We start from the raw sequence: 980,949 nt of genomic DNA on the forward strand, positions 1-980,949 counted from the left end.
ACTGATTAGAAAGGCGAAAACCACACACTATGAGACTAAGATCAACGAAGCTGGTAACTCCACGAAGGAGTTATTTCTGCTTTACAAAACTCTCTCTAGTGGAAAATCCGTCACTGTCCCTGATGACTGTTCACCTGAGTCTTGTGACAGAATCGCAGATTTCTTTGCCGAGAAAATATCTAGAATTTACTCGGCTTTCCCAACTCAACCCACGAATGGGATAGAGTTTGTGGAAAAACCCAGGGACAGGGGAAACTCACCCACCCTTACCAACTTTGTTACCCCACCCACAGAAACTCTCCTAAAAATCTGCCGTTCTGTAAAATCAGGTTCCCCACGGGATCCCACCACTCCCAAACGCCTAAAAGACAGCCTGGGGGCCTTGGAGCCCTACATTAGGCATCTACTGGACGTGTCTTTTATGACAAAGACTGTGCCTAAAGAATGGAAAAAAGCGGTGGTCCTTCCTCTTAGAAAAAAACCTACCATCAGCTTTGATAAATTAGACAACTTGCGGCCCATCTCTCTTTTACCATATCTGGCCAAGGTAGCAGAAAAAACGGTCAATCTCCAACTAATGGATTTCATAGACAAAACTGCCTTACTCCACGACACACAATTTGGCTTCCGCCCCCGCCATTCTACGGAATCGGCATTATTGACGGCTGTGGAATCCCTACGGCAGGGGGTGGATGAAGGTCACACTATGGCCCTTATCCTATTGGACCTGAGTGCGGCATTCGACACTGTAGCTCACTCCATCTTGCTACAGTGTCTGAATGATGGAGGTATAACTGGAGCCGCACTCCAATGGATCCAATCCTTCCTAACGGGGAGAAGTTTCCAGGTCCGCCAAGGGGACCACTATTCCCGAGACATAGAATTGGGTCAGGGCGTTCCTCAGGGTTCGTCCCTGAGCCCAACTCTTTTCAATCTCTATGTCTCCTCAGTGGCTCCAATTGTAGTGGGACACGGACTACAAATTGTTACCTATGCCGACGACACTCAGCTGGTTGTCTCCCTCTCGCGTGCACCCGGTCTTGCTATGGACAGTTTCAGGGCTTGCATGCAAGATCTTGCAACCTGGATGTCCACTAATTGCCTGAAATTAAATGGCAACAAGACTGAGGTGCTCGTGGTGGGAGGCAGTCCATCTGTCTGGACGTCGGCATGGTGGCCACCATGCCTAGGCGAGGCCCCTACACCTCGGAAAGAAGTCAGAAATCTCGGGGTCTGGCTAGATACTGATCTGTCTTTCGGACCACAGATCAACAGGGTGACGGGCATGTGCTTCAGCATTTTAAAAACTCTGCGGAAAGTCCTAATTCTCCTCCCCACGGCCGCCCGCAGAACGCTGGTGCATGCTCTAGTCACCTCACGCTTGGACTTTGGCAACCTACTCTACTTGGGAGCTACCTATAAAGCGATTAATCGACTTCAGGTGCTACAGAATGCTGCAGCTCGCCTCATTTTAAACCTCCCAAAAAGATCGAACTCCAAGGCCGCCCTCCAGTCACTCCATTGGCTGCCAGTGAGGAGCAGAGCTGAATTTAAGTCCCTCTGTACCTGCCACCGTATCCTCGCTAAAAAGGCGCCAGCACCACTCCAGAACCTTATTACAAGGTATGCACCAACTCGTGCACTGCGCTCCTCGCATGGAGGCTTACTTAAGGTCCCTAGGGTGAAAAAGGCCCGTATGGGAGGAAGTTCCTTCCGATACCTGGCGGCAAAAAGCTGGAATAATTTGCCTCTTAATCTCCGTCTGGACCCCTCCGAATCTAGTTTCCGGAGGAAATTAAAAACTTACCTCTTTTCAAAATAAGTGGGCTCCTCCCCCACTTCTCTCTCTGAGTGCTTCAGTTCAGCGCGGGGACACGCATTTTGCGTAACCAGGCGCTCTATAAATGCCCCTTAATAATAAACAGCAAGGAACTCTTCAACATCGTCAGAGAGCTCTCCAACCCCAACGCCGGAACCAACGACATCACCCCATCGCAAGACCTCTGCAACTCCCTCGCCTCCTACTTCCACAACAAGATCGCTGACATACACAACAGCTTCAGAACACAACCAACGCTCCCCACGACCAAACCAACGCCCCCCACCACCACCCTCAATGCCTGGACACCGATCAACCTCGAAGACACCATCAGCACGATGAACTCCATCCACTCCGGTTCCCCAACCGACCCCTGCCCTCACCACATCTTCAACAAGGCCGACGCTGTCATCGCACCCCACCCGCGGGACATCATCAACACCTCCCTCAACACCGCCACCTTCCCTGAGAGCTGGAAGCACGCCGAACTCAGCGCTCTACTAAAGAAACCAACGGCGGACCCCACCGAACTCAAGAACTACCGCCCCATCTCGCTCCTCCCGTTTCCAGCCAAAGTCATCGAGAAGACCATCAACAAGCAACTGGCAGCCTTCCTCGAGACGACTGGTTCCCTCGACCCTTCCCAGTCAGGCTTCCGGGCCAACCACAGCACCGAGACCGCCCTCATCGCTGCCACAGACGACATCCGAACCCTGCTGGACAACGGAGAAACAGCGGCCCTCATCCTCCTGGACCTCTCCGCGGCATTCGACACTGTCTGCCACCGCACCCTAGTGCAGCGCCTCAGCAACGTCGGGATCAAGGAGAAGGCACTGGAATGGATCATCTCCTTCCTCACCGGAAGGACACAGAGAGTCCGCCTGCCCCCGTTCAGATCAGAAGCCACGGAAGTCACCTGCGGCGTCCCTCAGGGCTCCTCGCTCAGCCCCACCCTCTTCAATGTCTACATGAGCCCCCTTGCGGCCATCGCACGCCAACACAACCTGAACATCATCTCCTACGCCGATGACACCCAGCTGATCCTCTCCCTGACCAACGACCCCGCCACCGCCAGAGCCAACCTACACGAAGGGATGAAAAACGTGGCCGAGTGGATGACGACCAGCCGCCTGAAACTGAACACAGACAAGACGGAAGTCCTCATCCTGGGCTCCTCACCCTCCGCCTGGGACGACTCCTGGTGGCCCCCTGCCCTGGGCAACGCACCCAAACCGACAGACCACGCACGCAACCTGGGCTTCATCCTGGACTCCTCCCTCTCCATGACCAGACAAGTCAACGCCGTCTCCTCGTCCTGTTTCAACATCCTGCGCATGCTACGTAAGATCTTCCGGTGGATCCCCACCGAGACCAGGAAAACAGTCACCCAGGCCCTCGTCACCAGTCGACTGGACTACGGCAACGCCCTCTACGCCGGTACCACCGCCAAGCTCCAGAAGAGACTCCAGCGGATCCAGAACGCCTCGGCGAGACTCATCCTCGACGTCCCCAGACGAACTCACATCTCCAGACACCTGAGAGACCTGCACTGGCTCCCGATCAACAAAAGAATCACCTTCCGGCTCCTCACCCACGCACACAAAGCCCTACACAACCAAGGCCCGACCTACCTCAACAGCCGCCTCAACTTCTACGCTCCCAAACGCCACCTCCGCTCGACCAGTCTCGCCCTCGCAGCCGTCCCCCGCATCCACAGAGCGACAACAGGAGGTAGATCCTTCTCCCACCTGGCCGCCAAGACTTGGAACGCCCTCCCCACCGAACTACGCCTGACCCAAGACCACCTCTCCTTCAGGAAGAAGCTCAAGACCTGGTTGTTCGAGCAGTAGCGGACCCCCCCCCCCCCCCCCTAGCGCCTTGAGACCCTCCGGGTGAGTAGTGCGCTTTATAAATGCCTTTGATTGATTGATTGATTTCCATGACCTGGCTGCAGAGAAACCTCACAGGGTGGAGACAGGTTTGTGAGAGGCCAAGAACAGCCCTATTAAGGTGTCACTGACAACTCCTCCCATCACTCTAGCTCAGGAAGGTCCCTCATGATATACAAGGCACACCTCAGCTCCCTTTGTGTGACTGTCTAGAGTGAATGCACAAGAGCCCAGCTGTCACCCAAATTCAGACGTGGATTTTACAGGCAGGCAGAGGCAGTGAATGATTAAGCAAGAAAATGCCCACTTTCTAAAAGTGGCATTTTCTTTTTTTTATTTTTATTATTTTTATTTCCACGGAGGTTCAGGTGGCAGCAACAATTACATTCGTAAACATACATTATACAGTACATGTTACAGTTTGAATTTATATATTTGATGTACTTACAAAAAATAACAGATAATACTGAGCTCATCCCCCATCAATGTGCTTTGAATTCATATGTTTAAGGTAATTACAAAAGATAACAAATAACGTTGTACTTATCCCACCTCAAGATAATTTGTGAGAGCACCCCAAATTAACAATCCTATTCATTTCTTTCTAACCCCCTTCAAAGCATACAAGCTCCATTCTAATTCATAGATATTATACAGCTTAGCTCTCCAAAATTCAAATGTCGGAGCCTCTGATGATAACCATTCCGTTGCAATACATAAACGTGCTATATTCATTGCAAGAAACAAAAAATATTTGTGCTCATTTGATATAGAATGGTCTGTTCCTAATAACATAAGTGTAGAGGTGATCTTATAAGGGCATTGCAACACCATTCCCATGAATACTTCGATGCTATTTAAAAAATGCGACAACTTAATACAATAGAAAAAAATATGCGCCATATCAGCATCCGGATCCCCACAGCGAAAACATTTCCCGTCAAATTTATCGCCCCAAGTAGCCATCCGTTTAGGAGTATAATATTACCTAAAAACCGTCTTATAAACTTGGGATTTTAAATTTGCAGCCAGACATAGTTCCTTAGCGAGGCATAAAGTTTCTTGAATATCCACATGAGGCTCTCCTAACTGATCTTGCCAGTAAAGATTATATTTTAAAATGTCATCCTGTTTGAACTCCATCAAAATCAGATATAGTGATCCAATCCTTTTTTGGAGGCGAATTCCCTCTATTAATATATTAGATGAAACCTTGACCTGATTTTTTAAACAAAAGTCTCGGATTTGGAGATACTTGAAAAACAGAGAGTGGGGCAGCTGATATTTGTCTTCTAGTTTTGCATATGTAACAAATGTAGCATTGGCATCATATAAATCACCAATTTTGCATATCCCTTTACTAGATAAGCACTTTGCCATATTGTCCCAAAAAATAGAAGGGAGTATTTTATCAGCCCCAAAAGGGGTATAATATGTAATTTTACCCAAATTTATCAACTTTCTGACTTTTCTCCATACTTTAAAAGCTGAGATTGATACCTTGAAGCAGGTGTGCTTGTAGTAGTTACCCTCTAGCTCCTTTACTAAACATCCTTTTGCATGTTCTCCTAATAACAAAAAAAAAATCGAGGGGGCTTCCAGTTCAACCACCGGAGGCTCGCCTGTCAACATAAACCTCATTCTTTGTAAAAAACAAACATAATAGTAATTTAAAAAATCAGGTAAACCGCGTCCCCCTCTTTCTTCAGGTAACGTCAGCCATTTCATAGCTCGTCGAGTTTTACCCGGGGTCCAAAAAAATTTCCCACACAAAAACTGAAGTTGCTGTATATATTTAAATGGAAATTCCAGTGGGACGCTCCGAAATAAATATAAAATCTTAGCCAGAATATTCATCTTGATAATTTTCCCTCTTCCTATTATGGATAATTGCAGTCGACTCCATCTCTCTAGTAGTTGTTTAACTTGAGATATAATCTCTTTCCAATTACTGTCAACTATCTCTTGCATTTGAGTTTTAATTATAATGCCTAAATATGTAACTTCATTTGTTACCCGATAATCATTAAATTGAATGTTCTTTGTACATAAGATTTGAGTTTTTGCTGAATTTAATTTGTATCCTGACATGGATCCAAAATCTCTAGCTAATAGTTCGATTTCCCCTATTGCTTCTCCTGGATCAGTTGTTGCTATTGCGATATCGTCCGCGTATGCAAAGACTGAATATGGAATACCTTTAACTAAAAAAGGCTTAATATAAGGTGAATTGTGTAAACTAATAATAAAAGGATTAATAAATAAAGCAAAAAGCAAAGGGGAGCAAGGGCACCCTTGCCGTGTCCCTCTCGTGATATTAATCTTTTCAGATTTTAAACCCATTACAGCAATTCTAGCATTAGGGGCCTCATGTAGGTAGCCAAATACCGGTCGGTAACGGCCGAAATTCGGTAAAAAACCCGTTACCGACCGGTATTTAGATAGTTGAGATGTAGGAGGCCAAAAACCCATATTCGGTAAATATGAATCGGTAAATACCGATTCAAATTTACCGACTTCAAAAATACCGCTTCAAATTTACCGAATACATATTTTCCGAATCGGTAAATATGAAGTGGTAAATATGAAGTGGTAATACGGAAAAATGATATGTATGTAAATTCGGTAATTAAGAAATCCTTCAAAATCGGTAAATAAGAGTCGGTAATTAACACTGATAGAAAGCAGGTGGTAATTTTCAACAGTGCATTTAAGAAATCCCAAAATGCAACAGCATGGACAACATGGCCGCTCTGTATGTCATTGCAAGTCGGCTACGTCTACAGGCTGCAGGACTGAGGATATGGAGACGGGAGGAACGCAACTACAGACAGCGCATCACACTCTTCCAACTGACTGATGCAGAGATACATGAAAGGTACAGGCTACACCCCAAGACCATCATGGACCTGATAAGGGACCTGCACCCACTCCTGGACCAGCCAACAAGAAGGGCGCATGCCATACCACCACATGTGCAGGTGCTCTGCAGCCTACACCTACTTGCATCTGGCAGTTACCAGGGGGTGATAGCTGCGGTGGGCGGTGTATCCCAGAGTTGCCTGTCCCGTTTCTTCAGGAAGTTCCTGGATGCCATGATGCAGAGAATGCACCACTACATCAGCTGAACTGCAGAAAACTAAAACTGACTTTTATCACATGGCACAGTTCCCCCATGTCATTGGCTGTATAGATGGCACACACATCCCAATCTGCCCACCAGCTGCCACTGAGCACATCTACAGAAACAGAAAGTCCACCCACTCCATCAATGTGCAGGTAATCTGCGATGCAGGGAACATCATCACTGATATCGTTGCCAAATTCCCTGGGAGCACCCATGACTCCTACATCTTCCAGAACAGTGGGATCTACACACGACTGCTTGCGGGAGAATTTGGAGAAGGATACCTGCTAGGTAAGTAACAGTGACGCTACATAGTACTCAGTGCAAATCATAGTGTATTGAGGCATGTGACTGATGTCTCCCTTTTACTCACCTAGGGGACAGTGCATATGCCGTGCGGTCATTCATCCTTACTCCCTACCTACACCCATCAACCCAGAGTGAGAGACGATATAATGTGGCACACAAATCTACTCGCAATGTGGTGGAGCGCACGTTTGGACTACTGAAGAGCAGGTTTCGCTGCCTCCATAAGAGTGGAGGTGCACGCCAGTACACACCCATCCTCTGCTGCAAGATTATTGCCACTTGTGCAATGCTGCACAACCTTGCCACAAAGAGAGGCACAGAGGTCGAAATTACATATATTGAGGACAATGATGATGAGTCTGCACATGCAGAGGCCAACGCAGCAGGAGTACAAACAGCAACAGATGGTAGAGTGAGACGGGCAGAGATCACATCCAACTATTTCTGAATGAGTAAGGGGACACAGCCTGTAGTTGGATGCCATAACGTAGTTTAATCAGGCAGCACTACGCCACAACACAAAGGAAATTGTATTCCAACAACAATGAAAAATAAAATTTTGTGAGTTAAGGGTTACTTCACCCAAATGTGTCATTGTTTCGCATGACGCATTAATGTTTGCGCCCACGCGCAGCAGTGCGGGATGGAATTGAGGGGGCGTCCTCACTGGCTGGGGTACCAGTGGCACCACGTTGACGCCTGTTGCTCCGACGAGTGTCTGGGACAGGGGGGGTTATGCTGCTCCTGCTGGTCGTGTCTTCTGTGTCGCCAGCATCCAAAGCGCCAGCTGCTGCAGACTGGCTGGTGAGCAGCACTTCTAGTGCACTTGTGACCCTAACCATCCCCCTGGACACATCTGTGCTGCACTGTGCAAGGCCCTCCTGCATCGCCACAGAGCGCCTGCAGATCAGCGATGTGGCAGTCGCCAGCCGGTTCACTGCCCTCGAGGTCTGATCCTTCCTCTGATGTCCCCTGCGCCATGTGGCCCTGTCCTCATCGAACTTTGAGCACAGCAGCATGATGGATTGGGACATGTCCCGCATGCCCGCTGCCATATCAGCAATGCCCCCTGCCATGGTGGTGATGCCCTTTTCAATGTTTCCAAAGGTGTTGTTGAGGCCACGCATCTGTCGCTGTACGGACACCATTGCCCTTGCCTGGACGCGTTGTATTTTCACCATGGTGCCCTCAAGACCTGACAACACTCCATGGCCCTGCCCAAGGGGAGGTGGACTCTGCGGCCGAGCCCTGCGGCGCCGTCTGCCAACTGTGTGTTCTCCCTCAGACTCGGAAGGCACACTGGCATGGGTTACATCCTGGGGTACAGTGGACGTTTCCGGGCCCCTCGACTCCTCGGATGATGAGTCGGTCACATCCAACCTGGCTGCAGGACGCCTCCTCAACCTGTGCAATGCAGGAGGTGAAGATGGTGGTGAAACCTGCAGGACTGGGGATGCTGGCAGGAGCGGCGATGCTGGCTGGGGTGGTGTAACTGCCTGTGGTGCCGTTCCCTGGGCGGAACTGGTGGTGGCCTTCTCTGTGCTGGGTGTGTGGTGTGCCCTCTCTCCCTTCTCATGGCCAGTTCTGTGCGCAGTAGTGCCTGTGGACAGAAAAGCAACAGCAGCTAAGTGTACCTGAAGCTTTTTCTTGATGACATGACAATACAATTTCTAGACAGTATCTCAATGTCCTCGTATCATGTTTGGCCTTTCAGGGACTACATCTCCCATGATGCATTGCAGGCATGCACTAATACCTGTACTGGAGTGGGATTCTCATGGCACATTTTGGGATTTGGGATAGGGGTAGGGGGGGGCACATTGCTGTGCAAGCGTCTTACCTTGTTTGGAGGTGCCTCTGGCGGAGCTGTCAGCGTCCCCAATCCCCACGATGCTTTCTGGCTCAATCGTTGTCTCCACTAGCTCCTCCAGTTCTGTCAGGGCTGGTGCTCTGTTGCGTCCACCTCCTGTCTGGCTGGCCTCTTTTTTTAATTCTGCCACCTTCCTCTTTGTGATGATGCGGATGTCATACCACCGCTTCTTCAGGACATCGATGTCCCGGGGGGTCACTCCCATGGAATTCACCTGTGCCTGGATTCCAAGCCAGATCTTTCGTTTTTCTGACTCAGGCACTTGCTGTGACAGTTTCCCAAATAGTTTCTGGTGCTGCTTCACGACCTCCTCCACCAGAACTTGCAGCTCCTTTGGGCTGAATTTGAGCTTTCGCTTCCTCTCCCCTCCTTCCCTCTCTGTGTCCTGGCTGGCCATTCTTGCAGTCTCCAGGTCTGAATCTGGCAGTTGCTCTCTTCCTCTCCTCAGCACTCCCAGCCTCTCCAGAGTCTGCTAATTGTGTGCACCTGCCTGGGTGTGGCCACTCCCTGGTTGGGTGGGGTTGAGGTTGCACAGGATTGGCTGCTTGAAGTCATGTGTTTTTGAACTGCCGATTCGGTATTTACTGAATCGGTATTTACCGAATCGGAATATACCACGTCGGTATTTACCGATTCGGAAAATACCGCTTCGGTATTTACCGATTCGGAAAAAACCGCTTCGGTATTTACCGATTCGGTAAATTCCGATTCATGTTTACCGAATTTTACCGATTCGGTAATGTTTACCGATTGTTGACCTACATATAACTTACCGATTCTTAAATACCGATTCGGTAAAATTCGGTATTTAAGAATCGGTAAAAATAATTTACCTACATATGGCCCTAGGTGTCTTATATAAGACCTGAATCATAGTTAAAAAGACGTTACCAAAACCCATCCTTCTCATCACTTCCCATAAGTATACCCATTCCACGCGATCGAAGGCCTTCTCCGCATCAAGCAATATCAATGCTACATCCTTCTTTTCTGCCTCTGCTATATCAAATAAAGTTATAACTCTATTAATATGTGTAACAGTACCTCTTTTTGGGATAAAGCCATGTTGATTTAATGTAACAAGTGGTGTTATAACCTTAGATAAACGATTCGCAATCATTTTAGAATAAAGCTTGCTATCGCAATTAAGCAAAGATATTGGACGGTAAGATCCTGGTAAATCCGGGGGTTTCCCTTTCTTACTGAATACAACTATTGAAGCATCCTTCCATGTGGTTGGAGCGGTACCCCTTTGTGCCATCCTAAAAGTTTCTAACATAACCTGTTTCAAAGGTTCATAAAAACATTTATAAACTTCTCCAGGAATAAGATCCGGTCCGGCTGCCTTACCATTCGGTATACTTCTGACCGCAGCTTCTAGTTCTTCCATGGAGAAAGGACTATCCAAAAATTCAGATTCACAATTATTTAATTGCTTAAACATACCCTCTTCCCATGTCTGATCTAATGTAGAGTTCGGCTGTCGAGTATATAATTTCGTATAAAATTGATGAAATATATCTAATATTTCCCTTGGGCCTGCAATTTAGGGATCAAGCGAGAGGTCGTCTTCATTTTCAATCTTAGAGCTAGGGAGCGACCTATAGATTCTCCATATTCATAAGTGTAGCGTTGGTTTACTAAATATTTTTGAGCAATCTCCTCAGCCCATATCCGAATTATATTCGCTCTACATTGTGCAATTTTGGCCTCAACTTTAGATATTTCCGGTAAATTATCCTTTTTCCCGATTTCTTTAATCAGCTCTTCTTCAGCAACCCTTAAATTATGATATAGCTCCCCCATTTGAGAACGCACTTTTTTTTGATGAAACAAACCGAAACTCAGCGCCTCCCCTCTAAAACAGGCCTTGAATGTGTCCCATACATTTTCAATGCTGGCCGTATCAAGATTAATCTTGAAAAATTCTGTTATCCATTCGATCATATATGTTCTATAATATTCATCAAGACAAAGCTTCCTGTCAAATGAAAAGCTCCTTAAACATCCTTTCTCTTTTGAGATGGGACACTCAATTAAAATTGGGGAGTGATCCGATGAGACTCTAGGAAATATCTGTATCTTTGTCCCGCTATGAATAGCACTAGATGTAAAAAAATAATCCAACCGGACAAATTTTCTATGGGGGGCAGAATAGTACGTATATCCTGGAAGTGTAGGATAATTTTTACTCCAGATATCAACCAGACCATTGTCCCTAACCAAATTATGTAGAGCTTTGAAAACTCGAGGTTTACGCCCCTTATAATTTTCTAAGCCAGCCTCTAACTCTGTAGTGCTTAAATTAATATTCAAATCTCCGCAAATGATTAAAGGGGATCTCCACTTAGCAAGCTCTAAATTTAGTGATTCCAAAACTTCAGCCTCATCTACATTAGACCCATATATTGAACAGATTGTAAACATTCCGCCTCCAACTTTTAATTCTGATATTGCCCATCTCCCCCATTTGTCAGTAAATTTATGACCAACAGTACAAAACCCAGGTCTAGACAGGATCATTACCCCTCTAGTATTGTTAGTCTGTTTGGAGGCAGCGATTAAAATATAACCTAACTCTGCTATGAGTTTCCTTTTATTCCATGCCAGGTGTGTTTCTTGTAAGCAAAGAATATCTGGTTGAATGAAACGGATTTCAGCAGCTATTCTCCCTCTTTTATTACCATTATTGAGCCCAGATACATTAAATGAACAAATTTTAATATTTCGTGACATGATTTACTATCAGGATTCTCAAATCAAACTTAATAATATCTCTATACCAAAACAAAGGTTCCATTACGTCATTGCCAACCAGAATCCCCGTGGTTTTTCTTTGAGTTAACCCCTCACCCCCCAACGCCCTCCACCAGCAATAGAGTAGTTAGGTGTGGCAATAAAAGTAAAACCTTCCGCCATTGATTTACTATTGGGCCGAGTTTGCATATAGATATCTTCCCTGACACGAAAGTTATTGAAGGCCACAAGAAACGGTCTGGGTTTAATGGGATTCTGCCCTTGTCGAGGTTGAATATTAAAAGGATATCTGTGAGCCCGTTCAATCTCTCGCTCCCAGTCCCATTTACTTGAGGCTGGAAACGCCTTCTGAAATAGTTCCACAATAAATTTCCGTGGATCATGCCCTTCCTTGCCTTCGGGTATTTGCATCAGTTTTAAATTATTGCGCCGAGTGCGATTTTCAAAATCGGACATCTTCCATAGTAGATCATCTTTATCACTGCTTAAAGTCTCTGTGACCACTTTCTGTTTAACCAGTTCATCCTCGATATGAGAAACTCTAGTTTCAACCTCGGTAAATCTATCTCCAAAATCAGATTGTGCCTTCACTAACCTTCTTATAGAACCTTGTAATTTACGACAAGAATTCTGAATTTTTTGACTTTCTGATGCTGTTTTATCCATATGGCTCAAAATAGTCTGATATATCATACCAAGGGTAATATCGGCCGGTGTGTCTCCTTGAAACCCGGGTACTCCTTCCATCATGGACGTATCCTCTCCGGCTCTCACTGTAACCGGGCTATCCTCTTCCCCAAATTCGCCAGGTGAAACCGAATCATCATCACATTCACTCTCAGCCTCTATACACATTTGTTTAGAGTATTGTGTAGCCAGGTCTTCACAAGAGGAGGCTGAGTTCTCCAAGACCGAGTAAAAATCCCCGGACTCAATCTCTGTAGATAAGGCAACGGCAGATTTTTCTAAAAGCACAGGAGAGTTTAGCCGACTACTTCCTTCTAATCGGGTATTGGAATGCTCTGGTGGGATACTACATTCCACATCTCCCTTTTCACTCAGGTTGACTACAGGAACAATAGAACTCTGAGGCGCTATTAAAGCGCTACCTGGTTGAAGCACTGATTGAGCAATAGCCACCTTCCCTTTTCGTTTCTGTTCCACAGAGGTGAACAAGGCAGTTATTGTCTGTTTTGCTCTCCCAGTCCTCTCACAAGAGCCCCCAATTCCAGAATTTAACATAGTAACATCATTTAAGTCTTTCTCACCTCCATTAGTAAGCGCTAAAGCAGTAGTAAGCCCCAGCTTCGCTTCATAACCTCGTTGTTGTTTGCGCATATTTTTCAGGGCCATCACTGATTGCACACTTCTCTCTACCCGATCAAGGTCGGTAATCACGCGTTGTTCGCTGCGAAGCCAAGTCGTTGCACCTGTGAAAGTGGCCGCCCACCAGGCTCTGCGGAGCTTCACTAACGCCGTAACTGCCTCCAGCATCGGCGTTTTCAGCATTCAGCGCTCGTTCAGCGTTCGTAAAACTTTTCCTTTTCTTCCTCCTCAAAACCCGAGTTTCCAATCTACAGTCCGTGAAAGGGTAGATTATTTTTTCCAAGATCGTCGTAAGCTCCCGAAAAACACCAAAATCCTTGTATTTAAATCACAGCGGAGCACAGCAGCAGCATCGCGGACCCGTGGAGCAGAGAGAGAGGTCAGCTCACACGTCCAGAGCGGTCAGTCGCGTGGACGCCATCTTGCCTCTAACCCAGCAAAGACTTCCCTAAAAGTGGCATTTTCAAACATGCAATTTAAAACTAACTTCACCAAAAAATGCACTTGTAAATTGTGAGTTCAGAGACCCCAAACTCCCAATCTCTATCTGCTCCCAAGTAGAAATTACACTTAAAAGATATTTCAAGGCAATCCCCAGCTTACCCTATGGGAGAGATAGCCCTTGCAATACTGAAGAACAAAATTAGCTGTATTTCTTAATCAAGACATATAAAACACACCCAGTTTTGCCAAGTACCATGCATCAGGTGTTAGACTAATGCATTTTAGTGTATTGGTCCACATCACCACACTAAAATGCATTAATCATGCATTTTTAGGACGTTTACACCACTGGCGCACTGTGAGGGAGACATGTGAGTGAGATCGCAGTCACTATAGCGGTGGGCTGGGCTAAGCTGGCTTCATTGTAAATAGCTGTGACTCGCCACAGCCATTTCGCGTGGTCTGCAATTCCATCTTGCTCCTAGCAGTGAGTGTAAAGCCAGTCAAGTGAATTGGGGTTGGCGCCTTCCCTGTTCTGCTATTTTTTAGTAACTGACGCCTCCCCACCCACTCCCGGGTAATGCCACTGATACCTTTTGACGGCCGCCTGCAGCATTATATGCAGAGGATTACACTGTTCTTTCTGTCTTGAATTGGCACCCTTCGTCAGAGTGAGGCTGCTGGTGCCTGTCAGGTCGTGCACGTGAACAGACTCTGTCTGACTACTTGCAGGGTCCGGAATCGGCGCAGGCTGCGGCATCCTGATGTGTTTTTTATTTAAATTTCCTGCCAGGAATTGCTGCCACCGGCCGGAGTTTGACTGTCCTCCCTGACCTCGACAGACAGACACTTCAGGGCAGCCCGAGGCAGCAGGATACTCACTGCAGCACAGAGAGACTATGGGCCTGGCTTTCTGTGAAGATTGCTCCAGGCTTTCCTCGAGGTGCAGGGGCCTCCTTTTCCCGATAGTTTATGTTGATTCGACTTCTAAGGTACTGGAATCATTTTTCTTTTAATAATAGAGTCTTGTTTGTTTCGGCTGTTGTGGTGCAGGGGACCGCATGTTGCGTATGCCCCTCGTTTCCCTTTCCTGACGGTGTTTTTAGACAGTTTGCTTTTGCTTTACTTTGTGGAGTACAGAGTCTTGTGTGTTCTATATACCTGTAAGAGGTTGCAGCTAGTGCCAGGCCCGCTTACTTCTGTTTTACTGGTTCCGCCGGCGAGTGAGGGCAAGGCAATCGGCCTTTTTAACTAAAATGATGTGGGGACCGCCTCTCCCCTCAGGTGCTCATTTTTCTCAAATAAAACCACCTTCGGCCGAATTCCTTGTTTATCCAGGAGTTTTCTGGCAACAATTAAAATCATGCCAAGATAACTCTTGTGAATAATGTTCCTGCTGGAGCAAGATCAGGGTTTTATCTCGTGGCAGTTTTCACCCCTCCTGAAGTAACACAGAGGGTTAATATGCATGCTGCAAAGAACGTGTATATGCAGATCACTAAAGTGCATTTTATTTGAGTGGCTCAATGGGTTACTGCTTTTGTCACAGAGATCCTGTTGTTACTTATAGTTTCCAAATTACAATCCTAACTTACAATCCTTATATCACACAATTACTTATGAAGGGCTTGTATTCAAACTGCTGTGTTGTGTTGGTTGGAACATTATTTTTCCCCTCAGACTTTCATTATCCTAATGTTGCTAAATATTTGTTTGGGTAGAAATACGACTGTGGTACGTTTTAAATCCTGAGTTTGTGCTTCTCCGGACCAAGCACTCTTAAAATATACTGCTTACTAGTATGGATGATGTGATTCCTACAACTTGTAGTCCTCACTGTCTTATGTAAAATTTCATATAGACTGATTCACGCACATATGGTTCATTGTCTTTTATAATGTGTGTATGATGTAAAGTGCTCTGAGATCCTACACTGGTGTGAGGAGTTCTATAAAATAGTTCTATAAAATAAATGAAACACATGAAAGAGAGACATTAGTGCCCTTCCTTTTCAGGTGCTTTGCTGCAGTTTCAAGATCCTTCTACAGTTTCTCATTGCTTATATGGGTGTAACTTCTGGTATTTATCTGTTTCCATAGACCTCATTGCTTGATTTTACTCGTGAGAAAGTGTCACTTTTAAGTGTCACACATTGGTCGATGAATGTCACTCATTAGTACATCGAACCTATGAAAATGTCACACATAAGCATTTTCAAACCTTGACAGCTATGCACACAGGTACATGTCCTGCCTTTTAAATACACTGCACCCTGCACAAGGGGCTGTCATGAACCTATCCTAGTGGTGACATACAGGTAGTAAAAGGTAAGGTTTGGGCCTGGCATTTGCCAGGTCGAAATAGCAGTTTAAAACTACACACACAGACACAGCAGGGCCAGGTCTGAGGCATGTTTGCAGGGCTACACATGTGGGTGGCACAATCAGTGTTGCAGGCCCACTAGAAGCATTTGATTTACAGGTCCTAAGCACTTCTGGTGCACTTTACTAGGTAGTACCAGTAATCAAATATGCTAATCATGGACAAACCAATCAGCAATACAATTTAGACAAAGAGCATGTGAACTTTAGCAATAGTTGGCAATGGTAAAGTACTCAGAGTTCTAAAGTCAACAAAAACAGGTCAGAAAAAATAGGAGGAAGAAGGCAAAAGGTTTGGGGGTAACCCTGCAAAAAAGGCCAGGTCCAACAGATCCCACAACTGAGTTAGAAAAATAGAGTAGAAGAACAAAACGACAATAATCCAATTAGTAGAACTGGAGATATTTGTGTGTAAAGATTTTAATGAAAATAGTGCTAAAAGGCGTAAAGCAAAAACTGTGGGTATCTGGTCATGCGGACCAGGCAAAAAAGTCACAAGTTCAGGCCAACTGATATGGAACATGGGCCAACTACAGGGACCTTTATTAGGCAAGCTGAACAAATTACTTTAAATCCTTGTTTGCGGAGCATTGCAAGGATCCATATCAAAGAGGAGTAGTGCAGCCAAAGCAATGTGTCAATTCTGAGAAGTGGTGAGGCTGCGGTGTGAGGTCTGCATCTTCGTCGAAGAACCCATCGGCAAGGGCTTGCGATGCGAAGTCCAGAGTACAGGATGCCCTGAGCAGTTTGGGCAATGCATCGGTTCCGAGGAGCTGAGAGGCTGCAATGCAGAGTCTGGAGTCATCGTCAAGGCTGCCGTCGATGAGGGATGCAAGGGCCTGCTCTGAGGATGTGTCACGCAGAGGCGGTTCTGATGTGGCACATGTTGTGATGGGATGTGGGCCTTTCTGATGGTTCTGATTCACGCAGTAGCAGCCATGCATTGGTTCTGCTTGGGGTTGTGCCACGCTGCAGAGGGATGCATCAGTTCCACTGGATCCACAAAGGCTGGCAGAGCACTTTAGACATACTTCTAAGGGTCCAGGACTGGCAGAGCAACACTTGGCAGGGTAGACTCACAGATGGCAGAGTCCGGGTGCTGGGCCAAGGTTTTTGGAACCTTTTGTCCCTGAGGCTCAAGTCAAGAGGCCAGCTACCTAGCCCCTTGAGTACTCTGGGATTCTGGGTCGAAGCGATGCAGGCTCAGTCCGTCTGACCCAGATAAAAGGGCAACAGGTCAGCACAGTAAGACAGTGGCACAGCAAGGCCGTAGTCCAGAAGAGTGGCAGTCCTTCAGCAGCACAGCAGCCCTTCTTCCTGGTAGAGTATCCACAGGTCCAGAAGTGTACTGAACAGTTGGTGTCTGTGGTCCAATATGAATACCAATATGTATACCCAGTTGTTCTTTTTGAAGCGGGGAAGAAGCTTCTAGGGGTTTCCCTTTGAAGTCTCCAGGCATTCTACCTTACCTGCCCTGGCTTCAGACTAACTACATGGGTATGAAGCCCTTTGTGTGGAGGCATAACACACCCTAATCCTGCCTGGCATTCTGCCAGTGATGGCCCTTCCAGGCACACCTAAGCGCTCTAGTGTGTGCAGCTGAGTAGTAAGAATACTTTACTTTATGGAGCGCAGAGGCTTGTGTGTTCTGTATATTAGTAAGAGGTTGCAGCCAGTGCCAAACATGAACTGGTTACCTGCTCTTATTTAGCAATTACAGCTTAATAAATGTAATAAGGTAACTCTAATGTTAGTCTATTGGAGTTGAAGGCCTTGCTGTAGTGAAAAATGAATTAAAGAGCTTTTCACTACTAGGACATATAAAACTTAAAAGAACATGCCCTCCTTTTAAAATATACTGTACCCTGCCCTCTGGGCTTTTCTAGGGCCTATCAAACGGGTGACTAATATGCATTAAATACCACGGCTTTGATCTGGCAAAAGGTTTATTTTGCCAAGTCGAAATGGCAGTTTAAAACTGAACACACAGGCTATGGTGGCAGGTCTGAAACATATTTACAGGAGTTACTTAAGTGGGTGGCACAATCAGTGCTGCAGGCCCACTAGTTTATCATCAGAAGGTTGCCCCCAAGACCATCAATCTAATAGTATTCATCTAGGAAAAACCAATACCTTGTTTCTCTAATTGGAGAAACAAGGTATTGGTTTTTCCTAGATGAATTCAATTAGATTGATGGTCTTGGGGGTAACCTTTTTTTAAAAACTTTTTATTGTTTTTGTTAGTAACAAAACAGCAAGACACTTGAGTAGACATTTTGTTCGTATCTTTTGACAATACAACATCCCAATTTACACCACGGACAGAAACAACATATCGGTAATGTAGTCCATGGCCGGCATCAACCGTTCCCATTGCCGCCCCAACATCTACTGCATCAATCTGAATCAGAGGTGTCATCATGTGGCGTCGGTGGTGGGTCACATATGCCGCCCCTGAATTTGTTCCATGCCCCCCATACCTTGTCCCACTTGCGGGGGCAACCCCGCCTAATAAACGCTGAGCGCTCAGCAAACATGGCCACGTCCATATCTCTCCCCCATGCAGTCAGTGAAGGCACCTCCCCCACCCCCCACTTTTGGGCTATGTTCCTCTTCGCCGTCATTATCCCCAGCGTGGCCCAGCTTTGGGCCTGGCGACTGAGGTCGTTGGGCTCCCACACATTCAGCAAGCAGCGCTGGGGCTCCGGCACCAACGGGACGCCGCACGCCTGCGACATTGTCCGCATCATCCGCTTCCAGAACTCCTGGATTACAGGACAGTCCCAAATGGTATGATAAAAAGTGCCTTCCTCCCCACAACCACGCAGGCAGAAGGGGTGTGGTGCTCTGCCCATTTTATGTAACAAATGCCTGGTATAGTATGAACGGTGCACAATTCGGAGCTGCACCAGTCGCAGCCTTGATGGTATACCCGCCTCGCGCGGCGAGGCCAACACCTCGCGCCATTCCGGATCGTCAAATTCGCCGATCTCATCAGCCCACTTCTCCCGCAATGGCCCCATGAGGTCCGGCATGTTATTGATAAGCTTGCGGTACGTGAAGGACGTAGCCTTCTTAGGCATATATTCCGTCAGCAACCTGTCCTCCAACGGGGATGCCTCCGGAACCTCCCTGCCGGGAGCCAGTTTTGCGGTCAGGGCATGTTTGATCTGAATGTACTGGAACCATTCCGAGGGAGCCAGGTCATATTGCTGCTGTAAGCGTGCGAACGGGACGACTGTCCCCTTTTGCCACATATCGCCTATCACCGAAATTCCAATGTTGTCCCAACCATCGAAGCCTTTACTATCCCTCAACCGTCCCAATTGCTTTGCATCCCAGAGCGGTGTGAGTTTCGTCAAAACCCCCCGCCACCCCAATTTGGCCTGGGCCGCATGCCAGATAGACACAGTCTGTCGCAGGGGGCCAATCAACGTCGGGGCCAGTCTCCCATCATATAGCGGCGACAGTATGCCCCTCTCGCCCAATATATCTCTATCCGCCTTAAATGCCGGATCCGACTGTGGTGCATGGAGCCATTGATTAATGACCTTCAACTGTGCCGCCCAGTAGTAGAGTTGAATATCTGTGGAAATTTAGCTTGTAACTGAACATTATCTGCGCCATCTTGCCTCTCCCCAGCGCCACGCACAGCGAACGCACGGCCGCCATTTTAGGCACCCCACTCTCTCCCCCGCTCATTGTCGATCGCCAGCGCGTTCCCCTGGCGCTGCAAGCATCCCCCGCGCGCCGACCACCCCCGCTCTCTCATACACGGGCCATAAACCCTCTCCTTCCGCGCGACCCTGCCATGGAATCACACCCCGCGCCTGACCGACATCCCGTACATGGTCATGCATCTCTTTGATAACCCCCTTCCTCTGCGCCCCATTGTCCGAACCGATCCCAGGCCATCACCCAGCCCTGCGGATGCAGTTTATTGACCCTACTGTAAGGGAAACACCCCACATCAAAGGGATTACAGTAGATCAAAGCCCCTACCCCCTGAGACCCGGCCGGTCGCACACACCCCCGGGAATTGGCGGAATGTCCAGCTGTGTGATAACCATCTCCTACTGTGGATGGGGTGGGGACTTCCACTGTAGATATGTGTGGGAACGAGCTCGAAGTGGGGATTCCGAGGATGTTCTTTCATGTTCCAAGACAATCTCAAGAATGTGCCATGTACGATAACCCTGCAATAAAGTCATAAACCTGTGTATAAGAGGCCAGGCCTCAGAGATGCAGTTAGAGCACCTCGTGACGATACCTTGCTGTCTGATCTGATGTGTTCTGCTCCGACGGAATAAAACTTTTGTTTCCTGCCTTCCAGTCTCCGGCGCCTGCCTCTTTATTGGTTTAACAACGAATGGTATAAGAGGCGATTACCGCCGGGCAATACTTGAAGGGTTATCGACTGAAATTGCCGCTACCGTTTAACAATTGGCGTCCCAAGCGTGGGGCCCATCAGCGAGACGTGGATCCAGTGGGAGAGGTCCTGACGACAGAGTGAACGACTGCAACGATCGGGAGAGCTCCTGCCCGATAGACCCTCGTCTGGCAGCCGATCATCCGAACTTCACTGGTTCCGAGCAGACCTCTCTCGAGTGATCTACGGTCCTGACTGGGAACCATCAGGAGTGCCGCGGCAAATACGGAGAGTAGAGGACGATCGGGCGCTGGAGGCGGAAGACGAGAAACTGTCCACGCGGTCCGGGTAAGGTCGTGAAACACGACAAATTGCGAAATAATTGATTGATTGTTTGAAATACTAGTATTGCTCATTGATTGTTCTCTTTGAGATATTCGCTGTCTACAAACGGGGAGGAGTAGAAATACTCTCTCTCTCTCTCCCTTTGCAGATAGTGAAGGGTAGGTAACGCAGACTTTTGTCCCCGTTGTAACCCGTCGTGCCTATCTTTATCTCCCCACTGATTGATTGTCCGAACATTGATTGTTTTGAAGAATAGTGCTCTTTGAGATATTCTCTGTTTGCAAATAACGTAGAATAGAAATATTCTGTCTAGTCTTTGCAAATAGTGAAGGGTAGGTAACGCAGACTTTTGTCCCCGTTGTAACCCGTCGTGCCTATCTTTATCTCCCCATTGATTGATTGATTGATTGTCCGAACACTAGTTGTTCGATATTGGTTCTTTGGAGGTATTCTCTGCTTACAAATAACGAGGAATAGAGATATTCTGTCTAGTCTTTGCAAGCAGTGAAAAGATAGGTAGTGCTGACTTTTGTCCCCGTTGAAACCCGTCATGCCTATCTTCTCCCCACTGATTGGTAGTTGGTTCTGCCCGGACCGCTTATTAGAGGTGAACCATCCGGCTCCTCTGGAAGGCACCCCTAATAAGGACATGTTCACTAAATATGGACTAGTCGCCGTAGCTTATAGCAAGCTATGGCATAAAATATACAAAGGGGGACCCCGAGAGTCAGTGGCCACTGGTAGGATCCTTTTTGACCCTACAAAACTAAAGAAACGCTAGGAAATAGCCCTTTGTGGGATATATGGAACTAGGGGAAGGAACCAAGCTCACGGTCAAGACGGCCACGAGGTAGCCCGGCTCCATCGCTCTCGCTGCCTAAACATGTCTGCCCTACCACCCACCCCGCCCAGTAGACACAACCGGAAGTCTGTTGATACCCACCATCAACGTCACCGAACTTGACTAGGATCACGCGCAATTGGACAATGCCATTTTCCGATTACACTAACTAGATTGCAAATATGTACAACACTCCAACAAAGTAGTATGGTTAAACATTTTAATAACTTATAGGTATAACAACATTCCGACAAAATGAACAGGTTAAAACACGTTTTAAACAACTATTTACATGACAGTCTGCTGCGACCTGCATCCCAAAGCATTTACGTCCACGTGACACCGTCCTCGCCTCTCCTTCCTCGAAGTTGCAACATTGGCCTGTTTTGGGCGGTCCTTTTAGTCGGCTTTGGGCTATAAAAGCCATGCAAAAATCCATTGACATCAGTGGCGGACGACTGTGCGAATAGGCCGGAGGCTACACGAAGCGCCGAAGCTCTGGCAGCGCCAAGGCGGAGTCTGCCACGCTGTGCGGATCTTCCCATTCTCTTCTTCCTTCAATAACGGAGGGTGCCCTGGCGGGGGGAAGCGACGCGGACGGGCCTCCCCCACCTCCCCAGGTGGAGGCTCGCCAGCAGATGAGGGCACCCCAACCGTCTCTTTCACCGACCAGCCGAGTTGCACCCTGCCATTTTACTCGCCGGCCAGCCGAGTTGCGCCCTGCCACTTCATTCGCCGTTCAGCTGAGTTGGCGCCCCTGCACTCGACCGCCGGACGACCACCCAAGCACGGGTTCACCAGGATTGCCACTAGCGCCCGACGCGAGGAGTGGGCCCCCGCAGCCGAGTAATCGGGGACCCACCCTGGTGGCGATACCATCCGAACTGCTGCTGTCGCTGCTACTGGACCCACCCCGGTGGCTGTACCGAAGAGCTGCTGCTGCTGCCTTTGGACTCCGGCGGTCGGTTCTTCGGATCCAGGCCTAGCCCACCGTGAGACGATTCTGGACTCGAAAGCTTGTCTGCTTGGGCGTGGGCCCCACCCTTGACAAAACGCCCCCTCAGCTTTGCAGAGTCTGCGGGAGTCATTGGCACTCGACTCCCGCGGACTTCCGGTAAGGACAAACCGCCGCCATTGTTCTTTGCCCCGGGCGGCAGCCACCTTGCCTCCGCTTGGTGCAGTGAGAAAGACTGATTCAAGGCGTCGGCGGAAGAACCCGCCTGCTGCCCCGCCCCAAGAACGGACCACGGCATTGCTACAAGATCGCGGTGACGCCATGCTGACGCAAGCTGACGCTAACGAAAGTTCTCGAACTACCGAAAGGAATTCTGGTCCAACAGCTAATTCATGGAAAGACTTAGACTGTACACTGGCCCGACCTCGCCCCAAAATGGCGCCGATGTAGGAGAGGCCTACAACTCCTTGTGGCGTTCCAGTCACGTGGCATTTGTGTTAAAAAGAGATATGTATGCGATGTTTCCACACATGATGGTCGGGGGGGGCGGGGAGGGAACCGATTTTATGCTAAAGTAGTGTTGCTCATGATACTCGACGCCTCTCACGCCGTGGCCGGCCTATAGCGGTTGTAGGCCCGTATTTGTATACTGACATTGTTTTAAATAAAGGGCTTCTTAAAAGGAATTACGGAATCAGTGACATGACAAATCATCTAGGTTGGTAAAGGTTTTTTCTTTTGAATAAATGATTGTTACTCCCAAGCAATAGAAAACAGATAATGCAGACCCCATTTGCCTGAATCTTTTTGATTAACGGAATTTGTACCCATCACACCTGTCTTTTTCCAAGAGTTGTCAAACAATGGTCAACTATAGCTTAAGGTATATGCCGAACGCAAGGTATGGTATCTTGCACCATAATACACGACCGATTGAGAAATGCATGTAGGACCAGGGAACCCGAATTTAGGAGATGAATGAAATAGAGCATCTTTGTCTCGGACAAAAAGAATAATAGGTCTGTGGTATTACCCACTCCTGCGGCTAGCCTGGTACGTGGTAAGTAGAACTTTTTCGTGTCTACGCGCGCTAAGGTACTTTGAATACTGCACATCCCCTCCCCTCTTTTTCCCCTCTATAGGTCACGACGAAGTTCCGACTGAAGAATGGAGTGGACATGGACCGCACCGTGTTCAATATCAGGAAAAACATAGAAAAACGTTGTGGGATAGTGCGTAGAGTGCAGACCACCATTGGGAACATGAAAAACTGTATGGTATGATTGTGCGTGTGTGCTACGATTATACGGTATGAATGTGTATGCATTTCATGCTTGGGTCACTTGAAGAGAGCGTCACCGTATGATTGAAGTGCTCGTCCATCGATCAAAGGGAGGAGAGTAAAAGGTCCGACACCCCCCCAAGATAAACTACAAAATACTGAAAATACGCAGCATGCATAGGAAAGAGGACAGGAAAGGAGAGGTCCCCATACTCAACGTAGCCCTGAGTCTCCGTCTTAAGTTTCTGCGCTTGATGCATGTACTGTCACACCCTATCCGGTATTTGTGTGTACGTGATCACCGAATTTATGTCTTTCCCCCGCTTGTGTTTTCTTACATAGAACAGACCCATGCTACTCCATGTTGTGTGTGCACCAAGTGGCCTATTATCGTACACATGTCTCTCTCTCTCGTTTTGTGTCGTACATATGCCAAATAGCCTACTTGATGCACACGTCTCTCTCTTTCTCTCTCTCTCACTCTCGCTCTCGCTCTCGCTCTCTCGCTCTCTCTCTCTCTCTCTCTCTCTCTCTCTCTCTCTCTCTCTCTCTCTCTCTCACTCTCTCTCCCTCCCTCACTAAAGGCTTTCTTGCCCTCTTTCTTTTTGAATAAATTAACGACACATACCTCCTCTGTAAGTGTATAATTGGCCTGAAACACGGTGGTGTTCGAACAAATTGACAGAAACAAAACGACCGTACTTTACCACGTTACTACCTCTCCTTTCTACAAATGTTGAGCTTAATTGGCTGAGAAAGAAAGGACAGGTAAGACGACTGATGTCTCCCAATTTGGCCCTCATCACGGGGACTATATGTCAGTGGTTTTCGTTTTTAGAGCTTTAACAACACCATCTCCACCGCCCAGAATTGCCCCCACCCAATTACCCCGAAATAGAATGTCTAAAGCACCCCGTTCTCCCAAAATAACCCCAGCCCTATACTAGCCGTCTCAGAGTATTTCGAACGAAACAGCTGATGACCTTATTCTCTAAAAAAATACATCGCCTAAACTGATAAGGGTTACCTATTGTCTCCAGCAAGAATAATGTTTAGCTTATGTTCCTCCCCGAAATGGATACTTGTGAACCCATGACAGTAGCACATCGCACTTTTTCATAAACTTAGCAGTCCTCGGAGGAAAATGTGTATTAACAAAACTTGTGTTGAGATGAACGAGTCTCTACCGGAGAAGCCGGTTCGAATTTTTAATAGACCAGAAGGTTGACAGATGTCAGGCTTCCTGCAACGATTTTAGGGCGCAGGAATCGACACCTAGAAGGCCAGACGATGGACAGGGACACCCACAGAAACCTGTACCACAGCAATGATTAATAGATTAGTAACACGCACACTAACATCAGAGTTAATAGACATCAATCATACAGCAACCGATAAAAGCATTTCCGCAACTACTCGGTGGTTGGGAGAGAGGATGAAGTGTGTAAATGTCTTCCCTGCCAACTCTCTAAGATTTTGTTTCTTGTACTCATTTAAAGATAACGTGCTGCCATCGGAAGAGAGGGGTCGGACGTGACGCACAGCCTGGCTGCGGACCATGGAACATCTATGGCATCGACCAAGGGGGAAGCGACGAAGCAAAAAGGGCGTAGGACAAGGCACCATTATCAGGATGATAAGCGATAGAACGAAGGGCTATATCGAGGCCCCCTGCTCACTGACCAGCGTGCCTGAAGTCCCAACCCGTCGGGCCCGATTGATGGGCCCAGTGCTGGAAGATTCTGCTCTCCTTGGTCCGCATTTTGTTCCGATCCCACTCCACCCCCTCTTCCCCCGGCATCCCGAAGCACGCCACACCCTCTCTCTCTCTCTCTCTCTTTTATATGGATTTTGAATTTGACTTAACTACCGAAGAACAAAAAAAAAAAAAAAAAAAGGCGGGTACCCTGTCTCAAAGTACCTATGATGAACTGTGCTAAGGGAACAGGACTGTGATCGGAGAACAGCGAATGGTCACACCCTGCCACGTGAGAAATTGGATTTGAGCTGGACCTTAGCTCCACCGCCGGTGCTCAACAGCGCCAACAAAAGAAGAACAACAATAAGAGCTTACCAGTGATGGCTCTTTATAATAGGACACTGGAAAGAAGAACCCATGTTAAGTTGAAATCCTCTCCCAACCACCTTTTTATATTAACTATCTTCCTATCGAGTTTTCATGATGTTGCATCAGTCACTTCCGACTGTACACTGAGAAGTTAAGAAAATCTAACTTTGTATAATGACATTCATACAACACCAGCCATGCACACGACTATACTGACTATTTTTGATCCAAACGAAGTCTGGGCCTTAAGTAATGTACGAAATATCCCTTGTTTTGCCAGAAACATTTTTACTTTACAGTATCCTATTTGTGCTCAAACAAACTCCCCTCCTCCTATCCCTGGGCCTGACATGCGGCGCAGCTGATGTAATTTTGTATGTACTACCTCCTCGCCTACTTTATCAACTGTATGTAACTATGTACAAATGTGTCAGATTACTCCTGCCTGCCCTAAAAACTCTGTATCTTTAAGGAATGTATGAAAAACATTAACGATATTATAGCTGAAGGGTTAACGAAGGTGTATGTCGGCCAGGCAAGCTGGCGAGATATGTTAAAAGGGAGGACTGTGGAAATTTAGCTTGTAACTGAACATTATCTGCGCCATCTTGCCTCTCCCCAGCGCCACGCACAGCGAACGCACGGCCGCCATTTTAGGCACCCCACTCTCTCCCCCGCTCATTGTCAATCGCCAGCGCGTTCCCCTGGCGCTGCAAGCATCCCCCGCGCGCTGACCACCCCCGCTCTCTCATACACGGGCCATAAACCCTCTCCTTCTGCGCGACCCTGCCATGGAATCACACCCCGCGCCTGACCGACATCCCGTACATGGTCATGCATCTCTTTGATAACCCCCTTCCTCTGCGCCCCATTGTCCGAACCGATCCCAGGCCATCACCCAGCCCTGCGGATGCAGTTTATTGACCCTACTGTAAGGGAAACACCCCACATCAAAGGGATTACAGTAGATCAAAGCCCCTACCCCCTGAGACCTGGCCGGTCGCACACACCCCCGGGAATTGGCGGAATGTCCAGCTGTGTGATAGCCATCTCCTACTGTGGATGGGGTGGGGACTTCCACTGTAGATATGTGTGGGAACGAGCTCGAAGTGGGGATTCCGAGGATGTTCTTTCATGTTCCAAGACAATCTCAAGAATGTGCCATGTACGATAACCCTGCAAAAAAGTCATAAACCTGTGTATAAGAGGCCAGGCCTCAGAGATGCAGTTAGAGCACCTCGTGACGATACCTTGCTGTCTGATCTGATGTGTTCTGCTCCGACGGAATAAAACTTTTGTTTCCTGCCTTCCAGTCTCCGGCGCCTGCCTCTTTATTGGTTTAACATCGAATGGTATAAGAGGCAATTACCGCCGGGCAATACTTGAAGGGTTATCGACTGAAATTGCCGCTACCGTTTAACATATCCGGGAGCGCAATTCCTCCATCATACCACCCACGAACTAATTTAGACTGCGCAATTCGCACCGGCCTGTTGCCCCATAGAAGGCTAGAGACCTGCGCCGCAATCGCACGGAAGTAGGCCGGGGGAACCGGATACGGTGTGTTCTCCAGCACGTATAAGAACCGTGGCAAAGCCATCATTTTGAAGAGCGCTGCTCTCCCCAACAGGGTCAGTGGCAGCGCTCCCCAGTGATGCACGTCCCGCTTGAGGCGGTCCATCGGGGGACACGGATTGCGCCGGAAAAACTCCGTCTGATCCAGCGTGATGTGGACACCCAAGTATTTGAACGATCCGTCCGCCACACGGAGTGGGTACCCCGCCGGCAACTGCGGGGGAGGGCCATGCAGTACGAACAGGACAGACTTTGACCAATTAATCGTGTAACCGGACGCTCTGCCGAAGACTTCACAAATATTAAGTAGTGCTAATATAGAACGTCTAGGGGAGGACAGATACAGCAACACGTCATCCTCGTATAAGGAGACGCGGTCCTCCCAGCCGTCAGACCACCTGAGGCCCCGTATCATGGACTCCCAGCGGATCCAAGCCGCAAGTGGCTCAAGTACCAAGGCAAAGAGCAGTGGCGACAAAGGACAGCCCTGGCGCGTGCCACGCGTCAGGGGGAAGTCCTCCGACATGTGTCCATTGGCCGTGACATGGGCCACTGGGTTAGTGTATAGGAGCCGAACCCAGGCGCAGAATTTGGGTCCAAAGCCCAGATGCAACAATACTGCAAAAAGAAAAGGCCATTCAACCATATCGAACGCCATTCGAGCGTCCAGAGAGAGAAGCACCTCTGGCTCACGCAACCGTTCCGCCCGGGCCAACACCCCGTGCAGTCGCCTCAAGTTATCGGATGTACTTCTGCCGGGCATAAAGCCTGACTGGTCTGGGTACACAATCTCGGACAAGTGCGGCGGCAGTCTGCTGGCCATCAGCTTCTCGAGGATCTTAGCCTCTGCGTTAAGCAGTGAAATGGGACGGTAGGATGTACACTGATCGGCCGGTTTACCTACTTTTGGAATCACCACAATGGTGGCCGTGCGCTGGTCTAATGGGAGCTCGCCCGACCGCAAGCTATGGGCAAACATATTTAGTAAATGTGGGGCAAGCGTCTCGGACAGCCTCTTATAGAGTTCAATCGGTATGCCGTTAGGCCCCAAAGCCTTACCGGGCTGCAACGCGCCAATAGCCGCCTGTATCTCCTCCACCGTGAGTTCAGCTTCCAGGGCCTCCCGCGCTACCGGCGAGAGTGCGGGCATCTTGAGGTCTCTAATGGATGTCAGCGCCTCCTCCACTGTCATAGAGGAAGCGGAAGAGTAGACCCCCCGAAAGTGGCCTGCCAGCGCACACACTATCTCGCGCGGTTCGGACGTCCTTTGCCCCTCATCCGTGGTAAGTTGCGCAATCCACCTATCGCCACTGTCACGCTTATCAAGCCACGCCAGCAACTTTCCAGTTTTATCGCCCAGGTCATAAACTGTGTGCCTCGAAGCTTCCAGGCGCTGTCTGGTGCGTTCCGCAAGGTGTTTCCTATATTTCGTCTGCACCAATCGCAGTTCGTGGGAGGCCGCGGGAGACGGACCTTGGGCCTGGTGGGCCTCCGCCGCTTGAAGCTCAAGCTCCAGTGACTGCAGCTCAGAGAGCTTTCCACGTTTGTACTCCGCAATGGAAGCCATAGCCTGTCCCCTAATGACCGGTTTGTATGCCTCCCAGAGAACAGCAGGGGAATCAACCGAGGCGGCATTTTCTTGGAAGTAAAGGCTCGTCGCCTTCGCTACTGATTTGCGAATAACAGGAAGCCGTAGGCAGTTGGGATGCATCTGGCAGATGCGGCGCCGCATCAAGTGATAGCGGGTGTACTGCAAGAGTATCGGGGAGTGGTCCGATATCCCTCTAGGTCTAATTTCTATACTATCAATATTGTGGAGGCAGCCAGACGACCCCAGGAAGTAGTCTATGCGTGTTAAGCTATTGTGCACCCCAGAGTGATACGTGAATTGCTGCGTCGCCGGGTGGTGCAGCCGCCATAAGTCCGTTAGCCCAAGTGCCTCCGTAAAGCTCTCAAGACGCGAGACTCCCCCGCCCCTCGAACGTGGAGGGCACCGGTCATGGAGGTCATTCATCACGGCATTGAAGTCTCCGCCCATTATCACCTCCCCCTCCGGTAATGCCAGCAGAAACTCGCTGAGCGCCGGGAGCGCCGCGGCATGCAGTGCAGGTGGAATATAAACAGACACTATGTTAAGGAGCCGCCCCTCCCATTGGGTATGGATCGCCGCAAATCGCCCCGACCCATCAGTTTTAACATTATGCACTATTAAGTGGGACTGTCGGCGCACCATTATGCCCACCCCCATGGATCCGGAGGTAAATTCAGAGTGTGCCACCATCTTATAGCCCCATCTATCCAGCGCTCTACTAGCGGTGCCAGTAAGGTGGGTCTCTTGAAGCAAGACCACCGCCGGGGCGCATCTCTCAATACTCTGCAGGACTAGTCCCCGTTTGATCTTGTCTCCAAAGCCCCGCACCTTCCACGTGAGCAGGGAGAGAGGCCGCACCAGGGTCAGATTGGTTTCAGTGCGTTAGATCTGACATTATGGCAGGTAGGACAAAAGGCTGCAAACATTGCGGCGAAACCGGCGTAGGACCTGTGTAGTGCAATGAAGGCGTGCATTGTGTGGTGTAAGTGTCAGTGTCATCAGGAACTCAAACATAACAAAAAAACAGTAAAGCAGTCCCCAACCCCCAAACCCCCTCCCTGCCTCCCTGCCATACGGACCTAGAACTGCCCGCCACTCCAACTCAGCAGAGTGCTCAAACCCCTTAACCCCAAACAGTACTTGCGTGCAAAGGAGCGGGAGGTCCGAGGAAGACCACGACATCCCCTGCCCCAAGGTCCCATAGAGTGTTCGATAAAGTAACATGAAGTAGGCCACTCCGGTGGTAATAGGTCTCTAAGTTCACCAGATATCAGCGTGTCCAGTGAGGCACCGTAGGAGCTCTTATCCGGCGGGTCCCTCCTCTGCCTCCTCCGTCCTCCGGCCCCGACCACCAGGGTCCTCCGATCCCCCCGGCTGTCGTCCCCTCCGGTCCGAGCGCCCAGCACCTTGAACCCGTTGCCATCCCTCAAGCCAGTCATGAGCCTCCTCCGGCGTATCGAAGAATCTCGTTTTCCCATCTGCCACTACCCTCAGCCGCGCCGGGAAGTGCATGGCATAGGGAAGCTCTCGGGCCCTGAGCTTCTTTTTGACGTCCAGGAAGCTCCTCCGCTGCGCCGCCACTGCCGCCGTGTAGTCCGGGAAGAAGGAGACTGTGGAGTTCTGGAGGCGGAGGGGCGGCGCCACCCGCGCTGCCTGGAGAATGGCGTCACTGTCGCGGAAGTTGAACATGCGAGCCAGGACCGGACGAGGGGGCGCACCAACCTTCGGTCGGCCACCAGGTACTCTGTGGGAGCGCTCCACCGAGAAGAAGGCAGAGAGACCCCTGGGCTGCAGCTTGGACTTTATCAGGTCCTCAACATATAAGTCCATGGCAGGATGCCCCTCACTTTCAGGAATCCCCTTGATACGCACGTTGTTGCGCCGGGAGCGGCCCTCCGGGTCGTCCAGCCTGGCCGCCATGCGCTTGTTCTCCGCCTCCAGCTGGGACACTTTTTGTAGGAGATAGCTAGAGTCTTTTGTCAAGGTAGCCGTCACTTGCTCCACATCCGTGACCCTGGCCGACATTTTCTGAAAGTCCGCACGGAGGAGGGACACGTCAGAGGAAATCGCCCCCACGGTGGACTGTACCTGCGTCAGGGCAGCCATAATGTCCTCCAGCGTTACTTTCGGCGTCGCCGGTTCTGCTGCCATCTTCTCGGCGCGTCCGCCGCGGTCCAGCGTGGGGTTAGAATCTTTGTTGTAGGCGAATTTGTCCAGCTTGCTCTGCTGACTCGCCCGGGCCCCCTTCCCACTCATGACTGCCTCGGAAGACTCCGCCAAAGATATTCCTCAACTGTCGCCAGTCAGTTGGCGGGGCAGGGAGCCCCAACCGGGCACCGCCAAGCCGAGGTCAGCGCAGGAGTTGTCCACCTCAGCGGGCCACACCCTCAGGCACAGTACGGGTAGGCAGGCGTAGCACTCACAGCAGTCCAGGGCCCATCACCGATCACCCCCGCAGCCCGCAGCTCACCTCGTCGATCTCAGCAGGAGGAGGGAGCACCGGGGGTCCCCAGCACAGATGTCACGCAGCACCACCAAGCACTCCTCGGTCGTCCCACGATGGGCCAGGGGCAGCACCGGCGACCAGAGCTCCCCGGGGGCACTCCCCGGCCGCCACCTGCCAATCGCCGCCACCGGCACGGGAGGGTCACAACCACCGGGCTCAACCACGAGTCCTCTGCGGGGTTGTCTTCCCCTGGGCCGCCCGGGCCCCGCCTCCTCCCGGCTCCGCCGAAGCACCAGGCAGCTATTGATGATTCAAGCGGGGAGCGATCCGCACGCAAATCCGCTGGGCCCACCGCAAGCTTCCCCGGAGGGCCCGCCAAGCCGGGCCGGATTTTCGTGCGCGGCACCCAGGACACTCCCTCAACTCGAGGTCCCGGCGGCAAACACCGGCACAGGCCGCAAACCCCCCGGGCCGCGCCAAGAACGTTATGGGCTGCGCAGAGACCCGGGGATTGAAGCAGGCGGGGTCGCTTCGTCTCAGGTCCTCGTCCAGGGACCTTGGGGGTAAAGTCGAGCACGGATAGTCTGGCAAATGGAAGGGGAGTCGGAGCTCGGTTAGGCTGCGGCCATCTTGCTTGGCTGCTAGCCACACCCCAACTTGGAGGTAACCTTTTGATGATAAAATATGATTTGATCCCAGCCCCCTAAAGTCCTCAAATGGATCACTCTCCTTAATGATATGCAGGCCCACTGGTAGCATTTAATTTACAGACCCTGGGTACATGTAGTACCATTTTCTTAGGAATTAGGAATTTACAAGTAAATTACATACGCCAATTGGGAATAAGCCAGTTCTACCATGTTTCAAGGAGAGAGCACAAGCACTTTAGCACTGGTAAAAGTGCACAGAGTCCTAAGGCCAGCAAAAGTGAGATCAGCAAAAAATGGAGGAGGAATGGAAAATGTTTTCAATCAATCAATCAATATGAACTTTATTCGGATAAAAACAACGTATCCATAAAAGTACAGCATAAAATAATATACAAAAATGCTAAAAATGCCAGAATATACACAAATTTTAAAAAGGTCCATTAATCAGGGTGCATAGAGTTACGTATATGCATCACTGTTTTCAAAAATGATCCAACGCATAGTTCATCATCAGTAATAGCTAGTACCTTTTCAAAGGCCACTTTATAATCCATAATGTGGCGAGACTTAAAATAGGGGATCAGGAATTTTTTAGTGGGGGCTGAGTAGTAACTACAAAAGAACAGGAAATGAAGTAATGAGTTAAGGTTATGTGTGAAACCAATGGGGAATGACAGCAAGTATTTCATGGTGTCTGTCCTTAACCTAAAGAACAGGCCCCTTTCCCAACAACTGATTGGTTTAAGGAGGTATATAGGCATAGCAGGGGATACATCTATCAGCATGTATCTAGCAACTGAGGTTTTATTACACTCAGTTGATGCTCGTGCTACTTTATAGGAATCATACAAAGTCTTTTCCACTTTTTTAATATTGACAGAATTGAGTTCAAGTGGAGTTGAAAAAAGATGTTCCATGTTTAAGCTACATAGGCTTTTGCAGACCCCTGCTAACCACGGTATGTCCATCCCTTTATCACATTTTAGGCAGTCAGTGATTATTTCCCTAGTCAACTGCGCAGCCGGATTCTTCCAGATTCTTAACCAAAATAGAATAGGACGAGCTTTGATGAAGTCCTCCACATAAGGTAAATTAAGTTCACTGTGGACAGCATATGTTGAGGAAGAAAAAGGTGCTCCTATAATCTTGCGGCAGAATCTATTCTCTTCACGTTGTATGGGTACACTAACCGTATTCCCCCATACCTCCGCCCCATATGTAACTGTTGGTATGCATTGCAGTCTATACATTTTGATAATGGATGATACAACCTCTATATTCTTTGGCTTGGGTAACCTGAGTATGGTGTTAATAGAGTTAATAAACTTTCGTTTGCAATACGCTATGTGATCATTCCATAGACCATTTGATGCAAAAGTCAGACCAAGATATGGAAAGGTACGGGTACTCAATAATTGATTAGAGTTTATTGCTATTGTAAGGTTGGAATATTTCTTAGACCCACACGACATTAAAAAGGATTTTTTAAAATTAGTGCACAGATCCAAAGATGCCATAAACTTTACAAAATCTTGGACCAGGCTGCGTAGGGCTTTAGGGGTGCGCCCCATCAGGACTGCATCGACAGCATATAACAATGCAGGGATTTTGTTACCGCCAATTGTTGGGACGTCTATTGTTGAGATTGTCAATGATTTAGTTAAGCCATTAATATATAAAATGAATAGGAGAGGGGCCAGTACGCAGCCTTGTCTAACCCCTCTGCCTACTTCAATAGCTTTAGAGATCTCACCAGCCATACTAATATGCACCCTGGCTTTTAGGTCTCTGTGCAAGTAAGCTAAGAAAGAAACTAAAGATTCATCCAGCCCGAGATCCGACAAGATTTGCCACAATCGCGATCTGTTTACGAAATCAAAGGCCGAGGTAAGGTCCATAAATGCCAGGTACATAGGGACTTTCTTGGCTACATTGTATTTACCAATGATTAAGTTAAGGTTGAGGCACTGTTCCACAGTGCCAACCTTACTCCTGAATCCCAACTGGCATGGATGGAGCACTTTAGAATCCTCAGCCCATGAACTGATCTTGTTGAACAGTACCCTTCCCAAAATTTTAAGGGTGTTGTCAATCAGCGATATTGGCCTGTAGCAACTCGGATTTGAACGGTCGCCCTTCTTAAAAATTGGGACAATTGTGCTACAGGACCAAGTTTCGGGGATGGATGAATTGGTCAAATTGTTAAAAACATTGGTAAGTAATGGCGCCCAAAATTCAGGATGACTCTTAATGAGGTCGATAGGAAGACCGTCTGGGCCGGGGGCTTTTCCTCCCAGACTTTGGCTAATTGCTTCTTCGACTTCAGAGAGATCAATCAAGATGTTAGCAGTGTATGTGAGCTCCCTGGGTTCGCAAACAATGGGGGCGGCATAGATTTTACTAAAGTGAGCCTCCCAAGCCTCACTGGAAATGTTGCAGCTAATTGGTGTGGATGTGTTTCCCACAAGTTTCATGTCTTTGACAGTTTTCCAGAAGTTTTTACCATTTTTTAGCTCATTAGCGCGCACAAGTTGAGTCCAGTGATCATTAGTGATCTCCTCCTTCCTGCGTGTGGTGGCCTTCTTGTAATTATTTCTCAATGTTGACACAAGAAGACTATCTCTAGGTTTAATTTGGAGAGCCTTTCTTAACGCTCTATTAGCCGCAGAACACTCTGCATCAAACCACCTAGGATCTAGATTTTTATTCTTAAATGGCTTAGACAGTATTTTTCTAATACCGTGGCAGAGCTCAGAAAACGCATGGACTACCTCGCTATTCTTTTCACTATATGTCAGGCATACATTAATTAGGTTATGGTGCGATTTAACCATTGTTTGGAATAATGCATTATTATCGATGCCACGCCACACAAGTCGGAGGTTATCAGTTGATATCATTATATCCCTTGCTCCATGCGTGTATTCATACATTGGACAGCATGTAAAACTTAAAATGGTACTAATGGGATTATGATCACCGTGTATTGTCGGGATTACTTCTGCCTTTAGCACATAATTAGCGAGGGGTGCTGATACAAAGATATAGTCGATGGTAGATGTTGAACCCCGACTTCTGTAGGTTGGTACAGTACATCCATCAATAGTTGCTATTTCCATAATATCTGAAAAATTCTGCGAGGTTAGGTGGTTCATTAGCTGCTCACCTCTCTTACATAACGTGCTTATAGTGTTGGACCGATTATCAGAGTTAATAGTTCTAGGGAGCCTGACATTAAAGTCTCCACCTAGACATATGCCTTTATTTAGAGCGCCATATTCTCTTTCTAACTTTGAAATAAAATCAAACAACTTAGAGAAGTTCATATTGGGAACATTTTTAAAATCATTGTTATAAAAATTGATTATATATAAAGAGGCCCCCCGGGTATAAAGGGATACTTGGAATGTATCGCTGTTTGTGGGCACAACCCTAGTGCGACCACCTGCCTTGATGTTTATCCAAGTAGAAAGGCCACCAACGGGCCTTCCTGCAATAGGAATGGGGGATAGAATGTTAAAACACTCAAAACCCTCCATAGACAGCTCCTGGGTTGCCCAGGTCTCTTGAAACATTACAATGTCCTGACCACTTATTAGCTCCCTCCAATCTCGTAGATTTAACTTGGATGCCAAGCCGGCGATGTTCCAACTCAGAATCTTGAGTGTCGAGTCAGCTGCCGTTATGACCGGGACATCCTGTGAACTAGCCTGAGTATATGTATCAGTCAATGCTGATGATGAAGCATCGCTTAACACTTCCCTTGTTGACAGGGATGGAAGTCAATCTTGACAATCCAGACCTGACAGCGGTGTAAATCTATTGTTAATTGGGATAGTGTTACGCGGGTTGGGAGCGAATGCTTCGAAAGTCGGTTTATAAAAATAGCCTAAGGGTAGTGCCCATATACCAGTGCTATAACTGGCCTCTTCTCTCTGTGGCGATAGAATAGCTTTTGCCACTGATTGTCTGCGAAAATTAATAATTATACAATCCCCTTTAATAGATTTGGGGGATGTTCCAAGCCATCCTACCCGTCTGCCCATAATAATGTTATCAATTAAAGATGGCCTAAACCGCTTATGTTTAGATAACCAGTCAACGCATTTGCAGCGTAATTGCTCCCAAGATTCTTTCTGATCCTGTCTTAGAAAAGGGACGCCAGCCAGAACCACAACGTATGGACAGGCCTCCGGGAGTAAATCAAGTAACTCTTTATTTCCCTCGATGGGGATGCTAGGATTTGAATCAGTGCCTACATTGTACTGACTATTGTGTTGCGTATTAACTAGACCATCACCACGATGTAAGGGGATGGAAGCATTAATAGAAATTTGCGAGTTATTTGATGGATTGGCGATGTTGGTCCCAGTTATACTTTTCAGGGGGATTATGCCCTCTGTAATTCCCGGAATTCCCTTATTGTCTAGACAGGAACGAATTGTATTACATGTCATGCAATCACTAATTCGCAGATTAGTAGTGGGGGGAGCAAGAGTATTTTGGCATTCTGTAGAGATATTAGCAGTGGATTCATTTTGAGCCGAGTTTCTAGTGTTTGCCAAAATAGGTGACTTGTCTACAACAGGGGGAGCAATGTCCATTGATTGAACAATTAACCGTGGATTTGGAACAGACTGAGCAACTGAAGTACATTCTTTCACTACAGCTAGGAGGTTATCAAACAAGGGTTTAACACAATCAGTAATCAAACCAACCAAAATGTTAATGTCAATAGCCCTAGTATGGTTTCCATTGTCCATGGTGATTGGGAGCAAAAAATCAGTCTCAGTCTGAGTTCCGATTGAGTGAGAACAGGGTTTGGGCAATGCGGTATGCATGGTTGGTGGGTCATGCGTTAGAACCTCCACAGATGTTTGATTTGCGGATGAACGAATCCACGAGTTTAAAGTTGTGCGAGTAGAGCATGGGCGTAATGGTTGTTTTCTTTTTACACAAGTGGGCTTCCCGGCTTTCCTTTTACGTTTTGCCCCCAGAGATGGGACATTAGATGATACATGATTTAGTTCTGGCGAGTCCACTGTAGTAATTTCGCATGTCTCTTCGCAAGCCACAGTAGGAACAGGAACGTTAGTATTACTTGTGGTGATATCAATAGTATCAATAGGCAAACCTGAGGATAGAATTGATTTCCCTAAACCAAGGGACAGGCGCCTCTCAGTAAGTTCGATCTCATTACTTACGATACTAACAGCTCTTTCCAGCATGTTCTCAATGCTTGTAGTGGCAGATTTCATAACAGGTGGGATGGTTCGCTTCCCCATTTGTGAAACTGATCAAACTCTCACAAAGGCAGCTACACAAATGTGGTATATTAGAGTCAGTGTATTTAGCTCACCTGGTTGAAGACATGAGGATGGCTGCAATGAAAGAGGGGTGGCCCAGCCCAGTCTCCTCCGGTCGATGACGGGCAAGGACGGGCCCGCCCTTGGCCCGCGCGCGTCCCGCGCTGCGGTGGTGCTGGGGGCCTGAAGTAGGGCCCGGTCGCAGCAAGATGACGTGTGCAGTGCGCGCCGGGCGCTAAGGCCGCTGGGTAGTGTAGTTTTAGCCCGAGCCGTTCCCCTCACGGCGTGGATACAGGCAAAGACCGAGGCAGGGGTGTCAGGGCTTAGTAACCCCCACAGAAGAGCCGTTCCCCTCACGGCTGACTCGGATGGAGCAGAACAGGAACAACCAGGTAAGCGCGCGTCCCGCGCTGCGGTGGTGCTGGGGGCCTGAAGTAGGGCCCGGGCGCTGCAAGATGACGTGTGCAGTGCGCGCCGGGTGCTAAGGCCGCTGGGTAGTGTAGTTTTAGCCCGAGCCGTTCCCCTCACGGCGTGGATACAGGCAAAGACCGAGGCAGGGGTGTCAGGGCTTAGTAACCCCCACAGAAGAGCCGTTCCCCTCACGGCTGACTCGGATGGAGCAGAACAGGAACAACCAGGTAAGCGCGCGTTTTGGGGAAGACTACCCTAAAGCTGACAGGTCTAACACCTTCCTTTGCTGAAAGCTATTGGGAGCACATTCAGACTTCATTTGGTGGGCTTATCGGCCTGCCTGCCAGTGCAGACAAGAATAGCAGGTGCTGCACTTTTCTTGAACAGTGGTTATAATGATCAGACTTGGTATGCGGATGTGAACCATATTTAAAACTAATAAGGCCCTTTCTTTGGTACTAAGATTAATTTAGTCAGTCAAAGAGACAAGGTGGGATTGAAAATATTGATACAAAAAAAGATTTTATAATTTTACAAATATGTTACAATACTATTTGCTAATCACACTTATGGTACATTTCATTGGTACTATATTGTTGTTTTTCATAATATTTACTATTCTTATTGTCGTCCACGTGGATAGGATTTTGATTTTAAAAATAAATCTTTAAACTGTATCCCTGGTTTTCAGTGTTCTTGGGCATGCCTTTCCATGATAAAAAAGAGTTTGAGTTCTGCTAATTATCCCTATGATATATCAGGATTGGCAATTAACTGAAACTCATCTCACTCAAATGTTGCTCAGTGGGCTGCAGGTGTTTGCATTCTAGTTGGCTTTCTGCCTCAGGTTGGCACAGTGACAAAGTCCTTAGTGTCAAGGGTCTAGAAAGCCTATTTCTGGGTGGTGTTCTGAAGAAAATCCAGAAATTGTATCAGCCTGACCTCCCAACACACTCTCTCTTTTGGGAGGAGATTTCTAAACTCTCTGCATGGGAACCTGGTCTGGTCTCTCAGGCCAGATCCCAGTCTGAAAACTCGTATATGCTAACAACTGACAACATCCACGAAACATTCCTGTACATAAATATGTATCAAACAGACACCTACAGTCCCTAAATACTCACCCACCCGTCATTTCCAAGACCATGCAGCCTTGTAAAATGATCTACAGATGAGAATCCAATTTAAATGTGCACATAACTTTAATCGTTACAGCAAATCAATCTGTATAGCACTTTGACAGTTGTAGTAGCCAATCTCCTTTGGGGTCTATTGATTTAGTTGCACACCAGATGCTCCTTTTGGACCTTGTGGTAGACCCGCACCACACACCAGGAATCAATCCTCTATTGGCACTAACAGGTTCTCCAGCAATGCAACAATTTGGAGATATTGGAAATATTCCGATTGCGCTACCTTATATTCCTGCCCTAGCCAAGAGAAAGGGACAACCTCACCCGACTTCCACAAATCGCCTACCTTGGATATACCGATAAGATTCCACCGATTAAAACCCCTCGATCGAATCAACCTACGCAATTGCTCGCTGTACCAGAGTGGTGTAGCCAGCGTAATTTTCCCCTCCCACCCCAAACCTTTGTAAGCTGCCTTCCACCCCTGCACCGCATGTCCCGTTGGGACAGTCAGGGAGGTTTCAATGACAGTACATACAGAGCCCCTTCAAAGCTACCTCCCGGGAGGAGCCATCTGTTGATCTGAAAGGCTGGGTCACTCTGAGGTCTATACGTACATTGGTTAATCGCCGCGAGATGTGATGCCCAGTAGTACTTCCGTATGTCTGGGAGTCCGATGCCACCATTGAACCAACCCAGCGTAAGCCTGAGTGTCACGATACGGGGCGGTTTACCCTCCCACAACAAGTCCCGTATGATATAGTCTATTCCCTTGGGATGTATGTCGTTACAACGCACACTTTTACAACGCATGCAATTACAACGCATTTTTTACAACGCAACATCCACTACAACGCATTCCATTACAACGCAGGACACTACAACGCATTTTTAAAAACTACCTTTACAACGCATTCCATTATATCGCATACTACCTTTACAACGCATACCATTACAACGCATAATATTACATTGCATTTAAGGTAAGTATTGGATAGTATAGGGGTAAAAATTACTAATCTTACTCCAGGGGGTGCAACAGTAGGGCAAGTGTTGGATAGTATAGGGGTAAAAATTACTATTCTAACTCCAGGGGGTGCAACAGTAGGGCAAGTGTTGGATAGTATAGGGGTAAAAATTACTATTCTAACTCCAGGGGGTGCAACAGTAGGGTAAGTGTTGGATAGTATAGGGGTAAAAATTACTATTCTAGCTCCAGGGGGTGCAACAGTAGGGCAAGTGTTGGATAGTATAGGGGTAAAAATTACTATTCTAACTCCAGGGGGTGCAACAGTAGGGCAAGTGTTGGATAGTATAGGGGTAAAAATTACTATTCTAACTCCAGGGGGTGCAACAGTAGGGCAAGTGTTGGATAGTATAGGGGTAAAAATTACTATTCTAACTCCAGGGGGTGCAACAGTAGGGTAAGTGTTGGATAGTATAGGGGTAAAAATTACTATTCTAACTCCAGGGGGTGCAATAGTAGGGTAAGTGTTGGATAGTATAGGGGTAAAAATTACTATTCTAACTCCAGGGGGTGCAACAGTAGGGTAAGTGTTGGATAGTATAGGGGTAAAAATTACTATTCTAACTCCAGGGGGTGCAACAGTAGGGTAAGTGTTGGATAGTGTAGGGGTTTTAATGTAATATTATGCGTTGTAATAGTATGCGTTGTAAAGGTACTATGCGATGTAATGGAATGCGTTGTAAAGGTAGTTTTTAAAAATGCGTTGTAGTGTCCTGCGTTGTAATGGAATGCGTTGTAGTGGATGTTGCGTTGTAAAAAATGCGTTGTAAGTGTAGTGCGTTGTAAAAGTTGCGTTGTAAAGGTTGTATACCATTCCCTTAAAGTACGAGTGTGAAACGGAGTGCGGGGTATTATGGAGAGCATATAGGAACCTGGGAAGGGACATCATTTTGAACAGGGCAGCATGCCCCAAAAGAGAGAGCGAAAGCGATTTCCAGTGTAAGACGGCAGCTTTAAGACGCGTGAGAGGTGGCAGGAGATTGCTATCCAGACACTCATGATTGAAAGTAGAAAAATCATCCAAAGAAGACCTATTTTCAGTATTTTCATTTAAAAATAAATACAGACAGCAAAATAAATATTTTTTTGTCTATATTTATCTGTAAAAATCAGTAAAAACAGAATTCTGGGAGCCCTAATTATAATACACAATGTAAATGCATCCCTTCTTTGTCACTGAGAGCAGTGCTGAGTTCTCTGTGATCATAAATCCATTGTATCCAGAAAATACTAATCTTTTGTGTGATTGTTTTGTTATTACATATACCAAAGAACATTTGGCAGACACACTTCTAGCCTTGGAAAACTCCCAAGTGTATTTGCCATTAAGGGTGAAACTCGTGTTTGTTGTTACGTACCCGGAAAAGCCTTAAAACAACCGAAACCTGTCATAGACCCAATCGATCTCTGTATTGGAAATTCCCTGAGCATTATGAAAGACTTTTAAGAAATTGTATTAAACTATCACCTATGAATGAGTCCCTGATGAAGTCAAATGTAGGGACAAAATACGTGCCTGGACTAACAACTTGCATGTTTACAAATAAAGAGAAGCAAGAATAAAAGAATTGAAGACATCCTTGGCCTGGATGGTCTCCTTTAAGTTAATGATGGACTGAATGTGGACGTTTTTGTGACCACCATCACCCCCAAGAATACAATTTCTGGAGTACAATATACAGCGATTATTGGTTATTGGGAGTGCTTTCCCTTTACTTGTTTTCCTGAAAAACTACTGCAATGCACTTAATTAAAATATTACTATTCTACACCGGCAATATTTTTTCAAATTTACGGAATTGGAGGGTACTTTTTACCACCCAATCGAAATTTTAATTGAGTCTTAATTTAAAGGCCTATTCAGTCTTACGTTTATCAAGCACATCGGTTTACAAAGGTGCGCCCCTTCTCCTGCTATTACGGTAACATTTACGAGTTAACCAAATCCGTTTCCCTTTCCCAAAGTAGATCACAAAAAAACCAATAAGCAAACCGTGTCACTAAATACGGGTGACTGCCAAAATAGGTTCAGAACAATATAAAGGCCATAAACTGTGATAACACCATCCAACGGATGGCACATGGGTGAAAGAGTGGCAAAGACAAGGCCGGATCCTCGCAAAACTCCGCGCGCTATGACCGCACCTTTCACGAGACGGCGACGTGCAAAGCGTGTCAGTGCGTGGCAACCTTAAAGCGAGAATGATGGGGCGGGGCGGGCCGGTGCCGTACTGGTGGGCAGGCGCTGCAGCTCGTCAAATCTTTTAATCTGGGAGGGGCACGTACGCGGTAGGCGTGTTCTGCACGCGGGTGTGTGTTTATGGCTGAGATTAGCAGCGTGGACACAGAGGGTGAGATGTTGGCCTTGTTCTCGAAGGTGTTGTCTTTCCTCTGGCGCCGGGCTGAGGACGGCGCCAAGGCTTCGAACAGTGAGTAACCGAGGGGTGGCTGTAATGAACCAGGGAAAGTACTTGTAATGCTTAGGGGGAGGAACGCATGACAATATTAGGCCATGATGGTGGAAGAGTGGTGACGTAGTACCTTGGTCTGGAGTAGTGCGGTGTGGTATGAATATTTAACATATTGTTGTCATATTATATAATTATATCATTTATTTGGGTTGTGAATGCTGCACAGTGCTGTTGACGTTATCATGCCATATGCACCTGCAATCATTATGTGGTCCGTTTTGTATTGGGTTCTTAGTTTGCACCATGTTATATAGCTGCAAATTTTTCAGATTGCTTATGTGTGATACCTCCGGGTTGCTCGTGTTTCTATGTGTGACATTTTAGTGCTTTTGACACTTCATCATAAGTACACATAAGCAGTTATGAAACAGTGTGTGCAGTTTAACCCCATTTGTGCATTACGAGGCTCTAGAAACAGTTGCAGTGGAATTCAAGGAAGCTGCAGATTAAGTCTTCATGGCCCTGAGACTTCTTAACATGGCCCTGAGACTTCTTAACATGATGCAAGCTCTACATCAAGCCCTTGGAGATCTTAAACAGGATACCACAGCAAGGCAAAAGTTCAGTCCCTTCCACTGCCAGCAGTCAGAAGCAGCAGCTACGGGTCCACCCAGCAACACACAGCAAAGGAGGCAGCACACCTCCTGGCAGTTCTTCGTCTTGTTAAGGTCCTCTTAGTCCGGAAGTAATCCAAAGTTCTGGGGATTTAGGTCTAATACTTGTACCCCTTTTCCCCTTTGAAGTCTTTGTTCAGAAAGTCTCTCTTGTTCAGTAAAACCAGTTCTATCCTCCCTGGTCCAGCTTCACTACAGGGGGTAGAGACAGCATTGTGGAGAGCAACCACAATCTATTTTGGTGATAGTGATAACTGCTCCCACCACTCTAGCCCAGGATTGCCCATCCGCATATGCAGGGCACACCTCAGCTCCCTTTGTGTGGGTATCTGGCGTGAATGCAAAAACAACTTGTCAGTCTAAAACCAGACAATGAATCCACAAGCAGGCCGAGGCACACAGGATGGTTAAACAAGAAAGTGCCCACTTTATAAAAATTTGTGTACTGGAGGGTTGTGCCCTATCACTACCAGCCAGAATAGGCCCCTTCAATATGATTATATAACATAAGAATCTGGCTGCAACAGTTTGGAAAAGCTTTGTTTTGAAAGACCCAAGTAAAATTAATTCATTACCTTGGTCTGTGTATTTATTTCACATATAATTGTACAATTATTCACACATGCATTTATTATGATTGAAACTATGTCCTACAGGACAATTGTCCTCTTTTTCAATGAAGACCGTTGAAAACCACAAAAATTGTCAACAAATATATTAAAAAAAAACACGTGTAACTGGACATAGAAACATTTATGACATTGTGAAGAAATGAATCAGCACAAACAAATTACAAAACAATAACCTAATAGAAGTATTTTGAACACAATCACATTGATGAAAAACGTATTACACTACCAGTCTGACAAGATTAGAAACCAGAGTCCTCTGTTTTCTAATCTTGTCAGACTGGTAGTGTAATACCGTTTTCATCAATGTGATTGTGTACAAAACACTTCTATTAGGTTGTTATTATTTTGTAATTTGTTTGCGCTGATTCATTTCTTCACAGTGTCATAAATGTTTCTGTGTCTAGTTACACATTTTTATGAAAAAAAATTTTTTTTTTGTCAATTTTTGTGTTTTTCAAACGTCTTCATTGAAAAAGAGGACAATTGTCCTGTAGGACATATTTTCAATAATAACAAATTAATGTGTGAATAATCGTATAATTATATGTGAAATAAATACACAGACCAAGGTAATTAATTAATTTGACTTGAGTCTTTCAAAAGAAGCTTTTCTAAACTGTTGCAGACAGATTCTTATATTATATAATCACTTTATAAAATTGGCATTTTAACACACAATTATAATACTACCTTCACTAAAAGGTGTGCTATCACATTCTGAGTTCAGAGAGCCCAAACTCCAAATCTCTAGCTGTTCTCAATAGAAAGTTACACTTGTAAAATGGTTCAAGACAGCTCCGTTGATAGCCTATGGGAGAGCTAGTCCTTGCAATAGTGAAAAGCAAAATACTTAGTATTTCCCTATCAGGACATGTAAAACACACCAGCACATGTCCTACCTTTCACCTACCCAACTTCCTGCCGATGGGGGTATCATAGGCCTACCTTAAGGGTGCCTTACATGTAGGAAAAGGGAAGATTAGGTCCTAGCAAGTGCACTTGCCAGGTTGACATGGCAGTTAAAAGCTGCATATGCAGACACTGCAATGGCAGGTCTGAGAAACATTTGAAAGGCTACTGGTGTGGGTGGCACCATCAGTATTGCAGGCCCAATAGTAGCATTTGATTTACAGGCCCTGGGCACACACTTTACTAGGGACTTACCAGTAAATCAAATATGCCAATCATAACCATAATATACACTGGGAGCACTTGCACTTTGGCACTGAAAAGCAGTGGGAAAGCGCCCAAACCAACAAAAATGTAATCCAGCAAACAGTCATAAAATACAGGAGATGAGGCAAAAAGAGGGGAAACCACGCCAAGGACGCCAGTTTTAACACATATACATGGGATGTTGGCTAAGAAGCCAGAACTTCTGAAAATGTGTTGCAGGTCAGTTGCCTCATTACACCTTTTGCTCAATGAGGGTGATTGGGATGAGGAGAGTATAGAGCATGTGACATATTTTTGAGTTTTTGGAGAACTGGAGGGATATTAAAGTAAAACACCAGCTTTCAAAGTGGGGTTATGGAAGTTGCTGGTTTGTCATTAGATGTTACAGCTTCTACCACAGACAGTCTGTGTGGCCTGTTATGGAGACTTTTAAAAACTGATTTTTCCATATAGGTACACATAACAATCTGTACTAATCCAAACTGTGGTCTTTTTACACCAACCTCAGGAGCTGGCACAGTAAACACTTTAGGTTGTTTTTGGTTTTGTCACTTATATTGTACAGATTAATTTATTTCAGCATGTGTTTCTGTTGCTTGGACATGATTTATCTTAAATAAATCAAAAGACAAGCGGCATTTGGCAAAATGTGGACAAGCTGGTTTAACGACAGTGACCATCTGAAGAAAGTCTCTCGTACAAAGTTTCGGCAGACAATATATACATTTCGTGAAGTACAATAAATTCTGCTTTCTTGAAAAAGCATCTCATTTGTAAATTGACAAGTTTGGGCATCTGATAAGGTCACAGATGGCTCTCGACCTGGTTGAGAGCTAGTGTGAGCCAGTGTGTATGCGTCCAGATGTCTGTTGTGGTGAGTGCGTGATCACTACTTGTAGTGTGCATGTCGTGTCCTGTTTGGCTGAGAGATCCTATCTACATGTGGCATCTAGCTTTGTGGTTATATTGGTGGAGGCATGTGCTTTGGCCAAACATGTTTTATTGGGGCCAATTTTCTCTGACCTATTTGTGGTGCAACTATCTATCTGTCGGATCGATCAGGGTTTTCCCTAGGTGAACGTTTGTTTCTAGGCTATTTGAGACCCCACCTGTGACCTGTCACTTGATAGGTGTGGGTTGGGGGTCCCAGTACCTGTCTGACCACATATCTAATCAATCAATCAATCAATCAATCAAAACATTTATATAGTGCACTACTCACCCGGAGGATCTCAAGGCGCTGGGGATGGGGGGGTCCGCTACTGTTCGAACAGCCAGGTCTTGAGCTGCTCCCTGAAGGCGAGGTGGTCCTGGGTCAGGCGGAGGTGGATCGGGAGGGAATTCCAAGTCTTGGCGGCCAGGTAGGAGAAGGACCTTCCTCCTGTTGTGGTTCTTCGGATGCGGGGGACGGTGGCGAGGGCGTGGCTGGTCGACCGAAGCTGGCGGATGGGAGTGTAGAAGTTGAGGCGGCTGTTGAGGTATCTTGGGCCTTGGTTGTGTAGGGCTTTGTGAGCGTGGGTGAGGAGACGGAAGGTGATTCTCTTGTTGACCGGGAGCCAGACTCTGGGTTGATGGGGAGATACTACCTTGGGTGAATCCGACAGCAATGGTACAAGTTCATTAGAACATCTGAAAATAATATGGCAGTCATTGATATCATTTTTACCGACGTTCTCAACGTCATGCATACAGTTATCACAGCGTACATCAACATTGTCTTTACTGATTTTGAGATAGTTAATCGTGTCTAGATCATGGTGTACATCTATATTGTCTATACTGGTAACAACATTGTTATGCGAGAATGGATTATGGCATACATTGACATTGTCACTGCCAGTATCGACATAGTTGTGCAGGCATAGATTATGGCGTACATTGCTGTTTTTTTATTTTTAAATGGGTATTGACATTGTTTTGCGGACATAGGTTATGGCATATGTTGACATTGCATTTATTGGTATTGCCGTTGTCGGGCCTGCACTTATCATGGCATTCAGTGACCTCGTATTCATCCATTTAAACATTCCCCCTCTAGTTGAATTTTTAACTACTCTATCCTCCTCCTATGTTATGACTGTTATATTATTCAAGACTGTGTTTGTTACTCTTTCCCTAGCTATGTGCATACTACCTAATGTGAGAACTGCTTTTTTTCAACAGGAAACCCCCACTTGTAGGAAATCACACAACAGAAGTGCAAAAATTGGGATTAATGACATGAATAGTTTTGACACCCATAGGAGATCCATGAAAAGATACTATGCAACCAGTCCTGCTGCGGGATACCTCTCTCCTTCTACAAGTTGGCTTGCAGATGATGCAGTTCTTGGATGGCAAGAGCTAATGTCCCATTGTCCATATAATTTCCGGGGATAAACAGGAAGCACCAATCTTGGCACACACCCCAGCCTCCATCGTGGTCATCAAGTCCAACATGTAGCAATGTTGCATCACCATAAGGCAGATGGCTCTCAGTTCTTCCTTAATAGCGTTTAGTCTGAGCTCAGTATCATTTTTCATCTTCAGCAACTCCCACCTGGTTATTTGTAACCAGTGGGCATTTGCTTTTGTTTGCATGGTGAAGTAGGATATTTACCCGCCTGTGTTTAATTGAGTTTCTGTGAACATTCTAAATTCTTATGGAATGTCCTTGCACAGAGCCCAGCCAAAATATTCAGCAGTTCTTCTCCTTCGAGCCTGATGCAATAGATTTGTTTTCTTCTGTTACGGATGTTGAGACACCTTAGATCTTCTCTTGGGTTGACAAGCGTTGAGGTGTGTATGGTCACCAGGGTGCAGAGGCCGCGCCATTCGGGGACGCGCTGGGTGTTGGCAAGGTCACCGCATTGCCAATATATATCCATCAACGTGGAGGTGCCCCATTCCAGGTCCAGTATGTGCATTATCACACCACAGTTTTTGTTTCTTCCCAACAGTATGGTTCCTTTGCCTCTGAAACACAGAGAGTACAGTGTAAGTTTCCGTTCAATTAGGGGTTTCCCCTTCGCCTACAATCATGTGCACCTATTAATCTCAATATCCCAGATTTCCTGGCATGGAGTGTCTATGCTAGCATTGGGCCCTCTAGTATGGGACTCCTTTCCCCCAGTGTGATCGAGCTGAGCAGCCCTGCACTGGATTTCCATGTCTGAAGTCCACTTGTCATTAAAGAAGATGGCTCCAAAGATGTTGGGGGCCTCCCTGGGACTACAGACGGAGGCGGGAGCGGATGTATTTGTGCACTGGTTATGTGGTCTTGCTACTTCTTGGAAGCTCTTTCCTAGGACGTCCTGGGGCCAAGCAGTGTCCTCCCCTACAGTGCCCCTTCTGCGTATCCTGTCTACCTCGGTTTATATGTTACTATGTTTGGTAAAAAGGTACAGTGTTGTGGGGTTAGTCTCATACTGGGTGATGTTTACTATTGCCCTACGAGGTTCTACTCTATTGGGTTGAATCTTGGCCCTGATCCTACATGGGTACAGATGGACGAGGCATTTTGCTTTTTCAGGGGCTGTTATCTCCTGGGATAAGTAAACCTGTCTGCGCCTACAGCGTGATGTGTTAGTGAACATATGTAGCATGATCTGCTCGTAGTTTCAGTGCCTATGGCGGTCATATGTTGGTACCAGGTGTTGTGTAGGAGTGCGCTGTGTAGTGCTTGAGGAATGCTAGCGTTTGGTTCAGTATAGGTGTACATGAGGTGAAAGAAGTTCACAAGCATGTGTTGCAAGAATGTAGAAGTAGAGTTCATGAGATTAAATGTATGTCAAGCTCCGGAGGGGCTTGAGAGCACCAAAATAGAACATATACTAAACATTTGTAAGGTGTAGGATCGTCTTCGGGAGAGACATCTGTCATCTGGGTGTCCAGAGGTGTCTTGCCTTGGTGCAGTACCAAAAATGTCCCTTAAAAAGTGGTTGCAAAAGTCAATTTGTAGTCTGTGTTACTTGAGCGATTGGCCTTATGAAAGTCCTTCTCTAAGCTTTGATCGAAGGGATGGCGGACCCTGGCAGTGATGGGGCACTTTCCTCTCGATCGCAGATCTGTAGGATAAGAGCTGTGCGTTGTAGGGTAGTTTGGAAAAAAATACATCATTAGGCAGTTGTTTGGAAAATTCCTGTGTTAACATTTTACGGATACACTCAATGGTTGTATTGTGAATTAATATTTTCCTAGAGGGGTGCTGGAAGTAGGTGGTACGATTTGTGGGGAATAGTGAAATTTAAACTGTTTCGGGGGGGGGGGGGGGGGGTACTAGGATTTTAGGCAAATGGTATGTTTTAAACTGTTTTAATGTGGTTTGTAATTTGGGTTCCCCCTTCTCCTTGCTAGGGCCCTGCAGAGAAATGGCTGGCTTGTGTTTGTCTACTGCGCTTTTCAATGAGAGTTGGGGGGTCTCCTTGTGGACTTTAGTGTGCTCGATCTTATTTGGGTAACGCTGAAAGACTAATTTTTCCTATGCACTAGGATCGTCTGAATTTGATTTACTTGGAGTTTTGAGGACCGCGTTTGCCCACTGCCTGTTTGAGGAATCCGGTTCCCGATGCCAGAGCATTCTTCTTGTTTTGGAAATGAAGGAAGGCCTCCACTTAATGGTAAACCCTGAGGCAGGCAAGACTTTAAAAATCTGCCCAAAGTTGGATTTGGGTGATCTGTCCTGGGTCCATGTATTTATACACCAGCTGGGGGCCTGCCCTGCTCCCTCATCAGACTGTCCTCCCACCGGGGATGTGGTCAGCCAACCCCGCTAGGGGTGACGAACAGTAGTAGGAGCCCCGGCCCCCTGTGGGAATGCAGATGGCGAACTCTGGTGTGAATTCCCGGTAGCAAAGAACAAGGTGGACAGACCCACTAATGAATCCACATACCAGGATGACTCGGTGTTATACACTGGAACATGGAGAAACCAATAGGTTTGTAAGAAGAACCCTCACCCACTAACCTAGTTGGTGGCATGCTTCATCATTGGGTTCCCGGCTGGGCTGCCGCGTGCAACCTAGCTGTGCTGCGACACCTGAATTACAGAGCAGCGGGTTTGGTTTTTGGGTGTGATGGGTACTTGAAGTGGTGATTTAAAAAATGTCTCTGGATACCCCACTGATAGTGTTTATTCCCGGTGTCCTAGGATACAGTTAAAAACCGAGCGGGGATATTGTGAAGATGAAAATTGGTCTTCGTTATCCCCATTAGCTGGTCGACATGTTTCAGCCTCGACTGAAATAATGAGTCTTTCTTCAGGACCATAGAGAAGTGAAATGTGATGTGGCAAAAGAGAATGCGGCCACCTGAATTTTTCAGCACACTCACTAAGGTGTGCTTTGCATGCAGTGGTGTAGCCGTGCTTATGGACCCCACCGTCTGGTAAAAATCTGGAAGACAAAGCACAACATAAAGGACATACAAAACATTTATAGAAACATCATTGTGACTGTCGCTTGGTAGTTACCTTATCCGGTTTATGGTTTTCTGCTTGTGACTATATTCAAGTGCAATCAGTGAGTCAGACTCAGGATTCATTAAAAACATCATTCACACATGGACATGCAACATACACATGGTTTATGCAGATTCATGCATAGTGATTAGTGCAGGCATACATGTCTCATAGTGAATGATTGAACACATGCTGGCTTTGACCCATGATTTGTGGTTGATGTTTAAGTCATAGATTGCTGTCTATTTCTCCCGTTACTCTGAATGATGTAATGGCAATAAGCGGTAGAAAAGACCTAGGATTACTGGTCGGGAAAGAGTTTTGCCTAATGACGTGTTGATACGTAATTGATACATGTGTGATAAATGCACACTACATATCGTAAGCAGAAAAATGGCAAGAGGTGGAGTGATGTCTTGCACCAGCTATGTGAATTAAGTAGCTGTTTTGAATCCCGGAGGGGACGGCCTCCTGTAGTCACACACTGTGGAGAAAAATGCAGCACATAAGACATCAAGTGAGGACAGAGCCCAAAAGAAAATGGGCTGTGTGTGGCTTGACCCGGCCCGCGTACAGAGAAGAGAGTTACTTTGTCAAGGCTATCCGCCCGCCTTCGTTACCTATTCTGGTCCTGACGGGTTCCCGATGGTGACTGAAGGCGGCGGCTCCCATGCTTAAACGATTTCCGGCAGTGGCCGGGGGCGTTCCTGCGTGTGATGATGTGGCCACGTAATGTGTGATGCGTGACGTCTGATGACGTTGGCTATGCTCATGTGAAACACTAGAGCGTTGACTTGCTTCTCTAGTTCAAAAAGTGGAAGTGATATTTGGTCTAACACACGTGTATATTTATTTACTGCTTGTTTGGGCTTCAAATTCCCAGTATCCATAGTGTTTTATGGCCCACACACCTGTTGCGGATGGAGGTAAGTAAATGTCCCTGCGCAGTGGTGTGAGGGAGATACATCCTGTTGGGGGCAACTTGGTACTATGTGTTCGTGGTTTGCAATTGTGTAAAGGCGTTGCCTCCCCAGACAGTTACCCCTCCCCTCCCTGATGTGGCTGTGGCCCGGTGTTTGTTGGGCTTGGCTCCCTGCCTGCTGCGGTGACTGTTGCCATGTGCTCGGCCAGCTGCCCAGTCCCTGCTGTGGCGGGGTACCGATTGCCTGATTTCTCTGTGGCTGGAAGCTGCAACAATGTTGCTCAGGGCTTGATTTTATCTCTGGGGTTACTTTTGCTCTTAAAACAGCTTGAATTTGCACTGACTCGACGTGTGGTATGCTTTTTAAAGTACCAATGTTACATTGCTTGAATTTGCACTGACCCGACGTATTTTATGTTTTTTAAATACCAACGTTCCATTGCTTGAATCTGCACTGATTGACGTACTTTATGCTTTTAAAATACCTACAATTCCTGCTAAACTGACTGTGTTGGAGCGCTCTAGGCTCCCCAGCTGCTTCCTGGTTACACCCATCAGGGGCGGCCATCACGGTGGGCGAGGGGAGAAGCCCAGGGTGCTCCCGGACATTTATGCTGGTCGCAGCGCGGGAATGCAGTGGATGCGCGCAGCGTGCTCGCCGAAGGGGCGCCAAATGCAAGCCCGTTGGCGCCCATCCGCAGACAGGGGCCAGTTATTATGCCCAATCCCTTATATATTCTTCTAAGGGACTAAGACAGCTTTATACGGTCAAATATTCACTTGACCCTGCTGTCGGTACCAGATTAAGTCAAAATGCGATTTTCATGCCACAAGTGTCTTTTCCTGACGTCAGCCATTTTATGCACTACCCCTCACAGCCACAGAGATATGATAGTCATAGGCGCTCAATACTATCTATCTTTTACTTAAACACTCGCTCCCTAGTCAAACATAAGCTTGACATAATTCTCCTTCTGGTTTCAGAGAAACCGGACATCCTTGTATTAACGGAAACATGGCTTTCTCATGAATCCTCCCCTGACATTCTGGCTGCACTACCAAATAACTACTACATTCTCCAAATGAACCCCCCCCCCCGGTAAAATAGGTGGTGGAGTGGCGGCTATCATTAGCCAGGACCTTAAATTCACAGCTCTTACCCCACTCTGTCTCCCCTCGGTCTAGAATGTTGTAACTAAGCTGTAGTCAAATTTAGCCCCTCTTATTTGTGTACTACTCTACAGGCTCCCGCAGCATATGCCCCTGTTCCATCATGCCTTTGGCGAACAAGTCGCCAACCTAGTAACTAATCACGCCAAAATGTTGCTAATAGGGGACTTCAACTACTGGTCAAATGACACATGAGGTGGGCCCCACTCTGCTGAACTAACCGACTTACTCACCAATCTGAACTTTACTCAGCAGATATCTTCAGCCACACATATCAAAGGGCACATACTGGATCAAGTATGGCCCCTTAACTTGGTCATGTCCGCACCCTCGATCCTACCTTGCATATGGTCGGATCACCATTTAATAAAATTCTCAATAATGAAGGCTACAACAGCCAAAACTCCTCTGCGTGAAGGTGGTTTGGCCAGGAAATGGAATACTATCGATAGAAATGAATTCCATGGCACACTGGCCAACACAGCCCCAATAGTTGAATTTGACACCAATCTTACCGAGAAATCTATCTCAGACTTGTTATTAGCAGCTAGCAATACACAAGCCCCACTGAAGAAAATAAAACTGGCCCGGCGCTTTGATGCAAAGAGATGGTTCTCCACTGAACTAAAATTACGAAAACTGGCTCTTCGCCAACTAGAAAGGAAGTGGAGATTGAACTACTCATCTGAGGGAAAACAAACCTATCTGGCTGCTATTAGAGAATACAAAAAAGCCATATTAATGGCTAAAGCTCCTCACGTCTCTTCCAGTATTATGTCCTCTAACAACAGATCCAAGGAAATCTTTGCAATTGTAAAAGAACTGTCCAATTCAGACAGAATCCTAATAAAACCCACACCCACTCAAGCTCTCTGTGATTCCTTGAATAACTTCATCATAGAAAAGATTTCTACTATCAAAGCCAGTATTCCTTCTCACACACCCTCCCATGAGATATCTCCTCCCATGCCGAGTAACAGGGCTCGACCGCTTGCATTTGCGAGTCAGATTAATTCAGGACGAGCTATTTTTAGGTCCTCCTCGCCCTTCCTGGCGAGTAGGAATACAAACTGACACTTGACCTCTGCCTCTGAAAACAGGGGAAATGTGACAAGATAGCAAGATTTAAAGGCATCTTTATTGCTCACAAAGTAATTGAGCAATAAAAATGCTTTTAAATCTTGTTAACATGTCATATTTGCTCAACTTTCAAATTAGAGGTCAAGTGCATTTCAGTTGGGTCGAGGAGACTTTGTAGGTTACTAGACCTGCAGGTCTAGTGCATTTTTTAATGATTTTTCGAGCCCTGGGTAACCCCTGTTCTCTCAAGCACTTCCCGGACATTAGTACTGAGGCTTTCCAGGACCTACTGTCTAAAGTAAAATCAGCATCTCCCATGGACTGCTGTCCACCTCATGTCCTAAAGGAGGCCATCACCACTCTCCCGTGGCCTGCCCTTTCCATTCTCAATGAGTCCTTATCGCAGGGTTGTGTCCCTAAGGCTTTCAAAGAGGCAACTGTGGTTCCCCTCTTAAAGAAACCAGGGGCTGATCCCCAGACCTTGTCAAATTATCGTCCAAATTCCCTGCTACCCTACCTGGTTAAAGTTCTGGAGGCCCATGTGGCTTAATGCCTGTCTAATTTTGTAGAACAATCTAACTATCTGGACTCGCATCAAGCTGGGTTCCGCCCTGCTCATTCTACCGAGAAGGTAATACTTGCGATATTAGATTCTCTGCGAGAGAAGGCAGACCAGGGCTCCCCCCAGGCCATTGTGCTGCTGGATCTATGCGGCCTTTGACACGGTCGACCATGGTATTTTGGTGGACTGTTTCAGAGAGGCAGGCATTCAGGACTCAGCCCTTAGTTGGATTATCTCCTTCCTAGAAAATCGCTCCCAGTCAGTTCGCATACCAGTTCATGGCAACAAATTATAAACGTCTTGTGGGGTCCCGCAGGGCTCCTCACTATCCCCCCCCCCATCTGTTTAATCTTTACCTCCTCCCTCTGATTCGGTCCCTCAAGGAGAAGAAAGTTGTCACGTTTAATTACGCCAATGACTTGCAACTGATATTTAGCATCGACAACTCAACACAGTCAGCCTCAGATTTTCAGTCTACCATGCTGCACATCCGTCACTGGATGGACTGTAATCATCTAAATTTTAACCCAGGCAAGACCGAACTTGTGTTGACGGGGGCAGCCACAACCCCTGGGGCCCTCATTTTTGGCCAACAGAACTAGGACCCGCCCCACCCCCTCACCTTCTGCAAAAAGTCATGGCGTCACAATAAACGATGACCTGTCGATTTAAAAACCCCAGTTGGCTCTGTGATCTCTACCTGCTTCTTCCAATTACGGAAGATCAGAAAGCTAAGCAGACTACTGACACAAGTGGTGAGATCTATGATTATATGATCATGTCTCACTTAGACTATGCAAACTCAGCCTATCTTGGGATGCCTTTATTCTTAACCAAACGGCTACAGCTGGTGCAGAATCAAGAGGCCAGATTGATTCACCAGCAACCAAGGTGGCAACATATCACCCCATTTCTGAGGGAGCTGCACTGGCTTCCCATCCCCCAGCGCTGTGCTTTTAAAGTAGGCTGCCTGGTTTTTAAATCTCTCCATGGACGAGGCCCAAAATTCCTCGATAGCCTTATCCAAAGGTACACCCCCTCACGGAACCTACGCTTAGCTCACCTCCAACTCTTGGCTATTCCCGCTTTCAAGCTGGAGCGACAAGGGGGATGTAGGTTCGCTGCCCTTGCTCCCAGACTCTGGAATTCCTTTCCCCTGGAAATTAGATCATGCACTGACTTATTGAGATTCAGGAAATCCCTCAAGACATGGTTGTTTACGCAAGCTTATGAATAAACCTCCCCCGGGGTTTGGCAAGTCCTAGAAATAGCTCCATGAAACCAATTGGTGTACGTGCACTCTATAAGTTAATTATAACATAACATAACATTGATTTTTGTGAATGGGTATTCTGTGTGGGCTGTCCTGGGATCATGTCTTTTTGATCGTTTGTGTGGTACTTTTTTAGACTGCACTGGTTAGCCAATGCGGCCCATCCTGTGACAATAATGGCATTCTATGAGGCTGGTCTGGACCCAGGCTCCCTGACCACAGCCACTAGGACTGGGCAGATACCCTGTGAAGTCCACAAGCAGAGTTCCCCTTGAGACGGGTGCTACTCAAGGGCGGTCTCTTCCGGTAACAGTGTAGTATGTGGAAATACAAAATAGGTCGCACACTGCTCGTCATACCAGCAAATAGCCCCATAGAACTCTGGATAATGTAGTGGCAGCGGTGAGTACGCCTATGCCACGAGTATGTCACTATTATGCCATCCCTGGACACGTGTTTCGAGGTAATTGCCTCTCGTCAGCAGGGAGCAGGTAAGTATGTGGGGTGCCGAATAGACTGCCAAAATATCAAAGGTATAGTACCTCTCACGGCGCGCAGGTGCGGAACCAAGGCTCGTCAGCCCAAGTCGCTCGAGAGAGCTTAAATGCAAATACAAAATAGGTTGCACACTGCTCGTCATACCAGCAAATAGCCCCATAGAACTCTGGATAATGTAGTGGCAGCGGTGAGTACGCCTATGCCACGAGTATGTCACTATTATGCCATCCCTGGACACGTGTTTCGAGGTAATTGCCTCTCGTCAGCAGGGAGCAGGTAAGTATGTGGGGTGCCGAATAGACTGCCAAAGTATCAAAGGTATAGTACCTCTCACGGCGTGCAGGTGCGGAACCAAGGCTCGTCAGCCCAAGTCGCTCGAGAGAGCTTAAATGCAAATACAAAATAGGTCGCACACTGCTCGTCATACCAGCAAATAGCCCCATAGAACTCTGGATAATGTAGTGGCAGCGGTGAGTACGCCTATGCCACGAGTATGTCACTATTATGCCATCCCTGGACACGTGTTTCGAGGTAATTGCCTCTCGTCAGCAGGGAGCAGGTAAGTATGTGGGGTGCCGAATAGACTGCCAAAATATCAAAGGTATAGTACCTCTCACGGCGCGCAGGTGCGGAACCAAGGCTCGTCAGCCCAAGTCGCTCGAGAGAGCTTAAATGCAAATACAAAATAGGTCGCACACTGCAGGTCATACCAGCAAATAGCCCCATAGAACTCTGGATAATGTAGTGGCAGCGGTGAGTACGCCTATGCCACGAGTATGTCACTATTATGCCATCCCTGGACACGTGTTTCGAGGTAATTGCCTCTCGTCAGCAGGGAGCAGGTAAGTATGTGGGGTGCCGAATAGACTGCCAAAATATCAAAGGTATAGTACCTCTCACGGCACGCAGGTGCGGAACCAAGGCTCGTCAGCCCAAGTCGCTCGAGAGAGCTTAAATGCAAATACAAAATAGGTCGCACACTGCTCGTCATACCAGCAAATAGCCCCATAGAACTCTGGATAATGTAGTGGCAGCGGTGAGTACGCCTATGCCACGAGTATGTCACTATTATGCCATCCCTGGACACGTGTTTCGAGGTAATTGCCTCTCGTCAGCAGGGAGCAGGTAAGTATGTGGGGTGCCGAATAGACTGCCAAAATATCAAAGGTATAGTACCTCTCACGGCGCGCAGGTGCGGAACCAAGGCTCGTCAGCCCAAGTCGCTCGAGAGAGCTTAAATGCAAATACAAAATAGGTCGCACACTGCTCGTCATACCAGCAAATAGCCCCATAGAACTCTGGATAATGTAGTGGCAGCGGTGAGTACGCCTATGCCACGAGTATGTCACTATTATGCCATCCCTGGACACGTGTTTCGAGGTAATTGCCTCTCGTCAGCAGGGAGCAGGTAAGTATGTGGGGTGCCGAATAGATTGCCAAAATATCAAAGGTATAGTACCTCTCAGAGGCAATTACCTCGAAACACGTGTCCAGGGATGGCATTATTTTTTACACTCGTGGCATAGGCGTACTCACCGCTGCCACTACATTATCCAGAGTCCTATGGGGCTATTTGCTAGTATGACGAGCAGTGTGCGACCTACTCCGTATTTGTATTTAAAGCTCTTTCGAGCGACTTTGGGCTGACGAGCCTGGGTTCCGCACCTGCGCGCCGTGAGAGGTACTATACCTTTAATATTTTTGGCAGTCTACTTGGCACCCCACATACTTACCTGCTCCCTGCTGACGAGAGGCAATTACCTCGAAACACGTGTCCAGGGATGGCATTATTTTTTACACTCGTGGCATAGGCGTACTCACCGCTGCCACTACATTATCCAGAGTCCTATGGGGCTATTTGCTAGTATGACGAGCAGTGTGCGACCTACTCCGTATTTGTATTTAAAGCTCTTTCGAGCGACTTTGGGCTGACAAGCCTGGATTCCGCACCTGCGCGCCGTGAGAGGTACTATACCTTTAATATTTTTGGCAGTCTACTTGGCACCCCACATACTTACCTGCTCCCTGCTGACAAGAAGCAATTACCTCGAAACACGTGTCCAGGGATGGCATTATTTTTTACACTCGTGGCATAGGCGTACTCACCGCTGCCACTACATTATCCAGAGTCCTATGGGGCTATTTGCTAGTATGACGAGCAGTGTGCGACCTACTCCGTATTAGTGTAGTATGTGGGCCTGTATTTCCCTCCAAGGTTTGGTGTCTAGCCCTGCTACACCATCTAATCCAGTCTGGCTGTCAATGAGTAGTCCCCTCTTGAGGATTTTGTTGAAGAATGCAACCTGGGGACCCGTGTTGGTCCAGGGCCCTCCTTTCTCATACCCCCATCTCTCCCTCATTCTGTCTAGGAATTCAGTCACCTTCTCTCCAGGCCTCAGGCTCTCTGCCATTAATCCTCCTACCTCTGGGCGGTCTGGGAATAGCTCCCTCATGGCCATCCAGATCTGGTGTCTGAATGAGTTAAATGTAGCCCTTCATGCTCGGTGTTGATTAGCCTGACTGTGGGGATGCAGGCTTGGGAGAACACTGAGTCGGTCTGCTCCCGATGAGGGTGCTGAGCAGACTTTTGATGCCACCTATGGCTAAGTTTATACCCGCAGTGTTCTTTTCAAAGCATGAAATCCATTTTCCTGCCCGTCTATCAATGGGGGCAGTTAGTACCTGATCCCGTTGTCCATCTGTGCCCAAGGAATGTAGATGTTTCCTGCTGCACCCTTCTGCAGTAGGGGACAAATCCTTGCTCAGGGCGGCACTGCTGGTTTCTCCCCGACAGCGCTCCCATCATCCCAGGCATTCCTGCATATAGGGGTGGTTCCAGTTCGGTTCCCCCGTAACGAATGCAGTCCTCCTCAATTGCCGTCTCCTTGGGTTAGAGGGATCCCTCCTCCGGCCATGGACGATTATACTGGTGACCCTTCCTTTCGGTCTAGCAGGCCACTAGATGACAAATATGTCTCACGGAGGCCTCGCCTTCTTCTCTGGCTACTATCTCTCTAGAAGTTGGTCTGCCTGAACGGCGCTTTCAGACGTAGCGGTGGATGTTTTCGTCGTCGCTCTCCTCATGTATGCGTAAAGGTGCCTTGCTGCTCCTTCTGTGTCTCACTTGTGTTCCTGTCAGGTTTTTCTGTCTACCTATTTCCTGGTCAGCCTCTTTTCTACGCCGATCTCCAGGTAATGTCTGTTAGGGGTCTTCCTCCTGCCTTATCCCTGGGCTCATATATATGTGGGGCCAATCTCTATGTTCGGCCCAAAGCCTAGGTCCCGTTCCTTCTGAGGAGGTAGTTGGTCTCTTTGCACAAACACAATTGCACATTATAATTTCATACATAATTTGGTGTCCTTGCAGCATGGCCGAGTGCTAGCACCTTGGTACATTTACAGCAGCTACATGTGGCTCTCCATCAGTTCTTCTTACAATCCCAACACAATCGTCCCAACAAGTTGCATGACTCTTATGACCTGGAATGTCCAAAGAATGAGTACAGTGAAGTACAGGTTCAATTTATACTACTTTTTTAGATTCAGAAGAGTTCGTATTGCATTAATTCAGGAGTCCCACTTAATGGCGATAGAATGGTCACTCGCACAGAAGAAATTTAATAGGTCAGTGTTTCTATAACCCTTTCTTCTTCTGTGCAAGGGTTTTGCCTAATTCAGTGAGTCCTGGAGTTCAAGTGGATTTCTACTGATGTGGACAAAGAGGGGAGGAATGTCCTAGTGGGTGTCTTAGTTGATGACACAGCAATAGCATTCGGTAACAATAATTCCTCCAATATTGATCTTCTACTGTTACTTTTCTATGCAATTTAACCACAATTTTAGCAAAGTGGGCAAATTCACCTCATATTTTGGGTGATGACTTAAAGTATGTGTGGTATGTGCATATGGATTGGTCCCACCCCCGCTTCCTCACTCCTTAATGATTGAAAATGCCATTGCCTACCAAAACGGGAACTTCACTAGACCCTAGCCAGTGTTTGGTGCACAAGGAATCGAGACAGTAAAGAATTCCCATTTTATTGTCCTTCCCATTACCTGTATGTCGGGTTAAATTACACTCTTTTATCTAACACTTTGAAGTGGTGGGCCATGCTGGACAATAATGTAAAACTGTATCCAATCATTTTTTTGTTTACATTTCTTTATTCACTTTTTTTTTAATTATTGCAAGTGCAGTGTCCACAATTATACTGTTGCAGGATATACAGTAAGTTTCATGCTTCTGTCATTGTTTTGCACAAAGGTAAGAAAGTGAAAATAAGACTTGACGGTTGAGATACATCACTTATATTAGGTCGGATTCACCGTTCCAATACAATCACAGCTAGGACAATTCACTTTAGTCTTAATTGGAAATCTCAAATAGGTACACTTTCTCTTAAGCATACAGATTTCTTTAAAAAACTTACTCTAGGCTTATGTGGCCAATGGTTTCTAGATTTGAACAATGCATTGCTACCATAAAAGAGAACTTATTACAGCAAACCAACACATATAGGTCGTTCCATACCATAACAACTGTTATGTCATATTATTGTCCGGCCCCATCCCCTTTACCCCTTCTCTGCGGAATACCCTGCATTTAAGTTTGTGTTCATCTACGCCCCTGGGTTGCCCTTACGCACATCTCTTACATGATGCCCCTTCTCAGCAGTTTGTACAGGTTCGAGAATGGATACCATTTAAGTGTCTGCATCTCCTCCGACCTCATCTCGCCTTTGTGTGCTATTTTTCCTTTGCGTCTTGGACTGTTTTGTGGGTTTCTGCCAATATCGTGTTTATGTTTTGTAAAGCGCATGGCTACCCAAAGACTTCCCCTGGCTGGTGAGTACTGTGATGAGAGTAGGGCCTCTGGTACATTAACGGGGGGAAACAGCCATGTCTTAAGTTTCTTCCTGAAGGAAAGTTCATTTTCCAGTGCTCTGAGACTGGGTGGAAGATCGTTCCACAACTTCGGTACTACGTGTGCAAACGATCTTCCTCCCCATCTCATCCTTTTTACCCTGGTTGTACTGCGGAAATGAAGATGTGAGGATCTCGGGTGTCTAGTTGGAACATAAGTGGTTACCAACTCTCTGATCTTTACTGGGCCCTTGTTATTTATGGCCCATGGACCATACAGAGGGATTTAAACTTAATTGTTGCCTCAATTGGGAGACAATCCAGCTGTTTGAGGGGTTCTCTTGCGGAGACATAACTAGTAACCTTTAGAAGGAGCCTTGCTGCTGCATTTTGCACAGTCTGAAGTCTCTTTATTACGTATTTGGTTGCCCCCACATAAAGTGAGGTGCCATAATCCAGATGGTAAACTATGAGGGATTGAATGACCATTTTCCTTAGAGGCTCTGGGATCAATACCAGTACCTTCCTGAGCATTCAGAGTAAAGAGAAACATGGCAGACAGTTTATTTTCTTGCTGGTCCATTGCTAGCAAATTGTTCAACCAGATTCCCAACATTTTTATCACTGGTTTGGGAACAGCGGTGGGCGGGGGAAGCATGTCAAGAGGCCAGCTGATCAGAGGTCGGTCTATGGCCTGGTTTCCAAGGATCATTAATTCTGTCTTCTCATCATTCAGCTTTAAGCGCCAGCTTGACATCCAACGGGACAGTTTATCCAAACAGGGTGCCAAATGTTTATATCCTGGATTAGGGCCTTCTGTAAGAGAAACAACCAGCTGGGTGTGATCCGCATAGGAGACAGCTGACAGGTTAAAGTCCTGCACTAAGGTGGTACGCTGGCGCACATATATATTGAACAATGTGGGGCTGAGGGACGATCTCTGAGGGACACCACAAATCGTTTGAAAGCTGTCAGAGAGGCAGTCTATTTGTTCACGACTTGGTAGGATCTGTTTTCCATATGCAAAGTGAGACAATCTAATGCTTTGCCCTAAATTCCCACCTCATAAAGGCTATCTCTTAGGATCTTGTGATCCACTGTGTCGAAAGCCGCACTTAAATCCAGTAGTAGGATGGCGGCTGAGCCTCCGTTAAGCAGTATAGCTTTGAGCTCCTGTGTGACCACCTGAAGTACTGCTTCTGTTCTATGGTGGGTATGGAAGCCCATCTGGGTTGGATGAAGAATGTTGTTATTTTCCAGAAAGTTTGCTAATGTCCGATTGACCTCTTTCTCTAGTACTTTTCCTAAAAAAGGAAGTTATGAGATGGGTCGTAGATTGGCAAGGATTTCTGGATCTAGCTGAGTTTTTTTTCAATAGTGGCCTAATTACTGCATGCTTCCATTGCTTAGGGACCAAGCCTGCCTCTAGTGAGAAATTAAGAAGCTCCATAAGTGACGGTAATATGTTATGTTATGTTAATGACATTTATAGAGCGCGACAAATACCCGGAGGTGTCCTGGCGCTGTCTAGATCAACCTGAATATTACTGAGCCAGTGAGGAGTGGAAAGGGTGCTTACTCATTGAGAAAGAGCCACGTCTTTAGTTCCTTCCGAAAAGACCAGAGATCCGTCATGGTCCCGAGATAGAGAGGCAGATCGTTCCATGCCTTTGCCGCACCGTAGACAAAGCTTTTGCCCCCCCATCGGGCTTTCTTTATACATGGCACCCGGGCCAGCTTAGCTTCTTTCGACCGCAAGGTTCTTTCCGGGACGTACCATTGTAGTCTGAGCTTTAAGAATTCTGGGCCCAAGCCATGCAGTGCCTTGAAAGCCAAGGACAACGCCTTGAAACGTACTCGGCTTTTGACTGGAAGCCAATGTAGAGCTTTTCTTTCCATTGTAACTGACGAAAATCTTGAGGAGCCTGTGAGCAGTCTGACTGCCGCATTCTGCAGGATCTGCAGTTTATTCAACTCTCTTTGTTGTGCGTTTAGGTAGAGTCCATTCCAATAATCCAATCTGGCCATAACCAGAGCCCTGACCACCGTTTGCCTACTTTCCCAGGGCAGCAAGGGTAGCACTTTCCTCAGCATTCTGATGACATACATAGTTTTTGAAGTTACAGCCTTCACTTGAAGCTCTAATGTCAGTCTGTCATCGAGTATTATGCCTAGGTATGACCTCTGCCACTTTGGATAAGGTATGTGGGGGAGTGGGATCTAACGGAGAGCCGGATTTGGTTGCTTTTATAAGATTATGGATTGTCTCTTTGTCAAGCGTAGGGAATTTTGCTAGAATTGAAGGCAGTGGCAGATCCCTGCCCTTGGTTACCTCCCCTAGTGCCGGTTCGGGATTGATCTGCAATTGATCATAAATATTGGTCACTTTTTTGTGGAAGAAGGATGCTATATCGGTGCATCTTTCGTTTGTGGCTTGGGAAACAGTGTTACTATCAACAGGAGTGGATAGGGTTTTAACCACTCTAAATAGTTCTTTTGGGGAGTTGAAAGCCGGAGTGATTTTTTTTTTCCTCACTTTCTTTATTTCGTTGTGATAGGATCTGATTGAAGCTTTATATTTTAATTTAAGTGCCAGGTCAAATACTTTCTCCGGTTTCTTTCTAATTTCTTGCAATGTTTTTTTATTGCAAAGAGGTCGTCATTGTACCATGGGGCTTGTTTTGTATGTGTTTTAGGTCTGGAGTTAGTTTCGGGAATGCATGCATCTAGTGACTGGGTGATCCAATTTTCCCATTGCTGATAATTCTCTTCTAGATTACTTAGAACACATATTGCAAGTATGGCTACATTGCAGTTTTAGGAATGACCCATAAAAGGGTAAATACAAGACAGATAGCAGACAGTTGTTACAGGGTGAACATTTGATACATAACATCCATGCTGCCTGGAGTAATAAACATGCTATTAAGGTTACAATGGCTGCTGAATCACAGCTGTCACATGCTACCATCCTCGCCCCGTCACATTTAAGAGTGTATCAGGCCGGTGTGGAAGTGTCATCGTTGTATCGTGATTTCCGCAGGTAAGAATGAAATGGTTGCCTTACGTCAAGGGGCCTAGAAGTGGGTGGCTGTAACTGTGCATAAGTGTCACTATTAGTATTGCAATATGTCATACTGCGCAGCCAAGACTGAACTGTGGGGGTGCGTGTACTACCCCAATTAATGGCCACTTCTCGTTTGGCAAGGAGCAGTGCAATGGCGACAAATAGCTGTTTGGATTTGAGGAGGTCGTGAGTGTACCCGAGCAGTATCCCATGATTTTGGGGCATGCCCACGTAATGTGTGCAAAGTCCGCATCCGGGGAGCAGCACCTCAGGCAAAAATGTCATTGGGATGCGTCTATCTTATGTAATGTACTGGGCGTCTTATAGATCCCTCCAGAGAAATTTGAAGTGTAGCAACTTATGACAATGGTTAGGGGAGACCCGGCGTGTTTGTGTGCAGCACCTGCCCCATTGTGCATCTGTAATAGGATGCCCAAGATCCCGCTCCCAGGCCGCTCGCACCCCAGCACCCCGAGATGGCAGCAAGGCCACCGCAGCCCTATACATTCTGACCACGAGGTGCGTGCCGTCCCCTGCTTTAATAATGCCCATCAACAACGGAAACTCAGGAGGTTCTAAGGGGTAGCTGAAAATGTCAGCTCGCAGAGCTCCTTGCAGTCTCTGCAGGATGAAGTGGTCCATGACTGTTGCCCCACGAAAGTGGGGGTCCTCTGTACGAGAGAAGACATGCCCCTCGGGGAATAGATCTCTGAATGTCACCAAATGGAACTTAGCTAGCGTACACTTGACACACGCCTCTTGCAAAATGGGAATCCAGCTATTTCCCGCAAGCGGGATTTCGAATGAGTACAATATACATGCCCCAGTTATCTTTGATAGTTTGTGCCATGCCCAACTAGTTGTAGAAAGTGTTTGTATATCGCGTACATCCCGCAGGAACCCTAATGGGGGCAGGGTATTGAGGGGTGCCGGGAGCGCCAAATCGGCCTCTGCTCTGAAGTAAGGAATACTTCTGTCTGCATGGTACCAGTGCCTAGCTAAGCTTGTCTGTGCCACCAGGTAGTAAACACAAAAGTTCGGTAGCCCAAACCCCCCCTCTCTCATATGTCCGGATTAGTGTGTCCCAGCTGACGCGAGTAGGTTTACCACCCCAAACCAGTCGTATCAACAATGTTCAAAGGGCTGTGAAAAAGCTGTTCTATAGCGGAATAGGAATGTTATGAAATAGGTATAAAAATTGGGGGAGGACAACCATTTTAACGATGGCTATTCATCCCGCCATGGACAGGCGCAGTGTCAGCCACCGTTCTATGTTACGTCCCAGCTTTTCCTTTACCGGGCCATAGTTTAGCTGGAGGATACGATCTTCTCCCTGTGTATATGAATCCTTAAATACTTGACGGATTCCTCACACCCCTTCACTGGAAACTCTGCGTGCTTAGCACATGGCGCCTCCGTCAACTGGAACACCTCAGACTTCTCCCAGTTGATACATAAGACCGAGAGGGTGCCGTATCTTGTCACCTCCCTCAGAAGCGGCACCCTGTTAACATCAGGGTGCCTTACGTATAATATAATATCATCCGCTTATAATGTGAGGAGCAGGGGCCCAGTGTTAAACTGTAGGCCCCGGTGACTATGCCTCTCCTGCAGATGACGCACCAGCAGGTCCAGTGCCAACACAAACAGCAAAGGGGAGAGCGGACATCCCTGCCGCGTACCCTGCGTCAGTTGGAATTCGGAAGTCAATATGATGTTTAGGCGTATGCGTGCCTTGGGTTGCGTATACAATAATTTGATGACCGCCAAGAACCGATCAGGCACTCCCAGGCAACCCAGCACAGCGTAGATAAAAGGCCACTTGAGAGAATCAAAAGCTTTTTTGGCGTCGAGTAGCACAGTTGCTGCTGAAACTGACGGCAATATTCTATGTAGGGTGGCGAACAACGTACGGAGATTGAGCACTGTGGACTTATGGGGGATAAACCCTGATTGGGCGGGCGAGATCAGGTTCTCTACTATTAGGGCTAGCCTGGTCACCTATTTTTTAGCTAAAATCTTATCAAAATGTAAAAGTGACAGCGGTCTATAGGAACCAACCGCAAAGCAACTGATCTTTACAGGGTTTCGGCAATAGGTTGATGACCACCTCTCTTAGAGTGGGCCGGAGCTCTCCCGCCTCTACTGCTTCTCGATACACATCTATAAGATATGGTGCAAGAGTATTTTTGTATTTCTTATAGAAGCAACCTGAAAATCCATCCAACCCCGGCGCCTTGAAGCCATCCAGAGCGTTGATGGCGTCAATAACTTCGTCGACCAAAAATGTCTCTGCCAGGAATTCTTGGTGTGCTTTTTCCATCCAAACCATGGATACCTCATCTAAGTAGTCACTGTATGCCAGTGGGCGTTCCGGGGATCTGGAGGTGTACAGTTCCATATAGTAAGTGAGCACCTGTCTAAGGATTCGCACATTACCAGTTATATGTGACTCTTCGCATCCTGCCAGCTCAGATATATATGTCGATCTACTGGTGTGCTGCATTAGTTTAGCGAGGGTCCTTCCCGGCTGTTCCCCCTCCCCATAGCACCTAGCAGTTGTGTATTTACCGAGATAGTGTGCCTCGCACTCAGCTGCTTCTTGAAACTCCTCTAGGACGGTTGAGCGGTGCCGCAAACTAGGGGGGGCTCAGGGGTTGCGCAACCAACTGATTAAGGTCTGTCAGCTATGCCTCTACACGTGTGCTAGTATACCTCAAATCCCGAAGCACACCTGGTCTTTTTGATATGCGAATTCCCCTGGTTTATGCCTTAAACACCTCCCAGAGCGAGGCCTTGGATGACACTGTGCCCACATTCAAGGTGAAATATTCACTGATCGCTGCGCTTAATTCAGACGCAAATACCGTGTCCCTCAGAGCCATGGCAGGAAATCGCCATGGGCGTTCTACCCCCCCCCCCCCCCTCCCTGCACATGGAACCCTAAGTTGTAGCACTACTGGAGAATGGTCCAACAGTGTGTGTGGGAAATATGTCACATCGCTGATCCATAGCGCTACCTCTGCTGAGGGACACCAGTAATTCAACCGGGTCCAGGTATTGTGAGGTGCTGAGTAGTGTGTGCATCCACCCTGGCCAGGATTCTGATACCTCCAGGCGTCCACCAGTCCATGACCATCAAGCATATCCAGAAGCACCCTCCTGGAACTTGGCTTGGTGTCGGCAGTTGACGCTGTACTGTCGCGTGCCGGCTCAATCAGCAAATTAAAATCCCCACCCAGGCAAAATTGATCTGACCCCATACGCTCAAGATGTGTATGAATGGAGTTGAAGAAGACTATTTTGTGGGTTTTTTCCAATATCGGGTCCCAACATTGCGCTGTGGGATATTTACACAAGCCAGCTATCTCCTCCCTATGTAGTGCAGTGCTTTCTGCCTGAGCCCATACCACAAGTGAGCTCTTCCAATTTTTGAAGGCGGGGGTCACCTAGCTTTCCAACGTTTAGTGATTAGGCTTTTGGCAACTATTAGTCCTAAATCTATGAATCTTGAGGTAGCTTTATGTTTCTTAGATCTGGGGAATACTCTCAGTATGCATTCTTCCCATGTGTGTAGTTGAGGTTGATCGGTGAACTGTATCCAATCATAACCCCATGCTGGTTTGTATGCACTTGGATAAAACCCAGCCCTCTGTACCATTGTGAAAGTTGCAATCCACAATGCTAGACGATCCAGCCTCAAGGAGTTCCATTGAAGAAGGTATTAGTACTTAATTTGAAACAAATGAGGGTGCTGTTATCTCTCCCTTACCGAGTGAGATGCATTTAAAATTGTCAGGAGGGAGAAATGCATACAAACTACAGGGGGGCCTGAAAAACGTTTACTTGAATTAGATGAGCTGAAGACTTCAAGTCCATGATACGCGGTGAGAAACAGACAATGCCTCCTTAGTTGAGACTAGTCAAAAGCATGTATTCAGATTCAAAATAATTAGGTATCTGGATTACAAAGCTTCGGTAACTAGGTCCCCCTCAGAAGCAGACAGAATAGGAACACTGCTAACTCGCCTCACCAGACAAGAACAGATGTTTGCCTGGATCACTGCTCTACATTCCTCTCTGAGGACAATAGTCTATACACAAAATGAAATCCTAAATATTACACTGGAATGTGTACGTGTACCACAATAACAGATGGTGCCTACGTGGCTATATCTGGATTCTTGTAGAGCCTGAGATTACCAATTGTTGCTCCTGAGCATAGAGTAGCAGTGGAAGAACTGATCTCGGTTCAAGAAATTTGCTGAGCACGTTGAGAACTGTCACTGTGAAACACTGGGCTTGGGTGAATTATCTATAAAATTATATAACTCCTGTGCATCACAACTTGACCCACACTACCTGAACTCTATAACAAGTCTGCTGAAATTAGTAGGTTACCTCCTCACTTAGGGATGACCTCATTGTCTCCTTGTCCCAGCCAGGTACAGACCCACACACAGTCATCCTGCAGGCCTGTATCCATACTAAATGATCACTACTCAGTACGATTCTGGTGGTGAGACTGCTTCTAGGCCGGGGCCTCCAGGACTTGATCTATCCTGACCAAAATGGATTTACTTCTGTCAGAAGCACCTCCCTTAACGTTCGACAAGACCAAATGCAGCTTGCTTGGTGTTGTAAGATGAAAAGGCCTTTGAAACCCTTATGTGGAAATAGGGTTGGTGATGTGGCTAGGTCTGAACTTGGCCCTATAATGCTCAGTTAGATTAAACTATTGTTTATTGACTCAACAGCTAGTGGTAGGATTGGAAGGTCATATAGCTGAATCATCAGAGGTGCTTTTTGTCGCTTCTCTTATTTGCCCTACCTGTAGAGCCACTAGCTTCTAAACTTTGACTGACGGGTGGCAACCTGAGTTTCCCTCTGGCTGATACAATACATCTCATTTTATTATATGAAGACAACATTATCATATACTTAAAGGATGCCTGTGAGGACATTTCTCCAATATTACAGAGCCAGAATTACTCTATTCTGGCATCATTCTCAGGTGTTAATTGGTCTAACGGTTCCCATTACCCCCGCTTGTCCAGGACTCACTATGAAGATGGGGAAATTAAACAATTAATTGGAACCCAAAACATTCCGCTATTTGGAAATCGACATATATCATTCTAATCCGGATTTTTCAGATGGTAATTCAACTAAATTGATTGGCTCCAAAATAGTCTTTTGGAAATCGCCACCTTTACTCACAATTGGCAGAATTGCCCTAGCCAAAATGATCATGCTTCCCTGGTTGCTATATAGCTTCTCAAACATGCCTTTAAAAATTCCCAGGAAAAATCTTTTGTTCTCCATACAGGATTTTGCGTGACTTAATTTGCAATGTTGGTAGACATAAAGAGTTCTCTATACAAAAGGAACCGGGAGCTATTTAAGCAGGTCCTGCACACGTACTCCCAAACCTAAACTGGTATATCTGACTGGTGTGCAGTTCTTATCTGTGGGTGGGAGTGTTCAGGTCAGTGAAGAAGTGCCCTCCCACACCCGAAAGATGTCATGCTTCATCATTGGGCCTGCTTCTCGTCGGGCTGGCGCTGCAGTGCCCGACGGGCACCCGCAAAGGCGCTCTTTAGGGAAGATATTATTTTGATGAAGCCTGTGCATTTGGGTGTGTGGACTAGGTAGTAAAGTGAGTGTAGAGTGGTGTTTTAAAATAGGTCTAGGGCAACCCTATTGCCTAAATTTCATTGCTATGGTGCACTACCCTATTAAAAGCAGGATACATTGGTCATAAAGGGCATGTGTTTTGCAGGGGTGTGGAATTTATTAAAATATCTACTTGTCCATGGGGCAGGTTGCTTCATAAATCTACTTGTCCTGTAACAAAATCCACTTGTCCCTTTGGTGTCATGTTGTGCGGCGACAAATTATGGCAGCAATCTCATTATATAGCCTCTCTGATTATGCCAGGGCTCATACCATAGTAGTGTTTGAATACTAGCAATCCCTTTATGTTTCTACGTTTCCGCAGATCTACATACTGGGACTGAAGGTAGCTGTAACAATAGTTCCAGGGTTGTAATGTCCCTTTGAGTCTGTGCAAACCTACTTACTTGCATGTTTTAAGAGTTTTTCAACAACTTGTCTCTAATCTTTTCCAATACTGAGAAATTTTGGAAATTTACGCCTGACAATGGCAGACGTAAACCTTCTTCCAGAGTTGGGGAAAAAAGTGGTTGGAGGGAAAATACACTTGCAAACACTCAGGTTTTCGCATGAGAAAATCTACACATGCATATTTGCTCATGCTAAAATGCAGTTCACAAATATTTTTTGGGAGTACTATTTCTTTCCCTACTGCTGTAAATTCTTGTGAATTCAGGAAAGCCAGATAGCTGCCCTTAATGAAAGGACATATACCAAGGGTCCACTTTTGAGACCTTCTTTAAATAATTGGGCCCCTAATTTGGTCTGGCGTCAACCATGACATTTTGTGTTTATTAAAAATCTCTCTCTCTGTATCGGCTGGCTTCACGGTGAGTGACAGAATTCTGCTCTTTCACAAGGAGCATATCGGCACACAAAGAAGTTTTGTTCAGTGCCAGTAACTAATGTGGCAGTGTGTGCTTTTTTGAGACCAAAAACAATTTTTGATTTTGCCAATGCTTGTTGTAATGGTGAGGGTCCGGCAGCTCTCACATCAAAAAGGATTTACAAAAACCTAGCAGAAACAAGTCACACATTGCCAAAACTAAAAAGCTGACCACCATTTCAGCCCTACTGGCTTTGCCAATGCTTGTTTATTTTTATGTTTCCTAAAATCTTATTGAAACTGGTTACACTGATTTTCTAATATGAATATTTTGGGGAAATACTAGCATGAATCAACACATTTTACTAAATGATGCTGCAAAGAAATGGTACCTGAAATTTTACAGTAGTTTAGCAAAAAAAAAAGTTTCCTACTTCATTGTTTAGGTACATTTTATATTGAAAGCAAAGAATCATTAATCTTGCTTTCAAGCTTCTGCAAATATTTTCATCTAATCCGAGAGCATTCTGGGAGCATTATGCATAGCCTCATATTGCTAAACTTTGAAACCGTGTGTACACATACTGGAACCACTGTCAGTAGTGCAGTCAGAACCTACATTTACTGAGAGCGCTCACCCTAATAATAAAGGCTTTCAATTAATGAACCACAAATACAAGTTTGAACAGCATTAATATATGCACACAAATATTAACTTAACTGCAGGCAGTACCCTTCCCTGATCCTTAATGTGGTACTGCAAACTGGCAGCCAAAGGGTGTGTGCTGCAGGGGGTTGGGCCTGCTTGTCCCAAGGACAAAATGCACATTAAAACTTGTTGCCCTGGACCCCAAACAATATGTCCTGGGCGTCGGGCTATAGGAATTCCACATCCCTGGTTTTGTGAAAGGTCAACATGTTTCTTGCCTGTAGTAGCCCCTAACAGGTCTTGTGGCAATTCGTCAGGACCAAACATTATTAGAGACAGTATCTCAACTCTTAACACTACCACAATGCAGGTTGTGAAAATGGCGAGATATAGTAGTTGTGAAGATGATGAATGAAGAGGGTATGCAGTTCCTGAGGGGGTCAAGAGACTCGGAGAGAAAGATACAAGTAGGTGCCATGTACAGACAAGGTAGTCCTACAGAGAAGGGAGGGAGGGGGAACCCTCCCTTCGGAACTAGGGTCCTCACACACCCAGCCAGCTAGGTGTCATGCTTCATCATTTGGGCCTGATCCTCGTCTGGTCGCTGCTGCAATACCCGACGGGCACTCAATGATGGGCTCTTTGGCAGAGGTCTTTTGTTCCTTGCCGCATGGTGCAGTGAGGGTGAGGGGCCTAGCAGGTGTAGATGTGGTGCGGTGGTGAAAAAATGTGATAATAACAGGTCGGGTAGTCCTAAGAGTAATTTAATTCTGGTAGGCTAACCGCCTGGTTAAAAATACGGAGTGGCGAATATCTGAGAACAATGTGTCAAGATAACTACGCTCTACGCTCTACTCTCAAGGAGTCGACCTGTTTCTTGCCTTTAAATGTCTGAAAGATCAATGGCCATTCTTCAGGACCATATAAAATTAACTATCTACACGGGGTGGTGAGGTGGGCAACCTACTTCCCACGATGTGAACCTGTAGGTAAAGTACCCACAGATGTTGAGTACAACCTAGATGCTCTAATAGCCTCGCCTCACCAGTATCTAGCGGGACATATGACCCCGAATTAAAGTGTCCAACACTCTTGTGGATGTGAGATGACAGACCTACCCATCACCGCCGGAACCGAGTGGAACAGAGCACGTCGTTTCTTACAACGGAAGGCGGCGTGGCAACCAGCTGTGTTTCTACCCCAGCTCTGGTTCCCTTCAATGTGCGGGAGCGTGCTCTGTTGAAAAGCACCCGTCATCCTAGACCTACTAATTGAGGGGCCACAGAACTCTAGGTGTATCGGACCTGGTGTTCACATGCAAAGCTGGTAACTACTGTATCTCGCCATTTTCAGGACCAGCATTGCGGTAGTGTTAGAGTTGTGATACTTTCTCTAATAACTTTTGGTCCTGACAAATTGCAACAACACCCATTGGGGGCTACTACAGGCAAGAAACATGTCGACCTTTTACACCACACATGCCCTTTAGGACCATTCCAGTTAGGGCTTCCTGCTTTTAGTTAGGTTAATGCACCCTAGGAATACAATTTAGGCAATAGGGTTTCCCTAGACCTATTTTAAGACACCACTCTGCACTCACTTCACTACCTAGTCCACCTAATGGCTTATTCAAAAAAAGATCTCCCCTAAAGAGCCCCTTTGCGGGTGCCCGTTGGGCATTGCAGCGCAGGCCCGGCGAGGAGCAGGGCCAATGATGAAGCATGACATCCTTTGGGGTGTGTGAGGGCACTTCTTCACAGACCACAACACTCCCACTCACACTTAGGATCTGCACACCAGTCAGATATACCTAGACGTAAAGAGTGTCATTAGTCAAGCTAAAGCTTCCGACTGACCAGGGAGGCCTAGGAGCTCCTGATTTTGAACACTCCTATATAGAGGTTAAACTTCATTGGCCTTCTTGTTGCTCGTCTGACCAATAGGTGGCTGAGGTGGGACTTGCACTCAGGTTTCTCATTCTCAACAAAACGAAAGTAGAAAAACTGTTCCTTCCTAGAGCATCTCCTTAAAAAAAGAACTCCCTAGTTTGCTACGCATTGCTATACACGTGTTTTCAAATCACTGGCAGGGCTTGAAAATCAGGTCTAGTAACTTACAAAATCTCCTCGACCTAACTGTAATGCACGTGAATGTGACAAGTTAACAAGATTTAAAGGCATTTTTATTGCTCTTTCACTTTGTGAGCAGTAAAGATGCCTTTAAATCTTGCTATCTTGTCACATTTGCTGTGCTTTCAGAGACAGAGGTCAAAAGTCAGTTTGTCTTCCTACTGAGTAGGACTTAAAAATAGCTTGCCCTAATTAAATCTGGCCCGCAAATGTGAGTGGATTTTTGGAGTCTTGACCGGCCGTCTAATCTAGTGTGGTCCGGTTATTCCTCTACAAAACATATCAAATTTTACAAAAAGACCTTTCGAAGTACTCTTTGGATGGAGCTTTGGGAGGACACGGTCCTCCATTCAGATCTTTAATGGAGCAATATGGTTTGCATATTTATTAGCCCGGTCCTGACCTACAGCAAGCAGACCCAGAAAATGAAAAACATGCTTTAGTTCAAGCACTCTCTGTTAAGGGAACTTGGAAAAAGCTCATAACTTGGCTTAGCAAAGCCATACAGTCTCATGAGTGGGGTCCCCCGACTGGCTTTAAGGAAGGTTGGAAGTTTTAGTGGAGCAAGATCCTAGTATAGTCTCACAAGACATCACGTAATGTTCTGGCCAAGGCGCTACATAATATCTCCCCAACTGCTTCTTACTGCCTCAGAAGTCATGGAGCTACGGCAAGAATAAGGTACATGTTCTGAGATTTCCCCCATATGGGTGCCTGCTGGAGGGAGGTGTGTTAAGTTTCCTCAACTGTCCCTGTCTATAGTAACTTGTGCAGCTTTTGGGGGTGAAGCTAGCCAAGCCTGGAGCTGGCCGCTCTGTAAGCGAGCTCCTCCGGCCGTGTCCAAATCCTGTAATTATCCTGCATGCATAACCTGACAATCGTCCCCAAATTATAAATACCTGCACCGGAGGATGTCGGGGACCTGTGGACTCGATCTCTGCTGGCCCACTCCACGCTGTGAGGGGAAAAAGCTGTTACGATCTCTGAGCTGAGGCGCGGCCTGTGGAGTGTGGATGCCTGTGCCCTGGCTGGTCCTCTACGCAAGCCCTCTGGTGGTGACGAGAGGGCACTGCGGGCACGGTCGAGACACTGTATGGATACGTCTGGCTGGGTCTGCTGCAGCCTCTGTCGATTTGCCTTGCCCTTTGCTGCTCACCGCCCTCTCGTATACTACAGAGGAGTGGGGGAGAAGAACGCGTGGCTGGGATGACATTGCTGTTGTGTGTGGTGGGCGAGCCTGGGCGTAAATCCTGTGCTGAGCGCACCCCCAATGACAGGGCTGCTCCACTGCCTGTAGACGCCGTTCCATCCTGCCCTGCTCCTGATGGTCCCGGGTACTGCGGGGTGAGGAAAGCAGTATGGTGGATGCCAGCTGGAGCCACTACCGCAGGTGAGGGGGACGCCGAGGACGGCCTTGCGGCGCTGCATGTGTCATTGAAGTTGAGCTGCTTTTGGGATATAGGGGCAGAAAACGCCTGTGCCCGCGACGATCTGCCTGCGGTCGGCTAACTCTGCATGGGAAGACACCGCATCTCATGTACACTACAGAGAGCAGGAGACTGTAGTCCCTCCATTGGATTTACCTATGCTGGATGTTCTGTCTCTGTGCCTGAGGTTGCTGCTGGCAAGGCCCGAGATTTATGCACTGACACACGAGGCTCAAGCTGTGCATGGACCATACGCCTCATGGACCATGACATGAGAAGCGTGCTACCGGCTTGAGCGAGAACGAGGGCCCCTCCTTGGCGATTTGCGCCCTGCGATCGGTGTCTCTCTGCGGGTGGACCTGCGAGGAATAGGAGCCTGGGGGTCTGGCTGGGTGGGCCACGGCGGCGCTTCGTCATCACCAGCTGATGCGCCCATGAGTTGACTCACTGCGTAATCCTACAAAAGCACAGCCCGGGAGGGCGGTGACGCCGGTTGCAGAGACTGGGCTCCTACCGTGCCGTAGCTGGTGATCCCTGCTACTCATGAGAACTGCAGACTCTATGTTCAAGATTCCCTAAGGCAGGTATTGGTGCGCTGTGAATACGTGTGGTAGGACTACCTGGGCTGAGACAGTGTGAAACGCATTTACCACGTCTGTTTACTCCCCATCTCCACTAGCTGCAAGTGAAGACAATTGACCCCCGCGAGGCGGAATTTAGACAACAACTATAGCACAACCCGCTGCTCAGAACATGGGGAAACCAGACCGAAACCAGCCCAAACTGCATTTCGAGCAGTAGAAGAAGACAGTCCAGAATCCCATGGAAGACCTACCTGGCAGCCAGGCCAATACGTCAGCAGCGGGCCCTGATGCGACTGTAGATTTCCATTCCATGTTCACGACGATCCAATCAACACTGTCAAATATTGATGGGAAAATAGACTCCTTAACCTACCGTGTGGACCGCAGGTCTGAACGTCTAGATAAACATACGGAAAGGATTGACATGGCAGAACGTCGCATTTCAGATGCGGAAGATGCACAGCACCAAATGGAGACAAAACAGGTGAAAATTGATAAGACTCTGACGGCACTAGTGGTGAAGGCGGAAGATTTGGAAGCGAGATCACGCCGAAATAATTTGCGTTTCATGGGTGTAGCAGAATCAACAAATACAGGACACATGGAACGCTATATTGAGACTCTTCTGACCACGCTTCTTGGCAGGGACACATTCTCGGATGTGTTCATAGTGGAAAGGGCGCACAGATCTCTAGCACCACCACCACCTCCACCAGGGTTGAGGCCGCGACCTATAATTGCGAGACTTTAGAATTATAGAGACCGCGATGCAGCATTCCGCAAGGCCCGAGAACTGGGTAGTCTAAACCACAACGAGATGGATATTTCCATCTACCTGGATTTTTCCTCGCAAGTTCAGGAGGCACAGAAGAAATTCCTGGAAGTCAAAATGAAACTGCGCGAGAACAATATTCCCTACGCGATGATCTACCCGGCTCTTTTGAGAATAACAGACGGCGGCAAGGGTAAGGTCTTCCATGAGCCCAAAGAGGTGCTGAATTATCTGCAAATAAAAAACTCACAACCTACACGTTGGAAATCTCCCAGAGACGCACAGGAAGAACAAGGAAGTACCTGTGATGTTGAATAAAGCTCAGCCTCCTCTGCGCTACTTGTGATGTTGAGGCGGTGTTCATGGGCTACTCCACGCACTGCTATGTGGACTCAGATAAGTACTGGACATGACAACTTGGGTTTAATAACTATTATGTAAAAAAGGGGGCAATACTGTACACTTGCATAGCGCAGGTGCATGGGTCATAGCTATGATATGCATCCTACAGCCCAGGTTGATAGCCCCTTGATGTTATTAGGTTATGTAGAATATATAATCCTTTTTTCCTAATCTCATAGGATTGGACGGACGACCTCTCATGTGACGCAGTCACCGGGGCTCTCGGCTGGTAGCTTACGCCACCTTGTGTACACCACAGCCTTATTTATTTTCGTTTATGAATGGTAAGGGGTGGGGGTCATCGTTATCAGTTTCTTGGAAATGTCTTCGCTATAATTGGGATGGCGAAGTGGGAAGGGAGAGGTAGCGGCAGAAAGTTTTAGAAATATGGTCAGAGCAGAGAAGTTTGTTGATGTGTACATTCTGATATACGTATCTTCACAACATTACCTTGCAACTGCAGCCACACTCACAGGGGATGGATAGCAGATCTCAGGCCACGAGAAAGCTGGCGTTTATGACATAGAATGTAAGAGGGCTAAAAAATCCACAGAAGTTTAGTTAAGTCTTTGCATACTTTGACCGGCATAGAATAGACGTCGCCTGTCTTCAGGAGACCAACCTCACTAGCGCCACAGAGTGCAGAATTGGAAACAGATGGGCCACATATAGACTAGCATCTCCCTACTCTACTTATGCCAGGGGCGTATTGCTTCCCATTAAACGTGGTGTACCATTTACGCTGCTCCATTTGCTTAAAGATGATCACGGGAGGTATGTTATTGCACAGGGTGACTTTGGAGGCACAATCATAACTATAGTCACTGCATATGGACAGAACATAGACGACCCCTCCTTTTTTGCAGATATATGGGCCAAGCTGCGCACACTTCCACCGTCAGCAACGCTATGGGGAGGAGATTTTAATACTTGTATTGATCCCCATATGGATAGGTCCACGTGTAATGAAAGGTATGGGAAGCAATTACGAAGATACTCAAGGAGGGCATGGACCACCATTGTGGTCCTCTCAGAGGTTGGGCTCACTTTGCTTCCAAGTGGGGTTCGACAGATGGGACACTATTGGTATCACTACTCTGGGGGATTTGGTCAGCAAGGGGAAACTTCTCACCTTTTGGGACCTACAACAGAAATATGCTCTTGCACAGGGTGAGGTCTTCTGCTATTTACAGATCCGACATGCTATTCTTACACAAGATCTAGACCTTCCTTCCCTGCCAGACTCCTCCCCCCTAGAGGACAGACTGCTTTCTGAGCCACTCCTGATGAAAGGCATCTCCTGCACATATCGTAAACTATGCAATAATTTGCCTGACTCCTTCCAGACTCTACGAGAACATTGGCAATCTGACGTAGGATTATTGGACGATAAAGATTGGCAGACCGCGCTGATGTCCCCCAAGGAGACGGTGATAAACCATCGCTTCCGCTGATACAGTTAAAAATACTTCATAGATCCTATATGTCCGGAGTCCTCCAGGCCAGAATTGGTAGGCGTCCAGATGTATTGTGCCTGAGGGGATGCGGCCAAACTGGTACCTTTTATCACATCATATGGGACTTTCCACATATACGCCCATGTGGGAAAGGGCAAATAAAAAAATGACTGACACACTAGGCAAACGCATTTCATTGTCGTCGCGGTTAGGGCTCTTGAACATATGGGAGGCCACAGATTTGACAGACATAGAGCAGCAATGGGTAGCACTGGGATAATTGCTAGTGAAACGGGCTATTGCGATGCACTGGGGATGCAGCACGAGGCCATTGACAATCGGGTGGGTGGCAGAAATAGACATGTGCATGATCGCAGAGAAAGAGGTCTATAAACTAAGAGGCTGCCCCAAGAAATGGGACAAGAAGTGGGGAGGGTGGAACGCTTTTAGAGGTGAAATTTGTAGTTCTCCGACAGAAGATATGGCAATGGAAAGAACTCGGCTCGCTGACCCTTTGACTGGTTGACGCCTATTCCATAATAGCACCAATTGTTTGTATTATGTGATCCTTGAATGACACTGTGATATTATATTGATGACTCTGCGCTTCTTTAATTTAATAAAAATTGTTATACATTTTAAAAAAAAAAAAAGAAGAGCATGGACGACTATGCTATGATAGATATATGGCGATTACGTCATCCTCACCACCGGAAGGATACCTGCATCTCTACTACTCACAATACGTGGTCAAGATTTCTGGATAGCCACTGCGGATGTAAGCACGTGGACCACTGCCATAACACACATGCCCAAAACCCTTTCAGATCATGCACCAGTCCGGTTGGAACTCGTCATCCCCACCCACACCCTGCGACAGCATACATGGCGCTTGCAACCCAGCATGATGCAGGACCAAGTATTTAAAGCTGAATTACGACGGGCTATTACTTACTACTTTGAGCACAATGCAGACTCACTGGATAGCGCCAAGGTGCTATGGGAGGCTTTTAAGGTAACGATTCTGCATTGGCACACATGCAGGTATACTCAAAAATATCCAACGACAGCTTTCCGTGGTTGAGACGGATATTACCCAATTAGAGTCCGCATACACAAACACCCTAGATCCCAAACTCCTGACTGACATTAGGGGAAATTGTATACTTACCACAAGTTTGCGGAGAGTGAACTTAAATATATCTCCCGTAAGTACACGGCACATGTTTATGGCGAGGGAGGTAGGCCAGGACGAATGATTTCCAGTAAGATACGCACTATGCACACCACGTCTTACATAACTCAGATAGTGGACACACAGGACATGCCTAAATACGACACCCCCTCTATTATACACTGCTTTTCAGACTATTATGCTCGTCTGTACACTGCGGGGACAACCACATCTACCACTAAGATAAGCCAATACCTTGATGACATAGCCCTGGTGTGGCTGTCTGATGCACATAGAGAATACTTTAGTCACCACATAACAGAAGATGAGCTGCGAGAAGCTATAAATTTCCTCCCAAATAATAAAGCGCCGGCCATGGATGGATTGCCTGGGGAATTTTACAAGAAATACAAAGACCTATTGATTCCTCACCTGGCGGCCATGTATGCGGAGGCATATGAAGATGGCATGTTGCGTCCTTCATTGTGCGAGGCATTATTAATCCCTCTCCGTAAACCTGATAAAGACCTGGTTAAATTCGAGTCATATCGCCCTCTCTCATTAACCCCTTGAGTGCCCCGCCCTTTCCACGCCCTGTGCCGGGCGTTTCATTAGCGGGCGGGGCTCATGACGAGATAGTCTCGTCATGGGCACAGCGCAACCGCGGCCCATGACGAGACCATCTCGTCATGGGCACTCAAGGGGTTAAACAACATGGACGCCAAAATACTAGCCAAAATCATCGCCCTTAGACTAAAGCCACTGATGCAGAAGCTGGTTTTGTCAGATAAAGCAGGTTTTATCCCATCACGTTCCACGACACAAAATTTAAGGACCATATTTGCTATGTTCCACCACTTGAACCCAGAACTACCGGCTGCTGCGGCTTTGCTAGACGCAGCGAAGTCGTTAGACCCCGTGGAATGGCCATACATGTTCAACGTCTTGCAACGTATGGGATTTCCAGAGCCGTTTTTAAGATGGATAACATTATTATATACAGAACCATGTGCATTGCTCAGAATAAATGGCAATACATCTGAACCCATTAACATACATCGAGGGAAGAGACAGGGATGCCCGCTATCACCACTTATATTCACGTTGGGCACTAGAGCCACTGGCGTGTAAGATAAGACAAAGACACGCAGATACAGCACTACAATTCCAATTACACCCTGTTAGTATTTCGCTTTACGCGGATGATATGGTCCTATACACCAGATACCCGGACACTAACTTAAATAAACTAATCCGAGAATATATTAGGTTTGAATATTTTTCTGGCCTCAGCATTAATTGGGGAAAATCAGGGTCATCCCGCTCACCCCGGCGACGACTAAGCCAATACTTGACTATCCGCCGCAGTGACAGACGGAACCAGTCAAATACTTAGGTGTCTGGATACATAGAGATCCAGAGCTAGTGCTACGTGAAAACTATGACAAAGCAATAACCAAGTTAGAAGATCAAATAGATACATGGACCCGGCTACCCCTGTCACTCGCTGATAGAATCGCGCTACAGAAAATGGTGGTACTGCCAAGGTTTATTTATGAATATACCTATATGGATTCCACAGGCACTCTGCACCAAACTACGCACGGCTATGCTTCGGCTGACATGGGTGGGAAAACGCGCATGGGTAGGGTGGAAGGAACTGACGAAACCCTACATTCAAGGGGCTTTGAAGCACCAGACCTCCAACTATACTATTACTGCGCACAGGCGTAACAAGCCCACTATTGGCTACATCCGCACGGGCACATACCACATATAGCAGTAGAATACGAGAGTATGCACCCAACTCCCCTTCTTACCCTTATATCGTCACCTAGACAGTATGCCCCGAACTCGGAGATACACCCAGCGGTCTGCACCTCGAGAACACACACTAGCGAAACGTGCGAACAAACTCCCAAGGTATGCACCGACGCTGCCTCTGAGTCACCACACACAACTTACGGTAAAACAGGAACGCAAAATGATACATGTGCTGCATGAGATGGGACTATGGGGAATGTCTTCCCGAATGGAAAGTGCATATCACAGGATGACGCAGCCCTAAATACACATCATACCCCTTTAAAAATATTTGCATACTTGAGACTGCGGTCAAAGCTTTGTACCCCTCGTTCCCGGACAAACCACTGACCCATAATGCACTACAGGTCCTATTGACATCCACTACGCGGCAATGCTTAGTTACAAAACTTTACATTACGGCTCAGCGCAAACAATTCCACGCCCTGGATAGACCCCTCACTCGATGGGAAGCAACGTTGGGTGTAGTCCTTACCAAAGAAGATTGGGACTATAGTTGCATGCAGTTGCAATTGCTTACGTCAAATTGCAACCTGTTAATTATACATTTCAAGTTTATACATCAGGTATATTATTCAGCTATGAAGCTGCATGAATACGGATTAAGAGCTGATGACCGATGTCACAGGTGTACCGCTCCCAATGCAGACGTTTTGCACATGGCCTGGGCATGCAAAACTCCAACCTTACTGGCTGGAAGTAACCAACACTGTCACTTATATACTGTCTGAACCGATTCCTAATGTGTCCTTGGTATGCATTTTGGGCATTTATAAGATCAGGTTGGCACGTAGAAGCAAATTCTTGTAGGTGGCTCTCAGGGGCGGCTGGTGACATTTGAAAGTGGTAGGGCGTAAAAGTTCGGGAACAGTGACCGGTAGCGAGCAAGCTCGACTGTCATAATGGGGGTCTGAGGGGATTATCCCCCTGCAAAAAAATGAAAAAAGCTTTGGCAAATGGTGCATTTTAAAGCATATATGAGCAAGCAAGAAGGTTAATAAGACAATTTTGAAAGTATAGTTCTGACATCAGTAAAGAGGTTTCATATATAGCTGCTTATTCAGTATAGCCCGTGCCTACTTTTGATCACAATACAATCCTGCAGTGACCGGTTATAGAAAAGTGTGTGTGGAAGCATTGGGAATGCTTTTTTGTGCAGTGCACACTGTCTGTTATGTTTGTGGGACGGTGGTTCTTCTTATAAGGTTGCTGGGTGACCCAATTCTAGCGCCTTGAAACCAGTGGAGCGCTGTGAAAATCATGCTTTTACTGATAGTGTTCTCAGCCCGGTTTAATCACCTCGTTAGCAAATCATAGGGGCCCATGTTATTCTATAAACAGCGAGTGGCGAGAGTGCCTTTCAGTCACACTGCAGAGCTCAGTCTGCACCCATTGGCCTGGCCTCTTCAACACACATCATTGCGGAACAGCAATCGTCCAGGACAGCTTCTGAACAATGTGCCAACAGACTAGTGCCAATCTTATTTAACAAGGCACAGCCTCTCTCTGGCTGTCTCTCTTGCCCTCTACACTCTCTCTCTGCCCTTATCTCTTTCCTCTCTCCCTCTCGTGCCCTCTACAATCTCTCTCGCTCTCTTTCTCTCTCTGTCTCTAATCTCTATCCCCAACTCTCCCAGTCTGTCTACCTCTCTCCTGCCCTGTACTCTCTCTCTCTTCTGTATTTCTCTCTCTCTCAATGTTTTTCCCTGGCTCCCTCACTCCTGCCCTTTAGTCTCTCCCCCACCTCTCTCTCTTTCTTTCAATCATTCACCCTCCTCACTCTGCTGCCTCACACACACAAGCATATAAGCGTGCTCTCCCTTCCATTTTGTCGCAGTCCATCCCACATTCACTGCCTCTAGCTGGTGAGCCCGTCCCTTCCTGCCCTTTGGGGTAGGCCTCTCTGTAAACAAATTCCCGCTGCTGGGTTGCAGCAGTGGGGTGCAAACACAGTTATTTACTTACACATCTTGTGCACCACTGAACCCTCGTGCTGCTGCTGCTTGAGACGGGCCCACGTTTCCTGATGGTGTTCAGATCCCAAAAGCCCTGGGTGCACTTAGAACCCAACCCATATACAATGTACACCCACGCACGGCGCACCGCCCAGTTACAGGTCACACATCAGATGGCTCACGCGTTTATACAAACATGAACATGATTCAATTAAGTATCATTTAGTGAAGCTATGCGCACACTCCTTTATTTAAAAAAAATATGTAGCACAATAAATTGAGTAAACGTAACTGTAATAATAAAACCTACCTTTAATGTGCAGGATGATTTGGGGGGGTTGCCTAAAGGTGCGTTTTAGCTGCACTGGCTCCTGTTTGAATTTGCAAGGTCCGGACCGTTACTCCCTGATCTGTGGTAGCTCCTGTGGCAGAGCAGCTCAGGCCGGCCCTTCAGTACGAGGCTGGCAGGACCGAGAGCTTGGAAGGCCTGGGCAGTAATCCAAAATGCTCAGTTCAGGGGGAACCAACTAGCGTGCTGTGTGTTCTGGGCCATTGATTTCGTAAAATCTGCTGCTTCGTTCTTTTCTTCGATTCCTAACACACGTAAAAGATCAGTACACGCTGCTGCGACGTGGTTGTTCATTCAGTAGGCCCCGCCCCAGCCTGCCAATCAAAGTGAGCAGCAGCAGTGTCGGAGGCCAGTGACACGCCCAGCCTTTCGCTCTCTCCATAGACCTACCCCGCACCTTGCCATTTACTTTAATGGCACTGCTCCAGACACGCCCTGGGCCATTGCGAAGACCGCCCAAATGGGTTTCTGCATCTCGCAATGAACAATCACCACTCCCATCACTATTGACGTCATATTTCACGCTTATGCTTGCAGGTCGAGCAAGACTTCGCCCTGGCCCCTGACAAAGTGCAGGATCGTACGGGCACAGGCCATTCATTCGGACCCTCACCCGGCCCTCAGAAAAACGGAGAAACAAATACAATTAAATGCAAACTAAAATTTTATTTTAAGATGCCCAACAGTGTTATTTATTTTTCATCCTCTTCTTCTTTCTCCTAAAAGTTGGGAGGGCGACGCCCATTTCGACCATTAATACCAGCCGCCACTGGTGGCTCTCCTGCCGGCTAAGAGACGAATAGCAATGAAATGGGCCAGCAAGCAGGTACTGAATTGTAAAGATTGGATTATAGATATGATGTATTGTAAGGAACAGTTGGAAACATATGCGGAGGAACTACCACAGGCCTCTCGTCCACGAGATTTTTGGGATCCGCTGGTACAATACCTCCGCTCCACACAGGCAGAGGTCTGATTGTGTACATTAATGAGTGCACCTTCATTGTACAATACACGCTGCCACACCTCATTAAGCTTTGTTAGCTGAGGACTATGTGGTTCTGATGTACTGAATGCCATAATCTGTTTTTACTTTTTACATGATGCATGATGTAATAAGATAATCCTCTGATGTGGTAATGTAAACTAACGGACAACGAAGGTAATGCACTATGTACATGTTAACATGATGATCATGCAATGTACAGTAATTTAAACTTATGTTGACCTATAATGTGAACACAGTACTCTTTGACCAAGAAAATCAAATAAATAAATAAAACTTGTGCCACTTTAAGTACTGTCTCTTTGGACTTCTGAAATGTCAGGTAAAAAAAATGAAATCTGAGTCTGTTTATTGACCTCATCCCTTTTGTTAGCCAAAAGAGCTCTAGGCTAATGACCCAGGAGACTTGTGTGTGTGTGTGTGTTTTATGTTGCTGGTGGTCTGCTGCCCTCCCTGCAACAGCTGCCCCCCCCCCCCCCCCACAACATCAAAAAATGATTGGTGGATCCCCTGCCCCTTCTAGGGGCACCCCAAGCTCTAAAAAAGTACAATTAAAAAGCCCCTGCATAGCATTATTTATTTTATTTTATTTTGTTACATTTTTAAAACCTTTTCTGTGGGTGATTAGGAGCCCAACTGGGGCACCCACACATTTTCTATATTGGGGGCTGAAGGGAGAGGCCCCTGTGCCCCCTGCTGGATCCTAACCAGAGGCTATACTAGTGGGAGCTGGCAATTTATTTTGTAAATGGGTGGCCCAGTGCCCATCCGGGGCACCCACCATGGAGGCGTCATTGGGGGGCACGGAGCGGGTGGCAGCCCCAACCAGATCCCCAGCCAGCACCGACTGTGGTGTTGGCGGCAGCTGGGACCAGGGCTGGAGCAAAGATGGGTTTTCTGCGGGGTTGGGATCCCTTGGACACTGATTAGATATAGGACTAGGTCCATGGGGCTGATCTAAGGCTAGGGCGGGGGAGTGTGGGCTGCGCTCCCCATCCTCCCTCTAATTTGGAAATGCCCAAGGAATTGCGTACTTGGGGCCCCACTTCCCCATTGCCTTTGGGTTCCCGAGGTCTGAAATCAGCTCAAGGATGGGAGCCCATGCCCCTCTCTCCTTCTGAAAAATGCACCAGGCCTTGAGGTTTGGCGTCCCTACCCTGCCCTCTTACATTGTTTTTTAAAAACGTTTTCAAGACAGGGGGCTAAATCTCGTAGTCATGTAATGGCCGCTGCAGCATTTCTTTTTATGTTAAACCCAGCCAATCAGAGCGCTCGCTCTGAAATCAACCCTCCCACCCCCACCAACCAAAAGGCTTTGATTTGTTCGATTTTAGTCCAACGGTCTAGATATACAAAGTTGTTAAACCTTAATTTCGCAAAAACTACCAAACAGATTCACACCAAATCACAGCAAACACTCTTTCTGGACCAAGATATACCTTTCTGCCTAATGTGTTGTAATTCCGTTCATCCGTATTCGCTGTATTGCTGTTCAATTTTCTTATTGAAAAATAAATGGGGATTTTAAGTTTTGAGACCCCTTTTAAACATTCACCCCAAAACTTTCCAGAAAGGAGCTAAGGTGGATGAACTTTTTTATGAAAACTTTGGCTCCTTTTGACTAATCTTCACAAACGTTATCAGCAAACCCAAAAATCAATTTCCTAACGTCACAAAGTCCTACTTAGATCTACAGAGTAGCGACCGCCACTCAGTAATATATATTTAAATATAATATATTTAAATGTAGATTGGTTTTTAATAAACAAAAATGTATTATTGTTGATTTAAAAATGACATAGTACCTTAGTTAGAAGAAAATTTATTTTTGCTCATATTAGTAAAACCAGCCCTGGTTTGTTTCACTTTGCCAGAGATTGTTGGTACAAGGACTTTTGAGAAGCCATTTGAGCTACATACATACTGTTTACAGGGGCAAACAAAATGTAGACATTGTTCTTTATAGTGAAGGTCATAGCATCAAGAGACACCCAGAACAACTCCGGTTTTCCTTCATCATGTCTTTGTTTTCAAAAATATTGTAGAAATGTCAGATCTAAACCATTTTCAGAGGATTGTCCAGGATATCAGATAATTTCCTTGATGTTGGCTTATTATGATTTCTTAAAAGGCATAGAGAAATTCTATGCGATTGGAGAAATTGTGACATGTTTTTGTCTTCATTGAGAGATGTTTTAAAAGTCAAACACGTTTGAAGATTGACTCTTTTGATCAACTACAAATCTGATGAGCTACCCTAAATTATCATTAAGATTGTGAGGACTAGGAGAATTCATCAAGGAGGTTATCTGGCTTATCAGTTTGCGTTTGCCTGTGAAAGCACTTACTATTTAATTATATTACTGTATCAACAACTAATAGCTGCTTATGTTGCCCTGTTACTCAAAGTTTATTCTTCAGAGTTGAACCTACATATACAGTTATAGGTATCAAAGCACTCACATGTGCGTGTATGTCTTACTCATTTTGAAGGCGAATTTCTCTCTTTACAGAGAGTCCCGGAGCAAAATACATATCTGGAGTAGTGACACGATACTGCAATGATTATGGAATGATTGATGACCAGATCTATTTCACTGCTGACGTTGTGTTGAGCAGTCTCACTTTGTGTGTTGGACAGAAAGTTCATGCTCTTGTCGAGGAAGATCCAAAATCGGGTGGATGGAAGGCAGTTCGGGTAGGTGTTCCAAAGCAAATTTAAGGGTGGAGATAAATGTTATTTTTTATACATATATGGGGTAAATAGAACTGTTTACCTGGCACCTCGGTGAAGTATGTTATTTCTTATGGATCTCTGCTTTACTAGAGGACACAGATGCAGCAAGATTGTCGGAATGCCCAGAGGATGAGAATTTTTATCTGCACAGCATTCGAAGACGGTAGTGGAAAAGAAGTTGTAAACATGGCAAGAGTGAACAACATTGGGATGTTAATGTCACACTGGTCCTGTGCAAGTGAGCTTGCATGCTTAGTAATCTTCCCAGTCCAGTTATGATGCTGCATCCCCAAACTTCCTGGAAATTCATAACTGTTTTTAAATTTGATCATGCATATTTGCCTCTGATTTGAAGAAAGCGGTATTTCTTGGTGCCAGTGTAAATAGCTCTGTGTTAATGGTTTGAAGAGAGACTTGCCTGGGGTTCTAATTTGTGTTTATTGTTTCATGACTTGCAAATGCCGTGCCCAATGTACTTACATTGATTGTTGCTGCATTGGAAGATGCCTTCTCTGAATTTAATTGGTGCTGCAGTGAATTTACTCTTTGTGAAAATGGCTGCAGGGCTGCTGGTGCTGTGGACAGTTTTGAGGGATCATGTAAATTGAATGTTCTGTGTATTAGTGATTTGTGCTGGTCCAAGTGTTCTCGATAGTTAAGGCACATAGCAGTCAGGCTTAACTTTAAGAAACGAAGGGCCAGATGTACGACCCTTCCAATTTGTGAGTTGCAAATGGCATAATTTTGCGACTCGCAAAATGGAATTTACAACAGTGTCACAGACACTGTTTGCGATTTCCAACTGAGTCACAAACAACCTGCTTCATTAATATTAATATTATGAGACAGGTCGCAATTTGCGACTCCATTGGGAATGCCAGCACTCGCAGGGATGGTGGCCTGCTAGGCTCAGCAGACCACCATGTCTGTGACTGCTTTTTAAATAAAGCAGTTTTCTTTTTCTTTTTTTATGCAGCTCGTTTTTCTTAAAGGAAAACCGGCTGCATTTAAAAAATAAAAATTAAACGTTTGTTTCATTTTATAAGAGTAGGCATCGGTCCGTGGGACCCCTGCCTGCTCTTAAAAAAATATTTTTTCTGCCAGTCACAGAGGGGAAGGGGTCCCCTTCCGGTTTGCGAGTGGCTTACCACCTTATTGAAATGGCTGGTAAACTGCGAGTGTTTTGTGACCGCAATTGTAGTCGCAAACCAATCTTACATCCCCCTGCGACTCGCTATTAGGAAGGGACACCCTTGGCTTGCCCCTTCCTAATAGCGAGTCGCAAACCCTATTTTGCAAGTCGGTAATAGGTTACAGACTCGCAAAATAGGGTTTGTACATAGTGCAGATTACCAGTTTGCGACTGCAAAAAACAGTTGGACATCTGGCCCTTTGTAAAGCATTTAGAAGTAAACAGTTAAAAAGTAAAAGACCTGACACAATAAACATCCTTCTCCACTCTATAAAATAGAGAAGACTGTAATAAGCAAAATAACAAAATTCCAAGAAGGGTTACCTGAGAGATAAAATTTGTCATATATTCAAGTGAAAAAGCTCCAAGATAAAGTAAACCGCCAATGTAAGTCAGTGGTCATGGTAGACTGGAAACAAAATGCTATTTTTAGGCCAACCAAGATGGAGCCCGGGTCAGATAACCCACGTGGATTGTGCAAGGTGAAAGTCTGTAAGTCAAAAAGTTCACAAACGTCCCACTTCAGAAGGGGATTTTCTTGAACATAACCATGATTTTCTTTTTTTTAAAGTCCAACTACAAAGAAAAATCCTCTCCGCTCACGTTGCCACTGAAACTAGCTGCTGACGTGGAACCAAAGGTTGGATACCTGAAGCAGTTTGTTCCCCCTGACGATCTGGAGCTTTGGAGAATTCTTGTAGAATTCTTGTAGAATAGAGAGTAGTTTTTTATTTCTGAGGTGCAGGTAGCTCTGAGCAGGACTAGTTTGAATCCAATCAGATGCAGTGGAACTGCCAATTAGGAAATGTTTCCAGAACCTCCCACTGAAGCTCCAAAGGACAAGTTTTCAACCTTTCTTCTGGTGCCAAGAAAACCATAGGAGTACACTTCCAAGGCCACCAGGACCTCAGGGGGAATGTACATAGATACTTTTTAGGGCATCGTCAACAGCAAGGTCCAGTCCAGGTCCAGTTGCTACTGGTCAGCTAGGCACTTAAGGGAAAAGGCCTCTTGTGGCTCTGTAGCTACATAAGAGGTCAGCCAACTGACCCTTGGAGTCCACTTCTTTGGCCTGGGTACAAGTGGTATGATTTCCAGCACTGCAGGTCTCCTCAGAGTTTGAAACAACTTCACCATTGAGTTGGGCTTTTATTAAATATTACAGACAATTATTTTTCTAGCTGGTCCCAAACTTGACATGGCACGTTTATTATTTTAATGTCTTCTCTAGTTTTCTCATAAGACTGCTAGGGCCTTCCACAGTTAAGTAGCTTTTGGGTTCTTATCACTAGGGACATGCTGACAGTAAATTACTGTGTGTCCCATTTTTAAATACATTCATTTTGGGCTACTAGGCTCACACAGGGGTGACTTATTAATGTTTAAAAACAAGGTTTTTAACCTATTAAAAGTGTTATTTTTATAGGTTGTGCTGCACGTTTCAACTGTAGCAACCAGGCTGCAATGGGAGGCATGAAGCTTTGTTTTTCTTGTCACACTAGTGGATGGCACAATAGGTACTTGCAGTCCACAAGTGACATTTTACCTTTCTATGTCTTAGGTGTCTTTTGTGCATAATTTACTATGGCCTTATAAGAACGTTAAGTAGGCCAATCATGGCTAATCCAATTTCTACATGTTTTAGTGGTCCGAGCACAATACACTGTGACCTGTAGGGTAAAAAAAAAAACAGCAAAAAATGGGGTCACCACCTCAAAAGGGCATTTTCTCAAACCCTTTACCCCCATAAACTTGTAAAGTGTAAACATAATGTGCCTCTGGTCCTTGTTGATGTGTAGTGGTGGGTTTCAGTGCAGGCACATTCTGTGCTATACATAAAGTGTGCCTCATTACTCAAGCTAATGTGAATTATAATGAATGTAAATACAGTTAACTCCATAATTGTCACATGTCTTTCAAAGACGTGTACAAGCCTGTGTGTACTTCCATCACAAACAAGTGCATCAAGACTGATATTTACAGTATATATTCCCATCATTTGCTGGTCTTGCTTATGTATTACTTACCTCAAATGTATCTTTTTTTAATAACCTACAACTATAAAAGCATAAGAATCGCATTCCACCTTTTTCATACGTTCAAACTTTACCAGTGTTTTACAGAAGTAGACTTACTGGCTTTGTCAATTTATTTTTCCAAATGATCCTTTTCCCCTTAAATCCAGTAAAGGTCTGCAGCTTTGGGAATAACAGAGGCATCTTTATCTTAGGTGGAAAAGGCCCACGACAAATGGGAAGAGGATGGCAGCAATTCGGAAATTCCAAATGTTTGGGATCAGAATATGAAGGTTATGATTGGCAATGTTACCACCTGCACGAAGCTTGGTGGCTATATTAATCAAACAACGAGTTTCTCAATGAGTGACGTGTGTGAAGGTAATTTGTGGCTTAAATCAAGCTTTCTTGTGGTTTTGAATGTTGATCACTTCCATGATGTTGGTGAAATTTCGTAGCACTGGAGCTCAACTAAAAGTTAATCCACTCGTATGCCACATAATTCATGGGTAATTTGTTGCCAACTTCCTTGTATTATTAAAAACAGCTATTCACGCTAATATATAGAAATACAGTTTATATTCCTGCAACATTCTCTGTGGAATGGATGTGATCCTTAATAATAATTTCTCCAGTATGAATATCACTCAAATTAAGCAGACCTTCACTGGACCTGCGAGGTGGTAGAATCAGTTTTTTGACTGGAAATGATTTGTCAATATGTTTGCTCTGAAATGTAGTCCTATTGGGACTGACAGTGGAATAATATCGAAGAGAAGACCTAGACAAAGTAGAAAGCAAGATTTTCAGATAATTCTAATACCTCAAGTATTAAAAATGCAAACCTGTCTAGGGTTTAGATTACACTAATTCTGGTCGGTCTTTTTCACCTGGTGCTAAATGCTACAGAGAAGGGTTCTTGCCCTTTTCATACTGTCTTTTTTTTAAAGCGGGGGGGTGGGGGGGGGGGGGGGGATCCAGGGTAATCACAACGGTGAATGATGAGGAGTGTGGAATACCACCAATAAGTACATTCCAGAACAGCTCAAATGAAAGGCACAATGCACACATCAAAATACAACAACATAGTACATGTGCACATTATCAAGCAGAAGTCAACAAATTGTATCGGCCTCTTCATTGGCCGAATCACAGGATATCGGCCATAGCAGTCACAGGAGTCAAACTGGCCCTATTTTTGTTTTTGCATAAGTTTTAAAGTGTAGCCAAATCCTTTCAAACATCTTATCATTTAGTAATGCAGTCAGGCATTCTGTGGCATAAATGTGCCACATGTTAGTCCACTAGAGGGCAAGGCTTTCGTGAGGCGTGCTGCCAAAAGGGAAAAGGTACGCAGTCAGCCCCTAGGTATTGTGTAGGGGTAGACTGAGTTTTCCCCCGCCTCGCCCAAAAGTAGCACTAGAGGATCCAGTGGAAAGATCACTGAGCAAATATGATGGATCTGCTGGAGCACCTCACTCCACTGCCAACACATCTGAATGTAAGTGCCTTGCTTCCCGCAGCCCCCTCCAGCAAAGAAGCCCCTGCCATCGCATGTATTCGTACTGGAGTGAAGTTTTGTCCTGTTTTATGTATGCACATAATGGGTTCTAATGACAAAAGCTAAAACGCCAATAGGTAAGATTTCTGCATACAGTTCGTTATTTGTAGACTGAGCACCGGTCCTTTTTTCGAATTAACGACCGAAAATGTACATCGCCTAATTTGAAAGAAGTCACAATTTAGCATAAAAATAAGAAATCTTATACCGATATATGGATGTACAATTCTTTCCAGATTATAAACTAAATATTTGTACCTGGTTTAATTAGACTTTGGGGTTAAAGAGCCCACTTGCTAAGGTATAGGAGCATGATGTCTGACTGGACCAGTAGACTAGTGAGTTTTCATTCCCACCTGCGCAGAGAGAGCCCGGTGGAGTGAAGTTTGCAACTCTATGTAAGCCCTGCCTTAAGGTTTGTGGATTAAAGAGTGCAATGCTTCTGGCAGGGAAGCTTGTAGATGATGGGGGTAATGGGTTGGAATTCGGGGTGAACAGGGTGAGCTGCAACTCGGAGGAGACCCTGGCAATCTTTGCAGCTGGATGGATCAGGGTGCTACGTGTGAATAAACATAAAGTCATGCAAGAACAGTAAGTATGGCAAGGGGCAATACTCTTTCCAGATGCAGCCCTATATTGATATATAGAACGAAGGACCACATTTTCTACCTCCTTTTGCTTCAGATGTTGAGACCGGATGCCGTCTTGTCTGCTTTCTGATCAGTTTTCGAGCCTCTTGCAAAGTTTCACTTCTAAATTGATACCTAGACTTAAGCAGAAGAAAATCTACTCCTGCTCCAAAGCAGAAGGTTGATGTTTACTGGAAACCACTACTAAACATTTCAAGCTGACACCTGTCACTTTTCATCGGACAGCCTCACTTCCTGATCCAATAAAATGTGAATTTTGCGAGTTTGTCTTTAAGAAGACCAGCCTTTGTCACTAGCTGTACAAGCTACATCTTATAACCGCCACCAAAAGAATTGTTAGATTACCTAGGGTGACCAGATCTTGAAAAACAAAAACCGGGACATTCCACCAACATAGAAGGAGGACTACAATTTTGTGTCAGGGACACAAAATGACTTAATTGACAGCGCTCACTAACAAAGAAAACACGGACATTCAGGCAAAAAGGGCAGTTAAGTGCAAGAACACTTCTCTACATTGCTTACTGTAGGGGGTTGCTAATTAATTTGCTTTGGTATACATATGGAAACTTGCTTTGCTCTATGTTAAATCGGCCTTCTGTGAAAACTAGGACGTAAACATTTGTTCAAGCTTACTACTGTGCCAGGGAGTTCCTTACAGTGTGCATTTGAAGTGAATGTTGGCCTAGTCCTGAGGCCATAGTGCACGTGTTGACGACATCTGTGGTAAACACAAACAGTTGCTTACTTAATGGACTGGGGTCCTTGCTCTTTATCATGCAGCTCAGCCAAGCACAACTCGAGCTCTGGTGCCATCCAGATGTGGCGCATTGATGGGCATACATGGACCATGATCTTCAAACATAGACTCTGTTTCGTGTACCTGCATAATCAAAATTGCAGCATTTTGCATGTAAGAGCCCAGTATGTTTATCACCTAGGCTCATAAAATATAGATGGAAATCACAAGCCTTACTGTAAATAGTCCTGGTAAGGTGGACCTATTTGGTAAAAATATAATAACTTTGTTTACATGCACCGTGTTAAAGAAATACATATTCATAGGTAATTGAAATGAGTTTCTGTTTCAACAACATGCTTAATTTTCTTTATGTTCAATTTGTTACAGGATACGTGCCTTATAAGGGGGATTGGGTCCAAGCAGAATATTTTATAAACCCTACAAACTGGAGCAGTGAGGCATGCTCTGTGAAGCCACTGAGGTACAAGAAAGTTGACAAGGTATCTTTTATCACTCACGCTTGATCCTACGGCTCCAAGCGCCTCATAATAGTAAAAGTTAATGAATACATTCCTACATGATTCCATTGCATTTTTCCATAGCAGTGGTCTCCTTTCTATAGTGAGGGCTGCTTCTGATCATTGAGTATCAGAATGTGCTACTAAAGGCAATGCAACTCGTACATTTTACCCAGAAAACCTCCACACCCAGCAGTATTATTGACTTTAAGCAAGGATAATTTCCATTGAGGCAAACACTTTGGTTAGAACACTGTTCATAGAAACACTGAGCTGGATTTGGGTTGTCACTGTATTTTGTAACATTTCAATTAATGACTGTCATGGAAATAATAATTCTAATACAGCTCAAATGGAGGAATGTTTTTTGAGAATTTAAACTAGATATTTGCAACACTTTTCACACAATTTGTCAACATGAATATCAAGCAGATCCAGCAAAAATAATTCTAGACTTGTTACCTCCAACGTCCCATTCTGAATGCCCTTTTCTCTGCTAGGGAGCCATGGGCCTTGATGCGTACAACAAAAATGAGCCCCTCTTCCCTGTGGTTGGGTAGAGAACAATGGCCATAATTGGGCATGCAGTGAGTCCTTGCACCTGCTGCACTATTAATACCTAAGTCCTTTGTGAGAGTAGCGCACCATCCTGACATACTCTTCCACAGGGATCCCTGTATTCATGTGTCCCAGAGCTCATTGGTACAGTATAAAATCTTGCAAAGGTTGATACAGATAAGAAAGCCTATCTGCAAAGCCTTAGAACGGGTGCTGGTATATCTTGTTTCTGCTAATTTATCAACCACCTGGAGTTTTCTGGTTCAGTTTGTTATGCGGGCCAAATTTCACCTTCAGCGGCACTTTTACCTTCTGTTCTATCTCAAAAGTCCATTGAAGAGGCAGTACGGCGGCGAGACTGCCACATGTCGGTGGATGTGAGTATGAACATGATGTATATGAATGTGAAATGTGTGTGAGAGAGCTAGAGCATGTGTTGTAGTGTACTTATGCACAGGACACACCTATAAGCATATGTAGCACCGTTGCATTAAAAATAGTTTTTTTTAATGAGAGAAATATAGTTAGGTGTTGAACATTTCTAATAAAGGTAACTCTTTATTTTCATTTTCTCCCGTTGCGCATTTAAAAATGACACCTTGCTCCCAGCGCCCGGTAGACACCCTGTCATTAACATAAAATTAAACACTCTCCCATATTATTTTTGTTTATTTTGTAAACTATCTCCATGAAGCTGCAGAGGCATGCGCTGGTGCGAAGAATTGACCCTCCATATATCAAAGCCTCACCCTGGGTCACAAAGAGGAGTCCGCCACCTTTTGTTTTATGAGCTATGAACGTCGCAAAGCCACGGTCCTCAGTGCTGCTTTAGCCTGAAGCAGGAATGACACATCCTTGCCAGTAAAGCTGCAACTCCACATGCTACTGCAGGCATGGGCGAGTTACCAGTAGCTCACAATCACTGGGTTGGAGATACCTGTCTTTAGTATGAGCTTTGATGCACTGGAATTATAAATAGACTGCTCTGTTGAAGATTTAGGACATTGTTGATTGTTTATTTCATCCCTTATTTTGTTTTCATGAGACTTTCTTTTTCTAATTTGAACTTCTGCCTTGATTGTTTTCCTGATATTTGATATTTTCGGCCTGTTGAGGAAAAATCCACAAATGCTGTAAAACTAGTAAACTGTGCAATTCAATCTGTACGTAGTAGATGCTGCACTATTTCGATCCAAATGTAAACTATATAGTTATGGTGGAAGACATGTGCTTATCTCCTTTCATTGATGGCATCAGTAAATCAGTGTTTCTTCCATATCTATTACTTGCTCATTTGAAGCCTGATGACATGTAAGGGAGATTGCTTTTTAGGAATCCCACTGGTAGTCCTCTTTGGAAGCCCAGTGGAAATGAAACAGCCAGACTATGTCAACTCTTTAATATCTTACATATTTACCTCCCTTCTGACTTCACTTTTGAGTGCTTTATTTTTTCAAGACAAGTTTAGTCACAAGCTGCTCCCTTTGTAAAAATCCACTACTCTCAGAAAAACTACAGAATCCCTAACGCTTAAGTGGTACCCATTTCTCTCCATCATCACTTCCTAACATCAACCTGAAAGGTTATTGGTCCTCTACACGACCATACCGCTAGAGTGTACTCAATTTGCTAGATCATATCTCATTCTGTATGTAGATTTTTGTAGTTCCTGCAAAATCCAAAAACATTTCCTGGAGAAATTTGTATCTCTATCATAGTGCACGATGTAGACACAAGAAAAGCTTTCCTGAACAACAAAGAGCCGGTGGTTTTATTTTTAAACATGGGTCTCGTGTAATCAGTTTAGACAAAAAAAAGCAAGCAGGATTTTGTAGTGGTATTAGTACCATAGACCAGGCCTTCAGATTTATGACGATTTATTGGAAAACGGTCGACCTCTAGAAGGCCCACCTCTACATGGTCTTTGTGGACCTAGAATCTGCATTTGATCTGGTCCCCAGGAAAAAACTATGGTTGGTGCTACAACAGAATGGGGTCCCTGCCAAGCTATTGAATGTTATAGTGAGACCACCTATGCACAGGTCAGATGCAGCTCCCATGGAGAGCTAACAAATCGAATATCACCTTCCAAAGGGGTCCGTCAAGGTTGTGTCCTTACCCCAGCTTTATTCTCCTTATATCTCAATGATGTTGTGTCCCATCTGGAAAATCTTGACCGCGATGCACCAAGGATTGCAGTGAAGAAAAGCCCCCTGCTATTGTTTGCGGACAAGACATTGCTGGTTTCTAAGACTCCAATAGGCCTACAGATGCTGATAGATAGTTTTGCTGACTTTTGTTCAGAAAGAGGGTTGATTATAATTTACTCAAAAATTAAATTCCTGACCATTAATTCACACAAGACATTTAGAGGTACTATTACGTTACAGGGCACATATCTTGAAAGAGTCCTAGAAAACGACTACTTAAGCATAGGTTTTACCCATAATATGCTCTTGTCCCCCCCCCAGGTGAAGAAAAGTAGTATGAATTATCATATATCTGGGATGGGAAACAGCCTTTACCACGAAGCATTTTCTACGCGTTAGGTTTACCACGGTACACTTACCTCGTAAACGTCTGCACAACGCGTATTGCTTCAACGACGTCTTTAGCACGCAAGCAACGTCATCACGGAAAAACGTCTTCCTGGTCGGAAAAAAAAATCGTCAGTCCTTCGTTAGTGTCGGCGAAGAACTAAGAAAAAGGGAAAAAGAAGAAGAAACGAAAAAGCGCGGTAAAGGCAAGATTGAGGTAAGGGCAATGCGAAGAAAAAACATTCCGTTGTAACGCATGCGTGGTAAAGGCATGCGTTGCAACGGAATGCGTAGTAACGACATGTATTCATCTGGGATACAGAGACTGTATTGGGCGTCTAAAACCAGGTCGATCCTACCTGCTCTGAAAGTTTATAATGTGAAGGCGGAAGGCAATGCCCTTATTGGGACAGACCTGTGGGGTTATTAAGATCTATCTATTCTCGGAAAAGTCGAAAACAACTTTTTAAGATCTTTGAGCTTCTAAAGAGCAGGCCCCTGTTGCCCCTATGTTGGGATCTGGGTGTAAAACAATTTATTCACAAAGCACAGTTAATACCAGTCGCATTTTGGAGAAATGGCCCTGCGGAACTCTGGACTGACCACGATTGTCCCCTGCTCCCTTCTAAGGTAGCACTCAAAGAAGCTTTTTGGGCTCATAAATAGGAAATTGAGATGAGCAATAGTAGATAAGGAGCTTTAACTGTTGCCTTTTTTTTTTTTTTTTGGAAATATTTTTATTAAGTTTACAAACAAAAGAGAAAGTAAACACCACTCATTCAGTGCAAGGCTTAGCATACAATAGCTCCAAATGTATCTCAGCAATTCAGCACAGGTATCACAGAGACAATGAGGCAGGCCAAAGGTGTAATACAGTCGTTCCCATCCCCAACCACTGTTAGCGATGGAGTAACTAGTCCTGGTCACTGAGTTCAGATTCTGATGTATCGGGTGGGGGCTCACAGATGTTCCTTCTGTACACATTCCACCCACCCCACACCTGGGACCATTTCTTGGGGCATCCTCTATGTACATATACAGTTTTTTCAGTCACCATTACAAGGTCCATATCTCGGATCCACTGCGCCAGGGTAGGTGCCTGCCCCGATCCCCATCGCTGGGCTATATTACGTTTTGCGAGCATGAGCCCCAACGTCACCCAAAGCTGTGCCACTCTCTTGTGGTCCGTCTGTTCCCAGATATTGAGGAGACAAAGCCGAGGTTCCGGCAGCGTGAGGACTTTGGATACCTGGGAAAGAACATGCAACACCCCTTTCCAATAAAGCGCTATGACAGGGCACTCCCAGAAGGTGTGAAGGAAGGTTCCTTCGAGGCCACAGTTCCTGAGACATAGCGGGGACTCCGCCCGTTGCAATTTGAATAGGAGTGTACGGGTATAGTATGTGCGGTGCAGAATTTTAAGTTGGACCAGCCTTAATTTGGACGATATGCCCACTTCCTTGGGGGATGAGAGCGCGGACTGCCACTCCGTCTCATCGAAGTCTCCAAGTTCTGTCTCCCATTTCCCTTTAAGGATCGAGAAAGGGTCAGGGCGATTATTTATTATTTTCCGGTACGTTAGGGACGTCGCTCTTTGAATCAGATGTTCCGTGAGGAGCCGGTCCTCCAAGGGCGATGACTCCGGGAGCCGAGTCCCATGTGGAATCGCCGTCCGAAGTGCGTGATGGATTTGTAAGTATCGGAAATGTTCGGTGTCTGCCAAGTCGTAATCTGCCTGCAATTGGGCAAAAGTGATCACTTCTCCCCGCTGCCAGAGGTCCCCAACCCTGGAAATACCAATAAGATCCCACTGGTGGAATCCCTTGGTAGTGCGCAGTACCCCAAGCTGTTTCGTGTCCCAGAGCGGCGTTGCCTGGGTAATCCTCCCCGTCCAGCCCATCGTCCGCTGTGCAGCGAACCATATCTGAAGGGTGTGTGCTGCGGGCCCCGCCGGGACGCGACCTCTTTTTGGGTTATAAAGGGCTCCCATCACCCCTCCGGGACCAAGCAGTTGCCTATCCATACGGTATGCAGGGTCATCACCCGGCACATGGATCCACTGATTTATAATCATGAGTTGCGACGCCCAGTAATAGGTTTTAATATCTGGGAGGGCTATACCTCCATCGTACCATCCGCTGGTAAGCTTGTGGAGAGCTATCCGCGGCGCCTTGTCCTCCCAGAGGAGACGAGTGATCTCAGCATTGACAGCCGTGAAATAAGAGGGCGCAACCAGGAAGGGGGTATTTTGTAGCGCATAGAGGAATCTAGGGAGGGCGAGCATCTTAAAGAGCGAAGCCCTTCCCAGCAACTGTTGCCTTTTTAGATCTAAAATCCCATAGCATGTGTGAAACTTTATTAAATTATATTTCGCCCCCACCCGGCCAGGCAACTGTATATCAGATTTAGATATGACACACTCCCTTTGCAGTATTTCTGTGCAAAATGGAAATCTAAGAAAGATACGAGCTTGGCTTTTCCATGATGCCAGTATGCAGATGAGAACCAACATCACTTTTTTCTTTTGCCCTGTGTACGCAAACCTAGGATGTCCTGGATTCTCCCTATCTGCAAACAATTCGGGGATAGGCAATGTCTAGTGGTGCTAAGGCTCTTGCAAGCAGAGACCAAAGAACCAATTGTTTGGGCAGTAGCGAAATATCTCCATTGGAGCTGGGGTATTAGGCAAAGTAGCTAAATCATTCTGAGCCAGTCGTTGGAGATGTACCATAGAGCTATACTTAGATCAAATCAAAGATGGACTGGGGAAGACGAGGATTTTGAGATGTACAAATGCTAAATTATATTTCATGTATAATGAATTGGATAATATAAGAACTGTTTTTAGTCTGGAACAAGAAGGACATGTATGCTATATATCGTCGATCTTTGCATTTTAAAATGATTTTATCTCTGGTGTTTTATGCATACTATTTATTGGTTTCGACCAATCGATTTTTCTACTTTTATGTTTTATGCACCAAATAAAGTTGATTGATTGATGAAAAAAGTAAGTTTCTCACAAAGACACAACTCTGGGCTGTAGTGGATCAACTTCCTCTTGTGTACCTTTAGACTGGAAGAGCTGGTTCATCTAGTTTCTTGAGTCTCCTTCCGTTGACTCCCAAACCCCTAGGAGCCATTATTGAGTTCTAGGTGCTGGCATAGATTAAAGAAAACCTGTGTAGCACATTGTTTTTCCACTAGCAGTCACTATTGTAGAACCCTGCCTGGTTTCTCATGCAACACTGATGGAATTTAACCAGGTCTCCTGAATTTTATTCCAGCTTCAAGAAGGAGTGACAGTTTAATAAATTTATAGCAGTTACATGGGCCCAGAGATTGTGTGTCATAGGTAAAAGGCCTAATTCTCATGGTCTAAAATATTTCGGATTGAATGTAGACATTTAAAGGGGTTGTAATTAGGAGTAAGACCATTTTCTATTATGTTGAGATGGTGAAGTTATTAAGGGTTGTTAATTAATGGTTACACATAATATGGAAACAAATATCTTACACAACATTCACATCTTTCTAGATTAACCAGTTGGGATCCGACCAGGTTTGTTGCAAGCTTGTGTACCCACACCTGTGATAAACAATTGTATCTTCCACTAAACTAGAACATAAAAATAGATGCGATAAAAACTGACCCAGCCTCTCTTCTTCAGAACAAATTGTGTCCTTCACTCAGCCCTAGCATAATTAAGATTCGTTATTAGATGTTTAGGGTGTTGAGCATCAGGTCTCCTGCTATCCCTTGCTTTCTATTTTTGTATGGATCCCATGGTCTATGCGGTACTATAACCTTTACAAATGTACACTTTAAAAGTGAAACATTGCCCCTTCTTAATTTTACCTTACCTAGGTTTTGCGCACATGGCTAAAATGAATATAATTTGTCTCGGAGGGAATAAGGGGTACCCAAACCACAACAAAAGAATTTCTCTTTCCCTTAACTTTTTCCTTGTGAGGTTAAAGCTATTGGTACATTCACCCCTAGGGCCAAACCTGACTTGAGCCACTAAGATCATGTGAATCCTAGCAAGAAAATCAATGAGGTCAGCCTCCACCCCATAGAGACCAGAATGCACCACAAGTTATGCCTGTTGCCACTTGTATTCCTTGCTGAAAGTTCAATTAGGTCCAGTTTCACTCAATGTATAAACAGGAGTCAAATGTTATGATGGCCTTTCAGAGCAGATTCACAATTGCTAGACTCCTCGACACAAAACAATGTCCTGTTATGTTAACTCCACCAGCTGCTTTTCTCTCAAATCCGGATTAATCAATTTCCAGTGTAGCTTCAATACACCGTGCTTAATCTCTTCACCACAGTGGAAGACCTTATTTAAGTGATTGCCTTTAAAATTTATCTGTCATCCTAGGATCAGTGGAATACTATTGCTGTTGAAACAAAACATAACAAAGCGAGTCCTGATGTACTTTGACAAATGTCCAGATACAAACATATCATCAGTAATACTGGCACATCCTCAAGCAGTGTATGTAGGAATGAAGGAATTGGGAAGAACACGAAGCTCTCTAGCATTTTTAAGGCAGTATTTAGCAGCCAGCTCAAGTAGGAACTTGCCTTGTTTGTCAACTCTCAAAAAGAACTTAGAGACATCCAGAGTAACAAATCATTCTCAGGACAAATTAAAATCATTATCACCTGTTGTGGCCTTAACTTCTCCTATTAGAACAACAAAAAAAGAAGTGCCCTCACTTTTTATCACCTATGAGCATTTCAAACAAGCTAGACAGTTTGCCAATTAATAAATCCGGAAGAGATTAAATAAAAATGCAAGGAAAGGCTGAACAGTGGGTAACTCAGTACTTAGAACCCTGATCTTACAGTTCAGGGAGACGGCTACCCACACTGAGGACCGATGCCAGAAGAAGGCATGGGAAATATGTAACCCAGAGCAACTGCTTTGATCCCTTTGTTGTTACACATAGTTGCCATACGCAGATTTAGAATAACTTCCGATCCATGTGACGCATCTTACTTTAACATCATCAAACGGTATTTTTATTCTTCCAAATTTCGACTTGCCACCAGTGCATAGTCTTTTTCTTTATTCGGGGAAAATCTTCTGTCTGATGGGATAAAAGTGGTACACCAGGAAGCACCATAACATAAGGGCATGTATGCTATATATATGATAGTTATGGTGCCTGTAGTGGTAAATGAAGAATCTGTATCAAATAGATATTAGTCAGCTAGTCAAAATTGGGATTAAAACCAAGATGGACAGTGTTCAAAATGAGAGTCGGCGCAGGACTATTTGTTAGCGTAAATAACAAATTAGTAATAGTTGCAGATACAGCTGCCGTGAACGGTATCAAGCCTGTCGCACGTGTAGGAGCAGGTGATGGGTTGTCTGTGTTTCACGGAGCTTAGTTAGCACACTATAAAGAGCCACCTTGCTGTGTTGTAGGGATTCTGCTCAGGAACAGAGCTATGCTTGGGACCATAGAACATCAGTATATAGGGACTGAGTCACCATACCACCTCAGTATCTATGAGTCCGACTCGCTATAGTGTCTCACTTGCCCTCCTAACCTTTCCAGAGAGACAAGTGATTTGGCCCCCCAGAACACAACCCTCTCTACCCTCTCAGGGATCGTTTGTTAAAGGACACATATTTTTGCTCTCTCATTCGTACTTGTCCACAATAAGATAAACAAGCATTTCTAATGCAATAGGTCTCGCATTTGCGATAGTTTAAGCTATTGACATTGTAAATGACAATGCCTTTTATTTATCTATTTGATAATTAACACATAAATAAAAGGCATTTACAATGCCAATAGCTCAAACTCTTGTAAATGCAAGACCTATTTCATTTCAAAGAGGTGGCCGCCATTGTCACGGGCTGCTTGGAAAGTGAAAGCGCGCATTGCACGCTGAATTTTGTAGAAAATCCGGTCGTGCATGCAGTAGGAGAAACTCATTAAAGAATATAGTGCTTACAGACTAAATAAGACATACTGTGTAACAGAAGTAAAAAGGCAAGTCCTCATGGGAGGTTACAAATGAAGACAAGTCGGTACTAAGGAGGGACTAACAAATCTATTAATGAATTAGAAGCCAGCATTTTCAAAGGACAATGACACAAGCCAATGAAAAATATGGGCGGAGAGTGGGCAGAGCTTCAAGTCCATACTTGAATACAGCATTTCTCGTAGAGCAGCACATGCGCTGCCTAGGCTTGACCTAAAAAGAGACACGAAAGAAGGAAGTTTACAATGTTTATTTAAACTATCATGGTCTAAGATGCAATATTTGTGCCACAGTTGAAAAAAATGCATGTCAATAATGCCATCAATATGAGTAATAAACCATATACGATAAAGAGCCCAGTCATGCTATCTGATAAATATGCCTAAACCCTCCCGTTCTGCTGAAGCTAAGTGGTTATTAATTATAGATCTCTGAGTTTAGTGGCGGACCCCGGACCTCACATACATGGGGGGATGTTCTACATCTCAGCTTTCGCAGCACTCTTGTCTCAGGACCTTTGCTATGTGAGTCTGTTTTTTCAGAACCCCCGTCCTCCATCAATGACAAGATATGTGTACTCACAGCTGCATTCTTTTATTATGTCTAGGTGCTGGTGTCTGACCAGAGAGAATAACCAGGGGCAATGTTGTTTGACCTTGCCTAGGCTGTTAAGACTAAATCCCAGGAAAATAACAAAATGCCCAAAAAAGTGCTGATTCTGTGTGAAAATACAATGTGGCACAAAAGCAAGCCTGGTATTTAGTAGCGTGTGCAAAATAAAAGTGGCCTACAATGTGCACAATTAGGCTAACATAGAGGAAAGGACAATGGGCCATACAAGAAACGTACAACAGCAGCAGATCAGTTGCTGATTCAGTGCTTCAATTGACGTCAATATTTATCGAACATTTTGAATGGAGAATGGGAGAAAACAAACTGGTGATGTTTGCATTCAAAGAGTTCAACATGAAAAGAATCCGGTTATGGCTCGGTGAGGTAGATTTGATTCCACAGTCCTGCTTCATGTGGCCCCCATTTGTTAAAAGTGATTTGGGGTGCCTTATAACATGGAATGGAGTTCTATGTGGAGAACCTACGTACCTAGACTTCTGCAGTGACTCCCATACTTTTAACAGGAGAGTAATTTGAGCGAATAACAGGGTAGATTTGGTAAACCCACCTTGCAGCTGGCCTCCTCTACAGCATTTTAGTGCTTCACATTTGGTGGTTTAGTAGGGTAGTATGAGATACCCAGCATACCCGCCAGAGAGAGAACTACATATTTAACAGGATTGGGCGACCATCTGCAGTGATATGGCTGCTGGTACACTGTATTTCAAACTCTACCAGTAAGGGTTGCAGCTCTGATTCAACCTGCCACAAATATTTGGAACTATTACAGTACGCTGCAAGCCCACAAATGAGGAACCGATTTAGCACCACTACCTGAAGGGTGCACAGACACGCGAACAAGGAGGGCCACAAATCAGGCACTTCACGAATGGTCCCTGTGTCTTAGGACGCTTATTTTTTTAACCCCTTTTGGTACAGAAATTTAACCGAATTTAAGGATCTGCACCAAGAGATTATAGGTTTCTTAGCCCTGAAGAAGTCGCTGCTCACAGCAGCAGAACGCAACGAAACACGTTTTAGCTAAGGCTTTGATTACGTTTGACCATGAGAAGAAGAATACATTGTGTTACATGATCAAGCAACAGATCAAGAATGTTCTTATACTATTATTAACTTGTATTGTATGCTCTATAGCTGTGGTACTACTAGTACGGCCCGTGGGCTGACAGCGGCCCGGCAGGCCTTCCTTGGCAGCCCGCTGACCTTGCAGGTAATTTAAATCCAATATTGCCAGTGACAGAAGAGAGTGGAGAGAGAGAGAGCGAGAGAGAGAGAGAGAAAAGAGATAGACTGACTGAAGGAGCGAGAGAGAGACAGAGAGAGAGAGAGACTGACTGAGAGAGACTGACTGAGAGAGACTGACTGAGAGAGACTGACTGAGAGAGACTGACTGAGAGAGACTGACTGAGAGAGAGACTGACAGAGAGAGAGACTGACTGACAGAGAGTCTGACTGAGAGAGAGAGACTGAGAGAGACTGAGAGAGACTGAGAGAGACTGAGAGAGAGAGACAGAGAGAGAGACTGAGGGAGAGAGACTGAGAGAGGGATACAGAGAGAGAGAGACTGAGAGGGAGACTGACAGAGACTGACAGAGACTGACAGTGAGAGAGACTGACAGTGAGAGAGACTGACAGAGAGAGAGAGACTGACTAAGAGAGAGCGAGAGTCTGACAGAGAGAGAGAGACTGACAGAGAGAGAGAGACTGATGGAGAGAGTGACTGAGAGAGACGCAGACTGAGAGAGAGGGCGAGAGAGAGAGAGAGACTGAGAGAGGGAGAGACTAAGAGAGCGAGAGAGAGACTGACAGAGAGAGACTGACCGAGAGAGACTGACCGAGAGAGACTGACAGAGAGACTGACAGAGACTGACAGAGAGAGACAGAGAGAGAGAGAGACAGAGAGAGAGAGAGACAGAGAGAGACAGAGAGAGAGACTGAAAGAGAGACAGAGAGAGACTGACTGACAGAGAGACTGACTGACAGAGAGACTGACTGACAGAGAGACTGACTAAGAGAGGGAGAGACTGACTAAGAGAGGGAGAGACTGACTAAGAGAGGGAGAGACTGACTAAGAGAGGGAGAGACTGACTAAGAGAAGGAGAGACTGACTGAGAGAGAATGACTAAGAGAGAGAGAGAGAGAGTCTGACTGATTGAGAGAGACTGACTCACCGGCAGAGAGTGACTGAGGGAGAGAGAGTCTGAGTGACTGAGGGAGAGAGAGACTTAGTGACTGAGGGAGAGAGAGACTGAATGTCTTACTCGGAGGGAGAGAGACTGAATGACAGACAGAGAGAGACTGAATGACAGTGAGAGAGAGACTGACAGAGAGCCTGACTGAGAGACTGACTGACCGACTGAGAGAGAGACTGACTAACTCCGAGAGAGAGACTGCATGACAGAGAGAGAGACTGAATGACAGAGAGTAAGACTGGCAGAGAGCCTGACTAAGAGAGACACAGACTGACTAACTGACAGGGGGAGAGACTGAATGACTGAGAGAGAGACTGACTGAGAGAGAGAGACTGACTGAGAGAGAGAGACTGACTGAGAGAGAGAGAGACTGACTGAGAGAGAGAGAGACTGACTAAGAGAGAGAGAGAGTCTGACAGAGAGAGAGAGACTGACAGAGAGAGAGAGACTGACAGAGAGAGAGAGACTGACGGAGAGAGATAGACTGATAGAGAGACTGAGGGAGAGACTGACTGAGAGAGACTCAGGCTGACTGAGAGAGAGAGAGACTGACTGAGGGAGAGAGAGACCAAGAGAGAGACTAACTAAGAGGAAGAGACTGAGCGAGAGACTGACAGAGAGACTGACTGACTGAGAGAGTGAGCGAGACTGACTGGGAGAGACTGACTGAGAGAGACTGACTGACTGAGAGAGACTGACTGAGAGAGAGAGACTGACTGAGAGATACTGACTAAGAGAGAGAGAGACTGACTAAGAGAGAGACTGACAGAGAGAGAGAGAGAAAGAATGACTGACAGCGAGAGACTGACTGACTGACTGATTGAGAGAGATTGACTGACACAGAGAGAGAGAGAGAGAGAGAGAGAGAGGGAGAGAGAGAGAGAGAGAGAGACACACGTCATTACTTTGTGAAGTCAGTTCTTTGTGCCAGAGAGAGGAAACAAAAAAAGAATACTGAGGGGAGAAGCAAGGGAAAGAGCATGAGCCATGAGCTAGAAAAGGGCAAAGCGAAATAAAGAGAGAAATATAGGGGAAAGAGCAGGACATGCACTTCCCTGAAGTGGTAAACACATATATCAGCATTTCATGGAAACAACTCATTCAATCAGAGTAAAGCTAAATTCCTCTAGGAGTGGGACAAGCACACAAATAAAGAGAACAGAATAAAAATCAGGATCTGGCAATGCAATAGATAAAAAGCATTGCAATCATGAGCAGGGGGCTGAACCAAAGCCCAATCTCGTTATTATTGAATGCAAAGCTGTGAAAGACTTCTTAAGCCGTCCATAGCGAGCCCACAATAATGATCAGAACAGTCAGCTACACTGATGGTGCCAATGGGTAGTAAATCCAGGGTGTGTGATGGCAGCTTTCTAGCCCCCCCACTGACCCCGCCCCCCACTTACCCCACCCCTACCGATGCAGCTCTCTGCCACAAACCACATTGTAATTTTGGACCCCAACAGAAGGTTTGTGAGTACCCATGCCTTATAGCATGTGTAGGGGATTGTTGTGTTGTCCTTTACAGCATTCGTGCGTATTTCAGTCTAGGACATCATTGTGTAACTACAAGTTGCTGTAGGACGGAAATGACTGCTTGTCTCTGATAAAGGTGTTTTTTCCAGTTGTGACCGGATCAAACGCTTAAATTATTGGCAGCTGCCTGATAAACGTTTACTTGCATTATAGCGTTATAGGTAAATAGGCACACTCTCCAGCCCCTGACTTCACCATCTCGTCTGTGCCCCTGTCCTCTCTGCACTTCTTCCAGTTCCCGCTACAGCCTTCTGTCTGCTGCTACGCAGGACTCCGTTTCAGTCATGGGAAGTCTCCACATTAGTTGCTCCTGACAGTGCTGCAGAGTGGGGTCTAATAGGTTTGCTCCGTTAATGGCATTACTCCCCTGAGTTAAGCCTACTCAGTTCCGAGGGATTCTACATCTCGGGATTTTCATTGGCCCTCAACTAAGACCCTGAAGTATCTTGCTCTTCCGGTGCAGCAGGTTTTGCATCAGCATAAAACTTAATTTCTCACTTCCCTCAAACATGACAGAAGACTGTCTTTTGAGCCTCTTTCGGCCATTGCATCTCTGCTAAAATTCTTGCAAACATACACCGTGCTCCTTACCTGACAGTAACTTATTCTGCGGCTTTATTATGTATAATAAATATATTAGCAAACAACACTTGAAAAACCTTATGGCACAGGTCATAGTAATAGGTATCAATTAGCTGGTTAACGGGTAGTAAGACTGTCATAAAGAGCATAGTTTAAAAAAAGCTATGGGGGGACTCATGACCAAATGTTTCCTTTCTGAAATCAAGAACATTTCTCAAAACCCAGGTATTCTGTCTTCATTAAGGGAATTTCGAAAATCTGTTGCCACAGCAGGCACAACAGAAGTAGCAGATGCCCCATTCAGTTCTTGGTTTTAGCACCTGAAAAAGCAAGCTTGGTTGACCATTGGGCCATTATGCTTCTTATGTTTGAAGCATTATGACAAATCAAAACACAACTGCAAAGATACAAGTGTTGTCTTCTGATTTCTAATACGTTAGTATAAACATCCCACTAGCTTGAGTACCAGGGCTCGTGCAATCGGCAAGCTCAGGCAGGCAAGCTGGCCAGAGGAGTTAAAGGGAGAGGTGGGCTAAAGAGGGAACTTGAAAGTCCTTTAACAAGACTGCAAAACATAATCCAAACACTGCTTATGCATATCCTCTACTGGTCTTACTGCATTGCAAGGGAATAACATGTTCAGTGGAAGAATTTAATTGGCCGACCTGTGATGCAGATGTCCGTTCTGAACGCTGAAGCTAGTCTATATTAAACAAGAGTGCCTTTCACGCTTATAGGTGATGACCAGTCTTAGGATCAGGCGCTTTTATAATATCAAAGAACAAGCATTGGCATAGCCAATAGGTCTCGCCTTTGGGACCTTATAAGTGTTTAGCCATGCAACAGTTGCATAACTAAATACTTATAACGTCCCAAAAGCGAGACCTATTGGCTATGCCAATGCTTGTTATAATTAATGGCAGGCTTACCTTTTGAGACTCATAACCTGAAAGAGGATGTGCTGTCAGTACAGAGCTCCTTAAATTTCTACTGGACGCCAAGTGCTAAGAAAGAACACTTACCTATGTCGAGGAGTGGAGTTGGCAAGAAAGTTTAACTTGGGGTTAAGCATTGGCTCACGGAGAACATCAAAGCGGCCGCAAAAGTGAAAGTGATCGCGATCAAACATCAAAGCGGCCGCTAAAGTGATCGCGATCAAGCGCTGCACGCCCCCGCACACATGCACTGTAGCTGTAGGCTGGCCATGGTAGCACTTTTTTGAGCCCTCACAAAAAGTCTCGCCAGACTAGCGCATGCGCTGGGTCAGGCGAGACCTAAAAACACTCCAGGATCCCATAAAATTGGGAGTTAAGAGGTGGCAGCAAAAAAGGACGGAGTTGTGAGGAGCGGCCTCTGAGAGGGAACTTATACATTATTTAGAAACTCTGCTCCCAATGAAATGAACAAGGACAAACATGATAGTAAAAATGTTCTACCTTACCAAACATGTCACAACCTGACTGTAATTTAAAATATCTTACAAGTTTAAAGGATCTGCTGCAGAGATCGTAGTGTATCCAGCAATTTCTAGAATGCAATAGCATTAAGATAGATATAATGGTTTATGCACTTGCCGGAATCTACCTGGATCCCCTCTGTTCCTGCACAGTACCATGAAAGGATCGGCCACTTACCTAAAGGACTTCAATATGCCCAAAAAGGTCAGCATCCATCTGTGACAGGACCAGTCTCTTACTCTAAAAGCCTACATTTTACCATGAATAATCCTGCCTTCACCCCAACAGCCTGCAGTATACTCTGAAAGAGTCTTCCCTTACCATTTCTAGCACCTGCATCTGACCCTGAAAGACCTTACCGCTTTTCCTAAAAGCCTAAAGTGTTCTATATGTACGTCTAGGGCTAGGTGGAGGCCTAAAGCTCAGTTTAGAGTCAACAGAGCAAATACAGGGCTAATGTCAGAGAAAGACCCGCAAGCAAAGCAAGTGATCCTACAACAGAAGTGTTAAAGCAGGGTACGGGTCAGTGTTTGCAGGCATACACCTTTGTGACTTATTAATTACTCATCCAAGAGTCCAAAATGGTGGATACATGTTCCATGAGGTCTGGGGAGATCCAACCGGCAAAGCTTTTCATGGCAGGTAATTCTGTCCTGGAAAACTGAGGTGATGGCAGTAGCACCAGGATCGGGGTAGCAGTGCCGCCTACACACAGGAGAGCCTCCACTGTGTGAGTAGCAAGCGCTGGCCCTTTTCTTACAGCTAGCCATTTGGTACTTTTAAACAGCTTGATATTAGAGCACTTGTGAGCAAGTAAAGTGTGCTTTTATGCAGTAGATTTACAGCACCAACCACTAATGTCAGAGTAGTTCGGAGTCCCAGAATAAATACCTCCCAGGAAATACTGGGACCAATCAACGCTTCTGAAACTTATTGCAGCACGTTCTGGGTTTCCTTAGATTTCAATGAAACATTGGAAGTGATCAATATGAGCATAAATGATCTTAGTAGATTCAGAGAGGATATGCTTCTCGGGGAGTATTGGAGGCCATCAATCCAGTGCACCTGTCCTGCTCCTCAGGAAAGGCTGGCCACACTCCGTGTAGGAGTTGTGAGAGCGGGTTGGTAAAACCACCCTGCACATTCTTCCATGGAAAATAGTCCACTGAGGAAGCGCTCCCAACTAACATCTGTGAGTAACTTGCAATGTAAACACATGAGCCCCAGCACGGCTGGCATGACTCTTCATCAGTGCACTGAGTACCACTGAACTGGGTGATGGAGTAACGCATGCAGTTTGCAGATCTACATCACTGGTAAAAGCACTATAAAGCAAGTTATCTTTATTACATTCTGTAGGTAGGACCTTAGCATCAAATAATAATTGGATGCTCCATCATCGCATACAATTCCACGCTGCAAGGAACAGAGGCACATGATGGTAACAGGCTAGCAATGAGTGTAATCAATTTTTCTAAGCCATCCTGAGCAAATGGTGCATCCAGAGAAGGCTCTTGCAAAGTATGAATGACAAAACATTTGCTAATCAAATTGTATTCAAAAGCTCTACGTGTGAAATATATACAATCGCTCTCTTGACACTACAGCAGAAAGCAATTGGAAGTACATTTTATATTCAAGTATTGTGAGGCTGTCAGGGTGGGGGCGGGCACTGGCATTTTAGATGGTAGCCGCAGACGCCATGACAGGTGGTTCATTTGCCTACCTACTACAGGCTCTGCTTATTGAGTGAATGTGCGTGTCAACTACTCTTACCACAGAAAGATGAATGACGCGATACGGACATAATATGGAAAAACATGTAAATGTGATTCAACAGAAACAGGAGCAAGGTGTAAAAACAATAATGAAAAATAAATGACCAATAGAGATCACAAAGTGTGAAAATGGCAGTATCTCTTCTCCTTCATCTATAAACTTCATCACAAGTGTCCCTTTAAAATTGTTGCACCAATTAAACATTTGACATTTCTGGCTGTGTACAACAGATTATTTATATATGTCATTATAGGTAATTGATTTTTCTGCAGACAATAACTATGAATGGCCAGCCAGGAGCATTACTCAAATGAACTAATATGTCAATAAAACCTAAAAGTAGAGTGTAATACAAGTAAGCATTGGCTAAGCCAAAGGGTCTCTCGCCTGTATGACCTATTGGTTTTGCCAATGATTTTTGTGGATGCTACACAGCATTGACAACAAGCGCTCGCCAGGTTGCCGCGGCACCCGCACTTTACTTATTACATTAAAAGTAAAGCGCGGGTGCCGCGATTATACCAAAAGTAAAGAAATAGATGGTTTTTCTATTGCTTTACTTTTGGTATAATCGCGGCACCCGCGCTTTACTTTTAACGTTAAAAGTAAAGCGCGGGTGCCGCGATTATACCCAAGGTAAAGGAAAACAAGCATTGGCCACGAAAGTCATCACGATCGCTGTGAAAGCAAAAGCTAGTGCTGCTGGCTGGCCTAGCGCATGGCGGCGATGTAAAGCCATATGGCTGCTTTGCGCGTGTGCACGCCTCGTGCACTGTAGCTCTATGCCAGCGGTAGCACTTTGAAAAGTCCCTTACAAAATGTAAGCGAGACCTAAAAAGGGGTGGCTTAAACAGGCAGTCCCTTACAAAATGTAAGCGAGACCTAAAAAGGGGTGGCTTAAACAGGCATTTTGTCAGGGTGTGACGAATGGTGGGACTTCGAACAAATGTGACTGCTTAGAGACAGGATTTCAGTTTGTTGAGCAGGAAAGATTGTTATAATCATGCGGGTGAGGATTGGTAGAGTGGCAGAGTAGATAAGTAAAAGTGAATTATTTGTGTTTTGGATTTCTAATTTGTGATTGAAGAATGTAATAGTGGGTTTGGAACAGAAGTAGCAATTATAGCTATAGCGATACTAAATCAATAGAGAAGAAAGGCTCTGCCTGTGCCCCCAGTGTCGAGCATAACTAGCAGCAGGGTTGTAGGTCTACCTGGGGGTCTTCTTGCTGCCCATCTTCATGAGAGGAAGAAGGGCTGCAGCGAAACGATGGCATCACTTTTATTAAACGTCCTATACTATTTGAACATGATGTTAAAGCCCATATTACTCCATGACACCCCACAGGCATTGGGAGACACACATCTGTTGGTTAAACTGCCCTTCATCGTCTGTGTTAAAAGCTCTGATGCTCTATCCATGTAATGCCAGTTCAAGCTACTCACCTAGGCATGCAAGGCCCTACCCAACTGTGGACCCGCTTACATCAACCATTGCCTGATTTTTCACCAGACTCCTCTGCTCCGCTCTAGCTCGCCCCTCCCCCCGCATCCATCAAAGCAGTAATGGAGGATGCTCCTTCTTCTACCTCACAGCGAAGACGTGGATCGACCTCCGCCTACATCTTTGAATTTCCCCATTTCTACCGGAATTCCAAAAGTTGCTGAAAACCTGGCTCTTTGGCTGAACCACTGGACGCTGCCAGCGCCTGGATACCCTCATGGGTGACAGGCAGCACTGTATAAATCGACTGAGTGATTGCTTGATTGATATCCATATTAAATAGATGTTTTGTCTAGCTTCACAATTGGATCAGCACGTGACACAAAATGGTGCAGAAGTGAATAACCTTTATGATTCAGAACAAGTGCAGATAGAAAGTATCTGATGTTCACCTTCTGCAGAATGAAGAGGCAGCACTCAGATACTTTGTTTTACTACGGAGAAAATTTGTATTTCCCATAAGATGAAGTCTGGAAACAACAGGATTCCGTGTTAGAAAGGGCAAAGTGTTGAGTCAATGTGTATCATTCACCCCACCACATGAAGCTGTCTGTTCTGAGCATTTCTTCCTTGATGCTCCCTTTAGGATTTTAATTCCGTGTGAAAACTTGTGGCCTTTGAGCAGTCTGACGCAACAGGCAGTTAATGAAATTAAGGAGTGAGAAGAAATTCTATTGAAATTCAGGGGGAAATATAATTAGCGAAAGCTGCAGAAAAGTCATGATTGACTTCTGGTTTTTTGATAGTGTGAATCATTGATGCCTCACTGTGCATTTTTTCATTTCTAACCAAAAGTGGACATGTGAATTGCCGAATTTGGAATTCTACTATTTTTTTATTTATGGCACGGTAACACACACCCGCACGCATTCACACACTACACTTTGCAAAGCAAGCAAAAGATCTATCAGTTATCAAAAGCGTGTAAACTGTAGAAACTAAAAACTCCTACCGGTTTGGAGGATCTGACCAAAGAGGTACTCCTCACAATCTGAGAAAGTTACTACACAAATGCAGTTGGCCACCGCACTTGAAGCTTCCTCTTTCTTCATCGCTTGTGACGGACCCACACAAAGAGTTTGCAAATAAAAAAGGGTCCCATCCTTTTGTGAAGAGCGCATGCTACTGCACTTGCTGTGTTATTAGAATGTTCAGTATAATTTGAGACACTCTTGTATGAAATATCCATTGCCCTCAACCTTAACCAACTGATTAGTGCTGTTTTTGGCCTGCTCATGCGGTTGTTTCATTACATGAAAAATTCCCGTTGATGATATAAGCTGCACAACTGCAGGAACTGGCAGCTCTCGTCTTTAGCAGTAAAGGGCAAATGGAAAATGGAAGATAAACTATTGTAATCCTATTTTTTGATTGTGTTATATGATACTGAGTTTTAATGTAAAATGCCAGTATTGTCTAAACAAAATGTGGAAGTATTACTAATCTAATTGTTTTTTTTGTCAACCATCACCAATGATTTATTTACTGGATTTAAAGGGTAACATTTTATACCATCATTAAACTCTTAAATCCATTGCAACACTTTGCCTAAATATGTCAATGCTCCACAGTTAGTATGAAAGCGCCACCTTGGGAAATATTGGTTTATGCTGTTCACACAATGTATTTAAAATGGTTGGTCGCAAACCAGAAATTCACTGATCTTTGCATATTTGTTATTTTGGTGATCATAGAGTTGCATGTGATCTGCTAACTGCACTCAATCTTCTTTTTTGCACCATAGGTTAAAATTTCAGCGGTCTATGGGAGAACTGGAGTCATAGACGAAAGTATATTTTTCACTCTTGATTCGGTCAGACTTCCTCAAGGGTACTCCCCTAAAAGAACAGATGCAGTCAGTGTTGTGGTGGTGGAGAGTAATCAGTCTTGCTACACCTGGAGAGCCTTATGCATAGCTCCTGTTGACCGGAATGGGTGAGTCAATCAATCAATCAAAGGCTTGTAAATCACGACTACTCACCCGTAAGGGTCTTAAGGTGCTGGACGTGTAAGTGGATGGATTTTAACAGGCCTTAAAACTGCACATCATGACCAGAGCGTTTTTCAACACGAAAACGTATTGTTGTTGGTTTATATGTACTGAGGTAACATCTCATTATTGATCCATTACAGATATGTTTGGGACAAACATTCAAATGAGAATATTGATTACTCGTCATTGATACATAAATATGGTTTGTGTTTCTTTTACAGCCTTCTAATTAATAATAACGTAATTAAGACTTTTTTGACTGAGTGTTTGTTGCTACTCATCTTGAAACTGTGCAGCGGTTTCTACAACCAGGTTTAATTTCCATTTGCTTTTTACATCATTCACACTTACTTGTGTTATGATATGTATGTATTTGTATAGCCAGGTAACTTGACTCGTAATTTCTCTCAATCTATACATTGTGAGTGTTGCAGTGTGTGATTTGATGTTCTGTGTCTCCGGGCCCACTTTGATCTAGCAACGTTTTTGTTATTGCGCCATATAGTAATAACTGCCCAGGAGGGAGGCCTGCTTCCGCGATGTGTGTGAATGATTTCCAGAAGAGTAAGTCTCTGATCATCTCTATATCAGACCTCAACCAAGCCAGCAGGTGCTTACCCATGTAGTAACCACACTGACCCTGAAAGTCTTGACAGTGGTGTTGCTGGTACATATGTATCGGCAAATGTTGTTTTCCTCAGTCAGTGGGTCCAACAACTCAATGCAATACAGAGCAACCTGGGGTGTTCTTTAGAATTTGTTGTGTCTCTTAAGTATGTTGTTCAGGGCACCTTCCTTTCTTTTCAGACAATGTGGTTTCCTGAAGGTGTGCCCATTCCGAAGCCATTGTGCAACCCATTGGAGATGGGCCTCTAAGTAGTAATGTTCAAAATCTGGTGCTTCAGGCCCCCTTTTGTGATCAGGAATCTCTGCTTCTTGAGTGTGACTCCATGCCTACTGACACTCCAAATGAAATACAGCAACAAATCACCATGTTCTCTAAAAATGTACAAGAGATTCATATGGGGAGGTTGACAAAGAAGTATGCAAGGCAGCATTATTTTGCCCTTGATTGATATTGGCAGTGTGTTCGAGACTTCCACTTTGTCTCGCAGTGGTTGTATTGTTTCCCCTGGGTTTCCGGATAGTAGATTCTTGTCTGTAATATATACAAACGAACACCTGAAAATATGGTTTCCCATTTAATTCCTACGTTTTCCAGCAAGGATGGGTTATTGTCCAGGGTTGGGGGAATTGAGCAGATTTTCGTCTTTCTACAGATGACTAAGAGGCCAGAGTGTCAAGTTCTAGTCCTGTTTTACCGTCTTTAAGATATAGCAACAGCTCATCTACTCATAACAAGATCACTTGTGCCATCTGAGAGTCGTCCCTCTTTCCTCTCCTTAGTTCCTACATATATTGTCGAAAAGCTCTATTGTCAATGCAAGTAGCGTTGTAGACAGCCTTGTCTGGTGTCACGGGTCATTGTTAGTGATGGCTAGATATTTTGCCCCTTTTCCCCCTGGCTGGTCTTTCATATAATCGGGCGATCACTTGTAATATTTATTTGCTGAGGCCCATGAACCTGAGCACTACAATCACATATTGACAGCCCAGCACATTTTCTTCACAAATGGCGTTTCCAGCCGTGACCTTTTTCACACATTTGCACGCACAACAATATTGGATCAGTTTCTGTGAAACTAAACTTGTTTTTACATCTAGCTTCCCACAATATTATCACAACGTCCTGAACATCATGTACGAGGTCTCATTTCGCACTGTGACAAATGTCATCACCATCTTCATCCATGGGGCGACAGGGCTGTCTACATATTTATAACATCACTAATCTATGCGTACATCTCAGGGCTGTTTTCTATTATAAAAGACGAGCATCCCAATAGATTAGAGGAGGTACTTCCACTGTCCCTGAGGGTCCTGGCATGCTGAAATATCACAAAGCAGCAGTCCGGTTCGCATAGTAGGATTACGCTAGGTTACTGCCTTGTTTATATCCTACATTTATACATTATTTAGCACCATGGTAGAGCTATATCTACTATTTATGCTTTTGGTCCATGTAATCACGTGTATGTGCTTCTGTCTACTAATCATTGCAACACACGTATTTTATGCAAGAATAACATTGGTTCAATAAATATTTTTGAACACGTCCCACTGTGTGTTCTTTGTATATTTCTCCGAGAATAAGTAAGCACGAGTGACTGCGCGGAAGATTCTGTACTGGTTCCACGATCCCTGAGGGGTCAGGGTTGTCATATTCAGTGTTTGCCAGAAAACCATTTGCTCCCTGGTAGATTGGGGGGAAGGGGGGGGGGGGGGCTTACAGTGGCACTGTGAGGTAGCTTGTCCATAGGCCAACATATCCTGTGGGGATGTCCGGAGTCGGTCTTGACACTAGGCCCGTTGTTTATGTTGTCCAAACAATGCACTGGTCCTGCAAATTGGTTGGAACTACACGACAAGTAGGGATATAGCAAGTGCTTCCCTGGTCGTCTCCGGAAGATATCCCCGTACTTTATACAACCAGCCCTGGGCACACATAAAAAAAGGCACACATAAAAAATAGTAATGCAGTGGTAAAGTATATACACAGTTCAAGTAAATTCGTAAGCAAAAGAAATTAGTCCCGGTCAGTAGAAAGTCAAGTATTCAGATCTGCCGTGAGTATACGGCAGTAAGCTGTATTCCGAGTGTATCCACACTCGGAATACAGCCTACTGCCGTGAGGAATATCCGCGCACACACTTTTAGATCTTCGTGACGAATACACACCAATTACGAACTTCAGAATACTCACAGCAGATCTGAATACTTGACCGTCTTCACTACGGTGCAACAACCAATGAATAGTCAACTATTTTAGGACCTCTACTTGGCCAGCCGGGTTGGAATTATCACCGGCGGAGTGATTACTGATGGCATTATTTCCATGAGGCAGCCCTGAGGAAGTCACGGAATTAATTTCCATTTGCAACGAAACACATGTTGGCTGGTTTCAGTTTTGCTCTAATTACATATGGAATAAAGACAAAGAAACTTTCTACTAACCGGGACTAATTACCTTTGCTTATGAACCCACTTGAACAGTGTATATACTTTACCACTGCATTACTATTTTTTATGTGTGCTCAGGACTTGGTTGTATATGTAACTGTGTAGGTTTCCTCTACACTATTTCTAGGGGTTATAGGGCTTATTCCCTTACCTGGTTGCACCATACACAATATAGCTCATCCACACTAACGTTTACAGAGCAGAGCGCCATACTTCCTGAGTTACTAAAAACCCTCAATTTTCATTATCCCAGTACTTTATACCAAAACCTCCAGAGAACCGAGTATATAAATTAAATATTGTCCTTTGTAAGAGGCAAATAGACTAGCATGACTTGTAGCTTGATCCAGATACTTGCCCACCCTAGAACCTTTCGGAAATGGTGGAATAAATAGGTGACATGACATGATGGAAGGTGCAGGAAAAAGTTTGATCAGGAGTGGTGTAGAAGAAAATTGGGCTTTAATGGAGATGGGAGAGATAATTAGGAGCTCAAATGAAGAGCAAATAAACCAAATGAAGAAAGTGGAGCAATGCGCTAATTAAATGTGTGAGTTTATGCTAAGGGAGACACCTATTGTCACAGGCAAAGCAATTCGCTTCGGTGGCAGAGGAAGAAGTATTGGGGCTTGAGTACAGTAGAACAATCTTGTGGCACGCAGTTTACTATTTGTGTCCGATTCAATTTTACATAGTGAATGCATGTTTGTGCTGTATGTACCACTAAACAAATAAAACTGAATAGTTTGGTTCCTTGGCAGTATGGTGAAGCAAACGGGCACTCAACCAATAATGTTTGCCTCTATCTCTAATAAAGCACCTTCATTACAATCTCATTTTGTTTGTTGTTGCCATGACACTCATGCACTGTTATTTGGTGACTGGAAGGCCTTAGTTTGTGTCAAAGTCTCCTAAAAAATACAGGTTGCAGACCATTTTATGGCCTAATAGAGCAGATTTAAGGTGTTGCTGCTCCATGTAACATTGTACGAGAGATGGAGGACGCCCCCATAAAGGTATAGGAGTGTAGGAAAGATTAGAGAAAAGCAATGGAGATCTGTTTCTCCAAACATTAATGGTACTAAGATTTTAGGCTGGAATATTGCAGGAATATAGTATTACTCCAGGAGACATGAGCTGAGGGAGAGGTCTTTACTGAAGAGTATGTGAGTATGCTCTTCGCTCCACCTTCGATCTCGCTAGGGCGGGCCTATTGTCTTTGTTTAGGGTGATGCTCGATTGTTCCCTAACTCCAATCTCTACAGGGAGTAGGACTTTTCAGGTTTTCAATATCGAATGTGCGTGTACATGGGCCCTATTTACAATCAATTTCTATAATGCTGATTTTTCTGTTAGCAAGAATGCTAACTAATACTCCCTTTTTACCTGTATTAATGATTTGGAAAAAAGATCCTCGTCCAAGGGCAAGGGAGTATAAAGTTGCTCTGTGAAAACAAAAAGGGAAATTAAGATGGACACTTAAAAGAAGCTGCTGCAATTTTCTTTGTTAAAAAACACCCAGACCTTTTGGAATATTGTAAATTCAAATCCACTTTCTAATTCTGTTAAGAGATCCGTGGGTTGTAGCATCAGCACAGAAGAATGGGTAGCTCATATACGGCCCTGTGGACAGTGCCAAGAATTGTGAAGTATCTGAGCGCCCTAATTTTTCAACCAATATTACTTTTTTGGTAGAAGTGACTGAGATAAACGTGGCCCCCGCCTAATAAGGCCGCAGACCTGATTGGATCGCAGTGGATTTGAATAAGGGGAATGTTGATTTTTGGGCAGCGGTTCTAACCAGTTGCTTAAATTCGGCATGTCAGATAGACCTGACTAAGTCCTGGCAGACAGCAATATTAGTTCTGGTTTTTATAAATGGACTACTAGATTGTACAACGGAGCACAGCATCTTGTCTGATTTGCAGTATAGCGTTCGTTCTGGGCTGGCTACCAGTAGAACAATGCCTTAACCTACACCTGGTAATAAGTAAACACAAAGTGGCTAAGTGCAGTTCCCTCCATCTTGCTTTCATGGATTGTTCTTGTGCTTTTGACATTGTGAATAGGTTGTCACTTCGGGAGCTTTTGACATCCAAGGGGCTTGAAGGAGGTCTATGAGAACATAGGAGAATGTACTGATACTTTTAGGCTAAATCGTGGAGTATGGCAAGGCTATGTGTTGGCCCCAATTTTGATTTTAATTTAAATCATTGACCTTGAGACGGGGCGGGGGGGATTTACCAGCAGCTAAAAATAGGAACGTACCTCTTCTTTATTCTGATGCTGCTGCTCATTTAGCTAGAAAATTGAATGGTATTAAGATTTTAATTGATATTTTTGTCAATTTAATGGAGCTTTTTGAGTTCAAAACTAACAAATCCAAAATTTAAATTATGGTTTGTGGGCCAAAGAACATGGAAAAACGATGCCTCTCAATTAAGATAAACAATTTAGAGAGGGCAAATCAATTCCTCGATCTGGTAGTAATTTCTGACCATTGCAATTCCTGGGCCTCTTGCATCTCAAACAGGAGGGTACATTTGATACGAGCAATTGGGTCTATTTTTAGTTTCTCTTCTAAAATGGGAAATAGGCTATTTACCTGCTATTAGAAATTTATAATTGAAAGCGTATCTCTGTTATGACCTATGTTGCTGGATTCTGGATTTATAGTAACTGTAAATGTCTACAAATAGCGGACAATAAGACACTTGGACAAGTGTTTTGTATTCCAGGGAGCAGCTTTCATTTTATAGTCCATCAAGATCTTTTAACGGATTATAATGAGGGTCTTGTCGAACTAGTACCATTGTTATTATGGACCTCTATCTGGGTGAATGACCAGGCTTCCTTAAAAAGATATATAATCAAGGACTGTCTGTCGTGTAATTTAGGTCACAAGATGCCATGCATGGCTGTGTTACATCCAAGCCTCTATCCTCGAATTGGGAAGACCATCTAAGTTTTTGACACCACTTGAGCTAGGAAAAGGAGATAAATATTGGCTCATTTCCATATTCCTGGCTGATCGGGCCAGGATTCTGGAATTGCCGGAGTCTGCAAAATCCTCTTATAGTGATTATGTTCTGGTACAGACAACATTAAGGATTAAGCCTTACCTGCAGTGGGTTACACACACTTTTGGGATAGACTGATTCTCACAAGATTTGTTTTCTGTAAGCTGTAATAGGCCTCTGTCATGGCGTTTTTAACTTTAATGTTAAGGAGGCTGCAATTCAAGAAATGTAGAGCAGCGCTAATTTATTTACATGTATTGAGTAAAGAGGTTTGTTTGAGGTTGGGCTGTTTTTTTTAAATCTGCTATCCGGTATCGTTATTCCTTATTATTATAACTTTATATGCTCATTGTAGTACACAAAAAAAATTGTTTGTGGGTCACAGTATATTGTTATATCTAATTTTTTATCCTTTTGGTTTTAATCTGTTTTATCTTTTGATTGTGTGTGAGTCAAATGTTATGTAATGAATTGTTACTTGTGGTATTTGTATTGTTCTTTTATGAATATTTTTTAATAAAAGACATACAGGTTGCTGATTGGAGACTCTTGGTTAGTTGTCCCTTTGTGTCGCTTCCTCAAGACTTACCAGCACATCCCTCTGACAGGGAAAGCCCCGCTAACAACTAAACTCAGCAGGTCTGGCTCCTTGATTCAACTGCCAGCTTCACACACTCGGTGCTTGTTTCTCAAGCAGTACCTTTAGGCAGGAGATGGAGAAGGGGGTCAGTGGGCGAGATCATACACATAGAAGATACTGGATGAAGTGACACTGCAGTGAGCATCCTATGCCTAACATTCTGTCGCTTTTACTCCAAACTCCTCGCTAAATGATACAGCATGTAGTCTGATTGTAGCATATTCTGCATCCAATTTTACCTAAGGCATTTTTGAGCTAAACATAATTGACTACATGCCAAAATGTATGTCAATTGCATGCTGTTTACCGAGCAGGTGTAGAGTAGAGACCATGGCTGTACTCATAGGATTGCCACTGGAATTTGTTGTTTAAAAACAAAAAACGTTTTGTTAGTCATCGAGGAACGACTGAGTGGCATTTCACTATACAGACGTCCCAACATAGCATTGGAGGCTATGAGGGAAGGGGGGTGGGTTTAAGCCTCTATATTTGACAATGATCCTATCCAAGTACCAAATGCCCCAATGTGTCTTGCGTTAGTGGTGCTGGCTTCTCTCACTCTGTTTTCACATCCAGGTGTCAGTTTCTGTTTTCAGCTATTCTTGAACTACATTACTTAAAATCCGCAACAGCACATGTTTTCCTTAAAAGAACGGGTGCAGTAACATGCTGCAGCAATCACTCACTCTTTTCGTACATAATGGACAGAAAGGCAGAGAGGGTGAAGAGCATAAACTGGCCATGTAGGAGACGAAAATATCGCTGGCTCATGAATGGAGTCTGATGGAACTGGACCTCAAGGCCAAACAGGCAGGGCCCAGCAGTGATAGTGACTGCATTCCCTCAATTTCACATTGAGACAGGAGGGTCCATATTCCTAAAGGTCTGGTGCCTGACTATGTTGTGGGGAACAAAATCAACAAGTGGGTTGAAGCTTATGAAAGGCTTTTGCAGATGCATACGATCCCTGAGTAGAATTGGGGGCAAGCCTCTGGAAGCAAATCCCTAGTAAAGGGAGGTGCACCCTACTGACCATAGATGGAGGGGACAGGATGAGGCATACCCCCATAAAGGGCACCCATGTCAGAAAGTATGGCCTCACCCCTGAGACGTTCAGACAGAGGTTTAGGGACTGCTGTAAGCTGCACCAGCAGTCTTGGGTAGATTGTGTGGACTCCTTTTGCAAGGCACTGGATGGTTGAGTGAAGGGCAGTGAAGTGAAGCATTAAGAGGGGCTGTACAATTTGATTGAGAGAGAGAGCACATGTTCAGTCATTGTTTTGTAGATCTGCGCCAGCACCTTATTGATAGCAAGCTCAGGGAGCTTTCCAAGGAGGCGGACTGCTGGCTCAGCAGCAGGATCCATATCCAGGTCACCACAAGGATGGGCAGGGTCCCCACCAGAAGAAAGTGGGGGGGAACCAACATAAAAAACGGGTGTTCTCTAAAGGTCCCCAAACTAGCTCTAAGGGTTAGGACTCCAATCCCCACCTGAACAGAAGAATAAATGGTTCCCTGATAGTAAATCCTCAGTGAAGGCACCCCCCAACTACTAGGAGCACCAACAAGTTGGGCGATACAAGGGGAACGCCAAGTGTCCCAAGCAAGACCAGCACCCCACCGGTGAGCAGACACCGGGGTTGGTTAGTGTAGTGCTTGTGGAGGAGATTGCCCCAGATAGTGTGTGGATAACGTAGAGGTTACCCAAAAGGTGGTGCAGGTAACTTGCATGCCTGGGAACACAAGGTAATGAAGGCAGTGGGTCACCATCAATGGGCAGAGGCTTCAAGAGACACTGGAGCCAACATGACATCTTTCAGATGTCATCTGGTGACCTCAGAGCAGGTAGTCCCTAAATAATTCCACCAGTTCATTGCAGCAGACAGCAATCAGAGTCACTACCCAGTGGCTCTTGTTCCCTTTACCTGTGTGTGGGGTGGGGTTCTCGGGTTCCTAGAGAGTAGCTTTGAGTCCATCCATGCATGTGGATTGACTGCTTAGCAGTGACTTCAAGCAGACCATCTGTAAGGAGGAGGAGCTCAGGTCTCACTTGTAGATGTTAGGGTTGCCTGAGTTGGTGTGCCACACAGTCCATTGCCACCAGAGAGGGTAATCGGGAGAACCTGGAGCCTGGAAGAATGACTCGGTGCCTGCCAAAAAGAGGAAGGGCAGGGGGTGCGGGAAACCCGCTCCTGAAAATCTCACAATACTGGAGGAATCTGAGCTGAGGGTGATGCCCTGGAACATATAGGGAAGGACTTTGCTGCTCTGGGGAACCTACATGAGCTGACAAACTGGAAGAAGAAATGTGGTCCCACCAGGGAGGAGTTCTGCAAGGTGCAGATGGAGTGCCCTACCCTGAGAAGATTCCTGAGCCTGGTGCAACGCTTGTGTTGGTGGGCCCAAAGTGCTACAGAGCCTTCCTGTTGGAACTGGCTCATGAAAAAGCAGGTCATCTAGGGCAGGACAAGACCTTTGAAAGGCTTGTTACCCACTTTTATGGGCCCGGATGGAGAATTGCCTTAGAGGCTTTCTGCAGGTCACATACTACTTGCCAGGCCAGTGGTAAATTGGTAGGAATGTGCAAGGCTTCCTTGCAGCCATTCCCTTTTGTTGGCACCCTCTTTGAATGGGTGAGCATTGACGTTATGCCTCTGGAACCCAAGACAGCCCTTGTCAACTGGTTCATCCTGGTCTTGGTGGACCAATGTTCCCAGTACCCAGAGGCCATACCTCTGAGATCAGTGACTGTGCCCCCATTGACAAGGGCACTGATGCAAATCTTTATCTGCGTGGGGTTCCTCAAAGAGGTCATATCTGACTGAGGTATCGGCATCATGTTGGCATACATGAACTCCATGTGGAAGGAGTGTGAGGTAACCTATAAGTTCTCTATTTTTGACCACCCCCAAACTAACAGGCTTGTTGAAAGCTTCAAGACCCTCAAAGGCATGATCATGGTCCTTTCAGAGCCCTTAAGACGGAAGAGAAAGGTCCTCCTGCCACGCCTTTTGTTTCCTACAGGAAGGTACCGCAGAAGGGAGTTGACTTCAGCCCCTTTAAGTTTCTGTATGGGCACCATGTGAGAGGTACTCTCAGTCTGATGAAGATGGACCGGGAGCAAGCTCCTAGGAGTGCACCCCAGTATGTGGTGAGCTACACTCTGGCACTCTGTACTCAGATGAAGGGATTCTGAAGGAAAGCCAACATAAACTAGAAGTCAGTCAGGAGGTCATGAAACACTGGTATGACCAGAAGGTCACTCTGGTCGAGTTTCAGTGTGGCCAAAAAGTGTGGGTTTTGAAGCCTATGGAGCCCCTGGCAAGACCGCTAGAGATCCCTATGAGGTAACAGAGTGAGATATCCCAATGAACTGCAAGACTCCAGGAACCTTTTATGTTTAAATGTATTTATTGGCATTTTTCAAAAGTGGAAAACCATACAGACAGAATGCAACAGAAAATACAATCCACATTCGATCTCATATCAAAAAGAAGAATATAATCATAGTAAGATTTGTGAGGGATGGCACAATTACACAGCTAGGAATGAATTACACCATGAAATCGTCTGCCTCTGCAGCCAACCAAAAACATTATCTCCCCCTTCCCGTCCAGTAGTCTCTGTATCACTTTGAGCAAGTCCCAAATCTATGTCTAACTAAACAGTAGGCGATGTGAGATGATCTTTCCAAAGGTCCGATAAACGCAACACTCGTAGGTATTTGGGCTGGGTGATTTAGGTGAATTCTGATGAGAGCAACTTCAGGTATGGGCTCCATGTTTTCTGAAAGGAGTCGTGGTGTTATTCAGTGTAGCTGAAATACGTTCCATCCCCAAGATGTACCATAGCCTATGAAGCCAGCCTATGTGTGTGGGAGAGGTGGCGGTTCCCTAATGAGACAATGTTTTGCAGAGATGCTCCCAGTGCCAACCCCATTTGGCGTCCCCTCGTGCTCTTGAGTGGATATGTGATGGGATTTGGAAGGCCTAAAATGATATAAACAGGGAGCCTCTGAATCTGTGTGTTGAATAACTCCTCTATTTCATCTAGAATTGTAGACCAATAATTAGTCAACAATGGACAGTCCCACAGTATATGTAATAATGTTCCCTCATTGTCACAACCTCGCCAGCAAGTAGGACTCCTACGTGGGTTGCCTCTTTGTAAGCGCACGGGTGTGAGGTACCAATAGGTAGCTATTTTCATGGCTGTTTCTATACTAGCTACATTCCCTCCAGGAACCTTTTGAGGGTTTTGCACGTCAGTCTCCTTAAACCCCACTTCAGGTCTGAGGTAATCATGCTTCTGATCACAGACGATGAAGTAGAGGAAGAGTGTTGACCTCTCCACAACCTCCTTTCTTTCAAGAAGCAGGGTGGGTCAGTGGAGGGTGTCGGCCTCTACCCTGACCCTAGATCAACAGTTGTTGGGGCAGTTTGCCTCACTCTTCTCCCTTACCCCAGGACTCACTACATGGTGTACCTATGATATTGATACAGGAGTCAATATGCCTGTGAAGAGTAAAATCAGAGGCTACCTGTCCAGTTGAGAGAAAGCATAAAGGAGGAAGTCCCTGAAATGCTGGAGTTAGTAGTCATTGAGCACCCAAACAGACTTTGGTCCAGCCCAGTAGTGTTGGTCTCCAAGGCTGCTCCTCCTTGTGCCACCCCAGAACTTGGGTTCCGTGTGGATTACTGTGGGCCCAATGCTGTCACCAGGACAGATGCCCACCTCTCCCCCAAGCTGATGAGCTCATATATCAGTTGGGAGCTGGCAAGTTCCTCCGCATGTTTGACTAAACATCTGGGTTCTGGTTTGCCTTGACTGAGTGGGCCAAAGAGAGGTCCGCCTTCTCTACCCCACAACGACCCTTCCAGTTTCAGTAGTGCCCTTTGGGTTGAAGAAAGTCCCTGCCACCTTCCAGAGGTTGGTCAACCGGGTCCTGGCTGGGTTGGAGAATTTCAGTGCCGCCTATTAGGCATTGCAGTCTTCAGTTCTAGCTGGGAAGACCACCTGCACCCCCTCAAGGAAGTACTCCAGCTTCTGCAGAGGGTAGGACTGACTTTCAAGGCCAGTAATTGCCAGCTAGAGCAGGGTCATTGGTCTACTTGGGTCACCAAGTGGGAGGAGCAAGGTGCAATCCCTAAAAAGGAGGCCAAAATCGAAATCATCTTGGCTTGGAAACCTCCCCAAGACCCAGACAGAAGTGAGAGCCTTCTTAGACCTCACTGGTTATTATAGGCAACTTGTCAAGAGACATGGCATGATTGCTGCACCCTTGACAGAACTGACTTCAAAGAAACAGCCCAGGCAGGTGATCTGGACGGAAAGTGTGCCAGAATGCTTTTGACACCCTGAAAGAGACCATGTGCAGAGCACCCATGCCCAAGGCCCCTGACTTCTCCGAATAATTCATTGTAGAGACAGACACCTCAGAGCATGGCATAGGGGCTGTGCTCTCACAGCTGAATGAAGAGGGCCTGGATCAGTCTGTAGCCTTAAACAGTAGAAGGTTAATTACTCGGTAACAGTGGTGGAGTGCAAAAGAAAGGGAAGCCTTAGCAGTGATCTGTGTACTGAAGAAGTTCAGACCATACCTGTTTGGTACTCTCTTCCGGGTACAAACAGACCACAGACCCTAAGATGGCTAATGCAGTTGAGGAGAAAGAATCCCAAAATGTTGAGGTGGTCCATCTCCCTATAGGGAATGATCTTTACGGTGGAACACCATCCTGGAGCAGGCCACGCCAATACTGATGGTCTCTCCAGGTTTTTCCACCTTAGTGAAGAGAACTCCTTAGGGGTTTGGTAGTTCTCCCCACTTTCTGCTGGGGGGACACATGTTAGACCTGGCATCCTTGGCATGGGTTTCCCCCTACCTTTTTGCCATTAACCCTCCTGTTTGAGGAGTACATTTTTGCTGGCTTTAGGATTATGCACACTTTACATCTGGTAACCATTGCTAAAGTGCTTGTGATCTCTCCTTAAAACATGTGAGAATTATCTTATACTGAATTGGCATATTTAATTTACTTGTAAATTCCTAGTAAAGTGGCACTACCTGTTCCCAGGGCTTGTAAATTAAATGCTACCTAGTGGGCCTGCAGCACTGATTGTGCCACACACTTAAGTAGCACTTTTAAACATGTCTCAGGCTCTGCATTGCAGGCTGTGTGTGCAGTTTTAAACTGCCATTATGAGCTGACAAAATAAACCTTTTGCCAAGCCCAAACCTTTCTTTTAATACATATCTATCACCCCCAGATTAAACCCTGGACTTCCAAGGGGGCAATGCATTTAAAAATAGGACATGTACTCTTAAGTTTTACATGTCCAAGTAGTAAAAAACTCTTACATTTGTGTTTCATTACTGCAAGGCCTACCTCTCTCATAGGATAACTTTGGATTTGCCTTAATACATTTAATAAGCCGTTACCTTCAAATTGGAATAAGTAACTCATTCATTTTGGGGACTTTGGAATTGCAATGAAAGATCCTAACTTGTGGGGAACCTGGATTTTAAATTACAATTTTGAAAATGCCACTTTTAGAAAGTTGCCAATTTCCTACCTTAACCTTTTGGTGGTACCTGCAGCCTGTCTCTTAGTAACATGGCTGGATGTAGTTGACAGTTGAGCTTTGTGTATTCCTGCTAGACAGCCACAAATAATAGAGAGCTTAGGTGTGCCTGGATGGGACATAACTGACAGGATTGGAGGTAGGAACTGAGCATAGCCCCACTTAAACATGAATAGGCTGTGTCACAAACGGCTGCATACCCTTTGTAGTTAGTCTGGAGCCAGGGCAAGGAATGCAGGGCATCTGTGTACTTGAAAGGTAAGCCTCTAGAAGCTTCTCTCAATTCAAAGGCGGAACTGGGTATAAATCATGGACCTCAGATACCAACTCCTCAGTCCACTTCTGGACCTGTGGATGCTCTGCCAGGATGAAGGACTGATGTGCTTCTGAAAGGACTCACTGTGCTGAACTTCTGCTCTGAGGACTGCTGCCCTGCTGTGATGACCTGCCGTCTGAAACCCTTTTGCTTGGATGAGAAGGACTGCACATGCATTTGTTGAACCCAGGACCTCAGAGTGGCTCCAAGGGTTGGTTGGCTTGTATCCTGACTTGAGCCTTAGGGACAGAAGACTCCCACAACCTCAACTCCAGCACCTGCACTTTGCCATCTGTGATTCTAATCTGCCAAGCGGTGCCACCCAGTCCTGGACCCTTGGAAGTTGGTCTTAGATACTCTGTGAGCCTCTGTGGATCCAACTGAACCGACATATTTCTTCTACTGCACAGCACAACCCTGAGCAGAACCGATGTATCGTTGCAGCTGCGGGGATCTTCCCCATCACAAAGAACTGCTTCTAATTGCGTCCTGGTGCTTCATTGGAACCGCTGCTGAGCAACCCATGCCTTGTCAATAGCAACTTTTATGACTATGCCGGACCTCGCCTCGCAGCTCCTTGGAACCAGCGCATCGCCTTGACTGCGCAACGCCTCTTCAACACTTGACTTTGCAGCGCAAGCCCTCATTGACAGGATCCCTGACGATGATGCAGGACCTTGTATCGCAGTTTCGACTCATCTCAGAATTGACACATCGCTTCGGGAGTACGACGCATCTTCGAAGCGGGCCCTCTCAACACACTGCAAACAGGATTTAAGGTATTTTGTTCAGTGGACTCAACTGAATCCCTGTTGCCGGCCCGCGCTCCATCGCAGTCAGCCGGAACCTGTTACTTTGTCACAGTCCGGAAAGACCCAATATCCACAGTTGATGCTTTGTGCTTTTTTGGGCACCATTTTCTCTTAACATCTGCAAATCCCTTGTTCTACTGATTGGATTTTTGTTGTTTTGGTCATGTCTTAGTTATTAAAATTACTCTATTTGTATAATCTGGTGTGGGATCCTTTTTGTGTGGTGTTTTCACCTTTGTACTGTTTGAAGTGTTGCACAAATACTTTACACATTGGCTTTAAGTTAAGCCTGACTGCTTTGTGGCAAGTTCCCAGAGGGTTAAGCACAGGTTAGTTTAAGGTTAGCTTCTGCCTCACCCTGACAAGAATTGTGCTTGCTGCTTGACCAGGCCTCACACCCTAGTCAACCAGCAACCCAATTTCTTACAAATTATATCAGGCCTACTGTATGCTGCCACCATCCTTTTTTTAAACTGATATAGCAAGAAACCGGGGATGTTTAGTAGAGACCTATGTTTACTATTTCCTATGAACATATGTTTATTTTTGTTCCTGTTGGGAAAAACTGGATGAAAATTCACAAAATAATTTGATAAGCAATTGCAGATTTAAAAATAAATAGATATGGAATGGTGACATAAACATCCTGTGTGGATAGCACAGAGCTTAGTGCAGTGGGTGGGGAAAAAACTGTGACAGAGCAAAACTTCTCAAAAGCATGGTTTGGCCCCAGTGGTGTGTGGTGAGCTAGTTCAGGCAGAACAGTCTGGCAACCAATTGTTATTGTAATAAAATGTCAGTATAAAGATCTTCATTTTGCTTGTTGAACCACTTTCAAATAGTCTGTGTTTTAACCCTGATGTGTTTATCCTCTGGCCATTATCATGACAGCACTATAAGTTAAATGCATCTTGGCGTGGTAGTAGTAGTAGGCCCCTCAAAAGGTCCCTATAGGAAAATCAATCCACACCTAAAGTTTGTGAGTTTTGCAAAATTAACTGAAGCTCAAAATACCCGGCAGCATCCGACAACATAGCATCAGTCAGTGTCCTTGGGGTGGATGAGATTAGAGGACTATATGACGCTGCAACTCTGAAGAGATATACTGATGCTGTTTTTTTGCAGTCATGCAGTTAGATTTTGGTGTAGCTCAATGTTAAGAATTACAGTCCTGCAAAGAAAAACTGCTTTTGTACATGTCAAAGCATTTGGTCCTCCATGGGACTTATGCTGCTCTATTCAGGTATCATAATCTCAAAGATAAGTACATCTGCTGACCCTTTGAATCCTGTATTCCTGTGGAGAACTGTTAATTCTGAAGTAGTGTAGTCCTACAGACAAATGCTGGTACATTCCCCTACAAATGGCTTCCCTTCTGTTTCATTGAATTGCACCATTGAAGCTCGGTAGCCCTGCACTGTTGATTGGGGCTTGCTGTACCCAACTCTGCTGTGCTCCATCTACCTTCCAAAAGCACCCATCTACCACTGTGGCCTTACTGCTGCCGTTTCAGGGGTTTTCAAAACCAATCTTTTACTTTGTGCAGCCCCTTTTTAAATCATATCAACCTCTCCCACTACATTCCTGGTCACTGGCGGTCTGTCTTAACCTTAACATTCCTGATATGATGTGCCCTGACAGTCCCATGAGATAGATATTGAGTGTGTGGTCTGGAAGCCTATCCATTGCTGCTCTTTTTCAGTCTAAGCATCCATGATGCAGAATTTCAGCAATCATTTCCTGTTTGGCAACCTTTGCTGCTAGCATGCTAGCAGTGACCTTTGTATGTCCAGTTCATTGGCCTTCTACACTCGTCTTGCACTTCTATTCCCTTGCCTAAATCCCTTTAGATGTGCACTCAAACAAGTGAAAACCCTTAAGTCACCAGTGTCACCAGGCTCCTGGAGTATCATATAAGTGTAAAACAAAGGTAACTACAATTACAAAAATATTTTCAATGAAGAAGGGATTTAAAACAAAAGCAAAATGTAATAACACAAAAAATCAAGGTAAACTTGAAACAGACAGCCACAAAAAGATTTTCAGTGAGGTGTGAAAACATGCTTGGTGGTCAGGCAGCCGTAGTACTTGTAAGTGCATTTAGCAATGTGTGTATCAGACTTAAGTTACATAAATGTGGCACTTATATTACAAATTACTTTAATTTGTATGGGTCCGTCATTATTGTCAATGGCATTTCGATCCACAATTGTTGGATCATTATCAGGGCTCCAGTCAATATGAACCAGAGTAGTTAACTAAAATATATACAATAAAAGTCTTGTATCTGCCACTTTTCCGAAAACTCAAAGCAGTGTTTCCTACTGCCAACCAAACCATGTTACAACATTTTGCCATCTTGAGGGGTCCTAAATGTTAGGCAACAAATTTGAAAACCAGACTGGGTTCATAAGGTGTGTTGTGAGGTTTTTCAGCAACACCGGGTCTAGAATGAAACAATAGTGTTGTGTATAGACTTTTGAATTAGATGTTTTCATTTAAGGCAGACATAGGACTTGAGAGCTAGATAAGTTGAATAAGGACAGAAGAAATAACAGACTATCCTTGATGCAAAGGTATAAATGAATTCCATAAAGTGCTGAATTTAGAGTAATACAAAAGTCAATATCAGAGAATATTTGCAATTAAGCAGACCCAATTAGGAAGGATTAGAAATAGCATTTTCTTCAATAGGAGCAATTTGTGGATTGTAAATTTCATTTTTTTGAATTATGTATAAGAAAAGATAATCACAAAGTATTGCCTGTTGTGAACTTTGGAAACATAGATGGATAGAGGAAAGATGTGGAAATAGGGCACATATGTTTGTGTACTCATTTGTTTGTGTCGTAAATCTTGTGTGGACTCATATTGGACTTAATGTTTATTCCCTAATAAAAATGGATGTGGTAAATGCCTTTTATACTTTCTAAGGCACAAAAATATATTTTTTGCTTATGAATATACAGTGTTTTTAGCTATGTATACAAAATAAACTGTTTACATTTCCACCCCGTTCCATAATTACCAAACCACGCCATCTCTGCCGTAGTAGAAGATTAGGAGGTGTTCTCAGTCTCACTGGGTTGAATCATTGGCCTTGTATGATTTGCTATGTGAAGTTAACTTTCACTTGTGTTGTACTTTTTTCTGCAGTATGTTTGGGATCTGAGCATATTAAAGCATTATGGGACAAGATGACACATAGCTTATGTTTTGTGTCTTCTGCAGCTTATCCTCATCCAGTGAAGAAAGTCCCAGTGATCAGTGCCTGACTATTCTCTTAAGAAATAAGGGAGGGCTGGTGGTTACAAGAATGACTCACTTCGGCCCAGTCAAACAAGGAGAAAATAAGTCTATGACCATTTGGATAGAGTAAGTTTCATTGTGAATTACACACCCATTTTATCATCCTTTTTACTTAAACTTACAATGTTTAATTTATGTACTACCTGCATGATTGTATTTATATTTATTACCCAAATAAAATTGAAACCCATCCCAAGTCTTCTAACACCAAGAGAATACTTTATACTCCAGAGCAAAAGCATCCAGTCCTATGTATGACCACCTGGAGGCAAAGTTCAGACAAAGGTAAGAATTATTCTCTCTAAAACTTGAGGATATCTGCTCTTTCAGCTGTCATTAGAAGCATGACACCCTTTTATTTTTGGTGAAGATGTGGTCATTACGTTTGAGAGTAAGGTTCATATCCAACCACCTTCTTTCTTAGCCTAGCACAATGAGAATGAGTTTCATGGAACATCAAAGCTCAAGTGCATGCAATTCCCTCTCCCTTTGCATTACTTCCCTTTTCCCCACATTGTGAGATCAATGGTGCATACACTATCTGGAGGTGCATCGAACTGCATTCTTTCTTTGTAAATTCCCTTTTTGTGTCACAGACGTTGTCTTTTAAGGATTAATAATCCTATGATGATCTGTGGCTCCACCCACAATTTTTCTGCCAGTGGAAATTAGGTCTAGGATGGTACATGATGTTTAATACCTGCTTTATTTGATTTTCCTTTTTTCAAGGAGAGACTTGTTTTCTTCTGATGGTCCACTACCTCAGACCCTCAAGAGCCACAAATCCTGCTGTCTTTCTCGTCATTCTTTCAGGACTATTTCCGGTAATGATCTTTTTGTGCTTTAGCCTTATATTCTCTCTAATATCTCACAAGAGATACAGTGCAATTCCACTTACCTTTGTAACTTCTTACTGATCCATTACAGCTCATCTGTTATGAGGAAAGGGGTCAAGTACTGTGACACTTACAATGGAAAAGAGAACCCAAGAGAGTGGGCAGTAAAATGCACCACAGAGATCCGTCTCCACTCCTAGGCCCTGAAGTAGAAAGGCTCAGTAGCCCAGTTTTAATTTCTGTCCTCTTTACATTCAATGCTTACATGACTTCTCTTATTTCTTTAATTCACTGTTTCAGTCTGTCATCTATGCCTGTAAGTTTTTTGTGGATAGTCTTCATCGGGGTTAGGCAGCTGGCTGGTTCCAATGAGGGACTCGACAACACTGGAGAATCGTGGCGACATGGGGTGGATCAGAGGTTTGGCTGCATTGATCAGTTGGAGCTAGTCATTGAGTCCAGTGAAGCCATTGATCGGGTGCTGCTCAGTGTCGAGTCGGGTGAGGCCTTCAGTAACTGTTCAGCGTTGAGTCAGTTGAAGCAGTTGTAAAAGTTGTTGATGTTGATTGGATGATGTTCTCCATCGAGTCTGGTGAGACTTTTAGTTAGGCAGGGAGGAGTACACTGAGCAAAGCCAAGGGTCCTGGACCAGGGGGACAGTACTTGGCAGTCAGGACTCACTCCCACAGAGGCCAGCAGAGGGGACCAGGTCACATCAAGTTAGGATTGGTTGGCTGGGAAGCAGGAGAAAGGCCTCTGGAATCTTGTTGTGGCTCTGTAGCTTAAACCAGGAGACAAGCCAGCTGATCCTTGGAGTTACCCCTGGAGTCAAGCCTAGCAGGTCCAATCTTCCTTCGAGCACTTCAGACAGCAGGGCAGTCCTTCTGATTCTTCTCAGGTCCAGGAGTGTTCAGAGAAGAGTTCTGGGGAGGCCAATTTTAAGCCTGGTGCCAGCCCGTGGGTTGGGGGCAATCCATTGTTCACCTTCTAAATCAGTTCTGGGCAATACACAGGACAGTAGGACATAGGCAAAAAGGCCTTTCAGTGTTAGGCAGGAAAGTGGCAACTTTCCGAAATTTTCTTTTCCTTAATAGTTGTAAGAAAATACCCATTGTGCATGGTCCCCACACGCTCCCCACACGCACACTATTGCTAGATTTTATTGCTGGTGGCATCTAGCGCCCAGTGTGTGCTCTTACCTCTAAAAACATAGAAAATGTAGAATTGGCTACCCCAGATTTGTACCTTTTGTACCTAGGGCCTGTAAGCTACATGGCACTAGTTGATTGCAACACTATTGTGCCATCACTAATGTGACCATGATAAACTTCCTTTATTCATTCTTATAAGCAGTGCCACTGGAATTATGCAATTGTGCAGCTGCTGCAATTTTTGCATAATTATTTAACATTTGCCGCACGCATTTGCCATATAATTCATCATTTGCCACATAATCTGCAGATTTTAGCAAAAAAAGTCTTGCTCAAACGGATCAAAAGTTATTAAAAATACAGCAACACGTGTTGCTGCGCAGTGGAAGGTCCTTCGCAATGCTGGAATTGTCACCTTTCTGTTGCTTATTGCTATATTTGGGGGTAAAATTGGTACTAATGAGGTGCAACCAATGTCCAGACAATGTTACCAAGTTTAAAAATGATGAACTAATGAAGTAATACTGTTACAAAATGTGGCCATTATGCTGCAAAATGTGCCCGTTCTTGCTGCATAATGCTCAACTTTGCCACAAAACTTGGCCCTCTCCTGCTGCATAATTCCTGCGGCCCGGCTTATAAGTCGCCCCTAAGGAAGGCCCCAAATGCCCATATAGTAGCCTGGTGCATGGTAGTTAAAAGTAGGACATTCATATTTTATGTTTTACATGTCCTGGCAGTGAAAAACCTCTAAAGTCATTTTCCACAGGGACAAGGCTAGCTCTCCCATAGGAGAGCACTGGGTTATATTATAACACACTATAATGCTTAATTCCCATTCAGGAGGAGCTAGAAAAATTATCAATGACTCGTTTTACTGGTAGATTAAAATACAACATAATTGTAAAGTTGGATATTTTTATTACTATTATGCAAAAGTGGATTATTGTTTGTAGTGTATGCGAGTCCTATTCAAGTGATATTGGCACTATTCCGTACTAGGTCCAGTTAGTTCTCAATAATTTAAACCTGACCTCAATCTTTAGTAGCTGTAGCACAGAGCATAGCAGGTAAGCATAACTTAGGAGAAATGTGTATAGTGTTTATCAGTACCGAATTCAACTGATGGTGGGAGGCGGCTAGAATGGACACAGATGGTCCCAGACGTATTTTATAAATATTTGACGTCTTCATGTGCCAATGAGTTGTTCAAGTGCTGCACCGCAACCTCATCGCCAAAGGAAGTCAACGGCGCCTTTAACATCATCTCAGATAAAATAAGTGAGTTCTTAAGCGCCCTAGCGGGGCCACCTGTTAGTCAATCTCCCAGATGGTTTGATTCCCTCTGCTCTAAGGCAGGTAGGAAGCTGCGGGAGGCACTTAGCAAACGCCCCAGGGACCCTATACAGGTTAGAACTTGCCGTAGGGAATACAAGTTAGAACTTGTAAGACGAAAATCGGCTGGAAATATAGAGGGACCTTATAGACGCAAGCACTCTAAAGGATAGTTCGAGATTTTGGAACAGAATTAATAGTCCTTTTTTAACTTCTGTTGAAGGGAGCGTGGTAGCTGCTAATATAACAGAGGAAGAGTGGGTACGCCATTATGAAGCTATATTCGAGTGCCCTCTGAGATAACCTCCTCACTACCCAGGGTTGCGGTAGACTCGGTTTTGTTTTTTAGCTCCCTTGAGGTCAAAGAAGGTATTGTGGAGTAATGAAGCCCGGGACCAGACGGCATCCAGGCTGACCTTTATAAATCAAACCCAACATTCTGGGCCCCTGTCCTTGCCGCAGTTTTGAATGCGGTGGCAAGGTCCGTTTCCCCAGAGTCTTGGGTAACCGTAGTGCCAGTATTCAAAAAGGGTAACCGTGATAGCACCCATTGCTACAGGCCCATCTCCTTGTTGGATTCGATAGTCAGGTTGGTGGGTCGCGTGCCTTTGGAAAGACTGACAACCTGGACAGAAGAGCATGCCATCTTATCAGACATTCAGTACGGGTTTCGTCCCGGAAGGTCCACCACGGCCCAATGCCTTAGCCTGTCCATGATTGTAAACAAATATACTGTTGCACGCCCCGGTACAATCTATTTAGCATTCATGGATTTGGGTAGATAACAACATTGTTTCTTTCCTAGAAAGCCTTCATCAAGCAACCAAGGCACAGGTCAGATTTTCTCAGGATCTCAGAGTTTCCTGCTTTGTGGACCTGAAGCGAGGTGTAAGGCAGGGTTGCATTTTGGCACCTTTCTTGTTTAATTTATATATTAATCACCTAGATACCGCATTACAAGACATCATGGTTGATTTTCCACAAGTAGGTCGTCGAGGACTCCCAGTTTTGTTATACGCCGATGACGCGGTCCTTATAAGTAGGACCGCCAGGGGGTTAAAATCCCTACTTGACTCCTTTTCCGCTTTTTTCGGATAGGGACCTAGTGATTAATGATTCAAAATCCTTTGTCATGCAGATAGGCACCCGTACAAAAAAGTACCCTCAGTTTAGGGTTGGTACTACAAAGGTCCCCCGCACCAAGGTTTTTTCATATCTGTGAGTAATACGTGATGATCCTCAGAACTGGGACCCATTAAAGCAAAGAAAGAGGGGTGATTTTACACGAGCAAACACCGCCGTTTTTAATTTTGCTACAAAATTAGGTAAAAGACCTATAGCAGCATTGTTACAAATATATCAGGCCAAATGTGTCGCGTTGGCTGCTTATGGAAGTCAAATATGGGGGCACGTGGCTATGGAAGATCTGCAAGTGGCTGAGAACAGGTTCTTGCAGCATTTATTGGGCATCCCAAATGGGACCTCAAACATGGTTGTGCATGAAGAACTGGGGGACCCTTACGTGAGTGACACTTTGGCCTTACGCCCCCTAATTTTCTGGTTGAAAACGTGGCGTAACGAGGATCTGTCGCTGATCCAGAGGATACTGAAAGAGTATATGTTACTGGATCATGCACATCATATATCATGGTTAAGATATATAGGGTCCAGTTTTGATAGACTGGGCAGACCAGATCTATACAGTAATCTGGAAACAGCATCTGAAAGGGATCTGGTTTGTGTCAGGGATTCCTTCAGTAGCCTATTGAAACTAGAGAGGGACGAGCACGAACTGAAGAAACCTAGTGTGCGAAACTTTATAATTCTGAAAGCATCACCAGCCATAGAGCGTTATCTCTTAGGTTCCTTCAGCACATATGACCGTTTTTTGCTGACCAGGTTTCGCCTGGGTTTCTTCTATCTTTTGTTAGCATTCCCCAGGGGTTGCCATAGAGGACAACCTTTATTATCCTGCGGCTGCGACGGTGAGTCTCCGCAGGATTTGCTTTACTTCTTATTCTTTTGCTGTTTGTATGCAAATCCGCGGAGGAAACTAATAGTCCCTGTTTTAAGAAGATTGAATTTTAGGCAGGCACGCCCAGCTCTGATTCATTTACAACTGCTATCTGAAGACTCTGTCTTATTTGTTCTCAATTTTCTTAAATTAGCAGTAAAATACAGGGCATCACATGAGTGGAGGGCAGTATCCTGAAGGGCATTTTATCGACTCGGTCCCCATGCAGTGACATAACAAACAGTCCTTATTTATCTATCGCTAGGTTCATTTTTACCACTGATTTTATTAGTGGTCCGATTTTAATGGATATTCTATTCATGAACTAACCCTCTGCATGTAAGGAATTGTTGTGTGTGTGTGTATATATATACATATATATATATATATATATGTGAACTTTTATGGTTTTACAGCTATAAACCAAAAAAAGTTGTTTCAATGACTGACTGACAGTACCGAATTCAAATTTGACCAGGGCATAAGAGTTCCTCTAAGGACAAGGGGGAGGAAGCCAATGGCGTTCCAGTTTTGCCATAAGTGCAATTCAAAGTTCACATGAATGGACCTTCGCAAAATCTACAACCCTGCGTTTACCTTAGAATCACAAGGAGTTTACCTGTTCATCTTGCCAGGTTTTTAAAAATAAAAACACCATCCTATATAGGAGAGAGCAGCAGTGTATTTATTACAAGATGCAATGTACAGACCCTACAGAGATAATGACAGTTTTTGAACGTCTAGGAGCCACAGACTTTAGGGGCTCCATAGAAAACCTGCACCCAGGACAAAGACCACATCAAAGGTCAACATTCCATAACAAACATCTGTGCATCAAGCCTATGGAGTTAAACCTCAAAGGATTTTTGATTGGAGCATTGAGTCCTGAGAGCATATCCTATAGCCTAAAGGCCCCCACAATTAGCTCCAGCAACTGCCTCTGAGCTTACCTGAGTCTACTCGAAGCCAAAAGGTGCCCTCCTCGCCAGAAGAACCTTGAGCCAAAGGCTCAGAGCCTCGAATCCATGCCATGCCTTCCAGACCTCGATGTGACAATATCTTTAGCATCTAAGTTGGCATCGAAGCTGGTACAAAAGCAAATCTTGACCTGAGCCTCAATGTCCAGCAAAACAGACCTGGCCCTTGATCTTCCAGAGATTCTTGATGTCCGGCAAATTAAGTTTTACGTTCTCCCACCAGTGTGGTAGATTCTGCTTTCCTCCTTGCAACCCCCCATCCAGTTAAAACTTTGCCCACAGATGACCCTACAACCTGCCATGTTGGAGAGTAGCTGAACACTACAAAGTGAAGCTCTGCGTCGTGAGGGGTGACCTTCTAGGCAAGACATTATCCAAGACTGAAAGGTTGGTGCAGTTCCTACCCATGCTAAGGCCTTTGACTGGCTCAACAACCAAGTACTTTAACAAACCGGTCAAGGTCCGGGTTGTAACGTACAGAATTGAGGACAAAAATGTAATCTCCATAGAGGTCATGCCCCACCAGACTTCTTGGTTGTCCACATGGCTCGTAAGAGAGTGTTTACTCAAAGCATGGTGTATGTACTGCCTCCAGATACAGAAAATAGAAAGTTAGATGCTGTTGGAAAATGTGTCACTGTGCAGGAGATAATGCAAAGGCGCATCACCAATTCCTTAGGCCTCATCTCATACCCAATAGGTATTATTGGGAGAAGGTGGAGCAGCCAGTACAACATCTCCCTGAGGCATACCCTAAGCGAGGTAAAGAACTCGACCAAGAAGGCAAAATAATATTGAACTAAAATATTCTCTGTGTTAGATGAAGCCGATACCGCCTCCAGAGAGGTTAGCACTAGAATTCTCCATAAACATGCTTGGCTGCTGGTGTCTGGATTTTGCTTAGAAGTTCAGCACCACCTAATCAGTGTCCTTTTTGACAATGAGCATCTGTTCGGCCGCAGATGGACACAGTGCTCAAAATGATTAGGGAAGACACTTATACTGCCAAAGCCAGGCGCACTCCAATCTCAACCTGCTAAAACGCTTTTTCACCAGAGTTCCTACAGCATCAGCCCTTTCAGGAGCGCTAGCCCCACAGCCCTACTCCCCAGTTAGGTACAGAGTCACTGTGCAAGAAAGTGTTTAAGGTGGCTCTGGAAGGAAAGCCTCTACCTCCAAACAGCAACTTGCCAAGCATCCCCCTGATTACACTGTCCCTATTGGGGGGGTGCGGTGCGTTGGGTTGTTACCGCAGTGGCAGAAAAAAACCTCAAACAAGTGTTTGTCTGTTGTCCAGCAAGGTTATTGCTGGGGGTTTGAGTTTGCAATCACACATATCATCTCACCATCCCACAATCAGTTGCAAACATCAGAGACTACTGCAAAAGGAAGTACAAGCACTTCTCAACAAAGGTGTCTCTGAACCAGTGCACCGCACCGGGAGAGTCAGGGGATGCTTTCCCTGTTCTTCCTCCTCCCAGAAAAGGATGGTACCATGCACTCTATGCTCGACCTCTGGCTACTAAATCGCCCCATCCTGTTGGAACATTTCAAAATGACAACCCTGTAGTAAGTCATCTCTTTGCACTGCACAGATTACATGGCAACCCTTGACCTCAAGGACCCCTACCATTGCTACCTTAAGATTGTGGTAAGTGGTCAACACTACCTATCCAAAGTCCTACCCTTCTAGGTCACAAACCCCCAAGGACCTTTACAAAGTGTCCGGGATTGGTTGAAACACATCTCTCACAGTGCTATTCATGTGTTTGTGTTTGGACATTTGAAAGTCTTTAGCAATGCGTAGCATACTCAGGCAGCCCCATTATTCTTGCACAGGCTTGGGTTCACATTCTGTGTCAAAAAGTCCAGTCTCTGGCCTCAGCAGATTCAGACTTTCTTTAGAGCAGTTTTCAATTCTGTTACAGGCAACGTCGATCCCAATCAAGACAGAGTGACAGCATTCTAAAGGCTGCTATTTTTCAGACCTCAGGCATTGACAATGACCATGAATGATGATGATAACTTTTGAGGATAATGGACTCTTACATCACCATAGAGTTGCACGATCAGCTTCGCACACCCACAATACAGGAGTGTATATCCCAGCAGTGGTCACACGCAATGGGTCAGAGGAAGGGGGGTGTCTAGTGATGGTAGAGCCCAGAGATCAGTGCAGTTTCACCTTGCAGACATTTTCTAGACCCGCAGCCGCAGGGGACCATTACCACAGAACAGACCCTTTCTGGGTGAGAAGCCCATCTGAATGACATGACTGTTCAAAGCATCTGGAATCAAGAAGATCAAAAGTGTCACATCAACTTCCTAGAGCTAACAGCTGTCCCATTTGTCACTCAGAGTATTTTATGAACTCATTCAAAAGAAAACAGTTCTAAAGAGGACAGAAAACATGACAACCATTGCAGTACATTAAAAATCAGGGAGAATTCTCGGTCTCCAATTGACAGCATTAGCCAAGCGATTGGGCACTGAACCATTTGCCGTCAGCTATAGCTTTTAGTGGAGCTTCTGCTGGGACTAGACAGTGACTTTGCCGAAGTGCTAAGGAGGACGCATCAGCAAGTACACAAATAGGAAATTAATCCTTAAGTACTTCAAAGGTACTTTCAGAAATGGGGGGACACCCACAGTGCATTTGTTAGCCACAGAAGAAAGCGCAAAATGCTGAAACTTCACCTCCAAGTTCCCACAATCACAGTTCTTAAGTAATGTGCTGTAGACAAACTGGACCCGGGATTTTGATTCCGCTTTCCCTCCAATACCTCTAATGTTGTTTGTAGTGAGGAAGCTTAGGCAGATATCCTTGAAACTCATTATCATCATGCTGATGTAGGCAAGGCAGCCCTGGTACTCAGACCTCTGTTTTCTCACATAAGACCAGATTTCCTAAATCAACATCAAGGTCTTTTGAGATATCAAAAACTCAAGGAATTGAACCTAGCGATTTAGCACCTGAGGTCCTAGTAATTTGGGTACCTCAACCAAATCAGAAGAGTGCATGTAAATCCAGCGGGCAGTCGCAAACTTACCATGAGGGCCTGATTTGTGGCAAGGTGAAAAGTATTTGTGCTTTACATTCTAAATAGAAAAACTCTTTAAAAACATTGATGCTGGATATCCTATTTTATTTGCTGCACCTATGCAGCACAAACGTCATTCATCTTTGTTCTAAAACCCAGTCTTAATAGCATTCATGGAGGGTTTTAAGAGAGTAATCACTCCAAGAGTAGCATTGGTGTCCATGTGGAACCTCAACATAGACCTCACTCGACTTATAGGATTGCTTTTTTAGCCATTGCATTCTGGTGGAAACTTCTACAGCAGATTATTTAACTTGTGACTATTCCCAAGCATCACAGTGGATCAGGAAACTATAAAGCAGTATTCCTGCACACCAGTAGGTGGCATCGTGTGGCCCTGTGCCAATGTTGTTCATTTCCGGAAGTGGCGAGTGGAGCCATTTATAAGCGCCACCTATGTGCACTGATGTCATTTTCTTGCTGCACCATCACTGTGAATATAAAGCTTCTCCTTGTTCATCACAACCTCTTTTTTTATCAAAAACAAAATACCACACCAAGACGACAGGGTTCAAACTGTGCAGGGACTGTTGCAAACACATTTATGACCCTCATGAAGTGTGTCTTTTGGCGCTTGGGTCGGCACATGATTCCAGGACATGTGATGACTGGCACGGATGAATCTGAAGGCCATACAGGAAAGGACATAAGTGACCATGAGGCAAGACTGGTGTTCCCAAACATGAGACTCCACCATGCCGTTTCTGGCCGAAGTTGAAAGGAAAGGGCTACAACTCCTGAAGATGATCCTGCGGAAGATCATTGTTACGATCGAAGTCTTCGTGGAAGTCCAAGAAAAAACATAAGAAGCCAAAGTGGGAATCCGCCCTATCCTCTACTCTCATACCCCATTGTGGGTGCAAGAGCATCAACATGCCACCCCTCTCTTCTGCTCTCCATCGGAGTTGGTTCTGCTAAAACCCTAGTTTCCAGGTCCATTATGGAGATACCGGTGCGGATGGGTGGCACTTATATGCAGAGCAGCTCGTCACTCCCGGACTGGAATAATGTTGGTGTGGAGCCTACCTTGCATTCAATGCATAGAGCACGTTCTAGATGGAAGAAATGAGCCAAAGTGGCTTTCCTAGGTAACATACCAGTAGCAGACAGATTGAAGGCTGCTACATGGTCAGTGCCACACTTTTCACTAGATATTATAGTGTAGATATCCAAGCCTGCAGAGAGGCTCAGGTGGGGCAAACTGTACTTGGAACTTGAGCCTAGAAATCTGTCTTGTCTCCTCCCTTTCTGGGAAATATACTGCTTTATGGTTTATGTAAAGCATCTAAACTACAGCAGCACATGCTACAAACAGAAAATGTTACTTGCCCTGTAACTATAGGTCTATAACTTAGTGCTAAAGATTCACATACGCCTTCCTGCCTTTGTGGATGAGAGTTAATGCTTTAGATGTTTTCTCACATTATGCATTCATTTGCATTGCACCTGTATGCTTTTACTGCCCTGCTTTGCTTAACAGAATCTGAAATGGAGTTCATGCCCTTGTGCATCACCTAGTGCCCCAAAACTGAAACTAGAAAAACAGCTTCTAACGGCTGTGCCCAAAACTAGATGTCTGGGGTGTAAGGAGCTTATGAATCTATAGCATTACAAGTTACATACCAATATATGGTAAATACCAGTTTTATAATTATTCATGTGATCCATAAAAACACAGGTCTGCAGCTTTTTCATCCCTCATTTGAGTTAAACCATTTTTATTTGTAGTTACACATCAGACCAGTACATGTACATTGTATATCCCCACATTTTTCTTATTAGTAATCTGGCCTAAATGTATCTGCAATAGAACCAATAGCCATTTTATTATAATAGGAACACCTATATATCTTGTCAAACAAGCAATCTCTGTGTGGAGGTAAGCAGGTTAAATCGGAAAGCTAATATACTTGGAAGAACAGCACATCCTCCGCCATCTGACGGACAGTGTGGTCAGGATCTGCGTCTTTGAAGACAAAGAGAAATTAATGAAACTTAGAGAGGAGACAGATCGATTCAGTGGGACCAACATTCAACTATTCCAAGTCTTGTCTGTGATCACATTACTAAAGAGGAAACAGTTCACCGGCTACAGACTTTTTGCAAAAAGAGGGACTAAAGTACAGGTGGATGCACGTTTTCTGCTTCAGCTAAGAGCAAACTAAGGACCTCCAAGTCCTTTCTAACTGGCCTGAAAAATTCTGGATTTGAAGGGGCTGGATTCATGTGTCAGCAGGGGAAGAGACGTTGCATGGTGGACAGCTGGATGAGGTTTAGATACAGTGAGGAATGCAAGAAGACATACGACAACTTCAGAATATCAATAGCATCACTGGGAAACATGAGAAAGCAGTTACAGGTGTCTCTTAAGCTGGCCTAACGAAGCAGGCTGTCGACGGTGCTCCCAGTACCCATGGTTTCCAACACAAGAGACTGACACCTGCAGGCATGGGACACAGTAAGAATGATAATATGGATCTTATCAGAACACTCTCAATGAATAGAGAGAGGTTGTTAATGTGAGGGAGAGGGTAAGGGTGGTTTAAGTTATGTTTTGCATTAGATTGAAGAAAGAACTGTAGGATTTAGCTTTATTGTTATGGGGATGTGGTCACAACGGGAGGAGGTGGGGATGGTCCCTGAGTGTTCGGGACAGCTGCAACCACCCAAAGGTATGTAAGCTATAACAGCAAGGTGGGACAATAGATTTACCACTTACAATGTATGAGAGCTGCATGCTACGACTAATTGTGTAGCCATATCAAAGGTATGTAAGCTATAACAGCAAGATGGGACAATAGAGTTACCACTTACAGTGTATGACAGCTTCATGCTTTGACACATTGGATAGCCATATCACCCAAGTTGCTTGGTTTATTCAGGTAGTACATGTTCAGGAAGCGAACTACCAACCCCTAGATCACAATGCTTCCCAAACCAATACATCTCACGTCAATGAAAAACCATAGTGGTGTGGGCATACTGCTGCACAAAAATCTCACTTCGTAGTAGAAAGAGACAAGAGAGGTACAGAGGGCGGTGGTTAGCCTTACAGCGAACATCTAAACAGTCATCTTTTTCCTTGGCATTCATTTTTGCACTGAACACAGAGCAAGATGCCTTCATTAAAACAGCACTCTGTCCAGTTTAGAATGGTTGAGAGTGCCCCCTTATCAAAGAGGCCTCAACCTGGTGATGGACCTAGAGAAAGACAAGACACAGAACATGTATGGACAAACACGGACTGTGTCAGCTGCAGGTAGAGAGTGGCTTGAGGATCTTGCACTGTCCAAATTGGCAATATAGGCATCTGTCACAAACGGACTTCAGACACTTCTCTTTAGCACAAATGAACTATGCCCACATTGGCAGATTTCTTGTAGATAAACAGTAACTCATTGAGGTGGAAGGGGCCGATCAGAACCCATGGGTGCTCTCTGATCACTGTCTCAAAATATTGTGCGCTGACCTGGAAAGAGGGAGAACACACAAGAGGTGGGAGGCTATGGAAACTAAGCAATGTCCTTCTTAGAAACCAGGTTAACTTGGCAAACATGACTACTGAAAGGCTAATAACACAGGGGAGCTAGAGAAGTGGCCAGTATAGGACACTCTTAAGGCAGTACGTACAGGAGGATGATAACTGAAGTGGCGAGACTGAAATGCATGAAAGAAACACTGGTCAAGGAGCTCAGAATGGACCTTTAAGAGGCACAGTAGGAATACAAGAAAACAGCCATAAAAACTCTAGAATATCATTTTTCGAAAGAGATCAAATGAGACCTCTTGCATTGGATAGGACCCACTATATACTGGCAAAACTAGATCTGAAATACTACAGGAAGTATGACATTGTGCAGATTCCAGGTATGTCCCTGTATCTTGCGTATAAGCACCGATGCTTCAGGATAGGATCCAGTGCTTCTGGAGTGGCGTGAATGTTTTTCTAGTCCTAGCAGAAAAATACATGTCACTAGCCTTAATGAAGTGAGCTGGCTTCCAGCGTAACAAAGATACATATTTTATAGCCTTTCTGTGTGGTGGGCAATACTGTTCATTCAAAAGAGATTTTATCATCTTGTGGTTTCAACCACATTACCAAAGTTCATCAGCTGTAATTTTCTTCCTTAGTTTAATTTTAAACTACTCCTTATTTCTGTCGAGTTAGAAATTGATGCTCCTTTTCAGGGAAAACCTTGAAGCTAAGCATTCTTTAAAAAATCGATTCCCATCTTGCCTTTTGTAAGTTGTTAAACACCTAGTCGTTTTTTTACTGCTGGCCATCTTGTCTTAACTGCTCGTTGCACTGACATACTTTTCCTGCAGTAAATGTGTTTTTAAGAAGTCCAATATAATCTCACACAACAAAAGGTATTTAGTAAGCACGTTGATGCAAGATGAATTTGTTTTAATACTCTCAGACATGGTCTGAACCTCTGACTGATGCAATCACAACAACGACAATAAGGCTATGTGCTTTTAAATTCTGAAATTAGTTTGACAATAAAGATTTAAAGGACACAAAAAATAAAGAATAATAATTTCAAGTATATAACAGAATAATGTACATCCCAGTTTAACTACCAATTAGAATTCTTTGATCTTCAAAATGAACAAATACTTCAAACTTGTTTGTCTTGAAATGAAATTCTAGATATCCATTAAATGTCTAAAATAGAAATTATGTGTAAGTCACCAGTTCTCCCTCAACTGTGAAATGCAATATACGAATATACATAGCTACAAATTTGTTCAAATGACCTGTCTTAGAGGTAATGCAGTTCTCATGATCCTGACCCATGTTGGGATAATTGCATTTGTGACATTAAATCATCATAGCACTGACATTATTGATGATATCCCTGTGAATTTTATATCATTTATTGCAAGTCCTGTATAGTGATACTGTATTTATGGATGTTATTTATTTTACAGTAACTCCACTTCATCTGTGTTTGTAGAAGAATTTGTAAAGATTGTTTTAAGACAGTGGCAGGAAGAAACTATTACTGCCCACTTAAACCACTTCTTTGAAGGCACTCTGAGTGCAGGCCATGCGCCAGTTTTGTTTTACTGAACCATGCAACCAATCTAGCATAGTACATGTCATGCCACTTGGTCTGTCTGTATGGATGAATGCGTTTTAGGTGGTCTGCCTTCATGGGTTCCTCTAAGCCTGTATGCGTTAAATCCTCTTGTCTCTTGGGCTACATGCTTTGGCTGCTGTAGGAGTGTTTGTGTGTGTATCGATCTCTGTAGCTGTAACTATGTTGCTCCGCACATTTTGTACGTATATGTCATCCGTGCCAACGTACGCATGGATCTTGCAGTTCTCATTACCAGCAGCACACAAAAGACTAACTTATTGGCTTTCTCAGTTTTAATTTTTTATTTTGAAAGATTCATCTAAAATTATGTTAATCTCATTTAAAATGTTGGTTTCAGGAACAAAGGCGATGCACCACATAATCTGATATCCTGCAAATTTGCAAATGTGGAAAAAGCAAATCAGTTCAGATTTCAACTCCCACAACAAGATGAGAAACACCCTGCATTACCCTCATCTCATTCCGCCCTACAGAGTAGTGCGAGTTCCTTCGAAGATGATGATGGACAATTTGACGTCTTTGATGATAACGCCCTGCAACGAGGAATGCCAACAAGTGTCCCACTTCTTAGAAGTGCCAACCCGTTTGGCCTATTATCTTCATATGTAACTAGGTGTTCTACCATTTCACCTTTACATCTAGGGCTTGCTTACCCACTTGCGCCCTTACTAGATACACCCCCATTGTCTCCGCAAAGAGAGGATTCTACAGCCCTACAATCCAAAAAATTGCATGACAAATATTCCAAAGCAGAAGTCAGAAGTGTATATATGGGAGATTGTTGTGAAAGAGGAATTAACATGGAAGTGCAACAGAGTCCAGATGTTGGCGGACCAGTAATTATTGTTCCTGGTGGAAAAATGTCAGTTGTGATCACATGTGAAGCAAGGTAAGCATCAATTTGTTGAATAAAAATGCAACCAAAATGTGTTTAAGATTACGTGGCAAGAAGGCTCTGGAGCATAAACACTTGTGCAACTATATTGCTGTTTATTGTTTTATGGACTCAGTCCCCTATCTTTCATCAACAAAAGGTTGATGCTGTCTGCAATGGAAGGGGTGATTCCATGACACTTGATGCTTTGATCTGGTATCTTTGGCACACAGACAATTTAGTGGTTGCAGTTTGTGACTCTTATTAAACTTGTATATCCGTGGATTTGGTGTGTGCTGTTAAGTCCATTCAAGAACAGTGTTTGAGAAAAGCGATACATCCTGTATTATTCTCAAGGCCATGCAGTGAAGTGGGGCCTCCAGCCGTTTAGCCCCGCCCCTCCTCCTACGGTTCAAAGGGACTCCTTTCCAATAAAGGCCAATGAATATTTGTGAGATTTGGGAGTGACTTAGATCCCTTGTCACATTTTGCGGGCGGGAGAGTTACGCCACTGATTCTTCTTATTTACTAACTCAAACTGGTTGGGAAGGTCTAAAGAGTAGAAGTATAATGACTAAAAACACAAGCTTTCAAGCTAGTAAAAAGGGAAGATATCTTCTATTAAGTCTGTCTCCTCAAAGGATGTCAAATGTAGAGTGATTGAAACCTATTTTGTTGGTGAGTGAAAAATGCTAAGCAGTAAGAATAGATAACATTCAGGATATTACATAACACCTGTGTTTTGGATGATTTGAATCTTCCAGTCCTCTAACATGGTTGGTCTAGAGCAGCTTGGAGGTAAAGTATAGAACCCAGAGACGCTAGACGTCCACCTGTTCCCTAACTGATAAAAGGTCCTAGGGAGAAGGAGCACATTGATTTCCTCAGATAAGTGTATTTTGGATACCTCATTGAGCTCTGAGTTCTTGTGAAGAACAGGTCATTCACAGGTAATGCAATAAACTGATCAATCAATTTTAGGCTTCTACATGTTGCTCTCAACTTTTAGGAGACCGGCATGTACCCATATTCTGCATGATAGTGGCTAAGTGTGTGGAGTGCTCAGCAAATAGCCATTCAGCCTCTAATATTGATTTTTTTTATTAGCTGCTTAATGTCCTTTTCAGCCACTTTCTGGAACAGTGGCTCGTCTAAGTGCAAGAGACTGAGACATGCAGAAGATGTGACCAGAAACAACATGCTAGCATTTCAGAGCTAGAGACATGTAAATGAATCAATGTATGATGTATGTGTAGAATAAAAGTGTACAACGCAGCTTAAGGACAGCAGTAGCCATTCTAGGGTTTCAGGATTACTGCTGACTGTGTAAATTAATTTAGTTTAGATTCATTATGTGTGAATTCATCTTCATGGGTTGGGGCTGGTGTCGCAGTGGGCTAATATATGCTTTACAAGGAACTGTTTGACCTAATGGGCAAATATTCACAGCCTGCCATGTCCAATCAGCTTGTCATCCTTCCGAGATCTGTGAAATAACAATCATTCTATAAAATAAGTACTATTGTGGTAGGTAGCAATAAAAGTCTTTTATCAATCAGTAGTGCCACGAAACCACTCTAAATCAAAACATTTTATTTTATTTCATGCCTTGGAACTCCTAGGAGGTCCACACAAAACACAGATATACAAAAGGCACAGACAAATTAAATAAAAAAAGTTCTTCTTAAAACCGTAATGTGCCCTAAAACATCAACAAGTACATTCAATATAAAGGCAAGAAACACTTAAAGTTAAAAACATGAATACAGAACATTTCATTTGTCAGGTTAAGCTATAAATTCATGGCCTCAGAAGTCGTACGAACAGAAAATCTTAAAAAGAGGGGTCTCAGCCACTTACGATGATATAGAAGCTAGGCTGGGCATATGAATACAACATGTTTCAAATCCTGGCTTCCATTTTTACAAAAGTGACAGATGCTTTGCATACCATTTGGATGTTGCAACATTTAACAGAACAATATTTAGGTGCATTAGTGCCCAGGGGTGTCTAACCCCATGGACCATATTCCACGACACGAATGCTGTGATTTATTCAGAGTGAAGGAGTTCATTACTGAATCAAAATGTACTCTATTCTTGTTAGAGACCAGATCCAAACATTAGTGAAGCCTGCTTAATAAAAGCTTTAAGCTGAACCAGCGACATGGATGAGGCCACACTTGTATCAAGATCAAATTGCTCTGATGCACATTCAAAAATTTCTAAAAAATAGAGCTTTGTCTCTTTTCAGTTCAAATCTCTTTAAACATAAGGGGCCTAATTACGGCTCGTCGGATGTGGTCCGACCAGCATCTACTGCTGCAGTCTGACCGACGCATTCCGATGCATGCGGTTGGAGGCAGCAGTCGAAGGAACAGAACAATGCATTTGTCTGTCGGAAGCTCACTATGATCCCTTGAGGATGGCGTTTCCGCCACCGGGATTATGTTGGACTTTCCGACATGGAAAAACTGTCGGAAAGCGTCATTGGGGGCCCCTAGCAGAGCCCCCTTCCCTTTGCGGCCTCCGCATTTGGGCCTGGAGGGCACCTATGATGTCCCCCTACACATTCCTGCACCGTGTGGGTGCCTACTCCACAGTGCAGGGATGTTCACAAACTTCCATTTCTCAATGGGAGCTTGTGCAGCGGGCGGTTTCCGCCCGCTGCACGAGCTCCCATAGATAAATGGAAGTTCCGGACCGAACTATGTGCGGTCGCATTTTAATAAGGTGTTTGGAACCGCCGACCTATGGTTGGGCGGTTCCCTCACCGTAAAGGTGTCGATCGGAGGCAACTCCGACCAACATTATAATGAGGGCCAAGGTGTGGTAGAGAGTTACAATCATTGTTCATGATGCAATGACCCCCTTGCACCATTTCCACCACAGCCTGTACAAATGAGCATTTTAGACCAAATTCTAGTCCTAATGCAGCAGTGGGCACTGAAGTATTGACTGAGAGTAATCTCCTTAGTAATTGACCTTCAGTAATATCTAAAAAAAAAAAACAACACAATTTTGTCACATCAATTATTATAATAGCAATTAGAAGTGAAGGCGGAATTTTGGCCTAATACACCAACAGATGAGAAAAATGCCTCCACCCCATGGCCTTATAGAAAGAGCCGAGCCCCCTCGGCCTGTGATTGTACTTTACAAACACTATTGCGTATGCGCTCTGAGTCATTTAGTGTACTGAACATAATTTTACCTAGGAAGATATGGAATTTAACTATTTCCATTTTTTGTCTACAGTGATACCACAAGTAATTAGAATAGGAGTGCACTCTTTTTCCCCGAGAACATAACAACTTAATTTGTGAGTAGTTAATTTTCAAGATGTGTGCTTCAGTGTGCTGTTGAAGGGCGCCTAGGTGACGATCTAAGCCTTGAGCGAATAAATCAAAGATCACAATGTCATCCACATATAATAGGCAAGTCACTGAGCGACTTCCGATACTGGGAGGAAAACCCACAGATTTAGATAAAAAAAATTAGAATGATCAGCTATATAAATGGAAAAAAGCAGAGGCGCAAGCAGACACACTTGCTTCAAAGTGGTTTTTTGTTAGGATAACTGTAGATAGCCCCCGATCCCCACCAAACACTGTTTGGCAAGAGGTTGAAGAGCGGAGAGCAATTATCAAGGCATTCCAAGATTAGACAGTTTTTTTTACAGGGTTAAACAATCAACTTCATCAAATGTATAGAAAAATCAATAAAGCGGCATAAACAGGGCAACACCTCCTAGTCACATATTTTTCAGTAAAGAGTTGCAAAGCTGCAATGTTGTCTAAAGTGCAGCGCTTTTTTCTGAAACCCGATTGTTCTAATGGAATAATCGTGTTATCCTCATCCCGGGAGTTAAGGTGCTCCAAAAGGCATCTAGTAAAAAGTTTACCCACAGCGTCTACTAGTGTGATTTGTCGATAGGTAATGGGTGAATTTCAATCACCCTTCTTAAATAGAGGAACAATAACACTTCTGGTCCAGGAGAAGGACGCAGATAAGTGGATATTACAATATTTGAAGACTGGAAGAAGAATCCTTGCCCAAAGTCTTATTTCCATTTTTATGACCAAGATTGGGACTTTGTGCATCTCAAGACCATGTTGCCCTGAGCGAAGTCGCGATCCCACTGAAAGAGGGTGGACCATAACTATTCAGCTCATCTAAGAGTCGGTGGGGAGATCAACACAATAGTAAACACCTGGATTGCCCTCCTATAATTTCCTAATAAAATGCCCCATACATCCTCACTAATGGACATGGGGTGGGATTTCACTCTTGTTACACTGCAATCAGCAATGATTCCCCAGAATTTTCACACATTTTTCCTAAATGCAGCTTCAATCAGAACTGTCCACTTACGTTCACAAATTTTGTTTTCTTAAACTCATCTTTAGGTGGTGTCGTCTTTTAAGGTAAAATATTAACCTAGCTCTTTCTTTTGAGAAGGAAGCAAAATGAGTTCTATTCAGTTCATGTATTTCTTTGTTGAAGGAGTGGCCAGCATTGAGATTTGAGAGGGGTTTTGGAGTAACTTTGGGAATCAGTATTACTAAGCAACTTCGTAAATTTACTAAAGTGTTCTTCTAAATCATCTTTCCAAGGGCCAATACGGTTAATTGTCCTTTCCAATAACTCTTTTAAGTTTGCAATCCTAGGAGGGGACCATTGTGTCCTCCCTGCATTCTATTGAACTGAGACTTGGAACCATCAAATCTCCAAGATCCTACTTAAGTCATTTTGCAGTCAACAGAAAATACCAGTGTTCTACGAACGCTAAGCGGGGTATTTATAACTTTAAAATCCGATATGAATTTGCAAGTGGAATAGGAGGCGATCATATAATCAATTATAGAGAGACCCAGTCGGTATTTATCGGTGTACTGGACAAGAAAATTAAAAGCAAATCTACCGTTTAGGATACCACAATCATAAATTAAAAGCAAATCTACCGTTTAGGATACCACAATCATTCTTCCTTAAGACTGACGAGTATATTATCTCTTTTATCTGGTTTTATATTTGGTGGGAAGAGAATTGTGGGCGGAATATGAAGCGCTTCTTTCTTTACATCTGCAAACAGGTTAATAGAGTAGTTCAAGACTTTAGTGTTTAAATCGCCAACTAAGTCAACATGAAGATCTTCCTCCTGGGCCAGAAATTTGCTATAAAGGAGAAAAAAAAAATTAACAGTTTATTAAAGTAAGGGTCTAGGGGAATATACACATTTAACACTAAAATAGAATTGCTCATATTCTCACCCAAAACGGGGGAACATTTTATGACTTGGGAGAGATTAGATGGATCCATGAAGCTACTAAAATTCCATTTGAACTTATTGCTTAACAAAATGGCAATCCCTCCTTTCGCATGTCATTTTCTAGCTGGGACCGCATTATCACTCAATACATAATAGCCGTCGAGAGAGAAGCGAGAGGAACACCAGGAATCCTGGATGCAGAAATATCGACCTTAAAACTATTTATAAATTCAAGCTTCTCCAATATATTTATCAGGCCTGTTGCATTCCATGAATCCACTGTTAAATTATTGTTAGTGAACCAGCCAGCCAACCCCATTAGGAACGCTCATCCTCCATTAGAGAAGGACCAGCTTCAAGCCCCCAACTGCTATGATTAACTACTTCCCTCTCTCCCTCCACTACTGATACCTGTAGGAACTTTAGATTTTCACAGTATAACTTATTTGTAGCCAAATGACATTCTAAGGAAGAATGATTTGAGTTAACAAGAGGTTGGTAGTAATTGTTACCCTCCCAAAAGACGGGAATTACGTCTATCCGTCTAGACTGAAGTGAATCACTGTTCTGCAGAACCAAATGTGCAACTATCTGAGACTGAATCAAAACCCTTGTTTTACTCACTAATAGGGAGCACAATAATAATACAAGGAAAATGTCACTGCTTTGAAGTATCTTTACATTTTCAGTATCTGCAAAACAAGATAATAAATGGGAGCGATTCAAAATCCCATCGTGATCAAATAGAGTTACAAAGTAAATGTAGTTGTGGCTACTGTCGGAGGGTGGGGAGAAGCATTGTGATCCCAATCCCCAATAGAGGTTGTAATATACAATGGCTCATTATAAAAAGGTTCCGCAGCAGGGTTGAGTTTAGCTGACAGAGGGTTCAAAGATTCAGCACTCCATGGAGCTGCCCCATCTACCCCACTCCCCCGGACCCTTGAGACCCTTGCAGGTGAGTAGCTGCACCTTACAAACCCTGATTGACTGACTAATTGAAAGATGGATTGGATGTTGAGACACCTGCCGAAATAATGTCTGCACCTTCTGCCCTGGAAGCGAGGGAGGGCAAAGCTGACTGAGGAATGAGCATTGTTGACAGAGCATTGCTATTTTCATTAACAGGTTTATTTGCTGGAGCCTTCGTCAAGGTGATCGTACTGGCATTTTGAAAATGACGTTTTTTTGGAACCTTTTTTAAAACCTTAATTTTTTTTTTTGTTGTTTTTACTCAGGTGACGCATTGTACTTTTACGTTTTGCTATGGGCTACGTGGACTCTGAGGCTGCATTAAAGGTTGTTTTTCCCAGCTCTTTGAACCTAAAAATTGGGAAAGCATTGGACATCATACAGACAGATTTGTCCACGAAACGGGGAGCTATAAGGTTCAGGGAGCCTGAATTAAAAAGGGTTTTACATAGTGTGGCAGACTTTCCTCACTCTTCTGTGACCTGGTGCCCCCCAGAGTGTTCGCAGTTTGAGGCTTACCTGCTTGGGTACCACAGCTTTTATGCTTTTCTTTCACCTCCAAGGGCTGTAAGGGAGTCTCTTGCCTTCTGTGGACGCCGATATATCTTCTTGCACCTCGCAACCTTCAATTCCAAGCTTTTCCTACTGTCTATGATCAAGCGGCTGGTGACTTCCCTTTCTCATTACTCATTAATTGCGAAGTCAGTTGTAAAGGGGCCTCATCACTCTTATAACCCAACAGAGCTTTTAGAATCCTAGCTAAAGTGTCCTTAATATGGTCACCATTATTTACAGTTTTTTCAAGCAGAACTGGGATGGAGGATAAAATTCTTTGCAGGCATTTGGATCGGGAGATTGCAAGATGAATTCACGAGTGCGTCCGAGTCGAGAGGGTCTGAAGATCCCAAAGCCTGCTGAGGAGAGTCCCAAGGTGGTACTACTATACATCTTCAGCCCTGTAGGCTGTGGTAGGCCGGGGGGAGTTGATGGGGAGTTTTTCTCATTCCAAAAGTGATTTCTCACAACTACTTTTATGTCTGAAAGGGTGAAATCCTCAGCATGATATTTATAATCTTTACTCAGATGGATAGAAACCTCCCCAACCACTGATTTTGTGCTATTTGTATCAATTAGCAGGGGAGGAGGGGTCAATGGGAAAGGATATCTAATGGCTATTAGTTCTGGTTTTCCAGAGGAATTCCCTGGCCCTAGGTTAAGAACTCCGGAGCCAACTGCCTCCTTTTGGAACAAACATTGGGAAATGCTTTAGGTTTCGCCTATGGTATTAGGAATAAGTTAATAGGTGTGAGAGCAGTGTATGATTGCAGGGAGAATGGTGTGAGTGCTCTCTGTGAAGGGTGAGTGGTGCATGAACGAAGGTTGATAAGTGCCTGAGTGCAGGGTGAACGTGCCTGAATACATGGTGATTGATGTGTGATTAGTGCAGAATGAGAATTGTGAGAGTGCACAAGGTGGGAGATGTTACCCTGTACAAGGTAAGTGGAGTGTAAGTATAGGGTGAGCGGTATGTCATTAGTATACGTGCAGGATGAGTGCTTTGAGTTGTGGGTGTGGGTGTAGGATAAGAGGAATGTGAGGGCTGGGTGAGAGGTATGCCAATGGTGTGTGAGTGCAGTCAGCACTGTGAGTGGTGGGTGCTCAGTAGCCTACTGCCAGTGCAATGTCAGGGTGGCTGTGCAGAGTAAATGGTGGGTGAGTGTGCATGGTGAGCAGTGTCTGAGAGTAGGTGAAAGGTTTGTAAGTGTTGTGCAAAGTTACAAATTGAGGCAATGCCATGCTGTGTCCTAATATATGCTGGAGACAGCTGCCTGCAAAGCAAATATCAATAGTGGCACCAAATGCCATTTCTTCAGTTTGATCCCGAGCTGTGCTATGCTTTAGAATTACAACAATCTCTGCCGCCACTGGGTCCACTATCTCTCTGTTGGAAGCCAGCAGCTGTTAAATGCGATCACATATGTTGGCATGCCTATCACGCGCTAACACTTGTTAAGGTAATGACTAAAAGAATGAGGTGTCTGGAACTTTAAGAGGTCACTTCTATTCGGAGAACACAGAGAATAAAAGCAAACATTGCGCACGCAAACAGCAAGCCTCGTCGCCCCAGATGATTAACATCGACAATCCCACCACTTGAAGGCCTAAGGAGCGTCACTTAGCGAGGACCAGTAACATACCTACCTTTCAAAGTCACGAGTACCATGTTGAGTGAAAAAAGGAATGGAATAATTACCTTAAAAGGGAGAAGTAGCCATTGTAACAGAAAATAGGAAATGGGATTAGTCAAATAGCAGGGAGACGGCATTGGACGCTGCTGCGGGACGAGAAAATACTGCAACAAGCGAGCAGTGTGCCACCCTCGGCCTCTAATTGACTTTCAAGGAGACGGATGTCAGTTGGAAATTATTTCAGAACTCTACTTACCAGCCCAATTTATAAGGCTTGACACCTGGATGCAGAGCCAGCGTGGGTATCTAGAGCATTCAGAAGAACCAGTGGCAATGGTTATTTTGTTTTCAGGGTTTTTCACAGTTGTTTTCAGTTAAAAAGACCGGGTCAACAAGCACTTTAGGTACAGATTGCCTTTGCTATGCCATAGTACTCATGAATGACAGGTGAGTGGAAAAAGAATGGACACTAACGTTCAGTAAAAGGAAATATAACCTCCATATCTGCGTACATGCCACGTTTTTACTTTTAATGCAAGGGTTTCACTTCGAAGCGATGCATGAATGTTCTTGAGTGCAGGAGATATCCGCACCATGTGCACAGCTCGTTAGCCAATGTTCAGATGTCACGGCTCCTTGCTTGCCTCTCCACAGTGTGTAGATGTTGAAAAAAAAAAAAACAGAGCCAACAAGCACGCTTAAAATGTGTGCAGCCGGGGGAAATGAATATGTAGACAAGTACAGCACAAGCGCTGTGCAGGGGAGATTAGACAAGCACAGCACAAGCGCTGTGCAGGGGAGATTATGTCACTGCTCCTTACTTGCATTTCCATGGTGTGCAGATCCCCAGGTCTGCATGTGTAAACATTTCAGTGACAAATTTATGAATGAGTAATGCTTTAAATGGCTCGCAGTAATAGTACCTGTTAGAAATGGGATCTCTGGTTGGCTAAGGCTTGCGCCAAAGCCAGGCAGAGACCACCACTCTAGTCAGGGCAAGGAAGTTACACGCCAAAGATAACCCCGGCTCAACCCCTTGGTAGCTTGGCACGAGCAGTCAGGCTTATGCCAGAGGCAATGTGTAAAGCATTTGCGCACGCACGCAGCAACAACATCCCAGGCACACCACAAAAGGAAATCCACTCAAGTTTATATATAATAGCCTTTGTATTATCATAACTGTTAGAAATGGGGGTCTCTAGTTGGCAATGGCTGGCCACTGTCCACGTAGGGACCCTTCTTCCTAAGTCAGAGTAAGCAGATTACACCCTTTGATATAACCCCTGCTCAACCCTGTGGTAACGTAGAACGAGCAGCTAGGCTTATCTCAGAGGCAGTGTGTGAAGCATTTATGACCATACACAGTAACACAGTGAAGAACACTACAAAGGGACGCCACACAAGTAGCTATAAAAAATAAGTATCTTTATATATAGACTTAACACAAGACCAATAACAGTAACAATCCACAAAACTAGAAAATAGGGTTACTCTAAAAGGGCTGCAAAAATAGTTCAAGGTGTGCAAGGAGGAGTTCAGTTCAAGGCAGTGGTCTCTGCGACCCTTTTACTCACGAGATATTTGGATTCTGTAGCAAAGCAATAAAAATGTCGCTAAGGAGTTGTAGCGATGATTTTCCTTATGCTAACCAGCAATGCGTTGAATCCTTGCCGCAAGGGAGGATGATGCGCTGATTTGTGGGCAGGACAAAGCGACAAACTTCTGCATGCTAAGCCGGCGATGCGATAAAATCCTTGCCGCGAAGGGAGGATGATGCGCAGAGCCTGTTGCGTGTGTGATCTTGTTGCGATGAAAGAAAATGGCGCTCCGCTAGGGAGCGACGATGCGATGCGCTGAAAATGGTGAACGCTCGGCGTCCGCTCTGTGATGTCGTGAAGCGATGAACTCGATGCGATGATCTTTGGTTAGCGAGCGCTTTCAGGCCCTCATACTTGCAATGCGATAATCTTCGGGTTAGCGAGCATTTGGCAGCCCGCAGACAGGTGATGTGATGAGCTCCGGTAGCGAGCACTCAGCGGCAGCAGAGCGACGATTTTCCTTACGCTCTTCAGCTGCAGCGGCTTGCTAACAGGCGTTAGCAACGATTTTCAGCGCTCTCTTCTCCACAGTAGAACTAGAGGCCCTGGAACTCCCTGGAGCCTCACCTGCAGATAGAAATCCTCACTGGGAGGAAACAGGAGGCTGGTGGTGGAGTCTGATGTGCCTGAGACTCCAGCAGGAGGCTAGCTCTCTTCTAGCCCTTGGGTGATTGCTGTAGCAAAAATAAAAGTTCCTTCAAAGTCCCTTTCCTCTTCTTCCAAATCCAGTAGTAACCACTGCAGGCCAGTCCAAGAAACAGCACACAAGCACAAGGACAGTCCTTCTCCTGCAGATTCCTTCAGTTACATGGACAGAGGTTCTTCTTGTTGTCCAGGAGCAATACAAATTGTAGGGGTTTGGGCACAGATATTTATACCCCAAAAGTCTTTGTTCTAAAGAGTCACAAGTCACTGAACCCAGCCAAAACCAGTTCTGCCCAGCCCTGGAGTGCTTCGTTTACCAGGCTGCATCCTTCCTTTCAGAAAGAGGGGCTCTGCCATCAGACGCACAGTGGGAGGTGGAGCCAGCATTCACCTTGCCAGGCACAGCCCTATTCAGGTCCAGGAGCTACCCCTCCCCATACTCCAATGCAGATCTCTCTATTCAACCCAGGTCTGACTGAGCCTGCCCTGTCCCTCCAAAACCAGACAGCCAATGCACATAACAGCAGAGCACACTGGAAGGCTTAGGGAAGAAAATACCTACTTTCTAAAAGTGGTATTTTCAAACACAGAATATCAAAATAAACTTCACTAAAAGATGTATTTTCATATTCTGAGCTCGGGCATACTAAATTCGTTTTTCTACCATGTTCTATGGGTCAGTTAGGACTATAGAATGTAATAGCCAAACCTCCCATTCTGGCCTATGGAAACCAGGTAGCCTTACAGTAGTAAAAAATGAAATTGGGTGTAATTCACTACCAGGACATGCTACACACATCAGAGCATGTCCTACCTTATACATACAATGCACCCTACCATAGGGGTGGCTTACATGATGCCAAGGGAAGGTTCAGGGGCTGGGAAGTGGGTGCACTTCACAGCCAAGATGGCAGTTCTAGACTGCTCACAGACACTGCAGTGGCAGTTCTGAGACACACTTTACAAGCTGCTTCTGTGGGTGGCGCAAACCAGCGCTGCGGGCCCACCAGCAGCATTTGGTTTACCAGCCCTGGGCACACACAGGCCACACTACTAGGGACTAACAGGTAAACCAAATAAGCCAATCATGGATATACCAATTCACATGTCATCTTTACACAAGGAACATTCACGCTGTGGCACTGAATGGCAGTGGCACAGCGCCCAGAGCATCTATCACCAGCAAAAAGAGAGGAGACAACAGCGAAAAATGGAAGGGAGACCCACGCCAATGGTGCTGGGTCTCACAATAACACATTGGAATAGTAAGCACATATTATACATGGTGCCACCTGGCACTAGGTCATATTCACAAGGGATTATTTACACATGACAAGGCCACCTGGACCACTGTCAGAACCATCACAAAGTGAACTTAGTAAATGCAGAACATATCATAATCATGGAACACGACCAGTAACTACTGGTAACCACTGTACATAGCATCAGCCTGTAACATAACTACATTATGCACAGCATCACATCAGGCGCGATTTACCTTCTGCGCCAACCTCACCAGCATAAACACCTTATGCAATTCTCTCAGAAGTCTAAACGCATTAGACCCTAACCTCCTAAGTATAACTACATTGGGAAATAAATCTCACTAGCATAAACCATAATATGCAGAACAACCTCATAATCATAACACTACATTTAGAGGTATCAACACAGGTGCATAAATCATTTTACATGAATCACATTTCCTAGCACCCAAAATCACAGTAGGGCCTGGCACCCTATAAACCTAACAATCCCCCTGGCCAACTGGCCATCTCAAAAAGGGACTCAAATGCCCTATGTCCACAAAGTCAGGGCTGCTTCCTAGGCAGCGAAAGTCAAGGGTGCGCACTTTGCGCAGGCCTAAACATAGCAGCTGGCACGAAGTGCTGCGCAGCTGTGTAGGAAAAGATGGGGGTGAAGGAGTGTGTCTCACTCCTGTATTCAACATGTCCCCTAAAACGAAAGACCTAAACGGTGCAGCTGCCCACTACTTGCTGGGCAGCTGAAAGTAGGGAAAATGCGGCCTGGGCTCTCAGTGGCCCTTTAAACAAATGCGCCAAACGTTGGAGCCACCTAGGCTCTACACCTCATGTCCCCTGGAGCACACTGGCTCCTGAAGTAATTATGCGCAAACTAGAGAAAGAACTGCCCCCCAAGCACTGTGGGACGCACTGGCACTTTTAAAATGAAATATGCTCCCAAAGTCAATATGTCCCCAAGCCCCCCCACGGGGACTCTAAGACAAATGGTGGCCAGAAGGGCAAAAAAAGAACTTGCCCCCAGATCGGTGGAGCAACCCGCTGCACGACGGGGCCGCTCAAAGCTAGGCAATGGCACTGTGCTTTCATCAGGCACCAACATCCGCCCACACAAAGCCCCCCAGCCCTTCTCACCTCACCGGGCTGCTCTCCGGGGACTCTACTCGAGTGTGGCGGGATTTCTGGTCTCCCTCTCTGGCTGCAGCAACCCGCGGGACCGGCACCACTCCTCCCGGTCTCCTCGCCTCACTGTTGGCCGGGCAGCAGTGTCACGCTGCATCTCTTCTTCTCTCGCAATGCGGCAGGGGGCAGGCACCGACCATGTGCCCCGGGCCCCCTGCGCCGCCAAATGCACCATCACCACCGCGGGGCTCTCCCTCGCTCTTGGAAGCCCCGCATCACTCCTGACACCGGACTCCGCTCTCGTGGGCTGCTCTTCCGCTTCTGTACGCAGGCCCCGCCCACAACCAGGCGGGCCTCGTGCGGCAGCGGCGATCTCCGTTCTTTGGCGGCAATGAGGGGTAGGCTCCCTCTAAAATAATAACAGGAGGGTGGGGTGGGCACCCGCTCTCTCAATAGAAGCAAAGAAGCGGGGTCGTCACCCGCGCATTAATGTAAATAAAGGTAAAAGCATCAGCGTCACCAAAGCGGGGTGGGCACTGGCAACAGGCAAAAATGCGGGGGATTCCCACGAAGGTGATTGCAGCCCAGTGCTGCGAGGAGAAGGCAGAAGCGTTCCCTCCTGGAATAAATACAGCTCTCCGCAAGAAAATGAAAATAAAGTGCTCCTGAGGTGCTAGGAGGTACAAAGTCACAAAGTCCCAAGAAATAGCAACTGAAGCAAAAGGGTCCCAGTAACAAGGTCCTCACAGATGAAGAGGGCAAAGCAGGGCAGAAGGGTCCCCAAAAAGAAGTCCTCCAGGTATCCAGGGGCCGGGCAGAGCCCAGGGAGGCAAGCCTTCCCCTGGGCCCCAGCAGCAGCACGCCCCTGGTAGTTTCAAGTCCAAGAACATCCTCATGGGGTCACAGCCCCTTCTTTTATACAGCATTTTCCTTTATCCTACAACTGTAGGGCAAGGGGAGAACCAGATACAACTGGTTCAGGAGCACTTTGTTTTGCTCAGCTCCCCTCTCTATTCACAGGACAGGGACATCAGACGCACCACAGGAGGTGGAGCCAGCATTGTGGAGGGAAGGCCCAGCCCTATTCAGGTCCCAGTTGCAACTCCTCCCTCCCATCTACATGCAGATCTCTCCATTCACCACTGGGCAGACTCACCCTGGCTCCTGGAATTCCCCAGCCCTCTCAGCTCCTGTCAATCACAAGCCAGACATGCACTCCACATCAGGCAGGCAGACACACCATACACAGAAAGGCCAACTTCTAGAAGTGGCACTTCTCCACCAGGTCACCATCAATCTGCGCACACCATTGCGCAGCATTTATTCTCACGAGTTTGCACATACTAAATTCGACCCTGCACTCCTCTCACATCAGGAATTACCATGGACACACATATCCCCCATGCATTCCTATGGGAGCGCAAACCAATCTCACCACACGCACTCCGAGAGCGCACACACTTTACACTGGGCCACAGTGCTAAAGTGAGCAGAGGCCAAAAATCACTCTCGATATGTCAGAGCTTAAGGCAAAAAGTTCAGGGGTGAACCTGCCAAAAAGGGCCAAGTCCAACAGTACCCCTTTTCAAAAACTGATTCATCTGCATTGTGATCTTTACTGTAATTAGACCGAGAAGTACAATATGTTATCATAATAAAATAACGTGTCTAATGGGGGGACCAGGCAGGTACTTACATGAGCAGTCCGTAGATTCAGCTCAACATCCCTTGTCTGTTGTTGATTTTTGTTTTTTAACAGGTGATCCCATGACAACCACTTCCATAACTGAAACATATTCTATGAGTCGTAATTTATAAGGCGGCCTAAGATGGGAGCATTGTCGTCACTTCAACCATTCCTACTCTGTTGCATAGCATTCCGAGGGGCTGATTGGTATTGGCGTTCCTTGACGTGATTCAGTCACAGGCATGGCAACTGAAATTTGAGTCGGGATTTGACAATGCTCTCGGCCCGGCTCTGCCAATGTGCAGGCAAAAGTAGACAAGCACAGAGCTGTGCAGAGAAGATGATGTCACTACTTCTTATGATTATGTAAACAAGCCCAGCGTAAGCATAACATTTAAAAAAAAAAAAAGAAAAGTGACCCAAAGGCTGATGGGACACTGATAAGAGAAGCACAGGAGGAACAACACGCGGAACAATACGTAATAGCACAGGAACCAATGAAAAGCAAGGAGGCGGGATGTAAGTCCCTTTTAAGATTTAAATTGAGTACTTTCGATTTCACAAGCACAGCGCAATCTCTGTGCGGGCGAAACCTAAAAAGGAACAGATGTGTTTGAGCTCTTCATTAGGTTGACATGTGCAGCTTTATTTCTAAAAGGTAATGGATTTGGTCTTTTTACATGCCCTCCGATGAATCTGCCTCCCTGAGCAAAGTTCTGAGCTGTCCTATACCTATATCTATCACACCAAGTCAAGTGAGGGACAGGAGGGCTAAGCCAGTTGTGTTATAAAACTTCCAAGGCATATTTTCAAGGCTTTATAATTCTCTGTAACTTGCTTAAAAAGGTTTCCCCTTAAGGCATAGGAAGCAGGTGGACTCCACAAGGCTCCTTTGCAGGAACAAGCTCACCTGCCTAACACCAGCTGCCTCCGCTCACCACAGAGTGGCAAGTGCCTAATGCACTTGATATTCATTACCAAGCGTCGGTCCAGGAGCATCGCAGGTTAAATTGTCAAATTATAAATAGTCCAGCTAAATCCATACGTGAATCAGGAGTCAATCAAAAGCAAAACAAAGGTTCATTACCTTCCAATAGGCTAAAAATATACTAAGTAGACGCAATGTACAAGAGACCCACGAAACCAACACTGCTCGATGAAATGAAGGGAGAGAGACAGTGCACCTAAACGTACCTCCTCTGCCATACTGCCGCCGCATCCACCACAGATGACATGATTCCTTCATGCCTTTCAATTGAATTGAAGAGTGCTCATGTTAGTTGGCAATAGAATAAAATGGGAGCAAGAAAACACGCTCCCAAAAGAATGTCTGTGTACCTTTATTAGCTCCTGCTACTGGTAAGTCCACCCGCCACACATCCTACTCCCCTAGCTCCCCAGGAGAGCCAGACACAGTAGCGGTGAACCAAGCAAGGACCAACCAGGATGGACGGTTAGACGGCGTCACTTGAGCAGCGAAGCTCACATTTCGGCGAGCAGCAGAGTCAAGGAAGAAAAAAAAAACTCCCAAAACTCGGCCTTAGGCACCGTAATTTAAGCTCTCCTCGGTACCAGTAGCGCTGGCTGTAATCGATGCTGCTATTGCAGTGAATTCTTTTTGGTTTCTCAGCAGTCCTCAATAGGTAGGTACAAGGCGGGCGCTACCTCGCCAGGTTTGGAAGAGGAGGATCTCCGCACTATCTCTACAAATAGCCACTTTAGGTGTTGCTGCCCGCCTCAGATACAGCTGTTATGTCATGTAGATGTCTTTAAAAATCATGTTCTAGAGGATGAGCAAACACTATGCCAGTGTTCATACAGATGTTTTCACAAGGGTAAAAAGTGGAACACGCTAAAAAAGTTCTGTGTTTGCTCGGTTTGCTTAGTAAGGAATGATACAAGTATATATTTTTGCACTTTTAAAAGTTAAGATTAGGTTTGAGTAAAAAACTATTTGCTCGATTTCTATTTAAGAAAGCTGTGCAGAGAGTGAAAAATGAATTTCCCATGTTTTTGCACAGTTACACATAAACTAACAAAGTGTATTGCTCAAGAAAGGTGATTTATTAGCAGCAAAGAATACTGGGCAATTATTACACTTTAAAAACACATATTTTCAATTTTATCTGTCAACCAATTAAGACAGAGTAGCTTTACTTTTCCATGTATTAAAAAGGAATTTGACAGTAAGGTGGTTCAAACTATATACTAAGCTTCTCTTAACGGAGTGCTAAACTTTGATGAAGTGAGCTTACTTGTAAGGATTCAAGTGGTGTTGGACCTGGAAATTCCTGCTTCGATGTCATTGTCTCCCTGATGATGCGGACACACAGGTCTACTGTGATACAATAGTCCCCATGTAAGCATGTTTCTGTGACTTCTTGGCTGCATTTGGGTGGTCATAGTCATTTCTCTGCAGAAGCTGACTGCTTGGGGGATCTGTTGTTTTCTACTATGTTTTTCATAACAATTATATATCTAGACTGGGTGTGGTAACAGTGATAGTATATCTCCCAAAACTGGAATTACCTGGGTTTTTCCCATTTGCTCTTTAGTATTTAGTAATGTGGGAGGATTTCCTCCAAAGCCAGGCCATGCCTATGGTACTTTATTTGTTGAAACACCATTTGGCTGGCTTGCGGTGTTAATTAAATTGCCCACCTCCTACAATAGGTTGAATAATTTGGAGTTTAAGATCTGTGAAACTAAAATAGTAATATTTGTGGGATAAAAACAACCGCTTAGAGGGTGCACAGTCTCAAAAGTGATTGACATGTTGAAGCTATATAAATATCTAGCATTGGAGTTGCTTCTGCCTTGTTCTAGAATATGTATATGGCATCTGAAAGGCCAAAGCTTCCTAGACCACTTATGCTGTAGTGTACACGTTTCCCCACCCCAACATTTACGCCTGTCTCGTGAGTGGGACTGCAAAAATGGCCACTGTGATGATGCATGTAAATCTTAGAATTCAAGATCATAACCATCAAAAATGGGGTGTTGAGTGACATCAAAACGACAACAAGAATGAGGTTGGAATTTTCTATGAATTGCCTATTCAGAACCCTGATGTGAAAAATGTCCTTTATACACTTTTTCACCCATCTAAATTGTTGTGTTATGTGTGCTCCCCCCTTCCTACAAAGACATCTATCCCTGCTTTTAACATCTATGCAATGACCAAGGAGTAGTGGAAGGGCCATGCAAAACATGGTCTTCACACTGTCGTACGGCTTGTACCTCACCGGTAAAACTATGCGTTTGCTGGACAACATAAACGCTGGGATTGTGCGAGTCTGATTCCCCGCACCCTCTCAGGAGATGTTGGCCTATAGTTCTGCTAGCTCACAGTGGAACCATTGGTAATCCTAGGAAGGTAAAAAATGGTTTATGCAACCTCAGAACATGACAACCTTGGTAACAGACCTGGAACCCTTTAGCTCAGTCACTCGTGCATACCCAGAGAGTTACACAAGAAATGTAAAAAGAGGCGTTTCAATATTTATTGAACCATTGCAATTCTTGTATAGAAGATATATGCTGCAATGAGTAATAGAGGCAGATGAGTCATCAGCATTACTAGAACAGTGAAAATGATAATCAATTCCACCATCTTGCTAAAGCAGTGTATATGTGCAGGCATGTAAGTACTGTGTATAGTGTACTCCAACTATACAGTCACATATCCATGTTGTAGCACTTCTCAGTGGCTTCTAGTTGAGGAGACCCACCCCTCAATTTATTTTTACCTTTATTTTTCTTATTATTTCACTTCTTCTTTGTAGAAGATTTGGGTGCTTACTGTGAGTTATCCTTTTCAGAATTACTCTTTATTTGTGGTTGACTAGGTTTGGCTCCGAAATGATCTCGACCCATTGGTTTCTACGATAATTTTAGGTAATTCATGCTCCTGTTGTCCTGGAGCCAAATCCCTTAATCGCTGGCTAATTGCCAATGCTGCTGCCTTCCCTTTGATGTTGCTTAAGATAATGGTGGATACTGTGGCAGAATTGCCCTTTAGTTTCATCCCCAAATCTAGGGCAGGTGCTGCCCCATATTCATTCTGAATCTTGTTCAGCACTTTGGGCAGAACAGCTAATGAAGTGGTACCATGAGTTCTGGTATAAATGGCAGGAAAGACTGTACCCCAAGTGGTGCAGTCTTCTACAGCATTCCCATTGGCAAGTATATTTTTCCTGAAGTCTTGTATGGGGAGACACTGCTTCAAGCTGACTTGTTTTTTGTGCAATCCATAACGAAATCTTGTCCCATCTGAAGGGATCGTTGCCCATGACTGCATTCAGTGTTTATGGGCTTATGCACGGTGTAGCAGATTGCAGTTGTGCAGCTTGAGCAGCCCTCAGGATTTATTTTTAATATTCGCATAACCAACTATCAGAGACCTATATATTGTTACTAATTTTTTATATAATCTTCAGAACTGTACTATTGTCAAATTATCGACATTAGGATGTGATGTGTAACAGACTAAGACTGGCCATGTTGCTCCCTCATTGTTCAGGGGACCTAGTCTGTACTCATATTTGGTTTGTGTGTGTGGTAGGACGCCATCAAACCAATTTTTATTTTCTTGGTATTTTCAACTCTTCCTATGCTGTGTAGTTGTTTGGAACTTCAGCTGTTGTATAGTGGTAAAACAGCTTTGTCATGTCGTCTGCTGCTGGGAAAGTAACCTATGAATAGAATCCCTCTATCCTAAATGCTTTGTGAGCCTCAACCATTAAGATTACATCCCCACCCGAGAGTGTAAGACCATGTTGTAGTAATTTTTGAGTGACCACATGTCTTCAGTTTTCAGCAATGTTAAGTTCATTTGTTTCAGACATAATTATGTATGTGATTCAGAGGGGTGGGTAACACAATGGGATAATCATTTGAAAGGTTCAAGCTTGAACATCCTACAGCCAATACATAGGGGTAACCTACCCAGCTGAGGAGGCTTTTTGCCTAACTTCACGGGCGTCTCCAGTTAAGAGGTGACCCATTAAATAGGAACCCAATCTACCAACGTTGGTGGCGCCATGTTGTACGGTTTGTGCCCCACCGTTAAAACTGTGCTTTTCTTGGACAACATAAAAGTTTGGGATGGTGAAAGTCTGATTCCCCGCACCACTTCAGGAGATGTTGGCCTACAGTCCTGCTAGCTCACAGTGCAGCCATAAGTAACCCTAAGAAGGTAACAAACGTATTATGCACCCTCAGGTTGACAACCCTGACTCCCCCAGGAATCATGGTAACAGACTTAGAACCCTTTTGCTCAGTCACGTGTGCATACCCAGAGAGATGCACAAGAAATGTACAAAGAGGTGTTTCAATATTTATTGAACCATTATGATTCTTGTATAGAAGTCATTAGCATTACGAGAACAATGAAAAGTATGAACAGTTCCACCATTGTGCCAAAGCAGTGTATGTATGCCGACATATAAGTACTGTGTATAGTGTACTCCTACTATGCAATCACTAACCTAGTTGCCTAGGGTTGGTGATCTGCTAAATCCCTTACTGGATGATCTAACTCCCTATTACCTGAGGGTAAGTGTATGCAGGTTCCTGTCTCGGTCAGAAGTTGGACATCCCTCCTTGCACAGGGAAAACAGAAGTTAGCTGGGCTGAGATTAACCGGCAAGCAGCAACCTCGTGGAGAGTGCTCCTCTCTTGAAACCCGGAAATGTTTTTGTATTTATAATAAACAGCACCCATACTTCAGTGGTGAAGCCTCAGCCAAGCTGACATTGTTTATCCTCTTGTGATAGCTGTGTCGCCTTACGGACGATCAGCAAACAACAACCTTTGCACAATTTACGTTTAGGCCTTGTGCTAAATTTTAAGGTATTGTGATAGTGTGTCTATGAAGTTGAAATGTAAGCAATATGGTTTCAGAGAAACTAATCCTGAACAGGTTTGCAAGCAAATGTTTGTCAAAAGTCATTGTGTAAGAAAAGAAGGCAACTTAAGAAACGCGTGTATGTAAATGATGGCATTTCTTCTCGGCCCTAACCCAGCTACATGACACTGTATCCTCCCAAAGATTTTTTTAAATGACCTTGCCTCCTCCCACCTACCACCCCCTCCTACATTATACTGCTCATCCCCACGTCAAATCTGAAAACAGTACCTTGCCTTTTGAGAGGTTATTCTCACTAATGGCTTCCAATCGTAGCCTTACGCAATACATTTTTTTTAGAAAATGATCAGGTCCTTTTAACAGATTGGTATGCAGTTGTTTTCTCTTATTTTTTTTAATTAAGTAGCGAATTGTTTTAATCCCGTAGAAGGATGAAGTTTGAAAAAGGCACTTTTCCTTGATCTCTGTAATTTTTCTTATTTTTTCAGATTTTGTAGGGCTTCTTCAGCAGTTTTTCCATGGATGGAAATGTGTAATTATCCATGTAACCCATGGAGTAGGTATATATTTGAGTAAAGGTTTGACTAATATTGTGCTTACTGATGCATGAGGACAAGCCACATTTTATTTACCTGTATTGAATAAGTGGTATTGGGAGCAATTTTCACAAAATACTTTATCTAACATCTATCATCACAAAATTGCAAAGCCACTAATACATGCTGTGAGGTAGCTCTTCATCTGTGTTGTTACACCTGTAACTCTTGTATTGAGAAAGTGCAACCTACCTTTTATATTTTTGATGGTAACTATGTTTCAGGTTACCCTTGTTTTAATGTATTAATTTACATTTGTCACCTTGGTAGGTAGAGATTGCTGGATTTGTGGGTATAAAACAGACACTTGTCATCTTTAGGTCTACAGAAAAACATTTCTAAAGAAATTCACATTCCATGTGCTTCCGGTCAGCCCACATAATGCATTGGTTTCCTTTCTTCTGGCCATGTTAGCCATTGCTTTAAGAAAGTGTAATTACTTGATATTTATCCAAGCAAGGTAAGGTCATGCACTACAATATTTGTCATGTGTTCTGTTTCAAAATTCAAGGCAATATGTTTTAGTGTGCAAAGAACATTAAAAGAAAAACACAAGACACGTCATTTAAAAAAAAAAAAAATAGCACAAGTACTGTAGTGTATTTACATATTTATCCAGATTATGCTTCAAGTAGGCATTTCTTTCTTATGTAGCTTTTGTTAATTGCTATATTTCAGTACCTGTCATCTTTATGTTAGTTTCTTAACCTGGTCACAAGGGCAGTCTTTAATTTCTATGATCTGGGGGCGTGGCCAACCGTCCGGGGAAATGGCCGCTTCTTGAGGCGGCTCCATCCGAGCGCGCCCGTTTTCAGTAGTATCCGCTACAAATTGATCCGGCAGCTGGTGTAGAATCACACTGGCATGCAGCTGACGACCCTGGGGATCTGATGAGGGGATCCCGGTGATTTTTCCTTTGGGATTCACTGAGATATCGCTGACTGTACGATCGGCCTGGGGCGGCGCCGCCATTTTGTCGATGCAACCTGTGAAGTGCGACGACCTGCGGCCTGGATTTGGCGGACCTTTGGAGCTCCGATAATCATACGACGGCACAGGCGGCTGGGGCCTGAAATATCGTGTGCTTTGAGCTGTGGCGCTCAACAAGGGGTGCTGAGAGGGCGTGATATTGGAGCCCGCCGGATTGTCTGCTTCTCGCCGGCTGCGGAAAGCATCACCTGCCCCCATCGGCAGTTCGGGTGAGTGACAGCCCCTGGGTCTCTCGCCTGGCAAGGGGTGGTGTTCGGGCACCAGACATTGTGTGTGCGGCCTCACTTCAGACTGTATACGACCCGGCGCCCCTCTCCGCCCCCCCCCCCCCCCCGAGTGACTTTTCCTTGTGGCTTCCTCTCTGGGCCTCTCGTCCCCCCGGCACTGCGCTGCCTCTCCCTCAGCCTGGGTCCTGCCCTCCGTGGCGGCGGTGCGCTAGCCTTGTGCACCCCCTGGACAACCTTGGAGCCCTGGGACTGCTCGGGCTCTCTTTGTGAGACCGCGGGGCGACGCATTGTGTTGCAGCCGCCTTGGGCCCTTGAATACTGTCGAGGGTGCTGGACCCTCTCTTCGTTGGGAGCTGCGTGGACTTGCTGGGCCTTGCTGGTCTTGAGCCCTGGGAGCAGTGTAGCTGTGGACGCCTCTGCTCTGAATACACTGCAGGGGGTGCCTGGGTGTGCAGCCGGTTCCTTTCTGCGCTTGTGACCCTTGATCTACAGTGTTGTATTGGACCTGGTTTTTCACTCCACGTCAGCGGGGACATGGCGGGGGGTCGCAGTTCGAAAGCAGCGGTGCAGGCCAAATTGACCAGATTTATTTGTGATGGATGGACCAGACACACCCGAGAAGCCGCCGCCAGGTGTGAAAAAGAAAAAACAGACGCTGCAGGACATTATGGAGGCTATTACGACGGTACGCACGTCGTTGGAGTCGCGCATTGATGGACATGTGCTCGATGAACTCACGGCTGAAAGATGTTGAGGTAAAAACGAGCTCCTTGGTTGAGGACACGTCCAACCTGCAAAGCAAGATGGAGGCCATGCAGGCCCACGCCGTGAAATTGGAGGCACAGCTGGATGACTACGAGGGATGCTCCAGGCGCAACAACGTTTGAATGCTTGGGGTGCCAGAGCGGGCTAAGGGGCCATAGGCGGACCGCTTCGTGGAGGAACTGATCACGACCTACTTGAAGCCGGCCGGTCTCTCCAACTTCTTCTCTGTGGAGAGGGCCCATCGCGTGCCGGGCGGCCGACTGAGGCCTGGGGCCCCACCGCGGCCCTTGCTGGCAAGGATCTTCAACTTCCGGGACCGTGACGCTATCCTGCAAAGTGCCCAGTCAGCGGCACAGGTGGCATTTCAGAACAGTTGCATCACCTTCTTCCCAGACTTCACGATCAGAGTGCAGTGCCAGTGGCGCAGTTTTTTGGGATGTGAAAATGATGCTGCGTGAGCAGGAACTGAAATATGCCATGCTCTTCCCGCCAAGCTCAGAGTGGAGTCGGAGGTGGAAGGCTTGGTTTTTCACCACCCCTGAGGAGGCCTGAGACTGGCTCGATTGCTGGCGTACGGCTCGCCCGAAGGGCAGGCGTGTTCGGAGAGCCAAGATGGAGGAGGGCTTGAATCTATCCAGTAGAAGCACCCCGCCTGAGGAGCATGAGGCAGCAACTGGTGGGCCGGAATGACCGGTCTGTATATGGGCTCCTTAGGAGTGGTGGAGTTTCTCCTTTCATCAGGGACTTAACTTAACTTTGCCCTCAACCACCCCCCCCCCCTCCCCCCCTTCCGATGTTATCCACGCTTTTGGCCTGGGCTGGGGCCTCGCTGGGGACTCCCCTGCTCCGGACTTCATCTGATATGTCATTGATCCTTGACTCCTTTGTCCTAAAATGTTTTTTGGGGTGTTTGTCAGTTGCTCCCAGTCGATCTTATTTTGTTAAATGTGTGCACCAGTTGCAAATTGCCAGGACGGGTGCTCGGTTGATGCACGCACCCATAAGTTTGGTAAGGGTGGGCGATAGGCACTCTGCTAGTTTGGGTGGGCGGGAGGTTTTGACACCGCCAAGTAGGGAAGCAGAGAGCTTTGGGACTGGTTTCTTGGGTTGGGGGGCGGGAATGTTTCTATGTGTGTTTTATTTTCTTCGTTCTGTAGGTATGACACGATTGACAGGTCTCATACATGGGCGGTTGCAGCTTTTTCGTCCCTGGTAAACACTTTGGTGAATGGTTCATGGCCCCTGGGACAGTCTTCCTTCGAGGGTCGCTCCTGATGGTTCTCTCCGGTTTTATGTCTTCAATTAGAGAGGTGCAATGTGTAAGTTAATGTCATGGAATGTCAACGGGTTGGGCGACAGAATTAAGAGGGGGGTGTTCTCCAGTTTGTGAAGCATTATGCACCGGATGTGGTGTTACTACAGGAGAAAGCAAAACCAAAGGAAATGATGGACGGAGTGTTGAACATTGCAAACACTCACCCCCAGTCAACTGATCTGGGTTTAATCCATCACCGTTCTTTAGCCCACTCTGCCACCCCAGTTCAGACATAGCCATATGCAAATCAGTCTGACCCTGTGCCTCATGGGAACAGTCCAGCCCGAACTGCCAAGCCATGTCTTCCCTGGACCGGAAACAAGCTTCCTAGGACCGGTTTCTGGCATTTCAGCCGTCTTCAGCCAGGCTTGCTTGAATCCAGTGGCAAAGTGAGCAAGGGACTCGCGTCTGAGCATACCCTGTTTGCAATGTTCAACACTCCGTCCATCATTTCCTTTGGTTTTGCTTTGTTCGCCATAAGTTGGCAGGGTATTCCGGTCCAGGGAGGACATGGCTTGGCAGTTCGGGCTGGACTGTTCCCATGAGGCACAGGGTCAGACTGATTTGCATATAGCCATGTCTGAACTGGGGTGGCAGAGTGGGCTAAAGAACGGTGATGGATTAAACCCAGATCAGTTGACTGGGGGTGAGTGCTTGCAATGTTCAAAACTCCGTCCATCATTTCCTTTGGTTTTTGCTTTGTTCGCCAAAAGTTGGCAGGGTATGCTCAGACGTGAGTCCCTTGCTCACTTTGCCACTGGATTCAAGCAAGCCTGGCTGAAGACGGCTGAAATGCCAGAAACCGGTCCTAGGAAGCTTGTTTCCGGTCCAGGGAGGACATGGCTTGGCAGTTCGGGCTGGACTGTTCCCATGAGGCACAGGGTCAGACTGATTTGCATATAGCCATGTCTGAACTGGGGTGGCAGAGTGGGCTAAAGAACGGTGATGGATTAAACCCAGATCAGTTGACTGGGGGTGAGTGCTTGCAATGTTCAAAACTCCGTCCATCATTTCCTTTGGTTTTTGCTTTGTTCGCCAAAAGTTGGCAGGGTATGCTCAGACGTGAGTCCCTTGCTCACTTTGCCACTGGATTCAAGCAAGCCTGGCTGAAGACGGCTGAAATGCCAGAAACCGGTCCTAGGAAGCTTGTTGCCGGTCCAGGGAGGACATGGCTTGGCAGTTCGGGCTGGACTGTTCCCATGAGGCACAGGGTCAGACTGATTTGCATATAGCCATGTCTGAACTGGGGTGGCAGAGTGGGCTAAAGACCGGTGATGGATTAAACCCAGATCAGTTGACTGGGGGTGAGTGCTTGCAATGTTCAAAACTCCGTCCATCATTTCCTTTGGTTTTTGCTTTGTTCGCCAAAAGTTGGCAGGGTATGCTCAGACGTGAGTCCCTTGCTCACTTTGCCACTGGATTCGAGCAAGCCTGGCTGAAGACGGCTGAAATGCCAGAAACCGGTCCTAGGAAGCTTGTTTCCGGTCCAGGGAGGACATGGCTTGGCAGTTCGGGCTGGACTGTTCCCATGAGGCACAGGGTCAGACTGATTTGCATATAGCCATGTCTGAACTGGGGTGGCAGAGTGGGCTAAAGAACGGTGGTGGATTAAACCCAGATCAGTTGACTGGGGGTGAGTGCTTGCAATGTTCAAAACTCCGTCCATCATTTCCTTTGGTTTTTGCTTTGTTCGCCAAAAGTTGGCAGGGTATGCTCAGACGTGAGTCCCTTGCTCACTTTGCCACTGGATTCAAGCAAGCCTGGCTGAAGACGGCTGAAATGCCAGAAACCGGTCCTAGGAAGCTTGTTTCCGGTCCAGGGAGGACATGGCTTGGCAGTTCGGGCTGGACTGTTCCCATGAGGCACAGGGTCAGACTGATTTGCATATAGCCATGTCTGAACTGGGGTGGCCGAGTGGGCTAAAGAACGGTGATGGATTAAACCCAGATCAGTTGACTGGGGGTGAGTGCTTGCAATGTTCAAAACTCCGTCCATCATTTCCTTTGGTTTTTGTTACTACAGGAGACACACTTGTTAGGCAATGCATGCAAAGCCCTTTCCTGCTGGGGTTTTCATTTGGCGGCCCACTCGGCCTTCGGCTCTGGCTCCCGGGGGGGTGGGCATCCTGGTTCGGAAAATCGTTCCCCCTGACTGTGGCCTCGGTCCGTAATGATGCTCTGGGCAGATTTGTAGCCATCATTTTAACTCCATTGTCTCTGACTCACTTGATAGATGGCCCCAGAGGGACCTGCCGCCCTCTTGCAAGCGAATCCATAGCTTTTTTGACGCAATGGGCCTTGTCGATGTTTAGAGGGGTTTACATCCGACCAATCTCCAATACACATATCTGTCGGGGCCTCACCGTAGCATGTCCCGGATAGATTATGTGCTGACACTCGCTCATCAGCTCCACATAGTCAGGGACAATCAGCACCTAGCCAGGGATATCTCTGATCATTCACCTATCTTATGTCTCTTGGAGGTCGGGGAGCCAACGGTAGGCCGCGTGGCCCCGATCAACTCTTGGTATCTCACAGATCCCTCCGCCAGAGATAAGGTCCTGGCCGAGATGGATCTGTATTTTCAAGACAATGTCGGTTTGGTCGACTCGCCGACGGTGCTATGGGAGGCCTATAAAGTAGTAATACGGAGGTTGTCCTGGCCCATATCGCAGGACAACAGAAGGAAAGAGGGGCCACCATGGTGTGCTTGGAGAGAGAGATCCTTGACCTGGAAAACGCGATATGAATCCACGATTCGGTGGAAGTGCGTCAGAAACTCCGCATATAAGTCAAGGATTCTTCTGACCTGGCCTCAGAGGCCGCTAAGGCGCACTATCGGGTTGCACTCAGTAAGATCTACGATGTGAAAGACAAGGCAGGCAAACTGCTGGCCTGGTTGGACCGTAGAGACAGGGCCCAGCTGGTTCTGGTGGAGCTGGAGACTGACTCTCCGCGCCTTTTCACTATGCCCCAAGACATAGCGGACGTGTTTGGCCAATATTTCCAGCCCCCTTTACACGTCCCGCATGGCACACTCTGAGGAAGACGCCGCTTCTCTCCTCCGTGATATCTCGATGCCGGTCCTTACTGAGGAGGAACGCTCCGACTTGGATCTTGAGATCGGGGTGGAGGAAGTTGAAAAGGCCATCCATGACCTGCGGGGAGGGAAAGCATCGGGTCCTAACGGACTGCCTATGGAGTCGTTCAAGATCACGGCTAACAAGTGCGCGCTCTACCTTGTAGCCATGTTTCGTGACGGTAAATTCAGGGGTATCGTGCCCAAGGATCAGAGGCTCGCAAACATAGTTGTCATCCCCAAAGCGGGCAAACCCGCTAATAAATGTTCTTCATATAGGCCTATCTGCTTGCTCAATTGCGAAGCAAAAATACTGGCGAAGGTCCTTATCACTCGTTCACTGAGGGTCCTCCCGCGCCTGGTCCATCCGGATCAGTCGGGATTTATGCCGGCGAGGGACACCTCCCTCAACTTGCGCAGGCTTCATGGGGTCATGGGCAGGGTAGACACAATTAGAGAAGATGCGGTTGTGGTGTCCCTGGACGCGGCATCTGCTTTTGATACCATTGAGTGGCCCTATTTGTTTGCTGTACTCCTCAAACTGGGGTTTGGGTCGGAGTTCATTGACTGGGTGCGACTTCTCTATTGCCAGCCGCTCGCGCAAGTTGTTGTTAACAACAGGAAGTCCCCCGTTTTCGTTCTTGGTAGAGGCACCCGACACGGCTGTCCTCTATCACCGCTTCTGTTTGCACTGGCCCTGGAGCCCTTGGCAACATGGGTCCATCAGGACCCCGCTATTCGGGGCCTTTGTTGGACACAGGGGTGGGAGGACCGCATTTCCCTGTATGCGGATGACATCCTACTTTATCTGACCTCCCCGGCGGCCTCCCTCAACGTCGTCTTGGACATTTTCTGCGTGTTTGGCAGATTCTCAGGGTACACCATTAATTGGTCTAAGTCTGTGCTCTACGTCCTCTACGGTGACCGGCCCTCGCTTCCCCGGGGCTCCCAGCTAGTTGAAGCGGCTGACGGCTTTAAATATTTGGCAATCTGGGTCTCGAAAGACCTCCATAGATTGTATGACAATAACCTCATTCCGCCGCTGGCGCATTTCAAAGCAGACGTTCTCCATTGGAAGGCACTTCCGCTGACACTCCTGGCGCGTGCAGCCCTCTTCAAAATGATGTCCCTTCCCAGATTTATATACGCGTTACAGAATACGCCACTTCCTAGTCCCCGCAACATATTTTAGAGACCTCGACGGTGTTGTTTGGGATCACTTGTGGGAGGGCAAATCACCACGTTTCACTGTTCATAAACTCACGCTCGGTTGGTTCGACGGGGGGATAGGGCTCCCTGATATTAAAAAATATTATTGGGCTTCACACTTAGCAGCTATTAACCAGTGCACTTATTAGTCGCATGACGACCCAGCCTTCCAGATCGACCGATGACTACTCCCGGGGAGGGGGGGAGGGGGGGACTTCGGTCGGTGGTGCGATCTATGCGCGACCCTTGCGGCCCTGTGTTTGGGATGAGAGGGAAAACTCACGCAAGCCACGCTGTTATGGCACAGCAAACAACGCTGATCCGGTCTAAGGTCTTTGACAAGCGGAACCTCATTGGTATTTCCATAATTGGCGACTTATGGAAGTCTGGAGATGTGGTGCCCCTTTCTCGGCTGCAATGGGAGTACGAACTTGCCCAAACCGAACACTTTCGGTACCTTCAAATTAGGCATGCCCTGCTCGTGGTTCTTCCTAGAGGTAGCAACCTACCTGACTCCTCCCCGCTTAAGGACCGAATACTTGATGGTGACCACCCAGAAAAGGCCATTTCCCTTATTTATAGAAAGCTCATTAATAATATGGCTGACCCTCTGATCAGCCTGCGGGCTAGGTGGGACCACGATGTTGCAGGTTTGGACGACGAGGAATGGCGGACGGCGGTGGCCTCCTCTTGCAAGGTGGCCATCTCCTCCCCGGCTCAGGCTGGTCCAGCCTAAACTGCTCCATAGATCCTATCTGTTGGGACCTCTGCTGGTTCGCATGGGATACATCCCGAATGGTGGCTGTGTGAGGCAATGTGGGCAAGACAGTACTTTTATCCATACCATCTGGGAATGTGCAGTGATCCAAGGGTACTGGGAACCGGTGGTGGGCCGTATGGAGGAGGCACTGGGTCAAGAGATTCACTGTAATATAAAGTTGGCATTGTTGAATATATGGGACCCTACTGACCTGAACTCCAGGGAGCAACTGTGGGTGATGCTTGGGTTCATGATTGCCAAAAGGAACATTGCACGGCTGTGGAGGGCTCTGACTCTGCCGACAATAGTGGACTGGTCCAATGATATAGATCGGTGCATGGTGACTGAGAAATCCCTCTACGAAGCCAGGGGGTGCCCGAACAAGTGGACACATGTCTGGGGTCAGTGGAACACCTATAGAGGGCAGATTTGTGCTCCGCCACGGACTAGAGATAACATCACGGAGGATCTTGATGTTGTTTGACAAGTACGCTGTCTGATTATTGTTCTTTGTGTTCTCAGGGATAATAGAAGCTGTCCATTGTAAGAACCGCCCTGATTACACCTGTGTTATTCATGTAACATGCCATTTTCTTTGAAAAGAACTTTTATAAAAATAAAAAACATTCTGTGATCTTATTCTGTCCCGGCTTCGGAGTTCCCATGGCTATTGTACAAGTACAGTAAAAGCAAGACTGAATTGACCATGCTTGTCATTTGTGGAACCATCTTAAAATGGTGATATTTGTTAAGAATTGCATGAGCAATTGTTGCCCTACACGGATAATGTAACTCTCTAGGAAGATTAAATCATAAGATGTTGCTTTTTAGAAAAAAGTGTTTTCAAATGGTTATTTCACTTATTTTGAGGTCCTGTGGATGTTGCACCAGGAGGGTGTAAGAAAGTGCCCCCTTTTGCATGTTTGCCCCCACTTTTTGCTAAACTGCTGATGTACTTTGACTGAGTGTGCCCTAGCCTGAGACAGGTAGCGGTCTCTCCAAAGCTTCTAGCTGCATCTCTGCTTGGTAATGACCTGGAAACCTCAGCATGGGCTGAGGTAGAACTAAAGACAAATGCAGCAGTAATGGACTCCCCTTAGATTGTGTGTGTAAAGACTAGAGCACAGAGCCAAAAGCAGAGTGAACAAGAAGTGTTGCAGCCTGAAAGAATGGCCCAACCTTCCAAGAGAAAAGGTAAGAATGGGAAACCAGCTTCTGTGTAGCAAAAGCATCAGGGCCCCTCTCCTCAGGGAGAGGACTTGGATCCCCAGAGGGAACTGAGCCTATGGAGCTTGACCCTTACCAGTTTGAACTCTTAGGCCCAGGTAGACCATCTAAGGAAGAGCTGTCCCTCGGACAGCAGTACTGTCCAACTCTTGAAAACCTCAGGCAGCAAGTTGCTGCAAAGGAAAAGGGAGATGTCAGTGGTACCCACAGAGTGTATTGGGAGGAGGGACTACGGTACACTCAGTGCAGAGACACCTGAAGCCACTCGGAGAGTGGTAGTGCCTCAGAAGTGCAGAGAGTTTTTACTAACTTTATCTCATGACATCCCCCTAGCTGGACATCCGGTCCAAACCAAAACCTGGGAAAGGCTAGTAAGCCACTTTTACTGGCCCCAGATGCCTCAGAAAGTAAAGGTGTTTGTCAGCTCTTGTTTCACCTATCAAGCCAGTGGCAAAAAGGGTGGACACCCAAAGACCCCCTTGATTCCACTACCAGTGATTGGGGTTCCCTTTGAAAGGGTAGGTGTGGACATAGTGGGTCCACTTGAACCTCCCACAGCATCAGAAAACAAATTTGTAATAGTGGCAGTGGATCATGCCACTAGGTAGCCTTAGGCAATTCCCCTTAGGACTAAAACAGCTCCTGCAGTAGCCAAGGCCCTCATTGGTGTCTTCACCAGGGGAGGGTTTCCTAAGAAGGTGGTGTCAGACAGAGGGTCAAACTTCATGCCTGCGTACCTAAAACACATGTGGAAAGAGTGTGGAGTGCACTACAAGTTTACTACACCCTATCACCCACTAACCAATGGTGTTGTTGAGAGAAAAACCCAAAAGGAGATGGGATGTCCTCTAACCAAGCTTGCTTTTCGCCTACAGAGAGGTACCTCAGAAGGAAGTAGGGTTTTCCCCTTTGATCTTCTGTTTGGCCATCCTGTTAGGGGACCACTCTGTCTTGTAAAAGAGGGTTGGGAGAAGTTTTTCCATGAATCCAAACAAGACCTTGTGGACAATGTACTTGGCCAAAGGTCCAGAATGGCAGTGTAAATGGACAAAGCTTCCAAAAACCTTGAGTCCAGCCAGGAGCTCCAGAAGCACTGGTATGAATAAAAGGCTGCGCTGATAGAACTTCAACCAGGGCAAATGTGTGGGTGTTGGAGCCAGTGGCACCAAGGGCTCTCCAGGACAAATGGAGTTGCCCTTACTCCATCTTAGAAAAGAAAAGTGAGGTCACCTACTTGGTTGACCTGGGCACAAGTAGTACACCCAAAAGGGTGATCCATGTGAACCACCTTAAGCTTTTCCATGACAGGGATGTGGATTGTTAAATGCATCCAAATATGCTATCTCAAAGCTAAACGCACATTAACTATTCCCCCTAGAGCTCATTTCACACGCAAACTAGGGACTTTTATGGCATTCTTAGGGAACATTCCCCTAGATGACATCTGCAAAGCAGCAACTTGGTCTACACCGCATACTTTCACAAAACACTATTGTGTAGATGTGCAAGCAAAGCAACAAGCTACGGTGGGCCAGGCTGTAGTAAGAACACTTTTTCAAACTACTGCAACAGATACAGGTTGCCACCGCTAGGGAGTAACACTGCTTTATAGTCTATGCTAAAGTATACAATCTACAGCTCATGTGCCTCGAACGGAAAATGGTTCTTACCAGTATGCATCTGTTCTTGGCATGTAGAGCTATAGATTTGTATACGCCCACCCACCTCCCCGGGTACCTTTATCTGTTGCAGTATTATCGTATTTAGATAAATCACACGGACATCCTTTTCTATTCTCTTACTAACTCCATCATTACCCTTTATGGCGAAAAACAATCAGAAGATGAAGTCGATGCCCATGCGTACTATCACCATATGAAGGAGTCGCCTATCCTGTGACTACAAAGACTTCTTCGACAAAAACTAAGTGCAAACATCCGAGCCGAACACCAGATGGCGATCTATGCTGAAGTATACAACTCTATAGCGCTACATGCCAAGAACAGATGCATACTGGTAAGTAGCGTTTTCCTTTCCTCAATGTGACTTTCACCAGTCAATTCTGGGGAACTCAAGCATTTCCTGCCCAGGCATCCTTCCATAATATTTAGCCACATAAGGTGACCCTTACCACCTCCTCATCCACATTTCATATGAGAGTGCCTTTATCCTTCCAGCTCAATGGAAAGGTTCAGCTAACAACTTGTTGTCCTCAAACCTGTACTCCAACAGAGGGCTCAGCACTTGCTAGATGTTAAATTATGTTTCAAATTCTTCATGGAGAGAATTAAAAACATCCACAAATCTTTGTTGCTTTCTAGACCTACAACAATACATAAGCACTTATTCAAGCAAGCCATCTCACTCAGATTAGCCTTGCATTACTGTGTGACACGTCAAGGACAGCAGGCTTTTGAGACATAGAGTTAGAGCACACTATGCCAGGCATATATTGACTGCAACAGCTTTTTTTGCTTCAGTGCTCCTCAAGGACTTTTGCCGAGCTGCGACGTAAGCTTCCATCAATACCTCAACATACTATTACTACCCTGACATCCAGTCAAGATCTGGAAGTTGCAGTTGTCCAAGTTGTGCTAGTTTACCTTTCACTGAACAGCCTCATTGCCATTTCTCATGTTAAGTTTCACTTCTATACTGGTTTGTTAATTGTAATTTAAACATATGATTCGATGAGGAGGTCAGTTCTTGAGAAGAAACTTTTGCTTCGTACTTGCAGTTCTCCAGGGTTGGTACCTGGCCTAGACTAACATGTGATCCACTCTCCTCCCATTTCATGAAGCTACGTTATTATATACTCTTGACAGGTTCCAAAAAGCTGACCTACTGAGGGCTGTTGGAGCTCTGTGTCTTTCTATCTTGTGGGCTGGAGTTTGGGTCAGACAAGGAAGTATATACACTGCAAATAGTGTGTTGCTGTTTACAGTGTGTATATGTGCACTCAATCAATCAATAGGGTTGGTAAAGCTCAGCTACTCACCCGTGAGGGTCTCAAGGTGCTAGGGGTAGGGGGTGGCTCCTTTGGGCAGCGTAGGGACTTGGTGGAGGAGGAGGTTGTGCCAGGCCTTGGCTGCGAGGTAGGAGACAGACTTTCCTCCCGTTCTGGTCTTAAAGATGCATGGAATGGTGGCCAGAGGGTGGTCAGCTGATCGGAGGTGTCTCTTGGGTGCATGGAAGGAGAGTTTAGGTATTAGGTCCGATGTTGTGGAGGGCCTTGTATGCGTGAGTGAGAAGCTTGAAGGTTATCCTTCTTTCGATGGGGAGCAAGTGGAGATCGCGGAGGTGTTGGAGTATGTGGTTGTGACAGGGGATGTCTAGGATCCGTCTGGCTGCAGCGTTCTGGAGTTTAGGTAGTAGTTTCTTGTTGATTCCGGTGTAGAAAGCGTTGCCATAGTCCAGTTTGCTATTGGTGGGGCGTACGTGACAGTTTTTCTGGACGCGGATGGGATCCAACATTTTTCGGAGTATGTGGCGAGTGTTGAAACAGGCCAAGGATAGAGGGTTGATATGGCGTTTCATTGTTAGCGATAAGCCTAGTATGATGCCGAGGTTTCGTGCGTGGTCTGTCTGGGTAGGGGGGTTTCCAAGGGCAGGGAGCCACCAGGTATTGGCCCATGCGGAGGGGATGGAGCCAAGGATGAGGACTTCTGTTTTCTCTGAAATGAGTTTCAGGTAGCTCTTCTTTATCCAGGTGGCGACGGCTTTGATCTCTACTTGGAAGTTGTCTCTGGTGATGTTGGGTTCTTTGGTGAAGGAAAGGATGAGCTGGGTGTCGTCGGCTTAGGAGATGATGTTGAGCCTGTGGTTTCTGACGATGGTTGCAAGGGGGGCTATGTACACTGCTATATAAACATTGGCATACAGTGTTTCCGACTCTTCTATTAGGAAATAACTCAATCTTGTGAATCTATGAAACATCATGTACAGAAAACTGTATTTAAAAGTAAGTAATGTTTTCATATAGCCCACAAGGCTCACAATGATATAGAAGGGATGAATCGGAGCATCAGCTTGGAGAAAATTCCATCCTTCTTCCATGAACATAGAATCTTCTATTCATCCCAGCTAGGGGTCCAGAGGACACTTGCAAGCTATTCCTGCTCTGTATGGATTTGAAAGGAGTATACAATTACAGACTGTCTCAGACCCTCTCCTGTATTGCTCTCCTGGCTGCTTTCTCTCTTGCTCTCTTTTGTGTAGAGGGCCTTGCCAGTTCATGTATATGGTATTGCTGCTCTGTATTGTGCATATGTTTTCCCTGTATTCTTGTAAGACCTTCTGTATTTACTTTGTCACTTGACGCAGTCATGTTCCCGGTTGTGTGTGGCGTAAGTGCCACAGTCCAAAGACTTCTCGCATTCTTCATTTTTCCTTGCAGTGCTTTTTATGAATTTATGCCCCATTACTCACATTGGTTTCCAAGCTACGCAAGCAGTGAATCCTGTGTTCCAAACATTTTATTGCATACTTTAACAGCTCTTGGTTATCGGGTTAAATTATTTGAGATTTAATTTCACATTTCTGGCGGCAAATAGCATGCAATGCATTGTTTTATCACAAGGAAATATTACTTTTATATAAAAAAAAACAGAAACTACTAAAGTACAAAATTTCAACTGAGCTCTGTTGACTTTAATAACATATTTTCACAGAACCGTTAAGTGAGTAAATGTGCTAAATTGTTATTGTTTTATCCTAGGAACCTGGGCTACAACAAGGACCTTCTGCTATTTTGCTTCTCTGATTTCATTATTGGGCGTTTTATTGAAGTGGAAGTTGTGAGTGAAGAGGAATGTTTAATAGCAGCCACTGAGAAATTCAGTTTTCGACACTGTTCACCCGAAAAAGGATCACATTGTGTTCCCAGTAAGGTGGTGGTATCCGCAACCCCTAAAAGGTATGTAAGCTGCATTCGCATATTTTATTACTGAAGTCCAAGCCGATGGGGTTGTGTGCTGATTTGCTACTACAGTCTTGCAACATCTTTAAAATAGAAAATGAATATGCTGCAGTACTTATTCTTCTATAGCTATCCCCCCTATAACAAACTCACATCAGTGGGCTAAAGGAGCAGCTCCAAGCAGCACTAATTAATCGAGCTGCGGTGGTATACAGCGCAGTGGCAGTATACAACATTGATCAACAAATGCATAATGCGTTCATGTGAGGGAGTAAAAAAAGATCAGAACGCCTATGTCAGTAAACAAGCATATAGCAATATATTGCTAAATTTATTAACCCTTTACAAATGTTTGCTTCTTGAAAGTAAATGAAACGTTGTGACATGTAGATTTAATTTTCCACCTCACCCAGAGCTAAAGCTTTGATTATATGTTTATGCAGTACTATGTGCTATACAAAAGAAAACGTCACTATGCATGTTCCGTAATATCCACAATGCTCACTATGTAGCATGTCAGTCTTTTTTTTTAATACATGAGATTATAGCAAAATGTTAGTAAAACAAGAGAAGTTGGCTTTCATCGGTGCCAAATTGGGAAGGGAAGAATATCGAGGTATCCAAAAACAGCCGATTGCATTAGTTTGGGATGACCTACTGGAAGCATTTAAGTCCAAGAGTAGACTTTTAGAAACATGAAGGGCTGTCTTTTTTTTTTTTTTTTTTGAAACCGTTTATTACAAAATTAAAAAAATATACAAAGATGGGCCTACAACCTTCAGGCCGGCCGCTAGCAAGCAAGAGGAGCATGTGATACAAACAATAGCGCGCATGCCGCGGCAAAAGGAAATGCACAGGAGTTAGAAGCGGTGGTAGCCACACCATCCGGGCCCACATAACGGTTTCATTTTAATATAAATAACAACAAAAAAACAAATCCACAAGGCAACCCACAATCGGAAACAGCAGCATGTGCTCCCCTAGCGGGGGGACCCTACCAATCCATAGGAGTATCAAGGGGGGGAAAAAGGTCAAGACTGGGATTAGGTGGACTCAGTGCCCGGAACCGGGGAGATAAACTGGCTAAGGGGACGGGGCCGGTGACGGATCGGGCAATAACGGCGGGGTACAGATTCCCCCGTGGTAGGCGTTCCAGGGGCCCCATACGTTCACCCATGTCCCAGGCTTACCTCTCGCAACATACACCACCTTTTCCCGAAACATGCACCAATCCATGTTATCCTTCCATGCCGAGACAGTCGGCGACCTCTGGGAACTCCACAGTTGAGCAATGTCGCGTATGGCCACCATATATCCCAGAGTCACCCACCGCGTCTGCGGCACCGAGTAGTCGGTTGGCTCCCACACATTCAACAGGCATCTCCTCGCTTCGGGCAGCAGCGACACACGCGTAACCACCCGCAGGACCTCATGCACACCACGCCAGAATCGCTCCACCTCCGGGCATTCCCACAAAATATGGAGAAAGGTCCCCAAAGAACCACACCCACGCTTACACAACCCGTCCACAGCATAGCCCATACGCAGTAGCCTTGGCCCCGTAACATAGACCCTATGGAGTATCTTGAGCTGGACGAAGCGAAGGCGGGCCGGTATGGCCACCTCTTTCGGGGAGGCCACCGCCGATACCCAGTCCTCGTCATCCAGCTCCAATCCATCGGCCACCCATGCCTCACGAAGGTTAGTCAGCAGTCCCGAGCGGTCATTGATAAGTTTTTTATAGATTAATGAAATCGTGCTGTCCGGTACATGTCCATCTAGCACTCTATCCTCCAGAGGGGAATACTCCGGGATGGAGGCAACGTCCGGGAATACGGAGCATAGCGCATGACGGATCTGCATATACCGAAAGTACTCTCTGTCCTGCAACTGGATTCTGTCTGTAGCATCTCGAACGTTTTGAATCCCCCCCTCTTCCAGAGATCACCCACCCTGCTGATGCCTATCATGTCCCACTTTTCAAAGCCCTTCGAGGTCCACAGGGAGCCCAACTGCTCAGATGCGTATAGTGGCGACGCCCGGGTCAAACGATCTTTCCACCCCATCGCCACATTAGCCGCGTGCCACACTCGTACCATGGCACGCGTGGGGCCCGTCAGACGTGCGTCAAGCGAGCTGGAATAAAGCGCTCGGTTATAATCACCACCCGGCAGTAACATCTTATCCATTTCAAAGGCCGGGTTTAGAGCGGGCCCGTACAGGCCGTGATTAATCGCAGCCAGCTGGGAGGCCCAATAATACCGTTAGATATCCGGGAGGGCGATCCCCCCGTCATACCACGGGAGCGTCAGCTTCGCCAGGGCGATACGCGGTCTACCTTCCCAGAACAGTCGGCGCTGCAAACTCTCCACCTCGCGAAAGTAGCGCACCGGGACGACGTCCATTGTGTTCTGCAGAGCGTACAGGAAACACCTCCATTTCCAGATAAAGACCAGCCCCAACACCACCCTCCGCTGCTTCCTCGTCTAAAGGCCTCCCGGCCAACGCCTGCCTTTCACTGAGCCCATCACACCCCAGGCTCTTGCATCCACTTAATAAATCCTACTCGGCTATCTCAGCTTCCACCTGGACTACCCCAGTGACCAGAACACCGCATCCCTTCTGGAGAGCTTCGCCAGAATCGGACTTAAGCAGCTAGGCACTGTTCCGACCCACACAGCCAGACACACACTCGACCCAGTCTTCCCCATCAGCAGCAACATCACCTACAGCCACACCACCCAACTCCCCTGGACCAACCACCACTGCGTGCACTTCGCTTTCGCCACTCCCACTGTTCACCACTGCCTGCACCACCCCTCCCCCCACCCCCCGGTCATAGCTAGAACAAGGCCACCGAAGAACATCTCATTGCTTTCCTTAGCATTACCACACCGCCTTACATCAACAGACACCAACACCTCAGCACACAACCTTCACTGATGGATCTCCTACTGCGCCGACTCTGTCACCCCTCAAGAAGGCACCAGACAAGCAACACTCCAAGATAGCCAGTTGGTTTACTCCCACCCTCCATGAGTCCAGACGCTCCTGCAGACGACTTGAGAAGAGATGGAGGAACAACAAAACCCTGGAAACCCACGCGACCTTCTAAACCGCCATCAGCGCACACCACCTCCTCCTCAAAACCACACAGAAAACGTCCCTCCAAGACAGAATCAACGCCGACGCACACAACAGCAAAGAGCTTTTCGCCTTCGTCAAGGAGTTTCCCAGGCTCAGCAGTGAGACCACAGGCGTCCCACCCTCCCAAGAACTCTGCAACAAACTCTGCACCTTCGTCCACCACAAGATCAGACAAATCTACAACAGCATCTAGAACCCACCACCACGCCCGTCGCCACTTCTGGCAATCACGCCACATCCCAAGAGATCCTCTGGACTCAACTGGACTCAGCTTTTGACAGACAACACACTCAAGACCATGAAGAGCACCCACTCCAGAGCCCCATCGGACCCTTGCCCGTATCACATCTTCCATAGAGCAGCCACCTCCATCACCCCAGAGTTTCGCCGCACCATCAATTGCTTGATCCAAACTGCCACCTTCCCCGATGACTGGAAACATGCAGATATCAACCCCCTGCTAAAGAAGTCATTTGCAGACCCGACAGACCTCAAGAGCTTCAGACCCATCTCCCTCTTACCCTTTCCAGCCAAGGTCATCGAGAAGGCCATCAACGCTCAACTTCATTGAAGAGAATCACGTCCTGGACATCTCTCAACCTAGCTTCATAAGTAACCACAGAACCGAGACCCCTGTCCTCGCCGCTACGAACGACATCCGCTCCATCCTGGAGCGCAGCCAAAATCCTACTGGACCTCTTAGCTGTCTTCGATACCGCCTTTCACTGCACCCTAATAATCACGAGACTCCACAATGCCGGCATCCGCAACAAGGCCCTAGACTAAATCCACTCCTTCCTTACCGGCTGATCAGCTGCGGAGTTCTCCAGGGCTCTTCCCGGAGCCCCATCGTCTTCAACATCTACATGGGCCCCTCGTGACCAGCATCAGAAACCCTGTGCTCAAATCCTTCTCCTACGTAGATGACACCCAGCTGATCCTCTCCTTCACCCACTTCGACCAGAACCAACTTTCACAGCTGGATGAAGGCCGTTTCCACCTGGATGAAAGATAGATACCTCAAGGTCTACTCGGACAACACCCAAGTACTCATCTTGCGACCCCCCCCTCAGTCTGGGATGACTCCTGGTGGCCAGTCGCACTGGCAACCACCCCCTCGGACCACACACGTAACCTCGCCATCATACTGAACTACTCGCTCACAATGAACCGCCAGATCAACGTTGTATCCTCTTCCTGCTTCCACACGCTCCACTTACTTCAAAAGACATTCAGATGGATCCCCGCAGAATCCAGAAAGACGGTCACCTATGCACTCATCACCAGCAAACTCGACTACATGAACGCACTCTACGCCGGCCTCGCCCAAAACAGCTCAGGAAACTACAGAACTGGTCCTCAACATCCCCCTTCGCAGCTACATAACACAACACCCCTGAAAACTCTACTGGCTCCCAGTCAACAAGAGAATCATCTTTAAGCTCCTCACACATGCCTACAAGGCTCTCCACCATGCAGGACCAGCATATCTGAACCACTGCCTCTCATTCCACATACCTGCCAGACAACTTTGCTCAGCCCAACTTGCCCTGGCCACCTTCCCACAGATTCACAAGACCAAATCCGGAGTAAGATCCTTCTCTTACCTCGCCGCCAAGACCTGGAACACCCTGCCCCTCCACTTCAGGCAATCCCTGTCCCAATTCAGGAAGGATCTCAAGATTTGGCTTTTTGGTTGAACCTCCACGCCAGATAGATCAGCAGCCCTCTCGTCCCCCACTACCCCGTCAACACCTTGAGACCCTCACGGGTGAGTAGCCGCTCTGTACAAACTCCTGATTGATTGATTGATTGAATGTAAAATATGTGAGGACATCACAGTGCTCACATAGTGATCATATTTGCAACATATATTTCTTAAGACACTGTACAAAAGCTCAGTGTTTGTGTAAGTTGGTACAATAAGTAAAGGGTGGTTCAGGCGAATCAACAGTCCCTTATATGTTTCTCATCAGTGACAACCAATTGTGAGGGATTGTTGAGGTTTCAGCCCTGATTTATTCATAGGGTCTGTTGAGGATTTAGGGATTCTGGTACTTACTTCCCGTTAGTTTGTCACACTCTGTGATAGATTTAATAGCAGCATGTGATGATTTAGCTAGTGGTTATGCAGACCATGAAATGTGGCATGTGGTGATTATTTAGACCACATTATGTGCACTGCAGGTGTTGGTGGCACAGCAGTCTTCTGTACTGGCACTTTGCACATTTAGAATAAATATTTTTATGATAGATGATTGTAATTGGGCTATAGGTCCTTGGGAATCTTTTCGTATGGGGATTCACATGTCCTGGTTTGGATAAGGTTATCTGCACCCAAGATCTACATAGACACCATACTGTGGTGGTTACTATAAATGTTAACTAAATTGTATATTCCTTATACACAAATTGATTGGGCACATGAAATTTGGGATTCTTGGGTTTCTGTCTCCTACCGTGTGTTAGGCAAATGACTACATCATAAAGAGATCCTTTGAATAAATCAGGGTCAAAACATCAACTATCTCTCCCAATTAGTTGTCACTGATGAGTAAATTATAAGGGACTGTTGAATCTCCTGAACTACCCTTTATGTATTGTAACAACTTACACAACCATTGGGCTTTGTTTTGTACAGTGTCTTAAGAAATATAGGCCAGATGTACGACCCACCAATTTGCATTTGCGACTTGCAAATTGGGATGCAACAGTGTCTGAGACACTGTTTGCGATTCCCAATGTGGTTGCAAATTGCATGCCTCATGTATATTAATGAGCCTGCCACAATTTGCGACCCTATTGGGAATGGCTGGCATTCCCAGAGATGGTGGCTTGCTGGGGTCAGCAGACCACCATTTCTGGGATTGCTTTTAAATAAAGCAGGTTTTTTTTAAATGCTGCTCGTTTTCCTTGAAGGAAAATGGGATGCATTTAAAAAATAAATATTAAACTTTTCAGTTTCATTTTTCTAGGGCAGGCAGTGGTCCCTGGGACCACTGCCTGCCATTAAAAAATATATTTAGAGCCACTCACAAAGGGGAAGGGGTCCTCTAGGGACCCCTTCCTGTTTGCGTGTTATTGCGATTGTTTTCGCTCATATATAGCTTCAGGAATCGCTATTAGGAAGGGACGCCCTTGGAACGCCCCTTCCTAATAGCGAGTCAATAATCTTATTTTGCGAGTCGCACATTAATTTGCGACTAGCAAAATAGGATTATGTTGTAGTCCAAATAATGAGGCAATCGCAAGAAGGTAAGACATAGGACTGTTTATTGCAATCATCCACTCTCCACAAAAGAGAACACCAACATTCTATTGTGAACTCTAAAGGAATCTACCAAGGAGGAGGAGGAGGAAGGGGGGAAAGGAATGTACAATGACAAGACCACACATTTCTTTCAGTCGCAAACGAGTCTAAAACTCATTTGCGCCCACAAAAAACGTTAATACATCTGGCCCTATATGTTGTAATTGTGATCACTGCATCCTCTGCACTTCACATATTTCAAATTAGTTGTACTGTACCGCATATGGATCTATGTAATATATACTTATGGCAGAAACTGAGATTGTTGTTCTTGAGCAGTTGAGCTGAAACACCAATCTCGTCATCAAATGTTATTGTAGATTCCTCTGAGGTATAATAGAGGTTTCCCCATTCAAATGAGTCTCTGCACAAGTTGAGCACTAGACCACCATAGCCCAGCTCACATGTTAGAGTCCCAGTTTATCGGAACAAACTTGTGGGAGAAGATATGGTTTTCCTGTTACTTAATTTACATTGCGGGTACAGATGAGCCTCGACCACCTTAATCTACTGTAGCTGGCCCCCCGGTCATTCTATCACTAATAATTTTTGAAGTGTCTAACAATCATTCAGCAGGATCTAGATGTCTTTTTTTTTTACTGCAGAGCCTGTACAGCCACTACTCTCTCCGCTCAGCCTCTCACCCACCATTAGTTGGCCTGCCATAATTATAACCCATAACTATGTTCTACTTAGACAACGAAACAATTTTTGAATGTCTAGTGGATGCAGCTGTAATTCATTGGTCAAGTGACTAGCCTAAAGGTTAACTAATATTATTTCTCCTGTCTAGAGGAAGTAAACGCACAGTATACATTCTGTAAGTCCGTTTATAAAATTGAAAACAAACATTTTAGACTTATCTGGGAATATGGCTGTGTTCACTGTCAACCTACCTCAGCAATGTGGATATATGAATTTCTGTTCACGATTTATTGAATTATTAACTTTGTTAATTACACTTAAGAAGAATATTTAAATTTGTTATGTTATTTATATTTATACCGTGCACACATACTCCAAGAGTGTCCCGGCGCGAACCTTGAGAGATGGAACGGGCCAGATTAATTAACAAGGAATGTTTTCACGTTTTTTTTTTTAAAAAGAGTGGGGTCCTGAATGCTGCGGCAGTTCTTCTGAATTTCTTTGCCAAAGTTCAATTCATTAACCCTTTCGTCCCACATAAATACTGATCAGGAAGGAATTTATATTATTGGGGTCAAGAGAAAAGCAACTAACACATTTTAAGAAATATTATTACTAGTGGTTATTGTCTTGGGTGCTGTCAGTAACCAGTGCCCTCTTCCACGGTTAACATTGCTATTGTAAGTATATCAGATCCTTGAAATTGTTAGGATGTGTGATTCTTTTTGTTACTAAACCGCTGGTTGGTAAGTAAATCATAACTGCTTTTATGTTTGTAATCAGTTTATATTTTTGCCTGATACAACAAGAGCCTTTCTTGTAGCGCATTGGGGAAATTACTGTTTCTGAGATTGATATTAAAGGAGCACATACATAGTACAATAGTGAATGTTAGTCAGAATGTAAATAATTTATTCTCAGTATCACACTCATTTTAGGAATTGCAGTGAATTTTAAGTTGCTTCCACCAAGTGGAGGTCTCTAAAAGAGGCGTGCCTATGCAATTAAGGAGGGTGACTTAAACATGTAAACTAAATTTATGTGATTCTCATAGTGTACCAAACAAGTGGTATTTTGGTGCCTCTCTGAGCTTTCTGTTATTGCACTCAGTTTTATAACACCATAGACATGCACATAAAACCAGCCAGGGCTAATGGCTTTGTCAGTGGTCATTAGCAGCTTAAGATAAATGAGTAACAACAATGATTTTGTTTTAAATAATTCTATAATTAGTTGAAGCTGTGTTTTAAACATTTCTGAGGCCTGTAGAAGGGGGTAGTGGTCTTCAGCGTGTCTATCACTCCTGTTAGGTTCACTGTATAATAGACATGTACACCCTTTTTCTCTCCACGTCTCCTCCATCTGCGTGTCTTACACCACATCTTTCTTCTTTGGCACCCTGTTTCCACTCTCTCCTGAATGCACTTCCTCCCCTCTCGTTCAGTTCACCATCCCCAGTTCACCATCCCCAAACACACAACACCCACCTATAGGCATTGCATTTTCTTTCACTTACGCCTTGTCAATATATTGACAACTGTGTACCTCCTTCACACCCATTTGCAGAGGATCATGAGTGCAACTGGAATATGAGGCCATTGCTATGTGTTTTCAACAGAGATGCCAAAAATTACATGTCCATGTATTCTGAGCACCATTTTGACCCACTGTGAGAAACTTGAATTGCCTTTGACCTCCCCTCCATAGGTCTCGATCGTGGTCTGTTGTAACTACCTCAAGTCAACTCAGTTCAAAACAAGCGGTATAGAAGAGTAATTCACTACACGATAAAAAAAATTCACAAAAGTAACCTTGAAAAAATAGCTAACACTCTTAGGGAATGTTGGATTAAGTTAAACTTCTAAAATATAAATAGGAGCTAAATCGGTGACATGGATTGATTTAAAAAAAAAATTACATTCATTTTTTAGAAATTGATCAGTGTTATTTGCCAGCGAAGTTAAGGAGATGAATGTAGGGCCCCAAAGGGTCCCGTTTCAGTGTCCGTTTTAAATAACTACCAGGTCTGAGACTTGGAAGGGCCCAGCCAACGTAATACCCTGGCTACTACCATCTGAAAAATGGTGCCCTGGGGATTTGTGACCGAAAACACTTGCCTCTCATGATTTTTTTTAATGGAAATTAGAATGATAGTAAAAAATGAAATAAGGAGGCAGTTTCAGTAAATTTATAAATATCTTCCTCATCATCTCAGAAAGACGTATGCCATTTTAAATGAAACATAAACATCCATCAGCAGATGTGGTGCTACTGTAACTTTGAGTGCCAATGAACAGCTAGAGTGCAGACACAATGAGGGACCATTACAAAAGTTAGGCACAACTGGGCACCATGTTGCTCTAAGAAGGGTGCAGCATTTTATGTGTTTCTTGTGGAACAGGCCACAAGAAACTAATAAACTAAAGGAGTGAATTGAATTGTCATGTTAATGAAAAGATGAATCAATCTTTGCAAACTGATATTGTCTGTAAGAGCTAAAAATTGTAATGAGTGTTCTCCACCGTGGTCAAGCTGCCCCATCCACGTCGATTTCTTCACTTTATACATGCCGGTTAATACCTCCCAAATTTCAAGTTCTGAAGATACAAACATTTTTGATTGACAGTGAATGGTTTATTTGGTCTTTTTGTAATGAATAATACTTTAGTTTTTAGGGAGTTAAGAAGTGGTTTGTGGACAGGCCTTCGCTTTAAAATTGCTTTTTTTCTGAGGGGCTGTCAGAGGCTCCAAATGAGTTAAGCTTTAGACATGTTTTTCTTTTTGCATCTCCAATTCCCTTTTCAGTACATTTTGTGTAAGTCTGGTTGCATTACATACATTTCTTAAGGGCTATAAAATGCAATGATTTTGTATCAACACATTTATAACATATGCTTACTGTCTGTATTCTTTATAAATGATTACACTGAAAGTTAATGAATTCCAACACATTTTTGTTAAAGATGCTTTCTTACAATTTAAATATATAAGGCCAATTTATTGAAAGATAAAACATGTTTTTAGGCCTTCTTTAGCTCTAGAACTCGTAGAGGCAAGTATGAAAACTATTTTATTCTACATGTTAACCATTGTTCACAGGATGAAGGGTTGAAAACAGTTATGTGTTCCAGTAGGTCGCCTACTGCTGGTATATTCCGTGAGATAAAGTTGTAGGATTTGGTAATCTCCATAAGCCAGTGTTACAGACACAATAGTGACATGGGTTGCGACTGCAAATGTGACTTTTCTTCAGCAATGAATCTCCTGAGTAGATATTGACCCGGCTGGAGCTAACAAAAATTCAACATTTTGGTATTGCATAGCTGGCTGATCTTAGCTCTTTGTACTGTGGATTTCATGGGGTACACCCTTAACAGTCAAACTGTTCTGTTGCCTTATTGGGAAAGATATAGTGAAGGTGTGTGAAGTGAATGTACCCTTTTAATATTTATTTGTTTTGTTTTAAAGACCAATTTCCTTATGACAAATGATGATTTGGAATGCTTATTAAGCATAACTTCTTCTGTAATAATGCTTTCACTCGGTATTGAACATGTTGCTAATTTGTAACAATGCTTTGTTTTTACATAGGAATATTAGAAGGCAGCTCCCTAGCTTTATCCCACCATTTACTATTCCTGACCGATTAAAAAAGTGTGTGGAGCAGAAAATGGATATACTTGTTTTTGAGCCTTGTGTAGCAGAGGTAATGCTCTTTGCATATATTTAAGTATGTTTGCCTGAGTTTATGCCTTTTAAGTATTTTGAAGTAATTTACTGTGAATGTATGTCTCTTTTGATCCATGGCTTTACAATTGGTTTTGCTTAACGGACAAAGCTGGTAATGCTACATTTGACTGGGGATTCTTAACACTTGGAAATTATGGGCGGCAGGTGGACTCAAATCACCTCACAATTGTATCTGGCTAATCCCTCACATAGCCTCTGGTGATGCAACCCCTCACTTTCATGTGTTTTTCGCAGACCGATTGGAACCTGCAAAGCTTTCTTTTGTCTAAAGTTTGGTAGCACAATTGTCATTCTTGGTAATTTGTGTGCCTAAAGGTGCATTCTTTCGAACCATTTCTCAAAATTTGAATTTTAAATAATTTATTTAGCTAAAAATGCAATAGCAATATCACACTGAATAAAACCGTGATATAAAATAAAAACACATTTAATTACTACGCTCAATTGCACAGTTTTCATTTATTAAAGAACCTCTAAAGCTGTTCTTTATGCAGCTGATGCGCATTAGAAATGTGGCTACATAACAACACACACATATAAGATCTTGCCAGGAAGCAATTTCTGCCTGTTTATCCCCCAATCATCACCGCTTGCTGCTAGACTCATGAAAAGTATACAATACACAGATGCTAGGGGAAGCTTCAGATAAAAAAATTACTAATTTGATGTCTGGGAGCACCGATTTGACCAGCTTGATGATTCTAATTAGATGCTAGTGAACCACCAACCAGACCAGATTATACCCGATCTATTCTTCCACCTATACGCTGGAACAAAATCTAGTACTAAACACATGTGACTTTCTGGACTAGCTAGGGCCTCGGTCATTTTTTAAGTGAATAGATGTAGAACTAAAGTAGGTGGCCTTCTAGATAAATGACCGTGACATCTATACTGAAACTAAATATAAAACTGGCATTTATATTCATAGTATCCAGCATTCTGTAGGATACGCCATTTCAACATGCAAAGTGTAGCTATTGTATAAAAACGACATGATCAGTGTGCAGTGTTATGATGCTCTGTTATGCAGATTTTTTTAGTTCAAATTAAATAAGTTTTTTCTTGAGCCTTAACTCCATTTTATATACTTTTGTTTTAAGTTGGTGGGTAAATCCCAATTTTATACATAGAACGTTTTAATTTGCACTGTTATTTTATTGATTTGATTGTATCTAATCCCTTTTGAAGTGGTTTTTAATAACTGTGCAATAAAATTAACAGCACACATGATGTCAGCATCTGTAAAGATACATAAACTGGCCTTAGTAAACTCAAGCACATAGCTCTGATTAAGATTATTGCTAGCACAATTCAGAGAACAAAGTCTATTCAGTTGTTATGTGCTGGCTTGTCACAAGGACAAGGATAGACTATTTCAAAGAGAATTCATTCTTAGGGGAAATCTAACATGGTGGTCCACAGCAGAATTAAATCATGTGAGGAGGCTTCTCTCTTAGTAACCTAAGCAAATACTCTTCTAGGACTGATAGACCCACTATCTCTATTTGTGCTAAGAAGTTCTGACTGACAATTTTTAATTCTGTATCATTTGGATGTTCTGACCGTGTGAACAGTGACTGGTGACCAAGCTTCATGTGTAGTTCCCTATGATACTTTATCCAAGAATGTTCAATATGTCATCTAACTAAAGGATGCCCCTCAGTATTGCTTGTATGAGTCTTACTTATGGTAGCACCATACTGCCACTCCTAATAATAAAGGGACTCGTTTTATCTTACATCCTCAAAGTGCATAAGGGCTTGTTCTTGGAGAAGAGAATAGTTTGGTAGTGTTTCTGAGAAACTGATTTTCTTCATTTTGCATACCAAATTAGCATGCTCCCATCATCTTGTGTCATATATGCGGTTAGAATGCTTTCATTACAGCTACAATTGAATACCCTCACCAACTTTGCTAGTAAAAGTGAAAATCACATTATCGGACTTGGCCCTCTCTGCAGGGTGGGGATCATCCCCAAACATTTTGCCCTCACTCTCCTGTTTTCTGAACCTGTTTTTTTTTTTTTTGCTTTTAGGACTCTGTACACTTTACCACTACTACCAGTGCTAAAGTGCTGGTGCTATTATTATTATTATGCTATTATTATGTTATTATAATAATAATAATTCCTATTTGTAGAGCACGAACATATCACACGCTTAAAGTTTTCAAGGTGCTGGGGGACATCTGAGAGATTAAGTGAGCTATCGCCCATAGTCACATGATGCTGCCAGGGATCAAACCGTGAACCCTGTGCTCTGGAGTCGGCTGCTGCACCACACGTCTCTCACGTAAAATTAACTTACACTCAGTTGTCATATTTTACGTACTTGTAAGTCCCTAGTCAAGTGACCTTTTGCCAGGCCTAACCTTTCTTTTAAATACATTTTCACACCCTAGGGTAGGGACTAAACAGCCCATAGGAAAGGGCGCAGTGCATTTAAAAAAGTGGGACGTGTACTCTTAATGTTTACATTGCCTGGTAGTGAAAACCTCTTAAATTTGTTTTTACCTACTGCAAGGCTGACCTCTCCCTTAGGATAATATTGGGTACCCTTATTACATTTAATAAGTGATAACTTTCAATGGGGAGTAAGTAGGAATGTTGAGTTTGGTGTCTAAAGAATTGTAATTTAAAGCCCTGTTTGATGGTCAAGTTGGATTTTAAGTTACAATTCTGAAAATGTCACTTTTTGACAGTTGACATTTTCTTACCCTAACCATTTGGGGCCGACAGCCTTTATCCTGGGTCACATGAGTAGGTGTCCCTAGCAGTTGATCTGAGTATATTGCTCCCAGACAGTAAGACAAAGGGGGAATAGGTGTTGGCAGAATGGGCCATCTCTGATGGGGGAGAAGCTGTCAACTGCCCCATTTGCACATCACAACGCCTCTGCCTGAGCTCACTCAAAAAGAGCTTGACATTAGTCTTTTGTGTCCCTAGACAAGCTCAGGGCAGGGAGGCAGGAAATTCCAAACACCTCTGGGGGTCGAAACCTTCAGAACCTTTGCCTACTTAAAAGCTGGCACCACAGCATAAATATTGGACTCTCAAACCCAAATCTTGAGTACGCTGGACCTGTAGAAGACTTCGAAGGACTGCTAATCTGATGCCTTGCTACTCTGCTGCCTATGTGAGAAGGACTGGACCTGCATCTTGAGCCCAGGACCATCTGAGAGTGACTCCAAGTGCTATTTGGCTGGCCCCCTGATCAGAGCCTTAGTGACAAAAGTCTCCAACCACCTTAAACCTAACACCTGGACTCTGTCCGCTTTGAACCCCGCAAGTGGTGCTACCCAGTCCTGGACCCTTGGAAGTGTGCCTGAAGGTGCTCTGCCATCCCAGCTGTGGTCCCCATCTAAATCAGTGCTGAGCAACACAAAGCCCAGCAAAGCCTCAGCACTCCGCTTCATCAGAACTGATGCAGAGCAATGCAAAACCACGCCAAGCTTTGCCGCACAGCTCTCCAGAACTGCCCTTCAAGGTCTTGCTGCGCAGCTTCATCAGAATCAATCCTGAACAAAGCAAGCAACACCAGGATCGGCAACCAGGATTTAAGGTACTTTTTTCAGTGGGCTTAACTTGGTCTTTGTATCTAGCCCATGCTCAATCGTGGTTGGCCTGAACTTGTGACTTTGTCCCATTCAGTCGCCAGCAGATAATCACAGTTGGTGCTGTGTGCTTTTTAGCACAATTTTTACCTAAAACTCTAAAATTGCATATCTTCGGTTTTTCTTTGTTTTGGCCTCAAATAATCTATTAGCCCCTTAACTGCTGCCCCCTACAGTGCTGATCCCTTTTTTGGCTATTTGGGGTAGTTTGTGCTAAGGGATTCATAACTTTATTCCACATAAGCTATCCATGCCAAGGAGATTCTGAAGGTACCCAGGGTTTGTGGACTTCCCTGGAGGGGACCAAGGAAAATACAGCAACCTTTTTTTTGGGGGGGGGGTTGGGGGGGGGGAATTGGTAAAAAGTGCTGAAGTAGAAAGTGCCTTTTTTTTCTGTGCAAATGGTATCAATGAAGGGTTTCCTGTGCTAAAATCACCAGCATATTAGTGGGACATAGCCTATTTTTCTCATTTTTTGTGCTTTCAATCTCCTTCCAGTCAGTGGTAGAAATTAATGTGAAACCAGTAATGGATCGCGGAAAGCTATACATGTCTGAAAAGTAGACACAATTTTGAATTCAGCAAGGGGTCATTTGTGTAGATCTTTCAAGGTTTTCCTATAGAAAGTAACAGTTGAAATAAAAATATATTGAAAACAAATTGAAAAATACAGCCATTTTTGCCAGCGTTTTCACTTGTTACTTCTAAGTATGACAGAGTATTAAAAGCAATGTACAGTTAAGTCCACTGGACCCTTCTGGATGCGGGGTTTTTCATTGTGTACCGGGTATACAGCAATTCACTTTCTAAAATATAAAGAGTGAAAAATAGATATCAAGGGAAACTATGCATTTCCGAAATTGGAACGACATATGGAGTTTTGAAGCAAAGGTTATTTGCACAACTCCGAATATGTGGGTACCTATACTTGCATGTGAATTAGAGGGCATTTTTGAAAATTACTTCTGTTTTACACATCGTCTTACATTTGGAAGGCAGAAATGTATAGAAAGTCAATTGGTAATAACACTTGTTTTACCATTCTTTGTTCCCCCAAGTCTCCCGATAAAAATAGTGCCTAGTGCCCGCGACAGGAGATAGGCGAAAACGCAACTTGGTCGCATCACATTTTTTCCAGTGACAATTGACCCTTTTTTTGCTCAGCCGGCACGTTGGTGCACCTAGCAAATCTATACATTTTTGAAAACTGGACACTCAGGGAAATCCAGGATGGGCTGATGTCTGTGGCTCTTATCATGTTCTGTTATCCAGAATCCCTTGCAAACTTCAAACTTTGTTTAAAACATTTTACTCACATTTCTGTGATGGAAAGGTCTGGAGTCTATGGGGAGCCACAAATGTCCACCCACCCAGCATTTCCCGAAGTCTCCCGATAAAAATGGTACCTCGCTTGATCCTGATTTTTAAACCTTTTGGAAGTTTGAGCAAGTCTACTCAGTATCCAACAGAGGCACACATTGCAGATGGAGGCTGTTCTAGTGTAGCTCCAAAAGCAGAAGGAGAAATTGACAAATGCATTATTTCTAGATAGGCTTGGACTAATACTCAAGTCAGAATCTTTCATCTTAAAAGTATTGAAAGTGAAGGCAGAATAGAAACGTACGTTTTGATGTAGATGTAGGGGCTGGAACAGTGGCGTAGAAATTTGAATGCTGATGGACTGGAGTAACTGGATGGTGATTTCGCACATAGTAGCAGGACAGGCATACAAAAGACTGATTCATGTGGAGGAATCAGAATTACAGAACTTAACGTCTCTGAGAAGTAAGCCTCAACTTTTGAGCGCGATGAGCAACAATTTCAAGCTTGCTTATATAGCATCTAGCAACAAATATAGACTGTAGAGGGATTGCTTGTGAACAATCAGTACAGTGTTTGTCCCATCTAGAGAATGCCCCGTCTGCCAAGATGATATGATGGACGTTGTGAGAAATTGGGCTGTTGGTTTTCTGGGATGAGCACCCTGGTCAAGCAACAGCCACAGTCCTTGTAAGAAAGAACCACAAAAAGTCTCTAAAGTAACCTGTGCTTAAACCTCTGTTAGCTTGTTACCAGAGCAGTCAGCCTTATATTAGAGGCAATATGTAAAGTATTTATGCAGCACACAAACAGTAATAATGTGAAATCTCTGTAAAGATACGGGGCCCCCTGCTACTAATGTGAAGTTCACCTTGGCAGGGAAATACATACTGTAAAATTCCTTGGGCAACTTCAAACGGTATTTAAATACAACTGATCGAGGTGATTATAAGAGAAGAAAACTGACGCTTTAAATTAGAAAAATACAAATATATATTTTATTAAATAATATCTCTGAATATTGTTCGTTATATGCAATTTCAGGACAGAGAAGTCCCAATTATACAGCTACATACACACTACATTCAACCACCTATCCATACATACATATCATCAAACTGATTGAATTGTTCATAATAACCAATGATTTAAATATTTCTGATATACATTAGATTCATACAAAGGAAAAATACAATTTCCAGTTATGACAACATGATAATAAGATTATTTGATAACACAACAGATGGGCAAAAACACAGATACGAGATGTGGCAAATGTTGATCTCAATAATGTGAAATCTCTACACAAGAAAAATTGCACACCAATTTAGAAAAACCAAGTACATTTTACTAAGGGTATTTGACACCAAAATAACAAACATTCAATCAGTAGAACCAGAGTTATGAATTTTTTAGAGTATTAAAATAGCAACAAGAAGATGAACGCGCCAACCGCAGACATCTATCTAGTCGTGTGAGATCGGGACAAAGTTGAAAGTTATGGCTTACCAGGATGGGGCGTGGTTTGGATACACAAAGTGGATTAGGCCAGTCTCTGCTTACCTTTAGACTTAAAAAAAAGTTTAGAAGAAAAATGTCTGAGGAGGTAAAATCCAGCGGGGCAAAGGAGCCTGCGGTTTCTGAAGAGGAGGCGTTAGCATTGAGGGGCCGCTGGATGAAGTTGTGGTGAAGATTTCTAGGTCCGCACTTAGTTTTTTTTCTTTAGAAGTCGACAATCTGCAGTGGGCTGAAGCTGCTGGCTGTATCCAATGTGGGCTCCACAAGGCTGGGCACCCCTTCTGCAAGGAGTCGCTGAACAGGCTCTGCTGCTGCGGAGGCCGTGCTGAGTCCAACAGAATTTCATTTTATTCCTGTAAGAGTTAAACTTTTTTTTGCTGATGACAGATACCGGTACCCCAATTTTGATGTCTGGCAAAATGTTGTAGCACGATGTATACTGGTTCCAGTCTTTAAAATTAGAGAGAGCTCACAGGTCTATGATCCTCGGTCAAGGGAGTAGCCAGAAAATTAAAATACCCCCACTTTCACCCATACCCTGAGCACCATCGATGAGGGAAGTGAGTCAGCCCTATCCACCCTAGATGAGGTCCCATCATCCCGCCTTTTGTACCTCTACCTCTCCATTCTTTAAGCCTTCAATACATCCATCCATCAATCTTTTCATGCTTGCATCCATCCCTCCTTTCACCCACCCAACTATGTACCATATCATTATTAGTGTTCTATCAGTCGTTCCACTCTCACTTTCAACCATTCATCCATCCTTTTACCTATCCAATCATTATTTTTCATCAATCAATTCACGCTCCTTTTACCGATCCATCCTTTCATCCGTCCATACAAACGTCCATCAATTCATCTACCCATTCATACTGCCTTTCATTGTCCCAGCCACTTTCTTTCAACCACCATGCACATGTTCTTTTACCCTTCCAATCATCCACCCGTTCATTCTTTTGACCCTTCTTTCTTGTAACAGTTACTTCCTTATTCTAATGCCCTTTCTTTCGCTTTTCCTTCCTTCCCGCCCTCTTTCTTTTTCTCTTCATTTGTTTGCAGTGATTAACATTGCATCCCTGACCTCTGTTATCATTTTCTCGCATTCTTGTGCTTTAAGGGCTTTTGTTTGCACAGATCCAGACAGGACAAAGCTCATTAATAACTATTAAGTGTCAGTACCATCCTCTCTTAGGCTGCAGAGGGGGAGGATTCACAACGCCACGATCCTGGGTGGATTCCAGATCTGCAACTCAGCACTATTTACAATCCCAGCATCATCCAAGACTCCAGCAAATTAAAGTAACACTCTGAGTTTCTTTAGCAAACGGGACCCCTCTTTGTGTTGTACAGTGAAGTATTTTCTTCAGCACTTTCTTCAGCTCTTGTGCATCACGCCAATGTGCTGGTTGTTCGGGCTGTGACATACTCTTCACAGAAGGTGGTCTCTGTGTTGGGACTGCTAGGTCTTGTGGCACTGGTGGGGTCCTTCTTCAGCTTGATAGTTTCATGGACCATCAATTACTGCTCCTTTAAATCCCTTATGTTTTTACTCATCACCACTGTTACATTTAGAAGTTGTATGCTGGTAAGATGACATAGGAAGCAAGCAGGTTCCGGTACTTTATTTAGGAACAAGTTACAGGTTTAGGAACCCCACCGGGAGCTATGAGATAACCAGCTCAGCCCCAGCCTTAGACTGAATCTTTAACTGAACGGGGAAGAACACTGATCCTAATATCATGCAGCCAACATGACTCAACATTCCACTTTTTGCTTAGTCAATTATCTAGATGAAGCCTTGTTGGTCCTGTTTAGGAGCTATAAACCCTTCCAAGAACTCTCAGCTAGAGTGTTCTTAATCACTGAATATTCGTTATTCTTTCCCAACCCAGGGGAACACCTAGAGATTAGGGTTGTTTTAGCTCTTTTATCACACCGTTTTCAGCCAGTGGGGCAGTTGACCTCTGACTTCTTCATTTAATAACCAATAGCACAAGGATATATGAACACTGGGTGGTCCCATTGATCAGTATGTGAGGGAGATGATGAACGGTGAGCAAGATTTTTGATTCCTTTAATTGTATCATTTCATTCAGATTGTGTGACCTCCAACCTCTCTATTCCTCACAGCTTTTCATGTTTTTTACGGTTATGTAGCTGGCTGTATTCTTCCTTTATATCAACAATTGCTTCTGGTTTCCATATCACCTGGAAAATAATCCTTCATCTTTTTTACCATTTTGAATGTTTGAGACTTTTTAGAAATTTGATGTTCACAAAGTCCTTTGGTTTTACTTGTAGAGTTGCTATCACCTCAGGAAGATCAAGTTTGCAGGTGGAAAACAACACTTGTGCATAGCTTTAACTAACAAAAACATGCTACATCATTAGTTTATATGTGTAGCATGGGCATGAACAGATCTCTTGAATAGGCGGAACAAGGGACACTGAAAAAGCTTTGAAGTTGAACATGGGCTCACACTTGCCCACTGCTTGGGCTGAATGAGAGTGAATGGAAGGAGATTTCACGGCCATGCCATTGATTCTGCATTAATAAAAAAGCAGAGGCTTCTTTAATCAAACTTCTTACTCCATGACAGCCTATAGATTACTCCTCTAATCAACATTTTCTTTAAAAGGAAGAGTGGATTTATTTTGAGCCCTTATTAATCTGTCAAGTACAGGTTATATGGAGAGGATATGCCTGAATACTTCTCCTAAATATTGATAGAATCGATAGGAAATATGAGCTCTTCAAAAAACTTGCCATGTCAGTGTGAGGTAGAGTGAAGATCGGTGTTCATGTGTGCATCAAAGTCATACTGCTGAGCCTAAAACTCATGCTTTGCTGCAGCTAGGCCTGGCCTCTTATCCCCAGTATCACCAACCACACCATACTACAGGGTTCTGGAGACAAGTGTAAGGCTGTATGGCAACATTAAAGGAATGGAGAAATGTCACATTTACTGCAGGGACAAGGACAGAGCCACGCTAGAGGGGAGAGAGCGCGATGGGAAATACCCAAAAGGTTCTTTAAGTCTCATTGAAAGATCACATTTATGTGCATTTTCTCCCAAAGGAGGAGTCTCAGATGGTGCAGCTACAATCGGAAAATAGAAAAATTGAATGCCGTTAGTGATGGGTTACTGTTTATCTTTGAGTTTTTTTTTAAAAATAATGTCGGTTACCTCTTTGCTTCCTTTTCCTATTGTAAAAAGTAATAAAAGGTTGTACATAAACCAGCTTTGTCTCATGGCCTTGCCAAAAAGTCTGCTGTACCTCATCAGTAACGTTTTTATTATAGTAGTAAGAAAAGTAGTTGTACTCTCTATCTTGTTATGAATGAATTATCATTGGGAGAAATTTAGAGGTGTTTGAACAAAGGAGAATACAAGCCTACTGAAGAGTAAGGGTTTCGTAGGTTACAATAATTTCCACAAACCGTGAAACAAAGTGACTTTTTCAAAATGATTATTTATATGTGTGTCTGGTTTCAGTTCCTGTTTTCTTCAGATAGCTTCTTGGTTTATTTTTCAGACATTGAATGTTGATAATTATAAGAAGACCTTTTCTACTCTGCTGTGGCTTGAGGAGATTCAAGATGAAATTGAGATCAAAGAGTTCAGCATGAGTGGTGTGATCCTGAAAAGAAACGGAAATTTCTTGGTCGTTGAAGTGCCTGGTGTGGCAGAAGGTCGGCCGTCCTTATATCAAGGTTGTTCTTCATTTTATTTTTGTCCTTTCTTGGAATTACACAATGAAAGAATAAGTAGCAGGACTAACTAAAGCTTAGGCGTATGTCTAATAGCCAAAAAAGCATTGACTGTAACTTTAATAGTCTGGATTCTTTTGCCGTTCTTAGATACATGTACTGTGCAATCCTAGTCATTCCTTTAATAAATACTCTTTTTCCACTGCACATCTGGATATGAAACAATTGCTGGAAGATTTCCTAAAGATAACTGCTTGTACCTTTTTGATACACTTTTGGGATTTTAAAATTAATTTGAATAATGTATATAGTGGGGAATGGCAAACATGTTTTTCAGGAGAAAGTTCTTCCAACAATGTTGGGAATTAAATTGCTTACAGTATTAAAATTGCAGAACCATCCAGTCCTTTTAGTTTAACATTTTTGAAGAAAACTGAAAGAGACTCCCCTGCCTAAAGCAGGAGTGATGTTGCTTCTTTTCTCCTCAGAAGAAGAATAAGGTATTTATCATGCAACACTTTTTCCTTCATTTCTTTTTCATTCTGTCTCCTATCCTATTTATCGACCTCCCAGCACAGTGCATTTTCCCCAATCATGTGTACAAAGAGCCCTTGAAGCACTCCACTGGTACACCTGTTAGTGCTATAATATTGGGTATGGGTTAGACTGTGGGTTTTCCCCACTAGTACCCTAAAACTTACCTGAGGCTCTGTTCCCACCTCAACATCATGGCAGTAAGGGACTCGGTACCCCGCTCCAGTTGGTACCTGGGTCAAGGGCAATCTGAGATAGGTTTCCGCTTTTTCCTCAGCAGTTCTATTCCCTCTCTGTCTGTTTCTTTGGCTCACCCCTCCTGTCTATATGATTTGGTTTTCTGCCATTTGTCTCCATTCTTTTTTGTCTGCTCTACTCCTGTCACCTTCTCTTCACTCTTCCTCGAATCTCTTCTCGCCTTTTCAGTCTTCCTCCCTGCTCTTCCATTTTGCCTCTCCGCTACTCCAATGTTCTGTATGCTTCCCTCTTCACTCCTTCAATGCTTTCCTATCCCACCACCTCATGACATCTCCTTTCCTCACCTCCTATATTCTCCATGCTGTCCGCTTTCCACTACTTACTTCTCCACACCTGCAGTGATGTGCACTTTAATTTTCAGTGAAGCAACACTGTAATTCAACTGATATTCAAATCCTGTTACCTAAGCTGACTTTGCAATGTTGGAAACATTGTTCCACTGGAACTATGGTTATTGAGAGCATTCTTAAAATAATGGCATAGGGGATGACTGTCCAGTGTAGCAGAAGAAATGCTTCTGGCAGAACCCATGTGTGCTTCCTGCTGGGCCATTATCTGTAACTAGGCAAAATAGGCAAATATCTTGGTGCCTGCTGTGAAAATACCCCAAAGAAATGTTTTTCTCCTTAGATTTGCACTTAAGCCATGCACAAAATAGATGTATTAAGCCAGAGAGCCTAAGAAACAAATCAAACATAAATATTTAATACATTTGTCATTGTGATTTCAAAGTGATATCATTTTTCTATGTGGATAGTCGCTTACTTTTTTTATTCAGAGACCAATGTAATGCTTTGTTTTGTCTTATGTAGGTGACCGTGTGATATTAAGACATCAGGACTTCTCTGAAACTGTAGTTGAATACGTCTGTTTTGTAAGTGAGGTAAGTAGCTGTTCTTGAAAAGAAATTAATTCCTCAGTGACAGAAGTTGGTATATGTGTTTAAGCAGTTTTGATAGGTTCCCTAACAGTCATTCAGAAGCACTTGCCCACACATACCTTCCTCAGCCTGCTTTGTGATCCAAGGTGGTGTCAGAAATGTGGAATCTAATTTAATTTTGTTGCACTGGAAATTGCAAATTATGCCCTCTGTTCATTCAATAAAAATGTTGCCCATCCCATGTCTTTCCTCTCTGAGGTGTTGCATAGTTCCTAAAAGTACATTGAATCTGCATGTTTGTTGGACAGCATAAACTAAGGGATTGGTGTCCAGAATGTTTCCGGACATCCCCACAGGATATGTCAGCCTATTGACCAGCTAGCTCACAGTGCCACCATAAGCCCCCGAACCTTACCAAGAAGCGAATAGTTTCTGGCAACCATTGAACAGGACAACCATTGACCCGTATGGGGTCGTGGAAACAGTATAGTACTTTTCGCTCAGTCAGTCGCTCTCACTTAGTCTCAAAGAGATACATAGAACAAACGTTGACGTTTTCAATTAGAATTTATTGAACCAGCATAATTTTTTTATAAAACATTTTTGCTGTGACAATAATTATACAGAAGCAAATGTAAAAGTTTACGAGCACCAATAGAGTGAACAGAAGATAGAATTCTACCATGGTGCTAAAAGAGTGTATATATGCGGGCATATAAACATGACAGTAATCAAGCGTACTCCTACTATATGGACCCTGCCTAAGTATACCTAAATGTACCTAGCATGTATGTAGGTGTAAAGCCAAAAATCCCCTAGGAAAGAGCCAACTCCAATACCTGATGGGAGAAAATGAAGGACCCCATCTTGGTCACCCTAGAAGGGATGTCTGACTGCTGCGTGTTGAGGCTTCAGCGTATAGGGACCTCCGTGTCTTTTGTCAGCCTGGAAGCATATCCTCTAGTTACCTAGTGTAGATGCGGTTCTTTTATGCCACAAAGGTAGGCTCAGGGATCCTACAACAATCAATATGTTGTGAGTACGATTATGTAATTAATAATAAAACAGACTATGTTAATCCTGTTATGTACATCATGTGCAGGTTTTTTTTTACCAAGAATCCTCATACATAATAAATTACATGTTAGAGGCATGTGAGCTGTAGAACACATGCTTTGCATACTCCTGCCATCTAGTGTTGGGTCCGGATGTTTGCAAGTTGTTTTTCTTCGAAGAAGTCTTTCCAGTCACAAGGTTAGGTGATTTCTCCTTTCGGTGATAGAGCGCATGGGCATCAACTCTATTATTAGATTGTTTTTTTCCACCATCTGGTTCGGACGTGTATTGCTGTGCTCCGGTACGAAACCAATCTTCGACTACCCCTTTGTGTGCAATCCACTCTACCTGCGTCGGTATTGTTTTGTGCGCATATCCCACGTCTCCGCGTATCGTATCGGTTGAAGAAAATTTCTATTTTGATCGGAAGACTCGTGGAAGGACATTGGGCCTAACCGCGTCGGTCCACCTCGCAGTCGAAGGAACGGACACCATTAAAATGTTGTCATCTGTGCTATGCAAAGTATCTGTGCTCTGACTTGTACTAAGTGTGCAACTTGTGCTTATCTCCGGAGCACAACAAACAGTACTGCGACGCATGCAGATCCTTTCAGTCGAAGAAAACGCTCCATGATCGTCTTGCTCAATGTCATGAAATGCAAAGCCAGAATATCTCATACACGCCGGACATCTTCGGTGAAGGATCCGAGCAAGAAGAATTTGCTGCACAAGGGGCCGAAGAGGAGCAAAAAGAACCTGTATCTATTTCTGAATAGGACTCCGAGATGGAAGACTACATACTGCAAGGTCAACGTCCCAGTAATACCGAACACCCCTTGCCCCGAAATCCAATTCAGACCATACAAAAGGCTTCGGTTCCACTTCCGCCTTCGGGCCATGGTCGGCACCGAGAAGACGTTATTAACGCCCCGCCTCCCGGCTCAGCTTCGAAACACATCGTTAAGCCTTCCGGCTCGGGATCAAGTTGGCCATAATGAGGCACCGAACCAAAACCTTCAGGCTTGAAGCCAAAGACTGCTTTGGCAGCCAAACCCCTCTACACCGAAATGAAAAACGGCTTCGGAACCCAAATCTTCCGTGCCAAAAAGTAATTCCAACCGGCACTGAAGTCCTCAGTGCCGAAACCCAAAAATGCTCCTTCGAAGCTGCAGGGTCTGATTTTGGACGTCCTACCTCCAAAATCGGACCAAAACAAAAGGAACATTACCTTAATCCTGATACAGGACATCTTCTTACAAAATGCCTCAAAAGCACAAACCTGAGTCATACATTATACGATTCCTTTAAAGAGGAAGAATGTCGGCACTCACCCTTCTCCTCCTCCACGTTCCCCTACACATTCACCACCTTCTCCAGCATTAGAACATTTACTTATCACACCAACTAATTCTCCACCACCACAACCTGATGATGATGTTGGAGATACTCATTTACCTGTGGATCCCTGGAAAGGCTACAATACTGATTCATCTACAGACTATGACCCAGACCTTTACCCTGCAAGCCTTGCCCTCCTGACGACAATGTAGGGTATTTAGAATTATTTGCTAGAGCTGCAGAATATCACAGGCACAATTACTCAAAGAATCCCTAGAGGAAGACTCTCCCTATGCTCAAAGGCATGATGACACATGCCGATGGTATATTCAAAGACCGTGTTAGTGCTCATATTCTCACTCCCAGAATAGACAAAAAATATGAGGCTGCTCTGTCTGATCCAGTCTTTATTAAAGGGCAGTTACCACTAGACTCTCTGGTTGTCTCTAATGCCTGTAAATGGGCCAATTCATAAACCTCGGGGGATGCCCCCTCTTCCCCCTTGGACAAGGAGCCAAAATTATTCGACCCCTCTGGTAAACGAGTAGCAACCCAGGCAGCGAAACATTGGCGCATTACCAACACCCAGGCCCTATTAGCCAGGTATGATAGTGCGCATTGGCACAAAGTAGAGCAATTGCTCCAATATCTCCCAGATGAGCACAAAGCTAAAGCTCAGGATTTAGTACAGGAAGGAAAGCTCATCTCCAATTCCTCTATTAGATGTGGTTTAGATGCTGCTGACACCGCAGCTCGAGAGATTAACACTAGTGTGTTACTCAGGAGGCACGCCTGGTTAAGGATTCACTGAGGTAGCTAGATCAGTTGGAGCCGTACAGTCTCCCTCAAATCGTGGCTGCTTTTGTTGCTTCTTCTATCGTGGGGGGTCCAAGACCACATCCTCAAACAATAATGCTGCCTCGTACAAATGCAACAATCAATCTTCCGCCACAAGAGGCTTATTTAGAGGAGGAAACAGAGGGAACAATGGCAAAGGTTGGGGCAAGGGTTCCACACCACGTAATTCCCCTTCCTCTAACAAGCAGTGACTTCCCCCGATGATTTAACACCTGTTGGGGGGAGAATGGCGCCATGGATTTTCGGCCCTGCTGGCAAACCTTTTTGTTTCACTGAAAAAAAACTCTTAAAGCAGGAGTTTGTTTCAGTAAAACAAAATACAAATGGCACAGAGGGACATTCTTTATTTTTTCTGCCCGGGAACACTGCCTCACATGATGATTCTGGGTGGGGAAATCAAGTGATGGTTGCACTGCCCAAAATAGAGTGGTGCGACAGTCACACTGACCTGATGCTCCATGGCAGATAATCCGCATAGCCCCTAGCTTCCATTGGTGGAGTCTGTTGAGCCTCTTTCAACAGAAACCCTGTAGTTCCCCACAGCTAAGTGGGGCAAGGGAACCGTAAGGATGGAGTTCGGAGCCTCTGCCTTCCATTCATCTTCCGACTTCGGATGCACCATCAGGTATTTCTGTGATCTTTGATCACTGTATTGGTTTATATAGGTACCAGCAACTATTAATCACTATTTATTTTTGTATTTTCATTCGATCATTCTGTTTCACGTTCCATTTTGTGCATCTCCTTAATGCTGTTACTCGTGTACCAGAATTGATATCCTAACAATACAAATTATTCTGACCCAAACATGCCTTAACAGTCGCAAAACAGACGTCTAAATTTGGGGTTCTTTATCTGTGGTCCAAAGACCCCTGCAGGTCCGTAACTGTTTCACTAAGTTAAATAATAATAAAATCAGTACACTACATCAATAAATTATATACAAATAAATATCGCAATATGTGAGCATTTGTTTAGTGTATAATTGTTCCTGTAGTTTTGTGTATTGTTTTAAGGATACAATTATAGAAAGTGGTTAGACCGCGGACCCCCATCTTCCAATAATGACTTGTGGGGGTCACCATATTCTAGTAATGATTGAGTGGGGTCAACAGAAGTCAAAAGGTTAAGAACCACTGCTCTAGATAACAAAGCATTCCCCTTCCAGCCCATAGATCACAATTGGGTATGTGTGTGTTTAAGAGAGAGCAAGGGATATCAGTGAAATGTTTTCATTTTTCATGGAGGGCTCAAGTCTGTAAAAAACGTGTGGTCCACCTTAACCTGTGCTGCTTATTTCCTCAGTGTAATGTATGTTACAGTGCTTTCAATTTAATGAGGGTAAGTCGATATAGCGCCGCTAGTCCTAAGGCAGTAAACCTTTTTTTTAGTCTTCACAATATCCAGCAGACAGTTATTGGGTTCTGCACTGGATTCCCCATTCTGTGATCTTAGGAGGATATAATACTACTTTCTCCTTAACTCTGTAATCAATTAACAGTATCAATGCTGTAGCATTCTAGTTAATTTATATAATGAATTATTAATTGAGATGGATGGTAGCTCACTACAAATAATAAAATCACTAACCTGTTGGGTCCAGGCGAAGGTGTCAACAGGATGTCAACCCCTGGTAGTTATGACACCTAAAATAGAGGCTTAACCTGGAGAACATGTGTGTACCAATGCACTTAAAAAGTAAAAAACAAAACACAATAAAGATCCCACTCTAAATTACACAAATGTAATAAATTAAATGACAAAAAACAATGTGAATTAAAAAATATTTTAGAGAAAAAATGCCAAGAAAATATAAAGTGCCTCTAGAAGTACTGCTAGCATGTGACTTGGATCTAGGCACAAATTCAGGCAGACCGCGATGGAGCGTGTGTCGGATACACCAAGCAAACATTTCACGCCAGTGAAGTAGTCTTGTCAGTCAGATACTTTCTGTTCCTTTGCCTGGTCAAGGTTTTGTCACTCGAGCTTAGACCCCTTTTTTTTTTTTACTGCTCTGATACACCAGTTCTCCTTGACTTCTCTGCTGTGTTCATCACCATCTCATCCCCTTCACTTTCAGTGCTTCCACGAAACTGGAATACAAGGTCCCCGCTCTCCAGTGGATCAGCTTCTTCCTCACTAGACTCGCCCAGATCATCAGCCTGGATCCATACTCCTCTTCTGGTTCTAACGTGATCTGTGGAGTCGCTTAATGACCCTCACTCAGCCATATGCTCTTAATTATCTACATTGCACCATTCGCTAACATTGTTCATGCCCTCGGCATCAGTATTGTATTGTATGCTGATGATTCCCAGCTCATCCTCTATTTCTCGAAAAACACCCAGTTGAAATTAACCACCTTCATGTACAAAGTCGCCAACTGGGTAAAAGACCAGCTCTCTGAAGGTCAACTCAGACAAGATGTAGATCAGAGGGTTTCAAAAAGTGGGCCGCGCCCTCCTGGGGAGACATAGCTATGTTTCTAGGGGTAGCGCAAATGACTTTGTAAATACTTCTCAATGAAGATGGCCTGGAAGTGCAACTTTCTTTATTGAGTTTCCAAACTGTCTTTATTTGTATCCAGCCAATAAACGGCATTTAAAACTATGACAACAGTTATTCTAAGTGCTATGGTTGGGGGGGGGGAGGAGTCAAAAACATGGCTAAGTAACTATAAAGAAAAGAAAAACATTTTCTATAAGTATTTTGTTGTTTTTTCACATTCATCCAGCTGCATATAAAATAATGCACATACCGGAAACGAACAATAAATGCAAATTAAACTTATCCTTGTGTCACACAATTGAATCATGCTTGGCACAGTGTGGAATCCGCGACTTGTGTCTTTATAATGCTATGAAGTCTAGACTGTAACACAAAGAACTGTGAATCTGCAAGTCTTTAAAAACTGTATTACACACTGTGTAAGCAAGGCTGCTCGAATTATGCGGTGGGAAGGACACATTTTATAGCAGGGTTGACTAAATTATGTGGTAAAAAATCCACCATATGCTGCTTAATGCAGTACTTTTTTTGATAGCGATACTTAATTATTTTATCAATTTTACACATGCTGACCCTTTGTGGGCTAATGTCTCACCTTATTAATGCCAGATTAACACCCAAATTCTGCAATAATCAACAGAAAGGTGACTTTCAAACTTTGCAATGGGCCTTCCATTGCGCTGCAAAATGTGTTGTTACCTTTTTAGTAGCGTTGGATCTCAAGAGTGTGAGGGGTTCTCAACACCACATTTATCAGGGAGTCGTGTTATTGCTTGATATATTTGCTCTTTTATAAGTCCTACATTTAGTGTGTTTACATTCATTATTCCTAAAATGGCAATCCCAACCCCTGCACTCGATCCAGATCTTTCTGCTCCCCTAAATACTGCCATGCAGTTTTAGACAGGGGCCCGACTTGAAAACATTTTGCTCAGGGAGCTCACAGCAAAAAGGTTTGCAGATCTCTGGTGCAGATGGTACCCTTTAGGAAAGCCACCTTGCTCTGGGTTGCGGCCCACTGGACATCCAAACTAGGACAGACCGTTATTGGCAATCAAATCTACCTGATCAGCCAGATCAACTTGATTGCTTCCTTCTGCTTCCAAAACCTCAGACTTCTCAGAACAATCTTCAGATGGCTTCCGCTAAACACCCAAAGAACTATCAAATAAGCCCTCATCATCAGCAAACTGGAGTATGAGAACACACTGTAGGTAAGTGCCCCTTTTTGCATGGTTGCCCCCCACTTTTTACCTGATGTTGATGCTCTTTGACTAAGTGTGCCCTGACCTATGTTCTTTCTCTAAAACTGTGCCTTTGCATTCCCAGTTGGCACCTCTCTGCCCACATGTAAGTTCTTTGTAAAACGTACCATGGGTACGAAGGGCACTGTGACCAGGAAAGGCCTCTAAGGACTGTAGCACCTATTGTGCCACCCTTAGAGGCCCTGTACCTTAATGTTAGTGATGGAGCAGGTAGAACAAAATGTTGTATACCTCCTCTATTTTGCATGAAAAGACTAACTATATAATCTACTGATTATAATTTTACTAACGGATTGCTGTGTGAAACTAAATCAACCATTTACATACACCAATTACACGTGGGAAATTGCTATTTGCATGGCAAAATAACTCTAATAACTAAAATATGTACGCATATTAATAGTAGTACATGTGGTAATAGATATCGCATGATTTATGTTGCTTATGTGATGTTTGAGTTCCTGTTTGGATCCTAGTGGTGAGTATTATCGCTTTAAATGTCGCTATATGCTAGGAAAATACCAATATATAAAGGGAACTTATTTAAAAAGGACAAACCGATAGTGACTAGAGAGGGACAGTTGCGTCCTCCACCGAAATCACCTGCATCCTTTATGGTTGCGAAATATGGCTATCATACATGTATTTGGTTAGACAATTGGGCAAAGTATACAAAAGATGATGGAGTTTTAGCATTTCCAGAACATGGTTCATTCAATTTAGCGGTATTGAGGAATTTGAGAGAGAGATTGATGAAGCTAGAACCAAGACCTAGACCTACTCAGTTTGAAGCATTGACAGAATGGGAAGATGAGATGTATGACAGAGAACAGCAGCGGAGTGGTGGAAGGTACAGATATATGTTTGATAGACCGTGTGGACAAGAGAATCATGATGATAGAATGAGGAGATGGCGAAGTGCAAATATGACTGATGGTATGTTCCCTATGAGAAGTGCTGAAGAGACTACTAGTAGAAAATATACAGAAAAGAGAAATAATACAGGATCAGAAGGTTATAAGTATGGTGTGCGTGAGTCGGAGGATGATGTTCTTGAGGACATGTTTTATAAAAATCCACCCGTATCAATCAAATTCCACATTATTGACACCAAGTGCCCCAGTAAAAGAATCACAACAGAATATAAAATTTGAATCAATACCACATGAGGTAGGAAGAAATAATCCGTTTAGAGAAACAGAAGATATACAACCTGGTAAAATGGCAAATGAAAATTCAGCTGAATTAGCCAGAACTGCTTTAGAGTTAACTGAAAAGATTAGGGAATTGACTAAAAACATGGAAGCTGTAACTGTTCCTGTTACAATAGGACCTGTAATGCTGATTTTTGATAAACAAAAGGATAGTGAACATTGTCTGACGATTCCTTATAACAGTAATAGAGAAAATGAAATACAAAGAAGCGGTTCAAGAGATAATTCATGGGGACAAGCGGAAGGAATTTCTGAACAAAGTACTCCTAAAAATTTGACAATAAATCAGTCTAGCAAATAGAGCAATAATGACAACAGAATCAGTACCAGGGTCACCAAAAAGCTTAGAACAAACACGAAATGAAATGATTCCTGTAGGTCCTACTTCTGATGAATTAAGTGAATGGTTAAGGAGTTTACAGCAAAAAGCTCTAGTTTTTGTAGCCTGCATCTGCTATTTAAACTCTGCAGATGCAAGCGCGCTCACTTAGGAGAGATTGAGGCTTTGAAATTCCGTGTTACCATTACTAATTGCTGTCAGTTACCTTGCCTGTATTTTCTGTCCACTTATCCGCATTTAATATCTTGAAGGGAACCGATTGTCCCTTACACTGCATTTTGCACATTGCACCCTCTTTCTTTTAAATATTTGGCTTAAAATAATCGTTTTTAAAATAAAGGAACAAATATCTGCTGCTACTGACATTTTATTTGTCTTTTACTGTGCTTAGTTGGGCTCTCTTCTTTAGGCTCTTCTGCGCCGGTTGTCCCTCTTCAGTTTTGCTGAGGACACAGACCTAGCGCCATTTTTGTTAGCGCTCTAGTTTTTGTAGCCTGCATCTGCTATTTAAACTCTGCAGATGCAAGCGCGCAGCGCGCGCGCGCAGCGGGCACGCCGTTGGCGCGGCGGAGGCGCGCCAGAGGCGGGCCCGTCTGCACCCGGCCGGGCCCAGGGGCCAGACCCCTTAGTCTTTCGAAGCTCTACTCGACTGTAGAATTAATGGCACTTGACACAGGGAGTCACACCCTAGAAAGGCACATTTTAAAGAGATTACGTTGGGAAAATCTTCTACGGAAAAACAAGGCAGACCTTTTGTTGGCCTCTACGCGCCCGGGCCACGACATTGTAGTCTCGAATAAATCACCGGGACTAAAAATAATACTCTTCAACACCCGTTCACTCCAGAAACATCATCTGGAAGTTTTTTCCCTCATCCAGGAGAGTGATATAGATGTACTCGCCCTTACGGAGACCTGGCTACATGACTCCTCCATTGCCGATATAATTGCGGCACTGCCTGAGAACTTTGATGCTCTCTTGCATAATAGGACAAGGGATTTAAGAGGAGGAGGGGTGGCCCTCCTCTTCAAAAAACACCTAACGGTAACTAAGGTGTTGGCCGAAAATATCGAGGGCGCAGACTTACTGGGAATTAAGGTTACTTTTAAAAACTTGTGTGTTCTGTTAATGGTAACCTACCGCCCCCCACAGACTTCCCCTAAGTTTATTGACTTTTTTTGGGAAGTCGTTTCAGACTTATGCTCTAGGTATAAACGTTGTCTACTGGTAGGTGATTTCAATTTCCAGTGGGATAAGTCACAAAAAGTGCCCGCTGCCAGCCAGCTAGAAGCGGTATTACAATCCTTTAATCTTGTTCAATTAGTTGATAAACCTACCCATATTAAAGGCCATATTTTAGATCTCGTCTGGACCTCACAGCCACTGGCAGTTTTAACCAGTATTAGCCCCTGTGCATGGTCGGACCATTCAATAGTTAGCTGTTGAGTTCCGATCGAGAGCCCATTCCTTCAGCATCCGCAGGTATGGAAGTGGATACGAGACTGGAAAAAAATAGAGACAGCGCAGTTAATGGCACTCCTCACCTGTTCCACTTCTAACACCACTGGCGGTAGCTTAGATCAAGTCTATGATCTCTTTAAGGCCACCCTTTGTAATGCCTTTGACCAATTGGCGCCAGAGCGGAAGATCAAAGTAAGAGACAGAGGCCAGGGGGCGCCTTGGTTCAATGAAGCGCTTAGAGTGAGTAAGCAGAATCTTCGTCAGGCTGAGAAACGATGGAGAAAAAACTATGATCCTTTTCAACTTGTCTCATATAAAAAGCTATTGACCTCATATAAACAAGCGATCCTCGTAAGGAAGGCGGAGTTTTATGAGAATAGGATTTCAGAGGCTCTTAACATACAGAAGGAAACGTTTAGAATCCTGAAAGAGCTGAGCCAAAAAACGACGCGTATATCCCAAGACGCCCCCAGTGATTGTAACGCATAACCAATTGTTCTTTCTTCGTAAAGTTAAGGACATCCTCTTAGAGATCGAAGAGACTGATCTCGGTCGAAGCTCCCTGATGCCGGTTAGAGTTCAGTCACTCCCAGCTCCGCTGGGTGTTCAACTCACCCATTTCCCTTGTCTTGATGCCCTAGCCTTAAAACATTTGGTAAACAGGGTAAAATCGGGTTCTCCGGCAGACCCTTGCTCCCCGGATATCTTTCGTATGGCTATCACGGGCATGGAGAAACAGACTCGGTCTCCTAAATTCCTCGCTGGAAACGGGTTATGTACCAGCTGACCTAAATGAAGCCAGGGTTACACCTTTGTTGAAAAAGATGGGAGCGTATGTGACTGACCTGAAAAATTACAGGCCGATTTCTCAGCTCCCCTTTGTATCAAAGCTTTTGGAACAAAATGTCCTCAAAACTCTTTCAACATTTTTAGAGGACCATAAGCTGCTCCAGGTCAGACAGGCGGGCTTTAGAGCCCATCACAGCACAGAGCTGGTGATGCTGTCTGTCCTGGATGAGCTGAGAATTGCTGCCGATAGGAAAACTTCGAATGCCCCGATTTTACTTAATCTGTCAGCGGCATTCTATACGGTTAGCCACAAAATTTTACTGACCCGTCTTATGGATGCAGGTATTAAGGGACTAGCATACCAATGGCTGGAGTCCTTTCTGTCGGGGCGTACCCAGCGGGTCCAACTGGGCACACAGATATCAGACAAGGGCTCTCTGACCTGCGGAGTCCCTCAGGGTTCTGCTTTGTCCCCTCCCCTTTTCAATCTATACCTCCAACCACTGGTGGAGAGTCTGGCACACATGGATTGTCAAGTTTTTAACTACGCCGACGATACACAACTTTTGGTACAGCTTGATAACTCTAGACTAGCTCAGGAAAGAGTTCAGAATATATTACGGTTTACCGTAAAGTGGATGTCGGCCAACTCGCTTAAGATCAATCCCGACAAGACAGAGGTCCTGACTGTCCCCCCAAAAAACAGCCCGTGGTGTGAACTTTTTTGGCCACGGGAGCTGGGGTCTGCCCCCTCCCCAGTCCCTGTGGTGAAAAGTTTAGGTATTAAAATAGACTCTGATCTCACCATGGCTAGGCAAGTTACATCAGTTGTGGGGACATGCATTGGCCTCCTGAGGCAATTACGTAAACTTGTGCCCCTCCTGTCTACGACCTCATTGCAGATGATTGTGTCTGCTACCATTATTTTAAGGCTGGATTATGGCAACGCCTTGTACATTGGCCTGCCATTAAACTTGATCAGGAAATTGCAGGTGGTGCAGAATGATGCAGCCCGTCTGATTTTTGTCCTGCCCAGAAGGGCGCATGCCTCTGACCTCCTTACCAAACTGCACTGGCTGCCGATGAAACAAAGAGCCATCTTCAAAGGCCTCTGCATCACTCATAAAGCCCTATACGGCCAGGCACCTGCATACATTAAGGAGCGCTTTCAAATATATACCCCCGAGACGTATTCTGCGGTCCTCTGAGGCGGGTCTTTTAGTCCCCCCTCGGTTTAAACTCACCTCCAAGGGGGGCAGGGCTTATTCGACTCTTCTTCCACATCTCTGGAATAACCTGCCGGAACACCTGCGCAAGGAGCCCGTTCTTTTGAAATTCAGGAAACTTCTTAAAACTGCCCTGTCATTAGAATAACACCTCACTTTTTCTTATGTTATTGCACGGTACTAGGACGCTATCTTCCTCTCCAAAGCGCGAAGAGACCAGTTGGTGAATCTGCGCTATATAAAAGTCCTTTAACATAACATAACATGCTGAACCTAGACCTTTAGATGTGTCTAAATTGAAAATAGTTTTGGAAGAATTAATAGTAGGAACTATTCCAACCGAAAGATTGAAAAACCTATCAGGATGAGGAATTAATGTTTCTATGCAAAAGTATAACGTAGAGAGCAAGAAATTTACATTAAAGATTAGAAGAAGTAGCAAATGAAATGGGTATTGACTTTGAAAAGGTAAAGTCATTACAAAAACCATACAGAGTAGACATTTCTGAAAAAGATATTGAAAATTTGAATACTACAGGACGAACAACTCAGATTAAAGATGTAATTATTTTACTGAGAAAATGGGGCGATGTAGACAAATGGAAAAGTAGATGGTTTCGAAAACAAGACGATGCAACAGACAAAACGTTTGCAGCTTATCCGGTAAGAGAAAAAGAAAAGAAAAGGTAGTAACTGAATGTCCCATGAGAGAGATTCCAGGTGGAGGCTATGTACATGTCCCCTGGACCAGACAAGATACTTTTATCATTCACCAATGACTTTCCTCGCTTGTGCGAGAAGCTGGTTGAATGGTACAGGCAGGTAGACAGGTTTGTAAAATTATCAAAAGTACTATGGATTGATTTGAATAGTTGATTTGACATAATTGTACCAGCAGATCTATGGACAGATTGTAAAATTACAATAGGTTGGCCTACTCAAGAATACCCTTGAGATCCAAAAACAGGTGCCCCTGATCCAGAAGTAATGAGAAAATATGAACAAGTAGTTACCTTTCTGAAAAATAAAGTACCTCCTAAAGAAACTGATTGGTTAAAGATTGATAGAACTCATCAAGAAGCGAAGGAATCTGTACACGCATATTACGAGAGGTTGATACTTGCCTTTAAGCAATATAGTGGGGATGAAAAAAATTTGAGTGAGAAGGATTTGAGTCATTTTGTATATCGATTTGTGTATGGGTTACGACCTGAAGTAAGTGAAATGATTAAACAGCATGCAGTAGATTGGCAAAATAAAAAGATAGATGAAGTACTGAGACATGCTAAATATTTTAGTGATGAAATTGAAGCAAAGCAGCGTAAATTAAAAGAAAAAGCCATGTGGGCTCAAATAAAAATGGCAGAGAGACAGGAAGCTCAATTGATTGAACAAGCAAATGGTACGGGCATGAGACAAAAACCTAACATTGGGAAAGGAAAAGGACAGATTAGTTTAGATGAAGCCAAAAAGAAATGGCCATGTCATAATTGCGGAAGAATAGGGCATTGGAGAACCGAGTGTAAATTTCCCCCAAGTGCTAATGGTGATAATGCATCATTGAATCCACAGGTGCAGAATGAGGTGAGTTGTCAACCGCAGCGACAGCAGCAGGTTGTTGCCCAACAGAATCTGGCGCCAAAACCGCCTTTTCCACAGAGCGTAAATCCTCAGAAATACAGTAATGAGACAGGATTCTACAATGAAGAACAGGTAACAAAGCTGCCGCGCTAGTGTGTTTCGCAGTATAGGCTACAACGCGATGAGAGTGAGTCAGAAGAAAGTTATTGACGGTGCCGAGGGGAGGAAGAGGAGTGCGTACTTGACGCAACTCTAGAAGTAGACCAGACAGGCCCATTTGTGGATGGAAAGGTTAATGACGAAAACATTACTTTCCTAGTAGATACTGGTGCTACTCGTTCAACTGTTAGGTCAGCTGATGTTAAAAATCTTCCTCTCTTGGATGAAACGATCCAAGTAGTTGGAGTATCCAACAGACAGATAAAAACGTATCTCAATGAACCAGTTAAAATTAACATAGGGAAATTTTCTGAAATGCACCGTTTTGTCGTGTGCTATTCAAGCCCTGTAAATTTGTTAGGGAGAGACTTGCTGTGCAAGATGAACTGCACAATATTATGTACTCCGGATGGTGTAGCTTTTGAGACTCCTGATGAGGACGTACTGTATAAAATGACTATAGCTAATATGGAACCTGAGATTACCGAGGCATTTGCTGTATTTGACCCCGAGGAATTGCCTCAAGAATTGAAAAAGACAGTAAAAAAAAGAGGTATGGGATTTCACAGGAGAAGATTTGGGATTAATGAAAAATGTAGATCCTGTAAAAGTTACTGTAAAGGAAGGAGTAAGTTACCCAAATATTCCGCAGTACAAATTGACACCCGAGATAATTGCATGAGTCACTCCTATAATAGAGAGAATGATTGAACAAGGTATTTTGAGGGAAATAATGAGCAGTCCATGTAATTCACCAATTAAGGGTCTGAAAAAGCATAACGGAACTTTTAGAATAGTACAAGACCTGAGAAAAATAAACAAAATCGTTTTATCATGTTGTCCCATTGTACCGAATCCATCTGTGATTTTGTATCAGATTCCTCACGATGCAGAATGGTACAAATTGATTGATTTGTGTCATGCTTTCTTTTCCATTCCATTGCACCCTCACAGCCAACAGATTTTTGCGTTCCGGTTTGGCGAACGTATTTTGGCATGGTGCCGAATCTCACAGGGGTATAGAGAGAGTCCCTCAATATTTAATACGATTTTGAAAAAGTCTTTAGAAGATTTAAAAATGCCTGAGAGTTCAGTACTGGTTCAATATATCGATGACCTGCTTGTGGCATCGAGAACTCGAGAAGCATGTGTAGTGGATACAATTGCATTGTTGAATAATTTAGCAGATGGAGGACTTAAAGTATCCCCATCAAAATTGCAATTCTGTCAGAAAGAAGTACAATATTTGGGCCACAAAATTGAAAAAGGATTAAGAAAAGTAACTGCAGACAGAATCAAGATAATAAAAGGAATGAGAGCACCAATGACTCAAAGAGAAGAGAGAATGTTTCTTGGAATGGTTGGATATTGTCGTCAGTGGATCAGTAACTTTTCCCTGATTGCAAACCTTTGGTACGCTTGACAAGAAGCGATGTAAAAGATCCCATTGAATTAAATAAAGAAGAGTTGAAGGCTTTTAAACAATTGAGAGATTGGGTTGTGTGAAGCACCAGCTCTTGGCATGCGTGACTATGAAAAAGAATTTGAGCTCTATTGCAGCGAAAGAAATGGATGTGCACTTTCTGTGTTAATAAAGAAACAAGGAAAATTGAGGAGACCAATTGCATATTTCTCAGCTATATTAGACCCTGTAGCTGTAGCATTGCCTGGTTGTTAGAAAGCTGTAGCAGCTACTTGTAAGAGTCTGGAACAAAGTGAAGGAATTGTGATGGGATATCATGTGAGAGTGTTTGTACCTCATGATGTGGCAATCCTTTTAACAAGGAGCCGCACTCCGTTCATGACGCATACTCGTCTGACTAAGTATGAAAAAGTCATCTTAGGTGCAACGAATGTGAGCCTTGTGAGATGTCTGAATGTGAATCCTTCAACATTGCTACCTGTTGCTGAGAATGTGGAAGTCGGAGATGATGTGGATCATGACTGTTTGGAAGTGCTTGATTTCTGTACCAAACCACGTCCAAATATAAAAGATGGTTCGAGGCATATGAGCTGCAGATCACACACTGAGGATAAGATCGCCATCTGGTGTTGGGCTCGGATGATTGCAGGTTGTTGTTGTCTTCGGAGAAGCCTTTGGTCACGAGGTTGGTGACTCCTCCCCTGGACAACAGTGCGCATGGGCATCCACTCCATCGGCAGATTGTTTTTTTCCGCCATTGGGTTCGGATGAACTTTTTTCCGCTCCAGCAGAAAACTCCCAGCAATCGATTTAACTCTTTGATTTGTATTCCATCGACGTCGACATCAACTCGGACCGGTTCCGGAAGCGGCTGATGGACAGGACACCCTTCAAAAAATGCCCCCAGTGTGGAGCGAAGTTCCCCCACAGTGACCACCACGAGGTTTGCAACCTCTGCCTGTCGCCGGAACACAACGAGTCCACCTGTCCAGCTTGTTCCGCTTTCCGTTCGAAGAAGACCCTCCGGGACCGAAGAGCTCGACGCCATATTATGGCCAAACCAGCTCCAGAACCGGAAGACATCTTTGCTCAAGATGTTCCCGAAGACGACACCGAAGATCTCGAGATCGTGTCCGAAGCCGACGATTCCGATGACCTCATCACTCCAGGGCAGCGTGTGAGTACCACCCCCCCTGCCCCTGCCCCATCCAAAAAAGCAGTGGTCAAGACTCCGCCAGTTGGGCCCAGTCGCGACCGGAAATCCTCTTCAGAAGCCCCGCCCTCGGGCCCGGCTCCGAAGACATCTAAGCCTGTGGGTGGCTCGGGCTCGAGCAAACCTCACCTAATTGTGCCTTTAACACCCTCGGCACCCAAACACTCATTGTTGGCACCGAAACAGGCTCCAAGACCGAAATCTCCTTCGGCACAGAAACGTTCCTCGGCACCGAAGTCTCCACCGGCACCGAAACGTTCTTCAACATCGATGCCTAAAAGTCCATCGGCACCGAAAACTCATTCGGCACCGAAACATCAATCGGCACCGAAACCTCAGTCGGCCCCGAAAAATCAGTCGGCACCCAAAAATCAGTCGGCACCCAAAAATCAGTCGGCACCGAAAAATCAGTCGGCACCGAAAAATCCATCGGACCCGAAAAAATCATCGGAGCCGAAAACTGCGTCCCCGCCGAAACAAGCTCATAAAGACCCGAAGCGGACGTCACAGACACCACCTTCGGAGCCAGATGATCTTTTTCGACCAGATCCTACTCAGAAGCGGATCTACATCAATCCTAAAACGGGACATGTGACTGCCATCCCATATAAAAAGCGGAAGCTGGACACTACACCTCCCCCAGCTCCCATACGAAAAAAGGACTGTGCTACTTCACCACTTCGTCCTTCCTCTCCTGTTTTACCTCCTAACCCGTCCCCCCCTCCTCCTCCTGCTTCTCCTTTACCTTTACCTTTACCATCTCCCTATCATTCACCTCCTCCACAGGATGATAATGATGACTTAGGGGGAGGGGCGGACCCTGATTTATTTGATGATCCTGCTGACCCAAACGACCCTTTTACGTTCCCAGACCCAGCACCCATGGATGACTGGTCTTATCCTATACCTGACATGCCTGACCCCACTACCTACCCTTCCAAGCCCTCCCCTCCTGATGACCACCTAGGGTACGGCCAACTTATAAATAGGGCAGCAACATTCCACGGCGTTACAATGCACACAGACGCCATTGAAGAGGACTTCCTCCTTGATACCTTTGAGCAGTCACAAAAGACTGTCCACATACTGCCCATGATCAAAGGGGTTATAAAGCATGCTACTGAAGTCTTTAAGGACCCTGTTCGAGCTAGGGTGCTCAACCCACGCATCGAAAAAAAGTACCGACCAGCCCCGCAAGACCCTGCATACATTAAGGCCCAGCTCCCTTTAGACTCCCTAGTCGTATCAAATGCCAGGAAGCGCGCTAACTCTCAGACAACTGGAGAAACGCCTCCCCCAGACAAGGAGTCTAAGCTTTTAGAAGCCTCGGGCAAACGGGTCGCCGCGCAGGCGGCTAACCATTGGCGTATTGCCAATACCCAGGCCCTGTTAGCCAGGTATGATAGAGCGCATTATGACCAACTTGAGGACCTTATGCAGCATCTGCCTGAACCTTTTAAGTCCCAGGCCTCTGACCTCATACAAGAAGGCAAATTAATATCTAATGCCTCCATTAAATGCGCCTTAGATGCAGCAGACACTGCTTCTAGAGCGGTCAATACTGGCGTCTTACTCAGACGACATGCCTGGCTCCGTATTTCCGGTTTTAAACCGGAGGTTCAAACCGCAATTCTTGCTCAACCTTTCAACCAAGAGCAGCTATTTGGCCCTGCAGTGGATACTGCATTAGAAAAAATGAAAAAGGATAATGAAACTGCCAAGTCTATGGGAGCACTGCAGTCTCAACAGAACCGGGGTTCCTTTCGTCGCTCCTTTTATAGAGGAGGCTCCAAAAACACATCAACTGAGACCACGTCCACCTTTAAAAATTCTGGACAAACATCCCCTAACAGAGGTTACTTCCGGGGAGGTTATAGGGGAAACAATAACAAAGGTCGAGGACGCGGCAATAACAACAACACCCGCACCTCACCAGCCACCAAACAGTGACTTGCCACCACTCCCCCCAGACCATTCCACTCCGGTCGGGGGACGACTCCAACAATTCCTGCCTGTCTGGACTTCCATCACCACAGACAGGTGGGTAAGACAAATTATCCAGTCTGGCTACTGCCTCGAACTCATACAATCCCCCCCAAACATACCGCCCAAACAACGTCCAATGTCCTCGCATCATCTCTCTCTCCTCAAACAAGAAGTTCAATCCCTGTTACAAAAACATGCGATAGAACCAGTTCCCCTTCAACATCAGGGAAAAGGGGTATATTCTCTATACTTCCTCATTCCCAAAAAGGACAAAACACTAAGGCCCATACTGGATCTCAGACTACTAAACCAGTATATACATTCGGATCATTTTCACATGACCACTCTCCAACAAGTCCTCCCACTTTTACAACAGGGAGACTTCCTCGCCACATTGGACCTCAAGGACGCATACTTTCACATCCCTATGCATCCCGCTCACAGAAAATATCTACGATTTGTGGTAGATGGGCAACACTATCAATTTACAGTTCTCCCATTCGGAGTAACAACAGCACCCAGAGTGTTCACCAAGTGCCTAGCAGTCGTGGCAGCGCATCTCAGAAGACAACAGATCCATGTCTTCCCCTATCTGGACGATTGGCTCATAAAAGCCAATACATACCAAAAATGCGTTCTCCACACTCATCGCACGATTCAAACTCTCCACGATTTGGGATTCACTATCAACTACCCCAAATCCCACCTACAACCTTCCCACTTACATCAGTATCTAGGAGCAACCATAGATACATCCAAAGCCATTGCCTATCCCAGCACAGCCAGGATAGCCAGTATACAAAATCTCATCTCTCAATTTCAAACTCATCCATCTCTTCCAGCAAGAGTGTTCATGCAGCTCCTAGGCATGATGGCGTCCTGCATCTCCATAGTCCCACACGCACGACTTCAAATGCGTCCCTTACAAGAATGCTTAGCACAACAGTGGAACCAAGCTCACGGACAACTTACCGATCTGGTGTTGGTGGACAGTCGCTCACTTCGATCACTGAAATGGTGGAACACCATCAACCTGTCCAAAGGGAGACCGTTCTTAGAGCCTCTTCCACAAGTTGTGCTAACTACAGACGCATCTCTCACGGGGTGGGGAGCCCACCTCCTTCACCATACCACTCAGGGCAGATGGACCAGTCAACAGAAACTGCTCCACATCAACCACCTGGAACTCTTAGCAGTGTTCCTAGCACTAAAATCCTTTCAAATTCACCTAAAGAACAAAACTGTCCTCATACGCACAGACAACATGACGACAATGTATTATATACAGAAACAGGGAGGGACACACTCTCTCCAACTGTCCCAACTGGCACAGCAAATCTGGAGATGGGCAATTCCCCAAAACATCTACCTGTTAGCAGAACATCTCCCAGGGATCCACAACCAAGTGGCCGACCTCCTAAGTCGCCACACACAACAGATCCACGAATGGGAACTACACCCCAAGGTTCTACTCCCCTTCTTCCAGAAGTGGGGACAACCAGACATAGACCTGTTCGCCACTCCCGAAAACACAAAATGCCCAACCTTCGCCGCCAGGTTTCCACACCCACAGTCGAAGGGCAATGCCCTATGGATGAACTGGTCAGGCAGATTTGCGTACGCCTTTCCGCCTCTCCCACTAGTTCCATTTGTGGTACGCAAACTGAAACAACAGTCACTAACACTAATACTAGTGGCTCCCACTTGGGCACGTCAACCGTGGTTCACCACACTTCTGGAACTATCTTTAGTTCCACATCAAAAGCTACGCCTCTCCCCGGATCTGTTAACCCAGAACCATGGAGAAATCAGACACCCAGATCCTCAAACACTGAACCTAGCGATCTGGCTCCTGAGGTCTTAGAGTTCGGTTACCTCAATCTCCCTCCAGACTGTATGAATATCATAAAAGAAGCCAGACGCCCTACTACTAGAGCGTGTTATGCCGCTAAATGGAAACGATTTGCCATCTACTGCGCTAATAATCACATACATCCATTGGATGCTTCCATCCAAAACATCATTTGCTATCTACTACACTTGCAAAGATGCAATCTAGCGTATTCCTCTATACGATTACACCTAGCAGCCTTGGCAGCCTACTTGCAAAATAGGCAACACCTGTCCCTTTTTAAGGTACCAGCCATCAAAGCGTTTATGGAAGGTCTCAAAAGGATTCTTCCCCCAAGATTGCCACCTGCCCCAGTGTGGAATCTCAATGTGGTCCTAACAAGACTCATGGGCCCCCCATTTGAACCTATGCACAAATGTGAATTGCAATTCCTAACATGGAAGGTAGCCTTCCTTATCGCAATCACTTCCCTGCGCAGAGTAAGTGAAATACAAGCCCTTACACTTGAAGAACCTTTCTTACAACTACACCGTAACAAAGTGGTTCTTAGGACAAACCCTAAATTTCTTCCAAAAGTGATTTCCCCTTTCCACCTTAACCAATCAGTAGAATTACCGGTCTTTTTCCCAAATCCAGACTCGGTAGCTGAAAGGGCCCTACATACCTTAGATGTTAAAAGAGCATTGCTTTATTACATCGACAGAACAAAAACTTTTCGAAAGACAAAACAACTCTTTGTTGCTTTCGCGCCACCACACAAAGGCAACCCAATCTCCAAATCAGGGATAGCCAGGTGGATAGTTAAATGCATCCAAATATGCTACCTCAAGGCTAAACGTACACTCACAGTTCCCCCTAGGGCGCACTCCACGCGTAAAATAGGGGCTTCTATGGCCTTCTTAGGCAATATTCCCTTAGAAGACATTTGCAAGGCAGCCACATGGTCTACCACGCATACCTTCACTAAACACTATTGTGTTGACGTGCAGGCCAAACAACAGGCCTCCGTGGGCCAGGCTGTCCTAAAAACTTTATTTCAAACTGCTGCAACGGATACAGGCGACCACCGCTAAGGGGAGCACTGCTGTATAATCTATCCTCAGTGTGTGATCTGCAGCTCATATGCCTCGAACGGAATATGCTACTTACCAGTATGCATCTGTTCTTGGCATGTAGAGCTGCAGAGTCACACACGCCCGCCCGCCTCCCCGGGACCTGTATCTGTTCCAGCATCCGTCTTACTTAGACATTACACATGGACATCCTTTCTTTCTTTTCTATATACTCCATCTTTTCCCAACATGGCGAAAAACAATCTGCCGATGGAGTGGATGCCCATGCGCACTGTTGTCCAGGGGAGGAGTCACCAACCTCGTGACCAAAGGCTTCTCCGAAGACAACAACAACCTGCAATCATCCGAGCCCAACACCAGATGGCGATCTTATCCTCAGTGTGTGACTCTGCAGCTCTACATGCCAAGAACAGATGCATACTGGTAAGTAGCATATTCCTACCTTTGACAGAAAGGTGCCGAATCTCACAGGGGTATAGAGAGAGTCCCTCAATATTTAATACGATTTTGAAAAAGTCTTTAGAAGATTTAAAAATGCCTGAGAGTTCAGTACTGGTTCAATATATCGATGACCTGCTTGTGGCATCGAGAACTCGAGAAGCATGTGTAGTGGATACAATTGCATTGTTGAATAATTTAGCAGATGGAGGACTTAAAGTATCCCCATCAAAATTGCAATTCTGTCAGAAAGAAGTACAATATTTGGGCCACAAAATTGAAAAAGGATTAAGAAAAGTAACTGCAGACAGAATCAAGATAATAAAAGGAATGAGAGCACCAATGACTCAAAGAGAAGGGAGAATGTTTCTTGGAATGGTTGGATATTGTCGTCAGTGGATCAGTAACTTTTCCCTGATTGCAAACCTTTGGTACGCTTGACAAGAAGCGATGTAAAAGATCCCATTGAATTAAATAAAGAAGAGTTGAAGGCTTTTAAACAATTGAGAGATTGGGTTGTGTGAAGCACCAGCTCTTGGCATGCGTGACTATGAAAAAGAATTTGAGCTCTATTGCAGCGAAAGAAATGGATGTGCACTTTCTGTGTTAATAAAGAAACAAGGAAAATTGAGGAGACCAATTGCATATTTCTCAGCTATATTAGACCCTGTAGCTGTAGCATTGCCTGGTTGTTAGAAAGCTGTAGCAGCTACTTGTAAGAGTCTGGAACAAAGTGAAGGAATTGTGATGGGATATCATGTGAGAGTGTTTGTACCTCATGATGTGGCAATCCTTTTAACAAGGAGCCGCACTCCGTTCATGACGCATACTCGTCTGACTAAGTATGAAAAAGTCATCTTAGGTGCAACGAATGTGAGCCTTGTGAGATGTCTGAATGTGAATCCTTCAACATTGCTACCTGTTGCTGAGAATGTGGAAGTCGGAGATGATGTGGATCATGACTGTTTGGAAGTGCTTGATTTCTGTACCAAACCACGTCCAAATATAAAAGATGTACCTTTGACAGAAAGTGACTATGTGATGTTTGTGGATGGATCATGCTTAAGAACGGATGAGGGAATTCTGAGTGCAGTGTATGCAGTATGTACGGTAAATGTAAATTGATACTTGTATAGCGCACTACTCACCCGCAAGGGTCTCAAGGCGCTTGTACGAATACCGCTGTGGAACTCATCCTGGCTTTCCCTGTGAGGCGTCCACTCCTGCGCACCCCCAAGGTGGAGGCCAGGCATCCTTTAGCGTTGTGGGGGCCGTTGTGGAGATTAAGCAAGCTATTGCCCAGAGTTGCAGAGTGGGACTCCATGATTGGAATAGGCACCGAGGCGAGAATTATCAGGTCCGTGGAATTTTGAGCCCAAGACCCGCCGGGCGGGGAATTGAACCCTGGTCCCGGGCCAGACCTCTGCATCAGGGTCTGCCGCTCTAACCATTGAGCCACACTTCTCCACTGTAGCAGCTGTACTGGAAGAATCTTGTCTGAAAGGAGTAAAATCAGCCCAGGTTGCTGAACTTTTTTGCATTAACGAGAGCATGTAAGTTGGGAAAGAATGTGAGAGTGACTGTGATAACCGATAGTCAATACGGATGCGGTGTAGTGCATGACTTTGGGCAAATTTGGTCCCAAAGAGGGTTTTTGACATCGAGTGGAACTCCTATAAGGAATGCTGAAGTGGCTGGAAAATTGCTTGAGGCGATACAGCTGTCTAAGCAGTTAGCAGTGGTGAAATGTGCTGCGCACACTAAGTCCAATGATTATATTTCAGTGGGCAACCGGTTTGCCAACGACATGGCTCAGTATTGTGCACGTAATCAGAACTCAGTTAATCATGGGAGAGAAAAAGAAATGAATTCATGTCCCTTGTTGTTTACTAACACTGTGAATACATCGGAAGAAGTGAGGCAGTTACAGGAAGAAGAAGGAGATGAGGAAATGAGACAGTGGGTAAAAGCAGGATGTGCAACAGGGGAAACAGATCATGTGTGGGTTTATCGGGATGGAAGACCAGTTATGCCTGATAGCATAGTTTCTACCATGACACGGATGTATCATGGACAAGCACATGTAGGAAGAGATACTATGATCAGACTTTTCAAACAGATATGGTATAATGCAAAATTTAGACTTGTAGCTGAAAGCCTTTGTCAAAGATGCTTTATATGTCAGCAATTCAATCCTGGAAGAAAAACAGTTGTAAGTTCGGGAAGTATAGGACAAGAAGGAGGGCCTTTCACAAGAATGCAGATTGACTTAATTGAAATGCCTCACTGCAACAGGTTGAGGTATGTTCTAGTAATGGTTTGTATGTTCTCTCGATGGGTGGAAGCCTACCCAACAAGAAGGAGTGATGGAATTACAGTAGCCAAGCTGTTATTGAGAGAGTTCATTCCTAGGTTTGGTTTTCCAGTCACGATCGAGTCAGATAGAGGAAAACATTTCCATAATAAAATTATGAAATTAATTTGTGAAGCATTGAATGTACAACAGAAACTACATTGTGCCTATCGCCTAGAGGCTTCTGGTGTGGTGGAACCGGTAAATGGCACCATTAAAAACAGACTAGGGAAAATGTGTTTAGCCACAGGTTTGAAATTGCCTGATGTCTTGCCTCTGGTACTCATGACCATAAGATCTATTCCAGACAGGAATACAGGTTTGAGTCCTCACGAGATAGTGAACGGGACATGTTTTCTAACCAGTCAACAAGATATTGCCTATATCTGATGACTTGGTGTTGGATTATTGCAAGGGGTTGGCTGATTCCGTTCATTCTGTGTTTCATCAGGTTGGATCGGATGCCACCACTATTAAAAAGAAGCAAGCTCATGATCTGAGCCCAGGTGACTGGGTGAGAATAAAAGTGCATAGAAGACAAAACTGTTTGGTCCCACGGTGGGGTAAACCACGTCAGGTGATCCTGACCATGACGACAGCTGTAAAATGTGCAGGAGTGAAGAACTGGATTCATGCTAGTCACACCTTGCGAATTCCAAATCCAGTGGATAACAAGGAAGGAGAATGCTTTGAAGAATCAGATACAAGTTCTGAATCAGATGCTGAAGAAGTAAGAACAAGACAAACTCCTGAAAGGGGGAGTCAGAACCAAGTCCAGCTATTGCACCAGAGAATCTTCCATTGAGAAGAAAATTGCAGATTTCTGACACCAGCTCAGAATCAGACACTGAACCAATACAAGCACACAAGAGTGAAAATAAAAACAGTGAAGTGACTGTCAAAGAAATTCTTTGTAAAGAATTTCCAAATGAAAATTCAAGAGAAATTCCACCTGAAATAACAGAAATAGATGTTAAGGTACCTGATACAGAGAGTGAGGGAAATATTTTTGCGGAAGACCCCCGAGGAGTTGTAGGGAAACCATAGATCCAGGTAGAAGAAGGAACAGTTAATCAGCAGGAAGATTGTGTGGAAGAACCACGAGGAGGGACAGAAGTAGGTAAGAAAAAGCAAGTGGTGGAAAGAAAGACTACTGAAAGTAAGAGTCAAGTTGGAACTGAATCAGAGGACGGTGACGAAGAAATACCAGAAGGTCGAGTCCTGAGGAAAAGAGCATGGAGAACTGAGAGAAATGAAAGGGGAAGTACGTTAAAAAAGCCAGCAAGGGATGCAATTTGGCCAAACAAGATAAAGAGATTGAGATACAGATTGACACAAGTAAATTCATCTAGAGCTGAACAAGTGAATGAAGTGTCTAGCCAAGAGAAATCAAAAGACGTTGAACAGACACCATCAGAAGAAAGCAAGAGAACGAGAAAACCTAAGCAGAAGTATAAGTCACCAGAATGGTCGTATGTGGCACTTCCTGAAGTACGAGAAGAGGCAGACAGCCAAGGAGATCTAGAGGTGACTATACCAGAAGTGGTTGATGAAGACGAAGAATCGGAAATCCTGAGAATTATCTTGTCCGACATCGGGGAAGAGACGGATGTTCAGGAAATTCTGAATCAAGATTGTGAAAGGAAAGTAAAAGACGATCAAATGCCAAACTGAAGAAACAAAAGTGCTCTGAAAGGAGAAACTTGAAATTACTGAAAGACATAAAGCTGAAAAGAACCAAGTAGGTGCTTAGAGCCTTGGATTAGACAAAACTAGTTGTGAAGTAGAAGAGGATAAGTCAAAAGACACTGATCATTTTCCGAAATGGCAAACACAGAAAGTAGAAAATCTAAATGTGTGTTCCTTAGAAGATGGTGCAAAATGTGTTGTTGTTGTACAGGATTACTAATGCTTCTGTGGAGTGTGTTAGCTTTAAAAGTGGTCTCTTTTAAGGTTACATTAGAAACAATAGAAGGTCATAGTGAGAATAAGACTAATGTAGAAAAGATTCAACAGATTTATCCGACTAAAATAGATAGAAATTACTTACATAAAGATAGATCCATTACTGCTTTTTCTAACAATGTTTTTTCAAAATTATTGTATGAATATGTGAAGACAATGGATGTGAGGGATTGTTATGTCTGCATGCAGTTGCCTGCATCAGTGTCTGAGGGAGTGACATACCATCACCTCCCAGTAACATATGGAATAACCTGTAGTGTATTAGCAAGTTTGTTTTACAAAATAGGGAGACTAGAATAAAGTAAAACCTGCTAAAGTATTGGGTGAATTTTTCTTAGAAACTAAAGAATTAACATTAGAGTACATTTTTAGAAATAATCTAACTTGTAGTCTGAGAAGAGAATACTTTCTTAGATATGGTAGAAGAAAGGAGATTAAAAATGTAAAAGAAGGTACCTGAGGGAAAAGAAGAAAAGACAGTTTGGGATGTTGAAAAGGAAAAACATTTGAAAGGAGAAGCTAGTCCAACAATAGCTTTAGATTGGCATCAGAAAGAGAAGTTGTGTATTAGAAGAAATCAGACTGCATATGATAACTATTTTGTAGGCACAATTGATTGCCATGATACTTATAGAATCATGGGTGGATGGGGATTTAAAGGAGGAAATGATCCGGTTTTTCCTGGATTATATTTTATCTGCGGGAACAAAGCTTATTATCGATTACCTGACATTTGTATGGCATATGCTATCTAGGCCTGGTTTTCCCAAAGATATTTCATGTGGTAAGATGAAAAGATGGTGCACATGAGATAGGTAGACAACTAACAAGTAGGAGAAGAGAATATTGGTCAGACATGGTAGGAGACATTTTTGGAGCGTTGATACCAGCAGTTGGAATATCTCTGAATGCACATAAAATTAGAAAATTATCAACAGTAGTGGATCGCGGCGTTTGGGTAGGGTGGGGGAAAACATGGCGGCCAGCTAGGGAGACTGGTCGGGAGTGCTGCGAGGTGGCGTGCTGGACGAGAGTGAATCGAGCGGTGAAACGGCGTTTGGGATAATTCAGAGAGCTTCCAGTATCGTTGTGTAGTGTCCCTGCAACACGGGCTCAAATTTCAGTAAAATCTGAGTAAATTAATCGGCGGTGTATGGCGAACGCTACGGTTGAGGAAAACTCACCTGTGAACCCGGCTGCTACGGAGGCGGGGCTCCCAGAGAAGCCGACGGAGGAGCATTCTACAGCGGCAAGCGGAGTAGCAGGGTCCGGACGCTGGAGTCGCGCTGCTATCGAGCGAGGTAGAGGGAGGCGGGCGGCTTCTAGAATTCAGTTTAGTGCGGGTGGGGCAGTGGGAAGGGGAGCCGCTAGCGAGCAAGGAGTGAAACTTGCCTCCTCTACTGAATTTCAAGCTGATTTATTGCTAGTTAAAGGGACCTCAATTCCCAGTACTTCTTCTAGTAGGAGAGTGGTAAAGGGTGGGGGGCAGACATCTGCCCCAAATTGAAGACAAAATTATCGCAAAAACCAAACAAACATTACGCGCTTAGAAGTGTAGGTCAGGTAGAGGTGGGAGAAGGTGGGGGTACACAATTAGCTAGTAAAATTTCTAGCAGTACGAAAAAACATATCCGGCAAGCTCACAAACCGGGGGCATTAGGAAAGAAAACCACTTTTAACCCTTCCCTAAACGCATATTTCAAACCGGTCCCTAAGACCCTTGTACTCTCGAGAGGCAAGGGTTTAGTAGATTTGGCTGGCGCCGAAAAAATTAAAAGTGAATCAGATTTAGCAGACTCCAAAGGCAGTTTAGACGACTGGGCTGATTACCTGTCTCCTAATAGATATAAGTCCTTGGAGATGGAGGCAGGAAATCAGGTTTTGGGAGAAGATGAAGTTCTGGGTGTCCCAACAGATAGTTTGAGACAGACTAACTCCCTCGTTATGGTTGATAGTTCTGGCCCACAGGATAATTCTTTGAAGATATGTCAGATGAGGCTCATACAGACACTGTTGTTATTGCTTTGTTAAAGAAGCTCGACTTAGACATGCATAGGGGTTTTGAAGAATCTAAGGTTAAACAGGATGGAATCCGGGAGGCAGTCGGCCAGTTGGAAGCTAAATTTGACGAGCTGAACCTGCGTATAGCTTCTCTTGAGACGGAGGTTAAGGTGATTCACGACAAACTTGATGAGAATTGTAAGGAGCTAGCGCAGGTTAAAGTTAGAGAAAAGGCCTATGAGGAGTGTTTGGAAAGATTGGAGAATATGCAGCGAAGAAATAATTTAAAAATTTTGAGGCTTCCAGAAGGAATGGAAGGAGATGATTTAAAGGGCTTTATTGTCCATTTATTAAAAATGGAGTTACAGCTCAAGGAAACGAAGAAGTGATATCGCAGGATATACAGAGGGTACACCGTGACCCTTTTAGATTGAATCCAAACCGCTCGAAACCTAGAAAGATATTGATACATTTTTTGACGTATGGGCTAAAGGAGAAAATTTTAGCGGTTGCGTTAAAGAAGGGTCTTCTAACTGTTGGTGATGTAAGAATTGAGATTAGGTCGGATCTCTTGGTGGTAACTGCGAATAGACAATGGGAGTTGGGTAAGAGGATTGAACCTTTTAGAAAGTTGGGAGCCACGGTGCAGTTAAAATTTCCGGTGTTTCTGAAAGTCATGTGGAACAATAAGATGCATATTTTTAGAGAAGTGGAAGAGGTTGATAGTTTTTTGGAACTTTGTCAGGCCGGAGATCAGTCCGGAGGTTTATAAATATCAACGTCGTTACAGACTATTGATGTAATAAATTGAGGTGACAGATCCAGCACGTCCACCAGATTTGGCACTCGGCGGGCCTAGGATGGGCCTAATGTTATTGGGTGGGTTTTCCCGGGTGTGGCCTCAGGGGTTGGGAGGCAGGAAGTTGGGAGGGTTAGGGTTGGGGTTGGGGGTAGGGGTAGTGGGAGGGTGGCAGGGGGTATTAAACTTTAAAACAGTTCTCATGAGCTACTTTAGCATCTGGGTGGTGGAGATGGCAAATAGGGGTGAGGATGATTACGGGTAAGATAGACCAAATTATTTGGATGTCATGGAATGTAAATGGCCTGAGGGTTAAATCTAGGAGAGATAGGATTATGAGATATTTGAAAGATTCTCCAGCAAATATTATTATTCTTCAAGAGTCTCACTTAACTGAGGTAGAGAGTAAAAAATGTATTGGTGTACTTCGGTGGTTAGACTTTGTGTTTTATACGCCACAGACATTTGTAACAAGGGGTATCTTATTGTTGGTTAGGAAGGGATTAAATTGCCAGATTGAAGAGAAAAAGGCAGATATCAAGGGTAGGTGGTTGACAGTGAATATCAGGATCGCTGGCCTATTATACAATGTTATTGGGTATTGCGGCCCAAATCAAGATGACGTAGGTTCATTGGACGAGTTAGCTAAGGAGATGTTGACTTTTACGGGTTTTGTAGTTTTTGCTGGAGACTTTAATACAGTATTAGACCCTAGGCTAGATCGGTCGGCGAGTAGTAGAGCTCATGTAAATAGTAAAATGGCTTCTAAAGTAAGAGGCTTGATGGAGCAATTTGGTTTGTGTGACGTATGGCGACTGAGGGCAGGTCAGAACGTCGGATATACCTTTTTTAATAAAAAATATCGCCATAAATCTAGAATAGATTATTTCTTATTGGATGCAAGACTATTGGGAAAAGTAAAAAGAAGTATGCATGTTGGAGTACATTTATCTGATCACTCGGCGGTCATTTTAGAGCTTGTGACCGGAATTTGCGAATCGGAGTCAGTATGGAGGTTGGATCGTACAGTCTTATATGATCAGGTGGAAATGCAGTCTCTTCAGCAGGAACTTGAAATCTTTATTGAACAAAATTTGGGTACGGCTAGGCTGGACATTGTTTGGGAAACGACTAAGGCTTTTTTGTGAGGTAGATTAGGTGCTATTGGTGCTAGTAAAAGAAGGAAATATTTCTCTGAGGTTGAAAATTTAGAACAAGAAATTAGACAGGGTGAAGCAGCTATGGCCAACAGGGACAGTTTACAAAAGGATGAGATTATCCAAAAATTGTTGGACCTGAAAGAGAAATTAACTTATGTTGTCAACAATCGGGTAAAAGAGAAATGGGAAGCTAGTAGATTAGCTCATTTTCAATACGGGGAGGGAACAAGTAAACTACTTGCCTGGAAAGCTAGGACAGATAGGATTAGGAATATAATTAAAGAAGTGAAAGTAGAACCATCAGGCGACATAGTTACAGAAACTAAGGATATTGTGGATGCCTTCTTTAATTACTATGTAGAGGTATATAGGGAAGATTTGGTCCCCGATATGAAGGTGATAGATGACTGGTTAAAATTTTTACAACCTTTGACTGACGACTTACAAAACATGTTGGATCAAGAGATTTATCAGGGGGAACTAGATTTGGTTATCAGATTAGCTAAGAAGGGCAAAGCACCTGGCCCAGATGGCCTTCCGGTGGAGGTGTATAAATCTCTATCTGGTAGCTTGTCACCGTTACTTTTAAAGGTATTTAATGGGGTTTTTCTAGGCAATGTAGAGCTTCCTGTCTCTTGGAATTAAGCCAATATTATTGTTATCCCTAAACCTGGGAAATCACCAAGGTATATGGATTCATATAGACCAATTTCACTTTTGAATAGTGATTATAAACTTTATGCAAAGATTTTAGCAGATAGGTTGGCTAAGGTGATCCCCAGAATAGTTCATGAAGATCAAAAGGGGTTCATTAAGGGCAGGTTTCTTAAAGAATTAACTTTTTCCCTAATAACAAGTATTGATGTTGCGATTGATCGAAAGCTTCCTTTGGCGATTGTTGCTTTAGATGCCGCTAAGGCTTTTGATCGTGTTAATTGGACTTTTTTGAAGGCTGTAATTATGCACCTTAGATTGGGGAAAAACTTTAGCCAATCTTTAGTATCTCTCTATCAATCTCCTACTTCAAGAGTATTAGTGAATGGAGTTCTAACCAAAAATATTAAGGTAATGAGGGGAACGAGGCAGGGCTGTCCCCTATCCCCTCTTTTGTTCGACTTATACATTGAACCGTTGGCCTGTAGAATCAGGGAGACAGATGACATTCCTTCTTTTAGATTTCAGGGCTGGACTAGGAAGATCGGTCTCTATGCTGATGATATAGTTATTTTAACATCAGACTTGAACCAAGAATTGCCCATGATAGAAACAATTACAAATAATTTTGGATTGGTTTCAGGTTACCGTTTGAATGCTGATAAAACGGATATTATGTCTTGGAATCTGGCAACAGACTCTATAACTACGAAAAAACAGATTAGATATTTGGGCGTTCAAATAACACAGGATATCTCACAAATTGTAACAATTAACTTGGCTAAAATTAGGAAAGACATTTCTAGTCTAATGAAAGGCTGGAGTCATCTCCCACTTACTATTTTTGGTCGAGTTAATTTGATTAAGATGGCAGTGCTGCCTAAGTTAACTTTCTTGTTTGACTCTATCCCTTTGATGTTTGAGAAAAAGGGGTTGGCAAAGCTGCAAAGTGAGATTGGGTCATTTATTTGGTCTTCTAAGGGGTGTAGGTTATCATGGAAAAAGATAAGGAGAAAACATGTTAAGGGAGGATTGGCAGCTCCGGACTTTCAAATTTATTCCTGGGCTTTTTTGCTTAAAAATTATAGAATCCTCTTGGGAACTCCAGGTAGCTCAGTGACTGGGGAACTACTTTCTATTTTGTTAAGTATTGAGGGGGTCAAACAGGTTGGCTTTATGTACAAATTTTCGGACCCAAAATTCTTCAAAAAAGTAAGATTGAAGGTTTTAAGAGACCTGGCTATGGTTTGGTATCGGGTCAGAAGGGCTACAAAAATTCCTTACTTTAGTGTGAATGCACCAATTTGGGAAACTCCGGGCGCCCCAAGCTGGACAGATGATGCACTGGCAAAGACTTTAAATACAGAAGGACCCCAGAAATGGGGGAGTTATTCGTTGATGGTTACTTGTTGCCATGGTCTGAATGCGATTTATGTTGGGGTTCTAAGTTTTCCAAATTCAAATATCTCCAGATTCAAAGCTGGGCTACTGGGAAAAACCATCTTATTGGACGTCACAATGACTTTGAGGAGAAACTGGCATCGGAAGTTTGCTTTAAAAAAGAAGTGGCAACATGGTACTGGGCTATAATTGAATTGGAAGATGGCCCCTTTCTACTGCCGGAAATTCTCTGGGGAGAGAGCTTGCCGAGGATTGCGACAGAAGATCAATGGCAAGTAACTATGTTGATACTATATAAGTTGGTGAAACCTGTGAATTTGAGAAGAAACCACTTGTTCACTCTCCACAGGGCGTACTGGTCTCCAAAACGTCTGGCAAAATTTAAGGAAGGTGGTAATGTAAGATGCCCTAAATGTAACAGTCTAAATGAGGATGATATCCACATGTTTGTAACATGTCCGGCGATTAAGATCTTCTGGGATGCTGTAAGTAACTGTCTGTCAGTTATTCTCAAGCAAAAGATTGAGGTAAGCCCTGAAAGCATTATTACAGGTAGATTGGATCTACAAGGTAAGGGCTTGGATGACAGCACAAAATTGGTGTTTTATACTATATTGTTGGCCCGCAGGGAAATCTGTAAACTTTGGGTTTCTCCTGACCCCCCTACTGATTTGATGTGGATTAGAGCCATGAGAGACATTGCTAAACTGGACATGGTAGTTCCCCTGAAAAAGAAGCATAGATTTTGGTTGTTATTTTTTGATCATTATGGGTGATGGGTTGGGCGAGGTTTTCTTCAGATTTCGAAGTATTGTAATGATGGAAATCCAGTCCTATGATTAAGTCGCTTTTTATCTTCTGGGGAATTTTGCTTGGAAAGTTTGAGTGAAGATCTTGTATCTTCTCTCCTTTTGCTTTCTGTTTAGCAAGTCTCCTTAATTATAAGATAATTTACACCCTAGGGCGGTACAAAGAAAGAACGGGTGGAAAGTGGCACATGAGGACAATAAAAAAAAAAAAAAAAAACAGTAGTGGATCGCTTGTCAACAAGCACTGCTGGAGGATTTTTATTGGTAAATACCGAAATGGTTGCCATGAGAGCCATGGCAATGCAGTTCAACATTGTTGTACTTACATTCCTGATGAAAGTCAAGATTTAAAGACGTACATAAAGAATATAACTGATTTGCATGAGGAGATTGTTCCACTGGAGTTTGAAGGTATTTGGGAAAAGATTGGGAAAAAGTTTTCTACTATTAAAGGCTTTTTTACTAAAACTAGGTAGTACTTTTATGGGTAAAATACTATTTCCACTAAAATGTGTGATTATTCTAGTATTAATTCTGAGATTAGGATGTCTATGTAGCAAAAGAAGGAAAATACGAAATAACATAAAAAGAAAATGTAAAGAAAAGAGAGAAAGAAAGAAAAGAAAGAATTTGAAGAGGTAGAATTAGAAGAGTGGAAAGAGAATATGTATAAAAAGACAAGAGAAGAAGAGACAGGAGAAACAGTCATGTGGTCTAACAAAATATTAAGAGAACTGAATTCATTTCTATTTACCAAATTTAAAAAAATTTAAGGTAGTGTGGTGATGTTAAAAATCACCAAAGGGGGAATTGACGGAGCAGGTAGAACAACATTTTGTATGCCTCCTCTATTTTGCATAAAAAGACTAACTCTCTAACCTACTGATTATAATTTTACTAACGGATTGCTGTGTGAAACGAAATCAACCATTTACATACACCAATTACACGTGGGAAATTGCTATTTGTATGGCAAAATAACTAATAACTAAAATATGTAAGCATATTAATAGTAGTACATGTGGTAATAGATATGTGATGTTTGCGTTCCTGTTTGGATCCTCATGGTGAGTATTATCGCTTTAAATGTCGCTATATGCTAGGAAATTCTAATATATAAAGGGATTATTGAGGGTTTAACACTAGAATCATAATTTCTTTGTATTATTCTTTTGTGTATGTTTCGCTTAAGTTGACATTTGGGCCTACCTAAAAAATGGCGACCGAAATCGAGTTCAGAAGTGGCCACCGTCTCGTGAGTGCGATGCCTACTGCGCAGACTCGGATAGCTCCGCGAACTTCCTGACAACCCCTGTGCACCATGTCTCCGGTCAAGGATAATATCTTGGTGGGCTGCCAAACTTCAGTCAGTAAAAACTGGTCTAAATGAACAATTGGGACATGCAAGCAAACCTTAAACATTGTTGCATAAGAGCAACTACAGCTATGGAAATGAACCAGCAAAATCCATGGGAACCTCATAGAATAAAAATCGGACGTTTTCCAATCAGCCAATCACAGACTTTCGTCGCCTAAAAATGTTTCAAGTTATCCCGAAATTTATTATAAAAAGAGTAGTAGAATAGGGAGGGGTTTACGGCATTCGGCAGTTTCCTTGACGGCATACCCTCTTTGACCCCACAGATGATGACAGATGCTTGCACGATTTCTGGTTCTTTGGAGATCGTTGGGACTGTAACGTGCTGAGCAAAGAACTTTGGACTTTGAGCTTTGGCCTGCTTTATTTGGACAATTAACGGCTAAATTCGGTTTTGCAGAGCCAAATGAATTAGAGAAAAACCGAGATAGTAAAAATAGGTAAATATAAATGTCCTGCGAGCTGTATTACTTGGCTAAACTTCTAAACTTTGATTAATCATAAATGTCTAAATTATTTGCAAACAATATTTAGATAAACAAATATTTGATTAACAGAAATTATGAGTTTGTGGTTTTTCGATAAAATGAATAAAGGATTCTGAGTCTTAAAATGTGTTTTAGCTGGTTCTAAATCACCATCAACCAATCCAACTAATTGGTCCGTCGACCAAGTGAGTGGAGTGCCTTGATGTTTGGGATTAGGAATCTATAGGTGGTGAATGCTAATGTATATTCTGTAAAATAACTTTTCTTTCCTATAGGTAATAAGGTACCCCCCCCCCCCCCCCCCACATGTCCAGCACTTGAATTATTCATCCCTCCTGTGTGCAGATTCATGAGTAAGAGAAGTGTGAGTGTTGGTGTTATGGGCCCCACCAATAACTGCGTGTGTGAATGAGCTAGTGTGACGATGGGTCTGCAACGCAGGAAGGATAGTTGTGTATATAGATATTTTCCCCTTTTTCTCTGGTCTCTCGCTGGACCATTAGCACCATAGACTAAAATTGGGCCTCAGCACGCTGAACCCGGCTGCCCTAGTGCCGCTGAGGGTGCTCTTTGAGTGCATCCGTGACCCTGTGGGAACCCTTGTTCTAACCACAGAAACTCAACCCCAAAGACTGACTGCTTATGTGCAAACCGATAGCCTCATATTCCTCCATAGGATTGCATTGACTGTTTTCCTCTGAAAAAGTTCTAAGTGTTGAGTTGAGTATGTATGGAAAGCTAAGCAACTGTGTTTTAATTAAAAACGGGTTTACTTACCTTTGTCAAGGAAAGGTCGCAGTGTGATATCTAGGGATATCACACAGTAGAAAAAGTAATCTAAAAAAATACTCTAAAGAGTAATATGAAAAGTAATCACAAAGTAATTACAAATACCTATTGTCTTGAAATATTTTACAAACCTGTAACAAAGTCAATTTTATCCAGCTTGCTTGTTTTGATCAATCTATCTTGAAAAGTACAATTCTACTTACCGGTACCAAGTCCTGCTTGGTTCTAAAAATAAAACACAACTAAAGAAATATTTTTGATACAAACAATTGGTCAGAGTTCGGTGTTTGAGTGTGTGAGATCATTTCTTGCCTGAGTGTGTACAATAAATGCTTAACACTACCCTTTGATAAAGCCTTACTGCTCGCCCACACTACCACAAATGGAGAGTAAGGTATTATCTACTTTTATCTCTGTAAGCCTTTGTGGATCCACTGGACTCTGTGCACACTATACCTTTACTTTGGTATAGTATATACAGAACCAGCTTCCTACACACACTCTGTTGGCTTCACCACACAGCTCACCAAGAGCCTTCATGTCATCCAAAACACTCAACGATCATGCTCAATCGCCCAAAGGCCTCCTCTGGCTCCCAGTTCGCAAATGTGCACTTTTCAAGCTCCTCGTACATGCTTACAAAGTCCTGCACAGTCTAGGCCCTGAATATATGAACAGCTGCATAAGCTTCTACACACAGATCAAAATCCTACGCTCACTGACCTCCTTCTTGCCAATGCTCCCCGCATCCACAGAGCCAGAGCGGGTACCCTTTCTCGTACCCGGCTTCCAAAGCCTGGAACAAACTCTGCCTGCATATAAAAGCAGCCAGCTCAATCCTAGAATTTTGTAAAAGACTCCAAACATGGTTCTTCCAAAAGCCCCCTGGCAGGTTCACACCCTCATCCTCTGGCACCAGGATACCCTACCTGGCGATGTGCACACCATAAAAATAAACATAACAGCAGGCTGTACCTGGGAAGGTCGCACTACATTTGGATAGTCTTATCACGAAAGGTCCACCGAACTGGGTTTCCAGTCACCAAAAATATCCAAGCTGCGCCAACATGTTTTTCTTGCCCAACTTTTCAGAGATTGTTGGAGAAGTCCAGCCAAGGGTCCCAGAACCTCAGGGACAGCTCTTCAGAGTCAGAACTTCCTGCAGCAGAGGTCACCGTCAGTGTCCAGTTCTCCAGAAAAAAATGCCTCTTGTAGGTTTTTGTGTCCCTGTAGCCACACAGGAGGTGAACCAACTGATCCTTGGACTCCACTTCTTTGTCATGGATACAGGTGGATGCAGGTCCAGTCCTTCAGGTCACCTCACAGGTCTCAAACATCAGATGTAGTCCTACTTCTGTTTTTCCACAGGTCCATAAAGTGTTCTGAGGAGCTGGTGGTGAGGTCTATTTTGTACAGTCCAGTAGCCAGTTGGTGGGGTTGACTCCAATGGAGAAAACGTTCCGGGGGACAACCCCACCCTCTTCTCCAGCACAACCTCTGTCTGTAACTGCAGCCTGGCCCAGAATGCACTATGCTAGGAGGAATCTAAGATAGCACAGGCTTTCTGCCCTTAGAGAGAGCTTGTGTGCCAGGCAGGGGTGTGTTCAGGTAAATGAGCAGTCACCTCCTCCTAAGCTACCCCTTGGTGCTTTTGGACCAGCTTTGTCTCCCACTGGGCTGATACCCAGCAGGCTTCCTTAGGCCCAAATAAGAAAGGATTCCCCTTAGGTCTCTTTTATACACTAAATTATGAATGGGTAGGTTCTTTCCCTGCCCCTTTCAAGTTCATGAGGTCCTGCGCTTCCTGAGCAGATCTAAATCACACACTCTACACACTCTACACCCATTCCATCCTGTCTCCAGGCCTATACCATTGTCTCTGCTTTGGGAGCACTGGCAGGACAACAGATTCAAATTACCCTCCAGTAGCTTCAGGCACAAACAAGGTAGCTTTCTAGAAGTTTTTTTCCTACATATTTATTTAAGAGTTAACTTCAGCTTATAATTTGATTTTTTTAAATAACTATTAGAAAGAATGGTTTAACTAATCCTCTTGCTTGTCCCAAACTTGAGGTAGCAGAATTCATAACTTAACCTTTACTCTAGTTTTTTTCATAGGCCAGCCAGAGCCTTCCACAGTGAATATTGCTTTTGGGAGCTTGCCACTATATGGACTTGGCAATATAAAATGTCTACCTGACCTTCTTTTACATACCGCACACCCTACTTGTGGGCTACATGCCCTACAAAGGGGTGAGCTACTAATATTTAAGGCAGTAGTTCCCAAACTGTGTGCACCGGCACCCCAGTGTGCCACCAAACTCCGGCAGGGGTGCCATGGTCACTACAAAACTATCAGTGCTACACCTTTTTCAGAAGTGAAGCTTTACAAATCGTTTCAGTCCCTATAACAGCCACTAGATGCCAGTATGAGCACATACCTCCAGACGTAGGAATAGCAGCTCTAGTTGCATCATTGTGATTGCTGAAGGACAAGTTCTAATTTTCTGTGTTTCCCCTTTTGTAAGCCACCGCATCCAGACAAAAAGCACAGTTTTTCAGAAGCATGGTACCCCTGCCCTACACACTCAAGGTGACTCAGTTTTGTTTTCAATGTTGCACTCTCTCAGCTTTGCCGGAATACTACTGATATTTTACACCAGGACTCTTTTAAAGTAGTGAAACATGTTGGTGTTAACATATTTTTCTACATTCAGTCCTGTGTTTGTAACAGGCAGTATGGTCTCTAAACTGCCATAGTTTATAAGGCTTTCCCCTGTAACAAAGTATGTGACATAATTCTGATTCCAGAATATATGCAGTAGGGATTTACATGTATCCTCTTTCAATATCTGGTGGTGTACAGAAACAAAAAGCTGCCTGGATTGCATTTGCCATTTTAATGTATTCTCTTTACCTTCGCTGTGAACTGATGCTGCATTAGCCATAGTTCAATAAGGTCTCTGCTAGAAGGCTGATAAATGAGCATTACAGTGTTTTCTGTGCAAGAGCAAAGTGCAATTACTCAGTCAGATAAATCAGTGGCTGAAGTGGGCCTATGTTGTGCCACATTCTATGTGTTGTGGTGGTCAGAAGCAAAATGTGAATGACACCAGAGTAGACTTATAATGGACGAACAGGGCTGACAGAAAGCCCCTGAAAATATGTATTGTATATATATATATTTTATTCAAAAACAAAAGGTTGTGGGTAACGCCTAACCTAAAACGTTCCTGGTAGTGACAAAGTGAACAATGCAGATTCTCCTTATCCAGGTGAGGTGTCCAGTGCACCGTCCTATCCAGATTAAAGACCCCCTCTTGATCGAGAACATGGTCTCAAAGCAGAGACTCATCTAGCCATATACTGGTTCTTTTTTTGCAGTTTTATATAGCGCAAATTTGCCCCCTCCACCACCCATAAAAAGGAATGTAGTGGGGAGCCGCAGCCAATGGTCAGTTGGTCAAGGAAGCCGCTAGTCGAAAGTTTGGGAACCACTTTATTTAAATAGTCTTACCACTGTCTTTTAACCGATTTTTATTGCTTTTAGAGAACAAGAAACGGTGCAATATGAGTTAGCCTAAAGTGCAATCAGTAGTTAAACAACTGCAGTACATACATCTAGTTATAATCACACAGTTCTGTCTAAGCATATTAAACATTAGTGTATTGGTTTATGGTCAATTCAGTTCATGCACATTATTCGGACCTAGCAACTCTGAATCCCATTCCCTCCCTCTCACACTCAGCACAATTACAGGAGCATGGTGCTTTGTACTCTGCCCGCTCTGTGGTGAGCCGCCTCTAACATTGACACAATGGAGTCTACCGTTGCGGTCAACTTGTCGTCATTCTCAGTAACTTTCATAGTACATCTGGGTCTTGATCAGAAATTTGGGAACTGTGAGTTGACTCGGTATCAGGCTCTTCTAAGTATTCCGCCAAGGAGTTCCAGGCCCTAGCTTTGTCTGTCATGCTTCGACCCCTCATCACTTCTTGGACCAGTACTGCTCTCTCGTACCCTGCCCACCGAATTAGAGTCTCCTTCAGTTTGTGTGCCTGGGGACTTGTGGAGGTCTTCCATGTTTGTAAGGTCGGTGGACCCCCACCCCAGTAGGCAAACCAGTGAAGAACAGAGCAGTACTCTGTCCAGACCTCATTAATGTAGGCTACCACTTCCTCCCAATAATCATTCAAAGCAGGACAGCTCCATACTATAAAGGACCATTTCGACTCCCTATTCCCCACATCTGGGATGACCCACAGCTTGTGCTCCGTATGTTCGCATAATCTTCCCCGTTGTGAGGTATGCCCTGTGCAAGAAGTAATAATTGATTATTTTAGACCTAGCATTGTGGGATACTGTGTAAATGTGGGCAACAATTGTGATCCACTACTTTTCTGTAACAGGGAGCACCACATCTTACTCCCATTACCACTGTCTCTTTACTGTCAGGATGCATAACATTATAGAATTGGGTTTTACATTTTCCTACCGTGTTTAGTTGTCTCAGGATACCAATTATGCTTCCCTAGTGTCCCCAGGATATCAGGTCAACATTGTTGCTTGTCATGACCGTTCCTACAAAATTCAGTAGTTGTATTTAATGCCTCCTGTTAGAAGTTGGGGTGAGTGCCTTGGTCAAGCAGCAACCATAATTCTTGGGGTAAGGCAAAAGCAAACCCCAAATTAGCCTGTGTAGCTTGGCACAGAGCAATGACTTAAATTCGAAGACATTTGTGAATATTTGTGCGACACTTCAAACAGTAAAACAACAAACATCCAATCAGTAGACCCGGAGTTATGAATTTTTAAAGAATAAACCGTGAAATAGTCTCTAAATCACCGACCACGTCTATCTGGTTGTAACAACCCCGTTGTAACGGCATACGATCTAAAGCATGTGTTGTAAACACGGTTTCCAAAGCCAGTGTCTGTCTCTTATGAGCGTGTTTTTCTGTTCCACTTCACAGACAGTTTATTTCCGTATCCAGTTCTGGCACAGTATGTTACCACACACTGGGCACGTTCACAGGCACTGGGTACCTGCTGGTCCAACTTGCACCACAGCGTTGGCTATGTTTGATTCTGGTGGTATTGTCTACTCTTTACTCTTTGGAGCTAGGAAGTACTTCTGTCCTTGGTCTTCCCTCAATTCTCCAACCTGTCTGGTTCCCTCCTTGTCGGCAGTTGGTTCTGCGCCAGACGAGTTGTTGGTGCACATTGTCTTGGGCCTCACTTTTCACATGCATTTCATAAGCAGGGGCTCTGGTCGCTCCGCTCTTTGCTCCTCAGCTGCTCTTTGTCCTTCATACATCTGTATACCGGTGTATATATATATATATACGTGTGTGTGTGTGTGTACGTGTATATGTATATATATATATATTTTCTTGAACTCCGTAGGCTTTGAGCAGGGTTTGACAGCAACGAAGCACAGACCACAAGATAAACCAGCAAAGATTTATTCGATAGTTCCCTCGACCTTTACAGCCATGACGCGTTTCAGCCCGGAAGGGCCTTGATCACATGACACGCTCTGTCAGGTGATCGGTTAATTTATAGCTTTTTTTTAAAACTCACTCTTTTTTTGTTTTTTTGTATATGCAGTGGTTTCAACAAACTTTATAAGGTGCTTAGCAGTAAAGTGCAAGTGCATGATGAATTCATATTCGCAGGAAAACACAATTTTGTATTTAAAACACATATTGCAGCGCATTGTAATAGACTAGAATTGTTTACATTTAAAACAAATTAAATAAATAATTCAATTATGTTAAAATGACATTTGTTTCTCTCTAGTCAGATAACTTAATTGTAGTTTGCAATGGGAATGGTATCTGCACCTATATTGAATTGCTGTTTATGTTGACACTGGCGAAGTTAAAAATTACCGTATGAATACTAAAACTGCAAACCAACAGCTGAAAAATCCCCTTTGCTTAAAATAACAAGGTTAATCTATTCAAAGATAAAAGCCAAATTATTGATTATTAATTTGCTAAAAAAATTCGCATGTGTAAAAATACATAAATAAAGTGCAAGTACCCGCTTTTCTAAGAGATTCACCATTTCTACTGTATCTAAAAGTGCTAAAAAAAGTTTATCTAAGATACCTATAAAAACTCCTAAAATAACCTCTAAAATCACCCCTATGTGCAGAAAATAGTACCATTAATGGTATCTTGAAAAATATTTGACAGTGAGGGCGGCGGTCGTGTTGTCTAGTAAAATGCCATATATAGATGTTGTTTTGCGTAAATGCCCTATAATCTAGTGTTCTATAGATTGATATCTAATAGACTACTCATGAAAGAAATTATACTATTTACAGGCAAGTATAAAGCTCCTCAGTTGCGTTGAGACCTGTCGGATGTTTTGTGTCTAAATTAAGAATATATTTAGTTTCCAACCGTCTCAATTCTTTTTGCCTGTTTCCCCCTCTTTTGTTGTGTGGGATGGAGTCGATTAAAAAATAGGAAAGGCCTGTCGGATCAGCGTTGTGTATGTCATTGAAGTGCCTAGCCACTGGATATTGTTGGTCCCTGTTTTTGATTGCTCTTGTCACGTTGGCCGGAAAATTCTCTCCTCAGGATGACGCTGAAGATAATGGGGTCCACCTCCCATCCGTCCCCAGTCCGGAGAACGTGTGACACACACGGACTATGGAGACAGGTGGGCGAGGGAAGGAAGGGAAGGAACAGCTGGGAGAGGGATCTGGAACGAAACAAGCACACCGTCAGACACCCGTCAATAGTGACCCACGAGTTGCCTCCCCCCTCCCGCTTTGCAGTGGTTTCTCACCTGTCACCTTCCCACCCGGGGTTTTGAGGGTTCTCTGGCCTGGCCTGCGTGTCGTTCAGTTGAGGTTCGCACTGACGAGTCACCGCAGAGCCAGGGCGGATTCGTGGGATCGAATCCGGAAGGGCAGAGGGACGCGGCCCACTGGGAGCAAAAGCCAGCACTTGAAGGTCAGTGCTTGATGCCCCCCAGAGCGCGTCCTGGATCAGGGTCTCTCCTAAAGGAACGAGGAAATCGCCTCCCTGAAGGCTAAAGGAAAGAACAGGAACGGGCGCTGCTACTCTAAGCCCGGAACTCCAAGGGCCGAGGAGCACCCCAGTTCGCGCTTCCACTCTGGCCCCGGTTCTCCGAGGGCAGAGGAGCGCACCAGTCCGCGCTACAACTCTGTACCCGGAACTCCGTGGGCAGAGGAGCGCGTGGAATGGATGAGGGAAGAAAACAGGAACGTGGAAGCGTCGGGGCTCACCGACGAGGTTTTCACCTTCGCGCTACCACTCTGGACCCGGTATCCTTGGGCAGAGGAGCGCTGATGTAGTGTTTCCTGGAGACTGGATACAAGGACTAGGGCAAGGCCGAGGATGCAGGGCTGGAACGTTGTTTCTGGAACAAGAGTACGAACAGGACTGGCTGGAATCATCGGCACCGCTTGGTGTTTGTTGGCGGTTTTAACCGCTGTCGCGCTCGGCGCCGAACACGTGGGGCGTGTTCTGCCGGGCGTCCTGGGAAACGTAGTTCCCCCACATGGCGGGGATGCGAGCGGTGTACTACCGGTTCTCGCCACCTGACAGCTCTTAAGTGCTGCAGTATTCGCTTGTGTGCTTGCAAGATGCACAGGGGCATTGCAGCACATAAATTGCATATTCAGATTTGCAATTAAGAGCTTTCGTGATTGGTTTTTCTTCATCACAAAAGGGTGTTGTGAAGCTTGTTCGGTTTAGGCCATGTTTACAAGCCTTGCAAACTTTGCATTTGAAGAAGCCCTTTCTTTGAGCTAGCCAAGTACTGGAGTTGGCGCTCGTAGGGTCATTTTGGACTAGAATATCTTTCATAGATGCGGCCCTACTGTATGTAATGGCTGGCTTTCTAGTCAGAGTTGGACCTATGACAGGGTCACTTAAAACCAACGGCCAATTTTTGGTAATCAATTTTCTAATTTCTTTTTCGTGTTTGCTGTATTGGATGATAAATCTAAATGTATCATCCTGTTTTGTCATCAGATGTCTGGCTTCGGGTTCAAGCAGCAATTCCCTGGACTTACTTCTACTTTATATATATATTGCAACCAATCCCGACTTCAATAAAAATCGGACACCGACACAGGAGAATGCTTTCGCTATCCAGCTTGGGTTTATTCTTCTTACGCTTGACGCGTTTCGGCACACCTGCCTTGTTCACGTTATGTACTGTTTTTCTCTACAATGCAGAGTGAGGCTTCTTTTCATTTTAATATTTATTATTATTGTCGTGTTAAAAGATGTTTAACCCCTTTTGGCACACTGTCCTCACACATTCAGTTTTAGTGTTGGCTCTGCTTTGTGGCCCGGAAAGGTTTTCCAGTAGAAAACTGACGTCAGCGCGCTGGGGGGACTTATATTGCTCCACTGACGTCATATTCATGGACGAAGTCAGAGCGGAGCCATGCAATGCCGTCCCCCAGCGCACAGGGGTGCTGCTGAAAAATCTCCGGATCCAGACTGGTGCCTGGGGGATATTCTAAATTAAGGAATCTGCCTAGACTGTGTCTCTACCAGATACATTGTTACCGAAGGTAAGTAACTTGTTCTTCACTACCAGGACATGTAGAACGTAAAAGTACATGTCCTACTTTTTAAATCCAGTGCAACCTGCCCTCTGGGCTTTTCAGAGTCTACCCTAGGGGTGACATATGTATTACAAGCATTTACAATGCAATGGTCTCGGCATTGGTAAAGTTAGAGCTATTGGCATTGCTCATAACATTATTTTTGTTTATCTTTTTGTTTTTAAAACATTTAAAGAAACGGCATTGTCACGAGCAATGCCAATAGCTGTAACTTTAACAATGCCGAGACCGTTGCATTGTAAATGCTTGTTTTCTTACCTTTCAGAAGCATGGAGCGCGATGGCAGGCAGAGAGAGGGTTATGCAAGTGTTCTGCACTCACTGGCCTGGCAGGTTGCTGGCAGTGCATATACCAACCCTCCCCCCTCCCCCACCTGTGTGGCAGCCCAGGCACACACACAGCTGCCCCCAAGTACTTCACAGGTCTTTAAAAGACCATTCGCTTGTTAATGGGGCTTTGTTGATTTTTCACCCCTTCTAGAGTCCCTGCATCGCCACTCTGACTATTGCTGGAAGAATTAGCACGTTACAAAATACCAAGCCCGGTCAGCTAAAACCTCGAGGAATCGGGATTTTGCTTGCAGGAATCGGGAGGCGGGAGACTTGCCTTGAAATCGGTAGTCTCCCGCCTGAATCGGGAGGGTTGGCATGTCTGGGGTAGGGTCTGAGGAGAGCAGAGACGCACACTTACAGAGAGGCCAGGTAGCGCAGCAGAGAGGCCCTGTGTCTGAGCCGGGAGAGCCTGGCACTCAGTGATGGCGCAGACATGGCCTCCGGCTCATGCAAGATCTGAGCTTGCGCCTGGTTGGGGGAGGGGGTCTGCCCCGAAGTGAGGCGCTCTAAGTGGAACACGCAGGCCTCACAAGCACTGAATTCTCCGTGCGACGTGTGTATCGCTCTAATCTTTCCACACTCATTTACTTTGCCATTCTTCTTCCGATTTTTCACCCCTCATGCCTCCCTCCGGTACCTCCACCCCCATCCTCCATGCTCCCACCGGCCACTCCAGCCCGCCCGCCCTCCCTCTGTGGCATGGAGGATGGGGGTGGAGGTGCCGGATTGCATCGGTCACTCTGCACTGGCTTTTGTACGGAGCCCCTGTTTCCCCTGTGGACAAGCCACCCCCATTATAGACCTCTGCAGCCACGCACAATTCATCTATGGCTACAGAAAGCCCAGGCGTCCTTGAAGTACTTGCACAGAAGTGACTCATTCAACTGAAGCAACAACTTTACTGACAGCCCATCCATTGTATTAATGTGAGCTACCTGTAAAAATAACCCCAAGATGGAGTCTATCAATCACAGACTGCTCTTTCGTCATCAGATCACCATTGGCATAAACAGAAAAGGCGCATTTACAGCTACTTTCGTGTGGCACAAATACCGGAGGAAAATGGGCACCAATGCTGGAGATAGTTGCCACCTGTCAGATGGGGTGCACACGTTCCCCATGAGGTTTTGTTACAAGTCGGACAGTTAAAAACACGAGACAGCCTTGACCAGCTACATGTCAAGAGACTTGGCTGGCGAAAAAACACAACACGTTGCATGCAGTCCAGATAATTATGCATCGCATGTTAAACAGTAAATAGACGTTCTTGTTAACTGAAAGCCACAAATAAAGATCTTAAACAGTCACCTGACCAACAGAATGTCCTTTCAATAGCAAACAGAGTGCAGTTACACAGAAAAAAAAACGCATCCCAAATCAATTATATAACGTTTCCAATGGTCTCGGCATTGTTAAAGTTAGAGCTATTGGCATTGCTCATGACATTATTTTTGTTTATGTTTTTGTTTTTAAAACCTTGCCTGGGATTCTGTGTTACGGAGTGGAATTATGTGGAATGGTATTTGTGTTGTGTAGTGGTATGGTGGAGTTTAACTACGTGGTGTGTTGTTGAATTTGATAGGATTATGTGGTATTCTGTGGCGTGAATTGGATGTATGTGTTGTGTATATGTGTTGTTGAGTTGAATTATGTGTGTTGTCGAATTGTGTGGTGTAGAATGGTATAGTGTGGAATGGAAGGGTGTTGCGTGGAACTGTGTGGCGCTGAATGAAATCATGCTGATAGGAGTTATGTGGCATGATGGCTCGGTTGGAAGGAATGCAAGAGAGGCGACAGAGAGAAGGAAAAGCTGGTAAGTATGAGAGTGCATAACATGGGGAAAAGACAGGATGAAGGGGAGAGAAGAACAAGTGCTTCCCTCCAATGAGTAGGATGTAGTGCTGGGTTAATCACTATATTGTTTCAAGCGCTCCTTGTCCCTCCTATGCCCTACCTGGGTGCACCTCGTTTAAAAGACACTTCTTCCATCCTGCCACAGGGCTATTGCCTGATCCCACATTGAGGCAGCAATACTGCCAGGATAGTCTGACCCTAGAGATAGCTACACGCAGCACAGCGCTGCACCAGCTGTTCTCGCTCATACTTCGGTGCTGCCTTCCCTGCTTGGCTATGTAACCTAGGGTTAACTGGGGGTCAGTATGCATAATAATAACCTGGTATTTATAAAGCGTGAACTGATCGCCCCTAAGGGGTGATAGGTGCTGAGGTGGTGAGGAAGAAGATACCAAAGGGAGAGGGAGGAGGATGGAGGGAGGCTGTCGTGAAGTTTCCAGGTCTGCACATCAAGCTTCCTGGTAGTCCAGTTGTCATAAGGCCTGGTTCAGACATAAGTGGTAATATAGGATCCTCTAATTCCTTGTGCGAATACTAAAGCTGAAGTCCATAGGTGGAACTTCCTTCAACACACTGATACTAAGATGAGGATAATGGCCCCAGTTGTAGCACTTCCTGCCCAGAAAGTAGGGTTTTCCACTGTTACCCTATGTTATTGAAGACCCTAGGCCTGCCCTCTGCCACATACACAACATGGTCCCTTCATTCCCTTGTTCACCTACGGCCGCTTGGCCAAGTCGCTCACAAACGGCCATTGAAGGTCCATGAGTGATGGTCGGGGGATGCATACATCCACTCACTGACTGTTGCTGTGGTTATTTCATCCTGGTTCAATCTCCACCGCATGTGGGCCAGCAATGCACAGTGGGAAGTGCACTTAGGTGCCTCAGTTCCTAGGTGCCCCATGCTGTGTTAGGTAAAAGCACAGGTAAACTACCTGGTGTGCCAGCAGTTTTAAGGCAGTAGTGCGACAACAGCAATGCAAAAGGGTAATCTCTCATATTTATCACATGATCATAACTGCTTTGTTCTCCTGATTATAGAGAATCCCTCAAAGTCCCACTCAAAAGATACTGAGATGTCACACATACGTGTAGTAAAAACAAAAAAATGTCCCACATAGGTAAACCGAAAACTTGACAGCTATTTGTGTGCAGGCAGTGCTCCAGTGCTGAGATCCACAGCAGTCTACATTTTACTCTTAGAACCGAATTGCTACTTGTTTTAAGGGATGCTATAATGTAAAAACATTTTTTAATTTCTAATACGGTGTCCTCGTTCTTTCCTATTTTTACAGGGCTAACCTGGGGCATTTTATAAATAATAATAATATTAATAATAAAAGAGAGTTAAGCAAGCATGAGTTTGGCCTTTTTGTGGGCTATTGGCTTTGCCAATGCCTTTTGGTGATGTTCTGCAGCACTGTTTTTTTCCCAACGCTGCGCAGAATCCTCTGATAAATAAATAAATAGTGCACAATGACTGGACCACTTCTGTCAGTCACATCATTCTACTGGAACATGCATGTGTAATGAAGTGTGTGTTTGGGTGAGTCAGAAAGCATGCTTGCTAGTGGAATGGCAGGGGATGGAGTTCGACATTTGGATTGGTAAATAAAACAATTTAAAAATATTTTAGCAAGAAAGCTCATGTAAAAAACAGCAGGATGGAAGGGCAACAGACCAGAGGAGCGAATGGGGGAGCGGGTGGGGCAAGGAGGGAAAAAACAGCAGAAAAGGGAGAGAGCAATACAGGTGCCAGGGTGGCATGCACACCTGGAGAGAAAAATACAGGGTGCGGGGAAGGAGAGCAAAACATGGAGGGCACGGGAGACACACACAAGAGAACGAGCAACATGTAAAAGTGACAGCAACATGGGGGGTGGGGCAGAAGCATATGGGGCAGGAACAACATGAATCACAGGGAAATTAGGGTGAAATGTACGGAAATGTACACATGAGAGGAACACGAAGTGAGAGGGTGGGCATTTGAGGGGAGCACATAGGGAGACAAGGAGAAAGCTGGAAAACACATGCACTCTCAAGCAGTACTTAAAAAAAGAAAAATAAATTGCTCCCTAAAAGTGAGTACGGGATGGATAGAAGGCAGACAATCAGGGAGATGGTAAAGAGACTATTCTCCAGAGGAGGGACATACAGAGGATGGACGAGCTGGGACGTGGAAAGCCACTGAATAAGAAGCAAACAATTGAGAGTGACAATAATGCCAACCAATGGTACCCAATGGCCAAACTGTAGACTCCTGTAAGTCCACCCCTAGACTGTTGATCCATTAAATATTTCTATTATATTTATATTATTATCTTGAGGACACTGATACATTCTTACTAACTAAATTCTATCAGGCATTGTATCTTAATCTACAGAGCGCAGGAGGAACAGCTCATCTGCTGGGAATCATTACAAGCAGCATTGTTAAGCATACTGAGGAATTTCGTATCGTCATGTAAAAATATTGAGTTGCACAACTTTGCTATTTAAGTGCTTGTATTGCAAATGCAATATGTACACCTCTCTCACATATACAGTGACTTGTCTGCGCTGTATAAAAACGCAAATCTTATTGTAAAAAGATTACATTCTCCTTAATGGCAAAGTCTGCTCCTGTTTCATCGCGATGTATCAACAGTTTTGAAACTCTCGGGTAGAGCTGTGAGACAACTGTAGAATGGCGTAAATCGCTCTCAATTAATAAAAACACCCAAGAACGTCAACTTTGCCCAGCAGATAAGCAGCTGCTCAGGCCGGTAAGTACTCAATGTAGTCAAATAATTTGCTCTTAGTGATAGGAAAACAGCATTTTAATTAATTGCACGGTAAAAATGGGTCTGTAGAGGGCGCTCGTGCCTTCCAGAACCTAGTGTGAGGCTGCTCTCTTTAACTTCAAACGCGTCTGAAACGATTTATGTACTGAGGGACATTTAATATTCGGAGGAACGAAATTTTCTGGTATGCAAAGGCGTCTCAGCAGATCTCTCGATTTTCTCAGGTCCATGCGCGCATCTCTCATTCAGAACAGTTTTTTCGGTGCACTCTGGTAATTGCAGTCCTATCATTACATTATAAAATTAAGGCTACAATTGCAGAATGCACAGAGAACGGTCCTGTGGGGCCTGTCAAGGAGAGGAAGACAAATGAGCTCCTGCATATACCCCGGGGTCCGCCTTTCCCAAACAGCACTGGCCCGGTGTGAGCTACGAGAATGTCCCGATCTGGGCTGAGGAGAGGGTTTTAAAGGGTCGGGTGAATACGAACGGTTTAAGTTCCGAGCACGGGAGGCAGCAGAGTTCGGGTGGGTGGGGGAGGGAGGAGCAGGGCAGGAGGTGATCTCACCACAGTGGCTCGGAGGAAAGCGAGACTGCGTGCTGTTGGAGATCAAAGACTCGGAATGTGTTTGCACAAAGCTCACCATCTGTAGAATGGTCCTGTGGGGCCTGTCAAGGAGAGGAAGCCAAATGAGCTCCTGCATATACCCCGGGGTCCGTCTTTCCCAAACAGCACTGGCCCGGTGTGAGCTACGATCTGGGCGTGAGGAGAGGGTTTTAAAGGGTCGGGTGAATACGAACGGTTTTAGTTCCGAGCCCGGGAGGCAGCAGAGTTCGGGTGGGTGGGGGAGGGAGGGAAGAGCAGGGCAGGAGGTGATCTCATCGCAGCGGCTCGGAGGAAAGCGAGACTGCGTGCTGTTGGAGATCAAAGACTCGGAATGTGTTTGCACAAAGCTCACCATCTTTAGAACGGTCCTGTGGGCCTGTCAAGGAGAGGAAGACAAATGACAGAAAGAGAGAGAGAGACAACTGCCTTTCTCCGAGGCGAAGCAGAAATGCCTCGGAGAAACGCAGTGTCGTTTTCGGAATCGGGGGCGTGTTTGTCTTTTCTCTCCTCCAGCCATTGGCTGGAGGAGAGAAGGAGACTTCTTGCAAAAAACACGCCCCCCGATCCGAAAAGGACGGGGCATGATTGGAGTGACGGGACCTCTTCTCCAATGGCTGGCCAGCATTTACTAGGCCAGCCAATGGAGAACAGGGGAGAAGAGGGGCGGGTGCAAGCCCCTCTTCTCAAAGACATTAAATCTCCGGACTTCCGGTCTACCGACCGGATGGTCCCGAGACCTAAAAAATGAAGGTTTGGGCATGGCAAAAAGTTAATTTTGCCAGGTCGAAATGGCAGTTCAAACCAAACACACACACACAGGCTCTGCAGCGGCAGGCCTGAGATGTTTAAGGGGCTTCTTAAGTTGGTTGCACAATCAGTGCTGCAGGCCAACTGTAGTACCACATTACTAGGGACTTGCAAGTATATTAAAAATGCCAGTTAGGTATAAGCCAATATTACCATGTTTTATGGAAAGAGCATAAGCACTGTAGCACTAGTTGGCAGTGGTAAAGTGCGGAGAGTCCTGAAGCCAGCAAAAACGTAGTCAGCAAAAACAGGAGACCTAAAGGCAAAAAGTTAGAGTAAACCACCCCAAGGATGTCAGATTTGACATATCCCAAACAGTTACATAGATCAGTCTTTTATCCTCAAATGATAGTTCAATATCCAGCAACCTTTCTCTGCCCACTTTGGTTAGCCTTCCCATTTAATAAGTAATTAAAGGTCTTATTCACAAATTATGGGAATATTTCCACTTTGTGATGCACAAAGGGAGGGACGGGGAGCTAAGAAAAGGAGGTCCGGTACTTATGCTCCCAAAGTAATACATGTTAATAACTAGAGGGTAACTGTTCCTAAGAGTAAGTGATAGCCCATTAAACAGCATGAAGTATAGGTAAAGGGCCCCAGTAGTGGAGAAAACGCCTATCTTTCTAGTGAGGTACGGTTGGATGCAGGGTACATCTTCCAAATTAGAGAGTTGCCCTCACACACTCATTAAGGTGTCATGCTTCATCATTGGGCGTTGTGCTACTTGTGGGGGTGGCACTGCAGTTCCCCATGGGCCCCGTAAGAGGGCTCTTTGGCGGAGATATTTTCTAGAGGAAGTGCGGGTGTGTGGGGAGTGTGCAGATGAAGTAAAAATAACGTAGCGGTACCATAGGTAGTATTTATTCTTGGGTCCGTCGATATAGTTAAAAACAGGCAAAGTAAGAAACTGTGTGCCCTACTGTCAGTGAGAGGGGTTTGTTCGTTCTTGCAATTTGAGTGAATAGTGATAGGGTTAAGAGGCACGGTCGACATGTTTCATGCCTGTTTGGTCCCTAATGGATCCTATGGCGATTCATCAGGAGAAGTTAAGAATAAAAAAATATAGCACAGGGGTTCGAGAAAAACACACAATACACTCTGTTATGGTAACCTGATTCAGGTAAGTGGTCCAGGCGTATCTGCACCCAATCGATATCTACTAGTCCTACGCATAAATCCAACCTAAAGAAATTGATGAATAAATGTAAATACATACTTAATGAGATTGTCCTAATGGTGCTACGAAGGTACGCAATGTCACAGGTCAAGTGGTATACATTCAACCCGCATGAACATTCCATGCACATTTGCAGCAGGCTCAATGTGTCGTAATATAGCGGTGAAATCTCAGAGGTGAGCAACTGCGACAGTATCCCAATATCCCTTAGTAAATCAGGGTGCGTATATGTATGTATATATATATATATATATTATCTACTGGCGGTCGCCAGTAGATAGTTATAGTTAGAACCGTGTTTCCATAGGAAATCCGCAACATTCTATTTTGAATAACTTTGGCGCCGATTGACGAATCCTCGCGAAATTTTCAAAATAGGTGGGGCGCTCCGCTCTACTCCTGAAAGTCTCGGGGGGATTCGTCAAGCGGGGGCTGAGAAAAAGGGGGGGTCCCAAAACGTTTTTTCCCCATGCATTTTTCCATAGGACCTTTAGTCCAAGCTACAGCCCGAACGGCTGAACAGAATTACTTGAAATTTGGCAGAGAGGTAGTCCTCAGGTCAGGGATGTGCCTTTTGTAGGTCTGGTGTAAATGTGTTCAGTATTTGCTGAGACAATAGCATTTAAATATATATATATATATTCCACAAAGAGGCTCTGTTTTCGGCAATCGGCGCTTTATGACGGTGCGCTGTGGAGACGACTGAGCCCAGCCGTTATTATATTAGCAACAGTATTCCTTTCGGAAGAATTCCACACTCACTCCCGGGTAAATACTAATATTGGACAAATCGACAGAAGGGCCCAGAAACACCAAGCATGGACTTTCAAGTAATAGACAAAGATCCCTTTATAATACTGTTGGAACTAGATCGATCCATAGATGAACCAACGGGAGAATTGAAAACACACTTCTCTCAATTGGAAGAAGGAACTAGTGGGAAGAAGCCAAAGTCGAAATACTACCCACATTTGCCACCTGGCAGCAAAATCGAAACCTTCCATGAGGCTGTCATAAAGGATCTGTATCAACTCCAAAGTAACGGGAAAAAAGAGAAAGAATTTAACATTCAATGAATGTAATGCATTAAAGGTGCTGAAATTGGACGACAATATTGTGCTAAAAATGGCCGAAAAGGGCGTGAACATCATTATTAATAAACCATGAAGAAAAAAGATATTTAACAACAGATTATCCAACTACTGCGACAATCTATTTTCTCCCCAGAATTCATAAACACCACACGAAACCACCAGGGAGACCTATCATCTCCGCGAAGGAGTCACTACTTCGCAGTCAGGAGCCACTCGGGTTAGAGCATACTCACCCGACCCTCAGGATGAGCCTGTGGGAGTGGCTCTGGCTGTGTTTGGGGTCAACCGGGGGGTCGCTTAGGAGGTAAGGGTTTGGGCATCGTCTTGGGCCAGGCTGCAAGGGGTCGTGCTTGCTGGACAGCTGTTAAGAGCAGTATAGGAACTAGGGGAGACTTGTTAATAGGGTCTTGCCCCTAGGTGGAGCTTTAGGATACCCTGAATGTTGTGCTGGGTAGCTTTCTTGTGATTATTGTGCATTTAGGATTAAAGTCGAGCCAGTAGGGCAGCCAACTGCAATTTTTAAGATTTGAAAGTCCAATTTGATTAGGAAACAGAGGTGATTTTAGAAATGGCACCCAAGGTAAAGAGGGGGCAGGTCCCAACTAGGATGGAGGAATGGATGGCAACTATGATGCGCACTATGAGCGACTTGGGTCAGACTGTGGCAGAGCTGCGCAGTAGAGTGGATGGGCAGGAGGAGGATAGGGACAGACCCAGGCATTCTGGGGTGGCACCCAGGGCAGCGTTCCCTCCGGTGCCCCGTAGATCCAAATGGGGAAGTGGGGGGCCGGCCCCTGCAGGGTTACCAACCCCAGCCTTTCCAGTAACCACGGTACCGGTAATCCCAGGGCCTGTAGCCACAGCCCTCCCAGGAACTCCAGTCCCAGAGCCTGTAGTCCCAGCCCAGGTTCTTCAGTTCCAGTACCTGTGGTCCCAGCCGTGTGGGGGGGTGGTAGGGGGAGCAACGCCGGGGGGGCTGTCTCCACCAGCAGGCATGGGAGGCCTAGGGCAGCCTAGTGCACCAGAGGGTCATATGTTAGAGGAGGCCCCGTCCCAGCCAGTGGTCCCCCCCCCCCCCTGCAGTAGCCCTAACTTGGTTCCATGTCAGACCGAATTAGTGGCAAGCTTAGCAGCAGTGCTTCCATGGCTAGCCAAGGCAGGGACGGTGATCCCATCTGGGGGCAGTGGGCCCTGATAGCTGAGGGGGATGCAGTCGAGAGGGCCAGGAGCTTGGTAGCGCAAGTTGAGAGAGCTAAGCCGGTGGGGGAGATGATCATAGCCAGAGAGCGTCTGGAGAGGCAGGATGTAAAAGAACAAATTTGGAAAGTGGAATACGTGAACATGTTTTCTTTGTTGGTGGATAAGGATGAGGAGGCCAAAAAGGGACTGGGGCAACTGGCCTACTAGAAAAAAGATTGAAGAAACTTTAGCTAACTGGATAAAGGCATTTTCAAGCTTTCATGCGGTCATGGTAGAAAAATTCTCAGGGCTGGGTGCCGAGTTGGTGTGCTACCAGAATAGGATCACATGCCCACATGATGAGTATGGGGGAATGTGTTGGAAGGAATATGACAAAGATTTTAGAAGAGCGAAGGCCTCTGACCCAGCACTCACATGGGACCAAATGGATGTAATCTTGTGGTTAAGGCACATGAAAAACCAAAGCCAGGACGTGCCAAAAGGGCAGACCTTTCGGTCAGGGGCACCCCATAGCAGGGGAGGGAGTGGCAAGAAGGGAGCGTGTTGGGATTTCAACAAAAAGACGTGCATTAGGCCCAATGGTTTGTGTAAATTTAGAAATGCCTGCTCTTTCTGTGGCTTATCCTCCCACCCAGAATCTAAATGCTTTAAAAAAAATCAAAGGACAAGGGTGGTAAGAAACAGGAATGAGGGTTCCTTACTTGGTAAAGCACACTCACACATAGACACATTGGCTTTGATACCCTGGTTAAATAAGTATTGCTGCTCAAACGCAGCCCAGATTTTGTTGGAAGGTTTCAGGATTCCTGCTCCTGGGTATTCTGGGATTTCTTACTGCCGCAATCAGCAGTCAGTGAGAGATAACATGTCTGTGGCAAGAGACAAAGTGCTGAAGTAACTGCACTTGGGGAGACTGGCAGGTCCTTTTGATTCGATTCCTGTGGTTGATTTTGTCTGCTCACCACTGGGGGTGGTACCCAAAAAGGACCCAGGGGAGTTCCGCTTGATCCATAACCTATCTGCTCCCAGGGTTCACTGAATGAATGATGCCATTGATGGGGCCCTGTGCTCCGTGAGATACGCATCATTGGATCAGGCATTTGCAATGCTGCAGTCGCTGGGCCCAGGCACTTTGCTAGCAAAATCTGACATAGAATCTGCTTTCTGCTTGCTGCCAGTGCATCCACAGGATTTCCATCTTTTGGGGTTCCAGCAAGAGGGGAAGTTCTCCATGGACAAGTGCATGCCAATGGGGTGCTCGGTCTCTTGCTCATATTTTTAGAAATTCAGCCCCTTTTTGGAGTGGGTTTTCAGGCAGTTCAGCAGGCACCGCTGGGTATTGCACTACTTAGATGACATGTTGTCAGGGGCACCACAGTCACAAGAGTGTGGCAGGGCTCTGGAAGCATTCTGTGTACTCCTGAGGGGCCTTGGGGTCCCCCTGGCACAGGGTAAAACAGTTGGGCCGGCCACACAAATTGAGTTCCGGGACATTGAATTGGATTCCATTGATGGTGTATCACGCTTGCCATTGAGCAACGTAGAAGGTTTTATGCTGGCATTAGCGGACTGGTTGCGCAAAGAAAAAGTCACTTTGCATCAACTACAAAAGGCAGTGGGTATGCTGAACTTTGCTTTAAGAATCATCCTTATGGCCCGCCCCTTTTCACGTTCCATTGCACAGGCAATGTCAGGGCTGGAAGAAAAGCATCACCACACTAGGTTGTCCAGCGAGGTTAAGCAGGATATGCGAATTTGAATGGCATTCAATTGCGCGATAGTGTGGCCTAGCCCAGCCAGGTCCAGTCCTGAGCTTGGCCTCATGACGGCTGCTGCAGGGATTGAGGGGTTTGGAGCCATCCTGGGTTCTCAATGGAAGACACAACATTGGCCCACTTGGTGGATTGACACTGGTGTAACAAATAACCTTTAATTTCTGGAACCTTACCCCATTTTGGTGGCCTTGACCATCTGGCCTCACCAGTTTCGCAAACAGTCTGTGGTCTTCTGGTCAGGCAATATGGCGGTTGTGCAGTGCATCAACCGGCAGTGTGCCAAGTGTAAGATGATGCTTTGTTTGCTTAAAGAAATTGTGCTGCAATGTACGAGATTAAATGTGTTGTTTAGAGCTAGGCATGTCCCGGGAATACTCACTAACGTGGCTGACACATTGTCTCGTTTCAAGGTTTCATAGGTTTTCAGGTCCCATGATCCGGAAGGAGTGGACTGTCCCACACTTTTTCCGGAGCATCTTTTGAAGCTTGGTGCCCCAACCTACCAGTCCTCGTGGCAGCTAGCCTAGCACCCAGGACTAGGCGGGCCTATGAGGGGGCATTCACTGCATACTGTGCATCCCTAGGGCAAGGCTGGGAAGGGACATGGCACGACCCAGCATCCGTTACATAATTCATAAAGGAATTGAGGGACAGGGGGCATTCTGTAGCATGCACAAAGTGCCACATGACTGCAATAGCCTTCTTTGCAAAGATGATGGGGCATAGGGATTCCACAAGCACATTCTTGGTCCACAGGGCTCTGAAGGGGTGGCAACGCTTGCAAGGTGCCCAGCCGGACATTAGACACCTGATTTGAGGGGCTCTCAGCCATCATGGTGGCGTTGGTGAAAGTATGTAGTTCTACCAGTGGGGTCCATTTATTCAGATGTGCTTTTTCCCTCGCCTTCTATGGCGCCGTCAGGGTTGGGGAATTGGTGGCGCGTAGTAAACAGGATTGGCAGGGCGGGATGCAATTTGCCCATGTTCAATTACAGGCAGGTTCAGTATCCTTATCAATCCCCAGATCAAAGATGGATCAAAACAGGAGGCGGGATCATGTTATCTTGCAAAGAGCTCTAAGGAGCTCATGCTGTCTGGTGGGCAATCTGGAGACATATATTGCCTGCAGACCACGGGGCGAAGGGGGGCCATTATTGATCACCAGGACCGGACCCCCCTCACGAGGTTTCAGCTTGGGAGAATTTTGGCATTGGTGCTGGGGGCAGCAGGCCTGAATGCATCCAAATTTGGTGCTCATTCTTTCAGGATTGGGGAAGCCACTGAGGCCACGGCTCGAGGACTGACTGGACATGAGGTTCAAAGAATAGGCCGTTGGTCTTCGGACTGCTACAAGCGATATGTTTCGGTTACATTTACTTTAGGTATCATTGATAATGTTTGGTCTTGTTTCATTTCTCTGCAATTTCCACGTCCTGTCCCGCAGGAGGGGAAAAGGCCGTCGTCTACCGGTCAACTGCTCCTCGCCCACTCCAGGTACCCACCTGGGGGCCGGGCCACAGCAAAGTCTGGATCATAGGCCATTCAGGCCATTCATATCTGAGCAGGTTGAAGCAACATTTTTTCACAGGCAATTTTGCGGACAGGGCGCGCCAGGCGGGTTGTAAGGTGTCAATGCATAGTCAAGGGGGATTGAGGTTGAACCACTTTTAAAAGAGTGTTGGTCCTTTGCTGCTTAGGTCCCCAGCGGCACCCGCTGCGGTAATAATACATCTGGGAGGTAATGATGGTGAAGGCTCTAAACTCTGAAATGGGATGATTGGCCAAGCAGTGCCCACAGGCAGTTTTAGTATGGTCTCACATGATCCAGAGGTTCCAGTGGGGAAGGGGGACTCTGTCTGGGCTTTAAATCACTCCGTAAAAAGGATTAATAACAAGATCGACAAGCTTTTACTAAACTGAATACAATTGCACATGGTTGCATCCGGGGGGAGCGTTTCTTTCTACAGGATGGGGTTCACCTCTCTAAACTGGGTAATGATCTTTTCCTGGCGAATGTGCTAGCCTGGATGGTGGGGGCAACACACAGGGCAAGCCCTTTGTGTCAGCGGCCGATGGGGGGGGGGGGGGGGGGGCCTGTGGCAGTAAGGTCATGAGTGCTAGGTCAAATTTTACATCTCTTAGTAGGCATCCCATTGTTTAACGGGGACGCCTGGGTGGGGGAGGGGGGGTCAGTGGTCCCTCATCACACTCCAGGGGGTGGTTACGGCCGGTAGGCTGAAGGGTGCGGGGGTAGGAAGTTCCGCTTCCTGCAGGCCACTTGAGCCAACCCCTGCAAAGGTGCATGGGCGCCCACGTGGCGCATAACATCAGCCCCTGGGAGGTAGTATGGAAGGGCGTAGGGGGTGCCCGCGGAAAGGAATCTGGTGGGCACACGGGCCTCCTGCGCAAAGTCACTCTGGTATAGGGGAACTGGCAAGTAGTTGGGAACAGTCATGACCTTGCACGTAGGCTCATCCAGGATACACAGAAAACAAATTTTTCATATTCCAGTTTTAGGTTAGGTATGGCTATGTATTAGACTCGTGTTAAGGTTAGCCATAAAATGTGTAAATGTGAGTATTGGAAATGTGACTGAATATGTTTGGGTTTTCTGCATATATGTATACAAAATGAATTTCAAATATGATTTATTAATTTTAATAAAATACGGTCGGGGTTATCCAACCCCTGATCCAAGAGTTGTGTTTGGATATGTTATTATCGATGCCTCGGGGAAGAGAGGGTTTGGGGGTAGGGGTCAACAGATCATCTCATGGGTGGGGACTCGGCAATACCAGGCCATATCACAAGATGAAGAATCTACAGTTAGAGTATCCATTAACAACAGTGGTACTGAATGTAAGTAACTTATTCATCACTCCATTTTCATAAAAAGTGGTCCATTTCCAAAAGTGTTGAAAAGTTTATTTTCTGACTTCGCAGAAAAGCATTTATTCCTCAAAATGTATATTTCAATTCTGCGTCAGTTAACTGCCTGATCTTGGGTATATCTGGTGCTGTGAGATACTTTTTTTTAGCCAGTCTCTTTTTTTCTATTTTGCACTGTGCAAATATGTTGGGTAGTTCATGTTTGTGATGGCATACGTAGACCCCATAATATCACTTAAGTATAGCTGTCCTTTACAGATTCATGAAGAAGAAGTTACGCTAAAAGTGAATCCTGCTTTAGAACAAAACTACAACTTTGAGCCAATGGATGTGGAATTTTGCAATTGTAGGTAAGCGGTAGGCTTAAATCTTGCAAGAATGAGCATTGCCATTTTTTTTTTTAAACACATTTTAGCATTTTTCTTCAGTTACAGTACATAAAAATCGAATATTCAAGTTACTATTATCTGCATAGCAAGATCTCACATATATACACAGTGGCCAAAGAAATTGCATATTGTCTCTTCACAACTTAATCATGTGCCACATTTATAATCTTGACTCATTTGGGATGCGGCATAAGGGCCATCACCCTTGTATGGCATCTCTTTCCGTCCTGCTGTTACAATAGTTGTACTATTTCCCTGAAACGGGTATTTCAAGTAATACACTTTTTGCAAACTCCCCTCCCCTGCTGATGGGCCACTCCAGAATCGTACTAATCTTTGAGCAAAAATGATGTAGCTAAAATCTAGTTTGTAATAAGCTAAAAGCAAAATGTCTGTCCAGGTAAGTGGGTACTTCGTGAAATAAGGGGAAATGGAGAACTAGATAAAGCCTAAGCACAGCAATTCCAATTACCTCGGTCATGAGGTTGGGAGTTCCCATCCAAGCTAATGCAAAGTGGTGGATTGGGGTGGCATGTAAAGGGCCTCATATGACAAGGGTATCGGCTGCTTTAAAAACTTCTAGTAAGAGGTCCCAACTCAAAACAATCGGTTATTTTCTTAGGCCTCTTTTTTCCTCCATTCGGATTGCTACACTTTCAGACAGTCCCGATTTTTCCACCTTTTCCTTCCAACTGAGTAGTGAGGGGGCCACGGGGGATTTCCACCTCCTAGTAATACCATGTAAGTGACATAAAACTCTCCAGGTAAGCCATCTAGTCCCGGAGTTTGTATTATTCGAAAGGCCCTTGATCCCAGTTTTTATTTCCACCAGCGTTATAGGTTCAGCTAGCATTTTTTATTCTCATCCCATACCTGCGGGAGCTCTAGTGTTTCCAGGAATGTGTTAATCTCTAGACAGTCAATCAGTGGTGGGGCCGTGTAGAGCATCCTGTAATGGTCATAAAAGGCTTTATTGATGGCTGTTTGTGTATTGAGGGGGGAGCATTCCGCAGGATTCGTGCCAATAGGGTGCCTGGTCTGTTTGATTCTGCGTGTGTTTTATGAAGGTAAGTGCGCTGATCTAATATACGCAACTGGTCCATTAGTTCCGCATATTTAATGCGGGCCTACTGGAGGTCTGGTTTTATTGTGGGATCTCGGGCAGCTCTGGCTTCCAGTGTGTACAATTTGTCTTCAATGTCCTGCAATTCTCGGTGGACCTGTTGTCTGGCTCCCGAGGAGGTGCTAAGAGCCTTGCCTCTTATCATGACCTTGAATGCCTCCCACTACAGCCCCACCGAAGACGCTGTACCAGCATTTTTGGCAAAATGATTTGTTATGGTAGACGCTAGTGCTTCCTGATATACTCCATCTTCTACGTGGCGGGGGTCTAGTCACCATGTAGGGACCGGGGCTGGAATGCGCCCCCATATGAATGTGATTTCTGATGCACTGTGTTCTGATATTGTTTTTCCCACATAGGCTGTTCAAGTGGTTTGCGTAAGAAGTGACGAACTACATAATATATGATTGATTCGGGTGTGAAGATCATGTGTGGCGGAATAAAATAAGTATTCTCTCATTCCCTTATTGTGGTTACGTCGTATGTCCATCAGGGCCCATCCTCGCGCCCAGGTCTTTAATGTTTTGAAATGGCATATTGATTGGGCCCCGGCCAGAGGTAGGTGGGATCTGTCTAATAGAATATCGATCACCGCATTAAAGTCACCACCAATCACCCAATTAACGTCCGTCCAGTCCACCAACGCTGTGCTAACCCGGGCATAAAAAGGCTCCTTGTCCACATTAGGGGCGTATAAACTTCCCAGCACTATTGATTTACCATCCAGTATACCCTGAATCAATACGTATCGGCCCTCCTTGTCTGTTCGAGTCTCTAGTATTGAAAAAGGTACCCCAGCCCGTAACCAAATGGCCGCTCTCCGGGCAAAGGCAGAATAGGTCGTATTATTCAACTGCCCTCTCCATTTTTTCTGTAGTTTGGTGGCTTCAAGCGCTGTTAGATGTGTCTCTTGTAAGAACACAATATGTGCCTTTCGTCAAATCAATTGAGCATGTACCCTTTGCCGTTTGTGCTAATTCCATTCCCCTAATGTGCCATGTTATGCAGTTATATTGTTGTATCGTACCCGACCTAGCCATTTAAGTGGATAAAGACAGATTAGTTGGTACTGTATTTCTATGAGTTGCAGCCCGTCAGCATCCCTGTCAAACACCCTAATACATGGTCCTACTGTAAAACTTGGTTCAACCAAACTATAAAACAAAACAATACTTGTTAACTCAACTAATTTCAATCTTGCTACTGCATTAGGGGCCGTGGCTGAATATAGCTTTGGGGAGCTTTAAATTCTTCGAAGAGCAACCTCCCAAAGTACTAAAAGAGGGGATGCCAGCCCCCGGCCCTGAGGTCCCCCTGTCTGTGCCCGAGCCAGTGTTCAAGACTCTACGTACATTAGAGAAAAAGCGGACATCCGCTCCAGTTTTTGGATTAATATAGACCCTTTGTCGTGGTTAGTGTTCACAGGGTGTTGGCATGGTAGTCTTAACCTCCGACGGGTGAAACCAAGAGTCTTCTCCTCCATCGGTATTAATATTACTTACGAACTGCATTCCAGTAAGTTTGTTGCAGTAGTGCGAACTTGACCTTGCAGAGTACCCTAGTCGGGTCATTTTAGTGAGGGAGTTCGTTCAACGTGTGTGATGACAGTGAGGAAAACAGCGGTGGGCTGCGGTCCGATTCTGATTGAGCTGCGTCTCCTGTAGATTACTCATCGTCTGTGATTTATCTTGTTTCACAAAAAGTGGCAGCAGAGATAATGGCCCTCCTCTGACCCTCAAGTGCCTGCGTGGGTGTAGGAGTTGCATCCTCCTCACAACTTTTGGGTTTGTAGCATTGTCGCTGCGATGATCGCCGTCTCGGTTGTGATTCCCCTGCCAGCTGGTAAACTGAGTTGATAGGTAAGTCAGGGAAAGTGTGCTCAATCCATTCTGATGCTTCTTCTGGGGTATCAAAAAACTTAATTTTCTGTTCATAGATGATTTTCAATTATGCCGGATATTAGAGAGCGTATTTTAAATGTATTGCTTGCAGATGTTTTTTGTTTTATTTTTAAACGTCTTTATTGTTTTTTTCTTAAATTTCTTTCTTTTGCTTCTACTTACACTGTGCATGACAATAGAGAATAATCAAAAGCAACACATAATTCTGCGTTATACAGCCTCATTAGATCACTATTTAGTTCAACACTGTACATTACAGGAGCGTAATCAGGATATGTCATAGTGCTCACAAGTAAAATCAACAAGCAGTAAACCATCCCACGCTATGATTGCCTGCCACCATTCCCACCCCCATTGTTGCCAGTTCGCAAGTGAAATCACTGGTTCTTGACATTAGCATGAGGTATCCTAAACAGTGCGATGATATACAATATATATGTCGTCTGTAGATGTAATGGAGGTCAATATACAAATGTTTCAATACCCTAACAGAGGGGTTTCGCAAAAGAAAAAGAAGAGAAGAAATGGAAATGTATCAATAAAACATATACTAACTATTAAACATCTACTAACAACCTATTAAAAACAAAGAAAATAAGGGGGGGCTGCCATTATTAAATAAATGTGATAATCTTTGCTGGATTGTATGATGATCGGTGTGTTTCTACCCTTGCAGTGAAGGGGTTCGCCAGGGTGAAGCTCGGATTCGCAAGAATTCTGAGGGGCAGTAGCATGTCAGTGAATAGTCCGGTAGGAAGGGGTGAGGGGGTCTCCATTTCGGGTTACAACTATGTAGCGGCTTCCAACTGTTGGTGATTCCCATCCCCTGATACCGCGTCTCCTGTGACCCAGGGTCACCATTATGCATGTTATGTGTAAACCGCACGAGCATCGTCTTTGTCCCCATTTCCTTCGTTGTTGAAGGCTGAGAGTATAGTGTCCCAATTTTGCGCAATGGAAACTTGCGCCGCCCTGCGGTTTCCACCCTATGCAGCGCTGTGCTCTCCGCCTGAGCCCAGACCGCAAGTGATCTTTTCCAGCTAATAATTTCAGGGGGGTCTGCATGATTCCACCTCTTCGTAATTAAGCGTTTTGCAACTATCAACCCTAAGTCTATAAATCGTGATGTTACTTTGTTTTTCTTGGTCCTTACAGAAATCCCCAATATACAAACCTCCCATGTTGCCGGCAGGGATGTGGCAGTGCAGAGCGCTAGGGATGCGGTGACTTCGCGCCAGTAGCTTCGGAGGGAAGCGCAGGACCATAGCATATGCAGAAGGTCCGTATCCGGACGCCTACAGCGCGGGCATTAAGAAGTAGGTATTTTGTCGGGAGAGAGATACGCTCTGTGTAAGATGTAAGTTTGTATTAATTTGAATTTGGAGCTTCTCGGTATATGAATGGGGCTGGCCAGGACATTGTCCCATTCCTTGCCAGTCTAGGGTTCACCGCGGTCCGCTTCCCAGCGGTCACAGAGTGAGATCATCAGTTTCAGTGTGTGTGTAAGCAAGGCCGTCACCAGCCAATGTACTACATGCGACCCCGCTCCCATAACATGTAAGTACCGTATTAATAAATGCATTGAAGGTTCAGTCATTAGATCTCCACAATGAGTCGATAGGGCTCTTGTTAAAGAGGCATGCAGTAAGAACTGCCCTACTGGTAAGTCAGTGTCGTCTGCCAGAGCCTCGAATGTTAAGAGCACACCATCTACCTAAAGATCACCCAGAGTGTCTACGCCTGCCGTGCGCCAATGTGTGAGGGCCTCTTCAGAAGTGCCCGCCCTCCCTCTTGGTGTCCCTAAAAGTGGTAGTGTCGGGGCATATGGAATAGTCGCGCGGGTGAGATACAAGCTCCTCCTATAACATCTGTACGCTAATCCTAAATGCAGCTGGGACGGACGTGGGGACTTGGCCGTAGGATGAAACAAGTGACAGATTTGGGTATGAGTCCACGGCTGCTGCAGGGTCGCTGTGTCATCTAGATTGTTGCCGCTTAGCCATTTTGTTACCCATTGCAGCTGGGCAGCTATATAATATAGTTCCATGTTGGGAACTGCTAACCCCCCTAACTGGTAGGTGCATGTAGTTTCTAGAACGCGACACGGGGCCTGCCCTTATTCCATATGAAGTCTCGGGACATGCGGAAGATTTTGGTTGGGACATAGATCGGGAGATTCGAGAAGTAATATAGCAGCTTGGGAAGGACTATCATCTTCAGCAGGGTGATACGACTCATAACATTCAATGGAAGTGTTTTCCGAAACTGCACCTGGGCCTGCACCGCTGATATCGCCCTCATTAAGTTGCCTTCTAGAAAATCCTCCGGTGTCCGATAAATAAATAACCCTAGATAGCGGAAGGTGGTGGAATACCACGGGAGTTGTGAGCCATTGATGAGCACGTCTGTTTACTCCATGCGTGCATCAAAGGGGTATACTCTGAGCTTGGCCCAGTTAACCCGTAGACCAAACATCACCTCAAAGGTCTTCAACACGTTCGCAATGGACGTGGGGATGGCATCGATATCACGGACATACAACAATAAATCAACGGCATACAGGGACACAGCATGAGTCCCGTCCCCCAGCGGTATGCCCCATTCCTCACCATTGCCGCGGAGTAGCATCGCCAGCAGTTCCATGGCCAGGGAGAAGAGCAGCGGGGACAGCGGGCAACCCTGACGTGTCCCCGCCTCACTCTGATAGAATCTGCTAGGAGCTTGCCAATACGAACCCGGAAAGTAGGGCGTTGATATAGCAACTGGGCCATACTGAGGTAATGATCTCCGAGCTCATATTTGTTGAGCACTGCCGCCATGTAGGGCCATTCCAAAGAATTAAAGACCTTTTCCAAATCTAGTACCAGGCCACCAGAACGAGGCCATCTATGTAGCGCGTATTGCTGTAACCGGCGGAGATTTAGTGAGGTATTCCTGGTGGGAACGAAACCGTTCTGATCCGGATGCACCAATGTTTTCACTAATGGTGATAGCCTTCTTGCAAGTAGTGATGCAAAGATATTGTAATCCGTATTGAGAAGCGCCAGTGGGCGGTAGGACCCTAGGGATTCAGGACTCTTGTCCGGTTTCAGGAGAGATACTAAAAGAGCCTCATTTTGCGTATCAGTGAGTGCGGACATATCTAGAGCAGTCTCATACACCTTCAGCAACTGCGGTACTAATGTGTACGCATAGGCTTTATAAAATTCAGTCAGTAAACCGTCTGGTCCTGGCGACTTCCCGTTAGATAATGAGAATATGGCATCTCGTATTTCCTCCCCAGAGAGAGGAGCGTTCAAATCTTCTGCCTGCGCACGTGTGGGTTGTGGTACTTCTATCTGTTCTAGGTAGAGCTGTAACTCCAATGGCGTGGCCTGTGTCCCGAGATTTGTATAGACCCTGATAACGAGTCACAAACGTGGCATGGATATCGCGGTGTGTGTATACTGTGTTACCTGATGCCAGACATGATAGGGGATAACGACTCTTCCTGCCGGATGAGCCACGTTAGCAGCTTTCCAACTTTGTCCCCCATGTGGTGCGTCCGTGCCGAGTGTGCCGCATAATTGAGGCATCGCAGTCTTTTCAGCAATCGTGCATGTTCTTCTCTACAGTGATCTAGCTCCCTCTGGGACCCCCCGATCGCTTCTTTCTCCCGATCCGCCAGTTGCCTCTCTAAATCGGTAAGGTCTTTCTCCAGCTGCACTTTGATGCCTGCCTGTGTACCCAAGCAGTGGTCCCTAACTACCACCTTGAGGGCGTCCCACCCCACCAGCAGTGACGATGCGGTGCCCGCGTTATCGTCAAAGTACTGAGCCACGCTCGTAGCCAGGGAGTCCCGAAACAGTGCATCGAGGAGGACGTCTGGCTGAAGTTGCCACATGGGGATTGGCGGTGTCACGGCCCCCCAACCCAACTCTATTATATGCGGATTATGATCCGAGTTCGTCCGTCCCATATAGGATGACCCTAAAATGCTTGCGAGAAGATCATTGGATACCATAAAACTGTCTAGGTGCACATGGAGCCCGTGCGCCCCCAAATAATAAGAATATACCTTGTCATGCGGGTTGTGGTGGCGCCAAGCATCGGATAAGTTCCAATGTGCAGCCCATTGGTTTAGCGCCTTTGCAGCAGTGTGTGTAGTCCCTCCAGTGCCTATGCAGGTGTTGTATTTCTGACTTATGCAAATGGATCTCCTATAACAGTGCTATTTGGACATGATGACGCTTCAGATATGGTATCGGCGTGATGGACTATGGATGCCCCTCACATTCCAGGTCATTATCTTGATAGGTGCCATATCATTTGTAAGCTAGTCATAAATGCGACCTGGGCAACCCCAGCAGTGGGAGAGGAAAGAACAGTATATCTGCGTGTGACCCCAGAGTGCGTCCCCCTGTATACAATATCATCACAACTGTCCCAACTCCATCTGTGAAATGTGACATAATAAGTCAAAACAAAATAGACTTTTCACACAGACTAGTGTGTAGTAGGTAAATGCCCAAACTAAAAAAGAATACCAAAAGGGCGAATGTGCAACAGGCAATCGTCCAAACCATAAGCAAAAGCATCTAACAATCTAAGTCAGTGGGGGTGCGCTGTGCACTACAATCTTAATGTATCTAAGGGAGAAGAGGGTCTCCTCGGGTCTCCCCAGTTACTGACCAATCATGGATTTTTCAACACCGTGCCTACCAGAAAAGGCTTCCAGTCGCTCTCAATAAAACAGCAAAGAAAGACATCAATTAAAATATAACACCAAAAGTGTCTCCGAGGCGCTGTATGTCATATGAGGAATAACACTACGCTAAATAGTGGGGAAACCATTATCATAATTGACGACAGTGAAATAAAACATACAATATTATGTTACCTGCACATCTAATGATGCATGACAATGCACAATATATAACTATATACTTGCGTCTGAGAAATGGATAAGTTCAAATAGCTTAAGACAGCAGTGAGCATCAAACAATGTTATCGGCCGTCTGGGGAGTGACATCCGGCAGTGCATATGAGTCTTGCGTGGTAAGAGGGTCATCTATCAGGTCCTCAGCATCAGCATCGCTGGCCTGATCTTGCTGAGTGGAGACGGACACAGTGTCCTCTATCTGTGTTCCGCTGATACTTGCCACCGCCTGAAGAGCTCCCTGCTGTCCTTGCAGTATCTGGTCCAGATACGGGCTTTTATTTGGAGAGAGTGGTAGGTGCCTCAGCTTCTTTTCCCTAGGACAGCGACGGCGTGACATCTCGCCAGCTGTTTCGTTGCTTGCTAGACCGGGCAGGGGCTTAGCACCTGATGGAGCATACCTGTCAAGCCAATCCTCAGCCTCCTCGGAAGTGTTAAAGAAGTGCGTCTTCTCATTTGCCACAACTCTCAGGTGTGCTGGGAATAATACAGAATATTTTAAGTCGTATTGGCGGATGCGTCTCTTCACTGCCATGTACGAGTATCTCTGTTTTTGCACTTGGATGGTATAGTCAGGAAAGAACATCACTTTCTGATTGTCTACTTGGATATCATGCAATTTCTTGGTTTTCCTTGCAATATTGCGTCCCTGTCCCTATAGTTCCAACAGCCGGATCAGCAGCAGCCTGGGATTGGACCCTGACGGAAGGGGTCTGGCCGGCACCCTGTGCGCCCTCTCCACCACGAAATGCGGGGAGAGGGTTGCTTCCGGTAGGAGATCACGCATCCAAGATTCTGCCTAGGCAACAGGATTCCTTCCCTCCGGCAATCCTACCACTCGCACGTTGTTACGGTGGGCCCACCCTTCCACGTCTTCCGCCCTGTCTTCAAGAAAGTCCACTCTGTTGAGGAGTTGCTGGATATGTTTGTCCGCTTCCGCCACACAAGGTGACATCTCCGCCGTCGCGACCTCAAGCACACCGGTGGGGTCCGCCAGCTTGCGATGATCTGCGTGTAGCAGCGTTAAATCTATGACTGCTTGAGGGAGCGCTAGGGGGCGCCGGACCAACATGGCCGCTTAGTGGTGCGGCTCCGAGTGCCCGGCCCCGTCTTTCGCTGCCTGCTCCGTCCCTAGCTGCCCTGGCCGGGCTCTGACGGGCGCATCGGGGCACGGAATAGTCCCGCGTCCTTGGGGCCAAGTTTGAAGGGATCCGGTCCTCCCCGGGCACCGCCAGACGACATTGAAGCGGGCCCGGGGCGCAAACGCACCTGGAGCAGAGCCTGGAGACTGTGGCTACTTGAGCCCGCGGCGCCCACGAGGTGTCTGGGCCCCGGGCCTCCGGCGGCAAAGAGGGGGACGCTTGGTGGTGGCGATCACGGGGGGCTCTCCCCCCCCCCCCCACCCACCACGAGGCGAGAGCCACCCCCGCCTGGAAGACACAAGCCGGTGAGGGAGTGGAGCTGATTCCCGGGGGCGGCCTGACATCAGGAGATTCCCGGTGATGGCGGCGCCGTGGAGGCGGGCAGCGGGGCCCTTGGGGCGGTGCGGGGGACCTGGAGGTGGTTCCTGGGGGGGGACTGGCGCTCCTTCGCCTACCTTCCCCCCCCCCCCCCCCCTCCGTTGATGCTGCCCTTCCGAGGGTGCTTGTCCCGGCCCGCGAGGGGGCGCTGCGGGGGGTGAGGCTGTCTCCGACTATCGGGCCGCGGCTGGCGGTCAGGAGGCCTGGCTCCATCTCCCCCCCCATCCGTCCACGCCCCGGGGAGCCGCCCTGCAGCGCTTGGACACCAGCTAGGGGCGAGTGGGCACTGAGGCCCCACTGACGACGGCTCTGGCCGTGGGCAGCGGAAGGTGGCGGCGTACCACCCTGGACTCCGACGGGCCGCGGATCGGCGGCGGTCCCTGGGGGTGGCTCGGCTGGCATATCGGGCAGCGCCCCGGGAGGTGATTTGCGGGGCCTGTGCCGGCGGGCTGTCCAGGCGAGTGGAGGCCCCGACTACACGTTCTTTCTCCTGCCATCCAGTTCCCCGGTCTTGGTGGGCTCGCTGAGACCTACTGCGGAGCCCACCGGCGGGTGCGGTTGTCCCCCACTGACTGGGGTGGGGCCACCATGGGCAAGGACAGGGCCTCCAGGCCGACACCTGCGGCCACCCAAACCAGGATTGAACAATTTACGACCTCCGAGAGGGGGACTGGCCCGACCGGAGAGGCGGCATCGGCCCCTGCTACAGATCTGGCCGCCATCTTGCAGGCCGTCAACGCATCCTGCTCCTCCCTGGAGGGTATGGTAGGGGAGGTCAAGGTGGATGTTGCCCTCCTCCGACAGGACTTACGCAATGCTACCACCCGCATCTCTTGAGGCCGAATCGAGAATCTCGACTGCTGAGGATGACATCCGCCAGCAGCAGGATCAAGTACGGGAGCTCACCACCCACTCTAAAGAGCTGCATCGCCGGGCTGAGGATGCAGAAAACTGGGCGCCTGGTTTGTTGTTGAGAGGGCCCACCGCTCCTTGGCTCCTAGGCCTCCAGGGGCACCCCCCCCCCCCCCAGCTCCTTCATCCTAAAAATCCTTAACTTCAGGGACGCAATTCTCCGCGAGGCCAGACGTCCTGAAACTCTTACTTACCAGAATCATAATATCATGATCTTCCCGGATTATACTCGGGAGGTCCAGGAGCTGCGGCGGTCCTACACAGAGGTAAAACAGAAGATGCGGACTCTGGGCCTCCAGTACCAGCTTCAGTTCCCGGCCCGCCTCCGGGTCATCTTTCAACACAAAGCCATATTTTTTGATACGCCTCGAGCAGCTTGGACTTGGCTGACGGAGGAACATCCACTGCATCGATCTGGACAGGGCTCACCGACGATGAGCCGCAGGGGGCAGGCTGTGTCCAGACTGTCCAGACCCCGTCGTAGGAGGCGCACAGTGCCCCGGGGGCGCGTGGGGGGGGGAGGTGGTGGCCACACGCTCCATGGGAAGGCCGCGTCGGGCTTCTGGATCTTCACCTGCCTCCTCGGTCGCTCCTGCCAGTCCCGTTGCTGCTGACCGCCGGGCCGGATCCCCCCTGCGGCTGGGCTCTGCGGCTCCACCTGCTGCTCAAATGGACACCTCGGACCTTTCCCGCAGTCCAGTTATCTGACTCTCTCTTGCTGGAGGTGGTTTGTTGGGGGGGATGGGGAGTGGTCTACCGGGCTGCCAGTGCCAGTATTTGGACTTCCGTGCTCCACTTCAGGGATAGCTCTCGGCCAGGGCAGGGGATTTAGTCATGATCCGGTCTGTTGGGGGTCCACTAAGTGCTCAAGCCCGAGCGTTCTAGCTTGGTAGTTGTTCTTTACATTTAGGGCGACAGATGCTTCCGTTTTCGAAGTATAGGGTGGGGGGTTGGGGTTGTTTTGGGGTTGTTTCCTTCTCCTAGGGAGGATTATGTTGGCTGGAAATCTCCTCCTCATGGTTGTTGTCCTACGGCATCATTGCGGTCCTGACCTGCCCGCTGACCTGCTTTCCCGGTGTCTCTCTCCTTGGGGAGTCCCTGCACCTGCGTCCCCCCTGGATTCGTTGCTAGGGTCGCGCTCTAGGGACACCCCCCTTCCACGTGCACTGGATGCTCCTGCTTGGGGCTATGGCTGACACTACCATTCCTAAGGCTGCCATGCGTATTTTGTCGTGGAATGTCAACGGCCTTTTGGACCGTTTCAAGCGCATGGCAGTCCTTAAATAGGCGCAGCATATGGGGATTTACATCCTTCTCCTGCAGGAGACCCATCTTCTTGGCAATAAATGCCCCCTTCTTGCCCGTTACGGATACGATAGGGTGTGGCACTCGGGCTTTGCTAGGGGTTCCCGGGGAGTGGCTATCCTGCTCAGGCGGATCTTTCCCTTTGTTCCTGCTCAGGTGCATTTCGACTCCCAGGGTACGGCTGTTACAGTTTGTGGTGCTCTCGGGGGCGGCCCCTCACCCTTCTCTCCCTGTATGCGGCACCGTCCCAGTTGCAACATGTCCTCTCATACTCTGCAGACTTGCTTCCAACACTCCCGGTGGGCGCGCTCGTCTTGGGGGGGGGGATTTTAACGCTGTATACACGCCCAGCATGGATGCGACGGGCCCGATCTCCCTTGCCAGAGCTGCCCGCACGAAGCAGCTATCGAGCTGGGCCGAGGCCCAGGGCCTGTGTGATGTATGGATTGTCTGGCACCCGCAAGCCCGCCAATACACCCACACCTCGGCGGCGCACCACTCGCACGCTCGGATTGATTTAATCTTTGTCCCATCTACCGAATGCACGGGGTTCAGGATGCCCGCATTCTTCCTAGGGGCCTCTCGGACCATTCTCCGCTGCTTCTGGCCCTCGGCTCGCCTCCCTTTTCCGCCCGCCCGGTGTGGCGCTTGAATGCTTGGTTCCTTCAAGATAAGGACTTTCGGAAGTCGGTAGGAGCTGAAATTTCTAACTACTACCACCACAATGTGGGCTCTGTCTCTTCCTCGGCCGTCCTCTGGGAGGCTGGGAAGGCAACTATTAGGGGAGCGGCCAAGGGCCTCGCACAGCAACAACGCCGGAGACACCTCCAGCAGCTTACTGAGTGTGAACCGCAAGCCTTGGAGCTCGAGCGCGATCCGGAGGCTTTGAATGATGCCGGGCGGGCGCGGCGACTGGCCTTTCTGCGGGACGAGATTCGCATGCACTCCATGGGGGCGGCGAAAACTCTATGGCGCTCCTCGGTGGCTCGGGTATACGGCTGGGGGGATAGGAATGGTGCTCTTCTCCACCGGCTGGCCACGTACCCCCGGGCAAACAGGATTATCCCTGCCATTGTGGGCCCTACCGGCGAAACCCACACGGTCTCTGTGGCGGTGGCTCAGTCTTTTGCCGATTATTACTCCACGCTGTACCGAGCTCGGGCGCCCAGGATCCCCCTTATGGAGCTGCTGTAGACAGGTGGAGCGGGTCTGAAGTGCTTGGGGCGGGAGGCCGGTGAGACCCTTGACTCGCCCGTTACGGTGCAAGAAATTGACGAAGCCATTAGCCATCTGGCTCCTGGGAAAACCCCGGGTCCGGACGGCTTCCCACAGGAATACTATGCCCACTACTGTGAAACCCTCGCTCCGCAGCTTTTGGGCCTCTATGCAGAGGTGATAGAGAAGGGTTCGTTCCCATCGGAGACGGACACGGCTACGATAGTCGTTCTCCCTAAGACGCAGCCTCCATCGCTGTCCTGCTCGGACTATCGGCCGATATCTCTCATTAATACTGAGGTTAAGATATACGCTACCATCCTGGCGCAACGGTTGCGCCCGCACCTCTCTTCACTGGTCCACCCGGACCAATGTGGATTCATGCCGAACCGAGGGACTCAGCACTGCCTGCGGCGCCTGCATCTCGTCATGGCTCACCGAGGGCGCCTCTCTCCTTACCTAGCTCTGTTGCTGGTCGACTTTGAGAAGGCCTTTGATTCGGTGGGGCGGGTCTACCTTGGAGAGGTACTGGAGAGGATGGGGTTCGGTCCTCAATTTCGCGCCTTGGTCCGGGTCTTGTACGCGGCTCCACGGGCCAGGGTGTTGGTGAATGGGGCTCTATCCCGCCCGTTCCCCATCGGGCGGGGGACGCGTCAGGGTTGCCCGCTCTCGCCCCTCCTCTTTGCCTTGGCAATGGAACCCCTGGCCGTTCTGGTCCGGTCGGACCCTGCTCTTTGTGGGTGGGACTGGCCGGGCATGGCTCCTGATAAAATAGCTCTGTACGCGGATGATGTCCTCCTTTACCTCTCAGATCCAGCTATCTCCGGTCCTATTGTTCGCCGGACTCTTCACCGGTTCGGTCGGGCGTCGGGTCTCCTTCTCAACCCCAGGAAATCGGTCTTGGTTCCGCTGCATCCGTCCAGAGATTGCTTCGACTGGCAGTCCGATATTCCCCTCCGGAGACTTTCTTTTAAGTATTTGGGGATCTGGGTCACCCTTCTGCCGGAGCTCTGCTGGGCTCTCAACGTGGCTCCTGTGGTCAACAAGGCCAGATCAGACCTGGCGAGGTGGCAATCGCTCCCATTGAATCCACTGGGGCGGATTGCCCTCTACAAGATGATGATCCTTCCCAAGTTCCTGTACATGCTGCAGAACACGCCCTGCTCTTTCTCTCGCCCTTGGTTCCGGGACTTGGATAGTATGGCGACCAAGTTTCTCTGGGGTGGCTGTAGGGCCCGTCTGGCCCTGAGCCGGTGCCGGATTCCGTCATATGACGGAGGTCTGAGCATGACCAACCTTTATTTGTATTATCTTGCAACGCGGCTCCTGGTGGTCCATGATTGGTACTCGGGCGGGTGGGACGATCCGGCCTACAGGCTGGAGGTACAGCTGATGGGGTTCCCCTCCATTCAAAATATGCTCTACGGGGCGATGGTTCCTCGGTCGCTCCCGGACGTTGTACGGGCCCCTTTCTTGGCTTGGCGTGCTGCTCTACGACATACCCGGTGGTCGGGTAAATTGACCCGTGTTACACCGCTGTGGCATGGCACTTGGCTGCGGAAGGTCGCGGGTTTGGAAGGGTTTCGAGCGTGGGATCTCCTAGGGATTTCTTGTTTAGGCGATCTGTGGCGGGGGAGTCACATGTGCTCCTTCCAGGAGCTCCGAGAGCGTTTCTCGTTGTGCCCCTCACAGTTTTACAAATATCTCCAGCTGCGTCACGCGATTCAATCTCATGTCCCTCTAGATTCAAGGATCCCGGATCATAGCCCACCCGAAGCTCAGGTGATGATGGGGTTTCTGGGGAAGGGGGGAATCTCCCGTATGTACCGTACCCTGGTCAATAACACCCCAATGGACTGGGATGACATGAATCTGCGCTGGGAGGCCTGGGTGGGACCACTGGACAGAGTTGCGTGGAGGGGCGCCCTTATGGCACCCAGGACGATCACCTCATCGGCCAGGCTGCGGCTCATTCAGCTTTATTACTTGCATACCGCCTATCTGACCCCGGAACGCCTCCACCGTGCGGGTCTTTCTCCAGATGCCTCATGTGCACGTTGTGGGGCAGACCCGGTGGATTTTTTCCACATGGTGTGGACCTGCCCGCGTCTGGGAGCCTACTGGGGCGCGATTGAGACTGAACTAACTGAGACACTGGGGTGGGAGGTCCCCCATGATCCTAAACTGGCCCTGCTGGGGATAACGGACGGTTTGGACGGTTCCCGTAATGAGAAATTTTTCCTAACTACTGCTCTGGTAGTGGCAAAAAGAGATATTGCTGCCGCCAGGAAGCGGACCGACCCACCCAAATGTGCTGCATGGAGAAGGGGGGTGGACTGGTGCGCGACGCAGGAGCGCATGCTGTATTCGGTGCGGGGCTGTCCCAAAAAGTTTAGCAGAATATGGGGGAAGTAGCTAGGGGGTATTATCTAGGGGCGTCGATGCGGGTGGAGGGAGTGAGGTGGTCGGGGAGGGGATGGGAGGTCTTGATATTGAATGTCGATGAACATAGTAGATGTCTTTTTGATGCCAGTTCGTTTGGACGGTTGTACATGTATTTACGTGTGTTCTTTTTCAAAATAAAAATTTGCCTATCAAAAATCTATGACTGCTTTATCTATTTTCCTTTCCAAGGCTGTGCGGGTGTGATTCAAGGTTTCCCCCAATTTTTCCACAGCGGCCAGGACCGCATCTAGTTTACCGGACATGCTGGCTTGTGATTCCACTCCTGCCATCTTACCCATCTTGGCTGTTGTCTGCGGAGGCGGGCCGTTGTGTCAGGCACGTTTATTTTCAGTTGCCTGCCCCGCGACATCGACCTAGGGCTAGTATCTCACTGTCTGACAACCAACTTGGTAGCCGCAATACATGGAGGCCCTTCCACTACGTCCCAGAGGCCATCTCCGGCCGAAACACACCTAGCGGCTACTGCTGTGTCCCCAGGTACGCGCCTCTCCGCAGCTGCCAAAACACAGGCCTCTATTGTATCCAGGCCGTGAGGATACTACTCCACTATGCAGTAGGATCAGCTCTGGGACCAGTCATCTGGGGCTAGATCACAAGTGCTCCTCCAATGCGAGTGCGCCCCCAGGTCTCCCAACCAGGCAGGCGTAGGACAGTAGTGCTATGATTGCCTCTCCACAGATTCCAGGGGCACCGCTACATATGCAATCACCGCAAGCAAGGCTCAATCGCGATCATATGCATCTGCCGCTCTGCACTCCCAAGTCCCCGCCAGTAGAAGTCGCGAAGCCCGGCCACAGGGGACACCACACCAGTGCAAAGTTCAATGGGGCCCCAGAGCCATAGAGATCTTACCTCAAATGGGGGCCTCTAGCGTGGGAGCTCGCCTGGAGGGGTCCAGATAGTCCTTAGCACCAGTCACCAACGCTCATCCGGTTCCAGCCTCAATCAGGGCCTCGCGCTGACCTCCCGCTCTTACCTCTGTCAGATGCGCAGGGGGTTGGATCGTCTATACCAGCAGGGGGGCCGGCGGCGGGGTAGTAAGCATTGGGCGGCAGTCCCCTTAGTAGCGGGGCTGAGGCAGGGCAGAGAGCAGTCACCACAGCTCAGCCGGTGGTAGTTTGCGCAAAGCGCGCCACTGTGTAAGGTGTAACGGGGGAGATCAATCTCTGAATCCACGCGAGTGGCTGTGCCTGCTCAATATTTTCCTCACCAGGCTCCAGGGTAGGCCACCAGTTCCAATGTGGAAGCCCCCATTCAGACACCCCGGTATCCTCAGCGGGGGCCTAGGGTAGCGGCTGCAGTCTGCGGGGTAAGGTAGTGTTCCAGCGGTGCAGTGGTGGTAGATTAGTGCGGCCTGTGTGGGGAGCAGCCAACAGGGTCCACGTGGTAATTGCGCCAGAGTCTGGGACGCGGCGTGCAGGTGGAACAGTCTGTGTGTCTCTGTGACGCAGCCTGGCTCTGATTGTTGCCGGCAGCCTTGGGCTAATCACTTGAGTCTTTGGCTCTGCAGCTGTCTGGCTAGGGTGCACAAAAGGGCTTGGGGCGCTGTGTGTACACAGCAGCGCGGAGCTGCCCTGGTTTCGTGCATCAGCGTCCCTGCCATACAACTGCGCCACTCGGTTTGGCCTTGTGGGCGGAGCTCATCCGCGGGCTTGCGTGGTCCTCGTTCCCAGCTTGCTGCAAGCTCGCTCGGCGTGTCGCAGAGCCGAGAGCCACGGCGCTGCGCATGGTCTTCAATGTGCACAAAAATTCACGACGGAGCTTCAATGGATGCCTGAGTGCTTCGCCACCACCTTGCATCCACCACGGAGTATTGTATGCGGAGAAATGTGGCCAGAACAGGGAGCCCCCGACGGAGCTTTACCCGAGCACGTCTGCCACCATTGCTGGCTTAGCCAGGCCCCCCGTATTGCTTGCAGATGTTGCTTAAGTCCATGATATTGTGCCCTTTGCTTCTGCACTTGGAGTGTGTTCTCCGGGAAAAAGGATATACGTGTATTATCTTTTGTGATTGGTGCTTTTTCCCTTGCCACTTGCAATATCTGTTAACGATCTCGGTAATTGAGCAATCTGGACACGATGGGGTAACCCGGCATGCCCGGTATTTTTCTCCGCGCAGGGATCCTGTGGGCTCTCTCGATGCAGAAAGTATCAGTCAGACGTCCTGGTGGCATGAAGGATTTGAGCCATGTTTCTATGTAGAGTGTCGCATTGTGACCCTCTGAGTTCTCCGGTAAGCCTATTATACACACATTATTTAGACGAGACCGTCCCTCTGCATCATCTACTCATTCTTGTAGAGTTGCAATCTGATGCCGCATCTGTTCCAGTTCGTTTGTTTGTTCCTTTTGCTTCAAGAGTAGTTCTTGATTTACTGCTTTATTGGCCGTCACCTTCTCAGCGAGTCTTTTGTGGTCATCCCTGATTATAGCAACTTCCGTTGTAAGGGCGCCCAGTTGTTCCGTGACTGCCAGGTTTCTTACAGAATGAGGTCCAGTTGTGCCCCCTCCGCGTAGGGGGGAACCACTTCGGTGGTGTGGTAGCCGAGGCAGCGCCGGAATCTTCTGTATCCTGATTCTTGATTCATTTGTGCACTGCATTTTTGTTTTTTCCTTTTCCCCTTTGTTTCTATGATGATGACTGGAGCAGGGTTATCGAATTCGACTTTGTGGGCAAGTTGTCGTCCAGTTAAGCCTAACTGGAAAATCTGGTACTTATTTTATATATACAGCTGGCACTTCACCTCAGTGGGACTCTCTTTTGGCCTCTTCAAGATGTGCATTCTCTGTGCGTTTTACAGGAGCACAAAAGACACTTCGGGAGCGTCGTCCACACCACAGCGGTCCACCACGCAGAAGCGGAGATCGCCCAGACACCAGGGCGCAGGACTCCCCCTCCACACAGCCTCCTGTTTTACACCAGATCTCCTTACCTTAGAGTCTGAGCATGGGCCTCCGCTAACAGTATGAGGGGCCAATAGTCCTGTCCTTGTGCTCCATATATGCCGCTGTCACTCAGCTTCCTCCAGTTTCTGCAGCGCCCAGCGGGGACTCGAGATTTCCAGCTCCATCAGAATCGCCCAAGGGTGTCAAATAGTTCCCTCTGGCCTCAATTGCCTGAATCAACACCATGGTAGTCCCCAGTAAAGCTGTGCATCACTGTGCTTATTAGGCCATAGTGATGAGATGGGAACTGCTCGAGCGAAAACCGGCACCCCAGTGTCTGCTCCAGCCGGTCCGCTGCGGAACCACTTAACTTCAGGTGCTGCGCAGTTAGGTCCGGACTCGGCGCGACATCGGAGGTACAGGGCGCTCCACACCTCTCTACGTGCTTTGGGGTTGCAGATCCACGTCTCGCAAAGGTCCGGACTCGGCGCGACATCGGAGGTACAGGCCGCTCCACACCTCTCTACATGCTTTGGGGTTGCAGATCCACGTCTCGCAATCGCTCCCCGCTGGGGACACGGCAGCTCTGGTGCTCAACCAAGGTTCCTACTTAAGGGCCCCACGGAACCGCGTAGCGGTAGGTGTCCGCGATATCTTCCTAGCCATGGTGCAGCCAGTCCCGGCCCAGCCCTGCTCATCTCGTGTTGTTCTCCCGATGGGTGCTCAATGGGGTAGTAGACATTCCCCATCCCCGTAACCGCCAGGGAGAGAATGCCAGAGTGCTACGGATCCTCTTGCACTCGCGAAGCTGTTTGCTCTCCTCCTTTAGGATCGTACAGGATCGTACAGGAGCTGCCATCTTGCGTAGAGACAAGCCGTTGCATACTTTCCCCATATCACAATCGGACTCCGGCTAGGCATCACTCCTCGGCGTTGTTTGGGTCCCCAGTATCTCCGACACCTTTTCCAGTATTTTTGGGAAGCGGATGTCGCCTTCAGGTGAATGTTAAGGTGCAGACGGAGGACCGAGAGCCGGGAGCCCAGTAGCTACACAACCGCCATGTACGGCGGTTTGCCGCGCCCCCCAAAATATAGTGGGTGGGATAGAAGAGTGAAGGATTTAGACTTTTTTGGGGGGAGGTCATAGCAGTAAGAGGAGGCTTGGGATCAGTAAAAACAGATGTGGAGGGAAGAGTTTAGAAAGGCTTGTTTTTGGGGATCGGTTTAGTAAAAGAGGTGTCAGATAATGCAAGGAGGGGTAGTGTAGGGGAGAGTCTAGAGAGGGTTATTTTGGGGATCATAGTAGTGGTATGGGGTTTGGGATGAATGAGAAAGTGGATGTAGAGAATATATTGATAGAGGTATAGGGTGAGAAATAGGGTAGTGCATTGAAAAGAGTAGTAAAAAGAGGTTTGAGATGAGTCCGAGAGTCGAGGTAGAAGATACATTGAGAGAAGTATAGGGTGAGAAATGGGGTAGTGCATTGTATGCTTTTTATTAGAAAAGTTATACATACATATACCCAAATACATGGAAGGTATATAGATGCATAAAGGAAGTAAGTATATGTAGATTAAATATGCCTTGGGGGTAACTAATCTCCACCTCTACTACCTGGCCACGAGGCTCATCGTAATCCACGACTGGTTCGCCGGCAGCTGGTCCGACCCGGCGTACCGGGTGGAACTCAGGGCAATGGACTTTGTGCAGATCCAAGCGTAGCTGTACGGAAGCCCCGTGCTGCAGGCTCTGCCCCCAATCACTAGGACAGTGCTTATGGCCTGGCGTACAGCCCTCCGACATGTAAGATGGGACCGGAAACTCACCAAACAGACGCCCCTGTGGAGTGGAACCTGGTTGCGAGAGGTTTCATCCCTCCAGGACTTCTGTCGTTGCGATCTCGCCGGGATCTCGTTACTCAGAGACGTCTGGGTGGGGGACCATATCAGATCTTTTGCAGACCTACAACAACGCCATTCCCTCCTTCCCTCCCAATTTTACAGGTACTTACAACTCAGGCATGCACTCCACACACACATTCCGTCTCCCACCTCTCTTCTGGAATTTAGCCCCTCGGAGGCCCAGGTGATGATGGGGAACCTAGGCAAAGGGGGGGTGTCACGGAGTTACCGATCCCTGGTGAACAATGGCCCGTATCCCTTGATCGGCTCCGAGCCCGCTGGGAGGGGTGGTTGGGCCCCCTGGAGGAGGTGGATTGGAGAGACGCCCTTATGCCCACCAAGACCTTGACAACCTCCTCCAAGTTGCGTCTCGTCCAACTCTACTACCTCCATACGGCATACCTTACTCCAGCACGTCTGCACAGCGCCCACATGCGACTCTCCCGGGCTTGCACGTGTTGCACTCACGCTTCCGCAGATTTGTACCACGTGGTTTGGCAGTGTCCTGCTCTGGCGCGGTTCTGGAGAGGGGTGGAGCTTGAGCTCACACGGGCCCTTGGGTGGGAGGTTCGCCACGACCCATTACGCTTGCTCTTGGGGGTGTTTGATGGCCTCTATGGATCCAGGGCCGATAAGCGATTCCTGGGAACGGTGTTGGCGGTGGCGAAGCGGGATATAGCAGTGCTTTGGTCCCAGGCCAAGTCACCTACTGTGAGGAAATGGAGGCGGGGAGTGGACTGGTGTGGGGCCCAGGAGGAGCCCCTCTTCGAGGCCCAGGGATGCCCCGAACTATTTGGCAAGGTATGGGGAAAATGGTTTAACCTATTACCCGCATAAAGGGTTTGAATGTTTTGTGTACTTGTATTTCTGTAAACATATGATGTATTCATCCCACCTGTGCCTGGTGAGTTCCAGCCGGCTTTTCTCGAATGTAATTCATCTCAATAATGTGCTTGATTTGCTACCGATGTATTTTGTTTTGAAAAACACCAATAAATTTGATTATCAAAAAAAATATATGCCTTAGATAAACTCTGGTTTTCAAGTGTTGTGTGTATATATATATATATATATATATATATATATATTCATATATATATATATATATATATATATATATTCATATATATATATATATATATATATATATTCATATATTTATTTTTTTATAAACACTATTATTCTTCATGTTTATACAAAGCAATAACATACATAGGTACAAGTCTATAATACAAATAAATACTTGTATACAGAGGGATATGATGTATATTTCTGTTTACGTATGGTGCTTATGTGAGGAAGAGAAGATGGCGGCCAGACGGTGAGGACCTCTAGGAAGGAGCTCCTGAGGCTGGAGATTACTCAAACAAGATAAAATGCCCGTTTAGCCCCAGATCCCAAATACTTTATCGCGGATCCAGTCTCGAACCATTAGCCCCCACTAAGGAACATATTCAGTGCGAAGACTTACCTCCCAGGATCGTGACTCTGTGAGAGAGATCGAGAGAGGTGCGTCTGCAGTTCGCTTGTCGTCCCCCGCTTCGGTGGTGGATACCACATTTTGAGTTGAGGTAGGACCTGGTGGCTCCGCCGATCGGTGGGAGCCTTGCCGTCTGGAGCTGCCGACTGGGCTTTGTCCTGGAGCCCGGTCGGTCACTGGCCTGAAGGTCTGGACCCCACTACCCCCTCCACCCCCCTCCTCTGAAACACGACGCAACACCCTCGATCAACTCAGTTGGCGTCTCCATCTGCCTCCCCCAGACCGATGGGACTCGGGTAAGGCGTGTTTCTGCTGGCGAGAGGCCACTGCGGGTCTCCCGGTGAAGGACATCATGATCTTAAATTTAGCCAACAAATACCCTGTATTTGAGTGGGTCACAATTCAGAATTGTGCAGAGTTCACCACACCAGGTAATTACTGGGTTCAATAAAGCCCACACCGTTCGTTAATTTTTGGCAGGTAAAATCTGCCAGAATGTAACAAGGTAAACAATATAGTATTTAATGTGACACGTGGACTTTGGTGCCGTAAGCTTAAAAGTCTCCATTATATTCCCAAATAACTATGGATATGTGGTATTTATCACACCCGATAAATTCTGAAACCCGGTTTATTCCGATTTTTTAGGCTCCATAAATAACACCTTCCTTAAGGGGCACTCCTAAACTGGGGGTAATTTTTTTAACATGGCTTTTGGATGATTAGATTATATTGTGTACCACTTATTTGGGGGAGCATGTATACAGAGAGTTTCCATGGTCCATCCGGGAGAGAACAAAGGATTGGACCACATTTCTTCTGGACACACACAGGATAATATCTAGGATTTTACAGAGTGTTCTGAGGGTGGCAATGAAATTGCCCATGTATCCATAGAAAGGGACTTGTCCTTTCACATCCCAAGCCTTTTAATAGAGGAGGAGGGGATGGGTGGATTGTCCAAACATTGGCCAGTCTGTAGGTGGTTGGGGGTTGGGTCAATTTCCCAGAATCATCAGCTCAGTTTTTTCCTGTTCAGTTTTAAGCAGCAGTTCCCCATCCAACTGAATGCTTTTTCAGAGCAGCCTTTTTCAGGGGCGAGGGAGAGAACCAGTTGTGCATCGTCAGCATATGATAATATTAGCATCCAAAACTCCTGAACAATATCTGCCAGTGGGCACATGTACAGATTAAAAAGTGTGAGGCTGAGGGCCGAACCCTGCAGTACACCACACTTCAATGAAGGACGTCAGAGTAGCATGAATTCTCTCAAATTTGGAAAGATCTGTTCTTCAAAGAGGAGGTGAGCCAATTAAAAGTGGAGCTCTTTATTCCGGCTTTACCCATTCTGTACGTAAGTGTCTCATGGTCAACTGTGTTGAACGCTGCATCCAAATGCAGATCAAAGTCTCCAGCCACAATCTGTTTACTACATTAGTAAATCATTTCATCCTACGAGGCACTGTGCATTTCAGATAACTGCATCAATAGGGAAACATTTAATTAGAATGCTGAAGATACCAGATTAACCAAATCAATTTAAAAATGGGAACATAAAAGTGAGCATAATGAGCCATAAGGTTCATGAGCCATTTATGGTACTGCGAGCATTGCCAAAGCCAATAGATCAGACCTCAACCTGCTCACGCATGTAGACACAGGAATGGACACGTTTGCGTGCGTTAGCACATTCAATCCAGACGTATCAGTTTTGACATTGCTTGTGTATGATTGTATGATTGTTCTATATCCATGGTGGCAGGGAATTCTGGCATAGTTAGCCATGAAGCAACACTAATGTTAAAGACATGTAAAATAATAATGTTGGTGTTTTCCTAAATAATTCAGCTCCAGTGTTTCCGTCTGCATTATAATTCCACAAAATTTACCTCTGAATGAATGACCAAAGGCTGGCCCTGGTTTTTCAAGCGCAGAAATAATGCACCTCTCTCCACAAGACAACATACCCTTAGCATGAAGAGAGACAACATAAGGATAACGCTACCCTGGGGAAAAAGAGGCATAGATAGCGAGACAACATTAGGTAAGGTGAGGTCCTCATATCAGTATGACTGAGCACATCACAGGATGTTTACAAGTACTCAATAGACCGGATTTCTTTACCCGAAAGAACAGAACACATTTGAATCCTATCTGTAACTGTCATTTAGCTCACCAAGCCCTGAATGGTGCTTGCCAGGGTGAGGTAAAGGAAGCGCTGCAACTAGCCTCCAACTACCAGAAAATGGCCAGATAACCAAAAGTGGATGAAGCTCCTTTTGCGTGAGACTTTGTTCTAGAACACCAAATGGTGAGTAGTAGTAGGAAAAGGGTGGGAATTCCATAAGGGTATGAACTTGGACTAAAGTGGAGGTAGCCCATCAAACTGCGGTTGCCATGTGTCCTCCTCCATCATTGCTGTCCTTTTAGCAGGTACTGCCTGTCATAACCCAGAGGTGAAACCAGTTACAAATCTCACTGGCTGAGCTCTGCAGCCCCTCCTGCACTGGCCCAATCTCTAATTACTCATCTACAGAGATTTCAGGCTTGGGTATGTGTTTGTGCCACTGCAGCTGCATGCTTAGCAGCTTGGGGAAGGATGTTCTAACTCCCAGTAGTGTAATTCCTTAATGCTTTACTGTAGGCCTGACCCCTGGAGAACTCTGAATCTGAGGCTGATTCCTGACACTTATTTTCAGGACTTAGTGTTTCTCTTTGCATTCATCAACCTTTTCCAATCCATATTATTTCTAATTGGCATTTTGCTCCATCCACAAAATTCTCAAGTACTTCACTTCTTTTTGTATAATATCATGAATAGTTGTCTTTCTAAATATAGTTGGTCGAGGCATATGAGCTGTAGATCATATGCGTTAGCATAGATCGCCATCTGGTGTTGGGTTCGGATATTTGCACTTTCTTTTTCTTCGGAGAAGTCTTTGTAGTCACGAGGTAGGTGACTCCTCCCTATGGGCGTCCGCAGGGGGGGGCAAGGAGGGGCGCTTGCCTCCCTCTGGATCGCAGGTCTGTCCAGTGCAGGCAATACAGGTGGTTAGAATAAACACAACCCATCTTCAAGCGCGGTACAAGGTGACAGTGGCGGCAGACCGGGAGTAGTAGAGGGCAAGCTTTCTATTCCTGGCCAATGAAGAAACATCACTTCCGGTGACATCCGTGCAAGGTCTGTGGTGCAAAGCCCCAGAGGAACCTGTGGGGCGAGGGGCAGGCGCACAGAGAGAGAGAAGGGGAGATTATTGTCGTCTCGAAAGGGAATGTGTTTATGTGTATTGCATAGTGTTCGTGTCTTCGTGATTTGCGTATAATTGTGAGTCAGCGCAAGTGCATCTCTTTGAATGTGTGCATCAATTGCCTTCTCTGTGTGAGCGCGTCTATTATTGTCTTCACTCAGTGTGTCTTTTTGGGTTATGTGAGTGCGCCTCTGCATGTGTGCGCGCGCGCATCTGCGCGTTGTGTGTGCAGGTGATGCCTGACTGCACTTGCATTTGCTCTGTGAGTAGTGTGCTTCTGTGTGTATCTTCTTGGTGTGCGTCTGTATGTGCTGTTATCGTATTCTGAGTGCATGGAATAATACCTGAGAGTCCTTCTACAAGGGCGGGAAGTCTCACCAGAGAACTGTTTCCATAAAATGCAAGGCACCAATTAGTTTCAATAGATTCCCTCCCGTAGACAGGCAGTGCCTTGTTGGCTGTACGTGCCTGTTAAAGACCTATAAGAGAAATAACAACCCTGGCGTAAACTCAGATCCTGCCGCAATGCATTATTTGGAAGAAATGTGCAGTGGCTCTGCGTCTTTTACTCTCACCTGCCACGCCTTGTTCGAGTCTCCACCCTACCTCCCATGCGTTGTGCAGACATTTTATTCTAGCAGATCGGTGTCTCTATCTCTCAGTACACCCTGTTTTGCTGTCTCTCACTCACTTTCTCGCGCTCTCTTTCCCAGTGCCTCTCTCTCTCTCTCTCTCTCTCTCTCTCTCTCTCCAAATCTCACTCTACCATCCTCCCTCTTTCGCTCTTAATTTACCAGTCCACCCATTTCTCCCGATCTCTCTCTTTCCTTTCCCTCTCACTTTATCTCTCACGTTTCCCTATCCCTTGTCTCCTCATATCTCTCTGCCCTCTTTCTGTCTCTCTCACCTTACCCACCCCCTTGTTGTTTCATCCCTCTCTCACCCTCTCTCTCTATCTCTCTTATCTAGTGACGTGGATGATGTGGCCGGGTGGCAACCACAACGCGGGCAGCCGGGCGCCAATATGTTTTTTTGTAACGTTGGCAGTGTTGCCAGATTGGGTTATTTCCCGCACAAATGGGCGACATTTTTCCCATTTGTGCGGGGAAAAGACCCATGTGGCACAAAATGATACAAGTAGTTGCTTTAAGGCACGAGGGGATGCGCCTTACGGTAACTACTTGTGTCATTATTGACAGTCCCCACAGTGGTGTTTGTCTGCAGGGCCGTCAATATTATGAGCGCGAGAAAGCGCTTGCAATGACGGCCCTGCTTGATAAGCGGGAAAACTGCTGCAGATCGTCAAGAGAGAAGGTCTGGGCCTGGCTACTCCCACAGCTTGAAGTAAACATAACCTCGGAACTTTTCTGTCTAGCTCCTCACTTGCTGAAAACCATGACTCCCAAGAACTGGCTTCCCTCTCTTTCCTCTCCTTTGCTTCATTTGTTCACGTTTGAAATGGATCTAAAAAGGAAGTAATACTTTTGCTGGAAATGCCTTTTTCTGACATTTTTCTATTCAAAACTAACTAAAGCAAGACAGAGTAGTCACAAAGTGGCCAGCTTGGTTTTATTCACACCCAAACACATTAGCACCACTTTGCAGACTTTCCCAGTGAAGCACTACTTTCATTTTTTCTCATTTTTGAATAGCATTGTTTTCCTCAGGTGGGGAAGTTCACCATTCCTGGAGGTAAAGCGATATCTTGTTGATGCGTGGTGTAGAAAATGTTTACTGTGAACCTTATCAACTGTTTTCCTTATATAAGTTTATAAAATGTGTACTGTAGCTTTATGTTCATGGATGTGTTCTTTTAAAACCATGCTCCTTTTGTTTTGTAAGGATTTAAGCAATGGACATTGAAACGGGTCCCTTCTGGGCCCTGTAGTCATGTCCATTGCTTTTCAGGCAAAAACCCTCGTTGATTTCTGAATAGTGAGTGCACAAGGGCCATTACTGAAACTATATTGACGTTCTTGCTTTTGGAGTTGGTTTACACCTTTTAGATACAAAATGCTGCTCAAATTAGCAATCAGATTACAACATGTTTTGCTTATTTTTGGTATCCTCAAAGTGTCGGCATGATAGGTTGTTTATTTAATTGGGGAAGATGTCAATTTTTGTTAAAGTACATCTCGGACTGTGTGAAATATTGGTACATTGAGGAATGCTATGTAAGGTGCTTTATTAGGGTTAAGGGTTTTAGTTGGGTATGCAAAACTTGAGAGGAGGCGCATTGTGTGTTTGTGATACAACTCCGCCTATAAGTTGTTTTAGTACCTGTGGTGAGTGTGAAGTGAGCTAGCCCCTATTTCATGAACAGAAATAGGATTGTCGTTTTGCATTGAAGGGGGGGGGGGGCAGGAGGGAGGCAGGCAGTATAGAATGACTTAATTGACAGCTCGTTGTGGTGGCGTATTTGTGGGGTTTCACTATTTTTTGTGTGTGCTTTGGGGGTTATTTCTGAGGAGGGCCTCTTCGGGGAGTTGCAGGTAAAGCCACTTGTGTGGGCTATGTCTCTGGGAGTACTGTGCTGGTATTAAGTACCCCATGCCGCGGCATTGTTATTTTACCTTTTTGGCGGGGGTTGATATTAATGTTGTTTGGAAGAAATAAGTATTGGTATGAGGCTAACCCTTTATGTGGGTCTTTGTTAGGGTGAACTGCAGAGCTTTGATGACATTGTGGTGGTTGGGCACTATCTGCGAATATACATTTTTCGGGGCAGTATCAGTCATATGTATAGGGTGACCAGATGACCCTCACCAGAGCACAGCTTTTCCAGTTTTGACTTGCCACACCAGTGCATTCTGGGAGCTGTAGTCTAGGTTAATTTTATTTCAACCAATTGGTCGAACACTCTAGCTAGTAATGTAAAAGCAAAACCCAGGTCTGGAAAAGTAATTCTCCCCGTAACTTGCAGGCATCTTGTCGCCTTAATTATGTAGCACCAACGGGCAGTGTCTCAGAAAGGAAGAACACTTCCTTGGTGTATTTGAGAGATGCAGTTCTTTTGAAGAAGTGTCTGCAAAGCGCTATGCTTCTGTTGGGATCTGTGTGAGGTGTAGCTATTTTGAAAAATGTTAACTCAAGCTCCATAGGGGCATTGTCGGTGTGAAGTGCAGTTGTTTAGGCAGGAATGGGTGTGGAGACTATACATGTGTATGTATGCAATGGTGCCAACATGGGGTGTGCATCTTTGAAGCCACTTCTCTTGGGCTAGCAACTGGAGAATTATCTCTTTGGGATCAAACTAATTGTCTTGTCATTGAAGGACGAAAAGGAGCAATGAAATCAGCACAGACAAACTTTAAAGTTGAATAAAGTTCATGTTATTATTGAGACAAGAAAAAACTAATAAAAATTCCCCACCCCTTTAGTTTTTAAACTAATAAAATGCTCAATGAAAAACTATTACATCATACCATTACCATCTACTATGCAATAACCTAGCCTGTATTTGACTCTCGGCTATCTCTCTAATCACTCTTCCTAGTTTAATTGGGTTCTATGCCCTGTCCACTTTGCATTGGCATATTGGTCTCCTCTTAGGCCAACCAGACACCTTCTTCACACTGATCTTTTAGTCCCTTCTCAAACTTACCGGTATCAGGCCAGCACTGCCATATCTCAGTGATTCCAGGTTATATTATGTCTGACCCAGACCCTCGAGACAAATTAAGAGGTAGAAAGTTCACTTGACTGGTTACCCCACCCCCTTTTTCATAAAACTAGAAGCAACTGTATTGGTCTATCTCCACCTTTTGATCATCTCTCATCAATCCCCAGCAAGTCTTAATTGATGTGATTTATTGCTTCCGGACCTGCCTCTTTAGCAGATTACGTTTCACCTAAATGTATCTGTTTGCCCTGGGCATTTGTGTCCTAGCTTTAGCAACACCAGAAAGAGCTGGGGCTACCTCATAACCCCCTCCCCCCCATCTACAGTACTTTTTTACTCTCACCACATCACCTTTTTATTAAGTGACCTCAAAACACAGTTTCTTCTCTAGAATGGGCAAGGCCCCTGAACTACGTAAATATGACATTGAGATCGTCCTCCATTTTCTTGCCCCCCTACTCCTAGCTGAATGTAACTCCCAAGTCTGTCAGAACTCCATCCCACCAATCCCATGAACTCCATTCTGTCCATCCTTATTGTTTGCCTTTTGGTCTCTGCCTCTGTTCTAAAGAGGTGTGCATTAGAAGACATGTAGCCCTGCCACTTCTGTGTTCAATGACTTGCAGAGTACACCTAAAACCTACCATTTATCAGTCCCCAGCTTTCCTTGTTTCAGTTTTCCTGTACCTGGCCTTTACTTCTGCACTGAGACCTCCCTCTCTTTCTTTTCCACAGACTCTAAAGAGGACATTTCTCTGTGAGTTTCTGTCCAAGTAGATAGATGGAATCAGTCATGGCTTTGGTGCTTAATGAGTTGCTTCATTAATATTGTTCTAGACAATGTGGCTTAGCGAGGCTGATCCTACTAGCTCTTGAATTTGACACAATCGTCCACTGTATCATCAATGAAAGGTTTGCTGATCTGGATCTCTCTAGAACCACATCAATCTGATTTAGATTTTATTTTCCGGCCATTTTTAGTTTTTTTCCTTCATTTCATTGTAGTTGCCAGGTCATCTGCTGTGGCGCCTCCCAAGATGTTTCTCTCCCCTCCCCCCATGGGTTTCTTTGTTTGACCTCTTTGTCTTATTAGATTTTGTATTTATTTATTTAATACTTGTGCTCAATCATGTTGGAGGATGGTGATGAAGTAAAACATTTTGCCCCCGCCCCCGATAACATTTCATGCTCCTCCCTTTGGTGATAATGCGCATGGGCATCGACTCCATCCCCAGATAGTTTTTTTCCGCCATCTGGTTTGGATGTGTATTGCTGCGCTCCGGTTCGGTATTGTTCTCGAACCTCTTCGACGCACAATCCTTTACCCTCTACTGTATTGTCTTTGATCGCGTTTTCCCATTCGTCGCATATCGTCCAAACTGTGAAACCTTTAATCGGGTACCTCGAGGCGGGCCGTCCGGCCTACCCGTGCCGACCATGCTAGCAGTCGATGGAACGGACTCGGTTCAAGCTATGTCCCGGGTGTCGTGCTAAATTCACATGCACCGACCTGCACGAGGTCTGCAACCTGTGCCTATCCCCGGAACAAGAAGAATCTTCCTGCGAAGCGTGTCGATCATTCCGTTCAAAGAAGACCAGCCGTGATCATCGGGCTCTACTGCACGAGATGCAACATGGCAGCGGCTCCGTACCGCACAAGCCGAAAAAGAAGAACTGGTCTCCGTGTCTGAAGCCGACTCCGACATGGAAGAAGACCTGAACGTCACTCCGGCTCAACGGACCATGAATATAGACCCCCATATTCCCACTCACGCTAAGGGAAAGGCTCCGGTATCCCTCTCGCCCTCGATCGCCTGTCGACACCGTGAAAAAGTTTCAGATGCCCCACCCTCCGGCCCTATGAAACACAAACACAAGCCTTCTGGCTCGGGCCCCAGCCGATAACAGTCCGGTGCCGATCCAACACCTTCGGCACCGAAACAGAAGGACAAACATGGGACTCCTCCCACGTCGTCCGTACCGAGAACGTCTTCGACACCGAAAGCCTTGGAGCCGAAACCCTCTAAGCCAAAAGAGTCAGAATCAAAGTCGTCCAAGCCGAAATCCTCAGAGCCGAAAGGCTCCACACCGAAAAGCTCGGAGCCGACAACCTCCGTACCGAAAAGTTCGGAGCCGAAACATATCGCCCCAAAGGCTACACAGCCTAAAGCGACTAAATCTAAAGAACTAGATCCCAAACATTCGGCACCCAAAGACTCTGAAGGAAAATCTTTAATGCGGAAATCTACCCCAAAGGGACCAGCGACTCCTTCCAAAGAACAACCATCGGAAGACCCACCTTTGGACCCAAAAGAGAAAGAACTCCGTATCGATTCCAACACTGCCCATCTTATGGCTACTCTTCCCAAAAAACGGAAGTTAGACCTCCCGAAAGAGGCCCCTACACCTCCCGAAAGAGGCCCCTACACCTCTAAAGCAAAAAAGAGACATGGGTACCAACCGTTCTCCTCCTTACATACCTCCACCTCCGCCTCCTCCTCCCATCCAAAACATCACACCAGCAAATTCACCTCGTCCAATGTCACCTGACTCACAGGATGACGATTTCGATGTTGGGGATGGGATTGGGGATGATAGTCATCATATCCCGCAAGACCCAGACATACCACAAGACACTGACCCTTGGGATGATTACGATAAGGATCCAGATATACCAAATGACCCTGATCTATATGACCTTCCCCACCTGATGACAACATTGGCTTTGTGCAACTCATCAACAGGGCAACCCAATATCATGGGGTGGAACTACATAGTGACCCTCTAGAAGATGATTTCCTTGTAGAAACGTTCACGCATTCACAGAGAGCTATTAACACCTTACCCATGCTAAAAGGCATGTTAAAACATACTAACGAGGTATTCAAGGATCCAGTTAGAGCCCGAATACTAACACCTTGGGTAGATTAAAAATACAAGGCCGCTCCTTCAGACCCTGTATACATAAAAGGTCAGTTATCAATAGACTCTCTTCTTGTGTCTAATGTCCGAAAGTGAGCTAACTCTCAAACAACTGGGGACACTCCTCCTTCTGATAAGGAATCAAAACTTTTCGATGCCTTGGGCAAAAGGGTAGCTTCCTAAGCCGCCAACTCCTGGCGTATTGCCAATGCTCACGCTCTATTGGCACGTTACGACAGGGCACATTATGACGAACTAGAAAAAAATCTACAACATTTACCAGCAGAACATAAGGCTAAAGGAAACAAACTCATTCAGGAAGGGAAGCTCATCACCATAAAATGCGCTCTCGATGCTGCAGACACAGCTTGGCGTGCTATTAACACTAGCATACTCCTGCATATACACGCATGGCTTCGAATCTCTGGATTCGAACAAGAAGTACAATCCTCCATACTCAATCAGCATTTCGATAAGGACACTCTTTTCGGGCCAGCAGTGGATACTTCATTAGAAAAAATGAAGAAAGATACTGACACTGCAAAATCCATGGGACCCCTACAATTACCATCTAGCAGGGGCTCCTTTCGTCGCTCCTTCTACAGGGGTGGCTCAAAAACAATTTTGTGAGAAAATAGCTATTTTAGAGGAGGTTACAGAGGAAACAAAAACCAGGGCAGAGGAAGGGGCAACTCCACCTGCACTTTCCCTGCCAGCAAACAGTGACTTCCCCCCGTTACCCCTGACCATTCCACTCCTGTCGGGGGCCGTCTCTCACAGTTCCTACGTGTCTGGAAGTCAGTCACCTCAGACAAGTGGGTAATACAAATTATCCAAAATGTTTTTTGCCTGAAACTTACCAGCACTCCACCAACCATCCTTCCAAAACAGCGAGCAATGTCACCAGAACATCTCACCCTGTTAAAACAAGAGGTCCTCTCTCTGTTACACAAACATGCAATAGAACCAGTTCTCTTACACCACCAAAGGACAGGAGTGTACTCCCTATACTTTTTAATTCCCAAAAAGGACGGCTCTCTCAGGCCAATACCAGACCTCAGACAGCTAAACCTTTACATTCAATCAGACCACTTCCACAGGGTCACCCTACAACAAGTGCTCCCATTGCTTCAGCAAGGAGACTTTCTTTCCACTCTAGATTTAAAGGACACCTACTTTCATATTCCCATCTACCCAGCTCACAGGAAATATCTCAGGTTCGTGGTGTATGGACAACACTACTAATTCAAAGTCATTCCATTCGGGGTCACTACAGCACCAAGAGTATTCACCAAATGCCTAGCAGTAGTAGCAGCTCATTTAAGAAGACAACACATTCACGTCTTTTCTTACTTAGACGACTGGCTAATAAAAGCCAAGTCGCAACACAGCTGCCTACACCACATTCACAAAACGCTTTAACTTCTTCATGACTTGGGATTCACTGTAAACCTCGCCAAGTCTCATCTGCAACCCTCCAACATAAAAGAGTATCTAGGAGCTACAATAGACACCCGCAAAGCTCTAGCATACCCCAGCCCAGACAGAATACGCAACATGCAAACACTGATATCACCACGATTTCAAACGCAACACTCACTACCAGCACGAGTGTTTATGCAGTTAATCCGAATGATGGCATTGTGCATTCTAATTGTTCCTTACGCAAGACTCCAAATGCGTCCTCTACAGGAATGCTTAGCACGTCAGTGGAACCAGGCTCAAGGTCAGTTAACCGATCTGGTGTTATTGGATGGCCGCACCCATCGCTCTCTGCAGTGGTGGAACACAGAAAACTTTTCCAAAGGGCGGCCATTCCTGGACCCGGTTCCACAGATAGTACTCACAGCAGATGCATCCCTCATTGGTTGGGGAGCTCATCTTCAACAATATACCATTCAAGGCATATGGACACTTCACAAAAGCAACTCCACATAAACCATCTGGAGCTGCTAGCAATTTTTCTGGCATTGAAAGCTTTTCAACTACACATAGTAGGCAAGGCTGTCCTAGTCCGTACAGACACTACGACAGCAATGTTCTACATACAAAAACAAGGGGGGACACACTTTCTACAGCTCAAAACATATGGAGATGGGCCATACCTCAAAAGATATATCTCCTTGCAGAACATCTCCCAGGAGTAAACAATCAGATTGCAGATCTGCTCAGTCGTCAAAGACAGCAGATCCACGAATGGGAATTACATCCTCAAGTACTTCTCCCATTCTTCCAGCTATGGGGCTACCCAGAAATAGATCTGTTCGCCACCCACCTCAACACAAAATGCCCAAACTTTGCGTCCAGGTATCCACACCCACTGTCCAAAGGCAATGCGCTATGGATTAATTGGTCAGGGAAATGTGCTTACGCTTTTCCACCTCTCCCGCTAATTCCATTAGTGGTTCGAAAACTCAAACAGCATTTCCCTTACAATAATTCTAGTTGCTCCCACATGGGCTCGACAGCCATGGTACACAACCATGTTAGAACTATCAGTAGATCCTCATCAAAAGTTACACTTCTCCCCCAAGCTTCTCACTTAGAACCATGGAGAGATAAGACACCCAGATCCCAGTCAACTCAACCTTGCGATCTGGCACCTGAAATCATAGAGTTTGGCTACCTTAATCTCCCGCCAGACTGCATGGACATCATTAAAGAGGCTAGACGCCCTACCACAAGCTATGCAGTGAAATGGAAACGATTTGTAATTTATTGTAGTAATATTAAAATCAATCTGTTAGATGCTTCTACTCAAAACATAATTTCTCTTACATTTACAACATGCTAACTTAGCATATGCATCTATACGATTACATCTTGCCGCAATAGCGGCTTACCTACAAAATAGACAACACTTGTCTTTGTTTCGGGTAGCCGCTATCACAGCTTTTATGGAAGGACTCAAAAGAATCATTCCTCCTAGGCTTCCACCTTCTTCCTTGTGGACTCTTAACTATGGGGCATATGCATCAACATTAGCATTTGCGATTCCTTATTAGCGAAAAATAAGGAATCGCTAATAAGGAATAGCAAAAGGCTATGCATGTAGGAATCGCTATTCAAATAGCGATTCCTTAACATTCCTTATTACCGAATCGGTAATACCGAATCGGTAATAAGGAATACCTACCCATTCATTCCTAAGGGCTTGGAGGCCCATAGGAATGAATGTAAAGCCATTCTGTATTAGCGATTCGGTATTACCGAATCGCTAATAGCTGGAGCACTTTCAAGGGTGCCAGGGTGTCAAAAGGACACCCTGTTGCACCCCTGAAAATGATATGTGCACATATGTTGCACACACACATGCTCTAAGGGCATGTGTGTGCGCAACATGACACTTTGAAAAATGCACAAAAGTGCATTTTTCAAAGTTTTTGCAAATTACCATGCAGTTCATCTTCATGGTAATTTGCTCCCCTTATTAGCGAAATCGCTAATTTTTTAACTTTGATGCATTGCATTTAAGGAATCTCACTTTGGGATTCCTTAAATGCAATCGCTATTTAAGGAATCGGTATTTAAGGAATCCCTATTTAAAGAATCGCTATTTAAGGATTCCTTAAATACCGATTTCTGCTTTTGGGTTGATGCATTGGGATTGGGTATTTTTTACTTAATACCGGGAGCTAATAAGGAATCGGTATTTTACCGACTGGATTTTGGCTTGATGCATAAGGGTGATAGTCCTTACAAGACTCATGGGGCTGCCATTTAAGCCTTTGCACAAATGCGAACTACAGTTTCTCACTTGGAAAGTGGCCCTTCCTTATAGCCATCACATCTCTTAGAAGAGTTGCTGAGCTCCACGCACTAACAATACAAGAACCATTTTTACAAATTCACAACAATAAAGTGATTCTTAGGACTAACCCAACATTTTTACCCAAAGAAGTTTTGGCCTTTCAACTCAACCAGTCTGTTGACTTACCTGTGTTTTTCCTCAATCAGACTCAGTTGCAGAACGTGCTCTTCACACATTAGATGTAAAAAGAGCGATCTTTTATTATATTGAAAGAACCAAATCTTTTAGGAAAACTAAACAACTCTTCGTTGCCTTTTCCCCACCACTCAAAGGCAATCCCATTTCAAAAGCAGGTATTGCACGTTGGATAGTTAAGTGCATCCAAATATGCTACCTCAAGGCTAAACGCACCTTAACAATTCCACCTAGAGTGCACTCTACACGCAAACTAGGGGCTTCTATGGCATTTTTAGGGAACATACCCTTAGATGACATCTGTAAAGCTGCAACATGTTCTACACCCCACACATTCACAAAACACTATTGTGTAGATATTTTAACAAAACAACAAGCTAGTGTGGGCCAGGCAGTTTTAAGAACACTATTTTAAACCACTACAACAGATTCGATAACTGCTATAAAGTCTATGCTAATGCATATGACATACAGCTCATATGCCTCGAACAGAAAATGCTACTTACCCGGTGTGCATCTGTTATAGGCATATAAAGCTGTAGCTTCATATGCACCCACCCACCTCCCCGGGTACCTTTATCTGTTGCAGTATTATCTTACTTAGATACACTATACATGGACATCTCTTTCTACTCTTATTACCTCCATCATCAACCCTCACGGCAAAACAATTTGGGGATGGAGTCAATGCCCATGCACACTATCACCAAAGGGAGGAGTCACCTACCTCGTGACTACAAAGACTTCTCCGAAGAAAAACAAAGTGCAAACATCCGGGCCCAACACCAGCTGCCGATCTATGCTAACGCATATGAATCTTCAGCTTTATATGCCAAGAACAGATGCATACTGGGTAAGTAGCACTTTCCTTTTCTTATGTTGGCAGCTGTACCAACTAAGACACAACCGTCCCGATGAAGGCCACTTTAATAACTCATACGATGTTGATTTTCATCATATGTTACTAGAATGTTAACACCATCTCCATTAATACGAATAAATAATGCTGCATATGTTGAGTCAAGGCTGTCCTATATTAGTGATTATATTAGTTGCTAGAGACATACACTAAGTACATGACATTGTCATTGTGTGCTTTTCCTGTCAGTACTAATGTGGTTAGGGACATGATGTGCTATTCTTTCTTAGTGCAAACATTTTTAACGCTGGAAGCATACTGCATGTTTACTGCTGCAAAGCTCTGTCAGGAGAGAACCCCATAACATATAACTTAATGACTTACAGTTTAAGAAACATTAAAGGAAATACTTGACTCTGTTAACAACTCTATTGTTTCTTTGCAGGACTACATTCAGGAGATGCCATTTCGCAATAGAACAAGCAGTCCATCTTGGAAAATTGGGTATGATGTTGGGTGCATAAAAAAAGGGTAGTAGAATCAAAAATGTACTTTTGTAACAAGGCCAATTACCTTTTCTTCCTGAGATTCATCTCTAAGGTTGCATGAAGAATTCTATCTGGGTATAGCAAGAAAATCTGTTTTCACCAAAATCCATTTCTATACTGGAGTCAAATTGGACCTTAATATTTTGATGGGGAAAGTATCACTGAATTGTATTAATCCCTCAAGCTCTTTTTTTGATTCCAGAAATTAAGACAGGGCTTCTTTTTGGTGGACTATAAACTGACTCATCTAATTAAATGCTTGAGTTTTTCTGGAGACTCATCTGCTAGCTTCCTGTGTACCTGTCAAATCCAGAGCAGCTTCATGTTAGTTTAGATGTCTAAGAAGTTGTAGTAGTTTGTTCAATCACTTTCTCAAGCAGCTGTTATGGCTGGTTGATAATCTCCAAAGAAGGACCGTCAATGTATATATACTAAAAGGACACTGTGCAGTCATAGTACACTCAGATAGATGTGTTGCATATGCTGCTTTCTCCAGTAGGTGAGTGCTTCTCATTGTATTGTTGTTGCTCCGCTTTCTAATTGTCAATTTTGCACAATCTCTCCTTTGACTCCCCTACCACTTCAGTTTTTCAGTGTGTGTTCCCTGCTGAACATGCACAGGTGCTGGAGAGTTAGCAGGGACTGAGGACTGGTGTTACCACTGCTGATGGGCAGGCTTAGCTCCAACCAGGATAAAATGCTCCTGCTCGACAATGTCCACACAAAGTTCATATGCCTATATCTGTGTGTTTACTTGTATACCCTGTCTTTTCCCTATCCCTCAACATCCTCTTAATTCCTCCCTTGTCTTTGCTTCTTCTCTCAGACAGATTGAGAGCATGCAATCAGGAGTACAGTAGTAGTCTCAAAGTCACCTGAGCAGGAGCTTATTTCACTTCCCAAGTGAGGAAAAGCAAAGTTAGATCTTTCTTCCCTTCCTATGTGACTGTGACATTCATGAGTAGGCTGTCAGTCTTGTGACTGTTGTTGGCTACTTCCCAGATAATGAGAGCCTCAGGGGAAGAAGGGAGGACATTTTTGAGACAGATGCACATTGACAAAGACAAATGTAGCAAAAGGTAAATGTAAATCGAGGAACTAATATCTGCAAATACATACATATAGAGGGGCTGGGTAGATTGTTGCAGATCCAGAGTTGGAAAGAGAAAAGGGATAAAGAGAACTAGACAGTGTTGCAAAGAAATTTAGGTGCTCAGGTTGAAAGAGATGTGATGAAAAAGGGAGAGGCATGACAAAGCAAATGTTCAGTGATGCAGGTATACATAGTTGAGTTGAAACTGATACAAACAGATGGAGAGAGTGCATATAGAGATGGAGAAGGACAGATGAGGAGAAAGAGTTAGCTGGCACTAGTGATAGCAGTATCGGCCGTTGGTTTGGCAGAGAATTATAGCTCCTGTTTCTTGCTAGGCCAATGGCCTGGTTAGTGTTTGGTAGCCATTGCAATGGATTGCTGGTGAGGAAGAGTAGTGGTAATGCTCCCCTGAGGAGCTATTGAGGGGGACAGATCTGTGCCTGCTGTGGAAATAATCTCACAGGAGGTAGAAGCGGCCGTTCGAGCCTCTGGTGCAGTGGAGCAAGTGCAAGGAATGTGCTGTTTTCCCCCCCTACTGCAAGAGAAAGTTGCCTTATTGATGTGGCAGCCTAAATATGAGAAAGTGGGGACGCTGGGTCCAATAGAGGACTACTAAAGAGACTACCCATATCATCTAATATAATCTGAGAGCTGAGTTATCTTGTGAAAAGCTGTTAAATCTGTGAAAATACACCCTAGTAGTGGTAAGGCAAATAAAAAGAAGGGAGCAGGAGAGGAGGTTTTCAAACTAAGGGCCCGATTCAGATTTCGGACGGATGGGTTCCGAACGACGGTCGGAGCCCTTCCGCCTTCATCATAACGTGCCGGACGGATTCCTTTCTGACCGAGCCATTCCGATGGGCTTGGTCGGAAAGGAATCCGACTCGCTGCCCGCCTCTTTACGACTGAGGAAGTAAGATGGCAGTTTTCCACGTCCTTTTCGTGCCGGTGTTTCCGGCATGAAAAGGCAGTCGTAAACTGTCTTTGGGGGGCCCCTCTGTTGATCCCTGCACCCGGTGGCAGGCACCTTGAGGTGCCGTCCACAGGGTGCAGGGATGAACTGCTCCACTCCATTTCACAATGCGGGCGTGCAATCCGTTCGGAATGCATGCTCCCATTGTGAAACATACCAGCGGTCGCATTGTACTTGCAGGGCCGTAACCGACGACAGTAGGTCGGTCGGTCACGGTTCCTGACCGATGTTGGACAGACTCAGGTCCATCCGACATCGGAATCGGACCCTAAGTAGGCACAAGGATTTGCCTCTGCAAGATGCCTGAGACACTTGAGACAAGCAGAAGCACCTCTCACAGCTGACAAAAATATCATATTGAAATTCATTAAAGATTTTAATATAGTAATCAAGGCAAGAACAGAAGACAATGGTTGCTGCTGTAGAAGGTGAATTGTAAAGTCTTATTGGCAGACTAGTGAGTTTTGTGCTGGTGCTGCAAATATCTGAAGCACTTGGAGTTCTGGAGAGGAACTGGGTGGGTGTTGTCTCCTCTCCTCCCTTGTAAAGCTTGTAGAGCTTAGGAAGTATGTAAAGAGCACTGTGGCACTGCAGGAGTCTAGGTTTGAGGGCCTTGTCTAATATTCAGACAGGTGCCAGAACCAGAGTTGAGCACTACAGGGATAGAATGAGTGATTCAGGAACTACTGGAGTAGATGAGGACAGTTAGAGCCCCCTGAATGGCAAGTCTACTGAATCCAAATAAAGGGTCCTCGACCTGGCAGGGCCCACTGCAGGAGGATGATGCCAGTTTTATACGCTCATGAGCTGAGGGAAAAAATCTGATTTTCTTTTTTTGTTGTTGTAGAGTTACTTGTAGGTTGATGTTTCCCGACTGAAATCCTGACACTCTCAAGAACATGCTCTTGTTGATAACGAAGGAACTGTGTGCTTTGGGGCTATAGTCCACTGTCCTGCTAAACTTTGTTTTGGTAAACGTTACATATTTAGTCAGAAAAAGGAAACTATTTTAAGTTCTAAAGATTTGGGTATGTGATTGATCACATTGATTGTGGGTTGTTGGTGAGCGGTCGTTCCTGCTCTTCATCTGAGGTCGCTAGGTATCTGGGATAGAGAGAACTTCGTGAATGCCTTTCTTCTACAGTTTGGATCGGACTGCAGTACTTCTCTCCTTGTTTGATTATTATTTGTGAAAGCATTGTATAGGTAAAGTTAGTGTTCGAGGCATATGAGCTGCAGATCACACACTTAGGATAAGATCGCCATCTGGTGTTGGGCTCGGATGCTTGCAGGTTGTTGTTGTCTTCGGAAGAAGTCTTTTGGTCACGAGATAGGTGACTCCTCCCTTGGACTGCAGTGCGCATGGGCATCCACTCCATCCTCAGATTGTTTTTTTCCGCCATTGGGTTCGGATGAAACTTTTCCACTCCGGTAGAAAACTTCTAAACCAAGCTTTTGGAAGCGAAAAACCTTTATAATTTTCATTGATACACCTTTACTCAACATCGAATTCATCAGGCCGGTTCCGGACGTCAACGCAGGCGATTAAACCTATTCGCGCCGTGAGCCCTGCGGCTCATGGAAAGGACGCCGTTTAAAAAATGCCCCCAATGTGGAGCAAAATTCCCGCACAGTGACCATCACAAGGTCTGCAACCTGTGCCTGTCGCCGGAACACGACGAGTCCAGCTGTCCAGCCTGCGCCGCATTCCGATCCAAGAAGACCATTCGGGATCGGAGAGCTCGACGCCATATCATGGCACACAGACCAGCTCCGGAACCAGAGGACATCTTTGATGAGGGCCCCGATGTCCCGGAAGAAGATTCCGAGGAACTTCACATTATATCAGAAGCAGACGACTCCGACGACCCCATTACTCCGGGGCAACGCGTGAGTACCGATGCCTCTACCCCAACCCCTCCAAAAAAGGCATTGGTCAAGACTTTGCCAGCTGGCCCCAGTCGCGACCGAAAACAACCTTCAGAAGCCCCGCCTTCGGGCTCGGCTCCGAAGAAATACAAGCCTTCAGGTGACTCGGGCCCGAGCAAACATATTATTGTACCCCCAGCACCTTCGGCACCGAAGACACAAGACCTCTCGGCACCGAAGCTGGCTCCGGCACCTTTGGCACCGAAACCATCGAGGCCCGTAGACAAGCCGGCATTGAAAGCTCCCAAGCTTAAAGACTCCATTTCGGCACCGAAACCTTCATCGGCACCGATACCTTCATCGGCACCGAAACCTTCATCGGCACCGAAACCCTCATCGGTACCGACACAACCGGCTAAGGTCTATACTACACCTCCTAAAGACTCTACCGATCATCCAAAACATAGATCGGAACCGAAAAAATCGGCGCCAAAGTCTGTTCCTGAAGACCAAGAACTTTTCCACCCAGATCCAACGCAAAAAAGGATCTATATTAATCCAAAAACTGGACATGTCACTGCTGTGCCATGTAAGAAAAGGAAGCTATGTTCAACACCTTCTCCAGCTCCTGTAAAGAAGAAGGACTCAGCCACTTCACCCATTCCTCCTTCCTCTCCTGTACGACCTCTTACCCCACCCCCCTGCCTCCACCACCATTACCTCCACCATCTCCTTCACATACACCACCCCCACAGGATGATGATGATGACCTTAGGGGGGGGGGGGGAGATCCGGATGATCTTAATGATCCTAATGATCCTTTCACAAATCCGGATATTGTACCATTGGACGACTGGGCTTACCCTCTGCCTGATGTACCTGATCCTACTACATACCCTTCCAAACCCTCACCTCCAGATGACCACCTCGGGTTTGGACAACTAGTACACAGAGCAGCACTTTAACATGGCGTCACCATTTACTCAGAGGCACCCGAGGATGACTTCCTTTTAGACACTTTTGAGCAGTCTCTGAAATCAGTTCAAATTTTACCTATGATTAAAGGGGTCATAAAACACGCCACAGAAGTTTTTAAGGACCCTGTACGGGCCAGGGTACTTAACCCTCAAATTGAGAACAAATATAGAGCTGCCCCAGAAGATCCTTCTTATATTAAAGGACAGCTCCCTCTGGATTCTTTGGTGGTTTCCAACGCAAGGAAGCGGGCTAACTCCCAAACAACAGGAGATACACCGCGCCCAGAGAAAGAATCCAAACTATTAGAAGCCTCGGGCAAAAGAGTAGCAGCACAAGCAGCTAACCATTAGCGTATTGCCGACACACAAGCCCTATTGGCACGCTATGATAGGGCTCACTATGATCAGTTAGAAGAACTCATACAACACCTACCAGACCAACACAAGACCCAGGCAAATGACCTTATACAAGAGGGAAAGCTCATCTCAAATGCCTCAATTAAATGTGCACTTGACGCCGCAGACACAGCCTCTAGAGCAATCAATACAAGTGTACTTCTTAGACGCCATGCATGGCTACGTATTTCAGGCTTTAAGCCAGAAGTACAAAGTACCATACTTAGCCAACCATTTAACCAAGAGCAACTGTTTGGACCAGCAGTAGATACTGCACTTGAAAAAATGAAGAAAGACACCGAGACTGCTAAGTCCATGGGAGCATTGCAGTCTCCACAGCCACGTGGCTCCTTTCGACGCTCCTTCTATAGAGGAGCATCCAAAAATATTGGAGCAGTCACCTCCTCCACGTTCAAAACCTCTACACAAACATCCCCCAATAGAGGATATTTTAGAGGAGGATATAGGGGAAACAACACCAAGGGACGCGGTCGAGGCAATACCAACACTCGTACCTCCCCCGCCACTAAACAGTGACTTTCCTCCACTCCCCCCAGACCATTCCACTCCAGTCGGGGGAAGACTCAAACAGTTCCTACCTGTCTGGAATCCATTACAACAGACAAGTGGGTAAGACAAATTACCCAGTATGGTTACTGCCTGGAACTCACAAATACACCCCCACATATACCACCCAAACAGCGTCCCATATCGCCAGACCATCTTACACTCCTCAAGCAAGAGGTTCTCTCCTTGCTTCAAAAACACACAATAGAGCCAGTTCCCTTCCAACATCAGGGCACAGGGGTATACTCTCTATACTTCCTAATCCACAAGAAGGATGAGACGTTAAGACCCATACTCGACATCGGACTCCTAAATCGGTACATACACTCAGATCATTTTCATATGATCACTCTTCAACAAGTGCTTCCACTATTACAGAAAGGCGATTTCCTTGCCACACTAGATCTCAAGGATGCCTATTTTCACATTCCCATGCATCCTGCTCACAGGAAATATCTAAGATTCCTGGTAGACGGGCAGCACTATCAGTTTACTGTCCTCCCGTTCAGAGTGACAACTGCGCCCAGAGTATTCACCAAATGCCTAGCAGTAGTAGCAGCGCATCTCAGGAGACAACAAATTCATGTCTTCCCATATCTCGACGATTGGCTCATAAAAGCCAATTCATTCAATGCGTTCTACACACTCACCAAACTATTCAACTTTTACAGAAACTTGGGATTCACCATCAACTATCCCAAATCTCAACTACAACCCTCCCACATACATCAATATCTGGGAGCCATCATAAATACCTCCAAGGCCATAGCTTATCCCAGCCCAGCCAGGATAGCCAATATACAAGCTCTCATCTTAAAATTTCAATCCCAACACTCTCTCCCAGCAAAAGTGTTCATGCAACTCATAGGCATGATGGCGTCATGCATCTTCATTGTGCCTTATGCACAACTTCAAATGCGTCCCTTGCAAGAATGTCTAGCACGTCAGTGGAACCAGGCTCACGGACAACTTACGGATCTGGTGTTAGTGGACAGTCGCTCACATCGCTCACTAAAATGGTGGAACACCATAAACCTGTCCAAAGGGCGGCCGTTCTTAGAGCCTCTTCCACAGATAGTGCTGACAACCGACGCATCTCTCACAGGGTGGGGAGCCCATCTCCTAGGACACACCACTCAGGGCAAATGGACCACTCAACAAAAAGTGCTCCATATTAATTACCTGGAACTACTGGCAGTGTTCCTAGCATTGATATCATTCCAATTACATCTAAAGAACAAAACTGTCCTCATCCGGATGGACAACATGACAGCCATGTATTACATACAGAAACAAGGAGGCACATATTCTCTCCAACTGTCCCAGCTCGCACAGAACATTTGGAGATGGGCAATTCCCCAGAACATCTACCTGCTAGCAGAACACCTTCCAGGAGTTCACAATCAGATTTCCGATTTGTTGAGTCGACAAACCCAACAGATCCACGAATGGGAATTACACCCACAAGTCCTACTCCCATTCTTCCAAAAATGGGGCCAACCAGACATAGACCTGTTCGCCACACACGAAAACGCAAAATGCCCAACCTTCGCCGCCAGGTTTCCCCACCCACAGTCGAAGGGCAATGCAATATGGATGAACTGGTCAGGCAGATTTGCGTACGCTTTTCCGCCTCTCCCACTCATTCCATTCGTGGTACGCAAACTCAGGCAACAGTCTCTCAAGCTGATACCAGTAGCTCCCACATGGGCACGTCAACCCTGGTTCACAACACTACTGGAACTCTCTCTAGTTCCACACCAAAGACTGCGCCTCTCCCCGTCCTTATTAACCCAGAACCATGGAGAAATCAGACACCCCGATCCACATCAACTGAACCTAGCGACCTGGCTCCTGAAGTCCTAGAGTTCGGTTACCTCAACCTACCACCAGACTGCATGAATATTATAAAGGAGGCCAGACGGCCTACTACTAGAGCCTGCTACGCTGCAAAATGGAAAAGATTTGCCATTTACTGCACTAAAAATGATATACGCCCACTGGATGCATCCATCCAGAACATCATTTGCTACTTACTACACTTGCAAAGATGTAATTTAGCGTACTCATCCATACGTCTCCACCTAGCAGCATTAGCAGCCTACATACAAAATCGACAACACTTGTCACTATTTAAAGTGCCTGCGATCAAAGCCTTCATGGAAGGTCTTAAAAGGATTATTCCTCCCAGATTACCACCCTCTCCAGTGTGGAATCTAAATATTGTTCTCACTAGGCTGATGGGTCCCCCATTTGAACCTCTGCATAAATGCGAACTACAATTCCTTACATGGAAAGTGGCTTTCCTTATTGCGATCACATCCCTTCGAAGGGTAAGTGAAATCCAGGCTTTAACCATACAAGAACCATTCCTACAACTACATCATAACAAAGTGGTTCTTAGAACAAATCCAAAATTCCTGCCAAAAGTCATTTCTCCATTCCATCTTAACCAATCAGTCGAGCTACCAGTGTTCTTCCCAAATCCGGACTCGGTAGCTGTAAGAGCTCTTCATTCCTTAGATTGGGACCACGCCCCTGTTTCCCGTTTGGAGCTTCCCTGGATCGGATCGTTGTTTGCCGAGTGTTCCCACGAGTTGGTGGAATCCTTTCTGGCGGATTTACTCAGCGTGAATATGCAGAATCGTGAGTGCGCTGCATATTGACTTGAATCTTGTACTTCCTCTGCTCTGAAGAACTTCATTACGTGCTGGTGGGGAGCGTTTCCTCAACTGGCGCCGTGAAGCTTTATTGGGACATTTTTTGTTACATTGACTCTGCCATTAGCGCTGGCTTCGCGCTGAATTATCTTTGAATCTGTAGTGCGAAGAAGCGCTGTAGAGGACTCTTGCCTGTTCTGTTTATGCCGGGAGCGCTGATTTTGGCGCGCTATGCAAATTGCCATTTAATCCCTCAGCGCAGGGACGCGCTGTTCCTCTCTCGGAGTTCCTCACAGCTGACTAGCAGTGTTAGGGATCCTGGTGGTTGCGTTCTGCGTTCCTGGGCACCCACTCACCTCCGTGCCTGCATTTTGTTGTTCTGCTGTCCTGCTGCTCTCCGTCCCCCGCTGCCGCCATTACCAGCTGCGGCCGCTGTGCGGGGACGGACTTCACCTCCCAACATCCTATGCGCCAGGGGAGCAGCTGACGCCGCTTACGCTCCAGGAGGCGCTCAGAAAGAACGGTGCGTCCTCCGCGTCGCGGGACGCGCGCGGGCAGCGCCGGGCTGAGCCCCGGCAGAGGGCGGGCCGTCTGTGGCCGTCCGTGGCAAACCGAGGCAGGGCTTGGCCCAGTCTTCAACGTCCTCGACCTAATTCTAAGGTACTGTGTGTTTTCACGTTTGTTGCAGTGTTACACCCTGCCTAATAGTTGCTCCTTGTATTGGGTACTAGTATCCCACATCAGTGGTGTGTGATTCTGTGGACTCTTACTGTTGGGTATAGCCATTCATACTGTCAATTATGCCAAAATCAACCCCCCTCCGCAAACCAGCTACGCTGGGAGGATCAGTCAGAGGCACCCTGGACACTTTCATCACAAGAGCAGCTTCTGTTCTGGAAAAGGAGATCGCTATAGTTGAACGACGCCTATCGGCCGAGCATTTACATTCTAAAAGATCTTCACTCGGCCCCATTCAGCTAGCTGTTTCACCGGCGCTGGCTATACCTACTTCCAGCCAGACTGCCTGCCCTCTGTCTCCGCTAGCTCATGTAAATAAGACAGTGTCACACTCTTTCTCACAATTAACACTGCCTGCTTCTAATCCTGTTGAAAACCACTCTATGGATTCCACGTCATCGATCCTACAAGCTGCTGGATCCCCTTCCACTACTACTGATGCTAGCTCGCAAAGGATGGGAAGGAAAAGTCATACTACAGGTCCGCCCCCTTTAAAGAAAAGGAAGAAAGGAGGGAAAAAACTCTCCAAAACGAACTGTCCGGGCATTGCTAATTATAATTCGGCGGAGAACACTGCAAACTGTTCTCCGCCAGTTGTCGAACAAACAACAGCCTCGGACCCTCCTAACTTTGTCTTTCCACATGACGACATTATGTGCCGACTTGAGACATTAGTAAAATCACTTCTTCTTCCTCTAATAGAAAGGATGAAGGGGGTGTCGAATCAACTTAGGGTAATTGAGCAGTTGGTTTTGAAAAATGTTGTCCAACCTAAAGATACACTGCCTCAGGTCTTGGTACCATTAAATGGTACTTCTCCCTCTAACTTACTCCCAGCGTTGGATGACAGGCACAGTTGTGCAGAGTATCCCAAAGTTAAAACCTTACACACTCTACCAAAGGTAACTAACCCTATACCTAACCGAAAGTTAATTGATGTTCCTTCCCCTTCCAATAGCTCCCACCCGCCCGCAAACAATCTATCTTCTGGCACCCCTCTGAACAAAACACATGGTGCGAGTTTTGATCACATACACTTACCACCTGAAGCAGCTCCCTATGTAGTTCTGATGACAGGTGTCCCCGTACTAGAGGCAGGAAGGAAAGAGGGTTACTCTGACCTTAAAAATAAGGTCCTACATTGGTTGGGTAAGAACAGACCTTTACCTTACAGTATAAATAGCGAACTACTGAATGTTCGCAGGCTTGGTTGGGTGGGCCCACGGCCTAAGGACATCGAAGGCGACGTAATTGTTGTCAACTTTAGAGACCACAGAGCAACCAAACATATAGTCAATTACTTTCAACCCCAATACCAGAGCGCCATTAGCACCTTCGATTTAACTTATTTTTATCCACAAAGTTTAATTAGGAACCCAACACACTCCAACACTCTTTCTTGGTTAAAGACAGGCCCTCCTGTGTTTAACATACCAACTTTTCTCCTCACTTAGAGGATTAGAGGATGTGGATTGACTTATTCCAGAAGCACATCACCAGCACCCCCCCTGTGGCTTATCAGATGTACAACCAGCCAGGGATTACTGTGCTTTAACTCTGCCCAATGCTGGACTAGTTAGTGGAGGGGGCAACTCTGGTACTATCCAAATACTCTCATGGAACATTGCAGGCCTTAAGAAACATTTGGCTAATACGGTCTGGATTGACTTCGTTAACCAATATGAAATTTGTATGTTCCAGGAGACCTGGAGCTTGGACCCTCTTTACATGTCCGGTTATTCCACTTTCTACATACCGGCAGTGCACCAGGGTGTGGGTCGGCCTTCTGGTGGCCTACATATCTGGATCAAGATTACACTTAACCTGGACATCAAAGTCCATAATGCCAAGTCAGCAGACATCCTCCACTTATCTTTTAAACGGCCTTGGAATGGCTCTAGAATTGATCTTTTTAATGTATATGCGAGGGGAGGCCCCTCTAACAAAAATTCTGCTACTATCTCTACTTTGGAGGATGCCCTGTCAGGTATTCCTCCTCTCTCTAATATAATTCTGGGTGGCGATCTGAACTGTACATACGAACCACTAAGAGACGCAGACCTTCTGGGCCCTAATGAGGATGATACCAAAAACTGTATTCCGCCCTTAAATTTGAGTCCCATCAAAAGATGGACAACAAGAGCTCTATAGATTACTGGCCTTACCCTGGAATACAATCTCCGAGCATTAAACAGAAGAACCCCCTCTGATCCCCATGGGTCTATGACATTTAACAGACTAAATGGGCCGTCGCGCATTGATTATTTCATTGTTGACGTGAAATTCTGGGCCAGTGTGGTTGATATGAAGGTAGTTCAGACGCTAGATAGTGACCACAATCCCCTTTGTGTAATTTTAAAATGGCATATAAGGCCAGAAGTTTTAAATTCGAACTTATCCTCAAAAGCAGTAATTCCCACAAACTGCAATAGAAAGTTGAAATGGCACAAAGTATCATGTCACGTTGATATCTTAGATTCCATAAACAGCCAAGTGGCAACTAAGGCTGCCGAATTTGCTCTCCTTATTAGTACGAAGGTAGAGACACACGGTACAGACTTCAACAATATTTATAAAACCTTTATTGAGGATGTAGGTTCCCATTTCAAAATAAAACCAAAGGCTGGCATAAAGTTTCCAACCAAGAGAGGCAATCCATGGTATACTACCGAATGCAGAACCCGAAGAAAGGCGATCTCTCTTGCCCTCCGCAAAAGAGATTCTGTAGCAGCTAGGTTGGCTAGACAAGCCTACAAAAAATCTATAGTAGAGGCTAAACGGACCTGGGAGGAGGATCATTGGCAAGCGCTAAAGAACGCAGCCTTTTTAAAAGATTCCAGTACCTTCTGGACTCTAATAACTCAACTAACCAGAAGAGACTCTGACCCACTTCCCAACCATATAACCAAGCAGCAGTGGTCTGTGCACTTCTCCAAACTATATTGTAATGAGGTAGAGCTTGACCGCCCTGTGAGTGCCAACTCTGTCCACAACTATACTGCGCTGCAGCCTGAGCCGGCAGATTTTTTTACCCTCACGGAGGTCCAGACCGCTATTAAAAGCATAGCACCTGGGAAGGCAGCAGGTCCGGATGGCCTCCCAGGAGATCTGATCCTTCATAACCCCCTAGTATGGGCAAATCTTATCTTTAACATGATGAACCTCTTGTTATGTGGCCACACAGTCCCAGACTCCTGGAAGGGTGCTGAGGTGGTCACTATCTATAAGAAGGGGGCGAGAGAGGACCCTGCCAACTATAGACCGATAAGTCTAATTGATGTCATCCAAAAGGTGGTTGGCAGGGTCCTTAACTCAGGCTTGGGGACTTGGCTGGAAGAGGGAAACATCCTAACTCACCTACAAGCTGGCTTTAGGAAGAAAGTAGGTACCATGGACCAAGTGTTTAGATTCGTAGCCACTTATTGGAAGACTGTTCTGATTGGTGGGGGATCTTTATACTTGGCCTTCATTGACCTCAAAACCGCATTCGACCTTGTTCCTCGGGTTAAATTGTGGCAGGTCTTACATGAAATGGGGCTACCACGATATCTTCTGGAGTTTATTAAAAGGTTGCATGATGGTACATACGCAAGAATTAGATGGGGATCCGAAGGTCAATTGACTGATCGAATTCCTGTCCAGAGGGGGGTCCGCCAGGGATGTGTGATGGCTCCGACCCTGTTCTCCCTCTTTATTAATGGGGTGGCAGACCATTTGAGGGAGGTCTCAGCGGATGCACCATCCCTGGCGGGGGAAAAAACTCCTACCCTCCTCTTTGCAGATGACACGCTCCTCATGTCCAAAACTCCTATGAGCCTCCAGAAACTGCTTGATAGGTTTGGTGCCTTTTGCGATAATCGTGGTCTTACTGTTAACACCACTAAGACCAAATTGATGGTACTGACTGGAAATAAAAAACATAAAATCAATATCGCACTAAACGGCACCCCGCTCGAGGAGGTTGATGCATTTGACTACTTAGGGGTCAGGATTAATTCCAAAATGAAATGGGACTCCCACATCACTAAGATGTCTTTAAATTTTAAAAGAGTAACAGGAGCAATCTCTAAAGACCACCGTCTATCCTCTACTAAACCTATTAGCCCGGCGCTAGTAGTATACGAGGGTAAGGCATTGTCTGCCGCTTCTTATGGCTCTGAATTATGGGGGTTTGAAAGAGTCATTAGTTTAGTCACAGCAGAACATACATTTTTGAGAGAGCTTGTGGGCCTTCCACTTTCCACCCCTCTTAAACCTTTATTTTACGATTTGGGACGCCATTCTATTAAAGATATCCTTGGGCTTCGCCCTCTACTATTTTGGGTTCGTCTTAGAAGGACCCCGGAACTTAGTAATTACGCCGCGGTCCTTGGCGAACTCATTGCGTTAAACGGTGTTGGTGTAATATCATGGTTAAAAAACCTAAGGGACCTGGTACTCAGCTTGGGGCTAGAAGAAGAATGGCTCTCGCAGAAGCCTCCGCAAAAAGACATCATCAAGAAATTATACTGGGCAAATATAGATGCAGCGGTCTTGAAAAACCCCAAGCTGGGCCCCCTAACTGATACATTTCTGATTTGCAAGCCAACACCAAAGTGGGAACCATTTTTTGACTTTATCTCCTCACCAAGGGATAGAGTTTTGTTTTTTAAAATGAGGCTAGGTACTTTACCACTGAACGCTTTCACAATAGGCTGGAAAAACCATAAAACCCACCACACAACTTGTCCGGGATGCTCTAACCCTACTGAATCATTGGGCCACTTCCTGTTCGCCTGCAAAGCATATAAGACGCCCAGAAAATGTTGGCTGAGCCCAGTTTGTAGAAGTCTGGGAACTAGGCTGTGGCCCTACGTATCCTAACAACGGATACCACATCCTTATTGGTAATTTGTGGGGTGGCTAAATATCTTGGGAAAACATGGCAAATACGAACTAAGCTTATCGAACTAAGTAGCTCTGGGTTGTAATTCTATGCAATTTTCCACTAAATTAAATACCCTCCCTACATTTGATGTGCTCTCCCTTGCTGTGCCTTAGGATGTCTGTTTTTATTTGAGCCCTTTATGTTTCTATTTTTTATGTATTTTTAGCTTTTTTAAGAAAACTATGCATATTTCTATGTCTTTTTATTAATTTTATGGTTCTATGTACGTTGTATTGTATTTACTTTTATGATACATTGTTATCGAATAAAGTATTCAATCAATCAATCAATCATTCCTTAGAAGTTAAAAGAGCCCTGCTGTATTACATTGACAGAACCAAATCTTTCCGCAAAACCAAACAATTGTTTGTTGATTTCTCTCCACCACATAAAGGCAACCCCATTTCCAAATCAGGGATAGCCAGGTGGATAGTTAAATGTATCCAAATATGTTATCAAAAAGCTAAACGCACTCTTAACAGTTCCCCCTAGAGCGCACTCCACACGCAAAATAGGGGCTTCCATGGCATTCTTAGGAAACATTCCCTTAGAAGATATTTGTAAGGCAGCCACACGGTCTACAACACACACCTTCACTAAACATTACTGTGTTGATGTGCAAGCCAAACAACAAGCTTCTGTGGGTCAGGCTGTCCTTAAAACTTTATTCCAAACTGCTGCAACCGATACAGGTGACCACCGCTAGGGGAGACACTGCTGTATAGTCTTTCCTAAGTGTGTGATCTGCAGCTCATATGCCTCAAACGGAATATGCTACTTACCAGTATGCATCTGTTCTTGGCATGTAGAGCTGCAGAGCCACACACGCCCACCCACCTCCCCGGGACCTTCATCTGTTCCAGCATTGTCTTAATTAGACATTACACATGGACATCCTTTCTTTATTCTTACACACTCCATCATTTCCCATCATGGCGAAAAACAATCTGAGGATGGAGTGGATGCCCATGCGCACTGTAGTCCAAGGGAGGAGTCACCTATCTCGTGACCAAAAGACTTCTTCCGAAGACAACAACAACCTGCAAGCAGCCGAACCCAACACCAGATGGCGATCTTATCCTAAGTGTGTGGCTCTGCAGCTCTACATGCCAAGAACAGATGCATACTGGTAGGTAGCATATTCCTTGTTTTTGAGTTGTCATGTTCACCTTAAAAGGATAATCATGCAGGGAACCCGTCCACTGGACAACTGACAGCTAAGTTCCTATCCTTGAAGGAGGAATATTTATTTGAGCCTTTCTTAGACGATATCTACCCACCCCTGGCAAGGAAACAATACATTCAGTTCAGATTGGGTACCCTCCCGCTCCGCGCCTTTTCCAGTAAATGTACGGGCGCGGCCCGGAGTGAGTGCCCAACCTGTAGCTGGGAGGAAGAGTCAGAGCTCCATGTCGTCTTGTGCTGCCCAGCTATAAACCAGCAAGGAAGTCCTTGCTTGTTCCGCTGTGTAAGAATTTAGGGTTCACACACTGTGCAGAAACATTCAGAATTTTAAAATATGATACTTGTAGACCCATTGTATTTGTCGTATCACGTTTTCTGACCTCCATGTGGCGCAGGCGCTGGAAGTTCGTAGACAAGACCAAACAGCAATAAAATCAACTTCACCATTAAAAAACAGAGGTTTCTTAAGGAACCTTAAATTCTTCTACAGTTTTAATTTCTAAAAAGAATTAAAAAAAATAAACACTTAAGCCTGCATGCTTTTAGAAGTATAAGTCACTGCCTGGTTTTATTCTAGCCATAACGTGACACAAGGAATTGACACTGTTTGGCTATTTTCCATTTTTAGACAAAATAATACCATCTGGACCATCACTGTCAATATTCATGGGTTTTTACCAGGGCCTTGCCTTACTAAGCCAGTGCCTCTGTGTTTGTAATTATTCAACCTACACGAACTTAGGAATTATTGTATATAGGTGATGCACCAAGTCACAATTGCTTTTATTGTTCGAACTATAGAGGTGTTGTAACTAGATCCATGTAACCATGGCAACTACTGTATAATTTTAACTGCCACTAATTTTAATGTACTGTTTTTTCTATGCAAGCTTTTATGGTTGTCCGACCGAAATAAAGTTTTTATGATGATGATAATCATCGGATGTTTTTGGTTTTTCTTTACCATTGCAGTTTTTAGATGGTCTTGCTGCCAGTAAAAACAATTTTAACAAAATAATTAAAAGAAGAAGAATAGTCAAGGATGCAAGTCATCTCGACTTGAAGGCTTTGCGTCATTTAACTAAATAAGTATAGACCAAGGTTGTTTTGCAGCTTTTCTCAAAAAGTAGGTTCTATTATAGATTTAACTGTGGATGATGTTCTTAAATGTTATCTGAATGAAGACTGTTTTGTGAGATTTACCCAGGACTTCTGCACATGACTTTTTCAGTATTCATTTAAACACGTAATTCTGTTGGTCTTTTTCTCCGATTTTTTAGATGTAGTGAACCATGTTCTCTATTCCTGAAATGCCTGATGAGATCTTTGGTAATTGATAGGCTTATCTGACTACATTGTGATTAAATTATATATTTGTATATGGGTTTGCTAGAGAGCCAATTATCTCCATATAAATGGTGACAAGCTGATGGATGACAGCCCATTTTAAATTCTGCTATCAGATATTTAACTGCCCATTTCCTGGTAGTCTTAGAGTCCATTCTACAAAATATAAGAATGCAAAAGAAGTACTTTTGTGGTATGAGCAATTAGCAGGAATCTGAAATTCTACAGTGTGAGAAGAGCATTTCATACCTATTATTAACATTGACCGAATCCTGATTGTAGAGCTGATTCTTAAGAAAGTCAAATAGCATTTAAAAACCTTTTCAGATAACACACTGTCATTTGTACCTTCCTCTCAAATTCTCACATTTAACATTGTTACCGTTTTGGCTCTGATCTGTGGTACTATTTTTCAGTGTGAAATGTGTAAACCTAAAAATTGAAAGCACACAATTTGTATGTCTGGTATTTCCCTTCTGATACCAATGAAATTACTTCTTCTTTCTTCCACCAGGGCACAGAGCGAGAGCTACTACCGTGGCCTCGTAGCTGGGTGGTGGTGCAAAGTAAAGAGTGTAAAGAGAATGAATCATAAGACCTAATGAATGAAAATAGATGAAGAAAGAGGGCTATGGAATATAGGGTGATTGATTGAACTTATTGGAAGGTTATGAAGCAAAATGGCACCAGGAAGAAAACATTTCTTCTGAGAAAGTCATCCTTTTTGCCCTGATCACCCCCATTCTTTGGACTGATACTGGTGGTAACTGACTCTGACTGTACCATGGGCTCTGCTAACCAGGACCAGGGCCAGTGCGCTAATTAAAAAGATATATGGTAATTAGGTGTAATTACAATTGGCACTGACAACCTACTTGTAAGTCCCTAGTATATGGTAGGGCATGTAGGTTTAGAGTCCCAGCAGCTTTGAGGCATGTGTGTGCACTGCTGTGTGTTGAATTTATCATAACTAATACAGAAAATAAGTTATAGAACTTTTTTTCTCTGAGCCAAAATCCAGCCTTCTTGCAGTCTCTACTGATTGGCCAGCCCTTAACAGGCTTGGCCAAACTTCTTTGATGAAATGATAAATGGCCTGCACAGAGACAGATATTATCTGATTGGGGGATCTCTGCAGCTGCAGAGAACAGGCCAGGAAGGGGGCTGGGTAAATCAAACTGAGTTTGAAGAGAGCAGGAGAGTAAGGAATGCCGGCCAGGCCGACCCTCTCTTCCTGGACCGCCTAGCCAGATGGCAGCCCTGGGAATTGAATTTGCTGGAGTTCTGGAAAATGAGTGTTAAGGGAAATGAGCCCCAACAGTAGGTTGGTTTAGCCAGCTCTTATTCCTTATTCCCAATGATAGAAATTCTCGATCTTGAATTTGAAAGTACAGTACCTTGTGGGACAAGAATATGCCACATTTTGGAGGAAACTGCCATGCTTTGGGTGACATCCTGTACCCCATTGTTCAGGGGTGCCCCCTGCTTGTCACCCCAGAACATTGGATAAATATTTTAGAGCTGTTTAGCAACTCAGATCTACTGCCTGTAACTACAAGGAGAAGACAGACTGCCCTGCTGGAACCCTGGTCTGCACCGTAAAGGATAGCACTCTGAAGGACTGCTCCAGCTGCACACTTGGGACTGCAGCCCTGAGGAATTTGCCTTGCTTCAAAAAGGACTAAGGAGTGCACTCCCTGAGAGCAACAGGTTAACAGAGCTCACCTGTACCATCTCCCCCAGAAGTCCCCAGCCTGGAGTGCGTCCTGTGGACTGTTAAGGATTTGGCCGGGTGCATTGTGGAACCTGTAGTCCCAACTTCCATGGAGCATCTCGGAGACTCTGGAACCTTGGATTTGTATTGTGGACACTTTGAACCATCAAGAGGAATAAGTTCCAGAAGTTGGAAGAAGTTTGGAGCAACTTTCGGAAAAAAGCTCCATAAGGTGACCAACCCAACATCGAGAGTCAAGCCGACTACCTCACACTACGACCAGGCCTGCGTTTCACATTCATCCCGCTAAAAGCTCCAGAGTTCAAGACTTCCAGGTGTTATCTGTGGGCTCCTGCTGAACCAAGCCAACGCAGCTGCTGCGAATCTGGAGAGGTCCCCTGGACGTCAAGAGAAAATCCTCCAGAAAAGTTTCTAAGTGTGAACGTAAAATTTTGATTGAGGCCTCCCGATTAATGTATACAACCAGTGCTCCACCATGGTCAGCCTCAAACTTTGCCTTTGTCCCGGTCTAGCGCAACCAGATGTCCCAAGTTGGCGCCAAATGTTTTTAAGCACTAAAAAGTATGTATTCTTTAAAAAGTCTTATCTCTAGTTTCCTATATTGGATATTTGTTGTGATTATATAAATTTGTTGTGCATTTTTATTGTGTGTTGTGTCTTACTTATTTAATATATTTGTCTTTTTAAATGCTTTGCACACCTGTCTCCTAAGTTAAGCCTGCCTGGTCGCAGCCACCTACCAAGGGTTGAGACAGGGGGCTAATGAAATGATACCCTGACTGGACCTTATATTGCATGGGTGGCTTTATTGCTAGTGGTAGGTGCATGCTTATCCCTAATAATTATCCGCTTTCCAACAATTCAATTTGTAGACTAGCCTCTGACTTAATTTCTCCAAAATCATGGTGGCAGCAGAAGTAATATCATACGGCGTAAACCTTTGTGATGATGCCACATGATATGAAATCATATGGTCATTCTCTCTAAAGGCATCATAAGCAGTGGCTGCTCCTTTGCTAAGGTCGAGGAGCGTCCCCCTCTGCTGCAAAGCAGTGAAAGAAAGAACAAATACAATGATAATAACTTGATGTTATTATTGTTATTGTTCCTGCTGCACAGCTTTGCAGGGTGAGCGGGCTGCTCTGCTCTCAGAGCAGGGGAGGAATGGTTTGCCCACTACTAAGTGCACATGACTGTTTGGCCTGCCCTCTCAGGCCGGTCAAACAGTCATGCGCACTTCGCATGTTCTTCATGCAGACTGCATTACAGCTTGTGTGGAGAACATGCCCAGGCCCCCATTCCCTGGCTGAGCGCCGATCCACGGCACTCAGACCAATCACAACGCTGCATTGCAGCATTGTGATTGGCTTAGCGGAGGGAGCCTGGCTGCTTCCTGTTGGGCCCTGGAGAGGAGAGACTGAGACGACGTGGGAGTTAATGAACTGTGACTTCTTGACCTTTCCACGGCTTTCAGTGAAAACTCACATTAATCCCAGCAGTAGTTTACACTGAAAGCCTCCCAAGTTTAGTACTTGGAGCTTGAAAAATGCCTTTCTTCCGTCCAGGTAGAAAAACATTTTACCAAAACTGAAAGTTTAGTCTTGTCAGATACTATGTGCTGTTGTCTTGCTGTCTGACCTCGCCTCCTTGCCTTAAAAACCAGTTAACTCACATCAATCTAGATCAAATAGAACACTCATGAATTACTAACTGCTAACCAGTCTGGTCTTCTTCACAGCCTAAGTTAAATGAATTTCTAATGCTAGCCCAGTGAAATGAGTGCGTTCAAGCCTTGCACCTGCACACATAAATGTTGTTTGTATAGTTCAAATAGAGGCTGCTCAGGAATGACGTTTTTGCTCATGACAGTAATTTATTAGTGTTTAGCATATCAGAAACTGCCGTGCTATCAGCGTACCAAATACATTACAGTCTGAAATATAGGGTGAGGTGTAAATAATCAGTTTATGGCTCATTAAAATGCATAGCTTCTCTGGGCTACAATTGGATACTAGTATTTGGAAAACAAATTGTTTAACCGGTAACAAATGGTTTGAGGCATATGAGCTGCAGATTACACACTGTGCATAGATCGCCATCTGGTGTTGGGCCCGGATGTTGCAGTTGTTTTTCTCTTGGAAAGTCTTTGGAAGTCACGAGGTATGTGACTCCTCCTTTGGATCATATTGCGCATGAGCTTCGGTTCCATCCTCAGATTGTTTTTTTCCGCCATCGGGCTCGAATGTGTTCTTTGCGCTCCAGTTCGGAACCGTTCCAGTTTTCCTGTTCGGCGCGCAATCCTCCCCCCTTCAACGATATTGTCTCGATCGCGTTCTCCACACTCGACGCGACTCTCAACAATCTTAAGTCTTCGATTCCGGTCGTCCACAAAGGCCTTCGGGCCTACCTGGGCTCCGGTCCTGGCTGATGGTAAGGACTCCATTTAAGAAGTGTCCTCGATGTGGGACGAAGTTTCCCCACACCGATCTCCATGAGGTGTGCAACCTCTGCCTCTCCCCAGAAGACGAGGCAAGGGACTGTCCAGCTAGCGCCTCCTTCCGATCGAAGAAGACGACCCGGGACCGACGAGCAAGGAGAACTATGGCTCACTCGTCGACTTCGATCCCCGACGATATCGTCGAAGAAGGCGTCGATGTCCCGGAACAACAGCACACCGAAGAAGGCCTCATCAGCGCCTCCGAAGCTGACGACTCCGACGTCGAGGACATTACTCCGGCACAGAGGGGCGTGAGTACAAACGTCGACCTTGACCCTAAACCCCCCTCCACGCCATTGAAAAAGGCTTCGGTCACGCCTTCGCTTTCGGGTCTAGCTATGCACCAAAAGACTGCTTCCCATACCACGCTTCCGGGCACGGTTAAGAAGCCCATCAAGCCTTCAGGCAGCTCGGGCTTTAGCCAGCCTACCCTCGGTGCCGGAAAAACCTCATTGGCACCGACACCGAAAAAGAAAACGCCCCTTTCCTCGTCCGCACCGAGCTTGACACCGAAGCTCTCGGCGCCGAAGACTGGCACCGGCTCTTCAGCACCGATAACACCCTCGGAGCCGAGCAAGAAGCCGAAAAGCCTCGACTCCCAAACCTCGAAGCCGAAAGCCACCTCGGAACCGAGGAAGTCAAAAGACACTGCCAAACCCCACGGTTCGAAACCAAGAACCAGTGGCGAATCGACGCTGAAAAAACCCACGGCTCCGACACCATCGGCACCGAAGGATCTGCCCCTTACAGACAAACTGTTTCGACCCGATCCTTACCAAAAAACCCTCGTAAAAGATCCTAAGACTGGTCATTTGTCGCTTAGCACCAGAAAAAGACCACTGGACAAGCCTGCACCAGCTCCACCACCAAAAAGAATAGACTTTGCCACCTCCCCTTTGAGGATTCCTTCACCTCCTTCTCCTCCTCCTCCTCCTCCTCCTCCTCCTCCTCCTCCTCCTCCTCCTCCTCCTCCTTCTCCTTCTCCTCCCCCACCTCATCATTCTCCTACACCATCTCCAGATGAGGATGATGACATTATCTACGATACAGGAGATGGGGCGGACAACCAACCAACAGGGGACCCTACTCCTACAGGCTCCCCAGACCCATGGGACGACTACAACATCTCAGACGTCCCTAACGTCCTGCAGGACAAGCTTTACCCTTCTAGACCCTCTCCCCCAGAGGACACCATGGGCTTTACCAACTACTCCACAGGGCTGCCCGCTACCACAGATACATTCGACGCTGCACACAGGTCTACCTCAATCCTGCCAATGCTTGAGGGAGTTATTAAGCACACACCAGAGGTTTTTAAAGACCCAGTTAGGGCCAGGGTCATTAACCCACATATTGAGAAAAAATATAAAGCCGCCCCAACAGACCCACCCTATTTTAAGGGCCCCGCACCACTAGACTCCCTGGTAGTCTCCAATGCGAGGAAACGTGCCAATTCCCAGGCATCAGGTGAGGCACCACCGCCAGAAAAGGAGTCTAAACTCCTAGACGCCTCTGGCAAACGGACGGCATCCCAGGCGGCCAACATCTGGCGTATCGCTATTACCTAAGCGCTCCTAGCCAGATATGACAGGGCACATTATGATGAGCTGGAGACAATCATGCAACACCTCCCTGATAAATATAAACATAAGGCCAACAAATTGATTCAAGAGGGCAAAAACATTACAAACACTTCCATTCCTTGTGCCCCCGATGCAGTTGACACCGCCTCCAGGGCAATTAATACCAGCACCCTTCTGCGTAGGCATGCTTGGCTACGCATCTCAGGTTTCAAACCTGAGGTTCAAAGTTCCATCCTCAACCACCCCTTTGATGAGAAACATCTGTTTGGTCCTAATGTCGATATAGCCCTTGAAAAAATGAAGAAGGACACAGACACGGCAAAATCTATGGGAACCTTGCAGTCGCTAGCTCCCATGTGCTCCTTTCGCCGTTCCTCCTTTAGAGGCAACACCAGAGGCTACTCCTCCGACAGCGCCTCCACTTCCTACAAAACCCCTACCCAATGCACCTTCACCAGGGGTTATCAAAGAGGCAGTTAAGAGGTAACAATAGCAGAGGCAAAACTTACACCTCCCGCTCTGCCTCCACCCCCACCCCCACCCAGTGACTTCCCTCCACTTTCCCCAGACTATTCCACCACAGTCGGGGGCAGACTCCACAATTTCCTTCCTGTCTGGGCTACCATCACCTCAGACAGATGGGTACAACAAATAATCCAATCAGGCTACTGTCTTGAGCTAATATCTACCCCCCCAACCATTCCACCCAAACAGCGCCCAATGTCACAGGAAAATTTGTCACGTCTAAAGCAGGAGGTAATCTCCCTCCTACAAAAAGAGGCACTAGAACTAGTTCCTGCCCACCAACAAAACAAGGGAGTTTACTCCCTATATTTTCTCATTCCAAAAAAGGACGGCTCTCTCAGGCCCATTCTGGACCTCAGACCCCTAAACCAATACATACACATGGTCACACTCCAGCAGGTGCTTCCTCTGCTCTTCCAAAACGACTTCCTAACCACCATAGACCTCAAGGACGCCTATTTCCACATTCCCGTTCACACCGCTCACAGGAAGTTTCTCAGATTCGTAGTGGACGGTCACCACTACCAATTCAAAGTACTCCCCTTCGGAGTCACCACAGCCCCAAGAGTGTTTACCAAGTGCCTAGCAGTAGTGACAACACACCCACGTCTTCCCATATCTAGACGACTGACTTATAAAAGCCAGCTCATACAACCATTGTGTACAACACACTCACGCCACGATCCAACTACTTCACAACCTGGGCTTCACAGTAAACTACGCCAAATCCCATCTGCATCCCTCCCACGTACAACAGTACCTCGGTGCCACCATAGACACCTCAAAAGCGTTAACCTACCCCAGCCCTGCCCGGATAGCAAGCATACAAGCTCTTCGCGCCAAATGTCAACCTCACCACTTCCAGCCCGAGTGTTTATGCAACTTATAGGGATGATGGCCTCTTGCATATTCATAGTACCTCATGCAAGACTCCATATGCGTCCTCTCCAAGAGTGCCTAGCACGCCAATGGAACCAGGCTCAAGGTCAGCTAATAGATCTGGTGTTGGTAGACGGTCGTGCCCATCGCTCTCTGCAGTGGTGGACCACCAAAAACCTTTCCAAAGGGCGACCGTTCCTAGAGCCGGTTCCTCAAATAATTCTAACAGCGGACGCATCGCTCTCCGGCTGGGGACCTCATCTACTACATCACACCATGCAGGGCAGATGGACACCTCAACAAAAGTTACTCCACATCAACCATCTGGAGTTAACGGCCATATTTCTAGCCCTGAAAGCCTTTCAAACACACGTCTCAGGCAAGGCTGTCTTAGTCCGCACAGACAACATGACAGCAATGTACTACATCCAAAAACAGGGCGGCACACACACTCTACAGCTCTCTCAGCTAGCACAGACCATATGGAGGTGGGCCATACCTCAAAACATTTTTCTCCTAGCACAACATGTCCCAGGAGTCCAAAACACCATTGCAGATCTGTTTAGCTGTCAAACTCAACAAATCCACGAGTGGGAAACTTCATCCACAAGTTCTTCAACCATTCTTTCAAACGTGGGGGCAACTACAAATAGACCTCTTCGCCACCCACGAAAATGCCAAATGCCCAAGCTTCGCCGCCAGATATCCACACCCATTGTCCAAAGGAAATGCGATATGGATGAACTGGTTAGGCAAATTTGCGTACGCTTTTCCACCTCTCCCACTCATTTCATTAGTAGTGCGCAAACTACAGCAACACTCCATAACTCTCATCCTAGTTGCTCCAACTTGGGCCAGACAACCATGTTACACCACATTGCTGGAACTCTCCGTAGTTCCGCACCAAAAATTACACCTCTCTCCACACCTCTTAACCCAGAACCTTGGAGAGATCAGACACCGGGACCCAGCTCAGCTCAGCTCAACCTTGCGATTTGGCTCCTGAAATCCTAGAATTTGGCTACCTTCAACTTCCCCCTGACTGTATGAACGTCATTAAAGAAGCTAGACGTCCTACCACTAGAGCTTGCTACGCAGCAAGTGGAAACGATTCGTGATTTCTTCTCACAACAATAATATCAATCCCTTGGATGTGTCTATCCAACGCATCATAGGCTACTTACTACACCTACAAAGATGCAACCTAGCCTACACGTCTATTAGACTACACCTTGCTGCCATAGCAGCGTATCTACAAAATAGACAGCATCTATCCCTCTTTAGAGTTCTTGCCATAAAAGCCTTCATGGAAGGCCTCAAAAGAATAATTCCCCCTAGAGTGCCACCCTCACCGGTGTGGAACCTAAACATCATTCTCACAAGACTAATGGGGCCTCCATTCGAACCTCTACATAAATGCGAGCTTCAATTTTTAACATGGAAAAAAGCTTTCCTTGTAGCCATTACTTCCCTCAGAAGGGTCAGTGAGATACAAGCACTCACCATTCAAGAACCTTTTCTGCAAATGCATCATAATAAGGTTTTTCTCCGCACTAATCCAAAATTCCTTCCTAAAGTCATTTCTCCATTTCACCTCAATCAATCTGTGGAACTTGCTGTATTCTTCTCGCAGCCACAAACCATTGCAGAAAGAGCTCTGCACACCCTAGACGTCAAAAGAACTTTACTCTACTACATCGAGAGAACACAACCTTTTCGCAAGATCAAACAATTATTTGTGTCTTTCTCATCACCACACAAAGGCAACCCCATCTCCAAATCTGGGATAGCTAAGTGGATTGTTAAATGCATACAGATTTGCTACCACAAAGCAAAACGAACGCTATCTGTTCCCCCTAAAGCCCACTCTACACGTAAGATAGGGGCTTCCATGGCATTTTTAGGGAACATCCCCTTAGATGATATCGGCAAAGCAGCTACATGGTCTACACCGCACACTTTCACTAAACACTATTGTGTAGATGTGCAAACTAAGCAACAAGCTAGTGTGTGCCAGGCTGTCCTCAAAACACTGTTTCAAACAACTGCAACAGATACTGGTGGTCGCCGCTAAGAGGGGGTACTGCTACACAATCTATGCACAGTGTGTAATCTGCAGCTCATATGCCTCGAACGGAATATGCTACTTACCAGTATGCATCTGTTCTTGGCATGTAGAGCTGCAGATCTACACACGCCCACCCGCCTCCCCGGCTACTTTTATCTGTTCCAGTTTTATCTTATTTAGATACAGCACACATGGACATCTTTCCTGTTTCTTACAAAGCTCCATCATTTCCCTGCTGGCGAAAAACAATCTGAGGATGGAGCCGAAGCCCATGCGCAATATGATCCAAAGGAGGAGTCACATACCTTGTGACTTCCAAAGATTTTCCAAGAGAAAAACAACTGCGCCCAACACCAGATGGCGATCTATGCACAGTGTGTAGATCTGCAGCTCTACATGCCAAGAACAGATGCATACTGGTAAGTAGCATATTCCTTTCTTTGGAAGTTATAGCGATATGAGCAGAAGAGACTTACAGCGTTGCCAGGTGATTATCAGTGCAAGATAGGATCAGAGTTTGAGATTTCTAAGTGAGCAGTAAGTGAGTACTTTAATCATTAAGTATGAAGGAAATTTAAAACTGCTTCAGTGAAAACAGTAGTCTCTTGTCAGTCTACATATTCTAAGTTACAATCTGAATCTGTGGTTTCCTCCAGTATTTCGGGTCTTGAATGACAAAAGCAGAGAAAGAAAATAGAGGGAAGACTAACAGAAAAATGTTAGATCACAAAATCATTATTTCACAGTCAAAAGGAAAACTAAATGTATTGATCTTAGATACACAGGCCATATAGAGGAAAATACATTTTTGAGGAGAGGTCTTCAAAGGTATCACAGTTGTGAAATGTAGGGTGTTGGGAGAATCTAGAGGTACAAGAAAAAAGTGAAGGTTATAAGAAATATACAGATTACTCTATCTTCATATGCAATCGTGTTTTGGAAGGGGTCTTAAATGTGTACTTTTCTAACCATGACAACTTTATAACCGCATAGAACAATATTTTGATGAGTTTTAGCCCTGCTGTATGCATTTATTTATAAAATAATTTATATCTGTTGGTTACAGCAAAGCAGGCACCTTGAAACTTGCCTTTTGCAATGCATATAATAATATCAAATTACTTGTTTTCAGTTTTATTCCCAGATGCTCTTGTTTTACAAACACCACTAGTCCTTGATGGTTGGACTGATCCAAACAGTGCTTCAGATAATCTGATCCTACCCAGCGAGCAAAAAGATAAAGTAAATATATATTTTTTTCTCATGTATAGAGTGCTGTCATGTGACTGTTGCTAGTTCTCACACATAATTCATGCTCAGTAGTGAGCAAACAGAGCTGGTTATGTTTGTCTAATTTTGTGCTAATTATATTATAGGACTTGATTAGATAAAGCAGTGCTTCCCAAACCTTTTAGAACCACAGCCACATTTTTTAAATGGCAAACTTTCGCAACCCACCTACCTTTAACAGTATTGAGGGGGGAAGGGCATTTTCAATGTTATAGAAGACATGCTTTCAAAATGCTGTGAACTACCAAAATCGCATATTTGTTACAGTGGTCTGTGTTTCTGTCTAATGGCTCTAACAGCAATTGCTTGTAAATGTCACAACCTTGGACATGTCCTTTGCCATGTCTTTATTGGACTGAGGCCAAGATATTGATCAGCTCATAGAAGTTGTCCTAGACCTTCATTTCATAAATCAACCAATGATATTATGAGCTATCAGCTCATATGACTTAACATTATTCACAACATAAACGTGCAAACAAACCATAATCTGGGTCACCATGCATTTTATTTTCATGTCAAATGGTGAAATTCAGATGGTATTATCTTGCATTTATCAATTTGATAGAAAAGGTTGCTCCAGAGGCAACGTGCATAGGAAAAAAGGGTGCTCAAATGTGAAATAGTGAGAAAGGAAAATATTCAAAAGGTGGCATGGAAGAATTTAGTATATCGAAATACAATTAGGACTGGTTGTAAATCACCATCCTTATGAGCCTGGCCACAAAAAATAATAATCACAATTATATGGCAATTTCAATTCACATAAACTTCCATTCTAGAGTGGCACGTGGGGAATAAGGTTCAGGGTCCAGGCTTGGTAAAAAAGGGGCGTCGACGTTTCGACCCGTCTTGTGGCCAAAAGGTCGATTAGATCCTCGGCCTTGCGGATCTTCATCAGGACATGGTGGGGCAACCTAGCAACGAGGTATGGGGCCTAGTCACATACCGCTAATTGTGGTCTACTGGTCAGTAGTGAAGGGCTAAAGTCCGTAATTCAATTAATTAATGCGGCCAAGCTTTCAGGCAGAAACTTGTAGACTTATATGTCAGAAAGTTCTGTGAATCAATGTACTCCACTAATATTTAAATGGGTCCGCAACATGGAAAATCCATTTACAACTGGGAAAAACTCTTCAAACGCGTCCGTCTACCGCCAAGTATGACTGCATACTGAGAAGGGCGGTCGGCGCGTGAGCGTTCTAAACCGGGACGTCCCAAGTTTCTGCCTGAACGCTTGGCCGCATTAATTAATTGCATTACGGACTTTAGCCCTTCACTACTGACCAGTAGACCACAATTAGCGGTATGTGACTAGGCCCCATACCTCGTTGCTAGGTTGCCCCACCATGTCCTGATGAAGATCCGCAAGGCCGAGGATCTAATCGACCTTTTGGCCACAAGACGGGTCGAAACGTCGACGCCCCTTTTTTACCAAGCCTGGACCCTGAACCTTATTCCCCACGTGCCACTCTAGAATGGAAGTTTATGTGAATTGAAATTGCCATATAATTGTGATTATTATTTTTTGTGGCCAGGCTCATAAGGATGGTGATTTACAACCAGTCCTAATTGTATTTCGATATACTAAATTCTTCCATGCCACCTTTTGAATATTTTCCTTTCTCACTATTTCACATTTGAGCACCCTTTTTTCCTATGCACGTTGCCTCTGGAGCAACCTTTTCTATCAAATTGATAAATGCAAGATAATACCATCTGAATTTCACCATTTGACATGAAAATAAAATGCATGGTGGCCCAGATTATGGTTTGTTTGCACGTTTATGTTGTGAATAATGCATTGTCATATGAGCTGATAGCTCATAATATCATTGGTTGATTTATGAAATGAAGGTCTAGGACCACTGTTTTTTGTATTAGATTTTACCCAGGTCCCTTGATCATTATTGGGTTACCCCATTTTTGTAACAGCTCATAGAAGTGGCAGATGTGAGCTACACTGGAGGAATTACACTTTTTAGAGAGGGGTGCTGGTATGTGGCATCTGCTCACAAAAATCAAAAGGATTCTGGAAAATCTTGGTGTTGATACCAGTGGTTTTAGCAATTTTGAAAAACTCCTTCAGCAGCAGATTATTGGGTAAGGTCTCAACCATTTTTGTGTAAAAACGAGGCCCATTGTATATCTATCGATTGCAGTTTTATAAAGTGCAAACACTGCCTAAGGGCATTGGAGCGCTTTACATGAGCACTAGATCACATTACATAAGGTTAGATTCATTTTATTTTGAGCACAGGTGATTGTGATTTTTACATTTGCCAATGCCGGCACTTGAAACTGGTTCCCCAGATGCAACAGAGTCTGCAGGTCTGGCAGTTTGGCCATATCTTTATTTCTCAATTTATGTGTCAAATTCTACACAAGTGGAATGGTTGTGCCTGATCACCTAATGGTGAGCGCATTCTCTGTTGAAATGGCTTGTGAAGCAAAATAAAAACACTGGAAGGTTCGCCCGTTGTCTTGACATAGTTCAGGGACATAAATCAGTGCTGCCGGAACAATTTTTAGAGTGGGGATGCTGACATCAGTGTTACATTTCTGAAGTCATGGGGGCGTGTAGCAAATGTATTTATTGAGCTGCAGAGTGGGAAGGGTGTAGAATGTAGCTGACAGTGCATTTTAAAGCACACTTTTGCAAATATATATTACAAAATCATTGTGTGGTAACACACTGTCATCTACAGAGAGTGAATTCACCATTGAATTTGCCACTGTATTTGCACAGACATACAATTTTACTGATAAAACTATATCGCATACAAATGATATGTGTGGAAATCGGGTTGTAGTGCATATCATTTGTGCATCACCAATCTAAAATGTGTCTTGATTTGTTTTGAGCCTATTGAATTATTTGGGCTTGATTTAGAGTTGGGTGGATGAATTACTCTGTCTCAAACATGACGAATATCTCATCTGCCGTATTTCAAGTGCATTATATCTAGTGGCACTTGTATTACGGCGAACGGGTTATCCAGCACATTTGTAATGGAGTAACCTGTTTGCCCAGCTCTAAATCAGGCACTTTATTTCCATCGCTCAGAATGACAGTTTCATTTCTAACTGCTGATCTATTCCAAAAAGCATGTACAGTTAAATTACGGGTATCTATATGTTTGAGTGAATTATAAAAAATGACTACGTGCAGCCTTCCCTTTCACACTTCTGGTACCCGGTAGGCGTTGTCGTACGGCTCCGTGTACATCGTTGGCGTCGTAGTCGCCGAGATGACGTCGCTGGAGCTACTTAGACGCGCGCTGACGTCAATTCTTTCTTTTTCCGCACCAGCAAGTGCAGATCCGGAGAGAGCGGTACCCAGTCATTTTTTTACTAAGTTTTGGGGGACTTTTGCATGCCCTGTGTGGTATTCTTAGTGTTAGTGTGTTCTTAGTAAGCCTAGAATATAGAACTTAGAAGATGGTAAGGTTGCCTACAGATGTTTAGAACACTGAAGGATGAGCAGAGGATATTCAAAGAGGAGAGAAGCTGTTACTCTTGATGCTGTTGGATAAGGTTTCTTCATTTGCTTGTACCTAATAAAACCTCAATGAACTACTTCTGATCTTCGTGTACTTGATGAAGAGGCTACACCTCCACATCCTGTTTAAAGTCCAAGAAACTGGAGCAGTTTGGGAAGAAGAATTTTTCTTCCGCCAGTTCAGTTCAAGTCTCTTGGGCCGTTATTCCCATTCTGTGTGGGATACGGTTGTGCAAGTGCTGCCTCAGTGTCCGGTGGAGGCTCGGACAGTACTCTCCCAAGCTATTGCTGAGGGTAGAGACGCAGCCAAGTTCACGATCCGTTGTGGTCTTGACACTGTTGACTCGCTGGGCAGGGCGATTTCCACGACAGTGGCGCTACGCTGCAACGCCTGCCTGAGAACGACTGGCTTTTCTGGGGATGTCCAGAACACATTGATGGACAAGGCCTTTGATGGCACTCGCCTGTTTGGCGATATGGCGGTTTGCGCGTTGGAGCGTTTTAAGGACTCGCGTTTGCGCGTTGGAGCGTTTTAAGGACTCGCGGGCTACAGCCAAGTCTATAGGCCTTTCGGCCGCACTCCTTCCGTTTCTGCTTTGCACTCCTTCCGCTTCTGCTTTGCGCTCCTTTCGTGGTCAAGGAAGGGGCGCCCAAGCACGTTCGTTTCAGAGCCACAGTCTCAGCGCAGCTGCGGATGTGAGACCTTCAGAGGCGGGTCACGGGTCCAGCGTGCGGGTCAGTCCACCATCCACCCAGCTGCCCCTGCCTCCAAAACTTCCTAGTTCGGTGTTTCAGGCCCACCAGACACCAGTGGGTGGCAGGATTCGGCATCACCTCCACCACTGGCCCACCATCATATCGGACAGGTGGGTTCTGCAAATTGTCTGAAGGGGTTACTCCCTCCCCTTCGAGACAACCCCCCCCCCCCCCCCCTCCCCCCAGCCATTCCACCACAGTATCCCGCATGTCGGGGGATCACTTGGCACCAGCACAAAGTTACGGCCCTCTTGGCCAAGGGGGCCATCGAGCGTGTTCCGATGCCAGAAGTAGGTCGTGGTTGTTACTCCCACTACTACTTGGTTCCAAAGAAGGACAAAGGCCTGTGTCCCATCTTAGACCTTCGGAACGTCAGTCGCTTCCTCTGGAAGGAGAAGCTCAAGATGCTCACACTTGCTCAGGTCTTGTCTGCCCTCGACCAGCAAGACTGGATGGTAGCGGACTTGCAGGATGCGTATTTTCATATCCCCGTCCTGCCAGCCCACCGGTGTTACCTGTGATTTACAATAGGGCAGGAGCATTTTCAGTTCACCATGCTCCCCTTTGGCCTTAGCAGCGCCCCTCGGGTGTTCACCAAAGTGATGCGGTGGTCGCAGCTCATCTGCGCAGATCAGTGGTTTCAGTCTTCCCCCTATCTCGACGACTGGTTGTTGAAGGTCCACCTCCAGACTACGGCCGACCTCCTGCATTTGCTGGGGTTCTCCATCAACGTGCCGAAGTCGCACCTGATTCCCTCTCAGAAGCTCCTCTTCATCAGAGCGGTTCTGGACACGGCGCAGTTTCGGGTTTATCCTCCCGAACAGCGAGTCCGGGACATTCGGGCTATGATTCCGATCTTTCAGCCCTTGTCCTGCGTTTCGGTCAGGATGACCTTGAGGCTGCTGGGCCTCATGGCCTCCTGTATCCTGCTAACCGACCATGCCAGATGGCATATGCGGGCTCTACAGTGGGACCTGAAGTTCCAGTGGGCGCAACATCAGGGGAACCTGTCCGACTATGTCCAGATCTCGGAGGGCACAGCACAACAATTGCAGTGGTGGCTCACGAATCAGCATTGGGTCAGCGGCAGATCCCTCTCCCTTCCCCAGCTGGAGCACACAGTGGTGACGGATGCGTCCCTCCTGGGATGGGATGGCCACATGGGAGAGGCGGAGATCAGAGGCCTCTGTTCTCCGGCGGAGTCCCGGCTCCATATCAACCTTCTGGAGCTTCGGGCGGTCCTTCTTGCACTGAAGGCATTCCTTCCCTCTGTCAAGGGGAGGGTGGTGCAGGTGTTCACAGACAACACCACCGCCATGTGGTATTGCAACAAACAAGGCGGGTGGGGTCGTGGACACTATGTCAGGAGGCTCTGCGCCTCTGGACATGGCTGGAACGTCAAGGCATTTCCTTGACGGTTCAACACCTGGCGGGTTCTTTGAACTCCAGGGCGGACGAACTCAGCCGCCGGTGCCTGATGGATCACGAATGGCGTCTTCACTCAAAGGTGGCGCAAGGTCTCTTTCAACAGTAGGGAGAGCCTTGGTTAGATCTATTCGCCACCGAAGAGAACGCGCAATGTCATCACTTCTGCGCGTAGGAGTTTCCAAGGCGGCACTCGCTCGGAGACGCTTTTCGGCACAAGTGGAGCTGCGGTCTATTGTAAGCGCTTCCACCTATACCACTTCTACCCAGAGTGCTGAAGAAAATCAGTCGCGAGTGGGTCCAAGTCATTCTTGTGGCCCCAGACTGGGCTCGAAGAGTTTGGTATCCCGAGCTACTCAGTATGAGCATGGATTCCCCGATCCGACTGCCTCTTCAAGAGGATCTTCTGTCGCAGCAACAGGGGACGGTCCTCCACCCGAACCAGTCCAGCCTCCACATACATGCATGGAGATTTAGCAGCAACAGTTGATTCCGTTTGGCTTGCCTCCTGAAGTCTGTGATGTCATTCTAGCAGCCAGGCGTCCCTCCACTAAATCGGTGTACGCCTACAGGTGGAACAAATTTGTGGCATGGTGCACAGCAAAGGCTGTGGATCCCCTTTCTGTCCCTCTTTCAGAGGTCCTTTTGTTCCTTCTTTCTCAGGCCCAGCAGGGCTCTGCTCTGGGCACTATTAAGGGCTACCTTTCTGCAATTTCAGCTTTTCTCAGGCTTCCTGATCAGCCCTCTCTTTTCAAGTCCCCTGTTGTTAATAGATTTCTCAAAGGCATTACTCACCTTTTCCCTCCTATTCCGTTTGTGATGCCGCAGTGGGACTTAAATCTGGTTCTTACTTTTCTGATGTGCGCTTCTTTTGAGCCGCTTCACAACTGTCCTCTTCGTTTATTAACTTTGAAGACTGCTTTCCTGGTTGCCATCACCTCCGCTAGGTGCGTGAGTGAGCTCCAGGCTCTTTCCTGTAAGCCTCCTTTTCGGTCGGTTCACCCGGAAAAGGTTGTGCTTCGCACTCGTCCTTCCTTCTTGCCAAAGGTTGTCACTGCCTTCCACATTGGGCAAACTATCACCTTGCCCACTTTCTTTCTGTCTCCACACCCTTCCGGAGAGGAATAGAGGCTCCACCGTCTGGACCCAAAACGTGCGCTTTCATTTTATTTGAATCACACACAACAGTTCCGGGTGGATGACCAGCTCTTTTTTGGCTATGTAGGCACCAAGAAAGGCGCTGGGTCATCTTGTGTATCAAAGCCTGTTATTCTCGGCGGGGTTGCGTGCCCATTCTACCAGGGCGACTGCAGCTACTACTGCATAGGGACGTGGTGTTCCCCTGCAAGACATCTGTCAAGCAGCCACGTGGGCCTCGCTGCACACTTTTACTAAGTAATATTGCCTTGACAGTCAAGTCCGGAGAGACTGCTTCCTTGGGCGTTCTGTTCTCCGTGACTTTCTGGTGTGATCTTGGTTCGCAGACCCCCCATCGGGGTTGGTATTTGCTGGGGTATCTATTCTAAGGTAAGGAATCCATCACTAACGTTTTTCTTTCAGATGCACAAGTTACTTGTGTAACGATATATCTGTAAGAGACATTAGTTAGTGATAGATTTGTTAACGCCCCACCCATCCTCTCCGTTCTGCGAACTGATTTCTAGGGTTAAGGTCATCCCTTTCAGGGCCCTAGTTTCAATGCACCAGTGGTCAGTATCTTGCATGGATCTGCGTTCCTGGCATGGAAAGTCGTGTACAGAACTGAAGTCAGCGCGCGTGGGCGCATCTAAGTAGCTCCAGTGACGTCATCTCGGTGACTACGACGCCAACGACATACACGGAGCCGTACGATGACGCCTACCGACATGCAGGGGTACTGCTGACGAAATCTTTCCGGATCCAGTCTGACGCCTGCGGATATTCTAAGGTAAGGAATCTATCACTAACTAATGTCTCTTACAAATATATCGTTACAGAAGTAAGTAACTTGTGCTTTAACTTAGCTACAAGTCCCCTAGTATATGGTACAAAAGCATGTAAGTTGAATGTCACTAGTGGACTGGAGCACATATTATGCCACCCCTAAAGTGATAATGAAAACCATGTCTCTAGGCCTGCTCGTACATCCTGGATTGTCTATTTTAAAACTGCCAATTCGACCTGGAAAAATAAACCCTTTGCCAGGTCTAAACCTTCCTTTTAAATATTATTAAGTCACTCCCTAAATGAGTCTAAAAAAGGGTACATGGTATTTAAAAAGTAGAACGTGTATTTTGTGTTTTACATGATTTGGGAGGGAGAAGCCTTCAGAGTCAGTTTTCACTGTAGCAAGGTTGGTTGTCCCGTAGGAAAGCACTGGGTTACATTATAACACCTTGTAATGCTTCACTTCAGTTTGGTAGTAATTAGATAAAACCTTAGAATCCAACTTAAAAGCCAAGTCAGATTTTGTATTACTGTTTTGAAAATTACACTTTTAGAAAGTTGTCATTTTCCTGCCTCAGCCTGATATGCTATTCTGCCAGTGTTTAGTGTCACCTAGGAGCTGAACGGTTCCTTGTTTAGGTTTGATGAGGCTCCAGGAGCTAAGTGGAGTTGACCTTGGCCTGACAGGATGGCCATTTGAGCTGTGCCCAGGAAATTATTTAATTTCAGAGGATGTTTACCCCTTTACAGGCAGATGTAGCTCATATCTGGGCCGTCCCCTCTGTTGTCCTGCTAGCCAGCCAGGCATCAATCCCAGTGGGAGAAGAGCTGCCCCCGGACTGATTTTGAGTTGCCATAAGGGTAAGTTTGCTCATTTGCCTGGCCACACCTCTAGGTTGGGCACAGGAGCTGTGCATAGGGGAAGAACTATTCTGTCATGTGGGTTGCTATGTTGGTTTTAGGTAGAGTGGGGTCACTGTGGGATATTTTACAGTAAAATGCAGTGCACAGGAACTGCTGCAAAAGTGGGTAGGGTCACTCCTGGGAACTTTTACTCCCTTGGTTTGGGAGTGGCCAGTAGTTTCCCCAACCACAGGCTGCCTCTGGGCATAAATGTTACACCTCCATTATGCTCCTTAGCACACAGCTGAATCTGTGGATGGTACTGCTATTGTGACCTGTGAAGAGAACCCTAAGGGCTGGACCTGCCCCCACTTGTACCTAGGACTTAGAAGTGGACACTAAGGCTTAGTTGGCTGATCTCCTGTGAAGCTACAGGGACACAAAAGCTGCAAGAAGACCACTTTCCTGGAAGAGCCTAGCTGAGCAGTTCCAACAGGACCTGCTGTGGACCCTGCTGGTGACTTCTGTTGGAGTGAGTCTAGGATGACTGTGACGAGCCTGCCAATCCACCCAGAGTGCATGGCTGGTGGATCTGACTTTGCCGTAGCTCTTCGCTACATTCTCGCTCGATGTCCGAATCCTCTGAAGCCTCTTCGGCTCCACTCTCTAGCCTCCTTGATGCCTCCGTTGGCAAGGACCCAATCGATGCCTGTTAGAACTGGGGTCTCCAGTTGGTCAGAGCCTGCACCCTAGTCCAAGTAGGGACCACCGATTCCGACCAGGTATCTTGGCGCGAGGTAGGTAGGCACGCCCGAGGCTATGTGTGAAGTAGTTGTGCAGCACACTTCCACTCTGACACAGTAAAGCACACACAATAAGCAGACACCACTCCCGTTTCCTTTATAAGAACAAGTATCTTTATCTACTTCTGGACAGGGTTGGAAACGCAAAGTTCTCGAAGGATGCAAGTAAACAGTTTTTTATATACTCAGGTCAATACCGGCAACAATGCTCATTCAGCTATTCAGTACAGGTAACAATGCTCATTCAGATATGCAAAACAGGTAACAATGCTCATTCAGATATGCAAAACAGGTAAAAATGCTCATTCCCGAAGAGGGGGGTATTGCCTAGACGGTTACTACTCGTGCCTGGCTATGTTGATAAGGTCCTCAGGCCCCAGGAGCCCCTGGGGCCGTCTCCGCGGTGAATCTTAACAGTGAAGGTCTGGGGCAAACAACGACAGCCTCTGCACATAGGGGATCAAGTACAGTTCCTCCGTCGGGCGGGTTTCTACCCCCTGGGGCCAGAAGATGTGGAGTTAATTGGCCCCAAAACTCACTCGGCAGGCGCGCGGTCACGGGGCTGCCATTCCACACATTCCTCAGTCCCTGGCAGCCCCGCTTCTAACAAGGGGAAAGCCTCCCGCCTGGGATGTTACCTGGCGCTGGGGGGGCCGAAGCTCCTCCGGACTCTCTCTCCTGGGCGAAGGTGGCTGCCCCCGCCCTGCGGCCAACTCAGAATCTGCGTCTCCCTCGGCCTTCACGGTCTCGGCGCGGCCCTCCCCGTGGGACGATGACGTCAGCGGGGGCGCGCCTCAGTGGAGACCCGGTTACCAAGAGACGCTTCCCGGGAGCACCAATCCCAGCGCGGCGCTTGCCTGACACCTCTGGGGATTCTTCGCGGCCCCCCCCCCCCCCTCCTCCCGGTTGCAGTGGTGAGTTTGGGGCGGTACAGCACATCTCCCTCACCACGCTTCGCTCCCACAGCGAAGTGGCCGCGGCGATAATCTTGGCCACAGTGCTTCTCTCCCACACAGCGCAGGGGATCACTTGCAGGTTTTGGGCAACACAGCGCTTCAGTGACGCAGCGCTTGGGATCACTTGCAGGATTTGGGCTACACAGCGCTTCACAGTACCTCAAGGGTCCCCAGGCAGCAGCGGCGCTCTCTGGTACACACTACTTGACTGGTCATGTTACAGGAGCATGGGTTTTGGTAGTCCTTAAGGAGATTTGCACTTCCCCACGCAGGGGGCTATTCACAGGAGAGGAAGTTGTTGTGGAGACACACAGAAGATGGGGACCCCAGTTCCCCTCACGCAGGTCAAGGTTAGCAGGCAGGTAGGGTAACTCGGCTAACGTGGGGCAGCAGCTCCTGGGATCAGTCAGCCTCAGTAGAGTAGCTCTCCCCCTAGCTCAGCAGCCTTCACTCCAGCGGAGAGTCCCCGGGTCCAGTAGTGTAACTAACTTATCAGGTTCCCTCCTTTTCTTTTATACCCCTAGGTCAAGTGACCCTCAAAAAAGGCAGCAATCTCTGCCGGCAACCTGGAGGGGTTGGAAGGTTCTAGAAGAATCTGGGGACTCTGTGGTGTCTGTCTATGGTGACAAGAGGCGGGACGGTCAAGGTTACAGTAGCATTAAGTCCCAGCCTTATCCCATCTACTAGTGCGCTATATATGACAGTGGCCTCTCTGCAGTAGCAGGGGCCTGTGGCAACCATGTTGTTAGGAGAGAGCACCTGCACCTCAGCACTGTTCAGCAGCGGTAAGGCGCCCAGAGACCTATGTCCAACAAAAATGGCGGTCAAAAATGAGGCAAAAAGGTAAAAAATGTAGGCGAAGACCACCCTAGGGCTGACAGGTCTAACACGCGTCCCCCACCAGCCGAAAGTGGGGAGAGCTACCCAACCTCTAGGGAGTTCTTGTCACTAAGGCGGAAGAACCTAGACAGACCATCAGCGTTGGATTGGTCTACTGCAGGTCGGTGATCCATCCTGAAGTCCATACCCTGGAGGGAAATGGACCACCTCAACAATCTAGGGTTCTCGCCCCTCATTTGCATGAGCCAACGAAGGGGCCGGTGGTCGGTCTGAATCAGGAAGTGAGAGCCAAGGAGGTATGGCCTCAGCTTCTTCAAGGCCCAGACCACCGCAAAAGCTTCTCGCTCGATAGTACTCCACCGTTGTTCCCATGGGAGTAGCCTCCTGGATATGAAGGCCACGGGCTGGTCTAGGCCCTCCTCGTTGAGTTGCGAGAGTACTGACCCAATGCCATGTTCCGAGGGGTCCATTTGAACAATAAATTCCTTACTGAAGTCCGGAGCCCTGAGCACCGGAGCAGTGCACACAAATTGCTTGAGGGAATCGAACGCTTTCTGGCAAGCGTCGGTCCAAATCACTTTCCTCGGTTGTTTTTTGGAAGTTAGTTCATTCAAGGGGGCCACAATGGTGCCATAGCCCTTGACAAATCGGCGGTAGTAACCTCTGAGGCCCAGTAAAGCCCTGACCTCTGTCTGGGTTTTGGGGGTCTCCCAGGCTAGGATGGTCTCGATCTTGGCCTGGAGGGGCTACACCTTACCCCCGCCCACCAGGTGCCCCAGTTAGACGACAGATTCCTGACCGATCTGGTGGTCAGGCCGGCCCGCTGCAGGGCCTGAAGCACCTCCCGGAGATGCCCCAGATGGTCTTCCCAGCTGCTGCTGACCAGCGATCGCGCTAGTCACCGGCACGTAGGCAAACCCTTGGATCGACAAGCTGCCTTCCTACAACAAGGACGCCCAGATCCCTCTCATCGGCGCCGTCTCTCCTTACCAACTCTGCCCCAATTTCCGCAGTTTGGTTACTATCCTGTACTGATCGAAGCCCAAGCGAACGGAAACCTCCGGGATTTCAACGACCCATTATTCTTCAAGTACCGTAGTTGGTTACCATATCGAACTCCTCGAAGCCATTCCACCCGGGATCCTCCGGTTCTTCTACGTTCAACCCTTCACGGCCAGCCCCTTGCAACGCGGGGCAGTGCGCTCTCAGGCTTGTCATTTAATTTAGTCCTGATGATGATCTATATATCCCTTAAATAGATCGAAACGTTGTCAACACAGCATGCATGTTAAACACATTAGTTAAAAATTGTGCATGACTGTTTACCGTCTAAAAAGCTTGCCCCTTTACTTTCTATCGGCGTTAAGCTTGTTTGTTTAGCCTGAAAAATGTCTGTAAAATTGTGATTATCCTTAATTGTTTTGTTTGTTGAAGGACACAGGACTGTGTCCCACTCTAATTTGTTGGCTGTATATTCTATTCATTACATATATTATTAAATCTATATGTTCGGCTAGACATTTCATATTAATATAGAGCCGATTCTGGTCTAGATTTATTGTTCATACACTGAATTGATTTTGAAGCACAAATTGTTTTTTGAAATAGTAAGCACCCTAGGTCCTTCTCACCTTACGGGTTCCCCCTTGTTCATAATTAATATATGCTGAAGAATGCTATGTCGTCAAGGTAGGCAGCGGAGAAGGTCTCTAGGCCACAGAGCACCTGGTTTACCAAGCGCTGAAAGGTGGCAGGAGCATTTTTCAATCCAAAGGGCATCACTTTAAACTGGAACTGGCCCTCTGGGGTGGAGAAAGCAGTCTTCTCCTTGGCTCCGTCCGTCTGGGTGATCTGCCAGTATCCTGACGTGAGGTCAAAGGTACTTAAGTATCGGGCGGCCCCCAGCGGTCGATGAGTTCATCTACCCTGGGGATGGGATGAGCATCCGTCTTGGTCACGGAGTTAAGTCCTCAATAGTCCACACAGAACCGAAGCTCAGGTGTGGTGCCCAGTGGGGCCGCTTTGGGTACCAAAACCACCGGGCTGCCCCAGAGGCTGCTGGAAGGCTCGATCACTCCTAGGTCCAGCATCTTAGTGACCTTGCGCTGGATGCTGGCCTTCACCTTATCCGACAGCCTATAAGACTTGGTCTTGACAGGGAGGCTTTCCCCTGTGTCCACATCATGGGTACACAGATGGGTAATCCCAGGGCTGAGGGAGAACAAGGAAGAGTACTGCTCCAATACCTGGCGGTAGTCTCCCTCACAGCGCTTCACTCCCACAGCGATTATCTTGGCCACAGCGCTTCTCTCCCACACAGCACAGGGGATCATTTGCAGGTTTTGGGCTACACAGCACTTCACTGACACAGCGCTTGGGATCACTTGCAGGATTTGGGCTACACAGTGCTTCACAGTACCTCAAGGGTCCCCAGGCAGCAGCCGCACTCTCCGGTACACAGCGCTTGATAGGTCAGGTTACAGGAGCATGGGTTTTGAAAGTCCTTAAGGAGATTTGCACTTCCCCACGCAGGGGGCTATTCACAGGAGAGGAAGTTGTTGTGGAGACACACAGAAGATGGGGACCCCAGTTCCCCTCACGCAGGTCAAGGTCAGCAGGCAGGTAGGGTAACTCAGCTAACGTGGGGCAGCAGCTCCTGGGATCAGTCAGCCTCAGTAGAGTAGCTCTCCCCCTAGCTCAGCAGCCTTCCCTCCAGTGGGGAGTCCCCGGGTCCAGTAGTGTAACTAACTCATCAGGTTCCCTCCTTTTCTTTTATACCCCTAGGTCAGGTGACCCTACAAAAAGGCGGTAAGCTCTGGCGGCAACCTGGGGAGGGTTGGAAGGTTCTAGAAGAATCTGGGGACTCTATGGTGTCTGTCTATGGTGACAAGAGGCGGGACGGACAAGGTTACAGTAGCATTAAGTTTCAGCATTATCCCAGCTACTAGTGCGCAGATAGGACAGTGGCCTCACCGCAGTAGCAAGGGCCTGTGGCAACCATGTTGTTAGGAGAGAGCACCTGCACCTCTGCACTGTTCAGCAGTGGTAAGGTGCCCAGAGTCCTATGTCCAACATAAATGGCGGTCAAAAACGAGGCAAAAAGGGAAAGAAATGTAGGGGAAGACCACCCTAGGGCTGACAGGTCTAACAATGCCGAAAACCTCTAGGGAGTGAAACTTGTGATTCCTCCTGCCTTTGTCGGCGACCACTTACTTACTGTGTTTGCTGTTCTCTTAAAGGCTTAGACGTTTTTTCAGCTGTGTATTTCTCCACAAACAATCACGTAATTTCTGTAAAGATCACACCCAAATTTTTAACAGTGGGCACCGGCATTGGTTTATTACCACAAGTATAAGGCCACCAGCAACTGGACCAGTTAGCATCATCTATCCCAAAGACCATGATCCCAGTTTTCTCCCCATTCATCTTGAGCCAATTGTCTTTCATCCATTTACTGACTTCTGACATGCACCTCCTAAATCTGTTTGTCACCTCTTTCCAATCATTGTCAATAGCTACCATAATCTGGGTGTCATCTGCATAGGAGATCACCTGAAACCCGAACGAGTGCAGACCCTTGTGAAACCCCGCAGGGGAGCTGAAAGGGGTTAGCTCTAAAAATCCCCCCAGTGTTCTATCTCTCAGGAAGGATTCCAGTAGCTTCAAAGCTGAGTCCCTTAGCCCTGCTTAACTTAACCTTTGCACCAGTATAGAAGGAGAGATGGTATCAAAGGCAGCGGATAGGTCTAATAATACTAACATCCCTCCCTTATCCACCTGCATCTGAATGGAATCAGTGGTTGGTATAAGTGCAGATTCAGTACTATGATTCTTCCTAAAGCCATTCTGTGAAGGGGTCTAAGAGATCGTGTCTCGAAAATTACTGGGCTAATTCTTGGTTCAGGTGTTTCTCCAAGATCTTAACCGGAGCAGGGAACAACGAAATAGGACATGTATTTCTGAGGTCACTTGAATCCCCGTTTAACTTCTTTTTCAGAGGAATAACTACTTCCTCCTTCCACTCCTAAGCGCATTCCCCTGATTCCAAAATTAGGGTGCATACCTCTCCGCTCTCTTCCCCGAAGGTACTTTCAAAAAGGCCGCCACTGTCACAATTCCCCGTCATCAATCTCAATCAATCAATCAAAGACATTTATAAAGTGCACTACTCACCCGGAGGGTCTCAAGGCGCATGGGGGGGGGGGAGGGGTGCCGCTACTGCTCGAACAGCCAGGTCTTGAGCTTCTTCCTGAAGGAGAGGTGGTCTTGGGTCAGGCGCAGGTCGGTCGGGAGGGAGTTCCAGGTCTTGGCGGCCAGGTAGGAGAAGGACCTTCCTCCTGTTGTCGCTCTTCGGATGCGGGGGACGGCGGCGAGGGCATGGCTGGTTGATCGGAGATGGCGTTTGGGAGCGTAGAAGTTGAGGCGGTTGTTGAGGTAGCTCGGACCTTGGTCATGTAGGGCTTTGTGTGCGTGGGTGAGGAGACGGAAGGTGATTCTCTTGTTGACGGGGAGCCAGTGCAGGTCTCTCAGATGTCCGGAGATGTGGCTGCATCGGGAGATGTCGATGATGATGTGGCTGAGGCGTTCTGGATCCGCTGGAGTCTCTTCTGGAGCTTGGCGGTGGTTCCGGCGTAGAGGGCGTTGCCGTAGTCCAGACGGCTGGTGACGAGGGCCTGGGTGACCGTCTTCCTGGTCTCGGTGGGGATCCACCGGAAGATCTTCCGTAGCATGCGCAGGATGTTGAAGCACGACGAGGAGACGGCGTTGACTTGTCTGGTCATGGAGAGGGAGGAGTCCAGGATGAAGCCTAGGTTGCGTGCGTGGTCTGTCGGTTTGGTTGCGGTGCCCAGGGCGGGTGGCCACCAGGAGTCGTCCCAGGCGGAGGGCGAGGAGCCCAGGATGAGGACTTCCGTCTTGTCAGAGTTCAGTTTCAGGCGGCTGGTCGTCATCCACTCGGCTACGTCTTTCATCCCTTCGTGAAGGTTGGCTCTGGCGGCGGCTGGGTCGTTGGTCAGGGAGAGGATCAGCTGGGTGTCGTCAGCGTAGGAGATGATGTTGAGGTTGTGTTGGCGTGCGATATCCGCGATGGGGGCTCATGTAGACGTTGAAGAGGGTGGGGCTGAGCGAGGATCCTTGAGGGACGCCGCAGATGACTTCGGTGGCCTCTGACTTGTACGGTGGTAGGCGGACTCTCTGTGTTCTTCCGTCGAGGAAGGAGATGATCCATTCCAGTGCCTTCTCCTGGACTCCGACGTTGCTGAGGCGCTGCACTAGGGTGCGGTGGCAGACAGTGTCGAATGCCGCGGAGAGGTCTAGGAGGATGAGGGCCGCTGTTTCTCCGTTGTCCAGCAGGGCTCGGATGTCATCGGTGGCAGCGATGAGGGCGGTCTCGGTGCTGTGGTTGGCTCGGAAGCCAGACTGTGAGGGGTCGAGGGATCCATTCGTCTCGAGGAAGGCGGCCAGCTGTTTGTTGACGGTCTTCTCGATGACTTTGGCTGGAAACGAGAGGAGCGAGATGGGGCGGTAATTCTTGAGTTCGGTGGGGTCCGATGTTGGTTTCTTTAGTAGAGCGCTGAGTTCGGCGTGCTTCCAGCTCTCAGGGAAGGTGGCGGTGTCGAAGGAGGTGTTGATGACGTCCCGCAGGTGGGGTGCGATGACAGCGTCGGCCTTGTTGAAGACGTGGTGAGGGCAGGGGTCGGTCGGAGATCCGGAGTGGATAGAGTTCATAGTGCGGATGGTGTCTTCTGTGTTGATCGGGGTCCAGGTGCTGAGGGTGGTGGTGGGAGGCGTTGGTGCGGTCGTGGGGAGCGTTGTGTGTGTGCTGAAGCTGTTGTGTATGTCAGCGATCTTGTTGTGGAAGTAGGAGGCGAGGGAGTTGCAGAGGTCTTGCGATGGGGTGATGTCGTTGTTTCCGGCGCTGGGGTTGGAGAGCTCTTTCACGATGTTGAAGAGTTCCTTGCAGTTGTGTGCGTTGTTGTCCAGCCGGTCCTTGAATGCTGTTTTCTTGGTGGCGTGGATCAGTTGATGGTGCTTCCGGGTGGCGAGCTTGAGGGTGGTCATGTTGTCCGGTGTTGGCTCCCTTCTCCAGGCTTTCTCGAGGGCTCGGCAGTTCTTCTTGGAGCTCTTGAGTTCGTTGGTGAACCATGGGGCCTTCTTGCTGCCGGGTCTGCTGGGCGGGGTCCTCAGTGGGGCGAGTTCGTCCGCGCAGTTGTTGATCCACTTCGTGAGGTTGTCGGCGGCCTGGCTGGGGTTCGCTGAGCTGGCGGGAGGGTGCTGGCTCAGGGAAGCGGCGAGCTGGTCGGCTGTGATCTTGTTCCAGCTTCTTCGAGCGACCTGTTACTGGTGGTGGTGGGTCGTGTTCTTTTTGAAGCTGAAGTGGACGCAGCTGTGGTCCGTCCAGTGGAGTCCAGTGGCGTGGCTGAAGGCGATGTCTTTGCTGGATGAGAAGACGGCGTCGAGTGTGTGTCCGGCGAGGTGGGTGGGGGTGGACACCAGCTGCTTGAGTCCGAGGTTGGCGAGGTTGTCAAGCAGGGTGGTGGTGTTGCGGTCGTTGTTGTTCTCCAGGTGGAAGTTTAGGTCCCCGAGGAGGATGTAGTCAGCGGAGGGGAGGGCGTGCGGGCTGATGAAGTCTGCGATGTCTTCGCTGAATGGTGTGCGTGGTCCCGGTGGTCGGTAGATCAGGGTGCCTCTGAGGGTGGTCTTGGGGTCGGTGTGGATCTGGAAGTGAAGGTGTTCGGCGGTTGTCAGGGTGTCGTCAGTGTTGGTCGTGATGCGGATGGTGTTCCTGTGGATGATGGCGATGCCTCTTCCTCTGGTCTGGTTGGCGCGGTCCCTCCGGATGATCTTGTATCCCTCTGGGATGGCGATGGCGATGTCGGGCGCTGAGGAGGCGTTCATCCAGGTTTCCGTGAGGAAGGCAACGTCAGGAGATGTGGTGTCGAGGAGGTTCCAGAGTTGGACGGCGTGTCTGTGGGTGGAGCGGGTGTTGAGCAGGATGCACTTGAGGTGGTTGCTGCTGGTGTTCGGCTTGGCGGGTGCTGGGCAGGTCCGGATGCAGGTGAACTTGCAGGTGTGGCAGCTGAAGGGTCCGTGGGTGCGTCTCGGGGTGGCTCGGTAGCATCCCGGGATTCGGCCGGTGTTGAGTGCGTTGAGGGAGGCGGCGTCGTAGGGAGGGCGGGCGTCTGCGGGGGCCAGGGGTCTTGCGCTGGGCACGGTCCAGGCGCGGACGGGCGCAGACGGGCTTACCTTTGGCGCACCTTCGGCGCTCATTCGGTGCTCCCGCTGCGCGCGTCCGCTGCGCGGTCGCTGAGGGGGCGTCATAAGTGAGGAGCCTGGGAGGGCGGGTCAGCTGGGTGGCGGGGTCGGCGAATGGGATGGAGGTGGGCGGGGCCGCAGGGAGTCAGCGGCGGGAGCTCTGGGCGGCGGCCTCAGCCCGGGGGCAGGCGAGGCGGCAGGAGGGGAGATCCAGGCGGCCCAGCGGCGGCTGGGTCGCTCTAGTGCTGGAGGAGGTCGCGGGAGGCGTGGGAGGCGGGAGGGGTGATCTGGGCGGCCCAGCGGCGGCTGGGTCGCAGAGGGTGCTGGCAGGCGAGCGGGCTACTGGAACTGGCAAGCAGCTGGAGCAGCGGCTGGCAGGAGGGGTGACCTGGCCTTGACAAAGGCGCAGTGGTCTCTCCTGGCTCTTCCCCCGCTGGCCCCTTAAGTGAGGAGCCTGGGAGGGCGGGTCAGCTGGGTGGCGGGGTCGGCGAATGGGATGGAGGTGGGCGGGGCCGCAGGGAGTCAGCGGCGGGAGCTCTGGGCGGCGGCCTCAGCCCGGGGGCAGGCGAGACAGGCGAGGCGGCAGGAGGGGAGATCCAGGCGGCCCAGCGGCGGCTGGGTCGCTCTAGTGCTGGAGGAGGTCGCGGGAGGCGTAGGAGGCGGGAGGGGTGATCCGGGCGGCCCAGCGGCGGCTGGGTCGCAGAGGGTGCTGGCAGGCGAGCGGGCTACTGGAACTGGCAAGCAGCTGGAGCAGCGGCTGGCAGGAGGGGTGACCTGGCCTTGACAAAGGCGCAGTGGTCACTCCTGGCTCTTCCCCCGCTGGCCCCTTAAGTGAGGAGCCTGGGAGGTCGGGTCAGCTGGGTGGCGGGTCATCTGGAAGACTCACTCACTTATCTCTTGGGTCTCAAGTCGGAATCACCTACTGATGCATGTCCTGCTAAACTAATACAAGCACTAGCAGCCCCCTTAAACGCGCCAGTCAATGAGGTTCTCGACTCCTCATTGGTAGCGGGTGTCATGCCTTTGGTCTGGAAGCAGGCGAAAATCTTGTCTCTCCTGAAGAAACATACCGAAGACCCCAACAATCCAACTAACTATAGACCAATTTCCCTTCTCCCTCCTTTTGCCAAGGTAGTAGAAAAACATGTTAACAGGGTACTTATGGAGTACATTGAGGAACATAATCTCCTACGCCCCACGCATTCCGGGTTTAGGGCTAACTACAGCACTGAATCTGCCCTCCGCTTTAAGTCCCACCCTATTAAATTTGTACATGTCACCACTAGCATCATTAGCAGAGGCACATGGCACAAATATTGTCTTTTATGCTGATGATACGCAGCTAATGTTTTCATGCAGGAAAGGGGAGGATTTTAATGGGGATGCAATTAGATCCTGCCTCACCAATGTTTTTAAATGGCTGAAGCAGAATCAGCATAAGTGCATTTCCGACAAAACCGAGATAATATTTTTCGGTCAACCTGTGGAGAACAATTGGGTTCAGAGGTGGACTTCAGAGCTCTCCTCTCCCAGCACAATTGATAGTGAAAAACTTGGGCATCAACATTGACAACAAGCTCTCGATGCGGACCCAAGTTCAAGCCCTAGTAGAAACCTGTTTTGGAGTACTACGGATGCTTAAGAAATTTCTGCCACTTCTCCCCCAGGAGGACAGTGGTTGAGGCTCTGATCACGTCCAGACTGGACTATCCTAATGCCCTCTTTCTGGGTTTGCCGAACTACCTGTTACAGCGTCACCAGGTAGTGCAAAATGCAGCAGCAAGAGCAATTCTTAAAATTAAACCCAGATCACATATGACCCCCCTTCTGAAGGCCTTACATTGGCTCCCAGTTAGGGAACAAATAAAATTTAAGGCTCTGGTTATTTTTTTTAAAGCCTTCCATGGAACAGGCGCCACCTATCTTAGAAAGAGAGCCCGCGGATATGTGCCCACCAGGACACTTAGATCGTCCAACGCCAACCTGGCTTGCATTACCAAAGCTCGTCTGGCACGCAGAGGCGGCAGGTCTTTTGGCTTTTTGGGAGCCCACATCTGGAATAAACTGCCGGCAGCTCTGATATCTTTAACAGTGCTCTCCCACTTTAAAAAACTGCTGAAAACTTGGCTATTTAAAAACTAAGCCGCGTATGGTATGCACTTGTAATTGCCAGCACGGGGACACTCCGGAAGGAGTAGCTGTGCGCTATGCAAATACAGGTCATTCATTCATTCATTCCTTCTCCCAGGCCTTTGCCATTAAATCCAGAGCCAGCTGCAAAATTCTGGTTGGACAAAGGTTGTTTGTGGAACCTGAGATTGACCCAAGTAATAAACTCTTGATTTTAGCTGTCCGAAACGGGGAGAAACTAGGTAGTCCTCTGTAGATGGCTTTCCATCTCTCGATTCAGACGATCACCCAGGTCATCCTCATTATTGTCCTCCAGAATAATCAAACAGTTCCTCAAAGGCTTATTCCGGGTTTTCCCTCGAGTCAGACTTCCTCCTCCATCTTGACATCTGAACACGGTGCTATCTCAGCTCATGAAGGCCCCATTCAATCCTTTTCACAGAGCGGATTTGGGTACCTATCCTGAATAGTTGCTCTGCTTTTCTCCCTGACTTCTGCCAGACGGGTCAGTGATATCTAAGCCCTCACTATTCAAGAACCCTACCTACAATTTAGAGTTGACTGGGTAATACTTCGTACAAACCTAAAGTTCATGCCCAAAGTCCCTTCAGACTTTCATCTCAATGAGCCTCCGATGTTAAAGACCTTCTTTCCAAACCCTTCAACAGCGGCTGAAAGGACTCTTTCTCTTTTCTTTGGACATCAAGAAATGCATCAAGTTGTACATAGATAAGACGAAGAGCTTATGTAAATCTAACCAGTTATTAGTGACTTACAGCACACTACGGAAAGGGCAACACCTTTCCAAACAAAGCATAGCTAGATGGATATCTGCTGCAATTCATTTCTGTCACCAAGCAGAAGGAAACCCATTACAGACTTCTGTGCATGCTCATTCTACAAGAACTATATCAATCTCATTGGCAGTGTTTGCTGGTGTGCCACTCCAGGACATTTGCAGAGCAGCTACCTGGAAGAAAAGGCATGCCTTTACGCAACACTACTGTCTGGACTCGACTCAAGTGGATGTTGCAGTAGGCCAAGCAGTTTTAAGGCATCTTTTCTGGTAAAGGTGAGCTACCTCTTTCTTCCCACCATCCTCCTCCTCATTCCTCACATTGCCTAAAATATAATGTTTTTTCTCTCTTAACGTCATACTAAAATGTTTTCATGGGTTTAACCACATCTTATGAGATATGTACATAGTTATGTCTTGGCTTATACTGTCTCTGGGTATATTTTCTAAATGTGCTATATCTCTATAGAATTGTATTTTTTAACAAGTCACTGTAGAATGAGCCTCACTACTGCTTTATACCTGGATTTAAGCATGTGAATCTATGAAAATTCCAATACTGGAGTAAGAAAATAGCTTACTTACCTGTAGCTGTAGTTATCCAGTATTGGAATTTTTGATGGATTCACATGTGACCCACCCTCCTCCCCTTTCTGTGCAATAAGTGGTTCTCCTGCACTTGTGCTATGGAAAGTATGAGGGACTGGAACTTCTCTCAGGAGTTTTCTAGAGGGCAAAGCAGACTGATTGGCTGAAATCTAAGTTTGGCCTCTTTTTAAATAGTCTACGATAGGTTGCAGAATTGAAGGGCCTAGGGCTTTTATGATCTATCTTTAACTTTGCATCGCTATTGTATGGTACCAGGGACACGCATCCCGACGGCAAGGAATGATTCAAGCATGTGAGTCTATGAAAGATTCTAATACTGGAGAACTATAGTTACAGGTAAGTAACTTATTTTTATGTTCAGTTTTTTGACATTCATAGTGATACATTATGTTCTTCAAGCCTTGCGATGGCGCTGATTGTTTGCCGACGTAGGTTATGCTGTTTATGGCTTCGTATTCAGTTATCCCTTGTTGTATTTTTCTGCGGTGGGCCGGAGCTCTGCCCCTGTTTGTGCATAATACCCATTGCCCTGTGTTTCATACTCCATCTCTTAGGGACTTTCCCCCTAACTTGGGGGAAGTTTCAGTTGCAATATATTGATTCTCTTATTTCCACTCCTCCTTCTCCATCCTGCCTCTTTTTTTCACTCTGAGCCATGTGTCCGCAGCATCATAATCCTTGCTTTGCCATTCCTCACGCCACATACGCAATATTCACCTTCCACCCAGATGACTGATCAACATACCTCACTACTCAAAGTTGTTTCCCTTAACACTGAAGACTGTAACCACCCAGTGAAGTGAAGAAAAGTCTTTGACTACTGCCACTCTCTCAAGGGCGATCTGGTTTTCCTCTAGGAAACCATGGCTGACTAAAAGGTAGCACTTCCAATGCGATCAGGATGGGTCTCTGACCTAGTCTTCTAGTTTATAAGAAGAACGGATTAATTACCTTGATCTCTAAGACCCATGGTCTCTCAGTCATAACGTCTGAGCAGGATGATAATGGCAGATGGTTGGTTAAGGAGCTTGTAAGCGGTACAACAGAAATATATGCAGTAAAAAATGTATGCCCCTACCCTGGACGACCATGCAATTCTGGAATAATTGATCCGCAAAACCTTCTCTTCTCCTTCCCAAAGCTCAAATCGTCCTGGGAGGTGACTTCAATCTTCCAATGGAAATCGTATTAGATAGACACTATGCCTTTAGGTACAGAGTTCCCAAGGCTCATAAAGCGGAGAGGAGTTGGCCTATCGGCTAGGGTGAATCTGGGGAACTGGGTTCTAGTCTCAGCAATGACGCTGAGCATCCTGTGATTCTGGGCAAATCACTTAATCTCCCTGTGCCTACAAAAAATTAATGTGTCCTTATGTAAAGCAACTAGTGCTCGTGTAGAGCGCTCTGATACCCGATACCTTCGTGTCAAGTTCTCGCTATATAAAACTCAGTTAAAAAAAAGCAATGCAATCTTTCTGTAAAACGCACCACCTATCCGACATCTGTAGAATGCATAAACCTACAGGGAAGGACTTCAGCGTTTTCTCGACACCACACAACACTTTCAAAAATACATGGATGGTGGTGCACAGCAAAAGTTGAAGTCCATTATATACAAGTTCAAGTTATCTGTAATCCAGAGCATCTTTATTTTTCATTGATGATAGCAAAAGACCGCCAACGTGTTTTGTTCACAACAGATGAACTTCATCAGGGCAAGTAGAATTGCGCATCTGTCAAGTATGGTATCCGGTTTCTTATTTCCATCTGTTACGAATCCGATCCCTCAATTGCGCAAGAAGTGTGGTAAGCGTGGCAGGCGTTAAAGGAGCTGATCAGTGCATGACATGTAGAAAGGTGTCACCGATAAAGACATAATGGTGGTCCCTGGCCAAATTATTCATATGAGAAGGAGATATGAGGTTGTAATACAATTGAGGGATCGGGTTTGTAACTAATAGAAATAAGAAACCGGATATTGTATATGAATGGACTTTGCCTTTTGCTGTGCACCACCCTTAATATATTTTTTATCCTGTTTGACCCTCTGGTCACACCCTGGGAGCAGCAGGTGTTTTGGCTTGGTGCACTCAGTATAATTACACTTTTGGATAGATAGGGATAAGGGGAAGGTGCGCTATCCTGGGTGGCTCGCTTCTCTATTTTGTGTGAGATACCACACAACACTTTCTCGAGAATCGACTATATTCTGGTCGACTACTCCCTCATCCATGACATACATTGAGCACATCAGAATTTCAGACCATGCTGCCATCTCGATCGCTCTTATGAATACTACCCATCCAATCTAAAGGTTGCACTGGCATGAACACTAAGGTTCTTGACGATTACAGCACTGTGTGCGATTTACATAAATCAGAGGCCCTATTTGTACAAGAAAACAAAGCTACTGTCTCTTCTCCGATTACACTCTGGGACACACTGAAGTGGTATTTCAGAGGTCATGTCAAAAGCCATATGTAAAAGAAAAGCAAAACTATAAAAGCCTACCTGGACAAACAACTACTGAAATCAAACTCAAAGAATTGCTATATAGACAATCAAAAGAGCAACTAGTCATGGCCGCTGTCAGACGCCTCAAAAATGAATATAACTCCATTATTCGTAAACGTGCTCACGTATGGGTGCACACCATGGTATGCAAGATATTTTTCATTTGAACAAGGCCGGCATATCCCTAGCTCCATACCTGAAGTACAAAAGTAACTCCTCTCTAATCCAGAACATCCCAATGCAATCAACTATTGATTACATCATTGAGGTCTTTCAAAAATTATATTCTGAATTTTAAACCCAGAACAACAACATACCCAGTGAGGACTGCTTTAACTTTCTCTGAAACCTCCAAATCAGATCGATCTCTCCCCACAATCAACTAATTCTGTCGACCAATCAATTGAAATTATATTTTGTATGCAATAAAATCTATACCTACTGGTAAAGCCAAGGCCCGGATAGGCTACCAGTCAATTTTGATAAAACCTTTGCCCCCACGATTATAGACCCCTTGTAGTCTGCCCCAAGCCACTTCGCCTCTGCCGGAAAAGTTTCGGGCACCGCTTCTGAGGCTAATATTGTGGTCATCCCCAAGGAAGGGAAAGATCACTCTGACCCTGAAAAGTTTAGACCCATCTCGATTATAAATATTAAGCCAAAAGTCTATGCTAAAATCCTCCCAACCGACTCACTCCCCTGATAACCAGAATGATCCATCTCACTCAGACTTGATTTATCAAAGGCTGATTAGCCTGCTTATTCTGCCATGTAATTGAGAAGTTATCCAACCTGCTCTCCCCTCCATCAGCTGCTATAGCTCTCTCTGGTGCAGAGAAAACCTTTACGGTTTTTTGGCTGTAGCTTGAAGCCGCCTAATCGAGTTATAGCCTAAGTGACTCCTTTATCAAAATGACCATGGGATTGTTCTCCAAACCGACAGATAAACATACAATCAACTGTACGCTGTCTGAACCCTTTGCCCTCAAACAGGATACTCGCCAAGGTTTCTCTCTATCCCCCTAACTATTTCTATCTACCCCCTCCTGTTACGAATAAACGAACCCAGAGAAATTTCGGTATACTATTCGGGCAAGTGTCCTCCAAAACAGCTGCATATGCCGATGACATATTAATCTTAACTGAATTCCCGACAAAGCATTTCCAGCGCTCCTAAACATTATTGACCAATTCTCCCACTTCTCCAGATAAGTGTTAAAGAAAAAAACTGAAGTCTTGCCTTGAAATATTCATTGCAACCCTGCCTGTGTCTTTAACTCCAACTTCCAAAGGAAATCTAAATTCATTAAATATCTGGGCATTTGGTTTTGCAATGATCTTGCAGAATCAGTTGCTCATAACAAGTCAAACACGATTGAAACAATTAGTGACTTACTGTCCACATGGATCCCTAAACAGTTTTCTTGTTGGGGAAGACTAGAAACAGTCAAAATAATGGTATCCCCAATGATCAACTTCTTAATGAGCATGCTTCCTGTTTGACTGTACCAGAACATCTTTTACAAAGTTGATAAACTCATCACCAAATTCCTTTGGAACAAGCAAAATTTTAGAATTCGCTTTATACTAAATAATTACTTTATTGCAAATAAAGTGCCAGGAATCACACAAATATCCAAAAATGGAAAAAAGAGAAGCAAAGAGACAAGAACAACTATTGTCGATGTTTGAAAAGGGAAACCAACAAAAGGAAACAGACAAATCTCAGACATCAGGAAAGACAGACACAAAAAGTAAAATTCGACAGTGGGAGAAATTAAGCAAAAAGGAAATCAACAAATCCTGGGAAATAATATCACTTCGTAAATATTTGGAAGTACAAAGAGTCCCAAGATGTCTAAGGATTTTATTAATGCCCAGCCACCAAGACGCAACCAACGACTTACTACAAGAATGGGGCGAACACACCCTTAACTGATCGTTGGGACTAATCAACATATTGGTGAAACATGGCGAAATAGCCTTACAAAAAATAAAGGAACAATTACAGGAATTGGAAAAGGAACTTGAATCTGCAAAACTGAACCCTGAAATGCTCAAATTTAAAGAGGATTTGGAAGGCCAGATAGATAAACACGAGGACATTGTACGCAAACGCAAACATAACAAATTTGTGCGAGACACTATCGATTATGCTGAGGGTAGAATTTTTACCTTCGCAAGGAAATTTGATCCCTTCCAACAACCGGGATGGGCAAGCAACTTAACGGCCACATCCAGTAGCTTTTCCTCTCTGGCATCAACAGACCCAAGTGGAGGCGAATCGGAAACCCCCATGGACAGCACCAAACAAGTTTTTTTAGGGGATATACGCCGCGTTTTACAGCAGCGACAATGGGAACAAAATCAGTCGGCGCAAAGACAACCCCGCGGTCGGGGCAGAGGAAGACAATGGTACCAAAGAAAAAGAACCGATGGGGTCGAAGAAACAAGCAGCGAGACAGAACAAACTGGTATCAAAACCAGGAGCATGAGACAGAGGAAAGACAAATGATGGACGAATTACAAGTGGTTAATCTGTCCAAACATGAACTATCCTCAGCAGAAATCTCACTTCTTAAACGTGGTATCAATTATTGTCCTGTACAGAAAATGGATTTAGCTCAAATGAGAATAGACTTCTATTTGTACATCAGAAAGATTAAATTGGCGAAATTCTTTCTGGAAAACCAAAATAAATCCAAACAATCAAAGTCCTTGGAACAACCAACGTCATCACTACTGGCCAAAGAAAGCAGTGACTTCCTCACATTACTTAATCTGAATGCAGAACAAGGGGAGGATATATCTTTAGAAACAGCATGCCCACAACTGGGAGCAGGTTTAAGCAAAAAGCGTCCGAAATCAAAATTCTACCCACAACTACCGCCCGGCAATAAAATCGACCTCTTTCAGGAAGCAGTTGTCCATGACCTCTACAAAATGAAAAAGATCCAATACAAAGACAACCTTACAAAACATGAAAGAGAAGCACTTGAGAAACTAGCCAAAGATCAAGACTTGGAAATCAAGATGGCCGACAAAGGTGGCAACATCGTGATATGGGATAAAACCCTTTACATCACTGAGGCCATGAGACAATTGTTGGACACGACTTATGAAAAACTACAGACAAATCCCACAGCAACTTTCAAATTGGACATGGATAAAAAACTAAGAACATGGTCTGCACAAAACCTGATTAATGAGGAGGAAAGCAAGTACCTCAAGGTTGATTTCCCTAAACTGGCAACAATGTATTTTCTCCCGAAAATTCACAAACATCGAACAAATCCACCGGGGAGACCTATCTTATCAGCCAAAGGTTCCTTATTAGAACCTATCTCAAACTACATTGATTTCTTTCTGATCCCATACGTAACCAAATTACGTTCATACATAAAGGACACCACAGATCTGTTAAGAATCCTCGGAACAATCAAATGGCAAAGCACATATCATCTAATTACAATGGATGTAGTTGGCCTGTACACCAACATTGACAACACATTGGGCTTGAATGCCATCAGTTTCTTCCTACAAGACAGAAATATACACTACAAACATCACAACGACATGCTGTTGGACATGATCAAAACATGCCTAACATGTAACATCTTTTTGTTCGGTGAGGACCTTTTCCGACAAAAGAATGGGGCGGCCATGGGTTTTTCATTTAGCCCCAGCTACGCCTGCTTAACAATGGGCTGGTGGGAGGAAACAGTCGCATGGAACAACCTGAATGAGAAATATACCAATCATATAGTGAGCTGGACTCGCTTCATTGATGATCTATTCATTATTTGGAATGGAAAGACTGATGAATTTGAGGATTATTTCTCTATACTCAACAACAGCACAAAGGGATTGAAATTTACCTATACAATCAGCAAAGAAAAAACGACTTTCCTAGATACTGAAATTTATGTGAAAAATGATCATCTGGAAACAACACTTCATCGCAAGATAACAGCAACCAATGCGACTTTGGAAGCAACAAGCTTCCATCGACCCGCCCTAATATCAAGCATACCGTATGGTGAATTCTTACGTTTAAGAAGAATTTGTAGTGAAGAATCTGAGTGGAAAAAACACAGCGCTGGGACAATTCAAAGATTCAAAGCCAGGAAATACAATACAAAAATCGTTAATCGATGCTGGTCTAAAGCCAACAAAACCGCCAGAAATGAATGCCTTAAACAAAAAGATCTGGAACAACCATCTGATACAGACCCCATCCGATTAATCATGGATTTCTCCTTGGAATCAAGGGAAGTAGCCAAGATCATACAAAAAAATTGGAAAATCTTACAAATGGATGGCACAATTGGTGAAAAAATGGGATCCAAAGCTACAATAACATTTCGTAGAGCAACCAATTTGAAGGATCGACTTATACACAGTCATTTACAAATTAAACAACCAAAGGAAACTTGGCTCAAAACCAAAGGATTTATCAAATGCCACAACTGCAAGGTATGTCAAATTGCACAGCCCATCTCAGAAATTTCAATGGCCAGTGGGAAAGTCTGGCACATACGAAACTTAATATCTTGTAAAAGTCAATACACCATCTACATCATTGAATGTCCATGCAAGTTAAAATATGTGGGGAGCACCATATGCAAACTAAAAAAGAGAATATTAGAACATGTTCGCGCAACCAAAAACAGAGACAAAAACAACGCAGTGGCAAAACACATGGACATGCATCACAATGGCAATTGGAAACTGTTGAAATTTCATGGGATAGAATCCATCCCTACCTTGACACGCGGTGGCAACAGAGAGAAAATGCTACGCCAACGGGAATCACGCCATATCCTGAATTTCAGGACTTTGGCACCAAATGGATTGAACCAGTCGGAAGAACTTTACATACATATCTAATTATCAAACCGCACAAAAATATAGCATTTGAAAAGAAAATGAATACCCACTGCTCACCCTGTGAAACTAAGTGAGACACTCCACTGGAGGAGACTAAACGGGCGACAAATATGACACTCAAACACTTGGGAATAATCATTTATTGTAAATAACTATGGTGTTGCAGGTTTACAGGAACTAATATAGTTCGTACCATGGACACATGTGAAAGTCGACCTGATAATGTTGATTTGTCTTTTATTATCCTATCCCGCTTTGAAAGAGTTTAATTTTACACTGTTTCAATGTTTCTTTATACTTCATGGAAATAATTGTTTACATACATAAAGTTATCGGACTACAACTCCCATAAATCAATGGAGTGAGTCCTGATGGGAACAGGAAATGAGGTAACCAGCATTTCCTTGAAAGTTTTTTTCTTTATTTAAAAACCAATCATGTGATATGTTACAATCGACCGTGACCAAGGTATTGTGAGAATACCGAAACGCGTTGGTTTGGAGACCTGTGTGTCTGGCACGATTGCTGATGGAATACTAAAATAAAACTTCTACAAACTGAGTAAACTGGAGTGCGACCCTGATTTCTCCCACGGAGAAGATTTTTGGCATATACTAGCGGCTCAGGTTCGAACCGCGAGGATCACGCACCTTTATGCAGCGCCGCCCATCCGGTTTTCGAACCACTTCTGAGAAATATATAATATATATATATATATATATATATATATATATATATATATATATATATATATATATATATATATATATATTCAAGTTCCCAATTGCCCAAGCATAGGATGCACTCGTCCAACAGCAATAATATCAGGCTGCAGCACAATCGCAAACTCAGTGTTCAATCAATAATGCCTGACGCGTTTCAGACTTCCATCGTCCTTGTTCACAGGCAGAGTTCTCGCTAAAAAATGAAGCCAAACCACTGATTAGTAACACCTCTGTATTTATTGCCCCAGTGGGCCTCCTGATAAAGCACTATGCATTCTGGGATCGGTGGTTCAAAAATCGTTTCACAGTTCATAGTAAATACTGCTTACAATTCAAAATATCCAGTGCGATGCCTCTCACATATTTGAAATAATCCAGCCATTAGTGGGCTAACACTGAACTGTTGTTTGCGTGCAAATTCAATCTTACGCCATGCTGCCGGTCCGGAAAGAGCCTCGTACTCACAAGGCAGCCGGCCCGCTGTTCAATCAAGCGATGGTGCAACCTCACGGCTGGACTGCCGTGTATAAATTCAAGTTCCCAATTGCCCAAGCATAGGATGCACTTGTCCAACAGCAATAATATCAGGCTGCAGCACAAACGCAAACTCAGTGTTCAATCAATAATGCCTGACGCGTTTCAGACTTCCATCGTCCTTGTTCACAGGCTGAGTTCTCGCTAAAAAATGAAGCCAAACCACTGATTAGTAACACCTCTGTATTTATTGCCCCAGTGGGCCTCCTGATAAAGCACTATGCATTCTGGGATCGGTGGTTCAAAAATAGTTTCACAGTTCATAGTAAATACTGCTTACAATTCAAAATATCCAGTGCGATGCCTCTCACATATTTGAAATAATCCAGTCATTAGTGGGCTAACACTGAACTGTTGTTTGCGTGCAAATTCAATCTTACGCCATGCTGCCGGTCCGGAAAGAGCCTCGTACTCACAAGGCAGCCGGCCCGCTGTTCAAGCAAGCGATGGTGCAACCTCACGGCTGGACTGCCGTGTATAAATTCAAGTTCCCAATTGCCCAAGCATAGGATGCACTCGTCCAACAGCAATAATATCAGGCTGCAGCACAAACGCAAACTCAGTGTTCAATCAATTATGCCTGACGCGTTTCAGACTTCCATCGTCCTTATTCACAGGCAGAGTTCTCGCTAAAAAATGAAGCCAAACCACTGATTAGTAACACCTCTGTATTTATTGCCCCAGTGGGCCTCCTGATAAAGCACTATGCATTCCGGGTTCGGTGGTTCAAAAATAGTAATCAGTATTTACTATGAACTGTGAAACGATTTTTGAACCACCGATCCCAGAATGCATAGTGCTTTATCAGGAGGCCCACTGGGGCAATAAATACAGAGGTGTTACTAATCAGTGGTTTGGCTTCATTTTTTAGCGAGAACTCTGCCTGTGAACAAGGACGATGGAAGTCTGAAACGCGTCAGGCATTATTGATTGAACACTGAGTTTGCGTTTGTGCTGCAGCCTGATATTATTGCTGTTGGACGAGTGCATCCTATGCTTGGGCAATTGTGAACTTGAAAATATATATATATATAAATAAATATATATATATATATATATATATAGATATATATAGATAGATATAGATATATATATATATATATATATCAAAACCAGAACGTCCTTCCCCTTCTTGAAAGGATGTCAGCCCACACAGGTAAGTGAAAGTTCCTCCTTTTATTGCAGTGCAAAAACGATCGGCATGATGCATTTCAGCCTAATAGCCTTCCTCAGATGCCTTCCATTGAATAATGATTCACTGTTCACTTTTTAAAGCGCCTCACTCCGATTGGTAGAGACACTCCCACATGATTACAGGGGCGGGTATTCAAACCAATGTCCGAACCTCCACAGCTGCAGCACCACTTGCGTAAGTACTTGCCCCAGTGGGCGGTGTCCGCAGCTACACCACTGAATCCTGGATCTTGTAGTGAAAAGAACGAAACTTTCATTCCTTTATCCAGCCGCAAGTCACCACAGCGAGCCCAGACATCCATCGCTGCAGTGAGCATGAACGTAGCCACGCAGTCATGGCCCAGCAGTTCCTGGCTTTTCAACTCCCTGCGGTGTGTGGCGGTTCGGCGTTTCCCAAGCGCCTTGAGATTTTCCACACGTTTGCCACTGACCGCCGAACTCTTATGGACTGGGGCTTAAAAGAGCTTGTGGCTAGCTCCTAACACCAAAACCAGAACGTCCTTCCCCTTCTTGAAAGGATGTCAGCCCACACAGGTAAGTGAAAGTTCCTCCTTTTATTGCAGTGCAAAAACGATCGGCATGATGCATTTCAGCCTAATAGCCTTCCTCAGATGCCTTCCATTGAATAATGATTCACTGTTCACTTTTTAAAGCGCCTCACTCCGATTGGTAGAGACACTCCCACATGATTACAGGGGCGGGTATTCAAACCAATGTCCGAACCTCCACAGCTGCAGCACCACTTGCGTAAGTACTTGCCCCAGTGGGCGGTGTCCGCAGCTACACCACTGAATCCTGGATCTTGTAGTGAAAAGAACAAAACTTTCATTCCTTTATCCAGCCGCAAGTCACCACAGCGAGCCCAGACATCCATCGCTGCAGTGAGCATGAACGTAGCCCCAGTGGGCCTCCTGATAAAGCACTATGCATTCCGGGTTCGGTGGTTCAAAAATAGTAAGCAGTATTTACTATGAACTGTGAAACGATTTTTGAACCACCGATCCCAGAATGCATAGTGCTTTATCAGGAGGCCCACTGGGGCAATAAATACAGAGGTGTTACTAATCAGTGGTTTGGCTTCATTTTTTAGCGAGAACTCTGCCTGTGAACAAGGACGATGGAAGTCTGAAACGCGTCAGGCATTATTGATTGAACACTGAGTTGGCGTTTGTGCTGCAGCCTGATATTATTGCTGTTGGACGAGTGCATCCTATGCTTGGGCAATTGTGAACTTGAAAATATATATATATATATATATATATATATATATATATATATATATATATATATATATATATATATATATATATATATATATATATATATATATATATATATATATATATATATATATATTTTTTTTTTTCAAACTTCATTCAGCTCCTCCTGGGAAATCCGCCCATAGTCTGGTGGCGCACGGGGCCGGTAGAGCCACAGCCGGCACAAGTGTAAATCCAATATTCCAAAGTAAAGCGCGCTCTCAGTTTAGGGTATAATAGCGATCTTTTATTCAAACGTTACGCGTTTCGAGAGTAAACTCTCTTGCTCACACGTCGAATGCCAGTGACCCTGTGCATTACATAGAGTTCGAAAGCTCAACATAGAAAACAGACTTGTAGTGAGGTACTATTTCAAGGTACACATGGTCGCCATCTTTGAACATGTCATATTTCATACATACAACTATTCAGTTCCGTTAATACCAACAGATATTATTGTCACATCAAATGGTACATACACATATAATGCCAAGTGGTGTTTCTTTTCTTTTCAGTTAGTACAGTTCAAATTCACTGCAACAACATAGAATTTGGTTCGTGCACCTTCTAGTACGCATATAATTGTTTCTTAATGCGCGTCATGGCAGGAAATTGTCATTCTTTAATTGCAACTACGCCAAGTGGCGTGTAGTAAGGTGAATAGTGCGCAGTAACCGCGTTAATTATAGTGGATTATTTCTAATGTCCTATTATGGCGGCTTATGCTATTGTTATCGCTCTAATGGCTAGGTGTTTAGCGCCGTGTAGCGTGCAATGATTGAATTGTGTGGCGCGCACTAATATCCTTGCTCGTACTAGTAATTGTTGGACGTCCTGTTAAGGCATAATAATAATTGCTGGCGCTCTAGTGGCTAAATAAAAGGGGCATGGTACTAATAAGTGAGAAGCAATCGAACAGTGAAACATTATAGTGACGAAATAAATGTGAAAGTCCTTATCTAGTTTCTTCTTCGGTGCTCTCCCTGGAGTATTGAAGAAAAGGGTAGGTGGCCCGTGAATGTGCTCGTGCTGCTGTGATGGGCCCCTTCCTTTCTTCCTGCATAGAAAGAGAAAAAATCAATTAAAATACAATAGAACACAAGTGTTCTCAGTTATAAAAGCAAAGCATAATTGCATACGTAGGTACATTTACTCATCATGAATTATAACACAAGCAATCAAAGCCAATCTACATTTATTCTTCCATCAGGTGAGTCGCCATCTCCTCATCCTGATTATGTCCCTTAGGCTGCCTAGTTTCGAGCTCTAAGATCCATTTTGATTCCTTCCTCCTAAGGGCAAGCTCCCTGTTACCCCCTCTTTGTCTGGCAGGTATCTGTTCAATGACAAAATATTTGAGCAATCTGCTGGACGTCCAACAATTACTAGTACGAGCAAGGATATTAGTGCGCGCCACACAATTCAATCATTGCACGCTACACGGCGCTAAACACCTAGCCATTAGAGCGATAACAATAGCATAAGCCGCCATAATAGGACATTAGAAATAATCCACTATAATTAACGCGGTTACTGCGCACTATTCACCTTACTACACGCCACTTGGCGTAGTTGCAATTAAAGAATGACAATTTCCTGCCATGACGCGCATTAAGAAACAATTATATGCGTACTAGAAGGTGCACGAACCAAATTCTATGTTGTTGCAGTGAATTTGAACTGTACTAACTGAAAAGAAAAGAAACACCACTTGGCATTATATGTGTATGTACCATTTGATGTGACAATAATATCTGTTGGTATTAACGGAACTGAATAGTTGTATGTATGAAATATGACATGTTCAAAGATGGCGACCATGTGTACCTTGAAATAGTACCTCACTACAAGTCTGTTTTCTATGTTGAGCTTTCGAACTCTATGTAATGCACAGGGTCACTGGCATTCGACGTGTGAGCAAGAGAGTTTACTCTCGAAACGCGTAACGTTTGAATAAAAGATCGCTATTATACCCTAAACTGAGAGCGCGCTTTACTTTGGAATATTGGATTTATATATATATATATATATATATTCACTGAAAAAACCATAGGTTTCACACACGTTATAGTTAGGAATTAGCATTTAAAAAACCTTGCAAATTCACTGAAAAAACCATAGGTTTCACACATGTTATAGTTAGCGGAAATTTTACTGATAAAAAACCAATGAAATTCCCCCGTTATAGTTAGTGCAGGCAACTATAACTCACGCGACCGCAATCCTCTGCTGATGCTAATACTGTATTTAGACACTTATTTGCCCATGTCTTCTTCCATACATTTTTAGCTATACATATATTACAAATATTTTTTTTTCATAAAGACACATATGTCATCAGCAGAAGATTGCGGTCGCGTGAGTTATAGTTGCCTGCACTAACTATAACGGGGGAATTTCATTGGTTTTTTTATCAGTAAAATTTCCGCTAACTATAACATGTGTGAAACCTATGGCTTTTTCAGTGAATTTGCAAGGTTTTTTAAATGCTAATTCCTAACTATAACGTGTGTGAAACCTATGGTTTTTTCAGTGAATTTGTACGGTTTTTTAAATGCTAAGTTACTTTACGCCATTCGTGGCGTGCGCGCCCACTTAACGCAGTTCGTTCCGCTTCGCGCACCGCGCGCCCACTTTATGCAGTTAGTGCCGTGCACGCACGGTGGGCACGCGGTGCGCTACGCGCACCGCGTGCCCACGTTACGCTAGATGGGCCATGTACGCACGATGCGCTTCGCGCACCGTGCGCACATGGAGGACATATGATGCACTTCGTTTTGAAAGGTAATATTTTAATTTTTCGTAATTTTTATAAGCCATGCACAAATGGTGCCCTTCAGGCACCATTTGCTCACCGGGTTGGACAGAGTGTGGATAATTTTTTTTTTTTTTTAAATATTATAGTTTTTCTCTTCTCTTATAAGTCATGCACAATTGGTGACCTTCGGACACCAATTGCACACGGGGTGGGGAGAGTGTGGATAATTTTTTTTTTTTATATAATTTTTTACCGTACGCGTACGGTAAGCGTAATCGGCGAAATTAGCAAAAAAAAAAAAATTCCATTTTTGGCCTTGGGGGATCTTTGGGGACCCCCCCACCTTGGCTATGTGTGTGGGAGCTGTCTAAACAGCCCCTTTACATGTTTTTTTGCTTTGTATTTTCGTCATCACGCTCAGTGCGAGAGAGAAAATGGCGTCCGCCGCTTCCTGGTTTCGGCCGATTCGAATGTTTACTAAGATCTAAGAGCCAATCAGAATCGCGCTCGCGCACGCCACCATACGCGTACGGTAAGCGTACCGTAAGCGCACCGTAAGCTGGCTCAGATATATATATTGATTTAAAGGCTATTTTCTCAGAATCTACTGAACAGATTTACACCAAACCTACAAAAGGCACTTCCTTGACCTGAGGACTACCTCTCTGCCAAATTTCAAGTAATTCTGTTCAGCCGTTCGGGCTGTAGCCCTGTCTAAAGGTCCTATGGAAAAATGCATGGGAAAAACGCGTTTTGGGACCCCCCTTTTATCTCAGCCCCCGCTTGACGAATCCCCCCGAGACTTTCAGGGTAGGAGCGGAGCGTAGCGCCCCACCTATTTTGAAAAATTCGCGAGGATTCGTCGACCGGCGCCAAAGTTATTCAAAATAGAATGTTGCGGATTTCCTATGGAAACGTGGTCCTAACTATAACTACCTACTGGCGACCGCCAGTAGGTAATATATATATATATATATATATATATATATATTCACTGAAAAAACCATAGGTTTCAGGGGCGTTCATCATCCAATTAGACACTTGTATACCCATTTATTCTTCCATCGACCTTGAGATATACATATATAAATCATATTTAATTTACAGAAAAACACACATTCACTGGATGATGTCATCAGTGATGTCATCAGTGATATCATTTGAGATGTCATCAGTGATGTCATGAGTGATGTTACTGACCATGTCATGAGTGATGTAATATGTGACTTCATCAGCAGTGCATTGCGGGCACGCGAGTTAGTTAGCTGAACTAACTATAACGGGGGAATTTTAATGGTTTTGTACGAGTGAAATGCCCAGCTAACTATAAGGCCCCTGAAACCTATGGTTTTTTCAGGCCATTTCAAAGGTTTTTTAAATGCTAATTCCTAACTATAACGTGCCTGAAACCTATGGTGTTTTCAGTGAATTTCAAAGGTTTTTTAAATGCTAATTTGTAACTATGCCTACAGAGATAGGACATGTGAAGAAAGAAGAAAAAACGCACAGAAAGACAAAAAAGAAATGCAGAAAGAAGCAACAGAAGTCCTCAAAGACGAAGAAAAGTGCAGGAGAAGGAAAACGTGCAGAAAGAACAAACAGAAGAGCAGAAAGAAGCCTTGTTGCAAAATCATCCTGTACCCTCTACTTTTTCAGATGGATACTGGTGGTAACTGAGTCTGACTAACCAGTCCTAGAGCAAAACACACAAGATGATGAACGGAATGTTGCACATTGGCAAAACATTCACCCCCAGTAACAGATCTGGGTTTAATCCATCGTTATTTTGCTCACCACGCCACCCCAGTTCAGACATGGCCATATGCAAATCAGTCTTGACCGTGTGCCTCATGGGAACAGTCCAGCCCGAACTGCCAAGCCATGTCTTCCCTGGACCAGAATCAAGCATCCTAGGACCGGTTTCGGGGTTTCACCCCTCTTCAGCCAGGATAGCTTGACTGCAGGGGCGTAGTGAGCACGGGACCCACGTCTGGGCATACCCTTCCTACATAGGGCGAACAGCAAAACACACAAGATGATGGACGGAATGTTGCACATTGGCAAAACATTCACCCCCAGTAACAGATCTGGGTTTAATCCATCGTTATTTTGCTCACCACGCCACCCCAGTTCAGACATGGCCATATGCAAATCAGTCTTGACTCTGTGCCTCATGGGAACAGTCCAGCCCGAACTGCCAAGCCATGTCTTCCCTGGACCGGAAACAAGCATCCTAGGACCGGTTTCGGGGTTTCACCCCTCTTCAGCCAGGATAGCTTGACTGCAGTGGCGTAATGAGCACGGGACCCATGTCTGGGCATACCCTTCCCACATAGGGCGAACAGCAAAACACCAGTCCTAGAGACAGTGCTATGTTAAAAGACACTTAGAATACAGTGAAAACACCTACATACAGTAGGGAACACTATGCGTTGGTGGTCCCCCTGTGATTAGCATGACCTCCTCTGTAAGCCCCTTAATTTGGGAGATTAATTCTCCTTGAATCCTGTGGGTCCCTAGGGTCCCACTAGCCCACTAGGTATATCCAGTAAGCGCCACAGAGCTGCGTTGCAGAGAGGTGTAAAAAGGTGCACGGCCTAGTCCACCTCTCTGCAACGCAGAGCAGTGGCGCTTACTGGAAGCACCTGGTGGGCTAGTTGGCCCCGAGGGGCCCTCAGGATTGAAGGGGAATTATTTCCCCTACTTAAAATGCGCCACAGGGCGTGTTTGCACACGTCACCTCAGGCCCTGTCCCCTCCCTTCCCCACTGTGTAAACACGCCCTGTGGCCGTTTTAATTTGGGAGATTAAGTCCCCTTGAATCCTGAGTGGCCCTAGGGTCCAACTAGCCCACTAGGTACCTCCAGTAAGCACCACATAGCTGCGTTGCAGAGAGGTGTAAAAAGGGGCACGGCCTAGACCACCTCTCTGCAACGCAGCGCAGTGGTGCTGACTGGAAGCAGGTGGTGGGCTAGTTAGCCCCCTGGTGCCCTCAGGATTGAAGGGGAATTATTTCCCCAACTTAAAACGCGCCACAGGGCGTGTTTGCACACGTCACCTCAGGCCCCGTCCCCTTCCTTACCCACTGTGTAAACACGTCCTGTGGCCGTTTTAAATTGGGAGATTAAGTCTCCTTGAATCCTGAGGGTCCCTAAGGGCAAATTAGCCCACTAGGTACGTCTAGTAAGCGCCATTGCAGAGAGGTGTAAAAAGGGGCACGGCCTGCACCACCTCTCTGCAACGCAGCGCAGTGGCGCTTAGTGGAAGCACCTGGTGGGCTAGTTGGCCCCCAGGGTTCCTCAGGATTGAGGAGGAATTAATTCTCCAACTTAAAACACGCCACAGTGCGTGTTTGCAGACAAATCACCTCAGACCATGCCCCCTTCCTTCACCATTGTGCAATCGCGCCCCATGACGAGTTGTAAGTTGGGGAATTAATTATCTTTCAATACTGAGGGTCCCTGAGAGGCAACTAGCCCCACAGGTATCTCCAGTATGCGCCAGAGAGCTGCGTTGCAGAGAGGTGTTCAGAGGCCACGCCCCTTTTTACAACACTCTGTGTTCCTTATTGGAGGTACCTGGTGGGCTCCCCAGGGACCCTCAGGATTGAAGAGGAATTAATTCCTCAACTTTAAACGCGCCACAGGGCGTGTTCGCACACATGGCACCTCAGGCCCCGCCCCCTCCCTTCACCACTGTGCAAACGCGCCCCGTGGCGCATTTTAAGTTGGGGGATTAACTCCCCTTGAATCCTGAGCGTCCCTGGGGTGCAACTAGCCCACCAGCTACCTCCATTAAACGCCACAGAGCTGCGTTGCAGAGAGGTGTAAAAAGGTGCGTGGCCTCAGAACTCCTCTCTGCAACGCAACCCTCTGGCGCATACTGGAAGGTCCTGGTGGGCTAGTTGGCCCCCATGGACCCCAAGTATTCAAGGGGAATTCGTTCCCCATCTGCAAACGCACCTGGGGGCGCGTTTGCAGAGTGCTGCAAGGAGGGGGCATGGCCTCCGGCACGATGCCGGTCTTTTATTTGATTATTTTTTAAGAAGGGGGCTGTGTGGCCCCCCCCTTCCTTTTCTAATTTATTGGTCCTGGGGACCCCATCCCCCAGGGCCTGCCCCCTAATTTTTTTTTTAAATAAAAAAAAAATGGAAGGGGGCCGCATGGCCCCCCTCCTGAGGCCTTAATCAGCCCTGGGGATCCCATCCCCCGGGGCCGGCCTTTGTTTTTTTATTTTTACTTTTTTATTAAAATTTTGGGGAGAGGGCCCACTAATAGCCACGGGGACCCCATCCCCCGGGGCTAGCCCTCTCCGTTGGGGACCGTGGAGGGGTCCCTAATCCCCCCACGGTCCCGCTGGCTCCCCGCCTCCTGCGGGAGCCCGCATTGCTTTTCAACACGGGGAGCTGCTAAGATGCAGCTCCCCCGTGTGGAAAAGCAATCGTCTTTGGTTTTTGGAAGAGAGCAGGTTTCCTGCTCTCTCTTCCAAAAACCAAAGCAATTTGCTATGACAAGGCGGGAGCTGCGAGGCTGCCACCCTGCCATAGCAAACTACAGTGTCCACAGTGTCCCGGGGGTGGGCACCCCGGGACACTGCAGGGATGGAGGTCCCCAGGGCCATGACAAGGCTCCAGGAGGTACAAAGCCCCGGGGGTGGTGGTCCCCGGGGGGGTCCTTAATGGACCCCCAAATTTAAATACTTAGTGCCCCGGGGAGGTGGCGGTCTCCGGGGCGTGTGTGGGGGGCTCAAGGCCCCCCCACACAAGAATATTTATTTTTTTTAAAAGCCCCGGGGGCTGGCGGTCCCCGGGGCAGCGGGGGGCCGTGAGCCCCCTGCTACTTAATTAAAGCCCCGGGTGGTGGCGGTCCCCGGGGCTTGGATGCCCCCCCCACGTTAAAAATGAAAGCCCTGGGGGGTGGCGGTCCCCGGGGCTGCGGGGGGGTGTGTGCACCCCGCAAATATTTGAGCAAAGCCCCGGGGAGGTGGCGGTCCCCGGGGCAGTGTGGGGGGATTGGGGCCCCCCCACACTTTTTTTTTCTCTGCCCCCGGGACCTGGCTCACCCGGGGGCTAAAGAATAACGAAGCGCGGGAGGCCGCGCTTCATTTTTTTTTTATTTTGGCCGAAATTCGCGCTGGGTGCGCGAATCTCGTATTTTTAATTTTAAATGGTTTTTTGGGCCCTGGGGGTCCTTATGGGAACCCCTGAGCAGGCCTTTTCTTGTTTTTCGTGTTTTTTTTCTCTTTTCTTGTGCCTCGGTTCTACCGAGGCACAAGATGGCTGCCAACACTTCCTGGTTTGGAGTGTTGACAGCCAGTTAGCATAAATCTCGTGCTCGGGAGGATGCTAGATATATATGTGTTTTTACTTTTGAATTTCTCAGCAGCTACTGAACGGATTTACACCATTTAACAAAAAGGGTTCTTTCTGAACCAAGAACTACGTCTTTGCCAAATTTGGTTTAATTCCGTTCAGCAGTTCGGGCTGTAGCCGTGTCTAAAGTTTCCTATGGGAAATTGCATGGGGAAAACACGTTTTGGGACTCCCCCTTTTTTCTTGGCCCCCGCTTGACGAATCACTCCGAAACTTTCAGGATCGGAGCGGACCGGAGCGTCCCCCGCAGTTTTGAAAATTTCGCGAAGATTCGTCAATCGGCGCTAAAGTTAGTGGCAATAGAATGTTGCGAATTTCCTATGGAAAATAGGTCCTAACTATAACTATCTACTGGCGACTATATATATATATATATATATATATATATATATATATATATATATATATTCCAATCACATGACAAAAGTAACCCTGCTACTTCACAAAGCATATGGGAAATTCTTGCAAACCTTTAACACTTGCAGGGCCCCCTTACACAGCCATAAGATTTTTACTATACCTCAAGTTGGACATACCACCAACAGCTCACACGGTTCCCTGCCCCTAACCCCTCTACCTACCTATCTACTTTCTTCCTTTAGCGATATTGGTTGTGTTTTCCTATGTCATTCATGCCCTTGGTTAGAGAGCACACCAATGGTTTTAATGTTTACTTTTGAAATAATGTCAAGCTCATTTGCTGTTCACAGCATTCTTCTTGTACCAAAACTTTATCTCAACTTCCTTACGCAACGATTCCAGTAAGTGATCCCTTGACGTCACCTCCATACTTTTTTTTGTGTTTCTATGGATGTGTGCCTTGAGCCTCCCACACCTCCATGTATTGAATATTTGTGTTATTATGATATTCAGGACCCAAAAAAAAATTGAACAAAAAAAAGAATTTAGTAAATGAAACAATGTAGCGAAATGTTTCCCTGTGGAAGCAGCCAGCCTTGCTATAGTGAAAATAGCTTTTGGGGATATTGTACTGTAAGGACATGTTCAACATTAATGTGTGAATGTCTTACTTTTAAATATCATGCATCCTCCCTTTATTTATATATATATTTTTTCATCTGTTTATTGAAGATTTTTAATTGTGTATACATGAATACAAAGCAATATAACAACGTTGATAGCACTGTACAGAGCCAGTAAGTAGTCATAAAGTACAAAAAAGAAATTTACAAACATAGCGGCATGATCACACCATAAGCCTAGACAACAACAATAATATCTTACAGCATATCCCGTCAGCCATAGTATCTGCTCCCTCCATCAGAAAAACTGTACGATCACCTCATGGTGTATTATAACTGCAACTCTGCACCGTGCAACAAATTACATAATCACATTTCGTATGGCTTCACTCCGCTATATCACATAAATCTGAGCTTAAAATCAAACATTTTTATGAAAACACCAAACATGGAAAAACTATCGGGGAATGGGAAGGGAACAGGAGCCTCGGCAAGGGAAGGAGGGAAAGTCAAAGTCCCCGGCGACGGAAAATGAAATCTGATCAGCTGCCCCATGGGTGCACAGTTAAACTGCTGGGAGAAATGATCATCAAGTAGAAGGGACAGAGGTCCTAGTCCACATATCAATATACCGTGCAGGATAGGGGCCAGCTCGGTCAACCTCGCTAATCACCAGGAAGGGAAACATTGGATGGAACATCCGGCTCCAACAACCCCTGTAGCGCACACAGCATAGCACTCCATTCAGTGAAGATGGGAAATTTGCGCAAACCCAGCATATCATCCCTTATCAAGGAGACCACTTCAGCCTTTACCCAATTGCAGCATGGAGAGAAACTATGCTTTCGTCTGAAGAGTCCTCCGACTTCCACCTACGCGTAATCAATCTCTTGGCCACAATAAAGCCCAAGTCAAGGAACCTGGTGGATGCTTTGGTTTTTTTTCCTAGAGAACACGCCAGTGATACACGTCTCCCATGTCTTCGGTACCTCCCTACCAGTACAGGTGGCTGAAGCTTCCGGTACCCCCTCCCAATAAGTCTGCAGAGCGGGACAGGACCAGAGCATGTGTAAAATATCTGCATTCACTGTCTTAAAGCGCGGACAGCACTTATCCTGTCTATGAAAGTATTGATTGAGTTTATCCGGTGCAAGATAAGCCCTGTGAACAACATAAAATGTAATTAATCTAAAGCGGGCGTTTCTAGGAAATTACTTGGGGCTTCCTAGGACCATGGAGCATTCTTTCTTTGACTAGGGCCTCCCTCGATCTGCCTCTCACTTACCACGTAACAATGTTAAATAAGCTAAAGAATGTTCCCTGATCGCTTCTGCAAACCATTTCACCAAGTGGCGGCCTGGGCTCATACCATGAACGTATTGCACTAGGAGATAAGTCGGAGGTTCTACGTTATATCTCCTCACCAATGTCTCATCGTAGCTGTCCAGGATGCATGACTTAGAAATTGACCCGGGGGGCACACCCTCTTCGTTCATGATATCAAGAAATGGCCGCAACGTTCCTTCTCCATATAAATCTTCTATGGTGGTAACACCAGCTTCTACCCAAGGAGCGAGGTTCGCACTTCGAACCCATCCTCGCGCAATCGGTATACCTAACATTGGCATACCAGGTGCGTATGGTATGACTCGTCTTGTAAGACGAAGTGCCCTGCGGAAACACTTCAACGCTGTCGATATCAGTAAAGGGAGAGGTTCATTCAATTTATTGCAGGGATGGAATAGACAGAGGATCCTATCTGTAGAAAACAGAGGGTCATGCTCTGTCCGATAAATGCAATTCCTCCACCCATTTCGCTACCCATAGGATTTGAGACGCCAGGTAATAATGTTCCAAGTTGGGCAGAGCCAACCCCCCTCTTGAGCAAGGTACATCTTTGACAATGCCACCCAGCACCGCAAATTGTTCCAAATAAATTCACGAATGATCCTTTCCCAGGATCCAAAAAAGGACATGGGTAGGTAGAGCGGTAACGTAGCAAAATAGTAAAGGAGACGTGGCAGAATAACCATTTTAATTAACTCCACCCTACCCATGACCGAAAGGTTCAGCGACTTCAGGAATTCAATTTGAGACTTAAGCGCTGTAACCCCCCTCGTAATATTACCATCCATAAGATCTTGTGTGTTATGATAGATACGTACACCTAGATATCTAATTGCCACTGCACAACCGCTCCATTCACCATCCAGCCCGGGTCGCCCATAGTAGGATTGAAAGGGTATAAACCAGATTTACCCCAATGCCCCCGAGCCCACATAATGAAGCAAAATGTTTCAACGAAGCGGGGATGACTTGCGGAATCACCAGGATGTCCTGCACATACAGCAAGATGTCATCAGCATAAAGCAAAATGGCATGTATGCCATCTCCTCGGTGTATCCCCCAGTCCATTGCTGAGGTGTGTAGGGCCATCGCCAGTGGCTCAATCACCATATCAAAAATCAAGGGAGAAAGGGGACATCCCTGGCGAGTCAACCGTTCTATCAGAATGGGCTCGAAGAAAAGAGATCCCAACCGTAGCCGAACCATAGGAGCCCCATACAACAGCCTAATAAGACTTAAAATGTAGGGTCCAAATCCATATCGATGGAGCACAGCAAACAGGAAGGACCATTCAACCGTGTCGAAGGCCTTCTCCAAGTCCAGCACGACACACCCAGCCGTTGGCCAGTCCGTGGTAGCACAGCTCATCACCCTGAACAGTCGCTGTATGTTAAGCGATGTGCTACGAGCTGGCACAAACCCATTCTAGTCTTGGTGGACCAGTTGCGGAACAAGCGGTGACAGTCTGTTAGCTAGGATGCCCGCTAATATCCTATAGTCCCCATTTAGGAGCGCCAAGGGACGATATTTCTCTACAGAAGTAGGATCCCTACCGGGTTTGGGAAGCATAGTCAACGTAGCCCCTGTCATCGAGGCAGGGAGTGCCAGAGATTCAAGCGCATTCCGTGTATACTTTGAGCAGTTGGGGGCTCAGGGGGGTCTGCATATGTTTTATAAAATTAGTGAGGAAAACCATCGGGACTTGGAACCTTTGCAGAAGGCAAAGCCCTCATCGTACCTCGTACCTCATAAGCGTTAGCAGGAGCATCTAAATCCATTCGCTGTTCTGATGATTGGACCGGAAACAGGAGTCCCCCTAGGAATTGTTGAATCGCTTCTTCCGAGGCCTGTGGACCAGCTTTATACAGTGTCGTGAAGTGTGTTGACAGCTCACTATGAATTTCTGGCTGTGTAAACCTGAGAGCTCCACCTGAAGAACAAAGAGCCATAATCTGTCTACCCTGTTGCTCTTGTTTGATCAACCAAGCAAGAAGAGGCCCAGAGCGATCTGCTTTGGTATGTACTGACGCTGAGTGCGCTGCGAAGTTAAGGCAACGCTGTCTTTCAAGAATCTCCGCATGTGTCTTCCGGGCTTCTGCTAGGTCGGCCAGACTCCCAGAATCTCCCACAGCCTACGATTCCAACGGCAACAAGCTCCTTTCCACCTTAAGCAGAGCTGAAGCTACCTGTTGTCGCAACCCACGGCCTAGTTCCAGGCACTTCTCTCTCAGGGTGACTTTCATAGCCGCCCACTCCACTAGCGCAGAGGAGGCAGCCCCTGCATTAAGTACAAAGTAGTCCCCTATCGCGTCACCAATCCCCTCCCAAAACACTGGGTCTTCTAGCATGGCCGGTTGTAATCTCCATGTAGGGATACCCGGAACCCCGCCCTCCGAGGCCAACACCACACAGTGGGAATTGTGGTCGAAACATAGGGAAGGAGGCAGGGGGACCCAAAGAACCTATCCAGTCTAACATGTAAGTTGTGGGGAGACAAGAAAAAGGAATATATCCTCTCCCCCGGGTGATGGTGTCGGTGACTCCAAACGTCAACCAGACCCCAACCCCGCACCCAGCCATTCAATGCCACAGAATTGGTCATGGCAGCCGTGGACCCATGGGGAGCATCTAGCAGTCCCTGCATCTAAGACACTATTAAAATCCCCACCTAACAACCACAGGATCTTCCACCACCTCCCCAAAACAAGTGATGGCTGATCAAGGAATTGGCCCTGGTCCACATTCGGTGCATACACATTTCCCAGCAGTACAGGACATCCATTCAATTTACCCTTCACCAACAGATATCTAGCGCCCTTATCTGTAAAAGCCTCATCCACACCGAAGGGTGTTCCAGGGCGTATCCAAATAAGGATCCCTCTTGCAAACAGGGAGAAATCTGTGGCATATATTTTACCTCTCCACCAGCGCTGTAAGCGGGTAATCTCTAATGCATTTTGGTGTGTCTCTTGCAGTAGCGCTATATGCACATTGTGATTCTTTAAATAGGAATATACTGCATATATGCTGGAAGACGTGCGGAGACCCCGGACATTCCCGGTAAGTATCATGTGACCCAAGGCAGTGCCAAGAAAAGCTTACAACAATGGACACAACCCACTGTCCCAAAATTCACTATGTGACAATCTGACATGTACAACGCCATTTTCATTTCCCCCCCACTGAACTCCTACAGTAAAAGGGAGATGGGAAATACCAACTAGGGAAGGAACAAACCACATAAGGGCAACCCCCAGAACATCAGGGAGTTGTCCAAGCATAGCAGACCGCTATCTAGCCGCCTGCCCTACCGACTCTGACAGGTTAGGGAGAACAGAGGGTTGTGAAACCATGCAGGGTACACTCTCAAAGTCCCCACCCAAAAACAACTGATAAGCATTGCCAAATCGCAAACCCAAGAAAATTTAAGAATGTCAACACCCCCAGGAACCATTGGACCAATCTCACCTTGTTTTATGCACACACCTAGATCCCGGGAACATCAGGTGCCCCCCACATTAAGGCAAACAACAATACCCAACAACGTATATTCAGAACAACCAGTTTCATACAATACCATCTGCCGTTTGAGGTGTAACGTCCGGCATTCTCATGGACACCTTATCTGAAGAGTCCCCTACTGAGGTGCCCCCATCCCCCGAAGAATGATAGGAAGTGTCCACTCTATCTTCTTGTGGTACTGCTTCAGCCATCTTCTCTGCGATGCGGACCACTTCCTGCCGCTCCCTACGGATTTGTTCTGGGCCCGGCACCGCGGCTGAGCCTGGGAATCTCCGTCTCAACCGCCGTCTCCAAACTCCTTTACCACCAGCTTTCCCAGTCCATGCCGTAGCAGCTGTGCCCACGGGCCTTAGACCAGAGTACCGACCCGCCGTTTGCAGCCAGTCCCAAACATCCTGCGGTGTGTCATAGAACCTAGTCTTTTTGTCCGAAACAACACAGAGCCTGGCCGGGAACATCAGCGAATAGGAGAGATTGAGCTGCCAGAGCTGACGTTTCACAGGTAAGAAAGATCCCTGCTGGCGCTGAACTTTCATAGTATAGTCCGGAAAGAACAACACCTTGGCATTTTCGTATTGAATATCATCCAATTTCCTGGTCTCTCGGAGGATCACATCCCGATCTCTGAAATGCAGGAGCTTGAAAATAAGTAGACGTGCTCTGTCACCGGGGGCTGGTTTTCTACCTGGAACACGATCTGCCCGCTCGATAGTGAAGAATGGAGAAAATTCATTGGTTGGCAGGATGGTTTTAAGCCAGGTTTCCTGGAAGGTGACTGGGTCGTGGCCCTCCAAGCCTTCCGGCATTCCAATTAACCGAACATTGTTCCGCCGGGAGCGACCCTCAGCATCTTCAATGCGATCCTCAAGGTACCGTATCTGGACTTAGTGGGCATTCTGCTGCTTATCTTGAAATTCGGTAGCAGGCTTCAGTTCAGCATTTTCCTGCTCCACGGCAACAACTCGATCCTTCAGGTTCCGGTGGTCCGCATGTAGCAAATTGAGGTCCAGGGCCACTTTGTCCAGTTTGGCTTCCATGTAAGCACTAGTGCACTCAGTGGACTGCAGAATGCCATCCAGGCGATCATCAGGGGCCGGCTGCTCTCCCGTCAGTTGCGGTGAGTCTGCATCAAGGGTCCCCGCTGCCTGTGAGGAGGCCCTCGACCCTGCCCCCCAGTATGTCCCATCGTCTCATACACTCCCAAGACGAGTCCACCAAACTACCAGGATGTCTCACCGGATCACTCCACAGCGACACTAAACCCCACACCAGTCCACGCTTTCAGGGACTATAGGCGGCAATCACTTGTCAGTCCCTCGCCGGTCGTTCCTCCTGAGTGCTGCCAGGGGGTTACTGTCCGCTTACCCCGACAATATCAGGTCACCGGGGCTGCACACTGCCTTGCCAAGCAGCAGTGTGATGCCACTGTCTCTTTTTGCTGAGTGTTTCTGTTAGAATGCGTCGCACCTGAGTCACTATCAACAGGCACACATACGCCGTGCTTCCTCCTCTAAACTTGATTCAGGCAACACTACCATATGGGGTGTCGCAAATCCATTCACCCATCTCGCATCTGCTGTCCAAATGCAGGCCGCAGATTCAGTGAGACTAAAGATCACTCCTTCCTTTATGTAATGTAGCGCAGTCTTACCAGGCCTCCCCTCAGTTGATCGCACGGGTGGACAATAGTTGTAAACCACAGTCACTGGGGGACTGGCACGTAGGATATCCTCTGTTATTATATTGTCCGGGTGCCTGTGATCATCTCTATACTTTCACCTACGGTGAGCAGGAAGCCACGTACATTACTTTCAGTGCACACCCGAAGTGCGCATTTTGCACTATTGCGCCCAGAATAGGCTCCTCGCTGCCCCCCTGATCAGGAACCATCCACCAGATACGTTGTCCTGCGGGGGTCTCTCATATGCAAATGAGCAAAGTTTGTGGCCGCATCCAGCTGTCTCGACCAGACAATCACAACCGCAGCTCGTCCAACATTTTATGACGAGCCGCTGAATTCCACCACAGCCCCCGAGTGTAATGGCCAGTCCACCCGGAGTCTGACATGCCACGGGACCACCACGTCCTCGCGTTGCCCTGTAGGTTCTTTCAGCGCGGACCAAACACGTACCGTTGTCTGGGTTCAGAATGGCAAGCCCGATCAGGAGCTTTGCATCCGGCCGTTCGAGGCTGTAGAATCAGCGCTGCGTGCCCGCTACTCAAGGCAATCCAGATATCTCGCCCACCGGACCTTGCAGCGACGTCCACGGTCCTCTGAGGGGGGTGTCACTGGAGTTTCACTCGTTGTTTTTGCCCGCTGGTATATGGCGATGCAGGAGAAGTATGACGAATTATGGGGACATACGATGGAGCGTCTCTAAGATGCTTCTGCCATGCTGTCCCTGCTGGCCACGCCCCCTCCCTTTATGGCAATAAGGCCTAGTCAGTGTTGACTCATTAGTATTTAAAAAGAAGGTGTAGGTCTGTCAAAAGTGGTTATTTTGACAGCTCGAATTGGCAGTTTAAAACTGCCACGGGCAGGGTACCTGTGTGCAGCTTCCAGGCTACACACAATGGTAGTCTCTCTGTGTACAGCTTGCACATGTGTGCAGATGTGTCTGTGTGTAATCAACCCAGTGCCCCTTACGGTAGCAGTGTTGCAGTGGTCTTATCTTAAGAGACGGACACTGGCGGTAAACATGTGTAGTCCAATTACCATGAAATTGCCATGAGCTAGACTCAAGTAGTGAGACTCACTATGGTAAAGGTCCATAAACTGTGATCAAAAGCAAAATATCTTAGCAGACTAGATGGCAGAACCCATTTGCAACAATTAGTATTTTTAAAATGTATCAGTCCGTGTTCAGACCTGTCCTTTATAATACCCTTCATATTTATTAGCTCGATATTATGGAGTGCTGCTTTTTTAAGTGTTCACATGAAGCCAATCTGGAAGACTCACATTTCTTGGAGAGGTTGCCATATCATTGTAATTGTAAGAAAAAGTCAATGATAAATGGGGACCAGGAGCATTGACCATCCAGTGGTCATGATTAGGTCGAGGCTTTGCTTGGTTGCAGGTTCTCGTAATTCACAATCATGTGAATGTAGTAATCTCATGTTAATCAGTGTGCATTTTATGGTGCGTCTCCCATTTCTTTCCAAGGTTAATTGTGCAATCAAAATAAGTTAATTCTCAACTGAGATTGTGCCTTTCTCACTTATGTTGTACTCCTTCCCCTAAAACCCTTGGAAATAATTTGAAAAGGTTCTAGCATTGAAAACTTAACAACCCCATCATTGAAGGCCAGGAACCCAAGGCCACAAAGAAAGTGACATCTTTCCTCCAAGAGGCCGGATAATATATAGACTATCTAAGACCCCACAGGCCTTCTTTATTCATGGAAGTGGTTGCACGGACTACTGTGACATCCATGATTATGAGCACAAAAAGGCTGCCTCAATGAAATAGTAATATTGCAGCACATGAATGTAGCACTGTGATTTGTGTATTAATTTTGATCTCCAAGTAAGTCTTACAGTTCCCAACCACGGTTAAAAATGTGCTATACTTATGAGATAAGGACACTTTCAGAATGGAGAAAATTGATTTGGCACTAGTGCACTTTTAGCGCACCTGTAGCAGTAGTAGTAGTATTTTCTGTTCCCTGGCTTGTAAATGCACTTTATAGTAACCCATAACGAAGAGAACCTCAATGCCAAAGGCACGTTGCTTATCGCATCACATTGTAAAATTATTGTTTTGCTCAAAATCTGTTTATTGATTTTACAGAACAAATTAGGTGCCATTGCATAGAATAGGTAACATTATATAGTCTTCAGACCCATTGACATAACAGTGCATGCATGCAAAATTGACCTGTCCACTGAAATGGTGGACCGAGGCAATATAAACTTAGGAGGACAAGTCGGGCCTGTCAGAGAGCTGTGTCGGGGCTTGAGGGTCTCTCAGGCATGGTAGACATTGAACAAAGGGAGAATGAACAGGGAGAGGAATAGGAACCTGGGAGGGGGAGGAGGAGAGGAGGGCAAGGGGGAAGAGCGAGGGAGAGGGATCCAGCGGTCCCCATTAAGGTCTTCATGGTGTGAAATTGTGCCTGGTACGAGGGAGAGAGAATGCAGTTTGTGAGGTGAAGGATTGCTGAGGGTGCTCTGTCAGAGTCGTTTAGCAAGGAGGGAGCGCTTCACGTCTAGTTATCAAAAAGGTGGAGGGCTCGCAACCTGGAGGGCTGGAAGCAAGAGAACTCCAAGCGGGATAGATAGTGGAGAAGGGGCGACCAAAGTCGCTGAAATCTCTTGTTATTGTGTGCGAGCTTGTGCGTCATCTGCTCCTGCGCAATGGTGTGCCAGAGCTGTGTGAACCAGGATTCTGTGGGGGGAGGGGGGTGGGTAACTGGGAGCGCAAGGAGCGTGCTAGGTACCAGTCAGCGTGAATGATTGCGGTCAGTGATGTAGGGCAAGCGCCTAATATGATTGTGTGGTAGTCGTCTGAAATTGGATATCCCAAGGTGCCCTTGATGTGGCTCCGGATCTCCTTCCAGAAGATCTTCAGGGTAGGGCATACCCACTATATGTGGCGAAAGTCACCTCATGGGGCCCCAAATAGCCAACAGGAGGTGGTAACCGCTAGACGCATGGCATGTAGACGGGAGGGAGTGTAATACCATTGAAACATGACCTTGCAGGCTGCCTCCTGCTGGGGAATGCTTCTGTGTATGCACGGAATGTCGTGCCAAACTTGCTCCCACTGTTTCTGGGTGATGTTGGGCGTGTCGTCCGAGGACCACTTCCATTGGTAAGGGTGGCAGGGGAGGGTGCAAGATTGTTGCAAGACTTGAATATGTTTGATACCAATCCCTGAGAGCCCGCATAGTTTCAGACAGGTGGAAGTCCTATTTTCATTGTTCAAAGGGCTAAACAGTCAGGCCTTGAAAGAGGTCATGTAGTATCCGACGTTCTCCCGGGGAAGAGCGGGGGAGAAGTCGGGATTGCGTGCTATGGGAGTATGCGGCGATGGGAATGTGGTGAATCCGCACCTTACAGCAAATTTGTCCCAGAACTCCAACATGGTGTGTGTCGGAGTGGCGTCGTAAGTGCTGCGTGGACGGGAGTATTAAGTCAACCAGGTGAGGTCCCAAAGTGGTCGGCAGGCGACTGCCCTGTCCATGTGCAGCCAATGTTTTTCACTTTCTTTCACCACCCATTCAGAAATGAAGCAAAGGTGCACTGGCCAGTAATAGTCTAAGAGGTTGGGGCGCGCCAACCCCCCACGGTTGCAAGGGAGAGTTAGGAGTGCTGCAGATATGCGAGGGTGTTTTCCCCTCCAGATGAAGGAGAGGAGGTCGGCATGCAGTTTGGTGATGTCTTCGGCGGGGATGGGTTTGGGGAGCGACTGGAATAAGTAGAGAAGTCTGGGGAAAATATTCATCGTCACCACGTTGAGGCGGCCAGCCAGGATATATGGAGAGGCCTCCACCAGCAGAGGTCTTCTTGAATCTCTTTCTGGAGGCGCGTCCAGTTCACCCGCATCCAGGAGGAAAGGGAGTCTGTGATGGTGATGCCTAGGTACTGTATGAAGTGTGAGGCCCAATGGAAGGGGAAAAGCCCCTGAAGGTGCAGAAGACACTGTGGCAGGAGATAAAGGCTGAGCGCCTGCGGCTTTACTAAGTTAATTTTGTATCCGGAGACACTGTGGCAGCGTGTGGTCGGCTGGCTGTGGGGTCGGTCTGTTCCGGAGGTTTTGGACTTGAGCGGAAGGTGGTGACTTTGTCCCACGCGCGGCCTCCGGCGATCCAGGCAATCTTCACGCAACGGTCGCCTGCTCTGGCTGATTCCTCCTTCCTGGACCTCGTGTGCGGCGCAGGCCCTGGGGCAGTACTGGGAAAGGTGATCTTCCATGACGATGACTGTGTTGGTGTTCCGAAACGTCCTCCCCACATGTGTGTGTCCCTTCCTGGTCTTCTTTGGACGCTCCTCTTCCTTGTAACCTTGGACATTATAATGGGTCGATGGGTATGCATTGGTGGATTCGCAAAGAGTGGCCAAGGATAAGGCTGATCCTTCAGAGGTTGTCATTTAATAGAGCGGGCGGGCTTGGGGGTTGTGTGCTTTCACGATGTAACTAATAGTGTAGTCGGTGAATAATGCTCCCCATTTCTCTTAGATATGGCCGAACTTTTGCTGTTTACTGTTTGCGTTGGGGAGGAAGATATTGTGCGGGAGGGAGAAGCCGGGGGCATGGTTGAAGGCCCTCCTCCAGTTTATTATTACTCTCTCCCCTTTTCTGTTAGGGGGGGTTTCCTCTCTTTCCCCTTTTTCTCTGTTTCTTCTATATTTCGGGTCTGGTTCTGGGGCGACAGGCACGCTGCGGGGGGGGGGGGGCCGTAGTCATCTGCAGAGGTGCAGGGTGGGGGGTTGGGGGAGGGGCTTCTATAGTCCTTTACTTTGTTTCTATGGCCTTCTTTTTCTTCTCTTATTCTTCTTTGTCTTTCTTTTCTGGGGTCAGTGCGGTAGGTTTCCTTCGTGGCCAATCATTGTTTTTCATTTGTGCCCCATTTCCGTGGGGTTTTATGGGTCCTAGGGCAGGAGACTGCAGGCGCAAACGGCTCGTGATATCCCTCCACATCCTGAACCTCCTGTTTCAGCGCCATTGACTTGATAGATTGCTATTTATTGTTGAGGTTCACTATTCTGCCTGCCATTTTTCGCTGCTGAGAACTTGATTGGCACCTGATCCTTCTATCCTTTATTGTAAAATGAAAACCTTTTATATCCTGGTTTCCCTCTTGGGCTGTTCAGTGGATAAGAGAATACTAGCATGGAGAATCTGCTTCCCGAGGTGCTGCATGTGATTAGAATCTGCTTGCTGTTACTTTCACTGCTTAGCGGCCGGCCCCGAGGGTTGTAGGCCCATACTTGTCTTTATTTGCAATGTCAATAAAGGTTTTTCAAAAAAATAAATAATAATTTTGTATCCGGAGACGCGTTCGTAGGTTTGTAGGATCCGGACGACTGCCGGAAGGGAGGTGTCTGGCTCCGTGAGCGCCATGAGGAGGCCGTCAGCATAGAGCAGGACCTTGTCTTCCTGGCCAGCAAAAGGTATGCCCCTGATGTCAGCCGAGCATTGGAGGTGGATTGCCAGGGGCTTAACCACCAAGGCGAAGAGGAGAGGGGAGATTGAGCAGCGCTGGCGGGTGCCGCGAAACAGCCGGAAGGAGTTGGTGGTTGTGCCGTTAACACGGACGGAGGAAGTGGGCTCCGTGTAGGAGGCCATGATCTTACTGATCATGACTGGGTCGAGCCCTATTTTCAGGAGAACTGCCTTCAGGAAGGCCCAGCTCACCCTGTCAAAGGCCTTCTCTGCGTCTAAGGATAGGAGGAGAGCGGGGATGGAATGGCGTTGTGCCTTTTCGACCAGGTGGGCCAAGCAGCGAAGGTTGTCAGGGCCTTGTCTGTGATTTATAAACCCCACTTGATCCGGCTTTATTAGCCCCGGAAGAAGGTTCTCTAGTCGATTAGCCAGCATCTTGGCATAGAGCTTCACGTCTGTATTTAGGAGGGCCATCGGGCGATAAGAGGAGCACAAGGTGGCGTCCTTGCCTGACTTTGTAATCAGGACTATTTCAGAATTGGACATGGTAGGTGTGAGGCTGGTGGTGGAGCTAAGGGAGTTAAAAACCGTGAGCAGGGGGCCTTGAAACTGCGGTAAGAAAGTTGCGTAAAAGGACAGTGGGAGATCGTCAGGACCGGGGATTTCCCCTTATGGAGCTCCTGGAGTGCCCTGCGGAGTTCGGCGGCCGAGAAAGTCTCCTCCAGGTCAAGTGTGTAGGTAGGATCCAGAGAGGGCCAGGGACAGTTCTGGAGATAATTATCAATCTCTGCAGGATCTTTTCCCTCAGAGGCACAGAGAGTTCGGTAATAGTCCTGGAAGGCTTCCCGTTTGTCCACTTCTCGGATCGCCCAGGCAAAGTCTGCTTTCTAAAGCTTGGCCTTGTGGGAGCGCATGCGCTGGTTACGCAGTCTGCGTGCCAGGAGAGAGCCCACCTTGTCGCCCCCCTTGTAGTATTTTTGTTTAAGGGCAAACCGAGAGCACTCTACTTTGTTGACCTTTAGGGCCCTAAGCTGCCCCCTCAGGATAGCAAGTTGACGCTTAGTTCTTAGAGTGGGGTATTATTTGTCAGTGCGCTTAAGGGCGACAATATCTACTGTGACAGTGGTTTCGAGGATGCGAGCCTCTCGTGCCCTAACTATAGAGATGGAGGTCAGCGTGCTGCATATGGTGGCTTTGTAGCCATCCTATAGGACGTGGAGGCAGACATCGGACGAAGTGTTAAGCTGGAAATGATCTGGGATGGCGACCTGCAATGCAGGCCTGTCGACGGGGTCCCGCAGGAGTTTGGGGAGAGGGGGGGGGGGGGTGACACCAGCATGGGGTCACGCAGTGTCAGGCCGTTCGGGGAGTCCATGTGAGCTCGATGTGGGCATGGTCCAAAATGGAGATGTCCGCTATGTGTGCATAGGTGAGAGCAGGCAGTAGAGAGATGGAAACAAATAGGAGGCCTATTGGAGTGCGAGATGTGGCAGAGTCTGAAGGGCCTGCTTTTTTTGCCTGAATGAGGATGTGAGCAAGACTGTGGGAGAGAGACCTAGAGGGGACTGGGGAGGCAAGCCGGGGGGGGCAAAAGTGCCAACAGGGCCCAACGGGGCGATCCACTCCATTAGGGGCCAGGGAAACGGTGCTGGCACAAGTAGAGGGGTAGGCCTCAGTAGAGGAGAACTTCCGTTGGAAGTAGCCGTGCGCTCTATAAGTGTGAATAATAATAATGAGTGTGGGGGGGTGGCCCTGTGTAGATCAGGTGAGCAGTACGATCAAGTAGTCAAACCTGTAGAGGAGAAAGTATTCAATGAGGAAAACAAGAAAATAGATAACAGTGGAACGGGCTCCATGCCCTGGGCCCTGCTGTAAGAGCTGCAGTCTGTGAAGTCATGAAACTGGCCGTGCCGTGGCGGGGAGTATGGCCCAGATGCATGAGTCACTCCTGCGTCGACGAAGGCTGTGCCCCCTCCAATTTCATCTTCTGGAGATGTGCGATAATGTTTGTTTTGGCCATCTCTGCTGTCTGAGGGGCCCCAGCGGAGCGAGAGCCACTTGGGTTGGCAGGTGGTCCGCATGTGTTGAAGAGGAGGAGCGGTAGTCCCCATCCTCGGGGTCCGACGGGAGATCCAGATGGGACTTGACCTCAGCAAGGGAGCGGACTAGGCGTTGTTTGCCGTTCCAGGTGAAGCGCAGACCGAAGGGATGTGCTCATTGGTATTGTGAGATCCTAAGTGTTCTGTGATGGGCATGAAATCCCTCCTCTTCTTCAGGGTTAGGGGTTAGAGATCTTGGAAGATTTGGATGGCGTGGCCCCGAAAAACTCGGTCCGCCTTGGCCCTTGCTGTCCGAAGCACCGACTCCATGTCCTGAAAGTAGTGGACCCTGGTGAGAATGTCCGTGGGCCCCCATGGATGGCTATCAAGAGGTGTCTTGTGTAGGACATGATGTCTTTGCCCTCCGCCCCACAAGGGGTGACCCTGATGTGGAGGTTGTTGTGCCGTCCCGATTCTCTTAGTCCTCCTGCTTGGCCTGGAGCTCGATATTCTGCTTCTCTTGAACTTTCACTCGAGTTCGTCCACCTTGTTTCCCACTGTCTTGATATCCCTGCGCAATTAGGCAAGGCTGTTCTTGACATCTGACTTTAAGGAGCCTATTTCTTGATGTATGTCTGTGAGGAATTTCTCCATGTAGTCGTGTGTTATGGAGATGGTAGGAGACGTCTCAGGGGGCCGCGGGGAGGGGTCCACCTTAGCGCTCATGTCCGTTGTGGTCGCGTTAGCCCATGGGGGGGGGGGTTACTGAGCCGTTCTGGGCGACCTTGCCCCTAGGCATGGCCAGCAAGGCAGCTGTGCCGGTATCTGCTGCCGGGCGCAGGAGACAAGGGCACTGCCAACCACACTGCCGGAGCCATGGCGAAGCTCAAGGGCCGGGCGCCGCACTGGGGAGGTTCCAGAGGTGAGAGAGTGGCAGGCTCCAGAATACAGTGGCAGGCGGCGGTCAGGATCGTGGAAGCATAAGCTAGGGGGCAACTGATGTGTGGCGCTGTACAGGGGACCACCCCCGTCCAGGAGGCCCCCGATGAATCAGAGGAGGAAATCAGTAACCATGCCGGCAGGAGCCCCAAGCGGAGCAGAGCGCAGAGCCACAAGGCCAACGGTGGTGCCACATGGGGGGCTCCGGCGAGAGCACTGGTCAAGCCAGCCACCAAACACACCCCTCAGGCCAACCAGGGAGGAGGGCGACCCAGGGTCGGGAGGCGGGTAAGGGGGGCGTAGGCCCAACAGCCGTCAAAAATAGAAAAAGAGCAGCCCAGCAGAAGGGTGGATGTGCCCAGTCAGTGCCCCCACCAGAACAAGCCTGAAGGGCGGGGGCTTCGGCGTCGCGAAGGGGCCAAGTAGCAGAACAGCCCAATGTGTGTGGGGCCGATGCTGTGCTGAGTTAGGCGGGTGATGGCCCGGAGAAGGCGCAGGCAGCATGGCGGGCCAAAGCCCGGAGGCAGAAGAAGAGTCCAGGGCTAGGGGAACAGCAGGAATGTCTCCATAGAGTCACGGTCGGCGCGGCAGGAGCCCCAGAGCGCCCACAACCCAGGCCAGACATTCACAGGATTGAGGTGAGCTCCCCTGCAGGTCAGGATGTCCTTGATTGTGCCACACCAGAGGTGGCCACCATACCAGAGGTCCAGAAGTTGTGGGGGCCACAGTGATCCCCCAGTGGCCCACCATAGCCTCCCGGAGATTGACTGGGGCTGCAAGGTGTGCCCTGGCGGAGGCGCAGTCCAGGGCCCTCTCCCAGAAGATGGCCATGACGGAGACCGCAGCTGCGTGGAGCGCGACAAGCCAGCAGAACCATGAGAGGAGGAAGACTTGGGATCACAACTGCTCTGGTAAGCGGGGACTCCAGCACCGCCGCGGGCCAAAGAGAAGTGGGGCCCAGTGGCGACAGGAGCTCCGGGATCCGGGATTACGCTTCTACCGCCATGTTAGGTTAGGCCACAACCCCATAAAATTATTTTTAACTTAATGAATGGAAGAATGAAAGGTTTTTGTATAGCGCAACGTTCACTCCAAGGAGCATCTTGGCGCTTCAGCAGAGAAAAGGACATTGAAAGGTTTCACAGAGGAGAGGATAACTAAGTAGTGGTGTTTAGATAAGAGAACACCAAATGATCTGGGGGTAGCAAAAATCCAAGTTTTTAAAAGCTTCCTGAAGGTAGGTTCTGTTTGTGCGTGCCTCAGCTGAGTGGGCAGAGCATTCCAAGCTTTGGTCCCTAGTACAGCCATAGACTTTCCACCTCTGGTTTTCAGTTTGGAATCGGGTACTGTTAACAAATTCTCTGAAGATGACCGCAGAGTACGTTGGGTGGTGTATGGCTTGATTCTAGACCTTAGATATTCTGGTCCAGTTGCACGGCTTTGTATGTGATGGTCAGTATTTTAAAGAGAATCCTCTTATGAACACATATACTGTCCTTTCTAAATATGAACCTGTGGTGTGGAGCTTCACTATCCCTTCTTCTCTCATTTGGCTTTCTCTGTGCCTGTTTCCTCTCTCTTTGATCCCCAAACATATGCAAAAGAGCCCATTTCCTAAGAAAAATTACGCTCAAACAATGCTAGAGAATATATGAACAATGTTCAAATATTTGACATTAATCTGTTATTGTTTGGTATTAAAAGTTGAATGTTAGATGCAACTCCTGCCGGCGCGCCCTCTGGCCCCGTGGTCCCGTGTCAGGATCCTGTTGGGCCGTCGGCGCCACCGGCGGATCCAGCTTCGGCGCTACAGGATCCTGCACTGTTGGCTCGGGCCACGGCGCCACAAGGTCCATCGCTGGCGGCTCCGGACCCAGCACCGCCCTCAGCTCCGCCTCCGTTCCCGGGCCGTTCTTGGCACCGTTCCAGACGCCGTTTGTTCCTTCTCCGGCTCCTGCCCTGCCCTGCCGCCGCGGTCTGTCCCACATGCGGCAGAGGTGGAGGACGACTGGGAGGGGTCCAAGGACCCTCTTGCCCGTCAGTGTGACTCCGAGCAGGACTGGGCGGACGACTTGGAGGATGCCGGTGACCTCGACGTCTCCTCTGACCCGGGCTTTGCCTCTCCCCCTCCTACCATGGAGGAGGGCGCCTCCTACACGATGGTGCTCCGTTGGGCAGCTGAGGTCCTCAACCTTGATGTCCCTACGGTGGCCCTCAAAACTAATCGCCTCACTGAAGCGCTCCAGACGGCGTCCACTTCGTCGGAGCCCCTGCTACCATTTAACGACGCCCTCACTGACGTCTTGCTGGGCACCTGCTTGTGGCCAGCCACAGGGGCCCCTGTGGATAAGAACGTCGCCAGGCGTCATCATCCAGCGCCTGGTGACCCTGCTTTTCTGACCACTCATCCTCCGCCTGAGAGCCTGGTCATCCAAGTGTCGACGTCACAGAGTGCCTTTCCCACGGCTCTGCCGGATAAGGACTCTAAGAAGCTGGAGCAGTTCGGTAAATGGTTGTTCTCTTCGGCCAGCTTGGGGCTGCGGTCGGTGAACACCGCATGCCTATTTGGCCGCTATGCCCACGCGGCTGTGGGATACAGTTGCACAGGTGTTGCCTCAGTGTCCTGAAGAGACCCAAGCTGTGCTGTCCCAAGCTGTTGCTAAGGGTAAGGATGCGGCTAAGTTTGCCATTCAGTGTGGTTTGGACACCGCGGACTCACTAGGTAGAGCGATTTCTACGACTGTGGCACTTCGTCGCCACGCCTGGTTGAGATCTACTGGGTTCTCACCAGATGTCCAAAAATCACTCATGGACATGCCCTTTGATGGCACTCACCTGTTTGGCGATAAGGACGACAGTGCACTGGAGCATTTTAAGGTCTCATGGGCCGCGGCCAAGTCTAGGAAAAGCCCAGCCACTCCTGGGTTTCGTTCCTTTTGTGGCCATGAAAGGGGCGCCCAGGCACGTTCTTTCATCAAGCCTGTGCAGAACCAGCCTCAGCGCGGCCGCGGTTTCCGCAGGGGCGGGTCTGGGAATCAGCATTGGGGTCAGTCCACCTCCGCCCCCGATGCTTCTGCCTCCAAACCTTACTAATCCGTGCTTCGTGGGGCACCCCACGCCAGTGGGTGGCAGGGTCCGCCATAATCTCTCCCACTGGCACGCTATCACATCGGACAAGTGAGTGTTGCAGATCACCCGCAAGGGTTACACCCTTCCCTTTCAGTCCACTCCTCCAGCCATGCCGCCTCAGTTCCACCGCCTGTCGGGGGAACACTTGAATCTTCTAAGGCAGGAAGTTGCGGCCCTCTTGGCCAAGGGGGCCGTCGAGTGTGTTCCTGGGCCAGAAGTAGGAAGTGGTTGTTATTCTCACTACTTTCTGGTCCCCAAGAAGGACAAGGGGAGCTTGCGCCCCATCTTGGACCTCAGGAACGTCAATCGCTTCCTCTGGAAGGAGAAGTTCAAGATGTTGACTCTGCCTCAGGTCTTGGCTGCCCTCCACCCTGGAGACTGGATGTAGCGTTGGACTTGCAGGACGCATATTTTCACATCCCCGAACTGCCAGCCCACCAGCATTACCTGCGGTTCACGGTAGGCCAGGAGCATTTTCAGTTTGCCGTGCTCCCCTTTGGCCTTACCAGCGCCCCTCGGGTGTTAACGAAGGTGATGACGGTGGTCGCAGCTCATCTGCACAGGTCAGGGTTGTCAGTCTTTCCCTACCTCGACGACTGGTTGTTGAAGGCGGGCTCGCCCCAGGCAGTCGTCACCCACCTTCAGACTACGGCCGGCCTGCATTTGCTGGGTTTCTCCATCAATGTGCCGAAGTCGCACCTGAGTCCCTCTCAGAAGCTTCCCTTCATCGGAGCGGTTCTGGATTCAAAGCTGTTTCGGGTTTATCCTCCCGAGCAGCGAGTCCGGGATATATTCAGGCGATGATTCCGATCTTTCAGCCTCTATCCCGGCTTTCAGTCAGGATGACCCTCCGGCTCCTGGGCCTGATGGCGTCCCGCATCCTGCTGGTGCAACATGCCAGATGGCATATGCGGGCTCTGCAGTCGGACCTGAAGTTCCAGTGGGCGCAGCATCAGGGCAATCTGTCCGATCATGTCCAGATCACGGAGGGCACTTCACGTCAGTTGCAGTGGTGGCTCACGAATCACGATTGGGTCAATGGCAGATCCCGCTCCCTTCCCCAACCGGAGCACACAGTGGTGACGGATGCGTCCCTCCTGGGATGGGGTGGCCACTTGGGAGATCAGAGGCCTCTCGTCTCCGGTGGAGTCCCGGCTCCATATCAATCTTTTGGAGTTTCGGGTGATCCGACTTTCACTGAAGGTATTCCTTCCCTCTGTCCGGGGAAGTGTAGTGCAGGTGTTCACGGACAACACCAGCGCCATATGGTATTGCAGCAAGCAGAGCGGGGTGGGGTCGTGGACACTATGTCAGGAGGCTCTGCGCCTCTGGACTTGGCTGGAACGTCAAGGCATTACCTTGGTGGTTCAACACCTGGCAGGTTCTCTGAACGCCAGGGTGGACGTACTCAGCCGCCGGTGCTTGATGGATCACGAATGGCGTCTGAACTCGGATGTGGCGCAAGGTCTCTTTCTGCAGTGGGGAGAGCCTTGGTTAGATCTATTTGCCACTGAAGAGAACACGCAATGTCATCAGTTCTGCGCGCTGGAATTTCCATGGCGGCTCTTGCTCAGCAACGCTTTTTGCAGCGAGTGGAGTTGCGGTCTGTTGTACGGCTTTCTGCCTATACCACTTCTGTCCATAGTGCTGAAGAAGATTCGGCACGACCGGGCCCAAGTCATCCTTGTGGCTCCGGATTGGATACGGAGATACTGGTATCCCGAGCTACTCAGCATGGCGATCGATCCCCCAATTAGACTTCCTCTTCGGGAGGATATTCTGTCGCAGCAGCAGGGGACAGTCCGCCACCCGAACCTGTCCAGCCTCCGTGTGTGGAGATTTAGCGGCGACAGTTGGCAGCTTTCGATCTTCCGAAGTCTGTGATGTCATTCTGGCAGCCAGGCGTCCCTCCACTAAAACAGTATACGCCTGCAGGTGGAACAAATTTGTGGCATGATGCACAGCGAAGGCTGTGAATCCCCTTTCTACTCCTCTTTCTGAGGTTCTTCTGTTCCTTCTATCCTTGGCCCAGCAGGGCTCTGCTCTGGGCACTATCGAAGGTTATCTTTCGGCCATCTCCTCCTTTCTACGGCTTCCAGATCAGTCTTCTCTCTTTAAGTCCCCAGTTGTTAACCGTTTCCTGAAAGGCATTACACACGTTTACTCCCGTGCCTTTTATAATGCCTCAATGGGACTTAAATCTTGTCTTGACCTATCTGATGTGCGCTCCTTTTGAGCCCCTTCATTACTGTCCTTTACGTCTTTTCACTCTCAAGACGGCTTTCCTGGTAGCTATCACCTCTGCCAGAAGAGTGAGTAGGCTCCAGGCTCTTTCTTCTAAACCTCCTTTGCTTTCTGTTCATCCGGACAAGGTGGTTTTAAGGACCGTCCTTCTTTCTTGCCAAAGGTTGTCACGCCCTTCCACATCGGGCAGACCATCACTTTGCCCACCTGCTTTCCGCCTCCGCATCCTTCAAAAGAGGAGGAGAGGCTCCACCATCTGGGCCCAAAACATGCGCTCTCGTTCTACCTGAAGCGCACACAACAGTTCCGGGTGGATGATCAGCTCTTTGTTGGCTACGTTGGTGCCAAAAAAGGTTGGGCTATGCGCAAACGGTCCATCTCTCGGTGAGTCGTTCTCTGCATCAAAGCCTGTTACTCGCTGGCTAAGAAGGAGCCTGCAACAGGGCTGCGTGCCCATTCTACCAGGGTGACAGCAGCCACTACTGCCTTGGGAAGCGGCGTTCCCTTGCAGGATATTTGTCAGGCAGCTACGTGGGCCTCGCTGCACACGTTCACCTAGCATTACTGCCTTGATAGTCCAGTCCGGAGAGACGGTTTCTTTGGCCGTTCTGTTCTCCGTGACTTTCTGGTGTAATCTGTTCGCAGACCCAGCACCGGGGTTGGTATTGCTGGGGTATCTATTCTAAGGTAAGGAATCTATCATTAACGTGTCTCTTTCAGATGCACAAGTTACTTCTTGTGTAACGATATATCTGTAAGAGACATTAGTTAGTGATAAATTCCTTACCGCCCCACCCATCCTCCCCGCTCTGCGTACTGATTCTAGGGTTAAGGTGATCCCTTTCAGGGCCCTAGTTTCATGGCACCAGTGGTCAGTTTCTTGCATGGCTCTGCGTTCCTGGCGCAGAATGTCGTGTACAGAACTGATGTCAGCGCGCATGGGTGGCGCCTAAGTAGTCTCCGTGATGTCATCTCGGCGCATATGACGCCAGCGAAGGACGCGGAGCCGCACGACGCCGCCTACCGACGCGCAGGGTTACTGCTGACTCAAAAACTTTCCGGATCCAGTCTGACGCCTGGGGATATTCTAAGGTAAGGAATCTATCACTAACTAATGTCTCTTACAGATATATTGTTACACAAGTGGTAACTTGTGCTTCATTCCAACTTATGGATCTCAGTACAGGAGAAGTACTTCCCTTTCACTATCTCACCTTGGCACTAGGAGTTCCTAAACCAGGTGTTTAGAGTGGTAATAGAGCTTTAGAGAAAAAAATAAATTCATAGCTGCGGGAGCAGTCCTATTCTTTAATGTTGCAAGTAAACCCTGCTACTTGACGCTTTGTACTTTATGAAAGAGAAAACGAGGTAAAATATATTATTGCGATAAAATATTTGTGCTTTACTCCCCAGGTTTTTGAAGTTCAAAATGAAAAAAATAAATGCACAAGGGCACTCGAGAAAACTACAAAGGGTGTGCATGATCACATGGAAATAGTTGCAGAAAGGAATAATAATGGTATGTTTTATAACATCATTTATTTTTGGGTTCACTGTAAATCTTTGAGGTTCGATCAGAAAAATTGCTTAGTTGATAGAATTTTTAAAGATTCTGAGATAATAATGTTTGTATTTAGATTGACTATTTGCTTTCAGTGCTGGTGTAAACTCTGGTTATTGCCGTTGGCTTTTTCCATCCGTAGTGCTTGTGGTGTTTATTCTGACACAATAGTCATCTAAATATTGATTATGAGGGCTCTCATTTACTTCTTTATCGACACTATGTCAGCATCCCGAGAAAATAGCCAACTGCACATCCACAATGTTCCACTGTGGAGTGCCAAAATGCAATACATGGTGGTTCATTTGGCTAACCTTAAGGTGGGTTTCCATTCCTTTCATAGTGCTTAATTGCCAATAGGGTGGATACTTATCATTATGGCAGAAGATCCACAGCGTTCCTTGAAATAACGTTAGCCATCATTCCAGAATATGTGCAGTGGTACACAGATGAAGCCACATTGTGAATGGTGCAGGACCAACAATGAATTTTGAGGGATATTTCTAACTGTGGATTCCTCACCTTTTGAATTACCACTGGCACAAGACTGGAACGCTTTTTTCTGCAATGGCTCTCACTCGCTTATAAGTGGCTCTCCCATACTCCGCAGCTGCTTTTTCCTGCCTCTGGAAATGAGGACACAGAGCCATAGTTAGGTTCTACCCTGTACACTGATATCGGTTCCTTTTTTTGTGTGCTCTGACACTAATCTGGAGCTCTGCTCCTGACCTTTTCATTTATATTCAGACTTCCAAAAATCTTCTATCAACAGCATGGTAGGGAAAATGTCCCTTCTAAAGCCCAGATGCTTTAAACTGTGCCATGCCTGCAGGAAATAGATGTTGGCCATGGATCAGTACAACTTTTGCCTTTGGTGCTTAGGGTCCAAGCATGGATCAGTCCTGCAACAAGTGCCCCTGAGGCACCTGAAGGCTGTCAGCAAGCGTGAAGAAAGGGTCATTTCAGAGTCCCAGGCCTGGGCCAAGTACCTGACCTCCTTGTCTAAGGCAGTTGAATGGCAAGCACAAAAAGATAAGAGGGAGTCCACCCAGCACCACTGCTCCTGCTCTAGGGAGAGGCTGTGCAGTTGGTGTTCGAAGGACCTGACACCACTGCTGACTCATTCTATTCCACAGTTAGCCGATGTGTTTTGAATTCCACTGAGCAGTGTTGATTCTGAAGCACTTTGAGGCCTTCAATGAGGCTAGGCTGCAGTTTTTTAAAAAACTATTCCAGGTCCCCCAGATCACCCTCTGGGTCCTATGGATCATATAGGGACTCCACTCTGATTTACACCCAGGACCCCTCTAGTGCTGAGTGCCCTTACTATGGCCCTTACCTTGCCAGCTCAATGCTGTGCCTCCCTCCACACCTTAGCCAGAGGCCATGTGGTTTCAGCCTGTCAGTTTTACCTGCGGTACTGGACATTCCTAGGCTACTCTTGGAGCCTTTGCTGTGGCCCTTAGCAAGGGCAGCAGTTTCCATCTTCGTAGCCTACTGCAACCAGCACCAAGCTGCACTGCCGTCCCCTTCTAGTGGTCTTCTGTAGCCAGTAAGGGGCATGGTTCATGTTTGCCTGGCACATACCTCAGACCAGTGGGTCTTGGAGGTTATTCGAAAAAGGTTATTCTCTCCCATTTCTAGTTGGACCCTTTCATGCTCCTCCTGTTTTTGTTCAGAAGGCAGCTGCCACTCTCCTTCCTCTCCAAGGAAATGCAAACTCTGCTTGGCAAAGGGACAATAAAGAGAGTATCCAAATTGGAGAACGACAAGGAATGGTGCTCACAGTACTTCCTAGTGCTCGGAAAGGATATAGGGCTGAGACCGGTCCTAGATCTTTGGTTCCTAAACACCTTTCTTTGGAAAGACAAATTAATAATGCCGACCCTGTCTTCTCTGATTTGAACACTGGGTGTTCGATGATGTCCTTGGACTTGCCTGGGATTCTCTGTCAACAAGCCAAAATCCCATCTTTAGCCAGCACAGGGCAACAGGTAAGGGTTAAGAGGGGGGTGATGGGGTGTGTGCCTTGGGTGGATCTTTTTGCCTTGCCGAATGCTCACTCTTGCATCTTTTGCACTTTGGAATTTCTGCCTCTGGTTCCTTGGGAGACATGTTCCACCTTCTAAGAGACACTGGTACTTTTAATTTTTTTATTTTATCATTTTTTAATTCATACAAACCATAAAAATAACAGCCCATGTTGTGGGTTAAAGGAGTATGTTTGGCATTGAATAACAAAAAATGTAAGGAAGGACCACTCAGAGATAAAATATATGGTACACGTACCACATCATCATACCTGGCAAACATGTTGACGAAAATGGCAATAGGTAATTAAGTATCTGAAAGAAACACGTAGTGATAGATTCCTTACCTTAGAAACACCCCCAGGCGTCAGACAGGATCCGGAAAGTTTTCGTCAGCAGTACCCCTGCGCGTCGGTAGTCGTCGTCGTGCGGCTCCGAGTGCATCGTCGGCGCCGAGATGACGTCGCTAGAGCTAGCAGTGTGAAGGTCAAAATTAGAAAATTAGAGTGTTTATTTCACTTAGTGTGAAAGGACCAGAGACTCGCTATTTTTTGGCCTTAAGGAAAGTAAAGACAATTTTGTGGGGTTGTGATTATATTATAAAAACAAGCATTTGCAATGCAATAGGTCCCGCATTTACGCAAGACCTATTGTATTGCAAATGGTGGGCATCACGGACAACGGGAGGGAGGGACGGGGGCGAGAAGGCATGGACAACAAGAGGGCGGAGGGAGAGGAGAAGGTACGTACAACGGGAGGGAGGGCGGGGAGGGGAAAAGAAGGCATGACAACATTAGGGAGGGGGGCGAGTAAAGAAGGCACCAAAACATGTCGTACCTGCAGTAGGAGAACCTCATAAAAGAAAATAGTGCTCACAGTGTAAATAACACACACCGTGAAACAACCAAGGTAAAGGGGCCAGTCGCCATGGGAGGTGAGAAATTAAGAGGAGGCGGTACTAAAGAGGGACTAACACGCCTATTGATGAATCGGAAGCCAGCATTTAGGACGGACAATGACACAAGTCAATGGCAAATGTGGGCGGGGTTTCTATCCCCTACTCTTCTACAATAAGTCTCGCAGAGCAGCGCATGCGCGCTGGCTCTAGGCTCGACCTAACCAATCAAAGCTCACAGAAAAAAGATTTTTAATAAAAAAGGAGTGGAAACAGTTTCCATTAGGATGTCAAAATGGGTAGTTGCCATTTAGAAGTTTCGGCATGCGGGTAAGTATATACTTGGTGCCACTAATCATACAGCTGATGCATTGTCACGTTCGTACCTACGAAATGGAAGCCTTTTAGGAAGGAAATGTGGAGGAAGAAGACTTTCAAGTGTGTGATCTTGAAGGTAGAACCATTATGGATGGTGATTAAAGAAAAGGAGTAAAGGATCACATGATCTTACAAAAGGTTCTTACATGTATGGAGAAAGGTTGGGAATAGGATTAGGGAATTAAAGAATGTAGGAAATCTTGGGGTGTAAAGGATAAATCAGCTGACAAAGTGGGTCTGCTGAATTAGAGGCACCAGGTTGGTTTTGTCCAGTGCTTCAGAGACGTTTTAATCAAGTCATGTCTAAGACAAAGAAGAGATTGAGAGTTTCTTATTGGTGGCCAGGGATAGCTCTTAGTGTAAAGAGAGTAGTGTGAGATTGTATGCAATGATCCCCATGTGATACAATCTTGAAGCCAAGTGTACACCTCATGGTGGTTAGAGAGTTGCCCAAGACTCCTTGGAGTGACATTGTTGGTCCAAATGAAGGTCGGATAGGCAGATATTTATTGCGGTAATTTTGGATACAAAGCATGTGATTGAGCGTATGGGAGAGGTCTTCAGTAAGCTAGGTTTGCCTAACACTGTGTTGACAGATAATGGTGTACAATTAAATTTTGGAAAGATGCAAGGGTTTCTTAACAAGAATGGGATAAAACATAAAAAGTGTGTGTTATATCATCCCGCATGTAATTGCGTTGTAGAACAGCTTAACAGGGTGATACGAGACTATCTGGATGGCCAAGGAGAGTAGAAGGAGATGTGTGAATGTTTTCAGGCTGATTCCACACTCTCCTACCAAGAAGACACCTTTTAATTTGTTCAGAGAAAGAGGGGCAAATTTGCTTGTTTCACCTTGTCGGGTGAATGGAAGTATGCAAGTATGATTGTTACTAATTTAAAATAAAGGAAGGCTCAATGGCGAAAGAAGTAGCAAGACAAACATGGTTTGATATGAAGAAGGGTGTCAAAAAGACAGTTGTGGAGGTTGGTGATTAGGTTAGGATAAAAAAAAACAGGCATGGGAAAACAGGAGTTGAAATTGACAGAACCCATCAAGGTGACCAAATTGTTTAATAATGTTGTAAGAACGGAAGACTCATGGGTGTAGAATCCTAATGGAATCATTGTAAGTGTGGTGAAGGTGCTAATGGTATAGTGAGAAGTGGTGAAAATACTGAAGTGGTGAAGAGGAATTTGGACAAGTTGTCAAAATATACAGGAGTAATCTGAGATGAAGTGTTAGTGGGAGGAGATTCCTAAAATCTCTGAGTAACAATTGTTGGTGAAATTCTTGTTCAACTCTGTGCCAGATTTCCATGATTATGTCTCAGCTTGCATATTCTTAGGGTCAGGGGCGTAACAGAGCCCCCTGCAGTGCGGGGGGGCCCCCAACCTCCAGGGCACTTCAACTAGGGAGCTCCAGATTGAGTTCGGAGGGGGCCTCTCCACGTACCCTGCAGGGGGGCCCCCTCAAGTTTCGTAACGCAACTGCTTAGGGTATGATCACTATTGTATATAGACGTTATCTATGTCTCTTGTGGTATCTAATATGCCAGATTTAACATGCTTGCTATATATTGTGTAGCCTTAATGTGTGATCAATATTGTATGTAGTTATTTATTTCTCTTTGTGGTATTTTTTATCTCGTTTATGTACAAAGGGAGGTGTGTGTTAAGTTGTAGCTGACAACCTGCCTCTGAATCGAATTTTTGGGTCATCAGGACTCAGAATTGATTCTTGTGGTTAGAGGGAGCTGGGAGAAAGTTGGATGGTTGGGACACTTTTGTTAACAAAATACTAATTAACCCTGTCTAATTACCTGATTCTTGGACCTTGTCTGAATCTTGGATTCTTGCATTACTATAATATACTCTCTTCCTTGCTTTTTAGGTCTCGCTTGAGCCAGCTCATGCGCTGCTCTGGCGAGACATTTAGTAAGAGTGGCTTTTGGAAGTGCTGCTTTCACTTTTGGCGCCGCGCGCGGGACGCTGCATCTGCTTTCACTTTTGGCGCCGCGCGCGCGACGCTGCATCTGCTTACACTTTCCATATTGCCTCCCCCTCCAAACCTGCATAGAAAAAAAATCTATTTATTTAATTTTGCTATAATCGCGGCACCCGCGCTTTACTTTTAACATTACAAGTAAAGCGCAGGTGCCGCGATTACAGCAAAAGTAAAGAAATAGAAAAAAAATCTGTTACTTAACTTTTGCTCAGCCAAGGCATTGCGCGCTTCTTGTTTGAAACGCTGCTCACATGCTCCTCTTTGTAGGATGTGAAACTGCCTCGTGAATGTGCTGCAGGATCTGAAAGAGGATGCAGCTAAATCTGCATAAACTGGTAACTTGTAATCCGTTTAGAACTTTTATACATTAGTCTGCCTCTTAGGAACAGGATCATGTCCTTTACAAGTCGGTGGCTGAGACAAAAGCAGTCTTTAGACTAACTTCACAAACCAGGCATTCTATGCATGAATCTATATTTTTTGGTACCGTCCATTAAGAAGGGTAGAAATGGAAAATAAATGCATCAGTAAAACCAAAATCATTTTATTCTATTCAGAACAGAAACCATTCCGTGTTCTCATTATTGCATATACTTGCTGTCTACTCTAGGGGTGGGCGGAATTTGCGAAATTCATTTTCGCAAACTATCGCGAAAATGTAAAAAAAATCTCCGCAAACACGCGGAAATACCGCGAAGACGCGGACGTTTTTTTCACGCCCGTTCGCGGTATTTTCTGCCTGATCGCGGCTCGCCAACTTACCCATGCGGTTGCTCACGGGCACGAGATCTCAATCATCTCATACTCTCGCGGTGCATGATCGCGAGAAGAAAGCGTGATCGCGCGACGAATGACGTGATCCCGTGACAAATGTCGTTAATGCGGGAGCGAACTGTCGCGAGACAGCGCAAATGGCTACCAACAATCCAACATCTTGTGGAGAACGCGACCGGATCGGGAAAACTTGTCGGCGAACGCGGGGATTCAGGTAAGGCGATCGCGCGCACGCAAGAATGTATTTTTTTACAGCGAAAGCAAGAACAAATATTCCGGTAAGAGGCGGATTGCGGAAATTTTGACATTTTCGCGCTCTCCGCAGAACGCGAAAATGTCAAATTATCGCAATTTCCGCGAGCGAAACGGAATTTTAGCCCAGGCCTAGTCTGCTCTAAATTTTAAAGTCTGTAACTTTCTGACCAGTTCTGCTTGTCCTCGGCCATCGATCAGCTGATTACCCACATCCATTACTTCCCATACACAAGCTGGCTCCTTCCCTGACACTTGCTGCATAGCCGCTCCCTTGCTGTCTCGCATTCATGCGCTGTTGAATTTCAAACCAATCTGTCACCATGTGCAAAGTCATGAGATGAATTGAGAATTGCACTTTATGCAAACAAGCATTGGCATAGCTAATAGGTCTCGCCTTTGGGGCCTTATGAGTATTTAGTTATGCAGCACAATATCCTTCCTGCAACAGCATCAACTGATGCATGGCTAAACACTTATAAGGTCTCAAACGCGAGACCTATTGGCTATGCCAATGCTTCTCTAGCTGGGCAGGCTGTTTGTTATTGGTTGATATTCTAGTGAGTTTCACCTTTTGGTGGGTGTGGTCTAATCCTGACTGTTCACTAACCCACCCCCCTTCTTAAATCACACCTCCCCTCTCTCCACCATCACACCCCCATAATAGCAGGTGTGTTGCATTTGTTTCAAGCATTGCTGGTAGATGTGGTTTATATAACTTGAAGCTACAATTCGTTACGTTTATTTTCTAATATTTTATGCAATAAGTAAAAAATATACAATTTAATCAAATATATATTCAGAAACAAAAATATTTTTTCATTTATTTAAACAAATAAATTATGTGATGTAAGTCTTATTCCTTGACTCCATTGATTTCTATGTGGATGCATTTCTTTACCAATGAACGGTCCTATTTGGTGTTTAGGTTACTCCAAGGCTTGGAAGGAGTAGGTTTGAGTCTATTTTGTCAATACGCCTACTGTATTCGATACAAGCGTAACATTTTAAAGTTTGACAGTATAAGTTTATTATATTGAATAAGATGCAATCAAACCGTGCTCTATGATCTGAATAAAAAATAAAATTAAAATATCAAAATAAGTACAGTTGTATAAAGGGGTAAGCAAAAAAGAGGGTGTGATACATGGAAGTTTCACGTGAAATATAGTCTGATAATATACATAGTAGAAATAGCAATACATGTGAAGTGATGTGTATTATGAGAAATGTATACTGTCAGAAGTGGAAAGTTAAGGAGGTTAAAGCACTTATGTGCGCTAAATGGGTGGGGGCAAAGAATGTTTTTTTATATTTGACAAGAAAATCTGTGACTGGGGTCCACAGGTCTTTTTGCTCTAAAACGAATGATATAGGATGCATATAGGCAGTGTCTAGTCTGTGACTATGACATACTACATACCACCATGTTTTAAATGGCAATTGAGTAGAATCTTTTCAGTCTCTTGTTATTTGCTGAAAAGCAACTGCTAATAACAAATCAAATATTCCCACGTTCCATGCAACATTTGCCCGATCATTAGATACACTTCCTAAGAATATATTAGAAGTAGAGTGGAGTATATTTGAATGAAAGATGGAATTAATCTGATTCCAAATTTGTGAGAAAAAGTAGAAACGGAAGGGCATGTGAAAAATAAATGTTTAAAATCAGCATGTTGAGCTGATCATGTCCAACAAGTGTCAGCAAAATCCGGGTTGATTTTGTGTGAAGATACAGGGGATGAGAAGAGTCTATTGTACATGTAAAAGCGTGTTTGCATTGTGTTTGCTGCTCAGGAGGATTTTCTGATTTTCGTCCAAATCTGTTTTGATGTAGAAATCGGCCAAATTGTGGCTAGATCGCATTCCCATGATAATTCTGTATCTGTTTTAATTCTATCAATAGGAACAGTTTGTAAATGTGAATACATGGTGGAGGCCTTTGAGTTTGTGTAGAGGAGGTCAACAAAATGAGTTTTGGGGCACCGAAGTGGGTGAAATGCTAGATATGAAGTAGGTATACCCGTTGAAATTGATAAAAATTAAGTTGAAATTTATTTTGAAATGAGGATACAAGTCAAAAACTGTTTGGGCTTGCGCAAAAGAGACACATATTAACCCCCTTTTCCACCAAGTTTTCCAAAACCTAGGTTTTTCTTTAGTTATGTAAAGTTATTGTACCAAATAGTGGAGTGAAGAAAAGTATGTAGGTCTTTCGGAGTGTATATCATGGGTTCTAGTAACTTGCGGGTGTATTTGAAAATTGGAATGGAGAGCTTTTGAGGTTTGCATGTGAATGTCAGGTATTCTTGGAATGAAAAGGGTAAATGGAAGTTGCGCTCCAGATCAACCCAACAGTGGATAATAGTTTGAAGAGGGTGAGATCCAGTGTGCAGATTGTTTAAATTCAAACGCTTTGTAATAATCTGAGAAATCAGGAAAATTCACTCCACCCTCAGCTTTGGAACGCTTTAGTTTTGACAAGGGCATACAATTTTGTTTATTATTCCAAAGAAAAGAGGAAAGTATCGAATAGATTTTTGTATTACACCTGAGAGGAATATTTAATGGAATGTTGGAGATGATATAAATAATGATGGGTACTAAAATCCTCTTAATAGTATCAGCACGACCCCATCAAGGAAGGAGTAATGAGTGCCATCGACTTGTTAGTGAGGTTATCTTATGTATACAATTTTCTATATTAATGGAGATGGAAGTTTTAAGGGGTTGGGTGAATTGGAGACCAAGATATTTAATTTGTTGCGATTTCCACTCAGAGGAAACGAAATAGTATTTAAAATTGAATTTGTTTAGGAGTAATATTTCACATTTCTTGTTATTTAATTTTTATAGCTGGACACAAGGGCATAAGATATTACTTCAGGGGAAAAAGCAGGGATTGAAGATTGAGGTCGATATAAATAGTAAAGTATTATCAGCATACACAGGCAATTTAACCTGCTGAGCATTTTGGGAAAAACCATGTATGTCTGTGTTTGGCCTGAGCCTTGATAAAAAATAGCCCTAAGGCCAGATTGAAAAGATATGGGGAGAGGGGGCAACCTTGACGGACTCCTCTACCTAATGTAAAATACAAAGAGGTCAGCCCATTTGCACAAATGGCAGTTTGAGTAGAAGTATGGAGAAAGGAGATTAAAGCAATAATTTTGGGGCCAAATACAAACCAGGTGAGGTTATGAAATTAAAATGACCAATATGCACGGTCGAAAGCCTTTTGGGCATCTAGAGTGATGGCCGCTAAGGGTTCGGACTTACATGTGGATTTTGATAGAATGTCAAAGAGCAAGCAAGTGTTGTCTGTTATGTACCTTCCTTTTACAAAGCCAGATTGCTCTTTCCCAAAAGATCGGGAACGAAGGGTTCTAGTCTGGATGCCTTTGAAAAACAATTGTAATCGATATTAACAAGGGAGACAGGTCTGTCATTTTTACAATACTGCAGATTTTTTCTGTCTTTTGGAATAAGACAAATAAGTGCGTTTAGGAAAGCGCACAATGATTTACAAGACTGCGTGATGGAATGAATAAGGGTATATAATTTGGGAAGAAGTCATTTTGAGAAATGTGTGTAGAATTCAGCCGTGAAATCATCTGACCCCAGAGTTTTATATTTCGTGAGTGAATGCAATGCAATGTGTAGGTGTGTGTGTGTGTAATATCTGATTCTAAGGATCAAAAATCAATCTGTGGGTGAAAAGAGTTTTGCACAGAGGACAAAACCTGTAGATTTTCCGGATCAGATGGGGATTGTTTTGATATGTATGAAGTTTTGTAGACATTTGCAAACCCATTTATAATTTCTGATGTTTATAATGAGATACCTGTGATTGATTCAATTTGTTGTATTTGATTTTGAAGTAGTTTGCTAGTAATTTCCCAGATTTATTTTGTCCACCATAGATTTTGGTCTTGGATATAAGAAAATATGATGATGCGTTTTCAGTAGATAGTTTGTTAAATTGAAGTTTGCCATTAATAAGTTGTGAATATTGTTGTGATCTGAAGGTATACTAGACATGTTCTAATTGTTTAATTTCTGCAAATGTGTTTGGATTTTGAGATAATTTCCTTTTTTTTGGATACAAATTAAATATTAAATCTCAGGCCAAGGCCTTGAATACATCCCAGATGGAAGGCAAACTTTTTGTAATTAAAATGGAAATATTCATGAGATAATGAAATAAAGAGGAGGTAAATGAGGTATCTAATAAAAGTGAGTTATTAAATCTCCACTCTTTTGGTGAAGTGGATTTAGGTAAAATATCTAGTTTTATGGAAACGGGGGCATAATCAGATAGCAAGATGAAACCTATAGCTGCAGAGTGTAAGGTCTGCGATAAATAGTGAGAAAATAAAGATATAAACAATCTGTGAGTGTGTGAGATGTATTCGAGAGAAATGTGAGTCCTCTCGCAAAGTGGGATTGGACAACCGCCTTGCATCAGTTAAGTTATGTTGCTTAAGGTCATGAATAAATGATTTTTGTGGTTTGTTTGGGATATAGTGTGATGTGGAGTGTCTGTCAATAGGCTGATCAACCAGTTGATTGCAGTCGCCAGCTAAAACAAAGTTATCGTCTGGATGTTGTAGGAGTTTCTGAGTGATATTAGACCAAAACCGACATTCTGAAGCATTAGGCCAATATACATTAAAAAAGAGCAGTTGGAACTTTATCAATAAAACATTTACGCAATAACCATCATCCATCTGCATCATTTTCCTGGGATATCAAATGAATATGGAGACATTTATGACAAAGAATTATAACTCCTTTATTATCATTTCTCGGTGAAAACAATTTTTCACCCACTCACCCCCTTCAAAGATTCACTCTGTATGAGATGTGATTCTTGCAAAAAAGCAATATGTGCACCAAAGTTGGATAAATGAGTTAGAACTCTTAGTCTTTTGGTTGGTGAATTTAAACTTCGAACTTTCCAAGATAAAATGTTCAAACCCGTAGGAGAGAGACAGTAGGAAGGGACAAATCAGACAGAATATTGGGGGAATTAAGAACGAACCATGCAAGAAGAAATAAGAGTAGTATTGTAAAAGAGTATTGCATTGATATATCTAAGACATTGAAGAAAATGAAAAAGGAGAGATAAAACTGAGATAGTAGAACAGAAAGAAAAAATGAGTCTGTTCCAAAAATGGAGAAAGAGGGAGATTGACCTACAAATAAGGCAAAAGGGAATCATACCTAAGAAAAACTGCCATAAGGGTAGGGGAGACCACATGAAAAAGATGACCCGTCCAGTCCTTGGGGGAGGGGAGGGACTATTGTGCAAGAAGGGTTGTAGGATATAGAGTGTGGAATGAGTACAGGCATAGACAGGAAGACACCTGTAAGAAGAAAACATGAAGGTAAGTCAATGATAAAGATGCTTTCAATCTAGCAATACTATGAAACTACAACACAACCATGATATGGCAACATCTAAGTGTAAATACAACATAAGAACTGTCAACATAAAAAGTGAGATATGTGAAAATTATAAGAGTGATTTTAAGATTTAGTAGGTCTAGAAGCATCCATAGTCTCAACTCTACATGTTTCAAGAAAAGCGTTCAGTCAACTGGGATCCTCATACATAAGATGTTGTTTTGCTCTTGTAGGTAACTTTGAAGTGACAAGGGGTGGAATAACCCAATTGAGCGCCAAGAGAGTGAAGCATCAGTCTCATGCTTAAGAAGTCTTTGTGTCTATCTGTAGTGCTTTTAGCTTGGTCCTGAGAGAATAAATATTATGGCCTGACAACAAAATACTTTTCTTCTGTTTGGTGGCAGAAATTACCTGGATTAGTTATGTGTATTGCAAGAAATGAAGAATAACTCCTCTGGGGTTTTTAGAGGTAGAAGCAGTTGCAGGAGGATGACCTAATCTATGGCCACGCTGAATATTAAGTGGGGGCCTGTCCGTAAAGCCCAAAAGCTTGGGAAGAAAGGATTGAAAAAATATAATAGAGTCTGTGCCTTCTGCACCTTCAGGAAGACCGTAGATCTGTAGATTATTTCTATTGCTGTTGTTAAGGCCTTCAACATGTTTTTGTAAGGTGGAGATCTGTGTTTGAAGAAAATTCACTTTGAGTGAGGTTTTGTTGAAGCTTGTAATTTGCAGTTCTACTGTGGATAGTCTTCCATATGAGACCATTGGTCAGTAAGAATTGTAATCTGGTGTTTGTTTCCTCCGTATAGGGGGCCAAGGCCCTAATCTCTTCCAGGAGGAGATCCATTGAAACAGTGGAAAGAGACTTTGTAGGAGATAGTGGGTCTTTTTTCAGATTTTTGGTTGACGCCTTCTCTGTATTAAGTGACAGAGTAATTGTGGTAGAGGAAGAGGCGGAAACAGAAGTATTACCTCTCTGTATAGAGGCACGCTAGTCCCCCATGGCAATAGTCTGTGTGGTTCTACTGGCAATCAAACACCCAAAAGTCGATTCGATGAGTGCTTGCAAATAGTCTAGGCCGTGACAATCGCTCGGTGTAGCATTCCAACCCATTGTTTTCTCTTTGTGTGCTGCGCGTCATGGAAACAGTCTATCCTGGATATTGGTCATCTCACCCCTCCACCCTCTGCAGACCACTGCTCTTTTAATTAAAAAAATTGAGAATCACACCCCCTAAACTCACTGACCAAGCTACGCCCCTGTTTAAAGTGTCCATTATTAATTTCTGTCTGTCACCTAGACTCGATTATTATGTAACCGTCACAGACCCAGACCCAGATCTGTAAAGTTTTCAGAATGCTGCTCCGTTAAACTTGTTGGATTTGAGTACTAGTGACCATATCACCCATGCCCTGCCCTCCTTGCACTCTCTCTCTTCAGTGTGCCAGCTACCTCTCCTGTTCTGAAATTGTTGTTACACATATCAAAGAGTAGCCTACGTAGTAATTAGTTTTCCTTTCCGGGTCCCAAAAGCCTTGCAAATGCAACAATAACTTTTAAAGTTAGGTCGTCCCTCGAAAACCTGGATTTCTCCATTTTAGTTGATTATTTTATATCTTTTTTTGCAGCATCAAGACGCTTCCGTACACATGACAAATTAGGGACACATAAATATTCATTCATTAAATGAATAACAACATTTCTTTACAGAGTACATTTCCCTAATTAAATATCATTTCTGCCTTTATGAACATTTTAATTCTCTATATGTTGACTTATTTTCCCTGTTGCAGGCTCTAAGACGAGAACTATCCTGGCAAAACCGAATAGTAGGGAATTTTTCAATCCTGCACTAAATGAACTTCAGAAGCTGGCGGTGAGAAGAATACTTAGTGGCGAATGTCGTCCAATCCCTTACATTCTGTTTGGACCCCCAGGTACTGGGAAAACAGTGACAATTATCGAAGCTATTTTGCAGGTAACTTGAATGAACGTAGAGTACATGTATAAGATTGACTTTAAAATATTTCTAATTGCGATTTCAATTCCTTTGCCCTGCTCAAGAGTCCAGTCCATCGGTGATGTAGCTATTTTTTAAATGTTTCCCTACCTAGATTTTTGGATCTATAGTAGTTGAGGCAGATGCATGCTGGTGTCAAGACACCTATATGGAATGATGGTGATTTGTGACATCTCAGTGTGTCACAAATACCTATAAAGTTGTGATGATTATGGATGTTGTCCTGTGGGATATTTGTTAACATTTTGTAAATGGCACTGCTTTAATTTTGGTTAAATGCCTTCTTTTTATTACACTGTTCTAATTTTAAGGTGCACTGATATTGCACTGGTAAGTTTTTCAAAAATGCTATTTATCTACATTTCTTCAAATGATTTAGTCTTTCAATGTTTTGTTTTTTTCTCTTTGAAATTACACTTTTCTTATCGAGTCTCATTTAATGAACCACCATGTTATGTCTAATAACTAATTTACTGACACAGAGTGGTATACCTGATTTGCAAAGTGAAACAAAAAAGAACCTTATGTACATTTTATTCCACCTACTACCTCGTTAGAATGACCAAGAACAATTAGTTTACCATTATATTTTATTCAATAAAAATTATATACAGGAATCATTCATTTAGGCGACGTACTTAGTCACTGTAAATGAAACATACACAGAATAGCAGTACAAAGGTTATATACTTGACAAACCGTTGACATTAGTGATAAAACACCCTTTTGTGGTAACAATTCCGTAAAGTCACTGACTTTTGGAAATGTATTTGGGAATAAACTCGGGGTTCCTAATTTGTGGTAGTAATAATACAGTATTCTGTTTTTTTTTTTTAAATGATAACCCGTATGTGCTTCAGTATCTCTGGGGTGAATGTCTGAAAAATTTAGGGAAGCTCATTTGTTTCCTTTCAGTCTTTTGTGTTGGCTTTTTGTTATTATTCGCCTTTTTCCCCCCCTAGTGGTAGCTTTGACGCATTTCAACTCACATCCAGGCATGCTTGTTATGTTAAGCTTTCACTTATTTCTGTCATGGTCCCCCCACATATTTGACCTGCAATGTAAGGATACTTGAGCAAAATACATGGCTCATGTTTGTACGGTGTTGATAATTATATCACGCTTTCCACCCCTGATGGGACACTGAAATGCTTTCCGGACAGGTAGTATTCTTCTCTTATGGCACCAAGTGTTAGTGATTATGTCATCCTTGCATTATGGTTATTAGGGGGATTATTATGCAGTTGTCAGGCGGTTTATAAAATTTCCAATCCATATACATCATGCGATTCTTTTTGTATTTGTGAAGGCTGCATACCGTCATTGACGTCGGCACACATACAGCACCTGCAGTTGTCATGCTGTTTGTTACCTAGTAGTCATATAATCTGAGGAAAGGTTCCCCTTTCATCAACTATGACATGCATATTATCATATAGGTGGTATATGCGGAGTGTTGTATACCTTAGTGGCTGAGACATGCATGAAAAAATAAACGGAATTATTAATCTTTTTGTTATGCATATGACACATAATTAGAACTCTTGTAACCTGGTTAGATGCATACTTGTCATCAGTTTCAAAAAAGCCAATTACACTGCTAGTTTTTGGGGGAATCCTTAATAGTATATGTATGTTATAACTTTGTCATTAGTTGGTTGTGTCTTAGGTGAGGTGTGATGCTATCGATGTGGTTAATGAATTCGCGTAACATGCTTAATTGTGCATGTATGTGTCATGATGGTAAAGGCATGAGCTGTGTATGGTAGAGGATGTGACCTCTCTTGTTACTATTAATAGGTGCCTTTTCAATACATGGATAAAATGAAACGAGTTTAGTCTGAAATGTTTTTGTGATGTCTGGACTTAGTTATGTGTATCTCGTACTATATTGGTGTGTTTTAATATTTTCTAAATTATGCATTTCATTATTCTTTGCTTTTTCTCCTGCAGATACATTATGCACTACCAGACAGCCGAATTTTGGTTTGTGCACCTTCAAACAGTGCTACCGACCTTGTGTGTGTACGGTTGCATGAAAGTAAAAAATTAGGTCCTGGAGCTATGGTGAGAGTCAACGCTTCCTGTCGAAATGAAGAGGTAATTTATTTCAGCTAATGCTTCACAATTAACTAATATTAATTGACATTGCAACTTAGCCTACTTTTTTCAGTCATTCATTATTTACGGCTCCACCCATTCTTAAGTGATTGGGAAAGTTCCTTTGTTGTTGCTGGAATGGGTTAAAATGAGAAAGGAACATATAGTAAAGCTTCAATAAACTGTGTTGAGGACACTGAAAATTCACCCATGCGTGTTTGAAGTCCTCGGAGGTTAAGAAGTAACAGACAGTAGGATCGTCATCATCTCTAATTTGTAACAAGTGTGCTTCGTATGCCTAGTGTCAGGATCCACATAGCTGGTTTCCTCTACCTGCTCTTGGGAGGCATGCTGTCCTTGTGGGTGCACCGATATCCTTGCTTGCCTATCCCTTAAAATTATAAATACTAATGGATACCTCTAACCCCTGATTCCTCACGGTGTGAATATTCCCTGTAATTAGGCTGTGGGGTTTTAGGTTTAAACCTATAATAACTGATAAAACTCCACTGAAAGAGAAATAGCCTTCACCAGTGAAACACATATAAACACTGAAAAAACACCTGCACAACCACAAACTAAATGCCATTCAAAGAAAGGAAAAGGAGAGTGAAAGAGTCATTTTTTTTTTTCTTCCTGAAGCGGCCAATACGATATAACTTTGTTCTACAGCTAGCAGTAAGAAAGACTGGGCTAACATATTTCTGCTTTAGTTTTGTTGTTTAGGGATGCCACTAAAATATTGTTTCTTGTTCCTTTTGCTTTTTTCAGTTTTGTGGTCTTTGGTCTAAAGATGCAGGGTTTAGAAGCATGTTTTAGGTCTCGTTTAATTATTTTATAAACTGTAGAGAATCAGGAAACATCAAAATCATATTTGATATTTTAGCTGCGTTTAATTTTTTCACTGATAGGTAAAATGGCTGGTTTCATAAAAATCTTTCCTAATATGTGTCATCACATTTACCCACAGAGAATGGGTAAAAACCCTTAATACATCAGCCACCAGTTTCTAGTGGATCAGTATTGATAGTAGGTGAATTGCCAAAACCTCCGGCTTTAAACATTCAATGCAAGGTATAGTGACAAGTATATGTATAAAGAGTGCTATCACCAAGCATCTGGGATAGTGGTGAAAACATGGCACCAGGCTTTTGGAAAACATAAAACGCAGTGTCACTTGGAATGCTCTGAAAAAATTTTTTTGCAGTGATTCAGCTATGTATATGAAAAAGTTGTGTGATGACCTGTCAAAATTGATACCCGAGCTGAAGTGATTCCTGATAGGAGATCATTGCCACTTCCTAGACGGTATGCTGAAAGCATTTTTACGATCTTCAAACTGATTGAGGGATGCTATTGACTTTTTAGTCCATTCTGGTGCACTGTTTTCTTATGCACAGAAACTAAAGCGCAAATATTTATAATTTTGTGATTTGTGTGGCCTCAAAGAAAGAGTCATCCCAACTGTGTCCCTAAGCGGATGGTTCTCAGTCCAAGGGGCTATGAATGCTATATTATCCATGTGGCAACCGTTTACATAATTTTAAAATTATAGTCTATAATTGATCTAGGATCTTGGAACCTAACAGCAGTACTTCCGTGCGCTGGTAGGTGGCGTGGTGCAGCTCTGTGCTGACATCGTTCTGCTCCAGAAGTGACAAGGGGAGCACCATCTATGTGGTTCTCTTAGGTTTTTATGACTACAAATCTTATCATGATTTACCAGTGTGCAAGGTAAAATGTCACCTCCTAACATGACAGGGTTCACACCGTGTAGCAAGGGAGTAGTCAGAAAATTGAAGTACCCCCTACTTTGAACCAAAGCGCTGATGGAACCAGAAAGCAAAGCAAGTGAGTGCGACTATTCCAAACATTTATTTTCATCCTTCCATCTACCCGCTGATATCCACCCTTTCACATTTAGATTGTCATCCATTCATTTTTTTCATCCATGATCTAGCCTTTCACCATCCTTCTACGCTTTCACCCATCCATCCACCTTTTCACCCCTCCATTCTTTCACCCACCTACATAATATTTCATCCACCCACACATTCTTTCACCCATCTACCTTTTTTACCCATCCTTTTACCCACATATCCTTCCATCCATTCATCCACCCCCTCAACCTTTCATCCATTCACCCACACATAAATTACACCCATCCACACTCACCCATCCTTTCACTCATGCACGATTTAACCCATCCACCCTTTCACTGATCCTTTCAGTCACCCATGCATCCCTTCACCAATCCATCCTTTTACCCGCTCATAAATCCTTTCACCCATGCATCCTTTCACCCACTCATCCTTTCACCATTCCACCCATTCTTCCACTCACCCATGCATCCTTTCACCCATCCACCCGGTCACATATCCTTTCACTTACTAATGCATTCTTTAGCCAATCCACCCTTCTACCCATCCATCCTTTCACCCACACAAACATTTTTTCACCCATCTTTTCTTTTACACACAAATACCTTTAGCCATCCACCCTTTCACCCAGCCATGCATCATTTTACCCACCCATCCACATATCCTTTAACCACCCATGCATCATTTCACCCATCCACACTCACTCATCCTTTCACCCATGCAAACTTTTACACATATACCCTTTCATCCATTCTTTTACTCATCTATGCATCCCTTCACTAATCTATCCTTTCACCCATCCTTTCACCCATCTACCCTTTCATCTAGCCCTTCAATCACTAATGCATCCTTTCTCTCATCCACCCTTTCACGTATCCACACTTTCACCCATCCTTTCACTCACTCATGCATCCTTTCACAGATGCACCCTTCATGCATCCTTTCACAGATGCACCCTTCATCCATCCTTTCACTCACAAATGCATCCTTTCACCCATCCACCCCTTCCCTCACACACATGTTCTTTGACCCATCCTTTCTCCTACTCAGAAATCCTTTCCCTATCTACTCTTTCACTCACCCATGCATCCTTTCACCCATCCACCATTTCACCCATCCATGCACCCTTTCACCCTCCTATCCTTTCTTCCACCCACGCATTCTTTCACCCACCCATGCATTCTTTCACGCACCCATGCATCCTTTGTCCCATCCTTCCTTTTAACCTTCCCACCTTCTTTTCCTTTTCTATCCACTCCTCTTTCTTTGGTCAATTATGAGCTTTTGTCTTCCGAGTTTTAGACAGAAGAGGCTCACTTTTTTAGCTGGTAAAGCAGGGGGGTTCATGACACCCCTGCCGGTCGAAAATGGATGCCTATGATGGACCCTCACTAAGTATGATTATGGTGTTTGAGGTCGTAGCATGACACTAGGGCCAGCAGCGACTGCACCCAAATGAACCCAAAGACCTTAAGGGACCTGACCTTATGAGACCATGACTATTATTTTGTCGCCAAACACAAGAAGATGCAACTGGTCAAAGTAAAAAGGAAAGTCCCGTTCCTGAGGCAGATCATCATTGCTGTCAACGTCTTCTGGTAATTTGAAGAAACATAAGTCTAAGCAAAAATTGGCCCCTACCCTCCACTCTCGAACTCCAGAGCATGTCTCCTGGTCTCGTTCCTGAGCTCCATCGGGGCCAGTTCAGAGTCTGGTCCAGGCACACCTTGAATTCCCAGGTCTATCAGTGAAGGTGCATGACATAGACTCCTTCAAAAAGGCTGTGCTGCATATTTTCAGCAGTTTACCAGCTCCCTTAAGGATCCACAAAGACTTCCAGTAGGGTTTACGCCAGCATGCCTGTCCTCCGCGGTATCTGTGACCCTTGAATCTGGATTCGGTGCAGCACAGACCCAGGTGCCAACTACGGTCCCAGCACCATCTCCTGTGCCGGTTCCCATTGCAGCAACGCCCATGCTGACCCCGGATGAGGATTTACAACTTATCGTGCTATCTGACCAGACTAGAATTCTCCTCGTCCAAGATCACCTTTGGCTCCAACCGGCATGCTGCCAATGGGAAATCCTTCAGATTCTGATACTTTGCCCTACCTCAAGTTAGGGCCCAAACTTTACATAATGTTTTTGTCTCTGACTCAGACAATGGCAATTATGATGAAGGGGACAATTATGTTCCCCAGTATGATGAGTAAACCTGGTATCAGGAACTTAAGAATAACAGTGGTCTAGATACTTTTCTAGATACTGGCCTTGTTCCACCCCCTAGTAATGCTGTGGAGGAAAGGGCCTCCTTCCTAGTTGTTATAGGTAGGGCAGTAGGTGGCTGACTATGGACTAATGTTTTAACTGAGGTCCATCAACCAGGTCACACCGTTGCAGAGCTCCTGTAACCATTCAATGAAGACCTTACGGGTTCCCTTTTGGGCACATGGTCGAAACTATCTTCAGGTCCGGGTCTTAATAGGCATCGTCCCACTACATTCATCCCTGACAGCAGAGAGCATAGTGGTACAGGCATCCACAAGCAAAGCTAATTCCAAAAAGAGTTTCCTTCCATTACGCCTGATTGTAAATCTAAAAGAATAGAGCCAGCTGTAATTTTCTTTTTCTCCTTTAAGATCTTTGCCCTGAGGTCCGTCAGTGAATGCCAGCTGCCTTCTAGACCGCTACTTTCATGCCCTTTTGTGGCACATGTTTTACAGGCTGTTCCAGACGACCTTTGAGTGTTTCTTTCCCAGGCTATTCAAAACCGTCTCAATGCTGCAAAGTTTGTTATACGTTTTGGTTTAGACACAACTGACTGCTTAGGTCAAGTCATGGGCACTAGTGTGCTCTTCAGCCTCACTCCTGGATAAGGTCTGCTGGCTTGTCCAGGGATGTCTTAAGTATCCTTAATTGACATGCCATTTTACAACTTTCACATTTTTGGTGAAAAGGCAAACTCTGCCTTGGAAAGGTTCAAGGAGAGCAGAGCCATAGCACTTTCCTTTGTCTTTCTGCCTCCACATGAGAGCTCCACCAGCAATTTCACCCTCTCTGTGGCCAAGGTTGGGGTCTTCCATTTCACTAATGCCAGACACCTCTCCAGCCCAGCAGGCCTTTCAGCCTTTTAAAGGTCACGGCTACGGTTCTCAGAGACAACACCCACAATAGCAAGGCCAATATGCAGCTCAGTAACCCGCCCCTCCTGCATCCGCAGCTGTAAAACAGCTTTAGTTTGTCCTTGCTGGCTCACAGCACCCTGTCAGATGCAGGACTCAATATTTCCTCCAGCGCTGTCAGGCCATCACTTCAGACAAGTTGGTCCTCCAAATTGTATATTGGGGCCATGCCCTTCCATTTCTTTCTACCCAGCTACACCTTCCCCTGACAGGATAGCTGTTAAATCACCTGTCTATCTTGCAGCAGGAAGTGCAGGCTCTTCTGGCCAAAGGGGGGCATAGAGAGGGTTCTGGCATTGGGAGTAGGAACTGGGTGTTAATATTGATAAATACAATGTCGATATACACCATAATATATTATATATGTACGTATAATTACAAACTCACATCTCCACTGTTGAATTCACTGGATATGACCTACCCCCATGCCCCCACTCAGAGTAAAAAAACGTGCGACCCAGGCCTGAAGCAACTGATTGACAGATCACAGGTGGGGGGACACAAGTAACCCTTAGACAAATGTGCGAACAGGATAACCCAGATCGATCCCACATATAGACCATGATATCACCATGATCTCTGGAGATTGGCCCCAATAAAACACGTTTGGTCAGAGTGACGCGCATTCCCAAAACACCATAATGCCACACTAAGTTAGGATCACTCAGCCAATCAGAACACAGCATGCACACTACATGCAGTGATCACGCTCAACCCTTGTCGGACATCTGGACACATACCCACTGGCTCCACATTGTGTCCACGTAGGGTCGAGACCCACCTGCGCTTCTTGTCAACTGACCAGATTTAAGGCTCTATGACTAGGCCCAGATTCCTGTTCTAAAAAGAATGTACAAATTACTTTATTACACTCTGTGGAATGTATAAAACGATGGCCAAAACCAATGTACTTTCAGGCAATCTTCCGACCCCGACTGTTGCCTGCAATCCTGGCCGCTGTGTTCAATTAAACCAACTGTTCCTGTTTTGCCAAACGCCTCTTGTCTTTCATTTTTTTTCAAGGTAAATTCATATATGAGCAACATGGGTGTTACTCCGTCTACTTCCTCATACTGAAGAAGGGCGCAGGCCTTCATCCTGATTTATATCTTCACCTTCCTTCTGTGTTAGGGCAAATTTGTGATGCTCATGCTAGCCCAGATCTTGTCTACCTTGGACCCCAGAGATTGGACGGTGGCATTGGTACGGCAGGATGCTCATTCCCATATCCCTATCCTGCATGCCCACAGGTGCTCCTTGTGGTTCACAGTGAGCCTCAAGCATTTTCAGTTCGCAGTGCCTACCTTCTGAGGTTAGGGATACCAGTCTTCCCCTACCTCAATAACTGGCTGTTGAAGACAGGCTCGCCCCAGGCAGGCAACCACCTCCAGACAACGGTGAACCTCCCTATTTTGTTGTGGTTCACTGTCAACATGCCGAAGCCACACCTGACTGCTTTGCATACACTCCCTTTTGTCTGAGCTATTCTGCTGTGGTATGTTTTCTTGCCTTTACCATGGAGTAGAGAGTATCCCATACTTTCAAGCTCTGATCCAGATGTTTCTGCCTTGGTCCTGTATCTCATGCAGATGACTTAGGCTCCTGGGATTGACTCTAAGGTTCCTGCATCCTACTGGCCAAACACACGAAGTGGCACATGTGGGTTTTGTACTGGGACCTTAAATCCCAGTGAAAGGGGCCACGGATGCATCCCTACTAAGTTGTAGAGGCTACCCGGGAGATGCTGAGTTCAGAAGTCTTTGTCTCCGGTGGAGCCTCAACTTGACATCAATTTGTTGCAGTTCAGGGCGATTCATTTGGCATTGAAGGCCTTTCTGTCTGCCCACACTCAGAGGAAGGCTCCTGCAGGTGCTCACAGGCAACACCACTGCCATGTGGCACTGCAACAATTAGGGTGTTCTTGGGAACAGTGTGCGAAGGCTCTGTGCCTAAGAAAGTGGATGGACCGCCAAAGGAATTTCTCTGATGGTAAACCACCTAGCAGAACCTCTAAACTTGAGGGCGGAGAAACTCAACTGTTTATGCTTAGTGGATCACGAATGCCAGTTGCACGGGAAGGTGACACTGGACTTATTCCAGCCATGGAGAGATCCCTGGTTCAATCTTTTTGCTACTCCAGAGCAAACACAATGTCTAGAGTAGAGCTTAGGATCCCTGCATTCCTTTCTGTCACTGCCTCTCCCGGCTGAGTTCTGAAGATCAGGAAAAACCAGTCCCAAGTAATCCGAATGACAACGGGTTGGGCCCAGAACTCATGTGCATAAGCATTAGTCCACTGATCAAGCCGTCTCTTAGGGAGGATCTTATGTTGCCGCAGGATGTGGCCTAACGACTAGAACGGTCGACCTCAAAGCTGGGGAACCGGTACGAGTCTCAGCAGGGGCGCTCAATATCCTTTGATTCTAGCCAAATCACTTAATCTCCCCATGCCTAACGAAAAAGAATGTGTCTGTCTGTATCGCAACTGGCGCTCATGTAAAGCTCTCTAATACCTTTGGGTCAAGTTCGCACTATATAAAACTCGGAGCAAAAAAGCAGCAGGTCAGTATAATTCACCCGGGCGTGCATCTTTTGATCTCTGTGCTTGGAGATTTGAGCAATGAAAGTAGACCTCCTTTGACTTTTCTCCTGAGGTCATGCATGTCATCTGGTAGCAAAGTATCCTTCTACAAAATCATGTACACTAGTTATCTGAAAGAAACACGTTAGTTAGATTCCTCACCTTAGAATATCCCCAGGCGTCAGACTGGATCCGGAAGATTTTTGTAGCAATACCCCTTGCGCGTCGCTAGGCGTCGTCTGCGGCTCCGCGTCCGTCGTTGGCGACGTGCGCCGGAATGAAGTTGTCGGAGTACTCAGACGCCGCCCTCGCGCGCTGACGTCAGTTCTTCTTTTTTCCGCGCCAGTAAGCGCCGATCGGGGAGAGCTACCCCTTTAGTCATTTTTTGACTAACTTTTTTGACTCTTTTTGGTCACTTTCTCAACTCTGGTGCCGGTAGGATGCCTGGTTTCAAGGCCTGCGACGACTGTCATCGACTGATGTCGGTGACGATCATCACCGCCGGTGCCTGTAGTGTTTGGGCCTCGACCACGACGCGGAGTCGTGCTCCGATTGTATGGCCCTGACCATGAAAGCTCGGCGGGAGCGGTCCCGTAAGCTTCTCGAGCTTCGCCACTCTGCTCCGCGCCACTCTCGATCCCGGTCTAGGAGGAGGTCCAAGGATCGGTCGCGGAGCCGCACTCGACATCGTCGCTCATCTGGCTCGAAGTCTTCGGGTAAGTCGAAGCACTCCAAGAAGTCTAAGAGGCGACACCGCTCTTCGGACTCCCCTCGCCGGTCGCGCGACTCGGCCGAGGGTCAGGGTGGTTCCACTCCCGTGGCTCCGCTCGAGCCGCAGACGCCGCGCACGTCCCCATACCCGCCGGTCCCTGGGACTGACGCGACGCCGGCGGAGGTCAGTGCCTTCCTCTCGGCCATGAGGAGCCTGGGCCCACCGTCGACGCCCGCCGGCGCGCCTTCGGGCCCCACGGACTCGACTGGGCGACCTTGCGCGCCGGCGGCTCCGGCCCCGGCGCCGTTGGAGGCTCCTGCCCCGACGCCGCAGGTCCCCGAGGGGCCCAGGCCTGGGCCCCCGTCGACGCCGGTTGACCTCGTCACGCCTCCTCCGCCGGCGTCGACACCGGAGCCACCTCCGACGCCGACTCCGGTCGACGTCGATCCCCGGTCCAGCCCCTGTTCGGTCCCGACGCCGGTGCGGCGCCGCCCGACGCCGCATCCGACGCCGCTAGAGACACAATTTGTCTATCGACCGGCTCCGATCATTCCTCCTGTATACCAGGAATCGGATGACGGGGCGACTGGGAGGGGTCTGAGGACCCTATGGCCCTTCAGGGCCAACTTTCACAGGACTGGGCAGATGAACTGGGGGAGGCTAGTGGTTTGGATACCTCACCGGACACTGGATTCATCTCTCCTCCGACTGTGGCTTCGGAGGAGGGTGCAGCTTTTTCTGTGGTGCTGCGCAAGGTGGCCGCGGCCCTTGGGCTTGAGCTGCCTGCCGTGGCTGTGAGGACTAACATCCTCACTGAGGTGCTTCAGTCTGCCACATGCTCCACTGAGCCTCTGCTGCAATTCAATGAGGCCCTCACTGACGTTCTGCAGGGCACCTGGTCCAAGCCCTCCACAGTCCCTCCTGTGGATAGGAACGTTGCCAGGCGCCACCGCCCTGCTCCGGGCGACCCCAGTTTTCTGTCCCAACACCCCACCTCCGAGAGTCTGGTCATCCAGGCCTCTACCTCCCAATCCTCCTTCCCGTCCGCTCCTCCGGACCGGGATTCCAAGAGACTGGAACAGTTCGGTTAAAAGCTGTTCTCCTCGCTCAGTTTGGGCCTGCGGTCTTTGAACACCGCCTGTCTCTTGGACTGTTATTCCCACTCTCTGTGGGGTACGGTGGAGGATGTGCTGCCACTGTGCCCGGAGGAGGCCCGGGCACGGCTTTCCTCGGCTCTGGCCGATGGGAGAAATGCAGCGCGCCATGCCATCCGATGTGGACTCGACACTACGGACTCGCTGGGTAGGGCGATTTCTACCACGGTGGCGCTTCGACGTCACGCCTGGCTGCGGTCCACGTCCTTTTCAGGGGATGTCTAGAGAACTCACATGGACATGCCTTTTGATGGCGCTCGCCTTTTTGGTGAGAAAGCGGACAGTGCGCTGGCTCGCTTCAAGGACTCCCGGGCTACGGCCAAGTCCTTGGGCCTCTCGGCCCGCAGCCACAAACTTCCGCTTTTCGCTTCTTTCGTGGCCAAGGAAGGGGCACCTCCTCATGTCCGCCTAGCCACCGGCCGCAGAACAAGCCTGCACGCGGTCGCGGACGTGGTTTCCGCCGAGGCGGTACTGGAGGACAACGCGGTCAGTCCACATCCACCCCGGCAGCATCCGCCTCAAAGCCTTCCTAGTCCGAGCTTTCAGGCCCATTCCTCGCCAGTGGGAGGCAGGGTTCGCCATCACCTGCTCCACTGGCGTACCATCACTTCAGACAGGTGGGTGCTGCAAATCGTCGGAAGGGGCTACTCCCTCCCCTTCGAGACGACCCCTCCAGCCATGCCACCGCAGCACTACCGTATCTCGGAGGATCATTTGAATCTTCTGCGAGAGGAAGTTTCGTCCCTCTTGGCCAAAGAGGGCGTCGAGCGCATTCCGAGCCCAGAAGTAGGTCGTGGTTGTTATTCCCACTACTTTCTGGTTCCCAAGAAGGGCAAGGGGGGCCTGCGCCCTATCTTGGACCTCCGGAACGTCAATGCCTTCCTCCGGAAGGAACGGTTCAAAATGTTGACTTTGGCTCAGGTTCTAGCTGCCCTAGACCCTGGAGACTGGATGGTAGCGTTGGACTTGCAGGACGCATATTTCCACATCCCCGTCCTGCCGGCCCACCGGCGTTACCTGCGGTTCACGGTGGGTCCGGAGCACTTTCAGTTCACCGTGCTCCCCTTCGGCCTTACCAGTGCCCCTCGGGTGTTCACGAAAGTGATGGCGGTGGTCGCAGCTCATCTGCGCAGATCAGGGGTTCCAGTCTTCCCCTATCTCGACGACTGGTTGTGGAAAGCGGGCTCGCCCCAGACAGTCGTCTCCCACCTCCAGACCACGGCGGATCTCCTGCATTTGCTGGGGTTTTCCATCAACGTGCCGAAGTCACACCTGAGCCGCTCTCAGAAGCTCCTCTTCATCGGAGCGGTTCTCGATTCGGCGCAGTTCCGGGTTCATCCACCGGAACAGCGGGTCCGGGATATACAGGCCCTGATTCCCATCTTTCGGCCTCTATCCTGGGTTTCGGTCAGGCTAGTGTTGCGGCTTCTGGGGCTGATGGCCTCCTGCATCCTACTAGTGCTCTGCAGTGGGACCTGAAGTTTCAGTGGGCCCAGCATCATGGCAACCTGTCCGACCATGTCTTGATCTCGGAGGGCACTGCACAGCAGTTGCAGTGGTGGCTCACGGACCGCGATTGGGTCACAGGCAAGAGCCTCTCCCTACCCCTACCGGAGCATGTCGTAGTGACAGATGCGTCCCTCCTGGGATGGGGTGGCCATATGGGAGAGGCGGAGGTCAGAGGCCTCTGGTCTCCGGCGGAGTCTCGCCTCCACATCAACTTGTTGGAGCTGAGAGCGATCCGACTTGCACTGAAAGCCTTCCTTCCCTCTGTCCGGGGATGTGCCGTGCAGTTGTTCACGGACAACACCACCACCATGTGGTATTGCAACAAACAGGGCGGGGTGGGGTCGTGCACCCTTTGTCAGGAGGCTCTGCGCCTCTGGACATGGCTGGAACACCAGGGCATCACCCTGGTGGTTCAACATCTGGCGGGCTCTCTGAACGCCAGACCAGACGAACTCAGCCGCCGGTGCATGATGGATCACGAATGGCGTCTGAACTCCGAGGTGGTGCAAGGTCTCTTTCAGCAGTGGGGAGAGCCTTGGTTAGATCTATTCGCCACCGACGAGAATGCGCAATGTCAGCAGTTCTGCGCGTTGGAATTTCCAAGGCGGCACTCGCTCGCGACGATTTTCGTCGCGAGTGGAGTTGCGGTCTGTTGTACGCCTTTCCGCCTACACCACTTCTGCCCAGAGTGCTGAAGAAGATCAGGCGCGACCGAGCCCAAGTCATCTTGGTGGCTCCAGATTGGGCAGGAAGGTACTGGTATCCCGAGCTACTCAGTATGTTGACCGATCCCCCGATACGTCTGCCCCTTCGGGAGGATCTTCTGTCGCAGCAGCATGGGACGGTCCTCCACCCGAACCTGTCCAGCCTCCACCTCCATGCGTGGAGATTGAGCGGCGGCAGTTGATGCCATTTGACTTGCCTCCTGAAGTCTGTAATATCATTCTGGCAGCCAGGCGTCCCTCCACAAAGACAGTATACGCCTGCCGGTGGAACAAATTTGTGGCATGGTGCACAGCAAAGGCTGTGGTTTCCCTTTACGCCCCTCTTTCTGAGGTTCTCCTCTTTCTTCTTTCTTTGGCCCGGCAGGGCTCTGCCCTGGGCACCTTGCAAGGTTATCTTGCTGCCATCTCTGCCTTCTTACGGCTTCTAGATCAGCTCTCTCTTTTCAAGTCCCATGTAGTGTCACGCTTTCTTAAAGGCATTACTCACACGTTCCCTCCTGTCCCTTTCGTAATGCCTCAGTGGGACTTGAATCTTGTCCTAACATTTCTGATGTGCGCTCCCTTTGAGCCTCTTCACAATTGTCCTCTTCGTCTTCTGACTCTTAAGACTGCTTTCCTGGTAGCCATCACCTCGGCTAGACGGGTGAGTGAGCTCCAGGCTCTATCGTCCAAGCCTCCTTTTTTATCTGTTCATCTGGACAAGGTTGTCCTTCGGCCTCGTCCTTCCTTTCTACCAAAAGTGGTGACCCCCTTTCATCTTGGGCAATCTGTCACCTTGCCCACCTTCTTTCCACCTCCGCATCCTTCCAAAGAGGAAGAGCGGCTCCACCGTCTGGACCCAAAACGTGCGCTCTCCTATTATTTGGACCGCACGAAACAGTTCCGGCTGGACGACCAGCTTTTCGTTGGCTATGTGGGTGCTAAGAAGGGAAAAGCTGTGCACAAACGGACCATCTCCCGGTTGGTCGTTTTGTGTATAAAAACCTGTTATTCCTTGGCAAACAAGGACCCTCCTGTTGGACTGCGAGCCCATTCTACTCGGGCCACAGCGGCTACTACTGCTTTGGGACGGGGAGTCCCTTTGCAGGACATCTGTCAGGCGGCGACGTGGACTTCGCTGCACACGTTTGCCAGGCATTATTGCCTAGACAGCCAAGTCCGGAGGGATGGCTTCTTTGGCCGTTCTGTCCTCCAGGACTTTCTGGTGTGATCTTGGTTCGCAGACCCACCACCGGGGTTGGTATTGCTTGGGTATCTATTCTAAGGTGAGGAATCTAACTAACGTGTGTCTTTCAGATGAACAAGTTACTTACCTTCGGTAACGATGTATCTGTAAGAAACATTAGTTAGTTAGATTCCTCACCGACCCACCCATCCTCCCCGTTCTGCGAACATGACATCTAGGGTTAAGGCTATCCCTTTCAGGGCCCTAGATTTTTTGGCACCAGTGTCGGTCTCTTGCATGGCTCTGCGTTCCTGGCGCGGAAAGCTATGTACAAGAACTGACGTCAGCGCGCGAGGGCGGTGTCTAAGTACTCCAACGACGTCATTCCGGCGCACGATGCCAACGACGGACGCGGAGCCGCAGACGACGCCTAGCGACGCGCAAGGGGTATTGCTTCAAAAATCTTCTGGATCCAGTCTGACGCCTGGGGATATTCTAAGGTGAGGAATCTAACTAACTAATGTTTCTTACAGATACATCGTTACCGAAGGTAAGTAACTTGTTCGTTAGGACAAATTTGTGGATTGTTAAGGCACCCGACAATCGACCAATTACAAGTAAAGTTTCTGTCCTTGGCTCAGCTAGGACTTGCTTTGAGCAAAGTTATAGGCTACTTATCAGCTCTTTTGGCCTTCTTGCTGTTGCTGGATCAGCCCTCTTTATTTAAATCACCTATTGCAATGAGATTTGTGAAAGGTTTGCAACATTTATTTCTTCCAACCCCCTTTGTGAAGTGTCAGTGGGACTTAAACTTAGTTGTAACATTTTTGATGTGCACTCCTTTTGAGCCGCGGCACAGCTTTTGTTTGAGACTTCTGATGCTGTAGAGGTCTTTCACATCGCCATAACATTGGCTAGGTATGTGAGCGAGCTGCAGGCTTTTTCTGCCAACCCATCTTATGCAACATTATTTCCTAATACATTTGATTTGATGACCTGAGCTTCTTTCCTGCCAAAATTGGTCACTCCTCTTCAAGTAAGGCAGGCTATCACCCTTCTGGCATTCTTTGCTCCTCCTCATCCCTCTAAGGAGTAAAAGAGACTCCATAGTTGGACCCTAAGAGGGCACTAACCTTTCATACCGATTGCACCAAAGAACAGAGTCCGCTTTTTGTATGGTTTTTCAGACCAAAGAAAGGTAAGGCAGTGCAAAAAAGGACCATCTTTCGATTGATTGTTCTTTGCATAAAGATCCCCTATGCATTGTCAAAAATGTGGCCCCCAGGAGGCTTTCATTCTCATTGTATCAGGGTCAAAACTGCAGCCTCTGTGTTGGCTCGCAGATTGTCTGTCATAGACATTTGTCAGGCGGCTATGTGGAGGCTGGTACACTCGTTCATGAAACACATCTGCTTTGATAGTCAAGGCTGTCAATTGGACCATTTTGCCCGTTCAGTCCTTCAGGACCTTTTAATCTGAGCCAGTTCTCGGGCCCACCACCTTGGGAGGTAAAACTAAATTATCTGTTCACAAGATGAGAAATCTGCTGTTTGAAGTATCCATCAGAAGAACTTATCTTCAGTAAGAATCTTTTCGAGGCATGCGAGCTGTAGATCACTTGCTTTGCATACTCCTGCCATCTAGTGTTGGGTCCGGATGCTTGCAAGTTGTTTTTCTTCAAAGAAGTCTTTCCAGTCACGAGGTAAAGTGACTCTTCCTTTCGGTGATAGTGCACATGGGCATCGACTTCATTGTTAGATTGTTTTTTTTTCCGCCATCGGGTTCGGAAGTGAATTGCTGTGCTCCGGTTCGAAACCATTCCTCTGGTTCCCATCGGTGCGCAATCCACTTACCCTCAACGGTATTGTTTTCTATCGCGTATTCCATTCTTTGTGTATCGTATCGGTTTATAAAACGCTTTTCAATCGGGAAATTCGTGTAAGGCCGTCCGGTCTAGCCGCGTTGGTCTACCTCACAGTCGATGGATCGGACTCCATTTAAATTCTGTCCCAGGTGCCACGCATAGTTTCTGCTCATCGAATCACGTGAAGTGTGAAACTTGTGCTTTTCACCAGAGCACAACGAACAGGACTGCGACGCTTCTAGATCTTTCCGATCGAAGAAAACACTCTGTGACCGTTGGGCTCGATGTCACAAAATGCAAAGTCAAAAGATGGGCTCCCTTCCGGACCTCTTCGGCAAACATTCCAAACAAGAGACTTACAACGCACTAGGAGCAGAGGAAGAAGAAGAACAGGAGGAGCTTGTTTCCGTCTCAGAATCCGGCTCTGATATGGGCGAAGAGATTCCGCAAGGTCAGCGTATCGTGAGGACCGAACCTCCCTTGCCCCAAAGTCCAAGTCAGCCCAAGAAAAAGGCTACGGTCCCACCTCTGACTTTAGGCCAAGGTTGGCACAGAGAAAATGTTTCCAATGCCCCGCCTTCCAGCTCGGCACAAAAACATATACAAAAGCCTTCCGGCTCGGGATCGAGTTGCCTCACTCGGGCACTGAACCAAAACCTTCAGCCTCAAAACCGAAACCAGTCTCGGAGCCGGCTCCTTCAACACCAAAATCGAAAGCTTCTTCGGATCCGAAAGCTTCGTCACCGAAAACACCGCCACTGAAAATCTTGGCACCTAGACACAAACATTTTCCTTTACGCAACAGGAGGGTTAATAAAAACTGTTTATGAACCCTAAAACTGGACATATTTCCACGAAATTGCCACTTAAATGCAAACCAGAGCCAGAGGATACTTATCACATTCCATAAAAAAAGATGCATGTTGGTACTAACCCTTCTTCTCCTCTATCACCTCCTTCCCCACAAAACAAAAATGTACTGATAACACCTACTAATGCAGCACAACCACAAACACCTGATGATCAGGATGAATGTGATAGAGGAGATGATACTATGCCTGCAGACCCCTGGACGGATTACAATACTGATTCACCCACAGATAATGATCCTGACCTTTATCCTACAAAGCCTTCTCCACCAGATGATAATGTAGGCTATATAGAGCTATTAAATAGGGCTGCTGAATATCATAGGTTTCAATTACATAAGAAATCCCTAGAGGAGGATTTTCTCTTTGAGACCCTTAGTACTTCACAAAGATCAAGCTACACACTCCTGATGCTCAAAAGTGTGTTGAGACATGCGGACGACATATTTAAAGACTCTGTTCGTGCATGCATTCTCACCCCTAGAATAGATAAGACATATAAACCTGCACCCTCAGATCCAGCTTTCATTAAAGGTCAATTACCATTAGATTCTTTAGTAGTTTTGAATGCCCGTAAACTGGCAAACTCACAAACGTCAGGGGATGCCTCCCGACAAGGAATCTAAACTAATAGACGCCTCAGAGAAAAGAGTAGCCACCCAAGCAGCAAATCACTGGCGTATTGCTAATACCCAGGTCCTTCTAGCCAGGTACGACAGAGCACACTGGGACGAAATAGAGCAATTGCTCCACTTTCTACCAGATAAACATAAATCCAAAGCTCAAGACTTAATACAAGAATCTATCACTAACGTGTCTCTTTCAGATTGTTGCCTTTGTATGGTGTAGAGGCAGTGTCTGACGAGATGCTTTTTGACCCCCCACGATAGAAGGAGCGACAAAAGGAACCCCAATTGGATGGGGACTGTAGTGCTCCCATGGATTTTGCAACGTCTGTGTTTTTTTCCATTTTCTCTAAGGAAGTGTCTACAACTGGACCAAAGAGATGTTGTTTGCCGAACGGAGTGTTCAGAATGGAAGCTTGGACTTCGGGTTTAAACCCGGAAATTCTTAACCAGGAGTGTCTTCTTAATAAAACACTGGTATTAATGGCCATAGCTGCAGTGTCAGCGGCATCTAAAGTGCACCTAATTGACGAATTAGAGATGAGCTTCCCTTCCTTACCTTAGAATATCCCCAGGCGTCAGACTGGATCCGGAAAGTTTTGCTAGCAGTACCCCTACACGTCAGTAGGTGGCGTCCTGCGGCTCCGCGTCCGTTGCTGGCGTCGTAAGCGACGTCACGGAGACTACTTAGGCGCCAACCATGCGCGCTGGCGTCAGTTCTTTCTTTCTTCTGCACCAGCAAGCACAGATGCAGTTAGAACACGTACCGTTGTCACTTTTTGACTACACTTTTGAGACTTTTGTCTCCCCTTTTCTCCTGGTGCACATAGGGATGCCTGGATTTAAGTCTTGTGGGGCCTGCCGTCGCAATATGTCGGTGGCGGACCCCCATGATGTTTGCCTCTACTGCATGGAGACTGACCGCCATAGCCCCGAAGACCTTGAGGGAGCGGCGCCGGAAGCTGCTGGAGGTCCGGCACTCGTCCCAGCGCCGTTCCAGATCCAGGGACCGTTCCAGGGATCGCTCGCGGGGGCCGCAGCCGTCGCTCCTCGGGCTCCAAGTCTTTGCCCTCGGATTCGGGTAAGCAACGACATAAAAAGAAGTCGAAGAAGCGTGTTCGCTCTCCGACGTCCCCCCGTCGGTCCTCGGATGCGGACGAGGGAGACAGGGGTACTGTCCCTGCAACTCCTTTGGAGCCTGGGAGTCCCGCGGCCTACCCGCCTTACCCAGGTCCGTCGGCGACTCCCGAACAGGTGCATGAATTTCTTGCCACCATGGACGGCCTTTTTAGGCCTCGAGCTCCCGCCGGCGTGCCTTCAGGCCCCGTGGTCCCATGTCCAGATCCTGTTGGGCCGTCGGCGCCGCCGGCGGATCCAGCTTCGGCGCCACAGAATCCTGCGCCGTTGGCTCCGGCCTCTGCGCCACGAGGTACAGCGCTGCCGGCTCCGGCCCCAGCGCCGCCCTTGGCTCCGCCTCCAGCGTCGCAGTGGGTGCCGTTCGTTCCGCCCTTGCCCCGGTTCCAGGACCATTTTGTTCCTGCCGGGGATCCGCATTGGGAGACGTCCCCGGCCGGCACCGTTCACGGCGCTGTTTCCGATGCCGTATGTTCCTTCTCCGGCTCCGGCTCTGCTGCCGCTGCCTGTTCCTCCTACAACGGAGGTGGAGGATGACTAGGAGGGGTCCGAGGACCCTCTTGCCCGTCAGTAAGACTCCGAGCAGGACTAGGTGGACGGTTTGGAGGACGCCGGCGACCTCAATGTCTCTTCTGAGCCAGGGTTTGCCTCTCCCCCGCCTACTGTGGAGGAGGGCGCTTCCTACACTATGGTGCTCCGTCAGGCTGCTGCCTTCCTCAACCTCGATCTTCCTACGGTGGCCCTCAAACCTAATCTCCTCACTGAGGTGCTCCAGACGGCGTCTACTTCGTCGGAGCCCCTGCTTCCCTTCAACAACGCCCTCACCAACGTCCTGTTGGGCACTTGGTCGCAGCAGGCCACAGGGGCCCCTGTGTATTAGATTGCGCCTGGTGACCCCGTGTTTCTGACCACTCATCCCACGCCTGAGAGTCTTGTCATCCAAGCCTCGACGTCGCAGAGTGCCTTTCCCACAGCTCTTCCGGATAAGGACTCTAAGAAGCTGGAACAGTTCGGTAAGCTGTTGTTCTCTTCGGCCAGCTTGGGGCTGCGGTCGGTGAACACCGCCTGCTTATTGGACCACTATTCCCACGCGGTGTGTGATACGATTGCTCAGGTATTGCCTCAGTCCCCTGAGGAGGTCCATGCTGTGCTTTCCCAGGTGGTTGCTGAGGGTAAGGATGCGGCTAAGTTAGCCATTCGGTGTGGTTTGGACACCACTGACTCATTGGGCAGGGCGATCTCTACGACGGTGGCGCTGCGTCGCCTGCCTGGTTGCGATCTACTGGGTTCTCGCCCGATGTCCAGAGCTCTCTCATGGACATGCCGTTTGATGGCACTCGCCTGTTTGGCGATAAGACCAACAGTACACTGGAGCATTTTAAGGACTCGCGGGCCAGGGCCAAGTCCTTGGGTCTTTCCACAAAGAGCCCAGCCACTCCTGGTTTTCGTTCCTTTGTGGCCAAGGCAGGGGCGCCCAGGCACGTTCCTTCAGCAAGCCTGTGCAGAACCAGCCTCAGCGCAGCCGCGGACGCGGCTTCTGCAAGGGCGACTCTGGGAATCAGCGTGGGGGTCGGTCCACCTCCGCCCACGCTGCTTCTACCTCCAAACCTTCCCAATCCGAGCTTTGTGGAGCACCCCATTCCGGTGGGTGGCAGGATTCGCCATCACCTCCCCCACTGGCACGCTATCACATCGGACAAGTGGGTGTTTCAGATTCTCCGCAAGGGTTACTCCCTTCCCTTTCAGTCCACCCCTCCAGCCATGCCGCCTCGGTACCACCGCATGTCGGGGACCACTTGGCGACTCTCCAGCAGGAAGTTGCGGCCTTCTTGGCCAAGGGGGCCATCGAGTGCGTTCCTGGTCCAGAAGTAGGGAGTGGTTATTCCCAGCTACTTTCTGGTCCCCAAGAAGGACAAAGGGGGTCTGCGTCCCATCTTGGACCTCCGGAACGTCAATTGTTTCCTCTGGAAGGAGAAGCTCAAAATGCTAACTCTGGCTCAGGTCTTAGCTGCCCTCGACCCTGGAGACTGGATGGTAGCGTTGGACTTGCAGGACGCATATTTTCACATCCCCGTCCTGCCGGCCCACCGGCGTTACCTGCGGTTCACAGTAGGCCAGGAGCATTTTCAGTTTGCCGTGCTCCCCTTCGTCCTTTCCAGCGCCCTTCGGGTGTTCACGAAGGTTATGGCAGTGGTTGCAGCTCACCTGCGTAGGTCAGGGGTGTCAGTCTTCCCTCACCTCGACGACTGGTTGCTGAAGGTGGGCTCGCCCCAGGCAGTCGTCAACCACCTTCAGACTACGGCCGACCTCCTGCATTTGCTGGGGTTCTCCATCAACGTGCCGAAGTCGCACCTGAGTCCCTCTCAGAAGCTCCCCTTCATCGAAGCGGTTCTGGATTCAATGCTGTTTTGGGTTTATCCTCCCGAGCAGCGAGTCCGGGATATTCAGGCTATGATTCCGATCTTGCAGCCTCTATCCTGGGTTTCAGTCAGGATGACCCGCCGGCTCCTGGGCCTGATGGCCTCCTGCATCCTGCTGGTGCCACATCCCAGATGCCTTATGCGGGCTCTGCAGTGGGACCTGAAGTTCCAGTGGGCGCAGCATCAGGGCAACCTGTCCGATCATGTCCGGATCTCGGAGGGCACTGCACAACAATTGCAGTGGTGGCTCACGAATCGCGATTGGGTCGATGGCAGATCCCTCTCCCTTCCCCAACTGGAGCACACAGTGGTGACGGATGCGTCCCTCCTGGGATGGAGAGGCCACTTGGGAGAGGCGGAGATCAAAGGGCTCTGGTCTCCGGTGGAGTCCCGGCTCCATATCAATCTGTTGGAGCTTCGGGCAATCCGATTTGCACTGAAGGTATTCCTTCCCTCTGTCCGGGGAAGTGTGGTGCAGGTGTTCACAGACACCACCACCACCATGTGGTATTGCAACAAACAGGGCGGGGTGGGGTTCTGGACCCTATGTCAGGAGGCTCTGCGCCTCTGGACATGGCTGGAACATCAAGGCATTACCTTGGTGGTTCAACACCTGGCAGGTTCTCTGAACGCCAGGGCGGACAAACTCATCCGCCGGTGCTTGATGGATCACGAATGGCGTCTGAACTCGGACGTGGTGCAAGGTCTCTTTCAGCAGTAGGGAGAGCCTTGGTTAGATCTATTCGCCACCGAAGAGAACGCGCAATGTCATCAGTTCTGCGCGTTGGAATTTCCAAGGTGGTGCTCGCTCGGCGACGCTTTTCGTTACGAGTGGAGTTGCGGTCTGTTGTACGCCTTTCCGCCTATACCACTTCTGCCCAGAGTGCTGAAGAAGATTTGGCGCGACAGAGCCCAAGTCATCCTTGTGTCTCCGTATTGGGCACGGAGATGCTGGTATCCCGAGCTCCTCAGCATGGTGATCGATCACTGATCCGTCTGCCTCTTCGGGAGGATCTTCTGTCTCAGCAGCAGGGGACGGTCCTCCACCCGAACCTGCCCAGCCTCCACCTCCATGCGTGGAGATTGAGCGGCGACAGTTGACCGCTTTTGATCTTATGTCATTCTGGCAGCTAGGTGTCCCTCCACTAAAACGGTATACCCCTGCAGGTGGAACAAGTTTGTGGCATGGTGCACAGCGAAGGCTGTGGATCCCCTTTCTGCCCCTCTTTCTGAAGTCCTTCTGTTCCGTCTTTCTTTGACCCAGCAGGGCTCTGCTCTGGGCACTATCAAAGGTTATCTTTCGGCCATCTCCGCCTTTTTACGGCTTCCAGATCATCCTTCTCTTTTTAAGTCTCCGGTTGTTAACCGTTTCCTGAAAGGCATTACGCAAACGTTTCCTCCCGTGCCGTTCATAATGCCTCAATGGGACTTAAACCTTGTCTTGAAATATCTGATGAGCGCTCCCTTCGAGCCTCTTCATACCTGTCCTTTGCGTCTTCTCACTCTCAAGACAGCTTTCCTGGTAGCTATTACCTCTACCAGAAGAGTGAGTGAGCTCCAGGCTCTTTCTTCCAAACCTCCTTTCCTTTCTGTTCATCCAGACAAAGTGGTTTTAAGGACCCGTCCTTCTTTTTTTGCCAAAGGTTGTCACTCCCTTCCACATCGGGCAGACCATCACTTTGCCCACCGTCTGTTCGCCTCCGCATCCTTCAAAAGAGGAAGAGAGGCTCCACCATCTGGACCCAAAACGTGCGCTCTTGTTCTACCTTCAGCGCACACGACAGTTCCGGGTGGATGACCAGCTACGTGGGTGCCAAAAAGGGTCGGGCTGTGCACAAACGGACCATCTCGCGGTGGGTCGTTCTGTGCATCTAAGCATGTTACTCCTTGGCTAAGAAGGAGCCTCCTGTGGGGCTGCATGCCCGTTCGACCAGGGCAACTGCAGCCACTACTGCCTTGGGACACGGCGTTCCCTTGCAGGACATTTGTCAGGCAGCTTTGTGGGCCTCGCTGCACACGTTTACCAAGCATTACTGCCTTGACAGTCAAGTCCGCAGGGACGGCTTCTTTGGCCGTTCTGTTCTCCGTGACTTTTTGGTGTAGTCTGTTCGCAGACCCTCCACCGGGGTTGGTATTGCTGGGGTATCTATTCTAAGGTAAGGAATCTATCACTAATGTGTCTCTTTCAGATGCACCAGTTACTACTTGTGTAACGATATATCTGTAAGAGACATTAGTTGGTGATCGATTCCTTACCGCCCCACCCATCCTCCCCGTTCTGCGAACTGTTTCTAGGGTAAAGGTCATCCCCCTTTCAGGGCCCTAGTTTCATGGCACCAGTGGTCAGTTTCTTGCATGGCTCTGCGTTTCTGGCGCGGAAAGTCGTGCACAGAACTGACATCAGCACGCATGGGTGGCGCCTAAGTAGTCTCCGTGACGTCATCTCGGCGCATACGACGCCAGCGGCGGAGCCGCAGTACGCCACCTACTGACGCGCAGGGGTACTGCTAGCAAAACTTTCCGGATCCAGTCTGACGCCTGGGGATATTCTAAGGTGAGTAATCTATCACCAACTAATGTTTCTTACAAATATATTCTTACACGAGTAGTAACTTGTGCATCAGTCCACCTCTTCAAGAGGTTTCTTTAGAGGAGGGTACAGAGGCAACAACGGGAAGGCTAGGAGTAAAGGTTCCACAAACACGTACCTTCCCCTCACCTAACAAACCCCCTCCCCCCCCCCCCAATTATTCAACACCTGTCGGGGGCGTCTTTCACAATTCCTTCCTGTTTGGCAATCAAGAACTACAGAAAAATTGGGTGCTAGGAATGATCTAATCTGGTTATTGCTTAGAGCTTACCAAGGATCCTCCAAACATTCCCCCTCGTTCACACAAAATGTCACCACAGCATCTACACCTCCTCAAAGAAGAAGTTCAGTCTCTCCTTCCAAAGGGAGCCATAAAGCCTGTACTGCTAGAATATCAAGGGTCGAGTGTGTACTCCCTATACTTTCTAATAACCAAAAAGGACGACTCTCTCAGACCCATACTAGACCTCAGAGAACTAAATCATTACTTACAATCAGATAATTTTCACATGGTGACACTTCAACAAGTGCTCCCACTTCTACAGCAGGGCGACTTTGTCTACTCTAGACTTGAAGGACGCATATTTCCATATTCCAATACATCCCGCTCATCACAAGTATATCAGATCTGTGATAGCAGGCAGCATTACCAGTTCGAAGTGCTTCCATTGGGAGTCACCACTGCTTCTAGAGTATTCACCAAATGCTAGCAGTAGTTGCTGCCCACCTGCGAAGACAACACATTCATGTCTTCCCGTACTTGGACAACTGGCTCATCAAAACCAAAGTGTCTCCAGCACACCCACATAACACTCCAGTTACTGCATCGGGGGTTTACAGTAAATGTGTTAAAGTCTCATCTCCAACCTTCCAACGCACAAACCTATCTGGGAGCCACTTTAGATACTCAGAAAGCTCTAGCTTGTCCCAATGCATCCAGAATTCGCAATAGTCAGGCTCTAATCACTCTGTTTCAGCCCAACCATCTCAAGTGTACATGCAACTGCTAGAAATAATGGCGTCTTGCATCATTATTGTTCCTCATGCAAGGCTTCACATGCGTCTCCTTCAACAATACTTAGCAGTTGCAGGGTCAATTAACCGATCTAGTGTTGGTAAACGGCCACACCCATCGCTCTCTGCAGTGGTGGAACCCACAAAATCTGCCCAAAGGACGGCCCTTCATCGACCCTGTCCCGCTAACAGCAGACGTGTCGCTCACTGGTTGGGGAGCTCATCTCCAAGATCACACAATTCAAGGCTTGTGGCGTCAAGAGCGAATACATGTCCACATACAGCTCCTAGAGCTGCTAGCAGTGTTTCTAGCGGTCAAAGCCTTTCAAATTCACCTTGTAGGCAAAACTGTCCTAGTCTGCACTGACATCATGACAGCCATGTACTATATACTAAAACAGGGAGTGGGGACACTCTCTCCAACTGTCACTACTAGCACAAGCCATTTGGAAGTGGGCCATACACCACAGAATTTATCTCCTAGCAGAACACCTTCCAGGAGTAAACAATCAAATTGCCGACCTTCTCAGCAGTCAAAAGCAACAAATCCACGAGTGGGAACTTCACTTCAGGTTCTCCTCCCATACTTTCTATGTTGGGGTTTTCCCCAAATAGATCTATTCGCCACACACGAAAACGCAAAATGCCCAAGCTTCGCCTCCAGGTATCCACACCCATTCACCAAAGGCAGTGCTGTATGGATGAACTGGTCAGGGATATTTGCCTACACTTTTCCACCTCTCCCACTCGTTCCACTAGTGGTTTGGAAGCTCAGGCAAAAATCCCTCACACTAATCCTAGTAGCTCCCACATGGGCCCGTCAACCTTGGTTCACAACCCTGTTGGAGCTATCAGTAGTTCCACATCAAAAGCTGCATCAAACATTCAGTCTCCTCACTCAGAGCCATAGAGAAATAAGACATCCAGATCCCAAAGAACTCAACTTGGCTATCTGGCTCCTGAAGTCATAGAGTTTGGTTATCTGAATCTTCCACCAGACTGTATGAACATCATAAAAGAGGCCAGAAGGCCTACTACAAGGGCTTGTTATGCAGCTAAATGGAAGCGATTTGTTATGTATTCTATTAATACCAATATCAAACCTTTGGATGCTTCCATACAAAATATAATCAATTATTTACTACACTTGCAGCAGTCAGGATTAGCGTACCCATCCATCTGCTTACATCTCTCTGCAATAGCTGCATACCTACAAAATAGACAGCACTTTTCTCTGTCTAGAGTACCAGTTATCAAATCCTTTATGGAAGGATTAAAAGGGTAATTCCACTAAGACTTCCACCTGCCCCAGTGTGGATTCTCAACATTGTTCTTACACGATTAATGGGTCCACCTTTTGAGCCAGTACATAAATGTGAACTGCAATTTCTTTAATTGAAAGTCGCTTTTCTCATTGCAATTACCTCACTGAGGAGAGTGGGTGAGCTACAGGCACTAACCATAGAAGAAGCTTTTTTCCAGCTGCACAAAGACAAATTGGTTCTTCATACTAACCCTAAATTTCTACCTAAAGTAGTATCTGCCTTTCACATCAATCAATCGGTTGAGATACTTGTGTTTTTTCCTCAACCAGATTCAGTGGCAGAACTACCTCTACACACCTTGGATGTTAGAAGAGCTTTGCTATGTTACATAGAAAGAACAAAACCATTTCGCAAAACAAATCAACTGTTTGTTGCTTTTACTCCACCAATCCTATATGTAAATTGAGTATTGCTATATGGATTGTCAAATGTATGCAGGCATCTTATGCAAAAGCAAAGAGAACTTTACCAATAGCCCCTAGAGTGCATTGAACATTTAAAATAGGGGCTACTATGGCTTTCGTAGGAAACATTCCCATAGCTGACATCTGTAAAGCTGCTACATTGTCTACACTGCACTCATTCACCAAGCACTATTGTGTAGATGTGTTAGCAAAGCAGCAAGCTAATGTAGGCCTGGCAGTACTTAGAACACTCTTTGAGACAACTGCAACAGCTACAGGTTAGCCACTGCTTTGGAGAATACTGCTGTATAATCTGTGCAAAGCATGTGATCTACAGCTCACATGACTCGTACAGAAAATGTTACTTACCCAGTAAGCATCTGTTCTTGGCATGTAGAGCTGTAGATTCACGTGCGCCCACCCGCCTCCCCAGGTACCTATACCTTTTGCAGTTTCTTACTCATATACATACGCATGGACATCTTTATACACTTACTAACTCCATTCTCACCATCTGCGGGAAAACAGTTTAACAATGAAGTTGATGCCCTTGCGCACTATCACCGAAAGGAGGAGTCACCTTACCTCGTGACTGTAAAGACTTCTTCAAAGAAAAACAACTCGCAAACACCCGGACCCAACACTAGATGGCAGAAGTATGCAAAGCATGTGAATCTACAGCTCTACGTGCCAAGAACCGATGTTTACTGGGTAAGTAACATTTTCCTTCTCATGGCTACTCTATATACCTGCAGATTCCTTGCCGAGGCTCCCACTTCTAATTCTGCGAACTGGACTCTTATCCATCTAAAAAGGTCTCAGTATAGAAACCTGCACACTGGTCATGCCAATCCGCTGATGGGCTCTTTGTACTGGTGCGCAGGCAGCCTAGAAAGCAACGGACGTCCGTATGCAAGGGTGGACCCTAAGCGGCTCCGCTCGTGACTTCCAGAGTGAACGACAGCACGGAGCCATACGATGCCACCTACCTACCGGCACGCAGGAGTACTGCTATAAAGTTTCCTGATCCAATCTGACAACTGGAATATTCACAAGGTGAGGAATAGGTGGTTAGTTTGAGTTTCTACCAGAAATATCTGCCAGGAGGATTGTTGCCAAAGGTAAGTAACTTGTTGGTATGACGGCAGGTATTTTTTCAGAGCACGGGATGAGGAAGACATGAGTAGGAGAACTTGAGACCTAAAAAAGGATGCGCAACGTTTTGTTGGGCGATATAGAGGCGATAAAAGCCAGAGTGAAAATTCATACCTCCTAATTTAGGCTGGCAAAGAGACTTCTTAGGATTCTACAGCCTCTGCCTTTGAGACAACTGCCCATTATTTGCTCTTTGGATACTTAGTCAATGGACATATTTTTGCTATTCCCGTTATTGTACTCTTGAAATATATTAAGCCTCCACTAATTTAGCCATCTAGATTTGGCTTTGTTGTATAATTAAAGTTCTGGGGTTTCCTTTTGAAGCAAGACAGCAGTAGAGGACAGATATGTGTCCTTCTACGAATAACATTTTTGTTGCAAAGTGTAGTCTGCATCAGATTTTGTCATCAGAAATTCGAAAGATTACTTTTAGCTTGTATCCAAATTCTTTCTGTTCCTGTTTATGGTTTCGGAATAGATTAAAATACTTGTTGTTGAGGGGAAGGGGAAAGAATCATGGATTGTGATGGGACCTGTTTGTCAGAAAAGGTTCAGCCGAACCAGGTACTTAAGTGTTTTTTCGTTTTCCCCTCATTCACTTAAAAACCATAGATTAGCCATTAATGAAGCCATTAATGAAGACTACGACAAATTCAGCTAGGTTATCATCATCCTCAAATAACTTTATTCGGTTTTCAGAAGTAAAACCATAAAAGTTTACCATATATATATAAAAATTAGCTAAGTCCCTTTTCAGCATTCTTAGGGGTACTCTTTTACTACACTGCTGTCCGTTTGAGTGGAATGCCCTCTGTTTTGAGACGGCAAGGGTGAGTGGTGTTCTGTTTAATCTCTGTGCCTAAGGATTGAATGGGTTGTTGATGGGTTCTTCACTGTATCAAGAGGTTCTGACCGATGATAGTGTTTTTCATTTACCCCTAGAACCATTAGTGGGCCTGTGGTTGTCTAAATGCTGATCAAACCTTGTTCCACACTTCTTGCTCTAGTCACTTCAGAATCGGCAGACTTATTTAGAGCGTGGAAGACTAGATAATTGGTCATATGCGATGTATATTCCATCTGCACCATTACAAGAACCATAGGGATATAATGCACGTGTACTACAGCGAGCGGTACATCTACCGTCTTTGTGATGGAGCATCTTGTCCACTAAAATTTAGTGAGGCCCTTAGTATCTGAAACTGCCAAGATGATATGGCTGTAATTTTATGTTGTTTTTGTGTGATATCCTGTGTACGTTCTGGATGATACATCCTTTTTGAGTCATGTGGAGCATCCTTAAGATAGCTTTGGGCCTAATTACGATCTTGGCAGATGGGATACTTCGTCACAAACAGTACGGCTATCTCGTCCGCTATATTACAAGTTCCAAAGATATAATGGAATTTTAATTTGGCGGACGAGATATCTGTCACTTTTGTGACGGAGTAACCCTGTCCACAAAGATCATAATCGGGCCCAATGTTCCATTAGCACCCAGAGCAAGATTTGTAATGTTGGGTTAATTTCATACTTAGGACTAATCTTGCTGCACAGTTTTGTACCAGTTGGAATTGGTTCATGGACTGTTCTAGGAAACTGACATTCTATTATAGTATCATATAGCCTGTACTACCCCAGACAAGTTGTTGGAGATCCTAGCAGAAGGGTAACACTAATCTGGTGAGTCCTGAGTTAGTTTGTCGTGCTAGTTGTTAATGGTGCAGTTAGGCAGATATTATGCAACGTTATTAGAGTTGCTATACTGATTATTTGCATGAAGTTTCTATTCTAGATGAAAGTGAGCAATGTTTGATATTGGTGCACTTTTATAGTAGTGAATCATATTAAGGCCAAGCCCCATACTAGGTTGACCTCATGGTCAAAGCAGAGCATAAGTGCAAATTTTTATATGTGGGTGAAGCTTAGGGTGTACACTAGAAGTTCCCAGTCTTCATTTGTGGGATTAAGGAGAGCTGGGCTGTTAAACATACCATGTTTCTAACGATTTGCAAGAATAGGTGGGCAATGTCCTTTTCTGTTGACTATCAAATGAAATGATAGTTAGTTTGTGTTAAACATTCCTTCTCCAACATTGGATCTTTCATAGATTCACATGCTTAAAGAATTCCTGGTTTTCGGACAGTGAATCCCCAATATTCGAAAAGGGTCATTAATATTGTGAAAGTGACCAGAGGCCCAAAAGTGTATTTTTCAGATGGATACTTCTAACTGTAGATTCCTCACCTTGTAAATTTCCCTAGGCACCAAATTGAATCTGTAAAACTCAAAAACTATTCTTCTGCGTCCTGGTAGGTGGTGCTGTGTGACTCAGCGTCATCGCGATTCCATTCCAGAAGTGTAGAACAGAGCCGCATATAAGTTCCACCCATGCACGTTGTCGTCTGTTCCTTGTTTAAAAAAAAAAAAATATGCACATTCAGCTGCAGTCTGCCTCTTCAGTCCTTCTTTCTTCACTCTGTGAAGACATTTTCTTCTATTTTTTTCCAGTCTACAAGGGATGTCACCCACTAAAATGACTGGATTTAAACCTTATAGGGACAGTCGCAAGCAGATGCTTTGACAGATCCCCACAAGATGTACCTCTGGTCCTTGATTTTGTCGTAAAACTCTAAGGGCTACAGCAGCTGCACCCATATAAACCCTAAAGCCATTCAAATGCATAAGGCAAAATTCTATGGGGCGAAACACTGGTAGGCCCCACACTGATCCTGCTCCCGGTTGAAGTCAAAAGTGAGGTCAGTTGACTTGGCCCATTCCCTCCACTCTCATTTTCTGGAGCAGGTTCAAGGGCATCACCGTGCCTGCAGGTCTTGCTCCAGTTCCACCATAGAGTGGAGATTCCATCCCTCGTCCCGCTGCACCCAGAGTTCCTGGGGCCATCAATGATATTGCAGCAGGTTGCGGTTATACTATGCGTCTTTGACACTTTTGGCTCACGTTTGGACCCCAAAGTTCCACAGAGACTCCCAGTTGGATCACCATTGGTGCGTTTGCCCTGTGCACAGTCTGGCCCCTTTAAAACTGCTTTGGATTCCTTGCCTGCATTGAGACAAGCACCAGATTCTAAGTTGGCCCTTCACACGTCTGCGCCGGAAAAAAGAACTGCATCTTAACTGAGGCCACGTCCAAATCTTGATGTGCCACAGCCTCTTTTAAATCAATCTTTCTCCACCATAATTCCATTGCAGCGCAACCACGCACAGACATTACACCAGCTTTCTGGCTCTGAGCCAGTCTTGTGAAGATACAGTGGTGGAGATGATGACAACTTGTACTATGATGATAAAAACTGGTATGTGGACCTACAGGATGCCAGTGGGCTGGGTGCCTCACATGATACCATGGGTTCAACCACCGGGACCTCAACAGAGGTAAGCACTACTTATGCTACAGTGATAGGAAGACTGCTGAGGTCCTAGACCTAAACCTCTCCATTATGGAGGTTAAGACAAATGTGTTGACAGAGGTTCTGCAGCCTGGCCAGACACCAACCGAAACTCCTCTGCCCTTCAACTAAGCCCTTGTTGACACTTCTGGGCTAAGCCATGTTCTGGTCTCCCACTCAAACGACAAGTCACCTGCCACCGAGATCTGCTTCAGGAGACCCCGACTTCTTAACTTCGTATACAACCCCTTAAAGTGTACTGGCACAGGCATCCCCAGTTGAGGTAACTCTAATCCCTTACCAAGCACTCTTGACAGGGAGTCAAAATGGGTAGATACATTTGACAAGCTTATGTTCTCCTCGGCCAGCTTTGTCTTGAGTTCGGTTAACACAAGCTGTCTATTAGATCGCAACTATGAGACATGGTGGGTGAGATCTTGCCTGAGTTATCCAGAATGCTTGTGTGCTTCCTTAGCCCAAACCAGTTAAGATGGTCTGGTTGCGGCTAAATTAATTGCTGTGGGAATTGTATTGTATTGTATTGTATTGACACTTGTATAGCGCGCTGTCACCCTACGGGTATCCTGGCGCTCTGACAAGACAATTATTGCTTATGCTGAAAGGAGTAGGCAACACGGCGGTAATCAGGCTGCTGGGAAAAGCCAGGTCTTAAGGCTCTTTCTAAATTCCATTAAGGAGTCTAGCTGTCTGATCCTCAAAGGGAGCTCATTCCACATCCAAGCACCTACCACACTAAAAGCCCTCCCACCCATCCTGGCACGTTTGAATCTAGGTTGTGCCAGCAACTTAGCGTTGGAGGAGCTCAGCTGTCTCGGAGGAAGATAGCATAAAAATCTTTCCTGCAGAGGGATCGGGCCCACCCCATGTGTTGCTTTATGGATCAGACAAAGGGATTTAAAAAGGATCCTTTCTCTGACTGGCAGCCAGTGGAGCTCTCGCAGCGCCTGAGTGGAAGAGGAGTCGCGCCTGCGGTTTAGCGCCAACTTCGCTGCGGCCGACTGAACTCTCTGTAGTCCCTGCAGGATGTATTGGGGGGGGGCCCTAAATACAGGGAGTTACAGTATTACAGTAGTCCATTCTGCTGAGTACTATACTCCTTACAATCAAGGCACGCATATCACCTGGCATAAATGGGAGAATCCGGCGGAGTACTCGTAGTAGCCCGAAGCACACGCTGGATGTCTTATTCGCCTGCGAGTCCAGTTGGAGATTACTATCAAATAAGAAGCCGAGGATGCATATAGTATTTGCTGGAGCCAGTGGAGCCTCATCCGGAGCAAGCCTAAACTCCACCGGCAGATGATGAATCTGCCTTAGCGGCGAGTCAAACAGCACCTCAGTTTTTTCTCCATTAAACTGCAGGGAATTACTCCGCAGCCAGTCTGTGGTCAGACTCATGCAATTTTGAAATTGCTCTAAAGAAACCGCCTGTTTTCCTTTCAGCGAGAATACCAATTGTGTGTCATCTGCATAGTTTACCAGCTCAACCCCAAACGCCTTGATGATCGCTAATAGTGGTTGTAAATATATATTAAAAAGAATAGGGCTGATGCTGGAGCCCTGTGGTACCCCGCAGGCTACGGGGGATTTTCCAGAGGAAAACGGCCCCAGCGTTACCACCTGCTGTCTCCCCGCCAAGTAAGAGCGGAGCCACTGCAGTGCTCGGCACTTTACCCCTATTTCCTCCAATCGCTCTAGCAGGATAGGATGACTTACTGTGTCGAATGCGGCTGACATATCCAGGAGCACCAAAACAGCGGTGCTCCCGGTGTCAGCCCGCATTCGCATGTTGTCCAACATAGTGACCGGAGCCGACTCCGTCCGATGACCGGGACGGAAGCCGAACTGGTCCATATCTAGCAGGTGATGCTCTTCCAAAAATTCCGAGAGGGATCTACTCACAACCTTTTCCAGGATCTTGATAGGAAAAGGAAGGAGGGAGATGGGCCGAAAGTTAGCCGGGTTAGTTGGATCCAGGGAAGGCTTTTTAATGAGAGGGGATACCACAGCCTGCTTCCATCTCTCCGGAGCCAATCCTACTTCCAGAGATTGGTTGCAGATCTGGCGCAGCCAGGGGAAAGTCAGATGACCATATGACTTCCACACTTTCTGGGGCAGGGGGTCAAGGGGTGAGCCGGAGGAGATACTGCTGGCCATAGTATCGAAAGTAAGGGCCGAAATGGTGGGGAAGGTGACCAAAGAATATTGCTGGTCCGGGGTCCCCTTGATTGTCTCTTTACCAGGGTTCTTGGCAGTCGCTTCGTTGTCCTTAAAAAGGTCAACAATCTTAACCACTTTGTCTTTAAAATGGGTGGCGATCTTGTCGCACAGCTTTTGTGAGGCTTCTAATTTATTCTCCAGGCAAGATGGAGCTGAAATAGTTCTTGCGATTCTAAAAAGCTCCGTAATCCCGTTTGGGGCTTGCAAGATAGATTGAGCATAGAAGTTGGCCTTACTTTCCAAAATAAGCAACTTGTACCTGCTCAATACTATCTTCAGAGTAGCCTTGTCCCTATCCAAATACCCCTTCCTCCATGTCCTTTCTGCCTTCTTGCATTGTGATCTTAATTGTCTCAGATCTTCAGTGTACCAGGGCGCTGAAATTTTCTTTCTAATTTTCAATTTTTTCATCGGGATCAGATTATCTAATGCAGCCGTAATATACGTGGTACTTCAACACCACTCCTGGATGAGGCCACTGGCTTCTCCGGAGCTGACCACGTCTCCTTATTGGACATGCCTTTCAATAGCTCCTGCCATTTAGGTGAGAAGGCAGATGTGGCCCATGACAGCTTTCAGGAGAGCTGAGCCGCATGACATTTTCTGTGCCTTTCAGCTAACCTAAACAATGTTGGCACTCATCCTAATTATTTTGCTCTTTTTGGGATATTCCAATGCTTAACGTATTGATGATGGCAGGGTCCATTCTCACACAGCAGGCCTCCCAGACCATTCGTGGTTAGGAGTGGGCCCAGCAGACAAATACCTAGCCATCAGGGTCAGCGCTTATCTGAGTTTTCTGCCTCTTCGGCCATCACCTTAAAGTGCATTCAGTGCACCTTTGCCAGCACACACCCATCCGGTAGAGGGCAGGATCAGCCACTTCTTACATGCACAGCAAAACATTGCATTTGACAGATGGGTCGGCAGATTGGCCAGTGGGGCTACATTCTACCATTCCTTTCTTCGATTCACTGCACCTACCACCTACATCGGACCACTTCTTGGACGACCATATGTCCATTTTATGCCAGACAGTGCAGGCTCTTTTGGCCAAGGGAGCCATAGAGAGGGTGCCAGCTTCTGATATAGAGACTTGGTTCTATTCTCGCTAGTTCCTTACATCGAAAAAGGGTTGAGGACTCTGTCCTATCCTAGATCTTTGCCTACTCAACGCCTTCCTGTGTATTGACAAATTAAACTGTTCACCCTGGCTCAGGGTTTCTCTGCCCTGGATCCCAGAGACTGGATGTGGCGCTGGGCATGCAGGACACTTAATCTCACAACCCCACAGATTCTACCTGTGATTCAAGGTAGGTTGTGTGCACTTTGAGTTTGTTGTGTTTCCTTTCGGCCTCACCTGAGCCCCTCGAGTGTTAACAAAAGGTGGTTGCCCTCATCTTTGGAGGCTGGAGCACCTGTCTTCTCCTCCCTCGATGACTGGCTGTTGAAGGCAGACCTACCACAATCCTTCTCGGGCCACCTCCAGATGACTGTGAAACTCCTTACGTTGTTCGGATTCTCAATCAGCCTCCCAAAGTCACATCTAACTTCTTGGCAGAGGCTCCTTTTCATCTGAGCCATGCTAGATATGGTTCGCTTTTGTGTGTTTTCTTCAGACCAGTGACTCCAGGACCTTTGGGTTATGATTCTAATGTTTCAAGCTCTCTCCTGGGTCTCAGTGAGGATGGCTCTGTGGCTTATTACCCTTCTAGCCTCCAGTATCCTGCTCGCCAACCATACCAGATAGCATAAGGATCTGATGTCTTAGCAGGCTCAGCACCAAGGGGACATGCCAAATTCCATCCATGTTGCAGAGGAGACTGCAAAAGATCTATGTGTGCCTGACTGCAATTGGACCAACGTCATACCCCTCTCCCTACCCCACCCAGATTTGACAGTGGTAATGGAGGTATAACCACTTGGTTGGGCGGCAATCTGGGAGAGGTAGAGATCAGAGGGTTCTGGTCTCTGGTGGACACCTACCTCCACATCAGTTTACTGGAGATGTGGGTGATCTGCTTGGTAATCAATAGCCTTCCTGCCCACCATTAAGGGGAGGCTGGTGCAGGTTCTTACGGACAACACCACTGCCATGTGAGTTTGTCTGTAAGAACCTGCAAAAAGCAGGGTGCGGCGAGCTACTGGGTCCTGCGCCAGCAGGCCATACACCCCTGGAGCTGGATGAATAGTGAATCTTGAAAAGCCAGGTCAGGTGGCACCAGTGTATCGCCCTCTCAAGGTCGTTGATGTCAGGTGCCCTTCCACAAAATCTGTGTATGCATAGCTCTAGGACAAGTTTGTGGTTTGGTGCATTGCCAGATGTGGTGTTTGATTTATTTTTGCGCCAGCAAAGTCTTGCTTTGGGCCCAATTAAGAGTAGCTGTCAGCTCTATCGGCTTTTTTATATTTTCCTGACCAATTGTTCTTGTTCAAATCACCGGCTGGATTGCGTATCCTAAAAGTTTCTACATATGTTCACGCCTAAAGCCTTTGGATGCCACAGTGCGCCTTAACTCTAGAACTCATGTTACTGATGTGTATTCTTTTTGAGCCAATGCACAGTTCAGGCCTAAAAAAAAATTAAAAAATGTATTTAACCTGCAGGTCTAGTGACTCAAATCTACTCCACTGATCTGTAATATCCTCAACCTACTATATGGTCATGATTTCGTTTTTTTACTTTTTTAACTTAGCAGCCCCAGCCCACCGTTCCTAAAATCTGTGGACCACCATATTGCTACCAAATAGAAACCCTGACGTGGTTACTAAGGCATTTCAGTGAGAAATGACCCAGGCATTTCAGAGGTGTTGCCAGGAAACCAACAACTTAGTTACACACAACAAACTCAACACATGGGTTGGTGAAATAATACTTCAGTGCAAAGATTCAGGCACTTACTTACCTAGTTCTACTGCATTTAAGAAGCTCTGCAAATAGACATTACTGATAACCAGGTTAGAACTGAATTTACTGATTTTTGGAAAGATGGAAGGCCAAGTTGCCATCTAGACAACATTATCCTCTACATCCGACATCCAAATGGTAATCTGGCACCCATAGTAAGGGAGATAACTGGATATGGTGCCTTATCAGAGCTACACATAAATTGGGGCAAATCTGAGGCTTTTCCCCTGACGGAAGCGGCAGACAGTGTTTCCCCTGCCATAGTGTAATACCTCTGGTAAATACCTAGAATCCACATCCATAAAGTCGCAGAGCAAATAATACATTTAAACTACAGCCCAGCGCTGGACAAACTAACCATGGAAATAGAGCGATGGCTAAAACTACAACTCTCTCTTGCGGGCGGAGTCGCCATTATTAAAATGGTAATCCTACCCAAATTTTTGTACATGTTCTAAAACATCCCTATTCCTCTTACGAACAGTTTCTTTATCACATTTTGCACCTCCTAAATGAGCCTGTCCTGGGTAGGTAAACAACCGCGGATCAGCTTGGAGACAATGACACTCCAGTATGAAAGGGGGGGTTTCGAGTCCCTAATTTTCATTTGTTCTGCCAGGTGGCCCAATGTAGTTTTGCACATCACTGGTACCACCCTGATGCCCGAATTCCATGCACTAAACCGTAGGCCGACCTAGCTGACTTGATCCCACTGGCTGCAATATCACCGGAGGGACTGCCACGAGATCCCCGCAACATCCAAACTGTCCCCACAAATAGCTGGGCTTGGAAGAGATTGGTTCACATGACGGGCGGCCACTTACTTTACTCATCAGCCCTTCCCCTGGCCGCCAACTCTTTGCTGCCAATAACCCAGGAAGCACTTGTGCGCTTAACCCTTACTAAATACTCACTAAACACCATAGGTGACCTCTTTCTGGGTGGTGGCATGCTTTTTCAAGGACAGAGGACACACGCTTCCAAATGGCTCCCTTAATGGACAAGTTTATATTACGGCGAATGCAGGGTGCACTCAAAGGCCAGATCCCAGGCTTCCACCGGAAACCGGAGAGCTTGCCCCCTTGACACTACTTCTCACAGACACAGGTGGGGAACATTTAATATTAAAGCTTTACAAGGCAAGCTTAGCCCTAATTCCACCTAGGGACACAGCGTTCTGATCAGCTCGGGATCACGATATCGGACGTCCAGCTCCGGACCCCCAATGATATTAGTGTTGTGAACAGACACGGAAAATATCCCTCAATCACCAACATAAGCTACTACATTTTAAATTCCTTTGGCGGATTTATGCTTCACCGGTAAAACTAAATTAAATCGACCCCTTGCGGCCCCACTCCTGTCCATAATACCACACACTGCTAGTGGTCTTTGCACACTTGATATGGACATGTGATGTGATAAGAAGATACTGGCAGGGCATATCTGCGGCCTGTCGCGGATGACTAACATCGCCATTACACCTTCACCAGAACTTGCACTTATGGGAAATGTACGGGATATCCCCAAGCCCTCCTGCTGCTTTGTACAAATGTCCTTCATGCTGGCCAAACGAGAAATAGCCAAATGGGGCAGCAAACACTACCCTTCACAAAAAGCGTGGCTTAACAGCCTAATCTACTGCATTACTAACTGGAAACTATTCACAACTCCGCAACCGAACATCTCTAGACCTCGCGATACATGGCAGCTCCTACGCGAGTATCTCCTCCTGGTTGACAGTGCCCCAAGCCTCCCCCGTCGCAAAATCAGTCACAACTGACGACCATAGAAGGCACAACAAACAATGAGCTAAATATTGGACACACGCAGACCACCCTACATGGTAGCAGAGCTGTTTTGAGCTAGCCCTACACACACACTCCCACCTGTGCCCACTGGTGGAGGATGCAGGATGGGCCTGGGGACTATGGGGACAAAATGTACTGCCTAATCACTTACTTGTAGTACATGCATATAATGAGCGGTGCCTTATTTGTTGTTGGAAACGGAAAAATAAAGTTTAAAAAAAATACCTTCTCAATCTGAAAAGGAGTAAGGCAGAGTTGTGTGCTAGCCCCAGTTCATTTGTATGTTTTTAAAATTGTTTAGTTGATCATCTAATGAAGGCCAACCTTGATGTTTCAGCAATGGCTGGCAATACGTTTCCCATAATACTTTTTGCAGACAATGCCATTTTGTTAGCCAGATCTCAATAGAAATCATTAAGAACCAATATTGGTCACTTAAATTAGAGGGAAAAAAAGTTGAATATATACGGGAAGGTAGATTATTAGTGGATACCTTGAATATAAATTGGAATTGGGGACTGAAAAGTGCTTGGATTGAATCTACCCTGAATTAAAACACACCTTTATGTATTCGGTTTAGGATGGGGATTTTTCCAACCAGGGAATACCTAGCAAGATGTGGTATGTGTCAAAAGAGATGTGCCTATTGTAACTGTATCCTTTGCAGGAAAGAGACTGTTAAGTCCCTTCTGCTATTTTGCAGTCTGATCATTGTAAGGAATTGGGTTATTGATTGAGTGGGGTGGAGGCCCCGTTCATGCAACAACTACAGTTCTTGTCCGGTTGAACCACAAAAAGTGACCAAATTAACCTGTGCTTAACCCTCTAGTAGCTTGGCACAGCAGTCAAGGTTAAATTAAAGGCAATGTGTAAAGTATTTATGCAGCACAGTAATAAAGTGAGAACACAAGACAATAAAAAACACAAATCAATTTAGAAGAAGAGTACATTTTAATAAATAATATGAGACCAGTATGATAAAAATCCAATCAGTAGAACCGAAGATATTACATTTTAAAGTTTTAAGTAGGTATAGTGCCTAAAAGCACAAAGTGCCACTCGTGGTCATCTGGTTGTACTAGACCAGAGAAAAGTTACAAGTTCAGGCGGACTGCGATGGAGAGCAGGTCAGATCCGGGGTCCAGGTTTGTCCTGCTGAAAGACTTACCTTCTCAATGCCTGGCGTGAAGAGTTCCATTTGTAGGGGAGGAATCCATTTTTGTCTTTTGTTACTTATTTGCACCGCTTGCACAATTCTGAGCACTTTATGCACACTCCACACTTCGAGCATCTTTCACTTTTTATGTATTTGGATGCTACATAATTTTAATTGTTATACCAAATGAAATATATGTTGACAATGTTTGGCCATATTTTTCCTTGTCTTCTTCATTGACTTGTGGAGATTAATAATTCATTTTGTAGTATTGTACAAATTTTTATTTTTATTTTGTTACTCTATTTATTAATTTCAGTGTAGACATTGACAGCAACAAAATGCAAATGTAATGCATATAACTGATAGTGAACTAGCCCCCTCCACCCCCCTGCCCAACATCCCGCCAACACACCCCCCCCAGGCAAAACAGTCATTATTGCTATACATTCAAGGAAAACCAAAGTAGCAATAGACAGGCATATACAACAATATCAATGATGACAACTTACGAGTTCCTCCATTAAGTCCTCTCATACTAACGGAGAATAGAAGCCCATTTGTCATCCACGGACCTTGATGTAGCCTCAGTGACGTAGGCAGTAAGCAACTCCCCCACAGAGGTGTAAGTGATATAGCATGCAATAAAAAGGTGCAGCGTTTCCACAGTTTTACAGCAAATCTGGACGTGCCAGCAGGTATGTAGTGAGCGGCGCCCAAACATCTTTGGGGCGAGACTTCTCAGGCAACTCCTCCTCCATATATCAGCAACTGGTCCCTACAGTAAAGTAGGTCACAAAGCCATTTCTTTACCATTGGAACGGCCTTTGCACCCCAACAATGCGCCACAGCTCTCTTTGCAAACAAAGTAGACACTGCAACTATACATCTGTGGCAAGGCTTAAGGTGTTTAACATACCCAAGCAAACACATCTCTGGAGTGCATTGCACAGGTTCCATCACAACCTCAGAAAGCATCTTTACCACCGCAGTCCAAAATGCAAACACAACCATTCTACATGTATAAAATCTGCATCCGCCCTACCACACCTCACGCAGTTAGCAGTTTCTCTCAAGCCATACCTGCAGAGTTGAACAGGGGTATGATATAATTGATGTAGAAATTTGAAGTGAATTATTCTGAGGTTGCAGTTCGCCATTGTAGGAGAGTAGGGTCTGCTTTCTATGTTCATCCCCACTTTTTGCTTTTGCTTTACTGGTTTTCGACTTAGATGTGGCTGTGGGCCTGCTAACCAGACCCACAGCCCTGCTGTTCTCTCTCTAAATTGATACTATGTACTTTAGGTGCATAACCCATTTGGATAGGATCACCTTATTGGCCCCTGTACAGTGTACCTTAGGTACCCAGGGCATAGGTGTACCCTAGGCCTACCAGGGTACACCCCTGGCCTGGCCTTCCATTATGACACCCCTGGCCTGGCCTTCCATTATGACACAACTGGCTGATCACTCAGCTGGGGCAAGGTCGTGTAATCACCCCTTGCTTAGGTGTAGTATTCCTATACCTATCTTATATATAGACACATGTGTACCTATCAGCCGCTCCTATGGCAGGCCTTAACAATCCTGGAGGCAGAGTGCTTGGTAACATGTGAGATGGTGCTCTAGCATGAGCTGAGCCTGTCTGCAGCTTTCGGAACCATGTCCTTATAGCTGTTCTATGATATAGCCTACCATATACTCTTAAAGTGCCTTATAATCTTAAACGGTTATGGTAACTATGGTTTGGCTTTATCAAAACATGTTGTGTAAGGTGTCTAACACTTTGGAATAATACCCCCATCCCATTACTGGGGATGAGGATATTATCCCTCCCTTCTAGAGGGAGAAGACATGTTGTAACCTACTTACCCGGTTAAAGTTAACCAGAGCCCCAGCATCACAAAATGGATGCTGCTGCCACGACACAAGTCTCACCTCCTGCTGCTGGGAGTGATCCTGGCAAGGGAGGCATGGACAATAGGTTTCCTGCCTTGGGAGGTGCGAGCACCACCCCAGACAGGCCTTAGTGTATTGGGGCAGGGGGTGGATGAATGAAACGAGACACTGCCTGGGGCACACAAGGAACTCCATGCATAGTCCAGTTCAAACCGGTGCTGGGGCACTCCAGCCCCAGTCCTGGCGCGAAACTGGACAAAGGGAAGGGGGTGTAACCACCCCCCTCCCAGGTCCCACCAATAAGGCGTGACCTAGCAGGCAACCCAGCCCCCCAGATTAGTATAAGAGTGGTAGCTGGGCCCCAGGAGATTAGATTATCCTGAACCTGCAACTTGAACAGAAACTCTGGACCTTCGACATTCGACGAAAGAAGAAGACTGAAGAATCTCCCTTGTGGCCAAGGAGTGGCTACCCTGTGCAAACAGGCACCTTCAAGAGACTTACCCTTTGCTTTGCTGAAGTTCTACGAGGGACCGACTGCAGAGCCCGACCAGAGCCTTGACTTCCAGACTTCTCCGACCCTGATCCGCATCCACAGCCGAGCTGAGATCCGTGGACTCTCCAAGAGAGACGTGGGACCGGCTACCTGGAAAAAGTGGCGAGTATCTTCCAGCGCAGCTTCTGAGGTGTCCTCGAAGTTGTGCACCGGGGATTGAGAAGCCCCAAACCCAAGCACCATCTGCACCGAAAATCAGCCCCCCACACTCCACCAGTCCTGCGTGGGACCCTTCTACATTTTCCTGCTTGCCGCGTCTGTCCGGATGCTTGCCCGTTGGCTAGCGGCCTCTGTGACGACACACCTTGAAATCTTCACTGCTGGTTTGGCTCCTCCAGACTGGCTCCTGCTTCCTTGCAAAAGAGAAGCACCCCAGACCTTCCTGGTCTGCACCAGAAGCAAGTCCTCCGTTCTTCGTGGGTTCCGCTTGCCAAGGCTTGGTGAGTCCTAGTTCGACTTCGCTGCCGACAGCAAGAGCCTTCGTGGGACAGCTCGCCTCCTGGTCCTGGTCGTCCTCGACGTCTCCTGGTACCCGTGGGTGCAGCGACAAGCTTCACCCTTCACCTGCAATCTTCACGACATCGCCTGGTTCCTTCCTGGTTCCACGTGGTCACTGGCTAGTGACCTTGACTCCGTCCCTTCTGCTTGCAGGTACCCTTCCTTCTTGATCCCGGCCTTGGGATCCACCGGACACTCTTCACTGACTGCCTGTCAGCAACTTTCCTTCAGGCATCCATAGAAGTCCACGACGAAACCCGACGCAAGTTCACACCTATGCACCCGCAGCCTGTGGGCTAGGTAACTTGGGTACTTCGGTGCTCACAAGGGTAGTGACTATCCTAGGGTCTAGTTTCCGAGTCTCGACTTTCTAGCTTTACCAGAAGTGTCCTAAAACTGCTTATTTCTAACTGCTAGTGATTCTATCGACTTTTATGCATTACGCGTGAGTGTTTCCACTCTGCACCTGAATCCCGTGGGCCTCCCACTTCCTAACTGTTGGTAGTGTAGTGTAGCCCCAGCGATTCCCTAGGCCTAGGCCTATTCTATTTCCGTGACAGTGGTCCTTATACCCCTTCTTTAGTATATGGTTTGCGTGGCCCCTAGGGCCTAACTGTATTACTTACCTGTGTGACTTAATGTATGCTTGAATAAGACTGTGTTGTACTTACCTCGAATCTCATAAAGAGTGCTGAGGGTTTGACTAGAATAAATACACTTTATTTTATATATATATATCTGTTGTGGTGTCCTTTCATTTGGTATTCAAGGGATTATATATGGTATCACAGCTGGCTTCACATGCCATTCAGAGTTTAGCCTAAGACTGCTCTTGTCCATGCTACCACTAGGATAGCTGGTCTATAAGGTTGACTTTACAACCAATCACCATAAGGGTTGTTTGGACTGATATAAGGTGTACACTAGAACTAATGACATCATACATCAGGCCAACTTCTCACATTGGTGAGCAGCGGTTGGGATCTGAGCTTGCTGTTGTAATACCATTGTAATCTTGAGATACTAAATTGAAAGATCACACAGATATTGTTTAGGTACATATAACATAGATTATAATACTTAAGTCCTACTGGACTTAGTTGTTGTAGGTTGAAGGGAGTAACACACCCTGACTACAACTACTAGAGAGGTTTAGTAGAAACAACTAGTGTATGTAGGTGCACACACCACACCCTCACTAGATCATGTCTCTGGGAGGAGATCAAGGAGATGCTCTCTCAGGAGGGGCAGGTCTGAAAAAGACCCCCTCTAGATATGATACCCTAACTTTTCAGGAGATGAGACAATTGTGTACCTCGAGAAAGTTAAAACAGGGTGCAAACCCTACCCTCCTTCAGCTAGTACAACTCCTAGAGGAGTATGATACTCTTAAGGCCTCTCAGGCTAGTACCCTAGGTACAAAGGAGGGTCTACCCACAACAGATGAGTCAGATGGGACTTCAGATGAAGAGGTAGACAGCCAGGGCCAGGTAGGAAGACTTAGCCAGGCTAACCTAAGCTTACATGGGAGTTTGCATGGGGTCCCCCCATACAGACCCCCAAGTGGGCTTAACCAGAGAAGCAGGAGAGACCGATCCCCTTCAAGGGAATCTATCCACTCCCATGTCTCTAGCATCTCTAATGCCTCTTCTCACAGGGGAATGACTTCCCCCGAGAGAAAGGAGCATGAAGCCAGAATGAGGGAAGCTAATCTGAGGATTAAGAGGGAAGAACTTGCCCTTGCCAAGGAGAAGCTTGCTCTGGCTAGAGAGCAAAAGTTAAGTGGGTCAGAACCCACTGGTGGCAGCAATATCCCTAAGGATAGAGACAGGCACTATGATAATAGAAACCTGAGCAAGATTGTCCCTCCCTACAAGTGTGGGGATGACATCCACAAATGGATAACTGCTTTGGAGAGAGCTTGCAAAGTACAGCAGGTACTCCAAAGTCAGTGGGCAGCTATCTTGTGGCTCTCCTTCTCTGAGAAAGGTAGAGACAAGCTCCTCACAGTTAGTGATGAGGATGCAGACAATTACACTGTCCTGAAGAGTGCTCTAATTGATGGGTTTGGCCTAACCACTGAACAATACAGGTTGTTGTTCAGGGATACCCAGAAGACACAGACTCAGGACTGGACTGACTTTGTAGATTGTGCCACTAAGGCTCTGGAAGGCTGGCTAGTGGGAAGTAAGGTTAAGGACTATACAGGATTGTATAATTTGATCATGAGAGAACAAATCCTTAACAACTGTCAAAACCAGCTACTGCATCAACACCTGATTGATTCTGATCTGACTTCTCCCCAAGAATTGGGAAAGAAGGCAGATAGATGGGTCAGGACTAGAGTTAAGCAGAAAAACCAGAACCAGGGCGGTGATCAGAAAAAGGCAGACCAGAAGGGTAATGATCAGAAACAAAAAGACCAGAAGTCTTCACCAGGCCCCCTAAAGGCTCGGGGGGAGGGTGGTCCCAAAAAGGATAAAAAGACAGATGGCCAAAAGAAACCATGGTGCAACTATTGCAAGTCCAACTCACATTGGTTTAGTGAGTGCACCAAAAAGGATAAGCCCCCAGCCACCATTGCCCCTAAGGCAACTGTACCCCCTAGTCCAGCTGTAAGTGGTGGTTCCCAGCAAAAGGGTGTAGTAGGGTTAACCCTGGGAACTGAGGAGGATTCTGGCCTAGTCAGAATACCTACTCAGGCTGTTCTGTGATGGGGACTTAGCTTTGTCCTCTACTGTAGGCCACAGTAACCTGGGCAAGTACAGACAGACTCCTTTTATCAACCAAAGAATGGCTCAGGCCTACAGGGACACTGGGGCTAGTGTCACTATGGTGACACCTGCCTTTGTGGACCCTGGACAGATCATACTAGGTGAGAATTACCTAGTGACCAACGCTAGCAATGCCACTACCTCCCATAGTGTGGCTATTGTTAACTTCTCCTGGGGATGGGTAACTGGCCTCAAGAAAGTTGTTGTTAGTTCAGACCTTCCTGTAGAGTGTTTACTGCGCAATGATCTTGAAACTTCAGTTTGGTCTGAAGTGGAGTATAGGACCCATGCAGAAATGCTGGGGATAGATGCACATGTCCTTGCTGTGACCAGGTCACAGGCCAAAAAGTGCACCACTGAACAAGTGCTGGATCCTGAAACTATGGACCAGTCACAACCCAAGAGAAAGAGCAGTAGGGTAAAGGCTGTGCCTTCCCCCCTGCCTCAGACACTGGATCAGCCCTCACAGGAGGATGATTCCGAGAGCCCTAAAGGAACTGTCCTAGAAGAACTTGAACCTGATCAGGTTGAGTTTCTTGGGACAGGGGGACCTTCAAGGGCAGATCTGAGGCAGGCTCAATTAGACTGCCCCTCTCTTGAACACCTCAGACAGCAGGCTGCTGCTGAGGCTGCAGGGAATGCTCAAGGTACCCATAGAGTGTATTGGGATGAAGGGCTACTGTATTCAGAGGCTAGAGACCCCAAGCCTGGTGCATCCAGGAGGTTGGTCATACCACTGAAATTCAAAGGCTTCCTTCTTACCTTGGCCCATGATATTCCCCTTGCAGGACACTTAGGCCAGAACAAGACTTGGGACAGGCTTGTCCCTCACTTTCACTGGCCCCATATGTCAGAAGATACCAAGGAGTTTTGTCGCTCCTGTGTCACCTGCCAAGCCAGTGGCAAATCAGGTGGCACCACAAAGGCCCCCCTCATACCACTACCTGTGGCGGGGGTTCCCTTTGAAAGAGTGGGCATAGATATTGTAGGACCAATGGACCCACAAACAGCATCTGGCCACAGATTTAAACTGGTGATAGTTAAGGGTGGGCGTAGTTCGCGAAGTAGCACTTCGCGAAGCTACGCAAAGTGAAGTTCGCACTACGCGAGCTACGAGTAGCACTTCGTGAACTGCGTAGTAACATGTTTGCACTGTGCAAGATGTTGTTTTCAATGATTGCACAGTGCGGACAAGCAACCGGCACTGTGCAATCATTGAAAATGGCATCTTGCACAGTGCGAGCTGTAGTTTTCTGCTGCTCGAGTAGATTTTTACTCGAGCTGCATCTTTCTCAACGCGAACTGGTAGTTTCTCATCGCGAGCGGTCGCGAGCATACGCGACCCCTCGCAATGAGAAACCTGACCTCCTCGCGTTGGGAATCTCGCCGGGAGGTTTATTTTCCATGCTCGCGATCGCCAACTTGATGTGGCTGATCGCGAACAAGGAAAAAGTCTCGCCGGGATGTCATTTTGCTTGCTCGCGCTCGCCAACTTGACATTGAGGACCGCGAGCAAGCAAAAAATGACGGCAGCACTACGCAACACTACGCTACGCGTGTTCGCACTGTGCTACGTGCAGTTCGCGTAGCGCGAACTTCGCAAACTACGCGAGCGTAGCGTAGTGCTTCGCCCAGGCTTAGTGATAGTGGACCATGCCACCAGGTATCCAGAAGCTATTCCCCTGAGGACCACAACAGCTCCTGTTGTGGCAAGGGCCCTGCTTGGAGGATTCTCCAGAGTTGGCTTTCCAAAGGAGGTCATTTCTGACGGAGGTGCCAACTTCATGTCAGGATACTTGACTGCAATGTGGAAGGAATGTGGTGTGAACTACAAGTTCACCACACCCTATCACCAACAGTGCAATGGGCTTGTTGAGAGATTCAACAAGAATCTAAAGGGAATGATAAAAGGTTTACCAGACAAGCTTAGGCGAAGATGGGACATCCTTTTACCCTGCCTTCTGTTTGCTTACAGAGAGGTCCCACAAAAGGGGGTTGGCTACAGCCCTTTTGATCTTTTGTTTGGGCATCCTGTAAGAGGACCCCTATGTTTAGTAAGGGAAGGATGGGAGAGACCTCTCAGACAACCCAAACTTGATATAGTGGATTATGTACTTGGTCTCCACTCCAGGATGGCAGAGTATATGAAGAAGGCTTCTAAAAACCTTGAGGCAAGCCAAGAACTCCAAAAAGCTTGGCATGACCAAAAGGCTGTGCTGACTGTTTACCAGCCAGGGCAGAAAGTGTGGGTGTTGGAGCCAGTGGCCCCAGCAGGCCCTCCAAGACATATGGTCTGGACCCCACACTATTGTTGAGAAAAAGGGAGAAGTCACCTACTTGGTGGACCTTGGGACTCCCAGAAGCCCCCACAGGGTGCTTCATGTCAACAGATTGAAGGCATATGTTGACAGGGCAGACATGGGCTTACTCATGGCTACAGATGAGGGGCAGGAGGAAGAGAGTGACCCTCTCCCAGACCTGTTGACTCAGAACCCTGATGATGGCTCAGTTGATGGTGTGGTCTTTTCTGACAGCCTCACTGTCCATCAGCAACCGGACTGCAGGCAGGTTCTGCAATCCTACAGACATATGTTCTCTCTGACCCCAAGTCAGACAAACTGGTGCACCCATGAGGTGGACACTGGTGACAGTCTGCCTGTGAAGAGTAAAATCTACAGGCAACCTGACCATGTCAGGGACTGCATAAAAGTTGAGGTACAAAAGATGTTGGAGCTGGGAGTCATTGAACCTTCAGAGAGCCCTTGGGCTAGTCCTGTAGTCCTTGTGCCAAAACCTCACACCCAAGATGGTAAGAGAGAGATGAGGTTTTGCGTGGATGACAGAGGTCTCAATGCTGTCACTAGGACAGATGCCCACCCAATACCTAGGGCAGATGAGCTCATTGACAGACTGGCAGCTGCTAAGTTTTTGAGCACATTTGACCTGACAGCAGGCTACTGGCAAATCAGACTAGCTGAGAATGCAAAGGCCAAAACTGCTTTCTCGACCCCAGGAGGACATTATCAATTTGTGGTAATGCCCTTTGGTTTGAAGAATGCACCTGCCACTTTCCAAAGGTTGGTGAATCAAGTCCTTACTGGGTTGGATGATTATTGGGCAGCTTATCTTGATGATATTGCTGTCTTTAGCTCCACCTGGGAGCATCACCTGGTCCACCCGAGGAATGTTTTAGAGGCCCTGCAAAAGGCAGGCCTCACTATCAAGGCCACTAAGTGCCAGATAGGGCAGAGCAAGGTTGTATACCTGGGCCACCTAGTTGGTGGGGGTCAGGTTCAACCACTGGAGAGCAAGATCCAGACCATAAAGGACTGGACGCCTCCAACTACCCAGACTCAGGTCAGAGCTTTCTTGGGCCTGACTGGGTACTACAGAAAGTTTGTTAAGAACTATGGGTCCATTGTGACACCACTTAATGACTTGACCTCCAAGAAAATGCCAAAGAAAGTTCAGTGGACAGTAAGCTGTCAAAAAGCATTTGATGACCTGAAGCAGGCCATGTGCAGTGCACCTATTCTGAAAAGTCCAGACTACTCCAAAGAGTTCATTGTCCAGACAGACGCTTCTGAGTTGGGTGTGGGAGCTGTTCTTTCACAACTTAATATAGATGGTCAAGACCAGCCCATTGCTTTTATAAGTAGGAGGCTGACCCCTAGAGAGAAACGTTGGTCAGCTATTGAGAGGGAGGCCTTTGCTGTGGTTTGGGCCCTGAAGAAGCTGAGGCCATACTTGTTTGGCACTCACTTCAAGATTCAGACAGACCATAAGCCCCTCTTGTGGCTAAATCAGATGAAGTGTGAAAATCCCAAACTTCTTAGGTGGTCCATTTCCCTACAGGGGATGGACTTCACAGTGGAACATAGACCTGGGACTGACCATGCCAATGCAGATGGACTCTCCAGATATTTCCACTTAGAACATGAAGACTCAACTGGTCAAGGTTAGTTTAATGTCCCTAAGTTTGGGGGGGGGGGGGGTTGTGTAGGAGAGTAGGGTCTGCTTTCTATGTTCACCCCCACTTTTTGCTTTTGCTTTACTGGTTTTCGACTTAGATGTGGCTGTGGGCCTGCTAACCAGACCCACAGCCCTGCTGTTCTCTCTCTAAATTGATACTATGTACTTTAGGTGCATAACCCATTTGGATAGGATCACCTTATTGGCCCCTGTACAGTGTACCTTAGGTACCCAGGGCAGATAAAATGAGTACCATTGAGTTGGGTAACAATAAACATCTGTTATTCAGCGCCAAGATACCCGTAATGGTGAACGTGCGCTTTACAAATACACGTGTTATGTTATGTTATAGGTGTACCCTAGGCCTACCAGGGGCTGCAGCATGTATTATGCCACCCCTGGCCTGGCCTTCCATTATGACACAACTGGCTGATCACTCAGCTGGGGCAAGGTCGTGTAATCGCCCCTTGCTTAGGTGTAGTATTCCTATACCTATCTTATATATAGACACATGTGTACCTATCAGCCACTCCTATGGCAGGCCTTAACAATCCTGGAGGCAGAGTGCTTGGTAACATGTGAGATGGTGCTCTAGCATGAGGTGAGCCTGTCTGCAGCTTTCGGAACCATGTCCTTATAGCTGTTCTATGATATAGCCTACCATATACTCTTAAAGTGCCTTATAATCTTAAACGGTTATGGTAACTATGGTTTGGCTTTATCAAAACATGTCGTGTAAGGTGTCTAACACTTTGGAATAATACCCCCATCCCATTACTGGGGATGAGGATATTATCCCTCCCTTCTAGAGGGAGAAGACATGTTGTAACCTACTTACCCGGTTAAAGTTAACCAGAGCCCCAGCATCACAAAATGGATGCTGCTGCCACGACACAAGTCTGACCTCCTGCTGCTGGGAGTGATCCCGGCAAGGGAGGCTTGGACAATAGGTTTCCTGCCTTGGGAGGTGCGAGCACCACCCCAGACAGGCCTTAGTGTATTGGGGCAGGGAGGGATGAATGAAACGAGACACTGCCTGGGGCACACAAGGTGCTCCATGCATAGTCCAGTTCAAACCGGTGCTGGGGCACTCCAGCCCCAGTCCTGGCGCGAAACTGGACAAAGGGAAGGGGGTGTAACCACCCCCCTCCCAGGTCCCACCCATAAGGCGTGACCTAGCAGGCAACCCAGGCCCCAGATTAGTATAAGAGTGGTAGCTGGGCCCCAGGAGATTAGATTATCCTGAACCTGCAACTTGAACAGAAACTCTGGACCTTTGACATTCGACGAAAGAAGAAGACTGAAGAATCTCCCTTGTGGCCAAGGAGTGGCTATCCTGTGCAAACAGGCACCATCAAGAGACTTACCCTTTGCTTTGCTGAAGTTCTACGAGGGACCGACTGTAGAGCCCGACCAGAGCCTTGACTTCCAGACTTCTCCGACCCTGATCCGCATCCACAGCCGAGCTGAGATCCGTGGAGGCGACGAGAGACGTGGGACCGGCTACCTGGGAAAAGTGGCGAGTATCTTCCAGCGCAGCTTCTGAGGTGCCCTCGAAGTTGTGCACCGGGGATTGAGAAGCCCCAACCCCAAGCACCATCTGCACCGAAGATCAGCCCCCCACACTCCACGAGTCCTGCGTGGGGCCCTTCTGCATTTTCCTGCTTGCCGCGTCTTTCCGGTTGCTTGCCCGTTGGCTAGCGGCCTCTGTGACGACACACCTTGAAATCTTCACTGCTGGTTTGGCTCCTCCAGACTGGCTCCCGCTTCCTTACAAAAGAGAAGCACCCCAGACCTTCCTGGTCTGCACCAGAAGCAAGTCCTCCGTTCTTCGTGGGTTCCGCTTGCCAAGGCTTGGTGAGTCCTAGTTCGACTTCGCCGCCGACAGCAAGAGCCTTCGTGGGACAGCTCGCCTCCTGGTCGTCCTCGACGTCTCCTGGTACCCGTGGGTGCAGCGACAAGCTTCACCCTTCACCTGCAATCTTCACGACATCGCCTGGTTCCTTCCTGGTTCCACGTGGTCACTGGCTAGTGACCTTGACTCTGTCCCTTCTGCTTGCAGGTAGCCTTCCTTCTTGACCCCGGCCTTGGGATCCACCGGACACTCTTCACTGACTGCCTGTCAGCAACTTTCCTTCAGGCATCCATAGAAGTCCACGACGAAACCCGACGCAAGTTCACACCTATGCACCCGCAGCCTGTGGGCTAGGTAACTTGGGTACTTCGGTGTTCACAAGGGTAGTGACTATCCTAGGGTCTAGTTTCCAAGTCTCGACTTTCTAGCTTTACCAGAAGTGTCCTAAAACTGCTTATTTCTAACTGCTAGTGATTCTATCGACTTTTACGCATTACGCGTGAGTGTTTCCACTCTGCACCTGAATCCCGTGGGCCTCCCACTTCCTAACTGTTGGTAGTGTAGTGTAGCCCCAGCGATTCCCTAGGCCTAGGCCTATTCTATTTCCGTGACAGTGGTCCTTATACCACTTCTTTAGTATATGGTTTGCGTGGCCCCTAGGGCCTAACTGTATTACTTACCTGTGTGACTTAATGTATGCTTGAATAAGACTGTTTTGTACTTACCTCGAATCTCATAAAGAGTGCTGAGGGTTTGACTAGAATAAATACCCTTTATTTTATATATATATCTGTTGTGGTGTCCTTTCATTTGGTATTCAAGGGATTATATATGGTATCACAGCTGGCTTCACATGCCATTCAGAGTTTAGCCTAAGACTGCTCTTGTCCATGCTACCACTAGGATAGCTGGTCTATAAGGTTGACTTTACAACCAGTCACCATAAGGGTTGTTTGGGCTGATATAAGGTGTACACTAGAACTAGTGACATCATACATCAGGCTAACTTCTCACAGCCATGAGCCGGCATGTGAGGGCACAGCACGGTGCCCAAACATGAGGCGCTAGAGTGATTGTCAATAGAGGTTTGGGACGTGCACTAACCACTTGTGTGTCCAAAAGTTTAGCTGCTGTCGTGTGCCACAGAGGTATCACTCTCTGACCCCAAGGAGTGTGTGTTATCAAGAATTCCTCATGCGCTGTCTGCCATCAGACAACGTCCCTCTGGGCGCTACGTTGAGTCTTAGCAACGGCGAATTTGAAATGTTGATGAAAGTTGAATCAATGAAATTGATGCTATCTTTTTTTCAAAGTTCTTTGACAAAACTTTATTAGTATTTCATGAATTGTATGCAGAAAAGATCCAAATGCAATTAAATTGCTTTTAAACTTGATCCCCGCTTTTAAGCGTGATCCCAATGCATTTCGGGCACACTGGGCCCTTCATTAGGGGAATCTGAATAACAAAAAATATATAGCTAAGTGTCACAATGAGGGATCATGCCATAACGAAAAAACATTATGTACAACAAACCTGAATAGGTTATTGGGAATAGTGACCAGTGAAAACAGTATATCAATGCAGTTGATCAAGAAGTCATTGAAAAACGTAGGTCTGGTTTGTGCAATGATTCCACTGCGTGATCTCAGTAATGGTAGTTCTATGTGGTGTTAAATCCACGAAATCACACATTGAATTTGAAATTAGGAAAGTGAACCCGCTACCTGCCGTCTTGAAAGAACAAACGCAAACTGAATGTGAGCGCCAAATTGTGCAAAAACATGCTATAAAGCGTCTGTAACATGCCATTGAAAGACGGAACAGGGTGTGTAAAGCAAAAAGGTGCTGTGAAGCGTGCTGTATAACGTGTGTGATAAAAGAACATTCTTTTGGACTGGCTTCATCGGAGAAGCCGATGGTATTTATACATGAAGCCAATTGTTTAAAAAAATAGTGCCGATATGCGCCCCTTCAAAAAGAATAAAGCCGAGAATGGGAACGTGCTCCGTTTCGAATTTAGTGAATAACGTATGTGTAGATCTAGCATTTTTTGTCATTGTGCAGCCATTACACAATTTCCTTGAACACCCTCACCCCATCACAGTTTATATTCCAGTAATCACCTTTTCTCAAATTTTTAATTTATTTAGCATTTTTTTAATAATTTCCTTCACTTTTTAAACAAATTCCCACTTTCTTCGTTCGCATTTTTTCACAGGCCAATAACATCTCCGATATTTATACTTCCGCACTACTTACAACATGGCGCCCGCTGTTTGTAGTCACACTGACACCCGTTCACGTTCTAGTTCACCAAGTACTTCCTGAGTCCGTCCTCTCCGGACGACACTTTTTAAACAAACGCGCTTTCCGAGGCATTAACAAACCCCATGCAGAACCGATGTTCACTGCAAACAAATCCAGCAGGTATGAAGTTTTTCTTTTGGAGATGACTTTTAAACGCACGGTCTTATACCGGCAGTTATAATTTAGCAATTTTCTTTCAAGTTATCTACACATACGTTATTCACTAAATTCGAAACGGAGCACGTTCCCATTCTCTGCTTTATTCTTTTTTAAGGGACGCATATCGGCACTATTTTTTTAAACAATTGGCTTCATGTATAAATACCATCGGCTTCTCCGATGAAGCCAGTCCAAAAGAATGTTCTTTTATCACGCGCGTTATACAGCACGCTTCACAGCACCTTTTTGCTTTACACACCCTGTTCCGTCTTTCAATGGCATGTTGCAGACGCTTTATAGCATGTTTTTGCACAATTTGGCGCTCACATTCAGTTCGCGTTTTTTGTTTCAAAACGGCAGGTAGTGGTTTCACTTTCCTAATTTCAAATTCAATGTGTGATTTCATGGATTTAACACCACATAGAACTACCATTAATGAGATCACGCAGTGGAATCATTGCACAAACCAGACCTATGTTTTTCAATGACTTCTTGATCAACTGCATTGATATACTGTTTTCACTGGTCACTATTCCTACTAACCTATTCAGGTTTGTTGTACATAATGTTTTTTCGTTATGGCATGATCCCTCATTGTGACACTTAGCTATATATTTTTTGTTATTCAGATTCCCCTGATGAAGGGCCCAGTGTGCCCGAAATGCATTGGGATCACGCTTAAGAGCGGGGATCAAGTTTAAAAGCAATCTAATTGCATTTGGATCTTTTCTGCTTACAATTCATGGAATACTAATAAAGTTTTGTCAAAGAACTTTGAAAAAAAGATAGCATCAATTTCATTGATTCAACTTTCATCAACATTTCAAATTCGCCGTTGCGAAGACTCAACGTAGCGCCCAGAGGGACGTTGTCTGATGGCAAACAGCGCATGAGGAATTCTTGACAGCGCTAGAGTGATTCCCAATGCTGCCTGCCATTTAAGGCAAAAGGGGTGCTCAACTTGTTCTCGTTCATGCAGGAAGCATTATAAAGTCTAGTTATTGAGCCTCGACGACTTTCTCCCGCCAGCATCACCTGCAATGCTCGCAGAGTGCGGGGTTCAGCCGGATAGTCCGGATAAACAGCCCTAATTGCCTGCCGCACTCTGACATATGTGAAGCCGAACATTAAGCCACGATCCCCACCATTTTGTACATCTTGTAAAGACCTAAATTGGCCACTGGTATACAAATCTCCCATTTGTGTGATACCCGCATCGGCTAATGCACGTAGAGCCTGTGTCTCATGTGCCGCTGAAATATCAGGGTGTGAGTCCAGCGGCAGCAAAGGTGCTACAAGTAGGGTAGTCCGGCCTGTTTTGACAACATTCACCAAGCCCACGCCGTGCACATTAAAGGGTTAATTTCCTTCCGTGGACCTCCCGTGCCGCCAGACAGAGTCGCCGCCTGTGGAGGCATTGGGAGAACTGCATCTGCTTCGACAGCGACATTCGGCTGAAACCGCTGGGGGAAATGCCAATAATGCGCAAATTGCGCTTGTGCACACAAATAGTAAAGGCGAAAATCCGGGGCCTCAAACCTGCCTCGGTCGAAGGGTTGAACTAGAAGGTCCCACCTACACCGTGGGTTTTTAACCGCCCCATACAAATGACAGCAGCGACGATTGAAGAGGTTTCAACAGTGCCACATTCAGCTTTATCTGAATATTAACAAATAAATAGAGCAGTTTAGGGATAAAAGGCCATTTTTACAACCGCTAGTCTATCTGCCAGTGAAAGTGGCAGATGCGCCTAGCGATCAGCCAATTCAGTGATCCGTCTGATCGTACGACCATAATTCTCGGATATCGCCACATTGGGATCCCTGTGGAGCCAGACTCCTAGATATTTCACGGGGTCTGCCGTTCAAGTCAAGGGGTATTCCAACTCTACTTCCTTCGTATGCGCAGTCTTCGACTTTGCCCAATTGATCCCTTGACCCGAGTACCTCTCAAATTTAACATACTTCCTGAGTAGTTCTGGCAGAAACACAGCAGGTTCGCGGACATAAAGCAACATATCATCTGCGTATAACGAGACTACGAGTGGTCTCTGCCGGAAACGCAATGCAGCTGCTGCATGCAGTTGTCGGAGCTTACATGCCAGTGGTTCAAGGGCAAGCGAAAAAAGCATTGGTGACAATGGGCACCCCTGCCTCGTACCCCTTTCAATAGGAAACAATGATGACACCCATGCATTTACACGCACCCTAGCAGCCGGATCATTGTAAAGCACCCGAAGCCATTGAAGGAAAAATGGGAGAAAACCCATCCTGGTCAAAACTGTGAACATGTAAGGCCATTGCAAGGAATCAAAAGCTTTGGCTGCATCTAGCAGCACTGCAACTGCTTGTAAGTCAGGCTCGAAATAATGTAAAGTGGAGAAGACCGTGTGCAAGTTGTGAGTCGTGGAGCACGCAGTTACGAACCCCGACTGAAAGGCTCTTAAATGGCTCACAGCCTTCTTAACAAGAAGGACGCAGAAGATCCAGTTGGCAGACCAGGTGTCAGAGGTGGGCATGTTAGTCTGTGGGGTCCCGCAGGGGTCAGCGCTCTCGCTGCTCCTTTTCAACCTCTACTTACAACCTCTGATAGAGTCACTGGCAAACATGAAGTGTAAAGTTTTTAACTATGCCGACGATACTCAGCTATTGCTGAGTATCGATAACACATCATCGGCACAATCAGTGGCTCAAGACATCCTACGATTCACAGTGAATTGGATGTCATCCAATTTGCTGAAAATCAATCCGGATAAAACGGAAGTCCTCGTCATTTCTACTTCTGTTTCCCCTTGGAGCGACTTGTTCTGGCCACAAGAACTAGGACCCACTCCAAAACCATGCCCCAATGTCAAGAGTCTTGGGATGAAAATCGATCAGGAACTCTCAATGGCCAACCAAGTATCCGCTGTAGTTAGCTGCTGTACCAATCTGATCAGGCAACTACGTAAACTCGCCCCCCTGCTCTCGAGGAATATGCTGCAAACCATTGTTTCAGCCACAATAGTGTCTAGAATAGACTATGGAAATGCGCTGTACCTCGGCCTTCCAAAGAACTCCATCAACCGTCTTCAGGTCATTCTAAACGACGCAGCACGCCTGATCTTTGGAGTGCCGAGGAGGACCCATGCTTCCCCCCTGCTCCACCGACTACATTGGCTGCCCATGGTGCAGAGAGTGGAGTTTAAAAGTATGTGTATCTGCCACAAAGCAATCCACGGACAGGCGCCAGCTTATATAAAAGAAAGGCTGGAACTCCACGAACCTAAACGCGCCTTGCGATCGTCCGGATCTCTTTTACTGTCTAGACCGCGCTTTAAGTTAACAACTAAAGGAGGCAGATCCTTTTCAGTGCAGGCTCCTATCATTTGGAATAAGCTACCGGAGGTGCTTCGTAGAGAGCCCAACCTTCTCCACTTTCGGAAGTCCTTGAAGACCTTACTCTTCAAAGACGCTTTCCCGCTTCAATAGTCGGTTGCTAGACCTGATACCCATAGATCCTCATTCCATCTTTGTTCTGTACTTGGTCAGTAGCGCTTTGAGACCTGTCGGTGAGTTGGCGCGATACAAAACCCAGTTACAATTACAATTACAATTACTGATCAGGCAAGACCAAAAGTGGGACCAGCGGTTGTATTCTAGTGGCAATCATTTTTGCCAGTATCTTCGCATCTATATTGATGAGCGAAAGAGGCCTATAAGACTCGCATTGATTTGGAGGTTTATCTGGTTTCAACAGTGTCACAAGCAGGGCTTCCCTAAGGGAGGGTGGTAGTCGACCCGTCTCATACGCCTCCGCGTACAACTCTAACAGCTTAGGAGCAAGATCCGACACGTATGCTTTATAAAACTCACTGGGCAGCCCATCCATCCCAGCAGCCTTGCTGTTCGGCAGGGACATTATGGCTAACTTCACATCCTCCTCATCAAATGTTTGCATAAGATGTTCACGATATGTATTCGAGAGCCATCCCAATGCGACATCGTCCAGATAGGAGTCAATCTCCTCAGGCGATGGAGAATAGTGAGCAGCATACAGTCGGGAATAAAAATGCAATAGCGCATCACTTATCTCCGGAGTCGAATAATGGGCCACTCCATCCGTATCTATTAGTTCGGTTATGTGTTCTTGACTACGCGGCTCTGCTAATTTTTGTGCTAATGAGCGACTAGGACGACCCCCCTCTCCTTAATAGCGTGCCGTTTTCCGACGGGAGCAGTGCAGTAGCTCCTGATCAACTGTTTCGTTATGCTTGGTGATCAGCACCCGTATCTCCGCCAATTTTGCCGGGGATGGGTTGGACTCATACTCCTTGTTCCAGCATAGATATGTCAGACGCCAGTTTGTTATTTCGATGTCTAATATCCCGTAGCACACCCGACTGTGCCCCTATGCAAGCCCCTCTAATGGTTACCTTAAACGCTTCCCAAAGCGTCCCTGCGCTATCCACAGACCCCTCGTTCTCTCTAAAAAAAATCTGTATCGCGTCTGCAATCGTCTGCCAGAACACTATATCTGTTAACTCAGTTGGCTGTAGCCGCCATGCGAAAGGCGGTCGTTCACAAGTGGGGATCTGTAAGTCAAGAGCAACCGGAGAGTGGTCTGACAGCGTGCGGGCCCCATGACTCACCTCCACCGTCCAGGTGCAAACCATCTCTGAAACGAGCCAGAAATCAATGCGGGACCAAGTCACGTGAACCGAAGATATAAACATGCTCTCCCGACCCGCGGATAACGAAGACGCCAAATATCACGTAGGCTCCCGGCTTCTAACAACCCCAGCAGTACTACCGCAGCTTGTTTAGGTCTCGCTTCACTATTTCCAGCCCTGTCCACAGTGGCATCTAAACAAACATTAAAATCCCCGCCCCATATAACTGCGGCCGGTGGAAAAGCACAAATCATACGCCACACATCCGTATAAAATGACGGGTCATCCATGTTTGGACCGTACACATTTACTACAAGAACATTCATACCACCCAATCTCCCATGGAGGAGTGCAACTCGCCCTTGTTCATCTGACTCGGAATGGATCACAGTGAAGGGAACACCTTTCTTCACCATAATCAACACACCTCTGGAGTAAGTAGAGTATGAGGACGCCACTTTAACACCTGCCCAACGCACTCCAATTCTCTGCACTGACTCGCTAGTTAGATGAGTTTCCTGCAATAATGCCACCTGCACCCCCATGCAATCCAAATGTGCAAATACTGATACGATCTTTTTGGGGGTGTTAAGCCCACGCACATTCCAGGTGAGGAACTTAATCTTGCTAGTCATAGTCACACTTTGCCATTAAGTAACACCTGCATGCCGTCACACACAATGCAGGTCTGCAATGCCCATAAATTGCAGAGCTTCCAACACATAGCATATCCACATGTTTGTTCCGCCTTCTCCCAAGCAAAACCCACAACCCCCCACCCACTTCAGCTACCCCAACTCGCCAAAGCCATCCCAATACCACCCCCCCACCCAACATACCCAAAACAGTCCTGTGGGGTACACCCAATGCGGGGTACGCAGAGAGCTACTAGCCTCCCATTTAAAAGGAGTTGGCCGGACAGGTCAAGATCCGTGCCAGAGGGTACACATCAAGCTATGCATCACACATTGTATAGAATACAATACCTCCTAGAGCAATCCCATCAACAATATATGCACACATATGAACAGTTGCAAATGTCATCCCTAAGTAAACACAGTAGGCACTAAATAGAGTAACCATAGAAGACATCATGGCACATCAATCATCTTCATCCTGAGGTGTGGCGGTCTCACGCCGTCTGCGTTTCAGTTGTTTGGCATGGTCCATGGCTGCTTTGCAAGTAGTAAATATCTTGGAATCGCCTTCCGGCCCCACTCTCAGGTGCCCCGTATGGCATAGGCCACTCCCTCCGCTTGTAAAACCTTCTTCACCGCTATGAACTCCCTTCTTGCAGCCTGTACAGCCACTGTAAAATCTGGAAACAAGGCTAATGTATTTCCTTGGTGCTCGATGGTCCCCTTTTCTCTAGCTAGGCGCAGCTCAGTGTCTCTGTCCCTATAGTTTAATAGGCGTGCTATAACAGGACGAGGAGCAGCTCCAGGAGGTGGCAGTGCCGCCAGGGAGCGATGCGCATGTTCTACAATGAACATGGGGGATAGTTGCTCAGCGCCAAAAATGTCTTTAATAAGCGTCTCATTATACGTTTCCATTCTCCCCACGTTCGTGGACTCCAGCAGCCCCGTCAACCTGATGTTATTGCGCCGGGACCGCGCCTCCAAATCCTCATTCTTGGCCTGAATGATAGACAACACCTTCTCCATGTCCAGGGTTTTACTGGATTCCTCACTGAACCCCCCTCCCCTTCTTCTGTGGCCGATACACTTTTTTCAACCTCTCCCATACGAACATTCTGTTTTTCAAGTTGTGCGGACATAGGATCTAGTCGGTGGTTCACAGCCGCCATCGTGCCCTCTATAGATTGTAAGCTACGCTGCATCGCCAGCAATGTGGATTTCAGTGTAGAGGGACTGTCCCCATGCGCCTCTGCCTCCGACTCCGAGGCGGCCTTCTGCGAGGATCTAGGTGGTTTGCGCGCCTCAAACGTGAGGCGAGGCTGTGTCTTGTCCGTTCTCCCCATGTTGGATGTTAGTAGTGCATGCACACTCTTGGGGCAGATCTAATGCCAGGAAGGATTCGTCACAGAGCCCACAGCGGGCGAGATCTGGTGCTTCCGATCCATATACAGGCTCCCTCTATATATACACGTGGACAGACTGCAGGCAGTGTCACTGACGCAGGGAGCTGAGGCCCACCACCGGCCCAAGTCTACAGTAGTCCAGAGCCCGATATTTCGTAATCTTAAATGACAGCCCTCAGAGCCACAGTGCACAGATAACAGGGGAAGACAGATAATATCACAGAGCACCAGTTGGAGTGGTCAATGACAGTATTGCGCTGCCCCTCAGACACAGCATCGCAAGAAGACTTCCCTTTGCCACTCCAGTCCCTGAAAGCAGGATCTTCCATCAGGTATCGTTGCGCTATTTATGACGGTGGTGTTGTTAGTTTTTTTTTTTTTGGTTTGTTTTTGTTAACGCCCAGTCTTCTGCCTCACAATGATAGTCACAGCATCAGCCAGCCGCTGGATCGCCCATTACATGCAGCCCTAGTCCGCCCAGCCCCCAGGGCGCCGCAATAGTTCGCAAAGCGCAGCGCCTGCCAATAGCCTCCACCCGCCTACGCAGCCGCCGGCCCAGCCATGCGCTGCACCCCACTCACCACTACTGGCTACCCAGGAGCCGCCAGACGTCCTCCAGTCAGCAGGCCTGCAGAGAAGCAGTTGAGCGATCTCTCCGCTTTGCCGCCGCGTCCAAATTCCTGCTTTTCACTACGCTAATCAGGGGCAATATCCAGCTGATCCGCGTCTCAGCAGCCGCACATCGTACGTCAAGATCCAGATGCAGCCGATAGACACCACAACGATTCCTCAGCTCAGAAGCTCCCGGTCGGCGCCATTTTACGAGCGCCCGCCAAGTAGCCTGTCAGTGTCCTACCGCGAACAGTCGACAGAAGTTGCAGATTTCACCACTGATCGGTGCAGTCACACGTCTTCCCACTGCACAGTTCCGTTTTACTGAGAGATGCGTACAGTGCAGGCAGATATTAGGCGGATTTGTGCCCGGCCGGGCAGAGCAGCACTAGAATGCGGCCATCTTGCCGTGCGCCCTCTAGCGCCCCCATATTGTACGAATCTTGATTCTGCATTTACGAAGGATACCTTTAGCAGACCCACTAGTAGAATTTTAATTTATAGGCCCTGGGTACATGTATTACCATTTATTAGGGATTTACAAGTAAATTAAATGTGCCAATTAGGCATAAGCTTATTTTATTGTATTTGAAGGAGATAGCACAAGCACATTAGCACTGATTAGCAGTGGTAAAGTGCACAGAGTTCTAAAGTCAACAAAAAAGAATTCAGCAAAGCAGAAGCAGTGAAGGCAAAAGGTTTGGGGGAATACTGCGTCAAGGATGTCAAGTCAAACAATCACCAACAATGTTGATCCCCTAATTTAAGATGTAGATGGGTTCCATAAAAAAATGAAATACTTAGGAGTCTTGGTTAACAGAGGTCTGGCCCATGTGGTTCATGACAGTGTAATTCCTGTTTTAGAAAAAGTAACCTAGACTTTGGTCTTTGGAACCCTTTACATCTTTCACTGTGGCAGAGCATCTAGTCAATGAAAATTACTTTTGTTCAACTGTATCCTTGGAGTGATGTTCCTTAAGATCCCTTGAACAATGGTAGAATAAATAGACAGCAAGATGAAATATTTCATGTAGAACGGTGCACAGTAAATAATCAAACCATCCAGATTGCATGCGACAACATTCTCTGGAGCATTGAAAATGCCCTGCATGGCATCATACTGGGTTGAAAATCAGCTAGCCTGAAAAAGGTATTGCTTTTTATCACATTAGGATAGGCCATCATGTCCTTGTATTGAAGAAAGAGGGGAGAGGAGTTGGCCTCCGGCTAGGGCGGTCGACCTCGAATCTGGGGAACTGGGTTCGAGTCTCGGCAGTGACGCTGAACATCCTGTGATTGTGGGCAAATCACTTAATCTCCCCGTGCCTAACAAAAATGAATGTGTCCTCATGTAACGCAACTGGTCCTATGTAAAGCGCTCTGATAGCCGATACCTGGTCATGTTCGCGCTATATAAAACTTCATAAAAAGAAAGGGTTGAGAACCATGAAGGTGTACTACCTCTGCTCTCTGTGCTTGATGTCATAGTGGCAGAATCCATGAATCCAATTATTCGTAAACATGGCATTTAGATGTTTAAATGCATGTGCACCTGTGGTATCCTACGTATGGATGGCCTTATCAGGGATAAGGATAGACATCTGGAGGGGTGCCAGAAACTCAAATGGAAAGATTGATCAACGAGGTCTTATTAGGTGAAAGAGAGGTGGCAACCTTGCACCCATGCATAAACGCCATCATTTTTCCTTTTAGCGATATTGAGAGTACAGACAACTTCTTTCCTGCTTGAAATCAGCTATGAGGAGGCCACCTGTATCGGATGCTCTAGTCCTTTCCTACCTGCCTGTGGAGTCCTTTGAAAGAGACTTAATAAGCTGTATTCAGAATACACTGCACTCAATTGGAAAGGCAGGTACGGCTCCCAACAGAATTTGTGCAGAGGATGATTGGGCTGAAACACTGCTGTTAAAGGGCTCCTGAAAGGATCCTGTCTTAAGTTTAATTATTTTAAGATTTTACCTGGTTGGCATTGTTCCCTCCTTAAGGCCAGATTGGCAGGTAGCAGTGAAAGCTTCCATTGTTGGATGTGCTGACAACAGCATGCTTCCCTCGTTCTTCTGCATCATGTCATGACTCTCCTACCACTAACGAATCATCAAAGGCGATGGCTTTCTTTGTCTCTAGTAGCAGTAAAGGTCTGCATTTTATGAAATTTTAAGTTTGCAATGGTTCCCTCTCACAAAACTGGATTAGAGATATGGGGACTATGGTAATTGTATGAGAAGCTGATGTTCAGAATTAATTAAAAGCTGTTGATTTTTCATGCTATTTGAAGGCCTTTTCTGTTTGCTTGATCCTTATGTTCGAATGGGTTTCAGGTGGGAGATGTTAACTGGACTGTGTTGGTGTAGTTTGCCAGTGCTGTTCCTGTTTTGGTATCTTACATGGTTACAAATCGTCCTCTTCTGCGTGATTAGTATCGCAGCATGTTGTAAATTCCCACTCTTGAGGGAAGTGGCCAAGATGGCGGAGTCAGCGGATGCGCCTGCTCAACACTCCGTTCACATCCGATTACTAGCACCTAAAATAGCTACCCACCCGGCTGGAATAGCACCCAAGAGCGTTGAGTGTTCGGGAGCCGCAGGGTGCTTGACAAGCCCCGGTTTGGTGTGGTCCGAAACTGGGTGCGTGCCGCGGCCTGCAGAAGGCATGGTCACACCGTTGGATGGGGCCTCGCAGAGCACAGCAGCGGCAGTCACTTGATTGACAATATCTCCGGGGTGGACCACCGTGAGTGGGAGCCCGCCTTTCCAGTCACTGCCTGATCTCTGGGAGGGGTGGCGGCCCCAGGGGAGTGGCGATTGAAGGGGGTCGCTGTCCCGGCCCTGGAGACTCTCACATTGGCGACCCTGCTGGTGCCGGACAGCGCACCTATCAGGAGCAGACCCGTGCCCCACCGGGGCCCATCGACACTGCGGACCTCCAGCGGTAAGTGAGCTTGGCCCGCGTCCGACCTCTGGAATTAGTTGCTGCTGCCATAGTCATTGTTTCTGCGCTAGCCCCCCTGCAGCATTACACCCGCTAGCCCTTCCTAGAATCTGAGGGGGGGCACAGGACATGTGATAGCCATCCCTGAACCCCAACCCTGAGAACATCTTCCTGGGCCTGCTGCTGGGGTCGGGGCCTTCAGCTGTGGAAGTGCTGGGTGCCAGTGTGGGCCCGAGACTGGGCCTGTTCCCTTCCACGTGGTTTCTTGAGTGCGGGCCTTCCCCCAGTTGCTTCCCTTTGGATTACAAAGCTCTTTGAGCCCTAAGGGAGCATTCATCCACCCAAAGGTGATTTACATAGCACCGGCCTCCACCGGGATGCACCTGAAGGGCGCATCTCCGCTTTGGTGGCTCTGTGGGAGAGGGGCCCTTTGATCAGCAAGGCCGAGGACTACTCAAGATGTCCCCCAGGAGTTCCCTGGCTCCACGACTTGAACGGCAGGCAGAGGCCCTCGGCTAAGCACAGACCAGCATTCTGAAGCCGTACTGTCTTGCCTGTACATAAATCCTCCCTCCTGGTTAGGTGGACCTTTAGAGGCGCACGGGCTGGGCCTCAGCTGCCTACTGAGGATTGACTTCTCCCTGAGACCTTGGACCAGTGTCTCCTCCGATCCCTATGGGGGTCCACTGGCATCACCGGACATCTGCAGCTAAGTGGCTGGGCGACATCTGTGTCCCGGCTTTTTCATGCCCCTATTGCTCCCCTGACGCCGGCGACAACCTGGGCGTGGGACTGTGGGCTGCCCTGTGGCTATGTGGCTTTGCTGGGAGGCAGCGGCTGCCTGCGCACTGGTCCTGGCCGAAACCCGACTCTGCACTGGTAGATACCTCGGGAGGCATGCTGGTGTCCTTTCCTCTCCCGACACAAGGGAGCGGAGCCATGGCCTCAACTAAAGGCAAGGACATGTTGATTAAAGGCACGACGGACTCCCAGCAAGAGAAAGCGCCCATGGAGGACTCTAAGCATCCGGATGGAGACGGGGGTGTGGACTGCTCGGTGACACGCAAATTCCTGGAAGCACTATTCGCATCTCTATGGGAGGATCTACAGACAGTTAAAAAGGATCTCACGCTGGAGCTCAGGGAGGTGCTCCGAGACATTGATGAGGTGGGAGAGAGAGTGGCAGTCCTGGAAGAGAGCTCCCTAAACAGAGATGCGGAAATCGAAGCCCTACAACAGATCATTCGCTTACAGGGTCAGCAGTTAGATCTCCAGGCTCACGCCGAAGACCTGGAAAACAGGTAGAGAAGAAACAGCATTCGCATTAGGGGAACCCCCATGGGCGTTGGGGAAGCGTATCTGGAAGGCTATGTCCAGGCCTTGTTTGGAAGCGTACTGGGAGACAATACGCCGAGTAGCATCAAGTTAGATAGATTTCATAGAGTTGGCCTCCCCAGGACGCCTTCTCACCCACCTGCGGCCATCCTGGTCTGTGTCCACAACTTTACGGAGAAGGAGGCAACCCTCAAGGCGGCCCGATCGGTCCAGAAGATAAGATTTCGCAGCCACTCCCTCCAGCTATTTCAAGACCTAGCAGCATCCACTCTCCTGAAACGGAAGGAATTCAGTCCGGTCACTGGACATCTACTCTCGGGCATCTTCTACTCCTGGGGCCACCAATTTTGCCTTATTTTCCAACTGAACGGCATAGCTCACCAATTACGCTCTTTGTCAGAGGCCTAAAATCCTCAAGATCGCACCCTCCAATGTTGTCTCCCCGCGCCCTTCCCAGGAGGAGAGGGTCCGGGACTATGGGGGCCGCGGACTACTGGCCAAATCCGGCAGCCGTGGCAAAGGAGAGGTCAGAGGTGCTGCACTCCCTCTCCAGCGCAAACAAACAAGATGCTGATCCCCCATCATAAGGTGCTGTGCATTGGCAGAAGGGTTGCTGATACAGGGGTGGGGGCGGAGGAGTTAACCCTTTTCGAACAGTGTTGGCTCATTCTGCCCTGGTAGACCCCATGGATCCAGACTTCCAAGTCACAAAAGACTTTACGGACTGCTTGTTTATTTTTTGTTTTGTGTTGAGGCTTTGGGGTGTTGTTACAAGGCTTCCTTACCGACTGACCACTTATGGGCCTTGCGATGTATCTGTGCATCACTGTGATCGCACCCTGCACATCTGGCTCTCATTTATGGCACAGTTAGCATTCTGGGCCCCCCACTTACGCTCGCCTAGTTTTCTCCACCATTTGTACTATTGAGGTCAAACTACTTAGTCTTTATGTAAAAGGCCCTAACAATCCAATTAAAAGATATGCAATACTTTCTTTCTTGGAACACTCACAAGGGGATATTTGTTTGCTTCAGGAAATGCACTTTCTAGCACATGACACACATAGAATGCACACTAGGCGATTCCCACACCAGTTTTGGTCGTCAGAGAGGGGAAAGAGAGGGTGTTATAGTCCATATAGGTACCATAATATAGGCCTCGGTAATCTCTTTACCCTTCACCTATATTCTCTCCCTACATTACACTTGTCACGGTTTACAGGGACTGACCTTTTACCTAGATATTACACTGCCTTCAGAACTCTGGTTTTCCCTAGTTCGAAATCTCATACATTATGCTTGAGGATTCTTGGAAGCACAGCAGGACTACCATCTCCTGTATAAAATCTATGTACAAAGTTCATGTCCAATGTCATCCTTAGGCCGACACAGTAATACAGCAAGGTAGGATCCTTATGGAGACCTATGGGTATATATACATCACATCTTGCTAAGATAAGACAGAGGAGACCGAGACTTCCTGGTCGACACACTGACCAGAGACGCTGAGGTTCCTGCATGCAGACACTCCAGCGGTACAACATCCCTTGTGGGTTGTCCAACTCGAGACCAGGACAGGGTCCCACAGTCTCTCACTTCAGGTAATGGAATTGACTAAATCCTAGAGGGATTCTTGGTGTAACACCTACATACATGCTAGGTACACTTAGGTACATCTAGTTAGGGAGGCATCGTAGGAGTACGCATCTTTTATCATGTGTTTTATATATTCGTATGTATTCATGATTATAGTAAGATGGTAGAACTATATCCTCCATTTACCTTTATTGTACTGTTAATCATTTATATCTTATACTGCCTAGCGGTTGTTGCAGCTCATCTATTTTACACCAGAATAACAACTGTTCAATAAATGTTTATTGAAAACGCCCAGTCTGTTTATTCTGTGTATGTGATTTTATTATTGGCATTTGTTTTTAGCTTCTGGGCACTTACTCCCCTCATTCCTCACTTCCCCTCTCCGCTCTTACCTGCACAGCCGATTAGGCGCTGTAGCGGGTTACGGGGAGGTTGGCCCCAATCTTGGGGGAAGCACTGGGTGACGTTGCTGACGCTAGGCCACGCCCACTCCCGCCCTTATTTAACCGCGCCCCAGCAGCGCGCGCAATTAGACACTGACTAACTCCTGAGGCGGAAAGCCGGGAGCAACGCTACGTTTTTAATTTTATTATTGGCATTTGTTTTTGGCTTCTGGGCACTTACCCCCTTCATTCTTCACTTCCCCTCTCCGCTCTTACCTGCACAGCCGATTAGGCGCTGTAGCGGGTTACGGGGAGGATCTCCGCCATCGCGGGGGAAGCCATGGGTGACGTTGCTCACGCTAGGCCACGCCCTCTCTTCACCAGCATAAGAGAATGTCCCTTTCCCGGCCGCGCAGCGGGCGCGCCAAAGGCAAGCCCGTCCGCGTCAGGCCAGGACCCGGAGCCCTTCACTATGCCAATATTCTTATATACTCTTCTGCACAATTGCTAGCTTATCGTGCCGATTGGCCTATTAGCAATTCCTTGGTGGCTCGCCTTAATACTCTTGGCATCTCTCAGTTAAACTACACCAACTTGCCAACTCACCTGCTTGGACCGCAAACATTGGCGTTGCCTTCTGTATATCAGCATCCGTCGCCCCAACCCCGTCAAGTCCTCCCCCTATGGCCACCGCCTACCTCCTCAATACTCGCTCTGCGGTCAAACATCAAGTGGAGCTCTTTGATCTCCTGGACACCACTAAGCCCGATGTTTTGTTCCTGACCGAAACCTGGTTCACTCCTGATTCTTTGCCAGATGTTTTAGCAGCCCTTCCCATCCCGTACTACGTCCTGCGTGCCGACCGCCCGGAGGGGAAGACCGGCGGTGGAGTGGCGATGATAGCCCGCTCCAACCTCCAGTTTCAACCTCTCCCCCATCCCCCCATTGCAGCAGTTGACTGCTTGGTTGTTCGCTCCACCAACCTTGCGACCCCTCGTACCTGTGTGCTTCTTTATCGGCCCCCTCAGGCAATGTCCCACTTTATCCCTGCCATACAGGAACTATTGGCCACTCTTGTTGTCAATAATTCCGCGGTACTACTATCAGGAGACTTTAATTTCTGGCCGGGTGATCCTCGTGAGGACCCCATGTCCAAAGATTTCAATAATACCCTTCACTGTATGAACTTCACATCTCATATTTCTCTCCCCACCCACACACACGGTCACACGCTGAACCAAGTCTGGTCCGTCAATCAGTCAATTTCCACTTCTTCAGTGCTTCCCTGCGCATGGTCAGACCATTTTTTGATTTCTTTCCTTCTCGACCTGAGGGTGGCTACTAATCCTTCCCTCCCCAAAAATATCTATGCCCGAAACTGGAACCGTGTGGATTTGCCAGCCCTTTGCCGTTCCCTAGTGTCCTCATCTCCTGTTTTAGCTGACACCTTCCCTAACTCTCAGGTGACCACCATCCATAGTTGGCTACTCGCTACTTGTGACCAAGTTGCCCCCCTCAAACGGGTTAGAACATGTCGCTCCCATGACGCCAACAGATGGTTCACCAACAACTTTAAAACCCAGAAACTTGCGCTTAGGCAGGCTGAACGCCGCTGGAGGCACAAGTACTGTCAGGATCGGAAGGCTCATTATTTGGCCCTCCTCCGGGATTATAAAAAAGCCATACTTTCAGCCAAGTCGGAATATTTTTCCCAGAAAATCCATCAAGCGGCCAATAAACCCAAAGAGATCTTCACGATCGTACATGAGCTCGCAGCCTCTGATAGAGTTGCCCTTAAGCCTACCCCCTCTCAATCCCTCTGCAATGCCCTCAATGACTACTTCATTGAGAAGAATGCTAAGATCAAGCGTCACATCCCGCGGCCTCCCCCTTCTTTCTCTTGTCCCTTACCACCGCCCACCCACCCCACCCTTGACCATTTCCCTCTGATCCCAAAGGAGACCTTCCTCACCCTGTTGTGGAAAGTCAAGACAGGCTCCCCCTCAGATCTTTGTCCCGCCCATATTCTGAGGGAGATATTTTCCAGCTGCCCTGATCCCCCCTCACCCTGCTTAATTCTTCCATTTCTCAGGGAATTGTTCCTGACTTGTTTAAAGTTGCTACTGTCATTCCCATTCTCAAAAAGGTGGGTGCCAACCCCACCCTCCTTTCGAACTTTAGACCCATCTCTTTACTTCCATTCCTGAGTAAGATCCTGGAGAGCTATATCACTTCCTACCTCTCCACCTTTATCGAAGATAATCACCTCCTCGCCGCTAACCAGGCTGGTTTTCGCCCTGCTCACTCCATGAAGTCCGTTGTCCTCTCCGTGGTGGATGAGCTCAGGAGGAGTGCTGACATCAACTCTCCACAGGCCCTGTTCCTCCTCGACCTGTCCGCCGCCTTCGACACGGTTGACCACTCTATTCTTTTAGACTGTGTCGGGGGCGCCGGCGTTCGCGGTTCGGCTCTGGCCTGGCTCACCTCTTTCTTGACGGACCGCACCCAGGCCGTTAGACTGGAGGGCTTTTCCGCCCCCATCTGTCCAGTCTCTTGCGGGGTGCCCCAGGGCTCGTCTCTCTCTCCTCTCCTTTTCAATCTTTATATATATCCCCTGATTGCCGCCTTGCAGGAAATGGAGGTCACGGTATTTAATTATGCCGATGACCTTCAGCTCATTTTCAATCTCTCCCCCTCTCCTGACTCTATTCGCAAGTTCCGCTCCACTTTGACATTCATCTATGATTGGATGAACCTCAACCAACTTAAATTGAATCCCGACAAGACGGAGTTGGTTCTTATCGGTGGTCCTTTTAACCCCTGGACCCCCGCTTTTTGGCCCCCTACTTTTGGCTCCCCTCCTCTTCCCTCTGTGTCTGTGAAAACCTTGGGTATTAAAATCAGCCAAGACCTCTCTATGTGCTCCCAGATCAGCTCGGTGGTCTCATCCTGTTTCCTGTCCCTTAGAATCATCCGTAAAATCTCTTGTTACTTCTCTGTGTAAGCCCTCAAACTCATCATCTTGGCCATGATTCTATCCCGCCTGGACTATGACAACGGCCTGTATGTCGGTATTCCCGCGTACGAACGCCGCCGTATGCAGCTCATCCAAAACCAGGCAGCTCGCCGGATTTACAGGCTTCCGAAATTCCATCATATTACCCCCCTCCTAAAGACCCTTCACTGGCTTCCCATCCTGGAGCGATCCTTATTCAAGATGGGTTGCCTGATTTTTATGTCACTGGCCGGCACGGCTCCAGACTTCATCAGATCAAAGATCAATGCCTACGTCCCGGGCAGAAACCTTCGCTCCTCTACCCAGTTCCTCCTCAGCGTCCCTCGCTACCGAAGAAAAAAACTTGGTGGTTCGAGATTTTCTACCCTTGCCCCCCTCTTCTGGAACGCACTTCCTTTTGCCATCAGATCCATTTCCATTTACATGGACTTTCGCAAAGCTCTTAAAACCCACCTCTTCTCCATGGCCTATTCATTGTAGTATCCTCCCTTCGTTCCTCATGATAGTCTTTGTTCAGCGCCAAGAAACCGCTTGGTAGTAGAGCGCTCTATAAAACCTTTCAACTTCATGTGTTGGACTATGCCTTTCTTATGTGATTTCTGCTTAAATCTGTTGTAAAGCGCTCCGATACCCTCGGATTTGGCCAGCGCTATATAAAACTTCTTAATAAATAAATAAAATATCTCTCTGAGACAGACTAAGTAAGCACGAGTGACTGAGTGAAAGGTGGTATATTGTTTCCACGGTCCTGAGGGATCAGGGTTGTCATGTTAGATGGTTCCCAGGAACAATTCTGTCCTTGGTAAGAGGGGATTCTAATGGCACTGTGAGCTAGTTGGTACAAAAGGCCAACATACCCGGTGGGGGTGCTCAGAGTTTGTCTGACACCAATCCTACAGTGTATGTTGTCTAAACACGCAGATTCAGTATCCTGGATCCTCCGATGACCCAATTATTCGCAAACCTGGAGTTTCCTCCCGGGTTATAATCGGGCGTTCCCAAACGCTGGCTGGGGGGCGGATGTAAGAAGGTCGGTTGCCCTTTCGATCACAATGGTCCCATCCCTTTTGACCAACTTAAATTACAGTACTCCTTATTGGAACATGACGGGTTCACCCACACCCAACTCAGGCATTGGCTGTTCAGCCCAGACATGCACCCTAAAGCAAGCAGACCCATGACCCCCTTCGAAAAATGGCTGTTCCTCAAAACAGATGACAAGAAACTTACCTCAGAAATCTACCGCTTCCTGATGGAAGCGCCTCCTACACATAGGACCGCGGTTCGACTTCGCTGGGAGGCAGACCTTGAGCGTAGTCTCTCTGACAAAGATTGGGGAGACATATATAGGGCCCAAACTCACAGCATATAATATAGGACATACTGAAACCACCTATAAAATGAGCTCATACTGGTATTCTACCCTGGTCTGCATCCAGAAATGGAATAGACTTTGTGATGGTCTGTGCTGGAGAGGCTGCAGCAACCCCGGGACACTAATAAACCACCTGTGGAATTGTCCCAAGCTCACAAGATTCTGGGAGTTAATTTTGAATGATATAGACAGCACTTTTAAAATGGAGCTGCCCCGATTCCCCGCCTACATACTCCTGAGGCTCCCCAATGCTCTCACTTACCCGTTCCGGACCATTAGGGGGTGACAGATAGCTAAGGCCCTTAATACTGCGCACAGACTTCTCCTGACAAACTGGGGCTCGAAGAAGCTACCGGACCGTAGGCAGTGGCTTCATCAACTTTTGACATTGCTGGGTATGGAAAGACTCTTGATGGCTGCCAATGCTGACCCCACAACCTATGGGAAAATATGTTCCCCGTTTATCACTATCCTGTCTAAAGAGTTCAGGGAGCTGACCTGTCCTACGTACTTGCGTTTTCTTAAACAATTACTACCCAAACAGGGAGAAGTTAAGGCGCTATAATCACATTATGCCTGACCAGTGACGATCCTCCTAGCAATCCTACACACTTTGAATGGCCTAGTCGGAAGGGGAGAGGGTGAAGGTTGAGGGGGAGGGGGTTTCTTGTTCAATTTTATGTTACGTTGCACCTGTTTTACTTTTATCTTCCCGTCGGGATGCAAAGCCTACAAAGCACCCAGCAAATCAATACCAAGGTTTTGGTTTTCTCAGCAATGTATGATTATTCCTGAACTTTTATTGCACTTGGCTGACCTTTTGCTCCCCATACGCAGCCGGCCCAGTCTTGGTTGTAGGAGACAAGCTGTGTATTCTTCCATTAGCTTGTCACTTCCTGTTTAATAAATCACGCTCTGCCTTTTAACATACATTTGAATGTAGCGGCCGGCCCGAAAGGAGTTATAGGTGATTTCCTGTGTATGTGATCTCCTAATTATTTGTCAATAAAAAGATTTGATCCTAAATTCCCACTCTTCTCCCTTTTCTACCCTGCCCCTCCTGGCCTTACCAACAAATTTCCAACTTTCTCAGTGAAAATCTTTTGGCTACACGGGTGGGACCAGCAGGTGTTCACTCCAAAGAATTCCTAGCTGGATACAAGTATCTATACAGAATGGTCCTTCGTTTCTTTAATGGAATCCAGTCTAGCCTTGGTTGGCCTTTGGTAAGATCTGTGGAAATTTGCCACACATGCACACTATAGCATGCGCTTAACAACCATAGATACGCAGGCGTGGCCAACTGCTGGAGGAAATAGCCACACAGTAGCGTGGCTCTGGCCACGACTGTCTTCTCTCCCCAAATATCTTGTAACTAATCTGGCTGCCCGAGACGTCCATCATACGGAGACTGAGTGGGGAGTCTGGGAACCCAGTTTCGGGAACCCGAAAGACCCTCGCTGAGATTGGACATCCGCGAGGTCATGTCCTATCCTCGTCCAGCAGTAGCGGAGTCACGTAGACCTGGCCCCAACCACGAGACGTGGAAGCCGGACATGCGGCGCGGGCTTGCCTGAGATCACGCATCTTTACAGAGACCTTTTTGCAGCGGCGGCCCAAAGCAGTGGGCAAGAGAAACGGATCGGGTGGCGGAGGGGCTAAAAGCAGAGCGATTCATGCCTGAAGACATCGGTTAGTAAGGGCAATCCTCCCGAAGGGAGCACAGCAACCAACATCAGGCCTGAGCTGTGGTGCACTGGGGCATAGACCATAACAAAGACTGAACAGCTTGAGAATCCCGGCCGGTGTCACCACCAAGCGAAAAAAATCTAACGGTCCCCAGGGAACAATCGTGGTGCGACCAGAGATTGGGAGATAAGGTTGCTGGCCCGTAGATACATGAAGGCCCACCCGGGGTGAAAGCAAGGCACAATAGACCGCTGAAAGGTAGTAAAGGGAAAGATTCAAAGTCCCAAGCGTATCTAGTCCCCAGAACTACAACACAAGGAACTGCAGCAGCAACCATGTGGCACAACCCACTGCCACTACGAACTTTCCCTAGGAGGGTGCTAGTGGGGTGCCACGGCTCTCCGTAGGGGGGAAACCGACAGGCCACGGGGGATTTTTCCTGGTAGGCGGTGGTGAGTACCCCAACACAACCAGCCGCTGGCCTTGAGTGCAACAACGGCGACATATGAGGGGAGACGTGGTTCACACCTATCGAAGATAGACAAATTCGCTTGACAGAAATGACAGGAGGGAGGACCGTCGTGCCCTGGCGTGGAGCAAGAAATGCAGCAGAAACCAGCTGAGCAGGAATCCTCCACGATGTAATGGCGGCGATCACTGGCATGCGCACTTTGCTGTATGGACGCTTAGACTCCGACTCCACGGATATATCCCTATTCAGGGCAGACCTTAGGAAGATGGACGCCAGGGTCAAAGAGATGGAAGTTGTCCCCTGAAACCTGGTCACAGACATAACAACACTGAAGAAACAAGTCTCTGATCTGCAAATTGGCACCAAATCCCTAACAGCGCAACAAGACGACTATGAGGGCAGATCGAGACGCAGTAACGTCCGCATTTTAGGAGTGCCAGAGAGGGCCGAGGGACCAGCAATGGACCTATTTATGGAGGACCTGGTAACTAAATACCTGCAGCCCAAAAACCTCTCCAAATATTTTTCAATCAGAGCAAGCTCACTCCTTACCGGGGGATAGGCCTAAGCAAGGCCACCCCCCCGCACCCATCATGGCCCGGGTGTTCAACTTTAGAGACCGTGACAGTATTCTTCAAATGGCTCAAAGTGCTCCACTCCTCAAATATGAGAGTAGCACAATATCATTCTTTCCGGACTTCACCACAAAGGTACGGAGGCAACGACGCTCCTTCCTAGAGGTCAAATGAACCCTTAGATAGTGGGAAATTAAATATGTCATGCTGTTTCCAGCGAAACTGCAAGTCGAGGCGGAAGGCAAAAACTGTTTTTTCACTGAACCAGGCGAGGTATTAGACTGGCCAGATGGATGGCGAAGAGTGGGCGATCGAGGGAATCCGGACCGGCAGGAGCGACGAGCAGGGAAAATACAGAAAAGACAAGACCTCACCCAAGGAGAAAGAGATCAACACACTACAGGTGGTTCGTGAACGGACTACAAGGTTTTAAACTAATAACTGGAGGGAGGGCACTCCTCGAGAAAGGGGAGACTTGTACAGTTTTACTTGATGCCCAGCAAATTGAATTGGGAAGCGATTTCTTGGGCTGCCAAGGGTCCAGTAGCCTGGGACGAGTTGTCAGGGCCGAGCAGTAAGAAGAAATGCAGACATAAGGGCCAGTAGTTGTCAACAAGAGGAGCGTATGAGTATAAACTAACTATACACAAATGTCTCCTGTAGCAAACAGTATGATCGAAATGGAGGGAGATGGAAAGGGGAGGTTGGGCCTATGACTCCTCCAACATAGGGTTAGGAGGGCGACGGGTACTCTGCTCAGTTGGGGAGGCGGGCCTAGGGACACCGTCATGCAGGGAGGCAGGGTCGGAGGAGGGGGAGTTGTTGGGAGGCGGAGAGGTTGTAGAATTATTTATTTTGTTTTTGCACAGCAACGAAACACACCACACGGGTCACCTCCAGAGTCGGACACACAGCCACAAACTTTCAGGACACCAGAGGTTGGGGATGGGGGGGTGTCATGCTCAAATATCATCTCAGTCTAAACGTTAGAGCGAGGGAATAGATCCGCAAACCTAGGATCAAAAAGGAGACACATAGAGAGATTTCTGCTCATATTCACCGGGGCAAAGGGACCTATGTATACTCTCCATCACTTCACCACCAAGTAACACACACCCATAACTATGACTAGAAATATAGGAAGGGTCCTAAAGTTCCTCACATGGAATGTGAACGGGTTAGGAGACAAAGTCAAGTGAGGAATAGTCCTCCAGTATTTAAAACGCCAAGCGCCCTATTGCAAGAGACTCACCTAATCGGCAACACCTGCAAAGCCCTGAATAGATGGGGTTACCAACTCATAAGCAGGATTCACTCCTAGCCCCCGAGGGACAGGCATTCTTCTCCATAATAACTGACCCTATATTGTCAATAAAACATGGACAATCATGGGTTTCATTGCGGTGGGCCCCTACCATACGGAACATAGCACAAAAATGGGAAGTCAGGGAACCCTCACTAATAAGAGGATGGGAGGCTGACATGGATAGGGCCTTGATAGCGGAGATGGACATCTTCAAAAACAGGGGGTGCCCTAAAGAATGGGATCGTAAGTGGGTGGCTTGGAACAGATACAGCGGCGAAATATGCCTGTCTCCTACAGTTGAGTTATGCCGGAGGGAGGAGAGGTCACATGCGTCACCGAATGCAGATGGGTAGATATAATAACGCTGAAAGGTTTTGGACTGAAACATCAAATGTGAAGTGCACCTGTGAAGTTCCTGACTACTGTCAAATGGCTAACTGTTCTGCTGTACCTTTTATTGTTTTGTTAAATAAAAAGAGTTTCAAACACCCATAGATAAGGAATGTTGTGCTGTTTACCAGGGGTTTCCCCTCCACTTCCTTCCCTATTTACTCTTGTCTATTCATTTTAGCGGTTTAGTCAAATTCGCTCTTTCATGGGTACACAATTAAATTAATAAACTTGGTTTTATAGCTTCTTTCAGTAAGTTCTATTTAGTTTTTAACCAACAAGGTGTGAAGTGTGGCACACCCACTTCTGGACTTGACCTCCCAACCCCTTTATTCACCTGCTCGTTCCAATATAACACTTAGGGGCCGATTCCGATTCCGGCCGCAAAATGTACCGACCGACACGGACCCGGACCGGAGACCGACTGACACGGACCGGCGCCGTATGACCCATGCAGTACGATGCAACGCGTGTGAATTACAACCGACACGTCCGGAATACAAGCCGTACGACCGAGCCGTAGGGAAAATAGTGATCTGGCCGAAAAACCGACGCGAGTTGCACCGACTGACACGAACCCGGAATGAACCAGACCGACACGTATCCGCGATGTCCGATCCACGCAGTATGACTCGCACGGAGCCCAAGCCGCATGACCGACACGCACAGAAAACAGGGCCCACAAGTAAAGAGATGTCCGCGACCGACACGTATGAAACACAGAAGAAAGTCAGTGTGAACGAGGCGGAGAAGCCCGCACAAGCCAACATCAGCGTCCGTCTCGGTCAGAAGAACGTCTCGTTCATGCCTAGAAAACCCAAAGGAAAAAAGACAAAAAAAGGACCAATCAAGCAATGACAAAGCCAATAAATATCCCAAAAAATAAACTGGGACAAAGACACACCTACAACTGCACCTATATAAAGGACATCAATCACTACCATGATCCTTTGCAAATAGGAGACACAGCCAGCAGCAAACACCATCACACAGCAACCACAGACACACTCACAACTCACCCATCACACAACTCACACACCATTAGCACCTCACCAAAAGCACTCACACATACACCTAGCTAAACCAACACTAACCCACCCTCACACACACATCACTCACCACCACCACCATGCCCCCAATGAAGAATCCAAAGTTCACAGGTGATGAGTTAGAAGTGCTGGTAGACGAGATCATCAGAGTAGAGCCACATTTGTTTGGTACATTGGTCCAAAGGACGCCCATGTCACAGAAAACAAAGATGTGGGTGAGGATTGTGGACAAGGTGAACGCACAAGCACCAATGTTGCGCACAAAGGACGATATCCAGAACAGGTGGTATGACGTGCGCAGGAGGGCAAGAAACTCATCCAGAAAGATTACGCCTTGAGTCAGTGCACCGGCGGTGGCCCTCCTGCCAAACCAGTCTACTTCAGGACCTGGGAGGAGAAGGTGCGGGACATACTACCACCAGAGAGCATCCATGGTCTAACAGACATACCAGAGCCTGGTGAGTACACAACCAACATACTCAATATTGTGTGGCAAGGGGACAGGGAAACCATGCACCATAAGCAAAGCCATATTAACCAATAAATAAACATCCCAAGATGTGTATGTTAGTCAGACAAACACAATACCTGCTATCTCATAGTGACTTGGAACTGTTTCATGACATGTACAAATCTAACAACAAATAGAGCAAGCCCGTGGCACAAAGCCAAATAAACATTGTCAGACAGTTTGCCAACACAAACACACTACCTCCCAGTGCAGCTGACTGACAAGAAGGAATAGTGGGTATGCAGGTGAATTGAGTGTATCCAAAAGCATGATGAGGTTTGTAGTCACAGATAATGCTCCCCCTCAAAATTGGCCCATCAAGACCTCTCTGAAACATGCCCACATCACAGGGAGTGGAAAATGACTGAAAAGATAGCTGACACTGACAGGGTCCTGCTGTGGGGAGCACAAGGCCCTGGTAGGGGTTGTGTGCAAATCAGAAGCAGGCCACCACTGACTGACATCCTGAAAGACAACTTGCACGCCCTCCAATGGAAGCACGTTTCATGGTGGGATGTCTGGCCGGATGGGAAGGAGGACTGACAGCTCTGACCATACTTACCAGCATGTGGAGACCCCCACCCCCTCAACACAAACTCCACACAACTCACCGGGTAGAATGCATTGACCCACACCTCAGTGAAATATCAGCAAAAGATACCCCATACTGGGTGCTGCTGTGTGAAGCACAGGGGCTCTCTTTGGACTTGTAGCCAAACAAACACCAGGATTTCACAGTCAGCCATCTTGCCATTGCTGTCACACCCCCTCACAGGGAGGCAGAGTCAAGAGGAAGGAAGTATGGGCATGCTGGGAAGGGAGGTGTAGCCAAGAGCATGATGGGAGTTGCAGTCACAGACAATCCCCACCCACCCACATGGTCCAGCAAGCTCACACTGAACCATGCTCACCTCACAGGGAGTGGGAAGGGACTGTCAAGATGTCTGACACTGGGCTCTGTTGTTGGGAGCACAAGGCCATGCTGGGAACTGGGCAACAACAATATAAATCTCTATCCGTGACAACCCGGAACAAAGCAGTGTACAGGCAGGCATCCGTTCGTACAGTAGAACATTTCATGTTTGTGAACCATTGATGAATGTAGAAACATAACTTACATTGTGTATCTCTTCCAAACACAGGTGGTGCTGGGGACACAGCACCAAATGAAGAGGATTCCCAGGCCCAGACTCTGGTGGACACTCAGCTGTCTGGTTTGACTCTGTCTCTGTTCTCTTCGGATGACGAAGAACAACCTGGCACATCCGGTGTGAGTCATCATGCAGCACCAGTAGCACCAACATCTGCACCCCCTGTACCCACGCCTCCAGCATCTGGAAACAGACAGGGCACCCCCGCCAACACAGACAGACCAAGGCCACAGAGCACCCACAGCACAGGGACACAGGAACCCCTGGAAGCTGCAGCCAACACCACCAGCAACACCACCCAAGGGGTCCCAGTGTCACCTGCGCGTGCTGCCGCAGGTCCTCCCGTGTTGATAGGGGTGGTGGGAGGGGTGTGAGGCAGAGGGCGAGCCTTGCAGAGGGGTCTGGACTGCATAATGACCCCCAACTGGCACGCATCATAGATGCGTACCAGGATAGCACCGGAGGATTTGGCTAGGTAGTTGGGGATCCTCAAGGACATACAACAGGAGCAGGCTGCCCACCATGCCTGCATGGAGGCAAAGTCGGATGCCCTTACTGCAGTGCATCGGGACATACTCCAATGCCTATGCCAGATCACCACAAAAATGCCCACACCTCCCTGTGTGGCCACATCATCTGTTGCCACACCATCTGCCAGTGCCACAGGGAGGGAGGAGGACTCTGGCTGAGAGTCCCCTGCACCGCAGAGGCCTGCACCTGAGGATCCCCCACCCAAGAAGAAGAGGGGTCGTCCGAAGAAGGACATGTGAGACGCAGATGTCCCTGCACATTCCCCAGGGCCTCTAAACCTGTTCTGGAGAATGTTCTTTGTGCGCAACCCGTTCACCTTGTCCAATCGCACACAACTCGCCCACATGACATGGAGGGTTCATGTTGGTCCAATGTAGCAGCAAATGACTGTGGACTTTACTCTGGACATTTCATCTACCAACACTCCCAACTCAACTGTGAAATTTGGATTCAAAACCCAATGTACAGCACCCACCATCCTGTGCACTTTCCTCACACATGTACGAAAATAAACTCACCAGTACACCATACTTGCCTCTGTTGTGATTCCAACTTGTCATGTGTCATGGAGATGTTGATCTGCTAAACAACACAGTGCATGCCAAATACTACAACAATGTTACCACCGTTAGGTGAGTCATGGTGATGTGACACATGTGAGGGAGACAAACTACTATGGCAACACAACGCATACTCACCAGGCCCATGTTACTCATCCCACACAATGATGTTGACCTGAAACACATTGGTATGCACAGACACAACACCTATCCACAGTCAGTGGTAACAAGTCCACAGGTGAGGTAAGCAAATGTCACTCAGACAACACACCTAACAAAGCATAGCACAGGTTCATTACACATCAGCAAAATGTTTATTCTAAAATAGTTGCAAGGCAGTTGTACGTTACGGTGGACACACGGTCACAGAATGTCTGAAACTTGAAGTCCAGGGGTGTGTGGCACATCACTTGATGGCAATTGACTACTCCCACACTGGTGTTGGATTCTGGGTGTTGGGGGTCAGTGTTGACCAAACAACAGGCAAAGTACCCTGGGAAGGACATACACAAGACACAGTCAAAAGCACAGCAGAACAGGAGAGAAATGCAATACACATGCACAAAACATGTCACAAGAAACCTACACAGAAACAAGTTAGCAGTACTACCCTATTGTGGAGTACAGACCACCTGAATGGATACATCACTGCACGCATCCAGTCAAGTGGCACACAGGCACACTCAGACAGCAACCGAGCAGCCACAACACATTTCAGGCTAACTCCATACATTGACATAACAACCCTGTAAACTCACATTCAGGTGAAGAAGTTGTTGATGAGCTGTGTGCGGACGTCACCCTCATCTTTGTCATCACTGGCATCATGGCTAAGGCCGGGATCCTCCACAGTTGGCGGAGGTCGGTCATCGTCATCCTGGATGAGAGGCACCTTCTTCCGCACTGCCATGTTGTGTAGCATGCAGCATACAAGGATAATTTTGCATACCTTTGCAGGGTCATATGGGAGGGCCCCTCCGGTCTTGTCCAGGCAGCGAAAGCGGCTTTTCAGGAGGCCAAATGCCCGCTCAATCACCCTCCTGCTCTGACCATGTGCCTCATTGTAGCGCATCTCGGCTGGTGTCACAGGGTTCCTGAGGGGTGTCAGCAACCACGGCATGTTGGGGTATTCGGAGTCACCTACACACAAACCATTGAACAATTAGCTGAGTTTTGTAGGAGTGCGGAATACAACATTGCCAAACACACACAATGGTAAACAGTCAGTACACACCGACAAGCCAGGCACCCTGGTCTGGCATCTGTGACATCAGCGTTGCAATGCGACTACTCCTCATTATGTAGGCATCGTGCGCAGAACCGGGGAACCGTGCACACACGTGTGATACACATGTCTGCAAGACATACCACCAGAGCATTGATCAAGTGGAAATGTATGCCTGCTCATGTGCCTGCGGTGGTATCAGGGCCACATGTGTCCCATCAATAGATCCGATGACGTTCGGCATCCTCCCCAGTGCATAAAAGGCATCCTTTATTTCAGGGAGTTGAGCTGGGCTAGGGAACTTGAAGTACAGGTCAAGGAAATGCAACATTCCCTCCAAGACATCGCGTAGCACACAACTAAACATAGTTTGCGACATACCACCAGCAGTAGCCACAGTTTACTGGAAGGTACCAGTAGCAAAGAAGTGCAGGGCTGCCATCACCTTCACCTCTGGGGTCAGTGCTGTAGGGTATGTCCGGCCAGGTAGCAGATGTGGCGCCAACTGCTCCGCCAACTCCTCAATCAGTGGCCTGGTGAAGCGGTACCGTCGGATGCAGTCGCGTACCTGCATGGTTTCAAGGTCTGGGAACGGTCGATGGACAGCTGGTACCCTGCAGAACAGAGATGCACAAAGGAAGATTGTCAGTTCATACACCCATGTGGCCATGACCAGGCTAAATATCACATGATACATCATGCCATTACACAATGTACTGAGGTGTGTGCTGTTGTGCATGGACACATGTCACCTACATGACCATCACTTCACATCTCAATTCCACATGTCCACATAAGTCCCATGTAGTGCAATGGCCAATCATTGGGCTGTGTCACCCTACCTATGTACTGCTGTGACGTTACAAACACACACCACAGTGACAAGTGAGGTCTGATGTCTACCAGGCATCACAGAGCGTTGCCATGCAGATACCCAGGGTCCCTGTATTGCCACATCGACACTGGCATGACATAGCGTATCACGTACACACCACAAGGCAAGCGTGAGTCCCACAGGTAGTGGCCACTGTTGTCTCTGCAGGCCCTACACGTATGTCTCTTAGACACACACACGCCATCAAGTTTGCTGCACATACCACATGGATGTGGAGACTGTCTCCCATTGGGCACATTTGATCATCCACATCTGAGATACAACATGCACACAGACTCTGGGTGCACATCAGAATTGTGGCTACAGGTCTCACTGCGATGTACATGCCATCACCCCAAGACTCAGGGTGAATGTGACATGTCCTAAACATATCCAACCTGCAACTGTGTCCATGACTCATGCCCAGAACTGTACAGTTGCACATCACAGTGGTAATGTGCACAACACACAAAGGATTCTGCTCCCATGAACACGTGCACAGCGTGTGAGTGGCTGAACAAAAGTGCCACACAACAAACCAAATGTTGCCCCCTCCGAACACACAGGGAATGCAGCCTTACATGCCATGGGACTCTGTGTGGACAATGCTGTAGTGTGGTAGGTGTGCACATGTGTCCCTGGCAAGTAATTGTGTGTTGAGGCCGTCAAATAGTCACACCAATGTGCTCCGACGCGGGTGTCAATGCGTACGCATTGCACGGTTCATGACCGAGCCGTGCGTACGCTTTGCCATTGACTGCAATGAGGTCCGACGCGGGTGACAATACGTACGCATTGCACGGTTCATGACCGAGCCGTGCATACGCTTTGTCATTGACTGCAATGAGGTCCGACGCGGGTGACAATGCGTACGCATTGCAAGGTTCATGTCCGAGCCGTGCGTACGCTTTGCCATTGACTGCAATGAGGTCAGACGCGGATGACAATGCGTACGCATTGCAAGGTTCATGTCCGAGCCGTGTGTACGCTTTGGCATTGACTTCAATGAGGTCCGACGCGGGTGACAATGCGTACGCATTGCAAGGTTCATGTCCGAGCCGTGCGTACGCTTTGCCATTGACTTCAATGAGGTCCGACGCGGGTGACTATCCGTGCGCGTCGGGCAGTCATGTTCCGAGACAGGCATACGCCTTGGCCACTGGATCATATGGAGACGGGTGAATGTGTATTTTCAAAATACGCGTTGTACAGTCAGTTGACAGAGCCGTGCGCACCCATTGGCTCTGGACTGTCATGGAGACGGATGCAGATTCAAAACTTGTACAAGTTGTGCGCTGGAAATTCAGTTGGATGCCTACAACAATGTTGCAATTCCTAGGGTTTTATGAAGGTGAAGATTTGAACGATGCGGAAGATGTGTACGAGTCGTACATTTCCATGGATTGGCCAGATTCATAGAATGCAACTGTGTTGGACCTATCACTGGGGCCAAACATAGAAAATTGGCTGGATTATTCTTGCGCACAACCAATATATGTATATAACACACAAGAAGTAAATTGCTCAAGGGAACAGAAAGGGAAACGGCCACATGCGTCCCAATGATCCTCCGTTACCAAGGCAGACAGAGGATAAACCTGCAAGCAAAATATCGTTCCCGAGCACAAACAAATACGTATCCAGATCAATAATATCAAAGTTTCAGGAGAAAATTCAGTCCATATACTCAAAAGAACAGTCTTCTTTATTTTCTTGTCTCCCAAAGTCTCATTGCATGACGGTTCACAATATCAGGTAAATACAAAGGTTGCAGCCAACACGTGTTTCGTCTTGGGTTAATAGCCCAACGACTTCCTCAGGGCTACAGAAATGAGAAAATACTATTCTGACAATATATCGTTATAGCATATACACAACATATATATCCGACATAAAAAATCTATTGAGAAGGGATCCAAAGAGAAACTAGGTGGAAGAGATAACGCCCAGTGAAAGTAAACAACAGAAGACACAGTGAACAGTGCTCCCAAGGGTCAAATAAAATCAGATCAAAAATACACACAAAAACCAAAAGACGGAAAGCAGAAGATCAGTGAAAGAACAATAGAATCGAAACAAGATCGTACTCCATATCTGAAAGGTCAAAAATAAGTGTTTAAACCCAGATAAACTATCTTGCACAAGGCGCAAACGGCTGTTCTTAAATAAAAAGAGAACCAAGAGAAATCAGAAAGTCAACAGATTAGAAAACACCCGTGTTTATGAATCAATAAACGTCATATAATGAAACTACAGACTTGTGAGTATAAAAAGTCTGTATTCTATATATCTAGACGATATTTAAATCACTCACCAAATCTCATAATAAAGGCAATGCGTCACACATAAGTAAGGACTATACTCAATTTTGTATAGTTTATGTCTGAAATCATTCGTGTTGGTCCAAAGTTCAGCAATAACAGATATATAGCTGTTAAAAGAAGACACAAATGGGCATGTAACCATTTATGTAGAATCAATATATCAGAAAGTCACATTAACTGGGTGTATGGAGCATGTTATAAAACTAGGTAACAGCGCGCTAAAGAGGTGTATAAAGCATATTATAAAGCTGGGTGACAGCGCGCTAAATCTAGTGAGGAGTACTTGTATCTCAAAGAGACCCTAAATATTGGTTGCATGCCAAAAGCGCACTAACAAAGAGGAATGATAACAGTTATAAATCGAGAACAATCTGCCTCAAGTCACTACTAAATAATATGACTCTCTATAGCAAAAAAAAAAAATGGATATAAAATACATCAAGAAATATTATAATTTTACCTGATTAGAACTATCGGTTAGAAGTTTTCAGAGACCATCTCGAGAGTAACGAGGTTCAAGTACCTGCAGCCGAAAACAAAAAGGAAACAGTATTTCCGATCTTAAAATTGGTCTTTTAAAAGATAAATCCCACTATAATCATAATAAGCGTTAGTCCAATACCGTTGTGTTTAACAGTCTCTTCTAGTCATACTCGCTACGTACTAGCTAAATTTCCAAAAACAATTACAGTTAATTCAAACGAAACATAGCCAGGCAGCATCCTAATCAGGGTTCTTGTCACCAAGTCGTCTCTTTAAAATATCAGATCCATATCAAAAGCCAGGATCTTACCACATAGTATAGCACTCCAAACATTGTCGTATACAGTACAAATAAAACCGTGACGCTATAAATGTCCACTGTACTTGGCAAGCGTAAAACCATACATGTCGCTTAAGACCAATATGTAAAGAAACTAGAGTGCCCGGTGTTGTAATCTTACCGAAAAGGAGAGTGCTCCGTTAGTAGTCGTAAACAATTCGTATAAGCCTCGACACTATTTGATTCTCCTATTTTGAACAAAAACGCGCGGGTAGCGTCATTCACGTTGCTTGATGGAAATAAAGAAAGGACTAACACGCCCGATGTACAGATAATATAGCCGCCATCTTTGAATGGTAGGCTATATTAGATAAATATATGAAATAACTTAGAATAGAAGGAAAAAATAAACACAAATTCCTATTTTCAGCCAGCCGCAGCACAAATTAGGCAACAGGTATCATACTGGTCAGCCCCAAGTAAATATCCATGAATGTATATACTAAACATTTAAAAACCCCCACAATGAGAGGAAATAACGTCTGATAAAAACTAGTTATCGACGTTCAAAGGATCATAGGTATTTCGAAAAGTAAAAAAATATGGGAATTATTCCATTAGTTCTTTCGTATCAATGATATCATCATGTCAAGGCGACATACTGGACCATAAGGAAAATGGTGAGAGAAATAAGAAGAAGAAAAAGAGAGAAAAGGGAAAACATAATCAAAAAGTGTCATAAAAAAGAGAGAACCAAATCACCCAAGGAGATTATGGAGGTTAGCCTTAGATTAATGAAGTGATTGGTTTACATCTTTTATAAGCAGATATCACAATTACGACAATACAAAACATATTTCCTAAGTAGCAGACATAAATAAAGGAACCACATCATAAAAGGTACAGCGCATAAGGACACAGAGAACAGGTTTTTCATCATGGAGTTAAGACAACAGGAACATTAATTTGGCTGCAGAGTGTATAAAATAGCTTCCAAATTATTCCATCAGATTCAACACATTAATTCGGTCCAAATGTAGGCAGAGAGCATAATTACAATCAGAAAAATACAATACTTATTTAGGATCCAGAAAGTAATGTAAATCGTGATCAACATTAATTCCGAGATCCACAGCTCGTAATTTAGAAATCCATCGTGCATTACTTTCTGGATGCTAAATAAGTATCGTGTTTTTCTGATTTCTGCAAAACAAAAACCCGAGGACTCCCCTGTTTTATGTACTCCCGAAGATACATAAAAATGAGACATCACCGCCAGGAAGACCTATCATATCCGGATGCGAATCCTTGATGGAACCAATCTCTAAATTTGTTGATCATTTTCTGAAACCATTCATCTTCGAAGTACCATCTTTTTTACGTGACACGACAGACTTCATCAATAAATTGGCATCCATAAATTTCGAACAAGATATACATCATCTAGTAACACTAGATGTGGTATCTTTATACACACAGATACCTCAGGACGAAGGCCTTTCAGTTATTCGTTCATATTTAGAAAGCAGACCCAATTCTAAAGTACCCACAGAATTCATCATGAAACTAGCGAGCTTCGCATTAAAGAAAAATATTTCAACTTTAACGGCGACTTTTATTACCAAGTCAAAGGAGTAGCAATGGGTTGCCCCTTTGCACCAGAGCTAGCCGTACTTTTTATGGCCAAATTTGAAGAGAAATTCATATACAATGATAATCCTTTTTTCCAATTCATTGGTAAATGGACCCGTTATATTGACGATGTGTTCATGACATGGACCAGCACAGAAGAGAATCTTACAACATTTCATCACTGGCTAAATAATCGTACTGAGGATATAAAATTCAGTTTGAACCATTCTCAAATAAAGATTCCATTTCTAGATGTAGAAGTGTATCCATCGGAAAATGGACTTGCGACCACCCTATTCAAAAAGCCAACTGATCGAAACAAGACTCTTCATTTCACAAGCAACCATCCAAGAAATTTAAGAGAAAATTTGCCATATGGGCAATTTTTACGTGTAAGACGTAATTGTCAATTTAAGGACGAATATATGTTCCACGCTACTAAACTACTTGAAAATTTGAAAAAAAGAGGCTATCCTAGGAAACTTCTGAAAAAAGCAATGAAAAGAGCATGGTGGACTCCAAGAGAAGAGTTACTAAAAAAGACAGACAAGCTACCACTTGAAAGGATCGTCTGTGTCTCCACATTTTGTCCCAATTCGAACCTTTTGAAAAAAGTCATTGTCCAGAATTGGCATCTGATAAAAAATCTTGACCATTCTTTAAGGCACAATCCACTTTTTGCTTTTAAAAAAGATCGCAACATTGCCAATCAAATCGTACGAGCAGCTATGCCAAAAGATAAACAAATTTCCATACGAGATTATGTAGGACTTCCACCAGTCCGTGGCCATCACAAATGTGGAACCTGTATTTGTTGTGATTCCACAGAAGAAGGATCACTTTTCGAATACAACTCCATCTTCTGGAAGCATGAATCTTTTACTAACTGCAAAAGCAAGTTCGTTGTCTACGGGATACGTTGTCCCTGTAACCTATTATATATAGGAAAAATTAGCCAAGAAATTCGGATAAGAGTGTCCCAACATAAATCACGAATTAATAATAATGTACAAACAGCTCCATTAGTCAACCATTGGAAGACTAAAAATCATCAAATTAAAGACCTTAAATGGACAGTCATTTCCAAAGTTGAACGTGATGAAAGAGGTGGTGATCTGGAACTTAAATTATCCAGAAAAGTAACAATGTTGATATTGAAGTTCAACACCGCTACCAATGGACTTAATGAGCTTTCTGAGCTCTATAAATTGTGTTAACACTTCGATTGACTGTTATGCTGCAAAAGCGCTCAGACCACACTCTGTCAGGCACGCAAGTATCAATAAAGTTTTTTCATTTTCAACTACGAACAGCGCGTTCAACTCAGGCCAACTGCTTTGTTGTATATATTTACTTTTCCCATTTATTCCTGATATAAATTGGGCAATTTTAAATATTGAAGAACTTCTCCACCGAAAGTCTTTTATGTCCTTACACGACCACCATACCACGTATCGACTTAATAAGCTTTTTTTGAGTCAAAACTCCTATCAACCGAGATTCTGCAATAGCGCTTAGACCACATGCTGTTGGGCATGTTAATATTAATAAAAAAAAATCTTTAATTATGAACGGCACATCAAACTCTTGTTAATTTTATTGCAGAATAAACTCCTCCTTTTGCATCAACTTATTCCGAATGCAAATCAGGCATTTCCAAATAAAATATTGATAAACCTATTGAAGAACATCCCTTTAGAAAGTCTGTCTTTCATGTCTGTTTAAGTAAATACAACCGCCGTACTACGTATCGACACGTGATCAACGACAGCTCCACACTATCGGAAATCGCCATTGACGAAGTTAAGACTTGGGTATGCTCCCGTTTGAAGTTTGCAACCATCATACCGTGTATTTATCTAAATGGAAGTCAGCACGCTAACGTTATCCTCAATCCCCCCCAGTTCCTAAAAGAAATTGAAGATCGGTCGACTTCAGGAATTGAAAAAAGAATATATCCTCCCGCCTACAACAGAGGTACGGTGCCCTTCTGTATTACAATTCTAAATACATTTTTTTAAAGTGTTTTCAACACTTAAGGGTTGTTCACATTCTTTTCTAGTTGGCAAGAGACAACCTTCGTCAAACCAGTCGCACAACAACATTTCCTAATCGAAAAAAATTCAAGTTATTTCCTGACTTCTAATAACGAAAAAACAATGTAAGTTAACATAACTGAATGCGTGATTGTGATGCTCAATACATTCCTTGATTGCTGCTAAACCTCCGCTTTCTTTTCACTTCTAGGTAGCGTCACTTGTTAGATCGGCTGATTCTAACAGCACTCCATTTGAGGTAAAACAAACCACAAACGAGTTCTTTTGCTTAGAGGAGGCCCAGGGGGTCCATTTTTACTGAAACTAGGTTTTGTTGTTTTTAATCTACAGGTCCTGATGAGAGCCCCAGGAAAGAAGAGGTCTCGAAAAGCGTAGACCTTGTGAAGAGACCACAATAATCTTGAACATTTCAAAAAGAAACAAATACAGAGATTATCTTGTTTAGTATTTCCTTCTGTGGTCTAGATAGAAAGATCCTCACGTTTTTTCTAATTGACTATTCAGTTTATGTATGTTTCTGAATGTATGAGTATGAGTAATTCATGGTTATGAATGGTATGTCTGATTAGTTTGTATGAAGTGACTTTATGAATGGTGTGGAGAATTTTTTTTTCAAAATCTGTCACATTAATTGATAGCTGACTCTTTAAATCTTTTTGGAAACTGGAAGGCTAAAAATCGAAAATAAATAAATTCATCGATTAATTCGACAAAAACAAAGGTCTTTGACGCATTTTGTTTCATTTCAAGATGTGTCCTCATAAGTTAATTTGAGATTTAAGATTTAAGATTTAAGACTTATTGCAGTACTAGCAGTTTTGTTGTTATATACACCAGTGGCAAGCATACTCACTGAGTACTTTCATCCCCCAAAGTGTGTAGGTACATGTAATGAACAGGTGTTTTGCAGCTAAAGTGCTTTTGTGCAAGCTTAAACTTCCCAGGCATTGTTAACATGTCAGACATGCAGGTAATTTGTCCTTTTCCATGGGTGAACTACCTGTGTCACTCATTTCCCTTTGTGATGATGACATGTATATCCAAATGTGTGCAGCACAAATATGGGGCATGTGTGTTAATGTACTTTTAACTTTGTCATCCTCACAGGTTGATGCCCACCAGAAGCAGGAGATATGGCTGACCATCGCCCGGGCAGTTCATTCGGTGGGGGTCTACAAGCGCCGGATCCGCAACTGCCAGAAGAGGTGGCAGGACCCAGAGGATCGCAAGGGTCCAGCTGAAGCTGTCGCCTCCTCGCAGGAGGGGCGGACACCGGACCCTGACCCCCCACATGCCCCGAATACTGGCGGTGGTCTTCCCGGACCTGGATAGGCAGCTGAAGACCAGACAGCAGCAAGGAGGGGGTAAGTCCATGCCTAATCCGTGTACTATGTCTGATATGCTAATTGCAGTCTTTTGCCCTGGTCACACTTCCACATTATGTAGGTCTTGTAGTCCAATACTCAGGTCCCTCAATTGTGTGATGCACCCTCCTCATCTGATCCACAGGTGTGGCCCCTACAGTCTGTTGCTTGTGTCACTAGGGCACTGTGTCCCTGCAGTCAGCTATGCTTCAGCTTTCGGACAGCATCTGTTCCTGTAACTCTGTTGTGTGTTTCATGGGTGGGTCAATTGTTTACCCAATGCCTGAGATCTGACATGTGATCTGTGTGTGCCCTTGATATGTGTTCCAATTGTGGCTGGGGTATTTCAAACAAACCCATGCAGCAGGGGACTCCAATTTGTGGGCCTCAGGAGTACGTATATAAAGTATGTCACACTTGCTTAGCCACCTGACACTTGTCCAGGGCCACACACTGTTTCACGTAGACCTGGGCAGTCATGCCTACTCAAGGGCATTTAGAAACACTCTGTAATCCCATTCCGGTGTATCAACTTACAGGTTGTGCTTAGTCACATGTGCCTTCAGGTGTCTGCCTCTGTGTCATTGTGGTGTGGCTTCCTGTTACGTACAACTGGGGTGTTCATGAGTTTCAGGGTCAGCAGGACATCTGAGATGTGACTATGAGAGACAAGCCCTGTGGGACATATAGGTGTGTGATCATTTGACAGCGCACAATGGTGTATGCAACTGTGCACTTCAGGCAGCTGGGTTACATGCACAGCAGACGGTGATGTGCTGATGTACAGGGAGTGGTATTCTCAGAGACTCATATGTCTGATTTGTATGATGAGGGGTCTTCTGGGTCTGGGATATGTTGTTTGCAGGGGATGGGCAAGTGCACTTGTCAGCTGCAGAGTTTGCTTTACCCCTGAGCTATGATTGTGACACAGTGCATACTGTTGTTGTCTGGATGCCCTGCCCCTGTGACAGGAGACAGTGTTGACTGACTTTCCAGGTATGCCAGTGCCATGGCATTAACCTTGCTATGAGTGATCCTGCATTGTGTTCAAGTGTGCTCCATGCACCCCATTGTGACCTTGATTATCAGGACATGAGAACATCATAGTGTGTGTTGCTGGCATGCATCACAAGCTTGTGAAATGAGTCTCTGGCCATCCCTTCATCCGGACACCTGTGCTGAGTCAGTGGCAAGAGATGTGCTGTGTGTATAGTGACATACTCCTACATGTTCACTTGCATGTCCAAATAATGTGTGGGTGGTGCATGTCGGCACATTTGGGTATTAGTATCCAACATACAATAGACATATGGGAGCAAGTCCAGGAGGAGGGATATGTGTGCCATGGTTGATGGTGAGACTGACAATTGGCTTATTCTATACAGTGTGAGCACTTTGAGCAGTGTTTGGCTGATGATGCCAGGCCTTGCCCTGTGATGTGATGTACTCACTGTGGTGTGTGCAGTCAGTGCAGGTGACTGATGTTGTTCTCTTTCTTCCTATTTCTATCCAGATAAATCCACGGCCACAGGAGGGGACAGCTCCACGGACCAGGAGGAGCCACAGAGCCTGACTGGGACAGAAAGAGAGGAGTCGGGGGGACCCAGTGGCACGGAGGGCGAGTGGAGCCACACAGAGGAGTCCTCAGCACCATCCACCCCAGCTGAGGGCCACAGCAGCTCGGAGGATGACTCCCTTGTGGAGACGGGTGTCAGCAGCCACCAAACCCCAGCTAGTGAGGCTGTCCCTGCCACCGCCCACCCACCACCATCATCACCCTCCCATCGGCTCCCATCCCAGAGGTCCTTGTAGGCTCCCGTGTTCGGAAGCATGTCTCCTTTGTGCCAGGCACCGCACCCCCTACCCCTGTGTCCCCTGCTGCCCTGAGTGAGGAGTCTGTGGACTTACTTCGACATCCATGTAGGGCAGACATCAATGCTGAGTGTCCTCCATGCACACACCAGTCTGTTGACGCAACTAGTGTCGTTCATGGAGGGCATTTCATCGGGCATGTCTGCCCTACAGAAGACCAATCAGTCGTGGCCTCCTCCCTGACGGCAGCAGTGTCCCTCCTCCAACAGTCCCGTACCCCTCCTACCCCTACACCACCCAAGATTCCTAGCACCCTACCTGTCCCAAGCACACACACACCTGCACATTCACACAAACCCACAGACACGGGCAGCACACAAACGCCCAAACCAAGGGCTAGACGTGCACACAAGCAAGCGCAGGGGACTGATACCACACTCACAGGGGATGGTTTGCAGACACACAGTCATCCACAACCACTCCGCAGTCCTCCAATACCTCTCCCTTCCGGCCCCCTTCCCTTACCTCACTTGCAACCCCTTCTCCACGGAAGCTCTTCCTCTGTGACCTTGGCCTCTTCCCCACCGACCCAGCAGATCCATCTTACAAGGGGAAGAGGAAGTCCCCACACATGGAGGGGAGTGCCCCTCACACCCGGACACCCTCCCCCAGGTGCAGTCAGACTGATGCCCCCACCTGCAAGTCCTCCCGGAGCCGGAAGAGCAAGACCCCATCCTCGCCCCGCAGCTCCACTGCGAAGTTTCGGTCCTCCATCCCCCAGGCCACCACTCCAGAGGTTCCCCTGCCACACCCTGCACCAGGTTCCCCCACCCACAGATACACCATCCCCAAAATGCTGAGGCCCTCCCCCCCCCACCACTTGCTCTTCCACCCCCGGTCAGACGGTTGGTGCCACTGGTGTGGGGACCCCCCCCTCTGTCCTGCCGACCTCACCTGAACCCCATTCCGCTCACATTGAGATAGGCACTGCAGTGGAGTCCACGACCACACTGTCTGACTTGGGCACTGCAGTGGGGACCCAATCCACTCCATCTTACCTGCCCACTGAAGTTGTGCTGGCACCCACCCCATCTGACTTGTGCCCCACAGTTGTGACTGCACCCACTACTTCAGTCAGCTCCACTGCAGTTGCCAGTGACTCTCTTGCATCCACCACCCCTTCACTGCCTCCTTCTGCTGCGCCCTGATCCTGTCCCTGTGGTGCCTGGCCTGCCCCCATGTATACCCCTCCGAGGGGATGTCCCCTGTCCTTAGCAGTGCTGGCAGGCAACGTGTGACAGTTGTCACTCAAGTTAACTTCTTGTCATTTGATAATGGACTGGCCATTGGCCTTTGTTTTGAACGGACATTTAATTTTTCATCTGCTGAATATAGCTTTTTTCTTTATCCTTGTGAATTTGATTTAGCTGTACATTATGTTGATGTTTACCATGACCTTGCAGTTGTAATGCTGGATTTCAAATGTTGAATACTGAGGTGTTGATGTGAGGTACTCCATGTGGTCCATGAGCTATGTATCCTATTCTACTCGGTATTCATGTCATCCTTTGCAGCTAACTGGGTGTGTCATGATCAACAATTTGTGAACATCTCTATGAACATTTCATTTGCATGGTCACATCTGTGGCTTGCACACAGGCACATATGATGTGCTTCTCATTGTCCAATTTGTCTATTTCCCTGACTTTGGGCGCATCTCCACTGGACCTACAGGTGTGGGCATCATTGGTGTAGGAGCAACTGGGTCCTCTGTGCAACTTGCTGGACATATGTGTTGAGTATGTGCAGATGACTTAAGGGAGACTCCCGTACCCAGGATGATGAGACCACAGGCTTCATTGTGTGGTAACTGATGGCTGACTGACCAAGTGTTCTGCTGAGATGACTGAGACCTGCTGGGACTATGTTTGGCACAGCTGAGCTTCCACAGGAGTTGAATCCCTTCAAGTAAGTGTGTTGTTCCGTGACATTGCCTGGGCCCATGGTGTGTGTTGTGTGAGCGTGTCCACATCACTTTTCATACACAGGCAGTGTTCCCTTGATATGTTCCTGTTGTTGATGCTTGCTGAGTGGTACTGTGTTCATCCCACAACTTTGCCATGGGCTACCAGATGTGTGGGTGCATAACACACTACTGTTAATTGGTGTTTCATCATTGGGATTTGTCAGTTGTGAGTGGTGATGATGTTGTCAGACGCAGATGGGACACAGTCAGGGGTCCCCAAGGCACTTGTTTGTTTGCAAAATCATGTAGTTGTCCCTAGGTGGTACCTTTCAGTGTTTGAGTCATGTGTGTGTGTGTGTGTGACTGCTCCCACTTGTCCGGTTCAGGGCTGCAATGTTTGAAGGTGTCAGCATGTGTGCCTTGTGGTTCTCCTTGGCTTCTGCATTGTCCTGGGACTGTGGCAGGTATTCCGCAGGTTACGTGAGCTTTGACGTCATGGCCATGTACCGCATACTTTGCAGTATGTCTGTCATTCACCCAGGTTGTACACTTTCCTTGTGTGATGATTCTGTGCACCTTAGTTCCTCCCAACATTACTGTGTTTGTCATGGGTGCATGTGCAATGTCACCTGTCCATGTGGGCTTCACAGATGCACATTGGTTCAGTTCAGGGTGTGTGGTGTTGAGGGTGGACTGATGTAAAAGTTTGCATGGATGTGCCCCTAGCTCCCGTTTGTCCATGGATGACGGGCCACGCTGAGTGATATGTGTTTGTGTAGGTGTGATGTACGTTTGTGGCACAGGATACATGTTTGGGTTTCTCATTTTGTACGACATCTACCTTTGTCAGCACAGTGGAGGTGTCATGCATGCTTGTGTCACCCCAATGTCTGGTCCCTGGGGGTAGTGCTGTTGTGTGTCAGTCTCTTGCTTTGTTAGTTTGTGTTCATTCCAGCTTGTGTCACATGTGTCAGTTGTGCTCCCTCTCATCTCACAATGCCTGATTGCCCACTAAGGGGGGGGGGGGGGGCATTGATGGGTTACTGTTGTATGGCACTGTGTCCACATCTGTCTCACTGTGTTTCAGCCCCCCTCATGTGTTGTTAGTTGCCTAGGGATACTGAGACACACACACACACATTGTGTCAGATGTGCAGTGTGAGGTTGCCTGTTTGTGTTTGTGCATCTGCACCAGTGCATTGGTATTGCTGTTGTGGGCCATTGTCTGGATGTTGTTTTTGTGATTTTCCCTGCTGTCCCTGTGAGTCATATCACATCATTCTGCACATTCATCCTGGTTGTTAAGTGCCATTGCTGGCATGGAATGGGAGTTTGTGACCCGACACCTACAGTCTACACAGGTTGTTTTCATTAGTGTGTCTATTTTCGAGATGTGTGTATGCTTTGTGATGGTCACTTCTGCTTTTGTGTCATTGTACACTGTATGCATTGTCAGCCCCCATGGGTGGGGCTTGTCTGCACATGGCTGGGAGTATGTTAGGTTATCACAGCACTGTTAGCCTCACCACATCTCTGTGTGTATGGGACACAACCACTACTTTGGCCCAAAAGTGTTTCATGTGTTGGGACCAGGAATCATACATGCTGTTTGGCATTTGCAGCTTTGTCCATGATGACACTTACCTTTTGGTCACTGTGATGAGGGGGGTTTTAGACCCCATCACCACAATGCTCAACATCTGCTGCAGTTTGGAACCCCACACTTAACTTTTGTTCTACACAGTGAGGGGGTGTTATTTTTACATTGCCACAGTGCTAGTGATGCTTGCCTTGTGTAGGCCACACTCATTGTATGGTCACACATGTGATGGTAGTTACATTGTATGTTCGAAGTCATGATCACTGTTGTGGTCACAGACTAAACACTGTTGTCATGATGTTAGGGGGATGTATTTTGCTGACTTACATGATGTTGGTGTATGATGGATGTGTGGCACATCACACATCCTATGACTGGGGGTGGCATTAGTGATGGGCAACATAGTCCCTAGGGGTGGGGGTGGCAGTAGTGCTGGGCAACATAGTCCCTAGGGTTGGAGGTGGCAGTAGTGATGGGCAACATAAGCCCTATGAGTGGGGGTGGCAGGAGTGCTGGGCAACAGGTCCCCTATGAGTGGGGGTGGCAGGAGTGATGGGCAACAGGTCCCCTATGGGTGGGGGTGGCAGGAGTGCTGGGCAACAGGTCCCCTATGAGTGGGGGTGGCAGGAGTGCTGGGCAACAGGTCCCCTATGGGTGGGGGTGGCAGGAGTGCTGGGCAACAGGTCCCCTATGGGTGGGGGTGGCAGGAGTGCTGGGCAACAGGTCCCCTATGAGTGGGAGTGGCAGGAGTGCTGGGCAACAGGTCCCCTATGGGTGGGGGGGGCAGGAGTGATGGGCAACATAAGCCCTATGAGTGGGGGTGGCAGGAGTGATGGGCAGCAGGTCCCTATGGGTGGGGGTGGCAGGAGTGCTGGGCAACAGGTCCCCTATGGGTGGGGGTGGCAGGAGTGATGGGCAACAGGTCCCCTATGGGTGGGGGTGGCAGGAGTGATGGGCAACAGGTCCCCTATGAGTGGGGGTGGCAGTAGTGATGGGCAACATAAGCCCTATGAGTGGGGGTGGCAGGAGTGATGGGCAACATAGTCCGTGGGGGTGGCAGTAGTGCTGGGCAACATAGTTGACCAAGTCTATTTGTAGATCCTACAAACTTGTTGTAGCAGCTCCCTCTTGGGGGCCATAAGGACTACCTTATAATTAATAATGTGCTAATTCGGACAACTATTGAGATTTATGTGTAAGGGGTGTTTTGTATGCGGTTGTATGAATGAAGAGTATGATTGTGCAGTGTTCTTCTCCCTGGGTTTTGTTCTTGTCATGATTTGAAATAATATTTTTGTATCAATGAACCGATATGAATAATGTGTACAATATAGTGATGATGTTATTAATGAAAATTGATTTATATGTAAAAAATTCTATTATGTTTATATAAAGAAAAAAGGAAAATATAAAAATATAATAAACAGAAGTAAAAGATATAAATTAATGTTCTGTGTGCTAGCCAATGCTGACTAGGATCTTATGTAAAACAAATTTTTGATCATATATAGGAAATTAAAATAGAGGTCGAGAGGGAGCATTATTTGTTAGGGTGTTATTTTTACATTGCCACAGTGCTAGTGATGCTTGCCTTGTGTAGGCCACACTCATTTTATGGTCACACATGTGATGGTAGTTACATTGTATGTTCGAAGTCGTGATCACTGTTGTGGTCACAGACTACACACCGTTGTCATGATGTTAGGGGGATGTATTTTGCTGACTTACATGATGTTGGTGTATGATGGATGTGTGGCGCATCACACATCCTATGAGTGGGGGTGGCATTAGTGATGGGCAACGTAGTCCCTAGGGGTGGGGGTGGCAGTAGTGCTGGGCAACATAGTCCCTAGGGTTGGGGGTGGCAGTAGTGCTGGGCAACAGGTCCCCTATGAGTGGGGGTGGCAGGAGTGATGGGCAACAGGTCCCTTATGGGTGGGGGTGGCAGGAGTGCTGGGCAACAGGTCCCCTATGAGTGGGGGTGGCAGTAGTGATGAGCAACATATGCCCTATGAGTGGGGGTGGCAGGAGTGCTGGGCAACAGGTCCCCTATGGGTGGGGGTGGCAGGAGTGCTTGGCAACAGGTCCCCTATGGGTGGGGGTGGCAGGAGTGATGGGCAACAGATCCCCTATGGGTGGAGGTGGCAGAAGTGCTGGTCAACAGGTCCCCTATGTGTGGGGGTGGCAGGAGTGATGGGCAACAGGTCCCCTATGGGTGGGGGGTGGCAGGAGTGATGGGCAACAGGTCCCCAATGAGTGGGAGTGGCAGTAGTGATGGGCAACATAAGCCCTATTAGTGGGGGTGGAAGGAATGATGGGCAACAGGTCCCCTATGGGTGGGGGTGACAGGAGTGCTGGGCAACAGGTCCCCTATGGGTGGAGGTGGCAGGAGTGCTGGGCAACAGGTCCCCTATGGGTGGGGGTGGCAGGAGTGATGGGCAACAGGTCCCCTATGGGTGGGGGTGGCAGTAGTGATGGGCAACATAAGCCCTGTGAGTGGGGGTGGCAGGAGTGCTGGGCAACAGGTCCCCTATGGGTGGGGGTGGCAGGAGTGCTGGGCAACAGGTCACCTATGGGTGGGAGTGGCAGGAGTGCTGGGCAACAGGTCCCCTATGAGTGGGGGTGGCAGTAGTGATGGGCAACATAAGCCCTATGAGTGGGGGTGGCAGGAGTGATGGGCAGCAGGTCCCTATGGGTGGGGGTGGCAGGAGTGCTGGGCAACATAGTCCCTAGGGTTGGGGGTGGCAGTAGTGCTGGGCAACAGGTCCCCTGTGGGTGGGGGTGGCAGTAGTGCTGGGCAACAGGTCCCCTATAAGTGGGGGTGGCAGTAGTGATGGGCAATAGGTCCCCTATGGGTGGGGGTGGCAGGAGTGCTGGGCAACAGGTCCCCTATGAGTGGGGGTGGCAGTAGTGATTGGCAACAGGCCCTCTATGGGTGGGGGTGGCAGTAGTGCTGGGCAACAGGTCCCCTATGAGTGGGGGTGGCATTAGTGATAGGCAACAGGTCCCCTATGGGTGGGGGTGGCAGGAGTGCTGGGCAACATAGTCCCTATGGGTGGGGGTGGCAGGAGTGCTGGACAACATAAGCCCTATAGGTGGGGGTGGCAGGAGTGATGGGCAACAGGTTCCCTATGGGTGGGGGTGGCAGGAGTGATGGGCAACATAAGCCCTATGAGTGGGGGTGGCAGGAGTGATGGGCAACAGGTCCCCTATGAGTGGGGGGTGGCAGTAGCGATGGGCAACATAAGCCCTATGAGTGGGGGTGGCAGGAGTGATGGGCAACAGGTCCTCTATGGGTGGGGGTGGCAGGAGTGCTGGGCAACAGGTCCCCTATGGATGGGGGTGGCAGGAGTGCTGGGCAGCAGGTCCCCTATGAGTGGGGGTGGCAGGAGTGCTGGGAAACAGGTCCCCTATGAGTGGGGGTGGCAGTAGTGATGGGCAACATAAGCCCTATGAGTGGGGGTGGCAGGAGCGATGGACAACAGGTCCCCTATGGGTGGGGGTGGCAGGAGTGCTGGGCAACAGGTCCCCTATGGGTGGGGGTTGCAGTAATGATGGGCAACATGAGCCCTATGAGTGGGGGTGGCAGTAGTGATGGGCAATAGGTCCCCTATGGGTGGGGGTAGCAGGAGTGCTGGGCAACTAAATCCCTATGGGTGAGGGTGGCAGGAGTGCTGGGCAACATAAGCCCTATGGGTGGGGGTGGCAGTAGTGATGGGCACCATGAGCCCTATGGGTGGGGATGGTAGTGGTGCTGGCCATACCACCCCTATGGTGGCCTGTTGTTAGTGGCCACGATATGGATCCCCTGTGTGTGTGTGTCATTTTGGGGTTACGTGTCGTTTGTTTGTGTGGTAGGTGTCTGACTTACTGTCTGCGCCGTCCGCGTCTGTCACTGATCCGGTCATAGATGTAGAGTACTGGTATGACCTGCGCGATGGGATTCATGATGTGTTCGTCTCGTACACGCTGCTTGTTGCTCCATCTCGTACCCGTTGCAAGCTGGTCCGTCTCATAGCCGTGGATTGAGTTCTGGCACAAATCGTAGCTGATATGCTTCTTTTCCGGATGCTGTGACGTGCCGTACGTGGCGACCCATCCGGCGCGTAGGAAGTACGCATCGTACTTGTCAGGGCGGAAACTGCAATGGATACTGCATACGGGCGACTCGGTTCGGCGTTAGGAGTTACGGCTCGGACGGAGAATGAAGCTTGAATCACAGCCTACGTGTCGGTCGGGTTTTTGGCAGTTATGCCCATCGTACTTCATCAACAGGACGGACCGGCTCCGGGTACGGGTCAGTCGCAAGGTAAGGCTACGAACAGCTCTCGGAGAGCTGTCCGACCCGGATCGGAATCGACCCCTTAGTGCTAGGAACACGATGGGGCCTGCTGCTGGCCAATATTTGTTGATTAAAGTCTTCCTATACTTCACATTTTGATTCACCAAATCGGCAAAATAGTTGGAGTCCATGTCCATGGTAGAATGTTGTGCTCTCCCTATCCATTATTTACAATATGTTCTTCTAGAATACAGTCAATGTAAGCCAATGGTTGAAGGTCCATCTAGATAGTGGGAGCTGCTCGCTGTATGAATCAGGCTATAGGCTGGATCCAATACTGCATATCATCTCTGTCTTGTCAGAATAGATGTTGCCCGTTTTTCTCACTGTTACATTTCTACGTTTGTTTGTATAATTGTTTTTGAATATTTGGTGTCTATGTTGTAATCATTAAAAAATTGTTTAAAAAATAAATCCAGTTTCAGCACCAAAAATTAGAGAATAAGTGGTGCTATGTGGCTCTGCAGTGACTTCACACTGCCCCGGAAGTGACATATTTTCCTTACTTTCCACACACTTTTTTGCGGATCGCCAGCTCCTTTGCCAGTTTTCTAACAAATCCAGATTTTGTTTGAAGGGAAGATATCTCTTCTGAAAACATCAGCATTTAACCTGTGCAATGACTGCAAGTCCCGGATATTAGTCACAGACTCGCAAGGCTTGCTTGTGGTGCTTGGGCTCCAATCACAACTCTAAGTTATATCATAAGTGTGCCCTCATGCACCTGAAGTCAGTCAGGGAGCGGAAAGCATAGCTTTATGACACCGAACATAAGAGGAGGTTGCGATCAAAATAGGGATCCCGCTCCCACTCTGAGCCAACATTGCCACTTTCTAATGTCCTCACAGATCAGTGCCATTCAAAGTCCCATTTATATTCAAAGTATTCTGGTAAGTCAAATTTGAAAGTTAATCATAAGAGTTAGAAAGCCATATGGGACTCGTCCTCTTCCAGCGAGTCAAAGCCTGGTGAAAAGTCGATATGAAATCACTAAACGTTTCTGTGTCTTCTGAGGCCGAGCGTTTCCCACATTTGGCCCCGGCATGCCCCGAATTCTCAGGTCTGTTGTCGAGCCCACAGTAGGTAGCAACCTTCAAGGAAACCATGCTGCACATTTTTTATGCTGCTTCGGCTGCCTCTGGTGTGTCTTTGGGCACAACGGCCCCCAATTGCATCTCTGCTGACAGGCTCTCCTTGATGCTGTCTGTCCCTTGATGGCCCATATCTGGGCCATAGTAAAGCTGGTCCTGACCTCCATTCTAGCCCCTGCGTCCATGCCAGTTCCTCCCATCCCTAAATCTGTTTTTCACCCTCAAGCTAATGTTGGCCCACATCAGTCATATAACCTGCTATGAAATTGCTTAGTCCCATCCTGTGATTATGCAGCCAAACCTTCAGCCTCTGCCTCTCCTTTGACACCACTAATATCAGATGATAGAGCCCCTCTTCGGCTCATACTCCAGTGCTGACCAGGGCATAACCAATGTCAGAACCCATTTCAGAGGGCCACAGGGCAAACAGGAATTACAGGTCCCAACTGCGGGGGCTTGAGGTCTTTTACTCCTAATGTTCCGTGGCCCGGCTTACTATGGACTCTAAGCAACAGGGACAAGTACTCCTTCTACACTTGATTTTCAGGATAACGTGTTCTGAACAGTCCAAGGAAGAAAGGTGGGTACAGATTAGGGAACACAAGCTCACAACTCATGTGCAGCAGCAATAATTGTAGTTATTCAACATTCGCTATAAGTAACATCCAGGGTTTGCCTCACTAGTAGAGTCTGTTTTACAGGTAATAGCGTTTCAGTGCAAACGGGCTCAAATTAGCAGCACGTTCACCCAGGCCTGTCAGACCTGAAACAAGTCTTGCCCACACCCACAAGTGTGGAATGTCGTGAGTCCCAGAGTACACCCCGACTGCTAGCCCTCACAGCAACTGCAGCCAAGTTCAGGTAAGTCCTTTGCCTGCAGCCTAGGCAGCTTCACTCAGCGAGTGCAGAGCCTCTTACTCCTGAAGTGACCAGCAGCGTTCTGCAGTTCCTCCAGTGAGGTAAGTGTTCCTTAAGCTCCCACTGGGTGGTGGCTACCATGATCCTGTCTTAGGTCCCATGCCCAGGTGAAGGTGCATGAGTGCCCCCACGCCGTCCTCACTTCTGACCCAATCAGCACAGTAAAGTTATCCAAATCTTCCTCTCCTGGCACCGGGGTCACCGTACTGCTACCGTACAGGCTTCGGCTGTTACCGCCTGGAAGTCTTTTCCTCTGCAGCCCCTCCTGGCGCACGGGGGAACCACATTGCTGCTGCACAAGGGTGTCATCAGCTCAGTCCTGCAGACTGGCAACAACCCAATCGGTGCCGCAGCCATTTCCTCATGCCATGAGTACACTCGGAAGGGCTCCCCACTGGACCTCGCTCCCATCAATGCTGTCCTCATTTCTCACAGGGACCACTGGTCTTGGCAAGCAGGCAGGCGATGGTGCTCCAGGGCAGGTGATCTTCGATTCCCTAGGTGATGTCCCCTCACCCAGCAGGTAGACTAGCCGGCTTTGGCCCCAGTCCAGGTCACAGGCAGAAATCTTTCAGAGTGTCCTCTCCTCACATAGCCCGTCTGGCTGCGTGACAGGAGACACTTTTTGGGGTCCCAACCGCCCCCTCTTATAGTCCATTTCTAGACACCAAATGTTATTTAGGGTCTGAATCTTTAAAGTTTTATATTTGAGGTCTGCTTCTTGTACAGATGCCTCTGCTCCTTATTCCTTTTGGAAAGCAGTCTGACACAGCATGAGTGTCTCCAAACATATAGTTCCACAACACATATCAAAGAAGTGACTATGGTTCACACCTGGTATCAGCCACAGTGATATGTGCATCCAGAGGTTAGTCAATCACAAAGAGGTGAACAGTTCCTGGGGGACAGGGTTTGGGACAGGCAAGTATTTCTTCGTAATACCCTCACACATCCCAAGGGATGTCATGCTTCATCATTTGGGTATTTGCCCCTCGTCGGACTGGCGCTGCAATGTCCGACGGGCTCCCGTTACCGGGGCTTTTTTTCGGGGATCTTTTGAAGAAGCCGTAGGGTGTGTGTGGGTGTGAGGGCTAGGTAGTGCACGGAAATTGTGATTATGTTTTTAAAAAGGGTTCAGAGCAGTCCTATTCAAGTGAATTTTATTGGTTGGGTAGCTCTTGCCTGGTTAAAAAGGGTGAACACGCCCTTGTGTTGGAGTAATGTTCCTAAAGGGGTGTAATGGTGTGAGAGGTCAACATGTTTCGTGCCCTTGCTGCCCGTACGGGTCAATTGGCACTTCGTCAGGACCATAAACTAAATGAATGTTGTAGGTGCACTACCGTCTGGTCAAAGGGGTTTGAAGGCCAGCGACGGTAGAATGTATACTAACTAGCTAGTGCTGGGGTATACGTGAAGACCCCTGGCTAACTAGTCCAGGTTGACGGGGAGAAACTCGGAGCACGTCGTTGCTCCGATTGCTGTCGGTATAGGCGGGCAACTAGCGATCGTCCTACCCGGTGCTCAGATCTCAGATCAGATTTCATGGGGATCTGAGCACCGAGTAGGACGATCGCTAGTTGCCCGCCTATACCGACAGCAATCAGAGCAACGACGTGCTCCGAGTTTCTCCCCGTCAACCTGGACTAGTTAGCCAGGGGTCTTCATGTATACCCCAGCACTAGCTAGTTAGTATACATTCTACCGTCGCTGGCCTTCAAACCCCTTTGGCCAGACGGTAGTGCACCTACAACATTCAGTTTATGGTCCTGACGAAGTGCCAATTGACCCATACGGGCAGCAAGGGCACGAAACATGTTGACCTCTCACACCATTACAGCCCTTTAGGAACATTACTCCAACATAAGGGCGTTTTCACCCTTTTTAACCAGGCAAGAGCTACCCAACCAATAAAATTCACTTGAATAGGACTGCTCTGAACCCTTTTTAAAAAATAATCACCATTTCCGTGCACTACCTAGCCCTCACACCCACACGTACCCTACGGCTTCTTCAAAAGATCCCCGAAAAAGAGCCCCGGTAACGGGAGCCCGTCGGACATTGCAGTGCCAGTCCGACGAGGGGCAAATACCCAAATGATGAAGCATGACATCTCTTGGGATGTGTGAGGGTATTACGAAGAAATACTTGCCTGTCCCAAACCCTGTCCCCCAGGAACTGTTCACCTCTTTGTGATTGACTAACCTCTGGATGCACATATCACTGTGGCTGATACCAGGTGTGAACCATAGTCACTTCTTTGATATGTGTTGTGGAACTATATGTTTGGAGACACTCATGCTGTGTCAGACTGCTTTCCAAAAGGAATATTTTTTCATCCCAACACCCAATGTCCCTAATGATGCTAGATGATGAGTAGGATGCACACAATCTGATCCTCTCATTACACTGATGATGGCTGTATTTAGACTTGCAGAATCCCCCTAGGCTAGCTACCGCACCAGAGACAGAGCTGTCATCTATGCTTAGTCCACAATAGAAAAAAGTTTTTTTTGGTTTTTTTTGCTGTGGTAGTGCGAAGAGCAGCAGAAATTCTGTATTTGCGAAGGGCTACTCAGGAAACTAAAGTCAATTTATTGCCTGAAATTCTGTGACCAGGCCCTACCTCATCTGAGCTACTATTAGTATTAAAGAAGGTCCTTGAAGACGCTCTGAAGGCCACTTGGTGTAAGTCCTGTTCAGCCCCTCCAGGCAGCCAGCTTGCGGCAGACTAAACAGACTAGCCCCAGGTGACCCAGACTTCTTGATGAAACACCACCCGCCTGAAAACCTTCTAATGCAGACATCCACAAGAAAAATTTGAATGCTTTCCCTGCAGCCCCCCCCCCCGATAGAAAGTCAAAATGTGTTGATGCCTTGTCAATTAAAAAATGTTCCTCAGCTAGTCTAGCTTTACCCTTTTTTACACTCATGCCCATCTTATTGACCTTTTAGAATGACCTCAAGAACTCACTGGTCGAAACGATCCAAGCTTAACAGGACACAGCAAAATATGTGTTTCACACAGGCCTTGGCCCTGCTGACTGGATATGCTGTGCTATTGGCACCAGTGTAGTGCTTAGAAAGAATGCTTCAATGCAGCCAACTGGCTTTTCTTGGGATAGCCACGTGTTTCTGGTAGACATGCCCTTAAACAGATCTTGACTGTTTGGAGAGAAAGCAGACTTGGGGCTTGAGTTATTCAAAGATAGTTGTGCCACAACTCAGTCCTTGGGGTTGTTGTCCCATGCCAGACAATGTTACCAACAGTACAAAAAGTTCAGGGGCTATTCCAGAGGCCTAGCTTACCAGCAACACCAACTTTCTCAGCTGGTGTGCAGTAAACAGACACCTTTTGGAGCAGAGGACATGGTGGCTAACACCATTCACAGCAGCAGGGACATCTGTCCTCTAAGTCTTCCTTCCATGCTATAGCAGCCTTCTATCCATTTTGACTTGTTCTCCCAAGCCTATGACTATCCTTTAGGGGTCAGGATACATTATTTCCTCCCCAACGTGACATCCTTCATGCCAGGATGATGGGTCTTACAAATTGTTAAAAAGGGCTTCCCCTGCCCTAATTCCTGAGAACGGATTGGTGTCCCTGGACATGCAGGACACATATTGTTATATACCTGTCCCCCAAGCCCACCAGTGTTACTTGCGGTTCACAGTGGGGTCAAAACATTTCTGGTTTACTATGTTGCCCTTCAGCCTTCCTTCTGCTCTTTAGATGTTCACAAAAGTGACGGGATGGTTGCTGCCCATCTTTGGATGACAGGGATACATGTGTTCCTGTACCTCAATGACTGGCTGTTTGTGGCGGACCAACTACAGTCAGTCTCAGACTACTTCTAAAGAATGGTTAGGCTCTTTATTTCCTTGCGGTAATTCCATCAACGAACTGGTGTCCCTCCTGAGAACTACACAGGTGAATCTCTTCATAGCTTCTATCCTGGAAACAGCGTTCATGGTTAGGATTTTTCTCAGTTTAGGAGTAGTAAAGTTAGGACTCCTAACCTTAGGACTCCTAAATGCCTTCTGTGAATACCGAAAGTCTTAAAGTTAGGATTTTTTCCTAACTTTAAGACTTTCGGTATTCACAGAAGGCATTTAGGAGTCCTACAGTTAGGAGTCCTAACTTTACTACTCCTAAACTGAGAAAAATCCTAACTTTAAGACTTTTGGTATTCACAGAAGGCATTTAGGAGTCCTAAAGTTAGGACTACTAACTTCTGTGAATATCGAAATGAGTAAGTGCCTTCTGTGAATACCAAAATGAGTAAGTGCCTTCTGTGAATACCAAAATGGTAGTAAGTTTAGGATTTTGTCTTCAGTTAGTCTGTGAATCGGGCCCTGAGTATTTACTTTTTATCTCCTCCAAATCCTCAATCAGCGCCCTTAGGGTGGTCTTGGGGTCCTCAGCATTGGACTGTAGCCCTGCGGTGGCATCCTCTTAGCTGCTCACTCTGTCCAACACTGCCCGATATCCCTAGATAGACTTGCCAGAAGAATTGGACTTTTGTTCTGACCTCTTGTAGTAATGTCAGCGTAGAGGTCAGCTGCTTTATAGAAACCCAAAATAAAATGTATTACAAGAAAGAATAAAACTCTTATCCTTCATTAGGCGAAACAGAGGATAAGTATACCACTTGCTGTATCCTACAGCATTTCCTATAAATCTAGCTGTTACCCTATTTTCTCTCAATCTTCCTTTTAAAAAGATGTGTGCCCCTAAGAAGTTTCTTTTTTTTTTTTTTTTTTTTTTTTTTTTTTTAAACCGTTTATTACAAGTCTTAAAAGTATACAAGTATGGGCCCACAACCTTCCGGCCGGCCGCTAGCAATGGTAGGAACATACGACATACATTTATGGAACACGTGGCATTACAGGAGGAGCATTTCACCGTAGGTAACAATGTCAAAAGCCACATCATCCAGGCCCCATTATGCGGTTTCATTTTAAATGAAGAACAACAAAAATTAAAATCACACCCACAAGGCAACCCACAATCAAAAATAGCAGCACGTGCTCCCCAAGAGGGGGGATCCCAACTATACACAGAAGTGTGAGGAGGGGGAAGAGAACAGAGCGAGGACTGGGGGAACCCAATGCCCGGCAGCGGGGGAATGAGTCGGCTAAGGGGATGGGGCTGGCGAGGCATCAGGCAGCAGCGGTGGTGCGCAGATACCCCCTCGGTAGGCGTTCCAGGGGCCCCATACTTTCACCCATGTCCCAGGCTTACCCCTCGCCACATACACCACCTTTTCGCGAAACATGCACCAGTCCATGTGTTCTTTCCAGGCCGAGACCGTCGGGGGCCTCTGGTATCCCCACAGTTGAGCAATATCACGCTTGGCTATCATATATCCCAGAGTCACCCACCACGTTTGCGGCGCCGAGTAATCAGTCGGTTCCCACACATTCAACAGGCATCTCCTCGCTTCAGGCAACAGCGCCACATGCGTAACCAGTCGCAGCACCTCATGTACACCACGCCAGAACCCCTCTACCTCCGGGCACTCCCACAAAATATGCATAAAGGTCCCCAAAGCACCACACCCACGCTTACACAACCCATCTCCAGCATAGCCCATTCGCAGAAGCTTTGGCCCCGTCATGTAGACCCGGTGGAGTATCTTGAGCTGGACGAAGCGAAGGCGAGCCGGTATGGCCACCTCCTTCGGGGAGGCCACCGCGGAGGTCCAGTCCTCGTCGTCCAACTCCAGCCCGTCGGCAACCCAAGCCGCACGAAGGGCAGTCAACAGGCCCGAGCGGTCGTTTATGAGCTTTTTGTATATAAGTGAGATCGTGCTGTCCGGGACGTGCCCATCCAGCAGTCTATCCTCCAGGGGGGAATATTCCGGGATGGAGGCAGCGTCCGAGAAGACGGAGCCCAGCGCATGACGGACCTGCAAATACCGAAAGTATTCACTGCCCTGCAACTGAAATTCCGTCTGCAGCATATCGAACGTTTTAAATCCTCCCCTCGTCCAAAGATCCCCCACTTTACTGATACCTATTATGTCCCACTTCTCGAAGCCCTTAGAGGTCCACAGGGAACCTAACCGCTCAGACGCGTATAGAGGTGATGCCCGGGTCAAACGGTCCTTCCACCCCATAGCTGCATTGGCCGCGTGCCAGACTTGCACCATAACACGTGTGGGGCCCGTCAGACGAGCGTCGGGCGCGCTAGAGTAGAGCGCTCGATTGTAGTCGCCACCTGGCAGGAGCATCTTGTCCATTTCAAATGCCGGGTTTAAGGCGGGCCCGTAGAGGCCATGGTTAATGGCAGCGAGCTGGGAGGCCCAATAGTACCGTTTAATATCCGGGAGGGCAATCCCCCCGTCAAACCATGGGAGCGTCAGCTTAGCCAGAGCAATGCGCGGCCTCCCGTCCCAGAACAGGCGGCGTTGCAGACTCTCCACCTCACGGAAGTAGCGCGCCGGGACCAAGTCCATAGTGTTCTGCAAAGCGTACAGAAAACGCGGCAGAGACATCAACATGAACAATGCCGCCCGGCCGAGCGGCGAAAGCGGCAGGCGCCGCCAGCGTGCGACATCTACCCGCAGACGCTGGAGGGGGGGGAAGCAGATTCCGTTCATACCGGGCCTCCGGGTCCAGAGTAATGAAGACACCCAGGTACCGAAATCCCTGCGGGGCGATCTGGATCGGACAGCCCCGCGGGAGAATAGGAGCCTCCCCAGAGAGAACATACACACACGACTTAGCCCAGTTGATGACGAGACCGGAGTTACGACCAAACGAGTGTAAAACATCAACTAGCACTATAAGTGATTTACGTGGGGAGGCTAGGTACAGAAGGATGTCATCAGCGTATAGGGATACGCGGTCCTCATACTCGGGGGTCCAACGGAGACCACGGATGGAAGGCTCCCACCGCAGCCACTCCGCCAGGGGCTCCAAGGCAAGCGCAAAAAGAAGCGGCGACAAGGGACAGCCCTGTCGCGTGCCCCGGCCCAGCTCAAACGGGGCCGATACTCTTCCGTTCACGACCACCTGCGCCAATGGGCCCGCATACAACAGTTTGACCCAACTGATGAATCCTGGGCCAAATCCGAACTTCTCAAGCATCGCCCAGATGTATGGCCACTCAAGCGTGTCAAACGCCATGGTGGCGTCTAAGGACGCCAAAATGGCCGGTTCTCGTATAAATGGGACGCGCGCAAGCACCCCATGCAAACGCCGCAGATTAAGGGCTGTATTGCGATGGGGAATAAAGCCAGACTGGTCCTGATGAACCAGATCTCCCACCACACCGACCAGCCGATTGGCGAGTACCTTAGCGAGAATTTTAGGCTCCGCATTCAGTAATGAGATAGGCCGATAAGAAGTAACCCGATCCCGAGGTCTCCCTTCCTTGTGGATCACCACGATTGTAGCCAGACGCTGGTCAAGCGGGAGGCAGCCCAGCGAGTGGGCCGCGAGGAACATTGCGCGGAGGTGAGGCGCCAATGTATCCGGTCGCAGCTTATACAGCTCGATAGGGATACCGTTCGGGCCCATGGCCTTGCCAGAAGCGACCGAGCGTATGGCGAGGGCGATTTCGTCGGAGGTGGGAGCGGCGTCCAGCAACACCCTGTCCTCCCCGGACAGGGAAGGCAGCGCGATATCCCTGAGCAGGGTACGGGAATCCTCTTCCGAGCAAGAAGAGACCGGGGAATACACCTCGCGGAAATACTCCGCGAAACAGGAGACAATTTCTTCTGGCTCAGTTACACACACACCATTCGATTTCTCAATCAGCGGGACCACACGATTCGCTCTCTCCTTTTTATCCAACCACGCTATCAGTTTACCAGCCTTATCACCCACATCATACAGTCGCCCCTGTTGCTCTCTACTAAGGCCCCTGGCCGCCTCCGTAACGAGGGCCCTATAAGCCGCCTGTTTGAGCTGGAGGACATGTAGTGCAGCATCCGTCACCCCATCTTCTAGATTACCCTCCAGCTCAGCTATTTCAGCCTCCACCCGGGTCACCTCCTCCCGCTCGCGCCTCCGGGCGTGGGAAATAAGGGATAGGGCCTCCCCTCTAAGTACTGTTTTGAAGGCCTCCCACAAGGGGATAGCTGAAGGCACTGACCCCACATTCTCCTCAAAATAGCGCTGGAGGGATTTAATCAAGTCAGCGCGAATGGTGGGGTCGCGCAGGTACCAGGAATTGATTGGGACTACCCTGCTCTCAGCCCTCGGAAAGACATCAAAATGCAACAATAGCGGGGAGTGGTCCGAGATACCCCGTGCCAAATGGCGCACCTCCCCCACCCTCCCGACATGGGCCGCCGGGACAAGGACATAATCAAGCCGTGAGAGACTACCATGGGCCCCCGAGTGGAAAGTGTATTGCAGCTGCGTGGGATGTTTTAAGCGCCAGCAGTCCACCAATCCCAGTGTATCCAAGAGGCCGGATAGCCACGCCTGTGCCCGGGGGAGGTCCCTAGGGGGGTGACGATCCACAGTCCCAGAAACCACCGCGTTGAAATCCCCCACCACCACCAGAAGCCCCCCCGGAAGGCCAAGGAGGAGGCGCCCCAGATCTGCAAAGGTGGTCGACTGCAACCCCGGTGGGACGTACACTGACACAAAGACAACCACTTTGCCCTCCATTCTACCCACCAAGACAGTGTAACGTCCCCTGTCATCGTGGAGCACCTCATCAATTTCTAACGGGAGCGAATTCTTTACCATGATACCCACACCCCTCGAGCCTGACGTGAAGCCCGAGTGGGCCACGAGGCGGTAGCCACGCCGATTCATGGCGCAGAAGGAATTGCCAATAAGGTGTGTCTCCTGCAGGAAGACCACATCAGGCGAGAGTCGCTTCAGATACTGTAGGACCACACCTCGTTTGATCCTGTCCCCCAGTCCATTGACGTTCCAAGACAACAAAGTTAACTCCCTACCCCCCATCATACACAGAAACCATCATTCGTCCCCCCGAGAGCACAGTAGAACCAACACAAAAAAAGGGTTGCCTTGTGATAATAACGAACAACACCCCATCCCTGCCCACCCACCCCAACCAAACTCCCCCCTCCCTGCACCCCTGCATGAGCCCAGACAGCCCCCCCAACGTGCAGTGTGCCTGTCGCCCCATAGATAGTTAAACTAACTAGACCCCCAGAGGAGGAGGGAGAACCCCCAAGAGACCCCACACAACCTCCATAGGAGGGGAACTTAAGCAATCCGACGTATAGTCAAAAGTGGCATCATTTTTGTCCCGAGCAAGGCCTAATATTAGTCCCTCAGTCTTGGTCCGGCGAGCCCTCTCCCCCGGCCGCTCCCCCCCCGCCACCCCGATCCCGATCTCCAGACAGAGTATCCAGCCAGTCCCCGGCCGCTTCGGGACGATCAAAAAAGTGTGTGCGACCTTCCACCTCCACTCGCAGCTTAGCTGGGAAAAGCATGGCGTGTTTGAGATTTAGGTCCCGAAGACGGCGCTTGACACCAAGGAAGCTCAGTCTCTGCTTCTGGACTGCAGGGGTGAAATCAGGATAGAAATTAATGTCCATATTGTCAAGTCTAATCGGTCCCTGTAGTCTGGAGGATTGCAGGATAGCGTCTCTGTCCCGAAAATTAAAAATCCGGGCGATGAGAGGTCTCGGAGCGGCTCCGACCTTAGGCCTTCCCCCGGGAACCCTGTGGGCCCTCTCCACAGCAAAGAATTTACTCAGCCCCCGTGGCTGGAGATGGGTAACAATCAGGTCTTCCACGAAAAGGTCCGCCGCTGCTTCCTCACGTCCCTCAGGCACCCCGATGATACGGATGTTGTTCCTCCGGGCCCGACTCTCGGAGTCCTCCAGGCGACGATCCATCAGCGCACTCGCCCGAGCAAGCCGGCGCACCTCCGTTTGCAGGGCCGCCACATCTGTCGTAAGGCCCGATGCGGTGTGGGCCAAAGAATCGACTCGGTCGTTGGTCTTGGAAAGATCGGCCCTTATCAGGCCAACATCTACGAGGACCGAGTCGATCTTCTGCGCCAGTGTGTCAAAACGCTGGCCCACAGAGGCCTTCATCTCGGCGATGGCGCCCATGACATCCCGCAGAGTCAGATCCGTGGGCAGATCGGGGGCATCAGTAGGGCCCTCAGGGGACCTGCGTGGCACCTCAGGAGATCCCTTCTGGAGGGTATAGCGATCCATGCTGTTGGACTGATGGGCTGCGCCACGCCGGGTCGATTTTACCTTTGCCCGATCGCCATCTTGTTTCGTGGCCATGGTCCCAATCTCCCGATCGCACCAGCCACGTCGTGAAGGACGGGCTCCGGGGGGGTGCCACCCCAGATCTGCGGGGCGGATCACAGCCGGCGGGCAGGCAGGGTCCCCCAGCGAGGCCACACCAACACACAAAGCCCCGCGACCCAACCTCGCATAGACAGCAAGGAGGGTGCGAAAGTGAAAGTGTGGGTTACGCGAGCCACCAAGCCCTATCCGCCGCTGTTATTCACTTCGTCACTGGATCGCCCCACAACGCAAATCCGGGGTTCGGCTAGGAGAAGGCCGCAAACCTCAATCGGTGCTAAAGTCGGTGTCCGAGGTCCGATTTGGAAGCGGAAAACGGGCGCCACCTCAGCTCGGGCTCACCAACACAGTCCCCTCATCTGGGACAGGATATGTTCAGGATAGTCATAGGCGGTCGCGGAGGTCCTCGGGAGCCTCGCACCTACGCGGCCATCTTGGTTGCGCGCTAGGCTCCTCCTCCCCTAAGAAGTTTCTTGTCATTTACTTTTAACCTAGGGATTGTTTTAAATCGGCTTCTTGTTTAAAAGCTAAATAAATAAAATCTGAACATCATAGTATAGGCTACTGAAATGACTTTTCTTTCCACAAAAAATGATTCTGATTTTTTTTTTTTTTAAAGTATCCCAGGGTCAGGCTTTAGGATGGGTACTATTGGGAGTCCAAATAAGCACATTTCCTTGCTTGGCTTGAGGAGGTACTGCAACAATACCTTTTACGGTCAAAATGATTTATCAAACAAAGAAGGTTGGCTTACTAGACGATGATTAGAATTAAAAATATTTTTTTTGTAAAGGAGACACACCTTAAGACATCTTTAAAAAATGTTAGTTGGAAAAGACAATATAAGATATGCAAAGTAAAGGAGTGTTTTAGCAGCAGCAGTAAGCCAAAGATATCTAGAAAAGCTCTCTTTTTTTGGGCAGCTACTGTTTTACCGAAAGTCGATCACAAGACGGGTAATTTAATATTTGCTCTGGAGTCCATTTTCTTTGGGAATGTTGATAATAAATGATTAATCAATGGGGAAAAAAACTGGAACAATAACATGTAAGAATTCCCTTTATTATATATGATTGAATCTACAACTGTAGTAGTTGCTGCCAGTTTTGAGCGACATTGTAGAGTTAATTTTAAAGTGAAGTAATACTTCGTAAAACACATTCTTCTGTTAACATATGCACATTCATTATTTCAGACTCTCAGTGATGTCATCAAGCGTTACTCTGGAGATGGCGAGGATATCTGGAAAGCATCAAGGTTTCGGATCATAATTTGCACGTGCAGCAGTGCTGGAATGTTTTATCAAATAGGACTTAGGTAAAACGAATTACATCCCTAATTATTTAAAAGATTGTTAATAATCATGACTCTTATGATAAAGCTATTGCTATGATGGTATGGCGTCTTAAGATCAATTGCTTTGCAGATTATAAATAAAGCAGGGTTCGTTATGCAAACCTTGCTCCGGTTTCTTCTCCGGAAGGAGTGCTGGACAACTCATTCTCAAGCATTTACTGGACCCAGTTGTTCTGTTAACAATTATTGTCTAATGTTTAAAGGTACTCCTCTGACTTTTTGCAATCATATTTTGCTATCTTTTTATGCACACTTTTATGCTCAAAACCATAAGCAGGACTCCTCCCATTCAGTGATGAAAAACTATTTTGTATTTTTCTAAAATGCCACCCAATTCATCTTTTGAACCCATCATCATAACCACATTCGAAATCCGGATTATTAACATATTTCTGTGTCACTTGTTGGCGCCATCCCAGAATTTTCTGTCCTTTTTTGGCTACTTAGTTTGTCCATGCACCTTCCGTTCCTTAACAGTGATGGCTTACAGAATAGCCTTGAATGTCCTCATCACTTCCAGTGCTTAATTTGTGCAGTAGTGAGTTCTGTTTAGAGGCCTGACACACTCAAGGCCTACCAATTAACACCCTTCTAAGAATCTTTTTTTTTTTTTTAACATGTTTTTTAAAATTGAACAATATCACAATAAGCATTGTAACAGGACGTCATATATGCTGGATGCACCATATCGCTGCAGTACATTCCTGGATAGCCAGTTATGAAGTGGGAGCATACCTTATTAGAATCTTAGAGTTCCATTGAGAAGGAGAACTTGCCACTCATGTGAGAGTTGGGCCAACAACACCTCCTTTTAATTCAAATGTCGACCAAAATGGGTTTCTCCAAACAGGTTCAATATGATCAGAGTTAAACTGTACCCAAGGCATAATTAAAAATGAATGTAGTCCATCAAGATTTTGGTGTCAGAAGTGCTGGCATAATGAACCTATTTGTAGGAACCCTTGAAAAGATTTTTGGAGGATACACTCATATTGGCTGACACTTGTGCAGTGAATACAGATGTTGGGCACCTGCACTCTTTTTTAGGACCGAACCTACTTTTCATCTTCAGATTTGACTCTGAGCAGCTGAAGGAATGCAGAAAAGGGAGAAAGGTTGAGGATTAGAAAGAAAGGAATACAGTAGCAAGGAGAGTGATCATTGATGAACAAGATCTAGCAATAGTGAGATAAAGATACTGGAAATAAAGGGTGGTGGGTAGTCTTGTTTTTCTGCAACCATTCCATTCGACAGCACCAGTGACAGCCTTGTGCCCTCCACGGTGTCAGAACTCTGCTCCTGAATACAAATAAATTGGCTTCTTTTCACAAAAACTTCACACATTTTTGTAAAATATCCAGTTTATGTTTCGCAATTGTTAAGTGGTTTGTTTAGTGCAAGGCAATATGCGGACGAGACCCACATGAAAAACAATATCAACTTTTCAGCCCCTTTGTAATACATTTGGAATGTTTTCTTTCGTATTTTTTGTGAAACAAGGGTAATGGCATCCACCACTTTTATCACTCTTTACTCCGACAGAATTAATAGACCTATCAACACTTGTAGCAGTGGATCAAATGGTCTCATTCAATATAGGATGGTTGCAACAAAGCAATCCTTAGTTACATTTTGCTAAAGCAATTGTCTATCATTTTATCTCTAATGTACTGGTTTGATCCTCTGTAACTCAATTTGCAGGTATAATCTGCAATGTTGCAGCATAACCTTTAACGGTACAACATATAATATGCATCCTAGTTATAAAAAAAACACACACTTTCTGCTAGCACAACAGTTTCTTATTTGAATTATTATTGAAGTATTTTAACTGCATCCTTGCACCCATCTTACATGCCAAATCCAAGTTATGGGCACGTTTTAGCGCTTATGCTAAATGTTTAAACATATTTTGGCCTTTTGACCCTAATAAATGGAATAGTAAAAAGTTCTTCGTTTGGCATCGAACAGTTGTCACCAAATTATTATTAAAATGTATGAATCGTTAGTTCAAATCTGAAGTTTTTAGAAAGGTAGGTGCTGGCACAATATTATGCATAGTTCAATTCATTTAAAAGTAAATGCTAAGTAGGTAACCATCAGAAAATATTTTGTATTTCATGAATATGATAAAATGTGCTAATACAAATAAACTATGTAGAACCCTTTCACTGTGTACACAGAAATCTTGCAATATAGACCCCTTCTCAGTCCCCAAGCTCTCCTACAGAGGAAGACCTGACCACACTATTGGTATTGTCTAGCATGGGGCAAGCTCTGCAGCCCCACCATAGTGAGACTTTTCCGATTACCCCGGCCCCGATGGGTGCTCTGTCATTTTAGGAGTCCTGCTCATATTGTATTACCGCTTCTCTTAAGTACACTGTGCCCCTGTATCAGGGTGTCTTCTGTCTTCTTTAGGCCCACCTTTCCCTATGGAACTTATTCTCCTCCACTACCGGTACATGCTGATGGAGTTTATATGGCAAGTCCAGAGCACTCCCTGTCACCCTCCCCTTATCTCCAGGCCAGCTGACTCGGGCATTTGTGCTGAAAACAAGAATAATGTAGAAAAGAACGCACACCTTGAAGCAGCCCTTCCAGTGACTTGGGAATATATATTACCACACCGCTACGCATTGAGTACCACCAGCCCATTCCACCAGGCTTCTGCTTGCACTGACTGTCTCACTGTGATTGCAGAAAAAGCCATGCAATTTGCAGGAATACACCAGACTAGAAGAGAACCCCAAGACACAAAATCACATCCCCTTATCTCCAAAGCAAGCTTTAAAGCATCTGCTATTTTGGCAGCATAGCGAACAAAGGGTTTCACAGAGGCACCATTAAGCACATTGAGGCATGTACAACTACACTAGTTGCCAGTCACCATGTTCTTCTACAAGTTTCTTGCATCAGTGTTATTTTTCTATTTTCAGAACAGAGCCAGGGCACTGACTTCCACCCTTCCTGCTGGTGAGTAAATGAGGTAGTTAGATTTGAGGCTTTACCTTGACTTTATACTTCAGCAGGAGCCGGCCTTGCTCACGTTCTCCACTCTAAGTAGATCCAGTTTCATGGCTGCTTGCTCACAGTATTCCAAATTTACTTTATGATAATTTACTGGTTACAGAGATAGCACATTGACAAGTCTCCTCTTTTGCTGCCTATGTTCTCTGACCAATCCAACTATCCCTCTTACAGAACAGTGAAGACTCTCACAACCTCCATGCTGTCTTGGGAATCCTAGCATTAAACTCAGTTGGGATATGTGTTTTTGCAACAGAAACTCTGCAGATTTTTACCTGCTTCCACCATTCCTAATTAACAATGCTATAATATTTCCAGATATGTATGTGACATTAGTCGTTTGTGCACAGCAAAAACATTTGGCCTATTATTTTAATTTTTGTTCCTTTTACTTGAAGTATTTGCTACTTGATTCACTACTTTAGACATACCTGCAAGTGTCTCCTCATTCACGATATGTGTAAATATCACCCATTATTAATTAATGCCTGCTTACTTCATGGTTTCCGTCCTACCATATCAGTTTAAGGATTTTGTGTAGTGAATGTCATCAAAAGATTTTCTAAATGCATTGGAGGTTCCTCCAAACTAAGAGTTGTACATGGCTTAAAAATCCTAAGCCTTCTTTTTAATGTTTTAGGATTGGACATTTCACACATGCTTTTGTGGATGAGGCTGGGCAGGCAAGTGAACCAGAGTGTCTCATTCCAATTGGATTAATGTCAGAAGTTAGTGGACTGGTATGTATGCTTTCTAAATGGTATCATTTCCTTTCTGAAGCTCTGTCTAATTTTGAAGGTTCCATTTGGATGTTTACTGAAAGGAATAGAAAATGCCCATAAAGCTCTAAATAAGTCATGCCCATCAGATGGTTTACAGATCAAATAATTTGAATTGGAATCATACTACTAGATTTGATTGTTACTACTAGATTCGATTGTTAAGTTCTGTATTAACGCGTAATATATTTTTAGCAAGGATTTACATTCTTCTTCGTTATCCATACAAATTAGGCTAGCTATGTCACTTGGGACAAGAAATCTTCAATCTGTTCTCAATTAGGTATTTGCAGAGAAGATGGCTATCTCTTGCGGGTAGAAGTGAGGCTTTATTTTAATATTATGAGGCACTTTCGTTTTTTCTAAATAAAACATGCATGCTTTGTTAAAGAGGGAATAAGTGCTATAGACTGCTACAGTGTGACACCTTTCATAGTGTGCATCTGTCTGCTTTACACACATAATGAATGCCTATTAGATTGTGTAATATGTAGCTGAATGTAGGGATTCAAATGATCAAACCAAAATAGGTCTCAAACAGCACAACTCTGTTGAAAGTAGCAGCTCTTTGAATTGAGATAATGCATTTGGAGAAGAGATGGTGTAGGAAGTTAATTTTTGCTAAATGCACAAACATTTTCTATGTCTTTCAAAGAGGAGATTCACAAAATAAGTATTTTGGCGGGAATCACAGGGTGCAGTAAGTTCATCTTTGACAGTAAATTGAAAATGGATGTGGAATATCTTTTAATAAAGGTGGCAGCACTCCACTGTTGCAGCATCAACAATGAACACGTTTAGCATTACTCAACAGTCCCTGTGCTGTAATGAGTGACTTATTGTTGCAGCTGTTTTAAAATCAATGTTTAAGCTTAGAAAAACTATACATTTTGGACTTCTTGTAATTACAAAAGTAATGACTGTACAATGTAAATACCACATTTGCAGATTGTGCTTGCCGGAGATCCATTGCAACTGGGTCCAGTTATAAAGTCTAGGCTTGCCATGGCATACGGATTAGATGTGTCCTTTTTGGAACGATTAATGGGTCGTCTGTTATACACAAGAGATGAAAAGTCTTTTGGTGCTTTTGGATCCTACAATCCTATGTTGGTGAGTTAACAGTGCATTATTTTTTATTCAAGCCTTGACGGAAGAGTTCTTGATAATAAAATGTTGCCTAGCTAGCATGAAGGAAAGTTTCAATTCTATTAAGGGCACGATGGTGAGGATTATGCTTTCTTTATCCAATTTATTCTCCAACAGTACCCCCAAACAGTCGAACCCCAATAACCAATACAAATGATGTTTCCATTAAGAGGACTACTGATGAGTTATTTACAAAGAACAGCAGTTGAAGAATGTGCTGAAAGTCCAATAACAGACAGCTGAAAATGTTTGCGAGGGTTAGATAAAAAAGATAATTGATGGCACAACACGTTAAAAATTATTTATTCAAAAAGAAGCAGCAGTTCAGGTATGAAGATATGGATAAGGAAATGAGAAGTCTATACTTCCTCTCAGTAACCCAAACTTTTTGCAGACGAAGTAAAAACATTAATGTTGAGGAGATCACTGTTCTTGCTATTGAAAGAAAGAGTAACAAAAGAAAAAGGAAATAAAATCTATATGGGCGTGTCCAAGATGGCCGAGGTGTAGAACGCTCATCTTGGAGCTCTGCTGCTTTTCAGGCCCAGCGGCGATACAGCAGCAGACGTTGGTAGCCAGACAGGGCGGGAGAGGCCGTCTGACAGCGGACCACATGCAAGAGAGCACCGGGGGGCTTGCGACGCCGGAAGAGTGGTGGGCGACGCGGCTCCGGCGACCGAAGTGAGATCGACTCGTGGGATGCAACGGGCCCAGGCCTGAAACTAAAGGGAGAGGGGCGTGCCGTGGCTTGACTCGTCGAGCCGAGGATCATATTCCGGCGACTTTGTAGAGGCACAGCGGCCCCCTCAAGAAGACATTCCACGCAGTGAGTGGAGACGCCGGGGTGTCGGGCGGGGGAGAGTCCCTTCAGCTAGATCAGCGCGGGAGGGTGCCCGGTGCTGCCACGGCCAGAACTTAAATCGGAGGTGCGGAGGGGGCCTAGGGCATTATCGCCTTGCTAATTTGGGTGCACTGCCTTCCCCGACCACTTGTGACTGTGGGAGCCTGCAACGGTAGCCATTAGGCCTCGGAGCCGGTTTTTGAGGCAAGGTCATTGACTGACCGCCTTCTGCGGCCCGCCACTGCAGGCTGGCCCACCTCATTACACAGTGCAGCAGCGTGGCGGCTGGCCTTTGTTTCTTACTAGGACCTGTGGTGGCATGAGACATGGTACTCCCAGCGGGTCTGCCGGATAGCGCCCGCTTGGAGGGTGCACTGCTGATCCCCCGGGGCCAGGAACCCTGACTTCAGTGAAGGAGGCAGTCGGGCCGGTTGAGGCTTGCACAGCGTAGGTCAAACTACTGCATTGGGGTGAGCAGAGGTGGGTGCTGGCGGTTTGCCGGGCCCCCAACATCCCCCCTAACGCGACTGGTGGCGCACCCTGGGGCCCAAATAGGACCATCCCCTCCCTGGGACTACATCACTAGAGTTGGAGGCGAGGACCCTGGATTGCATCCTTCTGCGGCCCACTAGTGATGAGCCAGCCCACCTCGTTCTGTTGGCGCTTCAATACTGAGAGCTGCTCCTCACTACAAAGAACTGTGGTTTCATTGGCCGTTTCGTCTCACAGCAGATCACCTAGGCTCGTCCACGGGAGACGATCCTTCGGGAGAGTGGGACAGTTGATGTAAAGTGGGGGAGCCACACCCATTTAGGAATGTCCACTCTCCGCCAAGCGAAAAAAGACCCTTCAGTGAAAGACATGTTTACCCACTCGAATACGAAAAAGACAGACGTAGTGCGGGAGGCCGAGGACCAAGAGGGTCACTCAGACAAGGCAAGTGGTAAGGCTGGGAGTGGGGAGGAGCCCCCACTCACGCAGGCATTTATGGGGCACCTGTTTGGCACTCTTCGAGTGGATTTTGCAGGGCATTAACGTGACATTGCCTCAGATTTTATTTTTGTGATTCGGCTATTCAAGCATGTGGCACCCTTATTACAAGACCAGGAAATAATTTTGGACCATACACATTGGGCCGGGAGGCCAGCGACTGCCCCGGGCCAACCTCAGGACATACTTACCTGCCTGCATCATTACAAACTGAAGGAAGCAATAATGTCCGCTACCAGGGACCTAAGAACCATTGAATTCGAAGACTTCAAGATTTGGCTTTATCAAGCTCTATCCCTGACCGCGTTTCAGCACTGTATGGCCTTGAAGCTGCTAACTGTGCATGTGCAATACCTGAGATGCCAGACCTGCAACAAGCTTACCCCCCGAGGTCACCCACCCGCGAGGCCTCGGATGAGGGACGACGAATAAGGTGCTCTTCTAGACGGGGGCCAAAAAAGTTGAATAAACCGACAGAAGCTGACAGCCGAGAGGAATGCGCACGACTTCTCCAACACCTACAGCATGAAGGCGCACCCGGATCTTCCTCCGGTGACCACTGACGGTCCATGTTATCTAGTCCTCATTATCCATATGCTCTTACTGTTGTCCTTCCAAACGTGAACTGTCGGTCCTAAGCCAAAGCCAATGCCAAACGTCCCAATAACAGGGTCATATCGGGGAAGCACCCCTAGATGACCTCCTCAATTTCAATTTGCACACCCAGCGGCAGCATGGACCTCAAACTTGTGATTGTGTTGACTCCCGGGTGGGAGATGTTGATAGATTTATCGCTCATGTTGTATTATTCTTTGCATTCTACTTTTATTCTTTCCTTTTCCTTCCCTCTAAACGATGTTGACATTGGTCCCTCTTCTGAGGGGGGGCGGGGGAGGTTGCAGAGTGGCGGGTCAGTTGGGTGGGCTAGAAGCGGGATGTGATGGCATGGTGTCATTGTGTCCATACTTCGCCTTAATGTTAGAGGCCTTAACTCCTCAAAAAGCGTTTAGCAGTATTGTGATATCTCAGACACCAAATGTGACATCTGCATGTTGCAAGAAACTCACCTGGTCCAACAGGATTGGCGTCTTTCTCCTCCGGACCTGCCAAAAAGGCAGGGGTTACCATCTTGCTTCCCACACACTTTGCAGGCTGGGTGGAGGGTGTCTTCGTGGACATCCTGGGTCGCTTGCTAGCACTGCATATACAGATTTAGGGCAGCAGGTACACGGTGGCCACTATCTATGCCCCTAACGACAAACAGGAGCTGTTCATCAAAGACGTCCTGGGACGTCTGATCTCTACCCCGGACAGGGAGATGGTGGTGGGGGGTGACTTTTATGGCACAATCGATGGGCAGCCGGACAGATCACACCCCCAGACGGGCCAGGACAGAGGTCTCACTCTAGGCACCAAAAGCTGGCTGACCGTAGCAGGAATAACTGACATTTGGCGACACATGCACCACACAGAAGTAGACTATATATTCTTTTGAACGCCACACCAAACATATAGTCGGATCGACTATTTCCTTACCACACCAGGGATAATGAGGGCCACAACAACCGCAGAAATTGGCGCTGCCGCCCTTTCTGATCATTCCCCCATTTGCCTGAGTTTCCACCCCACATTGCAACCACCAACCTCCCACTGCTGGCGCCTCAACACAAACCTCCTCACATATAAGGTGCGTACGGCCACCCTAGCAGCATTAACCACCTTTCTAGAGCACAATGATACTGCCAAAACAGCTATAACTACATTATGGGAGACGCTAAAAGTGGTTCTACTGGGCCAATTTATTGGCATTGCCATGGAATACACTAGGGAGCTGCGAGATAAGTGATGCGTGCTAGAAGGCCAGATTAAAGGGATGTATGACGTTACAACGCACACTTTTACAACGCATGCACTTACAACGCATTTTTTACAACGCATAATCCATTACAACGCATGACATTACAACGCATGACACTACAACGCATTTTTAAAAACTACCTTTACAACGCATTTCCATTACAACGCATAATACCTTTACAACGCATACCATGACAACGCATAATATTAAATTGCATTTAAGGTAAGTATTAGATAGTATAGGGGTAAAAGTTACTTTTCTAACTCCAGGGGGTGCAACAGTAGGGTAAGTGTTGGATAGTATAGGGGTAAAAATTACTATTCTAACTCCTGGGGGTGCAACAGTAGGGTAAGTGTTGGATAGTATAGGGGTAAAAATTACTATTCTAACTCCAGGGGGTGCAACAGTAGGGTAAGTGTTGGATAGTATAGGGGTAAAAATTACTATTCTAACTCCAGGGGGTGCAACAGTAGGGTAAGTGTTGGATAGTATAGGGGTAAAAATTACTATTCTAACTCCAGGGGGTGCAACAGTAGGGTAAGTGTTGGATAGTATAGGGGTAAAAATTACTATTCTAACTCCAGGGGGTGCAACAGTAGGGTAAGTGTTGGATAGTATAGGGGTAAAAATTACTATTCTAACTCCAGGGGGTGCAACAGTAGGGTAAGTGTTGGATAGTATAGGGGTAAAAATTACTATTCTAACTCCAGGGGGTGCAACAGTAGGGTAAGTGTTGGATAGTATAGGGGTAAAAATTACTATTCTAACTCCAGGGGGTGCAACAGTAGGGTAAGTGTTGGATAGTATAGGGGTAAAAATTACTATTCTAACTCCAGGGGGTGCAACAGTAGGGTAAGTGTTGGATAGAATAGGGGTAAAAATTACTATTCTAACTCCAGGGGGTGCAACAGTAGGGTAAGTGTTGGATAGTATAGGGGTAAAAATTACTATTCTAACTCCAGGGGGTGCAACAGTAGGGTAAGTGTTGGATAGTGTAGTGTAATATTATGCGTTGTAATGGTATGCGTTGTAATGGTAGTATGCGTTGTAATGGAATGCGTTGTAAAGGTAGTTTTTAAAAATGCGTTGTAGTGTCATGCGTTGTAATGTCATGCGTTGTAATGGATTATGCGTTGTAAAAAATGCGTTGTAAAGGTAGTGCGTTGTAAAAGTTGCGTTGTAAAGGTTGTTCCCCGATTAAAGAGTTAGAGACAGCGCACACCTGATCTGGAACCGTGATGGCGCGTCAACAACTGGCGGCCACTCGTAAACGGCTACGGGCCATAGATAATGGAAGGGCGGTGTATGCTTTACTACGATAGCGTCAGAAATACTATGCAGGGGGCAACAAGGCGGGGGCGCATGCTAGCACATCGCCTTCGGGCGCAGGTATTAGATCGGCGGATGCCTGAAATTTGTGGAGACGATGGTTCTACTTTCGACTCAGACAATGGTATTGCAAACTCCTATGGAACATTTTATAGGGCCCTCTACACTGCCGAGCCTTTATAAGACAGGAATGTTGAGGCAAACTTGTCTCGGATCTACCCACCTGCAGTGGAGGTACCTGTGTACACTACCTTAAAGAAGGACATTACGGTGCAGGAGGTCCTCGCCGCCATACATAGGTTACAACCACATAAGGCACTGACGGCCCTGACGGCTACGGTGGGGAATTTTATGAAACATTTGCAGCCCATCTGGCCTGATACTCACATGCCTATTCAACTCCATTGACACACAGGGAATGCTTCCAGAATCAATGCGCAACACCACTATCACAGTAATTCCCAAACCAGGCAAGGATTTCAAAAACTGCGCATCCTACCGTCCAATCTCCTTGCTGTATGTGGACGCAAATTTTTTTACTAGTGTGTTTGCGCTTAGATTGGCACCATACGTGCAAGGATTAGTTGACCCAGACCATGCTGGGTTCATCCCGGAGTATGGGTATAGTGAAAACCTTAAAAGGCTGTGTCATCTACTGGACAAAACGCAGCGCTCCCAGACCCCGACCCTGGTGCTCACGATAGACGCTGAGAAAGCGTTTGACCGAGTGCACTGGCTGAACCTGTACCGGGTACTTGAGCTGGTGGGCCTTGGCCCCAATTTTGCAGATGGGTGCAAGCTTGCTATGCAGCTCCCCAGGCTAACATTAGTGTGAATGGCGTACGATCCCCCACTTTCCCAATAGGATGAGGAACCAGCACGGTTGCCCCCTGTCCCCTCTCCTCTTTGCGCTCTACATGGAGCCCCTGGTCGAACGCATAAGGGACAAGGGGGGGTGACCGGGATCCAGATGGAAGGTAGGGAACATAAGATCATGTTATACGCCGATGATGTCCTTCTGACCCTCACAAACCCATCTGACGCTTTGATAGCCATCATGGCAGAACTTTCAGAGTTCGGGCGAATGTCGGGCTTCAAAATCAACCCACAGATTTCCCTGGTCCTGGACCTGACACTACTGGAGCCTGAGCGAGCACGCTTCCACGAACAGTTCCCATTTCAGTGGGCAGACAATGGGATCCTGTATCTGGGCTTACAAATATTTCCCACACTTAAGTCTTCTGTGGAATACAAGTATGGAAACGTACTCACCATGACACGGTCACTAAATGGAAGCCACAGAATCTCTCATGGCAGGGGCGACTTGCAGAAATCAAAATGACGTTACTCCCTAAATTGCCTTACGTGATGTAAACTCTAACGCTCCAACCCCCAGCACAAATACTAGAAAAGCTACAGGCCCTAATCTGGGACTTCATCTGAGAGTGTAAAAGGGCAAGAATGTCTAGATCAAGAAATTTTCTTGCGGTGCCAGAGGGCGGTCTGGGGGTCCTGAATATCTGCTGTGGTCTATAAACACTGCATGCCTCTTGGGCCGTTATTCGCACTCCATGTGGGATACGGTGGCGCAAGTGCTGCCTCACTGTCCGGAGGAGGCCCGGACAGTGCTCTCCCAGGCTATCGCCGCCGGGAGAGATGCAGCGATCCGTTGTGGGCTGGACACCTCCGACTCTCTGGGCAGGGCCATTTCAACTTCGGTAGCGCTTCGTCGCTACGTCTGGATGAGGTCCACTGGCTTTTCAGGGGATGTCCAGAACACCTTGATGGACATGCCCTTTGATGGCCGTCGCCTCTTTGGCGATAAAGCAGACAACGCCCTAGAGTGCTTCAAGGACTCACAGGCTACGGGCAAGTCCTTGGGCCTCTCCTCCCGTCCGGCATAGTCTGCTTTTCGCTCCTTTCGTGGCTACGGAAGAGGTGCCCCGCTACGTCCCACCCAGGGCCACAAGCCGCAGCAAGCTACCCAGCCTTCGCACGGCCGGGGACGTGGGTGTGAGAAGTTGGCCTGGTATATGCTGTCCACTAGTTTTAGTGGGCACCCTGTACCAGTCCAAACAACCCCTTATTGATGATAGGTTAAAGACAACCTTTATTAAAAGCTATCCTAGTGGTAGCTATGGAGAGCAGCCTTCAGGCTAATACTTGAAGGAATGTAAAGCAGCTTGTTTTCCCTGTCTATAATCTGTTGAATGACCAAATGAAAAGAGAACCACACCAGGTATATATAAAATATATGTATTTATTCTAAATCACACCACCCTTGTCTCTTTATGAGGCTAGAAGTCGAAGTACACAAGTTACAAGGCAAATATACACAGTAAATAGCATAATATACAGTTAGCCCTGGGGGCGTACCAAACCATATACGAAAATAGTGGTATAAGAACCACGACTTGACTAGACACAAGGCCTAGAGCCTGTAGAATCGCTGTGCCCCTTCGGAACCACCCAAGGTAGTGACACAGGGGACCCACGGGGGATGCGTGCAGTGCGAGAACACAGCCACGAGCGCCGTTAGCTTCTATGGGGAAAGTCGCGGTTGGAATTTTAAAGTTTACGGACACTTAAGGGACAACTAGGAACAAACCCTTTTGGACTTAGAGGTGTCTAGGGCCAACACCCATGGGAGCACCGGAGTACTCGAGTTACCTAACCCAGGGGAGCCAGGTGCATAGGTGTCAAATGGTGTCGGGTCGCGTCGTCATTTTCAGTGGAAGCTGGCGAAGAAGTGCTGCTGCCGGGAAGATGCGAAGTGTCCGAAGAGATCCAAGCCTGGATCGAAGATGAGCAGAATCTTAAAGCAGAGGGGACAGAGTCTGGGTCACTTGCCTGTGACCATGGGCACGATAGTCGAAGGCCCACCGATTTCGGGTTCTTCAGGTGAGTTGACGGGAAGCTTGACTCTTCAGCCACGAGGACCCGGAGGCGTCGAGGATGACCAGGAGCTGGATTCGAGCTGTCCCATGAAGGATATAGAGTGCTGCAGTGTCGCGGTCCGGATTGGACACACCAAGTCTTGGCAACAGCAACCCACGCAGAAAGAGAACAATGGCTTCGGTGTGGACCAGCAAGGTCCGAGGGACTCACACAGCGAGGGCACGTCTGGAGCAACTAGGAAAGCCCAAAGAAAATCAGAGTTGCCTTCTCAGGGACCCACAAGTCGACGGACAATGGATCGCGAAGGTACCTCGAGCAAAATCACAAAATGGCGGCCCACCGGTCACTCTGAGTGGGTAGGCCAGCAATCTTCGGTGGAGTCTCTGCTCGGGGTCCGGGCTACAAGTAACCCAAAGCACAGCTGCGAGAGTCATCAGGAAGGTAATGCACTTCCAGATGTGCACAGTGTCCAGGGGTTCCGGTTCCATGTTACCCACGAAAGCGACGTGCCTCAGCTCTGCTGGGGACTCAGGGCAGCCTCAGGGAAGTCTGGAAATCCACCTCTGGTGTTGCAAAGTCTTCGGCGTCCAGCGGGAGCTTCGGGGATGCAGACCGGACAGATGCGTTGTTGGTGCCTGCCAGAGGAGTCACTCCTTGACTCGAAGGGAGATTCTTCAGTCTTCTAGTCTTGAGTAGAAAGTCGAAGGTCCAGGATTCGGTTTCAGAGCTCAGTCCAGGAATATCTAAAGTCCTGTTGCCAGGGGTTCCTTACTTATACCTAAGGAAGGGGTTGGACAAGCTCTAGGGATCCACCTGTGGGAGGATTTGGAAAGAGGGCTGGCTACACCCATTTCCTTTGTCCAGTTTCGCGCCAGAGCAGGGGGTGGAAGCCCCAGAACCGGTTTGAACGGGACTATGCACAGGGACACCAAATGTGCCCCCAGTGCAGGACTTCAAAGCACTCGGAGAGTACTCCCACCCAGCCCCAATACACATCAGCCTGTCTGGGAGGTGGTTACACCTCCCTGTGACAGGAAACCTATTGCCCAGGCCTCCCCTGCCAGAGTTTCGGTCAGCAGCAGGAGGCCAGACTTGTGTCTGTGGCTGCATCATCCATTTTGTGATGCCAGGGCTCTTTTAGGCTGGTACCGGGTATACCGGTGCTGTCATGTCTCTCCCTCTAGAAGGGTGGGGTCATACTCCCACACCAGTTACTGGTGTGAGGGTATGATTCCAAGGTGTTTGACACCAAACACGACATGTTTCCGTGCAGCCAGTCCGAAGTTAGCATTTACCGCGAGGTTATAATGCACTTAAGAGTATATGGTCAGGCTGCACCACTGACAACCCCGGAGGATAGATTCCGAAGGCTGCAGGGGTGCTCAGCTCATGCCTGGGCACCATCTCACATATAACCAAGCAGCCTGCCTTCAGGATTGATAAGGCCTGCCATAGGGTTGACTGATAGGTTTCTATGTGCAGTAATAGGGGAGATATAGTGAACCTATATCTCAGTAAGGGATGCATGCACCACCTTACCCAGGCTGCAGTAGCAGACCTGTGGTGTCATTTTGGAAGGCTTCCCAGGGGTGGCATAATACATGCTTCAGCCCCTGGTAGGCCTCTGGGGTACCTATGCCCTGGGTACATAGTATACCATATACTAGGGACTCACAAGGGTACCCCAGAATCCAATCTGGAGTGTACCTAATGTACAAGGAATCCATTTTAAGGAGAAAGCAGATAGACTGGGGCCCTGAATAGCAGGATCCCAGTCCAATGAAGTCAAAAACCAGCAAAACACCAGGAAAAAGTGGGGGCAACCATGCAGTCAGATTCCACCTTCCTACAGTGGGAACCAGCTTCATGGTTCCGGGGGCCAGGAGACGGCCCGGTCCACTAACCCCCCTCTCTGCATCAGCCTCCAAACCCTCCTAGTCCGACCTTTCAGGCCCATCAAATGCCATCACTGCGGACAGGTGGGTTTTGCAGATAGTCCGAAGGGGCTACTCCCTCCCCTTCGAGACTATCCCTCCAGCAATGCCATCTCGTTACCACTGCATGTCAGAGGATCATCTGGCACTTCTCCAGCAGGAAGTTATGGCTCACTTGGCCAAGGGAGCCATCGAGTGAGTTCCTGTCCCAGAAGTAGGTTGTGGTTGCTACTCCCACTACTTTCTGGTTCCCAAGAAGGACATGGGCCTGCATCCTATCTTGGATCTCAGGGACGTCAATCGCTTCCTCCTGAAGGAGAAGTTCAAAATGTTGACGCTTGCTCAGGTCTTGTCTGCCCTCGACCCACAAGACTGAATGGTAGCGTTGGACTTGCAGGATGCTTATTTTCACATCCCCGTCCTGCCGGCTCACCGGCGTTACCTACGGTTCACGGTAGGCCGTGAGCATTTTCAGTTTACCGTGCTCCCCTTTGGCCTTACCAGTGCCCCTCGGGTGTTCACAAAAGTGATGGCGGTGGTCGCAGCTCATATGCGCAGATCAGGGGTTTCAGTCTTCCCCTATCTCGACGACTGGCTGTTGAAGGCGGGCTCGCCCCAGGCAGTCGTCTCCCACCTCCAGACTACGGCCAAACTCCTGCATCTGCTGGGGTTCTCCATCAATGTGCCGAAGTTGCACCTGATTCCCTCTCAGAAGCTCCTCTTTATCGAGGCGTTTCTGGGCACGGCGCAGTTTCGGGTCTATCCTCCCGAACAGCGAGTCCGGGACATTCAGGCTATGATTCCGATCTTTCAGCCCTTGTCCCGGGTTTCGGTCAGAATGACCCTGAGGCTGCTGGGCCTCATGGCCTCCTGTATCCTGCTGATCAATCATGCCAGATGGCATATGCGGGCTCTACAGTGGGACCTGAAGTTCCAGTGGGCGCAGCATCGGGGGAATCTGTACGTCTACGTTCAGATCTCGGAGGGCACTTCTCAACAACTGCAGTGGTGGCTCATGAACCAAGATTGGGTCAGTGGCAGATTCCTCTCCCTTCCCCAGCCCAACCACACTGTGGTGACGGATGCCTCCCTTCTGGGGTGGGGTGGCCACATGGGAGAGGCAGAGATCAGAGGCCTCTGGTCTCTGGCGGTGTCCGAGCTTCACATCAACCTTCTGGAGCTCCAGGCGATTCGTCTTGCACTGAAGGCATTCCTTTCCTCTGTCCGGGGGGGGAGTAGTGCAGGTGTTCACGGACAACATCACCACCATATGGTATTGCAACAAACAGGGTGGAGTGGGGTCGTGGACCCTATGTCAGGAGGCCCTTCGCCTCTGGACATGGCTGGAACATCAAGGCATTTCCTTGGTGGTTCAACACCTGCCAGGTTCTCTCTATGCCAGGGCAGACAAACTCAGCCGCAGGTGCATGATGGATCACGAATGGTGTCTTCACTCGGAGGTGGTGCAAGGTCTCTTTCTACAGCCTTGGTTAGGTCTATTCGCCACCAAAGAGAATGCGCTATGTCCGCAATTCTGCGCGTTGCAAGTTCTAAGGCGGCACTCGCTTGGTGACGCTTTTCGTCACAAGTGGAGTTGCGGCCTGTTGTACACCTTTCCGCCTACACCACTTCTGCCCAGAGTGCTGAAGAAGATCAGGCGCGACCGGGCCCAAGTCATTTTTGTGGCTCCGAAATGGGCACGATGAGTCTGGTATCCCGAGCTGCTCAACATGGCATTCGATCCTCCGATGCCTCTTCTGGAGTATCTTCTGTCACAGCAGCAGGGGACGGTCCTCCACCCGAACATGTCCAGTTTCCACCTCCTTGCGTGGAGATTGAGCGGCAGCAGTTGACGTCTTTCGACCTGCCTCCCGAAATCTGTGATGTAATCTTGGCAGCCAGGCGTCCCTCCACAAAGACGGTATGCGCCTGCTGGTGGAACAAATTTGTGCCATGGTGCACAGCAAAGGTTGTGGACCCCCTTTCTGCCCCTCTCTTTGAAGTCTTCTTGTTCCTTCTCTCTTTGGCCCAGCAGGGCTCTGCTCTGGGCACTATCAAGGGCTACCATTCAGCCATCTCTTCCTTCCTTCGGCTGTCAGATCAGCCTTTTCTTTTCAAGTCCCCGGTAGTTAACCGTTTCTTGAAAGGCTTAATACATCTCTTTCCTCCAATTCCTTTCGTTATGCCTCAGTAGGACTTGAATCTTGTACTAACTTACTAAATGTGCGCTCACTTTGAGCCGCTTCATAACTGTCCTTTACGTCTCTTGACTCTTAAGACTGCTTTCCTGGTAGCCATCACTTCTGCTAGAAGGGTGAGTGAGCTCCAGGCTCTTTCCTCAAGCCTCCTTTCCTGTCTGTTCACCCAGACAAGATGGTTCTCCGGACCCGTCCATCCTTTCTTCCTAAGGTGGTCACTGCCTTCCACATCGGGCAAACCATTATTTTGCCCACCTTCTTTCCGCATCCTTCAAAGAAAGAAGAGAGGCTCCACCGTCTGGACCCAAAACGTGCGCTTTCCCTCTATCTGGATCGCACAAAGCAGTTCCGGGTGGATGATCAACTTTTTGTTGGCTACATGGGTGCAAAGAAGGGTCGGGCCGTACACAAGCGCACCATTTCTAGATGGGTCGTGTTGTGTATTAAGGCTTGTTACTCTCTAGCTAAAAAGGAGCCTCCAGTGGGGCTATGCGCTCACTCCATCAGGGCAGGGCAATGGCAGCCACTACTGCCTTTGGAAGAGGAGTGCCTCTGAATGACAGCTGTCAGGCGGCCACGTGGGCATCGCTGCACACGTTCACCAAACACTTTTGCCTAGACAGCCAATACCGGAGAGACGTCTTCTTTGGCCTTTCTGTTCTCCAGGTCTTTCTGGTGTTATCTTGATTCGCAGACCCACAACCGGGGTTGCTATTGCTGGGGTATCTATTCTAAGGTAAGGAATCTATAACTAACGTGTTTCTTTCAGATGCACAAGTTACTTACCTTCGGTAATGATATATCTGTAAGAAACATTAGTTAGTTATAGATTCCTTACCGCCCCTCCCATCCTCCCCATTCTGCGATCTGATTTCTAGGGTTAAGGACATCCTTTCAGGGCCCTAGTTTTGTGCACCAATGATCAGTGTCTTGCATGGCTCTTCGTTTCTGGCGCTGAAAGTCATGTACAGAACTGACAGCGCGCGAGGGCGGCATCTAATTAGCTACCTCAACGTCATCCCGGCGCCCACGATGCCGACGACGAATGCGGAGCCGACCGACGCCACCTTCCGACGCGCAGAGGTACTGCTGACGAAAAAACTTTCCAGATCCAGTCTGACGTCTGGGGTTAATTCTAAGGTAAGGAATCTATAACTAACTAATGTTTCTTACAGATATATCGTTACCGAAGGTAAGTAACTTGTGCATTTAGTAGTGTAATGGATTAATGGGTCAAAGGGGCATGACACTGGAAAAGTAGGTTTGAGGGTTAGGAGAGATAAGCAAGAAGCGAGAAAGGTAAGGGGAAGTAAGTAGGAGAAAGGGAGCAGTTGTGGGATGAAGCAAGATGGATATAGCACAGGCACTTATTTACTTATAAAAGTAAATGTAGGCGATTTAGTATTTTCCGGAACGGAAGAAAATCCTAATTAAGCTTCAGTTTTTCATGGAGCAAGTTTTAGAGAGGATGGCCGGTGTTAGAGGATGATTGAGGTACTGCCACATTATGCTTAGATCTGTTTATCGAAGGTGTGAGAGAGTCCTTGCTCCTGACAGATTTATTTAAATTTGAACCCTTTCCGTACTGAGAACAGAGCAGTTCCGTCCTCAGCCATGGTGAGTTTGTGCTGAAGAAGGATCCGTTCCGTTCTCTCATCCACCCACAGGGGAAGCACCGGCGCTACCCCGTGGGCGTCCCTTTTAATCCGCACCCTACCATGGACAGCAGTGGAAGCAGCTCACGCCGTCATCAAAACAGCCGGGACGCCCTGGAAGCTATTAGCCTCCCGGGCTTTGAAGAAAAACAAGTAAGTTTCTCATCTGGGAAGGAATTGGGGAGGGCAGAGAGGCACCAGTGGGAAGGAAAGAGTTTTTCCTTTCCCCCTGGTGTCTCTTTGCAGTGCATTCCTGCTACGCGATCGCTGGTGGGACCACAATGGCGCCGCAAGAATGCACCCACTAGCCACCAGGGATGTTTTGGTAGCATTTCTTTGTGCAAGGGAGCTTGCCCCTTGGACTTGGGTCGCTGTCAGAAGGTGGGTTGGTATATGCTGTCCACTAGTTAAAGTGGGCACCTTGTACAAGGCCACACGGCCCTTATGATGTATGAGGTCAAAGATAACCTTATTGAAAGCTATCCTAGTAGTAGCTATGGAGAGCAGCCATCAGGCTTAATCTTGAAGGAATGTAAAGCAGCTTTTTTTTTACCGGAATATCACCTCCTAAATGATTAAATGAAAGGAGAACCACACAGTGTTTATATAAAAATATGTATTTATTAATATAACACTCTCTACTAGTCTCTACACGAGACTAGGGCATAAAGCACACAATACTAAATCAATAGAACATTCGTAAACAGCGAAATACACAGCACGCTCCAGGTGGAGACAGAACCATATACTAAATAAATGGTATAACAACAACCACTTCAATAGACACAGTGCCTAGAGCACGTAGAATCCCTGGGACCCCAAGGAACCACCCAGAGGAGTGACACAGGGAGCCCACGGAGGACGGGTGCAGTGAGGAAACACAGACGCGTGCTCCGTACAACTGTATGGGAAAGTCGCGGTTGGAAATTTACAAGTTAAGGACACTTCTAAGAGGACTTCGAGCAAAACCTTTGGAACTTAGGAGGTTCTAAGGCCAACCCACCAGTGAGTATCGAAGTACCCGTGTTACCCATCCCAGAGGAGCCGGGTGCATAGGGGTCAAGTTGTGTCAGAAACCTTTGTCGTTTTCAATGGAGAGCTGCAAAGAAGTCCTGCTGCCAGGAGGGCGAAGAGTGTCCGGTGGAATCCAAGCCTGGATTCGAGGTGAGAAGAACCTGAAAGCAGAGGGGAAAGAGTCTGGATAACTTCAGGTGACCAGGGGCTCGATAGTCATATGCCCACCGATGTAGAGTGCTTCAGGAGTGAAGGATTGATTGACTCTGCAGCCACGGGGACCAGGAGACGTCGAGGACGACCAGAGTCCGGAGGTGAGCTGTCCCACAAAGGATGTCGAGAGCTGAGGGGGTTGATGTCCGGCTGGAGCACCAACAAGCCTTGGCAAATGCAACCAACGTGGTCAGAGGAAACAGATTACGGTGAGGACCAGCATGGTCCAGGGGACTCTCCAAGCAATGGAGAGTCAGGCCACGTCTGGAGCAACCTGTTAAGCCCAAGAATTAGCAAGGTAACCCTCGCCAGGATCCACAGGCCACCGAACCAGGGATCGCGAGGAGATCTCATGCAAGTCTGCAAAGCACCAGCCCACAGGGCACTCGTGGAGTGGAGGCTGGAAATCTTCAGTGCAAATACTGCTCGGGGTCAGGACTACACAGAGTACAAAGCACAGGCTCATGAATCGCTAAGCATATGCAACTTCAAATGTGCGTGGTGCACAGGGGTTCGGGTTGCACGGTCCCCACGAGGGATACTGGTCTCAGAATCGCTGAGAGGGCAGATCGACCTCAGGGACCTTCGGGAACCCTCCTCCTGTGTTGCTGTAATCTTCTGAGTCCTCAGGAGCTCGGGAGAAGCAAACCAGTCAGATGCGTTTAGGTGCCTGCTTTTGCAGGGGAGTAACTCCTTTACTCCAAGAGAGATTCTTCACTTGTCCAGCGTCGTGCAGGCAGTCAAAGTACTTGGTTTCTTCTTTGCAGAATCTTGTCCAGGTAAAATCTAAAGTCCTGTAACCAGGTAACCCACTGTATACCCATGTGAAGGGTTTGGAAAGATTCTGTGGACCCTCCTAGGGGAGGGGCAGGACAGAGGGGTGGCTACACCCATGTCTTTTGTCCAGTTTCGCGCCAGAGCAGGAGCAAATGTCTCCCAGAACTGGTTTGGGCTGGACTATGCACAGGGACACCAAATGTGCCCCAGTGCAGACTTTCTGGCACTCAGTACACTAAATCCTGTCTGGGAGGTGGTTACACCTCCCTGTGACAGGATTCCTATTGCCATGCCTTCCTCTGCGCGAGCTTAGCTCAGCAGCAGGAGAGCAGAACCGTGTCTGTGGCTGGCAGTATCCATTTTATGCTGCCCAGGTCGATAAAGCTGGTACCGGGGATACCGGTGACCCACATATGTCCCTTTGGAAGTGTGGAATCATACCTCCCATGCCAGTTACTGACGGGGAGGTTGGATTCCAAGGTGTTTGACACCAAACACAACATGTTTCTGAGCAGCCGTTTTAAAGTTAGCATTTACCGCGAGGTTATAAAACACTTAAACATATACGTCTGGCTGCATCACAGACAACCCCGGAGAATGATCTCTGAAGGCTGCAGAGGGGCTCTGCTCATGCAGGGGCACCCTCTCAGGTAAAACCCAGCACCCTGCCTTCAGTATTGTTAAGGCCTGCCATGGGGTGACTGATAGATATTTAAGTGTAGTGATTTAAATAGATATAGTGAACCTATATCTTAATTAAGTGGTGCAAGCACCGGCTTACACAGTCTGCTGTAGCAGGCTAGTTGTGTCAATTTGGATGGCCTCTCAGGGGTGGCATAATACATGCTTCAGCCCATGGGAAGCCTCTGGGGTACCTATGCCCTGGGTACATGTAGTACCTTATACTAGGGACTGATAAGGGTACCCCAGAATCCAATCTAGAGTGTACCTAAAGTACATTCATATGACTTTACAGGAGGAAGCAGAAATACTGGGGTCCTGGATAGCAGGATCCCAGTCAGACTAGGTCAAAAACAGTGTGACATCAGCAAAAAGTTGGGGTAACCATAAGAACCAGATAATACTTTCCTACTGTCGCTCCCAGTAAGTTGAGCATTTGCCCGTTTTCTGCCCCAACGGGGGTAGATCGGCCATTATTTTAGGGCAGAAAGCCACTAGACACCGGGGAGGTATCATTTTTTGGGCATATCGGGGAGAGGCCCCTTAGGCAAGGGTCACTCCCCATTTTTGGGGGGGAAATATTGTGGCCGTTTCTGCCTTCCTTGGGGTCAGTTCGGGCATATTGTTAGGCCGGCAGAAACCGATTAGACACCAGGATAATTGTTTTTGCAATTTGGGAAGGTGCACTTTAGGCAAGGGTCGCTCCTCTTTTATTCTGGTAAATACTTATGCTGTTTGTTCCCCTGTGGGGGAAGATCGGCCATATTGTTAGACCCATCTGCCCCCTTTTGGAGCGGAAACCGACTAGACACTAGGGATAATTGTTTTTGCAACTTGGGGAGAGGCCCCTTTGGCAAGTGTGGCTCCCCTTTTATTTGGGCAATGTTTTGGCTGTTTTCTGCTTCCCCTGGGGTCAGATTGTCCAGTTTTTAGGCCCCTCTGCCCCCCAAGGAAGCAGAAAGCCACTAGACACCAAGGAGTTTTATATTTATATGTGGGGAAGTAGCCTCTTGGGGCAATATTTTGGCCATTTTCTGCCCCCCCCCCCCCCCCCCCCCCCACGGACAGATTGGCCATATTTTTAGGCCTATCTGCTCCCAAGGGGGACATGAAATAACTAGACACCAACGAAAGTTAGTGTGTCAGTGAACTGGGTTCGGTTGACAGTCTTCGTGTACTGGCATTTGGCTGGTGGAGTGTGTAGACTGGGGCTTGGCTAGTGGTGTGTGGGAACTAGCGCTTGCCTGGTGGTGCATGTGAACTGTCATTTGTCTGGGGGTGTTTGTTGATTGGCACTTGGCTGGGGGTGCATGTGGTGCATGTGGACTGGCGTTTGGCTAGAGGTGTATGTAGACCGGTGCTTGACTGGCAATTTGAGTGGGCTGGCATTTGGCTGGCATTGCTTGTAGATTAGCGCTTGGCTGTCGTTGCGTGTGGACTGGCATTTGGAGGTGTGTGTAGACTGGTGCTTGGCTTGCGATGTGTGTGGACTAGCGCTTGGCTGGTGGTGCATGTGGACTGGCGTTTGAATGGCGGTGCGTGCAGACTGGCGCTTGGCTTCTGTGGGCGTGTACTGGCGGTGTGTGTTGACTGACGCTTGGCTGGCAGTGTGTGTGGACTAGCTCTTGGCTGGCAGTGCGCGTGACTGGTCCTTGGCTAGTAGTACGTGTGGACTGGTGGTGTGTGTGTAGACTGGCGCTTGGCTGCCGGTGCGTGTGGACTGGTGCTTGGCTTGCAGTGTGTGTGGATTAGCGCTTGCCTGGTGGTGTGTGTGTGTGGACTGGTATTTGGCTGGCAGTGGGTGTTTTTCTGGTGTTTGGTTGTCAGTGTGCATAGACAAACGCTTGCCTGGCCATGTGTGTGGCCTGGTGCTTGGATTGCGGTGTATTGGTGGCTGGTAGCCAGCATATGTATTAACTTGCTTGAGGTGTGTTTAACGGTTGTCTGATGTGTGGGTGCTGATGGTGCAATTGATGTGTTAGTCTTGTTGGCGTGTGAGAGTGATGGGCCCTTGAATGACGCTGTTTGTAAATATTAGTGTTGTACTGTGTTGGGCCCCATAGCTGGCAGTGTGAATGGTTTTCTGTGTCTGACTTATGAATGCCGCATGGATAGACTGTTAAGCGGTTGGTACCTTGACATGGCTTTACAGGTCACATGCTGTAAGTCAGTGGTTCTTTGATCTTATGTTGAAATTAACAATGATTTTTTGTGGATTTTCTTTTGGTAAAATCAATGGTGAATAAAGTTTTTTTTATGAATCATTTACTTTGTCTCAAATCCAACTAGTATGCTTGTGATTGACTAGTAGATCGGTGTGCAAGAACATTTTGGTGTTGTTTTTTTGTGTTTTACTGTCAATGCATACTCTGTAGTGAACACCCTCTGCCCTCACATCTTTTTGGAAACTGGGCACTAAGGGAAGAATATGTGGTGTGCTTTGTGTGGATCCCACAAAGTTTACTTAGCCAGAAGCCCTTGTAAATTGTATTAATTGGCAAAAACATATTGTTTCCTCACATTTCTGTGTGGAAAAGTTGTGGGATCACAGGGCCAGTAGAAATGTCCTACCACCTAGTGTTTCCCCAGCTCTCCTGGCAAAAATGCTACCTCACCTATTGTGGAGACATAAAAATGATCTAGCACAAGGCGATGTGGTTTTGCAAAGGTGCACCTGCGTTTTTGGTCCCAGGCTCGGCAGCTATCTATGGAAACCCGCCAAATCCAGACATTACTGAAAACTAGACACCCGTGGGAGTCCAGGGTGGTGTGGTGTGCGTGGATCCCCCAACAATCCACCCAATAAAAATGATACCTCTCCTCAGAACTCACCGTCACAGAAATGTGAGGAAAATATGGTTCTTTTAGACAAAGTTTGAGGTTTGCAAGGGATTCTGGGTCACAGACCTGGTGGAAGCCACAAAAGTCACCCCATCTTGGATTCACCGTAGGTGTCTCGTTTTAAAAAAATTACAGGTTTGCTAGTTTTCCATAGGTGCCGGCTGAGCAAGGGCCCAAAATTCACAGCTAGCAAATTACAAAAAAAAAAGTTTCAGTGGAAAAATGTGATGTGTCCACGTTGCGTTTTGGGCTGTTTCCGGTCACAGGCACTAGGTCTATCCACATAAGTGAGGCACCATTTTTATCAGATGACTTGGGGAACTGCTCGGTGGAAGGAAGTTTGTGGCTCCCCTCAGATTACAGAACTTTCCATCACAGAAATGTGAGGAAAATGTGTTTTTTGTTAAGAAAGATTTTGAGGTTTGCAAGGGATTCTGGATAAAAGAACCTGGCAGGAGCCACACAAGGCATCCCATTCTGGATTGCCCTAGGTGTCTAGTTTTAAAAAATGTACAGGTTTGTTAGGTTTCCCTAGGTGCAGTCTGAGCTAGGGCCCAAAATCCACAGCTAGGCACATTGTAGGAAAAGGGACCGTTTTCAGTGGAAAATTGTGATGTCTCCACATTGCGTTTCGGGCTTTTTCCTGTCATGGGCACTGGGCCTATGCACACAAGTGATGTAACATTTTTATCAGAAGACTTAGGGGAACACAGAATAGTAGAAAAAGTGGTATTACCAATTGTCTTTCTCTGCATTTGTGCCTTCCAAATGTAAGACAGTGTGCAAGTATGAAGTAATTTTTAGAAATGCCCTCTAATTCACATGCCAGTACGGGTACCCACAAATTTAGGGATGTGCAAATAATCACTTCATCTGATAGGGACATCTATCCGCAGATTGCTTACCTTAGAATTTTCCAGGCGTCAGGCTGGATCTGGAAGACTTCTGCTTGAGCAATACCCTTGCACCCTGGTATGCAGTGTCAGTTGGCTCCGTGTGACGTCCGGGCCACCTATGTATGCGCCACCTCAGCATGCTGACATCACTTCTTTTCTTTCCGTGCCAGCTAGCGCAGATCCGTGAAGAGAGCTAGCCTCCGTCACTTTTTCACAGGATTTTTTGGACATTTTGTCTGTGATTTTTGGTGTGGAAGTTTTTCCTCACTGTCGAAGAAAACTTCAGGATTCAAACTGTGCGGCGCTTGCCATCACGCCATGTCGGTGATGGATCCAGACCATGGCTCCAAAGACTTTGAGGGAATGGTCCCTAAGATTGCTTGCACGCCGGTGTTCGGCTCCACGCCGTTCGCCCTGGTGGTCTCATTCCTGGTTGAGAGGAAGTCGGGCACTGCACCGGGAGTCCTAAATCCTCGCCTTCCTGCTCAAAGTCGTCGGGTCGGTCAGGTAAGATGCATAAGAAACACAAGAAGTCAAAGCGTTCTTCAACTGCTCCCCATCCCGTCGGCCAACGTGACGAAGGAGTTTCGATGCTCTAGGCCTCGTTCTGCAGCTCCTGGGACTGGGTCGGCTCTGCACATCGCTGCATTTCCAGGAGCCGTAGCGACCCACGCTCAGCTTAAAGAATTCTATGACGCTATGTTTGGGCAACCTGACACTCCTGGCGCACCTTCAGGCCCCGGAGGCTCAGAGAGGGCTCCATCGAGGTCTGCACTGGCAGCTTCAGCCCGAGCGCCAATACCCCCGAATGGATCCAGTAGTGGATCCGGACCAGCGCCAGTTGTGCCTCTGTGACCTTCGCTGGCGCCGGCCCCAACGCTGTGACTCCCGATACTACCAGTGCCCATGGTGGCGCCAGCCCCATTCTTATCCCCGACAACCCGGAGCCAGACCAGCGCTCTCCGACGCAGATTCTGGCGCTGACAGCACCATTTGGGTCCTAGGTCGGTTCCTCAGCCTTATTTTAATGGGCTAGGAATGGAGGAAGATTGGGAGGGGTTGCTGGACCTTTTACAAGACCAACCTGAGCACGAAAGGGACTGGTATGAGGAATTGGATGAGGCCAGTGGACTGGATAACTTCCCAGATTCTGGCCTGCTGTCTTCCCCTACCAATGCTACGGAGGAGAGAGCTTCATATGCTATGGTGGCGAGAAGGGTAGCCGAGGTCCTGGACAGTCAGCTCCCTTAGGTAGAAGTCAAGACAAACATCTTGACAGAGGTCTTGCAGGGGGGTGTCTCCTCCTCCTCAGCCCTCCTGCCTTTCAACGAGGCCTTGACTGATGTCCTTCTGGCAACCTGGTCCAAGCCAAGTACGGGGGCTCCTGTGAATAGGACAATCACCTGCCACCATAGCCCTGTACTGGGCGACCCAACATTCCTCACCAGCCACCCTACCCTGAGAGTTTGGTGGTCCGGGCCTCTCCCTCAAAAGGTGTGTTCCCTTCCATACCCCCAGACAGGGTTTTAAAGAGGCTGAATAGTTGGGTAAATAAGATATTTTACTTCAGCCAGCCTTGCATTGTGGTCAGTGAACACTGCATGGCTGTTACGCCCACTCCTTGTAGAAAACGGTTGTGCAAGTGCTGCCACAGGTCCCAGAGGAGGCCCGGGCCATTCTCTCCCAAGAGAGACGGGAGAGATGCGGCAAAGTTCACCATTCGCTGTGGGCTTCACATCATTGACTCACTGGGCAGAGCTATCTCATCAATGTTGGTTGCTTGACGCCATGCCTGGCTGAGAACTTCTGGCTTTTTTGGGGATGTCTAGGCTTCCCCTATGGATATTCCCTTTGATGGCACCCGTCTCTTCGGAGACCAGGCAGACATGGCCCTGGAACGCAAGCTAAGTCCTTGGGCCTCTCGATGACCACTCGCCCCTTGCGTAGCCACGGAAGGGGCTTTCAGCCACACCAGTCATATCCCATCCACAAAACCACGCAAGTTCAGCAACCACTGCACGGCCGCGGGTGGGGCTCAATTTGACCCAGTGCGACAGACGGCTAGATTTCAAGTAACTCCACTCCTCCCCTTGCAGCCTCTTTGTGATGTTATGTTAAAATTATTTGTAGAGCTCACATACACCGGTTTGTTTCTTGGCGCTATGTATAGGAGTAGCCTGAGTCCTGGTGATTTATTCATATCCCTGAGGCAACAGCCATGTTTTAAGGAGTCTCCTGAATCTCAGGAGGTCCTTGCATGATCTGATATCAAGGGGTAGGGCGTTCCGGAAGCGGGGGCCAGCACCACACATCTGCTGCTGCCTAGCTGCTTCGATTTGTAGGGCGGTGTAACCAGAAGGTTCATGCAAAAAGAACAATTGATGGACAGAATGCAGAACAATGTCATTCCCTCACCCCAGTACAGAGATTTGGGCCTAAATCCATCGTTTTTTTGCTCACCGTGCCATTCCAGTTTGGACCCAGCCATATGCAAATCCGTTTCGACCCTGCGCCCAATGGGAACAGTCCAGCCCGAACTGCCAGGCCAGGTCCTCCCTGGACTGGAACCAAGCATCCTAGGACTGGGAGAAGGGTCATGTGGGCTGAAATCAAATTGCGGGTGGGTATGTGTCTCTGAATAATATTGGAGACAAAATCTGGGCAAGTGCAATGCAAAGATTTGAAAATGAGGCACCAGATTTAGATTGTGACCCCGAGGTTCTTAGCTGAGGAGGATGGGGCTGGGGTAGAGCCCACCTCAGCTGCCAAGAAGTGAGAGCTCCAAGGATTTCAAGTACCTCCTATCAGGATCAGCTCAGTTTTGTCTGGGTTTAACCTTAAGTGATTGCTGTTCATCCAGTTGCGGATGTGCAGCATGATGGCTTGGAAATCAGACACAGAATCAGATTTGTTGTAGTTGGTAAATATTCGTTGCACGTCATCTGCATAATTGAATGTGCTTACATTTCCATCTCCAAAGGACAGGATCAGAGGAAGTAAATACAGATTGAACAGGTGCGGGGATAATGAAGATCCCTGTGGGACTCCACACATTGACTTCATATTAGGCGCAGTAAAGTGGGAGAGGTGAACAGACTGGGAACAGTCCTCCAGGAAGGACATAATCCAGCTGAAAGCCGAACCCTGGAGTCCTGCGTCCCTGACACGGTCCACTAAAATACTGTGGTTGACCGTGTCGAATGCTGCTGATGGGTCCAATAGCACCAGAGCCTGAGGGGTGCCCTTATCAGCATCCTTCCGTAGTTTGTCCAGAACAGTCCGTATTACTGCCTCCGTTGAATGAGGTCAGAATCCTGCTTGGTGGGGATCAAGGTAATGAGACTGTTTGATGAATGAGCAGAGGTAGTTTGCCATGTGGGATTCCAATACCTTGGCCAGAAAGGGAAGCAAGGATATGGAGCAATAGTTAACCGCGATCAGGAGGGGTCTGCACACGCTTTTTTAAAAAGGGGAACTATTATGGCTTTTTTGAAGGCTCTAGGGACACAGCCCTGTATTAATGACTCATTCAGAAGAGAGGGCAGGCTCAGGATGTACAGTAAAAATGTCTATTAAAATACAAGGTGGACAGCTATCTGTAGGGAATCCAGATCTGACTTTGGTCAAAAGATCCAGAAGAACTTCTCTACCGATTGCCAGGAATTCATGAAGGGAGCAGGGGTTTCTGAGCACTGTTGGTAATGCCTCATAGGCACGGCTGGCAGGAATTCTGGCTTTAATCAAAGTGACTTTGTCAATGGAAAAGGTGTTCAAGGAGTTGCAGAGCACCTGGGAAAGGATGGGTTTTATTGTAACTCTTATCAGGATTGGACAGCTCATTGACAATTGTGAATATTACTTTCAAATTATTGGTGGAGCTCAGGATCTTTGAAGAGAAATAAGTGGCCTTTGTAGATTGAATGGATGTTTTGTATTCCTTAAGTTGAGCGAAGTAACTGTCTTTTTTTTATCAGGGTAGTAATTCCGTCTCCATTTCCTTTCAGTTTGGCGCAGAGCTAGTTTTTGCGTCTTTAACTCTTCTGAAAACCATCTCTGGACCGCATGACGCCTGGCTGTTTTTATTGTCCTGAGGGGGGTATGTTCGTTGCTAGCTGCTGTAAACTAAGCTGTGATGTTTTCCTCGCTTAGGTTAATGGATGGCTGATTAATAGGAACTTTGCTCTCCAGTGAGCTACAAAAAGCATTAATGTTAATGCTGTTCCAATTCCTTGCCATGAGCCCTCCTTTGACTGGGGGTTTGTCTGTAGTTGTATTGTAGATCATGAACTTTATTAGAGAGTGATCAGACCATGTGCAAGGGGACAATGTCAGTGGGGACACTGTAAGATTAGATGTTCAAATTTGGTCGTGTGTGTCTCTTGATGTGTGTGGGGGATGTTACGTGTTGAGTACAGCTCAACCCAATAAGTAGATCGGTCAGTTCTGCAGTGTGGGATCCACCCTTCACAATAGTTAAAATCGGCGATCAGCAGCATTTTTGCATGGTTGATTATTAGATGGGCCATCTACTCACCTAATATTTGGGGGGAAAGGGACATATTCTGAGGAGGCCTATATAGCAATACACAAATTAGGGGTACCAGAGCAGAGTCCAATTTAATAACTAGATTGTCCACCGAGGTACTGTCTAGTGTGGTGAATTTCAATTCCTGAGGTATTATGGCAGCTACCCCTCCACCAATTTTCCCAGCTGGTTGGTTTGCCTGAAGTATATAGTAGTTGTTGGGGAGGGCGGCCAAGATATCGGGGCAGACTCGTGTGAGAGCCAGGTTTCAGTTAATAAAAGAATGTCTGGTTTGGTTGAGTCCAGTAGGTGGAATAAATCTAGTTTATGTTTTGCCAGGGAGCGAATGTTTGGCTATGTGATTGTTAGTTCCGGTGTCCCGTGGTTATCCCATCTCTGGGTGCTTCCTGCGACATAGAGCGATTGATCAAGTTCTGGGAAGGAGATCCTAGTTTGCATAATCCCGAACCTAGTCAGTCTGGAGTCACAAGAGAGATTGAGAGGGTAGTTTTTAGAGTATATTGACTTGAGTTATGACAGGGTATAGTTTAATATTTGGACATAGTGACCGGCCCCTGGCCCCGGACGGCCGTGCGACATCCTCTAAACCTCCCTAGTCTGGCCCTTCAAGATCATAGGCGGCCGGTTGATGGCAGGATCAGCCATTACCTCTGCCACTGGCAAAACATCACATCAGACAAGTGGGTACTTGAGGTAGTCTCAAATTGCTACTCCCTCCTCTTTGAGACTACCCCTCCCTTCTTGGCTCCGTCTTACAACTGGCTAACGGAAGACCACCTGAACTTGCTTCAGGAGGAAGTCCGAATTCTCCTGGCCAAGGGAGCCATAGAAAGGGTTCACATTGCTGTCTGCTTATCGGTGCTACCTGCGGTTCACAGTAGGCTATGAGCACTTTCAGTTCACAGTTCTCCCCTTTGGCCTTATCAGCGCCCCTCAGGTATTCACCAAGGTGATGGTGATGATCGCAGTTCATCTGCGCAAATCAGGGGTCCCAGTCTTACCCTATCTCGTCGACTGGCTGGTGAAGGTGGGTTCGCCCCAGGCTGTAATCTCCCACCTCCATACTACGGCGGACTTTCTGCACCCGCTGGGGTTCACTATAAACGTGCCGAAGTCACACCTGACTCCCTCTCAGTTGCTCTTTCATTGGAGCTGTTCTGAACACAGTGCAGGTTCAGGCCTATCCTCCTGAGAGCTGAGTCCAGGATATTCAGGCTATGATACCAATGTTTCATCCTCTATCCTGGATTTCGGAGAGACTGACCGAGGCTCAGGATCTGGCCGGTTCTGTGAACGCCAGAACCGAAGAACTCAGCCCAAGGTGCCTAGTGGATCTGGAAGTGGTGCAAGGTCTCTTTCAGAAGTGGAGAGACCCTTGGTTAGATCTGTTCGCCTCCGCTGAGAACAAGCAATGTCAGCAGTTTTGCATGCTAGAGTTTTTAAGGTGGCACTCACTCGGCAATGCTTTTCCTCTTGAGTGAAGCTTAGGCCTCCTGTACGCCTTTCCACCAATAACACTCCTGTCCACAGTACTCAAGAAGATCAGGAATGACTGGGCCCAAGTCATTCTTGTGGCTCCAGACTGGGCATGGAAGGTCTGGTATCCCGAGATTCTCCAACTGAGCATTGATGCTTCGATCAGGCTGCCCCTTTGGGAGGATCTTCTGTCACAGCAGCAAGGTGGGGTCCTCCACCCGAACCTGTCAAAACTACGCCTTCTTGCGTGGAGATTGAGCGGCGGGCGGCAGTTGACACGATCTTCCTCCCTAAGTCTGGGCTATGGCTGGGTCCAAACTGGAGTGGTGTGGTGAGCAAAATACTGATGGATTTCACCCAGATCTTTGTGACTAGGGGTGAATGTGTATTGTCCAGCATTCCGTCCATCAATTGTTTCTTTTGCATATGTCGTCCTAATTGGGAAGGGTATGCCCAGACGTGGGTCCCTTGCTCACTATACCACTGAATTCAAGCTAGCCTGGCTTATGAAGGCTGATGCCCTGAAACCGGTCCTAGGATGCTTGTTTCCGGTCCAGGGAGGACCTGGCTTGGCAGTTTGGGCTGGACTGTTCCCACAAGGAACAGGGTCAAGACTGATTTGCATATGGCTGGGTCCAAACTGGGGTGGTGTGGTGAGCAAAAGAATGATGGATTTAAACCAGATCTTTGTGACTGGGGGTGAATGTTTGCATTGTCCAGCATTCCGTCCATCAATTGTTTCTTTTGAATATGTCGCCCTAAGTGGGAAGGGTATGCCCAGACGTAGGTCCCGTGCTCACTACACCACTGGATTCAAGCTAGTCTGGCTGATGAAGTGTGATGCCCTGAAACCGGTCCCAAGATGCTTGTTTCCGGTCCAGGGAGGACCTGGCTTGGTAGTTCGGGCTGGACTCTTCCCTCAAGGAACAGGGTCAAGACTGATTTGCGTATGGCTGGGTCCAAACTGGGGTGGTGTGGTGAACAAAAGACTGATGGATTTAACCCAGATCTTTGTGACTGGGGGTGAATGTGTATTGTGCAGCATCCCGTCCATCAATTGTTTCTTTTACATATGTTGTCGTAATTGGGAAGGGTATGCCCAGACGTGGGTCCCGTGCTCACTATACCACTGAATTCAAGCTAGCCTGGCTGATGAAGGGTGATGCCCTGAAACCGGTCCCAGGATGCTTGTTTCCGGTCCAGGGAGGACCTGGCTTGGCAGTTCGGGCTGGACTGTTCCCACAAGGAACAGGGTCAAGACTGATTTGCATATGGCTGGGTCCAAACTGGGGTGGTGTGGTGAGCAAAAGAATGATGGATTTAGCCCTGATCTTTGTGACTGGGGGTGAATGTTTGCACTGTCCAGCATTCCGTCCATCAATTGTTTCTTTTTCAGAAGTTTCCAAGGTGGCACTCGCATTGCAACACTTTTCCTCTTGAGTGGAGCTCAGGCCTGACAGATTTTTAAAGCTGTATACAGTTACATCCGCTGGACCCTTCAGGTTGTGAGGCGATATAGGACTTGTAGGTTCACCAAGAAACTGAGGAAGCCATAGCTAATAACTGAGCTGTGTCTTGCAATGGTGTTTCATTGTGTACCGGGTATATAGAAATTCATTTGGTAAAATATAAAAAGTGAAAAATACGCACCAAGAAAACCAATATATTTCCCAAATGGGAACAAAATATAGAGTTTATAAGCAGTGTCTTTTTCTGCACATCTCCAAAATTGTGGGTACCCATACAAGCATGTGAGTTGGAGAGCATGCCCTATCACACAGCGTTCCCCTCAGTCTCCCGAGTAAAATGATACCTCACTTGTGTGGGTGGGCCAAGGGCCTGCAACTGGGAAGGACTAAAACATATGGACTAAGGGTATAGCACAGCAAACTCTTAAGCCCTACATTTAAAAAAAAAAAAGTTTTTAGGCGATTCTGCATTGGACAACCACACAAGTGAGGTATCATTTTACTCTTGATACCAAGGGGAACGCTGGGAGGTAGGACATTTGTGCCAGCACTGTGATCCCACACAGAAATTAGTGGAAAATGTGAATTGTTCAGCCAAATTTGAGGTTTGCAAGGGATTCTGGGTAGGAGAACGTTGGTGGGGTCCACGCAAGCCATACCTCCATGGACTCCCCCGGGTGTCAAGTTTTCAGAAATGTGTGGGTTTGGTAAGTTTCCCTAGATGGCCACCGAGCCCGGGGCCAAAAACCCAGGTAAGCCCCCTTGCAAAACCAGGTCGTTTTGTGATTGGTAATTTTGATGTCTCCACAATACGATCTTGGCCCTTGCCTGACGCAGGTACTTGGCCCACCCACATGAGTGAAGTACCATTTATATCGGATGGATGGCAGCAAAATTGTGGGTTTTCTGATACCAGAAGTTTATGACACAGTAACGAAAGGAAACTGTGTGACTATAGTCACATTTTGAGGTTTGCATGGCATTGTGAGTAAAAAAAATGTTGTTAGGGTCCATGAGAGGCACACCACCCATTACTCGCCATTTTATTTGTTCACACAAATATCAAAAGTTGGTAGATGTTCCCTAGAGACAAATTACAACTTTGCACAGAAAGACAGACAAGACAAATATGACTGCCTATCCATCTGTTCCTCAAGTACACACACATACTGGTTGGATTTGGCACAAGGGTAAGTGAAAGGTTCAAAATGTATATTTTATTAAAAAGAAATTTCACAAAAAGGAAATGCACTGTTAATTAAAAAGTTAAAAGCCTGAACCAATGACTCGCAGCTCGTGAGCAAGGCACCAACCACTTTACAGGCCTTTCACGCACCTTTCATACTCCACACACACATGTCCGCCACCAGCTGCGGGCCCAGCACATTATAACACTAACATCAACAGATAATGTAGAGTCTATGTACACCCTGGCAGAGAAAGACAGAAAAGACAAATATTACTTCATAACTAACTATTCCTTAAGTACACATGCATATTGATTGGATTTGGCACAAGGGTGAGTGAAGGTTCAGAGCGTAAATTTCATTAACAATAGATTACCCAAAAAGGAAATGCACTGTTAATATTTAAAATGTTTTAAAAACCTGAACCAAGGACTCGCAGGTTGTGCGCTGTAAAGCCAAGGCAAGGCACCAACCTTTTTACAGGCCATTCACACACCTTTCATACATGACACACACAAGACCATTCGCACCGCCAGTCGTGGGCCCAGCACATTACAACATTCACATCAACAGACAGCGCCATTTTCGGGCCCATCACTTTCATGCGCCCTCATGACTGACACCTAAATTACACCGGCTGGCGGTTGACATAGTGTTTTCAGTGGCGTTTGGCTAGCAGTGTGTGTAATGACCAGCAGCAAGTCACTTCTCACACACCGCCAGCCAAATGCCAGCCCACGCACACTTATAAAGGAGAAACAGTGGTTCCAGTGGAATAATACACTCTGTATTAATAATAGTATGCGCAATCACTGTATGAAGGGCTTAATTGATGTCAGAGGGGGAGAAAACCGATAGTACAGTATATCACAGTAATCATTTTATATTTTAAAGAAGGAATGGAATATATAACTGGAAAAGACACATTTTTGCGAGGTGTCCCAAGTGAAAACAGGAACCTAAAACATTAGTGAGAATTGTGACGATATTCATAAGGTTTCCATGATTACATACAAAGTCTACCATTAACAAATATATACAGTGTGAGCAGAAGCTATATACAGTGATATGCGCTGAGTAAGGGTTCGCTTATTCTTTGTGTCGACAACGTTTCGACCCTATACGTGTTGCGGGGTCTCATCAGGACTAAGGAATGTAGGGACATCTAGGGAAAGAAGGATAGAGTAAGCATGTGGCCCATTTACCGGCATAAATGCGACAAATATGAGAGGGTTATGTAAGAATGGATGGTACCTGGTGTTTCAGTTGCGCAGCCACGTGAAGAGTGTGGGAAAGTAACCACTCTAGGTGATGACGTACTTACCCCAATTGTGAGTGGGGGAAGGGCCGGCACTCTGAGGATAAGACAGGGCTAGACATGTAGTTAATAGTACCCTCCAGTGATAATGCAATGATGCAGTGTGGCTGACCTCTGTGGAAGAAGGGCACATTATAAGGCAGATTCAGGGGCTATTCTGGCAAATGAATGTAGAAGAGAGCCTATAGCATTTACCTGAATAACAATGTACTGAGCTATGGATGAACTCCAATGTTGTCTTATCGTTTTTAAGTAGAGCTGTGATCTGTAGGAGTAAAGCAGAGCGTGGTAATGAGCTATCAAGTGGTGCCTTAATAACCACTGTGAATGGTCTGTGTGTTGAAAAGCTCTTACCTAATTGCAATTGAAGCGCTTTCACAATTTAGATGAAGCGTTTTAAGGCAAGCGTTCGTACTGCTGCCCCAATTTCCTCGTGAAACAGGATCCTGTAAGGACAGGAATCAGGCATGAGTACAAAGTGTGTTACCGCATTCATCACGGGAGATATCCCTTATTTGTCCGTGCTTACCGAGAGTTGTTGTGCAGAATCTAAACGTGTGTGTCGATACACTGCATGGGGAGCAAAGCAGCAGGCGTCCACTATGCTGACTGGTCTGATGACAGTGAGCGGCTGGGATCACCGCCATTATATGCGCAGTTACTAACCGAGAACCGGAATGACCCGGAACGGTGTCATCCGATTTGTGGGAACCGCAGAACGTGAAAAAAGACGTCTAGAGTGAGGGTGACATAAAAAGTATAGTGAATGCAGTTTAAAAGGCGTGGCACAATGCGGACTGGGTGAGGTTTCAGAGTACTAAATACATCTGTATATTCATTAATAGAGAGGCACACATTTATTGTATGCAATATGAGGGAGGCACAGTATTCTTGTGTGCATGCAGGTCTGCGAGTCTTTTAACCAAGTGATTAGTAGAGGCGATGTTACCTCGGGCAATAATGAGATGATTTGCCATCTGGGTGACATGCATGGCGAATTCAGTATTTACACAGTTAGTGTATATAGAACCTGCTGGATCATTACGGTCTTCTACATATGTTACAAGGGGCAATAATAAAGTAACTCCCATCTGGGTGAAAGCGCATGGCGATTATAATGTTAAGACACTATTTTTACATTACTGCTTAAATTCATTAGCATTGTGCATCGAACAACTTCCGAGTGTTATTTTGAAAAAAATGTGTTATACACTGGGGCACTAGGGCAATGATGAAATCGGCCTGAGAATGTTCAGGTACCATAAAGACTACGCACGGCGATTCGTATGACTAAAACAATTATTCTCGGGACTCCATAGGATACATGCAAGTGTGTTCACATCACTGGTGATTTACATCTTGTAGCCATAATCGTATTACTGCTTTAGTTATAAGATTAATCGTAAATAATTGCAGGTCGCCGAAGATATGGTGATAAACATTTCAGTGAAATAACTCATTGCCCATTGTTTCTCCTTTATAACTATACAGACCAGGCAGTACACTCGGTTGCTGCCAAAAATTCTTTTGAGTGTGATACAATCTGAAACATGTGGGCGCACACAGCCTGGGATTTTAAAGACAATCATCACAGTGCATACGACTCTCCTTCCTCATGCCTCTTCACAAACAGACCCTACATCTCTTACTAGGATTGTTTTTTTGGGGTGTGGGAGGAATTAAATCGGCAAAGTGGCGATCTTTCAATCTAGCTACACCCTCCACCACTCCAGCTCTTGGAACACTTGCCTGTTGCACCACAACAACGCTGCCCACAGACTCCTGGAGCTGAAAAAAGTCATCCTTGATGCTGGTGAACAATCCTTGAACACAACAAAAGCATTAAAAGGTGCTAAATTGAAGAGATGGATGGTCAACTTCTTATACCAAATGTAAGCCTTACGAAAAGCAGTGGAAGGTTCCAACCTCTGATCTACACTATCGAGACCACTTATGTGCCTATTGTAGTCTACAATGGACACAGGTTTGCGCACTTCATCAACCTGACTCCAAACAGTCACAGTTGAAGTACTTTATCATGGATGGTAGTCAGCATGTACACATCCCTCCTGTCCAAAAATTCACATCTATCAATTCGTCATTATGCAAGGCACTGCATTGTCCCCTCTGAAGCTTTTTGCGAACAAGCTCTTTTGAGTAACCTTTACTGTTAGAGCTGACTGTGCCACTAGCAAGAGTGTCCACTTTGAACAATTCTTTAAATAATTACACAGCAGTGTAGAAGTTATCTAGGTACAAATGATGACCTTTCTTGAAAAGTTCTCTATCAAGTTCCACACAATTTTCTCTGAAACTCCTAAAGTGGACGGACAACCAGGGGTGTCAATAGTGGAATCTCTACCACTGTACTCCCGGAAATTATAGACACATCCGGTCCTACTCTCAAATAAGATATACAGTTTCATTCCATAACATGCCCTCTTGCTAGGAAGGTACTGCCTAAAAACCAAACGGCCATTGAACAGGACCATAGACTCATCAACAGCTATTTCTTTCCCTGGAGTATAGATCTCTGAAAATCTATCTACAAAGTGATCAGTGACAGGCCAAATCTCAAAAAGATGGTCACAGTCAGGGTGATCTTGTGGCAACTCCGAAGGATTATCAACAAAATGCAGCATCCAAAGCAAAAGTAAATACCGATCATGACTCATAATTGCAGGAAATATGGCCGTTGCCATCAAGGGACTGGTAGACCAATATGAAGCCAGGGACAGCTTACTTATCATGCCCATAAAAAAAGTTAAACCCCAAAACTTCTTCATCTCATCCAGATTTGTGGCAGTCCACCGGGTAGCTCTAGAACGGGGCCTAAGTCTGGCACTGTTGTCCCTCAAATACTGTCCAGCAGACAAATTAGCCTGCTCAACAATCCCAGCCACAAATATATCATCCATAAACAACTGAAAAAACTGTATAGGCAAACATTTCACAATTCACTCTACACCCTGCATCACCACTAAAGGCAGGCAACACCGGCTGCACCATGTTTGGAACAACCTAGAGTCCAGCACTTCCAAGGGATTCCTTGCAGTCCCAGGCTGAAATCCAGATGCCTCTTGCTGCACCATCGACACATCAGTGTCCTCCTCTAAAACAGGCACTTCATCCGCACTGGGAATAGCTTCATCATCAGATGATTTCTCTGAGACAGAAAACTCACTAACAAAATCTTGCACTTCCTTCTCTCCCTCAGACGCACCGTCAGTCTCATAATCATTATCAGAGGAAGATTCAAAAAGTATACCACCCACCTGCTGAGCAGTAATTCTACAGCTAGCCATAATCCTTACTAATAAGAGTAACTTATCGAACAAGTCAACAACAACAAACACTTTGTAAAATAAGTAATAAAATGTGGCTTTATCACAAAGACCTATATACTCTAAAACGATACCACTCACTTTCCAGAAACAGCTAGACTCACCACTACCTACTCTGCACAGACACAGCATGGACCAACAATATCCCACTAAAAAAAAGAAAAGAAAATTGCACATAAGACAACGCAATACACATTGTGCACTAATCCAAAAACAATTTCACTCTAAAAACACAAACTAAATATGCTGTTATTATGACACCACTTACTAAAAACTCATTTGTGCATGACAATAATACACATTTGGAGTAAACACAACAAAAAAAATATCTTACTAAATTTATGCAACTATGCAGACTGCAGATCAACCACTGCCGAAACCGCAAACAAGAATCAAAAGCTTGGCACTAGAATAAAATGGAGAATAAAAACATTACAATCACATATGCAAATAATGCACCAGTCCACACACAATCTACCAGCCAGGCTGGGGGGCAGGTGGGCCTAAAAGCATACGGACGATCTGAGAAACAGCCAAAATATTAACCCCCATAAAAGGGGAGCGACGCTTGCCCAAGAAGTCACTCCCCAAGCGCAACATTTAAAAAAAAAAAAAACTGTTGGCTAGTGGCTTCTGCCCCACTTGGGGACAGATGGTCCTAAAAACATGTGGCCGGTCTGCATGGGGCTGCTCCCCAACAACAACAAAAAATCCCTGGTGTTTAATGGCTTCTGCCACCTTTGGGAGCAGATGGGCCTAAAAACATAAGGCTGATCTGATCCCAAGGGGGGCAGAAACGGACAAAATATTCACCCCATGCCCAACATAAAAAAACTGAAATCCCTGATGGCCTAGTGGGGCACACAAAACAAAAAAAAAATCAGCAGAAACAGCCAAAGGGGCTGCTCCCCGCAAACATTAAAATAATGAAAAATCAAAAAAATACTTGGTGTCTAGTGGGCAAACTTACCTCCTCTCTCTAGGACCCGCTGGAAGCAAGTTGCTTCCAGCGCGTCAGGTTGCATCTAATGACGTGGAGAGGGCGGGGGGGGGGGCTGCCTCTTTTTGGTGGCAATACCTTCTGCCAGGAGGGTGAGCGAATTGCAGGCTCTGTTATCCAGGCCCCCTTAACTTACCTTCTTCCCATATAAGTTGGTGCTTTGCACTAAGGGCTCTTACTTGCCGAAAGTAGTAACGCCATTCCACGTGCGGCAATCTCTCACCTTGCCCAATTTCTATGCTCCTCGACACCCCTCTAAAGAGGAGGTGGACCTCCACCTTCTTGACCCAAAAAGAACGTTGTCGTTCTTCCTTGACTGCACTAAAGAGTTCTGTGTGGACAACCAATTCTCCATGGGGTACAGTTTATCAAAAAAAGGTTGACTGCAGAAGAGAACTATCTCACGATGGGTTGTCCTCTGCATCAAAATTTGCTACACTCTGGCCAAGAATCTGCCTCCTGAAAACTTAAGAGCTCATTCTACCAGTGCTAAAGCTGCGACCACAGAGTTGCAACATGGTGTTCAGTCCTTGACATTTGTCAGGCTGCAACATGGGCATCACTGCACGCGTTCACTAAGCACTACTGCCTGGAAAGTCAAGTCAGCAGGGACGGCCTTTTTGGCCGCTCTGTCCTGCAGGACTTCCTGCTCTATACTTGTCCGCAGTCCTTCCTCTGTAGATGGTATTGTTGTGGTAGCTGTTCTAAAGTAAGGAATCTGCAACTAGACATAATCTAGCTGCAGATTCCTTACTGACCTACTCATCCCCCCCCGCACTGTGGACAGGTTTATATGGTCAGGGCTGATCCCCTTCCGGGCCCTATTTATCCTAAACACACCACTGTCAGTGCACTTCATGTCTCCGAGCTCCTGGCATGGAAAGTCGCGAAAAGTAACATACATCAGCGTGCCGAGGTGACGCAGATGTCACTTCCGGCGTGACCGACGTCATGCGGAGCCGACCAACGCTACCTACCGGCTTCTAGGGTATCGCTCATGCAAAAGTCTTCCGGATCCAGGCTAATGCTGATGCCTGGGAAATTCGAAGGTATTGAATCTGCGGCTAGATTATGTGTCCACCAGATAAGGTGTTACTGACGGTAAGTAACTTGCCCTTCTAAACTCCATATCTTGTGCTCATTTTGGTAATACGTAGGTTTCCTTGATACCACTTTTTCGTTCTTTATATTTTACTAAATGAATTGCTATATACCCGGTACACAATGAAAAACCTTTGCTAGGTGCAGCTTAGTTATTGGCTCGGGGTACCTCAAGTTCTTGTTTAACCTACAAGCCCTATAATTCCCCACAACCAGAAGGGACCAGTGGACGTAATGGTATATTGCTTTCGAAAATCTGCCATACGTAGAAAAAGTTACTAATGGAAATGTAGACACACACAGCTATTTTTTTCAACTGAATTTCAATATTTTTTTTTATTTCAACTGCTACTTTGTATAGGAAAACCTTGAAGGATCTACAAAAATGATCTGTTGCGGAGTTCAGAAATGTGTCTACTTATCAGAAATGTATAGCTTTCTGGGATCCACCATGGGTTTTACACTGGTTTCCACCACTAACGGGAAGGCGGTTGAAAGCACAAAAATATAGTAAGAATGGTCTATACCAAAACTATGTTGAAAAATTTGGTTTTCTGATTCAAGTCTGCCTGTTCTTGAAAGCTGGGAAGATTGTGATTTTAGCACCACCATCTCTTTGCTGATGCCCCAGGATGTATGTTGGGAAAAAATGACGCAACTTTGGCATGGATACCATATGTGGACAAAAAGTTATGGGGGGTCTAAGCTCGAACTACCCCAAATGGCCCAAAAAAAGCGCAGGGGGGGGAAAGACTCTAAGCAAAGGGGTTAAGTTACTTCTAACTATCTTGGATAGTTATTGTGGTGTGTTCAGAGAAATCTGAACTTTGCTTTTTAGGAAAAGACCTTCTATATGAATAATGACTAATTTGTCCTTTTTCCTGGTGGCTTTTAGAGTGCAAAGATTCATTGCGGTTTTATTGCTCACTATTTTCGTTCTAACTTTGTGATAGAGACTTCAAACCAGAGATTTCTCACCTTAGAATATTCCCCAGGTGTCAGACTGTATCCAGAAAATCTTCAGCAATACCTCTAGGCGCCAGTAGGTGGCGTCAATCGGCTCCGCATTGGAAATCACATTGCGGTGCCCATTTATGCGCCACCCTGGTGCTCTGACATCAGTTCCTTTCTTTCCATGCCAACAGCGCGGATCCGAAGGGCTACCTCAGTCATTTTTTTACTGTTTTTTTTTACTTTTTGTCCAACTTTTTTTGAGCAGTAGTTACCCAGTGTGCTAGGGATATATCTTGTTACAAACTTACGAGTTTTAATCCTTGTGGGAATGGCACAGAAAAATGTCTGTGTCTGATCCCCACTTGGTCTGTCTTTGGTGCCTGTGGTTGGATTACAACCCCAAAGCCTGCACCGAGGGGAAGTCAGTGCACCACAAGGCAGTCTGCAAGTGGGTAATGAAGCTCCAGGCGGCGCAGCGGAAGAATGCTCTGCGTCGTTCCTAGCCGATTGGAGAGCTCAGGGCCACTCTCAGAACCACTCGGGTCCACTCTCAGAGCCACTCACTCCGGCGGTCGTCTTCTACCTCCAAAACTTCTTCGCAGTCGGGTAAGTCTAAGAAGCACTCAAAACGATCTTAGGCTTTTTCATCCAAACGGCGTGCGTCGAGGCCCCACTTACGCACTACTCCGAGTTTCCCAGAGCTGGAACAACCCCTGCCCAACTCCAAGACTTCTAGACACACAGGGTAGGGTTTCAACACTTGTGGTAGGTACGGCGCCCACAGTAAGTGTGCGTGTTGTATATCTTAAGTCCTCGCGAGACAGTACTACAGGAAGAGGTTAACCCTGAACCCCCTGAGTAATTGACCAACGGTCATAGAAAATAGCAACAAGCCTGTGCACACGTACAGTATCAACACAATTTTGCATATATCAATTGAAACTTTAGACAAACCGGTTTCCTGACTCCTCGGTCATGGGGCGCACAGCGTACTCCCTGCAGCAGTGAAGCCTCCACACCCAGCTCCACCCTACAGTCCCAGACTGAGGACCATAGCAATCCTAGAATTCTATATAGCAAAGTAGATTATCTTCCCTGCACCGGCTGGGACGGAATTACAACCGGCCTAGAGTGAAGCCTCCAGATCCGGCGCCTCTCAAAGTCCCCTACCTCGGACTTTGTAGTTCTTTGACTTCCTACTTAACTACGCCAGCCAGGACGGAAGTATAACCGGCAGAGAGATTAATGGCCATATTCACTTGCCAGAAACCCTAAAGAAGTCGTGGGATACTTCCCCAGACGAAACACGTGTTTTGGAATAAAAAAGAAAGAAAGAAAACAGCACTTATGACTCTTCCTCTAAAGTTTCACTTGATAGATATTCGAAATTCTGTTGATACTGTATACGTGTGCACAGGTTTGTTGCTATCAACTCCAAGACTTTTATGACGCCATACATGCCATCTTTGGGCACCGACTCACTCTGATTTGCCTTTGGACACCACAGAGCTCAGAGGTGCCTCTGCTGGGTTGCCACTAACAGGTTCACTGCCGACACCAGTTGGGCCCTTTGGATCCACCCCGATATCCGGTCTGACGCCGACACAGGTGCCTCCAACCATTCCAGCTCCAGTACTCCTGAAGCAGTCCATGACACTGCCGGTGCCGGGACCAACTAGCCTATCCTGATCTCTGACACAAAGAAGGTGCAACCCTGACGCCGTTCAAAGTGGACACAAGCCAGGCCGTATCAACCCTGGGCTTGCCTCCCTTGGACAGGCCCTGCCTATCTGATGGGGGGATACGTTTATGGATTTATAAAGCGCATGGCTGCCCGAAGGCTTCCCAGCGCTGAGGAGAAGGTGCAGTCAGGGTGAAGAAGTTGCCATGGAAAGAGCCATGTTTTGAGTTTTTTCCTAAATACCAGTTCATCTGTTAGCATTCACATTATTTTAGGTAGGCAATTCCAAAGACTAGGAACCAGATGTGAAACAGATCTTCCTCTCCATCTTGATCTCTTTATTCTTGTCCTTTTCATGAACAGATCTGATGAGGATCTTAGAGATCTACCCGGAACATAAGGAGCTACAAGCTTTCTTATTAAGGGCGGGCCTTTGTTATTCATGGCTCTGTGGGCAATACAAAGTGATTTAAATGTTATCCTGGCTTGGATCGGTAGCCAGTGCAGTAAGTAAGAGGTGTATCAACCCTTTGAGGAAGATAACCCCTACCGGGAAGAAAACTGGTATGAAGAGCTGTATAATGCCACTGGCCTGGATACCTCCCCAGACTCCGACATGCTTTCTAAGAGCTCCATTTCAGATGAAGGTGCATCTTTTGCTACTGTGATGCATAGGGCAGCGGAGGTCCTTGACCTACAACTGCCAGCCGTCAAGGTAAAGTCCAACGTCTTGATATAGGTGCTTCATCAGGGGTAAGCTCTGCCGAGCCATTCCTCCTCTTTATGGGGGCCTTACAGATGTTCTCTTTGGGGCCGGGCAAAACTTTGCACCAGGGCCCCTGTGCACCACTTGGTTGTCAGTTGCCATCGTCCCGCCCCAGGAGACCCAGGCTTCTCCCACCTTCCCTCCCCTAAGAGCCGGGTGGTGCAGGCTTCAACAGCGAAGGTCATCCCAAGCGTATTCCCTGCCACACCACTGGATAGGGAATTCAAGAGGCTGGTTACTTTCGGGAAGGTAATCTTCTCTTTCATCAGCTTGACATTCTGGTCAATGAACACCGCATATCTCTTGGGCCGATATTCCCATGCTCCATGGGACTTAGTTGGGGCAGCTGCTGATCTGCTCTCTGAAGAGGGCTTAACCAGGCATTGGTGGCTGGTCAGAATGCAGTTATGTTCACCATCAGGTGTGGACTAGACCTCACAAACTCCCTAGGCAGGGCCATGGCCTCTACAGTGGCACTTCTCACCATGCCTGGTTGCAGTCCACTGAGTTTTCAAGGGATGTCCAATCATCCTTGATTGACATGCCCTTCGATGCCACCTGCCTATTTGGCAACAAAGCTGTCACGGCACTCAAGCGTTTTTCGTGAAAGCCCGGTAACTGGAAGCCCTGGGCCTCTCTTGCTTCCTGACCACGGCAAGAGTCTTTTCATACCTTCTGTGGTGGTGGCCTGGGCTCCACAATACCAACCTTATACCCCAGGCCAGCATGCTTACCTCCTTTTTTGTGGCTGCGGTCGGTAAATACCACAGAGGACGTGGGAGCCCTGCCTAGCGAACTGTCCAGTCCCCCTTCCCTCCTGCTGCCTCAGCCTCCAGGCCACTTTAGTGAGATCTCCACCAGCACAAGCACCCTGTTGACGGCAGGATCGGGCACCACATGTCCCAATGGAGCAAAATAACCTCCGACAAGGCGTGCTCCTTATTATGCAGGGGGATTATGCCACTATCCCTATAACGGCTGTCAGTGGACAATTTCCCCTTGATCCATCAGGAAGGGAAGGCTCTTCAGTGCCTTCAGGAGCCATTGAGAGGATGCCAGAACCAGAGGTCTGTTATGGTTGTTACTCCCACTACTTTCTGGTGCAAAATAGGACAAACGCCTCCATCCTATACTAGATCTGTGCCCCTTCAAAGTCTTTCTGCAGAAAGAGAACTTCAGAATGCTCACTTTGGCTCAGATTATGTGTGCCCGTGACCCTTGACACTGGATGGTAGTGTTGGACTCTACATCCCCCTCCTGCAAGCTCACAAGAACTTTGATCTTTCTCTCAAGGTCTGCCATCCTGTCAGCCAAGTGTCCCTCAACAAAAACTGTATATGCCTGCCATCTGGACAAATTTGTGGCTTGGTGCTCCTCACAACAGATGGACCCCTCTTTCTGCATCTCCCTTTGAGGTGCTTCTGTTTTTGGTCTCTTTAGCCCAGCAAGGCCTTGCTCTGGGCAGAGTTATTTGTTACTTCTTGGCTATTTCGGGTTTTCTGTGGTTGCCAGGTCAACCCTCCCTGCTCACGTCATTGGTTGTGACGCATTTTCTAAAGGGGTTTCAAGATTTGTTCCCTCCTAACCCTTTTTTTATACCCCACTGGGATTTCATTTTGACATACCTCTTGTGTTCTCCCTTGCACAGCTTGTCTTTGAGCCTGGTGACAATCAAGGGAGTCTTGCAAGTGGCCAGAAGGGTCAGCGAGCTTGAACATCTGTCTATTCACCCTCTGTACACCAGCTTTTACCCGATCAAACCGGTTGTGCCTCTTTTCTGCTAAAGGTGGTCACTCCCTTTCATTTCGGCCAGAAAATGAGGCTCCCTACATTTTTCATCCTTCGAAGGAGAAGGAGAGACACCACCACCTGGGCCCAAAGAGAACTTACAGTGATCACGCCACAGACCATCGGGTGGACGAACAGCTCTTCATTGGGTTCTCTGGAGCGAAAAGAAATAAGGTGGTACAGAAAGGAACTATCTCTTGATGGATGGCACTGTGCTTCAAGATGTGCTACGCATTGGCTAAAAGCAGCCTCCGGAGAGCTTCTGGGCCCATTCCACCAGGAAGCACCTAAGGTACTAGTCCTGGAGTTGGGCAGTTTGCCTGTTTGAGCCACATCGCAGACCCACCACTAAAGAGGTATTATTTTGGTATCTATTCTAAGGTGAGGAATCTGCAGTTAGAAGTCTCTGTTAGAAGAACAAGTTACTTACCTTTGGTAACACCTTTTTTGGTAGAGAGTCTTTCCAGCCACAAATTTCTCAGTGACCCTCCGATCCTCCACGTTCTACAAATTGAGCATTTCACCTAAAAGATCCCAAAGGATGCTGAACACTGGTCAAACATTTATTCTGACATGGCTCTGCGTTGTTAATGCGAAAATAGTCACACAAGAAAATGATGTCTGCGCCGAGGTGGAACAGACAGAGCAGATCGATGTCACCTACTGGTGCGTAGAGGTACTGCTCAAGATTTCGTGGATCCAGTCTGAAGCCTGAGAAATATTCTAAGGTGAGGAATCTGCAATTAGATAGTTTATACTTGAACAAACGTTACTGTGGGTAAGTAACTTGTTCTTCAAAACTTTCTTTGTTTGACGAAGAGTTCGAACGAAAAGAATCATGGTTTCTCTTTATTTGAAGAAGAGGTTAACAGAGAACCATAATTTATAAAACTATGGTGAAAATTGTCCTTGCTTTAGTGATGCTATTTATCCTTAGATTTTCATAGGGTTTTGTATTTGCTGTCAGTTATTTACACAATTGAATAATATTGTATAGGAACTAGCATTCGATAATATCAGGATTAGTGTGTATTCTGAAATGCGATTAAATGCTCTTTTTAGATCTGTTTTTGAGCAAAGGTTTGACTGCTTGACAGGGATATATATGTAATTTACTATTGCAACTAATATCTGAAAGAAACACGTTAGAATATCCCCAGGCGTCAGACTGGATCCGGAAAGTTTTCGTCAGCAGGACCCCTGCGCGTCGGTAGGCGTCGTTGTACGGCTCCGCGTACGTCGCTGGCGTCGTAGCCGCCGAGATGACATCGTCAGAGCTACTTAGACGTGCCCACGCACGCTGACGTCAGTTCTTTCTTTTTCCGTGCAGCAGCGCAGATCTGAGAGAGAGCGGTACCCCTAGTTAAAAGTTTAACTTGGTTTCTGACAACTTCTTTTGTCGTGTGCTTGACTCCTGATGTGTACAAGAAAAATGACAAAGCTGTTCCTGGAAATGGGTGAAAAGGACAATGTGGTGTTCACGGACAGTAGGGGTATTGGATATTGAGGCCCTCACACAACCTGTAGGGTGTCGTGAATCACGTACCCCTTAGGATGTATCGCGTCATCATCGGGCTGCTCCTGCGTCGAGTCGGCTGGTGCAATACCCGACGGGCTCTTGTTTAAGGAGCACTCTTGTGGAGATCTTTTTATCCAATGAAGCCGATGGGTGAATGGGTGTGTGGGGCTCTAGAGTGATGTAGATGAAGAATATTAATTGTTAAAAATAGGGGTCGGAGTGCTTTCTCAACCAATTTATTAGGAAGCCTCCTCCCCTAATTAAAAAACTGTGAGGTTGAGTGTTACTAACTTAGGGTTATAGACTAGGTTATGTACACTGCCTCGATCGGGTCGACATGTTTCTCGCTCTATTAGAGAATTACTCTGGCGATTCCTCAGGACCAAAAGATGTTTTCTATCTACATCTAGAATCTATCTTAATATTTTAGCTAACAGTGAGCATTCTTAGTCACAGTTGTAGTGTTACCTGCAGCTCGGTCTACCTGTGGAGGGAGAGGAAAGCCACGAAGGTTACAGAATGCATAAAACAATCACTGTATGTTTATACTGTATATCTCGTGAACAACTGAGTGCAATTGTGGTGAGGGTGCACTCTATACGTGGAAAAAGATAAAAACAAAGTGAATCTGAGCCCTGTGAAGTGACCACTACTACAAGTGATAAAAGTGGAATTTATGAGTGGACTTACCCTAAGAAATCCAAAGGCTAGTCCACTGCAGTTCCTGGTAGCTAACGCAAGGAGTTCCTCGCGTTCTGTAATTATATAGGGAAAGAGCTAGAAGATCGGCGATGGTTAAAAACAACATACTCCAGGGTTATGATAACCCCTTCTCTTATTTCTGAAGTTAAATCATGGTACCATCAGGTTGTAATGTGGAGGATGGGAGATGGTTAAAAACAGAATACTCCAGGGTTGTAATAACCCCTTCTCTTGCTTCTGAAAATAAACAATGGTGCCATCAGGTTGTTATATGGAGAGAGCTTAGGTAAGTGAGGGTTAAAAACAGCATTCCCAGACCTAGAAATGGTGTAACCCCTAGTCTCTTTCTAGCAACATTAGTAATGTTCAGTAAACACAAGTTGACTCCTGATGCAATAGAGATGCCCGGGTTTAAGTCCTGTAGGGCCCGCCGCCGCAACATGTCTGTGTCAGACCCTCACGACGTGTGTCTCTTCTGCTTGGGGCACGCCCATGACCCCGAGGCGTGCCCCGATTGCCGGGCCATGGCGCCGAAAGCTTTGCCGGAGCGTTCCCGAAAGTTGTTGGAGGTCCGGCAATCGGTTCCGCGCCAATCAAGGTCCCGATCCTATGGGAGGTCAAGCGACCGGTTGCGGAGCCATCAGCATGGCTCGTCGGAATCTGGGACAGGTAAGTCTCGGCACCATAAAAAGTCAAAGAAGCATAGTCGCTCTTCTTCTACCCCTCCCGGTCGCGGGACGCGGTGGAGGGGGCGGGCGGAAACTCCCCCGCGGCTCCGTTGGAGCCTCCGTCAGAGCCTCCGTCGTTGTCTGTGGCCTACCCTGCCTTTCCGGGGCCGCACTCTACTTCGGATGAGGTGCAGGCCTTTATGTCAGCCTTGCGCCATTTGTTTTCCCCGCGGATCCGTCGGAAGGGTTTGCCCTATGCCACCGCCTCTGGCCTCGGCTACGCCGGCACCATACTCTGCGGCGCCGCCAGCTCCAGCCTCGGACCGGGCTCTGAACCAGGACTGGTATCTTACCCTCCCATTCCATTTCTTGGAGGGGAGTTTATCTCGTTTCCCAGGGCACCTCGTCCTTACCGGCCCCTTCAGCAACCGGTGGACGAAGGGGAATACTGGGAGGGGTCTGAGGACCCTCTTGCAGCTCAATACGAGGATGAGCCTGAGTGGGAAGGCGATGTGGAGGGTCCAGTGGATCTGGATTACTCTCGACACCCTGGCACTATAGGCCTTCTTCCGTTCCCACGGAGGAGGTTGGGACTTTTTCTGTGGTTTTACGTCGCGCAGCTGAGGCTCTTAACCTTGAGCTCCCCTCTGTACCTATCAGGATCAATCTCCTGACTGAGGTCCTGCAGCCACAGTCCTCCTCTGTGCAGCCGTTACTGCCCTTCAATGAAGCGCTTACCGATATCCTGTTGTGTACCTGGATTAAACCTAACACAGGAGTCCCTGTGGACAAGGGTGTGGTGCGCTGCCATGGCCCGGCGCCGGGCGACCCCAACTTTCTCATACAACACCCGACGCCTGAGAGTCTGGTGAACCAATTTGGGAAAAAGATTTTCACATCTGCCAGCTCTGGGTTGCGGGCGGTGAATACTGCGTGCCTGCTAGGCCGCTATTCCCATTCCGTGAGGGACACTGTGGCACAGGTGCTACCTCAGTGCCCTATGGAAGCACGGGCGTGTTCTCTCCCAAGCCATTTCCGAGGTGAGAGATGCTGCAAAATTTACTATTCATTGTGGGCTTGACACAGCCGATTCTCTTGGTAGGATACTTTCCACAACTGTGGCGCTCTGTCGTTATGCTAGGCTCTGCACTACTGGCTTCTCTGGGGATGTCCATAACATCCTGTTGGACATGCCCTTTGACGGTACACGCCTCTTTGGTGATAAGGCGGATAGCACCCTGGAACGTTTGAAGGACTCTCGGGCTACGGCCCAGTCTTTAGGTCTCGCCACCATGCGTACTCCCTCAGGGTCCGCTTTGCGGTCCTTTCGAGGCCAAGGTCAGGGCACCCAGGCGCGTTCTTTTCAGACCCGCAAGTCTGCGCAATCACAGTCTCAGCGCAGCCGCGGACATGGGACCTGCCGTGGTGGATCCTGGGGACAGTGGATGGGTTAGTTCACCCACTCCCCTGCCGCTGCCACCTCTAAACCTTCCTAGTCCGGTGTTTCAGGCCCACCTGAAGCCAGTGGGTGGCAGGATTCGCCATCACCTTCCCCACTGGCGCTCCATAACCTCAGACAGGTGGGTTCTGCAAACAGTCCGCAGGGGCTACTCCCTCCCCTTCGAATCTACCCCTCCAGCCATGCCACCTCAGTACCACCGCATGTCGGGGGAACACTTGGCACTTCTCCAGCAGGAAGTTACGGCCCTCTAGCCAAGGGGGCCATAGAGCGCGTTCCGAAGCCAGAAGTAGGTCGTGGTTGTTACTCCCACTACTTCTTGGTTCCGAAGAAGGACAAAGGTCTGCGCCCTATCTTAGACCTCCGGAACGTCAATCGCTTCCTCCGGAAGGAGAAGTTCAAGACGCTCACGCTAGCTCAGGTCTTGTCTGCTCTAGACCCGCAAGACTGGCTGGTAGCGTTGGACTTGCAGGATGCTTATTTTCATATTCCGATCCTGCCCGCCCACCGGCGTTACGAACGGTTCACGGTGGGCCACGAGGACTCTCAGTTTACCGTGCTCCCTTGTGGCCTTACCAGCGCCCCTCGGGTGTTCACGAAAGTGATGGTGGTGGTCGCAGCTCATCTGCGCAGATCAGGGGTTTCAGTCTTCCCCTATCTCGACAACTGTCTGTTGAAAGCGGGCTCGCCCCAGGCAGTCGTCTCCCACCTCCAGACTACGGCCGACCTCCTGCATTTGCTGGGGTTTTCCATCAACGTGCCGAAGTCTCACCTGATTCCTTCTCAGAAGCTCCTCTTCATCGGAGCAGTTCTGGATACGGCGCCGTTTCGGGTTTATCCTCCCGAACAGCGAATCCGGGACATTCGGGCTATGATTCTGATCTTTCAGCCCTGGTCCTGGGTTTCGGTCAGGAAGACATTGAGGCTGCTGGGCCTCATTGCCTCCTGCATCCTGCTAATCGACCATGCCAGATGGCATATGCGGGACCCGAAGTTCCAGTGGACGCAGCATCAGGGGAACCTGTCCGACTACATCCAGATCTCAGAGGGCACTGCACAGGACTTGCAGTGGTGGCTCATGAACCAGCGTTGGGTCAGCGGCAGATCCCTCTCCCTTCCCCAACGAGCACACAGTAGTGACAGACGCGTCCCTCCTGGGATGGGGTGGCCACATGGGAGAGGCGGAGATCAGAGGCCTCTGTTCTCCGGCGGAGTCCAGGCTCCATATCAACCTTTTTGGAGCTCAGAGCGATCCTACTTGCAATCAAAGCATTCCTTCCCTGTGTCAAGGGGAGAGAAGTGCAGGTGTTCACAGACAACACCACCGCCATGTGGTACTGCAACAAGCAAAGCGGGGTGGGATCGTGGACCCTATGTCAGGATGCTCTACGTCTTTGGACGTGGCTGGAACGTCAAGGCATGTCCTTGGTGGTTCAACACCTGGCAGGTTCACTGAACGCCAGGGCAGACGAACTCAGCCGACGGTGCATGTTGGATCACGAGTGGCGTCTTCACTCGGGGGTGGTGCAAGGTCTCTTTCAGCAGTGGGGAGAACCTTGGTTAGGTCTATTCGCCACCGAAGAGAACACGCAATGTCAGCAGTTCATCGCGAGTGGAGTTGCGGTCTGTTGTACGCCTTTCCGCCTATACCACTTCTGCCCAGAGTGCTGAAGAAGATCAGGTGTGACCGGGCCCAAGTCATTCTTGTGGCACCGGACTGGGCTCTAAGAGTTTGGTATCTCGAGCTACTCAGTATGAGCGTGGATCCCCCGATCCGACTGCCTCTTCGGGAGGATCTCCTGTCGCAGCAACAGGGGACGGTCCTCCACCCGAATCTGTCCAGCCTCCACCTCCTTGTGTGGAGATTGAGCGGCGACAGCTGATTCCATTTGACTTGCCTCCCGAAGTCTGTAATGTGATTTTGGCAGCCAGTCGTCCCTCCCCTAAAACGGTGTACGCCTGTCGGTGGAAAACATTTGTGGCATGGTGCACAGCAAAATCTGTTGATCCTCTTGCTGCCCCTCTTTCTGTGGTCCTATTGTTCCTCCTTTTTTTAGGTTTCCTGATCAGCCCTCTCTTTTCAAGTCCCCGGTTGTCAATAGATTTCTCAAAGGCATTACCCACCTTTTCCCTCCTATTCCTTTTGTGATGCCTCAATGGAACTTCAACCTGGTTCTCACATATCTAATGTGCGCTCCATTTGAGCCTCTTCATAACTGTCCTTTGCAGGTATTGACTCTGAAAACTGTCTTCCTAGTGGCCATCACCTCCGCTCTGCGGGTGAGTGAGCTCCAGGCTCTTTCCTGCAAACATCCTTTCTTGGCGATTCATCCGGACAAGGTTGTGCTTCAACCACGTCCCTCCTTTCTACCAAAAGTAGTTTCTGCCTTTCATCTCGGGCAAACTCTGCCCACTTTCTTTCCCCCTCCGCACCCTTCAAGAGTGGAGGAGAGGCTCCACCGTCTGGACCCAAAACATGCGCTCTTGTGTTATCTCAACCGCACACAACAGTTCTGGGTGGATGACCAGCTCTTTGTTGGCTACGTGGGCGCCAAGAAAGGCCGGGCTGTGCACAAGTGAACTATCTCCCGATGGGTTGTCTTGTGCATTAAAGCCTGTTACTTTCTGGCTAAAAAGGAACCTCCGGTTGGGCTGCGTGCCCATTCTACAGCGTTGGGACGTGGTGTCCCCCTACAAGACATCTGTCAGGCGACCATTTGGGCCTCGTTGCATACTTTCACTAAGCACTATTGACTTGACAGTCAGGTCCGGAGAGACGGCTTCTTTGGCCGTTCAGTTCTCCGTGACTTTCTGGTGTAATCTCACTTTGCAAACCCATCACCGGGGTTGGTATTGCTTGGGTATGTATTCTAAGGTAAGGAATCTATCACTAACGTGTCTCTTTCAGATGCACAAGTTACTTACTTGTGTAACTATATATCTGTAAGAGACATTAGTTAGTGATAGATTCCTTACCGCCCACCCATCCTCCCCGTTCTGCGAACTGTTCTCTAGGGTTCAGGTCTTCCCTTTCAGGGCCCTAGTTCTATTGCACCAGTAGTCAGTCTCTGGCATGGCTCTGCACTTTTGGCGCTGAAAGGTTGTGTACAGAACTGACGTCAGCGCGCGTGGGCACGTCTAAGTAGCTCTGACGACGTCATCTCGGCGGCTATGACGCCAGCGACGTACACGGAGCTGTACGACGATGCAGATGTGCACTATGTGCACTGCTCGGCACCCAGAGCTGGCTTTCTACCTGCCTGGGACTGTCCGGGCATGCTGATCTATTGGGCAGAGCTATTTGTGATGATTGATGACATTACGGGACACGCCTTAGGAGCGCACTCCTCAAGTTGCGCTGTTCGGATGTGTAAAAGAGGTACCCTGTGGGGTGCGAAATTGACAGCACTCCTTAATTCCTTCCCAAGCGCTGAGTTGTGATGAGGTGGGGCCGGGGCGCACTGCCCCTTGCGGCTGACTGATCAAAGTCGCAGTGTATTGTCAGGAGCAACTTCGTGCCTTTTGGTAACAAATGCTGGTGTGCTCCTACCCTAGGAATATTCGGACATCCCTTGAATTGTATCTTTGTGCCCGGATGGATACAGAAGAACAAGGGCAAAATATTGCAGAAGCTGCGCACTTGGCATCCGGAGACTCGGGATAATCCCTACTCTGCTCTCTGTCGACTACTGCATGCCAGTGGCTTGTATTTCATGTTACCCGGATTGAAAATCGTGTTACTGCTGAGTGACAGCTTCACTATATCCCTTGCCCCCCCCCTTCTCATTAACAGCAGAGTGTGTACCACAGCGCTCAGTCTTGAAGTTTAACTGATCCTGTAATATTGTTATTAACTTGCATTATGGTTGATATGTCCTGTATAATTCTACGATGTTTGAAACTTAATAAAAATTTCTGATTTTAGGTGTGACATCTGGGTAACACTTGTTCAAATATAGTGAATACAGCTCTCCCAAGGATTCTCAGCGGTACACTCGCTAATATAAAGGAAACTACAGGTTATGGTGTGCTCCCAGTGTCATTAGTGTCCCCTTCCATTATGTTATTTACCCCCCTACCTCTGCTCTTCAGACACTATCCTCGAATGCTGCTCTTTTCTTACGCTAGTGGGTGGAAAATGGCCCCTTGTCCATAACAAGCATTTGCATTGCAATAGGACTAGCATTTATGCGAGACCTATTGCATTGGAAACGGGAGTGCGGGCAAGCAAGAAGGCACAAACGGGATTGGGGGGTAATGGGAGGGGGGCCGAGAAGTCACGGACTGGGGGAGGGGGCAGGGGGAGACAGGGAAGTAAATAGTGTTGGGAGTAAAGGGAGTAAAGGGGCCAGTAGCCACGGAAGGATACAAATGACGAAATGGCCGTCATGAGGAGGAACTAACAAGCCAAAAACCAATCGGAAGGCAGCATTTAGGACCTAAGACAATGAAAAAGATGGGCGGAGAGTGGGCGGAGCTTCCACAAAGCTTCCACACTATACTGAAAACTGCATGCCTTGCAAAGCGAACAGCGCATGTGCTGCAACGCTAGGCTTGACCTAAAAAACAATAGTTCCTCTTCCTGTAGTCAATGTTATTTTGTTGGTGTCCCAGCTCTGTACACTCAACCACCAATTTTCAGTTTGCCCTCAGCTGTCTCAGGGACTTCAGCCCTCCTGCAAGCTGACACCTCTGTTCCCATCTCCACTCTTGCCTCAGGGCCATCCGTTTTTCCAGGTACACTTGGTGTTTTTTACCTCTGTATTTCCTGTTGCTGAGCTACCGAAGGGCAGTAGCAGCGGCATACCCACCCTGAGGCTCTCCAGTCTTCCTTCACTCGCCATTGCTCTTTCCAAAGCAGACTTCCCCAGGGTGGGCACGTGGCTGAGGGGTTTCCTTTCATAGCCACTGTCCTCCCCTAGTGTGTTGAGGGCACTTCCTCGTTTTTCTCCATGTCTTCCTCCACAAGGCTTATAGTTGTGTGGGTTGATTGGTCACCTTCATGTCCTCAGACCTGGCTCTGAGGTCTACAAACCCAGGGGCCACAAAGAAAGTATTTCAGCAGCTATGGCGGATTGACAGTAACAGATCCTCATGGATAACCTGCCATGCTCATAATTCTCGGCTCCAAGCCACACACCCCAGCTTCCCCCCAACACACACTAATTTTGATTTACTTTGACCTCCATGGCACTGTGAAACCTCTGCTCTGGCATCTGCAGCAGTCCAAATGAATTGTTAATTATGGCTCCTTTCAACTTTGACCTATGACTATCAAGTCTTTCAGCAGAATGGAAATATCCCCCTCACATTTGAACACCAGATTTAAGAATCACACAAAAACCTTGCACACATTTGTGGTGAGTCATCCTAGCAACAGTAGTTGTTGGCAAGGAGCAACGCGAGAGGTGAAGTACGACACAACATGTGGCTGAGGGATCTATTTCCTTTTAAGAAGAAAATCTTCAGTAGTTGGTGAATTATTAAAAAAGGATTTCTGGTGTTTTGGTGAGAAAAATATATTTTAAAAAACGTAAAGCTTTAGTGTGACGAAAAAAAGGTGGCATTTTAGAACAAAACATGTGTATTTTTCAGGAAGCTACTAGCTGATCGGGGACAGTTGCATAATTTTATTTCCTAGCAGACATTTAACTTTCGCTGTCTAGTTGTTTCAAACACCCCTCTGCCAGACCTTTTATCAAAGATTCAGTGTTATGCTCTTCAACTCGGGTACCCCTCGCGTCTTGTTGCTGACCCATACAAACTGTTTCATTTTGTGCACAGATGGGGGTAGCTATGTATTGGTACAAGCCCTCACAGCTCTCATCAGTATTACCTTGCAACCTAGGGAAGTAATAGAGCATTTGAAGATTTGTTTTATTTTTTAACAACATTTGTATTCTGTTGCATGTATCAAACAGATTAGCATAAATCCTGCAGCAATAACTGAAGAAATGTCCTGAATGGTATAAGTCACAATACCAATGACAATACCAAATACAAGGGAGCTTTCCCAGGAGAGTTTGAAGTGCACAATAAAGTAGCATTGGCACATTACTAAAATTTGGTGCACTAATCATTTCGGAACGTATCAAACCTAGGACCTAGGAAAATATACAACTATATTTCTAATTTTTTGTAGTCTGAGGAATTTACTGATGTAAGCCATAACTACTGAACCTTGATTGGCTAGTCTGGAGAGCATGTGGAACAATGCTATTTTATTCCAATTTTCTTTTTTATCACATTGTAAAACGTGACGTTTCTGTTGAAGTTCCTTAAAAAAAACATTGATTTCAGCCTCTTTCCCAACTGTAAACCTGTATCTGTGGGCTGAGGCATGGCAGTTAGAAGCTGGAGACAGAGATGGCAGCTGTTCGCCCTGCCCTCAGTGGGGTTAAGAGCTTAGTTTAGCTCCACCCACTTAACTGATCCTCGGGAAGGACATGGGAATGTGAATCGCACTCTGGTTCTTCTAATATGGACAGATCTGTAACTTCACTTGCAAATCACTGAGGTGGCCTGGATAGGGTTATGTTATGTGTATTTGTAAAGTGCACTATCACCTATAGAGTATCCTGGCGCTGAGCAGGTGTGTCTGACTATCCCTACCCCGGTAGGTTGGCTAATTTAAAAGTCAGGTCTTCAGCTTCTTGCCGAATTCAAGAAGAGAGGAGAAAGCTCTGATGTGTAGTGGGAGGTCGTTCCAAGCTTTAGAGCGTAAGAGAATGCTCAGCCTCCTGATCCAGTTCTGCGTATTTGTGGGATGTGTGCTAGTAGGCATCCTGCAGAGTGGAGGTGTCTGGGTGGTTGGTGTAAGGAGATGTGACTGTTCAGGTAGGTGGGGCCTGAGTTGTGTAGCACCATGAATGTGTGTGCGAGAAGTTTGAATTGAGCTCTTTCGTTTATTATCAGAGCCAGTAGTTCCCTGAGGGGGTGGTGTGGTGTGATGTCAGTTCTGTGTGGGAGCTTGAGGATGAATCTGGCTGCTGAGTTCTGGATGGTTTCTAGGCTTCTAGTGAGATGCTTGGTGATCCCGTCGTAGAGGGTGTTTCCATAGTCCAACTTGCTGGTGACTAGGGCACGAGTGACTGTTTTTCTAGTGTTCCTTGGGAGCCATTTAAAGATCTTCCTCAGCATCTTCAGGGTCTGTAAGTAGAACCACAGTGACAGCATTGATTTGCGCGGTCATGTCCAACAGGCTGTCGATGATTATTTCACGGTTCCTGGCATGAGTTCTGGGTGTGAGCTCCAAGTTCGACTGCCCACCACTTGGAGTCTCATGGTGAGGTGTTTTGCCAAAGATCACTACTACTGCCTTGTTGGTGTTGAGCTTGATACATTTGGTTTTTATTCAGTTAACAACTTCAGTTATGCAGGTGGTAAACTTGTTTCTTGTATTGAGCCCTTGTGTGAGATGGACGTTATGAGTTGCATGTCGTCTGTGTAGGAGAGGGGCATGCACACCATGCTGCTTCATTCAGGAGTTTGCTGGTTTCCAGAAAGGATTCGGAACTTTCAAATTACCTTTAGCTGCCCTAGCACCAAGGTTTACAAGGGCAGTGAAGGAGTGAAGCGACATTTGATGCTGAGCTAGGGACATTTACTGTAATGATGTTACTTTGATTCCAATGGATACTTACTGCCAAGTTATTTCATGATTTATCTAGAGGCTTTGCAGCATCTTATTGTTGACTGCCCTGATGTCTTGACACTCCTGGACTTTGGGCGCCAAACACTGTTACTCTCTCTCCTGTTCTCTATTCCTCGATCTTGCATGCCGTAGCTGCTGCTCCCTCCTCCCCTCTTTTGCTTCTTCCTCCTTTCTTCTGCTGAATATGATCTTTCCTCCTCTTTCCTCACTGCACAGAGATTCACAGGTGCAGAGAAACTTAAGTCTCCTTTTTTCCTGCCACTGGAAGCTCCACTCTGCTGTACACTCTTGTTCTACTCTCCCCTGAACCTCCAAGCCTCAATGACATGTAGGATCCCGAAAGGCTCAGTCCTTGCTTTAACCATTTTCACCAGCTACATGGAACAGCTGGACATAATAATGAGAGACTGTGGCGTAAAACTGCATCAATACCTTGATGATACTCCTTGTATCTAAATACCTCAAATCCTCATTACTCCATGACATCAACACCCTAAAAACACGTTTTGCCAGACTCAATTTCTGAATGAGACAGTTTTGTTCTCTTAAACCCGGGAAAAAAAATCCATCTGCTATCATCGGTAAAAGAAAATTAATCTGAGTCTTCCCAACTTTTTAAATCTTGAAGGTTTTACTGTTTCTAATTCACTGTCGGTCAGATAATTGGGATTCACTATTGTTCTGGCCGACACATTTATCTCACACATTAACACGTTAGCTAAAGCAGTGAATTTTCATTGGCACATACTGAAGAAAACACAACACTTAATTCATCCGGAATCCTTGAAGACAGCTGCTCAGGAACTTGTAAACTTGTAATATGAAGATTCGACTCTTGGAGCTCTATGTTAGACAGAGTTCCACAGTTATTCTGAGCGCCAATCAAAGACATCTTTCATACAGTAGCCATGCCAGTTCATAATGTAAAACGATCTCTGTTGCAACACTCACATTCCCTGTGACCTCCACTGGCCCCCTATATATGAAAACATTCCTTCCTATTTAGATACAGAGAATCTAAGAAGCAATCACTCTCAGCTGCTGGAAGCTAATTTTTTCAATCTTCGCTAGCAAGGAAATAATCGTTCTCTGGGGGAGCGGTTACTGTATGGAACTCTTTACCTACAACTCTAAGAAAACTCACTCCTCACTTTGAGACAGCTTGAAACACATCTGTTCAACCAGTGCCACACAATGCTAACTCTGCTCCAAATATTGACCGCCCACAACTGATTCAACTGACTAGGTTACTGACCATTATTTGCTACTTTACTGTTTGTTGAAGTTCTGTGCCTTTGCCTCTCTCGCTCTGTCCAGAGTTGCACAGGTCATTGTTCTACACAAGACCAGTATATCTCCCTGGGTCTGGCTGCATTACATATTTCTTCAGTAATTATTATTACCACAGTATAGTTAAACCTACTGACTTTTGTTTGGTTGCATATTTCCCATGCAAGCAGGAACTTAGTCAGATTGCTTGTGGGTGCCCAACAGTAAAACCCAGGGGTCTCTGACTAAAAACACCATAGACTTAGTATTTTGTGAATATATGCTGTGTAAGACATAGTGAGAGCTGACAAGATTTGGAATTTTCCCAAGAGAGTCACTACCATGAAAGTGATTCAGATGCTGGTGTGATAACTGCTCTTTGTGTGTTCTTCTGTTCTGTTGTTCCATCCCATTTGCATACTAAACGAATCCATATTTAGACAGCCTTACCTCCTCTCAGTTGACGTATGTGAAAGGGTATGCAGGAAGACTAGCCTGGTCAGACTCTGCATTAGTTTGACATCATGAGAAAGAGGAGGTAAAGTGTTTTATTTTGCCTCACTAGCACTTGCTCATACTAGTACCTGATTGAGGGAGCAGAGTTTGGTTTCTGTTTATGACTTATAGTTTTGTCTCGTACCCATAACTGGAATAGTGGCAAGGGCATGGTAGTCATGGATTCCCTGTGATGTTGAACTCTTGTTATTGTTTCATTTGATTTAATACAGTAACCCATCTGTGGTGTGTTTTCTGCTGGTGGCTGTTTTCAACCTGGGCAGTAAAGTGGCTGTTTTCAATCTTGGGAGTAAGGTGTACACATTCATTTCACTTTCCGTAGCAGGGTACTCGGATGAGTGAAGGCAATTTTCAAAACACATGATAACATACAGAACTAGAACGAGTGCAAGTAGTTCCTCCTTTTCACAGATGTAGCCTGGTCATTTTTCCTTTGCAGCTCTGACAACACAACGCACAAAGAAACTTCCTAAGAGCAAAAAAACAGCTCACTCTATAAATTAGTCTCATGTTTTAGTTGACATGGCATTGATAAATTTAGTGCCTAAAAGCGACCATGATAGAGCATTGACCAGGTTAGTCCAGCTGAAAAAGTTACCTTTTAAAGCCTAGTGTGAAGAGTTCTGTTCACAGTGGAGGAAACTGCAAGGAGCAGGGAGAGTGTCATGGATGGTCGTCGCTGTAGCACAAATGGGTGGGGATCAGAAACTCCTCCAGCAGGGGCCAGCATGGCTCAGGCAGGTCCAGTTGCAGCAGGTCATCTGGGCAGTCGCAGAGAGGCCTCTTTAGCTTGTTATGCCCTTTTAGCTCAGGACAGGCGGTCTGTCCGCTGAACCTTGGAGTAACAACAGCCTGGGATGAAGGGAGCAGGTCCAGTCTTCTTTCTTAGTAAGCAGGGCAGGCCTCAAGTAGCAGGGCGTCTTTCTTCAGAGTGCCTACAAGAGTATACTGAAGAGTGGGCCTGAGGGTCCCCTTCTTATACCTGGTGCCCACTTTGAAGTGGGCCAAGCTTCTGGAGTTTCCCCCTGCAGAGCTACCTGTAATTACCTGCCTCCCTTCCCTGGATCCAGTCTGTCTGGAAGCACAACAGGCTAGTGTGAGGTCCTTTTTGTATGAGCCGAGCCAGTGCCTTTGAAGTGCACTTGTGGAAGGTGACAGCTCCGCCCCTGTACCAAATCAGAGCTGGCCCATCCTGCCATAATTTAAACCCTCTTTAGTGATACTGTGTGAGAGGAATACACTAAGGCCAACTACACCATGTCATGTGACCCAGGGACAGGCTGCAGGCAAGAAAAGGTTAGGGCAAGAAAATGCAAACTTTCTAAAAGTGTAATTTTCAGATTTGTGACTTAAAATCCAATGTTACCATCAAAGAACGTTTTAAATTACAATTCCTCAGACACCAAACATGTCTTTCCTACTTGCTACCAGTCATATGTTATCACTTATTAAATGTGATAAGGTAGCCCAATGTTATCCAATGGGAAAAGTAGGACTTACAGTAGTGAAAAACAAATTGGATAGTTTTTAACTACCAGGACTTGTCATACTTAAGAGTACATGTCCAATCTTTTAAACATAACACACCCTGTCCTATGGGCTGTTTAGAGCCTACCCTTGGGGTGACATATATATTAACATGGAAGGTTTAGGCCAGGCAAAATGTTTATTTTCCCAGGTCAAACGTTTAAAACTGCAATCACAGGCTCCAATTGCAGGTCCTCACACAGGTTTTACAGGGTTACTTAAGTGGGTTGTAAAACAAGTGCTCTAGGCCCACTAACAGTATGCCATTTTCCAGCCCAAGTACCACTTTGGTAGGGACCTACAAGTAAACTAAATGGAGTAATTGGGTGTGAGCCAATTTCACCATGTGTAATGGAGATAGCACATGCACTTAAGCACTGGGTTGCAGTGGTAAAGTGTGCAGAGTCCTTTGGCCAACAAGAACTAATTCAGCAAATCAGGAGGAGTAAAGGAAAAGGGTTGGGGTAGGCCACTCTTAGGATGACAGGTCTAACAGATATCTTGTAGTAATTCATAGTTTGTCTTTTCCCACAACACAAAGTCCTTTTGTAACAGGCCAGCTCCCACTCACTGCTTCAGGATGAGGTTGTTTTACCTTTTGAACAAGGGGGTTGGTTATGCCTCTGCTTTTTCTCAGCAAGTGAATGTAAATGCATCTCTTAATTGTCGCTACAAAGGCATCAAGGAGCTGCCCATTTTAGGCCTCTCTTAGATCAGCTATTTCTCCGAAAACTGAAGTTAGAAATATTGGCCATTTCTTTCTTCAAGGACATTGTTCAGAATTCCTCATAAGAATTCAGATTTCCATATTCCCTTCTGTCCAACATACAGTCCATCTTTGTGGTGGATGCCCCTCTGTTGGCAATGTGGATGTTCCTAAAGTGACTACGGTTAGCCCCATCCAATGAGTGTAGACAGTGAGATTTATGTTGGGTTGTGCAATGCATTAAATAACAAGTTATAGAACTAGGGATTGATTTAGATCTGGGCGGATCTGGCAAGCCATCGCTTTTTCGACGGTTTCACCGCCTGCCTACTTTGCAGGCCACCCTCTCTATTTAGATGTTGGCAGGTCTATGGACGAAAGACCATTCAGAGTGCTGCCAACTTCGCCAAGATTTCTCACCTGCGTCAATGGCTTCATAGGCAGAAGCGGCTGTCAGCAGGACTCCAGCCAAGATTACCACTGGGCCAATCACGATATGCCTTTCCGTCGAGGAAACTGTGGCAGGAATACCTCCTACTTTGATTTGCAGGAATCAAAGGAAATGAGGTAGAAATGTACCTTTTTTCTATTTACTACTTCTGTTTCTGTCTTGAACCACATTGTCCAGGTCCTTACTTTGCTGCTTCTACTTGACCACAAGGTTAATGAACTCTGTCGTGCCAGGATCTAGGGTAAGCTTCTTTTACACTTGTCCTACTATGAATCGTGTGTTGACAATTGCTTCAGCCTCGTATGTATACTTTGCTCTTGCAAGCAATTTATTTCTAATGTGTATTGCAGTAGTGTTCATTTTACGACTTATCAAGGTAAAACAAACACACCTGCATTAAAAAATATATTTATTTATTGTGGTGGTTGTGGGTGTTGTGCTTGTTGTGCTTGTGGTGACTCTGGGTATATATTCAGTAGTGTGTGTATGTTATTTGTGTGATATGCTATATGTAAAAAAAGGGGAATTACACATTACCTACATATACTTTTGAAGCTCACACAACATATATGTGTAGTGTCACATTAATAGGTAGTACTTACCAGTCTCCACTCCATAGGGACTCACTAAGTCAGGAATCCGTCACTAGGACAGTGCCAGCACAACAGGAAAATCTAAATAGGCTCAGCACAAACCCATCAGCCTGACTGCTACGAAGTACTGTTAGCCAGCAGAGGAGTCTTCTGCGTTGATGGAGGTGCGCTGCTTTCACAATGGTAGGCAGTCTATTGATGCCGATGGTGGTTAAACCAGCCCACATCTAAATACGGCAGGCGGGACTCTATCTGCTCAACGGAGTACTTTTAACAGCCTCCACGGAGGGACAACAGGAGTCCCACCAAATGTAAATCAGGCCCATAGACATAAAGATTTAGTGAGCTGCATAAAATATTTTAATTTCATACACATATTTGAGATTTTCTCTTACTTTTTGTCCACAGTTTTGTTGTTAGTGCATTATGGACCCTTGTCTTCGCTGTAAGCAGTTTAATGCTGCACTAACCAATTACACAGTATAGCACCCTAGGGTGCCAATCAGCTACACTTCACCCAAGGGATACTTGACCACCACATTTGCTTGATCCTTTGGACTATGTACAACATTCCAGTGATGCTAATGCAGCACAGGGAATGCTATGGGCACTGTATTTCCAGACTAGACTAACTTAATTCTAGGCATTTTAGTACTAAGAAATCAAACACTTCTTAATTGTTTTCCGAACCCTTGGGCTCTGGCCTGTACTGGAATATGAGGCCACCAAAATATGTGTTTAAAAACCATTTACGATTCTTTCCAGTGCTACCTTTTATCAGAATGAGTCATGCTTTATACTCGGCTGCTCACAAACTTGTATCCGTGAGGGAATTATTGTTAATTGCCAGTACATTATGCAATTGGCGGTGCACGTACAAGGCTGGTTGTTTTTGTTATAAGCGTACTCTTATGAAGCGTGGAGAAAGCAACTGGTGTTTGCCAAACACATTATATAAATTGCCCATATTCAATCTACAGTGACATTCTCAAAATTGTAACTTTGAAGAGTAGCATTATATGCTTGGAAATAAATTTCAAAATGTGAAATCAGATTTAACCGATATTAATTGGATATATAGTTTTTGGTAAGTTTTTGGGAAGCTTGATGTTCAAACTTCATACAGCCACTGCACGCAGCACACAAGGTCAAATCCATGTTTGAAGTGAAATCCAATTATAAAATGCAGATGGCTCAACTGAGAAAGATGTTTTCTTGTTCTTGTGGAACTCAGGAGCTTTTCTACTAGATGGGTGGAACATGACAAGGACAGGTGACGGGCCTTAGTAGCAAATTCCTTTGTCTTCCCCGGACCCTCCCTGTCTGGCACCTATGTCTTTAGTTTATTCTGTCTGTTGTTCTCCAGGAAGATGGAAACGTATCTGCTTGGAAAAGTTACTCCCATATCTTTTGTAATGTGACTTTTTAATTATTTGCTTGTTTGGTATATGTTTTATATGCCTATCCTGTTTATGGAGGATCTTTTATGTTCATTTTTGTATGGCTTCTGACACCTAGGTTTGGTCCTAGCGTTTGTTGCGCTTTATAATGGGAAATAAGCACTATATTCAAAATAATGACTGCCATCCTGTGGTTTAAGGAATCAGCCAAAGACGATCCCAGGCCTGAATTTAACTCTTTGTCTTTTGTTTCACAATCACTTCGAGATTTCATTTGTTTATTTTTGTTTGTGATTAATCTTTTTGGTCTTTTTTTTATTAGCGATATGACATCATCCAAGTCTGATCTTTTTACCATGTGTACAGTACATGAACCTGGATGTCAGTACTGGACAGCCACAATAGATACAGGTGCTATTTGGGACTCATCATGATAAAGTGGCCATCTTTTAATATCAGACTGTAAAGGTCTCATACTTTGGTGCTAGGAGCACTGTGAAGTGAGATAATCTACACTATGCCCCGGGAGTGTGTGTGTGTGGGGGGGGTGGGGGGGGGGGGAGTCCTGTAACTATAAGCAGGGCCTTTATAAAAATATGTTTTATATGCCCTGATGATAGAGAAATTGCACATTGCAGTTTTCCCACTGTAGATGCTGAGCCCCATAGGATAGCATGGGAATACATAGGAATGGATAACTATCACTAGGAATTGAATTAAGATTTTGTCAAGGACCTAGGAGAATGGTATTGATACATCCAGCAATATGCCATTGCTGAATGAATCCTAAATTGGTCAGAAAAGAAGTATTAAGACGTTCTTGTCTGTAAGCCAAAATTCAGCCTTCCTGCCCTCTTATCTGATTTGTCAGAGTTAACAGGATTAGCCAGGCTACTTTGATGAAGTGATAAATGGGTCACCCAGGGAGAAGCTATCTGGTGGAGAGAGCTCTGTTACACAGGAATGCCAGAGCAGGGTGTGAGGGGTTGTAAAGCATGAAGCTTCAAAGGTAGAATAGGCAAGGCAGGGAGTGCTAGGTCCATCTACCCACCAGCCCCACTGACCCAGCCAGATAGCAGTCTTAAGGCAGTAATTTGCAGATGGTAGGAGGAGGAGAGCTATGGAAATGAGCCATACTGGTGGTTGGATTAGCTAGTTTTTACTCCTCTGGTGGGATTTCAGCCATACTGAATTTTGGAGGAATAGGGCTTTGCCGGGAGAAGATTATGCCACACTTTATAGGAAGTGGTTATGCTCTGGGGTGGTGCCCTGCACCTCATTAGACAGAAGTGCTCTCCTGCTTGACCCCTGAGAACACAGAATAAATATGTGAGAGGAGCAGAGCCTCTTAAATCTGCTGCTTGAAACTAAGAGAAGAAGGCTTGCCAAGCTGGAAACATGATTTGCACCATCAGGCCCTGCATTCTGACTGACTGCGCCTGCTTCATTATCTGGAACTACAACCCTTTGGATGTACCTTGCTTCAAGAGAAATAAAGAATTGACTCCCTGCAAGCTACATGTTAACAGAGCTTACCTGACCCCTAAACACCAAGAATCCAATGCCCGGAGTGTATCCAGGGGATTTGTAATGGTTTTGTCCAGGTGCATTATGGGAATTGTGGTCCCAACCTTTCACGGACCATCTTGGAGACTCAACCGTGAGAGCCACCTTCACCTGTGTGCCGGCCTGAAATGCTTGTTTCTCCCGCTGAAAAGCTCCAAAGGTCTGACTTCTAGAGTTTGACCAGGAGCTCCCTGAAAAGCAAACCGGCACACCGTCACTGAATCCAGACTGATAAAGAGCATTGAGGGAACCCGGCAGAAAAGCTCCACAAAAGTTTCTAAGTCTGAAGGTCAGAAAAGTTTCTAAGTCTGAAGGTCAAATTTTGACTAAGGCCTACCGCAAGGGGTATCTGAGCAGGGCTCGATCGCGGTCAGTCTGAAACTTTGACTTTGTCCTGGTCAAGCACAACCGGATGTCCCAGAGTGGCGTCCTAGTTTTGTAAGTGGTATATAGTGTTAAATCTTTAAAAATTCATATTTCCGGGTCCCTACAATGGATTTTTGTCCTTTTGGTGTAATTTTAAAGATAAAAATATTTCCTATTTTTATACTTTGGTGTGAGATTTTTATTGTGTGGTTTGTCTTAATTATTTGCTGAATTGGTGTTTTTAAATAAGTTCTCCTAAGTTAAGCCTGCCTGCTCGCAGCCAAGCTACCCAGGGTTGAGCATGGGAACAATTTATTGAGACCTGTACTGAGCCCTAGACTGTGTTAGTGGCCTTATTTTCAGTGGTAGATGCACATTTAACACTTTCTAACAATATCTGAACCAAAAGCCATGTAGAAGTTTTTGCTGTCATGGCCCATTTTCCCAAACCTTCCTCTTGCATTCCTTCTTTGGATTCAAGTCCATTACAAGGCGTCCTGCTCTTAGTCAACACAATCCAACGCCACATAACTCCTGATGGCAAAGCATATTGTGTCATAAACAGTGATGGTTTCTGGATGCATGACGTGCATCTTCTGCAATAATCATGTGTTTTTGTTAAAATTATAAATGATTCTGTGACGATTACTGCCAACCTTTTGGGCAGGAGACTGACTCTGAATTGGACCTCCCAGTTTTTCCCTTCTAATACATCCTTTCAAGTGTATCTCGGGAACAGGAATTGGCTGTATACCGCTCTTGGAGTAAAGTTTCCAGTTTATTACTTGACAGAGTTACTAAAGACCGCTCTTGCCACTAAGAAACTAATGTGAATATCCTCACATTGGTAATTGAGTCTTCTAGCCAAAACAGATATCCATGATACTTTGAATGAGGTGCTGCTGGAACTAATTTTGCCTGTTTGGCTAAAGCCCTTATTAGTCTCAACAGTAGACAAGCCTCATCCAGGAAAAACGAGCCTGCTCCAATAAACCTCTGAGAAGGTAAGTGGTGGGGTTGTGCCCATGATAGCACCTGGGGCCACGCTAAATTTGCTATGGTCTGGCTATGTGTTGCTGTGGAGCAGATTCTGGTATCCTACTGACTCACTCAAGAGTCCTAAATTGGTGTTGTCACTGGGAATGTGGGTAGGAACCTGTGATAAGACCGAGATCGCACCTTGGTTTGATTCTGAAAGTGAACTGCAGTTCTGTGCTCAGTAATGAGTAAGCAGCCCACTACTGTCACATGGCTCCACATCCAACAGCTTGCTTGGTGGGAGATACGTTAGAAATAATAACAGGAAGTAGTGTGCAGCAGAACTGGAGGAGAATTGTGCTGATGGAGGATGGCCTGCTTGCCTGGTAATCAGTGAGGTGCTGTGGATGAACTCTGAGAAAAGGATGGGGTCCATTTTCATTGTAATACACGAAGTGTGTCCAAATCGAAGTTTGAACGTAGACATAAAAAAGTGAAGCAGGGCTCTAGCCCATCCTTCCACTCCGTATCCAAGGAGAAGGAAAGAGGCCGTCAGTGTTAGTTGGTCTCCTCGGGGGTACCTCGAGTTTAGTGCCGATTCCCCCAACTGGTCTCGTGCCACTGAGTTTCCCTGGTGATTGACAATGCTGCAGCATATTGAGGGCATCAAAGAGGCCATGCGTCAGATCTGTACTTTTTTAGTTCCATATGGCATGACTTCAGGCCAAAAGGATTTGTAGGGGCCTCCAGTCGGTTTACAGCCAGCAGGGCCTATCCTGGCACCGACTGACCCTTTGGACTCCAGTCTGAGAGTAGTACTGACTTCGGTACAGATGTCTGTTCTTGCACCAGGCTCTTACTTGATGCTGTTGCTGCCATCCTGGGAGGAGAATCTGATTCTGATTTCTGACCCTGAACTTACTTCAGCCTTATCTCGACTAATGTTGCTCTACGAAATCACCAATGCTCAGCCTGTTGTTTTTCAGCCTGATTCTGCACCCAATGCCTCCACCGGGGTGGGCATGCTGAACAGAGGCTCCCTTATCTTTTCGGCTCCAACTCTGAACAAAGTACACCACCCGAAGGACATGCAGATGGTGAAGTAAGAGATAGTGAGGTGATCCTCTCCCTCATTATTATGATGACAGTTTTTATATGAACTTACAAGATGTCAGTGGGATTTATGTCACCCATGATAGGGGCTTGGATTCGCCATTTGGACGACCGACTGAAGAGATTGTCGTCCTCATTGCAATCACTTCAGTTGACCGCATGAGTTGTGCAACCACCTCACAGCATCTTTTCTTTGGACACACTGATGCTGACAACTCTGATGGCCTTGTTGCCCAACTTTGTGACTCCCTTCGACATTTGGCAGTACATCACCCTGCCAGCATTCTTTCTGGCCTCACCCCTCAAAAGAGGAGGAGAGGCTTCATCTTCTGGACACCAAATGAGCTTTAAACTTTTACATTTAGCATACCAAAGACCATCAGGTGGCCAATCAGCGTTTTGTGGGGTTTTCCACAGAAAAGAAGAAAGCAGTGCAGAAGAAAGCCCTTGAGGTGGATAGTTCTCAGCATTAATATCTCTTATGCTGTGGCCAGGAAGCAGTCTCCAGAAGGTCTTAAAGCTCATTCCACTTGGCACATTGAGTGCCTTCTGCCAGGCGGGTATGTGGGTGCCAGTGCACATGTTTACAAAGCACTACTGGCTTGACACTCAGTCCGCTCGGGGACATTTTGCCCGTTTGGTCCTGCAGTACTTTTTGGCTTGAGTCCACTCAAGAGATCCTCCACCTTGTGGAGGTACTGCTTTGATATCTATTCTGAGGTGAGGAATATGCATTTAGAAGTATCCATCAGAAGGACAAGTTATTTACTTTGATAATGCTCTTTCTGGTGAATACTTTATGAGACCACAGATTTCTCCGTTCTGTGTAGGGACCTCTTTTTCATACCAAAATGTCCCAAGTTAAGAATTGGCACTCTGATGCTAAGAATTGTTTCATGCTTTGCATCTGAGGGTGCAGAATGATTGAAGCAAGAAACTGACATTAGCATCCAGGGGTGGTGCTTATATGCAACTCCACTCTGTCAATTCCGGGGTGGAGTGGAGCTTCATGGTGCCACCTATTGGCGGTCAGAAGCACTGCTAAGAAAGCTTCCGGCTCTACTCTGGTGCCTGGGGAGTATTCTATTGTGAGAAATCTGCAGTTAGAGAATCCATCAGAAAGAGCGTTACCGATAAGTAACTTGTCTGATAGATACCTCTATAGGTACATTACTCAACTTCCAATAGTCCCAGGTGCCGGACTATTCCATAAATGTCTGCAGTAGTTCTCTGGTGCCGGTAGAAGGCCCATGCATGGCCGCTACTTCAGCCGCTGGGTTGTGATGATGTGATCAGGGCCATATAGAGCCAGGACTTAAAGTTGAGCTCGGTTGTTTTTTCTGCACCTTTCAAGGCGTCCAGAACGTCGTTCTCTCACAATCTGTAGAGAAAGAAAACGTATCTTAATATTCTTTCCAGTGGTTTATTAGGAAATTGTTACCTCTGAGCCACCTCTTTGCTAGCCCTTCAAGAAGCTAGTGGGCGAGACACATGTGACATTGTCATTGTTCCTATTCTAAGACCACCCCCATACACACCAGCGCTATTGGCCTTTCATTCAGTTATATGAAAAAAGCAGCCAAGATCCTTGATCTACTCCTACCTGTGGTGGACCAAAGGGTAAATATTTGTACATATATTTAAAACATGGACCAGTCTACTTCAAAACCATTTTGTAGGTCGAGCCTGGGCAGTGCATGCGCTGCTGCGAGGCATGCAATAGTGGCGTACGGCTTTGAAGCCCTGCTTACTCTCCGCCCATTTTTTTTTATTGCCATGTGCCTTTGTAAACGCTGGCTTCCGAGTCGTTATTAGGCTTGGTAGTCCCTCCTTGGTACCGCCTTGTCTGCATTTGTTACCTCCCATAACAACTTGACCTTTTACTTGTCTTGTTACATGGTCTGTTTTATCTTGGCTGTGACTACTATTTTGTTTGATAATTTGCCCCTATTCGAGCCACTAGGTCGCTGCCCACCTCATACTTTTATTTTACTTATTAATGGCGGTCCGCTTTAGTTATAGCGGCCGCCTTTCTTTATTTCGTTTTTTTTTCTTAGCTGCCATTCAAGTGTCCAAGTTGAAAACGGGTTTATCTGTGTTGCTTAAGTTGTGTATCTGGATACGTGTGCATGTCGCTGCAGGACAGGGACTTGATGAGTGGAAGCTGGAAATTGCAAACGGGTACTAGGGTGGAGGGTGGGCGATGCAGAGGGCAGACTGCCAGCGAGCTGTCTGATGGCGCCATTGTGCAATCGCGAGGTGGCATTGTAATGTTAAAAACTTGGGCGTTTTGTTAAGCTCCTTAGTGCAGGAAATCGTACCCGCGCTTGGTTAAGTAGATGCCAAAAGGAGACATAAAGGCTTCAGGAAATTGTTGATCCACATGTCTAGTTGCTAATTTTGCCTCACACCCTTCATCAGGCGTATGATGGGAACTAAATCTGATGCACTCTAATTGCTGAGTCAGAGGTGACCAGACAACAACATGGCAATAGGAATGCGAAATCCAGTGTAGTTTTTAATTGTATAACCAGTTGCATAGAATATGGGGCCTAATGCAAGAAATGGGACCTCTTGATCCCCTGGCTCAATAATAAATTACAATGGTATAAGTGGGATGCAGTGGGACCCTCATACCCCTGGACCCCAGTGTCTCTGCACCTTCTGCAGTAATAATAGCTAAACTCCTGCTTACGAGTCTCCAAATTCCTAATTCTGTCTGTTATTCTATCACCATGCCTCTTGCCACTCATCTCCTTCCTCCCTTTCACTTTCACCTGCTTGTCCTCGTTCTGTGCCATTCCTCTTCTGTCTCTAACTTATCCCTGTCTCCTTCAGCTGTTTTCCCAGAAATCCTTTTTTCTTGCCCCTTCGGTTTTCTCTTCCATTACCCCTTTTGCTCGTCCTTATCTCCTTTCTGTTTTTCTCTCATCATTAGCCCCTTCTCTCACTCTGCCACTTTTTCCTTTCCTTCTGTCCTCTGTCACCTTCTATTTTTCTTACATCCCTTTGCTCTCTGACCCAAATTTCCCCTTTATAAGTTATTCCCCAACCCCACCTTTGCTCTCACGTCGGATCCGCTCCTGATGAACATAGAAGTAAGTTCAGACCACATTGAGGTAGCAACACACAGGTGGTGAAGTCCCAACTCACAGAGCAAATCCTTTAGGTTCACTGCTTCAACAGCTTTATTTTTTATTTTTACTTAGCATAGTATGCCACCCTGATAAAGGCGGTAGTGCCTTTATTTATTTATTTTATTTTTAAAGTTTTGTATAGCGTGAACATGACCCAAGCGGGTATCTGAGCGCTTTACATACGGGATGAGGAAGACATAGGTAAATAGTTGTGGGAGAAAGAGCATAAAAATATACTTTGCTTTACTTGCTGCGCCAACTGCAGCGCATGTTTTTTTTAATTTTTTTTTTTACTTTTTATTTAATTATTTTTTTAATTCAAATTGCCCTATGCCGCGCTTACATGTTAATGTCGGCCGCGCCCCTTTCCTTAAATGAGCCGAGTCTAAAGAAAGGGGCACGGCCGCCATTAAAGTGAAAGCGCAGTATGGGGCACTTTTACAGAAAACATTTGTTTGTCAACTTGACAAACACATTTTTTTTTTGGTAAAAGCGCCCTATACCGCGCTTTCACTTTAATGGCGGCTACTCCCCTTTCTTTAGACATGGTTTGTCTAAAGAAAGGGGCACGGACGATATTAAAGTTAAAGCGCCGCATGGGCGTTTTTGCAAACTAGCATTTGTAAAAAAGGAAAAACTGTATTCTGGCACAAGTTTCAAACTGTCTTAAGCTCTTCAAAATATCTTCCCTAAAGTTGCCATCCCCTTCATCTGTGACAGAAGAAAAAGTATTAGGTAAAAGCTGAGCACAGACTCACAAACCTGATTTTACTTTTCTTTAGATTGCTTCCTTGTTGATAGTGTTTGATTTGATGTAAAAGAGCCATGAGACTGGAAGGTGTTCAAATCCTGTTGGAGATTTTCTGATTCTGAAAAAGCACTTTCTGATGTTAGAGAATTCAGTGCCATGAGATCTGAGCATATAGCTCAGATGGAATATCTTTGGTGTCTTTTTTAATTCAGGTTTATGTGAATGGGGGCAGAATAGAGCAAGTAACTATGATCCATTTATAATATCTCTGATATTTTGCACATTGTTTCTAGGATTTCTTTTTTCTTATTAATAATTATTGTACATCTTTATCCAGGTTACAAAGCTTTTGAAGAACTATAGGTCACATTCTGCTTTGCTTGATCTGCCCTCCAAACTGTTTTACCACAAAGAGCTTGAGGTGTGTGCTGATCCTGTTGTAGTGAACTCCCTGTCAACCTGGGATAAACTACAGAGAAAGCATTTTCCACTGATCTTCCATGGAGTGAGGGTAGGTACAAACCTTGTATTAGTACACTGATTATATTCCAATTGACACACATACTCACATTGAAAAGCACTGTAGTGGCTATTAGCCCTTAACTGTTTATAACATGCTCCTAACTTACTGAATAGAAAAGTTAATTGGGAGATAATTTAGCTCCACCTTGTGAAAAAAAATTCCCTTTTGCACACTTAACTCCATTGTATGTGGTCTGATGCTGCTAGCTTTTAAATTCTGCACACTGGGGCACTGCCGTCCCGGCCTCAGAGAATCAAGTGCCAGACTTCCCCCAATTCTGCAAGTGTTGTCATTCTTTACTGCTTGTGATTAACTTCTGTTTGGTTTTGGTCTATCATTTATACATTTGCCTCGCATACCTGTGTTCCAGAGTGGATGGTGGGAGAGGGGATGACCAACTAGATCATTGTCTTAAACGGGTATTGTGGTGAGATGTTTCATTTCATCACAAGCCTATCTTCTGCAGTGCAAGTTGCAGTAATGTTCTTTCCCTCAAAAGAAAGTGGAGCCTCCTGGTACTTGTACCAGCAATCTTTGATCCCCCTCTACCCAAACCTAGACGTGATTGCCTCCCACTCGGAGCACCACCTTTGTGTAATCATTCCAGAAGTCTTATGTGAAATGGGTTTCGTAAACTAATGGCATGTACAACCCAGTCAGAAAGACTTCTCGACGCAGATGCCCTATCTTAGAAGTTATCCCAAGGTGTCAGACTGGATCAGGAAATGTTTCGTGAGCAGTACTCCTGTGTGAAGGTAGGTTGCATTGTTTGGCTCCATGTGGTGGTGTTGGCGTCGTCCACACCAAAAAGTATGTTCACAGTGCCTATGTAGGTGCCATCAAGGTACGTCGGCATCAGTTCTTTTCTTTTGGTACCAGTCAGTGCAGATCAGGGAAGAGCTACCCCCTTAGTCGCTTTTTGGGCACATTTTGGTGTGGCAGGGCTGACCTTTAATAATGCTGGCTTCAAGCCTTGCGGCACCTATCACCGAAAGACGTCAGTGACAGTCCCACACCTTGTTTTTCTGTGGTGCCTCGAGCGAGATCATGACCCAGAGGCCTGTTCTGACTGCCGCACCAAGCACCTTAAGACCTTGAGGGAGCGATCCCTCAAGCTCCTGGCAGATTGACGTGACACACCACGATGATGGAGGTCCTGTTTGAAAGGAAGCTACTGAGAGCAGTCACATAGCCCGAGGTCCTCGTCGTGATCAAAGTCATTGAGCCATTCGGATAAGTTCCATAAAAAGAATAGCAAGAAGTCGAAGCGGTCTTCGACTTCGCCTCATCTGTCGGCCAACGAGACGAAGGAGCGACACCACTTGCGGTTGAGCCAGTGCCTGGGCCGACTCCACACCTCTCCAAGTTTCTGGGAGCTGGAGCGACCCCACCCCAACTCTGAGAGTTTTATGAGTCCAGGCACTTCATATTTGAGGGGCCCATTCCAAAGGTGCACATTAGGACCTCGCAGGTTTGGGAGGGGCCCCTGCTGGACTCACACTGACAGCTCTGGCCACAGCACCAGCCGGGCCCCAGGGATCCACAGATGGATCCGGACTAGCGCCTTGTGTACTATCCCACCTTCCCCAGAGTTGGTTCCTTGGCTGGTAGTGTTTGTGCCGCCGCCGCCATCCTTATCCCCGACTCCAACACGGAGCTGGAGGTGCACTGACTGGTGCCATGCCATACAAGTCTCAGCCTGAGTTCTATTCGTATGGGATAGGACTCGGGAAGGAATAGGAGGGTTCGCTGGACCCTGAGGCATACCAGCCTTACAATGAAGAAAATATGGACTGGTGTGAGAATCTGGGTGAAGCCAGTGGACTGGACACTTCTCCAGATGATGGCATGCTTTCTCTCCTTATCGTGGCTGTGAGGGTGAGGAAGCGTCCTTTTCTGTGGTAGTGTGGACTGTGGCTGAGGTCCTTGATCTTCATCTACCCTCAGTGGCAGTCAAGGATTCTCGACAGAGGTGCTGCGACCGGGAGTGTCCCACATCAGACCACTTCTCACGTTCAGCTAAGTCCTCACGGACATCCTACTTGGTCCTGGTCGAAGCCCAACACAGGGGCTCCTGTGAATAAGACGATTGTCCGCCACCACAATCCCCCCTCTCTAGGGGGCTCAAACTTCCTCATCCAACAACCTATCCCAGAGAGCTTGGTGTCCCAAGCCTCTATGTCCCATTTAAATCCTGGCGCATTCTCTACACACCCCCGGACAGGGCATCCAAGAGGTTGGACGCTATGGGGAAGAAAATGTTCTCTTGGCAGCTTGGCATCACGGTCTGTGAACACTGCTTGCCGCTAGTCCCACGCCCTGTGGGATACAGTTGTGCAGATGCTACTAATGGTTCCAGAGGAGGCCTGGACCATACTTTCTTAGGCTGCTGCCGATGGGAGAAATGCAGTGAGGTCTTCAATATGCTGTGGACTAGACACCACCAACTCACTGGACAGAACAGTTTAGTCACCGGTGGCCTTGCGTTCCGCTGCTGATTGCGAACAACTGGCTTTTCACGGGGTGTCCAATCTTTTCCTATGGACATGCTCTTTGAAGGCTCCCGTCTCTTCAGAGGCAGGGTGGATTTGGCGTTGAAGTACTTTAAGGACAGCAGGGCTACGGCTAAATACCTGGGACTTTCCATAGCCCCTTGTCACCCTCAATCTGCCTTTCGCTCCTTTCGTGGCCACAGAAGGGGTGCACAGCCTTCCACCGCAGTGCGCAAAGTTTCCAGCCTCTGCGTGGCTGCGGCTCCTACCAGCGCCTTGGGCTAGGTGGCCAGCGGTCGTGTCAGTCCATCAGCCGCAGCCTTCAAACCTTCCTAGTCTGCCCACGTATCATCCTTGCCGATACTACGTGGCTCATCCGTTCACTGTTTGACCCATATACCAACACGGTTTTTCAAATCATTTCCGACATTCTTGAGACAACTAGTATTTCTGACACAGAAGCCTACGGGCCCATCTATGTGATTTATCCCACCGACACGTCTTCTGTGGAATTAAAGTGGCTCCTCCCGTCCTGATGAAGTGCCTGTTTTAAGGACTCAATATTCCTCCACATATTATTGGGGTAGAAACGTTGACTGTCCCTTATTGTGCACCTGTACTGTATCTGTACTCACATATAGATAACAGTAATTGATTTACTGTATCTCTTCAATACTGTGTACCTTGGTTTATTTTTAGCCAATAAGGTGGCTGGACAGGTCTTTGTAAATACAATGTAAATACTGTATATTTCGTATTCCACTTCTTTGAAACCCTCACATGAGCACTATTTCGAGCACCCTACTTTCACTTCACCTTGGAGCATCTTTGTGCAATTGTATAGATGGTTTGCATTATGCCAATGCTGATATAAATATACTTGAATTTGAGGTCTATTTGAATAATGTGTTTTTTTTGGGTGATGTGATTAGAATGAATATTTTTCTTCCATTGTGACCTCCTTTTTTTGTACTGTCACGTATCATCCTGGGCACCCAGTGGGCAGCCGGATTCGCCATCACCTGCCCCACCGGCAGTCTATGGCATCAGACAGGTGGCTTTTGCAGATTGCCCGAAGGGGCTACCTTCTCCCCTTCGAGACTACCCTTGCCTCCATGCCACCTCCTTACGACAGGCTGGCGGAGGACCACCGATCTGTTTCTCGGCAGGATGTGAGCTCTTTTGGCCAAAGGAGCCATAGAGAGAATGCTGATGCAAGAAGTGGGTCTTGGTTGTTATTCCCACTACTTTCTGGTGCCCAAGGAGGACGCAGGCCTCCATCCTATCTTAGACCTTTGCTCTCTCAACTTCTTCCTAAAGAAGGAGAAGTTTGAAATGCTCTCTTCAGCTCCGGTCCTATCTGCCTTGGACCCAGAAGACTAGATGTTAGTCTTTGACTTGTAGGACATATATTTTAACATTCCTGTCCTGCCTTCCCATAGGTGTTCCCTCCAGTTCACTGTTGGCAACGAACACCTTCACTTTTCTGTGCTCCCTTTCAGCCTTAGCAGCGCCCCTCGGGTGTTCACCAAGGTGATGGCGGTGGTTGCAGCTCATCTACGGAGATCATTTGTGCCAATCTTTCCATATCTCAATGTCTGACTACTGAAAGCGAGCTCGCCCCAGGCTGCAGTCTCCCACCTCCTGACGATAGCGGACCTCCTGCATTCGCTGGGGTTTACTGTTAATGTACAAATTCACACCGGACTCCCTTGCAGATGCTCTCTATCATCAAAGCTGTTCTGGACACAGTGCAGTTTTCGGGCCTTACGTCCTGGGCAGCGAGTCCCAGATATTCAGGCTATAAAACAGATATTTAGGCCTCTACCCTGGATTATAGTGAGACTGGGTCTTAGGCTGCTGGGCCTCATGGCCTTCTGAATCCTGCTAGTGACACATGCCTATTGGCATATGTGGGATCTGCAGTGGGACCTGAGGTTCCAGTGAGTGCAGGATGAGGGGAATCTCTTGGAAATGGTCCAGATCCTGGAAGGAACTGAGACAGATCTGCAGTGGTGGTTATCGGACCGTGGTTGCGTCAGTGGCAGACCCCATTCCCTTCCCCAGCCAAATATCACAATAGTGACCGATGCACCACTCCTGGGATGGGGCGGCCATCTGGGAGAGGTGGAGATCAGAGGACTATGGTCTCTGGTGGAATATAGACTACACATCAATCTGTTGGAGCTACAACTGTTTGGCATTAAAAGCCTTTCTAACCTCCATCCAGGGAAGGCTAGTGGGGGTGTTCACAGAAAACACCACCGCCATGTGGTACTGCAACAAGAGGTGTGGGGTTGTGGACCCGTTGTCAAGAAGCCCTGCGTCTCTAGAGATGGCTGGAACAGCAGGGCATTTCCCTGATGGTTCAACATCTGGCAGGGTCTCTGAACGCCAGAGCGGGTGAATTGAGTTGAAGATGCCCCATGGATCATGAATGATGTCTCTATCCAGAGGTGTTGCAACGTCTCTTTCATCAAGGCGGAGACCCTTGGTTAGAGCTATTCGCCACAGAAAAGAACGCGCAAGTCAGCAATTCTGCACGCTGGAGTTTCAAAGACGGCTCTTGCTCGGAGGGGCTTTTTGTCTCAAGTGTAGCTCAGGCCTTCTGTATGCCTTTAAGCCCATACCACTCCTGTCTAGAGTTCTCAAGAAGATCATGAACAACCGGGCCCCAAGTCATTCTTGTGGCCCCTGATTGGACTCGGAGAGTCTGGTATCCTGAGCTGTTGAGCATTACCATTGGTTCTCCGATCACTCTGCCTCTTCAGAAGGATCTTCTTTCGCAGCAGCAGGTGAGGGTTTTCCACCAGAACCTGTCAACCCTCGACCTTCTTGCCTGGAGATTGAGTGGTGATAGTTGACAGCTTTCGACCTTCAGCCCGAAGTCGGCACATAATCAACGACCTGAGTGTTTTGTTTTTATATTTCATAGTCTCAAAAGACATTTTGTCAGTGCTCCCTTAGAGTTTAAAAAGGAACTTATTAGACCATCAATCGGGTAAAGAATGTATATAATTATGACAAATAAGAACAGTTTATATGTGAATATATGTATGTTTTACTTTTTTCTTTTTCTAGAGAAGAACAGTGTATTTTCCAACACCCTCACAGAGTGAACATAACTGATACATTGCAAGCCACGGGATAGTGTTCCGACTGGCACACAACAGGGACCCATCCAATCTAATGATCCTGATGAAAGCCATCGACCCGTATGGGTGCAAGTAGGCTGAAACATGTTGTCCTGTTATGTATGTTGATGTGAGGGACACCCTTTATTTTCCTAGACACATTTTTTCTCTTTTTTTAACCATACCCGTGCCCATGTTTTAATACATTTGTTTTGCCTTGGGACAGGAGGTCATTTTAGATCGCTATCTAGTTGTAACGATCTCACACTGTCTTTGTCTTGAGAGACCCCTTCCTGGTGGAGGGTAGACTCCTGGTTACTGATATGTCAGTGGGGATAACATTCCATTGATCTAAAGTAGCTGTTGAGGTTTGCTAAACATTTTTTCAAAGAGCCCCCTTCTTTCTTCTCCCTTATCTCAGGGTCTTCCGTTTGTTATTTCCCTTGTCCAGCAGGGCTCTGCTCTGGGCATTAAGGGATATTTTTCTGCAATATCTTCTTTTCTGCAGTTGCCTAACTAACCTTCCCTTTTCCACTCCCCTATTGTACATAATTTTTTTTTAAAGGTTTGCAGTGTGTATGTTCCCTTCTTCCCTCTTCATTATTACTCAGTGAGACCTTAATCTTGTCCTGACATTCCTGATGTGTGCTCCCTTTGAGCCCTTACATAACTGTCTTCTCATGCTCCTTACCATCAAAACAGCCTTCCTGGTCGCCGTAACACCCGCCTGAGGGTCGGTGAACTTCAGTCCTTGTCATCCAAGCCTCCTTACCTAAACATCTACCCAGAGGAACTGGTGTTTCGTACGAGGGCGTTCTTCCAAAAGTGGTCAATCCATTTCACGTAGGCCAAAACATCCCTCTGCCTACTTTTTACACTCTGCCTTATCCGTCCAAGGAAGAGGAGCGTCTTCACTATCTGGACGCCAAAAGTGAGTTGTCTTTCTACCTTAACCACACACAAGAGTTCCGGGTGGACGACCAACTTTTCATGGGGTATGTCAGAGCAAAGAAAAGATGGATTGTTCTCTGTATAAAGACTTGTAATGCAGGTGGCCTTCCTTGCACATATTTACCAAACACTATTGCCTGGACAGTCAGGTCTGTAGGGATGGGCATTTTGTCTGTTCGGTCCTGCAGGACCTCCTCATGTGAAATTGGTCCACAGACCCACCTTCTGGGAGATATTACTTGGGTATCTATTCTAAGGTAAGGAATCTGTGGCTAAAAGTCTCTATTAGTTGTACAGGTTACTTACCTTCAGTAACGCCTTATCTGCTAGAGACTATCTACCCGCAGATTCCTTACCGACCCACTCATCGTTCCCGCTCCATGAACCAATTTTGAGGGACATGGCTTTCCACTCTCAGGGCCCATGTTTTCCACACCAGTGGTCAGTGTACTCTGTGGCTCCGTACTTCTGGTGTGGAAAGTCTTGAAAACTAACTGATACCAGCACACCTGAGTGGGGTCTATATAGAATTGTCATTTCCAGCACGGATGCCGCCACCGACGCCATGCGGAGCCAAAAAGCACATCCTGTTGTTGCGCAGGGGTACTGCTCACAAAAAAATCCAGATCCAGTCTGAAGCCTGTGGAATATTCTAAGGTAAGGAATCTGTGGCTAGATATAGTCTCTACCAGATAAGGCGTTACCATAAGTAAGAAACGTGTTCACCTTGACATAGAAATAACAAAATGTTGACAACAATTTGTGACTTTTTAAGTGTTTCCAAAACTTGTCATAGTTGTCTTCTAGCCACAGATGTTTGTAATGATCTTTTTCATGCATTGTTATATCTTGAAAGTTTATATATTTGATAACGCTGAACGTAGGCAGTACTGCCAAACAATCCAGACTAAAGTAACCTATAGAATAATTTGAATTTTGCAGGGTACCGAAACACGTGAAGGATGCAATCCTTCTTGGTTTAACCCAACGGAAGCAGTTCAGGTCATGCGTTACTGCTGCATTCTTGCTAAACATGTTACAACTTCTGTTTCAGCAAAAAGTATTGGCGTGATTACGCCATACAAAAAACAGGTAGGCTGTTGACATACATTAATGCTTAGCAAAAACGGATTTTCTTTTCTTAATATTTGCCCTTTTAGAGTAGATTTGAATAATTCCTGTTGACAGTTTAAGCTCAAGTTGAAGCTTGATCCATTAAAAAGACAAGCCAAAGCACTTGAAGATCTTGCTCATGTACTTTGAGTTGAAATGGCTGCCTCTTGTGATGTGTATGGATATTTCCTTCCAGGGATTACAGATGATGTGTATGTCTTCATCCACTGTTTCAAATGTTGCTATAAACTGATCACTGACTTTTGCCTTACTTTGTAAGATCTGATTTACCCTATACATTAACCCTAGTGAGAGATATCCACTTTTAGGATTTTGGCAGGGCAGTGTGGACTGTGTAAGCCAAAGAGGTTGTAGTATGACTATAAAAACTAGTTGCATCATTTAGAGTTGATGGTGCAGTGTAAACCCTCGGTAGAGCCCACCAGATGGAGGACAGAAAAATGTTAAGAGTCTACATTTGCCTCCTGGGAATCGTTTTGGGACCTTGGATGCTCCCTATGTGCATACACTGGTAACTCTAGCGCTCATGTGTTTTACAATATACCCTTAAGATGGCTGTGTGCAATGCTCCAACCATGATTTGTCAGTGTTGGACCATAGTAGATCATCCTTTCGTCACCATAACATCCCTTTTGAGCAAGTGGTGAACAGCTTTGCTTAAAGAGTATTTTATATACTATGTTGTAAAAACATCACAGAATTAAGAGCACAATATATGGACCTACGAGCGCATAGAGCTGGTCTAATTAAACTGAAGCCCCTTGAATAAGACAAACCATACATCCTGGATTGTGTTTTCCACACCTCAGCTTTGCCCTTTGACACACACTTAAGTGTCACCTAATGCTTTTTTAAGTAGTCTAGAAAGGTTCTGTCTGATTCATTGCGTAATGCTCAAACCCACATTCTTTTCAATCTTACAGCCCCACTTCGTTCTCCTATCTGAATAATGTCTTCTTTCCTACAGAATTACATGTTCGGTCTCAAGAGAGAGGAGAGGCGGGAGGGAGTGGGGGAGGATTTGGCCTAACGGCTAGGGCGGTCAACCTCGAATCTGGGGAACTGGGTTTGAGTCTGGGCAATGACGCTGAACATCCTGTGATTTTGGGTAAATCACTTAATCTCCCCGTGCCTAACAAAAAAGAATGTGTCCTCATGTAATGCAACTGGTGCTATGTAAAGCGCTCTGATACCCTAAGTATCGGGTCAAGTTTGCGCCATATAAAACGCCCTAAAAAAAAAAAAAGAAATTCGCAACAATGGAATTCCATATTTTGCAACTTTTATACTGCATACTGTATCATTTGTTTTATGGTGCTCACCCTACTGTGTTTAATTGGAAATCACATTACTCAACTTTATGCTACATGTTCAGTTGCTCTGCTTAACTGTGATGTATTTGTTGCTTAAACATACAGATCCGCTTTGATTCTCTTCAAGCCTCGTCCAGAGAAAACTGTGTAAAATAAAAATAAATAGCACTCTTCTTGGTGTCCCGAGGTATTTTATAAAATAACAATCTGATAGTGACATCTAGCCGCAGATTCCTTACCTTTGAACTTCCAGGCGTCAGGCTGGATCCGTATGATTCTTCTTAGCAGTACTCCTGCACACCGGTAGGTGGCGCCAGTAAACTGGTGACATCATCGGCGTCGTGTTTGTCGTCGTCGTGACGTCCACGTCGTCAATATAACCACCACTCCAGCGCACTAACGTAATTTGTTTTCTTTCCGCACCATCAGCGCCGATCCATTGAAGAGAGCCACCCCCTGTCATTTTTTGACAGACTTTTTTTTTAACTTTTTGTTGACTACATTGGTGTGTTAGTGTGTCATGTCGAGTAAGAAGACTTTGGGGTTCAAGCCATGTGGCACCTGTCACCGCGCCATGTCGGTCACAGACCCCCATTTGGTCTGTCTTTGGTGCCTGGAGCATGACCACAACTCTAAGTTGTGCTCTGACTGCTGGGCCATGGCATCGAAGGCTTTGAGGGAGCAGTCCCTAAAGCTTTTCGCAGCCAAGCATCCTGCACCTGCATCACCTTGTCCGTCTCGGTCCCGATCCAGGTCTCGGTTGAGAGTAAGGTCCAAGCACCGCTCCGCTAAGTTGAAATCCTCTTTGTCGAAGTCTGGTAAGAGGCACCACAAGACGTCAAAGCGTGCCTCGACTTTGCCCTGCCCGTCTCATGACGTGGCAGAGGAACCTCGACGTTCGAGCCCTCACTCTGCGGGTCGGGTGCCTGGTTCGGCTCTGCGTTTCCCTCCCTTTCTGGGGCCGGGAGCAACCCACACCCAGCTGAAAGAATTTTATGATGCCATGTGGGCCATATTTGGGCGTCCTGACCCTGCCAGCACGCCTTCGGGCCCTGCAGGCTCAAAGAAAAGAGGGGGCCCGTGGTTTCCATGCTGGCAGTTCCGGCCCTGGCGCCACTGCCTCCTGGTGGACCCAATCCCTGAATGATGCCAGTCGCACCTCCACAGCGACCTTCCCCTGCGTTGCATCCGACGCCAAGGTCCTCAGCGTTGCTGGAGCCCGCCGGCAGCACCTCCTCTATCCTCATTCCCAATTACACAGAGCCGGTCGGGTGCCCTACGAGACTGGCGCCGACGGAGCCCTTTGGCTTCATGTTGTTTTATTCTGCCATATTCTGAAGGGTTGGTAGTGGAGGCAGAGGATTGGGAGGGGGAGCAGGGTCCCTTAGAAATCTCACAACCACAAGATCCAGTCTGGTATGAGGAATCGGATGAAGCCAGTGGTCTGGACACCTCCCCAGACACTAGCATGCTCTACCCTCCTACCCTGGCTATGACAGAGGGAGCATCTTTTGCCAAGGTGTGCGTAGGGCTGGGGAGTTCCTTGACCTGCAGCTTCCTACAGTCGCGGTCAACACAAATATCTTAACAGAGCTCCTGCAGCCTGGGGTCTCGAGTTCGGAACCCCTACTGCCTTTCAATGAGAACTTGACAGATGTCCTTCTGGGGACATGGTCCAAACCCAGCACAGGGGCTTCTGTGAATAGGATGATCGCCCAATGAAATCGCCCTGCACCGGGCGACCCAGCTTTCCTCACCACCCCCCAAAGCTTAGTGGTCCAGGCTTCCACTTCTCGTGGCGCATTCCCTTCCGCACCCCCGTACAGGGAATCCAAGAGGCTGGAGAACTACGGGAAGAAAATGTTTTCTTCCGCCAGCCTAGCATTGCGGTCGGTGAACACCGTATGACTCTTGGGCCGTTACTCCCATTCCATATGGGATACAGTAACGCAGGTGCTACACAGAGTCTCAGAGGAGGACCGGGCTCTACTCTCCCAAGCTATATCAGACGGGACACGTCAGACTCGCTGGACAGAGTGATTTCCACAACGGTGGCAGTACATCGCCACGTCTGGCTGAGAGCATCTGTTTTTTGGGGGGATGTCCAGGCCAACTTCATGGACATGCCCTTTGATGGCTCTCATCTCTTTGGAGACAAGGTGGTATTCTGCCCTTGAGCGCTTTAAGGACTCGCGGGCCACGGTCAAGTCTTTGGGCCTCACTACCGCCCCCCGGGCTTCATCAAATTTTCACTCCTTTTGTGGCTATGGAAGAGCGTACCAGCCACGCCAACCCTACACTGGACAGATGGCCCTTGCAAGTTCAGCAACCTCTGCGGGGCCATGGACGTGGTTTAACCCAGCCTCGTGGGTCATGAAACCAGAAGTCGAGCCAAGCCACCATCCCCTCCTCCACCATAAAACCTTCCTAGTCCAATCTCCCAGGATCATTCTCGACCAGTTGGTGGTAGAATACCCCATCATCTCCACCACTGGCAAAACATTGTATCAGACAGGTGGGTGTTGCAATTAGTCCAAAGGGGCTACTCCCTCCCCTAGAGACTACGCCTCCATCTATGCCTCCAGTGTACAATTGGTTGATGGAGGATCACCTTGCTTAGCTCTGCGAGGAAGTCTCAACTTTCTTGGCCAAAGGCGCTATAGAGAAGGTTCTCGGGACCAAAATAGGCAGTGGTTACTATTCCAGCTGCTTCCTGGTCCCGAAAAAGGACGGAGGCCTTCGTCCTATCCTAGACCTCGGAGCCCTCAATTACTTCCTCAAAAAGGAGAAATCCTAGATGCTCACTCTTGCTCAGGGCCTGTCTGCCTTGGATACAGGAGACTGGATGGTAGCGCTGGCCTTGCAGGATGCCTACTTTCATATCCCCATCCTGCCTGCCCATCATCGCTACCTGCGGTTCACGGTGGGTCACAAACACTTTTAATTTGCAGTGCTCCGCTTTGGCCTCACCAGCGCCCCTTGGGGGTTCACAAAAGTGATGGCTGTGGTCGCAACCCATCTGTGAAGATCAGGGGTTCCAGTCTTCCCCTATCTCGACGACTGGTTGTTGAAGGTGAGCTCGCCCCAAGCAGTCGTCTCCTACCTCCAGGCTATGGCGAACCTCCTGCATTCGTTGGGGTTCCCTATCAACATGCCAAAGACACAACTGACTCCCTCCAGGCGCGGGAAACAACCTTTACAATGCATTGCCATTGCAATGCGGTTCTTATTAGGTAAGTATGGGTTTTTAGGGTTTAGGGTGGGTATGGGTTTTGGGGTGCCAAGGATAATTTTTGGGTTCAGGCTGGGTATGGGTGTTGGATTGCCAAGGGTAATTTTAGGGTTCAGGGTGGGTATGGATTTTGTGGTGCCAAAGGTAATTTTAGGGTTCAGAGTGGGTATGGGTTTTGGGGTGCCAGGGGAAGTTTTAGGGTTCAGGGTGGGTATGTTACAGTCAAAGTGTGAAATCCCGGTATTGTATAGAATGCCTAGGTAATGTATAGAATGTCTGATGGTTTTCGGCAAACTATGAAATATAAGTTTTTTGTGAAAATGTTACATACTTTTCCTAGGCATTCTATACAATTCCTAGGCATTATACAGAACGACCAGTACCATTTACGCAAAGTGTTAAAAGGCCACAAGATGAGATTCCTAGGCATTCGGCAAAGTGTGAAATCCCGGTATTGTATAGGATGCCTAGGTAATGTATAGAATGCCTGATGGTTTAGAGGCAGACTAGGAAATATAAGTTTTTGGTGAAAATGTTACATACTTTTCCTAGGCATTCTATACAATTCCTAGGCATTATACAGAATGACCAGTACCATTTACGCAAAGTGTTAAAAAGGCACAAGATGAGATTCCTAGGCATTATACAGAATGACCAGTACCATTTACGCAAAGTGTTAAAAGGGCACAAGATGAGAAGCCTTTATTAATTAATACGCATTTGAAGCTGAAAGAACAAAACTACGAAATAAAGCACAGGATATTCTTACCGGAAAACAATGAAAGCAGAACTGAGATTGAATTACTTGTTACACTAAGAAAAGCTGGAGTAACACGTGGAATTGTACTCATTTTTAGTCTTCACACAAAAGCACCTTATATTTTGGCACTTTGATCTGGTACATACATTTCACGACTTTAAGAAGAATACGAACAGAATATTGTTACCGGTAAAACACAAAGCAGAACTGGCATGACCTACTTTTTGCAGCACAAAAACACCTTATATTTTGGCACTTTGATCTTGTACATACATTTCACGACTTAAAGAAGAATGTAAACAGAATATTGTTACCGGTGAAACACAAAGCAGAACTGGCATGACCTACTTGTTGCAGCAGGGAAGGCTAGAGTGACATTTTGAATTTCACTTAATTTTCTTTTTCACACAAAGGCACCTCATATTTTGGCATTTCGTCTTGCACATACACCTAACGAATCCTTGCCCGCTTCCTGTGGACTGAGAAGTAGCTGCAGATCGGAGAGGTTTTTCGTAGTTAGGAACATCTTCAATTCTCAATAAGTTCTTAGAACATACGGTGAATTGTGATCTGGCGTAGAGTTGCTTCAAGATTCCTTGTGCAGTTCCAAGTCGGTATAAGCCATCTTCCGTTACGTTCATAACAACTGCCAAGAGATTGCGTGAGTCACCCACCCTTTGTCGACGTCGGGAATCGGAACTCGCACAGTGGCACCCAAAGGCACAGGAGGAATTTTTTTGTCAGAATCCCTTTTCATTTTTTTTGCCTGAATTTCAAGGTTCGATTTCAATTCCATTTTACTCTGGATAGCTTTCTCAATATTGAAGCAAACATTGCACAAAATGCTAACCCCATAACCTTCTACTTCGTCGCCGTCATCGTCTTTAGGAGAATGTCCACAGATGGCATGAACGTTTCGGCCACACTTTCGACATGTATGAGCACCGTTGGTTTCTTTTAAGCAGACGCAACAGATAGCGGAAGAAGAAGGATTTTCGGTAACCACGGAAATGGAAGGCTCTTAGATAACCATGGCTTCATTACTGTTTTGGTTTCCTCCATCATGGATTGCATTCTCAGCTATGTCTTCTGCAGGGAGCTGTGCCTCTTGCATTGATTCACCTCATCTTTCTTCCTGCTGTTGTGTTGTTTGTACGCTCTCTATTATTTTTTCGAGCTCTTCCTCAGTCTCTACGTCTTGTAAAACGTCGTCAGGCAGGGACAACGTCGAGAGACCTACTCTAGCTTTGCATCCGAACAGAACTTCGTATGGTGACCTCTTAATCCCAGAATGAAAAGCTCTGTTATTCATAAGTTGGACGAACCGCAATCCCTCACTCCAGCAGCTAGTTTTTTCATCTTGCATCCAAGCACACAGCATATTTTCAATGTCCTGATTAGCTCTTTCGGCGCTCCCCTGACTTTGTGAGTGGCGCGGCTTACCATGGACGATCTTCAAGGTGGGCCAATACTCCTTTAGGCTGCTTACCACATTGTTTGCAAATTCCCTGCCGTTATCGGACTGCAGAATTGTTGGAGCACCAAGCAACATAAATATGTTGACGAGCTTGTAGGCTACTTCTTCCGCTCTCTTTGATTTCAGAGCCCTGAGAACTACAAACTTAGTGAGATGATCTTGGTACACCATTATAAACTTGTACTCTCTGTCAGGATGGGACTGAAAATCGATGAGATCGACCTGACAACCGGAGTTGAATTCAGAAAAAACCATTGGCTTGACCACAACACCTTTTTTAACACCTTTTTGCTTCTTCTGGCGAGGCTCACAAAGGTGAATGTACAGCTCAATATCATGACGGGTAATGTTCTTATACTTGGGTGAAAGTTCTTTCAACATCCTGTCCCGTCATCCATGACCAATAGCCAAATGGGCCTTATGGAGTACGTCAAATAACTCGGAGTCCGCGACGTAAAACTGAATAGCACTCATACCTTCTTTAACAGGATAGATCAACTTAGTCGTATTCTCGACCATCATTACGTCATAGTGTTTCACCAGCCAATAGTCCCATGGTTCCTTCTTAATGGTTGTCTTAGCCTTTTTCACATCGTCCACTAACTTTTGGTAACTGGTTTCGGTTAGGAAAACACAGTTTTTAGCAGCATTGGCTCTTACTTGAGATAATTCATCGCAGAACCGTCGTTGCATGGCGTGATTCCTGTCTTGGCACTATACTCCCTTCCGATGATACAAGAACCATTGGAAAGGATGACGGCAGAGCGTCTGTGGAACCTCAGCCGGATGCTGTACACGACCTCTGACCCTGCTTGCAGGCAGGCCGCTCCCCACACAACCGCACGGCTGCCACCTGCTGTTTGCCTGGTTACTTGTGCTGTCTCTGCCCCTCGCTTGCTGGCAAATTGTGCTGTCTCTGCCCCTCGCTTGCTGATAACTTATGCTGTCTCTGCCCCTCGCTTACTGATAACTTGTGCTGTCTCTGGGATTAGGTCTATTACATACTTTGCTGGCAGACAATCCGGCAAAGTATACAATACCTAGGCAATGTTTAAAATATCAATCATTTCATACTTTGACGTTCGATTTTCAGGCACTTTATACATTACCTAGCCATTCTATAGAATGCCGGATTTTACACATTGCCAGGCGGGAATAAAATGGCGGGATTAGGCGTATTATATACTTTGCCGGCAGACAATCCGGCAAAGTATACAATGCCTAGGCAATGTATAAAATATCAATCATTTCATACTTTGACGTTCGATTTTCAGGCATTTTCAGGCATTCTATACATTACCTAGGCATTCTTTAGAATGCGGGATTTCACACTTTGACTGTAACATATATATATATTTGCTTGCCTTAACCACATTTACCAAGTGTATGCCTTTACCACCCATGCTTTTGCGCTGTAATTGCATGTGTGGTAAAGGCATGTGCGTGGTAAACGTTTGTGCTGTAACAACACTTGCGCTGTAATAGCATGCAATGTATCGTCATATATTCCTCAGACGCTCCTTTTCATAGGGGCAGTTCTGGACACGGTGCAGTTTCGGGCCTGTCCTCCCGAACGGCGAGTCCAGGAGATTCAGGCTTTGATACCGATGTTTAATCCTCTATCTTGGATTTCGGTGAGAATGACTCTGAAGCTGTTGGGCCTCATGGCCTCCTGCATCATGCTAGTGACCCATGCAAGGTGGCACATATGGGCTCTGCAGTGGGGGCCTGAAGTTCCAATGGGCACAGCATCGAGGAAATCTCACCGACCTGGTTCAGATTTCAAAGGGCACTGCGCACGACCTGCAGTGGTGGCTAACGAACCGCGATTGGTTTAAGGGCAGACCCCTCTCCCTTTCCCACCCTGACTTCACAGTAGTGACAAATGCGTCCCTTCTGGGATGGGCCAGCCATCTGGGAGAGGTGGAAATCAGAGGGCTCTGGTCTCCGGCGGAAGCCAAGCTTTCTATCTGTCGGTTGGAGCTTCGCGAAATCCGGCTGGCACTGAAAGCCTTTTTGCCGTCAATTAAGGGAAGGCTCGTACAGGTGTTCACGGACAACACTACCACCATGTGGTACTGCAACAAACAGAGTGGAGTGGGGTCGTGCACTCTTTGTCAAGAGGGCCTGCGTCTCTAGACTTAGCTGAAACTTCAGGGCATTTCCCTGGTGGCTCAACACCGGACTGGTTCTCTGAACGCCAGGGCAGACGAGCTCAGCCGAAAATGCCTTGCTTATCAACTATTTTTGCATTTGCTTATCACGAATGTCATCTCCATCCGGAGGTGGCACAAGGTCTCTTTCAGTGATGGGGGAGAGCCTTGGTTAGGTCTGTTCTCATCCGAAGAGAACGTGCAATGTCAGCTGTTTTGCGCATTGGAGTTTCTAAGGCGACAATCCCTCGGCTATGCTTTTTTTGCAAGTGGAGCTCAGGCCTCCTATACGCCTTTCCGCCCATAACACTCCAGCCCAGAGTGCTCAAGAAGATCAGAAGTGACTGGGCATGAGTTATTCTTGTGGCTCCGGACTGGGCAGCGCGAGTTTGGTATCCTGAGCTTCTAGACATGAGCATCGATCCTCCGGTCAGGCTGCCTCTTCGGGAGGATCTTCTGTCGTAGCAGCAGGGGAAAGAGTTCCACCCGAACCGGTCTACTCTTCGCCTTCTTGCGTGGAGATTGAGCGCCGACAGTTGACAGCTTTTGACCTTCCTCCTGACGTCTGTGAGGTTATTCTGGCAGCCAGGCATCCCTCCACAAAATCAGTGTATGCCTGCTGATGGAATATGTTCTGTAAATATTGTACAGATAGGTCTATTGGCCCTTTATCTGCTCCTTTTTCTCAAATCTTTCTGTTTATTCTTTCCTCGTCCCAGCAGGGGTCTGCTCTGGGCACCTTGAAGGGCTACCTTTCGGCCCTTTCTTCTTTTTCTTTGGCTGCCTGATCTGCCTTCTCCATTCAAATCTCCTCTAGTGCAGAGGTTTTTGAAGGGGTTAACCTATTTGTACCCCCTTCACCCTTCATCGTGCCACAGTGCTAACTTTCCTGATGTGTACGCCATTTGAGCCGCTGCATGGCTGCCCTCTGTAGTTGCTCACCATCAAGACAGCTTTTTTGGTGGCAATCATTTCTGCCAGGAGAGTAAGTGAACTGCAGGCACTGTCCTCACAGCCTCCTTACCTGACGATCTTTCCGGACAAGGTAGTACTCCAACCTAGGGCATCCTTTTCAGCCTAAGGTGGTAACACCCTTCTATTTGGGACAATTGGTCACCCTTCCCACCTTCTATGCACCCCTGCATCCTTCCAAGGTTGAGGAAAGTCTCTATCGTCCGGACCTTAAAGGAGCATTATCGTTCCACCTTGATTCAACCAAAGAGTTCTGGGTGGACAACCAACTTTTTGTTGGATACATGGGTGCAAAGAAAGGCTGTGCTGTCCAGAATAGGACTATATCCCAATGAGTCATCCTCTGTATTTAAATTTGTTACGCCTTAGTAAAGATGGATCTTCCTGAAGGGCTTAGGGCCCATTCCACCAAGGCAAAGGTGGCCACCACAGCTCACCAGCGTGGTGTTCCCATCTCTGACATCTGCCAAGCTGCCACGTGGGCATCTATGCACACCTTCGCCAGACACTATTTCCTGGATTGACCAGTTCGCAGAGAAGGCCTGTTTGGTTGCTATGCTTTAAGGAACCTTCTGGTCTAAGCTCTTCTGCAGTCTCTCCTCCAGGGATGGTATTGCTTGGGCATCCGTTCAATGGTAAGGAATCTGCCGCTAAATGTCTCTACCAGATGGACAAGTTACTTACCTTCGGTAACGCCTTATCTGGTATAGACATGATCTAGCCTCAAATTCCTTACCGACCCATCCATCCTCCCCACATATCTCGTTTGTTCGGAGTATATGCGCATACTTTCTAATTGCGTGGTGATTTCCCGTAAAGCTGCCACTGTCGAATTAGATAACATTTGTAATTTACACCCAAAATACTCTGTAGCACGTTCACCTCTGGCCATGGCAGTACCACCGAATGTAATAATGGAGGAAAGGATATACCCAAAAGTAATCCCATCACTATAGTTATTAACTTCCAAATCAGTAACTCCCTTGCAGAATTCCTTGGTCAATGTTCTTTTTACCCATCTTATATTTGGTCCACTATGCCTACAAGGTACTTCAAGAGGTAACACCATTCCCAAATCCACATCCTCTGTACCATTGTACATATTGGAATACGTTCCATTTGATGAAAACTAAAACCCTGGGTGTGCATTAAGTGGACCTTGGTAATCTAATGTAGCATTCATTCCTTTTATACTGGGGTCATCCTTTTTTCCTAAACGAAGGACATTTTTGTATACTATTTCTCCAGAACAGTTAAGATACAAATATGTACCAATACAATTTATTCAGGACAACACTCAGGATATGTTCCTGCCTCGTGAGTGATGGTCAGATCTTGGTAATGCCACCCTGTCAAAGTGATGTTTCTCCTGCTAAAATATAGATCACCACAATACATTTCAGGCATGCATCCTGGATATCCTGTGCCTCTCGGTTTTCTATAATATAGGCAAGGTCCAGGATATCGCAAGCCAAACTCACCTTTCACCTCTACAAATGGGGGAGGACGAACATATGTATAGTTAACTAGTGATAGGGGCTAAGCTGTCCATAAACATGTGCCAGAATCAGTGGGGAACAAGCTGTGCTATCCCCAAAAAATTTCCGGTGGGTGCCCAAAAATTATTACTGTGCATAGTTTGCTTCTGACGATCTGAGGGAACTGCTTGATACAGAACGCATGACGATGTAACCCCAGAGCACTCCATTATCCAAAACAGCCCCCACCCCCCAATAGATACAGTAAAAAACCTACAACCCAAAATATCTTCTTCCTGAGCAAGCATTCAAAGCCAACCTGCCCTGGGCATAGGGCGACAAAAACCAGTTCATCTGCTGCAAGAGGACGACCAAAAAGAGACATTTTCTCTACGTTTGTATTCACAAATCAAAGCATCAGAGAAAAAACGACTTAGGATGGAGCCAATGATAGAAAACAAGAGCACAAAAACAAAAAAAGGAGAAGGGAAATACCCAAAAAAAGGATCAAGAATCATGGTCCGTTCCTAGCCTCCCTGGCAGGCTTCTATCGTCCAATCCTCGGTGGTGCTATTGAGCACGTTGTGGTGGAGCCACATCCTCGCAGCTCATCGACAAATGTTCAAGGTTAATGTTCTCAGGATAGGGTGCTCTCCTTCCTTGGAAGATACCCTCAACTTATCCTGTCTTGCGCCACAGGTAGTTCACCAATCTTCTAATCCCTAATCTAATGGGAAAGAGCGAAAACAAGGGACATTTTCACTTATCCACTAAAGTTCATCCCTAACTACACTCACTTCTCTTTTGGCTCACTACCCTTCCGTCGAGGACGCAAACTGTACCTGTCTTTTCCAGGCACTGTCTCGTCTCCAAATAGAATCTGAATTTCAGGGGGCACAGGGGTCTGGGACTCAAGCTCCTGTGAATTAAACAAAGTGGAACCCTGAGCAGCCCTTATCTCTGGGGGAACTGCTTCATTCAGAACAGCATCATTGTCTTCCTCTGTCTGCGTACAAACCAGTTGGGCATCAGAGAACGGAAGAAATCTTGGGACCCTTTCGGACTCGTGGTCTCCAATGCCCTCACGTAACCAGGCGTCGTAAGGGAGAGGTAGCGGTACCCGCTTACAGTGGGAGCCGTGGATCCAGTTCTTCTGACCTTCCACCCTCACTGCTGTCCTTGTTGTGATGAGGACCAAATAGTGGCACTTCCATCTAGGCGTTAAGCTGTCCTTTCTCTGAAAGCTTTGTATTAACGTCTAATCACCAGGCTGAATGGTATGCCGAGGCTCCTCAGGTACTGGAGGCAGCGCCTCGTGTATCTGTTGGTGAAAAGAATGTAAGCTTTTAGTAAGTTCATACAAATATCGACCAACAGATGATAATCTATTTCGGAGTACTTTTTGGTCTAGGGACATCCCACACATTCGCTGGACGGCCGAAGATTACCTCATAGGGAGATAATCCTGTTGTAGAATGGGCTGTCATTCTGGTGAACAACAAAGCAAGGGGTAATGCAGCTGGCTATTGTAACCCAGTACTTTCCTTCACTTTTGCCAACTTCAGCTTGAGAGTACCATTGTACTTCTCAACCAAACCTGCTGACTGAGGGTGATTAGCTGCATGGAATTTTTGCTGAATGTGCAAACCATCACATATCAGTTGGATAAATTTGGCGTTGAAGTGACTTCCGTTATCACTCCAAATCAAACGGGGCAAGCCGTAGCGGGAGAAAAACTCCTTAATAAGAGCCTTTGCCGTTGCCATGGCGGGGTTTTCTCTTGTGGGGTTAGCCTCAATCCATTTGCTAAAAGTACAAACTACCACTGACACGTATTTCAAATTATTAACGCGTGGTAATTCTATATAATATATTTGGAGTACCTGAAAAGGGAAAGAAGGAAGTGCAAAATTACCAGAGGGTGTAGGGGTACCCCTCCCAGTTTTATGTCGAAGACAGATCATACAGTACTTCACCAAGTGAGTAGCAACCTTTGGAATATTTTCATTTCACCACACAGGATCTAGCAACTTACAGATGCCTTTTGCGCTAATATGGACTGGACCATGTGCCCTAGTAACTACGGGAAGTACATATGCATCTAGTAACATCCATCTCTGTTTCTCAGACAGATCAGTCCAGCGTCCCTCATCATCCAGACGCCCTGTTTTCTCCTGCCCCACTGCCAACTCTTCTACTGTTGCTTCACTCTGGATCTCCTTGACATTTGCTAGTGTGTCCTCAAACATCCCATTCTTGGGGACCCACCTAGCTGGGCCTGCCACAAACATCTTTTTCATCTTAGATCTGGCTGTCTCCTTAGCTATCTGATCTGCAAATGTATTTCCTTTCTCCACATCTTCAGTAATTGTTTTATGAGCACTGCTTTTTACTATTGCCAGTCGTTTAGGAAGAGTCAAAGCTGTCAGAAGCCTCTCTATCAGCAGACCATGTTGAATTTTGGTCCAGTGCGATGTCAAGTATCCTCTCTCTGCCCAGAGGCGTCCAAAATTATGGGCCAGCCTGAAGGCATACTGGCTGTCAGTATAAATATTGACAGTGAGTCCTTTGCTTAACTCGCATGCCTGCAGAAGGGCTACCAGCTCCGCAGCCTGTGCTGATTGATAAGGAACATGTGATGTCTCAATTAGAATGCGCAGCATGGTAATAGCATATGACACTGTAGTGGTGCCATCTGACAATTTGAAACAAGAGCCATCAACATATAGTTCCCCTTGTGGGTCATCAGTGAAGTCTACCCGTCTCTTTGTCAGTGCGGAACAAACAATCATGGACATCCGAGTCCTCTTTTTCCGAAGGGAGGGGTAGTAGCGTGGCTGGGTTCAGAATGGCACATCTTTTGATATTAATGTGAGGTGCAAACAATGTTATTTCATATCCAGTCAGACGAGCACTGGTAAGGTGCTGTGTCTTCTTTGTATTCAAAAGTACAGCCATAGCATGCGGTACCATTACTATGAGATCATGATTGAGAACGAGCCCTGCCGATTGTTGAATAGAGACCGCTGCAGCAGCCGCGGCTCTTAAACAGCTCGGGAGGGCTCTGGCGACAGGGTCAAGCTTAGCAGAAAAATAAGCACACAGACTCTGCTTACCTCCAAAGGCTTGTGTTAACACACAGAGTGCACATCCAGCCGCTTCGTGTATGTACAGCACGAAGGGCTTTTTGTAATCCGGTGTGCCAAGCACAGGTGCAGAGCAAAGCGCAACTTTTAATTGGTCAAAAGCATACAGACATTTATGCGTCCAGGGCAAGGATTTATTCACATCTTTAGTGGTTAGGTAAAGCAAGAGCTGTATTAATAAAAAATAAGCAGGTATCCAGTGCCGAAAATACGAGTTGATGCCTATGAACGCACGCATATCCCTTTGAGTCACAGGGACAGGCATCTTAACAATGGCATCAATTCGTTCAGGTGTTAGCCTCCGACCCTCCTCCGACAGCAGGTGACATAAATAGGTGACCTGCTGTTGATAATATTGGAATTTAGAGAGGGACACTTTATGTTAATTTTTCCTCAAATGCATTAACAATTGTTCTGTGGCATTGCGACAACCCTCTTTGGTGTTGGAAGCTATTAAAATGTAATCTACATATTGCAATAATACATTACCTTCGGGAAGAGAGAGAGAGTCCAATTGACTTTTTAAAGCTTGGCGATAAATACTAGGACTTTCTGTACACCCCTGAGGAACTCTACAAAATTGGAAGCTCCTGCCAGCTAAAGCAAAGCCGAATAAATATCGGCTATCAGGGTGGACAGGAATGCTAAAAAAAGCATTTTTCAAATCAATCACAGAGCAATATTTTGCTGTGGAAGGGATCATCATTAGAAGGACGGTAATATCAGGAACCACCGGAAACTGGGGAATAACTATCTTGTTTACTTCCCGCAAATCGATCACAAAACGATAAACATCAGGGTGTGCGTCAGGGGAAACCACAGGTGCCTTTTTAAGAATAGGAAGAATGGGGCTATTACACACATTTGCTACGGTCTCCTCTACCACCCCTAACTTGATCAAATCCTGTATAATCTACTTTAGAGCCTGTTCCCCAGCTTGCGATATTTCGTACTGGGGAATACGAGTGAGAACAGCGTTATCCTTAATCTTTATATAAATGGGTGGTATCTGCAGCAACTCATCATCAGTGTCCCCTGCAGCCCCCAAAATTCAACAGAAGTGGCGCGTCCTTTGCAAAACACTGTTTTGCACCATCCACATTAGGTCCAAAATTCATGTAAACACCAACTGGGAACAGTAAATGGTAGCATATAACTTCTTCAATTCCAATCCTAACAAATTTTTGACACAATTTGATGTCAACAAAAACGGAGAATCCACAGTAAAAGGACCAACAGTTAGAGCAAGAGGTTTGGAGATTGGGCTCACAACCGGTACGTCTCAAAAACCTACTGAGACATTATTGCAGCCGGACAAGGCGGCCCCCGGGACCAGCGAATGAGAAACAGAGCTATGCGTTGCACCTGTATCCACCTAAAATTTCTGTGTTGAACCATGTAAATCCGCTGTAACATAAGGACCATGCTGATCTACAGGAATCTGGACTGGTCCCTTACCCTGTCCCTTGCTGTCCTAGCTATGGGACATCCCTGTAACTTCATCCATATCGTAGTCATCATGATAATACTGTCTTCCTCGGGGATCATTGAAATAATTCTGATCAGACCGACCCCCTGAGGATGCATCCCATTGAACCTCACCTCGACCACCCTCGCCACGACCCCTGCAATTCCAACCACTTCCTCTCGGTACTGCAACTTTCTGTATCAGTTCTGGACAATCACTTCGCCAATGCCGCTCCTTTCTACAACATGCACACTGATTCAGCCCCAGTGGCACACCACTTCTACCAGCACCCCGAGACCTCTGAACCAGACCAGTACCTCGACCCTTTCCAGATCCCCTTGCAACTTGCTGGAACAACACCTTTGTCTTTGAATCCTTACTCTTTTTCTAAGGAGAGTCTGTGATATAATTTCACCCGATAACTAAGTAAAGTCCCAACATTACTATGGACTTCGGCAGGTGCCATACCAGCAGAATATACACGATCTTGAATGTCGTAAATAATTTGAGGACTGTACCTCCGCTCCAATACACTGTTCCCACAAGCCAATCAATGTAGTTGATATATGCTGAAGGGCATGTTGTTGCACAAACTGATCTAAATCATTCATCACACTCCATATACAAACTATAAATCACATTCTGAGCCCATTGTGTTGCTGAATTACAGCCAACCCTTTTCTCTTCCTCACCCACATCAGATCGAATCATTGCCCGCCCCAATCGCTCCCGTGCCGCCACCCAATTTCCTCCATCCGGCCCTCATACCGGTGTCCCAACACTACTCAACACTGTGGGTGACACGCCTAGGAGGAACACAAAAGATGCAGACGCAGGTGACAGTGTCAACAATGGCTGTGTGGTAGGTGTAAGAGAAGGAGGAGAAACAAACAGTTGACACTGCGGGGTGCCTGCAGTTACCGTACCTGTAACTTGCGAAACCGGAGGGGAGACGAACACGGCTGAAGCGAAAGCTGTTGAGGCTGCGGAAAAACCAAGTGAAGGCGAGGGGACAACGGTGGACTGAGACGACGGGACATCAGGATATATTCTTTGCGGGGCATAAGTAGGTGGGGGGCGAGTTTCCAAAAGATCCTCCCCAAAAGGATCCTCTTCCTCTTGAACAACATAGGACCTATCACATTGTAATCAAAACTTCCTATCTACACATTCAATTCCCTTTTCCGTCCTTTCTGTATCATAAGCTACCGCTTTCTGAACCACTGTTTCCATCGCCTTCTTCCTGGACTCTTTCTCAGCACGTATACGTCTCTGCTTAGCTTCCTTCTGCCATACCTGCAAAGTATTGAACATCGACTGCCAACTTCTTCTAGCAAATAATTTATCCTGTAAATAATTACATTTTTGTTCATTGAAGGTACTATCCTGTGGCCACTGAAGCTCAGTATTGTCCCTCGTATACTTGTGCCACAATGTACGAAACATAATAGGGCCAATACCGTGCTTCACACATATATATCAAAATTCAGAGTGCATTCCGGAGGCGCAGGCTGCCGCTCCTCCAGGCGATGCTCCGCAGAGCAGCATCGGCATCCTAAACACCACACTTTACTCCAACAAGCCATCCTAGCATCAGACACATTCACGTATTCGCTCAGTCAACAAACGCACACACAATAAAACACACATAAACGAAGAGCTCTCAAAAACAGTCCGTAGACGGTGTCAAGACAAGTCAGTCCTCAGACTGCACCAAGACAAAATAGGCTCTAGCCCTAGGCCTTTTCAAGAATAAGCCAAATTCAACAATTGGCCCAGCAGAACGTTCAAAAATGCTCTGTATCACAAGGGTCCGCAGACCTACCAAATTAACCAAAACGGCGCCGCACTTACCAAGAATTCAAGATGAACTCACCCGGTGCACACCGGTCAATTAAGATTATTCTCCACTGCCGACACTTTGGACCAAACAGTCAGATCTAAGGGTTTCGCCTTTTCAGGACCCCAGCCAAGGTGACCACTAGACGGGGAGCCGCCTTATCAGACAGACGGGGCAGCTGCGAGAACCAAGCTCAGTCGTGTGGGGATTCCCGATCCGCCTATCCGATCAAACACAACCCCGACCTCTACAACCCGACTACGGGTGGGATGGGTCACCTAGTGGAGTCCCTGTTTTGGCGCCAACAGAAGGAAATGACCCGATTAGGGCCACCCGGGCCACTTTCAACCTCCTCTAGCCTTCCAAGAATGAAGAGTGGATGGCGCAGTAGAGAATACAAGCAAACAAGTTTATTCACAAATCACACTGCAGTGGAGTCCAATCTGACTAGCCGCCTATGATGGCTGACGAGGGACTGACTCTAACAAGCATAAAGTTACATTACGTATGTTGCGGAGTCCACAAAGACCCGCCTATCATGGAAAAACACTGTTGTGTGTCGTAATACAATGGGGTATAGAGCACAAGTCTTGATTCTGCAGCCTGGTATAAGCTATCTACATTTCAAGGTCATCTGGCCTATCCTCCCCTCTAGACAGGTGGGAGAAGCCTTGATCTAAGAGGAAAGGCATGCACTAAGGAACTAACATGAGCACTGAAGAAACAAAACGTACCAAAGACTATTTCTCGTAAATGAGCAAACAGTTTCTAATGTGCAAGTAACAGTTTCTATTGTATCAGAACATGGTGTCTTCTCTAACTGAAATGGTGGCACAGATGTCAACCTAACTAACTGTTGTCTGTATCAACTGATTACGTCTTACACACAATATGTAAAGAAAATGTATTAGCCATATAAATGCTAACATAATAAAGGGTAAAACACGAGTAATATGGTAGAGCTAGGTTTCAATTCTATCAAGGGCCCTATTCGTTCATTTTTAACACACCATGGTCAGTCAATTCATGGCTTCGTGCTTCTGGCGTGGAAAGTCGGGGAAAGTACTGACGCCAGCGCGCTGGAGTGGCGGTTATATTGATGACGCAGATGTCACGACGACTAACATGACGCCGACAACGTCACATGTAGTCAACCGCCACTACCTACCGGCGCGCAGGGGTACTGGTAAGAACTATCTTCCGCATCCAGCCTGACCCCTGGAAGTTCAAAGGTAAGAAATCTGCAGCTAGATCATGTTTTTACCAGATAAGGCGTTAATGAAGGTAAATAACTTGTTCTTTGTGCATAATATTTCTTTCTTCTTTTGGATGAACTCTGCCATTAAATCGCACGTCAGTATGGTTCTGATGGCGTTGTTAATTTAGAGTTAGTATATTGTTTATATTGGGAAGACATATTGTATCTTAATTTGAACCGCTATTTACATGTTGATGATGGTTTTTTATCCATCCTCGGCTTGGTTGTTTCTACTGTGGATGTTTGCAGTAAGGATGGTTCTTTATCCTTCCTAAGCTTTGTTGTTTACTCACTGGATGTTTGCAGCTAGGATGGTTCTTTATCCTTCCTCAGCTTGGTTGTTTCTACAGTGGATGTTTGCATTAAGGATGGTTCTTTATCCTTCCTAAGTTTTGTTAATCTGCAGTAGATGTTTGCAGTAAATAATGGTTGTTCATCCTTCTTAAACGTGGTTGTCTCTGCAGTGGATGTTTTTAATGGTTTATGCACTAGTGAAATTCTGTACACTTGTGTAAGCTTTGCCTTAGGGTTGCCCAGCAACTCTATTTGTTAAAGATTTGAACTTTGAACTTAATGTGCTGTCTTCGTTTCAAGTGTGCACTCTTGACAGCTTTGTTCACATGTTCTCAAGGACGTGTTCTGACCGGGATGTGAAGGATATTAGTTGAAGGAAACCTCAGATAGTACTCTTTATTAACTGGCACATGCATCAACAATGCCATTTGCGGAGGAGGAGCCTAGCGCGCAACCAAGATGGCCGCGTAGGTGCGAGGCTCCCGAGGACCTCCGCGACCTCCTGAATTAATCCTGGCGATATCCTGTCCTTGTTGAGGGGACTGTGTTGGGGAACCGGAGCTGAGGCGCCACCCGTTTTTTGGGCTCGAATCGGACCCCGGACGCCGGTGGGAGCATCGATCGAAGGTTGTGGCCTTCTCCTCGCCGGCCCCCCGGATTGGAGTAGTGGGGCGATCCGGGGACAAAGTGAATAACAGCGGCGAACGGGGCTGGGCGACTGGCGTACCCCGCACTTTCACTTTCGCTTTTGCGCCCTCCTAGCTCTCAAACGGGGTCGGACTGCGGAGCGGGGTGTGGTGGTGTGGCCTTGTCCAGGAGCCCGGCTGACCCGCCGGCGGTGGGTTGACCCGCGGTTCGGTGGTCGCCCCTGCCCCCCCCCTGGCACCCGTGACTTGGTATAAGCGGCCCGTTTGGGGTGCTTGGCACGACGGTGGAAGAGCCAGCATGTCCACCAAACAAGATGGCGACCGGGCGAAGGTGAAGACGACCCGCCGTGGCACGGCACACCAGGCCAACAGTATGGACCGCTACACGCTTCAGAAGGGTTCTCCGGAGACATCGCGTGCATCCCCGGTGGGCCCGACGGAGGCATCCGCTCATCCGGTGGATCTGACCCTCCGGGACGTCATGGGCGCCATCGCAGAGATGAAGGCCTCGGTGGACCAGCGTTTCGACACCTTAGCGCAAAAAATAGACTCGGTCCTGGTGGATGTGAGCCTTGTGAGGGCAGACTTGTCCAAAACAAACGACCGAGTCGACTCCCTGGCCCACACCACAACGAGCCTCACGACAGACGTGGTGGCCCTCCAGAAGGAGGTGCGCCGGCTTGGCCAGGCGAGCGCCCTGATGGACCGGCGACTGGAGGACTCCGAGGGTCGGGCCCGGAGGAATAATGTCCGTATTGTGGGGGTGCCGGAGGGACGAGAGGCGGAGGCGGCGGATCTTTTCGTGGAAGAGTTGATCCTGACCCATCTCCAGCCCCGGGGGCTGAGTAAGTTTTTTGCGGTGGAGCGCGCTCACCGGGTCCCCGGGGGCAGACCTAAGACTGGTGCCCCGCCGCGGCCTCTCATTGCCCGGATTTTTAATTTCCGGGACAGAGATGCTATCCTCCAGACCTCCAGACAACAGGGACCGGTCAAGCTTGACAACATGGAGGTACATTTCTACCCAGACTTTACCCCGGCGGTCCAGAAGCAGCGGCAGAGCTTTCTTGGTGTTAAACGTCGCCTAAGGGACCTGAACCTCAAGTACTCAATGCTCTTTCCAGCTAAGCTGAGGGTAGAGGTGGATGGTCGCACGCACTTCTTCGACCGGCCCGAGGCGGCTGGGGACTGGCTGGACACTCTGCCTGGAGATCGGGGCCGGGGGGGCGGGGGGGGCGCGGCTGGCGAGGAGGGCCCGCCGGAGCAGAATTGAGGGGTGACTGCATAGGCCGTGCTCTGGACGTTGTTCCTTCCCCATTTATTGATTGCGTATTTTCCCCTCCTATGGAGGTCGTGCGGGGTCTGTTGGGGGCTTCCCTCCTCCTCTGGGGGACTAGTTAGTATTTTAGCTATGGGGCGACAGGCACACTGCACTTTGGGGGGGCTGTCTGGGCTCATGCAGGGGTGCAGGGAGGGGGGAGTTTTGTTGGGACCGGGGGGTGGGGGGGGTGTGTTGTTTGTTAGCACCGCAGGGCAAACCCGCTACTATGTTGTTGTCTTTAGGATGCTCGATGGGGGACGACCGATTGTTTCGACGTATGATGGGGGGTAGGGATTTGGCTGTGTTGTCATGGAATGTTAATGGCCTGGGGGATAGGATTAAGCGTGGTGTGGTCCTGCAGTACTTAAAACGTATTTCACCAGATGTTGTCTTCCTGCAGGAGACGCACCTTATAGGTAACTCCTTTCATGCAATGAACCGGCGGGGATATCGTTTGGCGGCCCATTCTGGCTTCACCTCGGGCTCGCGGGGGGTGGGTATCATGATTAAGAACTCGCTCCCGTTGGAGATTGATGAGGTGCGCCATGATGAGAGGGGACGTTACACGGTTCTGGTGGGCAGAATGGAGGGTAGAGTGTTTGTCTTTATATCAGTGTACGTCCCGCCTGGGTTACAAGCCACCACATTTGCGGACCTGGGGCGCCTCCTTCTGGACCTTCCGAGTGGCCTGCTGGTGGTTGGAGGGGATTTTAATGCGGTAGCCTCTGGGTCTATGGATCGCCATCCCCCTAGGGACCTCCCCCGGGCACAGGCGTGGCTGCCCGGCCTTCTGGACACGCTGGGCCTGGTGGATTGCTGGCGATTAAAGCATCCTGCATTGCGACAATACACCTTCCACTCGGGTGCCCATGGTAGCCTCTCGCGGCTTGATTACATCCTTGTCCCGGCGGCCCACGCAGGGAGGGTGGGGGAGGTGCGCCATCTGGCGCGGGGTATCTCAGACCACTCCCCATTGTTGTTGCATCTCGATGTCTTCCCGAGGGGGGATGGCAGGGTGGCCCCAATCAATGCATGGTATTTGCGCGACCCCACCATTCGTGCTGATTTGACCAAATCCTTACAGCGATATTTCGATGAGAATGTGGGGTCGGTCTCTTCGGCCATCTCCCTGTGGGAGGCTTTCAAGGTAGTCCTTAGAGGGGAGGCCCTCTCCTTTATCTCCCATGCCCGGCGGCGCGAGCGGGAGGAGGTGACCCGGGTAGAGGCCGAGATTGCAGAACTGGAGGGTGACCTGGGAAGCGGGGTAACAGACGACAAGTTGCATGTTCTACACCTAAAGCAGGCGGCCTATCGGGCCCTCGTCACGGAGGCGGCCAGGGGCCTCAGTAGAGAGCAGCAGGGGCGATTGTATGATGTGGGTGATAAGGCTGGCAAATTGATTGCGTGGTTGGATAAGAGGGAGAGAGCGAGCCGTGTGGTGCCTTTGATTGAGAGTGTTGATGGTGCGTGTGTCACTGAGCCGGAAGCCATTGTCTCTTGCTTCGCGGATTATTTCCGCGAAGTCTACTCCCCGGTTTCCCCCTGCTCGGAGGCAGACTCCCATGCCCTGCTCCGGGACATCGCACTGCCCTCCCTAACGGTGGAGGACAGGGATTCGCTGGACGCCCCTCCCACCTCGGACGAAATTGCCTTGGCTATTCGCTCGGTTGCATCCGGCAAGGCCATGGGCCCCAATGGTATTCCCATCGAGCTCTACAAGCTACGCCCGGATGTGTTGGCGCCCCACCTGCGCGCGATGTTCCTGGCGGCCCACTCGCGGGGTTCCCTCCCGCCGGACCAGCGTCTAGCCACAATTGTGGTGATCCACAAGGAGGGGAGGCCCCGTGAACGGGTCACATCCTATAGGCCGATTTCGCTTTTGAACGCGGAGCCCAAAATCCTCGCCAAGGTGTTGGCCAACAGGTTGGTTGGCGTGGTGGGCGATTTGGTCCACCAAGACCAATCTGGCTTTATACCGCACCGCAACACGGCGCTCAATCTGCGGCGCTTGCACGGGGTGCTCGCGCGTGTCCCATTTGTGCGGGAGCCGGCCATCTTGGCGTCCTTGGACGCCACCATGGCGTTTGATACGCTTGAATGGCCATACATCTGGGCGATGCTGGCAAAATTCGGGTTTGGCCCGGGTTTCATTAGCTGGGTCAAATTGCTATATTCGGGCCCATTGGCGCAGGTGGTAGTGAATGGGCGAGTCTCGGCCCCGTTCGCGCTGGGGAGGGGTACGCGACAGGGCTGCCCCCTGTCGCCTCTCCTGTTTGCCCTGGCCCTGGAGCCCCTGGCGGAGTGGCTGCGGTGGCACCCTTCTATCCGTGGTCTCCGCTGGACTCCCGAGCATGAGGACCGTGTGTCCCTCTATGCTGACGATATCCTTCTGTATCTCGCCTCCCCGCGTAAATCACTGATCGTCCTGGTTGATGTTTTGCGTTCATTCGGTCGCAACTCAGGCCTGGTCATCAACTGGGCGAAATCCTGTGTATATGTGCTTTCCGGGGAGGCTCCGGCCCTACCACGGGTCTGTCCGATCCAGATTGCCTCCCAAGGTTTTCGGTACCTGGGTATCTATATCACTCTTGACCCGGAGGCCCGCTACGAGCGGAATTTGTTACCCCCCCTTCGGCGTTTGAGGGAGGACGTGGTGCGCTGGCGGCGTCTGCCGCTCTCGCCGCTCGGCCGAGCGGCCTTGTTTAAAATGATGTCCCTGCCACGCTTCCTCTACGCCCTCCAGAATACTATGGACTTGGTCCCGGCACGCTATTTCCGTGAGGTGGAGGGCCTCCAGCGGCGCCTGTTCTGGGACGGGAGGCCGCGCATTGCTCTGGCTAAATTGACGCTCCCGTGGTACGATGGGGGGGTCGCCCTCCCTGACATTAAACGGTATTACTGGGCCTCCCAACTAGCTGCAATTAATCATGGCCTTTACGGGCCCGCCTTGAACCCGGCATTCGAGATGGATAAGATGCTCCTGCCCGGTGGCGATTACAATCGAGCGCTCTACGCTGGCGCGCCCGACTCCCGTTTGACGGGACCGACGCGTGTCATGGTGCGTGTCTGGCACGCGGCTAATGCAGCTATGGGGTGGAAGGACCGTTTGACCCGGGCGTCACCGCTGTATGCGTCTGAGAGGTTGGGCTCCCTGTGGACGTCGAAGGGCTTCGAGAAGTGGGACACGATCGGAATCAGCACGGTGGGAGATCTCTGGACGAGGGGGGGATTCAAAACTTTTGAGACGCTGCGGGCGGAGTTCCAGCTGCAGGGCAGTGAGTACTTTCGGTACCTACAGGTCCGCCATGCGCTGGGCTCCGTCTTCCCGGATGTCGCATCCATTCCGGAGTCTTCCCCCCTGGAGGACAGAGTCCTAGATGGCCATGTCCCGGACAGCACGATCTCCCTCATATACAAAAAACTGATCAACGATAGATCGTGCCTGCTGACTAGTCTCCGCGAGGCTTGGGTTGCCGACGGGCTGGAGCTGGACGATGAGGATTGGATTTCCGCGGTGGCCTCTCCGAAAGAGGTGGCCATCCCGGCTCGCCTTCGTTTCGTCCAGCTCAAGATCCTTCACCGGGTTTACGTGACGGGGCCAAGGCTTCTGCGTATGGGTTTTGCTGGTGACGGAATGTGTAAGCGTGGCTGTGGTGCGTTGGCGACTTTCATGCATATACTGTGGGAGTGCCCGAAGGTGGAGCGATTCTGGCGTGGTGTGCATGAGGTCCTGCGTGTGGTGACGCGTGTTGCGCTGCTGCCTGAAGCGAGGAGATGCTTGCTGAATGTATGGGAACCGAATGACTATTCGGTCCCGCAGACGCGGTGGGTGACTCTGGGATACATGATAGCCAAGCGCGACATTGCTCAATTGTGGGGATCCCAGAGGCCCCCTGCGGTGTTGGCCTGGAAAGAGCATATGGATTGGTGTATGTTTCGTGAAAAGGTGGTGTATGTGGCGAGAGGTAAGCCTGGGGCGTGGGTGAAAATCTGGGGCCCCTGGAACGCCTACCGCGGGGGTATTTGTGAGCCACCACAGCTACAGGCGGCCTCGCCTGCTCCGTCTCCCTAGACGGCCCCCCTCCCTCAGCCGCGGGCGCGCGGTCCCCCAGTCCCTGATCTATTCCCATTCCCCTCTCCAGAGTTCTGCTGCTGGTTTGGATCCCCCACTTATGGAGCACGTGCTGTTATCTTGGATCGCGGGTTGCCTTGCGGGTGTGGTTTTTTGGTGTTGTTTTGTTTCAAGAAAAGGGAACCGTACTGTGGGCTTGGAGCTGTGTGGCCTGCACCATTGATTACTCCTGTTTCACTGCTCTACACTGCCTAGAGACTTTTACTGTATGTGTGCAATATGTTTTGGTCATTCTAGCGGCCGGCCGGATGGTTGTAGGCCCATACCTGTAACTTTTACGAACTGCAATAAACGGTTTCAAAAAAAAAAAAAAAACAATGCCATTTGCGATTCCTTATTAGCGAAAAATAAGGATTCGCTAATAAGGAATAGCAAAAGGCTATGCATGTAGAAATCGCTTACAAAATAGCGATTCCTAAACATTCCTTAATTGCTACTTGCAAATTGCGAGTTGCAATTAAGGAATTACCTCCCCATTCATTCCTATGGGCCTAGAGGCCCATAGGACTGAATGGGAAGACTTTCTTAATTTGCCATTCTCAATTAGAGAATCGCAAATTGCTCATGCAATTTCAAGGGTGCCAGGGTGTCAAAAGGACACCCTGTTGCACCCCTGAAATCTGCATATGAGTACATCTTGCACACACACATGCCCCAAGGGCACGTGTGTGTGTAAAATGGAACTTTGAAAAAAGCACTTAAGTGCATTTTTCAATGTTTTTGCAAATTACCATGAAGTTCAACTTCATGGTAATTTGCTCCCCCTATTAGCGAAATCGCTAATATTTTTACTTTCATGCATTGCATTTCAGGAATCTCAATTTGAGATTCTTTAAATTCAATCGCAATTTAAGGAATCGCAATTTAGAGATTCCTTATTTTGCTATTTTTGCATTTGGGATGATGCATCCCAAATGCAAAAATACCGGGAGCAAAGGGTCAGATTCTGAGAATCTGCCCGTTTGCGACCGGTTTTTGTTTTGATGCATGTGGGCCATAGTTTGTTAAAAATAAAACACAACACGTCCGGAATACCAAAGTCTAAATTGTGTTTGATTTAAAATAGCAAGCAGTACAGCAAAGTAGTTCAGGCAATTGTCATTTCCACTTTAACTAAAACTGGGTCACTTGGAGCTTAATACTGTAAAATGCATGCACTTTATATAGATTTTCTTTCAATACAAGCCTATGGAACGAAATCATGTGAGAGTTACTTGTTACTTTCAGCAAATACTTATCTAATGAGCAGGTGGCTGGATCTTCTTCCAAAGGAAGCATAAGACGTCCTTGAGGAGAAGATCTCATTGATGAATAAAAAACTGATCTCAGTATTCTCCAAAAATTCAGGTGGGACCGAAACCCCAAGAATACTAAAAAAAATAATAAAAAAAAAAAATTGCAACCTCGCCACTTCAGTGTTGCAGCAAATAGACTGCATATTAATTATTCACAGCACGCCATAATGCTCTTTGTGGGCTTGGCATTTAAATGTTGGTGTCATGGTGCCCCAAAGAGGGGCGGGGATGCAATCAGCAAATTATAAAAGAGTAGTGGAGAGCTGCAAGGAGTTCAGCAGTCCACAGGAAAAAAAATTAAAAACTGTAAGTCTCCCAGGTCATTGAATGCATGACCCCAGGAGAGCTCGCCATCATTTTAAAAGCATTCCGAGCTGGAGCGGGTTGCTCTTCTGCTGGAATGCAGGGACCCATTGCGGTTGGTTCTAGTGCTGCATGTTGACATGAAGAGGGTTAAAGAGTCAAACACCCATTTATGATTGTTTGGAATAAAATTCTTGATTTAAAATGTTTGTGGGCAATTGTATGTGTATTATGTGTGCATTTAAAATGAATACTTTGTAATATGATTATTGCTAAATTATTGTGATGACTTTTAGACAAATCCAATAGGTCTGCTGTTTGTAGGTTGATGTGCTGACCCCATGCTAAAGCTAATACGTCAGCCCTTTATATTTTGTGTTTTGCATAAAACAACATTCCTTTACATTGTTACTTTACATTACAAAAAACCTCAGAAATTCACTGATAAAAATAAAGGTTATAGTGGCATTATTGCTAGTTCTGATTGTAATATCTTACTTTACATTTTTTTTAAACCTCAGAAATTCACACAAAAAAAGGCTAAAGTGACATTCTAGTTAGGTGAAAATGTCAGATAAATTAACGTTTTAAATTAAAAAGGAAAAAACTGAGATTCACTATAAAATGAACAAAAATTGGCATAGCCCTCCCAATAACATAGATAAGTAAAATAAGGTAGCACTTAGTTTCATAACTGTAGTCCTCATCAGTGAAATTATGATCCAAAAAATACTGCTGCATGTTCCTGTGGAGCTCAGATGTCATTCTTTGGTGGCAGAACGATCCCGGACTTTCTCAACCGCCTCTCTGTTGTGGGAGGCCTGTTCCTGACAAGGGCACAAGACACAAATAGCAATTCACAAAATGTCTAAACCGCTCTGCACAATGGGCTCCAGAATGACTGTTGGTGAACAGCATATTTCAGATCTGGTAAATAAGGTACAATCAATAGATAAACAGACTCTGGAACAGAAGCAATTAACAGAGGGTCTCTCCTGGAAAGTGGAGGAGTTGGAAAACCAAATGCGTATAAATAAGCTACATAGCTAACAGCTGGGTATCACAGAAAATGGTCCCATGGTTTCCTATTGCCCCTACTACACTAAGCATTGCCAAGCCTTATTGAATGAGATATTGACTACCAAATACAGATGGCACATTGCTTCCCTTTTGTCAAGTCCAAGAAAGGTGAATGTGACTCACGAACCAGGGCTATTTTAATATATGTGGATAATTTAATATTCCGACAGCTCCTTTATCAGACTTCTTGTCTCAATAAACCTGGCAGAGTAGGGGACTTATCTTTCTTTTGGGATATTACTTTTGCCAGGCTGTAGTGATGATCTGGTTCCCTCACTTCAGGACTCTCTAAAGCATACTATACTCTCAAACAATCTGCAAAGTTAAAGATTTTTTTAAAAGGTTGTACTTATTTTTTGTATGTCAGAGACCCAAGTTCAACTCCTTACTATTCAATAGTTTACAATCGCTTAATCATATGGGTATCATACTTCCTTCTGGATTCTCTTATTCTTTTTGTTAGCTGTCATCTATGGGTCCTCTTTGGTTCTCTTCCCTTTATAAGTCTCTGGGCTGCTTTCTCTTTGAATGGTCAAGAAGGGGAGGTGCATGAGTATGGTAGCAGGAATAGCACAGAAAAAGAATACATGCAAAATCATGGTAGCAATGAAAAGTAAGCTGGGTAACTCCCTTGCAGAGCTATCACTCTCTTTTGGTGGAGAATCATACGCTGGGTAGGGTAATAATAGGACTGGGCAGGCATAATGCTGAAACAGACTAATAAAACAGTGAAAAAAAGAATGATGACGAAAGTAGAGAGGGCACAAAAGATGGTCACTGTTTTGAAATTTCACATATTAGTGAGCAATTTAGCTGGCAAACAGTCTACACAAGAAAGAATCGCCTAATCTTGGAATGTTAAGTCCACAAGCTTTTACTAAAATTCGCCAAATTAGGATTAATTTTCAGTATATGGAGGCAGAAATCTAGTACTTGCAGTAGGTTCATTTGACCACTCCAGAGTCTCATATGCTATGTACTCTCCGATATCACCTGATTTGCGCTAAAGTGCATAATAGACCTACCATAGGGGTGGCTTTATTGACCCGTAGTCACTCATGGACTTGTTTTAGACTACAACAGGATAGGAGCGTGCGCTGGGCAGTTGTCTGGCTATGCAGAAATGGGGTTTCCTTTACTTTATGTACACGCAGGGGCTAACAGTGATGACTCATCCGTGTTTCAACAACTTCTCCTTGAACCATCTAGTTGGAACAATCCAGATGGAATACGAAATCTTTAAATTCACTCTTAATCCACGCATTGATTCCACTATTTTTAAAAGAGGGATATGTAAGCATTGCCCCAGAGGAGCTGTCCAATATTTGATGCACATGTGTGGAATACTTGATAGTTGACGGTACATTAGACCTAGCACTTTTTTTGTTTTAAATTCTAATCTGCTCCTTATAAACAGTATTCCAGGATTGTTGCATTAGTTACATCTTTGGTGTAACTCTACAAGGTGTGCTTTCCCTCCCATGGGTGACACTGATGAACTTGGTTCAATACACCAGCGATGAATGAGAAAGACAGATTATTGTGGCCCCACAAAACACTACTCTGTGTGTAATTGACTTAAAAGCATTTCTTTTGGCTTACTAACAATTCCATAAAGGGATTGGGCACCAATAAATAGCAACATACCTTTTTTCGTTATTCACCATATCGCACCCTCTGTACTAAGAAGAATGTACACTTTTATGTTAAAAGTATTTATTACTAGAGAAACAATCTGTTTCTCAGTACATCTAAAACAACTACACAGAATATTATAAAAACAGCAATGAGGCACGTTATGAATAACGAGAATAAAAGGACCATTTCTAGCATTGTAAAAATTTCATTAAAAATACCCAGAACCTGACACCCTAACATCGACTTCTATGCGCTACTAAGGGAGCATGGAAGGCTAATTTCTAGCATTGTAAAAATGGCATAAAAATAACCAGAACCTGACACCCTAACATCGACTTCTATGCGCTATACTATAAGAGCATTAAAGGCAGATCAACGTGCAGTCTAGAGATTCTTAGGTAGAAGATCTGCACTACATACGTTGTTGACATCAGAGGCTTTCTTTTTCAGCAGCGTTGCAAAGAAAGTGCAAGCATATGCTGCCATAGCATTCAGTCAGTTTTCTTCTGGGACTCTGGTTTATCAGCTTCAGGTGAGATATAGGATCTGTGAAGTGTGAAATGTGCTCGCAGTAGATGAGACCATCTCAGGCTATACTCTGCGCAAAGGACCTCTCCTAACAAGTGGTTGTCCTTGTATACTAAATCTTATCAGACACTGGAATTTCTGACATAAGTTTTAGAATGTCTGACGCAGATTATGTGCATCGTGTTAAGCGTCCCAGATGTTTCCTTCTGAGCATATTTGGTAAAAGGACATAAATTCAGACTGCACTATATTGGTTATATGTCTGTATGTGTTTTTAATTACCCTTGACATGATGGAAAGTAGACATTTGGCCCAGACAAAATTTGCATTGATGGTTGTATCTGTGACATCAATCGAATGGCTTGAGGCTTTCATTATTTTTATAAAGATAAGGTCAGGTGTCATCTGCGTCTAATAGTAGACATGACATTGATTCTGCTTAAATCGGGAAAGATGGCAACTTCCATTGTTTAAGAGAGGGAAAATGGCAAGCTCCATTAGTCAAGATTGAGTTGGGGCAAGCATTCCCACTCTTCTCATCATATCGTCCCATAGCATTAAGTAATAGTGACAGTGAGATTTACTCTAACATTCTGTCTAACTGACTAGACCACAAATTGCAACCTGGGCCATTAACATACAGCATGGGTTTGTCCTCCCCAGCGGGATACTACAGCGCATATCAACTTGACCATCACTGTTTTTGACATGGGTGGAACTTTTGGATTTCCGGCAGGGAAGATCCAGCTGAATGCTGCAAAAGCGTTCAACAGGGTCTCCTGGCCATTCCTGTGGAAAACCTTGTTGGTCGTGGGATTTGGGACATGAATACTAACCAGAAATGTATTCTATGTACTAATTTAACTGCTAGATTTATATCTGTGGGAGACACCGCTGATGTTGTAACACATATATATATTTGTAATATTAAGATTGAAAACAGTTGCTGCTAAATGCTGCCATCCCAAAACTAGAAATTTTAGTATGTATTTGTGAATAGTTTAGCACTTTAAATGTTTACCTTTGGGTGTTGTAGCACATGCACTTTCATTCATTTTGCACTTGCACTTTATCTGTCGAGATGTTTACTTTATGAGCCATTACTATAAAGGTAAATCAGTGTAGACTTCACTCATAAGGCTTAAAGAAGAGTCTTGTTAAACTATCAACACCGAATGACATTTTAAGTCTTTTTAAATGAAGTATGATATACAAAATAGAACTTCTATATAAGACAATAAGATCTATTAGAAATATTCACCTATGTTTTGTTAATAACAAAATCAATTATGTATGTATACAATGATTTATTTTATGTACATAGATAATAGTATAAAATGCAAAATACCAACAGTTGGTGAAATGTCAAACAAAACTAGTAAGAAGTCTTTTGCCGACATATATGACTGTTAATTATTTGAACTTGTCACTTTAAGAAATGGTTTAAAAAGGTAGAATGAGGCTGCGGCGCTTTTGAAGGCAGTGTTGGAGTGTATATATATATATATATATATATATATATATATATATATATATATATATATATTACATTCCAAGGTGCCCTAAAGCATTGAGAGCGCACTCAACAGCGCTCTGCCATCCAGCCTTGTAATGCAGCCTGCCTCCTGCTCCCGCTTTTGATTATCTTCGCCGACGCGTTTCAAGGCCATTAGCCTCTTCTTCTTGGGCTGCTTGGAAACATCACACTGAGGCTCACATTGCTGATTTCCGGCTTCCTTTATTCGTAAACTCGCCCCCAGTGGGCTCGTAAACACGCCCCCAGTGGGCATGTGCTTGGTGCAACTTCTGTTTAGTGCATGATGGATATTGAAGTCCTATATGCTGACTGAGCTTGCCTGGTGTGCTCCGCTACCTACTAAAGGATATCAATTAGCTTGTATTTGAAACGCACATTGAACATACTATATGTGAACACTAACGCTCGCTTTGAGGACTTCAATATCCATCATGCACTAAACAGAAGTTGCACCAAGCACATGCCCACTGGGGGTGTGTTTACGAGCCCACTGGGGGCGAGTTTACGAATAAAGGAAGCCGGAAATCAGCAATGTGAGCCTCAGTGTGATGTTTCCAAGCAGCCCAAGAAGAAGAGGCTAATGGCCTTGAAACGCGTCGGCAAAGATAATTAAAAGCGGGAGCAGGAGGCAGGCTGCATTACAAGGCTGGATGGCAGAGCGCTGTCGAGTGCGCTCTCAATGCTTTAGGGCACCTTGGAATGTAATATATATATATATATATATAGAGAGAGAGAGAGATAGAGAGAGAGAAGGGCCTGTCTACTTCTCTTTATCCATGAAAGATCAATTCAACTACAATCAGTATAAACCTCCTTGAGGTGCATTTCTCTTTCTTTATCTCCCTCTGATTTTCTAGTGGACTGCCTTTGCAGATTGACTGGCCAAGGCTCTGTCTTTTTCAGACGCCGCTGCCATGTTTCAATGTGTTTCAATGGTGGTGAGATGGGGGTGATGAGACGCAAAAATATATTTAAAAAATAAATAATTCACTTACCTTCCTACGCAACGTCCTCATTGCTCCAGTCTTCTCCAGCAGGCAGGCAGGCTCCAATGCGGGATGAGGAAACTGCACTAACCAATTCTGGCGCTGCTCTCAAATTCGTTTCACCAACCCCACCTACTTCAAGCGTACCAGGTTCAGCACCAGGCTCTTTCTTCTAAGCCCCCTTTCTTTTCCGTGCATCCAGACAAAGAGGTGCTTAGGACGAGACCCTTGTTCCTTCCTAAAGTCGTTACACTTTTTCACATGGGACAAACTTCTCACTCTACCCGCCTTTTTCCCACCTCCACACCCTTCCAAGGAGGAGAGACTCCACCGTCTGGACCCAAAACGTGCGCTGTCCTTCTACCTTGACCGCACAAAAGATTTCCGGCTGGATGATCAACTCTTCGTTGGCTATGTGGGTGCCAAGAAAGGTTGAGCTGTCCAAAAGTGCACCATCTCTTGATGGATTGTCCTTTGCATCAAAATCTGTTATGCTTCAGCGAAGAAGGAGCCTCCATTGGGGCTCTGTGCTCATTCCACTAGGGCTACGGCAGCAACTAAGGCATTGTCACATGGAGTCCCACTTCTTGACATCTTACAGGCGGCAATGTGGGTATCTATGCACAAGTTCACCAGACCTTACTGCCTGGACAGTCTAGTCCGGAGGGGCAGCTGTTTTGCCCGTTCTGTCCTCCAGGACTTTCTGGTGTGAACTTGGTTTGCAGACCTTCCGGGGTTGGTATTGCTGGGGTACTTATTGTAAGGTAATGAATCTCTAACTAACTGTCTCTTTAAGATCACCAAGTTACTTACCTTCGGTAATGATGTATCTGTAGGAGACATAGGTTAGTTATAGATTCCTTTACTGCCCCACCCATCCTCCCCGCTCTGCGAACTGACTTCTAGGGATAGGGACTCCCATACAGGGCCCTAGTTGTAGCGCACAAGGGGCCAGGGCCTTTCATGGCTCTGCGCTTCTGGTGTGGAAGGTCGTGTCAGAACTGATGTCAGGGCGCAGGAGCGGTATCTAAGTATGCACTGCGACGTAATCCCGGCACCACGCCGTCCATGACGGATGCATACTCGACCGATGCCACCTACAGGCGCACCAGGGTGCTGCTGAGAAGAAATTCTCCAGATCCAGTCTGATGGCTGGGGGTAATTCTAACGTAAGGGATCTATAACTAACCTATGTCTCTTACAGATACATCGTTACCAAAGGTAAGTAACTTGTCCTTCTGGTCCAGGGAGGACCTCGCCTGGCAGTTCTGGCAGGACTGTTCCCATGAGGAATAGGGTCTCGATTGATTCGCATATGGCTGAGGCTGAACTGGGGTCGCAAAGTGAGCAGAAGAACGATGGTGGATTAATCCCAGATCGAATAGTGACTGGGGTGACTGTCTGAAAAGTTTCTGTGCTCCATTCCTTATCATATTTGTGTTTGCTCTGTTTTATTATCTAGCTGCTGCAGTAAGTACAACTGACCGTAGAGTCATTTTATAGTGACAAAGACCCCTTTCTGAGGGTACTCAGTAAAATAAAAAGGGTTTTCGCTGGTTTGGGCTACATTTTTTTTAAACATGCTAAAACAATTTAGAAATTGTGCGTTTCTGAGGTTCGATCTCTAGAATGGGACTTGTTGTTAAGGTTATACATACAGGTGAAGGATACCCTTACTCTAGGACATTTGTAAGAGGTAAGTAAATTATTCTTACACTGAACTAGATTTTTAGTGGTAGTATGCAACCCAGTTTGGAATGTCAAAAACTCAATACTTTCTGACTGTGACTCACTTTATGCCCCAATTAATGCAGTCGTCAGAGGAAGCCTTTTTAAAGATTTTTAGGCCCCCAACCCAAATTTCGTCACAACTTTGAATTCCATCCATTTTCATCTACTAAGCGTTCCTTATGGCAAATATTATTGAACTGAATATTACATTTTGAGAAAGAGGAGCCTGAAAAAACAGCTTAAAGTTCATAGGCCCCCAGCATCTGTTACCAAATAGTACAAAAAAGCTTAACAATGCATTAATAAAGCCCTTTCGTTTGTCTCTGATATTTTGTTTTGGCTTGCAAACTTTTTTTTATTAGAAACCCGTGGCTAACTAACCTGTTCTTCCATTTACAGGAAAGAACTGCTAATGGTGATTTGGTGGGTGTTTAATTGAATACTCCATTAAACACCCACCAAGTCATTTACAGGAAAGACATGCTAATGGTGACTTTGTGGGTGTTCACTAGGGTAGTCCATTAAACACCCACCAAGTCACCATTAACATGTCTTTCCTGTAAATGGAAGGATAGGCTGCAGTAGCATAATCTCAGAGAAGGCATATGCACATTATGTTTGCATATGTAGTACAAAAAAGCTTAACATTGCATTAATAAAGCCATTTCGTTTGTCTCAGATATTTTGTTTTGGCTTGCAAAAAATATTTTATTAGAAACCCGTGGCTAACAACCTGTTCTTCCATTTACAGGAAATAACTGCTAATGGTGATTTGGTGGGTGTTCAATTGAATACTCCATTAAACACCCAAGTCATTTACAGGAAAGACATGCTATTGGTGACTTTGTGGATGTTTACTAGAGTAGTCCATTAAACACCCACCAAGTCACCATTAGCATATCTTTCCTGTAGAAGGAAGGATAGGCTGCGGTAGCATAATCTCAGGGAAGGCATATGCACATTATGTTTGCAAATGGAGCTTTCATTGCTGCATATTCACAATCTCAAATCACCTTTCACAGTTGACATTCTCACTGTAACAGTTCAAACCAAATCACTGCTCCTAGGGCTTTCACCATTTCATTGGGTGAAATCTGATAATTTTTGTCCTAATACCCTGACTTGTCCTGCCTCTCTTTCTATGTGGTCTCTTCTCCGGCTATTCATAAACAAAGTGGACGAACCCACTAGTAACGACTCAGTTATGATTTTCGAGTGCCAGAAACCCACTCGGTCTGTAAAAAGAACCCTCACCCACCAACCTAGTTGGTGGCATGCTTCATCATAGGGTTCCCAACCGGGTAGCCAAGTGCCACCTGGTTGTGCTTCAATGCCTGGATTACAGCGGAGCGGGATTGGTATTGTGTGAAGAGGAAATGCTGAAAAAGTGGTGCAGGTTAAAAATGTCTCTGGGAATCCTTACTGTCCGTTCTTTTTAATTTCCAGCGGCCCAGGACAAGGTTAACAGAAAACAGAATAGGGACAACATCAAGATTAATTGATCTTAGTTGTCCATATGGTCAACATGTTTCAGCCTCTTAAAAAAAGGGTTTGGAAGCTTTCTTCAGGACCAGACTGTGAAAAAAAAGTGGTGGTGTGGCACAAACACACCACGTGTATATATTTACAGCACACACGCTAATGTGTGCTGTGCAATCTGCGGTGTCTACGTACTTACGGACCCACTGGGAAAATGTAAAAACCTGTCAGGCAAAAGAAGAAGGAAAAGAGAAAATAAAATACATAAAACATAAATTACAATCTTTTACTCCTTTTTTTGTGCCACCTTCTTTGACTTATCAGTGTCTATGGCGATCTACCACTCTGTGAGTCGATCAATTCATTAATGCCACCGTTAAGCCAGAAAAAGTGCAACACACACCGATGTGCTGTGCTCAACAAAAAGGGTGTGCATGCACTACTGGTAAGGTAGGCTATCTGTTGGGGTGCATTTCTTGCATGCCTTGGCATTGTGATTCTGTATACTGCCAGGCATCGGAAAGACCGCAATGACACTGGGAGACTGCCACGAGTATTTCCCCGTTGTAGCCGTGAGTGCCAGATGACTTTCTACTTGTAATTGTACGTCTAATGCATATCACTTAAAAAACTGTCACATAAAACACATAATTACACCAGCTACATGTTTAATGTAGCTTTGAGCAGATCCCGGAAGGGGCGAACGCCTGTTGTCACACGCTGGGAGAATAAAGAGAGGAAGGGTAATCAGCATTGTGATGAGACAATTTCCTTGGAGTAAGTGAAAAGGGAAATGAGAGAGACAGGACACAGGAGAAGGATAGAGATGTAAAGAAAACAGTCAGAGAGGTGAAGTCGAGGGATTAAAGAGGTAGCTACTAGGTAGAACTAGGTCTAGTAGAAAGAAATTCACGGTAAAGATAGAAAAGGTGAATTAGCCAGGAAGAAAGATACAGAGGCAGACAGATGAAAACTTGTAGAGAAACCAGCAACAAGATAGGTAAGGATTTAGAGTGAAGCTGTCAGAGCTAGACATAAGGATCATAGAATGCAGAGAAATGGAGCATGGTGGGTACTCCGAGGTGTGAGGTAGAGTGAGGTAGTGTAGAAAGAGAGAGGAGTTAGAGAGAGGCAGAAGTGGAAGATAGATGGGACAGTGACAAAATTATAGCGAGATACTAGGTACAGTGATGGGTTTGAGAGAGGGGCATTCTCTAAAGAAATACATAAATAGAGGTCAGGTAGTGAGGTAGAGAGAGGGGTAAAGGGCAGCGGTAGATGATGTTGAAGAGAAAAGTGGTTGAGCAGAGACAGGAGGAGTAGGGAAAGAAAGGTCGGTGAAACAGACATACAGAGAGGGTGAGGTCAAGTATTATGATGTACGGGGGGCGTGGCTTGGCTGCGAAGCGGAATGGCTGCCTGAAACCGCAGCTCCGCAGATCGAGCACATTAATCCATTAATTTATCCGCCTACCTGATGCTGAACTCGGTCCACTGGACCCCCCCGCACTGAGTTGTTGCCTGCGAGCTGCCCGACGACTCCCCTGGAGCTGAGGCTGGAGCCGCTGAGAAAATCGAGCTGGCGGACGAGCGACGGCGGTGTGGCCTGGATCACCTGTGTGAGCCGGGGGCTTGCGTAGAGCCGGGCCCGGAGGAATGCTGTGCTGCTGGGTGACGGACTGCTGCCTCGCCTTGCCCGTGTGACGCGGCCGGATATCTAGATTCCCCTCCGGCTGACGCTCCCTCGGTGCGCTGGAGACAGATTTGGCGCTAGTGGCGGCTGCTGGCTTGAGGGAGACGGCGGCCCTGGGGGTATCGGCGCGTAACTGAGGTCGAGTCTGCTGCAGATGCTGGCGACCGGTGAGTGCAGCGCCTACACACGCTGGGGTGCAGCGCCCGAGTGAAGAGCGCCAGGGCCCCCGGGGGCGCCCGCGGCCCCATCCCCGAGGGATACAGGCCCTAGACAAAAGAATGAGTGGCATGAACAAGGTTCTGGAGCTGATCCAGCAAAAAAATGAGGACTTGGAAGCTCGCTCGCGGCGAAATAACGTTCGCGTAACGGGTGTGGCCGAATCCACAGACATCACAAATATGGCGCACTACGTGCGGGGGGGCGGGTGGTCCTTGAGCTGGCATGCTGGGCCGGCGCTCGATCACCCTGTCAAGAGTACGGGGTTGGATGCGGTCTGACCTGCGTTCCCCAAGGGATGATTCCCATTCACTGGCTTTCGCTTTTGTGTGTAGTTGAAGTTGTTGAGGTTGGGTGGGCGACCTGGTGGGTAAATGCACAACCTGATTGGGGGGTTGGAGCAGGAGGGGGGTACACTGTATGTTTGGGTTTTTTTTTCGTTGATTGTCTGGCTGTCGTCGAGAGGTTGGATGGAGTGAGGCACGGTGTTGAATCGCATTATGTGCGCTATACAATACCCAGTCGACCAGGTCATTGCGCACATTATAACGGCGCTATATATACACAGGAGCGAGCTGGGCTGACACGACATGCAGCGCGATGTGTGGGTGGTTGGGGGCGAGAGCTGTGGCGACCTGCTGGCGTGCTGACAGAACGGAGACCACTGCTACTACTGCCGCCGTGAAGCAAATTAAATGTCTCACCTGGAATGTGCGTGGCATGAATGACAGGCGTAAAGCCAGGCTGGTGCAGGCATATTTGCTTAGAACAGACATAGACATCTGCCTCCTGCAGGAAACACATTTGACCGATAAAGCTATGCAAATGCTCCGTCATGGCAGGTGGGGTGTGATAGCGCATGCTGCTTACTCTGCCTACTCCAGAGGGGTGGCGGTACTGATCAGAAAGGGTCTGCAATGGACGACACATGAAGAAATCCAGGACACTGGAGGTAGATACCTCATGTTGGTGGGCACGCTCTGTGGTATGAGAATGGTAGTGGTGAATGTCTATGGCCCGAATGATGATAGCCCAGACTTCTACTGCGATCTATGGCATAGGGTGCAGGCATGCGGCCCGGCTGCGATTATGTGGGGGGGGGACTACAATGTTGTACTTTCAGATGCTATGGATAGGCAGGGCGCAGCTAAAACGCACCACCCTAGGGCGTCGGAGGCGTTGGGCGACATCATGCGAGATGCAGACTTGGTGGACTCCTGGAGGAGACTACACCCCGATACTCGCGCTGGCACCTGCATCACAATGCATAGGGAGGCGTGGTCCAGGTTGGACTACTGGTTGCTCTCGCTGGACTTGCACACTATGGTGCTGGAGGTGGCGCATCTGCCGAGGTCCTTGTCTGATCACGCCCCGGTTTGCTTGACACTGTCCACACCGTCACAATACATTCAACCATTCAGTTGGAGATTCCCCTCCCGGGCGCTTCGCGACCACGTCTTTCAGCAGACGCTCCGCGAGAGATTAGAGGAGTACTTTGAACTTAATGAGGGCACGGTGGACTCCCCGGGCACACTTTGGGAGGCCTGTAAGGCCTCCCAAAGTGTGCCCGGGGAGTCCACCCAAAGTAAGGCATGTCGCTGAAAACAGGAGTTCTGCGGTCCATACGTGACACACTGCGCAAACTAGAAACTGAACTTGCTGACCTCGAGTCGGCATTGTTGGCTGCGCCAACGGACAGCCTACGTGCAGAATTTAGGGCGACACTTACCAAGTATCAAGAGGAGGCGGACAGAGAAGTGGCATATCTGTCTAAAGACAGTCAGGCTAGACGTTACGGGGAGGGTGACCGCGCTGGTCGCACACTAGCAGCTATGCTGAGGGCGCCCAGAGGGGCGGAGTACATCCTGGAACTTAGAGATAAAGAGGGTGGCGTGGTCAGGGAGCCGCAGGCCATACTTCGGACCATGACAGACTACTATCGAGACCTATACACCACTAGAGTGACACCGGAAGACCAGGTGCTGAATGAATACCTGGACACCATAGCTCTAGCATGGTTCAATGATAGAGCCCGACAGTACATGGACTTACCATTCACGAAAGATGATATACGGGCTGTAATAGCGAGTATGCCACTTAGCAAAGCACCGGGCCCTGACGGATTGACGGCGGCCTTCTACAAAGAATACGCGGATATCCTGGTTCCTAGACTCCACGGGGTGTACGAGGAGGCCCTTGAGACGGGTGTCCTCCCTCCATCGATGCGGGAAGCAATGATAATTGCCCTGCTCAAGCCAGGGAAGGACCCCGCTTATCCCGAATCCTATCGCCCACTTTCATTAATAAACCTCGATGCCAAAATATATGCCAAATTGCTCGCAGATCGTTTAAAATACATGATGCCGCAGATAGCGCTCTCTGACCAGTCGGGTTTCGTTATGGGGAGATCCACTTCGCATAACTTGCGAGTGCTGTTTGGGATCCTCCACTACCTAGACCCAAAGGTGCAGGCTGCGGCTGCACTGTTGGATGCTACGAAGGCATTCGACTCGCTGGAGTGGAAATTCCTGCTCACGCTCTTCACTCGCATGGGGTTCAGCCCGCTGTTTGCCAAGAGCATTGGTGTACTTTGCAACGATCCGAAGGCCCGGGTACGGGTGAATGGACACACGTCTGCTCCAATCCCCATCTCAAGAGGGACTAGACAGGGGTGCCCCCTATCACCGTTATTGTTTGCTATTGCGACGGAACCACTAGCAGCCCGCATGAGACAGCACCATGCTCAGCGTGGCGTTGGATTCACGTCGCGCGGGCTGCTCATTTCCTTGTACGCCGACGACATCACCATGTACATGATCAACCCTTCGGAAAATTTTGACCCGCTTATGCGAGAAATGGTGCGCTATAGCGGCCTCACTGGCATAGACATAAACTGGTCTAAATCGATGATGCTGCCACTGACGGGTGGCACCACAACATGCCCCACTGAATTCCCAATAGACTGGGTCACAGGCGAGGTCAAGTATCTAGGTATAAATATAAGCCGCTCTATTCATGAGATATGGCTGGCAAATTTTGGTGTGGCTATGGAATGGTTCGAGAGTAAAGTAAAGAGATGGAAAACGCTGCCTTTATCGTTGACGGGCCGCATAGCTATAATCAAAATGGTTGTGTTGCCCAAGTTTCTCTATTTGTTTGTTAACATCCCCCTGCCATTAACAAAGGCGTTCTTCGGCCGCCTGCGCTCTGCCATGATCGAGCTGGTTTGGGCGGGCAGGCAGCCCAGAGTGGCCTGGAACCTCCTTACCCTCCCCTTCCGGCAAGGGGGCCTGGCAGCCCCTGACATGGAGCTGTATGCTTACAGTGCTCAAGCCCAATATTTACATTTCTGGCATCATCCGATTCCTTACCAGCCCCACGTAGCTATAGAGACGGATGTGGCAGCGCCTTGCCCCCTCCGGGCGGCGGTTTACCAGAGTTATAAGAGGTCCCAGGAAGACATTAACACAGTGGAGATGGTGCGCTGGGCCTGGTCGAACATTGCGAAGCGTGCGGGCGTGCCTGCCCTATATGCCCCGAGTATGCCATTGGAGGGCAACCCACTGCTGGGACCGCTGACCGATGCGGCGGTTGTGCAACGTGCTAGTGGCTGCGGCCTGAAACTAGCGGGTGACCTATACCCAGACGATATGTTTCTCGCCGTGCAGAACATGGCCGTCGCATCTGAGCCGACGGCATCAGAACTACTACTATATTACCAGCTGAGGGCGGCGTGCAAGCACAGGTATCCTATGTTCCCGAAGGCCCCACCGGCGGTGGCAGCGCTGGAAGACATACTCTCGAATAGCTCCTCGCGCAAGCTGATAACGCGTATATATAGGGCTACGCAAAACGCAACGCCTATTGCTCATGCGAATTCGCGGTCCCTGTGGGAGAGGGAGGCAGGCATCCAAATTACAGAGAAACAGTGGGAGTTTTGCTGCACCCAACTTGAAAACTTGTCTCCTAATTATAGATTGAGACTTATACACTTTAATTTCCTTCATAGGAGATATCGCACTCCCACGCAGCTCTTTAAAATGGGATTACAGGTTGATGCGAATTGCTGGAGATGTGGCGAAAGAGAGGCTACATTTTACCACCTAGTCTGGGACTGTGGTCCGATGTATGGCTTTTGGAGGGCAGTCTTCACCACCATAGGGAGGATAGTAGGACTTACTATTGCACCGGACCCCCTCGTGGCCCTCCTGGGCTTCGTGATGGTCGTACCCAGTGCGTCGCGCAGGCTAGTGGCCCTTCTTCTATTGCTAGCTAAGCGCCAAATAGCATTACACTGGAAGCAAAAGGCTCCGCCGAATGTCTCGGGATGGGTGGGATCAGCAGTATACTGCAAGGAGCAATTGACTGCCTACTGGGATCAGATGCCGCTGCGTTCGAGGCCTGCGGACATTTGGCGGCCGCTGGTGGACTGGTTGGCAGAGTCTGAGGTGACTGACAGTGACTGAGAGTGACAGCTGGGTGTGTGGCACCGTAGCTGGGCTGGCGTGCGGCTGCGATGTGGAGCTGACTGGGTGGGCGGGAGGGGTGGGGGGAAGGGGATGTTGGTGTCCGGACGGATAGTATGAGATTCGTGTGTGTGCGTGTTCTCGTCCCCACGTAGGAGTGTGACTGCATGGTCGCTGGGTGTTCATTCTAAGACACTTTGTTCAGGTGCTAGTTGCTCTCCTCTGTTTCTCGATTGCAGCCGCTGTTGTAGTTTGTACAGTTAAGGTTTTAAAAACAGTAAAACGGGGAAAACCAAGATAACGTTGATGTTGGAACTTTGCTCAAGTGTACGACTTGGATCCGAGCTAGCGGCGGGGCGCTGTGTGCACAAGCTGCCTGCATCCGGGTTGTTGGCTGAACAGCAGTGTACACTTTGACAGTACAATAAAGGTTTTCAAAAAAAAAAAAAAGTATTATGATGTACACCGCCAGGTCCAAGAAGAAGTGGGGATATTTGTGTGTGAAGAGATAGTGCTATAGAGAGAGAGAGTGAGTTGAAGAAGACAAGAGGAATGAGCCTGGAGGAGGTAAAGAAAGACTTGTGAAGTAGAGGTAGTGAGATGTTTAAAGAGTGGTGTAGGTTTATGCAGAGAGTGAGATGCACAGAGAGAGAAGATAACAATAGGAAAAAAAGGTAGAAAGAAAGGAGTATGATACGGAGAGGAAGGTGAGGTAGAGGTTACATATGTAGAAAGAAAGGGGAGTTAGTGAAGTGTGATTGTGTACTGATAGTGAGGTAAATGTTGGGAAATTAGGGAGAAACAGTTCCAAGTGGAGGTAGATTGTGTAGAGAGAGAAAGATTATTTTTATTTAATTTCCCCGAAGTGATCATGGTTGGACAGACTGGGCACGAGCAGCTGTCAGAAAAACAAAATCCGTTTTTTTATGAACACAGTTTTCACTTTACCAGGGACTACCTTGAAAATTGAAAAACTGGGCAATTGCTCTATTTGTCTATTTCTTAAAACTGCACTGAAACATCCAATCATAAGTGACCCTGTGGCAGTCCAGCCATGACAATAAAATACACAGATGATTAGTCCTCTTGCCATTGTAAAAATGTTTTGTATTTTTACTAGGCCAACCAAAGATAAAGATACTTCAAAAATAATGAATCGTGCATAAAGAATGTGCAGGATTTTGAGGAAAAAAAGACCACGTAACTAGCTCTTTCACACCCCATTGTTATCAAAAATGCATCATACCCAAAACATCATGCATGACCTAGTGGGCCTTCTGGTGCAGGCTTTGTGGATACCGAAAAAATAGCCTTTTGATTGATTGATTGATTGATTGATTGACAAGCCTCAGATTTGAGTATTTGATCAAAAAGTGACAGTATTAATGCAGCAGGTAGGGAGGATGAACCATAGGTGTGCTAGGCCTAGTGCTTCTCAATCAAATGTCCACTTCTCTCAGGTGAGAACAGAATCATCTTCATTTCAGAAAGGATCTGAAAGCCTCAATTTCTTGTGAATCTTTCAAACTCTGTGAACTCAAACGTCCTTCACCTCCCTATACATATTAGGAGCAGGCCCTACCTCTGAAAATACTTGCCCGCATGATGTGCACCATGTTGATAGAAGTCGAAATACTACCTGATGTGCTGACCTACTTGGCCTAAACCCAGCAGTACATAACATGACCACCAAATTTCTTGTTTTTTGGCACAGGGTATTTGATCAACCTTTTGACCAATTTTAGTTCTAGTAATAACAACCTAACAGTGCCATTTTCAAGGAGTAGCTCCATCTGATGCTGTTACTACTGCATCATAGAGTCTATATGATATGGATCATTTGAGTCTTATCCCCTTCAAACACTGCAGCGCACTTCTGAATCAGAGGTGGGGTGTTGGGAATGTAAAAGTAAATTAGGCCAGGTTGGAAAAATATTTCGCATGAAAGTAGAGTGTATTATTAAAATGCTTTGATTAGTAATAATCAGCTACGTGTTTTTTGTGCTTACCAGCTGTAGATTTCCAATCTGCTTCAGATTTTCAAAGCTTGTATGACTGGTGTTATGACTGTGTGCAATTGTTTGTCAACAGCTATTTAGAGAAGGAGGTAGTTGGGAGAACTATTTGTCGAATGCAGTGTCCCCATCATAAATAGCGTAGAGGGTGTTACAGTTAGATCACTTGGAAGTAAAAGAACTATATTTCATATTCAGTGTACAACATTTTTTTTTCTTATGTGTGTTTTTTAGGGTGAAAAAATTCGAAAGCTGCTACAAACTGTTGATCTCTCGGAAATTAAAGTTGGATCTGTTGAGGAGTTCCAGGGTCAGGAATACTTGGTTATCATCATTTCAACAGTAAGTAACTCAGAATGAGCTCTTTGGAATACAGCATAACTTTCTTTAGTGGGAAACAAGGGTGACTCTTAGAGGTTATACAGTGTGATCAGGGTTTTAGTAACTAATGTCAAAACAGAAGTATTTTTAGTCTAGATAATGTGTGTACCATTGTGGATTCAAGTTATTTGGGAATCCCTACATATTATGATAGGAGATTATGAGTAGATAAAGTGTTCCTCTTTGCCTGTTAATATCCTTGGATTTAGATAACCATTTTCATATTCCTACAAGCCCATCTTGAATGATTTTATATCTTTCTTTAAAACACGAGTACTCCTAAGGCAGATTTTACATCTGCTCTAAACTGTACCTGCCCCAAGGAGCTATTGTCAGGTGTTCTTTTGTGCATCCGGAATGGTGTTGTAGGAGATGTGGGAGTTGTGGTAGGAGATTTGGGAGTTGTGCCAGGAGTGCCTTACCTTAATACTGTCATGTATACTTGTTTTGTTTCACTGTATGTGTTTGTGAAGGGGCAGCTTCAAGCAGGGTTTTAAAGTATGGCTGGATTGAAGGTTTAAGGCCAATGTTGTTGGCACTGCAGCAAATATGTAGTAACAACCATGTCTTTTCACTGCTTGGAGTCCAACTTAAACGTACTTACCATTCCATTCTACTACCCATTGAGACGGGTGTTGTTCACATTGCAATCCCCCTAGAAAAACCTAGTAAGCTTCCGGAGGAACACTCTTCAAAGATTTCCATGCCATCAACCTATCCTGACAGCAAGTCACCTAAGGGGTAACCACAGAGGTTGGCAATCAAATTTAAGTTTTCAGAGAATTTCAAAGAAATATGCAGTCAGCAAACACGTAAAAAGAACCAAGAGGAATGCCCCTAAGTCTTCAAGACAAAACCAATTAATTTGTGATTTTGTGTTGCCTTAGGCTCTGTCAAACATCAATCCGAGTTCTCTCAAAGATTGTTCCATACTGGGGCCTGTTCAGCATATAACCCATTCTGAGTCTGGTAAACTTGTAACTCGACAGTACCTTGGTCTGCTTTTCCTGCTGTGACCTTTGGTTAGCATTATTCTGAGCATCTTTGAAGCAACTGCTCCATTAGGTGCTTTAGTAACCACTGCATCTGTGAGCTTTTATACTCTTTGTTAGTGGAAGCATGAAATTCCCTCCATTCTTCAAACATGGGCTAATTTTCACTAGTTTCATTGTGGGATCTGTGGCCCATTCCACATTAACCAATTGTCATCATTTGTTTCACTGAGAAGTGGAGTACCCAAATTGTTTAGAACTGCACATCGTGACCAAGTGGAAAAAGAGAACCTCATAAATCAAAATCTAGAGATGATCCAGCCTGCCAATGAATGGAATAATTCACTATTATGCTACCTCTGTGCAACATACTCGCCTTTCTCCCGTCCCTTTCCTGTCTTGGCAGAGAGATGGCTCTATGGTGTGTTCCTTGCCCCACCCTCCTCCCTACTCCTCCTTGCACAACCTGTGTGTTATTGTGTCCCATTATTGTCCTGTTGCTCACAAAGGCAAATCTGGTATGAAAGTAACTAAAATCCTTGAAACCTTGACCCTTGTTACACCACACTAGTCATGAAGGTAAACAATGCAATATAAACCAACTTCTCAGCAGCCAAGATGTCTGCATGTATCTTATGTTTTATGACGGTTATGCTTCTAACAAGTTGGAAAAGGTATTAAAAGCTGGGAGAAAAATAGATAACCAACAACTGTGAGGACCAAAGGTACATTATTATTATTATAATTCTAATTGAATTTATAAGGCGCAATAGCTACCCAGAAAGGATTTCCCAGCGCCAACCAGGACACGGAACAGCTGCCAGCTTCAAGATTATTGATTGAAAAGCCAGGTTTTTAAGGATTTGCGGAATTGGACATACGCCATTTCATTCCGACTGGCTACAGGGAGGGAATTTCATACGGAAGGGCCAAGATAGGCAAACGATCGGCTGCCCATCCGGGATAGTTGGACTCTAGGCACAGAGAATTTCCCTTGAGTGGACGAGCGGAGACGCCAAGAGGGCTCATAGGGATGAACTTGGGATTGCAACTATTGGGGGGGCCATGCCTGATTTTATTCTATACATCAGCAGGTGTGTATTTTGGTAAGCTCATAGTAGCTGAGACGCAGAGAGAAAGCTCCAAAACGCAGTGACCACTAGGTACTGAGTGGATTTATATCCGTCTGCTGAGCCCTAAGTGATCTGGAAATTAGTCCTGGAGTTCCCAGAAGGATGACTTCAGAGAGTAGAATGACAAGGCTGTACCTCCAAAATGCCTGTCTGCCATCTTGAGACCTCAAGTTTGGGGAGGATGATGTTAGTTAAGCATGGGATCTGATAACATACACTTCATGGCTGCATTTGACCTCAGTAGTGCTCCTGCCTAACCACCATAGTAGATTGTGCTCAGTGACAGGTGAATGGAACACTGAACAGAGCATGAGGAGCTAGCAATGTCTGTGCAGACAATGAACAACACCCTGTGGGAAGAGGATGGTAGAGGAACAAGGCAGGATTTGGTTACAGCACAAGTCTCTGGTGTAAAAGCTGTTTGGCTTTCTGCCTGCGGCAGCTGGGCTCCCTTGAACCAGAGTATTATCAGCACAATGGGCACTGTCCTTAATCATGTGAAATAACAGTACAACACTAAAAGACAGGACTCTGGAGTATAAAGTGCCAGCAGCAGCCACCTTAAATACATTTTAATGTATAAAATGGCATGGGCACAAACAAGCTTCTTAGCTTCACAACAGATAAGTAAAAGATGTTTTGAAGAATAAAGTATCAGTCTCCTACTCACCCGAAAAGTCACTGAGAGCATTGTTCAGAATTGTGTGTAGCAGTAGTTCTTCCTTTTTTTTCTGTGGAAATTCTGCTCTGCACTGTTACAAGTTTTACAGGTTGCAGAATTTTACTCAAAATTACTTGGTGAGATATCCCACCTGCTAATACCCTCTTGGTACAGCGTAGAGGTGAGAAAAAAAGAAAATGAGGACATTAGAGTTTCTGCTGGGGCAGAATAGTTGCAAAATGACGTATCAAATCTAAAGTCAAAATCCCTCTTCTGGCATCTGATGTGTAAATTATCTTATTAGGGACTTGAAAGAAGTAGGAATACAAAGTTATAACCTTCTTGTATTGAGTGCAACCATATGGGAAGACATTAGGTCAAAGCAGAAACAAATACTTTGGATTTTTAGGATGACCCACTAAAACCGAGATTTGCTTCCAGGTGCTGAGATACACTGACCAAATGTCACTCCTGTGAGACGAAGTTCAAGAGTTTAGTTGGAGCAAGAGTTGTCATTTGTAACATTTCAATAATCAATCTGTATGATCTTTCAGAAAATGCCCTTGATTACTCTACAGAAACGGACAAAGATGAGGAGTATAATGAAGAGGATTACATTTGATTAAGTAGGTATCACCCGTGCAGGGTTTCAAGTATTGTTAGCGGCACTACTAGCCATGGGACTGTGCTAGAAGCTGCAAGAATTATAGATTCTCTATCAGACCCTTTAGAGAAGATGGAGAGATGGTGTGGCAAAACATAAGCTGGCTTTGGCATCAACTGTGGAGAACATTCTACATAAATATTTTGGGGGAAGATGAGAACAGGGTGAAGGGGTTGTTATAGCATTAACCTCAGGCCTTGGCTAAAAACAGAGCATTATAAAGCTAAAAGGTTTGGATTTAAGTTTTCTCATTTCAGTGCCCCAGAAGTGATCGAGGCAAAGAGGAGCATGACGCCTTCTTTAGCAGAGAGAATGCAAGTAAACCAGAAAGTGTGGCATTTTCACCAAGCAGCCTGTAAATAATTAGACAGGGTTCAGATTCCAGAAACAAATTAGAGGGTGTGATAGTTCTCAGTAGATAGTTTTGAAACATGCAAGGAAAACAAACAGTAATATGTATTTGTAAAGCAGAGGTTCACCCATGAGTTTCTTGGTGGTGAATAACAGTTGTTACCATACTCAATGGTATTGTTTTTATTGCCCATGGAAGGATAAACGTCTAGTGGCATTACATTTGTAGCAGTGTGATTCATTAGAGTGAGACAATCCCTCAGTTATGCATGACTAGAAGACACCTGATGGAAAAGTTGAGTGTCGTAAACATATTGGTAAATTATGTTGCCAGAGCCTTGCATCAGTTCCTCAATATGTATTTGGAAGTTACAAGGCCTGGGATTCAGGATTGAGAATGCATAACCAGGAGGAGGAGCCTAGCGCGCAACCAAGATGGCCGCGTAGGTGCGAGGCTCCCGAGGACCTCCGCGACCTCCTGCATAAATCCTGACTATATCCTGTCCTAGACGAGGGGACTGTGTTTGTGAGCCCGAGCTGAGGTGCCACCCGTTTTCCGTTTCCGAATCGGACCTCGGACACCGGCGGGAGCACCGGTTGAGGTTTGCGGCCTTCTCCACGCCGGCCCCCCGGATTGGAGTTGTGGGGCGATCCGGAGACAAAGTGAACAACAGCGGCGGGCAAGGCTGGGCGACTCGCGTACCCCGCACTTTCACTTTCGCTTTTGCGCCCTCCTTGCTGCCAGGCGAGGTAGGGTTGCGGGGCGGTGTGCGGTGGTGTGGCCTCGTTGGGGTGCCCTGCCGGCCCGCCAGCTGTGATCCGCCCTGCGGAGCTGTGGTCGCCCCCCCCCCCCGGAGCCCGTGAACTGGTTTGTCGGCCCCTTTCAAGGAGATTGGCACGATTTGGGGACTGGAACCATGTCCACAAAGCAAGATGGCGACCGGGCAAAGGTGAAATCGACCCGCCGTGGCACAGCCCATCAGTCCAACAACATGGACCGCTACACCCTCCAGAAGGGATCTCCAGAGGCGCCGCGCGGGTCCCCTGCGGGCCCGACTGATGCTCCTGCTCTGCCCGCGGATCTGACCCTCCGAGACGTCATGGGCGCCATCGCCGAGATGAAGGCCTCGGTGGACCAGCGCTTTGACACTCTGGCGCAGAAGATTGACTCGGTCCTCGTGGATGTGGGCCTGGTGAGGGCCGATCTGTCCAAGACGAATGACCGGGTCGATACTTTGGCCCACACTACCTCGGGCCTTACAACGGACGTGGCGGCCCTCCAAAAGGAGGTGCGCCGGCTTGGCCAGGCGAGCGCCCTGATGGATCGTCGACTGGAGGATTCCGAGGGTCGGGCCCGGAGGAACAATGTCCGCATTATCGGGGTGCCGGAGGGACGTGAGGAGGAGGCGGCGGATCTGTTTGTGGAGGACCTGATCCTCACCCACCTCCAGCCCCGGGGGCTGAGTAAACTCTTTGCGGTGGAACGTGCCCACAGGGTCCCCGGAGGAAGACCTAAGGCCGGAGCCCCTCCGAGGCCTCTCATTGCCCGGATTTTCAACTTTCGGGACAGAGACGCTATCCTGCAGACTTCTAGGCTACAAGGACCGGTCAGACTCGACAATATGGACGTAAACTTCTATCCTGATTTTACTCCGGCGGTCCAGAAGCAGAGACTGAGTTTTCTCGGAGTCAAACGTCGCCTACGGGACCTGAACATAAAGTATGCGATGCTTTTTCCAGCGAAGTTGAGGGTAGAGGTGGATGGCCGCACGCACTTTTTTGATCGTCCCGAGGCGGCCGGGGACTGGTTGGACACTTTGCCCGGGGATCGGGGGTGGGGGGGGCGCGGTTGGTAGGGAGGGCTCGCCGGATCAGGACTGAGGGACTAATAGTAGGCCTTGCTCTGGACAACATTACTGTCACCATTGTCTGATTGTGTAAGTTCCCCTCCTGTGGAGGTCGTACGGGGTCTCTTGGGGGCTTTCCCTCCTCCTCTGGGGGACTAGTTAGTTTTCTCATTTATGGGGCGACAGGCACACTGCACTTTGGGGGGGCTGTCTGGGCTCATGCAGGGGTGCAGGGAGGGGGGAGTTTTGTTGGGATGGGTGGGTTGGGGTGGGGTGTTGTTCGTTTTTTCCGCAAGGCAAACCCTTTACTGTATTGGTGTTTTTGTGGTGCTCTCGGGGGGACGAATGATGGCTTCTGTGTGTGATGGGGGGTAGGGACCTGACTTTGTTGTCGTGGAACGTTAATGGACTGGGGGATAGGATTAAGCGAGGTGTGGTCCTGCAGTATCTGAAACGAATTTCGCCAGATGTGGTCTTTCTGCAGGAGACACACCTTATTGGTAATTCCTTTTGTGCCATGAATCGGCGTGGCTATCGTCTGGTGGCCCACTCGGGCTTCACGTCTGGCTCGCGGGGGGTGGGCATCATGGTTAAGAACTCGCTCCCGCTGGAAATAGACGAGGTGCGCCATGATGAGAGGGGACGCTACACTGCCTTGGTGGGGAGAATGGAGGGCAAAGTAGTTGTCTTGGTTTCAGTGTACGTCCCACCGGGGTTACAGTCTACCACTTTTGCGGACCTGGGGCGCCTCCTCCTTGACCTTCCGGGGGGGCTTCTGGTGGTTGGGGGGGACTTCAATGCTGTGGCTTCTGGGACTATGGATCGTTACCCCCCTAGGGACCTCCCCCGGGCGCAGGCGTGGCTGTCCGGCCTCTTAGATACACTGGGATTGGTGGACTGCTGGCGTTTAAAACATCCCACGCAGCTGCAGTACACTTTCCATTCGGGTGCCCATGGTAGCCTCTCGCGGCTTGATCATATCCTTGTCCCTGCCGCCTATGCTGGGAGAGTGGGAGAGGTGCGCCATCTGGCGCGGGGTATTTCAGATCACTCCCCGATCCTGTTGCACTTTGGTGTCTTCCCGAGGGGGGAGGGAAGGGTAGCTCCAATCAATGCCTGGTACCTGCGCGACCCCACTATTCGTGCTGACTTGATTAAATCCTTGCAGCGGTATTTTGAGGAGAATGTGGGGTCTGTCCCTTCGGCTATCTCCCTGTGGGAAGCCTTCAAGACAGTTCTTAGAGGGGAGGCCCTCTCCTTCATATCCCATGCCCGGAGGCGCGAGCAAGAGGAGGTGACCCGGGTGGAGGCCGAAATTACTGAACTAGAGGGTGATCTGGGGAGTGGGGTGACGGATGCTGCACTGCATGCTCTACACCTTAAGCAGGCGGCCTATAGGGCCCTAGTCACGGAGGCAGCCAGGGGCCTTAGTAGAGAGCAACAGGGGCGACTGTATGATGTGGGCGATAAGGCTGGTAAATTGATTGCGTGGTTGGATAAAAAGGAGAGAGCGAGTCGGGTGGTCCCGCTGATTGAGAGGATGGATGGTGTACGTGTCACCGAGCCAGAAGACATTGTCTCTTGCTTCGCGGACTATTTCCGCGAAGTGTATTCCCCGGTCTCTCCCTGCTCGGAGGCGGATTCCCGTGCCCTGCTTCGGGATATCGCGCTGCCCTCCCTTTCGGTGGAGGACAGGGAGTCGTTGGATGCTGCTCCCACCTCGGACGAAATTGCCCTCGCCATACGCTCGGTCGCATCTGGCAAGGCCATGGGCCCGAACGGTATCCCTATCGAGTTGTATAAGCTGCGACCGGATGTACTGGCACCCCACCTCCGCGCGATGTTCCTGGCGGCCCACTCGCGGGGCTCCCTCCCGCCGGACCAGCGTCTGGCTACAATTGTGGTGATCCACAAGGAGGGGAGACCCCGAGACCGGGTTACATCCTATCGGCCTATCTCGCTCTTGAACGCGGAGCCCAAAATCCTCGCCAAGGTGCTTGCCAACCGTCTGGTCGGCGTGGTGGGCGATCTGGTCCACCAAGACCAGTCCGGCTTTATTCCCCATCGCAACACGGCCTTTAATCTGCGGCGCTTGCACGGGGTGCTCGCGCGTGTTCCGTTTGTGCGGGAGCCGGCCATCTTGGCGTCCTTAGACGCCACCATGGCGTTTGATACGCTCGAATGGCCATACATTTGGGCGATGCTGGCGAAATTTGGATTTGGGCCGGGGTTCATCAGCTGGGTCAAATTGTTGTATTCGGGCCCATTGGCGCAGGTGGTAGTGAATGGACGAGTCTCAGCCCCATTCGCGCTGGGACGGGGCACGCGACAGGGTTGCCCCTTGTCGCCGCTCCTGTTTGCAATGGCCTTGGAACCCCTGGCGGAGTGGCTGCGGTGGCACCCTTCCATCCGTGGTCTCCGTTGGACCCCCGAGTATGAGGACCGCGTGTCCCTCTATGCTGACGATATCCTTTTGTACCTAGCCTCCCCGCGCAAATCACTGATTGTCCTGGTTGATGTCCTGCACTCCTTTGGCCGTAATTCAGGTCTCGTCATCAACTGGGCTAAATCATGTGTCTATGTGCTTTCCGGGGAGGCTCCCGTTCTCCCGCGGGGCTGTCCGATCCAGATTGCCTCGCAGGGATTTCGGTACCTGGGTGTCTATATCACGCTGGACCCGGAGGCCCGCTACGAGCGGAACTTGCTCCCCCCCCCCCCCCTCCAGCGCTTGAAGGAAGACGTCGTGCGCTGGCGGCGTCTGCCGCTTTCGCCGCTCGGCCGGGCGGCATTGTTTAAGATGATGTCGTTGCCGCGCTTCCTGTACGCTCTCCAGAATACTATGGACTTAGTCCCGGCGCGCTACTTCCGCGAGGTGGAGAGTCTACAGCGCCGCCTTTTCTGGGACGGGAGGCCGCGTATAGCCCTGGCGAAGTTGACGCTCCCGTGGTACGACGGGGGGATTGCCCTCCCGGACATTAAGCGGTATTACTGGGCCTCCCAGCTAGCTGCAATTAATCACGGCCTCTATGGGCCCGCTTTAAACCCGGCATTTGAAATGGACAAGATGCTCCTGCCCGGTGGCGATTACAATCGAGCGCTCTACTCTGGCGCGCCCGATCCCCGCTTGACGGGCCCCACGCGTGTCATGGTGCGAGTGTGGCACGCGGCCAATGCAGCTATGGGGTGGAAGGACCGCTTGACCCGGGCGTCACCGTTGTATGCGCCGCAGCGGTTGGGTTCCCTGTGGACCTCGAAGGGCTTCGAGAAGTGGGACACGATAGGCATCAGTAAAGTGGGGGATCTCTGGACGAGGGGGGTATTCAAAACATTCGAGACGCTGCAGACGGAGTTTCAGCTGCAGGGCAGTGAATACTTTCGGTACTTGCAGGTCCGTCACGCACTGGGCTCCGTCTTCCCAGACGTCGCCTCCATCCCGGAGTCCTCCCCCCTGGAGGATAGAGTGCTAGACGGCCACGTTCCGGACAGCACGATCTCCCTCATTTACAAGAAATTGATCAATGACCGCTCGGGCTTGCTGACTGGCCTCCGCGAGGCTTGGGTTGCCGATGGGCTGGAGTTGGACGACGAGGACTGGATTTCCGCGGTGGCCTCTCCGAAGGAGGTGGCCATACCGGCTCGCCTTCGCTTCGTCCAGCTTAAGATACTCCACCGGGTTTACATGACGGGGCCAAGGCTTCTGCGTATGGGCTATACTGAGGATGGGTTGTGTAAGCGTGGGTGTGGTGCTTTGGCGACCTTTTTGCATATTCTGTGGGAATGCCCGAAGGTGGAGCGATTCTGGCGTGGTGTGCATGAGGTCCTGCGAGTGGTTACGCATGTCGCGCTGTTGCCTGAAGCGAGGAGATGCTTGCTGAATGTGTGGGAACCAAATGATTACTCGGTTCCGCAGACGCGATGGGTGACTCTGGGATATATGGTAGCTAAGCGTGACATCGCTCAGCTGTGGGGAGCCCAGAGGCCCCCGGCGGTGTCAGCCTGGACAGAACACATGGACTGGTGCATGTTCCGAGAAAAGGTGGTGTATGTGGCGAGGGGTAAGCCTGGGGCGTGGGTGAAAGTATGGGGCCCCTGGAACGCCTACCGCGGGGGTATTTGCGAGCCACCATTGCTGCCTGCTGTCTCACCAGCTCCGTCCCCCTAGTTGACCCCAGCCCCGGGCACAGGGTTCCCCCAGTCCTTGATCTGCTCCCCTTCCCCTCTTTAGATTCCTGTGGATGGTTGGGGTCCCCGATTTGAGGTGCACGTGCTGTTACTTTTGACTGCGGGTTGCCTTGCGGGTGTGGTTTTTTTGTGTTGTTGTGTTCGTATAAACTGCAACCGTATTGTGGGCTCAGAGTCATGTGGCCCACGTCCTTGATACCTCCTGATTTACTTCTCTGCTACGCCAAGTGCCTTTTTTGTACGTATGTCACATGCTCCTGTCATTCTAGCGGCCGGCCGGAAGGTTGTAGGCCCATACTTGTATATACTTGAAATTGCAATAAACGGTTTAAAAAAAAAAAGAGAATGCATAACCAGGGTATTGAATTGACCTTAGACATGGAGATTTTCTACTTGACAAACTGCCCTTGACCAGACAAACAGGAAGTGAGGCCCTCTACAACTATGAAAAATGACTGAATGAGATCAATAGTTTAGCACAGTGATGTTGGAGTTGTAGTGCTGCATGCTTTTCAGTAACTAAGTAACAGGAAAACTGATTTTTCCTCTCGCCATATCATTCTACAGGATTCTAACGTGCACTTCTACTCATTAGTAGCCTCACTTAAATCTGCTGTACACCCATTCATATGAAAGAATCTTATATAGATTCTCTAATTTATTTATTTACTGAAAGAGTTTTATATAGCGCTGACAGTGCCTGGAGGTATCAGAGCTTTTTACATGACAGAGACAAAACAATAGACTAGACAAAGTTGCATCAATTGAAAAATGCAGGTTCAATTGAGGGCAGTAGTTCAAGGACACGAGGAGAGAACAGATGAGTCCAGTGGAGGGCTAGGGATTGGAGTCCGAGCGCTTGAAGTGTTGGTTGAGGAGGAGATCATTTAATTGTCTTTTGAAGCTCACAACGGAGGGGTTTGTCCTGATATGCACTGGTAGGGAATTCCATTTTTGGGTGCATTGTATGAGAAGGAGTGCATCAGGGATGTTTGTGTGTTTTTTGGCGGTATGAGTAGCATATTGTTGGTGCTTCTAAGATTTCTCGTCTAGCCAGCCTTGGTGAGTTTGGTCGCAAGGTAAGCTCGTTTCCCAATGTGGAGGACTTTGTGGGTGAGGCAGGCCGTTTTGAAGCAGCAACAGACTTCAATTGGGAGCCATTGAAGGTTTTTCAGGGGGGGGTAGAGAGATGAGATCACGTCTTTTTGATCCGGTGACCATCCTTACTGCTGTATTTAATGTGGCTCTTAGGGGGTCTATGTGTGATTTTGCAGAGCCAGTAAGGGTGGCTTTTCCGTAGTCCAATCTAGACCGTGCCATTGCTTGTGTGGCGATTTTTAGATCACTCAGGGGGAGAAAGGGTTTGATTTTAGGTAGGACTCCGTTATAGGTTGTAGAACGCACTCCGGGCTGAAATTTGTATGTGTTGGTTCCTGCTCAGACTTGTGTCCAGGGAGATCCCCAAAGAAGTGATGGACTCAGAAAGCGTCAGTTTGCAGTTCAGAGCATCTAGGGACTGGGTAGTCAGACCATTTTTGGATAGGAGTAGGAGTTCCGCCTTGTCTTGGTTGAATTTTAGGTGGTTGTGTGAGAGCCAGTTTGGGATATTTTTGAGAGTGGAATTAAGTCGTTGTACGTCTTCTAGTGAGGATATTTCTAGGTAGATCTGGGTGCTGTCCGCATATAGGTGGTAGAGGATGTTAGCTTGTCTGAGCATGGTGGTAAGGGGTTCTATTTATATATGGAAAAGAGTAAGTGAGAGGACTGAGCCTTGGGCGACACCCCTGGTTATTTATGATGGATGTGTCTGAGGTCGAGTTGTTGATTTTTATTATTTGGGAGCGGTTGTGGAGATAGCAGGTTAACCTTTTCAATACCGGGCCTTCGTGTCAAATCAGTTTTGGGGGGGATTCTAGGAGTATCTTGTGATTGACAGGTCTAGGAGGATGAGATGGCACTATCTATCAGATTCGAGTGCCTTGTGTAAGTCATCAGCTATGTTCAGTAGGGCTGTTTTAGTGCTGCAGCCTTTTCTGAAGCCTGATTGTAGTGAGTCGAGAAGATTGTTGCAGTCAATAGGTTAAGAGAGTTGGGAGGGAATGCATTTCTTCAGAATTTTTGCCGGGAAGGGAAGGTTGGAGATGGGTCTTAAATTGCTCAGGTCGATTAGGTCTGCACCTGGTTTCTTTAGCAAGGGAGTGACATGTTCCAGTTTGAGGCAGTCGGGCATCAACCCATTACTGAGGGAGCTGTTTATTATTTTAGTCCAGAGGGAAGCTAGAGCGTGGTTGCGGCTTTTCGCAAGGGAGGATCGAAGGGGAGATCAGCAAGGTGTTAGGAGTGCTTAGAATTTGCAATCATCTTAGATATGTTGTGAATGAATACAATAATTAAATGATTTTATAAAGCATGCAATACCCGAAGGCGTCTTAGCGCTAGACGGATCAAAACCAGGACGGCCATCATTTTAAGGGGATACCTTTGGCATCGCTCAGTGACTTATTGTGAAAATACCCAGGTCTTCAACTGTTTCCTGAATTGCTGCCAGATGGATTGTGAGCGAAGTGCAAGAGGCAGGGAATTCCATAGCTTCCCACCACAGTACGAGCGTTCTTCCGCCCCATTTTGCTCTGTTAATTCTTGGGACCATGACCGTTTGTGTGGAGCTCGGTCTAGGTTCCTGCTGGAAATGTACCAGGAGAACTGATCCTGAAAAAAGGACGGACCCGCTTTGTATGGGGCTTTGTAGATTAAACACAGAGCCTTGAAGGAGATCCTCCTTTTAACCGGCAACTAATAAAGGCCATTCATTAAATGAGAGATTGGTTTGAACTTGGAGACCTTCAGTAGCGTTCTTGCTACAGCGTTCTGTAGGGACTGTAGTTTTTTTATCAAGTGTTTGGAGGTACCTACATAGAGGGCATTGCAAAAGTCCTTCTTCGAGAAGATGATAGCCATCATCACTTTTTTCTGTAACTCAAATGGAATGAACGGGAGAATTTTCTTGAGAACCCTCATATAAAAAAAACTGCTGAGGTCACCGCATTAATTTGGGAGAGAACATAATTTGGTGTTGAAAATGACCCAAGTTTCATGCCTTCTGCACTGGCTTTAGTAGAGTGCCCAGCTCCGAGGGCCACCAGGATGCATCCCAAAAGGAGGTCTCCTTTCCAAAATGCAGAACCTCCATTTTGTCCGAGTTTAACTGTAGACAATTTCTCTGCATCCATCCTGCAACCTGGGCCATGTATCTGCAGAATTTGTTTGCACCTTTTTCCACCTGTGATGAAATAGATACCACTATCTGTGTGTCACCTGTATAGGAGAATACGGCCAGGCCAAAACTATGAATAAATTGACCAGAGGGGTTACATACATAGTGAATCGAGGGGGGCTAAGCGCAGAGCCCTGAGGTACCCCACAGGGAAAAGAGAAAGGTCTAGCCCTTGCATCTCCCATCTCTACCCACTGCTGTCTACTGTCAGGAAACCAGCTAAGCAATGCTAATGCAGTGTTCCTAAAACCGAGTGAATAAAGTCGTTTAATAAGAAGTACGTGGTGAACCGTATCAAAGGTGGTAGAGAGATCCAATCGTATTAATGCAGCTCTGCCGCCCTTGTTCACTACTCATTTTATTTCCTCAGATGCAGCCATCAGTGCTGATTCAGTACAATGGTTTGCTCTAAAACCATTTTGAGAAGAATCAAGCAACTAATTAGTATCCAGAAAAGTTAGAATTTCTACATTTGTCGCCCTCTCTACAATCTTGCAGGAAACTGAAGATGGGAAATGGGTCTGTAACTTTCCACCTGCTGAGAATCCCGGGAAGGTTTTTTCACCAAAGGAAGAATGGAAGCTTTTTTCCAAATAGTTGGGTATTGCCCATAGCTAAGTGTCTCATTTAATAGATCCTTGAGTGGACCAGCCACCTTGCTGGCTGCAGGATTGCTGACCAGTGGTGGACAGGGGTTCGAGTGGGCCCCAGATTTAATGGAGCTTATGAGACTGTTTTTTCCATTAGCAAGTTGAACATCCTCCATTTCTTTAGAGTTGAGGTTGATCCTGGGTTGTTATTACAACTGGAGGGCTGAGGGTGAGTGTTCGCCTTTTGTGGGTTTGGCAATGGTGAGGGAGCTTTGGTTTCTAAATTTTGTTTGCGCACTATCCGTATAATGATTTCCTTCCCTCTTGAGGCAGTTCGATCCCCATGCCCTTTTATTTTGCCCATGTGACGGCAGTTCTCCCTAGACCCTAATACACAGTTCTATTTTGTAAATCATATGAATTTCCGTGCAGAAGGTACCTACTACCACTTTTAAAAGTGAGAGGTTTTACTCAATTTCGACCTGCCTTGTTATAATTCGTTATTACCGGATCAGGTGGTGATGTCGGCAGTTACTGGTTACTTAAAAGGTGCCTTATATTGGAAACAATGTGTGCATAGAAAATAATTATGTATATGTTAGGTTGGGCCCCTGATGTGATAAGGTTCTTATATGCTAATGAATTGTCCCATTTGAATGAAATGTATTGGTCTGTGTTTAATGATGGTTTTGTATGTTTTTTATAGGTCTCTTTTTAAAGTTTTTATCTTTTAGGATTATAATGTATAATCAAATAAAGATTAATATCAATCAATACCTAACAGTCCCTTTCACGCTGCGTGAGTTTAAAATGTTACCAATTTCTATTATCTATAATAGTCCTCTCTCACTCCGATGAATCTTATAGGGAGAAGTAGAAAGGAGACATGGGCCCATTCACAGATAAGGAATAGGTGGTGGCAAAAATTTCCTCTGGCTGACTAACCATCTCAGCCTGTTTGCAAATAATACATTTCAAATACTTCCACAGAATTTATTACCTGACCAGACTGTGGTGCGCTCTCGCCAAATTGCCCTAAATGCATAAACAAGCAGGGCACCAAAGAGAATTGATGCAGGTGGTTGGCCACCCGGTGCCCTTCACCCCAAGGCAGCACTTCTGGCGTAATGGACGGCTCGAGAGGAAACACAGGCACTATAACTTTAGTGACACTCAGATTGTAGCACAAAGATCCTGTCTGGCATCATGGACGGTCAATCGCAAAGAGCCAAAAAACTACAGGATCTCTCTGTTTCTTCACAGGAGGAGCTTGACTGATGCCAGGGAGTACCGGGGAGACACCTCTTGGGTATCAGGAACTCACTCTAGAAGAGTCCAGCAGGGCTTAAGCAGGTCCAGTTGCAGTTCCTGGCAGGTCAGCTGGGCAGTTTCAGGGAGATTGTTGTGTCCCTGTAGCTCAGAACAAGAGGTCAGCCACCTGACCCTTGAAGTTACTCTGCTAGTCCTGAGATCAAGCAGCAGGGCAGTCCTCTCACAGTACAAGGCAAGCTTCAAGAAACAGGACAGTCCTCTGGTTTCAGCAGTGGTGCCCTCTGAGGTACAAAGCACGCCTCAAGCAGCAGGGCTGGCCTCTGAAGTACAATACAGTCCTCCTGGGGGTCCTCTGCAGGTCCAGGAGTGAACGGATATGTGGCTCAGGAGGTCCAATATTTATACCTAGTGCCATCCTTTGAATTGGGCCAAACTTCTAGTCCACTCCCACATCTGGTTCTGGAAACTTCCTTCCTCCCACTTTCCTCCCCTGCCCAGGCTCCAAGCGGTGACAAAAGGCTGGTGTCAGGTTGAGATGTATGTGCAGCAGGGAAAAGCTCCAACCCTCCCATCCTGGCAGAATGACCCTCTCCCAGCTACACCCAGGTCCGATTGTTTGCTGCCTGGGCCCAGTACACATTCCTGATGGGAGAGCAATTAACAGGCCCATGCAGTTGGAAACCCCTAGAATGTTTAGGGTAGAAAAATGGCAATTTTCTAAAAGTAAGATTTAATAAAATTGTAAGCAGTCAGTCAGTCATTAAGCTTTATTTCGACAGCTCTTATCATAAAAGCTAGAAAAACATACATAGTAAAATACAATTAAGAAAATAAGAAATGAGCAATTCACACAGCACGTCGCAATAGGTGTACGGGATCTTCCTTTCACAGAACTGTGGTTTCTACAACGTGCTGCCTATAAGATAATATAATTTGGAACCAACATGTAAAGATTGCATAAGGTACTCGGTACCTCTGCAGGCACCAGCTAAAGTTAAAAACAAGGCAATTTATGAGCGAGTGAAAGAATACCATGCTCGTTCAACATAAACCAATAAAAATATATCATACATATTCATTCTTACAATAAAAATTGGAATTCATTTAATTTAAAATCATGCCAATAGAAGAGTATAAAAGAATCTGGCAAAAAGAAGCGAAAACAGTAATCAAGAAAATTCAGGAGTTAAAATGTGCTTAAAACTATATCCATAGACAGAAAGAGCTAATATGATGTTACTGCAGTTAAAATGTACTAGTGAGAACTTCATGCACGATCGTCATACTGTTGGCCTCGTGGGTCTTCTCCTGATGGGGCTAGTGGGCTGATCATTTTACAATAAAGTGCTTGTGTGATGCGTCTGGTGGGGTTGAGGCACAAGGGCAGCTAGGTCTGGAGACCGGTCTGCTGCTTGCTGTAGTTCTCTCGTACAGGCCTTCCTCCTGATACCTACCCCACATGTGACTTGGCCAATGCACAGGCAAAACAGGGTCTAGAGTCCGATTTTAGAATACGCAGGGCTTCCCAGTGGTTCCGTGTGCCCAGTTGCCGGCAGGTCGACTTTAGCCACTTGGACCTAGGCTGCGCATAAGCAGGACATGCAAACAGCACATGGGCAACAGGCTCTACTGGTGCCCTACATCCAGGGCAATTGCTGGGGCTTAAGTCATTTGAATGCCACTTAGCTGTTACCACACCAATAGGAAGAGTGCCATGCCTAAATTGGGTGTATAACATCCTGTCCTGGGGGACCTGAATTAAATCTAAGTAAGGTTCCAATGATCTAACCTGTTTGTGAAAATAAAATTCTGTAGGGAATTTCCCCTGATTAGGCTTGGTGAGCTCTTGATGCATGACCCATTTCCAGTAGCGTTGCTTTAGTGCCTCTTTTCGGAGCAAAGGTGGATCTCTTTTTTCCCGTAAAGCCTGGAACCCAACATCAGACACCAGTTTTCAGATCTTTCTAGTTCTAACTTGTTGCATATATCTAAGCGTACTACCTCTGACGGGGCTTCCACATAGGGCAATAGCTCCGGTGTCCTCGTAATGCGAGCCCAGTAAAGCAATGTGCGGAGCTTTGCTATGTCGCCGATAGGGCATCTGCCCATATCGAGCATAAGCGGAGTGAGCAGGGTACTTTGGGGCAATGTCACAAAGGGTCCTAAGGAATTTATACTCCAATCTGCTGATCTCAGATATCTTGTCAAAACCTCACAGCTCAGTACCATATAGAGCTGTGCTGACTGCTTTCAGATCGTAGACCTGCAGGACGGCTGCTACAGGTCTGCTGTGCAAAGAGCGACGTTCTTTCCCTAGGGCCCGCCCTCTTATGCTTCTTGAGATGTTCCATCCCCTCATTTATGCCATCTCTGTGCAACCAGTGAGCTAACACTGGTAGTTGGATTAGTGGAGTATGGAGGGAGAGGTTTAACAAGCTGGTACTCTTCCTCCAAAAGTCAGTCATTTGTCTCTAATTGGGAGTCTCCAATTGTCTTACCCGAGGCAGCGACTGAGTTAGGATTTCTCTGTGCTTGTGGAATATATAGTTTAAACAGAATTAGGGAAGAATCGGGGGAACAGGTTCGATATTCTAGGGTGAGGAGATTTTTGGCCAGGGCTACCTCCTTGAATGTTAATTCAATACAGTTATAGGGTTGGTCAGGGGTATGTGCATCTTTTTGCCCTTGCAATATCGTCGCGAATCAAGGAACGGCATCTCCTGATGTGCCGGATCCAATGGATCATTTTATTGGTCAGTGCAACTTCTCCCTCGTGCCCCACTCTACCTGTAAGTTTAAGAATGTTGACCATATACATTTTCCGTGTTGCTGGGAGGTGAGGGGGAACTAATAAAGTTAGCTGTGTCCTGCCTTGTTTCGGTGGTGCTAGCTGCAGTTGCAAAGTTTCTCTACTTGCCCCAGGGTGTTTAAAGGGGCTATTCTCTGCCATTGCGTTTGGGAGATAGTTGATTTGGTTGAAATGGTGATGAGGTGTTGCGTGGGTGTGTGGAATAAACAGTCTGTAAATAAGGACACCTGTGGGAGGGCCTGTCCCTTTCTGGTGTACTAGACAGATGTGGGGTGGATCTGGTGTTGATTGACTAGTCTCTGAGCAGACTCAATAGGCAGTAGAGGTCATAGGCTATTCTTTAGTAATGGCCCCTGATCACTGATAAGCTGGTGAGTGCTTTGATTCTGACTACCAAGGTCAAGTGCAGGTACAGATATCAGTTTGCCTGCCACATCAGGGGGCTGATATCACCCTTCGGGTCATCAATCAAGTCCAAGAGGGCAGTAAACCTGTTGGTACACTGGAGTGTAGACTCAGGCTGACTTACAAGACAACTAATAGAGTTTCTAGGGGATGAGTGGACCCTCGCAGTGTGAATTGCTTCTCGATGTTTACTCGATAGGGTCCTCTTAGTTGAGAGTCTCATAAACATATCCAGAATGACTGAGGGACCACTATGGCTGTTGGAGCTGATGGAAAGTTGACTAGCAGCAGTGCATAGACTGGGGACTGGCTCAGGGTCTAAGATGCCTTCACATTTATTGACCAGGCAATCAATGCGGTCTAAAACGCAATTGTTGCCCTCCATAGTTTTTCTTTTCCCCATCCCTCCCTGCTAATAACAGGATTAGTTTGTGGGCCCGAACCTTGCCAGCGGTTTGCAGACAGGTTACCAAACGGGTAGTTATGAGCACTTAGGCAAACAGGATGGTATATACCACCAAGTAAATGTAACCCATCCAGTCAAACAATTCAAGTAACACCAATGATCAAAAGTCTCTTCAGTAGTCGCAGGGTAGTGTGTCGAAAATAGCACCTCTCTTGGTGGGCGAATGGCGGAGCTTGGGAGGGAAGTTATATGAAAGACAGTTGGATTGTCCAAGGGGGGTTGAAAGTCTCACACAATGTCAGGCCAGATAGTCCGTGCCGGGAAGCAGGTTGGAAAACAATCAGAAACTGGTAATGGGCCACCAGACAAACAGGAGAATCACAATACCTTATGGAGCAGTGGTGACTCCTCATGAAAACATCAGAAACCAGACACAAGGGGGTGCCCCTGCCCTGCCTCTTCCTGGCAAGGACGGGCCTGCCCTTGGCCATGACTTCGCCCGGGCGCATCTGGCGCAGCAGGGCTCATGTGCTGCTGAAAAGCACCTCCTGACGCGAAAAGGATGACTCCACCTAGAAGCGGCCGTTTCCCGGTGGAGCCTGGGGGCTGGAGTCCTTGCCAGGCTCTGCAAAGTGGAGTCTAAAATCCTACTTTACTATTAAAGAGGATTTTAAATTGCAATTAATTTTAGACCAAACACGTTTACCTGCTCCACAAAATAAATTAGCACTTGATAAATGTAATAAGGTAACCCAATTTTATCCTATGGGAGCGGTAGGCCTTACAGTAATGAAAAATGAATGTAGATGTTTTTCACTACCAGGACATGTAAAACATAAAAACTCATATCCTATTTTTTTTTACATACAATGCAGCATGCCCTGTGTGCTGTTTGGGGCTTACTTTAGGGGTGCTTATACGTATTAAAAGGGAAGTTTTAGGCCTGGACAAAGGTATATTTTGCCAGGTCGAATTGGCAGTTTAAAAAACTGCACTACAGGATGCATTGGCAGGCATGAGACATGTTTTAAAAAGGGTACTTTTAGTGGGTGGCGCCATGTGTGCTGCTGCCCACCAGTAGGTGTTAATCTTTAAGCCCTGTGTACCCATGGTACCATATATGAGGGACTTAAAAGTACATTATATGTACCAATCAGGTGTAAGCCAATTGTACCATGTTTGAGGGGTAGATCACAAGCACTTTAGTACTGGTTAGCCGTAGTAAAGTACACAGAGTCTTAAACCCCAAGAAAAACCAGTTTAGAAACAGGTGGGGTGAAGGCAAAACGTTTGGGGGTGACCCTGCAGAGAAGGCCAAGTCCAATAGACACATAGTACTTTGTGAAGGTATCTGTCATTTCTAGTGCATCTATGACAAGTCGCTCCGTAGGGTCTATTAAGGAAGGAAAACTTCTCCCTGTAGGCCAACCAGTACAAGAATGTGCCTGTCTTCTCCCCCTTTCATAGACTCGATGCTGAGACTATAACTAGGCGTGGTGTGCTGAGTCTAGTAATTTGTCTCTGGAATTATTTTTACGTGTCCAGTAATTGCAGTTTGCCCCTGCCCCTTCCCCACCCCCCTACACTAGCATCCATCCTCTAGTCTTCTCATCTGTCCCTCAAATTACTCCGTTTACCTCTCGCGTAGTGTCTCTTCCTCCACAGTAGGACATTGAGAACCTTTTTATCACTGTTTTGAACACTGTGAGGGTTCAGAGCCATCATTATGATCAAAGTGCTCTCCTATGCTGCCTCCAAGCATATCTGTAAATCATTCATCACATAACCACCAGGCTGTCATAAGCCACACCCCACTGGAGCCCCTGGGTGCACCTCTGAGACATAGTTCTACGGGGTCATGATTCGAGAGTCACTGGAGAAGGATATCCACCTGTGTAATGATGGAGACCTCAGCAGCTGGAATGAAGATGTAGTCAATGCATGATTGCGAGTTGTGTGTGTTAGAGTAGTAGGTAAATTGTCATTCCCGTGCATGCTATCGACACCATGTGTCAATTAGGCCCGGGGGTTGCCCATTCACTCGGCTCTTGACCGGCCCACTGTGGAGGTGCTATGTATGTCCAGTGTGAGGGGAATCACAGAACTAATGTCCTCTCCCGCAGTTGTTATCCCAGGTAGCACACTCAACAATAGAGCAGAGATGTATTTGGGTGTATCCTCTTACAACCTCAAGGGCAGGTAAATGCTAAAAATAGTCCATGCTTATTGCCCACGTGCCCCCAGACTACCAGATACTGACCCAAGGGATCAGTCTGTACATCAGAGTGAGTAAAAGGAAAGGACTTTCCCAAGAAGATGGCCACCTGCCCGGAGCCTCATGTGGAACCAGAGCAAAACACTCTTGTGTTGCCATGTCTACCAAAAAGCTGCATTTGGTGCCCTTTTGGTGGGTTTCCTGTAGTAGAAGATGTCTGGTGCGTGTTTCTGAAGTATGTTGTCACTGCACCCCTCTTGATTTTAATATTCAATCCATTTACAGTCCATAAAATGACGGTCATTATGCGTGCTGCGCAAGGTTACGTGCAGTGTCATTGTGGGTCTAAATGATGGTTCCAAAATTCATGTTGTTGGTGGGGAGGGCACTTTAATAGACATCTTTTCGCACTGCCAACAAGGTATTTGGGGGCATCTCTGTCTTGAGGTTTACACCTGTAGCCAAAATAAACATTGTGTGCCTAAATTCGAGGCAGGCAACTGGGCTGCAACCCAAATTAAATGTTTCCCCTTGCCCCATTTCCTTAGAAGCCACATCTGATGCCCTATAAAGAAACAGTAGGTGTTTAGCTCCATTAACTATAGAGTATCTGTGAAAACTCACAACCAATTTTTGTTAGTGTTCCCCTTTTTCGCCCACAGCAGTATCATAAAGGAACGAGTCAACATCTGCATGCATTGGTTTAACAGTACGTGTAAATGGAATAAGGTGGGGCACTGCCTTCCCAATCAGAGAGGACCTCCCTCCACAGCTTGTGGCCTGTTGAATCCTTACTTCCTCATCAGTATTCTGAGGTGTTTGCAGTGGACCTCTGTCCCTCCGCCTCTCATGCCTCATTGATCTGTATCACTCTGGCCTGGGTTGTCTTTTGCAATTCAGGTTTCCGCGTTCCCCTTCTGGATTAGTTGGCCGGAGCTACAGAACTTTCCTTTCTTCCAGCCGGTCTTGTGCGTCCTCCAAAGTGTCCAAAAAGTAAAATTTCCCCCCTGAAGAGGATTAAATGTTTTGCTGGGTACATCAACACATAGTCCAGTTCCACAACATGTGTTTTCTGCTTGACAGCGAGGAATGTCCTTCTCTGTTGTTGCACCACTCTAGTGTAGTCTGTGAAGAGCACTATTTTGTGATTCTGATAAGTGATTATCCCTTGCTTGCATAACCACCCCAAGGATCGTGTCTGTCATGCCTCTGCCTCTGTCACTCGTTCCCTCATCTTGTAGAAGTCTTGCCTGAGCAGTGAAGCATCGGTTCGGGGTTCCTCCAATTTGCTATCCATGGAATGCCTGAAGCGTGGTTCCCAAACATTTTAGAATCACGTCCCTCTTTTTAGAATGAAAACCTATGCAATCTACCTACCTTTAATGGATGAGGATGGGCCATTTTTTAATGTTACTAAAGCATTGTCTGGTAGTGTATTGTCATTTATTTATTGATAAAACTATATAACACACAAATAATGAGTGAAAAAAGGGTTTCTTTGCATATTTATGATTTGCACATCACCAAGTAAAGTGTCTAACTTTGTTTTATCCTATTAAAATCTCTGTTTCCAGCATTCTCCGGTTACAAAAAACGTGTTTCATTTTTGCTTTCCTAACTGCTGAATGTATATAGTTCATTTACACCAGCCTGTCCTTTCACACTCCCTGCACTCCAGTAAGATTGTCAAATAAGTTACTTTCAAAACTCCACCCACTTTGCAGTCAGAGAAGGAAAAGAAAACACCAATCCCATGTCACAAGAATAAGCAACAATTTGTCTGGAGACAGCCTGATATTTGACGCACTGGCAAATGTTACGAGATAAGCACACATTTTAAAAGCATCTTTTTTAAATAGCTCAGACTTTCCCGAATCACCAAAAATTGCCTTGCGACCCACAGTTTGTGATACTTTGAGCCAGTCTGTAATGGCTTAAAGTATCATCTCTTGAAAGCATTCTGTGCTGGGTGAGGCCCTGGCATCGCTCTCCAGGCTTCAGTGTGTGAGGCCTTGGTGTACCACTCCATTTTAGTCTGCAACTGGTGGCTACCTTTGTCATTAACCATGATGATGAGGCCGGTTGACTCCGTAATGTCAAACAGGGCATTGCTTTGCCCAGGCCCAGAATCAATGCAAAAAGCTGTCAGGTTAAGCATGTTGTACAGATAGGCCCTGTGTATTGAGAGAGGCGCTCAGAGCACAGTGTTGCGGGGGAGCACCCTGATCTCCGGGTGGTCCTTTCTGCAGAAAGCCAATGCAAGTATCACATTTTTAGGGTAACGCCCTCTCTAGAACACCCAGCAGAAGGTGGGGGCTCTCAGTTGTCTCAGACCTCTCGGTCTATACTCAGTTTAAACAGTCCACGCAGTGGGGGGGTTTTGGTTTGGGGGTGGGTTTGAGGGTGCCAGGATGTTGTCAGCCAACCCTGCCAAGCCAGCCCCCAAGACAAAACCAGTGTGTCACTGCGTTGGGGAGGCCAGATTTCTTACCCCTTGCTCCACATAGTCCATTTACGCCTCCTGTCGTCCTCACCACCACTGCAACTGTCCCATATGGTAATTACCCTCTGAAGACTTCTAGGCTTCAGGCAAAACACAGCCGGTCAACCGCTGAGCTCAAATTTGGGCCATTCAACAGAGGAAGCTTGATGAGGGCCCAGTCTCGACTGAGGAGCAGGCAGAAGAGGTCCCAGTCCTCTCCCGAGCACAACGGCCAGGCAATTTAGGGTCTGTTTGGTCTCCAAAGGTAGATCAGCAAGGGCCCAGCCCCAACAGAGTAGCCTGGCCCACGCCACCACAGGGCCAGTGCCTCCGGCAGGAAGCCCATTCTCAACTGAGCCCTTACTTCCATTCAATGAAGCTCTTACTCACACTTTAATGGGTACTTGGTCTAAGCCCTGTTATTGTCGTCCAGTGGGTTGACATGTGGCCAGACACCATAAACCAGCTCCTGCCAACTCTGATTGTCTTGAACCGTATCCTATTCCAGAGAGTCTGGTTCTCCAGGCTTCCACCAGTCAGGAGAACTCTAATTCTTTCCCCACACCCCATCATCCCCCTGCCCCCCGCATTGCTTTCTGTAACTTAGGTGCCAGCAGAAAGCTCTTCCACTGATTTTGTGAATCCTAAGTGTGAGGAACCTCTAGTAATTTTGCATTTGAGTTTGGCATCATACAATTGTGGGTGCAGTGAGTCAATATAGATTGTATAAACAGTGGTCCTTCCTTATAAAAGGCTCTGTGACAAAAGTACAACATTTTAAAATGTATGTGCTGCTGGACTGAGAGCCAATGCAGCTTTTATAGATGGTGTGTTTTGTCGTTGCATGGAGACAGCCCTGATTGGTACTGTCTCCGTAGCATTTTGAATCTGGTGGATCCTGTGGATTGCTTTCTTTGACAGTCCTTATGACAAAACATTGCAGTCATCAATGCGTGATAAGATTAGCATGTGTCCTCTGTGTTCTCTTCAGTAGCAGTGATAGCCCTTGTCCAGCTTTAGGTAGCAAAGCATAAGTGTCAAATGGCATTCATTTGTTGGGTAAATGATAGTGTTGTATCCTTAATGACCGCTACAGTCTTTACTACATCTTTGAGTTTTGAGGCAGACGCTAATTCATTCACCCCCCACTCAGATGACCAAATCAAAATAGCTCCTCCAAACAGCAATAGCTTTGTCTTGTCCCCATTCAGTTGTATGTATAGATCCTTATCCATTCTGCAGTAGCTCTTAAACAGTCTTGGAAGCTCTGTGTTGGACATATAAAAATTGTTAGTGAGCGAAACTACAGTGTTTGTGTCATCAGATGACATTAGAGCAAAACCATATCTTGAAGTAAGCTCTGCTATAGGTGCCAGATATTAAATTAGGGTCGGAATCAAAGCAGAACCATGTGGGACTCTTCACATTAGCACTTTGCTTTAGACTTGAAAGGCTTCATAAAAACAGCCTGTGACCGATTGATTAAAAATCATAATAGCACTTTGAACCTAGATCAATTACAAACTCATTGAACATGTCGCATTGCTTTCTTCCAAGACTGAGGCATGATAGCAGTTTCTAAGAAATCGTTACTTAGTTTCATACATTATGGAGCTATTGCCTGTCCGGCCAGTTTGAATTTTAAGGCTAGGCAGGAGTCATTAGGAGATCACAATTCAGTCATGCTCATATAGCTCTTTCCTCTTCCTCAATCAATGCTAGGAAAGAGTTCAGTGTTAATGAAGTTACTCCTCCCTTATCCAAAAGTAGTGAATTGTTAATATTGTTTCCTCAAAAAGGGAAGCCATTGAGTGTCTAAGCTATAAGGATTACTCTGTACTTGCAACCTTTAATGAGAAGAGGTGCTAAACAATCTTAAAAACCTCTCTTCAAGAGTTTTCTGCAGTCTGTATATGTGTCTTAACTTGCTTACAAAAGGCGTATACATTTTCACTTCAGTGGAGTATAATTGTTTCAGTTCTGAGCTGCAGTCAGTTCTTCAGTGCCTTTCAATGCCCTCAAAACAACGTTTTGCTACTACTAGATCTAAAGAGTGCCATGGGGGCAGGTCTCCCTTTTTTAACACACTATCTCTCTTTAGTGAGCTCTATTTAGTGACAAAAGGGATCCCTGAATGGTCTTTGCAGGGAATAGCTATTGGGTTACTAGAGCCATGATCTCAATGAGACAAAGATTGTGTCCAGTAAATGACCAGCTTGGTGTGTTGGTCGCTGGACTAGCTTCCTCAGTCATAAAGCGTTTAAAGACTCTAACCATAAGTTGAAATTGATAAGGTTTTTTTTTAGCAAAACGCAACATTCATATAGTATAGAGGTATGTTATATGTGCAGATTAAAAATTATATTTGTTCAGATTAGTGACTAGCCACATTAACGCATAGTAGGCTGCAAAACCTTTTAAAGCAGCATTGCTTAGAAAAGTGGTTTGACTTAAAATGTGCTGATGCATGCTTTTCAATGTTAAATTCTTGACCTTTTCGTGATCATGTTTTATTAAATAAAAGTTACACATGGCTATGCAAAAGGTTTCTTCCTATACCGAGTAGAATCCAAAAATGTCTTTTTAGAAGTTAGTATTTAGTAGAATTATGCTGAATTGACCACAGGGAAGTAGCACAATAAATAGACTTTGTTTTACATTTGTGGGAAAGGATGTTTAAAATAAAGAAAACTCTTGTGTATTTGGATTCCGAAATAGCAAAGTTGCATGCTCAAAAGTTACTGTCTGAACGCTATTGTATCTCATGTGAGAAACCAAGGAGTGAACCTGTTTCTAGGAAGAACACTGAAAGATGATTGGACGAGAGGAGGAAAATATGCAACATTAACTGCAGCATTGATTTTGACCATTTATAATAGAACGTGTTCCTAGAGAAGTTAACCCCATTTTATGCAAGATTCCCTGTTTTCCACACTATTCCCCGACTCTCCTCCACCCCATAGATTGCGGTTGCTACTGCACATTTCCCTTCTTTAATCGCTATTGCTTTGAGACTCTACTGAGTTTGTTAAACCTCCCTTTATCATATGTTCTTTTTGGATTTGATTATTGATTCTGACTATATTTGAGCTTTATGCTTGATCTCACTCTCTTTCAAACTTGAACCCTTTATGGGTTCTGACTGACATGTTTTCATCCAGTTCTTAGAATCGTGATCTTCTTTCTTTATGGAACACGCATGCATTTCACTTTTATTGAACTAATCATTAATTTTCTATCAAGTCTGTAAAAGATTGATTATTTGAAACTAATATGAATACAATTTATGATTCAGATTAAAGACAATTTACTAAACTTTGAATTAATAAAACCCTCAAGATCTTCAATAAAACTGAACTTCGGTAGAGACTGTGATTAATATTTATATGATGATTTGCTCCTGATTCTCAGATTCAGCATCCAAGATGCATTGGCCTATTAGATCAAATACAGCGGCAATCAGGCCTGTGTCTGATGGTAAACCGTGCTTTATTTAAATTGTATCTCCCTGCAGCAAAATCATCCAGAAGAAGTTTGCAGGTGAAGTGTGACGTAAGTTCTCTGTGTCATGATAGAAGGTAGCTGATGCTCTGTCGGAATAATCAGATGGAATAACGCAGTAATAAGAGTAATATGCAGGAACAGATTACTAAAACTGTGAAAGTAAGGGCATTTTTAAACACATATGGCAGAAATGCCTAAGACTCGAGTTGTATTGGGAGATGGTGGGTAAATATATAAACAAGGCTTAGAGTGTCAAGATGGCAGTCGCACTTTAAGAGTGCTCTGGACCCCTCCGTCATTTGCACGTGCATCTGCCGCAATCAACATTCATTCACCCCGCCAACTGAATCCTGCCACAACTTATGCCGGTTGTTGGAGGTGGAAAACGGTGACCCTGGGAGCAGCGGGCGGCCTCGCATCCAGCTCTCCGAGCCGCACTTAAGACGGCGGCACCCACTCCCTGCGCTTTGTCGTGGCCAATGCCTGGACGCTAAGACCGGTGAGGGAGGTGCCCCCTGTGGTATACCCGGGCCCCCTTCGGCACGACCAGCTGACAGGTCAAACACCAAGCCACCTGCCCGCTGTGAGCGAGGTGCGGAGCCGTGGCACGATCCGGCTCCGCACAACCGAACAAGAAGAGCTTCGGCCTCCACTGGGTCCTTCCATCCCCCCTCTGGGGCTGGGGGAGCGAACTGGGCCCGCAATGGCCGCGCCCAGCCACCGGGCGGGATATGCGTGAGGGATCTGCAGACTAACCCTCCCGACCCCCCCCCCCCCCCCCACACGTTGAGATCCTGAGGAACGGGGCGATTCTAAGCTCTGGCCTGAGCCGCCGGGATCCGCATGGGGGGGGCGGACTGCAGACCCCCTGCGGTGTCGAGGTCCCACTGACACACAAAAGAACATCCGCTGCCTGAGCCTCATGCGACCTGGTGAGTGAGGGAACCGTGCATTGTGGGGAGGAAGAGGCCTGCCCTGAGTACATCCCTCGGCCCGGGATCAACCGCAGCCGCCTCCCCAACAACCTGCAACTGGTCAGGCCCACAGCAGGGGGGGGTGGTTCCCCCAGCATTCTCTGGCTGTAGAAGGCCCAACACACCATACATCGCTCCTGGTCCCTGCGGCCCAGGGACCCAGCGGCCAGAGTATATTCCTGCCTGTTGTCACTGCGAGCCTGAGCCTGGGCCTCCTGCCTGCCTGAACAATCCTCCTGGAGGTCCCTGTTGCCACTGAAGGGATTTCTGACACGGGCACGACCTGGAGCCTGGGCCTCAAACCCCTGATGAGTGAAGTGCCGACCGGCTTCCCGGAGCGGTCTGGGCCTCCGGCGAACACGCCTGATGAGCGAGTGCGACGGGGCTGAGGAGTCTGCTGCCATTTCGGGCAACAGGGGGCTCAGGAGCTGCGTCCCTCCCGTTACTGATCCCGTGGACACAGGGTGACCTGGTGAGACCTGTTGAGTCCTGTTGACCCATCATCCGACAAGAAGCACCCCGGCGGTCTGTTGGGTGTGGGTAGCCACAGCATACAGGGGTGGTCATCCAACTGGCACTTCTGAACACCCAGACGCAGCAACACTTGGCTACCTGGCCGTGGAAAGGTCTACTGCAATCGCACAGTGGCGGGGCGAACCACATGGGCCGTAGAAGACCCGTCGATCCCACATCCACCCATCGCTCGCAGTCACAGAGAGATCGGTCCCTGAACACCAGACCCGGTTGGTCTCCCCTGCCCCACCCATGTTACACTGCCTAAACCGTTTCCCCCTCCTCTAGTCGTACTGGGAACATCTGGAGGCGCTGGTTTTTTGAAGGGGCAAAAACCTACCCGCTGCCATGGGAAGGGACCGAGGCCCGAAGCCTCCCACAAGGCAGACCAAAATGGACCAATATACGACCACAGAAACCGGAGCGACGAGCTGCTCCATAGAACAAAATGCCCCCACGGTCACTGACCTTAGAACCATCCTTCAAGCAATCAATACCTCGCAAACCTCGGTAGAGAACAAAATTGGTGAGGTCCGAGTCGACATGGCCCTTATCCAGCAGGACCTCCGCAATGTGATGGCCCGGATCAAAGAGATGGAGTCCCGCATCTCCACATTAGAGGACGACATCCACCAGTTAAAAGACCAAGTTGCGCATCTACAGACCCACACTAAAGAGCTGCATATGCGAGAAGAGGATGTGGAAAATAGATCAAGACGCAGTAATCTCCGTCTGGTAGGATTTCTGGAGGGCTCGGAACCGGAGCAGATGTGCAACTTCATTGAACCCTGGATACACTCATGGATGCTCAAAGACTCTCTCTGCCTATGGTTTGCGATCAAACTGGCTCACTGGTCCCTGGCTTCAAAACCTCAGCCGGAAGCACCACACAGACCTATAATTGCCCAAATCCTCAATTTTAAAGACAGAGACTCCATCCTCGCCGAAGCACGCAAGCTCAAATCTCTAACTTACCAGGGCCACCCAACAATGATTTGTCCCAACTACAAGCAAGAGGTCCAAACCCAAAGACGATCATTCGTGAAGGTTAAACAAAAACTCTGTGCCCTGGACCTTTAATATAGGCTCCTTTTTCCAGCCCGCCTCCGAGTGGTGGTCCAGAACAAAACCCTCTTCCTCGAGTCACCTGAGGCGGCCTGGACGTGGCTGACGGAGGAACGCCTCCTGAGACTGAACGCCCTGGATCGCTCTCCAAAGGCCCGAACCGAAGACGCCCAGGTGAGGTTGCCCAAACCAAGCAACAGACACACACGCTCACGCAAGGGACGAGGAACACTCCGTGCCAGATCGGAATCACCCTTTGGTCCTGGACTGCATCCAAAAACGCGGGAGCCCTCGCACGACCCCCATTCTTCGCGACAAGCTGACTCTACAGGCCGTTCAGACCCTGAAAGCGCCTCGCCTCGAGTCTCTCTGGTGGACTTGGCGGATTTGGACCTCTCGCGGAGTCCAACACTCCTTGAAGGATAACTTTGCGCAGTGGCGGACTGCCTGAAACATTAAACGTGGCTCATTCCTGCTAGCTGTGTCTGCCGCAATTCCACTTCTGATTGCTGTGATACAATATCCTTTATGGGAGGAGGGGTCCTCCACGAATCTCCACACCCAAGCTTTTTAGTTTTGTATTTCACATTGGTTGTTAGGGTCGACAGATGCTTCTGTTCCCGAAGTATAGAGTGGGGGGGGGAATGAGGAAGGGAGGGAGGACCGTTGTCCCGGTTTCTTGTTAGTACACCTTGTTGACCACACCAGCACTCTTCTTCAGCAGCACGAGACTCGCGCACACACAGCCCAAGGTTCTGGGACGCACCTGTAGTCCAAGGCTTGCGCGCAGGGGAATGCGTCTTACGCATCTGTCTCCTCCCACGGGTCCTCATCTGCACTTCCACCCACCTTGACAGACGCACTTAACGGCAGGGACCGGCTCTGTATAATATTGTGGAATGTTAATGGGTTACTGGATAGAGTTAAAAGGACAGCGGTCCTGCGGTACACGCAGCGCCTTACAGCTGACATACTACTACTCCAAGAGACCCATCTCTTAGGTAACAACTGTCCCTTTCTGGCGAGATACGGCTATGACAGAGTTTGGCATTCAGGGTTCAATCTGGGGTCAAGAGGCATGGCAATCCGTATGCGATGCAATCTTCCTTTTGTACTTACCAAAACAACTAACGATCCCCTGGGATGCTTCGTAGCCCTGAGAGGAACCATAGGAGGCACTCCTCTCAATTTAATATCTGTATACTCCCCACCATCACTGCTTGCTCCTACCCTCAATCGCACCGCAGACATCATCGCCTCTCTGCCCTCTGAGAGGACAATAATTGGAGGTGACTCTAACGCAGTAATGCAACCGTCCCTTGATTCCGCGAATACCTCATCTGCCACAAGATGCACCCACGCCAAGCTCCTGGCAAACTGGGCAAACACCCTAGGAGTATGACGCCTGGAGGGTCTGGCTCCCCCAGAACAAACAATTGACACATACATCTGCCACGCACCACACACTCGCGCGACTTGATTATATTTTTATGCCCGCCCTCGACTGTCAGAAAATTAGAGACCTCACCATTCTTTCTAGGGGTATATCTGACCATTCGCCCATGTTTATAGCAGTGGGAGAACCCCCTCGGACATGCTGCGCCCGATATGGAGGATGAATGCCTGGTTCCTCCAAGACTAGGATTTTAAGAAATCTGTAGGACAAGAACTCAAGCAATTCTTTCTCACTAACCAAGATTCCGTCTCCTCCCCGGACACTCTTTGGGAAGCAGGCAAGGCCACCATTTGCGGCTTTGCCAAAGGCCAGCTTAAGCTCAAGCAGCTAGCACAGAACTCCCAGATCACCCTCCTGGAGGCCCAGGCAACCCTTCTTGAAAACCGAACGCCAGAGCAGAGAGATGACTTACTAGATAGGCGACTGGCATTCCTACGGGATGAGATTAGGCAGACCTCTATGGAGGCCGCCGGGCTACTATGGAGATCCTCTGTAGTTAGGGTGTATGGGTGGGGGGGACAAAAACGGGAATATTCTACATCGCCTGGCCACATACCCCATGGCTAACCGCGTAATCCCAGAGATTAAAACCTAGACAGCATTATCCATTGCTCACCTGTGGCGATGGCCCAGAGGTTCGTGGTTTTCTAGGCTTTACTCCGAGCAGCGCCCCAGCCTCCCCTCCGTGAGTTGCTCTACCAAGAGCGCATCTCTCTCCCACGTCTCACTGCAGCAGAAAGGGCTGACCTGGACCTCCCCATTACTCAAGAGCAAATTTGCGACGCTATATCCCGCACCGCATCGGACAAAACTCCAGGCCCTGATGGTCTCCCACAGGAGTTCTACGCGGCCTATCGGGAAACACTTGTTCCCCGCCTTTTGGATGTATACGCCGAAGCGGTCGAAAGTGGCTCGTTCCTGCCGTAAACGGACTCTGCCACCATAGTGGTGATCCCTAAATCCCAGCCTCCCTCAGTGCTATGCTCCGACTACCACCCCATCTGTCTCATTAACGCGTTAAAATATTTCCATCGGTTCTTTCCATTCGCCTGAGGCGCTATCTTGCCAAATTGGTTCACCCTAACCAATGTGGGTTTATGCCATCTCGAGGCATTAACACTGCCTCAGGTGCCTCCACTTAGCTCTAGCACACTGCCAGTCACTGACCCCTTACTTAGCACTTCTCCTTATTGACTTTGAGAAGGCTTTTGATTCTGTAGACTGGCGATACCTAGAAGAGGTACTGCCCGAGATGGGTCTGGGGAAACGCTTCCATACTTTAATTAAGATACTATACTGCAGACCACAGGCTCGTGTCCTTGTTAATAAGGCTTTGTCAGGGCCGTTTCATATTAGAAGGGGGACAAGGCAGGGGTGTCCCCTCTCACTGCTCCTGTTCGCATTAGCGATGGAACCCTTAGCATGCCTTATAAGATTTGATGCCCGAATTAGGGGATGGAAATGGCCAGGCCTAGATGAAGACAAAATGGCCCTCTATGCGAACAATGTTCTGCTCTTTCTTGCTGAACTGGCCCAGTCTGGACCCCGTTGTCTTTGGGCATTGCATCTCTTTGGACAGGCCTCAGGTCTCCGTTTAAACCCTGCATCATCCGTCCTAGTTCCTCTCCATGTCTCGAGAGACTGCTTCGATTGGCAGTCCACAATACCCATTAGGAGGCAATTCTTTAAATACCACGGAATCTAGGTGGCCAGCTTCCTGACCTTGCGTGGTCGCTTAATGTGACCCCATTGGTGAAGAGAGCCCAAGCTGACCTCCACAGATGGCAGACGCTACCGCTGAACCCTCTGGGAAGAGTCGCTCTCTTCAAAATGATGATACTGCCTAGATTTTTATACATAATTATTTTTACACAAAATTCAAAATACACCCTTTTGTTTCCCAAGAACTTGGTTTAAGGAACTAGATAGCCTGGCCACCAAATTTCTGTGGAACGGTCGGAGATCTCGTTCGGCCCTGTTCCAATGCCGGATCCCATCCTTCGATGAAGGAATGGGCATGCCCAACCTATACCTGTATTACTTGGCGACCCGCCTACATACAGGGTGGAACTGAGTATCTTGGGCCTACCTAGGATCCAGGAGATGATGTACGGGGGGCCTATCTCTAGATATTTGCATGTGGTGACACAGGGGGTTCTCCTGGTTTGGCGCGCCTCCTTGCACCATACCCAATGGTCGAACAAGCTAATCCAATGTACGCTGCTCTGGCAAGGCTCCTGGCTCCAGGAGGTCAGCAGCCTAGAAGGATCCAGGGCTTGGGACCCTATTGGCATCTCGCAACTCGGAGACGTATGGGGAGGTGACCACATGCGTACTTTTAAAGACCTACAAACCAGATACTCCCTGCACTCCTCACAGTTTTACAGGTATCTGCTTCTATGCCATGCCCTCCACAACCACATAACAAATGGCACCTCACTGCCGTAATATAGTCCACCCGAGGCGCAGACCATGACGGGTAATTTGGGGCTGGGAGGGATCTCCCGTGTCTACTGATCCTTAACAAATGATGCCCCCAACACGTTGGACGAACTTAGGGATCATTGGGAAGTATGGGTCGGGCCTCTAGAGGAAGAAGGCTGGAGAGACGGACTGATGGCACCCAAAACAGTCACTACTTTTACTAGACTCCGTTTGATCCAGCTATACTACTTACACACCGCATACCTAACACCAAAACGCCTCCACAGTGCAGGGCTAAGACCCAAAGCGGGACCAATCAGATTTTTTTCACATGGTATGGAGCTGCTCCATCATCACACAATACTGGGACTCCATAGAGATGGAGCTCACAGAGGTTCTGGGCTGGGAGGTCCCGCATAGGCTGTTAACTGTGCTCCTGGGAATCACTGATGGACTGGACGGGTCTTGAGCCGACAAATTGTTTTTAAACACATCCATGATGGTGGCCAAGAGAGACATTGCAGCCAACGGGTTGAATCTTGCCTCATCCACTCTAACGAAATGGCTTTGAGGGGTAGATTTGTGCGCAGCACAGGAGAGACCTATGTATGAGGCAAGAGGGTGCCCGGCGAAGTATCACAAAGTCTGGGTCAAATGGTTGGGGCCACTAGAATAATAATACCTCATTCACGGGACTTTGGGGTATGTGCGAGACTCTGTTTTGTTTTCCTCTTAATAGTTGTAAACTGCGGGGGCCTTCTCTGTAAGGGTACCATGACGATGCCTATAATTGCTGCAAAATGCTGTCTTTGATGTCTGCTGGTTTTTTCCCAGTTTTAAAAAACAATAAAGTTGATTATTAAAAGAAATATATAAACAAATAATAATTTCCCTCTGGAACCGGTCAGTACTAATTAGAGTCACTACTGTTCCCAGTTTCTCAGTAAAATCCAACATAAGCACTTGTATTACTTAGCTTCAGAATATTCGTAGCATCCTTAGATGACCCAAAAATGGCCTTGGAATATCTTCATTTGTAAAGATTTTTAGTTAATATCGATTGAATTAATGTCATTGGTTTAATTACATTTGTTCTCCAAAGTGCGCTGCATTCATTTAGGTATCCCTAAATTAAAGGCCTTAAGGTTATTCAAGGGTCAGTGTGCTCTAGAGAATCACATGATCCTTGCGTAGTGAGGTGAGTAAGTCTTCAAAATGTAAACATAGTGTTCGAGGCATATGAGCTGCAGATTGTACACTTAGCATAGATCGCCATCTGGTGTTGGGCCCGGATGTTTGCAGTTTTTTTTTTCTTTGGACAGTCTTTGGAAGTCACGAGTTCGGTGACTCCTCCTTCGGTCCGTACTGCGCATGGGCTTCGGCTCCATCCTCAGATTGTTTTTTTTCCGCCATCGGGCTCGGATGTAATACTTCGTGCTCCGGCTTCGAACTTCTATGGTTCCAGCCTCGACGGAAAATCCTCGTTCTTCGAGTTTCTTCATCAATCTTCATCTCTCGAAGCGGCACTTTTCTCCATCCCGTACATCGGCACCGGCCTTCGGGCCCTCCTCGACTCCGCTCCCGGCCGATGGAAAGGACTCCGTTCAAAAAGTGCCCAAAATGTGGGTCTAAATTTCCCCACACCGACCTCCATCAGGTGTGTAACCTTTGCCTCTCTCCAGAACACGAGGCTAAAGACTGCCCCGCCTGTAAGTCTTTTATATCAAAAAAGACCATCCGGGATCGAAGAGCTCGACGCACCATGGCGCACTCCTCGACCGCGGCTCCACCGGACATCTTCGGAGACGACGCCGAAGCTTTGGGGCAACTACACACCGAGCAGGAGGACGACGTCGTCAGCGCTTCCGAGGCCGACGACTCCGACGTGGAGGACATCACACCGGCGCAGCGGGTCGTGAGTACTGTACCCCCTCCCACCCCCGCGCCCAAAACCAAAGAGACTCCGGTTACACCCTCGCCTGCAGGCCTGGGCAAAACCAAGCACACAGCTTCTATCACCCCACCTTCGGGCCCGGTGTCGAAGCCTCAGAAGTCTCACGGCAGCTTGGGCTCGAGCCAGCCGACGCCTGGTGCCGAAAAACACCATCCGGCACCGAAGAAAGTGATACCCAGCTCGACTCCGAAGCCACCGGTGCCGAAGCCTGGACTCTCGGTGCCGACAAAACACAAACACAAATCTGTCGGCACCGACGCTCCGGCGCCGAAAACTCCTTCGACGCCGAAAAAACCGGAGGTTCCAAAAAAGCATGGCGCACAGAAACCATCAAAACCCTCGGCTCCGAAAACATCGGCGCCAGCGGACGATTCGGCGCCACTGGATCTCTTTACACCAGACCTCTTGCAAAAGACTCTATTTAAAGATCCAAAGACTGGGCTATTGACTTTAGTTGTCAAGAAAAGACGTCTTGACACACCGGCTCCTCCTCCACCGCCCAAGCGGAAGGACTCTGCTACTTCTCCTCTCAGAGTGCCCTCCCCACTACCTCCTCCTCCACCTCCTCCACCCCCTCCCCCTCCCAGGTCTCCGCCACCCTTACCTCATCACTCCCCGACCCCGTCTCCAGATCCGGATTACGGGGATCCAGATTATGACCCGGCGGACGCCCCAATGGACCCCACTCCACCGGGGTCCCCAGACCCATGGGAAGACTACCACAACCCTGACATACCTGATATGCCTCAGGACGACCTATACCCATCCAGGCCGTCTCCTCCAGAGGACTCCTTAGGGTTTCACCTCTTAGTGCAGAGAGCAGCACACTACCATGGGGTGGACATGCATAGCGAATCAGTGGAAGACGACTTCCTACTGGACACATTTGACATTCAGGACAAGTCCACGTCTATTTTGCCCATGCTTAAAGGTGTCACCAAGCATGCTGCAGAGGTGTTCAAAGACCCTGTCAGGGCCAGGGTACTGAACCCTAGAATAGAAAAAAAGTACAAGGCGGCACCCACAGACCCTGCATACATTAAGGGCCCTGCTCCCTTAGATTCCCTAGTTGTGTCCACAGCTAGAAAGCGGGCTAACTCCCAGTCCTCAGGAGAAGCCCCACCGCCAGACAAGGAATCGAAACTTTTAGACGCGTCTGGCAAACGCACCGCCTCCCAAGCTGCAAACATGTGGTGCATTGCAAATACACAAGCACTACTTGCGCGCTATGACAGAGCACACTACGACGAACTTGAGGCTCTTATGCAGCACCTCCCCGAAAAACACAAGCGCAAAGCTCATGACCTGATACAGGAGGGTAAACTAATTACAAACACCTCCATTAAGTGTGCCCTCGATGCAGCCGACACTGCTTCTAGAGCCATAAATACCAGTGTCCTGCTTCGTCGTCATGCCTGGCTCAGGATCTCAGGGTTCAAGCCTGAAGTCCAGGCGTCCATACTAAATCACCCTTTTGACCAACAAACTCTCTTTGGGCCAAAGGTGGACGAAGCGTTGGAAAAGATGAAAAAGGACACAGACACAGCAAAGTCTATGGGGGCACTTCAATCACAGGCCCCTAAACGCTCCTTTCGACGCTCATCCTTTCGTAGCACAGGCAGAGGCTTCTCCACCGATAGCGCCTCTACCTCCTACAAGTCCCCTCCTCAAAATACCTTTTCAAAGGGCAACCAAAGGGGTGGTTACAGAGGCAACAACAATAAGGGCAGGGGCAAAACTAACACCACCCGTTCCGCAACTCCGCCCGCACAATGACTTCCCTTCCCTCCCCCCAGACCATCCCACTCCGGTCGGGGGCAGACTACAACAATTTATCCACGCATGGGAATCCATAACATCGGACAAATGGGTGAACCAAATTATTCGGTCAGGGTACTGTCTCGAGCTAACATCTACCCCACCCAATATCCCACCAAGACACCGTCCAATGTCTCAAGAACATTCCACACTACTCAAACAGGAGGTGCTCTCCCTCCTCCAAAAACACGCTATAGAGCAGGTCCCCGTCAATCAGCAAAATCTAGGGGTCTACTCCCTGTATTTCCTTATACCAAAGAAAGACGGGACCCTGAGGCCCATTCTGGACCTCCGGCCTCTAAATGCGTACATACATTCAGACCATTTCCACATGGTCACCCTACAACAAGTCCTCCCGCTCCTCTGTCAGGGAGACTTTCTCACTACCTTGGATCTGAAGGACGCATACTTTCACATTCCAATACACCCTTCTCACAGGAAGTACCTCAGGTTCGTGGTGGACGGTCAGCATTACCAATTCACGGTTCTCCCCTTCGGGGTCACCACCGCACCACGGGTGTTTACCAAATGCCTAGCAGTTGTAGCAGCACACCTCAGACGTCAACAAATTCACGTCTTCCCTTATCTAGACGACTGGCTAATAAAAGCCACGTCCTACAATCAATGTGTGCAACATACCAACAGCACCATTCAACTACTCCACCGGCTAGGCTTCACGGTGAACTACCAAAAGTCCCACCTCCTACCATCTCACACAAAGCAATATCTCGGGGCAACTATAGACACCTCCAAAGGTATTGCCTATCCCAATTCAGCCAGGATCGCAAGCATACAAGCCTTGCGCAAAACATTCCTTCCTCAACACTCTCTCCCAGCAAGAGTGTTTATGAAGCTCATAGGAATGATGGCGTCTTGCATTTTCATAGTGCCCCATGCAAGACTCCACATGCGTCCACTTCAAGAGTGCCTAGCACCCATCACTCTCTGCAGTGGTGGAACACCACAAACCTTTCCAAAGGGCGGCCGTTCCTGGACCCGGTTCCTCAGGTGATTCTAACAGCGGACGCATCGCTCTCCGGCTGGGGAGCGCACCTCTTACACCTCACAATGCAAGGTCTATGGACGCCACAGCAAAAATCGCTCCACATCAACCATCTGGAGCTCTTGGCGATCTTTCTAGCCCTAAAATCCTTTCAAAAACAGATTTCGGGCAAAGCAGTCCTCATTCGCACAGACAACATGACTGCAATGTATTATATCCAAAAACAGGGGGGGACACACTCTCCCCAGCTCTCCCGCCTAGCCCAGAGCATATGGAGATGGGCAATTCCCCAAAACATCTTTCTCCTGGCACAGCACGTTCCAGGCGTACAAAACACCATGGCAGATCTGCTCAGCAGACAAACGCAACAACTACACGAATGGGAACTGCATCCACAAGTTCTTCACCCATTCTTCCAACAGTGGGGGCATCCTCAGATAGACCTCTTCGCCACCCACGAAAACAAAAAATGCCCAAGCTTCGCCGCCAGATACCCACACCCATTGTCCAAAGGCAATGCGATATGGATGAACTGGTCAGGCAGATTTGCATACGCCTTTCCACCTCTCCCGCTAATTCCATTAGTGGTAAGGAAGCTACAGCAGCACTCCCTCACACTCATTCTGGTAGCCCCAACATGGGCCAGGCAGCCGTGGTACACCACACTACTACAGCTATCGGTGGTACCACATCAAAAACTGCACCTGTCCCCATGCCTCCTAACCCAGAACCATGGAGAAATCAGGCACCCGGACCCAGCTCAGCTCAACCTTGCGATCTGGCTCCTGAAATCTTAGAATTTGGATACCTTAACCTTCCCCCTGATTGCATGAACATCATCATGGAAGCCAGACGCCCTACCACTAGAGCATGCTATGCCGCAAAGTGGAAAAGATTTGTGATTTACTGCCGTAACAACACAATCAACCCTTTAGATGCATCCATACAGCACATCATATGCTATCTGCTCCATCTTCACAGGTGTAACCTGGCATATTCATCCATACGCCTACACCTAGCAGCGATCGCTGCTTATCTACAAAACAGACAGCATTTATCACTGTTCAGAGTGCCCGCTATTAAAGCCTTTATGGAAGGCCTTAAACGAGTAATTCCTCCCAGGGCACCACCTTCCCCCGTATGGAATCTAAATGTAGTTCTTACACGGCTAATGGGTCCACCCTTCGAACCAATGCATAAATGTGAGCTACAGTTCCTCACCTGGAAAACAGCTTTCCTCGTAGCTATTACTTCCCTTAGAAGGGTCGGTGAAATACAGGCGTTCACTATACAGGAACCCTTCCTACAAATACATCACAGCAAGGTCATACTTCGTACAAATCCGAAGTTTCTGCCCAAGGTCATTTCCCCCTTCCATCTCAATCAATCGGTGGAATTACCTGTCTTTTTCTCGCAACCACAATCTGTTGCAGAAAGGGCCTTACACACACTTGATGTTAAGAGGGCTTTGCTGTACTACATACAAAGAACGCAACCTTTCAGGAAGACTAAACAATTGTTCGTTTCCTTCTCTCCACCACATAAAGGCAACCCCATCTCTAAATCAGGGATAGCTAGGTGGATTGTAAAGTGCATACAAATTTGCTATCAAAAGGCAAAAAGAACATTATCTGTTCCACCTAAAGCCCACTCTACTAGAAAGTTAGGGGCTTCTATGGCTTTTCTAGGGAACATACCCTTAGATGACATCTGCAAAGCAGCCACATGGTCAACACCGCACACCTTCACAAAACATTACTGTGTAGACGTGCATTCCAAGCAACAAGCTAGTGTGGGCCAGGCTGTACTAAAGACACTTTTTCAAACCGCTGCAACGGATACCGGTGGTCGCCGCTAAGGTTGGGTACTGCTATATAATCTATGCTAAGTGTACAATCTGCAGCTCATATGCCTCGAACGGAATATGCTACTTACCAGTATGCATCTGTTCTTGGCATGTAGAGCTGCAGAGTTGTACACGCCCACCCGCCTCCCCGGCTACCTGTATCCGTTCCAGTCCATCTTATTTAGATACAACACACATGGGTTTCTCACTGTTATTACTACGCTCCATCATTTCCCTGTTGGCGAAAAACAATCTGAGGATGGAGCCGAAGCCCATGCGCAGTACGGACCGAAGGAGGAGTCACCGAACTCGTGACTTCCAAAGACTGTCCAAAGAACAAAAACAAACTGCAAACATCCGGGCCCAACACCAGATGGCGATCTATGCTAAGTGTACAACTCTGCAGCTCTACATGCCAAGAACAGATGCATACTGGTAAGTAGCATATTCCTTCTCAGTGATTGTAGTTTTTCTACCATCTTGCTTCTTCTCTTTTATTTTTGTAAGACCCTTTTCTGTCAACTAAAGTGCTTGAGTTAGAAAACCCTCTACTATCCTGAGCTGACTTCACGTTCTGTGTTCACAGACTGGTAAATGCTGCCACTCATTCCACTCTCACAGATACAAAGGTTAGATCCGTGCTGCTGTTTATGTGAATAGGCCATGAAAGTCAATCAGGGGTAGCCAGATAACGTTTCAAAAAAATCCACTGGTGCTCTGGCTGCTCACCTGGCTTCCTCTGCTCTCTGGGTTAATGAAAGAAATGGCAGTAACAAAAAGTAATTAGGTCTGTCTGGCCTCCTTGTGATTTCTCTACTTTTCATTGTTTGTGCCCCCTAATGGTGTCCGTTGAGGTGCTAGTATGTGACAAGGGGTCAACCCTCTGATGTCATTGGTGTATCAAAGTACATGATGTCACTACTGTAACTTTTAGTATTGTGGTGACTCAATATGTATGGTGAAAAGAATATTTAAGTACATTTTTTATATGATGTCCAGGGTGCAAACAGTGTTCCTTTCTAAACTATCCTAATGCAAATATTTTCCATCTCTTTTTCTGCAGATGAATGTGTTGGTAGAAGTAATATAGGTATATTCCCTATGAATAGAGCGTTAAACCTCTTGTGGTACAAAGCTCATATAGAATTTTTATCTTTCTGTTTCTAGGTGCGATCAAGTGAAGTACCATATGAAAAGGATACAAGATATATTTTGGGTTTCTTATCTAACCCTAAACGATTTAATGTAGCAATAACCAGGGCAAAAGCTTTGCTCATTGTGGTGGGGAATCCCCATGTCCTTGTTAAAGTAAGTACCAATCTATATCCAACGAGTCTGTTTTTAAAAATAAACATTGAAAGTTGTCATGAAGTATTGGGACCTGAACCGATAATTATATATTCTCGTGGCATTATGAGAGGCCCCAGCAATTGCCCTTCTGAAAGGTCTTCTACTGTAAAAACACATCCTAGGCTAGGATTCTTGAGTTGCACAGCCATCTAACTTTAGGATGACCTTGAAGCACAGTGTCTAAGGTTCTTTTGAAGCAGGTTTTTCCAATGGTATGAAAGCAAAGCATTGCTTATATACAGAAAACTTGGGGCATCGTTGGTTGCATAATTTACCACATTTGATGCTCAGCGCGTGGGTTTAATGTGGAAGAGGCCTCATTCTTTCTGACATTTTTGGCAACAGATAATATTTGGCCTTCCACTTTATAACTGGGTACCCCTCTTTAGCTTACCTTCTTCCATAATTGTGGGCTGTTCTCCCGGTGTGAGACATGAGCAAAGTATTTTGCCTAAACAAAAAGCAATGTGGAAACCTAGATACAACCGAGGCCCTGCTAACAACTGGCCATGACTACCAATATGAAGCCAGCTTTTCTTAGATTAGTCCACGTTCCGCCTCTGAGGAAATATAACACAGCTTTGGAAACGCATGCAAGGCCCTCCGGTGGCTTCTTTTTTCCTTAAGACACTTCGTTGCAGCAGAATAGTTCTTCTGCTCACTGACTTCTTTATGCTAATGGTGGGATCCTACTTTTATAGTATGAAGGCAATATTCCACTTAAAAAATCATTTTTGGGGACAGCAAGAGCTGGATTTGTGACTGGGCCTAATTAGCTCTCATGATTTATAAACTTAAATTGCCATGATTAAAAATTACAAATGATGTCTGAATTATGCATTTATTAAGTTGTGTAAAAGATCTTCATTTGTCCAATTTTTCTGTTTATTCAGATGGTAGCTGTTGCAGCAATTCAGCACACACCTGTCTCACCCCGTTGTGGCCTATTGACCTGGGGCATGCTCAAGACGGAACTTATACATAGATGACCAATAATTATTTACACCATAAAAAACAAATTGATCTATATTTAATAAGTGACACAGGTGTAGGGCTGCAAAATTAAACATACCCGTCTATATAGTTATAAGGATGAGCACTCTGTGACAATGTAAACAAAAAAAAAACATATCGTACATCATAATAGGCTTTCAGGAAAAAGAAGGCTTTTAAGAAACAGTGGAAGACCGGACTACCTTATCCATGCCTGCGCATGCAGAGGAAATTCACTTATAATATCATGGTTTTTTTGTTTTTATTTTTTTTATTCCAAACAACACAACAGCTGTACATCAGTGATTTCAGTGTCTTACATTTAATCCAACCATTGTGTTTGCAGTTGTCTTTCTTCTATCGTTCAGGATACAACACCAATGATATGTGACCCTCATAGTACGTCTAATGCCCCCTTCACAGCCCTGAGTAAGTTTGCCATTGCCTCCAAAATTTTACCATTTCTTCGGGCAGCTTCTGTTTTGATAAATAGTACGTTCTGCCAACCAACACCAATCTCTATCTGTCTGCCAATCTTCAACCTCTGGTAATGCTCTGGCACCCTAGCATGTGGGTAGATTGCATTTTGCCACCACCACTGCCAATGCCAGCCAGATCCTAGTATATCTTGGCCATGCTTCTTCTCCTGAAACCACTAACCGAAGCCATTATGGCTCCAAGGGAACCTCCACTCCATCACCCGCACCATAATTCTTCCAATTTTACCCAGGTATGTATGCGTCTCTAGGCATTCCCATATAAAATGGTAAAATGTTCCTTCCTGGCCACAACCGTGATGATTCCACCCCGCCTAAGCAATGCAGTAGCCTCCTGGCACTGTATGTGTGGTGGAAAACCTTCAATTGGATTAGCCGGAAAATAGAACTAATCACCACCTTCCTCTGTCCCTGAAGGGCCTCCATCCAGTCTTCATCCTCTATTGGACCCATATCTCCCGCCTACACGGCCCTTAGTGGTCCCAAAGGGTCTGGTGCTTTATTTATCAGTTTTTGTATATTAATTATATTGCCTTCTCCTCCAAGGGGCCTGTCAGGAGTATATCCTCCACTGGAGAGGCCTTGGCCAAGTCTTTGCCCTCGCAAATATGACCCCATATGGCATGGCCTAGTTGCAGGTATCGCAGCCCCTCCCCCGGACCCCGTTTGTACGCTTGTTGGAGGGTCTCAAACTTCACGAATGTCTGGTTCCTCCAAACATCACCATGTTTTTCAAGACCCAGCAGTTACCACTTCTCAAAGCCCTTTAACCTACCCACTTTGTCTAATTTGTCACTGGCCCACTGAGTGGTCATTTCCGCGAGTTTGCATCCCCAGCCCAGGTATTTTGATGCCGCTTGCCAGGATTTAATTACCTGTGTGTGAGCCGGCAGCCCCCGACTCACCCTCCTATCATAGATTAGGTGTGCATAACCCCTAGCTCCCATTTGTGCTCTGTCCACTCTGCAGGCTGGTTCCTTCCTGTCCCCAAACGCCCAGTCATCATGGTGTTTTAAACTGATTAAGTGTTTTAATTTCTTATCTTTAGTTGGTGAAAGAAGTATTAAAACAGAAGCAAAACAATAGGGCCTTCACTGTACTCTGCACTGTACCCTAATTGAGTCGGTATAGCTGGGTCTGATCCAAAAGAGTGATACACTACCGGGATTCAAGTAATGTAATAATAGTAATGGCTAAATTGGGTGTTTATAGTTGTAAAAAGAAGTATCTAAATAGAAATAACAGTAAAAGTCATTTGGTGGTTATTGCTAAGTATGTTTATTTTGTATTCAGAGGTCTGCAGTAGTAGTCTTGTCGTTGGGTTATGTACCACAAACACTCTTGGCCCTTCCATTTTAAATTCGCTAAGGTGCAGGAAAGTGAAGCTGCATATCTAGTGCCCTCACAGTCACATGATCCAAGTGTAGGGCTTGTCATTGGACAAAGTTGTTTTATGGACCCATCTACCATTGTAAGAAACTTTGAAGGGGTCATACGTAAGGAGAAAAGAGTAATAATGTGTCATTCGGTAGTCATTCCATAAGTGCATCATGTCATAGAATTTTATTTCAGACCTCTTGAGTACTTTAATTTTACATTATCTTATATAACAAAAAAGTGAGAAACAACAATACTTAAACAAGAAATGGCTGCCATGTGCTAGTGCCGTAATCGCAAATTAGGTAGTATTTTCAAGGGTTCAAGAAAAGGTTTAAAAAACTTCATAGCTGTCCTCACGTGATATCATACCTCAGCAGCTAAACATCTCAGGTGCCTTGGAATATCTTTGACACTGGAGTGCTGTGCCCGTGTAAATGAGCATGCTCTTATTTAATGCATCAGATTACTTGTTGCTTGTCATACTTAAAGGCTCTGGATCCATTGAGTAGGAGGCATTCTCGAGATTTGCTTTCCCCTGTCCACTTCTTCCGTCGTTCAACTGCTTCTTGGGACGCTGTTTTGCAAACATGTTGCACCCAGAATGCCTCGAGAAAATGGAACAGTGTGAACCTGCACTGCATATTATGGTTGACCCAAAGAGTGTTGCAGTAAGTTTCTGGATTCCAAAATGACAAAAGGAGATGAAACTAGCCTACATTCGCAAGTGAGTTGAGAAGGCGGTTGTACAAGTGTTAGCAATATCTGTAGATTGAGAACGGATGAAGCAGCTGGGGCGGCGAACAGCAGTCTTGTTACAAGCAACAGCAATTCATCTTTAGTAGTGTACCTGATTTTTTAAAGTGAGCATGCCACCAGAGAGGAAGCTGATGCTAATATTGCTGCATCATAAATGTGTGGTTGTTAATCCTGCTCCTGCGGTTTGTAGCTTCTTGTTTAATGGGCACAAAGGAGCCCGAACTACTCTGGCACGAGCTGCTATTACAGAATGGATTGCTTCAATACTTTAATCAAAACATGAACTCAGATTGTACCACTAGAAATAATTTCTGACATGGTTAAACTGGAATTTTTTTATTCTAAATCCTGCATGCCTAAATATCATTGTCCATGTCAGTTCATACAGGAGATGTGGCTGTCATTTGATCTTAAAGTGTAAAAATAAAGGTCATGAAAGACCACTCTGTTAACTCGCATAATGCCCCGTAGTTAGAGATGCCTGAAGACCTGATAAAATCCAGATTCAATACCAAGGGCTGTTTGGCAGAAAGTACCACTGACGTGAAATGATGACAATATAAGGCTCCAACTAATCCCTGACAGACAACCTCTTCAGTTAAAAACAAAGTGCAGTGCTCTTCTGGGCAGCACAGAACGTACATCTTCACCAAAGGTGGGGTATGAGACAACACACATTAAAGAAACAGCCTTACTTGATTAAACAAAACTAATTTTCAGCACTTGCCATTGCAACCAGGTTTATTAGTTGTTGAGTTCTTATGATGAAGAATGGGATTTCGATGTGGCATCTACATACCACTTAGATAAAGAAAGCAGTTATGGGGGGCATCTCTGCACCTCATGTACCTGTACTGGCCAACAATATCAAAAAACATATGCGCTCTTATTCAAACTTTGAGACATAATCTTGAGAACATGCAGATAAAGAACTAACATCTGTTGTTTTCAACCACTTCCCCAGATGATCCCCAGGTGTGATTATCTTGATTTCTCACTCGCTGAGCCAAGGTATTTTCTCAGATTCAGCTGCACAGTGAGGACCTTCATGCGAGCTTTGCTTCAGTTTGCACTGTAAACGTCCACCTAAATACAGCAATTCCAGCCATGGATTGTGTTTTTTGCTGAAATCAATAAGGTTATTATACATGTAGAAACAAGAGTAGGCAAAATGGGTGATACAACATTTTAAGATACCTCAGATGTGGCCATATTGGCAGCCCCAAGGGATGATACTGTCTTCAAACTTGAAGTCTTGGAAACTGTAACTGAAGAGGTAGACAAAAGATAATTGTGAGAAGAAATTAATCTTTGATCTTTCTGCATCATGTTTTCTAGCATGGGAGGTGCAGAGACATCTCTGTATTCATCATGATCGTCCCAAACCTGCTTTAGTGTAGGAAAGAGCTGGGGAAAATTACATCATGATGCACTAATAAGTACATTTTTAATTTGCAGAAGCCAGCTAACCCCGTAATCACTCGACTGTATCCTCACCTTTGAACTTGCATTCTGCTTTCTTTTTGCTAGTACAGCAAGAACATGCATACACATAAATACAAAAATGGATACGGAAAATCAGTGATGTTAATTTTTTAAGTTTTAAGGCAAAGGCACCTATAAAAAGTAATCAAGAGTATCATATGGCAGTTGACTGGGTCCTAAGTGTGATTTCAGGCCAACCCAGATGAACCGGAGGTCCAATACACCAAGCAGGTCTCCTTTTTAGGTTGAGCCTGAGCAAGCACGCTTGCACTGCTTTGGCGATCTGCTGTAGTAGAGTATGGAAGAGAAGCCCCGCCCATATTTTTAATTGGCTTGTGTCTTTGTCCTTCGTAAATGCTGGCTTCTGAATCTGTAATTGGCTTGTTAGTCACTCCTTAGTATGGCCATGTCTTCATTTGTAACCTCCCATGGCTACTGGCCCCTTTACTTCGGTTGATACACGGTACGTCATTTTAAGTCTCTCAGCACTACTTTCTTTCATGTGTTTTTACTACTGCAGGCCAACCTGCTTTCCTGCAACATTCAGCGTGTGATGCGCACTTTCATTTCACAAGCACGGGCACCACGCATGACAGTGGCTGAATGGGCAACTGAGGAGTGGGTAGCCAGGCCGACACCATGGGGAGTCTGCATGCCCAGCCCACTGGGAGAGCAGGCAGCCGGACCAGGGATGCAGCCTGTCCTAGAATTCTAATAAATTAACGCCAAAATCCGCCCTTCTAATACTGAGTGGATGGCGTTTGCATTGCAAATGCTTGTTTAAAGTGGCAGCAAGGCGTAGGAAATCAATAAAGGAGGTACCTTCAGGCCGAAATTACACCCATTGCATTTTAGATCTCGTGATACGATATGGTTGTCTGAACCTTCTTTCTAGCCATGGTACATACCTATAAATGTAAAGACACCTATCAGGCTAAAGTTCTGCCAACTTTTGTATTTCGCTTTAGAAATGCATTTTTGTGGTTCTTTAAGCCATAGGCCTCGTTGCACTGCCATCTCCCAAACAGCAAGCCTTTTACTTTGTAAATTTTACAACTGATTATGCTGACCGCATTATTGTTGGATTCCTTGTAGGCATTTTGTTTCAAAAATGTGTTTTAGGGATCTTGGATTGTTGAATAAGAAGCCTTGCTGCTCTGTTACCTGACTGGGCAGCATGCACATCACTCCACTTTCAAAATGTATATGATGTTATAGCTATTGATTTTAAGTTGCTGTTGTTGATGATGTACTGTAGTTTTATGTTTTGAAAAAAAAAATTGAATAACGATACAATGATGATAACTAAGTTTGGGTTATAGGTGGTGCTATTAAGAGTCATGCACAGTAATATAGCATACCAGATACTTTTGCTCGAATAACTATTATATACGGAGATAATGTGTTTCAGTTTGCATACCAGAGAACTATGTTTTTTATGCATTTGCGATGCATCTCGAGCTGGGCTGGGTGCTTGCTGTTGATGTGACACACATAAGATTTTGCAGAGGATAGCGGATGAGACTTTAAGAGACGGGTCACAGGAGCGGTAGTGGACCTCATGTATTAGAGCAAGGGCTGAGCAGCCTTTCAAGCAGCTTTGATATGTCAACTGCAGTAGTAGTGCACAGAAGAAAACATTTTGTCCCTTCACCACTCCCTCTTGATAGCTGTAATGCAGGGAAGATTTAACAAAGGATTTTATTGCTGGGTTTTAATGTTTTGTGTTGATTGATGTGCGTTGGTAGTCTTCAATCTGCCCTTTACTAGAATTTTATACTAATGCGTTTCCCCATGAGGCAGTTCAGGTGTGAATCACTTGTTCTCTGCCAGTAGAGACTCAAGCTGATCCTTGTTGGTTTGACACCCCTTCCCAGCCAGGCATTAGGATTTGAAGTTGTTTGCTTATCCACTTAACAGAGTACGTGGCCTAGAAGTGTACTTTACACTGTGACATTAGTTATGGTGAAACTAGTTTGCATATAGCTATTCCCATGCACCTTCCAAATGGCACAACCTGAAAATGATGGACTTGTGTACTCCAGGAAGCAAAAGACACACAATTGATGAACAGAATGCAGAACAAATCAAAACATTCATCCCAGTCAAGAGATCTGGGATAAATCCATCATTCTTTTGCTCACCATGCCACCCCAGTTTAGACCTGGCCATATGCAATTTAGTCTTGACCCTGTGCCTCATGGGAACAGTCCAGCCCGAACTGCCAAGCCAGGTCCTCCCTGGACCGGAAACAAGCATCCTAGGACCGGTTTCGGGGTTTCACCCCTCTTCAGCCAGGATAGCTTGATTCCATTGGCCCAGTGAGCCCAGGACCCACGTCTGGGCATCCCTGGCGCACTTAGGGCGAGAAAGCAAAAGACACACAATTGATAGACGGAATGCAGAACAAATCAAAACATTCACCCCCAGTCAAGAGATCTGGGTTAAATCCATCATTCTGTTGCTCACCATGCCACCCTAGTTTAGACCTGGCCATATGCAAATCAGTCTTGACCCTGTGCCTCATGGGAACAGTCCAGTCCGAACTGCCAAGCCAGGTCCTCCCTGGACCGGAAACCAGCATCCTAGGACCGGTTTCGGGGTTTCACCCCTCTTCAGCCAGGATAGCTTGATTCCAGTGGCATGGAGAGCACGGGACTCACGTCTGAGCATACCCGTCCCACTCGGGGTGACAAATGCAAAAACAACAGTTGATGGACAGAATGCAGAACAATGTCATACATTCACCCCATGCCATTCCAAACAGTGGCAGTGAACAAAGGGAACAACATCAGCGTACACTGGACAGGTGTTACACATCTAAACAGGAGTGAAACAGACAAGACAATTAGCGCCCAATTCAGAACTTAAGATGGTGGAATTCACAAATGTCAACAGATCTCCATTTGCTCACTTGAATGGTTGATGGCTTTGCCACGTTTCCTTACCCGCAGTGGCCACTGGGAAGCTCCAGACAGTGGAAAAGATGACCAAGATTATAATAAAGTATGTACCTCGAAAACAAGCAACAAAAATACTAACTCTGCTCCTCTTGGTTAACTATTAAGTAACATCAGCGGAGTAAAACAGTGGCTGGTGACTGACTGCTCGTTCAGCATGAAAGACTCCATGACAACAACATCAAAGTATTATGTACGTTTTGGTGAGGCCACGAAGGAAGAGTCAAAACCACTGATTAGATCATATTGTTCTTTTAAGTTCGGATGACATTTTTTACTTTCTCCAATTGCGCAGGAGAGGATTTCAGAGCACAGGAGACAGCCCTGCAGTGGTGTAGCAAGAGCACCACAGGCCCCAATACAAGCAAGGAGTTTGGTAGTGAAAGACTCTGGTGCCACTACACCTGCTGCACTATTGGTAGTTACGCCGTTGCCTTCCATACACTCAGTGGCTCTCCAGTTCTCCGAAGCTGATGTACATCACTTCCCAACACTTTCAATATGTTAACACCTCTAACAAAGACCCCATCTATGAGTACTGTCCGGTATTTGCATGTATATAGCGCTTCGTACCCCTGACAGGGCTCAGACCTCAGGTAGCACACTCTCCTCAGGCTGTGCTTGGTTAGAAAGGCGAGGGTTTCTAGTGGGGTCTTTGTCATTGGGAAGTGTTTTAGTGTCTAGCGTGATGTGTGGTGAGGAAGAATGGGAGTCCCCGGTGTATCATATGTGGGAGTTGTTTTGCAGACTTGCTGCCCTGTGTGTCGTACCAGTGGTATAGTTGTGGTTAGGAGTGAATAGGTACAGCGTGGAGCCAGACGCAGCTGCACGTGTGTAAATAAACAAGTCCAAACTCACCTGGTTTGCCTGAGCCCGGCAGCCGCTCAACCGAGTCCCTGCCTTCCTTCTCCCTGAAGCCTTCAGCTCCCACTGCAGCACTGATCTGTTGTTACAGATTACTGCAAAACGAGAAAGATGGGAAAGAGGATGCAGTAGGATCGACCATGATGAGAACACTATTTGTAAATAAAACGTTTTGATGGTTGACAAACACTTTTTATGGCCACATCCTGCTGGGCAGAATTACGGTGCCTCAAAGCCTTTACGGAAGGCATCACGTGACAAGGTCCGAGACAGAATTCTGGTGACTCAAAGGCTTGATGGTATGCGTCACGTGACAAAGTCTGAGGCAATGCTAACGTGGTGGGAGGGACAGGCGCACTAGGCACAAGGGGGAGCGAGATGAGACTGAGTGCGGGTGGGTGAGCGAGATGAGTAACAGAACAAACTGCCTTTTCTCCACTTAAGTTATGCTCAGCAAAGCGGGTCTTTGAAATACACTGTTCGCTACCACGTTCATGTTCGGGGAGCTGCTATAGCGAGCTGTAAGCGGGTCACCCGGGGACCATCTGAAGGCTCGAGGTTCTGCGCAAATTACCCGGAATGGCTGCAAATTGGTTTCTTGGGAGCGAGTTGATGCAGCAACGGGGCGGGTGGGGGAGGGAGATGAAGCCGGTTGTTTTAGAAGTGGTGATACGAATGCTGTACTCCACAGAAACCTGTCAGAGTATACGCGTGGGAATTGGGAAAGTGATCACGATGAGGAGGGAGTGAGAGAAGGTAGGGGAGGGGATTCACGCGTGCGCTGCGCTTCACTCCCAACTAAAACAAGTGCGTGCTGAAGCTGACGAGGGAGTCGGAGGGGGGAGTGGGGGCTGGCACAGTGGCAACCAGATGGCAGCTGTGCACGTTGCGCGCGCTTCTGCGCGTAACAGCAAGCTGGTGGCCGGCAAAGGTAGCACTTTGAAAAGCCCCTTACTAAAAGTTGAGCCTAGCAATCAGTGCATGCGCTGCTCTAGGCTCGATGGCAGCTGTGCACATTGCGCGCGCTTGTGCGCATAACAGCAAGCTGGTGGCCGGCAAAGGTAGCACTTTGAAAAGCCCCTTACTAAAAGTCGAGCCTAGCAAGCAGGGCATGCACTGCTCTAGGCTCGACCTAAAAACTCACAGGGCATCTACAAAGATCCGGACGAAAGGCCTGGGCCCTGACTGGCCTAATTACGAGAGCTGAAACATGACAACACAAACTATGGTGTAAGGATATTTGGCATCCTACATGGTGGCATTCTGCAGGTTTGCGCTGTCTTCCCTTTCTATGTGTGAGTAATACACTACTGAGATGCACAGTTCCAACTATTGTTTGTGTGTTCATACCTATTTAGAATCTATATGTGCTTTCATTTGAATGTAAAGTCATTTGTTGGGATCCCCTGGGCCCTGATGTTCCATAAATGATTTATCTGCTGATCTACAATAAATACTTCAACCACACTTCGCGTGTAGAAGTGAATTTTAATACTACAAATTTGGCAACAAGCTGGGTAAGTAAGTCTCTGTTTTTCTGTATGGACTTTGCAAAGTCCTGTGTTCATTTTATTTACGGGGCTCAGGATCCATGTTTTCAGATTGCTACAGTTTCCCTAGCGACCTGAGTAGTGAAGCTAGTTTGTTTTGGCAGTTCTACTGACTGGCTCAGTAACTTATCTGGAAGTGTGTTTAAAAAGGTTTCAGCTGTTTGGCAGTGACTATGAGGAGCTGAGCCACGTGCGTGCCGTCTTCCTTCAGAGCAATCGTTTTTCAGCTCTGCGTATCCGCGAGAGCATTCCTTTGTCTTCTCCTCGTGCTTTCATTGAAAACAAGCATTTGCAATAGAGTTAGAACTATTAGCGTTGTAAATGTAAATCTTTTTTACTTATGTGTTTTGTAGTGGATGGATGGATGTGATGGCCATTGTGTCTTGTAAATGGAAGCGTTTTGATTGTGGGTTCTGGTGTATGAGACTTACTGGGATACAGTGTAAAGAAATGCTGAATTTCTTTACCCAAATGCTATGCAGTCATTGAGGACACAACGAGAATGCTTTTTTATATAATGGGAATTCCTGACATAGACATATTGAGTCCAAGGGAACAGGAGTCACCTGATTATTTTACTTTTGAGTAATTGAGAACGTTAAGCGGTATGATGGTGCTAATCTTACCTGGTTTCTAACACCACGCTGGGCGGCTGCCTTGAATTTTGTGGGATTACCGCCATGGCTGCACAACAAGAAGAATAAAGAGAAAACCGGGGGCGTAGCTTGGCTCGCGGCGAAGATGGCCGCTTGAGCCTCGAGCTCCAGAGTGCAGATAAACTATCCTGTCATCATCCTGCCTCACACCGCTAGAATTCCGGCTGGTGACGGTGACCCAGTCGTGGGAACTTGGCGGCAACACAGGACTTTTATCCCAGACCCTGAGGCCCCTCCCGAGCCGAGGATACAGCAGCTGACTGCCGCGGAGTGCGAGGCCGTCGATCCCCGTGCTGCAGTGAGGAGCAGGGCGGAGCGACATCGCAGTGCGTGCGGCGTCGTGAACTTGGATGGGCCGGTCCCCTCCAAATTCGAGAACCGGACCTGAGTGGATCGAAGCGCAAAGTGCAGGCATCGTTTGTAGTGCTGCTGCGAACTGGTAGCGGGAGTAAGGGACTGTTACCGAGGTGAAGGCAACACTTGTCTGCCTCTCCCAGCGACGGCGGGGAGCCCGTCCACCCTCTTCCCCAAACCCCCCCCCCCCCCCTCCCCCACCCACTCTCCCAACGAGAACGGGGCGACCGGAGCCGCGATCATCACAGAGGGGCGCCGGCAGTGGAGGTACAGAGCAGAGCAGATGAGCGCGCATGGTTGTGCGGGGGGAATCAGCGTCCCGCTGGAGCTCTGAAAGCCAAGGCACAGTTTAGTGGCTGGGCGGAGCCACCATTTTACCTGCAGCCAACACGTGTGCCTTCACGGCCGGCATGGCCTGTATTACATAGCTTACTACAGAGGCAGGAGCTAGCAGTGGAGAATTGTAGGGGCGCAACACCTGAGGGCAGGAACTCGGTAGTCTCCAGCAGATTGCGTTGTCTACTTGCATCGTGGCGCAGAACAAAATATTGTGGCAGGAGCACCAGGTCACTCCTGCACTGTCGCTGCAGAGGTTGGGACACAGAAAGATCGCGCAGAGAGTGTGATTTGGCTGGAGCGGCTGGCTGGTGTACTCCTAGCTGGAACTTGCACATTGCTCAACTCAAGGCACTGCGACAGGTACGGGGCCAACGATTCTGCAGAGAGCTGCTCTGACCAAAATTGGTGTTGGGGGAAAGGCGGCTAAGGTCTTAACCAGACACAAACAGGGAGCGTGCCCAGGCATAACAATTCCTCTGGGATGAGGCCTGGGGGACCGAGCTGAGCAGGACAGAGGTGGGAGCCACGGTGGGGGCGCACAGTGGGAGTCGGACTTCCTCCATACACCGAGACGTGCCTGGCTGACATAGTGTTATTGCTTTGTGTCCCAGCTGAGTGGTGTAACTAGAGTGCAGCGCAGCACAGAGCTCCTTGCAGGACAACCTTGGTCGTCCAACCGCGCAACCGCAAGTGGAGTGGCACAGTCCGGCAACCCCTGGGGAAGAGGCAGCGCAAAGTCTAGAGGAGCGGCAAGTAATAATAGGTGGAGCTCCTTGCGGCAGGATCGCTTTGCAGCGCTGCGGTCATATATTACGCGGCATCTTCGGGACGGGCGGGCCCCACGGACTGCAACTCAAGGGGGGACTTCCGGTCAACCTATAATGTCTGGCACCTTCAGGGGTTGTCAGCACTGTCTTGTGTATAACCAAGCTACATCAGTATGGAAGATGACCAGAAGCGCTCTAAATCCCACGACCCTGCTTTAGGGGAGGAAACCAGACCTACTCCCCCGACAGAAGACGAGCAGGATATCCGTAGTTAGTTGCTATCAATGGAGAAGGGATTGCAGAGCGACATCTCTTCCCTGGGCACAAAGATTGATGCCCTCTCGTATCGGATGGACAGGATGGGGGGACGGCTAGACAAGCATGCCAAGAGGCTTGACATGTCCGAACGACGACTCACAGAAGTCGAAGAAGCGCAGACTACGTTGGACACGGACCATAAAAAGCTCGGCAGGATCATGCAGGTGCTGCAGGACAAAACAGAGGACCTCGAGGCCCGTTCAAGACGCTGCAACTTACGGATTAAGGGCCTGCCGGAGACGACACAAACCGGGAACATGGAACGTTTTGTGGAGAAGCTACTGGTGGATCTGTTGGGCGCGGATGTGTTCTCAAACATGTTTGTGGTGGAGAGAGCGCACCGCTCCTTGGGACCCCAGCCGGGCACCCCGCCGCGTCCAATCATAGCAAAACTATTGAACTATCAGGACAAGGATGCGGCTCTACGTGCGGCAAGGGACAAACAGACACTGCCATATGAAGGGTCGAACATCTCACTCTATCCGGATTTCACCGCCCGAGTGCAGGAGGCTCGTCAGCAATTTGTCCCCTAAGAAGAAGCAGTTGCAGGAGTTGGGTTTAGACTATGCGATGTTGTATCCGGCCAAGCTGCGGGTGAATAGGCAAGGGAGGTCCCACATCTTCGTTGGACCAAAGGCTCTGCAGAAGGCGCTTAAAGACTGGAACAAAGACCAGAAGCAGAACTCGGAGCGACAGCTTCAGGATGAGGCCACTGGGGGATCACTTGAGGAACAAGACTGAGACCGGTTTGGCGGCAAGCATTTGTTAAGTATTTTGTGAGCTGGGGGGAGGGGCGGGGGGTGGTCTGTTGGTATTGTATATAATTCTGTACTGAAGCAGACAATTACTGGTGCACCACTGTGCATATCTCCCGTTAGACTAACCACTGCCATTAGGTAAGCGGTCGATGGACAGTAATCAGGAGATTTTGTAACAGCTTCTGTGTGGGTCACAGGACGTAACGATCAGTACGTGCAATGTCAGAAGGTACACAACACTACGATGGGGGTCACACACTGATATGTGTAGTATTCAATTGTGGATTGGTGGTGGGGGCTATAATAGTATTCTGCGCTCGGAGGTCGAGACAGTGCACAAATTAGCATCTAATTAACAGTTGAGCACAGAGCGACCTCCGCCCGCAAGTGAAAACCACCACTTCTGTTAACTTGGTTGGAGGTGGGAGGTGTGGAAAGTCCCTATACGGGATGCAGCTTGACCGTGTTGTGGGTGGTCAGCCGTGGGTGGGGGGGGTCAGGGTTGGGTCACAGTTTTTTGTTAAGAGGTTAGCTAGGTCAGACATATTGTCATACATCTCACAGTACACATGCTACTTGCAGGACTCAGGACGCTATGTAACGTACGATAGACAGGATGGTAACGACTAGAGAAGCCACTTCCCAGAAGCCAGTGGATTCCCTTAGAGCTGTGACATGGAATGTGAGGGGCCTTAATGACCACCGCAAATTGCGTAAAGTGTTGAACTAACTCACTAGACACAACGTAGACATTGCCTTTCTGCAGGAGACAGACGCACCTCCCGCTCCAGAGCCCAATGATGCGTTCCAGGGGCCTGATGGGAAACGTTAAAGCTGCAGGTTTCACAACTCACGCTAGGGGAGTACTGATATGGGTTAACCCCAGGTCCGACTATAAGCTGCAATTGTTGACGGCCGATTCGGGCGGTCGGTTTGTGATTTCCCGCTGTCAGGGTAGGGGACTTGACTTGCTATTGGTTAATGTACACTGGCCAACGTAGTGAGTAGAAGCGGGACGACTCAAATGCTATAGGGAGGTGACTTCAATCTGGTTAGGAACCCGAGCCTAGACAGATCAGGTGGGCCGTTCAGGCGGCCAGCGACGGCAGTTGGAACTATAGAAAGGGCAATGATCAGCATGGCACTCATGGACGTATGGAGAGAACTTCACCCTATGGAGGGTGGTTTTACACACTACTCCGCTTACTATAACCTACATACACGTATTGATTATTGGCTCATTTCATCGTCTCTTATGTCCCAGACCCGTTCGCGTCAGGTTCTGCCCCGTACTCTGTCGGATCACTCTCCTATCCTGCTAGTCTTGTCCACTCCTAAGAAGACTATCCCTCCATTCACATGGCATTTTCCCCCTTACTCTCTGTTGGACCCCCTCTTTAAAGAAACAATAGCAGAAGCGATAGAGACTTTCTTTGCCACTAATATAGGTTCTGTGGATAGTTTCCAGACTGTTTGAGAAGCGCTTAAGGTGTACTTTAGAGGGGTGGCCATGTCTCAGCACTCCGGGGTACTTCGGGACATCCGACAGAGACTGTCGAACCTGGATCGCAAATTCGGTGATTTGGAGGCCAGGCAGCAGTCAGGGATAGATGGTGAAACCACAGAGGTAATGAAGACGTTGTTGGAGGAGTATCATGAGGCAGCGGACAGCGAAGTGCAGCATTTGGGAAAATATGCCACAGCCCGCGCGTACGGAGAGGGCGATAGGCCTGGATCAGTGCTGGCTAATGTTTTGAAAGCTAGAAGGGGAAAGACCTCCATAACCATGGTCCGTTCGGAAGAGGGTGATCTACTTTCTGAGGAAGCAGACATTGCTAATAGCTTTAAACCGTTTTATTCAAGCCTGTATGCTTCACGTCAGACAGATATGGATGGGGAAATATTGAAATATTTGGAGCACATTAAGTTACCCTTCCTGACTAATTTGCATAGGGAGTTCCTGTCTCTCCCCATAGAAAGGGATGAGATTTTGGAAGCATTAGCCGGAATGAAGGCGAACAGTGCCCCAGGATCGGATGGCCTTACAGTGAATTTTTACAAGACCTTCATAGATCTTTTGCTCCCGCACATAGCGGAGTTGTTTGACGATATGTGTGTAACGGGACAGATGCCACAATCAATACGAGAAGCCATTTTGGTGGCCATTCCCAAGCCTTGTAAACCCCCAGAGGAATGTGGATCTTACCGTCCGCTCTCCTTGCTAAACGTGGACACTAAGCTGTTTGCGAAAATCTTAGCTACAGACCTGGCCCTTTTGACCCCGGAACTAGTAGCCCCGGAACAGGCAGGGTTTGTACCCGGCAGAAACCTCACTTACAATTTGCATACGGTCTTTGGCACAATGCAACATGTCCGGCGGGATACTAAGGCGCTCGCCGTCTTCTTGGACATAGAGAAGGCGTTGCCCTTTATGCGTCAAGTATTGACTAGAATGGGACTTGGTCCTGTCTTTTTGCAAATGATTGGGGTACTATACAATGCGCCTTCTGCGCGGATCCGGCTGGGGGACTTAGTCACAGACGCTATCCCCATCTCCAGGGGAACACATCAGGGCTGTCCTTTGTCACCGATACTATATGCTTGCTCGCCGAGCCCTTAGCGTGTGCACTCCGGGAATACCACAGCCTCAGGGGCGTAAGTTTTCCCACCTACAAGATAGTGGTCTCCACGTACACGGATGACACCCTGCTTTATGTGAGAGACCCCGAAAACAATCTATCCCCGATCCTAAGAGAGGTGGTACACTTTGGGGCTCTTTCTGGATTAAAGGTCAATTGGTCTAAGTCCATAGCTTTTTCGCTCACCCCCGTCCACTTCCCCATTTGAGATGGAGTTTTCAGAGAGAATTATGGGATTGCGGTTGACAAACTAGAGGATGATGTCGAAACTTGGATCGGTCTCCCCCTATCACTGATCGGTAGGATATCTAGCATGAAGATGGTAGTGCTACCTAGATTTCTATTTCTATTTCTATTTACTAATGTCCCGATAGTGTTGCCGCGCTCCTTTTTCGCCAGGCTCAATAAATCCCTAGTGCAGCTGGCATGGGTGGGCAAACAGGCTTGTGTCAAATGGCGAGTTCTTACTTTGCCTTACGATCTATGAGGGTTGGGTGCACCAGACTTGGAGCTGTACTATAGGGTGGCGCAGTGGGCGCAGGCACATAGCTGGATTCATGGCGCGGACTCCATACCATAGTTCAAGCTTGAGAGATTGTTTGCTGACCCTCTCCCCCTCCCAGCTGTTATCTTTGAGCTGGTCGACCGCAGAACTGGGATTCTGGACTCCTTAAATTCGCCTCAGCATGCCTGGAACTGCATATTGCAGCAGACGCCGGGAGCTCTATCATACTCCCAGAGATGCCTCTGGACTTGGCGGTTTGGTTGTCCCCCTGCAGAGATAAGGTGGTAGTACGAGCCCTCCAAGCGCTGAGCATCCACAAAGTAGGGGAACTGTTTTCAGATGGTGCCGCCAAAACATGGGATGCAGTCGCGGACACTGCAGAAACTCCCACTATGCTACAGCGTTTTCAGTTCCGTAGGGTGAGTGGAGCACTGCGGCAACACCTTGGGGATGACATGGACGAGCCCCCTGAGGTCCTAGAACTATCGTACCTCATTAAATCTAAATCTCCCCGTAAACTTATTTCCAATGTATATAAACTGGCGATGTCCCAGAGAGCCAATCAGTACACCAAAGCCAGACTTGCCTGGCAGCGAGACTTGGACATCACAATTGACAATGCCATGTGGTCATATTGCTGCGCCAACACGAGGCGAATATCTCTGCATGGCAAACACAAACTGATACACTTTAAATACATTAATAGAGTGTACTATACGCCAGAGAGATTGCAAAGGTATGGCCTACGAGAGGACGCGGCTTGTGAAAGATGTCGCTTCCCGACGGCGGACTTTATTCACTTAGCGTGGAGTTGCCCTGGTGTCTCTAAATTCTGGAAAGATGTATTCCGGGAGATAAGCACTGTTGCGGAGTTGGAGATCCCCCCTGACCCGGCGGTGGCGCTGCTGGGTTATTCCAGAAAATTGCCGAAGGCTTCACGCAGACTGGTAGACTTAGGACTACTGATGGCGAAGCGCAGGGTAGCAATGTGCTGGCTGAGGGGACCCTTACCCATGGTGACGCAATGGTCACGGGACGTTCTCTACTGCTGCATGCAATCTGAAAACTTTAGCGAACCCCTCCCACCGCGGTGCAGGCCAAAGAACTTCTGGAGACTATACACTGCATATCTAAGAGGTGGTGGAGGGGACATAGCGACAGAGACAAAGACGGGAGTCGAGCCAGGTACTACCAATCCAACGCCCTGAGGTGTAATTTTTGAAGGGCAGGATGGGTTCCACAGACAGAGGATCTGGCCGTGTACAGGTTGATGGTGGGGCAGGAATGGAAAGTGGACATAGACTGAGTGAAACAAGAATAACTGGGGGGATCTGGAATGTATTGGCTTCTGAATTAGAACCTAATAGTTGTGTTGATGTATAAAGCCAGAGTCCGGTGGGCAAACGACTGGCCTGACACCTCATTGTTTGTTTGGGGGGGGGGGGTTCCTTTTTTTCAACAAGAAAATTTTGTATTTTTTTGAGAATCATATAATAGCGCTGACATACAGCGAAGTAATTTTGTAGAATGACTGGCATTGTGATCTTTGAGCACAGCGCTATCTGGCCTCCAGGATGTGGGATACGCTGTATTGAGATGTGCCTTAAGTGCGAGCACAGCCGGCCTCAGGGTTGTAGGCGTATTGCTGTGTATTTCAAAGTGAGCTTTCATTTAAAAATACATTTAAAAAATAAATAAATAAATAAAGAGAAAACCACTGCTTGTAACCGGTAGGTCTGTGGTTGGCGCTAAGAGTGCAAGCAAAACTCTTCCAAGGTACAGAAACAATTCTTGCTAAGCCTCAATTTGAAACTATTCTGAGCCGAAACAACGTTTAATCAGTATACACCAGTTGAATGTTAACTGTGGTGATTATTTAATGTGTCGGGTCTATGCTTTATGTGATCACATTAAACTATTCCTTTTTTCATAAAAGCATTATCAAAAAAAAGTATTTGGTTGGAAAATTATATTATTGCTGTTACTTTAAGACTTGAGCCTCTGTATGCTTTACACCTACCTCCCTCCTAAACAGCCTTAGATTTGTCGACCCACGCTACCACTGACAATCAGGTGCTGTAAGGGGGTAGTACTAGGCCCAGTTATTCAGGACACCCCCGCCCCACACACACAGGTCAGACTCTAGGACATCCAGAGCCTTAACCCCTATGGGGTTACCCTGATGCCCTCTGAAAGAGGTTCTGACACCTTGGCTCTGCTATATGCTGACGAGCAATGTATTGGGGAGGAAAGGGGAAGTTAGGGTTGCGTAACACCATAACTTACAAACTTCAAGGTTTTTTTATGTATTAGAATGTTAAAGTGCCCTTTTGAGTACAGAGAGTAGTTTTTTAGACTTTTATTTTGTTTGTAAACAGTTTAACAACCTTAACTGGCAAAAGGTGCCACAGTATCTTAAAACCATGGACTGGAATGCGACCCGAGTGATTGCCAGTGACTGGGATAATTTTAAAACCGTTTGTGAACAGGTTATAACAGCAGTCCAAATAAACAAAATATTTACTCTTTCAGTTTCACCCAGTACCTTTTTGGCATGCAGATGTCTTGAAGACTACTGATTGGATTTCATCAAACCAAAACAACGAGATTTTTTTGTATGATTCCACCATTATGCCAACTTTGGTGTAATTACCTTCATCAATGTATGCTGTTGCGAACAGCAAAGGTTACATATATATATCTTTTATTTCGGCAACAAAGCCATGAAACGTTTACCTAGATAAACGAACAGCAAAGGTTATTTTGGAATAAAAATGTGAACTCTACTGTTGGATTACTTGCAATAACGTGTGATGAGGTATTCATCGACTTCAAGATGGCAGATAGGCACTAAGCTATTTCCCCACCGAATTTATTTTGTTTCAGCATGATATTGAGGGCAACGTGCTGAATTAGTAAAATAATGACGTCAGGGCGATGTCTGGTGAAAGGAGATACCTCGTGGGACCCCACGTCAGGTTCACTCAGTTGAATCGATAGGATGTAAGCCAACCAAGATGGGGAGCCTATCTAGTATCACACCACAGAACCAGCACCATATCATGGAAAGGAAGCTGAGCTGTTCATGCTGCATATCAATCCTGCAGTGATTTAGCGTTTCAGTACTTACCTGCAGGATATATTGGTATTTACATAAATGCATAGGTGTAACCCAGTGAGCTCTCACAGGTTACCTACAACCAAAATAATACACTTTTTCCGAACAGTTTTTTCAAATGCAACTACAGTTTATGGCCATAATGTTCTACTTGATGATGTCAGAAAAGGGCATTATGCCAGATTAACCTTGCATAGCATTTACATTTTTTAAATGAGTGACAGTTGTGTTTCTTAGAATATAAATTATAATACTAACTTTCATTCAGCAATAAACTATCTCTCTGTTTAAATATCCCATCCCCTGCAAGTACATCTGGTGATATTACAAATATTTTTTTATCTTGTAGCATACCAAAAACAGGCATCTTCTGACAGTCTGATAGGAATCGAAAATGTGTTAGCCCCATGAAAGCAAAATCCTGGTACAGTAGCTTTTTTTATCCAGTTTTAAAATTGATTTTTCATCTGCATAACTTGGCATTTACCTTGCCTCATTAATGAACAATTTTGTTAGAGGTACAATATTTATCTTTCACTGTGCTCACAGTCCTTGCCCTCTTCTACACTGTATTTTTTGGAGCGGCGATAAAATAAATTATGATGCAATGTCCTGTGCACCAACCAACTTGATGGGACAGCTGCCCGAGAAAACTCCCTTCCCTTCTGTCAAGTGTACACAGCTGAAAATCAGGGTTTACATAACATGCTGCACCCCAGGAGAGTGTGCACGTGCAATTCACTCGCACCTGCAAGTTTGCACAATTCTGGAAGGGTAACACATAATATTTAAACAGCGTAGTCTCATACTACATTTGACTATTCACTCTTTTTTTTATTGAGAGGCTACTTCGTACATTTATAATAAACCCAGCAACCACTCTCGTCTTTCAGAAAATTAATTATTAGAACATATTTACAGAATATTTATAGAAAATCTGCGAGGCTAGTGTACAAGAAAGTCAAATTGCACCTCTGTGTCTGATAAAATGGAAATGCATCAGTTTTATTAGGCACTTGTAAAATATAGAGGGACCCCACAAACCCAGTATGAAACAAATGCGCTGGATTATCTCAAATACTTTGACGTATCTATTAAGGGGGTTGGTTGTACATACCACACTGGCAGCTTCTATGCGGCGTGCACCACTTTGAGAGATACCATTGTTTGTCTATAGCAGTATGTCTCGTACCACAGACAGCTGTGAAGCTTCCAGATCTGGCTGGTATTTCACCTTTTGTTAATCACTTACTTCCGGTGTCTCTGATGTGGGGAAACCTGCATTATTCTGTAGACAGGGCATTCTAATCTCAGCCTCCTCTGTGAGTCTATGCTCTGCGACAGCCTGCTTCAGCCCGTGCAGCAGGGTTTCCATCACTCGGGGAAGATGTGCGCCAGCCTGAGTGAAGGAGTCACTGTGCTCAGTGAACCACTCTCCAACTCTGTGCTGGGACTGCGGGTGGGGGTAATTCTAATCTCTAACAGCACGGGAGCCTCTCTCTAGCCCCCGTGTTGAGTAAAGCTCAGTAGAGCGTAGAGCATGCACCCCTGTAGGCCCACAAGTCCCTCACTGTAAGTTACAAAGCTCAGTGTGCCAGAACCCAGAAGTAATGCCGACCTGTAGTGCTCCAGACGGAATGTGGCATCCAAAAGGTGCCAGCCACGAGAGTCCACGACCTGCTCCAAATGGCTGACCAAACCCAAGATCTCTCCTCGGCCCTGGGCATGCCTAGAGCCGCAGAAAAACAGACAAACACTGCAGCAGTCTCCGTGCAAAGCGCACCATCGGCACAGCAACTCAAGCAAGCACTGGCGCTCTAAAGCGAGTGAAAAAAACACTCCACCAAGGGAACGCAACAACACCATGAAATATGTGCCAGTTCATCGGCTGCTGAGCGACCCCTGCCTTGCAGGGCCAGGGTCCCATAGGAATGCACGCAAACAGCCATGCCCCTCCCCACGATAGGATAGGTTTGTAAAACAAGCATACAACCAGGGCTTTAAGTGGGGAAAAAAGCTGGGGGTGCTCTAAAAGGGGTGTGGCGAATTTCTTAAAGGGGTGTAGCCTATCCGAGTAGGGGCATGGTCTAAATCAAGATAACTAGCATTGTGTGCTTAAGAAAATCATGAAGTCGCATCCAGCAAAGGATAATAAAATAGGCAAAAAGGTATATTTATTAAGTATAAGCCATAAAATACCAAACACTTTAAAAAACACTGTCTGGGCATTGGTTGCACTTCATTAGTACCAGTTTAGAACCTAAATATAGGAATAAGCAACAGACTGGTGACAAGTCCAGCTTTGCAAATTACCTTCCACTGCCAGGCAACCAGTGTCACTGCCTTTGTAATAACTTTCGAACTGTTTGGGCTAGACACAATTTTCGTTTTGGCGAAAATCTGCAGTTTATGCAGCAGATGATGGATTATGTGGCAAATGCGGCAAATCTATAATCATGCATAAATCTCTGCGGCCCCACAATCGCATAATTCCAGGGGCCCTGCCTATAACCTCACCATCTAAACCAAGCCAGCAGACAGGAGTGCTATATAAACCATTAAATAAAGTGGATATTGAGAATACAGTCTACGTTTTGCTTCTGGGCATGTGCTCAGGTGGAGTAAAGAACGACGCATTTTGTGCCTTTTCCTGTTGAAGATCAGAATGACAGTAGCAGCCCCCCAAAGAAGGCATTTAATAACAATATTGCATATGTAAATGTTTTATGCAACATGTTAATTTTGGTGCAGTTGGCATCAAAATAATGCTCTGTTCATGCAGTGAAATGTTATATACCGCAGTAAGAGGCGTGCTGGACTGCACTGTCCTGTTGTCTGCAGTAAGGAGGAGGCATACTTAGTAGGGTAGGTAGGAGGTGGGGTTTTCCCAAATTTCTACGCATACACAGTGCTTTCTATGAGGGTGCTGATGCAGCGCCGAAACCCTGATAACGGGGAAAACAAAACCCGTACTGGTATCCTCCCCTGCGTCGCAGACCCAACGTCACACTAACTCATTCGCACATGCAGTCATTGGTGGGGTCCATAACACCAACACTCACACTAACCATTCCCCGATCTGCACGCAGTTGGAGGGATGAGCGGTTCGAGCGCTCAATATGTGGGGGAACACCTTATAACCTATAGGGAAAGAAAAATTAATTTACAAATTATACATCAATACCCCGTCCACCTACAGATCTCGATCCTGATCATCAAGGCACTCCTCCCACGTGGTCAATGGACCAAATAGTTGGATTGGTTGATGGTGATCTAGAACCAGCTAAAACACATTTCAAGATTTAGATCTTATCCTTCTTAATAAACCACAAACTCAATTCTTGATAATCAAAATCTGTTTATCTAAAATTTCTTGAAAGGATAGGTTTGCGTTTTAAAAGTTTATATCAAATTTCAAGTAAATCGCAGAACACCATATTTACCTAATCTGGCTATCTGAAGTACTCTAAATCATTAGGTCTGCATACTTGGATCTGTCGTCATTTGTCTAAAAGTTCAAAGTTCTTTGCTCAGCACGCTACAGTCTCAAAGAATAAGTAAAGACCAGAGACGTGCAAGCATCTGTCAGTGCCCATAGAATTAGGAAAAGTTCGCAGTCGTCAGGTAATTGGGCAGCATCCGGACCATCTAGGATTCAGGAAACGCCGCAGTCACCCTAAGCAGTAGAGTTCGCGTAGCGTCGTCGTCGTTGTCATCGGAAAGAACGATTGCGATAAGCGGTCCTCTCTATTCTACCGAGCATTTTTATAATAAAATCAAAGCTAGAAGATACATTTCGTTATTTTAATACAGTCGTGATTGGTTGGTTGGGATCGTCCGATAGAATCTTTTTGGGACTTTGGTACAGTTCAAGGGGTGATGTCATGAGTACGTTTAATATCGGTCCGTTCTGGTTTGTTGTGAAAGTCTATTGTCTTTCGTCTTGGCAGTCTTCCCACGGTGTCCTTGCTTTGGAACACGAAGATTCAGGGTTCATGACGAGGTCTTGGAAGACTTTGTCGCTTCTGCGCACTTCACTCCATCCCTCGTGGGACAGTGGCCACTTCGTCGTGTCGCGTCGGCGGCCATTTTGGAATTTAGGCCCAAACCCAACTTAAGCGAAACAAACACAAAAGAGTAATTAATTCATAGAAATAATAAATCTAATGTTAACCCCTTACTAATCCCTCTATGTGCTTGTATTTATCTAGCGTATAGCAACATTTAAAGCATTTATATTCACTCTTTTGGTCCTCCTCTCGAGCAACATTACAAAGACATCTCAAAAGCAACGTATATCATGCAGTATTCTATTTATTACATATACTACTGTTAGTATGCGTACGGATTTTAGTCATAAAGGTTATTTAGCCATGAAATATGCAATCCCATGTGTAATTTGGATATTAGTAATGTTGGTTTAATATTCATGCAAACTCATTTGATAATATTATGATTAGTATTTTCATGCAGAATGGGGGAAGGTATACAAAATTTTGTACTACCCGCTCCGTCAGTGCTTTACCACCGAATATATAAATCAATAAACAGAACAAGTCAGCATTGGCAGTGAGAGTGTTTTGAAAAAGATGAATGGCGCTTTGCGGCGGAATGAGAAAGCTGCGGGGAAGGAGATTTTAAAAACGGCCATTAAAATAAGTTGCGGGCTTGCAGGCTGGAAGGGCAAGTCTTGTGTGGCTTCAGAAGGATCCTGGCTGAGGCAGCTCTGATGCGGAGGCAGGGTCCAGACGGTGCTGGTAGGGCTGGGGAGGCGTCACGAAGGTAAGTTTCCTTTTCACTGCTGCTGGATTCTGTTGTAGACCCTCATCCCTCGCTTGCTTTAAGGCAGAGCAGGGTCACACTGGTTGCTGGAGAAATCTTGCTGCAGGCCGTAAAAGCAGGGTCGTGCCGGTTCTAACCAGTTGTTGTTGTGCCGATGGCTGGCACGATGACGTAGGTGGCGCTGCATGTTCAAAGAGAAGGGAAATCCCGAGAGAAAGTGTCTCTCTTCAAAGGATTTCCCTTCCTGCTACAATTACATCACGCCTTAAGCAGTGCACGCGCATACTCACCTGAAACACCAACAAAAACCGGGACATCTGGTCACCCTACCTTTGAGGCCCAAAAATAGAGACCCGTTTCGGGGCCCCCCCAAAAAAACTGGGGGTGATCAGACCCCCACAGACCACCCCCACTTAAAGCCCTGCATACAACATCAAGGGTATTTGCATTAAAGCGTAAGGAAAAACAAACTGGATGAAAAAAATCAATTAAAAAAAGTTCTCTCAAACAGGAAGATAAAGACGAGACAGGAGGCTTCAAAGACGAGTGACGCTGGAGAGAACCAATGGTAAGTAGGAGGTGGGAATAGGGTGGTTTATTGATTACAGCAGGTCTTGCAACAGCGCATGCGCTGCTATGCTCGACCTAAAAATTATTTGGTTTATTGAAGTATCCACATTCTAATTACCTGTGTGACTGCATTCCTTGTATTACACACGCAGTGCAGCCTATGTACTTCTTTAAGGAAATTGACAGCATTTGCATTGAGTGCGTCCTCCTGCTCGTGCATATCCACTTGAGCAATCAGAAATTTCATTACGCTTATACCTCTTCACCGCACCAGCGCTTACTGCATTTCTGCAGTCATCGCTACTCTTCTGTATTCTTCAGCGGTAATCAGTGTTGAGCTAGTGGCAAACTGCTGCAGTGGACAGTATTTAGCAACCTTTTCAACGGAATACACATCTTTTTCGGTTCTCACGTGTGTTTCCTGTTTGTTAGCTCTGCAGCGCCACCTACTGTCTTCTAATATTTTATGCTAAAACAGCTTTGGATCTTTGAAACAGCTCCATCTTCTGTCTTTTAACTTATTCTTTCAGTGTTCATTTTTTTTTTGTTTGTTTCTCCAGTGATCAACACATTTTATTGGCTAGTCTTTCACAGTGATCTGCACACTGTTTGATATTCATTGTTGTATTTATATTTTAACTTGATATATATTTTCTTTTAGGTGAACTTTTAATATACATCTACTGGTGTCCATTGTGTGTTTGTTATTACAACATCTTTTATATCATGATGCAGGCAGTTACTCCTCCTGCTCCATTTTTGCAAGATCCTGGAGATCCTCCCTTAAAATGGCGAGTTTGGTTTGAATTATTTGAGGCATATTTAGGAGCCATTGATGGTTTGAAGATAAAACCAGATAGGGAATGCAATTTACTTTACTACTATTTAGGTATGGAAAATCAAAATGTGTTCGATCATATGCATGAATATGTATGTAATGAGGATGAAGAGTACAATGAATTTAAAGTTGCTGTCAAACAACTAGAAATTAATTTTGAAGGAAAGTAAAATCTTGTAAGGCGTCACAAATATTTTACACGTACACAGATTCCCAATGAATCTATCGATACTTATGTCACAGCTGTAAAGGTTTTAGCGGCATACTGTGACTTAGAGGGTTTCACTTCACCACTCATTCGGGACCAAATTGTGTCCAGATGTTATAAATAACTCAGCAAAGATTATTAGCTTGCAAGAATCCTTCCCTGGATGAGACAATGGACATCGTAAAAAGCATTGAATCATCTCTTGAAGAGGCCAAACAGTTGGAGCAAGATAGCTCCGTGAGCTATGTAGCTAAAGTGTCACAAGTCAATCCACACAATAATCAGTCAGTAACTACAATATACAGTCAGTTTCTCTTCAGTCTAACTTGAGTGTAAACCAGGGGCGGCTCCTCCATTAGGGCAGATGAGTGTCACCCCACGGCTTTCTCGCAAAAAAATAAATACCACTTTGTGTTTCTGTTTCTCGCACTGCGAGAAAGCAGAAACGTATGCCTGGTTGGGGGCGGGTGGGTCGGGGAGGAGTGGCTTGCCAAATGCTGTGGGCCCTTACTATTTGTTTAGCCCTCTGGGTCCGACCAAACCAGTCACGCGCACTCTGTCTTTCCTCTATGTAGGCTGAATTAAATTCCACCCCCCCAAGCGCACAAATCAGCGTGATGCCCCCACCCGCGAGTCATGCTGGCCGCGACTAGTGTAATCAGAGGCAAGGGTTCTAATTGTGGTGCAACAAAACCGGCGTGTTACAGTTGTGGATTTTTAAGTCACCTGTCAGATTTTAGAAATTTTCCAGCCACAATGCAAAAATGTTGATAGTGCAAAAAAACAAAAAAGTAGGGGACTTTGAAAAAGCATTTAAAGGTGGTAAACGAGTAGGAATAAGGAGTGTAACTTTGAAGGAGGAGGAGTGTGACATTAGTAGCAAAGTAGTGGAGTTGGTTCTATCTGTGGACTGTATTGAAGTTGGATGTGTACACAGCTACAATAAGTACAGTGCGCCATACATACCAGTTTTTATTGACGGTATATTAATTCCTTCATTAGTAGATTCTGAAACAAGAATTACAATTATATCCATCGAAAAATTCAAAGTCATGGGCAGATAAGTCTTCTTCCTTTGAATGTTCTCACACCTGCATTTGAAGGGAGCAGAATTGACTTGGTTGGGTACTTTTGGGCAAATATGGACTTTGAAAAGCATGAAGGGTACAGTTTATGTCGCCTATCAAGGTATAAATCAAAAGATGTAAAGTACATGATGCTGTTCCTGGCCAAGTTGAAAGTTATTGCAGAAGGAAAGTCCTGGTTCTTCAACGCCTCAGCAGAAGTATGAGAGTGGCTGGAGGAGAGGCGCACACAGGGACCATGACACCCAAGGAGCCCGAAGAGATCTCACCCTCATACCTCACAAAATGGAGAGCCCCTGACGGGTGAGGCCACCTGCCGAGGCCCGTATCAGTTCCTGTCCACTTCATAGCCCCGCGAGGGGGACTGGACGACACTATTGATCCTGAAACCTATCTCTAGCTCGGGCAGCTGGACAATGAAGGGACCATTACATGTTGACCGATTCAAGGGCAATGAGGAGCAGACTGAGAGGTGGGTCAGCGGTGAGCAACAGGAAGGAATACGAGACTGACGGGTGTCCTAGGCCTGGTTTAGTTGTTAAACTACGTACCGAGCAATGATCCGGGCCTTTGGTAAAGTGGGTGAAATGTGCTGAGAGGGGGGTTTCACAAAAGGAACGAAAAGATATTTGCGGGTTGAGAAGGCACGCGGAGAAGACATGTCGGGGCAGCCAACCCCCTGATATGGTTAGTTTGCAGTTTGGGGCGACAGGCGCTCTGCAAGTTAGGGTTGTGGGAAGTTCAAGTCTCACAGTGGAGGGTGGCAGGGAGGGGGGAGTTCATTTTTCTTTTTTTTTTTTTTCTTAAAATTGTTGAAGCAGTAGTCCGAGATGCAATGACTTGGGGCGGGGGGCACAGCAGAGAGAGGGGGAGGGAGCGGACTCTGGTGGACATGCAACCATCCAATTTGACCAAGTGAGGACATGTTTTGGAGATGGCAATGTATGGGAAACAGACACTTAAAATCATTTCCTGGAATGTAAATGGTTTGAGGTCCAAAATAAAGTGCACACTGGTACTGCAATTCATCAAGCAACAAGCCAGATGTGGTCCTCCTGCAAGAGACGCACCTACAGGGCCATAACTACAAAGCATTAAATAGATGAGGTTACGCTCTGGCAGCAAATGCGGGGTACACGTTGGGGTCCCGAGTGGTGGGAATCCTTCTTAGAACTGCCACGGCCTATGTCCCTGAAAAAATGTGGAGAGACTCATTGGGCAGATTCGTACTTCAAAAGGGGAAATGGGATCGACGAACTCTAAACCTGGGCTCCGTGTATGCCCCACCAGGGCTACAGGGTGACACTAGATCAACCCTAGGCGCACAACTCCTAAAGATGCCGCTCAGCTCTCTTAATATAGGAGGTGATATGAATGATGTTATATCCCAGTCGCAGGACAAGTGGCCGAAGACAGCAGACACCAGCGCTGTGACTTCCCTGGGAGGTTTTGTGGAAGCACTGGGGTGGGCCGACCTATGGAGAGCTCACAATAGGAGGGAACACCAGTACAAACATCTATCGGCACGACATGGGAGCCTGTCTCGAATAGACTACCTGTTCGCGCTGGGGCAAGAGTTGAGAGGCTTCAGGGACACAATCTGGCGATGGGCATATCGGACCATTCACCAGTGGTCACCTTGATCTGAAAGAAACACGTTCGGTATAGATTCCTTACCTTAGAATTACCCCCAGGTATCAGACTGGATCCGGAAAGTTTTTTAGTCAGCAGTACCTCTGCACGTCGGAACGTGTGGACGGTCGGCTCCGCGTCCGTCCTCGGCGTCGTGGTCGCCGGGATGACGTTGCGGCAGCTACTTAGACGCCGCCCTCACTCACTAACGTCAGTTCTTTCTTTTTCCGCACCAGCCAACGCAGATCCAGGAAGAGCTGTACCCCAGTAATTTTTTTACTACGTTTTTCTCGCCTTTTGTCGACGTCTTGTTTCGAGTCTCCAAATCACAACAGGTGCACGAGGGATGCCCGGTTTCAAGGCCTGCTGTTCTTGTAACCGATTGATGCTGGTGACGGATCCGCACCGCGTATGCCTCTTTTTACCTGGAGCACGACCACAACCCCACGTCGTGCTCCGACTGTCAGTTGTTCACGCCGAAGGCTTTGCGGGAGCGGTCCTGAAAGCTGCTTGATCACCGACAGTCAGCTCCACTCCGGTCGAGAGGAAGGTCGAGGGACTGATCGTGGAGCCACCACCATTCCAGTTCAAAATCATCAAAGTCTTCGCACTCGGGGTCGGATAAGCATAAGAAGAAGTCGAAGAAGCATCGTCGCTCTTTGACTTCTCCTCGTCGGTTTTCCGATCCGACGAGGCACACGGGTGGTGCCACTCCCGCGGCTCCGCGTGCAGAGCCCAAAGGGTCGACTCTGAACTTCCCTCACTTTCCGGGACCCGTAGCGACCCCCGCCCAGCTTCGTACGCTCCATGAAGTGATGCATGCCATCTTTGGGCGGTTCCGACCCTGCTGGCGTGCCTTCGAGCCCCGTGGTCTCGGTTGGGGGGGCCTAGGTCTTCACTGCCAGCGACTCCGGCCCCGGCGCCGCAGGCCCCCCTTGGGTCCAAGCCAGGATCCGGATCAGCGCCGGTTGACCTTGTTACGCCTCCACTGGCCCTGCTTCCTACAGCACCATTACCGCGTTTGGCACCGGTCGGCTCCCCGACTGGCGTCGACCTCGGCCTCCTTCCCGACGTGGACAGGGAGCCGGACTGGCATCATCCAACGCTTGATCCGGCACCAGGTGGGGTTTTCATGCCCCTGTTCACTCCTGGGGTCCCTTTCCTACAACAGTGGCACCCAGAGGATGATGAGGAGGACTAGGAGGGTTCAGGTGACCCTTTAACTGACCAGCTAGATAGTGAGCAGGACTGGAAAGAGGAACTGGGGGATGCCAGTGGTCTTGACACTTCACCCGACCTTGGCATGTTGTCTCCTCCTACCGTGGCTACAGAGGAGGGAGCGTCATACGCAGTGGTGTTGTGCATGGCGGCTGAGGCTCTCAACCTCGAGCTTCCTACATGGCGGTCAGGACTAACCTCCTGACTGAAGTGCTTCAGCTGGCAGCGAGCTCTTCGGAGCCCCTGCTGGCGGTTAATGAGGCCCTCACTGATGTCCTTTTGGGCACCTGGTCCAGACCCAACACGGGGGCTCCCATGGACAGAATGATCGCCCGACGCCACCGCCCAGCTCTGGGTGACCCCACTTTCCTCTCCCAACACCCCAACCCGGAGAGCTTGGTGGTACAAGCCTCCACCTCCAAAAGTGCCTTTCCTACCGCTCCACCAGAAAGGGAATCCAAGAAGCTGGACCACCTTGGCAAGAAAATTTTCTCTTCAGCCAGCTTAGGACTGCAGTCTGTAAACACCGCATGTCTCTTGGGCCGTTATTCGCACTCAGTGTGGGATACAGTGGCGCAAGTGCTGCCTCAGTGTCCGGAGGAGGCCAGAGTAGTGCTCTCCCAGGCTGTTGCCGCCGGGAGAGATGCAGCAAAGTTTACAATCCATTGTGGGCTGGACACCGCCGACTCTCTGGGCAGGACTATTTCAACATCGGTAGTGCTGTGGCGCTACGCCTGGATGAGGTCCACTGGCTTTTCAGGGGATGTCCAGAACACATTGATGGACATGCCCTTTGATGGCTGTCGCCAAAAAGCAGGCCACACCCTAGAGCGCTTCAAGGACTCACGGGCTACGGCCAAGTCCTTGGGCCTCTCCTCCCTTATGGTGCGGTCTGCTTTTCGCCCATTTCGTGGCTATGAAAGGGGTGCCCCGCTATTTCCCACCCAGGCCCACCAGCCGCAACAAGTTACCCAACCTTCACACGGCCGGGGACGTGGAAACTACCGTCGTGGTTCCGGGGCCCAGCGGCGGCCAGTCCACCAACCCCCCCTCCAAACCTTCCTAGTCTGACCTTTCAAGCCCCTCAAATGCCAGTGGACGGCAGGATTCGCCATCACCTCGTTCAGGTGGGTTTTGCAGATAGTCCGAAGGGGCTACTCCCTCGCCTTCGAGACTACGCCCCCAAGCAATGCCATTGCGATACCACCACATGTCGGAGGATTATCTGGCCCTTCTCCAGCAGGAAGTTACGGCTCTCTTGGCCAACGGAGCCATTGAGCCCGTTCCTTTCCCAGAAGTAGGTTGTGGTTGTTTTTCCCACTACTTTCTGGTTCCCAAGAAGAACAAGGGCCTGCGTCCTATCTTGGACCTCAGGGACGTCAATCGCTTCCTCCAGAAGGAGAAGTTCAAGATGTTGATGCTTGCTCAGGTCTTGTCTGCTCTCGACCCGCAAAACTGGATGGTGGCGTTGGACTTGCAGGACACTTATTTTCACATCGCCGTCCTGCCGGCCCACCGGCGTTACCTACGGTTCACAGTAGGCCAAGAGCACTTTCAGTTTACCGTGCTCCCCTTTGGCCTCACCAGTGTCCCTCGGGTGTTCACGAAAGTGATGGTGGTGGTCGCAGCTCATCTGCGCAGATCAGAGGTTTCAGTCTTCCCCTATCTCGACGGCTGGCTGTTGAAGGTGGGCTCGCCCCAGGCAGTCGTCTCCTACCTCCAGACTACAGCCGACCTCCTGCATTTGCTGGGGTTCTCCATCAATGTGCCGAAGTCGTACCTGATTCCCTCTCAGAAGCTCCTCTTCATCGGAGCGGTTCTGGACACAACGCGGTTTCGGGTCTGTCCTCCCGAACAGCGAGTTCGGGATATTCGCGCTATGATTCCAATCTTTCAGCCTCTATCACGGGTTTCGGGCAGAATGACCCTGAGGCTGCTGGGCCTCATGGCCTCCTGCATCCTGCTGGTCGATCATGCCAGGTGGCATATGCGGGCTCTGCAGTGGGACCTGAAGTTCCAGTGGGCGCAGCCTCAGGGGAATTTGTCTGATTGCGTCCAAAACTCGAAGGGCACTGCTCAACAACTGCAGTGGTGGCTCACGAACCAGGATTGGGTCAGTGGCAGATCGCTCTCCCGTCCCCAACCCGACCACTCTGTGGTGACGGATGCATCCCTTCTGGGATGGGGTGGCCACATGGGAGAGGCGTTGATCCGAGGACTCGGGTCTCCGGCGGAGTTTGGGCTTCACATCAACCTTCTGGAGCTTCGGGCAATTCGTCTTGCACTGAAGGCATTCCTTCCCTCTGTCCGGGAAACAGCAGTGCAGGTGTTCACAGACAACACAACCGCCATGTGGTATTGTAACAAACAGGGCCGGGTGGGTTCATGGACCCTATGTCAGGAGGCCCTTCGCCTCTGGACATGGCTGAAACATCAGGGCATTTCCTTGGTGGTTCAACACCTGGCCGTTCTCTGAACACCAGGGCTGATGAACTCAGCCGCATGATGGATCGCGAATGGTGTCTTTACTCAGAGGTGGTGCAAGGTCTCGTTTGACAGTGGGGAGAGCCTTGGTTAGATCTATTCGCCACCGAAGAGAACGCGCAATGTCAGCAATTCTGCGTGTTGGAATTTCCAAGGCGGCACTTGCTCAACAACGCTTATCGTCGCAAGTGGAGTTGCGGTCTGTTGTACGCCTTTCCGCCTATACCACTTCTGCCCAGAGTGCTGAAGAAGATCAGGGGCGACCGGGCCCAAGTCATTCTTGTGGCTCCGGATTGGGCACGAAGAGTCTGGTATCCCGAGCTGCTCAACATGGCCATCAATCCTCCGATCAGACTGCCCCTTCGGGAGGATCTTCTGTCGCAGCAGCAGGGGATGGTCCTCCCCTGAACCTGTCCAGTCTCCTCCTCCTTGCGGGGAGATTGAACAGCGGCAGTTGATGTCTTTTGACCTGCCTCCTGAAGTCTGTGACATAATCTTGGCAGCCAGGCACCCCTCTACTAAGACAGTATACGCCTGTAGGTGGAACAAATTTGTGGCATGGTGCACAGCAAAGGCTGTGGATCCCCCTTTTGCCCCTCTTTCTAAAGTACTCTTGTTTCTTCTCTCTTTAACCCAGCAGGACTCTGCTCTGGGCACTATTAAGGGCTATATTTCAGCCATCTCTGCTTTCCTTCGGTTGCCAGATCAGCCTTCTCTTTTCAAGTCCCCGGTAGTTAACCGTTTCCTAAAAGGCTTAACACATCTTTTTCCTCCAATCCCCTCTTATGCCTCAGTGGGACGTGAACCTTGTACTAACCTTATTTATTTGTGCTCCCTTTGAGCCACTGCATTACTGTCCTTTACGCCTTCTGACTCTTAAAACTGCGTTCCTGGTAGCCATCATCCGGACAAGGTGGTTCTCAGGACCCGTCCATCTTTTCTTCCTAAGGTGGTCATTGCCTTCCACATCGGGCAGACCATTACTTTGCCCACCTTCTTTCTTCCTCCGCATCCTTCAAAGGAAGAAGAGAGGCTCCACCGTCTGGACCCAAAGCATGCGCTCTCCTTCTTTCTGATTACACAAAACAGTTCCGGGTGGATGATCAACTTTTTGTTGGCTACGTGGGTGCGAAGTAGGGTCGGGCCGTACACAAACGAACCATTTCTCGATGGGTCGTGCTGTGTATTAAGGCTTGTTATTCTCTAGCTAACAAGGAGCCTCCAGTCGGGCTACGCACTCACTCCACCAGGGCGATGCCAGCCACTACTGCCTTGGGAAGATGAGTGCCTCTGAATGACATCTGTCAGGCAGCCATGTGGACATCGCTGCACACGTTCACCAAACACCACTGTCTGGACAGCCAAGTCCGGAGAGACTGCTTCTTTGGCCGTTCTGTTCTCCAGTACCTTCTGGTGTGATCTTGGTTCGCAGACCCACCACCGGGGTTGGTATTGCTGGGGTATCTATTCTAAGGTAAAGAATCTATAACTAATGTGTTTCTTTCAGACACACAAGTTACTTACCTTCGGTAACGATATATCTGTAAGAAACATTAGTTAGTTATAGATTCCTTACCACCCCACCCATCCTCCCCGTTCTGCGAACTAATTTCTAGGGTTAAGGACCTCCTTTCAGGGCCCTAGTTTTGTGCACCAATGGTCAGTGTCTAGCATGGCTCTGCATTTCTGGCGCAGAAAATTGTGCACAGAACTGACGTCAGCGCGCGAGGGCGTCGTCTAAGTAGCTGCCGTGACGTCATCCCGGCGACCACAATGCCGACGACGGACTCGGAGCCGACCGACACCACCTTCCGACGCGCAGAGGTACTGCTGACGATAAAAGTTTCCGGATCCAGTCTGACGCCTGGGGGTAATTCTAAGGTAAGGAATCTATAACTAACTAATGTTTCTTACAGATATATCGTTACCGAAGGTAAGTAACTTGTGCTTTAAGGGGCTAACAGTGAGGAATGTCTTGCCACCCAGACTGGCATTTGACTGACAGGAACTTTGTGGAGCAGATGCAGAAAGGCGTGATATTTCCAGCAGAATGAAGTATCGGTGGACTCTTGCTGTGTTCTCTGGGAAGCTAACAAGCCAGTGATGCGGGGACAGAATCAAGCTCTAGTGGGGGTTAAAAAGAAAGTGGACAGGCAAAGGCATAGCTTGAACACATGAGGTCATGAGGCCGAGGTAGTACATGGGGATGAACCCAACAGGACATCGACACACCAATTACGCATGGCAAAGTGGAAGTTGTGGGACGTAGCGGAGGGCGCAGCAAGGGCCCATGCCTTATCAACCCAATAGGAGACAAGGCCACAAAGCTTATCGCCTGGCTTGATAAAAGGGATAGTGAGAGTGGCTGGGTGATGAAGATCCTAGACTGTAGATGGGTGGTGCATACTGGGGATGAGGAAATAGCCACGGTCTTAGTGGACTTCTAGGAGGAAGTATATATCTCTAAGTCGAGTAGATCTAGTGCAGACTGCTCAGAACTCCTAGCAACAATGAGCCTAAACACCCTGACGAAAGAGGATAGGGAAACGCTTGACAGCGATGTAACGACAGAAGAAATAATGGGGGCTCTTCAGGGCCTCCAGTTCGGGAGATCCCCTGGTCCGAATGGTTTACCCCTTGAACTGTTCAAGAAAACAGCTTAGAAGGTGGCACCCCATCTCTTGAACATGTTGTTAGAGGCCAGGGAGGTAGGGAGGCTCCCTGATGACCAAAGAACCGCCACCATAGTGGTAATCCCCAAAAAAAGCAAACCACAGACTTAGTGTGCATCATATCACCCCATTTCTCTGCTTAACGTGGAAGCCAAGGTCCTGGCCAAACTCCTTGTGAACAGGCTAGCAGTGTTATAACATCTGTGATACACCCCGACCAATCCGTCTTCATGCCGAAGCATAGCACACGTTTAAACTTGAGACGACTGTACGGGGTGCTTCACCTGACCGAGGTGTACAGGGCGGAGGATGCAGCGGTTCTCTCCCTCGATGCCCGAATGGCCTTTGACAGTATGGAATGGAACTATATATTTGCAGTGCTGCCTTGGCTGGGATTTGGTCCCAATTTGTGTGCTTGGGTGCGCCTACTCTATGAAGCACCGCGGGCCAGGGTGAATGGGCACACCTCCCGCGTGATCGAACTGCAGAGGAGCACGCATCAGGGTTGTCCGCTGTCTCCCATGATCTTGGCTCTAGCCTTGGAACCCCTAGTGGCCTGGGTCCGAGGAGACCTACTCATCCGGGGAATTAAAGTCAAAGACGACTGGAAGGAAAAGATTTCTCTCTATGCGGATAATATCCTACTTTATGTGGAATACCCCCATATCTGGATATCGAGAACTCTGCATATCTTTGATTTATTCAGGAGCTACACCAGTTATCAAATTAACTGGGATAGGTCCTTGATTTTCCCACTCTCCTCAGGCCCCCTGTCCTTACCATCCCGATGCCTAGCCGCAGTGGTAACAGACAGGTTTAGGTACCTGGGGATCAGTATCACCAGAGAGGAGAAACTGTTTCTGGCTCGTAACATCCTCCCCCTGATTGAGCGCTTTCAGGTAGATGTGGGCCATTGGCGTGCACTTCCCCTTTCACTGATGGAATGGGTGGTCCTTTTTAAAATGGTGACCCTCCCGCGAATGCTGCACATTCTGCAAAACACACTGTTCAGAATTCCTGACTCCTATTTTCGCAGACTGGATGGAATTTTTAGATATTTGTTGTGGGGCAGCCCGGAATCTCGTTGGCGAAGCTGCAACGAGGGGTCTATGATGGGGGCATGGCAGTCCCTGACCTTCGAGTCTATTACTGGTCCTCCCAGCTGGCAGTGGTGAAGACTGGGTGTTTGGGGACCAGACGAAGCCAGCCTACAAGGTGGATAGCTGGCCATGGAAAGCAGGGGCTATGCAGCGCTCCTGTATGGTGCGAGGGGAGGGGGCAGGCTCCCGCCTCATACACAGGCGATAGTATGTGCATGGAAAGCAACCAGCAGATGCCTGGGATGGGATGGAAAACTTACAGCAGAGACCCCACTGTGGGATGGCGACAATCTGGGAGAGGTTAAAAAATTGAGAGCATATACGAAATGGCACACAATAGGAATTGAGGGACTGGGAGATGTCTGAAGGGCAGGCACACTAGCTACATTCGAGACACTGAAGACTGATTATGAGTTGGCACAGGGTGAGATATTTCGATACAGACAATTGCAGCATGCCATGAAATGCCACGTTCCGGAAGGGGAGGCAGTCCCAGATTACTTCCCCATGGAGTACCGACTGATACTGGACCCGATGCCCTCCAAGACAGTCTCTCTGGTAAATAGGAAAATCATGAACAATATGCTAGATAGCCTTGCCTCACTTAGAGAAGCTTGGATTATAGATGTGGGGCCCCTGGATGACGAATAGTGGAGTGAGGCTCTGCAGAGCCCCAGAGAGATAGCTATAAGGGCTCAATTTCGCCTGGTGCAGCTACGGATATTGCACAAGTTCTACCTGTCTAGGTCGAGAGTATTCAAGATGGGTTGGATCGACTCGGCCGAAGGCCACAGGGGATGTGGTGAATTGGGCACATTTTACGACACACTCTGGACCTGCTCACGCATCCAAACCTTTTGGTCCAATATAACATAGACAATGAGGGAGGCAACGGGTGTACCGGTGCTGCTGGAGGCCAAGTGGCTATTGTTGGGTGTGACTTTGGAGGAGAAATGGCCTAGCCACGTAAACATCTGGCTCTTAGTGGCTGCAACCTAGCTCGGCTCTGGGGGCAAGTAGGCCCCGGCAATTAAAGAGTGGAAGGAAGATTTAGACTGGTGTCAGTTAGCCGAACAGACAATATATCGCTCCAGGGGGTACCCGTGCAAATTTGAAAGGGTATGGGGGCCATGAAAGCAATACCGGGGGATAAACAACCTAACCGGGGGAGGAAGGGTATATTTCCAATGCACAGTGGGGCGGGGTGCAAAGGCTGAGACTAGCTCAGGCGCTAAAGGGAGTTCTACAAAGCAACGGGGCGCGCCAGGGAAATAATTCAAGTCGAGGCCCCCTGCAAGCGGCCCATTTAATACACTATATTCCGCCTTAATTGATTTGTGTTTTGAATCAACTGCTCAATAAAAAGAAGTTTTAAAAAAATGGTATAAATGTTCTAGGTTGGTGGCATCTGGTGGCATCAGGCTGGGTTTGACTAGAGCTGGCCATAAACATCTTGTAACTCTTGTTAATGCTGTCTCTAATGTGGGTTGGAAAGACAAATTGAAATGGGTGTATGCCTCCTAAAGTCAAATAAAGGGTCATACCTGTCAAACTCAAGTTGTGTAATGTATGTCATATTGAGGGGTGAGTTATCTACAATAGTGAGAAAAATGCAAGACAATGATATTATGAAACCTGTTGATGCTACCTTGTGGCTATCCCCAGTTGTGCTTTCTAAGAAGAAATCTGGAGAATTACTATGTATTGATTTAAGATCAGTAAACAATGGTTCAAAGGATTCTCGAAGCTGGATCTTTGGGCAGCGTATTATCAGGTGGAATTAGCCAAACAATCCCACCATCTCGCTGCATTTGCCACACCTGATGGTACATTCCAGTTTTGTTAAATGCCATTTAGGCTGGCTTCAGCCGCATCTGTATTTCAGAAAGTGATGACCAAGATGTTAGAAAATGTGTCCAATGTGTTTGTCTCTTCAAGACGATATATTAATTTTTGCAGACAACAAAGAAAAACATGATGAGTATGTGGAAAATGTTTTGTATATATTAGAGCTCAGTGGTGTCACTATAAGATATGACAAGTGTATATTCGGAGTGAATGAAGTGGAAGGCTTAGGGCATGTATTGACATCAAAAGGAATTAGGCCCAAATCAAGCATCATAGATGGAATAGTTAATACACATCATCCAATTGATAAAGAACAACTTAGGTCCTTTTTAGGTCTTTGTGGATTTGACTCCAAATTCATTGAGAATTTTGCGAGCATGACTGAATGTTTGAAACACTTACTGAAGAAGAATACTGGTTTTGATTCGTCGTGTGAATGTCAACAAAGTTTCGAAAGCATCAAACAAAGTATTGTTTCTGCACCTTTTCTTCAACCTTATGATGAAGGTAGAGACACTGTTGTTACTATAGATGCCATTGTGTATGGCATGGGTGCTGTTCTGTCACAGTTAGATGGCAATAGGCAAGTAACAGTGGCTTTTGCTTCCAGAAGGATGAAAGAAGTTGAAACCAGATACTCTGTCATAGAAAAGGAAATGTTGGCCTGCATATGGGGTGTTGAAAAATGCAGATCATATCTCTGGAGCAGGAAATTCTGTCTTAAAACTGATCACATTATCAGGAAGAAAAATCAAAAAAGTTACAGCCATATTGGCCAGATTAACAACCAAGTTGTTGGAGTTCAATTTTCATTTGGTTCTCATAGCAGGAGGTAAAAATGCAAGAGCAGATTTATTTTCTCGCTTATCTGTGAATGATGACCCCAGTGATGTAGATTTACAGGAAGAAATTATGATAGTCAAGGTTAATGATGTAGTTGTATGCTCGGACATGTAACTGTGGCGCAAACAATTGGGAGAGGATGTGGTATTGAGTAAGGCCATAAAGTTCGTAAAGACTGGATGACAAAAAGAAAAAGTTATGAAAGTGCCTTTACAATGGGTTGTCTTTGAAAGGAGAGTTATTAAGTCAGAGGGGATAAATTGGTATCCCTTGAATGATTTTATTGAAGAATCTTAGAAACAGCACATGTAGGATATCTAGGAATGAGTGCTACCAAACGTAGAGTCACACTAGTAGACCGCGTCAGTTAAAATATCTAAAGTGCTCCCTTGGAATGTTGTTGAGCCCATCCTGGTTTATAAAGGACCAAGATGACTCTATGAGGAAGCAAGACATCAATGGGGGGTGTGAGAGTCTAGACAAAACCCATCTGGATTTCTCCCTGGAGGCTTGATTTTATCCAGGCATTGAACCAGCATTCAGGGTTATAGGATACCCATTGCGTAACTGTCAAGGAGACAATATCTTGTAGCCCAAGACAAAGCTCTCTCACCTCAGGAAAAAAAAGGGACAATTCTGGGAAACTTGTGATGTAGTGGATATTGTAGCCTATCACAGGTTATCATCAGAAATACATTTGTAAAATCTAGAATACAATACACCAGGCGAGATAATGATGAACTTGGAAGGTTGACCAGATTGGTAGAATATAGAGCTTAATTTTAACAAATAAAGGGGTTGTTACTGACCCTACTCTATGGCAATTTCACAACTCATTTATAGTCTGCAAGTAAGATATTTTTCACACACGAGCAGCCAGCAACAAATCCCATTCTGTGAAGGAATTCAGTGAACATTGTAGAAAGTCTTTTCCCCATCTAGGCTCACCATCAGGCAGTAGTCCTGTTTTTCTTTTACTAAGATAGATAACGTCTCCTACATGTCTGATATCATTGGTTGCTGGTCGTTTCCTGGTAAAGGCTGACACCCTGCTGTTCAAATTCTTGATTACTTATGCAAATCTTTCAGCCCGGATTTTAGTGAGAATGTGGCGTCTAAGTTAATTAGTGATACAGGTCTATTGCTGCCACAATCCAAGAAACGGTTTGTGCTGATGAATAATATACAACGTCTTCATTGACCAAGGAAGTACTAATTTGATGTAGCAGTACAAAAGGTCTAGTCAAATTTGTAATTACCTCTTCTGAAAAAGACTTTTAAAATAGAGAAGTGACTTCTTAAAGTCCAGGAGATTTTCCAGTTTTTATATTTCCTATGCATACCTAACTTAAAATTCTGTGATGGACATATTGATGAGCTTGGGGATTTGTATTGTGTCTAATAATTCCTTAATCTTACCTCGCAAGCCTTGTTTATTATTAGATTATTCAAAGTAGTTTATGAATATAAAGTTGATGAATTTACGGCCAGAGTGAACTTTTCCTTTCTTTCATTGCATGAGAAACCGTGGTGTTTTGCAGTTGCTTGAGCCTGTGCACTATGGGTGTCTCACACCAGGCCTCACCTTCTCCAGTATTTAGCTCTTGTACACAGAAGAAAGATTTCTGCTTCCAAAATAATGAAATAAAGTTTTATTAGCTTCATATGTTACTTAGATAATGGATTGCCTCAACTTTAGTGAGTCATAGTGATTCTTTGTAGCAGTATCTAGATCAGTCAAACGCTTACTGAAAGTGTTGATTTTTATTTTTACATGACAGCCTTGTAACCGATATATGACTTTAATTAGATAAAAGAATAGTCTGCTATGATGAATTATTCTGTATGCCCAATATATATTTTTGTGACCCATTGTCTTTATATGAAAAAAGTCTAACCTGAAATATTAAAGGGACCTTTAGGAAAAAGATGGACAGAATAATAGCTCAGGAGATTACTATGTTTGGGCAGTATTTTTAATTTCTTTAGGTGGCATATATCACATAAAAAGAATCAAAAAGTTGACAAAATAATTTAAAGATGGATTTGGCTATGCAGGGTGATAAGTATTTTCAATTACAGAATCAAGATGGTAAAATTTGAGATAGGACTTAATATTTCAAATATAAAATCATGTCTATCTTTTTGGAGTGTTGCTATACTACTCATTTTTACCCACCATTTGCATTAGTTATAAAGGATAACGTATCTTTGTTACCAGTATTTATTGATAGTGAATGCTAACTTTGGAAAATTCTTTGGACAAATGATTACACAGTTATCTAAGGATACAGTTGCTCAAAAAATATATATATTTTAATAATTTTAATGAACATAATCAAAAAAATCTGCTGTCACTGGTATCAGTAATGTGCTGCCTGTGTAAAAGAAATAAAACATTATCCTGGTGCAAACTGGATGTTATGATGCATTGTCCACCTGCAGCTGACACGTGTACGAACAGCTCCAGTTTTCCCACATTTTAATCTCAGCAGATAGGTTGTCAGAGTCCCCTATAAGATTTCCAAGTACCCCAAATCTTTCATTTCCTAACGTACCCGCGGCGTTTATATATCACTTGTTCTGCCAGCATTCTCCACCCAAGGACTTTTTCCCAATCCTGCAGAGTCAGCACCTCCCATGTACCCCATAGTCCAGCAGTATTGCTCTTAGCCACCATCAGAGTCAACCAGACTTTCAGATATTAGAAGACATCTTCCCCGCCCGAGTCCCCAAATGTGTAACACAACTAATTTGGCTGAGGCCCCAACTCTGGTATCTATGACCTGTTCCATGCATCTTCCAATCTCCTTCCAACAACACAGTATGTTGGAACACGCTCAGTGGTTATTAAAAAGGGAGCCCACTCATGCACATCCTCTCATGCGTAGGTCCAATTCAGTCATCCCTAAACTATATAGAATGACTATAGTGTAATATGATCTATGGATAATGCAGAGCTGTACGAATGGGAAGCCAGATCATATCACTATGTCATGCAGACCCCTTAATGCTTCTTCCTATTCGTCCTCCTCAAAATCCTCTACATCTGCTGCCCAATCAGCTTTTAGTTTAACAAATATATCAGGGGAGTTATTCATCACCTTTGTATGGATCAGCAATAAAGCCCCTTTGGTGAGGAGCATCACTCAGTATCTGGTCCTCCAAGGGGGTTGACGCCGATGTCTCGGCCCCTGTGTCCAAATGTGATGCTAGTGCATGCAGCGCCTGCAGATTTCTATATATTTCCGATTCCACCAATTGCTATTCAGGTCAAAGTGTTTCCCATGGAATAATTTCCCCTTTTGCCCACAGGCCGCCCAGTTTTGTGATAGCAATCAGGTCACACTTGGCAAATCTCTGTAAGTTTCCCACTTCCATCAATTTGTCACTCTACCACAGCAGGGTTTTCCGCTGTCAATATGCCCTTTTAACCCAAATATGCTGTGGCTCTCGCCATCCTGGGAAGTTTGCACCTGTATAGCGCAGCATAGTGACCTCTGTCTTCCATTACGTGCCTATCTCTATTCTCACCTCTGACTCCTCCTGGACAGCGAACACCCAGTTGTTTATTCTGGCCTGCTGGGTGGCCCAGTGGCATTTCCTAATATCTGGTAAAGTAATCCCAACGTCTCCGATCTCCTTCATAAATTTTGCCGGAGCTGTATGGGCAGCCTTCCCATGTCACAGTAGTAACCAAACCTCTGCCTTGTTGAACATCTACCTTGAACTTGGTGAGACTAGCATATAAATTTGGCTCCAAGAAAAGATGCTTATCCCTTATCACGTAAATACCAAGGTATTAATTTTGATGGATCAGAGTTGCTATCACTCTCTTTGACCTAGTCGCAATAACTTTGGATAAGTTTATGGCCTCCACATTTAGCAACACGTCACATTCTACGGCGTCTTGACTCTTTAGTAGTACTACTAAAGTGGCAAGTCTTTAGATTATGCAACAGACTGCCCCAATCTCTAGTAGCAAGAAACCTTTGGAGCATGTGCGTGGACAGTTTGGTGTCCATTCTTTTGTATAGCTCCATCAGTTGGCCATTGGGTCCAGTCGCCTTTCCCAGTTGCAGTCCTCTTATAGACATAGACGTTGCTATTTCATCTACTTCAATTTCAGCCTGTAATTAATGCTTGTTTGTCTGATAGTGAGAACGTTAGAGGTTCTTATCCCTTAGGAAACTTTTATCTCCTCCGGGGTCTTTCTGGCTGTGGATATATACAGTCGCAAATAATATTGCATAAATTCTTCTGTGATTTTAGCATTCCCCATCGGCTGTCCATCTTGGTCCTCAGTCTCTATTTCCTGTCACACTTCCTTTGCCCAAGCCAGGCCAACAGTTTTGCTGATTTATTCCCACTTCATAAAGCCTTTGTTAGGATGGCATGAAGGCAGTATGAGTGCCGTGTTCAGCAAGGTCCATGCATTCTTGTTGCTACAATCGAAGCCGGTTGGTCATTTCAGCCTCCGCTCGCGAGACGAGGTGGCCTTCTATATCTAGGATCTCTCAAACCAGCTCATCCATTGTTTTCCTCTTCTTTTTCTCCCTCACGGCCAATGAGGACACCTGCCCCCTAAGTGCTTTTGTGTAGTCCTCCCACAGCGCCACCCCAGAATCCACAGTCCTTTCATTTTCTGTAACTTATTGATCAGAGCCCACTCATAGGTTAACAATTTCCCTAATCTTAAATTACTAGGGATCGGTAGGCCAGCTTCCCCAGCGTCTATATCTGTTCCCCATACCTTGCTCCAGTGGGGCAAATGATCAAAATTTCCCCTCGCCACATGCTTGGCCCCATATAGCATCCATATGTAAGTGTTGTGCCAGGAAGTAATCCGTAAAGAGCTCCCATGGGCTCCCGAGTTGAACATTAACTGTTTTTCAGTTGGATTGTGTGCCTGCCATATGTCTGCTAAATCCAGCATTTCTAGAAAAGCCCTTTATTGACCTTTCCTTTCGTCTGTCTGGACTTTTCTCTGTTTAGATCTTTCCTGACCATCCGATTGAGTTGCCTCCAAAATAAAAATCCCTGGTGGAAACTGTAGCAGTAGGAACCAGAGCGTGAAAGTCTCAATGGAATATATAATGTGAGCACCAAGATCCTGTAACCATAGCTGTCCAGAGCTTTACAATTGTTTCCTGAATCATCACAGCATCTGGCCCATGTGCTTATTGCAACACAAGCCCTTATTTTTTGCTGTCCAAACGATTGACATTCTAGTAGATCCCCTTCAATAAAATTTCCGTAGCCATTATGTGCTCTCTCTGCCCCCTCCCTGGTATTGCCTACCTGTCCCTGGACTCCAAATTCACCTACGATAGATCATTGCCACAGCAGTCTTATCTCCAGCAGTATAATGATCCAGCGACAACCAAAAACATAACCAAAGCACCCTACCTCCATGGCCCTTTAACAAACGCCTCTCTCCCTGCTGCTCTGCATGGCAGGCCAGTGGTGCTGACCCCCATATACTGTCTTAGGGGCAGTAGAGCAATGTGTCTCTTGGGGGTCCCTGGTAGAAATGGGGTCCCCTCGAACTTCTAAGACCAGGGCCTACTGAGGGCCGCCCCCCTGACGGCTGCCCTAGGTGCCCTTTATGTGGCTAAGTGAGGCAGTAGGTCCTGAAGTTTGCAGGGAGGGTATTCTACTTTGATAATTGCAGAGTGCTTCTGGGAGTGACCCAGGATTAGGAAAACACTAGACAGCGGACAATGGGGCTAACAGGCATGAGGCAGGCCCTCAGATCTTCCTCACTGGAGGGAGACCAGTCAAGAAAGAACAGCTTTAGGAAATTTGAGTGTTTTGCAGACCAGGAGGCCTAAAAAATACCCCCAGGAATAATATGAGACCAGGATTCTAAAAAAATGTCCCAACTTTACCAGAGAAGTTTGGTCCCTGGGGTGTGGATTTGGAGGTATCTGGTGCACATGGCATCTCCCCATATTTCCTGTTAAATGTCTCCAGAGCCCCTCGTCTCCCTACAGGCTGATGTGAAAAATGGCCTTCGAGGGACCTTTATTTATCTTAGAACTGCGCCAGGGGGTCGCAGTCTTCCTTATGACTGTTGCAGAAGAGAGACAGCCATACACAGAGCACTGCTGCATTTATTTTGTTTTTCTTGCTATGTCCCTAGGTACCTCCATTTTCCCTAGAAATGAAGAAGGACCAATCTGGTGAGTGGTGTCCGGCACATCGCCTCCCACCTGTGGTCAGAGTGTGGAGTTCCTGCACCCGCCTTCCCTTGCTACAGTCATGCGCACAGGCAGAGAGGAAGCCAGCTCCCACATTGCACATATTCCACATGCGGAGAGCCTTCATGGGCTGTGAGGGAAGTGGGTTGGAGATCAGGGCACCCTTTTTCAAAATAAAAATAGAGAAGCATTTCACAGCGTGAGGCTGCCTTAAAAAAGCATAGCCAAAGGGCAGGGGATCACGCTGTTAGACATTAGGATTGGCCATTTGCATAAGATGTTTTGTGGGACACCACCAACAAGTTGAAACACATTTAAGCCTTATTGGTGACTCTTATGTGGCACTCTAAGTCTTCTAGGTACTTACATACGGAAGGTTGCGGACTCATTACTTGGAAAAGATATATATCTTTTCCAAACAATGAGTCCGCAACCCTCCGTCTGCTGGTAACCAAGTACCGCTTTGTAGACTGGAGTTCCTCAGGGTAGCGAATTGAATTAGGCGTTTCAATATTCAGTGAACTGTATGCATGAGATTTTTTTTCTACTTTTACACATGCTACAATGCAATCATCCATGGTCATGTATGTATATGTATATATATATATATATATGTGGAAGAAAAGGTTACCCTCGATTGAGGCGCACTCGCAGGAGGTTTTTGAAGTCAGGGGAGATCAGAGGTTGCTGCGTCACCTGACGCGTTTCGGGCTCCGCCCTTTTTCAAAGGTATGCTCATCACCATTGGCCAGCATAAGAAATTCCAGTATATCCCCTCCTTTTAATTTATTCGGCAGGAATACACTCAGGTGAGTTTAATTCCTTCTGCATTCTGGGACTGGAAGTCCTGCTTCACACCCGGGTGGGCTGCTGGTCAAATGTTAAAGCACAGTTCGTAAAAGCACAGCATCCAAACATGTAATCTCCTCCGTTTGTCCTCCAGCTCCATATGCCACAGTTCGCACTGCAGCGGATCCGTTGCATCACGGCGGTGCACCTCCCGACCTGGGTTTGGCCGTATAATGTGGAAGAAAAGGTTACCCTCGATTGAGGCGCACTCGCAGGAGGTTTTTGAAGTCAGGGGAGATCAGAGGTTGCTGCGTCACCTGACGCGTTTCGGGCTCCGCCCTTTTTCAAAGGTATGCTCATCACCATTGGCCAGCATAAGAAATTCCAGTATATCCCCTCCTTTTAATTTATTCGGCAGGAATACACTCAGGTGAGTTTAATTCCTTCTGCATTCTGGGACTGGAAGTCCTGCTTCACACCCGGGTGGGCTGCTGGTCAAATGTTAAAGCACAGTTCGTAAAAGCACAGCATCCAAACATGTAATCTCCTCCGTTTGTCCTCCAGCTCCATATGCCACAGTTCGCACTGCAGCGGATCCGTTGCATCACGGCGGTGCACCTCCCGACCTGGGTTTGGCCGTATAATGTGGAAGAAAAGGTTACCCTCGATTGAGGCGCACTCGCAGGAGGTTTTTGAAGTCAGGGGAGATCAGAGGTTGCTGCGTCACCTGACGCGTTTCGGGCTCCGCCCTTTTTCAAAGGTATGCTCATCACCATTGGCCAGCATAAGAAATTCCAGTATATCCCCTCCTTTTAATTTATTCGGCAGGAATACACTCAGGTGAGTTTAATTCCTTCTGCATTCTGGGACTGGAAGTCCTGCTTCACACCCGGGTGGGCTGCTGGTCAAATGTTAAAGCACAGTTCGTAAAAGCACAGCATCCAAACATGTAAACTCCTCCGTTTGTCCTCCAGCTCCATATGCCACAGTTCGCACTGCAGCGGATCCGTTGCATCACGGCGGTGCACCTCCCGACCTGGGTTTGGCCGTATAATGTGGAAGAAAAGGTTACCCTCGATTGAGGCGCACTCGCAGGAGGTTTTTGAAGTCAGGGGAGATCAGAGGTTGCTGCGTCACCTGACGCGTTTCGGGCTCCGCCCTTTTTCAAAGGTATGCTCATCACCATTGGCCAGCATAAGAAATTCCAGTATATCCCCTCCTTTTAATTTATTCGGCAGGAATACACTCAGGTGAGTTTAATTCCTTCTGCATTCCGGGACTGGAAGTCCTGCTTCACACCCGGGTGGGCTGCTGGTCAAATGTTAAAGCACAGTTCGTAAAAGCACAGCATCCAAACATGTAATCTCCTCCGTTTGTCCTCCAGCTCCATATGCCACAGTTCGCACTGCAGCGGATCCGTTGCATCACGGCGGTGCACCTCCCGACCTGGGTTTGGCCGTATAATGTGGAAGAAAAGGTTACCCTCGATTGAGGCGCACTCGCAGGAGGTTTTTGAAGTCAGGGGAGATCAGAGGTTGCTGCGTCACCTGACGCGTTTCGGGCTCCGCCCTTTTTCAAAGGTATGCTCATCACCATTGGCCAGCATAAGAAATTCCAGTATATCCCCTCCTTTTAATTTATTCGGCAGGAATACACTCAGGTGAGTTTAATTCCTTCTGCATTCTGGGACTGGAAGTCCTGCTTCACACCCGGGTGGGCTGCTGGTCAAATGTTAAAGCACAGTTCGTAAAAGCACAGCATCCAAACATGTAAGCTCCTCCGTTTGTCCTCCAGCTCCATATGCCACAGTTCGCACTGCAGCGGATCCGTTGCATCACGGCGGTGCACCTCCCGACCTGGGTTTGGCCGTATAATGTGGAAGAAAAGGTTACCCTCGATTGAGGCGCACTCGCAGGAGGTTTTTGAAGTCAGGGGAGATCAGAGGTTGCTGCGTCACCTGACGCGTTTCGGGCTCCGCCCTTTTTCAAAGGTATGCTCATCACCATTGGCCAGCATAAGAAATTCCAGTATATCCCCTCCTTTTAATTTATTCGGCAGGAATACACTCAGGTGAGTTTAATTCCTTCTGCATTCTGGGACTGGAAGTCCTGCTTCACACCCGGGTGGGCTGCTGGTCAAATGTTAAAGCACAGTTCGTAAAAGCACAGCATCCAAACATGTAATCTCCTCCGTTTGTCCTCCAGCTCCATATGCCACAGTTCGCACTGCAGCGGATCCGTTGCATCACGGCGGTGCACCTCCCGACCTGGGTTTGGCCGTATAATGTGGAAGAAAAGGTTACCCTCGATTGAGGCGCACTCGCAGGAGGTTTTTGAAGTCAGGGGAGATCAGAGGTTGCTGCGTCACCTGACGCGTTTCGGGCTCCGCCCTTTTTCAAAGGTATGCTCATCACCATTGGCCAGCATAAGAAATTCCAGTATATCCCCTCCTTTTAATTTATTCGGCAGGAATACACTCAGGTGAGTTTAATTCCTTCTGCATTCTGGGACTGGAAGTCCTGCTTCACACCCGGGTGGGCTGCTGGTCAAATGTTAAAGCACAGTTCGTAAAAGCACAGCATCCAAACATGTAATCTCCTCCGTTTGTCCTCCAGCTCCATATGCCACAGTTCGCACTGCAGCGGATCCGTTGCATCACGGCGGTGCACCTCCCGACCTGGGTTTGGCCGTATAATGTGGAAGAAAAGGTTACCCTCGATTGAGGCGCACTCGCAGGAGGTTTTTGAAGTCAGGGGAGATCAGAGGTTGCTGCGTCACCTGACGCGTTTCGGGCTCCGCCCTTTTTCAAAGGTATGCTCATCACCATTGGCCAGCATAAGAAATTCCAGTATATCCCCTCCTTTTAATTTATTCGGCAGGAATACACTCAGGTGAGTTTAATTCCTTCTGCATTCTGGGACTGGAAGTCCTGCTTCACACCCGGGTGGGCTGCTGGTCAAATGTTAAAGCACAGTTCGTAAAAGCACAGCATCCAAACATGTAATCTCCTCCGTTTGTCCTCCAGCTCCATATGCCACAGTTCGCACTGCAGCGGATCCGTTGCATCACGGCGGTGCACCTCCCGACCTGGGTTTGGCCGTATAATGTGGAAGAAAAGGTTACCCTCGATTGAGGCGCACTCGCAGGAGGTTTTTGAAGTCAGGGGAGATCAGAGGTTGCTGCGTCACCTGACGCGTTTCGGGCTCCGCCCTTTTTCAAAGGTATGCTCATCACCATTGGCCAGCATAAGAAATTCCAGTATATCCCCTCCTTTTAATTTATTCGTCAGGAATACACTCAGGTGAGTTTAATTCCTTCTGCATTCTGGGACTGGAAGTCCTGCTTCACACCCGGGTGGGCTGCTGGTCAAATGTTAAAGCACAGTTCGTAAAAGCACAGCATCCAAACATGTAATCTCCTCCGTTTGTCCTCCAGCTCCATATGCCACAGTTCGCACTGCAGCGGATCCGTTGCATCACGGCGGTGCACCTCCCGACCTGGGTTTGGCCGTATAATGTGGAAGAAAAGGTTACCCTCGATTGAGGCGCACTCGCAGGAGGTTTTTGAAGTCAGGGGAGATCAGAGGTTGCTGCGTCACCTGACGCGTTTCGGGCTCCGCCCTTTTTCAAAGGTATGCTCATCACCATTGGCCAGCATAAGAAATTCCAGTATATCCCCTCCTTTTAATTTATTCGGCAGGAATACACTCAGGTGAGTTTAATTCCTTCTGCATTCTGGGACTGGAAGTCCTGCTTCACACCCGGGTGGGCTGCTGGTCAAATGTTAAAGCACAGTTCGTAAAAGCACAGCATCCAAACATGTAATCTCCTCCGTTTGTCCTCCAGCTCCATATGCCACAGTTCGCACTGCAGCGGATCCGTTGCATCACGGCGGTGCACCTCCCGACCTGGGTTTGGCCGTATAATGTGGAAGAAAAGGTTACCCTCGATTGAGGCGCACTCGCAGGAGGTTTTTGAAGTCAGGGGAGATCAGAGGTTGCTGCGTCACCTGACGCGTTTCGGGCTCCGCCCTTTTTCAAAGGTATGCTCATCACCATTGGCCAGCATAAGAAATTCCAGTATATCCCCTCCTTTTAATTTATTCGGCAGGAATACACTCAGGTGAGTTTAATTCCTTCTGCATTCTGGGACTGGAAGTCCTGCTTCACACCCGGGTGGGCTGCTGGTCAAATGTTAAAGCACAGTTCGTAAAAGCACAGCATCCAAACATGTAAGCTCCTCCGTTTGTCCTCCAGCTCCATATGCCACAGTTCGCACTGCAGCGGATCCGTTGCATCACGGCGGTGCACCTCCCGACCTGGGTTTGGCCGTATAATGTGGAAGAAAAGGTTACCCTCGATTGAGGCGCACTCGCAGGAGGTTTTTGAAGTCAGGGGAGATCAGAGGTTGCTGCGTCACCTGACGCGTTTCGGGCGTATTCCTGCCGAATAAATTAAAAGGAGGGGATATACTGGAATTTCTTATGCTGGCCAATGGTGATGAGCATACCTTTGAAAAAGGGCGGAGCCCGAAACGCGTCAGGTGACGCAGCAACCTCTGATCTCCCCTGACTTCAAAAACCTCCTGCGAGTGCGCCTCAATCGAGGGTAACCTTTTCTTCCACATTATACGGCCAAACCCAGGTCGGGAGGTGCACCGCCGTGATGCAACGGATCCGCTGCAGTGCGAACTGTGGCATATGGAGCTGGAGGACAAACGGAGGAGATTACATGTTTGGATGCTGTGCTTTTACGAACTGTGCTTTAACATTTGACCAGCAGCCCACCCGGGTGTGAAGCAGGACTTCCAGTCCCAGAATGCAGAAGGAATTAAACTCACCTGAGTGTATTCCTGCCGAATAAATTAAAAGGAGGGGATATACTGGAATTTCTTATGCTGGCCAATGGTGATGAGCATACCTTTGAAAAAGGGCGGAGCCCGAAACGCGTCAGGTGACGCAGCAACCTCTGATCTCCCCTGACTTCAAAAACCTCCTGCGAGTGCGCCTCAATCGAGGGTAACCTTTTCTTCCATATATATATATATATATATATCAAATGAAAACTCAGGCATGTTCTTAATTCATAATCTATCATTTATTCATCGACAGCAAGATAAATGTTAGACCTGGCACCTTGGCATGAGTCTCCCTTCCTCTTTTTGTCACTGTGCCTCATGTGTTTTTATGGTGTTGGCCGCTCAGAGCACTGTGCCACTGCCAACCAGTGCCACAGTGCAAGTGCTCCCTATGTAAATTGTAGATGATGGTTGGATCCCATGATTGGCTTATTCGGTTTACTATCAGCCCCTAGTAAAGTGCACCCGGAGTGCCAGGGCTTGTAAGTACGAATGCTGCTGGTGGGCTTGCAGCACTGGTTGTGCCACCCACAGACGCGGCCCAGTAAGATGTGTCTAGGGTCTGCCACCGCAGAACCCGCGTGCAGTCTGGTACTGTCGCGCTGACTGCGCAAGTGCCCCCACTTGCCAGTCGCTAAACCTTCCCTTAACTTCATATCAGTCACCCCTATGGTAGGCCCAAGGGCAGGGTGCGTTGTAAGCATAAGGTAGGATAAGCCCTGATGTGTGGCATGTTCTCATAGTGAATTACAGCCATATTCGTTTTCACTATGTAAGGCTACCCTGTTCTCATAGGCCAGAATGGGCTGTTAAGATTGTTACATCCTATGATCCTAACAGGCCCAGGGAACATGGTAGGAGATCGAGTTTAGTATGCCTGAACTCAGAATACTAATGTACACCTTCTCGTAAGGTTTATTTTAATATTCCGCGTTTGCAAATGCCGCTTTTAGAAAGCTGGCCTTTGCTTGCCTAAACCATTTCAGCCGCCTCTGCGCGATGTGTATCTGCTGTCTGGCTGCGTGAGTGACAGGACTGGAAGCACCCAGATGGGCGGGGTCAGGTAGGCCAGTAAAGAATAGGACGATCGCCAGGTAGATGGGTGGGAGGAGTGCCCCTGAGCTTTGAATAGGACCGTGCTCTGCCCCCACGATGCCGGCTCCGCCCCCTGTGGAGCGTCTGATGACTCTGCCCTGCACCTTGAATGAAAGGGCCTGCATCGCGTAAACAAAGTGCTCCAGAACTGGAATGAGCTAGGCAAGGGCCCCCCTGGCCTGAGAGAACAAAATAATTATGGTATAAATGAAGGAGCCCTGCTCCTAAGAAATTAGATCCTGCTACAAGACGAACCTCTGCCTGAAGAGAAGGAACCAAGGAAACTGTAGGAGGAGTACTGTCCCTGACCTGGGGGATTGGCCTGCAGTGGTTGCCCTGCTGCTGAAGGAGAGGAGAAAGACTGCTGAGAAACTTTGCTTCAACTTGTGCTGTTTAAGGTCTCCAAGGGCTTGTGCTGAGCTTGCCCCCTGAACGAAGTCCCAGGACCAGTGGACTTCACATCCTTTGAGAACCGCCGTTCTCCCTGCCAAGCTGACGCCGAGAAACAGTGCGCGCCATCCAAACTCGGCGCGTACTGTCGCAAGCCTGTGCCCCCTGACCGGCCCGAGCACCGTGACTAAGGCCCCTGAGCCGTAGCTCGCAACGCAAAGGAAGGACTTCGTGACACCTGATTTGCCCCTCTGTGTCGTGCCGCTCTGTGTGCCCGCTACCCGTGCTGAGGGCAGGCTGTGGTTCGTAGAGTGACCGGTACGCGGCTCCCCTTCGGAGCGTGCTGCCGGCTACGCAGTGTGCTGAGAACAGAGGCGCCATCCTCAAAGGTCCGGCTCGAACGCCGCAACTAAGAGCCAGCGCATCGTACATCTGCACCGTCCCCCTGAGCACCGCGACTGAGGCCCCCTTCGAGCCGTAGCTCGCACCGCGATTGAGAGGACCGTGCGCTGCACGCACGCGCTGAGGATTATTGTGCCGTCCCTGACGAACTTCAACAAAACTAAGGTACTGTGCCCCCTTCGCACCGCGAGGTGCGCGTGTCACCCGGAGTGCCTGCCAAACGCTCGTGAGCCGCTCACAAGCCTCTTATTGCCGCACGCACCGGCCAACGCGCACGAAGCGCACAGAACACCTGAATTGAACTGAAACCAAGAACGCTTTGACCAAACAGTATTGTGGGCCCGTTTTACACGTTATTGGGTCTTGTGATTAAGTCTGCTTATATAAAGAAGTCTATTTTTGATACACCCAGTGTAGAGTCCATTTGTGGGGGTAACATTGAATTGATGTATGTGATCACAACTGTTTAACCATTACGCCTACGATAACGCCTTTTCTGCTCGCGCCAAGCTCCCTAGAGGGTGAGCAGGGGTTATTAGAGGAGTGTAACCCCTTACCCTGACTGGAAGAAAGGTTCCCTGCTTGACATTAGTACCCACTGGTGCCAACTAGAGAATCTGGATTCTAACATTGGTGGTCAGCGGTGAGGAGTCTGAATTTACATTTGTGATTTATGTACAGCAATTTTTTGTGAAACACCACGTAATGAGTTCAGACCCATAACGTAGCCACACACATACCTTTTTTAGGGCTCGACTAGAGTAGCAGCACATGCGCTGCTCGCTTTGCGAGACATGCAGTATACACTATAGTGGGGGACACTTTCCAGCCATATTTTTGATTGGCTACAATAATAAATGCTGCATTTTGATTCGTTTTTGCCTTGTTAGTCCCTCCTCCTCACGGCCATGTTCTCATTTATATCCTTCCCTGGCTATTGGCCCCTTTACTCAACAACTATTTTTGGCCCTGTATCACCCTCCCCGCCCCCTCTGCAGTCCGTGACATTTCGGCCCCCGCCCCCCCCCCCCCCCCACCTTCCCACTCCCGTTTGTGCAGTCCTGGACTTCCACCCTCCCATTTCCTATGCAATAGGTCTCGCGTAAGTACGAGTCCTATTGCATTAAGAAATGCTTGTTTGTTGTGGGATTGGCTGGGTGATCGCACTCTTTTTTTGGTGTCACGGAAATTTTGCCTGACCAAAGCATGGCAATGTGCACAACGCACGCGCAATACAGACGTTTGTGTTTTGATGTCTGTATGCTGTGCTTGTTATTGCCGTGAGTGCTCATTTTGTGGGTTCGTCCCGTTTCATCCTTTTTCTTCGGATAGTTGGGCTTCTATCGTTACTACACTTGCTGCTAGCTCCGGTGTTGTTGCGGAGTGTTGTGGGGCTGCTGGTCCGTCATGCGGCAACATTGCAGATGCCTAAGTCTCTTCTGCCAAAAGGACATCTAAGAGTGGAAGCCCGCGGGTTCAGGCCGATTTCTCCTGCGAGCATTGGGAGATTGTGAAGCCGTCGATTACCAACTTGACATGGGAGGGGCAAAGTAACATCCTCTGCACCGTGCAGGGTTGGGAAAGTGTTCTCTAACCCGCCGACTCTCAATATGCATCTCGTTAAGAGTCACGGTGTTCAGGTGTGGTGTCTCAATCGGATTACTAGTTTGTGTGTTTCGTCTCAATATTCTCAAATTCTGCCTCCCTCTTACTACATCTTTCTATCTCACCCATGTCCTGACCCAGCGGGCCGTGCCATCCACCATGCTACACTACACCCGTCCTCTTAACCCTCATTATGGCTCGGAGGTGGAGACCTGCACCAGTCCTGCATTAACGAGCTGCCGGCCCTCGTTTCTCTAGTGTCCCCGCAAACAACGACTTCAACTGTTTTTATAGTAATTAATGATCTCTTCTCCCTTCATTCGTGTGGCTCTTCGTCTATGGACCGTTTTGAGTCAGTTATACATTTAACACTACTCACTTTACTCGTTCTAAATATAGAAAGACGAGGAAGTGGTCTCACGGATAGAGCTGCTGACTTTGGTGCTGGAAACCAAGGTTCGAGACTCGTCCCCATCCTGTGCTTTTGGGAAAATCACTTAATCTCCCAGTGCCTAACAAAAACACATTTTAAATAATGAACGTTCTTGTGTAACGTAACCGGTGCTCATGTAAAGCACTTGCGGTCAAGTTCGCGCTAAATAAACCTGCGAAACGAATTGTTTATCGCAGCTGCAGGCAATTTTAAATCCTCTATATAATGCTTTTATTTAAATCAATTAACACAAGCCTAAATATGGAAAATCAGTGTTATCCCCCAGAGGTATTTGCACCTAAATACATTTCCTGTACTAATTGCGTGTTTGTGTGTGACCTGCTTAAGTTTTACAACCTTTAGCCACAAAATGTTAGACCTGCCCCTCCAAGCATGAAATAAAAAGCCTTCTCAATTATTCAGACCTTCTATTTGCAAGTATTACTTACAACGTGAGTAAGTTATGAGTAAGAATCTCGCAGGATTCGCCTCACATTCAGCAAATCATGTTATGATTTACACTTACTTTGATTTACATTGAATTTTCAGTCCAATAATTGTAGCAGCATGAACTACCAGAGCCTTCTGAGATCCGAGTTTATGTAAGCAGACTTGTATCTTTGCCATTGCAGTTTCTTGTACGAGTTAATCAGACAAGGGGTTTGTAAATTAATAGTCCTGTTGGCACTTCTGCTTTCTAGTTCTGCGATTCATCTTATCTATAGTTAAACCATAACATGTTAGAGAATTTTAATTTTAAGACCTACACATGCAAGCAGTGTTTGCCTTTCTCCTGACACTCAATATGAATTTTATAGTGCCACTCTGTGATTTACCCTCGTTAAGCAACAATTTCACGCCCTTCCCTCCGATGGGACCCCCCTGTAATTCTATACCACAATGTACCATCCAATCCACCACCATACCACAGCTTCTAAGTTAAGAATCCGACAATTAGTCCCCTGCTAGAATGACGTGGATCCTTTCCCCTGAAGTATCGTTCAAATAATGGGCATAGTGCAAAGCAGGCCCAGGGTTCACACTGGGTGCCTGTGCAAATTGCCAAATATTCCAGCAAGGTGTTCCAGGTTGTGTCAGATTTCTAATGTACTTCCTGAATATTTACTGTCAGTCTTTCTATGGGCAATATATGTCACAATCCGATATGCCAGTAAGCGAGGGAACGTGTTTCTTTTCTTACACTGAGCAATAGTAGTCCGTTTCGCACACTCAGGGATCGCCAGATTATTGCCCTGTCCACCTGTTTGTTTCAGGCCAATGGTTGCAACCCCAGAAGCACCACTCATTGATCTTTGGCCAGGGGTTGTACCGCCATCTGCCTAGTTGCCCGTAATACTTTCCTTCAGAATGTACAGAGTCTGAGACAACCTTCACTAGCCCTACAATATATCACTATCTGATTGCATTATCTCCTGCAATTGTGGGCAGGGGGGAAGTGGGCGGGTGATAAAACTTGGAATGATAGAATGTAACATAGCCATGGTGTAATACCAGTCACAGAGTATCTTATAATGAACCTATTCATTCTTCACACAAAAGAGCACTTTTGCGAACCAAGCCATAGTGTCTCCCAGGTTTTTTTTTTAGGTGTAATCCCTCGCGACAAAGTTGACTCCCGTTTCGTCATACGGAGCCGTCTGGCAGGAGCTATGGACTTCAAGGTATGCATGCAGTTTGAAGGTTATCCATCTTTCAGGCGTGGTGGAGAACAGTGTTCTCTCAAAAAGTGTCCTCTCTCTAATGGCTGACTCACTTATTGTCAGATGCATCTTCCAATTCCGAAGTTAGACATAATAGAGATGTTCAGATTTGGCTAGTCTTAAAGTCCATCTTGCAGACACAAAAATACTTGACAGTGCCATTTCTGGACATATAAAAAAATCGCACTACCCCCATATTATCGCCATGGGTCAAACAGTACATATTGAAATATGTGGTATAGGGTTACAGTGAATCAGTATGTGTGTGTGTATGTGTGTGTATATGTGTATGTATATATATATATATATATATATATATATATATATATATATATATATATATATATACACACACACAGAAAAGTACTTGAGCTTAGTTTGTTTCAGTGTTATTTTGTCCCAGACTAAATAGAGCAGTACACAGAGGGGTACTGTGGGATTAGGTGGTCATGGGCCTTTTCTCAACCAAATAACATCGTATAGAGGTGTACCAAGAACTGCTTTCTCCATATTAGGATATATTTGTTTCATTTGGTTTTAGACCACTCAGTTACCACCTTCGGACTCCATAATAATACAGATCAAAGTGTAGTAAAGCTAAACGTGCATGTGACTTGTTGAATTGCAGTAGGTAAAGTGGCTCACTGGGGTGCATATATTTTCATATAAAGCAATACACATAATTATATAGCATGTCAAAGAAACCGGGCTCCGTTTTAATTATGTAGGCCTGAAAGAGATATAGAAAACCCAGAGGTATATTAATTTCAACAATTTTACAAACTCTATTCTACCTATCCAATAAGTAACCATTGAAAACAATCTCTTGTGGTCAGTATGAATCTCTGAGAGCAGGGCCAGTAATTTGCATTGAAAAGATCTGATAAATATGGTGTGATTTTTAGCCATGAGGTATTTAATTTAGCGCAGGGTCGGAAGTCCTTGGATGGGAAGGTACACTTGACTCTTTCATTGCACAACGTGTGTCAGATTGAACCTCTGCTTCACTGTCAGTTTAAGGATCAGCATCACAATGATTTCCAGACATCTCTTGCCTTCCTCCATTGTAAGATCATTTAATTCATTTCCCTGAGGTGGGAAGGGGAGGGAGCTCAGCAGTAACAAGATTTCAAGTCCCATCTCTCTGCCTTACCTCGCCAGTGTACCATCCCTACATCACTCCTACTGAGTGGGATCTCTTGAGTCAGAAGTGCAGTTTGCTGAGGGGCTGTGCTGACAGGTGTTGGCTGAGAATAGAGAGTCAAGTACTAGAGAGACTACACTGAACAGTCTTGAAAAAGTACTTTTGACTGTGCGGAGGAGATTTAAAGTGCTGCGGCTCACGTTCACTTTTGCTGGAAAGCAGTCGTCTCCCCATCTGTTTGTCTACACTGTCGGTGAGTCTCCGTTTATCATGGGGCCATTCCCCAGGCAGAGCACATACAGAGCTCACCTGTGCCGCCTCTGTTCATCTTGGTACGATATGTAGCCAGTTCCTTAATCTCCACTTAAAAAAAACCTAGGATTTGAAATCAGTTCAATGCCTGCACACTTTTACTATTAATGGGCATCCTTTTTAAAAACACATCACTCGCCACCTTTCTCTTGGGTGCTTTGATTAATTCAGTTGTCTTCTTTTGATTTGATTACTTACTTCCCCTCTCGTAATACTTAAAAGCATTTTGGTCTTCGTGCTACGATTGGTTCACTTGTGTCCTTTATTACTTACATTGCTTGCATTCAGCGAAAAATATATGTTTTTAATTTAATGTATGCAGTTCAAGGGAGTGCTTGTGTTTTCTTGTTCACTCCACATTTTGCTGCCCCCTATGCTTAACTCCCATAACGCCATTCCCTGTCCTAGTTTTTTTTTGTTGCTTTTGCTGCTCCAACCATCCCTTCCTTGCTCCCATGACCCTCTACAACTGTTTTCATTTTTTTGCCTGGTGTACTACAGTCAGACATCCATCTTAACATGGGGTTTTACCCATTTAAAATTGGCTGCCTGTGAATGAGCAACTGGCACCAAGATATGCATTTGTAATATCTTAACATACCCATTCACCGATGGCCACTGTCAATGCACACACCTCATCCTCTGCCATCTTTGAATGGGGTTGTTGCACGCTTGGACCTACATCATTTCTACACCGCCCAGGCCATGAACTAAACCCACTCCCAGGGGAAGTCTGTGTTTAAAGGGACCGGAGGGTTTTAAAGGGCCTGGAGCATCTCTTCCATTGGGAGCAGCGTGTAAACCTCCCCTTGTACCCGAGCAGTGGCAGCCAGGCTGTGGCCTTAGAGACAGGGGAGGGAGGGCGTGGCTCCTGGCCCCCTCAGTTGCTGCTCCGCATTTTATGCAAAGCATAATCTGTTAAAACTATAAACGCAGGGGCCCGGAGACGCTCTCAGGAGCCTGGCACTGGTTCTGCTGAATGTCCGCATTCACTAACACCGAGACAGCCTGTCTTAATCCCATCTCAGGGCTCTTTCTTCCACCTGCCCTTCCTGTCTCTCTATCTTACTCACTGCTGGTTCTTTTTCATCCCTGCTTTCTCCCTTTCTCCAATATTTCTCTTCCTCCTTCTTTCCCCCTTTGCTTCCTTTCTCAATCTTGTTCTGGGTCAAAATCTGAGGGTTAAAAATAAGTGCGGGTCACCAAACGTCAGTGCATGCACCTAACCACCGGCACAAATTAAGCTGTGTTTTTATGAACGGACAGCCCACTTCATGCAGTTTCTCACAGTACTTTTAATTAAAGGACATGCGACGTAAGTGAGCTGATCGGCTGCTGAGACCCACCATCCATCCCCGCCCATTCCACAGTCTGCAAAATGATGAATGCCCCCTTTCTTGTATAGCGCTGCTAAGTCGGCGCTTTGTTATAGAAGCAGGACAAACATGCATACCCGAGCGTGCTGTCCCGAGTGCCCTCCCCAAAATCCGCCACAATAATTACAACAATGGTAATAATAATGACACAGATAACGATGATGGCAATCATAATTGCGATTTAGATTTTTTTTTGCACACGCACACTCCATGGGGTAAGTTGCCTCGCCCTGCAATGGTTACGATTGAGTAGTCACTCAAGGTGCCAGATCGCTGCCACTGCCCCTCATTGCAAGGGAGCGACTGCATCTCTGCTGCCATTGTTACTGTGCAAGCATCTCCCGAGTGGTTCTCTGTACAGTGCGCTGACACCTTCCTGGTAGAGTTATGTTTAATAAAACAGGCACAATAAACACGCTGATTGTACTGTCAACACAGTTCTGACACATAGGTACCATTGACTATTTCCGAACAATGCTTCCATTCACTTTCACAATTCTTCCAAACAGGGAAACGCATGCATTACTATTGCATGCTTCGGTGAACATGTGCACTGCTTGTGCAATCGCTCTGTCTATCGCCTTTTCACCAGTGGGTGTGATACCAGGTTTCGGAGTGGACAGCAAAAACAATCAATGTGCAGTTGTGTGTGTATGTATGTGCTGAAACCTAGAACAGAAATGCAATGCATGGGTTGCCGCTAATCTCACATAGTGATTTAGTAGTGGTTTGTGGGAGATATCAGTGTTTTGGGATCCGATTATTGAACTTTGTAAATAATGTTGTTTGAATTGCTGCTGTGAATTGGTTTATGAGTGATGTGAAGTATTTTTATATTTTCTGCTACTTTTATGGTCTTTGACCGAAATAAAGTTTTCAATGAAATTAAATGAATTAGGTTGTGTCTCAACGATTAAATACTCAGCCTCTGATTAGAGAGGGTGCTATGCTTAAAGTTTAACGTGACAATTAAGGTGTGGTGATTGATGCAGAGACATTGAAAGGCAATGCCAACTGGCGAGGACACAATCGCACAGAAAATAACAGTTTCAGCACCCAGGCTAATGTGCTGCGTAGCTAAATACATATACGGTCCCAAAGGCGAGACCGATTGCATTGCAAATGCTTGTTTCTTTTTGCTGGTAATCGCCAATTGTTAAAGAAATCATGCCTGGTTCAGTTGTGGTGGAGAGAGCAGAATCTGTAGTCTCTGACATTGAAGGTATTGAATGGGAAGAAGAGAGACTAGAGACCTACACCAAGAACCAGCTGAGAGGCTTCTGCAGGAGATTCAAGGTCCCCACTGTTGGATGTAAGCTCAAGACCGATTTACTCAAGGCGCTGAGGGCCTGGATTGAGTCAAGGGCCCCAGGAGATGTGGTAATTGTTGAACCAGCAGAAAGTGTCCAGAGTTTTGGAAGAGGCCTGTCGCCAGAGGAGTTGGCCGACAGGAAGGAAACCAGAGCTCATGAAATGGAGATGGCAAAACTAAAATTGAATGGGCAACTGGAGCTAGAAAGTAAAAAGCTGGCTCTAGAAGAGAGAAGAATCCAAATGGAGCATGAAATGAAATTGAGGGAATTAGATCTGAAAGCTAAAAGTTTAGAGTCTACTCCCTCTGGTGGCAGCACACCGTCAGTGCAGGCAGAAGCAAGGGTGTCCATACTCAAGGATTTGGTTAAGGAATTTTTTAAAAATGATGACATAGGGCAGTAGTTCAAGGCCTATGAGGTAGCCATATCTTCCAACCGAGTCCCTGAGAAAGATTGGGGAGCGGGGTTGTGGGGACGGTTCCTTAGTGAGGGGCGGGATACACTGCTAGATTTGCCCTCAGATGATCATAATTCCTATCCCCATATGAAAGCTGCTTTGATGTCTAGGTATGGGTTGACCCCTGAGTTGTATAGGCAAAGGTTCAGGGTTTGCACCAAGATCCAAAACAGTACGTATGTTGAGTATGTGACTTTTTTTTGCAGAGCACTGGAGGGTTGGGTGAAGGGTAGCAAAGTTAATGATTTTCAAGGGCTTCTTGATTTAATGGCATGGGAGCACTTGTCCAGTAATTGTTTTCCTGAGCTACGCCAACACCTGATTGATAGCAGGCTGACTAACACTAGGAAGCTTGCTGAGGAGGCGGACCACTGGGTCAGTACCAGGGTCCACAAGGGTCACGTGGGAGATTCCGCCAAAGGTGGGCAGGGTCCCCAGCAGAAGAGTTGGGGGGACAAGGGTAACCGGAGGGAGTTCCCAAAAAGGCCCCAAAGTAATCCCCAAGGGAACCAAGGGAAAGGTTCTCAGCCTCCCCCTCCCCAGAAACCGTCCGGGGCCCCGACAGGTCCTCCTGTTCAGAAGGGGCCCGTCAAATGTTACAAGTGTGGTAACATGGGGCATTATGCCTCTGATATGAAATGTCCTTCGTTTGGTAAACCAGCACCCACTGGTGCTACTCCCCGGCAGGTGACTAGTGTAGCCCTGGGGGAGGAAATGGGTGTCCAAGGTGGGTGGGGTCCCACAGAGATGTCCCTTGTCTCATTAGGAGACCGTGAAGTGGTCCCCCAAACCCAGCTGCCTGAGAACACTAAGAAGTACAGGCAGTGGGTGACCATAAATGGCCATAGGGTGGAAGCTTTGAGAGACACAGGAGCCAGTGTGACAGCTGTCAAGTGTCACCTGGTGTCTCAAGAGCAGGTTGTCCCAGGAGTATTCTATCCAGTTGTTGCCGCTGACAACACAGAGAGTCACTGCCCAGTGGCTCAGGTTCCCTTTGAGTGTGGGGGGGGGGGGTCTCTGGTACTCTTCAGGTAGCTGTGAGGCCCGCCATGCCTGTAGACTGTCTGTTAGGGAACGATTTGGAGAGCTCACCTTGGGCTAAGGTGGAGCGGAGTGCTCACCTGGAGATGTTGGGTATGCTGGATAGGGCGTGTGTCGCCACACGATCCATGGCAGCAAGTAAAGGTGCTCAAGAGGTCCTGGAGCCTGAGAGGGAGGCCCAGGGACCGGCCTTAAAGAGAAGGAGCAGGGGGCGCGGGAAACCGGCCCCTGAAGTTCCCACGGCCCAGGAGGAAGCAGACCTTGAGGGGGATGCCCTGGAGCCTACCGGGGAGCAGATAGCTGAACTGGGAGACCTGCCTGAGCTGACCCATTGGCAGCAGGAAGGAGGTCCCTCCAGGGAGGACTTTTGTAAGTCGCAGAAGGAGTGCCCTTCTCTTGTGGGTATGCGGCAGCAGGCTGCAGACCAGGCCGCAGGTGATCAGTCTGGATCACATTTCATTTACTGGGAGAACGACCTCCTGTATACAGAGCCTAAGGTTGCTGAGCCTGGGTCAGCCCGTGCGCTGGTGGTACCCCAGGAATTCAGAGCCTTCCTACTGGGGCTGGCTCACGATGTGCCATTGGCAGGGCATTTGGGGCAGGACAAGACCTTTGAGAGGCTTGTCACCCACTTTTATTGGCCTCAAATGCGCAGGAGTTCAGACACTCACTGCAGGACTTGTCAGACTTGCCAGGCAAGTGGAAAGAGTGGAAGGAAGCAGAAGGCTCCACTCCAGCCATTCCCTGTGGTCGGTACCCCATTCCAGTGAGTGGGGATTGACATTGTAGGGCCACTGGACCCCAGGACAGCGATGGGCAATAGGTTCATCCTGGTCCTGGTGGACCATGCCACCCGGTACCCAGAAGCCATCCCTCTGAGGACAGTGACGGCCCCCGTGGTGGGACGAGCACTGATGGGAATTTTCTCCCGAGTGGGATTCCCTCTAGAGGTGGTGTCTGACCGGGGTAACAATTTCATGTCCAAGTACATGAAATCCCTTTGGCAAGAGTGTGGTGTAACCTACAAGTTCACCATACCTTACCACCCCCAAGGAAACGGGTTGGTTGAGAGATTCAACCGAACCCTCAAGGGCATGATAATGGGCCTAGAAGGACCCATGAGGCGCAAGTGGGACGTCCTCTTACCATGCCTTCTCTTTGCTTACCGTGAGGTGCCACAAAAGTCTCTGGGGTTCAGTCCCTTTGAGCTTCTATACGGCCACCCAGTGCGAGGACCTCTAAGTCTGGTCAAGGAAGGCTGGGAGCAACCTCCCAGAAAGCCTCCCCAGAATGTATATAGTTACATGCTGGCCTTCAGGAATCAGACTCGGCGATTCAGGCAACTTGCTGAGGCAAATCTGGAAGCCAGCCCGGAGGAGATTTAGAGGTGGTACGACCAGAACACCACTCTGGTAGAGCTTCAGCCTGGACAGAAGGTGTGGGTCTTGGCCCCCGTGGAGCCATGTGCGCTCCAGGATAAGTGGACCGGTCCCTTTGAGGTTGTGGAGCGCAAGAGTCCTGTTACTTACGTGGTGGCCCTGAAGTCTCCTAGGAACCCCTTAAGGGTCCTACATGTCAACCGCCTCAAGCCCCACTTGGAGAGGTCCCAAGTGGGCATGCACTTGGCAACAGATGCTGGGATGGAGGAGGAGACCGAGCCTCTTCCTGACCTCCTGTCAGTCCAGGAGCAAGAGGGGTCAGTGGACGGTGTCGTCCTCTATTCCGCCCTGACCCCAGAGCAACAGAATGATTGTCGCCAGTTGCTGGGACAATTTTCTGACCTGTTTTCCCTGGTTCCCAGTGTCACTGATTGGTGCGTCCATGATGTGGACACCGGGGATAGTCCACCTGTGAGGCACAAGGCCTACAGGGTGACTGACAGGGTGAGGGCCTGCATTAAGGAGGAGGTCTCCAAGATGTTTGCACTCGGGGTAATTGAGTCCTCCAGCAGTCCTTGGGCCAGCCCAGTGGTCTTGGTCCCAAAGGCTGCAGCGCCGGGAGCCACACCCGAACTCCGGTTCTGTGTGGTCTACAGAGGACTCAATTCAGTCACTAGGACTGACGCTCACCCCATCCCCAGAGCTGATGAGCTCATAGATCGGCTAGGGGCTGCCAACTACCTCAGCACGTTTGATTTAACGTCTGGGTACTGGCAGATCGCCTTGACCGATGGGGCCAAAGAGAGGTCCGCATTTTCCACCCCTGATGGATATTACCAGTTCCGGGTTATGCCCTTTGGGATGAAGAATGCCCCTGCCACCTTCCAGAGGTTGGTCAACCAGGTGTTGGTTGGGCTGGATTCGTTCAGTGCCGCCTACCTAGATGACATCGCGATGTTCAGCTCCACGTGGGAGGAACACCTGCGCCACCTCTGGGAAGTGTTGTTGGCACTGCGCAAGGCAGGCCTCACGATCAAGGCGAGTAAGTGCCAGATCGGGCAGGGTTCAGTGGTGTACTTGGGACACCAAGTTGGGAGTGGCCAGGTGGCACCCCTTCAGCCCAAGATAGAAACCATCCTGAATTGGGAGTCGCCCAAAACCCAGACGGAGGTGAGAGCCTTCCTAGGTCTCACCGGGTACTACAGGAGGTTTGTCAAGGGGTATGGCAACATTGTTGCCCCCTTGACAGCGCTGACTTCTAAGAAGCAGCCCAGAAAAGTGATTTGGACTGACACATGTCAGAAATCTTTTGAGGCCCTGAAAGCTGCTATGTGCACGGCGCCCGTGCTTTTGGCTCCCAACTTCTCCAAAGATTTTATCGTTCAGACAGACGCTTCAGAGCATGGTGTGGGGGCTGTTCTTTCACAGATTAATGAGGAGGGCCTAGATCAACCTGTAGCCTTTATTAGCAGAAGGTTACTACCACGGGAACAGAGATGGAGTGCTATTGAGCGGGAGGCATTTGCTGTGGTCTGGGCGCTGAAGAAGCTAAGACCCTACCTGTTTCGGTCTCACTTCCTGGTTCAGACACACCACAGGCCCCTCAGATGGTTGATGCATATGAGGGGTGAGAATCCAAAGCTGTTGAGGTGGTCCATTTCCCTACAGGGTATGGGTTTCACGGTGGAACATCGCCCTGGTACAGATCACGCCAATGCTGACGGTCTGTCCAGATTTTTCCGCCTTAGTGATGAGGAACTCCCTGGGGTAGGGTAGTTCTCCCCACTTTTCAGCTGGAGGGGACACGTGTTAGACCTGGCACCTTGGCGTGAGTCTCCCTTCCTCTTTTTGTCACTGTGCCTCATGTGTTTTTATGGTGTTGGCCGCTCAGAGCACTGTGCCACTGCCAACCAGTGCCACAGTGCAAGTGCTCCCTATGTAAATTGTAGATGATGGTTGCATCCCATGATTGGCTTATTCGGTTTACTATCAGCCCCTAGTAAAGTGCACCCGGAGTGCCAGGGCTTGTAAGTACGAATGCTGCTGGTGGGCTTGCAGCACTAGTTGTGCCACCCACAGACGCGGCCCAGTAAGATGTGTCTAGGGTCTGCCACCGCAGAACCCGCGTGCAGTCTGGTACTGTCGCGCTGACTGCGCAAGTGCCCCCACTTGCCAGTCGCTAAACCTTCCCTTAACTTCATATCAGTCACCCCTATGGTAGGCCCAAGGGCAGGGTGCGTTGTAAGCATAAGGTAGGACAAGCCCTGATGTGTGGCATGTCCTCATAGTGAATTACAGCCATATTCGTTTTCACTATGTAAGGCTACCCTGTTCTCATAGGCCAGAATGGGCGGTTAAGATTGTTACATCCTATGATCCTAACAGGCCCAGGGAACATGGTAGAAGATCGAGTTTAGTATGCCTGAACTCAGAATAATAATGTATACCTTCTCGTAAGATTTATTTTGATATTCCGCGTTTGCAAATGCCGCTTTTAGAAAGCTGGCCTTTGCTTGCCTAAACCATTTCAGCCGCCTCTGCGCGATGTGTATCTGCTGTCTGGCTGCGTGAGTGACAGGACTGGAAGCACCCAGATGGGCGGGGTCAGGTAGGCCAGTAAAGAATAGGACGATCGCCAGGTAGATGGGTGGGAGGAGTGCCCCTGAGCTTTGAATAGAGCCGTGCTCTGCCCCCACGATGCCGGCTCCGCCCCCTGTGGAGCGTCTGATGACTCTGCCCTGCACCTTGAATGAAAGGGCCTGCATCGCGTAAACAAAGTGCTCCAGAACTGGAATGAGCTAGGCAAGGGCCCCCCTGGCCTGAGAGAACAAAAGAATTATGGTATAAATGAAGGAGCCCTGCTCCTAAGAAATTAGATCCTGCTACAAGACGAACCTCTGCCTGAGGAGAAGGAACCAAGGAAACTGTAGGAGGAGTACTGTCCCTGACCTGGGGGATTGGCCTGCAGTGGTTGCCCTGCTGCTGAAGGAGAGGAGAAAGACTGCTGAGAAACTTTGCTTCAACTTGTGCTGTTTAAGGTCTCCAAGGGCTTGTGCTGAGCTTGCCCCCTGAACGAAGTCCCAGGACCAGTGGACTTCACATCCTTTGAGAACCGCTGTTCTCCCTGCCAAGCTGCCGCCGAGAAACAGTGTGTGCCATCCAAACTCGGCGCGTACTGTCGCAAGCCTGTGCCCGGCCCGAGCACCGTGACTAAGGCCCCTGAGCCGTAGATCGCAACGCAAAGGAAGGACTTCGTGACACCTGATTTGCCCCTCTGTGTCGTCCCGCTCTGTGTGCCCCCTACCCGTGCTGAGGGCAGGCTGTGGTTCGTAGTGACCGGTACGCGGCTCCCCTTCGGAGCGTGCTGCCGGCTACGCAGTGTGCTGAGAACAGAGGCGCCGTCCTCAAAGGTCCGGCTCGAACGTCGCAACTAAGAGCCAGCGCATCGTACGTCTGCACCGTCCCCCTGAGCACCGCGACTGAGGCCCCCTTCGAGCCGTAGCTCGCACCGCGATTGAGAGGACCGTGCGCTGCACGCACGTGCTGAGGATTATTGTGCTGTCCCTGACGAACTTCAACAAAGACTAAGGTACTGTGCCCCCTTCGCACCGCGAGGTGCGCGTGTCACCCGGAGTGCCTGCCAAACGCTCGTGAGCCGCTCACAAGCCTCTTATTGCCGCACGCACCGGCCAACGCGCACGAAGCGCACAGAACACCTGAATTGAACTGAAACCAAGAACGCTTTGACCAAACAGTATTGTGGGCCCGTTTTACACGTTATTGGGTCTTGTGATTAAGTCTGCTTATATAAAGAAGTCTATTTTTGATACACCCAGTGTGGAGTCCATTTGTGAGGGTAACATTGAATTGATGTATGTGATCACAACTGTTTAACCATTACGCCTACGATAACGCCTTGTTTGCTCGCGCCAAGCTACCTAGAGGGTGATCAGGGGTTATTAGAGGAGTGTAACCCCTTACCCTGACTGGAAGAAAGGTTCCCTGCTTGACATTAGTACCCACTGGTGCCAACTAGAGAATCTGGATTCTAACAAATCATAGAAACAACTTGGTAATTAGCTGCTTCAGGCCAGCGGGATTGATCGCTTGTGCCCGAGGGACAGTGAATGACTGTAAAATAACAGCTCTTAAGGGCTACGGAGGGTGGCTCATACAGAGGAAGATGTTTTTAGGGGACTCAAATATTGGGCCAGTTTGGTTAAATGAATGATGTTGTACTGGCTTGATTGTAATTACCTATTATAGGTTGAATATTGATTGTACTATAAAGTGGATTTACATATATAAAGCAGCCACTATCTCCTTATTTGTATTGTGATATTCTGGATAGGCTTCGATGACAACACCACATGGGGCACAGCGGTAGTATAATGCCTGCATTGTATCCTGAGCTCTCTGTATAACTAAAATGCTCAATGTAATGTGTACTACGATGTACCCCCACTTGAAAATCCCAATAAAGTTGTTTAAAAAAAAAAAAGCAGCCACTATAGCGAAATGTTGAATATATGTATTTTACACCTAAAATGGCGGCCAAGAAATGGTATTTCTGTAGTAGGGGATCTCTGTGTATAGTCATAATCTAGTTCATAATCTAGTGAATAGTCCCGCCCATGTGCGCGGACCCCGGAGCAATAAAAAATAATCTCTAAAAGGTGACAAATCATGCAGACCTGCATACACCTTTAAGAGAGAATTTAATTTAAAGACAGATAATGCAGCCTATACCCACAGGCTACACTGTCCAGTACTTCAACTAGAATTCCACCAAAATCCACAAACAGCACTGCCTGTCCAGTTTTTCTCCCCATAGGAAAAAACCCTGCCTCTACCAGCAAAAGCCTCTGGAATGATAGAGAGGAAGGAGTGGACAGACAAGCCCCATAGGCTGCCATTATGTGGCTTGGAACAGGATACTGTGCCTTTAAGAAAACTTTCCAGTTTTCCAGAACTTTCCCCAGTATCCCAGAATGCCCAGCAGGTCCCATTTACTTTCAGTTCTTTTTTCCGGCTCCTGCTAGCAGGACCCTGGAGCATTGAGCTCTACCTTTTTCAAGGTTTTCATTGAGATTTTGGCAATTTTTGTCACTTTTTCTTGTGTTTAGTAGCTGGTACTGTCAACATGCCTGGCTTGTTCGACAAGTGCCCGGAATGTGGTCGAAAGAAGGCTAAAACTGACCCACACGAGGTGTGCATAGCTTGCCTTCCCCAGTCCCACGTGCCTGAAAGCTGTACCATCTGCCACTCGTTTTCAGCAAGAACCCTGAGGGACAGGATGAAGAGCAGGCTTCAAGCTCTGGAGGAGCGAAGACTGAAGGCACCAGGTGGGTCTGGAGGGGCTGATTTGGCCCATGCTGAGGCCTCTGGGGGGCTCCCCAGGGGCAGGAAGACCAGTAAGCGCTCCCGCTCCCCGTCGACGTCGAGGGCGTCGACGGCGACGTCGAGGAGGATGACCACCGTCTGTTCGCCGTCTCCCCAGGGCTCTGGGGAGAAGCGGCGTCGACGATCGCCGTCGAGGGACCTGAATAGGCCGCCGTCGACTACATCGGCGTCGTCGGCGACGACGCCGTCTTCGACTGCGTCCAGCGGTCGACGTCGAGAGAAGACCCGGCGTCGGCGTTCGGCGTCGAGGGATCGCAGCTCGCCGTCGATGAAGAGAAGGAGATCGACGTCGAGAAAGCGAAGATCGCCGTCGCAATGATAGCATGCGAAACTTTTCTCTGCGAATCCACTTGTTTGCTTGTCGCAAATCCAGAATGGGCCTGAACTCGTTCTTGTCCTTCTTGCGAACGAGGAAGAACCGGGAGTACAGACCTCTTCCCCTTTGAGACAAAGGTACTTCTTCTACCGCCTTTTTTCTCAACAAGATGTCTGCCTCCGCCTGGAGCTCCCTCAGCTGGAAGCGAGAGCTGACCGGCGGAATCGCTGGAGGCGGGCTGATGAACCGAAGACTGTATCCATTGCAAACAATATTCAGCACCCACTTGTCCTGAGTAATTTTTCTCCACTCTGCCGGAAAAAATCGAATGCTTCCCCCCACTGGAGTGGGTAACGGTTGAGGGGGAAGTAACAGCTCAGGGCCGAGACCCGGCCGGGCCCTTGTTTGTGGTAGTAGCCTGCTGGCCACCTCTACCCCTCTGGCGCTTCTGGAAGGGCTTGCGGAACTGCTGCTGTTGTGGCTGCTGCTGTCCCGAGCCCTGCCCACGCCCTCGGCCCGACGACCCGAACCTCCTCTGGAACGGTCGTTTCTTTTTCTCGGCCTTCTCTAACCCGACGGCCGTCAGGGTTTCCGCTTCAGCCTTCATGCGGGCCATTTCATCGTCCGCATGCTTCCCGAACAGGGTGTCCCCCGAGAAGGGCAGGTTGGCCACTCTCTGCTGCGCCTCCGGCTTGAGGGACGTCAGGCGCAACCAGGAATGGCGCCGCTGGTGGACGCCATGACAGTAGGCGTGGGCGGCCAATAGCGATATATCCGCTGCTGCGCTGATCGTTTGGTTAGAAACCAGCATGCCTTCGCGCACCGTCTCCAAGAAGTCCTCCTTCTTGTCTCGTGGCAGGAGGTCCGCATATTGCTGCAGGGATTCCCACAGGGCCCAATCGTAACGGCCCAACAACGCCCCTGCACTCGCCGCCTTCATCGTGGTGGCAGCGGTACCACACACCTTCCTGCCCGCAGAGTCCAGCCAGCGGCTTTCCTTGTCCGGTGGCACCGTGGAGGCCGGGGCGGTCGCATGTTGTTTTCTCGCCGCCGTCACGATAACCGAATCCGGTTTCGGGTCCCCTCTCAAGAATGACGGATCCGACTCCGGGGCCCTATATTTCTTCATGAGCCTGGACGGAGCGGCCTTCGCTGTTGCGGGAGTGAGGAACAGTTCCAAAGCTGGTTCCACCAGTCCAGGCACGAGAGGCAGGAGGGGGCGAGACAAGTGTCTTTTATGGAGCGTCTCAAATATCACGGACGTCGTGGGTGTTGGAACCGTCACCGTGATATTCAGCTTCGCAGCCCCTCGCAACAGCACCTCCTGGAACGAGACCAAGTCGTCCACCGGCGACACCCTAGTCCCCGGGGAGTCCGACAGCGTCGGGGAAAGGTCCCTGTCCGAGGAGCGCGACCTGGACCTATACCTTCTGCGGCGTCGTCTAGAGTCTGACGAGGATCGCCCTCGGCTCCGCGATCGTCGCCTCCTGTGAGAGCGGGAGCGCGACCTCTTCGGCCTAGGCCTGTCCGCCGGTCTCGCCGGTCCAGGCGACCGCGGGCGTCGTGGCTTCGGGGTCCCTTGCGGCGGAGTCGGGTACCGTGGAAGGGAAACCGACCTCGGGGGGACCGGCGGCGGCACCGCAGGAGTGCTTGGCAGCAGCAGAGGCCGGGGTGGCGGAGACAGAGTCCGCGGCCGCGGAGGAGGCGGTGGAGGAAGTGGAGACGGTGGTGGAGGTGGTGGTGGTGGTGGTGGTGGTGGTGGAGGAGGAGGCGGTGGCAGAGGTGGGAGAGGAGGAGGCGACGGAGACCTCCGAGGCGGGGTATACACCGCTGAGTACACCGATCCCGGCGACTCTCTCTTCCTCGACGTCGACGTGTGCCTCGACGTCGACCTGTGCCTCGACGGCGATCTTCTCGGCGTCGATCTCCTCCTCGGCGTCGACTTATGTCTCGACGGCGACCTCCGCCTCGACGGCGACCTCCGCCTCGACGGCGACCTTCGCCTCGACGGCGACCTTCGCCTCGACGGCGACCTTCGCCTCGACGGCGATCTTCGCTTTCTCGACGTCGATCTCCTTCTCTTCATCGACGGCGAGCTGCGATCCCTCGACGCCGAACGCCGACGCCGGGTCTTCTCTCGACGTCGACCGCTGGACGCAGTCGAAGACGGCGTCGTCGCCGACGACGCCGATGTAGTCGACGGCGGCCTATTCAGGTCCCTCGACGGCGATCGTCGACGCCGCTTCTCCCCAGAGCCCTGGGGAGACGGCGAACAGACGGTGGTCATCCTCCTCGACGTCGCCGTCGACGCCCTCGACGTCGACGGGGAGCGGGAGCGCTTACTGGTCTTCCTGCCCCTGGGGAGCCCCCCAGAGGCCTCAGCATGGGCCAAATCAGCCCCTCCAGACCCACCTGGTGCCTTCAGTCTTCGCTCCTCCAGAGCTTGAAGCCTGCTCTTCATCCTGTCCCTCAGGGTTCTTGCTGAAAACGAGTGGCAGATGGTACAGCTTTCAGGCACGTGGGACTGGGGAAGGCAAGCTATGCACACCTCGTGTGGGTCAGTTTTAGCCTTCTTTCGACCACATTCCGGGCACTTGTCGAACAAGCCAGGCATGTTGACAGTACCAGCTACTAAACACAAGAAAAAGTGACAAAAATTGCCAAAATCTCAATGAAAACCTTGAAAAAGGTAGAGCTCAATGCTCCAGGGTCCTGCTAGCAGGAGCCGGAAAAAAGAACTGAAAGTAAATGGGACCTGCTGGGCATTCTGGGATACTGGGGAAAGTTCTGGAAAACTGGAAAGTTTTCTTAAAGGCACAGTATCCTGTTCCAAGCCACATAATGGCAGCCTATGGGGCTTGTCTGTCCACTCCTTCCTCTCTATCATTCCAGAGGCTTTTGCTGGTAGAGGCAGGGTTTTTTCCTATGGGGAGAAAAACTGGACAGGCAGTGCTGTTTGTGGATTTTGGTGGAATTCTAGTTGAAGTACTGGACAGTGTAGCCTGTGGGTATAGGCTGCATTATCTGTCTTTAAATTAAATTCTCTCTTAAAGGTGTATGCAGGTCTGCATGATTTGTCACCTTTTAGAGATTATTTTTTATTGCTCCGGGGTCCGCGCACATGGGCGGGACTATTCACTAGATTATGAACTAGATTATGACTATAACAGAGATACCCCTACTACAGAACTGGAGTTACAGAAAAGAAACTACTCCTTTACCTGGATGGCGCAGTCCTCTCATTGCCCTCTGCCAACCTGTATTAGGAACGCCATTGGATAGATTTAAAAGCATGATATCCGACTATGTTTGTTTTATGTTGCAGCAATTGATAAAGGCATGTGAGCTGAAACGCGTCTTGCTGTCGCTGAATAAATGATGGATTATGAATTAAGAACGTGCCCGTTTGTTCCCGTGATTTCTCCTTCCCCCGGCGAGTTTTTGTTTGAAATGCGTAACGTGAGTCCATCCTCACGGACGGCAAACCCACCTAACAACAATTCGGAGGCAATTTCATGGAACTGTGTAATAGACATATATTACCTACTGGCGGTCGCCAGTAGGTAGTTCCAGTTAGAACCTAGTTTCCATAGGAAAAGCATTTTTTTGATTTTCTAATAACTTTGGCATCGTTTGACGAATCTTAGGCAAATTCTCCCAAACAAAAGTCTATCCAGGTCGGCTCATATCCTGAAAGTTTGGGGATGTTTCATTAAGCGGGGGCTGAGAAAAAAGGGGGGTCCCAAAACGCGTTTACCCATATTAATTTCCATAGGAAATTTTGAGACAGGCTACAGCCCGAACTGCTGAACGGAATCACCCCAAATTTTGCAAAAAGGTAGTGCTTGGTTCAGAAAACAACCTTTTTTTAAATGGTGTAAATCCGTTCAGTAGTTTTTTTTATTTTTTATTTGTTTTTATTGAGCAGAATAAAACAACATAGATTAAAGTCAGCATCCCTTAACATCGATATATATTATGATATAATTAATACATCATTTTAAATTATAGAGGAGTAATCATCTTCATCCTTCTCTTGTACTTAAAGTGCAGAAGCAGTTAAACTCAGAACCCTGAGAATATCATTGAGCAGCATAATTTAAACAATTAGACAAAATGCCAGTGCTAGTACAAATATATGCTCTGAAAAGGAAGCTAAACTAAAGTGCAAGCCTTCTCTAGTACTAAAAAATGCACACACAAAAAAATAGAGTTAAAGTAAAAAAAAATATCATTTGACAGTATAATTTAGACGATCAAGTAAAGTGCAAATGCAAGTGCAGATATATACTCCCATTCTCATAGAAAAGGAAATGAAAATACCATTGATGACCCGGGAGTATGATTCATAAAAGAAAATAAGAAATGATCCTTACCCCTGCACCTTCTTATTGATCATAAACATAATCCAAATAATTATTCAACACCAAATTATCCCTGAAGATGTCCTTCCATTTGATCAAAAAGTTTCCAGATTAACTCAAATTTCTTAATCGCTCCCACCCTTTTGGCATATGCTTCTTCAAAGGTTCTCACACGTTTCATTTTTTTATACCATTCAATAAGAGTTGGGGTCTTGATTGTTTTCCAATTCTGCAAGATCAATGACCGTGCCACCAAGAAGGAAATTGATATAAACATTTCACCCCCTTTTGTTAACACCTGATTTGATCTTTGTTTTAATAAACCAAATAATGCTGCCTCCGGTTCTGGTTGAACAATGGTTCCGATAGTACGGCTAAGCCCAGCACATAATTCCAGCCAAAACTGCCTCAAACTAGGACATGTACAGGCAATATGTAGCCAACCGCCCTCACCGGCTTGCTGACATCGAAAACAGGTATTTACCACATCCGGATAGATTTTATGGAGGGCCTGTGGTGTATAATAAGCCGACCATCGAGACAGAAAAGCCATCCTTTTAAAGTTGGCAGCCCTGAGTAGCTTGTTGCCATTCTGCGAAATCGCTTGCCATTCTCTAATTGAGAGATTGCAGGCCAATTCATTTTTTGTTTTTTCTAAGAAATTAGTAACAATCAAAGGCACCCCTTGATTTTGAAAAACTCGATACCAATTTCCTATGCCTCTCAGTTTAATTCTGAACACGGACGCAAGAACTGAAGGGGTGCCTGTATTACCTAAGGGTGCATATTTATTTATCCAGGATCAAACCTGAAGGAAACTAAAAAAAAGGAGCCTATTCTGCGTGCCACATCTGGGCTGCACCTCCTCCCAGGTCATGCATCTGCCTCCTAACAGAAAATGACCTAACTCTTTAAAACCTTTTAACTCCCAAAGTTTAATATGACTACTATGAATAAAAAGGCCCAAACTTCTAGCCTCTGACAACCCAAAATATTCAAATCCTGTCGATTTTGCTTTTTGCAAAAAAAACAACCGAAGTCTAGAAGAGAATTCTTGTAGCATCTTATATCTTACTTTTTTAGGCAATTTTGCTGTTTTTAAAAACACCGGAAGCTGAGTCCCTGCTGCATCAGCCATTTTCCTCATAAAAAAACCATCCAAAGACCCCCTATTATCAAGCAGACCAACTAGAATATCCATAAATGCTGCCTCATAATATGTTTGAATATGGGGAAGTGCCAACCCCCCCCAATTTGTATCTAGCTGCAAAATTGATAGTTTTATTCTTGAAGATTTTTTATTCCAAATAAACTAACGAAAAAGTTTATCCAATTCTCTAAAATATGCTGTGCTCACTTTAATCGGGACATTGGAAAAAAGAAAAATTAATAAGGGTAGTACTGACATCTTGATCAGGGCAACCCGTCCTATCAAGGAAAGAGGGAGGAAGCCCCATTTACCCAATAAATCTTTGATCTTACTCAATGTAGCTTCATAGTTTAGCTTATAAAGATCCGCATATCGGTTTGATACATAGATTCCTAAATAGCGGATCGGTTCAGGGGAGCATGCTTGTTGTTTCAAAATATCCGGAAGAAAATTATAACAAACGTTAAGTGCCAATACTTCAGTTTTTTTGTGGTTAATATTGTATCCTCCAATTGCTTCAAACTGAGCAGACTCCTTCAAGATTTGATCAACATTATGCTTTTCCGGTTTAAGGTAAAGTATCACATCATCAGCAAATAATTTAATTTTGGACATCCCCCCTATAGGAGTTTTTATATCCAAGTTCTCCCTAATCTTTACTGCTAAAGGCTCTATAAAGAAAGTAAACAAAACAGGCGATAGTGGACACCTCTGTCAGGTCCCACGTTTTATATCTATTAGACCTATAGATTTAGAATTTATATTAATCTGGGCCTGGGCTCCTTGATAAATATTCCGAAGCATGTTAATTATTCGATCTGGAAAACCAAATTTTTCAAGACCATAAAATAGTGTTCCCTAATTCACAAGGTCAAATGCCTTATCGGCGTCAACCATCATTATTATTGCAGGAGTTCGATGAGTATTAAAATAGTCAATTGCTTGATTAAGAAAACTTGTATTTGAAGACATTGATCTGCCTGCTATAAAGCCTGATTGATCCTTGTGAATTGCATACTGAGCCATGGATGTAAATCGATTTGCACACATTTTCATCAAAATTTTATAATCTACATTTAGGAGACTAATTGGCCTATAAGAGGCAACTTCCCTAGGATTTTTACCCTTTTTAACTAAGCTAACTATTGATGATTCCTTAAAGGCTGTTGGAATTTCCCCTCCTGCACTAACAAAGTGAAAAAGCTCAAGCATAAAAGGAAGTAATTCTGCCGAGAAAACTTTATAAAATTTGGTCGGCAAACCATAATTCCCGCAAGCCTTACCTCCAGGCATCGAAGTTAAAGCCCTGGAAATTTCTTCTATCGAAAAGTCGGCCACTAAGGCCTCTTTTTGACCTGTTGAAAGTTGAGGGAGAGCTAGATCTTCAAAATAAAACTGTATAGCATGATTAGCTACCTGGTAATCAGTTGAGTAAAGGTCTTTATAATGATACATAAAGATTTTAGAAATATTATTGTGTCCCGAAACTAGATCTGGGTTCCAGGAATTAGCACTTCATTAATTACTGCTGCTTCTTGTTTAACCCTAGTTGACCATGCCAGTAATTACCCTACCATCTGGCTTTCTTTATAAGTTTTTTGCTGATATGCTTTAGTACTGGATATCTCTTCCATCATGAAAAATTCCCTCAATTCCTGTTTGGCCCTGTTAAGTTCCTCTCCGGTTACCTGACCCCTGATAGAGCAGCCTCTCCTTTTATTTATCAAAGCCATCTCCCCTGCTTTCTGGAGTTCTTCAATTCGAGCTTTACGCTCCCTAACTTGCGCAGCCATAAAAGCTATCATTTGTCCTCCAATTGCTGCTTTAAACGCCCCCCAAACTGAAAAAAGACTCGCTGTTCCTCTGTTAATTTCAAAACAATCCCCAATCCATTCCTTCATATCCCCTACCCACTGTTGGTTGGTTAAGAGAAATCGATCCTTCTGCCACCTGGATTTCTCTCTAGCCCCCAATCCAAAATCAATTTCTATTTTTATTAAAGAATGGTCTGAGAAAGAATTAGCCATGGTCTCCGTATTTGAGCAGCACAGAGAGCGTGATACTAGAAAAAAATCAATACGGGAAGCTGACCTAAATTGGCTGGAGTAATAAGTAAACTGTTTTGCTGCACCATGAGCCCTTCTCCAAGGATCCACCAATTGATGATCCTGTTTAATAAGATCTATCAACTTCTTAGTCCCAGGTTTCATCTGCCTTTTAGTCTTGTTAGATGTATCTAATTGCAGATCCTGAATAAAATTTAAATCTCCTCCTAAAATGATAGGGCCTAGCGCCGTTCTTGCTCTATCATTAATACTTTTGAGCGCCACAGAGTCATCCATAACGGGTGCATAATAATTGATCAAATTCACCAAATTACCCTCCATCTTTACCTGCATCCAGATCCATCTACCATAAGGATCTCTATCAACTTGAACAATTTCACAATTCAAACCTTGTCCAAGATTGATAGCCACCCCTCGAATTGCTGCCTGAGTCGAAGCAAAATAGGCCCTAGAAAAATATCTTGGAATAAACAGTTTGGGTTGATTCGTTTTGAGATGGGTCTCTTGCAAAAATAAAATGTGGGGAGAAAAGGCTGCCAACCATCTTATCAAACCACCATACTTTTTCTTATTCGAGATACCATTTACATTAACGGAAATAATATGTGCATTAGTACCCATTTTTCAGCTTATTATTCAAAATTACACCAGTAAACATACCCATTTTCAAATTATATTGTTTAAAAAAATTCTGGTTATTGCTTCTCCCTTTCTCTTTTAGCTTACTTTCTATATATAAACTATTCTGCTCATTCATTTTTTTTACACCACCACCCTTTCCCTGTGTCACAATCCAAACCCAACCCTCCCCAAGAACCCCGTGGCCCTTAGCAGTAGGGGAATTGCCCGCCCTACCCACTGCTGGCCCCATCTGGGAGCCCTGCATAGCGGGTGCCCTGATATTGCACCCTAAAGTGATTTGCTGCCCGCCCCTCCCTTGAAAGAAAAAAACATCCAGAAAAAACATTAAAAAACGGTAAGGACAGCTCATAACAGTATGAAAAGCTGTTGATTCCTGTTACTTGTCCTTCATGATTCGCTGCAGCATCTCCTGAGCTTCATCCAGATTTGAGAACAAGTGAAACTTCCCATGGACCAGGGCTCGCAGTTTTGACTGCTGGGCGATAGCTGCTTGTGCCCCCTGTGCCTTGAATAGATAAAGGAGTTTAACAAACTCCTTTCGGCGTCGTGCTGCTGAAGCACTCATACCTGAAAAAATACGGCAAAGGGCGACCTCAGATGAAGAAAATTGCTTTTTTTGAATAGCCCTGGTCAATATTTGCTCTTTTATACAATAATCTGAAAAATTCACTAACATAGTTCTAGGAAGTTTGGAGTTAGGGAAGGGCTGAGCTGGAACTCTATGAGCACGGGTGATCATAAGGTCCCCAGTGAACTCAGGAAGAACTGTATTTTTTATGAAGGCCTGCACCCATTGAACTGGTTGGGATCCCTCACATCCCTCCGGAACACCAACCAGGCGAAGATTAGTCCGACGAGCATGATTTTCCAATTCTTCCAGTTTCAGTTCCAAAGCGTTCTTTAATTTTTTATCCTCTGAGACCTGTTGATGAATTGAGGTCATCTGATCTTCTAGCTGGGAAATTCGAGACTCTGCTTCCTGTAGTTGAATCGGCATAGCCCCCACCACCTCTTCAATTTTGGATAATCGTGCATGCAATGCTGCAATTTCAGTTGCCTGGGTAGCTTTCATTTTTCTGATCTCCTCAAGAATTAAGTTGAGCATGCTTTTTATATCGCACTGGAAACTGAATCCAGATTCTGTTGTTGACCCTTTTGCTGATCCATTCCCAGGTCCTGACGCGGGTCCTGTTGGTTCCAAAACTACTTGATTAGGGCGTTTATCCAACTCCAATGGTAAAACGGGAGGGGAGGAATACCCCATTGGGCGGAAGAGCAGAGGAGGTAAACGAGAAGGGGTTAGCAAAGGAGAGGGAGGCTGGGATTGATCAACTTGGGGAGTCCTCACGCTGTGAGTGTCTAGCTTGGGAGACTGTTGCGGCAGTGAGGGTAGAGACTGTATTAAAGGTTGAGAAGGTTTAATTTTCTGAAAAATCAAATACTCCTTGTTCTTGCCTGCCGATAGACTGGAAGGGCTTATACACGGGTCTATATACGGGTCCTCTTGATTTTCCGTTAAAAGACTTTTGTCCTGGTTCATATGGCTCTCGCTTGCGCAAACTGTAGCAACAGTGCTGCTTTCTGTAACAGTTGTAATTGAGCTCGTTGAAATCTGGGAAACATTGTCTAATTTTCCCTGCGACCCAACTTGCTCACCTTCAGCTTCACCTTGATCTGTAAGTTCCTCCCCAGAGCTTGAACAATCGCCTATGGGGGTAGACCCTCTTCGATTTTACTGAACTCGCTCCCGCTCAGCTTTTGAAATATCCCGATTTATTTTCAATTGTGTATTGGGAGTTCTTGATTTCAAGGGTGGGTTAGAACCTAGCTGAGACGGGGTAGCAGGATTTCTATTATGTCTCCCCATAGTTTTAAGTTTGTTTTTTTCCTTTCTGGAGTTGAAAGAAAGAAAAAAAAAAACAACAGCCTCCGCTACTCTCCATTCCCTTTTAGTCAATCCTTATGTCCGGCACTGACGTGGAGGTTTTTTTTTTCCCCCTTATACACAGTCAATGTTGATAATTTGCCTGTAATTGCCTGTAGTTGACCAAATTACCTGTTTCTTCAGTCCTCTAATGGAACCCAGCAATACAGCGATAGCCCCCAGTAGGGCCGTCAGCAGCTGGACCAGGAAATGAAGAAGCAACACCAGCTACTCGAGTTACTCTGTACTCTGCAGGCATCAGATGAAGCCTCAGATAAAGCCTCGACAGCCTTGACAGACGAGCCCCAGACAGGTAGCAGCTCCCAGCACTGCAAAGCTCCAAGCTTTAAATACTAAAGGAAAACGCCAGCCAAAATCGCCAAAAGCAAAGAAACGCCGAGACCACAAACCGCCATCAGTGCTTCAGAGCCACGTTTCCAGGTACGGGGCGGGGCAGCAAACACCGAGGCTACGTGGAGGCGGGATCTCGCATAGCCTCTCTTCCAAACTGAAACAATCCGTTCAGTAGTTGCTGAGAAATTCAAAAAATAAGAGTCAAAAAATCAATTTCCCATAGGAAATTTAAGGCAAGGCTACAGCCTGAACTACTGAACAGAATTACCCCAAATTTGGCAAAAAGGAAGTGCTTGGTTCAGAAAGCGACCTTTTGTAAAATGGTGTAAATCCGTTCAGTAGTAAAAATATCGATATCTATGGCCGAGTGTCAGGACTCATGGTAGGTTTCCTCCTTATTTAACTCCACCATTTCTCCCTCACAAAACCATCAAAAAGCATTCGATCCCTGGAGTTGGAGAGAAAGTTGGCATCGTAGAAATTCCAACATGGCCGCTAAGTTTCCAACACTGCTGCAGCATAGCGCTGTGTAGCAGTCTAGTCATTTAGGTTAATCACACACTGGCGAAGCGCGCTCCAAGATTCCACTGTACACTTCACCGAAGTACTTCAAGGAAGAGCAACAAATATACATGGGCGTCGTGGAAGTCAGTCAGGGTAGTTGCATGCACACCAGGTTTAGATTTGACGGTTGGTAAAATTCCCAGAGTCAAGGTCAGTGAACTGTTTAGTTCTTGTCATGTAAAAAAGAAATACATTTGTGGAAAGCTAATAGCATAGATTCTAAATATCACTGGAAGGATAGAGGTAAAATAAAAGTATTTAAAACTGCTTCTTCAGTTCCCCTCTAAACCTTCCGTGTATTCTCAGAGGCTTTCATTAGACAATTTCTGTCAGAACCATATCCTTTCTCCTGAACGCGGGCATGACCTTTCAACACCAGTGTTTACCAGTGAGAAATGCAAGCATCCAATTTCAGCTGTGTTCAGTCAGCTGAGGCAAAATATCTATAATGTGGGCTTTTTTTTTAACACACTGAGCTTCCTCTCAACTAAATAAAAAGGAATATTCTTTAAACCAAAAACTTTTCAGCCAGAGTCAGAGAGCACACCATAAATCAAGGATCTTTTCAAGGACATGAAGAGCTAATTAAAACTAACATAAAAACGACATCCCTTAAACAAATAACTTCCTACCAGAGTCAGAGATATTCATGTGTAATAATTAGCGCTCCATAAATCAAGATGCTTTCCAAGCACACGAATAGCTTAAGGGAAAATAGATAAAACCACATTACTGCAATTAAACTACAAAGCTAAAAAGCCTTCACTAAATCTGTGGTACAAGAAAGAAAGGCAGAGACATGAATTCCCAGAACCCCATTTAATACGGCCAGTTCAGTTCAACAACTGTAAGTACACTAATAGAAATTGGAGGCACACCATTACAGAATTAAATAAATAAAACGTAGACTTACCTGTATCATTTCTTGTGAAGGAAGCTGAAGCAGGATAGGTGCTGGTCGTCCCTAAAAAAGAAGAAAGAAGATTACTGAACTGCACTTCTCTTCATAAATAAAGAAGAAAGCAAAAAGAGAAGTAAACAGAGAAGTAGGCTCCCAATCATATCCGGGTAAGGCAAGCAACCCTAAATGTTAAGGAAAATAAGTTATTATTAGATAAATGGAAAAGTAAAGTTACATTACATATGTATTTTAGCACTACAAGAACACTATGAAGAAGAATAGAAGATTTGCAGAACAAGCAGAGTGTTGGGAGCTGTCTCTTCTCTGTCCCATTTCCCTTGGTACTTACCTGCAATGGTTCATTGAGATACTAAGCAGGGAGGTTCCGAGAGGGGCATTGGAAACTAGCGTCGTTCTGCTCCCGTGTCATTAGAACCATAGTTGCAAGCCTTGACACCGAGGAGGGTTCGCCAACCCTCCCGACCACGAGCTTTATTCTAATTGGCTGTCAACACTCCAAACCAGGAAGTGTTGGCAGCCATCTTGTGACTCGGTACAATGGCCTGATGTAACAAGTGTGCAAACGCGCCCTGTGGTGCGTTTTACGTTGGGGAATTAAGTCCCCTTGAATCCTGAGGATCCCTGGGTGCCAACTAGCCCACCAGGTACATCCAGTAAGCGCCACAGAGTTGCGTTGCAAAGAGGTGTAAAAAGGGGCGTGGCCTCGGACCACCTCTCTGCAACACAGCTCTGTGGCACTTACTGGAGGTCCCTGGTGTGCTAGTTGGCCCCCAGGGACCCTCAGGATTCAAGGGGAATTAATCCCCCAACTTAAAACCCGCCAGGAGGCACGTTTGCACAGTGGTGAAGGGAGGGGGCGGGGCCTGAGGTGACGTGTGTACTTAAGCAATCACTCCGCCAAAACCCAAGCACTTATAAATTCACCATACACTCTCCTTGCAGCACTCTAATCTTCCAGTCAGTACCCATGTACTCATGGAATTACCCAGGCACTAACACATGCACTGCTACAATCCCCTGTGCACTACCCATGCAGATCTCTAACCACCTACACAGTACTGATTCACTCCTCCAATTACCCAGTTTGTACCCTTGCACTCCAGAAATCCCTCTCTCACTACCCATGCACTCCTCAAATCACCCATCCAGCATCATGTACTTATCCAATCACGGCGCCAAAACCCAAACACTTCTAAATTCATCATGCACTGTCCTTGCAGCACTCTAATCATCCAGTCACTACCCATGTACTCATGCAATGACCCAGGCACGAACACATGCACTGCTACAATCCCCTAAGCACTACTGATGCAGTCCAGCCATCTCCTTGTCACTACCCATACACTCCTCCAATCACCCAGCCAGCACCATGTACTTATCCAATCACTCCGCCAAAACCCAAGCACTTATAAATTCACCATGCACTCTCCTTGCAGTACTCTAATCATCCACTCAGTACCCATGTACTCATTCAATGACCCAGGCACTAACTCATGGCAAATACAGAGGAGGTCAAGCCAATCACAGGGGTACCCCCAACGCATAGTTTTCCCTAGTGTATGTAGGTGTTTTCACTGTATTCTAAGTGTCTTTTAGCATAGCACTGGCTCCGGTCCTGGTTAGTCAGTCAGTTGTCACCAGTACCTGTCAGTAAAAAGTTGGGGGCACAGGAGGACTTTCTGCTCCTCTGTTGGTTCCTTCTGCACATCTCTTGTTTCTTCCTTCACTTTTCTTCGTCTTTCTGGACTTCTGTTGCATCTTTCTGTATTTGTCTTGCTTCTTTCTGCGTTTTTCTTCCTCTTTCTTCACATGTCCTACCTTTGTAGGCATAGTTAGAAATTAGCATTTAAAAAACCATTGAAATTCACTGAAAAAACCATGGGTTTCAGGCATGTTATAGTTAAAAATTAGCATTTAAAAAACCATTGAAATTGAATGAAAATACAATAGGTTTCAGGCACATTATGGTTAGAAATTAGCATTTAAAAAATCTTAGAAATTCACTGAAGAAACCATAGGTTTCAGCGACGTTATAGTTGGTTGGACATTTCACTCGTACAAAACCATAGAAATTCCCCCGTTCTAGTTAGTTCAGCTACCTATAACTCCCGCACCCGCAATGCACTGCTGATGACGTCACATATTACTTCATTCATGACGTGGTCAGTGACATCACTGATGACATCTCAAATGACATCACTAATGACATCATCCACGTCAAAATCTGATGCACCTCCTCACACTCTAATATAACCTTTGATACACCCACTGTAAAATACAGACTACCATCGACACACCAATACCAGTTACTACATACGCACTCACTGATTCCTAGGTCTACACACACATCCACTCATTCACCCATACAATCACTCATACATACAATCACTCATACATACAGTCACTCATCAATACAACACTATCATATGCACTCATACACCTATGCAGACACTCACACACCCCCACTCATATAAGGAGTTACTCATACACCTAGTCAGTCATGCAAAGAATCAATCACTCTCCCGTTTCCTCACCTATACAGTTATACACACACCACCTCACTTATTCAAACATATACTAACACATACTTACTCTCTTATACAACCACTGATACAAGTACTCACTCATCCATACAGGCACTCTCACAATCACTGACTCTCACGTATAGTCATTATATACTCCAACTCTCACATACACTGCCTTTTACATATGTAGTTACTTAGATATGTACCACTGAGACATCCAATCTCTCACCAACACACCCATACACACACTCACCCGCCCATACAGCTGTTTCCACATGTACTCTTGAACCCATACACCCAGTGAATCAACCACTCACACATCTATCCACGGATTCACACACCTCCCACCCACCCACACACACAGACACTGAGTCTCCCATACAAATACTCAGGCAACCAATCAATAACCCTTATAGACACTCATGTAGCTACTGACCAACACATGTAGCAGCTTACACAACAACAGACATACTGATACACATATTCAGACAGTTTAGTCACTAACCCATGCATTCAGTAAGACCCATTTAATCACTCACTTATACAGTCAGTCACGCACCTACTAAATCCTTCATCTACACACTTATACACCCACTCATTCTTCAATACACCTTGGCATATATATAAAACATATCTAAACTTTACAGAAACACACAGTCACTGGATGATGTCATCAGTGATGTGATTTGAGATGTCATCAGTGATGTGATCAGTGATGTCACTGACCATGTCATGAATGATGTAATATGTGTGGTCATCAGCAGTGCATTGCGGGGGCGCGAGTTATAGTTAGCTGAACTAACTATAACGGGGAAATTTCTATGGTTTTGTACGAGTGAAATGTCCAACTGACTATAACGTCCCTGAAACCTATGGTTTTTTCAGTGAATTTATATATATTTATTTATTTTTATTATTGTTTTTGATTCGTTTTTTAAATTAATGTAACTATTCTTTACGCCAGAATTATGTTAATTACATTTAAATACATATACATACCTATGTAATGGCGGTATTTTGGTCCAGGATATTTTTATAGCCGATATTCGGGGTACTTTACATTATGTGTATGTAAAGTCGATATATTGTGGTGGTCAACATTCTGTCATACAGCCCATGGAGCGCTATGTGAGGGTGCTAACTAATTTATACCAACCAACTTCTATTTAATAAATATTTCTCTTCCAAATTTGGAAGGTGGTGAGATTTTGGAGATGTAGATTACTAAAGTAGGCAGCCTATCATGCATGGAGATTTTAATTGTGCAGCCAGATTCTCCAAGATAGCCAAACCCCAACAAGCAAGGTCACAATTTTATATCAATCGAAGTATGAATATAGTGTGTGAGAAATATCGAGAGATTACATCACCCAATAATTAGGCATTATTACAACTACTTGAGCCTTCATTTCGGGTCATGTGGGAATGTACATTAAATTCACAACTCATTTTTACCAGAATCAAGAATATCAAGTCATGCACTAAAAACCACATGTGGATAATTTTGCACACAAAATCAGATCAGGAATATGGAAGTGCACTGTGAAACTGCACAGTCTCCAAAATATTATAGTCATCTGATGCTCAATACTGGTGTACACCCATTCTCTCTGTGATTGTTGCCGATGGGAGTGAGGTTGTCAGCTCAGTTACCATGTGTTGAAATTTCTGACGTTCTGTTCTAGAATGCTGGAATAGTTAGGGTGAGTTGTGTTGAGGGCGTGGATCCATTTGTTCTCTGGGACTTTGCTCCAGCTGTGTTAGGGGGCGCTGGCCAGATTGGGGAAGGTGGTCTGTGAAGTGGTGATGTTGAAGTGGACGACTGAGTGGTCGGTCCAGGTGAGTTCAAAGGCATGAATATACTTGATGTGGTAGCTGGAGGTGAAGATGGGGTCTGGAGTGTGGCTGCAGGGTGCGTGGAGTCGTGGATGAGTTGAGGATTCCAATGTTGTTCATGCTGTCCAGGAGGTTGGTGATGTTGGTATTGTTGTGGTAGTCGAGATGGAAGCTGAGTTCACCAAGGAATATGTAGTCATTGGATTCTATGGCGAGGTGGGGTGAAGTCGGCGATGAAGTTGCAGAAGCTTGCTCGTGGTTCCAGGTGGCAATCGAGGAGGTTGGTGTTGTTGGTGTTATCGAGATCGAAGTTGCAGAAGCTTGGTCGTTGGCCCAGTAGGTTTTGCATCCGTTTGGAGCCAGAATAGAATTTAAAGTGTTCCATGGCTTGGGCAATGTTGTACGTTGTTGTGGTGCATTGAATGGATTTCTTGTGTACTATGACAATCCCTTTGCCTGCTTGTAGATGAGGTCGCGATGGGTGATATTGTATCCTTCAGGTATCACAGTGGCAAGGTCAAGCGAGGATGTAGGGTTGAGCCCGGTCTCTGTGTGTAAGAGGATTTCAAGTGCTAGGGTGGTGATAAGGTCCCAAATCTTGGTGGCGTGTTTGTATAGGGAACGTGTGTTGAGAAGGGTGCGTGCAAACTGGTGTACTTGTTTTGATGTGGTCAGGGTGGGGCCGGTGGGTTGGCGTGCAACCTGTGGCAGGAGAAGTGGCAGTGGATGCTGGTGAATTGCGATTCTCCTATTAACATGACCAGAGAATTTGGATTTCATTAAAGACACGGAGGCTAACATTATGCTTACACTTTTAATTGCGTCACCAAGCAGCCGCATACATCACAAAGGAAGTATTCCAAATAGAACATTAACAATAATAAAAGGCATGAGCCCACAGCATTCAGCCTCTTTTAAATCACGAAAAAACAGGATAAGTTCGTTAAAATCCTTTGAAACTTTAAGGAATGAAGAAAAAACATCTTGATAAAATGTAGCACGTCATCGAAGGAAGGATACCGAGGAAGAAGAAGAAGAAAAACTCTAGTCCAAAATTCGTTAGAGAGCATCTGCAAAAGAAAGAGTCACATGAGTACAAAATTTGATAAAGTCAAAGCAATCAAATAAATTAGTGCATGAAAACAAGCAAAAGACTGATGTCAAACAGCAATGTATAAATAGCATGAAAAAGATGACAAGTCAAAAATATCAAGTCAAACAACAATATCTTTCTTACTATAGAAGCATAACAACCCGGAGGGGGGGATAATGTTAGCCTCCGTGTCTTTAATGAAATCCAGATTCTCTGGTCATGTTAATAGGAGAATCGCAATTTCATTACAAGACCGGAGGCTACCATTATGCTTGTTGGTAGCTTTGTAATACTACATCAGACACATGCGGAATAGGTTTACAGTAATGATGAGCAACGGTCCGAGCATTAGACCAATCAGCAGCCTTGAGGATATCGTCCAACTTACCTCCGGACCAGAAAGACTTACTGGCCATAGCACCTCTGATAGAGTGTGATTTAAAAATATTAAGGTCGATACCTGCTAGGTTCATCACAATTTTAACCCATCTAGAGATAGAACTGGAAGAAACAGGTTTGTGTGGTTTAACGAAGGAGATGAGCAACTGGGTCGCAGTAGGAGGTCGAAGAGAATTCATTCTAGAGTCGTATTCTTTCATACAGTCAACCACACAGAGTTTAGGGTAATCATCAAAACGAGGGTAAAAGATAGAACTGGACATGGTCTTGGTTCTTCTGAAGAGATCAAAGTTTACTCCGAACATGTTATAAGATCTATTAGATATCTCCAGAGCTTTGACATCAGAGACTCTACGACAGGAAATTAAGCAAAGTAAGGTAGCCATTTTAATAGAAAGTTTTTTATTGTCTAAGAGCGTATTAATGGGCCAATTTGAAAAAAGGTCAAGGATTAGGTTCACATCCCAGAGGGATTGATATTTGGGTCTAGGAGGTTTTCTGAGTCTGATACTTTTAAGAACTCTGCAAATAATTGCGTTTTTACCAATAGTCTTACCGTTGACGAGGGAGTGACCAGCGGAGATGGCAGATCTATAACAATTGATAGATCTATAACTAAGGCCTCTTTCAAATTGTTCCACTAGAAAATTGATTATGTCAACGATAGGTGCTTGAACGGAATCCAGATTCCTTTCCAAGCACCAACGAACCCAAGATTTCCAAATGTTGTTGTATCGGTAGTGTGTGCCAGGGGCCCAAGATTCGCCGAGGAGAGTTGAAGCTGTTGACGAAAGTCCTGAGAGATCATTGGATCTCCTGACACTCTCCAGGCAAGAAGGTTCAGTTTCCCTGATTGAACCATGGGGTGAAGATGACCGTCTATGTCTGTAAGAAGGTCCACAAGGAAGGGAATTAGGAATGGGATGTCGTAGCTCATCTCTAGGGCTGTTGGGAACCAGGCTTGAGAGGGCCAGAAAGGAGTGATTAACACGATTGAGCATTGGTGGAGTCTGACTTTCTGAAGGACTCTTTGAATCATGGAAAAGGGGGGAAAGGCGTAGCTGTTTCTGCCTTGCCAAGGTTGTAGGAAGGCATTCACTGCCAGAGCACCCGGGTCTGGCATCCAACTGTAATAAATTCACGATTTGGAAGGTTAGTCTGCTGGCAAAGAGATCTAATTCTAGAGGTCCCCAGAAGACGTTGAGGGAATTGAAGACGGAAACGTTGAGTTTCCAATCGCTGAAGTCTAGGAGGAATCTTGAGTTCCAATCTGCAGATACATTGGATTTGCCTGGGAGGTATTCGGCTCTTAGAGCAATTTTGTGTTCCAAGCAGAACATCCAAAGTTTCTTGGCAAGATTGGAGAGGTCGGCAGATTTGGTTCCACCTAGCCGATTTATGTAGGCGACGGCGGAGATATTGTCCATTTTTAGGATGATAGACCTGCCCTGAATGAATTGTTTGAAACTCATCAAGGCGTAAATACCTGCTGTTAATTCCAGAAAATTTATATGATGTAAGGATTCTTCCAGAGACCAAATTCCACCAGTGTTCTGGCCTTGGAAGCATGCCATGAAGGCTGGCATCTGATTCTAAAACGAATTCTGGAGTTGATCCAAAAATTGCTTTCCCATTCCATGCCTCTAGGTTGTCTAACCACCAGGTCAGTTCTACCTTGGCTTCCTGGTCTAGCGAGATAAGGTCTCCGTACCAGAGGCCCGATTGAAGGGCCCTTGCCTTCACTCTCTGAAGAGCACGATAATTTAGAGGGCCTGGAAAGATGGCTTGTATCGAGGAGGAAAGGAGACCTAGTAATCTGGCTAGTTCCCTTAGGGGAAAACTTTGAAGTTTTAGGATATGTCTTATTTCTTTTTTATTTTGGATATTTTTTTTGGAGGAAGGAGTAGTAGCCATCTTGTGGTATCCATGGAAAAACCAAGGAATTCTAATTTTTTTGAAGGTGAAAGGATGGATTTTTCTTTGTTTATGATAAACCCCAGGTTTTCTAGAAGGTCCATCACAGTTTTTAGATCTCGGAGAATTTGACAGTGGTCCTGAGAAAGAATAAGGATATCGTCTAGGTTAAGAATCATGCGAATACCTTTTTCTCTTAAGGACGAAGCGATTGATCTCATTACCTTGGTGAAGCACCAGGTGGCTGAAGAGAGTCCGAAGGGGAGGGCTTTGAATTGGAAAAGATGTTTTTTCCAAAGGAATTGAAGGGAGGGTTGATGAGCTTTGGCCATGGGAATCGTGAAGTAGGCGTCTTTTAGGTCTAATTTTACAAGCCAGTCTTCTTTTAGAAGTAAATCCCTGAGGAGGTGAATTCCTTCCATTTTGAAGTGCCTGTAGACAAGGAATTTGTTGAGGGCTCTTAGGTTTATGACAGGTCTCCACCCTTTGTCTTTTTTCTTGACAAGGAATAGGGTGCTTATGAATTTTAGCATCTCTAAGGGGACTTCTACAATAGCACCCTTCTGAAGCATAGAGGAGATCTCCTCCTCTATAATCTTTTCCTGATCTAGGGAAAGGGGTATTTCTTTTGGGAAAGAAGATTGATACGGGGTTTGGGTAAAGTCTATCATGAATCCCCTCACAGTATTTAAAACCCATGGGTCTTGTGTTAATAACTTCCAGTTGTTGAAAAAGAGTTTGAGTCTCCCACCCACTTTGGGGAATAGGGGGTGAGGAGAAGAGGTAGAAATTGTACTCACTTTGGTTATTGTTGTCGGTAGATGGTCCGCGGGATCTGAAGCTTCTTGAGCGAAATCCTCTTCCTCTTTGCGGAAAGAATTGGGGAGTGTTTGGGTTGAAGAAGCCCCTTCCGCCATACCCTCTTCCTCTAGGATAGGGCCTTCTGTTGAATCGGCCGGAAGACTGGCCCCGTCTACCGGCCCTTCCGAAAAGGTTACTAGTGTTAAAAACTCTCTTCATATTCTGATGGGCTTTATCTAGGGTTGTGAACGTAGAGATATATTTCCCTAGAGTCTTAATTAGGTCTTCGCCGAAGAGCAAGCCTTTAGGGTTGGCAGATGGCTCTTTGTCTGCTAGATCGCTGAGCTTGGGGCTAATTTTAGTGAGGACCACTCTTCTCCTCTCTGAATTTAGGCTGGCATTTGCGTTGCCTAAAAGAACGAGGGCTCTCTGACTAAGACCTCTAATGAGTTCTGTGTCGAGGGGAGTGCCATTAATATGGCTTTCTTCCGAAATATCGATGATTCTTGCAAGTGGGCCCAGGATGTCAAGGACCCTATCTTGGCAACCTTTTAGAGATCTCTCCATACCCTTTCTAGGGTCTCTTCCCAGTTTGAAAAGATACTTTATGAGTTCTGGGTCGAGGTTTGGCGTTTGAGAGGCTTTATCTCCGATGGAGGGTCGGCAACATTCCGCTCTTAGCAGGTTTCGAGCTTCCCTGTCAAGCGGGTTTCTTAGCCATTTATTAATGAATTTACCCACATGATCGTGAGGGGTCCATTCTGAGCTCCTTGGATGTTTGATGTTGAGAGGAGAGAACATCTCTTGGCCTAGAGGATCTAGGATGGTATCTTTACAGGAGTGAGTGAGGTCGTCATCTAGAGAGTTGAACTCGAAATCATCGTGGTCTAGGTCTAAGACATATTCATCAGGTGAGTCAGAGGCATCATTGAAGTAAAGATCATCATCATTAGTATCAACGAGGATATCGTTTTGAGCACTTGGATATTTTGTGCCGCTGGGGACACCTTGATATTTTGTGCCGCTGAGGACACCTTTATGCATTGTGCCGCAGGGGACACCTTTATAATTTGTGCCGCTAGGGACACCCAGGGAAAAGGAGGTATGGTGACCTCTTGTAAAGGTAGAGGTACTAGGACCTCCAGTGCTCTTCGGGAAAAACTCTTATGTTTTTACTTTTTTTGGCTCTTTTTCCCTTTATGTCAGTGAGATCTTCGTTAGTATGTTGGTCTGGGTTTGTGTCTTCGTCAGATAGAAAGGATCTTTTAAAAGTAATAACCTTGGACAGGGTTTCCAACATACAGGATCTCATCTCCTCGTGGATGATGTCTTTAAAGGTCTCATTGTTAAAATTGGGGGTAGGAGCGCTAGCCTCTGCTTCGTCTGAGTCGAAATCAGACATGATAAATGCAGTAGGTGAAAGGAGTAGATTATATATATATATTTAATATATTAATTATATAATAAAATCTAACTTTTTTTTTTTTTTTACTCTTTTTTTTTTTTTTTTTTGGTATTAATGTGTGTTAAAATCCAACTTTCTCTCACTCTTCTCTCTCCTTTTTTTTTTTTTTGGTAAAGTAAGGGTTAAAAAGTAAGTATTTCACACGAAAGTGAACTGGCTAAGCTAAATTATTCTTGTTCTGTCCAGGGAAGCTTTTTAGGCAATGAAAAGCAAGGAAAAGCAAGCAGAGACTGATCGGGTGAACAACCGTCTTCCTCCGGTGATCGTAATGCGCTCGAGCGCGATCACCGGAGGTTATTTGCACATTGGTTGTCATGGAGCCATGACGCGAGAGGTGCAGGGAGAGGATTCGAGAAATGCACCCTGGCAAAGCGACGACGTTACCGTCTCGTTGCCAAGGTTCATTCCTCCGAACCTAATACGACGAGAAAACGGAGAATTTGCCCAAAACGCGGCGGACTTTCGGTTAAAAAATATCGGAAAGTGACCGCTTTACGAAGAAACGACAAATCGAGGTGATTAAAACTTAATCCCACCTCCGTAAATTGGAGGTGAGGCGGAAATAAGGGAGGGGGTGGGGGGTGAGTCCCAAAGAGTGATTGAATGAGGAAAAGCGTCCAAGGGGCGCAGGGGTGGAGATTAGGGAAGCGATAGTCCCGTATAGGACGTCAGATGTAGTGAGATCTAAATCAAACGTTAGGTACAATAATAATGTGTACAATAGTTATGCTATGTACTAATAGATAACAATAGTTATGCTATGTACTAATAGATAACATATGAATAAAGGGCAAACAAGTTAGTAAAATACATAAGAATCTAGCATATGACAAATCAGATAAAGAAGTAAAGGAGAACTTATCTGCCTGGAGCCGCATTTAAAAGAGGCTGAATGCTGTGGGCTCATGCCTTTTATTATTGTTAATGTTCTATTTGGAATACTTCCTTTGTGATGTATGCGGCTACTTGGTGACGCAATTAAAAGTGTAAGCATAATGGTAGCCTCCGGTCTTGTAATAAAATTGTCCTACCATGTAGCGAGGGTAGGCGAAGTGGCAGCGTTAGTTGCAGCGTCGAGGGTGCAGAGCTCAACGCTGGTGTAGCTGCTGGAGATGGGAGGACCAGAAGTCATGGCTCTGGGCGCAGTTCAGGCACAGACATATGCAGATAAGCTTGCTTTTGGCGTGCCTTCAGCTCAGAAGTTCTGAGGTCACCTTTAAGTAGGCCCTGGGAGGTGGGAGGATGTGGTGGTGGTGGGTGGGGCTACCGAAAGAAGGAAGAAGAGACAGGAAGATGCACAGGAGAGCAGGTAAAGAGCAATGGAGGCGGGAAACGGGTGAACGCGATGGGGCCAAGGGGTGAGAGGAAGGCAAAGAGGTCAAGCACAAAGAGATGACCTAACAGAATCCGGAAGCAAGAGAGCGAAAAAGGGCAAAGCAGCCAAGCACAAGGTGACAGAGCAAAAGGTGACAAAACAGGAAGCAATTAAGAGAGAGAGATACAAAGGGCAATGGGTGAAAGAGCAAAAAGGGGCAAAATGGCCACGCACAAGGTGACGGAAGCAAAAAGGTGACAAAACACGGAAGCAGGCGAGATATAGAAAAGGGCAATGAGTGAGAGAGAGAGAAAAGGGCAATGCAAATAGGCACAGAGTTGCTAAAAATGCGAGTGAGTGACAGAAAGCGAAGGAACAGGAGTGGAGATTAAGAGGAAAGAGGAGTTTGCAAGCAGAAGCAGCAGTTTCTGGTGCAGCGGAGAGCTGGGTCCTAAAGGGCCATGACTGGTCAGAGGACCAGCCAAGGTCGGTGGGGAGCCTGGGTACCTGCTCAGTGGGGTCGTTTTGTGGCTGCCATTAAGTTAGTCCTGGGAGGGGGCAGTGGGCGTGGCTACCTAAGGCAGGAGGACAAGCAGGTGTGTAGGTAAGGCGCAGAAGGGGGAAATGGGTGAACAGCTATAGAGGGGCCGAGGGATAAAACGGGAGCAAAGCGATCGCAAATAGATCAAGCGCAAAGCACAAGCGGTGACAAAACAGAACACGTAAGTGAGAAAGCGAAAAAGGGCAAAGCAGCCAAGCACAAGGTGACAGAGAAAAATATGACAAAAACAGGAAGCGACTGAGAGAGAAAAAGGGAGATGGGTGAGAAAGTGAAAAAGGGGAAAGCAGCCAAGCACGAGGTGACCGAAGGAAAATGGTGACAAAAAACGGAAACGAGCAAGAGAGAGAAAAGGGCAATGAGTCCGAGAGATAAGGGGCAATGAGTGAGAGAGAGGAAGAGGCAATGCAAACACACACAGAGGCGCTAAATATGGGCGGTAGAAAGAGAAATCAAAACCGAAGTAGCAAGAATGGAGACGAGGAGGAGAAAAGAGTTTGCGGGCTGGAGCAGCGGGTGCTGGACAGCTGGGTCCGAATGGGCCTTGATTGGTTGGAGGACCAGTCCAGATAGGTTGGGAGCCTAGGCACCTGCTCACTCTTCGGAGCTCCTTATCATGTATGTACACTACTGAGCACTCTGTTGAACACGCTTCATATTGGCTTTAAGTCGCTGCGAAAGCCCCATATAAGTTTGCTTGTCTTATTTGTGCTCTGGTGATGTTAGTTTGACTCACTTACCATAGTCCGCACCATGCTACTGACATTAAGTTATAGACCCTTCTAGGATTACATGACATTTGTCCAATAGGATAGATAAAGGCCACTGCAATTCTCCGTAGTGTTTCTACTTAATATTAATGTTTTTATATTAGGCATTCCCCCTATACAGGCTCGGGTAATGACTAGGAATAATACATTGTGCAGTGACAGTCATTCATCTTGGGGCATACATTCGCTTATATTTGATTCTCACTTGAACTTGTCCTTTCCCGCTTCCACTTCACACAACAAAACCAAAAGGGCCAGAATAGTTGATGCCTAGGATGAATGACGATAAATGAATGTCTGTATTCAAGAATCACAAGGACTCTCTTCTGAATTCCAGAAAGGGGTTTCTGCACATTCATGAATATATGTTCATGCTCCAGGCCAACAAATTGGAAGCCATGTAAAATGTAGCATGGACCCTGTTTAAAGGTGTACTCATGTAGACCTCACACAGTAAACTAGCATGCTTTATTTCATTATACATTTGTGACTTCTGACGTGAAAAAATGTCAGGTTTGTAAACTGCCAAATGTCTTCTTTTTACAGGATCCTTGTTTCAGTGCTTTACTGGAGTATAGTTTAATAAATGGAGTTTACACAGGGTGCAATTTGCCACCTGGAATGGAAGCCCTGAGACAGTAAGTATGGCTATGGTTGAGTTCTAACAAGTGCAGATTAAAAAAAATCTAATTAATTTTCTGAAATAGTACGTTGATTTAACTATAGAAAATCACAGTAATTGAAGTAGGAAATTTGTTTTTCATGTTGGTAATTAAAACATATTCTGAGGAAGGCCAAAAAGTGGCTGTTATTTTCCTGGGGAAATAATTCCCACAGTAAGCTCTTTCTACCATTGATGTTGACAATTATCCTATCTTGATGATAGAACATGGGTTCTACAATTGTGACAATATATGGTACCAGCTTTAGTACCTGCTTGCATGCATGCTACACCCTTAATAGAGAGTAGCCTTCCCAAAGGACAGTGTTTAGGCATATACAACTGAGTTCCTTTGAGGGGCAGCTTATGGTCCGGTCACTTCTACACATGCAAATTCAGGTTGGGTGTTATGGTGATAAATGTAAGCCTTAACGAAACACACTGACAAATCAAAGATTATAAAAACATTTGCTGGATTTAGTTTTTCTTAGACTTTTTAACAAATGGTGACAACGCAGTGCAGGTGTTGTGGTGGGTATTGGAGCCCATGACATCTGGCATCTCATTTGTCAACCTCCTGGCCAGCTGCCCCAAGCAACATGTATCCTGAGGAAGAGAAGCATACCAAGAACCAGAACTTAAATTACTGTGTGTGAGAAATTGGGTTGTTGGTTGACTGAGTTGAAAGCTCTAGTCAAGCAACAGACACAATCTGTGGGAGGGTGAACTACAAAAAGTTACTAACTTAACCGGCGCTTAACCCCCGGTAGCTTCACACAAAAATCAGTCAGGGTTAACTTATAGGTAATGTTTAAAGTATGTATGCAGCACATAAGCAGTTATAAAGTGAAATCACAACACAAGAAAAGCCCACACCAATTTAGAAACAGACACCAAAATGGCAAACATCCAATCCGTAGCACCAGAGTCATGAATTTTTAAAGCTTTTGGTAAGAACTAGCACCTAAAACATCACAGCGTGAGACTGGGTCAAAGTTGAAAAATAGGGCTGAACACGATAGAGCACGGGTCGGATACAAGAAGTGGATATACCTAGTTGGCGCTTATCTTACTTACTAGATATACCACTCTGCTAGGGATTTAAGGCAATCGGTTGCAAACCAAATTAACCATGTTTAGGGGAACCTGCAGAAGCACTGGTCAGTAGTGGCACAGTGCAAAAACTAATTACAGTGGGAAAATGGAGGTAAGAAGGCAAACAGTTCGTGTAAACTTGGGAAGTATTTTGGGGTAGCGGATGCGGCGTGCCCTAGGTGTGGAATGGTGGGGGCGGAGCTCGCGCATATGTTGTGGGACTGCCCTCACCTGCGAGAATACTGGAGGGCGGTAGGCGAAACACTAGCTGAGGTGACGGACAGGGACTTACAATACACCAAGGCGGTTTGTGTCCTACACTGGTTTCCCCACACACCCAAAAACAAGAATACCAGTAAATTTATCGACATGGGCCTCCTCCTGGCCAAAAGGGAGGTGACGAGACTCTGGAAGTCAAAGGTGGGTCCCACACACGGGAGGTGGGCCAAGGAGCTACAGAAATGGGCGGCGAGTGAAAGTACACTTAGATATCAACTAGCGGCACGCAGGGCCGATGACAGGGCGCTAGTGGCGGCCACAGCATGGGAGGGGCTGGTGCAGGCCTTGCGCAACAACGTGATGGAGGCGGACGAGACGCCATCTGAGCCCGAGGGGACCCCCCCGGAGCATTCCACCCACGCACACACAGTGAATGGTTAAGTACTTCTGAAATGTCCTCCAGACTAAATACTAAGGCCGGGAACAGTCGCAGTCGCGGGCGGGGGCAAGGGAGGCGGGGAGGGAGGGAGGGGGATGGGGGATAGGGAGGGGGCAGTGTTGAGGTGGGGACGGGGGGGGGAGAACATTTTTTAACGCGGGACGCAGACACCCTACCATGAACGCGGCAAAAGTACAGTTCACGATATCGTTCAGTATTATGGTACCCTGATTGTCGCTGCCCGGCCTCCAGGATGTGGGCTCATGAGCTGTGTACAGGAGTCTAGATGACTACGAGACATAGGGCGCTGGTAAAAGCGATGCAGGAAAAGTAAGAATGTACGCTGCTGATAATACTGTTCTGCAATAAAAACGGTTTTATAAAAAAAAAAGAAGGCAAACAGTTTGGGGAAAGACCAAGGTAAGGCTGAGAAGTATAACAGAGGGAGGGACGGGGCACTCGAGACACCATATTCGGCAAGAGTAGTGACTATTTCTGACAAAGAAACAGGTGTTAAAAAACAAGATAGACCCTGAAACTGTTAGCATCGAGAACAGTTGCTTCAGAAAGAATGAGTAAGCATCTAATTTCATTTGAGAAGTGAAGAGCTTTGAGAAGGGAAGAGCAGTCTGATCACCATGGAATTGGAGAGATTTGTAGATGCCTTAAACAACAGCAGAAGGCAGGAGAAAGCTGAATTGAGGGAAAAGTGAGTCACAGAAGACAGCGGCACTGGGGCGAGCAGATCAGGAAGTGAAAAGTACCAGGGGCAAACTGCCTACAGCAGTGGACCATGAAGAATAGAGGCCTGCAGAGTCAGTGGTAAGCACATAAAGTCAGGTAGAGGTAGCAGCTCGAGAAGAGAGGCTCCTTATCCTTCCACCCCTCCATCAAAGGCACCTTATCCTTCCAACCCTCCCCCCAGAAGACTAGCAGACGACCTGATCTAATACAAGATCTGGAAGCAAAAGTGAACTCCAAGACAACAGTTACATTAGATGATAAAAAAGGGCCATGTTATTTATCGTCAAAAGTGCGCATGACACTAAAGCTTGGGAGACAATCAGTATAAGGGAACACCCACACCTTAAAACCATTCCCAGCTTTTGTAAGCAGAACTAGGTAAAGTAATCATACTGTAATAAGAGACTGGTAATTGATAGGAGGCTGTTGCCTCGAAGTCCTGGGCAAAGAGAGTTGTGGGTTTGATATACGAATCTAGAGTGGATTGACAAAAATGGACTACAGAAAGGGAGGTGCGATCAACAAATCTGAATTTCCAGGAAGGACAAAGGCTTGTTTGGAGCAGATGTAAGTGAGCTAGTCCTGCACACAGTGCTAATAAAATTCCAATGAGTAATGTCACTTAGTATAAGACTATCACCTTGAATGTTAGAGGGATGAATAATCCCACTAAAAGGTACAACATACTGACATATCTTAGGAGATGGGGAATTAAAATTGCTTTCTTCCTGGAAACTCATCTCACACTTGAGGAAGGAGTGCCCCTGTATGAAAGGTGGCAGAGACCACTTTATTATACATGCTTCTAAGCATATGCTGGGGGCTCATTGGTGCGGATTCACCTAGGGGTAACTTTTCAGTTCACCAGAGCACAGGTGAATAGAGGGGAGATGTGATGGTAAGTAACAGACTAGAAGGAATGGTTCTGGTAGAAGCCAAAATATATACCCATAATCATGATTGTATGGGCACTTTCAAACTCATACACACTCGTCACCCTAATGCTGTGCCACTGATACCAAGCAGGTCAATAGATAACACCCTCCAGAGCCCATGGCTCCAAGTCTCCTGCCACCCTCCTATTCACCCCCACTGTCCCAGCCACCCCAGATGGACGTTTACCAAACACTTCCTCCGGACAAAAGGCCACTCATGGCTGAGGTCACAACTTGTTTGGGTCCCCAGAAAGCAGGTGGGGGATAGACAGTCAGCATAAACAAGCGGTAGATGTAAACAAATGGGGTCTTGGCACCCCTTGGCGCGCAAAGCAAAAATAGGCCAAAAGCAGCAAGTCGTTGCAAACAGGTCCACCAGGGCCTTCTGGCACCAGCCCACTTCTGCAAAGCACAGGAGGGGGTCACATAGTCTCTTGGCCTGCTCCTGAACCTTCTTGGAAGTGTCCCTCTGGCCTTTTCAATTCCTCTCACTCCTACCTTGTGCCACAGAGTCTTCGGAAAGGCCAGATGGAGAGAGTGCAATTTGCCCACCATGGTGAGGCCGGTGAGGGAACAACCAGTGAATGTGAACAAAACACAAGGGAGACTCTCAGCTTGAGAAGGCACCCTGTTTGGTACACATTGATCCAAGTGGTGCCCCAGCAATCTGGGCACAGGGTCTGTCGCACAACGATGAGTCGCATCAGACACTTCAGGTTACACAAAGTAGAGTTGCGATCCCATTCCTCCCTGAAAATGAGGCACTATGTCTGGTAAACCCTTGATGTCGGTTGCACCAGACGATTCTGGGGGCACACACAGGCACAATTTCTGCAGTGCCTCACGAGGTAGAATGTCTACAATGGGTGCGTCCCCCACCTCTGAGGGTCGTAACCTGGGAATCAGACACCGCACCCAATGAGCAGACAGTCGGCGTGGCGCATAAGAGAAATGCGGCACAGTCCATAAAGCGGGATTCTTTTAATCCTGCAACTGATGAATCCTCTCACCACCAACAAGATGCTTATGGATGCCGTGGTGCCTGCAGTACAGGAACAACTTTGCCATAGGTGCGGGCAACGTTTTAAGCTCGGCACTAGGCACTCTGGTCTCCAGGCATGATTCTGTGGTTCCCAGCTCACTCTTCAGCAGGCAATGTGGGCACTTAGAGGGCACCGCTCTCCACCAGTAGATGGTGTGGGCTCCTGGTAGGAGATTTTATTTATTTATTTATTTTTAAAAATGTTTTTATTTATTTTTTGTAATTTAAACTTACAATAAAAGAAATCATGGATACACGATACAGATTGGTTGTTGGGCAATAGCATTTGGTGTAGGGCAAAAGATATAGCAACAGTTCATCTGAAAGAGAGTATGAGGTTAGACTCCTGTACTGCATATGTATCTGTGCCGAGGGTCACATCTGAATTATCCACACTTATCGACGATGGGTCAGGTATCTCAATTTTCAAGGCTCTTTCCCCGATCTCCCCCTGGTAGGAGATTTTTGATGTCCCTGAGACCTCCGAGAGAACAGGAGACCAGCCAACTGGTCCTTGGGAGCCCACTTCAGGGTGCCATATGTCAGCAGTTAGTCGGATCAGTCCAGCCACTAGTCAGGAAGGCACGCAGTCCTTTCCACAGGCAGTTATCCTTCATTTGCGCAACAGAGTCCTCTGGCAGTGTGCACCATGCAGTCCAGGTTCTCCAGTCCTGCGTCCCTATAAGCTGTTTTCTCCCCTCTGTGGGGTGGCACTGGGTAGTTATACCCTATTAGGCCTTTGAAGTTGGAGAGAGGTTCAAAGGGTATTCCTTTGAACCAAAGATGTCTCCTAAATTTTCCGTCCCGTCTGCCATGAGACTGCGAATGCAGATCTCTATATTTATGGGTGCCATGATCTGGCCCCAGAGGCCAGGTGTCACATTCTCTGCCCCTTTATATTCTGCCAGGCCCGCAAATGTCAGAGGTAGGCTAACTCAATTGCATTCCCAATGGTTTATGGCTGTTGCTGGGGAAGTACTCCCCCGGACTCCGGTGTTGACCGGCGCCAAACACCTGTAGTGTAGTTCCTATATCCCTGATAGGCTCTGCGCATTGGAATAACATACACTATAGATTTGACATAGGACTAAGTCAGTATGTCTCTATCGAGTATATTAAACTTAATTACTTGTGTGTACCAGCTAACTCAGAGGTCACTAGAAACTTCTCGAATATACAAGAAGGGATTAGTCTCCGACAACCACATAAACATGACAACATTGTTTCCTTTTAGAATCGGAACAGTCTCAGAATTGTGGAATCAATAGTTAACAGTTTCACTCAGTCAATCGTGCATGCTTCGTTTCTACAGAGTTGCACAGAAATAGAGAGACAGGCGTTTCAATAAAAGGGTTTATTGAACAGTCTTATTTTTCATGCAAGAGATATGAATTGCTACAATCGTAAGACAGACTGCAAAGTACAATATGTACGAGGTTAGCAGTAAGATAAAAATAATACTGCAATAGCATGGTTTGTTGCTATGACATATATTAATCAAAATACATACATAAATACCATAAGCTAAAATGTGATACTCATCTGATGCTTCTAAATTGTTCTACCCCAGTGTACCTAACCTAAACGCAGTACGAGGTTTGAAGTAAGTGCCATATCTAAAGTATAGCTAGCTATATTTTAGTTTAGCAAGAGTTGCCAAAAGTTTCTCTAAGTTCTAGTCAGCTCCATATCTTAGAATGAGAGAGGTTGGAATTTATTTTCTGGACTCGATAGTCTAACCCCCCGCAAGGGAAGTCAGAGAGCACTGGAGCTGGATTCTCTGCGAGGAGGATCGCAGCGTCAGGTCAGTGCATCAGGCTGGAACTCGATCTCCTTCCGAACTTGCCGTGGCGAACCGCGTAGTCTGGGTTGGATCGAATCCTCCGGGAACCGTAATTTGCCAGGGCAAGTGCTGGTATATTTATACCTTGACGGTGTCTAGGAATGCCAGTATTGACGTAAAAGTCGGGCAGAGGAACGTCATGAATGAACCCCTAAGGAATAGATGTTCATGCATACTTAATGAGTTCTTGGAGAAATCAATATTTAAGCTGAGGGAAATTCCTAAAGGCTTAAGGTTCTGGTTTTCCAAGAATTGGTTGTGACGTGGATGGACGGATGTAGGTGGCCATGCCTGTATTTGGTTTGTTCGGACAATGTCTAAATAAGGGCCGGATTTCTATGTACAAATAAGGGCAATGTGAAGTGTACCTATATAAGGGCATAAATTGGGAAACCTATATACGGAATCTAAATCTAAATCTGCACACAATGCCCACTCCAGTTTCGTATGAACGACGTTAGTAAATTCTAAACGTTCTAAACATATCTTAAAACAGGGTATCGCATGGGTTTGCTAAAATAAGCTAAAAATATATCTAAAACATATGTCCTAAAAATACATTACAAAACCATTGCTATGCATAAAGTGTTTTACATATTAAAGGCAATGTTCCATTCTAAGCATAGGATCACATTGGAATGCTAAATGAATGAACCAAAATATATACATGTGATAAAATGGCTTGTAAATACAGAAGAAAAAGGGTCCGAAACCATTTCACATCAGGTTACACAAGTCAAATTGTTATTCATGACAAGGTGGCATACTGTCCCTGGAAGTGTTATCAAAGAATTCTGTTCTCTATGAATAGTTCTACAATAAGCAGATCACTGTGCCAAAAAATGAAAAATACAATTTTGGGACAGGGAAAGAAAAAAAAGAGAATATAATCATAGAGAAAGTTCCAAAGTCAGTATCATGTTTGAAAAAGAATGAAGGCCAAATTCAGAGTCTCTCCGGAACACTGTGTGCTTGAATCACAAGTCAGTGTGTGGGGATGGAGAAAACATAACATTTTCTAATCCTGTAGACAACAAGTCGTCTACCGTTGTGGGTGAGAGTTGGAATACCTCGTGTGGAAGATCAACAGCACATAGATGCGAACAATCGACTTCAGCATGGGAAGCATCAGCAGTGTCCGGATTGGATGTTACCTGCGCGCCTGGTGTTTCTTCTCATACCTCAGCAGTAGCATGTTGCGTCTGTGAGATCTCAGTGAATGCCGCCATCAGGATTGGTAGTCGCTTGGGACATCACATAGCATGGGCCGTTATCGGGTCCAGCAGAGTATCGATATCCGTAGGCATGACTGATGGGAGTGTCAGACAAATGTCCAGCACGCATTCCTCACCGCATAGCAGGCAGCGTAGAACAGGTAAGATGCAATCTTGCCAAATTGGTCTGAATGACAGAAACCAAGTGGTGTTTAATTCTCGTAGACGAGGTAAACCCAGAATTTGGACGATGCGCTCACGACACTTCATCTCCAATAGAGTTCTTTCCATGGTGAACTGGGTGTTGCTGGTGATTTGGCTTGCCATATCGTAGCAATAGGAGCAAAAATAGTATCCCTGCAACGAGTGCTAAAAGGAGCGGCAGTCTGCCAAACACAGAGTGCACGAAGTTTGGAAAAATTCCGAGGACTGCTTGAAAAGGTTCCAACAGTCCTGCACACACGTTCTTAAATACATGTACAAAAACCGCTCGTATCAGACATGTTTAAGATACGACTTAACATTTCTGAGAAATGCACAGGGCAGTTTGTATACAAAAGGGTATGTATCTCTGCAGAAGTCCTTGCAACTTGGTGATCATAGGTTTCTTTGGCAGACGTCAAAGGCACAGTTTTTTGTAAAAGAATGGCTTTCATTCTGCTTAGAGTATCAACTCATATAGAAGAGACATTCAGTGAAGGCCATAAAGGCGACTCCCTGACTATGTCTATTTGGGGAAACAAGACCTGCATACAGCAAGTGACCCTGGATGTAACCGTTACTAGATATGGGATATCTGGCAGCATGCCACAGCAGCTGTGATCATTCAACATAATGTAACTCCCATTTGAAAGTTGACCAAAGATTGGATTAATCACTGCTGCTGGTGAACCGTGCAGGTGGCAGGATAAGTTTGTAGTGGAACCGTCAGAGGCCCCGTGTAAATTAATACCCTGACAAAGGAGAGAACCGCTTAGTGCGTGTTCACAGTTTTCACCGCTAAGAAACACTTCACGTCCCCCACTCCAACATCTGTGTGTGTAAGGTAAATCCCAGGATGTATTGATATATTCTTTACCCAACCTTTCATATTTGCCTGCTGGTATATTTTTTAGGCAATACTGAAAATGGAAAGTCGTAACAGGCAGAGTAATCTTACCATGTATGATCCACTCAGTAGCTGGTTTTTCTGCCACTGTGAATGGTAATTTCTCCAGTTTTTCAATGCTCAGCACCGTATAGTCTGCTCCCCTTTGTGCCAGTTTGATCTGTCTATCAGCGAGATTGAATTCTGCAAACAGTGACGTAGTATTGATTAAACGCCAAGACACATAGCCAGAACGCAGGTTTTGAAGCGTCCAGTCTAATAGCATGATAGAACGTAGCTGTGACTGACCATGTTGCAACATGACCAAGTCTTGTTCCATGATGTCTATGACAGAGGATACAATGCTGTCCAAAGAATATATCCTGGACGACATAGTCATTAACCCATTGTCTACTACAGAGAGAGATTTCTCTAAATTAATACGATCAATTTCTCGTATTTGTTCTGCAGTCTCTACTTGGGTGACCTTCCATGCTTCATTATAAGCAGCGTACATACCGGCATATATGAAACGTTTTTGACTTGGTTTTCTTGGTCCTAGCAAGAATTCCCTAAGGTCTGCGCCTTCTTGAAGTAAAGTTAAGTGTTGTTTTACATCCTCTAGTGTAGCTTTCTGCAGCCAATCAAGGCAAAGTTTCCCTACGCTGTAAGTTGTTACTACCCCCGGATGCTGTCTTTGGACATAACGTGGGTCTGGCCTATGAAAGGTAAAACCTTGTGTTTTGTTCAGGAATCTATCTTGACAGTTGTTTGTGTCGTAAGGGCCAGAGCAACCATTTTATCCATTCAGGATCTGATCTGTTATTATTCAAAGTAGTATGTATGTCGACCTCCCCCTGTGTAGTGCTTTCACTTGTAGGTGCAGGTATAGATGGAGTGTTCATGTCTTTTATCTTGGCTATTCCAAGGCATGACGTTTGTTGGACAGTGTTGTTCAAAAACATAATTTGCTCAGGGATGATACAGGCTCTAAACAATGCTTCTATTACCTGTACTTGCCAATCTTTAGTACCCCAGACAGTTTTCGTCTCAATGCTGTCTTTCCAAAAGTTGTAACCCTGTCAGTTGGGCAATAAAGGCTGTAGAATAAATCTGTTTGGTATTCGTTAACATATTTTTCATTCCTGTCATTCTTAAAGTAAGTGTCTCTGCATTCGAGATATTAAACCCTGAACAATATGGAAATTTCATTGCAAATGTTTTCGAGCTACCCTTTGGTGGCGTAGGACAATGCTCCCATTGGTTATACATAAATACATTTCTAGGTGTTGCAGATTTATGCAAGATATGATGACCATAGTGGTTATAACAATACAGTTGTTCATAGTCTGATGAACCTTGTAAATATTCATTATTAGTGAATGGAGTTGAAATCTCTAGATCAGACATCATATTATTAACAGTCTCGAAGTCCAAATCATCAGAAAAGGTACTGGAGGTAATAAAATCACTTAATGAAATTTTAAATAAATGTGGAATCTTCAAAAGCTTCGACGGGCCACAAATGTCATATTTGGTTTTGTTCCAAACTATACCATCAGGTATAGGAATCGCTGTGATGTTCACTGCTGACAAGTCTCTAGCTTCACAATGAGATGATTTGTGTGGCTGGAGAAGTAAGTTCACTCTTTTACTTGCTGTGTCCATTTGAATATATCTTCCATTAATCAGCATACCCAGAGTTATTACCAGAACTAACCAAAGTAGGAAGAAGAAGATTCCCAAAACAATCCATACTTCAATCCATGGGGAAACCAGATAAGTTTTTTCCAGTAGATGAAAAAATTCTGTTGCTTGTTCTTTGAAAGTTCTTTGTACTGGCGTCGTTTCAGGCTCGCTGGGATCCTCAGAAAACGTATCAAAGTTCATGAAATAGCCAGAAGCAGTTCTGTCAATGGTTGGAATTGCATCCGTATTTGATGAAATTGCTGGAACCAGTTGCTACTTCGTTGTAAACAGGTGTATATGGACGAACTGTTATTTGGGTCTCAAGAGGTACAAGGTCCATAGCATTGTTGCTTAGTCCTCTATTTCTTACTGTCGAATTTTCAAAGGTGATGAGTCTCTCAGTTTCAACCTCTTGGATTGTAGCTAGAGGAGTGCGTCTTCTACATTGGCAGAGTCCACTTGGCCTACTGTTCAGTATCGGCCACATAGTGTGGTTTGATCAGGTCGATGGATACAAATCTTTTCTCCTTTTTACCAGCAAGGGGCGGCAAAAGTACTGTTCTTGATCCGTGGATTGCTAGGACAGGTACTGGTTGTCTGTATGAAGGCCCAAATTCCTTCTTATCCGCGATCTTTTCTCTGACTAGATCCCCAAGCTTTGGGATCCAGACAGGCCTTGCTGGGACGGCCATATTTTTCTCAGTGGTGGTTGGCTTCAGTACCACGTTGCTTTGTTGCGTTCTTAGTTCATTTAAGTCCTGTAAAACAGCCAAACGATCTTGGATATCAAATTGTTTGGTTTCCACCACTGTGCCTTTCATATCTAAGTCTGGAACCAACATTCTAGTCCCAAACAGTACCTCATATGGAGTTACACCCCCTAGAGAACTTATTGGCAAGTTGTTTATTGTGCGCTGGACCCCATATAAATGTTTGACCCACCCATCACCCGAACCTAATACCCTAGCTGTAATAGACTGCTTTATGTCACGTTTTTTTTTTTCCACAACCGAATTTCTCTCAGGATGGAATGGAGAAGAACACTGCAATGCTACGCCCAGACTGGCCATGGCTTCTTTGTAAGCCCTAGTGCTAAACGCAGGACCCTGGTCAGAATGTAGTGTGCCTATTGCGTATGTGCCGATAAAGACTCGCAAATCTTTTATAACAGTTGAGCGTCAGCCCGAGCAGTGAGGCCACATCCATAAGAACCTAGAGCACGAATCCACTGCGACCATGATATATTTATAGTTCCCATCCCTTTGTAAGGGACCGCAGTGGTCCAGGTAAACACAAGCTAATGGTTTATCTGAAATTAACAGGGGCGTCTGCGCAGGACGTTTCACAGTAGAGGCTTTCATCTTTTGGCATATCTCACAGTCCAAAACATAATTTCTAGTCTGTTTCCTAATGCCGGGCCACCAGTACCGTTGTTTTTAATAATGCTACTGTGGCTGAAACAGCTGCATGGGCAGAGGCGAGCCCTTCTTGTGCTGCTAGAATTAGCCCTAGTCTATGTTCCATGTTTGGAATTACTCTATCCCCCACTCCAGGGATTCGAGCAAACGGAACGCCATTCGCATCAATTATACATGAGTATTTGAGTGGAAACTTTTTAGGTAATGCCGCACTGCTGCCTTTGCTTGATGCAGTGACAGCCAGCATTATTTTGCTGACTATTTTAGTTTTTGAACGAGTGATTGCAGCTACGGAAGCCGTTTGCACAGCCCCTTTTGTGGCTTCATCAGCCAATCAATTCCCTTCAACGTGAATGCCATTACGTTGGTGACTCAGCGTCTGTATCACATGAGTGTTCTGTAGTCCGTTTCGCAACTGAACTACTTGTTCCCAAAGCAATTTGTGCTTGATTGTGCCACCTTTTGCATCTTTGAAACCCTTTTGAATCCAATTCTGTAAATGTTCATTGTAAGATTGAACACAGTAAAAAGAATCGCATACTATCAGTGTGGGGAATTCGCGATCTGTATTTTCAAGTGCCATCCTAAATGCTTGTAGTTTAGCTCGCTGAGCTGTTCAATCTCCTAGAGATTGGGTTTTTGTGACCATTTATCTGAAGTTGTAATCTCGCATGCAACCTTTAACGATAGCACACGCTGCACTGTAAACTTGTTTTCTCTCCGTAGCGGTTGTGCAGATCCGTCAGTATAAATTATAAATTCGTACTGGTCAAGAGGGAGAATTTCAGTAGGCAGAGGACATTCGTGTTCATATTGCAGGAATGCTTGTGTTTTTAAATATGGATCAAAAATGTATAGAACATCAGTTGCAGCAAGAGAATTAACCCATTGTATCCATCTCGGATGTAAAGCTTTTGCATTTGGAATGCTAGCCTTTGTACCTGCATCTAGGGCTGGTACAGGAGTCACAACCATAATGCGTTTCCCCTGTGCTAGGGCTCTTTCTTTTGCTACAGCGGTTTGAACTGCTCTCAGAATTTTTTCTGTAGAAGTGAATTTCATTTCTGCTTGTGTATACAAGTGGGATTTGTATGCAATTGGTACTTTTTCACCTTCGTTAAAAGTTAAGTAGGTGAATCCGCATTGACCCGGAATTATTCGGATCACTAAGTTGCATACGTTTACCCGTGTTTGCAAGTATTTCTTTGCTAACATGTCAGTTTGAAGTGAACGCAAAATTTCTGTGTGTTCTTGTGTCCAATGTGTTATTTTAAAATCAGGTTTGATTAATTCGTAGAGGTTTAACCCTTTCTGCGTAATTTAAAATGTAAGTTCTTCCAAAATTCAGGAAACCTAGAATCGACTGTAAACATTTTCAGCGTTTTTGGCAGTTGGAGCAGCGCACACTTTTCTAAAAAGTTGGCTGACAGGCTTTTGCCTTCACTTGATAGTTCATATCCTAGGAACAGGACGTTGAGGTGGGGAATTCTTGACTTTTTAAAGTTGAATTTGTAACTCTCTGAGGCGAAGCCCAATATTATGGTGCTCACCCTGTTCAAGTGCCTATCCAGGTCATCGTCTGTCAGATATATATCATCGACATATGACAATGCCTCGTCATCATAAGTTTATAGTAACTCTGTTACCCTTGCTGAGAATAACCCCGGGCTGTTTTTGAATCCCTGGGGCAGTCGACAAAATTGACGCTGAGTCCCCATTATTGAGTAAGCAGTCAAATATCTGGTTTCTGGTGCAATATTTTGACAAAAGAAACCATTTGAAATGTCTAATGTGGTTTTATATATTTTACGCACAATGTTATTCATTATTGCTGTACCATGTGCATTTTGCACTGCAAATGTTTTGCAACAAGAATTTAGGTGTCTGTAATCCAAAACTAGACGATATGTATTGTATGGTTTGGAGACAGGAAACAAAGGATTGTTCATTGATGAGGTGCATGTTTCAATCACCCCCTGATATTCAAGTTGATCTAAAATATCCCTGACCTGTGTTTTTTAGCTTCTTGCTTAACTGGGTACTGCCTTTGTGCAGTTGGTCGATTGTTTAACTGGATTTTATGGTGAGGTGAGTCCTCATCCCATCCTACATGATTTTTATACAGTGCTGGGGCTTGGGCTACTGCCCATTTCCTGGCTAATGTATATTTTAAATGAACTGGAACATGGTTGGAGAAGGCAGGCATAATGATGTCCTCGCCATGTGGGCACTCCCTGACAAACTCTGGTGGCCAGTTCTGTTCTGCTAGAAGTATATCATTCATAACCCTTTGAAAGATGCTCTCAAAAGAGTGCTTACACTTTTCTTGGTATGTCTCCCTCCATCCGGAGTGTTATTTCATATAACCTATGTGGAGAACTAACCCTGGTGTCTACAGTCTCAACGTATATGTCTTCATGCAAGTCCACTGTCTCCAAAAGTCCCTTCAGGTTCTGGTGAGTTATTGTAACTTCTGCTGCACTGTCCAGCATGGTCTGGGCCCATTCTCCGTTCTTGAGTTGGGTTCTCAGTATTCTCGGCATGTCTGATCTTCAGACCTGCTACCTTTTGCTTGGAGAATTAAGGTTTTACTTTATTTTTCTGAACGTGTTGATCATCTTTGGACTTCACACGTTCTTCGTTGTTTTCTGACCGTACTCTTCTTTCGGATGTTTGTCACGATATCTGAAAGGTACGAGAGGGACGTGTATCATTATCTTGATATCTGTCAGGTTTTCTCAAATTATCCCTATTCCTGAGTTTGTACCTCCTTTCAGAGGGCTCTTTCTGTGGAGGAGATGTGCCTCAGGAATGAGAACGCTTCTCTTTGGAATTCTGTTATTTTCCCACTTCTTTTTAGAAGAGGTAGGAGTGTTTTTAGGAAAGACCTTATTAGGACTTTCAGACAGTTGTGGTTTAACTGTATATTTCTATTAACTTTTGTATGTTATTAAGTAATTCCTTGTCCGACTTTGATTCAATGTTAGGGTCCGGTGTATAGCCAGCTAAAATCGGCCATGTTGCTCCTAGTCTACCTAGTGGACCGAGCCTGGTAATGTGATTGTAATGTTTTAGGGCGCCTTTAAACCAGAGCTCATGCTCCTGGTATTTGAGTGGAATTTCAATATCCTTGAAAGGAATATATTCCTCAGGTGTTTCATCTTCTTTGTAGAAGTGAAAAACATGTGTTACTGGATTTGATTCTGGGAATACTATCCATGAATAGAATACCTCTGTCTGGTGAAATTCATGCGCCTCTATCACGAAAACTGCTCTACCAACTCTTGGAGTCAGACCATGTTTTATAAGTTTTAGAGTGATGGCTCTCCTTAATTTTGGTGGGATGTGTATAACACCCACCTCGTCTTCATTAAGACCTGTAAGGTCAGCCGCAGCTTGACTGTTGTTGACGATAGGATCGTCGTTCTCCGACATTGTTTAATGAAAGTTTCAGAGCAAATTTCAAGGAAACAAAGATAAGGTGCACAATATTTTGGAACACTGTATCCTTCATCGTTGAACAAAACCAAACAGCAAATACATAGGACTTTCGTCCTACTCAGCTATGGCGGATATTATCCCTACCCACTCCAGACGTCTTATGGAGTTTTATGAGTAGAGGGTCTCTGAGAAAAGCACGACTGAGTTACTTCAGTATCTAGCGTTAAATTAGTGCCTTACCAAACCGTTGGGTGCCATGTAGTGTAGTTCCTATATCCCTGATGGGCTCTGCACATTGGAATAACATACACTATAGATTTGCCACAGGACTTAGGTCAGTATGTCTCTATCGAGTATATTAAACATAATTAGTTGTGTGTGCCAGCTAACTCAGAGGTCACTAGAAACTTCTTGAATATACAAGAAGGGATTAGTCTCTGACAACCGCATAAACATGACAACTTTGTTTCCTTTTAGAATCAGAACAGTCTCAGAATCGTGGAATCAATAGATAACAGTTTCACTCAGTCAATCGTGCATGCTTTGTTTCTACAGAGTTGCACAGAAATAGAGAGACGGGCATTTCAATGAAAGGGTTTATTGAACAGTCTTATTTCTCATGCAAGAGATATGAATTGCTACAATCGTAAGACAGACTGCAAAGTACAATATGTATGAGGTTAGCAGTAAGATAAAAAATAATACAGCAATAGCATGGTTTGTAGCTATGACATATATTAATCAAAATACATACATAAATAACATAAGCTAAAATGCGATACTCATCTGATGCTTCTAAATTGTAATACCCCAGTGTACCTAACCTAAGTGCAGTACGAGGTTTGAAGTAGGTGACATTTCTAAAGTATAGCTAGCTATATTTTAGTTTAGCCAAGAGTTGCCAAAAGGTTCTCTAAGTTCTAGTCAGCTCCATACCTTAGAATGAAAGAGGTTGGAATCTCTTTTCTGGACTCGATAGTCTAACCCCCCGCAAGGCAAGTCAGAGAGCACTGGAGCTGGATTCTCTGCGAGGAGGATGGCAGCGTCAGGTCAGTGCATCAGGCTGGAACTCGATCTCCTTCCAAACTTGCCGTGGCGAACCGCGTAGTCTGGGTTGGATAGAATCCTACGGAAACCGCAATTTGCCAGGACAAGTGCTGATATATTTATACCTTGAAGGTGTCTAGGAATGCCAGTATTGACGTAAAAGTCGGGCAGTGGAACATCATGAATGAACCCCTAAGGAATAGATGTTCATGCATACTTAATGAGTTCTTGGCAAAATCAATATTCTAGCTGAGGGAAATTCCTAAAGGCTCAAGGGTCTGGTTTTCCAAGAATTCGTTGTGACGTGGATGGACGGATGTAGGTGGCCATGCCTGTATTTGGTTTGTACGGACAATGTCTAAATAAGGGCCGGATTTCTATGTCCAAATAAGGGCAATGTGAATTGTACCTGTATAAGGGCATAAATCAGGAAACCTATATACGGAATCTAAATATGCACACAACACACCATGGCACAGAAAGAGTTTGATGCATAGCAGTGTCCACTTTCCATATGTGACATTTCCACACAACATATGGCAAGCCCTCAGTAACCATTGGAACAGGTTTGGTCTAGTGAATCCATTGATAGGAAAAGTCACAAGGCTGCGCCACTGCAATCCATTATTGCAACTTGAAATACAGGCGACCCCTTCCCCATGCTAACTTAGGGAAGAGCAAGCCTACTCTGTAGGGGAACCCTCGTCGGTCTTCTGTACTACCTGGGCAGCGCACACCCGTCAGTACCTTCCATCCGAGTGCCGTTGAAAGACCCCCCCTCCGGCTTGACCGTTTTGCTACAGGGCAGCCAGAGTCTACACGAAAGGGTGCTCTGACAGACCTGTACGTGCAATAGCTGGTCAGGGACATAGGTAAACCATAGCAGCGATGCAAGTGCGCACCCAGGCTGCAAGGGCAGGCCTAACCTACGTTTACAAACATCATGTCTGCAGCACTTCCTAACATGTGTCGAAACGGTGCCCACATTTTCAGACTGCAGTACAGTGGGAAAGGGCCCAGGGTCTTGAGACTCCACACGAGAACCATTACACTCACCGGCTTCCAGTGGCAGCCTGGTTGTCCGGTTCTCCAGGACACTCATAGTGACTGTGCACTATTCGGCTGACAGTGGTGGTCCGGATTCACGCTAAGCACTTCCTTGGTGCCGTCTTGGCAGTCTGGTAGCTGAGGCTTAGAAAGATCCCTAGCGCAAGGGCTCAGGCTGACCTGCACTATCTGGCCGGACCCAGGTCCAGCACAACCTTAGTGCTAGTGCACCCACCGCTTGTCATGACAGGCAGATGATCCATTTCACCTCCTCAGCTTAGTGCAGCTTCCTACGAAAGGTAGGATGGGTGCGTGCATTTCCACACTGCACCGCCATTGTGTAAGGGCTACGCCCGTAAAGGGGCCTCTGCAACCTCAGGAGGTGTCCCATGGAAGGCAACTGACCTCTGAGGTAGGGGGACCCCACCCAGGGGATGTCCCTTGTTCGAGCTGAGGTCATGCTCGGGCCCCCCACCCAGCTACTTACTTACCTTGAACTTCACCCCTCAGAATGTACCCGAGGTCTGCTCTGGCAGTAGCGGAGGCCCCCTCCGGGTTGACTCACCAGTTGAGACGCCAACCTGAGTAGGAGACCTACTAGGTAGGCAAGTCCCGCGGGGCATGTACAGTGCCACATCCCCATACTCGCCAATGCCATACCCGCCAGGTACAAGACTTAACCCAATTGAGCAAGCACCCCGCTCATATCCTGTGTAGGGTGGGTGCTTGTACCTTTCCACTGCAGTACAGTGGGAATGCCCCGAGTTCTAGGATCAGAGAGTAGGCGAAGACTAGGAGGACTAAAAAAGCAAAAAGATTTGGGGATGTTCCCCTAGGAAGGCCATGTTAAACAAGATGGGAAGCCACATCATATATATATTTGGTTATCCGAATATATATCAGAGTATGACAAACACTTTAGATGGGAATATTAGGGCAACTCTAGCTACAACAAGGGGACGTTTAGCTTTCTGGAAACCCTGCCTATAGCAATAGCAGGAAGGTTTTGCATTAACATTATTGGCTATTAATATTGGTATCTGTATTGTTGTTGGTATTAGTATTAAAATAATGTTCCGCTCACAGTTTTTCTGTTACTTCACTACTTTACCAATTCATATCCCAAGGTTTATAAAAATAAATTGTTAGATACCAATAGGTCAAACATCCAGTGTGTTAGATGGACTACGCCTTTCTCAAAGAGGTGGGGGTAAAAGTATTTGTTTCTTTGATCTTCTAGTTCGTTTAGTTTGTTTTTGTAATTAACAGGATTCACTCAATGCTTGTCCGGGTTCGGTACTTCAGTACACTTTAGTATTTATCCCAGTCCTTTTTGGTTCAGTCCTGCACGAGTCATAGTGCAGGGGCAACTAGTAGGGTTTTGAGGAAGCCTGACATCTGCTTAGCTAAATCTTCCAAGCGACATTTAACTCTGACAGCTGAGCTGTGGTTTGAATTCCCCTTTTAATCGAACCAGTAATCTTGTCTCCAAAATGTTTTTTTTTTTCCTGCACTCTAGCCTTTGTGATCGATAGTGTGTGATCATGCTTTAACACGCGATTGGTTGGTCCACACTGTTTACCTGAAACAACTTTACAATACCTGCTGTTGCCTCACGGCCTACCCAAGGTGGTTGCCATTGATGACAAGTAGTGCATGGCATGTAGAGAAAGGGTGTTCCAAATTAAACCCCTTGAAGAACCATTGGTTGCATCTTTGGCATAGGAAATATTTAAGGTACAACCCTTCCTAAAATTATGTGGATTGCATTAATCTCACAATGCATTGCAGATAACAGTTAAGAACATATTTCCAACCTACAGTAGATGCAAAAAATAGAAAATGTGTGTTGACTACTAATCACTACAAGGAGAAGGGTGCATGCAAGATATCAGAATATCTATCAGAATAGAAATGTTTATTTAAAGATAGGTAAAACTCAAGATCATCAAGGTATTTGGTTTGGTATTTACCAAACCATGTATTTACCAAACCATGCAAAATGATAAAATAGGAAACCTCATCCATCGTCCACAAAAATAAGGTGTAAAAAGTCTGAATGTCAGAGATTCTGAACACCTCACCTAACTATGCTGTAGTGGAGAGTTTTTCTTTCAACTTTAGTGAATAAAGATTGGACACAAACCTACAGATACAAAACCCCAGCTGAAGTAGGAAAAGCTGTGCAGACAGGGTAAAATGATGGAAGTTCGTGGAAGGGCAGTTGGAGCTACTACAATTATTGGTGTAATGCCTTTTGAAATATTTTCAGTAAAATGTCAGCATTAGCTGGCAAACTGACAAAAACATTCAGATGGGTGCACAGATTCGGTTCAGGCAAATTAATCACCAGATAGTCTTTTTATGAGCTCCGGTGCAGCCCTATGGTGGAATGAATCTCGGGAAGTTCACAGTTCAAACACAAAATATGTGTTTCCTTACCTTCCTAGAGCAGCAGTTTTGGTGCAACATCAGCTGCATTTGGTTAATGATCAGAAATTGTGTTTACGTTATTAAGAATATCCCCCTGCGTAAAGCCAGAGTACACTAATCGATACCTTGACGGGCTTCCCTGCTTGGGGCGATGGAACATGGACCCTGGCTAGCAACTCCAGTTCTATACCAGCCTGAACCCATGTGGATCCCTCTGTCTAGGCTCTCGGGACCAACTAAGCTAACCCTTGAGGACTCCTTAGCTGTCTGTGGCCCGAACCAGGCCCCAGGCCATCCAGGGGTCTCTGCTCCTTGCCATCTTACAGAGTGGGGGGGCTGTAGCCCGAGGTACATAGTATCCTTGCTCCACTCTACCTCTCATCAGTGCAGGCGTTCTACTCTGTCACTGGTCCCTCAACCTAGGGTCTGCACACTGAGGATGACCAGGGGTCACGGGCGAGGCTCTCCTCCCCCTACCCTCCTTCTGGCTTTCTGCACCCTCCTCTTAGGAGAGGTACCCCAGAACCTAGAACTGTCAGGGCGCTGGTATTAGCCCTCCCACACAATTCTCCCACCAGTGCAGGATTTCTACCCTGTAACTGGTCTCCCAACCCAGGGACCAAACCGCCAGGTTAAACCGGGGCCAGAGGTGAGTACACCCTCCCCCTGCGCCTTCTTCCACTGTTCTGCACCCTCCCACCTGGAGTGGTACAGCCAGAAGACACAATGGTTGGAATATTGCTAGCAGTTGTCCTTTTCTCCAGGTCAGACATTACATCCTGAACCTGGCATCCCAACCCAGGGACTACACCCTGCGGCTGAGCATGTGCCTGGCAAGCCAGGACTTCCTGAGGAGCACAGCTGTCCCCCCAAGTGGTGTGACAGTCTGGCACTGATCTCCTGACCCCTGCCCATCTGGCAGTTCGCAACCAGACCAAACCAGAAGCGGTGTCACCAGGGTAATTCCTGGGGAGCTCTAACTTCAGGGCTGGCCCCTGGCCCACTGGTTCTCCCACTGGGGATTGTCTCCCCCTCTCATCCCTCCATCTGGGCTTCCGCACCCTCTACTCTGGAGTGGTGCTGCCAGACACCAGAACTGGTGGAACGCTGCTTACAGATGCCCCTCCAGAATCTCCTGACACTAGGAGATCCCCCTCAGTGGCTGGCCTTCCAGTACAGACTAGGCTCCCCACCTGGCATTCACTCATGGAACCAGTCAGGCTCTATGACTGGACTTTGGGCACCTGGGGACATAGCCCATTCCCTCTCCTTCTCTTCTGAGACGGGACGTGGGTCCCTACACCCCTCCCGCTACACTGGGACCTACCTGGGCTACCATGAACCTTTCCCACCACCCCCGGTGGAGAAATACCTGAGCCACTCCCTTTAGGATCACTCCCAAATGCATTTCTAGACCCCCTGGTACTGACCCAGAGGTCTGCCACCTGTGCAAGTTCCCTGGGATCAGAGTACTCACACTCGAACAGGTGTTGGCATAGCCCTGGAAAACAAAAACCGAACATGTGCTCTCTGACAATCAGATTGAATAGCCCTTCAGAATTGTTTGCTGTGCTACCCTTCCCTTCCCTTCCATTGCATCACAACATTCTTCCACAAACTCCCCCCCCCAAGACTGGTGAGGCAGTTTCTTATTGCTCCCTGAACCTCAACATATACCCTTCCGGTGTGACACTCTCCTCCTGGGAACTAGGTACCACGATCTGGGAGTGGAAGTTTCTTCATTGGATTGCTGCCACCATTGGACTCCACCCTCACTGGTGAGTCCAGACACAAAAATACCCTCGGGGGACAACCTATCCTCCAGAACTAGTTTCTACTTGGCGAAGGCCCTCTCTACCTCCGCCATCCTCTCCTGAACTAAGGCTCTCTCATTATCAGCCGTTCTCTCCTTCACAACCGGCTACGCTAGCTCTTTGGAATGCTCCAATTTGAGCCTTTCCAATGTCAGCTGGTGCTCCCTTTCTTCCCTCTTGTCTGCCAACTCTCTGGGGACAGAGAAAGTGAAATTACTCTACTCCTGGCACTAGACCCAGCAAGGGTCTCCATCTCCACAGGGTCCCCTCTACCTACTAGCGTCCCTGCCCAATCATTTCCTCCCTCCTCTTCAGACTCTCCAGGGTCTTCCTCAGAACCATCACCCTCTTGGTATGCGGACTGGGAACCCTCCCACTCAGAGTCCTCATGGATCTCAGGGTATAGCCTAGGCCCACCTGCAGGGTTTGCTGTTGCCACTTTTTCTCAGTAATCCCTTAAAAAGAATAGCACAGTATTTTGCAGGTTCAGATGTGTGTGTTCCCCATCTATCACCCACAACCTCCGCTGTCTGCAGAATCCCTCAAAATCCTCACTGGTGTAATCTGCCAGATTTTCAAGTTTAAAGGTTGACTTCATTTTGGCAAGTTACTAACACACGTGCATCAACAGATTCATAGGCGTGTGAGCTGAAGCAGGTGTATGCAATAAAAAATGAGTGGAATCACCATATGTCCCCCGAACCCACACACTCCTCGTGAGCCCACAAGCAACCGGGCACAGGATCTCCGGTGCTCCTCCTAGGGTAATACGGTACCCAGCACAAGCATACCTGTCCTCGTATTATGGCAGTTCCGGTGTTCCGCTCGAGGGGGCCTCTGTTGAGGACTCACCCATCATGTTCCAACAGGGACCTGACAAGTGCAAGCACCCCCAGGTATGTGTATGCCAAAAGGGGGCGGGCACCCTGGCTTCTGTGCGACCCTCACCCAATCTTTCCCCACAGGAGAAATGGGCCAACAGACAGCTTAGTCAAGGTTACAGTACAACAAGAGGGGTGTGGGGGGGGGGGCAGACGCTTTCGCTCCATTGCACACGGAACAATGTTTCCTTCAAGGTCCGCCATAGGACGGCGGCTCGCAGACACAGGTGCAGATGCAGGGGGAAAGGTTGCTGTGCCCTCCTCAGTAGGTCCCTCACTCACCCGACCTGTTTGTTGCAATCTACCTGAGACCACTTTTGGCCTGCCCTGGTCTCCTCGACGAGGCCCAACACCAACGGGCGCTGTTCTCCAGCCTTTCCTGGTGGTGGTGGGGGAGGGGCTCGGGGAGGTAGCTGTAGCCTGGAACCCATGAGGCTTCGGTCTCGTCCGGGTGCGATGGGCCCCGCCCTCTTCTGATGTCACCAGGATCTCCTGGGCCGGGATTCCTTGCTGCTTGGGTGCCATTGTACAGCCCGGGCCATGTAGCAGAGCCCCGGCTGCAGGCCCACAGAAACAAGTGCAGGCAATACGGCAGGGTGAGGGAAAGCACTTTGTTCCTCTCAGCTCTCCCCTCCCGTTGCTCAGGCCCCAGAGGAGAGTGCAGCACTGCCCATGCTGCAGGGCAAAAAGGGTTCCTCTCCGGGTTTAGCACAAAGTGAGCCCACTCCTTGGGCAACAGAATTGAAAGCGCCTACCTGCGCTATGTTTTCTCCAGCACAGAGCAGCCCCCTGGAGCAGTCCACGCTGGGCCCTTTTAAGAGCACTGGTGGCACGCAATTTCAGGAAAGCAGGCAGCAGGTCAGCACACAGGGTCCTTGGGCATAGATGCAGTCTTTCCAGCAGATCAGCACAACAAGGCAAAGACACAGTGGCGGTTCCTTGGCAGCACAGCAATTCTCTGGTGCAGGATGTAGAACCAGCAGCGCCTGGTTACAAGTCTCACACAGTGTTTCCTTTCATGGGGTCACAGCCCCTGTATTGATAGTGCAAAAGTCTTTGTTCTGGGGGCACTTCAAACACATATTAGAAGTGCACAACACCCCCATTCACATTTCTGGCCCTGGCCCCAGATACCTCACAGGGGGGGCAGAGACAGCATTGTAGAAGGCAGACACAGCCCTATTCAGGTGCAAGTGTAACTCCTCCCATCACTCTAAATACAGACCAGGCCTATTCAGGTGCAAGGTAAACTCCTCTCGCTACTCTAAATGCAGCCAATTTCTATTCAGCCTAGCGCTGAGCCACCCGGGAAAGGCAGGACACACCTCAACCCCCCTTGTGACTGTCTAGAGTGAATGCACATCCCTCTCTCCTGTCAGTCAAAACCAGACGGTGAATACACATCCAGATAGGACACAAAGACACATACGCACACAGAAATGCCCACTTCTAAAACATGGTCATGCTACCCCTCTCAAAACATGAATTACCATTGAAGCACATATCAGGGAATTCCCAATGCAACCCTATGAGAAGGCAACATCACAACAGTGTAAAACCGAATAGGCTGTTTGTCACTACCAGGACATGCCACACAGTTAAGGCAAATGTCCTACCTTTTACCTACACTGCACCCTGCCCATAGGACTAGCTAGGGCCTACCTTGGGGTGACTTATATGTAGTAAAAGGGGAGTTTGGACGTGGCAACCACTTGCCATGCCATGTCACTGCGGCAGAGAACTGAGCATGCAGGCCCTGCAGTGGCAGAGGCGGTGGGTGGTGCAAGCACCGCTGCAAGTCCACTAGTAGCATTTATTTTACAGGCCCTGGGTATATGGGATACCACTGTACAAGGGACGTACAGGTAAATTAAATATGCCAAAAAGATGTAGACCAATCTTACCAAGTGTACAAGAGATAGCACATGCACTTTAGCACTGATCAGAAGAGGTAAGGTTTCCAGAGTCAGAAAACCACAAAACAGGTCAAAGAAAATACAGGAGGAAGGCAAAAATATCTGGGATGGACTCTGCAAAAAGGGCTAAGTCCAACAAGCATTATTTAAGTGTATAAAGATTCTTAAAGCAACTAAAGGCTGAGATGTGCTGGAAGAAATGGGGATGCATATGCTAGTGCCTTTTTTTGCTCTAAGAATGTCACATTTATTAAAATATGTGCCTGTGCCATTTGCTACCAATCTATGTAATGTCCAAAATATTTCAACCCAACATCACATTTTTGAGAGCTGGAAAGATATAGGCTATGCCACTTTCCTGAATTCTTTATCTTGAAGACAAGAGTTTCCCTTGCACATGTAGGTTGATCCTTTCTTGGCTTTAACTACCCCTGGTTCATTGAATTGTGAAAATCACATTTATACTAGTGACCGAGTGAAAATGGCACATTTACAATGCACCTTCATATTTAGGCCTAAGGGTTTGAACACGGAACACGATTGTCTCCCACGTATAAATAACAGTTTACACTATTGCAATGGTATTTTGTGTTACTTTCCAATGTAATTTTATGCTCTAGATTTCCATAATGATTCTTGGTAGGCCTTACTCCACATTGCCTATCAAACAAAATAGTAGTTTCCTTACAAACTATATCTGAGCATCCAGCAATGTAAGGCACTCTGTTTCCTCACAGCAGTCCCCCCACCTCCCCTCCCAAAACTTCAGTTTCCACAAAAGTGGTCTCCCAAGTCCCTGCCATGCCAACAGGCCACTGGATTTAATCCTAACATCATTTAACCAGCAACAACCATGATGCTTAAGTCGCAATAGATGCTTACTAATCTGAGCTGACATAACGTCTTATTGCTTAACTAACTTTCCAGAAACCTTCCTTCTGCTGATGACTCCCAGCAGCATAGCTGCCAAGGTTTCAGATTGCCATGTGTGACATTTTCATAATTTTAGTATTATGAGTGACATTTCAACGAGTATGAGTGACACTTTCTCATGAGCAAAATGAAGACAGTTAAACATATAAATATCACTAATAACAGCCTTTTGCACAGCAAGAAACTCTATATTAGCATTAACAAATTATCCAGCCTAGGAGATACCTGTTACTCGGGCACTTACTCTTTGCGAGGCAAGCCAGTGGTGGGCCGTGGTCACAATGACGGAGGTGAGAGTAGATTTCTTAATGATTTATCTTCACTGTCTATATTTTAATTGTAAAGATATAACTACATGTCCGTGAACACAAACAAGAAGACTGGAGCTTTAAGCACTGCACCGTTTTGCTTAAAAATCACTAACCATAAAACCAATAAAAATATGTTTGACAAAAATCACTAACCAACGGGCATACAACTTTCACAGCGCCATCCAAACGAAACCTCTTGTTGTACCCTGTTAACCTGCTGTTATTTAATCGTTTACAGAAACAAACTCCAGGACGAAGTGGAAACTCCTCACTTAACATCTGCTGACAGCGCTGATAGCCCGGGCAGCTGCGAGCAGCAGGCAGCACTGCGAACGCCATTATTGAGGTGCCGCCTGTAAAATAGTAGCCAGCCGCCTTCCTCCACAACAAACTCCCTGTACTCTGGCAGCAGGAAGTGAAGTCCCCCTGCCGTGCCAGACTCATGTATCACACAATCACCTTACTGGGCAAGGCTGTCTCAGGAATATCCTTTGGGCACTAACTCATAACGTCAGGCTCTTTGACTCAGCTGCGCCACGGATGATAGATACATTGTAGCAATGAGCCTGCCTGCGAGAAGCCTTAGCTCAGCTGCGAGCCCCAAGGCTGCGGGAGTAGCGCACAGGCGTCTCTGGCAGCGCGTTTCCAGCTGTCACACACTCCATAACAGTTTTAGCCAGCGCTTCAGTGAGAGCTGGGACACTATACATATGCGTGACAATGCATTTCAGTGCGATGATGCGGAGCACCATATTGAAATTCGTTAGTTTAACGCCTGATACCTTTCAGGACTGCAGCAGTGTCTAACTCACTGCTGCAGATGCAGTGGCTCAGAGTACATATTTTGTTTATCTAACTAGGACTGGAATTCTGCAACACTGCTACCTTTTCATCAAGATCTCAAATACTTTTTTCTGTAGAAGCTTTCCACTGTGAGCCATTTCTGTGAGTTTATTCCTCAAAGTAGTATCTCTGTGGCTGTATCATCCCTTAAACTCCTCGGCTCTATTCTTCTGCAAAGATTATACCTCTGTTCTTACTCAGTGGCCAGGGCAGCAAACGTAATCAGTTACATTGTTTTTCTTTGTCATTTCCCTGCTTAATGGAGGGCTCAAGTGTTTTTCCCTGACTGCTACCTTTTACACATCAGCTCAGGATCGTACACAATGGCAAATAGCCTATTATCTGTAACATATGTTGTGGTCCTCCTGTTTTCAATAAAAATCAAAAATAGAAATTTATATATTACACTGTAATGAGTTCCCCAATGTCATTTTCCTGTTTCTAATGAGATCCCCAGCAGTGTCTTCACTTTGGCCAGTACTTTGGTACACACAGATTACACCACAACACACACACACACACACACACACACACACACATATATATATTTATATATCAGGCTCAGAACTCCCCTTGACAAGCAATTGAAGAGACCGCACTCGTTATGAAAGTGGATTATACGGTTTTTATTTCCATATACAAGCAAACAGGACGCGTTTCGGCTTTGCTCCTTTTTCGTACTGAGTAACACCCACGAAAATGATCGCCATTTTTAATCAATTCAACACAGGAATGTTTGTTAATGTTAATGTTATGGGGGACTTATAGAGCGCATGGCTACTCCAAGGAGTGTCCCGGCGCTGAAAGATTCCCTTGGAAGAGAGATAGTATACATTCTGAACCTCAAAGACCACCGTTACTGCTGGAACAGCCAGGTCTTAAGCTGGCGTCTAAAATTGAAAAGCTCCTGTTCCTGTCTGAGAGCGAGAGGGAGAATATTCCATAATTTTCCCACAGCCACCTGGAAGGAGCGACCCCCCCCCCTTCCTAGTCCGCAAAAACCTGGGCACCAGTAACAAGTGTTGAGTTGATGACCTCAGAGTCCTGGCCGGGGTGTAAGGAGTGATTCTTTTCCTGATGTACTGGGCCTCACTGTTATGCAGAGCTTTAAAGGCCAGCATAAGAGACTTGAAGATTATCCTATTCTTCACTGGAAGCCAGTGTAAAGCTTCTAAATGAGTCGTCATATGGGTCCTAGGCCCTACCAGAGAAATAGCTCTAGCGGCCGCATGTTGGACAACCTGCAGACAACCCAATAAATAATTTGGGTTTCCCAGGTATAAGGCATTTGCATAGTCCAGCCTAGATATAATCAAGGCTTGGACCACCATTTTTCTGTGGGACAAGGGAAACATTGGTAGAAAGTTTCTCAACATTCTTAACAGTCCAAAGCACATACCAGCCACGGATTGCACCTGTGAGTTCATAGAAAGATCAGAGTCAAGCATGACTCCCACATTTTTAACTGTGGTAACTGGGCTGGCAGGTGGCAGTTGATTCTGAGGCCACCAATTCCACCTTTCATCCCCAGCAGTGTGACCGAAGAAGATTATTTCGGTTTTGGCGGAATTGCAAGACAGTTGGTTTTGTCTGAACCAGTCAAATACTTTTGTCAGGCATAAATGGATTAAGTTTTCATTAAACGACTCATCCTTCTCACACGTAAACAGCAATTGGGAGTCGTCCGCATAGGTTATAACATGTGCTCCATATTGTTCTGCATGGGGTGCCAATGGTGCCATATAGGTATTAAATAACGTTGGTCTCAGCACTGAGCTCTGAGGCACTCCAACATTCATTATAGGGACATCTGCCGAAAAAGGGGGAGACCACACAGATTGCTGACGGCCTTCCAAAAAAGAAGAGAACCAACTGAAAACCGTGCCCCTAATACCACATTCACTGATTCTCTGTAGGAGCTGTCCATGAGGCACGGTATTGAAAGCCGCCGAGAGGTCCAGCAGTATCAAGACTGCCTTACCTCCTCTATCAAGGCTGGCTTTGATAGTTTCAGTGACTTCCAATAAAGCTGTTTCAGTGCCGTAATTGGCTCTAAAACCGTATTGACTGGGATGAAAAACCTTGGTTGTCTCACAAAAATCAGTGATGACCACGTTCACGTACTTCTCCAATGCCCTGGCAAAAAAAGGAAGTAATGTTATGGGCCTATAATTGCTTACCACTGCAGGGTCCGCTGAAGGTTTCTTCAGGAGGGGAATAATCTTACTCTGTTTCCACCTCACTGGGATCTTACATTCTGACAGGGACAAATTCAGGACTTGATTCACAGCTGGATTCAAGACCTCAGCTACAGATGACATTATTTTCGCTGGACAAGAATCGGATAGCGACGCAGACTTAAGTGCCTTCATGATGGCAAGCGAGGTCTCCAGGGACATAGGGGGGAAATCCAAAAGCTTATTTTCCCTAGAAAATCCTTTAGGATCTAACACAGCATCCTGGCTCATACAAATAGATTTAGCAAATGAGTCTTGAATGGACTTAATTTTATCGAAGAAGAATTTTGAGACCTTATTCGTCCATTCAAGGGTAGGGGTAAAAGAGCTCTGAGTAACATTGGGAGAGGAAAAATCTTTCACAATTTTAAACAATTCTCGACTTGTGTTTCTGGCTAGATCAATTTTAGTGGCCAGAAAACTTTTTTTCTCCTCCCGGACTTTAGCATAGTGAGCTTTCAGTGCTTGTTTAGATATATTTCTTCTTATAAGATCAAAATCCTTTCTCCATAAACGTTCAACACATTTACACGCCCTTTTGCTTGTTCTTAAAGCCTCCGTAAACCAGGGCGCAGAAGTTTTACCCTGCACGGAAATACGCATCTTGGGCGGGGCAAGAAGAGATGCCCAGTTATGGAGCCAGTTTTCCAGAGCGTGCGTCACCTCTTCTGAGGAGCCCCGCACAAGAATAGGATTGCAGTTCAAAATTTCCGCTAGGGAGTCAGGCGTTATCTGCTTAAAAGATCTATATTCTTTAGCTTGTTGGGTATAATGAGGCTGTATTCTACTCAGAACCTTTTCAAGACTGAACGTAAGCATAAGATGGTCAGACCAGACAATAGGAAGGGGGTTATCTACTAGAATATTACAGGTAGAGAAAATCTGGTCTAAAATGTGACCCTTTTCATGAGTAGGGGACATCACATACGGAGTCAAGCTGAGGATATCCAGGGATTCGCACAGCTTCATGGTCTCGGGATCATCCTTTTGATCTAAATGTATATTAAAGTCCCCAGGGACCAGGCATTGACTGAATCTAGTTGCAATAGGTGCAATAGCATGGCCGATTGACTCCAAAAAGCGTCCGGTAGGCCCTGGTGGTCGGTAAAGCATCACTCCGGCAACGGACTGGTTGGCAGATATCTCTAGATGAAACCCTAAGATTTCAGCTCCCTCCGAGTCAGTGATAGATATGGGCGCGCAGGGGTTACACCTTTTGTGAATAAACGCTACCCCCCTCCCCCCGCCTCTACCTCCCTGTCTATCTTTCCTGATTATCATGTAATCAGGAGGTATAGCATTAGCCAGAGTCAGATTAGATCCCTCATTAAGCCAGGTTTCTGTAATGAACAGAACGTCTGGCTTAACATCCGAAAGGAGATCATAGAGTTGTAATTCATGTTTCTTGACGGATCTGGCATTAATCAGGATAGCTGTAAAATATTCCCTGGGGCAAATTACGTCATTACCGGCCAGCATGGAGATAGACATAAGAATCAATGCATGACATGTTTAGAGACACATATCAAATTCATAGCGGCCATCGTAAGCTAGTAAATGACTATACAAAGATCGTTAGTTTACAGCACCACTATTGCGTGTAAACTATACAGTGCATTACAATTTTATGTGATATTAAAAGGCATGTTGCATGAAAGAAATCTAGCCCTAGATGGGCAGCGTGTGCAAAAATATTTACAGTGTGTGGGAAATCCGAGCAGTGTTTAATATAATGACACATTTCAACAAAAGAATAAGAAAATGATAATAAAATGAATAATATCATTGTGTGTATAGATATACATCAAATCTAGAGAGGCAAGTTGCTTAGCACGATCTTGCCCTGTGTGGGCTCTTACGTGCAGAATATTTACAGTGTGGCAAGGGTTGCAAACAATGTGGTGTGTTGTTATGCCAATCTTGAACAGATATATAAATAGAACTGCATCAATTAACTAAATTCATAATCATTTACTAATCAATTCTGCATCGTATTTCATCTTAACAGGGTAATGTCTAATTCATGCAGCATGTGCCAGTTATCAAGAAAATGCATTTACAGTGGGAAAAATAAATAAATAAATCGATTCATCAGTTTGACAGGTATTGACATTCTTGTCAGCAGGGGTATCACAATGAATACATTTTTTCATGATCATCGATTATCACCCTTGATCCATTATTTCATTTCCATTGTAATTATCATGCCCTGTGTGGGCCATACCAATTCGTACCCCATCAAAACAATTCATTAATATAATAAAATTCATTATACCTAAAACCCACTGAATATATACACTTCCAACCTTAGAAGGCACAAATCTACTGCTATGAGTGTCGTTGTGCTTTCAAATCACCTTAGTGTTCTTTAAGGGTTGTGTCATTTCATGTGGATCTACATTGTAACAGAGAGGAATGGAGTCGACACAGAATCCTGACCACAGAATACTTGAAAACTTTACTAGCCCAGATGAATGGCTAGTTCTTCTTCCATGTTCAAACCTAGCGGGGTCTTGGTTTGTAAGTCTATTATAAATCTGGATTCCAGTCTACGTAAATGAAGTTCTCTGTCTCCTCCACGTTCTTTGACTGGGATGTGGTCCAGACAGTAGAACTTGAGAAAATTTCTATTACTCTGGTGGAAGCGAGCAAAATGCCTTGCTACGGGATAGGTTACATCTTTATGTTCAATGGCCCTTGCGTGTTCAAGTATCCTACGCTTCGTAGGATGTATGGTGCTGCCGATGGATTGTAAGTTACAAGGGCAAACTAAGCTGTGTACACAGAAGGGCGTAGTACAAGTTAGAAATGTTGTAATTATTTTCTGACCCAGCACCCCTGGTATATGATATGTCGTCACCTGGGTGCTATTCTTACAGGCTTTGCACCTGTTACATGGAAAGAACCCGGTAAGATTGCTCAACCTGGGATTATATTGTATTGAGTCATAAGACTCTGCACCAGGGAATCTTTAAGAGAACGACATCGTTTGTATGTTGTTCTGGGACAATCTGGTATGTCATTTCCAATGACCGGATCGGATTTTAAGATGTGCCAATTACGTGTTAAGACATGTTTCAGTCTCTCCGAATCTCTGGTAAAGGTGGTTATAAATATATATTCTCTCCCATCCGTTTATTAGTGTTACACCTTTTGTATGTTTTACATTACGTTCTTTTGGTATCATCAATAGTCTCTTTTTTTCACAAAGACTGAAGATTTTCTAAAGACTATTGCTTCTTACAAATATTGAAACCCTGGATTTAGCAATAAATTCCCAATAACTAATACATCATCTGTTTTACACTTTTGTTTAGGTAGCTTAATATTTTAATGATATAGTGATTTCTCACCTACTGTGTTACATACCAATGAATAACACTTAATCCAACATTATTCTTTGTTTCAGCTGCGACTGATCTACAAACATTACCACAACCCTGGACATTCGGAAAGCCACCTATTATGAAGACAGTAAAATACTATTTTGATTTGTTTTGCTGTGCATACTCTTTTTTTATTTTGATTTGTTCTGCAACGAAGACTATCACTGTTTTCTGTGAGGGCCTGAACTACAAACAAACTGAAGAAGTTTTTTTGTTGTTGTTCTACTGTACCTAGATAATTTAATTATAAATCACTTGTCAGTATATACCCAGAAAAAATAATTCTACTGTTCTCTCTCAAAAGAATGTAAGCTATGCGACTAAAATATGTTGTTATATGATCTACTCTACTATATTCTGAATTTTGTTCAAAGTTCTATAACCTGCCCTTTTCGGCTCCTCTACGTTTGACATTTTACAAGCATCTTTCAACGTGTGGAAAATGTTGATTTTTAAAAGCGTGAATGATATACGCTTTCGTCAGTTTTTTTATTATTTTTATTTTCAGATTACACATTTCAGTAGTAAATGGTACGGATTAGTTAATGTGGGTAAATGTTTCTCCTTTGTTTGCTCTTTGTATACGTTTGGCTATTTTTCAGATTTGTGGCCCCAATGCAAAGAAAAATTAATGTAAAATATGCATTTTGCTTAGGTAGTGAAAATGAGTATGATTTGAATTGTTCATCTTTGTTGTATATAGTAGGTTAAAGAAAAGTTCAGTTTTATGCCCATTTCTGCTGGCATTTAGATGCACACTGATTGAGTTTTTTAGAACGCTATAACTGAGAGACAAGTACATTATTGAGAAATGTCCTAATTTGTAGTTCTGCTGGAACAGTTCTTTTGGCACTTGTTCTTGGATACCCCGACTAGCAAACTTGAATTGTTGAAAATGCTTTTTTCATAAAGAGTGAGGAGTAACATATAGGCTTTACAGTTTGAATGATTGTAGCCTCATAATAGATATAGTAGAAACAGTATATTTCTGGATTCTAATTGGGACAATAAATGTTACTTTCCTCTGTTCATAGTAGTCTGTAAAATGCAATTTGAAATCATAGCAGTTGAAGAGGTGTGCTCTGAGTATAAAGATCTTGGGCTTTACAATACATAAACGTTTAACTAGGGTTGTGTAGTGATTGTACAGGAAAAAGGTTTCATTTGAAAAAACATCAGTAGTTATGTAAAATATTTGTTACAGGGCAACCTTTTTTATTTTTGTTTAATCAATATCACAAGAAAACTGTTTATTTCCAATTAAACAGAGAATAGGAATTATCCCATTGTTTTTAGTCTGTCGTTCTTCTCTTGTAAAAACAAAAACACATTAACAAAACAAAGCCTCAGGCTGGTGAGAAACACGTGATCACTGCGAAATCTGTTTCTTCATTCATGTTCCTTTCAGTTTTATTACAGCTTGCAGCTTTTCTAATTTGAATATATGTTGTTCCTTGTGACTGACAGTAGAAGTTTCTTTTGTAGAGAGAAAAAAGAATACAGTGCAGTAGAGATGAATTCTTTTAGGCTACCCCATAATTTGGGTTGAGAGTTCTCATGGCTACCTAGGTAGTTTACTCCTATGGTCATAATGCAACAGAAACAGTGTTTGTTTAAATGACATTTTACAAAGATAATTACAACATTGGTAAACCACGTGAGGCGAAAATAGTGATTTCACTTTGAATATATTTTTGTATTGTGCAGCATGCCGAACAAAAATGCAAGTATGGTAAAACAAAATAGGAAATATTAATTTCTGCTTGGTTATTACATTCGTTAATTAGGTGTATGAAGGGAAATGCAGCTTGGGCAAAACCATGATCTGAGTATCATTTTTTCTATGGGTTTGTTTTTAAACAATTGCCCACACCAACTGCAAGTCCCATGGTAAAATAAACTCTTATGAAGACCCTTGATTAAAAATAGGGTAGCTCCTGTTGGCTGGGTGATCAGCAGCTTGAAGAACCGCTATTTGAATGGCATGGTGCATTTGAAATGCATAGTGAGAAGACAGGGAGAGCGATGTAAGATGCAAGCGTGAATGGGAAAAGTATTGACATCGGTTTAAATAGTCCCTGGGAATTAAGACAACACACTACATGTAACACAGAAAATGTGATTTATTTACTGAAATGCCCCTGTTAAATGCTATACGTGGGCATGACAACTCGAAAAGTAAAAACTCGCATCTTGGAACACATCAGCACCATACGCTGCGGCAAGACTAATACAAGAATCACTGCCCACTTTCTTGAAAAGAAACCTAATGAGAAGGACCTCAGATGGGTAGTTGTGGATAAACCATTTATTCCACCAAATATAAGTTATATCTCGAGTTTCCTCTTAATGAGAGAACAAAGATGGGTGGAACGATTGAAAAGCAACACTACGGGATTAAATGATGGAATCCCCTGGTTCCAATTATATGGAATCATGAAACAATGAATTCGAAAAAGATAGACACGCAATATACTAAGATGGGTACTTATGCTGTGGTAGACGTGAGAGGGAGTAGATTTCCCTGTCTTTTGGAACAACCCCCTGGTATATTATGTATGCAAAATAATTCATCTTGCACACCAATAGTTTTCACTTCCGAGCTGATAAAACATACTAGCTCGAGTAGAACAAGACCACATGTGTAATTAACTGAGGCACTGTCCGTTGATTCGAGGAACTTAATAATGGCCGCCATGCTAGCTGTATTGAATACACAGATCACAGTGAGGGCCTATTTCGATGTTTATGGAACAGAGAGCATTCTGGGCAGGTCGTGAGCGGAGCTGTCAGTGATTTGGTTTGACGCGGATGCCGGTTCCTTAAATATAGGCATTACGAGAGAGACCCGTACCGTCGGAGGACATACGAGGGGAGACCGGAGACAGTGTCTCTTTGGAGTAGTAAGTGTCTACCGTTAGCTGTGGCAGTAAAAAGTTTTTGGAAGCTTGGTAGTCCATTAGCTTCTTTTCCCCAGCACTACAATCGTGGGAAATTTGAGCTGTGGTTTACAAAGAGGAGCGGACGATGTGAGTTGGGTGAAAGCTTAATTCACAAAGGTTGTAGCCAAATAATGGCGCGTTTGTGCGAGGTGAATACAACTGAGTGGGATAACTATCTCGAAAGTATGGCTGTATTGATGCTAGTGTCCCGTTTTTTATTTAGAGTGTGACGACAAGAGCACCCTCCCCCGCAGTCCCGAGTTCAGAATAGTACTCGAAGACTCTTGTAAGTACATTTATTTGATTGGGAGATTGGTACAATCAAACCATGGATTGATAAGAAACATCTGATTTTTTTTTCTCTCTGGGGCTCTAGAGAGGTTTATGGTTGTGCAATTTGCCGCTTTTTAACGTATAAGCACTGTAAATACACTTGTAGGTCCTTGATCAAGAATTTCTTGGCACTTACACCATTGGTTGAGGGTTCCACGTGGGGGGTGATGTCCACTTGCACGGGTTTAGGGTTGTGTTGAAAGATTCGGCTGCAATGACAAATATTAATCGCTTAAATAGACGCATGGGAAACTCAATAAGAATTATAGATAATGAAAAGAACTATGAGACTGGAGATCACGATGTGTTTTTCCTTCTTTTGTTTTTTTTGTTGTAGAATTGTATATCCTCTTGGAAATCCCAAGATAGAGTGACGCTGGGGCAACACCCCAATTACGAAGTAAAAAAGGTAAAGAATACCCGATTAGCGGTACAGACCATTGAATAGGTGCCAACACCCTGATGAATGCCAGAGTGATCCGGTTGGGCACATAAAAAGCTAGCAGAAACATGTTGGTTTTTGCAGTGGGGATTGAAGGGTCGTTACCTTCCCTGAATAGCCCATTTTGTTGGTTTTAATCCTGCCAGAGGTTGACAATGATAAAATTTGTGGGTTAACCTCGAGACAGTTTTATATCTACATCTGCACCTCTCTTGGTCCCTTCTTCCAGGAGAAGATTTGTTTTCCTTTTTGGATTTGAGTTACACTTTTGTGTTTCATTTTGTCTGTCCTCTTTATTATACTCTACCCTCACCACTTCTCTTCATCTTATATATAAAAAAACTGCGCTCCATCCAAGGTGTTGGTCTGCACCTGGATGTATGATGCGGCCCAATGATGAAGCATGACACTACCAAGTGTGTGAGGGCAGTATTAAGACATCTGTTGATTTTCCCACGTTTAGCGTCCAGTACAGTTATTTGTGTTATTTATTGTTTGTCTGTCGTGTGAGACCATAAACCATCTGTCCCTGGGTGATCCAGTTTACAGAGCCTCAAATGTTTGCATCATTTTGAAGCAAACACAAGGAGGTGATGGACGGAGCGCTGAAACTGTTCAGACACTCACCCCTATTCCCAGATCTGGGTTTATCCATCGTCGTTCTTTAGCTCTCTTCGCCACCCCAGTTCAGACCCAGCCATATGCAAATCAGTCCTGACCCTGTTCATCATGGGAACTGTCCAGCCTGAACTGCCAAGCGAGGTCTGCCCTGGAACGGAACCAAGCATCCTGGGACCGGTTTCGGAGTAGCACCCCTCATCAGCCAGGCTAGCTTGAATCCAATCGTCTGTGCATACCCTTCCAACTTAGGGCAAAGAAAGCAAACACAAGGAGATGATGGACGGATCGCTGAATTGTCTGTCAATCCCATTGAGATACCTTTCTCAAAGAGATCTCTTGTGGTAAAATGTACCTACATCTGATTGGTACATTTAATTTACTTGTATGTCCCTAGTATAGGGTACCACATATTCCCAGGGCCTGTAGATTAAATGTTACTAGAGGGCTGCGGCACTCATTGAGCAACCCTCTGAAATAGCATTGTAAAACATGTCTCAGGCATGCCACTGTAGCCTGTGTTATACTGCTATTTTGACCTGTCAGAATAAGCCTTTTGCCAGGTCTAACCCTTCCTTTTTAATGAGATAAATCGCCCATAATGGAGGCCATAAGAGCTCAGAGGGCAGGGTGCATGGTATTGAGAAAGCAGTTTGTTTTATATGCCTTAACAGCGAAAAACTCAAAGTTGTTTTTCGCTTTTGTAAGGCTATCTCTCCCATAGACTAACACTGGGTTGCCTTATTACACTTAAGTGATAACTTCAGTTTGGTAACAGATAGAGAAATGCTTCTTTGGCTCATTTGAATTGTAGTTTAAAATCCTCTTTAATGTAAAAATCAGGTTTTATACTAACTATGTGTTACTGGCACTTTTAGAATGTCGGCATTTTCTGTCTAAACAAATGTGCTTTTATGCCATTGTAAACAAACTGCGAGTGGCTCTCCTGAGGTGTTTTGTGTATTCCTTCCATACATGGGGACAAAGGGGCCCAGAGTGTAGAGGGAGTGGGTCTTCCTGACAGGGTGGTTGGGGAGGAGTTGTGCCCTGCCCCGATTATATTTCAAAGGACCCTGCCTACAGCACACATAACGGAGCCTAACACCAGGCATGCCCCTTCCTTTATCACCCCAGAAAGAAAGGAGCCCAGGGTAGGGGAAGAATTGACCAGAACTAGTTTGGCAGGCTTGGGATTGCCCCCCACACAAATGGTGGCTCTAGGTATAATTGTGGCACTTTTATAACCTCTCATCAGAACACCCCGGGACCTGTAGTAGATTCAGAAGGACTACCCTGTTGTCTGAAGAAGAAAGACTGGACATGCTTGCCTTGAACGTGGGACACCCAGAAGTAACTCCAGGAGTCAGTTGGCTGAGCTGTAGGCCTCAACTGCCCAGCTGACCAGCACCACCTGGAGCTGCCTGCGCCCTGCTGCTGGCCAACGCTGGAGTGAGTCCAGATCCTGCATAGGGACCCTTGGCTGGCATCAGAGTGTATTCCTCCTGCTTCAAACCTACAGAAATCTGCACTCCAGGTAAATGTAAAATCTAGCCGTTTGGGGCTCTTTGCAAGCATAAGCAATGGTCATCGCATCTCTTGCCAATGTGAAATTCTGACAGCGACCTGCTCTTCATAAAAAATGGCAATAGCTTGCGCCAAACACCATCACAAAACTCCTTTGACAGTTGCTCCTGTTGCTAACATAGACCTCCTCGCGCCCCCTGCCAACGTGAAGCACCAGCCAAGGCTCCTCGTGTAGACATGGACTTTGAAAATGTGAATTCTTCAGCTGGACCAACCTGGTACCTGTATCCGACTGGAGCTCCATCGCAGTCGGACTGAACATGTGACTTTGACCCTGTCCAGCGAGTCCAGATAATCGCTTCTTGTTGCCATTTTTACCTGAAACATTAAACATTCATAATTCCTGTTCTACTGATGCATTTTTGTCATTTTGGTGTCAATTTATTTGGTTGGGATTTTACTTGTGTTTTCACTTTATTATTGCTTGAGTGCTATGTAAATACTTTACACATTGCCTCCAAGTTAAGCCTGACTGCTTTTGTGCCACGCTACCAGTGAGTCAAGCACAGGTTTATTAGTAAATTTAGGGGCTCACCCTGACAAGGATTGTGTTTGAATTGAGTGGGGCTCTCACCCCTCTCAACTAATAACCCTTTGCATTGAGCCGTTTTACAATAGAGGGTGTCACTCCCATGGCACTTGGCCAGGAAACTCAAAATATTGGCAGCCGACCCAGATTATTTACCATTGTGAGAAGATGCAAAGGTGCTACACACTTGCAACTGCTTATAGTAGTATGGACACTATAGTTAAAAGGTAAATGGATTACAATGGTCAGAGCAATGCTTTAGCACTTAAGCCTCAATGGATGGCTGGTCCACCACATACTGCCCACAGGAGTCAGATCCCTCCATGTTATGGTGCTGCCACAATTCTATTTATGACGGCTGTAAGAGGGAAGAAAATACTGTCTCCCCCAGCTCGGAACATGAATGATCAGTTCCTCAGCTACGCTCCATTTTCTTCACCCACAAAATGGAGTAACAATGCAAGTGGTTGATAGGCCTTCTTCCCTCCTGATAGGATTATTTCAAAATCATTGTAATGTTTTCACTTCCTAACGCATATATGCAACATATGAGTTTTCAAATGCAACTCCAAACTAGGAGTTCAGTCTTGTCACAAGTGCAGAATCATATGGAACCTTAATCCTTACAAGTTAGGAGATGGAGCTCAGTCCATTTTCGCACTGGGCAAGTGACGTTCTAAGTATAGCTTCCAGATACAACTTGTGCTACATAATGATCCGGTTAACAATGCAATATTTTTTAAAGCAATTTTTCAATTCAAATCCAATTAATGTTTACTTCACTGTCTTTGCATTGCAATGGAAGATGTCTTTTTATGGATTTTTCGGACTGGTGCAGTGTTAGAACTCTATATGTCATTAATGGCAGTTATAATCAACTAATGGCTGATGAGTATAGGCTGCTCATTATGTGAACAAAAACTACCAATGGATGGTAATCATTTGCGGTCTCTATAGAATTGCAGAGTTTTTGCCCAATCATAAAAAATGTTTACAAAATAGTTAAAGCTGCCTCTAGCCACACAATTTGGTGTTACCACTTAATCCCAAACTATTTTATGAGGATGGTCTCTGTGAGGAAAGTATACTCAACCCAATGTTCCCGAATCCCCCTTCCCTCAAAACTAGAAAAAGTGTCTTCTCCTTGTGGTCAAGTTGCACTTGACAAAACTGAAATTATAAACCCAGCCTTACATGCTATTATGTAGCAAGACAATAAGGTCTGCGCCCTTGGTCTAGGTGGAGAGGCTGTACCTCCCAAGCCGATTTAAAGACACAGCCGCAATGGACCCCTCACAATTTAGTGCCTCTCCCCTCAAGTGTGGAAAGCAGCCTCTCCATAGGCATTTTGCCTTTAAGCTCTTGGTACCACTGCAGTATAGTTGGAGGATCCTTGCACTTCCAGTTGAAAGCAAGCAAATGCCAACTTTGCAGCTGCCAGGCAATTCCACAAAAGTGCCCTGTCTGGTTGTGTCTGTTGTTTTAGTATTGGGAAGCATAACCACCAGCACTATAGAACCCACTTTGCTTGGTAAGCCGTACCCTAATAAGGTTTTAATTGTCGGGCATTCTCACCTAATATGTTGAATTGCACTAGGAGACTGTATCCCCTCCAGCACAGTGGACTACTCCCTGGGTAATATCAGTGAAATTATGTCACATACAAGTACCAGTCAAACATGACCTTGTAATATGTTTTCCTCTGGATGTTAGTGGTATTCTTTACAAGATCTTGCCTAAGCTGACAGCACAAAGCTTTAATTATCTTTTTCTCCCAGAGTATGCAAACAATGTTCCATTTAGGGACACTGCCTCACAGGAATAGCAGCCGTTAAAATATAATTGTCACTATAACTGGTGCCATAAGTTTCTCAAAGGGTGTGGGGTCCTTAGCTGCAGCTTTCACTATCGATGGCATGAAAACAAGATGATGGATAGAATGCTTGAATTAGCCACTGGCAATCACTTTGGGCTGCATCCCAATCCATTGTTTTTCAAAACCATGCCACCCCAGAATAGTCCAGCCCAAACTGCCATGCCAGGTCCTCCCTGAACCGGAACACAAGCAACCAGCACCAGCTTCACCCTTATTAGGGCTCATCAGCCTGTTATTGGTTGGTTCCAGTGGCACAGTGAGCACAGAACCCACTTCTAGGCATACCCTTCATACTTACAGCCTCATAAACAAGGCGGTGGATGGAACGCTTGAATTAATATCAGCCACTGGCAATCGCTCTGGGCCCTATCTCAAACCATGATTTTTTGCCCACCATGCAACCTCAATTTGGACCTACCGATATGAAAATGGCCCTGCTCCAATGGGAATGTCCAGCTGGGATTGCCAGCCCAGGTCCTCCCTGAACTGGAACACAAGCAACACAGAACCATTTTCACACTTATTAGGACTCGTCAGATCAGCCAGGATCAAGTAGGTTCGAGTTCAGGGTGGACCTGGCTTGGCAGTGCAAGCTAGGCTGTTCCTATTGAAGCGGGATCAGGACTAATTTGTACATGGCTGGTTCCAAACTGAGGTGCCACGGAGGGCAAAAGAGTGATGGATTGGAATGCTACCCCGAGTGAGTGCCAATGGTTAGACAAATTGCAAGCATTCTCCCCTTCACCGTTTGTGGGTTTCATGTACCGCCTTCACTCTACAGAGAGCATCAGTGATCTCTTTGTCCCTCAATGATTTTGACTTGTAGATTTGATGTGAACATTTCTAAAAATATTTAACATCGTGGTATATCCCCAATACTGCTAACAATGAATTGTAACAGATTTGAATGTCATGAAGTATATGGCGGGGAAAGTAGTTAACACCTGTTATTTCATGGCTTCTTCCCAAATTTTACCACTATACATGTTGGGGTACCAAGAAACCTGTTAGGTGGATGGTACATCATCCTAGGTTTCCAAAGTAGGTCCCGCAGGGTACCTCTCACCATTGCCTGTTCCATATGAGAACAGATTGTGTGTTGCACCTGACATCCATGGGCTGGTTTTACCCAACTTTTTGCCTTCTATCCTTCTGTTTTTGATGATTTTGATTTAACTGGACTTGGGACTTTGCACACTTTACCACTGCTAATGTGCCTCTGCTCTACCCAAAAACATGGTAACAATGGGTTCCACCCAATTGGCACATTTAATTTACTAGTAAGTCCCTAGTAAAGTGTTACTGCCTATAAATAGGGCCTGTAAATTAAATGCTACAGGTGGGCCTGCAGCACTTATTTTGTCACCCACTTAAATAGCCTTTTAAAACATGTCTCAGGCGTCCCCTGCAGCCTGTGTGTGCATCTTTAAACTGCCATTTCGACCTGGCAAAATAACCAGTTTGCCAGGCCTTAACCTTCCTTTATAGGTCTCGCCTACGCAGCGCGCATGCGCTGCATAGGCAAAAAGACCGTTAGCGATCACTTCGGCTCTTCAGCCAAAAACGTGCATGCGTTCCATTGCCTTCAATGGCAACGTGTGCATGTCTGGAGATTCACTTGTGGGGGCGATCGCACAGGCCCCCTCCTCTCTCCCCCTGCTGCCGCCCGAGGCACGCGCGCTTGTTATTGGGTGCTAATGAGTGCAGTATTGAAGGAAATCCACAGAAACGACTTGCAATGCATCATCAGTATAAGCAGATGTGGAACATTCTATGTATACTTTCCTGCACAAGCTTTCTGTTGAAAACAAAGGAGCAATCAATGTGTGTGGACATCAATTGTGGAGAGGGAAAGGATGTGGGTGTCGGGCAGAGCGGCCGACTTGGCAACTGGAGAGCCAGCTTTGCGTCTCGGCATCAGGTCAACATTCAGGGCAAATCACTTAATCTGCCTAAAAACCCAACATGAATGTGTCTGTGTGTAATGTAACCGGTGTCCACGTAAAGCACTACAATACTTTCGGTTCAAGTTCGTGCTATATAAAACTGCAAAAGAAGAAGTCTCCTCATGCGTTTTGCAGCGATCCCCCGGGGGCGTCTAGTGTCAGGCGCTGGAAGAATGCCTATTTTCACATAATTTCGCAGCGCAGCCTGCGGGGTTTTAACTGTGTGGAAAAAGCACCCTTGAAGCTGAGGATTTCCTGTTTTTTTGTGCTTAACGCTCCAGATACTTGCACTTGCCTAAGCTTGTCTAACCTTGCCCGCTTCATATTAGCCAACCCCCTCACTAAATTACACGTTCGGTTAGCTGTCTCAAACACAGACGCCAAGGACTGGATGGTCACGGAAATTCTTCTCATGCATTTGATCTGCTTTTTGTGCACTGTTGGGAGGTGTGAGGCGATTGCACTGTTGTGGAGAACTTCAGGATTCACTGCTCACTATCCAGCGTTATTTGCACCAATAAAAGTTTTGCCAGGTACCAATCGGGGATTCAGTTCACATTGTGCACTACAGGAAATCCCATTAACTTTGTTGGGCATCTTTCCATTCTATTCCTCATTAATTAAACTTGTTTTATAGGACATATGACTACATTCAAGCTCATAAAAGAAATTATATAACAATTAACATAACTAGCTATCCAAAGCCTGAAAGATGCAATTGCGGCCTAACAATGAAATACTGGAAAATGGATTTATATCGGCGACTCTTTAACACAGGAATTGACCGTTTTATACAAATATCTAATTGAACATTATGCACCTAATGGCAGATATAGCTGCAGTCTGTTCTCCCAGAGTCGCACGGTCTAGTAATTTTTTTATTTTTTTTTGTAGCCCAAATATGAATCAATCAGTGTGTATTTTTCTTGTTTTTTCTGCATATGTGAATTTGTTATTCGTGTGCAATGTGTTCTTATTTGGATAGGCGGATTTTAGGAATCTTTATGCTCACAAGTCATTTCCTAAAAGGTTTTCATGTGTGTATGTGTTTTGACTTTGGTAAAAAACATATGTACACATGTGTATGTTTGATATATTTTGGAGCAGCATAGCCCATGTCGCTGTATTGTGCTTATTGCAGTGTGTGGTTGGTTTCGTGTGAGTATGTGTGTTTCAGGGCCCTACTTCAAATCCCATGGCACAGGTGTGCACCTTTCTTTAGGACCAGGTTAATCTATGTCTTCTCGACGTCTTCCTCCTGAGCACATTGCTTTCTTTGTTTCCTTTATTTTACCTCTAGGACTTGGAGCTAACCACGGTCCGAGTTTCTCCAAGAATCTATCCTGTAGAAGTTGCAGTTCTCTGCTTTAGGATGTCCAATAATCACTGACCCAAACCTGGGAGAATCCAACAAGACAGTCAGTTTTGTCAATTGAACAGGATGAGGAAGACCGAGGTGGACTGTGGCCAATATATTCCCTCGTGGAATCTTGTGGATTCCTTGGGTCCAATGAGTCACAGCCGAATCACAGGGATTTTCTAGCTGCAAGAAGGTCTCCACGATGACCCAATGGTTGGTCTTGGTGTGATGAAAGGCGGTTGGCTGGACATGGAGGCCCAGGTCCTACATTAGTTCCAGGTAGTTGGGCGTGGGCATTAAAAACATGTGGACCTTTGAGGTACTCCGGTTCTAGTTCCACACTTCCACTTGAAAAATCCAGAGCATAAAGGATTGCTTCTGCCTTGGAGCGAGAATGGCCATTAATGTAAGAAGAGGAAAACCATTGCATGTTTTCCCGCAGGAGAAATATCCTGGGATTCTTTTCGTCCACATGTGGAAATGAAGACCAATTAGGAGGCTGCTTGTTGAGCTTGAGCCAATCAGTGGCCAATCCAAGAGTATACCTTTCTATCCTACCGAATGCCTTAGTGTGGAGTTACAAACAACTCTCCTCTTCCTGCTGAGGAGCTGCTTTTATTTGAAATAAATACCACAGAGCACAATTATATATATTCTTCAAATGGAATTCCTACATAGACTTGTTTCTGGAAGCCAACAAAATCTACGTTGGATTGTTTGGAATGTTTTCAATTTGTTTCTAATAATTCCAGTGTTTATCCAGGAAAGAGTTGACACGTGTTGCACAAACGTTGCTTCAGTGGGCTTTAGATATGAAACAAATTAAATTTCTGCGCAATTGTGGTTATTCCACAAACCCATCCCAAAGGCATAAAATACTACAAGCCTGTGCCACAATTTTCAGTCAGAATAAAAAAAATTATACATTAAAATTAAGAATAAGAAAAGATGAATTTTAAAGAAATTATTGTACACTCTGAGCACCATTTTGACATTTATTTCTGCTTTATTATTTATATTGAAATTCATGGAAAGAGCAGAAAAACTGTGTGTTATAGGGCACACTTTGTAAACTGCATTATATGCCCTTGCATGTATTTATATATAATTTGTTGCAAAGGCTAAAGCGAAGTCCTCAATTCTTGAGCTGCATATTCTAGAATATTAAGATAAGGAAAACATTCATTGGTACTGCAAATTGGTTTGTTATGAGCATCTATTGAGGGAAAGATGTAAGGAACATATTTTTGCACAAGAAAGCATCTGATGTCAATTTTAAGAATAAATAAGTGGACGAATTCCATTTGAAGTATTTGAGTAATTGATCTTTAAAATATTGTAAATAAATAAACCCCAGTCCTCAAGTAGCATTATAGATCATTAGATGATTTTGAAGCAGGCAATTTAACATGTGGGATTCTGGGATTTGCAAACTTGTATTCATCTCTCCTGGTTGGGCGCTGGACAGGACATGCTTGGGACTTTTTCTATAAAAAAAAAAAGCGATAGAACCCCAGAGCTTTTGAGAGCTGGGAACCTGCAACTCTAAACGGTGCAATTGCATTGTCTTTGATTTCTTTATGCACAATCCATGTTGCACTTAACACCTGCATTTGCACTGACCAGGTGCAACTGTCGTACTTCATCCTGGGCAGTTTCATGTTGACTCATGATCTCTCCATTTGTAGGTATACTATCTGTGTCATTTAATATCTGCATGGGTTGCGCGGGCTCCCACTTCTGTATTCTAACCAGATCCTTCAGAGATGAGGATCGACTGTGTACTGTGAAAATGCCCCACTACAACAAAGTGTGGCAGAGAAAGGATTTTGTATATATGTTGGGTTTGTGGTTTAATTGTGTCATGTTCTTATCTTTTTGAAAGTGGTGCATTCCACAGTTTACAGTGCTGTCAAAATGGACACCATTCTTCCACTGTGGATAAACTAAATATTTACCAATGAAAAATATTCAGTTACCACATATTTGTTTATAGAGGGACAATGTTTATTTCCAACGCTCATAGTGGACTCTTCATCTCTGGTGAGATTTGGCACCTCCAGTCCATACTAAGGCTCTCATTACAAGAACTGCAGTAAGGTTGTCCAGAGTGATAATTATACCACAGTGTTTGATTATTATTGGGCTAATATTACTTTGACAGTCCGAACGGGGGATAATGTGGTAATACAGCAGGTTTCCACCACTCCTTGCTGCAAATCCAACCATAGTTCAAGTTTTCAGTCCACAATTTCTGCCAAATTTTACCTAGCACTAGTTGTGTGGTGAAAAATAGCTGGATCTATGTGAAAATCACATACAAATTATTATGTGGATTGTGGCACTGTGGTAAATATTTCGTTACCGGTACTATTTTTTATGCGGTAAAGTCTATTAAGAATAACTCAGTAAAATGAGAGGCAGAATCCGTGGTATTGGAGGTTTAAAAAGGCTTTATTCCTATACAAAGGAATACAATTCGAATTGTAGGCGTTCTATTCCATCACCACGAAAGTTCAGGAAGGAAGGGCATATTTTATTGACAGATAGGCAGTTTTATAGAAAATACATTACAGTGAAACAGATGCAAGAGGCGTAACAGCTGATAGTGTAGATAAAAGGTGCATACGTAGCTAATAGAGGCGTATACATGGGCGTAATTTAATAAACGTCATCATATATGATGTCACAAGTGGGTGGATCCATAAGAGAATCTTGCAATGTCAGCAGAAATATTTGGCAGAGATGCGCGCGCAGCCGCATGACGTGTGATTGACGTGCAACTAGAGGGTGAAGGGGACTTGACATTTAGCTCTACATGTGGAGACAGAAGTCTGGGGTTATGTCAACCTAATCCCAAATCATATCTAATATCCTATGTTTAAAGAACTGTGTTATCCAAAAAGAGAGGTCTCTTAGGATAGAATCTTATTCTATACTGACTATACTGACTGTTAGTGCGTGTACAAGCGCCTAAGTGTCTACACTAGATGCGAGGGGGTAGGAATATTCCATGGTAACAGGGCTATGAATTACTTGCATGAGGACAGCGAGGCCGGGCCCTTTGCTCGGTAGCTGGAAGGATGTTTACCTAAACTGCTAGACAGGAATGCATCGGATGAGGGGCGGAGGAGATAATCTTGAAGGTGAAATACAGTTTTTGGCAGGCAACGGGCTGGATCAGGCACCGTTAGCCGCGCAGGGAGTAAGACAAAGTTCATGGTCACAGATGCAGGCTCAGACTGGAGCTTTCAGAGGCAGAAGGCAGGAAAAGGCTTGATGACAGAATTCGGGCCTACTCGCCTGAATCTGTAAAAATGTGGAAAGTGAACCACATAAAGTCGGTGGCCTTTCATACTTAGGAAAGGAATATCTGACCCATTCATGGTGGATCTGAAAGAGGACATGTTGACGGTGGACGCACATATATTTGCGTCTTAAAAACTGGAGCAGGAGGGAACATACATGTACTTATAGCATGTACATGGAGCCGTTGGGGTCTACGATAGGGGACATAACTGATCTCAAAATTCATATTTCCTCAGCACAGACACTTGTTTACCCCCTGTTGGGATTGCTGTGACATCTGTAACGAAGGTCTAAGACTGGTCGGTGTTGGTTAATGCTTGTTTCCCAGTAAGCCGTCTTGTTCCCATTCACCTTACTTTCTACAGAGATTTTTGTGGACAACCATATTTCAGCCTCTTCAGTGACATTTTGGATACTTGTATCAATTTCAGGAAAATGGTAGATACCTAATATTGGGCAACTGTATCAAAGCCACAGACATTTGTGGTTGGTTTAAGGGACATCTGCAGTTCTTGTGTCCTTTTCCGTGAAATTGAGTTTAATTGCATTCATATCATGAATAATTTTTACATTTGTGTATTCGTTTTATGAAGTATGGACACTAGCGACTATTGGACAAAAAATGTTAAGATTTGTTATATTTGGCCAGTTCATGGGTATTTGTCAGAATCCCTTTCAGAGGGAAACGGACCAAGCGGGAGCTATTGGCCCAACCGTGGCGGTTGAGGCCTTTTACTCTGCATGTCCCTGGGCTGGCCTACTATGGGCTCCAAGCAACTGGGCCAAGTACCCTTTCAGCACCTGACTCTTAGTGGTAGCATGGGTTAAGCAATCCAAGGCCTCTCAGGAAGGATGTAGGTGTAAGGCGAGCACAGATTCACAACTCCAAGTATGCCCAGCAAAACCAATAAATTATTTTCCAGTCAAATACTTGCTTTTATGCTAAAATGACTATTTATCTACAAATACAAGGTACAGTACAACACACTGCAAATAATATGCACAGTCTTCTTAAGGCAGGCCTGCTTGCATTACCTAGAACAGCTTGTGTCCCACTTCCCCATCATTGGATGATGGCTATTCCCCATGCAGGTGTAGCGACATCCAAGCTAGGCCCCGCTAGTGAGTTCAAGTGTTAGAAGTTCTAGCAGGGCTTTTTAGCAAAAGTCCACATGTACCTGCACATGGGCATGTCAGCCGGACAAGTTCCCCCAGGCCTGATGGCCCAGTATCAGTCTTATCAACAGTGGCTGGAATGGTGGTCCAAAGTCCCCGGGTGCTCGGTCCCTGGCTGGTGGTGGGCAGGACTCTGGAATCTGCGGCAGCAGACATCCACACCGCTCCTCCAATCCGGTGATAGGGCTTCTTTTTTTGTCCGGGGGAGGCTCTTGGTGGCTCCCAGAATTAGGAAGGTGAAACTTAGCTGTTGCGACAGACATTGGCAGCGTTCCTCTGCTCCGGCGTTAAGTCTTCTTTTTTGTCCTGTTGCGGTCCTGAGTACTCCCGTACTAATAAGGTAAAACCTGGTTCCAACTCTGTGTTTCACAACCTGCAGGAGATTACGGCTGTGCACTGTGTAGGGTGATGGGCCCCTTCCTGTACTCCGGCCCCTTCCTGTACTCCGGCCCATTCCTGACATGCAGGGGGTCTTAAATGCACAACAAAGGACCTGCCTCTTGCGTCGAACTAAATTCCTACTTTTCTAAGCACGAAGACTGATAGATGTTTTCTATTCTACTTGTGGGCTATAGGTACATTACGTTATCCTATAGCTAATGATACTCAAAATAGTGATGTAATCAATTCTATGGTCTCGAGCTCTACCAATATTTATGGACTAAGTGAATTTAATAAAGGTTCCCCTAGAAACCTGTGTGGCCCCCCCTGTATGTAAAGAAGGAAGGAAAGGCGGAAAAGGAGAGAACTTAAACAATTATACCTTCCACCCCCAAAGCTTGTTATCTATTTCGATGCCACAGAGGAAGAGTGTAGACGAAGTGGAAAAAATGAGGGCGGCAATACCTCACAGACGGAACCCCCACGAGGTGTAAGCGGACAGGTACTCGTCCGTTACCTCACTTTATCATCATTGGTTACTGCCGTCCCCAGTGAAAAACACAAAAGTGACACAACAGGTATAGCGTTTGTCTCTAGTGCCTATTGTGGGAAGAACTAATAACTTAACTGTGTGTGTGTGCAACCAAAAACAATAGGTGTCGACCCTAAGACTAGGGAGAATGAGTCTGATCAGGACCCAAATATTCCCAATTTAAAACCGGGTAGCCCACACTAGCTAAAGAGACTTTTTATTCAGGCTGTGTGGCTATCCCCTTAAAAAACCAACATGTTTCGTTGCCTGTATGGATTGGCGGCAACTTCATCAGGGCTAGGGTCGACTAGCCTCTTAGCTTTGTTTATGCTGGCCAATATATGGTTTGTCAGCACCTAGGGGAAACATAAAAGATAGACATATACAGGTTCAGTGCCTACCACAACTATACCCCAGCAGGGTAGACATACATTCAGCCAGGCAATGGGCATACTGCCTGTTACACTCACAGCAGGTATATTTACCGTAAGGGTGTCCCTCTTACTGCATACCTCACCCCCACTGATTTCAGTGGTCAGCGTTATCTCAGACACTTCTGGATAGCGTAACCGCAACCTGCGGATTCATATATCTAAAATGTATGGAAAAGGCGGAAAGGTTAGTGCAGCATGTGTTAAAATGGCATTGAGCATTCCCTTATGAACACTCACATCCACGGTATAAAACCCAACTACATAGGGTTCTATCAGTATCCCTTCTTATTCCTTGCACTCGAGGTCTGCTTACTTAGTACCTGGCCTCGTGCGTGGCTAGTCTTATACTGACTTAATATCACTGCGTGTACCAATTCCACTCATCAACTTGACCCTCCTTCACTCTCAGTACACACCTCACTGTTGCGTCCTGGTGTCTGCGTGGTCTATGTTCCGGGTCAACTGTACTGTTAACCCGCCTGTCTTGCCGAATATGTGGATCATGTTAAGGCTTCCGCTGGCCCCATGTCCCTATCAGAGCCTATTTCAGTATGTTGCTGACCTAACCACTACTCGTTCAGGTTCTCACCTCGTCAGGGTTGCGTCGCGTCTTAAAATCAGCCTTCATCCCGGGTTCTGTTTTCCCTTTGCCGCTTAAGTACTCCGCGCCCCGTGATGTTATGTAGGCGTGGTCTTACTCGGACGACTGCCGCGGCCATATTGTGTAAACCGCAACGGGATTTCCTATTGGAGGGAATCTACATCCCCTATCAGGCATGCGCAAGTTCGCAATGAGGGTGGCGGGGGCCATCTTGTGTCTACTCGAACTCGTATATTCAGATTTATATTGGGATACAGTTCTAAAATGAAATGTCCTATACTGATGGCAATATTCAGTTAATAATTCTGATAGATTCACCTTGTTGGTTCGTATATCATTTATCCATTAGTGTGACTGACAATGGATAGTGTGTATTGGTATCGCTGTCCCCAGTGAACACCCCTGGCCTGCACCCACCTGTCACTGTGTTTTTAGGACCCTGTGAGTGTGTTATCACATCATGACCTGGTTCCATTCTATACAGTCGTTCAAGCCCTGTCTGTCTGCTCCCTCTTGGTAGATCCAACGCGCTTCCTTAGTTGTTAGCCTGGTGTTAATATTATGGCTATCGCCCCACACCCGTTCCAGTACCACCCATCGTAATTCACGGGGGCCATGTCTGGCTGTTCTAAAATGCTGGACTAGCTTAGTTGTTAGTTTGCCTGTACGAATTGTGCTCAAGTGTTCCTGTATGCGAACCTTCACTTTCCGTGTGGTTAATCCAATATAGTGAAGGCCGCATGGGCACGTCAGTCTGTATATTACGTTGTTAGTGTTACAGTTACTGAAAGCATTTAAGTGCCAACACTTGCCATTCGCCAATATGACGCTCTTAGTCTGGCGTGTTAGTTCGCACACGTTGCAACCTCCACACTGATAATGTCCCGGGGGCACGCCTGTAGGTTTGTCATCGCATTTAGGTCGTGTATGCACCAGGCGATCCCTCAGACTGGTGGACCGCTTAAAAGCAAATCTGGGTTGGGGCATAGTCATAGTTGCAGTATGGAGTATAGGCCAATGTTTTCGAATTACTTGTCTGATCTGGGTTGATAAAGGGCCAAATGTGGTAACTACCGGGATGCATTCTCCAGATGTTTTTGATGTTCTCTCCAGAAGGGCTGCTCTTGGTGTATTAAGAGCTCTTTTCTTGGCCTGCCTGATAACTCGGATAGGGTAGGCGCGTGCCTCCAGTTTACCTGACAATGTTTCTGCTTGGTGTACAAAGTCCTCGGTGTTTGAACAATTCCTGCGGTACCGCAAGAACTGTCCGACCGGCAGGTTGTCCCTCAGTGCCCTAGGATGGAACGAATTATAATGTAGGAGGGAGTTTTTGTCGGTCGGTTTCTGATGGACATTGGTGACCAACTTCTGGTTCACGGCAGTGATGTCAAGGTCCAAATATGTGGCTGTGGAGTTACTAATGGTCCAGGTGAATCTGAGACATTCATCGAGACCATTCAACCACTGGAGAAACCTATCCAGGTCTACTGTAGAGCCGGTCCATATACACAGGACATCATCGATGTACCTCTTCCAGAGTGTGATGTTCCTCTGGAAGGGATTAGTGCAATGGAAGATGTAGTTGGACTCAAATTGGCCTACATAGATACAAGCCAAGCTGGGGGCGAATGTAGCCCCCATCGATGTACCGGACACTTGTAAATAGAGTTGATCCTTATACGCAAAACATTTTTTGGTTAGGGCCAATTCAATGCACTGGAGGACAAAGCTTTGGGGGACATCGTAAAACCATTCACAAGCCCCCAGGGCATGTGCTGCTGCCACCAGCGTTGCTTCCTGGGGGATGCTGGTATATAATGATTCGATGTCAATTGTGACCAATAGTTGTTGTTGCGGGTCAAATGCAAGATCGTTCAGGATGGTTAGAACTGAGGTGGTGTCCTGAATATACGAGGGTTGGGTAATAACACATTCCCTCAGGAAGAAATCTGCGTATTGAGATAGTGGCTCAAGGACTGACTGAATGCCCGATACTATGGGGCGTCCCGGGGCGGTCTTTGTGCCTTGTGGATTTTCGGGACAATGTAAAATGCGGGGATCCTAGGTGTTTCATTGACCAAGAAGTCCGCTTCCTTCATCGTGATCCACTTTTTTCCTTTGGCTTCGGCAACCATGGTGTTTATGGTCGTCTGTAGATTCACCGTGGGGTCCCTCATCAACGGTTGGTAATTGTGTCGTACATCCAGCAACCTGGTAACTTCCCGTTCATAATCCGTAGTATCCATCACTACCACCGCACCCCCCTTATCGGCGGGTTTAATGGTAATGTCTTGGTTCTGCTGTAAGGAGTGGACTGCTGTCCAATCATTCTTGGTCATATTACTACGGGTATGCCCTTGATGTTGTTTTTCCAAATTACTGATGTCCTGCATGATTTTTTGTTCAAAAACAAGGACTTCGGGACCTACAGAATGATTTGGGGGGCAAAACTGGGACGGTCGTCGCAAGTTAGTGGAGAACAACGAGGGAGCCTCAATTTCTTTACCTTGAAAGAATTTATTGAGTTTAATCTTTCTCATCAACCCATATAGTTCACCACGCAGCTTAAAGCTGTCATGTTTAGGGGTAGGGACATATCCAAGGCCTTTATTCAGGACCCGATTTTCATCTGGTGTTAAGAGTGTAAGATGACAGATTTACCACTATGTCAGGGGGTCTTCACAGCACATGCAGGTTGATGACCTTTAGTTTCTTCCTTGATCCCAAACTTAGCAAGGGCAACGGCTTCCCTTTGTGGCAGTACAGCACCAGAGCAGTAAATCTTCCTGTCAGCAGTGGCCCCCGCCTGGCATCAGGGGGTGTAGCAATGCACATGGGCAGATGACCTGTTTGGTGCAGCAGTCCAGTCCTCTCTGCGGCCCGCACCTGGCAATTAGGGGTCACACAGAACACAGTGGAAGATGACCCGATCGGCACACTGGTCTCGACAGACCAGCATCTCACATTACGCTCCCAGGATACTCTCAGTAGGACCCCAACTGGACCAGGCTCCCTCTAGGCAATCTCCATCTCCTCACAGGGCCTTCCGGTCTTGGTTCAGGCAGAAGCCAGTGCTCCAGACAAGTGTACTTGATTCTCCTGGGTGATGTTCCCTCACCCAACATGGGAGTTTCTAGACACATTCATTATTTAGTGTCTGTCTTTGAAGTTTATGTTCAAGGGGTTGCCCACTTTGAAGTGCCCACTTCTTTGATGTACTCTTCCTCCAGAGAGCAGTCTATCACAGTAGGACAGTCCCCAATCGTGATGGTCCCAAACACAGGCCATGGGAGTGACTAGAGGTTCACACCTGGATGTCAGCCTCAGTGATATGTGCATCAAGAGGATACCAAAGGGGCCCAGCTCTACACTTTATAATTCTCTTATTAGCACCATCTTCTTCCTCTGATATGCCCAGGCTCAATTAACCAGTGGCCTATTTTTATAATCAAAGAGCCACAATTGAAGTGCCCCAAAGAGTTTAGGTCTTCCTTCCTTCAATGTGTGTCCCACCCAACTCTCAGGAATTTAGAAATCCACAAATCTGTCAGGGGGAAACCTCTGCATGTCCCTCCTTCCTCCAGCAAGCCCTGGGCCTCCCAAAACGGAGCACAGTGTCTTGCACGTATTGTTTCCATTGCAAGCACACACATACGCCAATGCCCACACACATACACATGTGCAGTCTCCAATGTAATTACCCTTGCACAGGCTTCCATACATCCCATTTTGCTCATGCAACACTGCACACTAAGTCCTACATGCAGTACCAGCTCACAGGCCCACATACAGCCACGCAAGTAAACGTAAACACGCTTGCTATTTCCTGCTGCACTGTACCTTCTCAGAGGCACACGTGTATCCCAGCAGGCACATGCAACCAAACACACTGGTTCTGATGCACTGTACCTTTCCCACAGGACACACATGCATCCCAGCGCTGTACACAATCCAATGCAGGCCGAGGGTGAGTTTATCACACAGAAGTGGACCTCTACCGGAGTGGGCCAAGAAGTGCTACTCCTGTGACCGGGGTAAAAAGGCTTGTTCACTGTGCTCATCAATGAAAACTAAAAACATGGTTGTAGTGAAGAGTCACGCAGGTAAAGTTGTAAGTCTTTTTATTAAGTAGTATCACAACGACATCCTCAGCTTGTAGGTCATGCTGGTTAAACAGAATCTCTGTGAAGGCCACCTCGTCAACATTCTAAGGTAGCCTTCCTACCAACATTCCACGACTAAACCAAAGGAGTGAAAGGGGTGGGGGTGCATGGCCTGTACCAAGTGGGAGAAATTACAACACATCTTCCCCCATACCAACGAAGGCCACCAGGTCAGCTTGAACCTAGGAAGGGAATAAAACAACACAACCAGCTGACAGTTCCTGAGGCCCTTGGGGGGTACCAAGGGAAAAGGGGAGTGGAGACTACCTCCCCATGTTATAGTACTGGTGCCAGCTTGGAGCGTTCTTTTGTCGGACCTCTCTCCTCTGTTGTGCCTGATCCGCCCTCTCTTCATTGCCTTGTCCCCTGCTGCACTCACCCCTGGGCCATTCTCTCACATCCCCAGCCACCCTGTCCATGCTCCATTTCTTCCCATCCTCCATGACAACCACATTTCTCTGGACCTCCTTGATTCTTCCCTGAGGGTAATATTTACCCCCCATTTTTCTCATGACCTCAGGTTTCCTGATGTGCACCATTTGCCCTGGATGAAAGGATCTCTCCTTGACCCCCCATTTCCTGTCATACCACTCCTGGTATTTCCCTTGTCGGGCCATCGTTCTGTCTCTTAACTCCTCCTTGTCGATCTCCCCCAACTCTTTTGGACACAACCAATTCGGGGATAATTTCGATCCTGCCTTCCTTCCTCTCAACAGTTCAAAGGGGGTATGACCCGTTGAGAGACTGGGTGTTGTGTGGTAAGCCCAGAGCATGTCTCTAATGGCAGGTTCAATAGCCACCCCTGAGTTGTTCGCCAGTTGTATGCATTCTTTTAGCATCCTGTTAGCTCTCTCCACCTTCCCATTGGCTTTAGGGCAATAAAGGGGAGTGCGCACATGAGTTATGGACATGTCCTTCAGGAACTCTCTCATCTCTTCCGACACAAACTGTACCCCATTGTCAGTGACTAGGGATGCAGGAATTCCTTCTTTAGAGAATAATTCGCTCATGAACTCTATCAAAGACCTGGTATTGATGGAATTCACAAATTTACACGTTATCCAGTTCGAATAGTAGTCAATGATTACCAAAGGGTACCACTCCTGTGGTCCTTTGGCCCGAATGGGCCCCGTTATGTCAAGTCCCAATTTGTCCCATGGTACCATTGGGATTTCTACAGGAATGAGTGGAGCGTGCCTTATGCTTGACTTGTCGCTCATGCTACACGCACAACAGTCTTTCACCTTGTCCTCTATTAACTGATCCATTCCTGGGAACCAGTAATCCGCTCTCAGGCGTGCCTTGCACATGCTCCTGCCCATATGACCCTCATGGGTTAGATCGATTATTTTAGACCTTAGCCCCTCCGGAGGTACAATTTTTCCTGACTTGAGGAGTAATCTTCCCTCAATGGACAAATCATTCTTTACATTCCAGAACGGTTGAATGTTTTCTGACAGGTCCCTGCACCTGTCGGGCCATCCTGTCGTCACTAGCCCTTTCACCTCACCAAGGATCCTGTCCTGGTCCATATGCTGATCCCATTCTTCTCTTGCCACCGCAGGGATCTTCACCTCCAACACCATTTCCTTTTCTGACGGTGTTTCCATCGGTGATCTTGAAAGGAAGTCTGCCACTTTATTTTGCTGTCCTGGGACAAATTCAACTTTGTAGTTGAAACCTTGCAGTCCTAGGATCCATTTAGCAATCCTTGGCGTTACGTTCTCCAAGTCTTTCTTTGCAAACAACCCCACAAGTGGTTTGTGGTCCGTGTATACTTCAAATGGCATGCCCCACACATAAAAATTGAAGTGCTTGATAGACCAATAAACTGCCAATGCTTCCTTCTCAATGGTTGAATAATTAGTCTCTGCCGCTGTCAAGGACCTTGAAGCAAACGCCACCACCTTCACTCCTTCCCTTGTTCTCTGTGACAGCATCGCCCCTATTCCTTTGCTGCTGGCATCCGTGGTGATCATAGTATCTTTCTTTACATCAAAATTTCCAATGTATGGAGCCGTGGCAATGGCTTCCTTTATCTTTCTTATTGCTTCTTCCTGTTCTTTCTCCCAGGTGAACTCGCACTTACTTTTAAGCATTTCTCTCAAAGGTTGGGCCATCATGGCAAAATTTTTAATGAACTTTGCCATATACTCCGCTAGACCTAGGAATGAAATCACTTCTTCTTTGTTCTTCGGTGTAGGCGCACACCTCACTGCTTCCACCAAGCTGTACTTGGGTTTGATGCCTTCCTCTGATATTATGTGGCCCAAATATTCCACTGATGTGACCCCCACCTTGCATTTGCTCTCCTTTGTTGTGAATCCAACCTCCTTCAATCTTCCTAGGACCTTTTCGGCATTCATTTTGTGCTCCTCCTCACTATTGCCATAAATCAGTATATCGTCCTGAAAGCACATGCACTTCTGGCAATCCTTTAGTACATGCTGCATGGCTCTTTGGAATGCCGATGCTGCCGATGCCAGACCAAACGGCATTCTCAGGAACTTGAAGTTGCCAAAAGGAGTCGTGAAAGCCGTCAACGGCTGTGATTCAGGGTGCAGTCTTATTTGATGGTAAGCGGATGATAGGTCCAAGACACTAAACACTTTCGCTCCCTGCAAAGTGCTCAACATTTCATGTATTTTGGGCAAGGGGTGTCTGTCCACCACTATGTTACTATTAAGAGCTCTCAAGTCCACGCAGAGCCTAATGCTCTTACCACTGTCCTTTGTCGTGATGACAATGGGCGCCAACCATGCTGAGCTCTCAATCTCCTTAATGACACCTTGTCTCACCAATTTCTCCAACTCCTTCCTCAGTGGTTCTCTCATTAACAAAGGTACTGATCTTGTTCTGTGAATTACAGGCTTTACCTCTCCTTTAAGTACTATTTTATGCATGTAGTTCTTGAGCAACCCCAGCTCCTCACTGAACACTTCAGGGTAGTTCTTGATGAGTCCTGCACTATCCCCTTGTGTTTCCATAAGCAATACCTGTTCGCTATTGTTGGGATCTAGTTTAATACCTAGCTCTTTCTGGTGTTTCCAACCCAGCAGGCTGGATCCCTCCTTCGCAATGTATACCTTCCCCACTGTGTGCCTGTCTTTGAATGAGATCCTCATCCTCACCATGCCCTCTAGTGGTATGGGGCTCTTATTGTAACCTGAAGGGGAAATGTCAGGACTTTCTATCTTCAAGCCATGATTACCAAATTTTTCATCAAATACTCTCTTTTCTACTAGGGTGAATGGCGAGCAAGAATCCGCATAAACCTTTATCCCCACATCATCCAACTTTATCTCACATGTGGGATATCCAGTGTTGTCATCCTTGCTCTCCCCCCCAATTTGAAAAATATAGTTTTTTTCTGTGTCATCGCCCATCTCATTGTATTCAACCATATGCACTTTGGGTGTAAACACATTGCAAACTTTCGAGAAATGCCCTCTCTTGTTGCACTTCCTACATACAATATTTCTTGCAGGACACTTCCAGTTGTTCGCTAAGTGATTATGGCTACCACATCTAAAGCATTGTAAGCTATTAGTCTTCTTATTTACCACCTCTTTATGTTTTTGCTCCACAACGCACACAGCTTCAGTGACAGACGCCTCCTTGTGTACTGCACTTTCCTTCACTGCCTCTCCAATTTTCATCTCCTTCATGCACTGTGCTGTGTGTTCTAACCCCTTAGCTATACTAATGGCTTCCTCCAAATCAGGGTTTCTAGTGAGCAGCTCCTCTTGCACTTTCCCATCATTGGTACACCTCACCAATTGGTCCCTAATAAGCGAATCTGTAAGGGCCCCAAACTCACAGGTGGCTGACATGCCTCTTAACACAGCTATGTACGATGATACTTTTTCATCTTTCTTCTGACCACGTTTGAAAAATTTGTGTCTCTCCAAGACCACATTAATTTTTACCTTGAAGTGCTCCCCCAACTTCCGTAAAGTGTACTCATACACATCCACTCCTTCGTCCTCCTCCAAAGGTTCATCCTCAACTAGTCTCCCTGTGACATCCTCATACACTTTCCTACCTTGCACTCCTAAGTTGTGTAATAAAATATGCTGCTTCCTTATATTGGAAAAGTTCCCACCCCCAATGGCGATTAAATAGGATTTGAAAATCCCAACCCATCTCCTCCATGGTATATCAGGTTCCCCTAACTCATTAAGAAATGGGGGTGGTTGGCTCATCCCTGCTCCTGCCATGTTCCAATGTGCGTGCGCTGCAAATGCCAAGAAATACACTAGGTATGAATTAATTGAATAGTACCTTCTCACTTACATATAACTGCAAAAGAGCCCTGAGCAATGCCTCATGAGGTGATGAGGAGAAACAATAACCAGCAGGAAACCGGGACTGGTGCGCTAATAAATGATTATGGCCGCTGGTTACACTGCCCAACACACCTAGGTATGAAATGTGCTGCTAACTAAACTGAACAGTGAAACCCACACTTCCTACAAGAATAAATGCTGCATATAAAGTCTGTAGCTGCACTGTAAACGATTATTACGTTAGTACCAGTCCCCTTTTTATGCCAATGAAAGTTAATCAGGCTCCGCCTACAGGAGCGAGGAAGACGCTTCACTGCCGGCTGACAGGAAATCCTCACGTAGCGTAGAACTCCCGCTGCCGGCTGGCGCTTGCTTTCCAGCTGACAAGATTTCCTCACGTCACATAGAACTCCCGCTGCCGGCTGCAATACCAGTTCCCTCACGACGAATTGTGAGTAAATACAAACGTAAATACGGCCTCTGTCGTGCACACAGTTCACTCCTCGCCGTAACCGCTTGTGTGATGCGAGTGAACCCAGCCTTACTTAAGCACTCATCGAGAACGCTGTTTAATCTTCGTCGTGACCGGTGATATTGTATGTATCACCACACTGCCCACACAGGTTTCGCATATACTGGAAATGTCAATGCGCAAACCCGCCGCCCCGAGCACAGTCCACCTCTACCTGTATCAGCTGATCCTCCGTACCTTCGTTGTCTGTTCCGTAGATCGACACTTCTCCTTGCGTGCACAACGAGTCGAAGCACCACCAGCTGCGGTCCTCAAAAGCGTTGAATACGCAAATTCCTCGAGGCGGAGAGTAACGTAGTCAATTTCAAAAGTGACACTAAAAGTGCTCAGGTACAGTCGATCATCGGATGAAGGGTAACAGGCAGGAACACGGTCACCAAGGCGATGAATGGACTCTTGACTCGATGAATAACCGATACAAGCTCAAAATCCACAGGGGAGGATGCCGCACCGTCCCTGCCACGGTCTCCCTTGTCACTCGTCGCCAAAATGTAGTGAAGAGTCACGCAGGTAAAGTTGTAAGTCTTTTTATTAAGTAGTATCACAACGACATCCTCAGCTTGTAGGTCATGCTGGTTAAACAGAATCTCTGTGAAGGCCACCTCGTCAACATTCTAAGGTAGCCTTCCTACCAACATTCCACGACTAAACCAAAGGAGTGAAAGGGGTGGGGGTGCATGGCCTGTACCAAGTGGGAGAAATTACAACAATGGTATTCTGCTACCACTCCTGGTGAAGGTAGTAACCTTCCACCACTTGAGGATAGCGCTGTGGGCAGCACTCTAGGTTTACGCAGTCCGCAGTCCATGAGACAGGCCTAGGTCATAGCGCACATACATAATCTGTGTTTTGCTTATGACCAACAATCGTTACCAAGGATTCAGATTTCACAGCAACTGGGGCACTCAGGGCATTGGTACACATCTAGCACCATGAAAGGGACTTTTTCATCCCAACAGTGGTCAATGTCAGGAACATTTGGGGTCACGTATAAATTTCAAGGATATGTAGGAGACTTGTGTCTTCTCCCAATTTCTGTGAAATTTGGGGCAGTTGGATTTTTTACAGGGCCATTTAAGGTATTTCTGTACATTTTGTAGCGTTCTGTTTGCTTGTTTTTATCCAGGGTCAATTGAGGAACTTTGATTAATTCATGGACATTGAAGACTTATTTCGATTTCAGTGGTATTAGGGTAATTATTTCTTTTTTAGGCTCTTGTTAGGTGCCTACAAACACCCTTGGCTGTCTATTGTCAAAGACTTACTGACTACAATACAGTGATACATAGGGTGGGCTTTGGGCCATCTCTTTGCTAATTATTGGATGGATTTATCTTATCTCGGTTTGATGCTCACCATTCAATGGCTTTCTCCTACTACTCACTTTGGGCCTAAGTCTTAATAATGTTATACTTACCAGCAAGTCTCTTTGCTATTTTATCTTTTTTAAATGGGGTTTGGCATGTATATCCTGGTGATGGTGACTCAACCAGGAAGACTTCAGCAACGGCACAGGCAGCTGATGTCCAAGTTTTCATTATACAGAGAGGTAAGTCACTGCTATGCGAAGACACATACAGATCCACCAATCCCACTCAAAGAGATACCCCAAAGAGGCAATAGCAGGGCAAGCCAACAATGGGAATGCACACCTACCAATTACAGTAAATGCAACGAAGCACAATCTTTATCATGCAAAGAGAGGAGAAAACATACAGTACAGAAAGCAAATATACATGCATTTTGCATACAGCAAAGATAACAGAAGTACATGCTTCATTTATATATAAAAATTACATAGATCTGTGGGAGCACCGTTTCATGCTTCCTTTATAGCCAAATGTAAACTACACTGGTAGTACATATTTTCCTTATACACACACACAGTAGATACACAGCGAGTACTAGCAGTGCAAGCTTCTGTAACACAAGGAGAGCCGGTTCAGTGATGACAACAGCACATGCTTTCCCTATAGAGCTAGAGCAGATACAGCAGCAGTGCATGCCTCTCTTATACACACAGAACAGTTGTGCACCCAACAGCAATACTTGCTTCCCTCCCTCACCAGAGCAGCAGTACAAGCTTCCCTCATCTAAACAAGTAATAGTGTTAGTTTCTCTCACTCCCAGTGCAATAACAGCTTGAGGAGCGGTGCAAGTCTCATTCATTCAAGACTGAGAGTGCCATAAAGGGACCTTTCCCTTTTTGTGTCTCGCCTAGACAGCACATGCGCCTTCTCTTCAAGACATTTTATTTACTATCACTGGGCTTGGAGGTCTCCCTTTACTTACCATTGGTTGACTTCATTGTCACTCTCAGTTGCTTGCATCCTGCTAGTAAGCGCTGCAGTCGCCACTTTTTATTCTTGTTTTTGGCTTTCCTCTGGATCATGGCCCAGGTACTTGTGTCCTTCCACTTCTCACACTTTTGGGAGCATTTTTTTTCTTTTTGTTGAGACACTCTACGGAGTGCATCTTTTGTAGTTTGTTTTGTCCTGTATTTTTCCCTTGTCCATCTGCAACCCACCATACTTCCTGTTGTCGTGTTTGCTTCTTCCTTCCCACCCTCTTTCCTTGTTGCCCTCCCTCCCATTGTTGTGTTGCCCCCCCCACTATAAAGAAAAGCGATATGAAGTGGACACTGCAGGCCGCATCATAGCATTTTTTGCCTTCTCCCCACTTGCATTCCATCCTTTCATTAGTTCCTCATCCCTGTTTCTTCTTCCCTCACACTTGCCCGCATTTCTTCTCCAACCCACCTATTCCCTGACGTTTTGCATTGCTTACAGTCCTATTGCACCCCTTTGATACATAAGCTATTCTGGGTGGCCTGACACTGGGGTTGCCGTTGCTATTTTTGATGCCTTGCTGCTTGTTTATCTTGCTGTGGTTGTTGCTTGCTACTTTCTGATGCCGTGCAAGCGGCAGGCTGGATTTGGTGATATAGTTCGATTTTCTAGTTTGTGTGTTTTCCTCCCGTGGCTACCCCTCTCTGTTGAGCACAGGGCAACAACAGACCGTCTGTGCACTCTAGTCTCAACTGTATGTTTTTGTTTACTTTGATGTTGGTTTTAAATACATTTTATTTAATTTTGTTGTTTGTATGACAGCAAGATTTCTTGCTCTTTTCCACTACTTTTTACTTGATCCATCATAATCTTCAGATGTGGTGCTCACGTGGGAAGATGGATAGTCCCTATGATGGGGTTGTCCATTTATGTCCTTGGTGTGAAATATTGCTTGTGTTTGCAACATTTTGGAATAGACCTCACATAAAACTTAAGCTGCTTACCTTTTTGTCATATCATGTATAGAACCCAGTATAGTGGTACAATGTTCAAATTGGTCACACAATTGAAACTACTTTCCAAGTACTTTATCTTACTGTGTTCAGTAAAATCGAACTTGGGTCGTATTCTTGCTTTCAAAATGTATGTTTTATGTGGACTTCATGTGTTTGTCCTTCCCCTGGAGCATGGCTTAAGCGGCTCGTGCTTGCCTAGTGTCCTTCAACTGCTCGCGCTTTCAGAGATGCTTTTTTTCTTTTTGTTGCAGCACTCCATAAGAGTGCATGTGTTTTCTGGCTGTCTCTCACCCACACCCACCCACGTCCCTTCTTCCTGCTGTTGCCGTCATTGCTTACCCATTCTTTCCTCCACCCCTGTTGAGTTGCTTTCCCGTTACTTGCCCCACCCCCGTGATGTGTTGCTTGTCCTGCCCCTCTTGCCAGATAAAAAAGTCCTATGATGCGGCCAGCACTAGCCACATCATACCACTTCTTTCCCTGACTTTAAGCAATGCTGAACAGTAACTGTGCTGCTATACAACATGGTTCAAAGACATTGACAAAGCCAATAGCTCTATGCTGATGATTGTTTTTCCTTCTATCCTTTTTTTACCCTCACCCTGCGGACTCTACTTCCCTTAAAGTCAACGGGGTTGCAAGTTGTAAACTGTATCACAAGAGCCCTCAAATCCTGCCAGCTAGGGGTGGTCAAAGTGAGTCTTAAGTCCACTAGTCTTACATAGCTATCTGCATTGATGTCACAAAGTTAATGACATGGTCTTATGCAGGTTATGTTGACTAGCCATCCCAATTAACTTCTAAAACTTGATATTGGTTAGGCCTTGTCTGCCCTGGATAATGCATCCCTGTGTGCATGAAATCTCTTCATAGGTGTAGGGCATTGCCTTATAGGATAAAAATTGTCTTTTTGTTTACTATGTTTGAACTAGCCCCATTTGGGTTACCAACTTCTTTGGGGTTATAACTTTGGAAGATTAAGGGTAAAAATGTTTTGACTTTAGGTGCGTGCTTTCGCCTGTTATACTATTTGTGTTATGTACTAAGCGTATTATTTGTAAAAGTTAATGATTGAAAAATCATCTTTGCCGACTTTGACATAGGTTTCCGTTGGTGATTTTCACTAACCTTCTATCCACCTCCTTTAGAGATCAGGCCTTAAATGCGCTAACATTGCTAAGGAACCCGGGCCTGGCCTCTAGATTAGCTCGCATCCCAAGGCAGATGGGAACGCACCCAAAGACACCAATGCAACCAGGGTCTGGGGAAGGATCTGAGAGGTCACTGACAACATGCAGGTGTAGCTTAGATGCAGAAGTGTGAGCTTCTCATATTCTGTATATCCCTGCTTCTGATAAACAGACAGTCAGGACCATGCACTCTCCTTCAGTGCAGCTTCATTATGTTGATGTGAAGCATGTCACAAGTCATAGGGCGGTCCTTCTAGTCTATCACCTAATTCCTCAAGGTCAGGTATCTTCTTGCTTACAAGGTGCCAATCTGCTCCACTTCTGTTTTGTTGTTCTGGTCTGATGCCAGCAGGAGTGTCAGACTCTAGTTACTGTACTCTACTACACAGGAACAGAGATGCTGGTTCCCAAATCCGCCCCGACAGCAATCCAGAGCTTAGTGTGACAAGTCTCTAGAGTGGCTATCTTGGGGGAAGGGGGAAAATGGATAAAATAACAAAAGAGACTGTTCTGCGGCTTCCTTCAGGAGTCCGTCCAGCAGACTTCTATTGCTGAAGAGGTAACCTGTAGACAAGAGTTATTGTTATCATAAACTTTTAGTCCTTAACCCTCTCTTATCTCTTAACCCCTATTGCCTTATTTCCTTACCATGCCAATTCCAGAACTCAGCTTCTCTTCTATTTCTTTTATTTCTTTTCTGTGTGTGCCTTTTAATTCCTTAACTATATTCTTCGTCTGTAAGTAAAAAGGAAACAGCTAAAACCTAAAGTTTATCTGCCTCATGTGAATCTTTCTCCCTGTGCTTCTTACTTACTTTCCTATTTTTCTTTTACACTCTTCTATGTTTTATCTTCCTTGGTATCTGCCTTAGTTCACAGTTTCTTTTTCCTTTTGCACACCTGCAATATATTTACATTTATCTGTTAAGAACTTTTGCCCTCTTTTAACTTGGGATTATTTATTTTAATTTGGTATTCTACTTACTGAGTTTGAGGTCTTTTCCTATTTGTAATTATTAATCTGTGTATTTAGTATTTTCTCTTCTTATTCTTTTCGTGGTGGTATTTTGCTCTCTGTTCTCAAGCTACTGTCCGACGACTTATTTCTGTGGTAAGTATTGTTTTATCTTATTCTAATTATTTGTAGTTGCTCAAGCGTTCTAACATGTAATGCAATTCTCTCTTCGTTTTTTCAGGACTTGCCGTTACAACTCGTGACCTCTGTGCGGAAATACAGAAAAGCCACTTTCCTCACAGTAAGTTCTATAACTCTATAGCTATCAGTAATTTACTTCAGTTCTCTGACGTAACAAATATGTAATTTACTTCAGTTCTCTGACGTGACAAATATGCACTTGTTAACTTAGCTTCGTTTTCTTTTTCTTTCTTCAGATGCTCCTGTAGACGCTGCTTTCTCTCCCTGACGACTCGGTACGAAATCTTCACAAAACTGAGACTTGCTGTTCTCCTCAAACATCACTCGACTTCATTGAACTCGGCTTACTAACTCGTATCTACAGTCTTCCGAATGCCCTTCAGTCTTGATTATAAAAAGCCTTCTAACCAACACTAAAACTCTTTTGTTAGCGCGCTCTGAAGTGCGCTCCTGACTCTCTAGAATTCTTGGTGAAGTGCGCAGTTCCTAAGCAGCGCGAGCCTCACCTAGGATTCCAGCGCGTTCTCTGCCAAACACTAGAACGCTAACAGCTACTCGGTTCTGGTGGCCTTTTCCAGCGCCATTTCCGAGTCAGCTCCACCCATGTACCTTCCATAGCTCGGGGTGTACAAACTTTGAGTCTTCGATGCGCAATTAAACATATCTGTAATCTTGGAGTCCTGACAAGGAGCACCTCTTCTGGCCTATATATCAGAGGTGATGAGACTCATATTACGCTCAGGCCGAACACATTGGTATGTTTTCACTTCAAGATAAGTCTTCTTCTGATGTTTGCATCATTCTGTCTCTGACTGGAGACCAGAGAACAACAAGCATTGGCATAGCCAATAGGTCTCGCCTTTGGGACATTATAAGTGTTTAGCCGTGCAACAGTTGATGTTGCACCAAGGATATTGTGCTGCATGATTAAATACTTATAAGTTCCCAAAGGCGAGACTCATTAGCTATGCCAATGCTTGTTAATACTTACGTCACCCCTAGGGTAGGCCCTAAACAGCCAATAGGGCAGGATGAAGTGTACTTAAAAAGTTGAACACTTACTTTCAACTTTTAAATGTTCTGGTACTGAAAAACTTGTAAATTCGTATTTCACTACTGTAAGGCCTGCCTTTGCCATAGGATAAAATTGGGTTACTTTATTGCATTTAATAAGTGATAACTTTCAATTAGGAGCAGGAAGGAAGATTGAGTTCAGTCTCTAAAATCCTCATTAATTGTAAAGTTATATTTAAGTCACAATTCTGAAAAGGAGACTTTTAGATAGTTAGCATTTTATTGTCCCAACTATTTGGTGCCTGCAGCCTGCATCCTAGGTCACAAGACCAGATGTAGCTGGCAGTTGGGCTTTATATTACTCCCAGAGAGTGAGACAAAGGGGTAATAGTTGTTGGCAGGATGAGTTATCTATGACTTGATAGGGGTGTGAAGCTGTAGTCTGCACATCACAAGGATCTGCCTCAGTGTACTCATAAAAGGTTTCACACCAATCTTTTATACCCCCAGACAAGCAGGGGCAAGGAGGAAGGAAATTCGAAACACCTTTTGGGGGTGGAAAGCTGTAGAAACTTCTATTACTTCAATTTTGGTAGAATTAATAGAAGATCTTCAGACACAAGTCTTCAGTACGGCTCTGGACTTGTGGAAGACTCAGAAGGACTGTTGTGCTGCTCTGCTGGGTTAGTTGGCTGGCCGCCTGATCAGGAACAGAGAAGGTTCCAACCATCTTGAACCCTGCACCTGGACTCTGGCTGCTGTGAGTCCTACCCCCTCCCCGGAATAGTGCCACCTCAGTCTTAGCAGAACCTATATAGCCCAATGCATCGTCTTGCAGCTCCGCATCCGAATCAACGCATCCTCGATGCAGGATCTCCCAGCTTCTGGGAACCTCTGCTATGTGATGCACCCTCTACATAGGACTTAACATCACAGCCCGCCGCTACTTGGAACTGCTACTGCATGATGCATCTTCAATGCATGACCTTGCATCGCAGCCCAGCAGCTCCTCAACTGCCACTGTGCGATGCATCCTTGACGCTGGACCTCACACCCATTGCTGCGTGATGCATCCTCGACACAGGATCTTGCAACACCCCACAACCAGGATTTAAGGTACTTGATTCACCATGCCTAACTTGGCCCTTGTATCCGCCCTGCACTCAATCGTGGTCAGCCTTAACTTGTGACTTTGTCTCTGTCCAGCATGACCAGATAATCACAGTTGGCGCTATATGCTTTTCAAGCACTATTTTTACCTAAAGATTTAAAATTGCAAATATCCGGTTCTATTGATTGGATTTCTGTTGTTTTTCTGACCTGTGTGAAGCAGTGTTTGTTGGCTGTGTCTGGGACAGACTACCTATCCCAGGGAGCAGCATGGCAGGAGCCGCATACCACTGCAGTCACGACCGCGCCTGGAGGTGTGCTACAAATTGACCCGTGGGTGCCCGCAGTGCAAGACGTGCCCGGGTGCATGTCCGGGCCAAGAGAGGGCCCTTCTGCACCCAGAAGAGGCCGGGCTGGGCCTGCACTCATGGTTCTTTTGCTCTGAACCCAGATCAAGATTGTGGGTGGTCCCAGGACCCGGATAACTGCCAACAACGGACAAGGTGGAAGTCCGCTACTACGTAAGTGACATTGCTGTTGTTTTGGAGCACCCTCAGATTTGTCTTTAAAGTAATAATGGTTAAACGTAAGGTCAGCGGTATTAACATTCCAACTGAACCCAGGGCTGCAGCTAAGCAGACCACCATATACTCCTTTTTAGCGCATGCGGTGGGTGCCCTAAATAAGGAAATAGACCAGGCCGAGCAGCGCTTATTGTTGAGTACACCAAGGTCAAATGTGGAAGGTGGTCTAGTCGCACCTGGTGATGAGCATGTTATAGGGACACCTGGTGACTGGGGCAAGGAGTGTGTGAGTAAAGAACAAATTGGAAGTCAACTATTGAACACTACCACATCACTAGCTACGCTTGACATTAATCCCCTACCCCCCACCTGCGGCAAAACAGAAAAGAAAGACCTGGGGGGAGATTTACTAAGCTTTTGCGCCGTGTTTGCATCACAAAAGTGAAGCAAAACGACGCAAAATCTTTTTTTGTAATTTACTTTCCAGCGTTAACTTGTTTAGCGCTGGAAATAACGGAAAAGCAATGCGAAGCAGCGCAATGCCATGGGGCGTTCCATGCACCCACCCAAGGTTTCTAACGCTAAACCCAATTTACTAAAAACAGTAGATTGGGTTTAGACTGAGAAAACTGTGCCCTTTTCAACTAGGCGCAAGGAAGGAGAAATGCTTACATTTCTCCTTCCTTTTCCGAATTTACATGCGTGCTGCACTGTGCAGCACACTGACAAAGTGGGAAAAGCTTTCCCTAGTGTTGAGCATAGTATTTTGTAGAGGAAGGGTACCCTTCCTGTATAAAACCTATGCTGGACTCATGCACATACCCTAGCGCTGCGGCGCTAATGTGTGTGCATGGTGCACAGCAGCTGTAATCATCGCCCGCACAAGGGAAAGTGGAGGAGAGAGCCATATCCTTGAAGATATTGCGCTGTCCTGCTCCCTCCCTGTTGTGCAACGCAGCGCAGCCTCGTAAATCTCCTCCTAGATTACTATGCATATAAATGAGCCTTCATAGGACCCGCTTGGCATCCGGGGGCCCTTTCATCATTGCACTGATGTGGACAACTCTTTCTGGACATCATTTTGGGACAAATTGACAGCTACCGTAAATGAGTTTTGACTGCCTCTTAAAGAGAAATTGGCTACACTTGAGGCTGAAATGGAATCTGTTATCTCCTATTTACCTAGTATACAGCCTGTAGGTGATAAGAAGGTGCAATCCAATAATGCTAAGACGGCCAACGATATTTTGACTGTGGGGATTGGTGTTCAACCCGGTTCGAGCCTAGTTTCTAATCCAATCCCTAGGACAAACCAACTGACCAGACACACTAGTACATTACCCATTCAGACTTCTATTGTAACCCCAAGTCTTGTTGCTCAAATTGATAAATATACACCTAATAATCATGATCAACTTGAAGAGTGAGGTGGATTGGCTCACAAACAAAAGTTTTTGAGCGGGATTGTATCGCTGTTAATTTTAAAAACCATAGTATAGCAGGTGAAATCCATGGAAAGATAGTATTACTTCCACAAGTTGGTCAAAATGTGAGTGTTTTCCCATTTGGGTTTTTCTATCGCCACCTACGAAGCGTTAAACTTTCTTGTGCTAATACCCAAAATATACAGGGACCAAGGCCACACTACTCTATCCACACTTCCATGATCAGTTTCTGTTAAATAGACACCATGCATTGAGCACCATAGAAGATAACAACTGACTTAGATGTAAAGAACATAGTGTAGTTGACCTAGTGACATCTTGTAAAGTGGAGGTATCTAAGGTACTGGAGTATAATATGTCCTCAATCGGCTATGAAGGATAGGAGGGAGACACCCAAGTCAGATTATATTAATATCAATCGGGACATCTGTCCCATTCCCAGTTCAGCTGCAAGTGTGGTTACAACTGAGTCCACATGATGGTGATGTGGGAGGAAAATGTAGGTTTGCTACATGGAATGTGAATGGGCTCACTAATAAAAACAAACAGGGAACACTTATTGGATTAATATTATAATTGAATTTGATATTCTATGTATGCAGGACACGTGGTGTATGAAACCTATATATATCGAAGGGTACTCCTCACCTTTTTCAGAAGCAATATCAACATGTTGGGCAGGCAGAAGGGGGGGGGCTCCTGACTGTAGGAAAGTAGGATCTGCTTCTATGTTTGCCCCCACTTTTTGCCTGGTGCTAAGCTGTATTTGACTAGTCTGACTGAGATCCTGCTAATCAGGACCCCAGTCAATCTGCTTTCTCCCTAAAATGTTGTGTTCAGTACTTAGGTACATCGCAGATTGGATACTGGGGTACCCTTATAAGTCCCTAGTATATGGCATAGGTAGCCCAGTGGTCTCCCATGGGCTGAAGCATGTATTATGCCACCCATGAGAGTCCATACTAAATGGAACTACAGGCCTGCCATTGCAGCCTGTGTAAGCTGGTGCTAGCACCACTTACTAAAGATATAGGTTTCCTATATCTAGGGTCACTGCACTTAAAACCTATAAGTCACCCCTATAGCAGGCCTTTACAATCCTGAAGGCGGAGTCCATTCTACCTGGTTGTCAGTGAAGCAGTCATATACTAAATAGAGGGGCACCTCGTAATCACGCAATAACCATCTTGAAAACGACTGCAACAAATCCTATCATGTTTGGTATCAAACATGTTGGAATCATACCTCCACACTGTAAACTGTGTGGGAGATACGATTCCAAGCAATGGAAGAGCTCTCAGCATTTCTGGTACCAGCCTTCTTGACTCGGACAGCACAAAATCATTGCTACCCCCCAGAGACCCGATTCTACCCTCCTGCTGCTTAGCCAAAGCTCGAGCAGGGGAAGGCAGAGCAATAGGCATCCTGTCACAGGAAGGTGTGACCATCTGCCAGACAGTATTTAGTGTATTGGGATGGGGTGGGTTTGCTTGCCAGCACCACTACAGACTGCACATTTAGTGTCACTGCGCATAGTCCATTTCAAACCAGTCCTGGGAGCCATTGGCTCCAGCTCTGGCCTGAAACTGGACAAAGGACATGGGAGTAACCACCCCCTGGGAGGGTCCCCTGAATCTTCCCAACCCTTTCCCTAGGGTACTTAAGGGCTTACCTGGGTGTAGGTCCCTATATTCGTCGTGGGATAAGATTCAGATCAGACACCACTGCTCTTCTACCGTCTGGGCACTCTGGACTTCATTTGGGCCTGACTTTGTCTCCCTTCCAGTCTGCTGCATCGTCTGTGCATCATGCAGGAGCCTTCAAAGGCCTGTGAAGCATCAAAAACACTTGAAGAAATCTCCCTTGGAGTGAAGGAGTCACTCACTCCTCTGCATTCGCAGGCACAGCAAATAAGTTGACTGGTCTGCTGATCCTGAGCTCCTCCGGACTCCGAAAGGTTCTGCATCACAGATGTTGATTTTCCACAGCTCCCGGGACATGCCCTGCCCTCTCACCATGTTTGAGGCCAGTATCCCTCGTGGGGGTTACAATAACCGAACCCCTGTGCTCTGCGTCAACTTGCAGTTGCATAGGCTTGTTGACTTTTTTCCAAGAAGATCTTCGGGCTCCAAGTAGCCCCAACCTTGAACACCTCCAGTGACCAGAATCTTCAGCCACACCGCATCATGTGCATCGTGGCATGCATCTTTTGGTGAGCTGCTTGAGGTCCTCTCGCTACTCCAGTGCCTCCGGCCTGTGGGTCCACTTGAGGGTCACCTTTGCTTCTCTTGGGCTCCCCTGTTTGCTCGGGGCCTACCCTGACTACCCTGCTTTTGGTGAGTCCCCCTGGACCTTGCTGGTCCGACTTTGCTCCTTGGCTTGACCTGAGTCGTGGGTCTTATATCACTTTCTTAGTTCAAGGTTTGGTACGAACCCCAGATACCCCCCCCCTCCCCCACCCCCCAGGTCCACTATGTAATTTGTGCTATTTACTGTGTTTCTTTGCTGAATTATTGTGTGCACTGTGCATATATCTGGGTAGGAGATAATTCTATGTGTTAGTGTTTTAGAGGGTATTATATAATAAATACATATTTTTGTAAATACTTTGTGTGGTTCTTTTCCACTTAATCTATACTATAAGATTGCATTCTGGTAAACCAAGCTGCTTTACAATCCTTCTGGACTACGCCTGAAGGCTGCTCTCCACAGCTACCACTTAGAGAGCTTTCTAAGATTTTCTAAGACCTCCTAATTCACCATAAGGGTTGTCTGGACAGGTGCAAGGTGCCCACTTACATTAGTGGACATCAAATGCCAGGCCAGCTTCTCACACTGACCCTTATTTTTAACAAAATCACAGTAATCGTTAAAAAAATATCTAACCCCGATCCACTTTTTCAATTACTGTGGTTTAAGAAAGAGGGTGAGAATGATCTGGCTATAATAAATTTCTATTATCACATTTTTGCTCATATCCGTAGCAGGTTGGCAACGAGTCTTGACCACTGTTTGGAATCATTTTTAAGTGTTATAAACACTCATTTTATATTACTATGGACAGGAGATTTTAATCTACAGGCCTGTGCATCATCTTCCACCCAGACATGTGACCGTATAGATCTCGATGGGAAACGACTTTTGTCATAATTAGTATGGCGAAGCCTTGAACTTCATTGTTGTTAAATATGACCTACAACTTTTAAGGTGTGGTTGTGATATTAATGGAGAACAAATACCAACCTTTATCGGGAGGAATTCAGCCACTATCATTGATCATGTACTGATATCAGCGTCAGCCAATGCTTTGTGTGGCACATCCTCTATAACTATGGCGGCACTAAGTGATCATAACCTGATCTCATTATCATTGCATTTTTTAGGCAAATGGCGTGATTTATTTACTATAGCAGATAACATTACTGCAAGTAGGCCAAACAGAGTAGGAATCAAACGGGAAGGTATCGATCTTACAACCATGTTACTAAAATCTGTTCAGAAGAACCATAGGGGAATCGATTATTGTCTTCAGGAGATCATTTTACCGAATCTTCAAGGGAAAAAAATGTAATTGTATCTCTAGCTCTACAAAATCACTTTGGACTTGCCACCCTACTAGAATAGGGATCATTAAAAGGGGATGGTGTGATTCTGCCTGCACGAAAGCACTTCAAGCTCTCAAACATGCCTTGAGTAATTCCCCACGAGATACCTCAGTCATTAAGACATGGCGTCTCCAATATAATCAGGCCCTAGTCGCAAGCAAAAAAATTCTACGGAATAAAGAATGGGATAACCTTGCCCTCACGGCAGAGTCCAAGAACACTAAGCTGTTCTTGGATACTGTGAATACCCCATTTCTAAAAAATGAAGACATCCCGAAGTTCCGCTATAACGTCCCCTGTGACAGTTGGGTAGCCCACTTCTATAACATTTTTATACAGAATACTGAGGATACAATTGGGCCAGAAGGTGATTGTGGGGCAGCAGAGCTTGAAATCTCTCTAGAAGAAGTCATGCTGGCTTTACAAGCCGGTGGAAGGGCTCCAGGGCCAGATGGAGTGCCAGTTGTTTATAAATCTTCCCCTGGTCTTTAAGGGCCTATTCTGACCTGCGTTTTTAATATTGCAGCAACGTCAGTATCCCATCTTCTTGGGAGACATCTATTAATATTCCAATATATAACAAGCATTGGCATAGCCAATAGGTCTCGCCTTTGGGACCTTATAAGTGTTTAGCCATGCAACAGTTGCATAACTAAATACTTATAAGGTCCCAAAAGCGAGACCTATTGGCGCGGCCGTGCGGCCGCGAAAGTGAAAGTGATCGCGATCAAACATCAAAGCGGCCGTGAAAGTAATCGCGGTCAAGCGTGGCGCGCGCACGCGCCCACGCACGTGCACTGTAGCTCTAGGCTAGCCTGGTAGCACTTTTTGGAGCCCTCTCAAAAAGTCTCGCCAGACGAGCGCATTCGCTGGGTCAGGCGAGACCTAAAAAGGGTGACATAGACGATCCTAAAACGATCGCCCAATCTCACTCCTAGACTCCTCCATGAAGGTGATGAATAGAGTCATATTACTAAGGCTAGAGGACTGGGCATTAAAGCAATCGATCCTGACCCCGGTCCAGTATGGTTTTAGAAAACATCTGGGGGCAGTAGAACAATGTATTAACCTTGAGCTTTTAATAGGGAAATACACCATGGCCCAATTAGGAATTTTATATCTATGCTTTGCAGATTTGAGAGGAGCCTTTTATCTAGTAGACCATAATCTATTATGGGCAACACTGATCTCTGTAGGCGCACCAAGACCAAATGGAGGGTTTCTCTCACGCCTTGGAGAAACTATCCAGCCAAGTTTGCTTTGGCCCACGAGGGGAATGTACCCCAAAATTCAAAGTGGGACGTGGCATCCGACAGGGATGCGTCCTGGCACCACTGCAGTTTTCACTATTTATTAACGGGGTGGATAGCCACCTATAGTCAGTGCAGGCCGATGCTCCCAGGGCTGCAGGGCATCCAATACCAGTGCTGCTTTATGCAGACGACACAGTACTCCTAGCCAGAACACCAGTGGGCCTGCAGAAATTGATGAATGCTTTTGGAGAATGCATGGTTTCAAAAAGAAAAATGGTTATAAATAGAACTAAAACATTTACCATGGTTTGTGGTCAAAGGCAGAGACCATGCAGAAGCTTTTTTTTTTTTTATTGATAATATCCGAATAACTTCAGTTAATTCTTTTTGCTTCCTGGGTATTTCATTTGCAGGTAATGGCTTATGGACACAACATGTACTAAATACCAGAGCCAAAATGAGTAGGGTCTCCCGGGGGATTTTTAAGTTTGCCTCTAAATTGGGTAGCATACCCATTGGGGAAATGGTAGCTATTTATAAAGCCAATGCATGACCACTGCAGCGTATGTGGCTCGCCTTTGGTGCCATGCTAACAGCCACTCACTACAAATCGAGGAATACACATTTTTAAAACGCCTTTTATGTTTGCCACCTCGTGCATCCAATACGATAGATCATAATGAGGTAGGCCTCCAGTTTCTTGAAGACCACCTTCTGGTGAGACCCTTGTTATTACGGATATCACTTTGACAAAGGGAGGGACCAGCTTTACCAGAAATATTATCCTTGATTGCCTAGCCCTGGGCAAGGTCCTAGATATACCTGGTTATCATATATTAATTCCTGCCTTGGTAAATTGTTTAATTTGTCAATTTGGTCTGACCCTGCTCGGTTTACATCACTAACTAAGTAAATATATTTTTTCAAATCAGGCTTTATAAATGCAAGTCAGACAACGAGTACAAATCATTAGTTATATTTATAAGTCCTTGGATAAGGAGGAGGGGATAACAATTTTTTGGTATATGTGACCAGTATGCAGCACTGATTTGTGCTGACAAGATTGAGATGTGGTATTGTGCATCATCTTGTCGCCTTTCCCTATATGAGGTCCTGCCCCTCCGAAATATATATTTTTGTCCTTGTGATGGTCAGATGGTGATGGTCAGAACAAACAGAGCACTACTCACTTTTTACTGTTCTGCAAATTGTACCAGAACCCTATGTTACTGTATTTGTAACCTATGTTTGTTGCCCAGAATATTAGATTCCTATAAAGCGGCAATGAAATAACTGGCGACACTGGGCGATCCCTTTTTGTGTTACAGTATTGCACTTTTTATACTGAATGCTATGAAAATTAGAAAAGCTTATTGTAAAGGTTAAAGAACTGATATTTATGTTCTTATCCTTTTTAATTAGGGGTATATATCTCGTTTTTTAGACTTAATTAACCGTATTTAAACAATCAATAGAATAACTATTTATGAACTGTAGGAGACAATTGATGCTTATTTTATTGTGTTTCTCTGTACTAAATTATCTGAACCTTTTGATGATTTCACAGGTTATTCTTATTGCTTGTATTTTTATATTGGTGTGAGTTTTTTATCGATGTACTTTTATGGTTGTTTTTACTTTTAACCGAATATAGTTTATGAAAGAATGAAAGCGTCAAATAATTTATTACATTTTAAATAGATTTGAGTGGGGGGTTTTTTTGTATTGCATTTTTACTTTATTAGTGTTTGAAATGCTGCATAAGTACTTTACACATTGCCTTTAAGTTAAGCTTGACAGCTTTTGTTCTAAGCACAGGTTAATTTGTGGTTTGCTTCTCTTTCACCCAAACAAGAATTGTGGTTGCTGCTTGAGTAGGGTTTCACTCCCTCAACCAGTAACTCAATTTCCTACAGTGTCTCTTTCTCGAGGGTACCAAGCTGCTAGTATTCTTAGTTAAATCATTGTATAGAACATATGTAAAAATAAGGTGGCTTGTGGCCTTCCTTCTCTGTAGGCTTCTTAAGAATTTAGCGGCAAATTTACATGGAACTGACGCATCTGCATAGATGTGTCAGTTTCCTTTCGCAAGTGCCAAATGTCCTTGCGCCACCATGGATGTGCTGTATTTACAATACAGTACTCCATGGCGCAAGGATTAATAGATGCATCAAATACTGACGCATCTGTTGGCGAGATGCGTTGCTGGAGTTGCTCATGAAAGTGACACAACTCCAGCAATTTGCCACAACAGACAGGCGAGTCCCATATAATAAGCCCTGCGTCATTCCTCATGCCTAGTCTGAGCAGGCGTAGGGATTTTGACAGAGTGAAAGCGTAGAGTGTAATGTATATCTCACTGAGTCAGTTCTACATGGCTTTTTGTGTGGGAACGCCCACCCTGCATTCATTATACCTGACGCAAGTATAATGTGACGCAGGGCTTTACGTGACGCATCTCCCTAGATGCATCACGTTGTAAATTGGCCGCACTGTTTGCGCCGCCGTTGCGTCAAAAAAAGTGACGCGCTGGCAGCGTAAGCAGGCGCAAAGGGCTTGTAAATCTGCCCCTTAGTATGCTTACCATCAGTGAATATGGGCGTTCTTGACCTCTTAAACAATCTTTGTTCTACTGCAACAGGAACAGCTGAAAATTAAATAACTGTTAGGATATTTCTTTTGATAACACCAATCTTAAAGTATATTCTGAACACCATTCTCTCGAGGCAATTTGCAGTGTTATACAATTCAGGTAGGTTGCTTTGTACTGATCTCTATTTCGATGGTTGGATAGGTCTATAGATTACCTGCATGTTCACATTAATCGCATAGTTAGTCAGCTCATTCAGTGCATTCACTCTAATTTGGCTAAGGGCTAGGTTGGAAATTTCAGACTTACAAAAGTAAATTTTAAATCTCATCACTTACTCGGAGCACTGGAAGTTTGTCATTACTTTTGTGAGTAAGGTTTCAGGAGAGGTGCAGGTTAAGAGTATAATTATATATGGACATTCTAGTTCAATAAAACCCTCTTAATGCAAATTTCCTTCCTTCTTTGAACAGGCTGGGGTCCAGTACTGCGAGGAAATAGAAAGAGGGAGAATGGATGCCTCTGCCTCGGTCCACTACTAAGAGAAAACGGGCCACCAAGATAATCCTTGGCCCCAACCCAAGCTTGTGCAATACTTTGGGGTGGAAGCGTCCGTGAGACCAGTCAAAGGCTGCAACTAACAAGCATTTGCAATGCAATAGGTCTTGCATTTGCGAGAATTTGAGCTATTGGCATTGTAAATGACAATGCCTTTTATTTATGTGTTTTGAAAACTTGCAAGCAGCGTGTTAGCACGCACTTTGTGCTTATGATCCTTACTAACGAGAAGCAAGGTTGGCAGAAAAAGATGCGCAGTTACTGTCAGCTTTGCTAGTAGTAAGCAAGGACTAAGCACCACTTGCAGGCTTTTAAAACACATTAATAAAAGGCATTGTTATTTAGAATGCCAATAGCTCAAACTTTTGCAAATGCAAGACCTTTCGCATTGCAAATGCTTGTTGAGGTATGAGACAGGGGGCGGCGGCAGCCATAGGAAACCGGGACCATACCAGGCCGTGCATTTTAAAAGTAGGAGGGAGAGATAAACCACACTAAAGCTGGGGAGTCTAATTTAGGTCCAGTAGGGCCAGATGCATGACAAATTATCAGAGCATCCATATAAAATCGGGTGAATAAAAATAACTTAAACACACAGTAGGTGGTTAGCCTGAATATCTGGCCATCTTGAACTTGCTGGGAAAGCTCCTTCAGTTTTTACCTGTACTACACATTATTTATTGGACTGAAGTAGAGTTGTGTTTTAAACTATCTGCCTCTTCCTTCAGCCAATAAATGAATTCTGGAATTGCTGAGTCACTCTTTCTAGGGTTGTGGCACTATTTTGCAAACATGATGATCGACTAAGCAGTTATGAAATACTTTTATTGGTAATAAGTAAAGTATGAGCAAAAATGGTGTGTGTACAACATTCACACCAAATGGCTTTTTAAGAGTTAATAATGTAATGCATGGGGGAGCATGCACGGCGCCAAACAAGATGGCCGCCTAGCTCCGGAGCTCCATGTCGCGGCGGAAATGTCGTGGTAAAATTTGCGGCAAAAAACTCTCTCTACACATCGAAACTGAGAGTTTTAGGCATCGGAACTGCTCCTGATCACCCTCATATGCCTGAAATGGGTGACTTCTTTGTATTTTGAGGTAAAACCTCTCTATTGTTCTATCTCCTCTACGGCCGCCATTTTGTTTTTCCCTGTGAGGATTTCCTGGCATTACACCTCAATTACTATGCTGCTTTCCTGATTTTTGATGATATTTCTTTTTTTTCTGCCATTCTATGCCTGACCAGTCATATTTTTTACTTTAATAACAATACAGCTGTATTTTTGAACTATTTGTGCATCCACTTGTGAAGCTTACCTCACGCACTGTGAGTCATTCTACTTTTTCACTGGTGTTATATTTTTTTCTCGCACATAGTTTTTCCTTCTCTACCCTACGGGCAGGAGCAAGAAACTATTACTTGCACAGAAGAGCTCCACACCTCAGTCTCCAGTGTCAGTATCTTTTCCCTCTGCTCCTGTGTTTAGGAAAACTATCACTATGGCGCAATCCAATTCTTCAAAGTCAACTTCGTCACCAGCATCAATTAAAACGCAAATTTCATCTGCCGCTAATAAACGCCTCAAACAGGACCCTCCTTTTCCACCAAAGCCTGCTTCTCCGATTTCTCTTGACACTACCTTTGAGGAAATTCGCGCTTTGCGCCCCTTTATCGAGGAGACTAATTCACGCTTACAAGCTATGGACACTAAGTGGGCTTCTATGGACTCTCGTATTTCCACAGTGGAACAGCAAGTTGATGAACTTTAAACTGTTTCTACAAAATTAATTGTCCTTGAGAAGGAGGTCCTTTGGCTAAAGAAATCTGCAGAGGACTTGGAAAACAGAAATAGGCGCAACAATCTACGCTTATATGGTCTTCCAGAAAATTTAGACGGTGATGATCCAGTTCCCTTCTTCAACAATTTTCTCATAAAGCTTCTGGACCTACCTGCATCTACAAATCTGAATATACAGAGAACACACAGGTTGGGTCCTCGTTTGTTTTCTTCAGCTGCACCTTCCAAGCCTCGAGGTGTTATTTTTCTGTTTTTGAAATTTACAGACTTGCTACTGGTTTTAAATGCAGCTAAACACAAAAAACAGCTTGCCTGGTCAGGTGCGAAGTTATTTTTATCTCAGGATGTTTCCTCTGCGACTGCTAAACGGCGGAAAGAATTTTTGGATCTTCGACCTCCCTTACGCACACTTGGAGCTCGTTATGGACATGTTTATTCAAGGTTACTTACCAAAATAAAACCTCCACTTTTGAGGATCCGGCAGAGCTGAGAAAATTCATCTAGTCGCATTCCACATCGTCGATGGATGTCTCTGGCCCTCTCTCTTCTTCAACCGCCAGACCTTGACTTTTTTTCTTTTTCTCCTCTATTTTGAATTTACTCTCGCTTGGTTTTACTTATTGTTTTTTATCTTTTCAGGTTATTGTTAATAATTGTATTGTAACACTATGTTTGTCTTATATTGTTTTCCATACTTCTTTCATATTCTTCTATTTGCTATAGGTACTTTTAAAAAAGAGTTCATATCCTCTATCGCATTTCTCTCTGTTTCCTGTTTATCAAATATGTTCCCCGCTGTGACGCTACCTCCCCGGTTAGTTGTGCCGTCTTCCTCGTGTCGCCACTCCCCGCACGTCTTCTTTTGTCTTCCCCTAAAAGGTACGTATCACAGTTGTCATCCTCTCTATTTTTCTCAATCAACATTCCTTTATTGCATTGGTGGTTGTCATGAACTGTCTTCTCTTATTGTCTCTTTTTTCAATCCTCTCCTTTTTTGGTCCTTCTTTCCCTTCTTCCTTTTTCCTTCCCTTTCCCTCCTTTTCTCTAATGGTGTACTTGTATTTGGATTGTAAATTTGATTACAGTATTTATTGCATCTCTGTTAATATTGTACGTTTTGTTTTTATTGTTGTCGTTTTTTATGTATTTTGATGGTTTTACATTCAGAGTTATTTCTTGGAATGTGAAAGGTTTCATTAACCCTATTAAGAGACCGATAATTCTATCACATCTTGCCTCTTATAACCCTGACCTGGTTTTTCTGCAAGAGACCCATCTAACAGAAACTGAGGCTTTGAAATTGAAGAAAAGCTGGGAAGGATCAGTTATAGTCTCTCCCACTTCTAATAAGAAAAATGGTGTAATAATTCTATGTCATAAGAAACTAAATTGTAAAATTATATCGCAAGAAAATGATACAGAAGGTAGATGGCTGTTAGCTAAGCTGTTAATTAATAATATCTCTTTGACTATTTTTAATGCTTATGGTCCCACTCATCCTGATTGCTCCTTTTGGCCTATGATCACACAAAAATGTATTCAATTTAGAGATGAAAATTTCATTTTAGGAGGTGACTGTAACCAAGTTGTTGACCCCTTTCTTGATCGCCAATCACAAACACGCTTTACACCCCATAGATCTCATAAACAATTTTTGGATACTATCTCCCAAACACATCTTGTTGACTCTTGGAGGCTTACACTCCCGGATCCCCTTGACTTCTCTTTCTTCTCTCCCCCTCACAATTCTCTCTCTCATTTAGACTATATCTTTCTTTCTCAAGCTTTATCTCAAAACGTATTATCGTCTTCTATTGAACCTATCGTTATTTCTGACCATTCCCCAATCATAACTGACCTTGATCTACTTCCACCACATCCCAGGTCCTCCCGTTGGCGTTTCAACAACTCTCTTCTTCTTGGCCCTCTTTTCTCCTCTTCTTTCACCACCTTTGCAAATACATTTTTTTACATTAATAACGCTTCTACTTCCACCCCTTACATAATTTGAGACTCCTTTAAAGCTACTGCAAGAGGTTTCATTATAGACTTTATCTCAAGAAAGAAGAAACGTTTTCTCCAGCAACATAAAGCTACCCTGGCCCACATCAAAGCTTTAGAGCATAAATTTTATTCCTCATCGGATAACGCAGTTCTTCCAGCCCTGATTCGCGCTAAATTGATATTCAACAAAACTTCGACTGACAATGCGTCTTCCATACTTCTCCGTAGTAGCGCTCGCTATTATGGTGGTCGTAATAAAGTTGGAAAACTTCTAGCAAATTACCTTAAATCTCATAAAGATCGTACATTGATTGACTCTGTTTATTCTGCGGATGGCACTCTTCTTCATAAGGATCAAGACGTCCTTAATGAATTTAAACTGTTCTTTGAAGATTTGTACACCCCGGAGTCCCCTCCCTCTAGTTCTCTCATTCAATCTTATCTTGATAAATTACCATCCTTATCCAAGTCTCATCTTAATCTTTCTGGTCTTGAGGTTGACCTCACCCTTAATGAACTCATCTCTACTTTGTCTGTTCTAAAGAAAGGGAAAACACCTGGCCCTGATGGCTTTTCAGTTGAATTTTACCTACATTTTTCTAACTTACTCCTTCCTAACCTTTTAAACCTTTTTCATTCCTTTTTTCTCTCTGGTGAAACGGAAGGTACTTTTCAAGAAGCCACAATTTGCCTGATTCATAAAGAAGGACGAGATCCTATGTTTTGCAACAATTATAGAGCGATTTCTCTGGTTAATGTGGATTACAAACTTTTTGCCAAGACACTTGCTTTACGTTTAGATCCTCTTTTACCTCATTTAGTTGGTAAAGAGCAATGTGGTTTTGTCAAAAGCAGGTTGACCTCTGATAATTCTCGTCTTTTTCTTAATGTTTTAAACAAAGTCCCCTCTCTCTCCACATCTTTAGCGGCCATATCTGTTGACGCTGAAAAAGCATTTGATAGAGTGAATTGGTCATTTTTATTTGCATCCTTGAAATGGCATGGCTTTGGTCCCAAGTTTATTTCTCTTATATCTTTGTTATACTCAGCCCCCAGAGCTTCAGTATTAGTTAACGGTCGTATCTCGTCTTATTTTCACCTCCAGCATGGGGTCCGTCAGGCATGTCCTCTATCCCCTCTTCTTTTTGTTCTTGCTCTTGAACCTTTCCTTTCCTCAATCCGCAACAATGCTTCCATCTCTGGTTTTTCGTACGGTGAGCAACATTTAAAACTCTCTGCTTATGCAGATGACATCCTACTCTTTATTTCCGATCCTGACAAATTCATTCCGCCCTTATTACAAGAATTTGCTTATTTTTCCCTTGTTTCTGGTTATAGAATTAATTCTGACAAAACAGAAATTCTTCCCCTCACTAAATTTTGTCTTCCTCATTCCTTTCTCTTCCACTGGGTTTGCATGAAATAGTTCCAAAATCAAATATCTAGGTATATGGTTCTCCAATACTATCGCCTCTTCTATTAAATTAAATATGTCTGCGATCCTGTCTCGGATTGACAAATTACTTTCCTCTTGGAATCCTCTCTTTCTTTCATGGTGGGGTCGGTTGGATTCATTCAAGATGATGATTACTCCTATTTTGATTTATACTCTTTCCATGCTCCCTGTTCACATTCCTGCCTGCTATTTTAAACAAATTGATTCCCGTCTATCTAAATTTCTTTGGCAAAATAAAAAATCAAGGATCTCTCTTTCTTCTCTTCGTAGGAACAAATATAATGGTGGTGTAAATTTCCCTAATTTTCGCTTACATCATAAATCTTTTTGTCTTCGACAAGCCTCAAAATGGCTCCTTTCTGACTTCTCCCCTTTCACTCCCTTGTGGCTCTCCATTGAGCGAGCCTTATCATTACCGTTCTCTTTAAAGGAAGGCCTGGCCTTTTCGGCCAAAACACCTCTTACTTCTCTCCCTTTGTTTAAACACACTTGTTCTCTACTGAAACCTTTGCTACATCCCAATCCTATCTCTAAAGAATCCTTTTTAGATTCGCCTATTTGGCAGAACTCCCTCATTACTATCAATGGTAGAACTATTTTTTGGAACTCTTGGAGATCAAGAGGTATAACCTGGGTCAAAGACCTTTTTGATGGTCTAACTCCGTGTTTATTTCCCCAGTTTCAGACCGCTTTTCAATGTCCCCGCTCCTTCCTACAGAAATTTACTGTTCTAATGACGGTCATTCTTGATATTTTCTATTCTCTTCCATCCTCATCTCTTCCCCCTGCCTCTCATTCTCTTCTTAAACGACTTCTCTTAGTTCCTAAAGCATCTCTTATTTATAAATATTTCTCAGCTCCTAATCCAGAGCGTATGAAAACCAAGTTGGAACTCGCATGGGAATCTGACCTGGGATGTGAATGGTCTATTACCCTTTGGGACAAACTTTAGTCCCGTTCTCTAAAAATCTTGCGTTCCGCTTCTCTTACTCAATCTATGTTCTTTCTATACCATAGGCTTTATCTCACTCCCACCTCTATTGCTAAATTCGCTCACTCTACTACTATAAACTGTTGGACCTGTGGTTCCCCTAATACCGGTCTTCTTCACCTTCTTTTCCTCTGCCCTTCAGTCTCCTCTTTTTGGGAGAAAGTTTGGTCCTATGTGTCTCGCCTGTTTAATATTTCTATTCCCTATTCTATCCCCCTACTTTTCTCTGGAAGTCTCTCTGATTCCATAGACCTTCTCCCTGATAAAAAAGGGTCTTTTTGACCTCCTGCTCGCTTTGGCTTTCCAACACATCACTCTAAATTGGAAAACACTAACAAAACTCTCCATTCAACACTGGTGGAATAGCCTCTGTCATATGCATTGACTTGATATTGCTTTTGCCTCCTCTTGTAAACCTTTGCTTAATAGAGATCTCTTTTGGTTACCCCTTACCACTTATTTAGATCATTTAGTATTAACTGATAACGCTCGTTTAAATGCTGAAAATTTCAAACCTCCTTGAACGTTTATTTCCCTCATTCCTTGCCTTTTACTGTTTGTTTTTTTATTACTATATATATTAGCTTGATTAGTTTTTATCTTTCTTATTCCGATGTAAGATGCTATTTCTTAATTTATTAATTTTAGAATGTATACCTTCCTTCCTTCCTTCCCTCTTTTCCCCCCTTTCTTTCCTCCCTCTCCCTTATGCCCTTAAAAATGTAAAATAGCTTTCTTTTCTTCTGTACATAAACCCCTCATTTGATATGTTTTTTCCCTTATAATGAAATAATTTGTATCATTGGTTTCTTGTTCTCTGTACTACCTTTATTTGAAATAAAGCTTTTAAACTTAAAAAAAATAATGTAATACATGTCCATGTTTATAAAAAATCCAAAGTTCCTTCCTAAGAGCATAAGGTTTAAGATAGCGAAAGAAGGAGATACTTGCTCTATCTCACACAGTATTAAAAAAAAAAAAACGTTTAAAAGAAAAGTAGGAAGACAGTCTATTCTACCGACTTCACGACCACACTGTAGAAAGTGTCAAGAAACTTAGCAGAAAACATTGTTCTGTGAAGAGCATGGTAGTTTTGTCCTTTCAAACGTAAACCTGGAATTACAGACTGCCTCGCTCATTCACAACTACCTGTTTAATAAGATGCCTTAATTGAATGAAACCTTGTCTTCAGAGTTCTGAAGTCGTTTAGTCAGTTTCTGATTTTTTCGTTTGCGTGCTGGGATTCGTAGTTCAAATTTTACCACGGGATAAATTGCACTAAAGTTCCTGAAGGCAAAATAAAATCCTGCGCTGCATTTCATAGTCACGCAGGGAAGCATTCCCAAAGTGTTGAAGGACCGTTCCACACACTAGTATAAAATGAAATAAACAAGTAGTCCCTGAAGAACACACTACACGTGTGTATGAAAACTGTAATTTACTGGTGTGAAAACAGCCTCCATTGTACATGTTCTAGCCTGTGTGTTTTCTTTTTGCAGCTTTTGCTTAATCTTGATAAAACATTTTGGCAAGAAAATGTTACTTACTATATTAAAAACACTTAAAAAAGTATGCATGACAGTCTGTTCCACCGACTTCTCGACCCCACCCTAGAAAGTGATAAGAAAATTAGCAGAAAGCATTGTTCAGTGAAGCGCCTGGTAGTTTTTCCCCTCAAACGTAAACCTGGAATTACAGACTGCCTCGCCCATTAATTGCACTAAAGTTCGTGAAGCTGCATTTCATGGAGCAGTGAAGTATTTCCGAAGTTCCAGAAGGCAAAAATAAAATCCTGAGCTGCATTTCATACTCCTGCATGGAGCAGGGAAGTATTTCCAAAGCGTTGGATTGCCGGGCCACACACTAGTATAAATTAAATAAACAAGTAGTCCCCGAAGACCACACAACACTTGTGTGTATGAAAACTGTAATTTACTGGTGCTCCTCACTCGTAAAACCGGAAATGATGTTACGGAGCACTAATGAATAAGGAGCCGGAAAATAAAAGTGACATAGAAGTGGACCAATTGCAGGCAGCAGGAGGGATTACACTCAGTAAGAGTGGTTCCTTCAGACCTTGCAGACAGCGCATGCGTGCTGATGATCGACCTAAAAACAAATTGCAGGGATTAATTTTGATTAGACCTTTACTCCATGTGAATTAGACTCATCACAGTAACATGAATCTGTCAACCTAAGATAAAACCTGATTTATATGGGTGTATTAGGCTGGGCAAGAGAGTATCCAATCTCATTACTTGAATGTTTGTGAATAGTTTTGCATCCATAAGGGCAATAGGTCTATAAGATGAGCAGTGTTTGTTTGGGCAGCGGTTTATAACTTTTTTACTTAAGCGGGCATGCACTGAATCACTATTGGAAGCCATGGACCCCTGCCCAACCAAAATTCTGTGATTTGAACTTCCCAAAAATATGTTCAGGGCATATGAGCTGTAGATCATATGTGTTAGCATAGATCGCCATCTGGTGTTGGGACTGGATGTTTGCACTTTGTTTTTCTTTGAAGAAGTCTTTGTAGTCACGAGGTAGGTGACTCCTATTTTTGGTGTTGGTGGGCATGTGCATCGACTCCATCCTTAGATTGTTTATTCCACCATCGGGTTCGGATGTGTATTGCTGCGCTCCGGTTCGGTGTCGTTTTCAAACCCCTTCGACGCACAATCCTCTACCCTCGACAGATTTGTCTTTCAATCGCGGTTTCCCACTCAACGCGCATTGTAGAATTTGTAAAACCTTCGATCTGGAACTTCGAGGCGGGCTGTGGGGCCTACCCGTGTCGACCATGCCAGCAGTTGATGGAACGAACTCCATTTAAACTATGTCCCAGGTGTCGTGCTAAGTTCCCACGCACCGACCTGCACCAGGTCTGCAACCTGTGCTTATCCCCGGAACACAACAAGAAGGACTGCGAAGCGTGTCAATCGTTCAGATCGAAAAAGACTCTTCGTGACCGTCGGGCTTGACGCCATGAAATGCAAAGAGACAGCAGCTCCGTACCGAACATCTTTGGCGAAGATTCTGAGGTTCCCCATACAAACATAGAGGCCGAAGAAGAAGAACTGGTCTCCATCTCCGAAGCCAACTCTGACATGGAGGAAGACATGAACATCACCCCAGGTCAATGTACCGTGAGTACAAATCCCCATGTGACCACACACCCCAAAAAAACGAAGGCTCTGGCATCACCACCGCTCTCGAGCTAGGGTCGACACCGACAAAGAGTTTCCAATGCCCCGCTCTCTGGCCCGGCTACGAAACATAAGGACAAGCCTTTGGGCTCGAGCCGGGCCCATTCCGGTACCAAAACACCACCTTCGGCACCGAAACATAAGCCACCTCATGTGCCACTCCCTACATCGCCGGCACAGAAGGCACCAAAGGCCTCGGAGCTGGAAAAAGCTTTGGAGCGGATATCGTCCACACCGAAATCCTCAGCACCTAAAAGCTCAGAGACGTCATCCTCCGCACCGAAACACTCGGAGCCGAAACATCCTGCTCCGAAAGATTCAGGTTCTAAACACACCAAAAGTAAGCATTTGGACTCGGAACCTTCGGCGCACAAGGACCCTCAAATCTTCCATACCGAAACCCAGTCCTAAGGAGAAAGACACTCCTTCCAAAGAACTTCCATTCGAAGATACAATTTTGGACCCAAAACAGAAAAGACTCAGTATCGATCCCAAAACTGGGCACCTTACAGCCACTCTTCTAAAAAAACAGAAGGTAAATCTCTCAGAGGACTGTCCTATCCCTCTGAAAAAGAAGGACATGGGTACTAACCCTTCTCCCCCTTACATACCTCCTTCTCCTCCACCTAACCCACATCTACTAATCACACCATCAAATTCACCACCACCCCCATTTTCACCTGAACCACAGGATGATGATTATGTGGATGGGAATGAGGATCAGGACATATCACAAGACATTCCACATGACACTGATCCATGGGAAGATTACAATAAGGACCCTGATCACACTAATGACCCTGACCTGTATCCCTCCAGACCCTCTCCACCTGATGATAATATAGGCTTTGCACAGCTTATTAACAGGGCTGCTCAATACCATGGGGTGGAGCTACACTCAGACCTTCTAGAGGAGGATTTTCTTGTGGAGACATTCACACATTCACAGAAATCCACTAATCCTTTGCCCATGCTCAAGGGCATGATAGAATACGAAGACAAGGTTTTTAAGGACCCAGTCAGAGCCTGAATACTAACCCCTAGAGTGGATAAAAAGTACAAGCCTGCTCCTACAGACCCTGTATATATTAGGAGACAGTTGTCCTTAGACTCTCTTGTCGTAGCTAACGCCCGCAAAACAGCTAATTCACAAACTACAGGTGGCGCCCCTCCTCCTGATAAGGAGTCTAAATGAAAAGATGTATCAGGCAAATGAGTGGCCTCACAGGCTGCTAACCATTGGCGAATCGCCAATGCTCGGGCCCTGTTAGCACGCTTCGACAGTGCTCAGTATGATGAGTTAGAAACACTCATCCAACACTTACCTGATGAATACAAGACAAAGGCTAACAACCTCATTCAAGAAGGAAAGCTGATCACCAATACTTCCATAAAATGCGCACTGGATGCAGCAGACACCGCATCACGTGCCATCAACACCTGCATACTACTTCGCAGGCACGCTTGGCTTCGAATCTCTGGATTCAAGCAGGAGGTCCAATCCTTCATACTCAATCATCCCTTTGATAAACAGCATCTTTTTGGGCCAACAGTCGACACTTCACTTGAAAAGATGAAAAAGGACACTGCAAATGCTAAGCCCATGGGTGCCTTACAGTTACCTTCCAGCAGGAGTTCCTTTTGCTGCTCTTTTTATAGAGGTGGCTTAAAAACAGTTTCGTCAGAGACTCCCTCCTCCTCTTATAAAAACAACCAATCCACCTCCTCCAGAGGTTATTTTCAAGGAGGCTACAGGGGAAATAATAACAAGAGTAAAGGCAGAGGTAATTTCACCCGTACTTCCCCTGCCAATAAACAATGACTTCCCTCCAATACTCCCGATCATTTACCACCTGTCGAGGGACGACTCTCACAGTTGCTACCTGTCTGGAATTCAATCACCACAGACAAGTGGGTATTACAAATTATCCAGTATGGTTATTGCCTGGAACTTACATGCACCCCCCCCCCCCCCCCTCACCCCCCCAATTCTCCTTCCAAAAGAGTTGTTTTAAGAGTGTGACACACCAGAACACCTCATACTCTTAAAACAAGAGGTTCTCTCCCTGTCACAAAAATATAAAATAGAACCAGTCCCATGACATCATCGGGGGACGGGGGTGTACTCCCTATACTTTTTAATTCCAAAACAGGACAGCTCTCTCAGGTCTATATTACACCTCAGAGAGCTAAACCTCTATATTCAGTCGTATCATTTCCACATGGTCACTCTACAACAGGTGCTCCCACTGCTTCAGCAAGGTGACTTCCTTTCCACTCTAGAGTTAAAGGACGCCTACTTTCACATTCCCATTCACCCAGATCACAGGAAATATCTCAGGTTTGTGGTGGACGGACAACGCTATCAATTCAAAGTTCTCCTGTTTGGGGTAACTAGAGCTCCTAGAGTGTTCACCAAGTGTTTGGCAGTAGTCTCAGCACACTTGAGAAGACAACACATTCACGTCTTCCCTTACTTGGACGACTGGCTAATAAAAGCCAAATCAAAACACAGCTGCATACAACACACTCACAAAACAATTCAGCTGCTTCACAACTTGGGATTCACTGTAAACCTCACCAAGTCTCAACTCCAACCCTCCAACACGCAAGCACACCTAGGAGCCACAATAGACACTTGTAAGGCTCTACCATACCCCAACCCTGTCAGAATACGCAAGATTAAAACTCTGATTTCACAATTTCAGCCTCAACACTCATTACCAGCTCGTATGTTCATGAAACTCATCGGAATGAAGGCATCTTGCATTCTAATCGTTCCTTACGCAAGACTCCAAATGCGTCCCCTACAGGAATGCTTAGCACGTCAGTGGAACCAGGCCCATGGTCAGTAAACAGATCGGGTGTTGGTGGACGGCTGCACTCATCGCTCTCTGCAGTGGTGAAATACACAAAACCTTTCCAAAGGGCGGCCATTCATCGACCCGGTTCCACAGATAGTGCTCACAGCAGACGCATTCCCTCACCGGTTGGGGAGCTCCTCTTCAAAAACATACCATTCAGGGCATGTGCACTCTACTACAAAAACGACTCCACATAAACCATCTGGAACTGCCAGCAATTTTTTTAGCACTGAAAGCTTATTCAGATACATCTAGTAGGCAAAGCTGTCCTACTTCGTACAGACAACATGACAGCGATGTACTACATACAAAAACAGGGAGGGACACACTCTACAGCTCTCAAACCTAGCTCAAAGCATATGGAGATGGGCTATACCTCAAAAGATACATCTCCTTGCATAACATCTCCCAGGAGTAAACAATCAAATTGCAGATATCCTCAGTCGTCAAAGACAACAGATCCACGAATGGGAACTACACCCTCAAGTTCTTCTATCATTTTTTCGAATGTGGGGCTACTCAGAGATAAATCTGTTTGCCACACACTTCAACGCAAAATGCCCAAATTTCGCGTCCAGGTATCCACACCCATTGTCCAAAGGCAACGCGCTATGGATCAATTGGTCAGGGATATTTGCTTACGCTTTTCCAACTCTCCCGCTAATTCCATTAGTGGTTCGGAAGCTCAAACAACATTCCCTCACAATGATCCTAGTTGCTCCCACATGGGCCCGACAACCATGGTTCACAACACTGTTTGAACTAGCAGTAGTTCCTCATCAAAAACTACACCTCTCCCCCAAGCTTCTAACTCAGAACCACGGGGAGATAAGGCATCCAGATCCCAGTCAACTCAACCTTGCGATCCAGCACCTGAAATCAAAGAGTTTGGCTATCTTAATCTACCGCCAGACTGCATGAACGTCATTAGAGAGGCTAGGCGCCCTACCACAAAAGCATGCTATGCAGCAAAATGGAAACAATTTGTAATTTATTGTAATAACAATCAAATCAATCAACTCATGCTACAATTCAAAACATAATTTGCTATCTGTTACACCTACAATGGGCTGACTTAGCATATACACCAATAAGACTGCATCTTGCTGCAATAGCAGCTTACCTACAAAACAGACAACACTTGTCCTTGTTTTGTGTACCCGCTATCAAAGCCTTTAGGGAAGGACCAAAAGAATCATTCCTCCTAGACTTCCACCTTCTCCCGTGTGGGATCTTAATATAGTCCTTACAAGACTCCTGGGCCTGCCATTTGAGCCTTTGCACAAATGCAAACTACAGTTTCTTACTTGGAAGTTAGCCTTCCTTATAGCCATCACATCTCTTAGAAGAGTTGGTGAGCTCCAAGCACTAACCATACAAGAACCATTTTTACAAATTCACCACAATAAAGTGGTTCTTAGGACTAACCCAAAATTTCTACGCAATGTCGTTTCAGCTTTTCATCTCAACCAGTCTGTTGAGTTACCCGTGTTTTTCCTCAACCAGACTCAGTAGCAGAACGTGCTCTTCACACATTAGATGTGAAAAGAGCGCAACTTTATTGCATTGAAAGAACTGTGGGCCATATTATCGAGAACGGCAATAACATTATCCCCGCTTTAGCGGCAGGAATGTGCCGCTAAAGCAGCTATAAGGGGCATGATAATATGCCCTTGTGAATTCCAATAGAAGCCCAAGTTTGATGTCTTTCACACCAAAACCTGGGCTTCTATTGGAATTCACAAGGGCATATTATCAAGCCCCTTATCGCCGTTGTTGATATGGCCCCAAATCTTTTAGGAAAACAAAACAACTCTTTGTTGCTTTTTCCCCACCACATAAAGGCAATCCCATTTCAAAAGCAGGTATTGCACGGTGGATAGTTAAGTGCATCCAAATATGCTACCTTAAAGCTAAACGCACCTTAACAATTCCCCCTAGAGTGCACTCTACACGCAAGCTAGGGGCTTCTATGGCATGCTTAGGGAACATACCCTTAAAGTACATCTGCAAGGCTGCAACATGGTCTACACCACACTCATTCACAAAGCACAATTGTGTAGATGTGTTTGCAAAACAACAAGCTAGTGTGGGCCAGGAAGGTTTAAGAACACTATTTCAAACCACTGCAACAGATACAGGTTCGCCACTGCTGGGAAGATAACTGCTGTATAGTCTATGCTAACACATATGATCTACAGCTCATATGCCTCGGACGGAAAATGCTACTTACCCAGTATGCATCTGTTCTTGGCATAAAGAGGTGTCGATTAATATGCACCCACCCGCCTCCACGGGTACCTCTATCTGTTACAGTAATATCGTACTTAGATACATTCTACATGGACATCTCTATACTACTTTTACTAACTCGATCATCAGCCGTTATGGCAAAACAATCTAAGGATGGAGTCGATACCCATGCGCACTATCACCAAAAGAAGGAGTCACCTACCTCTTGACTACAAAGACTACTTCGAAGAAAAACAGTGCAAAAGTCTGTGCTCAACACCAGATGGCGATCAATGCTACCGCATATGAATCTACAGCTCTATATGCCTAGAACAGATGCATACTGGGTAAGTAACATTTTCCAAATACAAGTATGCCACAATCTAATGCACTGATTCTGAAATAATATATTTAATTAAAAAATATATAGGAAATTTTAATGGGAAAGTTGAAGCATTGGAGAATTTGCTATCATTTCTAAACCACGAAGCAATATGCAAGACTCTAGCATTTGTTTTTTTCCTTTTTGCTCCATATCCATTCTCTTTTTGTCATTGCATTCTAGTGCTGCATTTGAGGCCAGCAATTGTTCATACTAGTTTTCCCTACCTTAACAAATCAAGCTATGTATATCAGACTTTTATATTTGTTTTGTTACAAAGTGTTTAAAGTAAAGATTAGGAACTTCTTGTTTAGGGTACTTCTGTGGATTAGGTTTAAGGGCTATATTCACCTCTCCCATTAAGAAGCTCACCCTCAGGGGCATAACTGCAAGGAGGCATGTTTGGGGTGTGACACCCCTCAGATGAAACAACAACAATGTGATGGATGAAATGCTGGAATTAATCTCGGCCACTGGCAGTTGCTTGGGCCACATCCCAGTCCATCGTTTTTGCCCACTAGGCCACCTCAGTTTGGAACCAATCATATGCAAATCAGCCCTGACCCTGCTCCTCTTGAAAACAGTCCAGCCAGAAACTGCCTTGTTAGAATCCTGATACACTTCCATCTTATCAATGACTTAACAGCATCAAAAAAAGATTCCACCCCCACCCCTGCCGAGGCATTGACAATGAGGTACTCTACCATTTCAGCATGCAGTTCTGGCAATTCTCTCAACAGAACCAAAAGCCTTCTCCATTTACCATGACCTGGTCCCTTCTTAGAGCCAGTGAGATCATCATTGGTGAGATGGTATTATTCGAATACATTTTTGCATATGCAAGTTGGCCGTTAGAATCTAATTCATAACCTGTTCTTCAATAAGTGCTGCAGACTTGTAATAATAAAGTTTCATCTCAGACATTGATTTTTAGCTTCCTCTGTATATTCTGGAGGTCCTGGAACCCCATGATGGATTTCAACATTTTTGAAAATGCACCAGCATTTTGGTTTATGGCATCTGACTGTACTACTGTAATAACCCTACACAAAGCCTTCTGGGATCTAGAGGAAGGCTTACAGGATTTCATCTTGTCCTATATTGTATGTTACAGACCCCAAACATGAAACATAAAGAAACAGAAGCAATCAGCAAAAACCAGGAGGACATAAAAGTAGCTTAGCTAGCTTTTTGTACAAGGTTGGATGTGGAGCCAGGGTGTAACCGTCTCCAAAACGGTATTGAGACGAACAAACCACCTGAATGTTGGAAGAGCAGGGGCATAAGGGAGGGAAACTGCAACCTGACATCACTACCATGGTTTCCAGGTCTCAAGAAAGAGAACACTAGAGCTCGTCATCTCCTTCCAAGAGAATCCTACTGGTGTGGGCCAACAAAATCCCATAGTTCTTCTGTAAGAAACGGTGTTCAGGCTTACAAGTTAGTAATTTGCACTGATTAGAACATTCCATCCTTCTGTGAGACTTCATGTCCCCACATGTCTTTCGGCTCCTTTTGCTTTGCCTTTTCCCATCAATTACATGTTTCACCTTTGTGGCTTGTGTGAGAGTAGTGACCCATTGGGTTACAGCTTCTTTACTGGTTTGTGAAAAACTGTACCCTATTTGCATGTTAAAAAGAAGGTATGAAAAAGAATGTCTATTTGTATTTTATGTTGTCTGCCCCCAGTTTTTCGGTGAAATGCCTTCACTGTTGACAAAGTAGCTTGAACAGTGTCCTGAACTATTGCATATTGCTAGCCCTTAAATGAAGCTGTGTCCTTTGATGATGCTGAGGATAATGATGCTTTTTTTTTTATCTTGAAGCTATAGTACTTTGCCACTACATCCTTTGTGCTCTGCTGAGAGCTTCCTACAACTGGCCCCACTCTGTGGACTCTCTCTAATTGAGTCTTGGCTGCTGTAAGCCAGAGATGAGAACAGACCCACCACAAATGTCTCCAGATCTGAATGTTCTGCACCCTTGTGAAGGCCCTACACTCTAACAGTGTCTCTCCTGGAGCAATTTATTTAAAATCTTTGTTCCCCAGGTGGGTAGCAAGAGTTGATTATGCGAATCCTCCAGGGCAGCCTCGGACAAGGCACCTATTTCTTCCAGATTTTACATCTTAGCTTCCATGTCAAGAACCTTAGTGTCTAAAGAGTCAGGCAGAGCATGTGCAAAAAATGAAACCTAGTTCTAAATTAAGGTTTTAGATGCTGTTGAATATCTCAGTTGTAATTTCTTCATAAAGCTCTGTTTTGAGCACCATAAGGCTGCCATCCATGTCTTCTTTGTGACAGATTCTGTGATCCAACTCTCCGTCTCTGCGAGCAGTATTCTTCAAAGACTTTGAGCCACCTGGGAAATCCCAGGAGTGAAGTATTGAGCCACACTTCGATGCTTCTGTATCCTTTTTTTGGAGGCGTGAAATGAGTCTTCAAGCCCTATTGCATCCAATGTATGGCAAAACACCAGTCTTCCTGAGAGTTCCTCTTTATACAGGGCATGCACATCACAAAGTACCAAAGCCTATGGCACATCATGGGGTTTAAGTGCGCAATTCATGGTACCTCCTAGAGGGTAGACAGCCAAGTCAAAGGGTAAGCAACGCTCTGCAGTGTACCAGCGATGTCCCTAGCCTGCACCAATTAAATTATGAACTTATTAATGACAAGGCATAAGAAATGTTATTGCAACGTCACCTTTAATTCCCAATCAGCAGCAGGAGACAGCACAAACAAACCCAATGATGTCAGTCAACAAGAACGCTGCCCACATGGACGAAGCCCTCTTTTAATTGAAATGATATACAGGAAAATTCCAACAATGAAGATCAGATGAAGGAAGTAATTATCTCATCTTCTGTTATATCCAAGTTCTGACTATGGCAAGACAGTCCGGAAGCCAGCCATCTGAAATATAATGGAACATCTGGGAAATGCACAATTCAGACAAATGGGGCCCGAGAGATTGTTTTTGAAGGAATTGGGTAAAAAGAAAATCTGTATACCCCATTGCTTCAAGACCTAGAAAAACAATCAGAATTGCTAGAATGGGTTCAAATCCTCTTAAACAAAGCAGAGCTATCGATAACAGAAGATCAGGCGGGGAATGGTAGCTATTTAAGAATGTTTCTGGTGTAAGTTATCAGAAGGTTTCAGACCAGTTCCATCCTCAAGAACATCAATACCTTCCATACTCATCAGATATTCAAGATGACCACTCTATCAAGCATAATTTCCCTACTGAAGCCGGGACAGTTCATGGCTTCATAGATCTACTAGATATCTATCTGCATGTGCCTATGCAGAAATCATCCCAGAATTTTCTAAGATTTTTCTAACCAAGAACATCATTATCAATTTCAGGTCCTTCTGTTTTGTTTGGCATCAGCATCAAAGGAGTTTGCAGAACTCTTATTCCCAGTGGTGGGTAGAGTAAATGCTTTGGAGATTTCTTGTCTTGCTTACCTTATTTTGAGGACTGGTTGATTGTAATTCCTTTCTTTTTCTAACGCTTCAGAGGATGCAGCAATGGTGATGAAGGTCCTTGGAGAGCATGAGTTTCTGATAAACCACTCCAGATTAACCCAACATGATCAATCCAATGCATAGAAGCTTTATTCAGTTCGGAGGTGGGAAGAGTGTTTTTGCCAGACTGCAGAATGGTGAAAGAGATACCCATTTGTAAGACATCTGCTAGGCAGGGTTACTCATAGTACGACCCGCGGGCCGCCAGCGGCCCGGCAAGCCTTCCTCGGCGGCCCGCGGTCTTTGCAGACATCCTACATGTGTTTTAAAAAAAGAATTAAATAGTGTTAGCAGCCCGGACTCTGAGACTCTGCTCTGTGGGGGCCGGGGGATTCCAGTGATTGTCAAAGTGGAGATGCAGGGGCCTAAGAGGTGAAATACAACAAAGCTTTATTAACACGTAAATGGTCTTTTAAAGACCTGTGAAGTACTCGGGTGCGGGCTGTGTGCGAGTGCTGGGAAGCTGTCTCAGTGCGGCTGTGTGTGCGCGCTCTGGGAAGCCATCTCAGCCTGGGCTGAGGGCTGACACACACACAGGGTAAGATGACAGAGGGTGACGGAGGGAGGGAGGGAGGGACAGGGAGACAGAGGGAGAGGGAGGGAGAGATAGAGGGAGGGAGACAGAGAGACGGAGGGAGACAGGGATGGAGGGAGGGAGGCAGAGGGGGGAGACGGAGGGAGACAGAGGGAGGGAGACAGAGAGAGACCGAGGGAGACAGAGGGAGAGGGAAGGAGACAGAGGGAGGGGGAGGGAGACAGAGGGAGGGGGAGAGAGACAGAGGAAGGGAGGCAGAAGGAGGGAGATGGAGACAGGGAGGGAGACAGGAAGGGAGGGAACAGAGGGAGGGAGACAGAGGAAGGGAGAGGGAGACAGAGGGAGAGAGACAGAGGGAGGGAGAGGGAGGGAGAGAGACAGGGAGGGAGACGGAGGGAGAGAGACGGGGAGGGAGAGAGACAAGGAGGGAGACGGAGGGAGGGAGAGAGACAGGGAGGGAGACAGAGGGAGGGAGACAGAGAGAGACAGGGAGGGAGACGGAGGGAGGGAGGGAGGGAGAGGGAGGGAGAGAGACAGGGAGGGAGATGGAGGGAGAGACAGGGAGGGAGAGACAGGGAGGGAGAGAGACAGAGGGAGGGCGACAGAGGGAGGGAGAGAGACAAGGAGGGAGACGGAGGGAGGGAGGGAGGGAGAGAGACAGGGAGGGAGACACAGGGAGGGAGACAGAGGGAGGGAGACAGAGAGAGACAGGGAGGGAGACGGAGGGAGGGAGGGAGACAGGGAGGGAGACAGAGGGAAGGAGACAGAGGGAAGGAGACAGAGGGAAGGAGACAGAGGGAGGAGGGCGACAGAGGGGGAGGAGGGAGACAGAGGGAGGAGGGAGACAGAGGGAGGAGGGAGACAGAGGGAGGAGGGAGACAGAAGGAGGAGGGAGACGGAGGGAGGGCGACGGAGGGAGAGAGACAGGGAGAGAGACAGGGAGAGAGACAGTGGGGGAGAGACGGTGGAGAGAGACAGGGAGAGAGAGGGGGAAGGAGGTAGAGGGAGGGAGGGGGAGAGAGGGATGGAGAGGGGAAAGAAGGGGGGGGATAGGGAGAGAGATCGAGATCTGTGTATGCTGGGTCTGGTGGCTCAGTGGACGAAGGCGTCTGCTGAAGGGACCTGTGTTCAACCTCATGGTCACAATTTTTTTTTGCTTTAGCCCCGCCCCTCCCCCTCTGACCCCGCCCCCACCGGTGCAGCCCTCGGCCGCAAACCACACTGTAAATTTGGCCCCTGAGAGAAAGTTTGTGAGTACCCATGTGCTAGAGCATTGGAACCCATTATCCCAGGTGTACAACCATCTGATCCTGAGGGCTCCTCAGATTGCAGACTCTCCCCAATGGTGGCTCTATGCAGAAAACCTATCCCAGGGTTGTCCTTTTCAAATTTCACTTCCCAAACTAATCACTACGGATGCAAGTGTGATAGGGTGGGGAGCAACACTGGAGTCACTAGAGGTTCATGAGAAATGGGGCCCCTTAGAATATTCAGTCTTCAAACTGGAAAGAATTGAAAACGGCACTGTTGACACTGCTTAATTTTCTCCAATTTCTAAAGGGGCAAGCAGTCGGAGAATTGTTCAAGAAATAGGACTTTTGGCAGAGAAAACTCTAATTCATCTCAGTGCGATCTCCTTGGGAAAGAAAACTCCTCTGCAGATCATCTGAGCCACTAGTTTTCAACTTCCTGGTGTCTCCCTCCGAAGGTGCTGGAGACATCGAATCATACATCTGTAGTCCCCTGGTTGGATTATTTTGCTCAAGAAGAGAATTCTTTAATCCTGCAATTTTGTTCTCTTGAATAGTCTTACAAAGCTTGGGCTGCGGATGTTCTATCGATCAGAAGGTCCCGCAGGTACTGCTGTATGCCTTCCCTCCAGTTAATTTGCTCTTGAGGGTTATTTAGAAGATTCAGCAGGAAAGGTGCCCAGGTATTGTTTGTAGCCCTCTATTGGCCTTGTAGGAATTGGTTTCCTTAACTCTGCAGACTGTAAATCTCTCCTCCTTGGACATTTCCAGTTCATCCATCACCTTTCAGAATTGTGAACCTACATCATGCGACTTTATGGAGGCTGCACCCAGAGGTTTGGAACCTAAGAGCTTAAATCTCAGGTCACAAGGATGTTCTGTGGAGGTTGCACTAGATATTCAGGGATCCAGGAGTACAGCAGCCATGAATGTGTATAACTGTCATTCGGATTCCTTGTCAAAATGATGTAAAGTTAACCATAAGGGTTGTACTCCATTTTGTGTGAGCATGCATTGGTGCTGGACTTTCTTATGGACGGTTTCCTCCTTGATTTAGCAGTATCCACCCTTAGTGGGCAGCAATTTGAACCTTTTAGAGGGAAGACTGCTCAGGTATGGGTAGGCTGGTGAGTAGGTTACTGAGGAGTTTCTCACTTAAATTACAGTTGTTACTCTCACCTATATTGTCTCTGGATTTATCCTTCGTATTAAAGGTTGTTCAGTCCCCACCTTTTGAAACTCTGGAGACAGTAGCGTTTAAAGTGTTATAATTTAAGAAATTGTTTTTACTAGCTATTTGTTCAGGGTGTAGAATTGGGTGAATAGGTGCTTTATTACGATCTGAATCCTTATTCCTTTTCCTTACTGACAAAGTGATTCTAAGGCCTGACCCATCTTTTCTACCCTAGGTCCCATCTTCGTTCCAGGTCTCTCATGATCTAGTTCTTCCTTCTTTTCATGGCAATCCAAGCTCCCCGGAACAATTAAAATTGCACACACTGGACGTTCATCAAGCACTCTCCATTTTTAGGTCTCGCCTAGGCAGCGCTTACGCTGTCTTGTTAAGACACGCAGTATATACTATAGAGTGGAAGCTTTTAGGAAGCTCCGTCTGCACTCCGCCCATCTTTTTGATTGACTTAGGTACTAAATGCTGGCTTCTGATTGGTTTTAGGTTTATTAGTCCCTCCTCCGGACGGTCATGTTGTGATTTGTTTCCTTCCCTGGCTATTGGACCCTTTACTCCAACACTATTTTCTTCCCTGTGTTCCCCTCCCCGCCCCCTCCCACAGTCTGTTACTTCTCGCCCCCCCCACCCCACTCGTGCCTCCTTGGACCCCACACTACCGTTTCCAATGCAATAGGTCTCACGTAAATACGAGTCCTATTGCATTGCAAATGCTTTTTTTTATAGTGGGATTGGCTGGGTGAATTTGCACTCTTTTTTTGTCTCGCGATCATGGCATGTGGGAAGTGGTAGTCCATACTGAGCTGAGGAAAAAGACAAAGATACGAAAATAAACTATAACCCACATAAAGCACCTTGAACAACGTAGCCAATGAGAGCGTTTGTTGAAGGTGGGAGGCGGGTGCTACATCGCGCATACGCTTCCGGTTAGTGTCACATGTGGATGTCAGCGCTGCGCTCGCACACACCACTCGCTGCGCGCTGTTTAATTTATATTAAGCTGGTCTGATGTTCGCTCAGTTCTTCTTCTTTTCGCACACACAGTGTGCAGCATTATACTGGGGTCTGGAGGGTTGGTCATACTGGGCCAAAACACGGCACTGGTTCTAGGACTGACATGTGCTGCGTCCACTGCCCTGTCCCAGAAGGGCAGACATACTAGGACAGGACGCATCAAGGGATCGGAAAGCTCAGACACGTCCTGCCACAGTACAGGGCTCTAGAGCAGTGCACTCCACTCCCACAGCACAGGTGGGGGCGAGAACCCTGTACAGCACCAGGGCATCTGGACTGAAATATTATGAGTCAAGGCACTGCTGTTCTAACCTGAGGCGCATGGTCCGTTCCAACCATGCACCTAGAAGCGGTCACTGCATGCTCCTAAGGGCCAGAGGCTGCAGCACCGGGGCTAATGCACCCCGGACCCTAAGGGCCGTTCCCAGAAGCCGCAGCACCGGTGGCTCACGGACCCTAAGGGCCATTCCCTGAGACCGCAGCACCGGGGCTCATGGACCTCGGACCCTAAGGGCCAGAGGCTGCAGCACCAGGGGCTCACGGACCCTTTTATTAATTCCAGACGCTGCTTCTGAACACAGACCCAGGGGAGCAGCCCTGGCCCTCCTGGCCTCAGAGCAGAACATGCCAAGAAGCGGTCACTGCATGCTCCTAAGGGCCAGAGGCTGCAGCACCGGGGCTAATGCACCCCGGACCCTAAGGGCCGTTCACAGACCCCCGGACCCGCTTATGGACCCATGGCCCCTAAGGGCCAGAGGCCGCAGCACCAGGTCTCATGGACCCCCGGACCCTAAGGGCCGTTCCCAGAAGCAGCAGCACGGGGGCTCACGGACCCTAAGGGCCATTCTGAGACCGCAGCACCGGGGCTCATGGACCCTTTTATTAATTCCAGACGCTACTTCTGAACACGGATGCAGGGGAGCAGCCCTGGCCCTCCTGGCCTCGGAGCAGAACATGCCAAGGCCTAGAGCAGGCTGGCCTCGCCTACAGTGCAGACCCCACTCTGCAACGAGCAGCAGTAGGCATGCCTACCGCGGCACACCATCTTACATTTTTAATACAGGTGTTTTATATATAGTGGCGGTGCGCTACGAGGAGCAGCGAAACGCTTTACAGAGGACACCTTCATTGCAGCAGGCAAATTTCAAACTTCAGACCGTACATTAGGACAGTACTTTGTGCGCATCAGTGTGTGTAATGCTTGCACATCTTTATTTGTGTCAGTGAGTGTGCAACAACGAGGGCGTGGGAATGTGTATTCGATCACAGCTACACAGCACACTACGTTTGCACTATTTACACATTTTACATTATATTACTTTCCACAAAATCATACGACTGTTATATTACAATATATCCCATAATACCAAATTTAGAACAGAAACTTAAAATAAACTGACTTGCAAACCGCAAAATTCTCATACTGATCAATTCAACAAATGAAAAAGCAGAGGTTGCGTTTACACAGCTCTGAATACAGCGTATAAGCAGCTTCTGAGCACTCTCAGATTGAGCAGATACCGGACGTAAATAAACAGGGTCACACAGATTGGCAGCGGGTGAGCCGGGAGGTGGGCCCAGTTTCATCACTGAGAACACAGGGTAGAAGGGGAAAAAAAAAAGTAGTCCCAGAAGGGACCGAGCATGGCATGGTGTTTCTTTACAGTGAGATAACCCGATGACTGCCCTCCTGAACTTGTGCTCAGGTGCATTTACTACTGCAATGGGGCATGAGACAACCTTGGCAAGATGCTTTGTCCTTGAAAACGCCCTATTTGGTCCACTTGAGTTTTTACCCCGTTGTCAGCTGGGCTGGCGGGTATGGAGGACACTGAATTTCAAAATGTCAGATGCAGAAGCGAGAAATATTTAACCGACAGTAGCGTATACTCCGTGCTAGCTAAGCCTTAACTGTTTACAGGGCTTTATGTGGAATGAAAAAACAAAGGGCTCTCTCATGGGGCGTCGCTGATTTAATTAAGGGCGTGGCTTAAAAACACGTAGGCTTAAAATCTGTGCTTAGCATAGTGTGCTGCCCGACTGGTATTCTGCTGTTTCTGTCACTGCATCTAGATATATAATGCAACAAGCAACATTACATCTACAACACGCCAGGACTATTGGCTTTGTCAATGTGAATTAGTTGCGTAAGATAAATAAGCAACAAGTAACTATAGCTTAGTAGTAGATAATACTGAAAATGTTTCGGTTCTGAAAGGACTGTGAAAGAACTATAACGAGTCTCTTTGAAGTTACATCAAAGGCAGTGAAGGGTGGTACTGCTGCAGAGGTAAGTTTTATTTTTCACCCAGAGGGTGAGGGCGAAAATGGAGAGCTCAATAGGAACCTGTCTCAGCACCTGCTTTTTAGGTCTCAGCCTGACGTAAGCAGCACATGCGCTGCTCTCGTCTTACGAGGCTTCTTGGAATCGATGCGATTTCAGAAGTCGTCTTGCGGCTCCGCCTCCAATTTTCATTGGTGCGCGTCATTTTGCATCATACATTAGGCAAAACACAGTGTAATGATTGCACCAGAGGCAATCATTACACTGAGGGTTGCCACCCTGTCCCCTTTTGGCCCCGCCCACTGGGATTTCATCTTTTACTCGCGGAAATTACACAGTGCCTTTATCTAGTGGCTCAGCACTATTTTCTTTCACTTGTGTTTAGCAGCAGGGAAGGGGTGCGTGAACCCTCGTTTCTGTAGCATGCTTGCTCTCCCTGCTGAGCCACAAGATGAAGGCATCGTGTAATTTTCGGGAGTAAAAGATCAAATCTTACTGTGCACCCACTCGACGCCCCCCTCCTTCCAATCCCGGCTTCTCCAGTTTCTACAGTGTGTGATCCTAGCCCAGCAAGTCGTTTCGCAGAGTCAGATAAAGGCACCGTGTAATTTTCGGGAGTAAAAGATCAAATCTTACTGTGCACCCACTCGACGTCCCCCTCCTTCTAATCCCGGCTTCTCCAGTTTCATCAGTGTGTGATCCTAGCCCAGTACGTCGTTTCGCAGAATCCGAGTGCCTTTATCAGACTGCTCAGATTTAGAGACCTTCGACTTGGACCATTCGCAGAAGTATCCGTGAGGGGTCAGTGAACTCCCGTCCTTGGGGTCTGGTCCTGGCCCCTGGTAAGAAGAGCTGCCGCACCAAGTGAGACAAACAGAAGAGTCCCGGGTACGAGAATTAGAAACGTACTGTACATAGAAATGCGTGTTTACATCACTGTAAAGCTTAGCGCTGGATAAAGTGTCACAAAAACAATGGGGAGGTGGGGGGGGGGCAACAATTGTGCAGAGGGGAGAGACCGTGTGAAGGCATTTGCCTCGCAGCCTTGCTAAAATACAGGGGTCGCATGGACAGCGCAACAGATGTGGACAAAAAACTGCATTTATAGATTCGTTTTTAGATCGAGGGACCATCCACTCTGCCGAAGGCAGAACCGGAAGTCCGGAGATCTTATGTTTCTGAGAGTGGCTCTTTAGCCCGCCTCTCTTTTTGGCTCTCCTCCATTGGCTGGCTTCCTAAACGGAGGCCAGCCATTGGAGGAGAGAGCCGTCCCTCCAAATAGGCTCCGTCTTTTTCAGATTCGGGGGCGTGTTCCGTGCTGTTCTTTCCACTTTTTAGCCACGCCCCCGAATCTGAAACCACCGCTGCGTTTCTCCGAGGCATTGCTTCGCCTCGGAGAAAGGCAGTGGTGTGCTTGTTTTTTTCTGTTTCTCAGCCTTGCTCTGCCAGCGCTGCTTCCTGTCAGGCTCTGACATGGCCCCTTCTGTACGGGCTCCCCGCCCCCTCTTCCTTTTCAAACACACTAAGCCGGGAGGCTGATCCTGTGCAGAAAATATCCCTGACATTTGAGGCGCTCCAGGGATACAGCGCGCATGCGCACTTCGCCTCACCCGCCCGAAAGGAAGCTGCCTGGCATAGGAGCCATACCTAGCATAGCCTGCATGTCAGAGCAGTTTAACTTGCAGCGGGCTGCGAGGACAACTACCCTCTGCCTTTGTCCTCTCAAATCTTTGCTCGCTTTTTAAAGAATAATATGAACAACCCGATTTAAGGCTTCTAGCAACCTCGTAACTTGTATCGATGACATAAACAGAATTTGTTTCACAGCCCCCTTAACCTGAAACCCTTGAAAGGTGTTTCATCGCCGTTGTTGGCTGAAGTTTATTTGTGCGTTACTTTTGTGCCTGAAGTCGGAGGCTGGGCCTCTCGCTGTTGGGGTGTCGGACAGAGCCTGGAGCTCGTCGCTTGCCGCCTTAAGTTAGAAGTAACCGGATAGTTGACTGTGCCTCTAAATACATCTGCATTCAGTGTGTCTGAACACTGGATTTAAAAGCGTCGGTTACGTGTAAAACGTTTCTCCTTCATTTGCAATATATTATTTTATGGTTCGGGCATTAAAATCGAGTTTGTCTCATCATATATATATATATGTGCTTAAGTTGTCAAAGTAATATCTGTAGATGGATTTCGAAAAAAATATATATTGACACAGAACTTGCTTTTGAAATTAAATGCTTTTTTACTGTGTTTGTGTTTATGCAGTTCTCCGAAAGTTAGCCACTTTCAGAAAGCAGGACATATTTTAGTTTGTACTTTAAAATGTATATTTGTGTTTTTATACACTTATCCGAAAGTTTGCCACTTATCAGAAAGTAGGAAACGGGTTTTACTTTGCACATGACAGCGTTCAATGTTGTATGTTTATCCTTTATGCAGTACCCGAAATTCGAAAGCTTTGCGTTATTTTTCTAGACTTGTATTTACTGTGCCCTGTCGGTCTTGATGTTTTGAGCATACCAAGGCACGAGTAGTTTTGCAGAACAGTATTAGAGTGCTCAAACTGGTCATGTGTTAAATGTCGTTTGCCGGTCAGAAGCAATCAATCAATCAATCAATCAATCAGTGACATTTATAGAGCGCACTACATACCCGTAGGGTCTCAAGGCGCTGGGGGTGGGGGGGTGCCGCTACTGCTCGAACAGCCATGTCTTCAGCTTCTTCCTGAAGGAGAGGTGGTCTTGGGTCAGGCGCAGGTCGGTCGGGAGGGAGTTCCAGGTCTTGGCGGCCAGGTAGGAGAAGGACCTTCCTCCTGTGGTCGCTCTTCGGATGCGGGGGACGGCGGCGAGGGCGAGGTTGGCTGATCGGAGGTGGCGTTTGGGAGCGTAGAAGCAGAGCCATGTGCCTGGCAGTGGTAAATATTGGCGAGAGCCTGGTCAGGAGGCGCAGCACAACAAAGGCCGGTCCGCTGTCTGCAGGCGTCTCACTACCTCACTCTCTATTTCAATGCCTCACTCTCTCTCTATCTCACTATCTCACTCTCTCTCTGCTAATGCAATAGGTATCACATATGCAAAAAAAAAAGCTAATGCCAATAGAAATGACAATGCCATTTATTTAGGGATACAAAAATGATAAAAAATAATGAGCTCTACCTATAATATTGCCGAGACCATTGCATTGTAAATGCTTGTTTTTTTTTTAAGTCTAACATAGCAAAAACAAGGCCCATTTGGAGTGAAAGTAATTTAACTATCTTCTTAGCTTGCATCCCTGCCTTTCTTTATCCCCCCTCTTCCACTACCCACCCCTCAGCCACCCCCATTCTTCCTGGCCTCACCCGCTTCCCCCTCCCTTCCAGTGTTACCCCCTCCCTCGTGCTCTGGTTACGTAAGAGACCCGCGACAGCAGGGCCGGGCCCGCTTTCCAGGCTCACACCTCTGCCTCCCCTCCAGCTCATGGCCTCACCTTATGTTTATGACTATTTCATCCTGGGCTTTGAACCCACCACAGTAACTGTGAATATGTGCAAGTGCCCGGGAGAGGTGCTCGCGCGGGGAGGCGGCTCTTTGATCTTCAATGGACCCCCGGGGGCTGCGCGTGAGGGGGCTAGAGCAAGGACGGTAGACGGGGGTCAGGCCTGAGACTCAAACTTTCCCAGGGTGTCTAACCATGCAGTTGGGGTGTGAGGACCGTGGGAATGACACTGCGCCTAAAAACATATTAGCAATTGTTCCCACTCGCAGCAATCTTCATCAGTATTGAATATCACAAAACAAGCAATATTGGTAATACATCAGTATGATAGCGGCTTTAAAGTATGCAGTTATCACATGTGCACTGCCTGCAAGGTGAGGTGTTAGTGCACGGGCATAGCGTGGGGTGAGTGGAGCTGCTTGTGTCGGGGAGGATTGAGGACAGGCTGAGGCTGTGTGACCTTCTTAATAGGGTACAATTAAACAACAGACCTTACCTCTAAAGGGGGGCAGGCAAATGTTGAGGGAAATGTCACTGTCAGGGAGTTTACATGCGAGGCATTACCGAAAGGAATGGACATGCCAGGCTTGTGGTGAAATGTCACTACCTGAACTTATCCAATACAGACATTGCCTAAAGCAGTGATACTCAAAGTAGGGCCCGGACCTGCCTGGGGATTTCATGGCCTTCACATGTGGCCCCTGTTAACAGCAGCACTCGGCTGCTGTTTACATCAGTGAGCGTTCTCGTTCAACAAAATAAATAGAGAAGCGTGCACCCACTGGGCGCACCCCTCCTTCTAATCACGGCTTCTCCAGTTTCATCAGTGTGTGATCCTAGCCCAGCACGTCATTTCGCAGAATCCCAGTGCCTTTATCAGACTGCTCAGATTTTGAGACCTCCGACTTGGACTATTTGCAGTAGTATCCGTGAGGGGTCAGCTGCCTGGTGTAAAGTTGTTTTCCCAGCAGAGGTTTGGTTTTCGGACTCGCACATATGCAAGGCTGCCCCGGGGGGTTGCGCAGCAGCCCCCCTAACAGGGCGGCCGCCTTAGTGCCGCATGAAGGCACTGGGGCAGCCGGTCTAGTCCCTGGGCTCAGCCAGGGAAGACGTCCGGCGAATGGTGTGGGGAGGCCAGCCCAGCTTTCGTATTCGCAGGCAGTTTAATCTGAGGTTGAATAGCTCTCGGGCCATGCAACTGAGCTACAATGGGGAATTATTTCACTATATGCAATTAGCAGCACTGATTAGCAATTGGAGGGGCTTGTTATAGGTAGTGCCCCGTGTGTGGTAAATATAGGGATGCGATGACGTGCTCAGTATGTCATGTAACTGGGGCTCATGTTTAACGTTCCAACACCTTTGCGTTCACATACTCTTAGAATGAATTGTTTTCTCAATGTGCATAGACCAACGCTATGAATGGTGATCAGTCAGGTTTTCAGTGAGCGGGACACCTAGTAAATGTGCGGTGGGCCAGTGGCCGGTCTGCATGCCATAGTCATTGCCTGAGCTAGCTGGGGAGTACTGCAGATTAGTTATAACTCTTAAACAACACTTGAAGCTTGCGCAGGGCTCCCTCGGCTCTGGGTGTCTTTTAGACTGGCCGGGTTCTCTGGGGTCTCTTCACCGCTGTGTCCGGGATCAGGGGGAAGGTGTACTCACCGCCTTCAGCACCTATGCTGATCAATGTGTTAAGCTTAGTGTTGAAGGAGTTTTATTGTTCCCGGGTCGTCATTGGGGCTCCTTAGGGTAGGATGACCTAGCGGCAAGGAACAGCTAGGGGGGTTTACGTGTGCTTTAGCGATCATGAAGACAGTATGCATCGCGGGGCCTGGCTCACACTGAAGTGGGCAACGATCACACACACCACAGGTGCTGAGGCCTGCACTGTGCCTGGCCCTGGGTCCCCAGGTCACTTCTGAAAGGGCTAGGCCTTCAGACGCCGAAAGGATGTCCGTTGTTATTTACGCAAGTCTTATTGGTTGTTTCCTGTGTTATCCGCGGGTGTAGAGCGTTAGGCTCTTGTTGTCTTTCCATCGGGTCTGTTATATGCGGGATGGTGGTTTTTGGAGCACAGCCGCGTGGTGGGTCTTTCTGTGTCACACTGGGGTTAGCCTGCCTTTAATCTCCCGGTTTGTCACACGCGGTTTTAAGACGATGATTGAGTTGTTAGTACTGTTATTAGTATTGAACACACCAGGTATTTGTGGTACTGATATTTGCACCCAAACAATAGGTACTCTAGGACACATGTCCTGCATTACACTTGGAAGTATGGTCGGGTCAAGTGACGGAGTAGAGCAATCATCGCATGGTATATCTGGGCATGGAGGATTGCCAGGCAAGATTGTAGCGTAGGCAGGTAGTGGTACTTATCGGGGAATGGATGTTTGTCTCAATGGCATGCCGCCATGCAAAGGGACCATGTAACTAGGTCACGTACCTCAGGCAGTGACAGGTCAACAGGGACCATATGTACTAGAATGTCAGGAGTAGTTCCCACCTCGGTTGGTCAGATGGGAGGGTCGTCTTTATTCTCACTGGATACCCTTACTCCAACACTCCTATTGTAAGCTTAGGATGCCTGTTGACGCTGTTAGACCTGCTATTAGTTATTAAAATCTCCTATGTGCCTTGGCATGGTTTGTCTCGCTTCAGGGCCAGTTGGGGGTTACTGTTCAGGATACGGTTAGACTTCTTGAACATAGACTTTTCAACATCCTCCTAGGAAACCATGATTAGCATGAAGGAATTGTACCATGGAGAGCCAATGGTTGTGGGTTTGTGCACAACAGTAGCAAGGGAATTACAGTCTGCTTCATCAGGCCACGTGTTCCATCTTTAGCACCTGCAGCTGTATAGCTCCTATTTTCACCCGGGACTGGGACTGGCAATGTCTAACCCTTACAGCCAGACACGGAATAGGCACAGGACATACCTTGTTGAGGCAGTAGCATTGTCTGTTTCGCTTCGAGGCAAGTTGGGGGTTACCGTTCTGAGTACGGTCCGACTTTCTGGTTGCTTTTGGATGCTTGGACAGCTGCCCGTGCACCTGTCCAAAAGGACATGTAGCACGGCGATAAGTGGTTCAGTTGCTCCAGTTATTCGTGTTAACGGGCAGGTGAAGCAGCAGAACTTAGAGGGGCTTGGGTCTGACCTCTGGTTCAAGGGCAGAGCCTGGTAAGCCCACTTAGCAGCCCGTCCTTGAGTTAGACGAAACAGGTACCATTGATGGGAGTAACGGTAAAGGGCAACTTCTCCCGCCCTCCAGCACTGGCTGGCAGCTATGCAGGTTGTGGAAGTGGCCTTCCAACAAGGGCGATTTGGTCCATATGATTGGGGGAAACTCCTGGGAAACATTTTGGGCTACTAAGTAGCAGGAGAACTATTGGCATTCCCAGTATTCAACAGAGAGAGGTATTTACGCTTTGGTTCCCCCCTGGGTCACGCTGTCCTGTCTGCTCCCTGGTATGCTAGCAGGGCGGCCGCTTTAGTGCCGCATGAAGGCACTGGGGGCAGCCGGTCTAGTCCCTGGGCTCAGCCAGGGAAGACGTCCAGCGAATGGTTACTTCCGGCGGTGGGGGAGGGGGCAAAGGTATTTAGGCTGTGCCCGCCCCTTCCTCGCCCTCTTGTCCCTCTCGTCTCGCCTTGCCCGCCCCTCTGCTTACCCAGCAGACGGAGGTACAAGGAGGGGGGGTTAGGCTCTCTAACATGTTATTTGTGTTGCAGGAGGAGTTACAGGGCGATCCAGAGCCTGCAGATACCAAGGGGTACTTCATGCAGCAGCACAGCGTGGTGCTAAGCCAGGATACCCAGGGATGTCTAGAGTGTCCCCTGGAAGAACTACGGCGCCCCGTTTAGTCCTACGGGCGGTTGTGGGTCTGAGCAACCGGGGGCTGCCAGCATACGCTCCGCCCACCTCTTTCGGGGGGGGGGGGGGCGTCAGTAAGCACGTGGACTGGTGGTCCACGGATGGGAGGGGTGGCCCCTCCCAAGGTTTGGTATGCACCTATCGGCGACTGCCATGGTGTAATTTAGGCTTGACAGACGGGCAGGCTGCTAGGGGTTGGCCTGCCCTGGGATCGGATCGCCCGTAAGATAACCCACCATGTTTGCATATTGGTTATGCTAATAAACCTGCAGCAATATTTCTCCACTTACAAAAAGTGTCGTGTGGTTTATTTATGTATTTACTATGTGTTATGTGACAACAGTTACCGATATTGGCACTATGCACTGTTGCAGCAGTGAGCTCGGTGCCGTGATGAGTGGCAACCAGTTTTGAGCAGATTTTGTTTGCCCAGGACACCCTGGGGCGGCGCTACTCCTCTGCCCCGGGACAGGCTTGGAGCCCGGCCCTCCCTGCGCACACACAGCATCATCACAGGGCTGCAGGCGAGCTCGTGTGTGCCTGTTCCACTCGGAGAAATGGCTTTTAAATCCCCTTTGTTTTGGAGGGCGGGCAGCTTCAGCGAGCCCACGTCTTCATGCCTGCTGACAACTTCCAAGCCTGGTAACATCCGAGGAGCGGGTGTGGGGCCGGCCATCTGCCCTTTGTTTATGGGGTTCACTTGCAGTGCGGCTGCATGTTTACATATGCGTTTGCCTCCACACGGGACTTGCACGTGTCAAGGGTAGACTGGTGGTGGTGGTGGAGAAAGGGGGGGGGGGGCGGCGGTTGGTGGAATATTAGAAGTTTACATGCTGTGGCACTTTTGTAAACTTTGCGCGTGTATTCTGAGAGCTGCAATGTTATCACACTGCATCTTTTGCTGTGTTTTAATTTTTTCTAGTCGCATATCAATTTTTATTTGTTTTGTAGACTTTTTCCTTTACCCCAGATCCCCGCCTATTCTTCATGTTGGATCGGAATATCTATCCTGTTCTTCCCCTTTGCATTGTGATACTTGCAGTTTTGCTTCTTTGTAAGTGCAGAGCAACCAGCCTTAGAACGCACTCACAATGAGCTAAACAAGCTAATTAAACCTGACATGGGGCAACGTGAGATCTCTGCTCACCTGTGTGGACGCATTGAGTGATCCTTGTCTGGCAAGGACCTTATCTCCCTGTCTCTCAGTTCCCTTGATAACAAAACGAGAGGAGACAGAAACACCCTGAGGTCTTTGCTTGCCAAAAATGATCTTATTAATACTTACCCCATTAGGGCTAGGCGCATTCTTTCTTGGGGCTATTGGCATTTTCCACTCGATCAGTGCCCTCTCTACTTGGCTTCAAAAACTGAGGAGTGAAGTGAACGGCCTGTTTACATGGAAGAGACAGACCGCTGCCCCGTCTGTTCTTGGTGTATTCGGGCCAAAAGGGACTGTACTCTCCTTCTGGAGAACGAGAACGGTGCTGAGCAGTGGCCGGACCCGGCCCACTTAAAGCCCTGCTTGTTTTTGTTACGGTACGCATGGATTAGTCTGTGTGTGGCTTGAGTTTTTTTCTGCTCTCGTTTACCGTTGCTTACTCATAATGTTATATCGCTTGGTTGGGTAAACTACACGCTGGCTTCCCCGGTTGTAAACCAAGCTTCCCGTTTGTACTGTTACATCTTGTTTTGGGTGGGAATTTTTTATTCAAGTACAATGGAGTTTACAAAGATTGTTTGAAAATTCATGCAGTTCTGATTCATACATGTGACTGGTCAACTAGAATTTCCATTGTATGTTGAGCTGGGGTGTAATCGCACATAGCTGCATACTTTAGGTTAGTTTCTAAAGTTCGGATTCTTCACAGAATTAAAACCACTGCACCCCACTAAACCACAATACTATCCACTGTGGCGAAATTGTCGCGTAGGCAACTTTGGAGTTATGGATAAGACTGTGGGCCTTTCTGGTTTGGGGGTCATCCTGTAGATAGTTATTTACATGCCTTTTGATTCATGAAAATGGCTCACATGTTTCTCACACAAAAACAAACGTAAGTGCATTTTCAGGATGGAAATTGGGATCCCCAATATTTATTGGAAAAGTAAGGGACTAGAATGAGCAACTTTACAGTAATGACCAAGGCTATGTTGCAGTAATACGAGACATCGCTAAATCCTTATATGGTCCCAAAGGCGAGACCGATTGCATTGCCTTTTTCGACCATGGTCGGAAAAAAATTGGGACGACTAAAAATCAGCCTCATTACTAAGGCCGGGGTGCCGTTCGCCGAGGGAGATTAGCGTGTTCCAAACCCTGCTGTTTGCATCCCTCTGAGCACACGCCCTGGAGCTGCCACTAGAAATTGCTGTGTACTGTTAGCGGGAGGACTTGGTGGACGGGACTGCGAGGACCAGCAGCCCCGTAATTCCTACCAGCTGTGTCCTCTTCCCGCCCCTGTTGCCTGAGGCTATATTACATCTCACGGCCCCCGCTTCGCGGGAGCCGTTCGCCGAGGGAGATTAGCGTGTTCCAAACCCTGCTGTTTGCATCCCTCTGAGCACACGCCGTGGAGCTGCCACTGGAAATTGCTGTGTACTGTTAGCGGGAGGACTTGGTGGACGGGTCTGCGAAGACCAGCAGCCCCGTAATTCCTACCAGCTGTGTCCTCTTCCCGCCCCTGTTGCCTGCAGCTAGCACTTATACAATTAACTCACCCGCAGCGCGGTCGCGCACCGGGAGAAGCCCGGGACAAGGGCGGGACCGTTTGTGGCCGTTAGTGGCCGGGTGAGGCCGGGTCGGGCTACCCCCCTTGGCTTTGTGAACTCGTGACCTTGTGGTTTCTATTTCTTAACTTTTTGTTGTGTATCTGTAGATGGGAAAAATGGGGAGGATAAATCCTGTGTTACCTGCACATGCCTCAAAGCAAAAAGAAGTTTTAAACCAACCACTACCTAGCCTGACAGCAATTGACCGCATGTTGCAGAAAACCATTGGGGTGGTGGTAATGCTATCGAAAATACAGAACGCCGCCTCTCCCTCCCTGCTGGTACCTTCCCCCCTCTGCTTGTGGCCAACACTTCGTCCCTTACTATTAATTCGCAGGATTAGATTCTGGCCCCATCCTTTGTCGCCCTTCCAGGACCTCACCTCAATCCTATAACCCAGGATGCTGTTCCTATTTTAGCCAATGCTTCTCCAGGATTATTGTCATTTCCAACCAGGCTATCATTGACCCCTACTACCTTTTTAAATGAATCTGCACCTGATTTTTTAGCTCAGGCTGAGGATTTCTCTGCAAATATCCCTCGTGAGCTACTTACAACCCCCATTTTGGTCTCTCCCTCGCCAAGTGCAGATACTCATACTCCGAGGGTAACAACTAGAGGGCAGAAGGCCAGGTGCAGCTTAACTAGAGGGCAGAAGGCCAGGTGCAGCTTAAAGCAAACCAATAGGGATGGGCAAAATGTAAAAAATGTAAAAAAACCCTAAAGGTACCTTACGTGGTAACAAACAAAAGAAAGTTGCTCCTAAATCAAATGCAACGAAAGGGAGAAATGTTGATAATATCTTATCTAAGTCCGAATCTACTCTAATTCATGAAAATGGCTCACATGTTTCAACAGTAGAACAACTAGCCATTCTATCACCCTCTCTTCCACCTAGCGAGGGGTTCTTTGACAAAATTGAGCACCTCATGAAGTCCTTAATGGTACCTACCACTCTTGGAAAGGGTAAAACGCATAGGCGAAAAAATAGACAACATGGAAAAAGTAATGCAAAAAATCTCCACTAGTCCAGGGCAAATGGTGGATAGTGTACACCTGAAGACTACTCTCCCGCAATCAAGCACTAGCCACCAAAAAACTGGTTCTGATAACAGACAGTTACCATCTGCCCTTAGGTCTACAGCACTCCACTTACTGAAGAATACTGAAACTACGGTTAAGCGTCCCCTGGTGGCCCCGGGGGCGACCGAACCCATGGAAAACGGGGAGGGCGATTTATGTAGGGATACTGAACCTGTAGGACGGACGATCAATACTCCTGGTGCCCCCAGGGATTGTTCTCTGACAGCTATTCCGAAGAGGCCTCTCCCACACATCGACCTACCCCATCAATCATTACCGTATACCATAGTTTTAGTTGGCGTTCCAGAGTTACCACAAGAAAAATCAGAAACTTTCCCTGAGTTAAGAAAAAAAATCTGCCTACTGGCAAAATAAGAATAGGCCGCTTCCGCCGAACATATCAGGGGAAATATTATTTGCAAGAAGGTTAAGTTGGTTGGGTCGCAGAAGAAAGGATACGATGGGGGACTGTGTTGTCATAAATTTTAGGGACAGGCGAGTGGTCCATCACATACGCAGTTGTTCCCCTTATTGCAGTAACACTGATATACAAGCCAGGGACTTGAGTTTTTTCTATCCCCAATTCCCCTCTCTTTATCATCTACTCAATCTAGGGATTTACCAAACTTGGAACGGATAGAAGGGTCCAGACCACGATATAATATTCCGACCTTTAACTATTTTGACAAGCTTTCCGAATTGGAGAGAGTGGACTGACTTCAGTTGGAGGGCTCGATACCAAAGCCCATGAGCACTTCACCGACCCTTGGTGTATATCTAGATAATTTGAATCAGGGTGGTGGCGTGATTGAAGAACTCTCCTCACCCATCATTCAGATCTCCCACCCCGAGTAATTCTTTGGAATGGACTCAAAACTTGTGACACAAAAGGATGACCCATCCCTTAAAATACTTTTCTGGAACGTTGCTGGTCTTCGTACCAAGGTTGCGAATGATATCTGGCTTGCTTTCATACGCGGCTTTGATATCTTGTGTTTCCAGGAAACATGGGCTCCTTCTGAAATACATGTTGAGGGTTTTAAAACCTATTTTTCCCCAGCATTACCTTCTCCCTCTGGCAGGGCAAAGGGTGGCTTGACCGTTTTTGTATCCAATATCCTGCGATTTACGGCAATAGTCCCCATTAAATTGGATGCAAATTTTCAAATCCTTATTCTCCATTTGAACAACATTAAAGCCCTAGTAATTGTGAATTTCTATAATAATCTCTCTGCGGATGGCTTAATGAAAGTAACCAAGGAAATGCACTTTTGCCTCCAAGAACTATCCACAAAGACTTACTAGGAGCTAGTTTTAATATGGGGTGGGGATTTCAATAAAAATTTATGTACCCAGAGTGAAAACATAGTTTGTGGAATAGTGGACGAAAATGGCGATCCGGTAACTCATTTTTCTCACTCCCCAGTCGGGCACTCCCTGAATGAAATTTTGTGTGGTCTGGATCTTGCCCTCGTTAACGATATGGTGAATCCTCCCATACCCGTTGTACCAACTTTCAACGGAAGAGGCAGGCCAACCACAATTGATTTTATTTTTCTTTCCACTGCAGCGGGTAAAGATATATCCACTTGTAAAACGCATGATATCGCTATCAGCGATCACTATCCAATTAGTCTCACCTTAAAAAGTGCCATGAATTATGAGAGGTTTAAGATTAAGGCGACCTTAAGCCAAAACAATTTAACAATAGACAGACTAAATGGATACTCACTAAGGTGGGAAAAAGTGGACCCGATGGGAAATACAGCTTCCCTGGTCGTAAAAATGAGACCAGTGATTACCAATTGCCTTGATCCAGCTATTTCTAGCGAGGGAATCATGGAAAATTTTGCACTATTGTTAGTTGCAATAAAGGAAATTTTACTTGTAAATCTGAAGAACGGCAAAACCAACACTAGGGGTTGGTTTGATTCCTCCTGCACAAAAGCCCACCAGAATCTGAAAGCAGCCCTACATAAAAAGGCTAGAAACAGAAAGGAGATCGCAGTTTCCAGAAATAACTACAAACAGGCCCTAAAATGCAGAAAGAACAACTTGAAAAAAGATCTCTGGGATCAATTGCACAAGTCTTGCAATCTCAGGGATAGTGCCGCCTTCTGGAAGGTTGTAAAGTCCCCATTTGTGACAGACACAACACTTAAACCTAGTATGGAGGTTGCGATTGACGAACAGTCATGGGTTGACTATTTTGAGAGGATATTCAGCCTTCCTCCAACAACTACACTTTCAACCCCATTTAGGTCAACGACAACAGTTTTCTCCCTGCCAATTGATATCTCTCACGAGGAGGTGGAGCTTGCCCTAATGGCTAGCAAAAATGACAAAGCGCCGGGCCCCGATGGGGTTCCAATTGATTTCTTTAAATTTGCTATGGACCTATGGCTCCCAATTTTAACCAGGGTCCTTCGAGCATCCTGTGCATTGGGACTTATTGATTCTTGGTCCCAATCAATTCTTGTCCCTATCTTTAAAAAAGGGGACCGTCACATGCCATCTTGCTACCGACCTATTACCCTGCTGGACTCACTGGGGAAAGTGGCCGGTCGCGTTATTTTAGAGCGGCTTCAGCAATGGGCATCTGACAATAAAGCTCTTTCTGATCTTCAATTTGGGTTTCGCGAGTGCCTGGGCACAACAGAGCAAGCCCTTAATTTATCCCTATTAATAGGTAAATATGTTAACACAAAAGGGGGGGCCTGTATTTAGCATACGTTGATCTTTCAACAGCATTTGATTGAGTTAACCATATTAAGCTGTGGAACATCCTAGTGGATATGGGAATAGAGGAGCGCCTCAAATTTTTTGCGTGAACTATACTCAGACGCTACAGCTCGTGTGAGATACGGTTTGGGGGGCGAGGTAACAAAGTCATTTAGAGTGGAGCGCGGTGTAAGGCAGGGATGTGTCCTGGCCCCGTTTCTATTTAACTTGTATACTAACGGCCTGGAAAAAGCCATGTTAATAGGGGCTCAGGACCTCCCCACTATAAATAATCGCCCTATACCGGCTCTACTCTATGCGGACGACGCTGTAATTTTAGCACGTACCCCAATGGAATTACAGCGCGCTCTTGTGAAATATCACACCTTCATGGCCAATCTTGACCTGAAGATTAACATTAAAAAAACATTTGTAATGTCTGTTGGGTCAAGGAAAAGGAACAAAAAGACCTTTTTTATCGACAATCAAAAATTAGAGAGTACCATTACGTATCCATACCTGGGCATTGTATTCGACAATAAATGCGCATGGAAAAATGCCATTGAGTCTAGGAAACTTATCTTTGCAAGAACAACAGCTGTTTTGGTTAACTTTGCAAACAAATTAGGCAGACGACCTACGGTTGAACTCTTAGAGATTTATAGGGCAAAATGTATAGGCAATGTAATATACGGGGCTGGTGTTTGGGGATATGCCAAGGTTGAGGAGGTCCAAAGGGTGGAAAACAGTTTAAGATTTCTTCTGGCAGTCCCGCGGACCACGTCGACTTATGTGTGTCATTTGGAAGCAGGCTTGCCATATTTGACAGATCTGATAAGGATCCAACCCTTATTATTATGGCATCGCATTTGGTCATCTAATGTCACTACTTTCTCCCAAGGGTTCATTGAGGACTGTATTTCCTTAGACAGAGCACATAATATTGGATGGATCTCTTATATAAAGAGATTCCTCGGCGACCTGGGCATGCCAACGTTTTTTTATTCTCCTTCCCTAATAGCCGAGATACCGAGGAAACAATTTAAAAAGGTTTGTCTGGCCCATTTAGAATCTCTGAGGTTGACTAGCGAGCTCCCCAAACCTACTGTCCAACACTCGCTATTGGTTCAAACAACTTTGGGAATTCAGCCCTATTTAACCTTTAATCTCACGGATTATGAGAGATTTCTTTTAACAAAAATTAGACTAAACATTTGTCATCATTTGATTACTTTTCCTAAATCTAACATCTGGGAAAAACCTCTCCAACCTTGCCCCTGTGATGAGACCTCCCCTCAAACCACGATACATACAATACTGTTCTGTAAATTCTATCAGGATTTGAGGAAACAGTGGCTTATCCCGATTTTAAAAATCTGGGGTTTGCGTAGGTGTCGTCCCGCTTTTCTAGCCCTTTTTTTTTTTTCTCCATAAATTTTCTGGTAACCTGCTCATGTTTCTAACGGTTGTATGACTGCACTAGCACTCTCATATACTTCATGCTGAAATTTCGCTGATAGGCCACATATTTTAAAAGTGATTGGTAGGGGGAAAGATTGACAGAAATGTATTGTATTAAAATGAATTTGCTTGTAGTTTGATATTTTAATATGTTGATTGCGTTTTTTCTTGTCTTTTAAAAATGAAAATATTTTGTGCTATTATGGCCGTTTTTTACAACCGAATAAAGCTTGATTTGATTTGATTTACTAAGGCCAATTGAAAGATGTACTGCTTCTCTGTGCTCGTTTTAATAGCATCATATTGTTTGAGGCCAAGTAATATCTAAGACTGGATTTTCATAATCGCACTGAACCAGTTATAGCATCAATTGGCATTCTAAAATATAGAATTTATACTCATTGTTTTCTTTGTCTGCAAAGCTAAAACTTAATAAGGTCCCAAAGGCTAGACCGATTGCATTGCAAATGCTTGTTTAAAGAGAACTCCATTCAAGAAAGTGGACTCTTTGTGTATTACATTTGGACATCCTGGGCAAGGTTTAAAGATGTGTATCACCACACTGAATGAAATCAACAATTATCGGTAATTAGGAGTCACAGGGGAACAATTGTGCAGAAACTGTTCAGGGTGGAGCCATGTGTGGGGTGGCTACCTCCTGCAATTTTCAAAGGTGCATAAATGAAGGCCATTTGTGCACCTGATATGTGGTCTACCCATCACACATTTGACACACTATAAACTTCAAGTGGGGGAGGCGTCTTTGAAAGACTTTGGAGTACAAGTACTGAAATCAGTAGATGCATTATAATTTCACTGAACATTTAATCAATGAAGTCACCAGTAGTAGCAAATTTAAATCTGCTGTCTGGTTTTACTAGATGTTTGAAGTCTGTTTGGTTATATACTCCACAGATAAGGATTGGGGTCAAGAAAGACAGGAGAGGAATTAATGACCCATTTACTTACAGGGAATTTTCAATTACTCTGACTCCAGGTCTACCTCACCACAGTCTTAGTTTACCCTACCTCCAGTGGCGTGGGTTAAAACAGCAAGTATCTTTTTTTCTTTTTCTCTGCTTTTGATTAACAGGAAGTGCCTCAGGTCCAATCCACTATTCTTGGTCGCAGCAGGAACTAGCAGGCGGCTATCTTAGTAGTTTAGTTTTGCTTGTAAATCGATCAGAGATGGGAGGAAACTTTGCTGGTAAGGACTGTGCCCGAGGAAGACCTGGAGCCAGAGAAATGAAGATTCCAGAAATTATTCGAGTCATTCAACAAGAAGCAACCAAGGGGCAGCTCAGAAAACAAAAAAATGGGAATCAAAAAAAGGTTGGCTGACAGAACAAGATAACTTGGCAAAGGCAAGAAGGCACTAAGACTTAGCCAGGCCACAAGCAGTGAAAAGGAGATTCACCAAATATTAGGTAGCCATCACAATCAGTGACTTGGGATTCATCAATCAAACTAGAGAGTTGACAGAGGGTCTTAAGATGAAGGACATTAAAAATCCTAGAGTGGGGGTGTGTGGCCTGACAGAGGAAGATGGCCACTTGAGCCAGAGCTTTGACGCCGTCTTTCAACTTTAATAACGTTCTAATTCAATGCTCCATGTGTCAAAACACCAGGAGGGGACTTCGGGAACATAGAGGGTATATGCCCCTAAGCTTAGTATACTACCCAATGCTGAACTAAGCCGACACGTTGCATTCAGTACACGGCCTCCCAAATGGCCACCGCCATCATTGAGATACAGCAGTCTGTCATCCATCGCAATTGCCACAAGGACGAGACTCTAGATTTGTGAGCGAATGTGTAAAGCTGTGCAAAATTGTGCCATGCCCGTGTGAGAGGTGAGTCATACCATATACAACCACATTTTAAACCCAATCTCGCCTGCTTCATCCCCCAACATGTGGCAAGGCCACGAACCACTGCGCTAGCAAACTCGCTCATGAAAACCCCACTTTACCCAGCGCTTGACATACAGGACTCAGAGCTTCTCTACTAGGAATCCCTCCCACATAAACTCACAAGCTTACTCGAGCAGACAATCATCAACCCGTAATCTCAGTCTGCCAATTCTACCATACTGGCTCAGTGCTGTGCTTGCGGCCCCCACACCTTTCCAGCTGAGGCTCCTTGGTCAAACTCGCCTTTCCTCAGAGGTACCTCAGGGCAACATCTTGGGGTGGCGGCCTCCCTGTGGGCCTACCACAGCAGTTCTTTGCACTGACCTAATCGGCGGTTCAGCAGGGAGGGGTTACAACAGTGACTGGATCTGCAGCCAGGGCGGTGCTGTAGCAACGAAACCAGCTCGCTGTCTGGCATATATTCAACGGGTGGAGTGCTCCTTCTGTCAACCGGCAGTTACCGTGAGACACACGTGACTGTCCAAGCCTCCCCACAACTGTAGGGTTTTGTTGCAACCTCAAGGATCTTCACTAACCAGCGCTAGATGGCAGGAAGTGTTTACTGAGAGAGAGAAAAAAAAGAGGTCACAGAATATGAGGTGCTATTTGTGATCTCATAAGCTGCATCAAAAATGCAGTGACCACCACAATCGGGTAACAACAGACCTGCAGTCTGACAGTGCGATAACCAAGCTACAGCAGGGTCAATGCTGATTGAAATGTTTTCCCCATAACAAGGGCATTCTGTCAGGTACTGGCTTTTAAGATACTACGAGAGGCTAGAAGTCAGTAGATTCGATAAGGTAATTCTATGAAGGGACTGAGCCTGCTGAAGCCTGTAACTAGTGTTCAGCAAACTAACTCAACCACCACCCAGGATCCCATCAAGCACACAGGCTACAAACAAATCACCAAGCAAGCAATCGCCAAGCACGAGTAGAGCGAAGTTCAAGCCAAGCGGACACAATTCTTAAGTAATTATATAACACCAATTTCACAATCCTCACTCTGGGCAAGTGGGGGCATTCTGAAACGATCAATGGACCAACAAGTGGTAACAAACAAATCCTCACGAGTCAGTCATCACAATCAGCACCTTCTCGTCAGCAGGCTAAAATCGTAGTGTCAATCGCTAAAGTCTCCTCCATCTGGTCTAAGCAAGCTGTACAGCTTGCCAAATCTCCCACAGACCAAGATGACTGAAAAAAGACGCAAAGTCTGCAACAAAAAGATCAAAGCCAGAACCGCTGATTCCAGACTCACCCATAAAAGGCAAAACTGATCTCAAAGACATGATGGAATCCATTCTCAAGAAACTTTCAGATGCTCTGCAACTGGCATAAACCACTAAAACCAGTATGGACATAATGCAACAGGACGTAGCAGGCATGCAATCGGAGGTCAAACAAATAACAGCCAAATTTTCTGCAGCAGAACATCGAATCAGCGACCTCGAAGACAAATCTCTCTTAGCAAACAAGCACCTGCGTTCGTTACACAAGACATCTTCTTTGCTACAACGTTCAATCACTCAATTAGAAGCCAGGACTAGGAGGGACATTAGCCTTTTTGTCTTTCCTTAGAATTGTGAAAAGCTACAAGGCTCGTGCATCTCCTTCCTAGAAGATTGGATTCCTTGTATCACCAAAATCCCCTTTAGCAATACCTTTGAGCTTGAAATAGCGCATTGTATTCAAACATGAGCAAACAACTCAACCTATAGTGGGCCTCCCAGTCCAATAATATGCAAACCTCTCCGGTACCAATATCTTGAGCTAATTCTGGAGTTCATATGCAAGAATAAATATATCTCCTGCAAAGGCCACCAGATCACAATATAGCAGGATTTCTAAAAACCAATGGTCCAAGTGAGAAAGGGCTTCCTCTCACTGAGGCCTAGGCGAAGACAAATGAATATCCCTTTCTCATTCTATGGCCCTGACAGATTTTGAATAGTCTACAAAGGGACATTGCACCTTTTCTCCGATCTGGACCTGGCCACCTTTCTGGTCCAGGAAGCCGAGATAGACACATCGTTAACAAATGTAGGATCGTCCTAATATATTTCTTTTAGTTTGGGTTGTTCTCCTGTTACTGATAGATACTCAAATACCGCCTTAGTCATATTGGCTCTACATATTAACATGCTTGCAACCTCTTTAGCACTCTCACTATGTTTCTGTAATGCTCCTACGTGATGACTTATACCATCACCTGCAGTAGACCAGCTCGATAATACTTCTCACTCTAGACATATAATACTCGATTTGTGTTGCTGTTGTTTCTCTGCCCTATTTACTATTGGTTAGTTAATACTATTCAAAGCGATATAATCTTCTGCAGTCAAGGTAGTTGTTCTCCCTTAGCGGACACCTGGCCTCTGGGTTTTCTCCCCATATTGAGATGTGTTCGCATCTCCTTAACTGTCATACAGGTCCATTCTAGAACATACTTTTTGTATTACCATGGCGTTTAGGAGCACAGGAGTCTCCTCCTTTGGGTACCATGCTATACCCATTACAGGAAGGGAGGGGGGGTTCTGGAGTTGGTTCGCTCTGATCTTTTGTTTTATTATTATCATCACTTTCCTCTCTTACCCTCTCTCCTTGCTCTCCTCTGTCTCCTTACCTCACAGTACTTGGTGATCCCAGCCTCTTTTTACCTGGCACTGAGGAAATTTGATTACGGCTCCATCTTGCGTATTGACACCATTGTGATGTTGCCCTCACTCAGGCACCGACGACCTTCGTTGCGCTTCTTTCATAATCTGTACTGTAACATGTTAAACAACCTTTTCCTGTCTCTCTGAGCAAAGTACATTCCGAAACCCGGCTCGAAGCAACTAATTCCCATGATAACCATCTATTGACCCTTGGTGATCCTTCTCTGCCTCTCCAATTGTTTTACGAATCACCATCTGCAACACGCAAACACGTCCTGTTGTAAATTAATTTAACTTAGTAATGCTCATGCCACCTGGCCTATAGGGTCAGGTAGAGAACACGACCCTAGGGAGGGAATTTCTATTACCTATTATCCTGTATCTTGTACAAAGAATGTTTGCTAGTGGATGATTTGTTTGTTTTTATTGCACATTGAGGGGGTTGTTGCTTTAGGGGATTCAAGCGCTATAAAAGACTGTGAGCCACGGATTGAAGTGGCAGTCTCCTGAGAACCTACCACTGATGTACTTCTAGGACAACTGTACCTAGCTGCAGCTAATAAATTGAAGTTCCTATGCCAACAGAGTGTTCCGTGTCTCTGTACATTTAGAAGGCGAACTCAGAAGATTTCAGGCATACCCTGCGCCGCCAGGCCTAATTCAGCCTGGTTCTTCAAATGGCGCCCTCTGTGAGGCTGCTTCAGAGGTCGTGGGTCCAGCCCGAGGATCGTGAGGAGCCCCGCAAGGAAATTCCGGAGGACGCGCACCACGTGATCGACCCCTGCATGTCGTAAGTGGACCGAAGGTTTTTACAGTGTGGCTTCTCCTTTCCAACGGCTGCGAAGACCTGCTGCCCTGACTGCCGCCACGCTTTGGCTCCCTTGGTGATTGGTATTGCGAGACATTAGACGGACCTCTGTTGGAGTAAGAAAACATCTGGTTAAGTTAAGTATAGTGGCCACTCCTTTGTCTTTGTTTTGTCTTTGTTCGACTTTTGCAAAAGCCGAAACCGAGGGGTGAGTGCAGTTTTTGTACTATAAAGTGACTAATTAACCCCTTGAAGTTTGCTAAGAAATTAGTGTGATAGCGATGCCTGGTTTCAGTAAGTTTGGAAGATGGTTTTGTTGTTGTTGCGATAGAGCTTCCCGACCGGAGGACTCTTGTCCAATTCCTCCGGCCGGGACTCCCACTTATGAAGTATATTCTAAACATGGTATTGGCCCCATAGCCTTTAATGAGGCGTGGGTTCGCTATACTAGGAAAGATGGTGTTTTACGGTGGCCGCAGAATGGCAGTTTTGAGCTCAATATCTTAGATAATTTGGAGGACACTTTGTTTAAACGAAAAGCCCGGCCGGCTATGTTTGACTCTTTTCGCTTATGGCGTAAGGAGGCCAAACAGAAAGAAATAAAACAAGCTAAAAGAGATAGGAGGGATATGTCTATTTTACAAACTGCCCAACAGTTCAAAAATAATGAGACCGATTATGCGATTGAGGTTTCAGATAGGCAACATCGTATGGCGGTAGATAAATGTTATCCAGTGTTGCCAACTTCCCCTACAGAGAAAAATGTGGACCCTGAGAAGGATCCTTTAATGTCCCATCTGTTGAGATTACCTCCGCCCTATGCGCAGGGGGCTAATGTACCTTTTGCACTACCGCCTGCCCCGGGAGCGAATGCACCTTTATGATTAGCACCTGCCCCACCTGTTGTTCCGCCTGTCGCTCCTCAGTCGGTTCCTCCACCCCCATCACAGCCTCTTCCGGTATTTCCGAGCTCTCCACTACCTTCATCTCCCTTTGTACCTATTACTCCCTCTTCTGCCCCGCCTAATATTCTGTCTCCTGTCCTAATGACGAATTCTCCCTCCGCTCGGAGGCGAATGGTTGATACCGTTTCTGGCCTTTTGTCCCCTCTCTTTGGGACACTTCAAATGACCCCTGTTCCTCCTCATAGACAAACTCGTAGTCAGCTTCCAGGTCCAGATGAACGGGAAGTGTTAGATCTCCTTGCCCGAAGGTGGATCAAGAATGGCCCCCAGTATAGTGTGCAAGACATTATGGTCACCTTTCAACAGTGGGAGGCACCAACGCAGAGATATGTTTTTGATACTATGTGTAACATTTTAGGTCAAGAGTGGGAGGATATGGGTTTGGGACCAGCCCCTCAGGGCCTGCTAGATGTTCAGGCCGAGTTTGATAAAGGGCTGATTGTGGGCACAGAGGTTGAGGATACGGTAAAGACGCTTGTCACATGTAGAATGATGTTTGCTTGCCGGTCTTTGCCAAAACGCGATTCCTCTGTTAGGCGAAAATTAAAACACTATCCTATGAGAGAGGTTTCCCCAGTGTGGAGAGAGGAGGTTGCAGCTCAGGGTGGTAATCCTCTTATACCTGCTCACTTTCAACGTGTGTGGGTACACGTTCCTTGGGAACGATCTGAGGTATTGGCCCTTAAACAGTCTTTACCGGACCCCCGTAAAAATCCTGCTGGGTACTACAAAGAGTTGTCCCAAACTGTCGATGCATGTATTATGAATTTGGCCGATATAGACATGCTAATGGGTAATGTGGTCCCACAACCATTATGGGCTAGGATTCGAAAGGAGGACCATCCCGGGGAATTGGGGGGTGATTGGGCTGCCATACGTGCCGCGGACAGACTCCAAGTGGGTGGTGCCAAACCTGAGGCTTTAATTACAGAACTCCCAGCTAGGATCATTGCCTTACTGAAAACTATGATGCCCCCTCTGCGAGTTAATTGGGATAAGTTAGCAGCTTGTAAGCAGAAAGCGGATGAAAGCGTCTCTGATTTCTTCACTCGTTTTGAGGAGACGTTTATCTATCATAGTGGTCAGGATATGAGCACGGAAGGTGGCCAACGACTGTTTGTAGATAAATTTGTGTCAAATTTGGTTCCGGAAATATCTAATAAATTGAAGAATTCCGAAAGTGCGTGGGCGGTCTCCTCTTCGGCCCAGATATTGGCTACTGCTCAGTATTATGAAAATAGGGATAAAGAGGAAAGAGAGAAACTTGATAAAAAGATTAAAGAGCTGAAAACAAAAGTTCTTTTGCAACAAGCTTATCCTCCTCGCCCTGCCCAACGTGAATATCAGCCGCCTCCACAATTTCAGAGACAGTTGCAGAGGTCTGGGCCTTTTGTTCCCCGACCCCCACTGGGCCAGAATCAATGCGCCTACTGTAAAGAAGAAGGCCATTTAAAGTATAATTGCCCGGTTTTGTTACAGCGTACGAGCGGCATTCCCGGGTCACGAGGCCGGGGTGGTTATCAGTCAGCACCCAGAGGTAGAGGACGGGGTACGCCGCCTAATAACCAACGTTCCATGCCCCCTGGAAACTCCACAAATTATTTTGATCAGCAAAATGTTCAGTCTACCAACTATTACAATGATGATTATTATACCGAGGATGAGAGCCAGAATTCCCAATCTAGCTAGGACAGCCATGGACAAAGTAAGGGAGTAGTATCAGTTCCAGTGGACCAATGCGGGCCTTATGTTGATGTGGTAGCACTAGGTGTTACAGAGCCATTCCTATTAGACACTGGTGCGACGAAGAGCTCTATGAGTCACTCTAAACTGCCTGGGGAACCTTTGTCTGGCTGTACGAATGTTTCTGTAGGTTTTTCTGGCGCCCCAGTTCAAAACCCAGTTTCACGCCCTTTGCCCATTTCCATAGGTCCTTACAAATTGGAGGCCCCGCTCCTTTTAACAACTGGTTGTGGTGAAAATTTGTTGGGCCTGGATTTATTGAAGAGATTGTATGCGACATTACACTGTTCCCCTTCTGGTGTACGTCTTACCTTAGGTAAGAAATTGACCTCACCGATGTACTTGTCTAAAGACCAGCTCCCCCCTGAATTACAATCTCTTCCCGCCACCCTCTGGGCCACCGGCCCCAATGATGTGGGCCTCCTGCGGATTCCGCCCTACATTGTAACCCTCAAGCCTAATATTACATTTCCTCGCATTCCACAGTATAAAATTTCCAGTGACGGCGAAAAAGTTTTTTTTAACTATAGTTCATGATTTGGTACAAAATGGTGTGGTTGAAGAGACTAGGGGAAATGTATGCAATAGCCCTGTTCTGCCTGTTTTTAGACGAACCGACCCCTCTCAGCCACCTGTCTATCGTTTTGTGATTGATCTCAGAGAGGTCAACAAGATTGTAGTACCTCAATTCCCTGTTGTCCCGGATATTAATGCCCTGTTGACAATGATACCCGCCTCAGCTTCCTGGTTTTCTGTCATTGACCTCAAAAATGCTTTCTTCAGCATTCCCATTGCTGAGGAAAGTAGGGATATTTTTGGCTTCTCCTTAGCAGGCCGAAGCTTCCGGTTCAAGCGGGCTCCTCAAGGTTATTGCGAGAGCCCCTCCATTTATAGTCAAGCATTAAAATCACAGCTCGATACTATGTCTTTACCACCAGGGGCTACTCTCATTCAATATGTGGATGACCTGTTGGTTGCAGCAGATTCTGAGGACACTTGTAAAAAGGCTACTATTTCACTGTTACGCCACTTATCTGACCACCACAAGGTTTCACCATCTAAATTGCAATATTGCTGCCAAGAGGTTACCTATCTAGGTCATCTCTTGTCAAAGGAGGGACGGCGATTGACCCCAGAACATATCCAAGCAATTGCCAAATGCCTATTCCATGTACGCAAAAAGAGGTGCGTGCCTTTTTAGGTATTACCTCTTATTATAGACAGTGGATCCCCAATTTTTCCCTTCTGGCGAAACCCTTGTTGGCACTTACTCTTAGAGATACACCGCACCCTCTCCCATGGACTGCGGAATGTCAGAAAAGTTTCACTGATTTACGTACTGCCTTGTGCTCTGCTCCTGTGTTAGGAACTTCAGATTACAGTAAGCCTTTCACACTCTATGTTCATGAGAAAAAAGGTTGCGCATTATCAGTTTTAACGCAACGATTTGGGGACAAGCAACGTCCCTGTGCCTATTTTTCGGCCACGTTAGATCCAGTGGCCAAGGCATTACCTAGCTGTTTGAGGGCTGCAGCGGCAGTTTCCATTCGCCAGTCTGCTGGATTGGTATTAGCTAATACTCTCATTGTCATGGTGCCGCATGCAGTAGACACCCTCCTAAATAGAACAAAGACTCAACACCTCACGAGTGCCCGCCTTTCGGGGTATGAATTGACGCTCTTGGCTAGCCACATACACATTAAGCGATGTAATGCCCTGAACCCGGCAACATTGCTGCAAATTCCAGTAGAAAATGGTACTCAGGAGCAGCATGATTGCTTCCTCCGCACGGAGGAAGAGACAAGAGGCAGAGTTGATTTAAAGGATACTCCACTCCCGGACCCGGATGGGATCCTATGGGTGGACGGTTCTTGTTTTAAGCTTCCCAATGCAATGGTGAAACGACCTCAGCCTATGCAGTCACTACCTTGTACACCGTTGTGGAAACAGCGCGTATTATGCATAATTCAGCTCAGGCAGCTGAATTGATAGCACTGACTAGAGCTTGTGTGTTGGCTGAAAGGAAAAGGGTGAATGTGTATACTGATAGTCAGTATGCGTTTGGAGTGGCCCATAGGTTTGGCCGCCTGTGTAAGGAAAGAGGGTTTCTCACATCCCATGGCACTAAGATACAGCATGGCCAATTGGTAAATGACCTTCTTGAATCGCTCACCTTGCCCACTCAGATAGCGATTGTGAAGTGTAGTGCACATAAGAAGATTACTGATGATGTAGGTCAAGGAAATGCTTTCGCAGACCGGATAGCGAAAGAGACGGCTAGAGACACTACAAGCCGCATGTATGTTGCGGGCTCTGCTAGATGGGTTACACAAGGAGGGATGTGTGAGAATACTGTGGTTAGTGTGAAAACGATCCAGGCAGAAGCCACAGAGAAAGAATTAAGTAAGTGGAAAGAGAGTATAGGAAGATTGGATGTGACAGGGTGCTGGACAGACTTGTCAGAACATCAACGCTGGTTGTTACCAAATGCTTATGTACTCCCAGTAGTTACCATGGCGCATGGTCCAGCCCACATTAGCGCTAAAGGTATATGCAAACTTCTGGCTCCGGTATGGCAGAATGTGGGGATCTCTAAATGTGCAGACAATCTGGTTAAGCATTGTATTATATGCCTGATGCATAACCCGGGGAAGGGAACACCAACACCGGCAGGCCACTTTGCTCCTCCAACGTACCCTTTTGAGGTTTTGCAAATAGATAACATTCACATGGAACGATGTAACAATCTGAAGTATGTTCTTGTTGTGGTATGTGCCTTCTCCCGATGGATAGAGGCCTATCCCCTGAAAGATAATACTGCTCTATCCACGGCAAAAGTCCTTTTGAAGGAGTTTCTGCCGAGATTTGGGTTACCCAGAATTATTTGGAGTGACAAGGGAAGTGAATTTGTGGGTCAGATCATGCAGAAATTATGTACAGGCCTTGGCATTAAATAAAAGTTCCACGCAGCAAACCATCCTCAGTCAGCAGGTTTGGTGGAATGCTATAATGGCACTCTTAAGCTTAAACTCGCGAAAATACAAGCCAGCACGGGTCTTGCTTGGCCTGATGCCTTGCCCTTGGCTCTCTTATCCACCAGAACAACCACCCATTCCCGTATGGGGCTTAGTCCTTATGAGGTTGTGTTTGGACGCCCTGCAAATGTTTGGGAAGTCCCAAGGCCAAAGAAATACTCCGAGATAGAGCATCCATTGTTAATTGACTATTTGCATGATCTCACCACTAAGTTACGTGTCCTTCACCAACAGGTACAAGATACTTTGCCTCAGGCTTCAACGGATCCTGGTCATACCATACGGCCCGGAGATTGGGTCTGCATTAAAAACTTCCAGAGGTCGAAGAACTTGGAACCTCGCTGGAGAGAACCTCGTCAAGTACTTCTAACGACACGTACTGCAGTGAAGGTGGTCGACAAAAAGAACTGGGTACATGGGGTACATTGCAAGAAAGTGCCCCTACCTTTGCCTTATGATCAGTGGGTTCGTAACCCAATTGGCGATTCTGAAAGCGAAAGAATACCAAGATTTGGACTGTTTAGCGATGCACACCTAGACTTTGCCAGATCAGAGAAAGACGACGACGAGGTCCTCCAAGCAGCTATACCACCGGCATTGAAATTGGACACTATTAAACCACATCTCCTTTTCCAAGAACAAACTGTACCTGGTTCCCAGAGGTACGATTTGAGGCCCAGACTGAACAAAATACCTCAATAGTGCCTCATTGACTTTGTCTTTATCCCGATTTCCACATGTTGCAGGGCCGTGATCGTAGTCTCAGAATTGTGACCCAAGGTGTGGCTCTAGGCCTGTGGGACTTGTAGGAAAATAAAAGTACTACAGACAATCACAGCTGAGTGAAGCAACCTCCCGTCACGGGCAACATTTAGAGATGGAAATGACTTCAAAAGGGAATGGACAAAATACAAACAATGAGCATAAAGCATTGTAAATTATTGCATAATCGTTTTGTAGTGGCTTTAATAATATTGATTTTAATGTGTATTATATTGTCTTGCATAGGATGGGGACTACATGTAATTTTTACGCAGCCTATTCCCAAAGTTACCGTTGAAATGCATACACATGTCGCTCTACCCCCTCATGCTGAGTCGAGAAGGAGTGAATTCCGTAACAACACATTTGTTTCTATGCTACACCAACATCAATTGGCTACTAATGCGACAAACTGTTGGGTTTTTGGTCTTCTGCCAACTTCAGTGAATACTGGAATACCATACATTACCCTTCCTTTTTCATTTAATGGTTCGTGTAGTGCATGGTGGGAATTGAGTGCCAGTTGGGTATTTTCTGGAAATGGCGATACCCGAGACGTAAGGAGCTTGGGAGTACATCTATACCATTTATGTTGGCAGGATAGAAAAAGGATATATGGGACGAATAGTGAGAAGTCAGAATATGCTGATCGCCAAAGCAGATCTACGGATTTGTATTTCCTGCCCTCTAAAAAAAACTCTCGAAAAGGACAAACTTTTCTAGTGGTACCCTGACAAGCACCATTCTGTATTAGGAAAGGAGGGTTAGAATATAAAGCTGCAAGCAAATGCCAACATATTGTGACCTTGAATGGGACAGATTGGCCTCGCAAGGTTCCCTCACGTAATACATACTTCGTATGTGGAAATAAGGCTTACACTTCTCTACCTGGTAATTGGACAGGCACTTGTTATATCGCTTGGTTGTTGCCCCCTACATATATAGCAGATGCCAAGCATCATTTACAGAAAAGAAGGGTGGCGTCTGACCAAGATACGTCAGGACAAGAAGTCGGGGATGTCTTGAAAGGATTTCTTCCATTCTGGGGTCCAATAGCCAACAGTAGAGACATAAGACAACTAATTCGAGTTGTAGAAGCCACTGTCAATGAAACAGCTGGAGCTTTGAGTAATCTCACTGCAGAACTCGTTGCTGACCGCCTTGTCACGCTTCAGAACAGGATGGTATTAGATATTATTCTTGCTGACCGTGGGGGTGTATGCAAATTGAACGGATCTAGCTGTTGCATTTATATTCCAGACAACGTCCCTACAGTATACCAAGCCATCTCTAAACTACATAAGATCGCTGAGTCCGTTCACCAGGATGAAGGGAATTGGTCTCTGATGGGATGGTTTGGGGGACTACTGTCTACATGGGGATGGAAGATTCTTACCTTTGTCGGAGCGACTTTGGTTATTCTCTTCTCATGTTGCCTTTGCCTTCAATGTGGTCCCGCTATATGCAGGCTCTGCGCCACCTTGTGTATTCCAAATCCTGTATCCCAGAAAGCAGAGAACACGAAGATTATGCTGCAACAACAGCTTGTAGATTTCATGGCTATTTAAGTCGATTCTGATTAACAACAGCCTCTGTGTTTTTGCCTGAGTAATGGCAAAAGGAGGGTCTGAGGAAATTGGATTACGGCTCCATCTTGCGTATTGACACCATTGTGATGTTGCCCTCACTCAGGCACCGACGACCTTCGTAGCGTTTCTTTCATACTCTGTACTGTAACATGTTAAACAACCTTTTCCTGTCTCTCTGAGCAAAGTACATTCTGAGACCCGGCTCGAAGCAACTAATTCCCGTGATAACCATCTATTGACCCTTGGTGATCCTTCTCTGCCTCTCCAATTGTTTTACGAATCACGACCTGCAACACGCAAACACGTCCTGTTATAAATTAATTTAACTTAGGAATGCTCATGCCACCTGGCCTATAGGGTCAGGTAGAGAACACGACCCTAGGGAAGGAATTTCTATTACCTATTATCCTGTATCTTGTACAAAGAATGTTTGCTAGTGGATGATTTGTTTGTTTTTATTGCACATTGAGGGGGATGTTGCTTTAGGGGATTCAAGCGCTATAAAAGACTGAGCCACGGATTGAAGTGGCAGTCTCCTGAGAACCTACCACTGATGTACTTTTAGGACAACTATACCTAGCTGCAGCTAATAAATTGAAGTTCCTATGCCAACAGAGTGTTCTGTGTCTCTGTACATTTAGAAGGCGAACTCAGAAGATTTCAGGCGTACCCTGCGCCGCCAGGCCTAATTCAGCCTGGTTCTTCAGCACCAGTCCTTTGCGAGATCACACTTTTTGCAACACTCGAATAGGCAGGATCAATGCACAAATTATATTGTTTTTACACTTAATTCCTGAGGGTTGATAATCTGTATCACCACATTGAGGTGATAACCTACTTCTACACATCAGTTGCATCAATGTTTTCCTGATGTCAAGCTGTGACTCCTTGCAAATCCGATTTCTTAACACCAAAGGGTTGAATCACCCAGTTAAGAAGACAAAAAATATTGAGTACACATACAGATTTAGATGCAACCTTATGCTTCTACAGGAGTCTAAACTCACATCCAAAGATATATCCTCATATAAGGCTCCATGGTTTTCAGAAGTCATTGGGTCACCAGCTCAAAGTAAAAAGAATGGGGTTCTTATCACCACCAAACAAGCTAACATTACCATTCTAAACACCTCCTCAGACTCGCAGAGGAGATGGACACAATAATTTATGTAAATCCGGAATAGAATTCTATTTACTGAACCTGTACGCCCCGAACCCAAATGATACAGACTTCTGGAAACACACTGACAAATTACTATCAGATCTCCTTAATGATTTGTGTTTGATAATTAGGGAAGTGGGGGGGACTTTAGCCTACCACTTGACCCCACCATTGACCGCAGCTCGAGAGCCAAATTCAAACCGACACCCTCACTTAAGCTACAACATAAACTTTGCCAGAGCTTTTCCCTCGTTGACACGTGGCGCCTACAACACCCTGATACAAGGGATTACACTTGTTATTCCTCCCCACACTAATCATTCTCTAGAATAGATCACATCCTAGTATCGAATAACATTGCAAAAGCGATCTGCGACTCATCCACAGAGCTTCGACTAGTCTCTGACCACTCGGCCAGATCAACCTCCTTAGATTGGGCCATATCAAAACCATAAGATAAGTCCTGGAGACTTAACAAAGACATCCTGAAAGAAAAAAAATCACCTTGAAATGATCCGTCAAGCCATTAGAAATTTCTTTCTTGAAAACCCCCCTCATGTTTGCCCTCCCCAAATGCGCTGGAATGCCTTTAAGGCAACTATCAGAGGAGTGATTATTGGCATCAGCACTCCTATTAATAAGATGGCAAATGCACAGCTAACAAACCTGGAGAATGAAATAAAGCAACTGGAGTTCATACACGACTCCGAAAAAAGGCACACACTCACTATATAGCCTAAATCGCAAATAATGTAAATAGAATAAACTCCTCAGTACAAGGGCGGGACATTGGGTCACTAAATTCAATTCAATAAAACTCTGTGCAGGTAACACTGCTGGGAAGCTTTTAGCCCGCTACCTAAGAAATAATCAAACAAGCAAAAAATTACCCCTGTCAGACACAAGTTAGAACAACTACATCAAGACCCCCACAAAATTTCTAAAATCTTTGTGGACTACTACAGTGTCCTATACGATGAGAACACTAGTGTCAACTCTATGGAAAGCTTGGTTTACCTCAACAAGCTTAATTGACCCTAACTAGACTCCCATCACCAGTTGCTGCTGAACCAGCCCATCTCCGCTCCTGAACTAATCTCAGCTATCAAATCTCTTTAAAAAACGTGGGCCAGATGTCCTTATAGCCCAATTCCGCAAATCCTTCAGTGAAACTTCAGAATCCCCTTCTCCACAACTACACAGACACAGGTATCATCAATGGTACTTCTGCGGACACCATCAGAGCCCTACTTAAGGAAGGCAAGCATCATACACAACCCAAATATTACAGACCAATTTCGCTTATTGACTTAGATTGCAAGTTTGACACCAAGATCCTTGCCAAACGTATCAAACCCATTCTCCCTCTCACTGATTGGCCTGTACCAAGCTGGCTTCCTCAACGGTAGACTCTCCAATGATGATTAAGACTATTCGGTCATGTTCTCCAAGTCGCCTCCCCCTAGAACTCCCCAGATGCTGCGACACCACTCGATGCTGAAAAAGCTTTCAACAAGGTCGCTTGGCCCTTCCTGAAATTCACTATGTCCTGCTTTAACTTTGAAGAAACATTGATAAAAACTGGTAATGGCAGTCTACTCAAACTCAAGTGCCAAAATCAGGGCAAATTGAGCACCATCAGACTCATCCCCCCTTAAACAAAGTACGGGGCAAGGCTACCCCCTCTCAGCCATCAAACTTCTTCTGTGGTCACTCAATGAACAAATCAAAACCAAAGGGGATGATGGACGGAGTGTTGAACATTGCAAGCACTCACCCCCAGTCAACTGATCTGGGTTTAATCCATCATCATTCTTTAGCTCACTCCGCCACACCAGTTCAGACATGGCCATATGCAAATCAGTCTGACCATGTGCCTCATGGGAACAGTCCACTCAATGAACAATCCAAGTCTGTTGGTATCACCGTAGGGGACTAAATGGCAGCATATGCAGACGATATTGTGATCGTCACAGAGCAGGCGGATACTGCTGTTCCCCAAATTATGACCATAATCGAGGACTATACTGCTGTTTCAGGCTATACTCTGAACAGGGACAAATTTGAAGTACGCCCACTAAACATCCACTGCACTGAAGAAGTCTTGGGCACCTCAGGACTAGCCTGGCAACCTACATTTCTCAAATACCTGGGCCTTGAATTTAATGACAACCACATTGAATCCATCCGGCACAATGAGTCCCTAGCTCTACATAAGATTCAATCGTTCTAGAAGGCTGGTCACCGAAATTTCTGATCTGGCGGGGCAAGCTTGAATCCATAGAAATGGTTATTACCCCGATTGACAAGTACTTTATATCTATATCCTCCATCCTATGCTTCGACTCATTTTTCTGCAATGTAGACTGCCTGATTAACAGATTTATTTGGAATTCTAAAAAGTCTCACATATCCCTAAAGAAACTTCCCCTTCCCAAACACTTAGGTGGAACCAACCTAGCGGACTTAAAAATGATAAATTATCTTTTCTGGCAGCCCAAGGGGCGAAGTGGTTCAACAACAACTCTGGTTTCACTCCTCCTTGGCTCACTCTCGAATGGCTCCCATCTAACAACCTTTCTTTGTCTCGCCTTAAACTACACAAGGTGATGCCTACTCAATCTGGATCATCATCTCTCGGTTGTCAGAATTAGCCGCTCGCTGTTCTCCTCCATTTGGTTTAACAAGAACATTAAACTTATTGCCGACCTACCCATGTCTAACTCCTTGATAGAGAAGGGAATTTCTATGGTGGGTGACACAGTATCCAGATTACATCTCCTTTCATTCCAGGATATCTCTAAAAAGCACAACATACATTCTACTGACTTATCACTTCCTAAAACTGTATATTGCCATATCCAAACATGGTGCATTTCTTTTCAAACCCATCTCACTCCTAAGCCTTCTTTTAGCTCTCCAAAAGGTGCACATGTTGCCTCCAAGATCTACAACAAACTCAAACCCACTGCCTCCTCGTTATGTAACACAACTCGACAGAAATGGCAGAAGGAATAGTCCCAAGATGGCTAACACAATCAGCTCTCCATTGACTGGCCTAAGGTATCGTCTTCACCTTTCTCCGAAAACAAATCACCCCGAATTTGGCACAGACCAAACTGCACATTCTACACAGAACTTGCTACACTTCCCACAGACCTTTTACATTAGGTCTCTTATACAAGGACAACTGCTGAAGCTGTAACTACCCTCCGGCCGACTTATGACATATGCTCTATCAATGCCCCCTGCTTTCCAGCTTCTGGACTTAAGTGCACAATGCCATCAATGAAATCCTCCAAACCAAGCTCTTGAGAAGGTTTTCATTTTCAGTCTATGGTGTCTAACACTCCCACTACTCACTTGATTTAAAGCGGTATGACCTACTATTAGCGGACCTACGTTTCATCCTCGCCCATAAAACCAGTCCATCCTCATTGGGTAATGCTTCTAACAACACTTGGTGGGAATGTTTGAGATTCATTAAGGGAGCACATTCCATCTACTCTACCCAATACCCACAGATCTCAGCTAACAAAGCCTTGTGGAACAGCCTAGATCGATACCTTGATATAATCAACCCTCCATAATGTGGATTTGTACCTCCATTACCTGCGACCTCTGGTCATCTCGCAAGCTCGTCCGCAAGTCTACCTAGGTAATCACCACCTTCTCTCTCTCTCTTTCCTATCGCTTTCTGCTCCTCCTCTTCTTTCTCCATTATTCTTTTTACTTTAGTTATTCTCATTCCACCATATAGTTGTGCAGTGACGGGGTAGGTCTTCTTTTTTCCTTTGCATAACTCCTGGCGTATACACAATTATATGTAACCCATTGTAACCTCTTTTCTGCCTATATAGATTGTACAGATTGTAATCAGGATGTATGCTAATTGTTTGTATGTAAACTTAATAAAAACTTTAAAAATAAAAAACAAATCCTAGGAGGCGAGGTGAATGAAGCTTCTTAGGGCAAGATAAAGAGCAGAATGTGATAAGTCAAAATAAGACTGTGAAGGTAGATACCACTAAGCAAGTTAAAAAGAAAACAAGGAACCCACACAGCAGCGTGACATACATGAGAGAAGATCAGTGATGTCACGTAGCAAGGGTGGAGTGGGTAGTAAATCATTTCAGACTCCTTTTAGTTAATATAATCATTATTTTCTCAGCACAGGCTAGGGAAATCTCTATATCTGAAAGAAACAAGTTAGTTATAGATTCCTTACCTTAGAATTACCTCCAGGCGTCAGACTGGATTCGTAAATTTTTTCGTCAGCAGTACCTCTGCGTGTCAGAAGGTGGCGTCGGTCGCCTCCGCGTCGTGGTCGCCGGGATGACATCGCAGCAGCTACTTAGAAGCCGCCCTTGCGTGCTAATGTCCGTTCTTTCTTCGCACCAGCCGGCGCTGATCCGGGAAGACCAGTTCCTCAGTCATTTTTTGACTAACTTTTTCTCGACTTTTGTCAAATTCTTTTTCGAGTCTTCGACTCCAAAGGTGCACGAGGGATGCCCGATTTCAAGGCCCGCGGTTCCTGTCATCGTATGATGTCGGTGACGGATCCGCACCGCGTGAGTGTTTTTTACCTGGAGTGCGACCACAACCCCAAGTCGAGCTCCGACTGCCGGTCGATGGCGCTGAAGGCTTTGCGGGAGTGGTCCTGAACGCTGCTTGAGCACCGGCAGTCGGCTCCGTGCCGTTCAAGGTCCCGGTAGAAAGGGACCGGTCGGGGAGCCACCACCATTCTGGTTCCAAATCTTCAAAGGCTTCGCACTCGGGATCGGGTAAGTCGAGGCATAAGAAGAAGTCGAAGAAGCATCGTCGCTTTTCAACTTCTCGAGTCGACTCAGAGTTTCCCTCCTTTTCCGGGACCCGGAGCGACTCCCGCCCAGCTTCGTACATTCTACGAGGCCATGCATGCCATGCCATCTTTGGGCGGACCGACCCCACTGGCGCGCCTTCAAGCCCCGCAGACTTGGTTGGGGAGCCTAGGTCTTTGCTGCCGGCGCCGGAGGGAGCGTCATACACAGTTGTGTTGCGTAGGGCGGCCGAGGCTCTCAACCTCGAGCTTCTTATGGCGGCGGTCAGGACTAACCTCCTGACAGAGGTGCTTCAACCGGCTGCGAGCTCTTCGGAGTCCCTACTGCCATTTAATGAGGCCCTCACCAACGTCCTTTTGGGCACGTGGTCCAGGCCCAATACGGGGGCTCCCATGGACAGGATGATTGCCCGACGCCATCGCCCGGCTCTGGTCTCCGGCGGAGCCTGGGCTTCACATCAACCTTCTGGAGCTCCGGGCGATTTGTCTTGCACTGAAAGCATTCTTTCCCTCTGGCAACAAACAAAGCGGGGTGGGGTCATGGACCCTCTGTCAAGAGGCCCTTCGCCTCTGGACATGGCTGGAACATCAGGGCATATCCCTGGTGGTTCAACACCTGGCAGGTTCTCTGAACGCCAGGGCGGACAAACTCAGCCGCAGGTGCATGATGGATCACGAATGGCCTCTTCACTCGGAGGTGGTGCAAGGTCTCTTTCGACAGTGGGGAGGGCCTTGGTTAGATCTATTCGCCACCGAAGAGAACGCGCAATGTCAGCAATTCTGCGCGTTGAAATTTCCAAGGCGGCGTTTGCTCGGCGAAGCTTGGCGCCGCGAGTGGAGTTGCGGTCTGTTGTACGCCTTTCCGCCTATACCATTTCTGCCCAGAGTGCTGAAGAAGATGAGGCTCGACCGGGCCCAAGTCATTCTTGTGGCTCTGGATTGGGCACGAAGAGTCTGGTAAGATGAGCTGCTCAACATGGCCATCGATCCGACTGCCTCTTCGGGAAGATCTTCTGTCGCAGCAGCAGGGGACAGTCATCCACCCGAACCTGTCCAGTCTCCACCTCCTTGCATGGAGATTGAGCCGCTGCAGTTGACGTCTTTCGACCTGCCTCTGGAAGTCTGTGACGTAATCTTGGCCGCCAGGCGTCCCTCCACTAAGACGGTATACGCCTGCCGGTGGAACAAGTTTGTGGCATGGTGCACAGCAAAGGCTGTGGATCCCCTTTCTGCCCCTCTTTCTGAAGTTCTCTTGTTCCTTCTGTCTTTAGCCCTGCAGGGCTCTGCTCTGGGCACTATCAAGGGCTATCTTTCAGCCATGTCTGCCTTCCTTCGGCTGCCAGATCAACCTTCTCTTTTCAAATCCCTCGTAGTTAACAGTTTCTTAAAAGGTGCAAAACAAGAGACTGTAGTAGTGGATATAGGGGTCGCACATTAGGGATTGAACATGTAAAGTGGGTTGTCAAGTATACAGAGTTATCTGGACAAATCAAAAAGCAGAGAAATGTTTAACGGTGCCACTCAGGGTAAATTACACCCTACTACCTTGGGTGCAGAAAACACAGGAACCCTCAAAAGTACCTGTGAAGCAAAGTACAACAAGATATAGCCCGGCACTCCTGATATTTAAATTACAATTATGTGACCTTGATAAATCATGACTAATACTAATAGAGTCTACTTTGCCACAGGAAAGCACAAGAGATCATACAAATATTCCTCAATGTATTCCATACAAAAGTGTTTCAATTTGGCTAAAAACATTTCAATGTCAATAATTTACAGGACTGAGTACACTATAGATTAAAGCACATAGTAATGGAATCACATTCCTTGAGTAGTAGTAACGTGAATCAGTCCTTGTGTCAAACAAGAGAACAGCCAACACGTGTTTTGTCACATCCGTGACTTCCTCAAGGCTCTGGAGAAATAATTGCGCTTGTTGGAGGACAGTGGTTCGCCAATAGTTTCACGTGGTATGTGCTACTTCAGATTCCTAGGAAGGTTTCGAATTTCCACCTTAAAAAATTCTAGATGGCCTGAGAAGAAAACCCAAATAGTGCATTCAATGGGGTATTTGCGATAAAGTTTGTATGTTATGCCAGTGGAAATGTCATGGTGGGCAGATAGTGACCGAAGCATAAATTCCGAAACAACTCATTATGGACTTTTATAAGCCCTTGTCTTGAACGTAAAAAATGGCGAACAAATCAAAAAGGAGCCGTATTTTCAGTGACACACAGCTAGTCGGAAGACCTGTGATAAGCCCCTTATGTTTGTGGCAGACCATCTGTAGTTTGTCGGACCTCACTGTGTCTCATTAAAAGGCTTTTTGTCGGACCTCAATGTGTCGCATTAAAAGGCTTAACGCATCTTTTTCCTCCAATGCCCTTCGTTATGCCTCAGTGGGACTTGAATCTTGTTCTTACCTATTTAATGTGCGCTCGCTTAGAGCCCCTTCATAACTGTCCTTTAAGACTCTTGACTTTTAAGACTGCTTTCCTGGTAGCCATCACTTCTGCTAGAAGGGTGAGAGCTCCAGGCCCTTTCTTCCAAACCTCCTTTCCAGTCTATCCATCCGGACAAGGTGGTTCTCAGTACCTGTCCATCCATCCTTCCTTCCTAAGGTGGTCACTGCATTCCACATCGGGCAAACCATTACTTTGCCCACCTTCTTTCCGCCTCCACATCCTTCAAAGGAGTAAGAGGCTCCACCGTGTGGACCCAAAAAGTGCGCTCTCTTTCTATCTGGATCGCACAAAATAGTTCCGGGTGGATGATCAACTCTTTGTTGGCTACGTGGGCGCCAAGAAAGGTCGGGCCGTACACAAACGCACCCTTTCTTGATGGGTCGTTTTGTGTATCAAAGCATGTTTTTCTCTGGCTAAAAAAGAGCCTCCAGTCGGGCTACGCGCCCACTCCACCAGGGCGACGGCAGCCACTACTGCCTTGGGAAGAGGAGTTCCTCTAAGTGACCTCTGTCAGGCTGCCACGTGGGCATCACTGCACATGGTTACAAAACACTACTGCCTGGACAGCCAAGTCCAGAGAGTCGGCTTCTTTGGCCATTCTGTTCTCCAGGACTTTCTGGTGTGATCTTGGTTCGCAGACCCACCACCGGGGTTGTTATTGCTGGAGTATCTATTCTAAGGTAAGGAATCTATAGCTAACGTGTTTCTTTCAGATGAACAAGGTACTTACCTTCGGTAACGATATATCTGTAAGAAACATTAGTTAGTTATAGATTCCTTACCGACCCACCCCATCCTCCCCGTTCTGCTAACTGATTTCTAGGGTTAAGGACTTCCTTTAAGGGCCCTAGTTTTGTGAACCAGTTGTCAGTGTCTTGCATGGCTCTGCACTTCTGGCGCAGAAAGGTTGTGTACAGAACTGACGTCAGCGCGCGTGGGCACGTCTAAGTAGCTCTGACGACGTCATCTCGGCGGCTATGTACAGAACTGACGTCAGCGTGCGACGGCGGCGCCTAAATAGCTGCTGCGACGTCATCCCGGCGGCCAAGACGCGGAGCCGACAGACGCCACCTTCGGACACGCAGAGGTACTGCTGACGAAACTACTTCCCAGATCCAGCCTGGGAGTAATTCTAAGGTAAGGAATCTTACTAACTAATGTTTCTTACAGATATATCGTTACAGAAGGTAAGTAACTTGTTCTTTATGGTAAGATGAAGGAGTCATAGTATGTTCAAAGACTATTCAAAACCAGAGACAGCATACTAATGGACTTAGAAAGCCATTAAGTTGAAAGCGTTGAACCAATCGATCATTTAACGATCTAAAGCAGGCCACAGGTGGCTACAGAGTTTGTAGAAGCCTTAGAGACAATAGAGGACTGGGCTTTAAATCTTAAAATATCAACTTCAGCCTCTGCCATCACCTAGCAGAAAGAGTGATCAACAGTCGAACAGAAACCATGCAATGGTCTCCTGAAAGAATTTAGGAGCATGAGAGTGAAAGGAAGTCAAATCCCTTAGGCAACCTGCCACATAGCTGTAAGAAGACTGGATAAGATGAATACAAACAGCCAAGCCGGGCCCCGAGATAACCAAGCCTGCCAGTCTTGGTTATCACAGGGCCCGGACAGCTTAAACCTCTTGATGAGAACCAAGCAAAGAAGTGGGCATTTGCCAGAGAATTCCTTCACAGAGTAGACTGGGTTAATGATCCAAGATGAAAAATATTGGGGGTTAGGAGGACGTGTCAGACTAATCTCTCTCATTAGCCTACAGATTATGGGATCCTTACCAGTGAGTGTGATGCCAAGGGATATGACCAGAAGAACATAGATTGGTAGACCTTACTTGTACATGAGAAAATACCTATGACGGATGTAAGAAAGTGCACTCTTTTTTGCATGGTTGCCCCCACTTTTTGCTAAACTGCTGATGTACTTTGACTGAGTGTGCCCTGGGTTCCTGCCAAACAGGTATTCAGGGCCTATATTCTTTCCCTAAACTGCATTAAAAGTAAAACCCAATTGGCACTCTTTGGGCCCCAGGCCAGTCCCTTGTAAATGGTACCACAGGTACCAAGGGCACTGTGGCCAGGGAAGGCCTCTGAGGGCAGCAGCCTTTATTGCGCCACACCTACAGACACCCTTGAACCCGAAGTCCCTCGGCCTTGGGTGACTCAACCAACGGTGTCCCAGCATCCCTAGGCATCCCAGCTTACCTCTCCAAACGGTGGTCACCTCCAGAAGATCTTCGTCCCCGAGCCTGCAGTCTTTGTTGCAATTGGAGAATCCCCATTGAAAACAACAGGGCACCCAACGCCAAAACAGCACCCTGCACCCAGCCACCCCTGCGGCTGTACTTTGGATGCTAACTCGGATCCCCCTTTGCCCTGAGCCTAACACCAGGAGGTGTGCTCCCACAACCTGGTGGCCTGCTCGTAAGCAGCCACCAACTGGAGGCCCCCTATCCGCCATTGGATAACACTGGGCCTCAGCACTCTGCACCCAGCCGCCCTTGTGCTGCTGAGGGTGTTTCAAGGGTGCATTCTTGACTCTGGGGGAACCCTGGTTCTAATCCCAAAATACAAACTCCCACAAACTTGTACTTACCTGTAACCCGATAACTCAATTTCCTTCCATAGGATTGCATCGAGTGCTTTTCTTGAAAATTGTTTTAAAAAAGTGGAGGTGGTTTTTATGGAACATTTGACAAAATTGCAAATATACTAAAAGTGATTCACTTACCTTTGGTCTACGAAATGTCTCAGTGTGATATCTAGGCATGTCACACTGATTAGCAAAAGTCATCTGGAAAGTAATCCAATAGGTAACGTACAAAGTAATCTGAAAAGTAAATGAACAGTAATTTCAAATTGTTGATTTACCTGTAACTCAATCAACTGCATTTGAACCTGCATTCAATTGTAAAACATTGCATAAGGTTTTGCAAAGTATTATTTCACCTACCTGCACCAGGCTTGGCTTGGTTCTATAAATAAAATAACTTAATATTTGTGATACAAACAAATTGGACTTGAGTTCAGTCTTTGAGTGTGCGACATCTGTGCTGCCTGAGTGTGTACAACAAATGCTTAACACTACCCTCTGATAAAGCCTTACTGCTCGCCCACACTACCACAAATAGAGAGTAAGGTGCTATCTCTTTTACCTCTGCCTACCTTTGAGGTTCCACTGGACTCTGTGCACACTATACCTCATTTTGGTATAGTATATACAGAGGCAGCTTCCTACAACAGAGAGAAGTCAAGAAGTTTTCTACCTCTGAAGAAGAGGGGCCAAAGTGATCTACAATCCATTCCAGGCGCCATCATATTGAACCTGACTGTGTAAACATACAGCATTCTCTAGTGCTTGTGGCCCAAAACGCAAAGATGAGCCTTGAAGTTTCTGATGAAAGGCTGAAGAACTGGCATTAACTCCAGAGACCAACCAGGCAAAAAAAAAAAAAAAAAAGAAGAAAGAAAAACTGTCCTGCATGGCTAGGTGTAGAAAAGTGCCCCTTTTTGCATGGTTGCTGCACTTTGATTGAGTGTACCCTGAGTTCCTGCCAACTAGGTACCCGGGGCCTATGTTCCTTCCCTATACTGTACTGTTGCAAAACCCAATTGGCATCTCTCTGCCCACATGCAAGTCCATTGTAAGAGGTACCCTAGGTACCAGGGACACTGACGAGGGAAGGCCCCTAAGGGCTGCAGCACCTATTTTGCTACCCTTAGAGGCCCTGTACCTTAACACTGCATGTTTTGGTGCAGAGCAAAGTGAAGAGTCGACATGGCACACATCCCTGTGTGCCATGCCTACAATCCACTGCTCTGGCATAGGTAAACCACCTCTCTAGCTGGGTGTACTATACTAGTGGTGAGGGTACAGGTGCATGAACCCTGTACCCCTAAGTTTATTCTTAGAAATTCTAAGTGCAGTAAAGCCATAAAGAGTATATGGTTTGGGAGTTTGCAATTACAAACTCCACAGCACCATAATGGCTTTACTGAAAACTGGGAAGTTTGGTATCAAACTTCTCAGCACATTGAACCCACACTGATGCTAGTGTGGGATTTATTGAAAAATACATCTTAGAGATGCACCCTGAAACACGACCTAACTCTAGTGTCCTGGCTGGATGGCTGCTCGCCAGCTGCCACCACCAGACAGGTTTCTGGACCCCTGGGTGGAGAGCCTGCCACTCTCGGGGTCCTGAAACAAAGCGCCTCCCGGGACGAGGTGCCCAGCCTCCTCCCTCAGAATGGGCTGGGTCCACGAAGGGAAAGCTGCAAAGGCCTGCCGCCTTTGTAAGCTACCTCAGCCATTTTCTGCTCCTAGCAACTGGCCCCCACCGATTTTAACCCCCACTTTGGATGGGAGAATTGGCGGGAAAACGAAGTTAGACAGAGAGATGTGCCCACCTTTTCCAACCACACCCCTCAGGTGGGCGAGGAGAGGTGAAGCACAACTCTCAGTCCCCGCCATCTTGAAGATAGGGGGACCTAGCTAATCAGAGTGGGGCTTATGCCCCCCTCCCACTGGAGGGTGGCATAATAGAGGGTGGACCCACCCCAAGGAAGGGACCCATTGGTCCTAACCTGTACCTACTGTTAACACCCCTAAATGTTGTATTTAGGGGCAACCCTGAACATTGCCTCCTCAGACAAGAAGAATCGAGAAGAAGGACCGAAGAGCTGTGCTGAAGGAAGAAGGAGGGCGACACCAACTGACTTGGACCCAGCCCTACCAGCCTGTCCCGACCTAGACCTGCTCCAGCGAAATCCCGGTGTGGCCTGCAGCCAGCAGCCCTCAAGAACCCAGAGGACCCGCCCTGCCTTCTCCAACCAGACTTTGTCTCCTGTGAGCACCGGATTTGCTCACCAACAGACTCTGGCCCTGGCCAAATCCGAAAGTCTGCACCACTCTACACCTGACGCCCCCGGCCTGAGTTCGAGTGGCCCAACACCATAAGAGGGTCTCCCTGGTGCTCCTGACCTGAGATCTGGTGATCCCTGACCTACCTCAAATCTCCAACCGATGTCTGCATCTCCTTTCTGGAGGATCCCCCCAAACCAGAGCTGGTAAGAAAAACCCAATGCCAAAAGACACCCCTGCACCTACACCCTACGGCCCAACCAACCGTGTCCCAGCATCCCAAGACAACCCAACTTGCCTCTCTTACTGGTAGTTGCCTCCAGAAAATCTTTGTCCCCAAGCCTGCAGTGTTTGTTGCAACCTTAGAATCACAATTGAAAACTATAGGGCACCCAACGCCAAAACAGCAACCGGCCCCCTCTATGCCGCTGTGGGTGCACTGTGTGTGCTGATTCGAATCCCCCTTTGCTCTGAGCTTAAGTCCAGGAGATTTGCTCCCACAACCTTGTGGCCTGCTCGTGAGCAGCCACCAACCAGAGGCCCCCTATCCCCCATTGGATAACACTGGGCCTCCGCACTCTGCACCCGGCTGCCCTTGTGCTGCTGACGGTGCTTTGAGAGTGCATTTTTGACCCTGGGGGAACCCTTGTTCTAACTCCAGAAAACCAACACCCAAACCCAAGTACTTACTGCTATACCAATAAGGATTAGTTACTTACCTGTAATCCTAGTTCTCATCCAGGGGTATACTCATCAAAGTCATAATCTATGAATAATCCCCGCCCATGTACGGGATCCCGGAGCATATAGGAAATACATATATATAAGCATATGTGAAAACATATACAAGCAGCCTAAAATGTTTCCAACATGGCAAAAATGCTGAAATTACATAGATTTGCATTGTAGTACCCCTACCTTCCTAACACATAAGGAAAAAAGGAAGCACTAAACAATTGTCATACAATAATGCTTTATTGCCATAAAGCAAACTTGTAATTGCAGGCATTTGCCTGTAGGCTGCAGCAGAGTACTAAGAAACAAAGACAAGTGACACCTTGCCTTTAAGGCATTAGAGTAGGGGTACCGTGCCTTTAAGACCTGCAGGAGACTCCTTGCTCTCATGATGCACCACAGGTGGCAGTTAGGTCAGTTCTTTTTGACGGTGCATATGCACCTAAGTAGATCTGCAATCAATAAACAATAACTTGAAGAGAATGATCGTCTGGGGAGGTGGGTGGGTCGCTTAGGACATTGATGAGTATACCCCTGGATGAGAACTAGGATTACAGGTAAGTAACTAATCCTTCTCATCCAGGGTATACTCATCAATAGTCATAAACTATGAATAGAGTAGCAAGCCCATACCCAAAGTCTCGCGGACGAGCAACGGAGCATATAGAACATGAAGTAACATCCCATTCAAAGAGCAGTTATGCAAACAAATTCCTCAAAGAGGCCTGCCCCACCTGGGCATCGGCCTGTGCATCCGAATCTAGGCAGTAATGGCGTGTAAAGGTATGTATCGAGCGCCATGTAGCCGCCTTGCAAATCTCAGATATAGGAATGTTGCGAAGGAGAGCTGTAGTAGAAGCTTTCCCTCTGGTAGAGTGTGCTCGTGGTCTGCCCTGCAGAACCTTGTTGGCTAGTTGGTAGGACAAGGCTAAACAGGAGACGATCTATCTAGAAATAGATCTTTTGGAAGCAGCCAGCCCGGTATTTGTTGAACCATAATTGACAAAGAGCCGGTCAGACTTCCTAAGTGGAAGGGTTTTATCAAGTTAAACTTCAATACCCTCCGGAGGTCTAGAGAATGTAAAGCTCTCTCCGGGGGAGTGGTTGGCTGAGGAAAGAAAGTGGGCAACGTGATAATCTGATTGATGTGGAAATCCTAGACCACCTTGGGCAGGAAACTCGGATGAGTCCGCAGCACCACTCTATTGGCGTGGAAAACAGTGTAAGGCTCCTTGCAGCACAGGGCCTGAATCTCACTCACACTGCGGGCTGAAGTGATGGCTACTAAGAAAGCAGCCTTCCAGGTCAAATGCTGCAAATATGCCTTATGAATAGGCTCGAAAGGAGCACCCATCAATTTGGTGAGGACAATGTTAAGCTCCCAGGGAGGCGAAGGGGACCTCACTGGTGGAAACACTTTCTTAAGCCCCTCTAGGAAATCTTTGACCACAGGCATTTGAAAGAATGAGGTCTGGGTAGGAGACTTTCTATAAGCTGTGATAGCAGCTAAGTGGACCCTGATGGAGGGGTACTTCAGGCCTGACCTTGCCAAGTGCAGTAAGTATGGAAGAATCACTTGCTCTTGACCTTGAGTCGGATCAAGAGCGTTGTCCCTACACCAAAGGTAAAATCTCTTCCACTTGAAAGCATAAGACTTTCTTGTGGAGGGCCTCTTTGCTTCTCTAAGTATATCCATACAGTCAGCCGAAAGGTCTAGATGTCCGTACTGGATGACTTCAGGAGCCATGCAGTCAACCAGAGGGAGGGGAGGTTGGGATGAAACACTCTCCCCTCGTTCTTGGTCAGTAAGTCCGGGTGGCAGGGCAGCCTCCGGTGTGGAACCACTGACAGTTGGAGGAGATCCGTGTACCACCACTGGCGTGGCCACTCCGGCGCTATCAGGATCATTCTGGTGTTGGTCCTGTAGAACTTCTGTATGACCGCCAGGATTAGAGGGAGCAGAGGAAAAGCGTACAGCAATGTCTGCGACCAGCTGATCAAAAGTGCATTCCCCGTGATCCCTGCTGGGGGAATCTGGACGCGAAGACGGGGCATTTCGTTTTTGCTGCGGCTGCGAACAGATCGATGTCCGGCACTCCCCATTGACGAAAGACCTCCTAAGCGACGTCTTCGTTGAGCCCCCAGTCGTGCGCTTCTACGAAGTCTCTGCTGAGGCCATCTGCCTGCACGTTCAGGGTTCCTGGAAGGTGGACTGCGACGATTGAGAGACCTCTCACCAGCAGCCACTGCCAAATGGATTGGGCTTCCAGAGACAGGACTCGTGACCTGGTGCCGCCTTGCTTGTTTAGATAGAACATCGTTGTTGTGTTGTCTGTTATCTGAATGTGGCTGGATTGAAGAGACGGATACAGGGATTTGAGCGCCAGATGGACCGCCCGTAGTTCCAAGAAGTTGATGTGATAACTTCTTTCTGTCTCGGACCAGAGACCTTGTACCTGAAGCTGGCCTATGTGAGCTCCCCAGCCTTGCATTGAGGCATCTGTGACCACTGTCTGTGTTGGAGGCGTCTGATGAAAAGGGACCCCTTGCAGCAGGTGAGAATGTTTCATCCACCATCTGATGGAGTCCCTGGCAGCTTGTTGGAGAGAGACACGATCTTCCCAGCGACCTGACCTCTGAGACCATTGATCTTCGAGTGCCTGTTGTAGAGGACGCATGTGAAGGCGTGCATTGGGCACAATGTAGATGCACGATGCCATCAATCCCAGTAATGAAGACACTTGCCAGGCTGTGGGAAGTGCAGTGTCGAGAAGAGTGTGGCACTTGAGAAGCATGGATGACAACCTCTCCTCCGAAGGACACACACTTGCCTCTGCGGAGTTGAGGGAGGCGCCCAGAAAGTGTATCTGTTGAGTGGGGTTGAGGACCGACTTTTTGTAGTTGACTTGCAACCCCAAGGAATGCAGCAGGTTGAGGCAGTATGAGAGATGGCTCTGGAGTAGTACAGGTGTGGAGCTTTTCAGGAGCCAGTCGTCTAGGTATGGATAGACGAAGATCATCCACCTGCGGAGGAAGGCAGCCACCACCGCCATGCACTTGGAGAATGTCTGTGGGGCGGATTTGAGGCCGAATGGAAGCACTCGATACTGGTAGTGGTGACTAGAGACCTGAAACCTGAGAAATTTGCGATGTTTCACTGAGACAGGAATGTGAAAGTAGGCGTCCTGCAGGTCGATGGCACACATCCAGTCTCCCTGGTGAAGGTGCGGAAAGATTTGATGCAGGGCTAGCATTCGGAATTTTTCCTTTCTGATAAACCTGTTCAGCAGGCGCAGGTCGAGGATAGGTCTGTATTCTTTGGCTACTCCTCGCTTTTGGACTAGGAAGTAGCAAGAGTATACCCCCTGGTTTGTTTGGAGAGGTGGGACCTCCTCTATGGCCCTCTTGGAGAGGAGGATAGATACTTCGTCCTGTAAAAGCCGACTTTGAAGTTGAGGAAGGCGCTTCAATTGCGGGGGCACTTCTGGAGGGGGAGACTTGAGCCTTAGCAAGTAACCATGCTGCACAATATTCAGCACCCATTTGTCTCTTGTTATGGTTTCCCACTCTTCCAGGTGAAAAACAATACTCCCTCCTACCGGAGTGGCGAGCGGGTGCGGAGGAAGCAATGCCTCACTGTTTGGGAGGCTGCTTAGTGGTGGACTGTTGTTGCTTGTAGTTCCCTCTTCCTCTGCCATGACCCCTCTGCTGAAACTGGGACCTCTGCTGGTTCTGGGAGGACCATTGAGGGGTTTCAACCCCCTGCTGAAAGGAACCTTTGTCACCCTGACGAAAGCGCTTCCTGTATTCTTTGAGCTTCTCCAGACCTACAGCCTTGACAGTATCCAGCTCTGCCAACATCTTGTTCATCAACTCGTCGGCGTGAGCCACGAACAAGGAGGAGCCAATAAATGGAAGATTCAGAATCTTTTTCTGTGCATCAGGCTTGAGGCCTGTGAGGCGCAGCCAGTCTGAGCGCCGTGAACAGACGCCATGGGAGTAACCATGAGCGGCGAGATCTGAAGCATCCGCTGCCGCACTTATAACTTGATTGGCTACTAGCCCACCTTCTAGCAGAATTTCGCTGAAGTCCTGCCGGTCTTCTTTGGGGAACTTTTTGGTGAACCTTGACAGGGAGCCCCAAAGAGACCTGTCATTTTGTCCGAGAAGGGCTGAGGCACTTGCAACCCTCATGGAAGAAGCCAACGTAGTGCACATTTTCCTGCCATAGGAGTCCATCTGCTTACTGTCCTTCTCTGGGGTGACAGAAGATGATGCAGACGCCGAATGAGACCTCATGGCTGCCGCCACAATGACGGAGTCCGCTGGTGGATCAGCTCTGAGAAATAAGGGATCCTCGGCTGGGGGCTTATACTTTTTGGCAATCCTGGATGGTACAGAGCCCACCGTAGCAGGGGTGAGGAATGTGGCCATAGCTGGTTCCAAGAATCCTGGCACCAAAGGAAGCAGCGGTCTAGGAGCTGTGCGATGGTGTAAGGTGTTGAAGATGATAGATGTGGGAACTACAGGGGTATGCAAAGTGATGTTTAGTTTCTTCGCACCCCTACCCAGGACATCTGAGAAGGTCGCGATGTCATCGATGGGAGACACCCGCGATGGAGGAGTCAAGGAGAAGGTCGGAGAATAGTCCAGGACCGAGGACCTCGTGGAGGAAGACTATGTGGGCGATCTCGTGCGTCTTCTCTTATGGGGACGTCGAGATGAGAGCTGCGACGACCCCTGGACCGTGATCGGTGCATGGACGGTGATCTTGGTCTTCTGAGGGGAGACTTGCTTCTTTGAGGAGAGATCCTAGAAGGTGAGTAGGTGCGAGAGTAGTCCGAGCCTGGACTTCTGCAGTCACCTGTCCTGACATCTTCCAGCCAGCGAGGCGACAGACCGTACTTCTCTCCAGCTTTGGGTGATTTCTCCGGTGAAATTTGCACAATATGCAGTCCTGGGGATGATGACTGGTCCCCAGATGACGTCTCCTCTGCGGCCGCTGCACTGTTTTCCCTCGACGTCGAATGCCTCGACGTCGATGAAGTCTGCATCACCATCGGCGTTGATCGAGGGGCTCGGCTATGGGAGCGCCGTCCCACTCTCGACGGTGGTCCCGACGTCGATCGACTACGGCGATGTGGAGACCACGACGTCGACCTGTGCCGTCGGTCTGGTGATCTCGACGTTGATCTTCGCCGTCGGCCTGGTGATCTCGACGTCGATCTCCCATGGTGCCGAGTTGGCGTCTATCTTCTTGACGTCGAGTGATGTGACTTCGACGAAGCTCTCGATGTCGACAAGCCCACTTGCGGCGAGATGTTTGCCGTTGTGACTCTCGACGCCGACCCCCTCGAGGGTGGCGGAGAGTGTCTCAACGGAAGCCTCGACGGAGACTTTTCAGGTCTCTCAGGACCCACAGCCTTCAAGCCCGAAGCGCTGTGCCTCAACGCCGACTTACTTGCATGCGGCAGAGAATCTCGACGTCGAGATGGTAAATTGTCCCTCGACGCTGAAGAGTGTCTGGGTCTCTTCGACGGCGACTTCGACGGCGAATCTTCTTTCTGGACTCAGGAGAAGTGGTATGTCGCCGTTTTCGGTGTTGTTTGCTTGAAGAAGGTGGTTTGAAGACTCCATGGTCACCTCCATGATGGCTTCTGTCCTTCTCCAGCTGGGCATGAAGTAGTATGCGTTCTCTGTCACGCAGAGTGTGCCTGGAAAATTTCTGGCAGTGGTAACACTGGTCAGGATTGTGTGATGATGGAAGACACACAATACACACAGAGTGTGGATCTGCCAGTGCCATCTTCTTGCCACAGGAAGGGCATTTCCTGAATAAGGCAGGCATTCTGACTGGAAAAAATGTATGTTAAGACCAAAAAACCAGTAGAATAAGCCTTAAGGAGTTTGAAAATAACGAGTTTTCTGAGAAAAATATAAATTAAATCACTTTCAGTCAAAAAACTGAAGAGCTCAATCTCCAGGATCCTCATAGAAGGAGCCGGAAAAAATAACTAACCTAACTGCCACCTGTGGTGCATCATGGGAGCAAGGGGTCTCCTGCAGGTCTTAAAGGCACGGACCCTACTCTAATGCCTTAAAGGCAAGGTGTCAGTTTGCTTTGTTTCTTAGTACTCTGCTGCAGCCTACAGGCAAATGCCTGCAATTACAAGTTTGCTTTATGGCAATAAAGCATTATTGTATGACAATTGGTTAGTGCTTCCTTTTTTCCTTATGGGTTAGGAAGGTAGGGGTACTATAATGCAAATCTATGTCATTTCAGCATTTTTGCCATGTTGGAAACATTTTAGGCTGCATGTATATGTTTTCACATATGCATATATATATGTATTTTCTATATGCTCCGGGATCCCGCACATGGGCGGGGATTATTCATAGATTAGGACTATTGATGAGTATCCCCTGAATGAGAACCTGGGTTTCTCCCATAGGACTGCACAGACTGCTTTCTTGTGAAAATTGTTTTAAGTGTGGAGTTGTTTTTGTATGAAACCTTAAGAAACTGCATATGTACAAAAACTGATTTACTTATCTTTTAACTACGAAATGTCCCAGTGTGATATCTAGGCATATTACACTTAGTAGAAAAAGTAACTTAAAAAGTAATGAGAAGGTACAAAATAATTTCAACAGTAACTGAAAAGTAGTTCCAATTGTTTTATGAACAAGTGACTTACCTGTAACCAATCCAATTACATTCAACTGCATTCAAACTATTTAACTGCATTATTCTTGCAAAGTACTATTACACTTACCTGTACCAGGGCTGGCTTGGTTATAGAAAATAAAATACAACTAAATAATATTTCCATACAAACAAATTGGTCCGAGTTCAGTCTTTGAGTGTGTGACATCAGTTATTGCCCGAGTGTGTACAATAAATGCTTAACACTATCCTCTGATAAAGCCTTACTGCTCGACCACACTACCACATATAGAGAATAAGGTATTACCTACTTTTACCTCTGCCTACCTTTGGGGTTCCACTGGACTCTGTGCACACTACACCTTACTTTGGTATAGTATATACAGAGCAAGCTATTTATACTAGGTGTATGAGATTGGGCTGATTGAGGGTGGTGAAAGTCCAATTCAAGCCACAACCACAATCCTTGTCAAGATGAATCACAAAAGTCACTAAATAAACTTGTGCTTAACCCTCTGGTAGCTTAACACAAAAACAGTCCGGCTTAATTTAGAGGCAATGGGTAAAGTATTTAAGTAATACTCAAACAGTAATAATGTTAAAAGACAATATAAGAAAAATCCCACACCAATTTAGACAAAATGTTAATGAATAAAATCACACACAAACTAATTAAATCCAACAAGTAAAACCGGAGTTATACATTTTTAAAGCTCTCAGTGAAATTTAGCACCTACAGGATGAAAGAGCCAATCATGGGTATCTGGTCACGTGATAACAGGGCAAAGTCAAAAGTTAAGTCTGAGCATGGTTCTGGTACATGAAGTCGGTTGGGCCCGGTCTCTGCTTACCTTCGAACTTACAAGAAATTTGATGAAAACTCCAGATGGTATAGTTCAGTGGGCAAAGCACCAGGCTGTGTCTGACAAGGAGTCACCAGGGAATGCTGGACGAGGTATCGGGGAAGCCCTCAACAATGGTGAGAAAAAGCTTTGAACGGAAGAAGCTGGGGTTCCAGGCCAAGGACGTCATTGGCGATAGGGAGCCTGTTGCTTTCGTGCCCAGTGAAGATTTTTAGCTTCCAACATAGACAACTTTTTGGAAGTCGAAAACCTCCAGTGAGACGAAGTTGCAAACCCTGCTGCTGCGACAGAGGATCCTCCAGAAGGGTAAGCCTGATCAGAGGACTTATAGACATGCTCAACAGCTCGGGGTAACGCTCTGTACCCAGTCTGGAGCCACAGGCATGACTTGGGACAGTTGTTCCTGATCTTCTTGAGAACTCTGGGTAGGAGTGGTATGGGCGGAAAGGCATACAGGAGGCCTGGGCTCCACTCGAGACAAAAAGCATCTCAAAGCGAGATCCAACTTGGAAACTCCAGCATGCAAAATGATGACATTGCGCAGTCCAGTGGTGGCGAACAGACCTAACCTTGGCTCTACCCATTGCTAAAAGACATATGCACCACCTCCGAATGGAGATGCCATTTGTGATCTACTAGGCACCTTCGGCTAAATTCATCCACTCTGGCATTCAGAGAACCTGCCAGATGTTGTAAAACCAGGGATATGCCCTGCTGTTCACTCATGTCCAGAGACGCTTCTTGACAAAGGGTCCACAACCCCACCCCGCCCGTTGCAGTACAACATGGAGGTGGTGTTGTCCATGACACCTGCACTAGCCTTACCTGGATGAGGGGGAGAAAAGCTTTCAATGCCAATTCGATCGCTCGAAGCTCCAAGAGGTTGATTGGTCTCCGGCGGAATCCAGACTCCACAAGTCCTCTGATCTCCAACTCTCCCAGATGGCCGTCCCATCCACGAAGTGACGCATTGGTCACCACTGTGAGATCTGTTTGGAGAAGGGTCTGCCGCTGACCCAGATGTGGTTCGCAAACCACCACTGCAGGTCCTTCACAGTTCCCTCCAAGATCTGGGCAATGCCAGAGAGATTCCCCTGATGATGCACCCACTTGGAACTTCAGGTCCCAATGCAGAGCCCGCATAACCAACAGGCATGCGTCGCAAGCAGGAGGCCATGAAGCCCAGCTGTCTCAGTCTCCCCAAAATCCAGGAGGGTTTGGAGGCTGCAGCTGCAGAGGGGATGGTGGACTGACCTGACCACTGGCTATTCGACCCATGAGGCTGGTAGGAACCGCAACAACACAGAGGTTGGGGAGCTTGCGCACCGCAGTTTCTGGGCAGGTAAAGACACAGTTGCCTGCCCCTTCCATGGCCATGAAAGGCATATTGAGGGTGATGAGCCATAGCAAGGACCTGGCCATAGCCCTGCTGTTCTTAAAGCAAATCAGACTTGTCTCAGATGAGACAGGAGTCATCAGAGGGCATGTCCATAAGTGAGGACTGGACATCCCCAGAAAAGGCAGTCGTCCTCAACCAGGCGTGGTGACGCAGAGCCACTGTCGACAAAACTACTCTGCCTAGTGAGTTGGTCGTGTCAAGTCAACAACAGATGGTGACCTTCATTGCATCTCTCCCAACAGCAACAGCCTGTAAGAGCACAGCCCGGGCCTCCTCCGAGACTGTTGGCAGCACCTGCACAACTGTATACAACAGCGCATGCGAATAGCGGCCCAAAAGGCACACTTCACAGAGCCCAGTGCTAGGCTGGCAGAAGAAAACCTCTTCTATACAAGATTCTTCTCTCCAAGATTTTCCAGTCTCTTGGATTCCCTATCCGGGGTACGGTAGGGAACAAACCAGGATTTGGGTAGGATATGGAGGCTTGGCTCACCAAGATCTCTGCGGTAGGGTGTTGGGTGAGAACATTTGGGTCCCCAGGAGTGGGGCGTTGAAGGCAGGCGATGGTCCCGTTTACAGGAGCCTCTGCATTGGGCTTGGACAAAGTCCCAAGCATGACGTCAGTAAGTGACGCATTGAAAGAGGGAAGCAGTTCTGAAGGGGATACGTCCAGCTGAAACACTTCTGTCAAGGCATTAGTCTAGACTGCCACCGAGGGCAAGCTAAGGTCCAAGACCTCAACTGCCCTCCGCACCACCATTGCGAAAGAAGCTCCCTCTTCCGTAGCCACAGTAGAGAGAAAGCATGCCAGTATCTGGAGAAGCATCCAGGCCACTGGCTTCACCCAGGTCTTAAGCCCAGTCCAATTGTGCCTCTTAAGGTGGGTATTCTTCAGAGTCCAGAGACCCCACTCAATCCTCCTAAAGTCCTAGCTTGTAAGAATTTGGCTCATGCTCCAACCCGAAAGGTATGGCTTCTGTCAGCACTGGAACCAGTGTCGAATGACACACTCCGGCTCCCTGTCATAACAGAGGTTGAGAATGGGGAATACATCGCCGGGAGGGTCAGCCGTGGGATCAGTACCAGGGAAGGTAGAGGTGGCACGTCTGGCGGTGGACCAGATCTGTTCTTGGATCCCTGAGTCCTAATGGCGCCCAGGCCAGAGCTGCTGACATGGATCAAGAAGGGGCCACTCCCAAACTTGCAGGGCCAGAAGGCGCACCGGAGGGAACCAGCCTCTCAAAGATGAGGTGCATGGCTGCATAAAATTCACACAATGGAGCGGGGATTGCTCTGGCTCCTGGAAAATGAGGGAGGCAGGGAACCTCAAGAAGGGACACTCCCTCGTCTCGTCAGCCGACAGACAAGGCAGTCGAAGCATGCTTTGGCTTCTTTTTTTGTGGGTCTTGAACTTACTCGAATGGCTCAACAACTTCAAATTAGATGACTACCTCGGGCTCTGCGACTGCTCCCGGGACCTTCCTCTCGCCCGGGATCATGAATGTTGTGGCGTCGCACGGCAAGCCGCCATCAGCCTGACAGATCAGGACTTCAGGTAGTGGTCCCGCTCAAGGCACGAACGCCTTACAAAGTGCGGGTCCGTCCCTGACATCTGTCTCAGGGCTTGAGCGGGCCTTCCTCGAAGACATCCCTGCCACACCAGGAGGTAAACATCAAAAAAAGGCTTTGACAAAACGCAGAAAAAAAACCGAGTCAAAAAGTGACTAAAGGGTAGGTCTTCCCAGATCTGCGCTGGTAGGTGCGAAAAGAACTAACATAAGCGCACCTGGGTGCTGCCTATACGCGGAACCAAATGACAGCACTTACTGGCACGTAGGAGTACTGATCATGAAAAATTTCTGGATCCAGTCTGAAGCCTGGAGAATATTCTAGGGTAAGGAATCTGCAGTGAGCAGTCTCAATCAGATACTCAGTTTCTTTGATCTGATCCCATTGAGCTTTTTGACAAAACAGAGGGCTAACATGTTGGCCATCAGAAGCAGAATGGGTCAAAGGTAACCATCAAAGGCAAGCCTTTTTTTGGCAAACGTTCCTGCCAACGGTTGCAGGCAGTTGATACAGAGCACAGACTATGTAGACCAGAGGCCCCCCATCAAGCGACCCTGGACGTTGGCATCAGACTCAAGAGTTACGCCTGGTCGAGAGCCAAAGATGACCTTACCATTCTGTGCCTCAACATTGTTCAACCAAAACTGCAGTTACTCCAAGGAATTGTATCTAGAGGTGTCAGTGATGAATAGATGAAACTTGTCTCAGATGGCATATCTTACTATGTCGCAAGTCTCTGTAATGAAGGTGGTCAAGGATCATCACCTGGATTCATTAAGACAGGAAGCTTATCACTCGGTTTATGTTCATGAGGTGGTAGACTAACGTGTTTATTGGAGTTCCTTCTTCAGGCATTGTAACTTCTCACCCAGTAGCATAGGCTGGTGGATGATGGTATCCACTGCTCCATTTAAAGCAATTTCTGATCTAAGACTTCAACTTGCTGTGCTTTTCTAAAATGGCACTAGGGGACAGCACTATTGACATTATTCGTTTTAGCACTGAAACAAAGCAGTGCTACCTCAGGAAAAACAAGTATTGGCAAAACCAACAGGTCCGAGATTAAAGGGCTAATATAAGCAGTATTAGCACCTAAGAGGCACACAGGAGGAAGCCGGCAGGAGGGAACAGTATGGGCTAAAGTAGTACCACAAGCAGCAGTTCATTTTTTTATTCTCTATTTCAAAATGTTTAAACATATGTTCCAAATAAAGCAAATACATAAATTCTAGCCACCTCGCCTTTAGAGCTGAGACCCTCCCCCCACCAGCCCCTCCCACCCCTGATCCAAAGCCAGTTGTGATTGGCAAACTTTTCTTTTTAACATCTGGATTTAGGTAAGGAAAAAGAGAATTCCGAAGGAAAAAAAAAAGAAGAAATCATAACACAAAGTCACAAAAATAATAGGGCAATATGTTCATATACACAGTATATTCGTCCCAAAGCCCCAGACTGCATTCTATGGATCCTTCAACCCTGTTGATCCATCTGCTCAGAGGAGCCCACATTTCAGAGCCTTTTTTCAGAGCCCTGTGCCCCCTACGTTCGTACACCACAATCTCCCATCGGTATACTGCGAGTAGTTTGTCCAGCCATCAATGTACAGAAGGGGGTTCATAATCTAACCAGATAGTTGCCAGAGTCTCAGTACAGTCATAGCTGTAAACACAAATGTCTGAATTGGCACGGGCATATCTTGATTACTCACAGCCGTTTGGCAATCTCTACTCAGAGAGTCAAGTTTAGGACATGTGGCAAACACGTGAACACTATCGGCAGCGAAATATCCACACCGTGGGCAGTGGAGACCCGATGATCCCCCCACCTGGATATTCCTGCAGGCGTAATATCTAAATTATGCCAAGTCTGAAAGCACTGTACCTGGAGGTTAGCCGAGATAAATGCAGACTGACCCAAAAGGAGCGAATCCTCGCATTCCCCTGTCCCCGCCTGCAGGAGGTCCTGCCACCGGTTTGTGTGTTTTAGGAGATCCTCACCCATTTCTTTATTTAAAGACTTGTATATTATAGCCAGTGTTGGCTGGGATCTAAGCAATGGATCCAGTAAGGGGACCATGGAGAAGCCAACTGTTCCTCCTGATGTTTTAGCTAGGAAGTCACTTATTTGTAGATATTTTTTAAAAAAATGGTTGTTCCCCAGCTTGTATTTTTCTTTGATTTTATCAAACTGGTATATCACTCCCTCCTCAACAAGATCGCCAATTTTCCTCGCTGCCCTCTCATCCCAGCACTTCATATATTCGTCATGAAATATAGTTGGGAGTAAATGGTTATTAAACAGGGGGGTGTATCTGTGTACTCTATCTGAAAAAAACACGTTAGTTAGATTCCTCACCTTAGAATATCCCCAGGCGTCAGACTGGATCCGGAAGATTTTTAGTCAGCAATACCCCTTGCGCGTCGCTAGGCGTTGTCTGCGGCTCCGCGTCCGTCGTCGGCGTCGTGCGCCGGAATGACGTCGGAGTACTTAGACGCCGCCCTCGCGCGCTGACGTCAGTTCTTCTTTTTTCCGCGCCAGTAAGCGCAGATCCGGGAGAGCTACCCCTTTTAGTTTTTTGATCCTTTTTGATCTTGTCTCGACTCCGGTGCCGGTAGGATGCCTGGTTTTAAAGCCTGTGCTGACTGCAACCGCTTGATGTCGGTTACGGATCATCACCGCTGGTGCCTTTACTGTTTGGGCCTCGACCACGACGCGGAGTCGTGTTCGGACTGCAAGGCCCCGACCTCGAAGGCTAGACGGGAGTGGTCCCGTAAGCTTCTCGAGCTTCGCCACTCGGCTCCGCGCCCCTCTCGATCCCGGTCCAGGAGGAGGTCCAAGGATCGGCCGCGGAGCCGCAGCCGACGTCATCATCGATCGTCTGGCTCCAAGTCTTCGGGTAAGTCGAAGCACTCCAAGAAGTCCAAGAGGCGACACCTCTCTTCGGACTCCCCTCGCCGGTCGCGCGACTCGGCCGAGGGTCAGGGTGGTTCCACCCCCGCGGCTCCAGCGGAGCCGCAGGCACCGCGCAAGTCCCCATACCCGCCGGTCCCTGGGACTGACGCGACGCCGGAAGTCAGTGCCTTCCTCTCGGCCATGAGGAACCTGGCTCCGCCGTCGACGCCCGCTGGCGCGCCTTCGGGCCCCGCGGACCCGACTGGGCAACCTTGCATGCTGGCGGCTCCAGACCGGCGCCGTCGCCGGATCCGGCCTCGACGCCGCAAGTGCCCGAGGGACTCGTCCCCGCCGGTCGACCTCGTCACGCCTCCTCTGCCGGCGTCGACACCGGTTCCACCTCCGATGCCGGCTCCGCTCGGCGTCGTGCCCCAGTTCAGCCCCGCTCCGGACCCGGCGCCGTTACGGCATCGATAGACGCCGCGTACGGCGCCGCTGGAGACACATTATGTCTATCGTCCGGCTCCGATCCTTCCTCCTGTTTACCAGGAATCGGATGACGGGGGCGAATGGGAGGGGTCCGAGGATCCTATGGCCGTTCAGGCTCAGCTGTCACAGGACTGGGCAGATAAACTGGGGGAGGCCAGTGGTCTGGATACCTCACCAGACACTGGATTCATCTCTCCTCCGACTGTGGCTTCGGAGGAGGGTGCTGCTTTTTCTGTGGTGCTGCGCAAGGCGGCCGCAGCCCTTGGGCTCGAGCTACCTGCCGTGGCTGTGAGAACTAACGTCCTCACTGAGGTGCTTCAGTCTGCAGCAAGCTCTACTGAGTCTCTGCTGCAAATCAATGAGGCCCTCATTGACGTTCTGCAGGGCACCTGGTCCAAGCCCTCCACAGTTCCTCCTGTGGACAGGAACGTCGCCAGGCGCCACCGCCCTGCTCCGGGCGACCCCAGTTGTCTGTCCCAACACCCCACCCCCGAGAGCCTGGTTATCCAGGCTTCTATCTCCCAATCCTCCTTCCCGACCGCTCCGCCAGACCGGGATTCCAAGAGACTGGAACAGTTTGGCAAAAAGCTGTTCTCCTCCCTTAGTTTGGGCCTGCGGTCCTTGAACACCGCCTGTCTTTTGGACCGTTATTCCCATTCTCTGTGAGATACGGTGGAGGACGTGCTGCCCCTGTGTCCGGAGGAGGTCCAGACACGACTTACCCAGGCTCTGGCCGATGGGAGGGATGCAGCGCGACATGCTATCAGATGTGGGCTTGACACTACGGACTCGCTAGGTAGGGCGATTTCTACCACGGTGGCGCTTAGACGTCACACCTGGCTGCGGTCCACGTCCTTTTCGGGTGATGTCCAGAGCACTCTCATGGACATGCCCTTTGATGGCACTCGCCTTTTTGGTGAGAAAGCAGACAGAGCGCTGAATCGCTTTAAGGACTCCCGGGCTACGGCCAAGTCCTTGGGCCTCTCGGTCCCGCGGTCGCAAACTTCTGCCTTTCGCCCCTTTCGTGGCCAAGGAAGGGGTGCCTCCTCACGTCCGCCTAGCCACCAGCCGCAGAACCAACCTGCGCGCGGTCGCGGACGTGGTTTCCGCCGGGGCGGTTCTGGAGGACAAGGCGGTCAGCCCACATCCACCCCGGCAGCATCCGCCTCAAAGCCTTCCTAGTCCGAGCTTTCAGGCCCATTCCACGCCAGTGGGCGGCAGAGTTCGCCATCACCTGCTCCACTGGCGGTCCATCACATCGGACAGGTGGGTGCTGCAAATCGTCCGAAGGGGCTACTCCCTCCCCTTCGAGACGACCCCTCCAGCCATGCCACCGCAGCACCACCGTATCTCGGGGGATCATTTGAATCTTCTCCACGAGGAAGTTTCGGCCCTCTTGGCCAAGGGGGCCGTCGAGCGCGTTCCGAGCCCAGAAGTAGGTCGTGGTTGTTATTCCCACTACTTTCTGGTTCCCAAGAAGGGCAAAGGAGGCCTACGCCCTATCTTGGACCTCCGGAACGTCAATGCCTTCCTCCAGAAGGAAAGGTTCAAGATGTTAACTCTGGCTCAGGTTCTAGCTGCCCTAGACCCTGGAGACTGGATGGTAGCGTTGGACTTGCAGGACGCAAATTTCCACATCCCCGTCCTGCTGGCCCACCAGCGTTACCTGCGGTTCACAGTGGGTCAAGAGCACTTTCAGTTTACCGTGCTCCCCTTCGGCCTTACCAGTGCCCCTCGGGTGTTCACGAAAGTGATGGCGGTGGTCGCAGCTCATCTGCGCAGATCAGGGGTTCCAGTCTTCCCCTATCTCGACGACTGGTTGTTGAAGGCGGGCTCGCCCCAGGCAGTCGTCTCCCACCTCCAGACTACAGCGGATCTCCTGCATTTGCTGGGGTTTTCCATCAACGTGCCGAAGTCACACCCGAGTCCCTCTCAGAAGCTCCTCTTCATCGGAGCGGTTCTCGATTCGGCGCAGTTCCGGGTCTATCCGCCGGAACAGCGGGTCCGGGATATTCAGGCCCCGATTCCCATCTTTCGGCCTCTATCCTGGGTTTCGGTCAGGCTAGTGTTGCGGCTTCTGGGGCTGATGGCCTCCTGCATCCTACTAGTGCATCACGCCAGGCGGCGCATGCGGGCTCTGCAGTGGGACCTGAAGTTTCAGTGGGCCCAGCATCACGGCAACCTGTCCGACCATGTCTTGATCTCGGCGGGCACTGCACAGCAGTTGCAGTGGTGGCTCACGGACCGCGATTGGGTCACAGGCAAGAGCCTCTCCCTTCCCCAACCGGAGCATGTCGTAGTGACGGATGCGTCCCTCCTGGGATGGGGTGGCCATATGGGAGAGGCAGAGATCAGAGGCCTCTGGTCTCCGGCGGAGTCTCGCCTCCACATCAACCTGTTGGAGTTGAGAGCGATCCGACTTGCACTGAAAGCCTTCCTTCCCTCTGTCAGGGGCAGTGTCGTGCAGGTGTTCACGGACAACATCACCACCGCCATGTGGTATTGCAACAAACAGGGCGGGTTGGGGTCCCTTTGTCAGGAGGCTCTGCGCCTCAGTACGTGGCTGGAACACCAGGGCGTCACTCTAGTGGTTCAACATCTGGCGGGCTCTCTGAACGCCAGAGCAGACGAACTCAGCTGCCGGTGCATGATGGATCACGAATGGCGTCTGAACTCCGAAGTGGCGCAAGGTCTCTTTCAGCAGTGGGGAGAGCCTTGGTTAGATCTATTCGCCACCGAAGAGAACGCGCAATGTCAGCAGTTCTGCGCGTTGGAATTTCCAAGGCGGCACTCGCTCGGCGACGCTTTTCGTCACGAGTGGAGTTGCGGTCTGTTGTACGCCTTTCCGCCTATACCACTTCTGACCAGAGTGCTGAAGAAGATCAGGCACGACCGGGCCCAAGTCATCTTGGTGGCCCCGGATTGGGCACGAAGGTACTGGTATCCCGAGCTACTCAGTATGTTGACCAATCCTCCAATACGTCTGCCCCTTCGGGAGGATCTTCTGTCGCAGCAGCAGGGGACGGTCCTACACCCGAACCTGTCCAGCCTCTACCTCCATGCGTGGAGATTGAGCGGCGGCAGTTGATGCCATTTGACTTGCCTCCTGAAGTCTGTGATATCATTCTGGCAGCCAGGCGTCCCTCCACAAAGACGGTATACGCCTGCCGGTGGAACAAATTTGTGGCATGGTGCACAGCAAAGGCTGTGGATCCCCTTTCCGCCCCTCTTTCTGAGGTTCTCCTCTTTCTTCTTTCTTTGGCCCGGCAGGGCTCTGCCCTGGGCACCTTGAAAGGTTATCTTGCTGCCATCTCTGCCTTCTTGCGGCTTCCTGATCAGCCTTCTCTTTTCAAGTCCCCTGTAGTTACACGCTTTCTAAAAGGCATTACTCACACGTTTCCTCCTGTCCCTTTTGTAATGCCTCAGTGGGACTTGAATCTTGTTCTCACATTTCTAATGTGCGCTCCGTTTGAGCCTCTTCATAATTGTCCTCTTCGTCTGCTGACGCTTAAGACTGCTTTTCTGGTAGCCATCACCTTGGCTAGACGGGTGAATGAGCTCCAGGCTTTATCATCAAAGCCTCCTTTTCTATCTGTTCATCCAGACAAGGTTGTCCTTCGGCCTCGTCCTTCCTTCCTACCGAAAGTGGTGACCCCCTATCATCTTGGGCAATCTGTCACCTTGCCTACCTTCTTTCCGCCTCCGCATCCTTCCAAAGAGGAAGAGAGGCTCCACCGTCTGGACCCAAAACGTGCGCTTTCCTTTTATCTGGACCGCACAAAGCAGTTCCGGGTGGACGACTAACTTTTCGTTGGATACGTGGGTGCTAAGAAGGGGAAAGCTGTGCACAAACGGACCATCTCTCGGTGGGTCGTTTTGTGCATCAAAATTTGTTATTCATTGGCAAAAAAGGACCCTCCTGTTGGGCTGCGCGCCCATTCTACTCGGGCCACAGCGGCTACTACTGCTTTGGGACGGGGTGTCCCTTTGCAGGACATCTGTCAGGCGGCAACGTGGGCTTCGCTTCACGTTTGCCAGGCATTATTGCCTTGACAGCCAAGTCCGGAGGGATGGCTTCTTTGGCCGTTCTGTCCTCCAGGACTTTCTGGTGTGATCTTGGTTCGCAGACCCACCTCCGGGGATGGTATTGCTTGGGTATCTATTCTAAGGTGAGGAATCTAACTAACGTGTTTCTTTCAGATGAACAGGTTACTTACCTTCGGTAACGATGTATCTGTAAGAAACATTAGTTAGTTAGATTCCTCACCGACCACCCATCCTCCCCGTTCTGCGAACTGACATCTAGGGTTAAGGCTATCCCTTTCAGGGCCCTAGAATTTTTGAGCACCAGTGTCGGTATCTTGCATGGCTCTGCGTTCCTGGCGCGGAAGGCTATGTACAAGAACTGACGTCAGCGCGCGAGGGCAGCGTCTAAGTACTCCGACGACGTCATTCCGGCGCACGACGCCGACTACGGACGCGGAGCCGCAGACGACGCCTAGCGACGCGCAAGGGGTATTGCTGACGAAAAATCTTCCGGATCCAGTCTGACGCCTGGGGATATTCTAAGGTGAGGAATCTAACTAACTAATGTTTCTTACAGATACATCGTTACCGAAGGTAAGTAACTTGTTCTTTAAGACCCAGTTTCTTTTGTTATGCAGTCCAAACCTTAAAAGCACCGATAAAAAATCTTAAATCCAACCCTCTTGAAATACATGAAATCGATGTGACGCATAAGACAGCCTCTAGCTTTTACTCCACATATTAATTCATATATGGAAACAGTTGGCTCCTCCCCCGGTTCAGCATGCTCCCTACCCAGAAGACCAGCCATTTGCTGAATAGTTGCTGCCCAGGAATAACTTGGAAGTTAGGGACCGCCCAGCCCCCAATCTCTTGGAAGGGTCATTAATTTTAGGGCTCTTGGAGTGCGTTGACTGGCCCATAAAAATCTGGAGATCATCTGATTCAGACCTTGGAATCAGGACTTATCAGTTTCAACGGGTATGGTCCTAAATAGGTGTAGTATTTTTGGTAAGAATATCATTTTGATAACATTGCTCCTCCCCATTAATGTAAGGTGTAAATTATTTATTATTGCATAGTCTGTTTTAAAATTCTGGAGTAGTGGTCTCAAATTTAATCGACAGATTTTCTCTATGTTGGCCGTAGCCTCAACCCCTGGGTACCTAGCATGCGGGGTTACTAGTTCATCCTCCAGTTCTACCTTATCATTCTTCACAAATTGCGTTTTGCTGCGGTTAAGCTGGTACCCGGAAACACCCCCGAAATAGCTTGCCTCCCTTTCGATTTCCGAAGACCATCCCCCGGACTAGGAGTAATTATAGCCAGGTCGTCGGCATAGGTCAACAGTTTTGTATTCCCTCCCTTGGTGTGTATAGCATGGAACTCTACATTCCCTTCTATCTTCCTAATTAATGGGTCGATGTATAAGGTGAATAGTAGGGGGGGGGGGACAGGGACAGCCCTGTCACGTGCGATCTTAATTATATCAGCGGTACTACCCATCAAAGCTATTCTAGCAATAGGTTCACGGTACATGGTCTGAATAGCGCGAATATACCCTTTGCCCAGGCCTTTTCTCTCCATAACTGCCCATTTGCTCAGGCACAGCTCAAATGCAATGAGGAGAAATCGGAGATCCTCTTGTATGGTGCCTTCCCTACCGACTTCAGAGAAAAGCTATGGCCCCCTGGTTCCCCTCTTCCCAGCTCCAAGGGTGATTCTGTTAAGAATCTCGGGGTATGATTCAGTGAGAACTTGATCTTCTCATCGCAGGTTAAGAAGCTGGCTGGCTCCTGCTTTAGCATCCTTAAGTCTCCGAGGAAATTTCTTCCTCTTCTACCTAAGTCTGCGAAGGAGACTGTGGTTCGTGCTTCAATTCTCTCGCGCCTCGATTATGCTAATGTATTGTACGCTGGCATTCCGGGCTACCTGTTGGATAAATTGTAGGTGATTCAAAACTCAGCCGCCCGGCTCCTGCTGGGTCTTTCCAGCAGGTGCAGTGTGTGCTCTCATCTGCGATCTCTGCATTGGCTCCCAGTGAAGGCTTGGATAAAATTTAAAATCTTGTCCATTGCTCACAAAGCCCTCTATGGCTGGGTCCCATCTATTTACAGAATAGGCTGGCTTGCTATACTCCGGCAAGACAGCTGCGTTTGGCCTCCCAACTCTTGGCGCAGATTCCTCTATTTAAGCGCCAAAGGCTTGGCGGGAGCTCTTTTGTCCGGCTGGCGGCGCAGGCTTGGACTGCTCTGCCACTGGCTTTGAGGGGAGTTAAAGTCCCTCTGATCTTTAAAAAAACAGCTGAAAACTCTTCTGTTCTAGTTCTATTCATTTTTGATTCGGACCCTTTTCAGGCTCGCGCCGGGACACTCCACTCCTTGGAGTATCTGCACGTGGTACAAGTGCATATAACATAACATAAAAAAGGCCAGGAGACCCCATCTGCATCTAATATTATTAAAGCCATAGGGTCTCCGGAAATCATGGTAGAGTCGAAAAGGGCGATAGTTCTGTGTATATGGTCAGTCGTGCCCCGTCCCAGGACAAATCCATGTTGGAGAGGGGAAACCAATTTCTTAATGCCTGCGGCCAGTCAAATAGCTAAGATTTTAGCATAGATCTTAATATCGCTATTGACCAGCGTAATTGGTCGGTATGAACCCAATACATTTTTCAGGAACACGACAATATTGTCCAATTTCCAGGATTCAGGAGCCTCCTCCCCTGACTGTGCTCTTAAAAAAAATTTACCTCCAGAGCCAGAGGGTTATGGTCCATCATGACTCTCGGTATCTAAATATTTTGCAGCACTGCGCTAGCTCCTGTGATACAAAAAAGTAGTCCAGTCTAGCGAGTACTAGGTGTGGTACTGAGAAGTATTTATATCCCGGGTCGTTAGTTTCTTGCCTTGCCCAGACAGCCCACATAGTTGGCAAAGCCGTGATAAAGCCCTAAAAACTTTAGGTTTGCGACCTTGATACCCCACCCCAGCATGTTTATCTTTTTGACAGTTTATGTTAATACTGAAGTCCCCACAAATCATTAGAGGAAGAGGCCAACCTACCAACTCTGCGTTGAGCCATTCGAACAGTGCCGGATCATCGAGAACCGAGCCATAGACCAATCACAAAGTGAACATACAGTTTTCTAGGCAGTATTGAATGATCACCCATCTCCCCAGTTTATCTGAACTCGCCTGTGGAAACCTAGCTATCCCCTTCCGTGCCATAACTGCCACCCCTCTAGTCCTTGTTCCTTGTGTAGTGCTGGAGATGAATTGAAAACCTGCTAGCTCGGAGACCTCCCGTCTAACTACTTCAATATGTGTCTCCTGAAGGCAGAGGTTATCGGCCTTCGGATATTGGACATCCACACCAACCCTGTTTTTTTTAGGATTATTTAAGCCACAGATATTAATAGATGCTATTCTAAGCTTGCCTATTTAATTAAAAAAAAATCAATTTCCTACGAGCCCGGATCAATTTACATATAGTTGCCATAATTGCCACAAAAGCCCTCCTCTGGATCCCCCCGCCCTCCCACACCTCTTCAATCAGGCAAGAAAGGTCCATGGACCCTTGTGATGCCTCCTGTGTCCTGCTGTGCCCCTAGCCACCCTCCCTCTAAATTTAGAACAAAAAAGAACCCAATAAACGAAAATTAGCCCCTACACTGGGAGATCCTGATGAAAAAAAGAAGAAAACTACATTAAAAGAAGGTTAAAAAAAAAACAGGGGGATCCCTGTCCATCATAGGCAGACAGAAGCACCCGTATACCAATCCCAGACATCCTGGAGTGAGAGCAGAGCGCTACAATTGTGCTGTAAATCTATTTGTGTGAAATTTCCGAAGAACAAAACCACGTATGTCATCGCCCTCAGTCATTCTGGCTTCATTAGCCACGGTTTGCTGTTCCGTATCCTCGGCGCAGGCCTCAAGAGCCACGATTCACTCTTCCAGTGCTGTGGTGCGTTCAGCTATTTCTGAACAAGTTTTATTGACCTTGCGGATGGCACCTTGGAGTTTCTTTGTCGCCATATGAGCCCTCTTATGTTCTTGACGAGCTTCTGCTTGCATCTGCTCAAGTGTTGAATAAATTAGTCCATGGATGGAAGGGTTTCTGTACTAGTTTTAGATTCTGCAAATAGTTTTGAGGCCTCGAGCTGTATTCCAGTCTCATCTGTCCCATCAGTCTCTATCTCAAAGTGAGTGGTAGAATAATCCCACTTCAGCTGACTCCTCTGGCTGTGGTCAGAATCTGAGCCCTTGCTTTTCCCTCTAGTACTTCCCCTCTTCGTGCGATTGGGTGCGCGCCTCTGTGTGTAGAGTCTTGAGGGAGGGGTGCCGCTTTCTTCTCAAGAGATTGCTGTGTCTGTACCTTCATTTTCACAGGTGTTGGTAATTTACGATTTGTTAGTAAGATAATAAAATATATCCCCCTCTGGAGTCCCTGCAGTTTTACCGCATGTGTCGGAAAAATCAGAGGCACTTGGCTCTGGGGGTTCTGAATATCCAACTCCCCTTGCGGTGTTACCTTGTGTCCCCCGCCTTGTTTCTTCTCCCATCACAGCCCCATTGCCCAGCCCAAGGAACACGCTATTAATATCACTCTATTTTGTCGTTTTAGCCATTTTAGTTATTTTAGTGTCAGCATTACCCTCTTGAAATGTCTAGGGGGGCTGCCTACCTTCATTCGTTGCTTTTTCCCCAGCTTGCCCATCGATTTGACCTTCAGCACTCTCAGGATCCTTGGTTGCTTTGGTCGCCTTGCTGCCTCTGTCCTTGCTCATTGTTTTTCTTTGATTGCCGCCAGGTCTGAGGCCCGCAAACAGCCCAGGCACAGTAGGCTGTTTGGGCCTAGTTGCCGGGACGCTGCTCGCCGCTATACGTCCTGCTGCTGATCTCCTCCTCGCGGCCTGCCGTGTAATTAGCGTCTTCGCACTTTCCCTCTGATAGAGCAAGAGTTTTCCAGGCAGGCAGCACCCCCTTCACTCCTCCAGCAGAACCAGCTTCCCACATTGGTGGTTTCTGTTTGGGGGGCATTTTGGTAGATCCCAAGGCCGACACGACCCTCCAGACTGGCGCCAACAGAAACAGAGTGTCTCAACAGGTTTGCCTTACTTTTAGTTTTTCAAATGTCTCTCACTACGCATGCTAACAGAGCTCCGATCCCCGGTTTTGGCCACATCCGTGGTAATCTCTCTCCTGAAGCATTTTGTTATAGCAGGTTCAGTTCACAGCATCTTCCTAGTTGCGAGGCAAGCGGCTCCCACAGCATTCACACAGCCACCATCTTGCCTCTTCCTCGGTGTAATATATTCTTGATCTGAAGCAGCAGTTCAAAGCAAGCACTCAAGTGGAGGCAGACAAATACATACACACTGCTAATTGCATTAGGTGTGAGATGAATACTCTGTTGGGCTGAACCAAGATGTGATTGACAAACTCGCAAGCCAGTGGCTGAAAGAGGCTGGCCAAGGGATACCTATGGTTGAAATTGGCAGACCTAGAGATAGATAATATATATACACACCACATCCGACTCCTCCCAACGAAACCAGACACCGGGAAACATTTGGCAATATCGTCATTAATTCAGAAATACGCTGCGAAGCGTTTCAGCAATTCCATCCATCTGCGCACATTTTTAAAACAGAGTAACAAGGTCACATGACTGGATTCTCAATGGACGGCAAAGAAAGACTTTTGCATGTGCAAAATATCAGCAAACTCTCACATTGTTCCATTTTTCAGGTAAGCAAACTTTTTTCAATGTTACAATTCATTCATAAAAGTTTGTGTCTTATTTGTAAAAGAATAACAATTGTATATCATTGTATTCCATTTTCTTTATTCGTCTTAAAAGTGTCCGTGCATTACCTCTCAACTTTTCAGGTTTCAATATAGCATAAAAAGGCGAGTGCCTGTATTCCAAAGTTAAAAACATTCACATTGAAAAATGTATCATAAAATGATACATCTCATTCTATATTGTAGTCAGATTAAACTCCTACAAAAATATATTTACATGTCGACTTTATTGAAATTCCTGAAATATTTTTCATTGCTTTAAATTATAATGAAACTGTGGTTGAATAAAATAATCATTTTCCAATCCATAAATATTCTTCCCAAAGGGGGTGACTAGTAATGAGCATCATTGCAATATAGTGTTAAAACCTTTATCGAACGTGGTGCATTAAAGTGCATGTGCGGACTCTCAGATTTGAGCCTCCGAATTTCTCATAGGGTAATTCTGATGTTTTCTCAATTAGAGTGTTTCGGGAATCTATGAATTGATCAGAAAATAAGAATGTCTGAATAGTGGGTTTAAATTTTTTTATCGGTCTATCAGTGCAAAATTACGCAATAAAGTGCAAGTGCAATACAGTACTATGATCTCAAATATATATCGGCCAGTATCTGAACACTTAGTGCAAGTGCATCACCTGTCATGACCTACTGGTCTCTATATTAGTGCAAACAACTTTTTACGATAAAGTGCAAATGCAATGCAGTACTGTTGATATTAATTAAAAGACAATCTTTCCTTAAACCCATGATTAATACTTTTCAAATCAACTACTCTTCATATATTCCATAAAACATCCCCATTAAAATTTCTTCTATTAATAAAAGCACTGATCTAAAATTTGCATTGCAGGTGACCAACTTAAAAGGAAGTTATTTTGATAAAACCATACAGTTCTGATGCTTCTATTACCTCTCTTTTTTGTCACGTTTCACATGCACCTCATCCATTTAAACCGATCTAAAATTTGTCACTCTGCTTAAGTATCATTAAAAGTATCTGAATCTGGATAACTGTTTTAAAGTAGATGGACATATAGATCTTCAACATTTAGTCCAAACGGGGTCTTCGTGTTAAATAGCATGATATATCTGGACTCAAGTTGGCGGAGTTTGCCTTCTCTGTCACCGCCTCATCTCAATTTAGGGACTTAGTCTATCGCAAAATAGGACAAATCGTTTAGATTACCTTTATGGGCTTCATTCAGATGCCGAGCTACCACATCATTTTTGTCATTGTTCTTGACAGCCCTTAAGTGCGGTAAGATGCGAATGTGTACCATATGGATAGTACTGTCCACATATATTTTTGGGCATGTACACTGCAAGATATATACAACGTACTCGCTTCTGCAGTTTAGGGAGCACCTGATTTTCCATGGACTGTGCATCAGTTTTGACATCACCGGTTTTTCATTACATCCAATCTTGCAAGCTTTGCATTTGGAACATTTATGGAATCCTGGAACACTCTTCAGCCAACTCTCCACTTTACTTACTTCAGGACTGTTAACTACTAGATCTGAAAGAAACACGTTAGTTAGATTCCTCACCTTAGAATATCCCCAGGCGTCAGACTGGATCCGGAAGATTTTTCGTCAGCAATACCCCTTGCGCGTCGCTAGGCGTCGTCTGCGGCTCCGCGTCCGTCGTCGGCGTCGTGCGCCGGGATGACGTCGTCGGAGTACTTAGACGCCGCCCTCGCGCGCTGACGTCAGTTCTTCTTTTTTCCGCGCCAGTAAGCGCAGATCCGGGAGAGCTACCCCTTTTAGTCTTTTTTGACTAAATCTTTTTGATCATTTTTGATCCTTGTCTGTCGACATCTGGTGCCGGTAGGATGCCTGGGTTCAAGGCTTGCGAAGATTGTCATCGACTGATGTCGGTGACCGATCACCACCGCCGGTGCCTCTACTGCTTAGGCCTCGACCACGACGCGGAGTCGTGCAACGACTGTCAGGCCCTGACTTCGAAGGCTAGGCGGGAGCGGTCCCGCAAGCTTCTCGAGCTTCGCCACTCGGCTCCGCGTCGTGCGCGATCCCGGTCCAGGAGGAGGTCCAAGGATCGCTCGCGGAGCCCTAGCCGACGCCACCATCGATCGTCGGGCTCCAAGTCGTCGGGTAAGTCCAAACACTCTAAGAAGTCCAAGCGGCGACATCGCTCTTCGGACTCCCCTCGCCGGTCGCGCGACTCGGCCGAGGGTCCCAGTGGTTCCACCCCCGCGGCTCCGGCGGAGCCGCAGGCGCCGCGTCCGCCCCCATACCTTTCGGTCCCTGGGGCTGACGCGGCGCCGGCGGAGATCAGTGCCTTCCTCTCGGCCATGAGGAGCCTGGCCCCGCCGTCGATGCCCGCTGGCGCGCCTTCGGGCCCCGCGGACTCGACTGGGCGACCTCGCGTGCCGGCGGCTCCGGCCCCGGCGCCGTCGACGACTCCGGTCTCGACGCCGCAGGTCCCCGCGGGGCCCTTGCCTGGGCCCCAGTCGACGCCGGTTGACCTTGTCACTCCTCCACCGGCGCCGACGCCTGAACCACCGACGCCGTCACCGGCGCCACCGACGCCGACGCCTGTGACGCCGACGCCCCGGTTTAGCCCTCATCCGGACCCGACGCCGGCACGGCGTCCGCCGACGCCGCATCCGACGCCGCTTGAGACCTACCATCTCTACAGTCCGGTTCCGATCATTCCTCCTGTTTATCAGGAATCGGAAGAAGGGGGCGACTGGGAGGGGTTCGAGGACCCTCTGGCTGTTCAGTCACAGCTTTCTCAGGACTGGGCAGATGAACTGGGGGAGGCCAGCGGGCTGGACACCTCGCCAGACGCTGGATTCACTTCTCCTCCGACCGTGGCTTCGGAGGAGGGTGCAGCATTTTCTGTGGTGCTGCGCAAGGCGGCTGAGGCCCTTGGGCTCGAGTTGCCTGCCGTGGCTGTGAGGACCAACATCCTCACTGAGGTGCTTCAAACCTCAGCAAGCTCCACTGAGCCTCTGCTGCCGTTCAACGAGGCCCTCACTGACGTTCTGCAGGGCACCTGGTCCAAGCCCTCCACAGTTCCTCCTGTGGATAGAAACGTTGCCAGGCGCCACCGCCCTGCTCCGGGCGACCCCAGTTTCCTGTCCCAACACCCCACCCCCGAGAGTCTGGTTATCCAGGCCTCTACTTCCCAATCCTCCTTCCCGACCGCTCCGCCGGACCGGGATTCCAAGAGACTCGAGCAGTTTGGCAAGAAACTGTTCTCGTCCCTTAGTTTGGGCCTGCGTCCTTAAATACCGCCTGTCTCTTGGACCGTTATTCCCATTCCCTGTGGGATACGGTGGAGGACGTGCTGCCCCTGTGTCCGGAGGAGGTCCGGACGCGTCTTACCCAGGCTTTGGCCGATGGGAGGGATGCAGCACGGCACGCCATAAGATGTGGGCTTGACACCACGGACTCGCTAGGTCGGGCGATTTCCACCACGGTGGCGCTCCGCCGCCACGCCTGGATGCGGTCCACGTCATTTTACGGGGATGTCCAGAACACCCTCATGGACATGCCCTTTGATGGCACTCGCCTGTTTGGTGAGAAGGCGGACAGTGCGCTGAACCGCTTTAAGGACTCCCGGGCTACGGCCAAGTCCTTGGGCCTCTCGGCTCCGCGGGCGCACACCTCCGCTTTTCGCCCCTTTCGTGGCCAAGGAAGGGGCGCCTCCTCACGTCCGCAAAGCCACCAGCCGCAGAACCAACCTGCGCGCGGTCGCGGACGTGGCTTCCGCCGTGGCGGAAATGGAGGCCGACGTGGTCAGCCCACATCCACCCCGGCAGCATCCGCCTCTAAGCCTTCCTAGTCCGAGCTTTCAGGCCCATACCACGCCAGTGGGCGGCAGAGTTCGCCATCACCTGCTCCACTGGCGGTCCATAACATCGGACAGGTGGGTGCTGCAAATCGTCCGAAGGGGCTACTCCCTCCCCTTCGAGACGACCCCTCCAGCCATGCCACCGCAGCACCACCGTATCTCGGGGGATCATTTGGATCTTCTCCGCGAGGAAGTTTCGTCTCTCTTGGCCAAGGGGGCCGTCGAGCGCGTTCCGAGTCCAGAAGTAGGTCGTGGTTGTTATTCCCACTACTTTCTGGTTCCCAAGAAGGGCAAGGGGGGCCTGCGCCCTATCTTGGACCTCCGGAACGTCAATGCCTTCCTCCGAAAGGAAAGGTTCAAGATGCTAACGTTGGCTCAGGTTTTAGCTGCCCTAGACCCTGGAGACTGGATGGTAGCGTTGGACTTGCAGGACGCATATTTCCATATCCCCGTCCTGCCGGCCCACCGGCGTTACCTGCGGTTCACGGTGGGCCACGAGCACTTTCAGTTTACCGTGCTCCCCTTCGGCCTCACCAGTGCCCCTCGGGTGTTCACGAAAGTGATGGCGGTGGTCGCAGCTCATCTGCGCAGATCAGGGGTCCCAGTCTTCCCCTATCTCGACGACTGGTTGTTGAAGGCGGGCTCGCCCCAGGCAGTCGTCTCCCACCTCCAGACTACGGCGGATCTCCTGCATTTGCTGGGGTTTTCCATCAACGTGCCGAAGTCACACTTGAGTCCCTCTCAGAAGCTCCTCTTCATCGGAGCGGTTCTCGATTCGGCGCAGTTCCGGGTCCATCCACCGGAACAGCGGGTCCGGGATATACAGGCCCTGATTCCCATCTTTCGGCCTCTATCCCGGGTTTCGGTCAGGCTAGTGTTGCGGCTTCTGGGGCTGATGGCCTCCTGCATACTACTAGTGCATCACGCCAGGCGGCGCATGCGGGCTCTGCAGTGGGACCTGAAGTTTCAGTGGGCCCAGCATCACGGCAACCTGTCCGACCATGTCTTGATCTCGGAGGGTACTGCACAGCAGTTGCAGTGGTGGCTCACGGACCGCGAGTGGGTCAAGGGCAAGAGCCTCTCCCTTCCCCAACCGGAGCATGTCGTAGTGACGGATGCGTCCCTCCTGGGATGGGGTGGCCATATGGGAGAGGCGGAGATCAGAGGCCTCTGGTCTCCGGCGGAGTCTCGTCTCCACATCAACCTGTTGGAGTTGAGAGCGATCCGGCTTGCACTGAAGGCCTTCCTTCCCTCTGTCAGGGGAAGTGTCGTGCAGGTGTTCACGGACAACACCACCGCCATGTGGTACTGCAACAAACAGGGCGGGGTGGGGTCGTGGACCCTTTGTCAGGAGGCTCTGCGCCTCTGGACATGGCTGGAACACCAGGGCGTCACCCTGGTGGTTCAACATCTGGCGGGCTCTCTGAACGCCAGAGCAGACGAACTCAGCCGCCGGTGCATGATGGATCACGAATGGCGTCTGAACTCCGAAGTGGTGCAAGGCCTCTTTCAGCAGTGGGGAGAGCCTTGGTTAGATCTATTCGCCACCGACGAGAACGCGCAATGTCAGCAGTTCTGCGCGTTGGAATTTCCAAGGCGGCACTCGCTCGGCGACGCTTTTCGTCGCGAGTGGAGTTGCGGTCTGTTGTACGCCTTTCCGCCTATACCACTTCTGCCCAGAGTGCTGAAGAAGATCAGGCGCGACCGGGCCCAAGTCATCTTGGTGGCTCCGGATTGGGCACGAAGATACTGGTATCCCGAGCTACTCAGTCTGTTGACCGATCCCCCGATACGTCTGCCCCTTCGGGAGGATCTTCTGTCGCAGCAGCAGGGGACGGTCCTCCACCCGAACCTGTCCAGCCTCCACCTCCATGCGTGGAGATTGAGCGGCGGCAGTTGATGCCATTTGACTTGCCTCCTGAAGTCTGTGATATCATTCTGGCAGCCAGGCGTCCCTCCACAAAGTCGGTATACGCCTGCCGGTGGAACAAATTTGTGGCATGGTGCACAGCAAAGGCTGTGGATCCCCTTTCCGCCCCTCTTTCTGAGGTCCTCCTCTTCCTTCTTTCTCTGGCCCGGCAGGGCTCTGCCCTGGGCACCCTGAAAGGTTATCTTGCTGCCATCTCCGCCTTCTTGCGGCTTCCTGATCAGCCTTCTCTTTTCAAGTCCCCTGTGGTTACACGCTTTCTCAAAGGCATTACACACACGTTCCCTCCTGTCCCTTTTGTAATGCCTCAGTGGGACTTGAATCTGGTTTTGACATTCCTGATGTGCGCTCCCTTTGAGCCTCTTCACAATTGCCCTCTTCGTCTTCTAACTCTAAAGACTGCTTTTCTGGTAGCCATCACCTCGGCTAGACGGGTGAGTGAGCTCCAGGCTTTATCTTCAAAGCCTCCTTTTCTATCTGTTCATCCGGACAAGGTTGTCCTTCGGCCTCGTCCCTCCTTTCTTCCTAAAGTGGTGACTCCATTTCACCTTGGGCAGTCTGTCACCTTGCCCACCTTCTTTCCGCCTCCGCATCCTTCCAAAGAGGAAGAGAGGCTCCACCGTCTGGACCCAAAACGTGCGCTCTCCTTTTATCTGGACCGCACAAAACAGTTCCGGGTGGACGACCAGCTTTTTGTTGGGTACGTGGGCGCTAAGAAGGGGAAAGCTGTGCACAAACGAACCATCTCTCGGTGGGTCGTTTTGTGTATAAAAATCTGCTATTCCTTGGCTAAAAAGGACCCTCCTGTTGGGCTGCGCGCCCATTCTACTCGGGCCACGGCGGCTACTACTGCCTTGGGACGGGGAGTCCCTTTGCAGGACATCTGTCAGGCGGCGACGTGGGCTTCGCTACACACGTTTGCCAGGCATTATTGTCTTGACAGCCAAGTCCGGAGGGATGGCTTCTTTGGCCGTTCTGTCCTCCAGGACTTTCTGGTGTGATCTTGGTTCGCAGACCCACCACCGGGGATGGTATTGCTTGGGTATCTATTCTAAGGTGAGGAATCCAACTAACGTGTTTCTTTCAGATGAACAAGTTACTAACCTTCGGTAACGATGTATCTGTAAGAAACATTAGTTAGTTAGATTCCTCACCGACCCTCCCATCCTCCCCGTTCTGCGAACTGACATCTAGGGTTAAGGTTGTCCTTTCAGGCCCCTAGATTTTATTTTTGGCACCAGTGTCGGTCTTTGCATGGCTCTGCGTTCCTGGCGCGGAAGGCTATGTACAAGAACTGACGTCAGCGCGCGAGGGCGGCGTCTAAGTACTCCGACGACGTCATCCCGGCGCACGACGCCGACGACGGACGCGGAGCCGCAGACGACGCCTAGCGACGCGCAAGGGGTATTGCTGACGAAAAATCTTCCGGATCCAGTCTGACGCCTGGGGATATTCTAAGGTGAGGAATCTAACTAACTAATGTTTCTTACAGATACATCGTTACCGAAGGTTAGTAACTTGTTCTTCACTTCTCATAGATTTGGCTGTATTGAATGTGATCAAGGGGCTGCGTGATATCATCCCATTAAGAATAGGGTCCCTTTGCACTAGATGCCAGTGCCTACACAGGCTATCTCTCATTTTAGTCTGGTAGGCACTGTATCCAGTTATCATTCTTATCTGATTTCACCTTCTTCAGCTTTACTTGAATGAATCTTTCAGTTAGGGAGTTCTGAGCTTCTACTAGCGCAGGTGCTTCACTACAGTTAAGCTTCATCCTCAGATGCTCAGCATAAGGGATACTCATTTTGAGCCACTGAGGATGAAAATTCTCAGCGTGGAGGATGGTATTTCCTGCGGTCGACTTTCTAAATGTACGAGTGTGAATCACCCCCTGCTCTACATATACCTCTAGCTCTAGAAATGGTAATACAGTCTTACTGATGTTATCTGTAAAAGTTGAGATCGTTTTCATTGATGTCCTGTACAAATTTCTTTGCTGAGTCCCAAGATCCATCCCAGATCACAAATAGAGCGATAAACTGAATCCAGCTTATGATGTTTTCATCCCATTCCTTGACATGCTTGACTTTGAGTACCTGCTCCTCCCACCAGCCCATATGCAAATTAGCTTAGCTGGGGGCGAAGCAGGTGCCCATCGCCGTCCCATGCAACTGTCTGTATGTCTCACCCCCAAACATGAAATAGTTGTTCATTACGCATAGCCTGCACATTTCCACCAGCATCCCTGAGTGTTTGTAGAAACTCATGGGACGTGTGTGAAGATAATGGCGAATTGCACGAAGGCCATCTTCATGTGCTATGCTTGTGTACAAGCTGGTCACATCCAATGTGATCCGGAAATAAGATTCTTTCCAAACCACATAACAAATTTTACTCTGAAAGAAACACGTTAGTTAGATTCCTTACCTTAGAATATCCCCAGGTGTCAGGCTGGATCCGGAAAGATTTTGTCAGCAATACCCTTGCGCGTCGCCAGGCGTCGTCTGCGGCTCCGCGTCCGTCATCGGCGTCGTGATCACCGGGATGACGTCGGAGTACTTAGACGTCGGAGTACTTATACGCCGCCCTCGCGCGCTGACGTCAGTTCTTCTTTTTTCCGCGCCTGTAAGCGCAGATCCGGGAAGAGCATACCCTTTTAGTCACTTTTTGACTTCACTTTTTTGGTTCCTATTTCGAGTTGACCTCGACTCCTGGTGCCGGTAGGGATGCCCGGGTTCAAGCCGTACGACGCCTGTCACCGCCTGATGTCGGTCACGGATCACCACCGCCGGTGTCTCTACCACCTTGGGGCCAACCAATATGCAGAGTTGTGCCTCGACTGCCAGGCCTTGACCTCGAAGGCTAGGCGGGAGCGGTCCCGCAAGCTGCTCGAGATCCGGCGGTCGGCTCCGCACCGCTCAAGGTCCCGGTGGAGGAGGTCGAGGGACCGGTCGCGGAGCCGCAGCCATCACCGCTCGTCGGGATCGAAGTCCTCGCATTCCGGTAAGTCGAGGCACAGCAAGAAGTCGAAGAGACGACATCGCTCTTCTGACTCCCCTTGCCAGTCGCGCGACTCGGCTGAGGGTTCGGGTGGCAACACCCGCGCGGCTCCGACGGAGCCGCAAGAGTCCCGTCCGGCCCCATGCGACTCCGACGGAGATCCAACACTTCCTCGTGGCCATGAGGAGTCTCGCTCCGCCGTCGAGGCCTGCCGGCGCGCCATCAGGCCCCGCAGGTCCGACTGGGGGGGCCTAGCGAGTCGGCGGCTCCAGTCAACTTCGGTCCTGCTGCTGCAGGCCCCTGGGGGATCCAGGCCTGGATCCCGGTCGATGCCAGTCGACCTTACTACCCCTCCGCCGGCGCCAACCCCTTCGGTGCCGCCCCCGGCGCTGTCCTCGGATGACGTCGTCCCCAGGTTTAGTCCCGCTCCGGGCCCGGCGCCGATGGATGACGGGTTCAACTACCGCCTGGCTCCGACCTTTTCACCTGTCTACCAGGAGTCGGATAACGGGGACGACTGGGAGGGGTCTGAGGACCTTTTGGCACAGCAGTGTCAGTTATTTCAGGACTGGGCAGAAGAGCTGGGGGATGCCAGTGGTCTTGACACCTCCCCTAACACTGGCTTCATCTCTCCTCCTTCCGTGGCTACGGAGGAGGGTGCTACCTATTCTGTGGTGCTGCGCAGGGCTGCCGAAGCCCTTCCGCTGGAGCTCCCTGCAGTGGCCGTGAGGACTTACCTCCTCACTGAAGTGCTTCAACCGCCGGTAAGCTCCTCGGAGCCTCTGCTGCAGTTCAATGAAGCACTGACGACCTTCTGAAGGGCACCTGGTCCAAGCCCTCCACAGTCCCTCCTGTGGACCAGAACGTGACCCGGCACCACCGCCCCGCACCGGGCGACCCCAGCTTTCTGTCGGTGCACCCCACACCTGAGAGCCTGGTAATCCAGGCCTCTACCTCCCAGACCGCCTTCCCGTCTGCTCCCCCGGATTGGGAGTTCAAAAGGTTGGAACAGTTTGGAAAGAAACTGTTCTCCTCCCTTAGTTTGGGGTTGCGGTCTATCAACACCGCGTGCCTTTTGGACCGTTACACCCACTCTTTGTGGGATACGGTGGCGGACGTGCTGCCCCAGTGTCCGGAGGAGGCCCAGACACGACTCGCCCAGGCTCTTGCCGAGGGGGCGGGATGCGGCACGGTACTCGATACGATGCGGGCTTGACACAACAGACTCGCGATTCGTCGCCACGCCTGGCTGAGGTCCACAAATTTTTCCGGGGATGTTCAGAGCACCCTCATGGACATGCCCTTCGATGGCCGTCGCCTCTTTGGCAACAAAGCAGATAGTGCGCTGGAGCGCTTTAAGGACTCCAGGGCTACGGCAAAGTCCTTGGGCCTCTCGGCCTGCGCCTGCAAACTTCCGCTTTTCGCCCCTTTCGTGGCCAAGGAAGGGGCGCTCCCACACGTCCGTCTAGCCACAGCAGCAGAACCAGCCTCGACGCGGTCGCGGACGTGGATTCCGCCGAGGCGGAGCGGGGGGACAGAGAGCGGGTCAGCCCACATCTACCTCAGCAGCATCTGCCTCAAAGCCTTCCTAGTCCGAGCTTTCAGGCCCATTCCACGTCGGTGGGAGGAAGAGTTCGCCATCACCTGCTCCACTGGCGTACCATCACATCGGACAGGTGGGTGCTGCAAATCGTCCGAAGGGGCTACTCCCTCCCCTTCGAGGCGACCCCTCCAGCCATGCCACCGCAGTACCACCGCATGTCGGGGGATCACTTGCAACTTCTGCAGGAGGAAGTTACGGCCCTCTTGGCCATCGAGCGTGTTCCTGGACCAGAAGTAGGTCGGGGTTGTTATTCCCACTACTTTCTGGTTCCCAAGAAGGGCAAAGGGGGCCTACGCCCTATCTTGGACCTCAGGAGCATCAACGCCTTCGGAAGGAGAAGTTCAAGATGCTCAGGTTTTGGCTGCCCTAGACCCCGGAGACTGGATGGTAGCGTTGGACTTGCAGGACGCATATTTCCACATCCCCGTCCTGCCGGCCCACCGGCGTTACCTGCGGTTCACAGTAGGCCACGAGCACTTTCAATTTACCGTGCTCCCCTTCGGCCTCACCAGTGCCCCTCGGGTGTTCAAGAAAGTGATGGCGGTGGTCGCAGCTCATCTGCGCAGATTAGGGGTTCCAGTCTTCCCCTATCTCGACGACTGGCTGTTGAAGGCGGGCTCGCCCCAGGCAGTCGTCTTCTACCTCCAGACTACGGCCGACCTCCTGCATTTGCTGGGGTTTTCCATCAACATGCCGAAGTTGCATCTGAGTCCCTCCCAGAAGCTCCTTTTCATCAGAGCGGTTCTGGACTCTGCGCAGTTTCGGGTCTATCCTCCGGAACAGCGGGCTCGGGATATTCAGGCTCTGAATACGATCTTTCAGCCTTTATCCCGGGTTTTGGTCAGGTTGGTGCTGCGGCTACTGGGTCTGATGGCCTCCTGCATCACGCTGGTACATCACGCCAGGTGGCAGATGCGGGCTCTGCAGTTTCAGTGGGCCCAGCATCGAGGCAACCTGTCCGACCATGTCTTGATCTCAGAGGGCACTGCAAGACAGTTGCAGTGGTGGCTCACGGACCGCGATTGAGTCAGTGGCAGATCCCTCTCCCTACCCCAACCGGAGCGCATAGTGGTGACAGATGCGTCCCCCCTGGGATGAGGGGGCCACATGGGAGAGGCGGAGATCAGCGGCCTCTGGTCTCCGGCGGAGTCCCGGCTCCATATGAATCTATTGGAGCTGCGGTCGATCCGACTTGCACTATAGGAATTCCTTCCCTCTGTTCGGGGAAGTGTAGAGCAGGTGTTCACAGACACCACCGCCATGTGGTATTGCAACAAACAGGGCTGGGTGGGGTCGTGGACCCTTTGTCAGGAGGCTCTGCACCTCTGGACACGGCTGGAACATCAGGGCATCACCCTGGTGGTTCAACACCTGGCGGGCTCTCTGAACGCCAGGGCGGACAAACTCAGCCGCCGGTGCATGATGGATCACGAATGGCGTCTGAACTCTGACGTGGCGCAAGGACTCTTTCGGCAGAGGGGAGAGCCTTGGTTAGATCTATTCGCCACCGAAGAGAACGCGCAATGTCATCAGTTCTGCGTGTTTGAATTTCCAAGGCGGCACTCGCTCGGCGACGCTTTTCGTCACGAGTGGAGTTGCGGTCTGTTGTACGCCTTTCCGCCTATTCCACTTCTGCCCAGAGTGCTGAAGAAGATCAGGCGTGACCGGGCCCAAGTCATCCTTGTGGCTCCGGATTGGGCACGAAGATACTGGTATCCCGAGCTACTCAGTCTATCGCTCGATCCCCCGATTCGACTGCCTCTTCAGGAGGACCTTCTGTCGCAGCAGCAGGGGACGGTCCTCCACCCGAACCTGTCCAGCCTCCACCTCCATGCGTGGAGACTGAGTGGCGACAGTTGATGCCATTTGACTTGCCTCCTGAAGTCGGTGGTGTCATTCTGGCAGCCAGGCGTCCCTCCACTAAAACGGTATACGCCTGCAGGTGGAACAAATTTCTGGCATGGTGCACAGCAAAGGCTGTGGATCCCCTTTCCGCCCCTCTTTCTGAGGTTCCCCTCTTTCTTCTTTCCCTGGTCCAGCAGGGCTCTGCTCTGGGCACCCTCATGGGATATCTTTAGGCTATTTCTGCTTTCTTACGTCTTCCTGATCAGCCTTCTCTTTTCAAATCCCCTGTTGTTGCTCGATTCTTTAAAGGCATTACTCATTTGTTTCCTCCTGTCCCTTTCGTAATGCCTCAGTGGGATTTGAACCTGGTGTTAACCTATCTGATGTGCGCTCCCTTTGACCCACTTCATAATTGTCCTATTTCCTGGTTGCCATCACCTCTGCTAGACGGGTGAGTGAGCTCCAGGCTCTATCTTCTTAGCCTTCTTTCCTTTCTGTCCATCCAGACAAGGTTGTTCTCAGGACTCGTCCTTCCTTTCTCCCTAAGGTGGTAACTGCTTTTCACATCGGCCAGTCTGTTACACTGCCCACCTTCTTTCCGCCTCCGCATCCCGCGAAAGAGGAAGAGAGGCACCACCGTCTGGACCCAAAACGGGCGCTGTCCTATCTGGACCGCACAAAACAGTTCCGGGTGACGACCAACTCTTTGTTGGCTACGTGGGCGCTAAAAATGGGCGGGCAGTGCACAAGCGAACCATCTCTCGGTGGGTCGTTTTGTGCATTAAGGCCTGTTATTCCTTGGCTAAGAAGGATCCTCCTGTGGGGCTGAGAGCCCATTCCACCCGGGCCACGTCGGCTACTACTGCCCTGGGAAGGGGAGTCCCTCTGCAGGACATTTGTCAGGCAGCAACGTGGGCGTCGCTGCACACGTTTGCCAAGCATGCCAAGCATTACTGCCTGGACAGCCAAGTCCGGAGAGACGGCTTATTTGGCCGTTTCGTTCTCCAGGACTTCCTGGTGTGATCTTGGTTCGCAAACCCACCACCAAGGTTGGTATTGCTGGGGTATCTATTCTAAGCTAAGGACTCTAACTAACGTGTTTCATTCAGATGAACAAGTTACTTACCTTTGGTAACGATACATCTGTAAGAAACATTAGTTAGATTCCTTACCGCCCCACCCATCCTCCCCGTTCTGCGAACTGATATCTAGGGTTAAGGTCATCCCTTTCAGGGCCTAGATTCATGGCACCAGTGTCGGTCTCTTGCATGGCTCTGCGTTCCTGGCGCGTAAAGCCATGTACAAAAATTGACATCAGCACGCGAGGGCGGCGTCTAAGTACTCCGACGACGTCATCCCAGCGATCACGACGACGCACGCGGAGCCGCAGACGACGCCTAGTGACGCGCAAGGGTATTGCTGACGAAAAATCTTTCCTGATCCAGCCTGACGCCTGGGGATATTCTAAGGTAAGGAATCTAACTAACTAATGTTTCTTACAGATATATCGTTACCGAAAGTAAGTAACTTGCTCTTCAGGAAGTCTCTGGTGTCCTGAATGTATGCCGGGAGTAATTTGAAAAATATCTGAAGGAAAGAATCAAGGTATCTGGATGTGGGTTCGAATAAGCTCCCAATTGCCGATATTATGGATCTTCCTGGTGGGGTTTCCCTATCTTTGTGTATCTTTGGAACTAAATAGAGGATGGGGGTGATAGGATGCTCTATCTTCATAAATAGATACTCTGCATGGGTTAACAGTCCCAACCCTCTCCAGCGAGCAAGAACCTTTAGGAATTTGTGTTTTACCTCTACCAGGTTACTTTGGGGTACTTTTGAATAACACTGGTGGTCCCTTAATTGCATCTTTGCCTCCGCATTGTATGCATTAAGTGGCCAAAGGAGATATATATATATATATATATATATATATATTGTGAGCAGGAGGTCTGTTTGAAAGCTCTGTTTGTTCAATCACAGGGAAATCCTACCTTGGGAACCTTACCATATAGGTTTACACACTGTAGTTTTTGGTGACTTTCTCTAACCCTCAAAGTAGAATTCTCACACACATTCCTAATTGTATCAATGTGTGCATCTTACAGCAGCAACTATCTCTTAACAACATTTGAGTACATTTTAAGATAACTTTGGTGGGGGTCAGTCAGGTTCCTTTCACCGAGCTTCACCTGCTCTCTAAGGGACCTTCCTTTACAAAGAGATTCCCTGGAGAAGATCGCTTTTCTCATATGATCCCGATGACAAAAACGTTAGGCCAGTCATAGCGTCTGTAAGTTGCCAAAATATCTCCCTTCCTTTTCTCACTACCTGCTAAATACATGGTTAGGCTTACCTGTCAATCCAAAGGCCTTGTATTTGTGTATCCAACATGTAAAATGCAGATACACATAGAAAATCTAAAGCATCTTCCTGCCAGATAAGAGACCACAAAATGTACTGTTTACACACTATAAAAAGATAAAAATTGATACCAAAAGTCAATTATCCAATTGAAATGGAAGGTGTTCTCAAGCTCAATACCAGCTCAAGTGACGAAAAACAGTAACACCAAATCAATCTCGTAAACAGTAAGAGTTTTTGTTTCCCCAATTCAAAGTAGAGCACTGTTAATATGCTGGGTTTGCGGTGACCTTCTAGCGTAAGGGACTCCCTTTTAGGGCCCTAGTTGTGTGCACCAGTGGTCAGTGTCTTGTGTGGCTCTGCGCTTCTAGCTTGGAATGTTGTGTAAAGAACGGACGTCAGCGCGCAGAGGCGGCGTCGAAGATACTGCAACGTCATTACGGTGACCACGACACCAAAGACGAACGCGGAGTCGACTGACGCCACCGACCGACACGCAGGGGTGGTGCTGAATAAAAATTCTCCGGATCCAGTCTGACGCTTAATTCTAAGGTAAGGAATCTATAACTAATAGTCTCTTTCAGATTGGATCTTTACAGTCAAGCCTGGTAGTAATAATTAAAAAAGGCAATTTTCTTACTTTAATTAAGCTGCTACCGCTGTTCCATTTTGCCCACCCATCAGTGTGTTTTGGAACTTGCTTTTTTCACACCAATGTAACTTCTTTAGCAAGGCCTAGTCATTATTCTTCATCTTTTCTTTGGGATATAGTATTTTAAGTCCACCCCCCAACAATTTCTTTGCTTTTGGTTAGGTAGCTCATTCCTCAGCATAAGCTATTGCATTGTGCCATTGGCCGTTTGCAGCAGCAGGCCTCTGCATCTCATGCTTGGGTATTTGTCATCTGATGAAAGCCTGTATCTAGTGTCTTACTAGTGCAACGAGATCCCTTTAGACCTTTAAGGCTTGGTAAGAAAAGTGGATCATTATTTGGGGTGGACAGGTGTCCACCTAAAATGATAAGGCCACCTCCTGGTAGATTTCACACAAATTAAAATGATCCTATTTTCAATCACTGGTAACATGACACAAAACAAAGATACTGTGTAAAGTATTTAAGTAGTGCATAAACAAACATGACTATGTACCCACGGATTCCTTAACTAAGAACATTCCCAAGGCACCACATTGTTTCTGGAAATTCTGATCAGTAATTCTGTGTGTGGCCATTTGGCGTCTTTTAGCTCCGCTTCATCGTTGTATGCCCTGGAAGTGACGCGTGCGGTGCCTATACAGGTACCACCCTCCGAAATAGACATCACTTATCTTTCATTACTTTTTTGTGTCAGAAGCACAAAGCCACGACAAAGTGTAGACACTAGGGACCTATAAAGGAAACCCTACGCAGAGAAACCTGTTCTTAGAGCCGGGAGGATGGATAGGTTGGTAAAAACTCTGCAGCCAGACATCACAGACTTCTGTAAGGAGGTCGAAAACTGTCAACTGCCACCGCTCAATCTCCATACATGAAGGCGAGGCATGCAGGTTTGGTTGCACGGCCCTGCCCTGTTGCTGTGACAGTAGATCCTCCCAAATGGGAAACCTGATGGGAGGACCAATGCTCATTCTCAGGAGTTAGGGATACCATACTCTACATGCCCGATCTGGAGCTCCAAGAATGACTTTGGACCGGTCAGTCCTGATCTTCTTGAGAACTCTGGTAAGGGGTAACTTTGGATGTGGAAGCCTAGACAACCAGACTCTCCAGTGTGAGGGGTGGGTTGATGAAAGCTGGGCCCCCGGGTGTGGAGCGATGGTGTTGGGGAACTGTCCTGTGTACAGGAGCCCCTGTGCAGGGCTTGTCCCATATCGAAAGTAGGACATCTATAAGGGCTTCATTAAAGGGGAGGGGAGGTTCTGTAAGGGCGATTTCCGGCTGATGCTCCTCTGTTAAGATATTAGTCTTGACTGCCTTTGAGGGCAGTGTAAGGTCCAGGACCTTAGCCACTCTTCTCACTACCATGGCATAGGTAGCCCCTTATTCCATAGTGTTGGACTTGGCCCTTCTGGCAAGTTCACCCCTAGAACTTTTTGCAGTATCCTACCCTTTTTCCTGTGTTGTACTAGTGGTTTTAGGCCTCTAGGCGCTTTCACACTGTGTCCCAGTGGAAAGCGCGTGCGCTCTGTGTGGTTGAGTGAGGTTGGCCTGCCCTCCCATAGGAATGCATGGGGGAATGTACGTGTCCCTGGTGGTTCCTGATGCGTGGGGAGTGCAGGTGCGAGTTTGGTATGTACGGACTCGTGTGATGAAATGCTGCGCGATGATGTGTGCGGCATCCATGTAGCTAGTGTAGAAGTGCCACTTCTAGACGCTGGCATAAATGTGCAGTGACTGCCTGGCGTGTGATTGGCTGGTGTGCCTGGCCCCAGGAGTCAGGATGGGTCTGCCCCAGTGGTGGGTGGAGAGCTGCATGTTGATGAGTGGGAGGAGTATACCTGGGACCTGAATAGGGCTGGGCTTTCCCCACACAATGCTGGCTCCGCCCCCTGTGGTGCGACTGATGACCCTGGCCTGTGCTGTGAATAGGGAGAGGGGCTGAGCAAAACAAAGTGCTCAGGAACCAGTTGTATCTGGTTCGCCCCTTCCCTGCACCTTTGAGAACAAAGGATTTGGTGTATAAAAGAGGGGCTGTGACCCCATGAAAATGTTCTTGTTCTGACTTGAATCTGCCAGGGGCTTGCTGCTGCTGGGGCCCAGGGGAAGGCTTGCCTCCCTGGGCCCTGCCCAGCCCCTGGATGCCTGATGGACTTCAAGGACTTTGTTTCTAGCACCTGGTTCTGCTTTGGATCCTAACAGGAGGGGGCTTGCTGCTGGTGGGGCCCAGGAGGGACTGCCATGGAGGCTGCCTCCTTGCTGGAGGGCCCTGTGTGCTGGCCCCTGGGCCCTACATTGCCCCCCTGAGGTCTCCAGGACCTTTAGGTTGCTGTCCAAGCGCCTGCGGGGCGCTTTATCTCTTTTCCTGGCTTCTAGCGCCCTGGGAGCGCTATATTGCTTTATGTGCACCATAGGAGCGCTGGAGCTCCGCAGCGATGCGCTGCCGTCTGTGTAGAGGGAATCCCCAGCGTAGGGATTCCCCCGTGATATCAGCCGACGCGGGTGCCCACCCCGCTTATTTGGTCTTTAATGGCGGGTGCCCACCCCGCATGTTGCCTGGTTCGTTTTTATTAATGCGGGAGCCCACCCCGCATATTGGCGGCGGTCGCGGGTGCCCACCCCGCTTACTGCGGTATTTGCGTTGCGGGAGCCTACCCCGTACTGCTGCCAAGGAGACCGGGCCGCCGCACTGCCTGCGGCAACCCGGAAGTGCATGAAGTCCCGCCTGGTGGTGGGCGGAGCAGCGCGACGTGAGGCAAGCCCGGAGCCTCGCGCACCACACTTCCGCCTTCCCCCGTAGCCGAGGAGGGGGAAGGCACCCCTGAACTGAGTCCCGGTCCCGAGGAGGGGGACCGGGTGAAGCGTGACCGGAGCGGGCAGCCTCCATCACCGCCAGCGAGGCTCTCAGAAGTGAGAGAGCCCCGCCCGCGGCATCGGTGAAGCGGCGCGAGATTTGCGGGGCTCCCATGAGCTGTGGGGAGCCCCGAAAGAGGAATCGCCGCCGTCTAAGTGAAGCCGTGTGGAGGCCTGCGGGAGCCCACCCCGCCGGTCTGGATGCCGCTCGAGTCTGTAGTAGCGGCGTCTACTTGAGCAGGGCTCCCGTGTGCCGAGGGGAGCCCTGCCTATGCCCAGAGTTGTCTCCAGAGCCCCGTTCGAAGAGCGGAGACCGGAGTAGAAGAAGCTGCCCCCAGAGCCGGTGAGTGAGGGCTCAAGGGGGCGGGGTGGTGCCGGTCGAGGCCCGATCCCGAGCGGTCCCGCCAGAGTTCAGGCTGCTCCACCATTATTGCTAAATGCCCACTCCCCGGTGGGGGGGGGGGGGGGGGGGGGGGGGGGGGGGGTTCCTGAGGTCCCGTGCCGCCCCTGTGGGCATTGCTCTCCAGCGGCCCCACCTTGCAGGGGTCAGCTGCAACAAAGGGGGCACATTGATTTCCCGAGCGTATGGCTCCAACAGTGACACATTGCTCAGAGCCCCGTGTGGCTCCCACGATGGCCATAATTGTTTGAGAGCCTCTGTGGCTCCAACGCTATGGGGGCATGTTGTTTTTAGAGCCTAGGTGGCTCCACCGTTCTGGCAGTATTCCAAGAGCCTAGAGGGCTCCAAGGATTGGCGCAGTTTGTTCTGAAGGGCTAATGAGAGCCCCCTGCCGCTATTTGCCTTCCCCAGCTGCGCAGCACTTAGTGCCAGCTGCAGCGTTTAGGCCCTGCCTTGTCCCCAGCTGCCCAGCAAGTAGTGGGCAGCTGCTACGTTTAGGTTCTGGCGTAACCTGGACTCTAATGTGATTTGGTGCTAGGAAATGTACGGTGTAGTATGTTTTGCGCACCCTGTGTTCATGCTTTAGGTGCTAGATAATGTACTGTGTATAGCATGTTTTGCGCACCCTGTGTCTTATACCTCTAAATGTGGTCATTTCTGCCTAGGAGGTTGTTTTACCTGTTTAGGTTGGTGTTAGGGAGATTGTACTTCTCTGTGCGATATACGCCCCTAGTGTAGGTATACGTAGGTGGTTAGGTCTAATGCGTTCGACCAATGAGAAGATTGCATAATGTGTTTATGCCCCTGTGATGGATGCAGGATAGGTTTTATACCTGATGCTAGTGTGATGACGCTGAGGTCATTATTGCGCCAGTAGTTACTGGTTGTGTTCTACAGTGCTAATTTGTGTTATGTTCTACATGTACACTTGGTGATTTGTGCCAATTCTGACAGTGGCCCATGTGGCCCTGTCCCGTGTAAATAGTCCCTTGTAAAATTCTCCCAGTGCCAGTTGGCACAGTGTAAATTGTGTGAATATTATCTAATGTGTTTGGTATAATACAAAGGCTATTTTAATATAATATCTTGTGTGGAGTTTCCTTTGTGGTGGGCCTTGGGTGTTGTTGCTGGGTGCGCGCGCAAACGCTTTACATATTGCCTCCGGGATAAGCCTGACTGCTTGTGCCAAGCTACCAAGGGGGTGAGCAGGGGTTATCTTTGGCGTGTAACTCCCCAGCCCTGACTAGAGTGGTGGTTTCTGCCTGGCTTTGGCGCAAGCCCTAGCCAACCAGAAATCCCATTTCTAACACGTAGCCACACGTAGTCACACTAGAAGGAGCCACTAAGCCAGTGTCAGGGGAGGTGTCCAGACCACTGGCATCCACCAGTTCCTTGTACCAGTTATCCATCTAAGGGGTTCTCGTAACCATAAGGATTTTCAGATTCACCCCAATCATACTCTTCACAGGGGCCGTCGAAGAAAGGGGACCTGGCTCAGACTTAGAAGCTCATTGACATTGGGCAACACCGATCTGCCTGTAATGGGTGCTGAGAACGTTGTCGCTGAAACGGGCTTCAGAGAAGATCGCGGTATCACGATCAGAGACGTTCCGGATCCAGAACTGGAGATAGAGGGGATCCGATTGGCTAAGAGAGCAGACCTTCTTGGAGAAATCCAGTAGGAGCACTCGCTGAATACATGGGGGCACCGAATAATTTGCTGCACAGCCTCATAAAATAAACATAGTTGGGCGGGGGTTGCTGCAGCTGCAGGAAACTCAGGGAGGCATGGAGTGGACTCAGAGGCCTAAATTGAAATCGGTTCCCGCTCCTCGCCTGATGACCAGGACTGGAGCAGCGAAGTCAAAGAGCTCTTCGACTTCTTGTGGGACTTATGACATGGATGAGCACAATGTCAAGTCCCTGGAATGGGTCCGCCAACAGACTGGGGAGCCTCCTTGTGACTAAGACCTAGAACGGCGTGGAAGTGACCACCATCAAGTGACAAGGAGCTTCAAGAGACACTCCTGCAGCGCCTTGGGGTTCATGTTATGATTGTCCTCATACACCTTGGAGACGCGGTCTGAGTCCAGGCACCAGAGACCAACCAGATGGGGGTGTCACACCCCAACATTATATACTTTTTAAAATAAATGCACTTAATCATTTTTTTTTTTTTTTTTTTAAAGTTTTATATATATGGCACTCAGATGTTTCAAAATCCATGCTTTTGCTCTTCAAGACTTCATTTTGGGACTCTGCCAGTTATACACAATTACACAGCAGCCCCAGATACACAATTATACAGCAGCACTGAATATTGCAATACATAAGTCTTGGCATATTTAGAGTCTCCTACCCCAATGCAAGGCAGAAATTGTATATGCTGCATGTCAAGAAAACGTTTTTCATTTCTTGTTTAGCACATTCTCTAACCAACCATGTTTTACACATGTGCAACTCTCAATCGTATTGGGGTTCGGGAAAGTAGACAACCAGGCATTCACATAGCATTGAAACTACATACACATCCCACTATCACACACCATCAAACTGCTGAACATACATTCCAAATCATGAATGCTTGCTCGCCTTTACTCCACAAGTATGACGTCTTCTACATCACAGAAATATGATTCACCACATCTTTGACAATCATAGACGTCCATATTTTCACAGGTTACAGCATCCATTGTGTTGCCTGCATACATAAGAAGGGAGTGGTGCCTCACTGTCATCCTTAAGTCCTCCTGGTTTTGCACACAAGACAAGCAAGTAACTCAATGGAGTTGCTGATCTGCCAGTTCCCCCTCTCTGAAACTCAGATGTTCTTCTATCTAGTCTAATGACCAGAACAGGGATTTCCCTGATGAACTCTCAGATCTCACCACCTCGTCCATCTGACATGCCCACAGCACCCTCTTGGGTGACTTTCGCCTCCAAGACAATGCAAGCTATAAAAGAAAAAAAGAAAAAAAAAAAAAGAAAAAAAAAAAAAAAAAAAGACACCCTCTTCATCATCATTGATACACTCAATAACGGAACTCATTTCACAAAACCAATACACTTGTCTTCTCAAATCACCAACAATATAATGCTAATCACCCATTCCATTTGCCTGACCACTCTGCCATCCCTATCAACCTACTCAGTGTACTACCAACAAACTAAGGTCAACACAAAAGATTAAACAAAACCTTCAGATCCTTAAAAGACATACCCATAAACAACTTTATGCTTGAACTCATCTCTCACTCCTTCAACTCCATGTCCGATGCCAACACCCTTCTAAAGAACTTCAACAATTTTTGGAAAAACTATGTGAACATCCATGCAACAATTAGAACACGCAAGTGCAAGCCAAAGACTTGTGCAACCTGGCATGCTAAAGACCTTGCAGACAGTAAAGAAAATTGAAGAAAACGAACTCCAGAGTAACTATTGATACTGAAGGACCTGCAACATGCAGACTGCTCATCACTTCAGCCAAAGCTAAGTAATATACCATCAGTGAAGCCATCCACTGAAGCAGAATGCTGTTCAAGATAATACAGCACTGCATCAACCGCCTACAAGACACACCTATTCTTCACTCAACAGAAAAGCACAATGGATTAATCTATTCTTCATTGAAAAACATACAGAATACCAGGCAGCACACCAACGATATAACGCCTACTACATTTCTCACATTCAAACATTCCCATTGAATTATGCAACGGTTAGCCTTCAAAGCCCTATCTCTAGATGATCTGGATGACCTATTCAAGTCCCCCAAGGCCAGCTATGACGATAATGTCTTAAAATGTCGATCAAAGCTCTCTTTCTGTGGATTCTCTGACCTAACATTACCATTGCAAATGCCTCCCTCAAGGCATTTTCCCAGAAGCGCTCAAGTCTGGCCAGATCAGGTCACTCAATGAAACCTACATTAGACCCTGATGCCCTTGCCAACTACCTTCCCATCACTCCCCTACCATTCTTCGACAAGGCCAATGAAAAAGCAGTTTATGTTAAACTCCAAAATCACATTGATGCTAACCATCTCTTGCACAACTACTATTCTGGCTTCAGATCACACTGCCACCTTGCACTTTGCAGACGATACCCTCTTCACCACAGATGAAGATGACCCCCTGCTTACCGATATTGCTGGCCCTTTCAGCTGCCTTCAACACAGTCAACCATCCCACCCTCATATGCACCCTTGAGTCGTGAATGGGATTCACCAGCAGTGTCCTTCACTGGTTCTCCTCCTACCTTTCCAACCAACACTAGATTGTTCAAATGGGCACCTCCAGGTCACAAAAGAAGCTTATCACATTTAGAGGCCCCCAGGGCTCTATACAGTCACCTTGAACATTTACATGAAGCCACTTGGTGCTCTGATGACAGATAACAGCATCAGGATTCAGCAATATACCAATGATACACAAGTCTACTTGCAAGTTTCCACTGCTTAACACATTCAATGTCTCAAACATTGCAAATCATCCAGACCAGGATGTCCGGAGCCTACCTGAAGCTTAATCCACCCAAGATAGAATTCCTATTTGACAACAAAGTAACAAGTCTATTGTTTCCACATTAATTATTATTGTGGGCCCTTAAATTTACATCAAACCTTCTTCTCAAAAGGGATCTGGAACTCTTATGTGTAGAGGCAAGAACAACCAGTGCTGCAAAGAAATGACACAACATCTACAAAGAGAGGACAGAAAGGTCTCGGCATAAAGTAGGGCCTGGAATAGGCTGTTCTCTGCAAATAGGTCATGAACTGCCAGATGAAAGTCACTGCGCAACTCAGCTGTTTAAGGACCAAGATGTGATTATAGTGTGTTTCTTGACGGGGTAATAAGAGCCTCTTTGCCAGGTGAAAGGCCCCCTAGCAACTAATTATTTTCTTGTAAAATTAAGCTTTTTCTGCAAGCTCCATGTTTGACTTTTAATCTTCTAACACTTGTCAGAACTCTACATGGGATTTTTTTCTTCAACCTGTGCATTATACATGGCAGGTGATAGAAGAAACAAAATAAACACTTTGTGCAGATCACTAAAATAAGAAGCCAAAATATACCTCAAAATGAAAACTATTAACAAAAAAAAGAATGAAAAAAATAGATTCAAAGAAAAGGAAATCCAAAAGAGGTTACTTACTAAACATGAACAGTGTTCAGGGCTCTTTATGGTAAAGAATTGATTTAATTAGTCCTTGCCGCTTACTTGGTTATGTCCTCTGTTAATTTCATTATATTATTGATTGCACTTTGTTTAGTAAGGCATCGACTGAAAAAGAATGTTAGAAACACTGGCAAAGCCAATGGGTCTTGTCCATGACTCGCCAATGGCTTTGATAAAGCTTTTTTTCCTCCAGATAAACGCCATGTATGCAGCATCCATCTTGGAATGTATTCTCTTTTGTTTTAAGAAGAGGCAAAAATAACAATCCGCCACACAATCCGTGCACATATTGCACCCTGAAGACCGCCAACACGGACCAGAAACACCGGAGTCCCAATCTGTCTACCCTCTGGGCGTAAGCCCCCACCGGAGCGCCAGTGGGATCGGACGTCGCGAGGCGGCCTACATGAGCAGTTGAAGCCGGGGACTGGCCTGAATATCGGGTCCGGCGGACGGCGCTCTGCTGATGGTTTGAGGAGCGCAGCCGGCGGACTCAGCGGCCGACACTAACGGAGGTGGCTGATGTGCTGGTCTCCCTCTGCTTCCCCCCCCCCCCACGAGGCTCCGGCACTGTGGGGCAGACATCGGGGGACTGCCTGCGACGCTGGCTTTTGATTAAGCAGTCGCGCGACTGTGGAGGCGGATGATCGTGCTGCCGGCTGATACTAGGATCTGCGGTGGATCGTTGCCCGCCCGGGATTGACTCGGATCCGAGCTCCGGAGACAGATGACGGGGAGGAGCGGATCGCGGGAGAGAGGTGTGAGCACCTGCCTGGTGCTGAGTGAGGACTGGAGAGCCCGGCGGGAACCTGGCCCTCCACTACCAGGGAACCCCAGTAGCAGTTGCTCCTTCTCTGGGGGACACAGCCCCAACTGCCTGGAACCTCCTGATGGGAGCCACTCGAGTGGTCGTGGACTCTGAACGACGGCACCTGGGGAGTACAGTGCGGCCCGGGACAGCCTTCAGCCGCCATTCCTAGAACCGCGCCAGGGGGCGCTAGCGCCGGGAGGAGCTGCCCTAATCGGCGCCTGGAGCAAGTTGTAGACCTGCCCCACTGCACTGGGGATTCTTGGATGGGATCAAGGCTACCGACGTGCTGACTGCTTGCGTAACCGGGGTGGCCGGTGGTGGATGTTCGGCTGAGTGTGGCGGCCCCCGGGATCCACATGTCTACTGACGGTGTGGCCCTCTGCCTCAACGGATATCAGGTGGCTCCATGGCAGGAAACCAGACGGGCCGCGCGGGGAAGGAAAAGCCCGCGGCTGGCAGCGGCGACTACCGACCGAGGTAAAGTTCCCCATGCAAATATGGGGGGCAGGGGCCGGCGCACAAACACCCAGGGCAAACTGGACAAATACGCTTACACAAAGGAATCACCGGTTCTGCTGGACCGCAGAGACTATGAAAAAAAAGCGCAGAACAACGGGGGAGCGAATAAAGTAACGCTCGACGACATTATGGTCGCTCTCACTCAGGTGCAGTCCACAGTGGACACCATTCATACAGATGTATCCTTCCTGCGGGCTGATTTCCAGAAAATGACCGCAAGGGTCACGGAAGTGGAACAAATAACAAAAACCCTGGTTGGGGACACGGCCACATTGCTTCAAAAGTTAACCACCTGGAGGCCGAAAATAAAATAATGGCGGCGAAGCTGGACGACCAGGAAGGGCGCTCTTGCTGAAATAACGTCCGAATCACGGGCATTCCTGAGAGTGAAGGGGGCCCGGCCATGGACCTATATGTTGAGGAACTCATTAAGACACGACTCCATCCAAGGGGGCTATCCACCTTTTTCTCAGTTGAAAGGGCGCACAGGGTACCAGGCGGCAAGCCTAAGCCAGGAGTGCCTCCCAGACCCGTACTGGCCCGAATTTTCTATTTCCGTGACCGGGACGCCATACTGCAAACAGCGAGAGTGGTCCCGCCGCTCCGCATCCAAAACTCTGTGGTCTCCTTTTTTCCGGACTTCACAGCTGCAGTTATCAAACGTCGCAGGAGCTTCTTGGAGATCAAAAAGGATCTACGGCGCAGAGAAATTACCTATTCCGTGCTATTCCCGGCGAAGTTACGAGTCGTAGCCGATGGCAAAACTTGGTTCTTTGATCATCCTGAAGAGGCCAATGACTGGCTCGAGGGGTGGCGACAAGTGGACGGACACAAGCGATCTGAGAGGCGCCAGCAACAGCGACGGGTGGAGGAAGACCCCAGGGATCATGGACGAGCGCAGGAAGAAGACAACACGCACAGGTCGGAGGTTGAAGACAAAGAGGAACATGGCTCACACGGATCACGCGGATCTGCAAGGACATAATCAGGGGGAGCCAATAGCAAAGTAATGGACACGCCACTGGATGGTATCTGATTATCGTGATCGTCCACATCTGATGGGAGGGTGGGCCGGGTGTAGGATCTGCACGGTAGCTACAGTAAGGTTTGAAAGAACAATGGTCTTCAAGGAGGGGATAGACTACGGCGTTCCTCAGACTTCTCACCCCCTAAACGCAAGTACTGTTACAGGGATTGGGTATGAAGCGCTCTGCAAAGTTGGGGTGGCGGGTAGTTTTAAGTCCGTCTAGCAGGGAGGCAGGGAGGGGGGTGAAGGGTATGGGTACGTTGTTGTGGTTAGTTTTTTTTTTTGTTAGCATTTTGTGCGCAGGCACTCAGGCATGGCACATTTTCCAATGAGGGTTGGCAATTGCACTGCTCACGTGAATCCGTTCTAATGATTACACATTCCAACAACTATGGCAACATCACACTTGCAGCCATCTGAGCGAGGGCAGATCTCTACCACACAGGTGAAGTCCCAATCACTAATTACGTGGAATGTACACGGCCTCAGGGATAAAATTAAAAGAGGTTTGGTATTACAGTGTCTTAAACTAAGTGTTCGGCTGTAGTCCTGTTGCAAGAGATGCACCTCACTGGTACTGCATGTCGGGCGTTAGACAGGTGGGGGTTCAGGATGGTTGCCCACTCGGAGTTTGTCAGGGTCCAGAGGGGTGGGTATCTTAGTACGAAAACAGTCACCACTCATAATACACAGAACGAAGACTGACACGGGCGGCTGCTTTGCGGCTCTAGTAGGTCAGTGGGAAGGACACCCTATCAATATAGTATCAGTATATGTTCCCCCGGCGCTACAGGCAGTTACGCTTCCAGCCCTTGGTGACTTCCTCCTCGATCTCCCGGATGGAGAGCTATTGATTGGGGGAGACTTTAATGCCGTGGTTGACGGGACCGTAGACCAACACCCTGTGAGGGAGCGGACTTCGGGAGTGTCACACCTAGGGAGCTTTATGGAAGCACTAAGGCTTACTGACGTCTGGCGGCATCGCCATCCCATGGCATGCCAACTTACTTTTCAATCAGGGGTACATAACAGCTTGTCTAGAGTAGACTACTTTCTCGTATCCCCAGAAAGCCTCAAACATGTGGACACAATTGAAATTCGACCTAGGGGTATTTTAGACCATTCACCAATTATCTTAACGTGCACGTATCACCTGGGGGGATGGCGGCAAATTTTTCCCATACTCCCTGGATACTTGCGGGTTCCCAAGATCATGAAATCTATGCTCACCACGACACAACACTACTTCCAAGAAAATGTTGCATCGGTCCACTCTCCTACCAACCTATGGTAGGCCTATAAGAACGTACTCAGAGGACAGGCCATTGCCTCTGTAACAGGGTATAGACGAGAACGGCAGCGGGAACTCACTGCTATAGAATCGGAACTACAGAAGGCTGACGCTCAGCATTCTCAAAATCCAACTCCCGCCACGGCCCAAAACTTACGCCTCCAACAGCAACTATATAGGGAGCATCTGGGGGAGGCGACTAAACTCAGACTTTCGGCTACGAGACATAAGATATACGAGACCGGCGATAAAGCCGGGAAGCTTCTGGCGTGGCTCGATAAAAGGGAGCGAGACAAAGTGGATAGCGCAGCTTCAAACGAAGCATAATTTGAAAGAGACTGATTCACGTGCCATAGTGCACATGCTAGCACAACATTTCCAGCAGGTGTACACATCGCTGTCGGAGATGTCAGTGGAAGAGGCATTGATCTATGTAAAAGATATTGCAATGCCCAAACTTACACCGGAAATGGCCTTTACACTAGAGGCAGACCTTACGACCGACGAGCTAGAGGCTGCGATTGGCTCCTTACAATCTGGGAAAGCACTAGGACCTAATGGTATCCCCATGGAACTTTACAAAAGGTTGGAGGGGAAGGTGGCCCCACACCTGCTAAATATGTACTGCGATAGTCTGAAGACAGGCGAACTTCCGCAGGATCAGCACCTGGCCACGGAGGGGACGATCCCGAAACCCGGAAAACCCCCGGAGGACTGCTTCTTACCGTCACATTTCCTTAATCAATGCTGAAGCTAAAATACTGGCAAAGATCCTTGCGCTCAGGCTTCCCCCGCACCTCAACCCTGATTCACCCGGACCAGTCCGGATTTATGCCTAATAGGAACACGGCATTGAACTTGAGGCATTTGCACAAAGTGATGGCCCACAAACCTTATCTTCAGGAGCCAGCAGTAATTCCGTCATTGGACGTCCGTATGGCGTTCGATATGGTGGAATGGCCCTTCCTGTTCGCGGTACTGACGCATTTGGGCTTTGGCTCAAAGTTCTGTGCATGGGTACGTCTTCTTTACACAAAGCCACTGGCCCATGTGGCGGCTAATGGGCATATATCCCATGACTTCCCACTGTCCCGGGGCACGCATCAAGGCTGCCCGCTGTCGCCGCTTTTGTTTGCGCTGGTCTTGGAACCACTAGCGGCATGGATCAGGTGGGAGCCCATGATCCGAAGCCTGCGCTGGACGGCAGAATGGGAAGACCGCATCTCGCTGTATGCGGATGACATTTTACTTTATTTGACCTTCCCTAGGCGATCCATTTTGGTACTCCTGAATACATGTGACCAGTTTGGTCGGGCATCAGGCTACACTATAAATTGGTCCAAGTCGATACTTTTTGTGCACCAGGGCCCGCCACCGCAACTTCCACAGGACTGCCCACTGCAGATCTCAGAGGACGCATTCAAGTATCTAGGTTTTTATATCACGGCGGACCCGGACGAATTTGTTAAAAAAAAAATCAACATGCCGCCCCTGGAACGTTTAAAAAGAGATGCAACTCATTGAGGGGCGTTGCCCCTGACACTGTTGGGGAAGGCAGCGCTTTTTAAAATGATGGTGCTGCCTCGATTCTTGTATCCTCTTGAAAATACGCCGTACTCCGTGCCACCTGCTTACTTTAAAAAAATAGCGGCTCAGGTTTCCGGGCTGCTGTGGGGGAACAAACCCAAAAGCATAGCACAGCGTAAATTAACTAGAGGGTGGTACGACTGAGGCATTGCACTGCCCAACATACAGCTTTATTACTGGGCGGCCCAATTGAAAGTAATCAATCAGTGTATCCACGCTCTGCAGGCGGATCCCGCTTTCAAGGCAGATAGGTATGGGCTTGGGGTTGATGGCATGATGTCTGCACTTTATAACAGGAAGCGCACACCAGTGCTACTCGAACCACAAGGCAGACTGTCAACCTATGGCATGACGCACACGCTAAATTAGGATGGAAGGGAATGATAACCCAACTCACCCCTTTGTGGGATACGCAGCGGCTTGGTGGTTTGCGGCATTGCAAGGGCTTTGATAAGTGGGACGCAATTGGTATATCTACGGTGGGCAATATGTGGCATAAGGGGGGGGGGGGGGGGGGGGGGGGAGTCATTACATTTGAAAACCTTTAAGCGCAATATGAACTGGCGCCCTCTGAGAGCTTTAGATACCTGCAGATCAGGCATGCGTTACAGGCGGTCCTGCCACCTGGCACCGAAGTTCCTGAGACCACCCCTCTGGAGGATAGGCTATTGACAGATTGTATGTATAAGCGGGCTACTTCCCATACCTACCGAAAATTAGTGAACAATTTACCTGACCCGCACGTGGCACTCAGGGATGTGGGTGATTTCGAAGACTCCGAATGGAGGGAGGTGTTGGCCTCCCCGCGGGAGGTGGGGATACCCTCGAGACTTAAACTAGTGCAGCTTAAAATTTTACATAGAACCTATTACACGAGACACACTCTCCACAAAATAGGATCTGCACCACACCCGTACTGCCTTAGGCGATGTGGGGAGGCGGGTACATTCTTTCATACTGTGTGGGAGTGCCCCAGGATAATGGAGTACTGGGTTAAAAAGTGATGAGGCCATATCACAGGCGGTGGAGGTGTCGTTAGCTCCCGAACCTAGGAGATGTGTACTAAATGTATGGGAACCGAACGATCTTTCCCGCCCAGCACAGGAGTGGGCCACATTGGGGATAATGATAGCGAAGCGCAACATCGCACAAAGGTGGGGTGTGAGAGAGTCACCATCACTCACCGCCTGGTGTGGGGATCTCGATGCTGCCATGGTGGCCGTAAAAGCAGTATTTATCAATCGTGGCTGCCCTAAGAAATGGAGCAGGGTTTGGGGGGCCTGGAATAAATACAGGGGATACATCTGTGAACCACCAGAAATAAGGGCGGAGGGAGAATCGGACAATGAAAATGACGGGGAGTTGGGACTATAATACATGGAATGTTGTCTTTTGTTGTGCTATACGTAATATCCATACGCCAACTATCGTAACATTACAGATGTTTGGATAGAATGCCGTTAATGCTTGTATACAATACCGATTTATTTGTGCCCTGACAATAATTATAATAAAAAGTTTGTTAAAAAAAAATAAATAAAGAGGCAAAAATGGCTGATAGGTGTGTGTATACGTGTGGTGGCCAACTTTGAAAATGTTTAAGCAAAAATGTAAAGATTGCATGCACACACGGGCAACCATCTTGGAGTGGATTAAAATTCTATTAAATATGGATTCCCACTGACACAGCAGCAAGCAGTGCTGACTGTACAAGAGGGTATGCGGGCAAAAGGTAATTACATTTTGTTTGGGAGGGGTTCAAAGAAAGGGCAAACAGGGAGAAGTACACAGAGTAAGAATAAATAGTCCCTCATGTACTGCAAAGCATGGTATTGACATCAGTGGAAGTATATATCTCAACCATTCAAAACAAGGAGTCCAAAACGTGCTAGTGAGGAACAAACACAAGCAACATGAGGCAAGCCAATGATTCAAAACCAGATAAGAGATAGACAAAAACACCATTTAACATGACCAAAGAACAGAGACCTCTCTAATTCTATACTGCACACAATTGTTCTGCTTGCCAACAGACAGCTGAAGCTTTCTGTAAGCGAAACCTAAAAACGGGTATGTTAGAAGACTGGTATAATTTCACTCTCATGATCTGTACAAAAAACTTGAATACAATATCCATACTTTTTTTTAATTTGAATTTGTTTGGCTCCTAAAGCAATTTTGTTTTGTTAGCATTCAATATAATTTAGCAGTTTAACTTCTAGTACTAAAGAGTGCACTTTAGAGGACTACATTTTTTATTTGCTTTATCAAAAAATATTATTTTATGGCATTTTTCTGGCATTCACACCAGATAGTGAGGGGTTAGTAACATCAAAGTCATTGCTTTCAGAACTCTTGCTCGAGTACCTCTTCAATCTGTTCTGCACAACTTTTGTTGAACAGAAAAAAAACATTGAT

At 46.7% G+C, this 980,949-nt stretch overlaps 1 protein-coding gene across 2 annotated transcripts; it reads left to right on the forward strand.

The window, feature by feature from the left end:
- The first annotated feature begins 42,234 nt into the window (after positions 1 to 42,234).
- Positions 42,235 to 814,700, forward strand: MOV10L1 (Mov10 like RNA helicase 1). Of its 2 annotated transcripts, XM_085650694.1 has the most exons (26): positions 42,235 to 42,350; positions 86,430 to 86,614; positions 90,076 to 90,241; positions 93,201 to 93,313; positions 113,863 to 114,053; positions 131,794 to 131,937; positions 146,731 to 147,282; positions 182,767 to 182,964; positions 193,661 to 193,775; positions 203,813 to 203,990; positions 205,592 to 205,662; positions 264,642 to 264,733; positions 301,441 to 301,499; positions 328,698 to 328,807; positions 392,666 to 392,771; positions 406,360 to 406,544; positions 408,540 to 408,686; positions 520,161 to 520,282; positions 523,992 to 524,091; positions 525,079 to 525,243; positions 592,747 to 592,920; positions 600,452 to 600,601; positions 645,333 to 645,440; positions 686,487 to 686,627; positions 781,332 to 781,423; positions 813,484 to 814,700. In XM_085650694.1, exons 1-26 carry the CDS (start codon positions 42,242 to 42,244, stop codon positions 813,491 to 813,493), a joined length of 3,783 nt encoding a protein of 1,260 aa, XP_085506820.1. In that variant the 5' UTR covers positions 42,235 to 42,241; the 3' UTR covers positions 813,494 to 814,700. The 2 variants fall into 2 exon arrangements, with proteins under 2 accessions (XP_085506820.1, XP_085506821.1); XM_085650695.1 differs by lacking the exon at positions 813,484 to 814,700 and having other exon boundaries at positions 781,332 to 781,427.
- Positions 814,701 to 980,949: the final 166,249 nt, after the last annotated feature.

This window comes from Triturus cristatus, chromosome 4_1 (genome assembly GCF_964204655.1).
Source record: "Triturus cristatus chromosome 4_1, aTriCri1.1, whole genome shotgun sequence".
NCBI classification, from domain to species: domain Eukaryota; kingdom Metazoa; phylum Chordata; class Amphibia; order Caudata; family Salamandridae; genus Triturus; species Triturus cristatus.

What these genes read in the sequence shown, in the direction of transcription:
- MOV10L1 (XM_085650694.1), top strand. Translation starts at nt 42,242, where the DNA reads ATGGCTGAGATTAGCAGCGTGGACACAGAGGGTGAGATGTTGGCCTTG. An exon ending in GTGATCACATGTGAAGCAAG is followed by an intron (nt 147,283 to 182,766) that starts GTAAGCATCAAT and finishes GTTTTATCCTAG; the next exon opens with GAACCTGGGCTACAACAAGG. An exon ending in TCGGCCGTCCTTATATCAAG is followed by an intron (nt 203,991 to 205,591) that starts GTTGTTCTTCAT and finishes TGTCTTATGTAG; the next exon opens with GTGACCGTGTGATATTAAGA.